At 47.4% G+C, this 1,153,433-nt stretch overlaps 1 protein-coding gene and 2 pseudogenes across 2 annotated transcripts; 1 reads left to right on the forward strand and 2 right to left on the reverse strand.

The window, feature by feature from the left end:
• The first annotated feature begins 432 nt into the window (after positions 1-432).
• LOC147117640 (uncharacterized) lies at positions 433-39,137 on the forward strand (annotated as a pseudogene).
• Positions 39,138-65,596: 26,459 nt separating this feature from the next.
• On the reverse strand, positions 65,597-764,174 carry LOC147117641 (phosphatase and actin regulator 1-like). 2 transcript variants are annotated; one of them, XM_085988803.1, is made up of 14 exons: positions 763,531-764,174; positions 700,350-700,514; positions 466,885-466,965; positions 446,071-446,220; positions 364,757-364,960; positions 360,550-360,672; positions 270,372-270,702; positions 209,701-209,927; positions 208,748-208,904; positions 186,758-186,813; positions 173,745-173,806; positions 101,873-102,013; positions 67,822-67,898; positions 65,597-67,730 (listed from the first exon to the last, which is right to left on the reverse strand). In XM_085988803.1, exons 1-14 carry the CDS (start codon positions 763,760-763,762, stop codon positions 67,715-67,717), a joined length of 2,022 nt encoding a protein of 673 aa, XP_085844929.1. In that variant the 5' UTR covers positions 763,763-764,174; the 3' UTR covers positions 65,597-67,714. The 2 variants fall into 2 exon arrangements, with proteins under 2 accessions (XP_085844929.1, XP_085844930.1); XM_085988804.1 differs by lacking the exon at positions 446,071-446,220.
• Positions 302,803-339,176, reverse strand: LOC147117642 (uncharacterized; annotated as a pseudogene).
• Positions 764,175-1,153,433: the final 389,259 nt, after the last annotated feature.

Here is a 1,153,433-nt window from a genome sequence, read left to right on the forward strand (position 1 = left end):
AATTTTGCATGCTGCCTGCTCATTTACATGATTGTAAAGCATGTAAATGAGCAGGCACTACTGATTGGCTTAGCGCACAATGGGGGCGGGGGGGGTCAATATCAGGTGCAGTCTACTGGCCAATAAAGTTTGGCCTAGGCTCTCTCCACTACTTAAAGGGGAGGTGCTTTGTCACAGAACATAATAATTAAGAGCAGGAGCGGGAGCGTCCGCGTCCGCGTCCCTGTCCCTCATTGTCAGATGAAAGCACAACTCCTGAGAAAAAGGGCAAAACAATTTCCTGATGCAGCACTGGAGGTCTTGGTCCTGGGGATCCAACAATGATGGGACATCCTCTACCCGCATGGGGGCAAGAGGCCTTCAAGGCTGAACAGCAGAAGGATCTGGGAGGAGAGAGCTCAAACCATCACTGCGATGAGTGTTGTCCCCAGGATGTGGATCCTGTGCTGCAAAAATGGCCTCACACGACTGGTCAAGGTGAGTGAAGGCTTCAGCAAATGCCACATCCCACCATCTGCACCACAAGCCTCACACACTGCTCAATGCATCACACCCCCAACACTCATCTACCAACAATCTCTAGCTATCACCACTCATACCCCACAATCATAATTTCACTTCATCCTCATTGACTTACCACTGCTCCAAGAGTCACACCCTCATCTCACACCATACACACACTACCAGTTATTGAACTATGGCAGGCACATCACACAAACACATTGCACTACACTCACTGACACACTCCCTTTTTCTTGCAGGCAAAGGTGGCTCATAACCGCAGAGATCAACTGCAGATTGGAGGTGGCCAAGCAAGGGTTGACAACCTAACTGACCTGGAGGAAGCAGTGTTCCACATAATTGGAGGAGCTGTGTCAGAGTCCGTGGTGAGCGGAGAAGTGGAAAGCATAATGGCGGTATGCTCATACCTAATCCTTCTCACATCCCACTTCCCCCTCATCCCATAATCTCTTCTGACTTACAAGTTGCTGATGGTGTATGCATGGATATCTTGCTTTCCCTCTGTCCCCTCACCACAACCTGACCCTTATGCCTTTCTGCTTTCAGATATACAACAATAGCAGCCTGGCCAGCCTGTCCCAGAACTTGAGGAAGAGACTGATGGAGGAGAGGAAGAAGACATATCAGCATTGCATCTGACACTTGCAGACACCAGCTCAGAAAATGGCACTGCGCGTTCTTTAGAGGGTAGTATAGAGGCGGCTCCGCACGTGGTGAGTTCCGGGCACGAGTAGGCTGTAGCCAGACCGGTGGATAGGGTAGCTCGTGTGCTAGATTCCGAGGGTGAGTTCAATGGGGCGGCCTTCAGAAGAAGGGTGATGGGCATGCACACGGAAATGCTAGGTGCAATGGCAAGCCTGCCAGAGAGCCTCTTGTCAGTGTCAGGGAGCATAGAGGAGTCCGGCTCCAACATTGGGCGGAGCTTTGCACAGAGCTTGGAGCCCATGATTTCAAGGATGGAAATGATTGGTAACTTCATGAGAGACCCTGTGGACCCAAAGATGATGTTGGATGTAATGGGCGATCTCACAGCTTCCATTGCAGCACAGGCGGAAGTGACCCAACGTCTCAGTACTGCATTGGAAGTGCAGACTGCCCTCATGCAGTCTCAGTCTGCTGCCATGCAAGCCTTCATCATTGGGTTGACGAGGATCGAAAGGGGCTTGCAGGGTGTCGCAGCACTCCAGCAACCTGTGCTTCAACAGATTGCTAGGAATGCTGAGGCACCCCCGCCTAGGGGGAATGGCAGTGGCTCCGTGGAGCTAGAACCAGCTGTCCTCTCTCAGGAGGACAGCATTCCTAATCCCACCACTGCCACTCCACCAGTGGTCTAGGGATCTAGGCGTACAAACACACAAATCACTAAAAGTTGCGACAGAGGTTAGCAAGGCCATAAAAAAGCAAACCAAGCACCAGGGTTTATTTCTAGAGGGATAGAATTAAAAAGTAGGGAAGTCATGCTAAACTTGTATCGAACCTTGGTTAGACCACACTTAGAGTACTGTGTGCAGTTCTGGTCACCATATTATAAAAAAGGATATAGAGCACTAGAGAGGGTGCAGAGAAGATTTAGAAAAACATAGAAAAAACATAGAAAAATAGGAGCCTGCTCCGCCATTCAATATGATCATGGCTGATCCTCTATCTCAATCCCATATTCCTGCTCTCTCCCCATACCCCTTGATGCCTTTTGTGTCTAGAAAATTTACAAGGATGACACCAGAAATGCGAGGGTATACATATCAGAAAAGGATGAACAGGCTGGGTCTCTTTTCTCTTGAAAAAAGAAGGCTGAGGGGTGACTTAATAGAGGTCTTTAAAATTATGAAAAATTTTGATAGAGTGGATACAGAGAGAAGGTTTCCACTTGTGGGGAAGAGCATCCATTGCCACGCCCTGGGGCAGCATCTCAGCAATCCTAGTAATCTGCAGGAGTACAGACTGCTGGTCTGCTGTGACACCCTGCAAGCCCCTTCCCCTTGCTGTGTCAGCCATGGCTCAGTGGGTAGCACTCTCTAGGTGGGAGGGGCTAGGCGTGAGTCAGGTGTTAGTGGTTGCCTGATTGCAGCTGGGAGTTGGAGGGAGTTTTGTAAAAAGTTGGTGGTGGGTTTTGGGGTTTTGTTTTCAGGTTTTAGGGCCTTTTTGGCCCACAAAAACAGCCAGATGGCTGCTGAGGGGTCCGGAATGCCGGGCCCCTCAGAGGACAATGTTCCCAAGAGGAATTTAATTAGGGAAGAAACTGTGGTGGGAAAGGGAAAAAAAAGGCCCAAAGATTTGGGCCGGGACCTCAGGAGGTTTGGTAAAGAAAACACGGTGGTGGTGCAGTGTGAGGATAAGAAGATTTGAGCTTGGGATATTATCCAGGTGGTTCATGAGGACTGTGGCGAGGGAAGCTACTTTGCCTGCCGACCAAAGCCAAATGTGGGATTCGAGGTGACGGTCAGTGGTCGTGAGGAGGTGGAAAGACTGTTACTCAGTCTGAAAGTTGGTGAGAAATTCTTGGAGGTGACTCTGCTATATTCAGAGGTGGTGGTGGTTTCATTTTTAACTAGCCAGTTTACATTGAGGACAAAGTGCTAAGCAAGAAGTTGGAGTCGTGGGACATAAAAATTTGTTCTGCAATAAAGAGGAGCCTAACCTCGGTGGAAAAGGTTCCAGGACAGGAGGCGGCAGTGAAAATACAACACCAGAAAACAGGTAGGTGACTGGTTGGTGAGTACTTTCACAAACTTATTCTAAGTAGAATTCAATAATTAAGCTAAATCGTAGTAAATAAAAGGGTATTGTAAGGGTTAAGTCATGGAAGGGCAGCTCAGACCCGTGTCATGCTCCTCCTGTGCCATGTGGGAAATCAGGGACACTGTCTCTGACAACTATGTGTGCAGGAAGTGTGTCCAGCTGCAGCTCCTAGCGGACCGCATGGCGGCGCTGGAGCTGCGAATGGACTCACTCTGGAGCATACGCAATGCTGAGGATGTTGTGGATAGCACATTCAGTGAGTTGGTCACACCGCAGGTAAAGGCTAGCTCAGACAGTAAATGGGTGACCAAAAGGCAGGGTAAAGGCAGGAAGGTAGTGCAGGAGTCACCTGTGGTCATCTCCCTCCAAAACAGGTTTACCGTTTTGGGTACTGTTGGGGGAGATGACTTACCAGGGGAAGGCACCAGCAGCCAGGTTCAGGGCACCATGATTGGCTCTGCTGCACAGAAGGGAGGGAAAAAGAGGGATAGGGCTATAGTGATAGGGGATTCAATTGTAAGGGGGATAGATAGGAGTTTCTGTGGCCGAGACCGAGACTCCAAGATGGTATGTTGCCTCCCTGGTGCAAGGGTCAAGGATGTCTCGGAGCGGGTGCAGAGCATTCTGAAGGGGGAGGGGGATCAGCCAGTTGTCGTGGTACATGTAGGTACCAACGATGTAGGTAAAAAGAGGGAGGAGGTCCTACAAGCTGAATTTAGGGAGTTAGGAGCTAAATTGAAAAGTAGGACTTCAAAGGTAGTAATCTCTGGATTGCTACCAGTGCCACGAGCTAATAAGATTAGAGAGAGTAAGATAGATAAGCTAAATACGTGGCTTGAGCAGTGGTGCAAGGGAGAGGGATTTAAATTCTTGAGGCATTGGAACCAGTTCTTGGGGAGGAGTGACCTGTACCAAGGGGACGGTCTACACCTGAACTGTGAGGGAGCCGATGTCCTCGGGGTAATATTTTCTAGGACGGTTCGGGAGGATTTAAACTAATTTGGCAGGGGGATGGGAACCTAGGTAGTGGAAAAGAGGGAAGTCATATGAAGTCAGAAATAGATGGTAGAAAGGTGAGAAGCAATAAGCAAAGGAGAGAAACACAAAGGGCCAAACTAATTCATAATGAGAGTGTGAAAAAAGCAAGCCTGAAGGCTTTGTATCTTAATGCTAGAAGCATTAGGAACAAGGTGGATGAATTAGTTGTGGAAATAGAGGTAAACAAGTATGATTTGATTGGGATTACAGAAACGTGGCTGCAGGGTGGGCAAGGCTGGGAACTTAACATCCAGGGATATACAATATTTAGGAAGGATCGGCAAAAAGGTAGGGGAGGTGGGGTAGCATTGCTGGTAAAGGAGGGGATTAATGCAATGGAAAGGAAGGATATTAACTCGGATGAAACGGAATCTGTATGGGTAGAAATGAGAAATAGCAAGGGGAGAAAAACGTTAGTGGGTGTGATATATAGGCCTCCAAATAGTAATATGGAGGTGAGGGAAGGCATAAAAAGGGAAATTAGAGAAGCGTGCGATAAGAGCACAGCTGTCATCATGGGTGACTTTAATTTACATATTGATTGGACTACCCAAATTAGTAAAAATTCTGAGGAGGAGGAATTCCTGGAATGTTTTCGGGACGGTTATCTGGACCAATATGTCGAGGAGCCGACTCGAGATCAGGCCATTTTAGACTGGGTATTGTGCAATGAGAAGGGACTTATCACCAATCTTCTTGTACGAGGCCCCTTGGGTCAGAGCGATCATAATATGATCGAGCTCTCAGTCGAGATGGAGAGTGAGGAAATTGAATCAGAGACTAAGGTCCAGAACTTAAATAAAGGGAATTACGAGGGTATGAGACGGGAATTGGGTAAGATTGATTGGGTGGTGTTTCTGGGGGGATTGACAGTGGATAGACAATGGCAAGCATTCAAAGATAGAATGGAAGAATTCCAGAACATGTTTATACCGGTTTGGCATAAAAATAAACCTAAAAAGGTGACTCAACCGTGGATAACGAGGGAAATTAGGGACAGCATAAAATCAAAAAAAAGGGCATATCAACTGGCAAAAAAAAGCACCAGACCGGAAGATTGGGGGCAGTACAGGATACAGCAGAAGAGGACAAAGGGATTAATCAGGAAGGGGAAAATAGAATACGAAAGTAAACTTGCAGCAAAAATAAAGACAGACTGCAAAAGCTTTTATCGGTATATCAGGAGGAAAAGACTGGTAAAATCCCAAGTCGGTCCCCTGCAGTCCGATTCGGGAGAATATATAATGGAGAATAAGGAAATGGCAGACCAATTAAACTCATACTTTGGTTCTGTATTCACAAAGGAGGACACAAATAACCTCCCAGGAATATCGGCAAACATAGGGACTAATGAGAGGGAGGAGCTGACAGAAATTAGTATCTCTAGGGATATGGTGTTGGGTAAGTTGAGGGGACTGAAGGCCGACAAATCCCCGGGGCCTGATAAACTACATCCTAGGGTACTTAAGGAGGTGGCCCTGGAGATAGCAGATGCTCTAAGGATCATCTTCCGGAACTCCATTGACTCGGGAACAGTACCCGTGGATTGGAGGGTAGCTAATGTTACCCCAATATTTAAAAAGGGGGGTAGAGAGAAAGCAGGGAATTATAGACCAGTAAGCCTTACATCGGTTGTGGGCAAAATGCTAGAGTCCATTATTAAGGATAAAATAGCGGAGCACTTGACAAATGGGGAAAGGATCGGACAGAGTCAACATGGATTTACAAAGGGTAAATCGTGTTTGACTAATCTGCTGGAATTTTTTGAGGAAGTAACTGGTAAAATAGATGGGGGAGAGCCAGTGGATGTGGTGTACCTTGACTTCCAGAAAGCCTTCGATAAGGTTCCACACAAAAGATTGTCATGCAAAATTAAGGCTCATGGGATTGGGGGCAAAGTATTAACGTGGATAGAGAACTGGCTGGCGGATAGAAAACAGAGAGTTGGAATAAACGGCTCGTTTTCAGAGTGGCAGGCAGTGACCAGCGGGGTGCCGCAAGGATCTGTCCTGGGACCCCAGCTGTTCACAATATATATAAATGATCTGGATCAGGGAATTGGATGCAATATTTCCAAATTCGCTGACGACACTAAACTAGGAGGAGGGGTGGGCTCTGATGAGGATGTCAGGAGGCTACAGTGCGATTTGGACAGGTTGGGGGAATGGGCGGATACGTGGCAGATGCACTATAATGTGGATAAATGCGAGGTTATCCACTTTGGGGGTAAAAACAGGAGGGTAGATTATTATCTAAATGGCAATAGATTGGGAGATGGGGAAGTGCAGAGGGACCTGGGTGTTCTTGTGCACCAGTCACTGAAGGAGAGCATGCAGGTGCAACAGGCGATTAAGAAGGCAAATGGTATGTTGGCCTTCATATCAAGGGGGTTCGAGTATAGGAATAGGGATACCTTACTACAGCTGTACAAGGTGCTGGTGAGACCGCATCTGGAGTATTGTGTACAGTTTTGGTCGCCCCATCTGCGGAAGGATGTTCTTGCCATGGAAAGAGTGCAACGGCGATTCACCAGGCTGATACCTGGAATGGCGGGAATGACCTACGAAGAGAGATTAAATAGTTTGGGCTTGTACTCACTGGAGTTTAGAAGATTGAGAGGGGATCTCATCGAAACATATAAAATTATGGCAGGCCTGGACAGGCTGAATTCAGAGAGAATGTTTCCAATGGCCAGGGAGCACAGAACCAGGGGCCACAGTCTAAAAATAGCGGGCAAATCATTTAAAACAGAGATGAGGAAGAATTTCTTCACTCAAAGAGTGGTGAGCCTGTGGAATTCCCTGCCACAGAGGGCTGTGAAGGCTAATTCAATAAATATTTTCAAGAGAGAATTGGATATATTTCTGAAGGCTAAGGGGATTAAGGGTTACGGAGAAAAGGCGGGGACGGGGTACTGAACTGGTAAGATCAGCTATGATCTCAGACGAGGATCAGCCATGATCTCATTGAATGGCGGAGCAGGCTCGAAGGGCCGAATGGCCTACTCCTGTTCCTATCTCTCTATGTCTATGTATTATCCGGGAACACAGGTAGCAGATGGAACCTGGTATGTAAAGGTGCGGTTCCCAGAGGGGGTGAGGTCATTGCCGTACAGTATGAAGTTCGAGACACTGGAAGGAGTGCAGTACTTTCGTGTGCTGCATGATAACCAAGTAAAGGTGTGCTATTATTGTCTTGGACATGACCATCTCGTAAGAAACTGTCCAGACCTGTATTGTTACAATTGCGGTGAGTCGGGACACATTGCTCAGAGCTGCAAGGCGGAGAGCTGTGGGGTGTGTCATAAAGGCCCCACCCGCTGTGAGTGTGTGGCAGAAGGGAGCGATATGAGTGATGAGGAGATGGGAGAAGGAGCAGGAGATGAGTGTGGAACGGCCGGAGGAGCGGTGCAGTTGGAGGACTCAGCCGGTAAAATGAAGGAGAAAGGAGCACAGGATGGAGATGGCGGAAAACACGCCGAGTGCTGTGGAGGGGAACAAAGACAGCAGCGGGCAGCGAGGGTCGAGTGCAGACTCGAGCCTTAGTGCAGTTTGGCTCCTCCTGGGGAGTCTGGTGTCTGCGGGGGGAGAGGAGGCGGGAGCGGGGTGTGTGGTGGATGTGGGTGCTCCGGGGAGAGGCGGGGAGTCGGATATCTTGGTGAGCAGGAGGGGGCAGGACAGGGAGAGGGTGCAAGAGGCAGGAGCCTTAAAGGGATAGCAGGATGGGATCGGCGAGATAGAGACGTCAGAAGGGAACAATTTAGGTGTGCCATTGTCCCATGGAGTGAGGAAACAAGGTGCAAAGGTCAGAGGTGGAGATGTGGTCGAAGGAAGCGGCACAGTGGGAGAAACTGCAATAGCAGGAAGACTCTCTATGGGAGATGAAGTATCTGATGGGGAGCAGGATTATGTATCTGATGGGGAGCAGGCACAGGGGGTTGCAGAAGAGCTTGAGTGTGAGGAATTAGAGGGGGACAGAGACATGGAAGTCGGGGGTGGGGTGGCATCATGTGGAAAGGGAAAGGTTAGTGAGGAGCAGAAGGAGGGAGAAAGGGCAGCTCCTGGGCCCAAACTTAATGCAAGGAAGAGGTTGAAACAGCAGGGAGGGGTCAAACAGGAGGTGAAAAAGAGCCGGAGGCTGCAGGAAAAAGCAACAGCTGCCCGAAAAGTTGAGAAGGAGCATGAGAGGAGGGAAGAGCCAGAGATTAAATGATGGGGAGATTATCGGGCATACTTCCCTTCTTTGGAGCCATGATTACATTGGTCGCGATTAATGTGAACGGACTGAGGGGTGAGAAGAAATTGCAGCAGTTGTTGCAGGGTTTTAAAGGTTCGGACTTGTTGTGTCTGCAAGAAACTTTTTGGGATGAGGATATTCTAGAAAGAGTTCGGAAGGTTTGGAAGGGAGAGGTGTTTGCAAGTTGTGCAAACAATAACTGTAGAGGGGTGGCTGTTTTGGTGAGTCCGTCCATAAAAGAGAATGTTGCCTTGGTGGACAAGGACACTGAGGGGAGATTTTTACGGCTAAGGGTAAAAATGGAGGGATTTAATTGCGATCTCTTTAATATCTATGCACCGAACGACCATTGCAAGCGTCGCAAGTTTTTTCGGGGGTTATTCACTGAAGCGGCAGAGGTGGAAAATCCTTGTATAGTGGGGGATTTAATGTATTTTTATCTCGGATGGACAGTTCAGCCCAGATGACCTTTAAGGATGATAACTCCAGAGGGTTGATTGTAAAAATGATGGCAAATTTAAATTTGAGAGACTTATGGAGGGACTAGAACCCCATAAAAAGGGAGTTCTCCAGAGCAGGTTGGGTGGGTGATGTTTTAAAACAGAGCCGAATAGATTTTGTGTTAATGCGGGAAGGGTTAAGTTCGGAGGTGATGGAGATTTATTATAAAAAAGTATTTTTTAGTGATCACTCGGCTTTGGTTCTTAGAATTAGGAGCAGCAGAATTAAGATTGGTTCAGGGGTATGGATTTTAAACAATCAATACCTGAAAGAAATTGCTTATAAAGAAGGGATTATAAATATAATAAAGAATGCTCGGAAGGAACCTTTGTTCTTGAAAGAAAGAAGAGTTTGGTGGGACAATTTCAAATATGAGGTAAAAGTTTTTTCGGTACGTTATGGGAAAAAGAGGGCGGCAGCTAACCGGCATCGAGAAGAGAATATAAACAAAAGGTTTACGGATGTCTGTAAAGCAGTTGACGGAGGGGATAAGGGAGCCGAGACTAAGTTCCGGGTGCTAAAGGAAGAGTGGGAATTATTGCAAGCTGAAAAATGCAAGGGTGCCATTCTCCGTGCAAAGGCTAGAGATGCATTGGAGGGCGAAACATGCACTAGATATTTTCTAGAGCAAGAGAAGCTGCGACAGAGATTATCGTTAATTGAAAAGTTGAAGGTTGGGGAGAAGATCATTCATGAAAGTGGGGAGATTTTAGAGGCGGCTAGCAGCTTTTATCAAGAGTTATATACAAAAGAAGACATTTCCAATTTGGCGATGGAGAAGGTTATTGCTTTTATTGAAGAGGGTTTAAAGGAGGATGAGAGAAGCATGTGTGACAAAGAAGTAGGATTAGCGGAAATAAAAGTAGCAATAAGTGGAATGAAGGGGGGGGGGGAAGCCCAGGGTCCGATGGACTAAGTGCAGAATTTTATAAAGAATTTTTCGAGATTTTAATTCCATTACTCTTAGAAGTTTTTAAGGAAATTAAAATTGAGGGAAGCTTGGCCCCATCTATGAGGAGAGGTATCATAAGCTTAGCTTATATAAAAATAAAGGGGATAGACAGGATCTGAAGAATTGGAGGCCCATCACATTATTAAATGTGGATTATAAGATCTTGGCGAGGGTTATGGCAAATCGTTTGAAGGAGGTGTTACCGGAGATAATTTGGCCCTCTCAGTCCTATGGAGTCATAGGTCGGGACATCGCAGACTCTGGTCTCAATCCGAGATGCGATAGAGCTCATGGAAGAGAGTGAGAGGGAGGCTTATGTATTAAAGATAGATCAAGAGAAAGCCATTGATAGGGTCTCTCATGAGTTTTTATTGAAGGTTTTGGAAGCATTTGGTTTCAAGGAAAATTTCATTCAGTGGATAAGGATTTTTTATTCAAACATATTTAGCTGTGTTAAATGTAATGGTTTTTTATCCAAGTATTTTCCGATACAGAGATCAGTGAGACAGGGTTGCCCCCTGTCCCCATTGTTGTACACATTGGTAGCAGAAACATTTAGGTTACATGATGCGAAAGAAACAAGGTGTAGTTGGGATTGTGGTCCCCAGTTCTGGGCTGGTGTCGGTGATACACCAATATGCAGAAGACACAACATTAACATTGAGAAGTGGGGAGTCAGTGAGGAAAGCTATGGATGTAGTGGAGGAATATTGTAGAGCTTCTGGAGCCAGAGTGAATTATAGTAAGTCCCAATGCCTGGTTGCAGGGAGGGGTAGGGGGGAATGGTTGGGGGAATGCCCCTTTAAGGTGGTGGAGGTTTTGGAAGTTCTGGGGGTGCATATGAGGTGCAAGAAAGACAGGGATGAAGTGGATCGATTAAATTGGGAACCGAAGTGTAATAATCAATAACATGTCATTCTAGAATAGTACACTAGGTGGAGCTATAGAGCTGTAGAGCTGTATACTGCTGTGTGTTTAGTTGAATGTGTTTAAGACTACAGAACCCACGATGCACTAGGCTACCCAGAAAGCAGTAGTCAAGATGGCTGCCTGCACACAGAAGCACACATGCCGAATCTCTACAGATGCTGTACCTAGAGAACGTGTACTGAATAAATGACTAGCTAGATGCTAGCTGTGTTCATAATAAGAATGTCTAGTTATTAATGAGCATAACATGGTACCAGGATTGGTGAAGATCTGCTCAAAATTGTGAAACGCGACATTGAGAATTTGAAGCCACCAGAGTTTTTGAATCTCACGGGAAATGTTGACTACAATTGGCAGACTTTCAAACAACAATTCGAACTCTACATTGCTGCCATCGGGTTCGGTACAAAGCCAGACGCAAGGAAAATAGCGTTGCTGCTCACGGTTGCAGGCCCACAGGCGATAGAGGTATTTAATACATTTGTATTTAATCCAGAGGAGAACAGAGAAAAATTAGACGATGTGCTAAAGAAATTTGATACACATTGTTCTCCCAAAACGAACGAAACCTATGAGAGTTATGTTTTCTGTTCTCGGACACAGCAGCAAAATGAGGCTTTTGATAGCTTTTTGACTGATCTGAAACTGAAAGCACAGACATGTAATTTCTCTGAGCTGAAATCATCCATGATTCGTGACCAGATTGTGTTTGGTATTCAGGATAAAAAGGTCAGGGAACGTCTGTTGAGAGAAACCGAACTGACATTGGAAAATGCTCTGAAAATATGCCAAGCCAGTGAGCTAGCTCGACAGCACGCGAAGACTTTCAGTGAAATCAATAATGATGCGATTGTAGTAAGTGCTGCTGTCGGCACTGTGTCCTATAAGGGGGAGAAACATGGGCAGAATAGAAATGAAAAGCAATCGGAGGAAGGAAATTTTAATTGTAAACGCTGTGGTTACAAACACCAGTTAAGACAATGCCCAGCATTTGGAAAAATGTGCACAAAATGTCATGGAAAGAATCACTTTGCCAAACAATGCTTTTCAAAAGTAACAACAAAGAAAGGGCAACAAGTCAATATGATTGAGGACACTGATTTAAGTGAGACATTTTTTGTATGAATGGTGTCATGTGACAATGTCAAAAATGATACAGAAAATGTGCAGCCCTCAGATATGGACAATGCTGAACATAATGTTAATGCAGTAAAAGAGGACAAATGGGTGATCCCACTGCAGGTAAATGGAGCATTAGTTACATTGAAACTAGACACTGGGGCAAAAGCAAACTTAATCAGTATGAGTGACATTAAAAACATGAAAGAAAAGCCCAAAATACAGAAAAAGTCAGTACTAATGAAGAACTATAATGGACAGAAAATAGATAGCTTAGGTGTATGCAGACTTAAAGTGACAGTCAAAGACAAAGTGCATCATCTCATGTTTTCTGTTGTGGCTGAAGGACTTGATTCACTACTGGGTGACAAAGCTTGTGAAGACTTAGAACTGGTCAAGAGAGTCTACCACATAAACTGTGCCATAAACAGACCAGATGACTCAGTGGATTCTGCAGTAAATAATTTCCAGGATGTGTTCAAAGGATTTGGAGTTCTACCATTCACATACAAGATCCAGCTAAAGGAGGATGCTCAGCCAGTGGTACATGCTCCACGAAGAGTTCCAGCACCCCTGCGTTACCGGCTCAAGAATGAACTGGACAGAATGACCACACTAGGAGTCATCAGGAAAGTCGAAGAGCCAACAGACTGGGTTAACTCCATGGTATGTGTAAAGAAAAAGAGCAATGATCTAAGAATATGCATGGATCCAAAGGACTTAAATGCAAATTGTAAGGGGGATAGATAGGAGTTTCTGTGGCCGAGACCGAGACTCCAAGATGGTATGTTGCCTCCCTGGTGCAAGGGTCAAGGATGTCTCGGAGCGGGTGCAGAGCATTCTGAAGGGGGAGGGGGATCAGCCAGTTGTCGTGGTACATGTAGGTACCAACGATGTAGGTAAAAAGAGGGAGGAGGTCCTACAAGCTGAATTTAGGGAGTTAGGAGCTAAATTGAAAAGTAGGACCTCAAAGGTAGTAATCTCTGGATTGCTACCAGTGCCACGAGCTAATAAGTTTAGAGAGAGTAAGATAGATAAGCTAAATACGTGGCTTGAGCAGTGGTGCAAGGGAGAGGGATTTAAATTCTTGAGGCATTGGAACCAGTTCTTGGGGAGGAGTGACCTGTACCAAGGGGATGGTCTACACCTGAACTGTGAGGGAGCCGATGTCCTCGGGGTAATATTTTCTAGGACGGTTCGGGAGGATTTAAACTAATTTGGCAGGGGGATGGGAACCTAGGTAGTGGAAAAGAGGGAAGTCATATGAAGTCAGAAATAGATGGTAGAAAGGTGAGAAGCAATAAGCAAAGGAGAGAAACACAAAGGGCCAAACTAATTCATAATGAGAGTGTGAAAAAAGCAAGCCTGAAGGCTTTGTATCTTAATGCTAGAAGCATTAGGAACAAGGTGGATGAATTAGTTGTGGAAATAGAGGTAAACAAGTATGATTTGATTGGGATTACAGAAACGTGGCTGCAGGGTGGGCAAGGCTGGGAACTTAACATCCAGGGATATACAATATTTAGGAAGGATCGGCAAAAAGGTAGGGGAGGTGGGGTAGCATTGCTGGTAAAGGAGGGGATTAATGCAATGGAAAGGAAGGATATTAACTCGGATGAAACGGAATCTGTATGGGTAGAAATGAGAAATAGCAAGGGGAGGAAAACGTTAGTGGGTGTGATATATAGGCCTCCAAATAGTAATATGGAGGTGAGGGAAGGCATAAAAAGGGAAATTAGAGAAGCGTGCGATAAGAGCACAGCTGTCATCATGGGTGACTTTAATTTACATATTGATTGGACTACCCAAATTAGTAAAAATTCTGAGGAGGAGGAATTCCTGGAATGTTTTCGGGACGGTTATCTGGACCAATATGTCGAGGAGCCGACTCGAGATCAGGCCGTTTTAGACTGGGTATTGTGCAATGAGAAGGGACTTATCAGCAATCTTCTTGTACGAGGCCCCTTGGGTCAGAGCGATCATAATATGATCGAGCTCTCAGTCGAGATGGAGAGTGAGGAAATTGAATCAGAGACTAAGGTCCAGAACTTAAATAAAGGGAATTACGAGGGTATGAGACGGGAATTGGGTAAGATTGATTGGGTGGTGTTTCTGGGGGGATTGACAGTGGATAGACAATGGCAAGCATTCAAAGATAGAATGGAAGAATTCCAGAACATGTTTATACCGGTTTGGCATAAAAATAAACCTAAAAAGGTGACTCAACCGTGGATAACGAGGGAAATTAGGGACAGCATAAAATAAAAAAAAAGGGCATATCAACTGGCAAAAAAAAGCACCAGACCGGAAGATTGGGGGCAGTACAGGATACAGCAAAAGAGGACAAAGGGATTAATCAGGAAGGGGAAAATAGAATATGAAAGTAAACTTGCAGCAAACATAAAGACAGACTGCAAAAGCTTTTATCGGTATATCAGGAGGAAAAGACTGGTAAAATCCCAAGTCGGTCCCTTGCAGTCCGATTCGGGAGAATATATAATGGAGAATAAGGAAATGGCAGACCAATTAAACTCATACTTTGGTTCTGTATTCACAAAGGAGGACACAAATAACCTCCCAGGAATATCGGCAAACATAGGGACTAATGAGAGGGAGGAGCTGACAGAAATTAGTATCTCTAGGGATATGGTGTTGGGTAAGTTGAGGGGACTGAAGGCCGACAAATCCCCGGGGCCTGATAAACTACATCCTAGGGTACTTAAGGAGGTGGCCCTGGAGATAGCAGATGCTCTAAGGATCATCTTCCGGAACTCCATTGACTCGGGAACAGTACCCGTGGATTGGAGGGTAGCTAATGTTACCCCAATATTTAAAAAGGGGGGTAGAGAGAAAGCAGGGAATTATAGACCAGTAAGCCTTACATCGGTTGTGGGCAAAATGCTAGAGTCCATTATTAAGGATAAAATAGCGGAGCACTTGACAAATGGGGAAAGGATCGGACAGAGTCAACATGGATTTACAAAGGGTAAATCGTGTTTGACTAATCTGCTGGAATTTTTTGAGGAAGTAACTGGTAAAATAGATGGGGGAGAGCCAGTGGATGTGGTGTACCTTGACTTCCAGAAAGCCTTCGATAAGGTTCCACACAAAAGATTATCATGCAAAATTAAGGCTCATGGAATTGGGGGCAAAGTATTAACGTGGATAGAGAACTGGCTGGCGGATAGAAAACAGAGAGTTGGAATAAACGGCTCGTTTTCGGAGTGGCAGGCAGTGACCAGCGGGGTGCCGCAAGGATCTGTCCTGGGACCCCAGCTGTTCACAATATATATAAATGATCTGGATCAGGGAATTGGATGCAATATTTCCAAATTCGCTGACGACACTAAACTAGGAGGAGGGGTGGGCTCTGATGAGGATGTCAGGAGGCTACAGTGCGATTTGGACAGGTTGGGGGAATGGGCGGATACGTGGCAGATGCACTATAATGTGGATAAATGCGAGGTTATCCACTTTGGGGGTAAAAACAGGAGGGTAGATTATTATCTAAATGGCAATAGATTGGGAGATGGGGAAGTGCAGAGGGACCTGGGTGTTCTTGTGCACCAGTCACTGAAGGAGAGCATGCAGGTGCAACAGGCGATTAAGAAGGCAAATGGTATGTTGGCCTTCATATCAAGGGGGTTCGAGTATAGGAATAGGGATACCTTACTACAGCTGTACAAGGTGCTGGTGAGACCGCATCTGGAGTATTGTGTACAGTTTTGGTCGCCCCATCTGCAGAAGGATGTTCTTGCCATGGAAAGAGTGCAACGGCGATTCACCAGGCTGATACCTGGAATGGCGGGAATGACCTACGAAGAGAGATTAAATAGTTTGGGCTTGTACTCACTGGAGTTTAGAAGATTGAGAGGGGATCTCATCGAAACATATAAAATTATGGCAGGCCTGGACAGGCTGAATTCAGAGAGAATGTTTCCAATGGCCGGGGAGCACAGAACCAGGGGCCACAGTCTAAAAATAGCGGGCAAATCATTTAAAACAGAGATGAGGAAGAATTTCTTCACTCAAAGAGTGGTGAGCCTGTGGAATTCCCTGCCACAGAGGGCTGTGAAGGCTAATTCAATAAATATTTTCAAGAGAGAATTGGATATATTTCTGAAGGCTAAGGGGATTAAGGGTTACGGAGAAAAGGCGGGGACGGGGTACTGAACTGGTAAGATCAGCTATGATCTCAGACGAAGATCAGCCATGATCTCATTGAATGGCGGAGCAGGCTCGAAGGGCCGAATGGCCTACTCCTGTTCCTATCTCTATGTTTTTCTATGTTTTAAAACGTGAACACTACCAGATTCCCAAGCGAGAAGACATCACCAGTGAAATGTCAGGTGCCAGATACTTTACAAAGCTCGATGCCTCACAAGGATTTTGGCAACTAAAACTGGATGAAGAGAGCACCAAATACTGTACCTTCAACACACCATTTGGCAGGTATTGTTTCCTCAGAATGCCTTTCGGGATAATATCTGCATCTGAAATCTTTCATAGAGCGATGGAACACATAATTGAACGTCTGGAAGGAGTTCGGGTCTATGTTGATGACATCATCATCTGGGGCTCCACACTGAAGAAACACAATGAGAGACTGACTAAAGTGCTACAGAGCATATGCCGGAATGGACTGCTGCTCAACAAAGCCAAGTGTCAGTTTGGCATCCAGGAAGTCACTTTCCTAGGAGATAATCTATCTGGTAAAGGAATAGAGCCAGATATGGAAAAAGTAAACGCCATACTCAACATGCCCTGACCCACTGACAAAAAAGGAGTGCTACGCATCATGGGGATGATAAACTTCATTGGAAAGTTCATTCCTAACTTGTCAGCCAAGACAGCCTGTCTGCGAGACCTGCTACATAAAACAAATGAGTTCGCATGGACAGAAAAACATGAACAAGAGTGGATGAACCTCAAAACAGTGCTGACAACCACACCTGTACTCACTTTCTTTGACCCGACAAAGAGAATCAAAGTGTCAACGGATGCATCAAAGGATGGTCTAGGCGCGGTCTTGCTACAAGCAGAGGGTGAAGATTGGAAGCCTGTTGCCTATGCCTCCAGGCCTATGACTGATACTGAGTGTCGATATGCCCAGATTGAAAAGGAATGTCTAGGCTTGGTAATTGGATTAGAAAAGTTCCATGGCTACATATATGGACCTCCCAGCTTCACAGTTGAGACAGACCACAGCCCATTGGTTGCCATCATAAAAAAAAACCTGAATGAGATGTCTCCAAGGATTCAACGACTCATGATGAAGCTGCAAAGATATGACTTTGAACTGATCTACACACCAGGCAAATACATAGTGTTAGCAGATGCACTATCCCGAGCACCCACAATGAGTCGTGAGCTCTACTGAAGAAGACGTGGATGTTCATGTGAGTATGGTCAGTGCTGCGCTGCCCGTGTCAGACACAAAATCAAAGCAAATAGCAGAAGAAACAGTAAAAGATACAGTATTACAAACAGTAATAGAGAACATTCATCATGGTTGGCCAAAAGGTTCCTGTCCAAAATATTTTCACATAAGGTCAGAATTGAGTGTCGCAAGTGGACTATTACTAAAACAGAACAGAATAGTCATTCCACAGGCTGTACGTCAAGACATGCTCAAAAGGATTCATGAAGGACACCTCGGAATTGAAAAATGCAAAAGGAGAGCAAGAGACACTGTTTATTGTCCTGGCATAAAGAAGGACATTGAGAACATGATAGGGAAATGTGAGACATGTCAGAAACACCAAAACAAACAAACAAAGGAACCAATGATAGTAGCTGACTTACCAACAGCACCATGGCAAAAGGTTGGTATGGACCGTTTTCATTTAAATGGTAAAGAATATCTAATAGTGATTGACTACTATTCTAACTATCCTGAGATGGCACTGCTCTCAAGCACCACAGCAAGCAGTGTCATAATGCATGTGAAATCCATCTTCGCCAGACATGGAATTCCCAGGATTGCCATTAGCGACAATGGTCCGTGCTTCAACTGTAAGGAGTGGCAACAGTTTGCAGCACAGTATGACTTTCAGCACATCACATCCAGTCCTCTGTATGCTCAGTCGAATGGTAAGGCAGAGAAAGGTGCTCAAGTTCTCAAGCAGCTACTGAAAAAAGCGACCGAAAGCAAGTCTGATCCTTATCTCGCCCTGCTGAGTTACCGAGCCTCACCTTTAGACTCTGGTTCTTCACCTGCTGAACTACTAATGGGTCATAAGTTGCGCACCACGCTACCCTGCTGTGCAAAAGAAAAGCAAAGTAAGGAACTGAGACAGGGACTTCAACTGTTAAAGCTGAAACAGAAATCATACTATGACAAGTCATTCAAAACTTTAAAACCATTGACAAGGGATGATGTTGTCAGGATTGAGGATCCAGATGCATGGAACAGGAAAGCTACAGTTCTTGAGGAAGTACGACCAAAGTCATACACTGTTAGAACTGAGGAAGGACAGATTCTCAGGAGGAACAGCCGTTCCCTCTTGAAAACACAAGAAACTATCCAACAGCAGATTGATGACAATGCCGCAACTGAATCTTGTCATTCACCACCAGAACACATCAGGCTTACCCACGTTGAGAAGCTCCACACGTGAAGTAAAGAAGCCTGATAGACTTAATCTTTGAGTACAAAGAAAACTAGTTTGAAAATGTATTGACTGTTGTGAAAATGTTTATGTTTATAGAGCACTAACAAAAGTGTTACTGATATCATCTTTATCGTTTTTCTTGAAAGTTAATTGACGTTGATTGATATGATTTTGTTTAACCTCAAAGAAAGGGGGATGTAATGATCAATAACATGTCATTCTAGAATAGTACACTAGGTGGAGCTATAGAGCTGTAGAGCTGTATACTGCTGTGTGTTTAGTTGAATGTGTTTAAGACCATGATGCACTAGGCTACCCAAAAGGCAGTAGTCAAGATGGCTGCCTGCACACAGAAGCACACATGCTGAATCTCTACAGATGCTGTACCTAGAGAACGTGTACTGAATAAATGACTAGCTAGAAGCTAGCTGTGTTCATAATAAGAATGTCTAGTTATTAATGAGCATAACACGAAGGTTATGAAAATGTTAAAGATTTTGGGAAGATGGGAAAGAAGGTGGTTGAAAGTGCAAGGAAGAGCGACAGTGGTGTCTGCTCTCATGCTATCTAAGCTATGGTATTTATTGACGGTGGAGGATATTCCTGAGTGGGCGGAAAAGTCCATCCGAGAGGCTTGTGTGAGGTTTTTATGGGAAGGGAAACCAGCCTTGGTGGCATACAATACCATCATTGGACGGAGAAATCAGGGAGGACTCAATTTTCCAGATATTGATTTGAAGAAGAAATCCTTTAGAATCAAATGGGTGAAGAGATTTCTTCAGAAGTCAAATACAAGTTTTTGGAAGAGTTGTTTTGAGCATTTTTTTAAATGTAGTGGGATAGGAGGGCAGGGGATATTGTATATGGAATACAATAATATGTTTTTGAAATTGATTAATCTTCTCCCTAGGTTTTATAAGGGGGTTGTAGAGACTTGGGCCCAATTTTTAAAGAGTGTGCAGTTTATGTCCAAGGGGGCTGAGGAATTTTTAGAACAGCCCTTATTTTTGAACAGGTGGGTCAACATTGAAGGAGAGGTTTTATTTAATCAAGCTTTTATAAAAGCTGGGATTATATGTGTGAAAGATGTATTATACGAGGTAATTCCAGGTTGGTTGCCGGAAGCGATAGTGAGGGACATGGTGTAGGAGGAGGATCAGGAGGTAGAAGGAAAAGCAATAGGAATCATGTATGAGAAGATCGTGAGGGCAATGCCACAGGATTGGATGGAAGAAATAAATGCGGAAATCTCCAAAGGAAGTAAAATGCGTCCTGCTTTTCCAAGCTTTGTACTGGAGAAAGGGGGAGAGTTGGTCCAATTTGACAACTGTAATACTCGAGATTCCTATGAGGTATTCAGAGAATGGAGATTCAAGACATCTGCTGGTCAGGAGTTTTGGCAGAGTATATACCCACAGCTGGATTTCAACAGGATTTGGAAGGGAGTGTGGGTGAATTTTAAATGCCCAGAATGGATTGAACTGGATTTCAAATTGGCTCATAACCAGATTTTTACCATGACAGTCTTGTGCAAGATTGGATGAGTGGAGGCGGCAACTTGCCCAATGTGTGGGACACGGGATGAGACTCTGTCCCATTTACTGGTGTTATGTCCGCAGTTAAATGACTTTAAGTACTATGTTCGACAGTTGTGTGAAGCTTTTTTGCTGGGTGGGGACCGAAGAGCGAGAGTGGGAATCCCGTGGGACTCAATTTTGAGATGGGGATTGCAGGAGAGTCTGCCAGAGTCTAGCGGAGCGGCAATTAATTTAATGTTCAGTTTGGCTAGATTCGTGATTGTGCAAAGAAGGAATGCTCTGTTTTTTAAGGGGAGGAGAATCAATCTAAAAGAGTATTTTAAATATAAGCTAAAAAATCATTATAAGGCTCTGTGGATGTTTTATTCAGAAAGGAATTTAAGGACAGTATTTTACAACCAATTTTTAAAGTACAATCGATTAATATATGTTACAGGTGACAAATTAAACTTCAGGTTTTGATGTTAAAATGTGGTGGCGGAATGGCTGTGCAGAGCGGTGGAATTGATTTGTATCATACAATGTAATGATCACGATGTTGTAAATGTTCTTAATGTTCAATAAAGTATAATAAAAAAAAGTGGGTAGCAAACTTGCCTCTGAGTCAGAAGGTTGTGGGTTCTAGTCCCACTCCAGGGACTTGAGCACATTAAGTTAGGCTGACACTCCAGTGCAGTACTGAGGGAGTGCTGCACTGTCAGAGGTGCCGTCTTTCAGATGAGACGTTAAACTGAGGCCTCGTCTGCTCTCTCAGGTGGATGTGAAAAATCCCATGGCACTATTTCGAAGAAGAGCAGGGGAGTTATCCCCGGTGTCCTGGCCGATATTTATCCCTCAACCAACATAACAAAAACAGATTGGCCCAGAAATTCGGGTCTCCATGGGTGAATACGCACGGGGTACTCACCCATAGGCCCGATGGAAGTGCCGGTTTCCTGCATGCACTGCACATGCACGGGAAACCGGCACTTCCGTTCCTCTGAACGAAGAGGTTCAGAGGTCGAACGCGTGCGCAGGAGAGGCTGCGCGTGCGCATGGAACTTCGTTTTTTTTTACAGGTTTCTCCGGGAGAGTAAGCCTGCAGAATTTAGAAATATAAAAAGCAGGTGTAAGGCCTGCTTTTTACAAGGTAAGTGGTGAATTAATTAAAATTAAAACATTTTTTCCACAGGTTTATTATTTTTAAATACTTTAAAGCAAGGTAAGTTTATTTTTAGCCCCATTAGAAAATAAAATAATTTTTTTCAAAAATTTAAGTTATTGTTTAAAATAGTTATTTCATGTAATTTATAGTTTATTTAAAAAATGTGATTTAAAAAAAAATTTATTTGAAAATTTAGTGCTATTTTGGGGCCGTAGTATTTTTAAGTCTTGACAACACTTCCTGTCAGACTTATGAATGGAGCATTCCCTGCTCCGATTGGCTGCCCATGGCCCACGTGATCCCAGGGGATGCATCGAACTAACTGCGCCCCTGGGATACGCAAGCACTGCGTGCCGGCAGCTGGACCAGGCCCCGGATCGGAATTCCACAGCCTACAGCTCAACGGCCGGCGCGCAAGGTAAGTGCAGATCGGGGGCTTACACCCGTAGGAAGCCTCCGACCCGAATTTCTGGGCCAATTTATCTGGTAATTATCACATTGCTGTTTGTGGGCATTGCTGGCTGTGTGGAAATTGGCTGCCGTGTTTCCCACATTACAACAGTGACTACACAAAAGTACTTTAGCAAAATACTGCAGATGTTGGAAATCCGAAATAACAACAGAAAATGCTGGAAAAACTCATCAGGTCAGGCAACATCCGTGGAGAGAAATTTGAGTTGACGTTTCGGGTTTGACCCTTCTTCAAAACTGGAGAGAAAAGGAACTGGATCGAAGGCAGGGCTGCGATCGGACAAAAGAATAAAAGAACCAAAAGAAGTAAAAGAGATTAGAAGCTAGACGAGATGGTAATAGGCTGGGATTAGGTGTAAAGTGTACTGGCAGGGCAAAAGATAGCTGCCAGGTGTGAGAGAGAAACAAAAGGAAAGGGGGGGGGGAGGAAAGGAGTGGAAAAATATAAGTAAAAATGAAATAGGGGCCGAGGTTATGATCTGAAATTGTTGAACTCGATATTGAGACCGGAAGGCTGCAGAGTGCCTAATCGGAAGATGAGGTGCTGTTCCTCGAGTTTACGTTGAGCTTCCGTGGAACAGTACAAGAGGCCAAGGACGGTGAGGTCTGAGTGGGAATGGAGCGGTGAATTGAAATGACAGGCGACCGGAAGCTCGGGGTCACCCTTACGGACTGAACGGAGGTGTTCCGCAAAGCGGTCACCCAATCTGCGTTTGGTCTCCCCAATGTAGAGGAGACCGCATCGTGAGCAGCGAATACAGTATACTAGATTGCGAGAAGTACAAGTAAATCGCTGTTTCACCTGGAAGGGGTGTTTGGGGCCCTGGACAGTGGGGAGGGGGGAGGTATAGGGGCAGGTGTTACATCTCCTCCGCTTGCACGGGAAGGTGCCAGGCGAAGGGGAAGGGCTGTTTGGGGTGATAGAGGAGTGGACTAGGGTGTCTCGGAGAGAGCGGTCCCTGCGGAATGCTGAAAGGGGAGGGGAGGGGAAGATACGTTTGGTGGTGGGATCACTTTGGAGGTAGCGGAAATGCCGGAGGATGATCCGTTGAATGTGGAGGCTGGTGGGGTGAAAGGTGAGGACAAGGGGAACCCTATCGTGGTTCCGGGAGGGAGGGGCAGGGGTGAGGGCAGAGGTGCGGGAGATAGAACTGACACGGTCGAGGGCAGTGTCAACCACGGTAGAGGGGAATCCTCGGTTGCGGAAAAAGGAAGACATGTCTGAAGCACTGGTGTGGAAGGTGGCATCGTCGGAGCAGATACGGCGGAGGCGGAGAAACTGGGAGAATGGAATAGAGTCCTTACAGGAAGCGGGGTGGGAGGAAGTGTAGTCCAGGTAGCTGTGGGAGTCAGTGGGCTTGTAGTAAATATTGGTCGATAACCTATCCCCAGAGATGGAGACGGAGAAGTCGAGGAAGGGAAGGGAAGAGTCAGAGATGGACCATGTGAAGGTGAGGGAAGGGTGGAAATTGGAGGCAAATTGGAGGCAAATTGGGTCCCCTCCCTCACCTCTTTTTCCGATACATTGATGACTGTATCGGTGCCGTTTCCTGCTCTCGCCCTGAACTTGACAATTTCATTCACTTTGCCTCCAATTTCCACCCTTCCCTCACCTTCACATGGTCCATCTCTGACTCTTCCCTTCCCTTCCTCGACTTCTCCGTCTCCATCTCTGGGGATAGGTTATCGACCAATATTTACTACAAGCCCACTGACTCCCACAGCTACCTGGACTACACTTCCTCCCACCCCGCTTCCTGTAAGGACTCTATTCCATTCTCCCAGTTTCTCCGCCTCCGCCGTATCTGCTCCGACGATGCCACCTTCCACACCAGTGCTTCAGACATGTCTTCCTTTTTCCGCAACCGAGGATTCCCCTCTACCGTGGTTGACACTGCCCTCGACCGTGTCAGTTCTATCTCCCGCACCTCTGCCCTCACCCCTGCCCCTCCCTCCCGGAACCACGATAGGGTTCCCCTTGTCCTCACCTTTCACCCCACCAGCCTCCACATTCAACGGATCATCCTCCGGCATTTCCGCTACCTCCAAAGTGATCCCACCACCAAACGTATCTTCCCCTCCCCTCCCCTTTCAGCATTCCGCAGGGACCGCTCTCTCCGAGACACCCTAGTCCACTCCTCTATCACCCCAAACAGCCCTTCCCCTTCGCCTGGCACCTTCCCGTGCAAGCGAAGGAGATGTAACACCTGCCCCTATACCTCCCCCCTCCCCACTGTCCAGGGCCCCAAACACCCCTTCCAGGTGAAACAGCGATTTACTTGTACTTCTCGCAATCTAGTATACTGTATTCGCTGCTCACGATGCGGTCTCCTCTACATTGGGGAGACCAAACGCAGATTGGGTGACCGCTTTGCGGAACACCTCCGTTCAGTCCGTAAGGGTGACCCCGAGCTTCCGGTCGCCTGTCATTTCAATTCACCGCTCCATTCCCACTCAGACCTCACCGTCCTTGGCCTCTTGTACTGTTCCACGGAAGCTCAACGTAAACTCGAGGAACAGCACCTCATCTTCCGATTAGGCACTCTGCAGCCTTCCGGTCTCAATATCGAGTTCAACAATTTCAGATCATAACCTCGGCCCCTATTTCATTTTTACTTATATTTTTCCACTCCTTTCCTCCCCCCCCCCCCTTTCCTTTTGTTTCTCTCTCACACCTGGCAGCTATCTTTTGCCCTGCCAGTACACTTTACACCTAATCCCAGCCTATTACCATCTCGTCTAGCTTCTAATCTCTTTTACTTCTTTTGGTTCTTTTATTCTTTTGTCCGATCGCAGCCCTGCCTTCGATCCAGTTCCTTTTCTCTCCAGTTTTGAAGAAGGGTCAAACCCGAAACGTCAACTCAAATTTCTCTCCACGGATGTTGCCTGACCTGCTGAGTTTTTCCAGCATTTTCTGTTGTTATTACACAAAAGTACTTCCTTGACTGTAAAGTGCTTTCAGACGTCCGGTGGTCATGAAAGCCACTATATAAATGCAAGTCTTTCTTTCACACTGGTAAACCCTGTCACGATGGCAGCAATCTGAGCCTGCATGACTTCAGTCTGAGCTTCCACTGCAGCAGTCAGATGTTGGATGGCTTCTGCTTGTGCTGCAATGGAAGCTGAGACATTGGCCATCAGACGCTGCATCATGGTTGGGTCCACATGTGCGCTAATGGAGTTGCCCACCACTTCCATGCCGGACTCAAAGCCCTGTGCACGGTTGGTGCCGAACTCCTCCATGCGCCTTGACACTGCACTCAGGCTTTCAGGCAGCCCTGCCAATGCACCAAGCATTTTGTTGTGCGTATGCATCAGCGTTCTTCTCTAGGTAGCTCATCAAAGTCCTCATCTGAGTCCGCTGCAGCAGAACTTGTGTGCGGCCTCACCCTCCAGGGAGCTGCCACCTGCACTACCCTATCCCCCTGCTCTGGCTGTAGCCCACTCATGCCTGGTGACTCACCATGTGCAGATCCCGGCTCTAAGCTACACTCCAAAGGCCGCACAGTGCCAGTATCTGAGCTGGCAGATGCGAGTGTCAGATCAAATTACAGTGTTTCTTCTTCTTCATCACTCTCCCTCTTTTTCTTGCATCACTGGCTGGGCAGGTTGGATTTCTTGGATCTCTAAAATGAGAAAGGTACAAGGGTAGGGTTGTGGTGAGGCGAGGGGTGGGGAAGCAAGAAGTGCACACTTACACCATCTGCAGCTTGTAAATCAGAAGAGATTGTGAGATGTGGGGGAAATGGGATGTGAGAAGGAGGATAGCGTGTGAAGATACCGGCATCTTGTACTCTTTCAGCCTCGCTGCTGGCCATCAACTCAGCCATTCCCCTCCTAAGAATAGCAAGCACAGTTTCCTCCAAGGAGGTGAGGTGATGCAGGTGAGCCTGTCCCCCACCAGTTAGGATCTGTTAGCACTGGTTATGCACCACCTTTTCCTGCAAGAGAAGGGGAAGTCATAGAGTCATAACGGCACAGAAGGAGGCCATTCGGCCCATCAAGTCCGTGCCGGCTCTCTGTAGAGCAATCCAGTCAGTCCTATTCCCCGCTCTATCCCCGTAGCCCTGCAAGTTTATTTCCCTCAAATGCCTATCAGGGCTCCCCTTGAAAACATTGCGTGTCTCCACTTCCACCACTTCCGTCGGCAGCGAATTCCAGGTCATTAGCACTCGCTGCGTAGAAAAGTTTTTCCTCACATCCCCACTGTATCTCTTGCCCAAAACCTTAAATCTATGTCCCCTAGTCCTTGTACCATCAACTAGTGGGAACAGCCTTCCCCCGTCTAGCCTATCCAAACCCATCATTATCTTGTACATAAGAACATTAGAACATAAGAAACAAGAGCTGGAGTAGGCCAATCGGCCCCTCGAGCCTGCTCCGCCATTCAATAAGCTCATGGCTGATCCAATCTTGGCCTCAACACCACTTTCCCGCTCTCTCCCCATATCCCTTGACTCTCTTGTAGTTCAAATGTCTGTTAATCTCCATCTTGAATATATTCAATGACTCCACCTCCACAGCTCTCTGGGGGAGAGAATTCCAAAGATTCACGACCCTCTGAGAGAAGAAATTCCTCCTCGTCTCCATGATGGGTGACTCCTTATTCTGAAACTATGCCCCCTAGTTCTAGATACCCCCACTAGGGGAAACATCCTCTCAGCATCCACCCTGTCAATCCCCCTCAGAATCTTATATGTTTCAATGAGATCATTCTTCTAAACTCCAGAGTGTATAGGCCCAACCTGCTCAACCTTTCGTCATACGTCAACCCCTTCATCCCAGGAATCAACTTAGTGAACCTTCTCTGCACTGCCTCTATCAAATCATCCCTCAACCTCCTTTGATCTAATGAAAACAAATCCAGCTTCTCCAACCTGTCCTTGTAGCTAAGATCCCCCATCCCCGGAACCAAGTGTGTCAGTGAGTGTGGTGCAATGTGTTTGGATGATGTGCTAGTCATGTTTGAATAGCTGGCAGTAGAATCTATGGGGGCAATTTTGCCAGCCCTGGGGAGGCGGGTATGGAAGCGGGACTGCTGGGAAAATGGCAGAATATGGGGGCGGGTACCCATCCCGCCCCGAACCCACCTCCGTGCCATCTTCCCAGGAGGCGGGTAGTCGACCCACGCCGTGTCCCATCTCCTGGAGGCGGGAAGGGGATTACAGCCACTTAACTGCCTGTTAACAGGCACGGAGGCCCCCACATGGCACAGGATGTGCATAGAAACATAGAAGATAGGAGCAGGAGTAGGCCATTCGGCCCTTCGAGCCTGCTCCGCCATTCAACGAGATCATGGCTGATCATCCAAACCCTAACACCCGGTCCCTACACCGACAGCCATCCCACCCAAGCCCTACCCCGTAACCCCACGTATTTAATCCCCCCTAACACTAAGGGCCAATTTTTTTTATCATGGCCAATCAACCTAACCCGCACATCTTTGGACTGTGGGAGGAAACCGGAGCACCCGGAGGAAACCCACGCAAACACGGGGAGAATGTGCAAACTCCACACAGACAGTCACCCGAGGCCGGATTTGAACCCGGGTCCCTGGCGCTGTGAGGCAACAGTGCTAACCACTATGCCACCGTGCTGCACTCCACGGACTGAGCTGCCCTGCCATGCCTTTCCTTAATAGACTATTAACTAGAAACACTTACCAGCTACTCACCAATCAGCTCCTTCCCTGGTTGTGATGTCACTTTAGCTGTTTTGCAGTTGTTGCTGTTGTTGTTGTTGTTGTTTTCGCTGGAGGTACTCTGCCTCCTCGCTGCTGCTGCTGTTCCAGTCTGCACTCTCTCTCTGGGCCTCCTGCTCAATTTACACTCTACCTCCTTCAAACAATTATTTTTACCAACCAATCACCTACCTGCTCTCCTGTGACGTCACTCCTTGTTTTTTGTGTGTGCAAGCTGTGAGATGTAGGTGTGAGGTTTGCAGCAGTGGTAAGTCTGAAAGGTGAGGTGAAGCTATGAATGTGAGCTATGAGCCGGGGTGTTTGGTAGAGATTGTTGGTAGGTGAGTGAGGTGGGTGTAGTGCATTGAACAGTATGTGAGGCTACTGGTGCAGATGATAGGATATGGCATTTAAAGATGAATTCACTAACCTCGTGCAAGGTCATTAAACTTCTTTCTGCACTGTGTCCTCGGGGCTATACTGCTGGCATTCAACACATTGGCTAGCTGCTCCCATTGCACTTTTGTCTGTTGCTTGGAGGGCCTCCTGGCCCCCTGTGGAAAGAGGACCTCTCTCCTTGAATTGACCTCCTGCACCAAGGCCTCCAGTGCTGCACCGGAGAAGCTTGGTGTACACTCTCTCCCCTGTTGTGCCATCATGAATTGATTTTTGCACTGTTTTCCTCAGCCAGTTGAATGATAATCTGCAGCCAGAATGCACCTCCACTTTAAGAGGTGCAGACTGCCTTCAAGTAGTGCAGGCCAGCTTTAATTGGTGGCTGCAGTACCTTGAAATAAAAACAATTAAAGCTGGTCCATAGAAAATGTTTGAAAGGAGGATAAAGGGTGGCTAGATTGGAAGAAAACTGATTTCCGGGAAGGAAGATTTGCTTGAGGGGCCGGGGGAAACATTCCTGCTCTTCCTGGCCCACAAGCAGTGCTGGAAAAGCACTTACCTGCTGGATCTGGCAACTTCCACCTCCCTTCAGCTGCTGGATTTCCCGAGCCCTGGTAATCCCGGCTCGCAGCTGTTATATTCAAATAGCTCCCAAAATCTGAGGGACGAAGCCTCATTTAAATATTATAATCACTGACATGCCTCTCCAGAGCGGTTCACTCAGACACCCCCAAACCCACCGCAGTTCAACCGGAAGTAGGTGCGTAGGGGTTGGGTATCACATTTTAAACAATTGGACCACCCCCCTCCCGACCTTCTCCCACCTGGATTAAAAGTCCGCCCGTTGTATCCAATTCTGGGCACCAAACTTTCGGAAAGATGTCAAGGCCTTGGTGAGGGTGCAGTGGAGATTTACCAGAATGGTACCAGGGATGTGGGACTTCAGTGATGTGGAGAGACTAGTGTAGGGGTTCACAAAAACCCCCTCAGCCCCGAAGATCGGGAAACATTAATACGAAGAATTGTGTGATTTAAATTGTCTCTGGGTTGGACAATGCTTTAAAACATACCCAGAACTGCAAAAAGGCTGCATTGAAAAGCTCGTAGGCAGAGCGGCACTTGGACACTGGAATCAAAGAACTGTGTGAAAATCGCACACTTTGAGAGGAAAATCATTTTATTAAAAGATGGAGTTTTGGACTGTTTTAATATTCCAGGGCTTAAAATGGCTGTCGGACCGCATGGCTGGAGACAATAGCAGCTTGTAAGTGTGTCTGTGAGAAAGACCTGCCAATGAAAGAGGGGTTTCTGTTAGCATTTGAATGGAGCCGGGCTGTCAGTCACCCTGTAGCATGGGCGGGTCCGGTCAGGGGGGGAGTTCCCCCACCCTGCCAATACAATCGATGTGTTTACAGAAACTGATCAAACCACTTAAAGCTGTCCACAGGAAATGGCTTTGTTTACTATAGCCTCCCAAGCTGTTTACACAGTAATCCAACTCCATTCAAAGCCCAGCAAACAATGAAAAAGACACTCAAACTGAGGAAGGTGACAGTTTAAACTGAATGGGTTTGAATCACCCATTCCAGACAATGGGGGCAGTTTGGCCACTGGGAAATAGCCTGTTTGAATCAGCCAATCATCGGACAGCAAGCACAATTGGGTTGGTTACACACATCCATTCACTGAAATTGACTCTACTACGTGATGTCTCATGTATGAATGGAGGAAGTTCATGGCCTTTCTCTTGTGTATTCGAACTTTTCGGCGCGAATTTGCACACAGTCCTTTTCAGTGCCAAAACAGCAGGAGCTCCCAGGATATAAAGATAGTTTCTCAGAAGCATATCTCGCTCTTATTTTCCTTGGACTGCAGGTGAGCTCTTCTCTCTCTTTGGACCACAGGTGAGCAGGTTTCTGACTCCTCAGCAAGGCAATCTAGTAAGGAGTTAGAGGGGTGGTAATTTAAGGGAAATTGCTAAGATTGTAAGACTTACATTGTAGCCATTTATCCTTCGTTTTTGCCGTCTGCTTTCCCCTGGTAAGCAATTTTACATTGATTGTGTGGTGTAGTTTCTTTATTACTTTGATCGTGTGGTGTAGTTTTCTTCAGTTAATAAAGTTGATTTTCTCGCATCCAGACCATTTTGTCCATTTTAATATATCATTAATTATAAGTTCCTCCAGTCAGAACTGGAAGGGTGGGTTTAGCGATTCGAAACCGCTGTTTGGTATTGGTCTCAGTGCAGTGGAAAAAAGGGCTGCTTGACCAGGTAAATTACCGTAAACCAGGTAAAGGAAGGTAAATTACCATAAACCAGGTAAAAGATGCCCCCCTACACGAGAGGCTAGAGAACTAGAGATTGTTCTCCTTAGAGCAGAGAAGGTTAAGGGGAGATTTAATAGAGGTGTTCTAAATTATATGTGGTTTTGATAGAGTAGATAGGGAGAAACTGTTTCCACTGGCACGTGGGTTGAGGACAAAGATTTAAGATCATTGGCAAAAAATCCAAGGGGAAATGAGGAGAATTTTATATGCAGCACGTTATTATGATCGGGGATGCAGTACCTGAAAGGGTGATGGAAGCAGATTTCAAAAGGGAATCATAGAATGATACAGCACACAAGGAGGTCATAGTGCCTGTACCAGTTCTTTGAAAAGCTATGCATTAGTCCCACTCCCCTGCCCTTTCCCCATAGCCCTGTAAATGTTTCCCTTTCAAGTATTTACCAATTCTCTTTTGAAAGTTACTATTGAATCTGCCTCTACCACCTTTTCAGGCAATGCATTCCAGATCACAGCAACTCGCTGTGCAAAACAATTCACCTCCTCTTGCTTCTGGTACCTTAAAGAGACATTGATAGATTAAGTGAGTGGCCAAAACTGTGGCAGATGGATTTTAATGCAGGTAAGTGTGAGGTTATCCATTTTGGACCAAAAAAGGATAGATCAGTGTATTTTTTAAATGGTGAAGAGCTAGGAACAGTGGCGGTCCGAAGAGCTTTAGGGGTTCATGTACATTGATCAATAAATTGTAGTAGTCAGGTACAAAAAATAATCATAAAGGCTAATGGAATGTTAGCCTTTATAACTAGAGAGCTTGAATATAAAGGGAAAGGGGTTTTGCTACAGCTGTACAAAGCCCTGGTTAGACCACATCTGGAGTACTGTGTACAGTACTGGGCACCACACCTTAGAAAGGATATATTGGCCTTGGACTGAGTGCAGCACAGATTCACTTGGGCTCCAAGGGTTAGATTATGAGGAGAGATTACATAAACTAGGCTTGTATTCCTCATAAAAAGCAGTAGATGTTAGCTCAATTAATAAATTTGAATCTGAGATTGATAGATTTTTGCTAGCCAAGGGTAATGCTCTCTCCCCTGTTGTGCCATCATGAATTGATTTTTTGCACTGTCTTCCTCAGCCAGTTGAATGATGATCTGCAGCCAGAATTCACCTCCACTTTAAGAGGTGCAGACTGCCTTCAAGTAGTGCAGGCTAGCTTTAATTGGTGCTAGCCTCACACAAACCTGGACCCCCTGCTGAGTGTTCAGCCACTCAGCAGCGCGTTCAGTATTGGGCTTAATGCCAGAATCATGCAAATAAGCAGGCAGCATGAAGTATGCGTGCTGCCCGCAGTCCTCTGAATGGGTGCGGGTTGCTAGCGCATCGTAATACTCACGCTCGTTTTCGGGGGCAAACCAATTTCTAGGCTCAAATATTTATTAAAAAATAAATGCCCAATGCTGAGATCTCCAACAAATTAAAAGCCTAAATTTCAGTTGTCAAATTGCCTGCTTAAGAGAGCAGAAAAAATGAATGAAATCCCTGTGTTATCCAGAATATAACCAGAGTCTGCAGTACCTTGAAATAAGAACAATTAAAGCAGAAAGATGAGGAGGGACATCAGGGCTCTCTCCAGGAGTCTTTCTCCTCTGAAGGTATTCCAAGAGCACTTCTCCTACCTTCAATTAAGTGAGGAGCAGTGTATTAGACGTCACTGCCTCACCAAGAAGGTGGTCACAGAACTTTGCCACCTCCTCCAAACAGACGTCTAGCCTCACACCAGGATGATTTAAAGCCCAGATCTATTTGCTCACCACATCCCCATCATTTCATCCCTCTTGCAAGCTGTATCGCAGCGCAAAGCTGAAATGACAGACACCACAAAAGAATGGTAAGTAAATTAATAAATTTATCAAAAATCAGTGAATACATATTTACACCAAAAATATTAATTATTCAAAAGCAACACACTGCGGATGCTGGAAATCTGAAATAAAAACAGATAATGCTGGAAATACTCAGCAGGTTAGGCAGCATCTGTGGAGAGTTTCACAACTTTCACAACTTTCAAGAAAAATATATTCCACTGAGGAAAAAGGGGCATAAAAGAAAAGACAGCCATCCGTGGCTAAGTAAAGCAATAAAGGATAGTATCCGACTGAAAACAAGGGCATGTAAAGTAGCCAAATCTAGTGGGAGGATAGAAGATTGGGAAGCATTTAAAAGCCAGCAAAGAATAACTAAAAGATTAATTAAGAAAGGGAAGATAGATTATGAAAGTAAACTAGCAAAAAATATAAAAACAGATAGCAAGAGTTTCTACAGTTATATAAAAAGATAAAGGGTGGCTAAAGTGAATGTTGGTCCCTTAGAGGACGAGACTGGGAAATTAGTAGTGGGGAACATGGAGATGGCAAATACGCTGAACAAATATTTTGTATCAGTCTTTACAGTAGAGGACACTAAAAATATCCCAACACTGGACAAACAGGGGGCTATAGGGGGGGAGGAGCTACACACAATTAAAATCACTAAGGAGATAGTACTCGGTAAGATAATGGGACTTAAGGCGGATAAATCCCCTGGACCTGATGGCTTACATCCTAGGGTCTTGAGAGAAGTAGCGGTAGGGATTGCGGATGCATTGGTGGTAATTTTCCAAAACTCCCTGGATTCAGGAAAGGTCCCAGCAGATTGGAAAACTGCTAATGTAATGCCCTTATTTAAAAAGGGAGGTAGACAAAAGGCTGGAAACTATAGACCAGTTAGCCTAACATCTGTGGTTGGTAAAATGTTGGAGTCCATTATTAAGGAAGCAGTAACAGGACATTTGGATAAGCATAATTTAATCGGACAGAGTCAGCATGGTTTTATGAAGGGGAAATCATGCTTGACAAACTTGCTCGAATTTTTGGAGGACGTAACAAACAGGGTGGATAAAGGGGAACCAGTAGATGTGGTGTATTTGGACTTCCAAAAGGCATTTGACAAGGTGCCACACAAAAGATTACCGCACAAGATAAAAAATCACGGGATTGGGGGTAATATATTGGCATGGGTGGAAGATTGGCTATCTAACAGAAAACAGAGAGTTGAGATAAATGGTTCATTCTCGGGTTGGCAATCAGTAACTAGTGGTTTTCCGCAGGGGTCAGTGCTGGGAGCCTAACTCTTTACAATCTATATTAACAATTTGGAGGAGGGGACCAAGTGCAACGTAGCCAAGTTTGCCGACGATGCAAAGATGGGAGGGAAAGCAGTGAGTGAGGAGGACATAAAAAACCTGCAAAAGGACATAGACAGGCTAAGTGAGTGGTCAGAAATTTGGCAGATGGAATATAATGTTGGAAAGTGTGAGGTTATGCACTTTGGCAGAAAAAATCAAAGAGCAAGTTATTATCTAAATGGAAAGAAACTGCAAAGTGCTACAGTACAAAGGGATCTGGGGGTCCTGGTGCATGAAACACAGAAGGTTAGTATGCAGGTACAGCAGGTGATCAGGAAGGCCAATGGAATCTTGGCTTTTATTGTAAGGGGGATGGAGTATAAAAGTAGGGAAGTCTTGCTTCAGTTATACAGGGTACTGCTGAGGCCACACCTGGAATACTGCGTTCAGTTTTGGTTTCCATATTTAAGAAAAGATATACTTGCTCTCGAGGCAGTTTAGAGAAGGTTCACTCGGTTGATTCCGGAGAGGAGGGGTTTGACTTATGAGGAAAGGTTGAGTAGGTTGGGCCTCTACTCATTGGAATTCAGAAGAATGAGAGGCGATCTTATAGAAACATATAAGATTGTGAGGGGGCTTGATCGGGTGGATGCGGGGAGGATGTTTCCACTGATGGGTGAGACTAGAACTAGGGGGCATAATCTTAGAATAAGGGGCTGCCATTTCAAAACTGAGATGAGGAGAACTTCTTCACTCAGAGGGTAGTAAATCTATGGAATTTGCTACCTCAGAGGGCTGTGGAAGCTGCGACATTAAATAAATTTAAAACAGAGATAGACAGTTTCCTAGCTGATAAGGGAATTAAGGGTTATGGGGAGTGAGCAGGGAAGTGAACGTGAGTCTAGGTTCGGATCAGCCATGATGCTATTGAATGGCGGAGCAGGCCCGAGGGGCCGTATGGCCTACTCCTGCTCCTACTTCTTATGTTATGTTCTTATGAGAGAGAAACAGAGTTAACGTTTCAGGTCGATGACCCTTCATCAGATCTGGAAAAAGTTGGAAATGTAACAGGTTTTTAAGCAGGTGTAGGGGCAGGGAAAGGGGGGAGGGGAGGAAAAAACAAAAGGGCAGGTCTCTGATAGGATGGAAGGCAGGAGAGATTAAGTGACAAAAGGGATAATGGTGCAAGGCAAAAGGAGATGGTAATGAGACAAGTTAAGAAACAAAAGGTGGCTCTAGATGAAGTGTAAATGGCGATGGCAGAATGATCGACAGCTGCCATGTGAGGGAGAGAAAAAAAAATGGAAACAAAAAATAGGGGCAGAGGTTATGGTCTGAAATTGTTGAACTTGATGTTGAGTCCAGAAGGCTGTAAAGTGCCTAATCGAAAGATGAGGTGCTGTTTCTCGAGCTTACGTTGAGCTTCATTGGAACAGTGTAAGAGGCCGAGGATGGTGAGGTCTGAGTGGGAGTGGAGCGCAGAATTAAAGTGACAGGCGACCGGAAGCTCGGGGTCACGCTTACAGACTGAATGGAGGTGTTCCGCAAAGCGGTCACCCAATCTGCGTTTGGTCTCCCCAAATGTAGAGGGGACCGCATCGTGAGCAGCAAATACAGTATACTAAATTGCAAGAAGTACAAGTAAATCGCTGTTTCACCTGGAAGGAGTGTTTGGGGCCCTGGACAGTGGGAAGGGAGGAGGTAAAAGGGCATGTGTTGCATCTCCTGCGATTGCACGGGAAGGTGCCAAGAGAAGGGGAAGGGGTGTTGAGGGTGATAGAGGAGTGGACCAGGGTGTCGCGGAGGAAGCGGTCCCTTCGGAATGCTGAAAGGGGAGGTGAGGGGAAGTTGTGTTTGGTGGTGGGATCATGCTGGAGGTGGCGGAAATGGTGGAGGATGATCCGTTGAATGCAGAGGCTGTTGGTGTGAAAGGTGAGGACAAGGGGAACCCTATCTTGGTTCCGGGAGGGAGGGGAAGGGGTGAGAGCAGAAGTGCTGGAAATAGAACGGATACGGTCAAGGGCTGTGTCCTCGGTTGAGGAAAAAGGAAGACATGTCGGAAGCACTGGTATGGAAGGTGGCAACGTCAGAGCAGATGCGGCGGAGACGGAGAAACTGGGAGAATGGAATAGAGTCCTTACAGGAAGCGGGGTGGGAGGAAGTGTAGTCCAGGTATTTACTATTCACGCTTGTGCAATCCCTTAGTGCCTCGCCTTACTGTGCCTTTGCCTACTCTGGTGCGCCTAGTGTTGGCCCAGTGGCTGCAGCACAGCTGGTGGAAGGTTGCTGAGTGCCTGTGTGGGAGACTTGATGGCCTTGCAGGATGCTCTCAACCAGCTCTAGACCTGCAAGGCCCAGCTGTAGACTGCACCACCTCAGCATGGGCGGCAGCAGTCTGGGCTGGCTGGATGACAGGCAGCGACAAGGGCAATGGTGGAGTGGCAGTGGTGGGAGCAGGAATGCTGTCGTCCTGAGAGAGGACAGCAGGTTCCAGCTCCACTGACCCACAGCCACTCCCCCGGGGCAGCACCTCAGCATCCCTAGCAATCTGTTGGAGCACAGATTGCTGGCCTGACACCATGAAAGCCTTGGTCGACGGTGGTAGACCCAGCCACGATGGCAGCAGTCAGAGCTTGCGTCACTTCCACCTGTGTAATGCAGAGGTTGGGGATGGCATTAAAAGGGAAATTAGAGAAGCGTGCAATAAGGGCACAGCAGTCATCATGGGTGACTTTAATCTACATATAGATTGGGCTAACCAAATTAGTAACAATACTGTGGAGGAGGAATTCCTGGAGTGTATACGGGATGGTTTCCTGAACCAATATGTCGAGGAACCAACTAGGGATCAGGCCATCTTAGACTGGGTATTATGCAATGAGAAAGGATTAATTAGCAATCTTGTTGTGCGAGGCCCCTTGGGTCGGAGCGATCATAATATGATAGAATTCTTCATTAAGATGGAGAGTGAAGTAGTTGACTCAGAGACTAAGGTCCTGAATTTAAATAAAGGGAACTATGATGGTATGAGACGCGAGCTGGATAGGATTGATTGGGTAATGTCACTGAAAGGGTTGATGGTGGATATGCAATGGCAAACATTCAAAGATTGCATGGATGAACTACAGAATTTGTTTATCCCAGTTTGGCATAAAAATAAATCAAAAAAGGTGACTCAACCGTGGCTAACAAGGGAAATTAGGGATAACATAAGATCCAAAGAGAGGACATATAAATTGGCCAAGAAAAGCAGCAAACCTGAGGCTTGGGAGCAGTTTAGGATTCAGCAAAGGAGGACAAAGGGATTAATTAAGAGGGGGAAAATAGATTATGAAAGTAAGCTTGCAGGGAACATAAAAACTGACTGTAAAAGCTTTTATAGATATGTGAAGAGAAAAAGATTGGTGAAGTCAAGCGTAGGTCCCTTACAGTCAGAATCAGGGGAATTTATAATGGGGAACAAAGAAATGGCAGACCAATTAAATACATATTTTGGTTCTGTCTTCACAAAGGAGGACACAAATAACCTCCCAGAGATGTCGGGGAACGTAGGGACTAATGAGAGGGAGGAACTGAAAGAAATCAGTATTTGTAGGGAAATGGTGTTGGGGAAGTTGACGGGATTGAAGGCCGATAAATCCCCAGGGCCTGATAATCTACATCCTAGGGTACTTAAGGAAGTGGCCCTGGAGATAGTAGATGCATTGCTGGTCATCTTCCAGAACTTGATAGACTCTGGAACAGTACCCATGGATTGGAGGGTAGCTAATGTTACCCCACTATTGAAAAAAGGTGGTAGAGAAAAAGCGGGGAATTATAGACCGGTAAGCCTGACATCGGTAGTGGGGAAAATGCTAGAGTCCATTATAAAAGATGTAATAACAACAGAAAATGCTGGAAATACTCAGCAGGCCAGGCAGCATCCATGGAGAGAGAAACAGAGTTAACGTTTCAGGTCTGGGACCCTTCATCAGAACTGGAAAAAGCTGGAGATGTAACAGATATTAAGCAGGTGCAGAGACAGGGAGGGGGGGCGGTTTAGGAGGGGAGGAAGAAATAGAAAGAACATCCTGTACTTTTGTAAGAGGCAGGAAAGATAAAATGTTGCAAATGGGAATGGCAAAAATCATACTGCATGAAAAATGGGGGTAGGGATAATTATCTGAAATTGTTGAACTCAATGTTGAGTCCGGCAGACTGCAAAGTGCCCAATCGAAAGATGAGGTGCTGTTATCTTCCTTGCCTCTTACAAAAGTGAGCGCACGAAACAACATCCTGAATAAGCTCACTAACACAAGATGGGGAGCAAGCCTGAAAACATTGCGAACCAGTGCACTTGCTCTTTGCTATTCCACTGCCGAATACGTCTGCCTTGCATGGGAAAGGTCTACTCATGCCAAGAAGGTGGATGCCGTTCTGAATGCAAGCTGCCGATTTATCACAGGTTGCTTAAAACCAACAAACACCAACAGCCTATATATCCTGGCGGGTATCGCTCCCCCTGATATAAGAAGAACGGTAGCCAGCAAGAAAGAGCGACTCCGTCAAACATCAGATGAGAGGCACCCTCTGCATTATCATACACCTACACCCAGCCGCCTAAAGTCAAGGAAGAGCTTCATGAACAGTGTTGTTCCATTACAATCAACCTCATCTGAAGCCCGCATCGCCTTGTGGAAAGACCGGCTCGCCAGTCTTGAACAACCCCCAGCGATGGAAATTTTACCTGATGAAAGCCTTCCCCCAGGAGCTAATTGCAACTGGGCAATCTGGAAGTGCCTTAACAGACTTAGGACCGGTGTAGGTTGCTCAAAGGTGTCACTAAGCAAATGGGGATATTCAACCAGCCCGACAACTTGTGAATGTGGAACTGAGGCACAGACTATGCAACATCTCCTGCAATGCCCATCGTTAGAGGAACCCTGCACTGTTGCAGATCTTGCCGAATCCAACAACAAGGCGCAAAAATGTGTCCAGTTCTGGCTGGGCTATGTATAGACTGTCCGTGGACACGATAAGAAGAAGTCTGATGTACTGAATGTTGGCAAAAGAGGAAAGTGTTTGATTTTCCACTACTAGCATCCCTTACCTAGAAGAACAGAAAAATGCACTACAAATTTAGATAATAAAAAAACAGGTTAACAGTTTCTTTAAACATGTGGACTGAGTGAATGTCCACACTGGCCACATGTGGATTTCCTTCAGAATTTTATACATTTTTCCAGTTTGGAACTGTAGGTAACTGGGACAAATTACTCGAATGTTGGGTGACAGACATATTGGATGGATGTGGGCGACAGATTTCGACTTCCTGTAGGCTCTTCAAGTATTTTTAATGGAGAAAGGCCAATTACATGTATTTTCTAAATGGTGCTATTAATTAGATGATCCGATCAGTTTCATTAATTTAACAATTGTCTAAAATGTAAACCTCAGTTTTGAGCGCTTACTTGCATTGTGATTTTATAATTAAGGACCTGAACTTTCGGTGGTCTGCGAGGGAGTATAGGGGAGACATAGGATGCAGTTAACGATTTGCAGAAGGATTTAGATCAATTTTAAAATTGAGTTGACAAAATTCCTGGTATGTGCTCATGTCGTGTGAATTTTTGTACCAGATGCTAATTTGTAAAATGTAAAGTCTACCAAGGTTTTGCTGAAGCTTTAAATACATACCATACTTGGAATACTGTGTTCAGTTTTGCTCCTTTTTCTTCAAAGGATATAGATTTGTTGGGCGAGGGCACAGAGAAGAGCAACACAAAGAAGGTTAAAGAAGGTATGTACAGTATTAACTGGTAAAGATAGGCGAACTCAGAACATTATTAATGGGGTAATGGGAACAAAGGACTTCAATTCAAATTAATGAAAAGTAAACTACCATGTTGTGAACTACCATCATAACTAGTGAGGGAAATAGGAAGTTTCTACTTATTCTACTTGAGTTTGTGTTTAATAGTTTGTGTCTAATGGTTTGTATCTAATAGTTTGTGTTTAATAGCTTATGTTTAATTGTTAGCCTGGTACTGATACCTAAATATATCCCAGGGTAGAATTTCCACCAGAGTTCCCTGATCTCCTGCTGTAACTTCAGTGGGAGGTCACGGAAACTCTAGAGCAAGAGCATAAACAGCCATTTACACCTTTTCACCGGGGTCTGGCGAATAATCAGGAGAAACCCCAGGAAATGACTGGCATGTATGTTTTTATACTACTAACTCTAGAATGAATGGGTAATAAATTGGATAAGATGCTAAAACGGGTGCAGGGATCACGATGCGCAATTAACCCGCGCTCGTTGACTCCAATGCAGGCAGCACATCAAATTTGTGCTGCCTGCTGCTTTAAATGATTGCTGCATGCAGCCAGCACTACCCGCACTGTTCATTGGCTCCACGCATCAGCAGGGGCTCTAGTGCCTAGCATAACTTAAAGCTAGCCTGCACCTCTTATAGGGGAGGTGCATTGAGGCTGCTGGAGGTGGTGAGAGTATTTTCAAAAGTGTGCTGTGGAAGCTTCAACAATGGCTGACCATGGTAGAGTGCACCGAGGTTTTCAGATACTGCACTGGAGGTCTTGGTGGAATGGAGGAGAGTTGTCCTGTATCCTCAGGGTGGCAGGAGGCTCTCCAGACACATGCTCAGGAGGCACTGGGAAGAGATAGTGGCAGAGGTCAATGCCAGGAGTATAGCTGCAAGAACCTGGGTGCAGTGCAGGAAGAAGTTTAATGATCTCACACAAGTTGTCAAGGTCAGTAAGTTTATCTTCAAATGCCATATCCTACCAACTGCACCACTAACCTCAGCCACTGCTCAAATCACTACACCCCCATCACACATCTACCAACAATCTCTATAAATGAGGACTCAACCCTACTATTTATATGCTTTGCCTGACCATCACATACTTAGCGCTGTTGCAAGCCGCACCCACCCCATCTCACAGCTCACACACACTGGCAACTATTTAACCATGACAGCCACATAACCCAAACATATTGCAGGACACTCACTGACACACTTCCCTCTTTCTTGCAGGAGAAGGTGGCGCATAACAGGAGGCAGCAGGAATTAATTGGAGGGGGATAAGTGTGCCTGCATGCTTTAGCCCTCATGGAGGAGCCAGTGCTGGCCAACATGGGAGGGGGCATCACTGAGGCTGTGGTCACCGGCAGGGCTGAAGTGATTGATGATGAGGGTATCCGCATACCTAATCCTCCTTCTCTCATCCGACTTCTCCCTCATCCCTCAATCTCTTCTGACTGAGATGCCTCCAAGGGTGTAAACATGCACTTCTTACATCGCCCCCCTCACCGCAACCAACCCTTGTCCTTTTTACATTTCGGATCCTCAAGAACTGGAACCTGCCCAGGCAGTGGAGGAAGAGGAAGAAGAAAGTGAAGATGAAAATATACTGTCACTCGATCTCATAGTGGCAGCCACCAGCTCAGATACTGACACTGCACGTATTTTAGAGGATAGCATAGCGGGGGGGGGAGGGGGAGGTCTGCGCGTGATGAGACACTGGGCACAAGTGCGCAGGAGGCAGGGCGGGGGGGAAACGATAGTGCAAGTGCCAGCTCGATGGAGGGCGAGGTCGCACACAAGTTCTGCTGCAGTGGGCTCAGATGAGGACTTCGATGGGCCAGGCCACAGAAGAAGGCTGATGGGTGTACACACCCAAGTGTTTGGTGCACTGGGAAACCTTCCAGAAAGCCTGCACTCAATGTCAAGGAGCATGGAGGAGTCCAGCACCAACTTGGCACAGGGCTTTGAGCAGAGCTTGGAGCCCATCCTTTCCAATGTGGAACTGGTGGTCACCTCCATCAGCTCACCTGTGAAACCCAGCATGATGCAGCTTCTGATGGCTGATGTCACAGCTCGCATTGCAGCACAAGCAGCTTCCACCAAAAGTCTGAGTGTGGCAGTGGAAGCTGAGACTGCTTTCTTGTAATCTCAGCTTGCTGCCATGCAAGCACAGACTGCTGCCATCATGGCTCTGAATACTAGTGTTCAAAGGGGCTTCCAGGGCACCACAGCACTTCAGCAATCTGTTCTCCAACAGATTACTACGATTGCGGAGGCGCTGCCCCAGGGGAGTGGCAGTGGCTCCATGGAGCACGAACCTGCTGTCCTCTCTCAGGATAACAGCATTCGTGCTCCCACCACTGCCACTCCGCCAGTGCCCTTGCTGTTGCCTGTCAACCAGACAGCCCAGACCGCTGCAGCCAGGCTGAGATGGGGGAGTCTGAAGCCGGACCTTCTAGACCCAGAGCTGCTCAAGATCGCCGCCCCCCCCCCCACCACCCCAGGCCATCTGCAGTCTCCTCAATTGGAGGTCAGCAGACTTCCACCACACATGCTGCAGCCACTGGGGTAGCACCTCATAGGAGCACCAGGACACGGAAGAGGCACTAAGGGAATGCACAAGGGTGATTAGTTTTTTTCTGTATGTATTATGTCATGATTTAATTTATAAATTTGGATTGGAATATGTATTTTGTGTTGGCTTTTATTTTGCATAGTGGGAAATGTGATGGTCAATGACAGAGGAAAGTTAAGGAGTGTGGAACTGTTCGTGAATGGTTAAGGTTACTTGTATTGCTCACTAATTATTTGATCACTTAGAGCCTGGACAGGAGATGATTGGCCTCCAATCATCGCAACCATCTTTTTCTATGCTAGGTATGACTCCAGCCAGTGGAGCGTTTTCCCCCGATACCCATTGACTTCAGTTTTACTAGAGCTCCTTGATGCAACACTCGGTCAAATGTTGCCTTGTTGTCAAAGGCAGTCACTCTCACCTCACCTCTAGAATTCAGCACTTTTGTTCATGTTTGGACCAAGGCTGTAATGAGGTCTGGAGCCGAGTGGTCCTGACGGAACCCAAACTAAGCATTAATGAGCAGGTTATTGGTGAGTAAGTGACTGAGCATCCACAGCCCTCTAGGGTAGAGAATTCCAAATATTCACAACCCTTTGAGAGGAGAAATTTCTTCTCATCTCAGTCCTAAATGAGACTGTGACTCCCAGTTCTAGACTTCCCAGCCAGGGGAAACATCCTCCCAGAATCTACGCTGTCAAGCCCCTTAAGAATTTAATACGTTTTAATTAGATCACGTCTCATCCTTCTAAACTCTAGAGAATATAGGCCTAGTCTACTCAATCTCTCCTCATAGGACAATCCCCCCATCCCAGGCATCAGTCCAGTGAACCTTCATTGCACTCCCTCTATGGCAAGTATATCCTTCCTTAGGAAAGGAGACCAAAACTGTACACAGTGTAGTCTCACCAAGGCCCTTTATAATTGCAGTAAGACTTCTTGGCTTAGAAATTGGATTAGGCCCATAAACAGGTAGTGTCACGGAACAGCGCTATTTGCCTGCACCCGTTGAAATTGGTCAAGGCAGCACGCAAAATTTGCTGTCTGCTCATTACAATGATTGGAGCGCTGATAGTGCAAAGCGCACTGCTGATTGGCTTAGCGCTCAACCCGGGAGGTGCGGGGGGGCATTATCGGGTGCAGTCTAATGGCCAGTAATGTTTGGCCTAGGCTCACTGCACTACTTAAAGGTGAGGAACTTTGTTGTAGCAACACCACATTGTCAGTCTGGATGAAGACATGGCTCAGCAACCAAGGGAGCAAACATGAAGGGGGAGAACTTCATTATAGCCCAGGAATGGGCGCTTACTTTGGAAAAGTTTGAGATTTAGCGCCAGGTGATAATGAATCTCGCTGCACGCAAAATTCATTGTCATCGCTCAAAGAAAGGATGGGAGCGCTAAATCAAGCACTAACGCCTAGCTCAGTGGCGTTACACTCAAAGTGCTAACCAATATCAGGTGCAGTCTAATCGCAAGTCATCATTGTCACAGGCTCTTTCCAGCTCTTAAAGGGGAGATTCATTCATGCTGCAGAACCTCATTCTTAGCATTGCTGGCTGTGAACCTGTGTCAGCAAGCAGGAGCAGGCCAAGTCTAAGGAGCCGGACGAATCAACCAGCTGTACTCATGGAAGATCCACGCCCCAGGGAGAGAAACCACAGATTTTTGGACTAAGCATTGGAGGAGTTGGTGTCCGCTGTGGAGAGACGGAGGGCTGTGCTCTACCCGGCAAGTGGCAGGAGGCCCTCGCCACAAGTCTTCCGGCCTTCAGAAGAAGGGTGTTAGGCATTTTTTTTGATTCGTTCATGGGATGTGGGAGTCACTGGCAAGGCCAGCATTTATTGCCCATCCCTAGTTGCCCTTGAGAAGGTGGTGGTGAGCCGCCTTCTAGAACCGCTGCAGTCCGTGTGGTGAAGGTACTCCCACAGTGCTGTTAGGGAGGCAGTTCTAGGATTTTCACCCAGCAACGATGAAGGATCAGCGATACATTTCCAAGTCAGGATGGTGTGTGACTTGGAGGGGAACTTGGAGATGGTGGTGTTCCCATGCACCTGCTGCCCTTGTTGTTCTAGGTGGTACAGATCGCGGGTTTGGGAGGTGCTGCCAAAGGAGCCTTGGTGAGTTGCTTCACTGCATCTTGTAGATGGTAAACACTGCAGCCACGGTGCGCCAGTGGTGGAGGGAGTGAATGTTTAAGGTGGTGGATGGGGTGCAAATCAAGTGGGCTGGTCTTGGATGGTGTCGAGCTTCTTGAGTTGTTGGAGCTGCACTCATCCAGGCAAGTAGAGAGTATTCCATCACACTCCTGACTTGTGCCTTGTAGATGGTGGAAAGGCTTTGGGGAGTCAGGAGACGAGACATTTGCCACAGAATACCCAGCCTCTGACCTGCTCTTGTTGCCACAATATTTCTGTGGCTGGTCCAGTTAAGTTTCTGGTCAATGGTGAGCCCCAGGATGTTGATGGTGGGGGACTTTTTGATGGTAATGCCGTTGAATGACAAGGGGCGGTGGTTAAATGCTCGGTTGTTGGAGATAGTCATTGCCTGGCACTTGTGTGGTGCGAATGTTACCTGTTATTAATCAGGCCAAGCCTGAATGTTGTCCAGGTCTTGCTGCATGCGGGCATGGACTGCTTCATTACCTGAGGAGTTGCGAATGGCACTGAACACTGTGCAGTCATCAGCGAACATCCCTGTTGTGTATGTAATATGTGTGCTACTTTGAACCTATGGACAGGACTGCACTACTTGTTGGGCGTAGTGATACGCAGTACCACTCCTGGCCATAGGGGTATAAATAGTACTGTGGGTACTGATCTCCCCTCAGTTCCCGCCTGTGGGCATGAAGTAAAGACCTATGTATAGTCCCTACCTCCAACCAGTAAAGACCTGTTTTATTGTTACTGATTAAGTCTGAGTATTAATTACTTGAACAACTCACAGACTTAACACTGGCGACGAGTCTGATTTGGACCCTGCGGCAGTCACTCCACGGCAGCTTCGTCCACAGCCAGGACGTTGCAGAGAGGTTTCCACCCTCTCCACCCCACTGGAAGACATCCTGACCTCGGAGCCTCCATCGGCGACCATCAGCTTCTTCTCCAGCTTGGTGGTGGGTAAGCCGTTGTCTGAGCCGGGCAGCGATGCGACAGGCAGTCGACCGCGTTGGCCGCACAAACGGGGCTGGGGGAGCTGGAGGAATAGGGCACGAGAGCCGCTTCGAGCGGGAGGCGTTTCAACAGAGCGATCGCATCTCCTGATAAGAGCCGAGAGCCGCTTCGCGATCCAGCGATCGCATCCGCTGATAAGGGCCGCACTCGGGCGATCGCGACGAAGATAAGGGCCGCACTCGGGGGCTGAAGGGAGACGGCGTTGGGGGACGGGTGAAGACCGCCAAGCGCGGGAAAACCGCCATTTTGTGGGCGGAGGACGACGGCAAGAGCGGGAAGCCGCCATCTTGGATAGCAGTAAAAAAAAAAAAATCTGACAAATTGCAAATCTACAATGCCTAAACACGGGAATATTAGCACCTTTGATAGTGACCTCGAAGATTGGGCCATATATGTTGAAAGAGTAAAAAATTATTGTAAGGCCAATAAAATTCGTGACCAAGATAAAGCTCTAACATTATTAAATTTAATGGGTGCGAAGACATACGGGCAATTGAAACACCTGTTATCACCAGATGAACCGGCGGATAAGACGTTCGATGAGATTGTTACTGTCCTGAAAGATCATCTAAACCCCACGCCGCTGATGCTAGCGGAACGATTTAAATTTTACGACAGAAGGCAGCTACAGCATGAAAGCAATGCTGATTATTTGCTGGAATTGCGTAAATTAGCGAAATATTGCCAGTTTGGAACGGGACTGACAGAGGCACTTCGAGACAAATTTGTGTGTGGTTTATTTAAACAGGATACACAAAAGCGACTGCTCGAGGAGAATGAGCTGACGCTTGAGAAGGCGGTCACTATGGCAGCAGCACACGAAGCCGCAGCGAGAGGCACGGCAGTAATGCAGCTACGGTCACCGGAGCTCAGTGCACACAAATTGGGTGTGAGTTCTGGCAAATGTTATCGTTGTGGAAAGACAACGCATGATCAGAACCAGTGTTGGTTTAAAAACCAAGAATGTAGAACTTGTGGTAGGCTTGGACATATAGCTAGAGTATGCAGGTCAGGGAAGAAGACCAGCAACAAGAAGTCACCGCAAGGAAAATACGCAAAGGTACACAAGGTGACCGAACAGGAGTCCGATTCAGACGCTAGCAGTAATGAACTGGCTAGCTTAAGCTGTAATGAACTGGCTAGCTTAAGAGTACTCAACGCTGGTAAGGGTGCAGACCTCCAGACAATTTGGGTCACTCTTCAGATAGAAGGAGTCCAAGTAAAACTGGAATTGGACACTGGATCGGCATTGACGGTCATAAATAAGAAAGATTACGGAAAGTTATTCCAACATATTCCCCTACAGGATACGGGGATTATATTGAAAACATACACGGGGCAAAGAGTGTACCCCATCGGGAAAATAGAGGTTGCAGTGGTCCACAAGGGCGAAGACAGTCAAATAATGGACTTATATGTGATATCTGAAGGAGGTTCTCCACTACTAGGACGGGAGTGGATTAGGAAAATGAATATGGACTGGCATTTCCTACAAACAATAACGAGTGAGAACTCGGTGAAGATAGTCGGCCCAGACTCTGGAACGGATGATGGTAAGCCCAACTCAGGTGCAAAAGACAAAGTTTCAGCACAGAATTCCACTGAGCAACAACAACATAGTTTAACTGTGGATTCTGAGTCTGGCAAGTCTACTGATGTGCCCATTTCTGAGGGACACCGGGCTCGAACTCAACTCCATTTCAAACTACAACAGCAATTAGAACAAATGCTTCGCCGTTGTGAGCAAGAGTTGAATGCAACGAAAGAGTTCTTTGATATAGAGTTGGAGAATCTGGAAAGACAACAGAAGCAGCTGATGGAGAAAATGGAGCAGGAGCACACAAAACGTCTGATGTCAGAGGAGTTAACGGTCAGCCAACTCCTGCATATGCTGAAGGACAGGACTCTGAAATGGGAAAAACTTGAACACGAACTTCAATATTCAAACGAAAGGGGTTCGGAGCTCTCAAAGGTTATTGGAAGAGCTGAGGTGGCAACACAGACTGAGATGACTGCAACAGAGCAGCCCTTGGATGCCAAAAGTACGCTGACTCACGTCAACGTAGAACAACAGACCGCTGAAACAGCTGCTCCGGTAGAGGGATTGAATAGTCCGATCAATCAATCTCCAAAAGAAGTTGAAGTAGTAAAATCTCAAATGAGGTCATTAGTAAACGACTTGCTGAAAGCCCAGAAAAAGCTGGATGAAGAGGTACGCATGAAGAAGTCTCTTCAGGAAAGATGTCTGGACTTGGAACAAAAGCTGGCTAACGCCCAGCTGGGTATGGAGGAAATAGAAGACCCTCTCGCTGGCCTAGATCAGGACGACACCGAATATTACTATGTCCTGTCCTGCCCAACTTGTAACTTCGACTCCCACCATACAGAAATCATGGAGGAGCACCGAAAGTCTACGGAACATCGGGAGAAGGTGGCTCTACTACGGAAAAAGGAGGGAGAGAAGGAGGAACTGCGCATGCAGCTGGCAGCTGACAGTGGAGCCCAGAGAGTCTCCAAGAAGCAGAAAAGGAAAAGTCGAAACAGAAGATGACCCATCTGAACCATTATTACCTCTACAAGATCACACACGTGGTCCCTCCGAATGGAGCCAATTAAGTTCGGAAGTTCAAACTGTTAAATCCATGGAAGGACTATTGAATGAGTCACTCCAGCAACGTGAACCGACTCCACCACAGAGATTGAATCTGTGAACTGTTTTCCGCAGAGACTGAATCTGTGATCTGTTTTGACATGAAGTTATCTATGTATCTATGTTATTCTGTTATGTAAACCTGAAGTTATATATGTATATATGTTATTACGTTATGTTAAATGGGGAGATGACTGTAAAGCTAGGAAGGGAGGAATGTTGTGTATGTAATATGTGTGCTACTTTGAACCTATGGACAGGACTGCACTACTTGTTGGGCATAGTGATACGCAGTACCACTCCTGGCCATAGGGGTATAAATAGTACTGTGGGTACTGATCTCCCCTCAGTTCCCGCCTGTGGGCATGAAGTAAAGACCTATGTATAGTCCCTACCTCCAACCAGTAAAGACCTGTTTTATTGTTACTGATTAAGTCTGAGTATGAATTACTTGAACAACTCACAGACTTAACAATCCCCACTTCTGACTTTATGATGGAGGGAAGGTCATTGATGAAGCTGCTGAAGATGGTTGGGTCTAGGACACTGCCCTGAGGAACTTCTGCAGTGATGTCCTGGGGCTGAGATGATTGATCTCCAACCACCACAACCATCTTTCTTTGTGCTAGGTATGACTCCAGCCAGTGGAGAGTTTCCCCCCGATTCCCATAGACTTCAGTTTTACTAGGGCTCGAAGATGCCACACTCGGTCAAATGCTGCGTTGATGTCAAGGGCAGTCACTCTCACCTCACCTCCATAATTTAGCTCTTTTGTTCATGTTTGAACCAAGGCTGTAATGAAGTCTGGAGCTGAGTGGTCCTGGCGGAACCCAAACTGGGCATCAGTGAGCAGGTTATTGGTGAATAAGTGCCGCTTGATCGCACTGTCGACGACACCTTCCATCACTTTGCTGATGATTGAGTAGGCTGATGGGGCGGTAATTGGCTGGATTGGATTTGTCCTGCTTTTTGTGGACAGGACATACCTGGGCAGTTTTCCACATTGTCAGATAGATGCCAGTGTTACAGCTGTACTGGAACAGCTTGGCTAGAGGCACGGCTAGTTCTGGAGCACAAGTCTTCAGCACGATAGCCGGGATATGTCGGGGCCCATAGCATTTGCTGTATCCAGTGCGCTCAGCCGTTTCTTGATATCACGTGGAGTGAATTGAATTCGCTGAAGACTGACTTCTGTGATGGTGGGGATTCAGGAGGAGGCTGATATGGATTATCCACTTGGTACTTCTGGCTGAAGAGGGTTGCAAACGCTTCAGCCTTGTCTTTTGCACTCACATGCTGGGCTCCATCATCATTGAGGATGATGATATTCATGGAGCCTCCTCCTCCCGTTAGTTGTTTAATGGTCTAAGGTTCATCATAACTTACTTGCTTTTATACTCTATGCCTCTATTTATGAAGCCCAGGATCCCATATGCTTTTTTAACCACTTTCTCAACCTGCCCTGCCACCTTCAATGATTTGTGCACATATACCCCCAGGGCTCTGTCCCTGCACTCCCTTTAAAATTGTACCATTTAGTTTATATTGCCTCTCCTCATTCTTTGTACCAAAATGTATCACTTCGCACTTTTCTGAGTTAAATTTCATCTGCCACTGTCTGCCCATTCCACCAGCCTGTCTATGTCCTTTTGAAGTCTATCACTATCCTCCTCACTGTTCACTATACTTCCAAGTTTTGTGTCATCTGCAAATTACAAAATTGCACCCTGTACACCCAAGTCCAAATCATTAATATATACAGGTACACTATCCCTTATCCAAAAGCCTTGGGACCAGCTGAGTTTCGGTTTTTGGAATTTTTGGGATTTCAGAAGGGGAATTTGTATTTAATATAAATTGTAAAAGTTCAGGCTACCTCTTGCAACTGTTCCATGTCTCATTCCCCTTCCTGCTTCTCTGGAAAGCCAGATATCGGCTGACTCCTACTAAGCTGGCCTGCAAATCAGGTCAGGGGGTCGGGGGGGGGGAGAAAAGTATATCGGACGGGCCGCAGTTCGGGTCGGGTCAGGTGGGTCGGGTCGGGGGTGGGGGGAGAAAAGAATATCGGACGGGCCACTGCAGCTATCGGACGGGCCGCTGTATTGTTGGGTTCACTCTCCCGGTACCTCCTTCACACTGCCCAGCTCGACCTGCAATCTCCTACCCAGGAGGGAACTCTGTGACCCTCTACCCTGCTCTGCGTAAGTCGTGCGCCACTCTGGTCATATCGTGCGCACGACTTACGCTGAACAAAATTTTTTTTGGTTTTTAGAGGTTTTCGGTTTTCGGGAGTTCGGATAAAGGATAGTCTACCTGTATCAAGAAAAGCATTAGTCCTGGTACCAACCCCTGGTGAACAGCGCTGTGTAGACGCATATGTGAAAGAAAAGGGAATAAAAAGGCATGCTGAAAGGCTGAAATGAGGTAGATAGAATGGGAGGAGACTCATGTGGAGCATAAACACCAGCACAGACTAGTTCGGCCAAATGGCCTGTTTCGCTGCCCTATAGTCTGTGTAATTCTATGTAAGTATACCCATGTGCATACCCTCAGTGAACTACAAAGCTTTTACTTTTCTTTCCCTGCAACTCCTGTGGCTTCAGTAGAAATAGTTCCTTGGTCTGACTTGAGGTGCGCATGGCTGACAGCCTCTGGATGTTGGAGGCTGTGAGGGCCCTGACAAAAACCGCTCCACCAGCTCCTGTGCAACGGGAGAGGAGGTAGCATGTCGGGTACTGGTAGAGGGTAAGAAGTGGAAATTCTTTCAGAGGAGTTTACACTTTCACCTCCCCTGTCCCACTATATGTGACTCCAGACCCACAGCAGGTTGACACTTAACTGCCCTCTGAAATGGCCTAGCAAGCCACTCAGTTGTAAAAAACCACTACGGAAATCTATAAAACAAATAGAATCAGATGGACCATCTGGCATCGAACTAGGCACCGGATTCGAACAAGACAAAGGAACACCCACCACAACCTGCAAAGTCCTCCTCACGAACATCTGGGGACTTGTTCCAAAATTGGGAGAGCTGTTCCAGTCTGTTCAAGCAACAGCTTGACATAATCATATTCATAGAATCATACCTTTTAGCCAACGTCCCAGACTCCACCATCACCATGCCTGGGTACGTACTGACCCACCATCTTCCTTTGTGCCAGGTATGACTCTAGCCAGTGGAGAGTTTTCCCCCCCGATTCACATTGACTTCAGTTTTACTAGGGCTCCTTGATGCCACACTCGGTCAAAGGCTGTCTTGATGTCAAGGGCAGTCACTCTCAGCTCACCTCTGGAATTCAGCTCTTTTGTCCATATTTGGACCAAGGCTGTAATGAGCTCTGGAGCCGAGTGGTCCTGGCGGAACCCAAACCGAGCATCAGTGAGCAGGTTATTGGTGAGTAAGTGCTGCTTGATAGCACTGTTGATGACACCTTCCATCACTTTGCTGAGGATTGAGAGTAGACTGATGGGGTGGTAATTGGCTGGATTGGATTTGTCCTGCTTTTTATGGACAGGACATACCTGGGCAGTGTTATAAATCTCATCATCATCAAGAAACTACTCATGAAATAATGCTGGACGGCCAGCTGGTGGCGCCGTCCAAGGAGTATAAATACTCGGGTGTCGGCCCCAGCTTGCCAGGGACATTTTGTAAGACAAGGAACTAGTGAAGTACAACTAGACCTCCATGTTCTGAAACAAGTTGATTAAAGCCTTGCTTTATGCTCAAACCAAGTGTGTAGTGAGTTTTATTACGTCAATTTAATCAACTTGATATCGACTCCACGCTTTGGGTGATTTCAGGAACAGCCAGCTACGACTCGCACCATAGAAGGGAACTCAGACAAATAATCAATCCATCATGGAGAAACTACTCAGTCCCGCCCGTCTCGACCTGGACGCGAATTCACTTACAGCTGCTAAGGTATGGAAACACTGGTATCGTACTTTCAACAACTTCCTCAGGGTGTGTGGTGAAAATGTTCCTGATAAATTAGAGATACTTGCTAATTATGTATCCCCTCATGTGTTTGATTATATCGAAGACTGTGTAGGCTATGATGCCACTATCCAAATACTACAGCAGCTATATGTCAAGTCCCCAAATGAAATTTTTGCTCGGCATCTACTGGCCACAACTCGACAACAACCCGGGGAATCACTTGACGAATTCCTTCAGAAACTTTGCAGGCTCAGCAAGGATTGTAATCTTAAAGCTGTTACAGCTGAGCAGTACCAGGAGGAGTTAATTCGTGATTCCTTTATTAATGGGATTGCGTCTCCCTTCATACATCAGCATCTGTTGGAGAATAAAACCCTCAAGTTACAGGTTGCCTATGACCAGGCATGTTCTATGGACTTAGCAAAGAGGAATGCAGATACCTGTCTTTCACCACGTGCACGGGCTGCTGCTATCACTTTCAGTGACTCCTTCGTTAGGCCTCAGGCGGAAGCCCTCACGGATAATGACTCCAACCTGGCTGATGACAACCCTACCCTAGAAACCTACACTGATGACGACCCCGCCCTAGCAGCATCTTGGCAATCTGGAAGGAAGTGTTTCTTCTGTGGAGGTTCGTTCCATTATCAGAAATTTTGTCCGGCTTGTAACGCAACCTGCAATCATTGAAGCAAGAAAGGTCACTTTTCTAAGGTATGCCAGTCAAGAGCCGTTGTTAGTAAGAAAGGCCACTTTTCTAAGGTATACCGGTCGAGAGCTCCTGTTAGTTTTGCAGCTACTATCTATAAAACTGCTCCTTCCCCAAGAACCACTACTAAGGTTACAGCTGTCAAGGGTAAAACTGCCCCTCCTCCCATCACAGCTGTTTTTCCCCAAAGTCTGTCCCATGCAGCCATGAAGGTTTTGGTAAATGGACACATTTTGAGTGCACTAATCGACTCATGCAGCTCTGACAGCTTCATTAGTGAGCGGGCTGTCAGTAAGTTAAAACTGCGTATTTACCCCTCGGACAGGGAAATTGCAATGTCTCTGATGACACTGACCACCAATTCTTCTGGCTTTTGTCTTGTCCACCTTATTCTCAATGGCCGCACTTATTTCTCCACCCGGCTCGGGGTGCTCAAGAACCTATGCAGTGATGTGCTCCTGGGTCAGGATTTCCCGAAACAACACAAAAGACTCACTTTCGAGTTTGGAGGGTCAAAGCCGGAGCTTACTATTTCCAAAGTACCATTTTTTGCGCTTTCGGCGGCTTCGCTCGACGAGCCCTCCTTGTTTGCCAATCTTTCCCCCCGATGTAAGCCCATAGTCACTAAATCACGACATTTCAGCCAAGATGATTGATCCTTTATCGAGGCAGAAATCTCTCGCCTTCTAGCTGACGGTATCATTGAGCCATGTTCATCTTCCTGGCGGGCTCAAGTCATCGTTGTCAAAAATCCTCTGAAGCAACACAAGAAACGTCTTTGCATCGATTACTCGTAAACTATACAACCAGTATCCCGACCTAGATGCCTACCCACTACCACGCGTCGATGACATGGTCAATAACCTTGCTAACTACAAGGTATTTTCAACCTTTGATTTAAAGAGCACATATCATCAAGTACCGTTAAAGGACTCTGACAAAAAGTATACGACCTTTGAGGCCAATGGTCGGCTTTACCAGTTTTGTCGCCTTCCATTTGGGGTCACCAGTGGGGTGGCTGTCTTTCAACGGGCAATGGATAGCCTAGTCAAACAGCAGAACTTAACGGACACTTTTCCACATCTGGATAATATCACCATTGCTGGTCATGACCAGAAGGAGTATGATGCCAACCTCCAGAAATTTTTTGACGTTCTCCGTCGTCGCAACTTAACCTTAAATGAGTCCAAATCTGTGAAATCAGTACCATCAGTCAACATCCTTGGCTATTGGCTGGGCAACGGTGTCATCAAATCGGATCCGGAGCGACTTTGTCCGCTTCAGGAGCTCCCTCCCCCTACAAATCTCGGCTCTCTTCGTTGGGCACTCGGCATGTTCGCCTATTATGCGAAGTGGATACCCCACTTCTCCGACAAGATCCAGCCCCTGCTTCACGCAAAGTCATTTCCATTGGAGGCAACGGCTATTTCAGCTTTCAACCTCCTCAAGCGACAACTGGAAAAAGCCACGCTTCGTTCCATTGATGAAAATCTTCCTTTCGTGGTCGAGTGCGATGCATCAGACGTGGCAATCTCTGCTACCTTGGATCAATGTGGTCGATCCGTTGCATTTATGTCCAGAACTTTGCAGGGTAGCGAGCTCCATTATCCTCCTGTCGAGAAGGAGGCTATGGCCATCATCGAAGCTGTACGTAAATGGAGTCATTTTCTCGCTCGTCGCCATTTCACACTTATAACCGATCAGCGCTCCGTGGCCTTTATGCTGGATAATCGGAAACGCACTAAGATCAAGAATAACAAAATACAACTCTGGAGGATGGAATTGGCCTCCTTTGGATACACCATGCATTATCGACCCGGCAAAGAGAATGTGGCCCCGGATACCCTCACGCGGGCATTCTGCTCTTCTATGTCAACTTCAACTCTGGCGGATCTTCATACTGACTTATGACATCCTGGCATTACCCGTATGTTGCACTTTGTGCGATCTAAAAATCTCCCATTTTCTACGGAAGATGTGCAAAGAACGTGCTCCTCCTGTAGAATTTGTGCAGAATTAAACCGCAATTCTTCCATCCATCAGATGGCTCGCTCATACACGCTATGCAGCCTATGCAGCAACTCAGCATTGACTTTAAAGGGCCATTGCCTTCCTTAATGCGAAACACCTACTTACTGACTATGGTGGACGAATATTCACGCTTTCCCTTTGCTTTCCCCTGTCCCAATATGCTTACTTCCACAGTGATCAAATGCATTGATCAAGTCTTTTCCCTTTGCGGTATGGCCAGTTTCATCCACTCTGATCGGAGTCCCTCCTTCATGTCAAGCGAACTCAAAAGTTATCTCTCCCAACGGGGAATCACCACAAGTAAAACGACACCATACCATCCCATCGGTAACGGACAGGTTGAGAGATACAATGCTATCATTTGGAACGCTGGCCAAGGACGCCGGTCAATCCCCGGCTATCAAACAGAATGACGGACAGTCTTGCGCTGAGGTCATGCAACCTACCAGACTAGCAGTGGGAAACTATGCTCCCTGACGTGTTGCATTCCATCAGGTCTCTCCTTTCTACGTCTACCAATGTCACACCTCACAAGCGATTCTTCAGCTTCCAGCGTCGCTCCACCCATGGGACGTCTCTACCATCATGGTTGGCAGCTCCCGGCCCCGTGCTGCTCCGAAGATTCGTCCGATCATCTAAAAACGATCCTCTCGTCGACGAGGTAGAACTCACGGATGTCAACCCCACGTACGCGCACGTGCGGTACCCTGATGGCCGGGAGTCCACCGTTTCACTCCGGGACCTGGCTCCCTGTCCAGCCAGTTCCACGGACCCAACTGATAGAGGGACCCACGGGGATGATGCCGACACTCTGCACTCCCTTGAAGATGACCTGGGACATCGAGAGATCTGCCAGCTGCCCCACCGGATCCACTCGGGGAGCCGAGTGCTCCCCGTGGGATGGCCACCCGAGGCCAGGACGCCGGTCAATCCCTGGCTATCAAACAGAATGAAGCCAGTTCTGCGCCTATGGGGACCCACACCCGGAGTCACGATCTCCCCAGCCTCCCTCGGGTTGATCATAGCAACACGGGCCCTGTCGATCCACCGGTACAGATCAAGCGGCCCAGGGACCAAGACACGGTCCGGGGAGACATGCCTTCTAGCCATAAACAAAAATCTAAAAGACTGCGGCTATTCGTGCTCCACCTAATCCGTTAAGAGGAAGTCGTCGGACTTCCAAATCTTTTAGGCAGGAAGAATGTTATAAATCTCATCATTCATCAAGAAACTACTCATGAAATAATGCTGGATGGCCAGCTGGTGGCGCCGTCCAAGGATTATAAATACTCGGGCGTGGGCCCAGCTTGCCCAGGGACATTTTGTAAGACAAGGAACTAGTGAAGTACAACTAGACCTCCATGTTCAGAAACAAGTTGATTAAAGCCTTGCTTTATGCTCAAACCAAGTGCGTAGTGAGTTTTATTACATCAGGCAGTTTTCCACATTGTCAAATAGATGCCAGTGTTGTAGCTATACTGGAACAGCTTGGCTAGAGGTGCGGCTAGTTCTGAAGCACAAGTCTTCAGCACGACAGCCAGGATGTTGTCGGGGCTGTATCCAGTGCACTCAGCCGTTTCTTGATATCACGTGGAGTGAATCGAATTGGCTGAAGACTGGCTTCTGTGGTGGTGGGTACCTCAAGAGGAGTCCGATATGGATCATCCACTCGGCACTTCTGGCTGAAGACGGTTGCAAACGCTTCAGCTTTGTCTTTTGCACTCATGTGCTGGGCTCCACCATCATTGTGGATGGGGATATTCATGGGGTCTCCTCCTCCTGTTAGTTGTTTAATGGTCCTCCACCATTCACGACTGGATGTGGCAGGACTGCAGAGCTTTGATCTGATCCGTTGATTGTGGGATCGCTTAGCCCTGTCTATAGCATGCTGCTTCCGCTTTTTAGCATGCATGTAGTCCTGTGTTGCAGCTTCCCCAGGTTGGCACCTCATTTTTAGGTATGCTTGGAGCTGCTCCTAGCCTGCTCTTCTACACTCCTTATTGGTCCCCTGGCTTGATGGTAATGGTAGAGTGAGGGATATGCTGGGCCATGAGGTTACAAATTGTGGTGGAATACAATTCTGCTGCTGCTGATGGCCCACAGCGTCTCATGGATGCCTAGTTTTGAGCTGCTAGATCTGTTCACTTCATCTCGACAATGACTGTGCGGTGGTCACTGCTACCAATGCTGTCATGGACAGATGCATCTGCGACAGGTAGATTGGTGAGGACGGGGTCAAGTAGGTTTTTCCCTCATGTTAATTTTCTCACCACCTGTCACAGGCTCAGACTAGCAGCTATGTACTTCAGGACTCAGCCAGTAGTGGTGCTACCGAGCCACTTTTAGTGATGGACATTGAAGTACCCCATCCAGAGTACATTCTGTGCCCTTGATACTCTCAGTGCTTCTTCCAAGTGGTGTTCAACGTGGAGGAGTACTGATTCATCAGCTAAGGGAGGGTGATAGGTGGTAATCAGCAGGAGGTTTCCTTGCTCATGCTTGACCTGAAGCCATGACACTTCATGGGGTCAGGAGTCAATGTTGAGGACTCCCAAGGTCCACTCCTTCCCAACTGTATACCACTGTGCCGCCACCCCTGGTGGGTCTGTCCTGACGGTGCTACAGGAGATACCTCGGGATTGTGATGGAGGAGTTTGGGACATTGGCTGAAAGGTATGATTCTGTGAGTATGACTATGTCCGACTGTGTCGCTTGACTAGTCTCTGTGACAGCTCTCCCAATTTTGGCACAGGTCCCCAGATGTTGGTGAGGAGGACTTTGCAGGGTCGACTGTTTTAGGTGTGCCGTTGCCGTGTCCGTAGCCAGTGCTGAGTTCGTCCATTGGGTTTTATTCTAACTGTTTTTCGTAGTGTTTTTTTACAACTGTGTGGCTTGCTCAGCTATTTCAGAGGGCAGTTAAGAGTCAACTACATTGCTATGGGTCTGGAGTTACATATAGGCCACAGATTACTAGGAATGATGAGGCGCCGCCCTGGGGGAGTGGCAGTGGTTCTGTGGAGCGAGAACCTGCTGTCCTCTCTCAGGATGACAGCATTCCTACTCCTGCCACTGCGCCATTGCCCTTGCCACTGCCTATCAGCCAGCCAGCCCAGACTACTACTGCCCATAAGAACATAAGAAATAGGAGCAGGAATAGGCCACTTGGCCCCTCGAGCCTGCTCCGCCATTCAATAAGATCATGGCTGATCTAGGTCTCAAAGCCACCTCCCCGCCCGCTCCCCATAACCTTTCACTCCCTTATCTTGCAAAAATTTGTCTATCTCCACTTTAAATGTATTTAATGACCCAGCCTCCACGGCTCTCTGGGACAGAGAATTCCACAAATTTACGACCCTCTGAGAGAAGAAGTTCCTCCTCATCTCAGTTCTAAAAGGGCGACCTTTTATTCTGAGACTATGCCCCCGAGTTCTAGATTTCCCCATGAGGGGAAGCATCCTCTCTGCATCTACCCTGTCGAGCCCCCTCAGTATCTTATATGTTTCAATAAGATCACCTCTCATTCTTCTAACTCGGCTCAACCTTTCCTCATAAGTCAAACCCCTCATCTCTGGAATTAACCTAGTGAATCATCTCTGAATTGCCTCCAATGCAAGTATATCGTTCCTTAAATAAGGAGACCAAAACTGTATGCAGTACTCAAGGTGTGGTCTCACCAATACCCTGTACAGTTGTAGCAGGACTTCCCTGTTTTTATACTCCAACCCCTTGAAATAAAGGCCAACATTCCATTTGCCTTTTTGATTACTTGCTGTACCTGCATGCTGACTTTTTGTGTTTCATGCACAAGGACCCCCAGGTCCCTCTGACTTGTAGCATTTTGTAATCTCTCTCCATTTAAATAATAGTTTGCTTTTTTATTTTTCCTGCCAAAGTGGATAACCTCGCACTTTCCCACATTATACTCCATCTGCCAAATGTTTGCCCACTCACCTAGCCTGTCTATATCCCTTTGCAGGTTCTTTGACTCCTCTGCACAACTTGCTTTCTCACCCATATTTGTATCATCCGCAAACTTGGCTACATTACACTCGATCCCTTCATCCAAGTCATTAATGTAGATTGTAAATAGTTGGGGCCCCAACACCGATCCTTGTGGCACCCCACTAGTTACTGTTTGCCAACCAGAAAATGACACATTTATCCCGACTCTCTGCTTTCTGTTAGTTAGCCAATTCTCTATCCATGCTAATATATTACCCCAACTCCATGAACTCTTATCTTATGCAGTAACCTTTTATGTGGCACCTTATCAAAAGCCTTCTGGAAATCCAAATACACCATATCCACTGGCTCACCCTTGTCTACCCTGCTTGTTACATCCTCAAAGAACTCCAGCAAATTTGATAAACATGATTTCCCTTTCCAAAAGCCACGCTGACTCTGTTTGACTACAGTATGTTTTTCTAAATGCCCTGCTACTGCTTCCTTAATGAAGGTCTCCAGCATTTTCCCAACGATAGATGTTAGGCTAACTGGTCTATAGTTTCCTGCTTTCTGTCTCCCTCCTTTCTTAAATAGGGGTGTTACATTAGCGGTTTTCCAATCCGCTGGGACCTCTCCAGAGTCCAGGGAACTTTGGTATATTGCAACCAATGCATCCACTATCTCTGCAGCCACTTCTTTTAAGACCCTGGGATGCAGGCCATCTGGTCCAGGGGACTTGTCATCTTTTAGACCCATTATTTTACCGAGTACTATTTCTTTAGTGATAGTGATTGTCTTTAGTTTCCCACTCCCTGTGGCCCCTTGATTATCCATTATTGGAATGTTGTTAATGTCTTCTACAGTGAAGACAGATGCAAAATATTTCTTCAGAGTCTCTGCCATTTCCCCGTTCCCCATTATTAATTTCCCAGTCTCATCCTCTAAGGGACCAACGTTTACTTTAGCCACCCTCTTCCTTTTTATATACCTGTAGAAGCTCTTACTATCTGTTTTAATGTTTCTTGGCAGCTTACTCTCATAATTCATCTTCTCTCTCTTTATTATTTTTTTAGTCATTTTTGCTGGTTTTTAAAAATTTCCCAATCTTCTGGTCTCCCACCAATCTTGGCAACATTGTATGCCTTCGTTTTCAATTTGATACCATCCTTTACTTCCTTAGTTAGCCATGGATGGTGCTCCCTTCTCTTAAAATCTTTCTTTCTCACTGGAATATATTTTTGTTGAGAGTTAATGAAATATCTCCTTAAATGTCCACCACTGCATTTCAACTTTCTTACCCTTTAATTTGTTTTTCCAGTCCACTTTATACAGTTCTGCCCCCATGCCATTATAATTGCCTTTGTTTAAGATCAGGACACTGGTTTGGGATACAACTTTCTCACCCTCCAGCTGAATTTGAAATTCAACGATGCTATGATCACTCTTTCCTAGAGGATCCTTTACTATGAGATCATTTATTAATTCTGTCTCATTACATAGTACCAGATCCAAGAAAGCCTGCTCCTTGGTTGGTTCTATTACATACTGTTCTAGGAAAACATCCCGGATGCATTCTATGAACTCCTCCTCCAGGCTACCATGGCCAATTTGATTTGTCCAATCAATATGGAGATTAAAATCACCCATGATTATTACTGTACATTTTTTACAGCCCTCCGTTATTTGTTGATTTATACTCTGTCCAACAGCATTGCTACTGTTCGGGGGCCTGTAGACTACGCCCACCAGAGACTTTTTCCCCTTATTATTTTTTATCTTCACCCAAACCGATTCTACATCTTGATCTTCTGAGCCAACATCACTTCTCACCACTGCACTGATCCCATCTTATACCAACAAAGCCACCCCACCTCTCTTCCCTTTCTTTCTATCCTTGCTGAGGTGGTGCAGTTTACAGCTTGGCCTTCTTGGTCCACAGCTGGTCGAGGTCATCCTGCAAGGCCATCTGTAGTCTCCCCCATGGAAATTCAGCAACCTTCCACCAGCCATGCTGGAGCTACTGGGCGAGCACTGCGTAGGAGCACTAGAATAGGCAAAGGAACACGAACGACAGACACTAAGAGAATGAACAAGGGTAATCAGTTGATGTTGTAACGTTGATTGGATACAGATAAATTTATGATTTTTGTTTGGAATGTGTGTTTTGTGGTGGCTCTCATTTCAGCTTTGTGCCCAGGGGGACAGTGTGATGTTCCATGACAGAGAGATGATAATGATGGGGAAGTGGCGAGCATCGGGGATCTGTGGTTTCATTCAGTGGAATCAGAGTCTGATGAAGCGTTCACAGACAGCCCACCCAGAATGGGGATTTGCTGCCTGCCTCCTCCCTCCCTCCTCTTCCTTGTCCTCTTCCTCCTCCTCCACCTCTTACTCCTGCTCCTCCTGGGGTGGTGCCGCAATCCCTGGTGGCAAGCGCTGTGCCCTCATGATGGCCATGTTGTGAAGCATGCAGCAGACCACCATGAAATGGGACATCCACTCCGGCGAGCACTGGAGGGCTCCACCTGAGTGGTCAAGGCAGTGGAACCATTGCTTTAGCAGCCCAATGGTCTGTTCAATGATTTTCCTTGTGGCAGCATGGCTATCATTATATGAGTGCTGGCCACGTGTCATGGGGTAGCGAAGGCGAGTCATCAGCCAGGTGCAGAGCAGATAGCCCTTTTCTCCGAGCAGCCACCCTTGGGTTTGACATGGTGGCTGGAAGAGTGCTGGCACACACCAGACTGCTACAGGATGAAGGCACCATGACTGCTGCCAGGATAGCGGGCATTCACCATGATGATGCGCAGGGCATAGTTGCACAACAACTGCACATTAAGTGAGTGGTAGCCTTTGCGGTTACGGAACGTCTCAGCATTGGTATACGGTCCCTGCACAGCCTTGTGTGTGCAGTCGGAGGCGCCCTGCACCATGGGGAAGCCTCCTATCCTGACAAAGCCACATGTGTGCTCATCCTGCTTCTCTCTATACAGAGAGTAAACAATGTAGTCCCTTCTCCTGGTGTAGAGAGCCTTTGTGACTTCCTGGATGCAACGATGGTCAGCGAACTGGGAGATGTTAGCTATGTCTCCTGCTGCAAACTGAAAGGATCTGCTAGTGAAGAAATTCGGGGCCACGGTCACCTTGAGGGCCACTGGGAGAGCTGTCATCGCCCTTCTCTTAGGCTGCAAGTCTGGCTGCAGGAGGTGGCAGAGTTCTGTGACCACCTCCTTGATGAAGCAAAGCCTCCTAATACACTGCTTCTTGTTTAAGTGCAGGTAAGAGAAGCATTCTCAGATGACCCTAGGTGGGTAAGGCCTCCTGTTGAGAACATTCCTGGCCCTCCTCCTCCTCCCTCTTTGCGCATCTTCTCCTCTTCTTCGCTGCCTCTGTGCTCTCTCCCGAAGATACACCAACATGAAGGGGACTGCCAGTAGAGCCCCCATGACTGTGAGCAAGTGGTGTGAGCAGAAGCCTTTAAATTTGAATGAAGGCGTTCTCCACTTGCACCAAAATTCCGTCACCTCAGGAACTTTAAACAAGTTTAGAAAGCTGCAAGAGTTGCAGAAAGTTACACAGAGCCAGTCAAACTGAGAAACCATGTCAGCTGCAAGTTGCTAATGATGACCCCTTTAAATATCGCTGCTGGAGGCTCCTTCCTGTTGCTGAACGCTTGATCAGCTGATCGTGATTAAGCAAGGGTGGTAAGTTAAGCGGTGATGGCAAAAATGGCAGATCATGCGTCAATGAGCATTGCACGCCAATTGGCATCACAATCTGCCTTATTTCCATTGCGACTGCGAGTGCAGGTAACGGCAGCACTGCCGAAAATGGTGGCTGCCGCGGGACCTACCAGAAACGGGCAGAAGCAAGTCGGCTGCCATTTTTTCTTCAAAATGGGCCTTAATGGCCGGCACTAAACCCTCGAATTTCTAGGTCCTTTACTCTTGTACTCCAATCCTCTTGTAATAAAGGCCAACATACCATTTGCTTTCCTAATTGCTTGCTGTACCTGCGTGTTAACTTTCTGTGATTCGTGTACAAGGACACCCAGGTCCCTCTGAATACAAACATTTCAGAATGTCTCACCATTTAAAAGATATTCTGCTTTTCTATTTTCCTACCCAAGTGGATAATTTCACATTTCTTCACATTATATTCCACCTGCCATGTTCTTACCCACTCACTTAACCTGTTTATATCCTTTTGTGTCCTCCTCATATGTTACTTTGCACCTAGTTTTGTATTGTCAGCAAACTTGGATACATCACACTTAGTCTCCTCATCTAAGTCATTAATATAGATTGTAAATAGCTGAGGCTCAAGCACTGATCCTTGTGGTACCCCACTAGTTACAGCCTGCCAACCTGAAAATGACCTGTTTATTCCTACTCTCTGTTTTCTGTCCATTAACCAATCCCCAATCCATGCTAATATATTACCCCCAATCCCACTTGGCCTTATTTTGTGTAATAACCTCTTTGGTGGCACTTTATTGAATGCTTTTTAAAAAATCCAAATACACTACATCCACTCATTCTCCCTTATCTACCCTGCTAGTTACAACCTCAAAAAACTCTATTAGATTTATCAAACACGATTTCCCTTTCATAAATCTATGTTGACTCTGCCCAATCCTATTATGATTTTCTAAGTGCCCTGTTATCACATTCCTAATAATAGATTCTAGCATTTTTCCTACTACTGCTGTCAGATTAACTGGTCTATAGAAACATAGAAGATAGGAGCAGGAGTAGGCCATTCGGCCCCTCGAGCCTGCTCCGCCATTCAATGAGATCATGGCTGATCATCCAAACTCAGTACCCTGTCCCTGCCTTCTCCCCATATCCCTTGATCCCTTTAGCCTTAAGAAATATATCTAACTCCTTCTTGAATATATTTAATGAATTGGCCTCAACTGCCTTCTGTGGTAAAGAATTCCACAGGTTCACCACTCTCTGGGTGAAGAAATTCCTCCTCATCTCTGTCCTAAATGGCTTACCCCTTATCTTTAGACTGTGACCCCTGGTTCTGGACTCCCCCGCCATCGGGAACATCCTTCCTGCATCTAGTCTGTCTAGTCCTGTTAGAATTTTATAAGTTTCAATGAGATCCCCTCTCATTCTTCTAAACTCCAGCGCGTATAAGCCCAATCGACCCAATCTCTCCTCATAAGTCATTATAGAAACATAGAAGAAACATAGGCCTAGAAATTCAGTAAGGCGCTGCCAGCTTTGCGGCCAGTTACCGCCCAAAGAGGGCTTCTGCGCCAATAGAGGAGTTTGCGCTGATATTCAGCGTAGCGGTAATGGCGGCGGTAGCCGTTAGCGCTGCGCCGGCACCGATGACGTCATCGGTGTGCGCAGTGCCCCGGTTCCGCCCCGATACCGGCCCGACCCCCATATTTAGTTGCGGCCGCCTCTTCCGCAGCGGCTGCAAACAGCGATCAGAAAACGGGGCCGTACTGTAGCCTTAGTGGGGCGCTTTAAGGTGGAGGTGCGGCCGGCCGCTTTTTCAGCGGCCGCCTGCCCACATCTCCTTCCCCGGCCTCCTCCACCCCCCCCCCCCGCGGCATTGCCGGCTGCTTTCCGCGAACCCGGCACTTCTCCGTGGTGCCGGGCTCATTTGCCGGCACTATCCAGCGGCGATCTCCCCGTTGCAGGCACCTCCCCCTTAAGAGAAGGAGGACGCCTGCAGTACCGCAGCCTGCCGCTCCGCAGCGGGTGGCGCAGCGGCGCCTAGAGCGCTGAAATTCAGTTTCAGCGCCCCAAGCGGGGGCGGGCACACCCTGGAATAGCGCCCGGTTCCGACTTGGGGCACAAAAACTGAATATCTGACGCGCGCAACTGGCTCCGCGCTCAGCGCTAACTTTTGGGCGCACACCAGCTGGCGGGCCCTAAGTGAATTTCTAGGCCATAGTTCCCTGTTTTCTCTCTCCCTCCTTTCTTGAATATCAGGGTGACATTTACTACTTTCCAATTCACGGGGTCCATTCTAGAATCTATGGAATTCTAGAAAATCAAATCCATTATCTCTGTAGCCACCTCTTTTAAAACCCTTCAAAGCCATCCTATTTATATTGGAAAGTCTATTGCTCCATGATACAAAGAAGTTTAACTGTTAATCCTTTAACTCGCCACGATGCCCAACATCTCTCTTTGTATAGACAGCCTTGGTGACCTTTCTTAATGCAGCAGTGTACTGCAAACTGTGAGATGTCGCTTGTATCTCCAGAAGCAGCCTGGAAGGAGCCAGACGCATAGAAGTTCAGAGCCACAGTCACCTTGACAGCTACAGGCAATGCGGTCCTTGCCCTGCTCTGAGGCTGCACTAACGGCTACAGCAATTGGCAGATTTCAGTCACGACTTCTTTGGTGAAGTGAAGACATCTCGAGCATTGGTGGTCACAGAAGTTCAGGTAAGAGAATTGCTCCGTAAACACCCTCTGAGATATGGCCTCTTGCTGACAGCCCTTCTCCCCCTCCTTCCTCTTTTAGAAGCTTGTCCAGCTCTTCGTGGCCTCTTTTCATTCTCCCAGTCATGCTCAATTCTAAGAGGAAGGCCTACTAAGCCATCCATGTCTGTAAGCAACTGCTTTCAGCACAAGCCTTTGCGTCACCAAAAAATTACATGAGCACCAGCTGGACCACTGCCTGTGGACTACTGAAACTTTAGACAAGTATGGAATAGCTCCCAAAATACGTAGAATTGCACCAACAGGCATAAGAAATAATCCAGCAACTAACCTATAATTAGTTCATGATCGCGTTAAATAGTGCTGGTGGGGGGTCCTTCAGCTGTGCAAAGTTAAGAAGCTGCAGCGTGGAACTCGAAAGTGGCAGCGCTGGCATCAAATCAGTGCTGCACACCAATTGACGTCATGCTCTGCCTGCTCGGCATGGTTTCAGTCATGATTAGGTGTGTGCTCTTGCAAATGCCTTTACAAATATGGTGTCCAATGCACTTCCCTTTGGAAGTGTGCAAGCGCGCATCGCGGACGTCATTTTCGACCTTTAGGAGGCTTGATAGCGCCCAAAATACGGGTGCTACAGAGCTCAATTTAGCTCCCTATCTCTTTATTGCTTGCATCTACAATGTGTACTCATTCCAAACTCAACAAGCTTGGAAAAGTTTGCATCAAATGACTGTGAAAATGAAATGACACCAGTTTGCCTTTGTTTTAACTTTTAATGGGACCAAAGCTTGAGTTATTTAGCAAAATTAGATTTAACCAAACTCTTTAAATTGAAACCCCTTTTGTGTAAAAACAGTTGTTGAATGCCAACCATTAAAAAAAGACTTTTTTTTAAATAAGATTTAGTTTTAAGAAACTGTATACATCATTTGAAACAAACTTGTAGACAGTAATTTAAGTTATACAATAACATGCAATTTCAGTATGTACAGATGGCAAAGCCTGGAGCAAACCAAATTAGAGACTCAAATATTTTTTATGGTTATTTACAGTTTTCATACATCAAATTTTTTTAAAATTATACAATACTGGAAGAGCACAGGGGGAACTGCCACAACATTCACTCCTTTACAAAGACAACTATGTACAGGCACTCAACACTCACATTAATTCATACAGTTTGTTCAGAACCGTGTGTGCATGAAAACATACTGAGCAATTGGAGTTTAAACTGGACAGCAAAGACTCTGAGCAGTTTAGCTAATGCACACAGAAAAGAATGGTTTAAACTCCAATCTGAAGGAGCTGAACATCAACAGCATCAGTTTCTAAGTGAGTTGAATTACAGGTTTGGCTAAAATGCCGGGGGGGGGAAACAACAACAAAATCTACTGTATGGTAGTTGGTTAGTGGGCAATGGCAGTTTAAAGACAAGCTTAAAGTTAATGGCAACTTTTCCATTCTTTGTAATTCTACTAAGGTCATTGCTAGAACTTCCTTTTCATTCAATGTAAGAAATTATAGAAAAATTAGAATAAATCATTCAAGTTTGTCTTAATATTCATACCCAAATCCTGATTTTGTAGTAGTTAGGTGCAGATTAAGAGCAAAGGCCTCTAGTTGATACAGCCACTGCATCTGAGGTCAAATACAGGACTGACACATGTTGGATGAGGTTATTAGAATAACTGAGCATGTATATTCTGGCTGCTGAACTTCAGCATGTTGATCATATTAGAAAATATTCCATCTAGAGCAGTGCTGCCTGGTAGTTGCACCCCATTCACAACTGTTGTCTGGGCTGGTATACAGTCACACTCATACTTCACTATACACAACTGAACGGCTCATTTGATTTACACCACCATTCACTTTTTTCCCTGTTCAAAATGACGCACTCAATATGGGTATATGTAAAGCGTCTTCCTTGAAAAGTGCAGCCACATGGGTAATATATAATACATTTCGACATTATCAGATAACTGTGGACTCAGGCCCTTTCTTTCAATACCCTACATTAATTACTTTCTCAAGCTAAAGAGACACTTATTTAATCCTCCCATGTCCAGCCTATTATACTGTATAAAACTCAACTGTCTTGGGTAAAATCATTCTTGCAAGTTTCTAAAATAGGTTCTGATTAATTGAATATTAGACTCTGCAGCCTCTGTAGCTCTGTAACCTTAACACGGTGCTATAAATCAACAATTCTGTTTTTTTTAAGTTAGTAACTTGTAAGTGTAATACATTTATTCTGCTAGACCAACAAATTGTATATGTGAAGAAGTTTCTTACATACACAAAGCTTAAGATGTACAATCTGTGTACTGAAGAATCCCCTTCATTTACAGGGTACCAGCACAGGAGCATCTTTAAACAAACTGCAAACAGTCTGTTATTTGTGCTCTGTCTGGTCAGAACATGGTTAGACGCATTACAGCTTGTTACTGTTACATTTGTGACAATTGTTGCTTATTGTTATCCAAAGTGTTATGTCTCATTTTTAATCTTTATGCAGCAGATATATTTATTATAAAATATATAGTGTATCCCCTTCCAGCAAACCTGCTGAATGGGGAATATCTATCGGAGATATATTCTCTATCCAGATGTGTAACTGCAGCCAATGCCTGATAAACTGGGTGTAATTTAGCCAGCTACACGGTGCAGGCTGAGTTAAGGTCACAAAGCGATAGTGTGCTAAAAGTTCAGTAACATTAACTGAAAAGAAATTATGGCGTTCTTTTGGAGAAACAACTGCAGTGTGCTGTCTCAGCTCCATCACACACATTAAATGACATTGAAGTGAACTATTGATTGAGATTTCATCCTTATGCACCATCCAGAGCAATAAATAATGAGAGAGACCAAGACAACGCTGAATGACAGTACTAGAAGTCTAAATATAGCCATCAGCTTATGGATGTGGCACATCTGATCCAATCCCTGGAAGGACATGGTGACTCCTGAAGGTCAGTAGATTGGTAGACAATTGGAAAGTGTCCATTACAGTAAATATCTGACACACAAAGGCAATTAAGAAGAGTTCAGTCCTGGTTGGGTTTAATGGGCACCTGTACAGTCCTAGCACTTCGGTTTTTTGTAAGACTCCCTGTGGTTGTAATCAGTAAACAGCTAGGGCCTGTGAAACCTGAGAAGAATACAGTAAATATTTAATAGATGGCATTTATCTAAAATATGAAGACATTCTATTCAATATGATGTAAAACAGGCACACCCACCTTGTTAGGTGCCTACTTAATTCATGCACTTCCATTTCAGTGCTCTTGAATTCATTCAGTTCCTTACGAATAGCAGCCTGAAATTGAAAAAGTATTAAAGTTTTTAAAGAGACCGTGGGGTTTAACTTCCTCCCTGCGCTTTTTTACGTATTCTATCTAAAATTCCTATCAAATTCCTCTCTGTGTATTTCTTGGGTGATGTCAGAAAGCACTTCTTCACACAAAGGTTAGTGGAAATCTGGAACTCTCTTCCCTCAAAAAGCTGTTGAGGCTAGGTCAATTGAAAATTTATAAACTGAGGTTGATAGATTTTTGTTAAGCAAGGTTATTAAGGGATCCTGAACCAAGGTGGGTAGATGGAGTTAAGGTACAGATCGAATGCTGGAACTGGCTCAAGGGGCTGAATGGCCGAGTGCTGTTCCTATGTTCCTATTTAACTCATTTAAAATAAATTTCTAGCAACCCCAAAAGAACAAACCCATGTATACTTAGTGCATAGGCTAGAAGAGTGCAGCACAGAGGAGTGCCCTCTATATAAATTATATCTTCCTTATGCCCCCAACCCCTGCACCTCCCTCTCCAACATTTTGTAATCCATCAGACAATTGTGCCTGCTTTCAGGCTACAAACTCAACTTCGCAAAAATGGAAGACTTGTCCGGGGACCCCAAAACAGATATACAAAGCCAACCTCTTTGCATGGATGAAGGTGGGCATCAATTTTTATCTTATTTTGTTCCTGTGAAGTGGCTTGGAACGTTTTACTATGTTAATGGCACTATATAAATGCAAGTTATTGTTGTTGCTGTTATACACTATGAGCAGTGTTACCCAAATATTCAGCTATTACAAGAAAAACTTGTACATCTTCTAGCCAGCATTTGTGGAAGTAGCTTATCTGTGTCTACCCTATCAAATCCTTTTATCATGTTAAATACCTCAATTAGATCACTCCTTAATCTTCTATGCTCAAGGGAATACAACCTAAGTTTATATAACCTGTCTTCATAATTTAACCTTTTAAGCCCTGGTATAATTTTGGTGAATCTGCCCTGCAACCCCTCCAAGGCCAACATATCCATCCAGAGGTGTGGTACCCAGAACTGAACGCAATATTCCATTCTGGAGTGTCCTTCTCTAAATTGGTTTTTTAAAGGCTGAAGTATCCAAGTTTATTCCAATGCTTCCTTATAACTCAGATCTCTGAAACCAGGGATCAGCCTTGTTTGCACTGCCTCCCGAGACTGAATATTTCCCTGTATCTCATTAAACAGAATTGGATACAAGGAGTGGTTTGATTGCAATATACAAGTAGAGCATTGCTTCTCTGACTTGTAGTTTATTGTTTGACTATATAGTGCACCATTCTAATAGCTTTGTTGATTGTTGCTTTGTAGTGACTGAACAAGTTGAGAGTCAAGTTTACTAAAACTCCTGGATCTCTTTCAACTTCACTCTTACTTATTTCATGGCGTGCGTGTGTGCAGTACTTTACACTGGTCTGTATGAAATTTAATTTGCTATTATTCTGTCCACTTACATATTTTGTATAATTCAGTCTGTAGTTCCTGAGCTGCCTCCTCAGATTCAGCTGCACCTCCTAGTTTTGTATTGTATTGAATTGACTTAGTTTGCATTACATTTATGTATCCATATATTGTTAATGTAAATTAGAAATAGCAGGGGTTTAAATGCCAATCCTTAAGGCATCCAACTCAACACCTACTTCCACCAACATAGCTTCTCACCCAGTCAATTTCTTAGCCATCACCAGGTTTTACCATGAATCAGCACTTTAAGCTTAAGAAGTAGCCTTTTGGGAGAAGTTTTGTTGAATACCTTTTTAGAAGTCATGTCATGGGGCTTTCCACAGTCCACTTATGATGTCACTGCCTCAAAAGTGTTAAGGAGTTTGGTCAGGCAGAATATTCCCCTTCTGAATCCATGTTGCTTACTGTTTACTAGGTCATTGTACAGATAATCCTCAAGTTTACTCCCGCTAATCAGTTCCATTATTTTACCCGGCATTGAGGTAAGGATAATGGGTCTCTAGTTACCTGGATCGGTTGCATCATTTGGGAAAATGGCACTACATTTTCCTGTTTCTCATTTATTGGAATCTCCTAGAATTAGAATCATAGGGGGCAAAATTAGGTCGTGCCCCCTTTGAGGCACTAACTTCGCCGGGGCGCTAAAAAGTTAGTGTCCCCATGCCCGAAATTCACCGGTAGCGCTCCAAGAGGGAGGCGGGGTGCTACTGGAAGCACCCTGCCTCCCTCTTGGAGCACTGTGAGTGAATATCGCGGCGCTATGTGCCGCGGTACTGCAGGCCTTCCTCCCCTTATTAAAGGGGAGGGGCCTTGTGCAGCACGACCCGGGGCCCAGCTGGGCCACCAGAGATCGGAGTGCTGGCAAAAGTGCCCGGCACTCAAGAGGAGTGCCAGGCTCACGGAGCACAGCCAGCACCCCGCGGGGGGGCTTCACAGGAGGCCGGGGACGGCAACGGGGGCAGGTGCTGGCAGGCGGCTAACAACAAAAATGGCCACCAGCATCTCCCCTTTAATTGGCGCCGCCCCGGCCACAGGTAGGGCCCCTGATCCTGTCGGACATAGCGTCTGGCGGTAAGCCAGGGGGCGCTACCGAAGATCGCGGCCGGGGCGCAAGCGGGGCGCTGCGCATGGCGATAATGTCATCACCGGAGGTTGAGTGCCGTGGGGCGTTAATGGTTACTGCCACCGCTAACCTCCCACTGAATTTCGCAGGAAGCATTAGCAGCGCAAATCAACCGGATTTTTCCCCTATAGAATCAGTGGCCAGAATTTTCTGTACCTGGGCAGATTGGGTGCTGGCGGTTGCTGTGGCATATCGTGACCCCGTTCTTCATACCATGCCGCTCCTCAGAACGACTTTCCATTAATGGGACCTAAGGCCGCCTTGCGCGTTTCCCGGCCCTATTAAATGGTGCGAGTCTGATGACGTCAGCGATGACGAGTTTTCAGCCGGGATATTTAAAGGAGCCATGGCCACATTGCATTTGAAGGTTCATCTAGGAGTGTGCAGGCAGCACACTGCAGAATTGGACTGCTACAAAGAGTGCCAAACATGACTGCACAGAGAGAAAGGGTTGCACCCAGGTTCTCCGATGACTCCCTCCATATGCTTGTGGAGGGAGTGAGAGCACACAGGGAGGTGCTCTTCCCTTCTAATGGACGGAAGAGCCCTCCCCAACAGACCAAAGGAGCCTGGCTCCACATAGCAGAGGAGGTCAACAGCAGGTATGTGGTCAGGAGGACCTGGGTGCAGTGCCGCAAACATTTCAATGATCTCAGTAGATCAGGAAAGGTGAGTGCAAAGTCACACTCAACCTCATCCCGCTGTGTCTCTCATCACATCCCCATCACTCTGCCTTCCCAAATCTACTCCTGCACATCCTTACTCATACCAATATACCTTGCAACTCCACCCATCCCTCTCTTTCTATCTACATTATAACATTCCCATCTGACTAACCACCCCTCACACTTACCCTCATCCTAATGCAATCATACCAACTAACAACACACAAAGAGCCAACTTGGCATTGCCACCCCACTCCATCATAGTCTCCCTCTAAAGATGTAACCCATTCATTCCTTACACTCATTCCATCACACTCACTCAACCTTCTCTTCTTCTCCCTCCTTGCAGGAAAAGAGAGCCCACAATAAGAGGGAGAGGGGGAGAACCGAAGGTGGCCCTCCATCATTGGCCACCCTAACATCAGCAGAGGAGGTTGCTTTGGAAGTCTCTGGCATCGCCAAGCAGCTGAAGGTGGGAGACAGAGAGGGGGACATCTCAGCAATCTGGTGACAGAATACATATCATACAGCTACATGGCATACAGCAGTCACTCATATGGGGACTGATGACAGCAGCCAGTGAATGTTCTTTTTGTGCATAATGGTATCTGTACCCATTCTTGATATGACATATCTAACTCATCTCTTTACTCTCCCACAGGTCCATCAAGAGCGCCCCCCCCCCCCACCACTGTCCAGAGGAAGAGGAAGACGACTCCTCAGAGCAACCTCCAGCCTCTGAGGGCGCACCAGTCAGAAACGCACCCAGCACCAGAGCAGATATGCACACCTCTGTGGGTGCCATGTAAGATAGAGTAGTGTTGTCACCTGGTGTCTCACAAGTCACAAGTGAGCAAGAGGAGATGGTGGAGAAAGGGACAGCAGTGGAGACTCCTCGCCAGAGGGTGCAGGACGCGCCAAGCTCTGCTCAGCTGCATGCAGACACTCAGCCTCGGGGCCCATCGAGAAAGAGGGCGATCCTGGAGGTGCAGCAAGTGCAGAGGGCTCTGATAGGTTTTGTGACCGCGATGTCTGCAAATGTCAGAGAATGGAGGAGTCCATCTCCAACATGAGCAGCACCGTGTTGCAACAATAGCGACTGTAAGCTCTTCCTTGGATAGGATGGCCAACTGCATGGAGCCGCTAATGCGCTATTCACAGGAGCACATGGTCTCTATGGAGAATAGATGGCTATCTCTGGAGAATAGATGGCAGAGGCTCATAGACGTACTCTCTAGGAGGGATGTCAACGTAGAAGTGGGTCCTCATGGCCCCACTACTGTGCAGCAAGGTGCTCTTCAGCTCCTTGCTTTTGATCCCTTTTGGCATGTCTAGGGCTTCCATCTCATTCATGTTACTGTTTGCTTGGAATATCCCTATTTAAGAAGAGGATGCTGCTCATGCTTGCTCTCGCAAATAGTTGGAGGAAATAATCATTTAATATATTAACAATCTGTTGGCATCTTTTAGAGTGTTCACCTCTTTGTTTCCTACATTACAACACTGACTACACATCAAAAGTACGTCATTGGCTGTAAAGCGCTTTGGGATGGCCTGAGGTCGCGAAAGGTGCTGTATAAATGCAAGACTTTCTTTTATGAATGCCCTCTTACTATTTTAGTACTGAAAGAAGTTCTTACTGTTATGTTCCACATGGAATGCCCACGTTGATGAAGAGGCCAGGAAGTCCGACACAACTTGCATGTTCTGGGGTGGGTGCCAGATTCACCCTCCCCCCAGAAAGAAGTTAAAAGTGCTATGATGGCTGGAGATGCGATGGCCTAGAAATTGGGTTGGGGCACCAAAGTGGCGCAAAAGTCGGCTAAGCGCAGGATTTAGCGCAGCGATCGGTGTGATACCGATCGCCAGAAATTCAGTTTCAGTGCCGCTCGAGGGACACGGGGCGAGGCTCGAGGCGCTCCGCGTCCCTCTTAGGGCGCTGAAACTGATTATCGCAGTGCAACGTGCCACAGCGCCACATGCTGCGGCACGGCACGCTGCGGTACTGCAGGCCTTCCTCCCACTGTTAAGGGGGAGGTGCCTGCAACAGCGCGATCCCCGATCGCGAGTGCCGGCAAATGAGCCCAGCACCAAGGAGAAGTGCCGGGCTCTCGGGAAACAGCTGGCAATGCCGCGGGGGGGGGTGGTTAGGAGGCCGGGGACGGAGGTGCTGGCAGGCGGCCACCGAAAAAGCGGCTGCCCCGCACCTCCACCTTAACTTGCGCAGCTGCCGGCACAGTAAGGCCCCGTGAACCGGGCGCGGGTAGCGAGCGGCGCAACTGCGGCGTTCGCTACCAAATATCGCGAACGGGGCACGAATGGGGCGCTGCGCACACCGATGACGTCATCGGTGGCGGCACAGCGCAAATGCCTAACGCCACCATTAGCGCCCCTACTGAATATCGCCGGAGACGCAGCCAGTGGCGCTACAGCCAATGACTGCCTCTTTAGGCGCTAACAGGTGGCGCTACTCACCCAATTTCTCCCCCGATAACTCCTGACATAAGGGCCTAGAAATTGGGTATAGCCTCGCTTGAGGCGTTAGAACTGGTGGGGCGCTAAGTTTATAGCCAGACGAAACTTATCGCTGCCTGGCGAGATATTGGGTTGCATCGCCCCCAAAGTGGATTGAGGCGCTAATTCAGCCGTTGCACGGTGCTCTTAAGGCGCAAAAGTTCAGGCGCTACTCAATATCGACGCGGACGGGCGCAGCGCAGGTGATCTCAATTACGGGAAACCACGAGACCTCCAGGCGCCGGCCGGCTCTTAAAGGGGTGGGTCAGTCAGCTTGAGCTTCAACACCCAACGCCCTGTAGGCCTCAGACTCGGCGCTCGCCCTTGTCTGGCGCTACAAAGTTGTTCAGCATGGAGAAGGTTAGACAGAGAGCAGAGCGCTTCAGCACTGAGGCTCTGGACCACTTGGTGGCTGCAGTTGAACGCCATCGAGAGGTCCTATATCCGGATAATGGCAAGAGGCCGAATCAGAAGGCTTACCGACGATCTTGGAGGGAGGTTGCTGTGAGGGTCAACTCCAGCAGCATGGCGACCAGGACCCCTGTTCAGTGCAGGAAGAAATTCAACGACCTCACACGGATCGTTAGGGTGAGTGATGGTTTAGCAATCTTCTGATTCCCTTCATCTGCAGCTGACTTCGGGCACCCTGCTGCAATGATGCCCCAATGGCCATCTGTCAGGATGCACCCATGGCCCTTTCTGGGCACACACATGGGCAGATATCTCAAGGCCTCATGTAAGGGCTCTTGCACCATGGGGGGCATGCGATGAAATCTCAAGGCCTCATGTAAGGGCTCTTGCACCATGGGGAGCATGCGATGATCTCTCAAGGCCTCATGTAAGGGCTCTTGCACCATGGGGGGCATGCGATGATCTCTCAAGGCCTCATGTAAGGGCTCTTGCACCATGGGGGGCATGCGATGATCTCTCAAGGCATCATGTTACAGAACTTCCCCTTCTTTCCCCTGCAGTCCAAGCTGGGATGATCCGGAAGGAGCAGCGTCGAACCGGTGGCGGACCTCCACAAGTGGTCACTCTGACGGATCTGGAGGAGAGAGTGCACCAGATACTTGGAGGACGTCTGTCTGGTCCTGTGACCACTGCATCTGCAGACCCCATTACCAACAGCGAGGGTAAGACTCTCACCTTTTTCACCTGTTGCCTTCCACTTGGTCCCCCCGCCAGCATGCATCCTCAGTGTGCAGCCATGTCAGAGCCTTGCCGCAATCTGGCATGCCTTTCAGCAAAGCTGTCCTTTTGCTAAAGCCACTCTTCCACCTCCCACTTTCAGATGAAGCAGCACCAACTCGGGCTCAACGCGCTGAAGCTGCCAGTGCCAGTGCCACCGGAGGCGAGGACCAGGAGGAATCCGGACCAGCCGTTGCAGAATCCAGGGAGCTGACACATCTACAGACTGGGGATAGTAGTCCCCTGGAGGGGAGGGGGGGGGGGCTCTGAGGATGAACCAGTTGCCGGACCAAGTGGCATGCAGCAACACACGGGGGATAGGCAAGTTCGGCCACCGTCTCCCCGAAGGGCAAGGCAGGTCGTTATGACTGCTGCACAGAGTGCAGATGAGGTGTGTCGCCTGGCTGAGATGAGCAAACAGGCCCGGGTCAGACACACAGAGCTGATGGCTGCAGTCGAGAAAATGCCTGAGTCAATAGATTCATTGGCTAAGAGTATGTTAGACTTCGGGGCAACAATGGAGAGGACTCTCCAGGGCTTTGGGGCAACAATGGACAGGACTCTGCAGGTGTTCGGGGCAACAATGGACAGGTCTATCCAGGGCTTCGGGGCAACAATGGACAGGCCTATCCAGGGCTTCGGCCCAACAATGGAGAGGACTGTCCACGGCTTTGAGTCGGCTATGGAAAGGACTGTTCAGGACTTCGGACAATCCCTGGAAAGGTCTGTGCAGGGCTTGTCCGAGGCAGTGGAGCGGTCGGCAGCTGGCTTGTCCGAAGCAATGGGAAGAACTGTCCAGGCCTTCTCCGAAGCACTGGCACCTAGGTCCTCACTGTTGCCACGCAGTCACTTGCTGGGCTCCTCCACAGCCAGATTGACGCAACGCGATCTCTCACTGTAGCCACCCTCTCTGCATCAGTTAGGATCACCCCGGGCCCTTCCAGTCCCATACAAGGCCAGCAATCAGTGGAGCATGCGATTGTGGCGGATGAGCCGAGCCGCTCCCCTCAGATAGCCAGTGTGTCGTCTGACCATGGTGCAGGTGTCCTCTCTCGGCAGGAGACCACTGCACATGCCAGCGCTGGGACGCCTGCATTGCAGCTGCCACCACCTGCAGGCCACACTGCTTCCAGCCATGGTCACATCAAGCATCCTGCATCCGCACCCTCCAAGCCCAGAGGTCGGCCAGGCCGTCCCTCAGGGGCTTCTGCACTTCCAGACAGTCAGCAGGCGGCCCCCAGCCTTGAGGCCGCCACTGGGGTCCAATTACTTAGAAGCAGCAGGGAGGGAAGGGGCCGGGTGCGAAAGAGAAGTCGTTCTCCCTCAAGGGGCCAGTTGTAGAGGGAGGTGCTGAGATGTTTGTTTGTCCAAATTCAAGGACACCCTCACCTGTTGTTATATTTGCAGAAGGTTTGTTGAGTTTTGCGGCTTTGCCGAACAGTTCACAGTTATTTTGAAAGTTATGGTTTCTGTTGACATTACGTTGTTTAGCTGTAATGAAAGACTTTTGTGCCAATAAACAGAAGTTTCAATGTGGCATGGTGCATGTGACTAGTTTCAGTGATGCTGGCATTCAGAGGCCCTCAAACATCCAAAGTGCGCATGAGTTAAGACTCTCATCATTCCGCCACAGGGGTCTCGACACGAGTCCAGATGAGCCTCTGACGTATGGCCCTTCCACTTTCAGCAGCCCTTCCATCTTCCTCCTCCTCCTCCTCCGCCTGCTCTTCCTCCTCCTCCTCCGCCTGCTCTTCCTTCTCCTCCTCCTCCTCCTCTGCCTGCTCTTCCTCCTCCTCCTCCTCCTCCTCCGCCTGCACTTCCTCCTCCTCCGCCTGCTCTTCCTCCTCCTCCTCATCCGCCTGCTCTTCCTCCTCCTCCTCCTCCTCCGCCTGCTCTTCCTCCTCCTCCTCCTCCTCCGCCTGCTCTTCCTCCTCCTCCTCCTCCTCCTCCTCATACTCCTCCTCCTCCGCCTGCTCTGCTGGTCGTTGAGGGACAGCTGGAATTGGCTGGGTGCGTCGATTCGCCAAGTTGTGGAGCATGCAGCAGACGACGACGATGTGTGCCACTTGCTGCGGCGAGTACTGCAGGGATCCCCCCGAATGTTCCAGACATTGGAAACGTTTTTTGACAACACCAATAGTGTGCTGTTTACTGTGCCTGGTCGCCTGATGGCCGCTGCTGATCAGCTCTTCTGCTGGGGTGTCGGCCACACGGAGTGTTGTCATCAGCCATGGCCAGAGAGGATAGCCCTTGTCCCCAGTAAGCCAGCCTCGTCTTCGAGGCAGCCCCTCAAAAAGGTGACAAACTGAGGTCAACCGTAGGATAAAGGCATCGTGGCTGCACCCTGGGAAATGCGCGGTGACTGCCATGATGATTTGGCGGTGGTCACAGACCAGCTGCATGTTGAGGGAGTGCAACCCCTTGCGGTTGCGGAAGTCCTAAGGATGATGGCATGGTGCCCTCAAAGCCACGTGTGTGCTGTCAGTCGACCCCTGCACCATGGGGAAGTCCGCAATAGAGTGACACCCTGCGCGCCCTCCGCCTGCTTGTGCAGGGTCCGAAGGAAGGTCATGATTTGACGCCTTCGCCTATAAAGGGCTTCTGTAACTTGCCGGATGCAACAGTGGACTGCAACCTGAGCGACAGTCGCAATGTCCCCAATGGCTGACTGAAAGGATCCGTTGGCATAAAGATGGAGGCCATCAGTCAGTTTAGCCATCACGGACAGAGAGGTTCTGCAGCGTTCACGCGGCTGCAGATCCTGACCAAACAGGTGGCACAGATCAGTAACAATGGCCCTGCAGAACCGGAGCCTTCCCAAATCACAGCAGGTCCGGCTGCATCTGTGCAGAGAGATTTCCAGCAAAGAAAATGTTTTTTGTCTGTTTTTTGTTTTTCATACAGACCCCAGCATCTGCAACATTTTACCCCTTGTGACCCCACCTCATTGTTCTTTGATGTAATGTTTTCCTGACTGACCTGTTTGGACACCATTCACACCTTTGATTACTGTGATTATCTCTCTGCCGAGGTGTGATAAATGGCAGTTAGAAAGATTACCTGTAATTATCTGGCATTATTCTCTGACTATATAATCTGTGTCTCTAGGCATCTCTCCACTTCACCTGACAAAGGAGCAGCGCTCTGAAAGCTTGTGATTTCAAATAAAACTGTTGGACTATAACCTGGTGTTGTGTGACTTCTTACATTTGTCCACCCCAGTCCAACACCGGCATCTCCACACCATTCAAAATAATTGTGCTTAAGATGGTCCACTGTGATTAAGCACCACATAAAAACAAATACTGAGCACTCTTAAGTCTCTCACTGTATCCAACTGCAAGCACAAGTAATATAACCTGTAAAATGCCATAGCCCCAAAAAACATGTAACCTTTACTCAAATCAATAAAAAGCTTTTAAAAAATAAACATGTGGATCCACCTGTGAGGGATGAAGTTTATTTGGATCCATGAGGAGCAAATAACCCAGACAGCAGAGTGACTGATTTTTGTGGGTAGTAGGACATTGCAGGGGTTCAGTAGGATATAGAACCCACACAGGAACTTAGGAATGTAGGGCTGGATTTTAATGTGCAACGGCACGTGGATTTAGGAGTGGGTGGGGGGTTAAAACCAACGAAATTGATAGTGCATCGGGAAGCCAGCTCCAACCTGCTGACTTTTGGGTTTCACTGCGGCGCGTTAGGCTGTGTGTGCACAACCCCCTTGGTAGAGGCGGGTTGCCAATTAACATATGTTAATTGCTCAACTAGAGCGATACTGACATGAGTTTTTAACTTTAACTTTGGGTCCACAGGTTTCCCAGGCTTACTGGAAGTTGCTAGTGAACAAAACGGCAATTGAGGGGGCTGAAGCCATGTCAGGGATATATGCCAATAAGTACTCAGTACTGATGGTTGCTTTCTTACCTGCTCACGGAAAAGGGTTTGTTCACAGTACTTGTGCTGAGAGGTTACTTTACACACTTTGGAGGTGTCATCTGCACTTTGGAGGTCTGATCTGCACTTTGGAGCTCCGATCTATCAGATCAGGATGGGTGCCGCTTACGCGGACATAGATTTGATGTCAGATGAGGACCAAGATGACCAACACCAGCAACAGTCTGCTGGTCACAGACCTGTAGGTCCACAGGAGAGACGGGAGCAGCAAAGAGGTGCAGCTTGCATGAGACCAAACCCGGCATACAGGGTCTACAGGCAGAGAAGAAGCTTCCTCGGCATGTCTGAACAGGAGGCTTAGGGTGTCTCGTGAGATGACGGCAGACATTTGCAGCCTGCTGGAACAAGATTTGCTGCTAGTAGGACCTGGTGGCCATGCTTAACCAGTGGCTGTCAAAGTCACCACCGCCCTCAACTTCTTTGCCTCTGGATCCTTCCAGGTCTCTGCTGGAGACACTTGCAGGATCTTGGGGTTGGCGGCCCCACAAATGCATAAGACAGGTGACTGATGACTTGTTTGGCCTGCAATGTCGCCAGTCAGAATGAGTGGGCGCTCGGGTTTGTGGCTCTGGCTGGCTTCCCACAGGTGGACAAAGTGGGGACTCCGCTCAAAGCGCTTACACTTCTCACCTGTCCCCCACCTCCACCTCAATCAGTACCTACACTTCCACTCCATCAAGGTGCAGCTGGTGTGCAACCACAAAAAGATCTTTATGCAAGTGTGCATAAGATTCCTGGGCAGCTGCCATGATGCCTTCATCCTGTGGCATTCCATCTTCCCACTCATCTTTGCACCTGGAAGTAGAGTTAGCGACTGGCTGCTCGGAGACAAGGGATACCCATTTAAAACACGGCTGATAACACGTCTCAGAAACCTGAGGAATGAGACACAATATTTCTACAAAGAATGCCATATGACCACCATATGGGTCATCGAACAAGCCATCAGCATGTTGAAGATGCGCTTCAGGTGCCTGGGCAGATCTGGATGCGACCTTCAGTATGCACTAGCCAGGGTCTCCAGAATGGTCGTGGTTTGCTGCGCTCTGCACAACACTGCCCAGCAACGAGGTTTGGACCTGCAGGAGGTCCTAGGTACAGAAGACAGAGGATTCCTCAGAGGAGAAGGAGGAGCACGAGGAGGAGTAGGAAGATGAGGAGATGGAAGGTGAAGATGGCAATGCACCACCAGTGGTGTACATTGGTGCCCGGGATGCCCTGATTATTACGAGGTCTGCTTAGGTTCCACCAGTGCACCCATTTCACAACCTCATACAAAAAACACTTTTGCACCCCCCACCCCCCAAATGCCACTAACACAAAGCAGTCCTCCAACGAACCGAGCATCCCTTTCACATCCCGAGTAGCAGAGAGTGCCATTGAGAGTTTGGGTGAGTGAGAGAGTTAGGGTGAGTGGGGTGTTAGGTGTTGTTTCTGTTTTGTTTCTGCCTTGTTCTTCCTGCCAGCCTCAGGATTAGCTGACAACACAGAGGCGGAGCAGTGAGGTGAGGCCCAGTCGAGGCAGCCGGGAGCAGCAGTGGGTGTCGAGCCGAGCTGCAGCAGCGAGGCGAGGCAGCCTAAACAGGCTCCACAGGCAACATTCCAAGGGGAGGTCAGAATTCAAAAGTGACATCACAGCCAAGCTGGTAGGTGATTGGCTGGTTGGTGAGTACTTTTCCTTCCCTTTTAAGCCTTTATAAGTTGGTAAGTTCAATTAAATAGAGGTGTGATATTCATCATCTAGAATCGGGGCAGAGGGTATTTAAAAGTAATAATAATAAATTTAATTAATTACATAGAATGGGAGAGCAGATGATGTGTTACTGCTGCAATATGTGGGAGCTGGTGGACACCATTGATGTTCACAGTGATCACATGTGCAGTAAGTGCTGGATGCTCGAGGAACTCCGGCTCCATGTTGATGAGCTGGAATTCAAGCTTCAGACACTGCGACACATCAGGGAGGGGGAGAGTTACCTGGACTCTGTGTTCCAGGAAGTAGTCACACCAATTAGATTAACTAATTCAGATGCAGTCCGTGGTCAGGGACAGGAGGGTGTGACTATGAGTGAGGCAGGTACGGGGATCCAGGAGGTAGTGTTGGAGGAGCCGCAGCCCTTGCTCTTGTCCAACAGGTTCGAGGCTCTTACTCCCTGTGAAGACGGGAACGGGGACTGCAGGGAGGATGAGCAACCTGGCCACAGCACCGTGGAACAAGGGGCCATTCAAGTGGGAGGAGTAAAAAGAAATGTTGTAGTGGTAGGGGATAGTATCATTAGGGGGATAGATAGGGTTTTTTGCAGCCGAGAGCGAGAGTCCCGAAGGTTGTGTTGCCTGCCAGGGTTAAGGACATCTCCTCTGGGCTGGAGAGAAACTTGGAGTGGGAGGGGGAGGATCCAGTTGTCATGGTCCATGTTGGTACCAATGACATAGATAGGACAAAAAGAGGTTCTGCTGAGGGAGTATGAGCAGCTAGGGACCAAATTAAAAAGCAGAACCACAAGGGTAATAATCTCTGGATTACTTCCTGAGCCACGAGCAAACTTGGCTAGGGTAAATAAAATCAGAGATTTAAATGCGTGGCTCAAAGACTGGTGTGGGAGAAATGGGTTTTGCTTCTTGGGACATTGGCACCAGTACTGGGACAGGAGAGAGCTGTTCCGTTGGGACGGACTTCACTTGGCCAGTGCTGGGACTAGAATCCTGGCGAATCGAATAACTGGGGCTGTAGAGAGGGCTTTAAACTAATTAGTGGGGGGGAGGTTTCAAGAGAGCGAAAAATAAAAGTCAGCAGAGAAGGCAATAGAGCAAGGTAGCAGTAGGGGAATTAAAAACCAGAGCGTGTCAGGAAGGGACAGAATATGTAAAGATAAAGGTAAAGTAGTAAAGGGGGTAAAAGCAGGAATAAATTGTCACAAAACATATTTAAAAGTTCTTTATCTGAATGCATGCAGCATTCGTAACAAAATAGATGAGTTGACGGTACAAATAACTACACATGGGTATGATCCAGTGGCCATTACGGAGACATGGCTGCAGGGTGACCATGACTGGGAACTAAACATCCAGGGGTATTTGACTATTAGGAAGGACAGACAGGAAGGTAAGGGAGGTGGGGTGGCTGTGTTAATAAAGGATGGAATCACTGCAATAGTGAGAAATGATATTGGGTCAAAGGATCAGGATAGTGAAACGGTTTGGGTGGAGATAAGGAATAATAAGGGGAAAAAGTCACTAGTGGGCGTAGTCTGTAGGCCTCCTAACAGTTGCAACTCTGTTGGTCGGAGTATAAATCAGGAAATAGTTGGGGCTTGTAATAAGGGAACAGCTATAATCATGGGAGATTTTAACTTTCATATTGACTGGACAAATCAAATTGGGCAGGGCAGCCTTGAGGAAGAGTTCATAGAGTGCATTAGGGACGGGTTCCTTGAGCAGTATGTTACTGAACCAACCAGGGGGCAGGCAATCTTAGATCTGGCCCTGTGTAATGAGACAGGATTAATAAAAAATGTCCTAGTAAAGGATCCCCTTGGAATGAGTGACCATAACGTGTTTGAATTCCAAATTCAGTTGGAGGGTGAGAGAGTTGGATCTCAAACCAGAGTACTCAGCTTAAATAAAGGAGACTATGAAGGTATGAGAGCAGAGTTGACTAAAGTGGACTGGCAAAATAGATTAAGGTAAGGTACATGAGCAGTGGTGTACATTCAAGGAGATATTTCACAACTTTCAAGAAAAATATATTCCACTGAGGAAAAAGGGACGTAAAAGAAAGGACAGCCATCCGTGGCTAAGTAAAGTAATAAAGGATAGTATCCGACTGAAAACAAGGGCATATAAAGTAGCCAAATCTAGTGGGAGGATAGAAGATTGGGAAGCATTTAAAAGCCAGCAAAGAATAACTAAAAGATTAATTAAGAAAGGGAAGATAGATTATGAAAGTAAACTTGCAAAAAATATTAAAACAGATAGCAAAAGTTTCTACAGTTATAGAAAAAGAAAAAGGGTGGCTAAAGTGAATGTTGGTCCCTTAGAGGACGAGACCAGGAAATTAGTGGTGGGGAACATGGAGTTGGCAGAAACGCTGAACAAATATTTTGTATCAGTCTTTACAGTAGAGGACACTAAAAATATCCCAACACTGAACAAACAGGGGGCTATAGGGGGGGAGGAGCTAAACACGATTAAAATCATTAAGGAGATGGTACTCGGTAAGATAATGGGACTTAAGGCGGATAAATCCCCTGGACCTGATGTCTTACATCCTAGGGTCTTGAGAGAAGTAGCGGTAGGGATTGCGGATGCATTGGTGTTAATTTTCCAAAACTCCCTGGATTCAGGAAAGGTCCCAGCAGATTGGAAAACTACTAATGTAACGCCCTTATTTAAAAAGGGAGGTAGACAAAAGGCTGGAAACTATAGACCAGTTAGCCTAACATCTGTGGTTGGTAAAATGTTAGAGTCCATTATTAAGGAAGCAGTAACAGGACATTTGGATAAGCATCATTTAATCAGATAGAGTCAGCATGGTTTTATGAAGGGGAAGTCATGTTTGACAAATTTGCTCGAATTCTTTGAGGATGTAACAAACAGGGTGGATAAAGGGGAACCAGTGGATATGGTGTATTTGGACTTCCAAAAGGCATTTGACAAGGTGCCACACAAAAGATTACGCACAAGATAAAAAATCACGGGATTGGGGGTAATATACTGGCATGGGTGGAAGATTGGCTATCTAACAGAAAACAGAGTTGGGATAAATGCTTCATTCTCGGGTTGGCAATCAGTGAGTAGTGGTGTTCCGCAGGGGTCAGTGCTGGGATCCCAACTCTTTACAATCTATATTAACGATTTGGAGGAGGGGACCAACTGCAACGTATCCAAGTTTGCCGACGATACAAAGATGGGAGGGAAAGCAGTGAGGAGGACATAAAAAACCTGCAAAAGGACATAGACAGGCTAGGTGAATGGGCAGAAGTTTGGCAGATGGAATATAATGTTGGAAAGTGTGAGGTTATGCACTTTGGCAGAAAAAATCAAGGAGCAAGTTATTATCTAAATGGAGAGAAACTGCAAAGTGCTACAGTACAAAGGGATCTGGGGGTCCTGGTGCATGAAACGCAGGTTAGTATGCAGGTACAGCAGGTGATCAGGAAGGCCAATGGAATCTTGGCTTTTATTGCAAAGGGGATGGAGTATAAAAGCAGGGAAGTCTTACTTCAGTTATACAGGGTACTGGTGAGGCCACACCTGGAATATTGCGTACAGTTTTGGTTTCCATATTTAAGAAAAGATATACTTGCTCACGAGGCAGTTCAGAGAAGGTTCACTTGGTTGATTCCGGAGATGAGGGGTTTGACTTATGAGGAAAGGTTGAGTAGGTTGGGCCTCTACTCATTGGAATTCAGAAGAATGAGAGGCGATCTTATCGAAACAAGATTGTGAGGGGGCTTGATCGGGTGGATGCGGGGAGGATGTTTCCACTGATGGGTGAGACTAGAACTAGGGGGCATAATCTTAGAATAAGGGGCTGCCGTTTCAAAACTGAGATGAGGAGAAACTTCTTCACTCAGAGGGTAGTAAATCTATGGAATTTGCTACCTCAGAGAGCTGTGGAAGCTGCGACATTAAATAAATTTAAAACGGAGATAGACAGTTTCCTAGCTGATAAGGGAATTAGGGGTTACGGGGAGCGGGCAGGGAAGTGGACGTGAGTCTAGGTTCGGATCAGCCATGATCCTATTGAATGGCGGAGCAGGCCCGAGGGGCCGTATGGCCTACTCCTGCTCCTACTCCTTATGTTCTTATGTTTATCCCTCCATTGGTCGCCATCAATTTAGGTCTTCCATTCATCATTAAACAATTGGAAAGGCCACTTGCCAACCAGCAACCAAGAATGGACAATACGGGAAAGTGGTGCAAAATAATATTCATGTGCATCAAATGAAGAAATGAGACTTAACAGTACAAAATGTGTAACACAGCCATGGCCATACACTTGTGCAACTGTAAATCTTTACTGTTCCATTTCCTATTGCTTCTATGTGGTGCAACCGCTGCGGCTTCAGCAGAAGTTGAAGCAGGCTGCTCACATCCCTGCTCTGACTGTTGAGTTGCTCTTGGCCGACGTCCTCTGGGTTTTGGAGCCTGTAAGGGCCACGCCAAAGACGGCTCCACCAACATCTGTGTAGGGGCAGACTCGGCCATTGTGACATGAGGCAGAATGTCAGGTACTGATTGAGGTGGAGGTGGGGGACAGGTGAGAAGTAGAAGCGCTTTGAGCGGAGTCCCCACTTCTTTGTCCCCTTTCATCGTTATCCCTCTCATGGCCCAGCAGAACTTCCCTGTTACCACTTTGGTGCAGATCAGTGCAGCGCTGTAAAGCCAAGGCTAGGGTATCGTTCATCCTATTTAAGGTGGCATCCAGAGTGTGCAAGCCCTTGTTGAAGGCCTGCATGCACTCATTTCATTGCCGTGTTTGATGCTCCATGCAGTTGGCCACTCTGTCCATGGAAAAATACACCATTGCAATGGCCTGTGACAGCATCCCACTCATGCTTAAAGTGGACTCCTCCAATCTCTCTGTAATCATGCACAGTGTACTTGGAAGGCCTGTCAGTACATTGCATAATCTCTGCTGCTGCTCAATGATTACCCTCTTCATCGACAGCCCCCGGGATACAGCATCTGCGTCCAGCTGAACAGAACTTGGAAAGGAATGCATCCTCCAACTTGGACTCTCCACTGCTGTCCCTGACTCCGCCATCTGCTCTTGCTCACTTGTGAAGTGCGAGTGAACATGTGAAAACCCAGCTATCTAACTAGTCCCACCGAAGTGCAAGTATCTGAGCTGCTGCATGGTCTGCATAAGTCCTGTGATGGTGCACCCTCAGAGGGATTGAGCTCCTCTGAGGAGTTGGTGGCGGAGGTGGCAGCAACCTTGACCACATCCTGCTGGACGTGTAAAGGCCCTGTGGGAGATAAAAGACATAGGGCTAGAAATTCCGTAGCGCCCCGTTTGGGGCAATAACTTTTGAAATCTCGGAAAAGTATCGCCGGGAAATTGAACTTTAGCGCTCCAGGAGGGAAGTGGAGTGCTAAATCAAGTGCTAACCACTTCTCTTAGGGCGCTAAAGTGCGAGGGCGGGGCAGTAGCGGCAGAGCGCTGAACAATGTGGAGTGCAAAGATACCATTGGAGCCTGCTTCCCTCGCTTAAAGGGAAGAGCCAATCATAGTACACAACATACTTCTGCTTAGTTCTGTGTTGCCAGGCAACCTGCGCGACTGCCATTACAGCCCCGAATACTCTCAGAGTGGAGGGCTTGGACATCTCGCAGCAATAAAGCATCGAAAACTTTCAGCAGGCACCAGACTGGTACAAGGAATAAAGTTTGGCCTACCTGAAAACCACTGCCTTTAATTAGCGCTCTCCAAGCGGCCAGCCGAGGTGACAACGCCTCCTCTTCTTGCCATTGCTAACGCCCGGCGATACAGCAGGGGGCGGGAGGCTATTTCACATCTGAGGCGGTAACGGGGCGCTACGCACTTTATGATGTCACGATCTGTGAGGCACTAGAGGGCAAGGCGGTAAGTGTTAGCGCCAGCGCTAAACCGGCAGGGAAGTTCGCGGGCATTGCTGAATTCACCGCCCGGTTGCTAACCCCTTAGCGCCCCATTACCGCCCCCCTCAGGCGCTAACGGGAGGCACTAAGCAGCCGAATTTCTCCCCCATAGAATCATAGAATGGTTACAGCACAAAAGGAGGCCATTCGGTATTCGAACCCATGCCGGCTCTCTGCAAGAGCACTTCAGCTAGTCCCACTCCCTCGCCCTTTCCCTGTAGCCCTGCAAAAAAAAATTTCTTCAGGTACTTATCCAACTCCCTTTTGAAAGCCATGATTGAATCTGCCTCCACCACCCTTTCAGGCAGTGCATTCCAGATCCTAACCACTTGCTGTGTAAAAAAGATTTTCCTCATGTCGCCATTGGTTCTTTTGCCAATCACCTTAAATCTGTGCCCTCTGGTTCTCGACCCTTCCGCCAATGGGAACAGTTTCTCTCTATCTACTCTGTCCAGACTCCTCATGATTTTGAATACCTCTATCAAATCTCCTCTCAACCTTCTCTGATCCATGGAGATCAACCCCAGCTTCTCCAGGCTATCCACGTAACTGAAGTCCCTCATCCCTGGAACCATTCTTGTAAATCTTTTCTGCACCCTCTCTAAGGCCTTCACACCCTTCCTAAAGTGCGGTGCCCAGAATTGGATACAATGCTCCAGTTGGGGCCGAATCAGTGTTTTATACAGGTTCATCATAGCTTCCTTGTTTTTGTACTCGAGGGCCCCGATTTTCTGCCAGCCGTCGGGCGGCTTTCCAGGTGGCCGGGGGCCAAAAATCGCCGAAAAAGTGGGTCGCGACCCCCCCCCCCCGCCTGATTCCCCGCCCCGTCCGACTTTCGGACCGCTGTTTCTCCGCGACCCGATTAAGTCCCGCCCGCCGCTGGCGGGACTGGCCGTCGGAACAGTAATGAGCAATTATCACCATGTTTAAGCCAATTTTAGGGTGCCCTTGCGATTTTCATGGGTTCCCCACGCTAAACATGCCTGCGGGGAACCCCGCTGATGAAACCTGGCGTGAAGCTTGCCGGCTTGCTTGCTGTCAGCTGCAGCTCATTCAGGAAAGCTGCGATTTAAAGGGACAGCATTTGTATGTTGAAGGACCTTGTTGTTGCAGGTTTGGGGCTACTTCTTCAAGGCTTAGGCACAGCTGTGGAAGGTTGGAGCCTCACACACTTCTCCAATGTGATCTCCTGGGAAGCCCCTCTCGCCACCCTCACTCAGCGCTTCCTCAGCGGAGGCATCTACCAGAAGCATGGGATGCCTTTTCTTCCTTCCCTTCTTGCCATTAGAGGATCTCCAGCAGCAGAGGCGGCAGCAGCAGAACCAGGAACAGCAGGATGAGCACCAGGAGCACCAGGCTGCTACTCACTCACCTGAAGCTGCACAGGCCAGAAGGGGCCAGCGCTTGGAAGTGGCTTGAGAGCACCTTGTTGCACTTTAGGGGGCCATGGGGACCCGTATCTGCACTGGCAGTCCTACTCAGAAGGACTTCCATGAAGATCTGGTTTCTCTGTTCAATAGATGGCCAACGCTCCTCAAGAGATGTCATTCTCTTATGAGCACTCACCATGTTTTCCGTACCCTGGCGAGTTATCTCCTCCATGGAGGTTGCCAGCCTTTCCATGGTGATGCGTTCCTGCGCCAATGATTCCACAGAGGCTCTGCTCATGGTCGCTATGGACTCCTCCATTCGCTCCGCACTCGCAGCGACCCTGGAGACAAAACCTTCCAGAGACTCCTGCATCTGTGCATGGAGATCCATCACCTCTTCTCTTGCGGATGGACCCAGAGGCAGAGGGTCGACATGCAGCGCAGCTGAGCTGAGCTGGCAGAGTCCTGCGCCCTCCGACGAGGACTCTCCACTGCTGTCCCTGTCTCCAGAATCTGCTGAGGCTCACTTGTGAGCTGTGATACACCAGGTGACAACACTACTCTATGTCCCGAAGGTCCCCCCGAAGTGTGAGTGTCTGCACTGGTGCTGGGTGCGCTTCCTCTGAGGAGTCTGGCTGCACAGCCTCTTCCTCCTCCACAGTGGGGACAGGGGCTCTGGATGGTCCTGTGAGGGAGTAGAGGAAGGAGTTAGAGATGTGATGCCAAGGTGACATGCACATTCGAGTTGACATCTGCTGACACCTGCATCCATGCAGCCTTGGTCTCAGTGGGAGGCCTCTTCCTGCCTGACCTAGGGAAGAGGACCTCCCTGTGGGCCTTAACCCCATCCAGTAATGCCTGCAGTGAAGCTTCGTCGAATTTGGAGGCAGCTCGGGGTCTGGCACTGGCCACAGCTGCTGCAGGCTCCTCTGCCATCCTGTATGGTTCGTTTGGAAGCCAACAGAGGAAGCAATGCTTGCTGTGGGCCTTGAAAGCACCACGAATGATGACATCACACTGTGGGGCTTCCTGACTGGAAATGGACAATTAGCAAGGCTGCCCACACACTGGAAATTAATTGGCCACTTGAGGGGAAATTGCGAGGAGCTGGCTGACACATTTGTGTGTGTGTCAGAACCCCACATTCGGGGGAATCCGACCATTTCCCACACAATCCACAAAATTGGGCCCTAGGCCTCTAGTTATGAAGCCCAGGATCCTGAATGCTTTTTTAACTGCTTTCTCAACCTGCCCTGCCACCTTCAACAATTTGTGCACATATACCCCCAGGTATCTCTGTTCATGCACCTCCTTTAGGATTGTACCCTTTAGTTTATATTGCTTCTTCTTGTTCTTCATACCAAAATGTATCACTTCGCACTTTTCTGCATTAAGTATCATCTACCACGTGTCTGCCCTTTTCAACAGCCTGTCTATGTCTTCTTGAAGTCTATCACTATCCTCCTCACTGTTCACTATACTTCCAAGTTTTGTGTCATCTGCAAATTTTGAAATTGTGCTCTGTACACCCAAATCCAAGTCATTAATATATATCAAGAAAAGCAGTGGTCCTAGTACCGACCCCTGGGGAACACCACTATATACCTTCCTCCAGTCCGAAAACAACTGTTCACAACTACTCTGTTTCCTGTCACTTAGCCAATTTAGTATCCATGCTGCCACTGTCCCTTTTATTCCATGGGCTTCAACTTGCTGGCAAGCCTATTACAGGAAACTCTTTGGTATCCGGCACCGACGGGACCAGCGTGTTGCCAGTTGATCAAAAATTCCGGATGACGGAGAGGGTTATCTACCGAGGCTATTTTTAACAAAGAAAAATAAAAAAATCAAGAAATGTGCAGTATATAGTAATTGGGTACTCACCTACAGAATGTTGTGTTAAATGGATGGTGGAAGATGCTTGGTTAAGTACAGTACTGCCAGTTGAGGGTAATGCAATGCAATGACTACCAGCAGCGCGGGAGACACACAGTACCCCTGTAAAATGGCGGATCAGGCGAGACTACCGGCAGCGTGGGAGAGGCAGACTCCTGTTATTGAGGTGTTCCGACTTCCGACAGCGCCAAGAAGCCGAGTAGTGGCAGTTTGGAGAACTACTCCCACTGACTAACTCGGCCACGGCAGGAGACTCGGACTCAGCCTTGGCAACATTGCCGGTTATTGAGGTGTTGTTTTCAGAGTGAGAATTTTGCCGGTTAATAGAGATTTCTGGATATTTAGGTGCCGTTTAAACGAGAGTTTCCTGTATGTGGCACTTTATCAAATGCCTTTTGGAAGTCCATGTACACCACATCAACCATATTGCCCTGATCAACCCTCTCTGTTACCTCATCAAAAAACTCTATCAAGTTAGTTAAACACGATTTGCCTTTAACAAATCTGTGCTGGCTTTCCTTAATTAATCTACACTTGTCCAAATGATTGTTACTTTTGTCCCTGATTATCATTTCTAAAAGCTTCCCCACTACCGAGGTTAAACTGATTGGCCTGTGGTTGCTGGGTTTATCTTTACACCCTTTTTTGAACAAGGGTGTAACATCTGCAATTCTACAGTCCTCTGGCACCATTCCTGTACCTAAGGAGGATTGGAAGATTATGGCCAGTACCTCCGCAATTTCCACCTTAACTTTTCTCAGCATGCTAGGATGTATACCATCTGGTCCTGGTGACTTATCTACTTTAAATACAACCAGCCTTTCTAGTACCTCCTCTTTATCAATTTCTATCCTATCCAGTATCTCCACTACCTTCTCTTTCACTATGACATGAATGAGTACTGTCAAGGTAAGAATGTTTGAAGTTATCATTATGCACATGATCATATTTCACACGCTATTGACATCAAGTCAACATGACTGAGTGTTGTATGCCATGTCTGACATTTAATTCTGTCACCAGGTAGCTGGGAGGCCCCCATCTCCCCATCTGATGGCTAGGCACGGCGAGACTCCACTGAACTCCAGCGCCTCTTGCTCTGCAGGTGTCAGTTGCGAGATGGCTGTAGGGCCACCTTGGTTCTCTGCCTCTCCCCGGTGTTCTGTGCTCTCTTCTGCAAGGAGGGAAAGAAGAGACCTATGACTGAGAATAAAGGCATGTATTCACCCGATGGATGGGGAGCATTTGTTGAGGGTGACTATAATGGAGAGGCATGATATTGCACAAGGATGAGGGTGAGAGTCATTGGTGGATGGATAGATGGGAATGTGAGGGAGCATAGACAGAGAAGGATGGTTGCACCTGCAAGGTAAGTTGGTGTGAGGGGTAATGTGTTGGAGTAGGCTTGAGAAGGCAGAGTGAGGAGTTTGGGGCGATACACACATCAGGGTGTAAATGAATGTGCCATTGCTCTCACCTTTTCTGCCCTGCTTAGGTCATTGAACCTCTTCCTGCATTGGATCCAGGAGCGTGGCACTACGCTCCTGCTGCTGACCTCTTATGCCACACCCAACCACGATTCCTTGGTTCCCCCAGCTGGCTTCTTCCTCACATTGCTAGGCAACAGTCTCTCCCTCCGAGTCCTCACAGCCCCCAGCTGCACATCCAGGGTGATGTCAGTGAAGCGAAGTACAGCCTTTGACCTTTCAATAGTAATACTTCTTTCTCTCTCCTTCCTAACTCCAACTGCTTCAACTTGCATGTTTGGTGTGTCCCTTTAAATATTGGAGTTGAGATCACTTCATGTGGGTCGTCATCACACCGTCTGACACTAATTGGACGGGAAACCCAGAAATCAGATGTTAATGAAGTGGCCGCGTTAAGAAACCACTGACAGATGCGCTTCACATATTTCCCGGTTCCTCACGCACTATCAGGCCTCCCCACTCCCAGTGCGTCTGTGCATTAAAATCCAGTGCATAGCAGTATGCCATTACAGCCCGAGTGTGTTCCGCCATTTAATGAGATTTTGGCTTATCTGTATCCTAACTCTTCAAATTTAACCTTTGAAGTCTGGTAACATTCTGGTGAATTTGCGCTGCACTCCTTCTGAGGCTAACACATCCTTTCTAAGGTGTGGTGCCCAGAACTGTACATGGTACTCCAGATGTGGTGTAACCACACTTTACCATATTACAACAGTGACGACACTCCAAAAGTACTTCATTGGCTGTAAAGTGCTTTGAGACGTCCGGTGGTTGTGAAAGGCGCTATATAAATGCAAGTCTTTCTTTCTTTTAACCAGGGCTTTGTATAGCTGTAGCAAAACTTCCTTCTCTTTATATTCTAGCCTTCTAGATATTAAGGCTAACATTCCATTAGCCCTTTTGATTATTTTTTGTATCTGACTATGATATTTTAGTGATCTGTGTACATGGACCCCTAAATCTCTTCGGACCTCCACTGTTCCTAGCTCTTCACCATTTAAAAACACTCAGATCTATCCTTTTTTGGTCCAAAAAGGTTGACCTCACACCTACCTGTTGAAATCCATCTGCCACAGTTTTGTCCATTCACTTAATCTATCAATGTCTCTTTGTAATTTTATGCTCCCACCTAAATTACTTACCATACCACCAATCTTCGTGTAATTGCCAGACTTGGATATATGGCTCTCTATTGTGTTATCTAAGTCATTAATAAATATAGTGAATAGTTGAGGCCCCAACACAGATCCTTGTGGGACACCACTAGTCACTTCCTTCCAATTCGAGTATATACCCACTATCCCTACTCTCTCCTAACCAAGTCAATAATTTGCCTTCAATTTAATTTTAGCTAACAGTCTTATATATGGAACCTTTTTTTCAAATCGAATGTCTTCTGGAAGTCCATATAAACTACATCCATAGACATTGGCTGGAATTTTCCCTACTTGGACAGGTCCGGTGCGGGCGGTGGCCATGGTGGGTCGTGACCCTGTTGCTGGCTCCATCCCGCCCCACAGAACGACTTTACGTTAATAGGGCCTATTAAGCCTGCCCTGCGCGTTACCCGGCCCAATTAAATGGTGCAGGTCTGGTGACATCATTCATGACGCGTTTTCAGCCGGGATCTTTAAAGGAGCCATGGCCACATTACATTTGAAGGTTAATATAACATCAATGCTGTCAGTGCACTACAGCATTGGAGTGCTGCAAACTCTTTGACAATGGCTGCACAGAGGCAGAGGGCTGCACCCAGGTTCTCCGATGACTCCCTCCATATGCCATACTCAACTTCATCCTGCTGTGCCTCTCATCACATCCCCATCGCTCTGCCTTCCCAACCCTACTCCTGCACGTCCTTACTCACACCAACATACCTTGCACCTCCACCCATCTCTCTCTATCTACATTATCACATCCCCATCTCACTAGCCACCCCTCACACTCACCCTCATCCTAGTGCAATCATACCAACAAACAACACACAAGGAGGCCACATGGCATTGCCACCCCACTCCATCATAGTCTCCCTCTAAAGATCTAACCCATCCATTCCTTGCACTCATTCCATCACTCTCACTCAACCTTCTCTTCTTTCCCTCCTTGCAGGAAAAGAGCCCAAAATAAGGAGAGGGGGAGAACCGGCGGTGGCCCTCCATCATTTGCAAACCTTACAACAGCAGAGGAGGCTGCTTTAGAAATATCTGGAGTCGCCGAGCAGCTGGAGGTAGGAGATGGAGAGAAGGGGACATCTCAGCAACCTGGAGACAAAATGACATATGATACAGCTACATGGCATACAGCAGTCACTCATATGGGGACTGATGTCAGCAGCCAGTGAATGGTCATCATGTGCATAATGGTGTCTGTACCCATTTTTCATATGACATATCGAACTCATCTCTTTACTCTCCCACAGGTCCATCAAGAGCACCCCCCCACCCACCCCCACTGTCAAGGAGGAAGAAGGAGATGACTCCTCAGAGAAGCCTCTAGCAAGATAGGGTAGTGTTGTCACCTGGTATCTCAACTCACAAGTGAGCAAGAGCAGATGGTGGAGACAGGGACAGCAGTGGAGAGTCCTCGCCAGAGGGCACCGGATGCTCCTATCCCTGCTCAGCTGCATGCAGACCAGAAAGAGGGCGATCCTGGAGGTGCAGCAACAAGTGCAGAGGGCTCTGATAGGTTTTGCAAGCGCGATGTCTGCAAATGTTCAGAGAATGGAGGAGTCCATCTCTAATATGAGCAGCACCGTGTCGCAGGCAATGGCGACTCTAGGCTCTTCCATGGATAGGATGGCCTCCTACATGGAGCAGCTAATGCGCCACTCACAGGAGCACATGGTCTCTATAAAGAATATATGGCTATCTATGGAGGATAGGTGGCTATGTTTGGAGAATAGATGGCAGAGGCTCATACACCTCCTCCTGGAGGGATGTCAGCATAGACCTGGGTCCTCATGGCCCCACTGATGTGTAGCAAGGTGCTCTCCAGCTCCTTGGCAGAGGGAAGTGAGCAGGCTGTCTCTACCTCTGCTGAAGCCACTGGGTTAGCATCTTGTAGAAGCATGCGGAAGAAAACGACGACACACAAGTAGATTCACAAGGGTAGCCACTTGGGTGTTTTATCCAATGTTTACGTAAAGTTTCCGTTAATGTGCTGTCAAACATAAAGGCCTAGAAATTCATTGGCGCCACTTTTGGGGTGCTAAAGTTGGGCGTCCGCTAAAGTTTGTGGCCGCCGCCAAATCTAGGTCACTTCTCCGATATTCATTAGCTTCGCCCTACTAGTTCGGGCGAGCGCTAAAACTGCTGCTGGACGCCTCTCTTTGGGCGCTAAGCCGGAGGTGGTGATCGATAGCGCCGAGGCCGGGCGCAGCGCAGGTGCGGCCATCTCGTGATTGACAGCCGACACCCTGGCGCCGGCCAGCTCTTAAGGGGGAAGGGTCGACTGTGTCTGCTGCCACGCCCTGGATAGTGGAGCCCTCCAGCTAGGCCTGAACACTGCTGCTGGACCCAAATAGCGCCTGAAGACATGGAGAAGGCCCATGAACGTGCGCAGCGCTTCTCACAGCGTGATCTGAGTGTGCTGCTTGCTGCTGTGGAGAAGAGGCGCCATGTTTTGTACCCGGACAATGGCAAGAAGGCAACGGTCCGCGTCTACAGGAGAGCCTGGAGGCATGTCGCCAGCAAGCTGTCAGCCAACAGCGACGTCCCCAGGACCGGTGCCCAATGCCGCAAAAAGTTAAATGACCTCACACGCATTGTCAGGGTGAGTACCCTTTCCAATGACCTCCTCATCCTTGCATGTGCACCTCACATTATGGGCAAAGGGACCTGAAAGCTCTAATGGCCAGCCTTCATCCAGCAGCTATGGCACAGGCATGAGCATCAATTGCACATTCTGCACTGAACACACTGGCCAAGCTATTCCACCATGGGAGGCAGTGCACACCAGATCATGGCGACACACTGGCCAGGCTATTCCACCATGGGAGGCAGTGCACACCAGATCATGGCGACACACTGGCCAGGCTATTCCACCATGGGAGGCAGTGCACACCAGATCATGGCGACACACTGGCCAGGCTATTCCACCATGGGAGGCAGTGCACACCAGATCATGGCGACACACTGGCCAGGCTATTCCACCATGGGAGGCAGTGCACACAAGATCACGGCGACACACTGTACTTAGAGGCCGTCCTTTCTCTTGCAGGCCAAGCTGGCGAATAATCGCAAGAGCCGGACTGCGACCGGGGGAGGACGACCCCATATCCAGCCACTCACCGACCTGCAACATCGCATGGAGCGCCTCATGGGTGGCCGGGTGATTGGGCCCGTTGCATGTGGAGATGCCGACCCTGTTCTGGGCAGCAATGGTAAGGACATCACCTTTTGCACCTCTCTCGTCCCACTTGCGCATCAGATCTACATCCTTTGCCACTGTCCGACCAATGCGCTGAATGCCACCACTCATGCATCCCGCACTGACGCCCTCTCCTCACTCTAAAGCTACTCTTGTGCCTTCCTGCTTTCAGATGGTCAAGAGGAGGTCCCTCAACTTGCCAGTGACAGACCCTCCGAGGAGGAGCAGGAGGAGGAGCAAGAGGAAGGCGGCCCATCAGGGGAACCCTCAGCCGCGGCCACCCAGGCCAATGTAGGGGACACGTCTTCCCTGGAGGGCAGCGTGGCGGAAGTGTCGAAGGGGAGGGGAGCTGCGTGCTGCAGAAAGGCGGGAGGGGGGTGGAAGCTCGGCGGCCTTCTCCCCAGAGGGGGGATGCGTCGGAGGGGAGTCCAATTGCTGGGCCCAGCGGCCTCCAGCAACGCAGGAAGGGTCGGCCAGCTCGGCGGCCCTCTCCCCAGAGGGAGAGTCCGGCCTCCAGTCAGGAGATGCTCTTCGCCGAGGAGATGGAACGCCTCGAAGACTTGTCCGCGAACTCGGAGCGCCGGCACACGGAGCTCATGGCGGCAGTGGCACGGTTGCCTGAGTCCATCGATTCCCTCTCTCGGAGTGTGGCCGAGTTCGGGCCCTTAGAGGCCACCAGTCGGGCGGAATACCGGGCATGTCAGCGACTGGCCAGGTGATTAGTGGTGCCGTCCAGTCACTGGCTGCTCTGCTGCGGTCAGTGAACAGGTCAACACGGGCACTCACTGCTGCCACACTCGCTGTGTCAGCCAGGCATCGCCAGGCCACCCGGCGCGCTGCAGCAGCACATCGGTCTGTCCCTCGGCAGATTGGTGCGCATGCTGCAGTGCTGGCCCGGGCGAGTGCCAGTGCCTCAGGCGACCAGCGAGCGCCTGCCATCCGCCAGCTTGCCGCCATTCCTCCAGCCGCCACTGCCACTCCCCCAGTGGAGCTGCCAGGAGCTGCTGCAGCGACTGATGCTGGCCAGCCACAGCTGCAGCAATCAACAGCCGGCCGCTCGACGGCCAGACCTCGACTAGGCCGACCCCCAAGGGCATCTGCCGTCACGACATGTGCCCCTCAGGAGCCTGCCCCCAGCCTTGCAGCAGCCAATGGCCTTACTTTGAGGCGGAGCAGCAGGGCGGGCAGGGGCCACCCAAAGATGGCCAAGGCATCGCCCTAGCGGGCCAAATAGTCGAATGTGTGGCCATTTGTGTTTGTTTCTTGAGGCCGAGAATTGGATGTTTGTTTTTTGAAGGCCGATGATGTGATGTTTGTTTTGGACGAAGGCCGAGAATGACGGCCATTTTAGTTGCCCTATTTTGTTAATCCTCCCCAGGTTGTGGGAGCGAGTAATGTGTTTGAGTGTTTTTTGGGGGTTTCATCTGTTTTTGGTTTTCATGTGGGAAGGGCCCAGAGTTTGTACAATAAAGCATTTTATTTATTCACATTGTCCATGTTTGATCTTTGAAGTGTTTGTCGCCTTAACCGGCTGAGGGCTTGCGGAGCGGCTGCAATCATGTTCTATCATTGGCACAAGCCATTCCCTGACAGGGGGCCTAGAAGTGACGTTCAATAAGCCGACGACGGGCGGCCCTTGGACCTTGTGCGTCCCTCCTGGGCTGGTACTCCTCGCCCTCGTCGTCCTCATGCTCCTCCTGCTCCTCCTCCTGAGGTGGTGGTCCAACGTGAGGTGGCAGTGCCTGATCCTGCGGATAGCCAGGTTGTGCAGCATGCAGCAAACGATGACGAATTGGGAGACTCGATCCTGCGAATACTGGAGGGCTCCCCCGGAGCGGTCGAGACAGCGGAACCGTTGCTTGAGCACGCCGATTGTTTGTTCTATGAGGTTCCTCGTCGCTTGATGGCTCTCGTTGTATGCCTCTTCAGCAGGGGTCGTGGGCGCGCGGAGCGGGGTCATGAGCCAGGTACACAAAGGATAGCCTTTGTCCCCGATAAGCCATCCTCTTGGGGGAGGCTGTGCCTGGAACATGTCAGCCACAGTTGTCTGTCGCAGGATAAAGGCATCGTGGCTGCTGCCTGGAAAGCGGGCATTGACAGCTAGGATGCGCTGCCTGTGGTCACACACCAGCTGTACATTGAGGGAATGGTAGCCCTTCCGGTTGCGGTACTCCTCGGCATGCTCAAGAGGTGCCCGCAAAGCCACATGCGTGCAGTCAATGGCGCCCTGCACCATGGGGAAGCCCGCTATTCTTGCAAACCCCACTGCACGCTGCTGCTGCTTGTCCAGGGTCATGGGGAAGGAGATGAATTGATGTCTCCTTCTGAAAAGGGCTTCGGTCACCTGGCGGATGCAGCAATGCACGGCGAACTGGGAGATGTTAGCGATGTCCCCAGTAGCGGATTGGAAGGAGCCGGAGGCATAGAAGTTGAGAGCCACCGTCACCTTCACTGCCACCGACAGAGACGTCCTGCGCATCAGCTGTGGCTGCAGATCTCTCTGAAGCAGCCGGCAGATGTCTGCAACCACCTCCCTTCGGAATCGCAGCCTCCTAACACACATCGCGGCAGACATGGTCAGATAGGAGGTCTGCTGGCGGTATACCCTGCGTGGGTAAGGCCTCAGTTGGCGACGCCTGTTGCCCCCTCTGCGTCTAGCCAGGGCTGCCACTCTCTCACGGCGTCTGTAAGCCCTTCTGGCATAAGGCTGAAATTCAGCGTTGCCACCCAATGCAGCCCCCATTATATGCTGGCAAACACTGAGCTCTGAATGAAGGCAAAGATAATTGGTAAGCTCTGGCCTGAGCCAAAAATACCTGTCCAAGTGTTGGTCCAAACCAGTAAACTCTCCTCCTTGGTCTCTGTCCAAAAAACCGTTGCACAAGAGTGAATGCTGCAAAATGGCTGGCCTTTATACTGCTGGGTAAGTGCCCTTTAATTAGCGCTCCCCCCGGCCCGGCTGGCCTGTGTACCGTTCCACTTCACAGTCGCTCGGGATGCCCGGCGCACAATGGGCCGGTGCGAGTGAAGTTCCGGTTTGGGGCGCACAAAGGGCGTTGCACTATTAAATGACGTCATGATCTGCGCGCGCAGCAGGGCGCGCGCTAAGACTTTGCGTCGGCGCTAAATGTGTCCTGAAGTTGGGGAGAGGCGCAGATCGCGCTGCGCCCGGGCGATAAGCGCCTAGCGCTCGAGATCTACTCCCCCTAAGGCGCTAACGGCTGGCGCGCCCAACTGAATTTCTAGGCCAAAATCTTTATTTTCAGCACTTTCCAGTCTTGGACAGATTTGTGTGCACCTTTGGAAGTGGCTTAGTGAGTTGCAGTGAATGGTGAGACATAATGGTACCCCCCGCAATGGTGATGAGTGTGAAAGGAATGGCTTGGTCATTGGAGGGACGCTTTATGGTGTTGGTGTGCGGTGGTGCCAACCTGACCATCATGTGGCAGCCATATGGGTATACAGCGTTATATAAGTTAAGTAAATCTGGCCATGGTGAGGCCATCCCTGGCTTCCCGGTCAGCAATGTGCTCGGGTGCTGATGCCCTCTGCTCTGTGCAGCATCAGGTGATTGCGGAGTAGGTTGGTGGTGTTGTTGTTGGTGCTGCTGGTGTGCCTGGTGCTGATGGTGTTGGGGCTCATCGTGGTCAGATTCTGAGGACCGAGGTGAGACAGTATAAATTGCACCCATGTTGATGGAACAGATGGCAGGCGAAGTAGAGATGACAGAAGCAATCTGTCAATGGTGAGAGAGGTTCTTCCAATGAGGTGACACTGGATGGAGACTTTGTTGGAAAGACTTGCAGCCTGCAGAATCTGTGCTGGGAATGCAGTGATCAATAGCCTCTGCCTGAGGAAAGTGATCAGCTGTCAGGTGGGAGCTTTTATTGTACATTTCATGCTGTCAACTAATCAGCTGGAGCAATGGCCACTGAACTCCCGCCTCAGGTTGACAGACGTGGTTCCCGAGCAGCATGGTTCTCATGGCTATCCAGGTAAATTTAAAAGGTAAGGTTAAAAAGACTCTTAAGGGTCTGAGAACAAGCTAATAATACTTTAAATTGGGTCACCCGCCTCTGCCGGTCGGATCACTGCCGCGCTGACAGACGCGCCTGAGGGAAAGGTGTGTGGGGGTGGGATGACGGCGGGTTCCCGACCCGCTACAAAAAATATCAACTTTCCCACCAGACCCGCTTATAATCGCGTCCACAACCACCCCAGAAAATTCTGGCCATTCACTCTGTCCTTAATTATAGATTCCAATATTTTTCCCACAAGTTACAACAGATGTTAGACTAACAGGTCTATAATTTCCTGGTTTCTCGCTTGCACCTTTCTTAAATAATGTAGTTACAAGCAAGCTACTGCAGTGAAGAAAGTTTATAGAGCTTAGGGCATGACACCTTTTTTGGATAAGTTTCAGTAAGTCTCATTCATGTTATGCTAACGTGACTATTGTGGATACAAAGGAAACAGACTCATATCTAAATAAAAATAAGTGGATTGGAGGCATTAAACTATACATATAGGGGTGCAATGGATTAGCTTTGGCCCCTGGGTTTGAATCCAGCCAGATGGATGGGATGAAAGTCTATGCTTACTGCTGACTGTGGTGATCTTGTGTGAAATTAATAGTGACTTTCTCAATCCAGTTCTCATTGGATACATATCCACAATACTGCCTCATTTGATATAAACTGGTATTCCCATTAAGAGAGTTCACAACTAGTTTAGGAAAAGGGGAAATTTACTCTGTGGAAGATGTTTTTCTGAGGTTGGAGCTAGGGGCATATCATTGGAGCTGTGTTATACCTCACCTCAGCTGGATCCTGACAATAGGTACAAAAATGACAACTGTTCCAGGTTGCAGCAGTACAGATGGCCTTGAGAGGATTTCTCTAAATGCTTACCTGCAATTTGGCCAATGCATGAGTAAGGTTTCAATATAGTATGTTACTGTAGGGTTACTCTTTTCATGTATAGGAACCAACTTCGTTCTCTAACTCGGTTTAGTTTTATTGTACAACAACTTTCTCAAAGCTCAATACTCAAACTGTTTTGGGCATTTGTGAAAGAATGGTGACATTCCTTTTCGCAGTTGATATTCTGATATTGTTGGACTGACCTGGGGACCTAGGGCACTCGAGCCACCATCTTGAACAATAAGCTAACCACTGGGATATGGAGGTGGGTGCTGCCAGGTGCAGTATAAGAACATAAGAAATAGGAACATAAGCAATAGGAGCAGGAGTAGGCCATACGGCCCTTTGAGCCTGCTCCGCTATTCAATATGATCACGGCTGATATTCAACCTCATGTATCATGGCTTTGCACAGCTCAAAAGGGAGTACTCAAGGTATAGATTGGAAGATACAAGGGGTGTCTGTCCCAACCTCTGATTCATGTTTATATCTGGGGGCTTTGGGGCTAAATTTAGTTTGGACATACTTCTTTCGAGATGCACTGAGAAGGGGCAAAGTCTTTTTTGTCTTTTTTCAATGACAGCAAAGTCCCAATGTAGGTTAAGGTTGTGATGTATATGACATGTGTTCTTCATGGTTTATAACTTCTAGGCAAACTAGAACTTCCTTTAGTTCCTATGCAAGATTCAGCTGTGAGGTGGATTTGTGTAAAAAGGAAAACAGTTTCAGGGACAGAGAGCTCCTGTCTACACTGACCTGTGGCTCAGCAACCCAGTGGGGAAGCCAACCTCATGGCAGGTGTGCCCCTTTTCCAAAAGTCCCTGTATTAAGCTCTGAGTGAAGCTCTGGCATGCAGCATTGGAATTGGGCATCGAGAACATCAAGGCTTTGCATTAGTCCACACTGAAAGTAGATGTTTGTCATACAGCTAATGAGAAACTCGAGACTTGGGAATACAACTGCTAGAAGGTGTTATCTGAAGGCCTCGTATGAGGACAGCTGCTCACACATCCAGAGTTTAGTGCCGACCATAATTGCAGAGAGATAAGCTGATAAAGGTCTGAATCTCAAATCAATGGAAATACAATTCAATGAGTATAGTGTATGTTCATGCAATGATCAGGAGGATGTGATGCATTCACCTCTAAGCCTTAGTTCTGCCAACCTGCACAAAGCTCTCTACACTTAGGTAAGTGGTGTTTCTCATTAAGGGGAGTGAGTATGTACTGCACTTCGGGTAAAATGAAATTTTCCTGTGTGAATTTCTCAATAGTTTGCTTTGGTGATGGGTTTCTGCGCATGCAAGACATCCAGCTGGTCAAAAAAATAACTCAATACTTGTACCGTTCCAATATTGCTGAATGTTTGTCCATGACATCTTACTTTGTCAGCAGCTGTTAGTCTTGTCCATGGCTTGTCTGCTCGTCTGTCATAATCCTGGGCCTCAGCCACCTCCACGTAGTCACTGAAACGGATAAGGATTTTTCTCTCCCTCAACTCCTCCACAGTAGGCCTTTGGCTAAGCTAGAAAAACAAAATTGATATTGTAAATTTACAAGACAATGTTAGTAACCGGTTTGGAATCTTTTCCATTACTAGTAAAGGTGGCTCACTCAAGACTCATCGGCTTCTTCTAGTGTTTGTTATGTTCATAAATAAATCGACATTTTCATTATGAACAGCTAGCTTGAGCTAGTCATTTATTCAGCCATGTGGACTAGTGTACAGGCATCCATCTTGACTACTGCCTTGTGGGTAGCCCCCTACTAAACATACAGCTCCACCTAGTGTACTATTCTAGAATGACATGTTACTGATCATTACATCCCCCTTCCTTAGATGTTAAACAAAATCAATATAAATCAATCATAACAACATAAACATCTTCACAACAGTCAACACATTTTCAAAGATTTATTTTATGAACTCTAAGCTTTTCATTCTTTAATTATAGTTTTCTTTGTACTCAAAGATTAAGTCTATTAGGCTTTTTCACTTCACGTGTGGATCTTCTCAGCACAGGTAAGTCTGATGTGTTTTCATGAGAGCCTGTATGTGTGTTTGTGTTCGATTGTTCTGGTGATGAGTGACAAGATTCAGTTGCGGCATTGTCATCGATTTGCTCTTGGATAGTTTCTTGTGTTTTCAGGAGGGAACGCCGGTTCCTCCTGAGAATCTGTCCTTCCTCAGTTCTAACAGTGTATGACCTTGGTCCTACTTCCTCAAGAACTGTAGCTTTCCTGTTCCATGCATCTGGATCCTCAATCCTGACAACATCATCCCTTGTCAATGGTTTCAGTTTTGGATGACTTGTCATAGTGTGATTTCTGTTTCAGCTTTAACAGTTGAAGTCTCTGTCTCAGTTCCTTACTCTGCTTTTCTTTTGCACAGCAGGGTAGAGTTGTGTGCAACTTGCGACCCATTAGGAGTTCAGCAGGTGAAGAACCAGAGTCTAAAGGGGAGGCACGGTAACTCAGCAGGGCGAGATAAGGATCAGACTTGCTTTCTGTTGCTTTCTTCAGTAGCTGTTTGAGAACTTGAACACCTTTCTCTGCCTTACCATTCGACTGAGCCTACAGAGGACTGGATGTGATGTGTTGAAAGTCATAATGTGCTGCAAACTGTTGCCACTCCTTACAGTTGAAGCACGGACCATTGTCGCTAACGGCAATCTTGGGAATTCCATGTCTGGCGAAGATGGATTTAACATGCATTATGACACTGCTTGCTGATGTGCTTGAGAGCAGCGCCATCTCAGGATAGTTAGAATAGTAGTCAATCACTATTAGATAGTCTTTACCATTCAAATGAAAGAGGTCCATACCAACCTTTTGCCATGGTGCTGTTGGTAAGTCAGCTACTATCATTGGTTCCTTTGCTTGTTTGTTTTGGTGTTCCTGACATGTCTCATATTTGCCTATCATGTTCTCAATGTCCTTACTTATGCCAGGCCAATAAACAGTGTCTCTTGCTCTCCTTTTACATTTTTCAATTCCGAGGTGTCCCTCATGAATCCTTTTGAGCATGTCTCGACGTAGAGCCTGTGGAATTACTATTCTGTTCTGTTTTAGTAATAGTCCACTTGCGACACTCAACTCTGACCTGATGTGAAAGTACTTTGGACAGGAACCTTTTGGCCAACCATGATGAATGTTCTCTATTACTGTTTGTAACACTGTGGCCTAGAAATTGAGTGCCCTTAGCGCCGATTTTGCGGCGCTAGAGGGCCTAGCGCTGCATTTGGCGCCGGCGCCGAAATTGCCTGGGGCCCTTACGCCACGGTAGACCGGTAGCGCTGCGCCGGCACTGATGACGTCATCGGTGTGCGCAGCGTCCCGGTTGCCATGCCGACGGGCCCCAGCGCCGAAATTCAGTTGCGGCCGCCTCGCCCGTGACAGCCGCAACTAAGACTCTGGCAACAGAGTCTTACGAGTCTTTGCGCCGGCGCATTAAAGGCCCCGCGGCGGCCGGCCGCTTTCCCGCCGGCCGCCTGGCCGCAGCTCCCTCCCCAGACTTCCCCCCCCCCCCCCCCGGAACAGAAGCAAGCCCGGCACTTGTCCGAGGTGCCGGGCTCATTTTTTAAAAGATTTTCGCGGGCCGCGATCGGGTGCAGGCAGCTCCTCCTTAAGGGGAGGAGGCCTGCACTTCCCGAGCCTGCCGCACCGCATGCCGCAGCGCCGGAATTGCGGCGCAAAATGGCAGTTAGCGCCGATTTACCGCCGCAAAGACCCTTCAGTAGCGCCGGCAACCGTTTGGGCGCGGCCCTGCTGAATTTTTGGCGCGCGCAGGGGGACTTAGCGCCGGCACTAACTTCCGGCGCTAAAGCCCTGGCTAAGCCAAAACTCAATTTCTAGGCCTGTATCTTTTACTGTTTCTTCTGCTATTTGCTTTGATTTTGTGTCTGACATGGGCAGCGCAGCAGTGACCATACTCACATGAACATCCACGTCTTCCTCAGTAGAGCTCACATGACTCATTGTTGGTGCTCGGGATAGTGCATCTGCTAACACTATGTGTTTGCCTGGTGTGTAGATCAGTTCAAAGTCATATCTTTGCAGCTTCATCATGAGTCGTTGAATCCTTGGAGACATTTCATTCAGGTTTTTTTTAATGATGGCAACCAGTGGACAGTGGTCTGTCTCAACTGTGAAGGTGGGAAGTCCATATATGTAGCCATGGAACTTTTCTAGTCCAACTACCAAGCCTAGACATTCCTTTTCAATCTGGGCGTATCGACACTCAGAATCAGTCATAGACCTGGAGGCATAGGCAACAGGCTTCCAATCTTCACCCTCTGCTTGTAGCAAGACCTCACCTAGGCCATCTTTTGATGCATCCGTTGACACTTTGATTCTCTTTGTTGGGTCAAAGAAGGTGAGTACAGGTGTGGTTGTCAGCACTGTTTTGAGGTTCATCCACTCTTGTTCATGTCTTTCTGTCCGTGTGAACTCATTTGTTTTATGTAGCAGGTCTCGCAGACAGGCTGTCTTGGCTGACAAGTTAGGAATGAACTTTCCAATGAAGTATATCATCCCCATGATGCGTAGCACTCCTTTTTTGTCAGTGGGTCAGGGCATGTTGAGTATGGTGTTTACTTTTTCCATATCTGGCTCTATTCCTTTACCAGATAGATTATCTCCTAGGAAAGTGACTTCCTGGATGCCAAACTGACACTTGGCTTTGTTGAGCTTCAGTCCATTCCGGCGTATGCTCTGTAGCACTTTAGTCAGTCTCTCATTGTGTTCTTTCAGTGTGGAGCCCCAGATGATGATGTCATCAACATAGACCCGAACTCCTTCCAGACCTTCAATTATGTGTTCCATCGCTCTATGAAAGATTTCAGATGCAGATATTATCCCGAAAGGCATTCTGAGGAAACAATACCTGCCAAATGGTGTGTTGAAGGTACAGTATTTGGTGCTCTCTTCATCCAGTTTTAGTTGCCAAAATCCTTGTGAGGCATCGAGCTTTGTGAAGTATCTGGCACCTGACATTTCACTGGTGATATCTTCTCGCTTGGGAATCTGGTAGTGTTCACATTTTATGTTTGCATTTAAGTCCTTTGGATCCATGCATACTCTTAGATCATTGTTCTTTTTCTTTACACATACCATGGAGTTAACCCAGTCTGTTGGCTCTTCGACTTTCCTGATGACTCCTAGTGTGGTCATTCTGTCCAGTTCTTTCTTGAGCCGGTCACGCAGGGGTGCTGGAACTCTCCGTGGAGCATGTACCACTGGCTGAGCATCCTACTTTAGCTGGATATTGTAAGTGAATGGTAGAATTCCAAATCCTTTGAACACATCCTGGAAATTACTCACTACAGAATCCACTGAGTCACCTGGTCTGCTTATGGCACAGTTTATACGGTAGACTCTCTTGACCAGTTCTAAGTCCTCACAAGCTTTGTCAACTAATAGTGAATCAAGTCCTTCAGCCACAACAGAAAACATGAGATGATGCACTTTGTCTTTGACTGTCACTTTAAGTCTGCATACACCTAAGCTATCAATTTTCTGTCCATTATATTTCGTCAGTAGTACTGACTTTTTCTGTATTTTGGGCTTTTCTTTCATATTTTTAATGTCACGCATACTGATTAAGTTTGCTTTTGCCCCAGTGTCTAGTTTCAATGTAACTAATGCTCCATTTACCTGCAGTGGCATCATCCATTTGTCCTCTTTTACTGCATTAACTTTATGTTCAGCATTGTCCATTCCCGAGGGCTGCACATTTTCTGTATCCTTTTCGATATTGTCACATGACACCATTCCTACAAAAAATGTCTCACTTAAATCAGTGTCCTCAATCACATTGACTTGTTGCCCTTTCTTTGTTTTTACTTTTGAAAAGCATTGTTTGGCAAAGTGATTCTTTCCATTACATTTTGTGCACATTTTCCCAAACGCTGGGCATTGTCTTGACTGGTGCTGGTAACCACAGCGTTTACAATTAAAAATTCCATCCTCCGATTGCTTTGCATTTCTGTTCTGCCCACGTTTCTTCCCTTTGTAGGACACAGCACCGACAGCAGCACAGTCACTCATTACAGTCGCATCATTATTAATTTCACTGAAAGTCTTTGCGTGCTGTTGAGCTAGCTCACTGGCATGGCATATTTTCACAGCATTCTCCAATGTTAGTTCGGTTTCTCTCAACAAACGTTCCCTGACCTTTTTATCATGAATACCAAACACAATCTGGTCACGAATCATGGATGATTTCAGTTCAGAGAAATTACATGTCTGTGCTTTCACTTTCAGATCGGTCACAAAGCTATCAAAAGTCTCATTTTGCTGCTGCGTCCGTGAACGGAACACGTACGTCTCATAGGTCTCGTTCTTTTTTGGAGAACAATGTGTATCAAACTTCTTTAGCACATCGTCCATTTTTTCTCTGTCCTCCTCTTGATCAAAGACAAACGTATTAAATACCTCTATCGCCTGCGGGCCTGCAACCGTGAGCAGTAACGCTATTTTCCTTGCGTCTGGCTTCATACTGAACCCGATGGCAGCAATGTAGAGTTCGAATTGTTGTTTGAAAGTCCGCCAATTGCAGTCGACATCCCCCGTGAGTTTCAAAACCTCCGGTGGCTTCAAATTCTCCATGTCGCATTTCACAATATTCAGCAGATATTACCACTTCTGGTACCATGTTATGTTCATAAATAAATAGACGTTTTCAATATGAACAGCTAGCTTGAGCTAGTCATTTATTCAGCCATGTGGACTAGTGTACAGGCATCCATCTTGACTACTGCCTTGTGGGTAGCCCCCTACTAAACATACAGCTCCACCTAGTGTACCATTCTAGAATGACATGTTACTGATCATTACAGTGTTCTTCTCGTGCTTCTTCTGTTAGTCACTTCCAACAGTATAGGGTTACTTCGCAGGTAACTAATCTTACCAATGCATGGATAATCTGGTCACATTTCAGGGTAGGCATTTCCATCGATTTAATGTGAAATGTGAACTGATGGAAATTTCACCTGCTATCAGTACACGTCAGAAATTCAAGTACACTGCCTACAATGACTGCGAAGAAACATAGAAACATAGAAGATAGGAGCAGGAGTAGGCCATTCGGCCCTTCGAGCCTGCTCCGCCATTCAATGAGATCATGGCTGATCATCCAAATTCAGTACTCTGTCCCTGCCTTCTCCCCATATCCCTTGATCCCTTTAGCCTTAAGAAATATATCCAACTCCTTCTTGAATATATTTAATGAACTTACCTCCACCGCTCTCTGTGGCAGAGAATTCCACAGGTTCACCACTCTCTGGGTGAAGAAATTCCTTCTCATTTCAGTCCTAAATGGCTTACCCCTTATCCTTAGACTATGAGCCCTGGTTCTGGTCTCCCCAGCCATCGGAAACATCCTTCCTGCATCTAGTCTGTCCAGGCCTGACAGAATTTTATAGGTTTCGATGAGATCCCCTCTCAAGCTTCTAAACTCCAGTGAGTATAAGCCCAATCGACACAATCTCTCCTCATACGTCATTCCTGCCATCCCAGGTATCAGCCTGGTGAATCTTCGCTGCACTCCTTCCATGGCAAGAACATCCTTCCTCAGATAAGGCGACCAAAACTGCACACAATACTCAAGGTGCGGTCTCACCAAGGCCCTGTACAACTGCAGCAAGACATCCTTGTTCCTGTACTCGAACCCTCTTGCTACGAAGGCCAACATACCATTTGCCTTCTTAACTGTCTGCTGCACCTGCATGCTTACCTTCAGCGACTGGTGCACAAGAACACCCACGTGGGCAGTGCACGTTTGAATTTTCTGCTTTACACTGCTGTGAGAAAGGATCCCTGCTGACTGCACAGATCCATAATATTACCACCATAGTGATTCTCATTAAATGTGAATTAGTGCACTGCTTCACGTGCACTGATTACATGGAGGTGGCTGAGGCCCAGGATTATTACAGACGAGCAGACAAGCCATGGACAAGGCTAACAGCTGCTGACAAAGTAAGATGTCAGGGACAAACATTCAGAAATATTGGAATGGTACAAGTATTGACTTTATTCAGAATCCACCTTCTCCTATGGATACTGTAACTTTCCAATATTGCTGAATGTTTGTCCCTGACATCATGCTCAGCTGTTAGCCATTTCCTTGTTTTGCTCTGTTGCTGACCTTGAAGGCTGGAGGCTGGTGTAATACCTGGTTACTTAGTGCTTCATCTCTGATGGGCCAATTTTATGAACATGCTCCTGACATGGAGCCATGCCCACCACAAGCGCAAACTGGGAAATCACAGGCCTGTTCCCCATGATTTTCTATAGGTCTGCTCAGGCAAAACAATGCAAAGCCACACTCAGGCTGTTAACTAATACTATACATATTAGTACAGTGTAGTGTCTTCATTCTTCTGTATATTATTCTATTTGTAAATAAATGTATTAGCTCTAGCCTATAGATGTTGGTATTTACAAATACAACAACTTGCATTTATATAGTGCCTTTAACGTAGTAAAATGTCCCCAGGTGCTTCACACGAACGTTATCAAACAATATATGACACCGAGCCACATAAGGCGATATTAGGAAAGGTGACCAAAAGCTTGATCAAAGAGGTAAGGTTTTAAGGAGTGTCTTAAAGAAGGAGAGAAAGGTAGAGAGAGGGAGAGGTTTAGGGAGGGAATTCCAGAACTTAGGGCCTAAGCAGTTGAAGGCACGGTCACCAATGGTGAAGTGATAAAAACCAGTGATGCGCAAGAGGCCAGAATTGGAGAAGCGCAAATATCTCGGAGGGTTGTGGGGCTGGGAGAGGTTACGGAGATAGGGAGGGGCAAGGCCACGAAGGGATTTGGAAACGAGGATGAGAATTTTAAAATCGAGGCTTGCCGGACAGGAAGCCAATGTAGGTCAGCAAGCACAGGGGTGATGGGTGAACGGGACTTTGTTAGATACAGGCAGCAGAGTTTTAGATGAACTCAAGTTTATGGAGTACACAACCTATCAGAGAAGAAAGGAGAACTTGGTGGGCAACCATGATCTCTGGAAAGAAAATCAGGTGGGTTTAGTTACCAGTGTGCAGTCCTCCCAGTCAGATTTTCCTTTCTGCGTTCCACCAAGGCAATGCTTAACACCCAGCTAGCAGCAATAAAAATCTACCCACTAGCTCTGAATCAGATCTCATTAAGTTACTGAGACTTTGATGGCACCACTGCCTTGGTTTATCTGCTGTTGAAATCCTCACCCATGCCTTTGTTACCTTTAGACTCAGCTATTCCAATGCTCTGCTGCTTGGCCTCTCACCTTGCACCATTCGTAAACTTGAGCTCATCCAGAAACTCTGCTGCCTGTGTCCCGTTCACCCATCACCCCTGTGCTCACTGACCTACATTGGATCCCGGTCCAGCAACACCTCGATTTTAAAATTCTCATTTTCAAATCATAGAATCATAGAAAGTTACAGCACGGAAGGAAGCCATTTTGGCCCATCGTGTCCGCACCGGCCAACAAAGAGCTATCCAGCCTAATCCCACTTCCCAGCTCTTGGTCCGTAGCCCTGCAGGTTAGAGCATCCCAAGTGCACATCCAAGTACTTTTTAAATGTGGTTAGGGTTCCTGCCTCTACCACCCTTTCAGACAGTGAGTTCCAGACCCCCACAACCCTCTGGGTGAAGAAATTTCCTCATCAAATCCCCTCTAAACCTTCCACCAATTACTTTAAATCTGTGCCTCTTGGTTTTTGACCCCTCTGCTAAGAGAAATGACCCCTCTGCTAAGAGAAATAGGTCCTTTCTATCCACTTTATCTATGCCCCTCATAATTTTATACACCTCAATAAGATCTCCCCTCAGCCTCCACTGTTCCAAGGAAAACAGACCCAGCCTATCCAGTCTTTCCTCATAGCTAAGATTCTCTACTCCCGGCAACATCCTTGTAAATCTCCTCTGTACCCTCTCTAGTGCAATCATACCTTTCCTGTAATGTGGTGACCAGAACTGCACGCAGTACTCTAGCTGAGGCCTAACTAGTGTTTTATACAGTTGAAGCATAACCCACCCTGCTCTTGTATTCTATGCCACAGCTAATAAAGGCAAGCATTCCGTATGCCTTCTTAACCACCTTATCTACTTGGCCTGCTACCTTCAGGGATCTGTGGACATGCACTCCAATGTCCCTTTGTCCCTCTACACTACTCAGTGTCCTACCATTTAATGTGTATTCCCTTTCTTTGTTAGCCCTCCCCAAATGCATTACCTCATACTTCTCCGGATTGAGTTCCATTTGCCACTGTTCTGCTGACCTGACCAATTTATTGATATCTTCCTGCAGTCTACAGCGTCCTTCTTCAGTATCAACCATACAGCCGGTTTTAGTATCATCTGCAAACTTCTTAATCATAACCCCTATATTCAAGTCTAGATCATTGATATATGCTACAAAAAGCAAGGGACCTAGTACTGAGCCCTGCGGAACCCCACTGGAAACAGCCTTCCAGTCACAAAAACATCCATCAACCATTACACTCTGCTTCCTGTCTCCGAGCCAGTTTTGAATCCAACTTGACACTTTGCCCTGGATCCCATGGGCTTTTAACTTCGTGACCAGTCTGCCATGTGGAACCTTATCAAAAGCCGTTCTAAAGTCCATATACACTACATCAAATGCACTACCCTCATCTACCCTCCTTGTTACCTCCTCAAAAAATTCAATCAAGTTTGTCAGACACGACCTTCCCTTAACAAATCCATGCTGACTATCCTTGATTAATCCGTGTCTTTCTAAATGAAGATTTATCCTGTCCTTCAGAATTCTTTCCAATAATTTTCCCACCACCGACGTTAGGCTGACTGGCCTTTTTAAACAAGGGTACCACATTAGCAGTCCTCCAGTCCTTTGGCACCACACCTGAAGCCAGAGAGGATTGAAAAATGATGGTCAGGGCCTCTACTATTTCCTCTTTTGCTTCGCTTAACAGCCTGGGATACATTTCATGTGGGCCTGGAGATTTATCCACTTTTAAAGCTGCTAAACTCCTTAATACCTCCTCTCTCACTATGTTTATTTCATCTAATATTTCACACTCCTCCTCCCTGACATCAATGTCTGCTTTGCCCCTCTCCTTTGTGAAAACAGACGTAAAGTATTCATTAAGAACCCTACCGACGTCTCCCGTCTCCACACACAGATTACCCTCTTGATCTCCAATAGGCCCTACCCTTTCTTTAGTTATCCTCTTACTCTTACTATATTTATAAAACATCTTTGGGTTTTCCTTGATTTTACTTGCCAAGAATTTTTCATGCTCTCTCTTTGCTTATATCCTTTTTAATTGCACCCCTGCACTTTCTGTACTCCTCTAAAGATTCTGGAGTATTTAACCCTCGGTATCTGTCATACGCCTCCGTTTTTACTTTATCCTACCCTGTATGTCCCTAGACATCCAGGGGACTCTAGATTTGTTAGTCCCACCTTTTTTCTTTAAGGGCACATATTTGGTCTGAACCCTCCAGATCTCCTCGAATGCCTCACACTGCTCGGACACTGATTTACCTTCAAGTAGCTGTTTCCAGTCCACTATGGCTAAATCCCCTCTGAGCTTAGCAAAATTTGCTTTTCCCCAATTTAGAATTTTTATTCCTGGTCTATCCTTGTCCTTTTTCCATAACTACCTTAAATCTAACAGAATTATGGTCACTAGCACCAAAATGCTCCCCCACTCATACGCCTTCTACCTGCCCAGCTTCATTCCCTAAAACTAAGTCCAGAACCGCCCCCTCCCTTGTTGGCCTTGCTACATACTGGCTAAAAAAGTTCTCCTGGATGCATTTTAGAAATTCTGCACCCTCTATACCCTTCACACTAATTTTATCTCAGTTAATATTGGGGTAGTTGAAATCCCCTACTATTACTGCCCTATAGTTTTTGCACTTCTCAGAAATTTGTCTACATATTTGTTCTTCTATCTCCCTCTCACTGTTTGGGGGTCTGTAGTACACTCCCAGCAGTGTGATCGCCCCTTTTTTGTTTTTCAATTCGACCCATATGGCCTCGTTTGATGATCCCTCCAACATATCATCCCTCCTCACAGCTGTAATAGCTTCTTTAATCAATACTGCGACCCCCCTCTCCCTTTTTACCTCCCTCTCTATCCCATCTAAAAATCCTGTAACCAGGAATTTTGAGCTGCCATACCTGCCCCTCTTTCAGCCACGTCTCTGTAATTGCTATAATATCATAGACTGAAGTATCTACCTGTGCCCTCAGCTCATCTGCCTTGTTCGCTATACTCCTTGCATTGAAGTATATACCATTTAGTTCAGGAAAACCTCCTTTTTGACTACTATCTAGCCCTTGATTCCTCTGTCCTTCTAATTTACTTTCTACATTTTTGCTTTCCAATTGCAGTTTTTCTTCCCTCCCTATTGACTCTATACTTAAGTTCCCATCCTCCTGCCAAGCTAGTTTAAACCCTCCCCAACAGCACTAGCAAACCCTCCCGCGAGGATATTGGTCCTGTTCCCGTTGAGGTGCAACCTGTCTGACTTGTACAGGTCCCACCTCCCCCAGAAACAGTTCCAATTCCTCAGGAATCTAAAGCCCTCCCTCCTACACCATCTCTCCGGTCACGCATTCATCCGCTCTATCTTCCTATTTCTGTACTCACTCGCACATGGTTATCTGGAGATTGCTCCCTTTGAGGTCCTGCTTCAGAATGCCCTGCAGCTGTTCAGTGACATTCTTGATCCTGGAACCAGGGAGGCAACATACCATCCTGGAGTCACGTCTGCGGCCGCAGAAACGCCTGTCTGCTCCCCTAACTATTGAATCCCCTATCACTATTGCTCTCCCTCTCCTCTTCCCCGCCCCCACCCCCCCCTGCCTGTGCAGCTGAGCATTCCATGGTGCTGTGGACTTGCCTCTGGCTGCACTCCCCAGGGGAACCATCACCCTCATCAATACTCAGCACCGAATACTGGTTGGTGAGCAAGATGGGCTTAGGGGACTCCTGCACTACCTGTCTGGCCCTCCTCTTCTGTCTGACGGTCACCCATTCCCTCTCTGCCTGCACACTCTTAAGCTGCGGGGTGACCACCTCCTGAAACATGCTATCCATGTAGCTCTCAGCCTCACGGATGCACAGCAGTGACTGCAGCCGCCGCTCAAGCTCCGTAACCCGGTGCTTGAGCTGCTGTAGCTGGTGACACTTCCCGCACATGGGGTCGTCCAGACCACGGGAGGTGTCCAGGACTTCTCACATGGCACAGGAAGTGCATTCCACGGGTGTGAGCTGCCCTGCCATACCTTTAATTAACAGACTATTTACTGTTTGGTAGCATCTCCTTATACTGACAGTATCAGTACAAAGAAGGCCCTGATGTTATTGATCCACAAAGGCATCACTTACGTAGCCCTGTGTCACACTGTAGTGTATGTACCTTTAAGAGCCCCTGTGTACTGTAATACCGGTAGTGACCACTCGGGTATATAAGCCTGTATAGCGTCTTGTATCTTTTAGTTCAGCCCTGACCTTCGACTAGTAAAGACCTGTTAAAGTTATTCTTGTGGTCTGTGTGCAGTGATTCATATTAACCATAACTGGAACACACAGACTTAACAGTGGCGACGAGTACGATCTTACCCTGCGGCAGAGACATATCCAAGGCAGTTTAACGGGCGTCGAGAAGAGGCATCCGCCCTCATCATCCTGCTGAGAAAAGACTCGGGACTGAAGAGCAAGGAAGAATCCTGACACGAAGCCTTCCATCAGCAACAGGCAGTGATCATCCCTTCTATCACGGTGGTGGGTAAGCCGATCAGCGACGAGCAGCAAGTCGGCCACGTTGGCTGTGAAGTAGGGGAGGGAAAAACGGAGGATATAAGGGCGGAGAACTCGACCACGACCGGGGAAAAGAGCCGGACAGAAGTCGGGGCCAGAGGTGCTGAGACTGGGGCAGCGTAAGGCATGGGAGCCGCGGTGAATGCAAACGCAGCCGGTGTAAAAGACCGGGCTGCAAGCGGGCTGGGAGACGCAACAGCGTCGAGAGAGAGCTCGACCGCGACCGGTGAAAAAGGCCGGGCAGCTACCGAGGCCGCGAGGTGCAGCGACCGGGACAGCGTAAGGCGCGGGAGAAAATTTAAAAAAAAACGCGGAGAACTCAGCCGCAGCCGGGGGAAAGGACCGGACTGCAAGAGGGGCTGGGAGGCACGATTTGAGAACCGCTGGGGAGGACGAACGCAGCAATACGGCAATCGCCATTACAGCCAGCGAGGGAGAAAGGCAAACGCGGGAAGCCGCCATTTTCGTAGGCGGGAGAAGAAGACAAGCGCGGGAAACTGCCATTTAAAAAAAAAAAAATTAAAGAAAAATTTCTTTTTGTTTCTCAAGAAGATTGCGAGGATGCCTAGGCGTGGTAACATCAATTATTTCGATCCCGATGTTGAAGATTGGGCCACATATGTAGAACGCATAGAGATTTATTGTAAGGCAAATAAAATATCCGATGAAGATAAAGCACTAACCTTACTAAACTCAATGGGTGCGAAGACATACGGGCTATTGAAGCATCTTCTATCACCAGCTAAACCGGCGGATCAGGCTTTCGCTAATATTGTTGCTGTCCTGAGAAATCATTTGAACCCCATACCGCTGATGTTAGCGGAACGATTTAAATTTTATGCGAGAACGCAACTGAAAGAGGAAAGCAACGCGGAGTATTTAATTGAACTGCGTAAGCTAGCGAAATACTGTCAGTTTGGGGAAAGACTGACAGAGGCACTGAGAGACAAATTCGTGTGTGGATTGTCGAAAGAAGGAACACAAAAGCGGCTGCTTGAAGAGAATGATCTTACACTTGATAAGGCTGTCACTATTGCAGCATCGCACGAAGCCGCAGCGAGAGGCACTGCGGAAATGCAGCTGAAGGCAGCGGTACTCAGCGTAGATCAAATGGCTTTGGGTACAGCGAAATGTTATCGTTGTGGAAAGACAACACACGATCAGAACCAATGCTGGTTTAAAAACCAGGAATGTAGAAAATGTGGCAAGCTTGGTCACATAGCTAAAGTATGCCGGTCAGGAAAGAAGACCAGCAACAAAAAGTCACCGCAGGAAAAGTGCAGAAAGGTACATAAGGTGGCTGAGAAGAGTTCGGATGAACAGAATTCGGATTCAGACTCCAACAGCAAGGAACTGGGTAGTCTGAGAATTCACAATGTGAGTAAGGAAGCTGACCTACAAACTATCTGGGTCACACTGCAGATAGCAGGAGTCCAAGTGAAGATGGAATTGGACACCGGATCGGCGTTGACGGTCATGAATAAGCAAGATTACAAAAGGTTATTCACACATATTCCCCTACGGGATACGGAGATAGTATTGCAGACATACACGGGGCAAAGAGTATACCCCATCGGAAAGATAAAAGTCAAGGTGATACACAAGGGCAAAGAACACCAAGGAATGGACTTATATGTACTACCTGAGGGAGGTCCACCACTTCTGGGACGGGAGTGGATCAGGAAAATAAATATGGACTGGCACTCCCTAAAAGCAATAACGGTAGATTCCGGAAAAAAAGATGTCAAACCTGAACGATTGTCCAGAATATTGGATGAGGCTAAAGAGGTGTTCCAACAGGGACTGGGAACACTGAGAGGAATTAAGGCAAAAATCAAGATGGCAGAACATGCAAACCCAAAATTTTTCAAAGCCAGACCGGTACCTTATGCGATACGACCTGCTGTGGAAGCTGAGCTGGAAGGGCTAGAATGTTCAGGAGTACTGTCTAAGGTGGACTGGAGTGAGTGGGCCACGCCCATTGTTCCCGTCATGAAGCGTTCATCGAGTAACAAGCCAGGGGAACCGGGGAAGGTCCGCATCTGTGGAGACTTCAAGATCACAGTTAATCCGGTGCTTCACACGGTGCAATATCCGCTTCCGCAGATTGAGGATATCTTTGCTTCATTGTCTGGCGGGAAACACTTCACCAAGATAGACCTGGCGCAAGCGTACTTACAGATGGAAGTTGAGGAAGAGTCGCGCCAGTATCTCACAATCAACACGCACAGAGGCTTGTATCGATATAATAGACTGGTTTTTGGAGTGGCTTCGGCTCCAGCAATTTGGCAGAGGGCCATGGAGCAGGTATTACAGGGAATTCCAAGCACTCAATGTTACTTGGATGATATCCTGATTACAGGAGATGACGATGAGGAACACCTTGCAAATTTGAAACTGGTGCTCACCAGATTGAAGGAATATGGACTTCGAGTTAATCGCCAGAAATGTGAGTTCTTTCAGAAACGGATCTCGTACTGTGGTCATGTCATTGACCAGGAGGGGCTGCACAAGTCACCTGACAAGATCGAAGCTGTTGTGAAGGCTCCCGCTCCGGAAAATGTATCCCAGTTGAGGTCGTTCCTAGGGTTGATTAACTATTACCATAAGTTTCTGCCAAATCTATCCACGGTGCTGCACCCGCTGAATGCTCTTTTGCAGAAAGAAGTACCATGGAAGTGGAGCGAGGACTGTAAGAAGGCCTTTCGCAAAAGCAAGGCATTGATCACCTCAGAGGAAGTATTGGCTCACTTCAACCCAACGCTACCTATTCGTTTAGCTTGTGATGCTTCTCCTTATGGTATTGGAGCAGTACTCTCACACAAGTTGCCAAATGGCTTGGAAAGGCCAGTCGCATTTGCATCCAGATCATTGACCTCCGCTGAGCGCAACTATGCTCAGATAGATAGGGAGGCACTCAGCCTTGTGTGGGGAGTAAAGACGTTTAATCATTACCTGCAGGGCCAGAAGTTTACACTGCTGACAGACCACCAGCCGTTGGTATCCATATTCAACCCTAAAAAGGGCGTTCCCATTATGACAGCGCAAAAGCTACAGAGGTGGTCCCTTTTCCTAGGGGCACACCAATATGACATAGAATACAAAGGATCAAAACAGCATGGGAATGCTGACGGTTTATCGCGCCTACCGTTGCCAACGGTAGAAGAGGCGCCGACAGTGGACCCAGTGGAGATGTTCCACTCAACCATAGTGGAATGTCTACCAGTAACAAATTCTACCATTGAAAAGGAAACGAGAAATGACCCGACTCTCTCACGAGTCTACGATTTAACGGTGAAGGGATGGCCAGCACATGGCGAACCACTGTTGCCAGCATTCTCGCAAAGAAGAGAACAGCTGTCAGTGTGCCGAGGAACCTTGATGTGTGGATCCAGAGTGGTGATTCCACCCAAACTCCAGTATAAAGTGCTAAAGGAGCTTCACGAGGGGCATCTGGGTGGAGTGAAAATGAAGAACCTAGCCACAGCGTTTGTGTGGTGGCCAGGTATCGATGGAGACATCGAAGAAATGACCAAGAGCTGTCTAGGATGCCAGAAGGTCCAAAACGCCCCACCACAAGCCCCTCTACATCCATGGGAGTGGCCCTCATCTCCATGGCAAAGGGTACATATCGACTTTGCTGGTCCATTTATGGATTCAATGTTCTTAATCGCGGTGGATGCACACTCCAAGTGGCCGGAGGTAATAAAGATGTCCTCCACCACCACGGAAAAAACCATCACAGTATTAAGGACCATATTTGCCAGGAATGGGCTGCCGGAACAGATCTGTTCTGATAATGGACCGCAATTTGTGTCTGAAGAATTCAGGAAGTTCTTAAAAAACAATGGGGTTAAGCACTACACGTCCGCCCCATACCATCCCGCCACCAATGGATTAGCTGAAAGGTTTGTCCAGACCTTCAAGAAGGCCATAAAGGCCATGGGTAATGAAGACATAAATCTACAACATAAGGTAGATAACTTCTTGTTTGCGTACAGGAATGCAACACATGTGGTTACAAACCAAACTCCCGCCATGATGTTTTTCAATAGAAGACTAAGATGCCGGCTGGATTTGATCAAGCCAAACATCAGAAGGGACGTAGAGAACCAGCAATTTCAAGGCATGAATGAAAGGCCAACTAGAACCTTCCAGATAGGTCAACAAGTTTTGGCCCGGGACTACCGTACCGAGAAATGGCAGCCTGGAACTATTTGCACACGACTAGGACCGCGGATGTATACCGTGGACATTGGTGAAAGCATAATAAGGCGCCATGCTGACCAGATCATAGAGTCATCCAAAAAGGGACAACCTACACCACAACTCTATATGCCTAATGATGAAGCAGAGATCCCCATAGTATCTACCTCCGATCCGGTGATACTGGAACCAGATGAACCCGACACTGGCATTCAAGCCGAATCGACCTTGCCAAAAGAACCGACTACACCACCGAGGCGTTATCCGGACCGAGTCAGAAAGCCTCCAGAGAGACTGACTTATAATTGATTAACTGCAGCAAATGTGTAGATTATTGTTCTTGTAAACATGTTAATTAATGATTACTTAAAATGTTATGTACTAATTATCTAAAAGGGGAGGAATTGTAGTGTATGTACCTTTAAGAGCCCCTGTGTACTGTAATACCGGTAGTGACCACTCAGGTATATAAGCCTGTATAGCGTCTTGTATCTTTTAGTTCAGCCCTGACCTTCGACTAGTAAAGACCTGTTAAAGTTATTCTTGTGGTCTGTGTGCAGTGATTCATATTAACCATAACTGGAACACACAGACTTAACACACACCAACACATAAGGCATAAGTTTTATGATTTACTCCTGGTGCAAAGCTTTGCATTCGTAATAAGGTGGATGAATTAGCTGCGCAAATAGATGTAAATGGATACGATATGATTGGGATTACGGAAACATGGCTCCAGGGTGACCAAGGCTGGGAACTCAACATCCAGGGGTATTCAATATTCAGGAAAGACAGGCAAAAAGGAAAAGGAGGTGGGGTAGCATTGCTGGTTAAAGAGGAGATTAACACAATAGTAAGGAAGGATATTAGCTCTGATGATGTGGAAATTGTATGGGTAGAGCTGAGAAATACCATGGGGCAGAAAACGTTAGTGGGAGTTGTATACAGACCCCCAAACAGTAATGCTGAGGTTAGGGATGGCATTAAATGGGAAATCAGAGACGTGTGTAATAAAGGCACAGCAGTTGTCATGGGTGACTTTAATCTACATATAGATTGGGCTTACCAAATTAGTAACAATACTGTGGAGGAGGAATTCCTAGAGTGTATACGGGATGGTTTCCTGGACCAATATGTCGAGGAACCAACTAGAGATCAGGCCATCTTAGACTGGGTATTATGTAATGAGAAAGGATTAATTAGCAAACTTGTCATGCGAGGCCCCTTGGGGCGGAGCGATCATAATATGATAGAATTCTTCATTAAGATGGAGAGTGAAGTAGTTGACTCAGAGACTAGGGTCCTGAATTTAAATAAAGGAAACTACGATGGTATGAGGCACGAGTTGGGTAGGATGGATTGGGGAATGTTACTTAAAGGGTTGACGGTGGATAGGCAATGGCAAACATTTAAAGATCACATGGATGAACTACAGAATTTGTTCATCCCTATTTGGCATAAAAATAAAACAAAAAAGGTGACTCAACTGTGGCTAACAAGGGAAATTAGGGATAGCATAAGATCCAAGGAGAGGACATATAAATTGGCCAGAAAAAGCAGCAAACCTGAGGACTGGGAGCAGTTTAGGATTCAGCAAAGGAGGACAAAGGGATTAATTAAGAGGGGGAAAATAGAGTATGAGAGTAAGCTTTCAGGGAACATAAAAACTGACTGTAAAAGCTTCTATAGATATGTGAAGAGAAAAAGATTGGTGAAGTCAAGCGTAGGTCCCTTACAGTCAGAATCAGGGGAATTTATAATGGGGAACAAAGAAATGGCCGACCAATTAAATACATACTTTGGTTCTGTCTTCACAAAGGAGGACACAAATAACCTCCCAGAGATGTCAGGGAACATAGGGTCAAATGAGAGGGAGGAACTGAATGAAATCAGTATTTGTAGGGAAATGGTGTTAAGGAAATTGACGGGATTGAAGGCCGATAAATCTCCAGGGCCTGATAATCTACATCCTAGGGTACTTAAGGAAGTGGCCCTAGAAATAGTTGATGCATTGCTCGTCATCTTCCAAAATTCTATAGATTCTGGAACAGTTCCCATGGATTGGAGGTCAGCTAATGTTACCCCACTATTCAAAAAAGGTGGTAGAGAGAAAACGGGGAATTATAGACCATGGCGCTGTAGAATAGCGATGTGTCTCTGTGAGCTCCCACAGCCCATTGTGGAAGTGATCGGGGAGTAAAAACATTCCATTGTAGTAATACATATGGCAAATAAAATTGATTTGATTTGATTTGATTTTGGTAAGTCTGACATCGGTAGTGGGGAAAATGCTAGAGTCCATTATAAAAGATGTAATAGCAGAACACTTGGAAAACAGTGACAGGATTGGACAAAGTCAACATGGATTTACAAAAGGTAAATCGTGCTTGACTAATCTACTGGAATTTTTTGAGGATGTAACTGGTAGAATAGATAAGGGAGAACCAGTGGATGTGGTGTATTTGGACTTTCAGAAGGCTTTCGATAAGGTCCCGCATAAGAGATTAGCGTTTAAAGTTAAAGCACATGGGATTGGGGGCAAGGTACTGACTTGGATAGAGAACTGGTTGGCAGACAGGAAGCAAAGAGTTGGAATAAGCGGGTCTTTTTCCGAGTGGCAGGCAGTGACTAGTGGGGTACCGCAGGGATCGGTGCTAGGACCCCAGCTATTCACAATATATATTAATGATGATCTAGATGAGGGAACTAGATGTAATATCTCCAAGTTTGCAGACGACACAAAACTGGGTGGGCGTGTGTGCTGTGAGGAGGAGTCCGAGAAACTCCAGTATGATTTGGACAGGTTGGGTGATTGGGCAGATGTATGGCAGATGCAGCATAATGTGGATAAATGCGAGGTTATCCACTTTGGTGGCAAAAACAGGAAGGCAGATTATTATCTGAACGCCAATAGATTGGGAGAAGGGGAAGTGCAACGAGACCTGGGTGTCCTTGTGCACCAGTCGCTGAAGGTAAGCATGCAGGTGCAGCAGGCGGTAAAGAAGGCAAATGGTATGTTGGCCTTCGTAGCGAGAGGATTCGAGTACAGGAACAAGGATGCCTTGCTGCAGTTGTACAGGGCCTTGGTGAGACCACACCTTGAGTATTGTGTGCAGTTTTGGTCGCCTCATCTGAGGAAGGATGTTCTTGCCATGGAAGGAGTGCAGCGAAGATTGACCAGACTGATACCTGGGATGGCAGGAATGATGTATGAGGAGAGATTGGGTCGATTGGGTTATACTTGCTGGAGTTTAAAAGAATGAGAGGTGATCTCATTGAAACTTATAAAATTCTAACAGGACTAGACAGACTAGATGCAGGAAGGATGTTCCCGATGGCGGGGGAGTCCAGAACCAGGGGTCACAGTCTAAAGATAAGGGGTAAGCCATTTAGGACAGAGATGAGGAGGAATTTCTTCACCCAGAGAGTGGTGAACCTGTGGAATTCTCTACCACAGAAGGCATTTAAGGCCAATTCATTAAATATATTCAAGAAGGAGTTAGATATATTTCTTAAGGCTAAAGGGATCAAGGGGTATGGGGATAAAGCAGGGACAGGGTACTGAGTTTGGATGATCAGCCATGATCTCATTGAATGGCGGAGCAGGCTCGAGGGGCTGAATGGCCTACTCCTGCTCCTATCTTCTATGTTTCTATGGGAGCTTAAGTTGGGCGGAGGTCAGTGCAATTGATTCTCAGCCTGCACAATTTTACCATCTGTTAAAATTAAGAACAATGCCACATTCCTCAATATGATTAGGTCATTACATTGACTGCATATAACTCTATAAATTAATTTATTTTTGTCCCAATTTGAATAAGTGTTCGGACAAGAATCAGACACTCGCTTTGCACTAGTGTATGCAGCAGTTGATTTTCCTAGTGACATAATATGACAGCACCGCATGGAGTTTTCTGTTTAACCTGCTTTTGGCAGTTCTTGGACCCGAGACTCCCTGACACCCCCCAGTGTGGTGCCCTCAACCATTCCATTTTTTATACAATAAATAAACAGTTTATTTGCTGAACACTTCACTCATTTTCACATTTAAAAATGCTGAATGTCGCCATTTTACTGGAGCAAACCATTAAATATTTTAGATGATAATAACAGAATCAAATTTCAGAGACCAATTATTAATAGTGCATTAAAATAAGACAGATTACAATTTCTGATTCCCCGTGCACTTGTTTATTCCCGTGATTATAATTGAGTAGTAATTACACTCATATATAAAATAGTACACTGGCGAGAGAGCACTGCAAAGCAGCAACAGATTGAGGCTTCTGGTGGTGTAATAAAGCCACAAAAGTGAAAATGTGAAGCTTTACCAATTTATTTAATCTCATCTGAACATAAAGATTTGTTATATGAATTTGGGGATGTATGGGACTGGAAGAGACTTTTGCAATCCGGTCCAACTGTATGAAAACGCTATAGTATACGCTAACGGATGAATTTTCCAAGTACGTACTGCCACCAAGAAACCTTGTCCAGCAGTTGCACATATCGGGAAATCGTGAGTGAGCAGCCTGCAATTTTCTATCCATTAAAATCCAATTATCTTTTAAGCCACAGATTCATCTACTGCTTTGCTTGTCAAAGAACCATCCAACTCCCTCTTCAATTTACTGACAGTATCTACTGCCCGGAGTACTCTGTTCCACAAATTCATGTGCTCTGTGTGAAGTACTTAAATTTAAACTGTCTGTTAATATTCTCTTTACTCAGCTGGAGTCTGTGCCCCTTGTCAAATTAGTGATCATGTAAAATCAGCCATCCATTCACTGCAGTCTCAGGTGCAGATGTCTGTGTCGCTGGGTAGCAATGGGTTTTCTAACAATTAAGCTGCTTCTATCTGATCTGATGACTTTCCTCCTGTGCTGGTTATTTTTATGCGCTTGATATTCCCCAGCAGCAGCTTTGATCAACTGCTGGAGGAGCCAACATCTTAAGAGTCTCTGTAACAGTCAGCAAACCTGCCCACAGCACTGGCCCACAGTTTGATTTTAATAACCTTTTCTAATAAGATAATTTTTTTAATATGGTATTGATTTCATGTAATCACACGGAGCTAAGAATAAAAACAGAAAATGCTGGAAATACTCAGCAGGTCAGGCAGCATCTGTGGAGAGAGAAACAAAGTTAACGTTTCAGGTCGATGACCTTTCATCAGAACTGAAAAAAGTTAGAGATGTAACAGATTTTAAGCAAGTGCAGAGGCAGGGAAAGACGGGAGGGGAGCAAAGAACAAAAGGGAAGGTCTGTGATGGGGTGGAAGGCAGGAGAGATTAAATGACAAAAGAACATAAGAAATAGGAGCAGGAGTAGGCCATTCAGCCCGTCGAGCCTGCTCCGCCATTCAATAAGATCATGGCTGATCTTCTACCTCATCTCCACTTTCCTGAACTATACCCATATCCCTTGAATCCCTTCATATTCAAAAATCTATCTATAGTAATCTCGGATGTAATGCTTAAGTTATCCACCAGAGGGAGACAAATATTAAGGGTTCATTTACCAGTGTTTTAAGGTAATGTTGCATTGTGGGTATGACTCATAGGATCCTCCATCTTGAATGCATCGGGCAGTAAGAATTAGAAGTGCATGCCTGTAGCTGCAAGAGCTATGTTCTCTCATAAACTGTGTAATTAAAAAGTTAAGTTTTGGGTTCCTGAAGTCTCACTTATATCAGTTATTGGACCTTACCACTCGGATATTACATTTGGCGATGAGGATTAACAGATCTAATCTTGAAGAAGGGAAAATAAAAGAAGATCACTGAATCAAGAAATCATGGCTGCTATGGTAGGACAGCTCTCTGCTTTTGATGTTCAGACACAACTCTGGAGCAAATACTGTGAGTTACTGGAGCATTTCATTGTGGCAAATGATATTGTTGATGTCGGGAAAAGGAGAGCTATTTTGCTCACTTCCGTGGGGAGTCAGACGTATAGTTTACTGAGAAACTTATGCAGTCCTGAGAAGGCTGGAGATATTACATTTGCTAACTTAGTGGCCTTGCTAAAGGACCATTTCAATCCCAGAACATAAGAACATAAGAAATAGGAGCAGGAGTAGGCCAATCGGCCCCTCGAGCCTGCTCCGCCATTCAATAAGATCATGGCTGATCTGATCCTAACCGCCAATCTACTATCTCAGAACCATCTCCTGAATCTAACAGAATTAGACACACGAAATAGGAGCAGGATCAGGCTACACGGCCCCTGGGCCCGCTCCGCTACCCACAGGGCCCTGACCGATCCGAACCTAGACTCGTCCAAATTCCTGCCCGCTCCCCGTAACCCTTAATTCCCTTTACTTCTAGGAAACTGTCTATTTCTGTTTTAAATTTATGTAATGATGTAGCTTCTACAGCTTTTTGGGGCAGCATATTCCATGGACCTACCACCCTCTGAGTGAAGTAGTTCTTCCTCCATCTCAGATTTGAAAGAGCAGCCCCTTATTCTAAGACTATGCCCCCTAGTTCTAGTTTCACCCATCATCGGGAACATCCTCCCCGCATCCACCCGATCCAACCCCTTCACAATCTTGTATGTTTCAATAAGATCGCCTCTCATTCTTCTGAACACCAATGAGTAGAGTCCCAATCTACTCAACCTCTCCTCATATGTCCATCCCCTCATCCCCGGGATTAACCGAGTGAACCTTCTTTGTACTGACTCGAGAGCAAGTATGTCCTTTCTTAAGTATGGACACCAAAACTGTATGCAGCATTCCAGGTGCGGTCTCACTAATACCTTGTACAACTGAAGCAATACCTCCCTATTTTTATATTCTATTCCCCTAGCAATGAAAGCCAACATTCCATTGGCCTTCTTAATCACTTGCTGCACCTGCATACTAACCTTTTGAGTTTCGTGCACCAGGACCCCCAGATCCCTTTGTACTTCAGTACTTTCCAGTTTCTTGCCATTAAGATAATAACTTGCTCTACGATTTTTCCTGCCAAAGTGCATAACCTCACACTTTCCAGTATTGTATTCCATCTGCCAAATCTCTGCCCACTTACTTAGCCTGTCTATGTCCCCTTGCAGGTTTTTTATGTCCTCCTCACTCACTACTTTCCATCCCATCTTAGTATCATCTGCAAACTTTGATATGTTACACTCGGTCCCCTCCTCCAAATCGTTAATATAGATTGTAAAGAGTTGGGGACCCAGCACTGACCCCTGCGGAACACCACTAGTTACGGATTGCCAGTCTGAGAATGAACCATTTATCCCAACTCTCTGCCTTCTGTTAGATAGCCAATCCTCTATCCATGCCAGAATATTACCCCCAATCCCGTGATTTTTTATCGTAAGCAATAATCTTTTGTGTGGCACCTTGTCAAATGCCTTTTGGAAGTCTAAATACACTACGTCCACTGGTTCCCCTTTATCCCCCCTATATGTTACTTCCTCAAAGAACTCCAGCAAATTTGTCAAACATGACTTCCCCTTCATAAAACCATGCTGACTTTGTCCTATTAAATTATGTTTATCCAAATGTCCTGTTACTGTCTGCTTAATAATGGACTCCAAAATTTTACCTACCACAGATGTTAGACTAACCGGTCTATCGTTTCCAGCCTTCTGTCTACTGCCCTTTTTAAATAAGGGTGTTACATTAGCAGTTTTCCAGTCTGCCAGGACCTTTGCTGAGTCCAGGGAGTTTTGGAAAATTATTACCAATGCATCCACAATCCCTACCGCCACTTCCCTCAAGGCCCTAGGATGTAAGCCATCAGGTCCAGGTGATGTATCTGCCTTGAGTCCCATTATTTTACCGAGTACCACTTCTTTAGTGATTTTGATCATGTTTAGCTCCTCCCCCCCCATAGCCCCCTGTTTGTCCAGTGTTGGGATATTCTTAGTGTCCTCTACTGTAAAGACTGATACAAAATATTCATTCAGTGTTTTTGCCATCTCCATATTTCCCACCATTAATTTCCTGGTCTCATCCTCTAAGGAACCAACATTTACTTTAGCCACCCTTTTTCTTTTTATATAACTATAAAAACTCTTACTATCTGTTTTTATATTTTTTGCTAATTTACTTTCATAATCTATCTTCCCTTTCTTAATCAATCTTTTTGTTATTTTTTGCTGTCTTTTAAAGTTTTCCCAATCCTCTATCCTCCCACTAGATTTGGCTACCTTACATGCCCTTGTTTTTAGTCGAATACTATCCTTAATTTCTTTACTTAGCCATGGATGGCTGTCTTTTCTTTTACACCCTTTTCTTCTCAGTGGAATATATTTTTTTTTGGAAGTTGTAAAATAACTCCTTAAATGTACACCACTGATCATGAGACCGAGTGAGATTGTACAGCATTTCAAATTTAATTCGCGGAACAGGAACCCAGGAGAGTCTGTATTGGATTATGTTGCGGTGTTGAGAAAACTGGCACATGATTGCAATTACGGGAACAGTTTGAAAGACGTGCTGAGAGATAGGCTGGTTTGCGGAATAATGGATGCTCGAATGCAGAGGAGGTTATTGTCCGAGACTGGGCTTATGTATGAAAAAGCGTTGGAACTTGCTCAATTAATAGAGACAGCTAACCGTGATGTACAAGAAATACAAGGTTCAGACTGGTCTACTACAAAGCAAGTTGGAAGTCAGTTTATTGTGCACAAGTTAAATATGGGTCCGAAATCACAATGTGAGCATATAAAAGCATGTTATAGATGCAATGGAGATCACCTAGCAAGGGAATGCAGGTTTCTGGAGAAAAAGTGCCACAAGTGTGGGAAAAAAGGACATATAAAACGTGCATGCAGGGCAAAAGCCCCTGAAAAGGAATACAAACCTAAAGGGGGAGAAAAGCAAAACCTGGTAAGAGAAGTGAAAAAACAGGGAGCACATCACATCAGTGGAGAAGCTGAGAAAGAAGACGACGTGTTCATAATGCACAGTATGGTAGAGGGCATTCCTAAAGTGGATCCTATCACTTTGCAACTGATAGTAAATGACACTAAGGTCAACTTTGAGGTGGATACTGGATGTGGCGTAACCATAATGAACAGGGAGGAATATTCAAAATTGTGGAACCGTGCAAAAGTTCCAGAGTTAAAGTCTTGCTCTATGAAGCTTAAAACCTATACCGGTGAACGAGTGGCAACATTGGGTACAGCTATTGTAACTGTGAAACACAGGGACACCGTGGAACAGCTACCTGTAGTTGTAGTATCGGGTTCTGGGCCAAACTTGTTAGGTCGGGGCTGGATACGAGAACTTAAATTGGATTGGGGAGCAATAAGTCAACTAGAGGGAGGCAAACAATTGTCTTTGCAAGACGTGTTGATTGAACATGAGCATGTGTTCAAGGAAGAACTTGGAACATTTAATGGCCCCCCAGCTAAGATTTATGTCGACAAGGGGGCCCCAGATCCTACAAATGTGACTGAGTTAAAAGCTTACCTGGGACTGCTAAACTATTATAACAGGTTTTTGCCAAACTTGTCAACAGTGTTAGCATCTCTTCACAAACTACTGCGCAAGGAGACACAGTGGCAGTGGGAAGAGGAACAGAGGGTTTCATTTGAACAGTCCAAGAAACTGATGCTGTCCTCGGATGTGTTGGTTCACTACAATGCAGAGAAAGACATCATTCTCTCTTGTGATGCTTCACCTTACGGGGTGGGAGCAGTTCTTTCACACTGTATGGAGGATGGAACAGAAAGACCGATAGGGTTTATGTCTCGAACTCTGACCCCAGTGGAAAAACTATTCCCAGTTGGATAAAGAGGGATTAGCAGTAATGTTTGGGTTACAGAGGTTTCACAAATTCACCATATGCACCAATCATAAACCTCTTCTATCTCTTTTTAACGAGATGAAAGCAGTGCCACAGATGGTGTCACCCCGAATCCAGAGATGGGCAGTGACGTTGAGGGCATATGAGTATGTCATCGTTTACAAAGCGGGCAAGTACCATGGGAACGCAGATGCCTTGAGCTGTCTTCCACTACCAGGTACACCTATCCGTGCAGCTCCAGAGGACAGAGTTTTGATGTTGGAGGACACGGACACGGCAATTGTGACCGCAGAACAAGTAAGGACTTGGACTGGTAAAGATCCAGTGCTGTCTAGAGTCCGAGAATATGTAATGAGGGGTTGACCACAACATCCGGAAGGGACTGATTTCACACCTTACAGTGTCAGGAAGAAAGAGTTGAGTGTGCAGGATGGTTGTGTGTTGTGGGGAGCTCGAGTGATTATTCCACAGCCAGCACGACAGTCTATCCTAGTGCAACTACATCAGTGTCATCCTGGAGTTTCGCGCATGAAAGCATTGGCAAGGAGTTACTTGTGGTGGCCAAAGCTAGATGAGGAGATAGAAAATCTTGTCAAGACATGCAGCACTTGTCAAGAACACAGGAAGGCACCGGCAGCAGCTCCACTCCACCCCTGGGAGTGGCCGGATAAACCATGGAGGAGATTACATGTAGATTATGCGGGTCCATTCATGGGAAAGATGTTCCTCATAATCATTGATGCACATTCCAAATGGATGGATGTGTATCCTGTAAATTCTGCTTCATCTACTGTTACTATAGACTGCCTGCATAGGAGTTTTAGTAATCAAGGGATACCGGAGATTGTAGTAAGTGACACTGCCACGTGTTTTGTGAGTACAGAAACAAAAGAGTTCATGAGAAACAATGGCATAGTGCACGTAACTTCAGTTCCATATCATCCATCTTCAAATGGACTTGCGGAGAGAGCCGTACAAACATTTAAGGAGATGATGAAAAAAAGTGCGGAAGGGAGTTTGACAGCAAAGGTTTCACGAGTTCTGTTCAGCTACAGAATAACACCTCAATCTACCACAGGACTCTCTCCTGCTGAGTTATTGTTAGGACGGCAACTACACTCCACTCTTGACCTGGTTCACCCAGATCTAAAAAGGAAGGTGGAAAACCGACAAATCAAACAAAAGGAGAACCATGACAGAAGGACAAAGAGCCGCAGTTTTGGAGAAGGAGATGCGATCCTTACCAGAAATTTCAGTTATGGTCCAAAATGGATTCCTGGCATCATAGACTCAATGACCGGTCCAGTTTCATATACGATCATGTTGGGAACTGGTCAGGTAGTACGCAGACATGTGGATCAGATACAGACCAGACAAAGGGAAATCGAACTGGAGGTTCCAGAGGAAATGTTGGCGGACAAGTTGGTCCCCAGTTATCCAAATGCACTGGTGGTACCAGCACCACGAACAGAGACAGTTATACCTGGACCCCTTCATCAAGAGGAAACCATCGTAGCAGAGTCTGATACTCTGAGTACTGCTCAGGAGCAGCAGGTGGCTCTACCACAACCAAGCAGGGACTTGACTGTAAGACGTTCACCAAGGCCTCACAAGCCGCCAGAGAGATTGATCACGACCTGCTAGATTCGTTCAGTATGGACTATTATTAAAGGAGTTTCCTTATGGACTTTTAAGAATGTTGTTAAGAATTATTGTAACTTAAGAGGGGGGGATATAGTAATCTCGGATGTAATGCTTAAGTTATCCACCAGAGGGAGACAAATATTAAGGGTTCATTTACCAGTGTTTTAAGGTAATGTTGCATTGTGGGTATGACTCATAGGATCCTCCATCTTGAATGCATCGGGCAGTAAGAATTAGAAGTGCATGCCTGTAGCTGCAAGAGCTATGTTCTCTCATAAACTGTGTAATTAAAAAGTTAAGTTTTGGGTTCCTGAAGTCTCACTTATATCAGTTATTGGACCTTACCACTCGGATATTATACTATCGATCTCTGTCTTGAATATACAGGAAACTTTGGTTTATCCGGAGGTTAACTGTCCGGAATGCTCGAGCCACCGGCAAAAATCAGGAGCCGTTTCGTTAGGTTTTTTTTCTTTTCGTTGCTTTTTTTTCACCAGTCAGGCTCTGCAAGGTCTTGCTGAAGCTGTTGCTAAGCTACAGAGACACTTGCAAGGTACGGCCGACTGTTTAGAAGCTGTTAGCAACAGGGTTTGTTGCCAGATACGGAGCTCAAAATCTCCGTATGTTTCAACATTAGCGCTGGTTTGTCTGTCAGTTTTGATGGGACGGCAACAGCTCGGTCCCGTCGGTGCCGGATAGCACAAAGTTTCCTGTACTCAACAACTGAGCCTCCACAGCCCTCTGGGGTAGAGAATTCCAAAGATTCACCACCCTCTGAGTGAAGAAATTTCTCCTCATCTCAGTCCTAAATGGCTGACCCCTTATTCTGAGACTGTGACTCCTGGTTCAAGACTCCCCAGCCGTGGGAACCATCCTCCCTGCATCTACCCTGTCAAGCCCTGTAAGAATTTTGTATGTTTCAATGAGATCACGTCTCATTCTTCTAAACTCTAGAGAATATAGGTCTAGACTACTCAATCACTCCTCATAGGGCAATCCCCCATCCCAGGAACCAGTCTGGTCAACCTTCGTTGCACTCCCTCTATGGCAAGTATATCCTTCCTTAGGCTAGGAGACCAAAACTGTACACAATACTCCAGGTGTGGTCTCACCAGGGCCCTATATAATTGCAGTAAGACGTCTTTACTCTTATACTCAAATCCTCTTGGTAATAATGGCCAACATACCATTTGCTTTCCTAATTGCTTCCTGTACCTGCATGTTAACTTTCAGTGATTTGTGTACAAGGACACCCAGGTCCCTCTGAACACCAACATTTCCCAATCTCTCACCATTTAAAAAATACTCTGCTTTTCTATTTTTCCTACCAAAGTGGATAACTTCATATTTCTCCACATTCTATTCCATTTGCCATGTTCTTGCCCACTCACTTAGCTTGTGTATATCCCCTTGAAGCCTCCTTGCATCCTCCTCACAACTTACATTCCCACCCAGCTTTGTATCGTCAGCAAACTTGGATCTATTACATTTGTTCCCCTCATCCAAATCATTGATGTAGATTGTGAATAGCTGAGGTCCAAGCACTGATCCTTGCGGTTCCCCACTCGTTAAAGCCTGCCAACCCGAAAATGACCCGTTTATTCCTACTCTCTGTTTTCTGTCCGTTAACCAATCCTCAATCCATGCTAGTATATTACCCCCAATCCCATGAGCCCTAATTTTGTTTAATAACCTCTTGTGTGGCACCTTAACGAATGCCTTCTGAAAATCCAAAGACACCACATCCATTGGTTCCCTCTTTATCTATTCTGCTAGTTACAAATTCAAAAAACTCTAACAGATTTGTCAAACACAATTTCCCTTTCATAAATCCGTGTTGACTCTGCCCAATCCTATTATTATTTTCTGCCCTGTTACCATGTCCTTAATAATAGATTCTAGCATTTGCCTTACTACTGATGTCAGGCTAATTGGTCTTTAGTTTCCTGTTTTCTCTCTCCCGCCTTTCTTAAATAGTGGGGTTACATTTGCTACCTTCTAATCCATGGGAACCATTCTAGAATCTATGGAATTTTGGAAAATGACAAACCAATGCATCCAATATCTCCATAACCAACTCTTTCAAAACCCTAGGATGTAGGCCATCAGGTCCAGGGATTTATCGGCTTTCACTCCCATTAGATTCTCCAGTACTACTTTTTTACCAATACTAATTTCTTTCAGTTCCTCATTCTCGTTAGACTCTTGGTTGTCCACTATTTCCGGGAAGTTTTTTGGGTCTTCTTCCGTGCAGACAGAAACAAAGGGTTGGATTTTGTCAGCTCCGAGGAGGCGGATATGGAGGCGGGACTGCCGGTAAAGTTGCAGAATTTGGGGGCGGGTTGCAAACCCGCCCCCAACCCGCCTCCATGTAATCTTGCCAGGAGGCGGGAAGCCGTCCTGCCCGGGTCCCGTCTCCTCAAGGCGGGAAAGGGATTAAAGCCTATTAACTGCCTGTTAACAGGCAGAAAATAGTATTATCACCATTTTTCACTCTGAAGTGCAGGCTTCCCGACCTCGGGGAACCCTGCCAGAGTGTAGGAGACGAGTAGGAGGTCTGTGGTGGTCGGAGGGGTCTGAAAGTGCAATGTAGAGGTGAGTGATAGGTGCAAGTGTGGAGTGGTAAGTATGTAAGGTGAATGTAAAGTGTTAGAAAATGTTCACTTACCTTTGTTTCTGCCTACAGCCTTCAGCCTCTGTGGAGCCGGAGCCCTGACATCTCCATTGTAGCTATCACAGACTGGCTGTTGGATCCTCCGAACCAACAGCCAGGTGATTTCTGCAAAGTTGAAAGGTTTGATGAGTCCTGAACACAAGGGGGCAAAAATTCAGTATCGCCCCGTTTGGGGCGCCATTATTGGCCATGTGCAAAGTTTAGCGCCTGGCGCTAATTATCGCCTCCGACAGCAAACTTGGCTTTTATCACCCCTGGAGGTGATTGGAGCGCTAAATCAGGCACTTCATACCTGTCTTAAGGCGCAAAGGCCAAGGAGCAAGGTGCTACCTCAGAGCGCTGGCGAAGCAAGGAAGGGCCAATCAAAATAAACCTGCAAAGTGCTGCTCAGTACTCAAACCTCCTTCACACAGCGTTGAATCTCTCCAGAAGTCTCCCTCTCTCTCTCTCTCAGAATGCGTGGTGCAAAAATGTCACCGACAAAAAAAGGCAGGAAGCGGTCGCCTTTAAATAGCGCTCCCCTAGTCCCTTTCTGACAGCATAACGCTCCCCTCAACCTGTCGTTGCTAGCGGCAGGCGGTAAGGCAGGGGGCGCCACTCAATTTCCGGTCCGGGGCGTTGCGCACTCAACTGACGTCACAATCTGCTGGCGCAGGAGACCGTGGCGGTAGTGTTTAGCGCCGCCGCAAAATGTCTAGTTAATTTCGCGAGCAGCACAAACATCGCTGTGCCCGGGCGCTAGTTGCTTTGCGCCCCATTAGCGCCCTCTTAAGGCGCTAACAGGAGGTGCAAACAACTGAATTTTTCCCCCAAGGACTCATCAAACAACACAGAATGTCAGTGTTTGACAGCTTCACAGAGCTGTCAAACGCTGACATTTCTTCTTTCAAAAGGTTCTTGACAGATGGCATGTCATACATTGACGTGCTCTGTCACTGACTTCCCACTAATTGGCCTGCTGAGTCCACTGGGCGGGCTTAACAAGGTCAATCAGGGGAAAATCCCGCTGGTTGGCCAGAAGCTGATGGAGGCGGGATTGAAAGCCGGCAAGCAGCAGCCCCGCCTCCAAAAGCTTCCCATTGAGAAAATCCAGCCCAAAGTATTTATTTAATTTCACTGCCATTTCCTTATTCCCCATTATAATTTCTCCTGTCTCAGCCTTTAATTTATTTTCACTAATCTTTTCCTTTTTACATACCTATAGAAGCTTTTACAGTCTGTTTTTATGTCTCTCACTAGTTTACTCTCATATTCTATTTTCCCTTTCTTTATCAATTTCTTGGTCCTCCTTTGCTGAATTCTAAAATCCTCCCAATCCTCAGACTTACTACTCTTTTTGGCAGCATTATAAGCCTCTTCCTTTGGTCTAATACTATCTTTAACTTCTCTTGTTAGCCACGGTTGGACCACTTTTCCTGTGGGGTTTTTGTGCCTTAAAGTAATGTATATTTGTTATAAATTATGTATTAATTCTTTAAATGCTAGCCATTGTTCGTCCACTTTTAATGTAGTTTCCCAACCTACCTAAGCCAACTCGCCCCTCATACCTACGTAGTTTGCTTTGTTTAGATTTAAGACCCTAGTTTTGGATTTAATTAAGTCACTTTCAAACTAAATATAAAATTCTATCATATTATGGTCACTCTTCCCTATAGGCCCCTTTACTACAAGGTTATTAATTAACCCTTTCTCATTGCACAATACTAGATCTAAAATAGCCTGTTCCCTAGTTGGTTCCTCAACATACTGATCTAGGAAACTATCTTGCATACATTCCATGAATTTGTCCTCCACACGATTACTGCAAATTTAGTTTGCCCAGTCTATATGTAGATTAAAGTCCCACATGATTACTGTATTACCCTTGTTACACGCGCCTCTAATTTCCTGATTTATACTCTGCCCTACATTAAACTACTGTTTGGGGGCCTATAAACAACTCCCACGAATGTTTTCTGCCCCTTGCTGTTTCTTAGCTCCACCCAAACTGATTCGACGTCTTGATTTTCAGAGCTAAGATCCTTTCTCTCTACTGTCTTTATCGCATCCTTTATTATCAGGGCTACCCCTCCTCCTTTTCCATTTTGCCTATCCCTTCTAAAAGTTATGTATCCTGGAATATTTAGTTCCCAATCGTGGCCACTTTGCAACCATGTCTCCATTATGGCTATTAGATCAAACCTGTTAATTTCTATCTGCACTATTCATTCATCTATTTTATTGCGAATGCTTCGCGCATTCAGATATAGTGGCTTTAGCTTTGACTTATTTCTCTTTTTCCCTGATGTCACTTCAGTCACTGATGCCTTATTACCTTTGTTACTCTCTCTGTCCCTTCCTGACCCACTCTGCTTATTTTTACCCAAAGCACTACTCTGCTCTAGAGCCTTGACATTTCTCTCGCTGCTTTTAAATTTACTCTTTCCTGAATCCTCCCACCCCCCCTTCATTAGTTTAAAGCCCTGTCTACTGCCCTAGTTATTTGGTTCACCAGGATACTGGTCCCAGCCCGGTTTGAGTGGAGCCCATCCCAATGGAACAACTCCCTCTTTCCCCAGTACTGGTGCCAGTGCCCCATGAACCGAAACCCCTTCCTCCCACACCATGCTTTAAGCCACACATTTAAACCTTTAATCTGTTTGTCCCTATGCCAATTTGCACGTGGCTCAGGTAACAATCCAGAGTTTATTACCTGTGAGGTTCTGCTTTTTAAATTGGATCCTAGCTCCTCAAACTCCCTCAGCAGAACCTCATTCCTAGTTCTACCTATGTCGTTGGTTCCTACGTGGACCACGACAACTGGATCCTCCCCCTCTCACTCCAAGTTCTTCTCCAGCCGTGAGGAGATGTCTTTAATCCTGGCAGGCAACACAACCTTCGGAACTCTCGGTTGTGGCTGCAGAGAACAGTATCAATCCCCCTGACTATACTGTCCCCTACCACAACCATATTCCCTTTCACTCCCCCAACTTGAATGGCCTCCTGCACCATGGTGCCATGGTCAGCCTGCTAATCCAAAATACAGGCTTTTCCCTCATCCACACAGGCAGCAAGAACCTCATACATGTTGGACAAGGGCAAAGGCTTACTGTACAAGGGCAAAGGTATGATTGTACAAGGCAAAAGGAGATGGTAATGGGAAAAGTAAAGAAACAATAGCTTGGTCTAGAAGAGGTGTAAATGGGAATAGCAGAATTATCAACAGCTGCCATCCCAAAAAATTGGGGCAGAGGTTATGATCTGAAATTGTTGAATTCGATGTTGAGTCCAGAAGGCTGTAAAGTGCCTAATCGAAAGACGAGGTGCTGTTTTTCGAGCTTATATTGAGCTTCGTTTGAATCATAGAAATTTACAGCACAGAAGGAGGCCATTCGGCCCATCTTGTCCGTGCCGGCCGACAAAGAACTGTCCACCCTAATCCCACTTTCCAACACTTGGTCCGTAGGTTATGGCACTTTAAGTGCATATTCAGTGTAGGAGGCCAAGGATGGAGAGGTCAGATTGGGAGTGGAGCGAAGAATTAAAGTGACAGTTGACCAGAAGCTCGGGATTACGCTTGTGGACTGAACGGAGTCACCCAATCTGTGTTTGGCCTCCCCAATGCAAAGTGCGCAGTGAATACAGTATACTAAGTTGGAGCTAAGAATAATACACTTCATGCCATTCATTATATATTATTACATATACCATAATTCTACGTTATATAGAACCATAGAATCTTACAGCACAGAAGGAGGCCATTTGGCCCATCGTAACTGTACCAGCTCTTTGAAAGAGCTGTCCAACTAGTGCCACTCCCCTGCTGTTTCCCCATAATCCTGCAAATGTTTCTGTTTTCCCTTTTGAAAGTTAGTATTGAATAGGAAAACATTCTCCTCATCTCCCCCGCCAGCTTTTTTTGGCAGTTATCTTAAATCTATACCCTCTGGTTACCGACTCTCCTACCAGTGGAAACAGTTACATCCGATCTACTCTCTCAAAACCCCTCATAATTTTGAACACCTCTATTAAATCTCCTCTTATCCTTCTCTGCATTAAGGAGAGCAACCCCAGCTTCTCTAGTCTCCCCAGATAACTGAGGTTCCTCATCCCTGGTACCATACAGCTCTTCTGCACCCTCACCTAGGCCTTGATGTCCTTTCTAAAGTGTGGTGTCCAGTATAGCGGAGTTCTAACCTGTAATTTATATAGGTTGAGCAAAATTTCTTACTTTTGTACTCTATGCCTCAATTTATAAAGCCAAGGTTCCTGTATGCTTTTCAACAGCCTTATCAACTTGTCCTGCCACCATCAAAGATTTGTGTACGTACATTCCCAGGTCTCTCTGTTCCTTCACCCCTGTTAACACTGTACCATTTAATTTATATTGCCTCTCCTCATTTTTCCTTCTAAAATGCAAGACTTTACACTTCTCTGCATTAAATTTAATCGTGTTGGTTGGAATAAATTTGTATCGAGCTCCATTGGAGAAAGAGCTGGGGAGTGGGACTAACTGGATTGCTGTTCGAAAGAACTGGCGCAGACTCGACGGGCCGAATGGCTTCGTTCTGTGTTGTACTACTCTATGTTTCTATTAATTAGAATTTCCTGCTAAATGTAGTATCAATGAAGAACGTAAGAAATCGTAAGTAGGAGCAGGAGTAGTCCATTTGGCCACTCGAGCCTGCTCTGCCATTCAATAAGATCATGGCTGATCGTGTACCTCAACTACACTTTCCTGCACTATCCCCATATCCCATGATTCCCTTAATATCCAAAAATCTATCGATCTCTGTCTTGAATACACTCAACGACTGAGTCTCCACAGCCCTCTGGGGTACAGAATTCCAAAGATTCACCACCCTCTGAGTGAAGAGATTTCTCCTCCTCTCAGTCCTAAATGGCCGACCCCTTATTCTGAGACTGTGATCCCTGGTTTTAGACTCCCCAGCCAGGGGAAATATCCTCCCTGCATCTACCCTGTCAAGCCCTGTAAGAATTTTGTATGTTTCAATGAGATCACGTCTCATTCTTCTAAACTCTAGAGAATATAGGCCTAGTCTACTCAATCTCTCCTTACAGGACAATCCCCCCATCCCAGGAATCAGTCTGGTAAAACTTCGTTGCACTATCTCTATGGCAATTAGGTAAGGAGCCCAAAACTGTACACAATACCCCAGGTGTGGTCTCACCAGGGCCCTATATAATTGCAGTAAATTGAAGGTGGAAAGAATGAAATAGAGGAATAAAACAAATATAGATCAATGCCATATATTCCCACTACACTTTGGGCAATTTATAACTAAATAACAGACAGTGCTTTATAACTGTCAGGAAATTACAAATGTGATATTGTGTGTAAGATCGTTACTGACATGTTTTACAGCAGCATATAGAATCAGACAGTCACAGAAATTACAGCACAGAAAGAGGCCATTCAATCCAATGTGCCTGTGCTAGTGTGAGATCTTCAGCAGCAGCCATTTACTTTAATCTCATTTCCCTGCCCCTTCACTGTATGATTTTACATTTGTTCTTTTCAAATACTTATATCAATCTTGTAGTTCACTTGCATTGCAAAAATAGATAAACTCAGGTTTAACAAACTGGGCTGGGCCAATGCTCCCTTTAGATTTGCCCAATGTGTAAATGCACAGTCTAATTTCACGAATCCAACAATACATACGATCAGTCACAGGAGCTATTCAACAGCTTTGGAACATCACTTTATAGAGAAATTCCACGTCACTTAAACAGATTCTCTGCAGGATTTTACTTTTATATGTTTATATTCTGCATCCAGTCTTTACATCGTGGATTACCACCAGCAGCAGCAATATGATACACTCTGAGCTCCCAGTGAATAGCTGAACACAACACATTATCCCCTCATCCCCAAGATAGGCAGCAGGGATGTCAATTCTTGCTCACACTGTGCCACAGTGGGACTCTCTTTCTCAATCTATTATGTTTGCATAGGTTTAAGAGCAATTGAACACCTCGGTACTTATTTTGTTACATTATTAATGCTTTTCATAGCACAGTAACAGTAATGGCCCAAAGATTGACTTCAAAATAATGGTGAGGCTAATAGCGCTTGTCGTTTGTTATGTGCAAATGCCACAGCAACTACAGACGAGGGCAGGTGTATGATTAAACACGGAAAGTTGCTGTTGGAGATGCGCCGCTCCGCCATTAGCTTCATGAAAACACCATCCTACACTGCTCTAATTCAGCTCAACATAAGCTCGAGGAACAGCACCTCCTCTTTTGATAAGGCATTTTACAACCTTCCAGACTTAACATTGAGTTCAACAATTTCAGATTATAACCAGAGTGAGAGAGTGAGTCGCAGAGTCTGTGTGTGAGAGATTCAGTCTCAGCAGGCTTAGCAGGCCAATTAAGGGCAAGCTGGTGACAGAGAATGTCAGCGTATGACGTTTCATCTGTCAAAAATTTTTGACAGGTGAATTGTCATCGTTTGACAGCTCTGTGAAGCTGTCAAACACTGACATTCTCTGTTGTTTGATGAGTCCTTGTATTTGTAAGATTCGCAAAATTCCCACATTCCCCCAAAGTTATTAATAAAAGGGACCCTGCATGGACAATTTAAAAAGGGTACCCAAAAAGATGGCGTCCGCACCACGTGACCAAAAGCCCGTAAGATTTTTAAAAGCTTGGACTCTGCAGCACAGAGTTTTGGGAAATCGAAACTTAAAATGCATTTCTGTGAAAAGGACTTTGTGTTTGAAAAGCCAGACAGCTAGGCAAACACTGAATATGCATTGCGTCAGATTGGAACAGATCAACCCAGTTAGGCCTAAGCATGAGGCCATTAGTTTGTCAGCGTAAATAATCGGAAACAGCTTAAGGAAGCCACCAAGGCTGGACAGGCCGATTAGAGTGCATTAATGACAATACAACTCAGACATCAGGCCATCAGGTGCGATAAACGGCCATCTAAAGCCAGTTAGTTTAGATTGGTATAATCATTTAAAACAGCCCGCCAAAAGTTAAACAATGGACTGACCTGATTTGGCGTGCAGATTAGGGCCTTCGGAAGGAGTATAATTGTAGGTCCTCAGTAGCAATCGACCCTTGACTCTCTTGCTCTGCTCTCTCGACTCTGACCTCTTGGGCTGCTGCCACCCATACTCGTGCCCTGGCCTCGTGGCGGGTTCTCTTCTTGCTCCCCGCATTGGGTTAATACAGCCAAGGACATCCATACCAATCGCGGAGAGGGGAACGAGACTCAAGTCCAAAGTCACCCAGGACACACGGGCCACGAAACAAAACGAGATGAAGAACAAGGTAGAGACCCGACAAGAGCAGAGAAGGGCAGCAAAAGACGCATTGATAAAAGCCAAACGCCTAGTTATAAGCTGGCGTTTGGGGAAGAATTTAGACGAATATACCGGCATTCCAAGAATGGGTAGAAAAATCTAAGCAGTGAAGACTGCCAACCGTCCCACAAACGCAACGTCACCGCTGACGACCGCCCGAGGGAGAAGAAGAGGAGAACCCAACGCGATGAGATGACGACGGTAGCTGAGGAGAGGAAAGGTGTGTCGCAGCAACAGCTCCAGCACCGCGCCCTGAGACCACGTGGCGACGGAGTACCCCAAAGGACAGGAGACCGAACCTCAAAACTCGCAACGGTTAAAGCAACAAGCCTTGGATTGGTGAGCATGAATTCCTGGCCCCTCATAGCTTAATCTAGTTAGGTATAGGGGTGGGATAAGGATAAGGGGTTTGTTAATGTAGTTGTTTTTCCCTCGATGTGCCGTGTGTTCCCCATTCCCTGTATAAGTATAGTTATTAGTTTATGCTGTAATTGTTTACCAGTAATTTCTCATAAGACTTTTTTATTCCTGTTTTAATAAAATCTTGGTTTTCTTACACCAAACCACTTGTCTACTCAATTTTTCTGTATCGCCGCCTGCACCTAAGTCCAGTGTCTAGAACCCAGGGGCGTGGGAGCGATTCGAACTGCTCACAAGCAGTCATGGGCCACCGCCACCCCCTACAGAAAATGGCGACCGCGGCAGGACACCGGCAGCAGGGTTGTGATACAGTAGACAATGGTTCGGATGAGCAAACCATGATGGAGGAAAGGATTTCTGATTATGTGTTTAGCAAGGTGAGTATCACAAAGAAGTGGATCACCACTCTGTTAAGGGCTGGGCATCCGGTAGATGCAGCAGCTAAGTGGACAGTGGGAAAGGAACACAAGAAGTCCTTAGAGAAGGCAGTCTGGCTGATGTGTTTCAAAAGGCAGGTCCAGCTTTTGGACAGGCTCATGGCAGCACAGGCAGCCGAGTTAAAGGAGTCAGCCCTGGAGATCCAGAATAAGGCTCTAGCAGGGGAGAATCTATTGGTAGCATTGCAGGCCCTGAATCAGGAGAGAGTGTATTTAATGGGAGAACACAAGGCCCAGTTGGAATACCTACAGTGTCAAGTCACTGAAGCCAAGGGAAATGAGTTCAGGATGCGGGAAAAGAATGCCCGCTTGGCAAGGCAAGTTAGGGAACAGGAGGAGAAAGTACAGGAGGTAAAGGCAGCTTACAAGCTAGCGAGCGAACGGGGGTTTGAGGAGGCAGACCACGGCCCCTGTAAAGAGCGGATAGAAAATCTGAGCCTGGCCCTCAGGAAGGCAAAAGGCATGGTGTGCCTCATAAGCCCAAAGGCAGGTCAGGCGGATTTTATGGAGAATGAGGGGAGGACAGTTCCAACGTGCCCAGGGACGACCCGGTTGAGGGACAGGAGGTCTCACGACCACCACTCGTAGCGCCAAGCTTCAGCGAGGTCTGGCAGCAAGGGGGGTGGAGCCAGAGGTGGGAGCGGAGGTGGAGCAAACCCCGCCAGAGAGGTCGGAGCTGGAACTGGTGTGCCCAGTACGGCATTGGAGGCTCCGCCCACCCGTCAATGGCGACGATGAGGGACCCCTCCAAAACCAGTTCATATTACCCTATAGCACCCAGCAGCTTAGGGCTATGATGAACCATATCCCAAAGCTCTCCGAAAAGGGAGACCCCTCGATCCACTTCAGGGACATAGAGCAGGCAGCCAGCATCAACGATTGCGATGGCGCTGAGCAGGCCAAGATGCTGCTATTCTCCCTGGAGAGTAGTCTCCTCCAATCCCTCTCTGACGAGTGTAAGAGCGGGCAGAGCGGGTATGAGGTGCTCAGAGATGAAGTTCTGGAGGCCATGGGGATGAATGAGGGAAGTCCTTTCTCCCGTGTGGAGAGGACGATCCAGCTCGCAGGGGAAACCCCGCAGGCTTTCGCGACCGGTTATGGCTGGTGTACCGGGGGGCCTGCCCGGGGGCGCCGAACCGGGTGTTCCTGAACGGGGATCCCCTGGCCCATTGGCTCCGTTGCCTGGTGGCGAACAGCATGCCACAGGTCAGGGCCAAGGCAGAAGTCTGGTTTGACCCCAAGAACCCCCAGACCACCGAACTTACGGTGATCAGACAGTTGACTCTAGCCTATAAAAACGGTAGGGGAACCGATGCACACCCACCTAAGGGGAAGGTGCATGAGGTAAAACCCGGACCGGGTAGGAAAGAGTGGCACCAGGAAGGGAATAACCCCCCCAACACAAAGACGAATTGTTATGGGTGTGGGAAGGATGGTCATTGGAGGAAGGAGTGTAAAACCCCTTGGAAAGACAGCAAGGGAAAGAACTCCGCAGTCCCAGCCCAAAAGGTAGAGGCAGGGATCCCTCCCGCCGTGGTCGAGTCATTTTTGGACACCATGAGGTCCTTATTGACTGGCCAGGGGAGAGTAGCAGCCGCTACCGGTGCTCTGACCCCATCAGCCCCATCCAACCCACAGCCCTGACTAGAGCCAGCGCAGCCTGTCGACCTGTGTCCCCTTGAAAATGATGAGGGGAGCAGGCCCTGTGTTAAGATGCGGGTGGAGACGGTGCAGGGGAGATATTCGGTGGACACTGGAGCTTCCAGCACGGTGGTCCATTCGGAAGACCCGACCAATCCACCCAGGTCTAACAAGGTCCCATTTAGCCTAATGGGAGTCACAGGGAACGAGCAGGCTGGGGAAATGGCCAAACCTTTGGCCATAGTTTTAGGATCCCTCCCTACCACGTGGGAGGGTAACCAAAGGACCAACGAGGTGGCCGAGCAGAGGGCCAGGGAAGGAGAGTTATGGGATCCCTATAGAGCAGGCCCGGTAGCCGCAGTCCGGGACAAGGGAGGTACATGGGGTAGCTTTGGCCCCGGACCTAAAGCAGGTCCAAGCCCAGGACCCCGTCTGTAAGGCCATCCCGGTAAGGGAAGAGAACGGGGAGTCCCTAGAAGGCCCGTTCGGGGCAGCGGATGAACAGTTAGGACAGACTCTGAAACAGGTTGCTGGTTATATTAACCAGTGCAAACTGTTTAAACCTGAAAGGAGAAAACAGCCAGTTGGGATAGGGTCTGAGGATAGAGATCCTCAGCCTGCAGCAGGAGCGAGTTCACAGACTGCACAGGCAGGCGCTGTGGCTTGCTTAAAGGGAGGGGCCATCCCGCCCACCGATTGGGACACTCCCCCACTCTTCTGGGCTCCAGAGGAGGAGGGACCTGAGGTCAAAAACCCCGCCCGGACCCAGCCATCGAACCTGGGGATGGAGACTCTCAGCTTGCAGCAACAGGCTGCGAAGAGTTACCTGCCCCTAGCCCAGGTTCGGGAGAGGTCAAGCCTGAGGGAGCGGCGGTTCGGGTTAAAGGCCCATCAGCCAAAAAAGCCCCACCCGCCAAGGTCCCTAGAAGGTCCCCACGGACGCCCCAGCCAAGAAAGCCATGGTCACTGTTGTGTATGTACCTTTAAGGGAATAACTGGTCTTAGACTGCAGTACCGGCAGTGACCACCCCTGTATAAAAGGCCCAAGCAGGCTTCTGTAGTTTCAGTTTCAAGCTGCCTCTTCAGTAAAGTACCTGTTAAACTGTTCTCCCGAAGTCCGTGTATTATTGAGGCGCGGACTTTACAGTGGCGACGAGTAATTTCGAACTCACCTGCAGTGTGGCATCATCTCACGGGGATCTCGCCTGAAAGGTCGTAGTCTGAGCAACGGGCGTAGACCGAGGGCAACCGCCCGAAGAATCCATCGGTGTTTGGAGAATTGCGGGAGAGACTGTGGTTCCAGCGAATCGTGCTGGTAGCAGGTAGCGCGCTGACCCTTCCGGACTGCGGCGGGCTCAAGCTCGATCGAGCGGCACTACAAATCGGGCCGCACAGCGTCGCCGGGAAAAGAAAACAAGAGAGGGTGGAGCGCACAGGGCGCGGTTGGTGCTCGAGAACAGGACAGCGGAGAGAAACTAAACGGGGGGGAAGGAAAGCGAGACGCGCCGAAGCTGCGGGTCACCGCCATTACCCCGTAGAACGCTAGGAGCAGCGTGGCAGTAAGGGGAAGAAGCAAAAGCGCGGGAGGCGCCATTTTATCCCGTTGGGGAAGAAGCAAAAGCGCGAGAGGCGCCATTTTATTCCATTGGGGAAGAAGCGAAAGCGCGGGAGGCGCCATTTTAAATCACCCAAGATGCCGAAAAGTGGCAGTATCACTGCTTTCGACAACGAGGTAGAAGACTGGACCACGTATGTGGAAAGAATTGAAGTGTACTGCAAAGCAAATGAGGTGGCTGATGGAAAGAGGGCGTCGGTATTATTAAATCTGATGGGTGCGAGTACGTACGGCCTATTGCGGAATTTAATTACCCCAGCTAAACCAATGGAGAAAAGTTTTGAGGACATTGTTCATATCTTACAGGAACATCTAAGCCCTACACCACTGCTGATAGCAGACAGATTCAAGTTCCATAAAAGAAACCAGCACAAAGATGAGAGCAATGCTGACTATCTTACGGAACGACGCAAGTTATCGAAGCACTGCCAGTTCGGAGCAGGACTGGCAGACACCTTACGGGATAAGTTTGTCTGCGGGCTCCAGAGTGAAGGAACCCAGAAACAACTACTTTCAAAAAAGGACCTGACGCTAGAACAGGCTTTCAGCGTGGCAATATCCTACGAAGCAGCAGCACGGGGAGCTGCGGAAATACAACAGAAACCACAAGAATACAGTGCTAACAAAATGGCGTATGGAGCCGAAAAGTGCTATCGCTGCAGCAGAACAGTGCAGGACGGTGCGGCCACGCCGGAGGAAGCGGTGTGCCGCAGTCCAACTAGGAATTAGCCTGGCCGCCCGGAGACGGGCGGCGGATGTATATAGTTTAGGTAATGTAAGTTTATATTTTAAGTTTAGGTATTTAGCTTAAGTTTGGGTGTTTTTTTTTGCTTAAGTTAAGTAAGGTGATGGGTAGTTTTAATTAAGTAGTAATCTGCTAAGAGTGTGTGTATTTGAGTCGAGGCCGCAAGGCTCGACTATGCTTCACCCAAGCCAGAGAATCTCTTGGGGACCTGGCTGCATGTTTTTGTATCTGTTGCAGAAAGACTTTCAGGATGAAGGATCGTAATCCTACTCGCCCTGATGGGACTGAGCCTGGGAAAGAGGGGCGACGTAGAGGACTCTCACATCTATGGGTGCTCCGGAGATAGAGCGCCGATAGCAACCGACGGAAGCGGCGAACGGGATGCAGAGGAGACCGCCGTCTACGTCCACGAGGGAAGGTGGCCAGGGTAGCTGGGGTCCAATTCGTCTCAGTACTCCAGCCAGACCGGGTTCACGTACAGGGAGGCCTCCCTCCTGTGCCCCAGGGTACGGGTCGTTACCACAAGGGTCAGCGTCACCGTAGGGAAGCGTGTATGTTTAACATGCAAGGGTCACATTCCTCTGGATAGGTGGTGGTGGCTCAGAAAGCTGAGCAAAGATATGAGGAACCCCGCAGTCGAATGGGAACGGTTGGGGAACAATACCCACCGGACGATTACAGGGACTCACGGGGGATTAAGTGTGTGTTGGGACAAGTGGTGGGAACCGGATCAAGGGATTTACATCTGTATGTGGGGGTCAGAGAGGGTCTGCCCCTCAGGCATATCCATTGTTTTCCACCGACAGTGGCGAGACACCGGGGAGGGGATGAAGTGGGATACCAGCTGGAAGGTGTGCGCGGTTCCATACTCCCCGATCCCAGTCAATGCCACTGAGCTTATTACCCGCCCCCGAAAGCCCCTGCCCACGACGCAGGCGGCGAGGTTACCCAGGGAAGGGTAACCCACCACCACCAAGGGACCAGGGAATGGACTGGTACTAGTGCCTACTGACCAGATGCTGTACCAGGGGGTATACTATGCGGTAGCCTCCGTGATTTTAAATCTCACCGAGGTACATTTACTGGAGTGGTGCCCCAAAGAAACAGAGCAGCTATACCAGGCCCTATTAAAGGAGATGTTCAGGAAGTTTTATGAGTTCGATTTCGCCAATGTTGACAAAACCGAACTGTACACCGCACACCGCGAGTTTTTGGGTAATGCAGGGAGACAAAGAAGGGGAGTATGGAATTATGTTTTTACTGCGTTTAACACTGGGTCTTCTGTCATCAACAGTTTGGATGACATAGAGCTGCAGACCCAGATAAACGGTTTAAAAACGCAGTTAAGGAAGATATTAATGGATGAGAACAAGGTAGTGGGCTCGGAGTTGCATGAGGACCAGGCCATGACGGTCCATTTAAAGGAGATTATAGCGGAGTTGGAGAAGCACGCAAGGATGGTAAATGCCCTCATAAGGGAGGACAGAAACGCTTCTGACCAGGCTGCGCAGAACGAGGTGTGCGTGCTGTATGGGGCGTGGTTGCTGGGCGAGGGCCATAGTAATCTGGAGGATTTAAAACAGGGTTTAGTCCCCTCCTGGATCAGCAACAAGCACCTCGCAGCCCTCCATCCATTTGAGAATGCATTAAGCCCGTGCCAACTCCGGCTAGCTTCCGAGGCCTACCCAGTCCCAGTGGATTGTGGGCGGTCCAACCACACCATCATGGGAATAGTAGTTAGGATGCTGGTCATGGGTAGGACAGCCCGACCCACACCGGTATATAGGGTTGAGAACATTGGAGTCATTCAAGGGGGTGTACACATTTGTTTCACAGCGGTCCCACCTTACGTCATAAAGTGGGAGCACGCTATGACAGGTACTGACCTCTCGGGGTGCCGGAGCTGGGGAGCACACGTAATCCTGTGTCCCCAGCACTTGAATGCCTATTCAAAACCGCAGTGCGGGTTCAGAGCTGCTGGCGCGAAACCTATAAATTGTACCATGGAGGCAATGGCACAAGGCCATGTTCCCCCGCAGGTAGCATATATAGGAGGTGGGACATATTGTGTCACCACAGGTGCGTCCCACTACCAGCATGGACAGCATAGCTGGTGTCCGGTAAGTGACAGCAGTTTCTGTTTTAAACCCGAGGCAGAAGTTCAAGCGGCCCAGGAGCAAATTGTCCCCATTCTTGAACCCTCCACTGTTCACCTCACTGTGAAGGAGAATTTTACCAATTTACAGAAGTATGTAGCGCATTTCGGCTACGAAATCCCCCCTCTCCCAGAACACCTTACCAAAATACTCAAAGCCGTTATAGTTTCACAGAAACATTTTTACACTCCAGAGCAGAAAACAGTAGAGATAGGGGCTAAGATATTGGATATTGTGATTCCACCCTGGTGGGACATTTTCAATAACATAGATGTCCCTTCGTGGATCAGACTGGCTTCCCACATTCTCGTGGTTTGCCAGTTAGGGATAGTGTTGTATCTAGTCTGCATTCAGTGCAAGGGAAAAGGTCAGATGCTAGAATTCCGAAACCAGAGGATCTGGAAGGAACATTATATTGAGTATTTTTTTTTTTTTGATTAAAGATTGTTGTTTTTTTGTGTTTGTTGTTTTTAATAAAGATTTTGCGATGCGTTGTTAATAAAGATGTATGTGTACCAAGTAGTGCAGAGGTGTTGGACCTCTCCATGCTTGGATGTGTGTAAACGACAGTAGTTATTCTATGTATGCTTAGGTACACTACATTATCGCGGAATGGGAAGTGCATGTGTCGTGGGTATATTAGATAGGTAATTGCAGGGGAAGGTTGACTATGGAGGGCCAGAAATTTTGCTCACCTTGTAAGGATGATACTTCAAGCAAGTTTTAGTATCACAGGGGGGAGTGTAAGATTCGCAAAAGTCCCACATTCCCCCAAGATTATTAATAAAAGGGACCCTGCATGGACAATTTAAAAAGGGTACACAAAAAGATGGCGTCCGCACCTCGTGACCAAAAGCCTGTAAGATTTTTAAAAGCTTGGACTCTGCAGCACAGAGCAGGCAGTTTTGGGAAATCGAAACTTAAAATGCATTTCTCTGAAAAGGACTTTGTGTTTGAAAAGCCAGACAGCTAGGCAAACACTGAATATGCATTGCGTCAGATTGGAACAGATCAACCCAGTTAGGCCTAAGCATGAGGCCATTAGTTTGTCAGCGTAAATAATCGGAAACAGCTTAAGGAAGCCACCAAGGCTGGACAGGCCAATTAGAGTGCATTAATGACAATACAACTCGGACATCAAGCCATCAGGTGCGATAAACGGCCATCTAAAGCCAGTTAGTTTAGATTGGTATAATCATTTAAAACAGCCCGCCAAAAGTTAAACAATGGACTGACCTGATTTGGCGCGCAGATTAGGGCCTTCGGAAGGAGTATAATTGTAGGTCCTCAGTAGCAATCGACCCTTGATTCTCTTGCTCTGCTCTCTCGACTCTGACCTCTTGGGCTGCTGCCGCCCGTACTCGTGCCCTGACCTCGTGGCGCGTTCTCTTCTCGCTCCCCGCATTGGGTTAATACAGCCAAGGACATCCATGCCAATCACGGAAAGGGGAACGAGACCCGAGTCCAAAATAACCCAGGACACATGGGCCATGAAACAAAACGAGATGAAGAACAAGGTAGAGACCCGACAAGAGCAGAGAAGGGCAGCAAAAGACGCATTGATAAAAGCCAAACGCCTAGTTATAAGCTGGCATTTGGGGAAGAATGTTGAAGCCTGCAGGAAGAAACAATGGTAAGTAAACATTTTCTATCACTTTACACTCACCTCACATACTTACCTCTCCACACTTGCACCCATCACTCACCTCTACAGTGCACTTTTGGACCCTTCCGACCCCCGCAGACCCACTGCTCGCCTCACTGACCCTGGCGGGGTTTCCCGACGTCAGGAAGCCCGCACTTGCAGGGATAAAATGGGGATAATCCTCTTAACTGCCTGTTAACTACGTGTTACAGGCAGTAAAGCGGCTGAAATTCCCTTCCCGCCTCGGGGAGGCGGCTCCCAGCGCGGGTTGGGTACCCACCTCCTGGGAAGATGCCACAGAGGCGGGTTGGGAGCGGGATTGGCACCCGCCCCCAGATTTTGCCATTTTCCCGGCAGTCCCGCCTCCAAATCCGCTTCCCCAGGGCTAGCAAAATTCCCCCGAGTCTCAGCGTCTGTGTGTGGGAGAGTGAGTCTCAGCGTCTGTGTGTGAGTGAGTCTCTTATTTTTTCCAGACAGCAGGAGCTGGTAATGATGCTGCTATTGCCATTTTCACCACTTCTAGTTCCACCTTTTGTTTCTTTACTTGTCCCATTAACATCCCTTTTTGCCTTGCACCATCATCCCTTTTGTCATTTAATCTCTCCTGCCTCCCACCCTATCACAGACCTTCCCTTTTGTTCTTTCCTCCCCTCCTCCCCGCCTCTGTACTTGCTTAAAACTTGTTACATCTCCAACTTTTTCCAGTTCTAACGAAAGGTCAATGACCTGAAATGTTAACTCTTGTTTCTCTCTCCACAGATGCTGCCTGACCTATTGAGTATTTTCAGCATCAGCAGTATATTGCTTTTGTTTCTTTATTTCCCTCTCTTTATTTATCGCTCTATACCTGATTTGATATTGAATTCACCCACTCTAAATTACACATCCGTCTCAGTCCTTGTGCTGTTAATTTCAGAATCCTTCAATCTGATCAGTTAAGGAAACACAGTTGCTTGCCCTGTTCACTCAGACCCCAAATGTCCTATCGAGGACGCTGCGCCTTTTCAAACTCCCACTTCCAGTAAGTGGCAGGGAAAAATATCATCAACATTAAAGGAGCAAGGGAAGGCTAACTAACAGCGGGCATCATTCATTGGCCTGCCACAGCTATTTTTGGGCTATTCTATTTATTTTTGAATAAGTTAGCTTGCTGTGTTTTGTCATTTAATTTAAATTTAAGGAAGTGTCTGGACTGAAGCACTGAAGAAAGGTATTCAGAAACTGCTTAAGTATGATACTGTGAAATTTTCCACAAAGCTTATGGGGTTCGTTGTACAGGTCCACACTGCTGGTGGGTTATGGGGTTGTTGTACAGGTCCACACTACTGGTGGGTTATGGGGTCATTGCAAAGGTCCACAATGCCGGTGGGTTATGGGATTGTTGTACAGGCCCACACTGCTGGTGGGTTATGGGGTCATTGCAAAGGTCCACAATGCCGGTGGGTTATGAGATTGTTGTACAGGTCCACACTGCCGGTGGGTTATGGGGTTGGTGTACAGGTCCACACTGCTGGTGGGTTATGGGGTCATTGTAAAGGTCCATACTATGGTGGGTTATGGGGTTGTTGTACAGGTCCACACTGCCGGTGGGTTATGGGGTTGTTGTACAGGTCCACACAGCCGGTGGGTTATGGGGTTGTTGTACAGGTCCACACTGCCGGTGGGTTATGGGGTCATTGTACAGGTCCACTCTGTTGGTGGGTTATGGGGTTGTTGTACAGGTCTACTTTGTTGGTGGGTTATGGGGTTGTTGTACAGGTCCACACTGCCGGTGGGTTATGGGATTGTTGTACAGGTCCACACTGCCGGTGGGTTATGGGGTTGTTGAACAGGTCCACACTGCTAGTGGGTTATGTGATTGTTGTACAGGTCCACACTGCCGGTGGGTTATGGGGTTGTTATACAGATCCACACGGCTGGTGGGTTATGGGGTTGTTGTACAGGTCCACACTGTCGGTGGGTTATGGGATTGTTGTACAGATCCACACGGCTGGTGGGTTATGGGGTTGTTGTACAGGTCCACACTGTCGGTGGGTTATGGGATTGTTGTACAGATCCACACGGCCGGTGGGTTATGGGGTTGTTGTACAGGTCCACACTATGGTGGGTTATGGGATTATTGTACAGGTCCACACTGTTGGTGGGTTATGAGGTTGTTGTATAGGTCCACACTGCCGGTGGGTTATAGGGTTGTTGTACAGGTCCACACTGCCGGTGGGTTATGGTGTTGTTGTACAGGTCCACACTATGGTGGGTTATGGGGTTGTTGTACAGGTCCACACTATGGTGGGTTATGGGGTTGTTGTACAGGTCCACACTGTTGGTGGGTTATGGGGTTGTTGTATAGGTCCACACTGCCGGTGGGTTATAGGGTTGTTGTACAGGTCCACACTGCTGGTGGGTTATGGTGTTGTTGTACAGGTCCACACTATGGTGGGTTATGGGGTTGTTGTACAGTCCACACTATGGTGGGTTATGGGGTGGTTGTACAGGTCCACACTGCCGGTGGGTTATAGGGTTGTTGTACAGGTCCACACTGCTGGTGGGTTATAGGGTTGTTGTACAGGTCCACACTGCCGGTGGGTTATGGTGTTGTTGTACAGGTCCACACTATGGTGGGTTATGGGGTCGTTGTAAGGTCCACACTATGGTGGGTTATGGGGTTGTTGTACAGGTCCACACTGCCGGTGGGTTATGGGGTCATTGCAAAGGTCCACAATGCCAGTGGGTTATGGGATTGTTGTACAGGTCCACACTGCTGGTGGGTTATGGGGTCATTGCAAAGGTCCACAATGCCGGTGGGTTATGGGATTGTTGTACAGGTCCACACTGCCGGTGGGTTATGGGGTTGTTGTACAGGTCCACACTGCTGGTAGGTTATGGGGTCATTGTAAAGGTCCACACTATGGTGGGTTATGGGGTTGTTGTACAGGTCCACACTGCCGGTGGGTTATGGGGTTGTTGTACAGGTCCACACTGCCGGTGGGTTATGGGGTTGTTGTACAGGTCCACACTGCCGGTGGGTTATGTGATTGTTGTACAGGTCCACACTGCCGGTGGGTTATGGGATTGTTGTACAGATCCACACGGCCGGTGGGTTATGGGGTTGTTGTACAGGTCTACACTATGGTGGGTTATGGGATTGTTGTACAGGTCCACACTATGGTGGGTTATGGGGTTGTTGTACAGGTCCACACTGCCGGTGGGTTATGGGATTGTTGTACAGATCCACACGGCCGGTGGGTTATGGGGTTGTTGTACAGGTCCACACTATGGTGGGTTATGGGATTGTTGTACAGGTCCACACTGTTGGTGGGTTGTGGGGTTGTTGTATAGGTCCAAACTGCCGGTGGGTTATAGGGTTGTTGTACAGGTCCACACTGCCGGTGGGTTATGGCGTTGTTGTACAAATCCACACTGTTGGTGGGTTATGGGGTTGTTGTATAGGTCTACACTGCCGGTGGGTTATAGGGTTGTTGTACAGGTCCACACTGCCGGTGGGTTATGGTGTTGTTGTACAGGTCCACACTATGGTGGGTTATGGGGTTGTTGTACAGGTCCACACTATGGTGGGTTATGGGGTTGTTGTACAGGTCCACACTGCCGGTGGTTTATAGGGTTGTTGTACAGGTCCACACTGCCGGTGGGTTATAGGGCTGTTGTACAGGTCCACACTGCCGGTGGGTTATGGCGTTGTTGTACAGGTCCACACTATGGTGGGTTATGAGGTTGTTGTACAGTTCCACACTATGGTGGGTTATGGGGTTGTTGTACAGGTCCACACTGCCGGTGGGTTATAGGGTTGTTGTACAGGTCCACACTGCCGGTGGGTTATGGTGTTGTTGTACAGGTCCACACTATGGTGGGTTATGGTGTTGTTGTACAGGTCCACACTGCCGGTGGGTTATGGTGTTGTTGTACAGGTCCACACTATGGTGGGTTATGGGGTTGTTGCACAGGTTCACACTGCCGGTGGGGTATAGGGTTGTTGTAGAGGTCCACACTGCCGGTGGGTTATGGGGTTGTTGTACAGGTCCACACTATGGTGGGTTATGGGGTTGTTGTAAAGGTCCACGCTATGGTGGGTTATGGGGTTGTTGTACAGGTCCACACTGCCGGTGGGTTATGGTGTTGTTGTACAGGTCCACACTATGGTGGGTTATGGGGTTGTTGTACAGGTCCACACTGCCGGTGGGTTATAGGGTTGTTGTGCAGGTCCACACTGCCGGTGGGTTATAGGGCTGTTGTACAGGTCCACACTGCCGGTGGGTTATGGCGTTGTTGTACAGGTCCACACTATGGTGGGTTATGAGGTTGTTGTACAGTTCCACACTATGGTGGGTTATGGGGTTGTTGTACAGGTCCACACTGCCGGTGGGTTATAGGGTTGTTGTACAGGTCCACACTGCCGGTGGGTTATGGTGTTGTTGTACAGGTCCACACTATGGTGGGTTATGGTGTTGTTGTACAGGTCCACACTGCCGGTGGGTTATGGTGTTGTTGTACAGGTCCACACTATGGTGGGTTATGGGGTTGTTGCACAGGTCCACACTGCCGGTGGGGTATAGGGTTGTTGTAGCGGTCCACACTGCCGGTGGGTTATGGGGTTGTTGTACAGGTCCACACTATGGTGGGTTATGGGGTTGTTGTAAAGGTCCACGCTATGGTGGGTTATGGGGTTGTTGTACAGGTCCACACTATGGTGGATTATGGGGTTATTGTAGAGGTCCACACTGCCATTGGGTTATGGAGTTGTTGTACAAGTCCACACTGTTGGTGGGTTATGGGGTTGTTGTACAGGTCCACACTGCCGGTGGATTATGGGGTTATCGTACAGGTCCACACTGCCGGTGGGTTATGGGATTGTTGTACAGATCCACACGGCCGGTGGGTTATGGGGTTGTTGTACAGGTCTAGACTACGGTGGGTTATGGGATTGTTGTACAGGTCCACACTGTTGGCGGGTTGTGGGGTTGTTGTATAGGTCCAAACTGCCGGTGGGTTATAGGGTTGTTGTACAGGTCCACACCACCGGTGGGTTATGGCGTTGTTGTACAGGTCCACACTATGGTGGGTTATGGGGTTGTTGTACAGGTCCACACTATGGTGCGTTATGGGGTTGTTGTACAGGTCCACACTATGGTGGGTTATGGGGTTGTTGTATAGGTCTACACTGCCGGTGGGTTATAGGGTTGTTGTACAGGTCCACACTACCGGTGGGTTATAGGGCTGTTGTACAGGTCCACACTGCCGGTGGGTTATGGTGTTGTTGTACAGGTCCACACTATGGTGGGTTATGGGGTTGTTGCACAGGTCCACACTGCCGGTGGGGTATAGGGTTGTTGTAGAGGTCCACACTGCCGGTGGGTTATGGGGTTGTTGTACAGGTCCACACTATGGTGGGTTATGGGGTTGTTGCACAGGTCCACACTGCCGGTGGGGTATAGGGTTGTTGTACAGGTCCACACTGCCGGTGGGTTATGGGGTTGTTGTACAGGTCCACACTATGGTGGGTTATGGGGTTGTTGTAAAGGTCCACGCTATGGTGGGTTATGGGGTTGTTGTACAGGTCCACACTATGGTGGGTTATGGGGTTGTTGTACAGGTCCACACTGCCGGTGGATTATGGGGTTATTGTACAGGTCCACACTGCCATTGGGTTATGGGGTTGTTGTACAAGTCCACGCTGTTGGTGGGTTATGGGGTCGTTGTACATGTGCACACGGCCGCTGGGTTATGGGGTTGTTGTACAGGTTCACACTGTTGGTGGGTTATGGGGTTGTTGTACAGGTCCACACGGCCGGTGGGTTATGGGGTTGTTGTACAAGTCCACACTGCCGGTGGATTATGGGGTTGTTGTACAAGTCCACACTGTTGGTGGGTTATGGGGTTGTTGTACAGGTCCACACTGCCGGTGGATTATGGGGTTGTTGTACAAGTCCACACTGTTGGTGGGTTATGGGGTCGTTGTACATGTGCACACGGCCGCTGGGTTATAGGGTCGTTGTACAGGTCCACACTGCCGGTGGGTTATGGCGTTGTTGTACAGGTCCACACTGCCGGTGGGTTATGGTGTTGTTGTACAGGTCCACACTATGGTGGGTTATGGGGTTGTTGTACAGGTCCACACTGCCGGTGGGTTATAGGGCTGTTGTACAGGTCCACACTGCCGGTGGGTTATGGCGTTGTTGTACAGGTCCACACTTTGGTGGGTTATGAGGTTGTTGTACAGTTCCACACTATGGTGGGTTATGGGGTTGTTGTACAGGTCCACACTGCCGGTGGGTTATAGGGTTGTTGTACAGGTCCACACTGCCGGTGGGTTATGGTGTTGTTGTACAGGTCCACACTATGGTGGGTTATGGTGTTGTTGTACAGGTCCACACTGCCGGTGGGTTATGGTGTTGTTGTACAGGTCCACACTATGGTGGGTTATGGGGTTGTTGCACAGGTTCACACTGCCGGTGGGGTATAGGGTTGTTGTAGAGGTCCACACTGCCGGTGGGTTATGGGGTTGTTGTACAGGTCCACACTATGGTGGGTTATGGGGTTGTTGTAAAGGTCCACGCTATGGTGGGTTATGGGGTTGTTGTACAGGTCCACACTATGGTGGGTTATGGGGTTGTTGTACAGGTCCACACTGCCGGTGGGTTATAGGGTTGTTGTGGAGGTCCACACTGCCGGTGGGTTATAGGGCTGTTGTACAGGTCCACACTGCCGGTGGGTTATGGCGTTGTTGTACAGGTCCACACTATGGTGGGTTATGAGGTTGTTGTACAGTTCCACACTATGGTGGGTTATGGGGTTGTTGTACAGGTCCACACTGCCGGTGGATTATGGGGTTATTGTACAGGTCCACACTGCCGGTGGGTTATGGGGTTGTTGTACAGGTCCACACTATGGTGGGTTATGGGGTTGTTGTACAGGTCCACACTGCCGGTGGATTATGGGGTTGTTGTACAGGTCCACACTGCCGGTGGATTATGGGGTTATTGTACAGGTCTACACTATGGTGGGTTATGGGGTCGTTGTAAGGTCCACACTATGGTGGGTTATGGGGTTGTTGTACAGGTCCACACTGCCGGTGGGGTATAGGGTTGTTGTACAAGTCCACACTGCCGGTGGGTTATGGGGTTGTTGTACAGGTCCACACTGCCGGTGGATTATGGGGTTATTGTACAGGTCCACACAGCCGGTGGGTTATGTGATTGTTGTACAGGTCCACACTGCCGGTGGGTTATGGGATTGTTGTACAGATCCACACGGCCGGTGGGTTATGGGGTTGTTGTACAGGTCTAGACTACGGTGGGTTATGGGATTGTTGTACAGGTCCACACTGTTGGCGGGTTGTGGGGTTGTTGTATAGGTCCAAACTGCCGGTGGGTTATAGGGTTGTTGTACAGGTCCACACCGCCGGTGGGTTATGGCGTTGTTGTACAGGTCCACACTGCCGGTGGGTTATGGTGTTGCTGTACAAGTCCACACTATGGTGGGTTATGGGGTTGTTGTACAGGTCCACACTGCCGGTGGGTTATGGTGTTGCTGTACAAGTCCACACTATGGTGGGTTATGGGGTTGTTGTACAGGTCCACACTATGGTGGGTTATGGGGTTGTTGTACAGGTCCACACTGCCGGTGGGTTATAGGCTTGTTGTACAGGTCCACACTACCGGTGGGTTATAGGGCTGTTGTACAGGTCCACACTGCCGGTGGGTTATGGCTTTGTTGTACAGGTCCACACTATGGTGGGTTATGAGGTTGTTGTACAGTTCCACACTATGGTGGGTTATGGGGTTGTTGTACAGGTCCACACTGCCGGTGGGTTATAGGGTTGTTGTACAGGTCCACACTGCCGGTGGGTTATGGTGTTGTTGTACAGGTCCATACTGCCGGTGGGTTATGATGTTGTTGTACAGGTCCACACTATGGTGGGTTATGGGGTTGTTGCACAGGTCCACACTGCCGGTGGGGTATAGGGTTGTTGTAGAGGTCCACACTGCAGGTGGGTTATGGGGTTGTTGTACAGGTCCACACTATGGTGGGTTATGGGGTTGTTCTAAAGGTCCACGCTATGGTGGGTTATGGGGTTGTTGTACAGGTCCACACTATGGTGGGTTATGGGGTTGTTGTACAGGTCCACACTGCCGGTGGATTATGGGGTTATTGTACAGGTCCACACTGCCATTGGGTTATGGAGTTGTTGTACAAGTCCACACTGTTGGTGGGTTATGGGGTTGTTGTACAGGTCCACACTGCCGGTGGATTATGGGGTTATTGTACAGGTCCACACTGCCGGTGGGTTATGGGGTTGTTGTACAGGTCCACACTATGGTGGGTTATGGGGTTGTTCTACAGGTCCACACTGCCAGTGGATTATGGGGTTGTTGTACAGGTCCACACTGCCAGTGGATTATGGGGTTATTGTACAGGTCCACACTATGGTGGGTTATGGGGTCGTTGTAAGGTCCACACTATGGTGGGTTATGGGGTTGTTGTACAGGTCCACACTGCCGGTGGGGTATAGGGTTGTTGTACAAGTCCACACTGCCGGTGGGTTATGGTGTTGTTGTACAGGTCCACACTATGGTGGGTTATGGGGTCGTTGTAAGGTCCACACTATGGTGGGTTATGGGGTTGTTGTACAGGTCCACACTGCCGGTGGGTTATGGGGTTGTTGTACAGGTCCACACTATGGTGGGTTATGGGGTTGTTGTACAGGTCCACACTATGGTGGGTTATGGGGTTGTTGTATAGGTCCACACTGCTGGTGGAGTATGGGGTTATTGTACAGGTCCACACTGCCATTGGGTTATGGGGTTGTTGTACAAGTCCACACTATGGTGGGTTATGGGGTTGTTGTACAGGTCCACACTGCCGGTGGATTATGGGGTTATTGTACAGGTCCACCCTGCCGGTGGGTTATGGGGTTGTTGTACAGGTCCACGCTATGGTGGGTTATGGGGTTGTTGTACAGGTCCACACCACCGGTGGGTTATGGCGTTGTTGTACAGGTCCACACTATGGTGGGTTATGGGGTTGTTGTACAGGTCCACACTATGGTGGGTTATGGGGTTGTTGTACAGGTCCACACTATGGTGGGTTATGGGGTTGTTGTATAGGTCTACACTGCCGGTGGGTTATAGGGTTGTTGTACAGGTCCACACTACCGGTGGGTTATAGGGCTGTTGTACAGGTCCACACTGCCGGTGGGTTATGGTGTTGTTGTACAGGTCCACACTATGGTGGGTTATGGGGTTGTTGCACAGGTCCACACTGCCGGTGGGGTATAGGGTTGTTGTAGAGGTCCACACTGCCGGTGGGTTATGGGGTTGTTGTACAGGTCCACACTATGGTGGGTTATGGGGTTGTTGCACAGGTCCACACTGCCGGTGGGGTATAGGGTTGTTGTACAGGTCCACACTGCCGGTGGGTTATGGGGTTGTTGTACAGGTCCACACTATGGTGGGTTATGGGGTTGTTGTAAAGGTCCACGCTATGGTGGGTTATGGGGTTGTTGTACAGGTCCACACTATGGTGGGTTATGGGGTTGTTGTACAGGTCCACACTGCCGGTGGATTATGGGGTTATTGTACAGGTCCACACTGCCATTGGGTTATGGGGTTGTTGTACAAGTCCACGCTGTTGGTGGGTTATGGGGTCGTTGTACATGTGCACACGGCCGCTGGGTTATGGGGTTGTTGTACAGGTTCACACTGTTGGTGGGTTATGGGGTTGTTGTACAGGTCCACACGGCCGGTGGGTTATGGGGTTGTTGTACAAGTCCACACTGCCGGTGGATTATGGGGTTGTTGTACAAGTCCACACTGTTGGTGGGTTATGGGGTTGTTGTACAGGTCCACACTGCCGGTGGATTATGGGGTTGTTGTACAAGTCCACACTGTTGGTGGGTTATGGGGTCGTTGTACATGTGCACACGGCCGCTGGGTTATAGGGTTGTTGTACAGGTCCACACTGCCGGTGGGTTATGGCGTTGTTGTACAGGTCCACACTGCCGGTGGGTTATGGTGTTGTTGTACAGGTCCACACTATGGTGGGTTATGGGGTTGTTGTACAGGTCCACACTGCCGGTGGGTTATAGGGCTGTTGTACAGGTCCACACTGCCGGTGGGTTATGGCGTTGTTGTACAGGTCCACACTTTGGTGGGTTATGAGGTTGTTGTACAGTTCCACACTATGGTGGGTTATGGGGTTGTTGTACAGGTCCACACTGCCGGTGGGTTATAGGGTTGTTGTACAGGTCCACACTGCCGGTGGGTTATGGTGTTGTTGTACAGGTCCATACTGCCGGTGGGTTATGATGTTGTTGTACAGGTCCACACTATGGTGGGTTATGGGGTTGTTGCACAGGTCCACACTGCCGGTGGGGTATAGGGTTGTTGTAGAGGTCCACACTGCAGGTGGGTTATGGGGTTGTTGTACAGGTCCACACTATGGTGGGTTATGAGGTTGTTGTACAGTTCCACACTATGGTGGGTTATGGGGTTGTTGTACAGGTCCACACTGCCGGTGGGTTATGGTGTTGTTGTACAGGTCCACACTGCCGGTGGGTTATGGTGTTGTTGTACAGGTCCACACTATGGTGGGTTATGGGGTTGTTGCACAGGTTCACACTGCCGGTGGGGTATAGGGTTGTTGTAGAGGTCCACACTGCCGGTGGGTTATGGGGTTGTTGTACAGGTCCACACTATGGTGGGTTATGGGGTTGTTGTAAAGGTCCACGCTATGGTGGGTTATGGGGTTGTTGTACAGGTCCACACTATGGTGGGTTATGGGGTTGTTGTACAGGTCCACACTGCCGGTGGGTTATAGGGTTGTTGTGGAGGTCCACACTGCCGGTGGGTTATAGGGCTGTTGTACAGGTCCACACTGCCGGTGGGTTATGGCGTTGTTGTACAGGTCCACACTATGGTGGGTTATGAGGTTGTTGTACAGTTCCACACTATGGTGGGTTATGGGGTTGTTGTACAGGTCCACACTGCCGGTGGATTATGGGGTTATTGTACAGGTCCACACTGCCGGTGGGTTATGGGGTTGTTGTACAGGTCCACACTATGGTGGGTTATGGGGTTGTTGTACAGGTCCACACTGCCGGTGGATTATGGGGTTGTTGTACAGGTCCACACTGCCGGTGGATTATGGGGTTATTGTACAGGTCTACACTATGGTGGGTTATGGGGTCGTTGTAAGGTCCACACTATGGTGGGTTATGGGGTTGTTGTACAGGTCCACACTGCCGGTGGGGTATAGGGTTGTTGTACAAGTCCACACTGCCGGTGGGTTATGGGGTTGTTGTACAGGTCCACACTGCCGGTGGATTATGGGGTTATTGTACAGGTCCACACAGCCGGTGGGTTATGTGATTGTTGTACAGGTCCACACTGCCGGTGGGTTATGGGATTGTTGTACAGATCCACACGGCCGGTGGGTTATGGGGTTGTTGTACAGGTCTAGACTACGGTGGGTTATGGGATTGTTGTACAGGTCCACACTGTTGGCGGGTTGTGGGGTTGTTGTATAGGTCCAAACTGCCGGTGGGTTATAGGGTTGTTGTACAGGTCCACACCGCCGGTGGGTTATGGCGTTGTTGTACAGGTCCACACTATGGTGGGTTATGGGGTTGTTGTACAGGTCCACACTATGGTGGGTTATGGGGTTGTTGTACAAGTCCACACTGTTGGTGGGTTATGGGGTTGTTGTATAGGTCTACACTGCCGGTGGGTTATAGGGTTGTTGTACAGGTCCACACTGCCGGTGGGTTATGGTGTTGTTGTACAGGTCCACACTATGGTGGGTTATGGGGTTGTTGTACAGGTCCACACTATGGTGGGTTATGGGGTTGTTGTACAGGTCCACACTGCCGGTGGGTTATAGGCTTGTTGTACAGGTCCACACTACCGGTGGGTTATAGGGCTGTTGTACAGGTCCACACTGCCGGTGGATTATGGCTTTGTTGTACAGGTCCACACTATGGTGGGTTATGAGGTTGTTGTACAGTTCCACACTATGGTGGGTTATGGGGTTGTTGTACAGGTCCACACTGCCGGTGGGTTATAGGGTTGTTGTACAGGTCCACACTGCCGGTGGGTTATGGTGTTGTTGTACAGGTCCACACTGCCGGTGGGTTATGATGTTGTTGTACAGGTCCACACTATGGTGGGTTATGGGGTTGTTGCACAGGTCCACACTGCCGGTGGGGTATAGGGTTGTTGTAGAGGTCCACACTGCCGGTGGGTTATGGGGTTGTTGTACAGGTCCACACTATGGTGGGTTATGGGGTTGTTCTAAAGGTCCACGCTATGGTGGGTTATGGGGTTGTTGTACAGGTCCACACTATGGTGGGTTATGGGGTTGTTGTACAGGTCCACACTGCCGGTGGATTATGGGGTTATTGTACAGGTCCACACTGCCATTGGGTTATGGAGTTGTTGTACAAGTCCACACTGTTGGTGGGTTATGGGGTTGTTGTACAGGTCCACACTGCCGGTGGATTATGGGGTTATTGTACAGGTCCACACTGCCGGTGGGTTATGGGGTTGTTGTACAGGTCCACACTATGGTGGGTTATGGGGTTGTTCTACAGGTCCACACTGCCAGTGGATTATGGGGTTGTTGTACAGGTCCACACTGCCAGTGGATTATGGGGTTATTGTACAGGTCCACACTATGGTGGGTTATGGGGTCGTTGTAAGGTCCACACTATGGTGGGTTATGGGGTTGTTGTACAGGTCCACACTGCCGGTGGGGTATAGGGTTGTTGTACAAGTCCACACTGCCGGTGGGTTATGGTGTTGTTGTACAGGTCCACACTATGGTGGGTTATGGGGTCGTTGTAAGGTCCACACTATGGTGGGTTATGGGGTTGTTGTACAGGTCCACACTGCCGGTGGGTTATGGGGTTGTTGTACAGGTCCACACTATGGTGGGTTATGGGGTTGTTGTACAGGTCCACACTATGGTGGGTTATGGGGTTGTTGTATAGGTCCACACTGCTGGTGGATTATGGGGTTATTGTACAGGTCCACACTGCCATTGGGTTATGGGGTTGTTGTACAAGTCCACACTATGGTGGGTTATGGGGTTGTTGTACAGGTCCACACTGCCGGTGGATTATGGGGTTATTGTACAGGTCCACCCTGCCGGTGGGTTATGGGGTTGTTGTACAGGTCCACGCTATGGTGGGTTATGGGGTTGTTGTACAAGTCCACACCACCGGTGGGTTATGGCGTTGTTGTACAGGTCCACACTATGGTGGGTTATGGGGTTGTTGTACAGGTCCACACTATGGTGGGTTATGGGGTTGTTGTACAGGTCCACACTATGGTGGGTTATGGGGTTGTTGTATAGGTCTACACTGCCGGTGGGTTATAGGGTTGTTGTACAAGTCCACACTGCCGGTGGGTTATGGGGTTGTTGTACAGGTCCACACTGCCGGTGGATTATGGGGTTATTGTACAGGTCCACACAGCCGGTGGGTTATGTGATTGTTGTACAGGTCCACACTGCCGGTGGGTTATGGGATTGTTGTACAGATCCACACGGCCGGTGGGTTATGGGGTTGTTGTACAGGTCTAGACTACGGTGGGTTATGGGATTGTTGTACAGGTCCACACTGTTGGCGGGTTGTGGGGTTGTTGTATAGGTCCAAACTGCCGGTGGGTTATAGGGTTGTTGTACAGGTCCACACCGCCGGTGGGTTATGGCGTTGTTGTACAGGTCCACACTGTGGTGGGTTATGGGGTTGTTGTACAGGTCCACACTATGGTGGGTTATGGGGTTGTTGTACAAGTCCACACTGTTGGTGGGTTATGGGGTTGTTGTATAGGTCTACACTGCCGGTGGGTTATAGGGTTGTTGTACAGGTCCACACTGCCGGTGGGTTATGGTGTTGTTGTACAGGTCCACACTATGGTGGGTTATGGGGTTGTTGTACAGGTCCACACTATGGTGGGTTATGGGGTTGTTGTACAGGTCCACACTGCCGGTGGGTTATAGGCTTGTTGTACAGGTCCACACTACCGGTGGGTTATAGGGCTGTTGTACAGGTCCACACTGCCGGTGGGTTATGGCTTTGTTGTACAGGTCCACACTATGGTGGGTTATGAGGTTGTTGTACAGTTCCACACTATGGTGGGTTATGGGGTTGTTGTACAGGTCCACACTGCCGGTGGGTTATAGGGTTGTTGTACAGGTCCACACTGCCGGTGGGTTATGGTGTTGTTGTACAGGTCCATACTGCCGGTGGGTTATGATGTTGTTGTACAGGTCCACACTATGGTGGGTTATGGGGTTGTTGCACAGGTCCACACTGCCGGTGGGGTATAGGGTTGTTGTAGAGGTCCACACTGCAGGTGGGTTATGGGGTTGTTGTACAGGTCCACACTATGGTGGGTTATGGGGTTGTTCTAAAGGTCCACGCTATGGTGGGTTATGGGGTTGTTGTACAGGTCCACACTATGGTGGGTTATGGGGTTGTTGTACAGGTCCACACTGCCGGTGGATTATGGGGTTATTGTACAGGTCCACACTGCCATTGGGTTATGGAGTTGTTGTACAAGTCCACACTGTTGGTGGGTTATGGGGTTGTTGTAGAGGTCCACACTGCCGGTGGATTATGGGGTTATTGTACAGGTCCACACTGCCGGTGGGTTATGGGGTTGTTGTACAGGTCCACACTATGGTGGGTTATGGGGTTGTTCTACAGGTCCACACTGCCAGTGGATTATGGGGTTGTTGTACAGGTCCACACTGCCAGTGGATTATGGGGTTATTGTACAGGTCCACACTATGGTGGGTTATGGGGTCGTTGTAAGGTCCACACTATGGTGGGTTATGGGGTTGTTGTACAGGTCCACACTGCCGGTGGGGTATAGGGTTGTTGTACAAGTCCACACTGCCGGTGGGTTATGGTGTTGTTGTACAGGTCCACACTATGGTGGGTTATGGGGTCGTTGTAAGGTCCACACTATGGTGGGTTATGGGGTTGTTGTACAGGTCCACACTGCCGGTGGGTTATGGGGTTGTTGTACAGGTCCACACTATGGTGGGCTATGGGGTTGTTGTACAGGTCCACACTATGGTGGGTTATGGGGTTGTTGTATAGGTCCACACTGCTGGTGGAGTATGGGGTTATTGTACAGGTCCACACTGCCATTGGGTTATGGGGTTGTTGTACAAGTCCACACTATGGTGGGTTATGGGGTTGTTGTACAGGTCCACACTGCCGGTGGATTATGGGGTTATTGTACAGGTCCACCCTGCCGGTGGGTTATGGGGTTGTTGTACAGGTCCACGCTATGGTGGGTTATGGGGTTGTTGTACAGGTCCACACCACCGGTGGGTTATGGCGTTGTTGTACAGGTCCACACTATGGTGGGTTATGGGGTTGTTGTACAGGTCCACACTATGGTGGGTTATGGGGTTGTTGTACAGGTCCACACTATGGTGGGTTATGGGGTTGTTGTATAGGTCCACACTGCCGGTGGGTTATAGGGTTGTTGTACAGGTCCACACTACCGGTGGGTTATAGGGCTGTTGTACAGGTCCACACTGCCGGTGGGTTATGGTGTTGTTGTACAGGTCCACACTGCCGGTGGGTTATGGGGTTGTTGTACAGGTCCACACTATGGTGGGGTATAGGGTTGTTGTAAAGGTCCACGCTATGGTGGGTTATGGGGTTGTTGTACAGGTCCACACTATGGTGGGTTATGGGGTTGTTGTACAGGTCCACACTGCCGGTGGATTATGGGGTTATTGTACAGGTCCACACTGCCATTGGGTTATGGGGTTGTTGTACAAGTCCACGCTGTTGGTGGGTTATGGGGTCGTTGTACATGTGCACACGGCCGCTGGGTTATGGGGTTGTTGTACAGGTTCACACTGTTGGTGGGTTATGGGGTTGTTGTACAGGTCCACACGGCCGGTGGGTTATGGGGTTGTTGTACAAGTCCACACTGCCGGTGGATTATGGGGTTGTTGTACAAGTCCACACTGTTGGTGGGTTATGGGGTTGTTGTACAGGTCCACACTGCCGGTGGATTATAGGGTTGTTGTACAGGTCCACACTGCCGGTGGGTTATGGCGTTGTTGTACAGGTCCACACTGCCGGTGGGTTATGGTGTTGTTGTACAGGTCCACACTATGGTGGGTTATGGGGTTGTTGTACAGGTCCACACTGCCGGTGGGTTATAGGGCTGTTGTACAGGTCCACACTGCCGGTGGGTTATGGCGTTGTTGTACAGGTCCACACTTTGGTGGGTTATGAGGTTGTTGTACAGTTCCACACTATGGTGGGTTATGGGGTTGTTGTACAGGTCCACACTGCCGGTGGGTTATAGGGTTGTTGTACAGGTCCACACTGCCGGTGGGTTATGGTGTTGTTGTACAGGTCCACACTATGGTGGGTTATGGTGTTGTTGTACAGGTCCACACTGCCGGTGGGTTATGGTGTTGTTGTACAGGTCCACACTATGGTGGGTTATGGGGTTGTTGCACAGGTTCACACTGCCGGTGGGGTATAGGGTTGTTGTAGAGGTCCACACTGCCGGTGGGTTATGGGGTTGTTGTACAGGTCCACACTATGGTGGGTTATGGGGTTGTTGTAAAGGTCCACGCTATGGTGGGTTATGGGGTTGTTGTACAGGTCCACACTATGGTGGGTTATGGGGTTGTTGTACAGGTCCACACTGCCGGTGGGTTATAGGGTTGTTGTGGAGGTCCACACTGCCGGTGGGTTATAGGGCTGTTGTACAGGTCCACACTGCCGGTGGGTTATGGCGTTGTTGTACAGGTCCACACTATGGTGGGTTATGAGGTTGTTGTACAGTTCCACACTATGGTGGGTTATGGGGTTGTTGTACAGGTCCACACTGCCGGTGGATTATGGGGTTATTGTACAGGTCCACACTGCCGGTGGGTTATGGGGTTGTTGTACAGGTCCACACTATGGTGGGTTATGGGGTTGTTGTACAGGTCCACACTGCCGGTGGATTATGGGGTTGTTGTACAGGTCCACACTGCCGGTGGATTATGGGGTTATTGTACAGGTCTACACTATGGTGGGTTATGGGGTCGTTGTAAGGTCCACACTATGGTGGGTTATGGGGTTGTCGTACAGGTCCACACTGCCGGTGGGGTATAGGGTTGTTGTACAAGTCCACACTGCCGGTGGGTTATGGGGTTGTTGTACAGGTCCACACTGCCGGTGGATTATGGGGTTATTGTACAGGTCCACACAGCCGGTGGGTTATGTGATTGTTGTACAGGTCCACACTGCCGGTGGGTTATGGGATTGTTGTACAGATCCACACGGCCGGTGGGTTATGGGGTTGTTGTACAGGTCTAGACTACGGTGGGTTATGGGATTGTTGTACAGGTCCACACTGTTGGCGGGTTGTGGGGTTGTTGTATAGGTCCAAACTGCCGGTGGGTTATAGGGTTGTTGTACAGGTCCACACCGCCGGTGGGTTATGGCGTTGTTGTACAGGTCCACACTATGGTGGGTTATGGGGTTGTTGTACAGGTCCACACTATGGTGGGTTATGGGGTTGTTGTACAAGTCCACACTGTTGGTGGGTTATGGGGTTGTTGTATAGGTCTACACTGCCGGTGGGTTATAGGGTTGTTGTACAGGTCCACACTGCCGGTGGGTTATGGTGTTGTTGTACAGGTCCACACTATGGTGGGTTATGGGGTTGTTGTACAGGTCCACACTATGGTGGGTTATGGGGTTGTTGTACAGGTCCACACTGCCGGTGGGTTATAGGCTTGTTGTACAGGTCCACACTACCGGTGGGTTATAGGGCTGTTGTACAGGTCCACACTGCCGGTGGATTATGGCTTTGTTGTACAGGTCCACACTATGGTGGGTTATGAGGTTGTTGTACAGTTCCACACTATGGTGGGTTATGGGGTTGTTGTACAGGTCCACACTGCCGGTGGGTTATAGGGTTGTTGTACAGGTCCACACTGCCGGTGGGTTATGGTGTTGTTGTACAGGTCCACACTGCCGGTGGGTTATGATGTTGTTGTACAGGTCCACACTATGGTGGGTTATGGGGTTGTTGCACAGGTCCACACTGCCGGTGGGGTATAGGGTTGTTGTAGAGGTCCACACTGCCGGTGGGTTATGGGGTTGTTGTACAGGTCCACACTATGGTGGGTTATGGGGTTGTTCTAAAGGTCCACGCTATGGTGGGTTATGGGGTTGTTGTACAGGTCCACACTATGGTGGGTTATGGGGTTGTTGTACAGGTCCACACTGCCGGTGGATTATGGGGTTATTGTACAGGTCCACACTGCCATTGGGTTATGGAGTTGTTGTACAAGTCCACACTGTTGGTGGGTTATGGGGTTGTTGTACAGGTCCACACTGCCGGTGGATTATGGGGTTATTGTACAGGTCCACACTGCCGGTGGGTTATGGGGTTGTTGTACAGGTCCACACTATGGTGGGTTATGGGGTTGTTCTACAGGTCCACACTGCCAGTGGATTATGGGGTTGTTGTACAGGTCCACACTGCCGGTGGGGTATAGGGTTGTTGTACAAGTCCACACTGCCGGTGGGTTATGGTGTTGTTGTACAGGTCCACACTATGGTGGGTTATGGGGTCGTTGTAAGGTCCACACTATGGTGGGTTATGGGGTTGTTGTACAGGTCCACACTGCCGGTGGGGTATAGGGTTGTTGTACAAGTCCACACTGCCGGTGGGTTATGGTGTTGTTGTACAGGTCCACACTATGGTGGGTTATGGGGTCGTTGTAAGGTCCACACTATGGTGGGTTATGGGGTTGTTGTACAGGTCCACACTGCCGGTGGGTTATGGGGTTGTTGTACAGGTCCACACTATGGTGGGTTATGGGGTTGTTGTACAGGTCCACACTATGGTGGGTTATGGGGTTGTTGTATAGGTCCACACTGCTGGTGGATTATGGGGTTATTGTACAGGTCCACACTGCCATTGGGTTATGGGGTTGTTGTACAAGTCCACACTATGGTGGGTTATGGGGTTGTTGTACAGGTCCACACTGCCGGTGGATTATGGGGTTATTGTACAGGTCCACCCTGCCGGTGGGTTATGGGGTTGTTGTACAGGTCCACGCTATGGTGGGTTATGGGGTTGTTGTACAGGTCCACACCACCGGTGGGTTATGGCGTTGTTGTACAGGTCCACACTATGGTGGGTTATGGGGTTGTTGTACAGGTCCACACTATGGTGGGTTATGGGGTTGTTGTACAGGTCCACACTATGGTGGGTTATGGGGTTGTTGTATAGGTCTACACTGCCGGTGGGTTATAGGGTTGTTGTACAGGTCCACACTACCGGTGGGTTATAGGGCTGTTGTACAGGTCCACACTGCCGGTGGGTTATGGTGTTGTTGTACAGGTCCACACTATGGTGGGTTATGGGGTTGTTGCACAGGTCCACACTGCCGGTGGGGTATAGGGTTGTTGTAGAGGTCCACACTGCCGGTGGGTTATGGGGTTGTTGTACAGGTCCACACTATGGTGGGTTATGGGGTTGTTGCACAGGTCCACACTGCCGGTGGGGTATAGGGTTGTTGTACAGGTCCACACTGCCGGTGGGTTATGGGGTTGTTGTACAGGTCCACACTATGGTGGGTTATGGGGTTGTTGTAAAGGTCCACGCTATGGTGGGTTATGGGGTTGTTGTACAGGTCCACACTATGGTGGGTTATGGGGTTGTTGTACAGGTCCACACTGCCGGTGGATTATGGGGTTATTGTACAGGTCCACACTGCCATTGGGTTATGGGGTTGTTGTACAAGTCCACGCTGTTGGTGGGTTATGGGGTCGTTGTACATGTGCACACGGCCGCTGGGTTATGGGGTTGTTGTACAGGTTCACACTGTTGGTGGGTTATGGGGTTGTTGTACAGGTCCACACGGCCGGTGGGTTATGGGGTTGCTGTACAAGTCCACACTGCCGGTGGATTATGGGGTTGTTGTACAAGTCCACACTGTTGGTGGGTTATGGGGTTGTTGTACAGGTCCACACTGCCGGTGGATTATGGGGTTGTTGTACAAGTCCACACTGTTGGTGGGTTATGGGGTCGTTGTACATGTGCACACGGCCGCTGGGTTATAGGGTTGTTGTACAGGTCCACACTGCCGGTGGGTTATGGCGTTGTTGTACAGGTCCACACTGCCGGTGGGTTATGGTGTTGTTGTACAGGTCCACACTATGGTGGGTTATGGGGTTGTTGTACAGGTCCACACTGCCGGTGGGTTACAGGGCTGTTGTACAGGTCCACACTGCCGGTGGGTTATGGCGTTGTTGTACAGGTCCACACTTTGGTGGGTTATGAGGTTGTTGTACAGTTCCACACTATGGTGGGTTATGGGGTTGTTGTACAGGTCCACACTGCCGGTGGGTTATAGGGTTGTTGTACAGGTCCACACTGCCGGTGGGTTATGGTGTTGTTGTACAGGTCCACACTATGGTGGGTTATGGGGTTGTTGCACAGGTTCACACTGCCGGTGGGGTATAGGGTTGTTGTAGAGGTCCACACTGCCGGTGGGTTATGGGGTTGTTGTACAGGTCCACACTATGGTGGGTTATGGGGTTGTTGTAAAGGTCCACGCTATGGTGGGTTATGGGGTTGTTGTACAGGTCCACACTATGGTGGGTTATGGGGTTGTTGTACAGGTCCACACTGCCGGTGGGTTATAGGGTTGTTGTGGAGGTCCACACTGCCGGTGGGTTATAGGGCTGTTGTACAGGTCCACACTGCCGGTGGGTTATGGCGTTGTTGTACAGGTCCACACTATGGTGGGTTATGAGGTTGTTGTACAGTTCCACACTATGGTGGGTTATGGGGTTGTTGTACAGGTCCACACTGCCGGTGGATTATGGGGTTATTGTACAGGTCCACACTGCCGGTGGGTTATGGGGTTGTTGTACAGGTCCACACTATGGTGGGTTATGGGGTTGTTGTACAGGTCCACACTGCCGGTGGATTATGGGGTTGTTGTACAGGTCCACACTGCCGGTGGATTATGGGGTTATTGTACAGGTCTACACTATGGTGGGTTATGGGGTCGTTGTAAGGTCCACACTATGGTGGGTTATGGGGTTGTTGTACAGGTCCACACTGCCGGTGGGGTATAGGGTTGTTGTACAAGTCCACACTGCCGGTGGGTTATGGGGTTGTTGTACAGGTCCACACTGCCGGTGGATTATGGGGTTATTGTACAGGTCCACACAGCCGGTGGGTTATGTGATTGTTGTACAGGTCCACACTGCCGGTGGGTTATGGGATTGTTGTACAGATCCACACGGCCGGTGGGTTATGGGGTTGTTGTACAGGTCTAGACTACGGTGGGTTATGGGATTGTTGTACAGGTCCACACTGTTGGCGGGTTGTGGGGTTGTTGTATAGGTCCAAACTGCCGGTGGGTTATAGGGTTGTTGTACAGGTCCACACCGCCGGTGGGTTATGGCGTTGTTGTACAGGTCCACACTATGGTGGGTTATGGGGTTGTTGTACAGGTCCACACTATGGTGGGTTATGGGGTTGTTGTACAAGTCCACACTGTTGGTGGGTTATGGGGTTGTTGTATAGGTCTACACTGCCGGTGGGTTATAGGGTTGTTGTACAGGTCCACACTGCCGGTGGGTTATGGTGTTGTTGTACAGGTCCACACTATGGTGGGTTATGGGGTTGTTGTACAGATCCACACTATGGTGGGTTATGGGGTTGTTGTACAGGTCCACACTGCCGGTGGGTTATAGGCTTGTTGTACAGGTCCACACTACCGGTGGGTTATAGGGCTGTTGTACAGGTCCACACTGCCGGTGGATTATGGCTTTGTTGTACAGGTCCACACTATGGTGGGTTATGAGGTTGTTGTACAGTTCCACACTATGGTGGGTTATGGGGTTGTTGTACAGGTCCACACTGCCGGTGGGTTATAGGGTTGTTGTACAGGTCCACACTGCCGGTGGGTTATGGTGTTGTTGTACAGGTCCACACTGCCGGTGGGTTATGATGTTGTTGTACAGGTCCACACTATGGTGGGTTATGGGGTTGTTGCACAGGTCCACACTGCCGGTGGGGTATAGGGTTGTTGTAGAGGTCCACACTGCCGGTGGGTTATGGGGTTGTTGTACAGGTCCACACTATGGTGGGTTATGGGGTTGTTCTAAAGGTCCACGCTATGGTGGGTTATGGGGTTGTTGTACAGGTCCACACTATGGTGGGTTATGGGGTTGTTGTACAGGTCCACACTGCCGGTGGATTATGGGGTTATTGTACAGGTCCACACTGCCATTGGGTTATGGAGTTGTTGTACAAGTCCACACTGTTGGTGGGTTATGGGGTTGTTGTACAGGTCCACACTGCCGGTGGATTATGGGGTTATTGTACAGGTCCACACTGCCGGTGGGTTATGGGGTTGTTGTACAGGTCCACACTATGGTGGGTTATGGGGTTGTTCTACAGGTCCACACTGCCAGTGGATTATGGGGTTGTTGTACAGGTCCACACTGCCAGTGGATTATGGGGTTATTGTACAGGTCCACACTATGGTGGGTTATGGGGTCGTTGTAAGGTCCACACTATGGTGGGTTATGGGGTTGTTGTACAGGTCCACACTGCCGGTGGGGTATAGGGTTGTTGTACAAGTCCACACTGCCGGTGGGTTATGGTGTTGTTGTACAGGTCCACACTATGGTGGGTTATGGGGTCGTTGTAAGGTCCACACTATGGTGGGTTATGGGGTTGTTGTACAGGTCCACACTGCCGGTGGGTTATGGGGTTGTTGTACAGGTCCACACTATGGTGGGTTATGGGGTTGTTGTACAGGTCCACACTATGGTGGGTTATGGGGTTGTTGTATAGGTCCACACTGCTGGTGGATTATGGGGTTATTGTACAGGTCCACACTGCCATTGGGTTATGGGGTTGTTGTACAAGTCCACACTATGGTGGGTTATGGGGTTGTTGTACAGGTCCACACTGCCGGTGGATTATGGGGTTATTGTACAGGTCCACCCTGCCGGTGGGTTATGGGGTTGTTGTACAGGTCCACGCTATGGTGGGTTATGGGGTTGTTGTACAGGTCCACACTATGGTGGGTTATGGGGTTGTTGTACAGGTCCACACTGCCGGTGGATTATGGGGTTATTGTACAGGTCCACACTGCCATTGGGTTATGGGGTTGTTGTACAAGTCCACACTGTTGGTGGGTTATGGGGTCGTTGTACATGTGCACACGGCCGCTGGGTTATGGGGTTGTTGTACAGGTTCACACTGTTGGTGGGTTATGGGGTTGTTGTACAGGTCCACACGGCCGGTGGGTTATGGGGTTGTTGTACAAGTCCACACTGCCGGTGGATTATGGGGTTGTTGTACAAGTCCACACTGTTGGTGGGTTATGGAGTTGTTGTAGAGGTCCACACTGCCGGTGGATTATGGGGTTGTTGTACAAGTCCACACTGTTGGTGGGTTATGGGGTTGTTGTACAGGTCCACACTGCCGGTGGATTATGGGGTTGTTGTACAAGTCCACACTGTTGGTGGGTTATGGGGTTGTTGTACAAGTCCACACGGCCGGTGGATTATGGGGTTGTTGTACAAGTCCACACTGCCGGTGGGTTATGGGGTTGTTGTACAAGTCCACACTGTTGGTGGGTTATGGGGTTGTTGTACAGGTCCACACTGCCGGTGGGGTATAGGGTTGTTGTACAAGTCCACACTGCCGGTGGGTTATGGTGTTGTTGTACAGGTCCACACTATGGTGGGTTATGGGGTCGTTGTAAGGTCCACACTATGGTGGGTTATGGGGTTGTTGTACAGGTCCACACTGCCGGTGGGTTATGGGGTTGTTGTACAGGTCCACACTATGGTGGGTTATGGGGTTGTTGTACAGGTCCACACTATGGTGGGTTATGGGGTTGTTGTATAGGTCCACACTGCTGGTGGATTATGGGGTTATTGTACAGGTCCACACTGCCATTGGGTTATGGGGTTGTTGTACAAGTCCACACTATGGTGGGTTATGGGGTTGTTGTACAGGTCCACACTGCCGGTGGATTATGGGGTTATTGTACAGGTCCACCCTGCCGGTGGGTTATGGGGTTGTTGTACAGGTCCACGCTATGGTGGGTTATGGGGTTGTTGTACAGGTCCACACTATGGTGGGTTATGGGGTTGTTGTACAGGTCCACACTGCCGGTGGATTATGGGGTTATTGTACAGGTCCACCCTGCCGGTGGGTTATGGGGTTGTTGTACAGGTCCACGCTATGGTGGGTTATGGGGTTGTTGTACAAGTCCACACTGTTGGTGGGTTATGGGGTTGTTGTACAAGTCCACACGGCCGGTGGGTTATGGGGTTGTTGTACAAGTCCACACTGCCGGTGGGTTATGGGGTTGTTGTACAAGTCCACACGGCCGGTGGATTATGGGGTTGTTGTACAAGTCCACACTGTTGGTGGGTTATGGGGTTGTTGTACAGGTCCACACGGCCGGTGGGTTATCGGGTTGTTGTACAGGTCCACACTGCCGGTGGATTATGGGGTTGTTGTACAAGTCCACACTGTTGGTGGGTTATGGGGTTGTTGTACAGGTCCACACGGCCGGTGGGTTATCGGGTTGTTGTACGGGTCCACACTGCCGCTGGGTTATGGGGTTGTTGTACAGGTCCACACTGTTGGTGGGTTATGGGGTCGTTGTACATGTGCACACGGCCGCTGGGTTATGGGGTTGTTGTACAGGTCCACACTGCCGGTGGATTATGGGGTTGTTGTACAGGTCCACACTGTTGGTGGGTTATGGGGTCGTTGTACATGTGCACACGGCCGCTGGGTTATGGGGTTGTTGTACAGGTTCGCACTGTTGGTGGGAGCCTTGCCTGAGTATTGAATGTTTGAGTGCACAATTTTCTGACTTGAGCCTGTGACCTTGTAACATCTTTAATTTAAATAAGACTGATACTGGAATTACTGAAGAGCAGTTGTTCAACTCTTTCCTTCAATCTGGGTGTTTAAAGGAAAGAGGAAAAGAATGTAAAAATTAAAGACAGGTTTCAGTTCGTATTACCCAGTGGAACATTACCCTTCATGCTGTTGCGAACACTGTCTGTGTCACGTTCATTCCTTCTGCACCATCTGATCCAAATCAAATTGCTGACACCTACCTTTCGTGTCAGTCGTCTTTTAATTTCTCGTTTTTCCTCTTCTTCTTCTTGCTCATTTCTTGCTAAAGAGAGAAATGAATAAAATCTTCAGCATGTGCAAAACGCATTGGCTGAATTACTGCAGATCTGATGTATAAGTTAAACAGAAATCAAATAATATTAATCTTGCCTTTTCAAAAGATGCCATCTACCAATGTATTTAAACCCTCGAGATTTCCTGCTGTTTAATGGGCAAGTGATATAAAATGATAGATGTCAGTTTGCGCTCAGACAAGCCTGCCATTGCCGTACCCTTGAACAGACTAACATGCCCATTTCAACCTCAACACCATGTGGTGGAGTCTGAAGATTGAGGCATGGGCAGTCTATGCAAAGTTCAAAAATTTCATATAATTTAATCCAGCTTGACAGTTGTGGAGCAGTGTAAAGACTATATCCAAAACACTACACCCAGTGTTGCATCAACTATCTTTCATAACATACACATATAAAAGCTAGAATGTTGAGCTGTTAGGTATAAAATGGTAGTGTAGAAGTTGTATATGAAACTGACTGTCTTAGGAAACAAGCACAGTTTCTGCTAAACATTTCACTAAATTTACCTACAAATATTACGATTGAACCAGAATGGGAACGAAATGGAAAACTACACTGGGACTTTATGCTTAATCAGAAATATATAGTATTTATTTTGGTCAAGGATGTCCTAATTGTGGTCCATAGGTCACTGTAGACTCTGAGCCCTGGCAGTCTGGCGCTCAAAGCCCAGACTTTTAGTGAAAGTTCGGCAATCACACAGAGATCCTTTTTTGCTGCTGATGATAAGAGAGGCAAGGTCTGCAGATGTGATTCAGAGCAAGTCTCTTATATACGAGAGGTAGTGAAAACCAGCTTTACCTGACAGCAGCTGAGGATTCATAGGAACACTGGAACAGATGAACAGGAGTAGGCCATTTAGCCCCTCTCATTTAATGAGATCATGGCTGACATGTGACCTAACTCCCTATACCCGCCTTTGCCCCATATCCCTTAATATCTTTGGTTGACGAAAATCTATCAAGCTCAGGTCTAAAATTAACAATTGACCCAGCAACAACTGCTGTTTGCAGAAGAGAGTTCCAAACTTCTACCACCCTTTGCCTGTAGAAATATTTCCTAACTTCACTCCTGAAAGGTCTGGCTCTTATTTTTAGGCTATGTCCCCCAGTCCTAGATTCGCCAACCAGCGGAAATAGTTTCGCTTTATCTATCTTATCAGTTCCCCTTGATATCTTGATAATTTTGACCAAATCACCCCTTAATCTTCAAAATTCCAGGCAATATAACCCTAGTTTGCGTAATCTCTCCTCGTAATTTAACCCTGCACTCCCTCCAAGACCAATATATCCTTCCTAAGGTGTGGTACCCAGAACTGAATGCAGTACTCCAGTGTGGTCTAACCAGAGCTTTGTATAACTTTAACTATCACTCCAAGTTTTTCTAAATATTAATCCTTGAGATTTGGGCTTCACTGGCAAGGCCAGACTTTATTGCCCATCCATAATTGCCCTTGAGAAGGTGGTGGTGAGCCTTCTTGAACCACTGCAGTCCATGTGGTGAAGGTACTCCCACAACGCTGTTAGGTAGGGAGTTCCAGGATTTTGACTCAGCGACGATGAAGGAACGGCGATCTTTGCCCAAATAGTTGCCTACCGACATGGTTGGTGGGCAGGAGCAGGAATCAATCATAATCAGGAGGACAGAGATGAAAATGGTATCAAGGTCTAACTGATATTACTTGAGTCCTATTTGCACATATCTAAGGCACCTCAGTCCCGTGGAATTCACATTTTGTGCCATGTGGGAACTCCAGGACGCTTCCCGTGTCCTGGACAACCACATGTGCAGGAAGTGTCGTCAGCTGGAGGAGCTTGAGCTCTGGGTTTCAGAGCTTGAGCAGCAGCTGGCATCACTACGGTGCACCCGTGAGGCTGAGAGCTATGTAGGTAGCATGTTTCAAGAGGTGGTCACCCTGCAGTGTAAGAGTGTACAGGCAGAGAGGGAATGGGTGACCACCAGACAGACAAGGAAGACCAGGCAGGTAGTGCTAGAGTCCGCTGGTTACATCTCACTCTCTAACTGGCATTCAGTACTGAATACTGGTGAGGGCGATGGTTCCTCTGGGGAGTACAGCCAGAGTCAAGGCCACGATACCACGAGTGGCTCAGCTGTATAAGGGGGGGGGGAGGAGGAAGATAGGGAAAGCAATAGTGATAGGGGGTTCAATAGTTAGGGGAACAGACAGGCGTTTCTGCGGCCGCAGACGTGACTCCAGGATGGATGGTATGTTGCCTCTCTGGTGCCAGGGTCAAGGATGTCACTGACCGGCTGCAGAACATTTTGACAGGTAGAAGTGAACAGCCAGAGGTCGTGGTCCATAAACGACATAGGTAGAAAGAGGGATGAGGTCCTGCAGGCAGATTTTAGGGAGCTAGGAAAGAGATTAAAAAGCAGGACCTCAAAGGTAGTAATATCTGGATTACTCCCGGTGCCACAAGCGAGTGAGTATAGAAATAGGAGGATAGAGCAGATGAATGCGTGGCATGAGAGATGGTGCAGGGGGAGGGCTTTAGATTCCTGGGACATTGGGACCGGTTATGCGGGAGGTGGGACCTGTACAGACCGGACGGGTTGCACCTCAACAGAGTAAAAAATAGTACGATATTAGGTGGGGTGAGACTAAGAGAGAATACAAGAAGGTCTAAGATAGGTTTACAGTGCATATGTGTAAACGCATGAAGCGTGGTAAATAAGGTTGGTGAACTGCAGGTGCAAATAGCCACTTGGGAATATGATGTTGTGGCGATAACGGAGACCTGGCTCAAAAAAGGGCAGGATTGGGTACTAAATGTTCCTGGATATGAAGGGGGAGAAATTCGGTAGTGCCCCAAACTTTTGAAATCTTGAAAAATTAGCGCCAGTGGCTAATGATTGTGGGCTTCCAGTAAATTGGCAGTTAGTGCTCCAGGAAGGAAGTGGAGCTAAATCAAGCGCTACTACTTCCCTTAGAGCGCTAAAGCCGGCAAGAGGGCTGGTAGCGGTGCAGTGCTGCCCAATCTCGAGGTCAGCCAGCAAAGTTGAAGTCCATGGAATAAAAGGGACAATGGCAGCATGGATACGAAATTGGCTAAGTGACTGTTAGGAAACAGAGAGTAGTGGTGAATGGTTGTTTTTCGGACTGGAGGAAGGTACACAACGGTGTTCCCCAGGGGTCGGTACTAGGTCCACTGCTTTTCTTGATATATATTAATAACTTGCACTTGGGTGTACAGGGCACTATTTCAAAATTTGCAGATGACACAAAACTTGGAAGTATTGTAAACAGTGAGGAGGATAGTGATAGACTTCAAGAGGACATAGACAGGCTGGTGGAATGGGCGGACACGTGGCAGATGAAATTTAACGCAGAAAAGTGCAAAGTGATACATTTTGGTAGGAAGAATGAGAAGAGGCAATATTAACTAAAGAGTACAATTCTAAAGGAGGTGCAGGAACAGAGAGACCTGGGGGGTATATGTGCACAAATCGTTGAAGGTGGCAGGGAAGATTGAGAAAGCGTTAAAAAAGCATACAATATCCTGGGTTTCATAAATAGAGGTATAGGGGGAGAAATTCAGTATTGCCCCGTTTGGGGCACTAACTTTTGAAAGCTGGGAAACTTAGCGCCAGGCGCTAATGATTCCCAGCCTTTGCAAAATTTGGTGTTTGCGCTCCAGGAAGGAAGTGGAGCGCTAAATCAAGCACTCCACTTCCTTCCTGGAGCGCTATAAGGATGCAGGCGGGGTGGTAGTGGTGCAGCGCTGCAGAGATCCGAGGCTCCTTCCCTCCCTTAAAGGGAAGAGCCATCGCTGCAGACTCTGCTTTGGGACCAGTTAGCTGGTCCTCGACGGCAGCCGCGATCCGGCCCGATCAGCCCCATGCGCTCCAGCAGAGTGCTGGACTGATTGATCGCGGCCCAGGAGGAATCGAAAAAATCAGTTGCAATGCTGTTAAAATGTTTCTCCTACCCACACCAACATCCCCTTTTATTTGCACCTCCGAAGCTCCCGGCTGCTCGAACAATGTCTCCTGCAGCTGTCGGTGTTGTCACCTGGCGATGCTGCAGAGGGTGGAACCGAAGTTCGGGTCCCTACCGGGGCGATGCGCACGGCAATGGCGTCACGATCTTTGAGCGCACAAAGCTGCACGTCAATTTCGCGGGTGTCTTTACTATCGCCGCGCCAGGTCGCAAAGCCGTAGCATCCCATTAAGCGCCCCCAGAGGTGCTAATGGGAGACGTTAAGGTACCGAATTTCTCCCCCATAGAGTACAAAAGCAAGGAAATGATGATAAAACGCTGATTTGGCCCCAACTGGAGTACAGTACTGTGTCCAATTCTGGGCACCGCACTTTAGAAAGGATGTGAAGGGCTTAGAGAGGGTGCAGAAAAGATTTTAAACAATGGTTCCAGGGATGAGGGACTTCAGTTACATAGATAGGCTGGAGAAACTGGAGTTGTTCTCCTTAGAGCAGAGAAGGTTGAGAGGAGATTTGATAGAGATGTTCAAAATCCTGAGGGGTCTGGACAGAGTAGATAGAGAGAAACTGTTCCCACTGGCGGAAGGGTTGAGAACCAGAGGACACAGATTTAAGGTGATTGGCAGAAGAACCAAAAGCGACATGAGGAAAAACTTTTTACGCAGCGAGTGGTTAGGATCTGGAATGCACTGCCTGAAAGGGTGGTGGAGGCAGATTAAATCGTGGCTTTCAAAAGGGAATTGGATAAGTACCTGAAGGAAAAGAATTTGCAGGGCAATGGGGAAAGGGCGGGGGAGTGGGACTAGCTGAAGTACTCTTGCAGAGAGCCAGCACGGGCTTGACAGGCTAAATGGCCTCCTTTTGTGCTGTAACCATTCTATGATTCTATGATCTATGAGGCTCCCACCTTTTTCCACGTAGGTGCTTCGGCCACATGAAACTTAGGACAGACGTCAACGCAGTAGTAATTCAACGTGACTAGCCACCTCTTAGTTTGCTTACACTACTGCCCATATTTTAGCACAAATAGGGTGGTAGCGAGATGGATATGACCCTGTAAGTGTTATATTTTAGTCCCCATTTTCTAATTTTGCACGTGGTTCTGTGCGACATAATAGTGTTGATTTTTTTGATCAATTCTGCCCGATAAATGGGAATATGGTGGGTGTATGTAATTGAAAATATAGGTGGAGATTAGTAATGCCTGATCTAAATTTAGTGCCCCATTTAATTTTAGGGTTGGGTTTTCAAGGTGTACTGGAAGTGCCCACAGTTTTTCAGTTGCATTATTAAAATATCATTTAGATCTCCATATGATTCCTGGAGCTTGCAGTGAAATAGCACTGAGACATAAACCTGGCTAAACAAAATGGGAACCCCTTGTTTGTAGGATCCAATTTCACAAAGGGGGCTTCAAATAGGCAACGGCCCTAACTCCTGTTAAACTCCGATGGAGGAGCCTTTACTAATATGGCGGACGGAGCACCACCGACGTAGAATGAATGCCGCACGCTAGTAAAACGGGCGCAGTGTGATTTCTAGTCACATATATTTGAAAAGGAGAAAGATAAAAGGGCTACCAGCTTGGTCAGGCTAGACCAGAAACACACTACGCCCACTTAGCGATGCCCTCACACCCACTTTACAGGCAGAGGGACAACTACCTAGATTTGCCAAAGATGCTTTGCCTGCAGATACGCCAAATCACTTGGGAGGCAGTGATAGAGATGTGCTTTCTGTTGCATGAGCAGCTGCAACAAACATGCAGGCTGGCACTGCCAGTGGCACGAACAGTCAGCTTTGTCTTCAAATTCTTTGCTTCTCCTCCTTGCAGACATGCTGCAATGCTGTTCTATGGGGGAGTACCCTGGAGTGACAAACAGGGCACCTTCCTCACTACCATCTCATTCTACACCTCTTCCACTTCAGCAGCCATCTAATATAGGTTGGAGTGTTGTGCCACACCATCACTTGGCCACAGACTCAGCTTCTTGTTCTGTACTTATTGTGCAGCCACTGGGTTTTGCTATGCCTTTTTGTCACCCAAAAAACTTTTAGAAAGCTGAAATATATAGATTAAAAGTATAAAAAGTAATTGTAAATGTGACCAACAATTTTGACCCTACATGCAACTGCTTGTCTTTAAGTGGATGTATCTGTTTAAATTTACTCATCATCCCTTCTACCAAGACCTTTAAGAGCTGAATACCTGATTTGCTGCCTGCACCCGTCTCTGGCGAGCTTTTAACATCGGTCTAATATGAGCCAAGGACCTTTTTTTCCCATTGTGTAAATGAAGCTAACCCTGCAAAGTCAAGGGTGGCGGGGGCGGGGGGGGGGGGGGGCGGCGTGGGGGGGGGGGGTGGTGGTGGGGGGTGGTGGGGGGCAGTGGGGGGCAGAGTCAGCATATTAACAGCCGGGCCAATGTCAATAACCCACCGTTTAACTAACCCCACCTAACATCACCGAATTACACCAAAAAATAAGAACACAGGCACTTATGCCGATGTGGCAATTTTTTATCTAGGATTGTGTTTCACACTGAAATTTAAAACTTGTAAATGGCCTGATGAATATACTTGCATTAAACTTCCAACCAAGTCCTTGTTTTATACATATTTCTAGGAATCACAGCATAACAAGAGTTATCAAAAATTAATATAAAATAGAACCACAACAATTCACTTTATCGTCAACTGGAATTTACTACGTAGATCTCTCTATATATCATCTATTGGAATAGCATCTACAACTATAATAATACAAAAGCAAAATACTGCAGATGCTGGAAATCTGAAATAAAAACAGAAAATACATTCTGATGAAAGGGCATCGACCTGAAATGTTAACTCTGTTTCTCTCTCTACAGATGCTGCCTGCCCTGCTGAGTGTTTCCAGCATTTTCTGTTTTTATTATAGCTATATTAACATGGTTTGTGAACATTCCACCAAATCAACAGAATCTCCTTTGAAAAAAATATTTAATTACCTCTTAGGATTTTATTAAACAAGGAGCTTGTGTCTGTTCCTCCCCTCCCCCCCCCCCCACACTACTTAGATTGCAGGTTTGAACCTTAATCTGTGCTGTGTTAACCAATCTCAGCCATGGTGATATTGGGATAGGGTGCTACAATTGGCTTAGCCCAGGGAGGGGGACATAAAAATGGCTCAGGCTCTTCATCTAAATTATTAGCCAGTGACCCCTGCTGAAAATGTGTGTGTATATATGGAGTTGATGTCAACTGCAATAGCACCCATTGTAAACTAGCCTGCAGATCCTGGAATGGGTTTGCCATACTTGATGAACTATATCATGGACTTGCAGAGTCATGTGTAAGTCAAACAGTTTGTGTATGTAACACAAAGCTACTTCTCCGTGTCGACCCACATGTGCATTTTGACTGCCACCACAGACCTGAGCTCCTATCCTATCCTGTCAACTGAATCTAGTCCTCCCTTTTCCTCTTGACTCTCTTTTCTTGGTCCCTGTTATCAATCCCTCCCACTTATCCATCTCACCACCTCACACCCCAACCCACTCATTGCTATTCTTCCACTGACCACCTTTCCTGCAGCTGTCCTAGAATTAAGGCCCTTCTGAATGGGACCACAGATTCCTTCTGCTCTATTCCAGACATCCTCCACTGCAACCCCCGTGTCTGCTCCCTCACATCAGACTTTCCTTTTTCCCAGCATAAACTGGCTGTTGTGTTTGCCTTCACAACAACAACAGCAACTTTTATTTATAAAGCGCCTTTAACATAGTAAAACATCCCAAGGTGCTTCACAGCGTATTAAAAGGCAAAAAAAAGATTGACAACAGTGACAGCACATTTTACTACATTAAAGGCGTGATATCAATGCAAGTTGCTGTTGTCATTCATACAAAAGCAAAATACTGCAGATGTTGGAAATTTGAAATAAAAACAGAAAATGCTGGAAATACTCAGCATGCTGCCTGACCTGCTGAGTATTTCCAGCATTTTCTGTTTTTACTGCTGTTGTCATTGTTATTCTCGAATAGCCTGTTGAATCCCAGCCCTAAAAACATGCTGTAACTCGGCAGGCTTTGAACAGATGCCTAGAGCCAAATGGAGCATCAGGTCATGGGTGATAAAGAAGGCAGGTCTCAAGTTGTCTCCAGGATGCAGCATAAGTGCCACTGACCTTTGCAGCTGACACAGAGAACTTCATTCAGCAAACTTTGCTGGGTTTGAACCTAAGTCCCATGGACAAGTGAAGAGTGTGTTGATCCACTGCACCAGCAAATCTCTTTCCACATGCTAATCTTAAAACTCCTCAGTGCACATTTACCTGAAAACTCATCAATGATTGTTGGCCTTATTGCTTTATTATATATATATAAAGCTTTTGGCTCCACAGTCCATGTTGACTTGTTGCCCATTTTCTCCCTTCCTCTCTCCGATGATATGGTGCAGTTGTCCAGATGGCGACAACACACCATGGAGGTCACAACTGAGCCTGTACCTTTCCTCATTTGACTTGCACATGTGTGTACTTTCCAAAATGAGTCACTAGGTGGTGATTTCCCTGATCCCTAGCCCAGGGACACTAAGACTAATTACAGCATCTGAAAAAGGCATAGCTAAAATCAGTAAACTCAAATTAGAGGAGGGATTTAACCGGGGGCCTTCCAGCTCTCTGTGGTTCAGTAGCACTCTATGTGGTGAGATCACCCACTATTGTCTGAGTGCTCAGGACGTGACATTTAAAGGTGAAGTGAATGCTTTCTCAATTAGCTGTGCTTTTCAGGAAGCATTTCAGGAGAGAAAGTGTGCATTTGGTTCCTCCTATCATTCTTTCTTGAAACTTATAGACCAACTATTTAAGCAGGTAGCTGAATTCTCATTGGATAAATACACAATGCATTTTCAGGGTTTAATCTAGGTCCCCAACAAATATCTGTGATTTACAACAGTGACAAAACATGTAACATTTGCAGACCGAAGCACATGTGGTTAGCTTTTACTAAAGCCATACAGGTACATAGATACATAGATACATAGAAGATAGGAGCAGGAGTAGGCCATTCGGCCCTTCGTGCCTGCTCCGCCATTCGATGAGATCATGGCTGATCCTTTAATTCAGTATCCCGTCCCCGCCTTCTCTCCGTAACCCTTAACCTCTTTTGCCCGTAGAAATATATCTAATTCCCTCTTAAATATATTTAATGAGCTGGCGTACACTGCCCTCTGTGGCAATGAGTTCCACAGGTTCACCACTCTCTGAGTGAAGAAATTCCCCCTCATCTCTGTCCTAAATGGTTTAGCCCTTATCCTTAAATTATGTCCTCTAGTTCTGTTCTCACCCGCCAAGGGAAACATTCCTTCTGCATCCAGTCTGTCTAGACCTGTCAGAATTTTATACACTTCTATGAGGTCCCCTCTCAATCTTCTAAACTCCAGTGTGTACATCCCTAAACTACATAGTCTCTCCTCATAGGTCATTCCCGCCATTCCTGGTATCAGCCTGGTGAATCGCCGCTGCACCCCCTCCATGGCAAGAACATCCTTCCTCAGATGAGGCGACCAAAACTGTACACAGTACTCGAGGTGTGGTCTCACCAGTGCCCTGTACAGCTGCAGCAAGGTATCCCTGTTCCTGTATTCTAACCCTTTTGCTATGAAGGCCAGCATACCGTTTGCCTTCTTGACCGCCTGTTGCACCTGCATGCTCGCCTTCAGTGACTGGTGTACAAGAACACCCAGGTCTCTCTGTACTTCCCCCTCTCCCAATCTATTGCCATTTAAATAATAATTTGCCCTCCCGTTCCTGCACCCAAGGTGGATAACTTCGCACTTGTCCACATTATAGTGCATCTGCCATTTATCCGCCCAATCGCCCAGTCTGTCCAAATCGCTCTGGAGCTTCCTGGTCTCTTCCTCTGAGCCCACCCCCCCTCCTAGTTTAGTGTCGTCTGCAAATTTGGAAATGCTGCATCCGACTCCCTGATCCAGGTCATTAATGTAAATTGTGAACAGCTGGGGGCCCAGGACAGATCCCTGTGGTACCCCACTTGTTACTGCCTGCCATTCAGAAAATGAGCCGTTTATTCCAACTCTCTGTTTTCTATCTGACAGCCAGTTCCCTATCCACGCCAAAACTTTCCCCTTTATCCCATGAGCCTCAATTTTCCATGCTAATCTTTTATGTGGGACCTTATCGAAGGCCTTTTGGAAGTCCAGGTACACCACATCTACTGGCTCTCCCCCATCTATTCTACCAGTTACTCCCTCAAAAAATTCCAATAGATTAGTCAAGCACGATTTACCCTTTGTAAATCCATGTTGACTCTGTCCTATCCTGTCCCCATTTGCTAAGTGCTCCGCTATTTCATCCTTAATGATGGACTCCAGCATTTTGCCCACAACTGATGTAAGGCTTACAGGTCTGTAATTACCTGCTTTTTCCCTACCCCCCTTTTTGAATAGTGGGGTAACGTTAGCTACCCTCCAATCCATCGGCACTGTTCCCGAGTCTAATGAATTCTGAAAAATCATCCTTAGTGCATCCGCTATCTCTAGGGCCACCTCCTTCAGTACCCTAGGATGCATGTTATCAGGCCCTGGGGATTTGTCCACCTTCAATCCCTTTAGCTTCCTTAACACCATATCCTTAGAGATATTGATTTGCGTCAGTTCCTCCTTTGCCAATGTCCCTATTTTTCCCGATATCCCAGGGAGGTTTTTTGTGTCTTCCTTCGTAAAGACTGACCCAAAGTATGCATTTAGTTGATCTGCCATTTCCTTATTTCCCATTATATATTCCCCCGTATCTGACTGCAATGGACCAACTTTGGTTTTCACCAGTCTTTTCCTTTTGATATATTTATAAAAGCTTTTGGAGTTAGTTTTTATATTTTCCGCCAGCTTGTTTTCGTAAGCTATTTTGCCCCTCTTGATCATGCCCTTTGCCCTCCTTTGCTCTATCTTAAACTGTTCCCAATCTTCCGCTCTGGCGCTTTTTTTGGCTATTTTATACGCCCTATCTTTGGATTTTATGCTGTCTCTAATTTCCCCTGTTATCCACGGTTGAGTCACCTTTTTAGATTTCCTTTTATGCCAGATTGGTATAAACAATTTTTGCAATTTTGTCATTCTATCTTTAAATGTTTGCCATTGTTTATCTACCTCCAGTCCTCCCAGGAACGTTGTCCAATCAGACCTACTCAGTTCCCGTCTCATGGCATCATAATTCCCCTTGTTTAAATTCAGGACCTTAGTCTCTGAGTCAATTTCTTCGCTCTCCATTTCGAGTGAGAAATCGATCATGTTATGATCGCTCTGACCCAAGGGTCCCCGTACAACAAGATTACTGATTAGTCCCTTCTCATTGCACAGTACCCAGTCCAATATAGCCTGTTCCCGAGTTGGTTCCTCGACATATTGATCCAGATAACCATCCCTTAAACACTCAAGGAATTCCTCCTCCTCATTATTTTTACTGATTAGGCTAGTCCAATCTATATGTAAGTTAAAGTCACCTATGATGACAGCTGTGCTCTTATTGCACGCTTCTCTAATTTCCCTCGTGATGCCCTCCCTAACCTCTATTTTACTATTTGGAGGCCTATATACCACTCCTATTAATGTTTTTCGCCCCTCGCTATTTCTTAGCTCCACCCATATAGATTCTGTATTAACTGAGTTAATATCCTTCTTTTCAATTGCATTTATCCCCTCTTTTACTAGCAATGCTACCCCTCCTCCCTTTCTTTTTTGTCGATCCTTCCTAAATACTGAATACCCCTGTATGTTAAGCTCCCAGCCCTGCTCACCCTGCAACCATGTTTCCGTAATCCCAATTAGATCATAATTATTAACCTCTATTTCCACAGCTAATTCATCTACCTTGTTCCTGATGCTTCTCGCATTAAGGTATAAAACCCTCAGGCTTTTTTTATGCTCACATTTTTTATGAATTAGTTTGGCCCTTTGTTTTTTGTTCCTCACCCTTTTACCATTTATTTCTGTCTGCCTTTCACTTTCCTCTATTTCACTACATAGGTTTCTAGCCCCCTGCCATACTAGTTTAAATGCTCCCGAACTGCTTTATCAAAAATTACCCCGAGAACATCAGTTCCATCTCTGCACAGGTGTAGACCGTCCCTTTTGTATAGGTCACACCTACCACAAAACTGGTTCCAATGCCTCAAAAATTTAAAACCCTCCCTCTTACACCACTGCTCAAGCCACGTATTTAGCCTAACTATCCTGTTCTCTGTACTCTTACTAGCACGTGGCACTGGTAGTAATCCAGAGATTACTACCTTCGAGGTCCTACTTTTTAGCTTGGCTCCTAACTCCCTAAATTCTACTTGTAGGACCTCTTCCCTTTTTTTAGCTACGTACCTATGACCTGTTCCTTTAACAAAACACTTCAAAGATTAATGACATTAGAAATAAACATCAAAGAGGTGAATTTCAGAATGCAAACTGCTGCAGGGGTGCCTTACCCACTGACCACACATATTGGGAAACCATGAATTTCTGTCCATTTCATTTTAAATTGTGGGTAGTGTGCTCACGATATTCTGATATGTGCAACTGACAGGAGAATCTCCTCACCAACTCAGTACATCCGCTCTCAAATATAAGCCAGATTTTGCTTCACCAACTCTTCAGAGGTTTGATGGAAGTTTGTAGAATGCCAGATTTTCTCAAGGTGCTACAGTATTCATTACTTCCACAGCACTGTGAAAGTCATTTACTTTTTCATATTACAGAACGAAACAGATTAGAGTGCGGGGTGGATATTAGGAGACAAAATACAAATTTGTCCAGCAATTGAAATTCAAACCTCAAAGAGATCCACATTTTCCCTTAGTCAGCCATTAGATAAGCAGTGAGGAGCAGGGCTTGACACTTCATGTCTACCACGTTAAAGACTCAACTTTGTTCTGACACAGATTATGATAAAGTAGCAGCATTACTTACGTTTCAGGATGTTTCTTTGTTCAAGTTCCTCTGCAGTTGGCCTCTGGCTTAATCGTCTACGAAAAAAGATCAGGATCAGTCTCTGCACCATGTCACTTCACAGCAGTGTCTGCTATAACACTGTCATTATCCTCTGCTGGAACTTGTATGGATGGAAATGGCTGCTAAAGACGCACATTGAACTCTACCACTCCAGCCCAGAAGATACGACACAGCACCTGGAGTGAAATGTTACACATTCTTGTCACAAAGTCTGCTACTGTCTTTTCGTCTGAAGAAAGTCAAGTATAGTCCCACACTATCCTCTATCTTTGCATTATCCTCACAAAGTGGAGTCTAGCAAACTTTTCATTTTGCATCATTTCCTTCCTCCCACGCCTGCTTCCTGACTTTTTCGATCCTGATAACTTGTACACAGGGCACTGTAGTGTATGAAACTGCCTGACTTTGTATACTCCCCAAACACTATTCATAATGCTGATGGCATGTCTATATGGAAGTCCCCATATTCACCAACCCAAAGAAGCACACGTTCTTTTCATATTGTTTTTATTTATCTGATTCTGCTGCACCGAGTTGAAATTCCCATTTGAGCCATTTGCTCTAAAGAGAATTTGAAACTTATAAAATAGTTATGACTCTTGATTAAATGTGTCCAAATACTGAAAAAATGCACCAGGCTGCTAGTATATGAGGAATTTTCAATTTTCTTTGGTGCCATATAGATGGAGTACGATCCATCTATCAATTCATAACTAGCATACTTCAGATCCTGTTGACAAGAGGGAGATAGAGAGCAAAATAGAGACAAAGAAAGAAAAAAGGAGACAGTGTAAGAGGCAGAGTTAGCAAAATAGAGACAGAAAGAGAGACAGATAGAGAGGTTGGAAACAAAGCACTTGAGGAAAAGGACAATGGGAAAATGAGAACCGAGTGCAGACAGAGAGAAAGAATCAGCTGAGCTTCCTGGGTAAGGTTCTGAGTACAGACAGAGAGAAAGAATCAGCTGAGCTTCCTGGGTAAGGTTCTGAGTACAGACAGAGAGAAAGAATCAGCTGTGCTTCCTGGGTAAGGTTCTGAGTACTGACAGAGAGAAAGAATCAGCTGAGCTTCCTGGGTAAGGTTCTGAGTACTGACAGAGAGAAAGAATCAGCTGAGCTTCCTGGGTAAGGTTCTGAGTGCAGACAGAGAGAAAGAATCAGCTGTGCTTCCTGGGTAAGGTTCTGAGTACTGACAGAGAGAAAGAATCAGCTGTGCTTCCTGGGTAAGGTTCTGAGTGCAGACAGAGAGAAAGAATCAGCTGAGCTTCCTGGGTAAGGTTCTGAGTACTGACAGAGAGAAAGAATCAGCTGAGCTTCCTGGGTAAGGTTCTGAGTACAGACAGAGAGAAAGAATCAGCTGAGCTTCCTGGGTAAGGTTCTGAGTACTGACAGAGAGAAAGAATCAGCTGAGCTTCCTGGGTAAGGTTCTGAGTACTGACAGAGAGAAAGAATCAGCTGAGCTTCCTGGGTAAGGTTCTGAGTACTGACAGAGAGAAAGAATCAGCTGAGCTTCCTGGGTAAGGTTCTGAGTGCAGACAGAGAGAAAGAATCAGCTGTGCTTCCTGGGTAAGGTTCTGAGTACTGACAGAGAGAAAGAATCAGCTGTGCTTCCTGGGTAAGGTTCTGAGTGCAGACAGAGAGAAAGAATCAGCTGAGCTTCCTGGGTAAGGTTCTGAGTACTGACAGAGAGAAAGAATCAGCTGAGCTTCCTGGGTAAGGTTCTGAGTACAGACAGAGAGAAAGAATCAGCTGAGCTTCCTGGGTAAGGTTCTGAGTACTGACAGAGAGAAAGAATCAGCTGAGCTTCCTGGGTAAGGTTCTGAGTACTGACAGAGAGAAAGAATCAGCTGAGCTTCCTGGGTAAGGTTCTGAGTACTGAAAAGTGCTATTATGAATAAGAAAGGGGCCTAAACAGTTTGAATTTTTGGCCTATAAAATGTGCCTTTATCCTCTCTGGATGATGATAATTATTACCATGAACCATTAATTAATGAAATTGAGTACCAAAGCCAGTACTCAGCACTGACATTGGGCTGGAGTTTGCTCTCAGCGGCAAATGTACACTTGCCCATAGACTTTCTATGGCGTTTTGCACTGGAACTTACTGTAAATTAGAGAGGCAAAAAGTGCAGCACCCTTTACAGGGCATCTGGGATCTGTATATCTCCTTAACTGATCAGATTGAAGAATCATTAATGAGCAGTGCAGAGTTTGAACCAGGAAGTGTCAGTTAGAATAGTGAATTCAATGTCAAATCAGGTACAGAAAGTGAAATAAAGAGAGGGAAAGAAAGATTGGATTAAAAGGGAGAGATAAAAGAGAAAGAAAAAGTAAATTACATTTTTTATTTTTTTAAATCTCCAACAATAATTAAAATTTGACAGAATGAGACTCCACGCTTATAAAAGATAATTTTCAGTGTCAGAGAGGTTGTTTGGCAGTAATTAAGACTTGCCACACCGGTAAATGGGTACTTACATGGGAATGGACAAGACCTAACTTTTTCTAGCAAGTTTAATTCGCATGTATGAGGTAAGTACAGCAATTTCACGCCGTTCAATATATTTGAATGGAGTGCCAGATGGCAAAATGTTGTTTTCTGTAAGCTTTTGGAGGAACAGGGCACCATGGACAGCAACTGCTGGATTTCCATGTTTAACTGCACATGTGCGATCGCCAGAAGTTGCTGTCCAATTTCCACGTAAATAACAGAGAGCACTGTCAGCCTCAGCATTATTTCTACAGCAAAATCCAACCCCTTAAAATTCAATCTTACTATTCTAAGCATTATCGAATTGGAATCCTAAGCTCATCTTTCCTATGAGGGTATACTAATAGATCTCTTGTGGAGTTGCTTGCAATGAATAAGAGATTACATTGGCTCGGATTTTACGGTCAGTGCTGAACGAACGGCACTTGCCGTTCATTATGCTTACAGCTAACCACAGACACTTGGCGGATTTTTGAACAGCAACTCAAGGTCATCAGGCATCTGATGCAGCGCACGCTCTTTATAGGAGTTCTGGGACCTGTGTGAACAGGACAAGCAACAACGTGTCTCCTCAACCAATCAGATAGCAGATTCCTCACTGAGACACACAGGGCGCAGAATTCGGATCCATAGCACGCATTTATTGGATTCAGTGTCCCTGATTCTTAGTCCCCCCCCCCCCTCTGATGCTCCGGCACCAATCCTTTCCCCACCCGATGCTGCCCCGATGATCCAGCCCCAATTCAAATTTTCGCGCATGTGATATTTCTTCCATATAAAAGCCGGCGAGCGGCCTGTGTGGGACCTCCAGAAACGTTGCTCCTGTCTCCCCAAAGCCTTTCTACAATCTACAAGACACAAGTAAGGAGTGTGATGGAATACTCCCCACTTGCCTGGATGAATGCACTCAAGGAGCTCAACACCATCCAGGACAAAGCAGCCCGCTTGATTGGCACCCCATCCATCATCTGAAACATTCACTCCCTCCACCACCGGCGTACCGTGGCTGCAGTGTGTACCATCTACAAGACGCACTGCAGCAACTCGCCAAGGTATCTTCGACAGCACCTCTCAAACCCGTGACCTTTACCACCTAGAAGGACAAGGGCAGCAGGCGCATGGGAGCACCATCACCTCCAAGTTCCCTGCCAAGTCACACACCATCCTGAATTGGAAGTATGTCGCCATTCCTTCATAGTCGCTGGGTCAAAATCCTGGAACTCCCTACCTAACAGCAGTGTGGGAATACCTTCCTCACAGACTGAAGTGGTTCAAGAAGGTGGCTCACCACCACCTTCTCAAGGGCAATTAGGGATGAGCAATAAATGCTGGCTTTGCCAGCAACCCCCACATACCATGAATGAATAAAAAAAAGGTCTAAAGAGACTTGGGGGGTCCAGGTACATAGATCATTAAAATGTCATGGACAGGTATAGAAAATAATCAAAAAAGCTAATGGAATTCTGGCCTTTATAGCTAGAGGACTAGAATACAAGGGGGTAGAAGTTATGCTGCAGCTATACAATGCCCTGGTTAGACCTCACCTGGAGTACTGTGAGCAGTTCTGGGCACCACACCTTAGGAAGGATATATTGGCCTTGGAAGGACTGCCGCGTAGATTTACCAGAATTATACCCGGACTCCAAAGGTAAAAACCAACTAGAGATTACATAAACTAGGTTTGTATTCCCTGGAATCTAGAAGATTACATTTTTCAAGAGATGTTAAGGGGAATGATAGAGAGAAACTACTTCCACTGGTGGAGATGTGGGGACATAGCCTAAAAATTAGAGCCAGGCCTTTCAGAAGTGATGATTGGAAACATTTCAACATGCAAACGGTGCTAGAAGCTTGGACCTTTTTTCCGCAAACAGCAGTTGATGCTAGGTCAATTGCTTATTTTAAATCTGAGACTGAGAGATTTCTGTTAACCAAAGGTATTAAGGAATATGGGGCAAAGATGGGTATATGGAGTTAGGTCACTGAATAGCCATGATCTGATTGAAAGGTGCGGCAGGCTCGAGGGGCTGAATGGCCTACTCCTGTTCCTATGTTATGAATCAGGCACCTGTGGCTACAGGTCCAATTTTCTGATATCTGGTCGCTGACTGCATGGCTTCACAGTGCTGGTAGATATGTATTAATGCCTATTAGGACTAACTGCACTTTGAAAAACTTTGGCCCCAATATTTACAAGGAGGTGGGGAAGGTGCGGGGAAGCCGAAAAAGGCCTGGCCAGATTGCAGAGCTCCTGCCGAACTTAACGATAGGACCTCATTATCGTATCTTTGATCCGTTTCCTGCCCGGCAACTGGCCAAATTGGCAGCCTGGCTGGTAGCTGTGAGGGAAATGGCAGGAGGCCACAACCGGGGACCTTGGGAACAGTCCCGGAAATTGGGAGAGGGGACAGAGGTCGGCAATCGGGAGGGATGTCAGAGGCCGCGATGTGGAGAGGGGAGGGAGGTCGCGATGGAAAGGGCTATAGAGGTCGTGATGGGAAGGGGGATAGATGTCACGATGGGGAGGGGGTGATAGAGGTCCCAATGTGGAGAGGGAGAGATTGCGATGGGGAGGGGAAGAGGTCACGATGTGGAGGGGGAGGGGTCTGATGGAGAGGGCTATAGAGGTCGTGACGGGGAAGGGGAGAGAAGTCATGATGGGGAGGGGGAGAGGTCGCGATGTGGAGGGGAGGGGCCACGATGGAAAGTGGTTGCGATGGGGAGGGGGGAGGGAAGTCGCAAGGATCGGGACTGTAGCATCGAGTGAGCATTGGGGAGGGGGAAGAATCAGGGCCGGAGCATCGGGGGGGGCAGGGGGGAAGGATCGGGGCGGCGAAGGATCGGGGCCGGAGCATCGGGGGGGCGGGGGGGAAGTATCGGGGCTGGAGCATCGGAGGGGCGGGGGGGAAGTATCGGGGCCGGAGCATCGGTGGGGGTGCAGGGGGGAAGTATCGGGGCCGGAGCAGCGGCGGGGGGGAAGTATCAGAGCCGGAGCATCGGGGGGGAAGTATCAGGGCCGGAGCATCGGGGGGGCGGGGGGGAAGTATCGGGGCCGGAGCATCGGAGGGGGCGGGGGGGAAGTATCGGGGCCGGAGCATCGGGGGGGGGGGCGGGGGGAAAGTATCGGGGCCAGAGCATCGGGGGGGCAGGGGGAAGTATCGTGGCCGGAGCATCAGGGGGGCGGGGGGGAAGGATCGGGGCTGGAGCTTCGGGGGCGGGGGGGGGGGGAAGGATCGGAGCCGGAGCATGGGGGGGGGGGGGGTGGGGGCGGGAGCATCAGGGGGAAGGATCGGGGCCGGCGTATCGGGGGGATGGGGAAGGATCGGGGCCGGAGCATCGGGGGCAGGGGGGAAGGATCGGGGCCGGAGCATCGGGGGGGGCAGGAGCATCGGGGGCAGGGGTAGTCCGGGAAGATGATCCGAGGCCTCGTTGGGGGGGGGTCTCCAATCACAGTGGTGGGTGAGGCAGAGACGCTGGATCCAGCAGGTCAGTGCAAAGTCATTTACCTCGTGGAGCCAGCAGGCCTCGCCTTACTTTAGCTGGTGGGCTCCCCGAGGCCTGCGAAACCCGACCAGCTAGAGTTGAATTTGTAATGGTGGTTAAATCTGAGGTTGGCCAGCCTCATTATAATATTTAAATGAATGACCCGCCTCCTGGGAGCGGGTTGGCTGCCCGACGCCCGTCCTGCCTCTGTTAAAACCAGAAGCGGGTGGGTTGGAGTCGGGATTCTGTTTTTTACCACTTTAACTGCCCACCCGCCACCAACTCACCCGTTTTTTGGGATTAAAATTTCCCCCTAATGTCTAGGCTGTGGTCCAATAAAGCTTGACCTAAGACTCTTGGTGACTGGTTGCTCCTGTAGACATCTCTTCTACACTGGTGGCAATGCTCTTTTGCAGGACTAAGATGTAAAAGTCACAGAGAATCTTAGCTATGCCTGTGCTTTAATATCCTGATAGTGCGAAAGAGTCTATGACAGATGCCGAGGGCTAAATACTCCAGAATCTTTAGAGGAGTACAGAAAGTGCAGGGGTGCAATTAAAAATGATATTAGGAAAGCAAAGAGAGAGCATGAAAAATTCTTGGCAAGTAAAATCAAGGAAAACCCAAAGATGTTTTATAAATATATTAAGAGGAAGAGGATCACTAAAGAAAGGGTGGGGCCTATTAGAGATCATGAGGGTAATCTGTGTGTGGAGGCAGGAGACGTCGGTAGGGTTCTGAATGAATACTTTGCGTCTGTTTCCACAAAGGAGAGGGGCAAAGCAGACATTGCTGTCGGGGGGGAGGAGTGTGAAATATTAGATGAAATAAACAAAGTGAGAGAGGAAGTATTGAGGGGTTTAGCAGCTTTAAAAGTGGATAAATCCCCAGGCCCGGATGAAATGTATCCCAGGCTGTTAAGCGAAGCAAAAGCGGAAATGGCAGAGGCCCTGACCATCATTTTTCAATCCTCTCTGGCTTCAGGTGTGGTGCCGGAGGACTGGAGGACTGCTAATGTGGTACCCTTATTAAAAAGGGAGAAAAGGATAGACCGAGTAATTACAGGCCAGTCAGCCTAACCTCGGTGGTGGGAAAATTATTGGAAAGAATTCTGAAGCACAGGATAAATCTTCATTTAGAAAGACACGGATTAATCAAGGATAGTCAGCACAGATTTGTTAAGGGAAGGTCGTGTCTGACAAGCTTGATTGAATTTTTTGAGGAAGTAACAAGGAGGGTAGATGAGGGTAGTGCATTTGATGTAGTGTATATGGACTTTAGCAAAGTTTTTGATAAGGTTCCACATGGCAGGCTGGTCATGAAGTTAAAAGCCCATGGGATCCAAGGGCAAAATGTCAAGTTGGATTCAAAACTGGCTCGGAGACAGGAAGCAGAGGGTAATGGTTGATGGGTGTTTTTGTGACTGGAAGGCTGTTTCCAGTGGGGTCCCGCAGGGCTCAGTACTAGGTCCCTTGCTTTTTGTGGTATATATCAACGATCTTGACTTGAATATAGGGGGTATGATTAAGAAGTTTGCAGATGATACTAAAATCGGCTGTGTGGTTGATACTGAAGAAGGAATCTGTAGACTGCAGGAAGATATCAATAAATTGGTCAGGTGGGCAGAACAGTGGCAAATGGAATTCAATCCGGATAAGTGTGAGGTAATGCATTTGGGGAGGGCTAAAAAGGAAAGGGAATACACATTAAATGGTAGGACACTGAATAGTGTAGAGGAACAAAGGGACCTTGGAGTGCATGTCCACAGATCCATGAAGGTAGCAGCACAAGTAGGTGGTTAAGAAGGCATACGGAATGCTTGCCTTTATTAGCCGTGGCATAGAATACAAGCGCAGGGGGGGGTTATGCTTCAACTGTATAAAATACTAGTTAGGCCTCAGCTAGAGTACTGTGTGCAGTTCTGGTCACCACATTACAGGAAAGATGTGATTGCACTCGAGAGGATACAGAGGAGATTTACAAGGATGTTGCCGGGAGTAGAGAATCTTAGCTATGAGGAAAGACTGGATAGGCTGGGTCTGTTTTCCTTGGAACAGAGGAGGCTGAGGGGAGACCTTATCGAGGTGTATAAAATTATGAGGGGTATAGATAAAGTGGATAGAAAGGACCTATTTCCCTTAGCAGAGGGGTCAAAACCAAGGGGGCACAGATTTAAAGTAATTGGTGGAAGGTTTAGAGGGGATTTGAGGGGAAATTTCTTCACCCAGAGGGTTGTGGAGGTCTGGAACTCATTGCCTGAAAGGGTGGTAGAGGCAGGAATCCTAACCACATTTAAAAAGTACTTGGATGTGCACTTGGGATGCTCTAACCTGCAGGGCTAAGGACTAGTAGCTGGGAAGTGGGATTAGGATGGATAGCTCTTTGTTGGCCGGCGCGGACACGGTGGGCTGAAATGGCCTCCTTCCGTGCTGTAACTTTCTATGATTCTATAGCAGACACCTTGACAAACCTGCTATCTAAGGGGTTACAAGGTCTGACTGAAGGAAACTGCATAGTTCTTTCCTGGCTTGTTACATGAACAAGCCAGGACAGAACTATGCAGGCGGGAGGGGTAGTCACTTCTTATGCCTACCCCACTAAGTTGCAGAAAAACTTAAGGGGTGTGTCTGAAGGTTACCCAGGCTCTGTATCCAGATTTGCATGTACGTGTCCAGGTACGATTGCCTTGCCCTGTCTATATTTCTTGAGTCCTAAGATATAAACACACCTGCATGATGTGCATTCACTGATTCTCATCTTCCTCTGCCAGAATATGCACATCGAGAGGGATACCCAGTGGGATATCATAGGTTCTATTTAAGCTCCAAACAATTATAATTCCATTAGAAAACACTGCATAGGAGATGGCATGCAGCTGTAAGAAGGTATCAATACTGAATGCAAAAAAAAAGCAAAGAAATAGTCAAATCCCAAAATCAAAATATTGCTACTTGCTGCAACTGCCAAGTTGTCTCCCCTTCAGAAAGAGGACTCAAGATAACTGAAGTGGGCCATCAGCCAGCGCACACCTTTTATGGTACTTATTTCTGACAACAGACTTGTCTTTTGAATTTTGCCTGCATCAAGCTGATGGTATTATACTGGGGAATGGAACGAATCCCATTTTTGCAACCAGTGTCAGATCAGGTACAGCACATCCATATTTAGAATAAAGCTCCTGCTACTCACCCTGTGCCTCAGCCCCCAAGTCAGAACAGCACCCCCTACTGCACCCAGTGTGACATTTTTTCCATGTTCCACAGCAGCCATCTTGTTTGAAGGACCACAATTTTTAAAATGTATATGAATTAACTTTCATCGGTAGCACTCTTGCCTCCGAGTCAGAAATTTGATGCTTTAAGCCCCACTCCAGAGACTTGAGCATACGAATCTCGGCTGACACTTTAGTGCAGTACTGAGAGGGTGCTGCACTGTCGGAGGTGCCGTCCTTCGGATGAGACTTAAACTGAGGCCCCATCTGCCCTCTTAAGTCCCATAGCACTATTTGACACAGAACAAAGGAGTTCTCCCAGTGTCTCGGACAACATTTATCCCTGAATTAACAGCACTGCTTTTGTGGGACCTTGCTGTCCACAAATTGACTGCCAGTTATCCTTACATTATAGCAGTGACTAAGCTTTAAAAGTAATTCATTGGCTGTGAAGCACTTTCGGACTTCCTCAGGACATGAAAGGTAATCTATAAATGCAAGCTCTTTCTTTCTTTTCATTCATCCAGCGGGGCTATTTTTATCTGAATATGCAACAAACAGCTTTGCTTCTTTTACCGATCTAACCTGCCATACTGACTTAAATTGAGCTACACAATTTCATGTACGTTAAAGTGCACAATTTCACATGAATGGATATGCATTTCAACATATGAACAGTGTAGCACAATTTCAATTAATACAAAGCAGACAATTTCAAGTCAATTTCACATAAACCAAGAGCACAATTTAACTTGAATAAAGTTACACAATTTCATGGAGGTGCAGAATTTCACATGAATGGAGGTGCACACTTTAACCTGAACAATAATGAATAGGTGTAAGGGGATACTAAACTAAAAAAATATATATATAACATAAGTAGATAGACATTTAAGCAAAATGATTGGACAGCTGAGTCCCGTTGCCTGCAATTCTTATGCCATGTGGGAACTAAAGGACACTTCAAATGTCCTGGATCACCACGTGTGCAGGAAGTGCCTCCAGCTGCTCGAACTCAAGCTCAGGGTTTCTAGCTTGAGGAGCGGCTGAAGTCACTGCAGGGAATACGGGAAGCTGAGAATTTCCTAGAACGCATGTTTCAGGAGGTGGTCACCCTGCAGCTAGAGAGTTCAAGTGGGTGGCCATCTGGTAGGGTAGGAAGAGGCAGGCAGTGCAGAAATCTTCCGGAAGTGTGGCACTCTCAAACTGGTTTTCAATGCTAAATACCGGTGAGGGTGTCGACACCTCGGGGAGTGCAGTCCAGGGCACATCCACAACACTGTCAGGCAAATGGCTGCACAGGGGGGCACAGTGCAGTGGTCACAGGGGATATGATAGTCAGGTGGAGAGACAGGTGTTTCAGCAACCGCCGACGTGAGTCCTCCATGGTTTGTTGCCTCCATGGTGCCAGGGTAAAGGACGTTACTCCGAGGGTGCAGAGCATTTTGGGGGTGGGGGGGGGGGGGGGGGTGGGAAGGGGAAAAGCCAGAAGTCGTGGTCCATGTGAGAACAAATGACATAGGAAGGAAAAGGGTTGAGGTCCTGCAGGCAGAGTTTCAGGAGCTCAGGAGGAAATTAAAGAGCAGGAACTCAAAGTTAGTAATCTCTGGATTACTCCCAGTTCCACAAGCCAGTGAGCATATCAACAGTATGATAAGACAGGTTAACGCATGGCTGGAAAGATGGTGCAGGAGGGAGGACTTCAGGTTCCTGGGGCATTGGAATCAATTCTGAGGCAGGAGGGACCTGTTCAAGGTAGACGGGATGCACCTCAACTGAGCTGGTACTAATGTCCTTACGGGAAGGTTAACTAGTGTTGTGGGGTAGGAATTAAACTAATTTGGCTGGGGGATGAACATCAGCTCACAAAGTTAAAAGCCCATGGAATCCAGTTGGATTCAAAACTGGCTCGGAGACAGGAAGCAGAGGGTAATGGTTGATGGGTGTTTTTGTGACTGGGAGGCTGTTTCTAGTGGGGTTCCGCAGGGCTCAGTACTAGGTCCCTTGCTTTTTGTGGTATATATCAATGATCTAGACTTGAATATAGGGGGTATGATTAAGAAGTTTGCTGATGGAATTCAATCCGGAGAAGTGTGAGGTAATGCATTTGGGGAGGGCTAACAAGGAAAGAGAATACACATTAAATGGTAGGACACTGAGTAGTGTAGAGGAACAAAGGGACCTTGGAGTATATGTCCACAGATCCCTGAAGGTAGCAGGCCAGATAGATAAGGTGGTTAAGAAGACATACGGAATGCTTGCCTTTATTAGCTGTGGCATAGAATACAAGAGCAGGGGGGTTATGCTTCAACTGTGTAAAACACTAGTTAGGCCTCAGTTAGAGTACTGTGTGCATTTCTGGTCACCACATTACCGAAAAGATGTGACTGCATAGAGAGGGTACAGAGGAGATTTACAAGGATGTTGCCGGGAGTAGAGAATCTTAGCTATGAGGAAAGACTGGATAGGCTGGGTCTGTTTTCCTTGGAACAGAGGAGGCTGAAAGGAGACCTTATTGAGGTGCATAAAATTATGAGGGGCATAGATAAAGTGGATAGAAAGGACCTATTTCCCTTAGCAGAGGGGTCAAAACCAAGGGGGCACAGATTTAAAGTAATTGGTGGAAGGTTTAGAGGGAATTTGAGGGGAAATTTCTTCACCCAGAGGGTTGTGGGGGACTGGAACTCACTGCCTGAAAGGGTGGTAGAGGCACGAACCTTAACCACATTTAAAAAGTACTTGGATGTGCACTTGGGATGTTCTAACCTGCAGGGCTATGGACCAAGAGTTGGGAAGTGGGATTAGGTTGGATAGCTCTTTGATGGCCGGCGCAGACACGATGGGCCGAAATGGCCTCCTTCCGTGCTGTAACTTTCTATGATTCTATCAGGATGAAACATTGGAAAGGAGAAACAACCTTCACAGATGACTGGGAGAGACAAATAGCACTAGGGAAAAGAAGAGTTCATAAATAGGAGGGATCAGACAGGGGGAAAATGTGAGGCAGTCTAAGATGAGTTTGAAGTGCATGTACATAAATGCACGTAGCATGGAAAATAGGTTGGTGAGCTTCAGGCACAAGTTGCCACGTGGGACTATGATAAAGTGGCAATAACAGAGACCTGGCTCAAAGAAGGGGAGGATTGGGAACTTAATATTCCTGGCTACAAGGTAATCAGGAAAGATAGGGATGGAAATAAAGGAGGGGGTGAGGTGGCAGTATTGATCAAAGAAACTATTATAGCACTGGAGAAGGATGATGTAGTTGAGGGGTCAAAGACAGAGTCTATTTGGTTAGAATTAAGGAATAATAGAGGAGTTATTACGCTACTGGGTTTATACTATAGGCCACCAAAAAATGGGAGAGAAATAAAGGAGAAAATTTGCAGACAAACTACAGAAAGATGCAAGAACTACAGAGTAATGCTAATGGGGGACTTCAATTTATCCTAATATAGACTGAGATAGTTACAGTACAAAGGACAAAGGGGGAGGAATTCCTGAAATGTGTACAAGAGAACTTTCTTGATCAGTATGTTTCCAGCCCAACAAGGAAGGAAGCAGTGCTGGATCTAGTTTTGGGGAATGAAGTGGGGCAAGTGGAGCAAGTTTCAGTGGGAGAGCATTTGGGGAACAATGATCACAATATCATCAGGTTTAGAAAGGTTATGGAAAAGGATAAGGAATAATCAAATGTAAAAATACTTAACTGGAGGATGGCTAATTTCAGTGAGTTAAAAAGGGAAAACGGCCCAGGTGGATTGGAATCAAAAATTGGTAGGCAAAACAGTAACTGAACAATGGGAGGTCTTCAAAGTTCCTATGAGGGGGAAAGGAAGTTCATCCAAAGCTAGAGCTCCCTGGATGACTAAAGATATAGAGGTTAAAATGAGACAGAAAAAGAAGGCTTATGACAAGTGCAAGGTTAATAATACATTAGAGAACCAAGCTGAATATAGGAAGTACAGAGGAGATCAGAGAAAGAGAATAAGAGGGACAAAGAGAGAGTATGAGAATAGATTAGCGGCTAACATAAAAGGGGACCCAAAAGTCTTTGTTAAACTCGTAAATAGTAAAAGAGTAGTCAAAGGAAGGGTGGGGCCGATTAAGAACCAAAATGGAGATAAACACCGGTTAGGCCTCAGCTGGAGTGTTGTGTTCAATTTTGGGCAACACACTTTAAGAAGGATGTTAAGGCAGAAGGGTGCAGAAGAGATTTGCTAGAATGGGGGATGAAGAACTTCAGTTATATGAAGAGACTGGAGAAGCTGGGGTTGTTCTCCTTGGAACTGAGAAGGTTAAGAGGAGATTTGATAGAGGAGTTCAAAATCATGAACAGTTTTGGGAAAGTACTTATGGAGAAACTGTTACCACTGGCAGGATGGTTGGTAACCAGAAGACACAAATTTAAGGCAATTGGCAAAAGAACCAGAGGTGAGATGAGGAGAAATAATTGTTTGCAGCACGTTTTTATGGTCTGGAATACACTGTCTGCAAGGATGGTGGAAGCAGATCCAATAGCAAAGAGAATTGGATTAAAAGGGGAAAAAAATACACTGCTATGGGGAAAAAGCGGGGGAGTGGGACTAATTGGATAGCTCTACCAAAGAACCGGCACAGGCACGATGGGCTGAATGGCCTTCTTCTGTTTGTATCATTCTATGATTCTATAAAGATGTTAAACAATGGATTTTACTATCACTAAAAATTCAGAAATATATGTATAGAAAACTTTCCCCATATTTGTGCAAATACGAGTTGATTCAAATCAACTGTTAATTTTAGTTAAACCGTGTAAGCAATGGAAGGCAAGATTCAATCAAAGCTCCACAGCAGCAGGTCTTTTATCTTAGGTTGATGTAAATAGGTACCCATGGAAATCTATCCCACAGCTCACTGCATTAGTTCATGTGGTGGATATGGTACTGGGATTCTTTCCATTACACAATCATTGCCACATTATCTGCAGCTGATTTTGAACAAAAGTCCTCAATTCACTCCCTGCCATCTGCATGCAAGGGAAATTGAATTGAATCAAGATTATTTCAATCACTAAAAATAGGTTGAACTCCACTTTCATTGTTATCATCAGCTGGAAGTCTAGTCTTACAATATCCAGCAGACTTCTGAGCTCCTGTTCAAATAGAGCAGGTGCATGTCATGAATTTGTATACAGTATAAGCATTCGAAAAGAATATAAAAGTACGTGGGGAAAGAGCAGGTAAATAGGGCTAGAGTAGCTAACAACAACAACAACAGCTTGTATTTATGTAGCACCTTTAACATAGTACAGTAAAATGTCCCAAGGCGCTTCACAGGAGCGTTACCAAACAAAATTTGACACCGAGCCACATACTAGGGCAGATATTAGGGCAGGTGACCAAAAGCTTGGTCAAAGAGGTAGGTTTTATGGACCATCTTAAAGGAGGAAAGAGAGGTAGTGAGGCGGAGACGTTTATGGAGGGAATTCCAGAGTTTAGAGCCTCGGCAGCTGAAGTCACTGGCACCAATGGTGGAATGATTAAAATCGGGGATGTGCAAGAGGCTAGAATTGGAGGACCACAGAGATCTCAGAGGGTTGTAGGGCTGGAAGAGGTTACAGAGATAGGGAGAAGCGAAGCCATGGAGGGATTTGAAAACAAGGATGAGAATTTTAAAATCAAGGCATTGCCAGACTGGGAGCTGATGTAGGTCAGTGCGCACAGGGGTGATGGGTGAATGGGACTTGGTGCGAGTTAGGATACGGGCAGCAGAGTTTTGGATGAGCTTAAGTTTATGGAGGGTGGAAGATGGGAGGCCGGACAGGAGTGTGTTGCAATAGTCAAGTCTAGAGGTAACAAAGGCATGGATGAGGGTTTCAGAAGCAGATGAGCTGAGATAGGGACGGAGTCGGCCAATGTTACGGAGGTGAAAGTAGGCAGTCTAAGTGATGCCGTGGATATGTGGTCAGAAGCTCACCTCGGGGTCAAATACGTGACCAAGGTGGCAAACAGTCTGGTTCAGCCTCAGACAGTTGTAAGGGAGAGGGCTGGAGTCGATGGCTAGGGAACAGAGTTTGTGCTGGGGACCGAAGACAATGGCTTCAGTCTTCCCAATGTTGAGTTGGAAGAAATTCCTGCTCATCCAGTACTGGATGTCGGACAAGCAATTTGACAATTTAGAGATAGTGGAGTGGTTGAGAGAGTTGGTGGTGAGGTAGCGCTCGGTGTCGTTAGCGTTCATGTGGAACCTGATGTGTTTTCAGATGATGTCACTGAGGGGCAGCATGTAGATGAGAAATAGGAGGGTGCCAAGGATAACTCCAGTTAAAGAGCTTGTTTGCTGAATGGGCTTCTTTTGTACTGAAGTTCTATGATTATCTTGTCTAGTAAAAAGTGTTCACATGTTTAAATGCAAGATTAAAATCATCTGTTTTACTGACTGATAGTCTTAACCTTTAACTACAAAACAGGTCTGTTCATTATTAATTAGTTCATTAACAATATGCTTAACACAAATTGAGGATTGTTTATCTTTTGAAGAGATTGTAATAGGGCAAATTTTCAATGTCTGTGTGCCTTACTATCTATAAAATTCTAATTGCCCAGGGGGCTTCATTAACCTTGTCACAGGAAATCTTTACTAATAAGACTTGCTGCAAAACATAAAATATGTTGCTGTTACTGCAGAATGAATCATTTTAAAAATTGTGCACTGATTTCATAATAGATACTCTAAACAATAAATCAAAACACCAACTGGATGTAATTGATATAAAGGAGCTTTTCTTCTATGGAGCCACACAATGTCCCAGTGGTGCTGGACACTGGAAAAGGCTTTACTGTATTTGTGATTGAATGTTTGTGTTTTCTTGATCAGCTCATTTTCACGCTTTCTAGGTGCGATTCCTCCCATTTACCCTCTGTGAGGCAAAGAACCTTAAAATGACACTTAAAGCTATAAAACCAATCTCCTATCTCAGATTGCCCAGTCACTTTCTTGAGCTGTCATCAACTCAAAACATTGGGGTAAATTTTTGGATTGTGAATGCCTGGGATTGAGGGTCTCGCCTGCTGGGAGCTGGGAAACCATGCACAGAGCTTACTATTTTCCATCTGTTATTGAAGTTCGCCCTATTGCTGTCAGGGTTAAACAGTATAAAATGCTGGGGAATTTTTTTTTGCCATGTGCACCTTACAGTTATTATTTGTAAATTCTTAGGCCTAGAAATTGGGTATAGCCGCACTTGAGGCGTTAGAACTGGCGATGCGCTAAGTTTATAGCCAGACGAAACTTATCGCCGCCTGGCGCGATATTGGGTTGCATCGCCCCCAAAGGGGGTTGAGGCGCTAAATCAGCCGTTGCACGGTGCTCTTAAGGCGCAAAAGGTCAGGCGCTACTCAATATCGATGCGGACGGGCGCAGCGCAGGTGAACTCAATTACGGGAAAGCACGAGACCTACAGGCGCCGGCCAGCTCTTAAAGGGGCGGGTCAGTCAGACTGAGCTTAAACACCCAACGCCCTGAAGGCCTCAGATTCGGCGCTCGCCCTTGTCTGGCGTTAGAAACTTGTGCATTATGGAGAAGGGTAGGCAGAAAGCAGAGCGCTTCAGCACTGAGGCTCTGGACCACTTGGTGGCTGCAGTTGAACACCGTCGAGAAGTCCTGTATCCAGATAATGGCAAGAGGCCAAATCAGAAGGCTTATCGACGATCTTGGAGGGAGATTGCTGTGAGGGTGAATTCCAGCAGCATGGCGACCAGGACCCCTGTTCAGTGCAGGAAGAAATTCAATGACCTCACACAGATCGTTAGGGTGAGTGATGGTTTACCAAACTTGTGCTTCCCTCCATCTGCAGCTGACTTCGGGCACCCTGCTGCAATGATGCGCCAATGGCCATCTGTCAGTATGCACCCATGGCCCTTTCTGGCCACACACATGGACAGATATCTCAAGGCCTCATGTAAGGGCTCTTGCACCATGGGGGGCATGCGATGAGGTCTCAAGGCCTCATGTAACAGACCTCCCCTTCTTTCCCCTGCAGTCCAAGATGGCACAGATTAGAAAGGAGCAGCGTCGAACCGGTGGCGGACCTGCACATGTGGTCACTCTCACGGATCTGGAGGAGAGAGTGCGCCAGATACTTGGAGGACGTCTGTCTGGTCCTGTGACCACTGCATCTGCCGACCCCATTACCGACAGCGAGGGTAAGACTCTCACATTTTCCACCTGTTGCCTTCCACTTGGTCCCCCCGCCAGCATGCATCCTCAGTGTGCAGCCATGTCAGAGCCTTGCCGCAATCTGGCATGCCTTTCAGCAAACCTGTCCTTTTGCTAAAGCCACTCTTCCACCTCCCATTTTCAGATGAAGCAGCACCAACTCGGGCTCAACACGCTGAAGCTGCCAGTGTCAGTGCCACCGGAGGCGAGGACCAGGAGGAATCCGGACCAGCCGTTGCAGAATCCGGGGAGCGGAGACATCTGCAGACTGGGGATAGTAGTCCCCTCGAGGGGAGGGGGGGTGGCTCTGAGGATGAACCAGTTGCCGGACCAAGCGGCATGGAGCAACGCAGGGGGGATAGACAAGTTCGGCCACTGTCTCCCCGCAGGGCAAGGCAGGTCATCATGACTGCTGCACAGAGTGCAGATGAGGTCCGTCGCCCTCCAAACAAGCTCCCATTCCGATGCCAGTTGGTCAAAAGGCTTTTAGGTGTAGTGGCGCAAGTGCTTTGGACAGGGTTGAAGGTACCAAGTACTGTAAAGCTCAAATCCCAGAACTCCGCTCCATATTAGCTTGCCAACTCTCTCTAGCAGCGAGCGCAATGAGCAGGCCAAGTGGCAGAAGATTCTGCAGTAGAGCTGTCCCCTTTAAATAGCGCCCCCCTACTCCGAGAAGGGCCTGTTAGCCCTCCCTCGAACTGTCACTAATAGCGCTGGGCGCTAAGGCTCCGGGCGCCACCCAATATGCGCTCAGGCGCTCCTAAAAGGCGTTGCACACCGAAATGACGTCATGAGCTGCTTGCGCTCGCGGGCGCGCGCAAACACTTAGCGCAGGCGCTAAATGTATAGTCAATATCTGAGTTGGCGCTATCTTCATAGCGTCCGCCCCAACATAGCGCTTCGCCCCAATTCTAGGTCTCTTTAGGCGCTCAGCGCCAGCACTACCAACCCAATTTCAAGGCCTTAGCTTCTTTTCTCACAGTGGAATTTGGGTTTTTATTTTCCAGAGAGGTGAAACACAGGAAATGCAACATTCCTCCCTCAAGCAACACCACCAAAAAAACAGATTGGCTGGTCATTCATTCATTTGTTGTATATGGGACCTTGCTTTGTGCAAATTTGATGCTGTGTTTGCCTATATAACAGTAACTGCACTTCAAAAGCAATTAATTGGCTGTGAAGTGTTTTGGAATGACCTTGAGGATGTCAAATTGGCCTATAATTATACATAGGCTATTCTAGCCCACACTGGTAATTTACTGTGAACCTCACTAACACCAGAATCCTGTGGTCAACTATGAACCTTGCCCCTATAAGAACTAAAATGTACAAGTTGTTGTTTGACTGACATTTTGTAATGTCCTGCTGTGATGCCATTCTCTGTTCTACTGTCAGTAACTATAAAAATAATGAGTTCCTGAAAACTTTAATGAGAGGGCGTATATTAAACTAATCACAGCACCTCAATATGAACTGAGAGGCCAGTCTGACTGAAATCCCTATCAGACCTGCAGAAACTGGGCAGGTAGGCAGTTAAACTCGCCTAAGTTACTTACCAGGCCTTGAGCCGCCAGCAGCTGCGAGGTTCAGATTTTCACCTGCTTTCCTGAGTACATGGCAAGGACACCCACCCAATGCATCAGGTCAACTGCCAATTTTTACTAGGCAGCCTGAGTGGGAAACGACAATGAGTTTGCCACCAGGCCATGCAAGTGGCATAGAGGACTGGGACAAGGCAAGTTTTAAATCTTGTTTTATTTTCCTTGTGGGGCAAGGAGGAGCAGAAGTGCTCTTCCGGGTCCTACAAGGAAAACTTAGGCCTTTAATCCTGTGAACTTGCCCCTCCTCCTGATCATGGGATGACCTAGCAGTTGATCCCATCAGTTACCTGCTGTTGGTGGTGGCCTTTGGGCTGTACAATTTTCCGCCGCTTCCCACCAACTTCCCACCTGCAACAGGTGGGAAGTTGGCCAGCAGGATTTAAATGAGGTCCAGGAGATAAATTTCTGGAGCAGTGGGTGAGTTTCTAACTCACAACATCACTCACTGACTGAAAACTAGCCCGGAATTAAAAATCGGGGCCAGAATGTTTCAGTACAGAAACAAGCCACTTGACTCATCATATCTGTGCTGGTGGTTTTTTTCATGAGCAACCCTGCATCTTACTTGCTCTTCATGTCCTTTAAAATTCCTCTTCTTCAAGCAACTTTTAAAATAATTTTTGGACTCTGCTTTAACAATGATTTGTGAAAGAGAATTCCACATTCTAACCACCTTCTAAACAAATAAATGTTTCTAACCTCTAGTTCTTTTTGAGATTATCTTAAATTTGTGCCCTCATCATCTTGCTGACCAGTGGAAAAAACTGGATCAGTATTTCCCTTATGAAAACACTTGCCACTGTTTGATGAAGGGAATGCAATGGATGCTGTCTACATGGATTTTAGGAAGGCATTTGACAAAGTACCACATAGAAGGCTGGTTAACAAAATTGAGGCTCATGGAATAGGTGGGTCAGTGGCAGCTTGGATAAGGAATTGGCTTAAGGACAGAAAACAGCGAGCTGTGGTAAATGGCTGTTTTTCAGACTGGAGGATGGTAGACAGTGGTGTTCCCCAAGGGTCAGTGCTGGGGCCACTGCTTTTTTGATATATAAATAAATGACCTGGATATTGGAATACAGAGTAGAATTTCTAAATTTGCCGATAACACCAAACTTGGGGGTATGGCAAACAGTGAGGATGATACCAATCAACTGCAACACGACATAGAAAGGCTAGCAGAATTGACAGACAAGTGGCAGATGGAAGTTAATACAGAGAAGTGTGACGTGATGCATTTTGGCAGAAGGAACAGGGAGAAGCAATATACACTTAATGGCACAGTTTTAAAGAGTGTGCAGGGACAGAGGGACCTGGGAGTTAATGTGCATAGGTCCCTGAAGGTGGCAGGACATATTGAGAGAGTGGTTAGCAAAGCATATGGGATCTTGGGCTTCATAAATAGAGGTACTGAGTACAAAAGTAGAGAAGTTATGCTGAATCTTTATAAAGCACTGGTTAGGCCACAACTGGAGTACTGCGTCCAGTTCTGGCCACCACACTTTAGGAAGGATGTGAAGGCCCTTGAGAGGGTGCAGAGGAGATTTACCAGAATGGTTCTGGGGATGGGGGATCTTAGCTACAAGGACAGGTTGGAGAAGCAGGATTTGTTTTCATTAGAGCAAAGGAGGTTGAGGGGTGATTTGATAGAGGTGTACAAGATTATGATGGGTTTGGATAGGCTAGATGGGGAAATGCTGTTCCCATTAGTTGACTGTACAAGGACTAGGGGACACAGATTTAAGGTTTTGGGCAAGAGATACAGGGGGGACATGAGGAAAAGCTTTTTTTTCAGCGAGTGGTGAGGACCTGGAACTCACTGCCAACAGAAGTGGTGGAAGCGGAGACTCTCAATGTTTTCAAGGGGAGACTGGATAGGCACTTGAGGGAAATAAACTTGCAGGGCTAGGGGGATAGAGCAGGGGAATGGGACTGACTGGATTGCTCTACAGAGAGCCGGCAGGGACTCGATGGGCTGAATGGCCTCCTTCTGTGCCGTTATAACTCTATGACTATGATTCTATGGGCTGGATTTTGTCAATGGGGCGCACTGGGGGCGGGACTGCTGGTTGTTGGGTTTCAGTCCCGCCCCCAACGGCGTCCGGCCAACCCACGTATTTTGGATAGATAGGAGCAGTTTGGTGACAGGGCTAAAACATTAAAGGGCCAATTTTAACTGCTGGTGGGAGTCTTGTGGGCGGGAGCTGAGGTGGGCAGAAAACTGTCCGGTCCTCTGCATCATGAAGCCTGGGATATTTTAACTCCTGGCGGGCGGGAGGAGGATTTCGGGCGCTGTCACCGGGCACCTGAAGGAATGGTGCTCAGCACTCAGGTCAGTGATTGAGAGGGAGGTCAGGAGAACATTGCAGTTAGGGGAGGTGGATGGGGAGGAGTAATGAAACCCCCTGTAGGGAAGGTGCAAGGTTTTCTGACCTACAAGGAAAGTGGGGAAGCTACGACGGTTTCCCCGTGCAAGCCTTGGGTTAAAATTGCAGTCGAGTCCTAATGACATCATCGGAGGTTTCCATAGTTACTGCTTTCAGGCAGTATCCCACTTGCCTGCTCAAAATACCAGGTTAAGTTTGCAACCGTAGATAGATAGAAAGCAGTGGGATCGTTGGCGGTAAGTCACGGTTGCCATTTTAATTGCCCGCCCGCCCACTTTCTACCGGGCAGGCAGAGTTAAAATCGGCCTTTAAAGCTCCGATGCTCTGATGCTCATTACGGTCAAATCTCTGTGCTGGGAGTACTAAAGTTACCCAATACTCTACACTCTTATCGTTATCTGAGTAGTGAGTTGCACTGGTATCAAAGTTGTGGAAAAGTTTGAGTAACATTAGCTAACCCATGCCAGCAGAACGGCTTGAAAACACAAATTACACAAAACCAGGGGAGGCAACGTTTATCTACTTATTAAAATAAATGCATTCCATATACAAGTTACAGACTGTTATTATAACTAACCTTGTCAACTTTGTTCCAATTTTCTGCCTCATTTCAAGTCTCTCCTCATCTGTCTGCATTGGAATAATGTTCTTCTCCTCCAGCTCACGCTTTGATGGCCTGTTGCTCAGTTTTATTGCCAAAGAGTCTTTCCTACAAACTTTTAATGCTAACGAGCCTATAAAGAAATTGAAGAAAATGAGGGGGATCTGGCAAGTTTTGCAAATATAACACAGCTGAGGCACAGTAAGAACTGACGTTTTAAAATTATGTTTAGAAAACCAACAACTTCCAGATTTGGTCATTTCTTCACCCTCATCTGTTTCCACCTGTTTCCTCCCCTCGTGAAGCCATTGACTTCTTGCTGGGGTATGGTTCCATGGGCACCTGATGCTCCCCAGCACCTTATCTAAGAAGCTGTTCTGCATGGGTGAGCCCAGACAGTCAGCAGTTTGCAGGGGCTTCATGGCAAGCCTGATACTATCCTCACGTGATGGCCACACATGCGCCACCTGCTAGATGGTCATCAGATGCAGAAACATTGGCCAACTGTTGTTTCCCTGACCCAGAGTGCTGAGTGCTGAGGTCAATTGCAATGGTTGCTTCAGCTGAGCTCAAGTAACTCAGCACGAACCATGGATCGAATCTGGGACCTTCCTGGCCTATATGGCTGAAGTACTCAATGATTTATTTTCAGTTTTAAAGCTACATTTTATGCAAGTCTATTTGAAAAATCACATATAAGAGCTAGAAATAGGTAAAGTATCCCATTTTATTTAAAAGACAATATTTATTTCTGAATGAATAAAATAGCTGAATGGTCAATAACGAGTCACACAGCCCACAAGTCTGAAAGACATATAGGTTGAGGCCTGAGTTGGCAATGTTTGCTTATGATTAGTTTGTCAGCAATTCTGATTTTATCTGGTGTTTGCAGATGAAGGCATTGACATCTAAACATTACTTGCTCATACTTGTGAAAAAATTATCTTCATCATCATCGTCATCATCATCATCGTTATCACCATCATCCTCCTCATCCTCCTCTCCATGCATACTGAAAGTGTCTTCATAGTCTGATTCATTAGGCACATTTTCTTTGTCATCATCGTACTCAACCACTACCGTTGGCACTTGTCGAATGTCAGTTGTATTGCTTTTTCCTGTTTTCGTTCCACTTTCTCCAGTATGCAGCCCTGAACTACCAAAAAAAAATCAAACAGCAAAAAGTGGTGTTATACAAGGCTGATAACCACCCTCAATTCTCTTAGGGGCACTTATCTCAGTACCTATTTTAAACTGGATGGTAAAGTAACAGTTTCTCTATGTCACTATTTGTACACATTGATCTGAGGAATAGAATTCAAAAGCAGAGAAGTTATGTTAAACTTATATAGACCACACTTTGAAGTACTGTCTACAATTCTGGTCCCCATATTACAAAAAGGATATAGAAGCACTAAAGTGCAAAAATTATTTACAAACCAGAACTGAGATGGAACAACTATCAGGGAAGACTGAACAGGCTGGGGCTTTTTTCTCTCAAAAAGAGAAGACTGAGAGATGACCTGATGGAGGTCTTTAAAATTATGAAGGGGGTTTGACAGGGTAGACACAGAGAAGATTGTGAAGGAATCCAAAACTAGGGGCTATAAAAAAAGAAAGTCACTATAAATCCAATAAGGAATTCAGGAGGAACGTCTTTACTCAGAGTGGTGAGAACGTAGAACTTGCTACCACATGGAGTGGTTAGAGGTGAATAGCATAGATGCATTTAAGGGGAAGGTAACTAAGTACAGGAGGAAGAAAGGAACAGAAGGATTTGTTGATAGGGCGAGCTGAAGGTGGGAGGAAGCTCGTGTGGAGCGTAAACACCAGGATATACCTTTTGGGCCGAATGGCCTGTTTCTGTGCTGTAAAGTGCTATGCCATTCTATATACTGTACTATAGATGACTGTTAAATCAAATTTTCAACCGAGTTACCTGAACTGCATAGGATCATAAGAACATAAGAAATAGGAGCAGGAATAGGCCACCTGGCCCCTCGAGCCTGCTCCGCCATTCAATAAGATCATGGCTGATCTTGGGCTCAAAGTCACTTCCCCGCCCGCTCTCCATAACCCTTCACTCCCTTATCTTGCAAAAATCTGTCTATCTCCGCCTTAACTGTATTTAATGACCCAGCCTCCACAGCTCTCTGGGGCAGAGAATTCCACAGATTTATGACCCTCAGAGAAGAAATTCCTCCTCATCTCAGTTCTAAAAGGGCGACCCTTTATTCTGAAACTATGCCCCCAATTTATAGATTTCCCCATGAGATAAACATCCTCTCTGCATCTACCCTGTCGAGCCCCCTCAGTATGTTTCAATAAGACCACCTCTCATTCTTCTAAATTCCAATGTGTATAGGCCCAGCCTGCTCAATCTTTCCTCATAAGTCAACCCCCTCATCTCTGGAATTAACCTAGTGAATCAACTCTGAACTGCCTCCAATGCAAGTATATCCTTCCTTAAATAAGGAGACCAATACTGTACGCAGTGCTCAAGATGTGGTCTCACCAATACCCTGTACAGTTGTAGCAGGACTTCCCTGTTTTTATACTCCAACCCCCTTGAAATAAAGGCCAACATTCCATTTGCCTTTTTGATTACTTGCTGTACCTGCATGCTAACTTTTTGTGTTTCATGCACAAGGACCCCCAGGTCCCTCTGAACTGTAGCATTTTGTAATCTTTCTCCATTTAAATAATAATTTGCTTTTTTATTTTTCCTGCCAAAGTGTATAACCTCGCACTTTCCCATATTATACTCCATCTGCCAAATGTTTGCCCACTCACTTAGCCTGTCTATATCCCTTTGCAGGTTCTTTGGCCTAGAAATTCAGTATAGCCACTTTTGGGGCGGTAAAGTCGGGCGGCCGCTAAAGTTTGCGCCCGCCGGAAAGTGGAGGCCACTTCGCCGATATTCAGTAACTTTGGCCAAGGAGTTTGCTCGAGCGCTAAAACTGGCGTTGCACGGCTATCTTTAGGCGCTAAGCCGGCGGTGCAGACTGATACCGCCGAGGCCGGGCGCAGCGCAGGTGCGGTCATGTCTTGATTGACAGCAGACACCCTGGCGCTGGCCAGCTCTTAAAGGGGGAAGGGTCGACTTGGTCTGCTGCCACGCCCTGGATACTGCAGCCCTCCAGCTAGGCCTGAACACTGCTGCTGGAGAGAAATAGCGCCAGGAAGGATGCAGAGGGCCCGTGAGCGAGCGCAGCACTTCCCTGCCCATGATTTAAAGGTGCTGGTTAGGGCTTTGGAGAAGAGAAGCCATATCTTGTTCCCGGACAGTGGCAAGAAGCCTCCCAAGAGGGTGTACAGGAGAGCCTGGAGGGAAATCGCCCAGAGGGTCACAGCCAACAGCGATGTCCCCAGGACTGGTGTCCAATGCCGGAAAAAGTTTAACGACCTCACTCGGATTGTCAGGGTGAGTACCCTTTCCAGTGTCCTCCTCATCCTTGCATGTGCACCTCACATTATGGGCAAAGGGACCTCAAAGGCCTAATGGCCAGCCCTCATCCAGCAGCTATGGCACTGGCATGAACATCAATTGCACTTTCCGCACTTTACACACTGGCCAAGCTATTCGACCATGGGAGGCAGTGCACACAACAACAGGGCACCACACTGGCCAAGCTATTCGACCATGGGAGGCAGTGCACACAACAACAGGGCACCACACTGTACTTAGAGGCCGTCCTTTCTCTTGCAGGCCAAGCTGGCCCAGAATCTGAAGAGCCGGACTGTCACCGGGGGAGGCCGTGCCCAGTTCCAGCAGCTCAGTGACCTTGAGGAGCGCGTGGGTCGAGTCATGGGTGCCCGGGTGATTGGCCCCGTTGCAATTGGAGATGCCGACCCTGTGCTGGGCCCCAATGGTAAGGACGTGACCGTTTGGACCTCTCTCGTTCCCCTTGCGCTTCAGATCTACATCCTTTGCCACTGTCCGACCAATGCGCAGAATGCCACCACTCATGCCTCCCTCGCTGACGCCCTGTCCTCACTCTAAAGCTACTCTTGTGCCTTCCTGCTTTCAGCTGGTGAGGAGGAGGTCCCTGAAGCTGCGAGTGTCAGTCCCTCGGAAGAGGAGGACGAGGAGGAGCAAGAGGAAGGCGGCACATCGGGGGAACCCTCATCCGCGCCAGGGGATGGCAATGGAGGGGACACGTGTTCCCTGGAGGAGAGCCAGGGGGAAGTGTTGCAGGGGAGTGTAGCTCCTGTGCCCAGTGGCGTCCAACCACGCGGGAAGGGTCGGGCAGCTCGGCTGCCTTCTCCCCAGAGGGGGGAAGTGTTGCAGGGGAGTGTAGCTCCTGTACCCAGTGGCGTCCAGCCACGCGGGAAGGGTCGGGCAGCTCGGCGGCCTTCTCCCCAGAGGGGGGAAGTGTTGCAGGGGAGTGTAGTTGCTGGGCCCAGTGGCGTGCAGCCACGCGGGAAGGGTCGGCCAGCTCGGCGGCCTTCTCCCCAGAGGGAGAGTCCGGCCTCCAGTCCGGAGGCGGTCCTCGCCCAGGAGGTGCGCCTCCTTGATCAAATGTCCGCGGACTCGGATCGTCGGCACACCGAGTTCATGGGGGTTGTGGCACGGTTGCCTGAGGCCATTGAGTCCCTGGCTCATAGTGTGTCCGATTTCGGGGCCTCACAGGCCAGGGGTTTCGAACAACTCGCGGCAGCACAGGCCAGGGGTCTCGAACAATTCGGGGCATCACAGGACGCGAGTCGGGCACAATTCAGGGCATCACAGGATGCGAGTCGGGCCGAATTCAGGGCATCACAGGACGCGAGTCGGGCCGAATTCAGGGCAGCACAGGACGCGAGTCGGGACGACTTCAGGGCAGCACAGGCAGCGAGTGGACAGTTGATCAGTGGTGCCGTGCAGTCACTGGCTGGTCTGATGCGGGCACAGACCAGGGCAGTACGGGCACTCACTGCTGCCACACTCGCTGTGTCACGCATGCATCGCCAGGGCACCCGCCACGCTGCTGCAGCACAGCGGTCTGGCCTTCACCAGATTGCTGCGCTTGCTGCAGTGCCAGCCCGGCCGAGTGCCAGTGTCTCTGGCGACCAGCGAGCGCCTGGCATCAGCCAGCTTGCCCCCATTGCTGCAGCCGCCACTGCCACTCCCCCAGCAAAGCTGCGACGAGCTGCTGGAGAGACTGATGCTGCCCAGCCACAGCTGCAGCAGTCAGCAGCCGGCCCCTCGAGGGCCAGAGCTCGTCTAGGCCGACCCCCAAGGGCATCTGCCGTCACGCAATGTGCCCCTCAGGAGCCTTCCCCCAGCCTTGCAACACCCACAGGGCCCAGGTTGAGGTGGAGCAGCAGGTCGGCCAGGGGCCGGGAAAGGCTGGACAAGGACTCGCCCTCTCGGCACACAAAGTAGAGTGTGTTGGCAAATGTTTTTTTATATGGGGGTGGTTGTGCTGTCTATGGGGGGGGTTCTTTTGGTAAGGCCGAGGATGAAGGCAAATGTTTTTTTATATGGGGGTGCTTGTGCTGTCTATGGGGGGGGTTCTTTTGGTAAGGCCGAGGATGAAGGCCATTTGGATGGACAAGTTTTGTTATTCCTCCCCAGGTTGTGGGAGTGAGATATGTTTTTGACTGTTTATTGGGGGTGTTGTGTGTTTTTGGGTTTCATGTGGGAAGGGCCCTTAGTTTGTTCAATAAATCTTTTTCTTTATTCAGCTTGTCCATGTGTGATGTTTCAAGTGGTTGTTGCGTTAACCGGCTGAGGGCTTGCGGAGCGGCTGCATTCATGTGCCTTCATTGCCAGAAGCCATTCCCTGACAGGGGGCCTAGAAGTGCCGTTCAATAAGCCGCCGACGGACGGCCCTTGGACCTTGTGGCTCCCTCCTGGGCTGGTACTCCTCCTCCTCCTCCTCCTCCTCATGGTCCTCCTGCTCGTCCTCCTGAGGTGGTGGTCCAACGTGAGGTGGCAGTGCCTGAGTCCTGCGGATAGCCAGGTTGTGCAGCATGCAGCAAACGACGACGAACTGGGAGACTCTATCCGGCGAATACTGCAGAGATCCGCCGGAGCGATCCAGGCAGCGGAACCGTTGCTTGAGGACGCCAATCGTTTGCTCTATGATGTTCCTTGTGGCTTGATGGCTTTCGTTGTATGCCTCCTCAGCAGGGGTCCTGGGCGCGCGGAGCGGGGTCATGAGCCATGTACACAAAGGATAGCCTTTGTCCCCGATAAGCCATCCTCTTGGGGGAGGCTGTGCCTGGAACATGTCAGCCACAGTAGTCTGGCGCAGGATAAATGCATCGTGGCTGCTGCCTGGAAAGCGGGCATTGACAGCTAGGATGCGCTGCCTGTGGTCACACACCAGCTGTACATTGAGGGAATGGTAGCCCTTCCGGTTGCGGTAATCCTCGGCATTGTCGATAGGTGCCCGCAAAGCCACATGCGTGCAGTCAATGGCGCCCTGCACCATGGGGAAGTCGGCGATCCTCGCAAATCCGACTGCACGCTGCTCCTGCCTCTCTAGGGTCATGGGGAAGGAGATGAATTGGTGTCTCCTTGTGAAAAGGGCATCGGTCACCTGCCGGATGCAGCGATGCACGGCGAACTGGGAGATGTTAGCTATGTCCCCAGCAGCGGCTTGGAAGGAGCCGCTTGCATAAAAGTTCAGAGCCACCGTGACCTTCACTTCCACCGACAGAGACGTCCTGGACATCAGCTGTGGACGCAGATCTCTGTGAAGCAGCTGGCAGATCTCTGCAACCACCTCCCTTCTGAAGCGCAGCCTCTTAACACACTGCGCGGCAGTCATGGTGAGATAGGACACCTGCTGGCGGTATTCCCTGAGTGGGTAAGGCCTACGTTGCCGACGCCTGATGGCCCCTCTGCGTCTAGGCATGGCTGCCCCTCTCACACAGCGTCTGCGAGCCCTTCGCACATAATGCTGGAACTGAGGGTTGGAACCCCATGCAGCCCCCATAATATACTTGCAAACAGTGAAATCACAATGAGTCAAATTTCCAAGCTCTGGCCAGAAGCCAAAAATACCTCTCCTATGTTGGCCCAAATCAGTAAGGTCTCTTCCTTGGTCTCTGTCCAGAAATCCGTTGCACTAAAGTCATTGCAGCAAAATGGCTGGCCTTTATAGTTCAGTCTAAGTGCCCTTTAATTAGCGCTCCCCGAGGCCCGCAGGGCCTCTGCTGCGTTCCACTTCACAGTTCTTAACAGCGCCACGCCCACATTGGGTGGGCGCCACTGAAGTTCCGGTTTGGGGCGCACAAACGGCGTTGCACGATGAAATGACGTCATAAGTTGCGTGCGCAGCTGAGCGCGCGCAAACACTTTGCGCCGGTGCTAAATGTCTACTGAAGTTGGGCGTAGGTGCAGATCGTTCTGCGCCCGGCTGCTAAGTGCCTAGCGCTCGAGATCTACTCCTCTTATGGCGCTAACGGCTGGCGAACGCAACTGAATTTCTAGGCCTTTGAGTCCTCTGCACAACTTGCTTTCCCACCCATCTTTGTATCATCCGCAAACTTGGCTACATTACACTCGGTCCCTTCATCCAAGTTATTAATGTAGATTGTAAATAGTTGAGGCCCCAGCACCAATCCCTGTGGCACCCCACTAGTTAGCATTTGCCAACTGGAAAATGACCCATTTATCCCGACTCTCTGCTTTCTGTTAGTTAGCCAATTCTCTATCTATGCTAGTATATTGCCCCCAATTACGTGAGCTCTTATCTTATGCAGTAACCTTTTATGTGACACCTTATTGAATGTTTTCTGGAAATCCAAATACACCACATCTACTGGTTCACCTTTGTCCACCCTGCTCGTTACATCCTCAAAGCACTCCAGTAAATTTGTTAAACATGATTTCTCTTTCATAAAACCATGCCGGCTCTGCTTGACTGCATTATGATTTTCCAAATGCCCTGTGTGGTAAACCACTTTTATCGTTCACTATCGTTACACTATAGTTATCACTGTTATATCGTTACTCTATGGTTATCACTGTTCACACTGTTGTATCACTATACGAGGTCGCCTCTTGTCACGCTGCTATACCTGGGCTGACCACTGCTGACTCCGCCCATGACTCCACCTACCTGCCCAGGTATAAAGGTAGTCGACTGGCTGGCATTCCTCCTTGTTGTATCCGATCACCCACGAGGGTGGGCTCTGTTATTTAGCCAATAAAAACCTATAGTTACTTTCTTAACTCGTCGCTATTCATTGGATGAATTGATAGGTATATCACCCTGCTACTGCTTCCTTAATGAAGGACTCCAGCATTTTCCCAATGACAGCTGTTAAGCTAACTGGTCTATAGTTTCCTGCTTTCTGTCTCCCTCCTTTCTTAAATAGGGGTGTTACATTTGCGGTTTTCCAATCCGCTGGGACCTCTCCAGAGTCCAGGGAATTTTGGTATATTGCAACCAATGCATCCACTATCTCTGCAGCCACTTCTTTTAAGACCCTGGGATGCAGGCCATCTGGTCCAGGGGACTTGTCGTCTTTTAGTCCCATTATTTTACCGAGTACTATTTCCTTAGTGATAGTGATTGTCTTTAGTTCCCCATTCCCTGTGGCCCCTTGATTATCCATTATTGGGATGTTGTTAGTGTCTTCTACAGTGAAGACTGATACAAAATATTTGTTCAGAGACTCTGCCATTTCCCCGTTCTCCATTATTAATTCCCCAGTCTCATCCTCTAAGGGACCAATGTTTACTTTAACTACCCCCTTCCTTTTTATATACCTGTAGAAGCTCTTACTATCTGTTTGAATGTTTCTTGCCAGTTTTCTCTCATAATTCACGGTTAAATTTGACAACAAAAATTTGGACAGTTTAGTTCTGTCTGACTCCAACCAAAATGTACGCAGAACATCAGGTCTCTGCCTTTATGTGTAGTCATTACTCAACATTTCTGCATGTTTTTCTACCATTGTGGCAGTGACAGGAGGGTCACAGCAACAAAGCTGGTGCAAGCTCGACCTTTCCACACCACTCTTGACCCCTCCACACTGTCAGATTGCTCATTTGATATTCAAAAAGAAAAAGAAATTTCATTTATATAGTGCCTTTCACATTCTTAGGAAGTTCCAAAGTGCTGCACAGCCAAAGAAGTACTTTTTGAAGTGGCGTCTTTATTGAACGCAGCAACCCCTGAGTACTGTGTTGAAGTGTCAGCCAAGATTATATACTCAAGGCTCTGGAGTGTGCGCTTGAATCAATGACCTTCTGATGCTATCACTAAGCAGAGGCTGACACATTGGCCCTGATATTTATGGGGAGGCAGGGAAGAAACATGTATGCGGCCAGAAAACCCAGATATGTTGGGAAGGCGGAGGACCTGCCGAATTTAATGGCAGGACCTCATTATAATGTTTTTACTCTGTTTCCCGCCCGGCAGCCGGACAGATTGAAGGTTGGCTGGCTGGCTGCCAGGCGGGAAAGCCTGTGATAGAAGGCCGCAGCCGGAAGGATGGTCCCCGGCAATCGGAGAAGATCGGGCCAGAAGGTTAGCTTGAGGGGCCAGCGGGAAGCATTCCTGCTCCTCCTGGCCCACAAGCAGTGCTGGAAATGCACTTACCTTTTGGTCTGCCATATCCTGACCCCCTTCAGCGCCTGGGTTTCCTGAGCCCTGGGAAATCCTCCACCCCCCGCAGGCGTTAAATTCAAATTGCTCTCAAAATCTGAGGAGTGGAGGCTCATTTAAATATTATAATCACTGACTTGCATCTCTAGAGCGGGTTACGCGGACGCCACGAAACACACTGCAGTTAAACTGGAAGTAGGCACGTTTGCGGTGGGTTTCACATTTTTAGAATTTACCACCCCCCCCCCCCCACCAATGATCCTGTCCTGCCTGACATGGGGGTGGGGGGTTAAAATCCCCCCCCATTCAGTCCTGGAGAGTCAGTGGGGGAGAAATTGGGATCGTTAGCTACAACTGTCCTTAGCGTTCGAAGCGCAGCGGATGCCATCTTGACAAAAGGGTTAGCGTGCAAGCAGCTAACGTCCGCCGGAAGTATGCAGGACATCAATCAGCATGCAACGCTGATTTGAGGCCAGCGCATTCACTCTGGAGCTCCACGCTCCAGCCGATGCCTTCTCTTAACCTCGCACAGCTGAACATGACGTTAACACGACCAGTGCTTCTGCGCAGCTGGCTCACTGAATTTTAAAAACGGAAAACCTCGCATGCTAAAAAAATTAAAGGGAACATTGACCCCCACCAGTGCTATTTAAAGGGATCATCAACTACTTACAGGTTAGTTGCTGGTTGATTTCTTCTGGCTGTTGCTACAATTCTACACATTTTTGGTGCTTTTCATAGTTGTTTCAAATTTCAAAAGTGTACAGGGAGAGGTGTGGCAGGTGCTGAAATACGTTTTGCAGACGTTAAGGTTTCTGCATAAATAGTTGCTCCCAGACATGGGTGCACGAGAAGGCCTTCCTCTTGGAATCGAACAGAACTGGGAGAATGAGCAGAGGCCACGACAAGCTGCTGGAAGAGGGAGGAGAAGGAGGGGGAGAAGGGCTCTCAGCAGGAGGCCATATCCGCCCAGGGTGTTCAGGGAGCAATTCTCCGACCTAAACCTCAGTGACGACCAATGTTTGAGACGTCTGCGCTTCACTAAGATGGTCCTCACTGAAATCTGTCAACTGCTGCAGCCACAACTCAAACCTCAGAGCAGGACAAGGACTGTATTGCCAGTGGCTGTGAAGGTGACCGTGGCTATGAACTTCTATGCATCTGGCTCCTTCTAGGCTGGTGCTGTAGATATTAGCAACATCTCGCAGTCTGCAGCCCACTGTTGCGATAGGGAGGTCACTGAGGCTCTATATTCAAAGAGAGATAACTTCATTTCATTCCCTCTTGCCAGAAAGAAGCAGGCGGAGTGAGCACGAGGGTTTGCAAAGTTTGCAGGATCCCCCATGGTGCAAGGTGCCATTGACTGCACACACATTGCTTTGCAGGCACCACATTTCAACTCTGCTATGTTCTGGAACTGAAAAGGATTCCAGTCCCTCAATGCGCAGATGGTGTGAGGAGGAAGAGGAACGGAGGAGGCAACCCAGACAGCCCCTTTCTGGCCGGGCTGTCCGTGACCAACTCATCCGGCTGCGATACCAGTAAACGCAACCCCAATTCCACAAGCACCTTACCTTCCCTCTGTCACTGACCATAATATCATCCTTTTGCCCACAATGGAAAAATAAAAGCCAACACGAAATACACATTCCAACCCAAATTTTTAAATTAAACCATGCCATTTGCATAGAAAATGAAACTAATCACCCTTGTGCATTCCCTTAGTGCTTGTCTTCCGTATGGCTTTGCCTGTCTTAGTGCTCCTATGCAATGCTACCCCTGTAGCTGCAGCATGGCTGATGGAAGACTGCTGACTTTCAGTGGGGGAGACTGCAGATGGCCTTGGAGGATGACCTTGAGCAGCTCTGGGCCTAGGAGACCCGGCTTCAGACTGCACCATCTCTGCATTGGCAGCAGTCTTGGCTGGCTGGCTGACTGGCAACAGCAAGGAGACTGGCGGGGTGGGATCACGAATGCTGTCATCCTGAGAGGGGACAGCAGGTTTGTGCTCCATGGAGCCACTGCCACTCCCCCGGGGCTGCACCTCAGCAATCCTAGTAATCTGTTGGAGGACAGATTGCTGGACTGCTGTGAGACCCTGCAAAACCCTTTGAATGTTGGTATCCGCAGCCATGATGGCAGCAGTCTGAACTTGCATGGCAGCAAGTTAAGCTTGCATGAGAGTTGTCTGAGCAAGTATGCAGCAAGTTGACCTTGCATGTCATTAGTCTGAGCTTTCACTGCAACACTCAGACTTTTGCTGGAAGCTGCTTGTGCTGCAATGCAAGCTGAGATATCGGCCATCAGACGCTGCATCATGGTTGGGCTCGCAAGTATGTTGATGGAGTTGGCCACCAGTTCGATGCTGGAAAGGATGGGCTCCAAGCTCTGCGCAAAGCCCTGTGCCAAGTTTGTGCTAGATTCCTCCATGCTCCTTGACATTGAACGCAGGTTTTCTGTCAGGCTTCCCAATGCACCAAGCATTTTGGTGTGTAGCCCCATCAGCCTTCTTCTGTAGCCTGGCCCAGCGAAGTCCTGATCTGAGTCCTCTGCAGCAGAACTCATGTATGACCCCACCCTTTGAGGATCTGGCAACTGCACTATATGCCCCCTGCCCTGGCTGCAGTGCACTTGTGCTCAGTGTCTCACCACGTGCAGATCCTGCCTCTATGCTATCCTCTAAGATATGCGCAGTGTCAGTATCTGAGCTGGTGGCTGTGAGCGTGAAATCAAGTGATGGTGTAACTTCACCATCACTGTCTTCCTGCTCATCCACCACTGCCTGGGCAGGTGGCAGTTCTTGGGTACTTGAAAGGAAAAAGGGACAACGGTAAGGTTGTGGTGCGGGGAGAGGGGACAGTAAGAGGTGCATGCTTACACCATCAGCAGCTTGCAATCAGAAGAGAGTGTGGTATGAGGGGGAAGTGGGATGTGAGAAGGAGGATTAGGTATGAGGATACCGTCATCTTCAATGAATTCAGCCCCGCCGCTGGCCACGGCCTCAGCAATGGCCCTTCCGACAACAGCCAGCACCGTCTCCTCCATGGGAGTTAGAACAAGAAGGCGCACCTCTCCCCCTCCGGTTAGTTCCTGCTGCCTCCGGTTGTGCACCACCTCCTCCTTCAAGAGAGAGGAAAGTGTATCAGTGAGTGTTGTGCAATATATTTGGGTGATGTGGCTGTCATGGTTGAGTAGCTGGCAGTGTGTGCATGCTGTGAGATGTGGATGTGAGGCTTGCAACAGTGCTAAGTGTGTGAGGGTGAGGTAGCTATGAATGTTTGGTATGAGTCCTGATTGATAGAGATTGTTGGTAGGTGAGTGATGAGGGTGTGGTGAATTGAGCAGTGGCTTTGGCTAGGGCTGCAGTTGTAGGATTCACAAAATTGAACTTTATATTATAAAGGGTCAAATGGCAGAAGAGGCCATGATTTTTAAAGACTGTTTTAAAAGAAGCCCAGAAAAAGGGGCATACAAAATGTCCACCATACCACGTGACCGGCTTATTGGGACATTTTAAAATGGTTCCTGCGAATCCTCAGACAGCTTTGTGGATTCAACCCACAGTAAGTTCTGGAAGCCGTTTCTGAGAGAACGAAACCAGACCCCCACATATACATATGGATTAGATGCAGATCCAGTGAAGATCGGCCTGGAGACAGAGGCCATCTAAATGTTGACCCAGACAAAAGGGGACAATTTCATATTCATGAGAACAGCACCAAGGACTAGATAACGAGATCAGCAGGACATTAAAAACAATGAAGGTCATTCCAGACCAGAGATGGGCCTTTACCGGCCATCTAAAATATTTTAAAATATAATAACTACCCCGCTGTGCTCCCAGCCCGCCAAAAGTTAAACAAAGACTAACCTGATTTTGGGCGGGAAATGGAAGCTTCTGAAGGAAAAGTATAATTGGAAGACACTCGGGGAGGAATTCAGTCAGTTGGTTGGCTTTCCAGCTTTCCAGCTTGCAGGCCTGCCCAGCTTTTGAGCTGGGTGAAGAGGAGTCGCTTCGGGAGAAGATCAGCGGGACTCCTCTCCATCGACGGAGAGGAAGGAGAAGAAGACGAAACCGCCATCAAGAAGACCGTTCGAGCCGGCGTCCCGCCCCGGGGTCAAACATCGGGAGATCATCGACCAACCCCGGGCCGTTGACGAAAACGAGAGGCCCTCTCCCGACTCGGGAGAAGAGACAAAAATAAACTGAAGAAACCTATACGAAGGCCAGCCCAAGGCTCCTCTGACCGGAGTCGAGCCGACGATCCCCGACCCTGCCGACATCCAGGCCAGCCGGTGTCCAGCCGCCCCCGACCCCCACCTCAGGAGAGAGGTGTGGCGCAGCTTGCTGGGGCTCCACGATCCACGTGGAGACGGAACGCCTGAAAGGATCAAATGCAGACTGGTTCAAAACCTTGCACTCCTAGTTGGATTGGTGAGCATGTTTCTGGCCCTTCACAATCAGATCTAGATAGGTTTAAGGGGGTGGATTTAAGGGTACAATTAACATGAGTTGTTGTCCCTCGATGTTCCGTGTGTTTCCTTATTTCATGATGATCTTTGTAGAGTATAAGATGCCTGTATTTGCCTTAGTTAGTATTGTGTCGTTATGATTTGTTTGTGTTTTTCCCTCCCATGTACTCTCTTATCTGCTTGCATTTGATTTGTTTTTTCATTTGCAATAAAATTTCATTTCGTTTCATCAAACTTGGTCTACAAGAGTTTTCTCTACATTGTAGTTCCTGCCCCAAAGTCCAGAGTACAGAATCTAAGGGGCGAGTGGGTCGAACCACTCAAGGTTTTACTGTGTAAGAGAGAGAGGCCTCTAGAGAGAGAAACCTCTGCGATCTAAAACCCCTTACACAGTTGGTAGGATATGGCATTTGAAGATGCATTCAGTGACCTTGACCACTTATGTGAGGTCATTAAACTTCTTGTGGCACTGCATCCAGGTCCTCGGGGTTAAACCCCTGGCTTTTATCTCCACGGCTATCTGTTCCCACTGCCTTCTCATTGTGTGTCTGGAGGGACTCCTGGCCCCACTGTGGATACAGGACATCCTTTCCACCTTCTCCACCATTACCTCAAGTCCAGCATCGTAAAACCTTGGTGCACGCACCCTCCCATGGTCAGCCATTGATCTTTGTTGCACAGCACTATTCTGAATGATGTCAGCACCTTCCTTTAAGAGGTGCAGGTTAGCTTTAAGCAGTGCAGGCTAGCTTTAAGTAGTGCTAGCAAATAACGATATTGGGCCCCCTGCTGATGTGTGCAGCCAATGAACAGCACGGTTAGCGCTGGCTGCACGCAGCAATCATAATGAGCAGGCATCACCAAGATGGCGTGCAGCCTGCAATACATTGAATGAGCGCGAGGTAATCACGCATAGTGATCCACGCGCCCATTTTCGAGGGCTATCCAATTTAGCTCCCATAATTTCCTCCAGATAAAAGCTGGGAAGAGTAAAGCTATTGTCTTCAGCCCTTGATATAAACACTGTAGCTCACCATTGATTCTATGCCCCTCCTTGTTGTTTCCAGATCTGATGAAGGGTCTTCAACCAAAAGATTAATATCCCGTTTATCTTTTTGGAAGCTGATGCACCTGCTGTGTATTTCCAACATTTTCTGTTTATATTTCTAACTTCTAATAGAAACCCTTATCAGATCTGACTTGCCCTTTTAGAGGTAAGTCTTTTGATGCCCCATCCTCTGATCTTTTCAACTTCCAGTGGCACTATCATTGCTGTTGTAGGCAGGCTGCAACAGATTATTTATCACTGCAGTCGATGAGAAATAACTTATATTTGAAAAGTGGAAGGCGATGACAATACTACTACAGTAAAGCACTGGAACAAAAAGGCCATTATTCACAGTTGTAGGAAGTAAAAGGTGGCCAGAGATCAAAGCTGTTAAACTGAAAGACATGGCAATTAAGAAGCAATGCTAAATCGAAATTGTTCGCCTCCAGTCAATTACAATCATCACAAGTAAGTCTGAACTGAAAAAGTCATTTAATCTATTAAACCCAGTCATAAAAACCCAACTGGTTCACTAATGTTCTTCAGGAAAGGAAACCTGCTATCCTCATCCAGTCTGGCTTATACATTACACCAGTCTCACATGGATGTGGTTGACTCTTAACTGCCCTCTGAAGTGGCTGAGCAACTCACTCAGTTATATCAAACTGCTACAAAAAGTAAGAAGAATAAAACCGGACCAACCACTTGCCTGTGACCTAGGCATTGAATTAGCACACCCAGCCGAGTCAACCCTGCAAAGTCCTCCTCACTAATATCTAGGGACTGGTGTCAAAGTTGGAGAACTGTCCCACAGACTGATCAAGCAACAGCCTGACATAGTCAAATTCACAGAATCATACCAGTGTCCTAGACTCCTCCATCACCAGCGCTGAGTATGTCCTCTCCCATCGACAGAATGGACAAATTAGAGGTGGTGACACCGTGGTATACAGTTGACTGGGAGTGGTCCTGTGAGTTCTCAACATGACTCTGGATCCCATGAGGTCTCATGGCCTCAGGTCAAACATGGGCAAGGAAACCTCCTGCTGATTAGTAACTACCACTTCCCCACGGTAGATGAATGAGTAATCCTCCATGCTGAACACCACTTGAAGGAAGCACTGAGGGCAGCAAGGGAACAGAATGTACTCTGGGTGAGGACAATGTCTTCACTAAGAGTAGCTCAGTAGTACCACCACTGACTGAGCTGGCCGAGTCTTGAAAGACATCGCTGCCAGACTGGGCTTGTGGCACATGGTGAGAACCAACACGAGAAAATAACCGACTTGAACTCATCCACACCAATCTACCTGTTGCAGATGTGTCTATCCATGCTGGTATTGGAAGGCTTGAACACCGCACAGTCCTTGTGGAGAAAAAATCACCACCATTTAGAATAGATGGAGCAGCTCAAACCTTGGCATCTATAAGGCACTGTGGGCCATCAGCAGCAGTAGAATTGTGCTCCACCACAATCTGTAACCTCATAGCCTGGCATATCCCTCATTCCTCCATCAGCATTAAGCCAGATGACCAACATTGGTTCAGTGATGAGCGTAGCAGAGCAAGCTGGAAGCAGCACCAGGCATACTTGAAAATGAGGTGTCAAACTGATGAAACTACAACACAGAATGACATGCATGCTAAACAGCGGAAGCAGCATGCTATGGACAGAGCAATCCCACAACCAATGGATCAGGTCAAAGCTCTGCAGTCCTGCCACATACAGTCGAGAATGGTGGTGGTGTTGAGATACCGCGGCAAACGTGGGAGTCGAGACAGAGCTATTGAAAACACAGCTTCTTTATTCTGACCACATGGCAAACAGGAACTAGAAAAGCCCGCGCATCCACTTAAATACTTCCCAGACAGGAAGTGCTCCCAGCAGCCTGTCCCTGCGGGAAACAAGTTGCTGGAGGAAAGGGCCCCCGGCTGGGGGCTTCTGCTTAGACTGTCTGTGCCGCCGTGAGCGGATTATGTCCAGTGGTGGCGTGTCGCCACAGAGCTCCCCCCAGAATCCGCTTAGGAGTGGACGAGTCGTGACGGTGGTCTAATGGTTCTGCCGCAGCGGCTCTGAGTGGTCGCCGGTCTGGTTGGTTGGGTCGGGCGGTTCGCCGCCGGCTCTGCTGGCTTGCCGGGGGGACGGCCTCTGGCTGGAGGCTGGGCCACGGGGACCTGTTCCCCTGGTTCTGTGTGTGCTGGTTTGAGCCGGTCGATGGAGACTGTCTCAACCCTGTCGCCGAGTCGCAGCTTGAATACCTTGTCCCCGGTTTGTAGTACCTCGTACGGACCGTCGTACGGGGGTCGCAGGGGCCCGCGGTGCGCGTCGTGTCGCACGAAGACGAAGCGCGCCTGCTGTAAATTTGGCGGGACGTGAGGTGCGAGTTCGCCGTGTCGGTTGACCGGAAGTGGGGCGAACTGCTGAGCGGAAGAGAAAGAGTCGAGCTGCTGCTGTTCGGCCGACCAAGGCTTGGTAGGCTCCGGAAGGAATTCGCCTGGGACGCGCAGCGGTTGTCCGTAGACTAACTCCACTGCCGAGGACTGGAGGTCCTCCTTGACCGCGGTGCGTAGGCCGAGTAGCACCCACGGTAGGCGGTCAGTCCAGGTACTGTCCTGCAGGCCGGCGCGGAGTGAGGCCTTGAGTGACCTGTGGAAGCATTCACAAAGTCCGTTGGCCTGCGGGTGGTACGCCGTGGTGCGGTGGAGCGTCACCCCGAGGTTGCGTGCTGTGGCCGTCCAGAGTTCGGAGGTGAACTGGGCGCCTCTGTCGGAGGTTATGTCGGCCGGTACGCCGAACCTCGCAACCCAGGTGTTAACGAACGCCCTGGCGATGTCGGCTGTGGTGGTGGAGGTCAGCGGCACTGCCTCAGGCCAGCGTGTGTAGCGGTCGACCATCGTGAGGAGATAAGTTTGGCCTTGCGATGGCGGCAGGGGACCGACAATGTCGACGTGTACATGGTCGAAGCGGCGGCTGGGTACCTTGAAGTCTCCCAGGGGTGCTTTGGTGTGCAGCTGTACCTTAGCCCGTTGGCAGGCGAGGCAGGAGGTGGCCCAAGTCCAAACATCTCTGCTAAGGCCGCGCCAGACGAAGCGCTTGGAGAGGAGTTTGACGGATGCGCGGGAACCCGGGTGAGAGAGCCCGTGGAGCGCGTCGAAGACGCGGCGGCGCCAGGTCTCAGGGACGACTGGCCTGGGTTGGCCGAGTGAGACGTCGCACGTGACTGCCGTGGCTTCGGGCCCGTGCGCGACCTTGGCTAGGCGTAGCCCTGGCAGGCTGGTAGCCGCCGAGAGGAGGTCTGGGTCCGTGAGCTGGGCCGCTGCTAGTTGTGCGTAGTCGACCGCGAGGTGATTCGCACAGACGGCGGGACGGGAAAGGCAGTCGGCGACCACGTTGTCTCTACCGGAGACGTGCTGAATGTCCGTAGTAAACTCGGAGACGGCCGCGAGCTGGCGTTGCTGCCTAGCGGACCAGGGTTCGGTGTGCTTGGCCATCGCGTATGTGAGTGGCTTGTGGTCCACATACGCGGTGAAGGGGCGGCCTTCCAGGAGGAACCTGAAATGGCGGACCGACAGGTGGAGTGTGAGAAGCTCGCGGTCGAAAGTGGAGTATTTGACCTCCGGGGGGCGCAGTTGGCGGCTATAGAAGGCAAGTGGCTGCCACGCGCCATTGACCCACTGCTCGAACACGGCCCCGACCGCGTGGTCGGAGGCGTCGGTGGTGAGCGCGACCCGGGCATCGGCCCTCGGGTGCGCGAGCAGAGTGGCGTCGGCGAGCGCGTTTTTGGTGGCGTCAAAGGCGGTTGCCGTGTCAGTGGTCCAGGCTACGTCCATCTTGCCGGATTTTCCTCGGAGGGAGTCGTATAGGGGCTTCATAAGGGCTGCTGGAGCGGCGGATGATGCCGAGTTGTTCCATGTTGGTAAACTCGGCCCGCGCGATTTCCAGCTTGGCCGGGTTGAGTCTGCGGGCGTGGGCAGAAACTGGGGGGCCGGTGGTGGGGATATAGTGTTCCACACCGTGCTTGGCGGCTTGGGCCGAAAAGGTCGGGTTAGTGAGGGCGGGAAACTCAGCTAGGAGTGCCGAGTAGTCGTCCGTGGCTCTGGCGAGGCAGTAGGTCGTCGGGCCGGCCGAACGGGCCGGGGTAAAGGCGCCGGGGATGGGGGCCATAGTGTTGATGTCGACGAGGCGGTGCCTCGGAATGTCGACAAGGAGGCCGTGGGCACGTAGGAAGTCGGCGCCGATGAGTGGGCAGAGGACCTTGGCTGTCAGGAACTCCCAGCGGTAGCGGCGGCCCGCGAGGTCGAGCGTGACCATGCGGGTGCCATATGTGCGGATTTCAGAGCCGTTGGCTGCAGCCAGTGTGATACCCCGTGTGCCGCGTTGGATCTCAAGGGCGGAGGCGGGGGTGATGCTGTGCTGGGCCCCTGTGTCGCACAGAAATCGGCGGTTGGTTCTGTCGTCAGTGGCGTACAGTAGGGGCTCCTTCTGCCCCGCGGCCATCGCGGGGGCCGGTGCGGGGGGGGGTTTGAAGGAACACGGTGGCGTGCAGCGTTGAGCCCTAGCGCCAAAACGGGTGTGGTAGTAGCAGTGACCCGGAGTGGTAGGGCGGTCGGGCCTAGCGGCCCGGGAAGACCGCGTGGTCGTTGCCGTGAGGTCGGGCGCGACGTCGCGAGCGGCCTGTGCAGAGAGCAGCCGGTCGGCCTTTTCGGCTATTTCATTCAGGTCCGTGGAGTCAGACTCCACAAGGAGTGGGCGGATGCTGGTCGGGAGCTGCCGAATGAAAAGCGTGCGAAAAAGGGCGCCGGGATTTTTGTCGTCTGAGAGGGACAGCATGTGGGAAAGCAGGTCTGATGGTGAAGCGTCACCAAGGCCGGGGAGGTCCAGGAGTTGGCAGTGGCGCTGGTAAGAGGACGTTTGAAATGTTTTAAGTAGCGCAGCCTTCAGATGTTCGTACTTGCCCTCTGTTGGTGGATCCTGCAGCGCTGCCCAAACCTTGGGGACTGTAGCGTAGGTGAGCGAGGCGACGAGGTAGTCGTACTTCGTGGCGTCGACTGTAATGCCTTTCAGCCGGAATCTGGACTCAGCTTGAACGAACCAGGCTTCGGCGAGGTTCTCCCAAAAGTCAGGTAATTTAACCGTGACTATGTTTGTATCCGCCATGCTAGCTTAGGATTCGTCCTGAGCGTCGGGGTCACCAGTGTTGAGATACCGCGGCAAACGTGGGAGTCGAGACAGAGCTATTGAAAACACAGCTTCTTTATTCTGACCACATGGCAAACAGGAACTAGAAAAGCCCGCGCATCCACTTAAATACTTCCCAGACAGGAAGTGCTCCCGGCAGCCTGTCCCTGCGGGAAACAAGTTGCTGGAGGAAAGGGCCCCCGGCTGGGGGCTTCTGCTTAGACTGTCTGTGCCGCCGTGAGCGGATTATGTCCAGTGGTGGCGTGTCGCCACAGTGGAATATTAAGCAGTTAACAAGAGGAGGAGGCTCCATGAACATCCCAATCCTCAATGATGGTGGACCCTACCAGTGAGTGCAAAATACAAGGCTGAAGCTTTCGCAACAATCTTCAGCCAGAAGTGCTGAGTGGATGATCCGTCTCGGCCTCCTCCTGAGATTCCCACCATCGCAGATGCCAGTTTTCAGCCAATTCCATTCACTCCACGTGATATCACGAACATAAGAAATAGAAGCAGGAGTAGGCCATTCGGCCCCTCGAGCCTGCTCCGCCATTCAATAAGATCATGGCTGATCTTTGACCTCAACTCCACTTTGCCGCCCGATCTCCATATCCCTTCATTCACTTAATATCCAAAAATGAATCAATCTTTGTCCTAAATATACTCAATGATTGAGCATCCACACCCCTCTGCAGTAGAGATTTCCAAAGATTCACAACCCTCTGAGTGAAGAAATTTCTCCTCATCTCAGTTCGAAATGGCCTACCCCTTATTCTGAGACTGTGACCCCCTAGATTTCCCAGCCAGGGGAAACATCTTCCCATCATCCTACCTGTCAAGCCCCTTAAGAATTTTATGGCCTAGAAATTCGGTGGGCTGCGCCACCAGTTAGCGCCTAAAGAGGGCACTCAGTGGCTTTAGCGCCACTGGCCGCGCCTCCCGCGATATTTAGCGGGGCGCTAATGGCGGCGTTAGCCTGTAGCGCTGTGCCGCCACCGATGACGTCATCGGTGTGCGCAGCGCCCCGCTACCGTCCCGAACGCGATATTTGGTCGCACGCCCCACTGTAGCGCTGGTCGCAATTCGCGACCAGTTCAGGGGGCCTACCTGTGGCGGTAGTGGCGCAAATTAAAGGGGAGGTGCGGGGCGGCCATTTTTTTCGCTGGCCGCCTGCCAGCACCTCCTCGCGCCGCCCTCCCTGGCCTCCTGATCCCCCCCCCCCGGGCAGTGCCGGCTGTGTCCCAAGAGCCCGGCACTTCTCCTCGGTGCCGGGCTCTTTTCCCGGCACTCGCGATCAGAGATCGCGCTGGTGCAGGCCCCTCCCCTTTAAGAAGGGGAGGAAGGCCTGCAGTACCGCAGCGCGCCATGCCGCAGCGGCACGTTGCGCTGCGATATTCAGTTTCAGCGCCCCAAGAGGGACGCGGGGCGCCTCGAGCAGCGCCCCGCTTCCGTTTGGGGCACTCAAACGGGGCGCCACCGAATTTTTAGGCCTATATGTTTCAATGAGATCACCTCTCATTCTTCTAAACACTACGGAATATAGGCCTAGTCTACTTAATCTCTCCTCAAAGGACAATCCCCTCATCCCAGGAATCAGTCTAGTGAACCTTTGTTGCACTCCCTCTATGGCAAGTATATCCTTCCTTAGGTAAGGAGACCAAAACTGTACACAAAACTCCAGGTGTGGTCGCAGCAAGGCCCTGTATAATTGCAGTAAGACTTCTTTACTCTTATACTCCAATCCCTTTATAATAAAGGCTAACATACCATTTGTTTTACTAACTGTTTGCTGTACCTACATGTTAGCTTTCTGTGATTCATGTATAAGGAAACCCAGGTCCTTCTGAATACCAACATTTCCTAGTCTCTCACCATTTAAAAAATATTCTGCTTTTCCATTTTTCCTTCCAAAGTGGATAATTTCATATTTCTCCACATTATATTGTATCTGTCACGTTCTTGTCCACTCACTTAACCTGTCTATATCCCTTTGCAGCTGAGTTCACTGGTCACAGCAAAGGCTGTGGGCCCCAACAACATCCCGGCTGTAGTGCTGAAGACCTGTGCTCCAGAACTAGCAGTACCTCTAGCCAAGCTGATCCAGTAATGCTACAACATTCTTATCCGACAAAGTGAAATGTTGCCCAGGTATCTCCTGTCTACAAAAAGCATGGCAAATCCAAGCCGGCCAATTAACATCCTATCAGTTTACTCTCAATCATCAGCAAAGTGATGGAAGGTGTTGTCAACAGTGCTATCAAGCGGCACTCCCTCACCAATTACCTGCTCACCGATGCTCAGTTTGGGTTCCACCAGGACCACTCAGCTCCAGACCTCATTGGTCCAAACATGGACACATGAATTCCAGAGGTGAAATGAGAGTGACTGCCCTTGACGTCAAGGCAGCATTTGACCAAGTGTGGCACCAAAGACCCTTAGTAAAACTGAAGTCAACGGGGATCGGGGGAAAACTCTACACTAGCTGAGGCCATATTTGGCACAAAGGAAGATGGTTATGGTTTTTGGAGGCCAATCATCTGAGCCGCAGGACGTTGTCACAGGAGTTCCTCAGGGTAGTGTCCTATGCCCAACCATCTGCAGCTGCTTCTTCAGTGACCTTCCATCCATCATAAGGTAAGAAATGGGGATTTTCACTGATTATTGAAAAGTGTTCAGTGCCATTCGCGGTTCCTCAGATAATGAAGCAGTCCATGCCCATATGCAACAAGACCTAGACAAAATTCAGGCTTGGGCTGATAAGTCGCAAGTAATATTGATGCCACACAAGTACCAGGCAATGACCAGCTCCAAAAATAGAGTCTAACCACCTCCCCTTGACATTCAACAGGATTACCATCGCCGAATCCCCCACCATCAACATCACTGGGGGGTCACCATTTACCAGAAACTTAACTGGACCAGCCACATAAATACTGTGGCAACACAGGTCAGAGACTGGGTATTCTGCGGTGAGTGACTCAACTCCTGACTCCCCAAAGCCTTTCCACCATCTAGAAAGCACAAGTCAGGAGTGTGATGGATGAGTACCTGGATGAGTGCAGCTCCAACAACACTCAAGAAGCTAGACACCATCCAGGACAAAGCAGCCCGTTTGATTGGCACCCCACCTCCATCTTAAATATTCACTCCCTCCACCACCGGTGCACAGTAGCTGCAGTGTGTACCATCTACAAGATGCACTGCAGCAACTCGCCAAGGCTTCTTCAGCAGCACCTCCCAAATCGTGACCTCTACCACCTAGAAGGACAAGGGCAGCAGTGCACACTACCTGCAAGCTCCCCTCCAAGTCGCACACCATCCTGACTTGGAAATAAATAAGAACATAAGAATTAGCAGCAGGCGTAGGCCATACGGCCCTTTGAGCCTGCTCCGCCATTCCATAAGATCATGGCTGATCTTCGAATTCAACTGTACTTTCCCGCACGATCCCCATATCTCCTGATTTCCCTAGAGTCCAAAATTCTAACTATCTCAGCCTTGAATATACTCAACGACTCAGCATCCACAGCCCTTTGGGTGAGAGAATTCCACAAATTCACAAATCTTATATGTTTCAATGAGATCACCTCTCATTCTTCTAAACTCCAGAGAGTACAGGCTCCTTCTACTCAATCTCTCCTCATAGGACAACCCTCTCAACCCACGAATCAATCTAGTGAACCTTCACTACAACACCTCAGATAAGGAGACCAAAACTGTGCACAGTACTCCAGGTGTGGTCTCACCAAAGCCCTGTACAATTGTAGCAAGACTTCCTTCATCATTGCTGGGTCAAAATCCTGGAACTCCCTCCCTAACAGCACGTTGGGAGTACCTTCACCGCACGGACTGCAGCGTTCAAGAAGGCAGCTCACTACCACCTTCTCAAGGGCAATTAGGGATGGGCAATAAATGCTGGCCTTGCCAGTGATGCCCACATCCCATGTTTATCCTAGTTTATCTCTTTTACCCTTCTTAAACAGTGGGGTGAGATTGGCAATTTTCCAATCCAAAGGAACAATTCCTGAATCGAGAGATTCCTCACAATTTCCTCACCTACTTCTTTTAATACCCTGGAATGGAGCCATCAGGTCCTGGAGATTTAATCTAGTTAGATCTTCCCCTTGACTTATTTTTAGTTTCCCTTGTATCGGTGGTATTTTATTCTCATTCTCTACTATGAAGACTGCTACAAAGTAGCGATTTAGTAAGTCTGCCATTTCCTGATTTCCAAATACAATATCGCCTGCATTTTCATTAAGGGGCCCATATTATTCACTGCCACCCTCCTTCTCTTAATATATTTGTAAAAACCTTTAGGCAGTTATTTTGGTGAAAGATGAAAACAGCCGCTAATTGGGTGCTGTGCTAATAAGACATGCCTGTTTGAAAGTCTGGTTTTAGCCCACAATTTTGGGTCCAATTGATCATTACCATGATTTAAACTTTGTCTGGAGGCGCTAAAACAGACACCTGCAGGTTTAGCACTCAAGCGCTGATTCGAACCAATTTTCGTGGAGCGGTTATATGTAGCCTCCACGCACCCACTTCCACTGAAGATGTGGAGTGTACTGGTTGACACACAATGGAACATTCTAGGGTGACTCAGGGACTGAGGGAGAGGGCGCACAGGTTCTCAGAGGCGGCACTGGAGGTCCTGCTGGAGGAGGTCCAGAGGAGAAGTGTTCTGTACCAGCGGTGGGGTGGGGAGGGGGGAGGCGAGGAGGGGTGAAGGAGCTCACCTCCCCCTCCTGTCCCTCTCTCCTGCAGCAGCTGGTGCTGCTCTGCCTGGCCTCAAGTCCTCCTCCCATTCCTCCTGCAGACCAAGGGAGACCCCTAGCAAGATGCCCATGGCCAGGCACTCCCTTTCTCCCGATGAACAATAAGGTGGAGTAGCTCAGCACTCACTCTCTTCAGAGAATTTCCAGAATAAATGTTGATGAAGTCTTGACAAAGTGTCCCAGAAAGTCTTCGATGTGTCTCAAAAGTCCTCTTTAAACCTCCAGCAGCAAGTGAACAGTGAAAGCTGAGCTTAACACGCAAAATCCTCAGCAATGACTTGTTTAATCCTGTTCAGCTGGTCACTGTTAGGAGAGGTCGTTAATTGAAGTGCTAGCCACCAAATGCCGTTCAGCCTCTTTAATGAGTGTTAGCAGGCAATTTAATTGTCAATCAGACCCTTAACAATCCTCTGGGCGGCCGTTCCTAGCACGCGCTTCAACTCCTTTACCAAGATGACGTCTTGTACTAAAGGCAGGCTAAACCGCTGTTGCAACTCAAGACCCATCTTGGCCCCCTCGGAGGGGCTTTAGCATCTAAAATCGCCCCCTTAGTGTTGTCCTTGATATCCCTCGCAAGCTTTTTCCTCGTATACCCTTTTTGCGACTCTTACCACTTTTTTTCTATCTCTCCCAGTCTGTGGGATCTCTACTGTTGTTTGCCTTTTTATAAGCCTTTTCTTTAGTTTTATACTATCTCTGACTTCCTTTGTTAACCCAGGTTGTTTAATTACACAAGTAGAGCTCTTCCCCTTTAGCGGTGTGTGCAGCTCTTGTATTGTACCAAATACTTTTCTGAACACTGCCCACTGTTCATCCGTAGTTTTATCAGTCAATCATTCTGCCCAGTCTATTGTGGTCAATTTCTGCCTCATTCCTCCAAGTTTATGGTACAGGAGGCCATTTGGCTGATCGTAATGTGCTAACTCTTTGCCAAAGCAATCATATTGTTTATCAACATATAAATAACAGGTGATCCATAATATCACCCCATGGCACTGCACTGAATAGGTGCACCCATTTATCATCACCTTCTTCTTTCTACTGCCAAAAGCTGTTTTAATCCAGCAGGTTATCTGCCAATGATTCCATGAGCCTAATCTGTGTTCAAACATTTATATATGAAATTTCATGAAACGCCTTCTGCATCCAAATAAGTTTATTCACTGTATACAAATCAAATCAAATCAAATCAAATCAACTTTTATTGTCATTGTTAGTGCACAAGTGCAGTACAACGAAATGTAGGCTTGCGGCTCCCGAGAGTGTACATTTAGATTAAGACATTTAAACATTCAACATACATTTGGCTTGTAATACATTAACATAAACATAACCATAATAAAGTGCATTGGCAGATGTGCAGGCTTTAGAGTTTATTTGTGGAGTTCAGTAGGATGACAGCCCTGGGAAAGAAGCTGTTCCTAAATCTGGTCGTTCGGGTGCGAATGCATCTGTAGCGTCTCCCAGATGGCAGGAGGGTGAACAGACTGTGGCTGGGGTGGGTAGGGTCTTTGATGATGGACCGTGACCTCCGTAAACAGCGTTTCTGGTATATGTGCTCTATGGTCGGTAGCCGGGTGCCGGTAATGCATTGGGCAGTTTTGACTACCCGCTGCAGGGCTTTCCGGTCATAGTAGCTACAGCTGCCATACCATACTGTGATACAGTTTGTCAGGATGCTCTCTATTGTGCAGCGGTAAAAGTTAGAGAGGATCAGGGGTGACAGGTTACATCCCTTCAGCCTCCTTAGGAAATATAGGCGCTGCTGGGCCTTCTTCACCAGAGAGGAGGTATTGAGGGACCAGGAGAGGTCTTCTGTGATGTGGACTCCGAGGAACTTAAAGCTGTCCACCCTTTCCACCACAGCCCCATTGATGTGGATGGGGGTGTGCCTTCCGCCTTTAGACTTCCTGAAGTCCACAATGCTTTCTTTGGTTTTCTTGATGTTAAGGGCCAGGTTGTTATCGGCGCACCACTTCACGAGATGCTGGACCTCCTCCCTGTAGGCTGACTCATCGTTGTTGGTGATCTGGCCTACTACCGTGGTGTCATCCGCAAACTTGATGATGGTGTTGGAACCATGAACAGCCACACAGTCGTGGGTGAAGAGGGAGTAGAGGAGGGGGCTCAGCACACATCCTTGTGGGGCCCCCGTGTTCAGGGTCAGGGGCGGGGGAGGTGTGGTTACCTAATTTGACAGACTGGGGTCTGTTTGTTAGGAAGTCCAGGGTCCAGTTGCAGAGGGAAGTGTTCAGGCCAAGAGTTTGGAGTTTGGTGGCCAGCTTGTTGGGGACGATAATGTTGAATGCTGAGCTGTAGTCTATGAACAGCATTCTGATGTAGGTCTCCTTACCATCTAAGTGTTTCAGTGCCGAGTGTAGAGCAGTTGTGATTGCATCCTCCGTTGATCTGTTTGCACGATAGGCAAACTGGTGTTGGTCAAGAGAGGTGGGAACACTGGCTTTGATGTGAGCCAGGACCAGTCTCTCGAAACACTTCATTATGATGGGTGTGAGTGCGACAGGTCGATAGTCGTTCAGGTACGTCACAGCCGTTTGTTTTGGCACAGGAATAATGGTAGCGGTCTTGAAGCATGTAGGGACTACTGCCTGGGCCAATGACAGATTGAAGATGGCAGTGAAGACATCAGCCAGCTGATCAGCACATTCCTTGAGTACCCGTCCAGGGATGCTATCCGGTCCAGCAGCCTTTCGTGTGTTCACTCCGCGTAGAACACTCCTTACGTCGGAGGTCGACAGAGTGAGCACCTGGTCTTCCGGGGGTGGCAAGGCTTTGGTAGCCGGCTCCTTGTTAAGCTCCTCCGGAAGGGAGGCATCGCTAACCGGGGGGCTGGTGTTTTTGCCCTTGTAGTCAGTGATGGACTGGATGCCTTGCCACATGCGCCGGGGGTCCGAGTTGTTGTGGAAATTATCCTCTATCCACAGTGTCTGTTTCCTTTTGGCAGTCCTGATACCCTTTTTTAGGTTGGTCCTAGCTGCACTGTAAGCCACCGCGTCGCCAGATTTAAATGCTGCGTCGCGTGCTTTCAACAGTGAGCGGACCTCTCTGTTCATCCAGGGTTTCTGGTTGGGGTATGTCCTGATATTTTTATGGGTCGTGACGACCTCGACGCAGCTGTTAATGTAGAATAGCACTGTGGATGCGTATTCCTCAATGTCATTATGGGCAAACATGCCCCAATCAGTGCGTTCGAAGCAATCCTGAAGCTCCGATACTGCCCCCTCTGGCCATACTTTCACTGCTCTCACTGATGTTCTCCCTCTTTTGATGAGCGGTTTGTATGCCGGGGCTAGAAACAGGGAGAGGTGGTCAGACTTCCCAAGGTGGGGCAGGGAATGGCCTTATAAGCGTCTACAATGCTCGTGTAGACTTGATCCAGTGTGTTCTCCCCTCTTGTGGGGCAGGAAACATTCTGGTGGAATTTCGGTAGTACAGTTTTTAGGTTTATGTGATTGAAGTCCCCCGCGACGATAAAAGCTCCGTCTGGGTGCGCAGTTTGTTGTTCGCTGATGGCCCTGTAGAGGTCCTTCAGTGCTAGTTTGGCATTAGCGTGTGGTGGGATGTAAACCGCAGTGATGATAACAGCCGTGAATTCCCGAGGTAGGTAGAAGGGTCTGCACCTTACCCTGAGGAATTCCAAATCAGCCGAGCAGGATCTATCGATTATGTCCGTGTTAGTGCACCAGGCATTGTTAGTGTAAATGCGCAAACCGCCTCCCTTGCTCTTACCGGAGTCTGCAGTTCTGTCGGCGCGGAAGACCGTGCATCCTTCTAGTTGGATGGTGGTGTCAGGGATGCCGTTGTTCAACCAGGTCTCTGTGAAGATCATGGCGCAGCATTCCTTTGTCCTTTTCTGTGTGGAGAGATCCAGTTTGATCTCATCCATTTTGTTTTCCAGTGACCTGACGTTGGCCAGGAAAATACTTGGGAGGGAGGGTTTGTGTGGGGCCCTCTTCAGCCTGTTTTGGATACCGGCCCTCTTACCCCGCTTCTGCTTGCGTTCCTTGCGCGGTCTGCGCCGACTTCCGGCTGGGGAAGGACGCCACGCTGGTCCCGGGGGTCGGGCGGTGTCGGGAGGCAGATCGATGTCGCCGAGTGTGAGCCGCACGCAGTCGGCCCCGATGTCTAGGAGCGTCTGCCGGCTGGACAGTAGGTCTGCCCTCAATTCCCATATCAGCAGAGTCCAGAAGAGACTCAGAAGGAGGGTGAAAACGCTCAGTCTCGGGAGAGACAAAGCCGCTGCGTCCGTGTGCGCCGCCACAACAACAGCATGCATTTATATAGCACAACTTAATGTAGTAAAACACTGGGAAAAATTGGGTTGATTTGTGCCTTTCGTTAGGGCTTTCAGGGGGTGCTAACGGGGCGCAAATCCCCTAGCGCCCGGGTGCGGCACCGCTAATGTCTCCCGCGAAATTCAGTGGGAGGTTAGCGGCGGTGGTAGCCGGTAGCACCCATCGCCGTGCGCCGCGCCCCGCTCGCAAGCTTCGCTTGTACCCCCTGACCTATCGCTGGACGATATGTCCGACAGGGTCAGGGGGCGTTTTTGCAGCGGTGGCGGCGCTAGTAAAAGGGGCAGGTGTCAGGCGGCCATTTTTCTTGGCTAATTTCCAGCACCTGCCCTCTTCCCTTTTTTTTCTCGGAGTGCTGGCCGCAATTGCTCAGCCCGGCACTTCTCTTGAGTGCCGGGCTGTTTTCACGGCACCCCGCTCCCCGATGGTCTAGCAGGGCTCTGGTGTACGCGGTGCTAGGCCCCTCCTCTTTAATCAGGGGAGGAGGCCTGCAATGACACGGCGCTACGTGCGGACGCGGGTGGTGCTGTTGCACGTAGCGCCGTGATCTTCAGTTGTAGCGCCCCAAGACGGAGGTGGAGTGCTTCCAGTAGTGCTCCACCTCCTGCTGGGGCACTACAACTGAATTTCCGGTGGAGGGGCGCTAATTTTTTCTGGGCACTAAAATTAGCGCCCCGGTGACGTTAGCGCCCCAAAAGGGGTGAAACCAAATTTTTCCCCCTCAAAGTGTTTTACAGTTGGGGGTTCTGGTAAACACTATTGAGACATTGGCCCGTATTTTCCGATTGCAGGGCTCCTGCGGGCGGAGGCCTGCGATCTGGAAAAATCTGCGCCCTTACCTGAGGGCTCCCGGGACGCACACGCTTCTGCTCCTGGGCCTGACCAAACTGCAAGTGCGCAGGGCCCACATATCCCAGAGGCGCATGTAGTTCGCAGCGTCCCTGGGATCACGTGGGCCATGGGGAGCCAATCAAAGAAGGGAATCTCCCTTCATACATTTGACAGGAAGATCTGTCAAATACATGAATAGAAATCAATGAAAAAACATAGTAAAACTTTAAATAAATAATAAAAATCACATTTTTAAAATGACTTGAAATTACAATAAATGAAGGCCTAGAAATTCGGTGGAGGCCCAAACGGGGCGCCAAGCTCGCCTGGGCGCTGGAATTACTGCTGCGAACGGAGCAGTTACGCCCGCCGGAAATTCAGCTTGAGCGCCTTTTGGGGCGCTGAAACTGAATATCGCAGCGCAACGTGCCGCAGTGTGTCTGCAGGCCTTCCTCCCCTTCGTAAGGGGGAGGGGCCTGCACCAGCGCAATGACCGATCGCGAGTGCCGGCAAAAGAGCCCGGCACCGAGGAGAAGTGCCGGGCTCTCGGGACACAGCCGGCATTGCCCGGGGGGGGGGATCAGGAGGCCGGGGACGGAGGTGCTGGCAGGCGCCACTACCGCCACAGGTAGGCCCCGTGAACCGGGCGCGATTTGCGAATGGCGTTACAGAGGTGGGCGCTACCAAATATCGCGATCGGGGCAGTAGCGGGGCGCTGCGCACACCGATGACGTCATCGGTGGCGGCGCAGCGCTACAGGCTAACGCCGCCATTAGTGCCCCGTTAAATATCGCGGGAGGCGTGGCCAGTGGTGCTAAAGCCACTGAGTGCCCTCTTTAGGCGCTAACTGGTGGCGCAGCCCACCGAATTTCTAGGCCTAAGTATTTTAAACAAAAATTTAATTTTTTGAAAAAAGTAATTAAAGTTTTTTACGGGGTTAAAAATAAACTTACCTTTTTTAAAGCAATTTTAAATGATAAATCAGTGAAAAAAAATGTTTTTTTTACTTTTTTTCAATTCTTATGGCGTAAGAATTGTAAGGGTTTTCTGTGGGCGGAGGGTCTCCAAAAAGCGGAACTATCTGCCCGCAGAGGCTCTTCTCCAGGGCAGCCGGTGGATCTGTCAGGAGCGCTGTACATGCCTGAAACCGGCATTTCCGATGTCCCTACCGGTGGGTACACAGCGCGTACACACCCATAGGGATTGGAATATATGGGCCAATATTATGATCCCATCACGCAGTCTCATTCAGGGGAGCGCATATCAGGAAATCGTAGACACGCCCTCTGCGATTTCCCAATGTGTGATGTGTGTCGGAACTCTTAATGCTGAAAGTTCTAAACCCACTAAATTTATCCTTAAGTCTAATACTGCATTCACTGGTGTTCTGCTTCACATGAGTGAAGAAGCACTCAACAATCAAATTGCTCCTGCTTTCACCCTTCCATCATGCTGTCTGCAATATTGATATCCCTCTTAATTATCACCTTACCTGTACAGCTTTTCTCACTTGCTTAGAATACATGCAGTCTGCTTGTCCACCTTGAGGTGGTGGTGAACAGCAGTTATAACTGCGCTCCCCTTATCAGTACACATTTCTACCCAAATACCTCTGCATTCTCCCCATTCCACTTTATTATCCATCATTTTACCAAACTCATCCCTAAAAAAAAATGATATTTCTCCACGTAGCTTTATGGGTCTATCTTTGTAAAGCCTTCCATTTTTTCTTAGCCCCATTTTGTGCTATTCCTGTGATGTCAATATTTTAACGAACTACATACGTTTCTAATTTTGGTTGTCCCTAATGCTGCATTAATATTAAAGACATTTCAGTCTCTGCTTCAGCATTTTTTTTTTATCAGTGTTTGCATATTTTATTATATTTCACTCCTCTGTATATTGGAGGTGAATCCACGATCCAGCTCTCCCTTCAGGGAGTGTAGTTTCAGGGGACTGGGAGAGATATAAAAAACAGCAAAGGAAGACAAAAAAGTTAGTAAGAGCTGCAAAAAGGGAATATGAAAAGAAATTTGTGAGGAATATCAAGATTAACACAAAAAGTTTTTACAATTATATTAGAAAAAGATAGTCAACAGTAATGTGGGCGCTTTAAAAACAGATGCAGGTAATAATGCAAATGAAAATAAGGAAAAGGCAGACTTGTTGAATAATCACTTTGTGTCAGTCATCACAGTAGAGGAAGCGGATAATATACCTGACATTCCAGGGAAACTAGAAATCAAGGACTGGAACTCACTAAAATTGCCATAAGCAAGAAAACAGTATTAAAAAATTAATGGCACTAAAGACTGACAAATCTCTAGGTCCTGATGGTTTCCACTCCAGGGTTTGAAAGGAAGTCGGTGAGAAAATTGCAGATGCTTTAGCCATAATTTTCCAAAGCTCTCTCAATTCAGGAATAGTTCCCTTTAGATTGGAAAATTGCAAAAGTAACTTCATTATTTAAGAAAGGTGAAAGAGCAAAACCAGGAAAGTGTAGACCTATTATTGTTGTGGGGAAGTTATTGGAATCTATAATTAAGGACAAAGTGATTGAGCATCTTGAGAAATTTGAACTGATTAGAGAGAACCAACATGGTTTTGTAGAGGGTAAACCTGAGTGAATTTTTTGAGGAATAACTAAAGTAGTAGACAGGGGAATGTCTACGGATGTAGTTTATGTGGACTTCCCGAAGGCATTTGATAAGGCTCCATATAAGAGACTGTTTGCTAAAATTAAAGCTCATGGAATAAAAAAGCCAATTTTTGACCTGGTTAGGAGATTGGTTAGACGGTAGAAGACAGTGTAGAGATAAATGAATATATACTCAATTTGGAAGGGAATGACTAGTAATGTCCCACAAGGATCTGTGTTGGGTGTTGTGTATGTACCTTTAAGAGAAGAACTGATTCTATACTGCAGTACCGGCAGTGACCACCCCTGTATATAAAGGCTTCTGTACTTCAGTCTTAAGTTACCCTCTGTTCAGTAAATACCTGTTATTATTGTTCTCCTGCAGTCCGTGTATTATTGATACTCGGACACTACACTGGCGACGAACAGGTTCGAACTCACCTGCAGTACTGCATCACCTCACGGGGATCTTTCCCTGAGAAGAAGCTTCTTGGAGGTCGAAGTCAGAGCAACGGGCGTCGACCACGGGCAACCGCCCAAGGATCCATCGGAGTTCGGAGAGTTGCAGGAGAGGCTGTGGAGAGCTGGGCTTGGCTCCCCAGTCAAGGTGTTCCAGCAAATCGTGCTGGTAGCAGGTAGTGCGCTGACCCTTCCGGACTGCGGCGGGCTCGAGCTCGATCGAGCGGCTCTGCAAAGGGGCCGTGCAGCGTCGTCGGGAGGAAAAGAGAGAGAGGGTGGAGCGCACAGGGCGCGGTCGGTGCTCAAGAACCGGGCAGCGTAGCAAAAACAAACGAGGGGAAGGAAAAGTGAGACGCGCTGAAGCCGCGGGTCGCCGCCATTACCCTGTAGGATGCTAGGAGCAGCGTGGCAGCAAGGAGAAGAAGGAAAAGCGCGGGAGGCGCCATTTTATTCCACTGGGGAAGAAGGAAAAGTGCGGGAGGCGCCATTTTAATCCATTGGGGAAGAAGAAAAAGCGCGGGAGGTGCCATTTTAAATCACCCAAGATGCCGAAAAGTGGCAGTATCACTGCTTTCGACAACGAGGTAGAACATTGGACCACATATGTGGAAAGAATTGAAGTGTACTGCAAGGCAAATGAGGTGGCCGATGGAAAGAAGGCGTCGGTATTATAAAATTTGATGGGCGCGCGAACGTGCAGCCAATTGCAGAATTTAATTACCCCAGCTAAACCAATGGAGAAAAGTTTTGAAGAGATTGTCAATATCTTACAGGAACATCTAAACCCTACACTGCTGCTGATAGCAGAAAGATTCAAGTTCCATAAAAGAAACCAGCACAAAGATGAGAGCAATGCTGACTATCTTACGGAACTACGCATGTTATCAAAGCACTGCCAGTTCGGAGCAGGACTGGCAGACACCTTACGGGATAAGTTTGTCTGCGGGCTCCAGAGTGAAGGAACCCAGAAACGACGACTTTCGGAAAAGGACCTGATGCTAGAACAGGCTTTCAGCATGGCAGTATCCTATGAAGCAGCAGCACGAGGAGCTGCGGAAATACAACAGAAACCAAAATAATACAGCGCTAACGAAATGGCGTATGGAGCAGAAAAGTGCTATCGCTGCGGCAGAACAACCTATGATCAGAAGGACTGCTGGTTTAAGGACAAAGTATGCAGGCAATGTGGGAAAATGGGACACATAGCAAGAGTCTGCAGGTCGGGAAAGAAAACCAACACTACAAGAACTACTAAGGAAAAGTACAAGAAAGTAAAGAAATTGACAGACAGTAGTTCGGAAGATCAGGAGAGTGATAATGGCTCTGGGAGCAGGAGACTAAGTTGTCTAAAGTTACACAACGTGATCGCAAAGGAGGATCACCGAACCATTTGGGTCACCCTCATGATAGCAGGGTCCCCAGTAAAGATGGAATTGGACACAGGATCAGCCCTAACTGTCATGAATCGACGAGACTATGAGCGTCTATTCTCACACATACCCTTGAAGGACACGTCCATTGTATTGAAGACATACACGGGGCAAAAAGTCTACCCCAGAGGAAAAATAAGGGTGCCAGTTAAATACAACGGCAAGGAAACACAGAAACTGTATCTATATATACTACAAGATGGAGGACCACCATTATTGGGACGTGAATGGATCTGAAAAATACAATTGGATTGGCATTCCATTCAGGCGCTAACTGTGACTGACAAAAAGGATGATGACGTCACACCTGGATGACTGTCAAAAATTCTAGCTGACGCGAAAGAGATGTTCCAACAAGGACTTGGGACGCTAAAAGGAGTAACGGGAACGATAAAAATCGAAGATAACGCAAACCCAATTTTTTTAAGGCCAGACCGGTACCTTACGCGATCCGCCCAGCCGTTGAAGCAGAGCTGGAGCGTCTGGAGCGTTCGGGTGTGCTGTCCAAGGTGGACTGGAGTGAGTGGGCCACACCCATCGTTCCTGTAATGAAGAAATCATTGAGCAGCACGCCTGGGGAGCCGAAGAAGGTTCGCATCTGTGGGGACTTCAAGGTAACAGTCCTGCACACAGTACAATATCCACTTCCACGGATAGAAGATATTTTCGCCTCACTATCTGGAGGGAAACGCTTTACAAAGATTGATCTGGCCCAAGCGTATCTACAAATGGAGGTGGAAGAAGCATCTAGGAAATACCTCACGATAAACACTCACAAAGGCCTTTACCAGTACAATCGACTGGTATTCGGGGTAGCATCAGCCCCGGCTATTTGGCAGAGGGCGATGGAACAAGTCCTGCAGGGGATCCTGGGGACCCAGTGTTATTTGGACGACATCCTGGTTACGGGCGAAAATGACAGTGAACACCTTGCCAACCTGGAGCAGGTGCTCACGAGATTACAGGAATATGGGCTACGAGCCAACCGCCCCAAATGCAAGTTCTTCAGGAGACAAATCTCGTATTGTGGCCACATGATTGATGAGGAAGGGTTGCATAAGTCGCCGGACAAGATTGAGGCTGTAGTCAAGGCTCCAGCACCGGAAAATGTGTCGCAACTGAGGTCGTTCCTCGGCTTGGTGAACTACTACCATAAGTTCTTGCCGAATTTATCTACAATTCTGCACCCACTGAACGCCCTGCTGCAAACTGGAGTAACATGGAAATGGAGTGATGAATGTAAGCGTGCCTTTCAGAAATGTAAATGCCTAATCACTTCAAAAGAAGTATTGGCCCACTACAATCCAACACTACCGATTCGGTTAGCATGTGATGCGTCTCCCTACGGCATCGGAGCGGTGCTGTCACACAAATTCCTTGACGGTTCAGAGAGGCCAATAGCCTTTGCGTTGCGCTCGTTAACCTCAGCCGAGCGTAACTACGCCCAGATTGACAGGGAGGCCCTCAGCCTGGTGTGGGGGGTGAAGAAGTTCAATCACTATCTGCACGGGCAGAAATTCACCCTACTGACTGATCATCAACCCCTGGTCTCCATTTTTAACCCAAAGAAGGGCGTTCCGGTGATGACGGCGCAACGGCTGCAAAGATGGTCACTTTTTCTAGGGGCACATCAGTACGACATAGAGTACAAGGGTACGAAACAGCATGGAAAGGCTGGTGGGCTGTCGCGCCTACCGTTGCCTACGGTAGAGGAAGCACCTGCAGTGGACCCTGTTGAGATATTCCATGCGACCATAGTCGAATGTCTACCTGTTACAAACTCAAGTATAGAGAAGGAAACCCGAAATGACCCAACACTCTCTCAAGTCTATGATTTGACGGTGAAGGGATGGCCAGCACATGGTGACTCACTGTTGCCAGCATTCTCGCCAAGGAGAGAACAGTTGTCAGTGTGCCGGGGGACCTTGATGTGTGGATCCCGAGTGGTAATTCCACCCAAGTTGAGAGATAGAGTGCTCAATGAGCTTCATGAGGGTCATCTGGGAGGGGTAAAAATGAAGAGCCTAGCCAGGGCGTTTGTGTGGTGGCCGGGAATCGATAAAGAAATCGAGGATATGACCAAGAGATGCACAGGATGCCAGAAGGTCCAAAACGCTCCACCACAGGCCCCGCTACATCCATGGGAGTGGCCCTCATCTCCATGGCAACGGATACACATTGATTTTGCTGGTCCATTTATGGACTCAATGTTCCTAATTGCCGTGGACGCCCATTCGAAATGGCCAGAGGTCATCAAAATGTCCTCCACCACCATGGAGAAAACTATTGCAGTCCTACGGACCATCTTCGCCAGTAATGGCTTGCCAGAACAGATTTGCTCCGACAATGGGCCACAGTTTGTGTCCGAGGATTTCCGGAGGTTTCTGAGAAATAATGGGGTGAAACATTACACATCTGCCCCATATCATCCAGCCACAAATGGATTGGCTGAGAGGTTTGTTCAGACCTTTAAAAAGGCAATAAAGGCGATGTATAATGACGACATACCACTACAACACAAGGTGGATAATTTCTTGTTTGCTTACCGGAATGCGACACATGTAGTCACCAACCAAGCTCCAGCCATAATGTTCTTCAACCGAAGGCTAAGATGTCGCCTGGATTTGCTCAAACCAAACATAAGACGAGATGTTGCGGATAAGCAGTTCCAGCACATAAATGAGAAGCCAACCAGGCGCTTCAAGATAGGGCAACCAGTCTTGGCCCACGACTACCGAACAGAAAAATGGCAGCCAGGAACGATATGCACACAGCAGGGACCACTAATGTACACAGTGGACGTTGGAGAGAGCATCGTGAGACGCCATGCTGACCAGATTCTAGAGTCACAGGAACAAGCCAAACCCATACCACGAGCAGGTGCACCTGATAATAAAACCGAAGGACAGATTGCATCTGCCTCAGAAGCAGTCGTATTGGAAGCTGACGAACCAACCAATGACAATGAGCCAGAATCAACTCCGCCGCAAGAACAGGATACTCGAGAAAGGCGCTATCCAGTCAGGATCAGGAAGCCTCCTCAAAGACTGAACTTATAAATGATTATTTCAGTTGATGTATATAGTACAGAGAAAATTGTAATTGTAATTAGTTATTATTTAGTTGTTAAATGAATGTTATGTACTATTTATCTAAAAGGGGAGGAATTGTTGTGTATGTACCTTTAAGAGAAGAACTGATTCTATACTGCAGTACCGGCAGTGACCACCCCTGTATATAAAGCCATAGCAGGCTTCTGTAGTTCAGTCTAGTACCTCATTCACAGCATTGCTGGCTGTGCAGCTGCAAGCAGAAGGAGCAGTCAGACTAGGAGAGTGGACTAAAGTGGTGGTCCCCTGACCAGGAAGAGGAGGAGAACGCTGGACCACCACCAGCTCCACCATCATAACATCAACTGAGGTGCCTGGAGAGAGAGGACAGAGGAGGAGGAGAAGGAGAGAGGAGGCCAGCAACAACACCAACCAGGGGAGAGGCCTTTCCCATTACTGCCTCCCCAAATTGGCCTCCATTCCAGGAGGGGAGAGAAACAACCAACAACCACCAGCTGTTCGGAAGGAGGGAAGAACAACATCATCTTTCAGGTGGGTGTTATTTGGTGCACTCTCCCAAAGACTATGGGCTAGATTTTCAGTATAGACAGTTTTGGGGCGCTAACCTTAGCGCCCGCCCGAAGTTAGCGCCCGCCCCAAAGTAGCGCCCCGTTGCCGGAAATTCAGTGGCTTCGCCCTAAGAGAGTGGTGGAGCGCTAAAAGAGGCGTTCCACTCCTACCTTTAGGCGCTAAGCCGGCGGTCCAGAGGGATAGCGCCCAGGCGGGGCGCAGCACGGGTGCGGTCATTTTTGCACTGACAGCAGACCCCGTGGTGCCGACCAGCTCTTAAAGGGGGAAGGGACGAATTGGTCTGCTGCCACGCCCTGCACACTGCAGCCTTGCAAAGAGGCCTCAACACTGCTGCTCAGCCCCAGGGAGTCATGGCAACGCCAGAGAAGGCCCGTCAGCGTGCCCTGCGCTTCTCAGAGGGTGATCTGGACATAATGGTCACAGCTCTGGAGGTGAGGCGCAAGATCTTGTTTCCAGAGAGTGGGAGGAATCCAACCCACCATGACTACACCAAAGCCTGGAAGCAGATCGCCCAGAGGGTGACGTTCACCGGCGAGGCCCCCAGGACCCACAAACAATGCCGTAAGAAATACAACGATCTGACCAGGATTGTGAAGGTGAGTAGCCTTTCCAGTCTGCTCCTCATTCTTGCATGTACACCTGACATGATGGGCAAAGGGACCTGAAAGTCCTATTGGCCAGCCCTCAGCCAGCAGCATTGGGACAGTCATGAGCATCAAATGGCCATTCGGCACTCTACACTTTGGCCAAGCTATTCCACCATGGGAGGCAGTGCACAGTACATCAGGGCTTCACTCTGTCCAAGCTGTTCCACCATGGGAGGCAGTGCACACTACATCAGGGCTTCACTCTGTCCAAGCTATTCCACCATGGGAGGCAGTGCACACTACATCAGGGCTTCACTCTGTCCAAGCTATTCCACCATGGGAGGCAGTGCACACTACATCAGGGCTTCACTCTGTCCAAGCTATTCCACCATGGGAGGCAGTGCACACTACATCAGGGCTTCACTGCGCACTTACAGCCCGTCCTTTCTCTTGCAGGCTAAAGTAGCGTTTAATCGCCAGGCCCGTGCCAGGGGTGGCCGCGCCAAGCTGCAGAAGCTCACTCGGCTGCAGGAGCGCGTGTGTGTGCTCATGGGAGCCCGTGTGATTGTCCCCACAGCGTGCGGTGTATCCGACCCTCCACTGCCCGGCAATGGTAAGGACCTCGCCTTTTGGCCCTCTCGCGTCGCACTGGCCCATCCGAGCTACCTCCTTTGCCACTGTCCCACCAATGCGCTGAATCCCACCAGTCCTAACTCCCTCGCTGACGCCGTCTCCTCACTCTGAAGCTACTCTTGTGCATTCCTGCTTTCAGCTGGTGACGACCAGGACCCTGAAGCTGCCAGTGACAGCACCTCCGACCAGGAGGAGGAGGAGGAGCAAGCCGGACCTTCGGGGGAACAGTCACGTCCCGCAGGAGAGGAGGAAATGCTTGACACCTCCTCACTGGACGAGTGCCTGGAGGAACTGTCGCAGGGCAATGCAGCTTCTGGGACCAGTGGCGTCCAGCCACCCAGCAGCCGTGCGCGTGGCCCGCGGCCTTCCCCCCAAAGGGGGGAAGGATCAGAGGGGAGTGCTGCTGCTCGGCACACTCGCCGTCACCAACGCGGCAAGGGTCCCCTAGTTCGGCCCCCTCCTCCCCAGCGGGAGAGTCGCGACTCCAGTCCGGACACCTTCACTTCGGAGGAGGTGCGGAAGCTGGATAAGATGGCCGATGACTCGGAGCGGCGCCACACGGAGCTCATGAGCGTGGTGGGGCGCATGCCTGAGGCCATCGAGTCGCTGGCGACCAGTGTGCGCGAGTTCGGGGCAGCAACTGCCGCGAGTGGCCGCATGCTGACTGATGCCGTCAAGACCCTGGCGGATGTGATGCGCGCGCACACCAGGACCACAGGGCCACTCACTGCTGCCACACGCGCTGTCTCAGGCAGGCATCGCCAGGGCAGGCGCCGCGCTGGACCATCCCAGCAAGCCGCCCGTCGGCTGATTGCTGCGGATCCTGCAGTGCGGGCCCGGCCGAGTGCCACCGCGCCACAGCACCAGCCAGCGCATCCCAGACGCCAGCTGGCCCACATTGCGCCATCCGTCGCCGCCATTCCCCCTCTGGGGCGTCAACGGCAAGCGGCTGCAGCTCATGGTGGCCAGGCTCAGGTGCGCCACTCAGCAGACGGCCCCTCGAGGCCCAAACGCCGTGTAGGCCGCCCCCCAGCGGCATCTGGCGGAAGGGCATCTGAGCCTCAGGCGCCTTCCCCCAGCCTCGCAGCAGCCACTGGGCAGAGCTTGCGAAGGAGCAGCAGGCCGGGCCGGGGAGGCAAAATGCTGGCCAAGGTCTCGCCCTCACGGGCCACTCAGTAGAGGGTGTGGGCAGCTTTCCTTTAATATGGCGGTGGCCATCTTTATTTTGCCCATGGTTGTGCTTTTGGAGGGCTTATTTTTTGCGTTAGGCCGACGTTGAGGCCCGGTTTGAATAAAGGTGGAGTGGCTCCTCCCCAGTTTGTGGGAGTGAGTCGTTTGTTGGGCTTTTTGTGGGGCCCGTTTATTGTTTTTGGGGATTCATGTGGGATGGGCTTTTCATTTTTGTGCAATAAAAAATTATCTTTATTCATGCAGTCTCCATGGTTGTTCTTCTTAGTGTTTGTTGGCTTCGCCGGCTGAGGGCTTGCGGAGCGGCTGCATTCATCTTCCCTCATGGCCCCTGGCCATTCCCTGACAGGGGGCTTAGAAGTACCGTGTAATAAGGTGGCGTCGTGCGGCCCTTGGCCCTGGTCGCTCCCTCCTGGGAACGTACTCCTGCTCCTCCTCCTCCTCCTCCTCCTCATGCTCCTCCTGCTCCTCCTCCTGAGGTGCTGGTCCAACGTCAGGTGGCAGTGCCTGAGTCCTGCGGATAGCCAGGTTGTGTAGCATGCAGCAAACCACCACAAATTGGGAGACCCGGTCCGGCGAATACTGGAGAGCTCCTCCGGAGCGATCAAGGCAGCGGAACCGCTGCTTGAGGACCCCAATAGTTAGCTCGATGATGTTGCGGGTGGTTTGATGGCTCTCGTTGTAGGCCTCTTCAGCAGCGGTCCTGGGCGCGCGGAGCGGGGTCATGAGCCAGGTGCACAAAGGATAGCCTTTGTCCCCGATGAGCCATCCTCTTGGGGGAGGCTGTGCCTGGAACATGTCATGCACAGTACTCTGCCGCAGGATAAAGGCATCGTGGCTGCTGCCTGGGAAGCTGGCATTGACTGCCATGATGCGCTGCTTGTGGTCACATACCAGCTGCACATTCAGAGAATGGTAGCCCTTCCTGTTGCGATACTGCTCGCCATGCTCCAGAGGGGCCCGCAAAGCCACATGCGTACAGTCAATGGCGCCCTGCACCAAGGGGAATTCCCCGAGTCTGGCAAATCCCAATGCGCGCTGATGCTGGCTCTCGAGGGCCATGGGGAAGGAGATGAATTGGCTTCTCCTTCTGAACAGTGCTTCGGTCACGTGGCGGATGCAGCGATGCGCGCCATACTGGGAGATGTTTGCTATGTCCCCAGCAGCGTATTGGAAGGAGCCGGTGGCATAGAAGTTCAATGCCACCGTCACCTTCACTTCCACCGACAGAGACGTCCTGCACCTGAGCTTTGGCCGCAGATCTCGGCGAAGCAGGTGGCAGATCTCTGCAATCACCTCCTTTCGGAATCGGAGCCTTCTAACACATCGCGCGGCACTCATGTTTAGGTAGGAGCGCTGCTGGCGGTATAGCCTGACTGGGTAAGGCCTACGTGGCCGACGCCTGTAGCCCCCTCTGCCTCTAGCCAGGGCTGCCCCTCTCACAATGCGTCTGCGAGCCCTACGGACATGGCGCTGCAGCTGCGCGTTGGCACCCCATGCAGCCCCCATCAAATCCTGGCAAACAGTCTAATTTCCAAATGGCCACTTGCAGCGCTATTGCCTGAGTCCAAAAATACCTGGCTCTTGCTGCTTGAAACCAGTTAGCTATCCTCCTTGTTGTGTCTCCAGAAATGCGTTGCACAAGACTGTTTTCTGAAAAAAGGATGGCCTTTATACTGGAGAGGACGTTCCCTTTAATTAGCGCCCCCCGGGGCCCGCGCTGGTTGTGTTGCGTTCCTTTTTCCAAACGCTCCGGCCGCCCGCCGCACAATGGGGCGGTCCGACTGAAGTTTGCAATCGGGGCGGCCAAAGGGCGTTGCACGAGGATGTGACGTCATTTTCTGCGCGCGCATCCGGGCGGGCGCTAAACTTTGCGCCGGCGCTAACGGGCAACTTAATTTGGGGCGGGGCGCAAACTGCGCTGCGCCCGGGCGCTACACGCATAGCGCCCGGAAATCACTTCTCTTAAGGCGCTAACTGCTGGCGCAAGCGACTGAAAATCTAGCCCTTTGTATTTTAGGTGGGGGGAGAAAAGAAGAAAAAAGGGCCGGATCATCAAGGGGTGTGTGTGTGTCTCTCTTGTAAAACACTAGGCCACACACACCACTAATTAAGCACCCCTGCCTATTGCCTGACCTGGGATAGCTGGAGCTGCCTAGGTGATCAGCCCAATTGTACATCGTTAAGACCTGGTGTGGGACTGAGCCTGGGGCATCTCCAGCTTTCCCAGGTGAAGACATCTTCTCCCCCTGCTAGAAGACCACCTTCAAAGACTTTAATTTTTCATCGGAGAGTGCACCCCTGCCGACACCCACCCACCCACCATCCTGAGTGGCGACCCTGCCTTTGCGGCCTCCCTCCTTCCCACCCCCCTCTCTCTCTCTCTCTCTTTGTCTTTCTCTGCCTTTCTCTCTGAGGCACCTCATTTCATCTTTATTTATTAATTGCCTATTGAGCAGAGGGGAGAAGGCCCCTCTCCCAATTTCAATCAATAAGGGGGAGAGGTGTGCCTTCAATTTAAACAGCTCCCTCTGCTCAATTGAGGACCAAAATATACCTGAGGCCACAATTAACACCTTCAGGCCTGTGACTTGGGGTGAGTGTAGCCCTTTTTAGAAAACACCCCAGAATGGCGACTGCATCTTCGCCGGTGGCGGGGCCAGCCAGGACTTATGTGGGAGTGGCAGCCACAGCCACAGCTGCTCCCACTGCTTCTGCTGCCCCATCACCATTTAGATTGGTAACAAAAAAGCTTGGTGTGAAGAGCTACACTCACCCCACTATGACCATTGAGGCCTGCGTTAAAGCCATGGCTGGGGTTGTCGGCCCCTCAGCCATCGTCGCGGCCTCAAAAATGTATGGGAAGGCTGTGTTCTTCCTGGGGTCGGAGCGGGCCGTGTCCCTGGCCGTCGCCAAGGGGCTCACTGTGGGCGGGACCTTCCTGCCGGTGGATCCTCTCGAGGCCACCGTGCAGAGGATCGTCATTTCCAACGTCCCGCCCTATGTTCCTGGTGAGCTCCTCCTTCCCCATTTACGTCAACTTGGGGAGGTGAGGTCGGGGATCACACCCATCCTGCTCGGCTTCCGGGAGGCCAGCCTTCGCCACGTCTTCTCCTTCTGGCGCCAGCTGTTTATCCAGCTGGCGAGGGAGGAGGACACCGACGGGGCGTTCGTCGTCCTCCACAGGAGGACCGCCTATCGCGTCTTTTGGACGTCGGACGGTGTGCGGTGCCATGCCTGCAAGGAGGTGGGGCACATCAGGAAAAACTGCCCCGCCTCCAAGGCCGCCGGATCATCTCGTGTGGCCGAGGCTGGCGTCGCCGCCGCTCCTCCCCCCGGATCTGCCCGCGCGTCGAGAACATCTGATGCGCGGTTGACGTCGGGGGCCGATGCCACCAAGGCCTCCGGCGGGGGGGAGGGAGCGCGTCCGGCTGGAAAGAAGGTGTGGATAAAATCAAAACACCTTAGGGCGGGTCCCCCCGTGGAGGGCCAGCGCTTGCCCCTTGAGCCCCTTACACCCGCGCTCCTCGCGGAGTTAATCGGGGCAGACGTGAGTGGGAGGGGCCTCGTGCCCGAGCCTGTGGTCGCAACCGCTGTTGCGGAAACGCCGATACCTGCGGCCGGGCTCGGGCCCGAGGAACCCGACAAACCTGCTCCACCGGAGGGAGCTGAGGAGGAGGCCTCTGCAGACATGGAGGTCTCCCTCGCTCCCTCCATGCTAAAAAGAAGGCGTGACCCCCTGGAAGAGGAGGAGGACCGGGAGGAGGAAGGTCCCTCCGGGCAGGGGGAGTCGTCACCCGCCGCGGGTACTGCTGCCACCCCCCCCCGCTGTCGTCATCACCAGCGATCGGCAGGGGTCGCCTGTCCCTCGGGAGGCTGAGGCAGATGTGTCTGTCCGGCGCGTGCCTCCCGGGGATGGGGACGAGACCCTGCCCGTGGGGGGGGGTCGCGGAACAACCCGCGGCAGAAATTGACATTCTATCGGTGCCGTTACCCCTCGCCAGGTCGGGCGGCCTGGGGTCTGGGTCGGGCGAGCTCGAGGATAATGAGCTCGCCCAATGCGACCCAGACATCTCCCAGGGGCTGCTCGACCTGGTAGAGGTTTTAATTCAAAACACCCCATCCGCTGGGTCGGAGGTTGGTGGCGGGGAGGAGGATGGCCCCCTGGCTGCGTCTCTGGTGCCAGACGTACTGGAGGAGCTGGGAATTGTTCTCTCCCCGGTTTCTCCGGTCGTTCCGGCGTCTGGGGCGGAGGGGAGCTCTGAACCGCCGCCATCTTCTGGCCCAGCACCCCTAGAGGAGCCCAGGGAGGAATCCTCTGCCGCCGATCCTGGGGGTGGGATCCGGGCGGAGGCGGAGCTGGCTGGTGCAGCCGAGCCGTTCGCTGCGCACTGCGCGGCGGACGGGTCGGCCGCTGGTGACGACCCCCTGGAGGAGGATGGGGACTCGGTGATGGGCACGGAGGACGATTCGAACTCCAGCGCCGACGAGGCGATGGATGACCTCGTGCCCCTTGCCGAGTCTCCCCTCATTCCCGTAAGGGAACTCCGGGATTTTATGGCCACATGCCTGGGTCGGCGCAATAAGGTCCGGCTGGCCCTCGACAGGTGGTCGGAGTTGGCGCTGCTCATCGTGTCCGTCCGCGCCATTAAGATCATGGGCGCGGACGAGGGTGTGAACCCGCTCGAGCTGCGTCGGCTCAGAACGTTTCTCACTGGGCTGCTGAGGAAGTGGCGGTTGACCAGCGGCTGCGCTTCCTCCCCCCGTTAGGTGTAGGTAGAGGTTGCACTATGCTTCTGACATGAAGATAACCATAGCCAGCCTCAACATCAACGGCAGCAGGGAGGCGCGCCGCAGATTCAATAACTTCTCGGTCCTTCGGGACGGGAAGTATGCAGTGTGCTTCCTGCAAGAAACCCACACCGTTCCGGGAGACGAAGCCACCTGGCTCCTGGAGTGGCAAGGAGGGGTCAGCATGAGTCACCTCTCCAACAATTCCAGCGGGGTGGCTAGCTTGCTGGCCCCGCATTTTCAGCCGGAGATCTTGGGGGTCAAGGAGCACGTGCCAGGCCGCTTGCTCCAGGTCACTGTTCACCTGGGGGGCGTGCCGCTCCATCTAGTGAACGTGTACGCCTCTCAGACCGGTGCACAGCAAGTGCACTTCTTCGAAGAAGTGTCCGCTCTTTTGGGCTCCGTCGACGTGGGCGAGTGCGTCATCCTCGGAGGGGATTTTAACTGCACCCTCGAGGCGAGGGACCGTTCGGGTCCCCTGTGAAGCCCGGCGGCGATGGAGAAGTTGAGGGACCTGGTTGGGTCCTTCGACTTGGTGGACGTCTGGCAAAATCTCCACCCCGACTCCAGCGCCTTCACTAGCGTGAGGTCTGGGGGAGGAAGGTCCAGAATCGACCACCTCTACATTTCCCGGGCGTACGTCTCCTGCGTTCCGGCGGCTTCCATGCGGCCGGTGCCGTGCACGGACCACGACCTGGTGTGCGCGGAGCTCGCTCCGCTGCGCGCGCGGGGGGGGTCCGCGTACTGGCATTTTAACAACCTGCTGCTGGAGGATGCGCGGTTCCGGGATTCGTTTCGTCGGTTCTGGGCTGACTGGAGAAGGAAGCAGGGGGGCTTCCCCTCCTCGAGGCTATGGTGGGATGTGGGCAAGGCTCACATCCGTCTCTTCTGTCAGGAGTACGCGAAGGGGTCGACCAAGAGGCGGGAGGCCCGGGTCGGGCGGTTGGAGAAGGAGGTGCTCGACCTGGAGTCCCGTCTCGGTCAGGTCGTCGAGGACCCGGCCCTGCGGAAGGTGTACGAAGAGAAGAAGGGCGCGCTGAAGGACCTGCAGCTCGTCGGGTCCCGAGGCGCGTACGTGAGGTCGCGGATCCAGCTCCTGCGGGACCTGGACTGCAGCTCCCCCTTCTTCTACTCGCTGGAAAAAAGACTGGGGGTCCGTAAGCAGCTCTTGGGGCTGCTGTCCGACGACGGATCTCTGGTCTTGGATCCGGAGGGAATCAGCGCGGAGACCCGCACCTACTACGGGGCTCTGTTCTCTCCGGGGAAAGTTTGGCGACCGGCGAGATGCCCCTCTCTTGGCACAGGGCGGTCATTGTCCTGCTGCCTAAGAAGGGCGATCTCCGCCTACTTAAGAACTGGCGCCCGGTCTCCCTCCTCAGCACGGACTATAAAATCTTTGCCAGGGCCATGTCTGCTCGCCTTGGCACCGTGCTGGCCCACATGATCCACCCCGACCAGTCCTACACGGTCCCGGGCCGGACCATCCACGATAACATCCATCTGGTCCGGGACCTGGTCCACCACTCCCAGAGGGCTGGTCTGTCGGTCGCCTTCCTTTCCCTGGATCAGGAGAAGGCGTTCGACAGGGTGGATCACGAGTATCTCTTCGGGACTCTGCGCGCATTCGGGTTCGGGACGCATTTCGTCGCCCGGATCCGACTGCTGTACGCCGCCGCGGAGTGTCTGATTAAAGTTAGCGGGTCTTTGACGGCGCCCCTTCGCTTCGGGAGGTGGGTGCGTCAGGGATGCCCCATGTCCGGTCAGTTATACGCCATTTGCGTGGAGCCATTCCTACGCCTCTTGCGGAAGAGGTTGACGGGACTGGCTCTGCAAGGGCCGGGCGTGGAGGTGGTCCTCTCGGCTTATGCCGATGACGTGCTCCTCACGGTCACGGATCCCGCTGACTTGCGGAGGATGCGGGAATGCCAGCAGATTTACTCGGACGCATCCTCCGCCAAGATCAACTGGGAGAAATGTTCCGGACTCCTGGTGGGTCAGTGGCGGGTGGACTCCCTGCCGGAGGAGTTCAGGCCTTTTGCCTGGAGCACCACGCACCTCCTCTATTTGGGAGTCTACCTTAGCCCTGCCGAGGACGCCTGGCCGGCGAACTGGCAAGAGCTAGAGGCCAAAGTCACCGCTCGCCTAGGACGCTGGACAGGACTGCTCCGAGTGTTGTCCTACAGGGGTCGAGCGCTGGTCATAAACCAGCTGGTGGCCGCCATGTTGTGGTACCGGTTGGTCACTTTGATCCCTCCCCCTGCGTTTGTCGCCAAGATGCAGAAGAAGCTCATCGACTTCTTCTGGGACAAAAGGAAGCACTGGGTCTCTGCCGCGGTTCTGTGTCTCCCGCTTAGGGGGGGCGGTCAGGCGCTGGTGTGCCTTCGCACCCAGGCTGCGACTTTCCGTCTTCAGACGCTGCAGAGATACCTGTACGTCGAGAATCCTCCGAGATGGTGTGCGCTGGTGACGTTTTTCTTCCGCCAGCTGCACGGCCTCAATTACGACAAGCAGCTCCTGTTTGCGAAAGTGGGCGGCAGGCGTGCCAGCCTGCAGGAGCTGCCTGTCTTCTACCAGGAACTACTATGGGTTTGGAACTACGTCGCTTCCAGGCGGAGCTCTCCCCCGTCAGAGCGGCGGCTCTCCTTCAGGAGCCGCTGCTCAAGAATCCGCACCTCCACGAACGCGGGTTCGGGCGGCTGGCGGAGGGCAGGGCTGTGCCTGGCAAGGTGACCAGAGTCGGGGACCTGCTCGATGGCGGAGGAGCGGGCTGGATGGCGCCGGAGGAGCTGGCGCGGTGCCTGTCCTGGACCAACGTCCGGCTCGCAGTCGAAGCCATCGAATCGGTGAAAGAGGCACTGGGCCCCAACTCCACGAGGTGTATTGAGGCGGCTCAAGCATGTGGGGCGATCCCGTCCGAGCTTACCCCCATTCGGACGGAATTCCTCATCGGCGCCCGGCCCCGAAACTCCCCTCGGGAACCGGCGCCTCACAACTTGAGCCGTCTCGAGGAAATACCCTCCGTGCCTTTTCATTCCGTGCGGAGGGGTTTCCTGTACGGGCTGCTCCTGCACACTCTCCACTTTGCCATCTTCGTCTGCCGTCCGGACACGCCTTGGCGTGGCGTCTTGCCAACTGGCGGTGGCGGAGGTCCCCAATGGAGGGCTCTCTACGTGGGAATCCTCCCTTGTTCCATCGGGGACTTGGCCTGGAGGGTGTTGCACGGAGCGGTCCCGTGCAATAAGGTTTTAAGTAGGTTCACGGACTCCCAGGCCGCCTGCATTTTTTGCGGCCTGGAGGAGTCCGTGTTTCACGTTTATATGGAGTGTGAGAGGTTGCAGCCCCTCTTTCACTACTTGAAGGGGCTGTTCCTCGATTTTTGGTTGCACTTCAGTCTTACGCTCTTGATCTACGGTCACCCGGTGCGGAGGGGAGCAGACAGGTTGGAGGACCTCCTTGTGGGCCTGCTCCTGGGCCTGGCTAAAAGAGCCATCAATTGGTCCAGGCAGCGGGCGGTCAAGGGGGTCGTCCAGCCGGATTGCCTGCCTCTCTTCCGCGGACATGTTCGCGCCCGGGTGGCCCTGGAGTTGGAGCACGCGGTGTCCGCCGGCGCGCTTGAGTGTTTCTGCGACCGGTGGGCCGCGGGGACTGGAGTGCATTATCAACCCAGAAAACCAAATTTTAATTTGATTTGTTAAGTTTTAGTTGAATTTTTGTTTATTTACAGTCCAATTGGGTTTTTTGGGTCCAATCAAAAAGAGTACCCTCTGTTCAGTAAATACCTGCTATTATTGTTCTCCTGCAGTCCGTGTATTACTGATACTCGGACACTACATTGGGCTTCAACTATTCATTATCTTTATTAATGACTTAGATAATACAATAGAGAGCCATATATCCAAGTTTGCAAATGACACAAAAATTGGTGGCATCGTAAGTAGTGTAAACTGTTGTCTCTGTGTGTTGATAGAGACACTGAAGACAGGAGTTGGTTTCATAGGTGTTTACTAAACAAAGTCTGGAGGGGAACTAACTGATATAACACAATATACAGGCTTATATAGCCCGAGTGGCCATTACCGGCATTACAGTACACATGGGGCTCTTAAAGGCACATACACTACATAAACGGGTGCATAGAATTACAAGAGACATTGATAGATTGAGTGAGTGCGCAAAACTGTGGCAGATGGATTGCAACACATGTAAGTGTGAGGTCATCCATTTTGGACCCAAAAAGGATAGATTCAAGTACTTTTTCACTGGTGAAAAGCTAGTAACAGTGGAAGTCCAGAGATTTAGGGATCCATATACACAGATCACTAATGTAGTGATCAGATACAAAAATAATCAAAAAGACTAATGGAATGCTGCTTGTATATCTGGTGGGCTAGAATAGAAAGCTGGGGAAGTTTTGGTATAGCTATACAAAGCCTTGGTTAGACCACATCTGGAGTACTGTGTATAGTTCTGGGCACCACACTTTAGAAAGGATGTGTTGGCCTTGGAAGGAGTGCAGCGCAGATTCACCAGAATGTTACCAGGGCTCCAAGGGTTAAACTATGAGGAGAGATTACATAAACTAGGCTTGTATTCCCTGGAATATAGAAGGTTATGTGGTGATTTGATTGAGGTTTTAAGGATTCTGAAAGGAATTGATAAGGTAAATAATTGATAAAACTTTTTCCCTGGTGGGAGAGTCTAGGACAAGAACATAATCTTAAAATCAGAGCCACGCTATTCAGGTGAGAAGTTAGGAAACACTTCTTCACGCGAAAGGTGATAGAAATGTGGAACTCTCTTTCACAAAGAAACAGTAGATGTTAATCAATTAATAGTTAAAAATCTGAGATCAATAGATTTTTGCTAGTCAAGCGTATCAAGAAATATGGAACCAAGGCAGATAAATAGAGTTAGGATACAGATCAGCCATGATCTTATTGAATGGCGGAACAGACTCGAGGGGCTACATTCCTATTTTGGGAAATCACTGGAGTCTTGGCAAATTTAAAATTCTCATCAATACAAAAGCAAAATACTGCGGATGCTGGAAATCTATTGCATTCTCCCAGTTTCTCTGTCTCCGTCGCATCTGCTCTGACGATGCCACCTTCCATACTAGTGCTTTCGATATGTCTTCCTTTTTACTCAACCGAGGATTCCGCTCTACCGTGGTTGACATGGCCCTTGACCGTGTCTGTTCTATTTCCCGCACTTCTGCTCTCACCCCTTCCCCTCCCTCCCAGAACCACAATAGGGTTCCCCTTGTCCTCACCTTTCAACCCACCAGCCTCCACATTCAACGCATCATCCTTTACCATTTCTACCACCTCCAGCGTGATCCCACCACCAAACACATCTTCCCCTCACCTCCCCTTTCAGCATTCCAAAGGGACCGCTCCCTCCACGACACCCTGGTCCACTCGTTTATCACCCCAAACACCCCTTGCCCCTTCCCACGGCACCTTCCCGTGCAAGTGCAGGAGATGCAACACCTGCCCTTTTACCTCCTCCCTTTCCACTGTCCAGGGCCCTAAACACTCCTTCCAGGTGAAACAGCGATTTACTTGTACTTCTTGCAATTTAGTATACTGTATTCGCTGCTCACGATGCGGTCTCCTCTATATTGGGGAGACCAAACGCAGATTGGGTGACTGCTTTACAGAACACCTCTGTTCAGTCCATACGGGGACCCCGAGTTTTCGGTCGCCTGTCACTTTAATTCTCTGCTCCACTCCCACTCTGACCTCTCTGTCCTCGGCCTGTTACACTGTTCCAATGAAGCTCAATGAAAGTTCGAGGAACAGCACCTCATCTTTCGATTAGGCACTTTACAGCCTTCTGGACTCAACATAGAGTTCAACAATTTCGGATCATAACCTCTGCCCCTATTTTTTTTCTCTCTCTCACATGCCAGCTGTCGATCATTCTGCCATGGCCATTTATACTTCGTCTAGAGTCATCTTTTGTTTCTTAACTTGTCCCATTACCATCTCCTTTTGCCTTGCACCATCATCCCTTTTGTCTCTTAATCTCTCCTGCCTTCCATCCTATCACAGACCTTCCCTTTTGTTCTTTCTTCCCCTCCCCCCTTTCCCTGCCCCTACACTTGCTTAAAAACCTGTTCCAACCCCAACTTTTTCCAGTTCTGACGAAGGGTCATCGCCCTGAAACGTTAACTCTGTTTCTCTCTCTACAGATGCTGCCTGACCTGCTGAGTATTTCCAGCATTTTCTGTTTTTGTTTCAAAATTCTCATTGTTGTACCCAGAAGATCATATGCTTTTAGCGATGTCACGACTAGGAGTGCACTATTGGAAATTTTCCCTTATAATCACTCTTTCGTTTCTCAGACTTTGGGGGTAATTTTAACCTAAAATAATGGGTGGGTTGGGGTCATATGGGAAGTGAAAGTGTTCTAAATCTGAATCCCGACTTGAACCCGTCTCCAGCCCACCCACTTCCAGTTTTAACGGAAGCAGGATGGGGGGAGCGGGCAGCCAACCTGCTCCCAGGTGGTGGGACCTCTATTTAAATATTATAATGAGGCCGGAAGCCTCTGCTTTAAACTCTACTTTGAATTTAACTTTAGCTGGTCGGGTTTTGTAGGCCTCGTGAAAGCTAAAGCAAGGTGATGATGGCTGATCCAGGAGGCAAGTGCCTTTACACTTACCTCCTGAATCCAGTGTCCCTGCCGAACACACCACTCGCGATTGGAGACCCCCCCCCGAATGAGGCCGCCGATCTCCCCACCATGCCTCCAATTCTCCCCCCACCCCGAGCCTCCAATCCTGCCCCCACCCCGAGCCTCCAATCCTGCCCCCAGGCCTTCGATCCCCCCACGAGGTCTCCCCCGCCATGCTCCTCCGGCCACCGATCTGCTTCGCCGATTGTTCCATAACCCCCCCCCACTCTTCTGGCCCCTGATCATCATTGGACATCCCTGCTCCTTGGGCCCCCGATCCTCACACGACACCCCCTGCTTCTCCGGCACACCCCATGCTCCTCCAGCTGTCCCACCGGCCCCTACGTGACCCCTCCCTCTCTCTGCAGCCTAGTGCCACAGGCCTACCCACCTGCAGCCACAGTTATCTAATTAATCCCACTCCCCTGCTCTTTCCCCATAGCCCTGTAATTTTTCCATTCAAGTATTTATCCAATTCTCTTTTGAATGTTACTATTGAATCTGCTTCCACCACCCTTTAAGGCAGAGCATTCCAGATCACAATAACTCGCTGTGTGAAAAAATGTTTCCTCATGTTGTCTCTGATTCTTTTGCCAATCACCTTGAATCTGTCTCCTCTGGTTACTGACCCTTCTGCTATCAGAAACAACTTCTCTTTATTTACTCTATCAAAACCATTCATGATTTTGAACACCTCTATCAAATCTCCTCTTAACCTTCTCTGCTCTAAGGAGATCAATTCCAGTTTGCCCACATAACTGAATTTCTTCATCCCTGGTACCATTCAAGTACATCTCTTCTGCACCCTCTCCAAAAGCGTCCTTCCTAAAGTGTGGTGCCCAGAATTGAACACAATACTCCAGCTGAGGCCTAACCAGTGTTTTCTAAAGGTTTAGCATAACTTCCTTGCATTTGTACTCTATTCCTCTATTAATAAAGCCAAGGATCCCATATGCTTTTTTAACAGCCTTCTCAACTTATCCTGATACCTTTAAAGATTTGTGTACATACACCCCCAGGTCTCTCTGTTCCTGCACCACCATTAAAATTGGACCATTTAGTTCATATTGCCTCTCCATTCTTCCTACCAAAATGTATCAGTTCACAATTCTCTATGTTAAATTTCATCTGCCCATTTTACCAGTCTGTCTATGTCTTCCTGAAATCTATTGCTATCCTCCTCGGTGTTTACTACATTTCCACGTTTTGCGTCATCTGCAAACTTTGAAATTATGCCCTGTTTACCCAAGTCCGGGTCATTAATATATATCAAAATGAGCAGTGGTCCTTGTTGGACATCCTGGAGAGATGTATGTTGGACATCTTGGGGAGTTAAGAGTAAACAGTTGAACTTCTTTGTGTCTTGAAGCAACAGGCTTTCCAAGCTTTCCAATATAAACAGGATGGGGGAGATATTTGTGTGGTTTGCACAATACGGGCGCTAAAATGCCATTGAGAGCTTTAACGCCACCTGATGGCAGTTCCAGCACCACATGTTATATTGGTGTTGCCGGTAGTGCTGCCGTTGAATGCGATCGCCAGGGACCTCGCTATCACGGAGATCGTGACGTCAGTGAGTGTGCATCGCTCATTTTACGCCCAATCTCCAAACTTCGTTACAGCCAATGAACTTACCGGCTGGAGAAAACAACAACAGCTTCAGGTGGTGTGCAGCAGCAGGAAACCGGCTCCAGTGACGCTATTTAAAGGGATCATCACCAATCACTCGGACCTGACAGGTTTTTGAAGTTTGAGTGGCTGTGTGCTACTGCCTGATACTGGAAGAGTTTCATTTATTCATTTCAAGGTTCTTTGGTATCAGGGAATGTTGTACTAAATTCCATAATTATTTCTAAAAATCTTCAACCTACAACATTTGCTAAAAGTCATGGGGGCTGTACCGGCAGTGGACTTTGCCCTTCAGGATCTACGGCGGAGGGAGGACGGAAGCAGCAAGACAATCGGCCTTCGGGATGGGCTGTCCGTGACCAGCTCATCAGACTCCAATTCACATGAATGAAACCCCAGATCCCTGTTGCTCACCACATCCCCATCATACAATCCCAGTCTCACGCCATATCACAACATCCTCCTGGGCACAGAGGTGAAATGAGACCACAAAATAGTCCAAACACAATTAATAAATTTATCTATAAATATATCACATGAATTCTAATAACTAATGAACATTGTGCCTGCTATAGTGGAATAGCTGTCATTGTGTGCAAGGTGTGAGATGTGGGTGTGAGTGTTGCTAGGTAGAGATTGTTGTTGGATGAGTGCTGGGGGTGTGATGCATTGAGCAGTGTGTGAAGCTTGTGGTACAGATGGTGGTATGTAGCATTTGCTGAAGCCTTCATTCACCCTGACCACCCGTGTAAGCTCATTTAACTTCTTCCTGCACTGTGTGTGGGTTCTGGAGACCACAGTGCTACCTGTGACATGCTGTGCCACCTCCTTCCACATAATCCGGCAGACTTGTGGTGAGGGCTTCCTGCCAGTTGACGGGCACAAGTCTGCCCGCCTTCTCTCCACCGCAAAAACCAATGTCTCCAAAGCTTCATCAGAAAACCTCTGGGCTCTCATCCTGGGGTGGCGATCTGTCATTAGGATTTGTAAATAAGTGCTCCTTCTCCTTGTCCTTCTTCTTATGGTTGTTGAGGCAGCTGCACACCTAACAATGCTGAGAATGAGGTGCTGCAGCATCAATGAACCTCCCCTTTAAGTAGTGAAAAAGGCCTGTGACTGATATTGGTCCATCTTTTCAGTGTAACAGCAATGAGCTTGAGTGTTTAGACTAGAATCATGACTGCAATCATTTTAATGAAGTTTGAGGATGAATTTTGTGTGCAGCCTAAACACGAGTAACGAATTTCTAGCCCGATGACTTTGCAGTGTTGTGAGGAGAAAGCATAGCTTGCCTTCTGATATGTAAAGTGCTCGTGTAAGGAAATAAATGTTAGTAATAAAATGTAAGTTTAGTTATAGGGTAATAAAACATGGGTATCAATCCATTAGCTACAGATAGCAGTTGGTAGCAGCTTTTTCTTAAAAGGGTTTAGGAAAGTTTCATCAAGAAATCTTGTTTAAGAGAAATAGTTTTGAAGTAAACAAACAACAACTGTTTACATGAATAGTCTGTTTTCAAAGGGTTTGGGAATAGATATGTCATACGGTCTTATCTATGACTATGACATTTTCCTTTAATGTAGTCAAAATATGGGCCTAGAAATTCAGTTGTTAGCGCCAGCCGCTAGCGCCTTAGGAGGAGGAGAAGTGGGGTGCTAAGTGGCTAGCGCCCGGGCGCAGCGCGATCTGCGTCTCTCGAGAACTTCACTCAAGATTTAGCGGCGGCGCAAAACCACACCGCCCGCTCAGCTGCGCGCGCAGATCGTGACGTCATTTCATGGTGCAACACCCTTGGTGCGCCCCGAACCAGAACTTCAGTGGCGCTGCCCTTCTTTGCTCCTGGCGCCCCCAGCGACCGGTAGAGGGGAACGGTTCCCAGTCGCTGCGGGGCACGGGGGGCGCTATTTAAAGGGGACTCCTCCTGCATTGTAAGTGGCAGCCATTTTGTGCCAATCCTTCTGTGTGAGAGACAGATATTTGGAGAGAGACAAAGGCAGAGAGCTTTCTGTTTTGACTCAGTGCTCGCACAGGTACTTCTGGATTCAGGCCAGAGCTTTGCACTTGAATTTCACTTTCAGTGCCATAGCCTTGAGTTGCCACATATAATGTGGGCTGCAATGGGTGGAAACGTTGGCTTTCTGCATAGCATTCAAAGGGATCAGAGACGCCGTGAGAGAGTGCCAGTCATGGCCAGACGAAGAAGGACCAACAGGCGTCGGCACAGGAGGCCTTACCCACCCAGGGTGTACCGCCAGCAGTTCTCATATCTGAACATGTCTGAGGAGCAGTGTGTTCAGAGGCTGCGATTCAGAAGGGAGGTGGTCACTGAGATCTGCCACCTGCTTCACAGAGATCTGCAGCCACAGCTGAGGAGCAGGACGTCTCTGTCGGTGGCAGTGAAGGTGACGGTGGCTCTCAACTTCTATGCCACCGGCTCCTTCCAATCCGCTACTGGGGACATTGCCGACATCTCCCAGTTCGCGGTACATTGCTGCATCCGCCAGGTGAACAATGCCCTTTTCAGAAGGAGACGTCAGTACATCTCCTTCCCCATGACAAGCAGCAAGAGCGTGCAATGGGATTTGGAAGAATAGCGGGCTTCCCCATGGTCCAGGGCGTAGAACTGATGAACCAGCAATGGTCAGGCCTTGCTTCAGGGCTGCAGTGTGCAGGGCATGGCAGCCAAACAAGTCGACCCTTCCCCTTTAAGAGCTGACCGGCGCCAGCGTGTCTGCCTTCATTCAGAAACTCGCCGCACCTGCGCTGCGCTGCGCCCGCCCTCGGTGTTAGCGCCTCGGCACGCCGGCTTAGCGCCTTATGATAGTCGTGCATCACCTGCTTTAGCGCAGCAGCAACCTCTTGGGGCGATGCAACTGAATATCGGCGAAGGTGGAGCTAAGTTGCGCCGGGCGCTGAATTTAGCAAACGCCCGGCTGTAGCGCCCCAAACGTGGCTATACTGAATTTCTAGGCCATGGTGTATAAAGGATCATGGTTTTCAACAGTATATCAGAGGCTCAAAAGATAGAACTTGTAACTGAAAAGCCACTCTCTGTATACAGTTAAGTCCAATCACCTTTACTGTGTATCAATAAAGTCTGCTCCGTACACTCCTTTACACAGTCTCGTGCTTAGTTGAAACGTGTTGTTGTAAACCAGAGGAGAAAGGAGGTTGACTGCTAACAGTCCTAACACTGACCCATGGGGAATTACACTCTATACTTCCTGCCAATCTGAAAACCAATTGTTCACCACTACCCTCTGCTTTCTGTCCCTTAGCCAATTTTTTTTATCCATGCTGCCACTATGTTCTTTGCACTTTACATTTTCACTATTCCAGTCTATATAAGGATAATTGAAGTTCCCCATTATCACTACTCTGTAGCATTTTCAACTTTCTGTAATTTGCTTGCAAATTTGCTCATCTACCTTCTTCCCACTCTTTGGTGGTCTATAGTATACATCCAGTAGCCTAATAGCTCTTCTATTGTTCCTTAATTCTAACCAATAGACTCTGTGTTTGGCCCCTCAATTACATCATCCCTCTCCGGTGCTATAACAGTTTATTTGATCAATACTGCAAACCCCTCCTTTTTTCCTGCCCTATCTTTCCCAAATATCTCGTAGCCAGGAATATTAAGTTCCCAATCCTCCTCTTCTCTTAGCCGGTTAGAGCCTGTAAATATTGACACACCCGCAGGTATGCCCTGCAAATATTTATACACTTGCAGGAATATCTTGCAAATACTTACACACACTCAGGTACACCCTGAAAAACTGACACACTCCCAGGAATATCCTGCAAATATTCACACACCCCATGTACATCCTGAAAATATTTACATACACCCAGGAACACCTTGCAAATATTGACACAATCCCATAGGCATCCTGAAAACATTGCCACACTCAAGGAACACCCTGCAAATATTGACACACACCCATGAATATCTTGCAAATATTCACACACTCCCAGGTACACCCGAAAACTATTCACATACTTCCAGGAACACCCTGCAAATACTGGCACATTCCCAGGTACACCCTGCAAATATTGACACATTCCCAGAACACCCTGCCAATATTCACAAACTCCCAGGTACACCCTGTAAATATTCACACATTCCCAGGAACACCCTGCAAATATTCACCCTCCCAGGTACACCCTGCAAATATTGACACACACCCTGGAACACCCTGACAATATTCACACAAACCCAGGTACAACCTGCTAATATTCACACACTCCCAGGTACACCCTGCCAATATTGACACACTCCCAGGAACACCCTGCCAATATTGACACACTCTCAGGTACACCCTGACAATATTCACACACTCCCAGGTACACCCTGCCAATATTCACACACACCCAGGAACACCCTGCCAATATTCTCACACTCCCAGGAACACCCTGCCAATATTCACACACTCCCAGGTACACCCTGCCAATATTCACACACTCCCAGGTACATCCTGCCAATATTCACACACTCCCAGGTACACCCTGCCAATATTCACACACTCCCAGGAACACCCTGCCAATATTCACACACTCCCAGGTACATCCTGCCAATATTCGCACACTCTCAGGTACATCCTGCAAATATTCACACTCCCAGGTACACCCTGCCAATACTGACACACTCCCAGGTACACCCTGCCAATATTCACACACTCCCAGGTACACCCTGCAAATATTCACACACTCCCTGGAACACCCTGCCAATATTCACACACTCCCAGGTACACCCTGCCAATATTCACACACTCCCAGGAACACCCTGCAAATATTCACACACTCCCAGTTACACTCTGCCAATATTCACACACTCTCAGGTACACCCTGCAAATATTCACACACTCCCAGGTACACTCTGCCAATATTCACACACTCTCAGGTACACCCTGCAAATATTCACACACTCCCAGGAACACCCTGCCAATATTGACACACACTCAGGTACACCCTGCCAATATTCACACACTCCCAGGTACACCCTGCCAATATTCACACACTCCCAGGTCCACCCTGCCAATATTCACACACTCCCAGGTACACCCTGCAAATATTCACACACTCCCAGGAACACCCTGCAAATATTCACATATCCCAGGTACACCCTGCCAATATGACACACTCCCAGGTACACTCTGCCAATATTCACACATCCCAGGTACACCCTGCCAATATTGACACACTCCCAGGTACACTCTGCCAATATTCACACATCCCAGGTACACCCTGCCAATATTGACACACTCCCAGGTACACCCTGCCAATAGTCACACACTCTCAGGTACACTCTGCCAATATTCACACACTCCCAGGTACACCCTGCAAATATTCACACATCCCAGGTACACCCTGCCAATATTGACACACTCCCAGGTACACTCTGCCAATATTCACACATCCCAGGTACACCCTGCCAATATTGACACACTCCCAGGTACACTCTGCCAATATTCACACATCCCAGGTACACCCTGCCAATATTGACACACTCCCAGGTACACTCTGCCAATATTGACACACTCCCAGGTACACTCTGCCAATATTCACACATCCCAGGTACACCCTGCCAATATTGACACACTCCCAGGTACACTCTGCCAATATTCACACATCCCAGGTACACCCTGCCAATATTGACACACTCCCAGGTACACCCTGCCAATATTCACACACTCTCAGGTACACTCTGCCAATATTCACACACTCCCAGGTACACCCTGCCAATATTCACACACTCCCAGGTACACCCTGCCAATATTCACACACTCCCAGGTACGCTCTGCCAATATTCACACACTCCCAGGTACACCCTGCCAATATTGACACACATCCCAGGTACACCCTGCCAATATTGACACACTCCCAGGTACAACCTGCCAATATTCACACACTCCCAGGTACGCTCTGCCAATATTCACACACTCCCAGGTACACCCTGCAAATATTCACACACTCCCAGGAACACCCTGCAAATATTCACACACTCCCAGGTACACCCTGCCAATATTCACACACTCCCAGGTACACCCTGCAAATATTCTCACACTCCCAGGTACACCCTGCAAATATTCACACACTCCCAGGTACACCCTGCCAATATTCACACACTCCCAGGAACACCCTGCAAATATTCACACACTCCCAGGTACACCCTGCCAATATTCACACACTCCCAGGTACACCCTGCAAATATTCACACACTCCCAGGTACACCCTGCCAATATTCACACACTCCCAGGTACACCCTGCCAATATTCACACACTCCCAGGTACACCCTGCCAATATTCACACACTCCCAGGTACACCCTGCCAATATTCACACACTCCCAGGTACACCCTGCCAATATTCACACACTCCCAGGTACACCCTGCCAATATTCACACACTCCCAGGTACACCCTGCCAATATTCACACACTCCCAGGTACACCCTGCCAATATTCACACACTCCCAGGTACACCCTGCCAATATTCACACACTCCCAGGTACACCCTGCCAATATTCACACACTCCCAGGTACACCCTGCCAATATTCACACACTCCCAGGTACACCCTGCCAATATTCACACACTCCCAGGTACACCCTGCCAATATTCACACACTCCCAGGTACACCCTGCAAATATTCACCCACTCCCAGATACACTGTGCCAATATTGACACACTCCCAGGTACACCCTGCCAATATTCACACACTCCCAGGAACACCTTGTAAATATTCACACACTCTCAGGTACACCCTGCCAATATTCACCCACTCCCAGATACACTGTGCCAATATTGACACACTCCCAGGTACACCCTGCCAATATTCACACACTCCCAGGAACACCCTGCCAATATTCACACACTCCCAGGTACACCCTGCCAATATTCACCCACTCCCAGATACACTGTGCCAATATTGACACACTCCCAGGAACACCTTGTAAATATTCTCACACTCCCAGGTACACCCTGCAAATATTCACCCACTCCCAGGTACACCCTGCCAATATTCACCCACTCCCAGATACACTGTGCCAATATTGACACACTCCCAGGAACACCCTGCCAATATTCACACACTCCCAGGAACACCTTGTAAATATTCACACGCTCCCAGAAGAATGAGAGGAGAGCTCATTGAAATGTATAAAATTCTGACAGGGCTAGACAGACTGGATGCAGAGGGGATGTTTCCCCTGGCTGGGGTGTCTAGAACGAGGGGTCACAGTCTCAGGATACGGGGTAGGACATTTAGGACTGAGATGAGGAGAAATTTCTTCACTCAGAGGGTGGTGAACCTGTGGAATTCTCTACCACAGAAGGCTGTGGAGGCCAAGTCACTGAATATATTTAAGAAGGAGATAGGTTTCTAGACACAAAAGGCATCAAGGGGTATGGGGAGAGAGCGAGAATATGGTATTGAGATAGAGGATCAGCCATGATCATATTGAATGGCGGACCAGGCTTGAAGGGTTGAATGACCTGCTCCTGCTCCTATTTTTCTATGTTCTATGTTTGTCAGAAGTCAGTTTGGGTCTGAAAGGCTGTTTTTCACATAGATCTTTTGATTCCAGCTTGTTATGCTGCCACTGACATCTTAAGCCCTTCCAAGTTTTACATAATTCTGAATATGTTATATCACACCCAGCCCTCCTATTCTCTGGGTCTGTCTTTTTGATGATGCTGTGTGAGCTCAAAGTTTTACAAGTCAAGGAAAAAGCATGATGGTTGACATATTACCTTTCAAGCCTTTGCATTGTCAAGGCCAATGTCTTGTTGAGTTCTTCTATCACTTTACTAGTAGGTACTTGTGGGTGGATAGGTAGCCCGCTGGACAAAGATGAAGAATGGGAACCTCCGTACTGTAGCTGGTGCTGATGAGCGGCAAGCTGGGAAGGCAGCAGCTGGTGCTGTACCGAAGGCTGCTGGGAGATTTTCTGCATTACAGAATAGGAAGTCGGCGGCGAATCTGCAGCCTGTGGTGGAATGCAAACCATCACTTTCTTTGGAGGTAGAGGGGGTGACAACCTCACAGGTGGCATACAAGGCAGCTTCACAGGCTGGCCAGCGTCTGATAAAAAAACACATATTAAAGTACAAATCAGAGAACAGCTCAACAGTTTGCCATTTACAAATTCTTCCACACTTTCCCCTGCTATTTCCCCACTCACATAGTTCGATTTGAAAAAAAAAGCCATAGGGGTTAATTCTGTGCTTGCAGTGGGTGACTGTGCATGCTAGAAGTGCAGGGCAGAGATAGGGCTACAACATCCTTAACCACATTCACTGAGAGTGTAGACCCTCTATTGGGAGCGTGGGGTTAGGGAGTTACTCCTATAATGTATGCAAAGCGGCTACAGGGAAAATTGTGTGAGACCCTGCTTTCAGAGCAGAGTGAGAGGTCAGCACATGTGATTTGTAGCATTCCTCATTTTCTGGCCATTCAACTGTAATGACTGGAAAATTGGACACACTCAGAATCAGGAACATTAATCTCCAATTCTTTGATTTGTGCTGGTAATGGAGACCTGTACAATTTACTATCATATCAGTGAGTTTAAATTGAGGCCTTGCAGATAGATTGAAAGTCTTTGCTGGCTAATTAAACTCACAGTCTAAGCGTATTTGAGAAGCTTCAATCCAGTTCTCAGCAAAGGTTAATGCTTGGTCTTCAGTATTGTTAATTGGCAATGACCATAAAAATAACTAGCAGATACTGTGACTGATACAATGAGATCAAAAGATGCCATTATGCTAGGTTGTTGTTATGTTCATTAATAAATAGACATTCTTATTATGAACACGGCTAGCTTTTGCTAGTTACTTTATTGAACACATGTGGACTTGTACAGCATCTTGTAGAGGCTTCCATCTTGACCGCTGCCTTGTGGGTAGCCTAGCCTCATGGGTAATGTAGTCTTAATATAATATATAGCTGGGTAATGTAGTCTTATACATACAGCTATATACAGCTCTACGGCTCCACCTAGTGTCCACTATAGAATGACATGCTATTGGTCACTACATCCCCCTTTCTTTCATGTTTAACAAAATCAATATCAATCAACTTTCAAGAAAACAATAAAGATAATATCAGTAACACTTTTGTTAGTGCTCTATAAACATACACATTTTCAAAACAGTCAACACATTTTCAAAGCTTTACATTGTACTCAAAGATTAAGTCTATCAGGCTCTTTTACTTCACGTGTGGATCTTCTCAACACGGGTAAGTCTGATGTGTCTTCATGAGATTGTTCTGGCGGTGAATGACAAGGTGCAGTTGCGGCATTGTCATCAATCTGGTCTTGAATAGTCTCTTGTGTTTTTGGGAGGGAACGGCGGTTCCTCCTGAGAATCTGTCCTTCCTCAGTTCTAACAGTGTATGACCTTGGTCCTACTTCCTCAAGAACTGTAGCTTTCCTGTTCCATGCATCTGGATCCTCAATCCTGACAACATCATCCTTTGTCAATGGTTTTAGAGTTTTGGATGACTTGTCATAGTATGATTTCTGTTTCAGCTTTAATAGTTGAAGTCTCTGTCTCAGTTCCTCACTTTGCTGTTCTTTTGCACAGCAGGGTAGCGTGGTGCGCAACTTGCAACCCATTAGTAGTTCAGCAGGTGAAGAACCACAGTCTAAAGGTGAGGCTCGGTAGCTCAGCAGGGCGAGATAAGGATCAGACTTGCTTTCTGTCGCTTTCTTCAGTAGCTGCTTGAGAACTTGAACACCTTTCTCTGCCTTACCATTTGACTGAGCATACAAAGGACTGGATGTGATGTGCTGAAAGTCATAATGTGCTGCAAACTGTTGCCACTCCTTACAGTTGAAGCACGGACCATTGTCGCTAACGGCAATCCTGGGAATTCCATGTCTGGCGAAGATGGATTTCACATGCATTATGACACTGCTTGCTGTGGTGCTTGAGAGCAGCGCCATCTCAGGATAGTTAGAATAGTAGTCAATCACTATAAGATAGTCTTTACCATTTAAATGAAAACGGTCCATACCAACCTTTTGCCATGCTGCTGTTGGTATGTCAGCTACTATCATTGGTTCCTTTGCTTGTTTGTTTTGGTGTTTCTGACATGTCTCACATTTGCCTATCATGTTCTCAATGTCCTTATTTATGCCAGGCCAATAAACAGTGTCTCTTGCTCTCCTTTTGCATTTTTCAATTCCGAGGTGTCCCTCATGAATCCTTTTGAGCATGTCTTGACTTAGAGCCTGTGGAATGACTATTCTGTCCTGTTTTAGTAATAGTCCACTTGCGACACTCAATTCTGACCTTATGTGAAAATATTTTGGACAGGAACCTTTTGGCCAACCATGATGAATGTTCTCTATTACTGTTTGTAATACTGTATCTTTTACTGTTTCTTCTGCTATTTGCTTTGATTTTGTGTCTGACACGGGCAGCGCAGCAGTGACCATACTCACATGAACATCCATGTCTTCTTCAGTAGAGCTCACATGACTCATTGTGGGTGCTCGGGATAGTGCATCTGCTAACACTATGTATTTGCCTGGTGTGTAGATCAGTTCAAAGTCATATCTTTGCAGCTTCATCATGAGTCGTTGAATCCTTGGAGACATCTCATTCAGGTTCTTTTTTATGATGGCAACCAGTGGGCTGTGGTCTGTCTCAACTGTGAAGGTGGGAAGTCCATATATGTAGCCATGAAACTTTTCTAGTCCAACTACCAAGCCTAGACATTCCTTTTCAATCTGGGCGTATCGACACTCAGAATCAGTCATAGACCTGGAGGCATAGGCAACAGGCTTCCAATCTTCACCCTCTGCTTGTAGCAAGACCTCACCTAGGCCATCTTTTGATGCATCCGTTGACACTTTGATTCTTTTTGTTGGGTCAAAGAAGGTGAGTACAGGTGTGGTTGTCAGCACTGTTTTGAGGTTTATCCACCCTTGTTCATGTCTTTCTGTCCATGCGAACTCATTTGTTTTATGTAGCAGGTCTCGCAGACAGGCTGTCTTGGCTGACAAGTTAGGAATGAACTTTCCAATGAAGTTTATCATCCCCATGATGCGTAGCACTCCTTTTTTGCCAGTGGGTCGGGGCATGTTGAGTATGGCATTTACTTTTTCCATATCTGGCTCTATTCCTTTACCAGATAGATTATCTCCTAGGAAAGTGACTTCCTGGACGCCAAACTGACACTTGGCTTTGTTGAGCTTCAGTCCATTCCGGCGTATGCTCTGTAGCACTTTAGTCAGTCTCTCATTGTGTTCTTTCAGTGTGGAGCCGCAGATGATGATGTCATCAACATAGACCCAAACTCGTTCCAGACCTTCAATTATGTGTTCCATTGCTCTATGAAAGATTTCAGATGCAGATATTATCCCAAAAGGCATTCTGAGGAAACAATACCTGCCAAATGGTGTGTTGAAGGTACAGTATTTGGTGCTCTCTTCATCCAGTTTTAGTTGCCAAAATCCTTGTGAGGCATCGAGCTTTGTAAAGTATCTGGCACCTGACATTTCACTGGTAATTTCTTCTCGCTTGGGAATCTGGTAGTGTTCACGTTTTATGTTTGCATTTAAGTCCTTTGGATCCATGCATATTCTTAGATCATTGTTCTTTTTCTTTACACATACCATGGAGTTAACCCAGTCTGTTGGCTCTTCGACTTTCCTGATGACTCCTAGTGTGGTCATTCTGTCCAGTTCATTCTTGAGCCGGTCACGCAGGGGTGATGGAACTCTTCGTGGAGCATGTACCACTGGCTGAGCATCCTGCTTTAGCTGGATCTTGTAAGTGAATGGTAGAACTCCAAATCCTTTGAACACATCCTAGAAATTATTCACTACAGAATCCACCGAGTCATCTGGTCTGCTTATGGCACAGTTTATACGGTAGACTCTTTTGACCAGTTGTAAGTCCTCACAAGCTTTGTCACCCAGTAGTGAATCAAGCCTTTCAGCCACAACAGAAAACATGAGATGATGCACTTTGTCTTTGACTGTCACTTTAAGTCTGCATATACCTAAGCTATCTAATTTCTGTCCATTATAGTCCTTCAGTAGTACTGACTTTTTCTGTATTTTGGGCTTTTCTTTCATATTGTTAATGTCACTCATACTGATTAAGTTTGCTTTTGCCCCAGTGTCTAGTTTCAAGGTAACTAATGCTCCATTTACCTGCAGTGGGATCATCCATTTGTCCTCTTTTACTGCATTAACTTTATGTTCAGCATTGTCCATTTCTGAGGGCTGCACATTTTCTGTATCCTTTTTGATATTGTCACATGACACCATTCCTACAAAATATGTCTCACTTAAATCAGTGTCCTCAATTACATTAACTCGTTGCCCTTTCTTAGTTTGTACTTTTGAAAAGCATTGTTTGGCAAAGTGATTCTTTCCATTACACTTTGTGCACATTTTTCGAAACGCTGGGCATTGTCTTAACTGGTGTTTGTAACCACAGCGCTTACAATTAAAAATTTCATCCTCCGATTGCTTTTCATTTCTGTTCTGCCCATGTTTCTTCCCCTTATAGGACACAGCACCGACAGCAGCATTATCACTCATTACAATCGCATCATTATTGATTTCACTGAAAGTCTGCGCGTGCTTTCGAGCTAGCTCGCTGGCTTGGCATATTTTCACCGCATTTTCCAAATTTAGTTCGGTTTCTCTCAACAGACGTTCCCTGACTTTTTTATCATGAATACCAAACACAATCTGGTCACGAATCATGGGTGCTTTGAGCTCAGAGAAATTACATGTCTGTGCTTTCAGTTTCAGATCAGTTATAAAGCTATCAAAAGTCTCATTTTGTTGCTGTGTCCGAGAACGGAAGATGTATCTTTCATACGTCTCATTCTTTTTGGGAGAACAATGTGCATCAAATTTCTATAGCACATCGTCTAATTTGTCTCTGTTCTCCGCTGGATTAAATACAAATGTATTAAATACCTCTATCGCCTGTGGGCCTGCAACCGTAAGCAGCAACGCTATCTTCCTTGCATCTGGCTTCGTACCGAATCCGATGGCTGCAATGTAGAGTTCGAATTGCTGTTTAAAAGTCTGCCAATTGTAGTCGATTTTTTCTGTGAGTTTCAAACGCTCTGGTGTCTTCAAATTCTCCATGTCGCTTTTCACAATTTTTAGCAGATCTTCACCACCCTGGTACCATGTTATGTTCATTAACAAATAGACATTCTTATTATGAACACAGCTAGCTTTTGCTAGTTACTTTATTGAACACATGTGGACTTGTACAGCATCTTGTAGAGGCTTCCATCTTGACTGCTGCCTTGTGGGTAGCCTAGCCTCATGGGTAATGTAGTCTTAATATAATATATAGCTGGGTAGTGTAGTCTTATACATACAGCTATATACAGCTCTACGGCTCCACCTAGTGTCCACTATAGAATGACATGCTATTGATCACTACGGTTGTGATCTGACTTTATTGCATGGTGAAATAATGGTGGCTGAACCTGCTCTAAACAATGTCCTGATTCTGCCTCAGCTAGGTGCCTTACAGCAATAGAATGAATAGGTAATACAGCACAGAAACAGGCTATTCGGCCCAACCAGTCCATACCGCCGAACTACACTTGTGAGCAACTGTGTTTTACTAAAGCATAGCAAAGCTTCTTTCCATACAGTTTCTAATGGGGAATTGGGCAAAATATTATTTGCAAAGCTTGCAAGAGGTGAACTTCTTTAGCATTAAAAATGAAGTATGAAACAGACTATTACACTTTTTTATCCAGTCTTAATATCAAGCACTCTTGTTGAGGTATTGAAGAAAGGGCAAAGTGGGGCTATAAAATACTGAGGCCTAGAAATCCGATAACGAGGGAAAACGGATGGGCCACCGCGGGGCGAGGTTAACTCCCGCCATAAAAAGAGTGCAGGCAGCACTGTTATTTTGGTGCTGCCTGCTGATTTAAATGATCAGAGCACAGAACCTAGCGTGCAACAAGCTGTTTCAGGCGGTGCACTCAGCAGGAGGCCCAATGTAGTGTGGCCGTAGCGTCCCCGGAGAGAGGCAGCATTGTCTTAAAGCTAGGCTGTCATTTTAGAAAGCAGCCTCTAGCCCTTAAAGGGGAACTGTCTTCTAAAATGAAAAAAATAAAAATCATTTAAAAATAGGCAGTCTTTAGCCCTTAGAACTCAACTGCCTTCTGAAAAAAATAAACATTAAAAATAATTCCAAAATGGCTGTCTTCAGCTCTTAAAGCTGAACTGCCTTCTGCACATAAAAAAATGGTAAAAGTGTTTCAGCACCAACTCAAATGGCTCAACAAGCCAGGGAAAGGGCACCTAGGGTCTCACACACAGCATTCCAGCTATGTGTAGGGGTCAACACTGGAAAATAGATCTCCTACCCACAGGGGGGCCAGGAGGCCCTCCAGAAAGAAGGATGAGGGACAGATCACCAAGGCCAGCAGTGTTGCCCCCACCACCTGGCTCCAGTGCCCCCACCACCTGGCTCCAGTGCCCAAAGGAGGTTAATGACCTCAGACCATTGGTCAAGGTCAGTGAATGCATCTTAAGAGCCATCTCCTACCAACTGCACCACTAGCCTCACACATTGCTCAATGCACGACCCAGCACCCCCCATCACTCACCTACCAACAATCTCTACCAAACACAAGACACACCTCACATTCCTAGCTTCACCTCACCCACTTGGAGGAGATGGTGCTGGCCATTCTTGGCAGGGATATGGCTGAACCCTTGACAGAAGAATGCCAGGGGCAGAAGAACGGATGGTGTGTACTGTCGCAGAGGGCTGGAAGTGGAGCGATAATGAAAGGTCATGGAAGGATTGGTAAACAGGGATGAGGATTCTGAATTCAGTTAATTGGGGTATGGAAACTCAATGGAGATTGGCAAAGAGAGGTGTGTTCGGGGGTGAGACTTCGGCTATAATTTTAATATCAAAGTGTGTGTGGGTTTGGGAAGGGGTGGGAGGTTAAAAGTGCTGAAATTGACAGCGTATCAGGAAGCCAGCTTCAACCTGCTGGCTTCCGCATTTAACTGGAGCGCATTCGGCTGCGAGCGAGAAGCCCCCTTGGGAGAGGCGGAGTTTACTATTTAAAGCAATTAAGAGGCTATTAAGCGCCTTTTTACCTGGGGTTTCAACTTTTACTGTGTGTCCACTGTGTTCAGGAGTTTGCAGGTGATTTCTACAACTTTGGCGGTCACTCTCAGTACACTGGCGGTCACACACAACATTGGAGGATTGTGCGTTTGATCAGCACTTTACATCTGTTATATATCGGATCAGCATGGGTGCCGCTTATGTTGTTTCACCTTGGACCTCAGATTCGGACCAAGATGAGCACCAGCAGGAGCAGCAGCAGCCTTCTCCTCACCGACCTGTTGCTCCACAGGAGAGAGGGGATGAGCACAGGGTGCACCTTGCAGGAGGCGATACCCCCAACACAGAATATATGGGCAGAGGATCAGCTTCTGGACGGGACTGAACACAGTGCCTCAGGAGGCTCAGGCTATTGTGTCAGGTTGTGGCAGACATTTGTAGCCTGCTGGAATTAAACCTGCAGCCAGGTCGGACTGGAGGACATGTGTTACCAGTGGCTGTCAAAGTCACCACCGCCCTCAACTTCTTTGCCTCAGGCTCCTTCCAGGGATCTGCAGGAGATATTTGCAGGATTTTATAGTTGGCTGCCCACAAAGGCATCACCCAGGCGACCGATGCTGTGTTTGTCAGGGCAGGCAGTTATGTACACTTTGCCACCGATGAAGCCAGTCATAATGAGCAGCCGCTTGGCTTTGTGGCTCTGGCTGGCTTCCCACAGGTGCAGGGATTATCACCAACTGCACACATGTGGCCATCAAGGCACCCTCAGATCAGGAGTGTTTGTGAACCATAAAGGCTTCCAACCTATCAATGTGCAGCTCGTCTGCAACCACAAAAAGATTATCATGCATGTGTGTGCCATATTCCAGGGAGCTGTCATGATTTATTCATCTTGTGCCAGTCCACTCTCCCTCAGCTCCTCGCACCTCCGACCAGACTTACAGGCTGGCTGCTTGGAGAGTATCCACTGATGACACCCTAGAGGAGGCCAAGCAATGAGGCTGAAGAGCGCTACAATCAAAGCCAAATGATGACGAGATGTGTACTAGAGCAAGCAATTGGGATGCTCAAGATGCGCTTCAGATGCCTGGATAGATCTGGAGGAGCCCTTCAATAAGCAGCAGCCAGGATTTCCAGAATGATCGTGGTATTCTGCGCTCTGCAGAACAGAGCGCAGCAGCGGGGATTGAAGCTGCTGGAGGAGCAAGGCACAGAGCGCAGAGCCTCTTTGGAGGAGGAGGAACAGGAGGAGGAGGAACTTTATGTGGACATGGCACCAGCAGCAGCGCAAATTACTGCGCGAGATGCCCAAGGTGGCTTCATAATAGCACGATTTAGTTAGGTTGCACCAGTGCACCCATCTGGCACCCAGATGCTGAACCAACTTTCCCGCCCTGCACCCAACCAAAAAGCAGTCCTAAAAAGACCAAACCTTTCCTGTCACAGACAGCCATTGCTCACAGTTAAGTCATGTTTCACCATTCATTACAAGTGACAAGGCCACTTGCCAGGCAGCAGGCAAAAATGGGCAAGACGGGAATGTGGTGCAAATAAATAATTGTATGTGCCTCTAAATATCAACATAACCTTAACAGTGCAACATTGCCTAACACACCCATGTGCATATCCTTGTGCAACTAGAATTCTTTCATAAGAACATAAGAAATAGGAGCAGGAGTAGCCCATTTGGCCCCTCGAGTCTGCTCCGCCATTCAATAAGATCATGGTTGAACTGGTCTTGGCCTCAACTCCACTGACCTGCCCGCTCCCCATAACCCTTGACTCCCTTATCGTTCAAAAATCTGTTTATCTCCACCTTAAATATATTCAATGACCCAGCCTCCACAGCACTCTGGGGTAGAGAATTCCAAAGATTCACGACCCTCTGAGAGAAGAAATTCCTCCTCGTCTCCGTTTTAAATGGGCGACCCCTTATTCTGAAACTATGCCCCCTAGTTCTAGATTCTCCCATGAGGGGAAACATCTTCTCTGCATCTACCCTGTCAAGCCCCCTCAGAATCTTATATGTTTCAATAAGATCACTGACGTAATAAAACTCACTACACACTTGGTTTGAGCATAAAGCAAGGCTTTAATCAACTTGTTTCAGAACATGGAGGTCTAGTTGTACTTCACTAGTTACTTGTTTTACAAAATGTCCCTGTAAAGCTGGGGCCGACGCCCGAGTATTTATACTCCTTGGACAGCGCCACCAGCTGGCCGTCCAGCGTTATTTCACGAGTAGTTTCTTGATGAATGATGAGATTTATAACATTCTTCCTGCCTAAAAGATTTGGAAGTCCGACGACTTCCTCTTAGCGGATCAGGCGGACCACGAATAGCCGCAGTCTTTTAGATTTTTGTTTATGTCTAGAAGGCACGTCGCCCCGGACCGTGTCTTGGTCCCTGGGCCGCTTGATCCGTACCGGTGGATCGACAGGGCCCGTGTTGCTCTGATCGACCTGAGGGGGGCTGGGGAGATCGTGACTCCGGGTGCAGGTCCCCACAGGCGCAGAACTGGCTTCATCCTATTTGATAGCCGGGGTTTGACGGGCGTCCTGGCCTCGGGTGGCCATACCACGGGGAGCGCTCGGCTCCCTGAGTGGATCCGGTGGGGCAGCTGGCAGATCTCTCGATGCCCCAGGTAGGGCGTCATCTTCGGGGGAGCGCAGAGTGTCAGCATCATCCCCGTGGGTCCCTCTATCGATTGGGTCCGTGGAGCCGGCCGGACAGGGAGCCAGGTCCTGGAGTGAAACGGTGGACTCCCGGCCATCAGGGTACTGCACGTGCGCATACGTGAGGTTGACGTCCGTGAGTTCTACCTCGTCGCCGAGAGGATCGGTTTTAGATGATCGGACGAATCTTCAGAGCAGCACGGGGCCGGGAGCTGCCAACCATGACGGTAGAGACGTCCCATGGGTGGAGCGACGCTGGAAGCTGAAGAATCGCTCTTGAGGTGTGACATTGGTAGACGTAGAAAGGAGAGGCCTGATGGAATGCAACACGCCAGGGAGCATAGTTTCCCACTGCTGGTCTGGTAGGTTGCGTGACCTCACCGCAAGACGAAAAGCGTTCCAAATGATAGCGTTGTATCCCTCAACCTGTCCGTTACCGATGGAATGGTACGGTGTCGTTTTACTTGTGGCGATTCCCCGTTGGGAGAGATAACTTTTGAGTTCACTTGACATGAAGGAGGGACCCCGATCAGAGTGGATAAAATTGGCCGTACCGCAAAGGGAAAAGACTTGATCAAGGCATTTGATCGCTGGAAGTAAGCATATTGGGACAGGGGAAAGCAAAGGAAAAGCGTGAATATTCGTCCACCATAGTCAGTAAGTAGGTGTTTCGTGTTGAGGAAGGCAATGGCCCTTTGAAGTCAATGCTGAGTCGCTGCGCAGCATAGCGTGTATGAGCGAGCCATCCGATGGATGGAGGAATTGTGGTTTTAATTCCGCACAAATTCTACAGGAGGAGCACGTTCTTTTCACATCTTCCGTAGAAAATGGGAGATTTTTAGATTGCACAAAGTGCAACATACGGGTAACGCCAGGATGGCATAAGTCAGTATGAAGATCCACCAGAGTCGAAGTTGACATAGAAGAGCAAAATGCCCGCCTGAGGGTATCCTTCTCTTTGCCGGGTCGATAATGTACGGTGTATCCAAAGGCGGCCAATTCCATCTTCCAGAGTTGTATTTTGTTATTCTTCATTTTAGTGCGTTTCCGGTTATCCAGCATAAAGGACATGGAGCGCTGATCGGTTATAAGTGTGAAATGGTGACGAGCGAGAAAATGACTCCATTTACGTACCGCTTCGATGATGGCTGTAGCTTCCTTCTCGACAGGAGGATAATGGAGCTCACTACCCTGCAAAGTTCTGGAGAGAAATGCAACGGGTCAACCACCTTGATTCAAGGTAGCCGAGATCGCTACATCCGATGCATCGCACTCGACCACGAAAGGGAGATTTTCATCAATGGAGCGAAGCGTGGCTTTTTCCAGTTGTCGCTTGAGGAGGTTGAAAGCTGAAATAGCCGTTGCCTCTAATGGAAATGACTTTGCGTGAAGCAGGGGCTGGATCTTGTCGGAGAAGTGGGGTATCCACTTCGCAAAATAGGCGAACATGCCGAGTGCCCGACGAAGAGAGCCGAGATTCGTAGGGGGAGGGAGCTCCTGAAGCGGACGAAGTTGTTCTGGATCCAGTTTGATGACACCATTGCCCACCCAGTAGCCAAGGATGTTGACTGATGGTACTGATTTCACAGATTTGGACTCATTTAAGGTTAAGTTGTGACGACGGAGAACGTAAAAAAATTTCTGGAGGTTGGCATCATGCTCCTTCTGGTCATGACCAGCAATGGTGATATTATCCAGATATGGAAAATTGTCCGTTAAGTTCTCCTGTTTGACTAGGCTATCCATTGCCCGTTGAACGACGGCCACCCCATTGGTGACCCCAAATGGAAGGAGACAAAACTGGTAAAGCCGACCATTGGCCTCATTTGGGGACTTGACATATAGCTGCTGTAGTATTTGGAAAGCGGCGTCATAGTCTACACAGTCTTCGATATAATCAAACACACGAGGGGATACATAATTAGCAAGCATTCGTAACTTGTTAGGAACATTCTCACCACACTCCTCAAGGAAGTTGCTAAAGGTACGATACCAGTGTTTCCATACCTTAGCGGCTGTGAGTGAATTCGGGTCCAGGTTGAGACGGGCGGGTCTGAGTAGTTTCTCCATGATGGATCGATTACTTGTCTGAGTTCCCTTCGACGGTTCGAGTCGTAGCTGGCTGTTCCCGAATCACCCAATGCGTGGAGTCAATATCAAGTTGATTAAATTGACGTAATAAAACTCACTACACACTTGGTTTGAGCATAAAGCAAGGCTTTAATCAACTTGTTTCTGAACATGGAGGTCTAGTTGTACTTCACTAGTTCCTTATCTTACAAAATGTCCCTGGAAAGCTGGGGCCGACGCCCGAGTATTTATACTCCTTGGACGGCGCCACCAGCTGGCCGTCCAGCGTTATTTCACGAGTAGTTTCTTGATGAATAATGAGATTTATAACAATCACCTATCATTCTTCTAAACTCCACAATGAGTATAGGCCCAACCTGCTCAACCTTTCTTCATAAGACAACCCTTTCAACTCAGGAATTAACCTAGTGAACCTTTTCTGAACTGCCTCCAATGCAAATATATCCCTCCTTAAATAAGGAGAGCAAAACTGTACGCAGCACTCCAGGAGTGGTCTCACCAATGCCCTGTACAGTTGTAGCAAGACTTCCCTACTTTTATACTCCATCCCCCTTGCAATAAAGGCTAACATTCCATTTGCCTTCCTAATTACTTGCTGTACCTGCATGCTAACTTTTTGTGTTTCATGTTCAAGGACCCCCCAGATCCCTCTGTACCACAGCATTTTGTAGTCTCCCTCCATTTAAATAATAATTTGCCTTTTTATTTTTGCTACCAAAGTGGATAACCTCACATTTTCCCAAATTATACTCCATCTGCCAAATTTTTGCCCACTTACTTAACCTATCTATATCCCATTGCAGATTCTTTGGCCTAGAAATTGGGTATAGCCTCGCTTGAGGCGTTAGAACTGGCGAAGCGCTAAGTTCATAGCCAGACGAAAGTTATCGCTGCCTGGCGAGATATTGGGTTGCATCGCCCCCAAAGGGGATTGAGGCGCTAATTCAGCCGTTGCACGGTGCTCTTAAGGCGCAAAAGTTCAGGCGCTACTCAATATCGACGCGGACGGGCGCAGCGCAGGTGATCTCAATTATGGGAAACCACGAGACCTCCAGGCGCCGGCCGGCTATTAAAGGGGTGGGTCAGTCAGCTTGAGCTTCAACACCCAACGCCCTGTAGGCCTCAGATTCGGCGCTCGCCCTTGTCTGGCGGTACAAACTTGTTCAGCATGGAGAAGGTTAGACAGAGAGCAGAGCGCTTCAGCACTGAGGCTCTGGACCACTTGGTGGCTGCAGTTAAACGTCGTCGAGAGGTCCTGTATCCGGATAATGGCAAGAGGCCGAATCAGAAGGCTTACCGACAATCTTGGAGGGAGGTTGCTGTGAGGGTCAACTCCAGCAGCATGGCGACCAGGACCCCTGTTCAGTGCAGGAAGAAATTCAACGACCTCACACGGATCGTTAGGGTGAGTGATGGTTTAGCAATCTTCTGATTCCCTCCATCTGCAGCTGACTTCGGGCACCCTGCTGCAATGATGCCCCAATGGCCATCTGTCAGCATGCACCCATGGCCCTTTCTGGGCACACACATGGACAGATGTCTCAAGGCCTCATGTAAGGGCTCTTGCACCATGGGGGGCATGCGATGATCTCTCAAGGCCTCATGTAAGGGCTCTTGCACCATGGGGGGCATGCGATGATCTCTCAAGGCCTCATGTAAGGGCTCTTGCACCATGGGGGGCATGCGATGATCTCTCAAGGCATCATGTTACAGAACTTCCCCTTCTTTCCCCTGCAGTCCAAGCTGGCGATGATCCGAAAGGAGCAGCGTCGAACCGGTGGCGGACCTCCACAAGTGGTCACTCCGACGGATCTGAAGGAGAGAGTGCACCAGATATTTGGAGGACGTCTGTCTGGTCCTGTGACCACTGCATCTGCCGACCCCATTACCGACAGCGAGGGTAAGAATCTCACCTTTTTCACCTGTTGCCTTCCACTTGGTCCCCCCGCCAGCATGCATCCTCAGTGTGCAGCCATGTCAGAGCCTTGCCGCAATCTGGCATGCCTTTCAGCAAAGCTGTCCTTTTGCTAAAGCCACTCTTCCACCTCCCACTTTCAGATGAAGCAGCACCAGCTCGGGCTCAACGCGCTGAAGCTGCCAATGCCAGTGCCACCGGAGGCGAGGACCAGGAGGAATCCGGACCAGCCGTTGCAGAATCCGGGGAGCTGACACATCTACAGACTGGGGATAGTAGTCCCCTGGAGGGGAGGGGGGGGGCTCTGAGGATGAACCAGTTGCCGGACCAAGCGGCATGCAGCAACGCACGGGGGATACGCAAGTTCGGCCACCGTCTCCCCGGAGGGCAAGGCAGGTCATGATGACTGCTGCACAGAGTGCAGATGAGGTGCGTCGCCTGGCTGAGATGAGCAAACAGGCCCGGGTCAGACACACGGAGCTGATGGCTGCAGTCGAGAAGATGCCTGAGTCAATAGATTCATTGGCTAAGAGTATGTTGGACTTCAGGGCAACAATGGAGAGGACTCTCCAGGGCTTTGTGGCAACAATGGACAGGACTTTGCAGGTGTTCGGGGCAACAATGGACAGGTCTATCCAAGGCTTCGGGGCAACAATGGACAGGACTATCCAGGGCTTCGGCCCAACAATGGAGAGGACTGTCCACGGCTTTGAGTCGGCAATGGAAAGGACTGTTCAGGGCTTCGGACAATCCCTGGAAAGGTCTGTGCAGGGCTTGTCCGAGGCAGTGGAGCGGTCAGCACCTGGCTTGTCCGAAGCAATGGGAAGAACTGTCCAGGCCTTCTCCGAAGCACTGGCACCTGGCACACAGGTCCTCACTGTTGCCACGCAGTCACTTGCTGGGCTCCTCCACAGCCAGATTGACGCAACGCGATCTCTCACTGTAGCCACCCTCTCTGCATCAATTAGGATCGCCCTGGGCCCTTCCAGTCCCATACAAGGCCAGCAATCAGTGGAGCATGCGATTGTGGCGGATGAGCCGGCCCGCTCCCCTCAGATAGCCAGTGTGTCGTCCGACCATGGTGCAGGTGTCCTCTCTCGGCAGGAGACCACTGCACATGCCAGCGCTGGGACGCCTGCATTGCAGCTGCCACCACCTGCAGGCCACACTGCTTCCAGCCATGGTCACATCAAGCATCCTGCGTCCGCACCCTCCAAGCCCAGAGGTCGGCCAGGCCGTCCCTCAGGGGCTTTTGCGCTTCCAGACAGTCAGCAGGCGTCCCCCAGCCTTGAGGCTGCCACTGGGGTCCAATTACGTAGGAGCAGCAGGGAGGGAAGGGGCCGGGCGCGAAAGAGAAGTCGTTCTCCCTCAAGGGGCCAGTTGTAGAGGGAGGTACTGAGACGTTTGTTTGTCCAAATGCAAGGACACCCTTACCTGTTGTTATATTTGCAGAAGGTTTGTTGAGTTTTGCGGCTTTGCTGAACAGTTCACAGTTATTTTGAAAGTTATGGTTTCTGTTGACATTACGTTGTTTAGCTGTAATGAAAGACTTTTGTGCCAATAAACAGAAGTTTCAATGTGGCATGGTGCATGTGACTAGTTTCAGTGATGCTGGCATTCAGAGGCCCTCAAACATCCAAAGTGCGCATGAGTTAAGACTCTCATCATTCCGCCACAGGGGTCTCGACACGAGTCCAGATGAGCCTCTGACGTATGGCTCTTCCACTTTCAGCAGCCCTTCCATCTTCCTCTTCCTCCTCCTCCTCCTCCTCATCCTCCTCCTCCTCCGCCTGCTCTTCCTCCTCCTCCTCCTCCTCCTCCGCCTGCTCTTCCTCCTCCTCCTCCTCCTCATCCTCCTCATCCTCCTCCTCTTGCTCTTCCTCCTCCTCCTCCTCCTCCTCCGCCTGCTCTTCCTCCTTCTCCTCCTCCTCATACTCCTCCTCCTCCGCCTGCTCTGCTGGTCGTTGAGGGACAGCTGGAATTGGCTGTGTGCGTCGATTCGCCAAGTTGTGGAGCATGCAGCAGACGACGACGATGTGTCCCACTTGCTGCGGCGAGTACTGCAGGGATCCCCCCGAATCTTCCAGACATTGGAAACGCTTTTTGACAACACCAATAGTGTGCTGTTTACTGTGCCTGGTCGCCTGATGGCCGCTGCTGATCAGCTCTTCTGCTGGGGTGTCGGCCACACGGAGTGTTGTCATCAGCCATGGCCAGAGAGGATAGCCCTTGTCCACAGTAAGCCAGCCTCGTCTTCGAGGCAGCCCCTCAAAAAGGTTACAAACTGAGGTCAACCGCAGGATAAAGGCATCGTGGCTGCACCCTGGGAAATGTGCGGTGACTGGCATGATGATTTGGCGGTGGTCACAGACCAGCTGCATGTTGAGGGAGTGCAACCCCTTGCGGTTGCGGCAGTCCTAAGGATGATGGCATGGCGCCCTCAAAGCCACGTGTGTGCTGTCACTCGCCCCCTGCACCATGGGGAAGTCCGCAATAGAAGCGACACCCTGCGCGCCCTCCGCCTGCTTGTGCAGGGTCCGAGGGAAGGTAATGAATTGACGCCTTCGCCTATAAAGGGCTTCTGTAACTTGCCGGATGCAACAGTGGACTGCAACCTGAGCGACAGTCGCAATGTCCCCAATGGTTGACTGAAAGGATCCGTTGGCATAAAAATGGAGGCCATCAGTCAGTTTAGCCATCACGGACAGAGAGGTTCTGCAGCGTTCACGCGGCTGCAGATCCTGACCAAGCAGGTGGCACAGATCAGTAACAATGTCCCTCCAGAATCGGAGCCTTCCCAAACACTGCTCCTCCGACATGTCAAGGCTTGTCACCTGCTGCCTAAAGACCCTCGCAGCTTCCCGTCGGATTGGCCGACCTCCATTGCCCCTCCTCCTTCTGGCCAATCCCGGCCCTCTCTCCCGCCGTCTCTCTGCCCTTTCACAGTGTTGGGCGATGAGGCCGTCGCCCTCCAAACAAGCTCTCATTCCGATGCCAGTTGGTCAAAAGGCTTTTAGGTGTAGTGCTGCAAGTGCTTCGGACAGGTTTGAAGGACCCAAGTACTGTAAAGCTAAATTCCCAGAACTCCGCTCCACATTAGCTCGCCAACTCTCTCTAGCAACGATCGCAATGAGCAGGCCAAGTGGCAGAAGATTCTGCACTAAAGCTGTCCCCTTTAAATAGCGCCCCCCTACTCCGAGAAGGGCCTGTTAGCCCTCCTTCGAACTGTCACTAATAGCGCTGGGCGCTAAGGCTCCGGGCGCCACCCAATATGCGCTCAGGCACTCCTAGAAGGCGTTGCACACTGAAATGACGTCATGAACTGCTTGCGCTCGCGGGCGCGCGCAAACACTTAGCGCAGGCGCTAAATGTATAGTCAATATCTGAGTTGTCGCTATCTTCATAGCGTCCGCCCCAACATGGGGCATCGCCCCAATTCTAGGTCTCTTTAGGTGCTCAGCGCCGGCGCTACCAACCCAATTTCTAGGCCTTTGTGTCCTCTTCACAACTTGCTTTCCCACCTATCTTTGTATCATCAGCAAATTTGGCTACATTAAACTCGGTCCCTTCATCCAAGTCATTAATGTAGATAGTAAACAGCTGAGGCCCCAGGACTGATCCCTGTTGCACCCCATTAGTTACAGTTTGCCAACCTGAAAATGACCCATTTATCCTGACTCTCTGTTTCCTGTTGGTTAGCCAATCCTCTATCTATGCTAATATAATAATAGGGCGGCGGGGAAACAAGGGAGAAGTGGGAGCGCTTTGAGCAGAGTCCCCACTTCTATGTCCCCTTCCAGCATCATCCCTCTCATGGCCCACCCGCATTTCCCTGCTAGCAAGGAGCGGGAGAGCACTTTGCTGCACATCAGTGAGGCGATGAACAGCCAAGTCTAGGTTTCTGTCCATCCTTGTTAAGGTGGCATTCAGAGTGTGCAAGCTGTTGGTGAGAGCAAGCATGCACTCATTTGAATGCTGTGTTTGATGCTCCATACAGATGGCCACCATGTATGAACACATCATAGCCATGGGCTGCGACATCATGCCAGTCATGCTTGAGATGTACTCCTCCATTCTACTTGCAAGCGTGCACATCGCAGCTGGAAATCCTGTCAGAGTCCCATGTATTTTTTGTTGCTCCTCCAGAATCATCCTCTTTGTCGACGACCCTGGAGGTTCGCCACCTTCATCCAGCTGAGCAGAGCTTTGAGCGCCCTGCACCCTCCAATGAGGACCCTTCACTGCTCTGCCTGTCTGCACCATCTGCTCTAGTTCACATGTGATGTGTGAGGCATCAGGTGACAACACTACTTTCTGACTTCATGGTCCCACCTCGTGTGTGTATCTGCGCTGGTGCTTGGTGTGCATGTGTCCTGTGACGGTGCAACCTCGGAGACAGTGACCTCCTCTGAGGAGTCTTCTTCCTCCTCTGGCTGGACTGGCTGTGGGACACTTGATGGGCCTGTGGGAGAGTAAAGACATAATTTGAACTGTCATGATAAGAATGTTTTAAGTGGAAATTATGCACATGATCATATTTCACTGGCTGCTGACATCAAGTTAACATGAATGACTGTTGTATGCCATGTGGCTGTATGATATTTAATTCTGTCACCAGATAGCTGGGAGCTCCCCATCTCTCCATCTCCCACCGTCATCAATGTGGATACTCCACTGAGCTCCAGTGCCTCCTCCTCTGCTGCAGTCAGCCTGGCTATGACTGGAGGGCCACCTCTGGTTCTCTGCCTCTCCCAGGTGTTCTGTGATCTCTTCTCCTGCAAGGAGGGAAGCAAGAGACCTTTGAGTGAGAGTCATGGAATGAGTGGAACCAATGGATGGGCAACATCTGTAGAGGGTGCTTATGAGGGAGAGGTATGACATTGCATTAAGATGAAGGTGAGTGTCAGTGGTGGATGGTCAGATGGGGATGTGAGTGTCAGTGGTGGATGGTCAGATGGGGATGTGAGTAAGTGCATAGACAGAGAGAGATAGGTGCACCTGCAAGGTAGGTTGGTGTGAGGAGTGATGTGCAGGAGTAGGCTTGGGAAGGCAGAGGGGCAACATCACATCAGGATGTAGTTGAATGTGGCATTGTACTCACCTTTCCTGACCTCATGACACCATTAAATCCTTTCCTACATTGTATCCAGGACCTCTCCACCACACTCCTGCTGCTCACTCCTGGCACTATCTCCGGCCATGCCTTCTTGGTGTCTGCGGCTGGCCTCTTCCTCCCGTCAGCAGGGAGTAGGACCTCCTTGCGGGCCCTGACTCCTTGCAGCAGGAGTTCCAGGGAGGCATCACTAAATCGAGGGGCAGCTTTCGGACGCTGAGACTGCATTTTTTGTTCTGCAACAAAAACAATCTCTCTACAAGCAAACAAATCTCTCTACAAACAAACCACTCTCTCCAACCAATGTCTCTCCAACTTCCACCAACCTTCAATTGTCATCTTTGCATTGCTACTTTAAATACCTGAGCTGAGTTGGACCCATGCGTGATGTCATCATGCCCGCTCCCGTTATTTGGTCAGGAAACCCGGAAGTCAGATGCAAATACAGTGGCCTTGTTAAAAAGCCACTGCAAAATGCGCTGCTTAAACTTTCGGGTTCCCTACACGAGCCAGGGCCCCCCCACAACCAGCGTATCAGAAAGGTAAAAATTCTGGCCTTAGTGTGAGATATGATGCAAATGGCAAGTTGGTGCTTATGTAAGGTGGAACTTGGGAGGCTAGCAAATGCTAGAGAGGTCGAGCCTGGAAGTGACAAAGGCATGTAATAGAGGGTTTCAATGGCAGTGAGGGTAATTTAATAGAAGAAGCAGGATATATTGCAGATGTTGAAATAGGTGATCTTGGTGATGGATACGCTTTGAAGCTCAGCTCAGGGTCAAATAAGACACCAAGATTGAGCACCATCAGACAAGGGGAAGAATTGGGGTCTAGCGCTGGAGAGTTTTTGGTTGAAGCCGAACAGGATGGCTTTGGTCTGGCTGATATTAAGTTAGAGAATATTGTAGGTCATCCTGGACTTAAATATCAGACAAGTAATCAGGCAGCAGAGTGATGGACATGATGTTGGTGAAGACAGAGAGCTGAATGTCATCAGCACACATAACGGAAGTTGATCCATGCCTAAGAATTATGTCACTGAGGAGCACATGTAGACAAAGAATAGGACAGGGGCCAAGGATGCAGAGATGTTTGCATAGGGAATGGGGAAAAAAGCAATTGCGAGAGGTGTGCTAGCTATATTGGGCCAAGTATTAATGGAACTAAGTGAGGATGGTGCAACAGAGGTGGACCATGGGAAGATATGGTGGAAAAGAATGGGTTGGTCAACTATTATGAAATCCATGAAGAGATTGAGAATAACAAGGAGGGATCACATTGCATGATTACAGCAAAGGAAATCACCGATGACTTGACCAAGGTGCTCTTGTTGCTGTCGGGAGGGTGGAAACTAGTCTGAAGGGATTGAAACAGGCATTGATCGAAGAAGTGAGTGCAGTAGTAAGTGGTAATTACACATTCGGTGACGTTAGAGAAGAAAAGGAGGTTGGAGATGATGCAATAATTGAACAGAATGAAGGGGCTGAGGACGGACATTTTGAGGAAGCGGTATGATGGTTGTTTTGAAAAATGGATGAACTGTGCTTATGAAATAGAGCTGTTGATATTACCAGTAGTATTGGGTCAGGGAAAGATGAGGTCAGCATTTAGGTTGAGAGAAGGGTGCAGGAGGTGGGTCTCATGAAGGGGATGAGTCTGATGAGAACATAAGAACATAAGAAATAGGAGCAGGAGTAGGCCATACGGCCCCTCGGGCCTGCTCTGCCATTCAATAGGATCATGGCTGATCTGAATCTAGACTCACATCCACTTCCCTGCCCTCTCCCCGTAACCCCTAATTCCCTTATCTGCTAGGAAACTGTCTATCTCCATTTTAAATTTATTTAATGTTGCAGCTTCCACAGCTCTCTGGGGTAGCAAATTCCATAGATTTACTACCCTCTGAGTGAAGAAGTTTCTCCTCATCTCAGTTTTGAAAGCGCAGCCCCTTATTCTTATGAGGACTGAGGAGCAGATGGGGGGAGAAGCTACAAAATGATATGAGTTTGAGACTGGGCTAAGTGGAGGGTTTTGGGGGTCATGGGGCAAGGGAGGAGGTGGAGGCTGAGGTGCCTGAACAGATAATCTCAAATTACAAGACAAAAAAAATCTATGAGGCCCTCACATTTGAGCCCTGATTCTACTCTAACTCGCCTTGCAAAACTGGGTTTGGGTTGGAAACCCATTTTACACCCTGCCTGATTTTTTGCTTTATTAACTTCAAAGGCGTGTAAAGTCGGGTGGGGTGTAAAACGGGTGTTCAACCTGAGCCTGCCGAGTGGGTTAGGTTAAAATGGAGACTTTGGTATTGGAGGTGAGGATGAATGGAGCGAAGAATAGAGTTCACAGGAAATGCCTTGCTGTCAAAAAGAGGAGTTTGGGATTGTCTTTACCTCCAAGGATAATCCTGGAATAGGAGGAACACTTGACTGCAGAGAGGGAGACGTAATATTTCTTAAGGAGGTAGAGCCAGATCTGGTGATGGGCGACAAAGCCAAATGTATGCCAACTGTGTTCAAGTCTGCAGTTGCCACATTTTTGGGTATGGAGGTGGTTATTGTACTGGCAGGGAGTGGGGGGTTTGCGGGGGGCAGAAACAAGGGACTTGGTGCAGATGTGGGTTTTGAAGATGGAAACAAAGGAGGTCAACTGCATCAGCAAGTAATTAGAAGGCAAAGAGAGATAGTGCTGGTGAGGGAGCTGGAGGATGTTCTTGGTCAAGGGAAATGGGTGACAATAGCATGTTTGGAGGTGGGCAGAAAGATATCGATGTTGAAGGAGATGAGGAAATGATCAGAAAAGCTTTGTCTGAGCAAAATGTCTGAGGTGATGAGGTCGAGGGAAAGAGTGGTAAAGGGTAGAATGCGCAAATGAGCAAAAGTTCTGGAGGAGTAAGAAGGCAGGACCTGCAGATGAGAACCATGCCACTGCCACGATAGTTTTGGCACAGTGACTGTGCAGGTGGGACTTAGATACCTCAGATGCGACAAATTCACAAGAAATATTTTCCCCAAACAATGGTAGATACTTTAGGGTGGTAAAATCCTGCCTGACCTCCCTGACTTTTTTGAGGAAGAGACATCCCAAGTGGACTACTCAAAGCCTTTTCTAAAATTCATTCTCGGGTGGTGGGCCTTCTTCTTGAACCGCTGCAGTCCGAGTAGTGAGGGTGCTCCCACAATGCTGTTAGGTAGGGAGTTCCAGGATTTTGACCCAGCAACAGTGAAGACGCGACGATATATGTCCAAGTTGGGATGGTGTGTGTCTTAGCACATGGTGTGCCTCGACTTCAAGAAAGTCTGTATCAAAATTCCGCACAATTGGCTGCTATATAAGTTAAAGTAGCAGAGTTCAAAGGAAAACCTTTAAGTAGATAAAAGATTGACTTCAGCATGGATGAAGCAGGTATTTGTTAGGGGAATGTTGTCAGGTGGGGATGCTGAATGAGTGCCCTAGGGATTGACAGTGGAACCCCTTACTGTTTTTAGTTTATTTAAGACAGCAGTTATATTACTGAGACACAAAGGAAATATTCAAGCCCAACAGGTGGTGCCAGTCAAAAAACTGATCTGTTGCATCAAAAGACTGAGTTATGAGGAAAGGGTGCAAAAATATGGGCCTAGAAATTTGGGTGGTTTGCGCCACTCATTAGCACAGTATAATGTCAAGAAAGTGGCAGCCGCCGCTCTTCCGCCAGCTGGTGGTGGGTCTGGTGGCTGCGTTTAGCGCTGGGTCCTAAGTACGCCAGATAAACCCAGTGTGCAAGCACCTCTTAAAGGGACACAGACATCTTTCAGGTAAGTTTGCATTTAAGCTTTTGGATTGGGTTTTTTGATTTTATTGAAGTAGTGGCTAGCTGCAATAGATGATAAAAGTTTTTTAAATGTGTAGGGAGCGCTGCTGGATGTTTGCAAGGCCTTGGATGGTAAAGGAAGGCCTCTGAGAAGACAGAAAAAGCTGCAAATACTCAGCAGGTCAGGCAACATCCGTGGAGAGAGAAACACAGTTGACGTCTCAGGTTGAGGTGCTGCCTCACCTGCTGAGTATTTCCAGCATTTATGCTGTCATTTAAGATTTATAGCAGTCGCTTGCAGAGGGAAGAGGAAGATGCAGAAGAGGAAGAAGCCGAAGAGGAGGAAGCAATAGAGGAGGAAGCAGAAGGAAGAATACAACCCAGACAGCCCCTTTGAGGCCGGGATACCCGGGATGGAATCATCTACCTGCGGTCCTAGTGACCACAACCCCAATTCCCCTTTCAACATTAGCCCCACACCTTACCTTCCCTCTGCTAGTGACCATCACAGTGTCCTCTTGGCCACGATGCTGAAATAAATACCACCACAAAGCAAACTTTCCAATCCAACTTTATACATCTATTCATCCAATATAACATCAAGAAATCAACTCATCACCCTTACACATTCTCTTAGTGACTGTCTTGTGTGTGCCTTTGCCTATCCCACTGATGCCACGCAGTGCTACCCCAGTGGCTACAGCATGGCTGGTGGAAGGCTGCTGCCTTTCAGTGAGGAACACTGCAAATGGCCTTGCTGGTCGACCTTGAGGAAACTGGTGGCTGGGAGTGTCAAACGAGTGACGGTGTTTCTTCGTCATTATCTTCTCCCTCTTCTCGGCCAACCACTGGCTGGGCAGGCTGCAATTCTTGGGTGTGTGAAATGAGGAAGGCACAAAAGTGGAGTTGTGATGAGGGGAGGGCGGGAAAGCAAGAGGTGCATGCCAGAAGCAGGATAACGTGTGAGGATACCAGCATCTTGTATCCTTTCTGCCCCACCGCTGGCCAAGGGCGCAGCCATGCCCCTGCCAAGAATGGCCAGCACCGTCTCCTTCAAGGGGGTGAGGTGATGCTGGGAATGGGAGGTGTGCCTAGTGATTGGTGCAGATTGCTGGTAAGTGAGTGATTGGTGGGGGGAGGGCGGGGGGAGTCTTGCATTGAGCAGTGTTTGAGGCTAATGATTCAGTTGGTAGGAGACGGCTTTTGAAGATGCATTCACTGACCATGACCAGTGATCTGAGGTCATGAAGTTACTTTGGGCACTGGAGCCAAATGGTGGGGGTGACACTGCTGGTGTGATAGCCTCGGTGATCTGGTCCTGCATTGTTCTTTCTGGAGAGCCTCCTGGCTCCAGTAGAGGGCTGCTCTTGCAGTGTTGACCCCTTGCACAAAGTTGGAGTGCTGCATGTGAGACTCTGGGTGCCCCTTCACTGGCTTTCTGAGCCATTTGTGTTAGTGCTGAAGCAATTTTCCCATTTTCTGAGGTTCGGAAGGAAATTCAGCTTTATGTGCTGGAGTCTCCTTTTTAATGTTATTTTTTTTTTACAAAGGTAGTAAGGGCTGAAACCTGCATTTTTCCACTGCATTTAAATTTGTATTAGTTCTGAGTGCATTACCCCTTTAATTCATAGCCCTTTTCATTGCCCACAATTCCTTGCGTACTCCACAGCCTCGCTCCCTGAGGCTGTTAGAAGCTGGAACGCCACTTCAGGAATGGGAACTTCAACTTTCAGGGCTGCACTAATGGCACCAGGAGGGCATTACACAGTAAGTTAGCGCTGGGCTAAAAGTCTTTAGTCCCCAACTTGAATGTTTCTCTGCTATCGCTGCGTCCATTTTCAGTGGCCGTTAACCTGAGGCTGCGGTGACAATGGGAACTCTGGTGGCGGCCACGAATTTCTAGGCCTTGGGCTCTGCAGTCTTGACAGGATGTGACTGAGAAGGAATCACATGAAGGTATACAACAGTACATAAAAATGGCATATCTGAAACTTCAAATTAAACTAGAATAGCAGGACAGGAGATATCAAGCTCAGATTGAAAAAGGTAAAGTATTGGCCGAGTTTAGGATGTTGTTTGTCACACAAAGGGTGATCAAGACATGGAAGGGGTAGGATAGCAGAGGCAACAACTTTGGTATCAGTTAATACAGGAAACTCTCGATTTACCGACACCTAAATAACCGGAAATCTCTGTTAACCGGCAAAATTCAGGAGAAGGTTCAGGTAAGTTTTACTTCATATTAGTGGCCGTTCCTGGATCTGTGGCCGTGTAACCGGGGTTCCTGCACCTGTTGCTATGCAACAGGGATGCCTGGATCTGTGGCCGGGGTTCCTGCACCTGTTGCTATGCAACAGGGATGCCTGGATCTGTGGCCGTGTACGGGGCTCTCGTACCTTTTACTATACCTCTCTGTAATCCGGACTTTTTGATAAACCGGCACCACGCCGGTCCGGTCGGAGCCGGATAAAAAAGAGTTTCCTGTAGTTGGATGCTGTAATGGGTGTACTGTGGATTTTTCTGGATGAATGAACTACGAAAGGCTGAATAGGCTTCCTCATTAGTATTTATCTTGTGTTTTTTTAATTTTTGAAATGTGGTTTACTCTGGCAAAGGGCGCATTTATTGACCATTCCTCATTGCACTGAAAAAATGGTGGTGTGGCTTCTTATTTTGGAGTAATTGTTTTTACAACTGAGTAGCCACTTCAGTGGTTATTCAACGTCAGGTGAAGTTTTTTTTAAATTCGTTTATGGGATGTGGGCATCACTGGCAAGGCCAGCATTTATTGCCCATCCCTAATTGCCCTTGAGAAAGTGGTGGTGAGCCACCTGCTTGAACCGCTGCAGTCCGTGTGGTGAAGGTACTCCCACAGTGCTGTTAGGGAGGGAGTTCCAGGATTTTGACTCAGCGACGATGAAGGAACGGCGATATACTTCCAAGTCAGGATGGTGTGTGAATTGGAGGGGAACTTAGAGGTGGTGGTGTTCCCATGCGCCTGCTGCCCTTGTCCTTCTAGGTGGAAGAGGTCACAGGTTTGAGAGGTGCTGCCGAAGAAGCCTTGGCGAGTTGCTGCAGTGCATCTTGTAGATGGTACACACTGCAGCCACAGTACGCCAGTGGTGGAGGGAGTGAATGTTTAAAGTGGTGGATGGGGTGCCAATCAAGCGGGCTGCTTTGTCCTGGATGGTGTCGAGCTTCTTGAGTGTTTTTGGAGCTGCACTCATCCAGGCAAGTGGAGAGTATTCCATCACACTCCTTACTTGTGCCTTGTAGATGGTGGAAAGGATTTGGGGAGTCAGGAGGTGAGACACTCGCCACAGAATACCTAGCCTCTGACCTGCTCTTGTTGCCACAGTATTTATGTGGCTGGTCCAGTTAAGTTTCTGGTCAATGGTGACCCCCCCAGGATGTTGATGGTGGGGGATTCGACGATGGTAATGCCGTTGAATGTCAAAGGGCGGTAGTTAGACTCTCGCTTGTTGGAGATAGTCATTGCCTGGCACTTGTGTGGCGCGAATGTTACCTGTAGCTTATCAGCCCAAGCCTGAACGTCGTCCAGGTTGTGTTGCATGTGGGCATGGACTGCTTCATTATCTGAGGAGTTGTGAATGGTACTGAACACTGTGCAGTCATCAGCGAACATCCCCATTTCTGACCTTATGTTGGAGGGAAGGTCATTGATGAAGTAGCTGAAGATGGTTGGGCTTAGTACACTGCCCTGAGGAACTCCTGCAGCGATGTCCTGGGGCTGTGATGATTAACCTTCAACCACCACAACCATCTTCCTTTGTGCTAGGTATGACTCCAACCAGTGGAGAATTTCCCCCTGATTCCCATTGACTTCAGTTTTACTAGGGCTCCTTGATGCCACACTTGGTCAAATGCTGCCTTGATGTCAAGGGCAGTCACTCTCACCTCACCTCTGGAATTCAGCTCCGTTATCCATGTTGGGACCAAGGCTGTAATGAGGTCGGGAGCCGAGTGGTCTTGGCAGAACCCAAACTGGACATCAGTGAGCAGGTTATTGGTGAATAAGTGTCGCTTGATAGCACTGTTGATGACACCTTCCATTACTTTGCTGATGATTGAGAGTAGACTGATGGGGCGGTAATTAGCTGGATTTGATTTGTCCTGGTTTTTCTGGACAGGACATACCTGGGCAGTTTTCCACATTGTCGGATAGATGCCAGTGTTGTACCTGTACTGGAACAGCTTGGCTAGAGGCACGGCTAGTTCTGGGACACAAGTCTTCAGCACGACAGCCGGGATGTTGTCAGGGCCCGTAGCCTTTGCTGTATCCAGTGCACTCAGCCGTTCCTTGCTATCACGTGTGGAGTGAATCAAATTGCCTGAAGACTGGCTTCTGTGATGGTGGGGACCTCAGGAGGAGGCCGATATGGATCATCCACTCGGCACTTCTGGCTGAAGATGCAAACGCTTCAGCCTTGTCTTTTGCACTGACGTGCTGGGCTCCACCACCATTGAGGATGGGGATATTCATGCAGCTTCCTCCTCCTGTTAGTTGTTTAATGGTCTACCACCATTCACGACTGGATGTGGCAGGACTGCAGAGCTTTGATCTGATTCTTTGATTGTGGGATCACTTAGCCCTGTCTATAGCATGCTGCTTCTGCTTTTTAGCATGCATGTAGTCCTGTGTTGCAGCTTCCCCAGGTTGGCACCTAATTTTTAGGTATGCCTGGTGCTGCTCCTGGCATGTTTTTCTACACTCCTTGTTGAACCAGGGTTGGTCCCCTGGCTTGATGGTAATGGTAGAGTGAGAGATATTCCAGGCAGTGAGGTTACAGATTGTGGTGGAATACAATTCTGCTGCTGCTGATGGCCCACAGTGCCTCATGGATGCCCAGTTTTGAGCTGATAGATCTGTTCTGAATCTATCCCATTTAGCACGATGGTAGTGCCACACAACATGATGGAGGGTGTCCGCAGTGTGAAGACGGGACTTTGTCTCCACAATGACTGCGGTGGTCACTGCTACCAATACTGTCATGGACAGATGCATCTGTGACAGGTAGATTGGCGAGGACGAGGTCAAGTAGGTTTTTCCCTCGTGTTGGTTCTCTCACCGCCTGTCGCAGACTGGCAGGTATGTCCTTCAGGACTCGGCCAGCTCGGTCAGTAGTGGTGCTACCGTGCCACTCTTGGTGACGGACATTGAAGTCCCCCGCCCAGAGTACATTCTGTGCCCTTGCTACCCTCGCTACTTCTTCCATAGGAGTAGCATAGGACTGGAGTCATGTGTAGGTCAGACTGGTAGGGTAGGATGCAGTCAATAGAATGATAATTAAAAGGAGCTGTACAAATACCAGGATGAGACCTTATTTGTCGGTTAGAAGGACAAGTGCAGACGTGGCTAATTAAATATTCCACAGAACACAATTGTTTTTATGCTGCTACAACCATGAAAATAATGAATATCTGTGGCATGCAACTGGTCAGGGTTGGATAATATTAGCTGTAATGGCAGATTGATACTCTGGAATTTTTACTCATTTACAGAATGTTAATAGAGCTTTATACTCTTACAGGCTTTACACGCTACTTGCTAGACAGGAGCTTGCGTTGCACGATTGGTTCTATTTCCCATCTAGTGAGGCTCCAAGGTGGGAACATCACTTCACAAAATTTACCATTTATAGCCAGCAGACAGAGGAGATTTTCAACCCATCAATCTGGGTAGGATTTGAAGCAAGGTCCCAGATTTGGTAAGATCTACTATCACCCCTTCTTTCAATTCACTTTGCTGATGTACCGCAGGGATCGGTGCTATGACCCCAGCTATTCACAATATATATTAATGATCTAGACGAGGGAACTAGATGTAATATCTCCAAGTTTGCAGACGACACAAAGCTGGGTGGGCGTATGTGCTGTGAGGAGGATGCCGAGAAACTCCAGTATGATTTGGACAGGTTGGTGATTGGGCAGATGCATGGCAGATGCAGTATAATGTGGATAAATGCGAAGTTATCCACTTTGGTGGCAAAAACAGGAAGACAGATTATTATCTGAACGGCAATAGATTTGGAGAAGGGGAAGTGCAACGAGACCTGGGTGTCCTTGTGCACCAGTCGCTGAAGGTAAGCATGCAGGTGCAGCAGGTGGTTAAGAAGGCAAATGGTATGTTGGCCTTCGTAGTGAGAGGGTTCGAGTACAAGAACAAGGATGTCTTGCTGAAGTTGTACAGGGCCTTGGTGAGACCACACCTTGAGTATTGTGTGCAGTTTTAGTTGCCTTATCTGAGGAAGGATGTTCTTGCCATGGAGGGAGTGCAGCGAAGATTCACCAGACTGATACCTGGGATGGCAGGAATGATGTATGAGGAGAGATTGGGTCGATTGGGCTTATACTCGCTGGAGTTTAGAAGAATGAGAGGGGATCTCATTGAAACTTATAAAATTCAGTCAGGCCTGGACAGACTGGATGCAGGAAGGATGTTCCCGATGGCTGGGGAGTCCAGAACCAGGGGTCACAGTCTAAGGATAAGGGGTAAGCCATTTAGGACAGAGATGAGGAGGAATTTCTTCACCCAGAGATTGGGGAACCTGTGGAATTCTCTACCACAGAAGGCAGTGGAGGTCAATTCATTAAATATATTCAAGAAGGAGTTGGATATATTTCTTAAGGCTAAAGGGATCAAGGGATATGGGGAGAAGGCAGGGACAGGGCACTGAATTTAGATGATCAGCCATGATCTCAGTAAATGGCGGAGCAGGCTCGAGGGGCCGAATGGCCTACTCCTGCTCCTATCTTCTATGTTTTCTGTGTTAATTTTTCTTCTTTGTATGGGACTAGGTTTTACGATTTAGTCTCTTGATACAGAACTTCAATGTTAGGGGCACAAATTCATAAATTTGACACTTAAACATTCACATTAGCTTGTATTTTGCAATCAGCTGCACAGGTGCAAATGGTTGCAGGGGGATAGCCAAATAGGTGAACAAACCTTAGGCAAGTTTCGTGCACAATTCCTTCTGCCCATAATTTTCCAGCAGGTTGCATATTATGTGCTGTAGAGTTTGTGTACATTTTGTGCCGTAGGCTCATTAAAGCCCAAGAATGCATTCAAAAATAGTGCAATTTCTAGCCTGTCTGCACCTTTTGCCTTGAAAGTCCTCTTTTTATGGACTCACAGAAAGCTCCAGGGTACAATTTATTAATTTGAACTCCCAATGAGGAGATTTGCCTGCCATGAGTGCAGGCCCTGCGCACTTTTCATCTTTAAACATTTCCCAGTGTAAAATCGTGCACAGCTCACCGACCTCTGTCCCAATATGCATTTCTAGCAGGTAAAGCTCCATGTGCAATCAAGCTCTTTTTTTATGGCAAGCTGGCTTTGTATAATTCTTTGTGACTGCAATATTTACAGTACCCTTTTAGTACTGTATTGTACCTATTAAGATCTTTTTATCGTCATAAAATTTAAATATGTATGTGTTTTTGGAATCGCTTTTGGAGGTCAATTTTTATTTACTTATTGCAGGAAGTTTGTTTTTCAATCTCCCAAAAAAGTCCACTATTGCTTGCTAAGTCACTGGAAAGCAAACTATGGGCAGGATTTTCATTGGGCCGTGGAGGCGGGAATGGAGGCGTGTGGGGGGTTAAAATCTTGAAATCGGGGGGCACGAACCCATCCCGCCCCCAACCCGCCTCCATGCCAGTTTCAAAGGAGGCGGGTACCTGCCCCGCACTGGGACCCACCTCCCCGAGGCGGGAAGGGGATTAGTGCCAATTAACTGCCTGTTAACAGGTAGTTAACAGGCAGTTTTTAGCCTAATCCCTATTTTCATTCTTGAAGTGTGGGATTCCCGACGGCTCCAAACCACGCCAAGTTAGCGAGGTGGGCCATCGGGCTGAAGGGCTTGGAGGGGTCGAGATGTCCGGTGTTCAGGTGAGTGATGGGTGCATGAGTGCAGAGGTAAGTGTGTTTGGTGTGTTTAAAGAAGTTTTACTTACCTTTACAGCCTTCCTTCCTTCAGGTCTCAGGAGTCCCTCATCTCACCAGCACAGAAAGCAGAATGGCCGCGATCTGTCAAAAATTGCAGCATTCAGCTTTCTGTTCCGGGGAGATCTCTAAATCATCCTGAGAGGAAGGAATTAACTTAGAGTACAGATTGTCAGTGTTTGACAGCTTCAAACAGCTGTCGAACGCTGACATTTCATCTGTCAAAAGGTCTTGACAGATGAAATGTCAATCTGTGACGTCACCTGTTGCCGGGTGGCCCTTAATTGGCCTGCTGAGCCCGCTGGGCGGGCTCAACAAGGTCAATCAAGTCAAAATCACGTGGGTTGACTACAACTCGATGGAGGCGGGACTACAACCCCAAAAGTTGTAGTCCCACATCCTACCCGCCTCCTCAATGAAAATCTAGCCCTATGAGTGAAGCATTTACAGGACTTCAGTAGAACAAGAACAGATGAAAAAGGAAGGCAAATTAAAATAAATTCTTCCAATATCAACTTTCATGGGGGATCAGGGTGCCCTGAGGCATTTAGAGTATCATAGTGAAGGTAACATATAATATATGGGTTGGTTTGGATGCGCCCCCGGTACAGAATTTCATAGCTGATGTGATGCAAGATGAAAGAAGGCACAGCAATGAGATCACACCTGTTATGATGCCACCAACCATATACCAACTTAGCCAGTGACCAAGGATAACTGCTTCAACAGGTTTCAAGTTAGCTGGGAGCCGATTGCTGGGCGTTGGCATATTCAGTCAGCCTGTAACATAGGCACAGCACTAGCTCATTCCAGGATAGAAATTTGGTATCAGCTAATGTGCTTGCCACAAAGGTATTAAATAGTGAGTGATGCATCAGTCACGATGGCCAATACCTTCATCGTCTTTCCTACTGAAGAGAAACAGGAGTATGACACAGATGCCAAATTTCACTGCACTGCTGAACTTCAGGAAGTACTATGGTAGCTAAGTGGCCATCCAGCCGACAGGTTCTTGCTCCTCCTCTATGACCATTTTCTCTGTACACTGCACCTCCCCCATGCTACCTCCTCAACCTTACTAGCAGGATCCTCTAGGGCATGTCTAGTTGTGCTAGTGCTAAATTTAGATGAGAGGGACCCAGGGTGATACCTTGTTCTGGGTCAGTGTTATCTGGCCTCTCTTCCAGCTCTACAATGACAGAAATGACATAAATGCTGGTTCCAAGAGACACCTTCAAACAGAGTTTGCCTTGCAATATACAACGTGTGATATTTGTGTGGTGGTGTGTATGTTTGTGTGGCATTGAGTGTGAAGGGGGCCAAGGCATGATAGATAAATGATGCCAACCCTGAGCATGGGAAGGCTTGTAGTTTCACTTCCCCTACTCCCTCCATGCTCTTTAATAAAAAATGTCAAGGTGGCTTCCTCCAAGGAAGCCAAGGGGGGTAATTATGACGTTGGACAATAGTATGAAACAGGTGATATTGGATCAGCCGCCGTTATACATTTCTCCTGAATTTTATTGACCGAGGTTTGTTATTTCTGAGGCCTTTGCCAGTTCAGATCTGTTCCTTGTATTATGTCCAGTTTGCTGTGCAAACAGAGAAGTATTCTTTGTTTCTTGACATGCTGTAAGTTGAGGAGCACAAATACAGAAACATTCTTCAGCCTATTCTGGGTGTCAAGTCAGTGACCATCCATCACATAGTTACAATGTGGAGGTCCTTGGAAGACGTGTATATGGCAAGACCTTCCATTGTAAGTTGCAGCTTGAACATATACCCTGCTGGATTATGGGTATGCATGAGATACTATGAAAGACCATGTACTGTGAGAAGATTATCCTGGAGTGTCAAACAAGGCAGCCCTCCTTGCCCCCACCTTGTGCACAACACATCCATCAAACAGGGTGTTTGATGCTTTACTGCTTCACTTGTCCACAAACTATGTTTGATGTCTCTACATTAAATTTACTTCCCCTTGCTCTGCCAGGATTTCTTTTCCCTAAACAAACCTTTGGAAAAGCTGGTATATATTGAAAATCTATCTTCAGCCTTCACCATTTTTATCCCCTATGCGACCACCTACTTCTAAGTGGGTTATCCCTTTAAATTTTACTAGCAGCCTTTTAAGAGTTGCGGGCTCACCAGATATCCCACCCACACATTACTTGGGCTTCCTGCACCTGGGCCAATGTATGCAGGGAGCATGTTCAAATTTTAGGAATGTCAAAGCTGACTTCAAAAATCACTCATGGTCAGTTTGGCCAAAATGCACCCGTGCGCATTCTGTGATTTGGTCTTGGTACCTATTGGTCAATGACTTGCTTATGAAATGAGTGATGTTCAAATAATAATTGGCTGCCAATTATCACTGGAGGGAAGTAATGTGTATATCAAAAATAATGACAAAAAGCCTCTGCATTCATAAAAATTAAGTCGAAACCCCCCCCCAAATTGATTCCATTTTAATCAAATGTTTTTCCACTCATATGGAGAATTTAAATTCAGTTAATTAAATAAATCTGGAATTAAAAGCTAGTATCATTAATGGTGACCATGTAACTACTGGATTGTCCTAAAAACCCATCTTTGCTGCACCTGGGAACTGAATGTTCCCCAGACACAACAAAGAGGAAAATCCACCATACATATATCAGATGGTTTCTGAGGCTATATTTTGGTACAGTATTCTCTGTGAATCATCAGTGCTCCTGGTGCAGAGCTTCGTGTGCCAGGAACGCTACCGGGAATTCAAGCACGTGGATGGAAAAATATGGACCATGCCTGCACCTGAATTGCAGCTATGCATTACCAGCATGCGGAATGCTAAACATGAATATTTACCCTTGGATAACTGTACAATTACAAAGGTAATAGAAAGTTACTGCAGTGTAAGAACTGCTAATCTAACTCATTCTGGCTTAAAGTGTTCAAGTAGTATTAATTTAAGATATTAGTATTTGAGCAGAAGAACTAAATAAAACAAAGAAAGCTGCTGATAAACTGCTGCAGCCCACTTCATAATGCAAGAGTCTTTCATCCAATGAAACACATTTTATAATTCTAGTTCTCTGAAATGTCACACCCATTCCATTATTCAGCAAGATCCAGGACCAAATGATAAAATGGATTTGAGATAAAAGAGGGCAACAGTTTCAAGAAGAGGGGTCTCTGGTCTCTACTGACTTGTCAATCAAGACTTTGTAGGGGGAGACAATCTTTCATGGATAAGTAATTTTGGCAAAAATCCCTTACACGAGGGCCTGGATTGAGGATGAGTAAGGCTGATATGCTGCCTTGTGTCGGTCCTTCCTTTTTCTTCTTAGGCAGTCCCTCGGAGCCAAGAATGAGTTGCTTCCACATTAAAAATTAGTTCTCAGGTGACTGATGAGTCCAATGCAGGACCTACAGTCTCTGTCACAGGTGTGGCAGATGGTGGTTGAAGGGGCGGGTGGGTGGGGTGCTTGGGTTGACGTGCGCTCCTTGCACTGCTTGCGCTTGGCTTCCGCTTGCTCCCAGCGAAGAGACTCGAGGGCCCCGATTTTCGGCTTGTGTGGGAAATGGTCGGATTTCCCCGAATGTGGGGTTTCTGACACACATAAAAAAGTGTCAGCCAGCCCCACGCAATTTTCCCTCAATTGGCCAATTAATTCCCAGCATGTGGGAAGCCTTGCTAATTGTCTAAATCGAGTCAGAAATCCCCACAGTATGATGTCATCATTCGTGGTGCTTTCAAGGTCCATGGCAAGCACTGCATCCTCTGAAGGCTTCCAAATGAACCATACAGGATGGCATAAGGAGCCTGCAGCAGCTGTGGCCAGTGCCAGACCCCGAGCTGCCTTCAAATTCGACGAGGCTTCACTGCAGGCATTATTGGATGGGGTTAGGGGCCACAGGGAGGTCCTCTTCCCTAGGTCAGGGAGGAAGAGGCCTCCCACTGAGACCAATGCTGCATGGATGCAGGTGTCAGCAGATGCCAACTCGCTGGGAGTCACCAGAGGAACCTTGGCATTACATCTCTAACCCCTTCCTTTACTCCCCCACAGTACCATCCAGAGCCCCCGTCCTCACTGTGGAGGAGGAAGAGGCCGTGCAGCCAGACTCCTCAGAGGAAGCTCCAACCTCTGAGGGTGCAGCATCAGCAGAAGTAAGCGCACCCAGCACCAGCGCAGACACTCACACCTCGGGGGGGACCTTTGGGACATAGAGTAGTGTTGTCACCTGGTGTTTCACAGCTGACAAGTGAGCCTCAGCAGATTCTGGAGACAGGGACAGCAGTGTAGAGTCCTCGTCGGAGGGTGCAGGGCTCTGCCAGCTCAGCTCAGCTGCGCTGCATCTCGACCCTCTGCCTCTGGGTCCATCTGCAAGAGAAGAGGTGATGGATCTCCATGCACAGATGCAGGAGTCTCTGGCAGGTTTTGTCTCCAGGGTCGCTGCGAGTGTGGAGCGAATGGAGGAGTCCATAGCGACCATGAGCAGAGTCTTTGTGGAGTCATTGGTGCATGAACGCAGCACCATGGAAAGGTTGGCAACCTCCATGGAGGAGATAACTCGCCAGCATACGGAAAACATGGTGAGTGCTCATAAGAGAATGACATCCCTTGAGGAGCGTTGGCCATCTGTTGAACAGAGAAACCAGATCTTCATGGAAGTCCTTCTGAGTAGGACTGCCAGTGCAGAAACGGGTCCCACTGGCCCCCTAAAGCGCAGCAAGGTGCTCTCAAGCCACTTCCAAGCACTGGCCCCTTCTGGCTTGTGAAACTTCAGGTGAGTGAGCAGCAGCCTGGTGCTCCTGGTAATCATCCTGCTGTTCCTGGTTCTGCTGCTGCCACCTCTGCTGTTGGAGATCCTCTAATGCCAGGAAGGGAAGGTGCCAAAGGCCTCCCATGCTTCTAGCAGATGCCTGGTTGAGGAGGTCCTGAGTTAGGGTGCTGAGAGGGGCTTCCCAGGAGCTCACACTGAAGAAGTGTGTGAGGCTCCAACTTTCTGTAGCTGCTCCTAAGGCTTCAAATAGTTCCCCCAAGCCTTGATCAACAAGGTCCTGCAGCCTGCAAATGCTGCCTCTTTAAATATCTTCAGCCCTCAGCGACCTGCTGCTGCAAGCAAGCAAGCCAGCTGTTTTCACGCCAGCTCTCATCGGCGGGGTTCCCCGCAGGCGGGTTTCAGGTGGGGAAAGCCCCAAAGTCGCAACGGCCCCGGAAAATCCACTTCAACAAGCAGATAATTGCTTGTTAGTGCTCCGACGACCAGTCCCGCCAGCGGCGGGCGGGACTGAAGCGGGGCGCATGAAAACGGCAGTCCGAAAGTCGGACGGGGCGGGGAATCAGGTGGGGGGGGGGGGTCCCGACCCGCTTTTTCCGCGATTTTCGGACCACGGCCGCATGAAAAGCCGCCCGACAGCTGCCCGAAAATCGGGGCCGAGGTGTTCGGCGCCTTCCCGGATGCTTCTCCACTTTGAGCGGTCTTGGGCGAGGGATTCCCAGGTGTCGATGGGGATGTTACACTTTTTCAAGGAGGCTTTGAGGGTGTCCTTGAAGCGTTTCCTCTGCCCACCTGGGGCTCTCTTGCTGTGTCGGAGCTCCGAGTAGAGCGCTTGTTTTGGGAGTCTCGTATCGGGCATGCGGACGATGTGACCCATCCATCGGAGCTGATCGAGTGTGGTCAAAGCTTCGATGCTGGGGATGTTGGCCTGAGCGAGAACACTTGGTCGGACATTTTAACAATGTCGGTCCTTCCAGCAGACTGGAGAGAGATGTTTGTCAATAGCTGATGAGGAAAAACTGAGATTTGGCTTGAAAGGTACTGGGGCAATTCCTGGTGGTTGGGTATGTGAACTTGCACTTTTATATCTAGAATTCACTGTCTAACTGAATTTGTTTTCAGACAGATAGTTCCACATTTGCAGCTATTGGAATCACCATTCAGCAGGGTGTGCTGTGTTTGGGAGGAAGGTTGCAACACGTTCACACTTTTAATAGTGAGTTAAGCAGCTCACTATTCCTGCTGTCTGCCTAGACAGGCTCCAACCTGTATTTGTCAGATGTCTAATAATCAACTCCTTGTTAACAATCTATGAAGTCCACAAAACATCTCCTAGCCTTATGAAAAATAAATCAGAATTTCACTCATATAAAGTTACAACAAAACAGTGAAAAATGCAAGTAAATTTGAGACAATGTTCAGAAAGGTACTGCATTAAATTCACCAATTCAAGTGGTACATTTAAGTTGCGAGAAACAATTTATAATCTTTCTGAAACCTTTTAAAATGACAAGTACTGTACTTCCTCAAATCATTCCATTTTCAGGAATAAATTCTACATTTTTGCATTTAACAACACAGACACTTTAACAGCTCTCAAGAGCCCCTCTCCTTCCTTACATAATCATCAGCTGGTTACCACTTGTCACAGTGGTTCTGATGCATTAAATACAGTCCCTCCCATAATGATGAGCCCCCAAAAGCCATCAGAATGGGTGGAATTTTAATCTGGAGGAGGACGTGGGTTTGGCTGAGGGTGGGGTTTTAAATCTGGCAAAAATGTGAGCGCATCGGGAAGCCAGCTCCAAGCCGCCGACTTCAGCGGTTAACTCGAGCGCGTTAGGCTGGTTGCGTGCAACCCACTCAGGAGAGGTGGGTTGCCAATTAAAATATGGTAATCGCTCAATTGGAGCAATATTTTAAAACAAGTTTTAAGTTTAATGTCACATCCACGTGTTTCCCAGGCTTCCTGAAACTTGCTATTGAAAGCAAGGCAAGAACACAACGGCAATAGAAGGGGCTAATTAAAATTCATGGAAATACTGCAAGGAATACTCAGTACTCACAACTGCTTTTTATCTACTAGTGGAAAAGGGTTTGTTCACAGTACATTTGCTGAGTTTATTTTCTACACTTTGGAGATTTTCTGAATCACATCAGGATCAGTGTTGCCTTGGCTGCCTTAGATTGGACCTTGGATGAGGAGCAATATGACCAGCACCAGCAGCCTGCTGTTGAGAGACCTGCAGCTGGACAGCAGAGAGGGAAGCAGCAGAGACACATCCAGGAGACATATCCAGGATCTCCCAGTCGGTGGCCCACAAGTGCATAAGACAGGTGACTGATTGCTTGTTTGCCAGGGCCAGAACATCTCATGTGATGACACCAGTCAACAGACTGAGCGGGTGCTCGGGTTTGCGTCTCTGCCTGGCTTCCCACAGGTGCAGAGCGTCCTCTACTGCACACACATGGTAATCTGCGCAACCCCAGATCAACCAGGAGTATTTGTGAACCGCAAGGGCTTCCACTCCATCAATGTGCAGCTGGTGTGCAATCACAGAAAGGTATTTCTGTAGGTGTGCACAAGATTCCCAGGGAGCTGCCATGATTAGCATGGTGGCATAGTGGTTAGCACTGTTGCCTCACAGCGCCAGGGACCCGGGTTCAAATCCGGCCTCGGGTGACTGTCTGTGTGGAGTTTGCACATTCTCCCCGTGTTTGCGTGGGTTTCCTCTGGGTGCTCCGGTTTCCTCCCACAGTCCAAAGATGTGCGGGTTAGGTTGATTGGCCATGATAAAAAAAAATTGGCCCTTAGTGTTAGGGGGGATTAAATACATGGGGTTACGGGGTTATGGGGATAGGGCTTGGGTGGGATGGCTGTCGGTGTAGGGACCGGGTGCTAGGGTTTGGATGATCAGCCATGATCTCGTTGAATGGCGGAGCAGGCTCGAAGGGCCGAATGGCCTACTCCTGCTCCTATCTTCTATGTTTCTATGATGCTTTTGTCCTGCAGCAGTCCAAGCTCCCCAACCTCTTTGGACCTGGAAGCAGACTTAAGGTGTCTCGGAGACAAGGGAAACCAGTCAGATTTCTTCCTTCCATTGCTGGGGAAGTATCTCTCTCTGGCTCCTCACAGCTACAGCAGCACATCAAGGGAGGTGTCAGCGAACCGGGGTGCAGCCTTTGAATGTCTCAAATTCATTCTGGAACTTCCTCTTCTCTTCTTCCCAACTTCAACTCCTCCAAATTGCATCTTTGGATTGGCCCTTTAAATACTGGAGTTGAGATTGCATCATGTGGGTCCTGATCATGCTTACTTACCTTGCAGGTGCAACCTTCCTTCGCTGTCTATGCACATCCTCACATCCCCAGTGGTGGATATCCACCACTCCCACTCACCCTCCTCCTGATGCAATTTCATGCCTCTCCCTCATAGTCACCCTCACCAAATCTACTCCATTCATCGGCTGAACACATTCCATTACTCTCACTCATAGGTCTGCTCTTTCAGTCCTTGCAAGAAAAGAGAGCACAGAGCACGAGGGAGTGGGAGACAACTGGAGGTGGTCCTCCAAATATCTCGCAAATGACAAGTGCAAAGGAAATCAGCGGAATTTCAGCATCCCTGACCATTGGAGATGGGGAGACTGGGAGTTCCCAGCTACCTGGTGACATAATTACATATCAGCAACCCACATGTTATACGGCAATCAGTCATGTTGACTTGATTTCAACAGCGAGTGAAATATGATCGTCTTCATAATGATAAGTTGCAACATATACCTTGTCAGCACTAATTCATGTCTTTTATCTCCGACGGGGCCTTCACACATGCAGCAGATGTCGGTGGAGGTCGCCGCCGCCGATTCCTCAGAGGAGCTGATTCATTCTGAGGGTGCACCGTAACAGGACTCATGCTTACCATGCACCAGCTCAGAGACTCACACTTTGGTGGGACCAGTTAGACAGATAGTTGGGTTGTTAGCTGGTGACCCACACTTCACAAGAGCAGAAGGTGGTGGCAGTGACAGCAGTGGAGAGTCTGCATTGGAGAGCACAGCGCTGTCCAAGCTGTGCTCAGCTGGGCACAGATGCTGTAACCCGTGGGCCGTTGATGAAAAAGTGAATCATTGAGCAGCAGTAGAAAATCTGCGATGCACTGACAGGCCTCCCAAGCACACTTGCCACGACTGTAGAGAGAATGGAGGAGTCCGCCTCAAGCATGAGTGGGCTGATGTTGCAGGGCACTGCGATGATGCACTCATGAATGGATAGAGTGGACAAATCCATGTAACATCAAACGTGGCAATCAAATGAGTCCATGCATGTCTTGACCACGGCTGTGCAGATTCTGGATGCCAACATGTCTGCCACCTTAAATAGGATGATACCTTAGCCTTGGCCTTATAATGCCTCCCTGATCTATACCAAAGTGCTCACCACCACAGTGGTAGCAGTGAAAAGCAGCTGGGCTATGAGAGGGATTATTACGAAAGGGGACATGGAAGTGGGGACTCCACTCAAAGTGCTTTCACTTCTCACCCATTGCCCGCCCCCCCTCCTCAGTCAGTAGTTCAAATGCTGCCTCGTCTCCTGATAGCTGAGTCTGCTCATGTACAGGTGCAGGTGGAGCAGTCTTTGGCGGGGCACTCACGGGCTCAAAAACCCAGAGGTCATCGGTGAAGAACATCTCAGCAGTCAGAACAGGGATCTGAGCAGTCTGCCTCTACTTCTGCTCAAGCCACATGGGTTGCACCATGTAGGAGTAGTAGGAAAATAAAGATTAAGGCTTTGCAGTTGCACAAGGATATGCACATGGGCTGAGAAAATGTTGTGTTGTTAAGTTTCTGTTCTTTAGTTAGGTCATATAATATTATTATTTTGCCCCACTTTTCAATCTGGTCCATTCTTGGGTGCTGGGTAGCAAGTCGCTTTTTAACTTGTTTGATGATGAATGGGAAAACATGAATTGACAGGGACCAATGGGGAGATGTTTAAGTGGTGGTTGGTTGTTTGCAGGATTGTTTTGTGTCAGTGGCATTGGGGTGGGGGGCGGTGCGGGTGGGCGGGAAGAGAGACCGTTGCATGTGCTTGTGACATGGGTCCACTGGGGCAAACTAAGTGAACCTTGCATTAATAAGGGCATCCCTGGCATCCCAGGAGTTAGGTATATTTCTTAAGGCTAAAGGGATCAAGGGATATGGAGAGAAGACAGGAACAGGGTACTGAATTTGGATGATCAGCCATGATCTCATTGAATGGCGGAGCAGGCTCGAGGGGCCGAATGGCCTACTCCTGCTCCTATCTTCTACGCTTCTATGTGAGCAGCTGGGGATGCATTGCCCTCATCACTTTCCTCCTCCCATCCTCCTCCTCCTCCTCCTCCCCTTCCAAGGACGATCTGAGCTCTTTGCATTGTTGCTTCTGCAGCTCCCCTCTTTGCTGCTCCCCTCTCTACAGCTCCCCTCTCTGCTATCCAGATGCAGGCCTCCGAACTGCAGGCTGATGCTGGTCATATTGGTCTTCGTCCAAGGTTCAATGTAAAGCAGTCATAATGCCACCCATCATGATTCTTGAGAAAACTTTAGTGCAGAAACTAAACTCTCAGCAAAAGTATTATGAACAAACCCTCTCCTATGAGTAGGTAAGAAAGTGTACTGAGTATTTATTGCAGTATTAATGTCAAGTTTTTGTCTTAATACTCCTGTGAAGCATCTTGGGATGTTTAACTATGTTAAAGGTGCTATATAAATACAAGCTATTCACAGAAATCACAGAAACCCCACAGTGCAGATAGAGGCCATTTCGGCCCATCGAGCCTGCACCGACACATATCCCACCCGATCCCCGTAACCCCTACACCAACACATATCCCACCCTATCCCCGTAACCCCACGTATTTAGTGCCCCTAACACTAAGGGTCAATTTATCATAGCCAATCAACCTAACCCGCACATCTTTGGACTGTGGGAGGAAACCGGAGCACCCGGAGGAAACCCACGCAAACACGGGGAGAATGTGCAAACTCCACACAGACAGTCGCCCGAGGCCGGATTCGAACCCGGGTCCCTGGCGCAGGGACCCGACTCCTAGTGGCGGGAAAAGGATTACAGCCACTTAACGGCTTGTTAACAGGTAGGTAACAGGCAGTTAAGAGGCTTTTTCCAATTTTGACACTTCTACTGCGGGCTTCCCGATGTTGGGAAACCCTGCCAGGGTACGTGTCATGTGCTATGGGTCTATTGTAATGTTTGTGTATAGATGACAGCTGCAGAAGTGCTGTGAAGGATTCAATGGGACACTGGTGAGTTGCAGAGGTAAGAAAATGTTGGGAAAGTCACTTTTAATGTGTTTAGAATTTTCTGTACGTGACAAGCTTTGAAGTGTTTGTGTAGTCCCACCTCATTGGGAGAACCTCTCTTACCAGTGACAGATCGCTTATGTAACCTCACCTGCAGCTGCCATCTGTTTTAGCCTAAGGAGAGAGTCACTGGAGAGCCTGGGTGCAGGGGCTCACCTTTGTACAGTGATTGTCAGTGTTTGCAGCACCTCAATGCTGTCAAACACTAAAAAAATCGTGTCAAAAAGAAATGGTGGTGGCCCCTTTAAGAAAACCGGCAGATGACGCATCATCAACTACCCATCATCTGACACAGGCTTTCTCTTAATTGGCCGGCAAGCCCGCAGGGCGGGCTTAACAAGGCCAATTGACGCAAAATAGCGTCTGTGCATCGGATGTCGCTGGGGACGGGACTAGAACCCGAAAGGCAGCAGTCCTGCCCCCAACGCGCCTCTTCAGGTAAGATCCCAGCCTTTGTGTCTGTCTTCACGGAAGCAGACGCAAAAAACTTCCCAGAAATAGTGGAGAACCAAGGGTCTAGCGAGAATGAGGAACTGAAAGAAATTAGTATTAGTAAAAAAACAGTACTGGAGAAATTAATGGGACTGAAAGCTGATAAATCCCCTGGACCTGATGGCCTACATCCTAGGGTTATGAAAGAGGTGGCTATAGAGATAGTGGATGCATTGTTTGTCATTTTCCAACATTCCATAGATTCTAGAACGGTTCCCGTGGATTGGAAGGTAGCAAATGTAACCCCACTATTTAAGAAAGGAGGGAGAGAGAAAACAGGGAACAGTTAGCCTAACATCAGTAGTAGGGAAAATGCTAGAACCTATTATTAAGGATGTGGTAACAGGGCACTTAGAAAAGAATAATAGGATTGGGCAGAGTCAACACATATTTATGAAAGGGAAATCGTGTTTGCCAAATCTGTTAGAGTTTTTTGAGGTTGTAACTAGCAGAATAGATAAGGGGGAACTAGTGGATGTGGTGTATTTGGATTTTCAGAAGGCATTCGATAAGGTGCCACACAAGAGGTTATTAAGCAAAATTAGGGCTCATGGAATTGGGGGTAATATATTAGCATGGTTAACGGACAGAAAACAGAGTTTCAGAATAAACGGGTCATTTTCGAGTTGGCAGGCTGTAGCTAGTGGGGTACCGCAAGGATCAGTGCTTGGGCCTCAGCTAGTCACAAACTATATCAATGATTTGGATGAGGGGACCAAATGTAATATATCCAAGTTTGCTGATAATACAAAGCTGGGTGGGAATGTAAGTTGTGAGGAGGATGCAAAGAGGCTTTAAGGGGATATAGACAGGCTAAGTGATTGGGCAAAAACATGGTAAATGGAATATAATGTGGAGAAATGTAAAGTTTGGTAGGAAAAATAGAATAGCAGAGTATTTTTTAAATGGTGAGAGATTGGGAAATGTTGGTGTTCAGAGGGACCTGGGTGTCCTTGTACACGAATCACTGAAAGTTAACATGCAGGTACAACAAGCAATTAGGAAAGCAAATGGTATGTTGGCCTTTATTACAAGAGGATTTGAGTATAACAGTAAAGACATCTCACTGCAATTAAATAGGGCCCTGGTGAGACCCCACCTGGAGTATTGTGTACAGTTTTGGTCTCCATACCTAAGGAAGGATATACTTGCCATAGAGGGAGTGCAACGAAGGTTCACCAGAGTGGCACGGTGGCATAGTGGTTAGCACTGTTGCCTCACAGCGCCAGGGACCCGGGCTCGAATCCGGCCTCGGGTGACTGTCTGTGTGGAGTTTGCACATTCTCCCCGTGTTTGCGTGGGTTTCCTCCGGATGCTCCGGTTTCCTCCCACAGTCCAAAGATGTGCGGGTTAGGTTGATTGGCTATGATAAATTGACCCTTAGTGTTAGGGGGATTAAATACGTGCGGTTACAGGGATCGGGTGGGATATGTGTCGGTGCAGGCTCGATGGGCCGAAATGGCCTCTATCTGCACTGTGGGGTTTCTGTGTGATTCTGTGATTCTGTGACTGGTTCCTGGGATGGGGGGATTGTCCTATGAAAAGAGGTTGAGTAGAGTAGGCCTATATTCTCTAGAGTTTAGAACAATGAGAGGTGATCTCATTGAAACATACAAAATTCTTCCACGGCTTGACAGGGTAAATGCAGGGAGAATGTTTCCCCTGGCTGGGGAGTCTAGAACCAGGGGTCACAGTCTCAGAAAAAGGGGTTGGCTATTTAGGACTGAAATGAGGAGAAATTTCTTCACTCAGAGGGTGGTGAATCTTTGGAATTCTCTACCTCAGAGGGCTGTGGAGGCTCAGTCGTTGAGTAGATTCAAGACAGAGATCGATAGATTTTTGAATATTAAGGGAGCAAGGGATATGGGGATAGTGCAGGAAAGTGGAGATGATGTAGAAGATCAGCCATGATCTTATTGAATGGCGGAGGAGGCTCGAAGGGCCAAATAGCCTACTCCTGCTCCTATTTCTTAAGTTCTTATGTAAACCAGGGGAAGTGTAAGTTAGAATAGTCAGTGCCACATCGTGTGCAGAGAGCAAAATAAAGAGTAGAAGAAAGATAAGATTAAGAGAAAGAGAGAGAAACATAAAAGAGTCAGAAAGAAAAAGTAAAAATATTTTTTTAAATCACCAACAATAACTAAAATCCGAAGGAATAACACTCCATACAGTACTTTTAAAAGTAAATTTTCAGTACCACAGAGGTTGTTTGGCAGTAATTAAAATTTGTTACGCTGTTAAAAATACACTTTTACTGGAATGGACAACCCCAAATTTCTCTGGAATGTTCAGAAACATAGAAGATAGGAGCAGGAGTAGGCCATTCGGCCCTTCGAGCCTGCTCCACCATTCAATGAGATCATGGCGGATCATCCAAATTCAGTACCCTGTCCCTGCCTTCTCCCCATATCCCTTGATCCCTTTAGCCTTAAGAAATATATCCAACTCTTTCTTGAATATATTTAATGAACTGGCCTTCACCGCCCTCTGTGGCAGAGAATTCCACTGGTTCACCACTCTCTGGGTGAAGAAATTCCTCCTCATTTCAGTCCTAAATGGCTTACCCCTTATCCTTAGACTATGACCCCTGGTTCTGGACTCCCCAGCCATCAGAAACATCCTTCCTGCATCTAGTCTGTCCAGGCCTGACAGAATTTTATAGGTTTCAATGAGATCCCCTCTCAATCTTCTAAACCCCAGTGAGTATAAGCCCAATCGACACAATCTCTCCTCATACATCATTCCTGCCATCCCAGGTATCAGCCTGGTGAATCTTCGCTGCACTCCTTCCATGGCAAGAACATCCTTCCTCAGGTAAGGCGACCAAAACTGCACACAATGCTCAAGGTACGGTCTCACCTGTACAACTGTAGCAAGACATCCTTGTTCCTGTACTCGAACCCTCTTGCTACGAAGGCCAACATACCATTTGCCTTCTTAACCGCCTGTTGCACCTGCATGCTTACCTTCAGCGACTGGTGCACAAGAACACCCAGGTCTCTTTGCACTTCCCCTTCTCCCAATCTATTGCCATTCAAATAATAATCTGCCTTCCTGTTTTTGCCACCAAAGTGGATAACCTCACATTTATCCACATTATAGTGCATTTGCCATGTTTCTGCCCAATCACCCAACCTGTCCAAATCGTACTGGAGTTTCACGATATCCTCCTCACAGCTTACCCTCCCACCCAGCTTTGTGTCATCTGCAAATTCGGAGATATTACATCCAATTCCCTCGTCCAGATCATTAATATATATTGTGAACAGCTGGGGTCCTAGGACCGATCCTTGCGGTACCCCACTAGTCATTGCCTGCCACTCGGAAAACGACCCGTTTATTCCAACTCTTTGCTTTCTGTCCGCCAACCAGTTCTATATCCAAGTCAATACCTTGCCCCCAATCCCATGTGCCTTAATTTTGCACGCTAATCTCTTATGTGGGACCTTATCGAAAGCCTTCTGAAAGTCCAAATACACCACATCCACTGGTTCTCCCTTATCTATTTCACCAGTTACATCCTCAAAAAATTCCAGTAGATTAGTCAAGCATGATTTACCTTTTGTAAATCCATGTTGACTTTGTCCGATCCTGTCACTGTTTTCCAAGTGCTCTGCTATTACATCTTTTATAATAGACTCTAGCATTTTCCCCACTACCGATGTCAGGCTTACCGGTCTATAATTCCCTGCTTTTTCTCTACCACCTTTTTAAAATAGTGGGGTAACATTAGCTACCCTCCAATCCATGGGTACTGTTCCAGAGTCTATCGAGTTCTGGAAGATGACCAGCAATGCATCTACTATTTCCAGGGCCACTTCCTTAAGTACCCTGGGATGTAGATTATCAGGCCCTGGGGATTTATTGGCCTTCAGTCCCATCAATTTTCCTAACACCATTTCCCTACAAATACTGATTTCTTTCAGTTCCACCCTTTCATCAGACCCTATGTTCCCCGGCATCTCTGGGAGGTTATTTGTGTCCTTTGTGAAGACAGAACCAAAGTATGAATTTAGTTGGTCTGCCATTTCTTTGTTTCCCATTATAAATTCCCCTGATTCTGACTGCAAGGGACCTACGCTTGACTTCACCAATCTTTTTCTCTTCACATATCTATAAAAGCTTTTACAGTCAGTTTTTATGTTCCCTGATAGCTTACTCTCATATTCTATTTTCCCTTTCTTAATTAATCCCTTTGTCCTCCTTTGTTGAATCCTAAACTGCTCCCAATCCTCAGGATTATTGCTTTTTCTGGCCAATTTATATGTCCTCTCCTTGGATCTTATGCTAACCCTAATTTCCCTTGTTAGCCACGGTTGAGTCACCTTTTTTGTTTTATTTTTATGCCAAACTGGGATGAACAAATTCTGTAGCTCAGCCATTCGGTCTTTGAATGTTTGCCATTGCCTATCCACCGTCAACCCTTTGAGTGCCATTCCCCAATCAATCCTACCCAACTCGCTCCTCAGACCATCGTAGTTTCTTTTATTTAAATTGAGGACCCTAGTCTCTGAGTCAACTACTTCATTCTCCATCTTAATGAAGAATTCGATCATATTATGATCGCTCCGACCCAAGGGGCCTCGTACAACAAGATTGCTAATTAATCCTTTCTCGTTACATAATACCCAGTCTAAGATGGCCTGATCTCTGGTTGGTTCCTCGACATATTGGTCCAGGAAACCGTCCCGTAAACACTCCAGGAAATCCTCCTCCACGGTATTGTTACTAATTTGGTTGGCCCAATCTATATGTAGATTAAAGTCACCCATGATGACTCCTGTGCCCTTATTGCACGCTTCTTTAAGTTCCCTTTTAATGCCACCCCCACCCAACCTCCGCCTTACTGTTGGGAAGTCTATATACCACTCCCACTAATGTTTTTTTCCCCTTAGTATTTCTCAATTCTACCCATACAGATTCCACATCATCAGAGCTAATATCCTTCATTACAATTGTATTAATCCCTTCTTTAACCATTAATGCTACCCCACCTCCCTTTCCTTTTTGCCTATCTTTCCTGAATATCGAATACCCCTGGATATTGAGTTCCCAGTCTTGGCCATCCTTGAGCCACGTTTCCGTAATCCCAACCAAATCATATTCGTTTACCTCTATTTGCGCAGCCAATTCGTCCACCTTATTACAAATGGTCCTCGCATTAAGACACAAAGCCTTCAGGCTTGTTTTTTTAACGCTCTTAGACCTATTAGAATTATTATTTACTGTGGCCACGTTTGATTTAAACCGCTGATTTCTCTGACTGCCACTTTTGTTTTTCTCCTTCCTATCTTTTGCTTTTATCCCTGTTTCCCTTTCCTCTGTCTCCCTGCTCAGGTTCCCAACCCCCTGCCATTTTAGTTTAAACCCCCCCGAACAGTGCTAGCAAACCTCCCCGCAAGGATATTTGTCCCATTCTGGTTCAGGTGCAACCCGTCCGACTTGTACAAGTCCCACCTTCCCCAGAAGCAGGCCCAGTGATCCAGGAAACTAAAGCCCTCCCTCCTGCACCAACTCTTTAGCCACACATTCATCTGCTCTATCCTCCTATTCCTATACTCACTAGCACGTGGCACCTGGAGTAATCCAGAGATTACAACCTTTGAGGTCCTGCTCTTTAATCTGCTACCTAGCTCCCTAAATTCTTATCTAGTGGGTAAATACGGGAATGCCCTGCATGTGTTCTAATGCCGAGTCTCTTGGTGAAATACCAGTGCAGCGAAGCTTCTGGAGGAGCAGGGCAACTTGAACAGCAACTTCCAAATTTCACGATCGGGGCGGTGCGGGGCGCTGCGCACACCGATGACGTCATCGGTGGCGGCGCAGCGCTAACGGCTAGTGCCGCCATTAGCGCCCCGCTAAATTTCGCGGGAGGCGTGGCCAGTGGCGCTAAACCCACTAAGTGCCCTCTTTGGGCGCTAACTGGTGGCACAGCCCACCGAATTTCTAGGCCATACAAACTGCAGAATACAAAGGGTCGTATTTTCCGATCGGAGGCTTCCAGTGTGCGGAGGCCTCCGATCTGGAAAAAATCTACGGACTTACCCGAGGTCCAGACACTTCCGCTCCTGGGCCTCTCCAACTCAAAATGTGCACGGTCCACTTATCCCAGAGGCGCATGCGGTTCGCAAGCGTCCCTGGGATCACGTGGGCCATGGGGAGCCAATAGGAGAAGGGAATCTCCCATCATACACTTGACAGTTAGACCTGTCAAATATATGAATGCAGATTACCCCAAAAACACTGTAAAACATTAAATAATTTTTTTTTAATCACATTTTTAAAATGAGTTGAAATTACAATAAATTAAATATTTTAAACAAAAATTTAATTTTTTGAAAAAAATAATTAAAGTTTTTTACGGGGCTAAAAATAAACTTACCTTTTTAAAAGTATTTTTAAATGATAAATGAGTGAATTTTTTTTGTTGTTTTTTGTACTTTTTTGAAATCTTATGCTGGTAAAAGCAGGCCTTGACAGGTCGGAAATGCCGGTTTTCAGCGCATGTGTTTGGCATGCCTGAAACCGGCATTTCCGATGTCCCTACGGGTGTGTACACAGCGCATACACACCCGTAGGGATCGGAATATACGACCCATTATTTGATAAATAATTGTTTATGCAATTTTGAATCAATTAATAATAATTCCTTACAATCTTAAGCAGTTGAGTCCAGATTTGCTAGGGGGTGATGTTCTGGTGATACTATCATAAAGATAAAAGAGATCATATCAGAGTTCATCTTCAAATGTTGCAATGGAGTTTCCTCATGCATTTACTGACCCACAAACACTGCAGGCCTCCCGGAAAGCCGCCAATAAATGCAACCCCCCGCCTCCCACCCCCACTGATGGGCAAAAAATGAAAGTATAAAAAAAGAAACTTGGCAAAGGAGGCATCTATCTGAGCGGTTTTCCACGTGTCAGCCTCCATCCTCGTATACAATCTGCCAAGTCCTACCAGACTCCTCATGGCCGCTAACGCTGCTGAAACACTTTTAGCGGCTGCATGCATTGACGTGCTTTAGAGTGGACGGCAACAGGAGTGGCAAAATTCAAAATTGGTGAACGGGCATCAACTCGGCGTTGCACGCCATTTACCAACACGCTCCAACTCATTAAAATCATAGAAAGCATAGATATTTACAGTCCATCATGTCTATGTGAGCCGAAAAAGAGCTATCCAGCCTAATCCCACTTTTCAGTTCTTGGTCTGTAGCCTTGTAGGTTACAGCACTACAAGTGCATATCTGAAGTGTATGTACCTTTAAGGGGAGAACTACTTTTTACAGCTCCTGTATACTGTAGTACCGGCAGTGACCACACCTGTATATAAACCCTGAGTAGGGATCTGTACATTTAGTTTTAGAGTAACTCTCATCCAGTAAACACCTGTTGATTGTTCCCTGCAGTCTAGTGTCTAGTTACTGAAGGACACACAACATCAAAATACACGGATCTAACATTGGCGACGGGAAGATTCAAACCTACCTGCAACTCTGCATCACCTCCCAGGGATTCGCTCCTGGAGAACAGTGAAAGAAGAAGGCCGAGTCCAGAAGCACAGGCGTCGACCATCCAGCGGAGACTTGAGCATCGCAGGGGAGGCTGTTGAGAGCTGGGCTTGGTTCTCCAGACACGGTGGTCCAGCGAAACGGGCTGGCAACAGGTACGGCGCAGACCCTTCCCGGACAGCGGCAGCTAGAGCTGACCAACGGCACAGAAAAGGCCGAGCAGCGTCGATGGGGTAAGAGAGAGGGTAAAGCGCACAGGGCGCAGCCGGTGTTCAGGACCGAACGGCGTCGATGGAAGAGAGAGAGAGGCGCGAAGGAAAACGCGCAGAGTGCAGCCGGTGTTCAAGGGCTGAGCAGCCGCAGCGGAGAAGAAGGGAGAGTGCGTGAAACGCCATTTTGAGCCACAGCGGAGAAGAAGGGAGAGCGTGGGTAAACGCCATTTTGAGCCGCAGCGGAGAAGAAGGGAGAGCGCGGGAAAACGCCATTTTGAGCCAGTCTAACCACACCCAAAAATGCCGAAGAGTGGCAGTATCACAGCGTTTGACAATGAAGTCGAAGATTGGACGACAAATGTCGAACGCATAGAAGTGTACTGCAAGGCGAATGAAGTGCCAGATGAGAGGAAAGCACTGGTATTGTTGAATTCAATGGGTGCAAAAACGTATGGCTTACTGCGAAACCTAGTAACCCCAGAGAAGCCAGTGGAAAAGGATTTTGGAAACATAGTGTCAATCCTACAGGACCACTTAAACCCCACACCACTGCTGATAGCAGATTTAAGTTTCACAAAAGGAACCAGCATAAAGATGAAAGTAATGCTGAGTATTTAACGGAACTGCGCAAGCTATCGAAACACTGCCAGTTTGGAACGGGACTAGCAGATACATTAAGGGACAAGTTTGTGTGTGGGCTTCAAAGTGAAGGAACCCAGAAACGGCTTCTATCAGAAAAGGATCTTACGCTGGACAAGGCTTTCAGCATGGCAGTATCACATGAAGCAGCCGCACGGGGCGCTGCAGAGATATAACGGAGACCGCAAGAATATGGCACAAATGAAATGTCATACGGAACAGTGAAGTGCTATCGCTGTGGCAGAACAACACACGACCATAATGATTGCTGGTTCAAGGACAAAGTGTGCAGACAGTGTGGAAAAGTAGGACACATAGCAAGAGTCTGCAGGTCGGGAAAGAAAACCAGCAGCAAGAAATCTCCACAGGAGAAGTACAAGAAGGTACATAAGGTGACGGAGAGTAGTTCAGACGAACAGAAAAGTGATACAGACTCCGGAAGCAAGGAGCTGGGTTGTCTGAAACTACATAAGGTGATCAAAACGGAGGATCACCAAACTATCTGGGTCACGCTCAAGATAGCTGGAGTCCAAGTGAAAATGGAATTGGACACAGGATCAGCCCTAACAGTCATAAACCGAAGGGACTACAAGTGGCTATTCTCACATATACCCTTGAGAGATACAGAGATTGTCTTGAAGACGAACACGGGGCAAAAAGTCTACCCCAAAGGAAAAATAAGGGTGAACGTTATATATAACGGCAAGGAAACACCAAAAATGGACCTATATGTATTGCCAGATGGAGGACCACCACTACTAGGACGTGAATCAATCCGGAAGATACAGCTAGATTGGCATTCCATACAAGCACTGACTGTAGATGCCAAAAAGGATGATGACGCCACACCTGGTCGACTGTCAAAAATGCTAACTGACGCACAAGAAGTGTTCCAGCAGGGACTTGGAACACTAAAAGGCATAACAGCAATGATCAAAATAGAGGAAAATGCAAGACCAATCTTTTTTAAGGCCAGACCGGTGCCTTATGCGATCCGCCCAGCTGTCGAAGCAGAGCTGGAAGGTTTGGAACGTTCAGGAGTACTGTCCAAAGTGGACTGGAGCGAGTGGGCTACACCCATCGTTCCTGTAATGAAGAGGTCGTTGAGTAATACGCCTGGGGAACCAAAGAAGGTTCGCATCTGTGGGGACTTTAAGGTGACAGTGAACCCAGTCCTTCACACGGTACAATATCCGCTTCCGCGGATTGAAGATATTTTCGCCTCGCTATCTGGAGGGAAACGCTTCACTAAGATTGATCTGGCCCAGGCGTACCTGCAAATGGAGGTAGAAGAAGCCTCGAAACATTACCTCACGATCAACCCTCATAAAGGTCTCTACCAATACAACCGGCTGGTGTTCAGGGTAGCATCAGCTCCGGCTGTTTGGCAAAGGGCAATGGATCAAGTCCTGCAAGGGATTCCAGGGACCCAGTGTTATTTGGACGACATCCTGGTCACGGGCGAAAATGACAGTGATCACCTTGCCAACCTGGAGCAGGTGCTCACTAGATTGAAGGAATATGGGCTCCGAGCAAATCGCCACAAATGCGAGTTTTTCCAGAAGCAGATCTCGTATTGTGGCCACGCTATTGATGAAGAGGGGTTACATAAGTCCCCTGAAAAGATTGAGGCAGTAGTCAAGGCTCCAGCACCGGAAAATGTGTCACAACTGAGGTCGTTCCTCGGGCTGGTGAACTACTACCATAAGTTCTTGCCGAATTTGTCTACAGTACTACACCCACTGAACACCCTACTGCAAACGGGGGTACCATGGAAGTGGAATGACGAATGTAAACGAGCTTTCCAGAAGTGCAAAGAATTGATCACATCAAAAGAGGTGTTGGCTCATTTCAACCCAGCACTACCAATTCGGTTGGCGTGTGATGCATCGCCCTATGGCATTGGAGCGGTGCTGTCGCAGAAGTTCCCGGACGGCTCGGAGAGGCCGGTAGCCTTTGCGTCTCGGTCACTAACCTCAGCCGAGCGTAAATACGCCCAGATTGACAGGGAGGCCCTCAGCCTAGTGCGGAGAGTGAAAAAGTTCAACCACTATCTGCACGGGCAGAAGTTCATCTTGCTGACTGACCACCAACCACTTGTCTCCATCTTTAATCCAAAGAAGGGCGTTCCGGTGATGACTGCGCAACGGCTACAAAGATGGTCCCTTTTTCTAGGGGCGAACCAATATGAAATTGAGTATAAGGGCACGAAACAGCATGGAAACGCTGATGGGCTATCACGCCTGCCACTGCCTACTGCAGAGGAAGCACCAGCAGTGGACCCTGTCGAAATATTTTATTCGACTATAATTGAACGCTTGCCAGTAACTAACGCTGATATAGAGGAGACCCGAAATGACCCGACACTGTCTCGGGTATATGACTTGACGGTGAAGGGATGGCCAACACATGGCGACTCACTGTTGCCAGCATTCTCATCCAGAAGAGAACAGCTGTCAGTATGCCAGGGGACCTTGATGTGTGGATCCCGAGTGGTAATTCCACCCAAGTTAAGGGAGAGAGTGCTAAATGAGCTTCACGAAGGCCATCTGGGAGGGGTGAAAATGAAAAGCCTTGTTAGGGCTTATGTGTGGTGGCCGGGGATCGATCAGCAAATTGAGGACCTGACAAAGAGCTGCTCAGGATGCCAGAAGGTCCAAAATGTACCACCACATGCCCCTCTACACCCATGGGAGTGGCCCTCATCTCCATGGCAACGGGTGCATATTGATTTTGCTGGTCCATTCATGGACTCAATGTTTCTAATAGCCGTGGATGCGTACTCGAAATGGCCTGAGGTGATCAAAATGTCCTCCACCACCACGGAGAAAACTATTGCAGTCCTACGGACCATATTTGCCAGGAACGGCTTGCCAGAGCAGATTTGCTCTGATAACGGACCACAGTTTGTGTCCGAAGAGTTTCGAAGATTCATGAAAAGGAATGGGGTAAGGCATTACACATCTGACCCGTATCATCCAGCCACAAATGGATTGGCTGAGAGCTTCATACAAACCTTTAAGAAAGCAGTAAGGGCCATGTGCGATGACAACATTCCACTGCAGCATAAGGTGGACAATTTCCTGTTAGCCTACAGAAATGCGACACATGCAGTCACCAACCAGACCCCGGCCATGATGATCTTTAGCCGAAGGTTGAGATCTCGTCTGGATTTGCTCAGACCAAATGTACGAAGAGATGTTGAGAATAAGCAATTCCAGCACATCAATGAGAAGCCGAGAAGGAGCTTCAACGTAGGGCAACCAGTCTTGGCCCGCGACTACCGAACAGAGAAATGGCAACCAGGAACGATATGCACATGGCAGGGGGCACTAATGTACACAGTGGATGTTGGGGAGAACATTGTGAGACGCCATGTCGACCAGATCCTAGAGTCACAGAAACGAGTCAACCCCATGTCTCGCGCACCTGGTGATGAACCCGACATACAGGTAGCATCTACCCCAGAAACAGTAGCATCGGAAGCTGATGAACCAACTGACGACAGGGGGCCTCCGCACCAAGAGCAAGACACTCAGGAAAGGCGCTATCCAGAAAGGATCAGGAAGCCGCCCCAAAGACTGAATTTATAAATGGACTATTTTCAGTTAATGTGCATGTTAAAAGTGTTAATTGTTAAATGAATGTTATGGTACTGTTAATCTAAAAGGGGAGGAATTGTAGTGTATGTACGTTTAAGGGGAGAACTACTTTTTACAGCTCCTGTATACTGTAGTACCGGCAGTGACCACACCTGTATATAAACCCTGAGTAGGGATCTGTACCTTTAGTTTTAGAGTAACTCTCATCCAGTAAACACCTGTTGATTGTTCCCTGCAGTCTCGTGTCTAGTTATTGAAGGACACACAACATCAAAATACACGGATCTAACAATATCCAAGTACTTTTTAAATGTGATGAGGGTTTCTGCCTCTACCACCCTTTCAGGCAGTGAGTTCCAGACCCCCACCACCGCTCTAATCCTTCTACCAATTACCTTAAATCTAGGCCCCCTGGTTATTGACCTCTCTGCTAAGGGAAATAGGTCCTTCCTATCCACTCCTTCTAGGCCCCTCATAATTTATTTACACCTCAATGAACTCTCCTCTCAGCCTCCTCTGTTCCAAATAAAGCAACCCCAGACTATCCAATCTTTCCTCATAGCTAAAATTCTCCAGTCCTGGCAACATCCTCGTAAATCTCCTCTGTATCCTCTCTAGTGCAATCACACCTTTCCTGTAATGTGGTGACCAGAACTGTATGCAGTACTCTAGCTGTGGCCTAACTTGTGTTTTATATAGTTCAAGTATAACCTCCCTACTCTTATATTCTGTGTCAGCTAATAAAGTAAAGTAGTCTTCTAAACCACCTTATCTACCTGTCCTGCTACCTTCAGGGATCTGTGGACATGCACTCCATGGTCACTCTGTTCTGCTACACTTCTCAGTATCCCACCATTTATTGTGTATTCCCTTGCCTTGTTAGCCCTCCCCAAATGCATTACCTCACACTTCTCCAGATTGAATTCCATTTGCCACTTTTCTGCCTACCTGACCAGTCCATTGATACCTTCCTCACTATCAACCACATGGCCAATTTTTGTATTGTCTGCAAACTTCTTAATCTACATTGAAGTCTAAATCATTGATATATACCACAAAAAGCAAGGGACCTAGTACTGAGCCCTGCGGAACTCCACTGGAAACAACTTTCCAGTCGCAAAAACACCCATCAACCATTACCCTCTGCTTCCTGCCACTGAGACAATTTTGGATCCAGACAACGGTAGCACTCCCCCCTCCCCCCTTTCCCAGCTCCTACACTTGCTTAAAAATCTGTTCCATTTCCTGCTTTTTTCCAGTTCTGATGAAAGGTCATCGACCTGAAACGTTAACTCTGTTTCTCTCTTCAGATGCTACCTGACCTGCTGAGTATCTCCAGCATTTTCTGTTTTTACCATGGTAGCACTATTGAGCTGCCGAAAATTGGGGCCGCCGCAGGACCACCGCCAGTTGCCAATAATGCAGCGGCTGCCATTTTTTCACCAGATTCTGGCGGTAACGGGTGGCGCTAAACCCCCAAATTTCTAGGCCTATGAATACACACTTTCTATTAGCTAATTTGCTGCTGGAGCTGAAATGTCAACTCCCAGAACCAATTTTACACGCTTCATCTAATAAATGAAACTGATATAATTTCACAGTTTTTAAGCCATTTCTTGCGTGACACAATTCTACACAGGTTTATCAATTGTTACTGTACTCTGCTGATGCTGCTGTGCTGATTCTGAGATTTGTTACCCTGGGCCCACGCTGATTGCTTTCACCTTACTGATTCTCATTACCAATGACCACTAGCAAAAGCTGCAAGACCAGTGATTTTAGCACAGGAATAGAACCGAGAAAACAGAAGGCAAAGTGTGACTAAGGAACAGAAGAGTATTATGATTTTTAATTCTATTTTAAAAGGTGTTTTTACATATTCTGTTTCATTTGTGTTTGAGAGAGCTGTAGATTCTGGTTTATTCATACTACCTGCAGACTCTGGTTGGGGTCATTTCAGTGACAGCAAGGTGCATGTTGCCAGCTAACGTGTGACATCAATCTCATGACCGCTCGAAAAAGGTCCTTCAAGATTGCAGTGAGATAATGTGTAATTCCAGTCTCCACTGCAAATATTACTGACATATTCTGCCTCTTTTAAAACAGATACACATCTATTGCATAAAAGAGTGTGTTGGATAGTACTAGAGAAGAAAGTAGTACTAGAGGTGGAAGTAGTACCATATTAGATAGGAGCAGACTAAGACTACGAAAAATTCAAAAATGGGTTTAGTAAACGCACAAAGTGTGGTGAATAAGGTTGGTGAGCTACAAGCACAATTAGCCATGTGGCAATACGATGTGGCAATAACGGAAACGTGGCTTAAAAACGGTGAGGATTGGGCACTTAATATTCAAGGGTACAAGGGGGGAAATATTCAGTACCACCCCGTTTGGGGCACCATTATCGGCCGTGCACAAAGTTTAGCGCCTGGCGCTGATTATCGCCTCCAACAGCAAACTTGGCTTTTATCGCCCCTGGAGGTGATTGCAGCGCTAAATCAGGTGCTTCACACCTGTCTTAAGACGCAAAGGCCGAGGAGCGAGGCGCTACCTCAGAGCGCTGGGGAAGCAAGGAAGGGCAAATCAAAATAAACCTGCAAAGTGCTGCTCAGTACTCAAAACTCCTTCGCACAGCGTTGAATCTCTCCAGAAGTCTCTCTCTCTCTCTCTCTCTCTCTCTCTCAGAATGCGTGGTGCAAAAATGTCACCGACAAAAAAAGGCAGGAAGCGATCGCCGTTAAATAGTGCTCCACTAGTCCGGTAAGGCAGGGGGCGCCACTCAATATCCGGTCCGGGGCGCTAACGGGGCATTGCGCACTCGACTGATGTCACAATCTGCTGGCGCAGGAGATCATGGCGGTAGTGTTTAGCGCTGCCGCAAAATGTCTAGTTAATTTCGCGAGCAACACAAACATTGCCGCGCCCGGGCGCTAGTTGCTTTGCGCCCCATTAGCGCCCTCTTAAGGCGCTAACGGGAGGCGCAAACAACTGAATTTTTCCCCCAAGGTGTTCAGAAAAGATAGGGAAGGAAAAAAGGGAGGTGGGGTGGCAGTGCTGATTAAGGAAGACATTGTAGTGTTGGAAAGGGAGGATGTTCTTGAGGGGTCAAGGACATAATCCATTTGGTTAGAGTTGAGGAGCAAAAAGGGTATGATCAAGCTATTGGGGGTATTCAATAGGCCCCCAAATAGTGAGCGGGAGGTAGAGGAGCAAATCTGTGGTGAAATCACTCAGATATCCAAGAGCTATAGAGTGGTAATATTGGGGGACTTTAATTACCCAAATATCAATTGGCATAATGCTAGGGTAAAGGGAAAGGAGGGGGAGAAATTTCTGAAATGTGTTCAGGAGAATTTCCTTAACCAATATGTTCTTGGCCCAACTAGGAAGGAGGCATTGCTGGATTTGGTGCTGGGGAATGAGGTGGGCCAGGTCGACCAAGTGTCTGTGGGAGAACACTTGTGTATGAGTGATCATCGTATCATAAGATTTAGATTAGCAATGGAGAGGAGCAAGGAACAATCTAGAGTGGAACTTCTAAACTGGAATAGGGCTAACTTCAATGGGATGCGAAGGGATCTAGCCAGGGTATGGAACCAAAGACTGTCAAGAAAAACTGTAACGGAACAATGGGTGATCTTTAAGGAGCAGATGTTCCAAGTACAGGCTAGGTACATTCCAACAAGAGGGAAGGGTAAGGGAACCAAAGCAAGGGCTCCTTGGATGACAAGGGAGATAGAGTAGATGATGAAACAAAAAAATAGGGTGTATGATGAATGTCAGGTGAATTCTTCAAGGGAGAACCAGACCAAATACAATAAGTTGAGCGGGGAAGTGAAGATGAAAGTAAGATTGGCAAAGAGAGAATATGAGAGTAGAATGGCGGTTAACATAAAAGGGATTCAAAAACCTTCTACCGGCATGTAAACAGTAAGCGGGTCGTAAGAGGCGGGGTGGGGCCTATTAGCAACAAAGAAGGTGTTATATGCTTAGAGGTGCAGGGCAAGGCTAGAATACTCAATAAGTACTTTGTATTGGTGTTTACTAAGGAGGTGGATGCTGACAAAATATTGGTAGAAGTGGAAATGGTAGAAGCAATGGAAGGAGTGAAAATTGATAGACAGGATGTACTAGAAAGGCTGGGTATGCTTAGAGTGGATAAGTCACCTGGTCCAGATGGCTTGCATCCCAGATTGCTGAGGGAATTGGTGGAGGAGATAGCGGATGGGCTTGCCATAAATTTCCAATCTTCTCTAGACGGGGGAGGTGCCTGAGGATTGGAAAGTGGCAAATGTGACACCATTGTTCAAGAAAGGATGCAAGGACAATCCTAGTAACTACAGGCCAGTTAGTTTAACATCAGTGATGGGCAAAGTTTTAGAAACAATAAGCAAGGAAAAAAATTAACGAGCACTTGGAGAGGTTTAAGTTAATTAAGGAGATTATGTAAAAGGCAGATCATGTTTGACTAATCTAATTGAAATTTTTGATGAAGTAACGGAGGATCGCTGAAAGGAATGCAATGGATGTTGCATACATGGATTTTAGGAAGGCGTTTGACAAAGTACCACATAGAAGGCTGGTTAACAAAATTGAGGCTCATGGAATAGGTGGGTCAGTGGCAGCTTGGATAAGGAATTGCCTTAAAGATAGAAAACAGCGAGTTATGGTAAATGGCTGTTTTTCAGACTGGAGGATGGTATACATTGGTGTTTCCCAAGGGTCAGTGCTGGGGCCACTGCTTTTTTTGATATATATAATTGACGTGGATAGTGGAATACAGAGTAGAATTTCTAAATTTGCCAATGACACCAAACTTGGGGGTGTGGCAAACAGTGGGGATGATACCAATCGACTGCAACAGGACATAGAAAGGCTAGCAGAATGGGCAGATAAGTGGCAGATGGAATTTAATGCAGAGAAGTGTGCGGTGATGCATTTTGGCAGAAGGAACAGGGAGAGGCAATATACACTTAATGCCACAGTTTTAAAGAGTGTGCAGGGACAGAGGGACCTGGGAGTTAATGTGCATAGGTCCCTGAAGGTGGCAGGACATATTGAGAGAGTGGTTAGCAAAGCATATGGGATCTTGGGCTTCATAAATAGAGGTATTGAGTACAAAAGTAGGAAGAATGTGAAGGCCCTTGAGAGGGTGCAGAGGAGATTTACAAGAATGGTTCTGGGGATGGAGGTTGGGGAAACTGGATTTGTTTTCCTTAGAGCAAAGGAGGTTGAGGGGTGATTTGATAGAGGTGTACAAGATTATGATAGGTTTGGATAGGCTAGACGGGGAAAGGCTGTTCCCACTAGTTGATGGTACAAGAACAAGGGGACACAGATTTAAGGTTTTGGGCAAGAGATACATGGGGGACGTGAGGAATAACTTTTTTATGCAGCGAGTGGCGAGGACCTGGAACTTGCTGCTGACGGAAGTGGTGGAAGAGGAGACACTCAATGTTTTCAAGGGGAGACTGGACAGGCACTTGAGGGAAATAAGCTTGCAGGACTACGGGGATAGAGCGGGGGAATGGGACTGACTGGATTGTTCTACAGAGAGCCGGCATGGACTCGATGGGTTGAATGGCCTCCTTCTGTGCCGTTATGACTCTATGACTCACCCAGGTAGGATAACAACTATCTTCTGACATGTGGGTAACATTTATGAGTAAATGCTGCCAAGACAAAGCCTCGCCGACTGGGAATATATATTTGGAAACCACAAGGGTAATCCCCCTCCATTATCTTCTGTCCATTAGACTCTAAGGCTGCGAAATCTGGGGGTTTAACGCTGGCCGTTAAGGCCGGTTTTGCTGAAAAAATGGCAGCCGCCTCGCTTCTGGCGGGTCCCACGGCTGCCGTTGCCAGTGCTCACTCCACATATTTAGATGAGGCAAATCGTGACATCAGTGAGTGTGCAATGCTGATTTGAAGCATGATCTGCCATTTTGGAAGTCACCGCTCCATTTAACGCCCTCTCCTCATCACGACCAGCTGACCAAACGTTCAGCAGCAGGAAGGACCCCCCAGCAGCGCTATTTAAAGGGATCATCAACAACTTGCAGCTGACTTGTTTTTTCAGTTTTATTGGCTCTGTCTAAGTTTGTGCAACTGTTTGGATCTTTCTAGAACTGTTTAAAGTTGCTGAAGTGACAGGGAGTGTTGCTGCGAGTGGAGAACACCTTGATTCTCATTTAAAGAGTTCTGTTCACACCACTTGCTCACAGTCATGGGGGCTCTGCTTGCAGCCCCCCTCACACTTGAGTATGATAGGGAGATGGAGCGGAAGCAGCGAAGAAGAGGACAAGATGCTCGCAGAGGGATGGGGAGGAAGGGCAGAAGGGCTCTCAACAGGAGGCCTTACCCAGCTAGGGTCTTCCGATAGCACTCCTCCTACCTGCACTTAAGCTAGGAGCAGTGTATTAGGAGGCACCACTTCACCAAGGAGGTGGTCACAGAACTCTGCCACTTCCTGCAACCAGACCTACAGCCTCAGAGCAGGACGACGATGGCTCTCAAGGTCACCGTGGCCCTCAATTTTTTCGCCAAAAGATCCTTCCAGTCTGAAGCAGGAGACATAGCTAACATTTCCCAGTTTGCCATCTATCGCTGCATCTGGGAGGTCACAGATACTCTCTACTCCAGGAGAAGGGGCTTCATTGTCTTCTCTCTGAAGAGAGAAGCAGGCCGAGCGTGCATGTGGCTTTGCCAGGATAGCGGGCTTCCCCATGGTGCAGGGCACCACTGACTGCACACACATGGTTTTGTGGGCGCCGTATATCAATCCTCAGATATTCTGTAATTGCAAAGGCTACCACTAACTTAATGTGCAGTTGTTGTTCGACCACGCCCAGTGCATCATGATGGTGAATGCCTGCTATCCTGGCAGCAGTCATGATGCCTTCATCCTGCGCCCGTCCACTGTGCCAGCAATCTTCCAGCCACTACGTCAAACCTGAGGGTGGCTGCTCAGAGACAAGGGCCATTCGCTCTGCACCTGGCTGATGACTCCCCTCTGCAACACCAGCACTCACGGCCAGCATGCATATTGTAATGTATGTACCTTTAAGGGGGGAATTACTTTCTACAGCTCATGTATACTGTAGTGCCGGCAGTGACCACACCTGTATATAACGCTGAGTAGTAATCTGTTGTTTCAGTTGCAGTTTGAACCACGTTGAGTAAACACCTGTTGTACCGTTCTCTGCAGCCCTTTTTTTATTATTACACGGACGGAACAGTGGCGACGAGCAAGTTCGAACCTACCTGCAACTCTGCATCACCTCCCAGGGTTTCGCTCCTGGAGAACAGTGGAAGAAGGTCGAGTCCAGAAGCACGGGCGTCTACCACGGGCAACCGCCCAGTCATCCAGTGGAGATTTGAGCATCGCAGGGGAGGCTGTCGAGAGCCAGGCATGGCTTTCCAGTCACGGTGGTCCAGCGAAACGGGCTGGCAACAGGTACTGCGCAGACCCTTCCCGGACAGCGATGGGCTAGAGCCCGACCGAGCGGCACAGAAAAAGGCCGAGCAGCGTCGACGGGGGAGAGAGAGAGGGCAGAGCGCAGAGGGCGCAGCCGGTGTTCAGGACCTATCGGCGTCAACGGGGGAGAGAGGCGAGAGAGAGCAGAGCGCAGCCGGTGGTCAAGGGCCGAGCAGCGTCAACGGGGGAGAGAGGCGCGCAGGAAAACGCGAGGCACTGCCATTGCCACGAGGATCGCAGAGAGCGGCGTTGGCAGCAGTGCAGGAGCAGCGCACGAAACCCACGGGGCGTCGCCATTTGCCACGAGGACCGCCGAGAGCGGCGTTGGCAGCAGCGCGGGAGACGCCATTCAAAGCCGCAGCGGGGAAGAAAGGAAAGCGCAGGAGACGCCATTTTAAGCCAGTCGAACCACACCCAAAAATGCCGAAGAGTGGCAGTATCACAGCGTTCGACAATGAAGTCGAAGATTGGACGACATATGTCAAACGCATAGAAGTATACTGCAAGGCGAATGAAGTGCCAGATGACAAGAAAGCGCTGGTATTGTCGAATTCAATGGGTGCAAAAACGTATGGCTTACTACGAAACCTAGTAACCCCAGAGAAGCCAGTAGAAAAGGATTTTGAAAACATAGTGTCAATCCTACAGGACCACTTAAACCCCACACCGCTGCTGATAGCAGAAAGATTTAAGTTTCACAAAAGGAACCAGCATAAAGATGAAAGTAATGCTGAGTATTTAACGGAACTGCGCAAGCTATCGAAACACTGCCAGTTTGGAACGGGACTAGCAGATACTTTAAGGGACAAGTTTGTGTGTGGGCTTCAAAGTGAAGGAACCCAGAAACGGCTTCTATCAGAAAAGGATCTTACACTGGACAAGGCTTTCAGCATTGCAGTATCACACGAAGCAGTAGCACGGGGCGCTGCAGAGATACAACGGAGACCGCAAGAATATGGCACAAATGAAATGTCATACGGAAAAGTGAACTGCTATCGCTGCGGCAGAACAACACACGACCATAATGATTGCTGGTTCAAGGACAAAGTGTGCAGACAGTGTGGAAAAGTAGGACACATAGCAAGAGTCTGCAGGTCGGGAAAGAAAACCAGCAGCAAGAAATCTCCACAGGAGAAGTACAAGAAGGTACATAAGGTGACGGAGAGTAGTTCAGACGAACAGAAAAGTGATACAGACTCCGGAAGCAAGGAGCTGGGTTGTCTGAAACTACATAAGGTGATCAAAACGGAGGATCACCAAACTATCTGGGTCACGCTCAAGGTAGCAGGAGTCCAAGTGAAAATGCAATTGGACACAGGATCAGCCCTAACAGTCATAAACCGAAGGGACTACAAGCGGCTATTCTCACATATACCCTTGAGAGATACAAAGATTGTCTTGAAGACGTACACGGGGCAAAAAGTCTACCCCAAAGGAAAAATAAGGGTGAATGTTATATATAACGGCAAGGAAACACCAAAAATGGACCTATATGTATTGCCAGATGGAGGACCACCACTACTAGGACGTGAATGGATCCGGAAGATACAGCTAGATTGGCATTCCATGCAAGCACTGACTGCAGATGCCAAAAAGGATGACGACGTCACACCTGGACGACTGTCAAAAATGCTAACTGACGCACAAGAAGTGTTCCAGCAGGGACTCGGAACACTAAAAGGCATAACAGCGACGATCAAAATAGAGGAAAATGCAAGCCCAAAGTTTTTTAAGGCCAGACCGGTACCTTATGCGATCCGCCCAGCCGTCGAAGCAGAGCTGGAAGGTTTGGAACGTTCAGGAGTACTGTCCAAAGTGGACTGGAGTGAGTGGGCTACACCCATCGTTCCTGTAATGAAGAGGTCGCTGAGTAATACGCCTGGGGAACCAAAGAAGGTTCGCATCTGTGGGGACTTTAAGGTGACAGTGAACCCAGTCCTTCATACTGTACAATATCCGCTTCCGCGGATTGAAGATATTTTCGCCTCGCTATCTGGAGGGAAACGCTTCACTAAGATTGATCTGGCCCAGGTGTACCTGCAAATGGAGGTAGAAGAAGCCTCGAAACAGTACCTCACGATCAACACTCATAAATGTCTCTACCAATACAACCGGCTGGTGTTCGGGGTAGCATCAGCTCCGGCTATTTGGCAAAGGGCAATGGAACAAGCCCTGCAAGGGATTCCAGGGACCCAGTGTTATTTGGACGACATCCTGGTCACGGGCGAAAATGACAGTGATCACCTCGCCAACCTGGAGCAGGTGCTCACTAGATTGAAGGAATATGGGCTCCGAGCTAATCGCCACAAATGCGAGTTTTTCCAGAAGCAGATCTCGTATTGTGGCCACGTTATTGATAAAGAGGGGTTACATAAGTCCCCTGAAAAGATTGAGGCAGTAGTCAAGGCTCCAGCACCGGAAAATGTGTCACAACTGAGGTCGTTCCTCGGGCTGGTGAACTACTACCATAAGTTCTTGCCGAATTTGTCTACCGTACTACACCCACTGAACACCCTACTGCAAACGGGGGTACCATGGAAGTGGAGTGACGAATGTAAACGAGCTTTCCAGAAGAGCAAAGCATTGATCACATCAAAAGAGGTGTTGGCTCATTTCAACCCAGCACTACGAATTCGGTTGGCGTGTGATGCATCACCCTATGGCATTGGAGCGGTGCTGTCGCACAAATTCCCGAACGGCTCGGAGAGGCCAGTAGCCTTTGCGTCTCGGTCACTAACCTCAGCCGAGCGTAACTACACCCAGATTGACAGGGAGGCCCTCAGCCTAGTGTGGGGAGTGAAAAAGCTCAACCACTATCTGCACTGGCTTAAGTTCACCTTGCTGACTGACAACCAACCACTTGTCTCCATCTTTAATCCAAAGAAGGGCGTTCCGGTGATGACTGCGCAACGGCTACAAAGATGGTTCCTTTTTCTAGGGGCGCACCAATATGAAATCGAGTATAAGGGCACGAAACAGCATGGAAACGCTGATGGGTTATCACGCCTGCCACTGCCTACTGCGGAGGAAGCACCAGCAGTGGATCCTGTCGAAATATTTCATTCAACTATAATTGAATGCTTGCCAGTAACTAACGCTGGTATAGAGAAGGAGACCCGAAATGACCCGACACTGTCTCGGGTATATGATTTGACGGTGAAGGGATGGCCAGCACATGGCGACTCACTGTTGCCAGCATTCTCATCCAGAAGAGAACAGCTAGGGGACCTTGATGTGTGGATCCCGAGTGGTAATTCCACCCAAGTTAAGGGAGAGAGTGCTCAATCAGCTTCACGAAGGTCATCTGGGAGGGGTGAAAATGAAAAGCCTTGCTAGGGCTTATGTGTGGTGGCCGGGGATCGACCAGCAAATCGAGGACCTGACAAAGAGCTGCTCAGGATGCCAGAAGGTCCAAAATGCACCACCACATGCCCCTCTACACCCATGGGAGTGGCCCTCATCTCCATGGCAACGGGTGCATATTGATTTTGCTGGTCCATTCATGGACTCAATGTTTTTAATAGCCGTGGATGCGCACTCGAAATGGCCTGAGGTGATCAAAATGTCCTCCACCACCACGGAGAAAACTATTGCAGTCCTACGGACCATTTTTGCCAGGAACGGCTTGCCAGAGCAGATTTGCTCTGATAACGGACCACAGTTTGTGTCCGAAGAGTTTCGAAGATTTATGAAAAGGAATGGGGTGAGGCATTACACATCCGCCCCGTATCATCCAGCCACAAATGGATTGGCTGAGAGGTTCGTACAAACCTTTAAAAAAGCAGTAAAGGCCATGTGCGATGACGACATTCCACTGCAGCATAAGGTGGACAATTTCCTGTTAGCCTACAGAAATGCGACACATGCAGTCACCAACCAGGCCCCGGCCATGATGTTCTTTAACCGAAGGTTGAGATCTTGTCTGGATTTGCTCAGACCAAATGTATGAAGAGATGTCGAGAGTAAGCAATTCCAGCACATCAATGAGAAGCCGACAAGGAGCTTCAATGTAGGGCAACCAGTCTTGGCCCGCGACTACCGAACAGAGAAATGGCAACCAGGAACGATATGCACACGGCAGGGGCCACTAATGTACACAGTGGATGTTGGGGAGAGCATCGTGAGACGCCATGCTGACCAGATCCTAGAGTCACAGGAACGAGTCAACCCCATGCCTCGCCCATACGTACCTGGTGATGAACCCGACGTATAGGTAGCATCTACCCCAGAAACAGTAGCATCGGAAGCTGATGAACCAACCGACGACAGGGGGCCAGAATCACCTCCGCACCAAGAGCAAGACACTTGGGAAAGGCGCTATCCAGAAAGGATCAGGAAGCCTCCCCAAAGACTGAATTTATAAATAGACTATTTTCAGCTAATGTTGCATGTTAAAAGTGTTAATTGTAATTAGTTTGATATTTAATTGTTAAATGAGTGTTATGGTACTGTTAATCTAAAAGGGGAGGAATTGTAATGTATGTACCTTTAAGGGGGGAACTACTTTCTGCAGCTCATGTATACTGTAGTACCGGCAGTGACCACACCTGTATATAACGCTGAGTAGTAATCTGTTGTTTCAGTTGCAGTTTGAACCACGTTGAGTAAACACCTGTTGTACCGTTCTCTGCAGCCCTTTTCTTATTATTACACGGACGTAACACATATAACGACATCCATGCAGTCACGAGCAATCATTCCGCTGCCTTGACTGCTCGGGAGGAGCCCTCCAGTATACGCCGGAGAGGATGTCCCATTTTGTGGTTGTCTAAAGCATGCTTCACAACTTGGCCATCATGAAGGCGCAGCGCTTGCTACCACGGGTTCTGGGACCACCTCAGGAGGAGGAGGAGGAAAAGGAAGAGTAAGAGGAGGAGGAAGGGAGGAGGCAGGCAGCAGATCCCCATTCCAAAGGGCTGTCTGTGAGCGCTTCATCAGACTCTGGTTCCAGTGAATAAAACCCCAGATACCTGTTGCTCACCACTTCCCCATCTTACCATTCCTCTGTCACATAACATCACAGTGTCCTCCTGGGCACAAAGCTGAAATGAGAGCCACCACAAAACCCACATTCGAAACATAATTTATAAATTTATCAAATTCAAATCAAAAGAACAAAGTTAACTAATCACCGTTTGCTTTCCCTTAGTGTCTGTCTTTGATATGCCTTTTCCTACTCTAGTGCTCCTATGAAGTGTTCCCCCAGTGGCTGCAGAATGGCTGGTGGAAGGCTACTGACTTTCAGTGTGGGAGACTACAGATGGCCTTGCAAGGTGACCTCAAGCAACTCTGTACCTAGAAGGCCCGACTGCACCACCTCAGCATGGGTGGCAGTAGTCTGGGCTGGCTGGATGACAGGCAGCAGCAAGGGCACTGGCAGAGTGACAGTGGTGGGGGTAGGAATGCTGTCATCCTGAGAGAGGACAACAGGTTCTTGCTCCACGGAGTCACTGACACTCTCCCAGGCCAGGGCCTCAGCATTCCTAGCCATCTTTTGGAGCACAGATTGCTGGACTGCTGTGACACCCTGGAAGCCCCTTTTGATACTCGGAAACCCAGCCACAATGGCAGCAGGCTGAACTTGTATAGCAGCAAGCTGAGACTGCAGGAAAGAAGTGTGCACTTCCACTGCAGCACTGAGATGTTGGGTCGCTTCCACCTGTGCTGCAATGGAAGCGGCGAGATTGCCATCACACCCAGCATCATCTTTGGGTCCACAAGGAATCTCATGGAGTTGCCCAACTTTTCCATCCTGGAAATTATGGGCTCCCAGCTCTGCGCAAACCCCCCTGCAATGTTGGAGCCGGACACTGACAAGAGGCTCTCTGGCAGGCTTGCTATTGCACCTATCATTTCTGTGTGCATGCCCATCACCCTTCTTTTGAAGTCTGCCCCATCAAGGTCATCATCTGAGTCCTGTGCAGCAAAACTCGTGCGCGAACTCGCCCTCCGGGGAGCTGGCACCTGAGCTACCCTTTCCCCCTGGCCTGGCTGCAGCCCACTCATGCCCAGTGGCTCACCATGTGCAGATCCCACCTCTATACTACCCTCTAAATTCCGTGCAGTGGCATTTTCTAAGCTGGTGTCTGCGAGTGTCAGATGCAGTGCCAATGTGTCTTCTTCTCCTCCATCACTCTGCTCCACAACTTCAGGGACAGGCTGGCCAGGTTGCAGTTCTTGGGTATCTGAAAGCAGAAAGGCACAAGAGTCAGGTTGTGGTGAGGGGAGGGGTGGGGGAATGAAAGATATCCATGCATACACCGTTAGCAGCTTGTAAGTGAGAGGAGATTGTGGGATGAGGGGGAAGTGGAATGTGAGAAGAAGAATTAGGTATGAGCAGACCGTCATCATCAGCAATGTTTTCAACTTCTCTGCTCGCCACGGACTCTGTCACAGCCGCTCCAATGATATCCAGCACTGCTTCCTCCAGGTCTGTCAGGTTGTCAAGTCTTGCTTGGCTGCCTCTCGTCTGCTGCTGCTCTCTCCAGTTTTTTGCCACCTTGGACTGCAAGAGAAAGGGAAGTGTGTTAGTGGGTGTAGTGCAATGTGTTTGGGTGATGTGCCTGCCATGGATCAATAGCTGGCAGTGTGTGCAAACTGTGAGATGTGGGTGTGAATGGTGCAGCAGTGATAAGTGTGTGAGGGTGAAATGAAGCTATGATTATGAGGTATGAGTGGTGATAGCTAGAGATTGTTGGTAAATGAGTCCTGGGGGTGTGGTGCATTGAGCAGTGTATGAGGCTAGTGGTGCAGATGGTGGGATATGGCATTTGTTGATGCATTCACTCACCTTGACCACTCGTGTGAGGTCATTAAACTTATTGTGGCACTGGATCCAGGTCCTGGGGACAACACTCTTCGCAGTGATGGATTGAACGATCTCCACCCAGATGCTTCTTATGGTCAACCTTGAAGGCCTCTTGCCTGCATGCAGGTATAGGACATCCCGGCATCCTTGGACCCCCAGGACCAAGGCCTCCAGTGCCACATCAGAAAATCGTTTCGCCCTTTCTCTCGGCTATTGGGCCATGGCTTCCTTTCACCTGATAATGAGGTGCTTCTGCAACAAAGCACCTCCCCTTTAAGTATGCGAGAGATACTAGGCCAAACTTTATTGGTCAGTAGATTGCACCCGATGTTGCCCCCCGCCCCCAAATTGTGAGCTTAGCCAATCAGCAGTGTGTTTAGCGCTGAGATCAGTGCTGCAATCATTAGAATAAGCAGGCCGCATGAATTTTGCCTGCTTCCCGTACCACTTAGAACGGGTGCAGGCTAATAGCCAAGGGTGGCGCCCCTGCTCGTTTTTGCTCCTTATCCAATTTCTAGGCCTATAATTTTCCTAATTTTTACATGAAGCAAAGGCTGCTGCAAACTGAAATACCCAGTTATATCACTACATTGAGGTTCCAGCAGAATTTCAGATACTCACTCCTTCCTGGGCTGACTAATTAGTTACATTGATTTCAAAAAGGCTTCACCTCAGCAGGTTTTTCTCTTTTTCTTTGCACTGTTTCCACTATATCAGCAGTAACCTTGGCTAGGCGTCAGGTTGGCTCAGTTGGCTTCACTTGCGCTTCTATGTCAGAAGGTTGAGGATTAATACCCCACTCTCGGACTTGAGTATATAATCTAGGCTGACACTGTTATCATAGAATCATGCAGCACAGAAGGAGGCCATTCGACCCATCCTGTCTGTGTCGGCTTCTTGAAAGAGCGCTCCAATTAGTCGCACTCTGCTCTTTCTCTCTGCTCTGCAAAAAGCTGAGCCTGCAAAAGAAAGAAAGTCTTGCATTTATATAACACCTTTCACGAGCACTGGATGTCCCAAAGCGCTTTACAGTCAATGAAGCACTTTTGAAAACACAGCTGCCAATTTGTGCACAGCTAGCTCCCACAAACAGCAATGTGATAATGATCAGATAATCTGTTTTAGTGATATTGATTGAGGGATAAATATTGGCCAGCACACCGGGAAGAAATCCCCTGCTCTTCTTCGAAATAGTGTCATGGGATTTTTTACATCCACCTGAGAGAGCAGACGGGGCCTCGGTTTAACATCTCATCCAAAAGACAGTACCTCCGACAGTGCAGCACTCCCTCAGTACTGCACTGGAGTGTCAGCCTAGATTTTTGTGCTCAAGCCTCTGGAGTAGGACCTGAAACCACAACCTTCTGACTCAGAGGCGAGGGTGCTACCAACTGAGCCACAGCTAACATAATTGTAGAGCTGAACTTCCCTGGTATCTTTTTGAATATGCTGGTGGTTTCCAACCTGTGCTGAATGTATATTGCAAATGTTTTGAATTGCTAATTACTGTGAATGTGGAACTACATGGTATTAACACTCTGGATAAAATCAGAAATTTGTTTCCATTTATTTTTGTAACTGAAGTAGTGCCATGGTCCTCAGCTGGTCTCTGGTGTTAAATGCACTCATTACTATTTTTATTAGAAGCAATTTGCATGTTTGTTGGTTCATATGCACTCATTTTATCAGTCTCACATTTTATTGTGGGGTGTTAAATAAAAACAGCTTATAATAAATACAGTAATTAAAAACACAATCTCTGTAAACTTGTAAGTTTGCAATTTAATGACATATTAAATTAGCACTTTCAAAGCTATTAAACTAATGAATTCTAGTATTAGGGCCATGGCTATCCTTACTTCACATTATCAAAGCCCCAGACTATTAAACACTTATAACTGCACTCCATGGAATCACTGGTAGTCACTGTCTGGCTTCGCTATTTAAATGAATATCAAATACCACAATCATGTCCCCAACAGCAGATTATCCTCAGTCCTACAGACATTTTCACCAAAAGCATAAATCTTTCCCCACTTGGTATGAGCCAAACAACCGACACATTGACCCACAGGCTCATCGGGTTTATTCAAGCAGTATCACAGAGCAGGAAGATCCCACATTTGATCCCCAGTATCTGATAAGTTAACTAATCTCAGCTGGGGTGGCAGTATGGTTACTATAATTGGCTTCAGAATACTTGGGTTAGGGAAGTGAAAATGGCCCAGGATTCCAATTCGTGATTACTATGGACTAGCCCCTGGTGGAAATCTGCATATGTGGGCATTATGAGGGTTTGATTATGGTGCTCCCTGCAGTCAAATATCCTGCTGTTACTTACTATTGAAGCTCACACTTTAATAACGGACAAATCAGTATGGTTCCATACAGCAACCACATGAGGAACTATAATCCAGCAAGGAGTCAACAGCCTCAAGAGAGATGGGGAAGTGAAAGAATCAGTGAGAAAAGAATAAACAAGCCATTGAATAATATTAGAAAAGTGTACTTTCAACAGCCACATATGATGTGGAGTTTCCACTAGGGGCGCTGTTGGAAAAACGCTCCCTGAATGCGCTGGACGCTGTGCCAGTTTTGTTGAGGTGAAGTTACGCTGAAGTTCCCATGCAAACTCATTAGCATAAACCTGAATGTAAAATCTCCCATCAATCAGCATCATCAAGCAGCGTAATTGACGCTGTGCACATAAATGGGCGGGGATCTGGTATAACAGTTTCCAGATCCATTTTCTGCTTTATCCGCTGCAGTCCTTTGACAAAGTGGCAGAAAGGCAGGGGAAGATATTTCTGAGTAAACGATTTTTTTCTTTGGTTTTGCTCACAGTATCAACTTTTGAAATCATGTCTGGTAATCGTAGAGTTGAGTCCAGTTAGAATAATTTTCCAGTTTACACATTGGGGCAGACTTTATGAATTAGCGCTCCAGGCAGAGAGCTCTGCACAATGGGAGCGTGTATCGGGAATTCAGGTGTGGAGGTCTGTGTACCCCGCATGATTCATTCATTCTAATGGATGGAAAACCATTACCAGCTTTTGTCAATTTTGTGATAAGAGCTTCCGCCAGCCAAGCTGAAGATGGAAATCTACCCCTGTAGCGGTACCACCGAGTGTCCCGTACTTACCGTACATAATTCCCTTTAACGTAACGATGTAGCCGGTGCGGGGCTTTCCTCCTTTGGGAGCGCGGGCGAACGCGATGACGTGGGTTAACGCGATGATGTCACGTCGTACATCACGTGACCGTCCCAAGCGCGGGCAAACGCAATGACGTCATCACGCAAGTCACGTGACTACCCAAGCGCAGGAAGAACGCGATGACATCATCACGCAATCCACGGGACTGCCTACTCAGTCCTCGTGGCGTCCCCGCTGGGGAAAGACCTGTTCCACGGCTCTCCTGCATCGATCTCTGTTGTTTGCTGTATTTCATCTAATCCAACATTAAAGTCCTGTTTGTTGTTCTTCTGAGTCAAGCTCCGTTATTTGTTAGGAATACGACAATTCCTGCATTGGTGACCCATCGACGTGAGGACGGGGAAACATCAATACCTACAGGGATACGACAAATTCTACAGTTGGTGACCCCGTCTCCATGAGCGTTTTTCACGGAAGAAGCGCACAGCCTGAGCCCCGTCTCCGTGAACGTTTTTCACGGAAGAAGCGCACAGCCTGAGCCCCGTCTCTGTGAATGTTTCCACAGAAGAACGGCACGACGAACAACAACCGACGAATAACAACCGCCAAACAACAACCGACGAACACCAATTCTTACAATTGGTGACCAACGACGTGAGGACGGGAGCTCATCAATACCTACATTGGTGACCCCGTTTTTCGTGAACGTTTTTCACGAAAGCAGTGCAGCTGGACCCCGATTTTTCGTGAACGTTTTTCACGAAAGAAGCACGCATGGAAGCTACAGACGTTTTGCTCAGCTACTGCAACACTGGGAGCAACAATCGCCCTCGTGCTTGATAAAGGTAGACGCCCCGTTCGCCCTGTGCAACATCGATACGGTGCAGACCACGTACCTGGATACGGTCTCCGTTTTCGACAGCTCTACCGACTTTCGGAGCATCAGCCTCTTCAACAACCCCACAGCGGAACAGCAAGTATAACACCCTCACAGCGTGGGTACAGCACGTTTACGGGCTCACAGCATCGGCGCGCGCCCCAGCGGAGAGGCCACGAGGACTCTGTCCTCGCAAACTCACCCCTCACAACCCACGAGGACTCGCCCCTCGCAATCCACGAGGATTCGCTCCTCGCAACCCACGAGGACTCACCCCTCGCAACCCACAAGGACCCATCCCTCGCAAACCACGAGGACCCATCCCTTGCAAACCACGAGAACCCATCCCCCGCCGACGCCGCACCAGCCCGTCAGCCTGCTGGTTTGTCTTTTCTACCACGCTTTTCGGCGCGAAGGAGAAACGTTGCTGCCCTCCCGGCAATTTTTCCCCTAAATCAACAACAACTAGAAGCGTTGCCGCCCTCCCGGCAGTTTTCCCCCTACCGAAATCAACAACAACTAGAAGCGTTGCCGCCCTCTCTACAGTGTTCCCCTCAACGAAAGCAAACATCTACTGATGCTGCGACCATCGAGGACGGGTCCAACGGGCATCCCGCGGCCGCGATCGGCCACGCAAAAATTGCTGTCATCACCGATCACTGATCAACGCAGCAACGGTTCACTCTCTTCTGTGTTACCGTAGTAGCACTACGGCACGCACGGTTCCGTGCGTTCCCGACTGCCGAAGAGTTCGCTCGCCTGTCGGCGAGTTCATCAACTGCCAAGACCCACGTTTATTTCCTCCTGGATCGCCTGTTCGGCGTTCCTGCAGATTTCATCAGACTGGGGACCTTTTCCCAACAATGACAGAGCCATGGTCCGCGTCTGCCCAACCTGCCAGTCACTATGACGCGGCCAGCTGTTTCGCCCCGGCGCCCGCTTCGAACCACGGGCTACAGAGGTCACACGCTTCCACGGTCCTTCGCATGGCTGAATGCGTTTTATTCGCCATGACGCCACGGTCCTTCACAAGGCTGGATACGTTTTATCCGCCACGACGCAAGCAAGGATCCGCTCACGACCAGCACATATTTGGACCTCGCCCGCCAAGTCGAGACAGCACGACCGCCAAGACCACCCATCGTCGTTACGCCAACCCAAGTACGACCGCCCGCCAGACCGTCAGCCACCCAGCAGTCTCCGTCTCGTGACTACAGGAGTCGTTCGGACAGGCTCGTCAGACCACCTCACTGTTCGACGTCCATTAAAGCGAATTCTGGGGGGGCGTATGTAGCAGTACCACCGAGTGTCCCGTACTTACCGTACATAATTCCCTTTAACGTAACGATGTAGCCGGTGCGGGGCTTTCCTCCTTTGGGAGCGCGGGTGAACGCGATGACGTGGGTTAACACGATGACGTCACGTCGCACATCACGTGACCGTCCTAAGCGCGGGCAAACGCGATGACGTCATCACGCAAGTCACGTGACTACCCAAGTGCAGGAAGAACGCGATGACATCATCACGCAATCCACGGGACTGCCTACTCAGTCCTCGTGGCGTCCCCGCTGGGGAAAGACCTGTTCCACGGCTCTCCTGCATCAATCTCTGTTGTTTGCTGTATTTCATCTAATCCAACATTAAAGTCCTGTTTGTTGTTCTTCCGAGTCAAGCTCCGTTATTTGTTAGGAATACGACAATTCCTACACCCCACTATTAATTTGTTTTAACCCAAAGGTCATGCCACCAAACATAAATTTTTGAATGTTGTCTGTATTTGGGACACTGGGCACAGAAATATGCGAGAATCTGGTATAACAATTCCTGACACCTGAAGAGATGTTGGCTGACTTAGCCTTAGAAACAGTAAAGTGGGTGTGCTTATGTGATTCAAACTCATTGCACAGTAGTGCAATATTGGGCACTTTGCTCACTATAGGGCTGCAATTATTCTTATTACACTGGAAGTGTATTAAAGAGGAGGTACAATTTATGTCAATTTTTGTTACAAACTTGCCAGAACACACTACTTTGTGCGTATCCTGGGAACTCAATGCATTAGGTTGCATCAAAAATAACACACAACTGAATGGCCACATGGAAAACACTTGGAAGGCAGCTGTTGAACTGACTAAACAGTCGTTTAACTTACAGAAATAGCACCCTGTAGGTCAAGGCAGCTCTGGAGTGTACAATTTCGTGGAGAAATGGAGGGAGAGTGCAGGAGCCATGAACCAAGATTTACAGATCAGGATCTGAACATCACAATGGATAGTATGAGGGTACAGCTAAGTGACCTCCGCTGTTCAGGGTACCACTGCTGAAAGGGTGAATCAGCTGTAGGGACAATCACACAGGCAGTGAATCCATTAGACTTGAAAAAATCAGCAAAGTGAGTAAGAATGAGGGTGAGTAAATATAGCCTGCCATATATGATAGCTGCAAATACATAAGTAGCTGCTTGGTGGCAAATAAAAATAAGATACAGGTATCACAGGAATAGGAGTAGGCCATTCAGCTCCTTGAGCCTTTTTCTCCATTCATGGCTGAGCTGTAACTCAACTCCATTTATTCCATATCTCCTGATACCCTTGCCTAACAAAAACTATCGATCTCAGTCTTGAAAATTTTAATTAACCCAGCATCCACAGACTTTTGGGGAGAGAGTTCCAGATTTCCACTACCCATTGTGTGAAAAAGGGCTTCCTGATTTAATTCTTAAATGGCGCGGTTCTAATCTTAAGATTATGTCCCCTTGTTGTGGTTTTCTCCCACCACATGATCATTTAAAAGCCTCAATTAGCTCACCCCTCAATTTTCTAAACTCAAGGGAATACAAACCAAGTTTATGCAAATTGTCCTCATAATATAACCCTCTTTTAGCCCTTGGTATTCTGATGAATCAGTGCTGTACCTCCTCCAAGACCGATATATCTTTCCTGAGGTTTGATGCCCAAAACTGAAAACTGTATTCCAGACGGAGTCTAACCACGGCTCTGTATAACTGAAACATCACTTCCTCACTATTGTATTCTGCATGGACACCTAAATCCCTTTGCTCCTCCATAGCTCCTAGTCTATTACCATAAAAAAAATTCCAATTAGTCTTTCTCAGATCCTCACACTTTCCCACATTGAACTCTATCTGGCATAGTTCTGACTACTCACTTAATCTGTCTATGTCCCTTTGTGACTCCCTGGTCCCATCTACACAACTTACTGTGCCTCTTAATTTAGCATCATCTGTAAACGTGGACATACAATTCTCTATTTCTTCATCCAAGTCATTAATATATATGGTGAAAAGCTGAGTCTCCAGTACAGATTCCTGGGGAATATCACTTGTCATATCTTGCAGTACATTCTTTTTAATCCTACTCTCTGTCTCTTCCTCCCAACCAATTATCGAACCATGCCACATGGTTACCTCCAAAGTTGTGCACTTTCATTTTTGTTAATAATCTCTTGTGCAAAATGTCTTCTGGAAGTTCATACAGGCAATGTCCATAGACATTCCCTGGTCCACCATGCTAGTGACCTCAAAAATTTCAACTAGATTAGTCAGACATGACCTGCTCTTCACAAACCCAGTGTTCAGTCACTCTGGCTGTGATTTTGCTGATCTACCGAGGGTCCATGGCAGGACCCGACCCGCTGCTGACTCCATCCCGCTGTCTTAAATTACTTTCCGTTCATTGGGATGGTTAAGCCCGCCCAGCGCATTTTCCGGCCAATTAGAGGAAGCGGGTCTGGTGACGCCATTTGATGACGTATCATCAGCTGGTTTCCTTAAAGGGACCATGTCCAAATTTAGTTTGACATTTGTGCTGTCAGTGTTCTACAGCATTGAGGTTTTCTACAACAGTGTCCGACAACAAAATGCTTATGGAGGGAGTCACAGCATGCAGGGAGGTCCTCTGTGTCAGTTGTGGCTCAGTGGTTAGCACTCTCGCTTCTGAGTCGGAAGACTGTGGGTTCAAGTTCCACTTGAGTACTCCAGTGCAGTGCTGAGGGAGTGCTGCACTGTCGGAGGTGCCGTCTTTCAGATGAGACGTTAAACCGAGGCCCGTCTGCTCTCTCGGGTGGACGTAAAAGATCCCATGGCACTATTTCGAAGACGAGCAGTGGAGTTATCCCCGGTGTCCTGGCCAATGTTTGTCACTCAACCAACATAACAAAAACAGATGATCTGGTCATTATCACATTGCTGTTTGTGGGACCTTGCTGAGCGCAAATTGGCTGCCGCGTTTCCCACATTACAACAGTGACTCCACTTCAAAAGTACCTCATTGGCTGTAAAGCGCTTTGAGACGTCCGGTGGTCATGAAAGGTGCTATATAAATGCAAGTCTTTCTTTCTTCCCTTCCCATGGGCGGAAGAGACCTCCCCAGGAGATCAGCCCAGCCTGGTTGCACATTGTAGAGGAGGGCACAAGCAGGGATGTAGTCAGGAGGACCTGGGTACAGTGCCTCAAACGTTTCAGTGATCTCAGTAGATCACAAAACGTTAGTACAAAGCCACACTCAACCTCATCATGCTTTGCCTCTCATCACATACCCATCACTCTGCCTTCCCTACCCTACTCCTGCACATCCTTACTCACACCAACTTACCTTGCACCTCCACCCATCCCTCTCTATCTATATTATCACATCCCCATCTCACTAGTCACCCCTCACACCCATCCCGAGAGCAATCATAACAACTAACAACACAAAAGGGTAGCCACTTGGGTGTTTTATGCAATGCTCATGTAAAGTTTCTGTTAATGTGGTGTCAAACACTGAAACCTTCATTTTCAACATTTTGCGTTCCTGGACAGATTTGTGTGCACCTTTGGAAGTGGCTTAGTGAGTTGCAGTGAATGGTGAGACATTACGTTACCCCCTGCAATGGTGATGAGTGTGAAAGGAATGGCTTGGCATTGTAGGGATGCTTTATGGTGTTGGTGTGGGGTGGTGCCAACCTGGTGCGTCATGTGGTAGCCAGGGTGTACAGCGTCAAGTGAAGTAAATCTGGCTATGGTGAGGCCATCCCTGGCAGCAATGTGGTCGGGTGCTGATGCCCTGTGCAGCATCAGTTGATTGCGGAGAAGGTTGGTGTTGTTGTTGGTGCTGCTGGTGTGCCTGTTGCTGCTGGTGTTGGGGCTCATCGTGGTCAGATTCTGAGGACCAGAGAGTGTAAATGGTACCCATGCTGATGGAGTAGATAGCAGTTGAAGTTGAGATGACAGAAGCAATCTGTCAATGGTGAGATTGGTTGTTCCAATGAGGTGACACTTGATGGAGACTTTGCTCCAAACTCTTCCAGCCTGCATAAAGCTCAATCTGTGTTCCAAAGGGAGAAAGCAACAGCCTCTGCACTTGGAAAGTGAACAGGTGTGAAGTGAGAGCTTTTATACTACATTTCAAGCTGTCACTCATCAGTTGACTCAATGGCCAGTCAACTTCCACCTCAGATTCACAGACAGGGCCCAGGAGCAGATTGGAAGCTGTGGACGAGCTGTTAAAGTCAAAAGCTAAGGTTAAATTCACTCTTACGGGCTTGTCAACAAGCCAATAAGTGTTTGAATTAGGTCCCCCGCCGCTGCTGGTCGGGTCTGCTCAGTGCTGGCACCTGACATTGGGAAATGCAAGTGTGCGTGATTTGACAGCGGGTTCCCGACCCATCAAATTTCACTGCCGACCTGCCACCGATCCTGTCTGCTGAGCACTGGCAAATAGAACCATAGAAAGTTACAGCAGGAAAGGAGGCCATTTTGGCCCATCGTGTCCGTGCCGGCCAACAAAGAGCTATCCAGCCTAATCCCACTTCCCAGCTCTTGGTCCGTAGCCCTGCCGGTTAGAGCATCCCAAGTGCACATCCAAGTACTTTTTAGGGTTCCTGTCTCTACCACCCTTTCAGGCAGCGAGTTCCAGGCCCCCACAACCCTCTGGGTGAAGACATTTCCCTTCAAATCTCCTCTAAACCTTCCCCCAATTACTTTAAATCTGTGCCCCCTGGTTTTTGACCCCTCTGCTAAGGGAACTAGGTCCTCTGTATCCACTTTATCTATGCCCCTCATAATTTTATACACGTCAATAAGGTCTCCCCTTAGCCTCCTCTGTTCCAAGGAAAACAGACCCAGCCTATCCAGTCTTTCCTTGTGCACCAGTCGCTGAAAGTAAGCATGCAGGTGCAGCAGTTAAGAAGGCAAATGGTATGTTGGCCTTCGTAGCAAGAGGGTTTGAGTACAGGAACAAGGATGTCTTGCTGCAGTTGTACAGGGCCTTGATGAGACCACATCTTGAGTATTGTGTGCAGTTTTGGTCGCCTTATCTGAGGAAGGATGTTCTTGCCATGGAAAGAGTGCAGTGAAGATTCACCAGGCTGATACCTGGGATGGCAGGAATGACGTATGAGGAGAGATTGGGTCGATTGGGCTTGTACTCGCTGGAGTTTAGAAGAATGAGAGGGGATCTCATCGAAACTTATAAAATTCTAACAGGACTAGACAGACCAGATGCTGGAAGGATGTTCCCGATGGTCGGGGAGTCCAGAACCAGGGTTCACAGTCTAAGGATAAGGGGTAAGCCATTTAGGACAGAGATGAGGAGGAATTTCTTCACCCAGAGAGTGGTGAACCTGTGGAATTCTCTGCCAAAGAAGGCAGTAGAGGCCAATTCATTAAATATATTCAAGAAGGAGTTGGATATATTTCTTAAGGCTAAAGGGATCAAGGGATATGGAGACAAGGCAGGAACAGGGTACTGAATTTGGATGATCAGCCATGATCTTATTGAATGGCGGAGCAGGCTCGACGGGCCGAATGGCCTACTCCTGCTCCTATCTTCTATGTTTCTAAGATTCGCTACTCCCGGTAACATCCTTCTAAATCTCCTCTGTATCCTCTCTAGTGCAATCACACCTTTCCTGTAATGTGGTGACCAGAACTGCACGCAGTACTCTAGCTGAGGCCTAACTAGTGTTTTATACAGTTGAAGCTTAACCCCCTGCTCTTGTATTCTATGCCATGGCTAATAAAGGCAAGTTTTCCATATGCCTTCTTAACCACCTTATCTACTTGTGCTGCTACCTTCAGGGATCTGTGGACATGCACTCCAAGGTCCCTTTGTTCCTCTACACTATTCAGTGTCCTACCATTTAATGTGTATTCCCTGTCCTTGTTAGCCCGCCCCAAATGCATTATCTCACACTTCTCCTGATTGAATTCCATTTGCCACTGTTCTGCCTATCTGACCAATTTATTGATATCTTCCTGCAGTCTACAGCTTCCTTCTTCAGTATCAACCACACAGCCGATTTTAGTATCATCTGCAAACTTCTTCAAGTCAAGATCGTTGATATATACCACAAAAAGCAAGGGACCTAGTACTGAGCCCTGCGGAACCCCACTGGAAACAGCCTTCCAGTCACAAAAACACCTATCAACCATTACCCTCTGCTTCCTGTCTCCGAGCCAGTTTTAAATCCAACTTGACACTTTGCCCTGGATCCCATGGGCTTTTAACTTCGTGACCAGTCTGCCATGTGGAACCTTATCAAACGCCTTGCTAAAGTCCATATACACTACATCAAACGCACTACCCTCATCTACCCTCCTTGTTACCTCCTCAAAAAATTCAATCAAGTTTGTCAGACACGACCTTCCCTTAACAAATCCGTGCTGACTATCCTTGATTAATCCGTGTCTTTCTAAATGAAGATTTATCCTGTCCTTCAGAATTCTTTCCAATAATTTTCCCACCACCAAGACTAGGTTGACTGGCCTGTAATTACTCGGTCTATCCTTTTCTCCCTTTTGAATAAGGGTACCACATTAACAGTCCTCCAGTCCTCCGGCACCACACCTGAAGCCAGAGAGGATTGAAAAATGATGGTCAGGGCCTCTGTTATTTCCTCATTTGCCTTGCTTAACAGCCTGGGATACATTTCATCCGGGCCTGGGGATTTATCCACTTTTAAAGCTGCTAAACCCCTCAATACTTCCTCTCTCACTTTGTTTATTTCATCTAATATTTCACACTCCTCCCCCCCGACAGCAATGTCTGCTTTGCCCCTCTCCTTTGTGAAAACAGACACAAAATATTCATTAAGAACCCTACTGACGTCTCCTGCCTCCACACACAGATTACCCTCATGATCTCTAATAGGCCCCACCCTTTCTTTAGTGATCCTCTTCCTCTTAATATATTTATAATACATCTTTGGGTTTTCCTTGATTTTACTTGCCAAGAATTTTTCATGCTCTCTCTTTGCTTTCCTAATATCATTTTTAATTGCACCCCTGCACTTTCTGTACTCCTCTAAAGATTCTGGTGTAGCAATTCGTGTGCATCGCCAATAAATAATCGAGTTTGACTTCGACGAACTATAAATAAGTTGTTTATTTACAGGAACAGGTTAAATACAACAGGTAAGGTAGCAGGTAAGATGGCTGACTGTAGGAGCACCGTGGTGTAGGTCTTTCCCCAGTGGCGACGCCACGAGGACTGAGTTCGCAGTCCTGTGGAGAGCGTGATGACGTCATCGCGTTTATGTTGTGACGTCATCACGTTGTTCGCGTTTCCCGCGCTTAGGGCGTCACGTGATGCGCGTCGTTGTGTCGCTGGCCGTTGAGGCCGAAGTCGCGAGCGCGGGAGCGGGAGGCCAGGCTGAGCCGGTGCTTGCCGCGGGAGTGGAAGATCGCGTCGCTCCCGTCGGCTGGCCGATGCGGCCGAAGTCGCGAGGCCGGGCTCTGCCGGCGGCCGTCCTGGAAGGCCGAGTTGGGCCGGCAGCCGCCGCACGTACGTCACGTGGTACGTGACGTGACGTCAGCGCGCTAGGGCGCGTCTTAAAGGGGCAACGGCCCAAACAGGTAGATTAAAGGGGCAATGGCCCAAACAGGTAAGTTATACATACAGTAAGGTAAGTTAAAGGGAATTATGTATATCTCAATGTAAGGGACAACCGGTGGTACCACCACATAGGCCCCCCCAGAATTTGCTTTAACGAAAGTCCAAGGATGAGATGGTCTGACGAGCTGGTGGTCACGGCGGTCGTGCTGTCTCGACTTGGTAGGCGAGGTCTGAAGATGCTGCTCGTGAGCGGATCCTTACGCGCGTCGTGGCGAATAAAGTGTATCCGTCAGGCGAAGGACCGTGGAGACGTGCGAAACAGCAGGCCTTGTCAGAGTGACGGGCAAGTCGGGCGGACGCGGGCGATGACTCTGTTGATGTTGGAACAAGTCCTTGTTCTGACGAAATCTGCAGGAACGCCGACGGGCGATCCAGAAGGACTTGACTGGCGAGGTCGGTGAACTCGCCGACAGGTGAGCGAAACCTTCAGGAGGCTGGAACACGCGGAACGGTGTGTGCCATAGTGCTACGACGTTAAAACAGAGGGTGAAGAGTTGCTGCGTTGATCAGTGATCGGGGAGGCCAGCAACTTTCACGTGGCTGATCGCGGCCGCAGGATGCCCGTTGGACCCGTCCTCGATGTGTGCAGCGTCAATAGAGGTTTGCATTTGTTAAAGGGAAAACTGGAAAAAGGGCGGCAATGGTCCGGGTTGTTGTTGCTTTCAGGAGGGGTCAACTCTGCCTGGAGGGCGGCAACACTTGTAACTGTTGTAGATTTAGTAGAACACAGCCAGGAGGGCGGCACGCTTTTTGTTCATGCTGAATCGTGTAGTAGGTAACACAACCAGCAGGCTGAAGGGCTGGTGCATCATCGGCGGAGAAGGAGTCGTTGTTTTTCACGAGGGATAGGTCCTCGTGGTTCGTGAGGGATGGGTCCTCATGCGCGAGGAGAGTGTCCTCGTGTTTCATGGGGGTGAGTCCTCGTGGTATCCCCGCAGGGCGCGCTCCGATTTTGTGGGCCCGAACATGCTGTACCCCGCGCTTGGAGAGATGTATACTTGCTGTTGCTTTGGACGTAGAGGCGGACGATCCGTGTGGCCATAGGAAAGACGAGTACGGGGACCCTAAGCAAGTGCGTGGTCGACGCCGCATCGATGTTCTCGTCGAACGGGGCTTCTACCTTTATAAAGCACGAGGGAGACTGTGGCTCCCTGGATTGCGGTAGCGACAGCAAAACGGCTGGTGCTTCCATGGCGTGCTTCTTTTGTGAAAATTGCTCACAAAAAAACGGGGTCCGGTTGAGTTTTGTCCGTGTCAAACGGGATCTGCTCCAGACTGCGCTTAACTTGCGAATACGTTCGCAAAGACGGGGTCGCCTTTGGAGGAATCAGTGTTAGGCGGTTGCTGTTCCGTGGTTGTTCGTCGGTTGTGCGTCGGTCATCTTGTGGGAAGACAAGGTTCAGGTGCGCGTTGCTACCGTGAAAATCGTTCACGGATACGGGTTCACCAATTGTAGTGTTGGAATTGATGCGCTCCCGTACTCACGTCGTTGGGTCACCAATGTAGCGATTCATGTGCATCGCCAATAAATAATCGAGTTCGACTTCGACGAACTATAAATAAGTTGTTTATTTACAGGAACAGGTTAAATACAACAGGTAAGGTAGCAGGTAAGATGGCTGATTGTAGGAGCTCCGTGGTGTAGGTCTTTCCCCAGAGGGGACGCCACGAGGACTGAGTTCGCAGTCCTGTGGAGAGCGTGATGACATCATCACGTTTATGTTGTGACGTCATCACGTTGTTCGCGTTTCCCGCGCTTAGGGCGTCACGTGATGCGCGTCGTTGCGTTGCTGGCCGTTGAGGCCGAAGTAGCGAGTGCGGGAGCTGGAGCGGGAGGCCAGGCTGAGCCGGTGCTTGCCGCGGGAGCGGAAGATCGCGTCACTCCCATCGGCTGGCCGATGCGGACGAAGTCGCGAGGCCGGGCTGTGCCGGTGGCCGTCCTGGAAGGCCGAGTCGGGCCGGCGGCCGCCGCACGTACGTCACGTGCGTGACGTGACGTCAGCGCGCTAGGGCGCGTCTTAAAGGGGCAACGGCCCAAACAGGTAGGTTAAAGGGGCAACGGTCCAAACAGGTAAGTTATACATACAGTAAGGTAAGTTCAAGGGAATTATGTATCTCAATGTAAGGGACAACCGGTGGTACCGCCACGCTGGAGTATTTAGCCCTCGGTATCTGTCATACGCATCCCTTTTGTCAGAGCCTCTGACTCTGATGATAGATTTCCGTAACTACCCTGTTAAATTAGAACATAAGAACGTAAGAAATAAGAGCAGGAGTAGGCCATTTGGCCCTTCGAGCCTGCTCCGCCATTCAATAAGATCATGGCTGATTTTCTACCTCAATTCCACTTTCCTGCATTATCCCCATATCCCTTGATTCCCTTAATATCCAAAAATCTATCGATTACTGTCTTGAATATACACAACGACTGAGCCTCCACAACCCTCTGGGGTAGAGAATTCCAAAGATACACCACCCTCTGAGTGAAGAAATTTCTCCTCATCTCAGTCCTAAATGGCCAACCCCTTATTCTGAGACTGTGACCCCTGGTTCTAGACTCCCCAGCCAGGGGAAACATCCTCCCTGCATCTACCCTGTCAAGCCCTGTAAGAATTTTGTATGTTTCAATGAGATCACCTCTCATTCTTCTAAACTCTAGCGAATATAGGACCACTCAATCTCTCCTCATAGGACAATCCCCCCATCCCAGGAACCAGTCTGGTGAACTTTCATTGCACTCTCGCTATGGCAAGTATATCCTTCCTTAGGTAAGGAGGCCAAAACTGTACACAATACTCCAGGTGGGGTCTCACCAGGGCCCTAAATAATTGCAGTAAGACGTCTTTACACTTATACTCAAATCCTCTTGTAATAAAGGCCAACATACCATTTGCTTTCCTAATTGCTTGCTGTACCTGCATGTTAACTTTCAGTGATTCGTGTACAAGGACACCCAGGTCCCTCTGAACACCAACATTTCTCAATCTCTCACCATTTAAAAAATACTCTGCTTTTCTATTTTTCCTACCAAAGTGGATAACTTCACATTTCTCCACACTGTATTCCATTTGGCACATTGTTGCCCACTCACTTAGGCTGTCTATATCCCCTTGAAGCCTCTTTACATCTTCCTCACAACTTACATTCCTACCCAGCTTTGTATCATCAGCAAACTTGGATATATTACATTTGGTCCCCTCATTCAAATCATTGATGTTGATTGTGAATAGCTGAGGCCTAAGCACTGGTCCTTGCGGTACCCCACTAATTGAGTGCTGTGAGGAGGATGCCGAGAAATTCCAGGATGATTTGGACAGGTTGGGTGATTGGGCAAAAGCATGGCAGATGCAATATAATGTGGATAAATGCGAGGTTATCCACTTGGTGTCAAAAACAGGAAGGCAGATTATTATCTGAATAGCAATAGATTGGGAGAAGGGGAAGTGCAACGAGACCTGGGTGTCCTTGTGCACCAGTCGCTGAAGGTAAGCATGCAGGTGCAGCAGGCGGTTAAGAAGGCAAATGGTATGTTGGCCTTCGTAGCGAAAGGGTTTGAGTACAGGAACAAGGATGTCTTGCTGCAGTTGTACAGGGCCTTGGTGAGACCACATCTTGAGTATTGTGTGCAGTTTTGGTCGCCTTATCTGAGGAAGGATGTTCTTGCCATAGAGGGAGTTCAGCGAAGATTCACCAGGCTGATACCTGGGATGGCAGGAATGACGTATGAGTAGAGATTAGGTCGATTGGGCTTATACTCGCTGGAGTTTAGAAGAATGAGAGGGGATCTCATTGAAACTTATAAAATTCTGACAGGACTGGACAGACTAGATGCAGGAAGGATGTTCCCGATGGCCGGGGAGTCCAGAACCAGGGGTCACAGTCTAAGGATAAGGGGTAAGCCATTTAGGACAGAAATGAGGAGGAATTTCTTCACCCACAGAGTAGTGAACCTGTGGAATTCTCTACCACAGAAGGCAGTAGAGGCTAATTCATTAAATATATTCAAGAAGGAGTTGGATATATTTCTTAAGGCTAAAGGGATCAAAGGATATGGGGAGAAAGCAGAGACAGGGTACTGAATTTGGATGATCAGCCATGATCGCATTGAATGGCGGAGCAGGCTCGAGGGGCCAAATGGCCTACTCCTGCTCCTATCTTCTATGTTTCTAAGTTACAGCCTGCCAATCCGAAAATAACCCGTGTATTCCTACTCTCTGTTTTCTGTCCGTTAACCAATCCTCAATCCATGCTAGTATATTACCCCCAATCCCATGAGCCCTAATTTTGTTTAATAAGCTTTTGTGGGTGGCACCTTATCGAATGCCTTCTGAGAATCCAAATACACCACATCCACTGGTTCCCCCTTATCTATCCTGCTAGTTAGAACCTCAAAAAACTCTAACAGATTCATCAAACACGATTTCCCTTTCATAAATCCGTGTTGAATCTTCCCAATCCTATTATTATTATCTAAGTGCCCTGTTACCACGTCCTTAATAAGAGATTCTAGCATTTTCCCTACTACTGATGTCAGGCTAACTGATCTGTACATTTTTTGAGTTCCTTAGCGTACTTGATCCTGTACCCAGATATAAAGGAACTAGCACAGCAGGATCAAAACAGGAGAACAACTGAGAAATATTGAAGACTAACTATAGTTATTCACACAAACAACAGACAATTACAATGCATCCCATCAGCTCTCGAATACTCCCTCAAATTTTCTGCAGGCAAGGCACTTTACAATTAACTGCATCAGGCTGTAAATCTGTGCTGCTAGCTAAAATACAGGCACAAAATATTCACTCATTTAATGCATATTTACTGAAAACGGCTGCTTTCTACAGAAGGTACAGAGCGAGAAGTATGGTGGGAGCCAACAGGCCAGCCTTGAATCACACTATCATGGAGGGGATTGTCTAGGAAGCTGTATGTAGCATGGTTTCATTATTCTTCAAGAGAACCACAGTGAGGGATTCGAGACCTCACAGCAGTGTTATGCCCTGTGCTGAAACTGAGCAGTAAGATTATTGCAGCCAGCACCACAGGAACAGGCAGGTGGCTCACACGTCACCACCAGTTCTTTGCCTGCAGTTGCATCTGGACAACTGACAGGAGAAGCCCTGAAAACAAGCACGCCCCTACATCCAGAATTAGATAGGCTGTCTGGATTGGCCACATACTGAGATAAGCAGCTACCTGAATCACAAGGACATGTACCTCAAAACGCTAAGGAAGCCTCAGCAGCATCAAGTCAAAACACTGTAGGTGCTTGAAAAACAAGAATGTCCAATTAATTAAAGGCAGGCCTCCAGAAACAGTTGCTCAATCAGTGCCTGGGTTGCATCATCTTCTGTATCCTCCTCCATGCTATGGCTTCTTGTTGGTCATCTTCCACCAGCAAACATGTATCTCTTTCCACAATGCTGTTACTCAGCAGGCAGCATGTTATTATCGTTCTATCAACTTTCTCCCAGTCAAGCCAAACACTGGAACCACTATGTGAGCACTCCAATGCCCTGCAATGCCCAATGGCCTGTCTCTCAAATGTGTTTAATTGCATGCTCTATGTGAGGAATAGAGGGAGAGGTGATATGGGGATTGCATAGCAATGTCCTCAGCCATAATTTGAACAGATAGCCCATGTCTCAGAGCAGCTAACTGTTAAAATTCATCGTGAAATAAGTGGTGAATCCATTATTCCCATAAAATATGAGCCTCACGAGCACTCCTAACTGATTTGACTGTGGTCACAAGCTATTTTGAGATTTATCAAGCCCCAGTCTTTTCTGTTGATGAATGGCATGTGGGGATGCAGAGGTGTTTGAATGACCACATGGGGCCATGTGTTGGTGCCTTGTTCTCTGGGAACAGCTGAACAGCTTTCTACATATTCACCAGCATGTCAAAACAAGGTTATGATATCAGTTAACCACAGTTGACCCAAAAACAATTACAATATTAGATTTTTAAATAAAACTTCAAGATATAAACAAAATTTACTTCTATCGACACAGGTTACAAATGAAACTTGATTTCTGACTCTGCTGATTCTCATGGAAACATTTTACAATTGCTAATTCGTGAGATCATCTTAGTAAAAAACCTCTTATTGTCCTCGCCTGTACTTCAGCAGATGCAGTGTCATTTGGAGGATTCTGTGTTAAGATATTTCTAAGAATATTTCCTCCTGGTAAGAACATTTTTACTTGGAATGTTGCAGAGAAGGAGTAGTGAGCCTTGAAACTCAGCTGTTTCTTAGGTCTAAGCAACAACATAAGTGACTATTGTCACTGAGCAAAATTATAAACTTCAAACATTGCAAGCTGCCATTTTTATCTGACCACTGTTACATATATTAGAACATAAGAATATAAGAAGTAGGAGCAGGAGTAGGCCATACGGCCCCTCGGGCCTGCTCCGCCATTCAATAGGATCATGACTGATCCGAATCTAGACTCACGTCCACTTCCCTGCCCTCTCCCCGTAACCCCTAATTCCCTTATCTGCTAGGAAACTGTCTATCTCCATTTTAAATTTATTTAATGTTGCAGCTTCCACAGCTCTCTGGGGTAGCAAATTCCATAGATTTACTACCCTCTGAGTGAAGAAGTTTCTCCTCATCTCAGTTTTGAAAGGGCAGCCCCTTATTCTAAGATTATGCCCCCTAGTTCTAGTCTCACCCATCAGTGGAAACATCCTCACCGCATCCACCTGATCAAGCCCCCTCACAATCTTATATGTTTTGATAAGATCGCCTCTCATTCTTCTGAACTCCAATGAGTAGAGTCCCAACCTATTCAACCTTTCCTCATACGTCAACCCCCTCATCTCCGGAATCAACCGAGTGAACCTTCTCTGAACCGCCTCGAGAGCAAGTATATCTTTTCTTAAGTATGGAAACCAAAACTGCACGCAGTATTCCAGGTGTGGCCTCACCAATACCCTGTATAACTGCAGCAAGACTTCCCTGTTTTTATACTCCATCCCCTGTAACGATCAAAAACATGTCATTCTATAGTGAACACTAGGTGGAGCCGTAGAGCTGTGTAGAGCTGTATATAGCTGTATGTATTAAGACTACACTACCCAGCTGTATGTATATTAAGACTACATTACCCATGAGGCTAGGCTACCCACAAGGCAGCAGTCAAGATGGAAGCCTCTACAAGATGCTGTACAAGTCCACATGTGCTCAATAAAGCACCTGTTTTTATACTCCATCCCCCTTGCAATAAAAGCCAAGATTCCATTGGCCTTCCTGATCACCTGCTGCACCTGCATACTAACATTTTGTGTTTCATGCACCAGGACCCCCAGATCCCTTTGTACTGTAGCACTTTGCAGTTTCTCTCCATTTAGATAATAACTTGCTCTTTGATTTTTTCTGCCAAAGTGCATAACCTTACACTTTCCAACATTATATTGCATCTGCCAAATCTCTGCCCACTCACTTAGCCTGTCTATGTCCTTTTGCAGGTTTTTTATGTCCTCCTCACTCACTGCTTTCCCTCCCATCTTTGTATCGTCGGCAAACTTGGATATGTTGCACTCGGTCCCTTCCTCCAAATCGTTAATATAGATTGTAAAGAGTTGGGGTCCCAGCACTGACCCCTGCGGAACACCACTGGTTACTGATTGCCAGCCCGAGAACGAACCATTTATCCCAACTCTTTGTTTTCTGTTAGATAGCCAATCTTCCACCCATGCCAGTATATTACCCCCAATCCCGTGATTTTTTATCTTGATCAGTAATCTTTTGTGTGGAACCTTGTCAAATGCCTTTTGGAAGTCCAAATACACTACGTCCACTGGTTCCCCTTTATCCACCCTGTATGTTACGTCCTCAAAGAATTCGAGCAAATTTGTCAAACATGACTTCCCCTTCATAAAACCATGCTGACTCTGTCCTATTAAATTATGTTTATCCAAATGCTCTGTTACTGTTTCCTAGCATATATTTTCTGTTTATAGAATGTATTTAAAATAATATTTTTAAGTAATAGGCTAGGGTGCAGTGACCTCATTACTACATTGTCAGGTAATTTAAAATTGTTAAACAACATATTAAGGATTAAAATCCTGCTGTCAAAAGTCATATCTGACAGGAGTTCCAAGACCTGTGATGCATTCTAACCTACCGAATTAAAACTCTGCGTTATGCAATTAACTTTGTAAAAAAAAAACCACAGAAAGTGTAACAAATAACCAGTTTAAAATAACAGTTATGTACACAGTACAGAGGCAAAGCGATATCATATGTGTCTAGTATAAATCCGAAAAATGCACAAACATTTAATAATGGGATCCCTGAGGGGCTAAACAATGCAGTCAAAATATTTTTTAAATTGCAGCAATCTGCCATGGATGTCTGATTTCCCGAATGATAAATTCCTGACCTTGGCTACACCTTAACAGCCACGTACTGAGCACAGGCTAGGCTCCTTTACACAGAAAGAGAGAGAAAATCAGAGGCAACTCACCCCGGATCACTCTCAGGTGCCCCACTGGTCTCTTACAAGTGCCAATAGTAGAGTCCTGGGAATAGGCTGCCTGCCTGTCTGTCTGCCTTCTCAGCCGAGGTATGGTGTAGGCTGCGGGAAAACCTAAAAGATGGTAAGAAAATGTTTTAAATGGGAAATCTTTTTTAAACGCTGAAATTTTATTCAAAAACTGCAGTGGGCTTGCATTTGATATTTTTGTGAGAGCCACCGACAATGGTGGCACTGCAAGAGAGTGTGTGAATGATCACTGTGGAGATCTGCATTCTGATGGTTGAGGATCAGATAGACAGCACATCCTTCAGGGAAGCACAAACTCTACAGGGCTTCTTCTTCAGTCCCCAGCTCTACAGTACAGCTGAGCTCAGACTGATTCTGGAGTTGAGCTCCATAATTCCAAACCAAAGTAAGTGATCCCTTAAGAATCAACACAGTTGCTTTGATGTACACGTGTACCATATGTTCTAGTATCTCCTGGGTGCTCAAAATGCCCCAATTCATACTAGAGGTGTTTTCAAGAGCTGGAAAGCACTGTTGATAATGTCTCCAACCAGTTTTGACCCCACCTGTAGCCCATGGACCATTCCAAACTGTGATGTTCTTTCTACATTCACCAGCCACTGGACACAGACTGGTTCAAAAAGTCAAAAAGAAAAACAGTAAAAAGAAATTGGAAAGACTGCAAATGCCTTTGTTGGAGGAAATTTTAAAATGGCACCGTAGTGCCTGCTGAAATACTTGACATTTTGCAGACACTGGCATAACAGACAGCTGACTTGATCTGCTTACACCAAACGTGTGATGTCACTTGAACAGAACAGTAATATAATTAAGTTGTTTGCTAACGGTATAATAATATAATCAACTTGTTTTTGACAGAATGTGATTAAGGGTTGCTAAGGTATCGGATTGGCCAAAGTTAAAGGATGCTAAAGTACCAGATTGGCCAAGGAATTAATGTAATATGGTATCTTTCCTGTTTTTAAATTGTATAAAAGGAGCGCGGCTGCTATAGTAAAGCTGAGAAGCTGGCGATTGCACCAAGGGGGTGTATAGCACTTCTCCCAGAGCGCTCTGTAAATAAAAGTGTACTCGCACATTCCAGCAAGGTCCGCAGTAGTCTGAGTTTATTGCTCTGTAAGTCGAAGTTGGGTATACGTTGACCCTGTATATCACTGGGTCCGTTCAGGCTCCAATTCGGTGGTAACACCTTAGAATGTTGCATCGGGCATTTGGCCCTGAGGTTATGGGGCAGATTTTCAATAAAAAACACCTCCAACAGTTGCTTATTTTTTTAAAGGGATATGGATATACTAAACATAAGAATATAAGAAATAGCAGCAGGAGTAGGCCATTTGGCTGCTCGAGCCTGCGCCGCCATTCAATAAGATCATAGCTGATCTTCTACCTCAACGCCACTTTCCTGCACTATCCCCATATCCCTTGATTCCCTTAATATCCAAAAATCTATTGATCACTGTCCTGAATATACTCAACGACTGAGCCTCCACAGTCCTCTGGGGTAGAGAATTCCAAACATTCACCACCCTCTGAGTGAAGAAATTTCTCCTCATCTCAGTCCTAAATGGCTGACCCCTTATTCTGAGACTGTGACCCCTGGTTCTAGACTCCCCAGCCAGGGGAAACATCCTCCCTGCATCTCCCCTGTCAATCCCTGTAAGAATTTTGTATGTTTCAATGAGATCTCCTCTTTTTCTTCTAAACTCTAGAGAAATTAGGCCTAGTCTCCTCAATCTCTCCTCATAGGAAAATCCCCCCATTCCAGGATTCAGTTTGGTGAATCTTCATTGCACTCCCTCTATGGCAAGTATATCCTTTGTTAGGTAAGGAGACCAAAACTGTACACAATACTCCAGGTGGGGTCTCACCAGGGCCCTATATAATTGCAGTAAGACGTCTTTACTCTTATACTCAAATCCTCTTGTAATAAAGGCCAACATACCATTTGCTTTCCTAATTGCTTGCTGTACCTGTACAAGAACACCCAGGTCCCTCTGAACACCAACATTTCCCAATCTCTCACCATTTAAAAAATACTCTGCTTTTCTATTTTTCCTACCAAAGTGGATAACTTCACATTTCTCCACATTATATTCCATTTGCCATGTTCTTGCCCACTCACTTAGCTTGTGTATATCCCCTTGAAGCCTCTTTGTATCCTCCTCACAAGTTACATTCCCACCCAGCTTTGCATCATCAGCAAACTTGGATATATTACATTTGGTCCTCTTATCCCAATCATTGATATAGTTTGGGAATAGCTGAGGCCCAAGCACTGATCCTTGTGGTACCCCACTAGTTACAGCCTGCCAACCCAAAAATGACCCGTTTATTCCTACTCTCTGTTTTCTGTCCATTAACCAATCCTCAATCCATGAGCTCTAATTTTGTTTAAGAACCTCTTGTGTGGCACCTTATCGAATGCCTTTCAGAGGCTCCCAGCACGGAGTTTCAGAGCTGATTCACAGATCTCCTGGGTTTCCAATTACTGAAATTAATGACCATAACATTTTGAATGACACAAATTGGGCTTGTTGACCCCTGCACGTGATTCCCTGATCCATATTACTGGTGAGCGAGGGATCCCTGGAGCCTGGTCTCGCCAGATTACCCTTTAATATCAGCCTCAAGGGTACATCATGCAAAGTTGGAGGCACGGTGCTGGTTGCTCTCTCACTCCTGATGCCATCAGTGGCAGAAGTTTCATATCTTTCAGAATTACTTAATGCAGTGGGGACATTTTCTCATGGTAGTACATAACAAAGACTTGCAGTGAGGATGGGGCAGGACCGTGGGTTAGGACTCTTTGCCCCTGAAGAAACCCACGTTTGAATCCAGTCAAGACCAATGAGAAGAAAGTCTTTTTGATCTGCTGACAGTAAGGGTTCTAACTTGAAACCAGTTTGTGAAGTTTCATCTTAAGTCGAAGTAGGACAATGCATACAACGCCAAACTATCCAAATGTAGTATTAATTGGCACCATGCTGGCAATCTCATACACTGAGATCACATGGATGGATGATGTGGGAGATAGAAAAATACACACTGGTGAAAGACGGAGTGCTCTCCTGATGTTGGGGTTAAGATATTACAGGGAAGATTCAATGGTCCTGTACTTTCATAGAGGGAACAACACTTGAAGGGAGTGTGGCTGGGGAGAGGGCTGCAGGACTGTAGCTCTGATTCTCCAACCTGTGTTCCCTTCGAGCATAGCTCCCCATTTGGTGTACGGAATCAGTGAATTACCTTTATGTCAGTCCCATGTTACATTGTGCAGTTTGTCTCCAGTTGGCTTGAAAACCAATACTGTACTTTATATTGGCCCTTGGAAATAATGACCACAGATCATTTGGAATGGAATCATGGTTGTTGCCAACGTAACCTGGGTTTGTATGTGTCTGTGAATACTCCAGAAAAGGATGGTACCAGTGATTGTTGCCTCTCTTTCCAGTGTTATTTGGACTAACTGTGTGGATATGTAGCAACGTATGAATTGTTGGTTTAATTTACTTCAAATTAGCTTGCCTCCTTGGTATAATTAAGAGCATTGTTCTTTTCATGTGAAAGAATTTGTTTGTTCCATTGTACAATTTAGTATGATTGATGCCGACATGTGAAGTGGTCATATCTATTTGGGATATGTTGTATTCTATCTGCGATATTTGTTCAGCATTATAAATTGTGCATATGTGTGAAGTTTTGTTGATGTCATCTGAGAACCACTACATCAAGAGAATTGAGTGTCAGAACCAACACTTCAACTAAGTGTTAAAAGCAGGAAATTATTATTTGCCTTAGTGTGTGAACATTTGGCTGATGTGGTAATATCCACCATTTTGAAGGGATCTAGTTTTGTGTTTAGCTTAGTTTAGCTAAGTCATTTAGATATGCATTTTTGTGAGCACAGGGTGTAGAAAAGGAACAGCTTCTGGATCACGGATATAAGATCTGCTTACAGGAAGTGCTGTTGAGACAGAAAACAGTTCTACAAAAATTCTAAATTGCAACAGAATATGTTAACTGTTTTCATGTTAGACCATTTCAGTGTGTGGATTTATCCATTCTTGGAAGAAACACTAAATAATGCAACCTTTTTAAAACCATTTCATTTAAATTCTAGATATAGAGACAGGCTTAAATAGATAAAAGCCAGCTGAAGGGAACTTACCAGCTATGTGGTTGGCGATCCTCGTTAGTGGTTTGGGAGGTAGGGCAGGGGGTTGTTTAGGATGGGATTGCTGTTTTGCGGGAGTTTCCTCAATGTCACAGTGGAAAGCTACAGATTTTTTAGGCGGCAGCAGCAAGGCTGGTTTAGCTGATGGATCCTGCTCAGGTACTACTGTCCTATTATCTGTGGGACTATCTTCTGCAGCTAGAGGACACAAAGAGAATTAGAGATATTTAAAATAGACAAGGAAAGAATGACAGAATTTGAGGATCACATTAAGAAGCTCCATAAGCTTAACAAGTGACAAAGCAGTAAGTAAAAGAACAAATGGTTAAACATAACACCCAAGCTTTGCAACTTCTTCCTTGCCTACTTAAAATTACACTGTCAAATCTACGTAACATCTCTGTTTGGAGTACTAATGCTCAAATCATTGGGGAAGATTTACTGTATTATTTTTAGCAGACCAGTTGCTCTTGATCAAATAGTCAATTCTTCTAACATCAAGTATGTCTCATTGAAAGGTTTGCTCCTAACAGGAATTGCTTTACACTCTTGTTGTTTGTAGTAATTATCTGAATAGGGAGCCTCATCTGGTAAGAGCTCATATTGGAAATTTGGGCGTTGCCCATGATTTTAAAATGGTTGGGTAATCATGAGCAGTTCATACTCACATTTCTGATATATGCTCTCAGGGGGCGAGATTCCTCCTGGAAGCACAGTCAGAAAATAACCATTTTACTCCCAGTGCAGAGCTTCTCATCGCAAGATGTAGATTGGGTACTCGGGGATGCAAAATCTTGAGCTGGAGTCCGAGCTTCAAATACTGCGACACATCAGGGAGGGGGAGAGTTACCTGGACACTGTGTTCCAGGAGGCAGTCACACTCCTTAGATTAATTAATTCAAATTTGGTCCGTGGTCAGGGACAGGTGGGTGTGACTATGAGCGAGGCAGGTAGGGGAACCCAGGAGGTAGTGTTGGAGGAGCCTCAGCCCTTGCTCTTGTCCAACAGTTATGAGGTTCTTACTCTCTGTATGGGCGAGAGCAGGGACTGCAGTGAGGATGAGCAATCCGACCATAGCACTGTGGTACAGGGAGCCATTCAAGTGGGGGGAGCAAAAGGAAATGTGGTAGTGGTAGGGGACAGTATAGTTAGGGGAGAGACACTGTTCTCTGCAGCCAAGAGCGTGAGTCCTGAAGGCTGTGTTGTCTGCCTGGTGCCAGGGTAAAGGACATCTCCTCTGGGCTGGAGAGGAACTTAGAGTGGGAGTGGAAAGATCCAGTTGTCGTGGTCCATGTAGGTACTAACGACAAAGAAAGAGGTTCTGCTGAGGGAGTATGAGCAGCTAGGGGCTAAATTAAAAAGCAGAACCACAAAGGTAATAATCTCTGGATTATTACCTGAGCCACGTGCAAATTGGCATAGGGTAAATAAGATCAGAGAGATGAACGAGTGGCTCAAAAATGGGTGTGGGAGAAATGGGTTTCGATTCTTGGGGCACTGGCACCAGTACTGGGGTAAGAGGGAGCTGTTCCGTCGGGACGGGCTTCATTTGAACCAGGTTGGGACCAGTGTCCTGGCGAATCAAATAACTAAGGCTGTAGATAGGGCTTTAAACTAAATAGTGGGGGGGAGGGATCCACTGAGCGGAAATTTAAAAAGTCAAAGAAAAATGAGAAGGCAAAAGTGCAGGGTAGCGATAGGGGTAATGATAACCAGAGTGTGACAGAAAGGGACAGAGCGTATACACATAAGAGTGCATCAGGAAGAGGAGTCAGAGTAGGGAAAAATGGTAAAAAAGACAAGACTAAAAGCTCTATATCTGAATGCATGCAGCATTCATAACAAGATAGATGAGTTGACAGCACAAATAGAAATAAATGGGTATGATCGCCATTACAGAGACGTGGTTGCAAGGTGACCAAGGCTGGGAACTGAATATTCAGGGGTATTTGCCATTTTGTAAGGATAGGCAGAAAGGAAAAGTAGGTGGTGTAACTCTGTTAATAAGGGATGAGATCAGTGCAGTAGTGAGAAATGATATTGGCTTAGAAGATCAAGACGTAGAATCAGTTTGGGTGGAGATAAGAAATAATAAGGGTAAGAAGTTACTAGTGGGAGTAGTCTACAGGCCCCCAAACAGTAGCCACGCTGTAGGACAGAGTATAAATCAAGAAATAATAGAGGCTTGTAAGAAAGGTACGGTATTATCATGGGAGATTTTAATCTTCATACTGATTGGACAAAGCAAATTGGTAAAGGTAGACTTGAGGAAGAATTCTTAGAGTGTATGCGGGATGGTTTCTTGTAACAATACGTTGTGGAACCAACCAGGGAGCAGACTATTTTAGATCTGGTAAGGTGTAACAAGGCTGGATTAATTAATGATCTTGAAGTGAATGATCCTCTTGGGAAGAGTGATCATAGCATGGTAGAATTTCAAATTCAGTTTGAGGGTGAGAAAGCTAGGTCTCAAACTAGTGTCCTGTACTTAAATAAAGGTAATTACAAAGGTATGAAGGCAGACTTGGTTAAAGTGGACTGGGAAAATATATTACAGGATAAGACTGTAGAAAAGCAGTGGCAAACATTTAAGGAGATATTTTGTAACTCTCAGCAAAGATATATTCTAGTGAGAAAGAAGGATGAACCATCCGTGGCTAACTAAGGAAGTAAAGGATGGTATCAAATTGAAAACAAAGGCATACAATGTTGCAAAGAATAGTGGAAGGCCAGAGGACTGGGAATTTTTTAAAAACCAGCAAAGGATGACTAAAAAAATGATAAAGAGAGAGAAGATAGCTTATGAGAGTAAGATAGCAAAACATATAAAAACAGAGAGTAGGAGCTTCTACAGGTATATAAAAAGGAAGAAAGTAGCTAAAGTAAATGTTGGTCCCCTAGAGGATGAGTCTGGGGAATTAATAATGGGATACAGGGAAACGGCAGAGACTTTGAACAAATATTTTGTATCGGTCTTCACGGTAGAAAACACTAAAAGCATCCCAATAATGGATAATCAAGGGGCTATTGGGGTGGGGGGTGGAACTTAAAACAATCACTATCAGTAGAGAAAAAGTACAAGGCAAACTAATGGGACTAAAGGTGGACAAGTCCCCTGGACCTGATGGCCTGCATCCTAGAGTATTAAAAGAGGTGGCTGAAGAGATAGTGGATGCATTGGTTGTAATCTGCCAAAATTCGCTGGATTCTGGAGAGGTCCCAGCGGACTAGAAAACTGCAAATGTAACGCCCCTATTTAAGAGAGGGAGACAGAAAGCAGGCAACTATAGACCAGTTAGCCTAACATCTGTCATTGGGAAAATGCTGGAGTCCATCATTAAGGAAGTGATAGCAGGACATTTAGAAAATCATAATATAGTTAAGCAGAGTCAGCATGGTTTTATGAAAGGGAAATCATGTTTGACAAATTTGCTGGAATTCTTTGAGGATGTAATGAGCAGGGTGGATAGAGGGGAACCAGTAGATGTCGTGTATTTAGATTTCCAGAAGGCATTCTATAAGAGCTCACGGGGTTGGGGGTACAGGTAGACTACCCTTTATCCGAACTTCCGAAAACCGAAACCCTCTAAAAACCGAAGGTTTTTTCGTTCAGCGTAAGTCGTGCGCACGACCCCCCGCGGGCCCCGACCCCCGCCGACCCGCCCGCGGACCCCCGCCGGCCCCGACCCCCCCGCGGACCCCCGCTGACCCCCGCCGGCCCCGACCCCCGCCGACCCCGACCCCTGCCGACTTACGCTGAGCGTCAGCGTAAGTCATGCGCACGACCCCCCGCCGACCCCCCCGCCGGCCCCGACCCCCGCCGACCCCCCCGCGGACCCCCGCCGACCCCGACCCCCGCCGAGCGTCAGCGTAAGTCGTGCGCACGACCCCCCGCGGCCCCCGCCGGCCCCGACCCCCGCCGACCCCCGCGGGGGTCGGGGTCGGCGGGGGTCCGCGGGGGGGGTCCGCGGGGGTCGGGGCTGGCGGGGGTCCGCGGGGGGGTTGGCGGGGGTTGGGGCCGGCGGGGGGGTCGGCGGGGGGTTGTGCGCACGACTTACGCTGCGCGTCAGCGTAAGTCGTGCGCACGACCCCCCGCCGACCCCCCCACGGACACCCGCCGACCCACCTTCCGAAATCCGAAATTCTCCGAAAACCGAAACACGGCTGGTCCCGAGGTTTTCGGATAAAGGATAGTCTACCTGTAATATATTAGCATGGATAGAGGATTGGCTAACTAACAGAAAACAGAGAGTCAGGATAAATGGGTCATTTTCAGGTTGGCAAACTGTAACTAGTGGGGTGCCGCAGGGATCAGTGCTGGAACCTCAACTAATTACAATGTATATTAATGACTTGGATGAAGGGACCGAGTGAAATGTAGACAAATTTGCTGATGATACAAGGATAGGTGGGAAAGCAAATTGTATGGAGGACGCAAAGAATCTCCAAAGGGATATAGATAGGCTAAGTGAGTGGGCAAAAATCTGGCAGATGGAGTATAATGTGGGAAAATGTGAGGTTATCCACTTTGGTAGGAAAAATAAAAAAGCAAATTATTATTTAAATGGAGAGAGATTACAAAATGCTGAGGTACAGAGGGATCTGGGGGTCATTGTACATGAATCACAAAAAGTTAGCATGCAGGTACAGCAAGTAATTAGGGAGGCAAATGGAATGTTGGCCTTTATTGCAAAGGGAATGGAGTATAAAAGTAGGGAAGTCCTGTTACAACTGTACAGGGCATTGGTGAGACCACACCTGGAGTACTGCATACAGTTTTGGTCTCTTTATTTAAGGAAGGATATGCTTGCATTGGAGGCAGTTCAGAGAAGGTTCACGAGGTTGATTCCGGAGATGAAGGGGTTGTCTTATTAAGAAAGGTTGAGCAGGTTGGGCCTATACTCATTGGAGTTTAGAAGAATGAGAGGGGATCTTAAACATATAAGATTCTGAAGGGGCTTAAGAGGGTCATGAATCTTTGGAATTCTCTTCCCCAGAGAGCTGTGGAGGCTGGGTCATTGAATATATTTAAGGTGGAGATAGACAGATTTTTGAATGGTAAGGGAATCAAGGGTTATGGGGAGCGGGCAGGGAAGTGGAGTTGAGTCCAAGATCAGATCAGCCATGATCTTGTTGAATGGTGGAGCAGGCTCGAGGGGCCAAATTACCTACTCCTGCTCCTACGTCTTATGTACTAAAAATTGTGCAGGGCCTGCTGACTTCCACACCTGACTTCTCGACAGGTAGTCCCAGTGCATGAGACATAGGGCTAGAAATTCAGTAGGCTTTGCGCCCAGTTTTCGCCCAAAGAGGGCTTTTGCGCCACTTGCTGAGCTTTCGCCGATATTCAGCGCTGCGGTAATGGCGGCGTTAGCCAGTAGCGCTGCGCCGCCACCGATGACGTCATCGGTGTGCGCAGTGCCCCGCTACCGCCCCGCTACCGGCCTGACCGCCATATTTAGTTGCGGCCGCCTCTTCCGCAGCGGCCGCAAACAGCGACCAGAAAACGGGGCTGTCCTGTAGCGTTAGTGGGGCGAGTTAAGGCGGAGGTGCGGTCGGCCGCTTTTTCGGCGGCCGCCTGCCCGCACCTCCTTCCCCGGCCTCCTCCACCACCCCCCCCCCCCCCGCAGCATTGCCGGCTGTTTTCCGGGAGCCCGGCACTTCTCCATGGTGCCGGGCTCATTTGCTGGCACTAGCGAGCGGCGATCTCGCTGTTGCAGGCACCTCCCCCTTAAGAGAGGGAGGAAGGCCTGCAGTACCGCAGCGGATGGCGCTGCGGCACCTAGCGCGCCGATATTCAGTTTCAGCGCCCCAAGCGGGGGCGCCGAAACCCTTGAATAGCGGCCGCCTTCGAGTTGGGGCGCTGAAATTGAATTTCCGGCGGGCGCAAGTGGCTCTGCGCGCAGCGGTACTTTCTGGGCGCGAGCGAGCTGGCCGCCCCAAACTGAATTTCTAGGCCATAGTGTCAGGAATGTTTATTCACAAAGATTACCTGATCTAGAGAGTGCAATTGTTTTTAAACCATTTTCTTTTAAGAAATAAATCAGGAGAACACAGCACAGTGCAGTACATTTAAAAAAAATCAAAGTAATCTCACTTATATGGGGAAAAGGTAGCCAGATTCATTCTTCGTAATATAGTAATGCGATGTGTGCATTTCAGTCCAGCGTACAAAGGAAGAATCTTGTTCCCTTTTCTCCCACGTGTAATACTAATGTTATACTTCAACAATGCAGATAATATATACAGTAATAAATAGACTATACCACTTAAAACACCGTTCAAAATTTGTTACAAGGCAAGAATACATAATGGGCTTGAATTTCCTCCGTATTTGCACCCAAGCAAGTATAACTGTTGTGCAAATCAATTACGTGGAATAAAATATCGAGGAGTTTTGGGCATCAGTTCCGCATGGATGTCGCTAGCAATGTAAGCATTTATTGCCCATCACCTAGTTGCCCTGAAAAGATGGCGGTGGGCCTGCTTCTTGAACCGCTGCAGTCCAGGTGTGAAGGTACTCCCACAGTGCTGTTAGCTGGGAAGTTCCAGGATTTTGATCCAGTAACGAAGAAGGAATGGTAATAAGTACAATATGCCCAATTCTCCTCGATCTTTTATAGTCCTCTATTGATCCTGCCATCCGAACACACCTCTTCCTATAATCATGGCCCGCCTGCAAGTTACAGAGCCAAATATACAATTTTTCCTGTAATTGCGCTTGCTCAGAGGCTTTCTTAAAATTATGACCAGATTTTCAGGCGAATAAACATTTAAAAAAAATTATTCTCACTGAGAACTGCACTGTATTTTCTGTTTCTTTTAATGCATTTTTATAGCACAAGCATAAGTTACATTAAAAACTAATAAGCTTCCCTGATTGCACGTTCATGCTGTACCTAATGTGCATGAATGATAGTTGAATGAGTTGAAACTTTAATTTTCATGTTTAAAGAAGCAAAGAGATCATTTTAGAACTTTATAAATCACTGGTTAAGCCTCAGCTGGAGTATTGTGGGCAATTCTGGGCACCACAGTTCAGGAAATATGTAAAGGCCTTAGAAAGGGTACAGAGGAGGGTTACCAGGATGTTACCAGGGATGAGGGACTTCAGTTATGAGGAGTGGTTGGAAAAGTTAGGACTGTTCTTCTTAGAACAGGGACGATTAAGAGGGGACCTAATCGAGGTTTTCAGGATGACGAGAGGTTTTGATAGAGTAGATAGAGAAAAACTATTCCCTCTGGTGAGTGGGTCAATAACCAGAGGTCATAGATTCAAAATCATTGGCAAAAGATCTAGAGGGGAGTTGCGGAGAATTTTTTTCACTCAGAGTGTTGTCAGGATCTGGAACGCTCTACCTGAAAAGGTGGTGGAAGCTGATTGCATAAATATTTTTAAAACGGAGTTAAATAGGTTCTTGAGGATGAGGAACTTACAGGGTTATGAACAAAAAGCGGTGTTGTGGGACTATGCATGGCTGCTCTTTCAAAGAGCCAGCACAGGCACAATGGGACAAATGGCTTTCTTATGTGTTGGAAGTTTCTATGGTTTTATGATATGATGTGAATTCGGCACCATCCTTGAGGCATGATTGGTTCTGCTGATTTACGCCCATTTTATGTTTGTGTGTATTTTAATGAGATTAATAGAATCACACAGCACAGAAGGAGGCCATTCGGTCCATCGTGTCTGTGCCAGCCCTTTGAAGAGCTATCCAATTAGTCCCACATTCCTGCTCTTTCCCCAATAGTACTGCAAATTTCTCCTTTTCAAGTATATATCCAATTCTCTTTTGAAAGTTACTATTGAATCTGCTTCCACTACCATTTCAGGCAGTGCATTCCAGATCACAACAACTTGCTGTGTAAAAAAATTCTCCTCATCTCCCCCTTGACTTTTTTGCCAATTACCTTAAATCTGTGTCATCTGGTTACCGACCCACCTGCCAATGGAAACAATTTCTTCCTATCTACCCTATCAAAACCCCTCATAATTTTGAACATCACTATTAAATTTCCCCTTAACCTTTTCTGCTCTAAGGAGAACTATCCCAGCTTCACTAGTCTCTCCACGTAACAGCCTTTTCAATTTGTCCTGCCACCTTCAAAGATTTGTGTATTTGAATCCCCAGGTGTCTCTGACCCTGCAACCCCTTTAAAATTGTACCATTTAATTTATATTACCTCTCCACATTTACCTTCCAAAATGCATCACTTCAAACTTCTCTGCAGTAAATTTCAACTGCCATTTCACCAGTCTGTCTGTGCCCTCCTGAAATCTGCTACTATCCTCCTCGTTGTTTACTACATTTCCAAGCTTTGTGTCATCTGCAAACTTTGAAATTATGTCCCTTATATCAGGTCATTAATATATCAAAAATATATCCTAATACCGACCCCGGCTAATATAGAAGAAAAACATAGCTTCTGCGTATCATATAATGATTACACCGAAGAGGCAATGTTACAAGTTCATTTGGTCTGACTTCCTAACATGATAAAAATTGATAGACAGGATGTACTAGAAAGGCTGGGTATGCTTAGAACGCATAAGTCGCCTGGTCCAGATGGCTTGCATCCCAGGTTGCTAAGGGAATTGGGGGAGGAGATAGCGGAAGGGCTTGCCATAATTTTCCAATCTTCCCCAGGGAGGTGCCTGAGGATTGGAAAGTGGCAAATGTGACACCATTGTTCAAGAAAGGGTGTAAGGATAATCCTAGTAACTACAGGCCGGTCAGTTTAACATCAGTGGTGGGTAAAGTTTTAGAAACAATAATCAAGAAAAAAATTAATAGGCATTTGGAGAGGTTTAAGTTAATTAAGGAGAGCCAACATGGATTTGTAAAAGACAGATCATGTTTGACTAATCTAATTGAATTTTTTGATGAAGTAATGGGGAGGATTGATAAAAGGAATGCAATGGGTGTTTTTACATAGTTATGTTGGGACTACATTGTACCAGTGTACTAGCACTCAAATCAAGTGTAGCAGCACTACGATGCTGGGAAAGTAGTGCGCAGGCGCCGCACAGGACTTAGAAATATCACCCCCGCACCATGAGGCAGGCAGCCATTACAACACAAATAAAACAGTAGTTATAATTACAAACTACCGAGTCCAGAGTCGTCTTTACAAAGCGCTACGAGCGCTAGAAGACATAACATGGTGGCAGCGGTATAAGTGAGTAAAACTTACACAAATAAAAACGATATCAGATTGAAGAAAGAAATTTAAAAGTAAACTCTGCAGCGTTGTAACCGCGAATCGTACAGGCAGCTAAAATGGCAGCATCCAATGCACTGACCGCGAATATGCTCCCCATCATGAACTGGGAAGCCGACGATATCGTGGAAGCTTTCCGGAAATTTAAGCAAAAATGCGAGCTTACATTTAAAAGATTCCTGAAAGGCTCCTCCGACGAGGAAAAAGTCAGCTACATTCTACTGTGGGCGGGAGAAAAAGGCTTAGATCTCTATAACAGCTGGAGTTTATCCAAAGAGGATAAAACGAACCCTACGGAGATTTATGAAAAGTTCAGTAACCATCTCGAGCCTAAATCAAACCACCGCATACATAGGTATAAATTCCAAAGCTTAAGACAGGAACCTGGTGAAACGGCTGACAATTTCCTGACAAGATTAAAAAACGAAGCCAGCAAATGCAAGTTTACGGAACTAGAAGAAAGGCTGGTAGACCAATTAATATGGGGATCAGCACCTACAGAAGTGCAAAAAGAACTAATAGGAAAAGAAAAGCTCGGAATATCAGAAGTCATAGATACAGCGAGGGCTCACGAAGCCACAAAACAGATGAAAACGCTGAATACTCATACGGCTGACGTGCGGAAAACTCCTGAACCGGATCACAGAGTAGATGCAGTGCGTGAAAAGCACAGCACACAAAAACAAGTATATGACAGCGGGAAGAATACGTGTAGAAACTGCGGAAGACAACACGACTACACAGACAGAAGAAAATGCCCAGCGTATGGAACAAGCTGCAATACGTGTGGTAAAGCAAACCACTGGCAAAAGATGTGCAGAGCTAAAAGAGAGGGGCTACACACCAAAAGCAGAGGTGGGCAGCAGAACCAACAAAAGAAAAACAAAATCCATACCATGGGTGAGCAAGATGACGAAGGCTGCGGGAACGACAAAGCTCTGAACATTGAAACCATAAAGGTTCTCTTACACGAAACGTTCAGAGCGGAAAGCACCCCAAAGAAAGAATGGCACACTATCATCCAGATTAAAAAGAGGATCGAAAGACAGCCCACAACCGTCAATCTAAAAATAAAGTTGGACACAGGAGCTCAGAGCAACATCCTTCCACTGAGGCTATACCAGAGGATCTTCCCCGAAAACTTGGGCGAAGATAGATACCCGAAAAGAGGATGTTTAAAAGCAAACAACATCACGCTGACAGCGTATGGGGGGAGCGAGATCAGACAACTCGGAACAACCTATATAAAAGGAACACACAAAAGCAGAAACATCAACTGCATGTTCTATGTGACTGACTCCGAGGGACCGGCGATCCCGGGATTAAACAGCTGCGAGAAGCTGGGGTTAATCTCGGTAAACCACGAACTAACAAAAACATCACTGAAAGTCAACAGCAACACCCCACTGGAAAATCGTCCACAAATCATGGACACGAAACATTTGATGGACATGTATCCAGAGTGTTTTGATGACACTGTAGGATGCTTCGGGGAGTTCAAGTACCATATAACAATAGATCCAGAGGTAAAACCCGTCATCCACGCTCCGAGAAAAATACCCATCGAGCTAAAAGAAAAATTATACACCGAACTAAAAGAAATGGAAGAGAAAGAAATAATCGCAAAGGTCACTGAACCCACAGACTGGGTAAACTCGATTGTGGTACGGGAAAAGCCGAACGGGTGGCTCAGAATCTGTCTGGACCCCAAAGACTTAAACCAGGCAATAAAGCGGGACCACTATTCCACACCAACATTAGAAGAAATCACACCAGCACTGGCAGGAGCCAAAGTCTTTTCCAAACTGGATGCCAGAAACGGCTACTGGAACGTAAAACTGGACGAAGAATCAACTAACCTGACGACTTTTAATACACCATTGGGGCGTTATAAATTCCTGCGGCTGCCATTCGGGTTGAAAGTCAGCCAAGACATCTTCCAACAAAAGATCGATGAAACATACAAAGGCTGTGAAGGAGCCATTGGAATCGCTGATGACATCCAAGTTTACGGATCAAATGAAAGAGACCACGACGTGCACTTGCACGAGGCCATGGAGCGCACCAGAACGGCTGGCATCAAGCTGAGCGCCGAGAAGTGCATCGTTAAAAGTATGAAATGCAAATTTTTTGGCATGATCTACACACCGGAGGGTGTCAAGCCTAATCCCGAAAAGGTCGAGGTGATAGCAGAGATGAAACCTCCAAACGACAAGAAGGAGCTGAGAAGCTACCTCGGCTTGGTCCAGTATATGAGCTCTTTCATCCCGATCATGTCAGACTACACAGCGAACCTAAGAGAATTACTAAAAGACACCGAATACCAATGGTCAGAATCCCATGAGAGGAACTTCAAACAGCTAAAGGAATTATTATGTAAAGAAACCAGCCTGTCTTATTACGATAGAAAAAAACCTGTCACTCTACAGGTAGATGCCTCTACCAAGGGGCTAGGGGCAGCCCTCGTGCAGGAAGGAAAACCAATAGCTTTCACATCGAAGGCATTGACATCAGCAGAGACAAGATACGCAAACATCGAAAGAGAGCTATTGGCAGTAGTATACGGATGCAAAAAGTTCCACACCTACTTATACGGAAGAAAATTCGAGGTAGAGAGTGACCATCGTCCACTCGAACAAATTTACAAGAAAAACCTAAGCAAGGCCCCAGCAAGACTGCAAAGGTTACTGTTAAGACTCCAAAGTTACGACTTCGAATTAAAATACCGGCCAGGGAAAGAAATGGCACTGGCAGATGCATTGTCTCGATTGTCACCACACGAAAAACACAAGATGAAGGGCCTGACAGTAAAAATACACCACCTCGTAAATGTTACTCCCACAAAGCTTAGCCAAATTCAAGAGGAGACTGGTAAAGAAGAGGAGTTGCTACGACTCATGCAACAGGTAATACAGGGGTGGCCGGAGAAGATCCAGCAGGTCCAAAACCAAATCCGACAGTACTGGACAATCAGAGACGACATCTCGGTGGAGGACGGTGTTCTCCTTGCTGGCTCAAGAATCATAATACCAAAGATGATGCAAACGGAACTTCTCTGCTTAATACACCAAGGCCATATGGGGATGGAGAAATGTAAACTAAGAGCCAGATCAGCTGTGTACTGGATAGGCATGTACAAAAGCATAGAACAAATGGTCTCCACATGCTGCATATGCCAGAAATACCGAAACACATAGCAGAAGGAGGAGATGATTCAAATGGAAGTACCCCCGAGACCATGGCACACGGTCGGAACAGATCTGTTCCTGTGCAACCAGGAGTGGTACATCATAGTAGCAGACTACTACTCAAAATTTCCTTTTGTCAGAAGGATAAACGACATGAGAGCCACAACAATCACAAAAATTGCGAAAAACTTATTCGCAGAACAGGGCATCCCAGAGAAGGTCATCTGCGGCAATGGGACACAGTTCACCTCCAGCGAATTCAGAGCACTGGCTGGAAAATACGGATTTAAAATAATTACCTCATCCCCACATTACCCAAGGGGACACGGATTTATCGAAAGACAGATCCAAACAGTCAAAAGAGCTCTCATTAAAAGCAAGGAGATGGGAGAAGACCAAGACCTCGCCCTTTTGGCAATCAGATCGGCACCTTTGAGAGCAGACTCAAAATCACCAGCAGAACTACTAAACGGTAGAAAATACAAAACAACTCTACCAGCAAAGGTATATCCTCCCCAGGACCAAGAGGACGTTCGGCAGAAGCTGATGGAAACACAAGCTACGAGGAGCACACACTATAACAAGCATGCAAAACCACTACTGGAGCTGCTAAATGGGCAATCAGTGCATATACAAGATCCGTTGTTGAGAACATGGAGTCCAGCCAAGGTTATTAGAAAAGCTGATACTCCAAGATCTTACTTGGTAGAGACAGAACCTGGAAACCAATACAGGCGAAACAGGATCCATATCAGACCCTCACCTGAAGCTGTCAAACAGCGGACAACATTAACAGCAGTTAGGGTACCAGACACGGAAAACAATATAACGCCAGAAACAAACACCTCAAATACAACAACTGCAAACATACACTCTCCAGAGCCAAACACGACAGCACCGGCAACAAGAAAAGAACACACCAAAACACCGCAGAAAGGAATAGTTACAGCCAAGTCCACAAGATGGAGGAGTAACATACAACCACCTGAGCGGTATCGTGAATAATTATAAAGACAATAAAGACAATTATAATTCGCACAGAACAGTAAAACAACATGGACAAATATCTGTATATAAATTGAGCAAAGAAAGCTCACGTTCTGTATTGTGTTAACGTTATTCAACTGGAAACATTGTAAAATAGAAAATTGATGTAATTAGTTTTGTTGGGAAAGAGGGATGTTACATAGTTATGTTGGGACTACATTGTACCAGTGTACTAACACTCAAATCAAGTGTAGCAGCACTACGATGCTGGGAAAGTAGTGCGCAGGCGCCGCACAGGACTTAGAAATATCACCCCGCACCATGCGGCAGGCAGCCATTACAACACAAATAAAACAGTAGTTATAATTACAAACTACCAAGTCCAGAGTCGTCTTTACAAAGCACTACGAGCGCTAGAAGACATAACAGGTGTTGTCTACATGGATTTTAGGAAGGTGTTTGACAAAGTACCACATAGAAGGCTGGTAAGCAATCTTGAGGCTCATGGTCAGTGGTAGCTTGGATAAGAAATTGGCTTAAGGACAGAAAACAGCGAGTTCTGGTAAATGGCTGTTTTTCAGACTGGAGGATGGTAGACAGTGGTGTTCCACAAGGGTCAGTGCTGGGGCCAATGCTTTTTTTGAGATATATAAATGACCTGGATATTGGAATACAGAGTAGAATTGCTAAATTTGCCAATGACACCAAACTTGGGGCTGTGGCAAACAGCGAGGATGATACCAATCGACTGCAACAGGACATAGAAAGGCTAGCAGAATGGGCAGACAAGTGGCAGATGGAATTTAATACAGAGAAGTGTGAGGTGATGAATTTTGGCAGAAGGAACAGGGAGAGGCAATATTCACTTAATGGCACAGTTTTAAAGAGTGTGCAGGGATAGAGGGACCTGGGAGTTAATGTGCATAGGTCCCTAAAGGTGGCGGGACATATTGACAGAGTGGTTAGCAAAGCATATGGGATCTTGGGCTTCATAAGTAGAGGTATTGAGTACAAATGTAGAGAAGTTACGCTGAACCTTTATAAAGTGCTGGTTAGGCCACAACTGGAGTATTGAGGAAGCTTTTAGAAACAGTAATTAGGGACAAAATTAACAGTCACTTGGACAAGTGTGGATTAATTAAGGAAAGACAGCATGGATATGTTAAAGGCAAATCATGTTTAACTAACTTGATTGAGATCTTTGATGAGGTAACAGAGAGGGTTGATGAGGTTAATGCAGTTGACGTGGTGTACATGGATTTCCAAAAGGCGTTCGACAAAGTGCCGCATAATAGGCTTGCCAGCAAAGTTGAACCCATGGAATAAAAGGACAGTGGCAGCATGGATACGAAATTGGCTAAGTGATAGGAAACAGAGAGTAATGGTGAACGTATGTTTTTCAGACTGGAGGAAGGTATACAGTGGTGTTCCACAGGGGTCGCTACTAGGACCACTGCTTTTCTTGATATATATTAATGACTTGGACGTGGGTGTACAGGGCACAATTTCAAAATTTGCCGATGACACAAAACTTGGAAGTGAGGAGGAGATTGATAGACTTCAGGGAGACATAGACAGGCTGGTGAAATGGGCGAACACGTGGTAGATGAAATTTAACGCAGAAACGTGTGAAGTGATACATTTTGGTAGAAAGAATGAGGAGGGGACATATAAACTAAATGGTACAATCCTGAAGGGGGTGCATGAACAGAGAGACCTGGGGGTATGTGTGCTCAAATCGTTAAAGGAGGCAGGGCAGGTTGAGAAAGCAGTTAAAAAGGCTTACAGGCAGTTAAAAGGATTAAATGCCTTTCCCGCCTCCAGGAGACGGGACCCGAGGCTGCACATCTTCCCGTCTCCTGGCAAAAGGGCACGGAGACAGGATGGGGGCGGTTTTCCAACCGCCCCCACTTTCTCCGAGTTTACCGGCTGTCCCGCCTCCATACCCACCTCCTCGGGGCTTGGAAAATCCAGCCCATAGAGTACAAAAGTGTGGAAATTATGATGAACCTTTGTGACATCCTTTGTGACTATGACAAAGGTAAACTATCCCTCCTCATCCTTCTTGACATGTCTGCAGCCTTTGACACGGTTGGCCACTCCATCCTTCTCCAACGCCTCTCCACCGTCGTCCAGCTGGGTGGGACTGCACTCGCCTGGTTCCATTCTTATCTATCTAATCGTAACCAGAGAATCACCTGCAATGGCTTCTCTTCCCGCTCCCGCATGATTACCTCTGGTGCCCTCCAAGGATCTCTCCTTGGCCCTCTCCTATTTCTCATCTACATGTTGCCCCTTGGTGACATTATCCGAAAACACAGCGTCAGTTTCCACATGTATGCTGACAACACCCAGCTCTACCTCACTACGTCTTCTCGCGACCCCTCCACGGTGTGTAAATTGCCAGACTGCTTGTCCGACATACAGTTCTGGATAAGCAAAAATTTTCTCCAATTAAATATTGGGAAGACCAAAGCCATTGTTTTTGGTTCCCGCCACAAACTCCGTTCCCTAACCACTGACTCCATCCCTCTCCCTAACATCTGTCTGAGGCTGAACCACACTGCTCGCAACCTTGGTGTCGTATTTGACCCTTAAATGAGCTTCCGACCACATATCCGCAGCATAACAAAGACCGCCTACTTCCACCTCCGTAACATTGCCCGTCTCTGCCCTTGCCTCACCTCATCCGCTGCTGTAACCCTCATCCATGCCTTTGTTAGCTCTCGACCTGACTATTCCAACGCACTCCTGGCTGGCCTCCCACAAAATCCACCCTACGTAAACTTGAGGTCATCCAAAACTCGGCTGCCCGTGTCCTAACTCACACCAAGTTTCATTCGCCCATCTCCCCTGTGCTCGCTGACCTATATTGGCTCCCGGTTAAGCAACACCTCAGTTTCAAAATTCTCATCCCTGTTTTCAAATCCCTCCATGGCCTCGCTCCTTCCTATCTCTGTAGTCTCCTTCAGCCCCACAACCCTCTGAGATATCTGCGCTCCTCTAATTCTGTCCTCTTGAGCATCCCTGATTATAATCGCTCAATCTTTTGTGGCTGTGCCTTCTGTTGCCTAGGCCCTGAATGGATTCGCAAATTTCATGTCTCCCCCCCTGAAGATTTACTTTTGGTTTATTAAAGAAACCCTGGTTGGACCGAGTTTAAAATCCAGGGCACAACAAGATGGCTGCAGTCAGCCTCATGGCCAAAGCCTGTAAGTTTCAGTTTGGACTGACAGCTTGTATTCTGATGACTGTGAGAAAGAACTTTCCAGAACTTGAATGCAGACAGACCTTCTGCATTTATGCATTAGAAGCAAACCCAGTGGCCTTTGAGCCTCTGATTAAAGCCATCAAGGTTGTTTGCACAAACAATCAACAGCAGTCAGAGCCTATTGATATGTAGTGGGACAAGCTCAGCTGCATTCTGACCTTCGTTTAGAGAACATCATTACTGTTTACCTAAAAACTTCAAAACGATCAACGGGGCATTCAGACTGGAATGGCCCCATCACGAAACCAGTTGGACAAAGGGGAACACTGATGAGATCAGTAAAACCGATTACCTGCCATCCAGGTCGATGGGCCCAGATCGGTACCTTTTGTATGAGTTTCAATACGTCCAGATTAGACAAAAGAAATGAGCTGATCTGGCGGGAGATAAGGGCTACCGGGAAGGGTATAACTAGTCCCTCGGGAAGCCATCTCTCTCTCTCTCTCTCTCCCGCCTCGGCTCCGGTGCCCTGCCTTACTATCAACCCAGCAAGAGGACCGTCGACGAAGAGCCCGTCCAGGGAAGTAGAATACCCGCAGTTACGTTTAAATTACTGGGGTATCTCTGCTTTGGGCGGTGAAAACCTAAGACGTCAGCAGGCAACAGGGCACGGAGCAGGCGTTTCAACATCCTAGACTGGTGAGCATCAATTTTCTGGCCCATCACAAGATAACCTAGATAGATGTAAAGGGTGGGAGTTAAGGGGAATTACTAAAGTGTCATTTTAGTCATTTTCCCTCGATGTGTCCATTTCTCCTCCCCGTTAAGTGTAATTGTGCTGCATCGATAGTGATTTTCTCTGTATAGTAATTGTTCTCTATTTTAATAAACATTGGTTTTCTTTCCACCGAACCACTGGTCTCGTTTGACCATATCGCTACTTGTAAATAAGTCCGGTGGTCAGAACCAAAGGGGAAGCGATTCGAACCGCACGGGGCTGGAGCAGCTCAGACACACGACTGACTGACCAGACACAAACCCCAAACCAAAACCCGCTACAGCCCTAAGCTCTGGAATTCCCTGCCTAAACCTGTCCACCTCACCACCTCTCTTTTCTCCTTTAAGACGCTCCTTAAAACCTACCTCTTTGACTAAGCTTTTGGTCATCTGCCCTAATTTATCCTTATGTGGATCAGTGTCAAATATTTTGTCTTAAAGTACCCCTGTGCAGCACCTTGGGACGTTTTACTATGTTAAAGGTGCTATATAAATACAAGTTGTTGTTGAACCTGTATAAAACACTGGTTCGGCCCCAACTGGAGTACTGTGCCCAATTCTGGGCACCACACTTTAGGAGGGATGTGAAGGTTTAGAGAGGATGCAGAAAAGATTGACGAGAATGATTCCAGGAATGTGGGACTTCAGTTACGTTGATAGACTGGAGAAGCTGGGGTTGTTCTCCTTGGAGCAGAGAAGACTGAGAGGAGATTTGATAGAGGTGTTCAAAATCATGAGGGGTCTAGACAGAGTAGATAGAGAGAAACTGTTCCCGTTGGCAGAAGGGTCAAGAACCAGAGGACACAGATTTAAGGTGATTGGCAAAAGAACCAAAGGCGACGTAAGAAAAAACTTTTTTACGCAGCAAGTATTTAAGATCTGGAATGCACTGGCTGAAAGGGTGGTGGAGATTCAATCACGGCTTTCAAAAGGGAGTTGGATAAGTATCTGAAGGAAAGAAATTTGCAGGGCTATGGGGAAAGGGTGGGCGAGTGGGACTAGCTGAAGTGCTCTTGCAGAGAGCCGGCACGGGCTTGACGGGCCAAAAGGCCTTATTTCGAGCTGTAACCATTCTATGATTCTATGGGTGAAGCTCTGATTGGGAAAAATATTCCATAGATTGTCAAATGTATCACATGGTGAGATCAGTTATTGTGTATACTTCCCTCCAGTGTGAAACATCCTATTCAAGAAATTTGCAGGATATTTAAGCGTAACTTGACATTAGCAGAATGGGCGCGGGGATGGCCACACTTCTGGGTTGCGCCCACGGAAGAAATTCCAGGTCTATGAACCAGAAGAGCGAGTCTTGAACATGTCAAATTTGTCCCATTCCTTTCCTGGAGCACACTCAGTGCTGTCTGGTATTGTTCATAACATACAGAAATATAGCATGTTCTTACCAATTTTGCCTTACTTTTTAGGGGTTGGTGGCAACATAATGGCCCTGAAATTAGGATCGGGAGCTTGCCGCGCGTGCAAGCCCCCGATGTTCACTTACCCAGCGCGCAGACATTTTAATTCTGGCCCGCATTGCATTTCCTCTGACTGGCCCGCTTGAGGTCCTGCCGCGCTGTGCGTGCGTGACCCAGCGGCGTACTTAGTGCGATGAGCCGGCTGGGATCACGTGAGCACAGGGCAACCAATGGGAGGTTGCAAAAGTTCATTCATGAGTTTGACAGGTAAGAGCTGTCAAACTCATGAAAACTCCTGGCCCCAAAACACTACTTAAACTTGAAAGAAAATTTTAAAAAAACATTGCACTACTTAAATGAACCATAAAGAACTCTGAAAAAGTATTTTAAACAATAATTTTAAAATGTGAAAAAAAAAATTATATAAAAAAATCGGGGCTAAAACTAAACTTACCTTACTGTAAATTCTTTGAAAATAACAAACCTGTGGAAAAAAAAATTCTCAATTGTATTAATAGACCACTTACCTGAAAAACTAAGTACTTACGTGTGGTTTTTCAATGCGTAAAGACCGGAGGCCTTTACACACGCGCAACTCTGAAAAAAAAAAGGAATTTCACTGCGCACGCGCTGCCTGTGCAGTCGCGCGTGTTCTGCCTCTTAACCCCTTGGGTCAGAGGACAGGAAATGCCGGTTTTCAGTGCATGCGCTGTGCATGCTGAAAACCGGCAATTCCTCCGGGCACACGCGTGAGTACCCCATCCGTACTCACGCGTTGTGCCCGGAATTACTGGGCCAATATTGCAGAAAACAGCAGACGATCGTGTCCCAGTTGTTTACCATGCAATTAGGCAGAAGTGATAAATGGAGTTCATTTTACTGGCTAATACAGAAGAAAAACAGAGGCTGGGATTTTACTTACCTGGGCGGGTCCAGTGCAGGCGATATCGGTGGTGAGTCGTGGCCCCGCTGCTGGCTCCATCCCGCTTTCCAAAATGAACGTACATTAATAGGGCTTGTTAAGCCCGCCCAGCGCGTTTCCCGGTCCATTTAGAGGAAGCAGGTTTACTTAAAGGGACCATGGGCACATTTCATTTGACGTTTGTGCTGTCAGTGTTCTACAGCATTGAAGTGCTGCAAACACTGACAATGACTGTACAGAGGCAGAGGGCTGCATCCAGGTTGTCCGATGACTCCCTCCATATGCTTATGGAGGAAGTCAGAGCACAAAGCAAGGTCCTCTTCCCTTCTGATGGGCGAAAGAGACCTCCCCAGGAGGCCAAAACAGCCTAATTGGGGATTGCAGAGGAGGGCAGAAGCAGATATTTGGTCAGGAGGACCTGGGTGTAGTAGCGCAAACGTTTCAATGATCTCAGTAGATCATGAAACGTTACTACAAAGCCACACTCAACCTCATCCTGCTGTGCCTCTCATCACATCCCCATCACTCTGCCTTCCCTACCCTACTCCTGCACATCCTTACTCACACCAACTTACCTTGCACCTCCAGCCAGCTCTCTCTATCTACAATATCACATTGTACCCTGGACGGGTACTCAAAGAATGTGCTGATCAGCTGGCTGATGTCTTCACCGCCATCTTCAATCTGTCACTGGCCCAGGCAGTAGTCCCTACATGCTTTAAGACCGCCACCATTATCCCTGTGCCAAAGCAAACGACTGTGACGTGTCTGAACGACTATCGACCTGTCGCACTCACACCCATCATAATGAAGTGTTTCGAGAGACTGGTCCTGGCTCACATCAAAGCCAGTGTTCCCGCCTCTCTTGACCAACACCAGTTTGCCTATCGCGCAAACAGATCAACGGAGGATGCAATCACAACTGCTCTTCATTCTGCACTGAAACACTTAGATGGTAAAGAGACCTACATCAGAATGCTGTTCATAGACTACAGCTCAGCATTCAACACCATCGACCCCAACAAGCTGGCCACCAAACTCCACACTCTTGGCCTGAACACTTCCCTTTGCAACTGGACCCTGGACTTCCTAACTAACAGACCCCAGTCTGTCAAATTAGGTAACCACACCTCCCCCCCTGACCCTGAACACGGGGGCCCCACAAGATTGTGTGCTGAGCCCCCTCCTCTACTCCCTCTTCACCCACGACTGTGTGGCTGTTCATGGTTCCAACACCATCATCAAGTTTGCGGATGACACCACGGTGGTAGGCCAGATCACCAACAACGATGAGTCAGCCTACAGGGAGGAGGTCCAGTACCTCGTGAAGTGGTGAGCCGACAACAACCTGGCCCTTAACATCAAGAAAACCAAGGAAATCATTGTGGACTTCAGGAAGTCCAAAGGCGGAAGACACACCCCCATCCACATCCAAGGTGCTGAGGTGGAAAGGGTGGGCAGCTTTAAGTTCCTCGTAGTCCACATCAAGGAAGACCTCTCCTGGTCCCTCAACACCTCCTCTTTGGTGAAGAAGGCCCAGCAGCGCCTATATTTCCTAAGGAGGCTGAAGGGATGCAACCTGTCACCCCGGATCCTCTCTAACTTTTACCGCTGCACAATAGAGAGCATCCTGACGAACAGTATCACAGTGTGGTATAGCAGCTGTACCTCCTATGACCGGAAAGCCCTGCAGCGGGTAGTCAAAACTGTCCAACGCATTACCGGCACCCGACTACCGACCACTGAGAACATCTACCAGAAACGCTGTCTACAGAGGTCACTGACCATCATCAAAGACCCTACCCACCCCAGCCACAGTTTGTTCGACCCCCTGCCATCTGGGAGACGCTACAGATGCATTCGCACCCGCACGACCAGATTTAGGAACAGCTTCTTTCCCAGGGCTGTCATCCTACTGAACTCTGCCAATAAACTCTAAAGCCTGCACATCTGTCAATGCACTTTATTATGTTTATGTTTATGTTACAAGCCAAATGTATGTTAAATGTCTTAATCAAAATGTACACTCTCGGGAGCCGCAAGCTTACATTTCGTTGTACTGCACTTGTGCACTAACAATGACAATAAAGTTGATTATTATTATTATTCCAATCTCACTAGCCATTCCTCACACTCACCCTCATCCTCATCCTAGTGCAATCATACCAAGTAACAACACACAAGGGTTGGCACTTGGGTGTTTTATCCAATGTTTATGTTATGTTTGTATTAATGTGCTGTCAAACACTGAAATCTTTATTTTCAACAGTTTGCGTTCTTGGACAGATTTGTGTGCACCTTCGGAAGTGGCTTAGTGAGGTGCAGTGAATGGTGAGACATAACTGTACCCCCCGCAATGGTCATGAGTGTGAAAGGAATGGCTTGGGCATTGTAGGGATGCTTTATTGTGTTGGTATGGAGTGGTGCCAACCTGGCACATCAAGTGGCAGCCAGGGTGTACAGTGTAAGTTAAGTAAATCTGGCCATGATGACACCATCTCATGCCTCCAGGGCAGCAATGTGGTCGGGTGCCGATGCCCTGTGCAGCATCAGGTAATTGCGGAGAAGATTGGTGTTGTTGCTGCTGGTGTGCCTGGTGCTACTGGTGTTGGGGCTCATTGTGGTTCGATTCTGAGGACCAAGGTGAGACTATATAAATGGCACCCATGTTGATGGAATAGATGGCAGGTGAAGTACAGATGATAGATCTGTCAATGGTGAGAGAGGTAATGAGGTGAAATTAGATGGAGACTTTGATGGAAACACTTGCAGCCTGCTGATTCTTTTCTGGAAATGCAGTGAGGAGCAGCTTGGGGCTGAGGAAAGGGGTCATTTGTCAGGTGGGAGCTTTTACTGTGCATTTGAAGCTGACAAGGAATCAGCTGGAGCAATGGCCACTGAACTCCCACCTCAGGTTGACAGACGTGGTCCCCGAACAGCGTGATTCCCATGGCCATAAAGTTAAAAAGTAAAAAAAGCCCGTTAAGGGTCTGTTAAGTAGATTATAATGAGTTTAATTGGGTCACCCGCCACTGCCGGGCGGGTCTGCTCAACAGTGACAGACGCGCCATTGGGAAAGGCGCGTTGCGGTGGGACAACAGCAGGTTCACAACCCACTGTCAATAAAAAATACTTTCCCACTCCATCTGCCACTGATCCTGCCCGCTGACACCCCGAAAAATTCCGGCCATAGCTTCTGCATATTATATAATGATTACATATAAGAGGCAATGTTACAAGTTCATTTTGGTCTGAATTCTCAACATGTGCTGCCCATGGGCGAAGCTCTGATTGGGAAAAATATTCCATAGACTGTCAAATGTATGATATAGTGAGATCAGTTATTGTGATATTATGATGCTTGGAGGAAAGAATTACATTGTATTGTGGATTAGGAGATAGGAATGGATGAAAGAATTTTCAGCATAAACTCGCTGCAACTCCAATTAAAAATATTGCATCGCCTAAGGGAGTGTAGCATTCATGTCCTAGATAGGAAAACACCTACACAAAAATACTTACTGCACTTCAAAGTAATTCATTGTATGAGACATGCTCTGAGATATTTAAGAGAGATGTGATAAAGCGCGACATAAATGGAGGCCATCTTTAGGAACTGATGGTTTATCCACAGTGCCAATTACAAGAAGCAGAGTTAGTGGGCTAGATTTTCCCCCATGGGGTGGAGTTCTAGCGGGACGAGACTTCTCTCAGACTCTGTCCCAACCTCAATCCATTCCGGGGTTGGGATTCTCACCGCCAAAAGATGGAGAACAACACTGCCTGGCCACAAAATCCCCGCAGTGGTGCAGTAGAATCACCACTGCTTCAACAACAACAACAATAACATGCATTTATATAGTGCCTTTAATATAGTAAAACGTCCCAAGGCGCTTCACAGGAGCGTTATCGAACAAAATTTAACACCGTGCCACATAAGGAGATATTTGGACAGGTGAAAGAGGTAGGCTTTAAGGAACACCTTAAAGCCAGAGAGAGATAGAGCGGCAGAGAAGTTTAGGGAGGGAATTCCAGAGCTTAAGGCCTACGCAGCTGAAGGCACGGCTGCCAATGGTGGAGTGATGAAAACTGGCAAGAGGCCAGAATTGGTGGAATGCAGAGATAGAAGGGTATGGTAGCATAGTGGTTATGTTTCTGGACTCGTAATCCAGAGGCCTAGACTAATGATTCGGAGATTATTCAAATCCCATCATGGCAGTTGGGGAATTTAAATAGAGTTAATTAAATAAATCTGGAGTTAAAAAGCTAGTATCAGTAATGGTGACGATGAAACTATAGGATTGTCGTAAAAACCCATCTGGTTCACTAATGTCCTTTAGGGAAGGAAATCTGCCGTCCTTACCTGGTCTGGCCCATATGTGACTCCAGACCCACAGCAATGTGGCTGACTCTTAACTACCCTCTGAAATGACCTAGCAAGCCACTCCGTTGCATCAAACTGCTACAAAAAAGTATATAGAATCATAGAAATTTACAGCACAGAAGGAGGCCATTTGGCCCATCATGTCATCTCTGGTCAAAAAAGAGCTAGTGAGTTCTTAAGAGTAAAACAGGACAGAAAATAGATAAATCAGTAATCTACCAGATGAAATATATCCCAGGCTGTTAAGAGAAGCAAGGGGGGAAATAGCAGAGGCTCTGACCATCATTTTCCAATCCTCTCTGGCTACAGGTGTGGTGTCGGAGGACTGAAGGACTGCTAATGTTGCACCGTTGTTTAAAAAGCGAGAAAGGGATAGACCAAGTAATTACAGGCCAGTCAGCCTAACCTCGATGGTGGGAAAATTATTGGAAAAAATTCTGTTTATTCTGAAAAGTAATAATCATCATTTAGAAAGGCACGGATTAATCAAGGACAGTCAACATGGACTTGTTCAGTGGAGGTCATGTCTGACTAAATTGATTGAATTTTTTGAAGAGGCAAAATGGAGGGTCAATGAGGGTAGTGCATTTTATGTAGTCTATATGAATTATAGCAAGGCTTTTAACAAGACTGTTCAGAAAAGTAAAATCCCATGGGATCCAAAGAAAAGTGGCAAGTTGGATCCAAAATTGGTTCAGTGGCAGGATGCAAAGGGTAATGGTCGACGGGAGTTTTTGTGACCGAAAGGCTGTTTCCAGTGGGGTTCTGCAGGGCTCAGTACTGGGTCCTTTGCTTTTTGTGGTATATAACAATGATTTAGACTACAATGTAGGGGGCACGATTAAGAAGTTTGCAGATGATACAAAAATTGCCCATGTGGATGATAATGAGGAAGAAAGCTGTAGACTGCAGGAAGATATCAATGGACAGTCAGATGGACAGAAAAGTGGCGAATGCAAATCAATCTGGAGAAGTGTGAGCTATTGCATTTGGGGATGGCTAACGAGGCAAGGGAATACACAATGGTACAATACTGAGAAATGTAGAGGAACAGAAGTACCTTGGAGTGCGTGTCCACAGATCCCTGAAGGTAGCGGGACAGGTAGATAAGGGGTTAAGAAGGCATACGGGATACTTTCCTTTATTAGCCGAGGCATAGAATATAAGAGCAGGGAGGTTATGCTAGAACTGAATAAAACACTAATTAGGCCACAGCTAGAGTACTGTGTACAGTTCTGGTCACCACATTACAGGAAAGATATGATTGCATTAGAGAGGGTATAGAGGCGATTTATGAGGATATTGCCAGGACTGGAGAATTTTAGCTGTGAGGAAAGATTGGATAGGCTGGGGTTGTTTTCCTTGGAACAGAGTAGGCTGAGCGGAGACTTAATCGAGGTGTATAAAATTATGAGGGGCCGAGATAGAGTGCACAGGAAGGACCTATTTCCCGTAGCCGAGAAATCAATAACCAGGGTGCATAGATTTAAAGTAATTGGTAGAAGGATTAGAGGGGAGTTGAGGAGAAATTTCTGCACCCAGAGGGTGGTGGGGGTCTGGAACTCACTACCTGAAAGGGTGGTAGAGGCAGAAACCTTCATCGCATTTAAAAAGTACTTGGATATGCACTTGAAGTGCTGTAACCTACAGGGCTACGGCCCAAGAGCTGGAAAGTAGGATAGGGCTGGATAGCTCTTTTCGGCCAGCACAGGCACGATGTGCTGAATGGCCTCCTTCTATGCCATAAACTTCTATGATTCTATGACTTCTATGACCACTCGGCATTGACCTAGGCATTGGATTTGGACACGACCAAGGCATAACCAGCCCAGTCGACCCTGCAAAGTCCTCCTCACTAACAGCTGGGGACTTGCACCAAATTTGGGAGAACTGTCCCACAAACTAGTCAAGCAACAGCCTGAGAGAGTCATACTCACAGAATCATACCTTTCAGCCAATGTCCCAAACTCCTCCATCACCATCCCTGGGTATGTCCTGTCCCATCGGCAGGACAGACCCACCAGAGGTGGCGGCACATTGGTATACATTCAGGAGGGAGTGGCCCTGGAAGGCATCAACATTGACTCTGGACTCCATCAAATGTCATGACAAGGAAACCTCTGCTGATTGCCACCTACTGCTCTCCCTCAGCTGCTGAATCAGTACTCCTCCATGTTGAACACTACTTGGAGGAAGCACTGAAGGCACAGAATGTACTCTGGGTTGGGGGACTTCAATATCCATCACCAAGAGTGGCTCGGTAGCACCACTACTGACCGAGCTAGTCGTGTTCTGAAGGACATAGCTTCCAGACTGGGCTTGCGGCAGGTGGTGAGGGAAAAGCCTACTTGACCGCATCCTTACCAATCTACCTGTCGCAGATGCATCTGTCTATGACAGTACTGATAGGAGTGACCATCGCACAATCCTTGTGGAGAAGAAGTCCCATCTTCACACTGAGGACACCTTCCATCATGTTGTGTGGCACCACCACCGTGCTGTATGGGATAGATTCAGAACAGATTACCTACTCCCGAGGACCCCACCATCACAGAAGCCAGTCTTCAGCCAATTCGATTCACTCCATGTGATATCAAGAAACGGCTGAGCGCATTGGACACTGCAAAGGCTATGGGCCCCGACAACATCCCAGCTATCGTGCTGAAGACTTGGGCTCCAGAACTAGCCACGCCTCTAGCCAAGCTGTTCCAGTGCAGCTACAGAAGTGGCATCTATCCGACAATGTGGAAAACTGCCCAGATATGTCCTGTCCACAAAAAGCAGGACAAATCCAACCCAGCCAATTACCGCCCCATCAGTCTATTCTCAATCATCAGCAAAGTGATGGAAGGTGTCATCGACAGTGCTATCAAGCGGCACTTACTCACCAATAACCTGCTCACTGATGCCCAGTTTGGGTTCTGCCGAGACCACTCGGCTCCCGACGTCATTCCAGCCTTGGTCCAAACATGGACAAAGGAGCTGAATTCTAGAGGTGAGGTGAGAGTGACTGCCCTTGACATCAAGGCATCAAGGAGCCCTAGTAAAACTGAAGTCAATGGGAATCAGGGGGAAAACGCTCCACTGGCTGGAGTCATACCTAGCACAAAGATGGTTGTGGTGGTTGAAGGTCAATCATCACAGCCCCAGGACATTGCTGCAGGAGTTCCTCAGGGCAGTTTCCTAGGTCCAACCATCTTCAGCTGCTTCATCAATGACCTTCTCTCCAACATAAGGTCAGAAATGGGGATGTTCGCTGATGACTGCACAGTGTTCAGCGCCATTCATAACTCCACAGATAATGAAGCAGTCCATGCCCGCATGCAACAAGACTTGGACGACGTTCGGGCTTGGGCTGATAAGTGGCAGGTAACATTCGCGCCACAGAAGTGCCAGGCAATGACTATCTTCAACAGGCGAGAGTCTAACCTCCTCCCCTTACCATCGCTGAATCCCCCACTATCAACACCCTGGGGGTCACCATTAACCAGATACCTAACTGGACCAGCCACATAAATGCTGTGGCAACAAGAGCAGGTTAGAGACTAGGTATTCTGCAGCGAGTGTCTCACCTCCTGATTCCCCAAAGCCTTTCCACCATCTACAAGGCAGAAATAAGGAGTGATGTAAAAAGACTACTGAGCACCTGGTTTGAGTATAAAACAAGGCTTTAATCAACTGTTTCAAAACCATGAGATTTCTAGTTACATCACTAGTTCCTGGTTACAGAAACATCCTGAGCAAGCTGGGCCCATGCCCGAGCATTATTACTTCTTGGATGGCGCCACCAGCTGGCCGCCCAGTGTTACTTCATGAGTCATGATAAGATTCATGATATTCTTCCCGCCTGAATGTTTTGGAAGTGGATTAGGCGGACCACGAATAGGCACAGTCTTTTAGATCTTCGCTTGTGGCTGGAAGGCATGTCTCCCCGGACCGTGTCTTGGTCCCTGAGTCGCTTGGTCCGTACTGGTAGATCGATGGGGCCCGTGTCGCCTTGATCGACCTGCGGAAGACTGGGGAGATCGTGACTCTGGGTGTGGGTCCCCACAGGCGCAGAGCTGGCGTCATCTTGGTTGATAGCCGGGGATTGACCGGCGTCCTGGCTTCGGGTGGCCATCCCACGGGAAGCGCTCGGCTCCCCGAGTTAATCCGGTGGAGTAGCCGGCAGATCCCTTGATGTCCCAGGTAGGGCGTCATCCTCAAAGGAGCGCAGAGTGTCGGCATCATTACCATGGGTTCCTCTACCAGTTGTATCCGTGCGACTGGTTGGACAGGGAGCCATATCTTGGAGTGAAACGGTGGACTCCAGGCCATCAGGGTAGAGTACGTGCGCGTAAGTGGGATTATCGTCCGTTAGTTCCACCTCGTCGATGTGGGGATCGTGTTTGGAAGATCGGACGAATCTTCGGAGCAGCACGGGGCCGGGAACTGCCAACCATGATGGTAGGGACGTCCCATGAGTGGAGCGACACTGGAACCTGAAGAATCGCTCGTGAGGTGTGACATTGGTGGACGTAGAAAGAAGAGACCTGATGGAATGCAACACGTCAGGGAGCATAGTTTCCCACTGCTGGTCTGGTAGGTTGCGTGACCTCAGTGCAAGACGAAGAGCATTCCAGATGATAGCGTTGTATCTCTCAACCTGTCCATTACCGATGGGATGATACGGTGTTGTTTTACTTGTGGCGATTCCCCGTTGGGGAAGATAACTTTTGAGTTTGCTTGACATGAAGGAGGGACCCCGATCAGAGTGGATGAAATTGGCCGTACTGCAAAGGGAAAAGACTTGATCAACGCATTTGATCACTGTGGAAGTAAGCATATTGGGACAGGGGAAAGCAAAGGGAAAGCGTGAATATTCGTCCACCATAGTAAGCAAGTAGGTGTTTCACGTTGAGGAAGGCAATGGCCCTTTAAAGTCAATGCTGAGACGCTGCATAGGCTGCATAGCATGTATGAGCGAGCCATCTGACGCACAAATTCTACAGGTGGAGCATGTTCTATTCACATCTTCCGTAGAAAATGGGAGATTTTTAGATCACACAAAGTGCAACATACGGGTAACGCCAGGATGGCATAAGTCAGTATGAAGATCCGCCAGAGTCGAAGTTGACATAGAAGAGCAGAATGCATGCGTGAGGGTATCCGGGACTACATTGTCCTTTCCAGGTCGATAATGTATGGTATAGCCAAAGGCGGCCAATTCCATCCTCCAGAGCTGTATTTTGTTATTCTTGATCTTAGTGCGTTTCCGGTTATCCAGCATAATGGCCACGGAGCGCTGATCGATTATAAGTGTAAAATGGCGACGAGCGAGAAAATGACTCCATTTATGTACTGCTCCGATGATAGCCGTAGCCTCCTTCTCGACAGGAGGATAATGGAGCTCGCTACCCTGCAAAGTTCTGGATAGAAATGCCATGGGTCGATCGCCTTGATTCAAGGTAGCCGAGATCGCCACCTCCGATGCATCGCACACGACCACAAAAGGAAGATATTCATCGATGGAACGAAGCGTGGCTTTTTCCAGTTGTCACTTGAAGAGTTTGAAAGCTGAACCAGCCATTGCCTGCAACGGAAATGACTTCGCGTGAAGCAGGGGCTGGATCTTGTCGGAAAAGTGGGGCATCCACTTCGCATAATAGGCGAACATGCCGAGTGCCCGACGAAGAGAGCCGAGATTCGTAGGGGGAGGGAGCTCCTGAAGCAGACGAAGTCGCTCCGGATCCGGTTTGATGACACCGTTGCCCACCCAATAGCCAAGGATGTTGACTGATGGAACTGATTTCACAGATTTGGACTCATTTAAGGTTAACTTGCGACGACGGAGAACGTCAAAAAATTTCTGGAGGTTGGTATCATGCTCCTTCTGGTCATGACCAGCAATGGTGATATTATCCAGATATGGAAAAGTGTCTGTTAAGTTCTCCTGTTTGACTAGGCTATCCATTGCCCATTGAAAGACGGCCACCCCATTGGCGAGCTCAAATGGAAGGCGGCAAAACTGATAAAGGCGACCATTCGCCTCAAAGGCCGTATACTTTTTGTCAGAGTCCTTTAACGGTACTTGATGGTATGCGCTATTTAAATCAAAAGTTGAAAATACCTTGTAGTTGGCAAGGTTATTGACCATGTCATCGATGCGCGGTAGTGGGTAGGCATCCAGGTCGGTATATTGGTTAATAGCTTGCGAGTAATCGATGCAAAGACATTTCTTGTGTTGCTTCAGAGGATTTTTAACAACGACGACTTGAGCCCGCCAGGAAGATGAACATGGCTCAATGATACCGTCAGCTACAAGGCGAGAGATATCTGCCTCAATAAAGCATCAATCATCTTGGCTGAAACGTCGTGATTTAGTGACTATGGGCTTACATCAGGGGGAAAGATTGGAAAACAAGGAGGGCTCGTCGAGCAAAGCCGCCGAAAGCGCACAAAACGGTACTTTGGAAATAGTAAGCTCCGGCTTTGACCCTCCAAACTCGAAAGTGAGTCTTTTGTATTGTTTCTGGAAATCCTGACCCAGGAGCACATCACTGCATAGGTTTTGAGCACCCCGAGCCGGGTGGAGAAATAAGTGCGGCCATTGAGAATAAGGTCGACAAGACAAAAGCCGGAAGAGTTGGTGGTCAGTGTCGTCAGAGCCATTGCAATTTCCCTGTCTGAGGGGTAAATACGCAGTTTTAACTTACTGACAGCCCGCTCACTAATGAAGCTGTCAGAGCTACATGAGTCGTTTAGTGCACTCAAAATGTTTCCATTTACCGAAACCTTCGTGGCTGCATGGGACAGACTTTGGGGAAAACAACTGTGATGGGGAGAGGGGCAGTTTTACCCTTGACAGCTGTAACCTTTATCGTGGTTCTTGGGGGAGGAGCAGTTTTATAGATTGCAGCTGTAACCTTACTAGTGGCTCTTGGGGGAGGAGCAGTTTTATAGATAGTAGCTGCAAAACTAACAGGGGCTCTCGACCGGTATACCTTAGAAAAGTGGCCTTTCTTACCAACAGAGGCTCTTGACTGGCATACCTTAGAAAAGTGACCTTTCTTACTGCAATGGTTGCAGGTTGCGTTACAAGCAGGACAAAATTTCCTATAGTGGAATGCACCTCCACAGAAGAAACACTTCCTTCCAGATTGCCAAGATGCCGCTAGGGCGGGGTCGTCATCAGTGAAGGCTTCTAGGGTAGGGTTGTCATCTGCTAGGTTAAAGTCATCATATAGACATAGACATAGCATAGAAGATAGGAACAGGAGTAGGCCATTTGGCCCCTCGAGCCTGCTCTGCCATTCAATGAGATCATGGCTGATCATCCAAATTCAGTACCCTGTCCCTGCCTTTTCCCCATATCCCTTGATCCCTTTAGCCTTAAGAAATATATCCAACTCCTTCTTGAATCAGTGAGGGCTTCCGCCCGAGACTTATTGAAGGAGTCATTAAAAGTGATAGCAGCAGCCCGTGCACGTGGTACAAGATAGATATCTGCATTCCTCTTTGCTAAGTCCAGGGAACATGCCTGGTCATAGGCAGCCTGTAACTCGAGGGTATTATTCTCCAACAGACGCTGGCGTATGAAGGGAGACGTAATTCCATTAGTAAAAGAATCACGAATTAGCTCCTTCTGGTACTGCTCAGCTGTGACAGCTTTAAGATTACAATCCTTGCTGAGCCTGCGAAGCTTTTGAAAGAATTCGTCAAGTGATTCCCCAGGTTGTTGTCGAGTAGTGGCCAGTAGATGCCGAGCAAAAATTTTGTTTGGGGCCTTAACATATAGTCGCTGTAATATTAGGATAGCGGAGTCATAGTCTACACAGCCTTCGATATTGTCAAACACATGAGGAGATACATAATTGGCAAGTATCTCTAATTTATCAGGAACATCCTCACCATACACTCTGAGGAAGTTGCTGAAGGTACGATACCAGTGTTTCCATACCTTAGCAGTTGTTGGTGAATTCGGGTCCAGGTCAAGACGGGTTGGATTGAGTAGTTTGTCCATGATGGATTGATTACTACGTTGGAGTTCCCTTCTACAGTTGAATTCATAGCTGGCTGTTCCCAAAATTACTCAGAGCGTGGAGCCGATACACAGTTGATTAAATTGATGTAAAAAGACTACTGAGCACTTGGTTTGAGTATAAAACAAGGCTTTAATCAACTGTTTCAAAACCATGAGATTTCTAGTTACATCACTAGTTCCTGGTTACAGAAACATCCTGAGCAAGCTGGGCCCACGCCCGAGTATTTATACTCCTTGGCCGGCGCCACCAGCTGGCTGTCCAGTGTTACTTCATGAGTCTTGATAAGATACATGACTAGGAGTGTGATGGAATACTCTCCACTTGCCTGAATGAGTACAGCTCCAACAACACTCAAGAAGCTCGACACCATCCAGGACAAAGCAGCCCGCTTGATTGGCACCCCATCCACCACCTTAAACATTCACTCCCTCCACCACCGGCGTACCGTGGCTGCAGTGTGTACCATCTACAAGATGCACTGTAGCAACTCACCAAGGCTTCTTCAGCAGCACCTCCCAAACCCACGACCTCTTCCACCTAGAAGGACAAGGGCAGCAGGCACATGGGAACACCACCACCTCCAAGTTCCCCATCAAGTCACACACCATCCTGACTTAGAAGTATATTGCCGATCCTTCATTGTCGCTGGGTCAAAAACCTGGAACTCCCTACCTAACAGCACTGTGGGAATACCATCACCACACGGACTGCAGCAGTTCAAGAAGGCGGCTCACCACCACCTTCTCAAGGGCAACTAGGGATGGGCAATAAATGCTGGCCATGCCAGCGACGCCCAGATCCCATAAACGAATTTTAAAAAATTGTATTCCACCACAATCTGTAACCTCATGGCCCGGCATTCTACCATTACCATCAAACCAGGCGATCAACCCCAGTTAAATGAAGGGTGTACAAGAGTACGCCAGGAGCAGCACCAGGCATACCTAAAAATAAGGTGCCAACTTGGTGAAACTACAACATGCTAAGCAGCGGAAGCAGCATGCTAAATACAGAGCTAAGTGATCTCACAATCAATGGATCAAATTGAAGCTCTGCAGTCCTGCCACATCCAGTTGTGAATGGTGGTGGACAATTAAACAACTAATGGAAGAAGGAGGCTCCATGAATGGAGGAGCCCAGCATGTGAGTGAAAAAGGCAAGACTGAAGCGTTCGCAACCCTCTTCAGCCAGAAGTGCCAAGTGGATGATTCATCTTGGCCTCTTCCTGAGGTCCCATCATCACAGATGCCAGTCTTCAGCCAATTTAATTCACTCCACATGATACCAAGAAATGGCTGAGCGCACTCGATGTGGCAAAGGCTATGGGCCCCAACAACATCCCGACTGTAGTGCTGAAAACTTGTGCTCCAAAACTAGCTGAACCTCTAGCTAAGCTGTTCCAGTACAGCTACACCCCTGGCATCTACCTGACAAAGTGGAAAATTGTCCAGGTATGTCCTGTCCACAAAAAGCAGGACAAATCCAATCCTGCCTATTGCCGTCTAATTAGCTTACAGATCATCAGCAAAGGGATGGAAGGTGTCGTCGACAGTGCTATCAAGCGGCACTTACTTACCAATAATCTGCTAATCGATGCCAAGTTTGGGTTCTTCCAGGATCACATGGCTCCAGACCTCATTACAGCCTTGGTCCAAATATGGACAAAAGAGCTGAATTGCAGAGGTGAGGTGAGAGTGACTGTCCTTGACATTAAGCCAGTATTTAACTGAGAGTAATTTAACCAAGGAGCCTGAGTAAAATTGAAGCTAATGGGGATCAGGGGGAAAACCCTCCACTGGCTAGAGTCATATCTAGCACAAAGGAAGATGGTGGTGGTTGTTGGAGGCCAATCATCTCAGCCCAGGGTATTGCTGCAGAAGTTCCTCAGGGTAGTGTCCTAGGACCAATCGTCTTCAGCTGCTTCATCAATGACCTTCCCTCCATCATAAGCTCAGAAGTGAGGATGTTCCCCGATGATTGTACAGTGTTTAGTTCCGTTCGACATTCCTCAGATAATGAAGCAGTCCATGCCCGCATGCAGCAAGACCTGGACAACATTAAGGCTTGGGCTGATAAGTGGCATGTAACATTTGCGCCACAGAAGTGCCAGGCAATGACCACTTCCAACAAGGGAGAGTCTAACTACCTCCCCCTTGGCATTCAAATGGCATTATCATAATTGAATCACCCACCATAAACATCCTGGGGGGGGGGGGGGCACCATTGACCAGAAACTTAACTGGACCAGCCACATAAATACTGTGGCTACAAGAGCAGGTCAGAGGTTAGGTATTCTGCACTGAGCAACTCACTTCCTGACTCCCCAAAGACATTCCACCACCTACAAGGCACAAGTCAGGAGTGTGATGGAATAATCTCCACTTGTCTTGATGAGCGCAGCTCCAACAACACTCAACAACACCATCCAGGACAAAGCAGCCAGCCTGGTTGGCACCCCATCCACCACCTTAAACATACACTCCCTCCACTACAGGCACACCATGGCTGCAGTGTGTACCAACTAAAAGATTAATTAAGAAAGGGAAGATAGATTATGAAAGTAAACTAGCAAAAAATATAAAAACAGATAGCAAGAGTTTCTACAGCTATATAAAAAGAAACAGGGTGGCTAAAGTGAACGTTGGTCCCTTAGAGGATGGGACCGGGAAACTAATGGTGGGGAACATGGAGATGGCAAAGACACTGAACAAATATTTTGTATCAGTCTTTACAGTAGAGGACACTAAAAATATCCCAACACTGGACAAAGAGGGGGCAATTGAGGGGGAGGAGCTAAACACGATTAAAATCACTAAAGAGATGGTACTCAGTAAAATAATGGGACTTAAGGCGGATAAATCCCCCGGACCTGATGGCCTACATCCTAGGGTCTTGAGAGAAGTGGCGGTAGGGATTGTGGATGCATTGGTGATCATTTTCCAGAACTCCCTGGACTCAGGAAAGGTCCCGGCAGATTGGAAAACTGCTAATGTAACACCCTTATTTAAGAAGGGAAGTAGACAAAAAGCTGGAAACTATAGACCAGTTAGCCTAACATCTGTGGTTGGCAAAATGTTGGAGTCCATTATTAAGGAAACAGTATCAGAGCATTTGGATAAACATAATTTAATAGGACAGAGTCAGCATGGTTTTACGAAGGGGAAGTCATGTTTGACAAATTTGCTCGAATTCTTTGAGGATGTAACATACAGGGTGGATAAAGGGGAACCAGTGGATGTATAGAAAAACATAGAAACATAGAAGATAGGAGCAGGAGTAGGCCATTCGGCCCTTCGAGCCTGCTCCGCCATTCAACGAGATCATGGCTGATCATCCAAACCCTAGCACCCGGTCCCTACACCGACAGCCATCCCACCCAAGCCCTATCCCCGTAACCCCACGTATTTAATCCCCCCTAACACTAAGGGCCAATTTTTTTTATCATGGCCAATCAACCTAACCCGCACATCTTTGGACTGTGGGAGGAAACCAGAGCACCCGGAGAAAACCCACGCAAACACGGGGAGAATGTGCAAACTCCACACAGACAGTCACCCGAGGCCGGATTTGAACCCGGGTCCCTGGCGCTGTGAGGCAACAGTGCTAACCACTATGCCACCGTGCTGCATATGTAGTGTATTTGGACTTCCAAAAGGCATTTGACAAGGTTCCACACAAAAGATGGGAGCTAGGTGGAAGATTAAAGAGCAGGACCTCAAAGGTTGTAATCTCTGGATTACTCCCGGTGCCACGTGCTAGTGAGTATAGGAATAGGAAGATAGAACAGATGAATGCGTGGCTAAAGGGATGGTGCAGGAGGGAGGGCTTTAGTTTCCTGGATCACTGGGTCTGCTTCTGGGAAAGGTGGGACTTGTACAAGTCGGACGGTTTACACCTGAACCAGAGGGGGACCAATATCCTTGCGGGGAGGTTTGCTAGCACTGTTGGGGGGGGTTTAAACTAACTTGGCAGGGGGATGGGATACAGAGTGGAGCTATAGTAGGGGGTAATTTACAGCCAAATACGGAGGAAAAAACAAGTCAGCTGGGAAGGCAGAGCAAATATGTGAAGGCAAAAGGGAATATGGCAAGGCTGGAAGGCATTTATTTTAATGCAAGGGGTCTTGCAAACAAGGTGGATGAACTGAAGTTGTTGTTGAACACATGGGAGTACGATATTGTTGCGATCACGGAGACATGGTTGAGGGAGGGTCAGGACTGGCAGCTCAATATTCCGGGGTATAGAATCTTCAGGCGAGACAGAGGGGGGTGTAAAAGGGGAGGGGGTGTTGCAATATTAATTAAGGAGTCAATTACTGCTGTAAGGAGGGATGATATATTAGCGGGTTCCTCTAATGAGGCCATATGGGTAGAACTTAAAAACAAAAAGGGGGCAAGCACTTTGCTGGGAGTGTACTATAGGCCCCCAAACAGTCAGGGGGCGATAGAGGAACAGATATGTAGGCAAATCTCAGAGAAGTGCGAAAATAATAGGGTAATAATAGTGGGGGATTTCAACTTCCCCAATATTAATTGGGATAGTCAGAGTGTGAAAGGCTCAGAGGGTGCAGAATTCTGAAAGTGCATCCAGGAGAGCTTTTTGAGCCAACATGTAGAAAGTCCTACAAGAGAGGGGGCGGTACTGGACCTAATTCTAGGGAATGTAGCCGGGCAAGTGGTGGAAGTGTCAGTAGGAGAGCATTTTGGCGACAGTGACCATAATTCGGTGAGATTTAAGGTGGTCATGGAAAAAGACAAAGACGGCCCAGAAATAAGGGTTCTAAATTGGGGGAAGGCCGATTTTAATATGATAAGGCAGGATCTGGCCAAAGTGGACTGGGAGCAGCTACTTATAGGAAAATCCACATCAAAACAGTGGGAGACTTTCAGAAGGGAAATAGAGAGAGTACAACGCCAACATGTTCCTGTAAAGGTCAAGGGTGGGACCAACAAGCAAAGGGAACCTTGGATGACAAGGGATATACAAAAATGCATTAGGAAAAAAAGGGGGGCTTTTGGCAGTTACAAAAGACTAAAGACGGAGGAAGCCCTAGAGGTGTATAAAAAGTGCAGGGGCATACTTAAAAAAGAAATTAGGAGGGCAAGGAGGGGCCATGAAATAACACTGGCGAGCAAAATAAAGGAAAATCCTAAGATGTTTTATAAGTATACTAAGGGCAAGAGGATAACCAGGGAAAGGGTAGGGCCCATTAGGGACCAAAGTGGCAATCTGTGTGTAGAGCCAGATGATGTAGGCGGGGTTTTAAATGAATTTTTTGCATCTGTGTTCACTATGGAGAAAGACGATGCAGACATAGAAATCGGGCAAGGGGACTGTGACATACTTGAACATATTAGCATCGAGAGGGAGGAGGTACTAGCGGTTTTAGCAGGCCAAAAAGTGGATAAATCCCCAGGCCCGGACGAGATGTATCCCAGGCTGTTGTATGAGGCAAAGGAGGAGATTGCAGGGGCTCTGACACAAATTTTCAGAACCGCTCTGGCCACAGGGGATGTGCCAGAGGACTGGAGAACAGCTAATGTAGTACCATTATACAAGAAGGGTAGCAGGGATAAACCAGGGAATTACAGGCCAGTGAGCCTAACATCTGTGGTAGGGGAATTATTGGAAAAAATTCTGAGGGGCAAAATTAGTCTCCACTTGGAGAGGCAAGGATTAATTGGGGATAGTCAGCATGGCTTTGTCAAGGGTAAATCATGTCTGACAAATCTGATTGAATTTTTCGAGGGGGTGACTAGGTGTGTGGATGAGGGAAGTGCTGTGGATGTGGTTTACATGGACTTCAGCAAAGCTTTTGACAAAGTCCCGCATAGGAGACTGGTCAAGAAGGTAAGAGCCCATGGGATCCAGGGTGCCTTGGCGCGTTGGATCCTAAACTGGCTGAGTGGCAGGAGGCAGAGGGTGATGGTCGAAGGTTGCTTTTGTGACTGGAAGCCTGTGTCCAGTGGGATACCTCAGGGATCGGTGCTGGGTCCCTTGCTGTTTGTGATCTGCATAAATGATTTGGATGAGAATGTAAAAGGTATGATCAGTAAGTTCGCGGATGACACGAAAATTGGTAGGGTGGTAAATTGCGAGGAGGAAAGCCTCAGGCTACAGGACGATATAAACGGGTTGGTCAGATGGGCGGAAAAGTGGCAAATGGAATTTAACCCTGAAAAGTGCGAGGTGATGCATTTTGGACGGACAAATAAGGCAAGCGAATACACAATGAGTGGTAGGACCCTAGGAAGTACAGAGGGTCAGAGGGACCTTGGTGTACATGTACATAGATCCCTGAAGGCAGCAGAACAGGTAGATAAGGTGGTTAAAAAGGCATATGGGATACTTGCCTTCATTAGCCGAGGCATAGAATATAAGAGCAGGGAGGTTATGATGGAGCTGTACAAAACGCTGGTGAGGCCACAGCTGGAGTACTGTGTGCAGTTCTGGTCGCCTCACTATAGGAAGGATGTGATTGCTTTGGAGAGGGTGCAGAGAAGATTCACCAGGATGTTACCTGGGATGGAGCGCCTCAGCTATGAAGAAAGACTAAACAGGCTGGGGTTGTTTTCCTTGGAGCAAAGAAGGCTGAGGGGGGACCTGATTGAGGTGTACAAAATGATGAGGGGCATAGATAGGGTAGATAAAGAGGAACTTTTCCCCTTAGTAGGGGGGTCAATAACAAGGGGGCATAGATTCAGGGTAAGGGGCAGGAGATTTAGAGGGGATTTGAGGAGGAACTTTTTCACCCAGAGGGTGGTTGGAATCTGGAACTCACTGCCTGAAAGGGTGGTAGAGGCAGGGACCCTCACAACATTCAAGAAGCATTTGGATGAGCACTTGAAATGCCACTGCATACAAGGCTATGGGCCAAATGCTGGAAAATGGGATTAGACTGGACAGGGATTGATGGACGGCGCAGACACGATGGGCCGAAGGGCCTCTTTCTGTGCTGTATAAAAAAAATAAAAAATAAAAATTACTGATCAAGATAAAAAATCACGGGATTGGGGGTAATATACTGGCATGGGTGGAAGATTGGCTATCTAACAGAAAACAAAGAGTTGGGATAATTGGTTCGTTCTCGGGCTGGCAATCAGTAACTAGTGGTGTCCCACAGGGATCAGTGCTGGGACCCCAACTCATTACAATCTATATTAACGATTTGGAGGAAGGGACCGAGTGCAACATATCCAAGTTTGCCGACGATACAAAGATGGGAGGGAAAGCAGTGAGTGAGGAGGACATAAAAATCCTGCAAAAGGACATAGACAGGCTAAGTGAGTGGGCAGAGATTTGGCAGATGCAATATAATGTTGGAAAGTGTGAGGTTATGCACTTTGGCAGAAAAAATCAAAGAGCAAGTTATTATCTAAATGGAGAGAAACTGCAAAGTGCTACAGTACAAAGGGATCTGGGGGTCCTGGTACATGAAACACAAAAAGTTAGTATGCAGGTGCAGCAGGTGATCAGGAAGGCCAATGGAATCTTGGCTTTTATTCCAAGGGGGATGGAGTATAAAAAAAGGGAAGGCTTGCTGCAGTTAAACAGGGTATTGGTGAGGCCACACCTGGAATACTGCGTGCAGTTTTGGTTTCCATATTTAAGAAAAGATATACTTGCTCTCGAGGCGGTTCAGAGAAGGTTCACTCGGTTGATTCCAGAGATGAGGGGGTTGACGTATGAGGAAAGGTTGAATAGGTTGGGACTCTACTCATTGGAGTTCAGAAGAATGAGAGGCGATCTTATCGAAACATATAAGATTGTGAGGGCGCTTGATCAGGTGGATGCGGTGAGGATGTTTCCACTGATGGGTGAGACTAGAACTAGGGGGCATAATCTTAGAATAAGGGGCTGCCCTTTCAAAACTGAGATGAGGAGAAACTTCTTCACTCAGAGGGTAGTAAATCTATGGAATTTGCTACCCAGAGAGCTGTGGAAGCTGCAACATCAAACAAATTTAAAATGGAGATAGACATTGTCCTAGCAGATAAGGGAATTAGGGGTTACGGGGAGAGGGCAGGGAAGTGGACGTGAGTCTAGATTCAGATCAGCCATGATCCTATTGAATGGCGGAGCAGGCCCGAGGGGCCGTATGGCCTACTCCTGCTCCTATTTCTTATGTTCTTATGTTCTTATCTACAAGATGCACTGCAGCAACAAACAAAGACTTCTTCGACAGCACCTCCCAAACCCATGACCTCTATCTAGAAGGACAAGGGCAGTAAGCGAATGGGAAATCACCACCTCCAAGTTCTCCTCCAAGTCAGACATCATCCATGTCTTGGAAATATATCACTGTTCATCGTCGCTGGGTCAAAATCCTGCAACTCCCTCTCTAACAGCACTGTGCGAGTAGCGTCACCTCACAGTCTGCAGCGGTTCAAGAAGGCGGCTCACCACCACCTCCTCAATGGCAGTTAGGGACGGGTAATAAATGTTCGCTCTGCCAGAGACACCCATGTCATGTGAATGAATAAGAAAATTTGGTTATAAAACTTCAGAAGGTTGTAGGGCTGAAGGAGATTACAGAGGTATGGAGGAGGAGGAGCGAAGCCATGGAGCAATTTGACGACAAGATGAGAATTTTAAAATTGAGTCATTGCAGGTCCAGGAGCCAATGTAGGTCAGCGAGCACAGGGGTGATGAGTGAACGGGACTTGGTACGAGTTAGGAGATGAGCAGCAGAGTTTTGGATGAGCTCAAGTTTACGGAGTGTGCAAGATGGGAGACTGGCCAGGAGAGCACTGGAATAGTCAGGACTTCAGGTAACAAAGGCATGGATGAGGGGTTAAGCAGCTGATGGACTGAGGCAGGGTCAGAGATGGGCTCAGGGTCAAATAGGGCTCTAAGGGGGAAAAACTAGATTGCTTTTCGCCTCCCGTTAGCACCCCCGGGGGGACACTAACGGGGCACAAAGCCCCTCACGCCCAGGCGCTAAGACCAGGATTCTAGGATATGAGTTTAAAAGCGATAAATTCAATGAGATGAGGGGAAAAAAACCAAATAATTCGACAACACTTCAGTGGAGGGAAAGTGATACCTTTAACGGTATAATACTGAGTATGCTGGATAATTACCTACTCGACATCAACAAACTCAGACTAAAAGAAAAGTGACCCAAAATGCATTAGCAAACAAAATAAAAATGATACAACAGCAACTTGTATTTCTATAGCGCCTTTAATGTAGCAAAACATCCCAAAGTGCTTCACAGGCGTGTTATAAGACAAAAAATTGACACGAGCCACATAAGAAATTAGGGCAGATGACCAAAAGCTTGGTCAAAGAGGTAGGATTTAAGGAGCATCTTAAAGGAGGAAAGAGAGGTAGAAAGGCAGAGAGGTTTAGGCAGGGAATTCCAGAGCTTAGGACCAAGGCAGCTGAAGGCACGGCCACCAATGGTTGAGCGATTAGAATCAGTGTGTTCACTATGGAGGAACATAAACATAGAAACATAGAAGATAGGAGCAGGAGTAGGCCATTCGGCCCTTCGAGCCTGCTCCGCCATTCAACGAGATCATGGCTGATCATCCAAACCCTAGCACCCGGTCCCTACACCGACAGCCATCCCACCCAAGCCCTATCCCCGTAACCCCACATATTTAATCCCCCCTAACACTAAGGGCCAATTTTTATCATGGCCAATCAACCTAACCCACACATCTTTGGACTGTGGGAGGAAACCGGAGCACCCGGAGAAAACCCACGCAAACACGGGGAGAATGTGCAAACTCCACACAGACAGTCACCCGAGGCCGGATTTGAACCCGGGTCCCTGGCGCTGTGAGGCAACAGTGCTAACCACTATGCCACCGTGCCACAAGGACAATGTAGGCATAGAAATCAGGCAGGGGGATTGTGATATACTTGAACAAATTAGTATTGCGAGGGAGGAGGTACTAGCGGTTTTAGCGGGCTAAAAAGTGGATTAATCCCCAGGCCCAGACAAAATGTATCCCAGGCTGCTGTGTGAGGCAAGGGAGGAGATTGCAGGGGCTCTGACACAAATTTTCAGATCCTCTCTGGTCACAGGGGAAGTGCCAGAGGACTGGAGGACAGCTAATGTAGTACCAATATTCAAGAAGGGTTGTAGGGATAAACCAGGGAATTACAGGCCAGTGAGCCTAACATCAGTGGTAGGGAAATTATTGGAAAAAATTCTGAGGGTCAGAATTAGTCTCCACTTGGAGAGGCAAGGATTAATCAAGGATAGTCAGCATGGCTTTGTCAGGGGGAGATCATGTCTAACCAATTTGATTGAATTTTTCGACGGGGTGACTAGGTGCGTGGATGAGGGTAGTGCAGTTGATGTAGTCTACATGGACTTCAGTAAGGCTTTTGACAAAGTCCCGCATGGGAGACTGGTCAAGAAGGTAAGAGCCCATGGGATCCAGGGCAATTTGGCACATTAGATCCAAAATTGGCTTCGTGGCAGGAGGCAGAGGGTGATAGCTGAAGGTTGTTTTTGTGACTGGAAGCCTGTGTTCACTGGTGTACCGCAGGGATCGGTGCTGGGTCCTTTGCTGTTTGTAGTGTACATTAATGATTTAGCTATGAATGTAGGAGGTATGATCAGTAAGTTCGCAGATGACACGAAAATTGGTGGAGTGGTGAATAGCGAGGAGGGAAGCCTCAGGCTATAGGATGATATAGACGCGTTGGTCAGATGGGCAGAACAGTGGCAAATGGAATTTAACCCTGAAAAGTGTGAGGTGATGCATTTTGGGAGGACTAACAAGGCAAGGGAATACACAATGAATGGTAGGACCCCAGGAAGGACAGAGGATTAGAGGGACCTTGGTGTGCATGTACACAGATCCCTGAAGGCGTAGATACGGTGGTTAAAAAGGCATATGGGATACTTGCCTTCATTAGCCGAGGCATAGAATATAAGAGCAGGGAGGTTATGATGGAGCTGTACAAAACGCTAGTTAGGCCACAGCTGGAATATACTATAGGAATACACTATAGGAAGGATATGATTGCATGTGATTGCATTGGAAAGGGTGCAGAAGAGATTCACCAGGCTGTTACCTGGGCTGAAGCGCTTCAGCTATGAAGAGAGACTGGACAGGCTGGGGTTGTTTTCCTTAGAGCAGAGAAGGCTGAGGGGGGACCTGATTGAGGTGTACAAAATTATGAGGGGCATAGATAGGGTAGATAGAAAGGAGCTTTTCCCCTTAGTAGAGGGGTCAATAACCAGGGGGCACAGTTTCAAGGTAAGGGGCAGGAGGTTTAGAGGGGATTTGAGGAAAAACGTTTTCACCCAGAGGGTGGTTGGAATCTGGAGCTCACTGCCTGAAAGGGTCGTAGAGGCAGGAACCCTCACAACATTCAAGAAGCATTTAGATGAGCACTTGAAATGCCATAGCATACAAGGCTACGGACCAAGTGCTGGAAAATGGGATTTGAATAGATAGGGCTTGATGGCTGGCGCGGACATGATGGGCCGAAGGGCCTCTTTCTGTGCTGTATAAGTCTATGACTCTGTGGCCTAGAAATTCGGTGGGCTGCGCCACCAGTTAGTGCCTAAAGAGGGCACTCAGTGGCTTTAGCGCCACTGGCCGCGCCTCCCGCGATATTTAGCTGGGGCGCTAATGGCGGCGTTAACCTGTTGCGCTGCGTCGCCTCCGATGACGTCATCGGTGTGCGCAGTGCCCTGCTACCGCCCCGATCTCGATATTTGGCAGCGACCGCCTCTGTAGCGACGTTCGCAAATGGCGCCCGGTTCACGGGGCCTTCCTGTGGCGGCAGTGGCGCAAATTAAGGTGGAGGTGCGGGGCGGCCGTTTTTTCCGGCGGCCGCCTGCCAGCACCTCCGTCCCCGGCCTCCTGACCGCCCCCCGCTGCATTGCCGGCTGTTTTCCGAGAGCCCGGCACTTCTCCTCGGTGCCGGGCTCTTTTGCCGGCACTCGCGATCTCCGATCGCGCTGGTGCAGGCCCCTCCCCCTTAAGAATGGGAGAAAGGCCTGCAGTACCGCAGCGCACCATGCCGCAGAGTGTGGCGCTGCGGCACATTGCGCTGCGATATTCAGTTTCAGCGCCCTAAGGGGGACGCGGAGCGCCTCGAACCTCGCCTCGTGTCCCTCTTGGGGCGCTCAAGCTGAATTTCTGGCGGTCGCTACTGCTCCAAACACTGCGCTAAATCCGGCGCGCAGGCGAGCTTGGCGCCCCGTTTGCGGCTCCACCCAATTTCTCCCCCTATTACTCTAATCAGGGATGCTCAACAGGGCAGAATTTGAGGAGCACAGATATCTCGGGGGGTTGTGGGGCTGAAGGAGATTACAGAGATAGGAAGGGGCGAGGCCATGGAGGGAATTGAAAACAAGGATGAGAATTTTGAAATCGAGGCATTGCTTAACCGGGCGCCAATGTAGGTCAGCGATCACAGGGGTGGTGGGTGAACAGGACTTGGTGTAAGTTAGGACACAATCCTAAAGCATGTGCATGAACAGAGAGACCTGGGGTATATGTGGACAAATCATTGAAGGTGGCAGGGTAGGTTGAGAAAGCAGTTAAAAAAGCATACGGGAGCTTGGGTTCCATAGATAGAGACATGGGGGTCGATTTTAACTCAGCCGTGAGGCGGGCTTTCAGGCATGTGGGGGGTTAAAATCGCAAAAACCAGGGGTCGGGACCCCCCCCCCGGCCTGGTTCCCGACCCCGAGCCATTTTAACCCAGGCGTGTCTGATGGTCCCGAATCAGTCCCACCTCCAACAGGCGGGACTGGTCTTTAAGGCCCTTAATCAGCAATAATTGGCCTTTATAATCCCATTTTAACAGGCCCTTGCATTTTTAACCCTTTTCCCACGTAAAACACGCCTGGTGGGGATCACGCCTGTGAAACCTGGCATGAGCACTATTGGCTTGCTGACTATCAGCTGCAGGTCAACCATTAAAGAGGAGACTTGATCAGTCATCATTTGCAGGTGGCAGGACCTTGTTGTTTCAGGCCTGGGGCAACTTTTACCAGGCTTAATCACACCTGTGGAAGGTTGGAGCCTCACACACATCTCCAGTGTGAACTCCTGGGAAACCCCGCTCGCCACCTTTACTCAGCGCTTCCTCAACGGAGGCATATACCAGAAGCATGGGAGCCATTTATTTCCTTCCCTTCTGGGCATTAGATGAGCTCGAACAGCAGCCGCGGCACCAGCAGAACCAGGAACAGCAGCAGCAGCAACAGGAGCGCCAGGCTGCTGCTCACCCACTTGAAGCTGCACAGGCCAGAAGGGGCCAGCGCTTGGCAGTGGCTTGAGAGCACCTTGCTGCACATCAGGGGGCCATGGGGACCCGTATCTGCACTGGCAGTTCTACTCAGAAGGACTTCCATGAAGGTCTGGTTTCTCTGCTCAATAGATGCCCATCGCTCCTCAAGAGATGTCATTCTATTATGAACACTCACCATGTTTTCCATACCCTGGCGACTTATCTCCTCCATGGAGGTTGCCATCCTTTCGATGGTGATGCGTTCAAGCGCCAATGACTCCACAAAGGCTCTGCTCATGTTCGCTATGGACTCCTCCATTCGCTCCACACTCACATCGACCCTGGAGACAAAACCTGCCAGAGACTCCTGCATCTGTTCCTGGAGTTCCAGCCCCGCTGATCTTATGGATGGACCCAGAGGCAGAGGGTCGACATGCAGCTGAGCCGAGCTGGCAGAGTCCTGTGCCCTCCGACTAGCACTCTCCACTGCTGTCCCTGTCTCCACAAACTGCTGATGCTCACTTATGAGCTGTGATACACCAGGTGACAACACTACTCTATGTCCCGAAGGACCCACCAAGGTGTGAGTGTCTGCGCTGGTGCTGGATGCGCTGAATTCTGCTAACGCTGCGCCCTCAGAGGTTGCAGATTCCTCTGAGGAGTCTGGAAGCTCAGGCTCTTCCTCCTGGACAGTGGGGAGGGGGGCTGTCGATAGTTCTGTGGGGGAGTGAAAGAAAGAGTTAGAGATGTGAGGTCAAGGTTACATGCACATTGCATATTGCAGATGATCATAGGTCCATCTGTTATAGCTTCAGAATCATTATCAGCGACTCATGCAATGTCAATGACAGAGATGGAAAACTATCCTGTAACCTGCTTGCTGTGATGCACCCATCTGTCCGTCCCTCACTTGCACCTCATCCTCCAGTCCTACGATCTCCAGGACCGCCTCCTCCCAGGGGGTGAGGTGGGCTACTGATGGTGGCCCTCCTCCTGTCCTCGCTCGTTCTCTTTTATTGTGAGCTCTCTTTTCCAGCAATGAGGGAGACAAGTGGAGTTTGAGTGAGAATGAAGGAGTGAGTGTAGAGAATCCATAGCATAGATGCTTAGAAGGAGACAAAGATGGAGTGAGGTGGCAAGACCAAGGGCCTTCCCTGTGTCATGTCAGTTGTTTTCATAGCATCAGAGTGATAGGGAGTGTGAGGGCTGCATAGTCGAATAGTTACGGGAATGTGAGCATAGAGAGAGAGGGAATGGGTAAGGGTGCATGGATGTCAGTGTCAAGTGGGATGTGGAGAAAGAGATTGCTAAAGCTGAGTGCTGGTGAGGAGAGGCAATGGAGATCAGATTGAGAGTGATGGGAACTTCATACTCACTTTTCCAGTGTGCTGAAGGTCATAAAATCTCTTTCTGCATTGTATCCAGGTTCTATGGGTAGCCGATAAGGAGTTGACCTCCTCTGCCACTTGCAGCCACGCAGCCTTTGTCTGCTGGGGAGGCATCTTCCTCCCTGATGAAGGGAAGAGCACCTCCTTGTGAGCTCTTCTCCCTTCACTAAAGCCTGCAGGGCAACGTTGTCAAAACGGGGTGCAGACCTCGGTCTTTCTCTTGCCATTCTGCTTCCAGCTCAGTGTATCAGCAAATGCCAAAAGGTTGGCAACCTGCAGAAGAAGCAAGGCTTGTTGCAGACCCTAAATGCAGCAGCAATAATGACGTCATATTATGCGACTTTCTGACTGGAAATACTCATTTGCCAAGTGTTCCCACATGTTGGAAATCAATTGGCCAATTGAGTTAAAACTACATCAATCTCACACACCCATTTAGATTCATGTGGGAAACACCAAATTCGGGGAACCCGACAATTCCCCGCACCTGAGTTAAAATCGACCCCATAGAGTACAAAAGCAAGAAAGTTATGATGAATCTTTCTAAAACACTGGTTCAGCCTCAACTGGAGTATTGTGTCCAATTCTGGGCACCGCAATTTAGGAAGGATGTGAAGGCCTTGGAGAGGGTGCAGAAAAGATTTACGAGAATGATTCCAGGGATGAGGGACTTCAGTTATGTTGATAGACTAGAGAAGCTGGGATTGCTCTCCTTAGAGCAGAGAAGGTTGAGAGATTTGATAGAGGTGTTCGAAATCATGCGGGGTCTAGATAGAGAGAAACTGTTCCCACTGGCGGAAGGGTCGAGAACCAGAGGACACAGATTTAAGGTGATTGGCAGAAGAACCAAAGGCGACATGAGGAAAAATGAGTGGTTAGGATCTGGAATGCAATGCCTGAAAGAGTGGTGGAGACAGACTCAATCATGGCTTTCAAAAGGGAATTGGATAAGTACCTGAAGGAAAAAAAATTGCAGGGCTATGAGGAAAGGGCGATGGAGTGGGACTAGCTGAAGTGCTCTTGCAGCGAGCTGGCACGGGCTTGACAGGCCAAATGGGCTCCTTCTGTGCTGTAACCATTCTATGATTCAATGGGGGAAAAATTTGGCTGGTTTGCGCCTCTCATTGACGCCCCCAGGGGGGCGCTAACGGGGTGCAAATCCCCTAGTGCCCGGGTGCAGCGCTGCTGATGCCTCCCGCAAAATTCAGCGGGAGGTTAGCGGCGGCGGTAGCCGGTAGCGCTCCGCGCCGCTGGCAAAGACGTCATTGCTGTGCGTAGCGCCCCGGCCGCAAACTTCCCTTGTGCCCCCTGACCTATTGCCGGACGATACATCCGACAGGATCAGGGGGCATTTTTGCAGCGGTGCTACTTAAAGGGCAGGTGTCGGGCGGCCATTTTTATTTTGGCTGAGTGCCAGCACCTGCCCCCTTTCCCTTTTTTATGCGGGGTGCCGGCTGCGATTGCTCAGCCCGGCACTCCTCGAGGGGAGGAGGCCTGCAATGATGCGGAGCTATGTGCCGTCGTGCCACGTAGTGCTGTGAAATACAGTAGTAGCATCCCAGGAAGGAGGTGGAGCACTTTCCTGTAGCGTCCCACCTCCTGCTTGGGGCGCTACTACTGAATTTCACGGTGGAGGGGCGCTAACTTTTTCGCAGTGCTAAAATTAGTGCCCTGGTGATGTTAGCACCCTAAAATGGGCACCTTCCAATTTTCCCCCCTATGATTCTGTGAAAGAAAAAGAAAGAATGACCTCTACAAATCATAAAGGGAAAAATGGAAGGGGTTCACTTCAATGAACAAAGAAACATAAAACATAAACTTTTGGTGGAAATAAGGTCGAAGGAGCAGGAGGTGGATGTCATGGACAAGATGAGCTCAGATAGGGCATGAGGGGAGTTAGGAAACTAGAGAAGAAGTGAGTTCAGGGCTAGGCCAGGGATGAAGCTTAGGGGAAGTTTGGCTGGGTGGGGTAGGGGAGAGAGGGAAACACGAGATAGCTGTATGGATGGTCTCAATCTTAGTGACGAAGAAATCCAGGGGCTCCTCGCACTTGTTGTTGGAGCTGAGGATGGAGGGGGCAGGCGAGAGGCACTTAAGAAAAGAAAGACATTTATATAGTTCCTTTCATGACCACCAGACGTCCCAAAGCACTTTACAGCCAATTAAGTACTTTTTGAAGTGTAGTCACTGTTGTAATGTATGAAATGAGCAGCCAAAATAGCTCACAGCAAGCTCCCACAAACAGCAATGTGATATTGACCAGATTTGTTTTAGTGATGTTGATTGAGGGATAAATATTGGCCAGGACACCGGGGAGAAATCCCCTGCTCTTCTTCGAAATAGTGTCATTGGATTTTTTACGTTCGCCTGAGAGAGCAGACGGGGCCCCATTTTAACGTCTCATCCAAAAAATGGCACCTCCAACAGTGCAGCACTCCCTCAGTACTGCACTGGAGTGTCAGCTTAGATTTTTGTGCTCAAGTCTCTGGACTTGAACCCACAACCTTCTGGCTCAGCCACAGCTGACACTAAAGAAGACGGTTTGTAGTTGAGGAGAAAAGCTGAGGTTACTTTGCATTCCATAATGATCCTGGAATAGTAAGCAGTTTTGTCAGAGGAGATCAGGATCTGATAAACTTCAGAACCAGAAGAGGTGGCTAGGCAGTTAAAGGGGCAGAAGAGCCTCAAAATAAGGAAGTCCACATCCAGTAGGGCTCTGCAGGAAGGTAGGTGGCTGCCAGACTGGAGGAAGAGAAAGCCGCTACATGGCCCTCACCCTCTGTTGGGTGACCTCAGATTCATTAATGCCACTTCCAAAAACTACTGCCACCGTCTACATAATAGTTTCAGGAAGCAGTGGTAACTGGGGCAGTTGCCAAGAAAGCTGCCAGGGGTCTAGGCCCTACTCCCCTCATGCAGTGGGCAGGAAATGCGTGGTCAGCAACGGCAGCTTTACCTCTGGATTTTGCCTCATTCTGCACTGCTATCCCGCTCCATTTTGGGTGGGATCCCAGAGGAGAATCCAGCTCAGTTCCTCCCCACATTCACCTCACAACTGTTAGGCTGACCTTATGGCTTGTAAGATTACTTGCTCAAATCTGTTGTACACGGGGTTAAAGTTTCTGTTTTTGAGAGAACCCAGTGTGATTTTGATAACAGTAGTACCAAGAAGTGTTATGGTTTCTGATGTATATGGTATAATTTCCCAAGTATGTTTGTTGAAATGAGTGGACGAAAAATCATGGGAATGAGCCCTAAACTTTTTGGTGTGTGTTGACAGCAAGTGAGGTTCCCGTTGCCAGTGCATATTTTAAGGCAATATTTTAAGTATATTCACAAAGAAAATACTTTTTGCATCTTTACATCTGTGCTGGATGTGGTAAACCACTTTTATCATTACACTATAGTTATCACTGTTGTATTGTTATCACCGTTATCACTGTTGTATCACGATACGAGGTCGCCTCTTGTCGCGCTGTTATACCTGGGCTGACCACCTCCGACTCCGCCCATGGCTCCACCTACCTGCCCAGGTATAAAGGTAGTCGACTGGCTGGTATTCCTCCTTGTTGGACCCGATCACCCACGAGGGTGGGCTCTGTTATTTAGTCAATAAAAACCTTTAGTTACGTTCCTAACTCGTCGCTTTTTATTGGACGAATTGATAGGTATATCAATTTTATTGACTAAATTTTAAAGATGTCTACTACTGGCCAGCCAGAAGCCCTCCCAGAAGCACAGCCACACCAGCCGGCTTGGCTGCAAGCCCTCAAACCACCGTACCTGGATCTAAACCCACAGGCAGCAAACGCAGCCCTCAACTTCAAACACTGGCTGGACTGCTTCGAATCCTACCTGGAAGAATCCGGCGCCCCGCAGAGATCCAAACTAAGACTTCTGAACGCCCAAGCGAGCCCGAGAGTATACGCACTCATCCAGGACACGACTACGTACGAGGCCGCTATCAACCTACTGAAACAGCAGTACCGCAGCCCGGTAAATTACATGTACACCAGGCACCTCCTAAGATCCCGCCCGCAACAGCCAGGAGAGTCTGTAGCTGAATTTTTACGGGCGCTAAGAGCACTCGGCAGGAACTGTGACTTTAAAGCGGTGACGGCTGTTGAAAATACGGAAGATAATATCCGCGATGCCTTTGTGAAAGGCCTACGGTCCGACTACTCACGGCAAAGACTGCTTGAAGCTAAAGACCTCGACCTGGACAAAGCTGAAGCCCTCGCTCTCTCCCTGGAGGTGGCCCATCAGGACCAGGAGGCGTTTTCCAGGTACTGCTCGCGACCCTGGGACTCGGGCCCGACCCCTACCGCAATACCCTTCGCAGCGCCGCCCCCGGGACCTACCTCAGCGTCGGCGTCCCGGACCCGACCGGGCCCGCCACCCCCGGTACCGGCTCTGACATCGGGCACCCGCGATCGGGCCGCCGGCTGCTTCTTTTGCGGCCAGGAGAAGCACCCGAGGTCGCGCTGCCCAGCCAGGAACTCTACCTGCACAACCTGCAGGAAGAAAGGCCACTTCTCTAAGGCCTGCAGGAGCGGATCTTCAGAGGCCAGCAGTGCCTCATGCGAACTGTGGGGGCGGCCATCTTCTTTCACGGCAACTGAGGCCAGTATCCCCACACGTGAGTCAATGGGGCGGCCATCTTTGATCAAGGCAACCGACCCCAATAGTGCCTCATGTGAGTTATGGGGGCAGCCATCTTCTCCGCCATTTTGTCCTACCTCGTGGGAGACGCCATTTTACCCACCACGCCCGACTGCCACCGGGCCCCCGGACCCGACGACCGCCTCGCCCGCAGACGACAACGACTCGCTTACCTACACGCTAGCCTCCGTCACTCTGGATCAAGCCCGCCCACACCACCTGTCCAAGTCGATGATGGACATCAAAGTAAACGGCCACGCCACGACCTGCCTGTTCGACAGCGGAAGCACGGAGAGCTTCATCCACCCAGACACGGTGAGCCACTACTCCCTCCCTGTCCTGCCAACGCGCAACCGAATCTCGATGGCATCGAGGTCCCACGCCACGGACATTAGCGGCTACTGTGCTGTGACCTTGTCGGTTAAGGGTACAGAGTATAAAAACTTTAAACTCCTCGTCCTCCCCCAGCTCTGCGCTGCCGTCCTACTAGGGCTGGACTTCCAATCCCACCTCCAAAGTGTAACCCTAGCATACGGTGGACCCCTCCCCCCACTCACAGTCGACAACCAGCGAAGGTTAAACCGCCCACCGCGTAACACCTGCAGCCTATCCACCCTCAAGGTGCCGCCACCTTCCCTGTTCGCTAACCTCACCCCCGACTGCAAACCCGTCGCTACCAAGAGCAGGCGGTACAGCGCTGGGGACAGAGCTTTCATTAGCTCTGAGGTGCAGCGTCTCCTGAAGGAGGGCATCATCGAGGGGAGCAACAGCCCCTGGCGTGCCCAGGTCGTGGTCGTTAAGACCGGCGATAAAAATCGCCTGGTCATCGACTACAGCCAGACCATAAACAGATACACCCAGCTGGACGCATACCCCCTTCCCCGCATATCTGACATGGTCAATCAGATTGCACAATACCGCGTATTCTCGACCATCGACCTTAAGTCGGCCTACCACCAACTCCCTATCCACCCCGAGGACCGCCAGTACACCGCCTTCGAGGCGAATGGGCGCCTATACCACTTCCTTAGGGTCCCCTTCGGTGTCACCAATGGGGTCTCGGTCTTCCAAAGGGAGATGGACCGGATGGTTGACCAGAACGGACTGCAGGCCACATTCCCCTACCTAGATAACGTCACCATCTGCGGCCGCGACCGGCAGGACCACGACGTGAATCTGGAGAAATTCCTCCGTACAGCCCAACGGCTGAACCTCACCTACAATAAGGAGAAATGTGTGTTTAACACCTCGCGCCTTGCCATCCTTGGCTGTGTAGTAGAGAACGGACTCATCGGCCCCGACCCCGAAAGAATGCGCCCCCTCATGGAGCTACCCCTCCCCCACTGCCCTAAGGCACTTAAGAGAACCCTGGGGCTCTTCGCCTACTATGCCCAATGGGTGCCCAATTATGCGGACAAAGCCAGACCCCTCATGAAGTCCACATCCTTCCCCCTTACGGAGGAAGCGTGCGCAGCCTTCTCCCTCATTAAGGGAGACATTGCCAAGGCCACTATGCACGCAGTGGATGAGTCCATCCCCTTCCAAGTCGAGAGCGATGCATCCGACTTCGCCCTAGCCGCCACCCTTAACCAGGAGGGGAGACCGGTGGCCTTCTTCTCAAGGACCCTACAGGGCCCTGAGATCCGACACTCGTCGGTCGAGAAGGAGGCCCAGGCGATTGTGGAGGCGGTACGACGCTGGAGGCACTACCTGGCAGGCAAACGATTTACCCTCCTTACCGACCAACGTTCGGTCGCTTTTATGTTTAATAACAAGCTGAGGGGCAAAATCAAGAATGACAAGATCTTGAGGTGGAGAATCGAGCTCTCCACCTACGATTATGATATCTTGTACCGGCCAGGTAAGCTGAACGAACCCCCCGATGCTCTGTCACGAATTACATGCGCCAGCGCGCAAAGTGATAGACTTCAGACCCTCCACAACGACCTCTGCCACCCCGGGGTCACCAGACTTTACCACTTCATTAAGGCCCGCAACCTGCCCTACTCCATCGAGGAGGTCAGGACCATAACCAGGAACTGCCAGACCTGCGCCGAGTGCAAACCGCACTTCTTTAGGCCGGACAGAGCAAGCCTGATCAAGGCCACCCGCCCCTTCGAGCGCCTGAGCATCGACTTTAAGGGGCCCCTCCCGTCCTCTGACCGTAATGTGTACTTCCTCAACATTGTTGATGAGTACTCCCGTTTCCCCTTTGCCTTCCCCTGCCCAGACATGACCAGTACCACGGTCATTAAATGCCTGAACGACCTCTTCGCCTTGTTCGGGTTCCCAAACTATATACATAGTGACCGGGGCTCCTCTTTCATGAGCGAGGAACTCCGTCAGTTCCTACTAGCGAGAGGTATTGCAGCAAGTAGGACCACCAGCTACAACCCCCGAGGGAACGGCCAGGTGGAAAGAGAGAACGCGACGGTATGGAAGGCCGTCCTCTTAGCCTTAAAGTCTAAGGGCCTCCCAACCTCCCGCTGGCAGGAAGTCCTCCCGACAGCGCTGCACTCCATCCGGTCACTACTTTGCACTGCCATTAACGCCACCCCCCATGAACGAATGTTTGTTTTCCCCAGGAAGTCGACTACGGGAACCACTCTACCAACCTGGCTGACCTCTCCGGGGCCCGTCTTGCTGCGAAAGCACGTGAGGGCCCATAAAACAGACCCCCTGGTCGAGAGGGTGAACCTCCTGCACGCCAACCCCCAGTACGCCTACGTGGCTTACCCAGACGGGCGGGAGGACACTGTCTCCTTACGAGACCTCGCACCCTCGGGCACTCCGGAGACACCACCTTTACCCCCCCCCACCACCCCCCCAATTCCAGCCCAGGTAGACGGCATGCCGGAACCCCACGAGCCTTCGCCGACCACGCAGACACCAGCACTAACACCGGATAATGCAGCACCGCCGCTGCGACGATCGGAGAGGCTTACGAGGCCTCCGGACAGACTGACATACCAGAACTGGTAGTACACTTCACCCCGCCGGACTCAAATCTAAACAAGGGGTGAATGTGGTAAACCACTTTTATCATTACACTATAGTTATCACTGTTGTATTGTTATCACCGTTATCACTGTTGTATCACGATACGAGGTCGCCTCTTGTCGCGCTGTTATACCTGGGCTGACCACCTCCGACTCCGCCCATGGCTCCACCTACCTGCCCAGGTATAAAGGTAGTCGACTGGCTGGTATTCCTCCTTGTTGGACCCGATCACCCACGAGGGTGGGCTCTGTTATTTAGTCAATAAAAACCTTTAGTTACGTTCCTAACTCGTCGCTTTTTATTGGACGAATTGATAGGTATATCACTGGACTAATAATAATTATCTGTATTTAAATAAGTACTAGCAGTCTCTGCGGACTGACTGTTCAAGGTAGTAATTAAGGGATGTGGAGATGTTTCTCTATTTATCGTTCAATATTGTGCACTATACAATCAATCCTTGGTTTTACTCATATACCTCAGGGCACAGAATGGGCAACAGCCAGAAAATTAACAGTGCTTTCTGCTGCACGATAATAGTATTGCACTTGGATAACTTAATTCAATTTTGAAGTTAAAATAATCAAACCTCTTTGTTTAGAAATGTGTTGACCAAAAAGGTAATGTGTGCAGCAGGGAATGAACCTGCAACCGGGACTGAGTAAGCACATAACACTGCTCTCTTAAACCTTGAAATTAATCTATCAGATCTTAATTTACAAATGCTTTATGATTCATCTGGAATTCTTTCCATCGCTAATTTAACAAATGTGTTAACAGAACAGATTAACGAGTGGAAAAAGGAATTTCATATGATTGGGCTAGTGCCTTAATATAATTTCAAGGCCTCAGCTCTTATCCCACCAGCTTTTCAATCAAGTAAATCAGGGCTGATTTTCAGAGCTTGTGGTTTTCTTGAGGTGCCACACCTACTGCTGTGCATATTAGGAACTCAGGGGTGGGCTGTTCCCGATTTTCCATCAGTTTAAATGAATGAAGGAGAAGTGCGGGCAGCATGCATGAGATGTTTGAGGTTCCTGTGTGTTTGGGGAAGAGAAGGTCAGGATCTCTGCACAATCCATTGATGATCTGGCCGAACATATCTATATATATAAATCGGTACTTCTGTCATTCTGTCTATCTGTCTGTCATCGCGTGTGCGTTGCGGGTATGCACTCGAAAGTTACAGGGCGTACCTACGCGCGCGTTACCTCCAAAGAAAGCTTACGCTTCCGAGACGGTTTTAAGCGTATTTACGTTTCGGCCGGGCTAAAATTGCGCCCGCGGTATCCCAAAAACCTTCAACATTCCGCTCATTAGCATCTCATTATCCGCTCATTAGCGACAGAGTGACCTTGAGCTCGACCAATCGTACGCCGGGTTGCTGGCGTGTGCCGCCAGGCCAATCGGTGCGCGTGTGGCCGGGCTTTATCGTTCTGAACCGAGGTGAGTCGCCGCCATCTTGATTCCAAACTTTTCCTTTCTTTTTCCCGCTTTCTGCGTCTTAAAAAAAAACGTTGCTTTTAAAACACATATTGTTTTTTTAAAAAATGATTTAGAAAGTAATTAACTTATCTAATCTCATTAATTTTCCTACCTTTCCCCGTTTTTCCAGGTAGGCCTAGAAGCCTCGGCGTCTCCTCCGCACCCACGCCCGAGCTAGGCACCTCCCGGCCCCAATCGAAGGCTGGAGGGCCGAGCCTCAGCCCAGCGCCACTAGGGTGCGCGCGCAGCAGGAGCTGAGACGTCTCTCTCTGCCGGGGCTTGCTGAGCGTCCAGCGTTACCCTGGCAACGGGCGCAATCGGCGGTCTTCACCTTGGGGGGAGGGGGGGGCGGCCGCGACCCTCGGGGGGGGGGCCACGACCCTCAGGGGGGGGCCGCGACCCTCGGGGGGGGGGCCGCGACCCTCGGGGGGGGGGGCCGCGCGCGCAGCAGGAGCAGCTGAGACGCGGCGTCTCTCTCTCTGGCTTGGTCAGCGTCACGGTTGCCCTGGCAACCGGGCCCGCCGGCCGAGAGAGACGCCGCGTCTCAGCTCCTGCTGCGCGCGCAATCGGCGGTCTTCACCTCCGGGGGGGGGGGGGGCGCGACCCTCGGGGGGTCGCGACCCTCAGGGCCCGCCGCCCTCCCTCCCCTCCGCCCTCCATCCTCCCCTCCCCCACCCTTCCCCCCCGCCCTCCCTTTCCCCCTCCCTCCCTTCCTTCCCCCCGCCCTCCCTCCCCCTCCTCCCCCCCGCCCTCCCTCCCCCCCGCCCTCCCTCCCCCCCGCCCTCCCTTCCCCACCCTCCCTCCCCCGCCCTCCCTTCCCCTCCCTTCCCCCCCCGCCCTCCCTTCCCCTCCCCTGCCCTCCCTTCCCCCCTCCCTCCCCTCCCCCCGCCCTCCCCCTCCCTCCCTTCCCCACCCTCCCCCTCCCCCTCCCCCTTCCCCTCCCTCCCCCCTCTCTCTTCCCCCCACCCCTCCCCTCCCTCTCTTCCCCCCAGTCGCTCTCTCTCTTCCCCCCAGTCGCTCTCTCTCTTCCCCCCAGTCGCTCTCTCTCTTCCCCCCAGTCGCTCTCTCTCTTCCCCCCAGTCGCTCTCTCTCTCTCTTCCAACAACAACATGCCCTCGAAAAAGCCTCGGCACCGCTGGGCACTTCAGCTAGTTACAGTATAAGGCAGTGTATGTGCAGCTGGTTGGTGAGTGTCCCTGCCTGCAGCACAAACCTAGAAAAGTACTCCAAACAACAAGACATATTTAAATTGTGATATTACTGAACTAATTCAATGCATTAGTGATATTTAAATCTGAGGCAGCGAATGGACTATTTTGAACTATTTCACTAACACTTTGATAAAAGTAAATATTGGATGACTTGTATGAATCTGATGTGTGCCAGAATACGCCCAAAGATTTATAAATACCAGCAGGATTTTTCTCAAACACTTTGACAGACATCAATAGCACCACAATAAGGTTTGAATGCAATCAATTTGTCACCCCTCGTGAAGCACATTCCAGAGAATCATTGAAAATCACTCGCGGCAAGGTATATTGTGCAGAAGAGAGCAGAAAATTGCAAAAGGACTCAGATTTAGTGAGGGGTAGAAACAAAGGCAGATGGTGCTTAATGTATTAAAGTTTGTGATAGTATACTTTATACAGATGAGAATAGAGTTTAAATACACTTGGGAGAGGGTGTGTAGATAACAAAGGGATTTGAGGTACAAGGCATTAAAGGTTAACTCACATGTACAAAAAGCAACCAAAAGGGTAATGGGTTTCATCATCATAGGTATAAATTATAAAAGGAAGGAAGCATGGCTGGAACTATACAAAGAGCTAGTCAGATCTGATTTGAAATACTACAGCTGATATTCCATGGGAGTTCCAGTGGTCTCCTGTTGTAACTCTGGCAGGAGATCAGCACAACCCCTAGGGAAATGTATTCTGGCTTTATAGGGAGTCCAATGATGACTCACCAGGATGATTGTTGGGAAGAAGCTTTGATAAGAGATTGAGTAAACGAGTTATGTTACCTGGAGTTTTAGCCTTGGCTCAGTGGTAGCACTCGGAGTCAGAAATTCATAAGTTCAAGGGTCACACCAGAGACTTGAGCGCATATTCCAGGCTGACACTTCAGTGCAGTACTCAGGGAGTTCTGCATTATCAGATGTGCTGTCTTTCAGATGAGAGGTGAAACAGAGGTCCCGTCTGCCCTCTCAGGTGGATGTTTGCAGTGCAAAATTCAGATCTGTAGCACCCGTTTATTGGAGTCTACAAGTGCCTTTAGAACTCTAAAATGGCGTTCGTAATGTGAGCACACACCTATAGGGCGAATTGCGCTGGACACCATATTGGTGTTAGCGTGCGCACAGTGAACGCCCGCCGGAAGTATGTAGAGCAGGCAGATCATGACGTCAATCAGTGTGCAACGCTGATTTGATGCCAGAGCTGCCATTTTGGAGCTCAACGCTCCAGCTAATGCTCTCACTTAACCTTGCACAGCTGAACACGTGTTCTGCAGCAGGACAGACTCACACCAGCGCTATTTAAAGGGATGATCAACTACTTTCAGGTTAGCTGCTGGTTGATTTCTTCTGGCTGTTGGTATGCATCTACAAGTGTTTGGCGCTTTCTATAGTTGTTTAAAGTTGCCAAAGTCTACAGGTGTGGCAGGTGCTGATGGACTTTTTCCTGACTTCAAGGTTTCTGCACAAACCACGTGGACTGCACCATCTCGGCATGGTTGGCAGCAGTCTGGGCTGGCTGGCTGACAGGCAACAGCAAGGGCACTGGCAGAGTGGCAGTGGTGGGAGGACGAACGCTATCATCCTGAGAGAGGACAGCAGGTTTGTGCTCCATGGAGCCATTGTGACTCTCCCGGGGCGGTGCTTCAGCAATCCGAGTAATCTGTTGGAGGACAAATTGCTGGACTGCTGTGACACCCTGCAAGTCTCTTTGAACACTGGAATCCAGAGCTATGATGGCAGCAGTTTGAGCTTCCACTGCAGCATAGTTGGTCCAGGACTCCTCTGTGCTCTTTGACATTGCATGCAGGCTTTGTGACAGGTTTCCCAATGCATTTCATTGTGTACACCCATCAGCCTTCTTCTGTAGCCTGCCCATCGAAGTGCTCATCTGAGTCCTTTGCAGCAGAACCCGTGTGCGATCTCGGCCTCTAGGGAGCTGGCACCTGTCCTATCCCTGCCCCTGCCCTGGCTGCAGGCCCCCTCGTGCCCGGTGTCTCACCACATGCAGATCCCGCCTCTAATCTATCCTCTAAATTACACGCAGTGTCAGTTTCTGAGCTGGTGGTTGCATGTGTTAAATCTTCACTATCTTCCTGCTCTTCCACCACTACCTGGCCATGTTACAGTTCTTGGGTATCTGAAAGGGGAAAGGCAGAAGGGTAATGTTGTGGTGAGGGGTGGGGAGGAGGGAGGAAGCAAGAGGTGCACACTTACAGCTTCTGCAGCTTGTATTGTGGGATGAGGGGGAAGTGGGATATGAGGAGGAGGATTAGGCATGAGGATACTGTCATCTTCTACTGTTTCAGCCCCGCTGCTGGCCATGGCCTCGGAAATGGCTGTTTCAATAATGGCCAGCGCCGCCTCCTCCATGGGCGTTAGGACAGGCAGGCGTGCCTGTCCCCCGCTGGTTAGCTCCTGCTGGCTCCGGTTGTGAGCCACCTTGTCCTGTAAGAGAGAGGGAAGTATGTCAGTGAGTGTCGTGCAATCTGTTTGGGTGATGTGGCTGTCATGTTTGAATAGCTGGCAGTGTGTGCAAGAAAAAGAAAGCATCTTTCATGACCATTGAATGTCCCAAAGTGCTTTACAGCCACTAAAGTACTTTTTGAAGTGTAGTCACTGTTGTAATGTAGCTGTGAGATGTGGGTGTGAGGATTGCAGCAGTGCTAATTATGTGAGAGTGAGGTGAAGCTGTGAATGTGAGGTATGCGTCCTGATTGATAGAGATTGTTGATAAGGTGACTGATGGAGGTGTGGTGCATTGAGCAGTGGCTGAGGCAGTTCGTAGAATATGGCTTTTGAAGATGCACTCACTGACGACCACTCGTGTGAGGTAATTGAACTTTCTGCGGCACTGCATCCAGGTCCTCGGAGCTTGACTCCTGGCATTGACCGCCTTAAGCTATCTGCTCCCACTGCCTTCTGGACATGTGTCTGGAGGGCCTCCTGGCCCCCTTTGGATACAGCACATCTCTCCTCCTTCCACCTCCTTCACCAAGGCCTCCAGTGCAGCGTCGGAAAACCTTGGAGCACGCTCTCTCCCATGTTGTGCCATTATTGGGTGTTCCACAGGTCAGAATCAGATGTAGGATGACTTCCAGCAGCAGCTCCAGCCACAACGCACCTCCCCTTTAAGAGGTGCAGGCTTTAATTAGTGCAGGGTAGCTTTAACTGGTGCTAGCCTGTCAAGATTTAGGGTCCCCTGCTGCTGCATGCAGCCAATCATCAGCGTGGCTAATGCTGGCTGCACGCACAAATCATGTAAATGAGCAGGCAGCATGTGATGAAATATGCCATTCATCAGGCACTCTGTATTCTCTGTGTTTGATTGTGCCTGTGACTGTGACAAGCAGGGGAGTTTAGTTTCAGTTTCATTTCCTTACCTGTATTGTATTATGTGTAGGGCTCCGCCCATACCTGGCCCCTACTTAAGCAGGCCCCAGCGTGTCTCACAAGCAGTACAGCAGATCTCTGGATGAGAGACACTCCTCCACTGTGTATTACTTTCTCAGTTAATAAAAGCCTTGCTTTGCTCCGTTAACGTTGAGTCTCGGATTCATTGAGGCACATCAATTTTATTAACTCAATTTTCAACGCAATGGATCAACTCTTGAAACCCAAACGTTTGGATTTGGACCCGCATGCTTCGGACACATCGGCACGATTCGGACACTGGTTTAAGTGTATGGAATTCTTCCTGGACAATTCCGCAGCCATCACAGACGCTACGGACGCTGAAAGTATGAAACTCGGAATCCTGCGGAATTGGGTAAGCCACCGGGTTTACCCCCTCATCCAAGACGCCGACACGTACCCGGCCGCCTGCGACATCCTAAAGGCGCATTACCAGCAGCCTACGAACGAGGTGTACGCTAGGCATCTGCTCGCTACTCGCACACAGCGACCTGGGGAATCGCTGGATGAGTTCCTAGTCACCCTGAAAACGCTTGGCAAAGACTGCAAGTGCCAAGATGTAAAAGCCGCAGTGTACACTGACGAGCTTGTTCGTGATGCCTTTATCACAGGCCTCAGCTCCACTTACATCCAGCAGAGACTACTGGAAAAAACGGGATTGGACCTGAAACAGGGTGTGGACACAGCGCGATCCCTGGATGTGGCCCAGAGAAACTCGGACGCCTACTCTTCAGCCCGCGCCGCCCACGCCGCCACGTGTGCACCAAGGGCACCGCCATCTTGGAAGGCATCTTCCCCGCCCGGCAGCCCGACACCGTCGGGGCCCCGCTCTCCCCCCAGAAGCCCTACGAGAGCCGCGACGCGTCGGGGCCCCAACTGCTACTTCTGCGGGCAGCCGAAGCACACCAGAAACCTGTGCCCGGCGAAAGGCACCACCTGCTTTAAGTGCGGTAAGAAGGGGCACTTCGGGAAGGTGTGCAGAGGGAAACCCGCTGGAAAACCCGCCACCGCTGCGTGAGCGCCGTGGGAGCGGCCATCTTGGACGCCATCTTGCCCGACCTCGTGGGGTCCGCCATCTTGTGAGCAGACAGCGTGGACGCCATCTTGTCTCGATCAGGGCCCTACAGTGGCATCGGTCACAGTGGACCAGACCAGACCGCATCCGCTATCCAAATCAATGGTGGACATCGAGGTAAACGGGTGCGGGGTTAAATGTTTAATTGACAGTGGAAGCACGGAGAGTTTTATCCACCCTGAACTAGCACAACAACTCTCTCTAACGGTGGTCCCTGCTCGGGGCACCATCTCTATGGCTGATAAAACCCAGACATCGACCATTATGGGTTACTGTGCGGTACAATTGTCCGTTAACGGAACTGTATACGATCATTTTAAATTACTAATCATGAAGAGTCTATGGGCGAGCGTGATCTTGGGCCTGGATTTCCAGTGCCACCACCAAAGCATCACGCTCAATTACGGTGGGTCCCAGCCGCCCCTCACAGTGTGCGGTCTGGCTACCCTGAAGGTAAAGCCGCCTTCGCTATTCGTGAACCTTACTCCCAACTGCCGGCCAATAGCGACCAAAAGCAGGAGGTATAGCTGGGAGGACAGGCGGTTTATCGCGACCGAGGTGGACAGGCTGCTGAGGGAGCGCGTTATTGAACGCAGCAACAGCCCGTGGCGCTCCCAAGTGGTGGTGGTGAGGGGTAGCGAGAAGAAACGGATGGTGATCGACTATAGCCAAACGATCAACATGTACACCCAACTAGACGCCTACCCGCTACCCCGCATATCAGAAATGGTGAACCAAATTGCCCAATACCGGGTGTTCTCCACCATCGACCTCAAGTCAGCGTACCACCAGCTCCCTATCAGACCAGAGGATCGCCCGTACACCGCCTTCGAGGCGAACGGACGCCTCTACCAATTCCTCAGAGTCCCCTTTGGGGTGACGAATGGGGTCTCGGTCTTCCAGAGGGAGATGGACCGCATGGTCGATGACCACCACTTGCAGGCAACCTTCCCCTACCTCGACAACGTCACCATCTGCGGTCACAACCAGCAGGATCACGGCTCGAACCTCGAGAGGTTCCTGAAAACCACACAAAAACTCAACCTCTTACAACGAGGACAAGTGCGTTTTCAACACCACGCGCCTCTGCATACTAGGCAGCGTGGTGGAGAATGGGGAAATTGGACCAGACCCCGACCGATTGCGCCCCCTACGGGAGCTGCCCCTGCCCAACACTCCCAAAGCCCTGAAAAGGTGCCTGGGGTTATTTTCTTATTATGCCCAATGGGTCCCCAACTACTCCGACAAAGCCCGCCCCCTCTTGAAAGCATCCTCTTTTCCGCTCTCTGCTGAGGCCCACGCCGCCTTCAAAAGCATTAAGCGGGATATTGATCGGGCCACGCTACAGGCAGTGGACGAGAACACTCCCTTTCAAGTGGAAAGTGATGCGTCTGACTTTGCCTTGGCGGCCACCCTCAACCAGGCGGGGCGGCCCGTAGCTTTCTTCTCGAGGACCCTCCAAGGGCCCGAGATCAGACACTCCTCCGTGGAAAAGGAGGCCCAAGCCATCGTGGAGGCAGTGCGCCACTGGTGCCACTACCTAGCCGGCAAACGCTTCACCCTACTTACCGACCAGCGGTCGGTAGCGTTTATGTTTAATAATAAACAGAAGGGGAAGATTAAAAATGATAAGATTCTCAGGTGGCGGATCGAGCTCTCCACCTTCGAGTATGACATCATTTACCGGCCAGGGGCCCTTAACGAATCCCCCGACGCCCTCTCACGAGGGATGTGTGCCAGCGCCACCGGGGATCGGCTACAGACCCTCCACAATGACCTCTGCCACCCAGGGGTCACACGGCTGTTCCACTTCATAAAGTCCCGCAACTTACCCTACTCGATTGAGGAAGTTCGGTCTCTGACCAGGAACTGCCGCACTTGCGCTGAGTGCAAGCCTCGGTTCTACCGCCCAGATAGAGCCCACTTAATCAAAGCTACACGGCCCTTTGAGCGGCTCAGCTTAGATTTCAAGGGCCCCCTCCCGTCAATCGACCGCAATGTTTACTTCCTGAACATTGTGGACGAATACTCCCGTTTCCCATTCGCCTTCCCCTGCCCAGACATGACCAGCGCCACGGTCATTAAATGCCTCAACAGCCTGTTCTGCCTGTTCGGTATGCCGAGCTACATCCATACGGATAGGGGGGCGTCCTTCATGAGTGAAGAGCTACGCCAGTACATGCTGTGCAGGGGGATCGCCACGAGCCGTACCACCAGCTACAACCCCCAGGGTAACGGCCAGGTGGAGCGAGAGAACGGGACAGTATGGAAAGCAGTCACTCTAGCTCTAAGGACCAAGGGCCTCCCTATCTCCCGCTGGCAGGAAGTCCTCCCAGATGTGCTCCATTCGATACGGTCGCTATTGTGTACTGCTACTAATGCCACGCCTCATGAACGAATGTTTGTCTTTCCCCGGAAATCCACCTCAGGCGTATCCATGCCGTCATGGCTCTCCACCCCAGGTCCGGTATTTGTACGAAGGCATGTGAGAGGCCACAAGACGGACCCTCTCGTGGAGTCAGTGCACCTACTCCACGCCAACCCCCAATACGCGTATGTCCGGCACGCCGACGGAAGGGAGGACACCGTGTCCATAAAAGACGTCGCCCCAGCCGGTAACGACAACAACCACGACAACAACAGCAACAACGATCACAGCAACTCTTACCCACCCACTATCCTTTCATCACCCCCGGAAGAACATCGACCAACGCTGCCCCCACCAACTACCCCTTCAACAACCCTGGCGGCGCCCCCGGCAGAGACCCAGGAGGCCACCGGGGACACCCAGCCGACACCCGCGGCACCACAACAGCTACGTCGGTCACAGAGGACTATCAAACCCCCGAACAGACTAAATCTGTAGAAGGGGTGAATGTGATGAAATATGCCATTCATCAGGCACTCTGTATTCTCTGTGTTTGATTGTGCCTGTGACTGTGACAAGCAGGGGAGTTTAGTTTCAGTTTAATTTCCTTACCTGTATTGTACTGTGTGTAGGGCTCCGCCCATACCTGGCCCCTACTTAAGCAGGCCCCAGCGTGTCTCACAGGCAGTACAGCAGATCTCTGGATGAGAGACACTTTTCCACTGTGTATTATTTTCTGAGTTAATAAAAGCCTTGCTTTGCTCCGTTAACGTTGAGTCTCGGATTCATTGAGGCACATCACAGCACAAAGTTGGCATGCTGCCTGCATTACACTGAACGGGCGCGGGTTAATTACGCATCGCGATCCCACGCCTGTTTTTAGGGGCTACTGGATTTAGCCCCCAAAATATATATGGCACTATTGGAAGAACAGGGGAGTTCTCCTGATTTACTGGCCAACATTTATCCCTCAATCAACATCACTAAAGCAGCTTATCTGGTCATTTATCTTATTGCTATTTGTGGGAACTTGCTGTGTACAAGCTGACTGCCATGTTTCTCCAGATTACAACAGTGACCACACTTCAAAAGTTCTTCATTGGCTGTGAAGTGCATTGCGATGTCCTGAGGTCATGAAAGGCACTACATAAAAACAAATTATTTCTTTCTTCTTAGAGATGCGGAGACTAAGGGTGATCTGATTTAGGTGATAAACCAATGAAAATAATTGGCAGGGTACATAATGTCCCTCTAATCATGCATGCTTGATTATTAAAAATTCATCTAAAAGCAATCCAGAAAAAATCTTCTCACAAAAGGTTGTCTCAGAAAGGACACAAATGTAAAACAAATTAAGATGTTTAACAAAGAAACATAGAAACATAGAAGATAGGAGCAGGAGTAGGCCATTCAGCCCCTCGAGCCTGCTCCACCATTCAATGAGATCATGGCTGATCATCCAAATTCAGTACCCTGTCCCTGCTTTCTCCCCATATCCCTTGATCCCTTTAGCCTTAAGAAATATATCCAACTCCTTCTTGAATATATTTAATGTATTGGCCTCTACTGCCTTCTGTGGTAGAGAATTCCACAGGTTCAACACTCTCTGGGTGAAGAAATTCCTCCTCATCTCGGTTCTAAATGGCTTTCCCCTTATCTTTAGACTGTGACCCCTGGTTCTGGACTCCCCCGCCATCGGGAACATCCTTCCTGCATCTAGTCTGTCTAGTCCTGTTAGAATTTTATAAGTTTCAATGAGATCCCCTCTCATTCTTCTAAACTCTCTCCTTATACGTCATTCCTGCCATCCCAGGTATCAGTCTGGTGAATCTTCGCAGCACTCCCTCCATGGCAAGAACATCCTTCCTCAGATAAGGCGACCAAAACTGCACACAATACTCAAGGTGTGGTCTCACCAAGGCCCTGTACAACTGCAGCAAGACATCCTTGTTCCTGTACTCGAATCCTCTCGCTACGAAGGCCAACATACCATTTGCCTTCTTAACCGCCTGCTGCACCTGCATGCTTACCTTCAGCGACTGGTGCACAAGGACACCCAGGTCTTGTGGCACTTCCCCTTCTCCCAATCTAATGCCGTTCAGATAATAATCTGCTGTGGTGTATGTAACCTGTTCCACCTTAAGAGAACTACCTTAAGAGATGTACTACTTTCTCTTGGCTGCTGTATACTGTAATACCGGTGGTGACCACACCGGTATATAAACGTTGTGTAGGGATTTGCTGGGCAGTTCAGCCCTGACCTCCGAATAGTAAAGACCTGTTAAAGTTATTCTTGTGGTCTGTGTCCAGTGATTTATAATAAGCATAACTGGGACACACAGACTTAACAGTGGCGACGAGTCCGATCTTACCCTGCGGCAGTTTTACATCCAAGGCAGCTTCGTCCTCAGAACGGGCGTCGAGAAGAGGCATCCGCCCTCATCATCCTGCTGAGCACCATCGCACGGGAGGCATCGAGAACCCGGGTTAAAAAGAAAAATTCTGACCACGAAGCCCTCCATCAGCGACAGGCAGTGATCATCCCTTCTACCACGGTGGTGGGTAAGCCGATCAGCGACACGAGCAGAAAGTCGGCCGCGTTGACTGTGGAGTGGGGGAGGGAAAACGGAGGAAAAAGGGCGGAGAACTCGACCACGGCCGGTGAAAAGGGCCGGGCTGCAATCGAGGCCGAGAGGCGCAGCGACTGGGGCAGCTTAAGACACGAGAGCCGCGGAGAACACAAACGCAGCCAGTGTAAAGGACCGGGCTGCATGCGGGGCTGAGAGGCGCAACAGCAGGGGAAGCGTGAATGCCCACGGGAACCGCGGGGGAGTAAAAGCAGCGTCGGGGAATTGAGAACCGCTGGGGAGGCGAGAACGGCAGCAGCACGGCAATCGCCATTGCAGCCAGCGGGGGAAGAAGGCAAACGCGGGAATCCGCCATTGTAGTCGGCGGGGGAAGAAGATGAGCGCGGGAAAGACCGCCAAGCGCGGGAAGCCGCCATTTTAGTAGGCGGGGGAAGAAGACAAGCGCGGGAAGCCGCCATTTTGAGAAAAAGAAAAATTTTAAAAACTTGCAAGGATGCCTAAACATGGGAACATTAATACCTTTGATAGCGATATCGAAGATTGGACCACGTATGTAGAACGCATGGAAGTTTATTGTAAAGCAAATAAGGTACCAGATGATGAGAAAGCACTAACCTTATTAAGCTCAATGGGTGCGAAGACATACGGGCTATTGAAGCACCTTCTATCACCAGATAAACCGGCGGATCAGACTTTCGCGAATATTGTTACTGTCCTGAAAAATCATTTAAACCCCATGCCGCTGATGATAGCGGAACGATTTAAATTTTACAGAAGAACGCAGCTGAAAGACGAAAGCAACGCTGAATATTTAATTGAACTGCGTAAGCTATCAAAGTACTGTCAGTTTGGAACAGGACTAGCAGATGCGCTGAGAGATAAATTTGTGTGTGGACTGTTAAAAGAAGGAACACAAAAGCGACTGCTTGAGGAGAATGATCTTACGCTTGATAAAGCTGTCACTATTGCAGCATCGCACGAAGCCGCAGCGAGAGGCACTGCGGAAATGCAGCTACGGTCACCGTGACTCAGCACCAATCAAATGGTCTTGGGTACAGTAAAATGTTATCGTTGTGGAAAGACAACGCACGATCAGAACCAGTGCTGGTTCAAAAATCAGGAATGCAGAAAATGTGTCAGGCTTGGTCACATAGCTAAAGTATGCCGGTCAGGAAAGAAGACCAGCAACAAAAAGTCACTGCAGGAAAAGTACAGAAAGGTACACAAGGTGACAGAGAACAGTTCGAACGAACAGAAGTCAAATTCAGACTCCAGCAGTAATGAACTGGGTAGTCTAAGAGTACACAATGTTGGTAATGAAGCAGACCTCCAAACAATCTGGGTCACACTTCAGATAGCAGGAGTCCAAGTGAAGATGGAATTGGACACTGGATCGGCATTGACGGTCACGAATAAGCAAGATTACAAAAGGTTATTCCCACATATTCCCCTACGGGATACGGAGATTGTATTGAAAACATACACGGGGCAAAGAGTATACCCCATCGGGAAGATAGAGGTAAAGGTGGTCCACAAGGGCAAAGAAAGCCGAGGAATGGACTTATATGTGCTACCTGAGGGAGGTCCACCACTACTGGGACGGGAGTGGATTAGGAAAATAAATATGGACTGGCATTCCTTAAAAGCACTAACGGTAGATTCCGGTAAAAAAGATGTCAAACCGAAACGATTGTCCAGAATATTGGACGATGCTAAAGTTGTGTTCCAACAGGGACTGGGAACACTGAGAGGAATTACGGCAAACATCAAGGTTGAAGAACATGCAAACCCGAAATTTTTCAAAGCCAGACCGGTACCTTCTGCGATACGACCTGCTGTGGAAGCTGAGCTGGAAGGGCTAGAACGTTCAGGAGTACTGTCTAAGGTAGACTGGAGTGAGTGGGCCACGCCCATTGTTCCCGTCATGAAGCGTTCATCGAGCAACAAGCCGGGGGAACCGGGGAAGGTTCGCATCTGTGGAGATTTCAAGATCACTGTTAATCCGGTGCTTCACACGGTGCAGTATCCGCTTCCGCGGATTGAGGATATCTTCGCTTCGTTGTCTGGCGGGAAACACTTCACCAAGATAGACCTGGCGCAGGCGTACTTACAGATGGAAGTTGAGGAAGAGTCACGCCAGTATCTCACGATCAACACGCATAGAGGCTTGTACCGGTATAATAGACTGGTTTTTGGAGTGGCATCGGCTCCAGCAATTTGGCAGAGGGCCATGGAACAGGTATTACAGGGAATTCCAGGCACACAATGTTACCTGGACGATATTCTGATTACAGGAGATGATGACGAGGAACACCTTGCAAATTTGGAACTGGTGCTCACCAGATTGAAAGAATATGGACTTCGAGTTAATCGCCAGAAATGTGAGTTCTTTCAGAAGCGGATCTCGTACTGTGGTCATGTCATTGACCAGGAGGGGCTTCATAAGTCTCCTGACAAGATATCGAAGCTGTTGTGAAGGCTCCCGCTCCGGATAATGTATCCCAGTTGAGGTCGTTCCTAGGGTTGATGAACTATTACCATAAGTTTCTGCCAAATTTATCCATGGTGCTGCACCTGCTGAACGCTCTTTTGCAGAAGGGAGTACCATGGAAGTGGAGCGAGGACTGTAAGAGGGCCTTTCGCAAAAGCAAGGCATTGATCACCTCAGAGGAAGTGTTGGCTCACTTCAACCCAACGCTGCCTATTCGTTTGGCTTGTGATGCTTCTCCATATGGTATTGGGGCAGTACTCTCACACAAGTTGCCAAATGGCCTGGAGAGGCCAGTTGCGTTCGCATCCAGATCATTGACCTCCGCGGAGCGCAACTATGCTCAGATAGATAGGGAGGCTCTCAGCCTTGTGTGGGGAGTAAAGAAGTTTAATCATTACCTGCAGGGCCAAAAGTTTACGCTTCTGACAGACCACCAGCCGTTGGTATCCATTTTTAACCCTAAGAAGGGTGTTTCGGTGATGACAGCACAGAGACTCCAGAGATGGTCCCTTTTCCTAGGGGCACATCAATATCAGATCGAATTCAAAGGTACAAAGCAGCATGGTAATGCTGATGGGCTGTCACGCCTGCCACTACCTACAGAGGAGGAGGCACCGACGGTTGACCCTGTTGAGTTATTTCACTCGACCATCATCGAATGTTTACCAGTCACCAATGCAAGTATTGAAAGAGAAACCAGGAACGACCCGACACTGTCCCGGGTCTACGAAGTGACAGTGAAGGGATGGCCAGCACATGGTGATCCACTGTTACCGGCATTGTCAGCAAGATGAGAACAGCTGTCCGTCTGTCAAGGAACATTGATGTATGGAACAAGGGTGATTATTCCTCCTAAGTTAAGAGAGAGAGTTCTAAAGGAACTGCATGAAGGTCATCTGGGGGGAGTCAAGATGAAAAGCCTTGCTAGGGCATATGTGTGGTGGCCGGGTATCGACCAACAGATAGAGGATCTGACGAAAAGCTGCTCAGGGTGCCAAAAAGTGCAAAATGCACCTCCGATTGCACCGCTGCATCCATGGGAATGGCCTTCAACCCCATGGCAACGTGTACATATTGACTTTGCTGGTCCATTCATGGACTCCATGTTTTTAATTGCGGTGGGCGCACATTCTAAATGGCCAGAAGTGATTAAGATGACTACCACTACCTCGGAAAAGACGATTGCGGTGCTAAGAACGATATTTGCAAGAAATGGATTGCCAGAACAAATATGTTCAGACAACGGACCGCAGTTCGTGTCAGAAGAATTCCAGAAATTCATGAAGAAGAATGGGGTGAAACATTATACCTCTGCCCCATATCATCCGGCTACAAACGGGTTGGCCGAGAGATTTGTACAAACGTTCGAAGGTCAGGTTCCACTACAACACAAGGTGGACAAATTCCTACTGGCATATCGAAACGCCACTCATGCAGTGACAAACCAAAGTCCTGCCATGATGTTCTATAACAGGAGGTTGCGGTCCAGGTTGGACTTGTTAAAACCAAATGTGCGGAGGGAAGTTGAAAACAAACAGTTCCAGCATATAAATAACAAGACCACTCGGCGTTTCGAAATAGGACAACCAGTGTTAGCCCGGGACTATAAAAACGAGAAATGGCAATCTGGAACAATTCGGGCCAGACAAGGACCCCTGATGTACACGGTAGATATTGGTGAAAATGTAACACGGCGTCATGCTGACCAACTGGTAGAATCGAGTACAAGGGTCGAACCCAGGGTTACGGCAGAGACAACCGTGGAAGAAGTTAGTGAACCTGAAGCATCTACCTCAGAAGTGAATGTACCTGAGGATGATGTCCAATCCATAAGAGATCAACTAGATGAGTCACCCCAGCAACGAGAATCAGAGACCCCTGAAAGGCGTTATCCAACTCGAATCAGGAGGCCTCCTCAGAGACTGAATCTTTGAACTGTTTTGCATGAAGTTGTATATATATATATCTACTAGCTGGGGAGCCCCGCGTTGCGAGGGCAATTTTGGGGCGCTTGGTCTCCCTGCCCCTGTGTGTCCCCCCCTCTCCCTGTCATGTCCTCTCCCTGTCCTATCCCTCCCCTCCCCTCCCCTCCTCTCCCTCCCTCCCCTCCTCTCCCTCCCTCCCCTCCCCGTCTCCCTCCCCTCCCCTGTCTCCCTCCCTCCCTCCCTCCCCAACCCCCACCACTCCCCTCTGTCCCTCTCTCCGGCCCCTCCCCCTGCCTAGCACCTGAGGTCCGGAGCTGAGGTCCCCCGCGTATCGCGTGGCTGATGGACGGCCGCTGCGGGCGGGCGGGCGGGCGGCGCATGCGCGGTCAGCGCATGCGCGGTCAGCGCGAGGCGGCCCGCGGGGAGCAGGCAAGACCGCCGGCGTGCCCCGTTGCCGGGGTAACGGGGGCCGTGCGAATGTGTGCCGTCGTCAAGGCGGCCGCGCAACTGGCGGCCTCTTCTTTTTTTTTAACTCATCAGCTCTCCCCCCCCCCCCCGCGATTTCCCGAGGCTCTCCCCCCCCGCGATTTCCCGAGGCTCTCCCCCCCCGCGATTTCCTGTGGCTCTCCCCCCCCCGCGATTTCCCGAGGCTCTCCCCCCTGGCGATTTCCCGAGGCTCTCCCCCCCCCTATTAAATTGTTATTTAATTCCCTAACACATCATTAAAATATTTACCTTACTTCCCTAACACACTGAAAGTGTGGGGAAAAAATAGTGAAAAATCAAGATGGCGGCCACTCACCTCAGTTCAGAAGGATAAGGCCCGCCCACACACGCACCGATTGGTCGACCGGTCAGGTCACCGAAGCGTAGGATTGGTCAACTGTAGGAAGGAACCCGCCGTCCGATTGGGCGACCTCGACGTCACACGGTCGCTAATGAGATGCTAATGAGCGGAAGGCTGAAAGTTTTTCGGATACCGCGGGCGCGGTTTTTGTCCGGCCGAAATGTAAATACGCCTATGACCGGTCCGGAATCGCAAGCTTTCTTTTGAGGCGACGCGCGCGTCGGTACGCTCTGTAACTTTCAAACGTATAGAGAACGGACAGACAGACAGACAGACATCGGGACAGACAGAAGAGCCGCTTTATATATATAGATATGTTATTATGTTATGTTAAATGGGGATATAACTGTTAAGCTAAAAAGGGAGGATTGTGGTGTATGTAACCTGTTCCACCTTAAGAGAACTACCTTAAGAGATGTACTACTTTCTCTTGGCTGCTGTATACTGTAATACCGGTGGTGACCACACCGGTATATAAACGTTGTGTAGGGATTTGCTGGGCAGTTCAGCCCTGACCTCCGAATAGTAAAGACCTGTTAAAGTTATTCTTGTGGTCTGTGTCCAGTGATTTATAATAAGCATAACTGGGACACACAGACTTAACATCTGCCTTCCTGTTTTTGCCACTAAAGTGGATAACCTCGCATTTATCCACATTATACTGCATCTGCCATACATCTGCCCAATCACCCAACCTGTCCAAAGCATTCTGGAGTTTCTCGGCATCCTCCTCACAGCACACACGTCCACCCAGCTTTCTGTCATCTGCAAACTTGGAGATATTACATCTAGTTCCCTCGTCTAGATCATTAATATATATTGTGAATAGCTGGGGTCCTAACACCGATCCCTGCGGTACCCCACTAGTCACTGCCTGCCACTCGGAAAAAGAGCCGTTTATTCCAACTCTTTGCTTCCTGTCTGCCAGCCAGTTCTCTATCCAAGTCAGTACCTTGCCCCCAATCCCTTGTGCTTTAACTTTACATGCTAATCTCTTATGCGGGACCTTGTCGAAAGCCTTCTGAAAGTCCAAATACACCACATCCACTGGTTCTCCGTTATCTATTCTACCAGTTACATCCTCAAAAAATTGCAGTAGATTAGTCAAGCACGATTTACCTTTTGTAAATCCATGTTGACTTTGTCCAATCCTGTCACTGTTTTCCAAGTGCTCTGCTATTACATCTTTTATAATGGACTCTAGCATTTCCCCCACTACCGATGTCAGGCTTACTGGTTTATAATTCCCCGTTTTCTCTCTACCACCTTTTTTGAATAGTGGGGTAACATTAGCTACCCTCCAATCCATGGGAACTGTTCCAGAATCTATAGAATTTTGGGAGATGACCAGCAGTGCATCTACTATTTCTAGGGCCACTTCCTTAAGTACCCTAGGATGTGGATTATCAGGCCCTGGGGATTTATCGGCCTTCAATCCCATCAATTTCCTTAACACCATTTTCCTACAAATATTGATTTCATTCAGTTCCTCCCTCTCATTCGACCCTATGTTCCCCGACATCTCTGGGAGGTTATTTGTGTCCTCCTTTGTGAAGACAGAGCCAAAGATTTAATTGGCCTGCCTTAAAAGGGAGATAGATACTTATTTAGTAACTAAGGGCATTAAATAATATTGAGAAATGGCAGGAAATTAAGATTAGAAGTTAAAGAGCTGGCACAGCTGACAAAATGGCAGAGCAGGCTTAATGGGCAGGAGAAAGCTGTTTTACACAGAGGGTGTGAGGCTGTGGAATTTATTACCAAGGTTATTGATTGAAGCAGCGTCTATGTCAACATTTAATAGATTAAACAGGTGGCTGAAGGTGAGAAAACGGCAGGCACAGAGGATTAGGACTACTACTCATCTGAAGGGTGAACATTAAAATGTTAGGTTAGGCTGAATGACCCATTCCCGTGTTGTAATTTTACGTAAAATGCATGGGATAGTGATGATAGCCAGCAAAGATTTGTTAAAGGCAAGTTTTGTATGTCGAGTTTTTGAACAAGTGACTGATTTTATAGATGAAGGGAGTGCAATAGATAAAGGCTAAAATGCTCCGAGACCTTGCACCATGTGGACCGCTTATCAAAACTCGCAGGTACACTGCCTGTGATGTTCTGTCTATTGACAGAATGGGCAGACAGGTGGCAGATGTAATTTAATGTAACTTTGGGATAAAAAAGAAAGAACTGAGAGTATATATGGAAGGGGTGTTTGGGGCTTCCAGGTGAAACAGCGATTTACTTGTACTTCTTGCAATCTAGTATACTGTATTCGCTGCTCACGATGCGGTCTCCTCTACATTGGGGAGACCAAACGCAGATTGGGTGACCGCTTTGCGGAACACCTCCATTCAGTCCGTAAGGGTGACCCCGAGCTTCCGGTCGCCTGTCATTTTAATTCACCGCCCCATTCCCACTCGGACCTCACCGTCCTTGGCCTCTTGTATTGTTCCACGGAAGCTCACCGTAAACTCGAGGAACAGCACCTCATCTTCCGATTAGGCACTTTACAGCCTTCCGGACTCAATATCGAGTTCAACAATTTCAGACCATAACCTCGGCCCCTATTACATTTTTACTTATATTATTTATCCACACCTTTGTTTTGGCCTTTCCGCACCCCCCCCCATTTCTTTCTTTTTTTTCTCTCTCCCACATGGCAGCTGTCTCCCATTCTGCCAACACATTTCACACCTAATCTAGAGCCGTCTTTTGTCTCCACTAGTCCTATCACCATCTCGTCTCGTTTTGAATACCTCTTAATGGGGGGGAAATTGAGTAAAGCCCCGTTTGGGGCGGCAGCCTCGCCAGGGCGCTAAAAGTAGCGCCCCGGAAGCATTCACGCCCGCCCACCGGAAATTGAGTGGTTGCGCCCCAAAGGGAAGTGTGGCGCTACTGGAGGCGCCCCGCATCCCTCTTGGGGCGCTGTGAGTGAATATCATGTCGCTACATCGCGCTGCGGTATTGCAGGCCTTCCTCCCCTTCTTAAAGAGGAGGAGCCTTGTGCAGCGCGATCTGGGGTCCAACTGGGCCCCCGAGGATCGGGAGTGCAGGCAAAAGAGCCCGGCACCGAAGAGAAGTGCCGGGCTCTTGGAACGCAGCCGGCACTCCGTGGGTGGGGGGGGGGGGGGTTCAAGAGGCTGGGGATGGGAGCGCAGGCAGGTGCTGGCAGGCAGCCAACAACAAAAATTGCCGCCCCACAACTCGCCTTTAATTTGCGCCTCCCCGTCCGGCGGTAAATCAGGGGGCGCTGCCGAATATCGCTGCCGGGGCGTTAGCGGGGCGCTGCGCACACCGATGACGTCATCGGCAGCGGCGCAGCGCTAACGGTTAGCGCCACCACTAACGTCCCGCGGAATTTAGCGGGAGACGTGGGCAGTGCAGCGCCCAGGCGCCAGTTGGCTTAGCGCCCTCTTAAGGTGCTAACGGGTGGCGCAAGCTACTGAATTTCTCCCCCAATGTCTCCTCTTCTCTTTTGTTCTCTCCCAGCCTGGCCTCTTAATCTATTTCATTTCCTGTGCTTCTTTAGTCTTGACAAAGGGTTTTCACCCGAAACGTTGACTCTATTTTCTCTCCACGGATGTTGCCTGGCCTGCTGAGTTTTTCCAGCATTTTCTGTTGTTATTATAAGGAAAAGAGAGTGTGTAGATGGGCAGAAAGCTCCATTAAAAAAATGTTCTTGAACCATACTTTTTAATTCTGGTTTTGCATCTACAACATGCCCTACAAATTGGTTCGCACACTTGCCGGCACGAACTGGGAACAGGGATCAATTCCCACACCTAAGGCCCACCCAATATTGGGCTCCAGGCCTCATTTACAGTAAATTGGCGAGTTGCAGATGCTAATAGGGCATCCCTAGGCAGTTCGCCAGGTAAGACCACTTGAATTTCAGATCACTGCGTCACTGGCAATGGCCCTCAGGTAATTCTTGGGAGAGTGGGGCAACTGGGAGGCAGGTCGAGGCGGCGATCGGGAAGGGGGCGGGAGGCTAGTGATGGCCGGCTGCGGCTTGTGGTTTTAATGTGGAGCCGGGAGGAGCACTCCTGCACCTTTAAAAAAAATGTGTTCCTGGGATGTGGGCATCGCTGGCAATGCCAGCATTTATTGCCCATCCCTAGTTGCCCTTGAGAAGGTGGTGGTGAGCCGCCTTCTTGAACCGCTGCAGTCCATGTGGTGAAGGTACTCCCACAGTGCTGTTAGGTAGAGAGTTCCAGGATTTTGACCCAGCGGCGATGAAGGATCAGCGATATACTTCTAAGTCAGGATGGTGTGTGACTTGGAGGGGAACTTGGAGGTGGCTGTGTTCCCATGCGCCTGCTGCCCTTGTCCTTCTAGGTGGAAGAGGTCGCGGGTTTGGGAGGTGCTGCCGAAGAAGCCTTGGCGAGTTGCTGCAGTGCATCTTGTAGATGGTACACACTGCAGCCACGGTACGCCAGTGGTGAAGGGAGTGAATGTTTAACGTAGTGGAGGGGTTGCCAACCAAGCGGGCTGTTTTGTCCTGGATGGTGTCGAGCTTCATGTGTGTTGTTGGAGCTGCACTCATCCAGGCAAGTGGAGACTATTCCATCACACTCCTGACTTGTGCCTCACGGCTCCATAATCACGTAGTATTTTTTAAAAGCTTTTGGTGGCAGCCTGCAGTGGTCCCTTTAAGGACCGCTGGTTAGACCGCATGTAGACCTGGTTTTTGGCTGCATTTAGAACAAACCAGTCTGCTGAAGGAGGCATCAAACAGGCATTAGGCCCCCTATTTGCATATGCAATCTGTTTCAGGTGTGGGCCCTAGCTGCCTCTTTTGATGCCTATACTAATGGGCTGAATTTTTACCTTGGACTCACGATCGGTGCGGGCGGAGGGAGGAGGGGGCTGTAGATCACGTCGGAAGTTGGAGGGGCACATTTTGCAGTGGCTTTTTAACAAAGCCACTGCAATTGAATCAGACTTCTGGGTTTCCTGACCAATTAACTGGAGCGGGTCCAATGACGCGACTTCAGCTGAGCTATTTAAAGGAGCAATGCACAGATGTCACCTGAAGGTTGGAGGAGGTGGAAGCCATATTGTGACAGGGGCAAAATTGTTTGCGCTATAAAACTTTGACAATACAAAATCCTTAATTATGCAGAGTCAAAGGCAGAAAGCAGCCCTCAGGTTTGGTGATGCCTCCTTGGACATCCTGTACCCTGCTGATGGGAGGAAGAGGCAAGCAGCACTGACCAAAACTGCATGGCTGGAGATACCAGAAGAAGTAAGCAGCAGGACTGTTGGATCCACTGTAGGAAATGTTTTAACGACCTCATGAGGTCAGGAAAGGTGAGTACAATGCCACATTGCCCTACATCCTGATGCGCGTGTCACTCCAACCCCCTCACTCTGTCTTCCTAATCCTACTCCTGGACATCACTCCTCACACCAACCTACCTTGCAGGTCCACCCATCCCTCACTGTCTATGCACTTACTCACATCCCCATCTGACCATCCACCACTGACACTCACCCTCATCTTAATGCCTCTCCATTATAGTCACTCTCAACAGATGTTGCCCATCCATTGTTTACACTCATTCCATGACTCTCACTCAAAGGTCTCTTGTTTCTCTCCTTGCAGGAGACGAGTGCTCAGAACACCTGGGAGAGGCAGCGAACCGGTGGTGGCCCACCAGTAACCATACCGCTGACTTCAGCAGAGGAGGCCCTGGAATTGAGCCGCATTGCGGAGCTGCTGGCGGTGGGAGATGGAGAGATGGGGAGCTCCCAGCTACCTGGTGACAGAAATAAATAGTATACAGCCACATGGCATACAACAGTCACTCATGTTGACTTGATGTCAGCAGCCAGTGAAATATGATCATGTACATAATGGTAACTTAAAACATTCTTATCATAACAGTTCTAATTCATGTCTTTACTCTGCCGGTTCAGCATCTGGCTGCCATATGGGTGCACTGGTGCAACTTAACTAAATAGTGCCGTTATGAGGCTATCCCCGGCCTCCCGGGCAGCAATGTACACTGCTGCTGGTTCCATGTCCACTTCAGGTTCCTTCTCCTTCTCCTCCTCGTGTTCCTCCTCCTCATCCTGCTCCTCCGAAGAGGTGCTGCACCTTGCTCTTTCTGCAGCACCAATCCCCGCTGCTGAGCTTTGTTGTGCAGCGCGCAGCACATGACGATCATTCTGGAGACCCTGGCTGGTGCATATCGAAGGGCTCCTCCAGATCAGTCCAGGCATCTGAATCGCATCTTCAGCATCCCGATTGCTTGCTCTATTAAACATCGTCATCATTTGGCTTTGATTGTCGCACTCTTCGGCCTCATTGCTTGGCCTCCTCAAGAGTGTCATTGGCCATGTCTTCAGTGGATACCCCTTCACAGAAATCACACAGTGCAGATAGAGGCCATTTCGGCCCATCGAGCCTGCACCGACACATATCCCACCCGATCCCCGTAACCCCTACATCAACACATATCCCACCCTATCCCCGTAACCTTGTCTCCAAGCAGCCAGCCAGTAAGTCTGGTCGGAGGTGTGAAGAGCTGAGGGAGGGTGGACTGGTGCAGGATGAATGAATCATCACAGCTCCCTGGGTATCTGGCACACACATGCATGATGATCTTTTAGTGGTTGCAGACAAGCTGCACATTGAGGGAGTGCAAGCCCTTATGGTTCACGAACACTCCTGACTGATCGGGGGTGCCTTGATGGGCACATGTGTGCAGCTGATGATGCCCTGCACCTGTGGGAAGCCAGTCAGAGCTGCAAAGTCGAATGCCCACTCAATCTGAATGGCTTCATCAGTGGCAAAGTGTACACAAGTACCCTTGACTTGTCAAACATGGCGTCGGACACCTGATGAATTTGTGCGCCGCCGACTGCGAGATCCCGCAAATGTCTCCTGCAGATCCCTGGAACGCAACAAAGTTGTGGGCGGTGGTTACTTTGACAGCCACTGGTAAAGCGTGTCCACCAGGTCCACTTGGCAGCAGGTCTTCTTCCAGCAGGTTACAAATGTCTGCCACGACCTGATGCGATCGCCTGAGCCTCCTGAGGCACTGGTGTTCAGTCATGTTCAGGAAGCTGATCCTCTGCCTATATACCGTGTTGGGGGTATCGCCTCCTGCGAGGTGCCCCCCTGTGCTCATCCCCTCTCTCCTGTTGAGTGGCAGGTCTGTGAGGAGAAGACTGCTGCTACTCCTGCTGGTGTTGTTGCTGCTTGGGCTCATCTTGTTCTGAATCTGAGGTCCAAGATGAAACAGCATAAGCAGCACCTATGCTGATCTGATAGATGCCAGGTAAAGTGGAGATCAAAGGCATAACCCTCCAATGTAGTGAGAGTGACTTCCGAAGTTGTTCACCTGCAAACTCCTGAAAGCAAACTCTCAACACAAATGATATCAACAAGAGTCTTTCCTTCAGGCAAGGCAGCAGGTGTAAGGTGTGAGTATTTATGTGATTTTTTTTTTTAACTGTCAATTGTTCAACTCCCACAATGGCCGCTCTGCTCTCGCCTTGCTTTCACTGGCGATGTTCAGCAAGCCCGGGAATCTGGTAGACAGCCAGTAAAAACTGCAACATCAGGTTAAAAAGGCTGTTAATAGCCTCTTAACGAGCTCTAAATGGCTTTAATTAGGTCCCCTGCCTCTCCCGAGTGGGTCTCGGGCGTGCTGACTAACACGCCCTAGTTAAAGGCAGAAACTGGCGGGTTGAAGTCGGCCTCCCGACGCACTGTCAATTTCAGCGCTTTTTACTGCCCACCCGCTCGCAACCCACACATTCTTCAAAGTATAAATTCAGCCTAATATGTCAGGATGGACACTTCCGGCTGAGAATGTGCATGCCCAGCATATTGGATGCGTTGGTGCCCATTTTATGCTTGTAAAACGAGTGCACCATTATCGAATTTCGAGGTCTATGTGTTTTAAACCTTCTGTACTATGGGAGGATCCACTCAGGCTGGAAGGTGACTCCTCTCTTTAAGTCACAGTGCTGAGACTCGTTGGCAGGTCCTGCAATACCTGGTATAACGGCTTGTGTGAGGCCAGCAGTTTTACTTTCATGACTGGGCTCCTAAAGTTCTCATCTGTGCCTTCCTCAACAGAGCTGTCCAAAACTAGGGGCGATAAATATAAAATAGTCACTAATAAATCCAATGAAAAATTCAGGTGAAACTTCTTTACTCAGAGAGTGGTGAGAATGTGGATCTCGCTAGCACATGGCGTGGTTCAGGCGAATAGCATAGATGCAATTAAGGGGAAGCTAGATAAGTACATGAGGGAGAAAGGAATAGAAGGATATACTGATAGGGTGAGATGAAGTAACGTGGGAGGAGGCTTCAGTGGACCATACACACCGGCATAGACTTGTTAGGCCGAATGGCCTGTTTCTGCGCTGTAAAATTCTATGTAATTCTATGTAGCTGGAAGAGCATTTTGCCCTTTGATGAACAGTCTCCTATTACAGGAAACTTTGGTTTATCCGGAGGTTGTATGTCCGGAAACCTCGATCTAACGGCAGAAATCAGCAGCCATTTTGTTAGGTTTTTTTTCTTTTTTTTTCTTCTCCTAGCATTTTTTTAAACAGTCAGTCTCTGGAAAGCCTCTCTGAAGCTGTTGCTAAGCTACAGAGATGCTTCCAAGGTACGAGCCGACTGTTTACAAGCTGTTGCTAAGCAACAGTGTTTGTTGTCAAATACGGAGATCAAAACCTCCGTATCCTTCAACATTAGCGCTGGTCTGTCCGGAAGTTTTCATAGATCGGCATCACGCCGGTCCCGTCGGTGCCGGATATCGCGAAGTTTCCTGTACTAGTAGCTACTGTTGCTCTGTGGTGCCGGGTGTTTCACCAAGTGCAGACTCCACTGGCTCACTATCTAATCCACTTTAGGGAACCTGGCAGCCATTAGGAAGGTTCAGGCAGCCACTCTCTGTATAGCTTTAAAGCTATCAAATAAGCTGGTCAGTCAGAACAATACTGAATTGGGAGCTAATCAGAACTAAAAAGCTTCATATAACTGCTGTCAAATTCTTTGACTCCGCCCTTGGTTTTCAGCATAAATCCTCACTTTGCTCCTGCTGATATGAAACTGGCAGTGAATGAATATACTTCAAACTGAGTTTGTGTTGGAGAAATGGGCCAAATCACTGCTGGTTCCCTGCACCCTGCAAAACAACATAATTAAACACTGTTCTGCTGCGGGAGCAGTGTGTGAGAGACACAGCTGAATCAGTCTGCATCAATAATAAAAGGAGAATTTATTTAAATTTTATCAATACTTCTGAGCTGAGTTCAGAATAAACAGGGTACACCTTTGTGGTAGCTTCCTCTGTTTATAAAGCTAGCACAATTTGCAATGCTAAGAATAGAGTGTACGGAATCTTCCTGGAAGCTTTAGGATTAAGAAAGATGCACTAAGAGCTTCCTGCAAATGACAATCTGGTGTGATATTACAGGAAAGGTTTGATTCTCTTGCGAGACAAATCCCACCTGGCTTGTCCGTTGACTCTGTACATGGGACTGCATCGTCTGCTACGGCTGCACCTGACACTGGTTCAGGCTCCACTTCCTCCGGCTGTGACGTCTGGACTTGACCGTTCTCTATTACCTCTTCTTCATTATGTACTGGCACATCTCCATCTGAAACCAGAAGGATCAGGTCAGTGGACTGAGCAGAGACAGCCATGGTGAAATGATCCAACAGCAGGCACGCTAACTGCATTAAAAGGAAACTAATTGTACAAATAGATAATGATATCATTGGTAAAAGGTTGGGGGTTAAATTCGGGAGTGCTCACTTTTGGGTACCCCCGCCAAGCACTAGTGCCCCGCACACAAATGGTGAGGTCCAAGAAGCCTCAGATTTTGGGCCTCAAAACACATCATAATGATGATGGCACTGCGGTATAAAGCTGCACAGGTAAGTGCTCGGGTCGGATTGTGGGGGGCAGGGGGGTTTGGTGGGCCGTGGAAGCTACAATCAGGAGTCAGGGAGACATTGGGAGCTGTGGGGAAGGATCAGGGAGGATTCAAGTGTCGGGGCCCTGGAGTTCGGGGCCAGGTGGAGGGAGGGAGATCTCGGGACCAGGAGTGACAGCTATTTTGATAAGTACCTAGAATCATAGAATGGTTACAGCACAGAAGGAGGCCATTCAGTGCGTCGAGCCCAAGCTGGCTCTCTGCAAGAGCACTTCAGCTAGTCTCGCTCCCCTGCCCTTTCCACGTTGCCCTGCAAATCTTTTTCCTTCAGGTACTTATCCAATTCCCTTTTGAAAGCCATGACTGAATCGCCTCCACCACCCTTTCAGGCAGTGCATTCTAGATCCTAATCACTCGCTGCGTGAAAAAGTTTTTCCTCATGTCGCCTTTGGTTCTTTTGCCAATCACCTTAAATCTGTGTCCTCTGGTTCTTGACCCTTCTGCCAATGGGAACAGTTTCTCTCTATCTACTCTGTCTAGACCCCCCATGATTTTGAACACCTCTATCAAATCTCCTCTCAATCTTCTCTGCTCCAAGGAGAACAACCCCAGCTTCTCTAGTCTATCCACGTAACTGAAGTCCCTCATCCCTGGAATCATTCTCGTAAGTCTTTTCTGCATCCTCTCTAAGGCCTTCACATCCTTCCTAAAGTGCAGTGCCCAGAATTGGACACAATACTCCAGTTGAGGCTGTACCAGTGTTTTACAAAGGTTCATCATAACTTCCTTGCTTTTGTACTCTATACCTCTATTTATGAAGACCAGGATCCTGTATGCTTTTTTAACTGCTTTCTCAACCTGCCCTGCCACCTTCAATGATTTGTGCACATATACCCCCAGGTCTCTCTGTTCATGCACCCCCTTAGGATTGTACCCTTTAGTTTATATTGCCTCTCCTCGTTCTTCCTACCAAAATGTATCACTTTGCGCTTTTCTGCATTAATTTTCATCTGCCACGTGTCCGCCCATTCCACCAGCCTGTCTATGTCTTCTTGAAATCTATCACTATCCTCCTCATTGTTCACTATACTTCCAAGTTTTGTGTCATTTTTTTTACTTATGTGATGTTTAGGCTTGGTTTTCTCCCAGGCAGCCAGGCAAACCAATGTTGCTCTCCTGTCGAATGGGAGTGCTAACTTGCAAAATTTATTGCATAACAGCATGAGCAAATGTTACCACCTAAAAAGAGGTCCTCTCCTCCATGTTGGTTATGATGAATGTGACCATTTTTCTGCTTCAACTTTAACTGGTGGGGTATTGCACCATTCACAGCTGATCCCATTTAAGAACAATCCTGTTAACTTCCACCAGTGCTGCATACACTGCCTGCAAGCCTGTTTATCAGACCCAAACATTCACCCACTCAAATGTTTCACTTTCTGTGATTTGAAATTCCCATTCTTATTTTGAATAATTTGTCCTCCTCAGTTTTGATTCTCACACAAGCTTGTTTTATATTATCCACATTTTAGTACAGAAGAACTAGATTGGTATCTTTCAGGGGCAATCCACCAGTTTCAGCTGTGCAATCTGTAGCCACAGCAACAACCAGCAAGTAGTCAGTGATGCAGAGTGGTAAAGAATATGAACAGTTCTGCCAGTCGATGTGGGATAACAGTGCCATAAACAAATTGTTCACTCACACTTCTCAAGGTTTTCTAATAATTTCAATTGTCCCGTTAGGAGCAGGCCAAGTAAAAATTAATTTCGTCTTTTTAAGGTAGGAATTTCCTAGTTCTTAGAGTCAAATGTATGGTCACACATTGGGCACTATTGTAACACCTTTGCTGCTAAGTTAGAAGGTTAAGAGTTCCAGTCCCACTCCAGGACTTGGGCACATTAATTATGCTGACAACCAGTGCCGTCTTTCAGGTCAGATGTGGTGTTAAACAGGTCTTGTCTTCCTGTTTATGTGGATGTAAAGGATCCTATTATACTAGCCAAAGAAGAGCAGGAAGTCCGACCAACACTTCTCATCAACCAACACCATCAAAAACGCATTGATTGACGATTCATCTCCCTTGTTGTTTGTAGGACCTTGCTGTACACAAATTGGCTGTTTGCCTATAAAACAACAGTGACTGTAATTCAATGTATGTCAAGTATACTTTGGGATGTCCCTAGTTCTTTCTTTAATACTACAAGGTGTACACTTAATACTGTCTCTAGCTACTCTTTGTTGCAATGTTTCATGTGTTAAGGAAGCTGGTAAGATAGATATTTTGTAAAGAACTCCCCTCTTGCAAAGTATGATCAAAATTAGAAGAGAGAAACAAATATTAATGCTTTAATTAAAGTTTATCTATCTTTCTAAGACTATCTGACACTTTGGCCAGACAGTAACAATTTTGAAGCCTTACGATGAATTCAGGTTTGTGCAGCACCACCCACCCACCCCCCCCATCTCTGTCAGTGACGCTCATAGCTGTGTTGGTGACTAATACACTACATCACATCTGCTACCTGGTCCTTCACATGTTACTGCAGTCAGCCTATGGAGAGAGAAACAAAGTTAATGTATCAGTTTGATGACCTTTCATCAATTCTGATGTTTCTTTGTTTCTCTCTCCACAGATGTTGCCTGACCTGCTGAGTACTTCCAGCATTTTCTGTTTTTATTTCAGTAATCCAGTACCTGAACCAGCAAAGTCCGAGTACTCCAAGGTGCTGTGGACAATTTGCCAAAGTGTATACCAAATCAGGTACAGAAAGAGAAATAAAGAGAGGGAAAGAAAGATTGGATTTAGGGAGAGAGAAAAAAAGAGACAGAAAGGAAAAGAACATTTTTTTTAACATTTTAAAATCTCCCAACAATTAAAACCTACAGGAATGAGACTCCACACTTGTAATAGTTAATTTTCAGTGTCAGAGGTTGACACTGGCAGTAATTACCACTTCTCACGTTGTTAAAAGGGTGCTTAGACTGAAATGGACAAGACTTAACTTTCTGTGGCAAGTTTAGTTCATATCTACTGCGCAAATACAGCAACCTAATGGCATTTAGTACATTTCAATGGTGAGGCTGACAGCGAGATGCAGTTTTCGCAAAGCTAATGGCAAAGTGGTCCATCTCGGACAACAACTTTTGGATTTCTGCATTTAACCGTGCATCTGCCCTCGCCTGAAGTTGCTGTAGCATTTGTGCATAAGTAACAGCGAGCACCATTAAGCTCACTGTTATTTTAACATGAAATTATGGGCATTAACAACTGTGTTAACGTAATGCAAACAGGAATTTGATAAAACACAGACTGTACTCCAAATACAAATTAAACTCCATTATCACAGGACTGGCCCTCTCACCTTGGCTTTCTCTTTCAGTCTGTGTAAATTTAACAGGATTCTGCAAAGTGAACACACTGCCCTCCAGGAAATCCAAAAATAGCCTTCTAATTTTTTTGAACCAATGGAGCAGAATTTTGAGTGGGAGGTGATCATACTCACGCAATTAAATTAGGGCAAATTCTTTTTCAATCTTAAATAAAAACAGAAAAAGCACGCATTAAGAGAATAGAAGTCGAGGTGTTGGATATAAACTCCTCATCAGAACTGGAAGATATTACAGAGGAACAGTATTTAAAAACAGACAAGGGAAAGGGGGAATGGATCCCCATCTCCCCCCACCCTTGTCACACACACACAATCAAAACACACACAGGAAAAGAAATAGAATGACCAGCTTAAGTGGAGAACAGGTAAATGGCAGAAGTAATACTCGTCAGACAAAAGGAGGAATAATGAGAGAAATCAAAGCAAGAAAAGACATATATGAGACACAGAGAATGTATGACTAGGTAAAGGGGGATAGGTAGGTAGAAAGAGAAGCAAGAAATACTCACGTAGGCTCGAGTGGCCCAGGAGTACGGTGGAACAAAAATGTAGGTAGACACCAAGGGCTGGATTTTCATTCAGGTGCGGGTTGGTGTCGTGTTATCCGCATTTCGTGTTATCCACACGAATCTAAATGGATGTGGGAGATTGATGCAATTTTAACTTAATTGTCCAATTGATTTCCAACGTGCGGGAACCCTTGGCAAATGAGTTTCTCCTGACTGAAAGTTGCCTCCGATGACGTCATCATTGCTGCTGCATTTAAGGTCTACAGCAAGCCTTGCTTCTTCTGCAGACTGCCAAGCTTTTTGATTGTGGAGTGAGAGGGACCTGGAGGCACCATGAGCAGTGGGAGACCCAGATCAGCTCCTCGTTTTGACGAGGTGGCCTTGCAGGCTTTAGTAGATGGGGCTGCAGCCAACAGGGATGTGCTCTTCCCTTCTACAGGGAGGAAGAGGCCTCCCAAGCAGACCAAAGCAGTGTGGATGCAGGTGGCTGAGGAGGTCAACTCCTTGGGAGTCACCCGCAGCACTTGGATTCAGTGCCGCAAGAGATTTCGCGACCTTCTCCGCACTTGAAAAGTGAGTATGATTTTCCCATCACCCTCAATCTGATCCCCATTGCCTTTCCTTACCAGCACTCAGCTTCAGCAATCTCTTCCTCCACATCCCACTTGACACTGGCATCCATGCACCCTTACCCATTCCCTTTCTTTCTATGGTCACATTCACATAACTATTCGACTATGCAGCCCTCACACTCCCTATCACTCTGATGCTTTGCAAACAACTGACAACACACAGGAGGGCCCTTGGTCTTGCCACCTCACTCCATCTTTGTCTCCTTCTAAGTATCGATGCTATGGAATCTCTACACTCACTCCTTCCTTCTCACTTTGTTGCAGCATTGCGTAGATGTCACTCACTACCTCTTGCGAAAGTCGGAGCTGCCTTTGGCATTGCTGCTCAGACGTTGAGGTAGCTGACCCTGTGTCTGTAGACCCTGTTTGGGGGGTATCTCCTGCGCCGACTGGCTTCCAAGCGCTGGCCCCTTCTGGCCTGTGCAGCTTCAGGTGGGTGAGCAGCAGCCTGGCGCTCCTGTTGCTGCTGCTGCTGTTGGTGCTGCTGTTGTTCCTGGTTCTGCTGGTGCCGCGGCTGGTGCTCGAGCTCATCTAATGCCCAGAAGGGAAGGAAATAAATGGCTCCCATGCTTCTGGTATATGCCTCAGTTGAGGAAGCGCTCAGTGAGGGTGGCAAGGGGGGTTTCCCAGGAGGTCACACTGGAGATGGGTGTCAGGCTCCAAACTTCTACAGCTATGGTTATGCCTTCTAAAAGATCCCCCAGATCTGAGACAACAAAGTCCTGCCACCTGCAAATAATGGCTGATCAAATCTCCTCTTTAATGGTTGACCTGCAGCTGATAGTCAGCAATCCAATAGTGCTTCCGCCAGGTTTCACTATCATGTTTCCCACCAGGTGTGTTTCACGTGGGAAAAGGGTTAAATTCGCAAGGGCCTTTCAACATAGGATTATAGAGGCTATTTAGTGCTTGTTAAGGGCCTTAACGACCTATCCCGCCTGTTGGAGGCGGGACAGAGTTGGGACCATTAGACACGACTGAGTTAAAGTTGCTCGGAGTCGGGAACCAGGCGTGGGGGGGTCCCGACTGCCAGTTTTCGCAATTTTAACGCCCCGCACGCCTCCAAACATGCCTCCACGGCCCAATAAAAATCCTGGCCCAAGGGTGCAGACCACCCACCATCAGTGTTCCGACAGGTGGTCCCCAGCCACCAACCCACTTCTTGCCCCATCCCCAGAAATGCCAGCACACTCATCTTACATTGCCAGCACCAGCTGCTGGAGGGAAAATGGGAGCAATAATTAAGGACTGAAGTTGTTAAAGTCAATATTAAGGGAAGAGGGCTGCAAAGTGCCCAGTAGAAAGATGAGGCGCTGTTCTTCGAGCTCCCAATGACATAATCGTACCCGATCTGCAGACTTAAAGAGGGACCCCACTGTCATGCTGCAGGTGTTCCGCTCACCTGCTCAAAAGAGCAGGATAAGATTGGGGCATGGCGGGAAGGTAACGGGACCAGAGGGAGTAAGTGACTGGCCTCATTTTAACTGCCTACCCACCCAGTTTCCACCAGGCTGGGGGAGTTAAAATTGGGGCCAAAGAGTTTTTGTTAGGTAAGGACATCGAGGGATATGGTGCAAAGGCAGGCAAATGGGGTTGAGGTACAGATCAGCCATGATCTAGCTGAATTGCAGAACAGGCTCAAGGCTGAATGGCCTAATCTATGTTCTTAAGAAGAGGAAGGGCCTCAGACCATCCTGATGGGAGAACATAGAGGGACCGGGCGTACCTCCGTAATCAAAAGGAGATGGCCAGGGCCAGAAACCTGGAATTTGTTAATGTGGCAGTGGCAATTAGATGCTGGTAGATGGGGAGAGACTGGATAAGGGGGAAAAATAGAGTTGAGATGAGAAGAAATGAGTTTAGTGGGATAGCAGCAGGCAGAAAGAATGGTTTGACCAGGAAGTCCCATTTGTGGATTTTGCTGAGGAGGTAGATGCAGGTTGCACACAGTTGTGCAACTAAGAGGTTGGAAGCCATGGGAGAAAGATGTCTAGTGGAGATGAGGTCAGTGACATTCTGGGAAATTATAATTTTGTTTTCAGTAGTGTGGCGGTGGTCCGGGGGAGGTAGGAGGAGTTATCAGAGAGTTGGAATTCAGCCTCCGCAAGAACATAAGAAATAGAATCTGGAGTAGGCCATTTGGCCCTTCGAGCCTGCTCCGCCATTCACCAAGATCATGACTGATCTTCTACCACAACTCCACCTTCCCGCACTATCCCCATATCCCTCGATTCCCTTAGTTCCCAAAAATTTATCGAGCTCTGTCCTGAATATACTCAATCACTGAGCATCCACAGCTCTCTGGGGTAGAGAATTCCAAAGATTCACAACCCTTTGAGTGAAGAAATTTCTCCTCATCTCAGTCCTAAATGGCCGAGCCCTTATTCTGAGACTGTGACCCCGTCTTCTAGATTCCCCAGCCAGGGTAAACATTTTCTCAGCATTAACCCTATCAAGCCCTGTAAGAATTTTATATGTTTCAATTAGATCACCTCTCATTCTTCTAAACTCTAGGGAATATAGGCCTAGTCTACTCAATCTCTCCTCATAAGGAAATCCCCTCATCCCAGGAACCAGTCTAGTGAACCTTCATTGCACTCCCACTAAGGCAAGTATGTCTTTCCTTAGGTAAGGAGACCAGAACTGTACACAGTACTCCAGGTGTGGCCTCACCAATGCCCTGTATAATTGTAGTAAGATTTCTTTACTCTTATACTCTAATCCCTTAGTAATAAAAGTTAACATACCATTTGCTTTCCTAATTGCTTGCTGTACCTGCCTGTTAACTTTCTGTGATTCATGTACAAGGACACACAGATCCCTCTGAATGCAAACATTTCCCAGTCTCTCACCATTCAAAAAATATTCTGCTTTTTTGTATTTTCCTACCAAAGTGGATAACTTCATACTTCGCCACATTGTATTCCATTTGCCATATTCTCGCCCACTCAGTCAATCTGTCTATATCTCTCTGCAGCCTCTTTGTATCCTCCTCACAGCTTACTTTCCCACCTAACTTTGTATCATCAGCAAACTTGAAAAGTTACGCTCAGTCCCTTCATCTAAGTCATTAATATAGATTGTTATTAGCTGAGGCCCAAGCACTGATCCTTGCTCTACCCCGCTAGTTACAGCCTGCCAACCCGAAAAAAGTCTCACTTATTCCTACTCTCTGTTTTCTGTCCATTAACAATGCTCAAGCCATGCTAATATATTACCCCCAATCCCGTGAGTCCTAATTTTGTGTAATAACCTCTTGTGTGGCACCTTATCGAATGCTTTTTGAAAATCCAAATACGCTACATCCACTGGTTCCCCCTCATCCATCTTACTAGTTACATCTTCGAAAACCTCTAACAAATTTGTCAAACACGGTTTCCCTTTCATAAAGGGAATAAAGGCAAGGTAGACATATAACAGTGCCACCTTTGTCAGCATGTTTGATAATGATGTGAGGACTGGATTTATTTATCTAAATCTTTTCTGGCAAAGGCAGAAATAGAACTCATCACCAAATCTGCAGCTTTTAAGATTTACAGAAACATGCACGCACTCACATATCCAAGCATGCACACATTTTGCATTTATATGGGAAGGATAATCCTCCTAGGTCATTTTCAAAACATAGGAGCCCAAAATGCCACTTGCCTGTGAGACCACTGCTGCAGTGTAAGTTGAGTGGAAGGGGTGGAAATTTGATTCTTCAGAGAGGGTAGGGGGTTTCTGCAATAGTCCTTCACCCCTGATCCTCCCCGTAAACCGCCCACCCACTTTGCCCCGGACTGTGCTGACCTCAGAGAATAGGCAGGACTGAAGTAATGATGTCACCAGCGAGAAATTACATCAATTCTGCCTCTTTTGCTGCCTGTGCAAAGTATGATGCATGATGTGAAAATGGAGCCCACAATTGTGTGTTTTTCAATGGCGGCCATCTGGGGGTGGGTAAGAGCAGCAAGTTGCTGCTCCAAAATCCATGGCCTACCATGGGGTGAATGCCCAGAAAACACCAGAATTGGCACAGACACTTGTCTCCTTCATCCAAATCAGCCCAAGCCCAGGATATGGGATAGCGTCATGGCCGGGACAGGTTGGTAGCAGAAGTTCTGCCTTGTTGCACTTCTGATGGGGCACCAGGAATTTAGGGCTCTGGGACTCCAGAGCTTTTAAATACATTTTTAAAAATCGAGATATAGGCATCGCTAGCAAGACTGGTACTTATTGCCCATACTTAATTGCCCTTAAGAAGATGGTGGTGAACTGCCTTCTTGAACCGCTGCAGTCCATGTGGTGAAGGTACTCCCACAGTGCTGTTAGATACCGTATTCCAGGATTTTAACCCAGCTACTTTGAAGGAACCATGATAATTGTCCAAGTTGGGATGATGTGTGAGTTGCAGGAGAACCCGGAGGTGGTGGTGTTCCTATGCACCTGCTGCCCTTGTCCTTCGAGGTGGTGGAGTTCCCTTCATCTAAGTCATTTATAAATATAGTGAAAAGCTGAGGCCGCAGCATAGATCCCTGGGAGACATCCTGCCAATTGGAGTGCATACTCATTATCCCTGCTCTCTGTCTCCTACCTCCTAACCAATTTCCAACCCATGTCAAAAGTTTGCCTCCAATTCCACGTACTGTACTTTCATTTTTGATAACAGTCTCTTGTGTGGAACCTTATCGAAGGCTTTCTGGAAGTCCATATAAATAACATTCATAGATACTCCCTTATCTACCATGTTAGTGACCTCAAAAAATTCAACTAGGTTAGTTAAACATGACTTACCCTTTACAAATCCATGCTGCCTCTCTCTGATCTGTTCATATTTGTCCAAGTGCTCAGTCACTCTGTTCCTATTAGCAGATTTTAGTAACATCCCCACAACAGGTATTAAACTAATAGGCCAATAATTTTCTATTTTATATCTTTTACCCTTCTTTTACAATCCAAGGGACAATTCTTGAATCAAGAGAGTTTTGGAAGATCATGAGTAAAGCATCTACAATTTCCTCAGCTAGTTCTTTTAATATGCTGGGGTGGAAACCATCAGGTCCTGGAGATTTGTCTACCTTCAGTATCATTATTTTCTCCATTACCATTTTTTTGTACTTATATTGGGCCAGAATTTGCGGTGGGTATGACGGTGTACTCTGAGAGTACGCCGTCGTACTGCCTTTAAAATGGACAGCAAGTTCTGGCTAAATCCCGAATTTGCGATTTGTCAAGTTCCAACTTGACAGATGATTCGCACCAGCGGGGAAATCCTAATTGCTGGCGCAGAGTTGGGCTAATTATCCACCAACTGCCCAGCACTTACACCTGAAAGTTTTACAGCTGATACAAACAGGCACACGGCCTGTTTGTGCAGCATAAGGGGATACCTCCTGACAAATCCAAGTAATTTTAAAAACTATATGAGGCTGGAAATGGAAGCATTTTAGGATTTTGTCCATGAAAAGTATTTATTGTCCATGAATAGTTCGGAGGAAATGGTTGCTACATTGAGGGTTTTATTTTTTTTTGCATCTATGTGGAGCATAAGCTTAAAAAAATCCATTCAGAAAGTGGAGTAAAGGAAATAAAACAAACCCTCATTACTAGAGCCTTTTGGGATTTAAGGTACATAAACATTTATGTTATAAATAATGAGAGATCTCTTCTGTTTGCTGACTGGAGCACCGGCCCACGTGATCCCAGGTACGCTCCCGCACACGGTGCGCCCCTGGGATCCGTAAGCCACTACACTGCCCTCTACTATGCAGCGTCTGCCGGCAGGTTCTCGAAGTTCACGTTCCGTTCGGATGCCGGCGGCGTTATCCGTAGTTATGCCGCCGACCACAAAATCCAGGCCATTACTGGTCAGTCCCTCCATTTGATTTATTTTAAGTTGCCCTCATATCTCTGATAATTTATCCTCTTCCTCTACTGCGAAGACTGATACAAAGTAATTATTTAACATTTTTGCCATTTCTTAATTTCAATTAGAATAGCCCCAAGCGTCAAGGGGCCTACCAAACCCTTAGCGCCCTCTTTCTTAATGTACTTGTAAAAACATTACAGAGACATAACACAAAGTAGGCTAATAAATTAGTGGCACTTTATTTTGCAGTTTCTTTTTGATGTTGCAGAAGAAGAAAGCAGCAAAGGATGCAGTAATAAAATTGATGAATAGACTTTATGATGAAACCATATTGGCAATTCACTCTGATTTGTGCTATCCATCAACAGCACGGCTCTTTACGAGACACCCAATATGGTCAACCTCTCCTGATTCTGTTGATTTTTCTTTACCAACTTGCTGGCGTGAAGAGTGGACAGCAGATGCTCCTATAAATCACCGTATCATCTCCGGCCCTACCGAACATCAACCAGGATTCAACTGCCCACAACACAGTTGGGCGCTTCTCAACCACTTACGAACTGGACAGGGATAGTGCACCTCAAATCTGCACCTTTGGGACCTTTGTGACAATGACAAATGTCCTTGAGGACAAAAAGGAACCATGTCTCACATCATTAAATATTGCCCACTAACTAAATTATTTGGTGGCCTACATGCTGGGGATGACAATTTTCTAAGATGGCTGGAATTATAGGCTGCATCTGCATACGCTAAAGAATAATAAATAACAGCGAAGGGTGACTGTGGCTCACTTAATTGTGCACGTGGACAGCAGCTGGATTTCTCTATATGCATCTGGTGCAATAGTCTTCTGGGCTCCACTGATGTTTCTATAGCAAAATCTTGTTGGTCCTATGATTGCAGAGTTGCTTCCTCCTCTTCCTTCATAGTTAAGCTTATTTGCATTGCAGGGCTGTAATGTAAGGCACCCTCCTTCTGTTGATGGATCTGAAGCACTGCTTCAAGATATCAATGGTATGTTCTATAATGATTCTGATGGTTGTACAAGTTGTATCTGTATTCTACTTTTGTCATAGCTGGTGCAAATTTGTTCAGCTATTGCAGTCTTGGTCTCAATGGAACCATCCATCCATGTGGCTTGTCCTTCAAATAAGACTGGCACAACTGATTGTCTTAAAATGAAAGCATTGTGATCACTGACTGGGAAGCAGGCATTGGTCAGCATGATAGGGTGTTCTTAGCCATTAATGCAGTAAAACCTATCTCTGTTCATTTAAGCATAATTGTATTCTGCTGAAGGGCCGGAACAGCCATAAGATCGTCGTCAATGACTCGCTGCTCTTTGGGAAACCCAGCAGTGCAGTGAAACTGGGTACCAATGATATACTGCTCTTGTTGTGCAGTAGGAAAAGAGATGAAATGATCGACCAAGCTGAACATTGCATCCGGTCAACTGTTTGATATACTGAAGTTGCAGGTCACCCTTGTGCTAGCTGCGAGGATTTGGAGGCATAAAAGATTGCAGTCACTTGACCACCACTGACAGTGCCAATCCAATGGTGAAAGTTCGCTGCTGGTCTCTTTGCAGATGATGATAAAATATGAAACTGTCTTCCTTCTGACCAGGAGCCTGCAGAGGCAGTTCCTGTTGCTCATTGCCAGGTAGGAGTGTACGGGCCTATAGGTATGGTTGTCCACCACCATTCACGACTGGATGTGGCAGGACTGCAGAGCTTTGATCTCATCCGTTGGTTGTGGGATCGCTTAGCTATGTCTACAGCATGCTGCTTCTGCTGTTTAGCATGCATGTAGTCCTGTGTTATAGTTTCATCAGATTGGCACCTATTTTTAGATACGCCTGGTGCTGTTCCTGGCATGCTCTTCCACACTCTTCATTCAACCAGTGTTGGTCCTCTGGCTTGATGGTAATGGTAGAGTGCCGGGCCATGAGGTTACAGATAGTGGTGATATACAATTCTGTTGCTGCTAATGGCCCACTGCATCTCATGGATGGCCAGTTTTGAGCTGCTAGATCTGTTCTGAATCTATCCCATTTAGCACGGTGGTAGTGCCGCACAACACGATGGAGGGTGTCCTCAGTGTGAAGAAGGGACTTCGTCTCCACAATGACTGTGCGTTGGTCACTGCTACCAATACTGTCATGGACAAATGCATCTGCTTCAGGTAGATTGGTGTGGATGAGGTTAAGTAGGGTTTTCCCTTGTGTTGGTTCTCTCACCCCATGCCGCAGGCCCAGCTTGGCAGCTATATCCTTCAGGACTTGGCCGCTCGGTCAGTAGTGGTGCTACAGAGCCACTCTTGGTGATGGACATTCAAGTCCCCCACCCAGAGTATATTCTGTGCCCTTGCTACTCTCAGTGCTTTTTCCAAGTGGTGTTCAACATGGAGGAGTACTGAATCATCAGCTGAGGGAGGGCGGTAGGCGGTAATCAGCAGGAGGTTTCCTTGCCCATGCTGATGCCATGACAATTCATGGGGTCTGGAGTCAATGTTGAGGACTCCCAGGGCCACTCCCTCCTGGCTGTATACCACTGTGCTGCCACCTCTGGTGGGTCTGTCCTGCCGGTGGGACAGGACATACCCTGGGATAGTGATGGAGGAGTCTGGAATGTTGGCTGAAAGGTATGGTTCTGTGAGTATGACTATGTCAGGCTGTTGCTTGACTAGTCTGTGGGACAACTCTCCCAAATTTGGCACAAGTCCCCAGATGTTAGTGAGGAGGACTTTGCAGGGTTGACTGGGCTGGTGGGCCTTTGTGGTGTCTGAATCAGGTGCCTATGTTGATGCCAGGTGGGCCATCCGGTTTTAAATTTTACTGTTTTTCCTAGTGGTTCTGATATAACTGAGTGACTTGCTAGGCCATTTCAGAGGGCAGTTAAGAGTCAACCATATTGCTGTGGGTCTGGAGTTACATATAGACCAGACCAGGTAAGGACGGCAGATTTCCTTCCCTAAAGGACATTAGTGAACCAGCTGGGTTTTTATGACAATCCGATAGTTTCATGGTCACTACTACTAGCTTTTTATTCCAGACTTATTTAATTAACTGAATTTAAATTCCACAGCTGCTGTGGGGGATTTGAACTTATGTCTCCGGATCATCAGTCCAGGCCACTACTAGTCCAGTAACATAACTACTATGTTACCATTCCCAATAATGGTTTACCATAACTTCCTTTCTGTTGTACTTTGCGCCTCTATTTATAAAGCCGTATAATCCGGTATGCTTTTTTAATCTGTCCTGTCACCTTCAAAGATTTGTGTATGTGAACTCCCAAGACTCTCTGTTGCAGCATCCCCTTTAAAATTGTACCATTTAGTTTATATTGACTCCTCATTTTTCCTTCCAAAATGTATCATTCACACTTTCCCGCATTAAATTTAATCTACATGCCCGTTTCACCAGTCTATCTCTGTCCTCCTAAAGTGTGCTGCTATCCTCCTCACTGTTTACTACATTTCCAAGCTTTGTGTCATCTGCAAACTTTGAAATTATGCCCCCTATACTCAGGTCATTTATATCAAAAAGAGCAGTGGTCCTAATACTGACTCCTGGGAAACACCAATGTGTACTTTCCTCCAGTCTGCTAAAAATTCGTACACCACTACTCTCTCTGCTTTCTGTCATTTAGCCAATTTCATATCCATGCTGCCACTGAACTTCAATTTTGCTAACAGATCTATTAGGTGGCACTTTCTCAAACGCCTTCTAAAAGACAACATCAACTGCACTACCTTCAGCAACCTTCTCCGTTATTTTATTGATGAACTCAATTAAGTTTGCTAGACACAATTTGCCTTTAAGAAATCCATGTTGACTTTCATTTACTAACCCATGTTCTTCCAAGTGATAATTAATTTTGTCCAAGGTTATAGTCTCTAGAAGTTTCCACATCACCCACGTTGGGCTAACTGGCCTGTAGTAACCTAGTTTCTCTCTCTCCCCTTTTTTGAACAGTGGTGTAACATTTGCAATTCTCCAGTCCTCTGGTACTTGTCCCATATCCAAGGACCATTGAAAAATTGTGGCCAAAGCCTTTGCTATTTCCACCCTTACTTTCCTCTGGACCCGGTGACTTTTCTACTTTGATAACTACCAACCTTTAAAGTACCTCCCCACTGTCTATTTTATCTTATCCAATTTCTCTACTCCCCACTCCTTTACTGTGACACAGGCAGCATCCACTTTAGTGAAGACAGATGCAACACATCCCCACCAGAAGATTTCCTTTTTGGTCCCTAATCGGCCGCACACTTCCTATGACCGTCCTTTTACTCTTTATATGTTTACTAGCTGAAGTGCCCGGCGGTGCCGAGGCTTTTTCGAGGGCATGTTGTTGTTGGAAGAGAGAGAGAGAGCGACTGGGGGGAAGAGAGAGAGCGACTGGGGGGAAGAGAGAGAGCGACTGGGGGGAAGAGAGAGAGCGACTGGGGGGAAGAGAGAGAGCGACTGGGGGGAAGAGAGGGAGGGGAGGGGAGGGGGAGGGGGGGAGGGGAGGGGGAGGGGGGGAGGGGAGGGGAGGGGGGAGGGGGAGGGGAGGGCGGGGGGGGAAGGGAGGGGGAAGGGAGGGCGGGGGGGAAGGGAGGGGGGGAAGGGAGGGCGGGGGGGAAGGGAGGGGGGAAGGGAGGGCGGGGGGAAGGGAGGGGGGGAAGGGAGGGCGGGGGGAAGGGAGGGGGGGAAGGGAGGGCGGGGGGGAAGGGAGGGGGAAGGGAGGGCGGGGGGGAAGGGAGGGGGGGAAGGGAGGGCGGGGGGGAAGGGAGGGGGAGAAGGGAGGGCGGGGGGAAGGGAGGGGGGAAGGGGGGGAGGGCGGGGGGAGGAAAAAGGGGGGGAAGGGAGGGCAGGGGGGAGGGGGGGGGAAGGGAGGGCGGGGGGGCCCCCCCGAGGGTCGCGCCCCCCCCCCGAGGTGAAGACCGCCGATTGCGCGCGCAGCAGGAGCTGAGACGCGGCGTCTCTCTCTGGCTCGGCCGGCGGGCCCGGTTGCCAGGGTAACCGTGACGCTGACCAAGCCCCGCCCCCCGGCCGAGCCAGAGAGAGAGACGCCGCGTCTCAGCTGCTCCTGCTGCGCGCGCGGCCCCCCCCCCCGAGGGTCGCGGCCCCCCCGAGGGTCGCGGCCCCCCCCCCCGAGGGTCGCGGCCCCCCCCGAGGTGAAGACCGCCGATTGCAGCTGTGCGAGACGGCCGGCGGACCCGGTTGCCAGGGTAACGCTGGATGCTCAGCAAGCCCCGCCCCCCGGCCGAGCCAGAGAGAGACGCCGCGTCTCAGCTCCTGCTGCGCGCGCACCCTAGCAGCGCTGGGCTGAGGCTCGGCCCTCCAGCCTTCGAGTGGGGCCGGGAGGTGCCTAGCTCGGGCGTGGGTGCGGAGGAGACGCCGAGGCTTCTAGGCCTACCTGGAAAAACAGGGAAAGGTAGGAAAATTAATGAGATTAGATAAGTTAATTACTTTCTAAATCATTTTTTTTAAGAACAATATGTGTTTTAAATGCAACGTTTTTTTTTAAGACGCAGAAAGCGGGAAAAAGAAAGGAAAAGTTTGGAATCAAGATGGCGGCGACTCACCTCGGTTCAGAACGATAAGGCCCGGCCACACACGCACCGATTGGCCCGGCGGCACACGCCAGCAACCCGGCGTACGATTGGTCGAGCTCGAGGTCACTCTGTCGCTAATGAGCGGATAATGAGATGCTAATGAGCGGAACGTTGAAGGTTTTTGGGATACCGCGGGCGCGATTTTAGCCCGGCCGAAACGTAAATACGCTTAAAACCGTCTCGGAAGCGTAAGCTTTCTTTGGAGGTAACGCGCGCGTAGACACACCCTGTAACTTTCGAGCACATAGCCCGACAGACGCACACGCGATGACAGACAGAATGACAGACAGAATGACAGACAGAATGACAGACAGAAGTACCGATTTATATATATAGATAAAACATTTTAGTGTTCCCTTTTATGTTACCTGGTAATCTTTTCTCATACACTCTCTTTGTCCCTCTTATTTCCTTTTTCAGTTCCCCTCTGCACTTTCTGCATTTTGCTTTGTCCTTATATGAACCTGATATTCATCATAAGTCTCTTTTTCTGTTTCATTTTAATCCCTATTGCTTTAGACACCCAGAGAGCTCTACCTTTCCTTCCCCTTTCATAGGAATGTGTCTGGTCTGTACACAAACTATCTCCTTGTTGAAGAGCTCCCATTGCTCATTTACTGTTATACCTGAAGATCTTTGTTTCCATTTCATCTGGGCCAGATCCCTTTTCAGCTCAATGAAATTAGCCCTCTTCCAGTTTAGGATCTTCACCTTTGATTGTTTCTTGTTTTCCATAACTACTCTAAACCTAATGATATTGTGATCACTGTTTGCCAAATGCTCTCCCACTGAAACATGCTCCACTTGCCCCACTTCATTCCCCAGAACTAGATCCAGCACTGCTTCCTTCCTCGTTGGGCTGGAAACACACTGATCAAGAAATTCAAGGAGGATTGAAAAATTGTGACAAAGTCTCCCCTATTTCCACCCTTATTTCCCTTAGTAACCTAGGATGCATGCCATTCGGACCGGGTGACTTTTCTACTTTGAGCGCTGCCAACCACTGAAGTGCCTCTTCTTTTATCTATTTCGATCCTATCCATTTCTCTACCCCCATCCTCCTTTACTGTGACATTGGCAGCATCCTCTTCTTTAGTAAAGACTTATACTGCTGTGAAAAACTAAAGTACAGAAAAGCAGTTTGCAACACTGATGGGTTTAGTTATTACTGAAGGGGATGTGAGTGCTGCAGGCAGTAGGTTTTTTTTCTAGAGGTCTGGAGCATGTTCCTCTGGAAAATATTTATTTTGAACAGTTTATTTGGTGCATTTTTTGATTGCCGCCACAGGGAGAGAGCCCGGGGGTTTTCCGAGGAAGCTTTGGGGGCATTGGTTTTAGCAGTGGAGAGTAGGCGAGCGTTCCGTAACCACCAACTGGCCTATGTGGAGGGAGGTGGCACACCATATCACAGGCAGCACTGTGGTCCCCAGGACCCACACCCAGTGCAGGAAGAAGTTTAACGAGCTCACACGGATGGTCAGGGTGAGGGAAGGCTTCAACAAATGCTACATACCACCATCTGTACCTCAAGCTTCACACACTGCTCAAAGCACCACACCCCCAGCGCTCACCCACCAACAAACTCTACCTAGCAACACTCACACCCACATCTCACACCTTGCACACAATGACAGCTATTCAACTATGGCAGGCACAAGGGTCATTAGTTATTAGAATTCATGTCATATGTGTGATATCTTTATAGATACATTTACTAATGGTGTTTGGAATATTTTGTGGTCTCTCTCATTTTACCTTTGCGCCCAGGAGGATGCTGTGATACGCCATGAGATAGGGATTGTATGATGGGGATGTGTTGAGCTACAGGGATCTGTGGTTTCATTCATGTGAATTGGAGTCTGCCGAGCCAGTCACGGAAAGCCTGTCCAGAAGGCCGATTGTCTTGCTGCCTCCGTCCTCCCTCCTGTTCCTCCTCCTCCTCGTCCTCACCTGCCTCATCCTCCTCCTCGTCCTCTTCCTCCTTGCCCTCTTCTGCCTCGTCGTCCTCCTGAGGTAATCCCACAATCCCGCAGCCCCCATGACTGTGAGGAAGTGTTGTGAGCAGAAGCCTTTAACAAATAATGAGTGACTTTTGCACTTGAATGAACACTCCCTGTCACCAAAAGATCTTGAAATAGCTAAAGAAAGCTGTTTCAGTTGCAGGAAGTAGCATACAGGCACTGAACTGCAGAACCCTGTCAGGTACAGCTGATTGGGGATGGTGCCTTTAAATATCGTTGCTGCAGCCTGCTTCCTGCTAGTAAACGCCAGCTCTCCCTGTCGTTGTTCTGCACTGCCATTAAGGTAAGTGGTTAAATCCAATGTTGGAGATCAGGCACACTCACTGATGTCACGATCTCTATGATGGCGAGCTCCCTGGCGCTAGGGTTTACTGGCAGTGCTACCAGCATCACCGACATGGCATGTGGTGCTGGAACCGGCATCAGCTGTCGTTACAGCTGTCAGTGCCATCTCCTAGGGTTTTCATGACAAGCTTAGGACCCAGCGCTGAACTCAGCACAAAGGTCTAAGTTCACCGAGGTGATGTTAAGTCGGCGTGCACACCTCCCTAATTTATATTTCCAGGGTCATTGTTCTTACCGGCAGTGCTGCCCTACCTTGGAAAATGGCGGATGCCGCGGGACCCACTACCAGTTGCTGAAAGAGCGGCGGCCGCCGTCATTTTGTTATATTTTGACGGTAATGGGTGGCAAAAAGCACCTGAAATTTTAGCCCTTAATCTTTTAAAGTAAGTAAAACTCATCCCAACCTCCTTCCCTTTTTTTTATAAACCCTGGAAATTCTGCAAATGCAGGGATAACAATGCTCAATTAAAGGCAGTTAATGCATTCACAGTGGGGAACATCCTCATTATCTCAAAAAAGCAGCTGCAACTAGTCCTGAAGAAAACAAATTTTCATATCATACAACAGCTGGAAAATAAAAAGTTTTTCAAAGCTGGATTATAACAACTCATTTTTTATGTATAACTTCTTTGGGAAAAACAATAAACACACTGTGACCCACTCAGAAGCCATCAGCTCACCATAAAACTTTGCTGCCTCAAGTTCAAGTGGGAGAAAGAAACTTGATTGATTGGTTCTGATATCTTCCAGTCCTGCCATTCCAATCAATCTGATTGGTTCTCATTGCTTCCAGTCCTGCCAGTGAAAAAAGCTGCTTTTTCTTGTGACGTGCTAAAAATTAATATATGGGTTGAAATGTTGTCATCTTAAAATGATCGGTGGAATGAACACTAATGTATTGAAATAATAACTGGGTTAACGTAAAATAATGTGAGGGCTCCCAAAGGTGATCCCACTAGGCAGACCCTGCTGTATGAATCCTGCAGACCTCAGTGCCTGAATTTCTGATATGTGCTCCAGATGGTCAAAGATCCATGCTGGGAATACTAATATCTAGAATTGACCCTTATTAGCTTTCATCTTCGGTATTTCTGGTGCAGCACTTTGTGCACTGGTAGCAGATATGAGAAGTTGAGTGCAGCTGATTAGTGGCTGATTAGTAGATTCCCGAATTGAAATTCATGGGTGCTGCAAATTGGGCATGTGCCTGAATTCCTAACAGGACTGCTCCTACAATCTCAGTGGGGAGAGGAGGCTGTTGCAGGAAATATTCGGTGCCTCATTAAAATCAATAGATGGGAAATCACAGAATGCACTCTAAAATTTCCCATAATGTGCCCCAGAAGAGCATGGAATCGACCCATATATGTTAAAACGTACCCTGGTAATTCAAAATACTTTTATTATTATGCTGGAAATGGGATCCAACTGTGTTTGGTCATATCTGTGCTGAATTACAGTCAGTGTGACCCAAGTTGATTTCATTCATATAATGAAAATAACGATGAAAATTAAATGACAATAAAAGCATATACCAACTCTAATTCTCCTGTATGAGGTGTGGCTCAGTGGATTCTGATCAAGATTTCACTATAAAACCAATAGGCATCCCTTGCAGCGACTATTTTACACTATTGTATAACTGCAGCACTGACCTCCATAATGTCAAGATGAATATAAATCAATATTAAGAATTGTTCCTTAGTACAGGCAGATTTGTGGCTGTGATCCCTTATATACTGCGTGCACATCCTCAGTAATGTTACTAAGGGAGAGAAAATCATTCGAAGGATCAATGGCAGGATGCAGGTGGAAGAGGTCATCCACCCACTTTCCTGGCTGCAGTTGGTTGAGTGATGCTGGAAGAGTGAGGAAGGGGGAATATTACTTGCAAAAAAGGTGTCACACACATTTAAAAAATACTCTGATAAGCATTTGCTCTCAAAAATTTTACAATATAACTTAAATTATGGTTAAATCCAGGAACAAGATACATCACTCACCCTTTTCTGTATCAGAAGACTTACCTTTTTCAAAAATCTCTTTCAGTACTCCTCGTTTTATCAGCTCCTCTCTGCTTTGCCGTGTGGAAATCTTTCTTTCCAGAGCTGAAAGTAATAGAGATTATGTTTAGATACAGTGTCCTAGAAATTAATTTGCCTCCGAAAACGGGCGCAGGTATCGCACTGCACTAGCAACCCGCACCCGTTCGGAGGACTGCGGGCAGCACCCGATCATCATGCTGCCCGCTCATTTCCATGATTGTGGCATTCAGCTGAATGCGCTGCTGAGTGACTGAATGCTCAGTAGGGGTAACAAGTTCATGTGAGGCTAGCACCAATTAAAGCTAGCTTGCACTACATAAAGGCAATCTGCACCTCTTAAAAGGGAGGTGTATTCTGCCTGCAGCAGATCATTGAACTGGCTGAGGAAGACAGTGGAAAGGAACTATTCATGATGGCACAACAGGGGCGAGAGCATGTACCAAAGTTCTCCGATGCAGCACTGGAGGCCTTGGTGCAGGAGGTCAATAGGAGGAGAGAGGTCCTCTTTCCAAAGGGGGCTAAGAGGCTCTCCAGGCAACAGATCAAAGTGCAGTGGAAGCAAATAGTAACTGTGGTGAATACCAGCTGTGTAGCCCTGAGGATGTGGACACAGTGCAGGAAGAAGTTTAATGACCTCACACGAGTAGTTAAGGTCAGTGAATTCATCTTCCCCGGTGACCTGGCCAATATTTATCCCTCAATCAACATCACTAAAAAACAGATTATCTGGTCATTATCACATTGCTGTTTGTGGGAGCTTGTTATGCACAAATTGGCTGCCGCGTTTCCTACATTACAACAGTGACTACACTTCAAAAAAGTACTTCATTGGCTGTAAAGCGCTTTGGGATGTCTGGTGGTCGTGAAAAGCGCTATATAAATGCAAGTCTTTCTTTCTTTCTTTCAAATGCCATATCCCAAAAAACTGCACCACTAGCCTCAGGCACTGCTCAATTCACCACACCCCCATCACTCACCTACCAACAATCTCTATCAATCACGACTCATACCTCGCATCCACATGCTCCATCTCAGCCTACACACTTACCACTGCTGCAAGCCACACACCAACATCTCACAGCTTGCACACACTGTAAGCTATTCAACCATGACAGGCATATCACCCAAACACATTGCACCACACTCACTGACACATTTCCCTTTCTCTTAAGGGAAAAGGTGGCGCATAACTGGCGTCAACAGAACCTAACCGGTGGGGGACAGGCTCAACTGCACCACCTCACCCCCATAGAGGCGATGGTGCTGGCTATTCTTGGGAGGAGCATGGCTGAGCCCGTGGCCAGCAGCGAGGCTGAAAGAGTACAAGATGGCAGTTTCTTCATACGCTATCCTCCATCTCACATCCCACTTCCCCCACATCTCACAATCTCTTCTGATTTACAAGCTGCAGATGGTGTAAGCGTGCACCTCTTGCTTCCCCACCCCTCCCCTCACCACAACCCTACCCTTGTGCCTTTCTCATTTCAGATACCCAGGAAATCCAACCTGTCCAGCCAGTGGTTCAAGAAGAGAGAGGAGAGTGATGAAGGAGAAGAAACACTGTCACTCGATCTGACACTCGCAGCTATCAGCTCAGATACTGGCACTGCGTGGACTTTAGAGAGTAGCTTAGAGCCGGGTTCTGCACATGGTGAGTCACCAGGCACGAGTGGGCTGCAGCCAGGGAAGGGGGAAAGGTTAGTTAGTGCAGGTGGCAGCTCCCTGGAGGGTGAGGTCGAACACAAGTTCTGCTGCAGAGGACTCAGAGGAAGACTACAGAGACCTACAGAAGAACGCTGATAGGTATGCACAACACAATGCTTGGTGCATTGGCAGGCCTGCCAGAAAGCCTGAATGAAATGCCAAGGAGCATGGAAGAGTCCGGCATCGACCTTGCACATGGCTTTGCACAGAGCTTGGAGCTTTTCAGCATGGAAGGGGTGGGCAGATCCATTAGCGCACTTGTGAATCCAACCATCATGCAGCATCTGATGGCTGATGTCTCAGCTTCCATTGTAACACAAGCACAAGCCACCCTGAGTGCTGCCACGCAAGCTTAGGCTGCTGCCATTGTGGCTGGGTTTACCAGTGTGGAAAGGGGCTTGCAGGGTGTCACAGCAGTCCAGCAATCTGTCCTCCAACAGGTGGCTAGGAATGCTGAGGTGCCACTGGCAGTGGCTCAGTGGAGCAAGAACCTGCTGTCCTCTCTCAGGATGATTACTTTCGTCCTCCCAAGGCTGCCGCTCCGCCAGAGCCCTTGCTGTTGCCTGTCAGCCTGCTAACCCAGACTGCTACCGCCCATGGCGAGGTAATGCTTGAGGTCATCCTGCAAGGACATCTGGCATCTTCCCCACTGAAAGTCAGCAGCCTTCCACTACCTATGCTGCAGCCACTGGGGTAGCACTTCGTAGGAGCACTAGGACAGTCAAAGGCACACTGAAGACAGGCACTAAGGGAATGCACCAGGGTGCTTAGTTGACTTTGTTATGTTATATTGGATGGATTGATGGATAAAGTTGGATTGGAATGTTTCTTTTGTGGTGGTTTTTATTTCAGCATAGTGGCCAAGAGGATGCTCTGATGGTCAGTAACAGAGGGAAGGTAAGGTGTGGGACTATTGCTGAATGGGGAATTGGGGTTGTGTTAACTCATACCGCAGTTGGATGAGTCGATCACGGACAGCCCAGGCAGAAAGGGGCTGTGTTGGTTGCCTCCTCCCTTCTGCTTCCTCCTCTTCTGCTTCCTCCTCCTCCTCCTCTTCCTCCTCAGCTGGTTGCCATATGCCTGGTGGCAAGGGCTGGGCCCTCTTGATGATGAGGTTGTGGAGCGTGCAGCAGACCACAATGAATTTTGAGACGCTTGAGAATCTGGCGAGTAATGCAGGGCTCCTCCAGAGCGGTCCAGGCAGCGGAATTGTTGTTTACGGATGCCAATGTTCTGCTCTATCAGATTCCGTGTGGCAGCATGGCTCTCATTGTATGCATGCTGCCCATGAGTTGTCACGATGCGGTGCAGTGTCATGAGCCAAGTGGTCAGTCGATAGCCCTTGTTGCACAGTAGATACCCTCTGGTTTGTCTTGGTGGCTCAAAGACTGAGGGAACAGCAGACTGGTGCAGAATAAAAGCATCATGACTGCTGCCAGGATACCGGGCATTCATCATGATGATTTGCTGAGCATGGTCTCACACCAACTGCACATTCAGCGAGTGATAACCTTTGCATCTCAGAATTTAGATGCGACTCCCGCAAAGCCACGTGCGTGCAGTCGATGATGCCCTGTGGCTGGATCAGGTGCTGGGAGCTGTCTGCAACAGAATCTGGCCTGGAAGAGACTGAAGAATGGCTAACCATGGGAGAGAACGAGCGGGCACCCAGGTTTTCAGATGCTGCACTTGGTGTTGGTCTTGGTGGAGGAGGTGGAAAGGAGTAGAGATGTCCTGTATCTTCAGGGGGGCAGGAGGCCCTCCAGACACACAGTGAGAAGGCAATGGTAACAGATAGCCGCAGAGGTCAATGGCAGGAGTTTAGCCCCAAAGGACCTGGATGCAATGCTGCAAGAACTTTAATGACCTCACATGCAAAAGTCGGATAGCCAGTTGGTGAAGGATAGAAGACTAGAGCCTAGTCTTTAGTTGCTTACAAGTCTTTATTCACAGAGACACACATTGCATACTGTGCATAGCCAAGATAAGCTTACAACCCTTCCCTAGCCTACTCCCATATATATATATGGGAGCAAGAGAGTCCCCAATTAATTCCCACCATCTGGAAACAATTAGCACCCAATTGCTATACAGCATTTTAATACCATAAACAGATTTCCTTCTCCCTCTTTAAATAAAAAAAAATCTAAACTTTATGGCCCAGAAATTCGTGGCCCCCAGAAAAGCTGCCGGTGCCACTGCGGCCAGGGGTTAATGGCCGCCAAAAATGGTGGCACTAGCAGGACTGAAAAACTGGTGCTGGAGACTAATTATCATTAGCCCAGCGCTAAACTCAGTGTAACGCCGTCCTGGTGGCGTTGGTCCTGGCAGCAGGCTCCAATGTGGCGTGCCCAAGCAGCATTGCTGCTTCAACAGCCTCTGAAAGCGAGGCTGTGATTTCACAAAACATTGTGGGATTCTTAAAAGGGCAATGCATTGTTGTTTTCTCAAAAGGGCAATGCCTTCTGAAATGGAAAAAATAAAAATTATGTAAAAATATGCAGCTCAACTGCATTCTGAAAAAAAATTAACATTAAAATTTTTTTCCAAATGGGAGTCTTCAGCTCTTACAGCTGAATTCCCTTCCGTACTTAAAAAAGTGGGAAACGTGCTTCAGCGCTAACACAAATGGCTCAGCAAGCCAGGGAAGGGGCGCTCAGGGTCTCGCACACAGCACTCCAGCTTTGTGCAGGGGTCAACACTGCAGGAGAGATGCTCTACCCACAGGGTCCAAGAGACCCTCCAGAAAGAACGTGGTGGGACCAGATCACCGAGGCCATCACTGCCAGCTTGTGTCACCCCCACCACCTGGCTCCAGTGCCCAAAGAAACTTCATGACCTCAGACCAGTGGTCAAGGTCAGCGAATGCATCTTCAAAACCCGACTCCTACCAACTGCACTACTGCCTCACACACTTTTCAATGCATAACTCCCATCCCCCACCACTCACCTACCAACAATCTTTATCAAACATGAGGCACACCTCCCATTCCTAGTTTCACCTCACTCCCTTGAAGGAGACGGTGCTGGCCATTCTTGGCAGCTACACGGCTGAGCCCTTGGCCAGCTGCAGGGCTGAAAGGTTACAAGATGCTGGTATCCTCATACGTTATCCTCCTTCTTGCATGCACCTCTTGCTTTTCCGCCCTCCCTCACCACAACTCCACCCTCATTTCATTCACCCAAGAAATGCAGCCTGCCCAGCCAGTGACTGACCAAGAAGAGGGAGAGGAGAGTGAAGAAGAAACAGAAACACCGTCAATCGATTTCACACTCCCAGCCTCCAGCTCCTCAAGGTCAACCAACAAGGCCATTTGCAGTGTCCCCACTGAAAGTTTGCAGCCTTTCACCTGCCATGTTGCAGCCACTGAGGTAGCAATGCGTGACATCAGTAGGATTAGGCAAAGGCACACGTAAGACAATCACTAAGGGAATGCATAAGGGTGATGAGTTGATTTGTTGATGTTGTATTGGATGGATAGATGTATAAAATTGGATTGGAAAGTTTGCTTTGTAGAAAGGTGGCTTTTATTTCAGTATTGTTGGGCAGCACGGTGGCATAGTGGTTAGCACTGTTGTCTCACAGCGCCAGGGACCCGGGTTCGAATCCGGCCTCGGGTGACTGTCTGTGTGGAGTTTGCACATTCTCCCCGTGTTTGCGTGGGTTTTCTCCGGGTGCTCCGGTTTCCTCCCACAGTCCAAAGATGTGCGGGTTAGGTTGATTGGCTATGATAAAATTGACCCTTAGTATTAGGGGGATTAAATACGTGGGGTTACGGGGATAGGGTGGGATATGTGTTGGTGTAGGGGTTACAGGGATCGGGTGGGATATGTGTCGGTGCAGGCTCGATGGGCCGAAATGGCCTCTATCTGCACTGTGGGGTTTCTGTGATTCTGTGATTGTTGTCAAGAGGGCGCTGTGATGGTCAGTAACAGAGGGAAGGTAAGGTGTAGGACAAATGTTGAAAGGGGAATTAGGATTGTGGTCACTGGTACCACAGGCGGATGATTCCATCCCGGATAACCTGGCCAGAAAGGAGCTGTCTGGGTTGCATCCTTCCTTCTGCTTCTTCCTCATCTACGTTTTTGTCTTCCCTCTGCGAGCAGATGCTGTAAATCTGAAATAAAAGCATAAAATGCTGGAAATACTCAGCAGGTCAGGCATTATCTCGACCTGAGACGTGAACTCTGTTTCTCTCTCCACGGATGTTGCCTGACCTGCTGAATATTTCCAGCATTTTCTGTCTTCTCAGAGGCCTTTACCATCCGAGGCTTTGCAAGCATCCAGCAGCACTCCCTGCACACTTAAAAAAATTTTAACATATATTTCACCAAGCCACTACTTAAATTAAAATTTTAAAAAATCCAGTCCAGAAGCTAAAATGCAAACTTACCTGAAAGATGTGTGTGTCCCTTTAAGAGGTGGTGACAGCACCACTGTGAGTCTGCTGAATGCTGGGTTTTCATGGTGAGCTTAGGACCAGCGCTGAACTCAGCGTAAAGGTCTAATTTTCCTGAGGTGACATTAAGGGCCAGCGCTGCTAACGGCACCACTAAGGCCCTTATCAAAATGGCGGCTGCCGAGTCCCATGCTACAGAAGGGCGCTAGAGTGGCAGCCGCCATTTTTAGACCAGATTGCGGCAAAAACCCGTGACGGTAAGTGGGCCAATTTCTAGGCCATTAAATATATATTATATTGTGAGACGACCCTTCTCCAGGACCCCTAATAGTTTCTTTGTACATACACATCTTTTAGTAAAACAACCTGACAGTTGATGGCTTGAATCCACCCACTTAATTTTAGAGATTTCCTTTCTCTTCAGCATTTGTTTCAAACTAGCAAGGTCAATCCTTAATCTTTTTTCACTCACATTTTCCATAGATTGTACATTATCCCACAATGAACGATTGTCTACATAACATTCAAGGGGTACTATCTTCAGTAGTCCCATTGTACAGGATGTCACTCAAGATATTTGCCAAATAGAATCCCATATCCACTGCCTCCACCAGAGCCTGTGTTTCAGCAGCCAGAGTACATTTAAGAACCCTTTTTATTTTCTAAGCTTCCCAAGCTAAAGGACAACATTTCCCATCCTCACCCATAAGAAATACTATGAAACCAGCTGCACTAGAATACCCATCGGGAAGATTGGCATGTGAAGCATTGCTAAAGATAACTAGCTGCATGTTCTTTGGGTCACCTAAGGATGGGAACTTAAGTACACATTTCTCCAGATTTAATTTTCTTAATGTTTTATTTGCTCTGAAAACATTCCCTACTATGAGGTGTTTCATGAAGTACTTAACTCTAACACATCAAAACTAGCATCCGGTTTAGTCTGAGTGCACAACCAGTTCAACTGACCAATCAAGCTTTGCAATTGCTCTGTCTCTTCTTCAGATATAACACCTTTTAGTGATGACCTAGTATGATTAATCGGGATGGGAGTAACACTCTCTAAATAGGACTGTTGATTTAAAGTTATACCAAATCCACTTTGCTTAATATCTAAAGCAATATATTTAAAAGCCCCACTTGCCTGACTCCCAATTTTAAACTCTAATCTTATTAATAACGATTTTCTCAAATTCCACAGTACCACCCCATAAAAATCATCAACATACATCATGAAGATGTCTGAAAGTTTTCCTTTATGGTACCAATAAAACATTGCGGGATCTGATTGTAGTTGAACACAACCTACTTTTAGCAAAACAGATCTCACCGAAAAATACCATACCCTGGAAGCATCATTCAGGCCATATGTGCATTTGTTTAGTTTCCAATGTTTTCCTTCCGCATCTGCCACCTCTTTAGGCGGTTTCAGAAACACTTCTCTGAAAAGTATCGCCCTGCAGAAATGCGACTTTTATGTCAATTGACCTACTCTCCCATGAATATGTGGCCAAAAGAGCAAAATACAGTCGATTTTAAAGATGACTTTTCCAGCAGTGGGAGAGTCCACTCTAACATCTGTATCAGCCAGTTTCTCTTCAAAACCCCGAGCTACCAATCTTGCTTTAGCCTTACAAGTCCCATAGCAAGAACTTTTGCAGTACAAACCCACCTACACGACAAAGCTGGTTGACCCTTATCAGGTACCTCGGAATAAACTTCAAATTCTTTCCAACTATCGAACTCCTTTTGTTTTGCCTCTCTTACTCATTTATCCTAAAGTTTATTGGCAGCCACCAAAACTTCATGATCAGGACTTCTACTTCTAGTTCTGTTATGTGTCTGTTCTGTGGTCTTTGTTTCTTTGTCTGATTTATTCAAGCTGTGGCCTCTACTTTCACTTCTATGTCTGTAGGGACATTTACTGAGAGATCTCCCTCTTGCACTATCAGAGGCTCTTTCTCTAGATTGTGATCGCTTTCTGACATGAGAGTCACTTCCGGACTCTCTATCACTACTTGTACTGCACTTTCTTACTTTCCACTTTTTCACCCCATTCTGCCAGTCCATGGACTTCGCTTCTTGGCCATCATCCTGAACATTCAACCAAAATTTAAACCTACCTATGGCTTTTCCTGCTTGTCCCAAAGTTGTCGCATCTCTCCATTCATTAGTCCCTTCTGGACTTATGTCATCCGTGTACCCACTTTGGGTAACTGTTCTGTGGATGTGATAGCTGTCATGTGTGTCCTGATCAGTCACATTGGTCGGAATTTTTCCATTGGACAGCGTGCAGGTTTGGGGGCGGGTCAGCAGTTAAAAGTGCAGAAATTGACAGCGCTTTGGAAACCCGCCGTCATCCCGCTGACCTCCGCCTGTAACTCGGACGCATTTCAAGGCGCGCCACTGACCTCCTTGGGAGAGGTAGGCGACCTCTTTCAGGTACTTAACTTCTCGTTTATAGACACTTAACTGCCTTTTTAACGTCAGGTTTGGGCTTTAACAGGTTGCGCACAGGATTCACGCATCTCGGGTACCTTGCCTGTGAAGGGGAGGCGGAAGCTAAGTGGCCATTGTGCGAGTCCATTAAGTGACAGCTGGAAAAAACACATAAATACTCACACATTACACTTGCTTCTTTGCCTAAGGGAACAGCTCTGGCTGACACCATTTTGTGCAGGGATTTAGTTTTCAGGAGTTTGCAGGTCATTTCTGCAACCTGGGAAGCCACTCTCACCACATTGCTAGTCACTCTCAGTATATTGGAAGATTGTGCATCTGATCTCGACTTTACCTGGCATCTATTAGATCAGCATGGGTACCGCTTATGCTGTCTCACCTTGGACCTCAGAATCAGACCAAGATGAGCCTCAGCATCATCAACACCAGCAGCAGCAGCAACCACACCAGCAGCAGCAGCAGCAACCACACCAGTAGCCTTCTCCTCACTGACCTGATACTCCATGGGAGAGAGGGAGTTAGCACAGGGGTGCACGGCGCCGGAGGTGATACCCCCAACACAGGGTATACAGGCAGAGGATGAGCTTCCTGGACATGACTGAACACCAGTGCTTCAGGAGTCTCAGGCTATTGTGCCAGGTCAACGCAGACATTTGTAGCTTGCTGGAAGAAGGCCTGCTGTCCAGAGAACTTGGTGGACATGCCTTACCAGCAGCTGTCAAAGTCACCACCGCCCTCAACTTCTTTGCCTCAGGCTCCTTCCAGGGATCTGCAGCAGCCATTTGCAGGATCTCACAGTTGGAAGCCCACAGATGCATCACCCAGGTGACCGATGCCATGTTTCACAAATCAGATAATTATGTAAACTTTGCCACTGATGAAGCCAGTGTTATTGAGCGGGCGCTCGTCTTTGCTGCTCTGGCTGGCTTCCCATAGGTGCAGGGCATCATCGACTGCACACATGTGGCCATCAAGGCATCCCACATCATCCCAGGAGTGCTTGTGAACCACAAGGGCTTTCACTCCCTCAATATGCATGTGTGTGCCAGATTCCCTGGCAGCTGTCATGACTCTTTCGTGCTGCGCCAGTCCACCCTCCCTCAGCTCTTCGCACCTCCAAATTTACCGGCTGGCTGCTTGGAGACAAGGGCTATCCACTTAAGACATGGTTGATGACACCATTGAGAAGGCCAAGCAATGAGGCCGATGAGCGCTATAATGTGAGCCACATGTCCACCAGATGTGTCATAGAGCAAGCAATTGGCATGATAAAAATGCGCTTCAGATGCCTTGACAGATCTGGAGGAGCCCTTCAGTATGCACCAGCCAGGGCCTCCAGAATCATCATTGTATGCTGCGTGCTGCACAACATAGCGCAACAGCAAGGATTGGAGCTGCAGGGGGAGCAAGGCGCAGGTGCATAGCACCTTCGGAGGAGGAGGAACAGGTAGAACATGGGGAGGAAGAGGAGGAGCAGGAACAGGTGGAACACGAGGAGGAGGAACCTGAGGAGGAACCAGCGGCACACACCGCTGCCTGGGAGGCCCGGGATGGCCTCATAATTGCCCGATTTACTTAACTTGCACCAGTGCACCTATATGGCTCCCAGATGCTGTACCAACTTCTCCCATCCCCCAACAACACCACAAAGCAGTCCTACAATGACCAAACCCCCATTGCTCGAGGTTAAGTAATGTTAAGTAACAAATCCACTCCAAGTGACAAAGCCACTTCCCAAGTAGCAGGCAAAAATGGACCAGACGGGAAAGTATTGCAAAGAAATAGATTTATGTGTGTCAGAAATATAACTGAAACTTAATATTAACATTTTGTCATGCACACATGTGCAGACTCTTGTGCATCTACGATTGTGTCTTTTTTTGTTTCTGCACGCTTCTACGAGGTGCACGCTTCAGCAGAGGTAGCGGTAGGCTGCTCACTTCCCTGCTGAAACTGCTTAGACACTTTTGTCGGACGTCCTCTGGGTTTTGGAGCCTGTGAGGGCCTCGCCAATGACTGCTCCTCCTGCAACTGCACAGGGGCAGACTTGGCCATTGGGATCCAAAGCAGCATGTGGGGCTCTGACTGAGGGGGAGGCAATGGGGGAGAAGTGGGAGCACTTTGAGAAGAGGGGAATTTATAATGGGGAACAAAGAAATGGCAGACCAATTAAATAGATATTTTGGTTCTGTCTTCACAAAGGAGGACACAAATAACCTCCCGGAAATATCGGGGAACATAGGGCCTGATGAAAGGGAGGAACTGAACGAAATCAGTATTTGTAGGGAAATGGTGTTAGGGAAATTGATGGGATTGAAGGCTGATAAATCCCCAGGGCCTGATAATCTACAGCCTAGGGTACTTAAGGAAGTGGCCCTAGAAATAGTAGATGCATTGCTGATCATCTTCCAACATTTGATGGAATCTGGAACAGTACCCATGGATTGGAGGGTAGCTAATGTTACCCTACTGTAATGATCAGTAACCTGTCATTCTGGAATGGTACACTAGGTGGTGCTGTATGTATATAAGAGTGGTCTACCCACGATGCACTAGGCTACCCACAAGGCAGCAGTCAAGATGGAGGCCTCTACAGATACTGTATCTAGTGCACATGTGCTCAATAAAGTGTCTAGCAAAAGCTAGCTGTTCTTAATAAAAACGACTAGTTATTAATGAACATAACATGGTACCAGGATTGGTAAGATCTGCTGAATATTGTGCAATGCGACATGGAGAATTTGAAGCCACCAGAGCGTTTGAAACTCACAGGAAATGTCGACTACAATTGGCAGACTTTCAAACAACAATTCGAACTCTACATTGCTGCCATCGGGTACGGTACGAAGCCAGACGCAAGGAAAATAGCGTTGCTGCTCACGGTTGCAGGCCCACTGGTGATAGAGGTATTTAATACATTTGTATTTAATCCAGAGGAGAACAGAGAAAAATTAGACGATGTGCTAAAGAAGTTTGATACACATTGTTCTCCCAAAAAGAATGAAACCTATGAGAGGTACATCTTCCGTTCTCGGACACAGCAGCAAAATGAGACTTTTGATAGCTTTTTGACTGATCTGAAACTGAAAGCACAGACATGTAATTTCTCTGAGCTGAAAGCATCCATGATTCGTGACCAGATTGTGTTTGGTATTCATGATAAAAAAGTCAGGGAACGTCTGTTGAGAGAAACCGAACTAACATTGGAAATTGCTGTGAAAATATGCCAAGCTAGCGAGCTAGCTCAAAAGCATGCCAAGACTTTCAGTGAAGTCAATGATGATGCAATTGCAGTAAGTGCTGCTGTTGGTGCTGTGTCCTACAAGGGGAAGAAACATGGGCAGAACAGAAGTGAAAAGCAATCGGAGGAAGGAATTCTTAATTGTCAACGCTGTGGTTACAAACACCAGTTAAAATAATGTCCAGCGTTTGGAAAAATGTGCACAAAATGTCATGGAAAGAATCACTTTGCCAAACAATGCTTTTCAAAAGTAAAAACTAAGAAAGGGCAAAGAGTTAATGTAATTGAGGACACTGATTTAAGTGAGACATGTTTTGTAGGAATGGTGTCATGTGACAATATCAAAAAGGATACAGAAAATGTGCAGCCCTCAGGAATTAACAATGCTGAACATAAAGTTAATGCAGTAAAAGAGGACAAATGGATGATCCCACTGCAGGTAAATGGAGCATTAGTTACATTGAAACTAGACACTGGGGCAAAAGCAAACTTAATCAGTATGAGTGACATTAACAATATGAAAGAAAAGCCCAAAATACAGAAAAAGTCAGTACTACTGAAGGACTATAATGGACAGAAAATAGATAGCTTAGGTGTATGCAGACTTAAAGTGACAGTCAATGATAAAGTGCATCATCTCATGTTTTCTGTTGTGGCTGAAGGACTTGATTCACTACTGGGTGACAAAGCTTGTGAGGACTTAGAACTGGTCAAGAGAGTCTACCGTATAAACTGTGCCATAAGCAGACCAGATGACTCGGTGGATTCTGTAGTGAATAATTTCCAGGATGTGTTCAAAGGATTTGGAGTTCTACCATTCACTTACAAGATCCAGCTAAAGGAGGATGCTCAGCCAGTGGTACATGCTCCACAAAGAGTTCCAGCACCCCTGCGTGACCGGCTCAAGAATGAACTGGACAGAATGACCACACTAGGAGTCATCAGGAAAGTCGAAAAGCCAACAGACTGGGTTAACTCCATGGTATGTGTAAAGAAAAAGAAAAATTATCTAAGAATATGCATGGATCCAAAGGGCTTAAATGCAAACATAAAAGGTGGCCACTACCAGATTCCCAAGCGAGAAGAAATCACCAGTGAAATGTCAGGTGCCAGATACTTTACAAAGCTCGATGCCTCACGAGGATTTTGGCAACTAAAACTGGATGAAGAGAGCACCAAATACCGTACCTTCAACACACCATTTGGCAGGTATTGTTTCCTCAGAATGCCTTTCAGGATAATATCTGCATCTGAAATCTTTCATAGAGCGATGGAACACATAATTGAAGGTCTGGAAGGAGTTCGGGTCTATGTTGATGGCATCATCATCTGGGGCTCCACATTGAAAGAACACAATGAGAGACTGACTAAAGTGCTACAGAGCATACGCCGGAATGGACTGAAGCTCAACAAAGCCAAGTGTTAGTTTGGCGTCCAGGAAGTCACTTTCCTAGGAGATAATCTATCTGGTAAAGGAATAGAGTCAGATATGGAAAAAGTAAACGCCATACTCAAAATGCCCCGACCCACTGACAAAAAAGGAGTGCTACGCATCATGGGGATGATAAACTTCATTGGAAAGTTCATTCCTAACTTGTCAGCCAAGACAGCCTGTCTGCGAGACCTGCTACGTAAAACAAATGAGTTCGCATGGCCAGAAAGACATGAACAAGAGTGGATAAACCTCAAAACAGTGCTGACAACCACACCGGTACTCACCTTCTTTGACCCAACAAAAAGAATCAAAAGTGTCAACGGATGCATCAAAAGATGGCCTAGGTGCGGTCTTGCTACAAGCAGAGGGTGAAGATTGGAAGCCTGTTGCCTATGCCTCCAGGTCTATGACTGATACTGAGTGTCGATATGCCCAGATTGAAAAGGAATGTCCAGGCTTGGTAGTTGGACTAGAAAAGTTCCATGGCTACATATATGGACTTCCCACCTTCACAGTTGAGACAGACCACAGCCCACTGGTTGCCATCATAAAAAAGAACCTGAATGAGATGTCTCCAAGGATTCAACGACTCATGATGAAGCTGCAAAGATATGACTTTGAACTGATCTACACACCAGGCAAATACATAGTGTTAGCAGATGCACTATCCCGAGCACCCACAATGAGTCATGTGAGCTCTACTGAAGAAGACGTGGATGTTCATGTGAGTATGGTCACTGCTGCGCTGCCCGTGTCAGACACAAAATCAAAGCAAATAGCAGAAGAAACAGTAAAAGATACAGTATTACAAACAGTAATAGAGAACATTCATCATGGTTGGCCAAAAGGTTCCTGTCCAAAATATTTTCACATAAGGTCAGAATTGAGTGTCGCAAGTGGACTATTACTAAAACAGAACAGAATAGTCATTCCACAGGCTCTACGTCAAGACATGCTCAAAAGGATTCATGAGGGACACCTCGGAATTGAAAAATGCAAAAGGAGAGCAAGAGACACTGTTTATTGGCCTGGCATAAATAAGGACATTGAGAACATGATAGGCAAATGTGAGACATGTCAGAAACACCAAAACAAACAAGCAAAGGAACTAATGATAGTAGCTGACATACCAACAGCACCATGGTGAAAGGTTGGTATGGACCTTTTTCATTTAAATGGTAAAGACTATCTAATAGTGATTGACTACTATTCTAACTATCCTGAGATGGCGCTGCTCTCAAGCACCACAGCAAGCAGTGTCATAATGCATGTGAAATCCATCTTCGCCAGACATGGAATTCCCAGGATTGCCGTTAGCGACAATGGTCCGTGCTTCAACTGTAAGGAGTGGCAACAGTTTGCAGCACATTATGGCCTAGAAATTGGCCTAGAAATTCACTGGCCTTAGCGCCGCTTTTGAGGCGCTAGAGGGCCTAGCGCCGAAGTTATGGCCAGTTTAGAAATTGACAGGGGCCCTAAATCGGCGTTAGACCGGTAGCGCTGCGCCGGCACCGATGACGTCATCGGTGTGCGCAGCGTCCCGGTTGCCATGGTAACCCGCCCGAACTCGGAAATTGAGTTGCGGCCGCCTCGCCCGTGGCAGCCGCAAGCAACGTTCTGGCAGAGGTGCCTTACAGAACTTTGTGCCGGCGCATTAAAGGCCCCGCGGCGGCCGGCCGCTTTCCCGCCGGCCGCCTGCCAGCAGCTCCCTCCCCGGACTTCCCCCCTCCCCCCCCCCGGAACAGAAGCAAGCCCGGCACTTGTCCGAGGTGCCGGGCTCATTTTTAAAAAGATTATCGCGGGCCGCGGCCGGGTGCAGGCAGCTTCTCCTTAACGGAAGGAGGAGGCCTGCACTTCCCGAGCCTGCCGCACCGCAGCGGGCACCGCAGTGCCGGAATAGCGCCGCAATGCGGCGCGTGGCGCCAGTTTTGAGGCGCTGAGACCCCTCAGTAGTGCCGGCAGCCGTTTGGGCGCGGCGCTACTGAATTTTTGGCGCACGCAGGGGGACTTAGCGCCGGCACTAACTTCCGGCGCTAAAGCCCTCGCTGCGCCAAAACCGAATTTCTAGGCCATTGAGTGGGCTTAGCGCCCATTTTGCGGCGCTAGAGGGCATTGCGCTGGACTTACAGCCGGTTTTGAAATTGACTAGGGCCCAACATCGGCGTTACACCGGTAGCGCTGCGCCGGCACTGATGACGTCATCGGTGTGCGCAGCGTCCCGGTTGCCGTGGTGACGGGCCCCAGCGCCGAAATTCAGTTGCGGCCGCCTCGCCCGTGGCAGCCGCAACTAAGACTCTGGCAACAGAGTCTTACACGACTTTGCGCCGGCGCATAAAGGTGAAGCGGCGGCCGGCCGCTTTCCCGCCGGCCGCCTGCCCGCACCTCCCTCCCCGGACTCCCCCACCCCCCCCCGCGGAACAGATGTTTCTCGGCTGCGAGCCCGGCACTTCCCCGAGGTGCCTGGCTCATTTGTGTGGCGATTTAACCGGCCAGCGGGCGGGTGCAGGCAGCTCCTCCTTAACTGAAGGAGGAGGCCTGCACTTCCCGAGCCTGCCGCACCGCATCGGGCGCCGCAGCGCCGGAATAGCGCCGCAATGCGGCGCGTAGCGCCAGTTTTCAGGCGCAAACAGCCTTCAGTAGCGCCGGCAGCCGTTTGGGCGCGGCACTACTGAATTTTTGGCGCGCGCAGCGCGACTTAGCACCGGCGCTAAATTTCCGGCGTTAAGCCCCAGCGCAGCGCAAACTCAATTTCTAGGCCTATGACTTTAAAACATCACATCCAGTCCTTTGTATGCTCAGTCGAATGGTAAGGCAGAGAAAGGTGTTCAAGTTCTCAAGCAGCTACTGAAGAAAGCGACAGAAAGCAAGTCTGATCCTTATCTCGCCCTGCTGAGCTACCGAGCCTCACCTTTAGACTCTGGTTCTTCACCTGCTGAACTCCTAATGGGTCGCAAGTTGCGTACCACGCTACCCTGCTGTGCAAAAGAAAAGCAGAGTAAGGAACTGAGACAGAGACTTCAACTGTTAAAGCTGAAACAGGAATCATACTATGACAAGTCATCCAAAACTCTGAAACCATTGACAAGGGATGATGTTGTCAGGATTGAGGATCCAGATGCATGGAACAGGAAAGCTACAGTTCTTGAGGAAGTAGGACCAAGGTCATACACTGTTAGAACTGAGGAAGGACAGATTCTCAGGAGGAACCGCCGTTCCCTCCTAAAAACACAAGAGACTATCGAAGAGCAAATCGATGACAATGCCGCAACTGAATCTTGTCACTCACCACCAGAACAATCTAACACAAATACACATACAGGCTCTCATGAAAACACGTCAGACTTACCTGTGGTGAGAAGATCCACACGTGAAGTAAAAAAGCCTGATAGACTTAATCTTTGAGTACAAAGAAAACTACATTGAAAATGTATTGACTGTTGAAGATGTTTATGTTGTTATTGATTGATATTGATACTGATTTTGTTTAACCTCAAAGAAAGGGGGATGTAATGATCAGTAACCTGTCATTCTGGAATGGTACACTAGGTGGTGGTGTATGTATATAAGAGTGGGCTACCCATGATGCACTAGGCTACCCACAAGGCAGCAGTCAAGATGGAGGCCTCTACAGATACTGTACCTAGTCCACATGTGCTCAATAAAGTGTCTAGCAAAAGCTAGCTGTTCTTAATAAAAACGATTAGTTATTAATGAACATAACACCCACTATTCAAAAAAGGTGGTAGAGAGAAAACGGGGAATTACAGACCGGTAAGCCTGACATCGGTAGTGGGGAAAATGCTAGAGTCCATTATAAAAGATGTAATAGCAGAGCACTTGGAAAACAGTGACAGGATTGGACAAAGTCAACATAGATTTACAAAAGGTAAATCATGCTTGACTAACCTACTGGAATTTTTTGAGGATGTAACTAGTAAAATAGATAAGGAAGAACCAGTGGATGTGGTGCATTTGGACTTTCAGAAGGCTTTCGATGAGGTCCCACATAAGAGATTAGCGTGGGATTGGAGGCAAGGTATTGACTTGGATAGAGAACTAGTTGGCAGATAGAAAGCAAAGAGTTGGAATAAACGGGTCTTTTTCCGAGTGGCAGGCAGTGACTAGTGGGGTACCACAGGGATCGGTCCTTGGACCCCAGTTATTCACAATATATATTAATGATCTAGACAAGGGAACTAGATGTAATAATCTCCAAATTTGCAGATGACACAAAGCTGGGTGGGCGTGTGTGCTGTGAGGAGGATGCCGAGAAACTACAGGATGATTTGGATGGGTTGGGTGATTGGGCAGAAGCATGGCAGATGCAATATAACGTGGATAAACGTGAGGTTATCCACTTTGGTGTCAAAAACAGGAAGGCAGATTATTATCTGAATGGCAATAGATTGGGAGAAGGGGAAGTGCAACGAGACCTGGGTGTCCTTGTGCACCAGTCGCTGAAGGTATGCATGCAGGTGCAGCAGGCGGTTAAGAAGGCAAATGGTATGTTGGCCTTCATAGCGAGAGGGTTTGAGTACAAGAACAAGGATGTCTTGCTGCAGTTGTACAGGGCCTTGGTGAGACCACATCTTGAGTATTGTGTGCAGTTTTGGTCGCCTTATCTGAGGAAGGATATTCTTGCCATGGAAGGAGTTCAGCGAAGATTCACCAGGCTGATACCTGGGATGGCAGGAATGACGTATGAGGAGAGATTGGGTCGATTGGGCTTGTACTCGCTGGAGTTTAGAAGAATGAGAGGGGATCTCATTGAAACTTATAAAATTCTGGCAGGACTGGACAGACTAGATGCAGGGAGGATGTTCCCGATGGTCGGGGAATCAAGAACCAGGGGTCACAGTCTAAGGATAAGGGGTAGGCCTTTTAGGACAGAAATGAGGAGGAATTTCTTCACCCAGAGAGTGGTGAACCTATGGAATTCTCTACCACAGAAGGCAGTAGAGGCCAATTCATTAAATATATTCAAGAAAGAGTTGGATATATTTCTTAAGGCTAAAGGCATCAAGGGGTATGGGGAGAAAGCAGGGACCGGGTACTGAACTTGGATGATCAGCCATGATCGCATTGAATGGCGGAGCTGGCTAGAGGGACAGAATGGCCTACTCCTGCTCCTATCTTCTTAGAGCCCCTACTTCCATGTCTCCTCTCACCATCAGCCCTGTCATGGGCCACCCGCACTTACATGCTAGCAAGGAGCTGGAGAGCACCTTGCTGCACATCAGTAGGGTGTTGAATGCCCAAGTCTACGTTAGTATCCCTCTTCAAGATGAGGTCAATGAGAGTCTGCAATCTGTAGTTCACATGTTCTCATTTGACTGGCGCATTAGCGGCTCCGTGCAGGTGGCAATCCCTTTCCATGGAACAGCACATCGTCGCCATTGCCTGTGAGATGGTGAGGCTCATGTTGGCGATGGACTCCTCCATTCTCGGTACAGTCACACACATCACGGCTGCAAAAGCTGCCAGAGCCTCGCGCATTTTTTCTGCTCCTCCAAGATCACCCTCTTTCTCGATGGCCCCCGAGTTTCAGCATCTGCCTGCAGCTCAGCAGAGCTGGTAGTGACCTGCGACCTCCGCCGAGGACTCTCCACTGCCACCCGTCTCCACCATCTGCTCTTACTCACTTATGATCAGTGAGACATCAGGTGACAACACTACTCTATGCCTCGCATCGGACCCACCGATGTGCACGTATCTGTGCTGGTGCTGGGTGCGTATGGGTCTGTTGACGGTGCACCCTCAGAGAGTGGAGCTTCCTCTGAGGAATCTTCTTCCTCCTTGAATGCCACATTCAACTACATCCCGATGCTCCTGTCACCCCAACCCCATCACTCTGCCTTCCCAAGCCTACTCCTGCACATCACTCCTCACACCAACCTACCTTGCAGGTGCACCCAACCCTCACTCTCTATGCACCTACTCACATCCCCATCTGACTTGCCACCACTGACACTCACCCTCATCCTAATGCAATCATAGGAAGTAACACCACAGAAGGAGGCCATTTGGCAATGTCACTTCACTCCCTCATAGTCACCCTCTACAGATGTAGCCCATTCATTCCTTACACTCATTCCATCACTCTCGCTCAAAGTTCTCTTCTTCCCCTCCTTGCAGGAGAAGAGAACCAGCGAGTGGCAACGAACTGGAGGCGGCCCTTCAATATTCACCATCTTGACTCCAGCATTAGGATCGAAGTTCGGCGTTACACCGATAATGGAGGTGAATCCACTAGCAAAGAGTTCAGAGATATGTGTGAGACTATGAATATCATTGTCATGAATACAGCAGCTGAGAGCTCTTTTAGCAATGAGCTTTGTGAAAGGAATCATGCTGTGATTAATGACATGGTGCATAACATTTTTGGCTGATCGACCAGAGTGTAAATTGTCAACTGCCCTGGCCTGGACAGTTCACGCAAACAATTCTCTTCAGATGGTTGGAGAATATTGTCCTTACTAACTCGTCTATGGACGCAATCCCAAATTACCTTCTTTTACAGTCATAGGGGGAGAAATTTGGTATCGCCCATTTTGAGGCGCGAATATCGGCCGGGCGCAAAGTTTAGCGCCCGGTGCAAATTATCGCCGCCGGCTGCAAAATTCGCCTCTATCGCCCCTGGAGGTGATTGGAGTGCTAAATCAGGCACTACACAACTCTCTTAAGGTGCTAAGCCCGAGGAGCGAGGCGCTACCTCAGAGGGTGGGCGCAGCGCAGGTGCTGTCAGTTAACGATTGAACAGAGACACACTGGCGCCGGTCAGTTCTTAAAGGGGAGGGTCGATCTTGCTCTGCAGCCACACCCTGCTCACTGGAGCCTTGAATCTCGGCCTGGACAGACCTGTGGCGAAATCTTCCAGCCAGGGACTATGGAGAGGGCCAGGGAGCGAGCACAGCACTTCAGCGAGCGTGCCTTGGAGGCTCTGGTTGGCGCGGTGGAGTGCAGAAGATCTCTACTGTACCCAGAGAGTGGCAGGAGGTCTTTGCCAAGCGAATACAGAAAAGCGTGGAGGGAGGTGGCTCACAGAGTGACCTCAAGCAGCATGGTGCCTAGGACCCCTGTGCAATGCAGGAAAAAGTTCAACGACCTCACTCGGGTCGTCAGGGTGAGTGCCTTTTTTCAAAACCTCCTCATCCCTCCATCTCCACCTCACTTTATGGCCAGAGGGTCTTGAAAGCCCCAATGCCCAGCACTCATCCAACACCTATGGCCCTTTCATGAAACACACACGCACATTCCACGCTTTGCATACAGTAAGGGCTATTCAACCATGGGAGGCATTTCAGGCAAGATCATGACTGCATATTTGCTCAGACGCCATCTTTTGTCTTGCATGCCAAGCTGGCTCATAATAGGAGACAGCAGCAACGGAACGGTGGAGGGCGGCATCACCTTCAAGCCCTCAGCGATCTTGAGCAGTGCGTCCACAGGATTGTGGGAAGCTGGAGACGCCGACCCCGTTCTGTCCAGCAATGGTAAGGTCATCACCTTCTTGTCCTCTCTCCTTCCACTTGTTCCTCACAACAGCAGCCTTTGACACTTTCAATTCAAATCAGTACATCGCTGCACACATGTCTCCCTTGCTGCCACCCTGTCCTCACGCTAAAGCCACTCTTGTACCTCCCTGCTTTCAGATGGTGATTCACCAGGTGAGGAGACGGGCCCTCAAGCTGCCATTGGGAGTGAAGCTGAAGGCGAGGAGGAAGAGGAAGCCGGACCATCAGCGCAACCCTCTGCCGAGGCAGCCCATGTCCATACTGGGGACACGCCTTCCCTGGAGGGGAGCGGGGGGGAATGGTCTGATGAGGGTGAAGCTCCAGGACCCAGCGGGCTGCAGCAACGCAAGGGGGTTAGGGAAGCTCGGGGGCCTTCTCCCCGAATGGAGAGTATGGCCTCGAGTCCTGCTGCACTGAACGCAGATGAGGAGCGGGTCCTTGCTGAAATGAGCGCCCAGGCGGAGCAAAGGCACACTGAGCTCATTGCTGCAGTGGCAAGGATGATCGAATCCATTGAATCACTGGCAAGGAGTGTGGAGCACTTCGCTGTAGCACAGGCGGCTGCCACGCAAATGCTAAGTGCTGCAATGCAGTCAGTGGCTGGTCTCATGCAGACGCAGATTGAGGCCACGCGAGCACTAACTGCTGCCACCCTCGCTGGATCGGGCAGATTTCCCTGGGGCTCTCACCGCGCCGCAGCAGGCCAGCAATCTGTGCTCCAGCAGATTGCTCTGCATGCTGAAGTGCTGCCCCGTGGGAGTGCCAGTGTGTCGGTTGAAAGATCCGCAAAATTGAACATTGTATTATAAGGGTCTATTGGCAGAAGAGGCCTTGTTTTAAAGACTGTTTTAAAATAAGCCCAGGAAAAAGGGGCATGTAAAATGGCCGCCAGACCCCGTGACTAGCTTTTGGACACTTTAAAATGGTTCCTGCAGTCCCCAGACAGCCTTTGTGGATTCAACCCACAGTAAGTTCTGGAAGCCGTTTCTGAGAAAACGAAACCAGACACAAACACATACATATGGATTGGATGCAGATCCAGTCAGATCGGCCTGTAGATAAAGGCCATCTAAATGTTTACCCAGACAAAGGGAAACAGTTTTATATTCATATATAAGGGGAGCATCAAAGACCCATTAAAGACATCAAGAAGACATTCAAAACAATGCAGGGTCATTCCAGACCAGAGATGGCCATCACCGGCCATCCCGAAAGCAGTTAATATAATAACTACCCCGTTGTGATACAAGCCCGCCAGAAGTTAAAACAAAGACTAACCTTGATTTGGTGGGAGATAAAGGCTTCTCTTGAGAAGTATATTTGGAGTCCCGGGGTAGCCATCGGTAGCTATCAAGAGGCTCATCATCCTCCTACACCGATCACCAGCTCGGAAGGATTGACGAAGAAGAAGAACGAGGCAGCAATCAAGAAGGTGATTCGAGTCTGCGTCCCGCCCCGGGGTAACCATCGGGAGATCGTCGGCAAACCCCGGGCCACTGACGAGACAAAAGGGCAGCAGCCCTACAGAAGAAACCCATATGAAAATGGTAACCAGCTAGAGACCTCTCCAACCGTGGTCAAACAGATGGTCTCCATCCCCGCCGACGTCCAGGCCTGCCAGTGTCCAGCCTGCCCGTGACCTTCACCTCGAGAGAGAGAGAGAGAGAGAGAGAGAGAGAGAGAGAGAGAGAGAGAAGTGTGGCGCAGCTCGCTGTGGCTCCACTGACCACGCGGAAACAGGACGCCTGAGGGGATCAAAACGCAGACTTGTTTCAAAACTCTATATTTTTCCAACTGGATTGGTGAGCATGTTTCTGGCCCTTCATAATCGGATCTAGATAGGTTTAAGGGGGTGGGCATTTTGGGGTATAATTGACATGAGTTGTTGTCCCTCGATGTTCCGTGTGTTTCCCCATTTCATGATGACGTTTGTAAAGTATAATGGCCTAGAAATTCACTATGGCCCCGCCAGCTGGCTAACGGCCAAAAGTTAGCGCTGGGCGCGGTGCCATGTGCGACCGTCCGATATTCACTTTTTGCGCCCCAAGTCGGAACCGGCCGCTATTCCAGGGTGTGCCCGCCCCCGCTTGGGGCACTGAAACTGAATTTCAGCGCTCTAAGTGCCGCTGCGCCACCCGATGCGGTGCGGCAGGCTGCGGTACTGCAGGCCTCCTCCTTCTCTTAAGGTGGAGGTGCCTGCAACGGGGAGATCGCCGCTGGATTGTGCCGGCAAATGAGCCCGGCACCACGGAGAAGTGCCGGGCTCGCGGAAAGCAGCCGGCAATGCCGCGGGGGGGGGGGTGGAGGAGGCCGGGGAAGGAGGTGCGGGCAGGCGGCCGCCGAAAAAGCGGCCGGCCGCACCTCCACCTTAAAGCGCCCCAGTAGCGCAGCAGTACGGCCCCGTTTTTCAATCGCTGTTTGCGGCCGCTGCAGAAGAGGCGGCCGCAACTAAATATGGGGTTTGGGCCGGAAGCGGGGCGGAACCGGGGCACTGCGCACACCGATGATGTCATCGGTGTCGGCGCAGCGCTACCGGCTACCGCCGCCATTACCACAGCGCTGAATATCAGCGCACCCTCTTACACTGGCGCAGAAACCCTATTTGGGCGGTAACTGGGCGCAAAGCCCACTGAATTTCTAGCCCAATATGCCTGTACCTATTTTAGTTAGTACTGTATTTTGATTTGTTTTTCCCTCCCATGTACCCTCTGATTTGCTTGCATTTGATTTGTTTTTCCTTATGCAATAAAATTTCATTTTGTTTCATTAAACTCGGTCTATAAGAGTATTCTCTGCATTGTAGTTCCTGCATCTAAGTCCAGTGTCTAGAACCTAAGGGGTGAGTGGGTCGAACCACTCAAGGTTTTACTGTGCAAGAGAGAGAGGCCTCTAGAGAGAGAAACCTCTGCGATCTAAAACCCCTTACACGGTCGAGCAGGGAGTTCTGTCCTCTCTCAAGATGACAGCATTCCTGCTGCCAACACTGTCACTTCTCCACTGCAGCCGGCACCACCTGTAGGACAGACTGCTGCCGCCCATGCAGAGTTGGAGCAGTCAACAGCCGGGCCCTCCAGGCCCAGAGCTGGTCCAGGCCATCCCTCAAGGGCATCTGCAGTCTCAGTTTCTGACACTCAGCAGCCTTCCCCCAGCCTTGCTGCAGCCACTGGGGGGGGGGGTCCCATTACGGAGGAGCTGCAGGGTGGGAAGGGGGCAATTTCGCAAGGGAGGCAGATCACCCTCGAAGGGCAAAAAGTAGGAGGTGTGGCAAAATGTATTTCATTGTTTTATTGAAGGCCGAGGGTCATGGTCAAATTTTTGTTACTGTTTTGGACATTGTCTCCAGGTTGTGAGAGCCAGTTATGTGAATGACTGTTTTTTTTAATGTTTCTTTCTATTACTTTGTCATGCGGAAATGAGACACAGTTTGGGAAATAAAGAAGTGTCTGGATTCAAAATGTGCATGTTTGGTCTTTGCACTCATTGTTGCCTTGACCGGCTTAGGGGTTACGGGATGGTTTCATTCAGGTTGTTTGATTGACAGAAGCCATTCCCTCAGAGGGGGCCTAGAAGCGGCTTGCTATGAGCCTTTGACGGATGTCCCTTCCACTTTGTGCCTCCCTCCCGCCTTGGTGCTGCTGATGATCACCCTCCTCATCCTCCTCCTCCTCCTCCTCCTCTGCTGGTGCTCCAATGTCTGGTGGCATTGGCTGGGTCCTGAGGATTGCCAGGTTATGCAGCATGCAGTACACAACAACGAAGTGGGAGACTTGCTCAGGCGAGTACTGCAGGGCTCCTCCAGAATGGTCCAGACAGCGGAACCGTTGCTTGAGCACGCCGATTGTGTGCTCAACGATGTTCCTGGTAGCTTGATGGCTCTCGTTGTATCCTAGCTCAGCAGGGGTGCTGGGCGAACGGAGCAGGGTCATCAGCCAGGTGCACACAGGATAGCCCTTGTCCCCGAGAAGCCAACCTCCTGGGTGAAGCGGTACCTCGAAAAGGTCTGCCACAGAAGTCTGGCACAGGATGAAGGCATCGTGGCTACTGCCTGGAAAGTGGGCATTGACAGCGAGTATCAGCTGTCTGTGGTCACAGACCAACTGGACGTTTAAGGAATGGAAGCCCTTTCGGTTGCGGAAATCCTCGGCATTCTCTTGTGGCACCCGCAAAGCCATGGGGAAGCCCGCTATCATCGCAAAGCCCATTGCGCGTTCTTGCTGCTTGTCCAGGGTCATAGGGAAAGAGATGTACTCGCGTCTCCTTTTAAAGAGGGCATTTGTGACCTGACGGCTGCAGCAATGCACCGCGAACTGGGAGATATTGGCGATGTCCCCAGTTGCGGATTGAAAGGAGCCGGTGGCATAAAAGTTGAGAGCCACTCTTATCTTCACTGCCACCGACAGAGACGTCCTGCTCTTCAGTTGAGGCTGCAGATCTGGCTGAAGCAGGTGGCGGAGCTCAGTGCCCACCTCCTTGCTGAATCGCAGCCTTCGCAAACACTGCTCCTCAGACATGTTAATGTATGAGAACTGTTGGCGAAAAACCCTGGGCGGGTAAGTTCTCCTGTACCGACGACGCCTGTTGGCCCTCCTCTGTCTGGCCATGATTGCCACTCTCTCTCTGCATCCCTGTGCCCTCTGAATGTGATGGAGAAGGACGACGTTCCCATCCATTGCAGCCCCCATAATATCTGGGCAATCAAAGTTATGACGGTCAAAAAGCAAAGTACCTGCAAAGTTATGGTCAGAAGCCAAAACTACCTCAGACAGCATTGGCTCAATGCAGAAGTCTCTCTTTCTCTCTTTGTCTCTCTCCAAATCTCTCTCTCTCTCTCAGAACGAGTGGTGCAAAAATGGCTACCACACAAAAGCCAGGAAGAGGCCCCCATTAAATAGCGCCCCCCCAGCCCCACAGCGACTGGGAAGCATTCCAGTTAACCTGTCGTTGGTCGCGCCAAGCAGAAAGGAGGGGGGGCGCCACTGAATTTCCGGTCTGGGGTGCCCCAAGGGCGTTACACTCTCGAATGATGTCAAGATCTGCGTGCGCAGGCGATCGGGCGGTATTGTTTAGCACCGCCGCAAAATGTCCGGTCAATTTCGCGAGAGGCGCAGATATCGCCGCGCCTGGGCACTAGTTGATTTGCGCCCCACTTAGCGCCCTCTTAAGGCGCTAACGGGTGGTGCTACCAACTGAATTTTTCCCTCAAAGTCATAGGCCTAGAAATTCAGTGGGCTGCGCCACCAGTTAGCGCCTAAAGAGGGCACTCAGTGGCTTTAGCGCCACTGGCCACGCCTCCCGCGATATTTAGCTGGGGCGCTAATGGCGGCGTTAGCCTGTTGCGCTGCGCCGCCACCGATGACATCATCGGTGTGCACAGCGCCCCGCTACCGCCCCGATCTCGATATTCGGTAGCGCCCGCCTCTGTAGCGCCGTTCGCAAATCGCGCCCGGTTCACGGGGCGTACCTGTGGCGGCAGTGGCGCAAATTAAGGTGGAGGTGCGGGGCGGCCGTTTTTTCGGTGGCCGCCTGCCAGCACCTCTGTCCCCAGCCTCCTGATCTCCCCCCGTGGCAGTGCCGGCTGTTTTCCGAGAGCCCGGCACTTCTCCTCGGTGCCGGGCTCTTTTGCCGGCACTCGCGGTCTCCGATCGCGCTGGTGCAGGCCCCTCCCCCTTAAGAATGGGAGGAAGGCCTGCAGTACCGCAGCGCACCGTGCCGCAGCGTACGTTGCGCTGCAATATTCAGTTTCAGCGCCCTAAGAGGGACACAGAGCGCCTCGAGCTTCGCCCCGTGTCCCTCTTGGGGCGTTCAAGCTGAATTTCCGGCGGTCGCAACTGCTCCGATCGCTGCGCTAATTCCGGCGCCCAGGCGAGCTTGGTGTCCAGTTTGCGGCTCCACCGAATTTCTCCCCCATAGAGTTTTACAGCACAGAAAGAAGCCCTTCGGCCCATCGTGTCCGCGCCGGCCATCAAGCCCTGTCTATTCTAATCCCATTTTCCAGCACTTGGTCCGTAGCCTTGTATGCTATGGCGTTTCAAGTGCTCATCTAAATGCTTCTTGAATGTTGTGAGAGTTCCTGCCTCTACCACCCTTTCAGGCAGTGAGTTCCAGATTCCAACCATCCTCTGGGTGAAAAAGTTTTACCTCAAATCCCCTCTAAACCTCCTGCCCCTTACCTTGAAACTATGCCCCCTGGTTATTGACTAAGGGGAAACATTCCTTTCTGTCTACCCTGTCTATGCCCCTCATAATTTTGTACACCTCAATCAGGTCCCCCCTCAGCCTTCTCTGCTCTAAGGAAAACAACCCCAGTCCAGTCTCTCTTCATAGCTGAAGCGCTCCAGCCCAAGTAACATCCTGGTGAATCTCCTCTGCACCCTCTCCAATGCAATCACATCCTTCCTATAGTGTGGCAACCAGAACTGCACACAGTATTCCAGCTGTGGCCTAACTAACGTTTTGTACAGCTCCATCATAACCTCCCTGCTCTTATATTCTATGTCTCGGTTAATGAAGGCAAGTATCCCATATGCCTTTTTAACGACCTTATCTTCCTGTCCTGCTGCCTTCAGGGATCTATGTACATGCACACCAAGGTCTCTCTGATCCTCTGTCCTTCCTAGGGACCTACCATTCATTGTGTATTCCCTTGCCTTGTTAGTCCTCCCAAAATGCATCACCATCACCTCACACTTTTCAGGGTTAAATTCCATTTGCCACTATTCTGCCCATCTGACCAACCCGTCTATATCGTCCTGTAGCTTGAGGCTTCCCTCCTCGCTATTTACCACTCTACCAATTTTCGTGTCATCTGCGAACTTACTGATCATACCTCCTACATTCATATCTGAATCATTAATGTACACTACAAACAGCAAAGGACCCAGCACCGATCCCTGAGGTACACCACTGGACACAGGCTTCCAGTCTTTGTGATAATCCTCCTGCTCTAGAAGATACTACAATTAGTACTATTTTTTCTGAGCATTTAATGCTTTGCATGCAGGGAGACAGGCTTTTACCAAGGCTCCCTGATGTGGGAGATTCCCTGATGCCTCCCTGGAAGTGCTGGTCCAGGGAGTCAGAGCACGCAGGGCGGTCCGCTTACCTGTGGATGGCCGCAAAAGACCAGCCAGAGAATCAAGAGGGCATGGCTGGAGATTGCGGTGGAGGTCAGCAGCAGGGATGTCATAGGGTGGTCCTGGATCCAGGGCTGGAAAAGACTTAATGATCTCATGAGGTCAGGAAAGGTGAGTCTCTTAGGCAGTCCCTCGGAACCGAGGATGAGCTGCTTCCACACTAAAAATGAGTTCTCAGGTGACTGATGAGTCCAATGTGGGACCTACAGTGTCTGTCACAGGTGGGGCAGATGGTGGTTGAAGGAACGGGTGGGTGGGGTGCTTGAGTTGACGTGCGCTCCTTCCACTGTTTGCGCTTGGCTTCCACTTGCTCCCGGCGCCTTCCCGGATGCTTCTCCTCCACTTTGTGCGGTCTTGGGTCAGGGATTTCTAGGTGTCGATGGGGATGTTGCACTTTTTCAAGGAGGCTTTAAGGTGTCCTTGAAGCGTTTCCTCTGCCCACCTGGGGCTCCCTTGTCGTGTCGGAGCTCTGAGTAGAGCGCTTGCTTTGGGAGTCTCGTATCGGGCATGCGGACAATGTGGCCCGTACATCGGAGCTGATCGAGCGTGGTCAAAACTTCGATGCTGGGGATGTTGGCCTGAACGAGGACACTGACGTGGTGCACCTATCCTGCTAATGGTATTTGCAGGATCTTGCGGAGGCAGCGTTGGTGGTACCTCTCCAGTGCTTTGAGGTGCCTGCTGTGCAAGGCTTTTGATAAGATTCCACATGGCAGACTGGTCACAAAGTTAAAAGCCCATAGGATCCAAGGCAAAGTGTCAAGTTGGATTCAAAACTGGCTCGGAGACAGGAAGCAGAGGGTAATGGTTGGTGGGTGTTTTTGTGACTGGAAGGCTGTTTCCAGTGGGGTTCCGCAGAGCTCCGTACTAGGTCCCTTGCTTTTTGTGGTATATATCAATGATCTTGACTTGAATATAGGGGATATGAATAAGAAGTTTGCAGATGATACTAAAATTGGCTGTGTGGTTAATACTGAAGAAGGAAGCTATAAACTGCAGGAAGATATCAATAAATTGGTCAGGTGGGCAGAACAGTGGCAAATGAAATTTAATCTGGAGAAGTGTGAGATAATGCATTTGGGGAGGGCTAACAAGGAAAGGGAATACACATTAAATGGTAGGACACTGAGTAGTGTAGAGGAACAAAGGGACCTTGGAGTGCATGTCCACAGACCCCTGAAGGTAGCAGGCCAAGTAAATAAGGTGGATAAGAAGGCATACGGAATGATTTCCTTTATTAGCCATGGCATAGAATACAAGAGCAGGGGGGGTTATGCTTCAACTGTATAAAACACTAGTAAGGCCTCAGCTGGAGTACTGCGTGCAGTTCTGGTCACCACATTACAGGAAAGATGTGATTGCACTAGAGAGGGTACAGAGGAGATTTACAAGGATGTTGCTGGGAGTTGAGAATCTTAGCTATGAGGAAAGATTGGATAGGCTGGGTCTGTTTTCCTTGGAACAGAGGAGGCTGAGGGAGGACCTTATTGAGGTGTAAAAAATTATGAGGGGCATAGATCAAATGGATACAAAGAGCCTATTTCCCTTAGCAGAGGGGTCAAAAACCAGGGGGCACAGATTTAAAGTAATTGGTAGAAGGTTTAGAGGGGATTTGAGGGAAATTTCTTCACCCAGAGGGTTGTGGGGGTCTGGAACCTTCTGCCTGAAAGGGTGGTAGAGGCAGGAACCCTAACCACATTTAAAAAGTACTTGGATATGCACTTGGGATGCTCTAACCTGCAGGGCTATGAACCAAGAGCTGGGAAGTGGGATTAGGCTGGATAGCTCTTTGTTGGCCAGCACGGACACGATGGGCCGAAATGGCCTCCTTCCGTGCTGTAACTTTCTATGATTCTATGATTCTATGGGCTCGATTTTGCCAGCCCTGGGGAAGCGGGTTTGGAGGTGGGACTGCCAGGAAAATGGCAGAATTTGGGGGCGGGTGCCCAACCCACCACCATGCCATCTTGCCAGGAGGCGGGTAGCCGACCCGCGCCGGGTCCTGCCTCCTTGAGGCTGGAAGGGGATTAATGCCAATTAACTGCCTGTTAACAGGTAGTTTTTTGGCTAATCCCTATTTTGAGCCCTGAAGTGTGGGCTTCCCGATGGCTCCGAACCTCGCCAGGGTCAGCGAGGCGGGCCGTCGGTCTGCGGGGGTCGGAGGGGCCGAGATGTCCGGTGTGCAGGTGAGTAATGGGTGCATGTGTGCAGAGGTAAGTGTGTGAGGTGTGTGTAAAGTGTTTTAATAAGTTTTACTTACCTTTACTTCTTCCTGCGGCCTTCCTCCCTTCAGGTCTCGGGAGTCCCTCAGCTCACTGGCACAGAAAGCAGAATGGCCGCTGAACTGTCAAAAGCTGCAGCCTTCTGCTTTCTGGTCAGGAAGGCTTTCTAATTGAGTCTTGAGCAAAGACACAACTTAGAAGACAGATTGTCAGTGTTTGACAGCTTCACAGAGCTGTCAAACGATGACATTTCATCTGTGAAAAGCTCTTGACAGATGAAACGGCACTTGTTGATGTCACCTGTAACTGGCTTTCCCTTAATTGGCCTGCTAAGCCCGCTGGGCGGGCTTAACAAGGTCAATCAAGGGAAAATAGCGTGGGTTGGCCACAAGTCGATGGAGGCGGGACTAAAACCCAACAAGTTGGAGTCTCGCCTTCAAAAGCTCCCCATTGACAAAATCCAGCCCAATGTCTCTGAAGCATACAGGAGGGCGGGTATCACTACTGCTCTGTAGACCATGAGCTTGGTGCTGGGTTAGAGGTCCTGGTCTTCAAACACTCTCTTCCTCGAGCGACCGAAGGCTGTACTGGCATACTGAAGGCGGCGTTGGACTTCATCATCGATGTCTGCCCTTGTTGACAGTAGGCTCCTGAGGTATGGAAAGTGGTCCACGTTGTCCAAAGCCTTGTCATGTATTTTGATAATCGGGGAGCAGTACTGTGTGGCGGGGGCAGGTTGCTAGGGTCCTAAGCACGCCAGGTTAACCTGGTGTGCGAGCAGGCTGACAATGGCGATGTCAGCACCTCTTAAAAGGACACACAAATCCTTCAGGTAAGTTTGCAATTAAGCTTTGGACTGTTTTTTTCCCAAATTTTATTGAAGCAGTGGCTTACTGCAATAGATGTTAAAAGTGTTTTAAGTGTGTAGAGAGTGCTGCTGGATGCTTGCAAGGCATTGGATGGTAAACGAAGGCCTCTGAGAAGACAGAAAATGCAGCAAATACTCAGCAGGTCAGGCAACATCCGCGGAGAGAGAAGCAGAATTCACGTCTCCGGTCGAGATGCTGACTGACCAGCTGAGTATTTCCAGCATTTTATGCTGGAATTTCAGATTTAAAGCATCCGCTCGCAGAGGGAAGAGGAAGACACAGAAGAGTAAGAAACCAAAGAGGAGAAAGCAGAAGGAAGGATGCAACCCAGACAGCCCCTTTCTGGCTGGGATATCCAGGATAGAATCAGCCGCCTGTGGTACCAGTGACCACATCCCCAACTCCCCTTTCAACATTTGTCCTACACCTTACCTTCCCTCTGTTACTGACCATCACAGCATCCTCTTGGCCACAATGCTGAAATAAAAGCCACCTTTTCGCAAAGCAAATTTTCCAATCCAACTTTATACATCTATCCATCCAATATGACATCAAGAAATCAACTCATCGCCCTTATGCATTCTCTTAGTGATTGTCTTGTGTGTGCCTTTGCCTAGCCTACTGATGTCACGCAGTGCTACCCCAGTGGCTGCAGCACAGCTGGTGGAAGGCTGCTGACTTTCAGTGGGGGACACTGCAAATGGTCTTGCTGGTGGACCTTGAGAAGCTGCTGGCTGGGAGTGTCAAATCAATCTTCTTCTTCTTCACTCTCCTCTTCATCTTCTTGGTCAACCACTGGCTGGGTAGGCTGCATTTCTTTGATGTGTGAAATGAGGAAGACACAATGGTGAAGTTGGGGTGAGGGGAGAGCGGGAAAGCAAGAGGTGCATGCCAGAAGGAGAATAACGTACGAGGATAGCAGCATCTTTAATCCTTCAACCCCACCACTGGCCAAGGGCTCATCCATGCCCTTGCCAAGAATGGCCTGCACCGTCTCTTCCAAGGGGGTGAGGTGAGGCTAGAAATGGGAGATGTGCCTTGTGATTGGTGCAGATTGTTGGTAGATGAGTGATTGCGGGTGTGGGTCATGGATTGAGCAGTGCATGAGGCTAGTGGTGCAGTTGGTAGGAGTTGGCTTTTGAAGATGCATTCACTAACCTTGACCACTGGTCTGAGGTCATGAAGTTTCTTTGGGCACTGGAGCCAGGTGGTGGGGGCAACACTGCTGGCAGTGATGGCCTTCGTGATGTACTCCCACAATGTTCTTTCTTGAGCACCTCCTGGCCCCTGTAGGTAGGGGGCCGCTCTTGCAGTGTTGTCCCCCTGCACAAAACTGGAGTGCTGCGTGTGAGACCCTCGGTGCCCTTCCCTGGCTTGCTGAGCCATTTGTGTTAGTGCTGAGGCAGTTTTTCTATTTGTTGAGGTTAGGAAGGTAATTCAGCTTTAACAGTTGAATATTCACATTTGGAACTTCTTTTAAATATTGAATATTTCTTAAAAGGCAGAAAGGGCTGAAAAATGTATTGATTCATTGCATTTTATTTTGTATTGCTTCAGTGTGCATGGCCCCTTTAATTCTCAGATTTCTTCATTGCCCACAATTCCCTGCGAGTTCCACAGCTTCGCTCACAGAGGCTGTGGGAAGCTGTAACGCCAGACCTGGACAGAAACTTCATCTCGGAACCCTTCAGCAACGCCACCAGGATGGCACTGCATGGAAGGTGAGCACTGCGTCACCTACCTCCATGCCTCCCAGACCAATTTCACTCGGTTAGCATTGCAGTTATTTCCAGCAGGTGCTAACTGCAGTTGCCGGTAAGACCGGCAACTTTGCTGGCGAACACAAATTTTTCCCCCAAGATCTTGTAGCCAGGTCAATAAAATGTAAAATGATAACATTTCTGTCTTTGTCCCATACGTTTAGATCCATAGCAACTACCTCACTAAAGTCACGTGCTAATGGAAAACTTACAACAGGACGTGGGGGCATCCTTCTATACTTCTTACAAATTTCACATTTCTCACTAATCTCTTCTATTATCCTCATATACACCTCATCAACTACACCTGCATCTTTCAGCAGGAGTTTTAAACGTTGACAAGTAGGCTGGACAAATTGTCTATGTAACTTTAAGGCAATTTGTTTTTTTTCTCTCTTATCCTTATCGCCTAATGCCATTAATACTTGACTAACACTCTTATGAGAAACATCAGGTTTTGTTAAGAGGAATACAATAATGTCCAGACTGGGTAAGCTGCAGATCAATCGATTTCCCAAAAATAATTGCCTTCTCGTGTTCCATGTCAAGTTTCATTTGTGCCTTTTTCATGAAGATTTACTTAAAAGCACAGGTATTTACATGGAATTACCAGTCCTTTAAGTGACCTCAAGGTGTTGTCGTTTCCAAACCTAAAGCATGCAGCTCTTTTAAATTCCTTAACCTTGCATCGATCATCACTACTTAGTGAATCAAGATAAAATTTTAACCAATCTAACCCGCATAGTTGAAGTACATGCAGAAATACCACACAATTAAAGGAGCCCGCGAGTTATATATTCATCACAGGATTAAAACTCCTTGTGACCAGTATAATCATTATTATTTTCATCCTCTTCCTCAGAACTACTTTCTTCATGTATCATTTCTTGCATTGGAGGCAGTTCAGAGACGATTCACTAGGTTAATTCCAGAGATGAGGGGGTTGACTTATGAGGAAAGGTTGAGCAGGCTGGGCCTATACGCATTGGAATTTAGAAGAATGAGAGGTGATCTTATTGAAACATATAAGATATGAGGGGGCTCGACAAGGTAGATGCAGAGAGGATATTTCCCCTCATGTGGAAATCTAGAACTTGGGGGCATAGTTTCAGAATAATAGGTTGCCCTTTTAGAACTGAGATGAGGAGGAATTTCTTCTCTCAGAGGGTCATAAATCTGTGGAATTCTCTGCCCCAGAGAGCTGTGGAGGCTGGGTCATTAAATACATTTAAGGTGGAGATAGACAGATTTTTGCAAGATAAGGGAGTGAAGGGTTATGGGGAGTAGGCAGGGAAGTGGCTTTGAGCCCAAGATCAGCCATGATCTTATTGAATGGCGAAGCAGGCTCGAGGGGCCAAGTGGCCTATTCCTGCTCCTATTTCTTATGTTCTTATGTTCAAAGACCCTGCATCTTCACTCTGGGCAATTTGCCGCATAATGATACTTAGAGTCACATCTAAAGCATCTATCGACTTTTCCTTGGGCATTTCTGGCATTCATTCGCCCATTATTACTGTCCCAATTTTGTCATCTGTTGATATAACCAGATTTTCTGTACATGCTTTCCTCACCATTCTGTCTGTCTTTAATCCTTCCGTTACATTGGCGCCTGCGTCCGGTATCTGTATTATTTTGAAACCTGGTAACTATCGATTCTTCTATTCTTTGTGTCAATGCAGAATAACTCATTTGTTCCATGAACGTTGAAGGGAATGACTGTTTCCCCAGTAATTTTTTAAGGCAGCAGCTATCTGCTCCAACAGAGTCTCTTTTTCTGAGAACTGGACACCAGTTAGAACCAGTTGCTCATCCATATGAGACACGTTAGCACAATCTAGTAATTTAAGCGCTAGTGCTGATCCAGGGATTAATTAAACTTTGTAAAGCTTTTGTACAATCAACCTCATTCTTCCACTGATCATATGGTTCAAACACCGAGGATCCAACCTCCACCTTTAGGCAACCATTCTCTGCTACCATTTAAAGTCGGATAGCCAGTTAGTGAAGATAGAAGACTAGAGTCTAGTCTTTAGTTGTTAACAAGCCTTTATTCACAGAGACACACATTACATACTATGCTCTGCACCGCCCCCTGCCTGCCGCCCGCCTGCTCCACCCCCCAACCCCCCGTCCGCTGGAGGGCGAGGTCACACACGAGGTCTGCTGCAGAGGACTCAGGTGAAGATTTCGATGGGCCAGGCTATAGAAAAAGGCTGATGAGTGTACACACCAAAATGCTTGTTGCATTGGGAAGCCTGCGCTCAATGTGATGGAGCATGGAGGAGTCTGGCACCAACTTGGCACATGGCTTTGCACAGAGCTTGGAGCCCATCCTTTCCAGCATGGAACAGGTGGCCAACTCCATCAACATACTTGTAGAACCAACCATGATGCAGCGTCTGATGGCTGATGTCTCAGCTTTAGTTACAGCACAAGCAGCAGCCACCCAAAATCTCAGTGCTGCAGTGCAAGCTCAGACTGGTGTCATGCAGGCTCAACTTAATGCCATACAAGCTCAGACTGCTGCCATCTGGCTCTGATACCAGTATTCAAAGGGGCTTGCAGGGTATCACAGCAGTCCAGCAATCTGTCCTCCAACAGATTACTAGGATTGCTGAGCCCCACCCAGCCCCCACTGGGAGAGTGGCAGTGGCTCCATGAAGCACAAACCTACTGTCCTCTCTTAGGATGACAGCATTTGTGCTTGCATCATGCCACACTACCAGTGTCCTTGCTGTTACCTGTCAGCCAGCCAGCCCAGAGTCCTGCCGCCCATGCCGAGATGGTACAGTCTGAGCCGGGCCTTCTAGGCCCAGAGCTGCTCGAGGTCTTCCTCCAAAGTCATCTGCAGTCTCCCCCACTGAAAGTCATCAGCCTTCCACAAGCCATCCTGCAGTCACTGGGGTAGCACCTTGTAGGAGCACTAGGACAGGCAAAGACAAGTAGAAGACAGGCACTAAGGGAATGCACAAAGGTGATTCATTTATTTTTGTATTCAACATGGCATGAGTTAATTGATAAATTTGAAATAGAATACGTATTTTGTGTTGCCTTTTAATCTTGCATCGTGACCAAGAGGACGAGGTGATGGTTCGTGACAGAGAAAAAGTAAAGAATGTGGGACTGTTGGTAAATGGGGGAATTGTGGTTGTGTTTACTGGTATCGCACTTGAATTAGTTCTTCATGTACCGCCGAGGCAAAAAGGGCTGTCTAGATTGTAGCCTCCCTTCCTCTTCCGCCTCCTCCTCTTACGCAACCTCATCTTCCACCTCCTCCTCATCCACCTCCTATTCCTCGTGCTCCTGCTCCTCAGCTTCTTGCCTGATAGTGGTGGCAAGGGCTGTTCCCTCATGACGGCAAGGTTGTGCAGCATGTAGCATACCACAATAAAACTTGAGACCTGCTCAGCCAAGTACTGCAGGGCTCTTCCAGAGTGGTGCAGGCAGCAGAATTGTTGCTTCAGGGTGCCTACGGTCTACTCTAGCAGATTTCTTGTGGCAGCATGGGTCTCACTGTATGCCTGCTGTGCACCTGTGCGTGGGTTGCGATCTGGAGTCATGAGCCAAGCAGTCAGCAGGTCGCCCCTGTCACCCAGTAGCCACCCTTTGGTTTGCCATGGCAGCTGACTGCCGCAGAATGAAGGCATCCTGGCTGCTGCCAGGATACCGGGCATTGACCTACATGATGTGTTGCCTATGGTCACACACCAGCTGCATGTTGAGGGAGTGGAATCCCATTCAGTTCATGTACATGGCAGAGTTGACATGAGGTGCATGCAAAGCAATGTGCGTGTAGTCAATGGCAACCTGCACCATAGGGAAGACTGCAATCATTGCAGACCCTTGTGCTCACGCCGCCTGCTTCTCTCTGGCAAGAGGGAATTAAACAAACTTTTGTCTCTTTGCATAGAGAGCCTCAGTGACTTCGCCTGTGCAGCAGTGCAATGCAAACTGCGTGACGTTGCTAATATCTCCAACACCAGCCTGGAAGGAGAAAAACGCATAAACGTTCATAGCCACGGTCACCTTCACAGCCACTCGCAATGCAGTCCTTGCCCTGCTCTGAGGTTGCAGTTGTGGCTGCAGAAGTTGGCAGATTTCAGTGAGGACCTCCTTAGTGAAGTGCAGACATCTCAAACATAGGTTGTCGCTGAGGTTCAGGTAGGAAAATTGATCCCTTAATACCCTGGGCAGATATGGCCTCCTGCTGAGAGCTCATCTCCCCCTCCTCTTCTTCCCTCTTCTAGCATTTTGGCCTGCTCTGCGTGACTTCTGATCATTCTCCCAGTCATGCTCAATTCCAAGAGGATGGCCTACTAGTGCACCCATGTCTGCGAGCAACTGGTTTGAGCAGAAATCTTGAAGTCAGCAAAACGTACCACACCACTCCCTGTAGACGTTTGAAACTTGATCCAACTATGGAAAGCACCAAAAACGTGTAGACTTGTAACAACAGCCAGAGGAAATAAATCGGCAACTAACCTGTAAGTAGTTGATGATCCCTTTAAATACCGCTGGTAGGGGTTCCTTCATGCTGCTTAACGTCATGTTCAGTTGTGCGAGTTTAAGAAATGGTGTCGACTGGAGCGTGGAGCTCCAAAATTACAGCGTGGCGTCAAATCAGTGTTGCACACTGATTGACGTCATGATCGGTCTGCTCTAGGCTTCTGGCGGATGTTAGTTGCCGCAAGCTAACCCCTTTACCAATATGGTGTATGGCGTGCTTCGCATCAGAAGTGTATGCGTGTACCGCGGATGCTATTTTGGAACCTTAAGGGCCTCATAGCACCTAAAAAACGGGCGCTACCAAGCTCAATTTCGCTCCCATTGTGTTTAGATACAGACTGTAAATAACATGATTGGCCAAAATCTTTCAATCCTCATTGGATACAGTACAGGTAGTAGTGCCCGAGGACTGGGAGGTTGCTCATGTTATACCACTATTCAAAAAAGGGGAGAGGGGTAAACCAGTCAACAACAGGCCAGTTAATCACAGAGATTGGGGAGAAATTGGTTAACCCCAAAAACGGGTGTGGGGATCGCGGCACATGATTAACGCGCGCCTGTTCCTTGTGTTGCAGGCAGCACGTTAAATTGGTGCTGCCAGCTCTTATAAATGATTGCTGCATGCAGCCAGCACTTCCCGTGCTGTTAATTGGCTGCATGCATCAGCAGAGGGCCCAATATTGCGAGTGGCTAGTCCTACTTAAAGGCACCATGCATCTCTTAAAGGGGAGGTGCATGGCGGCTGGAGAAGTGGTGGGAGTTTTTTCAAAAGGCAATCTGGGCTGTGATACTTTGAGTAATAGTTGAACATGCAAGAGAGCGAACACCAAGGTTTTCAGACACTGCACCGGAGGTGTTGGTGGAAGAGGTGGAAAAAAGGAGATACGTCCTGTATCCACAGGGGGGCAGAAGATCTCCAGACATACGTTCTGGAAGCAGTGGGAACAAGTAGCAGCGGAGGTCAATGCTAGGAGTGTTGCTCCAAGAACATGAATGCAGTGCAGGAAGAAGTTTAACGATCGCACACGAGTTGTCAAGGTGAGTGAGTTCATCTTTAAATGCCATATCCTACCAACTGTACCACTAGCTTCATCCACTGCACAATTCTCTACACCCCCATCACAAACCTACCAACAATATCTATCAATTAGGACTCATATCTAACATTCATACGCTTTATCTCACCCTCACACACTCAGCACTGTTTCAAGCCTCGCACCCACAACTCACAGCTCGCATATACTGGCACTATTCAACCATGACAGCCACATCACCCAAACATATTGCAGGATGCTCACTGACACACTTCCCTCTTTCTTGCAGGAGATGGTGGCACATAACAGTAGGCAGCAGTAAAGAACTGGAGGAGGACAAGCGTGCCTGCATGTTTTAACCTCTATGGAGGAGACAGTGTTGGCCATCATGGAAAGGAGTATCAATGAGATTGTGGCCACTGACAGGATTGGAGGGATCGATGAGGAGGGTATCTGCATACCTAAACCTCCTTCTCTCATCCCACTTCCCCCCCGCCATCCCACAATTTCTTCTTACTCACAAGATACAGATGGTGTAAGCATGCAGTTCTTACTTTCTCCTCTCCCCTCACCACAACCCAACCCTTGTCACTTTTTCATTTCAGATATCCAAGAACTAGAACCTTTCCAGTCTGTGGAGGAAGAGGAAGAGGACAGTGAAGATGAAGATACACTGTCACTCGATTTTACACTCGCAGGCGCCAGCACAGAGACTGACACTACATGTATTTTAGAGGCTAGGATATAGGAGGGATCTGCACATGGTGACACACCAGACACAAGTGCGCAGGAGCCAGTGCAGGGGGAAAGGATAGCGGAGGTGCCAGTTCGCCAGAGGGCGAGGTCACATACTACTTCTGCTGTAGAGGAGTCAGATGAGGACTTTGATGAGCTGTGAGGGAATACACCATGTTTCAGAAAGATACACCATAATATGAACAGAATACTGATATTATTAATACATGAGATACTGGGTTTAAAAATCTAAAGCCTCGGAGTCACAAGCTGCAAACAGAAATACAGGCTTCTGAGATAACGATCAGTTGTTTAACAAAGTTGTAAAAACCAAACAAGCTTTGAAATGGGAATTAGTTAAATATACTAAAACAATGACTCTATTGAAATGGCAGTTTGGCGCTTCCAGAAGGTCTAGAGTTTGGAGGAAACACAATGAGAAGACTCAGTTTAAGGTGTTATAAGCTAACACATTGAACAGAAACACAAACATTAAAATAGGCATGTGCCTTTGAAAAGATGACATCAAGTAAAAGAAAAGCCTGCTGGTCAAATAGTTTTTATGTTAAACTTGGAAGACAGGAAACACGATTAAATATGCAACCAACTGAGATAGCTAGAAATGCATGAACCACCCTAGTTGAAGTGTCTTTAATATACACTTAGTAAATATGATACAGAAAACTTTGGTTTATCCGGAGGTTAACTCTCCGGAATGCTCGAGCCACCGGCAAAAATCAGGAGCCGTTTCGTTAGGTTTTTTTTCTTTTCGTTGCTTTTTTTTCACCAGTCAGGCTCTGCATGGTCTCGCTGAAGCTTTTGCTAAGCTAGAGACGCTTGCAAGGTACGGCCGACTGTTTAGAAGCAACAGGGTTTGTTGCTAGATACGGAGCTCAAAATCTCCGTATGTTTCAACATTAGCGCTGGTTTGTCCGGCAGTTTTGATGGGACGGCAACAGCTCGGTCCCGTCGGTGCCGGATAGCACAAAGTTTCCTGTACCAACAAGAACACTTTGAAGATATGACTTCAATAGATGCAGCAAGCAATTACATTGTGTTTGTATTGAACTTGGAGCAGTAAGGAGACTCAACGTCTGCTAAAAACCAGTAAAGAATATTAAGAATTGAATGAAAGTATTTTGTAAGAATGGCATCAAACAGAAACCATAGCTGTCATATTGTTTTTATGATGGTTTTTGGAACACCTAAAGGCAGAGACATAATTATGCATGCAGCAGCTGAATTGACAGAATAGAAAGCATTCAAAAGAGAGAATCACTAAAGACAATTAGCTGACATCAGCAGAGAACTTCAAAGAATAAATCACTGCAAAAAGGGTATAAAAATAAGAGCTTTTCAAACAGAAAGTCAGAACTCGCTGAACGGGCCAAGCGTTTCTCAACTTACAGGCACGCTCTGTAAGTTTTTAACTTTGAGTCTCGGGTAATCAAAGTAATTGATTTTGGTGGGTGTTCTGGGTTTAGAGATAAGTAAGAAATAAGAAATGTAACGAAGTAAAGATTTGAGAATAAGGATCTCTGAGAAATAAGAAATGTAAGCTATCTGTATTTTGAATTGTTAATGTTGCGACTGATTCAACAGCTGTTAACTGAATGTCGGCTCTTAAATAAAACTATATATTTTTAGAATTGTCTCAAAGAGTATTTCTGTATAAACTCGCGAACCCAATTTCTGTACACTCTGTTGTAAGGAGTTGCAGAATTCTGGGGGGTATTCCGGACCCTCATAATATCCGGAAGGTTACAGTCTGGTTAAACTTATTAAAAGTGCTATTTGGAGGACGGTAACATCTTCAGTCGTTCCTTTCCTTTAGGGAGAGATAGCCTGAAACTTTAGACCCATTTAAGCATCTTATGGAATTCGGCTATCTCTAACTTAAGTTGCAGGTGAACGTCTGGGGAATACGCCTGATCTGGGGTAGCCCAAAAGGGCTAGGGCTTGTAATTATCTCTTCAGTGCCAGGTTACAGTAGAAGGTTGATGGGTGTACACAAGCAAATGCTTGGTGCACTGGAAAGCCTGCACACAATGTCAAGGAGCATGGAGGAGTCCGGCACCAACTTGGCACAGGGCTTTGTGCAGAACTTGGAGCCCATCCTTACCAACATGGAAGAGGTGGTCACCTCCATCAGCACACCTGTGCAATCTGCCATAATACATCTGATAGCTGATGTCACAGCTTCCAATACAGCACAAGCAGCTTCAATCAAAGGTCTGAGTGCTCCAGTGGAAGCTCAGACTACTGCCACCATACCTCTGGATACCAGTGTTCAAAGGGGCTTCCAGGGTGTCACAACACTTCATCAATCTGTTCTCCAACAGATGACTCGGATTGCTGAGGTGTTGCACCAGGAGAGTGGCAGTGGTTCCATGGAGTATGAACCTGCTGTCCACTCTCAGGATGACAGCATTACTGCTCCCAGCCCTGCCACTCCGCTAGTGCCCTTGCTGTTGCCTGCCAGCTAACCAGCCCAGACTGCTGCAGTCTAGGTCAAGATGGTGCAGACTGAAGCTAGGCTTCCCCATGGTGCAGGGTGCCATTGACTGCACGCACATTACCTTGCATGCACCTCCCATGAACTCTGCCATTTTCATGAACCGAAAGGGATTCCACTCAATGTGCAGAGAATTGCATCTAAAGACCTTCGGCGGATACGGCCTCCTGCTGAAAGCCCTTCTCCCCCTCCTCCTCTTCCCTCTTCTAGCAGCTTGTCCTGCTCTGAGGGCCTCTCTTCATTCTCCCAGTCATGCTCAATTTCCAGAGAAAGCTCTACCAGGCCACCATGTCTGGAAGCAACTTGCTTCTACACAAGTTTTTAAATCAACAAGAAAGTACTTCAGCACCACTCCCTGTAGATTATTCAAACTTTAGGCAAGTATAGCAAAGCTCCAAAATCACATACAATTGCACCAGCAGCCAAAAGAAATAATCCAGTATCTAACCTGTAAGTAGTTCATGATCCCTTGAAATAGTGCCGGTGGGGGGTCCTTCATACTGTTTAAAGCGTGTTTATCTGTGCGAGGTTAAGACAGGGCATAGGCTGGAGCATGAAGCTCCAAAATGTCAGCCCTGGCATCAAATTAGTGTTGTACACTGATTGATGTCATAATCTGCCTGCTCTGCATGTTGCCAGCAGTCGTTAGGTGTGTGCGTACAAACCCATTTACGAAGATGGCGTCCGGCACATTTCTTGTCAGAAGTGTGCATGTGCATCCCAGAACCCATTTTCGACCATTAGGAGGCTGCGTAGTGCCTAAAATACGGGCAGTACACAGCCCAATTTCTCCCCCATTGTGTTTAGATACAGGAGACTGTCGACAGAAATTATGTTTAGATAAATAGACTGCAAATAACAGATCGTGTTTAGAAAATCAGAGACTGTTAATAAAATTGACTGTTTAGATACAGAAACTGTCAATAACAACAAATGTGTTTAGATACAGACAGTAAAAACAGAGGTTTTGTTTAGATACAGAGGCTGAAATCAATTGAGACCGATTTTAACTTCCTCTGCATGGTCTAAATGGCGCAGTGGCAGCCTGAATACATCTTTGGGTTCTGGTATTCTTAGAATGATGGTCAGAGATTCAGATTCACCTGATTCAGGCTGGTGGCCACTTTTAATATGCGAATCGGGGTCCTATGACTTACAAAGGTAGCTGTTTGTAATTTTAAGGCACAAATGGGCAGAACGCAATGCTGTCCATTTGGTGTTGAGTGACCTAGGCAGCAGTCCTTAAAGCGGCCGCCAGAGGCTGCTCAAAAAATGGCCCAGAGAAATTGCTAACTTTTATTTTTGTTGGTCTCACAACTGACAACAAAATGTGAAAATATTCTTCAGTTCTCAGTGGAGCAATTGCTCCTGCACATTACAGGTAATCAATTCTAGTCTAGTAAAGGTTTTTATCCTTTCCTTGGGCCACAACTAGGCCAGATGACAGCTAGTATGAGGTCTATGAATGGGCAAAATTCCCCCCAAAATTTCCTCAAACACATAGCTTTGAGAAGGGGAGGGGGACGATATGGATATAAGAACTGCCCATGATGCTCCCCCCCCATTAGAATTTCAAGGGTCAGTAGAAGCTGAGCCTGTACTCATGGAGGACACCAAAGCTCTGCACCTCTGGCCAAAACCTGAGTTGGCATCGTGGGAGGGAGTTGGAGTTAAGTATAAGGCACATAGGCCTAGAAATTCAGTTGGTTGCGCCAGCCGTTAGCGCCTTAGGAGGAGTAGATGTCGGGTGCTAGGCGGCTAGCGCCCGGGCGCAGCGCGATCTGCGCCTCGCCCCAACTTCACTAGAGATTTAGCGGCGGCGCAAAGTCTTTGCGCGCGCTCAGCTGCGCGCGATCATGACATCATTTCCTCGTGCAACGCCCTTTGTGCGCCCCGAACCGGAACTTCAGTGGCAACGCCCCATTGTGCGCCTGGCGCCCCTAGCGACTGTTAGAGTGGAACGGTGCTCAGCCGATGCGGGGCGCGGGGGGCGCAAATTAAAGGGCACTCCTCCTGCACTATAAAAGGCTGCCATTTCGCAGCACTCCTTCTTGAGAAACGGATCTTTGGAGAGAGACCAAGGTAGATAGCTTTCTGCTTTGGCCCAACACTCGGACAGGTACTTCTGGCTTCAGGCCACAGCTTTCCACTAGTCTTTGCCTTCATTGACATCTCATTGTTTGCCAGCATATTATGGGGGCTGCAATGGGTGTCAACGCTGGCTTTCTCAATTACATCCAAAGGGCTCACAGACGCCGTGAGAGAGTGGCAGCCCTGGCTAGACGGAGAGGGGGCAACAGGCGTCGGCAAAGGAGGCCTTACCCACCCAGGGTATACCGCCAGCAGTTCTCCTATCTCAACATGTCTGAGGAGCAGTGTGTTCGGAGGCTGCGATTCAGAAGGGACGTGGTCACAGAGATCTGCCAGCTGCTTGGCGGTGATCTGCAGCCACAGCTGAGGTGCAGGACGTCTCTGTCGGTGGCAGTGAAGGTGACGGTGGCTCTCAAATTCTATGCCACCGGCTCCTTCCAATCTGCTACTGGGGACATTGCCAACATCTCCCAGTTCGCCGTGCATTGCTGCATCCGCCAGGTGACCAATGCCCTTTTCAAAAGGAGACGTCAGCTCATCTCCTTCTCCATGGCCCTTGCCAAGCAGCAACAGCGTGCAATGGGCTTTGCAGCATTCGCGGGCTTCCCCATGGTGCAGGGCGCCATTGACTGCACGCATGTGGCTTTGCGGGCACCCCTGGAGAATGCCGAGGATTACCGCAACCGGAAGGGCTACCATTTGCTGAACGTCCAGCTGGTGTGTGACCACAGGCAGCTCATCCTAGCTGTCAATGCCCGCTTTCCAGGCAGCAGCCACGATGCCTTCATCCTGCGACAGACTTCTGTGGCAGACATGTTCCAGGCACAGCCTCACCCACGAGGATGGCTTATCGGGGACAAAGGCTATCCTTTGTGTACCTGGCTGATGACCCCGCTCCGTGCGCCCAGCACCCCTGCTGAAGAGGGATACAACGAGAGCCATCAAGCGACCAGGAACATCATCGAACAAACAATTGGCGTCCTGAAGCAACGGTTCCGCTGTCTGGATTGTTCCGGTGGAGCCCTACAATATTCGCCGGAGCAAGTCTCCCATTTCGTGGTCGTTTGCTGCATGCTGCACAACCTGGCTATCCGCAGGACTCAGCCACTGCCACCAGAGATTGGAGGACCACCTCAGGAGGAGGAGGAGGAGGAGGAGGAGGAGGAGGACCAGCACAGGAGGGAGGCAGAAAGTGCAAGGGCCGCCCGTCGCCGGCTTATTGAACGTCGGTTCTAGGCCCCCTCTCAGGGAATGGCTTGTGCCAATGTCAGCAGATGAATGTAGCCGCTCCACAAGCCCTCAGCCGAGCAGGGCAACCAGGACTTAACCAAAAAACCATGCACAGTGCAATTTAACAACAATAATTTATTGAAAACCTCTGCCCTTCCCACATTACATCCTCATGTGGAGAAGCCCCCTCCAAAAACACAAAACTACCAGTCTCAGCCTTACAAAAAGAAAGAAAAACACCAGTCTTGGCCTTACAAAAACACAACAGGCATTTGAGCATACCTTCTACTTTTTGCCCTGCAAGGGCGATGCCTTTCGCAACCTTGCCTGGCCCCTGCCCGCCCTGCAGCTCCTCCTCAATGGGAGCCCAGTGGCTGCAGCAAGGCTGGGGGAAGGCTGCTGAGGGGCAGATGGCGTGACGGCAGATGCCCTTGGGGGTCGGCCTGCACCAGCTCTGGCCTTGGAGTGGCCGGCTGCTGACTGCTCCAACTCTGGCTGGGCGGCAGCAGTCTGTCCAGCGGCTCGTGGCAGCTGCAATGGCGGAGTGGCAGTGTCGGCTGCAGGAATGGTGCCAACCTGGCAGATCGCAGGTGCTCGCTGGTCGCCTGATACAGTGGCACTCGCACGGGCCAGCACTGCAGCATGCGCAGCAAACAGCTGAAGGACAGTCTGCTGGGCTGCTGCTGCGCGGCGGGTGCCCTGGTGATGCCTGGCTGATCCAGCGAGGGTGGCAGCAGTTAGTGCCCGTGTGGCCCTGGTCTGTGTCCACATGACACCAGCCAGTGAATGGACGGCACGACTGAGCACTTGGCTAGAAGCCGACTGTGCTGCCGCGAAGTCCTGCAGACTCCTGGCCTGTGCTGCACTGAATTGTTCCAGACTCCTGGCCTGTGCTGCACTGAATTGTTGCAGACTCCTGGCCTGTGCTGCTCCGAATTGCTGCACACTCCTTGACAGAGACTCTATGGAGTCAGGCATCCTTGCCACTGCAGCTATGAGCTCAGTGTGCCTGCGCTCAGCCTGGACGGCCATTTCCTCTAGGAGGCGCACCTCCTCTGCGCTCACCGTCGCAGGACTGGAGGCCGCACTCACCCTCTGGGGAGAAGTCCGCCGAGCTTCCCCACCCCTCCCGCGTTGCTGCAGGCCGCTGGGCCCCGGAGCTTCACTCTCCTCCGACCCTTCCCCCCGGCTCCCCTCCAGGGAAGACGTGCCCCCTACATCGCCATGGGCTGGCGCGGCTGAGGGTGGCACTGATGGGCCGGCTTCCTCTTCCTCCTCCTCGTCTTCCGAAGGGCTGACAGTGGCAGCTTGAGGGCCTGCCTCCTCACCTGGCGATTCACCATCTGAAAGCAGGAAGGCACAAGAGTAGCTTTAGAGTGAGGACAGGGCGGCAGCGAGGGAGGCATGAGTGCTGCCATTCATCGCATTGGTCGGACAGTGGCAAAGGATGGTGATCTCATGCGCAAGTGGAACGAGAGAGGTCCAAAAGGTGATGCCCTTACCATTGGTGCCCAGAACAGGGTCGGCATCTCCACTGGCGACGGGGCCAATCAGCCGGCCTGCCATAATGCGCTCCACACGCTGGTCGAGGTCGGAGAGCTCTTTGAGGTCAGGACGGCCTCCCCCGGTCTCAGTTCGGTTGCGCCGGTTGTGCGCCACCTTGGCCTGCAAGAGAAAGGACGGCCTCTAAGTACAGTGTGTAGCCCTGATCTTGTCTGCACTGCCTCCCATGGTCGAATAGCTTGTACAGTGTGTAGCCCTGATCTTGTCTGCACTGCCTCCCATGGTCGAATAGCTTGTACAGTGTGTAAAGTGCTGAATGTGCAAGTGATTTTCATGCCAGTCCCATAGCTGCTGGGTGAGGGCTGGCCATTAGGGCTTTCAGGTCCCTTTGCCCATAAAGTGAGGTGCACATGCAAGGATGAGGAGGACACTGGAAAGGGTACTCACCCTGACAACCCGAGTGAGGTCGTTGAACTTCTTCCGGCATTGCACAGGAGTCCTGGCAACCACGCTGTTGGAAGACACCCTGTTGGAGACCTCCCTCCAGGCTTTCCGGTAGGCGCTGGGCAGCGGCCTCTTGCCACCTTCTGGAAACAGAACATGGCGCCTGCGCTCCACTCCGCCAACCAGCAGCCTCAGGTCACCGTCGCTGAAGCGCTGCGCTCTCTCCCTGGCCTTCTCCATAGCCCTGGGCGTTGTGCAGGTGAAGCTGAAGTGGTCAGGCCTAGGTTGAGGGCTGCAGTGTGCAGGGCGTGGCAGGCAAACAAATCGACCCTCCCCCTTTAAGAGCTGACCGGCGCCAGAGTGTCTGCCGTCAATCAAGAACTCGCCGCACCGGCGCTGCGCCCGGCCTCGGGGCTATCGCTCAGCACCGCCGGCTTAGCGCCTAAAGATAGTCGTGCATCGCCTGTTTTAGCGCAGCAGCAACCTCTTGGGGCGATGCAACTGAATATCGGCGAAGGGGGCGCGACTTGGCGCCGGGTGCAAACTTTAGCGGCCACCCGACTTTAGCGCCCCAAAAGTGGCTGTACTGAATTTCTAGGCCATAGATGCTTATTGGAGCTGAGGATAGCTTTGGTTTTGCTGACATAACGCTGGAGGATATTATCCAGGCCTTTATGTCAGATAAGCAGTTACAGAGAGAGGAAATAATTGCGTGATCAATTGAGGAGGTGAGGGGTAGAGCTGAGTTTTTGAGAGTACATGTGTAAGGTGCTAGCCATGGCTCAGTTGGCAGCACTCTGGCCTCTGAGCCAGAAAGCTGTGGGTTCAATCCCACCCCAGAGACTTTAGCACATAATCCAGGCTGACACTCCAGTGCAGTACTGAGGGAGTGCTGCACTGTTGGAAGTACTGTCTTTTGGATGAGATGTTAAACCAAAGCCCCATCTGCCCTCTCAGGTGGACATAAAAGATTCTATCACATTATTTCGAAGAAGAGCAAGGAAATTCTCCCTGGTATCCTGGCCAATATTTACCCCGCAACCAAAACCACAGGTTATCTGGGCAGTATCATTTTGCTGTGTGTGCGACTTTGCTGTGTTCAATTTGACTGCTGTGTTTCCTACATTACAACTAGACAGCGGCCACTTCAAAAGTGCTTTGGGATGTCCTGAGGTTGTGAAAGGCGCTATATAAATGCACGTCTTTCTTTTTCTTTATCTCAAGTGCTGATACAAAAAGATCTTGGTTTTCTGATTCAGGATTTATCCATCAATGAGGCAACAGCACTAAGAACAGTCTTGTCAAACCCCCATAAAATTCTAACAGGAGAAACCAGTGATTAAGATATATAAACACAAATAGGACCAAGCTGTCTGGGCCAGATTGCAAGGTCTTGGGAGGCCACACCTGGCCCACAGATTGAAACTGCTGTCTCCCCTCACCATTAATAGTAGCTGATGTACTTGCAAGCAGTGCATTTCCTGTACTAATCTATTTATAATCAGCTTCAATTCGGGATGTGACAGCAACCATGCCCATTAGGCCTCAAACACAAGGAATTAAGAAACTTGTCAAAAATAAATCACATCATTCTGATTTATTTCTTCAGTGTGTGACTGTGCAAAGTTATTGAAATAAAACATTAAAAAGAACACACCACCTGTGCTTGCTTTCATTTCTCAGTTGATACCTCTTTGGTGTAAAAGATTCATTGTGGAGTTTGCACATTCTCCCCGTGTTTGCGTGGGTTTCCTCCGGGTACTCCGGTTTCCTCCCACAGTCCAAAGATGTGCGGGTTAGGTTGATTGGCTATGATAAATTGACCCTTAGTGTTCGGGGGATTAAATACGTGGGGCTACGGGGATAGGGTGGGATTTGTGTTGGTGTAGGGGTTACGGGGATCGGGTGGGATATGTGTCGGTGCAGGCTCGATGGGCCGAAATGGCCTCTATCTGCACTGTGGGGTTTCTGTGATTCTGTGATTCTGTGAAATAGGGCTAGAAATTCATTATAGACAAGAAATGGGCAGTGTTTAGGCTAAAAATGGTTAAGTAGCGCCACCTGAAAAATTGTCTAGAATGCACGCAAAATTCATGCTCGCTCCTCCTTAAAATGATTGCAATCTTGATTCTAGTCTAAAAACCCAAGCTCATTGGCGTTACACTGAATAGCTGGACCAATATCAGGGGCAGTCTAATTGCAAGCCATGATTGCCGCAGGCTTTGTTCACTACTTAAAGGGGAGGTTCAATGATGCTGCAGCACCTCATTCTCATCATTGTTGGGTGTGCAGCTGCCCCAACAATCCTAACAAGAAGAAGAAGCAGAAGGAGAAGGATCAGTTACTAACAAATTGTGATGGCAGATCATCGTCCCAGGGAGACAACCCGGAGGTTCTCCGATGAGGCTTTGGTTTGTGAGAGAAGGTGGGCGGTCCATAACCGCCAACTGGCAGGAGGCCCTCGCCACAAGTGTCCCGCACTATGTGGAGGGAGGTGGCACATGTGACGGGCAGCACTGTGGTCCCCAGGACCCATACACAGTGCAGAAAGAAGTAATGACCTCACACAGGTGGTCAGGGTGAGTGAAGGCTTCAACAAATGCTACATACCACCATCTGTACCACAAGCTTCACACACTGCTCAATGCACCAAACCCCCAGCACTCACCCACCAACAAACTCTACCTAGCAACATTAACACCCACATCTCACACCTTGCACACAATGACAGCTATTCAACTATGGCAAGCACATCACCCAAATACATTGTACCACACTCACTCACACACTTTCCTTTCTCTCGCAGGCCAAGATGGCTCACAACCAGAGGGAGCAGGAGCAGACAGGCAGGGGTCAAGTTCACACTGAACAGCTAAGCCAGCTGGAGAGTAGAGTGCTGGAGAGTAGAGTGCTGGAGATCACTGGGTGCCAGGTCATGGGCACCATGGCCACCGGCGGCGTTGACCGCCTTGGGGACAACAACCGTATGTTCGTTCCTACTCCTTCTCACATCCCACTTCCCCCTCAGCACACATTCTTTTCTCACTTTCAAGCTACTCATGCTGTATGCATGCATTTCTGCCTTCCTTCCCCCCTTCCCTCACCATAACCCGACTCTTCTCCCTTTCTGCTTTCAGATAATCAGCAAGCACCTGAGCAGCCTGTTCCTGAGGGCACCGCAGAGAGTGAGGCCGGAGAAGAGGAGGAAGAACATACCGTGTCACTGCATCTGTCACTCACAAACACCAACTCAGATACTGGCACTATGTGTTCTTTAGAGGCTAGTGTAGTAGTGGGATCTGCACAGGGTGAAGCACCGGGGACGAGCGGGCTGCAGCAAGACCAGGGGGAAAGGGTAGCTCGGGGGCCAGCTCCCTGGAGGGCGAGTTTGCGCACGAGTTTTGCTCCACAGGACTCAGATGAGGACCTCGATGGGGAGGCCTTTAGAAGAAGGGTGATGGGCATGCACAAGGAAATGATAGGTGCAATGGCAAAGGCTGCCAGAGAGCCTCTCGGCAGTGGCAAGGAGTGTGGAGTCTGCCTCCAACATTGCACAAGGCTCTGCGCAGAGCATGGAGCCCATAATTTCCAGTCTGCAAATGATGGTACATTCCAAGAGAGACTGTGGCGACCCAGACATGATGGCGCGCATGATAAGCGATGTTGCAGCTGCCATTGCAGCACAGGCGGAAGCGACCCAACGTCTTAGTGCTGCAGCGGAAGCTCAGACTTCTCTCATGCAGTCTCTGCTTGGTGCCATCCAAACTCTGGTTGTTCTCATGCAGTCTCAGCATGATACCACCCAAGCTCTGACTGATGCCATCGTGGCTGGGTCTACCACCGTCGACCGGGGCTTTCAAGGTGCCACAGCAGGCCAGCAATCTGTGCTCCAAAAGATTGCTAGGGATGCTGAGGTGCTGCCCTGGGGGAGTGGCACTGGGTCAGTGGAGCACAAACCTGCTGTTCTCTCTCAGGATGAGAGCGTTCCTGCTCCCACCACTGCCATTCCACCATTGTCGCTGCCTGTCATCCAGCCAGCCCAGACTGCTGCCACCCATGACAAGGTGGTGCAATCTACAGCCGGAACTTCTAGGTCCAGAGCTGGTCGAGGTCATCCTGAAAGGCCATCTGAAGTCTCCCACATGGAAACTCAGCAGGCGTCTACCAGCCGTGCTGCAGGCACTGCGTAGGAGCACTAGAGTAGGAAAAGGCACACTAGCGACAGGCACTAAGGGATTGCACAAGGGTGATTAGTTAATAGTGTTGATGTAGTATGTGTGATATGTATATAGATAAATTTATTAATTGTGTTTACAATCTTTTGTGGTGCCTCTCATTTCAGATTTGCGCCCAGGAGGACGCTGTGATATGGCCTGCGACAGGGATGGTATGATGGGGATGTGGTGAGCAACGGGGATCTGGAGTTTCATTCGTTCGAATCGGAGTCTGTTGAGCCAGTCACGGACCGCCCGTCTGGAAGGCCGATTGTCTGGCTGTCTCCTCCCTCCTGTGCCTGTCCTTCCTCCTTCTCATCCTCCTCTTCCTCAGCTTCCTCTCCCTCTTCCTCCTCCTCCTCTTGAGGTGGTCCCGTAATTCCTGATGGCAAGGGCTGTGCCCACATGATGGCCAAGTTGCGCAGCATGCAGCAGACTAACACGAAATGGGACAGCCGCTCTGGCAAGTACTGGAGGGCTCCTCCCGAGTGGTCAACACAGCAGAACCGTTGCTTCAGTAGGCCGATGGTCTGCTCGATGATGTTCCTGGTGGCAGAATGATTCTCATTATGTGAGTGCTGGGCACGAGTGTTGGGGTTGCGGAGGGGAGTCATGAGCCAGGTGCAGAGCAGATAGCCCTTGTCTCCGAGCAGCCACCCCTGAGCTTAATGTGGTGGCTGGAAGAGAGCTAGCACACCAGTCTGGCGCAGGATGAAGGCATCATGGCTGCTGCCAGGATAGCGGGCATTAACATTGAGGATTTGTTGTGCGTGGTCGCACGCCAACTGCACATTAAGTGAGTGGTAGCCTTTGTGGTTATGGAAGATCTCAGGACTGTTATTCGGTGCCCGCTAAGCCACGTGGGTGTAGTCGATGGCACCCTGCACCATGGGGAATCCCGCTATCCTGGCAACGCCACATGCATGCTCGTCCTGCTTCTCTCTGGTGATCGTGAAGCCAATGTAGTCCCTTCTCCTGGTGTAGAGAGCCTCAGTGACCTCCCAGATGCAGCAATGGATGGTGAACTGTGAGATGTTAGCTATTGCTGCAGACTGGAAGGATCTGCTGGCGAAGAAATTGGGGGTCACGGTGACCTTGACTGACACTGAGAGCACCGTGGTCGCCCTGATCTGAGGCTGGAGGTCTGGTTGCAGGAGGTGGCAGAGCTCTGTGACCACCTCCTTGCTGAAGTGAAACCTCCTAATACACTGCTCCTCGCTTAATTGAAGGTAGGAGAAGTGCTGTTGGAAGACCCTTGGAGGGTAAGGCCTCCTGTTGAGAGCCCTGATGGCCCTCCTCCTCCCTCTGGCCACATGTTCCAATCTTTCTCGCTGCCTCCACTCCCTCTGCCATAGATCCTAGAGGGAGAGGTTGACTGCCAGTACAGCCCTCATGACTTTAAGCAAGTGTTGCAGTTTGAAGCATTTTAAAAATAATGAGGGAGTTTTGCACTTGCCAGCAAACTCCGTGATATCACATAACCTTGAAATGACTAAAGAAAACTCTTGCAGTAGCAGGAATAGCACACAGCCACTCAAACTTCAAAACCCTGTCAGGTGCAAGTGATTGGTGAGGATCCCTATAAATAGCGTCACTGGAGCCAGCTTCCTCCTGCTGCTGCACGCCACCTCAACCTGCCATTGCTTTCTCCAGCCGGTAAGTTCAATGGCCAAAACAAAGTTGGGAGATTGGGTGTCAAGTGAGCATTGCACACTCACTAACGTCATGATCTCTGTGATTGTGATGCCCCTGGCGATCGAGTTTACCGGCAAGACGGATATGGTGTGCAGCGCTGGAACCGCCATCAGCTGGTGGTAGAGCTCTGAATGTCATTTTAGCGCCATCTTGTGGCACTAACGTGTGGTTAAAACACATGAATTTCTCCCCCATAGAGAACCAAAAAAACCAGAAAAATGTATAGTCTGCCCCAAGTGAAGAAAATGGGACAGAACAGTTTATGTTGTCAGGATCAATGTAGATAAGATCCAGCTGAGTCCTAGTTTAGGGCATGTTACATCTTCACTTGTCAGAACACATCATGATCGTCTCTTTGAAAAAATGTTATCTGCCAGAAGATCTTTATCTATAAAGTATTTAAGTCACTCCAAAGTATATTAGAATATGCCCATCAACCTGAGTACAAAGCTAGCTGTGATGTTCCTGCTAGTAGTAACTGGAAGAGGGTAATGTAAGTATACAGTTATGAGGATCAGGAAAGATTTTCCCTTTCTGTACATGCTGCTGATACGGAGCAAACACTGGTCCTGTGAACCGGGCTGGCAGGATCAGTGCTGTGTCTAACCACCATCTAAATTTCACATTATCACGATGGGTGGTGAGGGCAATAGTAGTATAGGTTGGAGCTACTTTTGATATAGTTATTCCTAAGGCACTTCTCATCATCAATTCATTGAGGAGCTCTGAGCTTAGTAGATTGGGAATCCAGTTCAGCAGTTCTTTTATTGTACAGTAGAAATTAAATAATGGGGTAAGTTTACGAGTTCACTCTACTAGCAGGAAGCTCCGTTTGCCAGCATCAAATTTTCGAAAATCAGACACACAATGCCCATGATTTCCCAACTGCAAATTGTGGGCAGTGCACCCCACCCCATCCTGAATTTCAATATGTGCTTCCGTTAGGTGAGGTTTCCCACCAGGAGCAGAGTCTCAACAAATTACCTCCTAAATGCAAGAAAATCATATCAATGGGAACTGAGTACAGTAAGCTTTATCCTTTGCTGTGCAGGCAGTGAAATCGTCACTTGAGCAGAGAGCACAAAGCTTGGTGAGGACAAGAGTTAGGTGCAGCTGCTAAATGGTGTGAATTGCAAACAGAGTGAAGACTTTAAAAACAGGAATTTGGTGAGAGCAGGAATTAGGTGCAGAGGGGGAAGGAGATACTAAGTAATTTAAATAAAGGAGAAACAGTAAATATATAATAAATAATCAGAGTAATTAACTAAATCTCAGGGATAAAATTAACAAAGTAATAGTGTAAAGGGAAAAGGGAAGGAATTCCTGCATATTTCTTGATCAGTATGTTTCCAGCCCCATGAGGAAGGAAGCAGTCTTGGATCTAGTTTTGGAGAATGAAGTGGGGCAAGTGGAGCACATTTCAGTGGGAGAGCATTTGGGGAACAGTGATCATAATATCATATGGTTTAGAATAGTCATAGAAAAGGACAAGGAATAGTCAAGTGTAAAAATACTTAACTGAAGGAGGGCTAACTTCAATGAATTAAAAAGGAATCTGGCCCAGGTATGGTAGGCATAACAGTAACTGAACAATGGAAGGCATTCAAAGAGGAGATGGTTCGAGCTTGGATAGCTCAGTTGTTAGAGCATCAGACCTTTAATCTGAAGGTCCAAGGTTCAAGTCCCTATTCAAGATCTGTTGTAATGTCAGCTGTGGCTCAGTTTGTAACACCCTCACCTCTGAGTCAGAAGCTTGTGGCTTCAGGTCTCACTCTAGATGCTTAAGCACAAAAATCTAGACTGACACTCCAGTGCAGTACTGAGGGAATGCTGCACTGTCGGAGGTGGGTCAGCTGTGAAACTGGAAATGATTGACAGCGGGTCGGGAACCCGCTGTCAACCCGCCTCCACGCTAGTCTCCCAGGTGTCTGGTCTGTCAGCGCTGAACAGACCTGAAACCAAGCGGCGGGGGAGGCAATTTAGATCATTGGCTGGATTGTTAAGGGGCAATTAAGTATTATTTTAAGCTTACCATTAGATTTTTAGAGCTCGCCAACAGCTTCCCCACTGCTCGGGGATCACGTCAGGTAAGGAGGTTGGGTGTTGTGTCAGCATGTGATGATTTACTAACTTGACAGCTGCAAATGGTCTATAAAAGCTCCCATCTCATAGGTCTTCAATTTCCAAGGTTAGAAGCTGTTGCATACTGCATTTGGAAGACAGATTGAGCTTAATGCAGCTTGCAAGTGTTTGGAGCAATCTCTCTATCCAGTGTCACCTCATTGGAACAACCTCTCTCATCACTGGCAGATCTCTTCTATCATCTCAACCTCACCTACCATCTATTCCATCAGCATCGGTGCTCTTGAAAAAAATCTCACCTTGGTCCTCAGAATTCCACCACGATCAGCCCCAACACCAGCAGCATCGGATACACCAGCAGCACCAACATTCTCCGCAATCAACTGGTGCTGCACAGGGCACAGAGCATCAGCACCCGAGCACATTACTGTCCGGGAGGTCAGACTCACCATGGCCAAATTTACTTCACTTGATGCTGCACACACGATGCACCAGTTTGGCACCACCCCACACCAACACCATAAAGCATCCCTACAATGCCCAAGCCATTTCTTTCACACTCATCACCATTGGGAGGGGGGGGGGGCTACCGTTATGTCTCACCATTCACTGCAACTCACTAAGCCACTTCCAAAGGTGCACACAGGCTGATTCCTGGAATGGCAGGACTATCGTATGAGGAGAGATTGGGGCCTAGAAATTGAGTGGGCTTTGCGCCCATTTTGCGGCGCTAGAGGTCATTGCGCTGGACTTACAGTCGGTTCAGAAATTCCCTGGGGCCCTACCATCGGCGGTAGACCGGTTGCGCTGCGCCGGCACCGATGACGTCATCGGTGTGCGCAGCGTCCCGGTTGCCGTGGCGACGGGCCCCAGCGCCGAAATTGAGTTGCGGCCGCCTCACCCGTGGCAGCCGCAACTAAGACTCTGGCAACCGAGTCTTACAGGAGTTTGCGCCGGCGCATTAAGGTCGCGCGGCGGCCGGCCGCTTTCCCGCCGGCCGCCTGCCCGCACCTCCCTCCCCGGACTCCTCCACCCCCCCCCCCGCGGAACAGATGCTTCTGGGCTGCGAGCCCGGCACTTCCCCGAGGTGCCGGGCTCATTTTTGTGAAGATTTTACCGGCCAGCGGGTGGGTGCAGGCAGCTCCTCCTTAACTGAAGGAGGAGGCCTGCACTTCCCGAGCCTGCCGCACCGCATCGGGCGCCGCAGCGCCGGAATAGCGCCGCAATGCGGCAGGTAGCGCCCATTTTCAGGCGCAAACACCCTTCAGTAGCGCCGGCAGCCGTTTGGGCGCGGCGCTACTGAATTTTTGGCGCGCGCAGGGGGACTTAGCGCCGGCGCTAACTTTCCGGCGCTAAAGCCCTGGCGCGGCGCCACCTGAATTTCTAGGCCTGGGTCGACTAGGCTAGAGTTTAGAAGAATGAGTGATGATCTAATTGAAACGTGTAAAATTCTGACAGGGCTAGACAGACTGGATGCAGGGAGGATGTTTCCCCTGACTGGGGGTTGTAGAACGAGGGATTACAGTCTCAGGATACGGGGTAGGACATGTAGGACTGAGATGAGGAGAAATGTCTTCACTCTTCACTCAGAGGGTGGTGAACCTGTGGAATTCTCTACCACAGAAGGCTGTGGAGGCAAGTCACTGAATATATTTAAGAAGGAGATCGATAGATTTCTGGACACAAAAGGCATCAATGGGTATGGGGAGAGAGCAGGAATATGGTATTGCAATAGAGGATCAGCCATGATCATATTGAATGGCGGGGCAGGCACGAAGGGCCGAATGGCCTACTCCTGCTCCTATGTTTCTATGTTTCTATAGTCATAGACATCAAGATGACCCAGACAGGCTGGTGGAATGGGCGGACACGTGGCAGATGAAATTTAAAGCAGAAAAGTGCGAAGTGATACATTTTGGTAGGAAGAACGAGGAGCGGCAATATAAACTAAAGGGTACAATTCTAAAGGGGCTGCATGAACAGAGAGACCTGGGGGTATATGTGCACAAATCGTTGAAGGTGGCGGGGCGGGTTGAGAAAGCAGTTAAAAAAGCATACGGGATCATGGGCTTCATAAATAGAGGCATAGAGTACAAAAGGGACAAGGAAGTTATGATAAACCTGTATAAAACACTGGTTCGGGCTCAACTGGAGTATTGTGTTCAATTCTGGGCACTGCACTTTAGGAAGAATGTGAAGGCCTTAGCGAGGGTGCAGAAAAGATTTACAAGAATGGTTCCAGGGATGAGGGACTTCAGTTACATGGATAGACTGGAGAAGCTGGGGTTGTTCTCCTTAGAGAAGAGGTTGAGAGGAGATTTGATAGAGGTGTTCAAAATCATGAGGGGTCTAGACAGAGTAGAGAGAAACTGTTCCTATTGGCGGAAGAGTCGAGAACCAGAGGACACAGATTTAAGGTGATTGGCAGAAGAACAAAAGCGACATAAGGATAAACTTTACACAGCGAGTGGTTAGGATCTAGAATGCAACAACAACTTGCATTTATATAGCACCTTTCACGTAGTAAAAAGTCCCAAGGCGCTTCACAGGAGTATTATAAGACAAAAAAATTGACACCGAGCCACATGATGAGAAATTAGGGTAGGTGACAAAAAACTCGGTCAAAGAGGTAGGTTTTAAGAGGCGTCTTAAAGGACTAAAGAGAGGTAGAGAGGTGGAGAGGTTTAGGCAGGGAATTCCAGAGCTTAGGGCCTAGGCAACAGAAGGCACGGTTGAGCAAATATCTGCTCAAGAGGGCAGAATTAGAGGAGCACAGATATCTTGGGGGGTTGTGGGGCTGAAGGAAATTACAGATATAGGGAGGGGCGAGGTCATGGAGGGATTTGAAAACAAGGACGAGAATTTTGAAGTCGAGATGTTGCTTAATTGGGAGCCAAAGTTGGTCAGCGAGCACAGGGGTGATGGGTGAACGGGACTAGGTGCGAGTTCAGACACGGGCAGCTGAGTTTTGGATGACCTCAAGTTTTGTACGGTAGAATATGGGAGGCTAGCCAGGAGTGCATTGGAATAGTCAAGTCTACAGGTAACAAAGGCATTGATGAGGGTTTCAGCAGCAGATGAGCTGAGGCAGGGGCAGAGACGGGCGATGTTATGGAGGTTGAAATAGACGGTCTTAGTTATGCTGCAGACATGTGATCGGAAGCTCATTTCAGGGTCAAATATGACACCAAGGTTGCGAACAGTGTGGTTCAGCCTCAGACAGATGTAGGGAGAGGGATGGAGTCAGTGGCTAGGGAACGAAATTTGTGGAGGGGACTGAAAACAATGGTTTCAGTCTTCCCAATATTTAACTGGAGAAAATTTCTGCTCATCCTGAACTGGATGTCGGACAAGCAGTCTGACAATTTAGAGACCGTCGAGAGGTCGAGAGAATTAATCATAATCATAATCAACTTTATTGTCATTGTTAGTGCACAAGTGCAGTACAACGAAATGTAGGCTTGCGGCTCCCGAGAGTGTACATTTAGATTAAGACATTTAAACATTCAACATTCATTTGGCTTGTAATACATTAACATAAACATAACCATAATAAAGTGCATTGGCAGATGTGCAGGCTTTAGAGTTTATTTGTGGAGTTCAGTAGGATGACAGCCCTGGGAAAGAAGCTGTTCCTAAATCTGGTCGTTCGGGTGCGAATGCATCTGTAGCGTCTCCCAGATGGCAGGAGGGCGAATAGACTGTGGCTGGGGTGGGTAGGGTCTTTGATGATGGTCCGTGACCTCCGTAAACAGCGTTTCTGGTATATGTGCTCTATGGTCGGTAGCCGGGTGCCGGTAATGCGTTGGGCAGTTTTGATTACCCGCTGCAGGGCTTTCCGGTCATAGTAGCTACAGCTGCCATACCATACTGTGATACAGTTCGTCAGGATGCTCTCTATTGTGCAGCGGTAAAAGTTAGAGAGGATCAGGGGTGACAGATTACATCCCTTCAGCCTCCTTAGGAAATATAGGCGCTGCTGGGCCTTCTTCACCAGAGAGGAGGTATTGAGGGACCAGGAGAGGTCTTCCGTGATGTGGACTCCGAGGAACTTAAAGCTGTCCACCCTTTGGTAGTGAGGTAGAGCTGGGTGTTGTCAGCGTACATGTGGAAACTGACACGTGTTTTTGGATGATGTCGCCAAGGGGAAACATGTAGATGAGAAATAGGAGGGGCCAAGGATAGATCCTTGGGGGACACCAGAGGTGACGATGCGGGAGCAGGAAGAGATGCCGTTGCAGGTGATGCTCTGGCTACAATTAGATAGATAAGAACGGAACCAGGCGAGTGCAGTCCCACTCAGCTGGATGACGGTGGAGAGGCGTTGGAGAAGGATGGAATGGTCAACCATGTCAAAGGCTGCAGACAAGTCAAGAAGGACTGCCTGAAAGGGTGGTGGAGGCGGATTCAATCGTGGCTTTCAAAAGGGAATTGGATAAGTAACTGAAGGAAAAAAATTTGCAGGGCTAAGGGGAAAGGGCGGGAGAGTGGGACTAGCTGAAGTACTTTTGCAGAGAGCTAGTACGGGCTCAATGGGCCGAATGGCCTCCTTCTGTGCGGTAACCATTTTATGATTAGCAGTTAACATAAAAGGGAACCTGATGTAATAAAACTCACTACACACTTGGTTTGAGCATAAAGCAAGGCTTTAATCAACTTGTTTCAGAACATGGAGGTCTAGTTGTACTTCACTAGTTCCTTGTCTTACAAAATGTCCCTGGATAGCTGGGCCCACGCCCGAGTATTTATACTCCTTGGACGGCGCCACCAGCTGGCTGTCCAGCGTTATTTCATGAGTAGTTTCTTGATGATGATGAGATTTATAACAGAACCCAAAAGTCTTTGTTAAACAGGGTAGTCAAGGTAAAGGGTGGGGCTGATTCGGGATCAAAGGAGACATTCTTGTTGACAGAGGGCATGGCTGAGGAACTAAATAAGTACTTTGCATCTGTCTTCACTAAAAAAGAGGATGCTGCCAATATCACAGTAAAGAAGAAGGTAGTAGAGAAATTGGATTGGATAAAAATAGATAGAATGGGTACTTAAAAGGTTGGCATCACTCATAGTAGAAAAGTCACCCGGCCCGGATGGGATGCATCTTAGGTATCTGAGGGAATTAAAGGTGAAAATTGCGAGGCTCTGGCCACAATCTTCCAATCCTCCTTAGATATGGGAGTGGTGCCGGAGAACTGGAGTATTGAAATAAGAACATAAGAAATAGGAGCAGGAGTAGGCCATTCGGCCCTTCAAGCCTACTCCGCCATTTAATGAGATCATGGCTGATCTTCTACCTCAACTCCATTCACCGGCCCTATCGCCATATCCCTTGATGCCCTTACTAGTCAGGAATCTATCGACTTCTGTTTTGAATATACCCAATGACTAAGCCTCCACAGCCCTCTGGGGTAGAGAATTCCAAAGATTCACCACCCTCTGCGTGAAGAAATTTCTTCTCATCTCAGTCCTGAATGGCCTACCCTTTATCTTGAGGCTGTGGCACCTGGTTCTAGACTCCCCAGCCAAGGGAAACATTCTCCCAGCTTCCATCCTATCAAGCCCTGTAATAATTTTGAATACTGCAATGAGATCCCCTCTCATTCTTCTGAATTCAAGAGAATACAGGCCTAGTTTACTGAATCTCTTCTCATACGACAGTCCCTCCATCCCAGGAATCAATCTCGTGAACCTTCGTTGCACTCCCTCTATGGCAAGTATATCCTTCCTTAGGTAAGGAGACCAAAATTGTACACATTACTCCAGGTGCGGTCTCACCAAGGCCCTATATAATTGGAGTAAGACTTCTTTACTCCTGTACTCAAATCCTCTTGTAATGAAGGCCAGCATACCATTTGCCTTCCTAATGGCTTGCTGCACATTCACTTTCAGTGACTCATGTACAAGGACATCCAGATCCCTTTGAGTATCTGCATTCCCCAATCTTTCACCATTTAGGAAATACTCTGCCTTTCTGTTTTTTCTACCAACGTGGATAACTTCACATTAATCCACATTATATTCCATCTGCCATGTTTTCGCCCACTCACTGAGCCTGTTGAGATCCCCTTGAAGCCTCTTCACATCCTCTTCGCAACTTACACTGCCACCTAGCTTTGTGTCATCAGCAAATTTGGAAATGTTACATTTAGTCCCATCATCCAAATCATTGATTGTGAATAGCTGGGGCCCAAGCACCGATCCTTGCGGTGCCCCACTCGTCACAGCCTGCCATCCTGAAAAAGACCCATTTATCCCTACTCTTTGTTTTCTGTCTGAGAGACATTCATAGACTTGTTAGCAAAATTGAAGCCAATGAGAATAAAGGGGCAATGGTTGTGTGAATAAGAAATTGGCTAAGGGATAGTAAACAGAGAGTAGCAGTTACTTTTCATACTGGTGGGAAGTGTGCAGTGGTGTCCCCCCAAATGTTATACTCCTGTTCAAAAAAGGGAGAGGGATAACCTCGGCAACGGCAGGCCAATCAGCCTAATGTCAGTGGTGGGGAACCTTTTGGAGACATTAATCCGGGACAAAATTAATTGGCACTTGGAAAAATATAGGTTAATAAATGTAAGTCAGCACGGATTTGTTAAAGGCAAATTGTGTTTGACTAACTTGATTGTGTTTTTTGATGAAACAACGCAGAGGGCCGATAACGATAGTGCGATGGATGTTATGCATATGGACTTTCAAAAGGCTTCTGATATAGTACCACATAATAGACTTGTTAGCAAAATTGAAGCCAATGAGAATAAAGGGGCAGTGGTTGTGTGAATAAGAAATTGGCTAAGGGATAGTAAACAGAGAGTCGTAGTTATTTTTCATACTGGTGGGAAGTGTGCAGTGGTGTCCCCCCCAATGCTTGATGTTGGGACTTCTCTTGTTGATGTATACAAATGAAGAATGAGGAGAGGCAATAAATTTAAAGTGGGTGCAGGAACAGCGCGACGTGGGCATGTATGTAAACAAATCTTTGAAGGTGGCAGGACAAGCTGAGAAGGCTGTTTGGCATACAGGATCTTTGGCTTTATTAATAGAGGCATAAAGTGCAAAAGCAAGGAATCTATGCTAAAGCTTTATAAAACACTAGTTAGGCCTCAGCTGGAGTCTTGTGTTCAATTCTGGGCGCCACTCTTTAGAAAGGATGTCAAGGCCTCAGAGAGGGTGCAGAGGAGATTTACTAGAATGGTACGTGGAGAGACAAGAGAAGCTGAGATTGTTCCCCTTAGAACAGAGAAGGTTAAGGGGAGATTTAATGGAGGTGCTCAAAATTATCAGGGGTATTGTTTACAGTGGCAGAAGGGTTGGAAACCAGAGAACATAGATTTAAGGTAATTGGCAAAAGAGCCAGAGGTGACATAAGGACATTTTTTTAAACACGGTGAATTGTTATGATCTGGAACGCGCTGCCTGAAAGGGAGGTGATAGCATATTCAATAATAAGTTTCAAAAGGGAATTGTAAAAATACTTGAAGGGGAAACATTTGCAGGGCTATGGGGAAAGAGCAGAGGAGTGGGACATAAGAACATAAGAAATAAGAGCAGGAGTAGGCTATACAGTCCCTCGAGCCTGCTCTGCCATTCAATAAGATCATGGCTGATCATCGAACTCACCTCCACTTTCCCGCCCGATCTCCATATCCCTTGATTCCCCTAGAGTCCAAAAATCTATCTATCTCAGCCTTGAATGTACTCAAAGACTCAGCATTCACAGCCCTCTGGGGCAGAGAATTCCAAAGATTCATGACCCACTGAGCGAAGAAATTCCTCCTCATCGCAGTCTTAAATGGCCTACCCCTTATCCTGAGACTATGCCCCCTAGTTCTAGACACTCCAGCCAGGGGAAACAACCTCTCAGCATCTACCTTGTCAACCCCCTTCAGAGCCTTGTATGTTTCAATGAGATCACCTCTCATTCTTCTAAACTCCAGATAGTATAAGCCCATTCTACACAATCTCTTATCATAGGACAGCCCCCTCATCCCAGGAATCAATCTAGTGAGCCTTCGTTGCACCGCCTCCAAGGTAAGTATATCCTTCCTTAGATAAGGAGACCAAAACTGTGCACAGTACTCCAGGTGTGGTCTCATCAAGGCACTGTACAACTGTAGCAAGACTTCCTTACTCTTATACTCCAACCCACTTGCAATAAAGGCCAACATACCATTTGCCTTCCTTATTGCTTGCTGTACCTGCATGCTAGCTTTCTGTGTTTCTTGCACGAGGCCACCCAAATCTCTCTGAACACCAACATTTGAAAGTTTCTCACCATTTAAAAAATATTCTGTTTTTCTATTCTTCCTACCAAAGTGAATAACCCCACATTTCCCTACATTATACCCCATCTGCCACCTTACTGCCCACTCACTTAGTCTATCTATATCCCTTTGCAGACTCTTTGGCCGCGATTTTACCCTCGGCAGTGGGTTTGAGTTGGGTTGGCTGTTCGGCGGGTTCTGATCCCGCTGCCGGTTGCCGTCGCCCTGCAGATGAGATTTTACGTTGATTGGCCTCGTTACGGCCGATGTGCGGGTCCCTCCAGGCACTTGATTGCAGAGTGTCAGATGCTTGCGTCTCATGACGCGTTGTTTCAGTAAAGATTTAAAGGGGCCATGTCCCCTTTGCAGAAGCATTAGCTTTTTTCTGTCAAAAGTGCTGGCTGCTGCAGGAATGGCAGCGCCAAAAACTAAGGCTGCATCCAGGTTCAATGAGGGCTCCCTCCATGCTATTGTGGAGGGAGTTAGAGGATGTCAGGAGGTCCTCTTCCCTGGATACGGAAGGAGGAAGCCTCCTCAGTAAAGCAAGGCAGCTTGGCTGCAAATTGCTGAGGAGGTGAGTTTGAGGTCTGTGTGTAGACGCACATGGGTTCAGTGTCGAAAAAGGTTTAATGCTCTGTTGAGATCAGCTAAAGTGAGTATAACATCACGCTTACCTTCAATCTGCCTTCCATCTCTTATCATCCCCATCAATCTGCATTGGGAACCTTCCCCTGCACATCCGAACTCACTGTAACATCCCTTGCAGCCTCACCCATCTCTCTCTTTCTCTGTACAGAATCACGTCCCCACCTTGATATGCAACACTCACACCCTTATGCAATGCCTACAACTTAAAATGCACAGGGAGGGAAGATGGTTAGTGCACCTCACTCCTTCACAGTCTGCCTCTAAACATCTTTGTCATTCATTCTTAACACTCACTCCATCAGTCTCTCTCAAACTCCACTTGTGTCCCTCACTACAGGAGAAGAGAGCCCACAATATAAGGGAGAGGGGGAGGACAGGAGGAGGACCACCATCCCTGGCTCACCTTACGACTGCTGAGGAGGCAGCCCTGGTGATCGCTGGAGATGCAGAGGAGTTGGCAGTGGTGGATGGGAAGTTGGGCAAAGAACAGCAAGCTGGTGATAGAATTGATTTCCAACCCTCTGATTTAGCAATCATGAGTGACTAAAATGGGATATGATGTTCATAGAGAATGAGTACTGAGCAACTGCACAATGGCATGTATGTGCAACCTACATTTCACTTGTCTAACTGATGCATTTACTCCCCAACAGGACCATTGAGAGCCCCGCTCCCCACTGTACAGGAGCACTCCTCAGAGGAGCCACCAGCCTCTGAGGAAGTAGCGTCACCAGCACTCAGTGCACCTAGCACCAGCGCAGAGACGCATACCTCGATGAGTTTTGTGCGAGATAGAGTAGTATTGTCACCTGGTGTATCACAGCTCACAGGTGAGTAGCAGATGATGTTGGAAGCAAGGACAGCAGTGAAGAGTCCTCGTCGGAGGACGCTGGGCTCTCCAAGCTCTGCTCAGTTGCATGTAGACATTGAGCCTTTGAGACCATCCAGAAGGAGAGCTGTGCTGGAGCTTCAGGAACAAGTGCAGGAAGCTCTGAGTGGGTTTTTTCCACGGTAACTGCAAGTGTGCAGAGAATGGAGGAGTCCAAGCTAAGCATGAGCAATGCCATGGTGAATGCTATGGGCAATATATGTGCCGCAATGGAAAGGATGGCAACCCTCCATGGAGCACATAAATCGACAGACTCAGGAGAACATGGTAATACTTCTAAATAGATGGTTTTCCACGGAGGATAGATGGGCATCTATTGAGGAGAGAAACCAGAGGTTCATGGACGTCCTTGTCATGAGGAATGTCAGTACAGTGACGGGTCCACATGGCCCCACCAATGTGCAGCGAGGTGCTCTCCAGCAACTTAACAGCAGTGAAGTGCGGGTGACACATGAGAGAGATGGTGATGCACGAGCACAAGGAACTGGGGGCTCCGCTCCAAGCGCTCACACTCCCTTGCCACTGTCGAGCCCTCGGTCAGAGCTCCATCTGCCTGAGGCAACAGGAATGGCTGAGTCTGCCCCTGCACAGCCGCAGGAGGAGCAGACTTTGGCAGGGCCCTCAAAGACTCCCAAAACCAGAGGACGGCCGCCAAAGGCGTCTAAGCAGGAGCAGCAGGGAAGTGTGCAGGCTGCCGCCACATCTGCTAAAGCCACAGGGGTCTCACAATGTAGAAGCATGTGTAAGACAAAGATGTCACGTTGGTTATCACAAGGGTTCTCACTGATAAATTATTTGAAAAGTTTTTGTTCATAGCGATGTTTGTAATAAATTTATGTTGTACCAAGGTTTGGCATCGTTGTGGTGACAACTTGAGGTGGCACAGTTCAGGGTAAGTGCGCTTTTAAAATCCAGCGATGCTGCTTACAGTGCATCTATAGTGCCCAACACAGACTTGCAGAATAAAACCAGAATCTGCCCCTCAAATGACTCAATCACCAAGCTTAGAGATTTCTAAATGACTAGATTTAAGACTGCAGCTTTTATACTGCACTTGCAGCTCTGAAGTCTGCAGCTGGCTGGTGTTCACACCACACTTACCTGGCATGTTGTCTGGACATCGTAAAACCCGACCCAGAAGCTGGAAAATCAAAAAAGGCCCTGAAAATTGCTCACAAGTGCCTGTTAATAGGCAGTTAATTGACTTTAATCCGTTTCCCGCCGTTAGGTGTCGAGTCCATTCGCAAATCGGGGGCCCGACACTTGGGAAGGTTGTGTGGAGGTGGGATGATGGCAGGTTCGGAACCCGCCGTCAATCAAAACAACTTTAACTTCTGACCCGCCTCCAAACCCGCCCTCTGAGCGCCGACAAAATCGCGGCCTTTGTGTTCTCCTCACAGCTTACTGTCCCACCTAGCTTTGTATCATCAGCAAACTTGGATACATTTCACTCGGTCCCATCATCTAGGTCATTAATGTAGATTGTAAATAACTGAGGCCCCAACACTGATCCTTGCGGCACCCCACTTGTTACAGCCTGCCAACCTGAAAATGACCCGTTTATGCCTACTCTGTTTTCTGTCCATTAACCAATCCTCTATCCATGCTAGTATATTACCCCCAACCCCATGAGCCCTAATCTTGTGTAATAACCTTTTATGTGGCACCTTATCGAATGCCTTTTGGAAATCCAAATATACTACATCCACTGGTTCCCCTTTATCTACCCTGCTAGTTACATCCTCAAAAAAATCTAATAAATTTGTCAGACACGATTTCCCTTTCATAAAACCATGTTGACTCTGCCTAATCATGTTATGATTTTCTAAGTGCCCTGATACCACTTCCTTAACAATGGATTCCAGCATTTTCCCGATGACTGATATCAGGCTAACTGGCCTGTAGTTCCCTGTTTTTTCTCTCCCTCCTTTCTTGAATAGCAATGTTACATTTGCTACCTTCCAGTCCACTGGGACCATTCCAGAATCTAGGGAATTTTGGAGGATCAAAACCAATGCATCCACTATCTCTTCAGCCACCTCTTTTAGAACCCTAGGATGTAGGCCATCAGGGATTTGTCGGCTTTTAGTCCCATTATTTTCTCTAGTACTTTTTCTCTACTTATATTAATTACGTTAAGTTCCTCACCCTCATTAGACCCTTGGTTCCCCAACATATGTTTGTACTACTCATCTGAGAACTAAACAACCAATCAAGTCCTGACTTTGATTTACAGGTAGACTATCCTTTATCCGAAAACCTCGGGACCAGCCGAGTTTCGGATAAAGGAGAATTTCGGATTTCGGAAGGTGGGTCGGCGGGGGTCCGCGGGGGGGTCGGCGGGGGTCCGCGAGGGGGTCGGCGGGGGGTCGTGCGCACGACTTACGCTGACGCTCAGCGTAAGTCAGTCGGGGTCGGCGGGGGTCGGGGCCGGCGGGGTCCGCGGGGGGGGGGTCCGCGGTTGTCGGGGCTGGCGGGGCCGGCGGGGTCCGCGGGGGGGTCGGCGGGGGGTCGTGCGCACGACTTACCCTTTATCCGAACTTCTGAAACCGGAACCCTCTAAAAACCGAAGGTTTTTTCGTTCGTACGCACGACTTACGCTGAACGAAAAAACCTTCGGTTTTTAGAGGGTTTCGGTTTTCGGAAGTCCGGATAAAGGGTAGTCTACCTGTATTTCCTCTTGGGTTATGACTGAGTCTTGTTTCTCCACTTCAACCAGCAGGTGGAGCAGCTTGTTATTGCTATTTAGAAAGTCTGATTGTTTATCACATAGGGAGGAGAGCAAGTTCTGACATCATCAGTTCAAATTACATAGCATGGTGAGATTCCTGAAAGGGTGGAGACAATTCTTCTCCAGTAGCACAGACGATGAGCTGCTTGTAGCACAACCACAAGTCACCAGTGTGAAAGTTGTTTGTCATAAACATGGTCTCCCCACAAGGGCAGAGAAGGTTGACACCAAGCAACCTCTAGAGCAAAATGTAGACCCAAGTTTTGCAGGTACCAGGGTGGCAAACAACGTGTCCGGTAATGCAATCCAGTGCCTCGTGCATGTAATGATGTTCCATCTATCTAGACTTCTATGCCTAATCTATTGATGCTGCCTACACAAATGGGAGCTCAATCTCCAGAACAGGATTTTTTGCAGTAGTAAGTTCATGAAGGCACAACAACAACAGCTTGCATTTATATAGCACCTTTAATGTTAACATTTCCCAAGGCGCTTTACAGAAGCGTTATCAGACAAAATTTGATACTGAGACACATAAGGAGATATCAGGACAGGTGACCAAGGGCTTGGTCAAAGAGATAGTTTTTAAGCAACATCTTAAAGGAGGAGAGAGAGGTAGAGAGGAGGAAAGGTTCAGGGAAGGAATTCCACAGCTTAGGGCCTTGTTGGCTGACGGCACGGCCACCAAGGGATGAAGGAAATCGGGGATGCACTGGAGACCAGAATTGGTAGAACGCAGGGTTCTTGGGAGGGCTGTAGGAGGTTAAAGAGATTGGGAGGGGCAAGGCCATGGAGGGATTTAAAGAGAAGGATGAGAATTTTAAATGAGGCTGTGTTGGACTGGGAGCCAATGTAGGTCAGTGAGCATAATGGTGATGGGTGAACGGGACTTGGTGTGAGTCAGGATATGGGCAGCAGAGCTTTGGATGAGCTGAAGTTTATGAAGCATGGAAGATGGGTAGCCGGCCAGGAGAGCATTGGAATAGTCAAGTCTGGAGGTAACAAAAGCATGGATGAGGTTTTCAGCAGCAGATGGGCTGAAGCAGGGATGGAAATGGGTGATATTATGCAGGTGGAACATATCAGTACTATCAAAAATAGCAGTACAGGTACCAGACAAGTTGTGTTCCACACAACTTTGCCCCCATTTTTAGGACGGCAGCTATTGCTGATTATTCAGATATTCCCATTTACAACTCCTCTAGACCAATCTTTTGTTTCTTAACTTGACTCACCATCGCCTTTTGCCTCGCACCATCATCCCTTTTGTCAATTAATCTCTCCTGCCTTCCACCCTATCACAGACCTTCCCTTTGTTCTTTCTGCCCTTCCCCCTCCTTTCCCTGCCTCTGTACTTGCTTAAAACCTGTTACATCTCTACCTTTTTCAAGTTCCATGAAAGGTCATCAACCTGAAAAGTTAACTTTGTTTCTCTCTCCATAGATGCTGCCTGAGCTGCTGAGTATTTCCAGCATTTTCAGTTTTTATTTCAGATATATAGCATCTGCAGTATTTTGCTTTTGCAAGTTGTATTCCACCCTAGTACCAGCAAAGCTTGGGCCTGCATAATGCTCTGGAGCTTGCTTGGAGTCAACAATGACAGAACAGGTTGACAGTGCTATTAAGCGGCACTTACTCACCAATAACCTGCTCACCGATGCTCAGTTTGGGTTCTGCCAAGCCCACTGGGCTCTAGACCTCATTACAGCCTTGGTCCAAGAGCTGAATTCCAGAGGTGAGGTGAGAGTGACTGCCCTTGACATCAAGGCAGCATTTGACTGAGTGTGGTATCAAGGAGCTCTAGTAAAACTGAGGTCAATGGGAATTAGGGGGGAAACTCTCCACTGGCTGGAGTCATACTTAGCACAAAGGAGATTATTGTGTTTTTTCAAGTCCAATCATCTCAGCCAAAGGACATTGCTGCAGGAGTTCCTCAGGGCAGGATCATAGGCCCACCCATCTTCAGCTGCTTCATCAATGACCTTCCATCCATCATAAGGTCAGAAGTGGGATGTTCGCTGATGATTGCACAGTGTTCAGTTCCATTCGCAAATCATCAGATAATGAAGCATTCTGTAGCCACATGCAAGAAGACCTGGACAACATTCAGGCTTGGGCTGATAAGTGACGAGTAACAGTCGGGCCACACACGTGCCAGGCAATGACTATCTCCAACAAGAGTCTAACCACCTCCCCTTGATATTCAATGGCATTACCATCACCAAAACCTCCACCATCAACATCCTGGGGGGGTCACCATTGACCAGAAATTTAACTGGACCAGCCACATAAATACTGTGGCCTCAAGAGCAGGTTAGAAGCTGGGTATTCTGTGGTGTGTGATTCACCTCCTGACTCCCTAAATCCTTGCCACCATTTACAAGGCACAAGTTAAGAGTATGATGGAATACTCTCTACTTGCCTGGATGAGTGCAGCTCCAACAACACTCAAGAAGCTTGACACCATCCAGGATAAAGCAGCTTGTTTGATTGGCAACCCATCCACCACCTTAAACATTCACTCCTTCCACCACCGGCGCATCATCGCTGGAGTGTGTACCACCTACAAGATGCACTGCAGCACCTCGCCAATGCTTCTTCGACAACACCTCCCAAACCCACAACTTCTACCACCTAGAAGGACAAGGGCAGCAGACACATGGGAACACCACTGCCTCCAGGTTCCCCTCCAAATCACACACTATCCTGAGTTGGAAATATATAGGCGTTCCTTCATCGTCACTGGGTCAAAATCCTGCAACTCCCTACCTAACAGCACTGTGGGAGTACCTTCACCATACGGACTGCAGCGGTTCAAGAAGGTGGCTCACCACCACCTTAAGGGCAATTAGGGAGGGGTAATAAATACTGCCTTTGCCAGTGACGCCTACATCCTGTGAATGAATATTAAAAAAAAATTCTCTGACCTAGATTCACTTACCACTGAAGAGGAAATAAATCAAAGTCAGAACTTAATTGGTTGTTTAGCTCCTTCAGGACTTGGTCAGCTCGGTCAGTAGTAGTGCTATCAAGCCACTCTTGGTGATGAACATTGAAGTCCCGCACCCAGAGTACCTTCTGTGTCCTTGCTACCCTCAGTGCTTCTTCCAAGTAGTGTTCAACATAGAAGAGTACTGATTCATCAGCTGAGGGAGGGCAGTAGGTGGTAAGCAGCAGGAGGTTTCCTTGCCAATGTTTGACCTGATGCAATGAGACTTCATGGGGTCCGGAGTCAATGTTGAGGACTCCCAGGGCCACGCCCTCCTGACTGTATACCACTGTGCCGCCTCTGGTGGAACAGAACATACCCAGGGATGGTGAACGAGGAGTCTGGGACGTTGGTTGAAAGTTATGACTCTGTGAGTATGATAATGACTATATCTCAGAGCAACTGGAGAAGAACTTGGAAAGGAAGGGGAAGATCCATTTGTCATGGTCCATGTCAGGCCAATGACATAGGGAAGAAAAGGGAGGAGGTCCTGGTAAGCGACTATCAGAAGTAAGGATCAAAATTTCAGTCTCGGGATTACTACCCAAAACACATAGGCCTAAAATTTCGGTTGCTTTGCGCCTCCCGGGATAAGGGAAGGCCTGCAGTACCGCGGCACGACGTGCCACAGAGCATGGCGCTGCAGCACATAGCACCGCGATATTCACTCACAGCGCCCCAAGAGGGAGGTGGAGCGCTTCCAGTAGCACCCCGCCTCCCTCTTGGGGCGCTACCGGTGAATTTCGGCCTCGGTGGGGGTGGGCTAGTTTTTCGGGGCGCTAAAAGGCAAAGTTAGTGCCCCAAATTTTCCCCCCATAGTAATTAGAGAGATCAGGCATGTTTGAAAGAATGGTGTGGTAAGGAGGGGTTCCATTTTATGTGACACCGACACCCATACTGGGACAGGTAGGAGCTGTACTGCTGCAACCGGCTCCACCTGAACTGGACTGGGACCAGTGTCCTAGCAGAAAGAATCAATAGGGTTGTGGATAGTTCATTAAACTAGTAAAACGGGAGGGAGGGATCTTTTTTTATTATTCATTCATTCACAGGATGTGGGCATTACTGACAAGGCCAGCATTTATTGACCATCCCTAATTGCCCTCGAGAAGGTGGTCGTGATCTGCTGAAAATAACATCTGATAGCCTGCAGATAAAAGAAATAGGAGATGAGAGTAAAGGTCAGAACAAGGTAAAGATTAAGGGTAACATAAACGGTCAGGGAACAGATACAGTTATAGAACATAAGTATAAATGACTGTTAAAAATAAAGTGAGTGGAACAATTAATAAAAACAAATTAAATTGCTTGTACAGCAATGTGCAGAGCATCTGAAACAAAATGGTGGAACCGGAGGCAATAATTTGTAGTGAGGAGACAGATGTAGTAGGAGTAACTGAAACATGGCTTAATAAAGTGCAGAGCTGGCATTTAAATATTGTAGGACATAACGGCCCAGAAATTCGGGTCCCAACGCGTGAGTACGAACGGAGTACTCATGCGTGGACCCGATGGAAGTGCCGGAATCTTGCATGCACTACGCATGCGCGGGAAACCGGCACTTCCGATCCTCTGAACCAAGGGGTTCAGAGGTCGAACGCGTGCGCGTGGGAGTCTGCGCGTGCGCGTTGAACTTCCTTTTTTTTTCCGGTTTTAACGTGCGGGTAAGTCTGTACATTTTAGAAATGTAAAAAGCAGCCGTAAGGACTTCATTTTCGAAGGTAAGTGGTCAATTATTTAAAATTAAAACATTTTTTCCACAGGTTTTTTACTTTTAAATACTTTAAAGGTAAGTTTATTTTTAGCCCTGTTTTTTTATAAAATTATTTTTTTCAAAAATTTAAATTTTTGTTTAAAATAGTTATTTAATGCCATTTATAGTTTATTTACAAAGTGTGATTTAAAAAAAAAATTATTTGAAGGTAAAGTACAGTTTTACAGCCTCAGCATTTATACGTTTTGACAGGTCTATCTGTCAAGACTTATGAATGGAGCATTCCCTGTTGCTCACGTGATCCCAGGGGACGCTTTGCACTAACTACGCCCCTGGGACACGCCAGCATAGCGCGCCGGCCTCTGGGACAGGCCTCGGAGAGGAATTCCACGCAGGCCAAGAGGTCAACTGCCGGCGCGCTAGGTAAGTGTAGTTCGGGGGCTTGCACCCGCAGGAAGCCCCCGACCCGAATTTCTGGGCCAACATACATAGAAAGGATAGGGAAGGGAATGGGGTAGCTGTAATAATGAGATAACATACTGGCAGTAGAAAAAAGGGACATAACTAACATTAAGATAGAAGCAGGATCCCTATGGATTGAGACAAAGGATGAGAAAGGATTGATCACATTAATAGAAGTATTCTACAGACCACCTAATAGTGGAAGGGAAGCGGAGGAAGAAATATGTAGGCAAATCATGAAATGAGTAAAAGACATAAAATAATAATCATGGGAGATTTGAACTACCTCCAAATGAACTGGCAAGAAGAGGTAGGAAAAGGATAAGAGGGAACAGTGTTTTTACAGTGTGCAGATGAGAGAAGTAAGCATAGTGGACATCTAGGCAGAATAAGGTTTACAATAATGATTAAGACATAAGAAAGACAAAGATGAAAGTAATATATTGGAAAATAGCTAATTTTGAAGGATGAGAATTTTTTTATTCATTCACGGGATGTGTGCCTCACTGGCAAGCCAGTATTTATTGCCCATCCCTAATTTCCCTTGAGAAGGTGTTGAAGAGCCGCCTTCTTCAACCGCTGCAGTCCATGTGGTGAAAGTACTCCCATGGTGCTGTTAGGTAGGGAATTCCAGGATTTTTACCCAGTGGCGATGAAGGAACTGTGATACATTTCCAAGTCAGGATGGTGTGTGACTTGGAGGGAAACTTGCAGGTGGTGGTGTTCCCATGCGTCTGCTGCCTTTGCCTTCTAGGTGGTAGAGGTGCTGGGTATGGGAGGTTGAAGAAGCCTTGGTGAGTTGCTGCAGTGCATCTTGTAGATGGTACACACTGCAGCCACGTTGCACCAGTGGTGGAGGGAGTGAATGTTTAAGGTGGTGGTTGGGTTGTCGATCAAGTGGGTTGCTTTGTCCTCAATGGTATCAAGCCTCTTGAGTGTCATTGGATTTGCAGTCTTACAGGCAAGTGGAGAGTATTCCATCTCACTCCTAACTTGTGCCAAGGCTTTGGGGAGTCAGGAGGTGAGACACTGGCTGCAGAATACACAGCCTCTGACCTGCTCTTGTAGCCACAGAAACTTAACTTATGTGACTGGTCCAGTTAAGTTTCTGGTCAATGATGATCCCCAGGATGTTGACAGTGGGACATTCGATGATGATAGTGCCATTGAATGTCAAGAAGAGGTGGTTAGACTCTCACTTGTTGGAGATCGCCATTGCCTGGCACTTACGCTGCGCAAATGCTACTTGCCACTTATCAGCCAAAGCATGCCCAGGTCTTGTTGCATGCAGGCAGACTGCTTCATTATCTGAGGAATTGCGAATGGAACTGAACAGTGTGCAATCATCAGTAAAGATCCCTAGTTCTGACATTACAATGGAGGGAAGGTCATTGATGAAGCAGCTGAAGGAGGTTGGGCCTAGGACACTGCCCTGAGGAACTTCTGCAGCGATGTCCTGGGGCTGAGATGATTGGCCTCCAACAACCATCTTCCTTTGTGCTAGATATGATTGCAGCCAGTGGAGAGTTTTCCCCCTGATTCCCATTGACTTTAATTTTACTAGGGCTCCTTGGTGCCACATTCGATCAATTGCTGCCTTGATGTCAAGGGCAGTCACTCGCACCTCTCCTCTGGAATTCAGCTCTTTTATCCATGCTTGGACCAAGGTTGTAATGAGATCTGGAGCTGAGTTGTCCTGGCGGAGCCCAAACTTAGTATCGATGAGCAGGTTATTGGTAAGTGCGCTTGATAGCATTGTCAACGACACCTTCCCTCACCTTGCTGATGATTGAGAGTAGGCTGATGGGAGAATAATCGGCTTGATTGGATTTGATCTGCTTTTTGTGGCCAGGACACACCTGGGCAATTTTCCACTTTGTCAGGTAGATGCCAATGTTGTAGCTATACTTGAACAGCTTGGCTAAAGTCTTCAAAACTGTAGCCTCGATTTTGTCAGGCCCATAGCCTTTGCTGTATCCAGTGCACTCAGCTGTTTCTTGATTTCATGTGGAGTGAATTGAATTGGCTGAAGACTGGCATCTGTGATGGTGGGGACCTCAGGAGGAGGCCAATATGGATCATCCACTTGGCACTTCTGGCTGAAGATGGATGTGAACGCTTCAGCCTTGTCTTTTGCACTTACATGCTGGGCTTCACCATCATTGAGGATGGGGATGTTCATGGAGCCTCTTCCTCCAGTTAGTTGTTTAATTGTCCATCTGTGACAGGTAGTTTGGTGAGGACAAGGTCAAGTAGGTTTTTCCATCGTGTTGGTTCTCTCACCACCCTGTCGCAGACCCAGACTGGCAGCTATGTCCTTCAGGACACGGCAAGTTTGGTCAGTAGTGGTGCTACCGAGCCACTCTTGGAGGCGGACATGTAAGTTCTCCATCCAGAGTACATTCTGTGCCTTTGCTACTCTCAGCGCTTCTTCCATGTGGTGATCAACATGGAGGAGTACTGATTGATCAGCTGAGGGAGAGCACTAGATGATGAGTAGCAGGAGGTTTGCTTGTCTATGTTTGGCCTGATGCCACGAGATTTCATGGAGTCAATGTTGAGGACTCCCAGGGTCATTCCCTCCTGACTGTCTACCACTGTGATGCTTTCTCTTGTAGGTCTGTCCTGCCGGTGGGAAAGGACATACCCAGTGATGATGATGATGGAGTCTGGGTAGTTGGCTGATAGGTATGATTCTGTGAGAATGGCTATGTCAGGTTGTTGCTTGATTAGAATGGAACTAGGGAAGGTAAACTGGAAACATTTTTGACAGACAACAAGACAGAACAGCACCAGCAAATGTTTAAAATGGTGATCAGTAGAGTTCAGGAGAAATATGTTCCGCTAAAAAGCAAGAGCAAAATAACCAATAATGAAACACTATGGATGAATAAAGACATAATGGTAAAATTGAAACTAAAGTAAAAGGCATAGAAAAGTACATAGAAAAATAGGAGAGGATGACAAAAGGGCATATAAAGAGGTTAGGAAAGAAGTCAAAAATTAGGAAAGCAAAGAGGAACTACAAAATTAAATTATCAAGGAGTAAGCTGGGTGTCTTTGTACATGAATCACAGAAAGTTAACATGCAGGTACAGCAAGCAATTAGGAAATAAAATGGTATGTTAACCTTTTGTAATAAAATCTGTTTGTCTTGATCCTGTATTCGTTTTGCACTCATGTATATTACCCTCCCCCACTGTGTATAGTTTCACTTCCTCTTTCCCGACTAACCTGGGAGGTTCCAGGTCTTGGCTCTGCCCCTGACTTCTCTTACATAAAGATCCCAGGATCTGTATGACTCATTCCTGTGAACCAGTCGGCGTGTTGAGATGTTAGCTCTGATCTTAGTGATTAAAAGCCAGCTTGTTTAAGTCTATAACTTCTAGTTTTGTGGTTATTGAAGGCCCATCAATTTTAATCACTAAAGAATACTAGGATGGATCGACTCCTAAAACCAGAGCGTCTGGACTTGGATCCACATTCCGCTGAAGCATCAAATCAATTTGGACACTGGCTCAAATGCTTCGAACTCTGGCTCAAATGCTTCGAACTCTTCGCGGGGGCCTCATCCGCTAGCGAGGTAGATAAACTGAGTCTACTAACTACTTGCATAAGTCATCGGATTTATTCGTTCATCCGGGACGCCACCTCTTACACGGAGGCCATCACTATCCTGAAGGCCCAATACCAGAGGCCGGTAAACGAAGTGTACGCCAGACATCTGCTGGCTACACGCAGGCAGCGACCAGAGGAATCAATGGACGATTTCTTACAGGGCCTAAAGGACCTGGTCCGGGACTGTAACTGCAAGGCCGTGACGGCCAACGCGTACTCTGACGAATTGGTCCGCGATTCCTTCATCACGGGCCTCAAATCGAATTATATCCGGCAGAGACTGCTGGAGAAGGAGGTCCTGGACTTAAAAAAGGCAGTGGCCACTGCACGATCGCTGGACGTGGCCCAGAGAAACTCTGACTCTTATTCTTCCGGCCATGCGGCCCTCACCGCCTCGTGCGCGCCGAGGGGGCTGCCATCTTGGAATCAGCCATCTTCCCCATCCAGGTCTCAGACCAGCTCTACGCCGCCGGAGTCCCCACACAGAAGTTCACCCAGGAGTCCTACTACAGTGGCAATGTCTCGAGGCTCAAAATGCTACTTCTGCGGCCAGGCCAAGCACCCCAGACAACGATGCCCAGCGAAGGACGCTACATGCTTCAAATGTAAGAAAAAGGGGCATTTTAGCAAAGTCTGCAGGGGGAATCCGATTTCCAACTCCGTCACCGCCTCGTGCGTGCTGTGCGGGTCGCCATCTTGGGATCTGCCATCTTTTCCCGACTCAACGGCCGTCCAGGGCCCAACAGTGGCTTCGATCATGGTGGATCAATCCAGGCCACACCCGTTGACAAAATCCATGATGGACATACAGGTAAACGGGAATTTAACGAAATGTTTAATTGACTGTGGGAGTACCGAGAGTTTTATCCACCCTAGCCTGGTATGGCGGCACTCATTAACGGTAACCCCTACACGGAGCAGAATTGCTATGGCTGCTAAGCCCCACACTTCGGACATTTTGGGCTACTGTGTGGTAACACTGACTGTAAAAGGCACGGACTACAAGGATTTTAAACTCCTCGTGATGCCAGAACTCTGTGTTAATGTAATCTTGGGCCTGGACTTCCAGTGTCACCACGAAAGTGTCACGCTAGCATATGGCGGGTCCCAGCCGCCACTCACAGTCTGTGGCCTATCAACCTTAAAAATCAGCCCGCCCTCTTTATTCGCTAATCTCGCTCCGAACTGTAGGCCCATAGCGACCAAAAGTAGACGGTACAGTCTGGAAGACAGACACTTTATCAAGGCGGAAGTGGACAGACTCCTGCGGGAAGGCATTATTGAATGCAGTACCAGCCCGTGGCGTGCCCAAGTAGTCATAGTTAAAAATAGCGAAAAGAAACGGATGGTAATTGACTACAGCCAGACTGTTAATATTTATACCCAGCTGGACGCCTACCCTTTACCCCGCATATCAGAAATGGTCAACCAGATTGCGCAATACCAAGTCTTCTCGACTATCGACCTCAAATCCGCGTGTCACCAGCTCCCCATTAGAACGGAGGACCGCCCATACACTGCCTTCGAGGCGAACGGGCGCCTCTACCATTTTCTCAGAGTGCCCTTCGGGGTAACAAATGGGGTCTCGGTCTTCCAACGTGAGATGGACCGCATGGTTGACGAGAATAAACTACAAGCTACCTACCCCTATCTGGACAATGTCACTATCTGCGGGCACAACCAGCAAGACCACGATCTAAATCTTGTGAGATTTTTAAAAACTGCCCTAAAGCTGAATCTAACCTACAACGAAGACAAATGTGTCTTCAACACAACCCGTCTCTGTATCCTCGGCTGTGTGGTGGAAGATGGGGTAATTGGACCGGACCCTGACCGATTACGCCCCCTAAAGGAACTGCCCCTGCCACACAATCCCAAAGCTTTAAAAAGGTGCCTGGGATTTTTTTCGTATTATGCCCAATGGGTGCCCAATTACTCTGATAAGGCCCGACCCCTCAGTAAATCGACGTCCTTCCCACTATCAGCTGAAGTTCGGGAGGTTTTCACCAGTATTAAACAGGACATTGAAAGGGCTGCAGTGTGTGCAGTGGACGAATGCATTCCCTTTCAAGTCAAAAGCGATGCGTCAGACTTTGCCTTAGCTGCGACCCTCAATCAGGCTGGGAGACCTGTGGCCTTCTTCTCCCGAACCCTTCAGGGACCTGAAATCAGGCACTCTTCTGTCGAGAAGGAGGCACAGGCTATAGTGGAGGCAGTGCGGCACTGGAGACACTACCTAGCCGGCAAACGTTTCACCCTGCTCACCGACCAGCGGTCGGTGGCTTTCATGTTTAATAACAAAGGGGGAAAATCAAGAATGACAAAATACTCAGGTGGAGGATCGAACTATCCACGTTCGACTATGATATTATGTACAGGCCGGGAGCCCTTAATGAACCCCCAGACGCCCTATGTATGCCAGCATTCATACGGACAAATTACAGGGTCTCCACAACGACCTCTGTCACCCAGGGGTCACCCGACTATACCATTTTATAAAGTCCCGCAATCTGCCCCACTCCATCGAGGAGGTCAGGGCAATGACCAGAGCCTGCCGCATCTGTGCGGAATGCAAGCCTCGTTTCTACAGGCCTGACCGTGCACACCTTATCAAAGCCACACGGCCATTCGAGCGCCTAAGTCTGGACTTCAAGGGACCCCTTCCCTCTGCCGACCGTAACGTATACTTCCTCAATATCATTGATGAATATTCCCGCTTCCCCTTCGCCATTCCCTGCCCAGACATGACCAGTGCCACGGTCATCAAGTGTCTCTGTAATCTATTCTGCATGTTTGGCATGCCGAACTACATACACAGCGATAGGGGGACGTCATTCATGAGTGACGAGCTGCGCCAGTTCTTGCTCTCGAAGGGGATAGCCACTAGCAGAACCACTAGCTACAACCCCCGGGGTAATGGGCAAGTGGAAAGGGAGAATGCTACTGTTTGGAAGGCTGTCACGTTAGCCTTAAAGTCAAAAGGCCTTCCGACCTCCCGCTGGCAGGAAGTCCTCCCAGACGTGCTCCACTCCATAAGGTCTCTATTATGTACTGCCACTAACGCTACCCCTCACGAAAAGATGTTCGTTTTCCCCCGGAAATCCACCTCGGGCATATCTCTACCCGCGTGGCTGACGTCTCCGGGGACAGTACTATTGCGGAAGCACGTGAGAGGCCATAAAACGGACCCCCTTGTGGAAAAGGTACAGCTCCTCCATGCAAACCCTCAGTACGCCTATATCGAATACTCTGACGGGCGAGAGGACACTGTTTCCATAAAAGACCTCGCTCCCTCGGGGAGCGGAGAGAACGATGGGAGACTACCCGATGAAGACCTACACTACAAAGAGGCAGGACGCCCAGAGGTATCAATACCCAACTTTAACCTGGAGGACACTGCAGATAACCTGGAAGACACTGCGGAGGCCCGGACAGTGGAGGAACCAGAATCCACTCCCCTAGAGGCACCCCAACCGGCTTTGCGCTGATCACTGAGAACTGCAAAACCTCCTGACAGACTCACTTATACCAACTTTTAAGAAACATCACCCCGATGGACTAAATCTATAGAAGGGGTGAATGTAATGAAATCTGTTTGTCTTGATTCTGTATTTGTTTTGCACTCATGTATATTACCCTCCCCCACTGTGTATAGTTTCACTTCCTCTTTCCCGACTAACCTGGGAGGTTCCAGGTCTTGGCTCTTGGCTCCGCCCCTGACTTCTCTTACATAAAGATCCCAGGATCTGTATGACTCATTCCTGTGAACCAGTCGGCGTGTTGAGATGTTAGCTCTGATCTTAGTGATTAAAAGCCAACTTGTTTAAGTCTATAACTTCTAGTTTTGTGGTTATTGAAGGCCCATCACCTTTATTACAAAAGGATTGGAGTATAACAGTAAAGAGGTTTTACTACAATTAAATAGAGCCTTGGTGAGACCACATCTGGAGTACTGTGTGCAGTTTTGGTCTCCCTACCTAAGTAAGGATATACTTGCCTTCGAGGGAGTGTAACGAAGGTTCACTAGACTGATTCATGGGATGTGGGGATTGTCCTATCAGGAGAGATTGAGTAGACTAGGCCTATATTCCCTAGAGTTCAGAAGAATGAGAGGTGATCTCATGGAAACGTATAAAATCCTTAAGGGGCTTGACAGGGTAGATGCTGGGAGGATGTTTCCCCTGGCTGGGGAGGCTAGAACCAAGGGTCACAGACGAAGAAGAACCTCTTCACTCAAAGAGTTGTGAATCTTTGGAATTCTCCATCTCAGAGAACTGTGGATGCTCAGTCATTCAGTATATATGGACAAAGGAGCTGAATTCCAGAGGTGAAGTGAGAGTGACTGCCCTTGACATCAAGGCAGCATTTGACCGAGTGTGGCATGAAGGAGCCCTAGTAAAACTGAAGTCAATGGGAATCGGGGGGAAAACTCTCCACTGGCTGGAGTCATGCCTAGCACAAAGGAAGATGGTTGTGGTGACAGAAGGTCAATCATCACAGCCCCAGGACATCACTGCAGGAGTTCCTCAGGGCAGTGTCCTAGGCCCAACCATCTTCAGCTGCTTCATCAATGAACTTCCCTCCAACATAAGGTCAGAAATGGGGATGTTCGCTGATGACTGCACAGTGCTCAGTGCCATTCACAACTTCAGATAATGAAGCAGTCCATGCCCACATGCAACAAGACCTGGACGACATTCAGGCTTGGGCTGATAAGTGGCAGGTAACATTCACGCCACAGAAGTGCCAGGCAATGACTATCTCTAACAAGCGAGAGTCTAAACACCACCTCTTGACATTCAATGGCATTATCATCGCCAAATCCCCCACCATCAACATCCTGGGACTCACCATTGACCAGAAACTTAACTGGACCAGCCACATGAATACTGGTCAGAGGCTAGGTATTCTGCGGTGAGTGTCTCACCTCCTGACTCCCCAAAGCCTTTCTACCATCTACAAGGCACAAGTAAGGAGTGTGATAGAATACTCTCCACTTGCCTGGATGAGTGCAGCTCCAACACTCAAGAAGCTTGACACCATCCAGGACAAAGCAGCCCGCTTGATTGGCACTCCATCCACCACCTTAAACATTCACTCACTCCTCCACCAGCATACCGTGGCTGCAGTACCATCTATAAGATGCACTGCAGCAACTCGCCAAGGCTTCTTCGGAAGCACCTCCCAAACCCGTGACTTCTTCCACCTAGAAGGACAAGGGAAGCAGACGCATGGGAACACCACCACCTCCAAGTTACACACCACTCTGACTTAGAAGTATATTGCCGATCTTTCATCGTCGCAGGGTCAAAATCCTGGAACTCCCTCCCTAACAGCCCTGTGGGAGTACCTTCACCACGCGGACTGCAGCGGTTCAAGAAGGCGGCTCACCACCACCTTCTCAAGGGCAATTAGGGATGGGCAATAAATGCTGGCCTTGCCAGCGATGCCCATATCCCATAAAAACGAATAAAAACCAAAAAATCCCTTTCCCGCCACTTGGTGTCGGGCCCGTTTGCAAATCGGAGACCCTGACACTCGGGAAAGACGTGTGGAGGCGGGATCACGGCGGGTTCGGAACCCGCCATCAATCATAGTGAATTTAACCTCTGACCCACCTCCAATCCCACCTTCTGAGCATCGGCAAAATTCCGGCCCACGTCTCCGTAATAGCTATTAAATCAAACTTATAATTTGTATTCCGCTATTAATTCATCTATTTTGTTGTGAATGCTTCGCGTATTCAGATATAGTGACTTTTTTCTATTTTTCTCTGATGTCACTTTAGTCACTGATGCCCTATTACCTTTGTTACTCTCTCTGTCCCTTTCTGACCCACTCTGCTTATTTTTACCCAAAACTCTGCTCTAGAGCCTTGACATTTCTCTTGCTGCTTTTAAATTTACTCTTTCCTGAATCCTCCCCCCCGCCCCCCCCCCCCTTTCATTAGTTTAAAGCCCTGTCTACTATTCGATTCGCCAGGACATTGGTTCCAGCCTGGTTTAAGTGGAGCTCGTCCCAACAAAACAGCTCCCACTTTCCCCAGTACTAGTGCTAGTGCCCCATGAAGCAAAACCTCTGCCTCCCACACCACTCTTTGAGCCACGCATTTAACCTTCTAATCTGTTTATCCCTATGCCAATTAACGCGTGGCTCAGGTAACAATCCAAAGATTGTTACCTTTGAGGTTCTGCTTTTTAATTTGGACTCCAACTCCTCAAACTCTCTCAGCAGAACCTCCTTCCTAGTTCTACCTATGTCATTGGTTCCTGCGTTGACCATGACAACTGGATCCTTCCCTTCCCACTCCAAGTTCTTCTTCAGCCGCGAGGAGATGTCTTTAACCCTGACACCGGGCAGGCTACAGAGAACAGCATCTATCCCTCTGACTATACTGTCCCCTACCACAACTACATTCCCTTTCACTACCCTCCACTTGAATGGCCTCCTGCACCATGGTGCCATGGTCAGCTTGTTCATCCATCCTGCAGGCTTTTCCCTCATCCACACAGGCAGCAAGAACCTCATACCTGTTGGATAAGGACAAATGCTGAGGCTCCTCTAGTACTTCACCTGGGGTCCCTGACATGAATCTTGTCATTCATGTGGAAGTGACTTATGAAATGATACTGGGCGGCCTGCTGGTGGTGCTGTCCAGGGAGAGTATAAATACTCAGGCATGGGCTCAGCTTGCTCAGGACATTCCTTAACAGGAACTAGTGAAGGACACAACTAGATCTCCATTTTGTAAAACAGTTGATTAAAGCTTTGTTTAACACTTAGGCCAAGTGCCTAGTAGTTTTCTTACGTCAGTCCCCTTACCTGCCTGAGTTGCAGTCACACCCGCCTGTCCCTGACCACTAACCAGACCTGTACCACTATCTAACCTAAGTGGTGTGACTGTTTCCTGAATCAAAGTGTCTAGGTAACTCTCCCCCTCCCTGATGCCCCGCAATATCTGCACCTCAGACTCCAGCACAACTCTGAGCTGAAGTTCCTCAAGATGCAGGCACCTACTGCAAACATGGTTGTCTGGGATCACAATGTTCTCCACAAACTCCCACTGCTGCAGTTGTGGCATGCTACCTGCACTACCATCGCTAGATGACCCTGTTCTATTTAATTACATTTAATTAAATTTGTATTTAAGTAACTTAGTTTGCAGTTTAGTTTCTTGACTACTTAATTGATCCAGATTAAGTTATGGGTAATGAAATTAAATATCTACCTGTAACACAAAGCACTACAAGTAGTGTAGGCAAAAAGAAGCAACTCCTTCCCTCTCTTCTCCAAATTCCCACTCTTTCCAAATTCCTAAATGAAACACTCTGTTTAAGTGCACTCCTTTTAATTCCACTCTGTGTGCCCCATCTTAAAGGGACACACACATCTTTCAGGTAAGTTTGCATTTAAGCTTTTGGACTGGATTATTTATATTTTATTGAAGTAGTGGCTTGGTCTAATACATGTTAATAGTTTTCTAAGTGTGCAAGGAGTGCAGCTGGAGATGCTTGCAACGCCTCAGATGGGAAAGGAAGATCTCTGAGAATACAGAAAATACTGGAAATACTCAACTGGCCAGGCAGCATCCGTGTAGAGAGAAACAGAGTTCACATTTCAGGTCGAGATGCTGCCTCACCTGCTGAGTATTTCCAGTATTTTATGCTTTTATTTCAGATTTACAGACTTCGCTCGCAGAGGGATGAGGAAGTTGCAGAAGAGGAAGATGTGGTTGTCCTTTCCAGTTACCCCATTGCCCCATGCCCTTCCCTAAACCGCTATCTGCACTATTTGTTACACTGCCCCTCATCTAGGATCGACTTTGCACCCTCCCATCCATTCCCTCCAACACACCCAGCCCACTAATCTGAACAATCCCTGTATGAGGTGCCTATGCTCCCTGTGTAGCCCTATGCCCCCTATTCCATTCCCTCTGACTGCTATATCTCCTCCCCCACCCACCATGCCCCCACTCTTTTCTTAAAATTAAGCTGGGAACTAAATAGGTGCTTTAAAAATAAATTATCGTTCCCGAACCAGCAAAGAGAGAATAGAATCATTGGTATCAGTGGGAGTAGTAAGGAGTGGGACCAGGGCAGACTGAGGACAATGCCTAAGTGAAGGACAGCGATGGGGCAGGCTGAGACCGGGAGTAGTGGTAACTAAAGGCAGACCAGAACAGGGCGGAGAGTGGGCATGACACCAGGACTGCAAGAGACGAAGAGTGAGTTTGGGAGTGGGTGACAGAAGTGCAGATGCGGCCAGACAGAGGTCGTAGCCCAAGGGGAGAGCTGGAGAGAGGAATTGACAACTGGTACGCAATCCCCCCCAAAAAACCTTTAAAAAAAGACAAAATTAATTGTAACCTTCAAGGTGGGAAAATGTTGAAATGGTGGCAATTATACCTTGGAACTGGGTGATGGAGTTTAGAAGCACAACAGCACCATCTAGTGTTCGGAAGCCTGTAAGGTAAGTAACAGTAACTGTATCAGTCTAAAAGCATTTCCAGGAAATTAAAAAATAAGGCATCACCTAAGAAATTACCCAGGTGTGGGAAAATTATGATACCAGATATGACAGAATCATGACACAGGAAGTGTGGCAAATAGGAAGTGCATGTTTATGTATACATAAGGAAGAATTTCCACGCTCTTCTTCAAACAGTGCTATGGGATCTTTTACATCCAGCTAAAAGGGCAGACTGGGCCTCAGTTTAACATCTCATCCGAAAGATGGCACCTCTGATAGTGCAACACTCCCTCAGTACTGCACTGAAATGTCAACCTAGATTACGCCCTCAAGTCACTGGAGTGGGACTTGAACCCAGAACCTTCTGACCTGGAGGTGCGAATGATATCACTAATGTTTCTTTTAATTATTTTTTTGGATGTGTGGCCTCTTTAAGGGGTTGCGTGGCCCATTCAAAATACTGCGCATGTGCGTTTTTCCCCATTTAAAAGCCGGTGAACCGGCTGCGCAGTCAGGCAGCTTTAAGGGAACACTGGATACCACTGAGCGATGGCTGACACCACATGACATTTATAGGCAGTGCGGGTTATGCGCAAGATCTATTATACAGCAGATCCGCCATGGTGGTATTTACGGTGAGTTTTAGAACATCTCAGTTAGCTAATTACATAAAAAATATCAGAAATAAGCTGAGTGGGCTGAGTCACATGCATTCTTGGACTCCATGAATAAAATATACTGGAGAGAAAGTGGTAAATAGATAATGTCATAGCCAATGAATTAAATTAATAATATCAGTGCTGACTTCGGAGGAAAGAATTTAAAATGCAGATGGGGAATGCAGGGGGTAATTTTGCCAGCCCCGGCGAGGCGGGACTGCCGGGAAAATGGCAGAAACTGGGAGCGGGTACCGAATCCGCTCCCAACCCCCTGCCATCTTCTCGGGACGCAGGTCCCCGACTTGCGCAAGGACCCGTCTCCTCAAGGTGGGAAGGAGATTACAGCCAATTACAGCCAAAGAGGCTTATCCCCATTTTACCCACACAAGGGCGGGCTTCCCGATGGCTGCGAACCTCGCCAGGGCCAGCGAGGCGAGCAGTGGGTCTGCGGGGGTAAGAGGGATCGAAAAGTTCGCTGTGGAGGTGAGTGACGGGTGCAAGTGTGGACAGGTAAGTATGTGAGGTGAGTGAAAAGTGTTAGAAAAAGTTTACTTACCTTTGCTTCTTCCTGCAGGCTTCAACCCTTGGGGATCCGGAGGTGCCTCATCTCAACCACAGACATGACAGAATGGCTGCTGCATTCTCCGATGCAGCAGCCATCTGATTTCTGCTGAGGAAAGAGGTTTGATGAGTCTTCAGTACAAGGACTCACCTCAGAACAGAGATTATCAGTGTTTGACAGCTTTTCAAAGCTGTCAAACGCCAAACATCATAAGCTGACGTCCTCCGTCACCGGCTTTCCCTTAATTGGCCGGCTAAGCCCGCAGGGCAGGCTTAACAAGGTCAATCAAGGGAAAATAGCGTGGGTTGGCCGGACTTCGTTGGGGGCAGGACTAAAACCCGACAACCAGCAGTCCCGCCCCCAACGTGTCCCTATTGACAAAATCCAGCCCGTAGTTTGGATGTGCAACAGCAGCATCTAGCATTAGGAGGCCTGCAAGGTAAGCATATGAGTTTAAAACCATTCTAGACATTTTAAGTGCTTACAGGTGTTACATATGTGTGACAAAGGCATGGCAAATAGTGACACTAGGATTAAGTGTGAAAACAGGAACTTTTCATGAAATACGTAAGTACGTGTCTTCAGAGTATAAAAAGGGCAGGAAAAAGCAATCATTTCATGCTGGTTTGTTCTGACTTAGAGCCAGAATTCACAACACCTTCCAGTCTGCAAACTTCACTCACCAACAGCAATTAACCATGAACTGATTTTGGGATGTGCTTACTTACAGACATTAGATTTTATGGGCTTAAAGGAACAGCCTGTAAACATAGCTGCACTTTAGCAGTAAAAAAATTGCATTTATGAATTGCATGGTATGATATTCCTGTCATTATAAAACAACATCTCATTCAATATACTGTGAGCAATGGCATGGGAGATCCGCTAGCTTGAGAATATTCCCAACATGGCAAACAAATTTTAAAACAGCACATAAATCAAAGACTGGAAATGTAAGACAGAATGCTGCAGTCATCTTACAAGGAATTCCAATAAATCTGTAGCAATAATAAACATATTCACTTCACCACATTTTCATCAAAGTGTTGACATGCACTTTGCCTTCATATTAGTTTGTCTAATTAACAATCTTCAAAGCAATAAAACATCTCATCCCAAGGTGTTTTGCAAAAGATACAGCAGCAGTAGCAGAATTAGGAGAGCTGACTGAATGCACAACACAGTCCAAAAGATAAGCTTTCAAGGGAAGAGAAGGAAATACTGTAGAAAGGTGAAGATATTTGGGGCTAAGGAGGCTGACAGCTCTGTAATGGCTGTTGCCTGTTCAATGTTCTAGGTATATAATTAAAAAGAGAAGACATTTTAAATGTATAATTGACCGTACTATGGAAGATAATTTAGAGAGATGTAATTTTTATAAGAATGTATTTAGTTAGTTGATTTCTTGTGGTGTTGCTCATGGTGAAAAATACAAAAATTTGTCTCCCTCTTCCTATAACCGTGGCCTCGATTTTAACTCGTGCACCTGGCAAAAACCAGCTGGGGAGAAGGGGGACAGGTAAAATGGAGCGGGGAACCTACCCACTGCTTTTCCACTTCAATCTTGCTGACTGCAAAATTAAATTGAGGGTGACAAGGGCACACACAAGCTGACAGAGCGGGATGTCCAACTCTCCAGGATTATCCTGGAGTCTCCAGGAATTAAAGGTTAATCTCCAGTACACTGGGCAACCCAGGAGAGAAATCATAGGGACATTAAAAAAATGGTGATTTTTTTTCCCCAGGGGACACATAGAAACATAGAAGATAGGAGCAGGAGTAGGCCATTCAGCCCCTCGAGCCTGCTCCGCCATTTAATGAGATCATGGCTGATCATCCAAACTCAGTACCCTGTCCCTGCCTTCTCCCCATATCCCTTGATCCCTTTAGCCTCAAGAAATATATCTAACTCCTTCTTGAATATATTTAATGAATTGGCCTCAACTGCCTTCTGTGGTAGAGAATTCCACAGGTTCACCACTCTCTGGGTGAAGAAATTCCTCATCTCTGTCCTAGATGGCTTACCCCTTATCTTTAGACTGTGACCCTTGGTTCTGCACTCCCCCGCCATCGGGAACATCCTTCCTGCATCTAGTCTGTCTAGTCCTGTTAGAATTTTATAAGTTTCAATGAGATCCCCTCTCATTCTTCTAAACTCCAGCGAGTATAAGCCCAATCGACCCAATCTCTCCTCATACATCATTCCTGCCATCCCAGGTATCAGCCTGGTGAATCTTCACTGCACTCCCTCCATGGCAAGAACATCCTTCCTCAGATAAGGCGACCAAAACTGCACACAATACTCAAGATGTGGTCTCACCAAGGCCCTGTACAGCTGCAGCAAGACATCCCTGTTCCTGTACTCGAACCCTCTCGCTACGAAGGCCAACATACCATTTGCCTTCTTAACCACCTGCTGCACCTGCATGCTTACCTTCAGTGACTGGTGCACAAGGACACCCAGGTCTTATTGCACTTCCCCTTCTCCCAATCTATTGCCGTTCAGATAATAATCTGCCTTCCTGTTTTTGCCACCAAAGTGGATAACCTCGCATTTATCCACATTATACTGCATCTGTCATGCATCTGCCCAATCACCCAACCTGTCCAAATCATACTGGAGTTTCTCTGCATCCTCCTCACAGCACACACGCCCACCCAGCTTTGTGTCGTCTGCAAACTTGGAGATATTACATCTAGTTCCCTCGTCTAGATCATTAATATATATTGTGAATAGCTGGGGTCCTAGCACCGATCCCTGCCGTACCCCACTAGTCACTGCCTGCCACTCAGAAAAAGAGTCATTTATTCCAACTCTTTGCTTCCTGTCTGCCAGCCAGTTCTCTATCCAAGTCAGTACCTTACCCCCAATCCCATGTGCTTTAACTTTACACACTAATCTCTTATGCGGGACCTTATCGAAAGCCTTCTGAAAGTCCAAATACACCACATCCACTGGTTCTCCCTTATCTATTCTACCAGTTACATCCTCAGAAAATTCCAGTAGATTAGTTGAGCACGATTTACCTTTTGTAAATCCATGTTGATTTTGTCCGATCCTGTCACTGTTTTCCAAGTGCTCTGCTATTACATCTTTTATAATGGACTCTAGCATTTTCCCCACTACCGATGTCAGGCTTACCGGTCTGTAATTCCCCGTTTTCTCTCTGCCACCTTTTTTGAATAGTGGGGTAGCATTAGCTACCCTCCAATCCATGGGAACTGTTCCAGAGTCTATAGAATTTTGGAAGATGACCAGCAATGCATCTACTATTTCTAGGGCCATTTCCTTAAGTACCCTAGGATGTAGATTATCAGGGGATTTATCGGCCTTCAATCCCATCAATTTCCCTAACACCATTTCCCTACAAATATTATTTCATTCAGTTCCTCCCTCTCATTAGACCCTATGTTCCCCGATATCTCTGGGAGGTTATTTGTGTCCTCCTTTGTGAAGACAGAACCAAAGTATGTATTTAATTGGTCTGCCATTTCTTTGTTCCCCATTATAAATTCCCCTGATTCTGACTGCAAGGGACCTACGCTTGACTTCACCAATCTTTTTCTCTTCACATGTCTATAGAAGCTTTTACAGTCAGTTTTTATGTTCCCTGCAAACTTACTCTCATACTCTATTTTCCCCCTCTTAATTAATCCCTTTCTCCTCTCCTTTGCTCAATCCTAAACTGTTCCCAATCCTCAGGTTTGCTGCTTTTTCTGGCAAATATATATGTCCTCTCCTTGGATCTTATGTTATCCCTAATTTCCCTTGTTAGCCACGGTTGAGTCACTTTTTTTGTTTTATTTTTATGCCAAACAGGGATGAACAAATTCTGTAGTTCATCCATGCGATCTTTAAATGTTTGCCATTGCCTATCCACCGTCAACCCTTTAAGTAACGTTCCACAATCCATCCTACCCAACTCGCATCTCATACCATCGTAGTTTCCTTTATTTAAATTCAGGACCCTAGTCTCTGAATCAAATACTTCGCTCTCCATCTTAATGAAGAATTCTATCATATTATGATCGCTCCACCCCAAGGGGCCTCGCACAACAAGATTGCTAATTAATCCTTTCTCATTACATAATACCTAGTCTAAGATGGCCTGATCTCTAGTTGGTTCCTCGACATATTGGTCCAGGAAACCATCCCATATACACGCCAGGAATTCCTCCTCCACAGTATTGTTACTAATTTGGTTAGCCCAATCTATATGTAGATTAAAGTCACCCATGATAAGTGCTGTGCCCTTATTGCACGCGTAACTAATTTCCCATTTAATGCCATCCCCAACCTCAGCATTACTGTTTGGGGGTCTGTATACAACTCCCAGTAACGTTTTCTGCCCCTTGGTATTTCTCAGCTCTACCCATACAGATTCCACATCATCAGAGCTAATATCCTTCCTTACTATTGTGTTAATATCCTCTTTAACCAGCAATGTTACCCCACCTCCTTTTCCTTTTTGCTTGTCTTTCCTGAATATTTAATACCCCTGGATGTTGAGTTCCCAGCCTTGGTCACCCTGAAGCCATGTTTCCGTAATCCCAATCATATCATATCCGTTTACATCTATTTGCGCAGTTAATTCATCCACCTTATTACGAATGCTCCTTGCATTAAGACACAAAGCCTTCAGGCTTGGTTTTTTTAACATTCTTAGACCTTTTAGAATTATTATTTACTGTTGCCATGTTTGATTTAAACCCTTGATTTCTCTGACTGTCACTTATGCTTTTCTCCTTCCAGTCTTTTGCTTCTATCCTTGTTCCCCTTTCCTCTGTCTCCCTGCACAGGTTCCCAACCCCCTGCCATTTTAGTTTAAACCCTCCCCAACAGCACTAGCAAACACTCCCCCAGGACATCGGTCCCAGTCCTGCCCAGGTGCAAACCGTCCAGTTTGTACTGGTCCCACCTCCCCCAGAACTGGTTCCAATGTCCCAGGAATTTGAATCCTGGAGTCTTGTTTGCGGCCGCAGAAACGCCTATCTATTCCTCTTACAATAGAATCCCCTATCACGATAGCTCTCCCGCTCTTTTTCCTCCCGTTCTGTGCAGCAGAACCACCCACTGTGCCAGGAAGTTGGCTGCTGCTGTCTTCCCCCAATAAGCCATCTCCCTCAACAATATCCAAAGCGGTATATCTGTTTGAAAGGAGGATGGCCACAGGGGACCCCTGCAATACCTGCCTGCGCCTACTACTCTGCCCGGCACAGATTTAAGGTGATTGTCAGAAGAACCAAAGGTGACGTGAGGGAAAACTTTTTTACGCAGCGAGAAAGGACGGGGGAGTGGGACTAGCTGAAGTGCCCTTGCAGAGAGCTGGCATGGGCTCAACGGGCCAAATGATCTTGTTCTGTGCTGTAACCATTCTATGATTCCATAAGGAAACAAAAATGACCTAATAAAATGCTCAGAATTTCATCACTTATGCAGTTCCCAAGTTTTTATATTAAAAATTTCCTCAACCTCAAATATGGTTCAGAAGAGAGATCTGTTAACTGAATACATACAACCTAAAGAGGGGACTTATTAATAAAAAATATATTCACTGCAAATAACGTCTTTGTTTTCTTTCTAATCATCAACAAAAGAGATCACAATAACAGCTGTTGCTGTTCAAATATGCTGCTTCTCATGTGTGTTGTTTGTTGGGGAGGAGTTCATAACAGAAAGGCACAATTACAGTTTATTTATAGCAATTCATTATTTGTCTGAAATAAAAGTTTTGAGAATTCAATCTCCAGTTTCTTTGGAAGCCTTTTTGTAAAAGAAGAGAAACTCTCAAACATCACAGGATGAGGGAACACACTTGATCCTTTAACTCCTGCGGCCGTGCCTTCATAAACGAGCTTCAATAAACGAACACCTCATGACTCTTCGGCTCACCCTAGCCCGGAACCAGTGCGCTACGGTCATCAGTGCGTACGCCCCAACACTGGAAGCCACAGACGAGACAATCCCTGTCTCGTGTCCCAATGGGCGACAAGCTGATCCTCCTTGGTGACTTTAACGCCAGAGTTGGAAAGGACACAGACCTCTGGGGAGGTGTGATTGGCAGAGAGGGGGGTAGGGAAAACCAACTCCAACGATACCCTCCTCCTGACGAAATGCTTACAACATGGATGGTCTTGTTCTGTCAGAGAGACAAGTACAAGGCTTCATGGCAACACCCTCGCTCCAAGCACTGGCATCTGCTGGACTACATCATCAGCCAAGTGAGGGACTGCAAGGACGTCCACATCACCCGCGCCATGACAGGAGCTGACGACTGCTGGACAGACCACTGCCTAATTCATGCTGTCATCTCCATCAATGTAGCCCCAAAACAGCGGCAGTAACAGAAACAATGCCACAGGAAAATCAACGCTGGAGCACTCAAAGACCCTGTGCCTCACAACCAGACTGATGACTCCCAGTGATTCAGAGACACAGAGGGCTGGATTTTCTGAATGGGAAGCCTTTGGAGGCGGGACTGCTGCTTACTGGGTTTCAGTCCTGCCTCCATCAGCTTCTGGCCAACCAGCGGGAATTTCCCGATTGACCTTGTTAAGCCCGCCCGGCGGGCTCAGCAGGCCAATTAGGGGGAAGTCAGTGACAGAGCATATCAACGCATGATGTGTTATCTGTCAAGAACTTTTGAAAGAAGAAATGTCATCGATTGACAGCTCTGTGAAGCTGTCAAACACGGACATTCTGTGTAGTTTGATGAGCTCTTGTGTTCAGAACTCATCAAACCTTTCTACTTTGCAGAAATCAGCTGGCTGTTGGATCGGAGGATGCAACAGCCAGTCTGTGATCTCTACAATGGAGATGTCGGGGACTCCGGCTCCACAGCGGCTGAAAGCTGTAAGTAGAAACAAAGGTAAGTTAACATTTTCTAACACTTTACACTCACCTCACATACTTACCACTCCACACTTGCACCCATCACTCGCCTCTACATCGTACTTTCAGACCCCTCCAAACCCTGCAGACCTCCTATTCGCCTCCTACACCCTGGCAGCACAAAAAATGGGGATAATCCTATTTTCTGCCTGTTAACAGGCAGTTAATAGGCTATAATCCCTTTCCTGCCTTGAGGAGACGGGACCCGGGGCAGGACGGCTTCCCACCTCCTGGCAAGGGGGCACGGAGGCGGGTTGGGGGCGGGTTTGCTACCCGCCCCCAAATTCTGCAACTTTCCCGGCAGTCCCGCCTCCACACCCGCCTCCCCGGAGCTGAGAAATTCCAGCCCAGAGTGTCCACAGCGCCTGGTCTGCATTCAAGGCCTCCATAATCAGCACCTGTGAAGAGACGCTCGGTCACTCGACCAGGAAACACCAAGACTGGTTCGATGAGAACGACCAGGAGATCCAGGAGCTAATAAGCCGCAAGCTCAATGCATTCCTGATCTGGAAACAGCAACACAACTCGAGAGCAAGAAAGCAGCTCTACAGACGCCTGAAGGCCGAGGTCCAGCAACAAACTCGCGACCTAAAGAACAGATGGTGGGTGGAGAAAGCGCAGGAGATCCAGCAGCTAGCCGACAACCACGACATGCGTGGATTCTTCAGCGCAGTTAAGACCACCTACAGCCCAAGCACCCAAGGTCCTACCCCACTGCGGGCCAAGAATGGAGAGGTCCTCATCAAGGACAGAGAGGCAGTCAGTGCCCGCTGGAAGGAGCACTTCGAAGATCTCCTTAACAGAGACTCTGTCTTCGACGCAAGTGTCCTCAATTCCATCCCGCAGCATGCTACTCGCCACCACCTCCGCACAACCTCAGCCCGTCATGAGGTTGAAAAGGCTATCCGACAAATGAAGAACAACAAGGCCTCAGGAGCAGACAGAATCCCTGTTAAGGCACTAAAGCATGGTGGAGAAGCACTATTGGCACAAATACATGAATTCATTTCTCTTATTTTGAAGGAGGAGAGCATGCCAGGAGATCTCAGAGACGCCGTAACCGTGACCATCTTCAAGAAAGGTGACAAGTCCAATTGTGGCTATTACAGAGGGGTTTCCCTGCTGTCTGCCACAGGGAAAGTCATCACTAGAAGAGCTCCTCCCAAAGTCGCAATGCAGATTCAACCACTAAGGGGCACAATGGACATGATCTTCACCGCACATCACCTACAACAGAAATGCAGGGAACAGCACCAACCACTGTACATGACCTTTGACCTCACAAAGGCCTTCAACACTGTCAACCATGAGGGATTATGGAGTGTCCTCCTCAAATTCGGCTGCCCTCAAAAGTTTGTCACCATCCTCTGCCTGCTTCACGATGACATGCAAGCTGTGATCCTGACCAACGGATCCACCACAGACCCAATTCATGTACGGACCGGGGTCAGTCAAGGCTGTGTCATCGCACGAACGCTCTTCTCGATCATCCTTGTTGCAATGCTCCATCTCACTCTCAGTAAGCTCCCCGCTGGAGTGGAGCTAATCTACAGAACAAACGGGAAATTGTTCAACCTCCATCGCCTCCAGTCCAGATCCAAGGTCGTCTCATCCTCTGTCATCGAATTACAGTATGCAGACGACGCTTGCGTCTGCGCACACTTGGAGGTCGAACTCCAAACCATCTTCAGCACCTTCACCGAAGCGTACGAGAGCATGGGCCTTACACTAAACATCCATAAGACAAAGGTCCGCTACCAACCTGCCCCTGCCACAAAGTACTGCTCCCCGATTATCAAAATCCATGACGATGCCTTGGACAACGTGGGCCACGTTCCATACCTCGGGAGCCTACTGTCAACAAGGGCAGACTGCAATGACGAAGTCCAACACCACCTTCAGTGTGCCAGTGCAGCCTTCGGTCGCCTGAGGAAGAGAGTGTTTGAAGACCAGGACCTCAAACCCGGCACTAAGTTCATGGTATACAGAGCAGTAGTGATACCCGCCCTCCTGTATGCTTCAGAGGCATGGACCATGTACAGCAGGCACCTCAAAGCACTGGAGAGGTACCACCAATGCTGCCTCCGCAAGATCCTGCAAATCCATTGGCAGGATAGGCGCACCAACATCAGTGTTCTCGCTCAGGCCAACATCCCCAGCATCGAAGCTCTGACCACGCTCGATCAGCTCCGATGGAGGGGCCACATCGTCCGCATGCCCAATACGAGACTCCCAAAACAAGCGCTCTACTCGGAGCTCCGACACGGCAAGAGAGCCCAAGGTGGGCAGAGGAAATGCTTCAAGGACATCCTCAAAGCCTCCTAGAAAAAGTGCAACATCTCCACCGACACCTGGGAATCCCTGGCCCAAGACCGCACAAAGTGGAGGAGAAGCATCCGGGAAGGCACTGAACACCTTGAGTCCCTTCGCCGGGAGCAAGCAGAAGCCAAGCGCAAAGAGCGGAAGGAGCGCATGTCAACCCAAGCACCCCACCCACCCGCCCCTTCAATCACTGTCTGCCCCACCTGTGACAGAGACAGTAGGTCCCGCATTGGACTCATCAGTCACCTGAGAACTCATTTTTAGTGTGGAAGCAAGTCATCTTCGGTTCCGAGGGACTGCCTAAGAAGAAGATAACATTGGGCCAGAAATTCGGGTCGGGGGTTTCCCGCGGGTGCAAGCCCCCGACCTGCACTTACCTAGCGCGCCGGCCGTTGTGCTGTGGGCCCGCATGGGATTCCGATCCTGGGCCTCTTCCAACTGCCGGCGCGCCGTGCTTGCGTATCCCAGGGGCGCAGTTAGTTCGAAGCGTCCCCAGGGATCACGTGGGCCATGGAGAGCCAATGGTAGCAGGGAATGCCCATTCATAAATTTGACAGGAAGAGCTGACAAAACTATAAATACAAATCAGCCCCAAAACATAACTAAAACTTCAAATACATTTTTTTTAAATCACATTTTTAAAATAACTATAAATTACATAAAATAACTATTTTAAACAATAATTTAAATTTTTGAAAAAATTAATTACAGTTTCTAACGGGGTTAAAAATAAACTGACCTTTCTTTAAAGTATTTAAAAATAATAAACCTGTGGAAAAAATGTTTTAATTTTACTTAATTCACCACTTACCTTGTTAAAAGCAGGCTTGTGACTGCTTTTTAAAAGTGTAACTCCTGGAGACTTACCCTCCTGGAGAAACCTGCAAAAAAAACGTAAGTTCCAGGCACACGCCCTGCCTCTCCGGCGCACGCGTTCGACCTGTGATCCCCTTCCTTCAAGGGAACGGAAGTTCCGGTTTCCCACGCACGCGCAGTGCATGCACGAAACCGGCACTTTCGTTGGGCCTACACGTGAGTACCCTGAATTTCTGGGCCATTGAATGGGAAATGTTAGCATACCAATTTACAATGTGAAAAGTTGAAATAAAAGTGTGACCAAAAGTCATGACTATAGGGAGTAAGTTTATGGACAGAAAGTATTCATCCTATGCAAGATTTTTAACAGTTTGATTATTTATTCTGACATAACATTTTCTGGTCTAATACCAAGACATCTGACCCTTTCTTTGTATAATTAATTGATACGTCAGAATGTAAGATAATGGCCTGGAAATTTCGAGTAACTACCATCGTTCCACTGCTGTAACTTCACTGTGCGCAGAAACCCTGCTTATGTGTGAGGTTTCCACCACACATTCAGTGAAGTTACGGTGGCGAGAGCAGCTGCAAAGGAATTACGGGCCAGTAACTCCATTTATTCCTATCTCCTCCTATCCACGGCATAATTCTGCTAATTTCTTGTGACTGTCTTTTAACAAGAGCAAATTTCTCCTAATTTTTGTAAATGCATTTTAGCATAGGAAGAACACAGTAAAAGGAAGAAAAGTCCATTATCATTTCTGTCAGCTTTTCTCCCCTCTACTCGCATCTACTTTTTTCTTACACTTTATACACAGAGGAAAATATAGCCCTTCACGTGACAACAGTATTTGTCAACTGCTGAAATTATTTAACAGCTGGCTTAATGAAAATGGTAAAATTAAAAGGTGATATTGTTGTACTTGAGCAGTGATGGAGTTAATCATGTTCCATGCAGTGACATGACTCAGGACAATAACCACTGAAACAAAGCAAAGCGTCTATACACAACTGATTATCTGGTCTCAATTGAGCTTTTGTATTATAATAAGAGAATATAGTTAGCGATTGGGTAAGTGCCATTCAGTGCAAGCAAGAGCTGGCTCCGCAGCACACTGACTTACACTGGACCCTCAAAGAGTCATACAGAAGAGCATCTTCATCAATACTTATTTGGGGATACTCAGAGAATAGGATTCCTTATTCCAACAAGTTAGACCCCAACAAAGAGCCAAATATTGCAGCTGTGAGCTTGATCTGTGAGCTCTATAAGAAGCTAAATTAAAATCCAACTATGTTGTAAAATTCTACAATTTTATTTGGATAAAATCTACGCAGCGAGTGGTGATGACCTGGAATTTGCTGCCGACGGAAGTAGTGGAAGCAGAGACACTCAGGCCTAGAAATTCGGTGGGCTGCGCCACCAGTTAGCGCCTAAAGAGGGCACTCAGTGGCTTTAGCGCCACTGGCCACGCCTCCCGCGATATTTAGCTGGGGTGCTAATGGCGGCGTTAACCTGTTGCGCTGCGCCGCCTCCGATGACGTCATCGGTGTGCACAGCGCCCCGCTACCGCCCCGATCTCGATATTTGGCAGCGACCGCCTCTGTAGCACCGTTCGCAAATGGCGCCCGGTTCACGGGGCCTTCCTGTGGCGGTAGTGGCGCAAATTAAGGTGGAGGTGCGGGGCAGCCGTTTTTTTCCGGCGGCCGCCTGCCAGCACCTCCGTCCCCGGCCTCCTGATCGCCCCCCGCGGCATTGCCAGCTGTTTTCTGAGAGCCCGGCACTTCTCCTCGGTGCCGGGCTCTTTTGCCGGCACTCGCGAACTCTGATCGCGCTGGTGCAGGCCCCTCCCCCTTAAGAATGGAAGGCCTGCAGTACCGCAGCGCACCGTGCCACAGAGTGTGGCGCTGCAGCACGTTGCGCTGCGATATTCAGTTTCAGCGCCCTAAGAGGGACGCGGAGCGCCTTGAGCCTCGCCCCGTGTCCCTCTTGGGGCGCTCAAGCTGAATTTCCGGCGGTCGCTACTGCTCCAAACGCTGTGCTAAATCCAGCGCCCAGGCGAGCTTGGCGCCCCGTTTGCGGCTCCACCCAATTTCTCCCCCTCAGGGGAAAAATTCGGTTGACTAGCACCTCCCATTAGCAGCCTAAGAGGGCGCTAATGGGGCGCAAAGCAACTAGTGCCCGGGTGTGGCGATGTTTGCGTCGCTCACGAAATTGACCATTTTGCAGTGGCGCTAAACACTACCGCCACGATCTCTTGTGCCCGCAGATCATGACGTCAGTCGAGCATGCAACGCCCTGGGAGCGTCCCGAACCGGATATTGAGTGACGCCCCCTGCCTTTCCCCCTGCTGCTAGCAATGACAGGTAGAGGGGAACGTTTTGCAGTCGGGAAGGGACTGGGGGGGTTGGTATTTAAAGGTGGCCGCTTCTTGCCTTTTTTTGTCGGTGACATTTTTGCACCACGCATTCTGAGAGAGAGAGAGAGAGAGAGAGACTTCTGGAGAGATTCAACGTTGTGTGAAAGAGTTTTGGGTACTGAGCAGTACTATGCAGGTTCATTTTGGTTTGACCTTCCTTGCATCGATTTAGAAGAGACTGTGGGGGCTGCACTCTGAGCTCGTTCCCTAGGTCTCTCCATTGTTCTTTCCAGCAGAATTGATGTACCGGCCTCTTCAGGCTGAGATTCAAGGCTGCAATGAGCAGGGTGTGGATGGAGAGCAAGATCGACCCTCCCCTTTAAGAACTGGCCAGCGCCAGTGTGTCTGTGTTCCATTGCTAACCGACATCACATGAGCGTCGCCAGCGCTCGGAGGTTACGCCTCGCTCCTCGGCGTTAGTGCCTTAAGAACGGTGTGTAGCGCCTGATTTAGCGCTCCAATCACCTTCAGGGGCGATAGAAGCCAAGTTTGCAGTCAGAGGCGATAATTGGCGCCAGGCACTAAACTTTGCGCCTGGTTGATAACTGCGCCCCAAACGGGGCGATACTGAATTTCTCCCCCTATGACTCTAAATGTGCATGAAGAGAAAGCTCCACTCACCAATCACTGAGACTTATGAAATAATGGTCCACCCAAAATAAACAAGCATCATTTGCAAGTCTGATGAAAAGGTTAATGAAGTTTAAAATGAGAGTCATGTTTCAGGATTTTTTTGATAATTTTTCCACAGAAAAGATTTGGAAAAGGAGTTACTTTTAATGTTGTGCTTTAAAAGCATAGTGTATTACTGCAAGTAAAATAAGAGTTCTGAGATGGAAGGCAGTTAAGATGCTGTTTTCTCATCAACTGTAAACAATAAGCAATTCAGTAGCTTCTCTCTGTAAGCACCTCACACCCGCTGTGTTGGAAGGTTTTTGTTTTCTTTCTGACTGTGAAACAAAGCAGCATGTGAGACACCTAAAGAGCAGTCTGGTTTTTGGAAAAGCTGCAAGTTGAGGCAGAAAGACAATCTTAAAAAAGTAAGGATGCAAAGGAGTTATTCTGCTTAAGTTAAGGAAAGCAATCCATTGAAGTTTTGTATTGTTGTTGGTGATGTTGGTGTTGGGGCTGATCGTGGAGGGATTCAGAGGACCAAGGTGAGAATTTTTCAAGGGTACCGATGTTGCTGGAATAGATGGCAGCTGAAGTTAAGGTGACAGAAGCGATCTGTGAATGGTGAGAGAGCTTGCTCCAAGGAGGTGACAGTGGATAGAGAGTTTACTCCAAACACTTCCAAACTGCATACAGCTCAAAAGTGTCTTCCAAGTCCTAAAGGCTCAAGCTTCCGACACTGGAAAGTGCACAGTTGTGAAATGGTAGCTTTCATACCACTTTTGCAGCTGTCACCTATTCACAGCAATGGGAAGACATAGAGAACCCGACCTACTTACCTGACGTGATCTCCGAATGACATGAACCCTGTTAAAAAAGTGGGAAAATAGAAATAGGCTGACAAAATAGTAGTAAACAAGCATTTACCAAGCATTTAACTATCTTAAATGCCTCCCCCGCCGCTTGGTGTCGGGTCTGTTCTGAATTCGCAGACCCGGCACTTTGAAAACTTACATGGACAGGGGTTCGGAGCGGGTTCCCCACTCACTGTCAATCATTTTGATTTTGACAGCGGACCCGCCTCCGAACCTGCACTCTGAGCACCAGCAAAATCGCGGCCGCTGTCTTTTGGACGAGATGTTAAACCTAAGTCCTGTCTGCCATCACAGGTGGATATAAACTATCCCTTGGCACTATTTGAAGAAGAGCAGGGGAGTTCTCCAGGTGTTCTGGCCAATATATACCCCTCAACCAACAACAGTAAAACAGATTATCTGGTCATTTATCTCATTGCTGTTTGTGGGAGCTTGCTGTGTGCAAATTGGCCGCTGCATTTCCCAAGATTACATCAGTGACTGCATGTCAAAAGTAATTCATTGACTATGCAGCACTTCGGGACATCCTTAAGTCGTGAAAAGCGCTATATAAATGCAAGTTCTTTCAACTTCTTTCTTATATAAATGCAAGTTCTTGTTGTTGTAGTGTTAACCTGGTTCACATTTGGAGAGATTGAAGAAATACGCTCCTGGGTCCCACTACCTTACAAGTAGAATTTTGAATGAATGGATTATCATAAGGCCCTGTAATAAAAATCAGAGCGATTACCTGCAGAAACCTCCAACTCCATTCAATATCCACTGACGCATAGACACCAAGACCTCTAGAAGCATCAGAGTCAATTTAATAAGCCTGAGCACCTCACTCCACATTAAGCTCCCCTGAAATACTTCATTTTCTATCCTTGGAAAATGAACCCACTTCCTCAAAACTGCGCTCTGCTGCTCTGCATGTTAAACCTCAACCGAGAGCCCCCAGTGGTATCCTTCATCCTAAAACCGGATCTGCCTCCCCCACAGCTGGCTGTGCTTGATGCATAGCCCAAACTGCCAAGTTTCCATTCCTGGTAATTCATCTCGTTGCTGTTTGCAACATCTTGATTTAGTGCAAATTGGCTACAAGTGTTTATCTGTATAATTTGTTGTGAAGCACTTTGAGATCTTTCTGAGAGACACTACATAAATGCAAGTGTTCCATTCTTTCTTCTCCCCTCGGAGATGCAGTACTAAACTACAGCAAAATGTATCATCCAGCAGTGAAGCTGTGTGGCAGCAGGTGTAGTTAAATCTGAATGTCAGTTAAAGCTCAAGGACTCTGTCACAGCGCCCAAAACAGACTGCACACACTGTACTAAGAAGTTATGTTTTCAGGTAGTTTCCTCTCAGCTCTGTAGCCATGTTTGCATATTCTTGCATGCCACATGAGGCAGGTATATCCACTTGTGTAAGTTAAAAACTGGTCCAAAAAATAGCATTCAGGCAGTGATTATGTACAGTACTATCTTTCTAACGAGTAATGGCTTAATATGAAAGTGAGTGTAGTCATGAGTACCACCTGCAAAGTAATCTAGGAGTAGAATACACTGATAACAGATGGGCCAGCATTAGATACACCACCTATAAAATACAGCAATTTAAATGTTACAACCACAGCTCAAACCACATTCACCAAACACCTATAAAAGCAGCATGTCAAGACATCTCAAATATTGCACTTGTTTATGAACTTTAACTGTTTGCAAGTCACATTTACTTCATAACGATTTAGCGATTTCCATCCATTCTCAAGCAACTGCAATAAAAATGGTGTGTAAATATAGTGTAGACATATCCTGATTTATAAATTGAGTATGACAGAGTAGTGATTCTGGTACTGCACGAGCAGCCTAGAGGTTACGGCCTAGAAATTGGTTTGTGCCTGAGTGAACTTAGCACAGGGCATAGTTCCGGCACCACAATGGGTAAGCCAATATATATACCAATAATAATATAATAATATATCCAATATTGGGCCTCATTTACACGAGGCTGACGACCTGTTGGGCATCCCCAGGCAGCATATTGGCGACGTAGATTTCAATTTCCGGCTGCTGCGTCGCCGGCAGGTCCTGGAAGAGGGCAGGAAATAATCAGGAGTGAGAGTGTCGAGTCGGAGACGGCGGGGAAGTGATCAGGAGGGAGGAGGCAAGCAGGAGAGGGTGCGAAGCATTTGGGAAGGAGGGGATCGATCAGGAGGGAGCTGATTGGGGGCTAGGGTTCCCAACCCTCCCGCTTTGGGCGGGAGTCTACCAGAATGGGTGCTTGGTCTCGCGAGCGCTGCTGCTGGTGGCTCAGGAGAAACGGTCCTTGTATGCATGGTTTGTGTGTGCGTAATGCACCAGCTGTCATGGCTCGCACCCAAACCCGGTTGTCTGGGCCCTGCTGGTCTCCTCGCTATTGGTTGTGAGGATGACAGTATCGGGACCAAAGAAAATCGCCTTGAAACTTCCCGAGTCCTGAGAGAGCAATTGGGGGAGGGAGAGGTAGAAAAACACAAACTGGGAAAGGGAGAGAGAGAGCAACACAAACTGGGGGAGGGAGGAAGAAATACAAACTGGGGAGGGAGAGAGAGAAACACAAACTGGGGGAGGGAAGAGAGCAAGCAACACAAACTGGAGGGAGGGAGAGAGAAACACAAACTGAGGGGAGAAAGAGAGCAACACAAACTGGAGGGAGGGAGAGAGCAACACAAACTGAGGGGAGAAAGAGAGAGCAACACAAACTGGAGGAGAGAGAGAGAGCAACACAAACTGTCAGAGGGAGATAAATACAAGCTGGGGAGGGAGAGAGCAACACAAACTGGGGAGAGAGTTCAATCGGCCTGTGATGTGCGCTGTTGTGTAATGTGTTTGTTCTGGGAGTCAGGCAGCCTTGGTGCTTCACTCTAAGGACTGAGCCTCACCTCCCTGAAGCTGGGCTTAGGAATCAGTGAATTCAATTAGGTTTGGTTTTGATTTTGATTTTATTTATTATTTTTATAACTTGCTGTAAAACGTCATAAAATTGTACAAAAACTTTAGTTATAATTATTTATATATCAATAAAGTTTTTGTTGAATCAGTGGAATTCCGTTGGTGTTTCTCATTGTGGTCGTTACCATAGAAAGAGAAATAGAAGTAGTTTTTATTTAAACATTACTTAGCCTTAAATCTTTCTATTCTTTTGTGTTCATTCTTTGATTTATAAATTATGTTATTCAACTCATTATAGAACAAAAAGTCAAATATTTTATTTGGAGCTTGGTGATATTGAGAAAGTCAACGGAGGTAAACGCAGTAACATTTACAAACAATGGGCAAATATCACATGATCAAATGTCATGTGATTAAGCATCACAAGAGTGGTGTAACGTGATCATGTCATGTGATCAAATGTCAGCTGAACAAATCTCTAGAAATACATCAAACCAGAGTTGGCAACCCAACTGCAGTCTTTGACGCTGCAGTGGAGTTGGGGGGAGCACTCCTGCACCTCCCGGCTCCACATTCAGGTAAGTATTTTTTTTTAAACGTACCTCTTTGGCGGCGGCCTCCAGTGGTCCCTTTAAGGACCGTTGGTTAGGCCGCATGTAGACCATGTTTTCATGAATGCAGCCAGCCTGGTAATTTGTAAAATCCCAACTGATTCACTGGCCTGAACTCTCCCCGTTGGCAGGTTTGCAGCGGGTGATCTTAATACTCCCCAAAGTGTTACCACTGCTAACCTGCCGCAATTTCCTCTCAGAGATCTTATTAGCCACGGAGCGCTGTTTGCAGGCCTGAAAACCACCCTTCGTCAACTTACTGTCCCTGGGAGGGAGGATAATACAGCCTTTAAAAGGCTGCCGCTAATAAAGGGCAGCAACACTTCTCAGCAAAATGGCAGAAGGAGAAGGAGCAGCAACCTCAGGGTGTCAGCAGCTTCAGGGTGTCAGCAGCTTCAGGGTGTCAGTAGCTTCAGGGTGTCAGCAGCTTCAGGGTGTCAGTAGCTTCAGGGTGTCAGCAGCTTCAGGGTGTCAGTAGCTTCAGGGTGTCAGCAGCTTCAGGGTGTCAGCAGCTTCAGGGTGTCAGTAGCTTCAGGGTGTCAGTAGCTTCAGGGTGTCAGTAGCTTCAGGGTGTCAGCAGCTTCAGGGTGTCAGCAGCTTCAGGGTGTCAGCAGCTTCAGGGTGTCAGTAGCTTCAGGGTGTCAGCAGCTTCAGGGTGTCAGTAGCTTCAGGGTGTCAGCAGCTTCAGGGTGTCAGTAGCTTCAGGGTGTCAGTAGCTTCAGGGTGTCAGCAGCTTCAGGGTGTCAGTAGCTTCAGGGTGTCAGCAGCTTCAGGGTGTCAGTTGCTTCAGGGTGTCAGTAGCTTCAGGGTGTCAGCAGCTTCAGGGTGTCAGCAACTTCAGGGTGTCAGTAGCTTCAGGGTGTCAGCAGCTTCAGGGTGTCAGCAACTTCAGGGTGTCAGTAGCTTCAGGGTGTCAGTAGCTTCAGGGTGTCAGCAGCTTCAGGGTGTCAGTAGCTTCAGGGTGTCAGTAGCGCAGCCAATCAGTCAGTGGAGATGCTTTTGGTTGAAGTGGTCAAGAGGGATCTCTCCTCTTCATCAAAAGGTGTCCAGATAATAATCCTGCCCCATTACATGTAAAAAATCAAAAATCCTTCTATCCTTCTGGTATTCCCAGGAGGCTTTAATTGTGCCTTCTCCTTTAATGGTGATGGTGATGCTGAAGAAGCATCTTTTTTTAAATTTGTTTTTATGGAATGTGGGCGTCACTGGCAAGGCCAGCATTTATTGCCCATCCCTAATTGCCCCTTTGAGAAGGTGGTGGTGAGCCGTCTTCTTGAACCGCTGCAGTCCGTGTGGTGAAGGGACTCCCACAGTGCTGTTAGATAGGGAGTTCCAGGATTTTGACCCAGCGATGATGAAGGATCAGCGATATATTTCCAAGTCAGGATGGTGAGTGACTTGGAGGGGAACTTGGAGGTGGTGGTGTTCCCATGCGTCCGCTGCCCTTGTCCTTCTAGGTGGAAGAGGTTGCGGGTTTGGGAGGTGCTGCCGAAGAAGCCTTGGTAAGTTGCTGCAGTGCATCTTGTAGATGGTACACACTGCAGCCACGGTACGCCGGTGGTGGAGGGAGTGGATGTTTAAGGTGGTAGACGGGGTGCCAATCAAGTGGGCTGCTTTGTCTTGGATGGTGTCGAGCCTCTTGAGTGTTGCTGGAGCTGCACTCATCCAGGCAAGTGGAGAGTATTCCATCACACTCCTTACTTGTGCCTTGTGGATGATGGAAAGGCTTTGAGGAGTCAGTAGGTGAGACACTCACCGCAGAATACCTAGCCTCTGACCCTCTTGTTGCCACAGTATTTAGGTGGCTGGTCCAGTTAAGTTTCTGGTCAATGGTGATGTCCAGGATGTTGATGGTGGGGGATTTGGTGATGGTAATGCCATTGAATGTCAACGGGCGGTGTTTAGATTCTCGCTTGTTGGAGATAGTCATTGCCTGGCACATCTGTGGCGCGAATGTTACCTGCCACTTATCAGCCCAAGCCTGAACGTCAACCAGGTCTTCTTGCATGCGGGCATGGACTGCTTCATTATCTGAGAAGTTGTGAATGGCATTGAACACTGTGCAGTCATCAGCGAACATCCCCATTTCTGACCGTATGTTGGAGGAAAGGACATTGATGAAGCAGCTGAAGATGGTTGGGCCTAGGACACTGCCCTGAGGAACTCCTGCAGTGATGTCCTGGGGCTGTGATGATTGACCTTAAATCACCAGAATCTTTGTGCTAGGTATGACTCCAGCCAGTGGAGAGTTTTGCCACCAATTCCCATTGACTTCAGTTTTACTAGTGCTCCTTCATGCCACACTCGGTCAAATGCTGCCTTGATGTCAAGGGCAGTCACTCTCACCTCACCTCTGGAATTCAGCTCCTTTGTCCATGTTTGGACCAAGGCTGTGATGAGGTCGGCAGCCGAGTGGTCTTGGCGGAACCCAAACTGGGCATCAGTGAGAAGGTTATTGGTGAGTAAGTGCCGCTTGATAGCACTGTCGATGACACCTTCCATCACTTTGCTGATGATTGAGAGTAGACTGATGGGGCGGTAATTGGCCAGATTGGATTTGTCCTGCTTTTTGTGGACAGGACACCTGGGCAGTTTTCCACATTGTCGGACAGATGCCAGTGTTGTAGCTGTACTGAAACAGCTTGGCTAGAGGCGTGGCTAGTTCTGGAGCACAAGTCTTCAGCACGATAGCCGGGATGTTGTCAGGGCCCATAGCCTTTGCTGTATCCAGTGTGCTCAGACGTTTCTTGATATCACGTGGAATGAATCGAATTGGCTGAAGACTGACTTCTGTGGTGGTGGGGACCGCAGGAGGAGGCCGATATGGATCATCCACTCTGCACTTCTGGTTGAAGATGGTTGCAAATGCTTCAGCCTTGTCTATTGCACTCACGTGCTGGGCTCCACCATCATTGAGGATGGGGATATTCATGGAGCCTCTTCTTCCCGTTAGTTGTTAAATGGTCCACCACCATTCATGACTGAATGTGGCAGGACTGCAGAGCTTTGATCTGATCCATTGATTGTGGGATCACTTAGCCCTGTCTATAGCATGCTGCTTCCAATTTTTAGCATGCATTTAGTCCTGTGTTGCAGCTTCCCCAGGTTGGCACCTCATTTTTAGGTACGCCTGGTGCTGCTCCTTATTGAACCAGGGTTGGTCCCCTGGCTTGATGGTAATGGTAGAGTGAGGGATATGCCGGGTCATGAGGTTACAGATTGTGGTGGAATACAATGCTGCTGCTGCTGATGGCCCACAGCACCTCATGAATGCCCAGTTTTGAGCTGCTAGATCTGTCTATCCCATTTAGCACGGTGGTAGTGCCACACAACACGATGGAGGGTGCCCTCAGTGTGAAGTAGGGACTTCGCCTCCACAATGACTGTCCGGTGATCACTGCTACCAATACTGTCATGGACAGATGTATCTGCGACATGTAGATTGGATAGGACAAAGTCAAGTAGGTTTTTCCCTCGCGTTGGTTCTCTCACCACCTGTCGCAAGCTCAGACTGGCAGCTATGTCCTTCGGGACTCAGCCAGCTCAGTCAGTAGTGGTGCTACCGAGCCACTCTTGATGATGGACATTGAAGTCCCCCAGCCAGAGTAAATTCTGTGCCCTTGCTACTCTCAGTGCTTCTTCCAAGTGGTGTTCAACATGGCGGAGTACTGATTCATCAGCTGGGGGAGGCGGTAGGTGGTAATTAGCAGGAGGTTTCCCTGCCCATGCTTGACCTGAAGCCATGAGACTTCATGTGGTATGGAGCCAATGTTGAGGGCCACTCCTTCCCGACTGTATTCCACTGTGCCGCCACCCCTGCTGGGTCTGTCCTGCCGGTGGGACAGGACATACCCAGGGATGGTGATGGAGGAGTTTGGGACATTGGCTGAAAAGTATGATTCTGTGAGTATGACTACATCAGGCTGTTGCTTGACTCGTCTGTGGGGCAGCTCTCCCAATTTTGGCACAAGTCCAAAAAACTTCCTCCTCTCTTCATGACTACAGAAAGGAAGACTGGCCGTCATGTCCTTTGCTGAACAAGATGAAGCAAGTTAGGAGAGTGACTTGGACCTACAAATGTCTGTTGGTGTTATTCAGGGGAGGGGGTGTAAACTGTGGGTGACAAAAAGTTTCTGAGCGATATTAGTGACTTCAGTACAATGCCCACACAGTGAACTGACTTATGGAGTAGCAGAAGTCATATCAAGGCTACGCATCTGTTAAATGTAAAGGAGGAATTTAAACCCTTGCATTTGTGCAGGGGACAGCTGGCCAGAGGTTTACTCAGCAATATTGCTGCACAATACAGGTGAACAGGAAATAAGCAAATGCATTTTGACAACCAGACACTGGAAATACTGATCAAGGAACTAAGGGATAGCATATTAGTTCCCCTCCCTCCTGCCCACAGCAGGCTTTGGAACTAATAGCAGGCAGGGTAAATGTAGTTTCCAGAACACAGTCGACCACCTGGACAGATATGAGGAAGATGGTAGACCTCAACAAGCACCTAAGAGAAGGCTGAGGTATAGTTTGGAATGCTAAGTATCCCTATGTAGGCATGGTATAAAGCATACTCTCATAACCTGTAAATAATTTTATATTGAACTATCTTAACTATGAATAGAACCTCATTCTGTGACGTCCCATCATGGGAGAAAAAAAGGGCCTGAATGCTTATCATGCATGGTCATACTGCAGCATGGGAGAAATACAATGAGCAACCGTATAAATCAAACTGCTGGCACTGAAAAATCTTAAAGGGCCTTCACATATGAAATCTGTGTATGCCAACCTAACTAAATGATGCATGTCTATTTAGTGTCAAATAGGATGGGATGAAGGATGGACAGCTAAATGCCACTGTCTGTAGTACCTAAATTTGCCAAATCTCAAGGTTATTAATCTACTTGCAGCACAAGAGGCTACTCTGGACAACACAGGATGCAAGTGCAGCCAGGGAATAGGGGTGGGTAAAGCTGAAGGCCTCCCACAAACTCAGGGCAAGGACCATCATATTCTTGTTATGCATTGTCTCCCTATTCAGTCACTGGCATAAAATCAGCTTCAAAAACATCTCTCACAATATACTGCAAAGCAAGGACTGTTTGCATATGCTTCTTTGAGACAGCTCCTATATTCCTCTTCTGTTTTGTAGGGCTGGTAGAAGAGAGTTACACCACAGCCAGTGCCCCCAAGTAAGCCTGGACCTCACACCACGCTGCATCACTCTAACCACCTTTGCAAAGCACCAGCAGTGCTACAACTACACAGTAGGATGCAAACAGTGACCTTGAAGAGGTAGCACTGGTGAGTCACAGTGTACTGGTAAAAAGGAGCTTAGTGCTGGTGACAGCTCAAGAGAAAGCATCTGTTGTTGGGAGGTCTAGCATAATTCTTGCTTCTGCTACAGGGGATGGTGTCATTTAGAAAACTGGACTGTGCAGTCCGAGGCTGTTGACCATTATTAGGCGATCAATTCTCTTTGAGGGTCCTCTGATTGGAATTTAGGCTACTGCTAATACATTGCATTGTGGTACTGTTGTTTAAAAAGGGAGAAAGGGATGGACCAAGTAATTACAGGCCAGTCAGCTTAACCTCAGTGGTGGACAAATTATTGGAAATAATTCTGAGGGACAGTATTAATCATCATTTAGAAAGGCACGGATTAATCAAGGACAGTCAGCTTGGATTTGTTAAGGGAAGGTTATGTCTGACTAACTTGATTGAATTTCTTGAGGAGGTGACAAGGAGGGTCGATGAGGGTAGCGGGTTTGATGTAGTCGACATGGAATTTAGTAAGGCTTTTGACAAGGTCCCACATGGCAGATTGGTCAGAAAAGTAAAAGCCCATGGGATCCAAGGCGGCAAGTTGGATCCAAAATTGGCTCAGTGGCAGAGAGCAAAGGGTAATGGTCGACAGATGTTTTTGTGACTGGAAGGCTGTTTCCAGTGGAGTTCTGCAGGGCTCAGTACTTGGTCCCTTGCTTTTTGTGGTGTATATCAATGGTTTAGACTTCAATGTAGGTGGCATGATTAAGAAGTTTGCAGATGATACAAAAATTGGCAGTGTGGTTAAGGAAGAAATCTGTAGACTGCAGGAAGATATCAATGGGCTGGTCAGGTGGGCAGAAAAGTGGCAAATGGAATTCAATCCAGAGAACTCTGAGGTAATGCATTTGGGGAGGGCTAACAAGGCAAGGGAAAACACAATAAATGGTAGGACACTGAGTAGTGTAGAGGAATAGAGGGACCTTGGAGTGCAGAAAACAGAGAGTAGGAATAAACAGGTCATTTTCGGGTTGGCAGGCTGTAACTAGTGGGGTACTGCAAGGATCAGTGCTTGGGCCTCACCTATTCATAATCTATATCAATGTACCAAATGTAATATATCGTTCCGAAACCGCTCCCAACCCGCCTCCAAACAATCTTCCTAGGAGTCGAGTCCCCGATTTGCGCGGGGACCCGGCTCCTAGCGGTGGGAAGAGGATTATAGCCACTTAACTGCCTGTTAACAGGTAGTTAACAGGCAGTTAAGAGGCTTTTTCCCATTTTGAGACTTTTGCTGCGGGCTTCCCGACGTCGGGGAACCCCGCCAGGGTAAGTGAGGTGCGCTGTAGGTCTGTTTGTGTACAGATGACAGCTGCAGAAGTGGTGTGAAGGATCCAATGGGACACTAGTGAGTATCAGAGGTAATGAAATGTTGGGAAAGTCATTTTTAATGTGTTTACATTTTTCTGTAGGTAACAAACTTTAAAGTGTTTGTGTGGCCTCACCTCATTGGGAGAAGTGACAGATCGCTTCTGTACCCTCACCTGCAGCTGCCATCTGTTTTATCCTAAGGAGAGAGTCATTGGAGAGCCTGGATGCAAGGGCTCACCTTTGAACAGTGATTGTCAGTGTTTGACAGCGTCTCAACACTGATAAATCATCTGTCAAAAATAAATGGTACATGTCCCTTTAAGAAAACTGGCAGATGAAGCGTCATCAACTGACGTCATCTGACACCGGCTTTCCCTTAATTGGCTGGCAAGCCCGCAGGGCGGGCTTAACAAGGCCAATCAGGGGAAAATAGTGTCTGTGTGTTGGACGTCGCTGGGGGTGGGACTAGAACCCGAAAGGCAACAGTTCCGCTCCCATCACGTCTCGGCAGGGAAGATCGCGCCCATGGGCCCCGATTTTCTGGCCGCCGTCGGGCGGCTTTTCATGCGGCCGGGGGCCGAAAATCGGCGAAAAAGCGGGTCGGGACCCCCCCCCGCCTGATTCCCCGCCCCGTCCAACTTTTGGACCGCCGTTTCCCCGCACCCTGCTTCAGTCCCGGCCGCCGCTGGCGGGACTGGTCGTCGGCACACTAATTACCAATAATTACCTCGTTGAGGTAGATTTTCCGGGGCCGTTGCAACTTTGGGGTTTTTCCCACATGAAACCCGCCTGCGGGGAACCCCACTGCTGAGAGCTGGCGTGAAGCTTGCCGGCTTGCTAGCTGTCAGCTGCAGGTCAATGGAGAAGCTGCGATTTAAAGGGACAGCACTTGTATGTTGAAGGACCTTGTTGCTGAAGGCTTGGGGCTACTTCTTCAAGGCTTAGGCACAGCTGTGGAAGGTTGGAGCCTCACACACTTCTCCAATGTGATCTCCTGGGAAGCCCCTCTCGCCACCCTCACTCAGCGCTTCCTCAGCGGAGGCATCTACGAGAAGCATGGGACGCCTTTTTTTCTTCCCTTCTTGCCATTAGAGGATCTCCAGCAGCAGAGGTGGCAGCAGCAGAACCAGGAACAGCAGGATGAGCACCAGGAGCACCAGGCTGCTGCTCACTCACCTGAAGCTGCACAGGCCAGAAGGGGCCAGTGCTTGGAAGTGGCTTGAGAGCACCTTGCTGCGCTTTAGGGGGCCATGGGGACCCGTTTCTGCACTGGCAGTCCTGCTCAGAAGGACTTCCATGAAGGTCTGGATTCTCTGTTCAACTGATGCCCAATGCTCCTCAAGAGATGTCATTCTCTTATGAGTACTCACCATGTTTTCCGTACCCTGGCGAGTTATCTCCTCCATGGAGGTTGCCAACCTTTCCATGGTGATGCGTTCATGCGCCAATGACTCCACAAAGGCTCTGCTCATGGTCGCTATGGACTCCTCCATTCGCTCCACACTCGCAGCGACCCTGGAGACAAAACCTGCAGAGACTCCTGCATCTGTGCATGGAGATCCGTCACCCCTTCTCTTGCAGATGGACCCAGAGGCAGAGGGTCGACATGCAGCGCAGCTGAGCTGAGCTGGCAGAGTCCTGCGCCCTCCGACGAGGACTCTCCACTGCTGTCCCTGTCTCCAGAATCTGCTGAGGCGCACTTGTGAGCTGTGAAACACCAGGTGACAACACTACTCTATGTCCCGAAGGTCCCCCCAAGGTGTGAGTGTCTGCGCTGGTGCTGGGTGCGCTTACTTCTGCTGACGCTGCACCCTCAGAGGTTGGAGCTTCCTCTGAGGAGTCTGGCTGCACAGCCTCTTCCTCCTCCACAGTGAGGATGGGGGCTCTGGATGGTACTGTAGGGGAGTTAAGGAAGGAGTTAGAGATGTAATGCCAAGGTTCTTCTGGTGACTCCCAGCGAGTTGGCATCTGCTGACAACTGCATCCATGCAGCATTGGTCTCAGTGGGAGGCCTCTTCCTCCCTGACCTAGGGAAAAGGACCTCCCTGTGGGCCCTAACCCCATCCAATAATGCCTGCAGTGAAGCCTCGTCGAATTTGGAGGTAGCTCGGGGTCTGGCACTGCCCACAGCTGCTGCAGGCTCCTCTGCCATCCTGTATGGTTCGTTTGGAAGCCTTCAGAGGATGCAGTGCTTGCTATGGACCTTGAAAGCACCACGAATGGTGACATCATACTGTGGGGATTTCTGACTCGAATTGGACAATTAGCAAGGCTTCCCACATGCTGGGAATTAATTGGCCATTTGAGGGAAAATTGCGTGGAGCTGGCTGACACTTTTTTATGTGTGTCAGAAACCCCATATTCGGGGAGATCCGACCATTCCCCACACAAGCCGAAAATTGGGGCCATAGAGTCAGAACGGCACAGAAGGAAGCCATTCAGCCCATCGGGTCCGTGCCGGCTCTCTGTACAGCAATCCAGTCGGTCCCATTCCCATTCCCCATTCACTGAAAGTTAAACTGCAGGTACACCAAGCAATTAAGAAAGCAAATGGTATGTTGGCCTTTATTACAAGAGGACTTCAGTATAAGAGTAAAGATGTCTTACTGAAATTATATAGGGCCCTGGTGAGACCACACCTGGGGTATTGTGTACAGTTTTGGTCTCCTTGCCTAAGGAAGGATATGCTTGCCATAGAGTGCAACAAAGGTTCACCAGACTGATTCCTGGGATGGGGGATTGTCCTATGAGGAGAGATTGAGTGGTCCTATATTCGCTAGAGTTTAGAAGAATGAGAGGTGATCTCATTGAAACATACAAAATTCTTACAGGGCTTGACAGGGTAGATGCTGGGAGGATGTTTCCCCTGGCTGGGGAGTCTAGAACCAGGGGTCACAGTCTCAGAATAAGGGGTCGGCCATTTAGGACTGAAATGAGGAGAAATTTCTTCACTCAGAGGGCGGTGAATCTTTGGAATTCTCTACCCCAGGGGGCTGTGGAGGCTCAGTCATTGAGTATACTCAAGACAGAGATCAATAGATTTTAGGATATTAAGGGAATCAAGGGATATGGGGATAGTGCAGGAAAGTGAAGTTGAGGTAGAAGATCAGCCATGATCTCATTAAATGGCGGAGCAGGCTCGAGGGGCCGAATGGCCTACTCCTGCTCCTATTTCTTATGTTCTTATGTCCACAGATCCCTAAAGGTAGCAGGACAGGTAGATAAGGTGGTTAAGAAGGCATATGGGATACTTTCCTTTATTAGCCTAGACATAGAATATAAGAACAGGGAGGTTATGCTTGAACTGTATAAAACACTAGTTAGGCCACAGCTAGAGTACTGCGTACATTTCTCGTCACCACATTACAGGAAGAATGTGATTGCACTAGAGAGGGTATAGAGGAGATTTACGAGGATGTTGCAGGACTGGAGAATTTTAGCTATGAGGAAAGGTTGGATAGGCTGGGGTTGTGTTCTTTGGAACAGAAGAGTCTGAAGGGAGACTTAATTGAAGTGTATAAAATTATGAGGGGCCTAGATAGCGTGGCTAGGAAGGACCTATTTCCCTTAGCAGAGAAGTCAATAACAAGGGGAGGATAGATTTAAAGTAATTGGTAGACGGATTAGAGGGGAGTTGAGGCGAATTTGTTTCACCCAGAGGGTGGTGGGGGTCTGGAGTTCCAGAGCCTCATTAGAGGCAGAAGCCCTGATCACATTTAAAAAGTACTTGGATATGCACTTGAAATGCTGCAACCTACAGGGCTACGGATGAAGAGCTGGAAAGTGGGATTAGGCTGGATAGCTCTTTTTTGGCCGGCACGGACACGATGGGCCAAATGGCCTCATTCTGTGCCATAAATTTCTATGATTCTATGGCAGATATTCGGCAGATCTGAGTTTTGCCCCAAATTCCTGGTGCCTAGTGCGCAATTCGCCTGCTGTGCATTCCCCCACCATCCATGATTTTCAGCCCCATAAAAACTACAGCATGTGAAGGAGACCATTTGGTGCATTGAGCCTGTGCCAGTGTGAGCTCTTCAACTCAGGCTATCTAATCCCATTTTCTTGCTCTTGCCTTTATATGCCTCTTTTTAAAATACTTATCTCAGTCGCTTTAAATTATGTTCTGGTCTTTGCCTCAGTTGCCACTTGTAATAAAGCAGACAGTTAATCAGAGGAATGTAGAATTCTCTAAATATTAAGTATACTAATGTCCTTTAGGGAAGGAAATCTGCCGTCCTTACCTGGTCTGGCTTATATGTAACTCCAGACCCACAGCAATGTGGTTGACTCTTAACTGCCCTCTGAAACGGCCTAGCGAGCCACTCGGTTGTAACAAACCGCTACGAAAAACAGTAACAAGAATAAAACCAGACGGACCACCCGGCATCTACCAAGGCACTGACTTCAGACACAACAATGGCACACCAAGCCCAGTAGACCCTGCAAAGAACTCCTCACTAACATCTGGGACCTGTGCCAAAATTGGGAGAGCCGTCGCACAGACTAATCAAGCAACAGCCTCACATAGTGATACTCACAGAAAAAAACCTTTCAGCCAATGTCCCAGACTCCTCCTTCGCCATCCCTGGCTATGTCTTGTCCATCCGGCAGGACAGACCCATCAGAGATGGCTGCACATGGTATACAGTCAGGAGAGAGTGGCCCTGGGAGTCCTCAACATTTACTCTGGACCCCATGAAGTGTCATGGCTTCAGGTCAAGCATGGGCAAGGAAATCTGCTGATTACCACCTTCTACCCTCCCTCAGCTGATGATTCAGTACCTTCCATGTTGAACACCACTTGGAAGAAGCACTGAGAGTAGCAAGGGCACAGAATGCACTCTGGGTGGGGGACTTCAATGTCCATCACCAAGAGTGGCTCGGTAGCACTATTACTGACCGAGCTGGCTAAGTCCTGAATGACATAGCTGCCAGTCTGGGCTTGCGACAGGTGGTGAGAGAACTAACACGAACGAAAAATCTATTTGACCTCGTCCTGACCAATGTCGCACACTCATCTGTCCATGACAGCATTGATAGTAGTGCCCACTGCACAGTCCTTGTGGAGGCGAAGTCTGATTTTCACACTGAGGACACCCTCCATCGTGTTGTGTGGCACTACCACCGTGCTAAATGAGATAGATTCAGAACGCATCTAGCAGCTCAAAACTGGGCATCCATGAGGCACTGTGGGCCATCAGCAGCAGCAGAATTGTATTCCACCACAATCTGTAACCTCATGGCACAGCATATCTCTCACTTTACCATTACAGGAAACTTTGTGATATCCGGCACCGACGGGACCGAGCTGTTGCTGTTCCATCAAAACTGCCAGACAAACCAGCGCTAATGTTAAAACATACGGAGCCCAGCAACAAACCCTGTTACTTAGCAACAGCTTCTAAACAGTCGGCCGTAGCTTGCAAGCGTCTCTGTAGCTAAGCAACAGCTTTAGCTAGACCTTGCAGAGCCTGACTGGTGAAAAAAAAGCAACGAAAAGAAAAAAAACTTACTGAACCGACTCCTGAATTTTGCCGGTGGATCGAACATTCCGGACAGTTAACCTCCGGATAAACCAAAGTTTCCTGTATCATCAAGCCAGGGGACCAACCCTGGTTCAATGAGGAGTGTAGAAGAGCATGCCAGGAGCAGCACCAGGTGTACCTAAAAATGAGGTGCCAACCTGAGGCACTGAAACACAGGACTATATGCATGCTAAACAGTGAAAGCAGCATGCTATAGACAGGGCTAAGTGATTCCACAATCAACAGATCAGATCAAAGCTCTGCAGTCCTGCCACATCAAGTCGTAAATTGTGGTGGACAATTAAACAACTAACGGGAGGAGGAGGCTCCATGAACATCCACATCCTCAATGATGGAGGAGCCCAGCACGCGAGTGCAAAAGACAAGGCTGAAGCATTTGCAGCCATCTTCAGCCAGATGTGCCGAGTAGATAATCCAGCTCGGTCTCCTCCTGAGATCCCCAGCATCACAGTAGCCAGTCTTCAGCCAATTCGATTCACTCCACATGATAGCAAGAAATGGCTGAGTACACTGGATACAGCAAAGACTATGGGCTCTGACAACATCCCGGCTGTCATGCTGAAGACCTGTGCTCCATAATTACCCGCGCCTCTAGCTAAGCTGTTCCAGTACAGCTACAACACTGGCATCTACCCGACAATGTGGAAAACTGCCCAGGTATGTCCTGTCCACAAAAAGCAGGACAAATCTAATCCAGCCAATTACCACTCCCATCAGTCTACTCTCAACCATCAGCAAAGTAAAGGATGCTGCCGTCGACAGTGCTATCAAGTGGCACTTACTCACCAATAACCTGCTCACCGATGCTCAGTTTGGGTTCCACCATGACCACTCGGCTCCAGACCTCATTACAGCCTTGGTCCAAACATGGACAAAAGAGCTGAATTCCAGAGGTGAGGTGAGAGTGACTGACCTTGACATCAAGGCAGCATTTGACCGAATTTGGCATCAAGGAGCCCTAGTAAAACTGAAGTCAATGGGAATCAGGGGGAAATCTCTCCACTGGCTGGAGTCATACCTAGCACAAAGGAAGATGGTTGTGGTGGTTGAAGGTCATTGATCACAGCCCCAGGACTTTGCTGCATGAGTTCCTCAGGGCAGTGTCCTAGGCCCAACCATCTTCAGCTGCTTCATCAATGACCTTCCCTTCAACATAAGGTCAGAAATGGGGATGTTCGTTGATGATTGCACAGTGTTCAATTCCATTAGCAACTCCTCAGATAATGAAGTAGTCCATGTCCGCATGCAGCAAGACCTGGACGACATTCAAGCTTGGGCTGATAAGTGGCAAGTAACATTCGTGCCACACAAGTGCCAGGCAATGACTATCTCCAACAAGCGAGAGTCTAACCCCTTGACATTCAATGACACTATCATCGCCCAGTCCCCCACCATCAACATTCTGGGGGTCGCCATTGGCCAGAAACTTAACTGGACCAACCACTTAAATAATGTGGCAACAAGAGCAAGTCAGAGGCTGGGTATTCTGTGGCGAGTGACTTCCCAAAGCCTCTCCACTATCTATAAGGCACAAGTCAGGAATGTGATGGAATGCTCTCCACTTGCCTGGATGAGTGCAGCTCCAACAATACTCAAGAAGCTCGACACCATCCAGGACAAAGCAGCCCACTTGATTGGCACCCCATCCACCACCTTAAACATTCACTCCCTCCACCACCGGCGTACCGTGGCTGCAGTGTGTACCATCTACAAGATGCATTGCAGCAACTCGCCAAGGCTTCTTCGGCAGCACCTCCCAAACCCGTGACCTCTTCCACCTAGAAGGTCCAGGGCAGCAGGCGCATGGGAACACCACCACCTCCAAGTTCCCCACCATTCTGACTTGGAAGTATATCGCCATTCCTTCACCATCACTGGGCCAAAATCCTGGAATTCCCTATCTAACATCACTGTCGGAGTACCCTCGCCACATGGACTACAGCAGTTCAAGAAGGTGGCTCACTACTACCTTCTCAGGGGCAATTTGGGAGAGGCAATAAATGCTGGCCATGCCAGCGACGCCCACATCCCAGGAACTAATTAAAAATATATATATTTCCATACCTATTCTGAGTGAAACAAGGAAGTTCTTTAAATAAGCCCAGTGTTCTTCAGTTTTAAAACCTTTTAAAAGTTCAGCCTTCAATGACTGAACAGCAGGTGCCCTAAATACAGCAACAAGGCACAGTGCAAATTAACCATGTTAATGAGCCACTTTTGCTTTACAAATTAGTCTGGTGGTGTTATTGTGGGAAATGCAGGCTGTCAGGAAAGTTATGTTAGTAATAAAATAATCGAGCATACTCTTTCATTACGCTGAAGTAGGTGTTGTTGCTAAAGAAATTTTAGGATGGAACTGAACTATATTTATTGTTAAAAACAATCCACTAACTTTAGAGGGTTAAGACTGTCAAAGTTGACAAAAGGCCTGATAAACATCATACAACATAAGGATCTTGGGGTGGGGTGGAATTGCATTTTGTTAGGTGCAGCTAAATAGTAAATGGGCTTATAAACAATGGCCTAAAAATTCATTAGCCACCGAAAACTGGCACGGCGATCGCGATGTGCAATCACCCCGCGCCCGTTCAAAGTAAAGCAGGCAGCAGGTGAACTTTGTGCTGCCCGCTGATTAGCATGATTGCTGCATTCATTCCAGCACTGAATATGCTGCGGAGTGGCTGAACGCTCAGCAGGGGGCCCAAGGTTGTGCGAGGCGAGCACCAATTAAAGCTTAAATGCAGCCTGCTCCTCTAAAAGGGGAGGTGCATTCTGCCTTGCAGCAGCTCATTTAACTGGCTGGGGAAGAGAGTGAGAGGAGGAAAAAAAACAATGATATGATAACAGGGGAGAGAGCGTGTGCCAAGGTTCTCCAATGCAACACTGGAGGCCTTGCTGCAGGAGGTCAACTCGACGAGAGAGGTGCTGTTTCCACTGCGGGCCAGGAGGCTCTCCCAGCAAATGTGTAAAGTCCAATGGGAGCAGATAGCCGCTATGGGAGAAGTGTGTCAGTGAGTGTAGTACAATGTGTTTGGGTGAAGTGTGTCAGTGAGTGTGGTGCAATGTGTTTGGGTGAAGTGTGTCAGTGAGTGTGGTGCTATGTGGAAGTGTGTCAGTGAGTGTGGTGCATTGTGGAAGTGTGTCAGTGGCTACAGTTTAGACCCGAGGACCTGGATGCAGTGCAGCAACAAGTTTAATTACCTCATATTAGAGGTCAAGGTAAGTGACTTCATCTTCAAATGCCATATGCCACCATTTGCACCATTCGCCTCACACTGCTCAGTGCACCACACCCCCATCACTCACCTCTACTCACACAACAATCTCTACCAAACAAGACTCCACCCAACATTCATAGCTTCATCTCACCCTCACACACTTACCACTGCTGCAAGCCTCACACCCACATCTCACAGCTTGTACACACTGTCAGCTATTCAACAATCACAGGCACATCACCCAAACACGTTGCACCACACTCACTGACACTTCACCTAAACACATGGCACCACTCACTGACACACTTCACCCAAACACATTGCACCACACTCACTGACACACTTCACCCAAACACATTGCACCACACTCACTCACACACTTCACCTAAACACATGGCACCACACTCACTGACACACTTCACCCAAACACATTGCACCACACTCACTGACACACATCACCCAAACACATTGCACCGCACTCACTCACACACTTCACCTAAACACATGGCACCACACTCACTGACACACGTCACCCAAACACATGGCACCACACTCAGACACTCTTCACCCAAACACATTGCACCGCACTCACTGACACATATCACCCAAACACATTGCACCACACTCACTGACACACATCACCCAAACACATTGCACCACACTCACTGACACACTTCTCCCAAACACATTGCACCACACTCACTGACACACTTCACCCAAACACATTGCACCACACTCACTGACACACTTCCACAATGCACCACACTCACTGACACACTTCCACATGGCACCACACTCACTGACACACTTCCACAATGCATCACTCACTGACACACTTCCACATTGCACCACACTCACTCACACACTTCACCTAAACACATGGCACCACACTCACTGACACACTTCACCCAAACACATTGCACCACACTCACTCACACACTTCATCTAAACACATGGCACCACACTCACTGACACACTTCACCCAAACACATTGCACCACACTCACTGACACACGTCACCCAAACACATTGCACCGCACTCACTGACACATATCACCCAAACACATTGCACCACACTCACTGACACACATCACCCAAACACATTGCACCACACTCACTGACACACTTCTCCCAAACACATTGCACCACACTCACTGACACACTTCACCCAAACACATTGCACCACACTCACTGACACACTTCCACAATGCACCACACTCACTGACACACTTCCACATGGCACCACACTCACTGACACACTTCCACAATGCATCACTCACTGACACACTTCCACATTGCACCACACTCACTGACACACTTCACCCAAACACATTGCACCACACTCACTGACACACTTCTCCCAAACACATTGCACCACACTCACTGACACACTTCACTCAAACACATTGCACCACACTCACTGACACACTTCTCCCAAACACATTGCACCACACTCACTGACACACTTCACCCAAACACATTGCACCACACTCACTGACACACTTCACCCAAACACATTGCACCACACTCACTGACACACTTTCCTTTCTCTTGCAGGAAGAGGTGGCTCACAGTCGGCTCCAACAGGACCTAACCGGCGGGGGACAGGCACGCCTGCATAACCTGAACCCCATGGAGGAGTAGGTGTTGGCCATTATTGGGAGGGGCATCGCTGAGCTCGTGGCCAGTGGCGGGGCTGAAAGAATACAAGTTGCTGGTATTCGCATACATAATATTCCTTCTCACATCCCACTTCCCCTTCATTCCACAATTGCTTCCGATTTACAAGCAAGCATATGGTGGAATCATGCACCTCTTGCTTTCCCCCATGCTTCCCTCACCACAACCCTACCCTTGTGCCTTTCTCATTTCAGAAACCCAAGAAATCCAACCTGTCCAGCCAGTGGTTCAGGAGAGAGGAGAGTGATGAAGAAGAAGAAATACCGTCACTCGATCTGACACTCGTAGCCACCACCTCTGATACTGGCACTGCGCGGACTTTAGAGGGTAGCTTAGCGGAGGGTCTGCACCTGGTAAATCACCGGGCATGAGTGCGCTGCAGCCAGGGCAGGGGGAAAGGGTGGTGCAGGTGCCAGCTCTCTGGTGGGCGCACTTGTGGACCCAACCATGATGCAGAGTCTGATGGATAATGTCTCAGCTTCTAGTGCAGAAGCCACCCAACATTGAGTGCTGCAGTGGAAGCTCAAACTTCTGTCCTGCAAGCTCAGACTGCTCTCATGCAGGCTCAGCTTGCTGCCACACAAGCTCAGACTGCTGCCATCATGGTTGTGTTTACCAGTGAGGAAAGGGGCTTTCAGGGTGTCACAGCAGTCCAGCAATCTCTCCTCCCGGAGAAGTGGCAGTGGCTCTGTGGAGGACGAACCTGTTGTCCTCTCTCAGGATGACAGCATTCTTCCTCCCATCGCTGCTATTCCCCTAGTGCCCTTGTTGTTGCCTGTCAGCTAGCCAGCCCAGACTGCTGCCACCCATGCTGAGGTGTTGCAATCTGCAGCCAGGCCTTCATGGCCCAGAGCTGGTCGAGGTCATTGTGCAAGGCCATCTGCAGTGTCCCCCATTGAAAGTCAGCAGCCATCCACCAGCCCTGCTGCAGCCACTGGGGTAACACTTCGTAGGAGCACTACAACAGGCCAAGGCACATTGAAGACAGGCACTAAGGGAATGCACAAGGGTGATTAGTTGAGTTTGTGATTTAATATTGAACGGATTGTTATATAAAGTTGGATTGGAATGTTTCTTTTGTGGTGACTTTTAATTCAGCTTTTAATGTGGCCAAAAGGGAAAGCTGTGCTGGTCAGTTAGGTGTGGGACTATTGCTGAATGGGGAATTAGCGTTGCATTCGGTCATGGACAGCCCAGGAAGAAATGGGCTGTCTGGGTTGCCTCATCCCTTCTGCTTCCACTTCCTTCTCTTCCTCCTACTCCTCCTCAGCTGATAGGAAGGACCTATTTCCCTGAACAATTAGGTCAATAACCAAGGGCATAGATAAGTAATTGGTAGAAGGATTAGAGGGGAGTAGAGGAGAACTTTTTTCACCCAGAGGGTGGTGGGGATCTGGAGCTCGCTGTCTGAAAGGGTGGTAGAGGCAGAAACTCTCATCACATTTAAAAAGTACTTGGAAATGCACTTGAAGTGCTGTAACCTACAGGACTACAGACGAAGAGCTGGAAAGTGGGATTAGGCTGGATAACTCTTTTTCGGCCTTAACAGACACGATGGGCCGAATGACCTTTTTCTGTGCCGTAAATTTCTATGATTCTGTGATTCTTCTCCTCCTCCTCCCTCTGCAAGTAGCTTGCCCTTTTCTTTGCTGCCTCTGCTCCATCTCCCTGTCATGCTGCAGGCCAAGAGGGATGACAATTAGAGCACCCATGACTGGGAGCAAGTGGTCTGACCAGAACCCTTGAATTCAGAACCAAGGCCTTCTCCACTTGCAGCACCACTCCCTGTCCCCTCAAAAACTTTAAACAACTCTGGAAAGCTCTAAGCCCTTTGACAAACTTACAGAGCCAGTAGAAATTAATCAACATCTAACCTTAGAGTGGTTGCTTATACCTTTAAATCATAGAATAGTACAGCACAGAAGAGCACTCCAGTTAGTCCCACTCCCCCATTCTTTCCCCATATCCCTGCAATTTTTTCTCCTTCAACTATTTATCCAGTTCCCGTTTGAAGGCTACTGTTGAATCTGTATCCACCACCCCATCAGGCAGAGCTTTCCAACTCCGAACCACTCCTTCTGTAAAAAGGTTTTCCTCAGGTCGTCTCTGGTTCTGTTGGCATTCACCTTAAATCTATGTCTTTTCATTATTGGAAACCATTGGAAACAGTTTCTCTTTATTTACTCTAACTAAATTCTTCATGATTTTAAACACCTCTATCAAATCTGCTCTTAGCCTTCTCTGCTCCAAGGAGAACAACCCCAGCTTCTCTAGTCTACTGATGTAACTGTATTCCCTCATCCCTAGAACCATTCTAGTTAATCTCTTATGTATTCTCTCCTAAGGTTTCACATCCTTCCTAGTGTGGTACCCAGAATTGGACACAATACTCCGTAAGAACATAATAAGGAGCAGGAGTAGGCCATACAGCCCTTCGAGCCTGCTCCGCCATTCAATAAGATCATGGCTGATCTTCAACCTCAACTCCACTTTCTTGCCCGATCCCCATATCCCTTGATTCCCAGAGTCCAAAAATCTATCTATCTCAGCCTTGAATTACTCAACAACTCAGCATTCACAGCCCTTTGGGGTAGAGAATTCCAAAGATTCACAACCCTGAGTGAAGAAATTCCTCCTCATCTCAGTCTTAAATGGCCGACCCCTTATCCGAGATTATGCCCTCTAGTTCTAGACTCTCCAGCCAGGTGAAACAACCTCTCAGCATCTACCCTGTCAATCCCCTTCAGAATCTTGTATGTTTCAGTGAGATCACCTCTCATTCTTCTAAACTCCAGAGAGTATAGGCCCATTCTACACAATCTCTCATCATAGGACAGCCTCCTCATCCCAGGAATCAATCTAGCATGTATGTCCTTTCTCATATAAGGAGACCAAAACTGTTCACAGTACTCCAGCTGTGGTCTCACCAAATGCCTGTACAACTGTAGTAAGACTTTCTTACTCTTATACTCCAACCCCCTTGCAATAAAGGCCAACATGCCATTTGCCTTCCTAATTGCTTGCTGTACCTGCATGTTAACTTTCTGTGTTTCCTGTATGAGGGTACCTAAATCTCTTTGAACACCAACATTTAATAGTTTCTTACCATTTAAAAATGATTCTGTTTTTCTATTCTTCCTACCAAAATGAATAACCTCCAGCTGGGGCCGAACTAGTGTTTTATATAGGTTTAGCATAACTTCCTGGCTTTGGTACTCAATGCCTCTATTTATAAAGCCCAGGATCCTATATACTTTATTAACTGCTTTGTTAACCTCCCCTGCCGCCTTCAAAGATTTGTGCACAAGCACCCCCAAGTCTTTCTATTCTTGCATCCCCTTTAGTGTGTATGGTCGCTCCTCTTTCTTCCTACCAAAATGTATCACATCACACTTCTCTATGTTGAATTTCGTCTGCCCATTTTACCAGCCTGTCTATGTCCTCTTGAAGTGTATTACTACCTTCCTCATTGTTTACTATACTTCCAAGTGTCGTGTCATCTGCAAATTTTGAAGTTGTGCCCCGAAGTCCAAGTCACTAGTATATCAAAATCAGCAGTGGTCCTAGTACAGAACTAGGACAGAACCTTGGGGAACGGCACTTTATACCTCCTTCCAGTCTGAAAAAACAACCATTCATGACAACTCTCTGTTTTCTATCCCTTAGCCAAGTTTGGATTCATCTGCTATTGTATCCTATGGACTTCAATTTTGCTAACAAGCCTGGTATGTGGTACTTTATCAAACGCCTTTTGAAAGTCCATATACACAACATCAACTGCGCTGTCCTCATCCACCCACTCTGTTACCTCATCAAAAAACTCAATCGAGTTAGTCAAACGCAATTTGCCCTTAACAAATCCATGCTGGCTCTCCTTTATTACACCATGCTTCTCCAAGTGGCTATTAATTTTCTGAGGGATTATTGTTTCTAAAAGCTTCCCCACCACCAACTTTAAACTGACTGGCCTGTAATTGCCAGGTTATCCTTCTCCCCTTTTTTGAACAAGTGTGTAACATTTGCAATCCTCCAGTCCTTTGGCACCACCCCTGGTTGTGGCCAGCACCTCCGCAATTTCTACTCTGACTTCCCTCAGCAACCTAGGATGCATCCCATCCGGACTGGGTGACTTATCCACTTTAATTACTGCCAGCCTTTCTAGTATCTCCTCTTTATAGATTTTTATCTCATCCAGTATCCCAGCAAACCTCTTTGTTTACCTTTGGCAAAGTCCTCTTCCTTGGAAAGCACTGTTCAAGGAACTCATGAGGTACTCATTTAGTTCTCAGCCATGCCGTCTGCCTCCACCAATAGATCTCCATTTTGGTCCCTAATTGGCCCCACCGCTCCTCTGACAACCCTTTTACTCTGAATATGCCATAGAAGACCTTTGGATTCCCCTTTAAGTTAGCCGCCAATCTATTCTCGTACTACCTCTTTGCCCCTCTTATTTCCTTTTTCACTTCTCTGTACTTTTTATATTCAGCTTGATTTTCGCTTCTATTATCAAACTGAAATCTGTTAATTGCCTCCATTTTCTGCTTCATCCTACTCTCCAACTCCTTCATCATCCAGGGAGCTCTGACTTTGGTTGTCCTCCCTTTCCACCTTGTGGGAATGTACCTAGACTATACCCGAACCATCTCCTCTTTAAAGGCTGCCCATTGCTCCATTACATAATTGCCTGCCAGTCTTGGACTCCAATTTACCTGGGCCAGATCCCTCCTCATATCGCTGAAATGAACCCTCCTCCAGTTAAGTACTTTTACTCCAGATTGCTCCTTGTCCTTCTCCATAACTAATCTAAACCTTACGATAGGGCAGCACGGTGGCATAGTGGTTAGCACTGTTGCCTCACAGCGCCAGGGACCCGGGTTCGAATCCGGCCTCGGGTGACTGTCTGTGTGGAGTTTGCACATTCTCCCCGTGTTTGCGTGGGTTTCCTCCGGGTGCTCCGGTTTCCTCCCACAGTCCAAAGATGTGCGGGTTAGGTTGATTGGCCATGATAAATTGACCCTTAGTGTTAGGGGGATTAAATACTTGGGTTTACGGGGATAGGGTGGGATATGTGTTGGTGTAGGGGTTATGGGGATTGGGTGGGATATGTGTCGGTGCAGGCTCGATGGGCCGAAATGGCCTCTATCTGCACTGTGGGGTTTCTGTGATTCTGTGATTCTGTGATACTATGATCACTATTCCTGAAATGCTCTCCAACTTTGACATTCTCCACTTGACCCATTTCATTCCCCAGGACTAGATCCAGCAATGCCTCTTTTTTCGTTGGGCATGAAACATATTAATCAAGAAAGTTCTGCTGAACGTACTCCAGAAATTCTTCCCCTTCTCTGCCCTTAACACAATTACTGCCCTATTCAATATTGGGTTAGTTAAAGTCTCCCATTATCACTAATCTATAGTTCTTGCACCTCTCAGTAATTTTTTTGCAAATCTGCTCCTCGCCCTCGTTCCCACTATTTGGTGGCCTATCAAATACATCAATTAGCATAACAGCTCCTTTAGAATCATAAAATGGTTACAGCACATGAGGCCATTCGGCCCGTTGAGCCCATGCCGGCTCTCTGCAAGAGCACTTCAGCTAGTCCCACTCCCCTGCTCTATCCCCGTAGCCCTGCAAAAATGTTTTCCTTCAGGTACTTATCCAATTCCCTTTTGATAGCCACAATTGAATCTGCCTCCACCACACTTTCTTGATTTCCACAATTCCCAATATGTATTCCCGTTGGTGAAGCTGCAAAATTTACCCTCTAACCTGTATGCAATCAGATGGGCAGCTAAGCTGCACCTCAAAACACAATTTGGATCCATTTTAAAATAGATCTGGAGTCAAGTTTAATACTTTAGCACACACAGAGGAGTAAATGATTACTTCTGAGCAGGTAGTAGAAGGAAACAATGGGACTTCTGATGACATAGCTTCAGGGACCTGGTGTCGATTCCTGTAATAATTTCCAGCAAACAAGCAAGTCACATTTTAGCTTCAAAATATTAATAAGACATTCTAGGAAAGACTGGGTCTCCTTGCTTCAAAAACCAAAATGGAGCTAGAAGCATACCCACCCCTCCTTCATCACTCCAACCCAGGCAAGCCTCCGACACCCTGGCCCTTTTAAGTGACCTAATGAAACATTTTCAAGATTATGAAGGGAATTGAGAAAATTGATCCAGGCAAATTGTTCACTATGATGAAGGGTTCAAATGTCAGGAGATCCAAGCTAACCATGAAGAAGTTACGAGTAAGAAGGAAAGCAGGTCAAACTTTATCACCCGAAAGGTAAAAAACGTTTGGAATAAATTACTAAGGAAAGCCATTGAAGCTGGCAGTACAAACAAGTTGAAGAGACCATTGGATTTTTTTCTGTAGAGATTACACTAATGTCCAGCTTCACAATCCTTTTTTCATGTCATAGTGTGAAGGGATAATTACTAGTCCTAGCCCTTTTCAGGCTACCCCAGATCAGGCGTATTCCCCAGACGTTCATCTTCAACTAAAGTTAGAGATAGCCGAATTCTATAAGACGCTTCATTGGGTCTAAAGGTTCAGACTATCTCTCCCTAAAGGAAAGGAACAACGTGAAGATGTTACCATCCTCCGGATAGCACTTTTAATAAGTTTAACTAGACAGTAACCTTCCAGATATTAGGAGGGTCCAGAATAACCCCCAGAATTCTGCAACTCCTTACAAAAGAGTGTACAGAAATTGAGTTCGCGAGATTGATACAGAAATACTACTTGAGACAATTCTAAAAAATATATAGATTTATTTAAGGAACGACATACAGTTAACAGCTTTTGAGTCAATCGCAACATTAACAGTTCAAAAACAAATAGCTTACATTTCTTATCCTCAGAGATTCTTATTCTCAAATCTTAACTTAGTACATTTTTTATTCTTAATTCTAATCCAACATATCCACCAAAATCAAGTACCTTGATTACCCGAGACTCAGAGTTGTAGGCTTACAGAGTGGTTCTGAAGCCGAGAATCGCTTGTCCCTTCCCAGCGACTTCTGACTGTCTATCTGAAAAAGCTCTATTTTATACCTTTTTTTAGTGGTTTATCCTTTGAAGTTTTCTGCTGATGTAAGCTAATTATCTCAAGTCATTTTCCTGTTGACTTTTTTCTATTCTTACTGTCAATTTAGCTGCTGCATGCATAATTATGTCTCTACCTTTAGGTGTTCCAAAAACTTATCAAAAATGGCTACAACAGAATTATCTCTGATGTCATTCTTATCGAAGGACTTCCATTCAATTCTTAATATTGGCTTAACTGGTTATTAGCAGATGTTGTGTCTCTGTGGTGTTCCAAGTTCAATACAAAAACCATGTGATTGCTTAGTTTCATCTATTGAAGTCATATCTTCAAAGTGTTCTGTTGGTATCATATTTACAACATGTAAATTAAAGACACTTCAACTAGGGTGTTTACTTGTTTTCTAGCTTTCTCAATGGTTGTATTAAAAATTATGTCTCCTGTCTTCCAAGTTTAACATAAAAACTATTCGACCAGCAGGTGTTTCTTTTACTTGATGTCATCTTTTCAAAGGCACATGCCTCTTTTAATGTTTCCGTGTTCCTGTTCAATGTGTTAGTTTTTTAACACTTTACTTGGGTCATTCCATTGTGTTTCTCCCAAACTCCAGACCTTCTAGAAGCGCCAAACTGCTATTTCAATAGGGCCATTGTTTTAGCATTAACAATCAATTCCCATTTCAAAAGCCTGTGTGGTTTTTACAGCTTGTGTTATCAAACCATGCCATATCAGAAGCATGTATTGACACAGCTCGTGTCGCTGAGGCTTTCCAGACTTTTAAACCCAGTATATCATATATTAATAAAATCAGAATTCTGTTCATATAATGGTGTATTTTTCTGAAATATGGCTTATTCCTTCACAAGTTCTCAATAATCTTTTGGAAGAAAGCATTTTTGCTCTGCATATAATTTTACTCACAGATACTCTGGTAATATCTGGAGACAGGTGTGCTGCACAGGCAGTGACTGGGACACTGGCATCTTTGCCAATCAAATGTGTGGACATATGGATTAGGTCCAGCTGCAACATGGGAGATCATCATTGGCCACAGCATCTGTTCAGCCAGATGTTGTATCCACAGAGGGGGCAGGACCGTTCACTTAAGTGCAGGGTAGAGGAGAAAGAAAAAAAGAAAAGAAAGAAGAGACTGACATTGCCTTATTACTGCCTTATTGATAAAAAAATCTTGTGATTCTGAGAAGCTGCAGTCTGCTGGCTACCACGGCCCCGAAAATAATGTAGAGGCAGGATCTGAGTGGGGGCGATAACAGTTGCAAAACGCGGAAGATCGTGGGACGCGTGGGAATGTCCAATTTCAACAGTCAAAGCTCATTATCATTTTACTTCCAGGTTCTGCGTCTCCAATGCATTTGAGCGGGTGTGATGCACAGCCCCATGACGGAATTTCACCTGGACTATTTAATGGGTCAATACAATCATGGAATTTGGAGGAGTTGGGAGATTTTAAGGGAGAGTAAAATATTCACAGATGAAGTCAGGACGTTCAAAGACTGCGCCCCAGACACTTGATGTACTGCTTGGTGCAGTAAGGACTCTTCCCAAGCAATGACATTCAAGAAGCATTTAGATGAGCACTTGAAATGCCATAGCATACAAGGCTACGGACCAAATGCTGGAAAATGGGATTAGATTGACAGGGCCTGATGGCCGGCGCAGACGCGATTGGACGAAGGGCCTCTTTCTGTGCTGTATAACTCTATGACTCTATGGAGTCCTCCATCCTTTATGCTATTTTGGACACTGTGCCTGGCATGACTGCCAATACCTCGCACATTTGCTGCTGACTCCATATCATTCTCCTTTTCATTGATGGCCCCTAGGAAAGCTTGGAGAGGACTGCGCTCTCTGACACGGACTCTCCATAGCTGTCCTTACCATCACTCTCTGCTTGTGCACACTTGTGAACTGTGTTTCCATGATTACCTTAAATCTCACCGAATTATGGTCACTGTCACCAAAGTGCTCACCTACTAACACTTCTACCACTTGCCCGGCCACATTCCCTAGAATTAGGTCCAGTACCGCCCCCTCTCTTGTAGGACTTTCTACATGCTGGCTCAAAAAGCTCTCCTGGATGCACTTTAAGAATTCTGCACCCTCTAAGCCTTTCACACTCTGACTATCCCAGTTAATATTGGGGAAGTTGAAATCCCCCACTATTATTACCCTATTATTTGCACATTTCTCTGAGATTTGCCTACATATCTGTTCCTCTATCTCCCCCTGACTGTTTGGGGGCCTAGAGTACACTCCCAGCAAAGTGCTTGCCCCCTCTTTGTTTTTATGTTCTACCCATATGGCCTCATTAGAGGAACCTGTTAATATATCATCCCTCCTTACAGCAGTAATTGACTCCTTAATTAATATTGCGACACCCCCTCCTCTTTTACCCCCCCCTCTGTATCGCCTGAAGATTCTACACCCCGGAATATTGAGCTGCCAGTCTTGCCCCTCCCTCAACCATGTCTCCGTGATAGCAACAATATCATACTCCCATGTGTTCATCAACACCTTCAGTTCATCCACCTTATTTGCAAGACTCCTTGCATTAAAATAAATGCCATCCAGCCTTGCCCTACTCCCTTGTGCCGTTACATATTTGCTCTGCCTTCCAAGCTGACTTGTTTTTTCCTCTATATTTGGCTGTACATCACCCCCTATTATAGCTCCACTCTGTAGCCCATCCCCCTGCCAAGTTAGTTTAAACCCCCACCCCCCCAACAGTGCTAGCAAACCTCCCCGCAAGGATATTTGTCCCGTTCTGGTTCAGGTGCAACCCGTCCGACTTGTACAAGTCCCACCTTCCCCAGAAGCAGACCCAGTGATCCAGGAAACTAAAGCCCTCACTCCTGCACCAACTCTTTAGCCACGCATTCATCTGCTCTATCCTCCTATTCCTATACTCACTAGCACGTGGCACCGGGAGTAATCCAGAGATTACAACCTTTGAGGTCCTGCTCTTTAATCTGCTACCTAGCTCCCTAATTTCTTGCTGCAGGACCTCATCCCTCTTCCTACCCATGTCGTTGGTCCCAATGTGAACCACGACCTCTGACTGTTAATAATAATAATAATAATTAATAATTCAACTTTATTGTCATTGTACAAGTACATGAACAACGAAATGTGATCTTGCAAGCTCCCATGAGTCCAGTACAAATAACATTAACATTAAACGTAAATAGCACCGTCCTGGGAGAAGCAAAGCCGCTGCGTCTGTGCGCGCCGCCATTCCATTTCCACCATTCCTCCTGTCCGACAATCTTCAGCCCAACGCCTGGGCCTGCTCACCAGCCGCCCCTCCCTGGGCTCCTTCCGTGACCTTCTGCACCTGGTCTTCCCTGATGGTCACCCCTCCAGGTACTAACCAGGCCTGGCTCTGCTTAGCTTCCAAGCCTTGCCAGTGACCCTGTCCCTAGTCCCTCCCGCTTCAGAATGCCCTGCAGCCGTTCAGTGACATCCTTGACCCTGGCACCAGGGAGGCAACAAACCATCCTGGAGTCACGTCTACGGCCACAGAAACGCCTATCTGTTCCCCTTACGATAGAATCCCCCACCACTATTGCTCTCCCACTCTTTTTCCTCCCTTCCTGAGCAGCAGAAGCACCCCTTGTAATGTATGTACCTTTAAGGGGAGAACTACTTTTTACAGCTCCTGTATACTGTAGTGCCGGCAGTGACCACACCTGTATATAAACCCTGAGTAGTGATCTGTACAGTTAGTTCTAGAGTAACCCTCATTCAGTAAACACCTGTTGAATCGTTCCCTGCAGTCTGTTGTCTGATTATTGAAGGACACAACATTAAGATACACGGACCTAACACCCCTGGGGCCAGGAAATTGGCTGCTGCTGCCTTCCCCTGGTAAGTCATCCCCCTCAACAGTATCCAAATCGGTATACCTGTTTGAGAGGGGGATGGCCACAGGGGTCCCCTGCACTATCTGCCTGCTTCTACTGCTCCACCTGATGGTCACCCATTTCCCTTCTGCCTGTGCAGCCCTTACCTGCGGTGTGACCAACTCACTAAACATGCTATCCACGACCTTCTCAGCATCACGAATGCTCCAAAACTCATCCATCCGCATTTCCAGTGCCTCAATGCGGTCTGCTAGTAGCTGCAGCTGGATACATTTCTGGCACACATGGTCGTCAGGGACACCGGCAGCGTCCCTGAATTCCCACATAGCGCAGGTGGAGCATAACACGGGGCTGGGCTGTCCTGACATGACTTACCCTTTAATTAATTTAAATTAATTCAATACCACCAATTAAAGATATACTCTAGGGCGCTTGTATGGCAGAAGTCCCCGCTACACCAGAGAGACCCTAGAAAATATAAACCGCAGAATTGAAGTTACCTTACAGCTAAATGATATATTTAAGGGCTCCGGTTTACAAACAAACTATAAACCACCGAGTTTAATTTTAAAAAGAGAGAAATACTTGCCACCCAATCACTTACCTGCTTTCTGGTGATGTCACACTGCAAGAAAGCCCGCGAAAGTGAGGTTTTATACTCACCCGGGCCTCGGCTCACTGGTCCCTGCGCTCCCGACTCCAAGCACTGTAAGAAAGCCCGCGAAAGTGAGGTTTTGTACTCACCCGGGCCTCGGCTCACTGGTCCCTCCGCTCCCGACTCCAAGCACTGTAAGAAAGCCCGCGAAAGTGAGGTTTTATACTCACCTGGGCCTCGGCTCACTGGTCCCTCCGCTCCCGACTCCAAGCACCAGTGGATTGATGTCACAGGCCATTGCAAGGATGTCTTTCATGGATAGAGTGACCTCCTCTGTGGAACTTCAAGTGCAGCACTCTAATCAGTCCCTGCAGGCCATGACCACGGCGGTGCAAACTATAGATGGCAACACTTCTGCCACCTTAAACAGGATGACAGATACCTTAGCCATAGCCTTATAATGCTCCAAGCTGCTCTCTCACAGAGAGGTAGGAGTGATGTTTGATGGCTTCGGAGAAGATGGTGGTGAAAGGGGACATGGAAGTGGGAACTCCACGGGGTGGGTGATGTGATAGTTATTTTGGTCCCGTATGCGTGACTAACTGAACCTTTGAGCTATTAGGGCATCCTGGCATCCTGAGCAGCAATGTGAGCAGCTGATCTGGCGTTGAGGGCCCCATCTTCATCTTCTTTCTCTTCTCCATTGGAATCCTCATCAAATGAAGAGTGCTGAGTGGCTTGTTCCTTCTCCTCCTCCAGTCATCGCTGCTGCGCTATACTGTGCCGAACACAGCACACCATGATTATTCTACAGACCCTCGCTGGCGAGTACTGAGGGAGCCTCCAGACCTGTCCAGGCACCTGAAGTGCATCTTGAGCATGCCAATGGCTTGCTCGATGACAAATCTGACTGACATATGGCTCGTGTTGTTGCGCTCTTGGGATTCATTTGTGGGGTTCGTTAGAGGTGTCGTCAGCCTGATTTTAATGGCCAGGCAGCCGCTCCTCGCTGACTTCCAGGACACTTTGGTTGGGACTCGGTCAGTGGCATGTTAATGAGGTCTGGCCATTAAAATCCTCTGGGCCTCTCCGCTGCCACACCTAGATGAGCGGGCCACTTGCTGGGCTGTGTTCTCCCCCTGGAGTTAAAATTAACCCCTTTGTTTCTTCCTGTGTTGATGGACAGTGCTTGGTACCTGTTCATTATTGTAATCTTATGGGTATTATCAAAGGCTTTCTTGCCTGTCTTATTAATTTTAGCAACCTTAATCCATCCACTATCTCTATTTCCTTGGCTTCCCTCAATACTTGTCTCTATTTGATATAATCTCTGTCCCTGATTTTACTGGTTTTGAGCTATGATCCTAAATGATCGCTCTCAAGTGTGATAATATATACTGCTGGTCCTTGGGGGCAAAGGTTTGCTGAAAGTGTGCCAATATTTGCATTGTCCCTGGGAGTGTTTCAGTTTGTAGTGGGGGTCGCCTACACAGACCAATTGAGAACCTTGGAGTTAAATGGAACTAGAGGTTAAGGCTACAGCAATTGTCTACCCTTATAAGTTCCTGTACTTTCTCTCAAAAGCCATAACCCTTTCTTTTAGTTTACTGATCAATAAAGAATTTTTGCACCTCTTGAGCATTCTATTAAACCTGGCGCTCTCGTTTATGAACATCCTACAGCAGACAAACTTCATGACCTCGAGCTCACTTTTATTTGTTCCTCTGTAAAACTTCTCTCATTTGTCTCCTTTTGCTTTATTCTCACAGGTACCCTTTATTTATTGGGCCGGATATTCCGGTCCCTACGGGTGTGTACGTGCTGTGTACTCACCTGTAGGGACATCTGAAATGCCGGTTTCAGGCATGCACTGCGCATGCGCTGGAAACCGGCATTTCCGATCTGTCAAGAAAGCTCTTGACAGATCCTCCGGCTGCCCTGGAGCATGGCCTCTGCGGGTGGAGAGTTCCATTTTTTGGAGACCCTCCGCCTGCAGAAAACACTTACAATTCTTGCGCCTGCTTTTACCAGGATAAGAGTTGAAAAAAGTTCCACTGATCTATCATTTAAAAATACTTTAAAGGTAAGTTTATTTTTAGCCCCGTTAAAAACATTAATTATTTTTTTCAAAAATTAAAATTTTTGCTTAAAATAGTTAATTTATGTAATTTATAGTCATTTTAAAAATGTGATTTAAAAAAACATTTATTTGAAGTTTTACTATGTTTTGGGGGTGATCTGTATTCATATATTTGACAGGTCTTCCTGTCAAATCTATGAATGGAGATTCCCTTCTCTGATTGGCTCCCCATGGCCCACGTGATCGCATGGGCGCTGTGAACCGCCTGCGCCTCTGGGATACGTGTGCCCCTGCACACCAGCAGTTTGGAGAGGCCCAGCAATGGAACTCTGCGCCACCCGGGAGCCCTCGTCCAAGCGCAGATTTTTCCAGATCGTAGCCCTCCGCCCGCGGGAGGCCTGCAAACGGAATTTCTGGGCCAAGCTTATGTTTCTACAATTTGTTCCCTTTTAGTTTAACTTCACTCAAGTTGAGAACTGCCTTGCTCCTTTGTTATCTTTGAACTCATGGTCTCCCTTTAATACCCTAGACTTTTCTAAGTTTGCTTCTGCCTGTGCCATACTTTATAAACATCTGGGATTATGATCTCTGGTAATTCTTGCTTTGTAATTCTGCCGTAGCCCTGAACTTGCATCTTTCTCTAGTTTTTCTTCTTATGCTCTAGGTTCACCTTGTCCAGGTGACCAACCTCCTGCCCCCTCGACTCTATTCCCACCAAACTGCTGACCACCCAACTTCCCTTCCTGGCCCCATGTTAGCTGATTTCTTAACAGTTTCCTCTCCTGAGGTACTATCACCCCTCCTTCAAATCTGCCATCATCACCCATCTCCTCAAAAAACCTACCCTTGACCTTGCAAACTATCGCCCCATCTCTAACCTCCCTTTCCTCCCCAAAATCTTTGAATGTGTTGTTGCCTCCCATTTTTCCTGCAACAGCATGTTTGAATCCCTCCAATCAGGTTTCAGCCCTACCACAGTACTGAAACGGCCCTTATCAAAGTCACAAATGATTTTCTATGTGACTGTGACCATGGTAAACCATCCCTCCGCATTCTTCTCGACCTGTCTGCAGCCTTTGACACAGGTAACCACACCATCCTCCTCCAAAGCCGCTCCTCTATTGTCCAGCTGGGTGGGTCTCTCTCGTCTGATTCCACTCTTATCTATCTATTTTTAGCCAGAGAATCATCTGCTTCTCTTCCTGCTCCCGCACGGTTACCTCCAGAATCCCTCAAGGATCTAACCTTGGCCCCCTCCTATTTCTCATCTACTTGCTGCCCCTTGGCAACATCATCCGAAATCCAGTACTGGATTAGCAGAAATTTTATCCAACTGAATATTGGGAAGAACGAAACCATAGTCTTCGGTCCCCACCATAAACTCCGGTCCCTAGCCAGCAACTCCATCCCTCTCCCTGGCAACTATCTGAGGCTGAACCTTGGTGTCGTATTTGACCCTGAGATGAGTTTCCAACCACGTATCCGCGCCATCACCAAGACCGCTTACTTCCACCTCCCTAATTTTGCCCGACTCCATCCTTGCCACAGCTCATCTGTTGCTGAAACCCTCATCCATGCCTTTGTTACCTCTACACTTGACTATTCCAATGGTCTCCTGGCCAGCCTCTCATCATCCACCGGAATAAACTTGAGCTCATCAAAAAGTCTGCTGCTCCAATCCTAACTCACACCAAGTCCTGTTCACCCATCACCCCTATGCTCGCTGACCTACATTGGCTCCCGGTCTGGCAACACCTCAATTTTAAATGCTCCACCATTAGCAGCCGTGCCTTCAGCTGCCTAGGCCCCAAGGTGCGGAATTCCCTCCCTAAACCTCTCCACCTCTCCACCTCTCTCAAGTCCCATTCCAGAGACTTGAGCACAAAAAAATCCAGGCTGAAACTCCAGTGCAGTACTGAGGGAGTGCTGAAATGTCAGAGGAGCCATGTTTCAGATGAAACGTTAAACTGAGGCTCCGTCTGCTCTCTCAGGTGAACGTAAATGATCCCATGGCACTATTTTGAAGAAAAGCAGATGAGTTATCCCCACTGGCCAATATATATCCCTCAATCAACATCACTAAACAGATTATCTGGTCATTAGCACAATGAACGAATTTTGGCTGCTGCATTTCCTACATTACAACAGTGACTATACTTCAAAAGTATTTCATTGGTTGTGAAGCACTTTGGGACGTCCTCAGATCGTGAAAGCTGCTATATAAATGCAAGTCTTTCTTTCTTTCTACACCTCTCTCCTCCTTTAAGACGTTCCTTAAAACCTACCTCTTTGACAAGCTTTTGGACATCTGTCCTAATATCTCCCTCTGTGGCTCGGTGTCAAGTTTTGTTTCATAACATTCCTGTGAAGCGTCTTAGGATATTTTACTACATTAAAGGTGCTATATAAATCCAAGTTGTTGTGGTTGTTATCTGGTCACACTGAAACTTTGGGGAGAATTTTTACTTCACGACATGCTGGGCGAAGAGGTCCGGCAGCATGCGGGAAACCCGGAAGTCTAGGTTTATCTGCACCCTGTGGCGATTTAACTCCACAACATGCGACTCTTGGCCCTGACAGATTCACCGCCCGGAAATCAGCCTGACTGACAGACTTGTCTTGCAGTCATGCAGAGAGCACTCTGGAGGAGGCCACAGGACCAGGTAGGCCCGATCTCCGACCTCAGGGTCCAATCCCAAGGGGGGGGGGTGGGGTTGATCCCCGACCCGGGGGTCCGATCCTGGGGTGTGGGGGTCTGATGGTGGGTGAACTTGGGGGGTCAGGAGGAAGCACACAGTTGCCAGGTTTCACGAGGCCCGGTCACAATAAAACCTGCAGAGCAGGTTAAATCCGAGGCTTGTCCTGCCTCAGTAAAACCCGGAAGTCAGCAGATTGGAGCCGGCTTCCTGACCCGCTTGAAACCTTTGCTCTTTTAACCCCCCACCCGCGCCCACTCTCACCCATGTAAATAGTCCCCTCTTTGTGCCTATCCTTTGAAGAATGGAGCGTTCCCTGGGTCAAATATTAACCCTTTACAGATTTAAGATTGAATTTAGATAGTCCCGAAGCAGTCCATCAACTTTAGCACCTGGTCGTCTCAATGTTGGTGTATTGTTTAATTCTGTTGTGTTATCGCAGGGCCGGGATCGATGTCCTAGGGGGAGTGTTTGCTAATGCTCTGGGGGAGGGTTTAAACTAAAATGGCAGGGGGTTGGGAACCTGAGCGGGGAGACAGAGGAAAGGGAAACAAGGATAAAAGCAAAAGACAGGAAGGAGAAAAACAAAAGTGGCAGGCAGAGAAATCAAGGGTTTAAATCAAACATGGCCACAGTAAATAATAATTCTAAAAGATATAAGAGCGTTAAAAAAAACAAGCCTGAAGCTTTGTGTCTTAATGCGAGGAGCATTCGTAATAAGGTGGATGAATTAGCTGCGCAAATAGAGGTAAACAAATATGATATGATTGGGATTATGGAAACATGGCTCCAGGGTGGCCAAGGCTGGGAACTCAACATCCAGGGGTATTCAATATTCAGGAAAGGTAGGCAAAAAGGAAAAGGAGGTGTGGTAGCATTGCTGGTTAAAGAGGGGATTAACACAATTGAAAGGAAGGATAATAGCTCTGATGATATGGAATCTGTATGGGTAGAACTGAGAAATACCAAGGGGCAGAAAACGTTAGTGGGAGTGGTATATAGACCTCCAAACAGTAATGCGGAGGTTGGAGATGGCATTAAACGGGAAATTAGAGAAGCGTGCAATAAGAGCACAGCAGTTATCATGGGTGACTTTAATCTACATATAGATTGGGCTAACCAAATTAGTAACAATACTGTGGAGGAGGAATTCCTGGAGTGTATACGGGATGGTTTCCTGGACCAATATGTCGAGGAACCAACGAGAGATCAGGCCATCTTAGAGTACGTATTATGTAATGAGAAAGGATTAATTAGCAATCTTGTTGTGCGAGGCCCCTTGGGTCAGAGCGATCATTAAATGATAGAATTCTTCATTAAGATGGAGAGTGAAATAGTTGACTCAGAGACTAGGGTCCTGAATTTAAATAAAGGAGACTATGATGGTATGAGGTGCGAGTTGGATAGGAATGCTTGGGGAATGTCACTCAAAGGGTTGACGGTGGATGGGCAATGGCAAACATTCAAAGATCGCATAGATGAACTACAGAATTTGTTCATCCCTGTTTGGCATGAAAATAAAACGAAAATGGTGACTCAACCGTGGCTGACAAGGGAAATGAGGGATAGCATAAGATCCAAGGAGAGGACATATAAATTGGCCAGAAAAAGCAGTAAACCTGAGGATTAGGAGCAGTTTAGGATTCAACAAACGAGGACAAAGGGATTAATTAAGAGGGGGAAAATAGAGTATGAGAGTAAGCTTGCCGGGAACATAAAAACTGACTGTAAAAGCTTTTATAGATATGTGAAGAGAAAAAGATTGGTGAAGTCAAGCGTAGGTCCCTTGCAGTGAGAATCAGGGGAATTTATAATGGGGACAAAGAATGGCAGACCAATTACTGTAAATACATACTTTGGTTCTGTCTTCACAAAGGAGGACACAAATAACCTCCCAAAGATGTCGGGGAACATAGGGTCTAATGAAAGGGAGGAACTGATAGAAATCAGTATTTGTAGGGAAATGGTGTTCGGGAAATTGATGGGATTGAGGGCCGATAAATCCCCAGGGCCTGATAATCTACATCCTAGGGTACTTAAGGAAGTGGGCCTAGAAATAGTAGCTGCATTGCTGGTCATCTTCCAAAATTCGATAGACTCTGGAACAGTACCCATGGATTGGCGGGTAGCTAATGTTACCCCACTGTTCAAAAAGGGTGGTAGAGAGAAAACGGGGAATTACAGGTAAGCCTGACATCAGTAGTTGGGAAAATGCAAGAGTCCATTATAAAGGATGTAATAGCAGAGCACTTGGAAAAAAGTGACCGGATTGGACAAAGTCAACATGGATTTACAAAAGGTAAATCGTGCTTGACTAATCTACTGGAATTTTTTGAGGATGTAACTGGTAAAATAGATAAGGGAGAACCAGTGGATGTGGTGTATTTGGATTTTCAAAAGGTTTTCGATAAGGTCCCACATAAGAGATTAGCGTGTAAAATTAAGGCACATGGGATTGGGGGCAAGGTATTGACTTGGATAGAGAACTGGTTGGCAGACAGAAAGCAAAGAGTTGGAATAAACAGGTCTTTTTCCGAGTGGCAGGCAGTGACTAGTGAGGTACCGCAGGGATCGGTCCTTGGACCCCAGCTATTCACAATATATATTAATGATCTGGACGAGGGAACTAGATGTAATATCTCCAAGTTTGCAGACGACACAAAGCTGGGTGGGCGTGTGTGCTGTGAGGAGGATGCCGAGAAACTCCAGTATGATTTGGACAGGTTGGGTGATTGGGCAGAAGCATGGCAGATGCAATATAACGTGGATAAATGCGAGGTTATCCACTTTGGTGTCAAAAACAGGAAGGCAGATTATTATCTGAATGGCAATAGATTGGGAGAAGGGGAAGTGCAACGAGACCTGGGCGTCCTTGTGCACCAGTCGCTGAAAGTAAGCATGCAGGTGCAGCAGGCGGTTAAGAAGGCAAATTGTATGTTGGCCTTCGTAGCGAGAGGGTTTGAGTACAGGAACAGGGATGTCTTGCTGCAGTTGTACAGGGCCTTGGTGAGACCATATCTTGAGTATTGTGTGCAGTTTTGGTCAACTTACCTGAGGAAGGATGTTCTTGCCATGGAAGGAGTGCAGCGAAGATTCACCAGGCTGATACCTGGGATGGCAGGAATGACGTATGAGGAGAGATTGGGTCGATTGGGCTTGTACTCGCTGGAGTTTAGAGGAAGGGGAGGGGATCTCATTGAAACTTATAAAATTCTAACAGGACTAGACAGACTAGATGCTGGAAGGATGTTCCCGATGGTCGGGGAGTCCAGAACCAGGGGTCACAGTCTAAGGATAAGGGGTAAGCCATTTAGGACAGAGATGAGGAGGAATTTCTTCACCCAGAGAGTGGTGAACCTGTGGAATTCTCTACCAAAGAAGGCAGTATAAGCCAATTCATTAAATATATTCAAGAAGGAGTTGGATATATTTCTTAAGGCTAAAGGGATCAAGGGATATGGGGAGAAGGCAGGAACAGGGTACTGAATTTGGATGATCAGCCATGATCTCATTGAATGGCGGAGCAGGCTCGAGGGGCTGAATGGCCTACTCCTGCTCCTATCTTCTATGTTTCTATGTTTTCCTGGAGTGGTGTTGTCCCACAGCAACCTATTTTATTTTATTCATAAGAACATAAGAACATAAGAAATAGGAGCAGAGGAAGGCCAATCGGCCCCTCGAGCCTGCTCCGCCATTCAATGAAGATCATGGCTGATCTGATCCTAACCGCCAATCCACTATCACAGAACAATCTCCTGAATCTAACAGAATTAGACACACGAAATAGGAGCAGGATCAGGCTACACGGCCCCTGGGCCCGCTCCGCTCCGCTACCCACAGGGCCATGACCGATCCGAACCTAGACTCATGTCCAAATTCCTGCCCGCTCCCCGTAACCCTTAATTCCCTTTACTTCTAGGAAACTGTCTATTTCTGTTTTAAATTTATGTAATGATGTAGCTTCTACAGCTTTTTGGGGCAGCATATTCCATGGACCTACCACCCTCTGAGTGAAGTAGTTCCTCCTCATCTCAGTTTTGAAAGAGCAGCCCCTTATTCTAAGATTATGCCCCCTAGTTCTAGTTTCACCCATCATCGGGAACATCCACCCCGCATCTACCCGATCCAACCCCTTCACAATCTTATATGTTTCAATAAGATCGCCTCTCATTCTTCTGAACTCCAATGAGTAGAGTCCCAATCTACTCAACCTCTCCTCATATGTCCATCCCCTCATCCCCGGGATTAACTGAGTGAACCTTCATTGTACTGACTCGAGAGCAAGTATGTCCTTTCTTAAGTATGGACACCAAAACTGTACGCAATATTCCAGGTGCGGTCTCACCAATACCTTGTACAACTGAAGCAATACCTCCCTATTTTTATATTCTATCCCCCTAGCAATGAAAGCCAACATTCCATTGGCCTTCTTAATCACTTGCTGCACCTGCATACTAACCTTTTGAGTTTCGTGCACCAGGACCCCCAGATCCCTTTGTACTTCAGTACTTTCCAGTTTCTTGCCATTAAGATAATAACTTGCTCTACGATTTTTCCTGCCAAAGTGCATAACCTCACACTTTCCAGTATTGTATTCCATCTGCCAAATCTCTGCCCACTTACTTAGCCTGTCTATGTCCCCTTGCAGGTTTTTTATGTTCTCCTCACTCACTACTTTCCCTCCCATCTTAGTATCATCTGCAAACTTTGATATGTTATACTCGGTCCCCTCCTCCAAATCGTTAATATAGATTGTAAAGAGTTGGGGACCCAGCACTGACCCCTGCGGTACACCACTAGTTACTGATTGCCAGTCTGAGAATGAACCATTTATCCCAACTCTCTGCCTTCTGTTAGATAGCCAATCCTCTATCCATGCCAGAATATTACCCCCAATCCCGTGATTTTTTATCTGAAGCAATAATCTTTTGTGTGGCACCTTGTCAAATGCCTTTTGGAAGTCTAAATACACTACATCCACTGGTTCCCCTTTATCCACCCTATATGTTACTTCCTCAAAGAACTCCAGCAAATTTGTCAAACATGACTTCCCCTTCATAAAACCATGCTGACTTACAATATTCTCAGCTCCTGATGTAGGTTCTGATCCTTTTGTTCTTCTTCTACCTGTTTTGAGTTCTCCAGCGCCTATGTGCCTGATGTGTGTCATTATTGTTGGAGCCGCCCTCTGCAAAAGCTGCCACAGTGGCCAATCAAAAGCCTACTCTACTCAACTGCATCAAACTGACTGTGGTCCCAGCAGATTGGAAGGTAGCAAATGTAACCCCGCTATTCAACAATGGAGGGAGCGAGAAAACAGGGAACTCAGTTAGCCTGACATCAGTAGTAGGGGAAATGCTAGACTCTATTATTAGGGACGTGGCAACAGGGCACTTAGAAAATCATAATGTGAGTTTTTTGAGGTTGTAACTAGCAGGGTAGATAAGGGAGAACCAGTGGATGTAGTATATTTGGATCTTCAGAAAGCATTCGATGTTACACAAAATTAGGGCTCATGGGAGTGGGGGTAATATATTAGTATGGATTGAGGATTGGTTAATGGACAGAAAACAAAGAGTAGGAATAAACGTGTCATTTTCGGGTTGGCAGGTTGTAACTAGTGAGGTACTGCAAAGATCAGTGCTTGGGCCTCAGCTATTTACAATCTATATTAATGTCTTAGGTGAGCGGACCAAGTATAATGAATCCAAGCTTGCTGACGATACAAGGCTAGGTGGGAAAGTAAGTTATGAGGAGGATGCAAAGAGGCTGAAAAAGGATATAAACAGGTTAAGTGAGTGGGCAAGAACATGGCATATTGAATATAATGTGGAAAAATGTGACGTTATCAATTGTGGTAGGAAAAATAAAAAAGCAGAATATTTTTTAAATGGTGAGAGATTGGGAAATGTTGGTATTCAGAGGGACCTGGGTTTCCTTGTACACAAATCACTGAAAGTTAATGTGCAGGTACAGCAAGCAATTAGGTAATCAAATGATATATTATCTTTTATTACAAAAGGATTTGAGTATAAGAGTAAAGAAGTCTTACTGCAATTATATAGGGCCATGGTGAGACCACACCTGGAGTATTGTGTACAGTTTTGGTCTCCTTACCTAAGGAAGGATATACTTGCCTTAAAGGAAGTGCAACAAAGGTTCACCAGCCTCTTTCCTGGGATGGGGGGATTGACCTATGAGGAGAGATTGAGTAGACTAGGCCTATATTCTCTGGAATTTAGAAGAATAAGATGTGATCTCATTGAAATATACAAAGTTCTTACAGGGCTTGACAGGGTAGATGCTGGGAGGATGTTTTCCCTGGCTGGGGAGTCTAAAACCAGGGATCACGTAAGGGATCGGCCATTTAGGACTGAGATGAGGAGAAATTTCTTCTCTCAAAGGGTTGTGAATCTTTGGAATTCTTTACCCCCAGAAGGCTCTGGATGCTCGGTCGTTGAGTATATTCAAGACAGAGATAGATAGGTTTTTGGATATTAAGGAAATCAAGGGATATGGGGATAGTGCAGGAAAGTGGAGTTGAGATAGAAAATCAGCCATGATCTTATCGAAGGGCCGAATGGCCTACTCCTGCCTCTTATGTTCTTAATTTATTAGCTGTTAGTATTTCATGGTGTATTTACACCACAGCTATTGCGTTGTTGCGAAGCTGTTTCACTTTACACCAATGCTACGATGTGGTGCAAAGCCAGTATTACAGTTGTGGTGTGAATTTTAATAGTCGTTTGTCACATCCCCATCAGCAATATTTGTCTGAATTGATTTTTTAATGGGAAAAATGTGTCTGGAAGGAGCTTGTGGAATAGCAGTCAACATCCACAGCAACAGCCAGGGGTCACGTTGGGGTAATTAAAGTGTGTGTCTGTGGATTCGAACTGACTTTGGACACAATCTTCACAGAAGAGACAAATAACTAAAAGGTCAAGGTTCTATTGATTGTGTGAAAGGAAAAGGAAATAATTTGCATTGATACAGTGCCTTTCACGACCTCTGGACGCCCCAAAGCGCTTTGGAGCTGATGACGTACTTTTTGAGATGTAGTCGCTGTTGTAATATGGGGAAACCGGACAGTTAATTTGCACACAGCATTGTCCCACACACGGCAATGAGATACATGGCCAGATAATCTGTTTTAGTGATGTTGGTTGAGGAATAAATGTTAGCCAGGACACCGGGGTGAACTCCCCTGCTCTTCTTCAAATAATTCGATGAGATCTTTTACATCCACCTCAGAGGTAAGCTGGGGATTCGAACAGTGCAGTACGCTCCTCAGTTTTTCATTGAAGCGTCAGCCTGGATTATGTGCTCAAGTCTCTGGAGTGGAACTAAAAGGGTTAAGTTATGAGTCCAGGTTGCATTGACTAGGCCTATATTCTCTTGAGTATAGAAAATTAAAGAGTGATCTCATTGAGGTAATGCAGGTGATTAAAGGAGTTGATAGGGTAGTTGAGAGAAACTATTTCCTCTGATGGGGAATCCAGTACAAGGGGGCATAGCCTTAAAATTAGAACTAGGCCACTTAGGGGGGATGTCAGGAAGCACTGCTTCACACAAAGGTTAGTGGTAATCTGAAGGCTTTCCCCCCAAAAAGCTGTTGAAGCCAGGTCAACTGAAAATTTCAAAACTGAGATTAATAGATTTTTGCTAGGCAAGGGTATTAAGAGATATGGAACTAACATGGGTGCATGGAGTTAAGATACAGATACAGGCAGGTCGTGAGAGAGAGCCAACATGAGGGAAAAATCTACTTGACCTTGTGCTCACCAATTTACCTGTCGCAGATGCATCTATTCATGACAGCATTGGTAGGAGTGACCTCCGCACAGTCCTTGTGGAGATTTGATAGAGGTGTTCAAAATCATGAAGGGTCTAGACAGAGTAGATAGAGAGAAACTGTTCCCACTGGCGGAAGGGTCGAGAACCAGAGGACACAGATTTAAGGTGATTGGCAGAAGGTCCAAAGGCGACATGAGGAAAAACTTTTTTATGCAACGGGTGGTTATGATCTGGAATGCAATGCCTGAAAGGGTAATGGAGGCAGACTGAATTGTGGCTTTCAAAAGGGAATTAGATAAGCAGCTGAAGGAAAAAAAATTGCAAGGCTACGGAGAAAGGGCAGGAGATTGGGACTAGCTGAAGTGCTCTTTCAGAGAGCCGGCACGGGCTCAACAGGCAGAATGGCCTCCTACTGTGCTGTAACAATTCTATGATTCTAACCCTGGTTCAATGAGGAGTGTAGAAGAGCATACCAGGAGCAGCACCAGGCGCACCTAAAAATGAGGTGCCAACCTGGTGAAGCTACAACACAGGTCTACATGCATGCTAAACAATGGAAGCAGCATGCTATAGACAGAACTAAGCAATCCCAAAACCAATAGATGGGATCAAAGCTCTGCAGTCCTGCCACATCCAGTCATTAATCCAGACAATTAAACAACTAATAGGAGGAGGAAGCTCAATGAATATCCCCATCCTCAATGATGGTGAAGCCCAGCACGTGAGTGCAAAAGACAAGGCTGAAGCATTTGCAACCATCTTTAACCAGAAGTGCCGAGTGGATGATCCATATTGGCCTCCTCCTGAGGTCCCCACCATCACAGAAGCCAGTATTCAGCCAATTTGATTCACTCCACGTAATATCAAGAAACAGCTGAGGGCACTGGATACAGCGAAGGCTAAGGGTCCCGATAACATCCCGGCAGTAGTGCTTAAGATTTGTGCTCCAGAACTAGCCGCGCCTCTAGCCAAGCTGTTCCAGTACAGCTACAACACTGGCATCTATCCGACAATGTGAAAAATTGACCAGGTATGTCCTGTCCAGAAAAAGCAGGACAAATCCAATCCGGCCAATTACCGCCCCATCAGTCTACTTTCAATCATCAGCAAAATGATGGAAGGTGTCGTCGACAGTGCTATCAAGCGGCATTTACTTACTAATAATCTGCTCACGGATGCTCAGTTTGGGTTCCGCCAGGAGCACTCAGCTCCAGACCTCATTACAGCCTTGGTCCAAACATGGACAAAAGAGCTGAATTCCAAAGTTGAGGTGAGAGCGACTTCCCTTGACATCAAGGCAGCATTTGACTGAGTGTGGCATCAAGGAGACCTAGAATAATTGAAGTCAATGGAAATCAGGGGGAAAACTCTCCACTGGCCCCAGGACATCACTGCAGGAGTTCCTCAGGGCAGTGTCCTAGGCCCAACCATCTTCAGCTGCTTCATCAATCACCTTCCCTCCATCATAAGGTCAGAAGTTGGGGATGTTTGTTGATGATTGCACAGTGTTCAGTTCCATTGGCAACTCCTCAGAAAATGAAGCAGTTTGTGCAGCAAGACCTGCACAACATTCTGGCTTGGGCTGATAAGTGGCAAGTAACATTCATGCCACACAAGTGCCAGGCAATGACCATCTCCAACAAGAGAAAGTCTAACCACCTCCATATTCAATGGCAATACCATCGTTGAATCCCCCACCATCAACATCCTGGGAGTCACCATTGATCAGAAATTAACTGGACCAGCCACATAAATACTGTGGCTGCAAAAGCAGGTCAGAGGCTTGGTATTCTGTGGCGAGTGACTCATCTCCTAACTCCCTAAAGCCTTTCCATCATCTACAAGGCACAAGTCAGGAGTGTGATGGAATACTCTCCACTTGCCTGGATGAGTGCAGTTACAACAATACTCAAGAGGCTCGACACCATCCAGGACAAATCTGCCCACTTGATTGGCACCCCATCCACCACCTTAAACATTCACTCCCTCCACCATCGTTGCACCATGGCTGCAGTACGTACCATCTACAAGATACATTGCAGCAACTCACCAAGGTTTCTTCAACAGCACCTCCCAAACCTATGACCTCTACCACCTAGAAGGACAAGGGCAGCAGGCACATGGGCACACCACCACCTCCAAGTTCCCCATCAAATTACATCCAATCCTGACTTGGATATATATCCCCATTCCTTCATCGTCACTGGGCCAAAATACTGGAATTCCCTACCTAACTGCACTAATAAGAACATAAGAACATAAGAAACAGGAGCAGGAGTAGGCCAATTGGCCCCTCGAGCCTGCTCCGCCATTCAATAAGATCATGGCTGATCTGATCCTAACCGCCAATCCACTATCAGAGATCCATCTCCTGAATCTAACAGAATTAGACACACGAAATAGGAGCAGGATCAGGCTACACGGCCCCTGGGCCCGCTCCGCGACCCACAGGCCCATGACCGATCCGAACCTAGACTCATGTCCAAATTCCTGCCCGCTCCCCGTAACCTTTAATTCCCTTTACTTCTAGGAAACTGTCTATTTCTGTTTTAAATTTATGTAATGATGTAGCTTCTACAGCTTTTTGGGGCAGCATATTCCATGGACCTACCACCCTCTGAGTGAAGTAGTTCCTCCTCATCTCAGTTTTGAAAGAGCAGCCCCTTATTCTAAGACTATGCCCCCTAGTTCTAGTTTCACCCATCATCGGGAACATCTTCCCCGCTTCCACCCGATCCAACCTGTAAAGTCTGTGGGTTGTTTAGTTAATTAATACACAGACTCCAAGAGTAACTTAAAACAGGACTTTACTATTCGAAGGTCAGGGCGAATCTACCCAATAACTCCTGGCACAACACTTATATACTGGTGTGGTCACCGTCGGTATTACCGTATACAGAAGCCAAACAAAGTAGTGCCACACCTAAAATAGTTCTCTTAAAGGTGAACGGTTACATACAATAGTTCTCTTAAAGGTAGACGGGTACATACACTACAATCCTCCCTTTTTAGCTTACAACATACTTATTCCCCATTAAACACAACATATAATCAACTTCATGTAAAACAATTCACAGATATAGTCTCTGCGGGAAACAGTTCACAGATTCAGTCTCTGCGGGAACAGTTCACAGATTCAGGGCTAGATTTTCAGTTGCTTGCGCCAGCAGTTAGCGCCTTAAGAGAAGTGATTTTCGGGCGCTATTCGTGTAGCGCCCGGGCGCAGCGCAGTTTGCGCCCCGCCCCAAATTAAGTTGCCCGTTAGCGCCGGCGCAAAGTTTAGCGGCCGCCCGGATGCGCGCGCAGAAAATGACGTCACATCCTCGTGCAACGCCCTTTGGCCGCCCCTAATCCAAACTTCAGTCGGACCGCCCCATTGTGCGGCTGGCGTCCAGAGCGTTTGTAAAATGGAACGCAACACACCCTGGGGAGCGCAAATTAAAGGGCACTCCTCCTGCACTATAAACGGCAGTCTGCATGTGTTGTGTGGAAGGATCCAGTGTGTTGTTGTGAACGGTGTAGTTATGTTTCCCACCACCACCACCACCACCACCTCCTCCTCCTCCTCCTCCTCCTCCTCCTCCTAAAAAAACACATGCACCCTTCCCCTTTAAGAGCTCACTGGCACCAGAGTGTCTGCCGTGCGCTGCGCCCGAGCTCGGGCGCTGCGCTCTGCACCGCCGGCTTAGCGCCTAAAGATAGTAGTGGAACGCCTCTTTTAGCGCTCCACCAAACTCTTAGGGCGAAGCCACTGAATTTCCGGCAACGGGGTGCTACTTTGGGGCGGGCGCTAACTTCGGGCGGGCGCTAAGGTTAGCGCCCCAAAACTGTCTATACTGAAAATCTAGCCCTCAGTCTCTGGTCTTGACTCGGTCCGAACAACATCTCTGTGGTGTAGCCGGTTCGCATTTCTAGCGTGGCTCATCCAATAATCTTTCCCTTGGCTTAACAGCTTGAACTTCCGTCCTGCTGAACCAGCAGTGCTGACTTTTACAAACAGCTGGACTGCCTTGGTAATTTTTCCTACTTTCCAACTGATTTGGCCCCCTTCGTGGGGCCCACGTGCATGATCAGATAGAAGTGATAATGATTTAGATGGTTATCGTCTTCTGCTTCGTCTTTTTCTTTTCTGCTTCTTGGAGACTCTCGGGGCTCCCTTATCCGCTGCCAGCTGTAGCGCCACCATCTCCCTATGTTCCTTAGACTTTAAGTGCTTCATCCTGATTTCTGCACTTTGGGAGTTTTCATCACAAGCTGGGCAGACCAAGTCATCGTAATATTCCGTGTCACTCAACAGGTCATGGTAATATTCGGTGTCGTCCTGAGCTAGTCTAGCGAGAGGGCCTGCTACTTCTTCCGTACCCAACTGGACGTTAGCCGACTGTTGTTCCCTCCCTAGACATCTTTCCTGAAGAGACTTCTTCATGCGTTCATATTCATCCCGCTCTTCCTGGGTTTCCTGCAAATCCTTCACTAATGACCTCGTTTGTGATTTCAATACTTCCCCTTCCCTCGGGGATTGATTGATCAGGCTATTCAATCCTTCTACTGGAGCAGCTGTTTCAACATTCTGCTGTTCACATTGATGTGATTCAGCGTACTTTTGGCATCCCTGTAAAATCTGTGTTGCAACCTCAGCTATTTCCATAACTTTTGAGAGCTCCGAACTCCTTCCCTTTGAAGATTGAAGCTCGTGTTCAGATTGTTCCCATTGTAGAGTCTTGTCCTTCAGCATATGAAGGAGTTGGCTGACCGTTAACTCTTCCACGGGAACACTGTGGGTCAGAGTCTTCTCCATTTCATCCACCTTTTCCTCCAATGCTTTCACCTTCTTTTCCTCTTGTACTTTGGCTTCCAGCGCTCGGAGAAGTTGCGCCTTGATGCTCTCTAGCTCATGTTCAGAGGCCATTCTTACAGTCTCTGTGTTTCTTACAGTTCCCTTTTCTTCCACTGAACGGATTCCCAGTTGAATCTGTTCTTCAAGTTGTTGAATCTCGGTCATTGCCGCCCCATATTTGTCTTGGGTTTCCTTTAATATTTTTATGAGTTCTTGTACATCTTGTCTTTCATGTACTGCCATGTCTTTCACCTCTAATTTCTCATCTATGGATGGAACTTCTACCGATGAGTCTGTCTTGGCCTTGAGCTCATCAAGAATTTCCTGCAGCCTTTGGACTTCCTGCTCATGTTCAACCTTCAGTTGCTCATATGCTTCCACTGAAACTAGCTTTTCGGAGGTTGCCGAGTTAACCCCTTCCAGAATTGTAGCCTGGGCCTGTTCATACTGTTCTTTCAACTTCTCACACTCTGCTTGTAAGGAGTCGTAGAGAAGAACTGGAATAAAATCCTGGCTTCCTGAAGATTCCTCTTCATTTGCTTCTTCCTGCAAATATTCTAACTCCTGAACAGCATAAGGGAGCTGTGATCGGTAATTGGTCACGATGGCTCTATGGTCGCTCTCTGCTTGAGCTAGCTGCTTCTGTTGTCTTTCCAGATTCTCCCATTCGGTGTCATAGAACTTTTTCATTGTTTTCATCTCTTGTACGAGACGGTAACTCAATTGTTCTAATTGTTGTCGTAATTTGAAATAAGTTTGAGTCCGAGCTCGGTGTTCTTCCGTCATGGATATGTCCGTAACTTGAACAGGCTCAGAATTTTCTGTCAAACTAGGTTGTCGTTGTTCGGTGGAGTTCTGTTCTGAAACTTTGTTCTTCTCTGGAGCATAAGCCTTTATGCATGCCTTCGTTTTTCCAACCTTCGTCGGCAAGTCCATTTCAGCCTTGTCTTTCATATTTGGGTTGGTCTTATCGTCATCCGTTTCAGAATCTGAGCTGATTGTCTGCACCGAGTCCTCACTCGTTATGGCTTTTAGATAGTGCCATTCCATGTCTATTTTCTTGATCCACTCCCGTCCTAGAAGTGGTGGTCCTCCCTCATGTAGTACGTATAAGTTCATTCTTGGGTGTTCTTTACCCCTATCTCTCACTTTGACTCTTATCTTTCCCATGGGGTATACTTTATGCCCCGTGTATGTCTGCAATACGAACTTGGTATCTGTTAAGGGTATATGTGAGAATAGCCGGTGGTAATCCCTTCGATTTATGACTGATAGAGCTGATCCAGTGTCCAACTCCATTTTCACTTGGATTCCAGCTATTTTTAGCATGACCCAGATAGTTTGTAGGTCAGCTTCCTTACTCACATTGTGAATTCTCAGACTACCCAGCTCCTGGCCGTTTGGGTCTGAGTCTGAATTCTGTTCGTCTGAACTCTTCTCAGCCACCTTGTGTACCTTGTTGTACTTTTCCTGTGATGGCTTCCTTTGGTTGTTGGTCCTTTGGTTGTTGGTCTTCTTCCCTGACCGGCATACCTTAGCTATGTGACCCAGTTTGCCACATTTCCTACATTCCTGGTTCTTAAACCAGCATTGGTTCTGGTCGTGTGTTGTCTTCCCACAACGATAGCATTTTGTTGTTGTCGAGGTAATTTGATCCACACTTAGTGCTGCTGTCTTAGCTGCATTTCCGCAGTTCCCTTCGCTGCGGCTTCGTGCGATGCTGCAATAAGGACAGCCCTGTCAAGTGTAAGGTCGTTCTCTTCGAGTAGTCGCTTTTGCGTTCCTTCCTTTGCCAACCCGCACACGAACTTGTCTCGCAATGCCTCTGTCAGATTCCCTCCAAACTGGCAGTATTTCGCTAGTCTACGCAGTTCGACCAAGTATTCTGCGTTGCTTTCGTCTTTCCGTTGCGTTCTCGCATAGAATTTGAATCGTTCCGCCAACATCAACGGTGTGGGGTTCAAGTGATCCTTCAGAACAGCCACAATATCATCGAAAGTCTGATCCGCCGGTTTAGCTGGTGATAGTAGATGCTTCAAGAGCCCGTATGTCTTCGCGCCCATCGAGTTTAGCAAGGTTATAGCTTTGTCATCTTCTTCTATTTTATTGGCCTCACAATAGATCTCGATGCGTTCCACGTACGTGGCCCAGTCTTCTACCTCGGCATTAAAATCGTTGATGTTACCACGCTTAGGCATCTTCCTCTCTTTCTGATAACACCCCGAATTATTTCGTTAACTTATTTTTTTTTCCAAGATGGCGGTTTTCCCGCGAAAGTGGCGGTTTCCCGCGCTTATCTTCTCTCCCCGCCCACTTCAATGGCGGTTTCCCGCTTCTGTCTTCTTCCCCGCCTAATGGCGGCTTCCCGCGTTTCTTCCCTAGCGGGAGGGGTACACTTTCCCCCACAGGCGACGGCCGCTGGCTTTCAGATTCACAGCCTGCGCGTCGGCTTCAGTGCTTTCCCTTTTCTCGGCATGGCAACCGGCGCTGGGTACACCCCGTTGATGGCGAACAGGTTCAGCCGCTGGGCTGGCTCTCGCTCAGTTCCCCTTGCTCGGGCTCGGTCTCTCTCCCGCTCTCTCGGCTCTACCGGCGCTTCCCTCCCCGGCTGCGGCTGAGTTTTTATATCTTCCCGCGCCTACGCTCCCGGTCGCAGCGCTTCGTGGCTTCGGTCGCTGCCCGGCCTTTTTCGCCGGTCGCGGTCTAGCTGTCTCACGACGCCGTTGCGTCCCCAGCCTGTCTGTACCGCGGCTTCCTTGCTCCACGCTGCCGCAGTCTCAGCGCCTCTGGGCCCGACTTCTGTCCGGCTCCTTTCCCCCTCGACCGTGGTCGAGTGCACCGCCCTTATCCTCCGGTTATTCTTTTTACTTTTCCCTTACTCACAGTCACCGTGGCCGCCTTGCTTCTCGTGCTGATCGGCTCACTCCTCACCGTGGCAGAAGGGACAGTCAGTGCCTGTTGCTGATGGAAGTCTTTGCCTCTAAATTCTTCCTCCTTTCTAGTTCTGCCGCCTCGAGTTTTTTTTTTCAGCAGAACGACGAGGGCGGTTGCCTCTTCTCGACGCTCGTTAACTGCTTCGGAAGTATTTGCCGCAGGGTACGATCGGACTCGTCGCCACTGTAAAGTCTGTGGGTTGTTTAGTTAATTAATACACAGACTCCAAGAGTAACTTAAAACAGGACTTTACTATTCGAAGGTCAGGGCGAATCTGCCCAATAACTCCTGGCACAACACTTATATACTGGTGTGGTCACCGTCGGTATTACCGTATACAGAAGCCAAACAAAGTAGTGCCACACCTAAAATAGTTCTCTTAAAGGTGAACGGTTACATACAATAGTTCTCTTAAAGGTAGACGGGTACATACACTACACAACCCCTTCACAATCTTATATGTTTCAATAAGATCACCTCTCATTCTTCTGAACTCCAATGAGTAGAGTCCCAATCTACTCAACCTCTCCTCATATGTCCATCCCCGGGATTAACCGAGTGAACCTTCTTTGTACTGACTCGAGAGCAAGTATGTCCTTTCTTAAGTATGGACACCAAAACTGTACGCAGTATTCCAGGTGCGGTCTCACCAATACCTTGTACAACTGAAGCAATACCTCCCTATTTTTATATTCTATCCCCCTAGCAATGAAAGCCAACATTCCATTGGCCTTCTTAATCACTTGCTGCACCTGCATACTAACCTTTTGAGTTTCGTGCACCAGGACCCCCAGATCCCTTTGTACTTCAGTACTTTCCAGTTTCTTGCCATTAAGATAATAACTTGCTCTACGATTTTTCCTGCCAAAGTGCATAACCTCACACTTTCCAGTATTGTATTCCATCTGCCAAATCTCTGCCCACTTACTTAGCCTGTCTATGTCCCCTTGCAGGTTTTTTATGTCCTCCTCACTCACTACTTTCCCTCCCATCTTAGTATCATCTGCAAACTTTGATATGTTACACTCGGTCCCCTCCTCCAAATCATTAATATAGATTGTAAAGAGTTGGGGACCCAGCACTGACCCCTGCGGAACACCACTAGTTACTGATTGCCAGTCTGAGAATGAACCATTTATCCCAACTCTCTGCTTTCTGTTAGATAGCCAATCCTCTATCCATGCCAGAATATTACCCCAATCCCGTGATTTTTTATCTTAAGCAATAATCTTTTGTGTGGCACCTTGTCAAATGCCTTTTGGAAGCCTAAATACACTACGTCCACTGGTTGCCCTTTATCTACCCTATACGTTACTTCCTCAAAGAACTCCAGCAAATTTGTCAAACATGACTTCCCCTTCATAAAACCATGCTGACTTTGTCCTATTAAATTATGATTATCCAAATGTCCTGTTACTGTCTCCTTAATAATGGACTCCAAAATTTTACCTACCACAGATGTTAGGCTAACCGGTCTATAGTTTCCAGCCTTCTGTCTACTGCCCTTTTTAAATAAGGGTGTTACATTTGCAGTTTTCCAGTCTGCCGGGACCTTTGCCGAGTCCAGGGAGTTTTGGAAAATTATTACCAATGCATCCACAATCCCTACCGCCACTTCCCTCAAGACCCTAGGATGTAAGCCATCAGGTCCAGGTGATTTATCCGCCTTGAGTCCCATTATTTTACCGAGTACCACTTCCTTAATGATTTTGATCGTGTTTAGCTCCTCCCCCCCTTTAGCCCCCTGTTTGTCCAGTGTTGGGATATTCTTAGTGTCTTCTACTGTAAAGACTGATGTAAAATATTCATTCAGTGTTTTTGCCATCTCCATATTTCCCACCATTAATTTCCCGGTCTCATCCTCTAAGGGACCAACATTTACTTTAGCCACCCTTTTTCTTTTTATATAACTATAAAAACTCTTACTATCTGTTTTTATATTTTTTGCTCATTTACTTTCATAATCTATCTTCCCTTTCTTAATCAATCTTTTTGTTATTTTTTGCTGTCTTTTAAAGTTTTCCCAATCCTCTATCCTCCCACTAGATTTGGCTACCTTATATGCCCTTGTTTTTAGTCGAATACTATCCTTAATTTCTTTACTTAGCCACGGATGGCTGTCTTTTCTTTTACACCCTTTTCCTCTCAGTGGAATATATATTTTTTGGAAGTTGTAAAATAACTCCTTAAATGTACACCGCTGATCATGTATCGTCTTACCCTTTAATCTATTTTCCCAATCCACTCTACTCAATTCCGCTCTCATACCTTCATAGTCTCCTTTATTCAAGCTTAGCACGCTTGTTTGAGATCCAACCTTCTCACCCTCTAATTGAATATGGAATTCAACCATGTTATGGTCACTCATTCCAAGGGGATCCTTTACTAGGACATTTTTAATTAATCCCGTCTCGTTACACAGGACCAGATCTAAGGTTGCTTGCCCCCTGGTCGGTTCAGTTACATACTGCTCAAGAAACCCATCCCTAATACACTCAATGAACTCATCCTCAAGGCAGCCCTGCCCAATTTGATTTGTCCAATTAATATGATAGTTAAAATCCCCCATAATTATAGATGTTCCCTTATTACAAGCCTCAACTATTTCCTGATTGATACTCCGTCCAACAGAGTTGCCACTGTTCGGAGGCCTATAGACTACGCCCACTAGTGTTTTTTTCCCCTTATTATTCCTTACCTCCACCCAAACTGTTTCATTATCCAGATCTTTTGACCCAATATCATTTCTCTGTATTACAGTGATTCCTTCCTTTATTAACATAGCCACCCCACCTCCCCTTCCTTCCTGCCTGTCCTTCCTGATCATTAAATAACCTGGTATGTTTAATTCCCAGGCATTGTCACCCTGCAGCCATGTTTCTGTAATGGCCACAAGATCATACCCATATGTAGTTATTTGTGCCATTAACTCGTCTATTTTGTTACGAATGCTACGTGCATTCAGATAGAGAACTTTCAAAGATGTTTTGTGACATTTAGTTCCTGCTTTTGCCCTTTTTATTACTTTACCTTTTACTCCATACCTTCTGCCCCTTCCTGACACACTCTGGTTTTTAATTTCCCCACTGCTACCTAAGTCTATGACCTTCTCTGTTGTCATTTTTATTATTTGCTCTCTAGGAACCTCCCCCCCACTAGTTAGTTTAAAGCCCTCTCTACAGCCCTAGTTATATGATCCGCCAGGACTCTAGTCCCAGCACTGGCCAAGTGAAGCCTGTCCCGACGGAACAGCTCCCTCCTGCCCCAGTACTGGTGCCAGTATCCCAGGAAGCAAAACTCATTTCTCCCACACCAGTCTTTGAGCCACGCATTTAACTCTCTAATTTTATTTGTCCTAGCCAAATTCGCTCGTGGCTCAGTTAATAATCCAGAGATTGTGGGAGTACCTTCACCACACAGACTGCAATGGTTCAAGAAGGCGGCTCACCACCACCTTCTCAAAAGTGCAATTAGGGATGGGCAATAAATTCTGGCCTTGCCAGTGTCACCCACATCCCGTGAGTGAATAAAAAATAGCCATGATCTCATTGAATGGCAGAACAGGCTCGAGGGCTGAATGCCCTAATCCTCTTCATAGGTTCCTATAACCTTCTGACTCAGAGGTGAATTTGCTGACATCTTACAATAATGCAGTCTCGAAGTCAGTAAAATTAGACTCCTTTTCATTATATGTATGCAGGACCATCATAACTCGCAAATATTTTTTAAACTGTATAGCATCAATTTTTTTATTTTCAGGCTATGGACACGCTGGCATCCCTAGTTGCCCTGAGCAGGTGGTAGCGGGCCTTCTTTGGAACCGCTCGTAAGGATTTGATACAATGAGATAGTTGCTAGATGCCTTCAGAAGGCAGTTAAAAGTCAACCACATTGGTCTGGGACTGGAGTTACATATAGGCTAGAGCGAGTAAGGACAGCAGCTTTCCTTCCCTAACGGGCATTCGTGAACCAGTTGGGTTTATGTGACAAACCAACAGCTTCATGGTCACCTTTTCTGATACCAGATGAATGCTGTAAGATTACAGGATGCCCTAATCTCAGTGTTGGTGACTATAACTAAAGGTTATAATTACAGCACATTTAAGAAATGTAATAACTATTCAAATGTTACTTTTCATACAAATGAACATTACTACAAAGGGGTAATGTCAATATAAAATGCTGCCCAATTTGGCTTTCTAATACCTGCCACTCAGCTGTTTTCATCTGCTCTTCAACCAATGTCTGCCCACTGGAGGTTTCTCATTTCAGGTCTTTCCTTTCTGCAGCACCATCGCTGGTGACAGGGCCGTCAGTGAGTAGCCCCCTATGGAACCCTAATATATTGGGGGGAATTTTAACCCCCAAAAACAAGTGAGTTGGGGTCAGGTGGGAGGTTAAAGCGTTAAAGAACTGAATCCCAACCACAATCCCCCCTCCAACCCACCCACTTCTGCTTTTTTCTACTTCCATTATAAATTTGTACGTCTATATTTATAATATAAACTGCCTATGCAAACTTATTGCATCCTCTCTCAGTGGAGGTGCTGCTGTGCCAACAATAACAAGAGTGTGTAATACAGTGCGAGTAGTTTGCATAGGCAGATTCCATTATCAATGACATTTTGACAAGAAGAGTGCGCAGACATAATTTTTTTTAATAGATGAATGCAAGGGAGGGGTTTGGGAGAGAAGAGAGGGGAGAGGTGGAGGAGAGGGAGCTGGGGAGAGGAGCGGGATAAAGGGGGGAATGGAGGGTGACGATTTGGGAAGGGGTAGAGATGAGGAGAGGGAGGATAGGGAAGGGTGAGGAGAGGAGAGAGGAAGGGAGGGAGGACAGGAGCAGTTGAGGGACATGGGGGAGGAGTGAAGAGGAGGAACAATGAAGGGAGCTGGAAGAAAAAATAATTGAGGTATAGAGAAGGAAGAGAAAAGCAGGGGAAGAGAGGGGGAGAGAATGATGGTGGGGAGGAGTAAGGAGAGGAGGTAAGAGGGGAGGGAGGGCGAAGGGGTGAGTGCTAGCCCATGGATCCTCAATTACATTATTTAATTTGGTCCATAGTGATATTATTGAACTCTGACATTACTGAAACCAGGTTAAGGGGCGCGATCTTAACAGCCCTGCGGAGACGGGTATGGAGGCGGGACTGCTGGGAAAATGGCAGAATTTGGGGACAGGTGCCCATCTTGCCAGGAGGCGGGTAGCCAACACGCGTCGGGTCCCGTCTCCTTGGAGGCGGGAAGGGATTACAGCCACTTAACTGCCTGTTAACAGGTAGTTAACAGGCAGATAAGAGGATTATCCCTATTTTGCCCACACAAATGCGGGCTTCCCGAAGGCTCCGAACCCCGCCAGGGTCACCGAGGCAAGTACTGGGTCTGCGGGGGTCGGAGGGGTGCAAAAGTGCGCTGTGAAGGTAAGTGATGGGTGCAAGTGTGGAGAGGTGAGTATCTGAGGTAAGTAAAAAGTGTTAGTAAAAGTTTACTTACCTTTGTTTCTTCCTGCAGGCTTCAAGGGTTGGGGATGCGGAGAGTCTCGCACCTCTGCGGCAGAGATGACAGAGGGCCGTTGCATTCTCCAATGCAAGATGACAGATGGCCGTTGCATTCTCCAATGCAACAACCATCTAATTTATGCAAAAGAAATAGTTTGATGAGTCTTGAATTCAAGAACTCATCAAAATACAGAGAATGTCACTGTTTGACAGCTTCACAGAGCTGTCAAACGATGACAATTCATCTGTCAAAAATTTTTGACAGATGAATCGTCATACGCTGACGTTCTCTGCAACCGGCTTTCCCTTAATTGGCCTGCTAAACCCGCTGGGCGGGCTTAACAAGGTCAATCAAGGGACAATAGCGTGGGTTGGCCAGAAGTTGATGGAGGCGGGTCTGAACCCTGACAAGTGGGAGTCCCGACTCCAAAAGCTCCCCATTGGCAAAATCCAGCCCAAGGTGTTTAAACAGCAGTGGGAGGATATATGCCAAGACTTGTATTATAGACATGTGCATGAAAACTTTTGAATTACATTTATTTAGTAGGACAACTAATGTTTAGGACCTTCACTCCTGTGTTCGTGATGTTTAGTTCAGCAAGTCGGCAAAAGAGAATTCAGTTCTTGTTTAGAATTCGGAAGTGAATTCTCCTCCTCCTACTCTGGTTAAAATACAACAGATATACATCTAGCTACACTTTTTTGGTAAGATAATTAGAGGCTGTTCTAACTGTTAATATAACATGGATGATAATCAGGTGAGATAGTTGGAGCTGTTCAAATTGTCAACACAACAGTTGATCATCTGTGATAATTAGAGGTGGTTTGCTTCAAAATTCAACTTCCTTTTTGATAAATGACCTCAATTACAATGAGAAAAGTCATTCTGGGCCTGACATTCCAGTGGTGCCCCAGCATTATCAGAACAGAGGCAAAGCAGGACTTCTGCGTTCCTGGAGCTCATGGTGCCGACCCTTCACAAGTTGTGGGCTCAATAGAATTTAAATATGCAGAGGTGTGCAAGCTGTCTAGGCACAGCCTGCAATGTCTCTGATGTGCCAAAGCAGGGAAGAAAAATTCAATTCAATTCAAATTTTTATTTGTCATATATGCAGCAGACGTGTGTACTGCACAATGAAATGTTGATTTTTACGAGTCCTCCCAACATTGGAATAAATATGGCATAACAATGATAAAATACTAACAGGGAAGAGTGAGAGTTATGCCCCAAATAAGCCATGAAAGCGGGGGGGGGGGGGGGGGGGGGAAACGGAGGGTACTGAAATGTTAGCTGTGGCTTAGTTGGTAGCACTCTCGCCTGTGAGTCAGAAGGTTGTGGGTTCATGTTGCACTCCAGATACTTAGGGCTCGATTTTCATTGTGCCGTGGAGTCGGGATTGGAGGCGTGCGGGGGGTTAAAATCCCGAAATCGGGGGTCCCGACCCCATCCCGCCTCCATGCCAGTTTCAAAGGAGGTGGGTACCCGCCCCACACTGGGACCCGCCTACCCGAGGCAGGAAGGGATTAGTGCCAATTAACTGCCTGTTAACAGGTAGTTAACAGGCAGTTTATAGCCTAATCCCTATTTTTAAGGTTGAACTGTGGGATTCCTGACGGCTCCAAACCATGCCAAGTTAGAGGAGTCGGGCCGTTGGGTTGAAGGGCTTGGAGGGGTCGAGATGTCGGTGTTCAGGTGAGTGATGTGTGCATGAGTGCAAAGGTAAGTGTGTTCGGTGTGTCTAAAGTGATTAAAGAAGTGTAAATGACCTTTTCTTACCTTTTAAGCCTTCCTTCCTTTAGGTTCCAGGAGTCCCTCATCTCACTGGCAAAGAAAGCAGAATGGCCGTGAACTGTCAAAAGTGACAGCTTGCAGCTTTCTGTGCAGGAGAGATTTCTAACTGAGTCTGTGGAGAAGGACTCAGGTTAGAAGTAAGACTGTCAGTGTTTGACAGCTTCAAACAGCTATGAAACACTGATATTTCATCTGCCAAAATCTCCTGACAGATGAAATTTCAGTCTGTGACGTCACCTGTTGCTGGGTGGCCCTTAATTGGCCTGATGAGCCCGCTGGGTGGGCTCAACAAGGTCAATCAAGTTAAAAGCACGTGGATTGGCCGCATCTCAATGGAGGCGGGACTACAACCCCGAAAGTTGTAGTCCCGCCTCCAACCCGACTCCTGAATGAAAATCCTGCCCTTATTCTCACTCCAGGGACTTGAGCACAAAATTCTAGGCTGACACTCCAGTGCAGTACTGAAGGAGTGCTGCACTGTCAGAGGTGCCACCTTTTGAATGAGATGTTAAACCGAGGCCCCGTCTGCTCTCGCAGGTGGACGTAAAAGATCCCATAGCATTATTTCGAAGAAGAGCAGGTGAGTTATCCCTGGTATCCTGGCCAATATTTACCTCTCAATCAACATCACCAAAACAGATTCTCCGGTCATTATCACATTGCTTTGGCGATGGCGACCGGCGCCCCGATGAAAAAAGTGGAAGGGGGCAGGTGTCAGCAGACGGCCCAAAAAAAATGGCCACCCGACACCTGCCTTTTAAGTAGCACCACCGCGGCTGCAAAAACGCCCCCCTGACCTTGTCGTACATATCATCCGGTGATAGGTCACGGAGTGCAACCCAAGTTTGAAGCCAGGGCGCTGTGCACGGCGATGATGTCATTGCCGGTGGCGCAGTACCGCGAGGCACTACCGGCTACCGCCGGCACTAACCTCCCACTGAATTTCGCAGGAGGCGTCAGCGGCGCCGCATCCAGGCGCATCGTTCATGACATTTAATGATCTATATACCTGGACCCCCCAGTCTCTTTGAACCTCCACTGTTTTTAGCTTTTCACCATTTAGAAAGTACCCTGTTCTATCCTTTTTAGGTCCAAATTGGATGACCTCACATTTGCCTACATTGCAATCCATTTATCACAGTTTTGCCCGTTCACTTAATCTATCGAAATCCCTTTGTAATTTTATGTTTTCATCTACACTGCCTAAATTGCCGCCTATCTTTGTGTCGTCGACAAATTTGGATACATGACTTTCTATGCCATCATCTAAGTCGTTAATAAATATTGTGAATAGTTGAGGCCCCAACACAGATCCCTGCGGAACACCACTAGCCACATCCTGCCAATTTGAGTACCCACCCATTATCCCTACTGCCTGTCTCCTGCCACTCAGCCAATTTCCTAAACAGGTCAATAATGTACCTACCAACTGAGCTGTGGCTCAGTTGGTAGCACTGAGTTCTGAGTCAAAAGGTTGTGGGTTCAAGTTCCACTCCAGGGACTTGAGCACATAAAGCTAGTCTGACACTCCAGTGCAGTGTGGAGGGAGAGCTGCACTGTCAGAGGTGCCGTCTTTCGGATGAGACATTAAACCGAGGCCCCGTCTGCTCTGTCAGATGGACATAAAAGATCCCATGGCACTATTTTGAAGAGGAGTAGGGGAGTTATACCCAGTATCCTGGCCAATATTTATCTCTCAACTAACGTAACAAAAACAGATTATCTGGTCATTATCACATTGCTGTTTGTGGGACCTTGCTGTGCGCAAATTGGCTGCCACATTTCCCACATTACAACAGCGACTCCACTTAAAAAAAGTACTTCATTGACTGTAAAGCGCTTTGAGACGTCCGGTGGTCGTGAAAGGTGCTATATAAATGCAAGTCTTTCTTTCTTTCAATTCCATGGGCTTCTACCTTAGTTAACAATCTCTTATGTACTGTAGTGTATGTAACTGTTCTACCTTTAAGAGAACTATTGTATGTAACCGTTCACCTTTAAGAGAACTATTTTAGGTGTGGCACTACTTTATCTTGGCTGCTGTATACTGTAATACCGACGGTGACCACACCGGTATATAAGTGCTGTGTCAGGATTTATTGGGCAGATTCGCCCTGACCTTCGAATAGTAAAGTCCTGTTAAAGTTACTCTTGTAGTCTGTGTATTAATTTGCCATAATACCTACAGACTTTACATGTACGACTTTATCAAATGCCTTCTGGAAGTCCATATATCAATTTCAATTTTATTTGTCACGTAACCAAATACAACAAGTGAAATCCAGTCAGTGAAATGCTTTTTACTTAACGAGCCGAGCGCACCAAGCAGCAAAGGACACTTAGCTGCTGGTACGCATGGAGTCCGCAAGGACGGCAACCATCTTCATCGGCGCCATCACAATAGGGTCCGCTCTCGCCTCGCTCTGCCTTTCCTGCACTTCTGCCCGACAGTCTTCAGCCGCCGTGGTATGGACGCCATCTACTGGGCCAACAGCGACTCTTTAATGTCCTCTCCATGGCGCTGGTGACTCTAATAGCCTGCGTGTCTCCTCCACACACCTGGCCTGCACATTACCCCTGGCTGTCCCACTTGGCGTCCTGGTAACCGGGTTCCTCTCCAGCTCTCGCTCCTTCAAACTGTCCGCTCCAGCTCTTGCTCCTTCAAACTGTCCGCTCCAGCTCCCGCTCTTTCAAACTGTCCGCTCCAGCTCTCGCTCCTTCAAACTGTCCTCTCTCCAGCTCGCGCTCCTTCAAACTGTCCGCTCCAGCTCTCGCTCCTTCAAACTGCTCTCTCCAGCTCCCGCTCCTTCAAACTGTCCGCTCCAGCTCTCGCTCCTTCAAACTGTCCTCTCTCCAGCTCTCGCTCCTTCAAACTGTCCTCTCTCCAGCTCTCGCTCCTTCAAACTGTCCTCTCTCCAGCTCTCGCTCCTTCAAACTGTCCGCTCCAGCTCAAATAACATCCATAGACATTCCCCTGTCCATGACTTTAGTCACCTCTTCAAACAATTCAATCAAGTTTGTCAGGCATGACCTACCTTTCACAAATACATGCTGGCTCTCTCTGATCATCTGAAAATTTTCAGGGTGCTCAGTTACCCTATCCTTAATTATAGACTCTAGCAATTTCCCAACAACAGATGTTAGGCTAACTGGTCTATAATTCCCTGGTTTCCCTCTCTCGCCATTCTTAAATAGCGGAGAGACATGCGCAATTTAACAATCTAAAGAAACGGTTCCTGAATCTAGAGAACTTTGGAAGATTATAGTTAGGGCATCTGCAATGTGCTCACCTACTTCCTATAAAACCCTGGGATGGAAACCATCTGGTCCTGGGGATTTGTCACTCTTTAGTGCCATTATTTTCTTCATTACTGTTATTTTACTTATGTTAATTTTATTGAGACCCTGTTCCTGATTTAATATTAGTTTCCTTGGGATTTCTGACATGCTATCTTCTTCCTCTACTGTAAATACTGACGCAAAGTAATTATTTAACATGTCCGCCATTTCCTTATTATCAGTGACAATATCACTGCTTTCAGTTTGTTATCTGCCAGTAAATTTGATGGAAGGTGCAGCTGAATTCTTCAGTAGACCCAGAAGAATTCAACTGGGCATTAGCAGATGTTGGTTTCACTGTGCCAATCAGGAATGCATATGGCGTGATTCCGAAGGTTGTCTAGGAAAACCCCCATACATGCACCAAAACTACTGCCCCAATGTTACTGGAGTGGGCAACAGAGGCACCAATCCCCAGCGCACAACTTCTTGTAGATTTCTGAATGGGGTGAAAACCTGGTGGATCCGGGTTCCTTCCTGTTTTCTGACCCCCGGCGCTGGAATCACCCCAGAATTGCATTGGGGACATTACACAATATCTGGTCCCTCAGAGAGTTATGTCAGCCCCTTCTTTTGTCATCAGCAGTTCCAGCTCTTTAATAGCCACAGCTGTGCCAGATTTCTTACCGCCCCATAGAATGAGCTTCTGACAGAAAACAAAACCCAGGTTAACAGCTCACCTTGTGAAGTAAGATATTAAAAATTGGACATAAAAAGGGCAAGACAGACGGGATTCACCTACAGAAAAGCAGGTTTATAACGGGCAAATCCACAGAATGTTCGAGGATGAAATACTAACTACACATATGCTTGACTTCCAGAAATGAAACCTGCCAGTTCAGAGGAAAATGAAACTTACAGAGGCAAGACTGGCATGACTCATTTTCAAGGAAATGAAACTTAGAGGCAAGAGAGGCATGACTCATTTCCAGGAAAATGAGCCTTACAGGGGCAGGCCAGAAACTTGAACTATGTGTTACCTCTGTATGAGCAGCCACTCTCAGATAGTGATTAATGTGTAAACGTTTAAATTGATTGGATCTCCGAGGAGGTATGGCTGGCAAAATGTGTATGACTATGTGGATCTTTGAAAGGCTCGTTGGAGTTGGACTCGCGTAGGGACGTGAGAAGTTCTCCCCAGGCCTGAATAAACCATTGTGACTTCAACTATTTGGTCTGTCTTTCTTACAACAAGCCGGTGACGTCGACCTTGTATATCACTTTGAGGGCTTACATCACCTTGTAAATACAATTAGGTCTTACTCTGGAAGATACGGCAGGGTTGCCCATTCCTGTTCGTGTGAATTCAAAATTGCAGTGCTCAGGTCCCGTCGCACAAGTGGCGGAAATGGAAAATCTACCCTGGTGAGTTTATCCACTAAGTAGCTGAGCCATAAAGATCAGGGAGGTCCTGGTTTTAGTCACTCTTCTGTGCTCAGTCATCTGATTTCAGCCACAGTAAGCATTGGGAATGTTACAATTACCCTGAATTCACTGGGTCCCAAACTCGTGCCCAAGCTTTATAATGGCCTAGTGGGGGTAGAACCTCCACCTATCCCTTACAAGATCATTGATGTAACGGAGGAGAGTGCTGGGGCCACAGACTCTGAAAGTTGGGGGATCCAGAGTATGGTTGGTACTGGTCTCACCAGCCTGCCAACTGGCAGTAGTGAGCCGCACCTGGGGGTCCAGGTCAAGATGGCTGCCTGGACCCCCTGAAGATTAACAAACTTTTTTAAGGTGTGCTGGAGCAATTAAGTTCCTCTTCTGTGGAGAACCCAACATCTCCCTAAGATTCTTCACAGGACATTTTAGCTACTTTAGCACTGGGGGCACCCCAAATGTGCCCCCAGCCCATTGAAGCATTACAAATTGTGTGACCTTACCCAGATCCTACAAACTTTGGTGGTGTCAGTGAGAGGTGTCGTGGGTAGGCATTTCTCATTATATATGCCAAGATGCACCACTCCATGGTATTTCAGAGCCTTGTAGTTTACCAACAACTGAAGTAAGATTAATTGGCCTATAATTTCTTGGCTTATTGCTCTCTCCATTTTAAAAGGGAAATTACAATTACCATTCTCCAGTCCACTGCCACAATTTACCTTTCCAAAGAAGTTTGTCAAATTGGTTCGAACCTCTACTATTTTTTAGTCTAGATTTTGTCCCGATCCCTTGATGTAAACCATCAGGTTGCAGAGTTTTGTGTACCTTCAGCTTGAGTAACTTCTTTAGTATCATCTCTCTTTAAATAGTAACCTCCAGTCACTGTTCTACACCTTTTATGTTTATTCTTTCATGGGATGTGACCTCGCTGGCAAGGCCAGCATTTATTGTCCATCCCTTATTGCCCTCGAGAAGGTGGTGGTAAGCTGCCTTCTTGAACCGCTGCAGTCCATGTAGTGAAGGTATTCCCACAGTGCTGTTAGGGAGGGAGTTCCAGGATTTTGGCCCAGTGACGATGAAGGAACAGCGATATATTACCAAGTCAAGATGGTGTGTGACTTAGAGGAGAACTTGGAGGTAATGCAGTTTCCATGCACCTGCTGCCCTTGTCCTTCTAGGTGGTAGAGGTCACAAGTTTGGGAGATGCTGTCGAAGAAGCCTTGGTGAGTTGCTGCAGTGCATCTTGTAGATGGTACACACTGCAGCCACAGTGCGCTGGTGGTGGAGGGAGTGAATGTTTAAGGTAGTGGATAGGGTGCGAATCAACCTAGACAACTGAAACAAAGTATTTAGCATCTCAGGCTCACATGGAAAATGTAGTACAAATAATAGTTCAAAAAGAAACAAAAGGGAAGAGAGTAGAGTAACGGTCAGAAATTGTGCTTTAGATACTACTGGTAAAGGGAAAACTAAAATATGTAATGTGATTAAACCAAGAGAGAGAAATAAGAAATATGTGAGTAAACCATTACAGCTGAAGAACAGGTTATGGTATGTGGCCCAAATAAGGGTTCTTTATACAAACGCACAGAGTATAAGGAATAAATTGAATGAACTGCAGGCGCAAATTCAACTTAGAGGGTATGACATGGTGGCCATTACTGAGACATGGCTGCAAGACAGTCAGGACTGGAAACTAAATGTAACAGGTTATAAGGTCTACAGGAAAGATAGGGAAAACGGTAGAGGGGGAGGAGTAGCCTTAGTGATTAAGGATGAAATCACTTCAATGATAAGAGAGGATATAACAAAACGAAAGCAGACACTGGAGACTTTATGGGTAGAATTAAGAAATAGCAAAGGATTTAAGACTGTAGTGGGAGATGTGTATAGACCTCCTGGTAGCAGCTGTGAAGTGCTAGATTGTATAAATGCAGAAATTAGACAAGCATGTAGTAAAGGCAGAGTGGTTTTAATGGGGGAATTTAACTTTCATATAGATTGGGATAAGCAGGCAAGCACATGTCAGAAAGGCAGTGAATTCTTGAATGTATCCGAATGTGATAGTTTTCTACAATAATATGTTCTAGGAGCAACAAGGGGGCATGCCATATTAGATTTAGGAATGAGTAATGAGGCAGATTTAGTTAACAGCCTAACGGTGCTTGAACATTTATCTAATAACAATCATAACATGATCGAGTTCACCATAGTGTTTGAAAGGGAGAAATGCGAAACAGCTAGTAAGTTTCTCGATTTGGGTAGGGCTGACTTCAATGGGACGAGACAGAGACTGTCCACAGTAAACTAGGCAAATCTGTTAATTGGCAAAATGACAGAAGATCAGTGGGAGGTGTTCATAAAGAACTTAATGTGATACAGAAGCAGTTTATACCCCTAAGGGCAAGAGCTCTACTTGCCAATAAAAACAGCCATGGATGACTAAAGAGGTAAGAGACAACATCAAACTAAAAGACAAATTATGCAAAAATGCAAAATGGAAAGTATATAAACAACAGCAAAGGGTGGCAAAACAGATAGTAAGGCCGTGATTTCCCCTATCTCGGCGGGTCTGTGGCGGGCGACGTCGGTGGCGGGACCCGGCCTCGCTGCTGGTTCCAGCCCTCTGTCCAAAATGATTTAACATTGATTGGGCTTGTTAAACCCATGCAGCGCGTTTGCCAGCCAATTGAAGGAAGCGAGTCTGATGATGTCATTTGATGACGTGTCAGCAGCCAGTTTCCTTAAAGAGACCATGTGCAAATTAATTTTGACATTTGTGTTGTCAGTGTTCTACAGCATTGAGGTGCTGCAAACACTGACAAGCACTGCACAGAGGTGCACGGTTACACCCAGGCTCTCCCATGACTCCCTCCATATGCTTATGGAGGGAGTCACAGCACGCAGGGAGGTCCTCTTCCCTTCCAATGGGCGGAAGAGACCTCCCCAGGAGATCAACGCAGCCTGGTTGCACATTGCACAGGAGGACACAAGCAGGAATGTCATCAGGAGGACGAGGCTGCAGTGGCGCAAACCTTTCAATGATCTCAGTAGATCATGAAATGTTACTGCAAAGCCACACTCAACCTCATCCTGCTGTGCCACTCATCACATCCCCATCACACTGCCTTCCCTACCCTACTCCTGCACATCCTTACTCACACCAACTTACCTTGTACCTCCACTCTATCCTCTCTATCTACATTATCACTTCCCCATCTCACCAGCCACCCCTCACACTCACCCTCATTCTAGTGTAATCATACCAACTAACAACACACAAAGGTAGGCTCTTGGGTGTTTTATGCAATGTTCATGTAACGTTTCAGTTAATGTGTTGTCAAACATTGAAACCTTTATTTTTGAACACTTTGCGTCCTTGGACAGATTTGTGTGCACCTTTGGAAGTGGCTTAGTGAGTTGCAGTGAATGGTGAGACATAACGATATCCCCCGCAATGCTGATGAGTGTGAAAGGAATGGTTTGGACGTTGTAGGGGTGCTTTCTGGTGTTGGTGTGGAGTGGTGCCAACCTGGCGCATCAAGTGAAGTAAATCTGGCCATGACGAGGCCATCCATGGCATCCTGGGCAGCAATGTGGTTGGGTGCTGATGACTTGTGTCCTGTGCAGCATCAATTGATTGCGGAGAAGGTTGGTGTTGTTGTTGGTGCTGCTGGTGTGCCTAGTGCTGCTGGTGTTGGGGCTGATCGTGGTGGGATTCTGAGGATCAAGGTGAGAGAGTATAAAGGGCACCCATGCTGATGGAATAGATGGCAGGTGAAGTAGAGATGACATAAGCGATCTGTCAATGGTGAGAGAGGTTGTTCCAATGAGGAGACACTGGATAGAGAGTTTACTCCAAATAGTTGCAAGCTGCATAAAGTTCAGTCTGTCTTCCAAATGCAGTAAGCAACAGCTTCTGTGCTTGGAAAGTGAACAGCTGTGAGATGGGAACTTTTATAGTACATTTGCAGCTGTCAAGTAATGAGATGATTCCATGGTCATACAACTCCCGTCCTGCTTACCTGACATGATCCCTGAGCAGCCTAGACCCCGTAGGCAACCTCGTGAAATGTAAAGGTGAACTCAAAATACTTTTTAATGGGCTGTTAGCAAGGTCATAATGACCTGAAATGCCTCCCCCGCTGCTGCGTGTCGGGTCTCCTTAGCGATGAAAGACCGACATCTGGGAAAGGCGTGTCGTGGCGGGTTGACAGCGGGGTCCTGAACCGCTGTCAAATTTTTTTTCCCCACCTGACCTGCCACCGAAAGAGCTCGCTAGCCCCCAGGAAAATTACACCCGCAGAGCTACAAAAAGGGAGTATGAAAAGAGACTTGCAAGGGATATCAAAATTAACACAAGGCATTTTTACAATTATATTAGGAAAAAATGGGTGGTCAAGAGCAATGTTGGCCCCTTGAAAACTGATATCGGTGATATTGTCAATGATAATAAGGAAATGGCGGACATGTTAAACAATTACTTTGCGTCAGTATTTACAGTTGAGGAAGAGGATAGCATGTCGGAAACCCCAAGGAAACTAATATTGAATCAGGGGCAGGAACTCAACAAAATTAAAGTAAGCAAAAAAACAGTAATGAAGAAAATAATGGCACTAAAGAGTGACAAATCAACAGGACCAGATGGTTTCCAACCCAGGGTTTTAAAGGAAGTAGGTGAGCACACTGCAGATGCCCTAACTATAATCTTCCAAAGTTCTCTGGATTCGGGAACCATTCTATTAGATTGGAAAATTGTGCCTGCTTCTCCGCTATTTAAGAATGGTGAAAGAGGGAAAACAGGGAATTGTAGACCAATTAGCTTAACATCTGTTGTCAGGAAATTACTTGAGTTTATAATTAAGGATAGGGTGACTGAACACCTTGGGGGTAATTTTCCAGGGGGGTCAGCGGGCGTGATCGGTGGCGGGTCGGGTGGGAAAGTGTTTTTTTTTTGATAACGGGTTGGGACCTTGTTATCAACCCGCCGCCACGCGCCATTACCAAATGTCGGGTCTGTCAACGCTGAGCAGACCCGACACGCAGCAGAGAGGGAGGCAATTCAGGTCATTATAACCTTGTTAACAGAGGACTAACAACAATTTTGAGCTCACCTTTAGAATTTACCAGCTCGCCAACAGGGTCCATGCTGCTCGGGGATCACGTCTGTTAAGCTGGGTGGGAGTTGAATGGCCATGGAATCATCTCATTGCTTGACAGCTGCAAATGTGCTATAAAAACTCCCATCTCACAGCTGTTCACTTTTCAAGTTCAGAAGCTGTTACTTACTGCATTTGGAAGACAAATTGAGCTTTATGCAGGTTGCAAGTGTCTGGAGCAAACTCTCTATCCAGTGTCACCTCATTGGAACAAACTCTCTCACCATTGACAGATTGCTTCTGTCATCTCAACTTCACCTGTCATCTATTCCATCAGCTTGGGACGGTTTATACTCTCTCACCTTGGTCCTCAGAATCCCACCATGATCAGCCTCAACACCAGCATCACCAACAACCACACCAACCTTCTCCGCAATCACCTGATGCTGCACAGGACAGAGGGCATCAGCACCCGACCACACTGCTGCCCGGGATGGCAGGGATGGTCTCACCATGGCCACATTTGTTTCACTTAACGCTCCACACCCAGGCTGCCACATGATGCTCCAGGTGGGCACCACCCCACACCAACAATATAAAGCATCTCTACAATGCCCAAGCCATTCCTTTCACACTCATCTGCATTGTGGGGGATACCATTATGTCTCACCATTCACTGTAACTCACTAAGCCACTTCCAAAGGTGCACACAAATCTGTCCAAGAATGCGAAGTGTTGAAAATAAAAGTTTCAATGTTTGACACCGCATTAACATAAACTTTACATGAACATTGCATAAAACACCCACGAGCCTACCTTTGTGTGTTGTTAGTTGGTATGATTGGACTAGGATGAGGGTGAGTGTGAGGGCTGGCTAGTGAGCTGGGGATGTGATAATGTAGAGAGGGATGGGTGGAGGTGCAAGGTAAGTTGTTGTAAGGATGTGCAGGTGTAGGGCAGGGAAGGCAGAGTGATGGGGATGTGATGAGAGGCACAGCAGGATGAGGTTGAGTGTGGCTTTGTACTAACGTTTCATGATCTAATGAGATCATTGAAATGTTTGCGCCACTGCAGCCTGTTCCTCCTGACCACATCCCTGCTTGTGCCCTCCTCTGCAATGTACAACCAGGCTGTGTTAATCTCCTGGGGAGGTATCTTCTGCCCATGGGAAGGGAAGAGGACCTCCCTGTGTGCTGTGACTCCCTCCATAAGCATATGGAGGGAGTCATGGGAAAGCCTGGATGCAGCCCTGTGCCTCTGTGCAGTGATTGTCAGTGTTTGCAGCACCTCAATGCTATAGAATACTGACAGCACAAATGTCAAAATAAAGTTGGCAATGGTCCTTTTAAGGAAACCGGCTGATAACTCTTCATCAAATGACGTCACCAGACCTGCTTCCTCTAATTGGCTAGCAAACACGCTGGGCGGGTTTAACAAGCCCAATCTAGGGAAATTCATTTCAGAGGCCAGGTTGGAGACAGCAGCAGGTTTGGGACCTGCCACTGACATCGCCCACCACGGACCCGCCAAGGTCAGCAAAATCCCTGCCAAACTATTTCTGCTGGTTGGGGAGTCTAGGACTAGGGAGACATAGTCTAAAAATTAGAGCCAGACCTTTCAGGAATGAAATTAGGAAACACTTCTACACACAAAGAGTGGTAATAGTTTGGAACGCTCTTCTGCAAATGGCAATTGATGCTCGATCAATTGTTAATTTTAAAGCTGAGATTTATAGATTTTAGTTAACCAAAGGTAGTAAGGGATATGGGGCAAGGCGGATATATGGAGTTAGGTCGCAGATCAGCCATGATCTCATTGAATGGCGGAATGGGTTCGAGGGGCTAAATGGTCTACTCCTGTTTCTACGTTCCTGCTGCTGTGGTGGAAAGGGTGGACAGCTTTAAGTTCCTCGGAGTCCACATCACGGAAGACCTCTCCTGGTCCCTCAATACCTCCTCTTTGGTGAAGAAGGCCCAGCAGCGCCTATATTTCCTAAGGAGGCTGAAGGGATGTTACCTGTCACCCCTGATCCTCTCTAACTTTTACCGCTGCACAATAGAGAGCATCCTGACGAACTGTATCACAGTATGGTATGGCAGCTGTAGCTCCTATGACCGGAAAGCCCTGCAGCGGGTAGTCAAAACTGCCCAACGCATTACCGGCACCCGGCTACTGACCATAGAGAACATCTGCCAGAAACGCTGTTTACGGAGGTCACTGACCATCATCTAAGACCCTACCCACCCCAGCCACAGTCTGTTCGCCCCCCTGCCATATGGGAGACGCTACAAATGTATTCACACCTGAACGACCAGATTTAGGAACAGCTTCTTTCCCAGGGCTGTCATCCTACTGAACTCCACAAATAAACTCTAAAGCCTGCACATCTGCCAATGCACTTTATTATGTTTATGTTAATGTATTACAAGCCAAATGAATGTTGAATGTTTAAATGTCTTAATCTAAATGTACACTCTCGGGAGCCGCAAGCCTACATTTCGTTGTACTGCACTTGTGCACTAACAATGACAATAAAGTTGATTATGATTATGATTATGATTCACACTCTACTACAAGCTTGCCTCCTTCATCTCTTAATGATCCTACCTGCCTAATCACCTTCTCTCACACCACTGTCCAGGGTCCCAAACATACTTTCAGGTGAGACAGAAGTTTACGTACACTTCCTCCAACCTAGTATATTGTATTCGCTGCTCATGGAGCAGTCTCGTCGACATTGGGCAGACCAAATGCAGATTAGGTGATCATTTTGCTGAACAGTTCCATTGTGTCCGCAAGTACAATCCCAAGCTCCCTGTTGTCTGCCATTTCAATTCTTCCCACTCCCACGCTGACCTCTGTCTTTAACCTTCTCCATTATTCCAATGAAGCTCAACACAAGCTCGATGAACAGCACTTCATCTTTCTACTAGACACTTTGCAACCATCTGCGCTTAATAATGACTTTAGCAACTTCAAACCTTAACTATAGCCCCCATTTTCACTCTAGCAGGAAGTGCTGAAAATGTGGAATGGGGGTGCCAGCATTTCCGGGGATAGCAAAAGTAGCAAGTTGGTGGTTGCGCTGGGGATCATTCTTATTGGAACTCTGTGCTAGCAAAGGGGTCTGCACCTTTTGTGTTGAGCTGCTTGTTTCTTCTACTATGCTTGTGGGCCTTTGTAGACTTCTCTTATCTACTCGATTTTTATGCGGAGAGTGGTGGCCGTCAGCAGCCTGCAGTTTGAGTATGGGTTTGGGAGGAGCACTTAAAAACTTACCTTTTTGGTGGCGGCAAGGATCGCCTGTTCGACCACATGTGGACCTGGTTTTCCTGAATGCAGTCAGCGCTGGCTGCCTCAGGGCAAGCCAATAATGCAGAGAGGGACTCAATCAGGTGTTAGGCCCTTTATTTGCATATGGAAAAGGTGTTACACTTGGTTGAGGTGTGGGCCCTGGATGCCTATACCAGTATGGCACTTACGGCTTGTAATCAACGTGCACTACTACCTACCATATTGGAGGCTTAAGCAACCGTTTAGTGCCCGTAAAACAGACACGGTGCCATTGTATTTCGAACGCACTGTGCTTCGTAAATGTTATTTATTTCTTTTGATTGCTCTTATTATGCATCCTATTGTCTCATGCTAATATCATTTAATCATCCTTACTTTCCACTGAAGCACTTTATAGGTCATTCTATTTCCTTTTGTGTGTGTGTTTTCCCCTCTCCTTCCCTTTGTCTTGTTCCTTTTTAAATGCTGTAATCTCATCTGTAATATCTTCCAGTTTTGGCAAGTGTTTGCACACTTGAAAAGTTGATTCTGTTTCTCTCTCCACAGATGCTGCCTTGCCTGTGGAGTGTTTGCAGCATTTTCGGTTTTTCTTTCACAATCCCTTTAATAACGTCTGGAAGAATATTTACAAAAGCAATCTGTATAGTGACCCAAAAGAGCATTAAACCGATAATTACAGAGAAGTTTCCCTGCTGTCTGCTACATGGAAAGTCATCGCAAGAATCCTTCTCAATCGCCTTCTCCCAGTGGCCGAAGAGCTCCTCCCAGAGTTGCAATGCAGATTCCGCCCACTAAGACGCACAATGGACATGATCTTCACCGCACGTCAATTACAAGAGAAATGCAGGGAACAGTACCAACTGCTGTACATGGCCTTCTTTGATCTCACAAAGGCCTTCGACACTGTCAACCGTGAGGGATTATGGAGTGCCCTCCTCAAATTCGGCTGCCCTCAAGTTTGTCACCATCCTCCGCCTGCTTCACGACGACATGCAAGCCATGATCCTAACGAACGGTTCCACCAAATACCCAATTCACGTACGAACTGGGTCAAGCAAGGCTGTGTCATTGCACCAACGCTCTTCTCGATCTTCCTTGCTGCAATGCTCCATCTCACCCTCAGTAAGCTCCCCGCTGGAGTAGAGCTAATTTACAGAACAAACGGGAAACTGTTCAACCTCCGTCGCCTCCAGTCCAGATCCAAGGTCGTCCCATCCTCTGTCATCGAATTACAGTATGCAGACGGCGCTTGCGTCTGCGCTCACTCAGAGGTCGAACTCCAAACCATCGTCAACACCTGCACCGAAGCGTACGACAGCATGGGCCTTACACTAAACACCCGTAAGACAAAGGTCCTCTACCAACCTGCCCCCGCCACACAATACTGCCCCCCGATTATCAAAATCCACGACAAGGCCTTGGACAACGTGGACCACTTTCCATACCTTGGGAGCCTACTGTCAACAAGGGCAGACATCAATGACAAAGTCCAACACCGCCTTCAGTGTGCCAGTGTAGCCTTCGGTCGCCTGCGGAAGAGAGTGTTTAAAGACCAGGACCTCAAACCCGGCACTAAGCTCATGGTCTACAGAGCAGCAGTGATACCCACCCTGCTGTATGCCTCAGAGACATGGACCATGTACAGCAGGCACATCAAAGCACTGGAGAGGTAACACCAACACTGCCTCCGCAAGATCCTGCAAATCCATTGGCAGGATAGGCGCATCAACGTCAGTGTTCTTGCTCAGGCCAACATCCCCAGCATCGAAGCTCTGACCACGCTCGATCAGCTCCGATGAACGGGTCACATTGTCCGCATGCCCGATATGAGACTCCCAAAACAAGCGCTCTACTCGGAGCTCCGGCACGGCAAGAGAGCCCAGGTGGGCAGAGGAAACGCTTCAAGGACACCCTCAAAGCCTCCTTGAAAAAGTGTAACATCCCCACCGACACCTGGGAATCCCTGGCCCAAGACCGTACAAAGTGGAGGAGAAGCATCCGGGAAGGCGCCGAACACCTCGAGTCTCTTCGCCGGGAGCAAGCGGAAGCCAAGCGCAGACAGCGCAAGGAGTGCACGTCAACCCAAGCACTCCACCCACCCACCCCTTCAACCACCGTCTGCCCCACCTTTGACAGAGACTGTAGGTCTCACATTGGACTCATCAGTCACCTGCAAACTCATTTTTAATGTGGAAGCAAGTCATCCTCGGTTCCGAGGGACTGCCTAAAGGAGATAAACCATGTGCTTGGTGGCTATAACCCTGGGCTGTTCCATGGTAACACGCTAGTTTCAGTCTATCGGGTCATGCAACAACATTTCTTTGTCCAAGGGTAACTCCTCTCGACTAGCTTCTTGCATCCTGACTGATAACTTGGTTCTTCATTCTCTGTAAACCCATACATTAATTACTCAGATCTGTCTGCAGTCACCACCTGCCAACATTATTTGATTCACACACTGTGGTAACTGCTGCCTCTTGTGCTGTTAAAGGTAGGAACTCATTTGATCCAAAAGCAATTCAGGTTTGTTTAATAAATCTACTGTGGCTTTGAATAAACATTGAGGTGCTTTGTATATCATAATTTTACTTTACATTCAGTAGCTAGTTTTCTATTGAAATGTGTATCTGGTGCGTGTGTTTCATTCTGAGTCATTTTCAGCTGAAACAAATTGACATTTTATACACCCTGTGCAAACGGATAGGGCATCTGTCTAAAACTGGGGCTTTCAAAGAATTTGGGCAGGTACAGTTCCTGCATGGGTAAGAAGGGCCTGAACCATCACCACAAGCACTACAGCAGTTCCGGAAGGCAGCCCACCAGCAGGGTAACCGGGTGTGGGCAAACACAGCCTTGCCAACATCATCCGCATCCCAAGAAGCAAAATTCACAGTTCAACTCAAATAAGTTTTTATATTTAGCTCGGTTTTTTTTAGAATTAAAACTGATTTAACATATCTGGAGTTTAAGATAGAATCACTGCGTCATAATTTGTGTCACTGCAAGGCCCTCTGTGTGCAAGCATGATAAGGTTTCTTGCAAGGCACTTTTGCACAGCTACAGATATAGATGTACGTACGCTGGAGGGGGTGCAGGGAAAAGCAACAAGACTGATCCGAGTAATAGGATCTGTAAATGGAATTAAATATGAGGAAAAAATTGAGAATTTCAAGCTCTGAGTGTAATTAAAACGTGACCTCATTAAGGTAGATAAAATATTAAATGATATAGATCAATCTAGAATACTGCTTTAACGCAGGACCAGAGAATGTAAATTTAAATGAAGGAAAAGACAAATTAAAAAGATACTAATAGATCTCCCGAGGGGTTACTCATGGGCAATCCACGACTCAGAATGTGGTTTATCGCATTCCCTCCATAGCAGTTCACCTATCGTTGTTACACATCAAATTTGTTGAAACAATATATCACATGACAGTTACAAAGTATAAACGTTACACATATAATTGATACTGAAAGATGAAGGCATCATGATATAATATTCATAATACTGTACTATTCATCTACCACTTTACAAAAGTTGCTTAAGATGCAAGTAACTGTTCTTCCCTCCCCGTTGTGGCTGATTAGGTAAATTCATCAACACTGAGAAAGATGGCAGGTTAAAACCATGGCCTCAGCCAGGGTGGCAGTTGGGTTGTGTTAAGTCTGTGGGTTGTATTATAAATAATCACAGACTCCACTGTTAACAGAATAAAACACGTCTTTACTATTCAGCGGCTCGGGCGATTCTGCCCTAGTTAACGTATCACAACCCTTATATACTGGTGTGGTCACTATCGGTATTACAGTATACATGAGCCAATAGATAGTGCCACCCTAAAGTAGTGCTCTTAAAGGCGAACGGTTACATTCTATAGTTCCCTTAAAGGTAAACGGTTACATACACAACACTCCTCCCTTCCTAGCTTATTACTTACAGAATCCCGTTAAACATACAATCTTCAACTTTATATAAACAGTTTGCAGATATACTCTCGATGGAGTCAACGTCATATAACAGTTTACAAACATACTCTCAGTGGAATCAGTTTACAGGTTCAGTCTCTGTGGGAACAGTTCATAAATTCAGTCTCTGGTATTAATTCGTTCCAGACAGCATCCTCCATAGCCTTTTTTTTTTTTTTTTTTTTTAACAGCTTGTACTTTCGTCCTGTTGAACCAGCAGTGCGGACTTATACAACCCACTGGCTGTCTTGATAATGTCCCTGGATTTTTTTTACAAATTTAGCACCTTTCGTAGTGTTCGGACTGAGGTAGTAGAAGTAATTATATTTTAAACAGTTATTATTTTCTGCTTCTTCTTTTTCTTTTCTGCCTTTTTGAAACTCTCCGAGCTCTTTTCCCGGCTGCCATCTGTAGCGCCACCAACTCTCTATGTTCCTTAGACCTTAAGTGCTTCCTCAGGATTTCAGCACTTTGGGAGTTCCCATCACAATTTGGGCAGACCACATCCTCATAACATTCGGTGTCACTCAACAGGTCAAAACCCTTCTTCAAGCAATCATATTCATCCTGCTCTTCCTCGGATGTCTGCCCTTCCTTCCCTCCTGGCCTCATTTGTGCGTTCAATCCTTTCCCTTCCTTCAGGGATTTCGTTATCAGGCTATTTAATCCTTCTACTGAAGTAGCTGTTTCCCCATTCTCCTGTTCCCCTGGACATAATTCAGCGTACTCCTCCATTTCATCCATCATTTTCTCCAATGCTTTCATCTTCTCTTCCTCTTGTACTTTGGCTTCCAGTGCTTGGAGAAGTTGCGCCTCGATGCTCTCTAGCTCATGTTCAGGGCCCATTCCCAGTTGAAACTGTTCTTCAAGTCGGTCAACCTCGGTAATTGCCGCCTCATATTTGTCTTGGGCTTCCTTCCATATTTTTATGAGTTCTGCCATGTCTTTCACCTCTACATCCTCATCTATGTATGGAACTTCTACCGATGAGTCTGTCTTGGCCCTGAGCTCCTCAAGAATTTCCTGCAGCCTTTGGACTTCTTGCTCATGTTCAACCTTTAGTTGCTCATTTACTTCCAACGAAACTAGCTTTTCGGAGGTTGCTGAGTTAACCCCCTCCAGAATTGTAGTCTGGGCCTGTTCATACTGTTTTTTCAACTTCTCGCACTCTGCTTGTAAGGAGTCGTAGAGAAGAACTGGAATAAAATCCTGGCTTCCTGAAGATTCCTCTTCATTTGTTTCTTTCGCAATTTCCTGTTGGAGTTCAGCCAAGGCTGCTATGCTATCTGCCTCTCGAAGTCTCACTGCCATCAACTCTTCTTTATTCTTGCAGTCCATCTCAGCCATTTCCCGTTTACTTTCATTTAACTGAGTGAGTAGTCCCTTATTTTGGGCTGAGAGATATTGCACCTTCTCATGTAGACCCTTGCACTCCTTCTCTGCTTGACATAGCTGATTACCGCTGATTTGGTTCTGCGTTTCAAGTTCCAACATCCTTTGCTTAGCTTCTTTCAGTTTCGCCCCTATAAGCTCCTCTTGCAACATGGCCACATTATTCTCATCAGGTAAAGAAGCGTTTCTCTTTTCCATGTCCAAGATTTGTTTCTGCATCTCCTTAAGAGCACCCTGTGATTCAACTTCTCTTAACTTTGCCTGCACTAGCTCCGTCTCTAATTGCAGAACAAAATCCTCAGTGCAGCGTGATTTGCCCTTCTGCTGTATCTCTAGATCATGCAAATATTCTAACCCCTGAACATCATCAGGGAGATGTGATCGGTAATTGGTCACGATGGCTCTATGGTCGCTCTCTGCTTGAGCCAGTAGGTTCTGTTGTCTTTCCAGACTCTCCCATTCGGTGTCATAGAACTTTTTCATTGTTTTCATCTCTTGTACGAGGCGGTAACTTAATTGTTCTAATTGTTGTTGTACTTTGAAATAGCGTTGAGTTCGAGCCCGGTGTTCCTCCGTAATGCATATGTCTGTAGCTTGAACAGACTCAGAATTCTCTGTCTTTATGCACGCCATCGATTTTCCAACCTTAGTCCGTGAGTTAATGTTAACCTTGTTTTTCATACATAAGCTGGACTTATCGTCTTCCGGCTCAGAGTCTGAGCTGCTTGTCTGCACCGAGTCCTCACTCGTCATTGCTTGTCGGTAGTGCCATTCCATGTCTATTTTCTTGATCCACTCCCGTCCTAGAAGTGGTGGTCCTCCCTCAGGTAGTACGTACAAATTCATTCTTGGGTGTACTTTACCCCTATCTCTCACCTTGACTCTTATCTTCCCCATGGGGTATACGCGATGCCCCGTGTATGTCTGTAATACGAACTTGGTATTTCTTAAGGGTATGTGAGAGAATAGTCGGTGGTAGTCCTTTTGGTTGATGACTGATACAGCTGATCCCGTGTCCAGCTCCATTCGTACTTGGACTCCAGCTATTTTTAGTGTGACCCAGATCGTCTGTAGATCAGTTACTTTACCCACATTGTGGATTCTCAGACTATCCAACTCCTGGCTGTTTGGGTCTGAGTCTGAATTTTGTTCGTCTGAACTCTTTTCAGCCACCTGATGCACCTTGTTGTACTTTTCTTGTGGTGGTGGCTTCCTTTGTTTGTTGGTCTTCTTTCTGGACCTGCATACCTTCGCGATGTGACCCAGTTTGCCACATTTCCTGCACTCTTGATTCTTAAACCAGCACTGATTCTGGTCGTGCGTTGTCTTTCCACAACGGTAGCATTTGGAAATGCTTGCAGTCATTTGGTCCACCCCGAGTGCCGCCGCCTTTAGCTGCATTTCCGCCGTCCCTTTCGCTGCGGCTTCGTGCGATGAAGCTATGAGGACAGCCCTGTCCAGTGTGAGGTCGTTTTCTTCCAGAAGTCGCTTCTGCGTTCCTTCTTTGGCCAAGCCGCATACGAACTTGTCCCGCAGCGCCTCTGTCAAATTCCCTCCAAACTGGCAGTATTTCGCTAGCTTACGCAGTTCGACTAAGTATTCCGCATTGCTTTCATCTTGCCTCTGGGTTCTGGCGTAAAATTTAAATCGTTCAGCCAGTATCAACGGTGTGGGGTTCAAGTGATCCTTCAGCACTGCTACGCTCTCTTCGAAGGTCTGGTCAACTAGTTTAACTGGTGCTATTAGATGTTTCAAGAGCCCGTATGTTTTTGCTCCCATCGAATTTAACAAAGTTATTGCCTTGGCGTATATGGCTACGCAATATATTCCTATGCGTTCCCCATACGTGGCCCTGTCTTCTATTTCAGCATTAAAATCATTAATATTTCCTCGCTTAGGCATCTTCTTCTCTTTCCGAGAACAGCACAAGTATTTCTTTACTTATTATTAATTTTCTTCTCTTCTTGAGAACACCACCAGTATTGCTTTACTTATTTCTTGTTTCTGAAAATTCTAATTAATTTTCTTCTCTCTTCTTGAGAACACCACAAGTATTGCTTTACTTATTTCTTGTTTCTGAAAATTCTAATTAATTTTCTTCTCTCTTCTTGAGAACACCACAAGTATTGCTGTACTTATACTTATTTTCCCTCTCTTCTTGAGAACACACCAGCCTTTCTGAAAAATCTTATTACTTTCCTGAAATTCTTAATAATTTCCAAGATGGCGGTTTCCCGCTTCTTCCTTCTTCTTCAGCGGTTTCCCCGTGAAAAATGGCGGCTTTCCCGCGCTTCTCGCTCTCCCCGCCCACTTCGATGGCGGTTTTCCCGCGCTTCTCGGCGCTCTCCGCCCACTTCAATGGCGGTTATCACCCGTTCCCCGACGCTGACTTTCAGGCCGAGTGCGGGCCTTATCAGCGGATGCGATCGATGGCCCGGCTGCGCCTCGCACTTGAAAGCGGCCCCCGGCCTCTGGCTCACCCGCTCGCGCGGCTCTTGCTCGCTCCCTCCCGGGCTCTGGCTTACCCGCTCGCGCGTTTCACCGCGGCTCTTATCAGGGATTGCGATCGCCCTGTCTTTGCAGCCAACGCTGCGGCTTACCCACGAGGTTATGGAGGCTTCAGGGTCCTAATGCCTGTCGCTTCCAGCCTGTCGGTTCCAGACTGGTGAGGATTGAAACCTCTCTTCAACGTCCTGTCTTCGGACGAAGCCGCCGTGGAACAACTGCCGCAGGGTTCGAATCCTGACTCGTCGCCAATGTTAAGTCTGTGGGTTGTATTATAAATAATCACAGACTCCACTGTTAACAGAATAAAACACGTCTTTACTATTCAGCGGCTCGGGCGATTCTGCCCTAGTTAACGTATCACAACCCTTATATACTGGTGTGGTCACTATCGGTATTACAGTATACATGAGCCAATAGATAGTGCCACCCTAAAGTAGTGCTCTTAAAGGCGAACGGTTACATTCTATAGTTCCCTTAAAGGTAAACGGTTACATACACAACAGGTTGTATAGCTGGCTCAGCATCCCCAGACTGGGGCGGGGAAGACAGCTATAGTCCTCATTCCAGTTCACTATCCATTACTCCAGCTGAAAATGTAGGAGTATGAATATTGGCTGCTGTGTCGCTGGAAGTGCAGAAAGATGGGACTCTAGCTCGCCAACTAGGCCTGACACTGACCCTGAAAATGGCCGAGTTCACATGAGGCGAATGTAATGTGCATGCAGTCAATGGCACCCTGCACCATGGGGAAGCCTGCAATCCGAGCAAACCCTCCTGCTTGCTTTGCCTGCTTGTCTCTAGCAAGAAGGAATGAGATGAAGCTGTCTCTCATTGTATAGAGAGCCTTAGTGACCTCCCTTGCACAGCAGTTTACTGCGAACTGCGAGATGTTGCTTACATCTCCAGCAGCAGCCTGGAAGGAGCCAGATGTATTAAAATTAAGAGCCACAGTCACCTTGACAGCCACAGGCAATGCTGCCCTTGCCCTGCTTTGAGGTTGCAATTGTGGCTGCAGCAGTTGGCAGATTTCAGTCACGACCTCTTTAGTGATGCGAAGAGGTCTCAAGCATTGGTCATCGCTGAAGTTGAGGTCAGCGAATTACTCCCTAAAGACCATTGGCGATATGGCCTCCTGCTGAGAGCCCTTCTCCCCCTCCTCCCTCTTCCAGCAGCTTGTGTGGTCTCTCTTCATTCTCCCAGTCATGCTCAATTCCAAGAGGAAGACCTACCAGACCATCCATGTTTGGAAGCAACTTCTTTCAGCAAAAGCCTTTAAATCACCAAAAAAGTACTTCAGCACCAGCCAGACCACTCCCTGTAGACTATTCATACTTTAGACAAGTATAGGAAAACTTCAAAAACACGTACAATTGCACCAACAGCCAGAAGGAATAATCTAGCAACTAACCTGCAAGTAATTCATGATCGCTTTAAATAGCGCTGATAGGGGTCCTTCGTGCCGCTTAACATCGTGTTCAGATGTGCGAGGCTAAGTGAGGGTGTAGGCTGCAGCATAGAGCTCAAAAATGGCAGCGCTGATGTCAAATCAGCATTGCACAATGATTGACGTCATAATCTGCCTGCTCTGCATGCTGCTGGCGGTCGTTAGGTATACGCGTGCAAGCCCCTTTACCAAGATGGCGTCCGATACATTTCCCTTCGGAAGTGTGGGCGTGCATCTCAGATGCCATTTTCGAGCATTAAGAGGCCGGTTAGCGCCTAAAATACGGGTGCTACAGAGCCCAATTTTTCCTCCTTTATCATTCTTCAATGGCTTTCTGCTGCTAGAGATGTCTGGATAGAACATAATCTTCCAGAGATTACTTTCACCATATTTAACATTTATCTCCCCACAAAGGAATCCTCCAGTGCACAGCACTTGATTTATGTATTGTAGTAAGCAATCTGTGTATGTCTTATGCAGTTTTTCACAGTAAGCATTCTTTTTACAACTAGTTATTCAGAAGATTTGTACAATATGCCTAAAGTACCTAACTCCACTATTCATTATTGTTCATTTCAATAGCAGATGATGCCATCTGTTCCCTGCTTAGGATATAAATACTGACAAGTTCCGGGTGCCTACTTAGAGATAAATGAGTATCTGTAACCTATGAGAATGCTGCAATTTATCAACACATTGAGAATTGGAGTGAAATATTTTTTAATTATTATGGGCCAATCATTATGGTGAGAATTAGATTCCCACTGCCCAGATAAGGGAACCTGGTTTATTACAAATCTCACGAAAAATTACTTCTTGTTTCAGGGAGAAGGGCATAAAAAAGGAGCCTTTTAAAATTGTCCCAACAAATCCTGTATTTCTTTAACAGGAGACTGATCACATTTAGCTGAGAAATAAACTAAGGAAAAAAGGGCAAGGGGAACTGGGTAACAGAGTGGATTAACGCATCACCCTTTAATCTCTTGGGTTTGAAGTCAAATCCAGCACTGGCTAATGAGTTGAAAGTCTCCTCTATCTGCTGATTATAGGGTTTTTTAAATGCCTGTTATGACAGGATTTTTGTGCTGACTTAGTGAGTGAATTCAACATGAAAATCCCTAGAACAGAACAATCAAATTGCATTCTGAATCAGCTAATCTGTATCCAACAAGATTGTCATTGTTTATGTTTCAGCATAACAGCACATTATCTCAAAACCCAATGAAAATCATGATGCACAACGTCATAACACAAGCCCAGATTTTTCAATCATAAATATTGACATGTCCCACAGAATCCTTGCAAATATTGGCATGCTACTGCGGACTCCCTATAAATACTGACAAGTTTAGGGTGCCTACTAAAAGATAAACATACTCCCAGAGACCCCGCCTTAACTTCTGAAAGCCAGTGTCAGCGACCCAACTGAAAACAGTGCTACTATTGCAGTAAATAACCTCAAAATTCCTTAACATTTTTAACACAATTTTCACACATTCTAGGGGGAAAAATTGGGTTGCTTTGCGCCTCCCGTTAGTGTCCCCGGGGGGTGCTAACGGGGCGCAAAGCCCCTAGCGCCTGGGCGCGGCACCGCTAACGCCTCCTGCGAAATTCAGCGTGAGCTTAGCGGCGGTGGTAGCCGGTAGCGCCCCGCGGTGCTGCGCCTCCAGCGATGACGTCATCGCCGTGTGCAGCGCCCCAGCCGCAAACTTCGATATTGAATGGTAGCGCCCCAGGAAGGAAGGGGAGCATTTCCAGTAGCAACCCGCCACCTGCTTGGGGCACTACCACTCAATTTACGGTGAACGGATGCTCTTTCCTGGGGCGTTAAAAGTAGCGCCCCGGTGAAGTTAGCGCCCCAAAGGGGGCACGACCGAATTTTCCCCCCAGGTGTCTGGAGTGGGACTTGGATCCACCGAGTCTCCGTGCCTTTTTATGAAGACCAAAAACTCCGCAGAATGTAGCGACTGGCTACACCCACCCTTTTCCATGGTGATGACACTGGAAATGGTGGCACTGTTGAGAAGACATCAGGCATCGTAAATCCTGCCGGTCCTATCTCAGTTGCCCCGACGTATTGATTGCATGTGTATGTATGTGCTGAGACTAAATCCTAGTTCAGGCCGAGCAGTTCTTTAAAAGCTGGTTTCTCCGGGAAAATAGCAAATTTAAATTCTCAGCCGTTCAGCTCTTTTCTTTCAAGTTTGTCTGGCTTGACCGGTTCAAAGAATCTACGGCGAAGGTGCCACAGCGAAACTCATTCACTGCCCCGCCACCCCTCCCATCTACCCCCACCCCCTCCTGCACACCCCCCACCCCCTCCTGCACAGCCCCCACCCCCTCCCACACACCCCCACCGGCACACCCCCCACCCCCTCCCGCACACCCCCCACTCCCTCCCGCACACACCCCACCCGCCTCCCGCACACACGCCCACTCCCGCACGCACCCCACCCGCCTCCCGCCCACCCCCTCCCGCCCACCCCCAGCCCCTTCCACGCACCCCCTCCTGCCCACCCCATCCCCTCCCGCCCACTCCACCCGTCCACCCCTCCCCCCCATCCGCCCACCCCTCCCATCTCCCGCACACCCCTCAGCCCCTCCCGTACACCCCCCACCCCCTCCCACACACCCCCTCCCGCACACCCCCACCCCCTTCTGCCCATCCCCAGCCCCGCCCACCCACCCCCCCAGCCTCTCCCACCCACCCCCTCCCACACACCCCCACCCCCTCCCACCCAGCCCCCAACCCCCACCCCTGGGACAGCTGCCCAAGTTGCAGCAAATCAACACAGGGTCAGTGTCAGTGTCAGGCCTAGTCGGCAGGCTGGAGTCCCATCCTGCTGCACTCCCAGTGACACAGCGGCCTGCCAAGCATTTTGGGGATGTTCTTTTTAATTTGTAAACAAGCCAGAAATAATTTGCTAACAAGTCAATAAATACAAGAAAAGGCAGAATACAGAATTCTCAAATTCACACTGCTTGCAATACACAGCTCCAGATGGACAAAAATCTGATAATGTTGCAGGTCCCTGGTGTCTGTGGATCCCAGTTTGTAAACCTGTGCTGTGCACTATTGATTGCAAATGCACTATTTACACTAATAGTTGAGGTGTCAACCAAGCTTTGAACTGAATGGAAATGGCTGAGAAACAGGTTGAATGTTACGTGCTCCTTCAGGGATGTACATTTGCCCTGCACACAGCCCAGAATCAATGAAACCTAATGTTGTGTATGTAATATGTGTGCTACTTTAAACCTATGGACAGGACTGCACTACCTGTAGGGCGTAGTGATACGCAGTACCACTCCTGGCCATAGGGGTATAAATAGTACTGTGGGTACTGATCTCCCCTCAGTTCCCGCCTGTGGGCATGAAGTAAAGACCTACGTGTAGTCCCTACCCCCAACCAGTAAAGACCTGTTTGAGTTATACGTTTAAGTCTTTGTGTTAATTGTTCAATACAATACACATACTTAACACTGGCGACGAGTCAGGTTCTTACCCTGCGGCAGTTATTCCACGGCGGCTTCGTCCACAGACAGGACGTTGAAGAGAGGTTTCAAACTGCACCACCCCACTGGAAGCGACAGGCATTAGGACCCTGAAGCCTCCATCAGCGACTGAAAACTGGAGGACAGAAGACATCCTGCAGCTTCTTTTTCAACCTCGGTGGTGGGTAAGCCGAGCAGCGTTGGCTGCAAAGACAGGGCTGGGGGAAGTCGGAGGTACAAGGGCGATCGCGATCGGGAGATAAGGGCCATCGATCGCAATCCCTGATAAGGGCCGCACTCGGGGCTGAAGGGAGACGGCGTCGGGGGGCGGGTGAAGACCGCCAAGCGCGGGAAAACCGCCATTTTGTGGGCGGAGGACGACGGCAAGAGCGGGAAGCCGCCATCTTGGATAACAAGTAAAGAAAATAAAATCTGAGAAATTGCAAATCTACAATGCCTAAACACGGGAATATTAGCACCTTTGATAGTGACCTCGAAGATTGGGCCACATATGTTGAAAGAGTAAAAAATTATTGTAAGGCCAATAAAATTCGTGACCAAGATAAAGCTCTAACATTATTAAATTTAATGGGTGCGAAGACATACGGGCAATTGAAACACCTGTTATCACCAGATGAACCGGCGGATAAGACGTTCGATGAGATTGTTACTGTCCTGAAAGATCATCTAAACCCCACGCCGCTGATGCTAGCGGAACGATTTAAATTTTACGACAGAAGGCAGCTACAGCATGAAAGCAATGCTGAATATTTGCTGGAATTGCGTAAATTAGCGAAATATTGCCAGTTTGGAACGGGACTGACAGATGCACTACGAGACAAATTTGTGTGTGGTTTATTTAAACAGGATACACAAAAGTGACTGCTCGAGGAGAATGAGCTGATGCTTGAGAAGGCGGTCACTATGGCAGCAGCACACGAAGCCGCAGCGAGAGGCACGGCAGTAATGCAGCTACGGTCACCGGAGCTCAGTGCACACAAATTGGGTGTGAGTTCTGGCAAATGTTATCGTTGTGGAAAGACAACGCATGATCAGAACCAGTGTTGGTTTAAAAACCAAGAATGTAGAGCTTGTGGTAGGCTTGGACACATAGCTAGAGTATGCAGGTCAGGGAAGAAGACCAACAACAAGAAGTCACCGCAAGGAAAATACGCAAAAGTACACAAGGTGGCCGAACAGGAGTCCGATTCAGACGCTAGCAGTAATGAACTGGCTGGCTTAAGCAGTATTGAACTGGCTAGCTTAAGGGTACTCAACGTGGGTAAGGGTGCAGACCTCCAGACAATTTGGGTCACTCTTCAGATAGAAGGAGTCCAAGTAAAACTGGAATTGGACACTGGATCGGCATTGACGGTCATAAATAAGAAAGATTATGGAAGGTTATTCCAACATATTCCCCTACAGGATACGGAGCTCATATTGAAAACATACACGGGGCAAAGAGTGTACCCCATCGGGAAAATTGAGGTCACAGTGGTCCACAAGGGCGAAGAAAGTCAAATAATGGACTTATATGTGCTATCTGAAGGAGGTCCTCCACTACTAGGACGGGAGTGGATTAGGAAAATGAATATCGACTGGCATTTCCTACAAACAATAACGAGTGAGAACTCGGTGAACATAATCAACCCAGACTCTGGAACTGATGATGGTAAGGCCAACCCGTGTGCAAAAGACAAAGTTTCAGCACAGAATTCCACTGAGATAGAGAATTCTGAGTCTGTCCAGTCTACTGACATGCACATTTCTGAGGGACACCGGGCTCGAACTCAACTCCATTTCAAACTGCAACAGCAATTAGAACAAATGATTCGCCGTTTTGAGCAAGAGATGAATGCGACGAAAGAGTTCTTTGATATAGAGTGGGAACATCTGGAAAGACAACAGAAGCAGCTGCTGGAGCAAATGGAGCAGGAGCACACAAAACGTCTGATGTCAGAGGAGTTAACGGTCAGCCAACTCCTGCATATGCTGAAGGACAGGACTCTGAAATGGGAAAAACTTGAACACGAACTTCAATATTCAAACGAAAGGGGTTCGGAGCTCTCAAAGGTTATTGGAAGAGCTGAGGTGGCAACACAGACTGAGATGACTGCAACAGAGCAGCCCTTGGATGCCAAAAGTACGCTGACTCACGTCAACGTAGAACAACAGACCGCTGAAACAGCTGCTCCGGTAGAGGGATTGAATAGTCCGATCAATCAATCTCCAAAAGAAGTTGAAGTAGTAAAATCTCAAATGAGGTCATTAGTAAACGACTTGCTGAAAGCCCAGAAAAAGCTGGATGAAGAGGTACGCATGAAGAAGTCTCTTCAGGAAAGATGTCTGGAATTGGAACAAAAGCTGGCTAACGCCCAGCTGGGTATGGAGGAAATAGAAGACCCTCTCGCTGGCCTAGATCAGGACGACACCGAATATTACCATGACCTATTGAGTGACACTGAATATTATAGTGACCTGGTCTGCCCAGCTTGTGATGAAAACTCCCAAAGTGCAGAAATCAGGATGAATCACTTAAAGTCTAAGGAACATAGGGAGATGGTGGCGCTACAGCTGGCAGCTGACAGGGGAGCCCAGAGAGTCTCTAAGAAGCAGAAAAGGAAAAGACGAAGCAGAAGATGATAACCATCTGAACCATTATCACCCCTACCAGATCACACACGTGGTCCCTCCGAATGGAGCCAAATCAGTTCGGAAGTTCAAGCTGTTAAATCCATGGAAGGACTATTGAATGAGTCACTCCAGCAACGTGAACCGACTACACCACAGAGACTGAATCCGTGAACTATTTTCCGCAGAGATTGAATCTGTGAACTGTTTTCCGCAGAGACTGAATCTGTGATCTGTTTTGACATGAAGTTATCTATGTATCTATGTTATTCTGTTATGTAAACCTGAAGTTATATATGTATATATGTTATTACGTTATGTTAAATGGGGAGATGACTGTAAAGCTAAGAAGGGAGGAATGTTGTGTATGTAATATGTGTGCTACTTTAAACCTATGGACAGGACTGCACTACTTGTAGGGCGTAGTGATACGCAGTACCACTCCTGGCCATAGGGGTATAAATAGTACTGTGGGTACTGATCTCCCCTCAGTTCCCGCCTGTGGGCATGAAGTAAAGACCTACGTGTAGTCCCTACCTCCAACCAGTAAAGACCTGTTTGAGTTATACGTTTAAGTCTTTGTGTTAATTGTTCAATACAATACACATACTTAACACCTAAACTAAGAGCTGGGGACTTCAAGTGAAACAAACCAGGACTGGAGAAAGAATAGTTAAAAATTAATGCAATTTTTAAAAAATACAATAAAACTGTTTAAATAAGGATGACACATGTTGGGAGTGGGTGGTATAAATAAAATTATACTATGCTTGCTCCCACAGCTTTTCTAAAAATAAAATTTCTACTGGAGGCATCAACCGCAGAGCAAAGCCACAGATGAACACCAAATATTTGAGAAAAGGGAGCAAAGCCTACAGATACGTAGAATCATAGAATGGTTACAGCACAGAGGCCATTCAGCCCATCGAGCCCGTGCCAGCTCTCTGCAAGAGCACTTCAGCTAGTCACACTCCCCTGCCCTTTCCCAGTAGCCCTGCACATTTCTTTCCTCAGTTACTTATCCAATTCCCTTTTGAAAGCCACGATTGAGTCTGTCTCCACCACCCTTTCAGGCATTGCATTCCTGATCCTAAACACTCGCTGCATAAAAACGTTTTTCCTCATGTCGCCTTTGGTTCTTTTGCCAATCACCTTAAATCTGTGTCCTCTGGTTCTCGACCCTTCCGCCAATGGGAACAGTCTCTCTCTATCTACTCTGTCTAGACGCCTCATGATTTTGAACACCTCTATCAAATCTCCTCTCAACCTTCTCTGCTCTAAGGAGAACAACCCCAGCTTCTCTAGTCTATCCACGCAACTGAAGTAAGTTACATAGGGGAAGAAATTGACTAACCCCTGAAAATGAGCATGGCGATCGCGGTACGAGGTTAACCCGCGCCTGTTCATTGCATTGCAGGCAGCACGTTAAATTTGTGCTGCCTGTTGCTTTACATAATTGCTGCATGCAGCCAGCACTACCCACGCTGTTCACTGGCTGCATGCATCAGCAGGAGGTTCCCATATCGTGACTGGCTAGCGCTACTTAAAGGCAGACTGCACCTCTTAAAGAAGAGGTGCATTGTGGCTGCAAGAAGTGGTGGGAGTCATTTGAACACTGAATCTGTGCTCTGATACTTTGAGCAATGGTTGAACATGCGAGGCAGCGTTCACCAAGGTTTTCAGTCAATGTACTGGAAGTCTTGGTGGAAGAGGTGGAAAGAAGGAGAGATGTCCTGCACCCACAGGGGGCCAGGAGGCAGTGGGAACAAGTAGCGGCAGAGTTCAATGCCAGGAGTGTTGCTCCAAGAACATGGATGTTGTGCAGGAAGAAGTTTAATGATTAACACGAGTTATCAAGGCGAGTGAGTTCATCTTCAAATGGCATATCCTACCAACTGCACCACTAGTCTCAGCCACTGCTCAATTTACTACATCTCCATCACCCATCGACCAACAATCTTTATCAATAAGTACTCAACCCTAAAATTCATATGCTGTACCTCACCCTTACTTAGCACTGTTGCAAACCTCGCACCCACAACTCACAGGTTGGAAACATTGGCAGCTATTCAACCATGACAGCCACATCACCCACACATATTGCAGGACACTCACTGACAAATTTTCTTCTGGAGAAGGTGGCATATAACAGCAGGCAGCAGCAGCAAAGAACTGGAGAAGAACAAGAGCGCCTGCATGTTTAAAACCCCATGGAGGAGACAGTGCTGGCCATCATGGGAAGGGGCATCGCTGAGGTCATGGCCACTGACGAGGCTGAAGCAATCAATGATGAGGGTATCTGCATACCTAATCCCCCTTCTCTCATCCCACATTTCCCTCATCCCGCAATCTCTTTGACTTAGAAGCTGCTGATGATGTAAGCATGCACCTCTTACTTTCTCCTCTGCTCTCAGCACAATACAACCCTTGTCCCTTTTTCATTTCAGATACCCAAGAACTGGAACCTTCCCAGTCAGTGGCGAACAAGGAAGAAGACAATGAAGATGAAGAGACACCATCACTCGATCTTACAGTTGCAGCCACCAGCTCAGATACTGACGCTGCGCGTGTTGAGCCGAGGGTTGAGAAGGAATCTGCATGTAGTGAGACATTGGGTACAGGGTGGTGGGAAAGGATAGGTGCCAGCTCACTGGAGGGTGAGGTCACACACTACTTCTGCTGCAGAGGACTCAGATGAGGACTTTGATGGGCTGGGCTACAGAAGTAGGCTGATGGATGTACATAACCAAATGCTTGGTGCACTAGAAAGCCTGCCAGAAAGCCTGCTCTCAATGTCAAGACACCTGGAGGAGACCAGTATCAACTTGGCACAGGGCTTTGCGCAGACCTTGGAGCCCATCCTTTCCAACATGGAATGGGTGTGAACCTCCATCAGCACACCTGTGGAATCCACCATGATGCAGCGTCTAACGGCCAATTTCACAGTTTGCATTGCAGCACAAACAGCTTCCATCAAAGGTCTGAACACTGCAGTGGAAGCTCAGACTGCCATAATGGCTCTAGATACCACTGTTCAAAGGGGCTGCCAGCATGCCACAGCAGTCCATCAACCTGTTCTCCAACAGATCAGTAGGATTGCTGAGGCGTCGCCCTGGGAGAGTGTCAGTGGCTCCATGGAGCACAAACCCGCTTTGTTCTCTCAGGATGACAGCATCCCTGCTCCCACCCCTGCCACTCCGCCAGTGCCCTTTCTCTTGCCTGTCAGCCAGCCAGCCCAGACTGTTGCAGCCCAGGTTGAAATGGTGCAGTCTGAAGTCAGGCCTTCTAGGCCCAGAGCTGCTTAAGGTCATCCTGCAAGGCTATCTGCAGTCTCCTCAATTGAAGGTCAGCAGCCTTCCACCACCCATGCTGCAGCTACTGAGGAAGCACCTCGTCGAACACTAGGAGAGGCAATGGAACACAGAAGACAGGCACTAAAGGAATGCACAAGGGTGATTCGTTTATTTTTGTTTGCATTATGTCATGATTGATTTAATAAATTTGGATTGGAATGTGCATTTTCTGGTGAATTTTATTTTTGTGTTGTCGGAAAGAGGATGATGTGATTGTCAGTGATAGAGGAAAGGTAAGGAGCGTGGGACTGTTGGTGAGTGGGGAGGTGTGGTTGAGGTTACTGGTATCGCTCATTAATTATTTCATCACGTAGAGCCCAGGCAGAAAGAGGTTGTCTACATTGTAGCCTCCCTTCCTCTTTCTGTTCCTCCACTTCCTGTTGCACTTTCTCCTCCTCCACTTTCTCCTCCTCCTCCTCGTGCTCCTCAGCTTCTCCCCTGACAGGTGGTGTCAAAGGCTGTTCCCTCACAATGGCCAGCTTGTGCAGCAAGCAGCATACTACCACAAATCTTGATACTCGCTCAGCTGAGTACTGCAGGGCTCCTCCAGAGCAGTCCAGGCAGTGGAAGCGTTGCTTGAGGACACCGATGGTGTGCTCTATAATGTTCCTTGTGGCAGTAGGTCGACTGTGCACATGTGCATGGGTTCTGTAATTGAGTCATGAGCCATGTCATGAGTGGATAACCCTTGTTGTCCAGTAGCCAGCCTTTAACTTACTGTGGTGAGGACTGCCGCAGATTGAAGGAATCGTGACTACTGCCAGGATAACGGGCATTCACCTGCATGATGTACTGCCTGTGGTCACACACCAGCTACAAATTCAGTGAGTGGAATCCACTGCAGCCCCTAAGTAGGACCAGGAAGGATTAAAGCACACAAAGACTTTTTCTAAAAATTGAAGACAAATGTCTGAGTGGGCCATGATTTCCTCAAGACCAGGTATGGGAGTGGAAAAGAGGGAGAGATGCCCACTTTTAGGCCCTCTCCCTCCAACAAGGCCATTAGAGGACTTATCACCACTACCCCATCATATACTACAACCTCTCTCCTGCTGGTAGCTGGGGTTGGTGGTACTTCAGGTGGAAGGCAGGGAAAGCAGCTGGGTTCTCTGCCCCCTCCCTCCCGCTGTCATTTAGATGCAGTGGACCAGTCAAGGTTAAGGCAGCCCAGTTCTCTGCTGGGAGGAGGTGATGAGTGTGGAGGAAGATTTCCAGCAGCACTTGCGGGGGCCTCATCTCACTTCCATTTTCAATTTTCTGTTGCTATCCAGCCCATTGTAGCTCCTATTCATTGCTTCAGGACTATGTTGCATTAAGTGTCGTGTAATAAAAATTACCTTTTTATTAAATGAGTAGGTCTGCAGTCAATGCTCCCATTCTCATCACTGTCAATGCTACTGAGCTCAATCAACTTATCTCAGACTTGGGAGTGAACGTGGGACCTTCCTGGTCCACCTGACTTAGAGATCGAGATTCTGAGTTATCAGACTTCCCAACCTTCCTGGTCCACATGACTTAGAGATCGAGATTCTGAGCTACTGGACTTCCCAATCTTCCTGGTCCACCTTACTTAGAGATCGAGATTCTGAGCTATCGGACTTCCTAACCTTCTTGGTCCACATGACTTAGAGATCGAGATTCTGAGCTGTCGGACTTCCCAACCTTCCTGGTCCACATGACTTAGGAGATCGAGATTCTGAGCTATCGGACTTCCCAACATGCAGCTTAGTGCAGAGCAAAATTAAAGCATTGTCCCACATAACAGTGGCAGAGTGATTGTGCAAATCACACGTCAGCTGATTAACAAGTGAAGAAAGATCAGTCTGCACTCAGCTTAAATGTATTTTTTAATTTCTTCGGGGCTATGTTGCAGTAAGCGTAGACCAATGAAGGTCACATTTTATTTTAAGTGTATAACTTTGTAGTTAGTGCTTCCATTTTCACTGCTGTAAATGCCACTAATAGGATAATAGATGTCTGACCATGAGTTCCAGTCAGTCCATGGGGTTCCGCTGATGAAGCCCACGTCATGAATGTCAGCAAAATCAGGAGATTAAATTAAGGAGCTGTAACTCACTTATTTCACCACTCCGTTTACAGACAATTTGATTACCTTAAACAAGTCTACTTGTGAGTTTCCTTCCCATTGTGAAAACAGTGCAACAAGCTACCCTGTTCCTGGGACTAGGGACAGGGTCACTAGCAAGGCTTGGAAACTAAGCAGAGCCAGGCCTGGTTAGTACCTGGAGGAGTGACCATCAGGGAAGACCAGGTGCAGAAGGTCATGGAAGGAGCCCCGGGAGGGGCAGTTGGTAAGCAGGCCCGGGCGTTGGGCTGAAGATTGTCGGACAGGAGGAATGGTGGAAATGGAATGGTGGTGCGCACAGACGCAGCGGCTTTGCTTCTCCCAGGACAGTGCTATTTACGTTTAATGTTAATGTTATTTGTACTGGACTCATGGGAGCTTGCAAGATCACATTTCGTTGTTCATGTAATTGTACAATGACAATAAAGTTTTATTATTATTATCAGAGACAGCATGACATAGGTGAAAGAGTTAGAAAAATGATAGTAATGTAGGACTTGAAGGCACATTTCAGTCAAACCTGTTGGGATCGATGTTGACTTTTGGACAATCGACTGGCACACTGGTCGGCCGCCTCTTCCGGCACTGAAGAGGTCCCCACCTTATTTAAATTTGGCAGGCTAGCTGCAGAGCGATCATGGAGGTTGGGGGCCCTGAGATGGCAGTGGCCCAGGTTAGTTTTGTGAGCTCTGGAGGAACAGTCCTACACTTCTGGTTGTCCACAAAAATAATTCGACACACCTTTGCCGAATCTCTTCAGTTCCATTGCCCATAGCACAGGTTCTGACGAGTTCCAAACAAAAATGGCAACTGAGGTTATATTTACATCATAGGACCTGAATTTCCATATTAAATGGAGCATATTACCTGAAAATGGCAGGCAGCATCGCTGGTGTTAACGGAGTGGTGAGGCTAACAACCCCATTTTAAGGCAATTACCAGCTCATTAACGCCAGGCGATGGCAATGAAAATCGACCCCGTTTATTTTCAGCAGCAGTAAACTGAACATTTTTTAAATTTGTTTTAGCAAATTGTGATTGTTAGGCCACTTCAGAGAGCATTATTAAACAGCAATCCAACATGGTCATTTTTTTGCTGGTAGTCCAGAATATGCCATTATTATTGGGGTCTATTTTCACCCCACCATTGACGGTCATGCTTGCATCAATCCAGGCCCTCGTCCAATGGTGGCTCCATGTGTCGGCCCCGTTGGAGCAGAACGTTTTGAAGCATACAACAAACCATGATCTTTGTGCGCTGTTGCAGGAAGTCCATGCAGCAGAATTGTTGCTAGAGGACTTCAATGCTTGGTGTGAGGTCTCTAATCTCATGGATCTGATTATCGTGCAGTTCGGCTGGCGAGTGTGGGTTACTGATCACTGTACTCCATGTAGTCTAACCAAGGTTCTATACAAGTTTAATGTAACTTCTCTGCTTTTCAATTCTATCCCTCTAGAAATGAGCCCCAGTGCTTTGTTTGCTATTTTATGGCCTTGTTAACCTGCGTTGCTACTTTTAATGATTTATGGAGGTGGGGGGAGGGGGGTGGGGAGTGGCGGTTGCTGTTTTGAGGTCGAGACACTTGGAAGAATGGGTTTCTCAAATGTCCTGCAGTTTTTAACCGCAGGGCTCCTTTAACTTTTTTTCTGATTGACAGGCTGAAGGCCTATCGGGCAAGAAGCCTGCAGCACAAGGCCGCAGCCGAGGAGATCAGGTAGTTCTAGTGGGGGGCGAGCGGGGAGTGTTAGAAATCGTGGTTGGGGGGGGGGGGATTCCCTGATCGCAGTGGGAGGCGTTGGTCCGATGGTGGTCGGGGGGTCCAATGGTGGTCAGGGGGAGCAGATTGTGGTCGGGGGGGATCTCACACTTATATATATTGAAATTAATTTCCCAATTACATGCCCATTTTGCAAGTTTATTAATGTCTTCTTGTATTTTGTCGCAGTCTTCTTCAGTATTAACGATATCCCACCCCACTTCCCCAATTTTGTCTCATCTGTAAATTTTTAAATTATGCTTACGATTCCCGAGTTCAAATTGTTCATGTAAATGGTGAACAACAGTGGTCTCAGCACTGATCTTTGTGGAACACCACTTCCCACCTTTTGCCAGACTGGCCAGATGAGTAACTACCCTTAACCTCTACTCACTGTTTTCTGTTATGTAGCCAGTTTGCTATCCATTCTGCTACTTGGCCCCTGACTCCACATGCTCTGTCCTAAGACCCATTCCCTAACACAATGATGAACTGCAGGCTATCTGATGTTGCTGATATACCTTATGGCACACTGGAAGGAGCTGGACGTAAAGAATTTGAGGGGCTGCAGTGACCTTAACTGCAAGAGTCAAAGCTGTGCTAGCTCTCACAGTGAGCTTTGTTGCAGGAGGTGACATAATTCTGCAATAGCCTCCCTGTAGAAGCGCAGCCCCTTTATGCACTGCTCCTTCCAGAGCAAAAGGTATGTTGTCCTTCTTATGTTCATTAATAAATAGACATTCTTATTATGAACACAGCTAGCTTTTGCTAGTTACTTTATTGAGCACATGTGGACTAGGTACAGTATCTGTAGAGGCTTCCATCTTGACTGCTGCCTTGTGGGTAGCCTAGTGCCTCATGGGTAATGTAGTCTTAATATACATACAGCTGGGTAGTGTAGTCTTATACATACAGCTATATACAGCTCTACACAGCTCTACGGCTCCACCTAGTGTCCACTATAGAATGACATGTTATTGATCATTACATCCCCCTTTCTTAGAGGTTTAATAAAATCAATATCAATCAACTTTCAAGAAAACAATAAAGATAATATCAGTAACACTTTTGTTAGTGCTCTATAAACATAAACATTTTCAAAACAGTCAACACATTTTCAAAGCTTTACATTGTACTCAAAGATTAAATCTATCAGGCTTTTTTACTTCACGTGTGGATCTTCTCAACATGATGTGTCTTCATGAGATTGTTCTGGCGGTGAATGACAAGATGCAGTTGCGGCATTGTCATCAATCTGGTCTTGAATAGTCTCTTGTGTTTTTAGGAGGGAACGGCGGTTCCTCCTGAGAATCTGTCCTTCCTCAGTTCTAACAGTGTATGACCTTGGTCCTACTTCCTCAAGAACTGTGGCTTTCCTGTTCCATGCATCTGGATCCTCAATCCTGACAACATCATCCCTTGTCAATGGTTTTAAAGTTTTGGATGACTTGTCATAGTATGATTTCTGTTTCAGCTTTAACAGTTGAAGTCTCTGTCTCAGTTCCTCACTTTGCTGTTCTTTTGCACAGCAGGGTAGCGTGGTGCGCAACTTGCGACCCATTAGTAGTTCAGCAGGTGAAGAACCACAGTCTAAAGGTGAGGCTCGGTAGCTCAGCAGGGCGAGATAAGGACCAGACTTGCTTTCTGTCGCTTTCTTCAGTAGCTGCTTGAGAACTTGAACACCTTTCTCTGCCTTACCATTTCACTGAGCATACAAAAGACTGGATGTGATGTGCTGAAAGTCATAATGTGCTGCAAACTGTTGCCACTCCTTACAGTTGAAGCATGGACCATTGTCGCTAACGACGATCCTGGGAATTCCATGTCTGGCGAAGATGGATTTCACATGCATTATGACACTGCTTGCTGTGGTGCTTGAGAGCAGCGCCATCTCAGGATAGTTAGAATAGTAGTCAATCACTATTAGATCGTCTTTACCATTTAAATGAAAAAGGTCCATACCAACCTTTTGCCATGGTGCTGTTGGTATGTCAGCTTCTATCATTGGTTCCTTTGCTTGTTTGTTTTGGTGTTTCTGACATGTCTCACATTTGCCTATCATGTTCTCAATGTCCTTATTTATGCCAGGCCAATAAACAGTGTCTCTTGCTCTCCTTTTGCATTTTTCAATTCTGAGGTGTCCCTCATGAATCCTTTTGAGCATGTCTTGACGTAGAGCCTGTGGAATGACTATTCTGTTCTGTTTTAGTAATAGTCCACTTGCGACACTCAATTCTGACCTTATGTGAAAATATTTTGGACAGGAACCTTTTGGCCAACCATGATGAATGTTCTCTATTACTGTTTGTAATACTGTATCTTTTACTGTTTCTTCTGCTATTTGCTTTGATTTTGTGTCTGACACGAGCAGCGCAGCAGTGACCATACTCACATGAACATCCACGTCTTCTTCAGTAGAGCTCACATAACTCATTGTGGGTGCTCGGGATAGTGCATCTGCTAACACTATGTATTTGCCTGGTGTGTAGATCAGTTCAAAGTCATATCTTTGCAGCTTCATCATGAGTCGTTGAATCCTTGGAGATATCTCATTCAGGTTCTTTTTTATGATGGCAACCAGTGGGCTGTGGTCTGTCTCAACTGTGAAGGTGGGAAGTCCATATATGTAGCCATGAAACTTTTCTAGTCCAACTACCAAGCCTAGGCATTCCTTTTCAATCTGGGCGTATCAACCTGGAGGCATAGGCAACAGGCTTCCAATCTTCACCCTCTGCTTGTAGCAAGACCGCACCTAGGCCATCTTTTGATGCATCCGTTGACACTGTGATTCTTTTTGTTGGGTCAAAGAAGGTGAGTACAGGTGTGGTTGTCAGCACTGTTTTGAGGTTTATCCACTCTTGTTCATGTCTTTCTGTCCATGCGAACTCATTTGTTTTATGTAGCAGGTCTCGCAGACAGGCTGTCTTGGCTGACAAGTTAGGAATGAACTTTCCAATGAAGCTTTTCCATCCCCATGATGCGTAGCACTCCTTTTTTGTCAGTGGGTCGGGGCATTTTGAGTATGGCGTTTACTTTTTCCATATCTGGCTCTATTCCTTTACCAGATAGATTATCTCCTAGGAGAGTGACTTCCTGGACGCCAAACTGACACTTGGCTTTGTTGAGCTTCAGTCCATTCCGGCGTATGCTCTGTAGCACTTTAGTCAGTCTCTCATTGTGTTCTTTCAATGTGGAGCCCCAGATGATGATGTCATCAACATAGACCCGAACTCCTTCCAGACCTTCAATTATGTGGTCCATCGCTCTATGAAAGATTTCAGATGCAGATATTATCCTGAAAGGCATTCTGAGGAAACAATACCTGCCAAATGGTGTGTTGAAGGTACAGTATTTGGTGCTCTCTTCATCCAGTTTTAGTTGCCAAAATCCTTGTGAGGCATCGAGCTTTGTAAAGTATCTGGCACCTGACATTTCACTGGTGATTTCTTCTCGCTTGGGAATCTGGTAGTGTTCACGTTTTATGTTTGCATTTAAGTCCTTTGGATCCATGCATATTCTTAGATCATTGTTCTTTTTCTTTACACATACCATGGAGTTAACCCAGTCTGTTGGCTCTTCGACTTTCCTGATGACTCCTAGTGTGGTCATTCTGTCCAGTTCATTCTTGAGCCGGTCACGCAGGGGTGCTGGAACTCTTCGTGGAGCATGTACCACTGGCTGAGCATCCTCCTTTAGCTGGATCTTGTAAGTGAATGGTAGAACTCCAAATCCTTTGAACACATGCTGGAAATTACTCACTACAGACTCCATTGAGTCATCTGGTCTGCTTATGGCACAGTTTATACGGTAGACTCTCTTGACCAGTTCTAAGTCTTCACAAGCTTTGTCACCTAATAGTGAATCAAGTCCTTCAGCCACAGCAGAAAACATGAGATGATGCACTTTGACTTTGACTGTCACTTTAAGTCTGCATACACCTAAGCTATCTATTTTCTGTCCATTATAGTTCTTCAGTAGTACTGACTTTTTCATTATTTTGGGCTTTTCTTTCATGTTTTTAATGTCACTCATACTGATTAAGTTTGCTTTTGCCCCAATGTCCAGTTTCAATGTAACTAATGCTCCATTTATCTGCAGTGGGATCATCCATTTGTCCTCTTTTACTGCATTGACTTTATGTTCAGCATTGTTTATTCCTGAAGGCTGCATATTTTCTGTATCCTTTTTGATATTGTCACATGACACCATTCCTACAAAAAATGTCTCACTTAAATCAGTGTCCTCAATTACATTAACTCGTTGCCCTTTCTTAGTTTTTACTTTTGAAAAGCATTGTTTGGCAAAGTGATTCTTTCCATTACACTTTGTGCACATTTTTCCAAACGCTGGACATTGTCTTAACTGGTGTTTGTAACCACAGCATTTACAATTAAAAATTTCATCCTCCGATTGCTTTTCATTTCTGTTCTGCCCATGTTTCTTCCCCTTGTAGGACACAGCACTGACAGCAGCATTATCACTCATTACAATCGCATCATTATTGATTTCACTGAAAGTCTTCGCGTGCTTTCGAGCTAGCTCGCTGGCTTGGCATATTTTCACTGCATTTTCCAAATTTAGTTCGGTTTCTCTCAACAGACGTTCCCTGACTTTTTTATCATGAATACCAAACACAATCTGGTCACGAATCATGGATGATTTCATCTCAGAGAAATTACATGTCTGTGCTTTCAGTTTCAGATCAGTTACAAAGCTATCAAAAGTCTCATTTTGCTGCTGTGTCCTTGAACAGAACATGTATCTTTCATAGGTCTCATTCTTTTTGGGAGAGCAATGTGCATCAAATTTTTTTTAGCACATCTTCTAATTTTTCTCTGTTCTCCTCTGGATTAAATACAAATGTATTAAATACCTCTATCGCCTGTGGGCCTGCAACAGTAAGCAGCAACGCTATCTTCCTTGCGTCTATCTTCGTACCGAATCCGATGGCTGCAATGTAGAGTTCGAATTGTTGTTTAAGAGTCTGCCAATTGTAGTCGATGTTTCCTGTGAGTTTCAAACGCTCTGGTGGCTTCAAATTCTCCATGTCGCTTTTCACAATTTTCAGCAGATCTTCACCATCCTGGTACCATCTTATGTTCATTAATAAATAGACATTCTTATTATGAACACAGCTAGCTTTTGCTAGTTACTTTATTGAGCACATGTGGACTAGGTACAGTATCTGTAGAGGCTTCCATCTTGACTGCTGCCTTGTGGGTAGCCTAGTACCTCATGGGTAATGTAGTCTTAATATACATACAGCTGGGTAGTGTAGTCTTATACATACAGCTATATACAGCTCTACACAGCTCTACGGCTCCACCTAGTGTCCACTATAGAATGACATGTTATTGATCATTACAGTCCTGAGCCAATAAACTCTGGGAGGACAAGGATTCCTGTGCGCACTACTCCTTGAAATTGCTGTCACTGCAGCTACAGCTCTGTGTGGTCCTTCCTGCTGATCCTCTTCCTGCTTTTCCAGCCAGAGTGGAATTGCTAGACGAACCCCCATGATGAAAATGCTGTGTTGCCTGAAGCCCCTTAAGAGATGAGAACATTCTACAGCCACTACCAGCACATTAAAATAGTCTAAGTAGTCAAAAATTGCAATGTAATAGCAGACAAATGTTTCACTAAACATTCCAGAGTAGCTGAGAATCTTTTTAAATAGTGCTGAAAATGGTAGCCCCTCCCCCCCAACAGGCCACCAATGGTTTGTGGGCGGGTTGAGGAACTGATGATAGCAAAAAAACCGTGCCCAGGTACTGAAGCCGGTGTAGGGCCCTCATTGACATTTATGCATTTCACAATTTTCAATGGTCGGATTTAAATTCATAACTTCTGCGTTACTAGTCCAGTATCATAATCACTAGACTACACTAGTGATAGCCTGCATAATATATGTAGGTCCACTAGAGTGTCATCTATATAACTACAATGTAATAAGCTCTATAAACAGTTTTATTATTGTAATATAGGACAGTATTCTAAAGAAATACTGTTTTTGTGGCTCAAAACACTTTACATGCACTTGTCATAACAGAACAGTCTTGTTAAGTGCAACAGATTGCATAAAATGAGTTAAGACACTTACCACAGTGCTTTTAGTTTAGCAAACTTGTTGACAGGCATGTTGGAACACTTGTGACTTACAAAGGGGAAGGAAGGAAAGATATTACTGGGAGAGGGACTCCAGCACAGTTTACAGATACAATTTCTCAATTGACACCATAAGGTGTTTTATGGCCTTCCATGTCAAAACACAATTTGATGTGCCAGCCTGGCAGTGTTGTAGTAAAAACATTTGCTTTCCAAATCAGAGGACACAGTTCTCAAACCTTAGAGCCACCTGACACTAATATCTGCCAGCCTCTGTTTCAACAAGATGCAACAGTAATTAGCCGCAGCCTCCACGCAAAGCACCTTACAGGACTGCATTGCTTCCTGATTCAGGGGGGCAAATGAAAGTGTCCAGATTGTAGAGCAGTATTGGTGGAGCCTCTAGAGTGGGGACCTTCTTGGATGCTTTCTCTGACCCTCAAACGTATTTTTTTTTAAAGAGTTGAGTGAACTTTTGGGGAAAAATAGGGAAGATTCAGTTCGATTCAAGCCCCATTCATTTAATTCTTAGTCTCACAGCTTATTTTAACCAACTAAAAGAAATAATTCACTTTGTCAAAAGACATTGTACAAGTAGGACAAGAAAAAAAAATAGATACTCATTATTTGATTGACTGGAATTGGTCCTGCACATGGATTCATTTTGGCAATACAGTGGGGCTTGTTTTCTGAGTGCACACTGCTGGTGGAGAGTGTAGCCCCCTAGCCGCATACATGGGAAAGTAGTGGGCTATACTCCCCCTTCCGGCAGTGTGTACTTCGAACATCAAATTCAACAGCTAATAGCACAAACTTTACCATGTGTAGACAGGAAGTAAGAGGAGTAAGTACAGCAAAAAAGTTAATGCTTCAACAAAAGAATCAGGAAATGGCCGTAGAATTGTGGGTTTGCGGGCACAGAAGCGGAAAAACCTGACTAATAAATCTGACTACCTCCTAATGAAACAAAAGCAATTATTTAGAGCATTCATTAGGTCAGCTGGAGGCCCTTATCTCTGATGGCCAAGGGTATATTTGCAAACCTCTGCTCTCACCGGCCACAGAATTGGCTCCACAGTGTTTACATACAACCCATGCTCTCAGCCAGTAAAGCACCATGCTAGGAGCAACACCTCACACGGTTACACTTACAGTAAATTCTTGAAATCTTCTTCCTCGTGCAAACCTCCTTGGCTGGTGAACTGCACTTCTACTGTATGGGATAGGGTTTTGACATTGCCCACTTGGTACAAGAACCTCCAACTATCAGAATCTCTACACTATCAACAGAAACTTAATGAAGTTTATTGGGGGTGGGATACTGTTTTGATGGTGTTACTGTTATTTGAGCAGTGGAGGTATGAATTTCAAATGCTTTTACTTCCCTCTTCTAGCTCCATAGTGGAGGTGCCACCCACAACAAAAATGTTGAACTCAATGTCTAAAAACTGATACCAAAAGACAGCTCCACAGGCATTTGTAGCCCAAAAATGTAAAAATTGATATGGTTGTGTCATAAGTGCAACCATTCATAAGTATCAAGGCAGGAAGTCCTATCTCTTGATAGTTATCTTGCTGGCGGAAACTTGATCACACCATGATGAGATACTCATCAGTGGTGTTCTATAGGCCACCGAACAGTGGCAACTCTGTTGGACGGAGTATCAATCAGGAAATAGTTGAGGCTTGTAATAAGGGAACATCTATAATTATGGGGGATTTTAACTATCATATTAATTGGACAAATCAAATTGGGCAGGGCTGCCCTGAGGATGAGTTCATTGAGTGTATTAGGGATGGGTTTCTTGAGCAGTATGTAACTGAACCGACCAGGGGGCAAGCAACCTTAGATCTGGTCCTGTGTAACGAGACGGGATTAATTAAAAATGTCCTAGTAAAGGATCCCCTTGGAATGAGTGACCATAACATGGTTGAATTCCATATTCAATTAGAGGGTGAGAAGGTTGAATCTCAAACAAGCGTGCTAAGCTTGAATAAAGGAGACTATGAAGGTATGAGAGCGGAATTGAGTAGAGTGGATTGGGAAAATAGATTAAAGGGTAAGACGATACATGATCAGTGGTGTACATTTAAGGAGTTATTTTACAACTTCCAAAAAAAATATATTCCACTGAGAAGAAAAGGGTGTAAAAGAAAAGACAGCCATCCATGGCTAAGTAAAGAAATTAAGGATCATATTCGACTAAAAACAAGGGCATATAAGGTAGCCAAATCTAGTGGGAGGATAGAGGATTGGGAAAACTTTAAAAGACAGCAAAAAATAACAAAAAGATTGATTGAGAAAGGGAAGATAGATTATGAAAGTAAATTAGCAAAAAATATAAAAACAGATAGTAAGAGTTTTTATAGTTATATAAAAAGAAAAAGGGTAGCTAAAGTAAATGTTGGTCCCTTAGAGGATGAGACCGGGAAATTAATGGTGGGAAATATGGAGATGGCAAAAACACTGAATGAATATTTTACATCAGTCTTTACAGTAGAAGACACTAAGAATATCCCAACACTGGACAAACAGGGGGCTAAGGGGGGGGAGGAGCTAAACACGATCAAAATCACTAAGGAAGTGGTACTCGGTAAAATAATGGGACTCAAGGCGGATAAATCACCTGGACCTGATGGCTTACATCCTAGGGTCTTGAGGGAAGTGGCGGTAGGGATTGTGGATGCATTGGTAATAATTTTCCAAAACTCCCTGGACTCGGCAAAGGTCCCGGCAGACTGGAAAACTGCAAATGTAACGCCCTTATTTAAAAAGGGCAGTAGACAGAAGGCTGGAAACTATAGACCGGTTAGCCTAACATCTGTGGTAGGTAAAATTTTGGAGTCCATTATTAAGGAGACAGTAACAGGACATTTGGATAATCATAATTTAATAGGACAAAGTCAGCATGGTTTTATGAAGGGGAAGTCATGTTTGACAAATTTGCTGGAGTTCTTTGAGGAAGTAACAAGTAACATATAGGGTGGATAAAGGGGAACCAGTGGACGTAGTGTATCTAGACTTCCAAAAGGCATTTGACAAGGTGCCACACAAAAGATTATTGCTTAAGATAAAAAATCACGGGATTGGGGGTAATATTCTGGCATGGATAGAGGATTGGCTATCTAACAGAAGGCAGAGAGTTGGGATAAATGGTTCATTCTCAGACTGGCAATCAGTAACTAGTGGTGTTCCGCAGGGGTCAGTGCTGGGTCCCCAACTCTTTACAATCTATATTAACGATTTGGGGTAGGGGATCGAGTGTAACATATCAAAGTTTGCAGATGATACTAAGATGGGAGGGAAAGTAGTGAGTGAGGAGGACATAAAAAACCTGCAAGGGGACATAGACAGGCTAAGTAAGTGGGCAGAGATTTGGCAGATGGAATACAATACTGGAAAGTGTGAGGTTATGCACTTTGGCAGGAAAAATAGTAGAGCAAGTTATTATCTTAATGGCAAGAAACTGGAAAGTACTGAAGTACAAAGGGATCTGGGGGTCCTGGTGCACGAAACTCAAAAGGTTAGTATGCAGGTGCAGCAAGTGATTAAGAAGGCCAATGGAATGTTGGCTTTCATTGCTAGGGGGATAGAATATAAAAATAGGGAGGTATTGCTTCAGTTGTACAAGGTATTGGTGAGACCGCACCTGGAATACTGCGTACAGTTTTGGTGTCCATACTTAAGAAAGGACATACAGGTAGACTATCCTTTATCCGAAAACCTCGGGACCAGCCGTGTTTCGGTTTTAGGAAAATTTCGGATTTCGGAAGGTGCGCGAAAACACTTCGGTTTTCAGAGGTAATTCGGTTTTCGGGAGTGCGGATAAAGGATACACTATCCCTTATCCGAAAGGGTGGGATAAATAACGACTATAAATACTGTAGTTACAGGGATAAATACTGTAGTACAGTTTATTTGTAAGGAAAACATTCAGTAAAACTTCAAACATGTACAGGTACAAACTAAGCTAAATACCTGTACATAAACGTGCAATAAAGGTACATTACATCTGGCTTGAGGATCTTGGAGAAGATGGTACATCAGTGTTGTCATCATTGTCATCAGGTTGGAGTTGGACATCTGAAGATGGGCCAGGAACAGGATTCTCAAGTGATGAAGCATGACTACGACAGACGGCCTTTTTAAAGACTTCTTCCAGTGTCATCTGTCTCATTAACATTGGTTTCTGTCTAAGCAGTCTCTCTTTAATTGAGTAAACTTGCATAATCTCTTGCTCACTGATAAATGCACGTTTTTCAAGGCCAGCAATTAACTGATCACACATTGTCACCATATCGTCTATGGGGATTTTTTCACCTGTGTTCACAATGTCATCATCATCATCACTACTGTCCTCATGCTTGTCTTTATTTAACACCATTTCAGCAATTTCCCCATCACTCAATGAATTCACAACAGGTGCATCATTGTCAATGTTCAGCACTTCTTCGATGTCAGCTTCCTCTAACGTATTTACACTTTCGGATGATAAACCTTTGGCGTAAGTGAGGAGGTTTGATATCATCATCTTCTCCTGACTGACAGGAAATCCTTCAAACTCGTCATCTGCAGGTCCATCTTCATGAAACATCGTTGAAGGCCAAAGTCTGTGCCAAGCATTTGTTAATGTTGGTTTGTCAACATCGTTCCAAGCATTAGCAACTGCATAAATGGCATCCTTAACATTGAATTCTTTCAGGAAGCTTTGGATTCCTTCGCCTCTGTTGATTGCATCAAGCATAGAGTTCAAAAAAATGTCTTTATACTTGCTCTTCATGGAGCGTAAAATTCCTTGGTCACAAGGCTGTATCAAAGATGTCACATTAGGGGGAAAGTTAATGCCGAAAACATAACTTTTCACAAGAAGTTCAGGAGGGGGATGTGCGGAGCAGTTGTCCAGGAACAATAAAATGTTGCAGTTTTCTTCCAGTCCAACTTGCCTGCAATGAGCTCGTGTCGCTGGTACGAAGTGGTTATTGAACCAGTGAGAAAATATTCCTCTGGTTACCCATGCTTTCCTGCTCGCATAATAATGCACAGGTAAATTGCATACACCTTTCAAACATCTCGGATGTTGGCTTTTTCCAATCACTACCAACTTTAACTTGTGTGTGCCTGCAGCATTGGCACACCCAAGAACAGTCAACCTGTCCTTAGCATCCTTAAAACCTGCTGGTGCACTCTCATCAGCCGTTGCTAATGTTTTTCTAGGAACGTAGCGCCAGAACAGAGCTGTTTCATCAGCATTGTAAATTTGTTCAGGGCCGAGGTTTTCATCCGATATTATTTTTGCAAACTCATCTATGTAATTTTCAGCTGCTTCATGATCAGCAGAAGCTTTTTCACCACAGATTTTCAGATATTTTATACCATGACGCTTCTTAAATTTATGCAGCCAACCTTCTGAATATTCACACTCAACTTCAATGTTCAGTTCTTCATGGTATATTCTAGCTTGCTTCATGACCATCAAACCAGTCAGTGGCACACGTTCACCTCTGCGTTGTCGAATCCACTCAATCAGCACACAGTCAAGATCTTCATTTTTTGCCCTATGCAATGTTTTCCTAATTTTCATTAGTTTATGGTCATCACTGTCAGTGTAAAATTTCAACAACTTGTCTTTCTGTTTCTTTAAGTCATATACGGTGGTACTTCCCACACCATATTCTTCAGTAAGATGTCGCACAGACACACCACGATCAAGCTTCTGCAATAACTCCACTTTCTGCGATATCGATAATGAGCGATGCTTCCTTCTCTGCTTCTCACTGTTACCCATTGGGGTATCTGCAGCTCTTTTTAGCATTTTCACAAATTGTTAAAAGCCAGCAAATATCTAAGAGAGCAGCAAATATCTAAGAGAGCTGCAAATATCTAAGAGAGCTGCAAATATCTAAGAGAGCAGCAAATATCTAAGAGAGCAGCAAATAGCAGCAAATATCTAAGAGAGCAGCAAATATCACACAGAGCAGCATAACACCTGCGTGGGTCAAGCATCGGCAGCGTCGGGTCATGCTTTGCGCCACTTTCGGCTTTCAGAGGTTTTCTGGTTTCGGATGTGCGGATAAAGACTGGTACACTATCTCTTATCCGAAATGGGGTGGGGGTCGGCGGGGGTGGGGTACGGCGGGGGTCGGGTTCGGCCGGGGGGTCGGGGTGGGGGTCGGCGGGGGTCGTGGTCGTGCGCATTTCAGTTTTCAGAAGTCATGCTTTGCTCCACTTTCGGCTTTCAGATGTTTTCTGGTTTCGGATGTGCGGATAAAGGCTGGTACACTTACGCTGAGCGATTTCGGTTTTCAGAAGTGCGGAAAAATGCTACACTATCCCTTATCCGGCTAGGCCTGTAAGTCGTGCGCCACTCTGGTCATGTCGTGCGCACGACTTACGCTGACCGAAAAAACCTTCGGTTTTTAGAGGGTTTCGGTTTTCGGAAGTCCGGATAAAGGGTAGTCCTACCTGTACTTGCTCTCGAGTCAGTACAAAGAAGGTTCACTCGGTTAATCCCGGGGATGAGGGGATGGACATATGAGGAGAGGTTGAGTAGATTGGGACTCTACTCATTGGAGTTCAGAAGAATGAGAGGCGATCCAATTAAAAGATTGTGAAGGGGTTGGATCGGGTGGATGCGGGGAAGATGTTCCCGATGATGGGTGAAACTAGAACTAGGGGGCATAGTCTTAGAATAAGGGGCTGCTCTTTCAAAACTGAGATGAGGAGGAACTACTTCACTCAGAGGGTGGTAGGTCCATGGAATATGCTGCCCCAAAAAGCTGTAGAAGCTACATCATTACATAAATTTAAAACAGAAATAGACAGTTTCCTAGAAGTAAAGGGAATTAAAGGTTACGGGGAGCGGGCAGGAAATTGGACATGAGTCTAGGTTCGGATCGGTCATGGCCCTGTGGGTAGCGGAGCGGGCCCAGGGGCCGTGTAGCCTGATCCTGCTCCTATTTCGTGTGTCTGTTTCTGTTAGATTCAGGAGATGGTTCTGGGATAGTGGATTGGCGGTTAGGATCAGATCAGCCATGATCTTATTGAATGGCGGAGCAGGCTCGAGGGGCCGATTGGCCTACTCCTGCTCCTATTTCTTATGTTCTTATGTTCTTATGTTCTATCAGTTAAATAAATACAATGACTGAATTCTGACAAAGTTTCTTCTGTAATTTTTAATTGTGGGTTTGGGTGTTGGGAGAGTCACAATTTAGTGGATACAAACGACCTATGACTGTGACTCTCCCAAACTTTGTTTGCAGTGTTCCAATGGCCTTTATTAGGCTTTCCGAGGTTCAATGTGGATGGAACAATCTGTGTTTTATGCTGCCTCCATGGCAATTCTTAGAAAAAAATTAAGACTTGCATTTATATAACACCTTTCACAACCTCAGGACATCCCAAAGCACATTACAACCAATGAAATAATTTTGAATTGTAAGGGGGAATTTTTCGGGGGGGGGTCAGTGAGTCAGTTTGGTGGTGGGTCAGGTGGGAATTTTTTTTTGAAAGCGGGTAGGGAACCCGCTGTCACCTTAATCCTCAAAATCCCACCATGATCAGCCCCAACACCAGCAGCACCAACAACAACACCAACCTTCTCCGCAATCAACTCCACATCAGCACCCGACCACATTGCTGCCCGGGACACCAGGATGGCCTCACCATAGCCAGATTTATTTCACTTGACATAGAAACATAGAAACATAGGAGCAGGTCACAGAATCACAGAAACCCCACAGTGCAGATAGAGGCCATTTCGGCCCATCGAGCCTGCACCGACACATATCCCACCCGATCCCCGTAACCCCTACACCAACACATATCCCACCCTATCCCCGTAACCCCACGTATTTAATCCCCCTAACACTAAGGGTCAATTTATCATAGTCAATCAACCTAACCCGCACATCTTTGGACTGTGGGAGGAAACCGGAGCACCCGGAGGAAACCCACGCAAACACGGGGAGAATGTGCAAACTCCACACAGTCACCCGAGGCCGGATTCGAACCCGGGTCCCTGGCGCTGTGAGGCAACAGTGCTAACCACTATGCCATTCGGCCTTCGAGCCTGCTCTGCCATTCAATATGATCATGGCTGATCCTCTATCTCAAGACCATATTCCCGCGCTCTCCCCATACCCCTTGATGCCTTTTGTGTTTAGAAATCTATCTATCTCCTTTTTAAAATACATTCAGTGACCTGGCCTCCACAGCCTTCTGTGGTAGAGAATTCCACAGGTTCACCACCCTCTGAGTGAAGAAATTTCTACTCATCTCGGTCCAAAATGTCCTACCCCGTATCCTGAGACTGTGACCCTTCATTCTAGAACCCCCGGCCAGGGGGAACATCCTCCCTGCATCCAGTCTGCCTAGCCCTGTCAGACTTTTATACATTTCAATGAGATCCCCTCTCATTCTTCTAAACTCTAGTGAATACAGGCCTAGTCGACCCAATCTCTCCTCATACGACAGTCTTGCCATCCCAGGAATCAGTCTGGTGAACCTTCACTGCACTCCCTCTATGGCAAGTATATCCTTTCTTAGGTAAGGAGGCCAAAACTGCATACAGTACTCCAGGTGTGGTCTCACCAAGGTCCTGTATAACTGAAGTAAGACATCCTTGCTCCTGTACTCAAATCCTCTTGCAATGAAGGCCAACATACAATTTGCCTTCCTAACTGCTCCACGCTAGTTTCCCAGATGTCGGGTCTGCCATCGCAGAACAGACTCGGCACCAAATGGCGGGGGAAGCAATTTAGATGATTGTTAACAGGCACTTACACACTATTTTAAGCTATTTTAAGAGTTTGCCCACAGCTTCCCCGCTGCTCGGTGATCACGTCAGGTAAGGAGGTTGGGAGTTGTGTCAGCATGGGATGATTTCTTAACTTGACAGCTGCAAATGTTGTATAAAAGCTCCCATTTCATAGCTGTTCACTTGCCAAGGTTAGAAACTGTTGCTTACTGCATTTGGAAGACAGATTGAGCTTTATGCAGTTTGCAAGTGTTTGGAGCAAACTCTGTATGTGTCACCTCATTGGAACAACCTCTCTCAACACTGACAGATCGCTTCTGTCATCTCAACTTGAGCTGCCATCTATTCCATCAGCATCGGTGCCCTTGAAACTATCTCACCTTAATCCTCAAAATCCCACCATGATCAGCCCCAACACCAGCAGCACCAACAACACCAACCTTCTCCGCAATCAACTCCACATCAGCACCCGACCACATTGCTGCCCGGGACACCAGGATGGCCTCACCATAGCCAGATTTATTTCACTTGACATAGAAACATAGGAGCAGGTGTAGGCCATTCGGCCCTTCGAGCCTGCTCTGCCATTCAATATGATCATGGCTGATCCTCTATCTCAATACCATATTCCCGCTCTCTCCCCATACCCCTTGATGCCTTTTGTGTTTAGAAATCTATCTATCTCCTTTTTAAATATATTCAGTGACTTGGCCTCCACAGCCTTCTGTGGTAGAGAATTCCACAGGTTCACCACCCTCTGAGTGAAGAAATTTCTACTCATCTCAGTCCAAAATGTCCTACCCCGTATCCTGAGACCCTTCATTCTAGAACCCCCGGCCAGGGGAAACATCCTCCCTGCATCCAGTCTGCCTAGCCCTGTCAGACTTTTATACATTTCAATGAGATCCCCTCTCATTCTTCTAAACTCTAGTGAATACAGGCCTAGTCGACCCAATCTCTCCTCATACGACAGTCCTGCCATCCCAGGAATCAGTCTGGTGAACCTTCGCTGCACTCCCTCTATGGCAAGTATATCCTTTCTTAGGTAAGGAGACCAAAACTGCACACAGTACTCCAGGTGTGGTCTCACCAAGGCCCTGTATAACTGAAGTAAGACATCCTTGCTCCTGTACTCAAATCGTCTTGCAATGAAGGCCAACATACAATTTGCCTTCCTAACTGCTTACTGCACCTGCATGTTTGCTTTCAGTGACTGGTGTACAAGGACACCCAGGTCCCTTTGTATATCAACATTTCCCAATCTATCACCATTTAAATAATACTCTGCCTTTCTGTTTTTCCTACCGAAGTGGATAACTTCACATTTATCCATGTTATACTGCATCTGCCAGGTATTTGCCCACTCATTCACCTTGTCTAAATTGCCTTGAAGCCTCTTTGCATCCTCCTCACAACTCACAATCCCACCTAGTTTTGTGTCATCAGCAAACTTGAAAATATTACAGTTGGTCCCCTCATTCAAATTGTGAATATATTGTGAATAGCTGGGGCCCAAGCACTGATCCCTGCGGTACCCCTCTAGTCACCGCCTGCAACCACGATCCCTGCGGTACCCCTCTAGTCACCGCCTGCAACCACGAAAAGGACCCATTTATTCCTACTCTCTGTTTCCTGTCACTGTACACCCTGACTGCCACATAATGCGCCACGTTGGCACCACCCCACACCAACACCATAAAGCATCCCTACAATGCCCAAGCCATTCTTTTCACACTCATCGCCATTACGGGGGATACCGTTATGTCTCACCATTCACTGCAACTCACTAAGCCACTTCCAAAGGTGCACACAAATCTGTCCAAGAAGGCAAAGTGTTGAAAATAAAGATGTCAATGCTTGACAACACGTTAACAGAAACTTCACATGAACATTGGCTAAAACACCCAAGAGCCTACCCTTGTGTGTTGTTACTTGGTATGATTGCACTAGGATGAGGGTGAGTGTGAGGGGTGACTAGTGAGATGGGGAAGTGATAATGCAGATAGAGAGGGAAGTGTAGATGTACAAGGTAAGTTGATGTGAGTAAGGATGTACAGGAGTAGGGTAGGGAAGGCAGAGTGATGGGAATATGATGAATGGCACAGCAGGATGAGGTTGAGTGTGGCTTTGCAGTAACGTTTCATGATCTACTGAGATCATTAAAAGGTTTGCACCACTGCAGCCTGGTCCTCCTGACGACATCCCTGCTTGTGCCCTCCTGTGCAATGTGCAACCAGGCTGCGTTGATCTCCTGGGAAGGTATCTTCCACCCCTTGGAAGGGAAGAGGACCTTCCTGTGTGCTGTGACTCCCTCCATAAGCATAAGGAGGGAGCCATGGGAGAGCCTGGGTGCAGCCATGCAACTCTGTGCAGTGCTCGTCAGTGTTTGCAGCACCTCAATGCTGTCGAACACTGACAGCACAACTGTCAAAATAAATTTGCGCATTGTCTCTTTAAGGAAACCGGCTGATGACGCGTCATCAGACCCGCTTCCTTCAATTGGCGGGGAATTGACTGGGCTGGCTTAACAAGCCCAATCAGCGTAAGATTACTTTGGACAGTGGGCTGGAGCCAGCAGTGGGGTTGCACCCCGTCACCGACCCCGACCGCACTGGACCCGCTAAGGGAGGGGAAATCGCAGCCGTTGTCACTGTTGTAATGTAGGAAATGCGGCAACCAATTTGCGGACAGCAAGCTTCCACAAACAGCAATGTGATAATGACCAGATAATCTGTTTTAGTGATGCTGATTGAGGGATAAATATTGGCCAGGACACCTCTGCTTCTCTGCTCTTCGTCGAAAAAGTGCCATGAGATGCTTTAAATCCACCTGAGTGAGCAGACGGGGCCTCATCCGAAAAACAGTATCTCCGTATTGCACTGAAGTGTCAGCCTAGATTTCTGTGCTCAAACCTCTGGAGTGGGGCTTGAACCCACAACCTTCTGACTCAGAGCCTTAGGACCTTAGGGCAATGAACATTTGGGTCTGGATACCATCGTAGATGTGGATCGGGTTTCCTTTATAGTATTGGATCCCAGCAGTGGTTGGGAGTACCACACAACGCTGCTAACAGCAAAAAACATTGTGAAACCATTGTTACTGTCACCACATACTGATATTATCATACAAACATAAAACCATTAATATAAATGTACTGTGTGAGTTTACAAATGTATCAGAATGTTAATGAGACACTTATGAGGGATCGGTCCCTCACTGTCTACTGATTCCGGGGCACTGGAGTGATGTTATGGAGCAGATATGCACTATTTCAATATTACTAAAATGTGTAATGCAAAAAAAATCCAACTACCCTTCTGTAACATCTTAAGATGCATTTGCTTTAGTTCTTACAGCAGTGATCTGGCGCAACTGATTGCAATCCCTATGTAAACCTGTTGGATTTGCTAAGGCTAGCATGTAGAAAGAGCTGTTTTTTCTCACCCGTGTCAGCGAGGTGTTTGTGCCTCCGGTTCCCTGTTCGTCCAGCCAGCAGTGTAGATGCCCCACTGACCCCAATATTAAAGCCACTTACAATAAACTAGAATCGTCTTTTCAGTAGGGTGACCATATTTCCAAAACCAAATTCGGGGACACACAGGCAATGTTCCCACGGAAATTTTTGGGTGCGCGGTCCTTTAAACGAGCTGCGCGGCCCATTCAAAGTTTCACGCATGCACAAAATTTCACATTGGAAAAGCCGATCCCACGCCTGTGCAGCTTAGAATCTCGAATCTTGCATGTGTTCTGGCAATAGTGCTATACCACCTACTTGGCCCAAATACCCTAAAGTTTAATTTCTTAATTTTAAATCTGCTCCCAACAGACTGAGGTTTTCCATGAAACACCCTCTGTTTCAGAAGGTTTCAGATTCACAAACCTCTTCCGGGTGGGAGAATTTAGACAATAGCAAAATACTGTGGATGCTGGAAATCTGAAATAAAAACAGAAAATGCTGGGAATACTCAGCAGGTCAGGCAGCATCTGTGGAGAAGGAAATAAAGTTAATGACCCAGAAATTCGGGTCTCCACGGGTGAGTACGCATGGGGTACTCACCCGTAGGCCCAATGGAAGTGCAGGTTTCCTGCATGCACTGCGCATGCGCGGGAAACCGGCACTTCCGTTCCCCTGAAAGCAGGGGTTCAGAGGTCGAACGCGTACGCGGGAGAGGCAGCGCGTGCGCATCGAACTTCGTTTTTTTTTTACAGGTTTTCCTGGGAAGGTAAGCCTGCAGAATTTAGAAATGTAAAAAGCAGGCGCAAGGCCTGCTTTTTACAAGGTAAGTGGTGAATTAATTAAAATTAAAACATTTTTTCCACAGGTTTATTATTTTTAAATACTTTAAAGCAGGGTAAGTTTATTTTTAGCCCCATTAGAAAATAAAATTACTTTTTTCAAAAATTTAAATTATTGTTTAAAATAGTTATTTCATTTAATTTATAGTTTATTTAAAAAATGTGATTTAAAAAAAATGTATTTGAAGATTTAATGATGTTTTGTAAGAAGAAGGGGCCCATAGTATTTCTAAGTTTGACAGCACTTCCTGTCAGACTTATGAATGGAGCATTCCCTGCTCCGATTGGCTCCCCATGGCCCACGTGATCCCAGGGGACGCTTCGAACTAACTGCGCCCCTGGGATACGCAAGCACTGTGCGCCGGCAGCTGGACCAGGCCCCGGATCGGAATTCCACGGGGGCCCACAGCACAACAGCCGGCGGGCAAGGTAAGTGCAGGTCGGGGGCTTGCACGCGCGGGAAGCACCCGACCTGAATTTCTGGGCCATTGTTTCAGGTCGATGACCTTTCGTCAGAACTGGAAAAAGTCAGATATGTAACAGGTTTTAAGCAAGTGCAGGGGCTGGGAAAGGGGGAGGGGAGGAAAGAACAAAAGGGAAGGTCTGTGATAGAGTGGAAGGCAGGAGAGATTAAATGACGAAAGGTATGATTGTACAAAGCAAAAGGAGATGGTAATGGGACAAGAAAAGAAACAAAAGATGAGTCTAGAAGAGGTGTAAATGGGAATGGCAGAATCATCAACAGCTGCCATGTGAAAAAATAGCAGAGGTTATGGTCTGAAATTGCTGAACTCGATGTTGAATCCAGGGTGTGGCTGGAGAGCAAGATCGACCCTCCCCTTTAAGAACTGTCCGGCGCCAGTGTGTCTGTATTCCATCGCTAACTGACAGCACCTGCGCTGCGCCCGCGCTCTGAGTTAACGCCTCGCTCCTCGGCCTTTGCGCCTTAAGACAAGTGTGTAGCGCCTGATTTAGCGCTCCAATCAACTCCACGGGTTCCTAGAGCTTACGTTGCGCTTCGTCACACTCAGAGTCACCCCCCACTGTTTGCTAACCTCACCCCCGACTGTAAGCCCATCGCCACAAAGAGCAGGCGATACAGTGCCGAAGTGGAGCGGCTCCTGAAGGAGGGGATTATTGAGGGCAGCACCAGCCCCTGGCGAGCCCAGGTTGTGGTCGTTAAGACCGGCGAGAAGCAGCGCCTGGTCATCGACTACAGCCAGACAATAAATCGCTACACCCTGCTGGACGCTTACCCACTCCCCCGCATAGCTGATATGGTCAACCAGATCGCGCAGTACCGCGTCTTCTCGACCATTGACCTGAAATCAGCGTACCACCAGCTCCCTATCCACCCTGAGGACCGGCAGTATACTGCCTTTGAGGCAAACGGCCGCCTCTATCACTTCCTTAGGGTTCCCTTTGGCGTCACCAACGGGGTCTCCGTCTTCCAAAGGGAGATGGACCGGATGGTCGATCAAAATGCGTTGCAGGCCACTTTCCCATATCTGGACAATGTGACCATCTGCGGCCATGACTTGCAGGACCATGACGCAAACCTCGAAAAATTCCTCTGCACCGCCCAACTCCTGAACCTGACGTATAACAAGGAGAAGTGCATATTCCGCACAACCCGCCTCGCCATCCTTGGCTGTGTTGTGGAACACGGAGTCATCGGTCCCGACCCCGACCGGATGCGTCCCCTTATGGAACTCCCACTGCCCCACTGCCTCAAGGCCCTGAAGAGGTGCCTAGGGTTTTTCTCCTATTACGCCCAGTGGGTCCCCTACTATGCGGACAAGGCCCGTCCGCTGATCAAGTCCACCTCTTTTCCTTTGACGGCAGAGGCCCGCTTAGCCTTCCACCGTATCAAGGAAGACATTGCCAAAGCCACCATGCAAGCAGTGGACGAATCCATTCCCTTCCAGGTGGAAAGCGACGCGTCCGACTTTGCCCTGGCCGCTACCCTTAATCAGGCGGGGAGACCCGTGGCCTTCTTTTCACGAACCCTCCAGGGCCCGGAGACCAGACACTCCGCTGTTGAGAAGGAGGCCCAGGCTATTGTGGAGGCTGTGCATCATTGGAGGCACTACCTGGCTGAAAAACGATTTACCCTGCTCACTGACCAGCGTTCAGTTGCTTTTATGTTTAACAACAAGCAGAGGGGCAAAATCAAAAACGACAAGATCTTGAGGTGGAGAATCGAACTTTCCACCTACAATTACGAGATCTTGTACCGGCCCGGGAAGCTCAATGAACCCCCGGATGCTCTATCGCGTGGCACCTGCGCCAGCGCGCAGATCGATAGACTGCGGGCCCTCCACAATGACCTCTGCCACCCGGGGGTCACCAGGTTCTTCCACTTCATCAAGGCCCGCAACCTGCCTTACTCCATTGAGGAGGTCAGGACCATGACCAGGAACTGCCAAGTCTGCGCTGAGTGCAAACCGCACTTTTACAGACCAGACAGGGCTCACCTGATAAAAGCCACTCGCCCCTTCGAGCGCCTGAGCGTTGATTTTAAAGGGCCTCTCCCCTCCTCCGACCGCAATGTGTACTTCCTCAACATTATTGATGAGTACTCCCGTTTCCCGTTCGCCATCCCCTGCCCGGACATGACCAGTGCCACGGTCATTAAATGTCTGAACGACCTCTTCACCCTGTTCGGTTTCCCCAGCTATATCCATAGCGACCGGGGCTCATCGTTTATGAGCGACGAACTCCGCCAGTACCTGCTCGCTAGGGGTATTGCCACAAGCAGGACCACCAGTTACAACCCCCGGGGGAACGGACAGGTGGAAAGAGAGAATGCGACAGTTTGGAAGGCCGCCCTGCTAGCCTTAAAGTCTAGGGGCCTTCCGACCTCCCGCTGGCAGGATGTGCTCCCCGATGCGCTCCACTCTATTCGGTCACTGCTCTGCACTGCCACTAACGCCACCCCTCATGAGAAAATGTTTGTCTTCCCAAGGAAGTCCACATCGGGGACATCGCTACCGCCATGGCTGACGTCCCCAGGGCCGGTCCTACTGAGAAGACACGTGAGGACCCATAAAACGGACCCCCTGGTTGAGAGGGTCGACCTCCTCCACGCCAACCCCCAGTATGCTTACATTGCGTACCCGGACGGGCGGGAGGACACAGTCTCCATACGAGACCTTGCACCCACGGGGGCCCCAATAACCCACTACCCACTACCACCCCCCCCACGATCCAATATCCAACCCCAGCAGACGGCACGCCTGGGCCCCGCGACCCGCTCGACACCCACGAGGACTACACACCAGTGCCCCAGCCTACGCGGGACTAGACACCGGAAGCTTCACTACCCCTGCCGTCGCCACGTCGATCACAGCGGCAGACAAGGCCTCCGGAGAGACTCCAATACGCAAACTTTTAATACACTTCACCCCGCCGGACTCATTTTTAAACAAGGGGTGAATGTGGTAAACCACTGTTATACCTGCCTGTGTGGATGTTTGTATTCCACTGTGTACATGTCTGTACATGCCTCGGCTGACTCCTCCCACGAGTCCAGGTATAAAGGTGACTGCTCCACAGTCCCTCTGTATTCTGGACTGGCCGACCACTCGAGGCACACCTTCATTCTCTTGTTAATAAAAGCCTGTTAGTTACTCGCTTAACCTCAGTCTTTTGAGTAATTAATAGCGCATCAGTGCTGAGCTGGAAGTGATTACAAGCCAGTGACCCAGTCAATGAATTCAGTCGGCACCAAAAACCACATCAGCTAAGCTTGATTGGTTTCTTCAAAAACGACCCCAAGATTAAATTATTGTCTGTATTCCGTTGTAAACTGCACTCTCACATGACACACGCTCACTCGCACATAAGAACATAAGAAATAGGAGCAGGAGTAGGCCATTTGGCCCTTCGAGCCTGCTCCGCCATTCAACAAGATCATGGCTGATCTTCTACCTCATCTCCACTTTCCTGCACTGTCCCCATATCTATTGATTCCCTTAATATCCAAAAATCTATTGATCTCTGTCTTGAATATACTCAACGACTGAGCCACCACAGCCCTCTGGGGTAGAGAACTTAAAAGATTCACCACCCTCTGAGTGAAGAAATTTCTCCTCACCTCAGTCCAAAATGGCCGATCCCTTATTCTGAGACTGTGACCCCTGGCTCTCGACTCCCCAGCCAGGGGAAACATCCTCCCTGCATCTAACCTGTCAAACCCTGTAAGAATTTTGTATGTTTCAATGAGCTCACATCTCATTCTTCTAAACTCTAGAGAATATGGGGGAAAAATTCAGTATCGCCCCATTTGGGGCGCCATTATCGGCCGTACGCAATGTTTAGTGCCCGGCGCTAATTATCGTCTGCGACTGCAAACTTGGCTTTCATCGCCGTGGAGTTGATTGGAGCGCTAAATCAGGCGCTACACACCTGTCTTAAGGCGCAAAGGCCGAGGAGCGAGGTGCTAACTCAGAGCGCGGGCGCAGCGCTGGTGCTGTCAGTTAGCGCTGGAACACAGACACACTGGCGCCGGACAGTTCTTAAAGGGGAGGGTCCATCTTGCTCTCCAGCCACACCCTGCTCATTGGAGTCCTGAATCTCGGCCTGGAGAGACCTGTGCCTAAATCCTGCAGCCAAGGACTATGGAGAGGGTGAGAGAACGAGCACAGTGCTTCAGCGAGCGGGCCTTGGAGGCTCTGGTTGGCGCGCAGAAGATCAATACTGTACCCAGAGAGTGGCAGGAGGCCTTTGCCGCGCGAGTACAGAAGACTGTGGAGGGAGGTGGCTCAGAGCTTCTCCTCCAGGAGCATAGTGCCCAGGACCCATACTCAATGTAGAAAAAAGTTCAACGACCTCACTCGGGTTGTCAAGGTGAGTGGCTTTTTTTAATACATCTCCATCCCTCCATCTCAACCTCACTCTATGGCCAGAGGGTCTTAAAACCCCAATGGCCAACACTCATCCAACACCTATGGCCCTCTCATGAAACACACACGCACATTCCACACTTTGCATACAGTAAGGGCTATTCACCTATGGGAGGCACATCAGGCAAGACCATGGCTGCATAGAGTGAGGACTATTCACCTATGGGAGGCACGTTAGGCAAGACCATGGCTGCATACAGTAAGGGCTATTCACATATGGGAGGCACATCTGGCAAGACCATGCCTGTATATTTACTCAGACGCTGTCCTTTTTTTTGCAGGCCAAGCTATCTCATAATAGGAGACAGCAGCAACGGGCGAGTGGAGGGCGGCCTCAGCAGCAACCCCTCAGCGATCTTGAGGAGCGCGTCCACAGGATTGTAGCAAGCCGGGTGATCGGTCCCGTCGCCCCTGGAGAGGCCGACCCCATTCTAGACAGCAATGGTTTTTGTCCTCTCTCCTTCCACTTGTCCCTCACAACACCAGCCTTTGACACTTTCAATCCAACTTACTAAATCACTGCACTCATTCCTCCCTTACTGCCCCCCTGTCCTCACGCTAAAGCTACTCTTGTACCTCCCTGCTTTCAGATGGTGATTCACCAGCTGAGGAGGCGGGCCCTCAAGCTGCCAGTGGGAGTGAAGCTACAGGCGAGGAGGAAGATGAAGCCGGAGCATCAGCGCCACCCTCTCCCGAGGAAGAACATGCCCACACTGGGAACACGCCTTCCCTGGAGGGGAGCAGGGGGGAAGGGTCTGATGAGGGTGAAGCTCCAGGACCCAGCGGGCTGCAGCAATGTGATGGGGGTAGGAAAGCGTGGGGGCCTTCTCCCCGGAGGGAGAGTACGCCAGTGAGTCCTGCTGCACTGGACGCAGAGGAGGAGCGGCTCATTGCTGAAATGAACACCCAGGCGGTGGACATGCACACTCAGCTCATGGATGCAGTGGGAAGGGTGCCTGAATGCATTGAATCACTGGCAAGGAGTGTGGAGCACTTTGCTGTAGCACAGGCAGATGCCACGCTAATGCTCAGTGCTGCAATTCAGTCACTGGCTGCCATGACCCCATCTCAGACTGCTCTCATGCAGACTCAGATTGAGGCCACGCAAGCACTGACTGCTGCCATCCTCGCTGATTCAGACACATTTCCCCAGGGCTCTCACCATGCCACAGCATGCCAGGAATCTGTGCTCCAGCAGATTGCTCTGGATGCTGAAGTGCTGCCCCGTGGGCGTGCCAGTGTGTCAGTCGAGCAGGGAGTTGCTGTTCTCTCTCAAGATGACAGCATTCCTGCTGCCACCACTGTCACTTCTCCATTGCACTTCCCACCGCCTGTAGCCCAGACTGCTGCCGCCCATGCAGAGTTGGTGCAGTCTGCAGCCAGGCCCTCCAGGCCCAGAGCTGGTCAAGGCCGTCCTTCAAGAGCATCTGCATAGAAACATAGAAGCATAGAAGATAGGAGCAGGAGTAGGCCATTCGGCCCTTCGAGCCTGCTCCGCCATTCAACGAGATCATGGCTGATCATCCAAACCCTAGCACCCGGTCCCTACACCGACAGCCATCTCACCCAAGCCCTATCCCCGTAACCCCATGTATTTAATCCCCCCTAACACTAAGGGCCAATTTTTTTATCATGGCCAATCAACCTAACCCGCACATCTTTGGACTGTGGGAGGAAACCGGAGCACCCGGAGGAAACCCAGGCAAACACGGGGAGAATGTGCAAACTCCACACAGACAGTCACCCGAGGCCGGATTTGAACCCGGGTCCCTGGCGCTGTGAGGCAACAGTGCTAACCACTATGCCACCGTGCAGTCTCAGGTTCTGACAATCAGCAGCCTTGCTGCAGGCACTGGGGTCCCATTACGGAGGAGCAGTAGGGTGGGAAGGGGGGAAGTGCGCAAGGGAAGGAGATCACCTTCGAAGGGCAAAAAGTAGGAGGCGTGACAAAATGTTGGTCATTTTTTTATTAAAGGCCGAGGTTCGTGGTCAAACTTCAGTTTAGTGTTTTGGACATTATCTCCAGGTTGTGAGAACCAGTTATGTTAATGACTGTTTTTTTGAGTTTCTTTCTATTAGTTTGTCATGAGGAAATGACACACACAGAGTTTGTAAAATAAATAAGTTCTTGTATTCAAAATGTACATGTTTGGTCTTTGGCATCATTGCTGCCTTGGCCAGCTTAGGGGTTGCGGGTTGGTTTCGGGATATGGGGAGAAAGCTGGGACAGGGTACTGAATTTGGATGATCAGCCATGATCGCATTGAATGGCGGAGCAGGCTCGAGGGGCCGAATGGCCTACTCCTGCTCCTATCTTCTATGTTTCTGTTTCATTCATGTTGTTTTCAATGGCAGAAGCCATTTTCTCAGCAGGGGCCTAGAAGCGGCTTGTTATCAGACATTGACGGACAGCCCTTCCAGTTTCAACATTGTGGGCCTCCCTCCCGCCTTGGTGCTGCTGCTGATCATCTTCCTCCTCGTCCTCCTCCTCCTCTGGTGGTGCACCAGGCCTTGGCTAGGTCCTGAGGATTGCCAGGTTATGCAGCAGGCAGCACGCAACTATGAAGAGGGAGACTCGCTCAGGCGAGTACTGCAGGGCTCCTCCTGAGTGGTCCAGACGCCGGAACCATTGCTTGAGCACGCCGATTGTGTGCTCAACGATGTTCCTGGTAGCGAGATGGCGCTCGTTGTACCGCAGCTCAGCAGGGGTGTTGGGGGTGCGGATGGTGTCATTAGCCAGGTGCACAGTGGATATCCCTTGTCCCCGAGAAGCCAACCACTTGGGTGATGTGGTGCCTGGAAAAGTTCTGCCACAGTAGTCTGGCGCAGGATGAATGCATCGTGGCTGCTGCCAGGATAACGGGCATTGACAGCGAGTATCAGCTGTCTATGGTCACAGTCCAACTGGACGTTTAAGGAGTGGAACCCCTTTTGGTTGCGGAAATCCTCTGCATTCTCATGCGGTGAACGCAATGCCACATACGTGCAGTCAATGGCGCCCTGCACCATGGGGAAGCCCGCTATCCTCACAAAGCCCAATGCACGTTCATGCTGTTTGGCCCGGGTCATGGGGAAAGAGATGTACTGGCGTCTCCTTTTATAGAGGGCATTTGTGACCTGACGGATGCAGCAATGGAGTGCGAACTGGGAGATATTGGCGATGTCCCCAGTAGCTGCTTGAAAGGAGCCGATGGCATAAAAGTTCAGAGCCACTGTGATCTTCACTGCCACCGACAGAGACGTCCTGGTCCTCAGTAAAGGCTGCAGATCTGGCTGCAGCAGGTGGCAGAGCTCAGTGACCACCTCCTTGCTGAAGCGCAGCCTGCGTAAATACTGCTTGTTAAGTCTGTGTGTTATAGTGATAATTACTACACAGACTACAAGAGTAAATTCAACAGGTCTTTACTGGTTGGAGGTCGGGACTATACTGAATACAAGATTACTACACAGTGCTTATATACCGGTGTGGTCACCACCGGTATTACGTATACAGCAGCCAGAGAAAGTAGTACATCTCTTAAGGTGGAACAGGTTACATACACCACAATCCTCCCTTTTTAGCTTAACAGTCATATCCCCATTTAACATAACATAATAACATATATACATATATAACTTCAGGTATAACAGTTCAAAGGTTCAGTCTCTCAGGAGGCTTTCTGATGCGGCTTGGATAACGCCTCTCAGTAGTCTCTGATTCTTGTTGTTGAGGTGCCTCCTCTATTTGGTTTCCAATGTATTGGGTGTCATCATCATCAAGTACATTCCCTGCCGAGGTAGATGCTTCAGGTTCATTAACGTCTTCCACAGTTGTCTCTGTCACAAACATGGGTTCGACCCTTGCTCTCGACTCTACCAGTTGATCCGCATGACGCCTTATCACATTATGACCAATATCTACTGTGTACATCAGAGGTCCTTGTCTGGCCCGAATTGTTCCGGACTGCCATTTTTCGTTTCCATAGCCTCTTGCCAACACTGGTTGTCCTACGTCGAAAGTTCGAGTGGTCTTGTTGTTAATATGCCGAAACTGTTTGTTTTCCACTTCCCTCCGCACATTTGGTTTTAACAAGTCCAACTTGGACCGCAACCTCCTGTTATAAAACATCATGGCAGGACTTTGGTTAGTCACTGCATGATCGGCATTTTGATAGGACATCAGGAACTTGTCGACCTTGTGTTGCAGCGGAATCTGATCATCGTTCATGGCCTTAATTGCCTTTTTGAATGTCTGGACAAATCTTTCAGCCAACCCGTTTGTCGCCGGATGATATGGGGCAGAGGTATAATGTTTTACTCCATTCTTCTTTAAGAATTGTCGGAATTCTTCCGATACAAACTGTGGTCCGTTGTCCGAACAGATCTGTTCTGGCAATCCGTTCCTTGCGAATATTGTTCTTAACACCGCAATTGTCTTTTCTGAAGTAGTGGTATTCATCTTGATGACTTCTGGCCATTTGGAATGTGTGTCCACCACGATTAGGAACATAGAGTCCATGAATGGACCAGCAAAGTCAATGTGTACGCGTTGCCATGGGGCTGAAGGCCATTCCCACGGGTGTAGCGGTGCTATCGGAGGTGCATTTTGCACTTTTTGGCACCCAGCGCAGCTTTCCGTTAACTCCTCAATCTGTTGGTCAATACCCGGCCACCATACATAAGCCCTAGCAAGACTTTTTATTTTAACTCCCCCCAGATGACCTTCATGCAGTTCGTTTAAAACTCTTTCCCTTAACTTGGGAGGAATAATCACTCTTGTCCCGTACATCAAGGTACCATGGCAGACGGACAGCTGGTCTCGCCTTGCCGAAAATGCCGGTAACAGAGGATCACCCCGTGTTGGCCAGCCTTTCACTGTCACCTCGTAGACTCTGGACAGTGTCGGGTCGTTCCTGGTTTCTCTTTCAATACTTGCATTGGTGACTGGTAAACACTCGATGATGGTCGAATGAAATAACTCAACAGGGTCAACTTTCGTCGTGTCTTCTTCTTCAGGTAGTGGCAGGCGCGACAGCCCATCAGCATTGCCATGCTGTTTCGTACCTTTGAATTCTATTTGATATTGATGTGCCCCTAGGAAAAGAGACCATCTCTGGAGACGCTGCGCTGTCATCACCGAAACACCCTTCTTAGGGTAAAAAATGGATACCAACGGTTGATGGTCTGTCAGAAGTGTGAATTTTTGGCCCTGCAGGTAATGATTAAACTTCTTCACTCCCCATACAAGGCTAAGAGCCTCCCTATCGATCTGCGCATAGTTGCGCTCAGCGGAGGTCAATGATCTGGATGCAAACGCGACTGGCCCTTCCGTGCCATTTGGCAACTTGTGTGAGAGTACTGCCCCAATACCATATGGAGAAGCATCACAAGCCAACCGAATAGGCAGTGTCGGGTTGAAGTGAGCCAACACTTCCTCTGAGGTGATCAATTCTTTGCTTTTGCGAAATGCCTTCTTACAGTTTTCGCCCCATTCCCATGGTACCCCTTTCTGTAAAAGAGCGTTTAATGGGTGCAGTACCGTGGATAGATTTGGCAGAAATTTATGGTAATAGTTAATTAATCCTAGAAACGACCTCAACTGAGAGACATTCTCCGGAGCGGGAGCCTTTACAACTGCCTCAATCTTGTCAGGAGACTTATGAAGCCCCTCCCGGTCAATGACATGGCCACAGTACGAGATCCGCTTCTGGAAGAACTCACATTTCTGCCGATTTACTCTAAGTCCATACTCTTTCAGTCTGTTGAGCACCAGTTCCAAGTTTGCGAGATGTTGTTCATCACCATCACCTGTGATCAGAATATCGTCCAGGTAACATTGTGTGCCTGGAATTCCCTGTAATACCTGCTCCATGGCCCTCTGCCAAATTGCTGGAGCCGATGCCACTCCAAAAACCAGCCTATTGTACCGGTACAACCCTCGATGCGTGTTGATCGTGAGGTATTGGCGTGACTCTTCCTCAACCTCCATCTGCAAGTACGCCTGCGCCAGGTCTATCTTGGTGAAGTGTTTCCCGCCAGACAATGAAGCGAAAATATCCTCAATCCGTGGAAGCGGATACTGCACCGTGTGAAGCACCGGATTAACGATGATTTTGAAATCTCCACAGATGCGAACCTTCCCTGGATCTCCTGGCTTGTTGCTCGCAGGACGTTTCATAACGGGAACAATGGGCGTAGCCCACTCACTCCAATCTACCTTAGACAGTACACCTGAACGTTCTAGTGCTTCCAGTTCCGCTTCAACAGTAGGTCGTATTGCATAGGGTACCGGTCTGGCTTTAAAAAATTTTGGTTGTGCATGTTCATCAATCTTGATGTTTGCCGTAATTCCTCTCAGTGTTCCCAGTCCCTGCTGGAACACCTCTTTAGCATCATCCAATATTCTGGACAATCGTTTAGGTTTGACATCTGTTTCCCCGGAATCTACCGTTAGTGCCTTCAAGGAGTGCCAGTTCATATTCATTTTCCTAATCCACTCCCGTCCTAGTAGTGGTGGACCTCCTTCAGGTAGCACATATAAGTCCATTACTTGGCTTTCTTCGCCCTTGTGGACCACTTCTACCTCTATTTTTCCGATGGGGTACACTCTTTGCCCCGTGTATGTTTTCAATATAATCTCCGTATCCTGTAGGGGAATATGTTGGAATAACCTTCTGTAATCTTTCTTATTCATGACCGTCAATGCCGATCCAGTGTCCAATTCCATTTTTACTTGGACTCCTGCTATCTGAAGAGTGACCCAAATTGTCTGGAGATCTGCATCCTTACCAACGTTGTGTACTCTTAAGCTATCCAGTTCATTACTGCTAGCGTCTGAATCTGACTTCTGTTCGGTCAAACTGTTCTTTGTCACCTTGTGTACTTTTGCGTATTTTCCTTGCGGTGACTTTTTGTTGCTGGTCTTCTTTCCTGACCGGCATACTTTAGCTATGTGGCCAAGCCTGCCACACGTTCTGCATTCTTGGTTTTTAAACCAACACTGGTTCTGATCATGCGTTGTCTTTCCACAACGATAACATTTGACAGAACTCAAACCCAATTTGTTTGTACCAAGTTCCGGTGACCGTAGCTGCATTACTGCCATGCCTCTCGCTGCGGCTTCGTGTGCTGCTGCCATAGTGACCGCCTTCTCAAGCGTCAGCTCATTCTCCTCGAGCAGTCGCTTTTGTGTATCCTGTTTAAATAAACCACACACAAATTTATCTCGTAGTGCCTCTGTCAGTCCCGTTCCAAACTGACAATATTTTGCTAGCTTACGTAATTCCATCAAATATTCAGCATTGCTTTCATTCTGCAGCTGCCTTCTGTCGTAAAATTTAAATCGTTCCGCTAGCATCAGCGGCGTGGGGTTTAGATGATTTTTCAGGACAGTAACAATCTCATCGAACGTCTTATCCGCCGGTTCATCTGGTGATAACAGGTGTTTCAATTGCCCATATGTCTTCGCACCCATTAAATTTAATAATGTTAGTGCTTTATCTGCATCAGGAATTTTATTTGCCTTACAATAATTTTGTATGCGTTCTACATACATGGCCCAATCTTCGATGTCACTATCAAAGGTATTAATGTTCCCATGTTTAGGCATCGTTGCAATTTATTGTATTTTTATGTTATCCAAGATGGCGGCTTCCCGCTCTTGTCGTCGTCCTCCGCCCACAAAATGGCGTTTTCCCGCGCTTGGCGGTCTTCAACCATCCCCCGACGCTGTCTCCGCTTCACCGCGGCTCTCGCGCCTTCAGTTTCCCCAGACGCTGCGCCTTTTAGCCCGAATGCGGCCCTTATCTCCAGTCGCGATCGATGTCCCCGCGCTGCGCCTCTCGCTCGAAAGCGGCCCGGCCCTTATCTCCGGTCGCGATCGATCTCACCGCCCTTATTCCTCCGTCTTCCCAGCCCCGTCTGTACAGCCAATGCGGTTGACTTTCTGTCGCGTCGCTGCCCGGCTTACCCACCACCGAGGTAGAAAGAAGAAAGCTGACAGTCGCTGATGGAGGCTTCGAGGTCAGGATGTCTTCTGCACTCCGGTTTCTCGATGCCTGCCGCTCGATGTGTCTTCCAGCAGGGTGATGAGGGTGGAAACCTCTCTTCGACATCCTGTCTGTGGACGTAGCCGCCGTGGAAATAACTGCCGCAGGGTAAGAATCGGACTCGTCGCCACTGTTAAGTTTGTGTGTTATAGTGATAATTACTACACAGACTACAAGAGTAAATTCAACAGGTCTTTACTGGTTGGAAGTCGGGACTATACTGAATACAAGATTACTACACAGTTCTTATATACTGGTGTGGTCACCACCGGTATTACGTATACAGCAGCCAGAGAAAGTAGTACATCTCTTAAGGTGGAACAGGCTTAAGTTCTCTTAAGGTGGAACAGGTTACATACACCACACTGCTCCTCAGACAAATTAATGTAGGAGAATTGTTGGCAAAATAACCTGGGAGGGTAAGGTGTCCTGTACAGAGGCCTGTTGGCCCTCCTCCGTCTGGCCATGATTGCCACTCTCTCTCTGCGTCTCTGTGGCCTCCGATTCTGCAGGCGCAGGACGACGTCCCCAATCAGTTCAGCCCCCATAGTCTCTTGGTAATCAAAGTAATGACGGTTAAAAACCAAAATACCTGCAAAGTGATGCTCAGTAGCCAAAACTATTTCACACAGCGTTGACTCTATGCAGAAATCTCTCCTTCTCTCTCTCAGAATCTCTCTCTGTCAGAACGAGTGGTGCAAAAATGTCTACCACAGAAAAAGCCAGGAAGAGGCCCCCTTTAAATAGTGTCCCCCCCCCAGCCCCACAGCGACTGGGAAGCGTTCCAGTCTACCTGTTGTTGCTAGTGCCAGGCGGAAAGGAGGGGGGCGCCGCTCAATATCCGTTCCGGGGCGTGACAAGGGTGTTGCACGCTCAAATGACGTCAAGATCTGCGTGCGCAGGAGATCGGGCTTTATTGTTTAGTGCCGCCGCAAAATGTCTGGTCAATTTCGCAAGAGGCGCAGATATCGCCGCGCCCGGGCGCTAGTTGCTTTGCGCTCCATTAGCGCCCTCTTACGGCGCTAACGGGAGGCGCAAACCAACTGAATTTTCCCCCCTATAGGCCTAGTCTACTCAATCTCTCCTCACAGGACAATCGCCCCATCCCAGGAACCAGTCTGGTGAACCTTCGTTGCACTCCCTCTATGGCAAGTATATCCTTCCTTAGGTAAGGAGACCAAAACTGTACACAATACTCCAGGTGTGGTCTCACCAGGGCCCTATATAATTGCAGTAAGACGTCTTTACTCTTATACTCAAATTCTCTTGTAATAAAGGCCAACATACCATTTGCTTTCCTAATTGCTTGGTGTACCTGCATGTTAACATGATATATACCTGCTCCCACATATGATACGTACCCACCCCCAGCTCCCTGTGGCCAGTTCAGGGATGGAATTTCAGAAGCCCCAGCACATTCCCCCGTTGCTTGTTTAATTGGCATGTAGTACAACCGTAGAAAGACAGCTGCTGATGAAAAGTCTGGTTATAACAGAGATAAGCGGAATACATTTAAAGGGGAGAAAAATCCTTTAAGTGAAAAAAAAGTCAGTGCTCACAGAACTTACATAATAAACCACTGCTTCACTGCATAAACCCTTTTTGAGCAACTCTCTAGCTCCATACTGAATTTCATTTTTCACAAACACAATACTGTAAATTTGCACCTCACTGCAAGTAGCTGTCATGGACAAGAGACGATACTGGGTGCAAAAACTAGCTGAGTTCCTAAAACTCATGTACTGTAGTTGACTCCTGATAAGCATGCTGCCAAGAAATGTAATACTTCAGTTATCATTACTCCTGCCTCAAGAAGTCTATAAGCTACGGATAAAAGTGTCTTAAATAACAACAGAAAATGCTGGAAATACTCAGCAGGCCAGGCAGCATCCGTGGAGAGAGAAACAGAGTTAACGTTTCAGGTCTGGGACCCTTCATCAGAACTGAAAAAAGCTGGAGATGTAACAGGTATTAAGCAGGTGCAGAGACAGAGGGGGGGGGGGTGGTTAGGAGGGGAGGAAGAAATAGGAAGAACATCCTGTACTTTTGTAAGAGGCAGGAAAGATAAAATGTTGCAAATGGGAATGGCAAAAATCATACTGCATGAAAAATGGGGGCAGGGATCATTATCTGAAATTGTTGAACTCAATGTTGAGTCCGGCAGGCTGCAAAGTGCCCAATCGAAAGATGAGGTGCTGTTCCTCGAGCTTACGTTGAGCTTCATAAAATGTCTTGTTTGTTAGTCTTTGTGTCAAACTCGTTAAACCTCCATTCAACAATGAAGAACGCTCAGTAAATATTTTACACAAAAACAACTTGATCTCTGGGTGTGAGAGAAGGAGCATATGGGGGAAACCACTGCAGTACGGCCAGTTTCCTACAATACTGAGCTCCTGGAGGGGTGTCAAGCAGTTCCCCAGAGGGTGTAATGAAGAATCAAAGCCAGAATTGTTTGCAGGTCACTGTCCTTTGACTGGCTCTGAGGCCTGAGCGCATGGCACCAGTCCACCCATTCAGCCATAGCTAGTGTCTAGTTCACAGAGACCACAGCAAACAGATGGATTCTTTTTAAATGATGAGATTTCTAACATGTGGTTATAGTACTCTGGAAAAAATTGCCAATTCAATTAGTATGTGCAGCAATTGAAAAAACTCACAACTATAACCAGGGAACAGATAAGGCCATGTCTGATCACTTCCTTGTATCGCTCTCCACCCACATCCCCCAACCCTACTTCCTTCTGTGTCCGCTTCTAGAAAAAACTCTCTCCCAATGCACTTACAATGCGCTTTCAAAATCCCAATTGTATAGCCTGTGGCCTTTCGTTCATCACAACATTTCCGCAGCTACCGATTTGCTCAATCACACCTTCCACCTCCATCTTTGATGCCCTAGTCCCCGTTAAAAGCAGTACTCTCTGTCATCCTGGCTATTTCCCCTAGTACAGCCCTCATCTCCGCTCCCTGAGTCCAAGAGACACAGGCTCGAGCAGATATGGTGGAAAACTGGTTTAACCATTCACCGCCAGATCAGACTGGACCACATAAAGCACTATTGCGTCCTGCTCTCATCTACCAAAACTGCTCACTATTCCAGGATCATTCTGGAATGAAAACATAACCCCGGCTTCTTTTCTTTACTGCAAACCGTCTTCTTAAACCCCTCTCCCCTGTCTCCTCCACCCTCACCAACAACAAGTGCAAGGAGCTCATGGACTTCAATGTCACTAAGATTGAATCGATCAGCTGCCTCTGCCGCTTCCCTCCCTTCCCCTAGCGCACCGGGCCAAACTTCCTCTAAGGTTCACCACCCTGCCCTAGCCCTGAACTCACATCTTTCTCTAGTTTCTCTCCTATTTCCCCTCATGCCCTCTCCAAGCTCATCTTGTCCCGGAGACCCACCTGCTGCTCCCTCGAACCTATTCCAACTAAACTGCTGGCCATCCAACTTCCTTTCCTGGCTCCCACATTAGCGGATATTGTTAACGATTCTCTCTCCTCAGGTACTGTCTCCCTCTTCTTCAAATCTGTCGTCATCACCCCCCTCCTCAAAAAACAGGCCTTGACCCCCTCCATCCTTGCAAACTACAGCCCCATCTCCAACTTCCCTTTCCACTCCAACGTCCTTGAACATGCTGTCGCCTCCCAAATCCGTGCCCATCTTTCCAGGAACTCCATGTTTGAATCCTTCCAATCAGGTTTCCGGCCCTACACAATACCGAAATGGCTCCCATCAAAGTCACAAATCACATCCGATGATTGTGACAAAGGTAAACTATCCCTCTTCTTCGTTCGTGACACGATTGACCATACCATCCGCCTCCACCGCCATTCCACCGTCATCCACTCGCCTGGTTCTATTCTTATCTATCCAGTCGTAGCCAGAGAATCACCTGCAATGGCATCTCTTCCCGCTCCTGCACCATTACCTCTGGTGTCCCCCACGGATCTATCCTTGGCCGCTGCCTATTTCTCATCTATGTGCTGCCCTTCGGTGGCATCTACTGAAAACACAGCGTCAGTTTCAACATGTACGCTAACGACACCCAGCTCTACCTCACCACTACCTCTCTTGACCCCTTCACTGGCCGCGATTTTGCCAGCGCTCAGAAGGCGGGTTCAGAGGCGGGTCAGCTGTTAAATTCGAGATGATTGACAGCGGGTTGGGAACCCGCCATGAACCCGCCTCCATGTAAGTTTCCAAAGTGTCGGGTCTACGATTTCAGAACAGACCCGACACCAAGTAGCGGGTGAGGCATTTAAGATAGTTAACTGCTGTTAACTACTATTTTGCCAGCATTTTTCTTTTTTCCCACATTTTAACGGGGTTCACGTCATTCAGAGACCACGTCAGGTAAGTAGGTCGGGGTCTCTGTCTCCCCATTGCTGTGAATAGTTGACAGCTGCAAAAGTGGTATGAAAGCTACCATTTCACAGCTGGTCACTTTCCATTCTCAGAAGCTTGAGTCTCAGGACTTGGAAGACACTTTTGAGCTTTATGCAGTTTGGAAGTGCCACTGTCACCTCCTTGGAGCAAGCTCTTTCACCACTGACAGATCGCTTTTGTTATCTCAACTTCAGCTGCCATCTATTCCAGCAACATCGGTGCTCTTGAAAAAATCTCACCTTGGTCCTCAGAATCCCTCCACGATCAACCCCAACACCAGCATCAGCAGGCATACCGCACGACCAGATTTAGGAACAGCTTCTTTCCCAGGGCTGTCATCCTACTGAACTCTGCTAATAAACTCTAAAGCCTGCACATCTGTCAATGCACTTTATTATCTTTATGTCTATGTTACAAGCCAAATGTATGTTAAATGTCTTAATCAAAATGTACACTCTCGGGAGTCGCAAGCTTACATTTCATTGTACTGCACTTGTGCATTAACAATGACAATAAAGTTGATTATTATTATTATTATTATCACCAACAGCAACACCAAACTTCTCTGCAATCACCTGATGCTGCACAGGGCATCAACACATCAAACACATTGCTGCTCGAGAGGCCAGCGATGGCATCGCCATGTCCAGATATCTGCGCTCAATGTCCCCCCTAATTTTTTTTGGGTGTTTGACTCCTTTAAGGAGCTCTGCGGTCTATTCACAGTTTGCGCGAAACTTAACATTGAAAAAGTCGGTCCCGGGCTGCGCAGGACCGGTCGAGAGCTGCGCAGCCATGCTTCGAACGTTTCCTGCCCTCCTCAAATTCTGGCCTCTTCAGCACCCCGATTTTAATTGCTCCACCATTGGTGGCCGTGCCTTCAGCTGCCAAGGCCCTAATCTGGAATTCCCTCCCTAAACCTCTCTGCTGCTCCACCTCTCTTTCCTCCATTGAGGTAGTCCTTAAAACCTGCCTCTTCATTTGCCCTAATGTTTGGTAATGCTCCTGTGAAGTGCCTTGGGACATTTTACTATGTTAAAGACGCTATATAAATGCCAGTTGTTGTTGTTGATTGTGCCACAAATTAGCATTGAGCATAACGTTGATGTAAAATAAACCTTAATAAAAATCAGCTCCCCCAATGGCAATGGCTCAATTGATTGATGCAGTTGGTATCTGAGCCGCACACACAAAGTACACCACAGCTATTCCAGGTTTGTGCTGAGTTAGCTGATCTCAACTGGGCTCACAGTAGGGGTGCTGCAATTGGCTGTAACCAATTGGTTAGGGAAGAGAAAATCAGCTGGAATTTCTGTGGAGGGATTAGCTTAGCTGCCTTGGCTTCTATAGCTGAATAGTTCTGCCAACAGTTACTTCCAATACCCATTGTCACGGTTTACACATGAAGAGGGCAAGGTACCCGGCAACTATGAAATTATACCGATGCATGGAGTCCATAACCGGGCCAGGGGGAGGGGCAGAGATTGATGGAAAAATGAAGCAGAACAAACTACAGTTCACATTTTGATAAAGATCTAAAAATTCCAGCAGACCAAAATAAGCTTAGTAGCAGAGAAGATTGTTTACCCGTGAAGGACCCCTCCCTATCCCAGAGAGGTGGATGTTGCTATTTTCAGTCCGAACATTGTACTCATTTTTGCGTGGCTCCCCACATTCAGAACAGAACTGATGAGAGCAACTTGTAAAAAATGCCTACCTGCAGATGTCTGTTTAAACTTTTCGCTTTTCTTCTTCCTCCATTTCCACGGTTTAAACAGCCTCCCTAATGTTGCAAACTTGCTTCTTCTCCTGATGGGCGGTGTGTGAGTCCCTGGGACCAGTGACTCTGAACGCATTGCAGCCAGCCTTTCTACTTCTTCAGCTGGATTGAGAAAAAAAGAACAGAAAGCTGAGCAACGTGATGCTAGCACGTGCAGTAAGCTTACTTTCTGTCACTGCCACGTCATTAATGTTTCAACTGTAAATTATTATTTAGAAAGTGTCCAGTAAAGCTAACAGCCAACAACACGAAACAAACTCTGTCATGATTAGCATCAGTCCATAGTGAGCCTCATCTCTGTAGGGCTTGTTTACAGGGTGTCTCTTTCTATAAAGGGTCTCATGTACAATCTGTCTGCCTCTCTCCCTGTCCATCTTCTTGTCTCTCTCTAAGTGTGCGTCTCTCTCTTTCTGCCTTAGTCTGTCTCTCAAGCACATACAGAGGCTGTGTGTCACTCTTTAAAATGTCAGTGCATTTGCATGCTATTACTTCTTTCCATCTGTAACTTCAATGGTGTCTCTTTGCCACTGATTGCCAAGAACCGTACATCTTAACAGTTTTACAGTAGAAATTAGGTGACAGTTACTGAGAGAGCTTGTGTCCTGAGTTAGCAGTGACTACATAATCAGGCAGCAGCACAAGATCATTCATTGTAAAGGATGATTATTTTAAAAATGGCAAGCTGATAAGGAGAGAGCATTCTGACACCAGGCTGTTCCATCTGTGGTGTCTCTGGGTCAGGTATTGTGCAAAACACAGATGCCAAGCTATCACACTTGACCCTGTAGGATGGGCTGCTTCAAAAAATTAAGTTGTAGGCAATGTTCCCGTTAATTTTTTTTGGGTGCGTAGCCTCTTTAAGGGGCTGTGCGGCCCTTCAAAATACCTTGCATGCGCAGTTTTTCGCATTGAAAAGCTAGCGAGCTGGCTGCGCGGGAGGTTCAGAGAGCTGCGCGGAAAGGGAACATTGGTTGTAGGTGAATGGGAATGTGTAAATATACAAGAAGTGGTGGCCTTGAGGAGTACCAAAGATAGCGTTGGTACTTTTTGTAAAATGCCATTAAAAACAGCTGGTTTTAATTAAATTACCCTTTAAATTAGCACATTCTTAACTATTAAGATGCATTGGACCACAATTAATTAGTAAAGTGGGCAAATTTTCCTCTTTGTTGTGTCTTGGGATTGTATAGTTTCCCCAGGTGCAATGAAGAAGGAATGGGGCAGAAACACATTGGTCATGTCTCTGGCCCACGCTGCACACTGGGATTTCTGGGACTTCTCCAAATTCACATAACTGGGCCCGAGTTGTGTAAACAGTGCTGGGCAAGGGGTAGAAAGTGCTGATGCTGTTTGCCTATGTTAGTGCTCCTATCCAAAAATGGATTCACAAAACTTATGATGAGATTGCGGTGCCAAGCCGGAGGGCAGAACGCTGCATCTCCTTTAACGGCCATACCCTGTTCTTGTTGGGTGCGGGGGTGGGGGTTTAAAATCGGCCCTGAATATTTCAAACGTACCAATGCATTATCAGAATTAATGGCATCAGTCAGGGTTAACAGTTATTTTTACCACCTGTTCATATTGCTATAAAAACAAGGAATATACAGCAAGTACACCAACATCTGGAAAGGGAAAAGGCAGGTTAATGATTTCATGTTGAGGCTGTTTGCTCAAATTGATTAAGACCCTTCTGAGATTGTCAACTCATACTGAAGAAGGCCTTCAACCAACATCATCAAAACAGATTAACTGGTCATTTATCGCATCACTGTTAGTGGGACTTGGCTGTGTGAAAATTGGCAGCTGTATTCGCCTATAGAACAGCGACTACACTTGAAAAGTAATTAATCGGTTGTGAATTGCTTTCAGATCCAAAGTACACGAAAAGCACTATATAAATGCCATATACTGTAAATTCTTTTTGTTCGGGCAATCTGTTCTAATCCCATTTTCCTGCCCTTTCTTATATCCTTCTATATAGATTAAGGGCACCCTCAAAAGCATCTCAGCCCATTTCTGGCAGCCTCCAGCTGAAATCATTAACCTCTCTTTTTTTTCAGATGCTATATATTTCATGAAATCATACAGCACATTCAGCCCATTGTGTCTGTTGCGGGTCTTTGAAAGAGCTTTTCAATTAGTCCCAATCCCCAGCTCTTTCCCCATAGCCCTGCAAATTTCTCCTTTTCAAGTACGTTTTCAATTTCCTTTTGAAAGTTACTATGGACTCTGCTTCCACCACCCTTTCCCGCTCCACAGACTTGAACACAAAAATCTAGGCTGTCCTCCAGTGCAGTACTGAGGGAGTGCTGCACTGTCGGAGGTGCTGTCTTTCAGATGCGACATTAAACCGAGGCCCCATCTGTCCTCTCAGGTGTACGTAAAAGATTAGGGCCTAGAAATTCAGTATAGCCACGTTTGGGGCGCTACAGCATGGCGTTCGCTAACTTTTGTGCCCGGCGCAACTTAGCGCCACCTTCGCCGATATTCAGTTGCATCGCCCCAAGAGGTTGCTGCTGCGCTAAAGCAGGCGATGCACGACTATCATTAGGCGCTAAGCCGGCGATCCGGGGCGCAAACACCGAAAGCGGGCGCAGCGCAGGTGCGGCAAGGTGCTCATTGAGGGCAGACAGTCAGGCGCCGGTCAGCACTTAAAGGGAGAGGGTGGAATTGCTTGGCTGCCACGCCCTGCACACTGCAGCCCTAAGGCAAGGCCTGAACACTGCTTCTGGAACAGCTCCACGCCCAGGAGAATGGAGAAGGCCAGGGAGAGAGCGCAGCGCTTCGGCGAGGGTGACCTGAGGCTGCTGGTTGGCGCAGTGGACCGCAGGCGCCATATCCTCTTCCCTGAGGGTGGCAGGAGGCCGCTGCCCGCCGAATATCGGAAAGCATGGAGGGATGTGGCAAACAGGATCACGTCCAACAGCGTGGTTGACAGGACACCAACCCAGTACCGGAAAAAATTCAACGACCTCACTCGGGTTGTTAGGGTGAGTACCCTTTCCAGTATCCTCCTCATCCCTGCATGTGCACCTCACTTTATGGCCAAACAGGTCTGAAAGCCCTAATGGCCAGCCCTCATCCAGCAGCTATGGGACTGTCATGAAAATCACTTGCGCAATCAGGACTTTAGACACTGTCAGGGCTATTCGACCATGGGAGGCAGTGCGGGCAAGATCAGGGCTGGACACTGTCAGGGCTAATCGAACATGGGAGGCAGTGTGGGCAAGATCAGGGCTTGACACTGCACTTAGAGGCGGTCCTTTCTCTTGCAGGCCAAGCTGGCGCATAACAGAAGACAGCAACGACAGACCGGGGGAGGCTGTCCTGACCTGAAACAGCTGAGCGACCTTGAGCAGCGAGTGGAGCGGATCATGGCAGGCCGGCTGAGTGGCCCCGTCGCCACTGGAGATGCTGACCCTGTTCTGGGCACCAATGGTAAGGTCATCACCTTTTTGACCTCTCCCTTTCCACTTGCGCCTCACACCAGCATCCTTTGCCACTATCGAACCAATGCAGTGCACAGCAGCACTCATGCCTCCCTCGCTGCCGCCCTGTCCTCACTCTAAAGCAACTCTTGTGCCTCCCTGCTTTCAGATGGTGACTCGCCAGGTGAGGAGGCGGCCCCTCAAGATGGCACTGTGTCCGAGTCAGACATAGAGGAGGAGGAAGAGGAAGCCAGCCCATCAGGGACACCCTCAGCCGAGGCAGCCCATGGCCATGATGGTGACACGTCTTCCCTGGAGGGGAGCAGGGGGGAAGGGTCGGAGGATAGTGAAGCTCCGGGGACCAGCGGGCTGCAGCAACGCGAGAGGGGTGGGGAAGCTCGGCGGCCTTCTCCCCGGAGGGTGAGTGCGGCCTCCAGTTCTGCTACGGTGAGCGCAGAGGAGGTGCGGCTCCTAGCGGAAATGGGCGCCCAGGCTGAGCGCAGGCACACTGAGCTCATGGCTGCAGTGGCAAGGATGCCTGACTCCATAGAGTCACAGGCCAGGAGTCTGCAACAATTCAGTGCAGCACAGGCCAGGAGTCTGCAACAATTCAGTGCAGCACAGGCCAGGAGTCTGCAGGACATCGCGGCAGTACAGGCTAGGAGTCAGCAGGACTTCGCTGCTTCACAGGCGGCTTCTAGCCAAGTGCTCAGTCGTGCCGTGCATTCACTGGCTGCTGTCATGCAGACACAGACCAGGGCCACACGGGCACTAACTGCTGCCACACTCGCTGGATCGGCCAGGCATCGCCGGGGCACTCGCTGTGCCGCAGCAGCCCAGCAGTCTGTGCCTCAGCAGATTGCTGCACATGCTGCAGTGCTGGCCCGTGCGCGTGCCAATGTATCAGCCGACCAGGGAGTGCCTGTGATCTGTCAGGTTGGCAGCATTCCTGCAGCCAACACTGTCACTCCTCCATTGCAGCTGCCACCAGCTGTTGGACAGACTGCTGCCGCCCAAGCAGAGTTGGAGCAGTCAGCAGCCGGCCCCTCCAGTCCCAGAGCTGGTCCAGGCTGACCCCCAAGGGCATCTGTCGTCTCATCATCTGACCCTCAGCAGCCTTCCCCCAGCCTTGCTGCAGCCACTGGGGTCCCATTGAGGAGGAGCTGCAGGGCGGGTAGGGGCCAGTCACGGAAGCGAAACGGATCACCCTCGCAGGGGAAAAAGTAGAAGGTGTGGCCAAATGTTTTGTTTTACTTATAAAAGCCGAGACTGGTGTATTTGTTTCATATATAAAGGCTGAGACTGGTGTATTTGTTTCATATTTAAAGGCCGAGACCGGTATATTTGTTTTACTTGTAAAGGTCGAGACTGGTATATTTGTTTTACTTGTAAAGGCCGAGACTGGTATATTTGTTTTACGTGTAAAGGCCGAGACTGGTGTATGTGTGTTTTTTGGGGGGGTTTCTCTCCATTAGTTTGTCATGTGGGAAGGGCACAGAGGTATCACAGTAAAAAAAATTCTTAAATCGCACTGTCCATGCTTTCTTTTGGAAGTCCTGGTTGCCCTGCTCGGCTGAGGGCTTGTGGAGCAGCTACATTCATCTTCTGCCATTGGCACAAGCCATTCCCCGAGAGGGGGCCTAGAACCGACTTGCAATAAGCCACCGACGGGCGGCCCTTGCACTTTCTGCCTCCCTCCTGTGCTGGTCCTCCTCCTCCTCCTCCTCTGGTGGTCCTCCAATGTCTGCTGGCAGTGGCTGAGTCCTGCGGATAGCCAGGTTGTGCAGCATGCAGCACACGACAATGAAATGGGAGACTCGCTCAGGCGAGTACTGTAGGGCTCCCCCGGAACGATCCAGACAGTGGAACCGTTGCTTCAGCATGCCGATTGTTTGCTCAATGATGTTCCTGGTTGCTTGATGGCTGTCATTGTATCCCTCTTCAGCAGGGGTGATGGGCGCACGGAGCGGGGTCATCAGCCAGGTGCACAAAGGATAGCCTTTGTCCCCGAGAAGCCATCCTCGTGGGTGAGGCTGGGCCTCGAACATGTCTGCCACAGAAGTCTGGCGCAGGATGAAGGCATCGTGGCTGCTGCCTGGAAAGCGGGCATTGACAGCTAGGATGAGCTGCCTGTGGTCACACACCAACTGCACGTTGAGCGAATGGTAGCCCTTCCGGTTGCGGTAATCCTCGGCATTCTCTAGAGGTGCCCGCAAAGCGACATGCGTGCAGTCAATGGCGCCCTGCACCATGGGGAAGCCCGCTAATGCTGCAAAGCCCATTGCACGCTCTTGCTGCTTGTCAGCGGTCATGGGGAAGGAGATGAACTGATGTCTCCTTCTGAAAAGGGCATTGGTCACCTGGCGGATGCAGCAATGTACCGCAAACTGGGAGCTGTTGGAAATGTCCCCAGTAGCGGATTGGAAGGAGCCGGTGGCATAGAAGTTGAGAGCCACCGTCACCTTCACTGCCACCGACAGAGACGTCCTGCTCCTCAGCTGTGGCTGCAGATCTCCGCGAAGCAGGTGGCAGATCTCAGTGACCACCGCCCTTCTGAATCGCAGCCTCCGAACACACTGCTCCTCAGACATGTTCAGATATGAGAACTGCTGGCGGTATACCCTGGGTGGGTAAGGCCTCCTTTGCCGATGCCTGTTGCCCCTTCTCCGTCTGGCCATGACTGGCACTCTCTGACGGCGTCTCTGAGCCCTTTGAATGCAATGGAGAAGCCCAACGTTTCCACCCATTGCAGCCCCCATTATATGTTTCCAATCAATGCTATGACACTGAAGTTAAAGACAAGTGCAAAGCTGTGGCCTGAAGCCACAAGTACCTGTGCGAGTGTTGAGCCAAACCAGAAAGCTCTCTACCTTTGTCTCTCTCCAAGGATCCGTCTCTCACTAAGAAGGAGTGGTGCAAAATGGCTGCCATTTATACTGCAGGAGGAGTCCCCTTTAATTAGCGCCCCCCGCGCCCCGCAGCGACTGGGAACCGTTCCCCTCTACCAGTCGCTAGGGGTGCCAGGCGCACAATAGGCCGGCGCCACTGAATTTCCGGTTCGGGGCGCACAAAGGGCGTTGCACCATGAAATAACGTCAGGATCTGCGCGCGCAGCTGAGCGCGCGCAAAGGTTTTGTGCCGCCGCTAAATCTTAACTGAAGTTCACGAGAGGCGCAGATCGCGCTGCGCCCGGGCGCTAGCCGCTTAGCACCCCACTTCTCCTCCTCCTAAGGCGCTAGCGGCTGGCGCAAACAACTGAATTTCTAGGCCAAGAACTTCTAAAAGTACTTCATTGGTTGTAAAGCACTTTGGAATGTTTTGAGGACGTGAAAGGCACTATATAAATGCAAGTCTCTCTTTTTCAGTTACTGCACTCCAGATTGTAACAACTCGCTCGGTAAGAAAAAATGTCCTCATTTCCCCCTTGGATCTTTTGCTAATTTTCTTAAATCTGTGACCTCTGGTTACCAACCCTCCTACCAGTGGAAATAATTCCTCCTCTACCAAAACCACTCATAGTTTTCAACACTTCTAATAAATCTCCCCTTTACCTTCTCTGCTCTAAAGTAAACAATCCCAGCTTCTCCAGCCTCTCCACATAAGTGAAGTCCCTCATCCCTGCTACCATTCTAGTAAATCTCCTCTACACCCTCTCCAAAACCATGACATCCTTCCTAAAGTGTGGTGCCCAGAATTGGACACAAGACTCCAGCAGGGGTCTAACCAGTGATTTATAAAGGTTTACCATAACTTCCAGCATTTTCTGTGTTTGCTTTGTTCCTGGCTTCCAGCGTTCACAGTCGTTCCTTCTATATCTGCATTTAGACTGAGACCTGTCTCAAACCATTTCCATACTTGCAGCCTTTGTATGTCAGGGTCAAATATAAAAATATGTTTCTTACGTGGTTGTAGAATAACTTGTAGAACTGGGTGGCTGTCTTTGTGTGCTTATAATTCCGTGTGAGCAGCCTCATTTACTGACACTTCAACCTATTGCATAATTAAAGCCGCAGCAAGCTTTTGTTTCTTTTCAAGATTTTGGGGTTATTTTGGTCGTCGTCGTACGTGTCTTCACACTGTTCCCTTTGGGGAACTGTATGAAGTGGTGGAAGGATTTCTGGCCGCGATTAACGCTCCTTCCGTGACCGTAACCATCTTCGTACCAGCCATTAGGGTGGTTAGTCCTATGGCGGGAGGGTTTTACGGGCTCCCACAACCCATACGAGGGGCGCAAGTATCCCGCTGGATGTCAACCCAGAATTTAGACCCGACATTGGGAAAGGCGTATGGCGACGCGTTCACAGCGGGGTCCCGATCTGCTGTGGAAAAAAAAACACTTTCACACCCGACCCGCCAACGATCCCGCCCGCTGACACCCACGCCACCGCCCCCCCCCCCCGCAAGAAAATCCTGGCCAAAGTGTCTGTTTTAGCACATCCAGGCATGTTCAAATTATGGTAATCAGCAGTTAGGACCAAAATTGTGTGCTAAAACCAGATTTTCAAGCAGGCGTGTCTTATTACGTCTTCTGGCCCAGTGGCGGGGATGCTACCGCTACGCCAAAGGCCCACTCCCGGTTATTTTGGTGAAAGGGTGAAATCAGGCCCTAAATGGGCGCTGTGCTAATAAGACACGCCTGCTTGAAAATCTGGTTTTAGCACACAATTTTGGTCCTAACTGCTGATTACCATAATTTGAACATGCCTGGATGTGCTAAAACAGACACTTTGGCCAGGATTTTCTTGCGGGGGGGGGGGGGGCGGTGGCGTGGGTGTCAGCGGGCGGGATCGTTGGCGGGTCGGGTGGGAAAGTGTTTTTTTTTTTCCACAGCAGATCGGGACCCCGCTGTGAATGCGTCGCCATACGCCTTTCCCAATGTCGGGTCTATCAACGCTGAGCAGACCCAACAGGAAGCGGCGGGGGACCTAATTCGAATGATTAGCATCTAGTTTGCCAGATGCTTAACACCCTTTTCTCATTTACCTTTTGTCTTCAACTTCATGACCATGGGAACTCCGCTGTGCGCAGACCACGGCTGAGGCATGAGTTAAGTGGCCATTGTTCCAGCTGATTACTTGACAGCTTCAAACATACAGAAAAGCTCCCACCTGACTGATATTCACTTTCCTCAGGCAGAAGTTTTTTTCTCACTCCATTTCCAGCAAACTTTCTGCAGGCTTTCCACTTTCTACTCTCTAACCACTCCCACCTCATTGGAAGAACTCTCTCACCATTGACAGAATGCTTCTGTCATCTCTATTTCACCATCTATTCCATCAACATGGGTGCCCTTTATACTCTCTCACCTTGGTGTTGAGAATCCCACCACGATCAGCCCCAACACCAGCAGCACCAGACACACCAGCAGCACCAACAACAACACCAACCTTCTCCGCAATCACCTGATGCTGAATAGCATCCATTATAAAAGATGTAATAGCAGAACACTTGGAAAACAGTGACAGGATCGGACAAAGTCAACATGGATTTACAAAAGGTAAATCGTGCTTGACTAATCTATTGGAATTTTTTGAGGATGTAACTGGTAAAATAGATAAGGGAGAACCAATGGATGTGGTGTATTTGGACTTTCAGAAGGCTTTTGATAAGGTCCCGCATAAGAGATTAGCGTGTAAAGTTAAGGCACATGGGATTGGGGGCAAGGTATTGACTTGGATAGAGAACTGGTTGGCAGACAGAAAGCAAAGAGTTGGAATAAACGGGTCTTTTTCCAAGTGGCAGGCAGTGACTAGTGGGGTACCGCAGGGATATATTAATGATCTAGACAAGGGAACTAGATGTAATATCTCCAAATTTGCAGACAACACAAAGCTGGGTGGGCGTGTGTGCTGTGAGGAGGATGCCGAGAAACTCCAGTATGATTTGGACAGGTTGGGTGATTGGGCAAAAGCATGGCAGATGCAATATAACGTGGATAAATGTGAGGTTATCCACTTTGGTGGCAAAAACAGGAAGGCAGATTATTATCTGAATGGCAATAGATTGGGAGAAGAAGAAGTGCAACGAGACCTGGGTATCCTTGTGCACCAGTCGCTGAAGGTAAGCATGCAGGTGCAGCAGGCGGTTAAGAAGGCAAATGGTATGTTGGCCTTCGTAGCGAGAGGGTTTGAGTACAGGAACAAGGATGTCTTGCTGCAGTTGTACAGGGCCTTGGTGAGACCACACCTTGAGCATTGTGTGCAGTTTTGGTCGCCTTATCTGAGGAAGGATGTTCTTGCCATGGAAGGAGTTCAGCGAAGATTCACCAGGCTGATACCTGGGATGGCAGGAATGACGTATGAGGAGAGATTGGGACGATTGGGCTTGTACTCACTGGAGTTTAGAAGAATGAGAGGGGATCTCATTGAAACTTATAAAATTCTGACAGGACTGGACAGACTAGATGCAGGAAAGATGTTCCCGATGGTCGGGGAGTCCAGAACCAGGGGTCACAGTCTAAGGATAAGGGATAGGCCATTTAGGACAGAAATGAGGAGGAATTTCTTCACCCAGAGAGTGGTGAACCTGTGGAATTCTCTACCACAGAAGGCAGTATAAGCCAATTCATTAAATATATTAAAGAAGGAATTGGATATATTTCTTAAGGCTAAAGGGATCCAGGGGTATGGGGAGAAAGCAGGGACAGGGTACTGAAATTGGATGATCAGCCATGATCGCACTGAATGGTGGAGCAGGCTCGAGGTGCCGAAATGCCTACTCCTGCTCCTATCTTCTATGTTTCTATGTTTTAAACAGGACAGAGGGCATCAGCACCCGAGCACATTGCTGCCCGGGAGGCCAGGGATGGCATCACCATGGCCAGATTTACTTCACTTGACGCTGTACACCCTGGATGCCACAGGAGGTGCTAGGTTGGCACCACCCCACACGAACACCATATAACATACCTACAATGCCCAAGCCATTCCTTTCCTACTCTTCACCATTGCAGGGGGTACCATTATGTCTCACCAATCACTGCAACTCACTAAGCCACTTCCAAAGGTGCACACAAGTCTATCCAAGAATGCAAAGTGTTCAAAATAAAGGTTTCAATGTTTGACACCACATTAACAGAAACTTTACATGAACATTGCATAAAACACCCAAGTGCCTACTCTTGTGTGTTGTTAGTTGGTATGATTGAACTAGGACGATGGTGAGTGTGAGCAGTGGCTAGTGAGATGGGGATGTGATAATATCGATAGAGAGGGATGGGTGGAGGTCCAAGGTAAGTTGGTGTGAGTAAGGATGTGCAGGGATAGAGTAGGGAAGGTAGAGTGATGGGGATGTGATGAGTGGCACAGCAGGATGAGGTTGAGTGTGGCTTTGTACTAACGTTTCGTGATCTACTGAGATCATTGAAACCTTTGTGGCACTGCACCCAGGTCCTCCTAACCACATCCCTGCTTGTGCCCTGCTCTGCAATGTGCAACCAGGCTGTGTTGATCTCCTGGAAAAGTCTCTTCCGCCCATGGGAAGGGAAGGGGACCTCCTTGCATGCTGTGACTCCCTCCATAAGCATATGGAGGGAGTCATGGGAGAGCCTAGGAGCAGCCCTGTGCCTTTGTGCAGTCATTGTATGCAGCACCTCAAAGCTGCAGAACACTGACAGCATATATGTCAAGACAAATGTGGCCATGGTCCATTTAAGGAAACTGGCTGATGTCGCGTCATGAAATGATGTCACCAGAGCCGCTTCTTCTAATTGGGCCGGGAAACATGCTGGGCGGGTTAACAAGCCCAATCAACGGAAAGTCATTTTACACAGCGGGATGGAGCCAGCAGCGGCGCTACGACCCCCCACCAACATCGACCGCCACAGACCCACCGAGGTAAGTAAAATTGCAGCCTTTAGGTTTAGCACTTAAGCGTTGATTGGAAGCAATTTTCGTGGGCTCCTTACACCCACTTGTACTGAAGATGTGGAGTGCGCTGGCTGACACACAGCGGCAAGTTTCAGGATGGCACAGGGAACGACCGAGAGGATGCCCAAGATCTCAGACGCAGCTCTGGGGACGCTGGTGGAGGAAGTCCAAGGGAGGAGGAGGGATGTCCTGTAAACGCAGGGGGGAAGGAGTCCACCTTGCCCTCCTGTCCCTCTCTCCTGCAGAACATAAGAAATAAGAGCAGGAGTAGGTCATTCGGCCCTTCGAGCCTGCTCCGCCATTCAATAAGATCATGGCTGATCTTCGATCTCAATTCCAATTTCCCGCACTATCCCCATATCCCTTGAATCCCTTTGTGCCCAAAAAATCTATTGATCTCTGTCTTGAATATACTCAACGACTGAGCATCTACAGCCCTCTGGGATAGAGAATTCCAAAAATTCACAACCCTTTGAGAGAAGAAATTTCTCCTCATCTCAGTCTTCAATGGCCAACTCCTTATTCTGAGACTGTGACCACTAGTTCTAGACACCCCAGCCAGGGGAAACATCTTCCCAGCATCTACCCTGTCAAGCTTTGTAAGAACTTTATATGTTTCAATGAGATCACCATCATTCTTATAAATTCTAGGGAATATTGGCCTAGTCTCCTCAAACTTTCCTCATAGGACAATCCCCCCATCCCAGGAATCAGTCTGGTGAACCTTCGTTGCCCTCCCTCTAAGGCAAGTATATCCTTCCGCAGGTAAGGAGACCAAAACTCTACACGGTACTCCAGGTGTGGTCTCACCATGATCCTATATAACTATGGTGCTGCTCTGCCTAGCCTCATCTCCTCCTCCCATTAATTGTTTAATTGTCCACCAGCATTCATGACTGGATGTGGCACGACTGCAGAGCTTTGATCTGATCTGTTGATTGTGGGATCGCTTAGCTGTCTTTAGCATGCGGGTTCCCTTGTTTAGCATGTATGAACCAGGGTGTGGTCCCCTGGCTTGATGGTAATGGTATAGTGAGGGATATGCTGGGCCATGAGGTTACAGATTGTGGTGGAATACAATTCTGCTGCTGCTGATGGTCCACAGCGCCTCGTGGATGCCCAGTTTTGAGCTGCTAGATCTGTTCTGAATCTATCCCATTTAGCACAGTGGTAGTGCCACACAACACGATGGAAAGTGTCCTCAGTGTGAAGACAGAACTTCATCTCCACAACGATTATGCGGTGGTCACTCCTGTAGTGTATGTGCCTTTAAGGGCCCCGTGTACTGTAATGCCGGTAAAGGCTACTCGGGCTATATAAGCCTGTATATTGTGTTGTATCAGTTAGTTCCCCTCCAGACTTTGTTCAGTAAACACCTGTGAAACCAACTCCTGTCTTCAGTGTCTCTATTAACACACGGATACAACAGTGGCGACGAATTGGAAACGGACTTACCTGCAATTCGGCAGCACCTCAAGGACATCGAATCCTCTGGCATCCAAAGTCGAAGAAAATCAAGAAAAATAAAAAGCTGTGGTTTCACCAGCAAGCCAAGCTGGTGCCAGGTACTGCAATAATCCTTCCTGGGCATCGGGCTGGGGCTCCAGCGGCTGGCTCTGCAGCTAGGCCAAGCAGCAACGGCGGAGGCAAGCAGTAACAGACGGGGAGGGAGCACTCGGGAGACGGCCGGCGCTGCAAGCAGGTCGGCGTTCAGACCTAGCAGAGAGAGTCCGGTGGGAACGAGTCTCCACCTGTAAATAAATAAATAAAAAGGGAAACCCGCGGGAAACAGCGTTGTCATCGGCAGCAGCAGCGGGGAAGCGCAGGAAGCGCGGAAGCGCCATATCTTTTCTGCAGAAAAGAAAGAAAAGCGCGGGAAGCGCCATTTTTTTTTCTAGGATGCCTAAGTCTGGCAATATTGATGCTTTTGATAACGAGATAGAGGATTGGACCACATATGTGGAAAGAGTGGAGGTATATTGCACCACAAATGGAATAGAAAATGAAAAAAAAGCGTCAGTACTTCTAAATCTAATGGGCGCAAAGACATACGGGCTGTTACAAAACTTAATCACTCCAGCCAAACCAAAGGACAAGAATTTTAAAGAAATTGTTGATACCCGACAGGAGCACTTAAGCCCAACACCACTGCTGATAACGGAATCATTCAAATTCTTCAAGAGGAATCAACACAAGAATGAAAGTAACGCTGATTACCTCACCGAATTAAGAAAGCTATCAAAGCACTGCCAATTCGGGGCAGGACTAGCAGATTATCTTCGAGACAAATTCGTCTGCGGTCTCTTAAGTGAAGGAACACAGAAAAGGCTGCTTTCTGAAAAAGATTTAACACTGGACAAGGCTTTCAGTATGGCTGTATCATACGAAGCAGCCGCAAGGGGAGCTGCAGAGATACAACAAAAGACACAGGACTTCGGCACCCATGAAATGACACAGGGTTTCGAGAGATGTTATCGCTGCGGCAGATCCACCCATGACCCGAGGGACTGCTGGTTCAAGGACAAAGCATGCAGGCAATGCGGAAAGATTGGACACATTGCACGGGTATGCCGATCTGGACAAAAAAAATCCACGGACAGGAAAAAAAAAATCAATAAAGAAAAGTACAGTAAGGGACAAATGATGACGGACAGAAGCTCCGAAGACCAGAAGAGCGATAGCGACTCTGAAAACAGGAGACTAAGCTGTCTCAAATTACATAATGTAATTGCCAAAGAAGATTACCAGACCATTTGGGTTACCCTCACGATAGCAGGGTCCCCAGTTAAAATGGAGCTAGATACAGGATCAGCTCTGACCGTCATAAATCGACGGGATTACGAGCGGCTATTTCCGCATATACCTTTAAAAGACACATCCATTATCTTGAAAACATATACGGGGCAGAAAGTATACCCCAAAGGAAAAATAAGGGTGCCTGTTGTATACAACGGCAAGGAAATACAAAAGTTGTATTTATACGTTCTACAAGATGGTGGTCCACCGCTGTTGGGATGTGAATGGATCAGGAAAATACGTTTAGACTGGCACTCCATTCAGGCACTGACGGTGACCAGTAAGGAAAAAAACGATGATGACGTCATACCTGAACGATTAAAAGACATCTTGGCCAACGCCAAAGAAGTGTTTCAAGAGAAACTAGGAACCTTGAAAGGCATCACCGCCTCAATAAAAGTGGAAGATGCGGCAATTCCCAAGTTTTTTAAGGCAAGACCGGTGCCATACGCAATTCGTCCAGCAGTCGAGGCAGAGCTGGAGAATTTGGAAAAGGCAGGCGTATTATCCAAAATAGATTGGAGCGAGTGGGCAACACCCATCGTCCCAGTCATGAAGAAAGCATTGAATAATGATAAATCTGAAGAACAGAGAAAAATTCGCATCTGTGGAGACTTCAAGTTGACTGTAAACCCGGCCCTTCACACGGAACAGTATCCTCTTCCGAGGAGAGAAGATATTTTCGCCTCACTATCCGGAGGGAAACGTTTCACCAAAATTGACTTGGCACAGGCATATCTACAGATGGAGGTTGAAGAGGCCTCTAAAAAGTATCTCACGATAAATACACACAAAGGTCTGTACCAGTACAATCGACTGGTTTTCGGAGTAGCATCCACTCCAGCTATCTGGCAAAGAGCTATGGGGCAAGTTCTCCAAGGGATTCCGGGGACTCAATGCTACCTAGACGACATCCTTGTAACAGGAGAAAACGACAACAAGCACCTTGCCAATTTGGAGCAGGTGCTCACTAGGCTGAGAGAACGGGGCCTACGAGCAAATCGCCCCAAGTGCGAATTTTTCCAGAATCAAATATCATATTGTGGCCACATAATTAATAAGGGTTGCATAAGTCACCTGAAAAAATTGAAGCGGTCATAAAAGCCCCAGCATCTGAAAATGTTTCACAATTAAGGTTGTTCCTGGGATTAATAAATTACTATCATAAATTTTTACCGAACTTATCAACTCTTCTGCACCCTCTTAATGAACTGCTACAAACAGAAGTAATTTGGAAATGGAGCGAAGACTGTAAATGTGCCTTCCATAAATGCAAAGACTTAATCACGTCCAAAGAAGTTTTGGCTCATTACAACCCATCACTGCCAATCAGACTGGCATGCGATGCATCCCCTTACGGCGTAGGAGCAGTATTATCGCATAAATTCCCTGATGGCTCAGAACGGCCGATAGCTTTTGCGTCACGCTCATTGAACTCAGCTGTGTGTAACTATGCCCAAATCGACAGGGAAGCACTCAGCCTGGTATGGGGAGTGAAGAAATTCAACCATTGCCTACACGGACAAAAATTTACCTTGTTGACTGACCATCAACCCCTCGTCTCCATATTCAACCCTAAAAAGGGTGTTCCCATTATGACAGCGCAAAGGCTACAGAGGTGGTCCCTTTTTCTAGGGGCACACCAATATAACATAGAATACAAAGGATCAAAACAGCATGGGAATGCTGACGGTTTATCGCGCCTACCGTTGCCAACGGTAGAAGAAGCACCTACCATAGACCCAGTGAAGATTTTCCACTCTACCATAGTCGAATGTCTACCAGTAACAAATTCTGCCATTGAAAGGGAAACTAGAAATGACCCGACTCTCTCACAAGTCTACGATTTAACAGTGAAGGGATGGCCAGCACATGGCGAACCACTGTTGCCAGCATTCTCGCAAAGAAGAGAACAGCTGTCAGTGTGCCGAGGAACCTTGATGTGTGGATCCAGAGTGGTGATTCCACCCAAACTCCAGGATAAAGTTCTAAAGGAGCTTCACGAGGGGCATCTGGGTGGAGTGAAAATGAAGAACCTAGCCCGGGCGTTTGTATGGTGGCCAGGTATCGATGGAGACATCGAAGAAATGACCAAGAGCTGCCTAGGATGCCAGAAGGTCCAAAACGCTCCACCACAAGCCCCTCTACATCCATGGGAGTGGCCCTCATCTCCCTGGCAAAGGGTACATATCGACTTTGCTGGTCCATTTATGGACCCAATCGCGGTTGATGCACACTCCAAGTGGCCGGAGGTAATAAAGATGTCCTCCACCACCACGGAAAAAACCATCACAGTATTAAGGACCATATTTGCCAGGAATGGGCTGCCTGAACAGATCTGTTCTGATAATGGACCGCAATTTGTGTCCGAAGAATTCAGGAAGTTCTTAAAAAACAATGGGGTAAAGCACTACACGTCCGCCCCATACCATCCCGCCACCAATGGATTGGCTGAAAGGTTTGTCCAGACCTTCAAGAAGGCCATAAAGGCCATGGGTAATGAAGACATAAAACTTCAGCACAAGGTGGATAACTTCTTGTTTGCATACAGGAATGCAACACATATGGTTACAAACCAAACTCCCGCCATGATGTTCTTCAATAGAAGCCTAAGATGCCGGCTGGATTTGATCAAGCCAAACATCAGAAGGGACGTGGAGAACCGGCAATTTCAAGGCATGAACGAAAGGCCAACTAGAACCTTCCAGATAGGTCAACAAGTTTTGGCCCGGGACTACCGTACCGAGAAATGGCAGCCTGGAACTATCTGCACACGACTAGGACCACTGATGTATACCGTGGACATCGGAGAAAGCATAATAAGGCGCCATGCTGACCAAATCATAGAGTCATCCGAAAAGGGACAACCTACACCACAACTCTATACGCCTAATGATGAAGTAGAGATACCCATATCTACCTCCGATCCGGTGATACTGGAACCCGATGAGCCCGACACTGGCATTCAAGCCGAATCAGCCTTGCCAAAAGAACCTACTACACCACCAGAAACTACTACACCACCGAGGCGTTATCTGGACCGAGTCAGGAAGCCTCCAGAGAGACTGACTTATAATTAATTAACTGCAGCAATGTGTAGATTATTTTTCTTGTAACATGTAATTAATGATTACTTAAAATATTATGTACTGGTTGGCTAAAAGGGGAGGAATTGTAGTGTATGTGCCTTTAAGAGCCCCCTGTGTACTGTAATGCCGGTAAAGGCCACTCGGGCTATATAAGCCTGTATATTGTGTTGTATCAGTTAGTTCCCCTCCAGACTTTGTTCAGTAAACACCTGTGAAACCAACTCCTGTCTTCAGTGTCTCTATTAACACACGGATACAACAACTCCTACCAATACTGTCATGGACAGATTTATCTGCGACAGGTAGTTTTGTGAGAACGAGGTCAGACAAGCATTTTCCTCGTTTTGGTTCGCTCACTACCTGCTGCAGGCCCAGTCTGGCGGCTATTTCCTTCAGGACTCAGCCAGCTCAGTCAGTAGTGGTGCTACTGAGCCACTCTTAGTGATGGACATTCAAGTCCCCCACCCAGAGTACATTCTGTGCCCTTGCTACCCTTAGTGCTTCTTCCAAGTGGTATTCAGCATGGAGTACTAATCAAATCAGCTGAATGAGGGCGGTAATCAGCAGGAGGTTTCCTTGCTCATGCTTGACTTCATGGGGTCCGGAGTAAATGTTGAGGACTCTCAGGGCCACTCCTTCCCGACTGTATGCCACTGTGCCGCCACCCCTGGTGGGTCCATCCTGCTGGTTGGACAGGACATACCCAGGGATGGTGATGGAGGAGTTTGGGACATTGGCTGAAAGGTATGATTTTGTGAGTATGACTATGTCAGGCTGTTGCTTGACTAGTCTTGGGACAGCTCTCCCAATTTTGGCACAAGTCCCCAGATGTTAGTGAGGAGGACTTTGCAGGGTCGACTGGGCTGGGTGAGCCTTTGCTGTGTCCAAATCCAGTGCTTAGGTCGATGCCGGGTGGTCCGTCTGGTTTTCTTTATGGTGTACTTCTTTGTAGCAGTTTGGTACAACTGATGGCTTGCTAGGCCATTTCAGAGGGCAGTTAAGAGTCAACCACATTGCTGTGGGTCTACAGTCACATATAGGCCAGACCAGGTAAATGCTGATAGATTATTGAAGTCTTGACAAACTGTCCCAGAAAGTCTCCAGATGTGTTTCAAAAGTCCTCTTCAAACCTCCAGCAGCAGGTAAACAGTAAAAGGTGATATTGTGGCGGAGCCACCAAAGGACTCAGAGCGGTTGTACATAATTCCTTTAACAGCAATGTAGTTACTGTCTGTGTCTGTACCTTTAATTACACTGTTTGACTGTACAATGCCTAGTTACCTTTACAGCACGTGATGACGTCATGCCGTTAGTCACGTGATGCCCCAATGGCGGGGAGAACGTGATGACGTCACTCTTCTGATCAGGGGATCAGTCCTCGTGGAGCCCTCAAGGTAAGTAGACCTGTTATTGATGTGTTCTAGCAGTTTCCAGCTTAAACTCGTTTGTTTTCATTAAAGTTCATTAATTTAATTACCTGAGTCGAACTCAGTCTTTTTGATAGGAACCTCCGTTCCTACAATATACCTTTAAGTAGCGCTCAAAATCCTCAGCAATTACTTGTTTACTCCCAATCAGCTGGTTGCTGTTATGAGAGGGCGTTACATCAAGCACTCGCCACCAAAATGCTGTGCAGCCTTGCTAATGAACGCTAGCAGACAATTTAAGTGGCTATCAGCCCTTTAACGATCCTCCGGGTGGCCATTCCTAGCGCTGGCTTCAACTCCTTTACCAAGATGGTGTCTTGCGCTAAACACGGGTTAAACTGGCGCTTCAGCTCAAGACCCGATTCTTGGCTCTTTAGCGCATGAAGGAACCATCGAAAATCGCCCCCTTACTTTTTCTCAGGTCTCTGTAAAGTTTCCTTGTGAACAATAAATAGGTAAGCGTAAATTAATTTAGAAATTAATTCACTTCTGTGCTACCACTGAATCTGATGCAGTTATGAAAAGAGTTATGAGAGGTTAAAGCATTTTTCATTAGAGCTGAGAAGGTTAAGTGGTGACCTGATAGCAATCTTCAAGATTATGATAACATAACTAGGGATGGATTGTTTCTAACGGGTGGAGATACGATAATAAGAGGACACATGGGGGAACTTTACAAAAGGTTACATGCCAGCAGCAGTGATGCAATTAATTAGACACAGATACATGGACATACATAGAAGTTACAACAAAGAAGCAGGCTGTCATAAATCTCATCATCGAGAAACTACCTATGAAATAACACTGGACGGCCAACTCGTGGCGCCGTCCAAGGAGTATAAATACTCGGGCGTTGGCCCCAGCTCTCCAGGGACATTTTGTAAGACAAGGAGCTAGTGAAGTACAACTAGACCTCCATGTTCTGAAACAAGTTGATTAAAGCTTTGCTTTATGCTCAAACCAAGTGTGTAGTGAGTTTTATTACGTCACAGGCCATTTGGCCCAACCAGTCTGTGGCGGCATTTACCCTCCACGTAAGCAAACAGTTCATTTAACACATTTACCCACCCTGTCCCCATATGCCTTCATCTACCTGTCCAATTTAAGAAGAAAGCAAGACTTGCATTTATTGGGGTAGAAATTCAACTCAGTATCAGAATGAATTGATCGAATGTGATACGGTTGCCCATTGAGTACAATGGAACTGAATATCAGGCAGCAACAGGCGGCCGACGCAATACTGCCCATTTTGTGCTACTGGTCAAAACAAATTTCTAGCCCAGAGGAGGCGAACCTGTGTGGGAGCGGCAGCGGGACCTGAGAGAAGGCAGAGCGGCCATAAAGGAGCGCTGCAGAGGAGGCCCGACACCGGAGTGCTGCGAGTTGGGAAAGAGTCCAAGAGCGGGAGCAGTCAAACAACAACAACTGCGAAACCGCTAAAGTGACTTCAAAACCAGGGAAGGAGCTGATTAGAAATACTCACCAGGTCCTACTTACCACAGTCCAGTTGTTGAAGTAAAAGTAAGATCTCTAGTTTAGAGTAAGTAGTGCTTAAAGTGAAGTAAAGTCCCTGGTGTATTTAATATTCTTTAATTTAAAGGAAGTAAAGGGAGTAAGTTAAGGTTAAGACATGGCAGGGCAGCTTGGCAGCGTGGAATGCTCCTCCTGTGCTATGTGAGAAGTCAGGGACACTTTCAGTGTCCAGGGCGAACACATGTGCAGGAAGTGTCTCCAGCTGCAGCTACTCGAAATCCACGTTTCGGAGCTGGAGCTGCGGCTGGAGTCAGTGTGGAGCATCCGTGAAGCTGAGATCTTCGTGGGTAGCACGTTTAACGAGGTGGTCACACTGCAGGTAAAGAGTGCACAGGCAGAAAGGGAATGGGTGACCACCAAACAGTGCAAAAGAACTAGGAAGGTAGTGCAGCAGTCCCCTGGATCCATCTCCCCCTCCAACAGATTTTCCGTTTTGGATACTGCTGGGGGGAAATGGTTTCTCAGGGGAATGCAGCAAGAGCCAAGTCCATGGCACTATGAGTGGCTGAGCTGCACAGGAGGGGAGGAAAAAGAGTGGGAGAGCAATAGTGATAGGGGATTCTATCGTAAGGGCAACAGATAGACGTTTCTGTGGCCGCAGACGTGACTCCAGGATGGTATGTTGCCTCCCTGGTGACAGGGTCAAGGATGTCACTGAACGGCTGCAGGGCATTCTGAAGGGGGAGGGCGAACAGTCAGAGGTTGTGCGTCACATTGGTACCAACGACATGGGTAGAAAGAGGGGTGAGGTCCTGCAACAAAAATTTAGGGAGCTAGGTAGCAGATTAAAAAGCAGGACCTCAAAGGTTATAATCTCTGGATTACTCCCGGTGCCACGTGCTAGTGAGTATAGGAATAGGAGGATACAGCAGATGAATGCGTGGCTAAAGAGTTGGTGCAGGAGGGAGGGCTTTAGTTTCCTGGATCACTGGGTCTGTTTCTGGGGAAGGTGGGACCTGTCCAAGTCGGACAGGTTGCACCTGGACCGGAACGGGAGCAACATCCTTGCGGGGAGGTTTGCTAGTACTGTTGGGGGGTGGGGGGTTTAAACTAACTTGGCAGGGGGATGGAATACGGACTGGAGCTACAGTAGGGGGTGATGGACAGCCAAATATAGAGGAAAAGGCAGAGTAAATATGTAACAGCACAAGGGAGTATAGCAAGGCTGGATGGCATTTATTTTAATGCAAGGAGTCTTGCAAGTAAGGCAGATGAATTGAAAGTGTTGTTGAACACATGGGAGTATGATTTTGTTGCTATCACAGAGACATGGTTGAGGGAGGGGCAGGACTGGCAGCTCAATATTCCGGGATATAGAATCTTCAGGCGAGACAGAAGGGGGTGTAAAAGTGGAGGGGGTGTCGCAATATTAATCAAGGAGTCAATTACTGCTGTAAGGAGGGATGATATCTTAGCAGGTTCCTCTAATGAGGCCATATGGGTAGAACTTAAAAACAAAAAGGGGGCAAGCACTTTGCTGGGAGTGTACTATAGGCCCCCAAACAGTCAGGAGGAGATAGAGGAACAGATATGTAGGCAAACCTCAGAGAAGTGTAGAAATAATAGGGTAATAATAGTAGGGGATTTCAACTTCCCCAATATTAACTGGGATAGTCAGAGTGTGAAAGGCTTAGAGGATACGGAATCCTTAAAGTGCATCCAGGAGAGCTTTTTGAGCCAACATGTAGAAAGTCCTACAAGAGAGGGGGCGGTACTGGACCTAATTCTAGGGAATATAGCCAGGCAAGTGGTAGAAGTGTCAGTAGGAGAGCATTTTGGTGACAGTGACCATAATTCGGTGAGATTTAAGGTAGTCATGGAAAAGGACAAAGATGGACCAGAAATAAAGGTTCTAAATTGGGGGAAGGCCGATTTTAATATGATAAGGCAGGTTCTGGCCAAAGTGGATTGGGATAAGCTACTTGTAGAAAAATCCACATCAGAGCCGTGGGAGTCTTTCAGAAAGGAAAGAGAGAGAGTACAACGCCAACATGTTCCCGTAAAGGTCAAGGGTGGGACCAACAAGCCCAGGGAACCCTGGATGTCAAGGGATATGCAAGAATGGATTAGGAAAAAAAGGGAAGCTTTTGGCAGATACAAAGGACTAAAAACAGTGGAAGCCCTAGAGGAGTATAGAAAGTACAGGGGGGTACTTAAAAAAGAAATTAGGAGAGCGAAGAGGGGGCATGAAAAAACACTGGCGGGCAAAATAAAGGAAAATCCTAAGGTGTTTTATAAGTATATTAAGGGCAAGAGGATAACCAGGGAAAGAGTAGGGCCCATTAGGGACCAAAGTGGCAATCTGTGTGTAGAGCCAGAAGATGTGGGTGAGGTTTTAAATGAATATTTTGCAACTGTGTTCACTATGGAGAAGGAAGATGTAGGAATAGAAATCAGGTAGGGGGATTGTGATATACTTGAACAAATTAGTATTGAGAGGGAGGAGGTACTAGCAGTTTTCGCGGGCTTAAAAGTGGATAAATCCCCAGGCCCAGACGAGATGTATCCCAGGCTGCTGTGTTAGGCAAGGGAGGAGATTGCAGGGGCTCTGACACAAATTTTCAGAACCACTCTGGTCATAGGGGAGGTGCCAGAAGACTGGAGGACAGCAAACATAGTACCATTATTCAAGAAGGATAGTAGGGATAAACCAGGGAATTATAGGCCAGTGAGCCAAACATCAGTGGTAGGGAAATTATTAGAAAAAATTCTGAGGGACAGAATTAGTCTCCACTTGGAGAGGCAAGGATTAATCAAGGATAGTCAGCATGGTTTTGTCAGGGGGAGATCATGTCCAACCAATTTGATTGAATTTTTCGAGGAGGTGACTAGGTGTATGGATGAGGGTACTGCAGTTGGTGTAGTCTACATGGACTTCAGTAAGACTTTTGACAAAGTCCCGCATGGGAGACTGGTCAAGAAGGTAAGAGCCCATGGGATCCAGGGCAATTTGGCACATTGGATCCAAAATTGGCTCAGTGGCAGGAGGCAGAGGGAGATGGTCGAAGGTTGTTTTTGTGACTGGAAGCCTGTGTCCAGTGGTGTACCGCAGGGATCGGTGCTGGGTCCTTTGCTGTTTGTAGTGTACATTAGTCATTTACATATGAATGTAGGAGGTATGATCAGTAAGTTTGCAGATGACACGAAAATTGGTGGAGTGCTAAATAGCGAGGAGGGAAGCCTCAGGCTACAGGACGATATAGATGGGTTGGTCAGATGGGCAGAACAGTGGCAATTGGAATTTAACCCTGAAAAGTATGAGGTGATGCATTCTGGGAGGACTAAGAAGGCAAGGGAATATACAATGAATGGTAGGATCCTAGGAAGGACAGAGGATCAGAAGGACCTTAGTGTGCATGTACATAGATCCCTGAAGGCGGCAGGACAGGTAAATAAGGTGGTTAAAAAGGCATATGGGATACTTACCTTCATTAGCTGAGGCATAGAATATAAGAGCAGGGAGGTTATGATGGAGTTGTACAAAGCGCTAGTTAGGCTACAGCTGGAATAATGTGTGCAATTCTGGTCGCCACATTATAGGAAGGATGTGATTGCATTGGAGAGGGTGCAGAGGAGATTCACCAGGATGTTACCTGGGCTGGAGTGCTTCAGCTATGAAGAGAGACTGGACAGGCTGGGGTTGTTTTCCTTAGAGCAGAGAAGGCTGAGGGGGGACCTGATTGAGGTGCACAAAATTATGAGGGGCATAGATGGGGTAAATAGAAAGGAACTTTTCTCCTTAGTAGAGGTGTCAATAACCAGGGGGCATAGTTTCAAGATAAGGGGCAGGAGGTTTAGAGGGGATTTGAGGAAAAACATTTTCACCCAGAGGATGTTTGGAATCTGGAACTCACTGCCTGAAAGGGTGGTAGAGGCAGGAACCCTCACAACATTCAAGAAGCATTTAGATGAGCACTTGAAACGCCATAGCATACAAGGCCACAGACCAAGTGCTGGAAAATGGGATTAGAATAGATAGGGCTTGATGGCCGGCGCGGACACGATGTGCCGAAGGGCCTCTTTCTGTGCTGTATAACTCTATCCCATTGAATTTAATCTTGAATGTTGACATGGGCTGAAAATTTCCTCAGAGCTGCTCCACTCCGCTGCTGTAACTTTGCCAGAAGTGTGACGGAAACCGTGGCCAAGTCATAGCAGCAGAGCTGGTGCAGCTCTGAGTAAATTCACAGCCATCGTTTCTGCCTCGACCACTAATCTTAGAAGTGAATTCCACATCCTCACAACTATCTGCATAAAGAATTTTTCATGCTAAGATAACACCAGCTTCTTTTCTCTACTGCAAACCCCATCTTCTTAAACCCAACTCCCTTCCCTCCTCCAACAACAAGTGCGAGGAGCTCATGAACTTCTTTATCACTAAGATCGAGACCATCAGTTCAGTTGCCTCAGCCACTTCCCTCCCTTCCCCTAGCCCACCGGACCAAACTTCCTCTAAGGCTCCCCCTGCCCTAATCCTGAACTCACATCTTTCTCTAGTTTTTCTCATATCTACCCTCGTGCACTCGCTGAGCTCATCTGGTTCACGAGATTCATCTCCTGCTCCCTCCACCCTATTCCAACAAACTGCTGACCACCCAACTTCATTGCTGACAATCTTTTCAGCTGATATTGTTAACGGTTCTCTCTTTCAGGTACTGTCCCCTCCCCTTCAAATCTGCCGTTGTTACCCCTCTCCTCAAAAAAACAACCTTTGACACCTCTGTCCATGCTAACAACCGCCTCATCTCCAACTTCCCTTTCCTCTCCAAAGTCTCTGAATATGCTGTTGCCTCCCAAATTCGTGCCCATCTTTCCTGGAAGTCCATGTTTGAATCCCTCCAATCAGGTTTCCATCCCTGCCACAGCACTGAAACAGCGCTTATCAACGTCACAAATGTCATCCTATGTGACTGTGACAAAGATAGATATCCCTGTTCATCCTTCTCGACCTGTTTGCAGTCTTTGACAAGGTTGATCACTCCATCTTCCTCCAATGCCTCTCCTCCGTCGTCCAGCTGGGTGGGACTGCACTCGCCTGGTTCCATTCTTACCTATCCAGTCGCAGCCAGAGAATCACCTGCAATGGCTTCTCTTCCCGCTCCCGCAGCATTGCCCCTGGTGTCCAGCAGGGATCTATCCTTGGCCCCCTCCTTTTTCTCATCAACATGCTGCCTCTCAGCGACATCATCTGAAAACAAGTCAGGTTCCACATGTACGCTGACGACACACAGCTCTACCTCACCACCACCTCTCACACCCCCTCCACTGTTTCTAAATTGTCAGACTGCTTATCCAACATCCAGTGCTGGATGAGCAGAAATTTCCTCCAACATTGGCCGCAAAATTGGGAGCTGTAGCGCCGGCCATTTTGAAAAAATGGTGGCCGCCTCGCTTCTGATGCGGAAAGCGGCGGCCGCCATTTTGGGCAGGTCGGCAGCACTTCTGTTGCCTACACTCACTACCCACATTTAAATGATGCAGATCGTGATGTCAATCGCCCTGCAACGCCTGAATTGACGCACAATCTGTAATACCGCCCTCTCCAAAACACGCGCAGAAGAACTTGTGTGCAGCAGTACAACAGAGATGCTGCCAGGGCTTCTTAAAGGGACACACACATCTTTCAAGTAAGTTTAAATTTTTGCTTTTGGATTGTATTTTTTACATTTTATTGGAGCAGTGGCTTGGTGCAATACATTAAAAAAGTTGTTAAAGTGTGCAGGGAGTGCTGCAAGATGTTTACAAGGCTTTGCCTGTTAAAGGAAGGCATATGAGTACACCAGTTGCTCCCAGTCCTGGGGACTTTAGTTGCAATCCCCCTAGGGCTGCAGCATCACATGGAGATGGAGCAGAGGCAGCAAAGGGGACAAGCTGCTCGCAGGAGGTGGTGGAAGCAGGAGGAAAATGCAGAAGAGTAAAAAGCAGAAGAGGGGGAAGCAGAGGAAGGAGGCAAATCAGACAACCCCTTTCTGGCCAGGACATCGGGTATGGAATTATCCGCCTGCAGTACCAGTGAGCACACCCCAATTCCCCTTTCAACATTTGTCCCACACCTTACCTTCCCTGTTACTGACCATCACATCTTGGCCACAATGCTGAAATAAAGGCCACCATAAAGCAAACTTTCCAATCCAACTATCGATATATGTGTCCAATATTGCATGAAAAAAATCAACTAATTGCCCTTGTGCATTCCCTCAGTGGCTGTCTTGCATGTGCCTTTGCCTTTGCCTATTCTAGTGATGTCACGCAGCTACCCCAGTGGTTGCAGCATGGCTGGTGGAAGGCTGCTGACTTTCAGTGGGACATCTGCAAATGGCCTTGCTGGTTGATCTTGAGGAGCTACTGGCTGGGAGTGTGAAATCGAGTGATGGTGTTTCTTCGTCTTCTCCACTCTACTCTCTCTAATCTTGGTCAACCACTGCCCGGGCAGGCTGGATTTCTTGGGTGTCTGAAATGAGGAAGGCACAAGGGTAGGGTTGTGGTGAGGGGAGGGGGGTAAAGCAGAGGTGCATGCTTACACCATGTGCAGCTTGTAAATCAGAAGAGATTGTGGGATGAGGGGGAAGTAGGATGTGTGTAGGAGGGTAACGTATAAGGATACCAGCATCTTGTATTCTTTGAGCCCCGCCGCTGGCCAAGGGCTCAGCCAAACCCCTGCTAAGAATGGTCAGCACCATCTCCTCCAAGGGGGTGAGATGAAGCTAGGAATGTGAGGTGTGCCTTGTGTGTGGTAGAGATTGTTGATAGGTGAGTAATGGGGGTGGGTGTCATACATTGAACAGTATGTGAGGCTAGTGGTGCAGTTGGTAGGAAATGGCTTTTGAAGATGCATTCACTGACCTAGACCACTTGTCTGAGTTCATGAAACTTCTGATGGACACTGGAGCCAGGTCATGGGGGCGACACTGCTGGCAGTGACCGCCTTGGCGATCTGGTCCCACATCCTTCTTTCTGGAGGGCCTCTTGGCCCCCTGTGGGTAAAGGACCTCTCTTCTACTGTTGACTCACTGTACAAAGCTGGAGTGCTGCGTCCGAGATCCTGGGTGCCCTTTCCCTGGCCCGCTGAGCCATTTGTGTTAGCACTGAAGCACTTTTAGCATTTTTTATATGCAGAAGGCAGTTCAGCTTTAAGAGCTGCAGGCTGCCTGGTGCTAAAAGATTTTTTTTTGCAGAAGGCAGTTCAGCTTTAAGAGCTAGAGACTACCTTGAAGAGGAGCAGGCTAGCTTTAAGTAGAGCCAGCCTCGCTCCAGTGACGTGAACTTGGGCCCCCACAGCCCGTCAGCAGCGCGTTAGTCACTAGACGGTCATGTTAATTAGCAAGCAGCAGCAAGTTGACGTGCTGCCTGTGCCTTCTGAACCGGCGTGGGCATATCTTGCATTGTGGCCATTGTTTTCGGTCCTGCCACAAACTTTGTTCCCTAGCCACCGGCTTCATCCCTCTCCCTGGCAACTGTCTGAGGTTGAACCAGACTGTTCGCAACCTTGGTGTCGTATTTGACCGCAGGATGAGTATCCGACTACATATCTGCGCCATCATGATGACCGTCTATTTCCATCTCCAGAACATCGCCTGACTCCACCTCTGCCTCAGATCATCCGCTGCTGAAACCCTCATCCATGCCTTTGTTACCTCTAGACTTGACTATTCCAAAGCACTCCTGGCCAGCCTCCCATCTTCCATCCTCTGTAAACTTAAGCTCATCCAAAACTCTGCTTCCTGTATCCTAACTCGCACCAAGTCCCGTTCACCCATCTACCCTGCACTTGCTGACATACATTGGCTCCCGGTTAAACAACGCATCGATTTTAAAATTCTCATCCTTGTTTTCAAATCCCTCCATGGCCTCGTTCCTCCCTATCTTTTTAACTTCCTCCAGCCCTACAACCCTTCGAGATATCTGCGCTCCTCCAATTTTGGTCTTTTGCGCATCCCCGATTTTAATCATTTCACCATTAGCGGCCATGCCTTCAGCTGCTGAGGCCCTATGCTCCAGTATTTCCTCCCTAAACCTCTCCACCTCTCTGCTTTAAGACACTCCTTAAAACGTACCTCTTTGACCAATCATTTGGCCAGCTGCCCTAATATCTCCTTATGTGACTCGGTGTCAAATTTTGTTTGATAACACTCCTGTGAAGTGCTTTGGGACATTTTACTACATTAAAGGCACTATATAAATGTAAATTCTTGTTGTTGTTGTTGTTGTTCAATGGAGATTAATATCACACATAATTATTTGTTGTGATGGTTATCGATCCTGGATAAGCATTTATTAATACTCTGGAATAACTGACAGTAGACTCTCTCCTGCAAACTATGGGAACTAGGGCTAACTTACTGCAACTTGGGATTTCTGGAAAAGGACCAGAATCAGGCTCCAATCCACCTTTAGCATAACAAGGTGTTAGTGCCCTCAAATTCTTGCCTTGCTGTACCGAGGCCACGGCTGCCAGCTCAGGTGAACATAAAAATCCCATGGCACTATTCGAAGAAGAGCAGGGGAGCTCCTGTCAATATTTATCCCACAACCATCATCACTAAAACAGATTATCTGGTGATTATCACATTGCTGTTTGTGGGAGCTTGATGAGCACAAATTGGCTTCCGCGTTTACTACATTACAACAGTGACTACACTTCAAAAGTACTTAATTGGCTAAAAATTGCTTTTGAGTAGAACGGGCCTATACTCTCTGGAGTTTAGAAGAATGAGAGGTGATCTCATTGAAACATAAGACACCACAGTCACACATTCTAGAGCATATTCCAAGGCAGTAACATAGGTCAAGTCTCAATATGTTAATACGCTGTAACACATCACAGACTAGAAAGAAAGGAAGCACATTTCACATCCTCAGGCTGTCCAAAAGTGCTTTATAACTGTTATAGTGTATTCACTGCTGTTATGTAGGCAAATGCAGTGGCCTATCTGTGCACAGTAAGTTCCATAAACAGCAAATGAATGAATAGTCAGTTAATCTGTTTTTGATGGTGTAAATTGAGAGAATTCTGTTGGCCAGGATACCGGCCAAATTCCCTAGTGGTGATTTTAACCCAGCCCATCAGGGGGATATCAGGTACGTGGGCAGTTAACATCACCCAGGAGAGTTGTCCGCTGACATCCAGCTCCCTTCCCCCAGTCTTCCATTGTATCCTGCTCTTCTGAAATCGGAAACCACCATGTTTAATAGTCTTTAAATATGCAGATCAGGCTCTGATGACATCATTTAACCATTAGCCTGAGCAGGGAATTTGACTTTCCCACCAGGTTGATGTAACGGGAAGAAAATTCGGGGCCAAAAAGACAGAGAGGAAGGTTTTAAAATAAAACCAAATTGCTGGAAATACTCAGCAGGTCAGGCATGCATCTGTGGCGAGAGAAACAGAGTTAACATTTCAGGTCGATGACCTTTCGTCAAAACGGTAGGTTTTTAAGCTTTTTTTTTTTTAACCTTCCTTGTGGGGTCTTGAAGAGCAAGAATGCTGCTCCGGCCTGCACAAGGAAGCTTAGGCCTCCTCTGCACCGGGTCTAACCTCCTTTCTGATCGAGAGGCTCTTAAAACCCCTCCCTGCGTTCTGGGGAATGTTCCGTCGGTCCCCAGCCGCAGCCTCCTGCCGCCCGATATTACATAGCTAGCTGCCTCTTCATAGGAACATAAGAGAACTGGTTTCAGACAGGCAACTGACCAAAGGTACGCAAGTGGGGTCCGGGCATTACAATCGCACGGGCCTCATGCTGCTGAGGTCAGGACAGTTTGCCGCCCACCCACCCGAATCCTGCCTCGAGTTAAAAATCGGGGCTCCTGTTTTTCTAGTAGTGTCAGGAGACCTTTCACATCCCCTTGAGCAGGGAGGGGTAACAATGAGCAGCCTGGAGCCTCAAAAGCTAAGAGTAGAATTGTCACAGATTCTGACCTTGGCACAGAAATGGTAAGCAGGTTAACAATTCAGGGAAAAATGGCAAGTCAAAAACTAAATCCTTTGTTATTCGGTTCAGTATACTGTAATTTTCTCCCTTGCTTTACAGCATGAAAATATATTACAATTAATAGATGCTATGTACATCCAACAGTAATAATATTTCAAAGTGATATTAATTAGTCAGCAATAAAAAATATTTTTCCTTCATATGACCAATTATCTGTCAGTCAGTTAGTCTTTCAGGTATAGTAATAAGGGGGATTTTCATGTAAATGTATGGGTTTGCAGTCTGTAAACACACACAGTGCCGGCTGAATCATTATATTAATGGTCCACTGTCTCATTGTTACAAAAGTTGATCTGTTAATTGTTCATCTAAATAGGTCAAGTCGAACACCTCATTACTTACTCTGCCAGTGGAAATTCTTCATTCAATAGGCACAATAAATGTTCTCATTATCTTGTGTTACTGTAAATGTAGTGCTTAAAATGTTATTTTCTAGCTGAGTCTAGCATACGTTGTAGGACTAGTTTTACAAGGCTCCACTCTTGGTGTGCAGTTTTGCTATACGGGAGCCATCAGAGGTAGGGATAGAACTCTGAGGCCAAATCTGTGACTCACATTTCCACTTTTGGGAGTACAGCTTAAAAATGACCCATTATTTGCTTTCTTAAGTGCTTCAGGGTTGAGGACTATTTTTCAGCAATGGGTTTAGATAAAGTTAATTTGAATGGAATATTTACTGCAGGTATACACTGACGTACGAAAACTACTAGGCACTTGGTCTGAGTATTAAACAAGGCTTTAATCAACTGTTTCACAACATGGAGGTCTAGTTGTCCTTCACTAGTTCCTGTTTACAAAATGTCCTGAGCAAGCTGGGCCCGTGCCTGAGTATTTATACTCTGCCTGGACAGCGCCACCAGCAGGCCACTCAGTATTATTCCATATAAGTCATTTCTACATGAATGGCAAGATTCATCTCATTCTTCCCACCGGAGGGATTGAAAGTCCGGCGACTTCCTTCTAGCGAATTAGTCGGACTACGAATAGCCGCAGTCGTTTGGATCTCTGCTTGTGACAGGAAGGCACGTCTCCTCGGACCGTGTCTTGGTCCCTGGGTCGCTTGGTTCGTACCGGTGGGCTGGCAGGGCCCGTGTCGCCTTGATCGACCTGAGGGAGACTGGGGAGATTGTGACTCCGGGTGCGGGTCCCCACAGGCGCAGAGCTGGCTTCATTCTGCTCAGTAGCTGGTGATTGACCAGCGTCCTGGCGTCGGGTGGCCATCCTGCTGGGAGCGCTCTGTTCCCTAGGTTGATCCGGTGGAGTGGCTGGCAGATCCCTTGATGTCCCGGGTAGGGCATCATCCTCGGAGGAGCGCAGAGTATCGATGTCGTTCATACGGATCCCTCTATCGATTGGGTCCGCGGGACGGGTTGGACAGGGAGCCAGATCCCGAAGTGAAACTGTGGACTCCCGGCCATCAGGGTACTGCACGTACGCGTATGTAGGATTGATGTCCGTTAGTTCCACCTTGTCGATGAGGGGATCACTCTTGGAGCATCGGACGAATCTTCGGAGCAGCACGGGTCCGGGAGCTGCCAACCATGATGTAGGGACGTCCCGTGAGTGGAGCGACGCTGGAACCCGAAGAATCGTTCGTGAGGAGTAATATTGGTGGATGTAGAATAAAGAGACCTGATGGCATGCAACGCGTCAGGAAGCATAGTTTCCCACTGCTGGTCTGGTAGATTGTGTGGCCTCAGTGAAAGGCGAACAGCGTTCCAAATGATAGCGTTGTATCTCTCAACCTGTCCGTTTACAATAGGATGATACGGTGTCGTTTTACTTGTGGCGATTCCCCATTGGGAAAGATAACTTTTGAGTTTGCTTGGCATGAAGGAGGGACCCCGATCAGAGTGGATGAAATTCGCCATACCGCAAAGGGAAAAGACCTGATTGAGGCATTTGATCACTGTGGAAGAAAACATATTGGGACAGGGGAAAGCAAAGGGAAAGCGTGAATATTCATCCACCATAGTAAGCAAGTAGGTGTTTCGCGTTGAGGAAGGCAGTGGCCCTTTAAAGTCAATGCTGAGTCATTGCATAGGCTGCGTAGCATGTATGAGCGAGCCATCCAACGGACGGAAGAATTGCGGTTTTAATTCCGCGCAAATTCTACAAGTGGAGCATGTTCTTTTCACATCTTCCGTAGAAAATGGGAGATTTTTAGATCGCACAAAGTGCAACATACGGGTAACGCCAGGATGGCATAAGTCAGTATAAAGATCCGCAAGAGTCGAAATTGACATGGAAGAGCAGAATGCACGTGTGAGGGCATCCAGGGCCACATTCTCTTTGCCGGGTCGATAATGTATGGTATAGCCAAAGGCAGCCAATTCCATCCTCCAGAGCTGTATTTTGTTATTCTTGATCTTAGTGCGTTTCCGGTTATCCAGCATAAAGGCCACGGAGCGCTGATCGGTTATAAGCGTGAAATGGCGACGAGTGAGAAAATGATTCCATTTACGTACTGCGTCGATGATAGCCGTAACCTCCTTCTCGACAGGAGGATAATGGAGCTCGCTACCCTGCAAAGTTCTGGACAGAAATGCAACGGGTCGATCGCCTTGATTCAAGGTAGCCGAGATCGCCACCTCTGATGCATCGCACTCGACCACGAAAGGAAGATTTTCATCGATGGAAAGAAGCGTGGCTTTTTCTAGTTGTTGTTTGAGGAGGTCGTAAGCTGAAATAGCCGTTGCCTCCAACGGAAATTACTTCGCGTGAAGCAGGGGTTGGATCTTGTCGGAAAAGTGGGGTATCCACTTCACATAATAGGCGAACATGCCGAGGGCCCGACGAAGAGAGCCGAGATTCATAGGGGGAGGGAGCTCCTGAAGCGAACAAAGTCGCTCCAGATCCGGTTTGATGACACCATTGCCCACCCAGTAGCCAAGGATGTTGGCTGATGGTACTGATTTCACAGATTTGGACTCATTTAAGGTTAAGTTGTGACGACGGAGAACGTCAAGATATTTCTGGAGGTTGGCATCATGCTCCTTCTGGTCATAACCAGTAATGGTGATATTATCCAGATATGGAAAAGTGTCCGTTAAGTTCTCCTGTTTGACTAGGCTATCCATTGCCCGTTGAAAGATGGCCACCCCATTGGTGACCCCAAATGGAGGGCGACAAAACTGGTAAAGTCGACCATTGGCCTCAAAGGCCATATACTTTTTGTCAGAGTCCTTTAATGGTACTTGGTGGTATGCGCTCTTTAATTCAAAAGTTGAAAATACCTTGTAGTTGGCAAGGTTATTGACTATGTCATCGATGCATGGTAGTAGGTAGGCATCCAGGTCGGTATACTGGTTAATAGTTTGCGAGTAATCGATGCAAAGACGTTTCTTGTGTTGCTTCAGAGGATTTTTAACAACGATGACTTGAGCCCACCAGGAAGATGAACATGGCTCAATGATACCGTCAGCTAGAAGGCGAGAGATCTCTGCCTCGATAAAGGATAGATCATCTTGGCTGAAACGTCGTGATTTAGTGACTATGGGCTTACATTGGGGGAAACATTGGCAAACAAGGAGGGCTTGTCAAGCGAAGCTGCCGAAAGCGCACAAAACGGTACTTTGGAAATAGTAAGCTCTGGCTTTGACCGTCCAAACTCGAAAGTGAGTCTTTTGTGTTGTTTCTGGAAATCCTGTCCCAGGAGTACATCACTGCATAGGTTTTTGAGCATCCTGAGCCGGGTGGAGAAATAAGTGCAGCCATTGAGAATAAGGTCGACAAGACAAAAGCCGGAAGAGTTGGTGGTCAGTGTCGTCAGAGCCACTGCAATTTCCCTGTCCGAGGGGTAAATACACAGTTTTAACTTACTGACAGCCTGTTCACTGATGAAGCTGTCAGAGCTGCATGAGTTGATTAGTGCACTCAAAATGTGTCCATTTACCAAAACCTTCATGGCTGCATGGGACAGGCTTTGGGGGGAAATGGCTGTGATGGGAGGAGGAGCAGTTTTACCCTTGACAGCTGTAACCTTAGTAGTGGTTCTTGGGGGAGGAGCAGTTTTATAGATAGCAGCGGTAACATTAGTAGTGGCTCTTGGGGGAGGAGCAGTTTTATAGATAGCAGCTGCAAAACTAACAGGGGCTCTTGACCGGTATACCTTAGAAAAGTGACCTTTCTTACTAACAGAGGCTCTTGACTGGCATACCTTAGAAAAGTGACCTTTCTTACTGCAATGATTGCAGATTGCATTACGAGCAGGACAACATTTCCTATAGTGGAATACACCTCTACAGAAGAAACACTTCCTTCTAGATTGCCAAGATGCCGCTAGGGCAGGGTTGTCATCAGTGTAGGTTTCTAGGGTAGGGTTGTCATCAGCCAGGTTGGAGTCGTCATCAGTGAGGGCTTCCGCCCGAGGCCCATCGGAGGAGTCACCAAAAGTGATAGCAGCAGTCCGTGCACGTGATAAATGATAGGCATCTGCATTTTTTTTTGCTAAGTCCAGAGAACATGCCTGGTCATAGGCAGCTTATAACTCGAGGGTTTTATTCTCCAACAGACGCTGGCGTATGAAGGGAGACGCAATTCCGTTAATAAAGGAATCACGAATTAACTCCTTCTGGTACTGCTCAACCGAGACAGTTGTGAGATTACAATCCTTGCCGAGCCTGCGAAGCTTTTGAAGGAATTCATCCAGTGATACCCCGGGTTGTTGTCGAGTTGTGGCCAGTAGATGCCGAGCAAAAATTTCGTTTGTGGCCTTAACATATAGTTGCTGTAGTATTTGGATAGCGGAGTCATAGTCTACACAGTCTTCGATATAGTCAAACACATGAGGGGATACATAATTGGCAAGTGTCGCTACCTTATCAGGAACATTCTCACCACACACCCTGAGGAAGTTGCTGAAGGTACGATACCAGTGTTTCCATACCTTAGCAGCTGTAAGTGAATTCGGGTCCAGGTCAAGACGGGCGGGTCGGGGTAGTTTCTCCATGATGGATTGATTACTACCTCTGGTTCCCTTCTACCATTTGAGTCATAGCCGTCTGTTCCCAAAACCACTCAGAGCGTGGAGCAGGTTCAGTTGATTAAATTGACGTAAGAAAACTACTAGGCACTTGGTCTGAGTATTAAACAAGGCTTTAATCAACTGTTTCACAACATGCAGGTCTAGTTGTCCTTCACTAGTTCCTGTTTCCAAAATGTCCTGAGCAAGCTGGGCCCGTGCCCGAGTATTTATACTCTCCCTGGACAACACCACCAGCAGGCCGCTCAGTATTATTCCATAAGTCATTTCTACATGAATGGCAAGATTCATGTCATACACTATAATTTTGTACTTCTTTAGTATAATTTAATCTAAACATGTATTTTGGTCCTTCTAATTCTGAAAACTTACCTCAATAGAATTCCATCTATATTAGCAGGTTTCCCCATGGCATTGCTCACATAGAGTTTGAGGTTACAATGTTGCACAGGGAAAGGTACCAGAGTTTGGAAGTGAGGGAAAGAAGTTCCTAAGACTTCTGCTCAGAGGCAGTGAGGCAAATGTTCTTTCATGGTCTGCTGGAAAATGAATAGTTTTTTTTTACCCACTGTACTAGATAAATGCATAGAACAACAGCATTAATAAATATTTACGTCAACAATGATCATTTTCAAATTCTCAGTATAAACCATGAAATGCAGGTACTCTAATTACACCCTTTGTCTTATTCTCACTGTCTACCTCTCATTCTGTCCCGTGTCTCTTCCAGTCAACCAAGTAAAAAAAATAAGTACTTAAAACACTTTTCCTGTCTTCTTTTATCTCAAAAACAGTTCTAAAGCTCACACTCCAGCTTATTTTGATATTATTTGGAAAAAACTAACTCATAATTGCTGTTTCGGCCTCAGTATTATAGCACTATCGCTTTGAGTTATTGTACAGATTGCTGAGATAACTATACTGGTGCATGTTGGGAATTGCTAAGTACATCCAACAGTAACAAGATTTCAAGTGCAGATGATACTATTTTGGGAATTCCAGGCAGAGGTATAGTTGTTACCTCTATTATTACTACTGCAGATCTGGCTGAACCACATCAAGTGCTATTGGACCTCACTCTTGTAATGTATGTACCTTTAAGGGGGGGAACTACTTTTTACAGCTCATGCATACTGTAGTACCGGCAGTGACCACACCTGTATATAACGTCGAGTAGTAATCTGTACAGTTCAGTTGCAGTCTGAGCCACGTTGAGTAAACACCGTTTGTACCGTTCTCCGCAGTCTGTGTCTGATTATACACGGACGTAACATTGGTGACGAGGAAGGTTCGAACCTACCTGCAACTCTGCATCACCTCCCGGGGATTCGCTCCTGGAGGACAGTGGAAGAATGTCGAGTCCAGAAGCACGGGCGTCGACCACGGGCAACCGCCCAGTCATCCAGCGGAGATTTGAGCATCGCAGAGGAGGCTGTCGAGAGCCAGGCTTGGCTTTCCAGTCATGGTGGTCCAGCGAAACGGGCTGGCAACAGGTACTGCGCAGGCCCTTCCCGGACAGCGGCGGGCTAGAGCCCAACCGAGCGGCACAGAAAAAGGCCGAGCAGCGTCGACGGGGGAGAGAGAGAGGGCAGAGCGCGCAGGGCGCAGCTGGTGTTCAGGACCGAGCGGCGTCAACGGGGGAGAGAGACGAGGGAGAGCAGAGCGCAGCCGGTGTTCAAGGGCCAAGCAGCGTCAACGGGGGAGAGAGGCGCGCAGGAAAACGTGAGGCGCTGCCATTGCCACGAGGACCGCAGAGAGCGGCGTTGGCAGCAGCGCAGGAGCAGCGCGCGAAACCCACAGGGCGTCGCCATTTGCCACGAGGACCGCCGAGAGCGGCATTGGCAGCAGCGCGGGAGACGCCATTTTAAGCCGCAGCGGGGAAGAAAGGAAAGCGCGGGAGACGCCATTTTAAGCCAGTCTAACCACACCCAAAATTGCCGAAGAGTGGCAGTATCACAGCGTTCGACAATGAAGTCGAAGATTGGACGACATATGTCAAACGCATAGAAGTATACTACAAGGCGAATGAAGTGCCAGATGATAAGAAAGTGCTGGTATTGTTGAATTCAATGGGTGCAAAAACGTATGGCTTACTACGAAACCTAGTAACCCCAGAGAAGCCAGTAGAAAAGGATTTTGAAAACATAGTGTCAATCCTACAGGACCACTTAAACCCCACACCGCTGCTGATAGCAGAAAGATTCAAGTTTCACAAAAGGAACCAGCATAAAGATGAAAGTAATGCTGAGTATTTAACGGAACTGCGCAAGCTATCGAAACACTGCCAGTTTGGAACGGGACTAGCAGATACCTTAAGGGACAAGTTTGTGTGTGGGCTTCAAAGTGAAGGAACCCAGAAACGGCTTTTATCTGAAAAGGACCTTATGCTGGAAAAGGCTTTCAGCATTGCGGTATCATATGAAGCAGCAGCACGGGGCGCTGCAGAGATACAACAGAGACCGCAAGAATATGGCACAAACGAAATGTCATATGGAACAGAGAAGTGCGATCGCTGCAGCAGAACAACACACGACCATAATGATTGCTGGTTCAAAGACAAAGTGTGCAGACAGTGTGGAAAAGTAGGACACATAGCACGAGTCTGCAGGTCGGGAAACAAAACCAGCAATAAGAAACCGACCAAAGGAAAGTACAAGAAGGTACATAAGATAACGGAGAATAGTTCAGACAAACAAAAGAGTGATAACGACTCCGAAAGCAGGGAACTGAGTTGTCTGAAACGACATAATGTGATCACAACAGAGGGTCACCGAACCATTTGCGTCACTGGAGAGTCTGGAACGTTCAGGTGTACTGTCCAAGGTAGACTGGAGCAAGTGGGTTACACCCATCATCCCTGTGATGAAAAAGTCGTTGAGCAGCACGCCTGGGGAACCAAGGAAGGTTTGCATCTGTGGGGACTTTAAGGTAACAGTGAACCCGGTCCTTCACACCGTACAATATCCACTTCCGCGGATTGAAGATATTTTCGCCTCGCTATCTGGAGGGAAACGCTTCACTAAGATTGATCTGGCCCAGGCGTATCTGCAAATGGAGGTAGAAGAAGCATCAAAAAAATACCTCACAATCAACACCCATAAAGGTCTCTATCAATACAACCGGCTGGTATTCGGGGTATCATCAGCTCCGGCTATTTGGCAGAGGGCAATGGAACAAGTCCTGCAAGGGATCCCAGGGACCCAGTGTTACTTGGACGACATCCTGGTCACGGGCGAAAATGACAGTGATCACCTTGCCAACCTGGAGCAGGTGCTCACTAGATTGCAGGAATATGGGCTCCGAGCTAACCACCCCAAATGCGAGTTTTTTAGAAAACAGATCTCGTATTGTGGCCACGTTATCAATAAAGAGGGGTTACATAAGTCCCCAGAGAAGACTGAGGCAGTAGTCAAGGCTCCAGCACCGGAAAATGTGTCACAACTGAGGTCGTTCCTCGGGCTGGTAAACTACTACCATAAGTTCTTGCAAAATTTGTCTGCAATACTACACCCACTGAACACCCTACTGCAAACTGGGGTGCCATGGAAGTGGAGTGACGAATGTAGACGAACTTTCCAGAAGAGCAAAACACTAATCACATCGAAAGAGGTATTGGCCCATTACAACCCAGCATTACCAATTCGGTTGGCATGTGATGCGTCACCCTACGGCATTGGAGCGGTGCTGTCGCACAAATTCTCGGATGGTTCAGAGAGGCCAATAGTCTTTGCGTCACGATCACTAACCTCAGCCGAGCGTAACTACGCCCAGATTGACAGGGAGGCCCTCAGCCTAGTGTGGGGAGTGAAAAGGTTCAATCACTATCTGCACGGGCAGAAATTCACCTTGCTGACTGATCACCAGCCTCTTGTCTCCATTTTTAATCCAAAGAAGGGCGTTCCAGTGATGACTGCGCAACGACTACAAAGATGGTCACTTTTTCTAGGGGTGCACCACTATGAGATTGAATATAAGGGCACGAAACAGCATGGAAATGCTGATGGGTTATCACGCCTGCCACTGCCTACTGCGGAGGAGGCACCAGCAGTGGATCCTGTCGAAATATTCCATTCGACTATAGTTGAATACCTACCGGTAACTAACGCTTGTATCGAAAAGGAAACCCGAAATGACCCGACACTGTCTCGGGTATATGATTTGACAGTGAAGGGATGGCCAGCACATGGCGACTCACTGTTGCCAGCATTCTCGACAAGGAGAGAACAGCTGTCAGTGTGCTGGGGGACCTTGATGTGTGGATCCCGAGTGGTAATTCCACCCAAGTTAAGGGATAGAGTGCTCAATGAGCTTCATGAGGGTCATCTGGGAGGGGTAAAAATGAAAAGCCTAGCCAGGGTTTATGTGTGGTGGCCGGGAATCGATAAACAAATCGAGGACCTGACCAAGAGCTGCTCAGGATGCCAGAAAGTCCAAAATGCACCACCACAGGCCCCTCTACACCCATGGGAGTGGCCCTCATCTCCATGGCAATGGGTGCATATTGATTTTGCTGGTCCATTCATGGGCTCAATGTTTTTAATAGCCGCGTATGCGCACTCGAAATGGCCTGAGGTCATCAAAATGTCCTCCACCAACACGGAGAAAACTATTGCAGTCCTACAGACCATTTTTGCCAGGAATGGCTTGCCAGAACAGATTTGCTCCAACAACGGACCACAGTTTGTGTCCAAAGAGTTCCGGAGGTTCTTGAAAAAGAATGGGGTAAGGCATTACACATCCGCCCCGTATCATCCAGCCACAAATGGATTGACTGAGAGGTTCGTACAAACCTTTAAGAAGGCAATAAAGGCTATGTACAATAACAACATTCCGCTGCAGCACAAGGTGGACAATTTCCTGTTCGCCTACCGGAATGCGACACATGCAGTCACCAACCAGCCCCCAGCCATGATGTTCTTTAACCGAAGGTTAAGGTCTCGCCTGGATTTGCTCAGACCAAACGTACGAAGAGATGTTGAGAGTAAGCAATTCCAGCACATCCATAAGAAGCCAACAAGGAGCTTCAACGTAGGGCAACCAGTCTTGGCCCGCGACTACCGAACAGAAAAATGGCAGCCAGGAACGATATGCACACGGCAGGGCCCACTAATGTACACAGTGGACGTTGGGGAGAGCATCGTGAGACGCTATGCTGACCAGATCCTAGAGTCACAGGAACAAGTCAACCCCATGCCTCGCCCATACGTACCTGGTGAGGAACCCGACGTACAGGTAGCATCTACCCCAGAAACAGTAGCATCGGAAGCGGATGAACCAACCGACGACAGGGGGCCAGAATCGCCTCCACACCAAGAGCAAGACACTCGGGAAAGGCGCTATCCAGAAAGGATCAGGAAGCCTCCCCAAAGACTGAATTTATAAATAGACTATTTTCAGCTAATGTTGCATGTTAAAAGTGTTAATTGTAATTAGTTTGATATTTAATTGTTAAATGAGTGTTATGGTACTGTTAATCTAAAAGGGGAGGAATTGTAATGTATGTACCTTTAAGGGGGGAACTACTTTTTACAGCTCATGTATACTGTAGTACCGGCAGTGACCACACCTGTGTATAATGTTGAGTAGTAATCTGTACAGTTCAGTTGCAGCCGGAGCCACGTTGAGTAAACACCGTTTGTACCATTCTCCGCTGTCTGTGTCTGATTATACACGGACGTAACAACTCTCCTCTAACAAAACTGCTCTAATCCAGGGTCTTCCTGGAGAACAAAGATAAGCTTCATTTCTGCACTGCGAATCATCTTGTTAAACCCTTCTCTCTACTACTCTCACCTCCAACAACAAGTGTGAAGAGCTCATGGACATTTTTGTGACTAAGATTGAGAACATCCGTTCAGCTACCTCTGCTTCTTCCCGTCTTCAGCATGTCCACCAAGACAACCTCCCCTAGGCTTCTCCCTGGCCTAGCCTTGAACTAACGTCTTTCTCTAGCACCCTGCTATGCTGAGGAGGTGGGGCATTGTTGGAGGCTCCACCTTTTAGATGAGATATTAAACAAAGGCTCTATCTCTCCACTCAGGTAACCATGAAAGACACTATTCAAATGAAAGCAAGCAGCTTTTCTGATGGCCTGGTCAACATGGCTGTCTCAACCAACATCGCCAAAAATAGATTATATGGTCATTTATTCATTTACTTTATGTGCGCAGATTGTCTGCTGGATTTGCTTACATAACAGTGACTACACCTCAAGAGTAATCCACAGGTTGTGAAGCATTTTGGGACATCCTGAAAGGCTAGGGTTGCCAGCTCTGGTGGGATATATTCCTGAAAGGCTAGGGTTGCCAGCTCTGGTGGGATATATTCCTGAAAGGCTAGGGTTGCCAGCTCTGGTGGGATATATTCCTGAAAGGCTAGGGTTGCCAGCTCTGGTGGGATATATTCCTGAAAGGCTAGGGTTGTCAGCTCTGGTGGGATATATTCCTGAAAGGTTAGGGTTGCCAGCTCTGGTGGGATATATTCCTGAAAGGCTAGGGTTGCCAGCTCTGGTGGGATATATTCCTGAAAGGCTAGGGTTGCCAGCTCTGGTGGGATATATTCCTGAAAGGCTAGGGTTGCCAGCTCTGGTGGGATATATTCCTGAAAGGCTAGGGTTGCCAGCTCTGGTGGGATATATTCCTGAAAGGCTAGGGTTGCCAGCTCTCGTGGGATATATTCCTGAAAGGCTAGGGTTGCCAGCTCTGGTGGGATATATTCCTGGAGGTTTCATCACATGACTCCCACCTGCATAGTCAATTAGCCTTTTTTCCAATATTTCTGTAACTAACAAAGTGATCAAAGGAAATGAAAAAAAACACGTATTTTTTTGATGCCCCAATGATTTTCTTCCTGGGTGGCTCGCAGCAGTGTCCAGGAGTTTAATCTTCAATTCGTGGAGACTCTAGGGCAATCCTGGAAGGTTAGCAACCATATGAAAGGCGCAATATAAAAGCAAGTTCTTTCTTTTTTTCTCTCTCTGTCCACCTGCTTTTCTGACTCCGTTCTCTTTGGCATCTATTTCTTTCTGTGCTCTTCTGCGTCTTTCTCTATTTCTCTGCCCTCTTTAGGTTGTGTTACATGGAAGAGATCTGGCTTAGGCCACAGGCCCATAATCACAAAGACCAGGAACATTTGTCATAGAGTAATAACGGCACAGAAGGAAGCCATTCGGCCTATCGAGTCCGTACCGGCTCTCTGTAGAACAATCCAGTCAGTCCCATTCCCCCGCTCTATCCCCGTAGCCCAGCAAGTTTATTTCCCTCAAGTGCCTATACAGTGTTCCCTGGAAAACATTGAGTGTCTCCACTTCCACCACTTCCGTCGGCAGCGAATTCCAGGTCATCGCCACTCGCTGCGTAAAAAAGTTTTTCCTCACATCCCCCCTGTATCTCTTGCCCAAAACCTTAAATCTGTGTCCCCGAGTCCTTGTATCATCAACTAGTGGGAACAACCTTTCCCCGTCTGGCCTATCCAAACCCGTCATAATCTTGTACACTTCTAATGAGAGGGAGGAATTGAATGAAATCAGTATTTGTAGGGAAATGGTGTTCGGGAAATTGACGGGATTGAAGGCCGATAAATCCCCAGGGCCTGATAATCCACATCCTAGGGTACTTAAGGAAGTGGCCCTAGAAATAGTAGATGCATTGCTGGTCATCTTCCAAAATTCTATAGACTCTGGAACAGTTCCCATGGATTGGAGGATAGCTAATGTAACCCCACTATTTAAGATGGGTGGTAGAGAGAAAACGGGGAATTATAAGCCTGACATCGGTAGTGGGGAAAATGTTAGAGTCCATTATTAAAGATGTAATAGCAGCGCACTTGGAAAACAGTGACAGGATCGAACAAAGTCAACATGGATTACAAAAGGTAAATCATGCTTGACTAATGTACTGGAATTTTTTGAGAATGTAACTGGTAGAATAGATAAGGGAGAACCAGTGGATGTGGTGTATTTGGACTTTCAGAAGGCTTTCGATAAGGTCCAGCATAAGAGATTAGCGTGTAAAGTTAAAGCACATGGGATTGGGGGCAAGGTACTGTCTTGGATAGAGAACTGGTTGGTAGACAGGAAGCAAAGAGTTGGAATAAACGGGTCTTTTTCCGAGTGGCAGGCAGTGACTAGTGGGGTACCGCAGGGATCGGTGCTAGGACCCCAGCTATTCACAGTATATATATATATATATAAATGATCTAGACGAGGGAACTAGATGTAATATCTCCAAGTTTGCAGACGACACAAAGCTGGGTGGGTGTGTGTGCTGTGAGGAGGGTGCACAGAAACTCCAGTGCGATTTGGACAGGTTGGGTGATTATACTGCATTTGCCATGCATCTGCCCACTGTGGATAAATGCGAGGTTATCCACTTCGGTGGCAAAAACAGGAAGGCAGATTATTATCTGAACGGCAATAGATTGGGAAAAGGAAAAGTGCAACGAGACCTGGGTGTCCTTGTGCACCAGTCGCTGAAGGTAAGCATGCAGGTGCAGCAGGCGGTTAAGAAGGCAAATGGTATGTTGGCCTTCATAGTGAGAGGATTTGAGTACAGGAGCAAGGATGTCTTGCTGCAGTTGTACAGGGCCTTGGTGAGACCACACCTCGAGTATTGTGTGCAGTTTTGGTCGCCTTATCTGAGGAAGAATGTTCTTGCCATGGAGAGTGTGCAGCGAAAATTCACCAGACTGATAGCTGGGATGGCAGGAATGACGTATGAGGAGAGATTGGGTCGATTAGGCTTATATTCGCTAGAGTTTAGAAGAATGAGAGGGGATCTCATTGAAACTTATAAAATTCTAACAGGGCTAGACAGACTAGATGCAGGAAGGATGTACCCGATGGCGGGGAAGTCCAGAACTAGGGATCACAGTCAAAGGATAAGGGGTAAGCCATTTAGGGCTGAGATGAGGAGGAATTTCTTCACCCAGAGAGTGGTGAACCTGTGGAATTCTCTACCACACAGGGCAGTTGAGGCCAATTCATTAAATATATTCAAGAAGGAGTTGGATATATTTCTTCAGGCTAAAGGGATCAAGGGATATGGGGAGAAAGCAGGGACAGGGTACTAAATTTGGATGATCAGCCATGATCTCATTAAATGGCGGAGCAGGCTCAAGGGGCTCTGCTCAGATCTTCTATGTTTCTATCAAATCACCCCTCAACCTCCTTTGCTCTAATGAAAACAAATCCAGCTTCTCCAACCTGTCCTTGTAGCTAAGATCCCCCATCCCCAGAATCATTCTGGTAAATCTCCTCTTCACCCTTTCAAGGGCCTTCACATCCTTCCTAAAGTGTGGTGACCAGAACTGGACGCAATACTCCAGTTGTGGCCTAACCAGCACTTTATAAAGGTTCAGCATAACTTCTCTACTTTTGTACTCAATACCTCTATTTATGAAGCCCAAGATCCCATATGCTTTATTAACCACTCTCTCAATATGTCCTGCCACCTTCAGGGATCTATGCACATTAACACCCAGGTCCCTCTGTCCCTGCACACTATTTAAAACATTGCCATTAAGTGTGTATTGCCTCACCCTGTTCCGTCTGCCAAAATGCATCACCTCACACTTCTCTGTATTAAATTCAATCTGCCACTTGTCTGCCCATTCTGCTGGCCTTTCTATGTCCTGTTGCAGTTGATTGGTATCGGCAAATTTAGAAATGCTACTCTGTTTTTCAATATCCAGGTCATTTATATATATCAAAAAAAGCAGTGGCCCCTGCGCTGACCCTTGGGGAACACCACTGTCTACCATCCTCCAGTCTGAAAAACAGCCATTTATCACAACTCACTGTTTTCTGTCCTTAAGCCAATTCCTTACCAAGCTGCCCACCTATTCCATGAGCCTCAATTTTGTTAACCAGCCTTCTTGTGGTACTTTGTCAAACGCCTTCCAAAAATCCATGTAGACAACATCCTTTGCATTCCCTTCATCAATCCTCTCTGTTACTTCAATCCTACCTGTTTGTAATGAAGGGATCCGGTTACAACCACAGGCCAGCAGCACTAGAACCATGTGACCAGTTATTTGTGAAGTTGGCACTGTGATAATTGTAAAATGATATCAGCAAGCACACATATACCACTTTTTCTATATTACTAGTGACTCTCCTGTGGTGCTGATCATGGCAAGTCAGAGATTATTCTGTTTTATGAGGATAAAGGCTTACATTTATATAGTGCCTTTCACGACCACCGGACATCCCAAAGCACTTTACAGCCAATGAAGTACTTTTTTGGAGTGTAGTCACTGTTGTAATGTGGGAAACGCGGCAGCCAATTTGCACACAGCAAGGTCCCACAAACAGCAATGTGATAATGACCAGATCATCTGTTTTTGTTATGTTGATTGAGGGATAAATATTGGCCAGGACACCAGGGATATCTCCCCTGCTCTTCTTTGATTAGTGCCATGGGATCTTTCACATCCACCTGAGAGAGCAGATTTAATGTTTAACGTCTCCTCCGAAAGACGAGGAACATTATGCCATGTAAATACAATGTACTATTCTGCTGCTACGGTGTAGCTACACAATCTATATAATTTTAAACACAGATCAATAAAAGAGGCTGGAGATATTGTGGCTGCTGTATATTTTGCTGCTCAAGGGCCTGTCTGTACATTCCATAGGATTTTCTTTGTTCCTTTATATTTTATACTTTTCTCCAAGTGTGGCACAGAAAGTTGCATTAGACAATGTGCAACAGGTGAAGAATGACAAGACAGGAAGTGCATGCATGTGTAAAGTTTTAATAAAATTATTAACAAATCTTTCATAGGAACAGGAGTAGGCCATTCAGCCCCTCAAGTGTATTCTACCATTCAGTTAGATCATGGCTGATCTGTGTCTTAACTTAATTTACCTGCCTTGGTTCCATGTCCCTTAATACCCTTAACTAACAATTTACATTTTCAAATGAGCTAGCCTCAACTGCTTTTTGAGGGAGAGAGTTCCTGATTTCACGACCAATTGTGTGAAGAAGTGCTTCCTGACATCTCCCCTGAATGACAACAGAAAAAGCTGGAAAAACTCAGCAGGCTAGGGCAGCATCCGTGGAGAGAGAAACAGAGTTAACATTTCAGGTCGAGAACCTTTCGTCAGAACTGGAAAAAAACAGGAAAGGGGATAGATTTTAAAGCAAGTAGGGGCTGGGAAAAGGGGGAGGGGATGAAAGAACAAAAGGGAAGGTCAGTGATAGGATAGAAAGCAGGAGCGATTAAGAGACATTGAGAGACATTAAGAGATATTCAAGGCAAGAGGAGGTGGTAATGGGACAGGTTAAGGAACAAAGGATGGCTCTAGATGAAGTGTGATTTGCGCTGGCAGAATGAAGGACAGCTGCCATGTGGGAGGGAAGAAAAAAAGGCACAGACAAAAGTTTGGATTAAAAAAATATATATATATATATATATGTGATAGGGGCCGAGGTTATGATCAGAAATTGTTGAACTCTATGTTGAGTCCAGAGGGCTGTAGAGTGCCTAATTGAAAGATGAGGTGCTGTTCCTCGAGCTTACGCTGAGCTTCCATGGAACAATGCAAGAGGCCGAGGACAGTGAGGTCTGAGTGGGAATGGAGCGGTGAATTAAAGTGACAGGCCAAGCGGGAGCTTGGGGTCCCCCTTACGGACTGAATGGAGGTGTTCCACAAAGCGGTCACCCAATCCAATGTAGAGGAGACCACATCGTGAGCAGCGAATACAGTATACTAAATTGCAGGAAGTACAAGTAAATCGCTGTTTCACCTGGAAGGGGTGTTTGGAGCCCTGGACTGTGGGGAAGGGGGGAGGTAGAAAGGCATGTGTTGCATCTCCTGCGCTTGCACAGGAAGGTGCCGGGCGAAGGGGAAGGGGTGCTGGGGGTGGTAGAGGAGTGGACCAGAGGGAGCGGTCCCTATGGAATGCTGAAAGGGGAGGTGAGGAGAAGATGCATTTGGTGGTGGGATCATGCTGGAGGTGGCGGAAATGGCGGAGGATGATCCGTTGAATGTGGAGGCTGCTGGGGTGAAAGGTGAGAGCAGGAGACGGCACCATTACAGTCATCAATGTACCAGAAAAAGAGGTGAGGGAGGGGACCCGAGTAGGACTGGAACGAAGAGTGTTCCACGTCTCCCACGAAAAGGCAGGCATAGCTAGGACCCATGCGGGTACCCATAACAACACCTTTGATTTGGAGGAAATGAGTGGAGTCAAAGGAGAAGTTGTTCAATGTGAGAACAAATTCAGCCAGGCGGAGGAGGGTGGTGGTGGATGGGGACTGGTTGGGCCTCTGTTCAAGGAAGAAGCGGAGCGCCCCCAGGCCATCCTGGTGGGGGATGGAGGTGTAGAAGGATTGTACGTCCATGGTGAAAAGGAGGCGGTTGGGGCCGGGAAACTGGAAACTGTTAAAGTGGCGGAGGATGTCGGAAGAGTTGCGGATGTCGGTGGGAAGAGACTGGACAAGGGGAGAAAGAAGAGTTGAGATAGGAAGAGATAAGTTCTGTGGGGCAAGAACAGGCTGAAACGATGGGTCTACCAGGGCAGTCCTGTTTGTGGATCTCGGGAAGGAGGTAGAAGCGGGCTGTGCGGGGTTGGGGAATTATGAAGTTGGCGGCCGTGGGGGGAAGATCTCCAGAGGAGATGAGGTCAGTGACAGTCTTGTAAACGGTGGTTTGATGTTCAGTAGTGGGGGTCATGGTCCAGGTGGAGGTAGGAGGAGATGTCGGAGAGTTGGCGTGCAGCTTCCGCTAGGTAGAGGTCCCTTGAATGGCCTGGCTCTAATTTTAAGGTTATGCCCTCTTGTTCTGGACTCCCCCACCAGAGGAAATAGTTTCTCTCTATCTACCCTATCAAATCCTTTTGCTATCTTAAACACCTCAAATAAATCACCCATTAATCTTCAACACTCAAGGGAATACAAGCATAGTCTATGTGATCTGTCCTTATAATTTAACCCTTTTAGGCCCAGTATCATTCTGGTGAATCTGCACTGCACGCCATCCAAAGCCAATACATCCTTCCTGAGGTGCGGTGTCCAGGACTGGGCGCAGTACTCCAGTTGCAGTTTAATCAGAGCTTCATACAACTGCAACATAACCGCCACCCCTTTCATGGTGCTGCTCACAATAAGTAAGAGGATGTACTGTTTATAACGGCAGCAACATCACACCATGTGGGTGTCATGTCTCTTTAAGGTTGGAAGGTGCAATTGCTCTGTATGCTTGAAATGAATGTTAAGTTCACTTATAGACAGGTTGTAAATCAGAACCTTGTGTTTGTGTTATTGACAAGTCAATTAAGAAAATGTAGACATGCTCTTGGATAAAGGCAACTGAAACTTGCAGCATTCTATAATTGATTTGCATGTGGAAGAAAGGGAGTCAAGTGCAAAAGGTAGATCATGTAAATTATCAACATTTATGAAGAAATGCTTAAAATGTTTGAACATTTCTACACATTTACACATAGCTTGGAGCTGTTTAGTTTGTTTTAATTCACTGCTCTGTGATCTGTGCAGCTCTTGAGAAAATGGGAGTAAGAGCAGGGGGATAGGGTTGGAGGTCAACCATGTGGGGTGAATCTTTGAAAGTGGATAAATCCCCAGGCCCAGATGAAATGTATCCCAGACTGTTAAGAGAAGTAAGAGGGGAAATAGCAGAGGCTCTGACCATCATTTTCCAATCCTCTCTGGCCACAGGTGTGGTGCCAGAGGATTGGAAGACTTCTGACGTGGTACCGTTGTTTAAAAAGTAGGAAAGAGATACAAGAGTAAATATTGAAAAAAATTCTGAGGGACAGGGTAAATCTTCATTTAGAAATACATGGATTAATCAGGGACAGTCTGTATGGATTTGTTAAGGGAAGGTCGTGTCTTTTTTAAATTTGTTTATGGGATGTGGGCGTTGCTGGCAAGGCCAGCATTTATTTCCCATCCCTCATTGTCCTCGAGAAGGTGGTAGTGAGCCGCCTTCATGAACCGCTGCAGTCCGTATGGTGAAGGTACTCCCACAGTGCTGTTAGGTAGGGTGTTCCAGGATTTTGACCCAGCAACGGTGAAGGATCAGCGATAAACAACTAAGTCAGAATGGGGTGTGGCTTGGAGGGGAACTTGGAGGTGGTAGTGTTCCCATACACCTGCTGCCCTTGTCCTTCTAGGTGGAAGAGGTCGCGAATTTGGGAGGTGCTGCCGAAGAAGCCGTGGCAAGTTGCTGCAGTGCATCTTGTAGATGGTACACACTGCAGCCACGGTATGCCAGGGGTGGAGGGAGTGAATGTTTAAGGTGGTGGATGGAGTGCCAATCAAGCGGGTTGCTTTGTCCTGGATGGTGTCGAGATTCTTGAGTGTTGTTGGAGCTGCACTCATCCCGGCAAGTGGAGAGTATTCCAGCACACTCCTTACTTGTGCCTTGCAGATGGTGGAAAGGCTTTGGGGAGTCAGGAGGTGAGACACTCGCCGCAGAATACCTAGCCTCTGACCTGCTCTTGTTGCCACAGTATTTATATGGCTGGTCCAGTTAGGTTTCTGGTCAATGGTGACCCCCAGGATGTTGATGGTGGGGGATTCAGTGATAGTAATGCAGTTGAATGTCAAGGGGCGGTGGTTAGACTCACGCTTGTTGGAGATAGTCATTGCCTGGCATTTCTGAGGCGCGAATGTTACCTGCCACTTATCAGCCCAAGCCTGAACGTTGTTCAGATCTTGTTACAAGCAGGCATGGACTGCTTCATTATCTGAGGAGTTATAAATGGCACTGAACACTGTGCAGTCATCAGCGAACATCCCCATTTCTGAACTTATGTTGGAGGGAAGGTCATTGATGAAGCAGCTGAAGATAGTTGTGCCTGGGACACTGCCCTGAGGAACTCCTGCAGCGATGTCCTGGGGCTGTGATGATTGACCTTCAACCACCACAACCATCTTCCTTTGTGCTAGGTATGACTCCAGCCAGTGGAGAGTTTTCCCCCAGATTCCCATTGACTTCAGTTTTACTAGGGCTCCTTGATGCCAACTTGGTCAAATGCTGCCTTGATGTCAAGGGCAGTCACTCCCACCTCACCTCTGGAATTCAGCTCTTTTGTCCGTGTTTGGACTAAGGCTGTATTGAGGTCGGGAACCGGGTGGTCTTGGCGGAACCCAAACTGGACATCAGTGAGCAGGTTATTGCTGAGTAAGTGCCACTTGATAGCACTGTCAATGACACCTTCCATCACTTTGCTGATGATTGGAGAGTAGACTGATGGGGCGGTAATTGGCAAGATTGGATTTTTCCTGCTTTTTGTGGACATGACATACCTGGGCAGTTTTCCACATTGTTGGATAGATGCCAGTGTTGTAGCTGTACTGGAACAGCTTGGCTAGAGGCGCGGCTAGTTCTGGAGCACAAATCTTCAGCACGATAGCTGGGATGTTGTCAGGGCCCATAGCCTTTGCTGTATCCAGTGCGCTCAGCCGTTTCTTGATGTCAAGTGGACTGAATCGAATTGGCTGAAGACTGGCTTCTGTGATGGTGAGGACCTCAGGAGTAGGCCGATATGGATCATCCAGTCGGCACATCTGGCTGAAGGTGGTTGCAAATGCTTCAGTCTTGTCTTTTGCACCCACGTGCTGAGTTCCACCATCATTGAGGATGGATATTTTCATGGAGCCTATTCCTCCCGTAGTTGTTTAATGGTCCACCACCATTCACGACTGGATGTGGCAGGACTGCATCTTATCTGTTGATTGTGGGATCGTTTAGCTCTGTCTATAGCATGCTCCTTCTGCTTTTTAGCATGCATGTAGTCCTGTGTTGCAGCTTCCCCAGGTTGGCACCTCATTTTTAGGTACGCCTGGTGCTGCTCCTGGCATGCTCTTCCACACTCCTTTTTGAACCAGGGTTGGTCCCCTGGTTTGATGGTAATGGTAGAGTGAGGGATATGCCGGGCCATGAGGTTACAGATTGTGGTGGAATACAATTCTGCTGCTGCTGAGGTCCCACAGCGCCTCATGGATGCCCAGTTTTGAGCTGCTAGATCTGTTCTGAATCTATCCCATTTAGCACGGTGGTAGTGCAACACAACACGATGGAGGGTGTCCTCAGTGTGAAGAAGGGACTTCGTCTCCACAATGACTGTGCGTTGGTCACTGCTACCAATACTGTTATGGACAGATGCATCTGCGACAGGTAGATTGGTGAGGACGAGGTCAAGAAGGTTTTTATTTTTATTTTTTTTTTAAATTTATTTTTTTTAAAGAGTTGGTTCTCTCACCTGTCGCAGGCCCAGACTGGCAGCTATATCCTTCAAGACCCGGCCAGCTCGGTCAGTAATGGTGCTACCGAGCCACTCTTGGTGATGGACATTGAATTCCCCACCCAGAGTACAGTCTGTGCCCTTGCTACTCTCAGTGCTTCTTCCAAGTGGTGTTCAACATAGAGGAATACTGATTCATCAGCTGAGGGAGGGTGGTAGGTGGTAATCACCAGGTTTCCTTGCCCATGCTTGACCTGAAGCCATGAGACTTGGGGTCCGGAGTCAATGTTGAGGACTTCCAGGGCCACTCCTTCCCGACTGTATCGGTGGGGCAGGACATAACCAGCGATGGTGATGGAGGAGTCTGGGACATAGGCTGAAAGGTATGATTAGAGAGTCATAGGCCCCGATTTTCGGCTTGAGTGGGAAATGGTCGGGTTTCCCCGACTGTGGGGTTTCTGACACACATAAAAAAGTGTCAGCCAGCTCCATGCAATTTTCCCTCAATTGGCCAATTAATTCCCAGCATGTGGGAAGCCTTGCCACTTATCCAATTCGAGTCAGAAATCCCCACAGTATGATGTCATCATTCGTGGTGCTTTCAAGGTCCATAGCAAGCACTGCATCCTCTGAAGGCTTCCAAACGAACCATACAGGATGGCAGAGGAGCCTGCAGCAGCTGTGGCCAGTGCCAGACCCCGAGCTGCCTTCAAATTCGACGAGGCTTCACTGCAGGCATTATTGGATGGGGTTAGGGCCCACAGGGAGGTCCTCTTCCCTAGGTCAGAGAGGAAGAGGCCTCCCACTGAGACCAATGCTGCATGGATGCAGTTGTCAGCAGATGCCAACTTGCTGGGAGTCACCAGAAGAACCTTGGCATTACATCTCTAACTCCTTCCTTTACTCCCACACAGTACCATCCAGAGCCCCCGTCCTCACTGTGGAGGAGGAAGAGGCTGTGCAGCCAGACTCCTCAGAGGAAGCTCCAACCTCTGAGGGCACAGCGTCAGCAGAAGTAAGCACACCCAGCACCAGCGCAGACACTCACACCTCGGGGGGACCTTCGGGACATAGAGTAGTGTTGTCACCTGGTGTTTCACAGCTCACAAGTGAGCCTCAGCAGATTCTGGAGACAGGGACAGCAGTGGAGAGTCCTCGTCGGAGGGCGCAGGACTCTGCCAGCTCAGCTCAGCTGCGCTGCATGTCGACCCTCTGCCTCTGGGTCCATCTGCAAGAGAAGAGGTGACGGGTCTCCATGCACAGATGCAGGAGTCTCTGGCAGGTTTTGTCTCCAGGGTCGCTGCGAGTGTGGAGCGAATGGAGGAGTCCATAGCGACCATGAGCAGAGCCTTTGTGGAGTCATTGGCGCATGAACGCATCACCATGGAAAGGTTGGCAACCTCCATGGAGGAGATCACTCGCCAGGGTACGGAAAACATGGTGAGTGCTCATAAGAGAATGACATCTCTTGAGCAGCGTTGGCCATCTGTTGAACAGGGAAACCAGATCTTCATGGAAGTCCTTCTGAGTAGGACTGCCAGTGCAGAAAAGGGGTCCCCATGGCCCCCTAAAGCGCAGCAAGGTGCTCTCAAGCCACTTCCAAGTGCTGGCCCCTTCTGGCCTGTGCAGCTTCAGGTGAGCGAGCAGCAGCCTGGTGCTCCTGGTGCTCATCCTGCTGTTCCTGGTTCTGCTGCTGCCACCTCTGCTGCTGGAGATCCTCTAATGGCAAGAAGGGAAGGAAGAAAAGGCATCCCATGCTTCTCGCAGATGCCTCCGCTGAGGAAGCGCTGAGTGAGGGTGGCGAGAGGGGCTTCCCAGGAGATCGTATTGGAGAAGTGTGTGAGGCTCCAACCTTCCACAGCTGTGCCTAAGCCTTGAAGAAGTAGCCCCAAACCTGCAACAACAAGGTCCTTCAACATACAAGTGCTGGCCCTTTAAATCGCAGCTTTCCCTGACCTGCAGCTGACAGCAAGCAAGCCGGCAAGCTTCACGCCGGGTCTCATCAGCGGGGTTCCCCGCAGGCGTATTTGATGTGGGGAAAGCCACAAAGTCGCAACGGCCCCGGAAAATCTTCTTCAACAAGGTAATTATTGGTCATTAGTGTGCCGACGACCAGTCCCGCCAGCGGCGGCCAGGACTGAAGTGGGTCGCGGAGAAACGGCGGTCCGAAAGTCGGATGGGGCGGGAAAATCAGGCGGGGTGGGGGTCCCGACCCGCTTTTTTGGCGATTTTCGGCCCCCGGACGCATGAAAAGCTGCCCGACAGCGGCCAAAAAATTGACCCCATAGAGTCATAACGGCACAGAAGGAGGCCATTCAGCCCATCGAGTCCATGCCGGCTCTCTGTAGAGCAATCCAGTCAGTCCCATTCCCTCGCTCTATCCCTGTAGCCCTGTAAGTTTATTTCCCTCAAGTGCCTATCCAATCTCCCCTTGAAAACATTGCGTGTCTCCGCTTCCACCACTTCCGTCGGCAACGAATTCCAGGTCATCACCACTCCCTGCGTAAAAAAGTTTTTCCTCACATCCCCCCTGTATCTCTTGCCCAAAACCTTAAATCTGTGTCCCCGAGTCCTTGTACCATCAACTAGTGGGAACAGCCTTCCCCCATCTAGCCTATCCAAACCCGTCATAATCTGGTACACCTCTATCAAATCACCCCTCAACCTCCTTTGCTCTAATGAAAACAAATCCAGCTTCTCCAACCTGTCCTTGTAGCTAAGATCCCCCATCCACGGAAACATTCTGGTAAATCTCCTCTGCACCCTCTCAAGTGCCTTCACATCCTTCCTAAAGTGTGGTGACCAGAACTGGATGCGATACTCCAGTTGTGGCCTAACCAGCGCTTTATAAAAGTTCAGCACAACTTCTCTACTTTTGTACTCAATACCTCTATTTATGAAGCCCAAGATCCCATATTTGTTAACCACTCTTTCAATATGTCCTGCCACCTTCAGGGACCTATGAACATTAACTGCCAGGTCCCTCTGTCCCTGCACACTCTTTAAAACTGTGCCATTAAGTGTATATTGCCTCTCCCTGTTCCTTCTGCCAAAATGCATCACCTCACACTTCTCGGTATTAAATTCAATCTGCCACTTGTCTGCCCATTCTGCTAGCCTTTCTATGTCCTGTTGCAGTCGATTAGTATCATCATCACTGTTTGCCACACCCCCAAGTTTGGTGTCATTGGCAAATTTAGAAATGCTACTCTGTATTACAATATCCAGCACTAACCCTTGGGGAACACCACTGTTTACCATCCTCCAGTCTGAAAACCAGCCATTTACCACAACTCACTGTTTTCTGTCCTTAAGCCAATTCCTTATCCAAGCTGCCACTGACCCACCTATTCCATGAGCCTCAATTTTGTTAGCCAGCCTTCTATGTGGTACTTTGTCAAACGCCTTCCAAAAATCCATGTAGACAACATCCATTGCATGCCCTTCATCAATCCTCTCTGTTACTTCATCAGGAAATTCAATTAGATTAGTCAAACATGATCTGCCTTTTACAAATCTGTGTTGGCTCTCCTTAATTAGCTTAAACCTCTCCAAGTGCCCATTAATTTTTTTCTTGGTTATTGTTTCTAAACCTTTACCCACCACTGATGTTAAACTGACCGGCCTGTAGTTACTAGGATTGTCTTTACACCCTTTCTTGAACAATGGTGTCACATTTGCCACTTTCCAATCCTCAGGCACCTGCCCATGCATCCAGGGAAGATTGGAAAATTGGAAAATTATGGCAAGCACCTCTGCTATCTCCTCCCCCAATTCCCTTAGCAACCTGGGATGGAAGCCATCTGGACCAGGCGACTTATCCACTCTAAGCATACCCAGCCTTTCTAGTACATGCTACCTATCAATTTTCACCCCTTCCATTGCTTCTACCTTTTTCACTTCTATTTTTGTCAGCATCTACCTCCTTAGTAAACAGTGATACAAAGTACTCATTGAGTATTCTGGCCTTGCCCTGCACCTCTAAGCATATATCACCTTCTTTGTCTCTAATAGGCCCCACCCCGCCTCTTGCTACCCACTTACTGTGTACATGCCGATTTTTGGGTTCCCTTTTATGTTAACTGCCATTCTACTCTTATATTCTCTCTTTGCCAATCTTATTTTCATCTTCACTTCCCCTCTCAACTTATTGTATTTGGTCTGGTTCTCCCTTGAAGAATTTACCTGACATGCATCATACACCCTCTTTTATTGTTTCATCGTCTTCTCTGTCTCCCTCATCATCCAAAAAGCCCTTGCTTTGGTTCCCTTACCCTTCCCTCTTTGTCAGCCGGCACAGACAAGATGGGCCGAATGGCCTCCTTCTGTGCTGTAAATTTCTATGATTCTATGATGAATGGCCCAATCAGGGGTGTTAGAATAAATTTATAAATTTGACGAGTAAATTTACCTATCATTGAGGCTAATTTAGAAACATAACAAGAAGGGTTACACAAAAGGACGTGTGTGACAGTATACATTATATGACAGACTTCTAATATTATATATATGTAATATTGATAGCAAATGTAACCCCACTATTTAAAAATGGAAGGAGAGAAAACGGGGAACTATATACCAGTTAGCCTGACATCAGTAGTCGGGAAAATGCTAGAATCTATTATTAAGGACATGGTAACAGGGCACTTCAAAAATAATAATAGGACTGTGCAGAGTTAACACGGATTTATGAAAGGGAAATGGTGTTTAACGAAACTGTTAGAGTTTTTTGAGGTTGTAACTAGCAGGATAGATAAGGGGGAACAAGTGGATGTGGTGTATTTGGCTTTTCAGAAGGCATTCGATAAGGTGCCACACAAGAGGTCATTAAACAAAATTAGGGCTCATGGGATTGGGGGTAATATACGAGCATGGATTGAGGATTGGTTAACGGACAGAAAACAGAGAGTAGGAATAAACGGGTTATTTTCAGGTTGGTAGGCTGTAACTAGTGGGGTACCGCAAGGATCAGTGCTTGGGCCTTAACCAATCACAATCTATATCAATGATTTGGATGAGTGGACCAAATGTAATACAGGTTGAGCGTCCTGAATCCGACAACCTCGGGACCGAGGCCGAGCCGGTTTTCATGTTTTTCTGGACTTCGGAACGTGTTTCTGATGTCCGAAGTCTGGAAATATCGCAACCCTGGGCTCGGGCATTTCCAGACTTTGGACATCAGAAACACATTCTGAGTCCGGAAATGCCTGGGCCCAGGTTGCGATATTTCCGGTTTTTGGACGTCACCTTGTAGTTCTTCTCCTCGCAGGCCTTGTAGTCCTCACTTCTTCGCACCGCATGGTTAAGTCTCCCTCTCTTGTTTTTGCAATGCAGTACTCTGTAACTGTACTTAATGTGAGCTTCCTGGCCTGTATCTTTTGCTACCATCTTCAAATTTGAAAAGGAATGTACTGTACAGTACTCAAAGCATGAAATATAATAAAGGTTTTATTTGTAAAACAGTTAAGTTATGAAATATAAAACAGTAAATGAAGGCTTTTATTTGTTAAACAGAGTAAAAATAAACAGGTACAGTTACAATTGGCTGGAGGCTGTGCTTGAGGTAGAGGGCTCAGCTATGATGTCTGTGGCTGATGATGGGCCAGCAATAGGATAATCAAATGTGGAAATTACTGGTGTAGTTGCACGCTGTAGGTCTTGGGCCCTCTGTTGCAACATCTTTTAAAAGATATTTAATATTGTTGTTTGTTTAAATAATTTGAGCTTTTCTTTCACTAATCTTTCCTGAATTCTGTCGGCCTGCAGTATTTCTTCTTCACTTATGAAGCTTCGTTGCTCTAAGGCGTGAATTAATTCTTGACAAAGATTGATTGCTTTGTCAATCGGCACTTTTTCGACTTGATCACAGGCATCATCATCCTCACTGCTTTCATCCTTTTCTTCTGGATGCAAAACCCTCTGCATGATTTCTTCATCTGTCACTGCATGCACAATGGGAGCATCGTTGTCTATGTCCATGACTTCTGCGACATCGTCCTCATACAATTCCTGCGCAGCTTTGCAAGTCAGCCCTCTAGCATAATCTAAAAGTTGAACAATCATTGCTTTCCCCCTGGACACACAAAAGCCTTGAAAGTCCTGAGGAGCATCATCGTCAGCAAACATAGTTGATGGCCAGATGTTATGCCACGCATTGACCAAGGTGTCTGCAGTTACCAAGTTCCATGCATCCGCAGCTGTCCATATGGTGTCCTTGATAGAGAAAGCTTTTGAGAATGCTTTTATTCCCATATCTGTGTTCACAGCATTAAGTAAACACCTCATAAATTCATTTTTGTACAGACACTTCATCGATCTCAAAATTCCTTGGTCCATTGGCTGTTTCAGTGATGTAACATTTGGAGGGAAGTAGATTCCATGGACATTATCCTTTACCAGAAGCTCAGCATCGGGATGTACTGAGCAATTGTCTAGCAGCAAGTATATTTTGCAGTTTGCTCAAGGCCAGCTTCCATGCGATGAGCACGCGCCTGAGGGACAAAATTCTTCTCAAACCAGTTCAGAAAGATTACCCAGGTTACCCATGCTTTCCTATTGGCATAATAATGCACTGGCAATACTCTCAAACCCTAGAAACATCTTGGACGCTGGCTTCTCCCAATGACCATAAGCTTACACTTATGTGTCCCAGCCGCATCTGCAGCAGCAAGCACAGTCAACCTATCCTTGGCGTCTTTAATACCCGCTGGCTGCGTTTCTTCTGCTGCTGCTAATGTCTTTCGCGGTATGTAGCGCCAAAACAGTGCTGTCTCGTCAGCATTGTACATTTGCTCAGGTGAAAGGTTTTCATCAGCAATTAGTTTGATGAACTCATCAATGTAATTTTCAGCTGCCTCATGATCTGCTGAGGCTTTCTCACTACATACTTTCACTTGCCTGATGCCATGATGCCTTTTAAATTTGGCTAGCCATCCAGAAGAGTACTCGCATGAAGAATCAATCTCCAGTTGTGCATGGAATATTTTAGCTTGTTGCACCACCATTGGGCCAGACAAAGGAACCTTTTCACTTCGCCTCTGTCGCCACCATTCCATCACTGCTCAATCCAAATCATCACATTTCGGCTTATGCATACCTTTTCTCTTACTCATTTCCTTATGAACATCACTTTCCGCATAAAACTTCATGAGCTGTTGTTTCTGTTTTCTAATATCATAGATGGTGGAGAGTCCAACACCATACTCCTCATTCAATCTTCTCACTGAAGCACCTCTATCTAATCTCTGATGTAACTCAACCTTCTTGGCAATTGAAAGTGAATTATGCTTCCTCTTTCCTTTATGTGAACCCATTGGGGTATCTGTTGGCCTTTTTGACATGTGTGCAATGACCACACAAATTCACAATCTTCAGATCTTTAAATCGGGAAAAACACCACAGCAATGGAGTCAGGTTATGTGGGGTCTGATCATGGGATGTAGGTGGGTCACCTGGGGTTGAGTCTGGCCAAAGGGACTTGTGTGCTGTGCAGAGTTGATTCTGGCCGAAGCGACTTGTGTGCTGTGCAGAGTTGCTGCAGACCCAGGAGCAGCAGTGCGGTGACTGTGAAGACCTGGCCTGGCAGAGGTAGGATTGGCGTTTTTATTCTTGAAATTTTTGTCACTGTACAGTAGTTGGATTTCATTTTTTGACTTTTCACTGGGCCCGGCTGGCGGCGGAAATGGTTTGACAGGGTGTCCGGATTCCGGACGACCCTGCCACCAATTGTCCCGGAGTCCGGATTCCGGATCTCCGAATTTTGGACGCTCAACCTGTATATCCAAGTTTGCTTATGATACAAAGCTGGGTGGGAATGTAAGTTTTGAGGAGGATGCAAAGAGGCTTCAAGGGGATAAATACAAGCTAAGTGAGTGGGCAAGAACATGGCAAATGGAATATAATGTGGAGAAATGTGAAGTTATCCACTTTATAGGAAAAATAGAAAAGCAGAGTATTTTTTAAATGGTGAGAGATTGGGAAATGTTGGCGTTCAGAGGGACCTGGGTGTCCTTGTACACGAATCACTGAAAGTTAACATGCAGGTACAGCAAGCAATTAGGAAAGCAAATGGTATGTTAGCCTTTATTACAAGAGGATTTGAGTATAAGAGTAAAGACATCTTACTGCAATTATATAGGGCCCTGGTGAGACCACACCTGGAGTATTGTGTACAGTTTTGGTCTCCTTACCTAAGGAAGGATATACTTGCCATAGAGGGAGTGCAACGAAGGTCCACCAGACTGAATCCTGGGATGGGAGATTGTCCTATGAGGAGAGATTGAATAGGCTAGGCCTAAATTCTCTAGAGTTTAGAAGAATGAGAGATGATCTCATTGAAACATACAAAATTCTTACAGGGCTTGACAGGGTAGATGCAGGAAGGATGTTTCCCCTGGCTGGGGAGTCTAGAATTAGAGGTCACAGTCTCAGAATAAGGGGTCGGCCATTTAGGACTGAGATGAGGAGAAAATGAGGTGGTGAAACTTTGGCATTCCCTAACCCGGAGGGCTGTGGCGGCTCAGTCGTTGAGTATATTCAAGACAGAGATCAATAGATTTTTGGAAATTAAGGGAATCAAGGGATATGGGGATAGTGCAGGAAAGTGGAGCTGAGGTCGATGATCAGCTATGATCTTATTGAATGGCTCGAGGGGCCGAATGGCCTACTCCTGCTCCTATTTCTTATGTTCTTATAACGTAGAGAAAATGTTTCCACTTGCAGGTGAGACTAGTGAGAACTAGGGGTCATAAATATAAGATAGTCACTGATAAATCCAATAGGGAATTCAGGAGAAAATTCTATACCCAGAGCGTGGTTAGAATGTGGAACTCGCTACCACAAGGAGTAGTTGAGGCGAATAGCATCGATGCATTTAAGGGGAAGCTATATAAGCATTTGAGGGAGAAAGCAGTAGAAGGATATGTTAATGGGTTTAGATGAAGAAGGGTAGGAGGAGGCTCGTGTGGAGCATTAGCACTGGCATGGATCTATTGGGCCGAATGGCCTGTTTCTGTGCTGCAAACACATTGTAAAAGTCTTGAGTCTAGTGGGAAGAAGAGAAAGGAAGCCAGTCATTTGCCACTTTAAGATAGCTTCATCTTTTCTCAAAGAACCAAGTAGCTGCCAGTCGAGAGCAACCTCCAACAGCAAAGCAACATCAATTAGCCTCGAAGTGACCTGTGCCTGTTTAGACTACTTACCCACAAGGAATGCCAGTGCAATTAACCCAAAGGTAAAAGTGCCCTAGAGCACAAAATGTAAGCAATGCTACAGGATATTAGCTTGCATTGTCCAAGTCTAAGTAACTCCAAGAGTGACACATTCACAGAATCACAGAAACCCCACAGTGCAGATAGAGGCCATTTCGGCCCATCGAGCCTGCACCGACACATATCCCACCCGATCCCCGTAACCCCTACACCAACACATATCCCACCCTATCCCCATAACCCCACGTATTTAATCCCCCTAACACTAAGGGTCAATTTATCATAGCCAATCATCCTAACCCGCACATCTTTGGACTGTGGGAGGAAACCGGAGCACCCGGAGGAAACCCACGCAAACACGGGGAGAATGTGCAAACTCCACACAGTCACCCGAGGCCGGATTGGAACCCGGGTCCCTGGCGCTGTGAGGCAACAGTGCTAACCACTATGTCACTTATGAAATTACACACTGCTCTCTGTGTTAATCCATGGACCCACCTATCCTAGCTACAGTAATTCTCTTTCTTTGGTTATATAGCAAGAGCATAGTTCTCCGTGTATAGTATCCATATTACTGTATAATGGTTTGTAATGCAAATGTCATTATTAACTGACAAAAATCCACATATGCTACCCAGGTTTGAGCTAAGTGCACTAGGGGACAACACGAACCAGTGGTTGGGGGAATTAATTTATATTAGGGCAAAGTATCTCTCGTATTGACAGCACTAGTAGATGTTCTGCCAGCCAAACAGGTGGATTTCAAGTTTACCACAATATTCGTTTACCGGAATCATATTACGCAATTGCAGCCTTTGAATTATGGAACTTACAATCCCTGTCATCATTAAGGGCCAGCATGCACACAAGTACAGTTCTGCTTGTGGTGAGGACACCATCCTTCTGACAATGCTACTAATGCCAACTACACTGCTTATGGCAAGCTGATGACCATTTTACAAGACTAATTTTCTGAATATGCGTTGTCAGCAGGAAACCTTGTCTGGTAACTGAGTGCAATCGGGAAACACAGGCAATGCACCCATAGTTTCCAGATATTGGCGCCAGCGGATGGAGCTCTCCATCAACAGCATGTGGTCAGAAAATCAGCCCCTATGTGCCCTCCTAAAACAACTACGAGGACAAGACAGTCTCTTTCAGCAGGTCGATTTGTCCCCAAATACTTTTTTGAGACAGAGGATCGTGGTACAGAATTTTACAGAAATATTATATTAGTTTGTTAAAAAATGAATAATGTTGCAGCTTTTCTGAAATACACTCATATTTAAGTTTTTTTTGCAGATGAGAGGACTCTATTTTTAGATGGAGACAGGTCATGAATAAGCTATTAACTTGATGACCCTCATATTAAGAGCCAGCCAGTGTCAGCCTCTCTCAATACCTTGATGAACACCCCCTGTAGCATTCCCCTAAATATTTCAAGCCATTGTGAACAGGGTCTACACAGTATAATTGGTGTCTTTAAATTCACATTAAAAATGAGATGAAACAGTGTATTAGCCTAAGACCTATTACAGAGAACATATTCATCAAATGGCTTTTTGACATGGTTGAGGTCACTGACACAATGTGACTTCTGTTATTTACAAAAAAACTAAGTAAAAATAAAAGTAAAAATGTGGCTGTGATGCTTCTGGATGTCAGCAGGATTTGAAAGATCAGCCAGTTACATCGACATAACAAAATAGGGTAATCTCACAACTGCCTCTGTTCCAATCACATAATTCACACTAGTGTCCATAGAGTTCTCATTGTGAATGAATGAATAAATAAATACACCAGGTGCTACCACAGAAACAAAGCTCTTACAGTGAGAGATCACTGAGATTATTACAGACTGCAGTCAGAGAGCTGACGGAAGACTGCAAGATTCAGCATTCCTACTCCACTGCAGTGATCCGCCTAAAGTATAGTAATATCTACCTCTGGCATATACTTCACATCACAACACACAATACTTTCTGTGTCCACTGATTATTAATAAAGAATTATTTATTAAAATTCTCTCTCAGAAATTAAGTATTTATAAATTCTGATAGGCAAATTGAGAGTACTATGGTACCACCCCTCTTACAGTATTACAGTTAGTTGTGTAATCTGCTTACTCTTTAACAACTTGCCCATTTATTCCCCTCCATTTACAGCTATAATTAGAGGACACAAAATGCCAGATTCCCTTTACAAATACTCCCTGGATGACAATACACTGATACCATTCAGCAATCAATAGTGTAAATACAATGCCACATGTTCAAATAAAACAGTGATCGATAATACTATGACCTCAAGTATTGATACCAACTGAAAGATACAAGAAACTAGCAAGGTCCCAGGCAGATTTTTTCACTTTAGTATGAAAAGATTTAAAATGACTGGTGTGACTAGCACAGTTAAAGACTGGAACGATGACTTCTCGGCTCTGGCTGGTCCGCACGGTAGCTGTTTTGCAATCACAGCTTAATAAATTATTCAGACAATCATTCCTGCAACAGAGTACATTAAATGTAAAGCAATAGCTCTTGGCAACACCACAAGCTACAAAAAGCAAAAACAACCTTACCGTCTTTAGCTATTTCTCCACGACTGCAATTGCTGCAAATGTGCTTTATCTCCTTGCCTATATGGCACTGAATCACGAAGGAAACATTGTGGTTAGCAGGCTCCTTCAATGGCTTCATCCTCATGAGGTAAAAGGTTTTCTTTTTGGGCTTTTCCCCACTCATGCCTTGTGCTGATCTTCCTCTACAGCCAGCAGAAAACGTGTGCTGTTCTGTATAAGCAGAACATGCCATCAATAGGCTAAAGGATTAACACCAAGCTGCATCACAAGGCGATCAGGAGACAAGACCCCAGTCGACTTCTGGTGACCCTTCTGACCGTGCTGTTTGAGGCAATCCAAATTTAGATACACTGAGTGCACACACAGCGTGCCATCCCATCTACACCTTGATTTCTCTGCCACACATAAAATATAATCAGCTTGATCAGCAGTTCAGGCTCTAATCAGTTCCCGGCTACAGTATGTATCCCTTGGGGTTACTGTCCTCTAGGTGCAATAAATAGCACTCCTGTACTGAAATTAGTAAGGCATTTCTTAATAATAGGCTGGGAACTGAATCTTGCAGCATATATCAGAATGCTTAGGAATAGTTAACCCTAGACAGAGGCAAATTGCTGGAACTGTCAAGTCAGCTGTAGGCAACTGTTCATAGATTACACCTCAGTCCTCTGCCGATAATTTAAAAATGTTTTGTGTAGAATTACGTTTATTCACCAGCTCACAGTGAAGAAGTTGTTTGGTACTTTAATAAAAAGCAATGCAAAAGTATTAATCCCTTATAAACAAACAAAAGCCTCTCACTGTAACAGGACCCACACTCAAATTTATTGTACTATATCCTGCCTACTACACATTTAAATTTGCTGAGGCAGTAAGACTGCATATTGCAGTCAAACACTCCCTAAAAAAAGACCCAAAATACTGTACAAATTAAATAGACATATCCCATTATTGTGCAGCCCACTGAACAAGAGTATGATCCTAGGTTTGGACTAAATGAAACACAATGATAATGAAATGCAGATTCTCTAGGGAGTTAAAGACTATCTGCAGCAAACTGTGACTGTACAATTCGACAAGATAACACATGCACCTCCCCCTTCTTTCAGCCACTTTAGAAAGCATATGTAGCGAGGAAAAGCTTTCACAAGAGAATGCATGATGACGAGTTCGATGGAAGAGTTGCTGTTCATCTTGCTAACATTCAGTGGCTTCTCATAGTCTGGCAGCAACACAGCACTACAGCTTCCTGGTATTTCAGAATATAACATTTTTAAATGTATTAATTTCTACCGTAATTCTGATACGCTATTTTAAATCTAATTTTATGCCTTCACCCAAGTACATTCATTAGGCTCACTTCAACATACTTGGGTGGAATTTTACGAGGTCCTATAAGAGGCTCATGACAAAAGTCAAGTATGGAGTCGGGGGCATTCAGTAGAATGGATTGAAAGATGTCTACAAAACAGAGGGTAGGAGATAAGGGAAATCTCCAAAATCTGTGGACTTTCAATACCTAAGAAGGGGGGGGGGGAGAAATTGGGTGGAGCCGCAAACGGGGTGCCAAGCTCGCCTGGGCGCCAGATTTTGCTCTGCGATCGCCGCAGCAGCGATCGCCAGAAATTCAGCTTGAGCGACCCAAGAGGGACACGGGGCGAGGCTCGAGGCGCTCCGCGTCCCTCTTAGGGCGCTGAAACTGAATATCGCAGCGCAACGTGCCACAGCACCATGCGCTGCGGTACTGCAGGCCTTCCTCCCATTCTTAAGGGGGAGGGGCCTGCACCACCGCGATGAGCGATCGCGAGTGCCGGCAAAAGAGCCCGGCACCGAGGAGAAGTGCCGGGCTCTCGGAAAACAGCCGGCAATGTCGCAGGGAGAGAACAGGAGGCCGGGAACGGAGGTGCTGGCAGGCGGCCGCCGAAAAAATGGCCGCCCCGCACCTCCACCTTAATTTGTGCCACTGCCGCCACAGGTAGGCCCCGTGAACCGGGCGCGATTAGCGAGCGGCGCTAGAGGCGGTCGCTGCCAAATATCGCGATCGGGGCGGTAGCGGGGCGCTGCGCACACCGATGACGTCATCGGTGGCGGCGCAGCGCAACAGGCTAACGCCGCCATTAGCACCCCAGCTAAATATCGCGGGAGGCGTGGCCAGTGGCGCTAAAGCCACTGAGTGTCCTCTTTAGGCACTAACTGGTGGTGCAGCCCACCAAATTTCTCCCCCGGGGGGTTTAAACTAACTTGGCAGGGGGATGGGATACAGAGTGGAGCTATAGTAGGGGGTGATGCACAGCCAAATATAGAGGAAAAAAACAAGTCAGCGTGGAAGGCAGAGCTAATATGTAAAAACACAAGGGAGTATGGCAAGGCTGAATGGCATTTATTTTAATGCAAGGAGTCTTGCGAGTAAGGCAGATGAATTGACGGTGTTGATGAACACATGGGAGTATGATATTGTTGCTATCACAGAGACATGGTTGAGGGAGGGGCAGGACTGGCAGCTCAATGTTCCAGGGTATAGAATCTTCAGGCGAGACAGAGTGGGGTGTAAAAGAGGGGGTGTCACAATATTAATCAAGGAGTCAATTACTGCTGTAAGGAGGGATGATATCTTAGCAGGTTCCTCTAATGAGGCCATATGGGTAGAACTTAAAAGCAAAAAGGGGGCAAGCACTTTGCTGGGAGTGAACTATAGGCCCCCAAACAGTCAGGGGGAGATAGAGGAACAGATATGTAGGCAAATCTCAGAGAAATGTGTAAATAATAGGGTAATAATAGTAGGGGATTTCAACTTCCCCAATATTAACTGGGATAGTCAAAGTGTGAAAGGCTTAGAGGGTGCAGAATTCTTAAAGTGCATCCAGGAGAGCTTTTTGAGCCAACATGTAGAAAGTCCTACAAGAGAGGGGGCGGTACTGGACCTAATTCTAGGGAATGTGGCCGGGCAAGTGGTAGAAGTGTCAGCAGGAGAGCATTTTGGTGACAGTGACCATAATTCGGTGAGATTTAAGGTAGTCATGGAAAAGGACAAAGATGGACCAGAAATAAAGGTTCTAAATTGGGGGAAGGCCGATTTTAATATGATAAGGCAGGATCTGGCCAAAGTGGACTGAGATCAGCTACTTGTAGGACAATCCACATCAGAGCAGTGGGAGTCTTTCAGAAAGGAAATAGAGAGAGTACAATGCCAACATGTTCCCGTAAAGGTCAAGGGTGGGACCAACAAGCCCAGGGAACCCTGGATGTCAAGGGATATGCAAGAATGGATTAGGAAAAAAAGATGGCTTTTAGCAGATACAAAGGACTAAAAACAGTGGAAGCCATAGAGAAGTATAGAAAGTGCAGGGGGCTACTTAAAAAAGAAATTAGGAGAGCGAAGAGGGGGCATGAAAAAACACTGGCGGGCAAAATAAAGGAAAATCCCAAGGTGTTTTATAAGTATATTAAGGGCAAGAGGATAACCAGGGAAATAGTAGGGCCCATTAGGGACCAAAGTGGCAATCTGTGTGTAGAGCTGGAAGATGTAGGTGAGGTTTTAAATGAATATTTTGCATCTGTGTTCACTATGGAGGAGGACGATGTAGGCATAGAAATCAGGCAGGGGGACTGTGATATACTTGAACAAATTAGTATTGAGAGGGAGGAGGTTTTAGCGGGCTTAAAAGTGAATAAATCCTCAGGCCCTAACGAGATGTATCCCAGGCTGCTGTGTGAGGCAAGGGAGGAGATTGCAGGGGCTCTGACACAAATTTTCAGAACCACTCTGACCACAGGGGAGGTGCCAGAGGACTGGAGGACAGCTAACGTAGTACCATTATTCAAGAAGGATAGTAGGGATAAACCAGGGAATTACAGGCCAGTGAGCCTAACATCAGTGGTAGGGAAGTTATTGGAAAAAATTCTGAGGGACAGAATTAGTCTCCACTTGGAGGCGCAAGGATTAATCAAGGATAGTCAGCATGGTTTGTCAGGGAGAGATCATGTCTAACCAATTTGATTGAATTTTTCAAGGTGGTGACTAGGTGTGTGGATGAGGGTAGTACAGTTGATGTAGTCTACATGGAGTTCAGTAAGGCTTTTGACAAAGTCTTGCATGGGAGACTGATCAAGAAAGTAAGAGCCCATGGGATCCAGGGCAATTTGGCACATTGGATCCAAAATTGGCTTAATGGCAAGAGGCAGAGGGTGATGGTCGAAGGTTGTTTTTGTGACTGGAAGCCTTTGTCCAGTGGTGTACTGCTGGGTCCTTTGCTGTTTGTAGTGTACATTAATGATTTAGATATGAATGTAGGAGATATGATCAGTAAGTTCGCAGATGACACGAAAATTGGTGGAGTGGTAAATAGCGAAGAGGGAAGCCTCAGGCTACAGGACGATATAGATGAGTTGGTTAGATGGGTGGAACAGTGGCAAATGGAATTTAACCCTGAAAAGTGTGAGGTGATGCATTTTGGGAGGACTAACAAGGCAAGGGAATTCACAATGAATGGTAGGACCCTAGGAAGGACAGAGGGACCTTGGTGTGCATGTACATAGATCCCTGAAGGCAGCAGGACAGGTAGATAAGGTGGTTAAAAAGGCATATGGGATACTTGCCTTCATTAGCCGAGGCATTGAATATAAGAGCAGGGAGGTTATGATGGAGCTGTAGAAAACGCTGGTAAGGCCACAGCGGGAGTACTGTGTGCAGTTCTGGTCGTCACACTATAGGAAGGATGTGATTGCATTGGAGAGGGTGCAGAGGAGATTCACCAGGATGTTACCTGGGTTGGAGCGCTTCAGCTATGAAGAGTGACTGGACAGGCTGGGGTTGTTTTCCTTAGAGCAGAGAAGGCTGAGGGGGGACCTGATTGAGGTGTACAAAATTATGAGGGGCATAGATAGGGTATAGAAAGGAACTTTTCCCCTTAGTAGAGGGGTCAATAACCAGGGGGCATAGTTTCAAGATAAGCGGCAGGAGATTTAGAGGGGATTTGAGGAAAAATGTTTTCACCCAGAGAGTGGTTGGAATCTGGAACTCACTGCCTGAAAGGGTGGTAGAGGCAGGAACCCTCACAACATTCAAGAAGCATTTAGATGAGCACGTGAAACGCCATAGCATACAAGGCTACGGACCAAATGCTGGAAAATGGGATTAGAATAGACAGGACTTGATGGCCGGGCCTCTTTCTGTGCTGTATAACTCTATGACACTGTGGTAAACCACTGTTATACCTGTCTGTAAGTGTATGTGTATTCCACTAGGTACAGGTCTGGACATGCCTCGGCTGACTCCTCCCACTATTCCAGGTATATAAGTGACTACCTCCCAGTCCCTTAGTATTCTGGACGGGTCGACCACTCGAGACAAGACCTTCATTCTTTAGTTAATAAAAGCCTGGTTGTTACTCGCTTAACCTCAGTCTTTTGAGTAATTGATGGCGCATCAATTTTATTAACTAAATTTTTTATAATGGAGAAGATCCTCACACCAGCATGCCTGGACCTGGACAGTCGGGAAGCGGACGCTTCCACCAAGTTTGCTCACTGGCTCATGTGCTTCGAGACATTCCTGACTGCCTCCACTGCGGTCGTAACGGATGCGAACAAACTGTCTGTCCTGATCTCCAAGGTGAACCACCAAGTGTACTCAGTCATCCGGGACGCGACCTCGTACACAGCCGCCCTCCAGCTCCTCAAGACCAAGTACACGCGCCCTGTGAATGAAGTATACGCCAGGCACCTACTGGGGAGTCGCAAGCAACAACCTGGGGAATCGACTGAGGGATACCTCCAAGCTCTGTCCGTGCTTGGCTGGGCCTGTGGGTGTAAGGCGGTAACGCCCACTACGTACACGGAGGAACTGATCCGGGATGCCTTCGTAGCGGGCCACAGGTCCAACTACACCCAACAGCGACTGCTGGAGCAGAGTGACCTCACCCTCGACAAAGCCTCCGAAATTGCACTAACGCTGGACGCAGCCTACCGGGGCATGGATGCCTACTCCTCTGCACCGTGGACGCTGCGTGGAACGACAACCTGGGACACGGTAGGACAGCCCCATAGCACCGTGCCACCCCAGCCACAGCCCAACGACGGCCCAACTACCGCAGCAGTGTCCCAAAGCCAGACAGCAGTATCCCAAGGCCAGAAATGCTACTTCTGTGGCCAGGCCAAACACCCCAGAGCGCGCTGCCCGGCGAAGAATGCGACCTGCTCGGGCTGCGGGAAAAAGGGACACTACGCCAGCGTCTGCAAGGCCAAAGCCACCCCGAACGCCAGCAGCGCCGCGTGTGGGCCATGCGAGCCGCCATCTTGGGCCCCCAACAGCGCCGCGTGTGGGCCGTGCGGGCCGCCATCTTGGGCCTCCCCAGCCATGTGCGAACCACCGCAGCAGCAGCCATCTTGGACGACTCCAGCCATATGGGAATCATGGACGCCGCCATCTTGGACACCAGCCGGGACGCAGCAGGCCGCCAACCCCCCCCCCATCTGATACCCGCAGCGACACACCGACCCCTACTCTGGCCTCTGTTACGCTGGACCAAACGAGACCGCACCAACTAGCTCGGTCCAAAATGGACGTTAATGTAAACGGCCATGCAATAAACTGCCTTTTTGACTCCGGGAGCACAGAGAGCTTCATCCACCCCGACACGGTGCGGCGTTGCTCTCTCCCAGTCCTGCCTGCGCACCAGCGGATTTCTATGGCCTCCGAGTCCCAGTCAGCGGACATTGGCGGCTACTGCGTGGTGACACTAGTAGTAGACGGGACTGTGTTCAATCATTTTAAACTCCTGGTCCTGCCCGACCTCTGCGCTGCCGTTCTACTGGGGTTAGATTTCCAGTGCCACCTCAAAAGCGTTACGATGGCGTACGGTGGCCCCCTCCCCCCACTCACAGTCCGCAGCCAGCAGCCTCCAAATTGCCCGCCGTGCACCAGATGCAACCTCTCCACACTCAGAGTCCCACCCCCCCCACTGTTTGCTAACCTCACCCCCGACTGTAAGCCCAGCGCGACAAAGAGCAGGCGATACAGTGCCAGGGACAGGGTTTTCATCAAAACCGAAGTGGAGCGGCTCCTGAAGGAGGGGATTATTGAGGGCAGCTCCAGCCCCTGGCGAGCCCAGGTTGTGGTCGTTAAGACCGGCGAAAAACAACGCCTAGTCATCGACTACAGCCAAACAATAAACCGCTACACCCTGCTGGACGCCTACCCACTCCCCCGCATAGCTGACATGGTCAACCTGATCGCGCAGTACCGCGTCTTTTCGACCATTGACCTGAAATCAGCGTACCACCAGCTCCCCATCCGCCCTGAAGACCGCCAGTATACTGCTTTTGAGGCAAACGGCCGCCTCTATCACTTCCTTAGGGTTCCCTTTGGCGTTACCAACGGGGTCTCCGTCTTCCAAAGGGAGATGGACCGGATGGTCGATCAAAACGCACTGCAGGCCACTTTCCCTTACCTAGACAATGTGACCATCTGCGGCCATGACCTGCAGGACCATGACGCAAACCTCGAGAAATTCCTCCACACCGCCCAACTCCTGAACCTGACATATAACAAGGAGAAGTGCATATTCCGCACAGACCGCCTCGCCATCCTTGGCTGTGTTGTGGAACACGGGGTCATCGGTCCCGACCCGGACCGGATGCGTCCCCTTATGGAACTCCCACTGCCCCACTGCCTAAAAGCTCTGAAGAGGTGCCTAGGGTTTTTTTCCTACTACGCTCAGTGGGTCCCCTACTACGCAGACAAAGCCCGTCCGCTGATCAAGTCCACCTCTTTTCCCCTGACGGCAGAGGCCCGCTTGGCCTTCCACCGTATCAAGGAGGACATTGCCAAAGCCACCATGCACGCAGTGGACGAATCCATCCCCTTCCAGGTGGAAAGCGACGCGTCCGACTTTGCCCTGGCCGCCACCCTTAATTAGGCGGGGAGACCTGTGGCCTTCTTCTCACGAACCCTCCAGGGCCCGGAGACCAGACACTCCGCGGTCGAGAAGGAGGCCCAGGCCATTGTGGAGGCTGTGCGCCATTGGAGGCACTACCTGGCCGGAAAACGATTTACCCTGCTCACTGACCAGCGTTCAGTTGTTTTTATGTTCAACAACAAGCAGAGGGGCAAAATCAAAAATGACAAGATCTTAAGGTGGAGAATCAAACTTTCCACCTACAATTACGAGATCTTGTACCGGCCTGGGAATCTCAATGAACCCCCAGATGCCCTATCGCGTGGCACCTGCGCCAGCGCGCAGATCGATAGGCTGAGGGCCCTCCACAATGACCTCTGCCACCCGGGGGTCACCAGGTTCTTCCACTTCATCAAGGCCCGCAACCTGCCTTACTCCATCGAGGAGGTCAGGACCATGACCAAGAACTGCCAAGTCTGCGCTGAGTGCAAACCACACTTTTATAGACCAGACAGAGCCCACCTGATAAAAGCCACTTGCCCTTTCGAACGCCTGAGCGTCGATTTTAAAGGGCCTCTCCCCTCCTCCGACCGCAATGTGTACTTCCTCAACATCATTGACGAGTACTCCCGTTTCCCGTTCGCTATCCCCTGCCCGGACATGACCAGTGCCACGGTCATTAAATGTCTGAACAGCCTCTTCACCCTGTTCGGTTTCCCCAGCTATATCCATAGCGACCGGGGCTCATCGTTTATGAGCGACGAACTACGCCAGTACCTGCTCGCTAGGGGTATAGCCACAAGCAGGACCACCAGTTACAACCCCCGGGGGAATGGACAGGTGGAAAGAGAGAATGCAACAGTTTGGAAGGCCGCCCTACTAGCCTTAAAGTCTAGGGGCCTTCCGACCTCCTGCTGGCAGGAGGTGCTCCCCGATGCGCTCCACTCGATTCGGTCACTGCTCTGCACTGCCACCCCTCACGAGAAAATGTTTGTCTTCCCAAGGAAGTCCACATCGGGGACATCGTTACCGTCATGGCTGACGTCCCCAGGGCCGGTACTACTGAGAAGACATGTGAGGACCAATAAAATGGACCCCCTGGTCGAGAGGGTCGACCTCCTCCACGCCAACCCCCAGTACGCTTACATTGCGTACCCGGACGGTCGGGAGGACACAGTCTCCATACGAGACCTCGCACCCTCGGGGACCGCTGTAACCCACTACCCATTACCACCCCCCCCCACGACCCGATATCCAACCCCAGCAGCCGGCACGCCTGTGCCCGTCACCCACGAGGACTACACTCCAGTGCACCAGCCTACACGGGACGCGACGCCGGAAGCTCCACCACCCCTGCCGTCGCCACGTCGATCACAGCGGCAGATAAGACCTCCGGAGAGACTCCAATACACAAACTTTTAAATACACTTCACCCCGCCGGACTCATTTTTAAACAAGAGGTGAATGTGGTAAACCACTGTTATACCTGTCTGTAAGTGTATGTGTATTCCACTAGGTACAGGTCTGGACATGCCTCGGCTGACTCCTCCCACTATTCCAGGTATATAAGTGACTACCTCCCAGTCCCTTAGTATTCTGGACGGGTCGACCACTCGAGACAAGACCTTCATTCTTTAGTTAATAAAAGCCTGGTTGTTACTCGCTTAACCTCAGTCTTTTGAGTAATTGATGGCGCATCAGACACTAAGATAGATCAGATTATTATCAAAATGATGAGAAACTAGGAACAGTGGAGGAGCAGAGACATTTAGGGGTCCAAGTACAGAAATCACTAAAAACCAGTGGACAGGTGCAAAATATAATTAAAAATGTGAATGGAATGTTGGCCTTCATCTCAAGAGGGCTGGAATACAAAGGGGTGGAAGTTATGTTAAAGTTGTGCAAAGCTCAGGTTAAGACCCATTCTGGGGCACTGCATTCAGTTCTGGGCACCACACCTCGGGAAGGATACATTGACTTTGGAGGGGGTGCAGTGCAGATTTCATTTTATTCGTTCTGGGATGTGATTCACCAGAATGATACCAAATTTAAAGGATTAAAATACGAGGACAGGTTGTATAGACTGAGCTTGCGTTCCTTAGCGTATAGAAGATTAAGGGGTGATCTAATTGAGGTGTCTAAGATGATTAAAGGATTTGATAGGGTAGATAGAAATGGTGGGGGAGTCCAGAACAAGAGGGCATAACCTTAAAATTAGAACTAGGCTGTTCAGGGGTAATGTCAGGAAGTACCTCTTCAAACAAAGGGTCCTGCAAATTTGGAACTTTCTCTCTCAAAAGCAGTCAATTGAAAATTTCAAAACTGAGATTGATAGATTTTTGTTATGTAAAGTTGTCAATGGATATGGATCCGAGTTGGGTAAATGGAGTTACGACACAGATCAGCCATGATCTAACTGAGTGGCAGAACTGGCTCAAGAGGCTGATGGCCAACTCCTATTCCTATGTTCCTATGTAATGTTAAATTTATAAAGAACCTTGGTTAGACCACACTTGGAGCACTGTGGTCTCCATATTAGAAAAATGATATTGAAGGACTGGAGAATGTGCAGAAAAGATTTACAAGGATGTTAACCTTTCCTCTGGAAAAGAGGAGACCTGGTAGTGGTATTTAAATGATAAAGGGGGAGAAATTCAGTTGTTAGCGCCACCGATTAACGCCTAAAGAGGCCGAGGAGTGGGGCGCTAGCCAATTTCCGGGCGGGCGCAAGGTGCCTAGCACCTCGCCCCATATTGAGCATGCATTAAGCGCCAGCGCTAAATCTTAGCACCCGCTCATGGGCGCAGGCTGATTATGACGTCATTTGAGCGTGCAACGCCTTTTGGGCGCCTCGGACCGGAAATTCAGTGGCGCCCCCCTCCGTAGCGCCTGGCGCTAATAGTGACAGCTTACCTGGACCTTAACAAGTCGCTCTCGGGCTGGAGGAGCGTTATTTAAAGGGGACTGGTGTGGTTTAAAAGCGGCAGCCATTTTTGGAGCACAACTTCCTCGAGAGCTACAAAGAGTTGCTGAGCTGCACACTGAGAGCCATTTGACCACTGAGCCAGCGCAGGCAGATGATCTTCAGCCTTCTGACCATCACCTTGCTGTTGGTGAGCCTTGACAACGGGGAACCTTCCTGTGGGCACTTATTATGGGGGCTGCATTGGAGGGGAACGTCCTGCTGCTGAATCATCTGGAAAGGGCACTGTGACGCTGGGAGAGGGGGGCGGGCATGGCCAGACGGAGGAGGGCCAACAGACGTCGCCACAGCAGACCTTACGCTGGCAGGGTTTTCTGACAGCAGTTTTCCTACATGAACATGCCGGAGGAGCAGTGCGTCAGAAGGCTGCGATTTAGAAAGGAGGTGGAGACTAAGCTGTGCCAGCTGCTTCAGCCAGATCTGCAGCCTCAGATAAGGTGCAGGACATCTCTGTCGGTGGCTGAGAAGATGCCTGCTGGCCTGAACTTCTACACGAGCGGCTCTTCTCAGGCTGCGCGTCAGAGGCTGATCAGAAGTAGCTTCTAGGCCCCTCTCACGGAAGGCTTGCTGCCATTCCAAGAACAGGAATGGAACCGGTCTGATACCCCCAAGCCTGTGAAGGGCAAGATGCATGTAAATAGCAGGCATGGCCATTGTAAATGAAGAAAGTGTTTCATTGCACAAAATGTGGTTCCTTCAAACATGAGAAAGCTATGGCAACAGAAAGCAAAGCTAATACACTGACACATAACTGGCTCTCACACCCGGGAGACTGTCCAAAACATAAATCACATTCCGACCATCTTCCTTGGCCTTGATTCCACTGCGCCAACCAAAGCATCCAATGCCCCATCGGTGAGGTGTTCCGCCCTCTGCCTCACCCTTTCCATGTCTTGCTAGGCTGGTGCGCCATAGGTAGGCTCCCATCGCTTTGAAGGCCTACAAGGCAGTGAGTGTGTCTGGTGATGCCAATTGACCTGCCCCTTTAAGAGCTGGCCGGCGTCAGTGTGTCTCAGGGAAAGTGATTATTGACAGCACCTTCACTGCGCCCCGCCGCCGCGAAATTGGGTTGTGCCGCCAGGTTAGCGCCTTAAGAGTAGCGTGCAGCGCCTGATTTAGCGCCGCAATCACCTTTAGGGGCGCTGCAGCCCAATATCGCGTTAGGTGGCGCTAAATTGCGCCTGGCGCTAAACTTTGCGCATCGCCAGGACTAGCGCCCCAAACGCGGCTGTTGTGTCTGTGTACAATAAGACACAGACTGCAGGAGAACGGTACAACAGGTGTTTACTCAACGTGGCTCACACTGGAACTGATCTGTACAGATTACTACTCAGTGCTATATACAGGTGTGGTCACTGCCGGTACTGCAGTATACATGAGCTGTAAAAGATAGTTCCCCCCTTAAAGGTATATACATTACAGCGGCTATACCGAATTTCTAGGCCAAAGGGTTTTAATGGCTGATGCAAGTGTTGGTGAGTCCAAAACAAGGAGGCATAAACATAAAATTGCTATTAACATATCAAATAAAGAATTTATGAGGAATTTCTTTACACAGAGAGTTGAGACTGTAGAACTCGCTGTCACCAGCAAGGGCCTCGCACACAACACAACAGGCAGCTTATCAGAAAACTGATAGTCAATGCAGCAGCATTTTTCCCATAAACTGCCTGCTGCAAGTGAGGCTCCATTGGTGGCACAGGCCATCGGAACATTCCACGCATAGCCTCCACGTACCAGTGGCAACTGATACGTTCCTCATTAAAAAGCAAAACCTAATTGATTGGTGGGGGTGAAATCACCTAATGCACAGACGTTAAAATTTATATGTTCTTTCTGAAACACTCGTAACTTTACTCTGTCTTTTCTTTATCCTTAGCCACGGTGGCATATACCTGCCTAGACAACAAATGGGAAGTGACCTGCAAAAGTGTGCTCAACCAGCCAGACACCCACTTAACCTTTAAAACCTAGCCTATCAGCGGGGTGCATAAATTCCATAGCAAGTGGAAGCAAGATGTAAAATGAGATTTACTGATCAAAAACTCCAGATCAAATAGGTGGCACGAGGGCACAGCAATGGGGAAGTGAAAAAGTGGCTAAAGGATAAAGCAGACATCGGGAGGAGGGGGGAATCACACAGGGCTTCAATGCAGATATATCAAGAAAGTCTAGCAGAATATCCAAGAGAATAAGAACATAAGAAATAGGAGCAGGAGTAGGCCATTCAGCCCATCGAGTCTGCTCCACCATTCAATAAGCTCATAGCTAACTTCTACATTAATTCCACTTTCCCGCCATGTGCCAAGTGAGTAATGAGGATGTGTGAACAAATATAGCTTTCCATATAGAGAGGTACCATATATGGAGGCAGGTTATAGGTTGGTATTCACTAACGCCCCTTAATACACTAATTTCAAGTTAATCTCATAACTCGCTGTAAATGATCAGTATTGAAGATGGTTGGGAACTAGCACAACTGCATCAAAAAAGGAGAACCTAGAATGATACAGCTGAGAAATATTGAAGACTGACTCTAGTTATTCACACAAACAGCAGACAATTATAATCTCTCAAATACTCCCTCAAACTTTCTGTTGGTAAGGCACTTTACAATTAACTGCATCAGGCCATAAAACAGTACTACTCTCTAAATGGGGCAAATGTAACCCATCCGGCCTGGCGGGAATGGGGCGGGTGCACAGTTAAAATAGCTGTGCAAATACCTACTGCTCCATTCCGACTTGATTCCCGCCTGCTGCCATCTTAAATAGTCCTTTTGCTAATGGGGTCCGTAGGACCCCTGTGGCATTTTAACGGCGTACTGAGTAGGCCGCCCTCCATGTGCGTCCCACTTAGTAAAACCTTGCTGGGAAGAAGAGGAGGCCATCTAAGTGAAGTCAAACCTTTCCTTATTGGGCCCAAGAGAACCAGGAGTGCTCCTCCAGACCCCAGCAGGAATGTCTGGGCCTCTGCTACCTCAGATTCCCACTCTTCTCACCTGTGAAACAGTCCCGATCCCTCCCCTTCACAACTTCTCTTGGTGCTGGCGGGTGACTGCTTAGCCCTGCGATTTTGACCTGCCCGAAGCCAGCCAGCTGCTTCTTTCCACCCGTTTTGGGTGGGCAGCTGGCCAGGGGGATGTAGATGAGGACCGTCAGTTAATATTGGCCGAGACATCCCACGCAGACTTCCATGCAGGAAGGCTGCGAGTTCCCACTGTCTTCCCACCTGGGAATTAAAATCCACCCCAAAGTGTTTCCTTGTTCAATACACCTTCTTACAGAACTGCAGATAGGCAAACAGCACAACCCTTTGAAGAGTTACTCATGGAGATCATGGAATGGGAATGTGTACAAGGGTTGGGCTACAAGAAGCCTGGAGGAGAGGAATATGCTGCAGGTTTGTACCATCAGAATCAAATGCCTTTCCTGCACAAATGTAGGTATATATATGTGACTGTGTTGCAACTGAATGTATGCATGTGTCTATATTTGTGTCTGCGTATATGTATGTTTTTCTGTATATGTGGTTGTGTAAGAGAGACAGAGGTAAAAAGATGAGGGAGGGATGGAAGGGGAAAAAGAGAGGTCGGGGAGATAGAGGGGAGAGAGGGTTAACGAGGGAGTGGGGGAGAGAGAGGAGAGGGGAAGAGAGATGGGGATGGTGCGAGAGGGAGAGAGAGAGAGAGAGAGAGAGAGAGAGGTAGAGGAAGTCAGAAGAGAAAGAGAGAGAGAGAGAAAGAATGAAACAACAAATTAAAAAGAAAAGAAGCCTGAAATTCAGGGGGCTGTAATTTGGGGTGGAACCTGTATCTCCAGATTTCTACCTTGTTCCAAAAGCAGCCCAATTTAAAAAAAATTATTATTTATTTCCTCTTCAGCCAATTTAAGGGCTACGCCTCCCCCTCCCCATCAGAGCAGCTCAATGTCATCAGTTAAACACAGGCAGCCAACCTTGAGTATGGAAATGACCCCATCCCCATGATTTGGGATGAGGCCTACAGTATTGGAGTGGGACTCCTCGAATTTCAGGGCGTGTGTCTCCCTATACTGCTTATTTCTGTTCTCAGTCCTAGGAAAGCCCTTGGGGTGGTGCACTATTATAAAAGCATTTTTAAGGGACTGAGAGTGGCAGCTGCTGTAAATGAGACAATCAGAACAGATTTTTTAAAAATTCCCACTGCCCTCAACACACACTCTACAATGTCAGCATATATTTAGCATCAAACTGTGAACACACAACACACTACCACAATCTGTACATTGCAGTTTTGCTGTGCTACAAATAAGGTAGATGCTCTCTCAGTGTTTGTTTCTGGACCGCCCGACAAAAATAATTAGAAGAGATTATGCAAAGCTTGTCAGTACCAGGCACCATCTGATCCTTGCAATCACATCATGAAACAAAACAGAATGTATTTATAATTTAACAGATGATACTAAAGGGAAAAGGTACCACTTATCTGAGTAAACCAAAGACCCTAAAAGGACTGATCTAACTGGCCTATTGAACAGTGTATATACAGTACATAAAGAGGTATCCCCTTAATTAAAAGTGCAGATCACCAAAGCAGGAATAAGGAAACTAAAGCATAGCCAGTAAAAACCTTGCTCCCTACCTCCACCAAGAAATGCTTCCTAGCTTCTCTCTGAGGTCTCTGTAGGTTCATTGGTTTTGTGTGACAGTGAGTGAAGCCAACTGCTGAGAAGCAGGAGGCTGGGAGCATTTTAAAACACTCAATAATGTAATTGCACTCCTCCAGCCACTAGGTTGCATCAACAAAAGGATAGAGAGCACGAACCTCCTCAATGATCAGATGATCCACATTAACAGCTGGACTGTAGCTTTAAACACTGCAGTTTCCTAACATATGGTGCAACAAAGCGTGCAGCATGGTTCTTTGTGCAGGGAAGCACTCATGCTGCCACAATCACATGACATCGGCAGCACTCACAGCAGACCAGCACAATTACAGAATTGTAACAGAGCTGCAAGCCTGGTTCCCTGTGTGTTGTCTGCGATGAAATCCACCTGCAAATAACACCCACCGATTCTGCAACTACATTTAAGGGAAGACGTTAGGGAATTATAGAAGGATTTTAATAAACTAGCATTTCTGAAATAAAAATGAAGTTAATGTATGTGGAGGCAGTGCTCTGATATAGCAGCACAGATTACACCTTCTGAAAAAAGTCAACCATGCAGAGCTTTTTTTTAGCAAAGTGGGACTGGTGATTGGTGCTGACATCAGCAGTCTAAATGAGTCTAATTTTAATGCATCACAAACTCATCTACGTTGAAGCTACTTCCTACTCATTTCCCTCATTATTAACCATGTAGGAGTATACTTCCACTATGGATAAAGCAATAGGTAAACAGGTGAGCAAAGACCATAGGAATATAGTACTGTAACAGTGTTTTCTTCAGCTTTTACTTCTGCTCAGAGTCCCACTCCCATGCTTACCTGTGTTTGTGAAAGTCTCTCCCCAAAAGAAAACTGGCTTAAGGTTCATCAAAACAAATTCAATGCAGCTTTGACCAGGGCAGCTAATAACAAAGAATGAGTTCATTAATCAGTCTTATCTGTAAGTTAGTTTTATGAAGGAAGAGCAAGATGTCAAAGTTTAAACAGAGCACTGAGGCAGTAGCAGATTTAGGGGGATGTGGTGATGCACCATATGGCTCTCCCAACTTAACCGAACCCTTACTGACAGCTCTGGCTGACTAGACTCCTGCTGGCAGCCCCAACCTGAATAGGCTCTTCTGCAGCTCCGACCCAATCAATCTCCTGCTGTCACCCTTGTAATGATATCAGCAAATAGTGATGGTATTTGCCTGTTTGATTATGATGCCTTACCAGCATATTTGCCTGTTTGATTATTTATGCCTTACCAGCAGAGGGCATGTGAGAGAGAGAGTTTAGTTTTAGTTTCGTTTTAGATGGATCTCTAAGATGGTGTCTCCTGTAATGCTGTTAACAGAGTTGAACATACTTTAGATTAAAAGACATTCTCTTTCATGAATGTGTCGTCATTGAACCCACATACAAATCAATACATGGTGTCAGAAGTAATTGAAAGAGATGAAGAGGAAAAATCTGAAGTTAAATCAGCTCTCCACATATTAGCAAGCCAAAAGAGAACATCGTTACTTACCATTGGAGAATAGCTAACGAAGTGAAAAAATGGTAGGATTACACCCACCGGCGAAGCTTCAGTTGACAGGTAATGTGGCTGAAAATTGGAGGAGATTCAAACAACGTTTGGAGTTGTATATAGCGGCAATCGGAGCTGACTAGAAAAGTGATAAAATGAAAGCGTCAGTGTTCTTACATGTCGTGGGTGATGAAGCGCTGGAGGTGTATAATAACTTCACATTCGCTGCTGATGGAGACAAAATGAAGCTGGATAAAATAATGGAACAGTTTGAGGCCTACTGCATACCTAAACGTAACGTGACGTTTGAGAGGCACAGATTTTTCACATGTGTACAGAAAACGGGAGAGACTATTGATCAGTATGTGACTGAACTGAGAAACAGAAGCAAAACGTGTGAATTTGGGGGACTGACAGACTCGCTGATAAAAGACAGACTGGTGTGTGGTATTCCAGATAATGGTCTAAGGGAAAGACTGCTAAGAGAGCAAAATCTAGACCTGGGAAAAGCCATAGCACTGTGTAGGGCTACAGAGACTGTGAAGTCGCAGGCAAAAGAGCTGTTCAGTGACAGTAGCTGCAACGTAGATGCAGTGAGAAAGAACGGATACAAACCGTTTAACAAAAAGAGCGCCAATGTGAAAAAAGAGGCGTGGCCAGCGAACAAAAATGAAAGGAGCAATCAAAAGTCATGCAGTCGATGCGGTACACAGCATCCACCAAAAAAGTGTCCAGCATATGGTAAAACATGCAATAGTTGCAACAAAAACAACCATTATGCCCGTTGCTGTAAGAACCAAGCACAACAAAGCAAGGCCCATGCAGTAGATGAAAGCGAGATAGAGGAGTTCCATGTGGATGTCGTGTCTGAAAACAAAAAAGAAAAAAGAAACTGGATGTTGACACTAAAAGTGAATGACATACACATTCCATTTAAATTGGATACTGGAGCACAAGTTAATGTGATATCAGAGACTGATTTTAAGAAAATTAGACCCAGACCAAAGATACATGGAATAAAAGTGAAAGTGACAGGATACTCAGGTACTAATATACCAGTGAAAGGAAGATGCATTGTCAAAGTGACACACAAGGACAGAGAGCACACGCTAGCATTAATCGTGGTGCCAAAGGATGTGCAAGCCATACTAGGTTTAAAAGCCTGTGAGACACTGAACCTGGTAAAGAGAGTCCTCGTTGTGGAAAGCGAAGGAGAGACAGTCTATGATGAACTCATGAAAGAGTACAACAACCTATTTAAGGGTCTAGGCTGCCTTCCAGGAGAACACACGATCAGAGTAGATAAAAGTATGCCAACAGTCATACATCCATGCAGAAAAGTTCTGTTTGCTCTTCAGACTGAGGAAAAGCATCTTGGATGGATGGCCCAACATGAAGCAAGACTGCTCACCTGACATGGCAGAGTACTGGAACTGCAGGGTGGAACTATCAGTGGTCGAAGACATCATCTACAAAGGAAGTAAAATAGTTATCCCAAAGAGTCTGAGAAAAGAGATGCTAAAAAGGATCCATGGAGGACATCTGGGAATCGAAAAGTGTAAGAAAAGAGCACGAGAGGTGATGTACTGGCCACGCATCAACCAAGATGTGACAAATGAGGTGTCAAACTGCACAATATGCCTGAAATATCGAGCAAGCAAGCCGGTAGAACCACTAAAACCACACCCAGCGCCAGACAGACCTTACCAGAAGGTAGGCGCTGACCTATTCGTATGTCAAGGGAAGGACTATCTTGTAGTCACAGACTATTACTCCCTGTATCCAGAGGTTTGTAGACTGTACACCACCACTGCAGATGCTGTGATAACATGTATGAAAGCCATATTCTCCAGACATGGCGTGGCAAGCGAGGTCTTCACAGACAACGGACCCCAGTTTTACAATGCAAGTTTCTGACACTTTGCCAAAGAGTGGGACTTTGTCCACACAACGTCAAGTCCTCACTTTCCACAACTCCTTATGGGACGTCTGCTAAGGTCAAACCTACCCATCCCGGAGAACCTCCTGAAAACAAAAGAGGGGGAGAAAGTGAGGAAGTTCAAAGAACAACAGAAAGAAAAGCAAAAGTACTACTATGACAGAGGAACACAAAACCTACCTGAACTCCACACTGGTGACCAAGTAAGGTTCAAAGGCAAAACAAACATATGGACTCAGAAGGGAACTGTCCTGAGTGAAGTCCAACCAAGATCATACACCATTCAGACAGATGAGGGTGCTGTTCTGCGAAGAAATCGTCGAGATCTTCTCATGGGACCAGCCACAGCAAGTCAAAAGACTGATACTGTTGAACAACCTGATCACACAGCAGGTCAAAAGACTGATACTGTTGAACAACCTGATCACACAGCTGAGAAATCATCATCTGAGGCAACAACTCAGATTCAAGGACAATCAATCAGAAAATCCTCAAGACGTGTGAAGCCTTCTGAGAGCCTCATTGAGCAAATTTAAGGACTCTTGATATAGAAGGAAGTAATGTTATCTTATTCTCTCTTCAAGTTCTAGTGTATTTACATATTTCATGTGAACACACAAAACAAGGTTAAAAAACCTTGATAATGATAATGTAAGTTCATTAAGTGTTACAGTTAAAATGCAGAGTAATACAAAGAAAACATGTTGTTAGATAAAAGTAAAATACTTTTGTTTTAAGAAAGGGAGATGTAATGATATCAGCAAATAGTGATGGTACTTGCCTGTTTGATTATGATGCCTTACCAGCATATTTGCCTGTTTGATTATTTATGCTTTACCAGCAGAGGGCATGTGAGAGAGAGAGTTTAGTTTTAGTTTCATTTTAGATGGATCTCTAAGATGGTGTCTCCTGTAATGCTGTTAACAGAGTTGAACATACTTTAGATTAAAAGACATTCTCTTTCATGAATGTGTCATCATTGAACCCACATACAAATCAATACAACCCTCACCTCATCAGATTCCTGCTGGTAACCTCCACCTAACCAGACTTCTTTAGCAGACCCAGCCTCATCTGTCTCCTCGCAACAACCCCGCTCTGGCCAAACATCCACAGATTTCCCTGGATTCACAGTGCTTTAAACATGGAGTTTGATTTAGAAATCCAACAGTTTACCATCTCTTTAATATTTTCTCTTACTAGATGATATTTAAAGCACATATACTATAATAGGCCGGTGAACGATTAGTAAGCCTCAAAAAGTATATTGTACTATAGCACTGTCGAAGGAATATGACAGTTACCTTCTCTTCAACACAAGTTGCTGAGTGCAGCAACTTCATCCAGTGAAATGATCTCAGTGTCAATCAATAGAGGAATTAGCTCAGATGCTAATCTCCATGTAAATGATGAAGTATCAATTCCACATTGTAATATCCATGTAAGTGAAGGGGGATTCAACCTTGCATTGTCACCTCCATGTGCATAGATGTGGGAGGGAGGAAAATCAATCCCAAAGTGCAGTGCCCACTTAAATGAATGGTGGAATCTGCAAACCCACTGTCACTCCCACACATGAGATCATGATCTCATATCTTCACTGTGCCAGTAAATCTTAAGAGAATGGGAGAAAGGAAAAGAATGCTTTGGAGACAGGCTTTTCCCAACATTTCCATAATAGTAAAACCCTAAATGTCGTACATATTGTTTGAACAGTCTTACATATGAATGTTGGGAACCTCACCCCCATAGCATTCTTTTGTTTCCTCTCATTCACCACCAAAATAAAATAAAACCACAATAGTGACACATACTTGTATGGAGCCTCTCGAGTTGGGTATCCCTCCCTACTAGGCTGCTCCGGTGACATCAGTGACTGGGGGCATCCACATGCATCCTGAAGGGGGCTCATAAGGAACAGTGGAAGTCGTAACTTTGGACTAGTCTGAGGTGCTCTGAATTCATGGGACCCCTGAGAAACCACACTATCAGCTGAAGTCACTGCCAGAGCATCACTGATGGCATCAGCAGAGTGTCCTCAAGAGTCTCCTTGCAAGGGAGAGAGACCTTCAAGCTGGGTCTCCATGTGGAAGAAGGGGAAGAGAACCAACTCAAGGGTCTCGATGTGGGGAGAATAACTTGACTTAAGGATCTCTAAGTGAGGGAGAGAGATTTGACTTGAGCAACTGCATGTGGGGGAGACAAAATTGACTCAAAGTTCTACATGTAGGTAAGAAAATTTAAATATTTTCAAAAACATCAAAGAAAAATCTTCAGAGTCTACTATTTTATAAATGCGGAGGCGGTTTGAATAAAAAGTCCTCCTTTCCAGTATGTTTGTAGCAATTACCTATGGCAAAATCGATCAGTCGGGATTGTAGTATGTGGGAGTTTGTGGACAATGTGACTGCCTCAGACTACCACATCTGCAAGAGATGTCTCTGCTTCGAGACAATCCAGTTCAGAGTCATTGAACTGGATTCCGAGCTAGAGACACTCCGACACATAAGGGAGGAGGAGAAGGAATTACTGGATAATTTACTCCTGTTTCTGTGCTATATATTCTATGCAATTCTATGCCACTAAAAAGACTTGCATTTATATAGTGCCGTTTATGACTTCAGGATGTCCCAAAGCGCTTTATAGCCAATCAAGTACTTTTAAAGTGTAGTCACTGTTGTAATGAGCATCAAAATCATATGAACCGAGAGAAGAGGTATCATGTGACAGGGATAAAAGACCTGAGCCCATTACTTCTATTTCCACTTTTTTCTCCCCCCCTTTTTTGCTTCTTTTCTATTGACCCCTCCTAAACCCCTCTCTCCTGTCATCATGCCTCCTTTCATTTCTCCCCTCTTGGATACTCTGCCCTCTCAAATCCCTACCCCAATCCTTCAGTACTCCTCAATATTCCTACTCTCCTGCCACCATCCCAGGCTTGACTCCCTTTTAGATAAGTCTACAGCTTCCCTCTGTGCCTCTCTTGGCATCCTCCAAAGGGCCCATCGAGTCACTGGTCGCTGTCTCCTTCGAGCAGCAATGCCAACTGCCTCACTCTACTCTCTCACTGAGTTTCCCACCCAGCGTGCCCTCTGGAGACTGATCTTTCCTACCTCCTTCCCGTCCCACTCACCCCTCCCAATGCTGACCCTGTGGACTCTGCCAGTGGCTCAGCTATCACCACCCCTCTGCACCTCCCTCCAGAATGTCCGTTTACTTGTGAACAAGGTCCTTGCCATCCATGAGCTTATTCTGAATGATTGCATCATGGCCTTGCCGGAAACCTGGCTGATGGTGATGACACCTTCCCCTTAAATTAAGCCTCCTCGCCTGGCTATACCTTCCACCACTTGCCCCGCCCAAATCACACCTTGGTCTGTCCCCCTACTCCTCTGGCACTTTCTCGCCCTTTGAGCATCTCACCTTGTTCCACCTCTCTTGCCTCTCATTTAAAATCCTCATTCTCTAATGCCCACCTAAGTACCATGCCAATTTTCTCACTAAGATTTCTTCACTGTTTTCCTCCCTCAGCCTCTGCACTGAGCAACTTCTCATCCTCGGTGATTTCAACCTCCATCTCAACCCATCATGCTCCCTCTCCTCTGAGTTCACTGCCTTCCTGTCCTCTCGTAATCTCTCCCTCCATATAAACTCCCCTACCCATTATCACGGCCACCCCCTTGTCCTTGCCATCTCACGTGGCCTTGCTATTCCTACTGTGTCAATCACAGATAAGGCCATTTCTGATCACTTCCTTGTATTCCTCTCCACCCACATCCCCTTCCCCACCCAACCCTGCTTCCTCTATATCTGCTCCTGGAAAAATACTCTCCCCTAATTCACTTACAACTGTGCTTTCAAAATCAAAACTGTCTAGCCTTTGGTCATCCATTCACCACAACGTTTCCGCAGCTACCGATCTGCTCAACCACACCCTCACCACCACCTCACCTCCACCTTTGATACCCTAGTCCCCATTAAAACCATTACCCTCTCTCACCCTGACCATTCCCCCGGTACAGCCCTCATCTCCACTCCCTTAAGTCCAAGAGACACAGACTTGAACGTATATGGCGGACAACTGGTTTAGCCATTCATCGCCAGATTTGGCTGGACCACATTAAGCACTACCGGTCTTGTTTTCCTCTGCCAAAACTGCTCACTATTCCAGGATAGAAAACCCCCCAGATTCTTTTCTCTACTATAACCCGTCTTCTTAAACCCCTCTCGCCTGCCTCCTCCACCCTCACCTCCAACAACAAGTGTGAGGAGCTCAAGGACGTCTTTGTCACCAAGATTGAGAACATCCGATCAGCTGCCTCTGCTGCTTCCCTCCCTTCCCCATGTCCATCAGGCCAAACTTTCTCCAAGGATTCCCCCTGCCCTAGCCCTGAACGAGCATCTTTCTCTTGTTTCTCTCCGATCTCCCCTCATACCCTCTCTGAGCTCATCTTGTCCATGAGACACACCTCCTGCTCCCTCGACCCTATTCCCCCTAAACTGCTGACCACCCAACTTCCCTCCCTGACCCCATTATAGCTGATATTGTAAACGGTTCGCTCTCCTTGGGTATTGACCCGCTCCCGTTCAAATCTGCCATCATCACCCCTTTCCTCAAAAAACCACCCCTGATCTGTGGTGTATGTGCCTTTAAGAGCCCCGTGTACTGTAATGCCGGTAACGGCCACTCGGGCTATACAAGCCTGTATATTGTCTTGTATCTGTTAGTTCACCTCCAGACTTTGTCCAGTAAACACCTGTAAACCAACTCCTGCATTCCGTGTCTTCATTAACACACGGATACAACAGTGGCGACGAATTGGAAACGGACTTACCTGCAATTCGGCAGTACCTCAAGGAGATCGATTCCTCAGACGAAGGAAGAAGAAAAAAAACTGTGGTTTCACCAGCTAGCCAGGCTGGTGGCAGGTACTGCAATAATCCTTCCTGGGCGGCGGGCTGGGGCTCGATCGGCTGGCTCTACAGCGGGGCCAAGCAGTGAAGGCGCAGGCAAACAAATACGAAGGGTGGAGCACTCGGGAGACGGCCAGCTCTGCAAAGCAGGTCGGCGTTCGGACCACGCAGAGGGCGGGGAAAGTCCCAGAGAGTCCGGCGGGAACAAGTCTCCGACTATTAAAAATATTTGTATAAATAAAAACCGCGGAGAACAGCGTTGTCAGCAGCAACAGCGGCGGGAAAGCGCGGGAGGCGCCATTTTTTTTTCAGCAAGGAAGAAAGGAAAGCACAGGAGGCGCCATTTTTTTTTAGGATGCCTAAGACTGGCAACATTACTACTTTCGATAGTGATGTAGAGGATTGGGCCACATATGTGGAAAGAGTGGAAGTATATTGCACAGCGAATGAAATAAAGGATGATAAAAAGACATCGGTACTTCTAAATCTAATGGGCGCAAGGACACACAGGCTGTTAAGAAACTTAATCATTCCAGCCAAACCGATGGACAAGAATTTTAAGGAGATTGTTGATACCCTACACTGCCAATTCGGGGCAGGACTGGCAAATTCTCTATGAGACAAATTCGTCTGCGGTCTCCTAAGTGAAGGAACACAAAAAAGGCTACTTTCTGAGAAAGATTTGACACTGGACAAGGCTTTCAGTGTAGCTGTATCATACGAAGCAGCAGCAAGAGGAGCTGCAGAGATACAGCAAAAGCCACAGGACTTCGGCACCCATGAAATGACACGGGGTTTCGAGAGATGTTATCGCTGCGGCAGATCCACCCATGACCAGAGGGACTGCTGGTTCAAGGACAAAACATGCAGGCAATGTGGAAAGATGGGACACATTACACGTGTATGCCGATCTGGAAACAAAAAATCCACTGACAGAAAAAAAATCAATAAGGAAAAGTACAGAAAGGTACAAATGATGATGGACAGTAGCTCCGAAGACCAGAAGAGCGATAGCGACTCCGGAAACAAGAGACTAAGCTCTCTCAAATTACATAATGTAATTGCCAAAGAAGATTACCAGACCATTTGGGTTACCCTCACGATAGCGGGGTCCCCAGCTAAAATGGAGCTAGATACAGGATCAGCTCTGACCGTCATAAGTAGACGGGATTACGAGCGGCTATTTCTGCATATACCTTTGAAAGACACATCCATTACTTTGAAAACATATACGGGGCAGAAAGTATACCCCAAAGGGAAAATAAAGGTGCCTGTTGTATACAACAGCAAGGAAATACAGAAGTTGTATTTATACGTTCTGCAAGATGGTGGTCCACCGCTGTTGGGACGTGAATGGATCAGGAAGATACGTTTGGACTGGCACTCCATTCAGGCACTGACGGTGATCAGTAAGAAAAAAAATGATGATGACATCATACCTGAAGGATTAAAAGACATCTTGGCCAACGCCAAAGAAGTGTTCCAACAGGAACTAGGAACCTTGAAAGGCGTCACCGCCTCAATAAAGGTGGAAGATGCGGCAATTCCCAAGTTTTTTAAGGCAAGGCCGGTGCCATACGCAATTCGTCCAGCAGTCGAGGCAGAGCTGGAGAATTTGGAAAAGGCAGGCGTGTTATCCAAGATAGATTGGAGCGAGTGGGCAACACCCATCGTCCCGGTCATGAAGAAAACGTTAAATAATTATAAATCTGAAGAACAGAGAAAAATTCGCATCTGTAGGGACTTCAAGGTGACTGTAAACCCAGTCCTTCACATGGTACAGTATCCTCTTCCGAGGATAGAAGATATTTTCACCTCACTATCCGGAGGGAAATGTTTCACAAAAATTGACTTGGCACAGGCATATCTACAGATGGAGGTTGAGGAGGCCTCTAAAAAGTATCTCACAATAAACACACACAAAGGCCTGTACCAGTACAATCGACTGGTTTTCGGAATAGCATCAGCTCCAGCTATCTGGCAAAGAGCTATGGAACAAGTCCTGCAAGGGATTCCTGGGACTCAATGCTACCTAGACGACATCCTTGTAACAGGAGAAAACGACAACGAACACCTTGCCAATTTGGAGAAGGTGCTCACTAGGCTGAGAGAATGGGGCCTACGAGCAAACCGCCCCAAGTGCGAATTTTTCCAGAAACAAATATCATATTGTGGCCACATAATTAATGAAGAAGGGTTGCATAAGTCCCCTGAGAAAATTGAAGCGGTCATAAAAGCACCAGCACCTGAAAATGTCTCACAATTAAGGTCGTTCCTGGGATTGATAAATTACTACCATAAATTTTTACCGAACTTGTCAACTGTTCTGCACCCTCTTAATGAACTGCTACAAACGGGAGTAATTTGGGAATGGAGCGAGGACTGTAAACGTGCCTTCCATAAATGTAAAGGCTTGATCACGTCCAAGGATGTTTTGGCTCATTACAACCCATCACTGCCAATCAGACTGGCGTGCGATGCATTCCCTTACGACGTAGGAGCGGTATTATCACATAGATTCCCTGATGGCTCAGAACGGCCGATAGCTTTTGCGTCACGCTCATTGAACTCAGCTGAGCGTAACTATGCCCAGATCGACAGGGAAGCACTCAGCCTGGTATGGGGAGTGAAGAAATTCAACCATTACCTACACTGACAAAAATTTACCTTGTTGACTGACCATCAACTCCTCGGCCTAGAAATTCACTAGCCTTAGCGCCGCTTTTGAGGCGCTAGAGGGACTAGCGCCAGAGTTATGGCCAGTTGAAAAATTCCCTGGGGCCCTAAAGCGGCGTTGCACCGGTAGCGCTGCGCCGGCACCGATGACGTCATCGGTGTGCGCAGCGTCCCGGTTGCCATGCCGACGGGCCCCAGCGCCGAAATTCAGTTGCGGCCGCCTCGCCCGTGGCAGCCGCAACTAAGACTCTGGCAACAGAGTCCAACATGTGTTTGCGCCGGCGCATTAAAGGCCCCGCGGCGGCCGGCCGCTTTCCCGCCGGCTGCCTGCCCGCAGCTCCCTCCCCGGACTTCCCCCCCCCCCCCCGGGAACAGATGCAAGCCCGGCACTTGTCCGAGGTGCCGGGCTCATTTTTAAACAGATTTGCACGGGCCGCGGCCGGGTGCAGGCAGCTCCTCCTTAACGGAAGGAGGAGGCCTGCACTTCCCCAGCCTGCCGCACCGCATCGGGTGCCGCAGCGCCGGAATTGCGGCGCTAAACGGCAGTTAGCGTCCTTTTCCAGGCGCTAAGACCCTTCAGTAGCGCCGGCAGCCGTTTGGGCGCGGCGCTACTGAATTTTTGGTGCGCGCAGGGGGACTTAGCGCCGGCACTAACTTCCGGCGCTAAAGCCCTGGCTAAGCCAAAACCCAATTTCTAGGCCCTCGTCTCCATATTCAACCCTAAAAAGGGTGTTCCCATTATGACAGCGCAAAGGCTACAGAGGTGGTCCCTTTTCCTAGGGGCACACCAATATGACATAGAATACAAAGGATCAAAACAGCATGGGAATGCTGACGGTTTATCGCGCCTACCGTTGCCAATGGTAGAAGAGGCACCTACAGTAGACCCAGTGGAGATGTTCCACTCAACCATAGTGGAATGTCTACCAGTAACAAATTCTGCCATTGAAAAGGAAACGAGAAATGGCCCGACTCTCTCACGAGTCTACGATTTAACGGTGAAGGGATAGCCAGCACATGGCGAACCACTGTTGCCAGCATTCTTGCAAAGAAGAGAACAGCTGTCAGTGTGCCGAGGAACCTTGATGTGTGGATCCAGAGTGGTGATTCCACCCAAACTCCAGGATAAAGTGCTAAAGGAGCTTCACGAGGGGCATCTGGGTGGAGTGAAAATGAAGAACCTAGCCAGAGCGTTTGTGTGGTGGCCAGGTATCGATGGAGACATCGAAGAAATTACCAAGAGCTGCCTAGGATGCCAGAAGGTCCAAAACGCCCCACCACAAGCCCCTCTACATCCATGGGAGTGGCCCTCATCTCCATGGCAAAGGGTACACATCGACTTTGCTGGTCCATTTATGGACTCAATGTTCTTAATCGCGGTTGATGCACACTCCAAGTGGCTGGAGGTAATAAAGATGTCCTCCACCACCACGGAAAAAACCATCACAGTATTAAGGACCATATTTGCCAGGAATGGGCTGCCTGAACAGACCTGTTCTGATAATGGACCGCAATTTGTGTCCGAAGAATTCAGGAAGTTCTTAAAAAACAATGGGGTTAAGCACTACACGTCCGCCCCATACCATCCCGCCACCAATGGATTGGCTGAAAGGTTTGTCCAGACCTTCAAGAAGGCCATAAAGGCCATGGGTAATGAAGACATAAAACTTCAGCATAAGGTAGATAACTTCTTGTTTGCATACAGGAATGCAACACATGTGGTTACAAACCAAACTCCCGCCATGATGTTCTTCAATAGAAGCCTAAGATGCCGGCTGGATTTGATCAAGCCAAACATCAGAAGGGACGTGGAGAACCGGCAATTTCAAGGCATGAATGAAAGGCCAACTAGAACCTTCCAGATAGGTCAACAAGTTTTGGCCCGGGACTACCGTACCGAGAAATGGCAGCCTGGAACTATTTGCACACGACTAGGACCGCTGATGTATACCGTGGACATTGGAGAAAGCATAATAAGGTGCCATGCTGACCAGATCATAGAGTCATCCGAAAAGGGACAACCTACACCACAACTCTATACGCCTAACGGTGATACTGGAACCAGATGAACCCGACACTGGCATTCAAGCCGAATCAGCCTTGCCAAAAGAACCTACTACACCACCAGAAACTACTACACCACCGAGGCGTTATCCGGACCGAGTCAGGAAGCCTCCAGAGAGACTGACTTATAATTGATTAACTGCAGCAATGTGTAGATTATTGTTCTTGTAACATGTTGATTAATGATTACTTAAAATATTATGTACTGTTTGTCTAAAAGGGGAGGAATTGTGGTGTATGTGCCTTTAAGAGCCCCCTGTGTACTGTAATGCCGGTAATGGCCACTCGGGCTATATAAGCCTGTATATTGTCTTGTATCTGTTAGTTCACCTCCAGACTTTGTCCAGTAAACACCTGTAAACCAACTCCTGCATTCCGCGTCTTCATTAACACACGGATACAAAATGATCCCTCTGTCCTTGCAAACTACCGCCCCATCTCCAACCTCCCTTTCCTCTCCACAGTCCTTCAACGTAATGTCGTCTCCCAAATCCATGCCCATCATGCCCGAACTCCATGTTTGAATCCTCCATTCAGGTTTCCTCCCTGTCACAGTAACGAAACGGCTCTTATCAAAGTCAGAAATGACATCTTATTAGATTGTGACCATGAGAAACTATTCCTCTTCATCCTTCTCGACCTGTCTGCACCTTTGACATGGTTGACCACACCATCCTCCTCCAACACCTCTCCTCCGTCATCCAGCTGGGTAGGACTGCACTCGCCTGGTTCTATTCTTATCTATCCAGTCATAGCCAGAGAATCACCTGCAACGGCTTCTCTTCCCGCTCCTGCACCATTACCTCTGGAGTCCCCCAAGGATCTATCCCTGATCCCTCCTATTTCTCATCTACATGATGCGCCTCAGTGACATCATCCAAAAACATAACATTAGGTATGCTGATGATACCCAGCTCTACCTCACTACCACCTCTCTCGACCCCTCCAATGTCTCTAAATTGTCAGAGTGCTTATCTGACATCCAGTACCGGATGAGCAGAAATTTCCTCCAACTAAATATTGGGAAGACCGAAGCCATTATCTTTGGTCCCCACCACAAGCTCTGTTCCATAGAGACCAACTCTATCCCTCTCCCTGGCAACTGGCTAAGGCTAAACTAGAGTGTTCGCAACTTTGGTGTTGTATTTGACCCTCAGTTGAGCTTCTGACCACATATCTGCATGATCACTAAGACCGCCTACTTCCACCTCCAGAACATCGCCTGACTCCATCCCTGCCTCAGCTCACCTGCTGCTGAAACCCTCATCCATGTCTCTGTTACCTCTAGACTTGACTATTCCAATGCACTCCTGGCGGGCCTCCCATCTTCAGCCCTCTGTAAACTTAAGCTCATCCAAAACTCTGCTTCTCGTATCCTAATTCGTACCAAGTGCTGTTCACTCATTACCCCTTTGCTCGCTGACCTACCCATCACCCCTGTGCACCTGGTTGAGCAACGCCTCCATTTTAAAATTATCATCCTTGTTTTCAAATCGCTCCATTGCCTTGCCCCTCCCTATCTCGGTAACATCGTCCAGCCCTACAACCCTCCAAGTTATCTGTGCTCTTCCAATTCTAGCTTCTTGCGCATCCCTAATTTTAATCACTTCACCATTGGCAGCTGTGCCTTCAGCTGCCTGGGCCCTAAGCTTTGGAATTCCCTCTCGAAACCTCTCAGCCTCTCTACCTCTCTCTTCTCCTTTAAGAAGCAAGTTGTTGTTTTTGTTGGTAGACCATAGGACTTGCGAACAATTCATAATGAGTTTGAGGCAGGCAAAGGTGGGGGTGAGGAGAAATACCGTGCCCTATCAGGACAAGGGCAGCCAACACTTTCCTCACGTGCAACTCAAAAAAGGAGGCCATACACAAAGAAATGAGATTGAGGATGAGAATACATCATTACCTATGATCGAGTCTCTTTTGATAAGCATTACATCCATGCAGAACAGGATGGCATCATGGAAACATAGGCCGCGATTTTGCCAGCGCTCAGAGAGGTGGGTCAGAGGTTAAAGTGCTATTGATTGATGGCGGGTCCCGAACCCGCCGTCAACCTGCCTCCAAAAAGCTTTCCCAAGTGTCGGGTCCCCGATTTGCGAATGGACCCGACACCTAGCGGCGGGAAACGGATTAAAGGCAATTACCTGCCTATTAACAGGTACTTGTCAGTAGTTCTCAACCTGTTTTTGGATTTTCCTGCTTATGGGTCGGATTTCCCAGGTAAGTGTGGCATGTTGAGAGACTGGTGTAATGTTTGTGAAAAGATGAGAGCTGCAGAAGTGGCGTGAAGGATCCAATGTTGCACATGGTGAGTTTCAGAGCAAAGAAAATGATGGTTATTGTATTTTTTAAACATTTACAGATTTCTTTAGCTTACAAGTTTTTAAAACCATGTCCAGTGCCACCTCTCTCACCAGTGACAGATCGCTTCTGTCACCTCACCTGCAGCTGCCATCTATTCCAGCATATGGAGGGAGTCATTGGAGAGCCTGGGTACAAGAGGTTACCTTTGTGCAGTGATTGTCAGTGTTTTCAGCACCTCAATGCTGTCAAACACTGAGAAATCAACTGTCAAAATAAAATTGTGCATGGTCCCTTTAAGGAAACCGGCAGATGACGCGTCATCAAATGACGCCATCAGACCCGCTTCCTGTTAATTGGCCGGCAAGGTCAATCAACGGAAAATCACGTCTGTGGAGTGGAGGCAGCTGGAGGTGGGACTGGAAGCCGGAAACCAGCTGTCCCGCACCCACCCCGACACCGCTGACAAAATCGCGACCATAGAACACGAGTTGGAAATTCAGCCCCTCTGGTCTGTTCCGCTGAACAATTAGATCATGGCTGATCTGTATCTTAACTTCATTTACCTGCCTTGGTTCAGTAACCCTTAAACCCTTGCCTAAAAAAAATACAAAAAAATCTCAGTTTTTAAATTTTTAATTGACCTAGCCTTTTTGGGTTTTGTGGGGAGAGAGTTCCAGATTTCCACCTTTGTGTAAGATGTGCTTCCTGACATCACCCCTGAATGGCTGATTTCTAATTTTAAGCTTATGCTTCTTGTTCTGGACTCTCTGACCAGAGGAAATAGTTTCGATCAAATCCTTTAATCATCTTAAACACCTCAATTAGATCACCCCTTAATCTTCTATACTCAAGGGAATACAAGACGAGTCTAGGCAACATGTCCTATTAATTTACCCTTTTAGCCCTGGTATCATTCTGATGAATCTGCACTGCACCCCTCCGAGGCCAGCTTTAACATTACTTCTACCCCTTAGTATTCTGGCCCTGTTCAGATAAAAGCCAACATTCCATTAGCCTTTTTACAGTAATTATTTTTTGTACTCAACACAGGAAAGCATGAGGCCTCCATTTTGGACCAAAAAAGGATCGATCCAAGTATTTTTTAAATGGTGAAAAGCTAGGAACAGTGGAGGTCCAAAGAGATTTAGGGGTCCATGTACACAGATCACTAAAATGTAGTAGACAGATACAAAAAATAATCAAAAAGGCTAATGGAACGTTAGTCTATATATCTAGAGAGCTTGAATATAAAGGGGAGGAAGTTTTGCTACAGCTGTGCAAAGCCCTAGTTAGACCACATCTGGGCCTAGGAATTTGATTAGACCGGTAACACCGCAGACCATGGCTAACGACCGCCCACAAAAAGAGTGCAGGCAGCACCGGTATTTTGGTGCTGCCTGGTGATTAACATGAGCGGAGCGGAGAATCTCTTGTGCAATGCGCTCTTTCCGGCGCTAAACTCAGCGGGAGGTCGAGGGTCACGTCTGAAGGCTTGGTGTGGCGTTGTCAGGCCATGTGTTGTGTTGGATCATTTAGTGACGGCTCTTGGGTTTTGCTATCGAGTCAGCTGATGGCCCTTGTAGGGTTGGAGCATTGTGCGTTGTGGCACATTATGAAACTTTTTTTTGTCCACGGCTCCCCTCTTACTTTCGCGGACATTTGTCTGGGTCTTGTGTGGGGTCTACAAATGGGTGCCAGACTGCCTTGTACTCCCACCTTCGTTGGCTGCCATAAGACCACAGATCTTTCCCCAGATGGTTGCTGTGTGGAGGTTTGTGCTCCACCATGGTGCTGAAGGGGGAGGGGGATGCACCGTCTTGCAGCTAGCAGTGACACCCAAAATTCATAAAAATATGCCCTGAATTCAAAAATTTGAATGACGACCAAAAACTCCCATACCTATTAGGGGAACAGAGAAATTGCGTAACTTTAGCAGCAAACTATGTTACAGCTTGCCATAAGCAGAGGGACAACCATTAAACCTAAGAAAAGATTATATGCATATTATGAGTGTGTATAAATACACACAGGTGTAGTGTCCGTGTGTAGATAAAGACACTGAAGACAGGAGTTGGTTCATAGGTATTTACTAAGCAAGTCTGGGGGGGGTTCTAAAGGATATACACAATACACAGGCTTATATAGCCCAAGTGGCAATTACCGGCATTACGCACACCTGGGGCTCTTAAAGGCACATACACCACAATTCCTCCCCTTCTAGCTAACTAGTACGTCATATTTTAAGTAATTATTAATTACATGTTATATGCAAAATAATATACATTGCTGTATTAATTAATTATAAGTTAGTCTCTCAGGAGGCTTCCTGACTCAGTCCGGATAACGACTCGGGGGTGTAGTAGTTTCTGGTGGTGTAGTAGGTTCTTCTGGCAAGGCTGATTCGGCTTGAAGGCCAGTGTCGGGTTCCAGTATCACCGGATCGGAGGTAGATATGGGTACCTCTACTTCATCGTTAGATGTATAGCGTGGTGGTGTAGGTTGTCCCTTTTCGGATGACTTGATGATTTGGTCAGCATGGCGCCTTATTATGCTTTCTCCGATGTCCACGGTATACATCAGTGGTCCTAGTCGTGTGCAGATAGTTCCAGGCTGCCATTTCTCGGTACGGTAGTCCTGGGCCAAAACCGGTTGGCCTACCTGGAAGGCCCTAGTTGGCCTTTCATTCATGCCCTGAAACTGCCGGTTCTCCACGTCCCTTCGGATGTTGGGCTTGACCAAATCCAGCCGGTATCTTAGGTTTCTATTGTAGAACATCATGGCGGGAGTTTGGTTTGTAACCATATGTGTTGCATTCCTATATGCAAATAAGAAGTTATCCACCTTGTGCTGAAGTTTTATGTCTTCATTACCCATGGCCTTTATGGCCTTCTTAAAGGTCTGGACAAACCTTTCAGCCAATCCATTGGTGGCGGGATGGTATGGGGCGGACGTGTAGTGCTTTACCCCATTGTTCTTTAAGAACTTTCTGAATTCTTCGGACACAAATTGCGGTCCATTATCAGAACATATCTGTTCCGACAGCCCATTCCTGGCAAATATGGTCCTTAATACTGTGATGGTTTTTTCCGTGGTGGTGGAGGACATCTTTATTACCTCCGGCCACTTGGAGTGTGCATCAACTGCGATTAAGAACATTGAGTCCATAAATGGACCAGCAAAGTCGATGTGCACCCTTTGCCAGGGAGATGAGGGCCACTCCCATGGATGTAGAGGGGCCTGTGGCGGAGCATTTTGGACCTTCTGGCATCCTAGGCAGCTCTTGGTCATGTCTTCGATGTCTCCATCGATACCTGGCCACCATACAAACGCCCTAGCTAGGTTCTTCATTTTCACTCCACCCAGATGCCCCTCGTGAAGCTCCTTTAGCACTTTATCCTGGAGTTTGGGTAGAATCACCACTCTGGATCCACACATCAAGGTTCCTCGGCACACTGACAGCTGTTCTCTTCTTTGCGAGAATGCTGGCAACAGTGGTTCGCCATGTGCTGGCCATCCCTTCATTGTTAAATCGTAGACCCGAGAGAGAGTAGGGTCATTTCTGGTCTCCCTTTCAATGGCAGAATTTGTCACCGGTAGACATTCCACTATGGTAGAGTGGAATATCTCTACTGGGTCTACTGTAGGTGCCTCTTCTATCGTTGGCAACGGCAGGCGCGATAAACCGTCAGCATTCCCATGCTGTTTTGACCCTTTGTATTCAATGTTGTATTGGTGTGCCCCTAGAAAAAGGGACCACCTCTGTAGTCTTTGTGCCGTCATAATGGGGACACCTTTCTTAGGGTTGAATATGGAGATGAGGGGTTGATGGTCAGTCAGCAAGGTAAATTTTTGTCCGTGTAGGTAATGGTTGAATTTCTTCACTCCCCATACCAGGCTGAGTGCTTCCCTGTCTATCTGGGAATAGTTACGCTCAGCTGAGTTCAATGAGCGTGACGCAAAAGCTATCAGCCGTTCCGAGCCATCAGGGAATCTATGGGACAATACCGCTCCTATGCCGTAAGGGGATGCATCGCACGCCAGTCTGATTGGTAGTGATGGGTTGTAATGAGCCAAAACTTTCTCGGATGTGATTAAGTCTTTACATTTATGGAAGGCACGTTTACAGTCTTCGTTCCATTTCCAAATCACTCCTGTGTGTAGAAGATTATTAAGAGGGGGTAGAATAGTTGATAAGTTCGGTAAAAATTTATGATAGTAATTTATTAATCCCAGGAATGACCTCAATTGTGAAACATTTTCAGGTGCTGGGGCTTTTATAGCTGCTTCAATTTTTTCAGGTGACTTATGCAACCCTTCCTTATTAATTATGTGGCCACAATATGATATCTGATTTTGGAAAAATTCGCACTTGGGGCGATTTGCTCGTAGGCCCCGTTCTTTCAGCCTAGTGAGCACCTGCTCCAAATTGGCAAGGTGCTCGTTGTCGTTTTCTCCTGTTATAAGGATGTCGTCTAGGTAACACTGAGTCCCCGGAATCCCTTGCAGGACTTGCTCCATAGCTCTTTGCCAGACAGCTGGAGCTGATGCTACTCCAAAAACCAGTCGATTGTACTGGTACAGGCCTTTGTGTGTGTTTATTGTGAGATACTTTTTAGAGGTCTCCTCAACCTCCATCTGTAGATATGCCTGTGCCAAGTCAATTTTTGTGAAACGTTTTCCTCCGGATAGTGAGGCGAAAATATCTTCTATCCTCGGAAGAGGATACTGTACCGTGTGAAGGACCGGGTTTACAGTCACCTTAAAGTCCCCACAGATGCGAATTTTTCTCTGTTCCTCAGAGTTATTTTTCAATGCTTTTTTCATGACTGGAACGATGGGTGTTGCCCATTCGCTCCAATCTATTTTGGATAATACGCCTGCCTTTTCCAAATTCTCCAGCTCTGCCTCGACTGCCGGACGTATTGCGTATGGCACCGGTCTTGCCTTAAAAAATTTTGGAATTGCTGCATCTTCCACTTTTATTGAGGCGGTGATGCCTTTCAAGGTTCCTAGTTTCTCTTGAAACACTTCTTTGGCGTTGGCCAAGATGTCTTTTAATCGTTCAGGTATGATGTCATCATTGTTTTTTTCCTTACTGGTCACCGTCAGTGCCTGAATGGAGTGCCAGTCTAAACGTATCTTCCTTATCCATTCACGTCCCAACAACGGTGGACCACCATCTTGTAGAATGTATAAATACAACTTTTGTATTTCTTTGCCGTTGTATACCACAGGCACCTTTATTTTTCCTTTGGGGTATACTTTCTGCCCCGTATATGTTTTTAAGATAATGGATGTGTCTTTGAGGTATATGCGAAAATAGCCTCTCGTAATCTCGTCGATTTATTACGGTTAGAGCTGATCCTGTATCTAGCTCCATTTTAACTGGGGACCCTGCTATTATGAGGGTAACCCAAATGGTCTGGTAATCTTCATTGGCAATTACATTATGTAATTTGAGAGAGGTTAGTCTCTTGTTCCCGGAGTCGCTATCGCTCTTCTGGTCTTTGGAGCTACTGTCCGTCATCATTTGTACCTTTCTGTGCTTTTCCTTATTGATTCTTTTCCCGTTAGTGGATTTTTTATTTTCAGATCGGCATACATGTGGAATGTGTCCCATCTTTCCGCATCGCCTGCATGCTTTTTCTTTGAACCAGCAATCCCTCTGGTCATGGTTGGATCTGCCGCAGCGATAACATCTCTTGAAACCCCGTGTCATTTCATGGGTGCCGAAGTCCTGTGGCCTTTGCTGTATCTTTGCCGCTCCTATTGCACTGAAAGCCTTGTCCAGTGTTAAATCTTTTCCAGAAGATACCTTTTTTTGTGTTTCTACACTTAGGGGATCGCAGATGAATTTGTCTTGCAGAGAATCTGCCAGTCCTGCCTCGAATTGGCAGTGTAGGGTATCAACAATCTCCTCAAAATTCTTGTCCATCGGTTCGGCTGGAGTGATTAAGTTGCGTAACAGCTTGTATGTTTCTGCGCCCATTAGATCCAGAAGCACTGAAGCTTTTTTTTCATCTTCTATTCCATTTGCGGTGCAAAACACCTCCACTCTTTCTACATATGTGGTCCAATCCTCTATCTTGTTATCAAAAACATCAATATTGCCAAAGTTAGGCTCTGTTTCGTTATCAAAAGCATCAATATTGCCAGACTTAGGCATTTCAAAAAAGATATGGCGCTTCCCGCGCTTTTTTTTTCTCTCTGTAGCAACGATATGGCGCTTCCTGCGCTTTCCCGCCGCTGCTACCGATAACAACGCTGTTTTACTGTGGTTTCCGTTTATTCACTGTTGGAGATTCGTTCCCAACGGAGGTCTAAACGCTGACCTGCTTGCCGCGCCGGCCGTCTCCCGAGTGCACCCTCCCAGTCCGTTATTGCTTGCCTCCGATTTCGCTGCCTGTCTCAGCTGTAGAGCCCGCCGCTGGAGCCCCAGCCTGACGCCCAGGAAGGATTAGCGCAGTACCTGCCACCAGCTTGGCCAGCTGGTGAAACCACAGTTTCTATTACTTCCTTGAGTCTTCTGGACGCTGGAGGAATCGATGTCCTTGAGGTGCTGCCGAATTGCAGGTAAGTCCGTTTCCACTTCGTCGCCACTGTAGTGTCCGTGTGTAGATAAAGACACTGAAGACAGGAGTTGGTTCATAGGTATTTACTAAGCAAGTCTGGGGGGGGGTTCTAAAGGATATACACAATACACAGGCTTATATAGCCCAAGTGGCAATTACCGGCATTACGCACACCTGGGGCTCGTAAAGGCACATACACCACAATTGCTCTTAAAGGCACATACACCACAACAGGGATATATCTGTTTATACACTGTATGGATAGATCTGCGTTTATGTGTTCAACCATAAATGTTTTTCGGTGCTTTGGCAACATAAGATGTACCTTGTCATGCCAATAAAGCAATTTGAATTTGAATTTGACAGTGCACTAGCCTGCATATCTATAGGGGATTCACTCCCTGGTGAGTGGCTCTTAAAGCACAGGCTCAGATCAGGAGGGACTGTGACTGGAAACATCACAGACTGTGGCACAGATGTCCTTAAACGAGACATCAATGGGAAGACATTTTTTAAAAGGGGAACATGAACCTCTGGGTCAGGTGCTTACTGGTGTAAATGGCGCAGAAGAGATTTCGATTCAATTTTTAAGAACATTAGACTTTTGAAGAACTCTAGGTGAGAATATGATGTTAAGCCTTTTAAAAACAGACGTCTAAACGTTGCACCTTATTTTATCAGTTCCTAAACTAGAAAATTCAATGTATAAAATTTAAGGAAATGCAGCTTTAGGGTGTTGTAGCTTTGGATGCCGTTCCATTCCCCTTCATGGGAATGGGTCTAGTCTGTACTTGAACTATCTTCTCTTTGAAGGCCTCCCGTTGCCCATTTACTGCTTTACCTGCCAATCTTTGATTCCAATCCACCTGGGCCAGATCTCTTCTCAACTCACTGAAATTAGCTTTCCTCTAGTTGAACATTTTTATGTTTGATTGTTCCTCATCCTTTTCCATAACTACTCTAAACCAAATGATATTGTGATCATTGCTTCCCAGATGCTCCCCCACTGATACATGCTCCACTTGCCCCACTTCATTCCCCAGAACTAGGTCCAGCACTGCTTCCTTCCTCGTTGGGCTGGAAACATACTGATCACATCTTGTACACATTTTAGGAATTCCTCCCCTTCTTTACCCTTAACATTGTTATTTTCCCAGTCTATATTAGGATAATTGAAGTCCCCCATTATTGCTACTCTATAGTTCTTGCATCTTTCTGTAATTTGCCTGCAAATCTATTCCTCCATCTCCTTCCCACTCTTTGGTGGCCTACACTATACACCCAGCAGCGTAATAGCTCCTCTACTGTTCCTTAATTCTAATCAAATAGAGTCTGTCTTTGAACACTGAAGCACATCACCCCTTTCCGGTGCTGTGCCAGTATCAATACTGCCAGCCCCCACCCCCTGCTTTTTTCCCTTCCCTATCTTTCCTGAATACATTGTAGCCAGCAATATTAAGTGCCCATTCCTCCCTTTGTTTGAGCCAGGTCTCCGTTATTGCCATTAGATTATAATCCCATGTGCCTGCAGTTCACCAACCTTATTTAACACACTCTGAGCATTTGTGTACATGCACTTCAAACTCATCCTTGTTTGCCTTGCATTTCCCCTGTCCCTCCTATTTCTGAACTACTCTTTATTCTAATGCTGTTTGTCTCTCCCAGTCCTCCTCTCTAATGCCTCATACTGGTGCCCCTCCCCCTGCCAAATTAATTTAAACCTCCCCTATGGCACTAGTTAACCTCCCCGCATGGACATTGGTCCCAGCCCTGTTGAGGTACAACTCATCCATCTTGTACAGGTCCCTCCTACCTGAGAACTGGTCCCAATGCCCCAGGAATCTGAAGCCCTGCCTCCTGCAATATTTCTCCAGCCACACATTAACCTGCCTTATCTTATTGCTCCTATGCTCACTAGCGTGTGGCACTGGGAGTAATCCAGAGATTTCCACCTTCTACTGCTCTTCAACTTCCTCGCTAGTTCCTGAAACTCTAACTGCAGGACCTCAAACCTTTACCTTCCTATGTCGTTGGTTCCAACATGGACCAAGACTTCTGGCTATTCCCCTTCCCCCACAGTTCTGCACCCGCTCCGTGATATCCTTTACCCTGGCACCAGGGAGGCAATATACCATCATATCCCATATATGAGTCAACACCTTCGGGAGAGAAGGGAAACAAATGAAATTGAATCAGTGGGATCAGTTCCTCATCAGAGTCTCTATTTATCCATTCATATTCCAGAAGCCTTTCCCATTGTGCTGAATTTGTCCTGTTGGTTCTGTGGACAGATCTGGTAACAGTAAAACCACTGTCCATTTGGAGCGCTCATATCCCTTGGTATGCAAACCACACTGTTGGCCTTTAGGGGTTAGATGAGGACTTAACTCAGCGGAGAACTGACCCGACACCAAGCGGCAGGGGATACAATTCATCTAGTTAAATGGCTTGTTAAGAGCCAATTTAAGACTATTTTGATGCTTACTTCTAATTTTACGTTCTCCCCCATGGGTTACCCGCTGTTCGGGGAACACAGCAGTTCAACTTGGCGTGTTTTGAGTCTGCTCTGATCTTAGTGAAAAGCTGACAGCTGCAGAAGTGGTGTAAAGGATGCCATGTTGCAGATGGTGAGTTTCAGAGCACAGAAAATGTTGGTTACTGCATTTTTAATACATAGAGATTTCTTTAGCTTACAAGTTTTTAGATCCAACTGTATGTCCAGTGCCACCTCATTGGGAGAACTTCACTCAACATTGACAGATCGCTTTTGTCATTTCACCTGCAGCTGCCATTTATTACAGCAACATCGGAGCCATTGAAAAAATCAGACCTTTGTCCTCCGAATCCTTCCACGATCAGCCCCAACACCAACATCACATAGAAACACAGAAGATAGGGGCAGGAGTAGGCCATTCGGCCCCTCGAGCCTGCTCCGCGTTTCAATGCGATCATGGCTGATCATCCAAATTCAGTACCCTGTCCCTGCTTTCTCCCCATATCCCTTGATCCCCTTAGCCTTAAGAAATATATCTAACTCCATCTTGAATATATTTAATGAATTGGCCTCAGCTGTCGGCTGTGGTAGAGAATTCCACAGGTTCACCACTCTCTGGGTGAAGAAATTCCTCCTCATCTCAGTCCTAAATGGCTTACCCCTTAACCTTAGACTGTGACCCCTGGTTCTGGACTCCCCCGGCACACCAACATCACCAACCTTCTCCGCCATCACCGGATGCTGCACTGGACACAGTGCATCAGCCCCTGACAACACTGCTGCCCGGGAGGACAGCGATAGCATCGCCATGTCCAGATTTTCTTCACTTGACGCTGTAAACTCTGGCTGCCACATGACGTGCCAGGTTGACACCATCCCACACCAGAACCATGAAGCATCCCTTTAATGTCCAAGGCATTCCATGCACACTCATCACTAAAGTAGGGGGGGGGTAGAGAGAGGGGGGAGGGAGTTATGACTGAACAATCGCTGGAGCTCAGTAAGACACTTTTCAAGATGTGCTCAGATCTGTCCAATAAAGGGCACTTTTGGAAAAAGATATTTCACTGTATGACAACACATTACCAGAATCTTCACATGGACATTGGCTAAACCTCTCAAGTGCCTACCCATGTGTGTTGTTAGTTGGTATGCTTGCAGTAGAATGGGGATAAGTGTGAGGGGTGGCTAGTGAGATGGGGAAGTGATAAAGTAGATAGAGAGGGTTGGGTGGAGGTCCATGGTAAGTTGGTGTCCTGGGGAGGTCTCTTCCGCCCTTGGATGGGAAGAGAACCTTCCTGCATGCTGTAAGTATATGGAGGGAGTCACTGGAGAGCCTGGGTTCAAGCATTCACCTTTGTGCAGTGATTGTCAGTATTTGCAGCAACTCAATGCTGCCAATCACTGAGAGAACAACTGTCAAACTCCACGTGGACGTGGTCCCTTTAAGGAAACCGGCTGATGACCCGCTTCCTGTTAATTGGCCGGGAAGCCCGCAGGGCAGGCTTAACAAGGCCAATGAAAGGAAAATCACGTCTACAGAGCAGATGCAGCTGGGAGCGGGACCAGAACCCTGAAACCAGCTCTCCCGCCCCCATCCTAGGCCCAACCATCTTCAGCTGCTTCATCAATGACCTTCCCTCCAACATAAGGTCAGAAATGGAAATTGTTCGCTGATGACTGCACAGTGTTCAGCGCCGTTCACAACTCCTCAGATAATGAAGCAGTCCATTCCCGCATGCAACAAGACCTGGACGATGTTCAGGCTTGGGCTGATAAGTGGCAGGTAACATTCGCGCCACACAAGTGCCAGGCAATGACTATCTCCAACAAGCGAAAGTCTAACCACCTCCCCATGACATTCAACAGCATTACCATTGCCCAGTCCCCCACCATCAACATCCTGGGGGTCACCATTGACCCCATCCACCACTGGCGTACTGTGGCTGCAGTGTGTACCATCTACAAGATGCACTGCAGCAACTTGCCAAGGCTTCTTCAGCAGCACCTCCCAAACCCGCGACCTCTTCCACCTAGAAGGACAAGGGCAGCAGGCGCACGGGACCACCACCACCTCCAAGTTCCCCTCCAAGTCACACACCATCCTGACTTAGAAGTATATCGCCGATCCTTCATCGTCGCTGGGTCAAAATCCTGGAATTCCCTCCCTAACAGCACTGTGGGATTACTTTCACCACACGGACTGCAGCAGTTCAAGAAGGGGGCGCACCGCCACCTTCTCAAGGGCAACTAGGGATGGGCAATAAATGCTGGCCTTGCCAGCTACGCCCAGATCCCATAAGCGAATAAAAAAAAAATCCCGCCTCCTCCATTAAATTCGCGGCCAAAGTATTCAAGCAATGAAGCCTTTTTTATCGTCAGCTGACTTGATTATATTTTACTCTGAAATATGATGTATTCTGCATTCCTGTCTAGGAAATAAGTTGAATGTCTTGTAATGGTTAGATGAAGACACCAATCATACAAATGAGCAGGTAGAACATAATTTGAAGGTCAAAACTTTGTGGATATAAATCTAGAGTATCTTTAATTAACCAAGTTATATTAATCTAGAAAATAATTGGAGGAAAATTAGGACTTTAGGCACTTACACGATTAATGTTAGGTAACTGCAGGGGGGGAACATGCAATGTAATACTTTACTCAGGTCGGTTAGATGATATAATAGCTGAAAAATTCAGGTATGTAGGCATCATTTACACCATTTAAACCTGTTTATAATTATTTAACGTGATACAGAACCAGTTTATACCCCTAAAGAGCAAGTGCTCCACTTGCCAAAAGAACAGCGACGGATGACAAGAGGGGTAAGGGACAATATAAAACTAAAAGAAAAAGCATACAAGAATGCAAAAAAAGCACAGATTCTGGCAAATGGCAGAGATACAAAGAACAGAAAAAGGTGACAAAACAGATAGTAAGAGCTACAAAAAGGGAGTATGAAAAGAAACTTGGAAGCAGTATCAAAATCAACACAAAATACTTTTACAATTATATTAGCAAAAAGAGGTTGGTTAAGAGCAAGGTGGACCCCTTAAAAGCTGATAATGGTGATATTATAAATGAATATAAGGAACTGGTGGACATGTTAAATAATTACTTTACGTCAGTATATAAAATACAGGAAGAGAATAGCATGCCAGACATCCCAAGGAAACTAATACTGCATCAGGGATGGGGACTCACCATAATTAACGTAAGCAAATTAACAATAATGAAGAAAATAATGCCACTGAAGAGTGACAAATCCTCAGGATCAGATAGTTTTCAGCCCAGGATTTTAAAGGAAGTAGGTGAGTACACTGCAGATGCCCTAAGTATGATCTTCCAAAGTTCTTTCGATTCAGGAACCATTCCTTTAGATTGGAAAATTGCACATGTCACTCTGCTATTTAAGAATTGTGAGAGGGAAACCAGTTAGCCTAACATCTGTTGTCAGGAAATTACAAGAGTCTATAATTAACAATAGAGTGACTAAACACCTTGGAAATTTTCAGATGATCAGAGAGCCAGCATGGATTTGTGAAGGGTAGGTCATACCTGACGAGCCTGATTGAATTTTTTGAGGAAGTGACTAAAGTAGTAGACAGGAGAATGTCTATGGATGTTATTTATACGAAGTGATTATTTGCAAAGCATTTTTGGCTCGGCCAGTACAGTTCTAATGAAAGGTCATTGACTTGAAACGTTAACTCTGTTTCTCTCTCCACAGATGCTGCCTGACCTGCTGAGTATTTCCAGCACTTTCTGTTTTTATTTCAGATTTCCAGCATCCGCAGTATTTTGCTTTTCTATTAGGGGGAACGTTGTCCACCAACACCATGGGGGGAAAATTTGGTTGGTTAGCGTCTCCTATTAGCCCCTCCGGGGGGAGCTAACGGGGCGCTAGGAACTTAGCGCCCGAGTGCGGCTATTTCAGCGCCGCTTGCGAAATTGACCAGTCATTTTGCGGCGGCGCTAAACACTACCGCCATGATCTCCTGCGTCCACAGATGGTGACGTCAGTCGAGCGTGCAACACCCCGGCCCTGATATTAAGTTGTGCCCCCGCCTTAGCGCCTGCCGCTAGGAACGACAGGTAGAGGGGAACGTTTTCAGGTCAGAAGGGGCTGGGGGAGCGCTATTTAAAGGTAGGCACTTCCTGCCTTTTCTTGTCGGCAACATTTTTGGTACACGCAGGTTGAGAGGGAGAGAGATGTCTAGAGAGATTTAATACTGTCCTCAGCAGTTTTGGCCCTCAGCACCACTTTCGAGGTTCCTAAGCGCCGAGCTCTTTCCCTGGGCCTATCCATTAGTGCTTCCAACACAATTGCTTTAGAGGTCACTCCAGACTGAGATTCAAGGCTGCAATGAGTAGGGAGTGGCTGGCCAGCAAGATGGCCCCTCCCCTTTAAGAACTGGATGGCGCCAGTCTGCCTGTCTTCTATGGTAACTGACATCACCTGAGCTTTGGTAACGTTGAGGTAGCGCCTCAGTCCCTGATGTTAGTGCCTTAAGAGAGGTGTGTAGCGCCTGATTTAGCGCTCAAATCACCTCCAATGGCGATAGAGGCAAATTTTGCTGTCAGAGGCGATAATTAGCGCCAGGCGCAAAACTTTGCGCCCCAAAATGGGCGATACCCAATTTTTCCCCCCTTGATTTTAAAATTCTCATCCTCATGTTAAAATCCCTCCATAGCCTCACTCCTTCCTATCTGAACTTGCCAGTGTAGTGTATATACCTTTAAGGGGCGGAACTATGTTTTACAGCTCATGTATACTGCAGTACCGGCAGTGACCACACCTGTATATAACACTGAGTAGTAATCTGTACAGATCAGTTGCAGTGTGAGCCACGTTAAGTAAACACCTGTTGTACCGTTCTCCGCAGTCTGTGTCTTATTATACACGGACGCAACAGCCAGTCTGAGTGCTCCTAACTGCACTGTTGAGGTCTGGAGCTGGCTGTCACAATGAATGGATCATACTATACATTGCAAAGTAGTTGATTACTCAGGCAGGCAGGATCTAATTACATATTCCAGACAAACTGCTGGGTGTGTCTTGTCCTCCAAGGAGATCCATCAGAACTTTGGTGTTACAAATAGTTACAGCCTTATTTATATGGAATTCCAAAAGGCATTCAATAAAGTCGCTCATAAGAGACAGTTAGCTAAAGTTGAAGCTCATGGAATTGAGGCCAAATTATTGACCTGGTTAGGAAATTGGCCGAGTGGCAAGAGACAGAGAGTAGGAATAATGGACAGGAACTCGAATTGGCTGGATGTGACTAGTGGCATCCCACAGGGATCTGTGTTGGGGCTTCCACTATTCACTGTTTTTATTAACGACTTAAATGATGGGAGAGTGAGCCACATATCCAAGTTTGCTGATGACACAAAGATAGGTGGCATTGTAGGTGGAATCATAAAATTACAAAGAGATATTAATAGATTAAGTGAATGAGCAAAACTGTGGCAAATTGATTTCAATATAGGCAAATGTGAGGTCTAATTTTATCAAAAATGTATCCGATTTTCTCTTAACAGATGCACTGGTCTCTTCCTCAACCACCCCCTGTGGCAAAACATTCCATGTTCCAACAATCCTCTGCATAAATAAATTAAGAAGTAGCATGCAGTTTTGAAAATTACCCATGAACAAGTAGCAAGGAGTTATGAAAACTACTAATCAACATTCAGCAAGCAGCTACCAATAAAACAATTAGCATGGAGAAGAGGAACCAATAAAATTACTCAAGACTTATGTATCTAAAATTCTTGTGTTGAGTGCATGTTGTGTCCATCGTACTTCAGTGTCACATTTGAACATTTCTGTGTCACACTTCCACCCATTTTCATCAATGAGCAATAAAACACAACCAAATAGGTAGGGAATGAATCAATCAAAAGACGACAAAGCAGTTGCACAAACCCCCAGAGAAAAGCTTCTAAGGATATTTGATGAGCAATGTCTTTTTGATCATCATCTATGTTATGCACCAAGCTGAAAACTTCCGTCCTGGAAATTCTGGCCTGGAGTTTCTGCTAGGTTGCGCTGGTTTTTTTCTGCGTGATTCGCCTGAAATCAGCCAAACTAACACAAAAGATCGAGGAATTTCAAGCGCAAATTATGACAAGCACAAATAGAGTTTCTGCAATTTTTTGAGCTAGTTTATAAAACATCGTGCTACAAGCTGGCCCTGCCCACAAATTGGCCACGTCCCCAGATTGAATTAATCACCACTGCGAGTTTCTGTTAACTGTGACCATTTGTACATGGCGTAATTTTGAACGCAATTTGCGTCTGGATTGCCGACTGCACCCAAAGCAGAACCTCTTGGCCAAGGTTCCTAATATAAGAATAACATCAGTAGTTAAGATAATAGCCATGGTAGGTATAGGGCTGCTAAAAATGACAGAGGCAAGCTTGTAGTGGAGAGTAAAAGAATGGCAGAGATACTAAATAAATACTTTACCTCAGTTTTGATAGATAGTGGTGTTGTAGAACCAGAGGTGGACAGAACAGTCAGTGGAAGTTATTATTCAAAGGAAAAAGGTCTTAAAGAAGTTACCCAGAATTAAGGTCAAACAAATCAGTAGGATCTGATGATTTACATCCGAGATCTTGAGGAAAGTTTGGGATGAAACAACGGAGGCTCTGGCTAATTTTCCAAAAGTCAGTGGAATTGGTGGGTGGTAAATAAACAACTCCTCTTCAAAAAAGGAGAGATAAGCCAGGAACTTATAGGTCAATTAATCTTACTTCAGTTGTTGGCCAACTACTAAGCATATGATACAGGATGAAATGACTAAGCATGGCTTTCTAAAAGGCAAGTCATGCTTCACCAATCTGAAAGAATTTTGTGAAGAAAATATAAAGGAATATATTGGATGTGGTTTATATGGATTTTGAAAAAGCATGAGAAAGTACCACAAGAGACTTATGGTAAAGGCTTGTAGTACATGGAATTAAAAGGAATATGGCCACATAGGTAGAGAGATGGTTGAATTGATAAAATTAATGCACACTGGATAGGACAGGATCAATTTTAGACTGGATGGGTTCAATTTTAAACCCCTCGCCCAGCGAGAATGGTGCGTGGGAGGGGTTAAGACAAAGCCGAATCCACTTACCGGCCTGAGGCCGCAGCGTTCTCGCCCAGCGACATTGTATCTGCACTGACTTTGAAGTCGGACGACTTTCCCACTGCAGGCAAGCAAGGACCTAATAAAAGTCGCAGCCTGATAATGTCATTGGTGCCACAACGTGCTTTTTACGAAGACTCGGGCAAAGGCTCGCCCGGTGTCAAAGCTGCTGGAAAAAACTGGCAGGATGCAGCAGAGTGGCCAGAGGAAGCCAAGATAAGTAAAATTTTTGAATCTTCAAAGGAGCAGCAAGAAATCCTCAGGCTTCTCTGGCCCCGGCCCTTACCTTACACTGTGGTCCGTTCCCTTAGGTCCACAGTGAAGGCTGGCTCCCGCCTCAATTCCTGCTCCCGCCTGTTGGTGTTGACATCATTCCTGCTGGCTTTAAGCGAGACACCGTTGTCAATTATTCAAATGTGTCTCTTAAGTTAAAATCCACCGGGCCTCGCTTCTTTCATAACTGCCGTGTGCGCCATCCGCCTCGGGCCTCCCACACACCGTTCCCACCCCCCCCTTTAAAATTGGGGCCCAGGAAACTAAACAGACAAGCTCCCAGGGGACCGGTTTGGAACCATTAGTTGTAAAATTCAACAGCAACGGGAGCACAAAAGGGGTGGTAGCATATCAGCCACCCATCACACACTATGCCCACTTTTCCTTTCTATTGACTTCATGGAAAGGAAAATCAGACAGGGTGTACGATGGGTGGCCAATCCCCTTTGCACTCCGGCCAAGGTTAAATTTTACCCTATCGCTCTATATAGATCATATATATATTCTAAATATATATATAAGATCAATTATTATATATATACACATATTACACATATATATTATATATATAGATCTCTCGAGTATATAATGAGGACACTATCAAAATTTGCAGGTGACACAAAAAATAGAGAGCCTAGTTAACTGTGAAGATAACTGTAAGTAATTTCAGGAAGACAGACAGGTTTGCAGATTGGGAAGATGTTAGGTGAAACTGAATTCAAAGAAAATGAAGTGAAATGGTTTAGAAGTAAGAGGAAATAAACACTAAATGGCAAAACTATAAAAGGAGTAGAGGAACAGACACTAACGGGTTCAGATACATAAATGTTTAAAAGTGGGAGGTCAAATTGACAAATGCTGTAAAAAAAAAGACATCCTAGGCTTTATAAATAAGGGTAAAAGAACAAAATCAAAGAGGTAATGCTAAACCATGATTAGGCCACAGTTAGAATATAGTATCCATTTTTGGGCACCTTACTTATAGCAATTGAGAGAATGTAGAGGGATTTAGTTAGGAGCAGATACCAGAGAAACTGAGGCTCTTTCCACTAGAACAGAGAGAACTGATGGAGATGTTCAAAATTATGAGGCATATGATAAATAATGAAAAACTGTTTCTACTGGTCTTTCAGTCAGTAACCACAAGGCATAAATAAAAGAAAAAACTTGCATTTATATAGCGCCTTTCAAGACCCCAGGGCATCCCAAAGCAATTTTCAGCCAATGAAGTACAGTACAACTAAAGTAGAGTCACTGGCCTAGCATTTGGTCCGCACAGCTTTCGGGAGCTACTCGGATTACTAATGCCCCAACATGGCAGGCAGGAAATGTGTGCACATTTCCATCCGGAAGTACATTGCCCACCATATTAGGTAAGGACAACGCTGGCTACACTCAAGGGAACCAGGCCTAGGAATCGCCGTCAACAAAGAAGGTAAGTACTTACCTGCATTTGGGGTCAAGAAGAACAGGAGCAAGAGCAGAAATCTTCCTCTCAAACTCACATTAAGGAACTGATCACCGCTCCGGACCACCCCCATTGCCGTCGCTCTGAACCGATCCCTAGCGCCGATCTCCTCTCTGCTCCTGAGCTGACCTCCACGATCCCCGACACTGACACCTGCGATACCCGACAGTGAACCCGCAATCCCTGACTGAGACCCCCATGATCCCTAGCGTAGGCCCCAATCCCCAACCTAGGTCTTGATTCCCGAGAACACTTATCTGAGGGCTGCTGCAACTCTAGCATCGGCTCAAACTTGGAGTCCTCTTCATCGGCGGGTTCTTGACACTTCACCAACAACACTGAAATAAGGCCCGGGACCCAATATCTGGAGAGCCTCAGGCTTCACCATTCAGGTGTAGGGGACACAAAATACGCACCCCCTATGATTCGCATGAACTTCTCAAAGGGCTAATGAACAGAAGGCCAAAATTGCATTCCCACTCCAACCACTATAATCACTGGCCATGTCTCATTTTTCACCCTGTGTAAACAAGGACACTTTATCTTACAACCTGTTGATTATCAAGCCTGCCATACAGAAAATAGAACTTCAATTGAATGAGGCCTGTGAAACTTCAACAGTATTTAAATAAACCGAAAATCTTTGTGCATCAAATACAGCCATTCATTTATGTTGATCACAGCTTTGAAAGCTTAGAATGAAAAGTTCCTCAATGTGTGGTAAACGATTTCAATTCAGACCTAATATACCAAGCTGTGCTTTAATACCAGAATGGTATCTGCATTAAACTATTTCAATCCCAACATCATCAATCTTCTCCAAAGAAACACTATACAGAAATACAGACGTGTCCAACACATCAGCCTATGAAAGTGCACTTAGAAGTACTGATATCAAATAAGATTTATGTCAGCTTTATCTGTTTCCATACAAGTAGTCCCCACAGATTTCTGGTCTGTAGCAATGATGGCTTCATCTTTATTACAGAATAATCCTGTTTGATTGCAAACTTGCATTACGCTTTTAACTGATTATCTCCCAGTGTTCATATAGAACTTAGTCCAATTACTTTACTAACCACTAGGTTTAGAGACCAATTGTAATGGGTCTTCCATGTGTCATGCATCATGAAAACAAACACTAAAGCAATTGTCCAAATTGGGGTTTCAAAGCAGTGGAAAGGAGATGTGTAGCGGGGAGTGTTTTGCTAGCTCCACTGCATCTACCACCATTTCCAGGGTTTTCTAACAGAAATGACAGCGGAGGTTGAATGTGCCTGCCTAAATATCAATAGATTTATTCAAAGAAAAGGTTAACAATGAAGATACAGGAAACTTTGTGCTATCTGGCACTGATGGGACCGAGCTGTTGCCGTCCCATCAAAACTGCCGGACAAACCAGCGTTAATGTTAAAACATACAGAGCTTTTGAGCTCCGTATCTAGCAACAAACCCTGTTGCTTAGCAACAGCTTCTAAACAGTCAGCCATAGCTTGCAAGCGTCTCTGTAGCTAAGCAACAGCTTTAGCTAGACCTTGCAGAGCCTGACTGGTGAAAAAAAAGCAACGAAAAGAAAAAAAACTTACTGAACCGACTCCTGAATTTTGCCGGTGGATCGAGCATTCTGGACAGTTAACCTCCGGATAAACCAAAGTTTCCTGTATATGTATTTCACCATAAATTAACTCATTAGCAACATTGGGCATCAGAAATGCTATTGTGTTCCCAGCACTCAGCGTTACTATGGCAGTAGAGAAAGGGATTTAGCCACAGTAACTCCCTTCCTGCTAAGCTATTCCAATGGGACTACCTATGGAGGCTTCCCTGTACATTCCAGAGTGGTTCCACGGGATTTTGCAGGGCCTACAACTTGAACTTAGCTTCCGAATAGTAAGCCCTTGGGAAACTGTAATAGCAGCTAGGAAATCAGCATTCCCAACCTGGCAGTGATCCTGTGGCTCTTGGGCGCTTTACTGTTCCCATGTGCTTCAAAGGTGATAGCTCAAGAATGGAATATTCAGATTATCTGTCCCCCTCCCCATTCTGTTGGCAAATGATATATGGTTGTGAGGAACTTAAAGAAGTAGGGAATATAGGGATCTTTATAATAAATTGCAAAAATTCAGCTTCCCTTTTCCAACCTAAGTGACAGGAAACAGAGAGTAGTGGTGAACGGTTGTTTTTCGGACTGGAGGAAGTTATACAGTGGTGTTCCCCAGGTGTCGGTACTAGGACCACTGCTTTTCTTGATATATATTAATGACTTGGGCTTGGGTGTACAGGGCACAATTTCAAAATTTGCAGATGACACAAAATATGGAAGTATAGTGAACAGTGAGGAGGATAGTGATAGACTTCAAGAAGACAGACATGTGGAATCAGCGGACACGTGGCAGATGAAATTTAAAGCAGAAAAGTACGAAGTGATACATTTTGGTAGGAAGAACGAGGAGAGGCATTATAAACTAAAGGATACAATTCTAAAGGGGGTGCATGAACAGAGAGACCTGGGGGTATATGTGCACAAATCATTGAAGGTGGCGGGGCAGGTTGAAAAAGCAGTTAAAAAAGCATATGGGGTCCTGGGTTTCATAAATAGAGGCATTGAGCACAAAAGCAAGGAAGTTATGATGAACCTTTATAAAACACTGGTTCGGCCTCAACTGGAGTATTGTGTCCAATTCTGGGCACTGCACTTTAGGAAGGATGTGAAGGCCTTAGAGAGGGTGCAGAAAAGATTTATGAGAATGATTCCAGGGATGAGGGACTTCAGGATAGACTAGAGAAGCTGAGGTTGTACTTCTTAGAGCAGAGAAGGTTGAGAGGAGATTTGATAGAGGTATTGAAAATCATGAGGGGTCTAGAGAGAGTAGATAGAGAGAAACTGTTCTCATTGGCGAAGGGTCGAGAACCAGAGGACACAGATTTAAGGTGATTGGCAAAAGAACCAAAGGCGACATGAGGAAAAAACTTTTTACTCAGCAAGTGGTTAGGATCTGGAATGCACTGCCTGAGAGGGTGGTGGAGGCAAACTCAATCGTGGCTTTCAAAAGGAATTTGGATAAGTACTTGAAGGAAAAAAATTTGCAGGGCTGCGGGGAAAGGGCAGGGGAGTGGAACTAGCTGAAGTGCTCTTGCAGAGAGCCGGCACGGGCTCGACGGGCTGAATGGCCTCCTTCTGTGCTGTAACCATTCTATGATTCTGTGATTCTAACCCTTTAAGCTTAATGTAATAACAGGATAATGCAACGCTGAAATGTCACAAGCATTCCTGTTGAAGAGCTGTGGGGTTTGTGCAGGAGTTATGGCTGCTCCTGGAAAAGATGTGCTTCTCAGACTGAAGGTCACTGGAGCTGTGATATCAGGGCCCTGATAATTCAGTCGAGCTTGGAAGTCCACTATTAACTTTAGTAGTTGGAACTGGTCAAAAAAAAGACAAAAGCAGCTTTTGGAAAGTTGATTGACTGGTTACCCTAACACTGATGGCATATAAAATGCTCACATTTCATCGACACACAATGTTCAGCTTAGATATTGAAGACATATCTTACAAATCTACTGAAATTACTTGATGCAGAAAATAAATGTGTTTAAATATGGCTGTTTTGCCATTCACCTTCCTCAGGAAATAAAGTAACAAGAGGTGATGATGGTTCAAATTGCACATGGTTTCTTGAAATAGGCTCGGGAGTTTTCTCACTTTAGGCTTGCTTCAGTTCCTAAAGGCAGCCTTCAGTTTCATTTTCAGACCCACTTGCCCTCTACTGACAGCAATGTTCAATAAAGCTTCATCCATTGATCCACCCAAAGGGGGAATTTTAACCTCCAAAAACGAGTGGGTTGGGGTCAGGTGGGAGGTTAAAGTGTTAAAAAAAACGGAATCCCGACCAGAACCCACTCACTTCCAGTTTTAACAGGGGGCGGGTAGACAACCAGCTCCCAGGAGGTGGGTTGCTATTTAAATGTTATAATGATGCTGATGTACCTCAGATTTAACCAGCATTTCAAATTTAACTGTGGCTGGTCGGGTTTGAGAGGCCTCGGGGAACCCGTCAGCTAATGGAAGGCGAGGACTGCTGGATCCAGGAGGTAAGTGCCTTTACACTGACCTCCTGGATTCAGCGTCCCTGCCTAACCCAGCCCCCATGATCGGAGACCCTCCCCGAGGGCAGTCATTCCCCCCGCCCTGAGGCCTCCGATCCCCCGCACGAGGTTTCCAATCAACTTCCCGTACTTCCCCCACCGGTGATCCTCAGGCTGGCCCCGATGTTCTCTCCCTACCGCTCCCTCCCCCCCCACCCCGATGCTCAGATGTTCTCTCCCTCCCCACCCACCCCGATGCTCCAATGTTCTCTCCCTCCCCCCCGACCTGGTTTCCCTCCCCACCCACCCCGATGCTCCGATGTTCTCTCCCTCCCCCCCCCACCCCGATGCTCTGATGTTCTCTCCCTCCCCCCTGATGCTCCAATGTTCTTTCCCTTACCCCCCCCCCCCACCCCGATCATCCTTCGGCCTCCTACCACCCCCAGGCCCCCCACCCGATCCCCCTCACTCCTCTCTGTGGCCTAGTGCCGTATGTTTACCACCCGCAGCCAGCCAGCCTCTTCATCTAGTTGGCTGCGGGTGGGAAACAGGGGTTCGGAATTGCAAATCAGGCCCTGCCATTAAATTCAACAGGGCCTGCAGGAAACCCATTTTCTCAGGTTTACCAACCGCATCCTAGCCCCTCCCCACATGCCTCCCAATTAAATTTCCGGCCAAAGTTTTGAAGTCTACAGACCTATGGCCCCGATTCCCTCACAGTGTTAAATGCAGTGAGAAAAGAATAGCCATTCACAGAATAGGGAAATGTGTAGAAAGCTACTGATGCAGATTTGTTTTTAGCCCTATGCTGCTGTTTGCTCAGATTTAACCGATCTTTAGAAGCAGTGAAAATTTTCTTTAAAAAACGTTGTTAAATCATGTAAGTGCTCATTAAGGGTCTATTAAGTCAAAACATTGGGCTTTTCTCAGAAATGTGATCAGTAGTTGCAGCATTTTTAACTCTAACTGAGACCAGGCAGTACGAGCGATATCTAAGCATGAATGTTCCTGCTGTCAACAATGCAGTTTCATAGGTATATACTGCAAAACAGTTCATAGCTTCAGAGCAATGATTATTCTCTTTAGCAGGACCTTCTGGGGAATGAAGGAGGGTCAGGGGGTTTGAATGAACACCAAACTTGCTAAGGATTAAGCGATTTCAGGAGGAGGAAATTATGAGAAGCTTTAGTTATGAGGAGAGACTTGAGAAACGGAAGTTCTCTTCATTAAAACAAAGAAGTTTACAGGAGATCTGATAGAGGAGTTCAAATTATGACAGCTTTTGTGAAGGTAAATTGGGAAAAACTATTTCCACTGGTCGGTGACTCCGTCAATAGAGGGCATCAATTTATGATCATTACCAAAAGTATGAAGTAAGAGGTTAGGAAGATTTTTCTCACACAGAGGGTTGTTATGACATTTAATCCTTACCAGAAACAGTGGTAGTAGCAGAATCCATAAAAACTTTTAAAAGTGGGTAAATATTTGAAAAATAATTTTATTTATAGTAAGTTCAGGAAAAAGCAGTATAGTGGGAGAATGTGGATAAATTCTACGTGGAGTTGCCCCAACAATCATTGATCTACACATCAATAACAAGTTCAGAGTTGCAGAGATGGTGGGGATTGCTCGTCCTCCCTCTCAACAAAGAGCTGAGCTTGGGCATCAAGTGCCCCTGGCAACACAGGACAGTTCCAAAGCACAACCTACAGCCTGGGCTCGGTAACTGGGATCCCGGCTCTGCTAACAGGTAAATGGTACGGCCCGGCTCTATTAACAAGTGAATGGTACGGCCCGGCTCTGCTAACACGATGAATGGTACGGCCCGGCTCTGCTAACACGGTGAATGGTACGGCCCGGCTCTGCTAACATGGTGAATGGTACGGCCCGGCTCTACTAACAGCTGAATGGTACGGCCCGGCTCTACTAACAGGTGAATGGTACGGCCCGGCTCTACAACAGGTGAATGGTACGGCCTGGCTCTGCTAACAGGTGAATGGTATGGCCTGGCTCTACTAACACGGTGAATGGTACGGCCTGGCTCTACTAACACGGTGAATGGTACGGCCCAGCTCTTGTGATGAAATAACTCTGTGTTCTGGCATTTGTATTGTCTGTTGTTGTTGTACTTGCTAATGTCTGGAATGTTCTACAGATGTAACCACTAATGCTCCTCCCTAGCCCCGCCCCTCTGGATCCTCCGGATTGGTGTGTGTCTTACTCATAAGGGCTGGGTCGGTGATGAATGATGGTTGCCCTGTGTTAACTCGATGCCATGTTCTTACTTAATAAAATTGATGTGCCAAATAACTGCCTGAATCCAAGAGGTTAGAGCTTAAAACTAAAGGCTTTTATTAAGTAAGAACATGGCATCGAGTTAACACATCAATTTTATTAAGTAACAATTTTTGGAAGATGGATCGATTTTTGAAACCAGAGCGTCTGGATATCGATCCCCATTCGGCAGATGCGTCAAAGAAATTTACGCATTGGCTTCGATGTTTTGAACACTTCATTGCATCGATCGATCCGACGGTTAACAAGTTGGGTCTTCTAACCAACTTGGTAAGTCATCAAACTTACTCTATAATTGAAGATATTACTACATATGAAGAGGCCCTCACAGCTCTTAAGGCCCAGTACCTTAAGTCGGTTAATGAAGTATACGCCAGGTATCTTTTGTCTACTCGCAGGCAATTACCCGAGGAATCCCTGGACGATTTCCTGCAGGACCTTAAGGCTTTGGCTAAGGATTGCAACTACAAGGCTGTCTCTGCCATAGTGTATCAGGAAGAAGCCATCCGCGATTCTTTCATATCTGGCCTCCAATCTAATTATATTAGACAGAGACTCCTCGAGAACGACTCGTTAGTTTTAAAACGGTCGTCGCTACTGCTCGATCGTTAGATGTAGCCCAGAAGAATTTAGAAGTGTATGCATCAGCCCATGCATCTCTCTCAGCCTCGTGTGTTCCGAGTATGGAGGCATCCATAACACCAATGGAGCCTCCACTTAATCCTATTGTTGCAGCTGTACCCCATGGGTCTAAGTGTTGTTTTTGTGGCCAATCTAAACACCCCAGGCAAAGATGCCCAGCCAGAGAGGCTACCTGTTTTAAATGTAAGAAACGGGGACATGTGTGTAAGGGTAATCCTGCACCCGATGTCTTCTCTGCTGCCGCCTATCGTTTTACTCTAGCCTCGGCTACGGTTGACCAGACCATACCGTGTTCCTTGTCAAAATCTATGATGGATATCAAGATTAATGGTCGTGCTACTGGGTGTTTGATAGACTGTGGCAGTACTGAAAGTTTTATACACCCCAACCTTGTTAACTCCTGTTCATTGAAGGTGTATCCTACTCGAAGTGAAATTGTGATGGCGTCCAAGTCCCTTACTTCGGAGGTAACTGGATATTGTAAAGTCACATTGACCGTTAAGGATACGGAGTATAAGGACTTTAAACTCCTCATATTACCTCAGTTGTGTGTGAACTTAATTTTAGGCTTGGACTTCCAGTGTCAGCATGAGAGCGTTACCCTTAAGCATGGTGGATCTCAGCCTCCACTCCCAGTCTGCGGCCTTTCTACTTTAAAAGTAAGTCCGCCTTCTTTGTTCGTGAACCTTGCTCCTAATTGTAGACCTATAGCGACTAAGAGTCGACGGTATAGTTCAGAAGATAAAACATTTATAAAAGAGGAAGTGGAAAGGCTTCAACGGGAGGGAATCATCGAACACAGTAATAGCCCGTGGCGTGCCCAGGTGGTGGTGGTTAAAACTAATGAAAAGAAAAGACTTGTGGTCGAGTATAGCCAGACTATAAACTTGTATACCCAATTAGATGCCTATCCTTTGCCTCGTATTTCTGAGATGGTGAACCAGATAGCTCAGTACCGCGTGTTCTCCACCATTGATTTAAAGTCTGCCTACCATCAACTCCCCATCAAAATAGAAGACCGACCTTATACGGCCTTCGAAGCTAATGGGCGCCTGTACCAATTCCTTAGGGTGCCCTTTGGAGTGACGAATGGGGTATCCGTCTTCCAACGGGAGACGGATCGTATGGTGGATGAATACGCATTGGAAGCAACATTCCCGTACCTGGACAATGTTACTATCTGTGGGCACGACCAACGGGAGCATGATCAAAATCTCGCGAAATTCCTAGAGACTGCAAAGAGGTTAAACCTGACCTACAACGAAAACAAGTGTACCTTCAATACTACACGTTTGTGTATTCTTGGTTGCGTTGTGGAGAATGGGGTAATCGGGCCAGATCCTGAAAGATTACGCCCACTTAAGGAATTACCTTTACCTCACACTGTAAAAGCTTTAAGAAGGTGTCTGGGATTCTTCTCGTACTATGCCCAGTGGGTGGCTAGCTACTCAGATAAAGTCCGACCTCTTATTAAGTCGACGTCTTTTCCGCTATCGGCGGAAGCTCAGGAAGCTTTCTTTAATATCAAACGGGACATTGAGAAGGCAATGGTATGTGCCGTGGATGAGAAGATCCCTTTTCAAGTGGAAAGTGATGCATCTGATTTCGCGTTGGCAGCAACTCTTAACCAAGCTGGTAGACCAGTAGCTTTCTTCTCTCGTACATTGCAAGGACCAGAAGTTCGACATTCTTCAGTGGAAAAGGAGGCACAGGCGATTATCGAAGCAGTCAGGTATTGGAGACATTATCTCGCTGGCCAACGTTTTACGCTTATTACAGACCAGCGATCTGTGGCCTTTATGTTCAATACTAAGCAGAGAGGCAAGATCAAAAATGGTAAGATTTTAAGATGGCGAATAGAACTGTCAACATATGACTATGATATTCAGTACAGGCCTGGAGTATTCAATGAGCCATCGGATGCTTTGTCACGAGGAGTATGTGCTAGTCTAGGTATAGATAAGCTTCAAAGTCTCCACGACGCACTCTGCCACCCTGGGGTTACCAGAATGAACCACTTCATTAAGTCCCACAATCTACCCTACTCTATTGAGGAGGTCCGGACAATGACCAGAACCTGTCGTGTTTGTGCTGAATGCAAACCCTGCTTCTATAAGCCATCCAAGCCAGCTCATCTTATTAAAGCAACTCGACCATTTGAGCCTCGATTTTAAAGGTCCCCTTCCATCAAGCGACCGTAATGTCTATTTTCTTAATATTATAGACGAGTACTCTCGGTTCCCTTTTGTTATCCCGTCCGGATGTGACCAGTGCTGTTGTAATTAAATGCCTCTGCCAACTGTTTTGCTTGTTTGGCATGCCTAACTATATACATAGTGATGGTGTGGAGATGCCGGAGTTGGACTGGGGTGGACAAATGTAAGAAATCACACAACACCAGGTTATAGTCCAACAGCTTTATTTGAAATCACAAGCTTTCGGAGCGCTGCTCCTTCTTCAGGTGAAGTGGAGAAATGCATAAAGACACAGCTTATATAGTCAGAGAATCATGTCAGATGTTTACAGGTAACCTTTCCAACTGCCATTTATCACACCTCGGCAGAGAGATAATCACAGCAGTCAAAGGCGTGAATGGTGTCCAAACAGGTCAGTCAGGGAAACATTACATCAAAGAACAATGAGGTGGGGTCACAGACTGCTGTGATTGTCTCTCTGCCGAGGTGTGATAAATGGCAGTTGGAAAGGTTACCTGTAAACATCTGACATGATTCTCTGACTATATAAGCTGTGTCTTTATGCATTTCTCCACTTCACCTGAAGAAGGAGCAGCGCTCCGAAAGCTTGTGATTTCAAATAAAGCTGTTGGACTATAACCTGGTGTTGTGTGATTTCTTACATATATACATAGTGATAGAGGTTCTTCCTTTATGAGCGAAGAATTGCGACAGTTTTTGCTATCAAAAGGGATTGCAACGAGTAGAACTACCAGCTATAACCCTCGTGGTAAAGGGCAGGTTGAGAAAGAAAATGCGACAGTGTGGAAGGCTATCGTACTGTCTCTGAAGTCGCGAGTCCTGCCAACCTCTCGCTGGCAGGATGTCCTGCCAGACGTGCTTCATTCCATAAGGTCTCTTTTGTGTACAGCGACGAATGCCACCCCTCATGAAAGGATGTTTAGCTTTCCAAGAAAAGCTACTAATGGAGTATTGTTACCCACATGGTTGACGACCACGGGCCCTGTGCTGTTGCGCAGACATGTGAGAGGCCACAAGACTGATCCACTGGTGGAGGAAGTATAACTCCTCCATGCTAATCCCCAGTATGCGTACATTCAATGTCCGGATGGGCGAGAGGATACGGTCTCTATTAAAATCTTGCACCTGCTGGAGCTCGAAAAGAGTTCGACTCTGAGAGTAGAGTTTTCAATCGTGGTATTGGACCTTCAGAGACGCAAATTCTCAGTGTGGAAAACACTGATGATTCTGGGAATTCGAATGAACCGGAGTTAGTACTCCGGGAGGAGCCTCAGCAAGAGTTATGTCGTTCCCAGAGGATTATCAGACCTCCTGACAGACTGAATCTATAACAGGGGGTGAATGTGATGAAATAACTCTGTGTTCTGGCATTTGTACTGTCTGTTGTTGTTGTACTTGCTAATGTCTGGAATGTTCTACAGATGTAACCACTAATGCTCCTCCCTAGCCCCGCCCCTCTGGATCCTCCGGATTGGTGTGGAGTCTTACTCATAAGGGCTGGGTCGGTGATGAATGATGGTTGCCCTGTGTTAACTCGATGCCATGTTCTTACTTAATAAAAGCCTTTAGTTTTAATCTCTAACCTCTTGGATTCAGGCAGTTATTTAGCACATCAGCTCTACTAACACGGTGAATGGTACGGCCCGGCTCCACTAACACGGTGAACGTTACGGCCCGGCTCTGCTAACAGGGTGAATGGTACGGCCCGGCTCTACTAACACGGTGAATGATACGGCCCGGCTCTACTAACACGGTGAATGGTATGGCCCGGCTCTACTAACACAGTGAATGGTACGGCCCGGCACTACTAACAGGGTGAATGGTACAGCCCGGCTCTACTAACACGGTGAATGGTACGGCCCGGCTCTACAACAGGTGAATGGTACGGCCCGGCTCTACTAACACGGTGAATGGTACGGCCCGGCTCTACAACAGGTGAATGGTACGGCCCGGCTCTACAACAGGTGAATGGTACGGCCCGGCTCTACAACAGGTGAATGGTACGGCCCGGCTCTACTAACACAGTGAATGGTACGGCCCGGCTCTACTAACACGGTGAATGGTACGGCCCGGCTCTACTAACACGGTGAATGGTACGGCCCGGCTCTACTAACACGGTGAATGGTACAGCCCGGCTCTACTAACACGGTGAATGGTACGGTCCGGCCCAGCTCTATTAACACGGTGAATGGTACGGCCTGGCTCTACAACAGGTGAATGGTACGGTCCGGCTCTACTAACACGGTGAATGGTACGGCCCGGCTCTATTAACAGGGTGAATGGTACGGCCCGGCTCTACTAACACGGTGAATGGTACGGCCCGGCTCTACTAACACGGTGAATGGTACAGCCCGGCTGTACTAACAGGTGAATGGTACGGCCCGGCTCTACTAACACGGTGAATGGTACGGCCCGGCTTTACTAACGGGTGAATGGTACGGCCCGGCTCTACTAACACGGTGAATGGTATGGCCCAGCTCTGCTAACACGGTGAATGGTACGGCCCGGCTCTACTAACATGGTGAATGGTACGGCCCGGCTCTACTAACACGGTTAATGGTACAGCCCGGCTGTACTAACAGGTGAATGGTACAGCCCGGCTCTACTAACACGGTGAATGGTACGGCCCGGCTTTACTAACGGGTGAATGGTACGGCCCGGCTCTACAACAGGTGAATGGTACGGCCCAGCTCTACTAACACGGTGAATGGTACGGCCCGGCTCTACTAACACGGTGAATGGTATGGCCCGGCTCTACTAACACGGTTAATGGTACAGCCCGGCTATACTAACAGGTGAATGGTACGGCCCAACTCTACTAACAGGGTGAATGGTACAGCCCGGCTCTACAACAGGTGAATGGTACAGCCCGGCTCTACAACAGGTGAATGGTACAGCCCGGCTCTACAACAGGTGAATGGTACGGCCCGGCTCTACTAACACGGTGAATATTACGGCCCGGCTCTACTAACATGGTGAATGGTACGACCCGGCACTACTAACGGGTGAATGGTACGGCCTGATTCTACTAACAGGTGAATGGTACGGCCCGGCTCTACTAACACGGTGAATGGTACGGCCCGGCTCTACTAACACGGTGAATGGTACGGCCCGGCTCTACTAACACGGTGAATGATACGGCCCGGCTCTACTCACACGGTGAATGGTACGGCCCGGCTCTACTAACACGGTGAATGGTACGGCCTGGCTCTACTAACACGGTGAATGATACGGCCTGGCTCTACTAACACGGTGAATGGTACGGCCCGGCTCTACTAACACGGTGAATGGTACGGCCTGGCTCTACTAACACGGTGAATGATACGGCCCGGCTCTACTCACACGGTGAATGGTACGGCCTGGCTCTACTAACACGGTGAATGGTACGGCCCGGCTCTACTAACACGGTGAATGGTACGGCCCGGCTCTACTCACACGGTGCATGGTACGGCCCGGCTCTACTAACACGGTGAATGGTACGGCCCGGCTCTACTAACACGGTGAATGGTACGGTACGGTACGGCCCGGCTCTACTAACACGGTGAATGGTACGGCCCGGCTCTACTAACACGGTGAATGGTACGGCCCGGCTCTACTCACACGGTGCATGGTACGGCCCGGCTCTACTAACACGGTGAATGATACGGCCCGGCTCTGCAACAGGTGAATGGTACGGCCTGGCTCTACTAACACGGTGAATGGTACGGCCCGGCTCTACTAACACGGTGAATGGTACGGTCACCACAGAGCAATTACTTTATTAAATTTCACTTTCTTTTTATTTTCACCTTACAGTTTTTATTTTGTTATTTCCTCATCACTTACTTTGCCGTATTTTGCTTTTCTTCTTTAATGTTACCCCATTTTTCTCTCCATCTTATTTTTTGTATCCACCATGACTACAAGGTGCTTTTCGTTGTTTGATACTCGTGCCAATTGCATTCCAGGTACCCAATAACCTGGAAGCAATGCCACAGGTAATCAGAGGCCTGCACTGTGGTTTATGATGTTTACAGGGGTGCTAAATGTGAATAGATTCTGACTGACTGTGGGAATGAGACCACTGGGATGTTTTTGGTCGCACAGAGTGACAAATTCTCAGGAGCAGATATAGGATATCTAATAGACATATCTTTGTTTGCCTTTCTAATGGAGCAGGAGGAGGAGCAGATGTGGATGGAGGAAAGGGAGCTGAGGCGCAAGCACCCTTCAAGATATCCCCCCCCGCCACCTAAATATACAGGCCACACAGGTCCTATGAGGATCTTAGTCTGTGTTAGAAGAGTGTGCTTCACCAATAGAGGATTTATGCGAGCTACTAATGAAAACCTGGGATCCCGCACCGCTCTGTCTGTGGCTACGAAGGTCACGACCGCACTTAACTATTGTGCCACAGGCTCATTTCAAGCAGGTGGGATTTGGGTAATATCACCCAGGGTGCCAACCAGGCATATATTGATCAGGTAACTGACACCATTTTCTGGAGAGTTGGCCAGTTCACCAGCTTGATATCACAGCAAAATAGCAGCGAGATAAGGCAAACCCTTTTACAAGGATGCTGTTTTTCCCCAAAGTGTAGGATGCAATAGATGTAGGCAGCCATGTTGCTCTGCAAGCTCCCATATTTAAAACCTCAAATTCTGGAACAGAAAGAGTCCGAAGTGTGTGAGACAGTTTGAATTCGTTCAGAATTTGTCCCTCTTTGAGCTCTTCAAGGAAGAAAATCATATGAAAGGATAGCTTATACGTGACAGGACATGCTCCTTACTGCCATGGTAACAACCCCTCCAAGAATTGCAAGAACAGCAGCAGAGAAACACTACAACAAGGCACATTCCTGTATCAGAATAGTCATTGAGAGGACCGTTAGAGTCTTAAAGGGGCGCTTTTGCTATCTTAATAGGTCTGCAGGGGCTCTGCAATTTGGTCCAGCTCATGTGTCCAGCAGAGTTGTAGCCTTCAGTATCCTGCACAACTTCACGATCCAAAAATGCCTGGACTTTGACATTCCTGGGGAAAATGGCCCTAGCTGCATTGGAGGCAGAACTACATAGAGGAGACTACCAGGATGACTGTTATTCCAAAGACTCCTCCGAGACTGCACTCCTGTGCAGAGGAGGCACTGATTGGTCCCTGAAATTGGTCTTCTGAGTTGGGAGGGAGTTGCCACACACTCCACTGATTCCTGCAACAAATAAAAAAACTTCCCTGATGTTGCTACAAATGATGGCTGTCAACTCCAGAGTGACAACAGTCAGCTACCGTACATCCTTGGATACTATCTTCAGAGCCTCTATGTAAGTTTGATGTTCCTCAAACATCCTTCTTTTTAGGCAAGTATCCATGAGTTCTGAATCCCATGACCTTTATAAAGCACTGGTTGGGCCACAACTGAAGCGTTGCATCCAGTTCTGGTCACCGCGCTTTGGGAGGGATGTGAAGGCCCTTGGGGGTGGGGGGGGGGTGCGGAGAGGATTTGCCAGAATGGTTCCGGTGATGGGGGGATCTTAGCTACAAGGACAGGTTGGAGAAGCTGGATTTGTTTTCATTAGAGCAAAGGAGGTTGAGGGGGGATTCGATAGAGGTGTACAAGATTATGACGGGTTTGGATAGGCTAGAGGGGGAAAAGACTGTTCACTCTAGTTGATGGTACAAGGACTAGGGGACACAGATTTAAGGATTTGTGCAAGAGATACAGGGGGGACGTGAGGAAAAACTTTTTTACGCAGCGAGTGGTGAGGACTTGGAACTCGCTGCCGATGGAAGTGGTGGAAGCGGAGACACTCGGGGGAAAAATTGAGTTGCGCCCCCTTTGGGACGCTAACTTGGCTGAGACACTACTTTTAGCGCCCCGGAAAAATTAGCGCCCCCCCCCGTGGTTGAAATTGAGTGGTAGCGCCCCAAGAGGGAAGTGAGGCGCTACTGGAAGCGCCCCGCCTCCCTCTTGGGGCGCTACGAGGGAATATCGCGCCGCGGTATTGCAGGCCTTCCTCCCCTTCATAAAGGGGAGGGGCCTTGCACAGCGCAACTCGGGGCCCAGCTGGGCAAAAGAGCCCGGCACTCAAGAGAAGTGTCGGGCTCATGGAGCGCAGCCGGCACTCCACGGGGGTGCAGGTTAGGAGGCCGGGGACGGCAGCGGAGGCAGGCGGCCAGCAACAAAAATGGCTGCCCGGCACCTCGCCTTTAAATAGCGTCGCCCCGGCCGCAGGTAGGCCCCCCTGACCCTGTCGGACATAGCATCCAGCAGTAAGTCGGGGCGCTACCGAAGATTGCGGCCGGGGCGCTGCGCACAATGATGATGTCATCGCCGGCAGTGCAGCGCCGCGGGGCGCTAATGGTTATGGCCGCCGCTAACCTCCCGCCGAATTTCGCGGGAGGCGTTGGCTGCGCCATGCCCGGGCGCTAGTTGCTTTGCGCAAAGCAACTGAATTTCTTCCCCTCAATGTTTTCATCGGGAGACTGGATAGGCACATGAGGGAGATAAACTTACAGGGCCACGGAGATAGAACGGGGAATGGGACTGACTGGATTGCTCTACAGAGAGCCGGCATGGACTCGATGGGCCGAATGGCCTCCTTTTGTGCCGTTATGACTCTATGACCCCAAAGTCCTGGGATGCCTCCTCCTCAGCCTCTGCTAAGGTGAAACATCCTCACACACTCCCCAAATATTTGGCTCTCTTGTACTCTGAATCACCTAGTGGTACATCCTCACTGACACTATCTAATTCTTGCTGGCTGAAAGTACCTGAAATGGTGTGTGGGAGTGAAAAAGTGGGAGTGAAAAAGTAAGTGATGCAGAGGCCAAGATTGTGGCAGAGGAATGTAGAGCAGAATCTTGGTCCAGGAACTCCTTGGTGAGCATGACCTCAATAACATCTCCCTCGTTATCATCATCTTCCTCATCATCATTATCATCATAATCAACAAGGATGACTTTCCTTCTTCCCTGCTCCTCAACTTCATAGGAACAGAAGTAGGCCATTCAGCCCCTCGAGCCAACTCTGTCATTCAATTAGATCATGGCTGACTCCATGCACCCGCCTAGGTTCTGTAACACTTAATATCCTTACCTAACAAAATCAATCAGCACAGTTGTGAACTTTTCAATTGACATAGCCTCAGCAGCTTTTTGGGGAGAGTGTTCTAGATTTCCACTATGCTTTGTGCAAAGAAGTGCTTCCTGACATCGCCCCTGAACAACCCAGCTCTAATTTTAAGGTTATGCCATCTTGTTCTAGACTCCCCCACCAAAGGAAATAGTTTCTCTATCTACCCTAACAAATCCTTCAATTATCGTAAACACCTCAATTAGATCACCCCTTAATCTTCTATACTCAAGAGAATGCAAGCTTAGTCTATGCAACCTGGCCTCCTAATTTAACTCTCCAAGCCCCGGTATCATTCTGGTGAATCTTCATCATTATCTTCCTCCTTTAACTCATTGTCTACCCTCTGCTGCTGTGATGGATTTGCAGGAAAGGAAAGCATGAGCTGAGAATCTGTGAGCATAGCCTTCATCAGATTAAGGGGACAACATTGTGCAAGCCTGTGACTGTGTGCGTGTGCAATGGTGACTGTGTAGGTATGCACCCACATAACCTAGCACCTCCGCTATCACACTGATCTTGCCATCTCCCATGGCTAGAGCAAAGTGCCTCCCATGCAATTCCATGGCCTGCTCCTCATAAGGGATGCGCTCCTTAGTATGAGGGATGCCACCTCTGGCGCCCAGCCTTTCATGGGCATTGTATGCAAGTTTCTCCTGCAACATGGCTGAGTGAATTAGGTAACGGTTAGCAATTAAGAGCTACCTTCTAAATAGCATCAGACAGCTGATGTAACAGAGCTACTGGTATCACCATACTAAAGTGGAGGAAGGGATTTTAAGGTTCTGCATGCAAATAATTACAGTTAGGGGAGGTGCTGCCATATTACTGTAAGATCCCAGGTTACTGACCCCTTTAACCAGACTGGAGAGTGAATGGTGCAGTTATTAATTTTAGAGGGTGAAGGGTGTTGGTGCACAAGGAAAACAGGGGAAGTGGACCTTGCCTGTCCTCATACAGCACAAGATATATTTTTGCAGCTGCCTACCATGGAAATGCTGCAGTCTCGCTCGTCTTTGCTCAGTCTCATGCAGGAGGGTTTGAAAGTGCCGCTCATTGAAATTGTGCACTCTTCTTTTCTGCCTCCATGCAATGTCCTTGTTCCTTCTTCAGCTGACTCTGCCATTTCCTCCAGTGGAAGACATTCTTTAAAAGTGGCACAAAATTATTCATGGGTCATCCAGTACAGCGACCTGACAATCGATTCACTGAGCAAAGCACTTTCCTACTTACCAGTTGCTCCCCAGTCTGCCATTGTATTCTTCAACCAGACTTGATTTTTAATTTCCAAGAACCTATAGCACATTAATCCTGTCTAACACAGGGTTTACGTGACAGAACCACCATTGTATATTTAAATGAGCTGATCTTGCAAATTATCGGCAGACACAAGTCCCAGCTCAAGGCGAAAACTGGCATAATTGGCTCTGTGGATTTTTGGGTTCTTGGTCATACTATTTAACTACTTCTGCATCAAATTTGTTTACGGTGCAAGAAAATTTGTTCTTCCCTCTTCAAAACATTTCTTTTTCTCAGGCCGAGATTTTCCAGGGGAAAGCATGCACGGGTCGGATGGGAAAGTGGTTTTTTTCACCAGCGGGTTGGGACTCCGCTGTGAAGCCGCTGTCACGCGCCTTACCAAATATCGGGTCTGTGAGCGCTGAGCAGACCCGACACGCAGTGGCGGGGGTTGCAATTAAAATGATTAGTGGCTTGTTTACAGCCACTTAGCAATGGTTTTAAACTGACTTTTTGAATTTGACAGCTCGCCCATGGGTTTCCTGCTGTTACTAGACCACGTCTGTGATGCTGAGGCGGGAGGTCAGTGGCCATTGAATCAGCTGTTGCATTGAAAGTTTTAAATGTACAGTAAAAGCTCCCACCTTAGATAGATATCTTCCCTCAGCCACAAGCTCTTCCTCACTGCGTTTCCACAACAGATTCACCATGCTGCAAGTCTTTACACAAGTCTCCATCCAGTCTGACCTCATTAGCTCTATCACCATGGGCAGATCGCTTCTGTCATCTTTACTTCACTTGCCATCTATTCCATCAGCATGGGTGCCCTTTATACTCTCTCATCTTGGTCTTCAGAATCCCACCACAGTCAGCCACAACACCAGCAGCACCAGGCACACCAGCAGCACCAACAACCCCAACCTCTCCGCAATCAACTGATGCTGCACAGGACAGAGGGCATCAGCACCCAACCACATTGCTGCCCGGGAGGCCAGGGATGGCCTCACCATGGCCACATTTACTTCACTTGATGCTGTACACCCTGGCTGCCACATGATGCGCCAGGTTGGCAAATCCCCACACCAACACCATAAAGCATCCCTACAATGCCCAAACCATTCCTTTCACACTCGTCACCATTGCGGAGGGGAGGGGGGGGTGCGGGCTACTGTTATGTCTCACCATTCACTGCAACTCACTAAGCCACTTCCAAAGGTGCACACAAATCTGTCCAAGTGTTCAAAATAAAGGTTTCAATGTTTCACACCACATTAACAGAAACTTTACATGGACATTGCAAGTGCCTACCCTTGTGTGTTGTCAGTTGGTATGATTGCACTAGGTTGAGGGCAAGTATGAGGGGTGGCTAGTGAGAAGGGGCTGTGATAATATAGATAGAGAGAGAGGGATGGGTGGAGGTGCAAGGTAAGTTGGTGTCAGGAAGGAGGTGCAGGGATAGGGCAGGGAAGACAGAGTGATGGGGATGTGATGAGTGGTACAGCAGGATGAGGTTGAGTGTGGCTTTGCAGTAATGTTTCGTGATCTACTGAGATCATTGAAAGGTTGGCGCCACTGCATCCAGGTCCTCCTGATGTCATCCCTGCTTGTGTCCTCCTGTGCAACCAGGCTGTGTTGATCTCCTGGGGAGGTCTCTTCCGCCCAGTGGAAGGGAAGAGGACCTCCATGTGTGCTGTGACTCCCTCCATAAGCATATAGAGGGAGTCATGGGAGAAGCTGGTGCAGCCCTGCACCTCTGTGCAGTGCTCATCAGTGTTTGCAGCACCTCAATGCTGCCAACTTCGACCCCTGCCCACCCGACCTTCGCATTAAAATTGGGGCTCTAATTCTTATGCTATTTGGAGTCAGGTGGCAGGTAACATTCGCGCCACAGAAGTGCCAAGCAATGACTTATCTCCAACAAGCGAGAGTCTAACCACTGCCCCTTGACATTCAACGGCATTAACATTGCTGAATTCCCCCATCATCAACATCCTGGGGGTCACCATTGACCAGAAACTTAACTGAACCAGCCAGATAAATACTGTGGCAACAAGAGCAGGTCAGAGGCTAGGTATTCTGTGGCGAGTGTCTCTCCTCCTGACTCCTCAAAGCCTTGCTACCATCTACAAGGCACAAGTAAGGAGTGTGATGGAATACTCTCCACTTGCCTGGATGAGTGCAGCTCCAACAACAGTCAAGGAGCTCGACACCATCCAGGACAAAGCAGCCCACTTGATTGGCAGCCCATCCACCTCCCTCATTCACTCCCTCCACCACCGGCGTACCGTGGCTGCGGTGTGTACCATCTACAAGATGCACTGCAGCAACTCGCCAAAGCTTCTCCTGCAGCACCTCCCAAACCTGCAACCTCTTCCACCTAGAAGGACAAGGGCAGCAGGCGCATGAGAACACCACCACCTCCAAGTCACACACCATCCTGACTTGGAAATATATTGCCGATCTTTCATCGTCGCTGGGTCAAAATCCTAGAACTCCCTCCCTAACAGCACTGTGGAAGTACCTTCACCACGCGGACTGCAGCGGTTCAAGGCGGCGGCTCACCACCACCTTCTCAAGGGCAATTAGGGATGGGCAATAAATGCTGGCCTTGCCAGCGATGCCCACTGTAGTGTATGTAACCTGTACCACCTTAAGAGGATACCTTAAGGTGATAGACTACTTTTTGATGGCTCCTGTACATTGTAGTACCGGTGGTGACCACACCGGTATATAAACCCTGTGGAGCAAAGTGTATTCCAGTTCAGCCCTGACCCTCAGTTACTAAAGACCTGTTTAAGTATTTCTGTAGTCTGTGTCCAGTTATTCAGCATAACTACATTTGAAAGCACAGACTCAACAGTGGCGACGAGTCTGATCTTACCTAGCGGCAGTTGCATCAAAGGAAGCTTCGCCTCTGCAATGGGCGTCGAACAAGGACATCCACCCTCAACATCCTGCTGGGCACTGCATAGCACGGGAGGCAATCGGGAACCCGGGTTGGGTTCTGGCCACGAAGTCTAACATCAGTGAACATCCCTTCGACGACAGCGGCGGGTAAGCCCGATCGAGCGGCACGGGGGGGAAGTCGGCCGAGTTGTCAGTAAGAGAAGGGGAGGGAAATGACGAAAAGGGCGGAGAACACGACCGCAGCCGGTGTCAGGGGCCGGACTGCAATCGGGGCAGAGACGCGCAGCAGCCAGAAAAGCGTTTATGTCCACAAGGACCGCGGGAGCGGCGGGGAACAAGAGCAACAGCGTCGGGGAAAATAAAGAACCGCTGGGAGGCGAGAACGGCAACAGCGCAGTAATCGCCATTTTTAGTCGGCGGGGGAAGAAGACAAGCGCGGGAAAAGCCGCCAAGCACGGGAAGCCGCCATTTTGAAAAATAAAATAAAATAATCATCATAATCCAAAGGAAAGGAAACTCAACAAGGATGCCAAAAACGGGTAACATCACTGCTTTTGATAGCGATGTGGAAGATTGGGCCACTTATGTGGAACGCGTTGAAGTTTACTGTACAGCGAATGAGGTACCGGTGGATAAGAAAGCACTAACCCCTATTAAACTCGATGGGTGCGAAGACGTATGGGTTATTAAGGAACCTTGTAACACCAGATAAACCGGTAGGAAAGAGTTTCGCGGATATTGTTACTATCCTGCAAGAGCATTTAAACCCCACGCCGCTGCTGATAGCGGAACGATTTAAATTCTACAAAAGAATTCAACTTAAAGAGGAAAGCAACGCTGAATTCTTAATCGAACTGCGCAAGTTATCAAAGTACTGTCAGTTCGGTACAGGACTAGCAGACGCACGGAGAGATAAGTTTGTGTGTGGGCTCCTAAGGGAAGGAACCCAGAAGCGACTGCTAGAGGAAAAGGATCTTACGCTGGACAAAGCTTTCAGCATTGCAGCATCGCACAAGGCAGCAGCACGAGGCACTGCAGAAATGCAGCAAAGGCCATTGGAATTCAGCACCAATGAAATGGCATTGGGCGCAGTAAAGTGCTATCGTTGCGGAAGGACAACGCATGACCAGAACCAGTGCTGGTTCAAAGATAAAGAATGCAGGCAATGTGGCAAACTTGGTCACATAGCGAGAGTATGCCGGTCAGGAAAGAAGACCAGCAGCAAAAAGTCGCCGCTGGAGAAGTACAAAAAAGTACACAAGGTGACAGAGAACAGTTTGGATGAACAGAAGACGGATTCAGACTCCAGCAGTAAGGAACTGGGTTGTCTAAAAATACATAATGTGGGTAACACAGCAGACCACCAAACTATCTGGGTCATGCTTCGGATAGCAGGAGTCCAAGTGAAGATGGAATTGGACACTGGATCGGCATTGACGGTCATGAATAAGCAAGATTACAAAAGGTTATTCTCACACATTCCCCTGAGGGATACGGAGATTGTATTGAAAACATACACGGGGCAAAGAGTATACCCCATCGGAAAGATAAAGGTAAATGTGGTCTACAATAGTAAAGAAAGTCAGGAAATGGACTTGTATGTGTTACCTGATGGAGGTCCGCCACTACTGGGACAGGAATGGATCCGGAGAATAAATGTGGACTGGCATTCCATACAAGCACTAACTGTAGATTCCTGTAAAGAGGACGACGTCAAACCTAAACGACTGTCCAAAATATTGGACGATGCCAAGGAGGTGTTCCAACAGGGACTGGGAACACTGAAAGGAATTACGGCAAACATCAAGGTTGAAGAACATGCAAACCCAAAATTTTTCAAAGCCAGACTTATGCGATACGACCTGCTGTGGAAGCAGAGCTGGAAGGGCTAGAACGTTCAGGAGTACTGTCAAAGGTGGACTGGAGCGAATGGGCCACACCCATTGTTCCCGTCATGAAGCGGTCGTTGAGCAACAAGCCGGGGGAACCTGGGAAGGTTCGCATCTGTGGCGATTTCAAGATCACTGTTAATCCGGTTCTTCACACGGTGCAATATCCGCTTCCGTGGATTGAAGATATCTTCGCTTCGCTGTCTGGCGGGAAGCACTTCACCAAGATAGACCTGGTGCAGGCGTACCTACAGATGGAAGTTGATGATGCGTCACGCCAGTATCTCACGATCAACACACATAAGGGCTTATATCGGTATAATAGACTGGTTTTTGGAGTGGCATCGGCTCCAGCGATTTGGCAAAGGGCCATGGAGCAGGTATTGCAGGGAATTCCAGGCACACAATGCTACCTGGACGACATTCTGATTACAGGAGATGATGATAAGGAGCACCTCGCGAATTTGGAGCAGGTGCTCACCAGATTGAAAGAATATGGACTCAGAGTTAATCGCCAGAAATGTGAGTTCTTTCAAAAGCGAATCTCATACTGCGGCCACGTCATTGACCAGGAGGGGCTCCATAAGTCACCTGACAAGATCGAAGCTGTTGTGAAAGCTCCCGCTCCGGAAAATGTATCCCAGTTGAGGTCATTCCTTGGGTTGGTTAACTATTACCACAAGTTTCTTCCTAATTTATCCACGGTGTTACACCCGCTGAACACACTTTTGCAAATGGGAGTACCATGGAAGTGGAGCGAGGATTGTAAGCGGGCTTTTCAAAAAAGCAAGGCACTGATCACCTCTAAGGAAGTGTTGGCTCACTTTAACCCAACGCTGCCTATTCGTTTAGCTTGTGATGCTTCTCCATATGGTATCGGGGCAGTGCTCTCACATAAGTTGCCAAATGGCTTGGAAAGGCCAGTCGCGTTCGCATCCAGATCATTGACCTCTGCAGAGCGCAACTATGCTCAGATAGATAGGGAGGCTCTCAGCCTCGTGTGGGGAGTTAAGAAATTTAACCATTACCTGCAAGGCCAAAAGTTTACGCTGCTGACAGATCACCAGCCGTTGGTTTCCATTTTTAACCCTAAGAAGGGTGTTCCGGTTATGACGGCGCAGAGGCTTCAGAGATGGTCCCTTTTCCTAGGGGCACATCAATATGATATTGAATTCAAAGGTACAAAGCAACATGGTAATGCTGATGGGCTGTCGCACCTGCCACTACCTACAGCGGAAGAGGCACCAGCAGTTGACCCTGTCGAGATATTTCACTCGACCATCATCGAATGCTTACCAGTCACCAATGCGAGTATTGAGAGAGAGACCCAAAACGACCCGACACTGTCTCGGGTCTACGATTTGACAGTGAAGGGATGGCCAGCACATGGCGACCCACTGTTACCAGCATTCTCAGCCAGACGAGAACAGCTGTCCGTCTGTCAAGGAACATTGCTGTATGGAACAAGGGTGATTATTCCTCCTAAATTAAGGGAGAGAGTTCTGAAGGAACTGCATGACGGTCATCTGGGGGGAGTCAAGATGAAAAGCCTTGCTAGGGCTTATGTGTGGTGGCCAGGTATCGACAAACAAATAGAGGATCTGACTAAAAGCTGCTCAGGGTGCCAAAAAGTTCAAAACGCACCTCCAATTGCACGGTTGCATCTGTGGGAATGGCCTTCAACCCCATGGCAACGTGTGCATATCGACTTTGCGGGTCCATTCATGGATTCCATGTTTTTGATAGCGGTAGACGCACATTCTAAATGGCCAGAAGTGATTAAGATGTCGACCACTACCTCTGAAAAGACGATCGCAGTTCTAAGAACCATATTTGCAAGGAATAGGTTGCCGGAACAAATATGTTCAGACAACGGACCACAGTTCGTGTCAGAAGAATTCCAGAAATTCATGAAAAAGAATGGGGTGAAACACTATACATCTGCCCCATATCATCCGGCTACCAATGGGTTGGCTGAGAGATTTGTACAAACGTTCAAAAAGGCAATAAAGGCCATGAGCGAAGACCATATTCCACTACAACACAAGGTGGACAATTTCCTGAGGCATATCGAAACGCCACACATGCAGTGACAAATCAAAGCCCTGCCATAATGTTCTATAACAGGAGGTTGCGGTCCCGGTTGGATTTGTTAAAACCCAATGTGCGTAGGGAAGTCGAAAACAAGCAATTCCAGCACGTAAATAACAAGGCCACTCGGAGTTTCGAAATAGGACAACCAGTGTTGGCCAGGGACTATAGGAATGATAAATGGCAATCCGGAACAATTCGTGCCCGACAAGGACCCTTGATGTACACGGTAGACATTGGAGAGAACGTAATACGACGTCATGCTGACCAACTTGTGGAATCGAGAACAAGGGTCGACCCCATGTCTACGGCAGAGACACCAGTTGAAGAAGTTATTGAGCCTGTAGCATCTACCTCAGACTCGAACGTACATGATGATGTTCAATCCATAGGAGATCAAATGGATGAGTCACCCCAGCAACGAGAACCAGAGACCCCTGAAAGGCGTTATCCGGCCCGGATCAGGAGGCCTCCTCAGAGACTGAATCTTTGAACAGTTTTGTGTGAAAGTTGTATATATGTTATCCATGTAATGTTTAAATTGGGGTGTACACTGTTAAGCTAAAAGGGGAGGAATTGTAGTGTATGTAACCTGTACCACCTTAAGAGGATACCTTAAGGTGATGGACTACTTTTTGATGGCTCCTGTACATTGTAGTACGGAGCAAAGTGTATTCCAGTTCAGCCCTGACCCTCAGTTACTAAAGACCTGTTTAAGTATTTCTGTAGTCTGTGTCCAGTTATTCAGCATAACTATATTTGAAAGCACAGACTCAACACCCACATCCCATGAACGAATAAAAAAGTCAAGCTTTTAAAGAGATCCTCAATTTTCATGTGTCTCATCTTGATACAGTTTGATATTTTTCTTTGGTAAATTTTTGTTCACTTTGTAAACTATTTGTTTACTTTTAATACGCTCATAAAAGCTACAGTTATTTCCTTTTATAAGAACTGCTAGCCTTTTTCCATCTGTCCCTGGAATATAGCAAGTTAAGCTGTGATTTGATTGATGTTTTTAGGATTTTGTAACGAATTGATGGGGTAGAGAGAAACATTTTCTGCTGGTGGAGTAGTCTAGGTCAAGGGGACATAAACTTAAAATCAGAGGCAGGCCATTCAGGAGAGAAGCTTCTTCATTCAAAGGGTGGAACTCTCTCCCACAAAAAGCAGTTGATGCTAGCTCAATTAATAATTTTAAATCCGAGATCAATGGAGTTTGGCTAGCCAAGGGTATAAAGATCAGCCATGATCTCATTGAATGGCGGAACCGGCTCCAGGGACGGAATGGTCTCCTCCTCTTCCTATGTTCCCGCATCTGTCCTGATAAAATGTCAGCTGCTTTTGCTACAAAGCCTTGAAATTTCTGTTGCTGATATTAGTAGACAATAGCTTTAATGGGTTTAAATTTTTAAAAATTCTGCTATTTTAACTCAGGTGTTAAGCACTTACTTTAAGTGGCTTGAAGTTACAACATGGAATTCTAGGCTGCGATTTCAGCGACCGAGGCGGGTCCAGGGCGGCCGGGGTCGGTGTCGCGGTCCCAGCCCGCACTCTCCAAGGGATTTTACGTTAATAGGGCTTGTTAAGCTCGCCCTGCGAGGTTCCCGGCCAATTAAAAGGAAGCGGGTCTAATTATGTCATTTGATGACTCGTCACCAGCCGCTTTCCTTAAAGAGGCCAAGTCCAAATTGATCTTGACAGTTCTGCTGTCAGTATTCTACAGCATTGAGGTGCTGCAAACACTGACACAGCTGCACCCAGGCTCTCCCATGATTCCCTCCATATGCTTTTGGAGGGAGTCACAGCACGCAGGGAGGTCCTCTTCCCTTCCCATGGGCGGAAGACACCGCCCCAAGAGATCAACGCAGCCTGGTTGCACATTGCACAGGAGGACACAAATAGGGATGTCGTCAGGAGGACCAGGCTGCAGTGGTGCAAGCCTTTCAATGATCACAGGTCACGAAACATTACTGCCAAGCCACACTCAACTTCATCCTGCTGTGCTACTCAGCACATCCACATTACTCCACCTTCCCTACCCTACTCCTGTACATCCTTACTCACACCAACTTACCTTGTACCTCCACCCATCCCTCTCTATCTACATTATCACATTCCCATCTCACTAGCCACTCCTCACTCACCCTCATCCTACTGCAAGCGTACCAACTAACGACACACAAGGGTGGGCACTTGGGTGGTTTAGCCAATGTTCATGTGAAGTTTCTGGTAATGTGCTGTCAAACATTGAAACCTTTATTTTCAGCACTTTGTGTTCTTGGACAGATCTGTGTGCACCTTTGGAAGTGGCTTAGTAAGTTGCAGTGAATGGTGAGTCATAAGGGTCCCCCCCGCCCCCGCAATGGTGATGAATGTGAAAGGAATGGCTTGGGCACTGTAGGGATGCTTTATGGTGTTGGTGTGCAGTGGTGCCAACCTGGCGCATCATGTGACAGCCATGGTATACAACGACAAGTGAAGTAAATCTGGCCATGGTGAGGCCATCCCTGGCGTCCCGGGCAGCAATGTGTTCGGGTGCTGATGCCATGTGTCCTGTGCAGCATCAGGTGATTGCGGAGAAGGTTGGTGTTGTTGTTGGTGCTGCTGGTGTGCCCAGTGATGCTGGTGTTGGGGCTGATCGCGGTGGGATTCTGAGAACCAAGGTGAGATATTTTCAAGGGCACCGATGGTGATGTAATAGATGGCAGGTGAGGTTGAGATGACAGAAGCGATCTGTCAATGGTGTGAGAGGTTGTTCCAATGAGCTGACACTGGATAGAGAGTTGGCTCCAAACACTTGCAAGCTGCAGAAAGCTCAATATATCTTCCAAATGCTGTAACCAACAGTTTCTGAGCTTTGAAAGTGAACAGCTGTAACATGGGATCTTTTCTACAACTTTGGCAGCTGTCAGGTCATGAGATAATTCAATGCTGAATCCACTCACGACATGCTGAGCTGACGTGTTCCCCAAGCAGCGGGTAATCCGTGGGGGAGCAACTGAAATTGAAATGTAGGCTTAAAATAACAGTTAATTGTATGTTAACAATCCATTTAATGATGTGAATTGCCTCCCCGCCGTTTTGTGTCGGGTCTGTTCAATGCTGACAGACCCGACACCTGGGAGACTCGCGTGGAGGCCGGTTGACAGCGGGTTCCCTACCCGCTGTCAGTCTTTGCTATTTTGACAGCTGACCCACCTCCGAACCCGCCATCTGAGCACCAGCAAAATTCAGCCCCTAATGTGCAAACTTGATTTACTTACATAAAATTCCTTCCCCTGCTATTTTAACCAAGATGTTAAGTTATTTTTAAATAGCCTCTATTAAAGTGACCGAGGAAGAGATATCATCTGAACTCATTATGCATTCGTACACAAAGTTTAAACTCAAGACCAACATGCTTACAGCCTGTACTTTGGCAGTCGTATATATATTGTAGTATATAGCTCTAGTCTATCACACAGGATATCGGACCCATCTTACATACCAGTATTATTTTCTCAGATGCAAAACACGCATAACTTGTTGAGGGTTTAGAAAGTATATCCAAAGTCTTTCCCACAAGTAAAGAAGTTCAGCAACAAAGCTGTTCATTAAATATATTCAAGAAGGAGTTGGATATATTTCTTAAGGTTAAAGGGATCAAGGGATATGGGGAGAAGGCAGGGACAGGGTACTGAGTATGGATGATCCGCCATGATCTCATTGAATGGTGGAGCATGCTCGAGGGGCCGAATGGCTTACTCCTGCTCCTATCTGCTATGTTTCTATGTAAGCAATTAGTGCTGTACCAGTTTACTAGTAAATCATCAGGTTATGGTGGGACTCTGTTTAGTTTAACACACTTCCTTCAGAGATTCATCACTACAAACAATGAAGCTTAGAGTGGGTTATAGAGAACAATAGAAATTGCAGCAGAGACAGAGGCCATTCGGCCCATCTTCTGTGCCCGTGCTAACTCAACTGAAGCTGTGCACTCTTAATAAGGTGGATGAATTGGCTGCGCAAATAGAGGTAAACGAATATGAATTGGATGGGATTACGGAAACGTGGCTCAAGGATGGCCAAGGCTGGGAACTCAACATCCAGGGGTATTCGATATTCAGGAAAGATAAGCAAAAAGGAAAGGGAGGTGGGGTAGCATTACTGGTTAAAGATGGGATTAACACAATTGTAATGAAGGATATCAGCTCTGATGATGTGGAATCTGTATGGGTAGAATTGAGAAATACTAAGGGGAAGAAAACATTAGTGGGAGTGGTATATAGACCTCCAAACAGTAAGACGGAGGTTGGGGATGGCATTAAAAGGGAAATTAAAGAAGCGTGCAATAAGGGCACAGCAGTCATCATGGGTGACTTTAATCTACATATAGATTGGGCTAACCAAATTAGTAACAATACTGTGGAGGAGGAATTCCTGGAGAGTTTACGGGATGGTTTCCTGGACCAATATGTCGAGGAACCAACCAGAGATCAGGCCATCTTAGATTGGGTATTATGTAACGAGAAAGGATTAATTAGCAATCTTGTTGTACGAGGCCCCTTGGGTCAGAGCGATCATAATATGATCAAATTCTTCATTAAGATGGAGAATGAAGTAGTTGACTCAGAGACTAGGGTCCTCAATTTAAATAAAGGAAACTACGATGGTCTGAGGAGCGAGTTGGGTAGGAGTGATTGGGGAATGTCACTCAAAGGGTTGACGGTGGATAGGCAATGGCAAACATTCAAAGACCGAATGGATGAACTACAGAATTTGTTCAACCCAGTTGGCATAAAAATAAAACAAAAAAGGTGACTCAACCGTGGCTAACAAGGGAAATTAGCGATAGCATAAGATCCAAGGAGAGGACATATAAATTGGCCAGAAAAAGCAATAATCCTGAGGATTGGGAGCAGTTTAGGATTCAACAAAGGAGGACAAAGGGATTAATTAAGAAAGGGAAAATAGATTATGAGAGTAAGCTTGCAGGGAACATAAAAACTGACTGTAAAAGCTTTTATAGATATGTGAAGAGAAAAAGATTGGTGAAGTCACACGTAGGTCCCTTGCAGTCAGAATCAGGGGAATTTATAATGGGGAACAAAGAAATGGTAGACCAATTAAATACATATTTTGGTTCTGTCTTCACAAAGGAGGACACAAATAACCTCCCAGAGATGCTGGGGAACATAGGGTCTGATGAAAGGGTGGAACTGAAAGAAATCAGTATTTGTAGGTAAATCGTGTTAGGAAAATTGATGGGACTGAAGGCCGATAAATCCCCAGGGCCTGATAATCTACATCCTAGGGTACTTAAGGAAGTGGCCCTAGAAATAGTAGATGCATTGCTGGTCATCTTCCAGAACTCGATAGACTCTGGAACAGTACCCATGGATTGCAGGGTAGCTAATGTTACCCCACTATTCAAAAAAGGTGGTAGAGAAAAAGCGGAGAATTATAGACCGGTAAGCCTGACATCGGTAGTGGGGAAAATGCTAGAGTCCATTATAAAAGATGTAATAGCAGAGCACTTGGAAAGCAGTGACAGGATCGGACAAAGTCAACATGGATTTACAAAAGGTAAATCATGCTTGACTAATCTACTGGAATTTTTTGAGGATGCAACTGGTAAAATAGATAAGGGAGAACCAGTGGATGTGGTGTATTTGGACTTTCAGAAGGCTTTTGAGAAGGTCTCGCATAAGAGATGAGCGTGCAAAATTAAGGCACATGTGATTGGAGGCAAGGTATTGACTTGGATAGAGAACTGGTTGGTGGGCAGAAAGCAAAGAGTTGGAATAAACGGGTCGTTTTCCGAGTGGCAGGCAGTGACTAATGGGGAACCGCAAGGATCGGTCCTAGGACCCCAGCTGTTCACTATATATATTAATGATCTGGACGAGGGAATTGGATGTAATATCTCCAAATTTGCAGACGACACAAAGCTTGGTGGGAGGGTATGCTGTGAGGAGGATGTCGTGAAACTCCAGTACGATTTGGACAGGTTGGGTGATTGGGCAGAAACATAGCAAATGCACTAAAATGTGGATAAATGTGAGGTTATCCACTTTGGTGGCAAAAACAGGAAGGCAGATTATTAACTGAATGGCAATAGATTGGGAGAAGGGGAAGTGCAAAGAGACCTGGGTGTTATTGTGCACCAGTTGCTGAAGGTAAGCATGCAGGTGCAGCAGGCGGTTAAGAAGGCAAATGGTATGTTGGCCTTCGTAGCAAGAGGGTTCGAGTACAGGAACAAGGATGTCTTGCTGCAGTTGTACAGGGCCTTGGTGAGACCGCACCTTGAGTATTGTGTGCAGTTTTGGTCGCCTTATCTGAGGAAGGACATTCTTGCCATGTAGGGAGTGCAGCGAAGATTCACCAGGCTGATACCTGGGATGGCAGGAATGACGTATGAGGAGAGATTGTGTCGATTGGGCTTATACTCACTGGAGTTTAGAAGATTGAGAGGGGATCTCATCGAAACCTATAAAATTCTGTCAGGCCTGGACAGACTAGATGCAGGAAGGATGTTTCTGATGGCCGGGGAGTCCAGAACCAGGGGTCATAGTCTAAGGATAAGGGGTAAGCCATTTAGGACTGAAATGCGGAGGAATTTCTTCACCCAGAGAGTGGTGAACCTGTGGAATTCTCTGCCACAGAGGGCGGTGGAGGCCAGTTCATTAAATATATTCAAGAAGGAGTTCGATATATTTCTTAAGGCTAAAGGGATCAAGGGATATGGGGAGAAAGCAGGGACAGAGTACTGAATTTGGATGATCAGCCATGATCTCATTGAATGGCAGAGCAGGCTTGAAGGGCCGAATGGCCTATTCCTGCTCCTATCTTCTATGTTTCTATGTTAACGCCATTTCCCTACCCTTCCCACTAACCCTCTATATTATTCCTTTTCAAATACGTATCCAGTCGGTTCCCACAGCAAACATCAGAAATCTGGGCAATTCAGCATACACCGAGTGAAGGAACCCACCTGATTAATTCATTAATTATTCTCTAGCTCAATAACCACTTGTGATAATGCATCCTGTCTTCTAATAATACTGTCCGAAACAAATTCTAATTGAACATAGGAGCAGGAATAGGCCACTTGGCCCCTCGAGCCTGCTCCGCCATTCAATAAGATCATGGCTGATCTTGGGCTCAAAGCCACTTCCCCGCCCACTCCCCATAACCCTTTACTCCCTTATCTTGCAAAAATCTGTTTATCTCCACCTTAAATGTATTTAATGACCCAGCCTCCACAGCTCACTGCGGCAGAGAATTCCACAGATTTATGACCCTCTGAGAGAAGAAATTACTCCTCACCTCAGTTCTAAAAGGGCGACCCTTTATTCTGAGACTGTGCCCCCGAGTTCTAGATTTCACGACGTGCATCTACTTTGTCGAGCCCCTCAGTATCTTATATGTTTCAATAAGATCACCTCTCATTCTTCTAAATTCCAATGAGTATAGGCCCAACATGCTCAACCTTTCTTCATAAGTCAACCCCCTCATCGCATGAATCAACCGTGTGAATCATCTCTGAACTGCCTCCAATGCAAGTATATCCTTCCTTAAATAAGGAGACCAAAACTGTACGCAGTACTCAAGGTGTGGTCTCACCAATACCCTGGACAGTTGTAGCAGGACATCCCTGCTTTTGTACTCCAACCTCCTTGCAATAAAAGCCAACATTCCATTTGCCTTTTTGATTACTTGCTGTACCTGCATGCTAACTTTTTGTGTTTCATGCACAAGGACCCCCAGGTCCCTCTGAACTGTAGCATTTTGTAATCTCTCTCCATTTAAATAATAATTTGCTTTTTTATTTTTCCTGCCAAAGGGTATAACCTCGCACTTTCCCACATTATACTCCATCTGCGAAATGTTTGCCCACTCACTTAGCCTGTCTATATCCCTTTGCAGATTATTTGAGTCCTCTGAACAACTTGCTTTCCCACCCATCTTTGTATCATCCATAAACTTGGCTACATTACACTTGGTCCCTTCATCCAAGTCATTAATGTAGATTGTAAATAGTTGAGGCCCCAGCACCGATCCCTGTGACACCCCACTAGTTACTGTTTGCCAACCGGAAAATGACACATTTATCCCGTCATTCTGCTTTCTGTTAGTTAGCCAATTCACTATGCATGCTAATATATTACCCCCAACTCTGTGAGCTCTTATCTTATGCAGTAACCTTTTATGTGGCACCTTATCGAATGTCTTCTGGAAATCCAAATACACCACATCCACTGGTCACTCTTATCCACCCTGCTCGTTACATCCTCAAAGAACACAAAGCAAATTTGTTAAACATGATTTCCCTTTCATAAAACCATGCTGACTCTGCTTGTAAAATAACAACAGAAAATGCTGGATAAACTCAGCAGGCCAGGCAACATCCGTGGAGAGAAATTGACTCCAGCATTTTCCCAACGACAGATGTTAAGCTAACTGGTCTATAGTTTCCTGCTTTCTGTCTCCCTCCTTTCTTAAATAGGGGTGTGACATTTACGGTTTTCCAATCCGCTGGGACCTCTCCAGAGTCCAGGGAATTTTGGTATATTGCAACCAATGCATCCACTATCTCTGCAGCCACTTCTTTTAAGACCCTGGGATTCAGGCCATCTGGTCCAGGGGACTTGTCATCTTTTAGTCCTATTATTTTACCAAGTACTTTTTCCTTAGTGATAGTGATTGTCTTTATTTTCCCCCTCCCTGTGGCCCCTTGATTATCCATTATTGGGATGTCGTTAGTGTCTTCTACCGTGAAGACAGATACAAAATATTTGTTCACAGTCTCTGCCATTTCCGTTCCCCATTCTCATCCTCTAAGGGACCAATGTTTATTTTAGCTACTCTCTTCCTTTTTATATACCTGTAGAAGCTCTTACTTTCTGTTTTAATATTTCTTGCCAGTTTACTCTCATAATTCATCTTCTCTCTATTAATTTTTTAGTCATCCTTTGCTGGTTTTTAAAAATTTCCCATTCCTCTGGCCTCCCAACAAACTTGGCAACACTGTATGCCTTCATTTTCAATTTGATACCATTCTTTACTTCCTTAGTTAGCCACAGATAGTGCTCCCTTCTCTTAAAATCTTTCTTTCTCACTGGAATATATTTTTGTTGAGAGTTATGAAATATCTCCTTAAGTGTCCACCACTGCATTTCAACTATCTTACCTTTGAATTTATTTTTCCAGTCCACTTTAGCCAGTTCTGCCCTCATGCCATTGTAATTGTTTAAGATCAGGACACTGGTTTGAGATACAACTTTCTCACCCTCCAACTGAATTTGAAATTCAACCATGTTATGATCACTCTTTCCAAGAGGATCCATTACTATGAGATCATTTATTAATTCTGTCTCATTACACAGTACCAGTTCCAAGATAGCCTGCTCTCTGGTTGGTTCCATTACATACTGTTCTAGGAAACCATCCCGAATACACTCTATGAACTCTTCCGCAAGGCTACCATGGCCAATTTGATTTGTCTAATCAATATGGAGATTAAAATTACCCATGATTATTCCCATACCTTTTTTACAGGCCTCCATTATTTGTTGATTTATACTCCGTCCAACAGTATTGCTACTGTTCGGGGGCCTGTAGACTATGCCCACCAGAGACTTTTTCCCGTTATTATTTTTTATCTCCACCCAAACCAATTCTACATCTTGATCTTCTGAGCCAATATCACTTCTCTCCACTGCACTGATCCCATCCTTTACCAACAAAGCCACCCCACCTCCCTTTCCTTTCTGTCTATCCTACCGAATTGTCAAATATCTTGGAATTTTCAGTTCCCAGCCCTGGTCACCTTGCAACCACGTCTCTGTAATGGCGATCAGATCATATCTATTTGTGCAGTCAACTCATCTATCTTGTCACGAATGCTGCATGCATTCAGATATAGAGATTTTGGGCAGGATTTTCATAAGGCCGTGGAGGCGGGATTGGAGGCGTGTGGGGGGTTAAAATCTCAAAATCGGGGGGCATGAACCCATCCCGCCCCCAACCCGCCTCCATGCCAGTTTCAAAGGAGGCGGATACCCGACCTGTGCTGGGACCTGCCTCCCCGAGGTGGGAAGGGGATTAGTGCCAATTAACTGCCTGTTAACAGACAGTTTTTAGCCTAATCCCTATTTTTATTGCTGAAGTGTGGGATTCCCGATGGCTCCAAACCACGCCAAGTTAGCGAGGCGGACCGTCGGGCTGAAGGGCTTGGAGGGTTCGAGATGTCTGGTGTTCAGGTGAGGAATGGGTGCATGAGTGCAAAGGTAAGTGTGTTTGGTGTGTGTAAAGTGTTTAAAGAAGTTTAACTTACCTTTACTTACCCTTACAGCCTTCCTTCCTTCAGGTCTCGGGAGTCCCTCATCTCACTGGCACAGAAAGCAGAATGGCCACGAGCTGTCAAAAGTTGCAGCATTTTTTGAGGATGTAACTGGTAGAATAGATAAGAGAGAACCAGTGGATGTGGTGTATTTGGACTTTCAGAAGGCTTTCGATAAGGTCCCACATAAGAGACTAGCGTGCAAAGTTAAAGCACATGGGATTGGGGTAAGGTACTGACTTGGATAGAAAACTGGTTGGCAGACAGGAAGCAAAGAGTTGGAATAAACGGGTCTTTTTCCGAGTGGAAGGCAGGGATCGGTTCTAGGACCCCAGCTATTCACAATATATATTAATGATCTAGACAAGGGAACTAGATGTAACATCTCCAAGTTTGCAGATGACACAAAGCTCGGTGGGCGTGTGTGCTGTGAGGAGGATGCAGAGAAACTCCAGTACAATTGGGACAGGTTGGGCAATTGGGCAGATGCATGGCAGATGCAGTATAATGTGGATAAATGTGAGGTTATCCACTTTGGTGGCAAAAACAGGAAGGCAGATTATTATCTGAACGGCAATAGATTGGGAAAAGGGGAAGTGCAACGAGACCTGGGTGTCCTTGTGCACCAGTTGCTGAAGGTAAGCATGCAGGTGCAGCAGGCGGTTAAGAAGGCAAATGGTATGCTGGCCTTCATAGCGAGAGGATTCGAGTACAGGAGCAAGGATGTCTTGCTGTAGTTGTACAGGGCCTTGGTGAGACCACACCTTGAGTATTGTGTGCAGTTTTGGTTGCCTTATTTGAGGAAGGATGTTCTTGCCATGGAGGGAGTGCAGCGAAGATTCACCAGACTGATAACTGGGATGGCAGGAATGACGTATGAAGAGAGATTGGGTCGATCAGGCTTATATTCGCTAGAGTTTAGAAGAATGAGAGGGGATCTCATTGAAACTTATAAAATTCTAACAGGACTAGACAGACTAGATGCAGGAAGTCTGTTCCGATGGCGGGGGAATCCAGAACCAGGGGTTACAATCTAAGGATAAAGGGTAAGCCATTTAAGACTGAGATGAGGAGGAATTTCTTCACCCAGAGAGTGGTGAACCTGTGGAATTCTCTACCACAGAAGACAGTTGAGGCCAATTAATTAAATATATTCAAGAAGGAGTTAAGATATATTTCTTAAGGCTAAGGGGATCAAGGGATATTGGGAGAAAGCAGGGACAGGGTACTGAATTTGGATGATCAGCCATGATCGCATTGAATGACGGAGCAGGCTCGAGGGGCCGAATGGCCTACTCCTGCTCCTAGCTTCTATGTTTCTATGTAGCTTTCTGTTCTGGAGAGATCTCTAAATCAGCCTGAGAGGCAGGAATTAACTTAGTCTACAGATTGTCAGTGTTTGACAGCTTCAAAGAGCTGTCAAACACTGATATTTCATCTGTCAAAAGTTCTTGACAGATGAAATGTCAATTTGTGACATCACCTGTTGCCGGGTGGCCCTTAATTGGCCTGCTGAGCCCGCTGGGCAGGCTCAACAAGGTCAATCAAGTCAAAATCGCGTAGGTTGGCCACAACTCGATGGAGGCGGGACTACAACCCCGAATGTTGTAGTCCCGCCTCCATCACGCCTCCAGTATCAAAATCCAGCCCTGTAACTTGGTCTTTTTATCATTTCTCCTTGGTTTGGCCCCATTTTCTGTTGCACTCTTATTTTTAAACAATCTGGCCTAGAAATTCGGTGGGCTGCGCCACCAGTTAGCGCCTAGAGAGGGCATTCAGTGGCTTTAGCGCCACTGGCCACGCCTCCCGTGAAATTTAGCAGGACACTAATGGCGGCGTTAACCTGTAGTGCTGCGCCTCCACCAATGACGTCATTGGTGTGCGCAGCGCCCCGAACGTGATATTGGGTCGTGCTTCCCCCTGTAGCACCGGTCCAGGGGGGGCCTACCTGTGGCGCAAATTAAGGTGGAGGTGTGAGGCGGCCATTTTTTTCGGTGGCCGCCTGCCAGCACCTCCTCGCACCACCCTCCCCAGCCTCCTGATCCCTCCCCCGGGCAGTGCCGGCTGTGTCCCGAGAGCCCGGCACTTCTCCTCTGTGCCGGGCTCTTTTGCTGGCACTCGCGATCGGTGATCGCGCTGGTGCAGGCCCCTCCCCCTTAAGGGGAGGAAAGCCTGCAGTACCGCAGCGCGCCGTGCCGCAGCGTGTGGCGCTGCGGCACATTGCGCTGCCATATTCAGTTTCAGCGCCCCAAGAGGGACGCGGGGCGCCTCAAGCAGCGCCCCGCGTCCCTCTTGGGGCGCTCAAACTGAATATCACGCTGGCACTCCCGGCTCCATCCGGGGCGGGACTTCCGGCGCCCAGGCGAGCTTGGCACCCCAAACACGGCGCTACAGAATTTTCAGCCCTCTGTCCCTTCCTGTCACACTGGTTATTATTTCCCCCATCTCTATCCTGCTCTATTGTTTTCTAATTTCTCACTGACTTTTTAAATTCCCGCTCACCTGGACCCTCCTCCCCCCACTATTTAGTTTAAAGCCCTCTCTACAGCCCTAGTTATTTGATTCGCCAGGACTCTGTAATGATCAATAACATGTCATTCTATAGTGGACACTAGGTGGAGCCGTAGAGCTGTATATAGCTGTATGTATTAAGACTACACTACCCAGCTGTATGTGTTTAAGACTACATTACCCATGAGGCACTAGGCTACCCACAAGGCAACAGTCAAGATGGCAGCCTGCACACAGGAGCACACATGCTGCATCTCTACAGATACTGTACCTGGAGAACGTGTACTGAATAAATGACTAGCTAGAAGCTAGCTGTGTTCATAATAAGAATGTCTAGTTATTAATGAACATAACAGACTCTAGCCCCAGCATGGTTCAAGTGAAGCCCATCCAAACGGAACAGCTCCCTCTTATCCCAGTACTGGTGCCAGTGCCCCACAAATCAAAACCCATTTCTCCCACACCAGTCTTTGAGCCACTCGTTCATTTCTCCGATCTTATTTACCCTATGCAAATTCGCTCATGGCTCAGGTAGTAATCCAGAGATTACCACCTTTGTGGTTCTACTTTTTAATTTAGCCCCTAGCTGCTCATACTCCCTCAACAGAACCTCTTTCTTTGTCCTACCTATGTCATTGGTATCTACGTGGGCCATGACAACTGGATCTTCCCCCTCCCGTCCCACTCCAAGTTCCTCTCCAGCCCCCAGGAGATGTCCTTAACCCTGGCACCAGGCAGGCAACACAGCCTTCGGGACTCACGCTCTCGGCTGCAGAGAACAGTATCTATCCCCCTAACTATACTGTCCCCTATCACTACAACATTTCTTCTCACTTCATTCATCTAGTGATTATCCTCATTCTATGGCTCACCATTCCCAATTCACCATAGAATCATAGAATGATACAGCACTGAAGGAGGCCGTTCAGCCCATCGTGCCGGTGCCGGCTCTTTGGTAGAGCTATTCAATAATCCCACTTCCTTGCTCTTTCCCCATAGCCCTGTAATATTTTTCCCTTCAAGTATTTATCCAATTCTCTTTTGAATGTTACTATTGAATCTGCTTTCACTGGCCTTTCAGGCAGCGCATTCCAGATCGTAACAACTCGCTGTGTAAAAACATGTTGTCTCATGTCGCCTATGGTTCTTTTGCCAATCACCTTAAATCTGTGTCCTCCCACTACCGACCCTTCAGCCACTGAAAAGTTTTTCCTTATTTATTCTATCAAAACCATTCATGATTTTGAACACCTCTATCAAATCTCCTCTTAATCTTCTCTGTTCTAAGGAAAACAATCCCAGCTTTTCCAGTCTCTCCACATCACTGAAGTCCCTCATCCCTGGTACCATTTGAGTAAATCTCTTCTGCACCCTCTCCAAGATCTTGACATCCTTCCTAAAGTGTGGCGCTCAGAATTGAACGTAGTACTCCAGCTGAGGCCTAACGCGTGTTTTATACAGGTTTAGCATAACTTTCTTGCATTTGTACTCTATTCCTCTATTAATAAAGCCAAGGATCCCATATGCTTTTTTTTTTAAGCAGCCTTCTCAACTTGTCCTGCCAGCTTCAAAGATTTGTGTAGACACACCCCCAGGTCTCTCTGTTCCCGCATCACTTTAAAATTGTACCATTTCGTTTATATTGTCTGTCCTCATTCTTCCTACCAAAATGCATCACTTCATTCCTCTGCATTAAATTTCACCTGCCATGTGTCTGCCCATTTTACCAGTCTATGTCCTCCTGAAGTCTATTACCATCCTTCACATTGTTTACTACATTTCCAAGTATCGTATCACCTGCAAACTTTGAAATTATGCCGTGTACACCCAATCCAGGTCATTAATATCTATCTAATCAATGTTCCCTGTAAGCTGTGCAGGTGCGAAGCGGCGCAGCAATCTGTGAAGGTGCCGTGCAGGCTGCTCACAAGCAGTCCTGTTGAAGATACTGCAAGTTCAGGTACCGTGCATTTAAATAAACAGGCCACGCACTCCTGGTAATATTTAGAGGGAGCATTGATCCTAATACTGAACCCTGGGGAACACCACTATATACTTCCCTCCAGTCTATCGTGCTGAAGACTTGTGCTCCAGAACTAGCCGCGCCTCTAGCCAAGCTGTTCCAGTACAGCTACAACACTGGCATCTATCCGACAACGTGGAAAACTGCCCAGGTATGTCCTGTCCACAAAAAGCAGGACAAATCCAATCCGACCAATTACCGCCCCATCAGTCTACACTCAATCATCAGCAAAGTGATGGAAGGTGTCATCGACAGTGCTATCAAACGGCACTTACTCACCAATAACCTGCTCACTGATGCTCAGTTTGGGTTCCGCCAAGACCAGTCGACTGCCAACCTAATTACAGCCTTAGTCCAAACATGGATAAAGGAGCTGAATTCCAGAGGTGAGGTGAGAGTGACTGCCCTTGACATCAAGACAGCATTTGACCGAGTGTGGCATGAAGGAGCCCTAGTAAAACTGAAGTCAATGGGAATCGGGGGGAAAATTCTCCACTGACTCACATGGTTGTAGTGATTGAAGGTCAACCATCACAGCCCCAGGACATTGCTGCAGGAGTTCCTCAGGGCAGTGTCCTAGGCCCAACCATCTTCAGCTGCTTCATCAATGACCTTCCCTCCAAAATAAGGTCAGAAATGGGGATGTTCACTGACGACTGCACAGTGTTCAGTGCCATTCACAACTCCTCAGATAATGAAGCAGTCCATGCCCGCATGCAACGAGACCTGGACGACGTTCAGGCTTGGGCTTATAAGTGACAGGTAACATTTGCGCCACAGAAGTACCAGGGAATGACTATCTCCAACAAGCGAGAGTCCCTTGACATTCAATGGCATTACCATCACCGAATCCCCCACCATCAATATCCTGGGGGTCACCATTGACCAGAAACTTAACTGGATCAGCCATATAAATACTGTGGCAAAAAGAGCAGGTCAGAGGCTAGGTATTCTGCAGCGAGTGTCTCACCTCTTGACTCCCCAAAGCCTTGCTACCATCTACAAGGCACAAGCAAGGAGTGTGATGGAATACTCTCCACTTGCCTGGATGAGTGCAGCTCCAACAATGTTCAAGAAGCTCAACACCATCCAGGACAAAGCAGCCCGCTTGATTGGCATCCCCTCCACCACCTTAAACATCCACTCCCTCCACCACCGGCGTACCGTGGCTGCAGTGTGTACCATTTACAAGATGCACTGCAGCAACTTGCCAAGGCTTCTTCGGCAGCACCTCCCAAACCTGCGACCTCTTCCACCTAGGACAAGGACAGCAGAAGCATGGGAACACCACTACCTCCAAGTTCCCCTCCAAGTCACATATCATCCTGACTTAGAAGTATATGGCCAATCCTTCATTGTCGCTGGGTCAAAATCCTGGAACTCCCTACCTAACAGCACTGTGGGAGTATCTTCACCACATGAACTGCAGCGGTTCAAGAAGCCGGCTCACCACCACCTTCTTAAGGGCAATTAGGGATGGGCAATAAATGCTGGCCTTGCCAGCGATGCCCACATCCCATAAAAACGATTACAAATTCTGAAGAACAACCGTTCACCACTTCTCTCTGCTTTCTGTCCCTTAGCCAATTTTGTATCCATGCTGCCACTATCCCTTTAATCCCATGGGATTTAATTTTTCTAACAAGTCTATTATGTGGTACTTTGCCAAATGCCTTTTCAAAGTCCATATTCACATCAATCGCACTACCCTCATCAACCCTCTCCATTACTTCATCAATAAACTCGATCAAGTTAGTCAAACACGATTTGCCTTTAACAAGTCTGTGTTGACTTTCATTTATTAGCCCATACTATTCCAAATGCCAATTAATTTTGTCCCAGATTATTGTCTCTAAAAGTTTCCCCACCGCTGCCATTAGGCTGACTGGCCTGCAGTTGCCAAGTTTATCCCTTTCCCCTTTTTTAAACAGGGTGTTCCATTTGCAATCCTCCAGTCATCTGGCATCACCCACATATCCAAACAGGATTGGAAGATTGTGGCTAGAGCCGCCACAATTTCCACCCTTACTTCCCTCAGTAACCCTAGGATGCATCTCATCCGGACTGGGTGAATTTTCTACTTTGAAGACTGCCAACCTTTTAAGTACCTCCTCTTTATCTATTTTTATCCTATCCAATATTGCTACTGTCTCCTTCTTTACTGCTACATTGACAGAATCCGATTTAGTGAAGACAAATGCAAAATACTCATTTAGTATCTCAGCCATGCTCTCTGCCTCCACAAGATCTTCTTTATGTTCCCTAATTGGCCCCGCCATTCCTTTGGCTACCGTTTTACTATTTATGTGTTTGTACAAGGCCTTTGGTTTCTGTTTTATGTTAGCTGCTAATCTATTCTTATACTTTCTCTTTGTCCCTCTTATTTTCTTTTTTAGATCTCCTCTGTACTTTCTAAATTCAGCTTGGTTGCCTACTGTATTATGAACCTTACAATTGTCATAAGCCTCCTTTCAACTGTCTCATTTTAATCTCACTGGCCAGATATTTTCTCAAGGGAAGAGGGTTAGGGGCCTCCAAAGCAGGTGGGAAACCCAGGAGGCCGGGATTCCCGCAGGCCCCGCTGACTTTAACGGGAGGTCCTAATTTGAATGTGAGGCCTCGGATTCCCGCCCGCAGCCAGCCAGATTGAGCGGCTGGCTGGCTGCGGGCAGGTAGGCCTCAGATGTGAGGGGTCGGTCCAGTGGAGAGATCACGGGGTCGGCATGGTGGGGGACCGTAGAAGGGGGAGGGGTCGGGAATTAGTGGGGGGGAGGGATCATGGGTTCGACATGGTCGGAGATCGGGGGGTCAGCAATCAGGGGGGGGTCGGCATGGTCAGGGATTGGGGGTTGGCATGGTCGGGGGGGGGTGTCTATCCCCCAATCGAATCCCCTATGACCACTGCCTTTCTACACTTTGCTGTGCACCCTTTTGCAGTCATTTTCCCCACAGTGCCGTGGATGTGCTCTGGACTGCACTCCCCAAGATGTCGTCACCCTCACTGGTATCCAGCGCTGAAAACCGGTTTGAGAGTGCTACACTCCCTGAGGATTCCTGAACTATCTGCTCCTTCCTACTATGCCAGATGACCACCCACTTTCTTTTCTCCTGAACTCTCTGTAGTTTCAGGGTGACCATCAGTTGGAACATGCGCTCCAGGAAATTCTTAGCCTCCCGTGTGCCCTGCAGTGATTCCAGCCGCTCCTCATGCTCAGCAATCCTGAGATTGAGTTTGAGCAACTGGAGGCACTTCCTGCACGTGGTTATCTGGGACACATTAAGCATCCTGGAGTTCCCACATGGCACAGGATTTGCAGGTAACGGGTCTCAGCTGTCCCATCATTTTGCTTAAAAAGAATCCCTTTTTATATTTACTGTTGTCCATTGGCTTAAATTACACAGCACATCCTTCCCCCTCTGCACCAAATTCCCACTCTCACCAAATTCCTCTGCCACTCTGATCAACAGATTCTCCCAGCTCTGTGCACACAGTACCAAACAGTGGAAACAATGGCCCGGAATTTGCAGTCAGCAGTGAAGCGAAGGCGTTCGCTGCTGGCCCTGAAGTACGCTTTGCACAAGGATCTCACAATCCTTGTGTGGAGAACTTTGGGTTTTCTGACCTTCAATTGAAATCAACAAACTGTAGTGGGGATTCCCTTGTTTGAACTGCTGTGTCGTCAGCAGGCTGTCTAAGCAGCCAATCAAAAGGCAGAATTCTCACAGATAGCGAACAAGGAAGTGAGTAAGCTCTTAAAATTTGAACTTTTTAAAATAGTTAGAGATAGCAAAAGAAAGATTGAGGGAAAAGACAATCTGCAATAAAGATAGACAAACTTAAAACATTTTTTTTTTAATTTTGGAAAAGTTTCTTAAAGATTTTAATTTTTATTAAAATGGGCAAATTTCACACTGCACAAAGTTAAAATTAGTTTTCCAGACCCTTAACATTTGTTTAGCAATAATAATAGTGTCAAAACCCCAGTTATACCTAATCCCTTTGGGTCTAACCTTTAGTGGGGAATTTAACAGCGTACTTACTGCGGAAGAGCCGAAGTTTTTGACAGTTTCAATGATTTGGCTGATTACACAGATTGCTGGGTCTGTGGTGGGGAGCGGCACAGCGCAGCCAGTTTCTGAGCTTTCAATGACTGACCGCAACTTCGGGATTTCTGCATGCGCCTGCGCCAAACCCCGAAGGTGCGGTCAGTTTCAAAGGCGGAATGATGGTTCGCCATCATCCCGACCGCAAATTCCGGGTCATGATTTTAACTATTTATCCTTTCAATATGACTCATATTTACCACTTTTAACTAAAATGAGCTCAAAATATTAATAGGACCATGTCAGCCATGAATTATAAAGAACTGCATCTGAAAAATGCCACATCACTGAAGTTCATTGTTCAAACAAAAAATAACGGTGTCAACTGAAGTGTCATTGTGTGTTGACTGCAGTACACTTTGCTCAAATCCAAGTATAGATTTGCAGCAGTGAAATGGATTCATAATTTGCTTTTCATAACACCAGTGCTTTGCATCCTACAACCATTACTTTCAACAAACTAACGCTTGTCTAGGATGATTTCAATTGAATCTGTTGCTTGATATTTGAGAGAAGTCCTATTCTTATGTGAACATTATAAATTGTTTTAGATAGCCAGCATCCACAGTATATTGCTTTTATTTATAATTTGAACTTTATGTGTACATTATAAATTGAGCATATCTGCCTTCTGCTGGTGGAAGTCAAGGCTGCATTGTTCGAGGGACTGAACAGGAACTGCAGTCAAACTGAGCCAGTAATTCAAGCTCCCGGTAGATCAACCTATTACAGGTCCAATGCAAAACATCCTTTTATCCAGATATACATGGTGATTGCATACACTATAAAGTTGATGAGAGTATAATAAAAGCCCCTCAGTGTTCACCCAGAAAGTGATGGGGGTCTGAAACTACTGCCTGAAAGAGTGGTAGAAGCAGAAATGCTTATTAGTTAAAAGGTACTTGGATATGCACTTGAAGTGCCGTAACCTTCAAGGATACGGATCAAGAGCTGGAAAGTGGGATTAGGCTGGAAAGCTCTTTTTTGGCAGACACGGTGGGCCGAATGGCCTCCTTTCGTGCTGTAAATTTCTATGATTCTATTCTATGAGTTGCTGGCGATCACCGGCAAGTGATTGCAGAAAATGAGATTTCACAATAAGAAATTATTCTTATCTGTAGTGTAATGATATGTTGATGGGATTAGATTAAATAAGGTGGGAGGAGGCTCATGTGGAGCATAAACACCAGCATAGATCTGTTGGGCTGAATGGTCTGTTTCTGTGCTGTAAAATTCTGAGTAATTTTATGTAGACATCTTTGAAAAAATCTGAAAATCAAATGGCTGATGCAAACAATGTGGAACATTATAGTGTTGGTGGCAGATGGTCACCCACCTTGTACTCCATATGGAAACTTAAAAATACATTGTCACTTTCTTTATCTCCTTTTTAGCACTTGTCACTCCCTGGCTGCAAAAACAGCCAGACAGCCTGATCTCAAGTATGTTCCAATGCTGTTCTGCATCCGGCTGTCTATGCCTAGCACTGCCCAATTGATGGTCCAGCTCAGGCTGATATGTATAGGTACTTGAGTTGTTCAGAACTTGTCATGTACTGTGTAAATTAGTGCCTGAAGTATGAATCTGTTCAAAAGGATGTAGGTAGTTTTATTTTCTATAAATAGTATTTACGATCGGCACGGATGTGATATTTTTCCCCAACCGGTGATGCAGTTGTTATCCAGACCAAAGGTCTCTGAAGTCAGAGCTGTCAATCACCCATGATAAAAAATACAACAATAGAAATTATTAAATAAAATGCTGATGAGCGGGTGTTCACATGTCATGCATTCCACGACAGGCAGGAGAGGTTCGGGTGGGTGTTAGAGTGAAATACAGGGATCGTAACCCCAACCCACTGCACACGCGCAATATCAGGGCGTCCGAGTGTCCCGCTGTGCAGAGGGACTCTTCATTAACATATTTAAATTGGGCTCCCACATTGCAATAGGGAGCCTGATTTGAAATTCACTGTTGCTGCATGGGTTTCCCGGGGTCGGGAAAGTCGCCAGTGAAAGGGTGACGGAAGCTGTCGGCACCACAGGTAAGTGTCTCTTTCAGCACTCCTTGTGGGCCAGGAGAAACAGGAGTGCTCCTCCCATCCCTCATGGAAGCCTTTGGACCCCCAGCCCCGATCGCCAGCCTCCATCCAGCCCTCCCGATCATGGGGCTCCCCTTCCTCCCGATTGTGGGCCTCTCCGACCTCCTGATTGCCATGGACTGTCCCCAAGGGTCCCCAGCTACAGCCTCTTCCCGCTGTGTTCCCTCCCACCCGCCAGCCAGGCTGTCTATTTGGCCGCTGTCGGGGGAGAATCGGAGCTAAAAAATGTTAATGAGGTCCTGCAGTTAAGTTCAGCAGGACCTCTGCGCCCCCGGCTTTGCCGGGTTCTTTGGCTGTTTTTAATCTCACCCGCACCCTCCTTGCCTCCCCAAAGCCTCTGTATCCTGACTAATCTCCAGATCAATCAACTTGGCCTGGTCTCACAGATTACTTGTCTCCTTACCTTCATTTTGTAATTTGGTAAGGAAACATGGGCTTTCATTTTAACTCTAGCTATTTTAAAGCTGTATCAAATAATACAAAAATCTCCCTACCTCATCACAAAAGGGATTGATATTAAGCATAGTTATACAATAAAAATGCTTGGAAATATTAGTGCTTTCATCCTGTTCAGATCAATGATTCTTTAAGTTGATTATTATTGTGAATACTTATTTCCACAGTAAGTTGTGTACACAGAAAAGGAATAAGCTTTGTAAGTTGTAGAATTGGTTGGGCTGAATTGTTGAACTACTGTTTTCAACAGTGAACTTATGGGGGGGGGGGGATTTTGCAGGGGGTCAGCAGGCACAATCGGTGGCGGGTCAGGTAGGAAAATGGTTTTTTTTTGACAATGGGTCGGGACCCCTCTGTCAACCCGCCGCCACTCACCTTTCCCAAATGTCGGGTCTGTCAGCGCTAAGCAGACCCAGCATGCAGCGACGGGGGAGGCAATTCAGGTCATTATGATCTTGTTAACAGAGGATTAAGAACTATTTTCAGCTCCCCTTCAGAGTTTACCAGCTCGCCCACAGGGTCCATGCTGCTCAGGGATCACGTCAGGTAAGTAGGACGGGAGTTGTATGACCATGGAATCATCTCATTACTTGATAGCTGCAAATGTGCTATAAAAGCTCCCATCTCACAGCTGTTCACTTTCCAAGCTCAGAAGCTGTTACTTACTGCATTTGGAAGACAGATTGAGCTTTATGCAGCTTGCAAGTGTTTGGAGCAAGCTCTCTATCCAGTGTCACCTCATTGGAACAACCTCTCTCACCACTGACAGATTGCTTCCGTCATTTCAAGCTCACCTGCCACCTTGGACCTCAGAATCCCACCACAATCAGCCCCAACACCAGCAGCACCAACAATAAATAATACCAACCTTCTCTGCAATCAACTTATGCTGCACAGGACAGAGGGCATCAGCACCTGAGCAAATTACTGCCCAGGACGCCAAGGATGGCCTCACCATGGCCAGATTTACTTCACTTGACGCTGTACAGCCTGGCCGCCACATGATGTGCCAGGTTGGCACCACCCCACACCAACACCATAAAGCATCCATACAATGCCCAAGCCATTCCTTTTACACTCATCAGCATTGCAGGGGATACCGTCTTGGTCCTCCTGACGACATCCCTGCTTGTGTCCTTCTGTGCAATGTGCAACCAGGCTGCCTTGATCTCCTCGGGAGGTCTCTTCCGCCCAGTGGAAGGGAAGAGAACTTCCCTCGATAAGCATATGGAGGGAGTCATGGCAGAGCCGGAGTGCAGCCCTGCACCTTTGTGCAGTGCTCATCAACGTTTGCAGCACCTCAATACTGTAGAACACTGACAGCACAAATGTCAACATTAATTTGCGCATGGTCCCTTTAAGGAAACCGGCTGATGACGCATCATCGAATGATGTCATCAGACCCGCTTGTTTCAATTGGCCGGCAACCGCGCCGGGCGGGCTTGACAAGCCCAATCAGGGGAAAATCATTTTGGATAGCGGGCTGGAGCCAGCAGCGAGGCCAGGACTCACCACTGACGTCGCCCGCCACAGACCCGCTGAGGTTGGTAAAATCCAGCCCTATATAGTTTTTGCTAGATTTCAGTTTACAAATTGTTAGCATTGTAATGTTTTGTAAGAAGACATTGACCCATCTAAGCTACACTTCCAAACCACCCAACTAATTGAACTAATCTACAATATCCTTTCCTAACAGGAATCCAATCAATCCTTTTTTTCAAATCTGCTACAATTTTTATTCCCCATCCACTGGCAATTAGTTCCACAATTTTACCACTGTTACTAAAAAATGTTCCCTAAACTTCTTTTTTACACACTTTACTTTAAACTAATCCTTGAATTCACACTCAACAGATGGACATTCCTAGATCTAACTTTGCTGTACCCCAGAAAATTAGAAGACCTGAAGTTGCGCCCCCCCATCCAGCTCTTCTTCAGAATGTAAAGTCCCAGGGTAGACAATCTTTCCTTATAACCCAGCCCTCCAATTTCATAATCAGCCATGTCGCCCTCCTCTGGACTCCAACTATATTCTTCCTGTAATACGGAACACAAACTGAACATTCTTGCCAAAGTTTAATATCACTTCCTTAATATCCCTAGTTATTCGTTCCAACATTCTATTTGCTTTCTTGACTGCTTGCGAACACAGAATCATTATTTTAAATGAATTCTTCACTAAAACCCCCAGATTTCTTTCCAGCTCTGCTGCTTCAGGCATGTTACCATTTAATATGTACTCTAAATTTTCATTTCTTTTAACAGATGTCATGACTCTCTGCCAGTGGCCTAACCTGTCCACACCCCTTTTGATTATCCCACATTGGTTAGTCAAAATGTGGTGAGATTATGGAACTTGCTACCAGATCGAGTGGTTGAGGTGATATTACATTAAAATTCAAAACAGGATACAAAACATCATGCCAAGCACATTATCAGTGGCCAGATTAATGACTATACCCTAATGACTATAATAATCTCTTCTTCTTCTTAGGCAGTCCCTCGGAACCGAGGATGACTTGCTTCCACATTAAGAATGAGTTCTCAGGAGACTGACGAGTCCAATGCGGGACCTACAGTCTCTGTCACAGGTGGGGCAGACAGTGGTTGAAGGGGCGGGTGGGTGGGGTGCTTGGGTTGACGTGTGCTCCTTGCGCTGCCTGTGCTTGGCTTCCGCTTGCTCCCGGGGAAGAGACACAAGGTGTTTGGCGTCCCCCGGATGCTTCTCCTCCACATTGTGCGGTCTTGGGCCAGGGATTCCCAGGTGTCGGTGGGGATATTACACTTTTTCAAGGAGGCTTTGAGGGTGTCCTTGAAGCCTTTCCTCTGCCTACCTGGGGCTCTCTTGCCGTGCCGGAGCTCCGAGTAGAGCACTTGTTTTGGGAATCTCATATCGGGCATGCGGACAATGTGACCCATCCATCGGAGCTGATTGAGCGTGGTCAAAGCTTCGATGCTGGGGATGTTGGCCTGAGCAAGAACACTGACGTTGGTGCGCCTATCCTGCCAATGGATTTGCAGGATCTTGTGGAGGCAGCGTTGGTGGTACCTTTCCAGTGCTTTGAGGTGCCTGCTGTACATGGTCCATGTCTCTGAGGCATACAGCAGGGCAGGTATCACTGCTGTTCTGTAGACCTTGAGCTTAGTGCTGGGTTTGAGGTCCTGATCTTCAAACATTCTCTTCCTCGGGCGACCGAAGGCTGCACTGGCACACTGAAGGCGGTGTTGGACATTGTCGTCGACATCTGCCCTTGTTGACAGTAGGCTTCCAAGGTATGGAAAGTGGTCCACGTTGTCCAAGGCCTTGTCATGGATTTTGATAATCGGGGGGCAGTACTGTGTGGCGGGGGCAGGTTGGTAGTGGACCTTTGTCTTACGGATGTTTAGTGTAAGGCCTATGCTCTCGTATGCTTCGGTGAAGGTGTTGACAATGGTTTGGAGTTCGACCTCCGAGTGAGCGCAGATGCAAGCGTCGTCTGCATACTGTAATTCAACGACAGAGGATGGGACAACCTTGGATCTGGACTGGTGACGACGGAGGTTGAAGAGTTTCCCATTTGTTCTGTAAATTAGCTCCACTCCAGCGGGGAGCTTACTGAGGGTGAGATGGAGCATTGCAGCAAGGAAGATCGAGAAGAGCGTTGGTGCGATGACACAGCCTTGCTTGACCCCGGTTCGTACGTGAATTGGGTCTGTGGTGGAACCTTTGGTCAGGATCGCGGCTTGCATGTCGTCGTGAAGCAGGCGGAGGATGGTGACAAATTTTAAGGGCAGCCGAATTTGAGGAGGACACTCCATAATCCCTCACGGTTGATAGTGTCGAAGGCCTTTGTGAGATCAAAGAAGGCCATGTACAGCGGTTGGTGCTGTTCCCTGCATTTCTCTTGTAATTGATGTGCGGTGAAGATCGTGTCAATTGTGCCCCTTAGTGGGCGGAATCCGCATAATAATAATAATAATATCTGCATTGGGAATGACTCTTACTTTTTGCCCCGTTTTCATGTTTGTTCTGCTGTGTGCTCTCCCCATATCTCAGCTGTTCAGTTCTTAGGCTCCACTAATAATAGTCTGTACTGATCACAATAGCCGTACAAGTGCTGTGCAGGGTGACTATCCCTCTAGCAGTGCCTGTTAGCAGGTACCAAAAGTAGAAATCAAGGAAGAGCAAATCATTGCCCAATTCCACTGCACTATATGTTACTCTACAAATGTGCTGCATCAGCAAGCTGCCTTGCTAAGAAAATATTTGCATATTCAATTTAAGTTTTAAATCCAGAGGGGATTTTCCACCAAGACTGAATGCAAAATCCATCGCTGTCCATCCTCAAGGATAATCTAGTGTCTCATGAGGAAGTTACTGATGAAAAAAGCTGTTAAAAATCAAATGGAGAGAAAACTGCGCTAAGGGCAGTATGAAGTGTATTTGTGCTCAAAATCCCACGCAATATAACTCCTTGAACTTCATCTGCCAGCACGTTTTCATAGACATCTCTTTTGTTGATTTTCTTTCCTCCTTGTTGAATTAGTCACTCTTTGGTACCTCGCCCAAGTGGCTATTATTTATCTGTGAGATAGCGAGCAGGCTAGTCAACTGAGCTGGCAACACAGCCATGCCCAATCCTGTTCCCAGCTGACATCTCCACATGCACACTTCTAGGTTGGGTCATTGGAGGACAGTCAGGCATGGGAACTATGACCGATTTTCTCCTTTCTAACACAGGCGTGCTGAGGCCAATTATAACCCCCCCAGTTGAGATGACCAAACAGAAACTGGGATCACCCACTCACTAGGCAAACTCGTCAACACCTTCACCAAAGCGTACGAGAGCATGGGCCTTACACTAAACATCCGTAAGACAACGGTCCTCTACCAACCTGTCCCCACCACGTAGTACTGCTCCCCGATTATCAAAATCCATGACGAGGCCTTGGACAACGTGGACCACTTTCCATACGTCAGGAGCCTACTGTCAACAAGGGCAGACGTCGATGATGAAGTCCAACACTGCCTTCAGTGTGCCAGTGCAGCCTTCGGTCGCCCGAGACAGAGAGTGTTTGAAGACCAGGACCTCAAACCCAGCACCAAGCTCATAGTCTACAGAGCAGTAGTGATTGATACCCGCCCTCCCGTATGCTTCAGAGACACGGACTATGTACAGCAGGCACCTCAAAGTACTGGAGAGGTACCACCCATACTGCCTCCACAAGATCCTGCAAATCCATTGGCAGGATAGGCGCACAAATGTCAGTGTTCTCGCTCAGGCCAACATCCCCAGCATCGAATTTTGACCACGCTCGATCAGCTCCAATGGACAGGCCACATCGTTCGCATGCCCGATACGAGACTCCCAAAACAAGTGCTCTACTCGGAGCTCCGACACGGCAAGAGAGCCCCAGGTGGGCAGAGGAAACATTTCAAAGGCACCCTCAAAGCCTCCTTGAAAAAGTGCAACATCCGCACCGACACCTGTGAATCCCTGGCCTAAGACCGCACAAAGTGGAGGAGAAGCATCCGGGAAGGCACCGAACACCTCGAGTCTCTTCGCTGGGAGCAAGCGGAAGCCAAGCGCAAACAATGGAAGGAGCGCATGTCAACCCAAGCACCCATCCCGCCCCTTCAACCACCGTCTGCCCCACCTGTGACAGAGACTGTAGGTCCCGCATTGGACTCATCAGTCACCTGAGAACTCATTCTTAATGTAGAAGCAAGTCATCCTCAGTTCCGAGGGACTGCCGAAGAAGAGAAGAAACTCGTTGAGCAATCAGATGAGCTATCATCAGATTTATCTAAAATAGTAACTAGTAAAACATGAAAAGTGACAAGCCCCAATTTTAACTCGGGACGGGAATTGGGTGGGCGAGTCTGAAGCCATACGGTCATCAAATCTGCTTTTATATATCTTGGAGGTCTGATCACGTGATGTTTGATCGCATGCCATCCGATCGCATGACATCTGATCACATAACATCTACCAGCAGTTTGCATCATTGTCCCATGATTTTTAATGCAACTTGCACAGATAATGTATACAATTTGTAAAACTTGGATTGTAGTTTAATCTTTGTTTCTGATTTCAAAACTCATTGTTTACACATGAGAGTAAATACTAGCACCCGAGATAATAAAATTGTCTTTCAAAATCAGACAGTGTTGTCAGTGTTGTCAGTTAGTCAGGCTGTGTAATTTCAATGCTTCCAGTCGCCTGTCATTTTAATTCACCGCTCCATTCCCACTCGGACCTCACCGTCCTTGGCCTCTTGTATTGTTCCACGGAAGCTCAACATAAACTCGAGGAACAGCACCTCATCTTCCGATTAGGCACTCTGCAGCCTTCCGGACTCAATATCGAGTTCAACAATTTCAGATCATAACCTCGGCCCCTATTACACATTTTTTCTTGTAATTTTTCCACTCCTTTCACCCCCCCTTTCCTTTTGTTTCTCTCTCATACTTGGCAGCTATCTCTTGCCCTGCCAGTACACTTTACACCTAATCTCAGCCTATTACCATCTCGTCTAGCTCTTTTGTTTCTTTCACTTCTTTTGTCCGATCACAGCCCTGCCTTCGATCTATTTTCTTTTCTTTCCAGTTTTGAAGAAGGGTTCGACCCGAAACGTCAACTCAAATTTCTCTCCATGGATGTTGCCTGACCTGCTGAGTTTTTCCAGCATTTTCTGTTGTTATTTTGTGTAATTTCAATGCTATGTTTAATGTATTTCCTGATATTCAGAGCAGGATTAACATCCTCAGGCAATACTTTAAGAGTCAAGTAGCCAGAAAACAACTTGACAAGTGCAAAATGAGTGTTATTGCAGGTGAGTGCTGATTGACCAGATTTCTGCTGATAAGAAACTCACCCAGCAGAAACTGAAGTTAGCATTTGGATAAGTTATTATTAAAAGTGGCAAGGGTAACAAGGAGAAAGGTCCCAGACCTGAAACGTTAACTCTGTTTCTCTCTCCACGGATGCTGCCTGGCCTGCTGAGTATTTCCAGTATTTTCTGTTGTTATTTTTGAAATTCGGTATCGCCCTTTTTGGGGCGCAATTATCAGCCAGATGCAAAGTTTAGTGCCTGGCGCTAATTATTGCCTCCGACTACAAACTTGGCTTCTATCGCCCCTGGAGGTGATTGGAGCGCTAAATCAGGCGCTACACACCTCTCTTAAGGCGTTAACGACAAGGAGCGAGGCGCTACCTCAGAGCGCTGGCGAAGCTCATGTGATGTCAGTCAACAATGGAACACAGACACACTGGCGCCAGCCAGTTCTTAAAGGGGAGGGTCGATCTTGCTCTCCGTCCACACCCTGCTCATTGCAGCCTTGGATCTCGGCCTGGAGAGACCTGTACATCAAATCTGTTGGAAAGAACAATGGAGAGGCCCAGGAAAAGAGCTCAGAGTGCAGCCCTCATAGTCTCTTCTAAATCGATGCAAGGAAGGTCAAATCAAAATGAACCTGCAAAGTGCTGCTCAGTACCCAAAACTCCTTCACACAGCGTTGAATCTCTCCAGAAGTCTCTCTCTCTCTCAGAATGCGTGGTGCAAAAATATTGCCGACAAAAAAAGGCAGGAAGCGGTCGCCTTTAAATAACACTCCCCCAGTCCCTTCCCGACTGCAAAACGTTCCCCTCAACCTATCGTTGCTAGCGGCAGGCGGTAAGGCAGAGGGCGCCACTCAATATCAGGTCCGAGGCGCTACCGGGGCGTTGCACGCTCGACTGACATCACGATCTGCGGGCGCAGGAGATCGTGGCGATAGTGTTTAGCGCCGCCGCAAAATGTCTGGTCAATTTCGCGAGCGGCGCAAACATCGCCGCGCCCGGGCGCTAGTTGCTTTGCGCCCCATTGGTGCCCTCTTAGGGCGCTAACGGGAGGCGCAAAGCAACCAAATGTTTCCCCCATTGATTTCTAAAAGTTGAAATTGCCAATCAAATTTCGACAGAATGGCACTTTCAAGATTTTTTTTTGCGGGGGGGGGGGGGGGGGGGAGGGTTCTCTCCCACACCGACCTCTCACAAAGTCAATCACAAGTGGCTTCAGAAAAAATGTCAGCTTTTTCATTCAGATATCACAGCACTTGGGACAACAATCTGACCTTTCCTAAATGCCTGCTAATTTGCCCACTGAATGCATTGGCAGTCTTTTGAAGAAAACCTGCACCTCCGTTTCCCCCCTCCAAGAGTAAATTTAAATGCTCCTCTACAATTTTAAAATTCTCTTTCTTGAAATGCAACCATTTCCCTTAACATTATAACTATATTCAGTGTATTCAATTTTTTTTTTATATACAAGGTTTCAATTGATTACTTATTCTGTGGCAACGTAGTGGCTGTTGAATGAGGAAAAACAATTACTAATTTCTACATACATACTTGTCTGTGATAATTATTAAATATAAAGACTAAATATGCTTTATCCACCATAATTATAACAAATTGCAAGCATAATGTTACATTTAAGTCAATACTGGTTGTTGCATAATTTGTGGAGTTGTCAATATTATCATTAAATTAATACATACTGTGCACTGGTGAAATGTTACTTCGACAAAGGGCCCCTTCTGCGCGTGCCGCTTTCCACTAAAATGGATAGGGCATATTTTAGTGTGCAGTGCACTCTGGGTAGCGTAATCGGCCATTAGGGCCCAGAATTCTATTCAGATCCGGCCGAGGAGAATCACGTTTGGAGCAGGGAATCCAAAAATGTAATTAATTATTAAAGTGCGTCCCCTGGCTGCAGTTCGAGTCCGTCTCTGACCCACGAGAAGTTAAAGTGCATAGCCGCAAACCACGAATACGTAGTACTTATCTCCTGGGTTGCCAGCAGCATGTTCCATTCTGTGAGACTCCCGACCAATCCGGGAGGGTTGGCAACCCTACCCCCATGATGCCTGCAGTATGAGGCTCCAGCGATTGTAACTCCGGGCCTCATTTTAATATGATTGGCGGGCTGCCCACATGTTCACGTCGGGAAACGGGAGCCCACCCATTTCCTTTGAGCGTGTCTCCTGAGGGCAACTTAAAGGGGGAATGTACCTCTTAAAGTGAGGCTGCCTCCTTTTCTGCCTGATTTGCTTGTTGTATTGTTGGGAGAAGGATCAAGTGAATTAGTCACTAGGCTGCCTTTAGGATTTCTGATGCCTCCCTCAAGGTCCTGGTGGAGGAGGTCAGGGCAAGGAGGGAGATAGTCATAGAGTCATAACGGTACAGAAGGAGGCCATTCGGCTCATCGAGTCCATGCCAGCTCGCTGCAGAGCAATCCAGTCAGTCCCATTCCCCCATTCTATCCCCATAGCCCTACAAGTTTATTTCCCTCTAGTGTCTATCCATTGAGTGTGTCCGCTTCCACCACTTCTGTTGGCAGCGAGTTCCAGGTCCTCACCACTAAAAAAAGATTTCCCTCACATCCCTCCTGTATCTCTTGCCCAAAACCTTAAATCTGTGTCTCCCAGTCCTTGTACCATCAACTAGTGGGTAGATACTGTTCCCCAACATCTGCAGAAGCATAACCAGGGCCATTATCCAGCAGGTCTTGACAGAGGTCAGTGTCAGTGCCGGCAGCATCACCACAAGGAAATGGCTTCAGTCCAGGAGTGGTTTAATGACTTCTAAAAGCAGCAGAGTACAACTCTTCATCGCTCCCTCTCAACAAAACACTGCCAACACTCCTTTCACACCTGCAGCTCCACTCCACAATGTTCTCCTTCCATTACATTCTTCAGTATACAATCACAAGGGCACACTGCAACACCTCTTTTTCTCACGTTCACCTCTTCCTTTCCTCTCTTCAAACTATGCTCTAGCACCATTCTCTTTTCGCATCCCAGCAATTGCACAACTAGCAACTCCCGACAGCACTCCTTTCTCACCACAATTCACACAATTGGTTTTACTTTCATCACCTCTCCATCTTGCTTCTTCTCCACCTCTCAGCACATGCATTATATACACAAGCCCTAAACATCTTCACTTACCTTCTCAACAGCCACTCAGTAGCTCTCACCTTCTCTTTCTGCAGGACAAGACTGCACATAATGCACGGGAGGGGGGGCCAAGACCGGGGAAGGAGTATTCAACATCGTAGCCCTCACCCAAGCAGACCAAAATTCTGGGGATTCGTGCCCTAGGAAAAGCAAGAAAACTGTTTGCCTCTCATGAGCAGTTATACCAGGAATTGATATAGAAGTTTCAGCACCATGGTTGAAAGTATAGAGGAGTCCACTTCCAGCCTGTGCATTGTCATCTCACAGGGCATCAGCAAACTGCTCTACCATGGAGTATGTGGCCAACTCCAGGGACGCTGCAGCCGGGCCCTCGCAGTGTTATCAGTTTTTGCAGGAATCTCAAACGTTGCCATGCAGGCCCTGGTCTCCACATTGGAAAGAAAGGAACCAGTCTTGCACAGATTGGTGGACCGATCAAGCATGGGCTTTCAAGGAGTCGCTCATCTTCTGCATTGTGCTTGCCTGTGGATTAGTGGAAATGATGAGCCCAGCCACAAGTGGTCTGATGGGAGCAGTAAATGTTGCCTTCTCAGGATGTCAGCACATCTGCTCCCTCGACACCCCCTCAACCAATACCAACATGGTGCCAGCAAGTCAACTGGACCAGACTGCCCCAGTAGCAACTGAGGTGCAGCAGTCTGCACCAGGCCCACACAGGTTTGAACTCCCAGAAGTCAACAGCTATGAGCATCTCAAAAGTCCCAACATGAGCAACAGAATCCTTCACCAGCTTTACTGAAGACACTAGGGAAGCACTTTGTAGGAGCACCTGGTTTGACTTCAGCTGGAATATTGGGGGGAAATCTTAACCCCCAAAAACGGGCGGGTTTGGGTCGGGTGGGAAGTTAAAATGTTAAAAATCAGAATCCCAACCCCAACTGCCTCCCACCCATCCACTCCCAGTTTTAATGGAGGCAGGAGGGGGGGGGGGGGGGGGGGGAGGGCTGCGTGCCTCATACTTACCCACCATTTTAAATTTAACCCTGGCTAGCCGAGTTTTCCAGGCCTCTGGAAACCCGACGGCTAAAGGGAGGCGAGGACTGCTGGATCCAGGAGGGAAGTGCTTTTCCACTTACCTGCTGGATCCAGTTTACCTGCTTCACCACACCCCCACAACGATTTTACACCCCCCCGACCCTTCCGATCTCACCCTACTAACCCTTCTGATCTCTCCCCACCGACCCTTGCGAACTCCTCCATGAGGCCTTTGATCTCCTCCATGACTCTTCCAATCACCCCCCGATTCTTCCCATCTCTCCCCCCCCCAAGGTTGCCAATCCCGCCATCCCTCCTCTCCTTGACTGCGGCCTGGTGCCTCTCAATCTGGCTGGCTGAGGCTGCGAAATGGACCCAATAAATGCTAATCAGGCCCTGCCGTTAAATTCAGCAGGACCTGAGGGAAATCTGTTCTTCCAGGTTTCCCGACCTCAAAGCAGCCCCACCCCTCCCCACCTCTGAGTTAATATCCAGCCCATTGTGTACAATTCTGGGCACCACATTTTAGGAAGGATGTTAAGGCCTTGGAGAGGGTGCAGAGGAACTTTACAAGAATAATACCAGTGATGAGTGACTTCAGTGATGTGGAGAGACTAGAGAAGCTGGGATTGTTCTCCTTAGAGCAGAGAAGGTTAAGGGGAGATTTAATAGAGGTGTTCAAAATTATGAATGGTTTTTGTTGTGTATGTAATAGGTATGTTACTTTAAACCTATGGCCAGGGCAGCACTACTTTGTAGGGCGTAGTGATACCGTAGTACCACTCCTGGCCATAGGGGTATAAATAGTACTGTGGGTACTGATCTCCCCTCAGTTCCCGCCTGTTGGTATTAAGTAAAGACCTACATTGAATCTTCCAAGCTGTCTCTTCATTATTGGATTAAGTATAGGCACATACTTTACACTGGTGACGAGTAAGGTTCGAACTCACCAGTACATGGTGCAAAGGAACGGCAGCAGTACAGAGAGAAAAGGAGAGAGGCTTCTTACCAGCCAGCCTGCAGAGTCCAGCGTCGGCCGAAGGAGGCCGCCCAGCACTCCGGGTTCGGGAGGAGCGGCAGCAACGGAGCGAGAGAGAGAGGGTTCCAGCGGAGGCTGCAGCAGCTGAGAGAAGAGGCTGAACGGGCGCTCCAGCCATGGGGCAAAAGTCCACCCAGGGCCAGGTAAACTGAAATCCTTCTCGGGGAACGGGAGCTGCAAGGGCCAGAACGGGCAGGCGATCTGGGGAACAAACAGAGCCACGAGGACTAGCAAGCCACGAGAGGGGAAGGTCGTTGTTAATAGCGGCGGTGGCAATAACGGGAGCTGCAAGGGCCAAAAATAACGATGCTGGAGAGAGGTCGTTAGCAGCAGCAGGAGAAAAGGCGGGAAAAACGCCATCTAGTGGACAAAGGGGAAAAGTTTTTTCTCTTCAGCAGTTTAAAATAAAAAAAAAAATTTAAAACGCCATCTAGTGGACAAAGGCAGGAAAAGCTCTTCAGCAGTTTAAAATGTCTAAAGAAGGTTGGTTGTCAAAATTTGTTGAGGACACAGAAGAGTGGGATGCCTATGTCGAAAGGCATGAACTTTATTGCATAGTACACAAGGTGAAAGATGACGAAAAGGCAGCAACCTTATTAAATTTTATGGGGGCAAAAACATACGGTCTGCTGAGGAATCTTCTTACTCCAGAAAAGCCAGCAGACAAAACGTATGCCCAAATTGTTGATATGTTAAGGGAACATTTAAACCCTAAGCCACCATTTATAGCGGAAAGGTACCGCTTCTACAGACGCGACCAAAGGAATGATGAGTCGCAGGCAGCCTATTTGGCTGAGCTCAGAAGGTTGTCCAAACATTGCCAGTTTGGAGCCTTTTTGGCGGACGCGATCAGAGACAGATTTGTCTGTGGCATGTTAAATGAGAGTACACGAAAACGGTTGCTAGCCAAGAAACAGCTCAGCCTAGATCAGGCGATTGATATAGCATTGGTCCATGAAGCAGCAGCACAGGGTGCTGCTCAAATGCGACAAAACACAACCTGCTATGACACCCATGAGGTGACATTTCACAAAGGTAAATGCTACCGTTGTGGCAAAACCACCCACGACCAAAGTAATTGTTGGTTTCGTGATAAAATATGCCGGCAGTGTGGAAAAAAAGGGGCATATAGCGAAAGTTTGTCGGTCGGGTACGAAACCCAATAGTGGGGGCAGTCCGAGCAGTACCAAGGCAAGGACAAAAATACATAAGATGTCTGACAGTAGCTCAGACGAGTCACAGGAAGGCACAAAAGCAGAGCCTAAAGGTCTGGGATGTCTCAAGTTATATGGCGTAGACAAAACGGAGGACCACAGCACAATGTGGGTTAAAATGAAGGTAGCAGGCGTCGAAGTTAATATGGAGCTGGACACGGGTTCGGCCCTATCAGTAATTAATGAACAAGATTATAACAGGCTGTTCAAACGCATTCCCTTAAAGGATACGGAAATTAAATTAAAAACATATGCGGGACAAAAAGTTTACCCGAAGGGAAAAATGCAAGTAACAGTTAAATAAAACGGCAGGAAAGTGCCAGGACTTTATTTATACGTCCTACCAAACGGTGGACCACCACTTTTGGGTAGGGAATGGATAAGAAAAATCCATTTCAACTGGAAGTCGATACACGAGTTAAAAGTAGAGACCATTACAAGCAGGCTGTCGAAAATATTGGCAAAAACGCCAGGTGTTCCAACAAGGGCTGGGGACCTTAAAGGACATTAGAGCAAAAATAACTATTGCTCAAGACGCAAACCCCAAGTTTTGTAAGGCCAGACCGGTGCCTTACGCCATTCGGCCAGCTGTGGAAGCAGAACTGGATGCCTTAGAGAGTGCAGGTGTCCTTACAAAGATTGAGTGGAGTGAGTGGGCCACGCCCATCGTCCCAGTTATAAAGAAATCTGCAAATAACACACCGGGGGAACCAAAGAAGGTTCGCATTTGCGGGGATTTTAAGATAACTATTAACCCAGTCCTGCACACGGTACAGTATCCGCTGCCGCGGATAGAGGACATATTCGCATCGTTAGCTGGGGGTAGACACTTTACAAAGATTGACCTTTGTCAAGCTTATTTACAGATGGAGGTGGAACAGGACTCGAAAAAGCTCCTAACGATTAACACACACAAGGGATTGTACCAGTACAATCGCCTGGTATTTGGTGTGGCGTCCGCCCCGGCAATATGGCAGAGGACCATGGAACAGGTCCTACAGGGCATTCCAGGAACGCAGTGCTACCTGGATGACATCCTGGTGACAGGACAAACGGATAACGACCACCTCGCTAACCTGGAGCGAGTACTTCTGCGGTTGCAACAATACGGACTCAGGGCGAACAAGCAGAAATGTGAGTTTTTCCAGGAACGTATCTCATACTGTGGTCACATTATAGATAAGGAAGGCCTGCATAAGTCCCCGGAAAAGGTCGAGGCAGTAGTGAAGGCCCCACCGCCTGAGAATGTATCTCAGTTACGATCATTCTTAGGCCTTATAAACTATTACCATAAGTTCCTCCCGAACTTATCGTCCATTTTACATCCACTAAATTCCTTGCTGCAAAAGGGAGTCTCCTGGAATTGGGACGAAGCGTGTGAGGCTGCTTTTAAAAAGGGTAAACAACTCATTACATCAAAGGAAGTGCTCGCACACTTTGACCCAAAAATGCCAATGAGGTTGGCATGTGACGCCTCCCCGTACGGTATAGGGGCAGTGTTGTCACACAAATTTCCCAACGGGACGGAGAGGCCAATAGCATTTGCCTCAAGGTCGTTAACTACAGCCGAAAGAAACTATGCGCAAATCGACAGGGAGGCCCTCAGTCTGGTGTGGGGTGTAAAAAAATTCCACCACTACCTGCATGGGCAACGTTTCACACTACTGACGGATCATCAACCGTTGGTATCGATATTTAATCCAACAAAAGGGGTGCCCCTGATGACGGCCCAAAGGCTACAGAGCTGGTCACTGTTCTTAGGAGCACACCAGTACCTTATCGAATATAAGGGTACCAAACAGCATGGCAATGCGGATGGCCTGTCGCGGTTACCCTTGCCTGCCGAGATCGAAGAGATAGTACAGGACCCCGTGGAAATATATCATACGGCTGTTATGGAACACTTGCCCATCACCAGCCAATGTATCAAGCGGGAAACACGGAACATAGAAACATAGAAACATAGAGATAGGAACAGGAGTAGGCCATTCGGCCCTTCGAGCCTGCTCCGCCATTCAATGAGATCATGGCTGATCTTCGTCTGAGATCTTAGCTGATCTTACCAGTTCAGTACCCCGTCCCCGCCTTTTCTCCGTAACCCTTAATCCCCTTAGCCTTCAGAAATATGTCCAATTCTCTCTTGAAAATATTTATTGAATTAGCCTTCACAGCCCTCTGTGGCAGGGAATTCCACAGGCTCACCACTCTTTGAGTGAAGAAATTCTTCCTCATCTCTGTTTTAAATGATTTGCCTGCTATTTTTAGACTGTGGCCCCTGGTTCTGTGCTCCCCTGCCATTGGAAACATTCTCTCTGAATTCAGCCTGTCCAGGCCTGCCATAATTTTATATGTTTCGATGAGATCCCCTCTCAATCTTCTAAACTCCAGTGAGTACAAGCCCAAACTATTCAATCTCTCCTCGTAGGTCATTCCCGCCATTCCAGGTATCAGCCTGGTGAATCGCCGCTGCACTCTTTCCATGGCAAGAACATCCTTCCGCAGATGGGGCGACCAAAACTGTACACAATACTCCAGATGCGGTCTCACCAGCACCTTGTACAGCTGTAGTAAGGTATCCCTATTCCTATACTCGAACCCCCTTGATATGAAGGCCAACATACCATTTGCCTTCTTAATCGCCTGTTGCACCTGCATGCTCTCCTTCAGTGACTGGTGCACAAGAACACCCAGGTCCCTCTGCACTTCCCCATCTCCCAATCTATTGCCATTTAGATAATAATCTACCCTCCTGTTTTTACCCCCAAAGTGGATAACCTCGCATTTATCCACATTATAGTGCATCTGCCACGTATCCGCCCATTCCCCCAACCTGTCCAAATCGCACTGTAGCCTCCTGACATCCTCATCAGAGCCCACCCCTCCTCCTAGTTTAGTGTCGTCAGCGAATTTGGAAATATTGCATCCAATTCCCTGATCCAGATCATTTATATATATTGTGAACAGCTGGGGTCCCAGGACAGATCCTTGCGGCACCCCGCTGGTCACTGCCTGCCACTCCGAAAACGAGCCGTTTATTCCAACTCTCTGTTTTCTATCCGCCAGCCAGTTCTCTATCCACGTTAATACTTTGCCCCCAATCCCATGAGCCTTAATTTTGCATGATAATCTTTTGTGTGGAACCTTATCGAAGGCTTTCTGGAAGTCAAGGTACACCACATCCACTGGCTCTCCCCCATCTATTTTACCAGTTACTTCCTCAAAAAATTCCAGCAGATTAGTCAAACACGATTTACCCTTTGTAAATCCATGTTGACTCTGTCCGATCCTTTCCCCATTTGTCAAGTGCTCCGCTATTTTATCCTTAATAATGGACTCTAGCATTTTGCCCACAACCGATGTAAGGCTTACTGGTCTATAATTCCCTGCTTTCTCTCTACCCCCCTTTTTAAATATTGGGGTAACATTAGCTACCCTCCAATCCACGGGTACTGTTCCCGAGTCAATGGAGTTCCGGAAGATGATCCTTAGAGCATCTGCTATCTCCAGGGCCACCTCCTTAAGTACCCTAGGATGTAGTTTATCAGGCCCCGGGGATTTGTCGGCCTTCAGTCCCCTCAACTTATCCAACACCATATCCCTAGAGATACTAATTTCTGTCAGCTCCTCCCTCTCATTAGTCCCTATGTTTGCCGATATTCCTGGGAGGTTATTTGTGTCCTCCTTTGTGAATACAGAACCAAAGTATGAGTTTAATTGGTCTGCCATTTCCTTATTCTCCATTATATATTCTCCCGAATCGGACTGCAAGGGACCGACTTGGGATTTTACCAGTCTTTTCCTCCTGATATACCGATAAAAGCTTTTGCAGTCTGTCTTTATGTTTGCTGCAAGTTTACTTTCGTATTCTATTTTCCCCTTCCTGATTAATCCCTTTGTCCTCTTTTGCTGTATCCTGTACTGCCCCCAATCTTCCGGTCTGGTGCTTTTTTTTGCCAGTTGATATGCCCTTTTTTTTGATTTTATGCTGTCCCTAATTTCCCTCGTTATCCACGGTTGAGCCACCTTTTTAGGTTTATTTTTATGCTAAACCGGTATAAACATGTTCTGGAATTCTTCCATTCTATCTTTGAATGCTTGCCATTGTCTATCCACTGTCAATCCCCCCAGAAACACCACCCAATCACGACCCGACATTGGCAAGGGTTTACGAGTTAACCGTGAAAGGCTGGCCGGCACAGGGTGACGCATCATTGCCGGCGTTTTCGGCAAGGAAGGACCAGTTGTCCGTCTGCCGGGGCACATTGATGTGCGGAGCCAGGGTGGTGGTCCCTCAAAAATTACAACATAAAGTGTTGCAGGACTTACACGAAGGTCATCTGGGGGGTGTCAAAATGAAAAGCCTCGCCAGAGCCTACGTCTGGTGGCCCGGCATTGACAGGGACATTGAGGAAGTAGCAAAAGTGTGCCAAGGGTGCCAGATGGTACAGAACGTACCACCACAAACCCCACTACATCCGTGGGAGTGGCCCTCAACGCCGTGGCAAAGGATCCACGTGGACGTCGCTGGCCCCTTCCTGGATGCAATGTTCCTTATTGTAGTGGATGCCCATTCAAAATGGCCGGAGGTCATAAAGATGTCATCAATGACAGCCGAAAAGACGGTCGCAGTCTTAAGGACCATTTTTGCCCGAAACGGGGTGCCCGAGCAAGTCTGTTCGGACAATGGGCCACAATTTGTGGCAGAAGAATTTCAAGCATTCCTAAAAAGGAATGGAGTGCGACATTATACGTCCGCACCATATCATCCGGCTACAAATGGGCTGGCAGAGCGCTTTGTACAGACTTTTAAAAAGGCCATCAAGACGATGGGGGAGGAAAGGTTGCCACTACAACACAAGGTGGACAACTTCCTATTCGCATACCGTAATGCTGCACATACGGTGACCAACCAGGCCCCCGCCGTCATGTTCTTTAATAGAAAGTTAAGGTCTCGCCTTGAATTGCTCAGACCAAACATTCGGATGTGGAAAACCGAGTATTTCATAGGGCTCCTGACAGACAGACACGGAGCTTCGAGGTGGGGCAGCAAGTGTTGGCCCGTGATTATCGGAATGAAAAGTGGCGGTCTGGTACGATAAAGGCCCGCCAGGGACCCTTGATGTACACAGTTGAGACAGGGGAAGGCATAATCAGACGACATGCTGATCAACTTGTGGAGTCCAGAAACCCAACTGATTCACTACCTCAAACGTCTCAGCACATTGTTACAGCGGAATCACGGCCCAGCTCGTCGTTACAGAGGTCTCAGGATTGCGAGGAGTTCAGCACTCCAGTGATCTCCACGGCACAGGATGTGCCATCAGACACCGACGAGTCCAGCGATGAAGGGGTGACGGAAATACCGCCGCCTACACCGAGACCGACTAGAGAAAGACGTTATCCTAGTCAAGATAGGAGGCCTCCTCAGAGACTGAATCTATAACATGTTTCTGTTTACTTATATATATATATATATATATATAGACAACTCTTGATGTAAATATGTTATGTATATTGTGTTACCAAATGTTATTAGCCCTAGTTATGGGGCATCTATTGACTTAATTGCACGGGTACGTTTTAATTAAAAGGGGAGGAATGTTGTGTATGTAATAGGTATGTTACTTTAAACCTATGGCCAGGGCAGCACTACTTTGTAGGGCGTAGTGATACCGTAGTACCACTCCTGGCCATAGGGGTATAAATAGTACTGTGGGTACTGATCTCCCCTCAGTTCCCGCCTGTTGGTATTAAGTAAAGACCTACGTTGAATCTTCCAAGCTGTCTCTTCATTATTGGATTAAGTATAGACACATACTTGACAGTTTTGATAGAGTAAATAAGGAGAAATTGCTTCCACTGGCAGAAGGGTCAGTAACCAGAGGACACAGATTTAAGACAATTGGCGAAAGAACCAGAGGGGAAATGAGGAGAAATTTCTTTACGCAGCGAGTTGTTACAATCTGGAATGTGCTGCCTGAAAGGTGGTGGAAGCAGATTCAATAGTAACTTTCAAAAGGGAATTAGATATATACTTCAAAAGGAAATATTTGCAGAGTAGGGGAGTGGGACTAATTGGGTAGCTCTTTCAAAGAGTCAGCACAGGCACGATGGGCTGAATGACCTCCTTCTGTGCTGTGATTCTAAGAGTAGTAGTTAAGAAACCTTGTTATAAGAAAGGTACCATGGTTTGATACTTGGGTGATAAATGAATTTAAGGTAATTATTGTGTTAGGAATTAATCACCTTCATCACATTTGACACCTATGAATGGCAATGTGGTTTTAGAGCAGCTGCTGAGCCTGCATGTCAGTCTGTCTTCAATCAGAAGTTGGCTGAATGGTTTCAGTGTTCTTTAATGCAGGATTAAGGGAGTAGTGAAAGATGTAACCAGGACTGTTAACCAGAGGAATTCCCTGTAAGATAACAGGGCATGGGAATGAGCGGATCACCGGAATCACTGAGCAGTTAATTCTTGCATGTCTTGCTACAAGGTGTTATGGTTCCCCTCCTACTTCTGCTGCTTCCTTGCTTTCCCTCGAATCTTCCTTGTCTGATTAGGACTGATGCTGTTGCTCTGCCTCCTCCAAATGCAGGCCTCTCTGTATAGCGAGATTGTGCAGGATGCAGCACATGACTAAGATGCAGGAGACTCTTTGTGGGGCATATTGTAGGGACCCCTCAGACCTGTCCAGACACCTGAACCTTGGCTTCAGCAGCCCTATGGTGTACTCAATAATCATTGTGGTAGACCCATGGAATAGATAATACCTCAGAAAGAGAGACTTGCATTTATATAGCACCTTTCACAACCACTGGATGTCCCAAAGTGCTTTACAGCCAATGAAGTACCTTTTTGTAGTGACTGTTTTAATGTAGGCTTGGGGAGGTTGCTAAGGGGTGTCACGAGTCATGTGTGTCCTTTGTCCCCCTGTAGCTATCCTGTCATGTTGGTGGAAGGGTCGAATATTGTGGGGGTGATTGAGTTTTGCAAGATAAATGCATTGTGACAGCTGCCTGGGTACCTTGCACAAATGTCATGATCTTGTTTCTGTGATCGGAGACTAGCTGAACATTGTGTGGTTGGCCTTCCTATTCACAAATATTACTGGCTGGTGTTCTGGTGCCTTGATGGCAACATATGTGCAATCAATGATGCTCTGGATGTGAAGGAAGCCAGCCAGCACTGCAAATATGCAAGCTCTCTCGTGTTGACTTAAGATCAATGGAGAAAGTGATGTTATGGTTAGCCCTGGCAAACAGGGCATAGGTGTTCTGTTTAATACAGCTGAGTACTTCAGACTGGGAAATGCGTGTGATATCTCTTGTAGCAGACTGGAAGTAGCCAGTGGCAAAGAAGTTAAGAGTTGTGGTGATTTTGACAATCACCAGCAAAGCATGACTCTCTGGTCCAGCAGGCAGCAGGTCTTGTTGCAGGAGGCTGTAGAGCGTTTGAGATTTTTTAAATTTTGACATCTCACTGCAGCACTCAGATGTTGGTTGGCTGCTGCTTGTGCTGCAATGGAAGCCGAGACATCAGTCATTAGACACCGCAACATGGTTGTGTCCATAAGTGCGCTAATGGAGTTGGCCATCACTTCCATGCTGGAAAGGATGGGCTCCAAGCTCTGCGCAAAGCCCTGTGCCGAGTTGGTGCCAGAGTCCTCCATGCTCCTTAACATTGCACGCAGGCATTCTGCCAGGCTTTCCAATGCGCCAAGCATTTCATTGTGTATACCCATCAGCCTTCTTCTGTAGCCTGCCCCATCAAAGTCCTCATCGGAGTCCTCTGCAGCAGAACTCGTGTGCAACTTTGCCCTCCGGCAAGCTGGCACCTGCGCTATCCTTTCCCCCTGCTCTGGCCGCAGGCCGCTTGTGCGCGGTGTCCCACCATGTGCAGATTTCACCTCTATGCTATCCTCTAAATTATGTGGCATGTCAGTGTCTGAGCTGGTGGCTGTGAGTGTGGAATTGAGTGATGGTGTGTCTTCATCATCAATTTCCTGTTGCTGGTCCTCCACTGCCTGGCCGGGTTGCACTTTGAGTATCCGAAAGGAGAAAGGCACAAGGGTAAGGTTGTGCTGAGGGGAGTGGGGGAAAGTAAGAGATGCATGCTTACACCATCTACAGCTTATAAATCAGAAGTGATTGTGGGATGAGTGGGAAGTGGGATGTGAGAACGAGGATTAGTTATAAGGATACCGTCAACTTCGATGGTTTCAGACCCGCCTCAGACCACAGCCTCAGCAATGGCCGTTCCAATAATGGCCAGCACCTTATCTTCCATGGGGGTTAGGACATGCAGGCACACCTGTCCCCTTCCGGTTAGCTCTTGCTGCCTCCAATTGTACACCACTTTGTCCTGCAAGAGAGCGAAGTGTGTCAGTGAGTGTTGTGCAATCTGTTTGGGTGATGTAGCTGTCATGGTTGAATAGCTGACAGTGTGTGCAAGCTGTGAGATGTGGGCGTGAGGCTTGCAGCAGTGCTAAGTGTGCGAGGGTGAGGTGAAGCTATGAAAGTTAGATGAGTCCTGATTGATAGAGATTGTTGGTAGGTGAGTGATGGGGGGTGTGGTGAATTCAGCAGTGGCCAAGGCTAGTGGTGCAGTCGTTAGGATATGGTATTTGAAGATGCATTCACTGACCTTGACCACTCGTGTGAGGTCATTGAACTTCTTGCAGCACTGTATCCAGGTCCTCGGAGCTCGACTCCTGCCACTGACCACCATGGCTATCTGCTCCCTTTTGAGCTCGTGTCTGGAGGGCTTCCTGGCCCCCTGCGGATAAAGGACATCTCTCTGGCTAATGGAGCGGCTCGCACTAGTGGGCAGATCTTCAGCACTACAGTCAGGATATTATCAGGGTCCAGAAACCTTTGCTGTGTCTCCTGCACTGAACCACTTCTTAATGTCATGTGGAGTGATCTGAATTGGCTGGACCCTATGAAATGTAGTATAATATTCTGTGCTGCTGATGGCCCCCATGCCTCACAGATGCCCAGGTTTCACAAAGTGTTCATCAATACTGGCTCCCTTCCTTTGTATGCACTGACTGCATATTTATCCTCATCTAAATGACTGGTTAGCTTGAGCTCCCTTTGAAGATTAAGCAAGGACCTGAGTGGCCTCAGTAAAGCAAAGTTTCTGACTAACGACAAAAATCCTGCTACAGCCTTCACATTTCAGAAAAATAGCATCTCCCTTACTGGATCAGTTCAGAACTATAGCAGAAAATGTCTACTGACAGTAAAATTAACTATTTCAGCAATATCATATTCAGAGGCTTAAAAAGACTGATTTTGGCAGTCATCATGATGGTTTCACATGTAAAGGTCATTAGCAGGCAATTACAAAGAGAAAGATCAGCTATAACTAATTGGGTGATTTGTCCTGATGGTTTTAAGAGGTATATTTTAAGCAGTTAACCACCAACTCTTAATTTGGTGATTCCTGCACAAATGCAGATGACCATCTCTAATGGTCCTGGCAATAAGGAGCACTGACACAGCTGCAAGGCTTTAAGAAGGAAACCACATCTGTAGCACAATATATCAGCAAACATGGCAAAACGATTTCTCTTCCTCTCCCTGCTGAGATGCACTCCATTTATAGGATCCGTGTTGCCAATTCCAGAGTAACTCCAGTACACAGCATAAATGCAGCGGTATGAGAGTATGGTGCAGCGGTATGAGAGTATGGTGCAGCGGTATGAGAGTATGGTGCAGCGGTATGAGAGTATGGTGCAGCAGTGGAGAGTATGGTGCAGCGGTATGAGAGTATGGTGCAGCGGTATGAGAGTATGGTGCAGCGGTATGAGAGTATGGTGCAGCGGTATGAGAGTATGGTGCAGCGGTATGAGAGTATGGTGCAGCGGTATGAGAGTATGGTGCAGCGGTATGAGAGTATGGTGCAGCGGTATGAGAGTATGGTGCAGCGGTATGAGAGTATGGTGCAGCGGTATGAGAGTATGGTGCAGCGGTATGAGAGTATGGTGCAGCAGTGGAGAGTATGGTGCAGCAGTGGAGAGTATGGTGCAGCAGTGGAGAGTATGGTGCAGCAGTGGAGAGTATGGTCCATCCCCTTATTGGGTAGAGAAGACGCTCCACAAAGACCATAGAACTAGTTTTGGACAGATAGGGATATTGAAACATGAACAAGAGTCTAGCAAGAACTGTAGCCTTTGGCTATCTGCTGTTTTCCTGACACATACCATTTCATTGCTCTCAGAAGCTACACGCAGATAAACAATATTAATCATGAAAACCCCACATTAGCCACTGAAAACATGATTCTTATACCTAGTATTGAGTGTTGATTAACCTCTGGAACTTCATTCCTAGTGCGAGCAAGCACTGAGTGCAAGTCATCAAAGAGTGCTGTGAGTTTGGGTAAGTGTGAGAGTTCTTTAATTGTTATTTCTCTTTAAATCATTCTTGATAAGATTACTTAAGCAGTTTAAGTAAAGGGGAAAAGTTAAATATTTGGGATTCTGTTGGTTTAAGAAGAGTAAAACAAGGTTACACTGCAGTAGGAGTAAATTGGCACAGCAGGCAGTGGAAACCAGTTTTCTAACCAATCAGCAGGGGTGACTCATTTGGCTGTAAACAAACAAACAGTATAAAAAGACCAGGCTAGTGTGAGCAAGCACTGAGTGCGAGTCAGCAGAGAGTGCTGTGAGTTTGGGTAAGTGGGGTGTTAGGTGCTCTTTTCAAACTTTAACTCTGTGGGCCTTTCTGGTGCAGAGTGACTGTTGGTAAACCATTTAACTGGTGTAACTAGAGGGATTTATTTAATTTAAATCCAATTAATTAAAGGGGATACTAGCCTCTAAAATCGGGTAGAGGGTGTCCATAACTAACAATAAAAATATTAATTAATTATATAGAATGGAGCAGGTGATGTGTTACTGTTGCGAGATGTGGGAGCCGGTGAACCCCATTGAGGCTCACGGTGATTACGTCTGTGACAAGTGTCTGCTGCTACAGGAACTCCAGCTCCGTGTTGATGAGCTGGAGTCTGAGCTTCACACACTGCGACACATCAGGGAGGGGGAGAAGTACCTGGACTCTGTGTATCAGGAGGTGGTCACAGCTATGAAGTTAATTAATTCAGATGTAGCCCATGGTCAGGGACAGGACGTTGTGACTATGAGTGAGGCAGGTACGGGGATCCAGGAGGTAGAGCTGGAGGAGCCGCAGCCCTTGCTCTTGTCCAACAGGTTCGAGATTCTTACTCCCTGTGGGGACAGGAGCAGGGACTGCAGGGAGGATGAGCAACCTGGCCACAGCACCGTGGAACAGGGGACCATTCAAGAGGGGGGAGTAAATAGAAATGTTGTAGTGGTAGGGGATAGTATTATTAGGGGGATATAGAGTTCTCTACAGCCGAGAGCGAGAGTCCCGAAGGCTGTGTTGCCTACCCGGTGCCAGGGTTAAGGACATCTCCTCTGGGCTGGAAAGAAACTTGCAGTGGGAGGGGGTGGATCCAGTTGTCGTGGTCCATGTTGGTACAAACGACGTAGATAGGACTAGGAAGCCGGTTCTGTTAAAGGAGAATGAGCAGCTAGGGGTCAAATTAAAAAACAGAACCACGAGCCACGAGCGAATTTGGCTAGGACAAATAAAATTAGAGAGTTAAATGCGTGGCTCAAAGACTGGTGTGGGAGAAATGGGTTTTGCTTCCTGGGACACTGGCACCAGTACTGGGGCAGGAGGGAGCTGTTCCGTTGGGACGGGCTTCACTTGGCCAGTGCTGGGACGAGAGTCCTGGCGGATCATATAACTAGGGCTGTAGAGAGGGCTTTAAACTAACTAGTGGGGGGGAGGTTCCTAGAGAGCAAATAATAAAAATGACAACAGAGAAGGTCATAGACTTAGGTAGCAGTGGGGAAATTAAAAAGCAGAGCGTGTCAGGAAGGAGCAGAAGGTATGGAGTAAAAGGTAAAGTAATAAAAAGGGCAAAAGCAGGAACTAAGTGTCACAAAACATCTTTGAAAGTTCTCTATCTGAATGCACGTAGCATTCGTAACAAAATAGACAAGTTAATGGCACAAATAACTACATATGGGTATGATCTTGTGGCCATTACAGAAACATGGCTGCAGGGTGACAATGCCTGGGAATTAAACATACCAGGTTATTTAACGATCAGGAAGGACAGGCAGGAAGGAAGGGGAGGTGGGGTGGCTATGTTAATAAAGGAAGGAATCACTGTAATACAGAGAAATGATATTGGGTCAAAAGATCAGGATAACGAAACAGTTTGGGTGGAGGTAAGGAATAATAAGGGAAAAAAAACACTAGTGGGCGTAGTCTATAGGCCTCCGAACAGTGGCAACTCTGTTGGACGGAGTATCAATCAGGAAATAGTTGAGGCTTGTAATAAGGGAACATCTATAATTATGGGGGATTTTAACTAGCATATTAATTGGACAAATCAAATTGGGCAGGGCTGCCTTGAGGATGAGTTCATTGAGTATATTAGGGATGGGTTTCTTGAGCAGTATGTAACTGAACCGACCAGGGGGCAAGCAACCTTAGATCTGGTCCTGTGTAACGAGACAGGATTAATTAAAAATGTCCTAGTAAAGGATCCCCTTGGAATGAGTGACCATAACATGGTTGAATTCCATATTCAATTAGAGGGTGAGAAGGTTGGATCTCAAACAAGCGTGCTAAGCTTGAATAAAGGAGACTATGAAGGTATGAGAGTGGAATGGAGTCGGGTGGATTGGGAAAATAGGTTAAAGGGTAAGACGATACATGATCAGTGGTGTACATTTAAGGAGTTATTTTACAACTTCCAAAAAATATATATTCCACTGAGAAGAAAAGGGTGTAAAAGAAAAGACAGCCATCCGTAGCTAAGTAAAGAAATTAAGGATAGTATTCGACTAAAAACAAGGGCATATAAGGTAGCCAAATCTAGTGGGAGGATAGAGGATTGGGAAAACTTTAAAAGACAGCAAAAAATAACAAAAAGATTGATTAAGAAAGGGAAGATAGATTATGAAAGTAAATGAGCAAAAAATATAAAAACAGATAGTAAGAGTTTTTATAGTTATATAAAAAGAAAAAGGGTGGCTAAAGTAAATGTTGGTCCCTTAGAGGATGAGACCGGGAAATTAATGGTGGGAAATATGGAGATGGCAAAAACACTGAATGAATATTTTGTGTCAGTCTTTACAGTGGAAGACACTAAGAATATCCCAACACTGGACAAACAGGGGGCTAAAGGGGGGGGAGGAGCTAAACACGATCAAAATCACTAAGGAAGTGGTACTCGGTAAAATAATGGGACTCAAGGCGGATAAATCACCTGGACCTGATGGCTTACATCCTAGGGTCTTGAGGGAAGTGGCGGTAGGGATTGTGGATGCATTGGTAATAATTTTCCAAAACTCCCTGGACTCGGCAAAGGTCCCGGCAGACTGGAAAACTGCTAATGTAACACCCTTATTTAAAAAGGGCAGTAGACAGAAGGCTGGAAACTATAGACCGGTTAGCCTAACATCTGTGGTAGGTAAAATTTTGGAGTCCATTATTAAGGAGACAGTAACAGGACATTTGGATAATCATAATTTAATAGGACAAAGTCAGCATGGTTTTATGAAGGGGAAGTCATGTTTGACAAATTTGCTGGAGTTCTTTGAGGAAGTAACATATAGGGTGGATAAAGGGGAACCAGTGGACGTAGTGTATCTAGACTTCCAAAAGGCATTTGACAAGGTGCCACACAAAAGATTATTGCTTAAGATAAAAAATCACGGGATTGGGGGTAATATTCTGGCATGGATAGAGGATTGGCTATCTAACAGAAGGCAGAGAGTTGGGATAAATGGTTCATTCTCAGACTGGCAATCAGTAACTAGTGGTGTTCCGCAGGGGTTAGTGCTGGGTCCCCAACTCTTTACAATCTATATTAACGATTTGGAGGAGGGGACCGAGTGTAACATATCAAAGTTTGCAGATGATACTAAGATGGGAGGGAAAGTAGTGAGCGAGGAGGACATAAAAAACCTGCAAGGGGACATAGACAGGCTAAGTAAGTGGGCAGGGATTTGGCAGATGGAATACAATACTGGAAAGTGTGAGGTTATGCACTTTGGCAGGAAAAATCATAGAGCAAGTTATTATCTTAATGGCAAGAAACTGGAAAGTACTGAAGTACAAAGGGATCTGGGGGTCCTGGTGCACGAAATTCAAAAGGTTAGTATGCAGGTGCAGCAAGTGATTAAGGCGGCCAATGGAATGTTGACTTTCATTGCTAGGGGGATAGAATATAAAAATAGGGAGGTATTGCTTCAGTTGTACAAGGTATTGGTGAGACCGCACCTGGAATACTGCATACAGTTTTGGTGTCCATACTTAAGAAGACATACTTGCTCTCGAGTCAGTACAAAGAAGGTTCACTCGGTTAATCCCGGGGATGAGGGGATGGACATATGAGGAGAGGTTGAGTAGATTGGGACTCTACTCATTGGAGTTCAGAAGAATGAGAGGCGATCTTATTGAAACATATAAGATTGTGAAGGGGTTGAATCGGGTGGATGCGGGGAGGATGTTCCCGATGATGGGTGAAACTAGAACTAGGGGGCATAGTCTTAGAATAAGGGGCTGCTCTTTCAAAACTGAGATGAGGAGGAACTACTTCACTCAGAGGGTGGTAGGTCCATGGAATATGCTGCCCCAAAAAGCTGTAGAAGCTACATCATTACATAAATTTAAAACAGAAATAGACAGTTTCCTAGAAGTAAAGGGAATTAAGGGTTACGGGGAGCAGGCAGGAATTTGGACATGAGTCTAGGTTCGGATCGGACATGGCCCTGTGGGTAGCGGAGCAGGCCCAGGGGCCGTGTAGCCTGATCCTGCTCCTATTTCGTGTGTCTAATTCTGTTAGATTCAGGAGATGGTTCTGTGATAGTAGATTGGCGGCTAGGATCAGATCAGCCATGATCTTATTGAATGGCGGAGCAGGCTCGAGGGGCCGATTGGCCGACTCCTGCTCCTATTTCTTATGTTCTTATGTTCATTCCATGAATTGTCTATTAGTCGAGTATTTCTTTTCACCCTCTTTATCACACAGCCTTAGGTATCATATCAGGTTTCTGGTATTAAAAGCTTAGTTCCTGTTTCTGTGCACAGAGTGGATGAGCTCTTATACTATACAGTTCTTAAACAGGCAAATCTGTCGTGTCAGTCACAAATAACAACCAATATATATGAATGTTTAAAATATGCCTGCAAGCAGATCTGAATATGCTGGCAATCACACTTAAACCTCTTTGCTTGCAGTAGTGAGGTTGTAAAACAAGTCGAAATACCTGACCAGCAAATAAAATACCTTTCACCACAGTTAACAGCAAGAAGCATCCACTTCTGTTTTCGAGAAATGGCAGACTGCAGTTCTGTTATATTGCAATAGTTATAGTAATATTCTAATCATCACAAACACTTATTACAGTGGCCTGAAAAGCAATATCTCATTTGAATCAAATAACCAGGACCATGATGTTCCCAGCCAATGCGGTGCAAGTTTTTATTGGCATGGTACATAAAATGCAGTCAGATAAGTTCATGCGGCAGTTCTTAGGCTTCCTGTACCATGACTGAAAACAGGTCACTCCTAAATTACCAATTGACTGAGGACATCCTGCATTTGAGATAGGGTGGGTGTCATTTACAGAGACAGCTGGTAATTTAAAACTGTAGAACCAAGAACAGTTTCCTGGCCTATGCAGAAACAAATTACTGGATAACGTCAACAATTTGATGTAAAGATGAACACAATAAAAATTGGCACATTTCAAGGATGCTACGCAGATTAAACAAAGTTAAGGGCATAGAGAAGAGCTCCAAGACTGATCCCACGTGTAAAGATGGAAAATCAGAGAGGTATGAGCTTTGCAGTCCTGCAAAGAAGGCGATTAAGAGCAACCTTGTCAAAGTATACAAAATATTAAACGGCATCAACTAGCCATCTTGTCACTGCCCCTGAGAATCTCCCTCTACCTTACCTCTTCCCTCCCTACTTTCAAAGGTCTTCTAAAGATATTTCAACTGCTTTTTCAGCTCCATGTCTTAAATCCATTCCACCTTCTCTTCTTCCCAATCAGTATCCATTTTAATTTATCTGATCAATAAAGCATCTGTGACGTCTTTCCAACACTAGGGGCTGGATTTTGCCGGTGCTCAGAGGGCAGGTTCGGAGGCGAGTCCGCTGTCAAAATCCAAATGATTGACAGCGGGGCAGTATCCCGTTCTAAACCCGCCTCCCTGCGAGTTTCCCTAGTGCCGGTTCTGCCTGTGCTTTGCAGACACGACACTAAGTGGCGGGTCATTCAATTGTGCTAGTTGAGAGGGTGTTTAAACCAATTTACTCACCATTTTAGCAGGCACAAACTTTTCCACGAGGTTCCCGTCGCTCGGGGATCACGCCAGGTAAGTATGTCGGGTTCTGAACAACTCTCCATTTCTTTAAATAGGTGACAGCTGCAAAAGTGGTTTAAAACCTGCCATTTTACAGCTGGTCACTTTCCACTCTCAGAAGCTTCAGGCTTGAGTATTTGGAACAGATTTTTAAACTTTATGCATTTGGGAAATGTTTGCAGTAAACTCTCTATTCACTGTCACCTCCTTGCAACATCATATCTAACCCTTGATAGATTGGTTCTGTCATCTGAACTTCACCTGCCATTTGAATCATCAGAATGGGCACGATTTATGCTCTTATCACCTTGATCCTCCGAATCTGATGATGATCAGCCGCAGCAGCAGCAGAACCAGCCACAGCAGCAGCAGCCACAGCAGCAGCAGCAACAAGAGCGCCAACCTTCTCCTCAACCACCTAGTACTGCACAGGGCATCAGCGCAGGGCAGCACCACGCCGGAGGCGATATCCCCAACACAAGGTATACAGGCACAGGATGAGCTTCCTCAACATGATGGAGCAGCAGTGCCAAAGGAGGCTCAGGCTATCGCGCCAGGTCAGAACAGACATCTGCGCTTTACTGGAGCAAGACCTGCAGCCCAAAGGAAGGGGTGGACACTCCTTACCAGTGGCTGTCAAACTCACCCTTGCCCTCAACTTCTTCGCCTCAGGCTCCTTCCAGGCATCTGCAGCAGACCTTTGCGGCATCTCAGTCGGCCGCACACAGATGCATCGCTCAAGTAACCGATGCCCTCTTTGACAAGTCCGCAAATTATATTCATTTTGCCACTGATGAAGCCACCGTCAATGAACTTTGCCACTCTAGCTGGCTTCCCACAGGTGCAGGGAGTCATCGACTGCACACATGTGGCCATCAGGGCACCCCATCACAACCCAGTAGCATTTGTTAACCACAAGGGCTTCCATTCCCTCAACATTCAGCTGGTCTGCAACCATAGGAAGATTATTATCCATGTGTGCGCCAAGTTCCCTGGCAGCTGCCATGACTCGTACAACCTGCGCCATTCCACCATCCCTCAGCTCTTCACACCGTCAAGCAGTTTTGGCGGCTGGCTGCTTGGAGACAAGGGCTATCCCCTGAAGACGTGGCTCATGACACCTTTGATTTCTGAGTCTGAGGGACGTTATAATCAAAGCCACATCTCCACGAGAAGTGTCATCGAGCAGACAAGGAGGATGAGGACGAGGAGACTCGCCATGAGGTTGGTTACGAGGATGCGGAACACCTGGGCGAGCCGGCGGTCCCACTGCGACCAGTACGCGAGCACGTTGCTGCCCGTCATGCCAGGGATACCCTTATCAATGGAAGATTTCAATAACTTCATGCAGCTCATACATGTGGCTGCCACCCTTGTACGCAGGTTTGCATCACCCAACACCAACACCATGCAGCAGTCAAACAATGATTCGTTCCTTGTTTTGACTCTCACCACCATTGGGGAGCCCTGACCCTTCACTCTGCCACTTCTATTTCATCACACAAATTTGCCAATGACCTCCAAGTGTGACAATTAGATGATTTATGAATAGCACTTCACAGAATACTAACATGACATTGATAAAGAAAGACACACCCGAGTGACTACTCTTGTGACTATTTGTGTGGGATCTTTCTTTTCCGGGTGCTTCTACGTCGTGCTACCCCTGCGGCTTCAGCAGAGGTAGAGGCAGCCTCCTCATCTCCGTGCTGCACCTGCTTAGATGCCTTTGGCGGTTGTCCTCTGGGTTTTGGAGCCACTGATGGCTCCGCCAAAGTCTGCTCCTCCTGCAACTGTGCATGCGCAGACTCAGCCATCACTGTCTGGAGAGACATCTGGGGCTCTGACCGAGGGGTTGGCAAGGGGGTGGAAGTCAGAGCGCTTGGAACGGAGCCCCCACTTCCATGACCCCTCCCACCATCTTCCCTCTCATGGGCCACCCGCACTTCCCTGCTAGCAAGTAGCTGGAGAGCACCTTGCTGCACTTCAATGGGGCCATGAGGGCCCACCTCTTTACCGACATCCCTCCTACAAAGGACATCTATGAGCCTCTGGTTTCTCTCCTCCATAGATGCCCATCTCTCCTCCATTTTTCCCCATCTCTCCTCCATAGATGAGGATCTATTTTGAAGAAAAAACATGTTCTCATGCGATTGTCACCGTGTCTCCTCCATGCAGGTGGCCATCCTATCCATGGAGGAAGCTATAGTTGTCAGTGAGTGCGCCACGGTGTTGCTCATGCTAGAGATGGACTCCTCCATTCTCTGCACACTCGCAGTCACCGCGGTCGCAAAACCAGTCAGAGCCTCCTGCACTTGTTCCTGCAGCTTCAGGGTCACCCTCTTCCTGGATGGCCCCTGAAGCTCAGCATCTACATGCAGCTGAGGAGAGCTGGGAGACTCCTGCACCCTCCAAGGAGGAGTCTCCACTGCTGTCAATGTCTCCACCATCTGCTGCTGCTCAATTGTGATCTGTGAAACACCAGGTGACAACACTACTCTATCTCACGACATACCAACCGAGGTGTGCGACTCTGCGCTGGTGCTGGGTTGCGTTGTCTGAGGTGACGCTGCGCCTTCAGAGGCAGGAAGCTCCTCTGAGGAGTCGTCTTGCTGTTGTTCCAGGACATTGGGGGGGGGGGGGGGGCTCTTGATGGACCTGTGGGAGAGTGAAGACATCAATTAGATATACAGGATGTCTATTGCAGACACATACCATCATCCACATGATGAACATTCATCTTGTCTTGTCTATGAGGCAATGATGAAAGGCATGTAATTGTATGGTAATTAATTCTGTCACCAGCTTCTTCTACTGAGCCCCTCTCTCTGCCCCCACTTCCAGAATGTCCACCACTCCAGCAATCGCCAGTGCCTCCTCTGCATTCGTCAGATATGACATGGTTTGTGGAGACTCTGCTCCCGATCTCTCCCTCTCCCACTTATTGTGGGCTATATTTTCCTGCAAGGGGGGAAAGAACAGAAGGTTCAGTTAGAGCAATGGTATGAGTGTAAGGAATGAAATGGCATAGATCTGCACACTGACAATTTAATGGAGTGGGTTGGCAATACCAAGTTGCCTCCTTTTGTGTTGTTAGTTGCTGCCATTGCATAACGATGAGGCTCAGTGTGAGGATTGCATAGTAAGATGGTGACCTGATAATGTAGATAGAGTTAGAGGGATGGATGAAGGTACAAGGGATGTTGGGCTGTGTAGTGTTGTGCAGGAGTAGGGGTGGCAATGTAGAGTGGGGCAAATGTGATGAGACGCACAGCAGCATCAAGGTAATTGTGGCTTAATACTCACTTTTCTTGATCATTGAACCGCACACAGCACTGCACCCAGGTGCGAACCATCGCTGACAGCCCCATAACCTTCTGCGATATCTGCAGCCACGCTGCCTTTGTCTGCTGGGGAGGCCTTTTCCTGCCGTCCGCAGGGAATAGAACCTCCCTACGTGCTCTCACTCCCTCCACAAGATGAGCGAGGGACTCATCTGTGAAGCGAGGTGCTGCTCATTGGTGCTGCAAGCTCCTAGTGCAGAGACTCAAACACTAACAGCACTGAATGCTATCAATTTGCAACTGACAGTAACTGGGGCCATGGCCCCTTTAAATAAACCGTCAATAATCACATCGTCCGGTGACATCACCAGATCCACACCCTTTAATAGGGCCGGGAAACGCGCAGGGTGGGCCTAACAAGGCCCATTAGGGTAAGATTCGATTTATCAACGGGATCCACGCAGCAGCAGGGTTGCCCCCCCGCCGCCGACCTCTCCCACCTTGAAGCCGCCCAGGTAGGCGAAATCGCAGCCTAGGATTGCTCTACACAGATGAGGTGTTGAATTCATGGACTGTACCTCCGGCTGAGTTAGACCTGTTGCACTTACCCTTTCATTACTGAATGGGCTTTACCAATTTGGAAACGCTCTCTGCATTGTACAAAAAAAATGAATGTTTGATACTAAAGAATTTATGAGTATAGTTTGCTCAGAAAGAGTCACTCTACTTTTACCTGCCACTCAAAATGACATGTGTCCACTTTTACTTCTTTAATTTTTGTCTAACACAAAAAGAGAATGTACACAAAAAAAGCAAAATATAACACAATGAAAGGCTTCTGATAAATATCACAACATAGATAAGTAGGCATGAGTGAATTAATAATTAATTTTCCACTGCCCGCTCTTGTATGAATTTATTTATTCATTCATTGCCCACCACTGAATGAATAAGTTCATATAGGAGCGGGCAGCAAGAAATTAATAAATTAACAGACGGCAGACCAAGGAATCAATAAATTAATACAGAAGCAGGACCATACGTGTTAGAAATCAATCGGTGTTATTGTTATTCTACAGATTTGTACCAATCCTGACTTGGAGTCAGGAGGAGGGAAAGTGAGGAAGGCATGAGGAGGTGCAAATGATGTGAGGGTAGTTCGAGGTAGAGGTGTGAAGACAGCTCTTTTTTGGAAGGGAGCAGGGCAAGATGGCTAAGGTCATTTATCTCATTGCAGTTTGTGTGCAAATTGGCTGCTGCTTTTTCCTATATTAAATCAATGACCACACTTCAAAATTGGCTGTGAGGCACTTTGAGACATCCTGAGGTTTTTTAACATTAATTCTCAGACTGTGGGCAAGGCTGGCATTAATTGCCTATCCCTTGACGTCGACAAGGTGGTGGTGGGCCGCCTTCCTGAACTGCTGCAGTTCTTGTAGCGATTTGATATAAATTACTGGCTTATGAGGCCATTTCAGAGGGCAGTTAAGAGTCAACCATGTTGGTATGGGATTGGAGTCACATATAAGCCAGACTGGGTAAGGATATCTGAGGAAGGATGTTCTTGCCATGGAGCGAGTGCAGCGAAGATTCACCAGACTGATACCTGGGATGACAGGAATGACATATGAGGAGAGATTGTGACGATTAGGCTTATATTTGCTGGAGTTTCGAAGAATGAGAGGGGATCTCATTGAAACTTATAAAATTCTAACAGGACTAGACAGACTAGATGCAGGAAGGATGTTCCCGATGGTGGGGGAGTCCAGAACCAGGGGTCACAGTCTAAGGATAAGGGGTAAGCCATTTAGGACAGAGATGAGGAGGAATTTCTTCACCCAGAGAGTGGTGAGCCTGTGGAATTCTCTACCACACAAGGCAGTTGAGGCCAATTCATTAAATATATTCAAGAAGGAGTTAGATATATTTCTTGAGGCTAAAGGGATCAAGGGATATGGGGAGAAAGCAGGGACAGGGTACTGTATTTGGATGATCAGCCATGATCTCATTGAATGGCGGAACAGCTCGAGGGGCTGAATGGCCTACTCCTGCTCCTATTTTCTATGTTTCTTTCCCTAAAGTACATTAGTAAATCAGTTTGGTTTTTACAACAATGAGGGGTTTTACAACAATCCAATGGGTTCACGGTCTCTTTACTAGTACTGATACCAGCTATTTATTTTCAGATTTCTTTTTAAAACTGAGTTCATTTTCTCAAACTGCCATGGTGGAATTTGAATTCACGTTCTCTGGATTATTAGTTCAGGCTTCTGCAGTACTAGTCCAATAACATAACCACAATGCTACTGTACCAATTTTGGAAAGACAATATATAAATGCAAGTCCTTTTCTTTCTTTTCTTATTGGGCCAGATTTTGCTGGAGTAAGGCATCTTGCAACGTGCCACATTAGTTAGACTTAAAATTGCATGTTTTAGGGTTTTAAATTTTTAGCCCACAAAGTTGCTGGAAGTGCAAGCAGCGAGGGCAACAGGGCATCTGGGACCTTGGTGAACAATGAGACAAACAGTGTATCTCCTAAACAATGAGCCTGAATTTGCAATTGGAGGCTTCAGATGCCTCCGATCATCAGAAAATCTATGCATTTATCTGGTGGTCCAGGAGATACAGAGGCTTGCGGTCCTGGGCCTCTCCAGTTAGAAATGCGTAGCGGCCCACGTATCACAGGGGTGCATGCGATTCGCAAGTGCCCCATGGATCATGTGCGCCAGCCCAACCAATAAAAGAAGGGAATCCCCATTCATACTTATGGAACTGTCATAAGTATGAATGGGGATAACTGAAAAAATACACGAACACATGAAATACATTTTTTAAAACTTACATATATAAAATTAATTAAAATGATATTTAATTAAATATTTCAAACAAAATTTTTGAAAAGAAAAGTATATGTTTTAACGGGGCTAAATATAAACTTACCTTATTGGACAGGGTTTTTAATGTATAAGTGAGGGATTAAATGTTATTTTTCTATTTTTTTAAACTCTTATACTGGTAAAGGCAGGCCTTACACCTGCTTTTACCAAGCATAAGAATTCCACGGCCTTTCAGCGGGCAAATAGCACAACTCTCCACCCGCAGAGGCCCTTTTCCTGGGGATGCGGAGGATCTGTCAAGAAGATTCGTGACAGATCGCAAGTGCCGGGTTTCAGCGCATGTGCTTCGCATGCCTAAACCCGGAACTTGTGCGGCCGTTACGGGCTCGTGCGCACCTCGTACAGACCCGTAGGGGTCACAAAATACGGCCCATTGAGATTAAAGGATTGAGACAAAAACAGAAGAAGGACTGAGAAGGAGGGTGAATTAGAGTGGGTGAATTCAATGTCAAATCAGGTACAGAAAGAGACATAAAGAGAGGGGAAGAAAGATTGGATTAAGAGAGAATGAAGGGACAGAACCGAAAAGTAAGAAAAAATATTGCCGCTTTTAAAATCTCATAACAATTCACAACCTGAAGAAATGAGACACCACACTTATAATTGTTCAACAACGTCTCTTGCTTCTCCCTCGCTTTCTCTTCCTCATGTCTGTCTGTAACAATGTCCTACCCCATCTCACTGTCCTAAGTTTCCTTCCATTCACATTTACTTTTCCTCCATCTCTGTGTCCACGTCTCCCTCTGCCCCAATCTCAGTCTGCAGTAGGATTGCCAACCATTTCAGATTTCCCGAGATTCTCCCGAAATGGGTGATCGATCTCCAAGGCCCTGCAGCTGGTGACCCGGGAGAAAGACTTCCACGTTACAGTTTGCTCCATCGCATCTCCTGCGCATGTAACGTAATGGGGCAGTAATTCCTCCCCAAACGCGTGAGTACGGAAGGGGTACTCACGCGTCTGGCCGGAGGAAATGCCGGTTTTCAGCATGCACAGCGCATGCGCTGAAAACCGGCATTTCCTCTCCTCTAACCCAAGAGGTGAAGAGGCTAGCGCGTGCGCTGTAGGGGGCAGCGCGTGCGTCTTGGATTTCCTCTGTTTTGGGGGATTTGCGCATGTGTAAAGGCCTCCGGTCTTTATGCTTGTAAAAAGCACACGTAAGTATTTATTTTTACAGGTAAGTGGTGTTTTAGTGCAATTTAAAAAAAAAAATTTCACAGGTTTATTATTTTAAAGAATCTACAATAAGGTAAGTTTAGTGTTAGACCCTTTTTATTAAAAATTTATTTTTTTCAAAAAAAAAAATTGTTTAAATTATTTTTTTTAAACTTATTTATACTTAATTTAATGATTGGGATGTTTTTTTAAATTTTATTTAAAGTTTAAGTAGTGTTTTGGGGTGCAGTACTTCTCATGAGTTTGACAGTTCTTACTCTCAAACTTATGAATGAAGTTTCCCCTCCCCTGATTGGCTGAACAGTGCTCACCTGATCCCAGCCGGCACATCCAAAGATGTGCGGGTTAGGTTGATTGGCTATGATAAATTGACCCTTAGTGTTAGGGGGATTAAATACGTGGGGTTACAGGGATAGGGTGGGATATGTGTTGGTGTTGGTGTAGGGGTTACGGGGATCGGGTGGGATATGTGTCGGTGCAGGCTCGATGGGCCGAAACGGCCTCTATCTGCACTGTGGGGTTTCTGTGATTCTGTGATCGCACTAACTACGCTGCTGGGTCAGGTTAGCACAGCGCGCCGACATCAGAACCTGGCCACTGAAAGGAAATCCACTGCGGGCCAGGTTTCAGATGTCGGCGCGCAGGGTGAGTGCACATCGGGGGCTTGCACGCGCGGCAAGCCCCCGACACCAAGTTCTGGGCCAATGAGAGTTTTTTTTTTGTATTATACTGTATTGGAGAGTTTCAAGTGTCCTCTCAGGTAAGACCATGGAAACTTTTATTAGATTAAAGCGACAAATGTATATGTCTCCCTAAACATTCTATTGTTACAGCTGCCAAATACTGTTGCTAGAGAATTTAGTGTCCATTGTAAAAGAAAAAGTGTTAAAACGTGAAATAACTGTTAGTTGTTATTTTGCTTCACATATTATCTAGTGTCTGCAGTTCCTAAAATTGTTTTCAGATGCAGAAAAAGTAACTCCTGCAAGATTGCAGAGTGCTTTCACACCTCACAAATCCAAAGATGTGACTGAGATGCTCAATGAAAATAAGCCAAACCGAGTTAACAGGGCACATATGAATTTATGCTAAATTGTGCATGTGTTGGTCTATGCCAGTGCCAGGCAAAATACAGCCCACGGACTGTATCCGGCCCGCCAATGGATTAAATCTAGCCAACCGAACATCCGGCACACCTGACTCCTAGCCTGATCCCTCCCCACGTATTGTCAAGAGGCGGGTCACTGGCTCGGAGGCAGCAGGGGAGTCTGGCAATGGGCCTTAGAGACGGGAGAAGATACGGAGACTAGCAGCTTAGGTAGACAGAAGGTGGCTGGGAGTCGCAGATTGGGCCACGTCCCCCAGCTGAGGACCTTTTACCAACAGCAATGCGGCCCTTAAACCGGTGAATGCAGCAGCAGGGAGAGCGCAGGCCCATTCCCCCCCAGCCTAGGCCCAACCCCCAGTAATGGGGTGTGTACTGGCCGCGCTAGACGTGCTCCTATCTAGTTATCCAGCAAGTTAAACACTTATTCAAAAATAATTCTTCTGAAGCCGGTTGCTGTTTTGAAGCTTTACTTGAACAAATTTGTGAAACTGTAAACAAAGACAAAGTATGTTTTGTACATAACTGAGTACTATACATTCGATATTACATAAGATATAAACATATTTACAACAGTAGAATAGACTAATTGTATAACTAACTAACATTTGGACTAACTTCTATAACTATCAAATATTAACCTTTTATAAACATAGTATTATCAAAATATTACTCTGACAACGTTGCTATTATGCTAAGGAACAAAGATACTCACAGATATTGCGCTTGGCCTAACATATGAAATCAGATTACATTGGATTGTAAAACCCTTATGGAATCCTCCATTACTGCCAGGTTCTTCCTGGAATTCTACTTCCTGTGTTACACAGGAAGAAAGGAACAAAGGTCAAATGACCTCACACAGGAACAAAGATCAGATGACCTTTCCAGCATACAAACTGTTAACACAATAACCACCACCAGAGGGTGCTATCTGCACACATAAAATGTTCACTGCATGTAAAAAGTCCATTGGTCCGGAACAGGGTGACTGGTAGATGATACCTGTTAACCAGTTAGTAACTACCATCTAACTAATTAATGAAAAACTTATTTGTGTTTATTAATTAGCATTTTCATTATCTCAAATTTATTATTTAACAGTGATTATTTATACTAACTGATAATTAGTAAGTTTGTTAATAGATTTATTCACTAACTTAACACTCTCTGTTCGTTAGGCAAATGGTGAACAATATAATTGTGCTCATTACTGTAGTGTATGTACCTTTAAGAGAGAACTACTTTTACAACTCCTGTATACTGTAGTACCGGCAATGACCACACCTTTTTATAAGCCTTGAGCATGCCTCTGTACCCCCAGTCTTGAGACTACCCTACTCCAGTAAACACCTGTTGATTGTTAAGTTACAGCATCCGTGTAGTTATTTGGAAACAGCATACTCTCAGAATCACGGATCTAACAGTGGCGACGAGTGTCGATTCGAATCTACCTGCAACTCTGCATTTCCCTTCAAGGATTCGCTCCGGGAGGGCGGTGGAAGAAAGTTGAGGCCAGAAGCACAGGCGTCGACCACGAGCAACCGCCCAGTCGTCCGGCAGAGAGTGAACATCGCAGGGGAGGCTGTGGAGAGCCAGGCTTGGTTCCCCAGCCACAACGATCCAGCAACAGACTGACAACAGGAACAGCGCAGACCCTTCCCGGACAGCGGCGGCTGGAGCCGACCGACGGCAGAGAAAAAGCCGAGCAGCGTCAACGAGTAAGAGAGAGGGTGAAGCGCACAGGGCACAGCCGGGGGTTGAAAACCAAGCGGCGTCGAGGAAAAACAAAACAGAGAGAGGGTAAAGCAGCAGCCGGGTTCAGGACCGAGCGGCGGAAACGGGAAAGGCGCACAGGAAAAAAAAAATGCGCAGAGCACAGCCAGGGCTCAAGGGCTGAACAGTGTCCACGGGGAGAAGAAGGGAGAGCGCGGGAGACGCCATTGAGCCGCGAAGAAGGAAGAGCGCAGGAGACGCCATTTTTAGAAGCCGCAGCGGAGAAGAAGGGCGAGCGCGGGAAGAAAGGAAAGCGCGGGAGACGTCATTTTGTGCCAGCGGAGAAGAAGGGAGAGCGCGGGAGACGCCATTTGTGACAGTTAAATCACACCCAGGGATGCCGAAGAGTGGCAGTATCTCTACGTTCGACAATGAAGTCGAAGATTGGGCGACATATGTGGAACATATTGAGGTGTACTGCAGGGCGAATGAAGTGCCAGATGCTAGGAAAGCACTGGTTTTGTTAAATTCCATGGGTGCAAAAACTTATGGCTTACTGCGAAATCAAATAACCCCAGAGAAGCCTGGGATAAGAATTTCGAAAGCATAGTAGAAATCCTACAGGACCACTTAAACCCCACACCGCTGCTAATAGCAGAAAGATTTAAGTTCCACAAAAGGAACCAGCATAAAGACGAAAGTAATGCTGAGTACTTAACGGAACTGCACAAGCTATCGAAACACTGCCAGTTTGGAGTGGGACTAGCAGAAACGTTAAGGGACAAGTTTATGTGTGGGCTTCAAAGTGAGGGAACCCAGAAACGGCTTCTATCAGAAAAGGATCTTACGCTGGACAAGGCTTTCAGCATGGCAGTATCACACGAAACAGCCGCAAGGGGCGCTGCAGAGATACAACGGAGACCACAAGAATATGGCACCAATGAAATGTCATATGGAACAGGGAAGTGTTATCGCTGCGGCAGAACAACACACGACCAGAAGGATTGTTGGTTCAAGGACCAAGTGTGCAGACAGTGTGGAAAAGCAGGACACATAGCAAGAGTCTGCAGGTCAGGGAAGAAAACCAACAGCAAGAAATCTCCACAGGAGAAGTACAAAAAGGTACATAAGGTACATAAGGTGATGGATAGTAGTTCAGATGAACAGAAAAGTGATACAGACTCCGGAAGCAAGGAGCTGGGTTGCCTGAAACTACATAAAGTAACCAAAATGGAGGATCACCAGACTATCTGGGTCACACTCAAGATAGACGGAGTCCAAGTGAAAATGGAATTGGACACAGGATCAGCCCTAACAGTCATAAACCAAAGGGACTACAAGCGGCTATTTTCACACATACCCTTGAAAGCTACAGAAATTGTCTTGAAGACGTAACCGGGGCAAAAAGTCTACCCCAAAGGAAAAATAAGGGTGAAAGTGATATACAAAGGCCAGGAAATACCTAAAATGGACCGATATGTATTGCCAGATGGAGGACCACCACTACTAGGACGTGAATGGATCCGGAAGATACAATTAGATTGGCATTCCATACAGGCACTGAAGGTTGAGGTCAAAAAGGATGACGACGTCACACCTGGACGACTGTCAAAAATGCTAACTGACGCAAAAGAAGTGTTCCAGGAGGGACTCGGAACACTAAAAGGCATAACAGCAACGATTAAAATAGAGGAAAATGCAAGCCCAAAGTTTCTTAAGGCCAGACCAGTGCTTTATGCGATCAGACCAGCCGTCGAAGCAGAGCTGGAAGGGTTGGAACGTTCAGGAGTACTGTCCAAAGTAGACTGGAGCAAGTGGGCTACACCCATCGTTCCTGTAATGAAGAGGTCGTTGAGTAATACGCCTAGGGAACCAAAGAAGGTCCGCATCTGTGGGGATTTTAAGGTGACAGTGAACCCAGTCCTTCACACGGTACAATATCCGCTTCCACGAATTGAGGATATTTTGGCCTCGCTATCTGGAGGTAAACGCTTCACCAAAATTGATCTAGCCCAGTCGTACTTGCAAATGGAGGTAGAAGAAGCCTCGAAACAATACCTCACGATCAACACTCATAAAGGTCTCTACCAATACAACTGGCTGGTGTTCGGGGTAGCATCGGCACCGGCTATTTGGCAAAGGGCGATGGATCAAGTCCTGCAAGGGATTCCAGGGACCCAGTGTTATTTGGACGACATCCTGATCACGGGCGAAAATGACAGTGATCACCTCGCCAACCTGGAGAAGGTGCTCACTAGATTAAAGGAATATGGGCTACGAGCTAATCGCCACAAGTGCGAGTATTTCCAGAAGCAGATCTCGTATTGTGGCCACATTATCGATGAAGAGGGGTTACATAAGTCCCCTGAAAAGATTGAGGCAGTAGTCAAGGCTCCAGCACCGGAAAATGTGTCACAACTGAGGTCGTTCCTCGGGCTGGTAAACTACTACCATAAGTTCTTACCAAATTTGTCTACGGTATTACACCCACTGAACACCCTACTGCAAACATGGGTACCATGGAAGTGGAATGACGAACGTAAACGAGCTTTCCAGAAGTGCAAAGAATTGATCACATCAAAAGAGGTGTTGGCCCATTTCAACCCAGCACTACCAATTCATTTGGCATGTGATGCATCACCCTATGGTATTGGAGCGGTGCTGTCGCACAAATTCCCAGACGGGTTGGAGAGGCCAGTAGCCTTTGCGTCTTGGTCACTAACCTCAGCCGAGCGCAACTATGCCCAGGTTGACAGGGAGGCCCTCAGCCTAGTATGGGGAGTAAAAAAATTCAACCACTATCTGCATGGGCAGAAGTTCACCTTGCTGACTGACCACCAACCACTTGTCTCCATCTTTAATCCTGCACAACGGTTACAAAGATGGTCCCTTTTTCTAGGGGCGAACCAATATGAAATAGAATATAAAGGCACGAAACAGCATGGAAACGCTGATGGGCTATCACGCCTTCCACTGCCTACTGTGGAGGAAGCACCAGCAGTGGACCCTATCGAGATATTTTATTCGTCAATAATTGAACGATTGCCAGTAACTAACGTGGATATAGAGAAGGAGACCCGCAATGATCCGACATTGTCTCGGGTACATGATTTGATGGTGAGGGGATGGCCAACACATGGCGACTCACTGTTGCCTGCATTCTCATCCAGAAGAGAACAGCTGTCAGTATGCCAGGGGACAGTGATGTGTGGATCCCGAGTGGTGATTCCACCCAAGTTAAGGGAGCGAGTGCTAAATGAGCTTCATGAAGGTCATCTGGGAGGGGTGAAAATGAAAAGCCTTGCTAGGGCTTGTGTGGTGGCCGGGGATCGATCAACAAATCGAGGACCTAACCAAGAGCTGCTCAGGATGCCAGAAGGTCCAAAATGCACCACCACATGCCCCTCTACACCCATGGGAGTGGCCCTCCTCTCCATGGCAACAGGTGCATATTGATTTCGCTGGTCCATTCATGGACTCAATGTTCTTAATAGCAGTGGATGTTCATTCGAAATGGCCTGAGGTGATAAAAATGTCCTCAACCACTACAGAGAAAACGATTGCAGTCCTATGGACCATATTTGCCAGGAACGGCTTGCCAGAGCAGATTTGCTCTGATAATGGACCACAGTTTGTGTCCGAAGAGTTTCGGAAATTTATGAGAAGGAATGGGGTAAGGCATTACACATCCGCCCCGTATCATCCAGCCACAAATGGATTGGCTGAGAGGTTCGTACAAACCTTTAAAAAGGCGATAAAGGCCATGTGCGACGATGAAATTCCACTACAGCATAAGGTGGACAATTTCCTATTAGCCTACAGAAATGCGACACATGCAGTTACCAACCAGACCCCGGCCATGATGTTCTTTAACCGAAGGTTGAGATCTCGTCTGGATTTGCTCAGACCAAATGTACGAAGAAATGTTGAGGATAAACAATTCCAGCACATCAATGAGAAGCCGACAAGGAGCTTCAATGTAGGACAACCAGTCTTGGCCCGTGACTACCGAACAGAGAAATGGCAACCCGGAACGATATGCACAAGGCAGGGGCCATTAATGTACACAGTGGATGTCGGGGAGAACATTGTGAGACGCCACGTCGATCAGATCTTAGCGTCACAGAAACGAGTCAACCCCCTGTCTCGAGAAACTGGGGATGAACCCGACATACCGGTAGCATCTACCTCAGAACCAGTAGCAGTGGAAACTGATGAACTAACTGACGAAAAGGGGCCAGAATCGCCTCCGCACCAAGAACAAGAACCTCAGGAAAGGCGCTATCCAGAAAGGATCAGGAAGCCGCCCCAAAGACTGAATCTATAAATGGACTATTTTTGTTTAATGTGCATGTTAAAGTGTTAATTGTTATTTTGAATATTATGGGTACTGCTAATCTAAAAGGGGAATTGTAGTGTATGTACCTTTAAGAGAGAACTACTTTTACAGCTCCTGTATACTGTAGTACCGGCAGTGACCACACCTGTATATAAGCCTTCAGCATGCCTCTGTACCCCCAGTCTTGAGACTATCCTACTCCAGTAAACACCTGTTGATTGTTAAGTTACAGCATCCGTGTAGTTATTTGGAAACATCATACTCTCAGAATCACGGATCTAACAATTACTGTACTAATTACACAGCTATTTTAAAAGCTGCTGAGCGGCCTGCACTGTAACCCCCAGACTGCTGTGAGCGCGCGCGGCCTAATGGGAACACTGGTGTGCAGCCGTCAACTGCTCACCAAAATTTGTTAAGTGGCCCTCCAGCCCAAATAATTGGCCACCCATGCCCCACATCCCAAGTAAGGTTTGCCAAGATCATCAGACTTCATAACATCTAGACAATTGTTTCTATATTTTGTAACACTAATGAAAACACCACTCAACTTGTGATGTGGTTTGGAAGATCTGCACAGTAGGGTACATTTTAATGGTTTATTTTCTCACTTTCTGTCAGTAGTGGAGACAAGCAATCAGAATCAATATAAATCAAATGATTATACCTGGACGTTCATAGTAACTTCCAATAACATATTACGTATGTGACATTTTTTATTCCCTTAAAGGCACAGATCACAAAATAAAGTCTAAAATGAAAATATAATAAACTGCTTAATTACAACAGCCTACACGTATCATTTTAAAATTTAATTTTTAGTTAACCTTGTGAAAGGTGAGAGCTGTTAGTACTAAGGAGAGGTGTACTTTCTCTCTTACGCACCCAGTGCCAGCATCAACCACTCTCAGGTCAGTCATAACAGTTATACCATTATACTAATGAACCTGCACCCAAATGAGAAAAGAAATGTAATGGACATTTAAAGGTAGGCCATGCGTTCCTGCTGTACAATGTGAAATGAATTAAAATGTCATGCCATCATACCTGCAGAAATAGGGCCAACCAGAGTTGGCAACCCTAGTCTGCAGCAATGTTCTCAACCACCTCGCTCTCTCTCAGAGCCTGAAAAAAATTGAGGGCAGGATCAGTGACTAATTCTGGTCATGAAGGTGGCCCAACAGGCTGACAAAAGGGGCCAGGAACAGGAATCTGGTCCCAGAAAATAGCAGAAGAACTGTGAGAAAACACAATTTCAGTCACAGAGGCAGGCACAAAAGCTGATGCCAGGCAGGGCCATGGGAAAAGCAGCTTCCCAAGGCAGGTGAGAAAAATGACAGAATTGTTGGGAGCCATAAAGAGTGGGGCCAATGGAAGAGCAGCAACTGTTTTTCGGGAGATGACAGGGTCGGAAGGGACTTGACGCATCCAGAATAGCTGATGTTATAGACAGCAGTGGTTGTGAACTTACCCGCAGCCTATCGGAGAGAAGGCGAGCCACAATACGGCCTAAAGTGAGCTGGGTGGTTTTGGAGCATATCTTAATATGGGATTGGGGATGTTTGAGCTCAGCCCGGTGACCTCTCTTAATGGAGGGGAGCTAGCCAAACAATGTGGCGCCCCACTGCCATTAGAGTTTACTCTACATATTGATTTAAACAGATCTAGGGGAAACTATACTACAGTGAAAAATTCAAGTTGTTGTTGACAATGGAGATTTCAATGCATGAACCACTTACAGATTATAATATACAATAGATATATAGGTATGAATAAAATAAAGTACTCAAGTTAAAAAGAAAAACTCAGGCTGACTTATCAGCTGTAAATTGATTTATTTAGCTTTGAAGTAGGCCTTTTGATGATCACTACATAACCACAATAGCAGAGCACACAGCTTAGCCAGACTAACAGAAACCCCTTGTGTAATCTCCTTGCCACGACAGAGTATATCCAGACATATCTGCAACTATACACAAACACATTTTTTTTGCATGAGTTGAAGAGGTTAAAGCAATAAAGGAACTGGGCAATTTTTAACCCTAGTGTCAATAAGATTTACAACCTATGAACAGCTTGCACTTGACAATTAGTTGACCATTAGTGGTGAACGGTTGTTTTTCGGATTGGAGGAAGGTATACAGTGGTGTTCCCCAAGGGTCGGTACTAGGACCACTGCTTTTCTTGATATATATCAATGACTTGGACTTGGGAGTACAAGGCACAATTTCAACATTTGCAGCTGACACAACACTTGGAACAGTGAGGAGGATAGTGATAGACTTCAAGAGGACATAGACAGGCTGGTGAAATGGGCGGACACGTGGCAGATGAAATTTAACGCAGAAAAGTGCGAAGTGATACGTTTTGGTAGGAAGAACGAGGAGAGGCAATATAAACTAAAAGGGTACAATTTTAAAGTGGGTGTATGAAGAGAGAGACCTGGGGGTATATGTGCACAAATTATTGAAGGTGGCAGGGCAGGTTTAGAAATTGGGTAAAAAAGCATACGGGATCCTGGGATTCATAAGTAGAGGCATAGAATACAAAAGCAAGGAAGTTATGATGAACCTTTCTAAAACACTGGTTCGGCCTCAACTGGAATATTGTGTCCAATCCTGGGCACCACACTTTAGGAAGGATGTGAAGGCCTTAGAAAAGGTGCAGAAAAGATTTACGAGAATGGTTCCAGGGATGAGGGACTTCAGTTATATGGATAGATTAGAGAAGCTGGGGCTGTTTTCCTTGGAGCAGAGAAGGTTGAGAGGAGATTTGATAGAGGTGTTCAAAATCAAGATGGGTCTGGACAGAGTAGAGAGAAACTGTTTCCATTGGCGGAAGGGTCGAGAACCAGAGGACACAGATTTAAGGTAATTGGCAGAAGAACCAAAGGTGACATGAGGAAAAACTTTTGTATGCAGCGAGTGGTTAGGATCTGGAATGCACTGCCTGAATGGGTCTGCCTCCATCACCCTATCGTGGCTTTCAAAAGGGAATTGGATAAGTACCTGAAGGAAAAAAACTTTCAGGGCTACGGGGAAAGGGTGGGGGAGTGAGACTAGCTGAAGTGCTCTTGCAGAGAGCCGGCACGGGCTCGATGGGCCGGCGTCCTTCTGTGCTGTAACCATTCTATGATTCAAACAGTAGTTTTGTTATTTCAAGTGAACCTTTAATGGTGCAACCGAATGCAACCTGATGAAGTGTTCTCCGGGTATGAGCAAGCCTGGGTAAGAGTTGAATACCTACAGTACAGGAATTACTGACTGGGAGATGGTAGGGAGTCTGAGGAAGACCAGAGTACTGCAATTTTGTTTTGTTTTTTAAATGCCCCCCTCCATGAATTGAGACATGAACAGCATATTTTGCCTTTGATCTAAATATGGTGTAAACCTCTTCAAAATACCTCAATAATGTGCAAAGTTCTGTGTCAGCACAGAACACCCAACAACAGAGGAGTCATTAAAATATCTAGAGCCACTAACTAAACAGCAGGATCAAGTTGAATCATCTCCATGATGCACTGAACACCAATAATATTGAAACTTATCCATTTCAAAATAGTTGCTATTCCTATCGTCAGTTTCAGAGCCAAATGTTGGAATCGGGGAGCTGCAGTACAAAAGGCTCCAAGAGACCAGGTAGGCCTCACAGCGTACCAATCTCCAATCTCAGAGGGAAAGAAGTAAAAAGTAATCGAAGTATGAAGTCACCAGAAAGCAGGTAAGTGATTGGTTGGTGAATAGTTTTCTCTTTATAAACTTTAACTCTGTGGTTTATAGTTTCTAAAGTCTCTGTGGTGTAGCGGGCACTGTTTATAAACCAGGGCCCTTAAATATACTATTTAACGGTAGTGTAATTGGTGGGATTGATTTGATTTAATTTAATTGCAATTAATTAAAGGGTAAGTCATGGCAGGAGCGCCCGGCCCCGTTGTATGCTCCTCCTGCGCTATGTGGGAACTCAGGGGCATTTCCTGTGTCCCTGACAACTATGTGTGCAGGAAGTGTGTCCAGCTGCAGCTACTGGCAGACCGCATTGCGGCGCTGGAGCTGCGATTGGATTCATACTGGACCATTTGTGAAGCTGAGGAGGTCGTGAATAGCACGTTTGATCAGTTGGTCACACCGCAGGCAAAGGTTGGACAGGCAGAAAGGGAATGGGTGACCAACAGACAGAGTACTAGGCACAGGCAGGTAGTGCAAGGGTCCCCTGTGGACATCTCCCTCTCAAACAGATACACCACTTTGAGTACTGTTGGGGGGGGGGGGGGTGGCTTACCAGCGGAAGGCAGCAGCAGCCAACTTCCTGGCACCAGGGGTGGCTCTGCTGCACAGGACGGGAGGAAAAAGAGGGGGAGAGTTATAGTAATAAGGGATTCTATTGTAAGGGGGATAGGCGTTTCTGCGGCCGCAAACGAGACTCCAGGATGGTGTGTTGCCTCCCTAGTGCAAGGGTCAAGGATGTCTCAGAGCGGATGCAGAACATCTTGGAAGGGGAGGGTGAACAGCCAGTTGTCGTGATACATATAGGTACCAACGATATAGGTAAAAAGCGGGATGAGGTCCTAAAAGCGGAATATAGGGAGTTAGGAGGTAAATTAAAAAATAGGACCTCAAAGGTAGTAATCTCAGGATTGCTATCAGCGCCACGTGCTAGCCAGAGTAGAAATAGAAGGATATTTCAGATGAATACGTGGCTAGAGGAATGGTGCAAGGGGGAGGGATTCAAATTCCTGGGACATTGGAACCGGTTCTGGCGGAGGTGGGACCAGTTCAAACCAGACGGTTTGCACCTGGGCAGGGCCGGGACCGATGTCCTGTTGGTGGGGGGGGGGGGGGGCGGGGGGGAAGTGTTTGCTAGTGCTCTGGTGGGGGAGGGTTTAAACTAAAATAGCAGGGGGTTGGGAACCTGAGCAAGGGGACAGAGGAAGGGAAAACAAGGATAAAAGCAAAAGATAGGAAGGAGAAAAACAAAAGTGGCAGTCAGAGAAATCAACGGTTTAAATCAAACATGGCCACAGTAAATAATAATTCTAATAGGTGTAAGAGTGTTAAAAAAACAAGCCTGAAGGCTTTGTGTCTTAATGCGAGGAGCATTCATAATAAGGTGGATGAATTAGCTGCGCAAATAGAGGTAAACGAATATGAATTGATTGGGATTATGGAAACATGGCTCCAGGGTGGCCAAGGCTGGGAACTCAACATCATGGGGTATTCAATATTCAGGAAAGATAGGCAAAAAGGAAAGGGAGGTGGGGTAGCATTGCTGGTTAAAGAAGGGATTAACACAATTGTAAGGAAGGATATTAGTTCTGATGATGTGGAATCTGTATGGGTAGAACTGAAAAATACCAAGGGGCAGAAAACGTTAGGGGAAGTGGTATATAGACCTCCAAGCAATAATGCGGAGGTTGGGGACGGCATTAAAAGGGAAATTAGAGAAGCGTGCAATAAGCACACAGCAGTCATCATGGGTGACTTTAATTTACATATGGATTGGGCTAACCAAATTAGTAACAATACTGTGGAGGAGGAATTCCTGGAGTGTTTAAGGGATGGTTTCCTGGACCAATATGTCGAGGAACCAACCAGAGATCAGGCCATCTTAGACTGGGTATTATCTAACGAGAAAGGATTAATTAGCAATCTTGTTGTACAAGGCCCCTTGGGTCGGAGCGATCATAATATATTCAAATTCTTCATTAAGATGGAGAATGAAGTAGTCGACTCAGAGACTAGGGTCCTAAATTTAAATAAAGGAAGCTACGATGGTCTGAGGCGCGAGTTGGGTAGGATTAATTGGGGAATGTCACTCAAAGGGTTGACGGTGGATAGGCAATGGCAAACATTCAAAGACCGCATGGATGAACTACAGAAATTGTTCATCCCAGTTTGGCATAAAAATAAAACAAAAAAGGTGACTCAACCATGGCTAACAAGGGAAATTCGGGATAGCATAAGATCCAAGGAGAGGACATATAAATTGGCCAGAAAAAGCAGTAAACCTGAGGATTGAGAGCAGTGTAGGATTCAACAAAGGAGGACAAAGGGATTAATTAAGAAAGGGAAAAGAGAATATGAGAGTAAGCTTGCAGGGAACATAAAAACTGACTGTAAAAGCTTTTATAGATATGTGAAGAGAAAAAGATTGGTGAAGTCAAGCGTAGGTCACTTGCGGTCAGAATCAGGGGAATTTATAATGGGGAACAAAGAAATGGCAGACCAATTAAATACATATTTTGGTTCTGTCTTCACAAAGGAGGACACAAATAACCTCCCAGAAATGTCAGGGAACATAGGGTCTGATGAAAGGGAGGAACTGAATGAAATCAGTATTTGTAGGGAAATGGTGTTAGGGAAATTGATGGGATTGAAGGCCGATAAATCCCCAGAGCCTGATAATCTACATCCTAGGGTACTTAAGGAAGTGGCCATAGAAATAGTTGATGCTTTGCTGATCATCTTCCAGCATTCGATGGAATCTGGAACAGTACCCATGGATTGGAGGGTAGCTAATGTTACCCCACTATTCAAAAAAGGTGGTAGAGAGAAAACGGGGAATTACAGACCGGTAAGCCTGACATCGGTAGTGGGGAAAATGCTAGAGTCCATTATAAAAGATGTAATAGCAGAGCACTTGGAAAACAGTGACAGGATTGGACAAAGTCAACATGGATTTACAAAAGGTAAATCGTGCTTGACTAATCTACTGGAATTTTTTGAGGATGTAACTGGTAAAATAGATAAGGGAGAACCAGTGGATGTGGTGTATTTGGACTTTCAGAACGTTTTTGATAAGGTCCCGCATAAGAGATTAGCATGTAAAGTTCAGGCACATGGGATTGGGGGCAAGGTATTGACTTGGATAGAGAACTGGTTGGCAGACAGAAAGCAAAGAGTTGGAATAAACAGGTCTTTTTCCGAGTGGCAAGCAGTGACTAGTGGGGTACCACAGGGATCGGTGCTTGGGCCCCAGCTATTCACAATATATATTAATGATCTAGACAAGGGAACTAGATGTAATATTTCCAAATTTGCAGACGACACAAAGCTGGGTGGGCGTGTGTGCTGTGAGGAGCATGCCGAGAAACTCCAGGATGATTTGGACAGGTTGGGTCATTGGGCAAAAGCATGGCAGATGCAATATGACGTGGATAAATGCGAGGTTATCCACTTTGGTGGCAAAAACAGGAAGGCAGATTATTATCTGAATGGCAATAGATTGGGAGAAGGGGAAGTGCAACGACACCTGGGTGTCCTTGTGCACCAGTCGCTGAAGGTAAGCATGCAGGTGCAGCAGGCGGTTAAGAAGGCAAATGGCATGTTAGCCTTCATAGTGAGAGGGTTTGAGTACAGGAACAAGGATGTCTTGCTGCAGTTGTACAGGGCCTTGGTGAGACCACATCTTGAGTATTGTGTGTAGTTTTGGTCGCCTTATCTGAGGAAGGATGTTCTTGCCATGGAAGGAGTTCAGCGAAGATTCACCAGGCTGATACCTGGGATGGCAGGAATGACGTATGAGGAGAGATTGGGTCGATTGGGCTTATACTCGCTGGAGTTTAGAAGAATGAGAGGGGATCTTGTTGTGTTTGTACCGCTATCCATAACTACATAAATAATAAAGCAGCAGAGACTGAGAGTAACTTCAAGTGATCTTTACTGGGTAACTGGAACTTCAGCACTGACTGTACAAATTGATGCGCATCTGTTATATACGCTCGCAACTAAGGATATACATCTGCAATACAAAGTAGTCCCTTCAATGTTGTATACATTACAGATCTCATTGAAACTTATAAAATTCTGACAGGACTGGACAGACTAGATGCAGGAAGGATGTTCCCGATGGTCGCGGAGTCCAGAACCAGGGGTCACAGTCTAAGGATAAGGGGTAGGCCATTTACATAAGAACATAAGAAATAGGAGCAGGAGTAGGCCAATCGGCCCCTCGAGCCTGCTCCGCCATTCAATAATATCATGGCTGATCTGATCCTAACCACCAATCTACTATCACAGAACCATCTCCTGAATCTAACAGAATTAGACACACGAAATAGGAGCAGGATCAGGCTACACGGCCCCTGGGCCTGCTCCGCTACCCACAGGGCCATGTCCGATCCGAACCTAGACTCATGTCCAAATTCCTGCCCGCTCCCCGTAACCCTTAATTCCCTTTACTTCTAGGAAACTATCTATTTCTGTTTTAAATTTATGTAATGATGTAGCTTCTACAGCTTTTTGGGGCAGCATATTCCATGGACCTACCACCCTCTGAGTGAAGTAGTTCCTCCTCATCTCAGTTTTGAAAGAGCAGCCCCTTATTCTAAGACTATGCCCACACCGGGTGTTTGAGGCCCAGGAGTGAGGACGGGGCCCAGGAGCGAGGCCGGGAGGTCGGGACCCAGGACGAGGCCCAGGAGCGAGGTTGGGACCCAGGAGCGAGGACAAGGCCCAGCAGCAAGGTCGAGGCCCAGGAGTGGCGCAGCATGGACCAGCATCGGGGTCGGGAGGCCCACACTGCAGCCTATGAAACCCAGGCAGAGAGGAGGACAGTAGGAGTATGTTTGTGTGTGTGCTAGGCCGATGTCCAATCTCCAATCGTCTTGGATCCCCTTGCCATTGGACCAAGACCTTGCTCTGTCAAGCCCGTGTGGTAGCTGGTGTGCAACGGCCACCCCACAATAAAAGAATTCACGTACAGGCATCTTCCATCCTTTCAAGTCATCCTCGGTTCCGAGGGACTGCCTAAGAAGGTGGTTAAATGATGCAAGGGATTTTGTCTCATAACTCTCAGCTTTGACAAGAAGGATCCAATTCCTGACATTTCTCTGTACTGCCCCCACTGTATCAATGTTAGGGTGACCATATTTTCTAAACTGAATCCGGAGACACACAGGGTGGGAGCACAGCAAAGTAGCCAGGATGCGTTTCAAGAAAACCGGCATGATGACTTTGTTGCTTCTGCCAGTAGAATATGCATAGAGACAACGGCATTTTCACTTTACACCGAATCTCAAATCTTGCGCGTGTTCTGGCAATAGTGCTGTACCATCTATACTCGTCCCAGAATACCCAAACTTTTAATTTCTCAATTTTAAATCTGTTCCAAACAGATAGAGATTTTCCATATAAGGTGTGAAATACACTCTGTCTTAGAAGGTTTCAGAAACCTCTTCCCAGTGGGAGTATTTAGAGCTTGCTTCCTTATTAAAAAAACATGATTCACCATACTGATCTCTGAGGTAAAGAAAATCCACTCACCCACCAGCTCTCACTGAAAAACTTCCATTTATGGCTTTGCCAAGCCATGGCAAAACACACTCTCATTAATAGTAAGGCGCCCTTTTGAGCGGCTCAGCTAGGTACTTAGGCAACATGATCCCAACCAATGTTCCCGTTAAGCTGCGTGGCTGCGGTCTGGAGGTCTCACACAGGCCAGTCACTGGCTTTTGAATGGAAAAAACGCACGTACGCAGAAATCTGAAGGGGCCGTGCACCCAAAAAATTAGAGGGAACATTGGTCCCAACCATCAGACTCTAGTAACTGGTGACCACTCATCTCCAAACCTGGATGGCAGATGAGGGCTCAATAAACTGAGTTAGGGGCACCTGCACTTAATTTTCAAACTACACATTTGTATTGATTAGGAAGAGAGAGTGTTGACTTTAAAACAATACTTGCATTTATATAGCGCCTTTCATGACCTCAGGACGTCCTAAAGTGCTTTACAGCCAATGAAGCACTTTTTGAAGTGTAGTCACTGTTGTAATGTAGGAAATTAAGCTGAAATTCCAATGAACATACTGTACAAAGTAACAAATGTATTTGCATTAGAATTTTGTAAATCTGGCAGAATTTATCGGCAACATTTTAATCTCAGACCCTTGTGTGATCATACCAGCGATTTGCTTCCAACAGTTCCAGTAATTATGTACCGTTCAGGGTCTCCGTTCTAACTAATTCTATTGGTCTTCCACATCAAGCTTTGCTTCCACTTGGCTCCAAAATAGAAGCTTATTTTCTGCAAAGCCAATCCTTCAGGATTTAATTTTGATTCAAAAGGAATTAAAAGTTTAATCATCAAGAATCACGACTGCAATGCATAAATTGAGTAAGGGCTGATAAGCTTTTCTTCAAATGAACAGTAACTTCGATATGTAGATTATGGGTATAAATATGTATTCTCCAGGGCTTTTCCTCGACCTATTTGCCTAAGCTAACAACATATGTTCTATATTAACGGACTATTACTTGGAAATTCTAAATACAGGCCCCCAGTGGCTCAGCTGCTAAAGGGAGTGTATAGCTGAGCCATTAGACTAGTCGCCCGATCTGCAAAACTGATTTTTGCCACCTACCTTAGCGCTTCGACCAAACAGCGACAGGGAGAGGAGCCGTCGAGCAGGCGGAAGCCAGCTCCAGGGACTTTATTTAAAGGGATCATGAGTCGCAGCTGTCAGGTTAGTGGAGTTTCAGTGCTTTCCTGTCAGTTTGACATTGTGCAACAGTTTAATTCAGTAATTTAAAGGTTCTTTTGTATCAGGAGTGTTGTGGTAACTAAAAAGTAGTTACATTTATTCTTAAAAGATATCAAAGTAATACACTTGGTTTACATTAATGGGGGCCATACTGGCAGTCTACCTGGCCCTCCAAGATGTACGGCGGAGGCAGCGAGAAAGACTGGAACATGTAGCCAGAGGGAGGAGGAGGGCCATCAGGGTTCTCAACAGGAGGCCTTACCCTCCGAGGGTATTCCAACAGCACTTCTCCTACCTCCAATTAAGCGAGGAGCAGTGTATTAGATGGTTCCGCATCACCAAGGTGGTGGTCAGAGAACTCTGCCACCTCCTCCAAACAGACCTCCAGCCTCACACCAGGATGACTTAAACCCCAGATCCCTTTTGCTCACCACATGCCCATCATACCATTCCTGTGTTGTGCCATATCACAGCGTCCTCTTGGGCACAAAGGTGAAATGAGAGAAACCATAAAATATTGCAAACTCCATTAATAAATTTATGCATAAACATATCACACATATCATATTCATTCTAATGACCCTTGTGCCTGCCATAGTTGAATAGCTGTCATCGTGTGCAAGGCGTGAGATGTGGGTGTGAGTGTTGGTAGGTGGAGATTGTTGGTGGGTGAGCGCTGGGGGCGTGGTGCTTCGGGCAGTGTGTGAGCTTATGGTACAGATGGTGGCATGTAGCATTTGTTGAAGCATTCAATCACCCTGACCACCTGACTGAGGTTGATCTTCCATGAGCACACCTACTTCAGTCCTCTGGCTCCTTCTCCTTGTTGTGCTTCTTGCTGAGGCAGCTGCACAGCCAGCAATGCCGAGAATGAGGTGCTGCAGTATCAATGAACCTCCCCATTAAGTACTGGGAAAAGCCTGTGGCAATGATGAGTTGAGATTAGACTGCACCCGATATCGGTCCACCCTTTGAGTGTAATGTCACTGAGCTAGGCCTTTAAGACTTGATTTAGCACTCCAATCATTTCTTTGAGCAGTGAGAAGGAATTTTGCGTGCAGTCTAAAGCATTAGCACCTGGCACTAATTCTCCAGCTTTTCTCATTTTACCATCCATTCCTGGGCTATAATGCCCCCTTACTCTTATACTCCAACCCTCTTGCAATAAAGTCTACATACCATTTGCCTTCCAAATTGCTTGCTGTACCTGCTTGTTAACTTTCTGTGATTTATGTACAAGGGCCCCCAAATCCCTCTGCATTTACTAGTCTCTCATCATTTAAAAAATATTCTGCTTTTCCATTCTTCCTACCAAAGTGGATAATTTCACAGTTCCCCACATTATACTCCATCTGCCACCTTCTTGCCCAATCACTTAACTAGTCTAAATCCCTTTGCAGTCTCTCTGCATCCTCCTCACAGCTTACTTTTCCTCCTAGCTTTGTCTCATCAGCAAACTTGGATACATTACACTCGGTTCCCTCATCTAAGTCATCTTGATATACATTGTATTTCTCTAGTCTCTCCATTGGTCTGATCAAAAATAGACCAGTGTAGAGGCTCTACAGTTGATTTCAGTGTCTTTGAGTTAGGCAGTGAAAAAACTAGATAAGATCCCTGCTGCTGGTCAGTATCCAGCCAACCATAGTGAAAGTGTATTTGTGTGGAAAAAATCAACAGTTATGCCTCTTAAGTCAAACAGCCTGCCAACGCTCTAGCCTAGATTTTCTGTTTGGGCAAAATCTTTTAAAGGTATGGCAGAATGCAATCCATGCCCACCTGATAAAAACTGAGGTGAACCTAGCGTAAGTACCAGGTTAGTTTACTTGTAATATTGAAGGTGAGCAGCGGCATTTTTAGAGACACGGATTTGCAGCTCACCATTTAGGAGGGCGGAAATTAATGTGCTGCTGCAGGGCTTAAAGGAGATATCACACCTAAAAATGTTTTGATAGCAGAACCAAAAGTTTTTAAATTAAAGAATATCTGTCAGGTCTGCCAGAGAGCAGAGAACTCCAAGATTCACCAAAGAAGCTGTGGAAGTGCTTCTGCATGAAGTTAGGCAAAGGAGAGTATGTTTGGTATGGAGTAATACGACCTAAAGGAGAGCATCACAGAATCAGTGTTAGGAGATTGCTAGTGCACTGAGTGCCAATACAACCACGCAAGGCAACTCAGTACCAGAAAAAGGTTACTGACTTTAGCAGGGCAGGCAAGACAAAAGGAGTCAGCTACAGCTTCCAAGAATGCACTGTGCTAAGTGTGCCAGCCATTTAAGTGACTCCACTCCAGTTCTTGAACTGCTTACCATCAATGCCCAGGAGGTTGTGCAGTGCCCTTTACACCCTAAACTCTCTTTCTGTTTTCCTCCTCTTAAGATGCTCAACCCCCTCTAGCTGATACACAGAGCATGAGTAAGCAGGAGCAGCTGTGAGTGGAAGATGATGAGGAAGAAGTTGCTGATCAGATGGTTGTGAGGTTAACCCTTGGTTGAAGAGCCTGAGGATCTAGCTCTTACAGATCTTGCTTTGAAAAGGATATTTGCAAAGCATTAAACAAATGTTCAAGCACTGGAGGTCGTATTAAACACTGCTGCAAATGGTACATTGAGTGAAGGGGTCCATTACTTGCATGTGTGATACGACAAGAATGGCTTTACAGCACTGTAGTGCACTCTGGAGCATCTGCCAGCTTAACAGCTAATTAAAGCAAATGTCCATTTATTTATTGTCCAATATAGCCTCGCCTGCATCTGTCTTTAATGGGCCTACATTCCACTTTACCACTCTCTTTTTAATATATCATTTGCAAATATCTTCATACTTTTTTTTTACACATCTTATTACTTTCTTTGTATCCCTTTGTTGCTTTTTATAGCTCTCCCAGTCCACTGGCTATCCACTTTTCCTTACATGTGTGTATCCTTTTGCTTTTAGCTCGATACTGCCTCGAAATCACGTTTGTTGACCAAGGTTGCTTAACCACACAAGTCTTTACCTTTTATATACATATACAATTACACAAGGAACAGAAAAGTTAATGGAATGAACGAACAGAAAAGTTAATGGAATGAACAAACTGAAAAGGTTTAACTGAATAGTAGCCCAGGATGAACATCCCAAGTGCATGCTGTGGAAAGAAAAGCGAACTGCTGCTGCTTACAAGTATTAATTGGAGCGAGCTGCATGCTACTTCATCAAGAGCTTTACTCTGCTAAACAGAAATTAAATCATCCATAATAGCAAATATTCAGCTATCTATCCACAATTCTAATTCCGGTCAAGCCACCCAATTCTAACCAGCATTTTAAACCTAACCTACTAAAATACAAAACAAATCATCTCTCACTTTTTGGTTACCTCAATTTGCTGGAGGTATATAATGAATTGCCATTTTAATCTGCAGCTTTTACACACAAAACACACAGGCCTAGAAATTCGGTTGGTAGCGCTAGCGATTAGCGCCAAATGAGTCCGAAATGTGGGGCGTTACCCAATGTTCGGGCGGGCGCAATGAAGATAGCGACACCTCCCATATTGACTATACATTTAGCGCCTGCGTTAACTGTTAGCGCGCGCCCTTGTGCGCAGGCAGATCATGACGTCATTTCAGTGTGCAACGCCTTTTTGGCGCCCCTGACCGGATATTCGGTGGCACCCGGAACCTTTCCGCCTAGCGCTATTAGTGACAGTTCGATGGAACGTTCCCAGGCCTTTCTCGGAGTCGGGGGGCGCTATTTAAAGGGGACAGCTCTAGTATAAAAGCTGCAGCCACTTGGCCTGTTCATTGTGATCGTTGCTGCAGAGAGCTGGTGAACTACTGTTGAGCAGTTTTTTTTGGATTTAGCCTTCGAATACTTGGTACCTTCAGACCTGTCCGGAGCAGTTGGAGCGCTACACATTACAGCGTGTTGCCCGACTGGCATCGGAATGGGAGCTGCTTTGGAGGGGAACGTCCTCATGGTCGGACACTTTGAAGGGGCACAGAGACGGCGGGAGAGGGGGCCGGGATTGGCCAGAAGGAGGAGGGGCAATGGAGGTCGGCCAATCCGAAGATACGCTGCGAGGGTATTCAGGCAGCAGGTGTCATACCTTGCCATGTCGGAGGAGCAGTGTGTGCGAAGACTCCGATTCGGTAAGGAGGTTGTGACTGAGCTGTGCCACCTGCTTGCTGAGGATCTGCAGCCGCATCTACGGTGCAGGACCTCTCTGTCGGTGGATGTCAAAGTGACTGTTGCCCTCAATTTTTACGCCAGCAGATCCTTTCAGTCAGCCACTGGGGACATTGCGAATATATCTCATGCATTGTTGCATCCGGCAAGTGACAGCTGCCCTTTATAGAAGACGGCGTCAATTCATCACCTTCCCTCTGACCCTGGAGAAGCAGGCGGAGCGCGCAGGGCTTCTCTGCCATTGCGGACTTCCCCATGGTGCAGGGGGCGATTGATTGCACACACGTGGCTTTGCGGGCGCCATTACTGAATCCCGAGGACTTTCGCAACCGCAAGGGGTTCCACTCCCTCAATGTCCAGCTGGTCTGTGACCACCGCCAAATGATCATGGCAGTCAACGCGCAATTCCCTGGGAGCAGCCACGATGCATTCATCCTGTGGCAGACCTCAGTTTCTGACCTTTTTGAGGGGCCGGCTCACCCACGAGGCTGGCTTCTTGGTGACAAGGGCTATCCTCTCTGCCCATGGCTCATGACCCACTCCGTTTGCCCGCCACACCGGCAGAAGAGCTGTACAACAGCAGCCATCAGGCGACCAGGAACATTGTGGAGCACACTATTGGTGTGCTCAAACAGCGTTTCCGCTGTCTAGACCATTCGGGGGGAGCCCTGCAGTACTCGTCGTCTGCTGCATGCTCCACAACTTGGCCATTCGACGAACCCAGCCAATGCCAGCTGTCCCTCAAGGTCCAGCAGAGCAGGCGGACGAGGAGGAGGAGCATGCGGACGAGGAGGAGGAGGAGGAGGAGGAGGAGGAAGATGGGAGGGCTCCTGAAACTGGAAGGGCCATCCGTCAGAGGCTCATCAGGACTCGGTTCGAGGCCCCTCTGACGGAATGATGGGTGTCAATTGTCCTGCGCACTTCGGATCGTACAAAGCTTCTGAAGGCCAACATGGCTGTAAATAGTTACGAGTACCATTGTAAATTAAAACTTTTCTTTATTGTCAAAAAAGTCCTTCCTTCCAGCATAACAACGTCATGTCAACAGAAACCATAACTAACAAAATAACAGTTAACTCTTTGGCAAAGCCGCAAAATTAAACAAACCATTTCCAACAATAACAACAGGTGAGGGAGTCCTTGAATTTGGCCAAATAAACGTCTCAGCACCTCCCTCTACTGCTGGCCCCTTGATGGAGACCGACTTCTCTTTCGCGGTCGGCCCCTTCCCTCCCTGCTGCTCCTATGTAATTGAACCCCAGTGGTGGCGTCAAGGCTGGGGGACGCCTGCTGACTGTCTGGAAGCGCAGAAGCCCCTGAGGGACAGCCTGGACGAGCTCTGGGCTTGGAGGGTGCGGAGGCTGGCTGCTTGATCTGGGCATGGCTGGAAGCAGTCTGCACTGCAGGTGGTGGCAGCTGCACTGCAGATGTACCAGCGGTGGCATGAGCAATGGTCACCTGCCGAGAGAGGACACCTGCACCATGGTCGGGCGACACACGGGCTCTCTGAGGGGACCGGCTCGGCTCATCCATCACAATCGACTGCTTCACTGATTCCTGGCCTCGTGTGGTACTGGAAGGGCCTGGGGTGATCCTAGCTGATGCAGATAGGGTGGCAGCAGTGAGAGTTCACGTTGCCTCAATCTGGGTGTTGACGAGGCCAGCAAGTGACTGCGTGGCAGCAGTAAGGACCTGTGTGGCAGGTGCCAGTGCTTCGGAGAAGCCCTGGACAGTTCTTTCCATTGCTTCGGACAAGGCCGGAGCAGTCTGTTCCACTGCCTCGGACAAGCCCTGGACAGACCTTGCCAGGGATTGACCGAAGCTCTGAACAGTCCTTTCCATAGCGGCCTCGAAGCCCTGGACAGTCCTCTCCATTGCTGCCCCGAATCCCTGGACAGTCCTCTCCATTGCTGCCCCAAAGTCCAGCACACACTTTGCCAGTGTTTCTATCGACTGAGGCATCCTCCCCACTGCAGCCATAAGCTCAGTGTGCCTGAGCCGGGCCTGGGTGCTCATTTCAGCCAGACTACGCACCTCTTCTGCAATCTGTGCAGCAGTCATCGCTCCCTGCCTTGCCCTCCGGGGAGCCGGCACCCGAACTTGCCTACCCCCCTCGCGTAGCTGCAGGCCGCTTGTTCCGGCAACTGGCTCCTCATCAGAGCCGCCCCCTCCCCTCCAGGGAGCTACTATCCCCAGTCTGCAGATGTGTAGGCTCCCCTGAGGCTGGAACGGATGGTCCGGCTTCCTCCTGATCCTCGCCTCCGGAGGCACTGGCACTGGCAGCTTCAGGGCGCGGATCCCGAGTTGGTGATGCAGCATCTGAAAGCAGGGAGGTCGAAGAGTGGCTTTAGCAAAAGGACAGGTTGGCGGCAAGGCATGCCAGATTGCGGCAAGGCTATGACATGGCTCCACAATGAGAAAGCATGCTGGCGGGGGGACCAAGTGGAAGGAGACAGCTGTAAAAGGTGAGAACCTTACCATCGCTGTCGACAATGGGGTCGGCAGCTGCAGTGGTAACAGGACCACTCGGACGTCCTCCAAGAATCTGGTGCACTCTCTCCTCGAAATCCGTGAGAGTGACCACTTGTGGAGGTCCGCCACCGGTTCGACGCTGGTCCTTGCGGATCGTCGCCAGCTTGGACTGCAGGGGAAAGTAGGGGAAGTTCTGTTACATGATGCCCTGAGTGATCATCTCATGCCCCCATGGTGCAAGAGCCCTTACATGATGCCCTGAGTGATCATCTCATGCCCCCCATGGTGCAAGAGCCCTTACATGATGCCCTGAGTGATCATCTCATGGCCCCCATGGTGCAAGAGCCCTTACATGATGCCTTGAGTCAAATGTGCATGTGTGTGCCCAGAAAGGGCCATGGGTGCTTGCTGACAGATGGCCATTGGGGCATCATGGCTACAGGGTGCGCGAAGTCAGGTGCAGATGGAGGGAATCAGAAGTTTGCATAAACAACACTCACCCTAACGACCCAAGTGAGGTCGTTGAATTTCTTCCTGCACTGAACAGGGCTCCTGGTCGCCATGCTGCTGGAGTTGACCCTCTGACAAACATCCCTCCAAGCTCGGTGGTACTCCTTTTGATTCGGCCTCCTGCCATTGTCAGGATAGAGAACATCTCGACGGCGCTCCACTGCGGACACCAACTGCTCCAGAGCCTCAGTGCTGAAGCGCTCTGCTCTCTGTCTCACCTTCTCCATCTTGACCAAGTTTTTTGCGCCAGAGAAGGGCGCGCGCCGATTCTGAGGCCTACAGGGCGATGAGTGTGGAAGCTGAGGCTGACTGATCCACCCCTTTAAGAGCCGGCCGGCACCTGGAAGTCTCGTGGTTATCGGTAATTGAGATCACCTGCACTGCGCCCGTCCGCGCCAATATTGGGTAGCGCCGGAGGTTTTGCGCTTTAGGAAGCCCGTGCAACGTCTGAATTCGCGCCTCAATCCCCTTTGGGGGCGATGCAACCCAATATCGCGCCAGGCAGTGATAAGTTTCGTCTGGCTATAAACTTTGCGCAGCGCCAGTTCTAACGCCTCAAGCAGGGCTATACCCAATTTCTAGGCCACAGTGCTGTAACATACACAAACTCTTACTTCCACATATCTTTCGGGAGCATTTTTAAGTAAGGCAATTACGAATGAATCTTTGACCTCTACGTCCAGGTCACTACATATTCAAGTCCAAGGACTACTATTTTAGAATGCAAACCCTCACGAAAAACAATCTATTTGCAAATGCAAAGAACAATGAACAGAAGGTGGAAAAAGGTTTCAGTAGGATAACAATGATTACAAGTCAGTAACGTCAAGCGCTGCAAGTGATATGATAAAATCACAAGACCAACTGGAAGGGTTTAGGACAGTTACTACAACCCTGAAATTATACTGCAGCGCATTCCCATCATTATTTACAATATGCACTGTCTGTAGGGTTTTTGCATTTTGTATTTTTCTTTATTTTTTGACGGGGAAAGAAAACTTTGCCAGGAGGTTTTCACATCATGCACCAGCAGCCATTACCACTCAAGTAGCTGACATCCACATTGAAGGATTAAGGTTAGTAAGCCATAGTTGATTACAGGGAAGCAATATTATTGCTATAAATTAAAAATGCTCCTAATACAATGTAGATGCAACCTGCTGAAAGAACATATTTTCACATTGGATGCTGGTACAGTTGACAAAGGCACTAATGGTCAGTCAGGAACCTGTTTGGACACCATTTACACCTTTGATTGCTGTGATTATCTCTCTGCCGAGGTGTGATAAATGGCAGTTAGAAAGATTACCTGTAAACATCTGACATTATTCTCTGACTATATAAGCTGTGTTTTTATGCATCTCTCCACTTCACCTGACGAAGGAGCAGCGCTCCGAAAGCTTGTGATTTCAAATCAAGCTGTTGGACTTTAACCTGGTGTTGTGTGATTTCTTACATTTGTCCACCCCAGTCCAACACTGGCATCTACACACCAAAAATTAAGATAACAGGCCTGATTACTGACTTATTTTTGTAAAGTGTATTAGGGCTGAGCTGGAGACTAGTGTAGCAAAAACAGAGACTTCACAAGTTTGACCCTGATGGTTGACTATAAGTCAAAGCTTTGCAGAATTTGCACGGATGTTAATTGGCAGTAGGTTTTCCACAGTTCAATGCACCAGCCCTCAGATCTGCATCTATATTTCTGACTTCAAGCGATACAGCCCCAAATACCATCACCATCTGTCTGGCAGGGAATTCCACAGGAAGGAGAAGGCAAAGCTCTATAACTGACAATCTGTGCATATATATCTGCGTTAATACTGAACTGTAAGTATAGTTCTTGCATCATTGACAGAAACAAGTTATCCTGTGCTGGTTCTTCAGTCATACTTTTTTTATTATTCGCTTATGGGATCTGGGCGTCGCTGGCAAGGCCAGCATTTATTGCCCATCCCTAGTTGCCCTTGAGAAGGTGGTGGTGAGAAGCCTTCTTGAATCGCTGCAGTCCATGTGGAGAAGGTAATCCCACAGTACTGTTCGGTAGGGAGTTCCAGGATTTTGACCCAGTGACGTTGAAGGCTCGGCGATATGCTTCTAAGTCAGGATGGTGTGTAACTTGGAGGTGGTGGTGTTCCCATGCGCCTGCTGCCCTTGTTCTTCTAGGTCGAAGAGCGGGTTCGGGAGTTGCTGCAGTGCATCTTGTAGATGGTACACACTGCAGCTACGGGATGCTGGTGGAGGAGGGAGTGAATGTTTAAGGTGGTGGATGGGGTGCCAATCAAACGGGCTGGCAACTTGCTGGCCACATCTTCTGGGTGTTGGAAAAGGCAGTCTCAAGTACAGTGAAAGAATGGCAGGAAGGAAAGAACATGTATTTATTTATCACAATCCACATCCACAGTACATCCCATGGCATTTCTCAGCAAATTAATTACCTTTTTGAAGTGTAGTTACTGTCATTATGTACACAAATGCATCAGTTAATGCGCACACAGCAAGTTTCAATTAAGGTAAATGATCAGTTAGTCTGTTTTGGATTAAGAGCGAAATATTAGCCATACACTAAAAAGAACTCCCCCACTCTTCTTCAAAGAGTGCCAAGAGACATTTTCCATTTGACCTCGTCCTCGCTAATCTACCTGTTGCAGATACGTGGTAGCAGTGACCACCGCACGCTATACACCCTGGCTGCCACATGATGTGCCAGGTTGGCACCACCCCACACCAACACCATAAAGCATCCCTACAATGCGCAAGTCACTCCTTTCACAATTATCACCATTGCGAGGGTACCGTTATGTCTCACCATTAACTGCAACTCACTAAGCATCTGCCAAAGGCGCACACAAATCTGTCCAAGAAGGCATAGTGTTGAAAATAAAGGTTTCAATGTTTGACAACACATTAACAGAAACTTTACACGAACATTGCATAAAACACCCAAGTGCCTGCCCTTGTGTGTTGTTAGTTGGTATGATTGCACTAGGATGAGGGTGAGAGTGAGGGGTGGCTAGTGAGATGGGGAAGTGATAATGTAGATAGAGAGGGATGGGTGGAGGTGCAAGGTAGGTTGGTGTGAGTAAGGGTGTGCAGGAGTAGGGTAGGGAAGGCAGAGTGATGAGGATGTGATGAGTGGCACAGCAGGATGAGGTTGAGTGTGGCTTTGTACTAACGTTTCGTGATCTACTGAGATCATTGAAATGTTTGCGGCATTGCACCCAGGCCCTCCTGACCACATCCCTGCTTGTGTCCTCCTCTGCAATATGCAACCAGGCTGTGTTGATCTCCTGGGGAGGTCTCTTCCACCCATGAGAAGGGAAGAGGACCTCCCTGCGTGTTGTGACTCCCTCCATAAGCATATGGAGGGAGTCATGGGAGAGACTGGGTGCAGCCCTGCACCTCTGTGCAGTGATTGTCAGTGTTTGCAGCACCTCAATGCTGTAGAACACTGACAGCACAACTGTCAAAAGAAAGTTGGCCATAGTCCTTTTAAGGAAACCGGCTGATGACGCATCATCAAATGACGTCACCAGACCCGGTTCCTCTAACTGGTCGGCATATGCGCTGGGCGGGCTTAATAAGCCCAATCTAGGGACATTCATTTCAGAGGGCGGGATGGAGACCGCAGCAGGGTCAGGACCCGCCTCCGACATCGCCCGCCATGGACCCACTGAGGTCAGCAAAATTGCGGCAGGAAGAATCCTGTATTGGTCCAGGGAATTTGGCACTAATCTACAGTGATATTGGGGTCAATTTTTACTTCTATTGCCTTGCATTAACGAGGCGGTAATGGCCTCAAAATGGAGTCAGTAGCGTTACGTCCCCAATAACACTGAGGAGGAGGCTGGCGACAATTTGAAAGGGGCCTACTGCTAGGTGTCTGAAGTGCACACCTGTCTCAGGCAGTAGACCCCTATTAATATGTAAATCAGGGTCTCATGACCCCAATTTCAATTGTGGTCGAAACTAGTCAGAGTGTGCGCCATGCACACACTGAGCAGTTACACGGGCAATGGAGTCGAAGGGCATTTGTGTGACTTAGGGTAACTGTATAGCCTAGCACAGGAGGAAAGGTCAGGATAGGCTAGCGCAGTGATGGGCCTTTCAGCTCTAAAGCTGTTGGGCCGCGGGCATCAGACATCCATCAGCATAGGAAGAGTAGGCCATTCCGGCACTCGAGGCTGTTCTGCCATGGCTGATATGTATCTTAACTCAATTTACCTGCCTTGGTTCTGTAACCCTTAATACCCTTGCCTAACAAAAATCTATCAATCTAAGTTATTTAAATTTTCAATTGACCTAGCCTCAACTGCTATTTGGGGAAGAGAGTTCCAGAATTCGATTACCCTTTATGTGAAAAGGGTAGCCAGAAGGCCCCAATTCTATCTGAAGATCCTGGGAAGTGTAGCAATCGGACATCATGGGTCAGACAGCAGGACACAGCACAATGTTTTTCATGATGTACAGGGAAATGAGGCAGGAAGCCAGCAACGGCCCTTCCTGTCTCATTAGCATTCATTCCAACTGTCCTGCACCAATTTAAGGCATAGGCCAAGCTCTGACCCTTACCAGGAAACCTCTGGAAAACCAGAACAACACAAAAAAGGTGGATGTCCCATTTTTGACCTAGATACATCTTGATGTTTTCTTTTAAGAATATAAATGAATGTACTCTAAATGCTTCAACACAATCAGAAAGCAGACTTTGCAGGGGTGAGACTGGAATGCAACACAACTGTACTTTCACTAGAACCAGCAAAGTGATTAGATCAACAGACACCTTCTCCAAAACTTAACCAATCACCATACAAATCTCTATGGTGGCATCGCTGCTTTTGGAATCTCTTCACACCAGGAAAATAATTATGAGCCAATAAATTATTTTCCTGGACGTGCAGCTCTTCCAGCTTGTGGCCTAGTGCAAAGTTGAACTTGCTGCATTTCACACTCGTCCTCGGAAACTGCAATTATAATCCCAACCAAAGGTACATGCCAGGGGAGGTTGTGTGCGATCTTTAAGTCTATGCCGAGATCTAAATTCTCCACACTGTGGATGCCCGTTGAAACAGAAATCATTCAAACAATTGGGTGAACGGCTTTTCAAGGCAGACAACCACAAAAACAATAGGATGGAAGGCTGCTCATGAGAGAATGACAAAAGAATGGAAGGCCTGTCGGGACAGGCAAATAGGATGGTAATTTAGACGGCAGACATTTAGCTATAACCAAATTTTCTATCTAGCTTCCAATTTACTTCCTAATAGAAAACAGATAAAGATGTTAATGACACCTGGAAGCTTTACAGAATCCGTTGCTGCCAATAGGACTCAGCTAGCAGTGGTTTATACTCTATATGATAGGTAAATAATAATGAACTACTGAAAAACTTTAACCAATCTTCTCAGATTTTTTGTTGGTGCAGAAAATGTGAAAAAAATTCACCGGCTCTGCTTTTTTCCATTAAGGATCTCAAATGAGGATTAATGCAGCTCTTAAATATCATCCTCACTTAGCAGGCAATTAGCAGAAACATGCTCACAAATCCATCAACTACATCACCATTTTGTTCTTTGCATTGCTAAACATAAGCAAAAGGCTTCCAATTAGTTTCAGAAAATGTTTCATTCATCTCTGGACTTGTTTTAATTGTTTAATAAAATTAGATCCTTAACTGGCTCACTCTAAATGAGGTCAACTTCTTTTACATCTCAGTATTGGATGCAGTCACTGCCAAAGCTTATGAGTCACATTATTTAAGACAGCACAAACCTGATTTAATGTTGTTTTGTGGTGCATTTGTCATTTTAAAAGTCAGCACTCATAAATATGCAATTTTTAAAGGGTATTTAACCTTCCCAGCATTGGAGCTGTGTGTTCTTCTTTGCTGTCAAATTCCATTGATCTGACAGTACTGGATAAAAACACAGATGAAACAGGCATACTTCAGTCACTCTACTCGACCCTGTCCAATCACGACTAATGGCCTGGGAAAATGTAGGATTTGACTCCCATTTCAGGATCTCAATTTAATAATTTACAATTTAATTATGAAAAAAATTGCATGCAATAATGACGATATATCAATCTGATAGTTAAAGAAGTATTTTTTTCATGAAAGTATGTAAATTTTAGGAACAAGAAAATGTAATTACTCTCAGTGGGGAACTAAATTTGTTAGCTCCCGAGAATGAGCACGGCGATCACGACACGCGATTAACCCGCGCCCATTGCTGCCAATGCAGGCAGCACGCAAACTTCGTGCTGCTTGCTAATTTAAATGATTGCAGCATGCAGCCAACGCTAAGCATGCTGTTGAGTAGCTGCACGGCTTACCAGGGGGCCCAAGTTTGTGTGAGGCTAAAGCCAGCCTGCAACTCTTAAAGAGGAGGTGCATTCTGGCTGGAGCAAATGCTGGAAGCTCCTGTGAAAGAGAGTCTGAGCTGGAAGAAGACTGAATTATGGCACAACATGGGAAAGAACGTGCTCCAAAGTTCTCAGACGTTGCACTGGAGGCCTTGGTGGAGGAGGTGGACAGGAGGAGAGAGTTCCTCTATCCACAGGGAGCCAGGAGGCTCTCCAGGCAAACTCTGCAAAGGCAGTGGGAGCAGATAGCTATGGCGGTCAATGTCAGGAGTCAAGCCCCGAGGACCTGGATGCAGTGCCACAGAAAGTTCAATGACCTCACAGGAGTGGTCAAGGTCATTGAATTTATCTTCAAATTCCATATCCCACCAACTGCTCAATGCACCACACCCCCAATAGTCAGTTACCAACAATCTCTATCAAACGGGACGCAAACCTCACATTCATAGCTTCACCTCACCCTCACACACTTAGCACTGCTGCAAGCCTCACACCCACATCTCACAACTTGCACACACTGTCAGCTATTCAACCATGACAACCACGTTACAGTGCACCACACTCACTGACACACTTCCCACTCTCTTGCAGGACCAGTTGGCACATAACTGGAGGCTGCAGGAGCTAACCGGAGGGGCCAGGCACAGCTGCATCACCTTACCCCGATAGAGGAGATGGTGGTCACCATCATTGGAGCGGCCATCGCTGAGCCTATGGCCAGCAGCAGGGCTGAAACCATCAAAGATGGCGGTATCATCATGCCTAATCCTCCTTCCCACTTCTGCTTCATCCCACAATGGCTTTTTATTTAAAAGCTGCAGATGGTGTAAGCATGTACCTCTTACTTTCCCCCATTCCTCACCACAACCCTACCCTTGTGCCTTTCTCCTTTCAGATAGCCAAGCTCTGCAACCAGGCCAGGCAGTAGTGGAGGAGCAACAGGTGGAAGAGAAAGAAGGCAGTGATGATAAAGACACATCACCATCACTCGAATTCACACTCGTAGCCACCAGCTCAGATACTGACGCTCTGCGTAATTTAGAGGATAGCTTAGTCATGGGATCTGCACGTGGTGAGAGACTGGGCATGAATGGCTGCAGCAACAATGCACAAAGCAGGAAATGACGAATCAACAGCCGGTTTAACATGGCCTAAAGTGGAACAGAAAATCGGGCCAAGTATAAAACAGGCCAATCCGCTATCGCCCAATTTGCGCTACTGCCCGTCACATTTCACAGTGAATAAATTCTGCTCAACTTTATGCACTTTCATATTTCACAATTGACAGAACTTTTCACATTTCATATATTTTAAATTTAAAACAAATTGGCATTTGCATTTTGAACAGGCCAACTAGACCATCACTTCCCCAATAGTTATCTTAACAATCACTCTCCCATTTCCAGCTTCCCACCCCCCCAATTCTAGTTCACAGAGACACATTAACCCGCCCCCTCCTCCAGGCCCAGAGAAAATGCACCCATGCATTCCTCACCCTTTCACAGACACTCTCACCTTCTCCAATTTATATTGTTGTGGTTAAAACACTCACATCGCACTCTGGCTTCCAGAGACATCAGTTCTAAAGTACTTTGCTCAGAAATCACTTTTTTGCAGGACAAGACTTAACTGCACCTACCTCACTCTCCACCACCTGCCCACCCACTTCCCAACCTTAATTCAACCTGGCATTCTTCGCCCCTCCAACCCAGTTCAATCTGGTGCTCTTTTTCCACTAAGTTCATGCGAGGACTCTCATTCCTTCCCCAGCTTAAAGCACTCCAGCTTTTCTTCCCTCCTCCACAAAGCATTGCTCCCAGCTCTGCCCTTTCCCTCTTCCCTTCATTTCCTCCTTTCATCTCATCTTTATTGACGTTTATTTCCTCCTTCCCTCTGCCCTTCATTGCCATCTATTTCCTCCTCTCTTCAATTTATTGCCACCCATTTTCCCTTTATCTCCTCCACTGTCACGCATTTCCCCTTCCCTTTCCCCTCCATTCTCGCTCCTCTCTTCCCTTAATTGCCATCCATTTCCTTTCATCTCTTTCCCCTTCATTCCCATCTATTTTCCCCCATCCCCCCCAGTGTAAGTATCACTTCTTAACCAAGTCCTGCTCCAAATGGATGTGATTCTGGCTGCTGCAAACTATACACGGGAATTCTTATTCTTGCAAGAAGTCATCTCTACAATATACAGCAGCTGGATTCACTTCCATTAGTGGCAGGACTCTTGTATGGGTAGCACTGAGAGAGAGGTGCCCAGTCCATGCTGATTTTTATGAAAATGCTAACTGTTGGTGTGAAATGCTAATAATAGACATGAATGCACACAGCTCTGCACATGGGTCCTGACCAACACTTTATATGGCAACAACACAAATCTCTTGTGTTGTCAATCAAAGATCGAAGATAAGGCCATCTCTGACCATTTCCTTGTATTGCTTTCCACCCACATATCCCTCTTCCCCCACCAAACCCTACTTCCTTCTGTGTCTGCCCTTGGAAAATACTCTCTCACAACTCCCTTACAACCGCACTTATGAAATCCCAACTGTCCAGCCTTTGGCCCTCCTTTCCCCACGATATTTCTGCAGCTACCGATCTACTCAACCACATGCTCACCACCACCTTTGATGCCCTAGTCCCTGTTAAAACCATTACTCTCTCCCCACCTGGCCGTTCCCTCTGGTACGGCCCACATCTTCGCTCCCTCCACTCTAAGGGACACAGACTTGAATGGATATGGCGGACAACTGGTTTAGCCATTCACCGCCAGATCTGGCTGGACCACATAAAGCCTTATTGGGTCCTACTATTGTCTGCCAAAACTGCTCAATATTCCAGGATCATTCTGGAATGCAAAGTATAAGCCCAGCTACTATTTTCTACTGCTAACCGTATTCTTAAACCTCTCTCCCCGTCTCCTACACACTCACCTCCCAACAAGTGCGAGGAACGCATGGACTTCTTTGTCTCTAAGATTGAGACCATCCGATCAGCTGCCTCTGCCACTTCCCTTCCTTCCCCTAACCCACTGGGCCAAACTTCTTCTAAGGTGCACCCTTGCCCTAGTCCTGAACTCACATCTTTCTCCAGTTTCTCTCTGATCTCCCCTCTTGACCTCTCCACACTCATCCTGTCTATGAGACCCACTTCCTGCTCCCTTGACCCTATTCCCACTAAACTGCTGACCACCCAACTTCCTTTATTGGCTCCCATGTTAGCTGACATTGTTAACAGTTCGCTCCCCTCAGGTACTGTCCCCCTCTCCTCAAAAAAACAACCCTTGACCCCTCCACCCTTGCAAACTACAGCCCCATCTCCAACTTTCCTTTCCAAAGTCCTTGAACGTGTTGTCTTCTCCAAAATCTGTGCCCATCTTTCCCGCAACTCCATGTTTGAATCCCTCCAATTCGATTTCCGCCCCTGCCACAGTACAGAAACAGCTCTCATCAAAGTCACAAATGACATCCTTTGTGACTGTAACAAAAGTAAACTATCCCTCCGCCTCCTTCTTGTAGGGGTTCACAAAATTCCCCTATTTTCCCTGAAGATCAGGAAATATTGGTCCACATTGTGGATGAAGAATTATGTGTTTTGAATTGCCTCTGGGTAGGACAGTGTTTTTAAAACATACCCAGAATCATGAAAGGCTGCGTTGGGCAGAGCAGCACTTGGGCAACATCAGGATCTAAGACAGTACATTTTATTAAAACTGGTACCTCTGAGTTTCGAACTGTGTATATTTCAAAGAGGTTTGAAAATGGCTGTCAGAAAGCATGGCCAAAAGACAAAAGGAAAGCAGCTCGCAGCTCGTGGAGTATGTCTGTGAAAAAGTGGGAGGATCAAATACAGTGGCAGTCAGACCTGCCAATCAAAGGGAGTTCCCTTCTCAGAAGCAATTGATGTTTGTTTATTGACTTAAGGGATTAACCCACTTGAACAGAAACCGCAGAACAATCGGCTTCTGTTTACACAGAAATCCAGCCCCATTCAAACCTCTTATACACACAATTGATACATCTAAACTCCGGAAAAGGACTTTTGAAAGAGAACAGTTTGGATTGAATGGGTTTTTGAATAACCCATTTACTGAACAATAGGGCAGTTGGATTCCCTTTTGTTTTAGCCCAGGTGAACTCCGGACACTTCGGCCCCAGAAGGTAGACACATTCCAAACCACTCCAACCACTTTGAATCAGCCAATCAGGGTCTTTCTCTTGTGTATTTGGACTTTTGGGCGCGAATTTTGCACACAGACTTTTTTCAGTGCCAAACAGGAGTTGGCAGGATATAAAAGATAGCTCCTGAGAAGCTATCTCTCTCTTACTTCACTGGACCACAGGTGAGCAGGTTTTCTGACTCCTCAGCAACCTAGTAAGGAGTTAGGGGGTGGTAATTAAGGGGAAATTGCTAAGATTGTTAAATCAACATTTTAGCCATTAATCCCTCGTTTTTGCCGTCTGCCTTCCCCCATTTAAGACTGTAATTACTGTGTTCGTGTGGTATAGTTTAAAATTTGATTATAGTTTCTTTAGTTTAAATAAAGTTGACTTTCTCACACCCAGACCAGTTGTCCGTTTTAATATATCATTAATTATAAGTCCTCCAGTCAGAACTGGAAGGTGGTGTAGTGATTCGAAACCGCTGTTTGGAAATTGGTTTACAGTGTAGCAGCAAAAAGCTGCCTGACCAGGTGAATTACCGTAAACCAGGTAAAAGGTTGGAATTGGTCAGAGTGCAGGCAAAGGCTGCTGACCAGGTAAATTACCGTAAACCATGGAAAAGATGCCCCCTGCATTCTCGACCTGTCTGCAGCCTTTGACATAGTTGGCCACTCCATCCTCCTCCAATGGCTCTCCACCATCGTCCAGGCACTCGCCTGGTTCCATTCTTATCTATCTAATCATAGCCAGAAAATCACCTGCAATGGTTTCTCTTCCCACTCCCGCATCGTTACCTCTGGGGCCCCCTCCTATTTCTCATCTATATGCTGCCCCTTAGTGACATCATCCGAAAACACGGCCTCAGTTTCCACGTGTATGCTGACAACACCCAGCTCTACCTCAGCACCACTTCTCTCGACCCCTCCATGGTTTCTAAATTGACACACTGCTTATCTGACATCCAGTACTGAATGAACAGAAATTTTCTCCAATTAAATATTGGGAAGATCGAAGCCATTGTGTTCGGCCCCGCCACAAACTCCGTTCCCTAGCCACTGACTCCATCCCTCTCCCTAGCATCTGTCCGAGGCTGAACCAGACTATTCGCAACCTTGGTGTCATATTTGACACCATATATCCGACCACATATCCGTGGCATAACTAAAACCGCCTATTTCCACCTCCGTAACATTGCCCGTCTCCGCCCCTGCCTCAGCTCATCTGCTGCAGAAACCCTCATCCATGCCTTTACCTCAAGACTTGATTATTCCAATGCACGCCTGGCTGGCCTCCCACATTCTACCCTACGTAAACTTGAGATCATCCAAACCTCGGCTGCCCGTGTTCTAACTCGCACCAAGTCCCGTTCGCCCATCACCCCCGTGCTCGCTGACATACATTAGCTCCCGGTTAAGGAACGCCTTCATTTCAAAATTCTCATCGTTTTCAAATCCCTACATGGCCTCGCCCCTCCCTATCTCTATAATCTCCTTCAGCCCCACAATCCCCCCACCCCCCCCGAGATACCTCTTGTGCATCCCTGATTGTAATCGCTCAACCATCGGTGGACGTGCCTTCAGCTGCCTAGGCCCGAAGCTCTGGAACTCCCTCCCTAAACCTCTCTGTCTCTCTACCTCGCTTTCCTCCTTTAAGATGCTCCTTAAAACTTACCTCTTTGACCAAACTTTTGGTCATCTGCCCTAATTTCTTATGTGGCTTGGTGTCAATTTTTTGTCCTATAACACTCCTGAGAAGCGCCTTGGGATGTCTTACTACATTAAACGCGCTATATAAATACAAGTTGTTGTTGTTGATTTGTAATGTATCTCTCTGCTAATCCAACTCGGTACCTTATTTGTCTCTTTCACGGCTATGAAGCACTGGGTGTGACAATGTCAAATTTATCAACAATAACTCCTAGATCTCCTTCTAGATCAGTGCAATATATGATTCTTGCATTTTGCATATACTGGCTCTCTTGGCCCCTTGCTCCCATGCTCATAATTTTACACTTCTATGCATATTGAACGGCATCTGCCACCAATTGCTCTAGTTACCATAAAGTTCTAAATCCTTCTAAATCTGGCTGCCGCTACCTCATTATGTTTGAGGGAGGATAGCTGTGCTTCATTTTCATTGGGGTGAAACTTTACATCTTTGCACTGTGCTTTTGGATGGCAATCAAGGGAAGAGAGGTGGGGAATGTTGGTAACAGAGTAGAGATAGAAGGGGGAAATGGATGACGGTGAAAGAGAAATGGAGGGGAAAAGGGGGAATGTGTAGCAATGCATTGGAGCAAGAGGAGGAAATAAATGGCAATGAAGGACAGTTTGAAGTAAACCAACACATCTCTCAAATCCAGAAATGTTACTTCCTAAATATTCCATAAACATTGCTGACTCCCTTACCCCTTAAATTGAGAAAATATCCAAAGCAAAATGAATGTGGATGCTAAAAGCACTTAAAAAATAAATTGGAACAGGTCCTCTACCAACCTGCCCCTGCCACACAGTACTGCTCCCTGATTATCAAAATCCATGACGAGGTCTTCGCCAACATGGACCACTTTCTATGCCTCGGGAGCCTACTGTCAACAAGGGCATACGTCGATGATGAAGTCCAACACCGCCTTCAGTGTGCCAGTGCAGCCTTCGGTCGCCTGAGGAAGAGTGTGTGTGAAGACCAGGACCTCAAACCCAGCACCAATCTCATGGTCTACAGGGCAATAGTGATACCCACCCTCCTGTATGCTTCAGAGACATGCACCATGTACAGCAGGCACCTCAAAGCACTGGAGAGGTACCAACAATGCTACCTCCGCAAGATCCTGCAAATCCATTGGAAGGATAGGCGCACCAACGTTAGTGTTCTCGCTCAGGCCAACATCCCCAGCATCGAAGCTTTGACCACGCTCGATCAGCTCTGATGGACAGGCCACATCGTCCGTATGCCCGATACAAGACTCCCAAAACAAGCGCTCTACTCGGAGCTCCGACATGGCAAGAGAGCCCCAGGTGGGCAGAGGAAACGCTTCAAGGGCACCCTCAAAGCCTCCTTGAAAAAGTGCAACATCCCCACCGACACCTGGAAATCCCTGGCCCAAGACCGCACAAAGTGGAGGAGAAGGCGCTGAACACTTCGAGTCTCTTCTCCGGGAGCAAGCGGAAGCCAAACGCAAACAGCAGAAGGAGCGCACATCAACCCAAGCACCCAACCCACCCGCCCCTTCAACCACCGTCTGCCCCATCTGTGACAGAGACTGTAGGTCCCGCATTGGACTCATCAGTCACCTGAGAACTCATTTTTTGTGTGGAAGCAAGTCATCCTTGGTTCCGAGGGACTGCCTAAGAAGAGAAGAAGTAGGAACAGAAAGAATTATCAGGAAAGGCTACAAACAATGTCCAAGGCGGAGGCAAACCTGTGCAGAACACCACAGACAGAAATGTTTTTTCGTTGGGATTGAAATGGTGCAACTGATAAATGAATCAAGTTTTTACTCTAGTAATGAACTGCTTAATCTTTCTGATACTGATTTTCTAAAGGTGGAGATTGTGGCCTAGAAATTGGATATGGCCCAAAAATGAGCGGTGTCACAGGCCAACAGTATTTGCCTGCGCCCGTTCAAAGTGTTAAAATTCGTGTTGCCTGCTCATCATAATGATTGGAGTGCTGATCTCAGCACTAAACGCACTGCTGATTGGCTTAGCGCTCAATGGAGGGGCCAATAGCGAGTGCCATCTAACAGCCAGTAATGTTTGGCCTCGGCTCTCTGCACTATTTAAAGGGGAGGTGCTTTGTTGCAGAAGCTCCTCATTGTCAGTGTGGATGAAGACATTGCTCAGCAACCAAGGGAGTGAGTCCGAAGGTTCTTGGATGTTACACTGGAGGCCTTGGTCATGGCCGTGCAATGAAGGCAGGCTGTCCTGTACCTGCTGGGTGGCGGGAGGCCATCCAAAACCAATTGCAGAAGGTTGTGGGAAGAGATAACTGACTCTGTCACAGCCACTAGTGTTGTCCCAAGGACCTGGATCCAGTGCTGAAAAAAGTTTAGTGACCTCACACAGCAGGTCAAGGTGAGTGAAGGCTTCAGCAAATGCCATATCCCACCATCTGCACCACAAGCCTCGCATACTGCTCAATGCACCACACCCCCATCACTCACCTACCAACAATCTCTACTATCACCACTCATACCTCACAATCATGGCTTTATTTCACCCTCACTGCTGCAACACTCACACCCATATCTCACACCTTGCATACAATGGCAGGCACATCACCCAAACACATTGCACTACACTCACTGCCCTTTCTCTTGCAGGTAAAGGTGGTACATAACAGGAGGGAGGCAACAGCAGATGGGAGGCGACCAAGCTGTAATACAGAACCTCACTGACCTGGAGGAATTGGTGCCTGACATTATTGGAGGGGCAGTGACGACGTCCGTGGTCACCGGAAAAGTTGAAGCCGTTGCTGATAATGATGGTGTGGTCATACCTAATCCTTCTTCTCACATCCACTTGCCCCTCACACCACAATCTTTTCTCACTTACAAGCTGCTGATGGCGTATGCATGGATATCTTGCTCCCCACCCCTCCCCTCACCACAACCTGATCCTTCTGCCTTTCTGCTTTCAGATATCCAAGAACTGCCAGCAGGCCAGCCTATCCCTGAAATTGTGGAGCAGAGTGATGGAGGAGGGGAAGACACATTGGCACTGCATCTGACACTTGCAGACACCAGCTCAGAAAATGGCACTGCGTGGAATTTAGAGGGTAGTATAGAGGCGGGATCTGCACGTGGTGAGGCACCAGGCACAAGTGGGCTGCAGCCAGGCCAGGGGGAAAGGGTAGCTTGGGTGCCAGCTCGCTGGCGGGCGAGTTCTGCTGCACAAGACTCAGATGATGACTTCGATGGGGCGCCTTCAGAAGAATGGTAATGGGCATGCACAAGGAATGACGAGCCTGCCAGAGAGCCTCTTGTCAGTATCAAGAAGCATGGAGGAGTCCAGCTCCAACATTGGACAGGGCTTTGCGCAGAACTTGGGGCCCATGATTTCCACAATGGAAATGATGGGCAACTCCAGGAGAAAGCTTGTGGACCCAGCCATGATGACGTGTGATGGGCGATGTCACGGCTTCCATTGCAGCACAGGCAGAAGCGACCCAACGTCTCACTGCTGCAGTGGAAGCTCAGACTGCTGCCATTGTGACTGGGTTTGCAAGTCTTGAAAGGGGCTTGCAGGGTGTCACAGCAGGCAAGTCTTGAAAGGGGCTTGCAGGGTGTCACAGCAGGCCAGTAATCTGTCCTCCAACAGATTGCTAGGAATGTTGAGGCGCCGCCCCGGGGGAATGGCAATGGGTCTGTGGAACAAGAACCTGCCGTCCTTTCTCAGGATGACGGCATTCCTACTCCCACCACTGCCACTCCGCCATTGCCTTTACCACTGCCTATCAGCCAGTCAGCCCAGACTGCTGCTACCTGTGCCAAGTGGTGTAGTCTACAGCCAGGCCTTCTAGGTCCACAGCTGGTCGAGGTTGTAATGCAAGGCCATCCGTAGTCTCCCCCACTCAGCCTTCCACCAGCCATGCTGCAGCCACTGGGGAGCACTGCGTAGAAGCACTAGAATAGGTAAAGGCATACGAACGACAGACACTAAGGTAATGCAAAAGGGTGACTAGTTGAGATTGTCATTTTGCTTAGATTTGGATAAATTTATGAATTTTATTTGGAATATCTGTTTTATGGTGGCTCTCATTTCAGGTTGTGCCCAGGAGGATGCTGTGATGTTCCGTGACAGAGGGGTGGTAAGATGGGGAAGTATTGAGCAACGGGGATCTGGGGTGTCAGTCGAATCGGCGTCTGATGAGGAGCTCACGGACAGCCTGTCTGGACCAGGGATTTGCTGGCTGCCTCCTTCATCCCTCTTCCTATTCCTCCTCTCCCTCCTCCTGAGGTGGTCCCACAATCCCTGCTGGAAAGGGCTGCGCGGTGGCATAGTGGTTAGCACTGTTGCCTCACAGCGCCAGAGACCCGGGTTCGAATCCGGCCTCGGGCGACTGTGTGGAGTTTGCACATTCTCCCCGTGTTTGCGTGGGTTTTCTCCGGGTGCTCCGGTTTCCTCCCACAGTCCAAAGATGTGCGGGTTAGGTTGATTGGCTATGATAAATTGACCCTTAGTGTTAGGGGGATTAAATACGTGGGGTTACAAGGATAGGGTGGGATATGTGTTGGGGTTATGGGGATCGGGGGGGTTATGGGGATCGGGTGGGATATGTGTCGGTGCAGGCTCGATGGGCCGAAATGGCCTCTATCTGCACTGTGGGGTTTCTGTGTGATTCTGTGATAATGGCCAAGTTGTGGAGCATACAGCAGACCACCATGAAATGGAACACCCGCTCCGGTGAGTACTGGAGGGCTCCTCCTGAACGGTCAAGGCAGCGGAACCGTTGCTTCAGCACCCCGATGGTCTGCTCGATAATGTTCCTGGTGGCATCTTGGCACTCATTATATAACTGCTGGACACGAGTGGTGGGGTTGTGGATGGGAGTCATCAGCCAGGCGCAGAGCAGATCGCCATTGTCTCCGAGCAGCCACCCTAAAGTTTGACATGGAGACTGGAAGATTGCTGGTACACCAGACTGGTGCAGGATGAAGGCATCATGACTGCTGCCAGGATAACGGGCATTCACCATTATGATGCTCTGGGCGTGGTTGCACAACTGCTGCACATTAAGTGAATGGTAGCCTTTGCAGTTACAGAACTTCTCAGCATTGTTACAAGGTGCCCGCAAAGCCACATGTGTGCAGTCAATGGCGTCCTGCACCATGGAGGAGCCCACTATCTTGGCAAAGCCACATGCCTGTTCAGAGAGAAGACAATGAAGTCCCTTCTCCTGGAGTAGCGAGCTTCTGTGACCTTCCGGATGCAGCGAACTGGGAAATGTTAGCTATGTCTCCAAAGAAATTGAGGGCCACGGTGACCTTGAGAGCCCCTGGGAGAGCTGCCATCGGCCTGCTCTGAGGCTGCAGGTCTGGTTGCAGGAGCAGGCAGAGATCTGTGGCCACCAACTTGCTGAAGTGAAGCCTCCTAATACACTGCTGCTCGCTTAAGTGGAAGGAAGAGAAGTGCTCTCAGAAGACTCGAGGTGGGTAAGGCCTCCTGGCCTTCCTTCTCCTCCATCTGTAAGCATCTTCTCCTATGCTGCACTTCTTCCACTCTAGCTCCCAAAGATACAGAAGCATGAGGCGGACTGCTCGTAGAGCCCCCATGACTATGAGCAAGTGATGTGAGCAGAAGCCTTTAAAGAGTCAAAGAAGGGTAAATTCGGCACCTTGGCGCCTCCAGTTAGCGCCTGGTGGAGGCGCTATCGGGGTGCTGAGGCAGTAGCGCCACGGCAAGGCGAATCCAGCGTTGCACACCAAATTCGGCCTCCCCATAGCGCCGCCGCTATGAGTTAGCAACGGGGACTGCAGCACCAGGCAGATCGTGACGTCAGTGAGCGTGCAACGCTCACTGCGCGCCCGATATGCCAAATTGAGTATCATCCCCTGCATTAGCATCTCGCCCCGACAGTGACAGGAAGAGGAGGCGTGAAGCAGTTGTAGCCAGCTCCAGGGGCGCTACTTAAAGGGATCATGAGTCATGAGTCGCAGGTTAGTGCTGATTCACTGCTTGCTTGTCTGTTTGATATTGTGCAACTTTTTAAATCAGTCATTTAAAGCTTGTTCAGTCTCCGGAGTGTTGTGCCTACTAAAAATTAGTTACATTTATTCTCACAAAATATCAAAATGTTGCACTTCCTTACATTAATGGGGGCTGTACTTGCAGTTGACCTCTCCCTCCAGGATCTACTGCTGAGGAAGCGCTGGCAGCGAGAAAGATTGGAACATGTGGCCAGAGGGAGGAGGAGGGCCATCAGGGCTCTCAACAGGAGGCCTTACCCTCCAAGGGTCTTCTGACAGCAGTCTTCCTACCTCCAATTAAGCCAGGAGCAGTGTCTTAGAAGGCCCCGCTTCTGCAAGCAGATGGTCACAGAACTCTGCCACCTCCTGCAACCAGACCTCCAGCCTCAGATCAGGACAAAGACGGCTCTCTCAGTGGCAGTCAATGTCACCGTCGCCCTCAATTTCTTCGCCAGCGGTTCCTTCCCGGCTGCAACAGGAGACATATCTAACATATTGCAGTTCACCATCCATCGCTGCATCTGGGAGGTCAGAGGCTCTCTACAGTAGAAGAAGAAGGGATTACATTTCCTTCCCCATCACCAGAGAGAAGATGGACAAGTGTGCATGTGGCTTTGCTAGGATAGCGGGATTCCCAATGGTGCAGGGCGCCATTCACCGCAGCCACGTGGCTTTGCGGCACCACATAACAATCCTGAGATCTTCCGTAACGGCAAAGGCTACCACTCACTTCATATCCAGTTGGTGTGTGACCACAGACAGTGAATCCTTAATGTGAATGCCCTCTATCCTAGCAGCAGCCACGATGCCTTCATCCTGCGCCAGACCTGTTCTTGCACTCTTCCAGCCACCACATCAAGCTCGCGACTGCCTGGTCGGAGACAAGGGGTATCCACTCTCCACCTGGCTCATGACTCCCCTCCGCAACCCCAAGACTCATATAATGAGAGCCATGCTGCGACCAGGAACATCATCGAGCAGGCCATCGGGGTGCTCAAGCAATGGTTCCACTGCTTTGACCATTCGGGAGGAGCCCTCCAGTACTCACTAGAGCAGCTGTCCCATTTCTTCATGGTGTGCTGCATGCTCCACAATCTGGCCATCATGAGGGCCCAGCCCTTGCCAGCAGGGATTGCGGGACCACCTCAAGAGTAGGAAGAGGGAGAGGAGGAGGATGATGAGCAAGACGAGGAGGAGGAACAGGAGCGAGGGAGGAGGCAGCCACTCAGTCAGCCTTCTGGAAGGGCAGACTGTGACCGCCTCATCAGACTGTGGTTCCAGTAAATTCAACCCCAGATCCCCATTGCTCACCACATCCCCATCATTCCACCATCCCTGTCACAGACCATATCACAGCGCACAGCTGAAATGAGAGACAGTACAACTTTATCCAAAGTGAATTAATAAATTTATCAATAATCAGAGAACACATCTTAACAACAACAATATTTACTATTCACCCTTGTGCAATCCCTTAGTGCCTCTCATTACTGTGCCTTTGCCTACTTTAGTGCTCCTATGAAGTTTTGGCCCACTAGTGGCTGCAGCACGGCTGGTGGAAGGCTGCTGAGTGTCCATGTGGGAGACTTCAGATGGCCTTGCAGGATGCCCTCAACCAGCTCTGGAACTGCAAGGTCTGGCTGTAGATTGCACCACATCAGCATGGGCGGCAGCTGTCTGGGCTGGCTGGATGACAGGCAGCGACAAGGGCAATAGCGGAGTGCCAATCGTGGGAGCAGGAATGCTGTCATCCTGCGGGAGGACAGCAGGTTCGTGCTCCACTGACTCACTGCCACTCCCCAGGGCAGCACCTCAGCATCCCTAGCAATCTGTTGCAGCATAGATTGCTGGCCTGCTGCGACACCGTGAAAGCCCTGGTTGACGGTGGTAGACCCAGCCATGGTGGCAGCAGTCAGAGCTTGCGTGGCATCAAGCTGAGGCTGCATGAGAGCAGTCTGAGATTGAATGGCACCAACCACAGACTGCATTACAACTCTAAGACGCTTAGCTGGAAAGTGCTGTGATGAAATATTTCCATTCATCACTGCCTGTGACTGAGATCAGTTTCAGTGTCATTTCCCTTCCCCCAGACCTCATTGTATTGTGTACTGGAATGTGCTGTATTGTATACTGGAATGTGCTGTGTGTAGGGCTCCGCCCATACCTGGCCCCGTTTGTAAGCTAGTTCAGTCTGGCCTCAGTCTCCAGAAGGACGACATCTCTCTCGCTTACGTGTTACGTTCTAAGTTAATAAAAGCCTTGTTTTTGTTCTGCTAACTTCGAGTCTCGGAATTATTGAGGCACATCAATTTTATTAACTTATTTTTCAACACTATGGATCAACTCCTGAAACCCGAACGTTTGGATTTGGATCAACATGCTCCGGACGCATCAGCACGCTTCGGACACTGGTTTGAGTGTATGGAATTCTTCCTGGACAATTCCGCAGCCGTCAAAGACGCTACGGACGCTGCGAGGATGAGACTCGGAATTCTGCGGAATTGGGTAAGCCACCGGGTTTACCCCCTCATCCAAGACGCCGAGACGTACCTGGCCGCCTGCGACATCTTAAAGGCGCATTACCAGCAGCCTACGAATGAGGTGTATGCTAGGCACCTGCTCGCCACCCGCGCACAGCGACCTGGGGAATCGGTGGAGGAGTTCCTAAGCACCCTGAAAATGCTTGGCAAAGACTGCAAGTGCCGAGATGTAAAAGCCGCAGTGTACACTGACGAGCTTGTTCGCGATGCCTTCATCACAGGCCTCAGCTCCACTTACATCCGGCAAGGACTGCTGGAAAAAACGGGGTTGGACCTGAAACAGGCTGCGGACACCGCGCGATCCCTGGATGTGGCCCAGAGAAACTCGGACGCCTACTCTTCAGCCCGCGCCGTCCACGCCGCCACGTGTGCACCGAGGGTGCCGCCATCTTGGAAGGCATCTTCCCCGCCCGACAGCCCGACACCGGCTGGGCCCCGCTCTCCCCCCAGAAGTCCTACGACAGCCGCGACGCGTCAGGGACCCAACTGCTACTTCTGCGGGCAGCCAAAGCACACCAGAAACCTGTGCCCGGCGAAAGGCACCACCTGCTTTAAGTGCGGTAAGAAGGGGCACTTCGGGAAGGTGTGCAGAGGGAACCCCGCCGGAAAATCAACCGCCAGAAAACCCGCCACCGTCGCATGTGCGCCGTGGGAGCGGCCATCTTGGACGCCATCTTGCCCGACCTCGTGGGGTCCGCCATCTTGTTAGCAGACAGCGTGGACGCCATCTTGTATCGATCAGGGCCCTACAGTGGCATCGGTCACAGTGGACCAGACCAGGCCGCACCCGCTATCCAGATCAATGGTGGACATCGAGGTAAACGGGTGCCGGGTTAAATGCTTAATTGACAGTGGAAGCACGGAGAGCTTTACCCACCCAGAACTGGCACAACAACTCTCCCTAAAGGTGGTCCCTACTCAGGGTACCATCTCTATGGCTGACAAAACCCAGACATCGACCATTCTGGGTTACTGCACGGTACAATTGTGCGTTAACGGAACTGTATATGATAATTTTAAAGTATTAATCATGAAGAACCTATGTGCGAGCGTGATCTTGGGCCTGGATTTCCAGTGCAACCACCAAAGCATCACGCTCAAGTACGGTGGGTCCCAGCCGCCCCTCACAGTGTGCGGTCTGGCTACCCTGAAGGTAAAGCCGCCTTCGCTATTCGCGAACCTTACCCCTAACTGCCGGCCAATAGCGACCAAAAGCAGGAGGTACAGCTGGGAGGACAGGCGGTTTATCGCGACCGAGGTAGACAGGCTCCTGAAAGAGCGCATTATTGAACGCAGCAACAGCCCGTGGCACGCCCAAGTGGTAGTGGTAAGGGGTAGCGAGAAGAAACGGATGGTGATCGACTATAGTCAAACGATCAACAGGTACACCCTACTAGACGCCTACCCGCTACCCCGCATATCAGAAATGGTGAGCCAAATCGCCCAATACCGGGTGTTCTCCACCATCGACCTCAAGTCAGCGTACCACCAGCTCCCTATCAGACCAGAGGACCGCCCGTACACCGCCTTCGAGGCGAACGGACGCCTCTACCAATTCCTCAGAGTCCCCTTTGGGGTGACGAATGGGGTCTCGGTCTTCCAGAGGGAGATGGACCGCATGGTCGATGACCACCACTTGCAGGCAACCTTCCCCTACCTCGACAACGTCACCATCTGCGGTCACAACCAGCAGGATCACGATTCGAACCTCGAGAGGTTCCTGAAAACCGCACAAAAACTCAACCTCACCTACAACGAGGACAAGTGCGTTTACAACACCACGCGCCTCTGCATACTAGGCAGCGTGGTGGAGAATGGGGAAATCGGACCAGACCACGACCGATTGCGCCCCCTACGGGAGCTGCCTCTGCCCAACACTCCCAAAGCCCTGAAAAGGTGCCTGGGGTTATTTTCTTATTATTCCCAATGGGTCCCCAACTACTCCGACAAAGCCCGCCCCCTCTTGAAAGCATCCTCTTTCCCGCTCTCTGCTGAGGCCCACGCCGCCTTCAAAAGCATTAAGCAGGATATTGAGCGAGCCACGCTACAGGCAGTGGACGAGAACACTCCATTTCAAGTGGAAAGTGATGCGTCTGACTTCGCCTTGGCGGCCACCCTCAACCAGGCGGGGCGGCCCGTAGCTTTCTTCTCGAGGACCCTCCAAGGGCCCGAGATCAGACACTCCTCCGTGGAAAAGGAGGCCCAAGCCATCGTGGAGGCAGTGCGCCACTGGCGCCACTACCTAGCCGGCAAACACTTCACCCTACTTACCGACCAGCGGTCGGTAGCGTTTATGTTCAATAATAAACAGAGGGGGAAGATTAAAAATGATAAGATTCTTAGGTGGCGGATCGAGCTCTCCACCTTCGAGTACGACATCATTTACTGGCCAGGGGCCCTTAACGAATCCCCTGACGCCCTCTCACAAGGGATGTGTGCCAGCGCCACCGGGGATCGGCTACAGACCCTCCACAACGACCTCTGCCACCCAGGGGTCACGCGGCTGTTCCACTTCATAAAGTCCCGTAACTTACCCTACTCGATTGAGGAAGTTCGGTCCCTGACCAGGAACTGCCGCACTTGCGCTGAGTGCAAGCCTCGGTTCTACCGCCCAGATAGAGCCCACTTAATCAAAGCTACACGGCCCTTTGAGCGGCTCAGCTTAGATTTCAAGGGCCCCCTCCCGTCCGTCGACCGCAATGTTTACTTCCTGAACATTGTGGACGAATACTCCCGGTTCCCATTCGCCTTCCCCTGCCCAGACATGACCAGCGCCACGGTCATTAAATGCCTCAACAGCCTGTTCTGCCTGTTCGGTATGCCGAGCTAAATCCATACGGATAGGGGGGCGTCCTTCATGAGTGAAGAGCTACGCCAGTACATGCTGTCCAGGGGGATCGCCACGAGCCGTACCACCAGCTACAACCCCCGGGGTAACAGCCAAGTGGAGCGAGAGAACGGGACAGTATGGAAAGCAGTCACTCTAGCTCTAAGGACCAAGGGCCTCCCTATCTCCCGCTGGCAGGAAGTCCTCTCGGATGTGCTCCATTCGATACGGTCGCTATTGTGTACGGCCACTAATACCACGCCTCATGAACGAATGTTTGTCTTTCCCCGGAAATCCACCTCAGGCGTATCCATGCCGTCATGGCTCTCCACCCCAGGTCCGGTACTCGTGCGAAGGCATGTGAGGGGCCACAAGACGGACCCTCTCGTGGAGCCAGTACACCTACTCCACGCCAACCCCCAATACACATATGTCCGGCACGCCGACGGAAGGGAGGACACCGTGTCCATAAAAGACGTCGCCCCAGCCGGCATTGACAACAACCACGGCAATAGCGGCAACGACGATCACAGCAACTCTTACCCACCCACTACTCTGTCATCACCCCCGGAAGAACACCGACCAACGGCACCCCCACCAACTACCCCTTCAACAACCCTGGCGGCACCCCCGGCAGAGACCCAGGAGGCTACCGGGGACACCCAGCCGACACCCGCGGCACCGCAACAGCCACGTCGGTCGCAGAGTACTATCAAACCCCCGAACAGACTAAATCTATAGAAGGGGTGAATGTGATGAAATATTTCCATTCATCACTGCCTGTGACTGAGATCGGTTTCAGTGTCATTTCCCTTCCCCCAGACCTCATTGTATTGTGTACTGGAATGTGCTGTATTGTATACTGGAATGTGCTGTGTGTAGGGCTCCGCCCATACCTGGCCCCGTTTGTAAGCTAGTTCAGTCTGGCCTCAGTCTCCAGAAGGACGACATCTCTCTCGCTTACGTGTTACGTTCTAAGTTAATAAAAGCCTTGTTTTTGTTCTGCTAACTTCGAGTCTCGGAATTATTGAGGCACATCAAGTGCAAAAGGCTTGTGGGGTGAGGGGGAATGGAGATGTGAGAAGGAGGAGCAGGGATGAACATGCCGTTGTTGTTGGACTTGCAAATAGTGGGAAGTGATGTCCTACAGGGATTTCTACTGGGATCACTGTTGTTCACCATATACATAAATGCTTTGGACTAAGAAATTGGAGATACGGTGACAAACTTTGCAGATGATACCAAATTGGGGATATAGGTAATATTGTGGAGGACTGCACTAAAATACAGGAAGACATAAACAGGCTTCCAGAGAGGGTAGATGAAAGGCAATTTTAATTCAATATGGTGAAGTATGAGGTGGTTTAATTTGGTAGGAACAACAAGGACGCCACTTATATTTTGGAAGGTAAGAAACTAAATGGGGCAAAGGAGCAGAGAGATCTGGGATAAAGATACATAAATCACTAAAAGTAGAAACACAAGTTGATAACGCCATAAAGAGCGCAAAAAAGTTACTGGGGTTCATTTCTAGATGCATAGAATGCAAAATCAGAGGTATTGTTAAATTTACATAGAACCTTGTGGTTAGACCACACCTGGAGTGCTGTGTGCAGTTCTAGTCTTCATACTATAAAAAGGAGATTGAAGCACTAGAGAAAGAGTAGAAAAGATTTACGAGCATCACCAAGACCACCTCAGTAACATCGCCAATCTCTGCCCTTGCCTCAGCTCATTTGCTGCTGAAACCCACTGTGGTAAACCACTTTTATCGTTCACTATCGTTACACTATAGTTATCACTGTTATATCGTTACTCTATGGTTATCACTGTTCACACTGTTGTATCACTATACGAGGTCGCCTCTTGTCATGCTGATATACCTGGGCTGACCACTGCTGACTCCGCCCATGACTCCACCTACCTGCCCAGGTATAAAGGTAGTCGACTGGCTGGCATTCCTCCTTGTTGTATCCGATCACCCACGAGGGTGGGCTCTGTTATTTAGCCAATAAAAACCTATAGTTACTTTCCTAACTCGTCGCTTTTCATTGGATGAATTGATAGGTATATCAATTTTATTGGCTAAATTTTAAAATGTCGTTCCCTGAGCAGCAAAGCGAGCAGCAAAACGACCAGCCAGACGCCGAGCTACAACAGCCACAGCAGCCAGCTTGGCTGCGAGCCCTCAGACCACCGTACCTGGATCTAAACCCACAGGCAGCAAACTCAGCCCTCGACTTCGAACACTGGCTGAGCTGTTTCGAGTCCTACCTGGGAGAATCCGGCGTGCCTCAGAGATCCAAGCTAAGAGTTCTGACCGCCCAACTGAGCCCTAAAGTATTCGCACTCATCCGGGACTTTAAAACATACGAGGACGCCATCAACCGGCTGAAAAGACAATACCTGAGCCCGGTAAATTCCATGTATGCCAGACACCTCCTAAGATCCCGCCCGCAACAGCCAGGAGAGACCGTGGATGAATTTTTACAGGTGCTGCAAGCACTCGGCAGAGAATGTAACTTTAAAGCGGTAACGGTGGCAGAAAATACTGAAGACAATGTCCGCGATGCCTTCGTGAAAGGCCTGCGGTCCGACTACTCATGGCAAAGACTACTGGAAGCAAAGGACCTCGACCTGGACAAAGCTGCAGCCCTCGCTCGCTCCCTAGAAGTGGCCCATCGGGACCTCGAGGCATACTCCAGGTACTGTAACCTGCGACCCTGGGACCGACCCCAATACCCCCCGCAGCACCCCCCCCCGGGACCTACCTCAGCGTCGGCGTCCCGGAGCCGATCGGGACCGCCACCCCCGGTACCGGCTGCGACCTCTGACCCCCGCGATCGGGCCGCTGGCTGCTTCTTCTGCGGCCAGGCGAAACACCCGAGGGCGCGCTGCCCAGCCAGGAACTCTACCTGCTCAAACTGCATGAAGAAAGGCCACTTCGCCAAGGCCTGCAGAGGTGGATCATCAGAGGCCAGCAGTGCCTCATGCGAGCTGTGGGGGCGGCCATCTTCCATCAAGGCCACAGAGGCCAGCATCCCCACACGTGAGTCATGGGGCGGCCATCTTTGATCCAGGCAACCGACACCAGCAGTGCCTCATGTGAGTTATGGGGGCAGCCATCTTCTCCGCCATTTTGTCCAACCTCGTGGGAGACGCCATTTTACCCACCACGCCCGACCGCCACCGTGCCTCTAGACCCGACTACCGCCTCAACCGCAGACTACAACAACTCGCTCAGCTATACACTAGCCTCCGTCACACTGGACCAGGCCCGCCCGCATCACCTGTCCAAGTCGATGATGGACATCAAAGTAAACGGCCACGCCACGACCTGCCTGTTCGACAGCGGAAGCACGGAGAGCTTCATCCACCCAGACACGGTGAGCCACTACTCCCTCCCTGTCCTGCCAACGCGCAACCGGATCTCGATGGCATCGAGGTCACACGCCACAGACATCAGCGGCTACTGTGTTGTGACCCTGTCGGTTAAGGGTACGGAGTATAAAAATTTTAAACTCCTCGTCCTGCCCCAGCTATGCGCTGCCGTCCTACTAGGCCTAGACTTCCAATCCCACCTCCAAAGCGTCACACTAGCATACGGCGGACCCCTCCCCCCACTCACAGTCGACAACCAGCAGATTTTAAACCGCCCACCGCGTAACACCTGCGGCCTATCCACCCTCAAGGTCCCGCCGCCTTCCCTGTTCGCTAACCTCACCCCCAACTGCAAACCCGTCGCTACCAAGAGCAGGCGGTACAGCGCCGGGGACAGAGCTTTCATTAGCTCTGAGGAGCAGCGTCTCCTGAAGGAGGGCATCATCGAGGGGAGCACCAGCCCCTGGCGTGCCCAGGTCGTGGTAGTTAAGACCGGCAATAAAAACCGCCTGGTCATCGACTACAGCCAGACCATAAACAGGTACACCCAGCTGGACGCATACCCCCTTCCCCGCATATCTGATATGGTCAATCAGATTGAGCAGTACCGGGTATTCTCCACCATCGACCTTAAGTCGGCCTATCACCAACTCCCTATCCGCCCTGAGGACCGCCAGTATACAGCCTTCGAGGCGAACGGCCGCCTCTACCACTTCCTTAGGGTTCCCTTCGGCGTCACCAACGGGGTTTCGGTCTTCCAAAGGGAGATGGACCGGATGGTTGACCAGAACGGGCTGCACGCCACGTTCCCCTATCTAGATAACGTCACCATCTGCGGCCGCGACCGGCAGGACCACGATGTTAATCTGGAGAGATTCCTCCGTACGGCCCAATGGCTGAACCTCACCTACAATAAGGATAAATGTGTGTTTAACACCTCGCGCCTTGCCATCCTCGGCTGTGTAGTAGAGAACGGAGTCATCGGCCCCGACCCCGAAAGAATGCGACCCCTCATGGAGCTACCCCTCCCCCACTGTCCAAAGGCACTGAAGAGAACCCTGGGGCTCTTCGCCTACTATGCCCAATGGGTGCCCAATTATGCGGACAAAGCCAGACCCTTCATGAAGTCCACATCCTTCCCCCTTACGGAGGAAGCGTGCGCAGCCTTCTCCCTCATTAAGGGAGACATTGCCAAGGCCACAATGCACGCAGTGGATGAGTCCATCCCCTTCCAAGTCGAGAGCGATGCATCCGACTTCACCCTAGCCGCCACCCTTAACCAGGAGGGGAGACCGGTGGCCTTCTTCTCAAGGACCCTACAGGGCCCTGAGATCCGACACTCGTCGGTCGAGAAGGAGGCCCAGGCGATTGTGGAGGCGGTACGACGCTGGAGGCACTACCTGGCAGGCAAACTATTTACCCTCCTCACCGACCAACGTTCGGTCGCTTTTATGTTTAATAACAAGCTGAGGGGCAAAATCAAGAATGACAAGATCTTGAGGTGGAGAATCGAGCTCTCCACCTATGATTATGATATCTTGTACCGGCCAGGTAAGCTGAACGAACCCTCCGATGCTCTGTCACGAATTACATGCGCCAGCGCGCAAAGTGATAGTGATAGACTTCAGACCCTCCACAACGACCTCTGCCACCCCGGGGTCACCAGACTTTACCACTTCATTAAGGCCCGCAACCTGCCCTACTCCATCGAGGAGGTCAGGACCACGACCAGGAACTGCCAGACCTGTGCCGAGTGCAAACCGCACTTCTTTAGGCCGGACAGAGCAAGCCTGATCAAGGCCACCCGCCCCTTCGAGCGCCTGAGCATCGACTTTAAGGGGCCCCTCCCGTCCTCTGACCGTAATGTGTACGTCCTCAACATTGTTGATGAGTACTCCCGTTTCCCCTTTGCCTTCCCCTGCCCAGACATGACCAGTACCACGGTCATTAAATGCCTGAACGACCTCTTCGCCTTGTTCGGGTTCCCAAACTATATACATAGTGACCGGGGCTCCTCCTTCATGAGCGAGGAACTCCGTCAGTTCCTACTAGCGAGAGGTATTGCTGCAAGCAGGACCACCAGCTACAACCCCCGAGGGAACGGCCAGGTGGAAAGAGAGAACGCGACGGTATGGAAGGCCGTCCTCTTAGCCTTAAAGTCTAAGGGCCTCCCAACCTCCCGCTGGCAGGAAGTCCTCCCGGCAGCGCTGCATTCCACCCGGTCACTACTTTGCACTGCCATCAACGCCACCCCCCATGAACGAATGTTTGTTTTCCCCAGGAAGTCAACTACGGGAACCACGCTACCAACCTGGCTGACCTCTCCGGGGCCCGTCTTGCTGCGAAAGCACGTGAGGGCCCATAAAACGGACCCCCTGGTCGAGAGGGTGGACCTCCTGCACGCCAACCCCCAGTACGCCTATGTGGCATACCCAGACGGGCGGGAGGACACAGTCTCCTTACGAGACCTCGCACCCTCGGGCACTCCGGAGACACCACCTTCACCCCCCCCCACCACCCCCCCAATTCCAGCCAAGGTAGACGGCATGCCGGAACCCCATGAGCCTTCGCCGACCACGCAGACACCAGCATTAACACCGGATAATGCAACACCGCCGCTGCGACGATCAGGAAGGCTTACGAGGCCTCCGGACAGACTGACATACCAGAACTGGTAGTACACTTCACCCCGCCGGACTCAAATCTAAACAAGGGGTGAATGTGGTAAACCACTTTTATCGTTCACTATCGTTACACTATAGTTATCACTGTTATATCGTTACTCTATGGTTATCACTGTTCACACTGTTGTATCACTATACGAGGTCGCCTCTTGTCACGCTGATATACCTGGGCTGACCACTGCTGACTCCGCCCATGACTCCACCTACCTGCCCAGGTATAAAGGTAGTCGACTGGCTGGCATTCCTCCTTGTTGTATCCGATCACCCACGAGGGTAGGCTCTGTTATTTAGCCAATAAAAACCTATAGTTACTTTCCTAACTCGTCGCTTTTCATTGGATGAATTGATAGGTATATCACCCACATTCATGCATTTGTTACGTCTAGACTCGACTATGCCAATGCTCTCCTGGCCAGCCTCCCATCTTGTATCCCTTGTAAACTTGAGCTCATCCAAAACTCTGCTGCTCATATCCTAACTCACATTAAGTCCCATTCGCCCATCACCACTGTGCTCGCTGACCAACATTGTCTGCCAACGGCTCGATTTTAAAATTCTCATCCTTATTTTCAAATCCCACCATGGCCTCATCTCATCCTATTTCTGTACCTCGTCCAGCCCTACAACTCTCCGAGATCTTTGCGCTCCTCCAATTCTGGCCTGTTGCGCATCCCCGATTATCATCACTCCACCACTGGTGGCCATGCATTCAGTTTCCTAGGCCATGAGCTCTGGAATTCCCTCCCTAAACTTCTCCGCCTAGCCTCCTCTCTACCCCTCTCTCATCCGTTAAGACGCTCCTTAAAGCCTACCGCTTTGACCAAGCTTTTGGTCACCTTTCCTAATATCTCATGTGGCTCGGTGTCAAATTCGGTTTGAGAACGCTCCTGTGAAGCGCCCTGGGCGTTTTACTATGTTAAAGATGCTATATAAATGTAACCATGTTACCATAATTGAGAGGATCCAAGTATCAGCAAAGATTGAGCAGGCTGGGGCTCTTTTCTCTGGAAAAAAAGACTAAGAGAAGACCTGATAGAGGTCTTTAAAGTTATAAAGGAGTTCGATAGGATGGATGTGTTGAAACTGTTTCCACTTGTGGGTGAGTCCAAAACAAAGGGCCATAAATATAAGATAAGCACTAACAGACCAAATAAAGGGGAATTTCTTTACACAGAGTGTGGTGAGAATGCGGAACACGCTGCCACAAGGAGAAGTTGAGCAGATACCACTGATGTATTTAAGGGGCGGCTTAATGCATACATGAAGAAGAAGGGAACAGATGAATACAGGGGCAGTTTGGAAAGAAATACTTGGAGTGGGAGAAGACTCATGTGGAGTATAAACACCAGCATAGATCAATTAGGCAGAATGGCCTGTATCCGTGCTGTAGATTGTATGTAATTCTATGTTATTGTGAGATCATGTAAACAATGGCCACTTGAGCAAGATATTGGAGGGTAATGTGCTTGTTAGACAGCTCCACAGCAGGAACAGAAGGCATACGGGGAAAATTCACAACAAAAAATTTGGAAGAAATTATGATCATGAATCAGAAAGGTAATATACAATGCAAACAAGGGATAGATTTCATAACCAACAAATTCTATCTTCAATAGACTCAACATAGTGATTTTTCCAATCGACATTTCCCACAGAGAGTTATCATAGACTGTAATCAGCAGCTCAGGTGAAACATCAACACTTAAATTTCTAGCTAATCAGATATTGTGCAGACAGGCTTGCTGTGTAACTCCAGTATTTCTGTATTTTATTTCTGCCATCAGTTTTCCCCATTAAATTGTTCTGCCTAATGTAGTGTGACGGTTCCTTTAAATGGTATTTAGATTCTCCATTCAATATCTCATCAGTACCACATACAAATAAAGGCTGCAAAATTCAGCTCCTTAGTGCCAGTTGCTTCGGTGCAGCAAGTGCCGCTTTGACTCCAAAATGGCATCCTCAGCATGCGCGCACACTTCTAGTGGGCGTTGTGCTGGACACCATCTTGGTGAGGCAGTGCACAGTGAGCGTTGTCTAAGGCCTCCAATGGTCTGCTCAATCAAGTTCCATGTGGCACCATGGCTTTTGTTACGTGCATGCTGCGCACGTGTGCTTGAGTCATGAGCCAATTGGTCAGCGGATGGACCTTGTCGCCAAGTAGCCACCCTCTGGTTTGTCGTGGTGGCTGAAAAGTGGACAGTACAGCGGACTGCCGCAGAATGAAGGCATCCCGGCTCCTGCATTGATGCATTGAGTATGGTTGCACACCAGCTGAACATTGAGGGAGTGGAATCCCTTCCGGTTGCAGTACATCTCCGGGCTGACATACGGCGCCCACATAGCAACGTGTGTGCAGCCAATGGCACACTGCACCATGATAAAGCCTGCTACCCTGGCGAAGCCACGTGCTCGCTCCACCTGCTTCTGTCTGTGCAAGAGAGAATGAAATGTATTCACCGGTCTTTGCATTCAGAGCCTCAGTGACCTCTCTAATGCAATGGTGAACGGCGAACTGTGAGATGTTGCAAACGCACCAGCCTGGAAGTAGCCTGATGCATAAAAATTCATGGGCACGGTCACCTTCACAGCTACTGGCAATGCTGTCCTTACCCTGCTCTAAGGCTGCAGGTCTGTCTGCAACAGGTGGCAGTATTCAGTTAGCATCTCCTTAGTGAAGCGGCGATGTAGCATGCACTGTTTATCGCTGAGCTTGAGGTAGAAGTGCTCCCTGAAGACGCTGGGTGGTTACGGCCTCCTGCTCTATGTTATCTTTGCTCATTCTCCCTGTCATGCTGCAGGCCAAGGGGGATACAAACTACAGCGCCCCCACCTGGCAGCAACTGGTCTGAGCAGTAGCCTTGAAGTACACTGCCACACCACTCCCTGGAGACTTCAGCAACTTCAAATAAGACACCAAACCAAGAAACACCTCTACATACTCACCAAGAGCCAGTTGAAATCAGTCAGCAACTACCCTGAAAGCAGTTGATGATACCAATAAATTGCACTGGTGGGGGATCCTTCCTGCAGCTGTGGCTGGTTAAGAGAGGGCGTTAGCGCCAGCGTTGAAGCCTAAAATGGCAGCGCTGGTGACAAATCATGTCATGATCTGCATTCTCTGCATAATTCCAGCACAAGCTCACTCCGCCGATGCAAATGACCTCACCAAAATGGCGACTGGCGCAGCCCACAACAGAAGTGTGCAACCACTCCTTGGATGCCTTTTGGACCTAAACGGCTGAATTTCTATGCCAGTGTGTCAGACGTCTGCACTTCAGTAAAGGCGTCATCACTGAAATCTGCCACCTGCTGCAGCCACAACTGCAACCTCATACCAGCTGGAGCAGGGGATATTTGCAACAGTTTGTCGCCACCTGTTGCATAAGGGAGGTCACTGAGGCTCTGTATTCCAAGAGAGCTAAATACATTTAATTCTCTCTTGCCAGAGAGTAGCAGGGGGAGCGAGCACATGGCTTCGCGAGGATTGCAGGCTTCCCCATGGTGCAGGGTGCCATTGACTGCGCACACCGCGCACGTCACTTTGCGGGTGCCGTATGTAAACTCTGAGATATACCACAACCAAAAGGGATTCCACTACCTCAACGTCCAGCTGGTGCGCGACAATACGCACAGCATCGTGCAGGTCAATGCCCGGTATCTTGGCAGCAGTCACAATGCCTTCATTCTGCAGCACTCTGCTGTGCCATCTGCATTTGAGCCAACATGACAAACCAAAGGGTGGCTACTGGGCAACAAGGGCTATCTGTTGACGACGTGGCTCATGACTCTGGTGCGCAACTCACTCTGGTGGGCAACAAGCATAAAATAAAGGCCCTGTTGCCACACAGAATGTCATAGAGCTGAAACAACAAATCTGCTGCCTGGACTGCTCTGGAGGAAACCTGCAGTACTCGGCAGAGCAGGGGTCAAGAATCGTGGTGGTCTGCTACATGCTGCACAACCTCACCACCATGACAGCACCGCCCTTGCCACCAGCTATACAGCAAGCAGCTGAGGAGCAGGTGGAGGAGAAAGAGGAATGGAGGAGGAAACCTAGATAGCCCCTTAGCCCCTTTCTGCCCAGCCTGTCGGTGAACGCCTCATGCAACTGCAGTATCAGTGAATGCAACCCCAATTCTCCATTCACCCACAGTCCCACACCTTACCCTAGCTCTGTTACTGACCATCACAGCGTCCACTTGGCCACAATGCAAACATAACAGCCAACACAAAATAAACATTCCCAACCATATTTATAAATCAAACCATGCCATATTGCATACAAACATAAAATAATCACTCCTGTGCATTCCGTTAGTGCCTGTCTTCCACCTGCCCTAGTACTCCTATGCAGTGCTACCCTGGTGACTGCAGCATGGCTGGTGGAACGCTGCTGATTCACTCTTCCTATTCTTATCCCTGCGCAGCAGCTTATGCTGTTGTTTCAAGGATTTACTTTTTCTCCTACTTTCATGTCAACCCCTTCATTCTCTTATTACACACACACACGCAACCACAAACTCCAGAATGTTAGTATTAACTCACTGTTCTGTAAATATTTCACCATAGCCTCGATTTCATACTTTGTGGTCTCCAATTCTGGGTTGTGGAAAGGCACCCTAAGTGCACCACGCACCCACGTTTATGCTTAAAAATGTGTAGCCTGCCCAGCAATTCTATGCTCAGTGATCATGTACTTGTATTTATTCCAAAACTTATTGAGTTTCATCCAGCAGCCATGATGACATCAGGACACAGAAGCACACGCTGAATCCACCTCAGTGTTTTATTGGACATCCTATTGAACTCCAAGTACTGGCAGCATCATAAAATCCCTGTAAACATGACTTTCTGGCCACCGACCTTAGCGAATCTGGTGCTGTTGGCTACACAAATCCTACTAGCAGGAGCTGACGGCACTAGGATGATATAAAGAAAGTTTTCCCTTAGTGAGAGTCATTAGTGAGCAGAGATACAAACATAATTTCAAAATATCAGATAAAGGGATTGACAATGGATTTTCAGTACATTTAGAATTGTATTTCCAGAGCTTTTTTCTACATCAGTCAGTTATCTTACAAACACAAAACCACTGAGGGTAAAATTGTGAGACTAGCCATATCAGTTTTATGAATAATCTACCAGCATATTTTGCCTCAGACATTCAAGGGAAGCAGTTAAGTTGGGAAGTACAATGATCGAGAAGTTAACCTGACATCAATAGTAGGGAAAATGCTAGAAATTCTTATTAGGGACGTAGCAACACGGTACTTAGAAAATCATAATATGATTAGGCAGAGTCAACACAAATTTATGAAAGGGAAATTGTGTTTGACAAATCTGTTAGAGTTTTTTGAGGGTGTAACTAGCAGGGTAGATGAGGGGGAACTAGTGGATGTAGTATATTAGGTGCCACACAAGAGGTTATTACACAAAATTAGGGCTCCTGAGATTGGGGTAATATATTAGTATGGATTGAGGATCGGTTAACGGACAGAAAACAGAAAGTATGAATAAATAGGTCATTTTTGGGTTGGTATTGCAAGGATCAGTGCTTGGGCCGCAGCTATTTACAATCGATATCAATGGCTTAGATGAGGGGACCGAGTGTAATATATCCAAATTTGCTGACAATACAAAGCTAGGTGGGAAAGTAAGTTGTGAGGAGGACCCAAAAAGGCTGCAAAGGGATATCGATAGGTTAAGTGAGCGGGCAAAAACATGGCAGATGGAATATAATGTGGAGAAATGTGAAGTTATCCACTTTGACAGGAAAAATAGAAAAGCAGAATATTTTTTAATTGATGAGAGATTGGGAAATGTTGGTATTCAGAGGGACCTGGGTGTCCTTGTACACGAATCACAGAAAATTAACATGCAGGTACAGCAAGCAATTAGGAAAGCAAATGGTATATTAGCCTTTATTATAAAAGGATTGGAGTATGAGAGTAAAGAAGTCTTACTGCAATCATATAAGGCCTTGGTGACAGCACACCTGGAGTACTGTGTACAGTTTTGGTCTCCTTTCTGGAGGGGGTGGGTGAACAGCCAGTTGTCATTGTGCATATAGGTACCAACGATATAGGTAAAAACCAGGATGAGGTCCTAAAAGCTGAATATAGGGAGTTCGGAGGTAAATTAAAAAATAAGACCTCAAAAGGTAGTAATCTCAGGATTGCTACCAGTGCCACATGCTAGTCAGAGTAGAAATAGAAGGATATTTCAGATGAATATGTGGCTAGAGGAATGGTGCAAGGGGGAGGGATTCAAATTCCTGGGACATTGGAACCAGTTCTGGGGGAGGTGGGATCAGTACAAACTGGACGGTTTGCACCTGGGCAGGACCGGGACCGATGTCCTAGGGGGAGTGTTTGCTAGTGCTGTTGGGGAAGGATTAAACTGAAATGGCAGGGGGTTGGGAATCTGTGCAGGGAGACAGAGGAAAGGGAAGAAAGGATAGAAGCAAAAGACAGGAAGGAGAAAAGCAAAAGTGGCAGTCAGAGAAATCAAGGGTTTAAATCAAACATGGCCACAGTAAATAATAATTCTAAAATGTCTAAGTGTGTTTAAAAAACAAGGCCTGAAGGCTTTGTGTCTTAATGCGAGGAGTATTCATAATAAGGTGGATGAATTAGCTGCGCAAATAGATGTAAATGGATATGATATAATTGGGATTACGGAGACATGGCTCCAGGGTGACCAAGGCTGGGAATTCAACATCCAGGTATTCAATATTCAGGAAAGACAGGCAAAAAGGAAGAGGTGGGGTAGCGTTGCTGGTTAAAGAGGAGATTAACACAATAGTAAGGAAGGATATTAGCTCTGATGATGTGGAATCTGTATGGGTAGAGCTGAGAAATACCAAGGCGCAGAAAACATTGGTGGGAGTGGTATACAGACCCCCAAACAGTAATGCTGAGATTGGAGATGGCATTAAACGGGAAATTAGAGACGCGTGCAATAAGGGCACAGCAGTCATCATGGGTGACTTTAATCTACATATAGATTGGGCTAACCAAATTAGTAACAATACTGTGGAGGAGGAATTCCTGGAGTGTATACGGGATGGTTTCCTGGACCAATATGTCGAGGAAACAACTAGAGATCAGGCCATCTTAGACTGGGTATTATGTAATGAGAAAGGATTAATTAGCAATCTTGTTGTGCGAGGCCCCTTGGGGCGGAGCGATCATAATATGATAGAATTCTTCATTAAGATGGAGTGTGAAGTATTTGACTCAGAGACTAGGGTCCTGAATTTAAATAAAGGAAACTACGATGGTATAAGGTGTGAGTTGGCTAGGATGGATTGGGGAACGTTACTTAAAGGGTTGATGTTGGATAAGCAATGGCAAACATTTAAAGATCGCATGGATGAACTACAGAATTTGTTTAACCCCGTTTGGCATAAAAATTAAACAAAAAAGGTGACTCAACCATGGCTAACAAGGGAAATTAGGGATAGCATAAGATCCAAGGAGAGGCCATATAAATTGGCCAGAAAAAGCAGCAAACCTGAGTATTGGGAGTTGTTTAGGATTCAGCAAAGGAGGACAAAGGGATTAATTAAGAGGGAGAAAATAGAGTGAGAGTAAGCTTGCAGGGAACATAAAAACTGACTGCAAAAGCTTCTATAGATATGTGAAGAGAAAAAGATTGGTGAAGTCAAGCGTAGGTCCCTCGCAGTCAGAATCAGGGCAATTTATAATGGGGAACAAAGGAATGGTAGACCAATTAAATACATACTTTGGTTCTGTCTTCACAAAGGAGGACACAAATAACCCCCCAGAGATGTCAGGAACATAGGGTCTAATGAGAGGGAGGAACTGAATGAAATCTGTATTTGTAGGGAAATGGTGTTAGGGAAATTGACGGGATTGAAGGCCGATAAATCCCCAGGGGCTGATAATCTACATCCTAGGGTACTTAAGGAAGTGGCCCTAGAAATAGCAGATGCATTGCTGGTCATCTTCCAAAATTCTACAGACTCTGGAACAGTTCGCATGGATTGGAGGGTAACAAATGTAACCCCACTATTCAAAAAAGGTGGTAGAGAGAAAACGGGGAATTATAGACCGGTAAGCCTGACATCGGTAGTGGGGAAAATGCTAGAGTCCATTATAAAAGATGTAATAGCAGAGCACTTGGAAAACAGTGACAGGATCGGACAAAGTCAAAATGGATTTACAAAAGGTAAATCGTGCTCAACTAATCTACTGGAATTTTTTGAGGATGTAACTGGTAGAATAGATAAGGGAGAAACAGTGGATGTGGTGTATTTGGACTTTCAGAAGGCTTTCGATAAGGTCCCGCATAAGAGATTAGCGTGTAAAGTTAAAGCACATGGGATTGGGGGTAAGGTATTGACTTGGATAGATAACTGGTTGGCAGACAGAAAGCAAAGAGTTGGAATAAACAGGTCTTTTTCCGAGTGGCAGGCAGTGACTAGTGGGGTACCGCAGAGATCGGTCCTCGGACCCCAGCTATTCACATTGGCCCAGAAATTCGGGTCTCCATGGGTGAGTACGCACGGGGTACTCACCCGTAGGCCCAATGGAAGTGCCGGTTTCCTGCATGCACTGCGCATGCACGGGAAACCGGCACTTCCGTTCCTCTGAAAGAAGAGGTTCAGAGGTCGAACGCGTGCACGGGGGAGGCTGTGTGTGCGCATCGAACTTCGTTTTTTTTTTTTTTTTTAAAAACAGGTTTTCCCGGGAAGGTAAGCCTGCAGAAGTTAGAAATTTAAAAAGTAAGGCCTGCTTTTTACAAGGTAAGTGGCGAATTAATTAAAATTAAAACATTTTTTCCACAGGTTTGTTATTTTTAAATACTTTAAAGCAAGGTAAGTTTATTTTTAGCCCCGTTAGAAAATAAAAATATTTTTTTCAAAAATTTAAATTATTGTTTAAAATAGTTTTTTCATGTAATTTATAGTTTATTTAAAAATGTGATTTTTTTTGGGATTTATTTGAAGATTCAGTGTTGTTTTGGGGCCGTAGTATTGGTAAGTCTTGACAGCACATCCTGTCAGACTTATGAATGGAGCATTCCCTGCTCCAATTGGCTCCCCATGGCCCACGTGATCCCAGGGGACGCATCGAACTAACTGCGCCCCTGGGATACACAGACACTGCGCGCCGGCAGCTGGACCAGGCCCCGGATCGGAATTCCACGGGGGCCCACAGCTCAACGGCCAGCGCGCAAGGTAAGTGCAGATCGGGGGCTTACACCCGCGGGAAGTCCCCAACCCGAATTTCTGGGCAATATATATTAATGATTTAGACAAGGGAACTAGATGTAATATCTCCAAATTTCCAGACGACACAAAGCTGGGTGGGCGTGTGTGCTGTGAGAAGGATGCCGAGAAACTCCAGGATGATTTGGACAGGTTGGGTGATTGGGCAAAAGCATGGCAGGTGCAATATAACGTGGATAAATCTGAGATTATCCACTTTGGTGGCAAAAACAGGAAGGCAGATTATTAACTGAATGGCAATAGATTGGGAGAAGGAGAAGTGCAACGAGACCTGGGTGTCTTTGTGCACCAGTTGCTGAAGGTAAGCATGCAGGTGCAGCAGGCGGTTAAGAAGGCAAATGGTATGTTGGCCTTCGTAGCGAGAGGGTTTGCGTACAGGAACAAGGATGTCTTGCTGCAGTTATACAGGGCCTTGGTGAGACCACATCTTGAGTATTGTGTGCAGTTTTGGTTGCCTTATCTGAGGAAGGATGTTCTTGCCATGGAAGGAGTTCAGCAAAGATTCACCAGGCTGATACCTGGGATGGCAGGAATGACGTATGAGGAGAGATTGGGACGATTGGGCTTGTACTCGCTGGAGTTTAGAAGAATGAGAGGGGATCTCATTGAAACTTAAAAAATTCTGACAGGACTGGACAGACTAGATGCAGGAAGGATGTTCCCGATGGTCAGGGAGTCCAGAACCAGGGGTCACAGTCTAAGGATAAGGGGTAGGCCATTTAGGACAGAAATGAGGAGGAATTTCTTCACCCAGAAAGTGGTGAACCTGTGGAATTCCCTACCACAGAAGGCAGTAGAAGCCAATTCATTAAATATATTCAAGAAGGAGCTGGATATATTTCTTAAGGCTAAAGGGATCCAGGGGTATGGGGAGAAACCAGGGACCGGGTACTGAAATTGGATGATCAGCCATGATCGCATTGAATGGCGGAGCAGGCTCGAAGGGCCGAATGGCCTACTCCTGCTCCTATCTTCTATGTTTCTATGTTTCCCCAAAGCCTTTCCACCATCTACAAGGCGCAAGTAAGGAGTGTGATGGCATACTTTCCACTTGCCTGAATGAGTGCAGTTCCAACAGCGTTCAAGAAGCTCAACACCTTCCCGGACAAAGCAGCCCACTTGATTGCCACCCCTGCCACCTTAAACATTCACTCCCTCCACCACCGGCACACCATGGCTGCAGTGTGTGCCATCTACAACAGTGATGGGAAAAATCCCTCCAGTTCATTATATCCTGCCCACTGAAGCTCGAGCTGCACAATCGTCTGAGTCTTCCGAGGGGGGGGGCCTGAGGAGAGCTTACTCAGTGTTACTGCAGCGTGGGAGTAGGCTGCGACCCTGAACTGGGACAATTAAAAAATAGAGGAGCCGGGACTGCTGCTATATGTCTGCTGCAGATCTGCTTCCCTTTTGTGTCTTGGAGCCGGCCTAACGGCTGTCTGTGGCTCTCTCCCACCCTGACTCCGTAAACCACTTTTCAAAAAACCGCCAAATCATCGCTGGCTGGTGGGGGCGCTGCTGCGCATGCACATTGGATGTTCCTCCTACGTCGAGTCATGGCTACTCATCTCGACGACTCTTAGTTTTACCAAAACCGATACGGATTTACTATATGTTTATACAATCCTCTTGACAAATCAATCTAATGAAATAGTAAACAGCAAAAATTCTATATGTTACATAAGTTGCACAAAAAACCTTGCATCATATCTGCACTAATCACCCAGTCTTTAAACGCTGCAAATAAAAAACAATAATTGGCAAATGTGATTAATCAGTTCTTTTTCAAATATGAATAAAATTACATTTATGGTCAGTTTAAGTGTTAAATATTATAATGTAAACCGACAAATGAGACACACTCAGAAGCATTAGAACATTCATCCTGCCACTCTGATTACTATCACATATAATGCTAGTTCTATTACTGTAGGAAACGTTAAAATATATCATTGTAGGAATGCATTTTCAAACAATATTATGTTCCAATATTACTAATTACAAATACAATGGCATATAGATAGCAAAAAGAATGGTTTGCTCCACTCCCGGTACCCAAAGTACAACAGCAGGGGAGTTCTCATCGCTGTCTTAGACACGGGAGTGTATCCTGGAACACAAGAACCAGATTTTCAAATCTGAGGCTTCCTGCATGCGGATGTCTCCGATCGGGAAAAGTCTACGCACATACCTGCTGGCTCTGTAGGTCCCGAGACTTCCGATCCTGGACCTCTCCTAGTCCGTGCACGCAGAGGCCCAGGTATCCCGGGGCGCAGGCGGTTCACAAGCGTCCCTGGGATCACGTGGACCATGGGGAACCAATCAAAGAAGGAATCTCCCTTCACACTTTTGACAGTTCTCTACACATAGATCTGTCAAAAGTATGAATGCAGATCACATTTTAAAACAGTTAAATATTAAATAATTTTTTTTAAATCACTATTTAAAATGAGTTAAAATTACATTTAAACAAAAATTTAATGTTTTGAAAAAAAGTTAAAGTTTTTTTTTTACAGGGCTAAAAATAAACTTACCTTTTTTAAAAAGTATTTTTAAATTATAAATGAGTGAAAAAAAATTTTTTTTTTAAAAACTCTTATGCTGGTAAAAGCAGGCCTTACTTCTGCTTTTACCAGGCGTAAGATTTTTTAAAGGTTTTCAGCGGGCGGAGGTTGTGAGAAAGCAGAACTCTCTGCCTGCGGAGGCCCTTCTCCAGGGCAGGCGGAGGATCTGTCAAGAGGATTCTTGACAGATCGGAAGTGCCGGTTTTCAGCGCATGCACTTCGCATGCCTGAAACTGGCACTTGCGCGGCCCCAACGGGTGCGTACACACCTCGTACACACCTGTGGGGGTCGGAAAATCCGGCCCAAGGACTCCAGGTAATGGCACGTGATTGCAGTTCAGGCCCTGCGTAGCCTCGGGCTGCCTTATTCAACACACCCTTGGGGGAAGGCCGATTTTAATATGATAAGGCAGGATCTGGCCAAAGTGGACTGGGATCAGCTACTGGTAGGAAAATCCACATCGGAGCAATGGGAGTCTTTCAGAAAGGAAATTGAGAGTGTACAATGGCAACATGCTCCCGTAAAGGTCAAGGGTGGGACCAACAAGCCCAGGGAACCTTGGATGTCAAGGGATATACGAGAACGGATTAGGAAAAAAAGGGGGGCTTTTGGCAGATACAAAGGACTAAAGACAGAGGAAGCCCTAGAGGAGTATAAAAAGTGCAGTGGGATACTTAAAAAAGAAATTAGGAGAGTGAGGAGGGGCCATGAAATAACACTGGCGAGCAAAATAAAGGAAAATCCTAAGGTGTTTTATAAGTATATACTAGCCTGGAGTACCCGGCTATTGACATTAATGAGAGAGAGAGAGAGAGAGGGGGGGGGGAGAAGGAGAGAGAGAAGGGGGGGAAGGAGAGAGAGAGAGAGAGAGAGAGGGAAGGAGAGAGAGAGAGAGAGGGGGAAGGAGAGAGAGAGAGAGAGAGGGGGAAGGAGAGAGAGAGAGGGGGAAGGAGAGAGAGAGAGAGAGGGAAGGAGAGAGAGAGAGAGAGAGAGGGGGAAGGAGAGAGAGAGAGAGGGGGAAGGAGAGAGAGAGAGAGAGGGGGAAGGAGAGAGAGAGAGAGAGAGGGGGAAGGAGAGAGAGAGAGAGGGGGAAGGAGAGAGAGAGAGAGGGGGAAGGAGAGAGAGAGAGAGAGAGAGGGGGAAGGAGAGAGAGAGAGAGAGAGGGAAGGAGAGAGAGAGAGAGGGGGAAGGAGAGAGAGAGGAGGAAGGAGCGAGAGAGGGGGAAGGAGCGAGAGAGGGGGAAGGAGCGAGAGAGGGGGAAGGAGCGAGAGAGGGGGAAGGAGCGAGAGAGGGGGAAGGAGCGAGAGAGGGGGAAGGAGCGAGAGAGGGGGAAGGAGCGAGAGAGGGGGAAGGAGCGAGAGAGAGAGAGAGAGAGGGGGAATGCCTGGAGTACCTGGCGTTGCCGAGGGAACTGAAGAACCCTCTGCCATGTTTATAAAACTGTTGGGATTGAAGAACTCTTGCTAAGCACCCAAGAGGTGGTTCTTTAACTTCGTTTTTTGTTAATGGGGATCGCCAGTAGCCATATACTCCAGGTTTTACAGTTTTCCTTCTATGTGAATTTGGAGGTAGCAAGCAAAATTATAATTTTGCAATGTTTTCATTGACATTAATGAGAGAGAGAGAGAGAGAGGGGGGGAAGGAGAGAGAGAGAGAGAGAGGGGGGGAAGGAGAGAGAGAGAGAGGGGGAAGGAGAGAGAGAGAGAGAGAGAGAGGGAAGGAGAGAGAGAGAGGGGGGAAGGAGAGAGAGAGAGGGGGGAAGGAGAGAGAGAGAGAGAGGGGGGAAGGAAAGAGAGAGAGAGAGGGGGGAAGGAAAGAGAGGGGGGAAGGAAAGAGAGGGGGGAAGGAGAGAAAGAGTGGGGGAAGGAGAGAGAGAGAGGGGGGAAGGAGAGAGAGGGGGGGAAGGAGAGAGAGAGGGGGAAGGAGAGAGAGAGGGGGGAAGGAGAGAGAGGGGGGAGGAGAGAGAGGGGGAAGGAGAGAGAGGGGGAAGGAGAGAGAGGGGGAAGGAGAGAGAGGGGGAGGGGGGGAAGGGGCGAGAGAGAGAGAGAGGGGGGGAAGGAGAGAGAGGGGGAAGGAGAGAGAGAGAGAGAGGGAAGGAGAGAGAGGGAAGGAGAGAGAGAGAGAGAGAGAGAGAGAGAGAGAGAGAGAGAGAGGGAAGGAGAGAGAGAGGGGGGAAGGAGAGAGAGAGGGGGGAAGGAGAGAGAGAGGGGGGAAGGAGAGAGAGAGGGGGGAAGGAGAGAGAGAGGGGGGGAAGGAGAGAGAGAGAGAGAGAGCGGGGGAAGCAGAGAGAGAGAGGGAGAAGCAGAGAGAGAGAGAGGGAGAAGCAGAGAGAGAGAGAGGGTAGGAGAGAGAGAGAGAGAGAGAGAGAGAGAGAGAGAGAGAGAGAGATAGGGAAGGAGAGAGAGAGGGAGGGAGGGAAGGAGAGAGAGAGAGATAGAGATAGGGAAGGAGAGAGAGAGAGAGAGAGAGAGAGAGAGAGAAGGAGAGAGTGAGGGTAGGAGAGAGGGAAGGAGAGAGTGAGGGTAGGAGATAGAGAAGAGAGGAAGACACCCCGAGGAAGGGTAGGGGTTGGACTCAGAGCCCGGCCGAGGTGACCCGGAGCCCCCGTGCGCGGCCTAGCACATCAGGCCCGGCCCAACTCATCTCAGCTGCCGCTCCGGCCCGCCGCCGCCGCTCCCCCGCTCGCTGTCTCTCGGGTTGCGCGGGGGAAGGAGAGAGAGAGAGGGAAGGAGAGAGTGATGGAAGGAGATAGAGAAGAGAGGAAGACACCCCGAGGAAGGGAAGGGGTTGGGCTCAGAGCCCGGCCGCGGTGACCCGGAGCCCCCGTGCGCGGCCTAGCACCTCAGGGCCGGCCCGACTCACCTCAGCTCAGCGGCCCCGCCCACACACGCCATAAAACGCCCCCCATGATGCATCATACCGCGGTTCCCCCGTAGGATTGGTCAACCATCACGTCACTCAACGCTAATGAGCTGAAATGAGCGGATTTTGTCCGTTTTTTGTAAACTGTCCGAACAATTTTTGTCTGACCAAAAAATAAACATACCTATGACACTCCCCTAATCATAAGCTTTCTTTTGATATAACATATTTGTAGGTACGCTCTGTAACTTTTGAGTTTACCGCACGCATACACACAGACAGACAATCTCTCTATATATAAATGAGTCTAAGGGCAAAAGAGTAGGGCCCATTAGGGACCAAAGTGGCAATCTGTGTGTGGAGCCAGAAGATGTAGGTGGGGTTTTAAATGAATTTTTTGCATCTGTGTTCACTATGGAGAAGGACGATGTAGACATAGAAATCGGGCAGGGGGACTGTGATATACTTGAACATATTAGCATCGAGAGGGAGGAGGTACTAGTGGTTTTAGCAGGCTTAAAAGTAGATAAATCCCCAGGCCCGGACGAGATGTATCCCAGGCTGCTGTGTGAGGCAAAGGAGGAGATTGCAGGGGCTCTGACACAAATTTTCAGAACCTCTCTGGCCACAGGGGATGTGCCAGAGGACTGGAGAACAGCTAACGTAGTACCATTATTCAAGAAGGGTAGCAGGGATAAACCAGGGAATTACAGGCCAGTGAGCCTAACATCAGTGGTAGGGAATTATTGGAAAAAATTCTGAGGGACAGAATTAGTTTCCACTTGGAGAGGCAAGGATTAATCAGGGATAGTCAGCATGGCTTTGTCAAGGGAAGATCATGTCTGGCTAATTTGATTGAATTTTTCGAGGGGGTGACTAGGTGTGTGGATGAGGGTAGTGCAGTGGATGTGGTATACATGGATTTCAGTAACGCTTTCGATAAAGTCCCGCATAGGAGACTGGTCAAGAAGGTAAGAGCCCATGGGATCCAGGGTGCCTTGGCACATTGGATCCAAAACTGGCTTAGTGGCAGGAGGCAGAGGGTGATGGTCGAAGGTTGTTTTTGTGATTGGAAGCCTGTGTCCAGTGGGGTACTGCAGGGATTGGTGCTGGGTCCCTTGCTGTTTGTGGTCTACATTAATGATTTGGATGTGAATGTAAAAGGTATGATCAGTAAGTTCGCAGATGACACGAAAATTGGTGGGGTGGTAAATAACGAGGAGGGTAGCCTCAGTCTGCAGGACGATATAGATGGGTTGGTCAGATGGGCGGAACAGTGGCAAATGGAATTTAACCCTGAAAAGTGTGAGGTGATGCATTTTGGAGGGACTAAGAAGGCAAGGGAATACACAATGAATGGTAAGACCCTAGGAAAGACAGAGGATCAGAGGGACCTTGGTGTGCATGTACATCGATCCCTGAAGGCAGCAGAACAGGTGGATAAGGTGGTTAAAAAGGCATATGGGATACTTGCCTTCATTAGCCGAGGCATAGAATATAAGAGCAGGGAGGTTATGATGGAGCTGTACAAAATGCTGGTTAGGCTACAGCTGGAATACTGTGTGCAGTTCTGGTCGCCACACTATAGGAAGGATGTGATTGCTTTGGAGAGGGTGCAGAGGAGATTCACCAGAATGTTACCTGGGCTGGAGCACTTCAGCTATGAAGAAAGACTGGACAAGCTGGGGTTGTTTTCCTTGGAGCAGAGAAGGCTGAGGGGGGACCTGATTGAGGTGTACAAAATTATGAGGGGCATAGCTAGGGTAGATAGGAAGGAACTTTTTCCCCTAGTAGAGGGGTCAATAACAAGGGGGCATAGATTCAAGATAAGGGGCAGTAGGTTTAGAGGGGATTTGAGGAAGAACTTTTTCACCCAGAGGGTGGTTGGAATCTGGAACTCACTGCCTGAAAGGATGGTAGAGGCAGGAACCCTCACAACATTCAAGAAGCATTTGGATGAGCACTTGAAATGCCATAGCATACAAGGCTACGGACCAAGTGCTGGAAAATGGGATTAGATTAGACAGGGCTTGATGGCCGGCACGGACGCGATGGGCTGAAGGCCCTCTTTCTGTGCTGTATCACTCTATGACTCTATAAAAAGAGAACATCTCTCATGTCGGAGGCCCTGAAGACTTGAACCACGTAGACTTTCCTTACAACATGTAATCGATCGATCAATCATTTCATTCATTTAATAACAGAAGATGTTACTATTTTACACTACATTTTGTGTATTTAATTTAGTATCTGACTACTATCTGAATTTATGTTTACACTTCAAGGTGTACAAACATCACACCTTAGTATCTCTTTCTTCTGCTCTTAATGTTCCAGCTATTTACAGTAAAACAAGCGGATTAATTTGCTAGACATTAGACAGCCTTATAGTCAACTTGGATAGAGGCAATGGTCCACAGTGTCATACAACAACAACTACTTGTATTTATATAGCGCCTTTAACGTAGCAAATGTCCCAAGGTGCTGCACAAGAATATTTTAAAACAAAACATTTGACACCAATCCACATAAGGATAAATTAGGGCAGGTGATCAAAAGCTTGGTCAAAGAGGTAGGTTTTAAGGAGCGTCTTAAAGGAGGAAAGAGAAGTAGTGAGGCGGAGGTTTAGGCAGGGAATTCCAGAGCTTAGGGCCTAGGCAACAGAAGATACGGCCACTAAAGGTTGAGCGATTATAATCAGGGAACCTTAAGAGCGCAGATATAATCAGATATCAGAGCGCAGATATCATCACCAATATATGTACCATTTGTACCATTCAGGAAGGGTAAATGATCTTTGGCACCAGTCAGCAAATTGCATATCAATTAGGTCACTGTTCCTATTCTCCACCCCACCCCCGGCCAGCAACAGATCATTAAACAATCAACCATCAAACTATTAACAATGATGGAGGAGCTAAAACAGAACAGACTATGCTCTTCTGAAATGCTTAAATATATTTAACTTTGATGCAAGAATTATGGAATCCCGATCCTTTGCTGTGTTTATTCACCCTCTAAAGATAAATGATCCCTGCAGTAAGTATGTTTACCATGAAGGATTAGTTGGCAGTCCTTTTCTGTCCAGTACTCTGTGCAACCACTGAGAATACTTAGGCATCCAGATTCACCACACAAGTGTCCCCACAAACAAGTATGGAATGGCCCACGGTTCTGCAGGTTCAGTTACCTGAAGATCGAAAGGCTTTGAGAGATCCTTGACTGCTCACTTAACAAGTGAGTGAAACCTCCAGCAAACACAGCACCAATAATATATAATGTTTCAGATTGAAAAACTTTCATCAGAACTTGAAGATGTTAGAAATTAAAAGCTTTGAAGCAAGTACAGAGGCAGGGAAGAGAGGGCAGGAAGAGAGCAAAAGGGAAAGGTCTGTGATAGGTCAGGAGTGATTAAATGACAAAATGAAAAAAGTGATGATGGTGGAAGGCAAAAGGATGTGATAATGCGATGAGTATAGAAACAAAAGATGGGTCCAGAGGAAGTGTAATTGGCTACAGCAGAATAGTTACCGTATTGTATTTGGTATAATACAAGACCAGTAAATACACCCAAAAGGCAAAAGCTCCACTTCTACAGTAAGCAAGAATGATCAACAAATGAGGGAAGATCCAGTAGAATCGTAGAATGGTTACAGCACGGAAGGAGGCCTTTCGGCCCGTCGAGCTCGTGCCGGCTTTCTGCAAGAGTACTTCAGCTAGTCCCACTCCCCGCCCTTTCCCTGTAGCCCTGCAAATCTTTTTCTTCAAGTACTTATCCAATTTCCTTTTGAAAGCCACGATTGAGTCTGCCCCCATCACCCTCTCATGCAGAGCATTCCAGATCTTAACCACTCGCTGCGTAAAAATGTTTTTCCTCATGTCACCTTTGGTTCTTTTGCCAATCACCTTAAATCTGTGTCCTCTGGTTCTCGACCCTTCCGCCAATGGGAAAAGTTTCTCTCTATCTACTCTGTCTAGACCCCTCATAAATTTGAACACCTTTATCAAATCTCCTCTCAACCTTCTCTGCTCCAAGGAGAACAAGCCCAGCTTCTCCAGTCTATCCATGTTAATGAAGTCCCTCATCCCTGGAACCATTCTTGTAAATCTTTTCTGCACCCTTTCTAAGGCCTTCACATTCTTCCTAAAGTGCGGTGCCCATAATTGCACACAATACACCAGTTGAGGCCGAACCAGTGTTTTATAAAGGTTCATCATAACTTCCTTGCTTTTGTACTCTATGCCACTATTTCTGAAGCCCAGGATCCCGTATGCTTTTTTAACCGCCTTCTCAACTTGCCCTGCAACCTTCAATGATTTGTGCACATATACCCCCAGGTGTCTCTGTTTATGCACCCCCTTTAGAATTGTACCCTTTAGTTTATATTGCCTCTCCTCGTTCTTCCTACCAAAATGTATCACTTCGCACTTTTCCGTGTTAAATTTCATCTGCCATGTGTCCGCCCATTCCACCAGCCTGTCTATGTCTTCTTGAAGTCAATCAATATCCTCCTCACTGTTCACTATACTTCCAAGTTTTGTGTCATCAGCAAATTTTGAAACTGTGCCCCATACACCCAAGTACAAGTCATTAATATATATCAAGAAAAGCAGTGGTCCTAGTACCGACCCCTGGGGAACACCACAGTATACCTTCCTCCAGTCCGAAAAACAACCGTTCAGCATTACTCTCTGTTTCCTGTCAATTAGCCAATTTCGTATCCATGCTGTCACTGTCCCTTTTATTCCATGGACTTCAACTTTGCTGGCAAGCCTATTATGTGGCACTTTATCAAACACCTTTTGGAAGTCCATGTACACCACATCAACCGCAGTAAAAAGCTAAGAGGCTTACACAAATGTAAAGAAAAGTGGATACGAAGGGTTACAATGAAAATATTAAAAGCTGCAAAGAGGGAATATGAAAATAACTATCAAGGCTAAGTAAAAGTTTTTATAAATATATTGAGAAACAGAGTGGCTAAGGGAAAAGTGACATTAAAATCAGACAGTGGTGATGCTGTAATCAACAATAAGATAATGGCAGATTTGTTAAATGAGTACTTTGCATCAGTCTTCACAGTAGAGGACAAAATACCAGCAGTATGACGGAAACCAAAAATAAATCAAGGAGAAACTCATTGGATTTAATATAAGTTAAAAAATGGCAATGGAGAAAATAATGTGACTTAAGATAGACAAATCTCCAGGAGCTGACAGTTTCCACCCCAGGGTATTAAAAGAAGTAGGTGAGGATATTGCAGAAGCATTAGTCATAAGTTTCTAAAGCTCTCTTGATTTGGGATTTCTGTTTTTGAATTGCAAAATTGCAAATGTCACTCCATTATTTCAGAAAAATAGGAGGAAGAAATCAGATAATTACAGGCCCGTCATACTAACGTCAGTTGTGGGAAAGGTACAAGAATCTGTCACTTGGGACAGAATGACTGAGCACTTGGATAAATATGAGTTCATAAAATCATACAGAATAGGAGGCCATTCAGCCCATTGTGCCTGTGCCGGCTCTTTGAAAGTGCTATCCAATTAGTACCACTTTCCGGAGAACTGGAGGACTGTTAACGTTGTTTAAAAAGGGAGTAAGATAGGTAATAGCATGCCAGACATCTGTGGTGGGCAAATTATTGGAAAAAATTCTGAGGAACAGTATTAATCATCATTTAGAAAGGCACAGATTAATCAAGGACAATCACCATGGATTTGTTAAGGGAAGATCACTAACTTTACTGAATTTTTTGAGGAGGTAACAAGCAGGATCGATGAGAGTATCATGTTTGATGTAGTCTACATGAATTTTAGCAAGGCTTTTGACAAGGTCCCACGTGGCAGACTGGTCAGAAAAGTAAAAGCCCATGGAATCCAAGGGAAAGTGGTAAGTTGGATCCAGATTTAGCTCACTGGCAATAAGCAAAAGGTAATGGTTGATGGGTGTTTTTGTGACTAGAAGGTTGCTTCCAGTGGGGTTCTGCAGGGTTGAGTATTAGGACCCTTGCTTTTTGTGGTATATATCAATGATTTAGACTTCAATGTAAGGGACATGATTAAGAAATTTGCAGATGATACATAAACTGGTCGTGTGGTTGATAGCAAGGAAGAAACTGTAGACTGCAGGAAGATATCAATGGACTGGTCAGGTGGGCAGAAAAGTGGCAAATGGAATTCAATCTGGAGAAGTGTGAGGTAATGCATTTGGGGAGGTTAAACAAGGCAAGGGAATACACAATAAATAGTAGGATACTGAAAGTGTAGAAGTACAGAGGGACCTCAGAGTGCAGGTCCACAGATCCTTGAAGGTAGATAAGGTGGTTAAGAAGGTATATGGGATACTTTCCTTTATTAGTCAAGGCACAGACTATAAGAGCAGGGAGATTATTCTAGAACTGTATAAAACACTAGTTAGGCCACAGCTAGAGTACTGCGTACAGTTCTGGTCACCACATTACAGGAAGGATGTGATCGCATTAGAAAGGGTACAGAGGAGATTTATAAGGATGTTGCCAGGACTGGAGAATTTTAGTTATGAGGAAAGATTGGATAGGCTGGGGTTGTTTTCTTTGGAACAGAGGAGGCTGAGGGGGACTTAATTGAAGTGTATAAAATTATGAGGGGCTTAGATAGAGTAGATAGGAAGAACTTACTTCCCTTAGCAGAGAGGTCAATAACCAGGGGGCATAGATTTAAAGTAATTAGTAGAAGGTTTAAATGGGAGTGGAGGAGAATGTTTTTCACTGAGCCTGAAAGGGTGGTAGAGCCAGAAACCCACAGTGCAATTACAAAGTACAGTACTTGGATATGCACTTGAAGTACAAGGTTACGGACCAAGAGCTGGAAAGTGGGATTAGGCTGGATAGCTCTTTTTTGGCCGGCCCAACACAGACGTGATGGCCCGAATGGCCTCCTGCTGTGCTGTAAATTTCTATGATTCTATACACTCTCCTGCTCTTTCCCCGTAGCCCTGCAAATTTTTCCTTTACAAATATATAACCAGTTCCCTTTTGAAAGTTACTACTGAATCTGCTTCCATCACCCCTTCAGGCAGTGAATTTCAGATCATAACAACATGCTGCATAAAAAATTGTCCTCATCTCCTCTCTGGTTCTTTTGCCAATTACCGTAAATCTGTGTCCCCTGGTTTATGACCCTCCTGCCAGCGGAAACAGTTTCTCCTAATTTACTCTATCAAAACCATTCATAATTTTGTACATCTCTATTAAATCTCCCCCAAGCCTTCTCTGTTCCAAGGAGAATAATCCCAGCTTCTCCAGTCTCTCCACGTAACTGAAGTCCCTCATCCCTGGTATCAGTTGATGAGCATGTAATTGTGAAGGGTAATTCATGTCTGACTAATCTAGTTCAATTTTTGAGGGGATCACTAACATGGTGGATAAGCAAATGGCTATGGATGTTATCTATATGGACTTCCAGAAGGCATTTTATAAGGTTCTGCACCAGAGATTATTAGCAATAATGAAAGCACACGCAATTAGAGGCAACCTTGCAAATGGGTTGTATGCACTTTGATTGGCAGGATGTGACAAAAGGTTTTGACCAGGGATCTGTACTGGGGCCTCAGCTTTTCACCATATTTATCAATTACTTGGATAAAAAAATTAGAGAGCCGTATATTCAAGTTTGCAGATGACACCAAATTAGGAGGCGCACTAAGCAGTGCAGATGGGAGCAGGAAGTTAGAAAGGGACATAGGCATAAGAACATAAGAAATATGAGGAGTAGGCCATTCTGCCCTTTGAGCCTGCTCCACCATTCAATAAGATCATGGCTGATCTTCTACCTCAACTCCACCTTTCCGCACTATCCCCATACCCTTGGTTCCCATAGTATCCAAAAATCTAGCGATCTCTGTCTTGAATATACTCAACGACTGAGCATCCACAGCCCTCTGGGGTAGAGAATTCCAAAGAGTCACAACCATTTTGGTGAAGAAATTTCTCCTCATCTCAGTCCTAAATGGTCGACCTCTTATTCTGAGACAGTGACCACTAGTTCTAGACTCCCCAGCCAGGGGAAACATTCTCCCAGCATCTACCCTGTCAAGCCCCTTAAAAATTTTGTATGTTTCAATGAGATAGTCTTTCATTCTTCTAAACTCTAGGTAATATAGGCCTAGTCTACTCAATCTCTCCTCATAGGTCATTTGTTACTTCCCAATCCGTGGGGATCATTCTAGAATCTAGGGGATTCTGGAAGATCAAAACCAATGCATCCACTATCTCTGTAACCACCTCTTTTAAAACCCTAGCATGTAGGCCATCAAGTGCCGGGGATTTATCGGCTTTTAGTCCCATTAATTTCTCCAGTACTATTTCTTTACTAGTACTAATTTCTTTAAATTCCTCAGACTAGACCCTTGGTTTCCCACTATTTCCAGAATGTTTTTTGTGTCTTCTTCTGTGAAGACAGATACAAAGGGCAGGATTTTCATTGGGCCGTGGAGGCGGGATTGGAGGCGTGTGGAGGGTTAAAATCCTGAAATCGGGGGGCACGAACCCATCCCGCCCCCAACCCGCCTCCATGCCAGTTTCAAAGGAGGCGGGTACCCGACCTGTGTTGGGACCCGCCTCCCCGAGGCGGGAAGGGGATTACTGCCAATTAAATGCCTGTTAACAGGTAGTTAACAGGCAGTTTTTAGCCTAATCCCTATTTTCATTCTTGAAGTGCAGGATTCTCGACAGCTCCAAACCACGCCAAGTTAGCGAGGCGGGCCGTCAGGCTGAAGGGCATGGAGGGGTCAAGATGTCCGGTGTTCAGGTGAGTAATGGGTGCATGAGTGCACAAGTAAGTGTGTTTGGTGTCTTTAAAGTGTTTAAAGAAGTTTTACTTACCTTTACAGCCTTCCTTCCTTTAGGTCTCGGGAGTCCCTCATCTCACCGGCACAGAAAGCAGAATGGCCGCGATTTGTCAAAAGTTGCAGCATTCAACTTTCTGTTCCAGAGAGATCTCTAAATCATCCCGAGAAGAAGGAATTAACTTAGAGCACAGATTGTCAGTGTTTGACAGCTTCAAACAGCTGTCAAACGCTGATATTTCATCTGTCAAAAGGTCCTGACAGATGAAATATCAATCTGTGACATCACCTGTTGCTGGGTGGCCCTTAATTGGCCTGCTGAGCCCGCTGGGCGGGCTCAACAAGGTCAATCAAGTCAAAATCGCGTGGGTTGGCTACAACTCGATGGAGGCGGGACTACAACCCCGAAAGTTGTAGTCCCGCCTCCTACCTGCCTCCTCAATGAAAATCCAGCCCAAAGTATCTCTCATTTCCTTATTTCTCATTATAATTTCTCCTGTCTCTGCCTGCAAGGGACCTACATTTACTTTTGCTAATCTCTTCCATTTTTTATCTGTTTTTATGTCTGTTGTATCCGTGTATAATAAGACACAGACTGCAGGAGAACGGTACAACAGGTGTTTACTCAACGTGGCTCACATGGGAACTGATCTGTACAGATTACTACTCAGTGCTATATACAGGTGTGGTCACTGCCGGTACTGCAGTATACATGAGCTGTAAAAGATAGTTCCCCCCTTAAAGGTATATACATTACAATGTCTCTTGCTAGTTTACTCAAATATTTTATTTTCTCTCTCCATCAATTTCTTGGTCATCCTTTGCTGAATTCTAAAATCCTCTCAATCCTCAGGCTTACTATTTTTGGCAACATTATAAGCCGCTTCCTTTAATCTAATACTATCTTTAACTTCTCTTGTCGGCCACGGTTGGACCAATTGTCTCGTGGGGTTTTTATTCCTTAAGTGAATGTATATTCGTTGTGAATTATGAATTGATTCTTTAAATGTTTCCCATTGTTTATCTACCATTATATCATTTAATCTAGTTTCCCAATCTACCTTAGCCAACTCGCTCCTCATACCTACGAAGTTTGCTTTGTTCAGGTTTAAGACCCTAATTTCGGGCTTAACTAAATCACTCTCACACTCAATATAAAATTCTATCACGTTATGGTCATTCTTCCCCAGAGGCTCCTTCACTGCAAGGTTATTAATTAACCCTGTCTCATTGCACAATACTAGATCTAAAATAGCCTGTTCCCTAATTGGCTCCTCGACTTACTGATCAAGTGAGTGGGAAAAACTGTGGCAAACGAAGTTCAATGCGAGTAAATCTGAGGGCATCCACTTCAGATCCAAGAAAGACAAATTGGAGTATTTTATAAATAGTGAGAAACTAGGAACTGTGGAGGAGCAAACAGTTCTGAGTGTCCATGTACACAAATAACTAAGGGCTAGTGCACAGGTAGAAAAAGCAATCTCAAGTGGGCTGGAATACAAAGGGAGGAAGTTATGTTTTAGTTGTATAGAGCCTTGGTCAGACCCCATCTGGAGCACTGCATTCAGTTCTGGGCACCACACCTCAGGAAAGATATACTGTATTGGCCTTGGAGGGGGGTATAGCACAGATCACCAAAATTATACTAGAGCTTAAAGGATTAAAAGTATGAGGATAGGTTGCATAAACGTGGCTTGTATTCCCTTGAATATAGAAGAATAAGGTGTGATCAAATTGTGCTTTTAAAATAATAAAAAGATTCAATATTCTTCTGGGGTGAGGGTGAATTAAAACCAGGCTGTTTAGGAGTAAAATCAGGAAGAACTTGTTCACATAAAGGCTAGTGGAAATCTGGAACCCTCTTCCCAAAAGGCTATGGTTGCTGGGTCCATTGAAACATTCAAGATTGAGATCAGTAGATTTTTGTTAGGAAAGGGAACAAAGGCGGGTAAATGGAGTTGAACAAAGGCGGGTAAATGGAGTTGAACAAAGGCGGGTAAATGGAGTTGAACAAAGGCGGGTAAATGGAGTTGAACAAAGGCGGGTAAATGGAGTTGAACAAAGGCGGGTAAATGGAGTTGAACAAAGGCGGGTAAATGGAGTTGAACAAAGGCGGGTAAATGGAGTTGAACAAAGGCGGGTAAATGGAGTTGAGGTACAGATCAGCCATGATGGAACTGAATGGTGAAACAGGCTGGAGGGGCTGAATAACCTATTCCTGTTCCTATGTTCCAATGCTCTAAAGTTTACCTGACGTTATACTGTAGTACTGGTGGTGACCAGGCCACGCTGTGTCACCCGATAATTGTAGGCCTTTATGCTAGGGTTGGGAGGCAGATGAGCAGACTGACCTTTATGCACACTTGTTGTGCAGGGTGAGTATGAGTGAGGAAAGAAGAGCATGGCCACATGTTAGTTCCACGGAGTGCTTCTGCTAGGCTCCTGGGAATAGTAATTCTGGGGTTACCAATAGGCAAATTTAATAAAAGTTTTGCTGGATTGTTTGCCTGTGGGAAGGTGTGCCTAGAGGCCAGGATGTTTAGAAACCCAGCAGGATGGATCATGCTGCTTGTTGGGCAGGGGAGATGGGGAGGCAGGGAGAGATTTGTTAGAGTCAGGTTTATGGATAATATTTTAAGAATATTTGTTTGATATGTACTAAATCTTATTTTTAAGGGTTTATAAAGAGGCGAGTGAGCATCAGTCCCTAATTTGTGTTTTGGCCACAGCCTGATCTGTACCCCCCTCCATCCCTATCATGACCGCTGTATCGTACATTTTTAGGGGGTGTGGTGGGCACGGGGAGAGAGTTGAATGTGATTGGGGAGATAATTTAAATTGTGTAGAAAAGTTTTGTGTAATAGGTTTGATGTAATTTGCCTGGTGAATAAGAAAAGTGGAAAATAACCAATTAAAGAAAGTTTATTATAAAGATTGACAGCCGATTTCTCTTCCCCAGCTGCTTTGTGTACATGTACATGTGTAGGGGGCTAATAAAAGGCTATTTCTGCCAGTCTAGTGTGGAATATGTTTTCAACTCCCATTGTGTAGGAGCAGAAAATTTAAAAAAAACCTTCACAGTGTAATGATGGTCTGCACCTACATTCTTTGGTGGTTCACCATTGATGACAGGGAGAAGGGTGGAAATTGTGCACTCATATCTAGTGAGCTTATTGGGTAATCCTGTTTTTTGTTACTTTGCAAACATTTACATTTTACAGCTAAGGTGTCCAAACCCTACTGATCCCTAAGATTAACAAACTATCTTTAATCTGCTTTATGTGCTGTTCTAACCAACAGCTACAATGTAATGAAGGCTGTTGCTATTGGTTTAGCAACTTATCCATAATTAATACTACAAGCACACACAGGGGTCATTCTTACAGTACAGCTTGATATGTAATTGTGTTTGCTTGCACATTGACACAGCCACCTTTCATACCGTTAAGGTATTTAGAATTTTAAAACAGCAATGCAAAATTACAAAGTACAGTGCTGATAATTTGCATATAAGCAGAACTAAATTTCACAGCACTTTCTAAATACATTTACATGCACAGCAATATATAGATAGAGATACACACTTTGTTATACTAAATAGTAGGGAGAGAAAAAAGTCATTCTGACCTGAAGCCAAAATCGTAAAAACACTTTTCAATTGGCACAGTTCCCTTACCAAACAATTAATCTCTTGAATGACCTGAAGCTGCATTTACTTAACAATGAGATTTTGTGAACTTAAAAGGACACAAATCAAATTTAGCAGCAGAATAATACATTGTGCATTACATGATGTACCATTCATGTCCTTATAAAATATCCTATCGTCTGACTTACCACGAACAATACCACAGGAGATCCACTAGTCATATTAAAGAAATACATTGTAAAGGCCAAACTGAATGGGAAAGATTGAGAATTTATTGAAAATATATAATAAATTTAAATAGTGTATTAAAAATTCAAAACCACAATAAATCAAATACTTCATAGTAAGATCAACTTTAAAACCTTTAAGTGCCAACAAAGTTAATTTGCTTAGCATAATGATTCAAGTCTTCAGTTATACTGTAAGTATGTTCTTTTAATTGCCAGACTGTTTAAACAGTAGAGCGATAAAGGAACAAATTAATTAGATTTCTCCCCCAAAGCAGTCGTGTAGCATTACTAGACATTATGCATACTCAATGTAAGAGAAGTTTATACCATAATACAAAATAAAGTTAATGAAACCAGCAGGATTCACCAGCCAATCTGAGCTGTTTCCTCCTACACACCTGAGTACTGTTTAGTATAGCTATCACACAAATACTATTACAAGACTTCCACTCTTTAGATTCTGATAAACAAATGAACATCTTCAAAGGTCATACAATTAAAAAATTAACATATTTACCCCTCAATATTTTTTGAACTGCTCTAGAAACATGCAGCATTAAGTAGCTATAACATGCAGTATAATGCAGCTATCTTTAGCTTCACCGAGTCATAGTTTATTTTTAGAAAATGGTGATTTAGTCTATGTCATTACATTCTGCAAGGAGGGGCAAACTGTGTTTTAAGAGAACAGTTTTAAAACAGAAGGTTCCATAATGACAGAAGTTTGCAATTTTTCCCTAGACTGGAGGACAGCAGAGATAAGTGCTAAACACAGCTTCAAAACAAAAGTGTCTGACTAGTGAAAAATAACTTGCAACTACAAACTCATTACACAAACAGCCTGAAAAGGAAAGAAATTGATTATGGTAATCCAGGTGCAGTCATCTTCAATTAGAGTAGCAATCTAAACAGCATACTCAAACGACTGAGTCAGTTTAACCACTAACCAGTTTTCATTTCAATCTAATGCCACAAATTGCACCTTGTAGCCGGTTATAGATGATACACTGTCATAATGGACGCCTCCTCACACAGGACTGCAGACTGAATTTTCCAGATGCAAATTATTTCCTATACTTGAGATCACCAACTGCACCAGAGAAGGAAATTCTTCTTCAAATTCTAGCAACATCAAGTAGCCGTTAAGGTGGCTACACCCTATTGTACACGGTACAGCTAATGGCTTTTGGATCACAATTTAGTTCAAATAAAGATGCACTTTCAAACCTAACTTATTAAAATTAATTATGGGCATAATTTTTGTAGTGCTGCTAACACCTTATATAACAAAGTTCATGAAATGTCAGCCAGGATTGCGCAGGCTACCACCATGTCCACAACCAGTTTGTCTCCAGTAACCTGATAGTAAAATCATACGGACAGGCACAGAGATATTTAGCTCAGTTGCACCAACTTGAAGTTTTGTTAGAATACAATTTTGTCCTCTAAATCTCTTCTCCTAAGGTTTCAAACTTATCCTCTAAACCTCTTCTCCCAATGCAACACAAAGAACCTCTCCACATCCTCATGTACGATAGTGTAGTGGTAATGTTACTAGATTAGTAATCCAGAGGTCTAGACTAATAATCCCGAGAATGAGAGTTCAAATCCCACCACCTTGTGAACTTTCAAGCACTACAGCTTTTGATGACTTCATTGCTGACCACTGGTTTTCTTCATGAACTCAACTGCATCAACCACTACTTTGTTACATCTTTAGGAAAACTACAGATTTCTTCCACAGTTTTTAAGACAAATTTCAAAGCTCTGCCATTATCTCACCTCTTTTGTTACTAATCAAAATTCACTAAACTCAGACATAAGATTTGTCATTTAATATTAGAAATTCCCGCAAGTTCAAGGGCCTGGGATTGAGTTGAAAATATCGTTTGAGCCTTGGAAATTCCATCAACTGTGGACAGATTCTGTTTCTGAGAAAGAGATGCATCACAGGAGTTGCATTTTTTCCCCTACTTGTCTGGAACTACAATACCAGTGTTAAACTTAATGGAATATTTACAAACAATTATGAACCATAAATGACAGGAAAAAAAATCAAAAGTAAACACATTTTATTCAACATTTTGCAAAGTTTAAATCATCAAAAGAAATTAAGTTAACAGTGCTAGTGGAATGGGGATTTTTTTTGTATGTTGACCTTGTGTTTCTAGGGTGGTAGAGGTTGTGGGTTTGGGAGGTGCTGTTGAAGAAGCCTTGGTGAGTTGCTGCAGTGCATCTTGTGGTACACACTGCAGCCACGGTACGCCGGTGGTGGAGGGAGTGAATGTTTAAGGTGGTGGATGGGTTGCTGATCAAATGGAATGCTTTGTCCTGGATGATGTTGAGCTTCTAGAATGTTGTTGGAGCTGCACCCATCCAGGCAAGTGGAGTGTGTTCCATCATATTCCTGACTTGTGCCTTGTAGGTGGTGGAGAGGCTTTGGGGAGTCAGGAGGTAAGCCAATCGCCGCAGAATCACAGAATCACAGAAACCCCACAGGGCAGATAGAGGCCATTTCAGCCCATCGAGCCTGCACCGACACATATCCCACCCGATCCCCGTAACCCCTGCACGAACACATATCCAACCCTATCCCCGTAACCCCACGTATTTAATCCCCCTAACACTAAGGGTCAATTTATCATAGCCAATCAACCTAACCTGCACATCTTTGGACTGTGGGAGGAAACCGGAGCACCCGGAGGAAACCCACGCAAACACGGGGAGAATGTGCAAACTCCACACAGACAGTCACCCGAGGCCGGATTCGAACCCGGGTCCCTGGCGCTGTGAGGCAACCTCTGACCTGTTCAAGTAGCCACGGCATTTATTTGGCTGGTCTAGTTACGTTTCTGGTCAATGGTGACCCCCAGGATGTTGATGGTGGGTGATTTGGCAATAGTAATGCCATTTAGTGTCAAGGGGAGGTGTTGGGCCTATTTCTTGTTGGTGATGAATGTCACTTGCCACTTATCAACCCAAGCCTGAATGTTGTTCAGGTCTTGCTGCCTGTGGGCTTGGAGCAAGACATGGACAAAGAAATGTCTTGGCTGCATATTTTGAATCTAGCCAGAGCCAAATTAAGACCAATAAACATGTGTTCAGGTGCTGGACCTCAGAGGCTCGGCAGTGGGAAAAATCTCCTTGGCAGTATTACAGTATTAACAAGTTCAACAAGAACTACTGACCCAAAGTGAGGGGGGAAATATCTTTCATCATGTGAATAACTGAGGAAGAAAAAGGAGGGACATTTTGCAGAAGTAGGAGGGACGAACAGAGTACTAATATCTCACTGCAAATCTACCATCGGAGGCAATTTGGCTCATCATGCCTGCAGCAGCTTGTTGTAAGAGCAATCCAAAACTAATTCCACTGCTCTGCTCTCTCACCATAGCACTGTAACTTCCTTTGCTTCACATCTTTAACTTTTCCTTAAAAGATACAATGGTCTCAGCCTCAACCACTCACTATGGCAAAGCACTGCATGCTCCAACAACCCTCTAAAGAAAATTCTCCTACCAGCTCTCCTCGCTGAAATAAAAGCATAATGCAGCAGGTGCTGGATATCTGAAATAAAAACAGAAAATGCTAGAAATACTCAGAAGTTCTTACATTGAACAACTTCTCCTCTGACTGCACTCACTTCTTCCAAATAAAAGGTGTTGCTATGGGAACCTGTATGGGTCCTAGCTATGTGGAGCAATTTTTGTTCCAGTCCTACTCAGGTCCCCTCCCTCACCTCTTTTTCCAGTACATTAAAGAAGAAAGACTTGCATTAATATCGTGCCTTTCACAACATCAGGATGTCTCAAAGTGCTGTACAGCCAATGATGTACCTTTTGAAGTGTCGTCACTCTTGAAATGTAGGACAGCAAGCTCCCTCAAACAGCAATGTGATAATGATGAGATAATCTATTTTTTTAGTGATGTTCATTGAGGGATAAATATTGGTCAGGAGACCGGAGATAAATCTCTTGCTCTTCTTCGAAATAGTGCCATGGGATCGTTTACGTCCACCTGAGAGAGCAGAAAGGGGCCTCGATTTTAACATCTCATCCGAAAGGCGGCACCTCCGACAGTGCAGTACTCCCTCACTACTGTACTGAAGTGTCAGCCTAGATTTTTGTGCTCAAGGCTCTGGAGTGGGTCAGAGGCGAGAATGCAACCAACTGAGCCACAGCGGACACTGACATTGTTCACAAAAGAATTCCCCTTGCCCTCACATTCCACCACCTCCAGCGCATTGCCACCACCAAACACATCTTCCCCTCCCCTTTCAGCATCTCGAAGGGACCATTCTTCCCCCCGTCCAGGGCCCCAAACACTCCTTCCAGGTGAAACAGCGATTTACTTGTATTTCTTTCAATTTAGTGTACTGTATTTGCTGCTCATGATGCGGTCTTCTCTACACTGATGATTGCTTTGCGGAACACCTCCGTTCAGCCTGTAAGTGTGACACTGAGCTTTCGGTCACTTGACAGTTTCATTCTCCGTCCCTCTCCCACTCTGACCTTTCTGTCCTTGGCCTCCTGCACTGTCCCAATACAACGGAAGCTTGAGGAACAGCACCTCATCTTTCGATTAGGCACTTTACAACTTTCAAGTTCAACAATTTCAACAACAGCAAGTTCAACAAATTCGGATCAGAACCACTGCTCCATTTTTTCGGGCAGCAGGCGCTGGTAATAGTTCTGCTGTTGCCATTTACAGCTCCTTTAGATCCATATTTTGTTTCTTTACTTGTCCCAATCCCTTTTGCCTTGCCTTGTGCCATCATCTCATTTGTTACTTAATCACTGCTGCCTTCCACCCTATCACAGACCTTCCCTTTCCTTCTTTTCCCCCCTCTCCGGTTTCCCTGCCTCTGTACTTGCTTAAAAACTGTTACATCTCTAACTTCTTCCAGCTCTGACAAAAGGTCATCAACCTGAACCATGAACTCTGTTTCTCTCTCCACAGATGTTGCCTGACCTGCTGAGTATTTCCAGCATTGTTTATTTATATTTGTTCTCCTAACTCTCTTAGTAATAATTTTAAATTGATGACTCTTCATCAATGACTTCGCAACTAGAAGAAACAAGGGGCTAAATTCGATAAGGCTCAAAAACGAGCGTGAGGATCGCAATCTGCCCGCACTCGTTGAAAGTAATGCAGGCAGCAAGCGAATTTCATGCTGCCCGGTAATTAACATGATTGAAGCGCTGAGCCCAATGCTGAACGTGCTGCTGGTTGGCTCAGCGTCAGCAGGGGGCCCAAAATTGTGGGCAGTCTGATCTGTATTTAAAGGTTGCCTGCAGAGTGAAACGCTGCCTGCACTTGTTAAAGGGGAGGTGCTTTGTGAAAGAAGCACCTCATTCTGACTGGAGCTAAGCAAAGGGGAAGTTACCAATGTTGCAACAGGGCAGAGAAAGGACAGCTCAGTTCTTGGACGCAAGACTGGAAGCCTTGGTGCAGGTCCTCTACACGCAAGGGGCCAGGAGGTCTTCCAGACTGTACGAAGGCAGTGGGAGTAGATTGCTGAAGCAATTTGTGTCACCAGTCTTTTCCCGAAGACCTGGATTCAGTACCGGAAGAAGTTTAATAGTTTAATGACCTCACATGAGTGGTCAAGGTCAGTGAATGCATCCCCACGTGCAATATCCCACCAACTGCACCACTCACCTACCAATAATCTCTATCAATCATGACTCATACCTCACAATCATAGCTTCAACTCACCCTCACACACTTATCACTGTTGCAAGCCTCACACACACATCTCACACCTTGCACACAATGCCAGCTATTCAACTATGGTAGGCACATCACCCAAACACATTGCACCATACTCACTGACACACTTCCCTTTCTCTTGCAGGCCAAGGTGACACATAACTGGCAGCAGCAGGAGCTAACAGGCGGGTGGAGGGGGGGGGGTGCAGGCACAGCTGCAGAACCTGACCCAGCTGGAGGACAGGTTCTGGATATAACTGGAGGGGGAATCACTGAGGCTGCGGTGATCGGCGAGGCTGAAAGCATTGATGATGGCGGTATGCTCATACCTAATCCTCCTTCTCACATCCTACTTCCCCCTCATTCCACAAACTCTTTTCACTTACAAGCTGCTGATGGTGTAAGCATGCACATTTTGCTTTCACCCCCTCCCCTTACCACAACCTGACCCTGTGCCTTTCTCATTTCAAATACCAAAGAACTGCAACCAGCCCAGTCTGTGCATGAAGAATTCGAGAAGAGTGATAGAGAAAACAAGACACCGTCACTCGATCTGACACCCCCAGGCACCAGCTCAGAAAATGGCACTGCATGAACTTGAGGGTAGTACAGAGGCGGGATCTGCACGGGGTGAGTCACGGGGCACAAGTGGACTGCAACCATGGCAAGTGGAAAGGGTAGCACAGGTGCCAGCTCCTTGGAGGGCGAGGTCGCACACGAGTTCTGCTGCACAAAACTCAGATGAGGACTTCAATGGGGTGGCCTTCAGAAAAAGGGTGATGGTCATGCACACAGAAATGCTTGGTGCAATGGCAGGCCTGCCAGAGAGCCTCTTGTAACTGTCAAGAAACATGGAAGAGTCCAGCTCCAACACTGCACGGAGCTTTGTGCGGAGCTTGGAGCCCATGATTTCCAGGATGGAAGTGATGGGCAACTCTAGTAGAGCACTTGTAGACCCAATCATGATGCTGGGAGTGATGGGCGATGTCGCAGCTTCCATTGCAGCACAAGCGGAAGCGACCCAATGTCTGAGTGCTGCAGTGGAAGCTCAAACTTCTGTCATGCAGGCTCAGCTTGCTGCCACACAAGCTCAGACTGCTGCTATCATGGCTGACTTTATGGGGTCGATTTTCCCGAAGCTGTCGGGAAGAAGGCGGGACTACAACTTTCGGGTTTTAGACCCGCCTACTTCGACATCCAGCCAATCCGCGCGATTTTCCCTTGATTGACCTTGTTTAGCCCGCCCAGCGGGCTCAGCAGGCCAATTAAGGGCCACCCGGCAACAGGTGACGTCACAGACTGCAATTTCATCTGTCAAGAGTTCTTGACAGATGAAATATCAGTGTTTCACAGCTGTTTGATGCTGTGAAACACTGACAGTCTGAGTTCTGACATGAATCCTTCTGCATAGACTCAGTTAGAACTCACATCGGCACTCAAAGCTGAAGGCTGTCACTTTTCACAGATCGCAGCCATTCAGCTTTAATTTCCGGTTGAGTGATGGGCTCCCGACGGCTACAGGAAGAAAGGCTGTGAAGGTAAGTACAGGTAAGTAAAAGTTCTTTATACACTTTACACACACCAAACACACTTACCTTTGCACTCATGCACCCATCACTCACCTGAGCACCGACATCGCGACCCCTCCAACTCCTTCAACCCGACGGCCCGCCTGCTCTAACCTGGCGTGGTTTGGAGCCGTCGGGAAACCTACACGAAACCCCTCAAAATAGGGATTAGGCTAAAAACTGCCTGTTAACAGGCAGTTAATTGGCACTAATCCCTTCCCGCCTGGTTTCGGCGGGGCAGGTACCCGTCGCCCCTGAAAGTTGCGTGGAGCGGGGTTTTGGGCGGGATGGTGTCGGGACCCCCAAATTCAGGATTTCCCCCCCGCCCCACATGCCTGAAACCCCGCCTGACGGCTCCACGAAAATCGACCCCTATGAGTGTGGAAAGGGGCTTGCAGGGTCTCACAGCAGTCCATCAATCTGTCCTCCTAGATGGCTAGGAATGCTGAGGAGCTCCGTGGAGCTTAAATCTGCTGTCCCCTCAGGATGCAGACAGGGCAGGCAGAAAGGATAGCACAGGTGCCAGCTCCTCCTCATCATCATTCTCAACTTGTCTGCAGCCTTTGACACGGTTGACCACATCATCCTCCTCCAATGCCTCTCCCCCGTCGTCAGTTAGGTGGGACTGCACTCACCTGGTTCCAATCTTATCTATCTAATCGTAGCCAGAGAATCACCTGCATTGGGTTCTCTTTCTGCTCCTGCACCATTACCTCTGGTGTTCCCCCAAGGATCTATCCTTGGCACCCTCTTATTTCTCAACTACATGCTGCCCCTCAGCGACATCATCCGAAAACACAGCGTCAGTTTCCACATGTACGCTTACGACACCCAACTCTACCTCATCCCCACTTCTCTCGACCCCTCCACTGTCTCTAAATTGTCAGACTGCTTGTCTGACTTCCAGTACTGGATGAGCACAAGTTTCCTCCAACTAAATATTGGGAAGACCGAAGCCATTAGGCTGGATTTTCATTGAGGCGGCGGGTAGGAGGCGGGACTACAACTTTCGGGGTTGTAGTCCCGCCTCCATCGAGTTGTAGCCAACCCACGTGATTTTGACTTCATTGACCTTGTTGAGCCCGCCCAGCGGGCTCAGTAGGCCAATTAAGGGCCACCCGGCAACAGGTGACGTCACAGATTGATAGTTCATCTGTCAAGATCTTTTGACAGATGAAATATCAGCGTTTGACAGCTATTTGAAGCTGTCAAACACTGACAATCTGTACTCTAAGTTAATTCCTTCCTCTCAGGATGATTTAGAGATCTCTCCGGAACAGAAAGCTGAATGCTGCAATTTTTGACAGATCGCGGCCATTCTGCTTTCTGTGCCGGTGAGATGAGGGACTCCCGAGACCTGAAGGAAGGAAGGCTGTAAAGGTAAGTAAAACTACTTTAAACACACCAAACACACTTACTTGTGCACTCATGCACCCATTACTCACCTGAACACCGGACATCTTGACCCCTCCAAGCCCTTCAGCCCGACGGCCCGCCTCGCTAAATTGGCGTGGTTTGGAGCTGTTGGGAATCCCACACTTCAAGAATGAAAATAGGGATTAGGCTAAAAACTGCCTGTTAACTACCTGTTAACAGGCAGTTAATTGGCACTAATCCCCTTCCCGCCTCGGGGAGGTGGGCCCCAGTGCGGGTCGGGTACCTGCCTCCTTTGAAACTGGCATGGAGGCGGGTTGGGGGTAGGATGGGTTCGTGCCCCCCCGATTTCAAGATTTTAACCCCCCACACGCCTCCAATCCCGCCTCCACGGCTCAATGAAAATCCTGCCCATTGTCTTTGGTCCCCGCCACAAACTCCATTCCCTAGCTCTCTCCCTGGCATCTGTGAGGCTGAACCAGACTCTTTGCAACCTTGATGTTATATTTGGCCCCGAGATGAGCTTCCGACCATCATGAAGACCATCTTTTTTCACCTCCGGAATATCATCCAACTCCACCACTGCCTCAGCTCATCCTCTGCTGAAACACTCATCCATGCCTTTGTTATCTTAGACTTGACAATTCCAACGCACTCCTGGTCAGCCACCCACGTTCTGCCCTCCGTAAACTTGAGGTCATCAAAAACTTTGCTGTCCGTGTCCTAACTCGCACCAAGTCCCGTTCACCCATCACCCCTGTGCTCACTAACCTACATTGGCTCTTGGTTAAGCAATGCCTGATTTTAAAATGATTATCCTTGTTTTCAAATCCCTCCATGGCCACGCCCATCCCTATCTCTGTAATCTCCTCCAACCCCACAACCCTCCGAGATATCTGAGCTCCTCTAATTCTGGCCTCTTGAGCATCCATTATTTTAATCACTCAACGTTTGGTGGCTGTGCCTTCAGCTGCCAAGGCCCTAAGCTCTGGAATTCTCTCCTTAAACCTCTCTGTCTCTGTACCTCTCATTCTTCCTTTAAGGCGCTCCTTAAAACCTACCTCTTTGACCAAGCTTTGGTCATCTGCTTTAATATCTCCTTACATGGCTCAAGTGTCAAATTTAGTTTGATATCGCTCCTGCGAAGCACAATGCAACGTTTTACTACATTAAAGACGCTATATAAACACAAGTTGTTGTTCTTGTTGATGACAGCCTTTGTACTTCCACCACTATCACTCCGCCAGTTACATTGCAGTTGGCTGTCAGCCAACCAGCCCATGCTGCTGCAGCCTATGCTGAGGTGGTGCACATTACAGCCGGGCTTTCTAGGCCCAGAGCTGCTCAAGGTCGTCCTGCAAGACTATCTGCAGTGTCTCCCACAGAAAGTCAGCAGCCTTCCACCAGTCCTGCTGCAGCCACTGGGGTAGCACTTTGTAGGGGCACACGAAAGACACACACTAAGGGAATGCACAAGGGTGATTAGTTGACTTTGTAATGTAATATGGAATTAATTATTTATAAATTATGTTTGAAATGTTTGTTTTGTGGTGGCTTTCATTTCAGCATTGTGCCCAAGAGGACGCTGTAATGTTCTGTGACAGAGGGATGGTAAGGTGGGGAAGTGTTGAGCAATGGGGATCTGGGGTTTCATTCAGGGGAACCGGAATCTGATGATGCGCTCACGGACAGCCTGTATGGAACAGGGATTTGCAGGCTGCCTCCTCTCTTCCTCCTCCTGAGGTGCTCGTGGAACCCATGGTGGCAAGGGCTGCGCCCTCTTGATGGCCAAGTTGTGGAGGATGCAGCAGACCATCACGAATTGGGACACCCGCTCTGGTGAGTACTGGAGAGCTCCTCCCGAGCGGTCAAGGCATCGTAACCATTGCTTGTGCACCCCAATAGTCAGCTCGATGATGTTCCTAGTGGCAGCATGGCTGTCATTATATGATTGCTGGCCATGAGTGATAGGGTTGCAGAGGGGAGTCATCAGCCAGATGTAGAGTGGATAGTGCTTGTCGCATTGCAGCCACCCTCAGGTTCAACATGGTAGCTGGAAGATTGCTGGCACAGTGGACTGGCACTGGATGAAGGCATCATGACTGCCATCACAACTGCTGCCAGGATACCAGGCATTCACCATCACGATGCGCTGGGCGTGGTCACACACCAATTGCACATTAAGTGAATGGTAGCCTTTGCGGTTACATCTCACCATTGTTATGCGGCACCCGCAAAGCCACGTGTGTGCGGTCAATGGTGCCCGACATCATGGTAAAGCCACATGCCTGCTCGTCATGTTTCTCTCTGCTAAAGAGAGAAGAAAATGAAGTCCCTTCTCCTAGAGTACAGAGCCTCTGTGACCTCCGGATACAGCGATGGACGGTGAACTGCAAAATGTTTGCTAAGCCGCCTGTTCCAGCCTGGAAGGATCTGCTGGCGAAAAAATTCAGAGCCACGGTCACCTTGAGGGGCAGTGGCAGAGCCATCATCCCTCTGCTTTGAGGCTGCAGGTCTGGTTCCAAGTAGGTGCAGGTAGGAGAAGTGCTCCCTGAAGACCCTAGGGCCTCCTGCTGACAGCCCTCCTCCCCCTCCTCCTCCTTGCTCTGTGAGCAGCTTGTCTTTGCTGCCTCTGCTCCATCTCCCTGTCATGCTGCAGGGCGAGGGAGACTGCAAGTAGAGCCCCCATGACTGGGAGCAAGTGGTATTGTCAGAGGCCGTCCTGTAGCAGCCAATGTCTTCCCAATGTACCAGCAACACTCCCTGCACACTTTAACAATGTTATAAATGTCTTCCAGCAAGCCAGTATTCATATAAACTCTGCAAGAAATAATCAACTTACCTGCAAGTTTGATGTATCCCTTTAAATAGCGCTCGTGGAGGAATCCCTCGTGCAGCTGAATGTGTTTAAGAGAGGAAACTGATTGGAACGGTGACATCCAAAATGGCAGGTCGTGCGTCAAATCAGCTTCACATGCTGACTGATGTCACGATCTGCCTACTCTGAATACTGCTGAAGCACGCACGTCCCGCCCACACTATTGCCCTCACCGCGGGCTACGCTGGAGGTGGGCAGAAACAAGGCGGCCGCCAATTTTTTCTCGAAACTGGCCTTTATTGCCGCCGCTAAGGTGCCAAATTTCACAGCCATAGTCTTTCCCTAGTCAATCTACCAAATTGCTTCTTAATTTAAAAAACCTCTAATGAAAATAGTCTCACTATCTCGTCTCTCCTCATAAGTAGTTTCCCATCCCTGGCAGCATCCTAGTGAATTTACGCTGTATGGTCTCTATGATTTTACTGTTTTTTCTATAATTGGGTTCCCAAAACTGCACACCATACTCCAACTGTGGCCTAACCAATGCTTTGTATAAATTTATCATTACTTTTTCACTTTCATTCTCTATGCTCCTAATTATCAAACCCAAAGTGCCGTTGGCCCTTTTCTGGCTTTTATGGCTAAGGGGTCAGCCATTTACGACTGAGATGAGGAGAAATTTTCTCACTCAGACGGCTGTGAATCTTTGGAACTCTCTACCCCAGAGGGCTGTAGCTGGTCAGTCGATGAGTATATTCAAGGCTGAGATCGATAGATTTTTGGGCACTAAGGGAATCAAGGGATATGGGGATAGGGCGGGAAAGTGGGTTTGATGCAGAGGTTCAGCCATGATCTTATTGACTGGCGGAGCAGGCTCGATGGGTCATATGGCCTACTGTTCCTATTTCGAATGTTATGTTCTTATCTATTTGCACCCCACACTTTTAGTGAGGTAGTAAAACAGCAATTTTTTTTTAATGCTAATAACTAGGTTATTTGGTTAGAAAATAACCTAATCATGCATCTTAAATCAGCTTTTTATAGCGGAAGGTAAATACTTTAACAAATATTATAACTGTAAAGCCCTGTACTTCTCTGTGACTGTATGGTGTGTAATATTTCACCTGGTGTCAGTCATACGATAGATTGCTTCAGCTATCAGGCTGCAATCAGAAACTTCACTCTAGGACTACAAGGCTAATTTTAATTTCTGAAGGAAAGCTGGTGGGAAAGGACAGCAATTCTGCAGGGTAGTGTGCATCGTAGGCGCGGCAGGTTTTAGCTGCTGGGGCTCAATTAAAACAGGCAAGTCAGCTGTCTCCTGCAAGCTGCCAGGGAACACCCATTAGGTGTCCGCAGCTCACCGGTTCAATGATAATCAGTACTGAGGCCCAATATTAGTTGCGTCTATCCATTCAGGTGAAAGAATCACATCCTGCGCCTCCTGAAATCCCACTTTTGGGTGCAAACATATTTGCTACTCCCCCCCGCCCCGCCCCAAGTGTTAGCTTGGCTCAGTGGTAGCACTATTATCTCTGAATCAGAAGGTTGTGGTTCAAGCCCTACTCCAGGACTTGAGCATATCATAGAATCATAGAATGAGACAGCAAACAAAGAGGCTATTCAGCCCATCGTGCCTGTGCCAGCTCTTTGGTAAAGCTATCCAATTAGTCCCACTCTCCCGCTCTTTCCCCATAGCCCTGTAAATTTTTTCCCTTCAAGTATTTACTCAATTCTCTTTTGAATGTTGCTATTAAATCTGTTTCCACCTCCCTTTCAGGCAGTGCATTCCAGATCACAACAACTCACTGTGTAAAAAAACTGTTTCCTTATGTCGCCTCTGGTTCTTTGCCAATCACCTTAAATCTGTGTTCTCTGGTTACCAAATCCTCTGCCACTGTTTCTCCTCTTTTACTCTATCAGAATTGTTCATCCTTTTGAGCACCTGTATCAACATCTATATCAAGTCTCCTCTTATCCGTCTCTGATCGAAGGAGAACAACCCCAGCGTCTCCAATCTCTCCACATAACTAAAGTCCTTCATTCCTGGTACCAATCTCTTCTGCACCATCTGCAAAGTCTTGTCATCCTTCCTAAAGTGAGGTGCCAAGAATTGAACACAATATTCCAGCTGGGACACAACCAGTGTTTTCTAAAGGCTTAGCATAACGTCCTTGCTTTGGTACTCTATTCCTCTATTGTAACTGGTGCACAAGGACACCCAGGTCTCGTTGCACTTCCCCTTTTCCCAATCTATTGCCGTTCAGATAATAATCTGCCTTCCTGTTTTTGCCACCAAAGTGGATAACCTCACATTTATCCACGTTATATTGCATCTGCCATGCTTCTGCCCAATCACCCAACCTGTCCAAATCATACTGGAGATTCTCTGCATCTTCCTCAGAGCACACATGCCCACCCAGCTTTGTGTTGTCTGCAAACTTGGAGATATTACATCTAGTTTCCTCGTCTAGATCATTAATATATATTGTGAATAGCTGGGGTCCTAGCACCGATCCCTGTGGTACCCCAACTAGTCACTGCCTGCCACTCGGAAAAGGACCCATTTATTCCAACTCTGCTTCCTGTCTGTCAACCAGTTTTCTATCCAAGACAGTACCTTACCCCCAATCCCGTGTGCCTTAACTTTGCACGCTAACCTCTTATGCGGAACCTTATCAAAAGCCTTCTGAAAGTCCAAATACACCACATCCACTGGTTCTCCCTTATCTATTCTACCAGTTACATCCTCAAAAAATTACAATGGATTAGTCAAGCATGATTTACCTTTTGTAAATCCATGTTGACTTTGTCTGATTCTGTCACTGTTTTCCAAGTGCTCTGCTATTACATCTTTTATAATGGGCTCTAGAATTTTCCCCACTACCAATGTTAGATTACCAGTCTATAATTCCCTGTTTTCTCTCTACCACCTTTTTAAAATAGTGGGGTTACATTAGCTATCCTCCAATCCATGGGAACTGTTCCAGAGTCTATAGAATTTTGGAAGATAACGAGCAATGCATCTACTATTTCTCGGGCCACTTCCTTAATACCCTAGGGTGTAGATTATCAGGCCCTGGGGATTTATCGCCTTCAATCCCGTCAATTTCCCTAACACCATTTCCCGACAAATACTGATTTAATTCAATTCCTCCCTCTCATTAGGCCCTATGTTCCCCGACATCTCTGGGAGGTTATTTGTGTCCTGCTTTATGAAGACAGAACCAAAGTATGTAGTTAATTGGTCTGACATTTCTTTGTTCCCCATTATAAATTCCCCTGATTCTGACTGCAAGGGACCTACGCTTGACTTCACCAATCTTTTTCTCTTCACATATCTATAGAAGCTATAGAAACATAGAAGCTAGGAGCAGGAGTAGGCCATTCAGCCCCTCTGGCCTGCTCCACCATTCAATATGACCATGGCTGATCATCCAAGTTCAGTGCCCGGTCCCTGCTTTCTCCTCATACCCCTTGATACCTTTAGCCTTCAGAAATATATCCAACTCCTTCTTGAATATATTTAATGAATTGGCCTCTACTGCCTTCTGTGGTAGAGAATTCCACAGGTTCACCACTCTCTGGGTGAAAGAAATTCCTCCTCATTTCTGTCCTAAAAGGCCTACCCCTTATCCTTAGACTGTGACCCCTAGTTCTGGATTCCCCAACCATTGGGAACACCCACCCTGCATCTAATCTGTCCAGTCCTGCCAGAATTTTATAAGTTTCAATGAGATTCCCCTCTCATTCTTCTAAACTCCAGCGAGTACAAGCCCAATTGTCCCAATCTCTCCTCATACGTCATTCCTGCCATCCCAGGTATCAGCCTGGTGAATCTTCGCTGAACTCCTTCCATGGCAAGAATATCCTTCCTCAGATAAGGCGACCAAAACTGCACACAATACTCAAGATGTGGTCTCACCAAGGCCCTGTACAACTGCAGCAAGACATCCTTGTTCCTGTACTCAAACCCTCTCGCTACGAAGGCCAACATACCATTTGCCTTCTTAACCGCCTGCTGCACCTGCATGCTTACCTTTAGCGACTTGTGCACAAGGACACCCAGATCTCGTTGCACTTCCCCTTCTCCCAATCTATTGCCATTCAGATAATAATCTGCCTTCCTGTTTTTGACACCAAAGTGGATAACCTCGCATTTATCCACATTATGCTGCATCTGCCATGCTTCTGCCCAATCACCCAACCTGTCCAAATCATCCTGTAGTTTCTCGGCATCCTCCTCACAGCACACACGCCCACCCAGCTATGTGTCGTCTGCAAATTTGGAGATATTACATCTAGTTCCCTTGTCTAGATCATTAATATATATTGTGAATAGCTGGGGTCCAAGGACCGATCCCTGCGGTACCCCACTAGTCACTGCCTGCCACTCGGAAAAAGACCCGTTTATTCCAACTCTTTGCTTTCTATCTGCCAACCAGTTCTCTATCCAAGTCAATACCTTGCCCCCAATCCCATGTGCCTTAACTTTACATGCTAATCTCTTATGTGGGACCTTATCGAAAGCCTTCTGAAAGTCCAAATACACCACATCCACTGGTTCTCCCTTATCTATTTTACAAGTTACATCCTCAAAAAATTCCAGTAGATTAGTCAAGCACAATTTACCTTTTGTAAATCCATGTTGACTTTGTTTGTCCGATCCTGTCACTGTTTTCCAAGTGCTCTGCTATTACATCTTTTATAATGGACTCTAGCATTTTCCCCACTACCGATGTCAGGCTTACCGGTCTATAATTCCCTGTTTTCTCTCTACCACCTTTTTTGAATAGTGGGGTAACATTAGCTACCCTCCAATCCATGGGTACTGTTCCAGATTCCATCGAATGTTGGAAGATGATCAGCAATGCATCTACTATTTCTAGGGCCACTTCCTTAAGTACCCTAGGATGTAGATTATCAGGCCCTGGGGATTTATCAGCCTTCAATACCATCAATTTCCCTAACACCATTTCCCTACAAATACTGATTTCTTTCAGTTCCTCCCTTTCATCAGACCCTATGTTCCCCGACATTTCCGGAAGGTTATTTGTGTCCTCCTTTGTGAAGACAGAACCAAAATATGTATTTCATTAGTCAGCCATTTCTTTGTTCCCCATTATAAATTCCCCCGATTCTGACTGCAAGGGACCTACGCTTGATTTCACCAATCTTTTTCTCTTCACATATCTATAAAAGTTTTTACAGTCAGTTTTTATGTTCCCTGCAAGCTTACTCTCATATTCTCTTTTCCCTTTCTTAATTAATCCCTTTGTCCTCCTTTGTTGAATCCTAAACTGCTCCCAATCCTCTGGATTACTGCTCTTTTTGGCCAATTTATATGTCCTCTCCTTGGATCTTATGCTATCCCTAATTTCCCTCATTAGCCACGGTTGAGTCAACTTTTTTGTTTTATTTTTATGCCAAACTGGGATGAACAAATTCTGTAGTTCATACATGCGGTCTTTGAATGTTTGCCATTGCCTATCCACCGCTAACCCTTTGAGTGACATTCCCCAATCAATCCTACCCAATTCGCGCCTCAGATTTATTTAAATTCAGGAACCTATACACCAGTACGGTACAGCTACAACATTGGCATCTATCCGACAACGTGGAAAACTGCCCAGGTATGTCCTGTCCACAGAAAGCAGGACAAATGCAACCCAGCCAATTAGCGCCCTATCAGTCTACTCTCAATCATCAGCAAAGTGATGGAAGGTGTCATCGACAGTGCTATCAAGGGGCACTTACTCACAAATAACCTGCTCACTGATGCCCAATTTGGGTTCTGCCAAGACCACTCATCTCCCAACTTTATTGCAGCTTTGGTCCAAACATTGACAAAGGAGCTGAATTCCAGTGGTGAGGCGCGAGTGACTGCCCTTGACATCAAGGCAGCAGTTGACCGAGTGTGGCATCAAGGAGCCCTAGTAAAACTGAAGTCAATGGGAATCGGGGGGAAAACTCTCCACTGGCTGGAGTCATACCTAGCACAAAGGAAGATGGTTGTGTTGGTTGAAGGTCAATCATCACAGCCCCAGGACATCACTGCAGGAGTTCCTCAGGGCAGTGTCCTAGGCCCAATCATCTTCAGCTGCTTCATCAATGACCTTCCCTCCAACATAAGGTCAGAAATAGGGATGTTCGCTGATGGCTGCACAGTGTTCAGCACCATTCACAACTCCTCAGATAATGAATTCCATGCCCACATGCAGCAAGACCTGGACGACGTTCAGGCTTGGGCTGATAAGTGGCAGGTAACATTCGCGCCACAGAAGTGCCAGGCAATGACTATCTCCAACAAGCGAGAGTCTAACCACCTCCCCTTGACATTCAACGGTATTACCATCGCCGAATCCTCCACCATCTACATCCTGGGGGTCACCAATGACCATAAACTTAACTGGACCCGCCACATAAATACTGTGGCAACAAGAGCAGGTCAGAGGCTAGGTATTCTGCGACGAGTGTCTCACCTCCTGACTCCCCAAAGCCTTTACACCATCTACAAGGCACAAGTAAGGAGTGTGCTGGAATATTCCCCACTTGCCTGGATCAGTGCAGCTCCAACAACACTCGAAAAGCTCAACACCATCCAGGACAAAGCAGCCCGCTTGATTGGCACCCCATCCACCACCTTAAACATTCACTCTCTCCACCACCGGCGCACCGTGGCTGCAGTGTGTACCATCTACAAGATGCACTGCAGCAACTCGCCAAGGCTTATTCGGCAGCACCTCCGAAACCCGCGACCTCTTCCACCTAGAAGGACAAGGGCAGTAGGCGCATGGGAACACCACCACCTCCAAGTTCCCCTCCAAATCACACACCATCCTGACTTAGAAATATATCACCGATCCTTCATCGTTGCTGGGTCAAAATCCTGGACCTCCCTCCCTAACAACACTGTGGGGGTACCTTCACCACACGGACTGCAGTGGTTCAAGAAGGCGGCTCACCACCACCTTCTCGAGGGCAATTAGGGATGGGCAATAAATGCTGGCCTTGCCAGCGACGCCCACATCCCATAAACGAATTTTAAAAATGCACCCCAGGTCTCTCTGTTCCTGTACCCACTTTAAAATTGTACCATTTAGTTGATATTGCCTCTCCTCATTCTTCCTACCAAAATGTTTTACGTTATACTTCTTTGCATTAAATTTCATCTGCCATGTGTCTTCCCATTTCACCAATCTGTTTACATCCTACTGAAGTCTGTTACTAACCTCCTCATTGTTTATTACATTTCAGAGTTTCTTGTCATCTACAAACTTTGAAATTATGCCCTGTATACCCAAGTCCAGGTCATTAATATATATCAAAAAGATCAGTGGTCCTAATACCCACCCCTTGGGGAACACCACTGTATGCTTCATCCAGTCTGAATGAGTTCACCACTTCTCTCTGCTTCCTGTCCCTTAGCCAATTTTGTATCCTTGCTGCCACTGTCCTTTTAATCCCATGGGCTTTAACTTTGCTGATGAGTATATTATGTGGTACTTTGTCAAACGCCTTTTCAATGTCCATATACACAACATCAGCTGCACTACCCTGATCAACCATTAGTTCATCAAAGACCGCGATCAAGTTAGTCAAACATGATTTGTCTTTATCAAATCTGTGCTGGCTTTCATTTGTTAGCCCATACTTTTCCAAATACCGATTAATGTTTTCCCAGATTATTGGGGAAAATTGGGATCAGCGTTCAGTGGGGGGGGTCAGGTGGATAAAAAAAAATTTTGACAGCAGGTTGGGACCCCACTGTCAACCCTTTCCCAGATGTCAGGTCTGTCAGGGCGGAACAGACCCAACACGCAGCGGTGGGGAAGGCAATTCAGGTCATTATGACCTTGTTAACAGCCCATTAAGAAGTATTTTGAGCTCACCTTTACATTTTACGAGGTCGCCCACGGGGTCCACGCTGCTCGGGGATCACGTCAGGTAAGCAGGGCAAGAGATAAATGGCCATGGAAATCATCTCATTACTTGACAGCTGCAAATGTGCTATAAAAGCTCCCATCTCACAGCTGTGGCTTACTGCATTTGGAAGACAGATTGAGCTTTATGCAGCTTGCAGGTGTTTGGAATAAACTCTCTATTCAGTGTCACCTCATTGGAACAACCTCTCTCACCATTGACAGATTGCTTCTGTCATCTCAAGTTCACCTGCCATCTATTACATCAGCATCGGTGCCCTTGAAACTATCTCACCTTGGTCCTCAGAATCCCGACATGATCAGACCCAACACCAGCAGCACCAGTAGCACCAACATCAATCTTCTCCGCAATCAACTGATGCGGCACAGGACAGAGGGAATCAGCACCCACCACATTGCCAGGAATGGCCTGCCCATGGCCAGATTTGCTTAATTTGCCGCTGTACAGCCTGGCTGAGATCTTCGTGGATAGCACGGTTAACGAGGTGGTCACACCGCAGTTAAAGAGTGCACAGGCAAAAAGAGAATGGGTGACCGCCAGACAGAATAAAAGAACTAGGAAGGTAGTGCAGAAGTCCCCTGGGTCCATCTCCCTCTCCAACAGATTTTCCATTTTGGATACTGCTGGGGGAGATGGTTTCTCAGGGGAATGCAGCATGTAGGATTCGCAAAATTGGACTTTGTATTAGTAAGGGTCAAATGGCAGAAGAGGTCATGATTTTAAAGACTGTTTTAAAAGAAGCCCAGAAAAAAAGGGGCATACAAAATGGCCGCCATACCATGTGACCGGCTTATTGGGACACTTTAAAATGGTTCCTGCGAATCCTCAGACAGCTTTGTGGATTCAACCCACAGTAAGTTCTGGAAGCCGTTTCTGAGAGAACAAAACCAGACCCACACATATACATATGGATTAGATGCAGATCTAGTCAAGATTGGCCTGGAGACAGAGGCCATCTAAATGTTGGCCCAGACAAAACGGGACAATTTCATATTCATGAGAACAGCACCAAGGACTAGATAACGAGATCAGCAGGTCATTAAAAAGAATGAAGGTCATTCCAGACCAGAGATGGGCCTTTACCGGCCATCGAAAACATTTTAAAATATAATAACTACCCCGTTGTGCTCCCAGCCCGCCAAAAGTTAAACAAAGGCTAACCTGATTTTGGGCGGGAAGTGGAAGCTTCTGGGGGAAAAGTATAACTGGAGGAGTTGGAGTTGCACAGACACACACCAGAGTTGCAGTGGAACAAGTGTTGAGCACTCGAGTTACAGTTGGAGACACAGTCACACTCAGAGACACACGACTGAGTGGCAGTGGGTGAAGAGGTGTCGCTTCGGGAGAAGATCAGCAAACTCCTCTCCACCACCGGAGGAGGAAGAAGAATTAAGCCAACATCAGGAAGGCCGTTCGAAGCCGGCGTCCCGCCCCGGGGAAAAACATCGGGAGATCATCGACCATCCCTGGGCCATTGCCGGAACGAGAGGCCATCAACCCAACTTGGGAGAAGAAACAAAAAAATAAAACCCCAAGAGAAGAAACCTTCCAGCCATCCCGGCTCGGGAAGAGACAAAAACGAACTGAAGAAACGATGGGAGCCAGCCCAAGGCTCCTCTGACCAGGGTCGAGCCGACGATCCTCAACCCCGCCGAAATCCAGGCCCGCCGGTGTCCAGCCGCCCCGACCCCCACCTTAGGAGAGAGGTGTGGCGCAGTTCGCAGGGGCTCCACGATCCACGAGGAGACGGAGCGCCTGAAGGGATCAAAACACAGACTTGATTTCAAAACCTTGCACTTCCTAGTGGGATTAGTGAGCATGTTTCTGGCCCTTCACAATCAGATCTAGATAGATTTATTAAAGGGGTGGACTTAAGGGTACAATTAACATGAGTTGTTGTCCCTCGATGTTCCGTGTGTTTCCTTATTTCATGATGATCTTTGTAGAGTATAAGATGCCTGTATTTGCCTTAGTTAGTATGGTGTCGTTATGATTTGTTTGTGTTTTTCCCTCCCATGTACTCTCTTATCTGCTTGCATTTGATTTGGTATTTTTCCTTATGCAATAAAATTTCATTTTGTTTCATCAAACTTGGTCTACAAGAGTTTTCTCTACATTGTAGTTCCTGCCCCAAAGTCCAGAGTATAGAATCTAAGGGGCGAGTGGGTCGAACCACTCAAGGTTTTACTGTGCAAGAGAGAGAGGCCTCTAGAGAGAGAAACCTCAGAGACATCTCTCAAGGAAAACCCCTTACAAGCAAGAGCCAAGTCCGTGGCACTATGAGTGGCTCAGCTGCACAGGAGGGAAGGAAAAAGAGTGGGAGAGCAATAGTGATAGGGGATTCTATCATAAGTGGAACAGATAGACGTTTCTGTGGCCGCAGACGTGATTCCAGGATGGTATGTTGCCTCCCTGGTGCCAGGTTCAAGGATGTCACGGAGTGGCTGCAGGACATTCTGAAGGGGGAGGGTGAACAGCCAGAGCTCGTGGTCCACATCGGTACCAACGACATAGGTAGAAAAAGGGATGAGATCCTGCAAGCAGAATATAAGGAGCTAGGAAATAAATTAAACAGCAAGACCTCAAAGGTAGTAATCTCAGGATTACTCCCAGTGCCACGTGCTAGTGAGAGCAGAAATAGGAGAATAGACAAAATGAATGCATGGCTGGAGAGATGGTGTAGGAGGGAGGGATTTAAGTTCCTGAGGCATTGGGACCAATTCTGGGGAAGGTGGGACCTGTACAAGCTGGATGGGTTACACCTCGGCAGAACTGGGATCAATATCCTCGCAGGGGGGGTTTCCTAGTGCTGTTGGGAAGGATTTAAACTAGTTTGTCAGGGGGCTGGGAACCTAAGTGTGGGCCCAGAACAGAGAGAAACAAAGCTGGAAGTGCAAGTTAGAAAAGTAGTCAGCAAAACTAGTAGGGAGCAGAAACAAAGGCCAACAGTAAAGAGGGTCAAAGTGCAGAAAAATATTAAACAGGCAAAGTTGAAGGCACTTTATCTAAATGCACGTAGCATTCGCAACAAGGTGGATGAATTAATGCCACTAATTGAAGTAAATGGGTATGATGTAATTGCCATTACAGAGACATGGTTGCAGGGTAACCAAAGCTGGGAACTGAATGTTCCAGGGTACTCAACATGTAGGAAGGACAGACAAAAAGGAAAAGGAGGTGGCGTAGCGCCGTTAATAAAGGATGAGATTGGTACGGTAGAGATAAAAGATCTTGGCTTCGCAGATCGTGATGTAGAACTGAAATCAGTTTGGGTGGAGCTAAGAAACAGCAAAGTGCGGAAAATATTGGTGGGAGTTGTGTATAGGCCACCAAACAGTAGTGGTAACGTAGGGCACAGTATCAATCAAGAGATTAGAAGTGCATGTAACAAGGGCAATACAGTAATCATGGGGGACTTTAATCTACATATTGACTGGGCAAATCAAATTACCACCAATGGTGGGGAGGACGAAGTCTTGGAATGCATGCGAGATGGTTTCCTGGATCAGTATGTGGAGGAACCAACCAGGGAACAGGCTATTCTGGATCTGGTACCGTATAATGAGAAAGGGCTAATCGATAATCTTGTGGTAAAGGGGCCTTTAGGGACAAGTGACCATAATATGATTAAATTTTATATTAAGTTTCAGAGTGATGTAGTCCAATCTGAAACTAAGGTCTTCAATCTAAACAGAGGAAACTACAAGGGTATGAGGGACAAGTTGGCCATGGTAGATTGGGAGACTACACTAAAAGGTATGACAGTGGACATACAATGGCTAACATTCAAGGAAATAATGTATAATTTTCAACAAACATATATTCCTCTGGGGCATAAAAACCCAAAAGGAAAAGTGATCCAACCATGGCTAACAAAAGAAATTAAAGCTAGTATTAAGTCACAGGAGGAAACTTTTAAAGTTGCCACAAAAAGCGGTCAGCCTGAGGATTGGGATCTTTTTAGAAATCAGCAAAGGGGGACCAAGAAATTGATAAAGAAAGGAAAAATGGAATATGAGCACAAACTAGCGAAAACTATAAAAACGGATTGTAAAAGCTTCTATAGTTTTGTGAAAAGGAAAAGACTGGCGAAGCTAAATGTAGGTCCTTTACAGTCAGAAGCGGGAGAATTTATAAGGGGGAATGAGGAAATAGCAGAGAAATTAAATAAATACTTTGTTTCTGTCTTCACAGAGGAAGACACAAAAAACCTCCCAGAAATACGAGAAAACCAAGGGTGTGGCAAGAATGAGGAACTTAAAGAAATTATTATTAGTAAAAAAACAGTACTAGCAAAATTAATGGGACTAAAAGTCAGTAAATCTCAAGGACCGGATGACCTACATCCTAGGGTTTTGAAAGAGGTGGCCATGGGTTAGTGGACGCAGTGGTTGTCATCTTCCAAAATTCTATAGATTCTGGAACGGTTCCTGCAGATTGGCGGATAGCAAATGTAACCTCGCTATTTAAAAAAGGAGGGAAGAGAGAAAACGGGGAACTACAGACCTGTTAGCCTCACATCAGTAGTTGGGAAAATGCTGGAATCTATTATAAAGGATGCAATAACTGGCCACTTAGAAACTAATAGTAAGATTGGGCAGAATCAACATGGATTTATGAAAGGGAAATCCTGTTTAACAAACCTATTGGAGTTCTTTGTCTACTCCACTAGTTACATCCTCAAAGGGGAACCGGTAGATGTGGTGTATTTGGATTTTCAGAAGGCCTTTAATAAGGTCCCACACAAGAGGTTGGTGAACAAAATTAGGGCATGGATTGAGAATTGGTTAACAGACAGAAAACAAAGAGTAGGGATAAACGGGTCTTTTTCAGGATGGCAGGCTGTGGCTAGTGGGGTACTGCAAGGATCGGTGCTTGGGCCACAGCTATTCACAATCTCTATCAATGATTTGGATGAGGGGACTAAATGTAACATTTCCAAATTTGCTGATGATACAAAGCTAGGTGGCAGTGTCAGTTGTGAAGAGGATGTAAGGAGATCTCGACAGGCTGAGTGAGTGGGCGAGAACATGGCAGATGGCAGATGGTATATAATGTGGATAAATGTGAAGTTATCCACTTTCATAGAAAAAACAGAAAGGCAGAGTATTTCCTAAATGGTGAAAGATTCAGCGCCATTCGAGACTCGTCAGATACTGACGCAGTCCGTGTCCATATGCAGCAAGACCTGGACAACATTCAGAGTTGGGCTGACAAGTGGCAAGTAACATTCGCACCACACAAGTGCCAGGCAATGACCATCTCCAACAAGCGAGACTCTAACCATCTCCCCTTGACATTCAATGGCATTACCATCGCTGAATCCCCCCACTATCAACATCCTGGGGGTTACCATTGATCAGAAACTGAACTGGACCAGCCATATAAATACTGTGGCAACAAGAGCAGGCCAGAGGCTGGGAATTCTGCGGCGAGTGTCTCACCTCCTGACTCCCCAAAGCCTTTCCACCATCTACAAGGCACAAGTCAGGAATGTGATGGAATACTCTCCACTTGCCTGGATGAGTGCAGCTCCAACAACACTCAAGAAGCTCGACACCATTCAGGATAAAGCAGCCCGCTTGATTGGCACTCCATCCACCACCTTCAACATTCACTCTCTCCACCACCGGCGCACTGTGGCTGCAGTGTGTACCATCTACAAGATGCACTGCAGCAACTCGCCAAAGCTCCTTCAACAGCACCTTCCAAACCCGCGACCTCTACCACTTAGAAGGAGAAGGGCAGCAGACGCATGGGAACATCACCACCTACAAGTTCCCCTCCAAGCCACACACCATCCTGACTTGGACCTGTATCGCCGTTCCTTCACTGTCGCTGGGCCAAAATCCTGGAACTCCCTTCCTAACAGCATTGTGGGTGTACCTACACCATATGGACTGCAGTGGTTCAAGAAGGCGGCTCACCACCATCTTCTCAAGGGCAATTAGGGATGGGCACTAAATGCAGGCCTAGCCAGCGACGCCCACATCCCATCAATGAATTAAAAAAAAAAGATGCTCAAAGGGACTTGGGTGTCATTGTACATGAGTCACTGAAAGTGAATGTGCAGGTGCAGGAAGGCAAATGGTATGCTGGCCTTCATTACAAGAGGATTTGAGTACAGGAGTAAAGAAGTCTTACTCCAATTATATAGGGCCTTGGTGAGACCACACCTGGAGTACTGTGCACAATTTTGGTCTCCTTACCAAAGGAAGGATATACTTGTCATAGAGGGAGTGCAACGAAGGTTCACAAGATTGACTCCTGGGACGGTGCGACTGTCGTATGAGAAGAGATTGAGTAAACTCGGCCTGTATTCTCTTGAATTCAGAAGAATGAGAGGGATCTCATTGATGCATGCAAAATTATTACAGGGCTTGATAGGGTGGATGCTGGGAGAATGTTTCCCTTGGCTGGGGAGTCTAGAACCAGGGGCCACAGTCTCAGGATAAAGGGTAGGCCATTCAGGACTGAGATGAGAAGAAATTTCTTCACACAGAGCGTGGTGAATCTTTGGAATTCTCTATCCCAGAGGGCTGTGGAGGCTCAGTCATTGGGTATATTCAAAACAGAAGTCGATAAATTTCTGACTAGTTAGGGCATCAAGGGATATGGCGATAAGGCCGGTGAATGGAATTGAGGCAGAAGATCAGCCATTATCTCATTGAATGACGGAGCAGGCTCGAAGGGCCGAATGGCCTACTCCTGCTCCTGCTTATGTTTTTATGTTCTTATGATGCACCAGGTTGGCACCTCCCCACAACAACAGCATAATGCATCCCTACAACGCCCAAGTCATTCCTTTCACACTCATCACCATTGCGGGGGCTACCGTTATGTCTCACCATTCACTGCAACTCACCAAGCCACTTCCAAAAGAGCACAGAGATCTGTCCAAGAACGCAAAGTGTTGAAAATAAAGGTTTCAATGTTTGACACCACATTAACAGAAACTTTACATGAACATTGCATAAAACACCCAAGTGCCTACCCTTGTGTCTTGTTAGTTGGTATGATTGGACTAGGATGAGGGTGAGGGGTAGCTAGTGAGATGGGGAAGGTATAATGTAGATAGACAGGGATGGGTGGAAGTGTAAGCTAAGTTGGTGTGAGTAAGGGTGTGCAGGAATAGGGTAGGGAAGGCCAAGTGATGGGGATGTGATGAGTGGCACAGCAGGATGAGGTTGAGTGTGGCTTTGCTGTAGCGTTTCCTGATCTACTGAGATCATTGAAAGGTTTGTGCCACTGCAGCCAGGTCCTCCTGACGACATCCCTGCTTGTGCCCTCCTGTGCAACGTGCAACCAGGCTGCGTTGGTCTCCTGAGAAGGTCTCTTCCGTCCACTGGAAGGGAAGAGAACCTCCCTGCGTGCTGTGACTCCCTCCATAAGCACATGGAGGGAGTCATGGGAGAGCCTGGGTGCAGCCTCTGTGCAGTGCTTGTCGGTGTTTGCAGCACTGCAATGCTCTAGAACAACTGTCAAAATAAATTTGTGCATGGTCCCTTTAAGTAAACTGGCTGATAACACGTCATCAAATGATGTCAACAGACTCGCTTCCTTCAATTGGCCGTGAAACGCGCTGGGCGGGCTTAATAAGCCCAATCAACGTAAAATCATTTTGAATACCGGGCTGGAGCCAGCAGCGAGGCTGGGACCCACCACTGACCCGCCGAGGTAGGGAAATCGCGGCCATTGTCTCTAAAAGTTTACCCACCACCGACGTTAGGCTGACTGGCCTGTAGTTACCGGGTATATCCCTCTTCCCTTTTTTAAACAGGAGTGTTAAATGCGCAATCCCAGCTGGCACTTCAGGGTAACATTGGGGAGTGCTGCATCAACAGTGGTGCCATCTTTTAGAGAAGACACTAAACCAAGGCCTGTTTCTCTGTTCAGGTGCACATAATAGATCCCATGATAGTTATCCAAGAAGGACACAGGACATCTCCTGGTATTCTGGTCAACATTTATCCCTCAATCAACACCACCAAAAACAGAACAACTGGTCATTCGTCTCATTGTTGTTTTGGCTGCTGCATTTACCGACATAATAGTGATGGCACTTCAAAATTGTTTCATTGGGTGTGAAGTGCTTTGAGGTTTAGGCACAAATAGGCCTGGTGTTTCTGCCCAGTTAACAGCTTCATCTGAGGGAATCAAACCAAATTGCGCAAACGTTTGCGGAATTTTAAGAGTGAGTTTTTTAAAATTTGTTTATGGGATGTGGGCGTCGCTGACAAGGCCAGCATTTATTGCCCATCCCTAATTGCCCTCGAGAAGGTGATGGTGCGCCGCCTTTTTGAGCCAGTGCAGTCCATGTGGTGAAGGTACTCCCACAGTGCTGTTAGGCAGGGATTGCCAGGATTTTGACCCAGCAACGATGAAGGAACGGCAATATACTTCTAAATCAGGATGGTGTGTGACTTGGAGGGGAACTTGGAGGTGGTGGTGTTCGCATGTGCCTGCTGCCCTTGTCCTTCTAGGTGGAAGAGGTTGCGGGTTTGGGAGGTGCTGCTAAAGAAGTCTTGGCGAGTTGCTGCGCTGCATCTTGTAGATGGTACACACTGCAGCCACGGTATGCCGATGATGGAGGAAGTGAATGTTTAAGGTGGTGGATGGGGTGCCAATCAAGCGGGCTGCTTTATCCTGGATGGAGTCGCGCTTCTTGAGCGTTGTTGGAGCTGCACTCATCCAGGCAAGTGGAGAGTATTCCATCACACTCCTTACTTGTGCCTTGTAGGTGGTGGAAAGGCTTTGGGGAGTCAGGAGGAGAGGGTCAATCGCTGCAGTATACCTAGCCTCTGACCTGCTCTTGTTGCCACAGTATTTATGTGGCTGGTCCAGTTAAGTTTCTGGTCAATGGTGACCCCCCAGGATGTTGATGGTGGGGGATTCGGCGATGGTAATGCCATTGAATGTCAACGGGCGGTGGTTAGACTCTCGCTTGTTGGGGATAGTCATTGCCTGGCACTTCTGTGGCGTGAATGTTACCTGCCACTTATCAGCCCAAGACTGAACGTCGTCCAGGTCTTATTGCGCCTGTAACTACATTATGCCCAAGTATCTGCTAACTTTTAAACTCGTTCAACAGTATCTTCACCTGAACCAGTTCCCACCCACAAAACTGGCCATGCCCCCAGGTCAGAAAAGCAAGTTTCCGCCAGTTGCGCTCAGGAGGTAAGGGTTCATCACATTGCACCCAGAAATTAAGATTAAGGAAGGGAGGTGGGAGCAGGCCTTGATGCCTGATTATGCTTTTTGTTTTGTTATGCACTGCTATCCTGCCCGACATGTGCAGAAAAATCCATTCCTGTGTATCAAAATGCTCAATGAATTTCTTGCCCTCTTTTAAAAGGTCCCCATTTAATACTTGTGCACTAAAAAATATCCACAATTACCCCCTGTATTCTGAGAGGATCCGTATTCAATCAAAGAATCAGTCTTTCCTGCAGGTCTGTTACAATTCTCAATTCCTTCAACACTGGTGTAAAACCCAGAAACTGGGGGCAAAATTCGGTTACTTTGCACCTCTGGGGGTGCAAATCAACTAGCGCCCCGGTGCGGCGCCGCTAATGCCTCCCGCGAAATTCAGCCGGAGGTTAGCGGCAGCGGTAGCCGATAGTGTCCCGCGGCACTGTGCCTCCAGCGATGACGGCATCGCCTTGCGCAGAGCCCCGCTCGCGCCCTGGCCGCAAACTTCGGCTGAGCGGGGATAAAGAGTGCAGCAAGAACAGGCCCAAGACCAGAAGGAGCGGACCTGAGCGGGAGCGGATCAAGAGCTGAGCGGGGATAAAGGGCGCAACAACTCAACACAGGCAGAATTTGAAAGAGTGACATCAGATTAAAAACCCAAAGTGATGTCAGCTTAAGGGAAGGAGCTGATTGGTGAGTAGCTGGCGAGTGGTTTTTTTTAAGCTTTAAGTTTATTTCTGCTAAGTTCTGCTAAAGAGCGCAGTTTTCAAGTTAGGGGACGGGGTTAAACAGCTGGTTAGGGATAAAGCAGGAGCTTAGAGATTAGTAACAGTTAATACTACATTAAATTAGTAACTGTTAATACTATAGTAAATTAGTAACTGTTAATAATATGTTATATTAATAACTTGAATTAGGTACATCTTAGTCTTACGTTTCTGTAAAGTTAGTTAATAGTCGAATAATAAAGGCACGGCAGGGCAGGCAGCTCAGTCTAGTGGAATACACATCCTGTGCCATGTGGGAACTCCAGGACGCTTCCCATATCCTGGACAACCAACTGGAGGAGCTCGAGCTCCGGGTTTCGGAGCTTGAGCAGCAGCTGGCATCACTGCGGTGCATCCGTGAGGCTGGGAGCTATGTGGATAGCACGTTTTAGGAGGTGGTCACCCCGCAGCTAAGGAGTGTGCAGGCAGAGAGGGAATGGGTGATCGTCAAACAGAAGAGGAGGACCAAGCAGGTAGTGCAGGAGTCCCCTGAGTGCATCTCACTCTCCAACCAGTATTCTGTTCCGAGTACTGGTGAGGGCGATGGTTCCTCTGGGGAGTACAGCCAGAGCCAAGACCACGGTATCACAGGTGGCTCAGTTGTACGGGGGTTGCGGCGAGGAGGAAGACAGGAAAAGCAATAGTGATAGGGGATTCGATAGTTAGGGGAGCAGACAGGCATTTCTGCGGCTGCAGACGTGACTCCAGGATGGTATGTTGCCTCCCTGGTGCCAGGGTCAAGGATGTCACTGAGCGGCTGCAGAACATTCTGAGGGGGGAGGGTGAACAGCCAGAGGTCATTGTCCATATCGGTACCAACAACATAGGTAGAAAGAGGGATGAGGTCCTGCAGGCAGATTTTAGGGAGCTAGGAAAGGGTTTAAAAAGCAGGACCACAAAGATAGTAATCTCAGGATTACTCCCAGTGCCACGCACGAATGAGTACAGAAGTAGGAGGATAGCGCAGATTAATGCATGGCTGGAGAGATGGTGCATGAAGGAGGGCTTCAGATTCCTGGGGCATTGGGGCCGGTTCTGGGGGAGGGGGGCCCTGTACATGCCGGACGGGTTGCACCAATATCCTCGCAGGGAGATTTGCTAGTGCTGTTGGGGAGGGTTTAAACGAAATTGGCAGGGGGGTGGGCACCAGGATGTAGCATTAGAAAGGAGAAACAAAGGGCACAAAGGATTGGGAGAGATGGATAGCACTAAAGTAAGAAATAGTAAGGTATTAGATGGGGTCAGACTAAGAGAGAATACAGGATGGTCTAAGATGGGTTTACAGTGTATGTATGTGAACACACAAAGCATAGTAAACAAGGTTGTTGAACTGCAGGCACAAATAGCCACATGGGAATATGATGTCATGGCGATAACGGAGACCTGGCTCAAAAAAGGGCAGGATTGGGTATTAAATAATTCTGGATATAAGGTGTTCAGGAAAGATAGGGAAGGAAAGATAGGAGGTGGTGCGGTTAAGGAGAATGTTACAGTACTGGAGAGAGTGGATGTCCTGGAGGGATCAAGCACACAATCTATACGGCTAGAGTTTAAAAATAATAGAGGTGCCATTACACTATTAGGTCTACTATATAGGCCACCTACTAGTGGGAAAAATATGGAGGAGCAAATTTGCAGAGAAATTACAGTGGGATGCAAAAACTACAGAGTAGTGATAATGGGCGACTTCAACTATCCTAATATAGACTGGGATAGTAATAGTGTAAAGGGCAGAAAGGGGGAAGAATTTCTGAAGTGTGTTCAGGAGCACTTTCTTGATCAGTATGTTTCTGGCCCAATGAGAAAGGAGGCATTGCTGGATCTAGTTCTGGGGAATGAGGTAGGTCAAGTGGAGCAAGTGTCAGTAGGTGAACATTTAGGGAACAATGATCATAGTATCATAAGATTTAGATTAGCTATGGAAAAGGACAGGGAGCAATCTAGAGTAAAAATACTGAATTGGAGGAAGGCCAATTTTAGTGGGATGAGAATGGATCTGGCCTGGGTAAATTAGAATCAAAGATTGGCAGGCAAAACTGTAATGGAACAATGGGCTGCCTTTAAAGGGGAAATAGTTCGGGTACAGTCGAGGTACATTCCCACTCGGGGGAAAGGTAGAGCAACTAAAGTCAGAGCTCCCTGGATGATGAAAGAGATAAGAGAGTAAAATGAAGCAAAAAAAGAGCACGTACGACAGATGTCAAGAATACATCTGAGGGGAGGTTGGGGTTGCTGCTCGTAAGGAGACAGCGATGGAGTGCCTCAATAGGCCCTTTGGAAGATGACAAAAGAGGCACAGGGGGAAGCTGTAGGCTTATCTTAGAGGGAGTCAAGCCTGGGACGATGGCAGGAGAGTAGGAAGGTCGAGGAGTGCTGAAGAGTTGGGGTAGGGATTTGTGGAGGTAGAGTACCCAAGAGGGGAGAAAGGAAAGAAGTCATGATGACAGGAGAGAGAGAGAGAGAGGCCTAGGAGGGGTAAAGAGAAAGGAAGAAAAAAAACGGGAAATAAAAGGGAAATAGAAGTGATGGGCTCGGGTGAATACACTTCAAAAGTAATTTATTGGATGTAAATAACACTGGTGAGGGGGCCTTCATGCCAGCTAGCGTCATGTTGTGCTGTGCGAGGTCAGCATGTGTCAAGTGAAGTGCTGGGGCGATCGAAAATGGACATTAATTTACATACCATATTGGGCCTTAGTAGGGCACTGCACGGGCACATTTCTATTGCCTTGTCACATCCACCAGACATCCCATAGAGCTTCACATCCAATGAATTGCTTTTGAGGAGTATTCACTGTTATGTAGGTGTATATGGCAGCCAGCATGTGCAAAGCAGGATCCCACAAAAAAGCAAATCAAACGAATTGTCAGTTAATCTGTTCTGGCAGTGTTGGTTGACGGAAAAGCCAACCAGGACACCAGGAGAATTCCCTAATCATCATCAAATAGTCCATGGTTCTTTTACCTCTATCTGGCCTTGGTTTAACATTTCAACAAAAAGACAGCACCTTTGATAATGCAGCACCCCCTCAGTACTGCACTGGCGTCAGCCTAAATTATGTGCTTAGGCTTGGAATGGGGCTTGAGCCCATGACATTCTGACTCAGAGGCAACGGTGCTATCATTGAGCAAAGCTGAACAATGGTTGTGCGTTTCCTCTCACATTGTCATAAACAATTTAAATTTTATTTAAAACACTCCTACCTTACTCTCGAGAGACTTAGCACCAAACTTCTGCAGCCATACAGCAGAACACCATGCCATAGTAATGAATCACCTCAATTTTCATTCACGCCCACATATATTTAATGACAATACAAAAAATTGCTTATTACATCAATTAATTTGCAACTAGCCTATCCTCCTTGCTTTGCATTTCTGCATCACACAGTATTTTTACCCAGACTAAGTATTGTATAATAAAATGACTCAATCCCATGGAATGCACCTGGGATAGGAAGCTTCCCGTGTTGTCAGCTGGAGGAGCTTGAGTTCCAGGTTTTGGAGATTGAGCAGCAGCTGGCGTCACTGCTGTGCATCTGTGAGGCGGAGAGCTACGTGGATAGCTTGTTTCAGGAGGTGGTCACCTCACAGCATAAGAGTCTGCAGGCAGAGAGGGAATGGGTGACCACCAGACAGAAAAGGAGGACCAGGAAGGTAGTGCAGGAGTCCCCTGAGTGCATCTCGCTCTCTAACCAAATACTGGTGAGGGCAATAGTTCCTCTGGGGAGTACAGCCAGAGCCAAGTCCACGGCGCCACAGATGCCTCAGCTGTACAGGGGCGGAGGAGGAAGATTGGGAAAGCAATAGTGATAGGGGATTCAATGGTTAGGGGAACAGACAGGCGTTTCTGCGGCCACAGACGTGATTCCAGGATGGTATGTTACCTCCCTGGTGCCAGGGTCAAGGATGCCATGGAGTGGCTGCAGAACATTCTGAGGGGGAGGCTGAACAACAAGAGGTTGTGGTCCATATCGGTATCAACGACGTAGGTAGAAAGAGGAATGAGGTCCTGCAGGCAGATTTTAGGAATAGGAAAGAGATTAAAAAGCAGAACCTGAAAGGTAGTAATCTCCGGATTACTCCTGGTGCCACGAGCGAGTGAGTATAGAAATAAGACGATAGGGCAGATGAATGCGTGGCGGAAGAGATGGTGCAGGGGGCGGGCTTTAGATTCCTGGGACATTGGGGCCCATTCTGGGGGAGGTGGGACATGTACAGGCCAGACGGGTTGCACCTCAACAGAGCCAGGACCAATGTCCTTGTGGGGGGGGGGTTTGCTAGTGCTGTTGGGGAGGGTTTAAACTAATTTGGTAGGGGGATGGGCACAAGGGTATAGCATTAGAAAGGAGAAAGAAGGTGTACAAAAGAGTGGGAGATATAGGTAGCACTGGAGTAAGAGACAGTACGGTATTAGGTGGGGTCAGACTAAGAGAGAATACAAGGAGGTCTAATACAGGTTTACAGTGCATGTGTGTAAACGCACGAAGCGTGGTAAATAAGGTTGGTGAGCTGCATGCGCTTAATAGCCATGTTGGAATATGATGTTGTGACGGTACCGGAGACCTGGCTCAAAAAAGGGCAGGATAAGGTACTAAATATTCCTGGATATAGGATGTTCAAGAAAGGTAGGGAAGGAAAAAAAAGGTGAGGTGGCAGTATTGATTAAGGAGAATATTACAGTGCTGGAGAGAAAGGATATCCTGGAGGGGTCAAGGACAGAATCTATTTGGTTAGAGTTAAGCAATAATAGAGGTGCCATTACTCTACTAGGTGTATTCTATAGGACACCTACTTGTGGATATAGAGGAGCAAATTTGCAGGGAAATTACAGAGAGATGCAAGAACTATAGAGCAGTGATAATGGGGGACTTCAATTATCCTAATATAGACTGGGATAGTAATAGCGTAAAGGGGAGAGAGGGGGAAGAATTTCTGAAGCGTGTTCAAGAGAACTTTCTTGATCAGTACGTTTCCAGCCCAACGAGGAAGGAGGCATTGCTGGATCTGGTTCTGGGGAATGAGGTGGGTCAGATGGATCAAGTGTCAGTAGGGGAACATTTAGAGTACTGTGCTCATAGTATCATAAGGTTTAGTTTAGCTACGGAAAAGGACAAGGAGCAATCTAGAGTTAAAATACTTAATTAGAGTAAGGTCAATTTCAGTGGGTTGAGAATGGACCTGGCCCGGGTAAACTGGAATCAAAAATTGGCAGCCAAAAATGTAATTGAACAATGGGTGCCTTAAAAGAGATAGTTCGGGTACAGTCAAAGAACATTCCCATGAGGGGGAAAGGCAGGCCAACCAAAGTCAGACCTCCCTAGATGACGAAAGAAATAGAGAGTAAGATGAAGCAGAAAAAAGTGGCGTATGACAGATGTCAGGTTGAGAATACAAGTGAGAACCAGGCTGAATATAGAAAGTTCAGAGGGGAAGTGAAAAAGGAAATAAGAGGGGCAAAGAGAGATTATGAGAATAGACTGGCACCTAGCATAAAAGGGAATCCAAAAGTCATCTATAGGCATATAAATAGTAAACGGGTAGTAAGAGGAGCGTTGGGGCTGATTAGAGACCAAAAAGGAGACCTATGCATAGAGGCAGAGGGCATGGCTGAGGTACTAAATGAGTACTTTGCATCTGTCTTTACCAAGGAAGAAGATTCTGCCAAAGTCATAGTGAAAGAAGAGGTAGTTGAGATACTGGATGGGCTAAAATTTGATAGAGGATGTACTAGAAAGGCTGGCTATAATTGAAGTAGATTAATTGGTAAAGGTCGAAATTGCGGGGGTACTGGCCATAATCTTCCAATCCTCCTTGGATATGAGCGTGCTGCCAGAGGACTAGAGAATTGCAAATGTTACACACTTGTTCTAAAAAGGGTGTAAGGATAAGCCCAGCAAGTACAGACCAGTCAGCTTAACCTCGGTGGTGGGGAAGCTTTTAGAAATGATAATCTGGGACAAAATTAACAGTCACTTGGAGAAGTGTGGATTAATTAAGGGAGCTAGCACAGATTTGTTAAAGGCAAATTGTGTTTAACTAACTTGATTGAATTTTTTGATGAGGTAACTGAGAGGGATGATGAAAGCAATGTGGTTGATGTGATGTACATCGATATCCAAAAGGTATAGTGCCACATAATAGGCTTTCCAGTAAAGTTGAAGTCCATGGAATAAAAGGGACAGTAGCAGCATGGATACGAAATTGGCTAAGTGACAGGAAACAGAGAGTAGTGGTGAACATTTGTTTTTTGGACTGGAGGAAGGTACACAGTAGAGCTCCACAGGGGTTGGTACTAGGACCACCGCTATTCTTGATATATATTAATGACTTGGGCTTGGGTGTACAGGGCACTATTTTAAAATTTTCAGATGCCACAAAATTTGGAAGTATCGTGAACAGTGAGTAGGATAGGGATAGACTTCAAGAGGACATAGACAGGCTGGTAGAATGGGCGGACACGTGGCATATGAAATTTAACGCAGAAAAATGCAAAGTGATACATTTTGGTAGGAAGAACGAGGAGAGGAAATATAAACTAAAGGGTACAATTCTAAAGGGGATGCATGAACAGAGAGAGCTGGGGGTGTATGTCGGGAACCCGCTGTCAAATCGCACACACTTGCCTTTCCCAATGTCAGGTGCCAGTGCTGAGCAGACCCAACTGGCAGCAGTAGGGAATGTAATTTAAACAATTATTGGCGTGTTGACAAGCCCTTAAGAGTGAATTTAACCTTACCTTTTGAATTTAACAGCTCGCCCACGGCTTCCACGCTACTCCTGGACCCTGGCTGTTAATCTGAAGCGGACGTTGAGTGGCCATTGAATCAGCTGATGAGTGACTGCTTGAAATGTAGTATAAAAGCTCCCACTTCACACCTGCTCTCTTCCCAGGTGCAGAGGCTGTAGTTTTCTCCATTTGGAACACAGATTGTGCTTTATGCAGGCTGCAAGTGTTTGGAGCAAACACTCCAGCCAATGTCACCTCATTGCAGCAACCTCTCTCACCATTGACAGATCGCTTCAGTCATTTCTACTTCACCTGCCATCTATTCCATCAGGTTGGGTGCTCTTTATACTCTCTCACCTTGGTCCTCAGAATCCCACCACGATCAGCCCCAACACCAGCAGCACCAACAACACCACCAACCACTCCACAATTAACTGATGCTGCACAGGACACAGGGCATCAGCACCCAACCACATTGCTGCCCGGGAGGCCAGGGATGGCCTCACCATGGCCAGATTTACTTCACTTGATGCTGTACACCCTGGCTGCCACATGATGCACCAGGTTGACAAAACCCCACAACAACAGCATAAAGCATACCTACAATGCCTAAGCCATTCCTTTCACACTCATCACCATTGCGAGGGGTACCAATATGTCTCATCATTCACTGCAACTCATTAAGCCACTTCCAAAGGTGCACACAAATCTGTCCAAGAACGTAAAGTGTTGAAAATAAAGGTTTCAATGTTTGACACCACATTAACAGAAACTTTACATGAACATTGCATAAAACACCCAAGTGCCTACCCTTGTGTGCTGTTAGTTGGTATGACTGCACTAGGATGAAGGTGAGTGTGAGGGGTGGCTAGTGAGATGGTGATGTGATAATATAGATAGTGAGGGATGGTTGGAGGTCCAAGGTAATTTGGGGTGAGTAAGGATGTGCAGGGGTGGAGTAGGGAAGGCAGAGTGATGGGGATGTGATGAGTGGCACAGCAGGATGAGGTTGAGTGTGGCTTTATACTAACATTTCGTGATCTACTGAGATCACTGAAATGTTTGCGGCACTGCACCCAGGTCCTCCTGACCACACCCCTGCTTGTGCCCTCCTCTGCAATGTGCAACCAGGCTGTGTTGATCTCCTGGGGAGGTGTCTTCCGCCCATGGGAAGGGAAGCGGACCTCCCTGCATGCTGTTAAGCATACGGGGGGAGTCATGGGAGAGCCTGGGTGCAGCCATGCACCTCTGTGCAGTGCTCGTCAGTGTTTGCAGAACACTAACAGCACAAATGTCAAAGTAAATTTGGACATGGTCCCTTTAAGGAAATCGGCTGATGATGCATCATCAAATGACATCACCAGACCCGCTTCCTCTAATTGGCCAGGAAATGCGCTGGGCTGGCTTAACAAGCCCCATCAAGGGAAATTCTTTCCACAGAGCGGGATGGAGCCAGCAGCAGAGTCGGGACCTGTCACCCGCCACGGATCCACCGAGGTTAGTAAAATCCCAGCCCTTGAATGGCATCAAAATTGGTCTGTTTTGTTAAGAGGGTAATCCATGTGATGGTGTTCGAGAATTGAATTTCTCAAACTGGCAATGAAAATCAAAACAATGGCAAGAAGAACAATAACATCCAGTTTACTGTAAGGCCACTAAAATAATAGTTAGATTACAAGTTTCAGGTCCACCTTAGATATTCCCTCATGTATAGTCGTCCTAGTCCCGTAAGTGATGAGAATCTTACATTTAGCAATGTGCCGTACAGGCCAATATCTAACTATATAGTAGTTTAACTCAGTAACAAAAGGACCTACTTGTAATCTAAACTGGATATTGTTTTTCACCCGTCCACCCCCCCCCCCACCCCCACACCCACCACTCAAATGCCACCCTTTTCACATGCCCTTCTCCAGTCTTTCCAATGCTGGAATGAAATACTGAGTAAGACAAGGTGAAATCTGAATCTTTAAAATGCTTTGTTTTACCGATAGCAATCGAAAATAAAGAATGTAATATAATTCACCATAATTCAACCAACTACAGAACCCTCAAGACCAATAATAATAATAAAAATACACCACACTATACCAATTTGTGTACTTTTCTTGGTCAGCTTTCTGATCTTGACTGGCTTTGGGCCTGAGAGGCGGGACTGCTGCTCGTCATGTCAATGTCCCGCCTCCAACCTCGCCTGACCAACCAGAGGAATTTTCCCGATTGAGCTCGTTAAGCCCGCCCTGCGGGCTCAGCAGGCCAATTAGGAAGGAAGTCACTGACAGAGCACGTCAACGTCAGACGTGCTATATATCAAGACTTCTTGAAAAAAGAAATGTCAGCATTTGACAGCTCACTGAAGCTGTCAAACACTGACATTCTCTTTAGTTTGATGAGTTCTTGTGTTCAGGACTCATCAAACCTTTCAAATTTGTAAATTTCACATGGCTGTTAGATCGGAGGTTCCAACAGCCACTCTGTGAAACTGACAAGGAGGATGTCGGCCCACCCGATCCACCGCAGCTGAAGGCTGTAGGAAGAAAACAAGGTAAGTGAACACTTTTTAAAACTAATCACTCACCTTGCATAATTACCACTCCACACTTGCACCCATCACTCACCTCTACATCTTACTTCCAGGTGCCTCCGTCCACCGCAGACCTCCTCCTCGTCTCCTCCAACTCGACGGGGTTCTCCGAGGTTGGGAAGCCTTCACCTGTGAAGGTAAAATGGCACTAATCCTTTTTTCTGCCTGTTAACTACCTGTTAACAGGCAGTTAAAAGGATTAAATGCCTTTCCTGCCTCCAGGAAAAGCTGCACATCTTCCCGCCTCCTGGCAAAAGGCTTGGGCGTGATGGGGGCGGGATTGCCATCCACCCCCACTTTCTCCGAATTTACCAGCTGTCACGCCTCCATGCCCGCCTCCTCGGGGCTTGGAAAATCCAGCCCATTGTATCTCCTTGCTAGGCCAGGCTAGACCTAGCTGGATGACTACACATGTGTCTTTTTGTCCTTTTCTTTCTGTGTATTTACAGGAGCTGGAAGAGCCGTGTCTCTGACTTATGCCTGATCAGTGATTCACCAATAGGCCTGTCAATAAAACTGGCTACCTAGCTCCCTCATCCTTGTGGGTGTGGGTTTAAAGGAAATAGTCCCTAGTATTCTTAAAATGAACAAGGGACACTTTGGCCTAATGGGCTTGGGTTGACAATTGTTCCTCATTGCATTAGCTTGAAATAGTCTATGAGCTGCAACATTCCACAAACCAGCTCATCTGGCTTTAACACACAATGTCACTGTCTGTATTCTGTGAGATATTTAAAACCTCTGTGAATTCAGTTTGTTTCAACACATTACACTGAAAGATAGCTCATTCCTAATCCTTTCCATGAAGAAAAAAATGATTAAAAACCCAAAACATGATATCAAGTTAAAAAAAACTGTCCATACAACAGGTGGAAACTACACAGAGACTATGGACAACAGGTGATAAGAAAGAAAGAAAACTAAACAAAGAGAAATAAACTTTTTTTTAAAAAGAAAAAGTTTAATGAACTCTGCCTTATAAACCGATGCAGTGAACTGCCTTCATAACACCAACCTGTACAAAAACATTGCTTTTATTTCTGAACATGAACAGATTTCAGACCATGAGATAAATTCATCACCATTAAATATGTTTCATAATTCATGAAGATAACATCACAACTGATAACTGACAGTAATATGAAAAACAGTTTCAAGGTTTAACAGCCTGCAATCCATAATTCAATACAGCCTAAGTTTAAAATATATTTACGTTTCCATTTAGTTGTTTGCCCAACACAAGGTATGAGCACAATACTGGATACAACACTAAGCAAATTGAATTATGCCCCACCTAGTGCTATTCATAATAGTGACGTGCAAGTTACCAACTCAACCTGTTAATCCAAGAGAAAACTGTATCCCACAACTTATCACCACACACTTTCTATTGATTCAATTAGTAATCAAAATGTAGAAACCAATTTTAAAATTTGCAAAATATAAAATATCAGTACATTGACTTACTTTGATAACTAGAAAACGATACAAGTTGAGTTACTCAGTTTCAACATTTCATTGTGACATTATGGTTATTTAATGGATAGTATTTTCTGTAAGAATATGTGATTATATAAAATACATCTAAACTATATAAAAGAAAACCAAAATCACATTTTACTTCAATACCCTAATGGCTCAGTGGGTACATGGTGTAGCGTGGGAGAGATTGTTCAGATCAGTGAGGTCCCAGAATTATCTGTACTAAGTTAGTTATTCTCAACTGCATTAGAAGTGGGGCATAAGAACTGACTTCAACATCACTGGGCAAGTGCCAGGGTCCAGAGAGAAGGAGGGAAGGAAGAATGTCAGTAAGGGGTGAGTGGGCAGAATTGGCTCATCTGTGATGCCTTTGTACTTGAATAGCCGATGAGACTCACTCATAGGCTCACAATTAAGAATGACCATTTGAAAAAGATATTGGAGGGCTGCCAACATATGTGGAACCCGGCATAAGTCACTTCCTGGAAGAGATGGGAAAAGATTGGGGAGCAGGGATGGGGGAGTGGAAACCTTGAAGATAAAATATGCGGCGAGTGCTGAAATCCAGTATTGAATTGCCTATTACCTAATGCAATTTAAGGTAATACATCGCTGAGCTCTGTCATTGTTCCTGATAATTACAGAACATCAAGCTGTTATCTCTGCTTGCAGTGACTAGCACAGAAATCGTTCCACCAGAAAAAGGGTTTAGTGCTGTAACTTTAAACAACCTTTAACCGTGTAGTTACAGCACCTAAAATAAGCAATATGAACTTCTAGAATACTCTGGTCTGTGGCTCAATCCTTCTCTTTACATACTTATATATATAAACAAGATTTTCTTTTAAATGGTTTGCCGGTGGGGGAAAGTGGTAAACTGACTTTTTAAGCAAATGTAGCAGAATTAAACACAAACTGTAAACCTAAAACAAATAAGTTGACCCTGCCCTTATATTTTAATGAATTTGTTTTTAATAATTATTCAAAGCTAACAAACACCTGTTTAAACTGCTGCTACCATGTAATTTTAAGCATGCAAAGTACACCCAAAATAGAAACGTGAAACACGACAATCATCAATCATCACAAATTTGTAATGGGCAGTTAGGCAACCACATTTTAACTCTTACCAAATTAAACTTACCTTTTCAAAAGTGATTTACAATCCAAACAAAACCTTGCAACCAGAAAGGTTCACCAGAGGAGTGTGATGGTGTATGCTGTTTCAAGTTATAAACAGCAGGAAGATCAATAGCACTGCAGGTAAAAGAACCAACATCGTCATTCTTTGCTCCTCTACAAATTAATTGCTTTGCACATCCCGCTTTCATTACTATATAGAATAGCAAAATTCAGAGAGAGAAGCTATGTTAAAACTGCTGTATCATGGTATGTGACTGAAAAAACAGATGTATTTATTAACATCTCTGCAGCATCCAAGACACCCTTTCTTGCAATAAAATGTAACTTGCCAAACAATTTCTTGAGATAGCTTTTGATTTGAGTCCAATTTTAAGTACTTGTTACATTTAAATTATACAAAACAAGATAGACTTCATAGAAAAAGCTTTGTTACATCCCTTTGTTACAATATTCTCTGATAACATGTAATGTTTATGGCTCCCATGCCAGCACAGAATGCATAAAGAGTACTCTAACACATTACTATAATAACATGGCATTTATATACCTTTCAAACATAGGGCTATTGGGACTCTTCAGTAATAAAGGACTTAAATTGAGATTTTACCAATGTTGTCCGCTATTTAAAAAGGACACCAAAATGACCAAGGCAACTCCAGAACCCAACCTCAATAACAGATAAAATAATGGAATTAATAATTGTCAATCTTAATCAGCAACAGACAGTATGGATTTAGAAGGACAAGTACCTCCTGGCCAACACCCTGGAGTGTTCTTGAGGATATTACAGCATATTTAGCTAGTGGCATTCACTGATTGGTTTCAGAAAACTTTTGGTAAAGTTCTGCATTGAAGGCTTTTACTCAAACTGAAAGTCAAAAAACTCCAGAGTAGAACATATGACTGAATAAGAAAGTGGCTAAAAAATAACTACCAGAGTATTTGTGGAATGTGTAATGGCGGGTGGGGAGAGAGTGGTAAGTACATTCCCACAAGAGTCAGTGTTTAAACCCACATGGATTCTAATCTATGTAACTGACCTGCAAGCAAAACTAGCTGTAAGCTTGCCAAATCTACCAATGACACAAATGTAGGGAGAGCAGTAGAAACAAAGGATGCAGCAAAAATGATTTTCAGATATTTAGTTCAGGTATGCATTTAGGCAGACACGTGGCAGATGACATTTAACACTGATATAAATGTAAAGTGTTACAAAAAATGTACAATGAGTGGATTTATAAATAAAAATTGTTATTGGGATGTGGGTGCTATTGGCAAGGCAGCATTTAATGCCTATCCCTAGTTGCCTTGAAACCATTAAGAGTCAACCACATAGTATGAGCTGGAGTCACATATAGGCCAAACTTGGTAGAGATGGCAGGTTCCCTTCCCCAAAGGACATTAGAGAACCGGTTGTGTCTTTGTAACAATCCAGCAGCTTTCGTGGTCTGGCGCTAACCCATAAATTACTGGAATGATTAAATATCATTTCGCAAATAGCCAAGCTGGGATTTGAACTCACTACCTCTGGGTTGCTAGTCCAGTGCCATAAAGACTAAGTGACTTTACCCCTGATGGAATTAAAGGAATTAAATCAACACAGAAAGACATATAGAAGTAACAGTTGACACGATATTTTCAATGTTTGGAACAATGTGGCAAAGCAGTAAAAAGACAATGGAATGCTGAGCTACTGAGCCACAGCTAAAGCTATAACATATATATCTCCAGAAATTAGCATATGGCTTTATAATGCCCAGACCATATTTGGAGTGCTGTGTTAAATTTGATCATTTGCATTGACAAGGATACAGTAAAAAGCAACAAGTCTAATCTGAAGTGTATAGGGGATGAGCCAAGGGGGAAGGACAGAGAAGATCATACTTTACAGTTTAGAATAAAGACTGTTGAGGTGGGGCATTATTGAAGTACATAGAACATTAAAGCCAGTAATTTCCTCGGGGCTTCTCCTGCTCTACTGCTGCAACTTTAAGAACATAAGAAATAGGAGCAGGAGTAGGCCAATCGGCCCCTCGAGCCTGCTCCGCCATTCAATAAGATCATGGCTGATCTGATCCTAACCGCCAATCTACTATCACAGAACCATCTCCTGAATCTAACAGAATTAGACACACGAAATAGGAGCAGGATCAGGCTACACGGCCCCTGGGCCCGCTCCGCTACCCACAGGGCCATGACCGATCCGAACCTAGACTCATGTCCAAATTCCTGCCCGCTTCCCGTAACCCTTAATTCCCTTTACTTCTAGGAAACTGTCTATTTCTGTTTTAAATTTATGTAATGATGTAGCTTCTACAGCTTTTTGGGGCAGCATATTCCATGGACCTACCACCCTCTGAGTGAAGTAGTTCCTCCTCATCTCAGTTTTGAAAGAGCAGCCCCTTATTCTAAGACTATGCCCCCTAGTTCTAGTTTCACCCATCATTGGGAACATCCTCCCCGCATCCACCCGATCCAACCCCTTCACAATCTTATATGTTTCAATAAGATCGCCTCTCATTCTTCTGAACTCCAATGAGTAGAGTCCCAATCTACTCAACCTCTCCTCATATGTCCATCCCCTCATCCCCGGGATTAACCGAGTGAACCTTATTTGTACTGACTCGAGAGCAAGTATGTCCTTTCTTAAGTATGGACACCAAAACTGTACGTAGTATTCCAGGTGCGGTCTCACCAATACCTTGTACAACTGAAGCAATACCTCCCTATTTTTATATTCTATCCCCCTAGCAATGAAAGCCAACATTCCATTGGCCTTCTTAATCACTTGCTGCACCTGCATACTAACCTTTTGAGTTTCGTGCACCAGGACCCCCAGATCCCTTTGTACTTCAGTACTTTCCAGTTTCTTGCCATTAAGATAATAACTTGCTCTATGATTTTTCCTGCCAAAGTGCATAACCTCACACTTTCCAGTATTGTATTCCATCTGCCAAATCTCTGCCCACTTACTTAGCCTGTCTATGTCCCCTTGCAGGTTTTTTATGTCCTCCTCACTCACTACTTTCCTTCCCATCTTAGTATCATCTGCAAACTTTGATATGTTACACTCGGTCCCCTCCTCCAAATCGTTAATATAGATTGTAAAGAGTTGGGGACCCAGCACTGACCCCTGCGGAACACCACTAGTTACTGATTGCCAGTCTGAGAATGAACCATTTATCCCAACTCTCTGCCTTCTGTTAGATAGCCAATCCTCTATCCATGCCAGAATATTACCCCCAATCCCGTGATTTTTTATCTTAAGCAATAATCTTTTGTGTGGCACCTTGTCAAATGCCTTTTGGAAGTCTAAATACACTACATCCACTGGTTCCCCTTTATCCACCCTATATGTTACTTCCTCAAAGAACTCCAGCAAATGTCAAATATGACTTCCCCTTCATAAAACCATGCTGACTTTGTCCTATTAAATTATGATTATCCAAATGTCCTGTTACTGTCTCCTTAATAATGGACTCCAAAATTTTACCTACCACAGATGTTAGGCTAACCGGTCTATAGTTTCCAGCCTTCTGTCTACTGCCCTTTTTAAATAAGGGTGTTACATTAGCAGTTTTCCAGTCTGCCGGGACCTTTGCCGAGTCCAGGGAGTTTTGGAAAATTACCAATGCATCCACAATCCCTACCGCCACTTCCCTCAAGACCCTAGGATGTAAGCCATCAGGTCCAGGTGATTTATCCGCCTTGAGTCCCATTATTTTACCGAGTACCACTTCCTTAGTGATTTTGATCGTGTTTAGCTCCTCCCCCCCTTTAGCCCCCTGTTTGTCCAGTGTTGGGATATTCTTAGTGTCTTCTACTGTAAAGACTGATACAAAATATTCATTCAGTGTTTTTGCCATCTCCATATTTCCCACCATTAATTTCCCGGTCTCATCCTCTAAGGGACCAACATTTACTTTAGCCACCCTTTTTCTTTTTATATAACTATAAAAACTCTTACTATCTGTTTTTATATTTTTTGCTAATTTACTTTCATAATCTATCTTCCCTTTCTTAATCAATCTTTTTGTTATTTTTTGCTGTCTTTTAAAGTTTTCCCAATCCTCTATCCTCCCACTAGATTTGGCTACCTTATATGCCCTTGTTTTTAGTCGAATACTATCCTTAATTTCTTTACTTAGCCACGGATGGCTGTCTTTTCTCTTACACCCTTTTCTTCTCAGTGGAATATATTTTTTTTGGAAGTTGTAAAATAACTCCTTAAATGTACACCACTGATCATGTATCGTCTTACCCTTTAATCTATTTTCCCAATCCACTCTACTCAATTCCACTCTCATACCTTCATAGTCTCCTTTATTCAAGCTTAGCATGCTTGTTTGAGATCCAACCTTCTCACCCTCTAATTGAATATGGAATTCATTATGGTCACTCATTCCAAGGGGATCCTTTACTAGGACATTTTTAATTAATCCTGTCTCGTTACACAGGACCAGATCTAAGGTTGCTTGCCCCCTGGTCGGTTCAGTTACATACTGCTCAAGAAACCCATCCCTAATACACTCAATGAACTCATCCTCAAGGCAGCCCTGCCCAATTTGATTTGTCCAATTAATATGATAGTTAAAATCCCCCATAATTATAGATGTTCCCTTATTACAAGCCTCAACTATTTCCTGATTGATACTCCGTCCAACAGAGTTGCCACTGTTCGGAGGCCTATAGACTACACCCACTAGTGTTTTTTTCCCCTTATTATTCCTTACCTTCACCCAAACTGTTTCATTATCCTGATCTTTTGACCCAATATCATTTCTCTGTATTACAGTGATTCCTTCCTTTATTAACATAGCCACCCCACCTCCCCTTCCTTCCTGCCTGTCCTTCCTGATCGTTAAATAACCTGGTATGTTTAATTCCCAGGCATTGTCACCCTGCAGCCATGTTTCTGTAATGGCCACAAGATCATACCCATATGTAGTTATTTGTGCCATTAACTCGTCTATTTTGTTACGAATGCTACGTGCATTCAGATAGAGAACTTTCAAAGATGTTTTGTGACACTTAGTTCCTGCTTTTGCCCTTTTTATTACTTTACCTTTTACTCCATACCTTCTGCCCCTTCCTGACACGCTCTGGTTTTTAATTTCCCCACTGCTACCTAAGTCTATGACCTTCTCTGTTGTCATTTTTATTATTTGCTCTCTAGGAACCTCCCCCCCCCACTAGTTAGTTTAAAGCCCTCTCTACAGCCCTAGTTATATGATCCACCAGGACTCTAGTCCCAGCACTGGCCAAGTGAAGCCCGTCCCAACAGAACAGCTCCCTCCTGCCCCAGTACTGGTGCCAGTGTCCCAGGAAGCAAAACCCATTTCTCCCACACCAGTCTTTGAGCCACGCATTTAACTCTCTAATTTTATTTGTCCTAGCCAAATTCGCTCGTGGCTCAGGTACTAATCCAGAGATTATTACCCTTGTGGTTCTGCTTTTTAATTTGGCCCCTAGCTGCTCAAACTCCCTCAGCAGAACCTCCTTCCTTGTCTTATCTATGTCGTTGGTACCAACATGGACCACGACAACTGGATCCTCCCCCTCCCACTCCAAGTTTCTCTCCAGTCCAGAGGAGATGTCCTTAACCCTGGCACCGGGTAGGCAACACAGCCTTCGGGACTCTCGCTCTCGGCTGCAAAGAACTCTATCTATCCCCTACCACTACAACATTTCTTTTAACTCCCCCCACTTGAATGGCCCCCCACTCCACGGTGCTGTGGCCAGGTTGCTCATCCTCCCCGCAGTCCCTGTTCCCATCCTCACAGGGAGTAAGAGCCTCGAACCTGTTGGACAAGTGCAAGGGCTGCGGCTCCTCCAACACTACCTCCTGGATCCCCGTACCTGCCTCACTTCTAGTCACACCATCCTGACCCTGGCCACGGACTACATCTGAATTAATTAATCTAATTGGTGTGAATACCTCGTGATACACAGAGTCCAGGTAACTCTCCCCCTCCCTGATGTGTCTCAGTGTTTGAAGCTCGGACTCCAGCTCTTCAACACGGAGCCGGAATTCCTCGAGCAGCCAACACTTACTGCAAATGTGATCACCGTGAGCATCAATGGTGTCCACCAGCTTCCACATATTGCAGCAGCAACACATCACCTGATCTCCCATTCTATGCAATTAATTAAATTTATTAATATTATTCTTAAATACCCTCTGCCCCGATTCTAGATGGTGAATATCACACCTTAGAAACTATAAACCAAAGAGATTTAAGCTTAAAAAGGGAGAAATAGTTACCAACCAATCACTTACCCGCTTTCTGGTGACGTCACACTTGGATTACTTTTTACCTCTCTCCTTCCAAGATTGGAGATTGGTACACCTTACCTGGGCTCTGGAGCCTTTATGCAGCCGCTCAGCCCGCGATTCCCGCCGATTCTCGCACTGAGGCCTTCCCTGGGCTCTGGAGCCTTTATACAGCCGCTCAGCCTGGGATTCCCGGCGATTCTCGCACCGAGGCCTTACCTGGGCTCTGGAGCCTTTATACAGCCGCTCAGCCCGCAATTCCCGCCGATTCTCGCACTGAGGCCTTACCTGGGCTCTGGAGCCTTTATACAGCCGCTCAGCCCGCAATTTCCGCTGATTCTCGCACTGAGGCCTTACCTGGGCTCTGGAGCCTTTATACAGCCGCTCAGCCCGCGATTCCTGCTGATTCTCGCAGAGGTTCAGTGGAAACTCTGTTCACGCACATAAACGGGGTTTCCAAAGATATGGAGGATGAGCAGAAGTCCCAAGGAACTTTCCAGGATAAATGGTGCTGATAAGGAAACCCAGATTATACTTCAAAGTACACCATGAAAGTAGGAGCAGAAGACAAAGGGAAATTATTATAAATTTAGAACAGATAGCAGGAAAAACTTTATGCAAAGAAAGTGTTTGGAATAATGTACCAAGCAAGGTAAAAGAGGCAAAACTATTGGGATTGTTTAAAACACAATTAGATGTCATGATGTACAAGAGATAAGGATTTTGATGACCTTTCCTTATCCTGACAAGGGGGCGATGGAGTGTTGTTGGCTGAAACTGGTACAGAACGACTGTGGGAGATGCAATTTTCATTGACTTAATGTAACTGAATTTTGTTTGATGATTATTTGTAAGCATCAAAAGCACATAGAAAGAATATTGGATCAGAATTTATACTTTAGGATGTTGGATCAGTTGAGGATTATGGGCTAGAAATTCATCTTGGGCGGTGGCACAAAACGGGCGATATCGGATCGGCTACTCGTTTTACGCAGTGTCTGATACTCAGTCCCATTGCAGCCATTTCCCTAACACTCCTTTCTTGTCTCCAACACTGCTTTCTCCCCCCACCCTCTTTTTCCCCCCTCGTGAAGCTGTCCCCTCGTGATGGTGATGCTGTGCAGCATACCACTACGAATCTTGAGACCCGCTCACCCGAGTACTGCAGTGCTCCGCCAGAACTGTCCAGGCAGCGGATTTGTTGGTTCAGCGCACCAATGGTCTGCTCTATCACATTTCTTGTGGCAGCATGGCTCTTATTGTCTGCATGATGCGCACGTATTCATGGGTTGCGAACTGGAGTCATGAGCATATCATCAGAAGATGGCCCTTATCGACCAATAGCCACCCTCTGGTTTGCCGCGGTGGCTGAAATGCAGCTGGCACAGCGGACTGCCGCAGAATGAAGGCATCATGACTGTTGCCAGGATACCGGGCATTGACCTGCATGATGCGCTGCCTAAGGTCATACACCAGCTGGCTGCTGAGGAAGTGCAATCCTTTTTGGTTTCGGTACATGGCAGAATTGATATGCAGCACCAGCAAAGTGATGTGCATGCAGTCAATGGCATCCTGCACTATGGGGAAGCCTGCAACCCTTGCAAACCCTCGTACTCGCTCCGTTTTCTCCTCTCTGGCAAGAGAGAATGAAATCTAGTTATCGCTCTTTGAATAGAAACTCAGTGACCTCTCTTATGCAACCGTGGATAGCAAACTGCAAGATGTTGCTAATATCTCCGGCTCTAGCCTGAAAGGAGCCAGACACACAAAAGTTCATCGCCACAGTCACATTCACGAGCAATGTGGTCCTGGCCCTGCTCTGAGGTTGCAGTTGTGGTTGCGGCAGTTGGCAGATTGCAGTGAGGACATCCTTACTGAAGCATAGACGTCTCACACATTGTTCCTCGCTGAGGTTTAGGAAGGAGAATTGAACACCCTGGGCGGATATGGCCTCCTGCTGAGAACCAACTCATCCTCCTCCTGACCCTTCTAGCCGCTTTTCCTGCTCTGCATAGCCTCTGCTCATTCTCCCAGTCACGTTCGATTTCAACATACTTTGGTTCTGTCTTCACAAAGGAGGACACATATAACCTCCCAGAGATGTCTGATGAAAGGGAGGAATTGAATGAAATCAGTATTTGTAGGGAAATGGCGTTAGGGAAATTGATGGGATTGAAGGCTGATAAATCCCCAGGGCCTGATAATCTACATCCTAGGGTACTTAAGGAAGTGGCCCTAGAAATAGTAGATGCATTGCTGATCATCTTCCAACATTCGATGGAATCTGGAACAGTACCCCACTATTCAAAAAAGGTGGTAGAGAGAAAACGGGGAATTATAGATCGGTAAGTCTGACATCAGTAGTGGGGAAAATGCTAGAGTACATTATAAAAGATGTAATAGCAGAGCAGTGACAGGATTGAACAAAGTCAACATGGATTTACAAACGGTAAATCGTGCTTGACTAATCTACTGGAATTTTTTGAGGATGTAACTGGTAGAATAGATAAGGGAGAACCAGTGGATGTGGTGTATTTGGACTTTCAGAAGGCTTTTGATAAGGTCCCGCATAAGAGATTAGCGTGCAAAGTTAAAGCACATGGGATTGGGGGTAAGGTACTGTCTTGGATAGAGAACTGGTTGGCAGACAGGAAGCAAAGAGTTGGAATAAACAGGTCTTTTTACGAGTGGCAGGCAGTGCACGGATCGGTGCTAGGACCCCAGCTATTCACAATGGCCCAGAAATTCGGGTCTCCACGGGTGAGTACGCATGGGGTACTCACGCGTGGGCCCGATGGGAGTGCCGGTTTCTTGCATGCACTGCGCATGCGCGGGAAACCGGCACTTCCGTTCCTCTGAACGAAGGGGTTCAGAGGTCGAACGCGTGCGCGCGGGAGTCTGCACGTGCACTTTGAAGTTACTTTTTTTTTTATACAGGTTTTTCCATGAGGGTAAGTCTTTAGATTTTAGGAATGTAAAAACCAGGCGTAAGGCCTGCATTTTAAAAGGTAAGTGGTCAATTAATTAAAATTAAAACATTTTTTCCACAGGTTTATTATTTTTAAATACTTTAAAGCAAGGTAAGTTTATTTTTAGCCCCGTTAGAATATTAAAAAAAAAATTTTCAAAAATTTAAATTATTGTTTAGAATAGTTATTTAATGTAATTTATAGTTTATTTAAAAAGTGTGATGAATTTTTAAAATTTATTTGAAGGTTTACTACTATTTTGGGGCCGTAGTATTTATACGTTTTGACAGGTCTTCCTGTCACTACTTATGAATGGGCTTTTCCCTGCGCTGATTGGCTGCCCATGGCCCACGTGATCCCGGGGGATGCATCGCACTAACTACACCCCTGGGACACGCAAGCACAGCGCGCCGGCAGCTGGGCCAGGCCCCGGAGCGGAATTCCACGGGGCCCTACAGCTCAACTGCCGGCGCGCAAGGTAAGTGCAGGTCGGGGGCTTGCACCCGCGGGAAGCCCCTGACCCATATTTCTGGGCCAATATATATATAAAAATGATCTACACGAGGGAACTAGATGTAATATCTCCAAGTTTGCAGGTGACACAAAGCGTGTGTGCTGTGAGGATGCAGAGAAACTCCAGTGTGATTTGGACAGGTTGGGTGATTGGCAAATGCAGTATAATGTGGATAAATGCGAGGTTATCCACTTCGGTGGCAAAAACAGGAAGACAGATTATCTGAACGGCAATAGATTGGGAAAAGGGGAAGTGCAACGAGACCTGGGTGTCCTTGTGCACCAGTCGCTGAAGGTAAGCATGCAGATGCAGCAGGCGGTTAAGAAGGCAAATGGTATGTTGGCCTTCATAGCGACAGGATTCGAGTACAGGAGCAAGGATGTCTTGCTGCAATTGTACAGGGCCTTGGTGAGACCACATCTGGAGTATTGTGTGCAGTTTTGGTCACCTTATCTGAGGAAGGATGTTCTGGCCATGGAGAGAGTGCAGCGAAGATTCACCAGACTGATACCTGGGATGGCAGGAATGACGTATGAGGAGAGAGTGGGTCAATTAGGCTTATATTCGCTAGAATTTAGAAGAATGAGAGGGATCTCATTGAAACTTATAAAGATGCAGGAAGGATGTTCCCGATGGCGGGGGAGTCCAGAACCAGGGGGTCACAGTCTAAGGATAAGGGGTAAGCCATTTAGGACTGAGATGAGGAGGAATTTCTTCACCTAGAGAGTGGTGAACCTGTGGAATTCTCTACCGCACAAGGCAGTTCAGGCCAATTCATTAAATATATTCAAGAAGGAGTTAGATATATTTCTTAAGGCTAAAGGGATCAAGGGATATGGGGAGAAAGCAGGGACAGGGTACTGAATTTGGATGGTCAGCTATGATCTCATTAAATGGCGGTACAGGCTCGAGGGGCCGAATGACCTACTCCTGCTCCTATCTTCTATGTTTCTATGTTAACAGGAAGGCCTACTAGTCCATCCATGTCTGGGAGCAACTGGTTTGTGCTGAAGCCTTGAGATCAGCAAAAAGTCCTTCAGCACCTGATACACCACTCCCTGTAGACTTTTGCAACTTGAAACAACTATGGAAAGCACCAAACACTTGTAGAATTGTAGCAACAGCCAGAAGAAGTCAACCAGCAACTAATCTGTAAAATAGTTGATGATCCCTTTAAATAACGCTGGCGGCATGTCTTTCCTGCCGCTTAATGTGTGTTCAGCTGTGCAAGGTTAAGAGAGGGCGTAGGCTGGAGCGTGAAGCTCCAAAATGACAGCGCTGGCGTCAAACCAGCATTGTACACTGATTGACATCATGGTCTGCCTGCTCGGCATACCTCTGATGGATGATAGCTGCACGCGCGCTGACGCCTTCACCAAGATGGCATCTGGTGTGATTCATGGCAGAACTGTGCGTACGTGCACAGCGGCTACCGTTTTGGTCCCGAACAGCACCCATAGCCCCCAAACAATGGGTGCTACCGAGCCCAATTTCACACCCGGGGAGATGTATATCCAAGTTTGCAAATGACACTAAGTTAGGAAGCACAGCAAATTGTATAGATGAGGGCAGGGAGTTACAAAAAGATACAGACAGATTTAATGAGTGAGCAAAACTATGCCAGATGGAGCTCAATGTGGGGAGATATGAGATCATCCACTTTGGATCAGAGAAAGACAAATCAGAACTTTTTTTTTAATGGCGAGAGACTATGGCCTAGAAATTTGCCCACTTACCGCCATGAGCTTTAGCCGCGATCCAGTCTAAAAATGGCGGCCGCCACTATAGCGCTTTTCTCTGGCGCGGGACTCGGCGGCTGCCATTTTGGTGAGGGCCTGTAGCGCTGGCTCTGAGAATATAAATTAAGAGAGGCTGACATCAGTCAGCATGCAATGCCGACTTAACGCCACCTCAGCGAACTTGGACTTAGCGCTGAGTTCAGCACTGGGTCCTAAGCTCGCCATGAAAACCCAGCATTCAGCAGACTCAAAGTCAGCACCTCTTAAAAGGACACACACATCTTTCAGATAATTTGGAGTTAAGCTTTTGGACTGGATTTTTTTTTATTTATTGAAGTAGTGGGATGGTGCAATATATGTTAAAATATTTTTAAGTGTGCAGGGAGTGCTGCAGGATGCTTGCAAGGCCTTGGATGGTAAAGGAAGACCTCGGAGAAGACAGAAAATGCTGGAAATACTCAGATCAGGCAACATCCGCGGAGAAACAGAGTTCACGTCGCAGTTTGAGATGCTGCCTGACCTGCTGAGTATTTCCAAAATGTTATGCTTTTATTTCAGATTTACAGCATCAGTTCGCAAAGGGAAGAGGAAGATGGAGAACAAGAAGACGCTGAAGAGGAAGAAGCAGAAGAGGAGCAAACAGAAAGAAGGATGCAACCCAGACAGCCACTTTCTGGCTGGGATACTCAGGATGGAATCATCCGCCTGCGGTACCAGTGACCACAACCCCAATTCCACTTCCAACATTTGTCCCACACCTTACCTTCTCTCTGTTATTGACTATCACAATGTCCTCTTGGCCACAATGCTGAAATAAAAGCCATCATAAAACAAACTTTCCAATCCAACTTTGTACATTTATCTATCCAATATGACATAAAAAATCAACTCAGCAACCTTATGTGTTCCCTTAGTGATTGTCTTGTGTGTGCCTTTGCCTATCCTACTGATGTCACACTGTGGCTGGTGGAAGACTGCTGACTTTCAGTGGGGGACACTGCAAATGGCCTTGCTGGTTGACCTTGAAGAGCTGGTGGCTGGTAGTGTCAAATGGAGTGACGGTGTTTCTTCTTCTTCACTTACCACTCCCTCTTCTTGGTCAACAGCTGGCTAGGCAGCTGCATTTCTTGGGTGTGTGAAATGAGGAAGGCACAAGGTTGGAGTTGTGGTGAGGGGTGGACAGGAAAGCAAAAGGTGCATGCGAGAAGGAGGATAACGTACGAGGATACCAGCATCTTGTATCCTTTCAGCCCCGCTGCTGGCCAAGGGCTCAGCCATGCCTCTGCCAAGAATGATGTGGAGATGCCGGTGTTGGACTGGGGTGGACAAATGTAAGAAGTCACACAACACCAGGTTATAGTCCAACAGCTTTATTTGAAATCACAAGCTTTCGGAGCGCTGCTCCTTCGTCAGGTGAAGTGAAGAGTTGCATATAAGCACAGCATATATAGTCAGAGAGTACTGCCAGATGATTACAGGTAATCTTTCTAACTTCCCTTTCTCACACCTCAGCAGAGAGATAATCACAGCAATCACAGGTGTGAATGGTGTCCAAACAGGTCAGTCAGGAGAACATTACATCAAAGAACAATGAGGTGGGGTCACAAGGGGTCAAATGTTGCAGGTGCTGGGGTCTGTATGAAAAACAAAAAACAAACAAAAAACGATTTTTTTGCTGGAAATCACAGCAGGTCCGGCCGCATCTGCATAGAGAGAACAAGCCAACGACGACTCGAGTCTGGATGACTATGTCAGGTGGGGTTACATGTAGCGTGACATGACCCAAGATCCCGGTTGAGGCCGTCCTCATGAGTGCGGAACTTGGCTATCAGTTTCTGCTCTACGATTTTGTATTGTCGTGTCTCGAAGGCCGCCTTGGTGAATGCTTACCCGAAGATTGGAGGCTGAATGTCCTTGACTGCTGAAGTGTTCCGCGACTGGGAGGGAACACTCCTGCCTGGCGATTGTTGTGCGGTGTCCGTTCAACCGTCCGGATAACCTCACGATGCTCCACTTCTCCAGCTTCCACCCTAACCACGTTAAAGAAGCCATCCTCTATGGACAAGCCCTGCGAATACACAGGATCTGCTCAGACGAGGAGGAACGCGATGGACACCTACAGATGCTGAAAGACGCCCTCGTAAGAACGGGATATGACGCTCGACTCGTCGATCGACAGTTCCGACGGGCCACAGCGAAAAATCGCATAGCGCTCCTCAGAAGACAAACACGGGACACAACCAACAGAGTACCCTTTGTCGTCCAGTACTTCCCCGGAGCGGAGAAACTATGCCATGTTCTTCGCAGCCTTCAACAGGTCATCGATGACGACAAACACCTCGCTAAGGCCATCTCCACGCCTCCACTATTCGCCTTCAAACAGCCGCCTAACCTCAAACAGACCATCGTTCGCAGCAAATTACCCAGCTTTCAGGAGAACAGTGACCACGACACCACACAACCCTGCCACGGCAACCTCTGCAAGACATGCCAGATCATCAACACAGATACCATCATCACACGTGAGGACACCACCCACCAGGTACATGGTACATACTCATGTGACTCGGCCAACGTTGTCTACCTCATACGTTGCAGGAAAGGATGCCCCGGAGCATGGTACATCGGCGAAACCATGCAGACACTGCGACAACGGATGAACGGACACCGCGCAACAATTGCCAGGCAGGAGTGTTCCCTCCCAGTCGGGGAGCACTTCAGCAGTGAAGGACATTCAGCCTCCGATCTTCGGGTAAGCATTCACCAAGGCGGCCTTCGAGACACACGACAACGCAAAATCGTCGAGCAGAAACTGATAGCCAAGTTCCACACACATGAGGACGGCCTCAACCGGGATCTTGGGTTCATGTCACGCTACATGTAACCCCACCTGACGTAGAGTCATCCAGACTCGAGTCGTCATTGGCTTGTTCTCTCTACACGGATGCGTGTTTTTTGTTTTTCATACAGACCCCAGCATCTGCAACATTTAACCCCTTGTGACCCCACCTCATTGTTCTTTGATGTAATGTTCTCCTGACTGACCTGTTTGGACACCATTCACACCTGTGATTATCTCTCTGCCGAGGTGTGATAAAGGGCAGTTAGAAAGATTACCTGTAATCATCTGGCAGTACTCTCTGACTATATATGCTGTGCTTATATGCAACTCTTCACTTCACCTGACGAAGGAGCAGCGCTCTGAAAGCTTGTGATTTCAAATAAAGCTGTTGGACTATAACCTGGTGTTGTGTGACTTCTGACATCTGCCAAGAATGGCCAGCATCGTCTGCTCCAAGGGGGTGAGGTGAAGCTAGGAATGGGAGGAATGCCTCGTGTTTTGTACAGATTGTTAGTAGGTGAGTGATTGTGGGGTGGGGGAGTTATGCATTGAGCAGTGTGTGAGGCTAGTGGTGCAGTTGGTAGGAGACGGCTTTTGAAGATGCATTCACTGACCTTGACCACTGCTCTGAGGTCATGAAGCTTCTTTGGGCACTGGAGCCAGTGTTGACCCCCTGCACAAAGCTGGAGTGCTGCATGCGAGATCTTCGGTGCCCTTTCCCTGGCTTGCTGAGCCATTTGTGTTAGTGCTGAAGCATTTTTTCCATTTTTTTTAGGTGCGGAAGGGAACTCAGCTTTAAGAACTGAAGACTCCCATTTGGGAATTCTTTTTAATGTTAATTATTTTTCAGAAGGCAGTTCAGCTGTAAGGGCTAAAAAGTGCATATTTTTACATCATTTTTATTTTTTCCGTTTCAGAAGGCATTGCCCTTTTAAGAAAATGACAGTGTACTGCCCGTTTAAGAATCCCACAATGCTTTGTGAAATCACAGCCTCACTTTCAGAGGCTGTTGAAGAACAATGTCGCTTGGGCATGCCACATTGGAGCCTGCTGCCAGGACCAACGCCACCAGGATGGCATTACACTGTTAGTCCCCAGTGCCAAATTTTCGGTACTACCAGTGCCACCATTTTCGGCGGCCATTAGCCCTCAGCCCCGGTAGTACCGGCAGCTTTGGTGGCGGACTTTAATTTCTTGGCCTAGGAGTTGTGGAGGAACAAAGCAATTTAAGTGTCCATAAACACGAATCAGTAAAAGCTAGTACAAAAAGTAATCAAAAAGGCCAAATGAAGAGGAGATTTCAAAGAGTTGTTCAAAATCATGAACGGTTTTGATGGAGTAAATAAGGAGAAACTGTTTCCAGTGGCAGAAGGGAAACCAAAGGACGCAGATTTAAGGTGATTGGCAAAAGAACCAGAGGCGACATAAGGAAACAATTTTTACACAGCAAGTTTTTCTGATCTGGAATGCACTGCCTGAAAGGGTGGTGGAAGCAGATTCAATAGTAACATTCAAGAATTAGATAAATACTTGAAAGGAAAAAAATTACAGGGTTGCAGGGAAAGAGCCGGGGAGTGGGATTAATTAATCTTCCAAAGTTCTCTCGATTCAGGAACTGTTCCTTTTGATTGGAAAATTGCGTATGCCACTCCGCTATTTAAGAATGGTGAGAGAGGGAAACCAGGGAATTATAGACCAGTTAGCCTAACATCTGTTGTTAGGAAATTACTAGAATCTATAATTAAAGATAGGGTGACTGAACACCTTGAAAATTTTCAGCTGGTCAGAGAAAGCCAGCATGGATTTGTGAAAGGTAGGTCATGCCTGACAAACCTGATTGAATTGTTTGAAGAGGTGACTAAAGTAGTGGACAGGGGAATATCTATGGATGTTACTTATATGGACTTCCAGAAGGCATTTGATAAAGTCCTGCATAAGAGATTGTTAACTAAGGTTGAAGCCCATGGAATTGAAAGCAAATTATTGACCTAGTTCGGAAATGGGCTGAGCGGCAGGAGACAGAGAGTAGGGATAATGGGCAGGTACTCTAATTGGTAGGATGTGACTAGTGGTGTCCTGCAGGGATCTGTGTTGGGCCTCAACTATTCACAGTATTTATTAACGACTTAGATGATGATGGCATATAAAGCCACATATCCAAATTTGCCGATGACGCAAAGATTGTAGCCAGACACTTAAATCCCTTTGTTCCTCCACAACTGATGAAAGGATAAAATTACAAAGGGATATCAATAGATTAAGTGAATGGGCAAAACTGTGGCAAATGGACTTCAAAGTAGGCAAAGGTGAGGTCATCCATTTTGGACCTAAAAAGGATAGAACAGGGTACTTTCTAAATGGTGAAAAGCTAAAAACAGTGGCGGTCCAAAGAGACTTGGGGGTCCAGGTACATAGATCGTTAAAATGTCATGAACAGGTACAGAAAATAATCAAAAAGGCTAATGGAAGGCTAGCCTTTATATTTAGAGGACTAGAATACAAGGGGGTAGAAGTTATGCTGCAGCTGTACAAAGCCCTGGTTAGACCACACCTGGAGCACTGTGAGCAATTCTGGACACCACACCGCAGGAAGGATATATTGGCCTTGGAGGGAGTGCAGCGTAGGTTTACCAGAATGATACCCGGACTTCAAGGGTTAAATTATGAGGAGAGATTACACAAATTAGGGTTGTATTCCCTGGAATTTAGAAGGTGATTTGATCGAAGTTTTCAGGATATTAAAGGGAACAGATAGGGTAGATAGTTGGTTGGGGAGTCTAGGACAAGGGGGCACAGTCTAAACATTAGAGCCAGATCTTTCAGGACTGAAATTAGGAAACACTTCTACACACAAAGGGTGGTAGAAGTTTGGAACTCTTCCGCAAATGGTAATCGATGCTAGATCAATTGTTAATTCAAATCCGAGATTGATGGATTTTTGTTAACCAAAGGTATTAAGGCATATGGGGCAAAGGCGGGAATATGGAGTTGGGTCGCAGATCAGCCATGATCTCACTGAATGGCGGAACAGGCTCGAGGGGCTAAATAGCCTACTGTTATTCCTATGTTGCTAATTGGATAGCGCTACCAAAGAGCCAGCACAGGCATGATGGGCTGAATGGCCTCCTTCTGTGCTGTATCATTCTATGATTCTAAAGAAAGGCACAAAGACAACTCCTTTCTCGTGAAACTTTTGTTTTAATGAAGAAGTAACTCAAATTCAAAAATACATTTCTCAATAACATTGCCTGCCAGAGTTAGCTTTCAAAAAGCCTGGCTTTAAAAAAAAAATCTTTGATCTGTGAAGGATTCCAGGAATTATGGAATTGCAAAGAAGTGCAGCAAGGGTGGAACTGCAAAGGAGTGCAGGAAGTGTATTACTGTGATGCAGCGCAGGGTGTGTGGAACAGCAAAGGAGTGCAGGAAATGTAGAACTGCGAAGAGGTGCAGGAACTGTATCACTGAAAACAAATGAAGGAAATATATTAGAGAAAGAGTAAAGAAAGAATTACATTTTATACAGCATCTTTCACATCCTCAGGACTTTACAGCCAATAAAGTACTTCTGAAGTGGAATCTCTGTTGTAATATAGTGAACTGCAGCAGCTAATTTGCACACAGAAATGTCCACAAACAGTAATGAGGTAAATGGCCAGATAATCTGTTTTTTGGTGGTGTTGGTTGGTTGAATAGGACACCAAGAGACCTCCCTACTCTCCTCTGAATAATACCATGGGATCTTTCCTGTCCACCTGAGAAGACTGTACCTCTGAGAGTGCATCCTGGATTATGTGCTGGAGTCTCTGGAATGGGGCTTGAACCCATGATCCTCTGACTCAGAGAACCGAATGCTTCCTCTGAGCTATGGCTGACATTTATTGATTGATTTATTGCAAGCATGCTGGTGCAAGATAGAACACATTAAAAAGTATTTTGCGTGAAGAAAGGCAGCTGTTCAGACCCAGAAAAACCTTAACTCCCAAATTGTTCAATCTTCTGAGATAGGAACAGCCAGCATAGAAACATAGAAGATAGGAGCAGGAGTAGGCCATTCTTCCCCTCAAGCCTGCTCCACCATTCAATGTGATCATGGCTGATCATCCAAGTTCAGTACCCGGTCCCTGCTTTCCCGCCATACCCCTTGATCCCTTTAGCCTTAAGAAATATATCCAACTCCTTCTTGAATATATTTAATGTATTGGCATCTACTGCCTTCTGTGGTAGAGAATTCCACAGGTTCACCACTCTCTGGGTGAAGTAATTCCTCCTCATTTCAGTTCTAAAAGGCTTACCCCTTATCCTTAGACTGTGACCCCTGATTCTGGATTCCCTGACCATCGGGAACATCCTTCCTGCATCTAGTCTGTCCAGTCCTGTCAGAATTTTATAAGTTTCAATGAGATCCCCTCTCATTCTTCTAAACTCCAGCGAGTACAAGCCCAATTGTCCCAATCTCTCCTCATACATCATTCCTGCCATCCCAGGTATCAGCCTTGTGAATCTTCGCTGCACTCCCTCCATGGCATGAACATCCTTCCTCAGATAAGGTGACCAAAACTGCACACAATACTCAAGATGTGGTCTCACCAAGGCCCTGTACAACTGCAGCAAGACATCCTTGTTCCTGTACTCAAACCCTCTCGCTACGAAGGCCAACATACCATTTGCCTTCTTAACTGCCTGCTGCACCTGCATGCTTACCTTCAGCGACTGGTGCACAAGAACACCCAGGTCTCGTTGCACTTCCCCTTCTCCCAATCTATTGCCATTCAGATAATAATCTGCCTTCCTGTTTTTGCCACCAAAGTGGATAACCTCACATTTATCCACGTTATATTGCATCTGCCATGCTTCTGCCCAATCACCCAACCTGTCCAAATCATCCTATAGTTTCTCAGCATCCTCCTCACAGCACACACGCCCACCCAGCTTTGTGTCATCTGCAAATTTGGAGATATTACATCTAGTTCCCTTGTCTAGATCATTAATATATATTGTGAATAGCTGGGGTCCAAGGACCGATCCCTGCGGTACCCCACTAGTCACTGCCTGCCACTCGGAAAAAGACCCATTTATTCCAACTCTTTGCTTTCTATCTGCCAACCAGTTCTCTATCCAAGTCAATACCTTGCCCCCAATCCCATGTGCCTTAACTTTACACGCTAATCTCTTATGCAGGACCTTATCGAAAGCCTTCTGAAAGTCCAAATACACCACATCCACTGGTTTTCCCTTATCTATTTTACTAGTTACATCCTCAAAAAATTCCAGTGGATTAGTCAAGCACAATTTACCTTTTGTAAATCCATGTTGACTTTGTCCTATCCTGTCACTGTTATCCAAGTGCTCTGCTATTATGGGCCAGAAATTCAGATCGGTGGCTTGCCGCGCGTGCAAGGCCCTGATATGCACTTACCCGATGCGCTGGCCGTTGACCTCCAGGGACGCCTGGAATTCGGTTTTGAAAAAGAAGAATCCCGGGCAGCGTATGACGTCACGCCGCCCAGCAGTGCAGCCAGCGCGAAGCCTGTAGCGCGCTGTGCAACTGAGACACGCCCCTTGAGGTCTCAGTTTAACAGGACACGCCCCCAATGTTTCTGCCAAGCTGCTAAGCATTTTTACATGCAAAGCAGCAGTTTAAATAGGTTTTTGGAAGTTTTTTGAAGATTTTGGTAACTTTTATAAACTTTTAAAAACGTTTACATTATTTTGAAGAATCTGAAGTAGTTTTAAACAGAATTAAAGCAATTTAAAGACTTTTAAAAGCCCTAAAAGAATTTTTTTAATTCCATTTATTTATTTAGCAATGTCGTCGTCATACGTGTCTTCACACTGTTCCCTTTGGGGAACTGTATGAAGTGGTGGAAGGATTTATGGCCATGATTAACGCTCATTCCGTGGCCGTAACCATCTTTGAACCAGCCGTTAGGGCGGTTAGTCCTATGGCGGGAGGGTTTTACGGGCTCCCACAAGCTATACAAGGAGGGGGGGGCCACCCACACCCACGGACGCAAATATCCCACTGGATGTCAACCCAGAATTTAGAGCCGGAGCTCCGACTCCACTTGCCGGGACTGTCTGGAGCGGGGTTCGAAACCCTACCCTGATCTGGCCCAGCGGCGGGGATCCTACCGCTATGCCAAAGGCCCAATCTGATTAGCAAAGTGAAATGGCTGGAATGAGCACAATTCACGGCATTAAAAGAACTCACAATTGAACTGATGATGACCTCAGCAATCTCCTCAAGGAGGTGGAGGCGCAGCGCCTGCTCATCATTGGTAATGAGAAGTCAAAGGCGCCGCAAAAAGGGCAGATGATAGCTTGGTCTTTCAAGTGGCAGCATAGGGCTCCAGTCACGGGGAGGGAAAAGGCGCAGGAAACGTATGGGTGTCACCTTTTGTGCAGAGTGGGCCTTTTGCGTAGCAGTAAGCATCCCCGCCGCTGGGCCAGAAGGAGTAGGGTTTCGAACCCCACTCCAGACAGTCCCGGCAAGTGGAGTCGGAGCTCCAACTATAAATTCTGGGTGGACATCCAGCGGGATACTTGCGTCCGTGGGTGTGGGTGGCGCCCCCCCCCCTCAGATGGGTTGTGGGAGCCCGTAAAACCCTCACGCCATAGGACTAACCACCCTAATGGCTGGTTCAAAGATGGTTACGGTCACGGAATGAGCGTTAATCACGGCCATAAATCCTTCCACCACTTCATACAGTTCCCGAAAGGGAACAGTGTGAGGATACGTACGACGATGACCTCTTGCGCAATGCACCTCCTTGGACCCTCAGTCGCAGATGCGAGGGGGCAAATCGTGCAATTGTTAAATTTTTCATTTTAGACATGTAAAATGTTGGCCCAGTAATTCCCTTCCAAATGCGCGAGTACGGTCGGGGTACTTACGCGTCTGGCCGGAGGAAATGCCGGTTTTCAGCATGCACAGTGCATGTGGGGAAAACCGGCATTTCCTGTCCTCTGAACGAAGGGGTTCAGAGGCAGAACGCGTGCGACTGCACAGGCAGCGCGTGCGCAGTAAAATTCGCCGCTTTCATTCATGCTTTCAGTGAGGTCAAGTCCTTACAACTTACACATGAAAAAAGCATGGGTACAGTTGCTCCAGAGGCTGCGGAGGAAGATATTTCTTATCGTGGAGCTTCTGAAAGTATGTATGTCTGTATATATTCCTTTGCGTGTTATGTATATATTCCTTTACTTATGTGAATGAATGTATTATTTAATTATGACTTTCAGAGAAAGTAACTTATTGGAAAATCACAATTAAAAACATACGTTCATACACATAAGTAAAGGAATATAAAACATACATACATATACGTAAAGGAATATATGCGGACATACATACATAATTACTTATTACTGATGAAAAGTTTCTTTCTTAAAAGTGCTGGAAATGTTACATTACTCATTTTAGAACACTCATTTTCACATTCCATTCACACAGCCACAATTGCTCCTTCTACCTACCGTTCTGAAAACCCGTTTAAAAAAAAAAATTTAAACTTTAAAACTTACTTAAAATTTCTTAAAATAACTTCCCTCCCTTTCCCAAACAAAAATATTGCCTTTCAGAAGCTCCACGATAAAATATATCTTCCTCCGCAGCCTTGGAACAACTTTACACATGCTTTTTTCAAGTGTAACTTGTAAGGACTTACCCTCACTGAACCCATGAATGAAATCGACGAAGTTCACTGCGCAAGCACTGCCTGTGCAGTCGCACGCGCTGTGCCTCTGAACCCCTTCGTTCAGAGGACTGGAAATGCCGGCATTCCCCGCATGCGCTGTGCATGCTGAACGCCGGCATTTCCACCGGCCAGATGCGTGAGTACCCAGACCGTACTCACGCATTTGGACCCGAATTTCTGGCCCTATATCTTTTATAATGGACTCTAGCATTTTCCCCACTACCGATGTCAGAATTACCGGTCTGTAATTCCCCGTTTTCTCTCTACCACCTTTTTTGAATAGTGGGGTAACATTAGCTACCCTCCAATGCATGGGTACTGTTCCAGATTCCATTGAATGTTGGAAGATGATCAGCAATGCATCTAGGGCCACTTCCTTAAGTACCCTAGGATGTAGATTATCTGGCCCTGGGGATTTATCGGCCTTCAATCCCATCAATTTCCCTAACACCATTTCCCTACAAATACTGATTTCTTTCAGTTCCTCCCTTTCATCAGACCCTATGTTCTCCGACATCTCTGGGAGGTTATTTGTGTCCTTCTTTGTGAAGACAGAACCAAACTATGTATGTAATTGGTGAGCCATTTCTTTGTTCCCCATTATAAATTCCCCTGATTCTGACTGCAAGGGACCTACGCTTGACTTCACCAATCTTTTTCTCTTCACATATCTATAAAAGCTTTTACAGTCAGTTTTTATGTTCCCTGCAAGCTTACTCTCATATTCTATTTTCCCTTTCTTAATTAATCCCTTTGTCCTCCTTTGTTGAATCGTAAACTGTTCCCAATCCTCAGGTTTACTGCTTTTTCTGGCCAATTTATATGCCCTCTCCTTGGATCTTATGCTATCCCTAATTTCCCTCATGCCCTCAGACACTTTGATTCACTAAGCAACTATTTTCATTTTGCAATGTTCATAAAGTATCGATAATATTCAGTAAAGACTTAAAAATCCTCAAGTACAATTTTGGTGCCACTATATATGTCAATGCTTGAAATAAGTAAATGTGCTTTTTAGTCTTGTGGAGCAGTCTTACAGTAAAATCTGCAGTTTATGCATAGTTCAATTTATGATACTATTGATGTCTCTCCACAGATCTGCTGCCTTCAGTTCCTTGGAGGAATTTCTATAGAGCCCTTTTACAATTTCAATGCTTGGCTAAGATGCTGAAGGCAATGAGAAGATGGAGCAGAACAAAGGTTCTGAAAACAAAGGCCCCGATATTAACTCGGAGACGCGTTAGAAGCAGGGGGTCCGAAATCACGCGGAAAACCTGTGAGTCTGTCAGTGGTTTTTTAACTCAACCAGTTCATTAGCATTATTACTTCCGAGTTTTGCGTCCAATCCACGGCAGCGGGCTTGATGAGGACTCGCATGATGCAATGTCAACTCCAGTATTTAAAGGGCCAATCCGAAGATTCAATTTGCAGGAGTTGGTGTTTGCAACAAAGGAGGTTCAACGATGACTTTGAGATGGGCAAAGGCTGCGCCGAGTTTCAATGTTGCCTCCCTTACTGTGCTGCTGGGGGCTGTGAGGAGCCAGAGAGAAATATTCTTCTCCAGCAATGGGTGGAAGAAACCTGCTGGTGAAATCAAGACGACGTGGCTGGGGGTGGCGCAGGAGTTCAGCACCAAGAACGTAGTGCCACACTCCTGGATTCAGCGCAGGAAGCGCTTTAATGACCTAACCAGATCAGGAAAGGTGAGTATAGTTGCACATTCACCTACATCCTGCTGTGCGCATCACCCCAACCCCTCACTCTGCCTTGTCAAGTCTACTCCGTCACATCACTCCTCACACCCACCCATCCTTCACTTTCTATGCACTTCCTCACATCCCCATTTATCCATCGACCACTGCCACTCACCAACATCCTGATGCAATTTCATGCCTCTCCCTCATAGTCATCCTCACCAATGCACTGCATCTATCGGGTGAACAGATGCCATTACACTCACTCATAGTCTGTTCTTTTCCTCGTTGCAGGAGAAGAGAGCACAGAACATGAGGGAGAAGGAGAGAAACGGATTTGGGCCTCCACAGATTTGTCAGCTCTCAAGTGCAGAGGAAAAGGCGCTGGTGATAAGTGGAGTTTCGGTGGGGATCTCCCAGCTACCTGATGACACAATTAAATATTAGTGTCCCACATGCCATACAGCACTCAAGTCATGTTGACTTGATTTCAACAGTGAATGAATATGATCATCTTCTTAATTTCAGGCATGCACCAGAAGTCGATAGAAGTGGCCAACGACAATTCCTCAAAGGAGCTGAGTTCTTCCGAGGATGCACCGTCACAGGATTCATGCATACCATGCTCCAGCTCAGATACCCGCACTTCGATGGGACTACTTAGACAGATAGTTGTGTTTTCACCTGGCGACGTAGAGGAGAGACCATATCGGAGGGCACAGCCCTCTCCAAGCTCTGCTCAGCTGGGCACAGATGAAAAGAAGAATCATTGAGCAAAGGAAGCAAGTAGGATGCTCACATGCGACCTGGACATACTGGAATGCTACTTCTGGACCTGGCCCCTCTGCCCCAATCCAGAGAACACAGTTGTGTCGGTGTTCCATCTGAACAACAACGTCGCTGGGAAAGAACTCAACGTTTCCTTCTGCGCAAGACAACTTACCCATGAACCCCACCCAAAATACCTGGGTGTCACCCTGGACAGGACTCTTAACTATCAGCCTCATCTCACCAACAGCAGCCAAAAAGTAAAAACCAAGGTGATCCTGGTCAAGAAACGTGCTTGGACGTCATGGACGTGGGGGGGAACAGGGCTACAGCCAGAACATTTTGCACCATAACAGTGGCCCTAGTCTACTCTACTACGGAATACTGCTCTACTTCATGGTCCTGTAACCACCACATAAAGATCGTGGACGTGCAGCTAAACGCTACCATGAGGATGGTGTCAGGGACGCTTAAGTCCACTCCAACTGAGTGGCTCCCGGTGCTGTCCCACATTGCCCATGCCTGCCATTCACAGCGACACCATTATGCTCTGTGAGAGGAAACAATCATGAGCAACATCGACATTCCCATTCACAAAGACTTGAAAAGCCCACAATGAAAGTGCTTAATATCGCACTAGCCATTCTGGGAAACAACAGCCAATATTCATGCAGCTGGTATCAACCCACTATCCAAATGGACGAATCGTGGGCATGCAACATAAACAACCAACACATCATCACTGATGCAACATCAGAGGACCCTGGCTTCAACCTCCCTTGAAGGCAGTGGACAGCGCTCAATCAAATCTGCACAGGACATGCACGATGTGGCCACCTGCTCCACAAGTGGAAGATGAGACCCGACCCGAGGTGCAACTGTGGCCATGAGTCCTAAACCATGGAACACATCACATCAACCCGCTCACTAAGACCTGTTGCGGGAGGCACCTCATTTCTCCAGTCAGCATCTCAGGAGGCCATCGACTGGATAGCCAAACTAAACATCCCATTATAATCTTTTCCCATCATACGAAAGTAATAGTAGTATTGAGCAGCAGCAGAGAATGTGCAATGGACTAACAGGCCTTCCAAGCACACTAACCACGATTGCAGAGAATGGAGGAATCCACCTCAAGCACGAGTGGGTTGATGTTGTAGGGCAATGTGATATTGGTCCAGAAATTCGGGTCGGAGGCTTCCCGCGGGTGCAAGCCTCCGACCTGCACTTACCTAGCACGCCGGCCGTTGAGCTGTGGGCCTGCGTGGGATTCCGATCCTGGGCCTGCTCCAACTGCCGGCGCGCAGTGCTTGCGTATCCCAGGGGCGCAGTTAGTTCGGCCATGTGAATGGGCCATGGAGAGCCAATGGTAGCAGGGAATGCCCATTCATAAAATTGACAGGAAGAGCTATCAAAACCATAAATACTATAAGCCCCAAAACATCAGAAAACTTCAAATAATTTTTTTTTTTTTTTTTTAAATCACATTTTTAAAATAACTATAAATTATATAAAATAACTATTTTAAACAAATATTTAAATTTTTGAAAAAATTAATTACATTTTCTAACGGGGCTAAAAATAAACTTACCTTTCTTTAAAGTATTTAAAAATAATAAACCTGTGGAAAAATTGTTTTAATTTTAATTAATTCACCACTTACCTTGTTAAAAGCAGGCCTTGCGCCTGCTTTTTATATGTGTAACTCCTGGAGACTTACCCTCCCGGAAAAAACCTGGAAAAAAAACGTAAGTTCAATGCGCGCACACTGCCTCTCCGGCGCACGCATTCCACCTCTGAACCCCTTCTTTCAAGGGAACGGAAGTTCCGGTTTCCCACGCATGCACGAAACCGGCACTTCCATTGGGCCTACGGGTGAGTACCCCGTGCGTACTCACCCGTGTAGACCCGAATTTCTGGGCCGATGTGTTCTTCCATGGATAGGCGTTCAGCTCCGTGCAACATCAAACGCTGCAATCAAATGAGTCCATGCACGCCTTGTGACATGAATCTTGTCATTCATGTGGAAATGACTTATGAAATAATACTGGGCGGCCTGCTGGTGGTGCTGTCCAGGGAGAGTATAAATACTCGGGCATGGGCCCAGCTTGCTCAGGACATTCTTTAACAGGAACTAGTGAAGGACACAACTAGATCTCCATGTTGAAAAATAGTTGATTAAAGCCTTGTTTAATACTCAGATTAAGTGCCTAGTAGTTTTCTTATGTCACCTTGAAACATAGAAAAATAGGAGCAGGAGCAGGCCATTCAGCCCTTCGAGCCTGCTCCGCCATGCTAAATGGGATAGATTAAGAGCAGATCTAGCAGCTCAAAACTGGGCATAGAAACATAGAAAAATAGGAGCAGGAGTAGGCCATTCGGCTCTTCGAGCTTGCTCCGCCATTCAATATGATCATGGCTGATCCTCTATCTCAATACCATATTCCCACTCTCTCCCCATACCCCTTGATGCCTTTTGTGTCTCGAAATCTATCTATCTCCTTCTTAAATATATTCAGTGACTTAGCCTCCACAGCCTTCTGTGGTAGAGAATTCCACAGGTTCACCGCCCTGAGTGAAGAAATTTCTCCTCATCTCAGTCCTAAACGTCCTACCCCATATCCTGAGACTGTGACCCCTCGTTCTAAACCCCCCCCCAGCCAGGGGAAACATCCTCCCTGCATCCAGTCTGTCTAGCCCTGTCAGAATTTTATATGTTTCAATGACATCCCCTCTCATTCTTCTAAACTCTAGTGAATACAGGCCTAGTCGACCCAATCTCTCCTCATATGACAGTCCTGCCATCCCAGGAATCAGTCTGGTAAACCTTCACTGCACTCCCTCTATGGCAAGTATATCCTTTCTTAGGTAAGGAGACCAAAACTGCACACAGTACTCCAGGTGTGGTCTCACCAAGACCCTGTACAACTGTAGTAAGACATCCTTGCTCCTGTACTCAAATCCTCTTGCAATGAAGGCCAACATACCATTTGCCTTCCTAACTGCTTGCTGCACCTGCATGTTTGCTTTCAGTGACTGGTGTTCAAGGACACCCAGGTCCCTTTGTACATCAACATTTCCCAATCTATCACCATTTAAATAATACTCTGCCATTGGTTTTCCTACCGAAATGGATAACTTCACATTTATCCACGTTATACTGCATCACAGCCGCGCAGACTCTGGGTGACAACATGTCTACCACCTTAAATAGAATGACAGATACCTTAGCCTTGGCCTTACCGTGCCACACAGATCTGCACAAAAGTGCTCTCCAGCACAGTGATAGTAGTGGGCCACGAGAGGGATGATGGTGAAAGGCGACATGGAAGTGGGGACTCCACTCAAAGTCCATCCACTTCTCACCTGTTGTTCCCCCTTCAAACAGTACCTGAAATGCTGCCTCATCTCCCGATAGTTGAGTCTGCCCCTGCACAGGTGCAAGTGGAGCTGCCTTTGGGTGTATGATGATGTAATGTTGTTAAGTTTCTGTTCTTTAATTAAAGCACATAAATTTTATTCTTTTGCACCACTTTCCCATCTTGCCCATTCTTGGTTGTTTAATGATGAATGGGAAGAATTGAATTGACAGGGACTAATGGGGAGATGTGCAAGGGATGGTTGTTTGTTTTCAGGATTGCTCTGTCAGAAACATTGGAGTGGCGGGGGGTTGGGGGGTTGGCGGTGGTAGAGTGACCGTTGCATATGCTTGTGACATCAGTCCACTGGTGCACCCTAAGTGAACCTTGCATTAATAAGCGCATCCCTGGTATCCCAGGCAGCAATGTCAGTAGCTGGTGGTCCACTGCCCTCATCACCTTCCTCCTCCTCATCATCCCCCTCCTCCTCATCATCTGAAGAGGATCTGAGCTCTGCGTCTTGTTTCTCCTGCAGGCTCAAACCTGCACAATGTTGTGCACAGTGCAGCACACCACCACCATTCTGGACAACCTGGCTGCTGCACACTGAAGGGCGCCTCCAGATCTGTCTGGGCACCTGAAGTGCATCTTAAGCATGTTGATGGCTTGTTCGATTACACATCTGGTGGTCATATAGAATCATAAGAATTTAAGGCACAGAAGGAGGCCATTTGGCCCATTGTATCTGTGCCGGCCAAAAAACAGCATTCATTGTAGCACTGTTGAGCTTCATTGATCAGGTTTCTAACGGGTGTCATCAGCCAAGCTTGTCTTCTAGCAGCCACCCCTTCAGTCTGCTTGCGGGTGCAAAGACGTCAGAAAGCTTGGACTGCCGCAGGACAAAAGCATCATGGCAGCTCCCCGGTAATCTTGCGCACACTTGCTGAAATATCGTATCGTGGTTGCACACCAGCTGCACATTGATGGAGTGGAAGCCCTTACAGATGACGAATAATCCTAGTTGATCTGGGAGTGGCTGGACTACCATATGTGTGCAGTCGATGATGCCCTGCACCTGTGGGAAGCCAGCCAGAGCCGCAAACCCGGGCGCCCGCTCACTCTGACTGGAGTTATCACAAGCGAAGTTGACATAATTGGTCCTGTCAAACAAGCCATCAGTCACTTGTCTTATGCATTTGTGGGCCGCCGACTGGGAGATTCTGCAAATGTCTCTGGAAGACAGAGCCCTGGAAGGATCTGGAGGCTAAAACATTGCGGGCAGTGGTCACTTGACAGCCACTGGTAGCGTGTAGCCACCAGGTCCAGCAAGGAGCAGGTCTTCTTATCAGACACTGCCGATGTCTATCACCACCTGACACAACAACCGGAGCCTCCTGAAACACTGCTGTTTGGACATGTCAAGGAAACTCAGCCTCTGCCTATACACCTGTGTAGCAGGTACTACCTCCTGCACCCCTCTGCTGCTGTCCACTCTGCTGCCCAGCTGCAGGTCTCTGAAAGCAGGCTGCTGCTGGTGCTGGTGTTGCTGCTGGTGCTCGTCCAAAGTTCAATCTAAGGCAGCAAAAGTGATACCCATCCTGATGTGATTGAGAAAACCTCCAAAGTGTAGAAAGTAACCTCTCAGCAAAAGTACTGTGAACAGAATGCTTTCCCACTAGCAGGTAAGAAAGCAGCTGCGAGTACCAGTATTTATTGCAGTATTTCCATGAGTTTGATTCAGCCCCCTCAATTGCCAGTGTGTTCTCACCTTGCTTTCACTGGTGAGTTTCAGGAAGCCTGGGAAACTTGTGGATGTTAAATTTAAAAGTGAGTTGAAATAGCGCTCTAATTGAGCGATTAGCATATGTTAATAGGTAACCCACCTCTCCCACGAGGTTGCATGCGAGCAGCCTAACACGCTCCAGTTAAACCCAGGCATTAGTGGGTTGGAGCCAGCTTCGTGACATTTCTGCCAGTTTTAACCCCCGCCCCCGCATCCAAACTCAGGCGCTCCTCCAAGTTAAAATTCATTTCAAAGGATCGATTGTCTATACCTTACTGTGGAGCCATAAGTAAACATCACATCAGTGATGGGATCCTTCTCAGGGCTCTTTCGAAGAACAATGTAAGTAATGAGCCAGCTGAAAAGGCACAAACACATATCACCTGCCCAGCTATAAGTGGACACTGATTAACATTTGCAGAGTTTGGCTGTGCACAGTTACGGAGCTGTTTTATTGTTACTTTGCTCATCATAGTGGTTAGAAACTAGCTTCCCATCTCACAACTCCAGGACGTTGCTAGCAACAGCTCTCTTATGACTTATGAAGAATAGGCTACAAACCAGTGTCAGCTGTGGCTCAGTTGGTAGCACCCTCGCCTCTGAGTCAGAAGGTCCAAGTCCTAGTCCAGAGACTTGAACGCAAAAATCTAGGCTGACACTACATTGCAGTACTGAGGGAGTGCTGCGCTGTCGGAGGTGCTGTCTTTCAGATGGGACATTAAACCGAGGCCCCGTCTGCTCTCTCAGATGGACATAAAAATCCCAGGACACTATTTCAAAGAAGAGCAGGGGAGTTATCCCTGGTGTCCTGGCAAATATCTATCCCTCAATCAACATCACTAAAACAGTCATTATCACATTGCTGTATGTGGGAGCTTGCTGTGCACATATTGGCTGCCACATTTCCCACATTACAACAGTGACTACACTTCAAAAAGTACTTCACTGGCTGTAAAGCGCTTTGGGGTGTCCGGTGGTCATGAAAGACGCTATATAAATGTAAGTCTTTCTTTATTTCTTTATGTGACACCAGCTTCTAGTTCATGACAGTTAATGTGCCACTTAATCCAGACAGCAACCCTGTGGAGGATTTTTCAAGTAAAAGTTTGTTCCAAAGTTGTGTGTGAATTAGGGTTAACATCCTCTCTTGTGTTAAAGAGGAAAGCACTTTACCTGTGGACTGTGCCAGATCAGGCTTATCCAGGGCAGTCCTGTGAAAGATATCCCTATATGAAACACAACTGTCCAATTCTACACTCAAGTGTTTTGTCTCTGATATGGATTTTTTCCCCAATGCCTCTGTCTCTATGCTTCTCCAGGTTCCTCATTGGATTGAGATCTCCTTTGAGATCACAAGGGCTTGTTGCTGTATCAGCTCTGAGAACAGAAGTGTGGGCAATTCATCTATAGAGAAATGAGAACAAGAAACGTAAGAACAGGAGTGGGCCATTTAGCCCCTCGAGCCTGTTCCGTCATTCAATGAGATCAAGGCTAATCTGTGAACTAACTCCACCTTCTCCCTATATCCCTTAATAGCTTTGGTTAACAGAAATCTATCAATCTCAGATTTAAAATTAACAATTGATTTTATTTGATTCATAATGGGAATGTTTAAGGAACAAATGAGGGAAGAAAAGCTTAGACATTTGAATGATCAAAGATGACTGTGCAAGGCAGGGGAAAAGGGGAAGGAAGGAGAGAACAAAAGGGAAGGTCTGTGATAGGGCGGAAGGCAGGAGAGATTAAATGACAAAAGGGATGATTGTGCAAGATGAAAGGAGATGTTAATGAGACAGGTATACAAACAAAAGATGGGTCTAGAGGAGGTGTAACTGGGAATATCTGAATCATCAGTTCTGACGAAAGGTCATTGACCTGTAAATATTAACACTATTTCTCTCTCCAGAGATGCTGCCTGATCGGCTGAGTATTTCCACTATTTTCTGTTTTTATTTCAGATTTTGAGTACCACGGTATTTTGCTTTTGTGAGTATTCTATGTGGAGTGATTATCTGTAACATTCTGCACGGCCTTCTGCGCATGCGTACAGTATCCCAGAGCTGCGCATAGCCACCCAATCCCCTTCTGCACATGCATGCTGTTACCGAGGCCGTGCATGCGCAGTACCCCACAGTTGGGGCCTGCAGTAGGCCATGCTTTCTTCAGCTCCGTGGGAGAAGCGCACTGGATCCGGGCTGGCCAGGGGAAGAAGAGAGGGTTGAAAGGGAAGAGAGAGGGATCGGAGGGGAGAGAGAGGGAGAATCGGAGGGGGCAAGAGAGGGAATTGGAGGGGGGGTGGAGAGAGAGAGAGGATGACAGGGGGGAGAGAGAGAGAGAGAGAGAGAGAGAGAGAGAGAGAGAGGCTGAGAGGAGGGAATCGGAGGGGGGAGGTCAGGGACTTGGACGGGGCAGAAGGTCAGGATCCTGCTCAGGTCAGAAACCCGGAGGTGTGAGGAAGGTTAGGCACTTGTTGGGCGGGGGCAGGAACTTGTTTGTGGGTGGGAAAAGGTCTTAATCTGCGAGGGTGTTCTATGTGAGCTCTGTTCTGTCTGGAGCAAGGCAGTCAGAATGAATGGCTCGAATTACACTTTGCAAACAAATTGATTATTCAGGCAGGTAGGATCTAATTACACATTCCAGAGAAACTGCTTGGTGTGTTTTGTCCTCCAAATGGACCAATCAGAAATCAGGTGTTGCCTTCAAGGTGACCAATCAGAGATCTGGTGTTGGAAATAAACACGACCTATTCTATGCAACCTGACATGATCTTTCTACATATCTGTAACAGAAGATTGCCAGTATCTGGAAGGGAAAGGGGAGCATTTCAACATGGCCATACAATGTGGTTGATTCTTAATGCTCTCAGAGCAACTAGGGATGGGCAATAATGCCTCATCAATGTAACCTACATCCCAAGAACAAACAAAAATACAGCAGTTTGGTGTGCTTTTGACGGGTGTAACACATCAAAAAAAACATTTGCCTCGCAAAGATAAATCGAGCCCATAAACTGACCAGATACCAAGGAAGTCAGCTACATTACTGACTCCATAGGTTGATCCCATCAGCTTAACAACAATAACTTACAATTATGTAGTGCTTTAACAGAGAGAAACATCCCAAGGTGCTTCACTGGAGTATTCATAGAATCATAGAATGGTTCAAGCACAGAAGGTGGCCAGTTGCCCCGTCGAGCCCGTGCCAGCTCTCTGCAAGAGCACCTCAGCTAGTCCCACTGCCCCGCCCTTTCCATGTAGCCCTGCAATTTTTTTTCTTTCAGGTACTTATCCAATTCCATTTTGAAAGCCACGACTGAATCTGCCTCCACCACCCTTTCAGGCAGTGCATTCCAGATCCGAACCACTCGCTGCGTAAAAAAGTTTTTTCTTATGTCCTTTGGTTCTTTTGCCAATCCCTTTAAATCGGTGTCCTCTGGTTCTCGACCCTTCCGCCAATGGGAAGAGTTTCTCTCTATCTACTCTGTCTAGACACCTCATGGTTTTGAACACCTCCATTAAATCTCCTCTCAATCTTCTCTGCTCCAAGGAGAACAACCCCAGCTTCTCCAGTCTATCCATGTAACTGAAGTCCCTCATCCCTGGAGTCATGCTCGTTAATCTTTTCTGCACCCTCTCTAAGGCCTTCACATCCTTCCTAAAGTGTGGTATCCAGAATTGGACACTATACTCCAGTTGAAGCTGAACCAGTGTTTTACAAAGGTTCATCATAACTTCCTTGCTTTTATACTCTTTGGGCTGGATTTTGTCATTGGGGCGGGCTGGGGTCGTGTCATCCGCTTTTCGTGTTATCCACCCGATTCCAAATCGATGTGGGAGATTGATGCGATTTTCACATAATTGGGCAATTGAGTTCCAGTGTGTGGAAACCCATGGCCCAATTAGTTTTTTCAGTCTGAAACTCGCCTCCGATGATGTCATCATTGCTGCTGCATTTAAGGTCTGCAAGAAGCCTTGCTTCTTCTGCAGACTGCCAACCTTTTGGCCTTTGCAGTGAGAGGGACCTGGAGGCAGAATGAGCAGCGGGAGACCCAAGTCTGCTCCCAGATTTGATGACGTCGCCCTGCAAGCTTTGGTGGAGGGAGCAAGAGCTAGTAAGGAGGTGCTCTTCCCTTCTTCAGAGAGGAAGAAGCCTCCCCAGCAGACGAAGGCTGTGTGGATCCAAGTGGCCCAGGAGGTCAACTCGTTATTGATGATCCGCAGAACCTGGCTTCAGTGCAGGAAGAGGTTTCATGACCTTCTGCGCACTGGAAAAGTGAGTATGACTTTCCCATCACCCTCAATCTGATCCCCATTGCCTTTCCTCACCAGCACTCAGCTTTAGCAACCTCTTCCTCCGCATCCCATTTGACACTCCCATCCCTGCACCCTTAACCATTCCCTCCCTCTCTATGGTCACATTCACCTAACTATTTGACTATGCAGCCCTCACACTCCCCATCATTGTGATGCTATGAAAACAACTTACAAAAGACAGGGAGGATCCTTGGTCTTGCCAACTCACTCCATCTTTGTCTCCTTCTAACCATCAATGATATGGATTCTCTACACTCACTCCTTCATTCTCACTCAAACTCCACTTGTCTCCCTCATTGCAGGAAAAGAGAGCTCACAATAAGAGGGAAAGAGCGAGGACAGGAGGAGGGCCACCCTCAGTAACCCACTTCACCCCTTGGGAGGAGGCGGTCCTGGAGATCTTGGGACTCGAGGACGATGCACAAGTGGGGGATGGACAGACGGATGCATCAGAGAAAGCTGGTGACAGAATAGTTTTTCATCTCTCTCATTGACATTGCATGACTCGCTGATAATGATTCTGAAGCTCTAACACATGGACGTATGATCATCTGCAACATGCAATGTGCATGTAACCTTGGCCTCACATCTGATTCTTTCCTTTACTCCCCCACAGGACCATCGCAAGCATCCGTCCCCACTATTCAGGAGGAACAGCCTGAGCCTCCAGACTCCTCAGAGGAAGCTGCAACCTCTGAGGGTGCAGCGTCAGCAGAATTCAGCCAACCCAGCACCAGTGCAGACACTCACACCTCGGGGGGACCATCGTGAGATAGAGTAGTGTTGTCACCTGGTGCATCACAGCTCACAAGTGAGCATCAGCAGATTGTGGAGACAGGGACAGCAGTGGAGAGTCCTAGTCGGAGGGTGCAGGACTCTCCCAGCTCGGCTCAGTTGCATGTCGACCCTCTGCCTCTGGGTCCATCCAGAAGAACAGCGGTGCTGGAACTCCAGGTACAGGTGTCTCTGGCAGGTTTTGTCTCCAGGGTCGCTGCGAGTGTGGAGCGAATGGAGGAGTCCATCACGAACATGAGCAGAGCCTTTGTGCAGTCATTGGCGCATGAACGCAGCACCACGGAAAGGATGGCTACAGTAGACGGAAGGATGGCTACGGCCATGAAGGAGCTAAATCACCAGAGTGTAGAAAACATGGTGAGTGTTCAGAATAGACTGACACCTCTGGAGGAGCGATGTTCAGCTACTGAACAGAGAAACCAGACCTTCATGGAAGTCCTTCTGAGTAGGACTGCCAGTGCAGATACAGGTCCCCATGGCCCCCCTGATGTGCAGCAAGGTGCTCTCAAGCCACTTGCAAGCGCTGAGGTGGAACAGACCCATGAGAGAACATAAGAACATAAGAAATAGGAGCAGGAGTAGGCCAATCGGCCCCTCGAGCCTGCTCCACCATTCAATAAGATCATGGCTGATCTGATCCTAACCTCAAATCTTCTATCACTCTCCATCCTACCCGAACCCATGTGATCTCCCTGGAGAGGCGAAAAACCAGATAAAAAACCCAATGGCCAATTTGGGAGAAAAAATCTGGGAAATTCCTCTCCGACCCATCTTGGCGATCGAAACTCGTCCAGGAGATCACTTAGTCCCGATATTTTCTACAGTACTCACCTTCTGTAAAGGCGATCTCCACCCCAGCCAGGAACAGGAATAAAACCATCTCCTGAAATCTAACAGAATTAGAACACAAGAAGTAGGAGCAGAACCAGGCTACATGGCCCCTGGGCCCACTCCACTACCCACAGGGCCATGACCATTCCGAACCTAGACTCGTGTCCAATTTCCTACCCGCTCCCCGCAACCCTTAAATCCCTTTACTTCTAGGAAACTATCTATTTCTGTTTTAAATTTATTTAATGATGTAGCTTCCACAGCTTTCTGGGGCAGCAAATTCCACAAACCTACCACCCTCTGAGTAAAGAAGTTTCTCCTCATCTCAGGTTTGAAGGAGCAGCCCCTTATTCTAAGATTATGCCCCCTAGTTCTAGTTTCACCCATCATTGGGAACATCCTCACCGCATCCACCCGATCAAGCCCCTTCACAATCTTATATGTTTCAATAAGATCGCCTCTCATTCTTCTGAACTCCAATGAGTAGAGTCCCAATCTACTCAACCTCTCCTCGTATGACCACCCCCTCATCCCCGGGATTAACCGAGTGAACCTTCTTTGTACTGACTCGAGAGCAAGTATGTCCTTTCTTAAGTATGGACACCAAAACTGTATGCAGTATTCCAGGTGCGGTCTCACCAATACCTTGTACAACTGAAGCAATACCTCCCTGTTTTTATATTCTATCCCCCTAGCAATAAAAGCCAACATTCCATTGGTCTTCTTGATCACTTGCTGCACCTGCATACTAACTTTGAGTTTCGTGCACCAGGACCCCCAGATCCCTTTGTACTACAGTACTTTCCAGTTTCTTGCCATTAAGATAATAACTTGCTCTATGATTTTTCCTGCCAAAGTGCATAACCTCACACTTTCCAGTATTGTATTCCATCTGCCAAATCTCTGCCCACTTACTTAGCCTGTCTATGTCCCTTTGCAGGTTTTTTATGTCCTCCTCACTCACTACTTTCCCTCCCATCTTTGTATCATCTGCAAACTTTGATATGTTACACTCGGTGCCCTCCTCCAAATCGTTAATATAGATTGTAAAGAGTTGGGGACCCAGCACTGACCCCTGCGGAACACCACTAGTTACTGATTGCCAGTCTGAGAATGAACCATTTATCCCAAAACTCTGCTTTCTGTTAGAGAGCCAATCCTCCACCCACACCAGAATATTACCCCCAATCCCGTGATTTTTTATCTTGAGCAATAATCTTGTGTGGCACCTTGTTAGTTCCTGTTTTTTCCCCTTTTACTACTTTACCTTTTACCCCATACCTTCTGTCCCTTCCTGACACGTTCTGTTTTTTAATTCCCCCACTGCTACCTAAGTCTATGACCTTCTCCGTTGTCATTTCTATTATTTGCTCTCTAGAAACCTCCCCCCGACTAATTAGTTTAAAGCCCTCTCTACAGCCCTAGTTATATGATTCGCCAGGACTCAAGTCCCAGCACTGGCCAAGTGGAGTCCATCCCAACGGAACAGCTCCCTCCTGTCCCAGTACTGGTGCCAGTGTCCCAAGAAGCAAAACCCATTTCTCCCACACCAGTCTTTGAGCCACGCATTTAACTCTTTAATTTTATTTATCCTAGCCAAATTCGCTCGTGGCTCAGGTAATAACCCAGAGATTATTACCCTTGAGGTTCTATTTTTTAATTTGACCCCTAGCTGCTCATGCTCCTTTAACAGAACAGATGTTGGTGGCAGAGAACAAGGAAGTGGGGGCTCCTCTCCAAGTGCTCACACTTCCATGCCACTGCCAAGTCCTCAGTCAGAGCCCCACCAGAGTCCCCACCCAACTGAGATCAGCATCTCAACCCCTGCAGCGCCGCAGGAGCAGCAGACTGTTGCCGCGCCCTCACAGGTTCGCAACCCCAGAGGACGCCCGCCAAAGGTGTTGAGACAGGAGCAGCAAGAAAGTGAGCAAGGGGCCTCCACATCTGCTGAAGCCACAGGGGAAGCACCATGTAGGAGCACGCGTAAGAGAAAGATACTGCACAAATAGTCACAAGTGTAGTCACTTGGGTGAAATGTGTTTATTTTTAAAATGCCATCAGTTGGTTATTGTAAATAAAAATTCTGATGGTAACTGTTGCAGTTGTGGCGTGTGTCATTTCGCAAATGGGACTTCCACTTTGAGGGCTTAGGATTACTTGCAATTGTCAGTATGGTGGTTCTTGGCCATTGTCGATGCTCTGGTAAGAAGCTGCAAGGCAAAAGTGCTTGATTGGCTAGGCTAAGCAAATCTGGCCAAGATGAGTGCGTTCCTTGCATCCCGGGCAGCAATGTTCTCGCGTACTGCTGCCGGTGGTTGATGGGCCTCTGCAAGATGTTAATTTTCGCTCTCCTCCTCCTCCTCATCTGAGGAGGATATGTGAGGAGCCACTTGGTCCTCAGGAATCTGCAAGCCACGACGCTGTGCCATGTTGTGAAATGCACAGCAAACCACGACGATTCTGGAGACCCTGGCTGCTGAGTACTGCAGGGCTCCACCTGATCTATCCAGGCATCTGAAGCGCATCTTCAGCATGTCGATAGTTTGCTCGATTATAGATCTGGTGGAAATGTGGCTGTAGTTGTAGCTCTCCTCAGCTTCGTTGGATGGGCTCCTCAACGGCGTCATTAGCCACGTCTTCAGGGGATAGCCCTTGTCTCCAAGTAGCCATCAGTTAAGTTGGTCTGGTGGACTGAAGAGCGGAGGCACACTAGACTGGCACAGTATGAAGGAGTCATGGCAACTGCCAGGGTACTTGGCACAAACATGCAAAATTTCCTTCTTGTGGTCACATACCAGCTGCATGTGGAGTGAGTGGAAGCCCTTGCGGTTGACAAAAATACCTGGATTGCGATGGGGTGCCTTAAGGGCCACATGTGTGCAGTCAACAACGCCCTGCACCCTTGGAAAGCCTGCCAGATTAGCTAATCCAACCGCATGCGCCGTGACACTCGCTTGATCCTTGGAGAAATGGATGTGATTGTGCGCGATGGCAAAGAGGACATCGGTTACCTGCGTGATGCAAGTGTGTGCGGCCGCCTGGGAGATGCCACTGATGTCTGCTGCTGATCCCTGGAATGAGCCTGAAGCAAAAAAGTTGAGTGCGGTGGTGACTTTGACGGCCACTGGTAAGGGCTCCAGGTCTTGCTGCACCATTGCGCAGACGTCACCCACTACCTCTCGCGAAAGTTGGAGCCGCCTTTGGCACTGCTGCTCACTCATGTTGAGGTAGCTGATCCTCTGTCTGTAGACCCTGTTTGGGGGGTATCTCCTGCGCCGACGGGCTTCCATGGGCTGGCGCCTTCTGGCCTGAGCAGCTTCAAGTGGGTGAGCAGCAGCTTGGCGCTCCTGTAGTTGCCGCTGCTGTTGGTGCTGCTGTTGTTCATGGTTCTGCTGCTGCCGTGGCTGGTCTTCATCTGAATCTGATGTCCAGGAGGAAAGGAAATAAATGGTTCCCATGCTTCTGGTAGATGTCTCAGTTGAGGAAGCGCTCAGTCAAGGTGGAGAGAGGGGTTTCCCAGGAGGTCACACTGGAGATGGGTGTCAGGCTCCAAATTTCCACAGCTATGGTTATGCCTGCTAAAAGTCCTGCCGCCTGCAAATGATGACTGATCAAATCTCCTATTTAATGGTGGAGCTACAGCTGATAGTCAGCAATCCAACTGTGCTCCCGCCAGGTTTCACCATCGTGTTTCAAAGGAGATGTGAATCACGTGGGAAACGTGTTAAAATTGGAAAGGCCTCTCAAAATGGGATTATAGAGGCAGTTTAGTGGTTGTTAAGGGCCTTAAGGGCCTATCCCGCCTCTTGGAGGTGGGACGGAGACGGGATCAGAAACCACACATTTGGGAAAATTGCTTGGAGGCGGGATGGAGGCGAGGTTGGGCCCGCCTGCCACTTTTTGCAATTTTAACACCCTACACGCCTCCATTCCTGCCTCCTTGGGCCTGGCAAAATCCAGCCCTTTGCCTCTAGTCATGAAGCCCAGGATCCCGTATGCTTTTTTAACCGTTTTCTCAACCTTCCCTGCCACCTTCAACGATTTGTGCACATATACACCTAGGTCTCTCTATTCATGCACCCCCTTTAGGATTGCACACTTTAGTTTATATTTCTTCTCTACCAAAGTGTATCATTCGCACTTTTCTGTGTTAAATTTCATTTGCCATGGGTCCACCAGCCTGTCTATGTCCTCTTGAAGTCTATCACTATCCTCCTCACTGTTCACTATACTTCCAAGTTTTGTGTCATCTGCAAATTTTTAAATTGTGCCCTGTATACCCACATTCAAGTCATTAATATATTAAAAGAAAAGCAGTGGTCCTAGAACCAACCCCTGGGGAACACCACTGTATACCTTCCTCCAGCCCGAAAAACAACTGTTCACCACTACTCTCTGTTTCCTGTCACTTAGCCAATTTCATATCCATGCTGCCACTGTCCCTTTTATTCCACGGGCTTCAACTTTGCTGGCAAGCCTATTATGTGGCACTTTGTCAAACGTCTTTTGGAAATCTATGTACACCACGTCAACTGCATTACCCTCAGCAACCCTCTCTATTACCTCATCAAAAAACTCGATCAAGTTGGTTAAACAAGATTTCCCTTTAACAAATACGTGCTGGCTTTCCTTAATTAATCCACACCTATCCAAGCGACTGTTAATTTTATCCCTGATTACTGTTTCTAACAACTTACTCACTACCGAGGTTAAACTGACTGGCCTGTAGTTGCTGGGTTTATCTATACACATGTTTTGAACAATTGTGCAACATTTGCAATTCTCCAGTCCTCTGGAGGGAAACAGAACCTCCTTGCGCCATCTTACTCCCTCCACAAGAGCATGGTGGGAGTCATCATCAAAGCGGGGAGAAGCCTTGGTTCTTGCAGCAGTCATCTCGCAAACAATACCACTGAGGAGCACCAGAAAGTGAATAAAACCCAAAGGCTGCAAGGGCCCCTTAAATGCAGCTGAATCAAAGACATCAGCAGAGGCGAGCAGATGACCCGAACCCACTGATTGGGTCGGGTAGCGCACACGGTGAGTTTAGTTAACTCAAAATCGTTATCTCAGTGTGGCTGAAACTGGCAGCGGGACCAGAACCCACCGAACCCGACACGAACCCGCCTCCGCTGGCAAAATCCAGCCCAAAGTATTTGTTGAATTTCTCTGCCATTTCCTTATTCCCCATTATAATTTCTCCTGTCTCAGCCTGTAAGGGACCCAAGTTTACTTTTGCGAATCTTTTCCTTTTTAACATACCTACAGAAGCTTTTACAGTCTGTTTTTATGTCTCTGGCTAGTTTACTCTCATATTCTATTTTCCGCTTCTTTATCAATTTCATGGTCCTCCTTTGCTAAATTCTAAAATCCTCAGGCTTGCTACTCTTTTTGGCAACATTACATCATCCTTTAATCTAATACTACCTTTAATTTCTCTCGTTAGCCATGTTAGGTTTTATCTGGGAACTTATATCTATTTTAACAACTAGTCTTTCATACTTCATCCCTTTGGATGATTGGAAAAACCCATGTTCATAGAAATGAACAGAGAAAAAAGCTCATTAAAGTACAATGATTAGCTTGTATAACTAAACTGTAACATCAAATACTTGTTTAGTAAAAACGTTATGGAACGTCGTGGCAGTATAGCATTGCATTTCATAGCTTTTACAATGAACCCCTCCAATAGTATACACCCGTGAAAACCACCAATGTAATTACACTTTTCAGAATGCTCATTGGCTATCTATTTGAAACTGACAGAGGAAATGTTAGCAAGACTAAGGACCCATTTCTGCTACAAATATAAATATTTACATGTACATTCCTGCCCATCTTCCCTCTCCTTTCCTCAAACCCTGTTTTAATCCAGATCTTCTTTGGGTTGGGACTTCTTGGATTGTAATGAGAAATTACTCATATTTTTGTGCAGGTAATGCTGATGTTGGGGATGTTATTTATTTCACAACCAATATGACAACATAGAACACAAGTTAACACACAATCATAATACTTTTCTTCAGTAAACAAATCACACTATTATATGGAAAAGTTTTGCAAAGGAACTATATGGGCTGAATGCAAGGATACATTTGAATGTATGTCCAAATCTGGGTACATTTAGGCAACCTGACAAAAACAATTCTGCACTGTGCAAGCCCCAATAAATAGATGACAATGTGGCAGATTTAGCTGAAGAAGCTTTTTATTATCAAATGGAGACCAACGAACTGAGGAGCAATAACCAAAGATCAGGTATTAGTTCTTCAAATCCATTCATTGGTGGCAGCACAGGATTTCCACTGCATCTGGGATTAGATTGGCAAAACTCTTGCCTCCGAGTCAAATGCTCATGGGTTCAAGCCCCACTCCAGGACTTGAACAGTCTCAGCTGATACAGGAATGCAGCACTGAGGAAGTGTTGCATTGTCAGAGGCACTGTCAGGTTAGACATTAAACAGAAGTCCTTTCTGCCTGTTCAGGTGGATGTTAAAAGTCCATGGCAAAATTGGGTCAATATTCCTCCCTCAACCTCCTTCTTCTTCTTAGGCAGTCCCTCGGAACCGAGGATGACTTGCTTCCACATTAAAAATGAGTTTGCAGGTGACTGACGAGTCCAATACAGGACCTACAGTCTCTGTCACAGGTGGGGCAGACGGTGGTTGAAGGGGCGGGTGGGTGGAGTGCTTAGCTTGACGTGCGCTCCTTGCGCTGCCTGCGCTTGGCTTCCGCTTGCTCCCGGCGAAGAGACTCGAGGCGTTCGGCGCCTTCCCAGATGCTTCTCCTCCACTTTGTGCAGTCTTGGGCCAGGGATTCCCAGGTGTCGATGGGGATGTTACACTTTCAAGGAGGCTTTGAGGGTGTCCTTGAAGCGTTTCCTCTGCCCACCTGGGGCTCTCTTGCCGTGCCGGAGCTCCGAGTAGAGCACTTGTTTTTGGAGTCTCGTATCGGGCATGCGGACAATGTGACCCGTCCATCGGAACTGATTGAGTGTGGTCAAAGCTTCGATGCTGGGGATGTTGGCCTGAACAAGAACACTGACGTTGGTGCGCCTATCCTGCCAATGGATTTGCAGGATCTTGCGGAGGCAGCGTTGGTGGTACCTCTCCAGTACTTTGAGGTGCCTGCTGTACATGGTCCATGTCTCTGAGGCATACAGCAGGGCAGGTATCACTGCTGCTCTGTAGACCATGAGCTTAGTGCTGGGTTTGAGGTCCTGGTCTTCAAACACTACGCTGCCACAAGCAAGCAGGTTAACTGATCATTCATCTCATTTGCTGTTTGGCTGCCGCCTTTTCCTACATAACAATGACTACACTTCAAAATTAATCCATAGGATGGAGATTGTCCTGGGATGTCCCAGGAATGTGATAAAGTGTTATATAAATGCAAGTCTTTCTTCTTTATTGGGAGAAATATCCGTTGAAAAGTATAATTGCACAAGTCAAATGCCATGTTGACAGTTTTATTATTTTTCTCCAATATTGCTCTGAGCTCCATCTTTGTTACTTGATACCACTCAGGAAAAAGGAATGTCTAACTGCTTTCAATGCTACCAGAAAAAAAATTATAAAGTAATTTGAGCAGTTGCATGTAGGGGGCAGCATGCCACTGATTTTCAAACTGCTTTTCTCTCTTCACCAATTGCCTACACAAGAGCTTCCATCCTAGAAAAAGACAGTGCAGTCAATCAGTCTATCAATTCCACCTGCCACCCATTGTGCAAGTTATGTGAAGAGGAAAACGTGCTAGTTTCTCACACAGGAGTTCAGTATGTCTATCGTTCATTCAAAAAGTGAGAAAAAAACCACAGATTCCAAACACATTACCCAAATAGGAACCAAACAAAGCATGATGCCACTGTATCCTACATTCCATTTATTCAACTGGTTTATTGAATAGAAATGCAGAGGAACAGTAACAATGATTCTCTCTGCAAGTATTTCTAAATTATTCAATATATAGAGTAACTCAAAAGCAGCACTGCAGCTTCCTTCAATGAATAAAATAAACGTAATTGCTTTCCTGCAACAATTTCTAAACTCACTTCAATCCTGATCTCTCTCACAGATTTTAATAGTGCAACAATTCTATGTGCTTGGTATAAAACATTTAAAGCAATATATGATGAATTTATATCCTTAATGTAATTAACCACCAACTCCCTTGAGCTGTTGAATACATTAGCAAATGAATATCCATCATTCACAGTGAAGAATAAAATTACATACAACTGTTAATAAATTATTTTTAGGTTATACTTCTCAGGTTCGCCATCTGGCATTTTTCTAGTTGGATTTTCTTTTCCTTTTGTTACTAGGAGAGATTTCAGTACATCTCAGAAGCTTTATCTCCAACCCACTGCACCATGTTCACTTCTGAGTACTAATCCATACTACTCTACAGTTACAGTCAGTTCTCACCAGTCTCTTTCTCTGCCAGCTAATTGATAGAATTGCCAAACTGTCAAATCAATCTGCAGCAATTCTCAATGTGTGAAAAAACAAACTATAAAAGGTGTAATTTGTGAGGCTTTGCTCTTGGCCATGAAGCCTCAGTAGATACAGGTTGCAAAATCCCCCCTATAGTATTATAAGGCTACTATCGATCCATGCTCATGTCATGGTAGGCTCCATTACCAGAGCAACAGCCACATAAAATTACCCATTATAACAACACTTCATAGAATCATAGAATGGTTACAGCACAGAAAGAGGCCATTCGGCCCATCGAGCCTGTGCCGGCTCTCTTCACGAGCACTTCAGCTAGTCCCATTCCACTGACCTGAAAGATGAGTGTGTCCCTTTAAGAAGTGCTGACAGCTCTCTGTCAGTCTGCTGCACGCTCGCTTTTCAGAGCGAGCTTAGGACCCAGCTCTAAACTCAGCGCAAAGGTCCAAGTTCGCAGTGATGTTAAGTCGGCATGCACGTCACACTCTCCAGATTTGTATCTCCAGGGCCAGCCCTGCTATCGGCAACGCTAAGGCCCTCAGCAAAATGACGGCCACCAAGTCCCGCGCCAGAGAAGGGCGTTAGACTGGCCACCGCCATTTTATTCCAGGATTGCGGCGGTAACTCATGGCGGTAACTAGCCCAATCTCTGGGCCATTGTTTCTAAAAGCTTTCCCACCACCAATGTTAAAGTGACTGGCCTGTAATAGCCAGGTTTATCCTTCTTGCTTTTTTTGAACAAGTTTTATAACTGACATAAGCATGACATTTGATGTTCAATAATTGTGAATGAATGGAGCATTGCAGAGTGACAAAGGTTGGGAATTAAATATTCCAGGGTACTTGACTTTTAGAAGATATTGGCAAAATGGAAAAGGAGGTGGCGGTGGGTGGGGTGCAGGGGTAGTCCTGATAATAAAGGATAGGATAAAGACAGTAGAGAGAAAGGGGGAGAAATTGGGTGTGAAGCGCCACCTGTTAGCGCCTAAAGAGGGCAGTCAGTGGCTGTAGCGCCACTGGCCGCGCCTCCCACAATATTCAGCGGGGGCGCTAATGGTGGCATTAGCCTGTTGCGCTGCGCCGCCACCGATGACGTCATCGGTGTGCGCAGCGCCCCATTAGCGCCCCGATCGCGATACTTTGTAGCGAACGCCGCTGTAGCGCCGTTCGCTACCCGCACCCGGTTCACGGGGCCTTGCTGTGCCGGCAGTGGCTCAAGTTAAGGTGGAGGTGCAGGGCGGCCACTTTTTTCGGCGGCCTCCTGATCCCCCCCCCGCGGCATTGCTGGCTGTTTCCCGAGAGCCCGGCACTTCTCCTCGGTGCTGGGCTCTTTTGCCGGCACTCGTGATCGGGGCTTGCGCTGTTGCAGGCCCCTCCCCCTTAACAATGGGAGGAAGGCCTGCAGTACCGCAGCGCGCCATGCCGCAGCGTGTGGTGCTGCGGCACGTTGCGCTGCGATATTCAGTTTCAACGCCCTAAGAGGGATGCGCCTCGAGCCTCACCCCGTCTCCCTCTAGGGGCGCTGAAACTGAATTTCTGGCGATCGGTATTACTCCGAACGCTGCGCAAAAATCAGCGCCCAGGCGAACTTGGCGCCACTACCGAATTTCTAGGCCAAAGGATCTTAGCTCGGAAAATCAAGATGTAGAATCACTTTGTATGGAGCTAAGAAACAGCAAGGGGAAGAAAACACTGGTGGGAGTAGTTTATAAGCCCAACAGTAGTTGTAGTGTCGGGCACAGTTTAAATCAGGAAATTAGAGGTGCCTTGAGCAAGATTATCAATGGACACATGCACTTTACTCCCTTTACAATGATGTCACAACTGCAACTCCTGCTCCCATCAGAATTTTTTTTAAACAGGACATTTAAGAACATAAAAATGTAAGAAATAGGAGCAGGAGTAGGCCATTCGGCCCTTCAAGCCTGCTCCACCATTCAATAAGATCATGGCTAATCTTCTACCTCATCTCCACCTACCCACACTATCCCCACATTCCTTGAGTCCCTTAATATCCAAAAATCTATCTATCTCAGTCTTGAATATACTCAACAACGGAACATCCACAGCCTTCTGGGGTAGAGAATTCCAACGGTTCACAACCCTCTGAGCGAAGAAATTTTTCCTCATCTCAGTCCTAAATGGCTCACCCCTTATTCTGAGACTGTGACCTCTAGTTCTAGACTCCTTAGCCAGGGGAAACATCCTCCCAGCATCGATCCTGTCAAGCCCCTGAAGAACTTTATAGGTTTCATTTTAATTTGTATGGTTGTCAGTAGGATCTCTACACTGAGATTCCAGTGTTAACCTACTATATAAACACACAGGAAAAACAAACTAAAAAGCACAGTGACACTCCTATTACCTCATCCCCCTTACCATCTTCAGCGCGTAGCCAAGTGAGAAGTACAATATGCTTGCTGTTTCCAATGGTTACAGGCTCTGCGCTGCAGTAATTTCCAACAAATTTGGAGAACGTCCTTTTTCTGTGCTGTATATTCTATGCAACATCTTACTGTATCTCGCTATTGTAATCTCTTTGTTAATCTGATCCACATCTGTCTCTTGATGGATGTCCACGTTCCTCTCCACTCTATGATCCATCTCACTCTTTCTCATTGCTATCTGTGTGTGTTTGCCACAACTGCTATGTTGCATTTCAATTCTCTGTCTCTCCAGCTCTCTTTCTCAGATAGTTTGTGTCCACCTGTCTCTTCCCTGATCTCTAACTTTAATCTTTGGTCCTCTGCTATTGTCAGCTACATTGCTAATATTGGTGTCTGCGTGTAATGCATATCTTTATTTGTTGCCATTTCCTTGCCCATGGATGTCCACTCCCTCTACGCCTCCATCACCCACCAGGACGGCCTGCAGGACCTCCACTTCTTCCTTGAACGGAGACCCAACCAGTCCCCATCTACCAGCACCCTCCTTCGCCTGACAACTTGTTTTTACATTGAGCAACTTCTCCTTTGACTCCTCTCACTTCCTCCAAATAAAAGGTCTCGCTATGGGAACCCGTATAGGTCCTGGCTATGCCTGCCTTTTCACGGGGTATGTGGAACATTCTTTCTTTCTTCTAGTCCTACTCAGGTCCCCACCCTCACCTTTTTTCCAGTACATTGATGTCTGTATCGATGCTGCTTCCTGCTCTTGCCCCGAACTGAAACATTTCATCAAGTTTTCTTCAAATTTCCACCCCTCCCTCTCCTTCATATGGTCCATCTCGGACTCTTCTCTTCCCTGACTCCTCCATCACTGGGGATAGGCTGTCAACCAATATCTACTTTCAGCCCACTGTCTCCCACAGATACCTCGATTACACTTCCTCTATCCCACTTCCTGTACGGACTCTACTCCATTCTCCCAGGTTCTCCATTGCATCTGTTCTGACGATGACACCTTCCACACCAGTGCTTCCTTTATGTCTTCCTTTTTCCTCAACCAAGGATTCCTCTCCACCATGGTTGACAGGGCCATTGATCTTGCCCATCCCATTTCCCGCACTGCTGCTCTTACTACTTCTCTTCCCTCCCAGAATGATAGGGTTCCCCTTGTCCTCACCTTCCAACCCACCAGCCTTCACATTCAACAGAATATCCTCTGCCATTTCCACCACCCTCAGCGCAATGCCACCACGAAACACATCTTCCCCTCCCCTTTCCTTTCAACATTCTGAGGAGATCATTCCCTCTGTGACATCCTGGTCCACTCTTCCAACACCCGCTCCCTTCCCACAGCACGTTCCCAAGCAAGCGCAGGAGATGCCACACAGACCCTTTCACTTCCTCGTTCCCACCGTCCAGGGCCCCAGACAGTCCTTCCAGCTGAACAGCGATTTATTTGTGCTACTTTCAATTTAATTTTTTTAAATTTATTCATTCACAGGATGTGACGCCACTGACATTTATTGCCCATTCCTAATTGCCCTTGAGAAAGTGGTGAGCCGCCTTCTTGAACTGCTGCAGTCTGTGTGGTGAAGGTACTCCCACAGCGCTGCTAGTTAGGGAGTTCCAGGATTTTGACCCAGCGACGATGAAGGAATGGTAATATATGTCCAAGTCAGGATGGTGTGTGATTTGGAGGGTAAATTGGAGGTGGTGGTATTCCCAAGTGTCTGCTGCCCTTGTCCTTCTAGGTGGCAGAGGTTGCGGGTTTGGGAGATGTTGGCAAACTTTGGCAAGCTGCTGTAGTGCATCTTGTTGATGGTACACACTGCAGCCACGGTGCACTGGTGGTGGAGGGAGTGAATGTTTAAGGTGGTGGATAGGTTGCCGATCAAGTGGGCTGCTTTGTCCTGGATGGTGTCGAGCTTCTTGAGTGTTGTTGGAGCTGCACTCACCCAGGATGTTGATGATGGGGGATTTGGCGATGCTAATGCCTTTGAATGTCAAGAGGTGGTGGTTAGGCTCTCATTGTCATTGCCTGGCACTGCTGTGGCACGAATGTTACCTGCCACTTATCAGCCCAAGTCTGAATGTCATCCAGGTCTTGTTGCGTGCGGACATGGGCTGCTTCATTATCTGAGGAGTTGTGAATGGCGCTGAACACTGTGCAGTCATCAGCGAACATCCCCATTTCTGAACTTATTTTGGAGGGAAGGTCATTGATGAAGCAACTGAAGACGATTGGGCCTAGGACACTGCCCTGAGGAACTCCTGCAGCGATGTCCTGGGGCTGTGGTGATTGACCTTCAACCACCACAACCATCTTCCTTTGTGCTAGGTATGACTCCAGCTAGTGGAGAGTTTTCCCCCCCGATTCCCATTGACTTCAGTTTTACTAGGGCTCCTTCATGCCACACTCGGTCAAATGTTGCCTTGATGTCAAGAGCAGCCACTCTCACCTCACCTCTGGAATTCAGCTCCTTTGTCCATGTTTGGACCAAGGCTGTAATGAGGTCGGGAGCCAAGTTGTCTTGGCGGAACCCAAACTGGGCATCAGTGAGCAGGTGATTGGTGTGTAAGTGCCGTTTGATAGCACTGTCGATGACACGTTCCATCACTTTGCTGATGATTGAGAGTAGACTGATGGGGCGGTAATTGGCTGGATTGGATTTGTCCTACTTTTTGTGGACCGGACATACCTGGGCAGTTTTCCACATTGTCAGATAGATGCCAGTGTTGTAGCTGTACTGGAGCAGCTTGGCTAGAGGCGCGGCTAGTTCTGGAGCACAAGTCTTCAGCACAATAGCCGGGATGTTGTCGGGGCCCACAGCCTTTGCTGTATCCAGTGCGCTCAGCCATTTCTTGATATCACGTGGAGTGAATCGAATTGGCTGAAGACTGGCTTCTGTGATGGTGGGGACCTCAGGAGGAGGTCGATATGGATCATCCACTCGGCCCTTCTGTCTGAAGATGTTACCACAAACTCACTACTGGTGGGATTCCACTGGCATTAATGAATCAATGGTGCTAAAGATAGTGAGACTGCATTTCCCACAACAGAGTAGTGCACATTGATCAAAATACAATTGAGCTAATTGTTAGACGACATACTTGAATAAATAAAATAAGACAGTCAACCGCTTACAGTGTTCTAGCGAGTTCAACAAATTGTGGAATAAATGATTGCTGGTAGCCCACCAACCCTGGAAAAGATTGCAAAGTCGTCGTAGAAGCAGGCAAGGGCAGTCTCTGGGTCACATCTACTTTATGTTGGTCAGGGCTACATCCATCATCCAAGATGTTAATGCCTAGGAAACTAACTTCATGTTGCAGGATATTTGCCTTTCGAGTGTTCCTCTCCCTCAGCTGCCCACAGTCGTGCTTGTGCGTGCCAAACGCTACGCTGCACTGTGTTAATAGTGCCTGTATATCTGGGTCTGGGTGTGAAGCTAAGGGATATAGCTCGGGTTTCTTAATCGCAAACACTGCGTGCGCGCCTGACACAACGCGGTCAGAGGAGACCCCTTGGTGAAACCATAATACTTTGTTCGTATAATTGACCACCATACTACAACTCTCAAGAATTCATCACTCATCACTACAGGATGTTCAAAAATGACCTTTCTCTGGCTGAAGTCAAAGTGTGCCTCCTAAATTTCATGCGCCGGGTCCATGGATCCCTCAAAAGCAGCTAAAGAAATAAGTTTCTCTGTTGTCGCAGGGTGACATTCAGAATATGGGGTATGAATTATTGTACAGCCGATCCCCTGTCTATTAACATATTCTGTCATCGGCCTGCATTCAAAGTTCCTCATAAAGTGGTCGCGCACCAAAAAGAAATTAAGAGGCTATGTGGCCCATTCACAGGTGCGTGCCTGCACGAAATTTAACATTGGAAAAGCCGGTCCCGGGTTGCGCACAGCTTAGAGGGAATGGTGCCTCCCTTAATAATGACAGAAACAACAGGGCAGTTACTACGATCACGCCAGAACCCCACCACTGGCTTTGGTAGGGGTCCCAGGGCGGCAGCAGCCCAGCTTATTCTTGTGGGCCCTGGAGGTGCGCTCCTGCTCCTCCAGGGCCCACAAAAATAATTCAACACTTACCTTTGGCGGGCCTCCTCCTCCATCACCTGTGGAAATTGTCAAATCTTGCATGTACAGGCTCTGACCAGTTCATACCTAAAAATGGCAATCCGGGTCCTATTTACATCTAAGGACCGCAATTTCCACGTTAAAAAGGGGTCTATCACCTGAATCAGGTGGGTACTTTGGACACCCAGATGTAGGCCCCTTCGAAAATGGAGCCGTCTACATCATCGGTGTTAACGGGGTGGTATGGCTCCTGACCGCATTTTGAGGCTGTTATCGCCCCATTAACACTGGGTGAAGAGAGTCAAAATCAATCCCAAAGAGTTAGGGTAAATGGGTGATGCTCAGACTTGGGAAGTGGATCAGAAATATATGTATTATATACAATACATATATAATATAATTGATATATATAAAATATATATATAGTAGGGGATTTGTCAAACAAAAGTGAAAAGGACTGTAAAAGACTTGGGAAAGATATTCACAGGTTAGCAGAATGGGCAGGCAAATGGCAGATGCAATTTAATGTGGATATGTGTGAGGTGATACATTTGGGAGTAAAAACAAGAAATGTAAGTATACACTTAATGAAAGAATTAAAGCATGTGACTGAACAGAGGGACCTAGGGGTTTAAAAACATAATTCCCCAAAAGTGCAAGTGCAGGGAGGTAAATGCCATATAAAACCAATAGATTTTGGGGTATTATAAATAGGTGCATATTGTACAAGAGAGTACAAGAAGTAATGATGAATTTATATAAAACACTGGTTAGGCTGCAGTTAGAAAACCGTGTGCAGTTTTTGGTGTTCCATTATAGATAGTACTTTAAAGCCAGAGAGAGTCCACAGCATAGATTTAGGAAGATAGGGCTAGAGTTTCCATTTTGTGTGCAATCGGAAAATTGTGCCAGTTAGGTTACACTTCAGGGCCGTGATTTTATCATTGGTGGCGGGGTGGGTGCGGGTCAGGTGGTCGGCGGGTCATGGTCCCGCCTCAATTTCATCCGGTAAAAAAATTGCGATTTTGCCCGAATTGGGCAATTGAGTCCGTGTGTGTGTACGCTCCCCTGGCCAATTACTGTTTTGGGTCTAAAACTCGCCTCTGCTGATGTCTGTGAGCCAGCTACATTTAAGGGGCCCATGCAGCCTTGGTTCATTCTCTCATTTTTTGCTTCTGGATTGTCTACTCTGCTGACTAATGCTGACATGGTAACCTCAAGGGCGAAGGCCTCACAACAATGCTCATGACTCCCACCATGCTCTTGAGGAGGGAGTCAGAGGTCAAAAGGAGGTACTTCTACCCATCCTCTGGGAGGAAGAAGCCACTACAGCAGACCAAAGTTGTGTGGCTGCAAATTGCACAGGAAGTCAGCTCGAGATCGATGTGCATTCGAACCTGGGTGCAGTGCCGAAAAAGGTTCAATGACCTGGTCGGCTCAGGGAAAGTGAGTATAACATCATCATTACCCTGAATCTGCTCCCCATCTCCTCTCATCACCAGCACTCTGCATTGTGAACCTACTCCTCCACATCCCACCTTACCCTTACATCCCTTGCACCCTTAACCATCCCTCTATGTACACAATCACTTCACTATTCGACTATGCTGCCCTCACACTCCCTATCACTGTTATGCAATGCCAACAACTAACAACACAAAGGGTATTGGGGCCTCACTCCATCTTTGTCTCCTTCTAAGCATCTATGCTACGGCTTCTCTACACTCACTTCATTCTCACTCAAACTCCACTTGTCTCCCTCATTGCAGGAAAAGAGAGCCCACAATAAGAGAGAGAGGGCTAGGACAGGAGGAGGGCCACCTTCAATTGCTCATTTGACCAACACTGAGGAGGCTGCCCTTGAAATAATCGGAGGTGATGAGGATCTGGAAGTTAGGGATGGTCAGACGGGCACAGCAGAGCATGCTGGTGACAGAATAGATTTGCATCTCTCTCATTTACATTGCATGAGTGATTGATATGGCATCTGATGCTCATACAGATTGACTTATGATGATCTGCACTATTCCATGTGCATGCTACATTAATATCACGTGTAACGCATGCCTTTACTCCCCCACAGGACCATCGACAGCCCCCCTCCCCACTGTCCAGGAGGAAGAGCCGGAGCCAGAAGACTCCTCAGAGGGACCTGCAACCTCTGAGGGCGCAGCATCAGCAGAATTAAGCGCACCCAGCACCAGCGCAGATACGCACACCTCGGTGGGACCTTCGGGAGATAGAGTAGTGTTGTCACCTGGTGTATCACAGCTCACAAGTGAGCATCAGCAGATGGTGGAGACAGGGACAGCAGTGGAGAGTCCTTGTCGGAGGCCGCAGGGCGCTCCCAGCTCTGCTCAGTTGCATGTGGAACCTGTACCTCTGGGGCCATCGAGAAAGAGTCTCTGGCAGGTTTTGTCTCCAGGGTTACTGCGAGTGTGGAGAGGATGGAGGAGTGCATATCTAACATGAGCAGTGCCTTTGTGGAGGCAATGGCACATGAACGCACCAACATGGATAGGATGGCAACCTCCGTGGAAAGTGTTAAGGAGAATTTCAGTATTAAGGACTTTGCAAAGACTGTCGGGATACTTGACATTAAAACTGGCTAACAAGGGGCCCCCCGAGCTCGCACGTAGGCAGGGGTGAGGTAATTGTCAGCTGCAGTCTTATTATTGAACATTTGTGGTCACCTTGCAACGATGAACAGTCTGGAACCATTGTTTACTTCTGCTTATCTCATCTGCGGCCAGAGGTCCCAAAGGGGTTTTAACCTATGGCCATCGCTTGCTTAAGAATATATAACCGTTTGCTTAAGAATAGATAACCGTTTTAGATGTCACGGGGGATCGCTGAGATTATGTAATCAACCGTCTAAGTTGTTTTGACTCCTGTATAAAGGTAGGAGCCTTGTGTGTGCAAAACGAGGAACTTTGGTGATCACACACGGGTGTGTAGCGGTTTCTCCCAGAGCTCTGCAATAAAGCATTCTTTTACTTTGCCATTCAACTCATAGTCGGAGTTTTATTAACTCAGAAAGCTTCTGTTGGGTATCGCCCAAATTAGCTACAACAAAAGGATGGCTATGGTCATGGAGGAAATAAGTCGCCAGAGTCAGGAAAACATGGTGATTGTTCAGAATAGACTGACATCTCTGGAGGAGCGATGGGCAGCTATTGAGCAGAGAAACCAGAGCTTCATGGGAGTCCTTTTCAGTAGGACTGCCAGTGCAGATACAAGTCCTTATGGCCCCCCTGAAGTGCAGCAAGGTGCTGTCAAACCACTTGCTAGCACTGAAGTGGGACTGACCCATGAGAAGGACATTGGTGGCAGGCAACAAGGAAGCTCCTCTCCAAGTGCTCACACTCCCATACCACTGAGTAGCCCTTAGTCAGAGCCCCACCAGAGTCCTCACTCAACTGAGATGGGCGTCTCAGCCCCTGCACAGACGCAGGAGGAGCAGACTGTTGCCGAGCCCTCACAGGCTCGCAAACCCAGAGGACGCCTGCCAAAGGTGTCGAAGCAGGAGCAGCATGAAAGTGAGCAAGGGGCCTCCACATCTGCTGGAGCCACAGGGGAGGCACCACGTAGAAGCACACATAAGAGGAAGATAAAGCACAATTAGTCACAAGGGTAGTCACTTGGGTGTTGTGTTCTGTTGTCTTTTGTTTTATTTAATATTTGACATTGTCATCCTTTTGTGAATGGATTAAACAGAAGTGATGGCAAACAGTTGAAGTTCTGGCCTGTGTGATCTCAGAAATGGAAGTTCCACATTGAGGGCTCAGGGCAACTTGCATTTGTAATCATGGTAGTGAGAGTGATTGGAACCCACAGGTTCTTGTACATTGTGTATGGTGTGTTAAGAAGGTGCCAGCCACATTTGTATGATTTGTCTACTTAAGCGAATCTGGCAAAGATTAGTGCATCCCTTGCATCACGGGCAGCAATGTGCTCGCGTGCTGCTGGAACTGGCACATCCACCAGGTATTCCTCCTCCTCATCATCATCTGAGGAGGCTATGCGCGCTGAGCCACTTGTTCCTCAGGCAGTTGCAAACCAAGATGCTGTGCGATGTTGTGCAATGCACAGCAGACCATGACGATTCTGGAGACCCTGGCTGCTGAATACTGTAGGGCTCCACCTGATCTATCAAGGCATCTGAAGCACATCTTCAGCAAGCCAATGGTTTGCTCGATAATGGGTCTGGTCGAAATCTGGCTGGCATTGTAACGCTCCTCAGCTTCGTTCGATGGCCTCCTCGACGGCATCATCAGCCACATCTTCAGGGGATAGCCCTTGTCTCCAAGTAGCCATCCGCAAAGTTGGTTTGGCGGATTGAAGAGCGGAGGCACACTAGACTGCCCCAGGATGAACGAGTCATGACAGCTGCCAGGGTACTTCGTGCAAATATGCAAAATGTCCTTCCTGTGGTTGCACACCAGCTGCACGTTGAGGGAGTGGAAGCCCTTGCGGTTGACAAAAACAGCTGGGTTGTAACGGGGTGCAGTCTACGACGCTCTGCACCCTTGGCAAGCCTGCCATATTTGCAAAGCCAATTGCACGTGCCGTTACACTTGCTTGATCCATGGAGAAGTGTAATTATGCACCTTGACAAAGGGCATCGGTAACCTGCGTGATGCAAGTGTGTGCGGCCGGCTGGGAGATGCCGCTGATGTCTGATGAGCCCTGGAAGGACACTGAAGCAAAAAAATTGAGGGCAGTGGTGACTTTGACAGCCACTGGTAAGGGGTGTCCACCCACTCCTCCGGGCTCCAGGTGTTGGTGCAGCATTGCGCAGATGTCACCGACTACCTCTCGCGAAAGTCGCAACCTCCTTTGGCACTGCTGCTCAGTCATGTTGAGGAAGGTCATCCTCGGCGTGTAAACCCTGTGTTGTGAGTATCTCCTGCGGCGACGTGCAGGACTGCGCTGACGCCCTCTGCACCATCAGGTGGGTGAGCAGGAGGTTGGCGCTCCTGCTGTTGGTGCTGCTGCTGTGCCTGGTTCTGCTGTTGCCGCGGCTGCTCGTCCTCCGAATCTGAGGACCAGGATGAAAGGAAATAAATGGTTCCCATGCTGCTGGTAGATATCTCCGTTGAAGAAGCGTTCAGTCAATGTGGGGAGAAGGTTTTCCCAGGAGGTCACAGGGGAGATGGATCTCAGCTTCATCACTTCCAAGATCAGTAGACCTGCAAAAAGTTTTCCAAGACCGGAAAAAACAAAGTTCTGCCACCTACAACTGATCCTTGTTGAGACTCCGTTTTTGTGCTGGAGCTGCATCTGTCAAGAAGGCAGCTACTTGTGAACCCGGCACAATTAGCTGGCGTGGTTTGTGAATGGCATGGAACACGCAGAAAAAGTGGCAAAATATAAAACGACTGTCAAAATGGCTTTATCCAGGCAGTAAACAAGCAGTTAACTGCCTTAAGTGCCTATCCCGCCACTTGGTGGCGGGACCGAATGGGAGTCTGGGAGCACGTCTTTGGCAACGTTGCACGGAGGCGGGTTGACGGCGGGATCGGAACCCACCGTCATTTTTTTCAATTTTATCACCTGACCCACCTCCGAACCCGCCCCCTGAGCGCTGGCAAAATCGTGGCCCAAGTGTCTGTTAAAATGAATTTGCATAATCACAAATATAAAATCTTCCATGAACCAGCACAATCGAACAGCATAATCACTTAGAGTCATAGAGTCAGAACGGCACAGGAGGCCATTCAGCCCATCGAGTCTGTGCCAGCTCTCTGTAGAGCAATCCAGTCAGTCCCATTCCCCCACTCTAGCCCCGTAGCCCTGCAAGTTTATTTCCCTCAAGTGCCAGCCAGTCTCCCCTTGATAACATTGAGTGTCTCCGCTTCCATCGGCAGCGAATTCCAGGTCCTCACCACTCGCTGCGTAAAAAAGTCTTTCCTCACATCCCCCCTGTATCTCTTGCCCAAAACCTTAAATCTGTGTCCCCTAGTCCTTGTACCATCAACTAGTGGGAACAGCCTTTCCCCGTCTAGCCTATCCAAACCCGTCATAATCTTGTACACCTCTATTAAATCACCCCTCAACCTCCTTTGCTCTAATGAAAACAAATCCAGCTTCTCCAACCTGTCCTTGTAGCTAAGATCCCCCATCGCCAGAACCATTCTGGTAAATCTCCTCTGCACCCTTTCAAGGGCCTTCACATCCTTCCTGAAGTTCTTTTTTTTCTTTCCATTAAAAAGTATTTCTTGATGTATTTAAGAATGGTAACCTGGTGCAGTTTTATTAATACAGCTGAAAATGGGGTTACCACCAAAAATAAGCATTTTTAATAAGGGTGTCCAATCCTTCACCTGTCAGTAATGTGATTTTTAATCACTGAAAAGCACTTAAAAAAACTATACTGAAGCATTTGGTAGTCAGGTTCTTAGCAATTTTTGATATGAACAAAACTTTTAAAACGTACCTACTAGTGCCTGTGTGCCTAAGAAAATGAGTGCAAATTGAAAAGTCTTCCAAACTAATGCAATCATGCAATTTCGAGCAGGGGCATGGCCAGTTGTGGGCGGGGCCTGATTCAGGTGAATTGAATCTTGAACCAGCGTAAAAGATCGTGGAAAACACGAGCGCAAGTGGTTTTTGGCATAACTCACTTAGTTTAAAATTCCCCCATCTTTTGCGTCGGTTTGGCCGATTCTGCCCAGATTGCTCTGATATAACGAGCGGAAACAAGCGGAAACTTGACCCAATGATGTCAGGGATGGGAAAATATAGTTATGATGAAGAGAGACTTGAGCTACTGGGACTATTTCCTGTGGAACAGAGAAGGCTAAAAGGAGACTGACTATAGCTTCCTTCTGGCCCAGAATTTGCGGTCAGCAGTGAAGCAAAGTCATTCGCCGCTGGCTCCGACGAAAGCTGCCCACAAAGCTCTCACAATCTCTGTGGCAATAAGTTTGCCTTTTTCGACGTGCAATTGAGATTAATGCAGTGTAGCCGTGATGTCAACAAGCTGTCTAAGCAGCCAATCACAATGCAGAATTCTCACAGATAGGGAACCAGGAAGTGAAGAAGTTGCTTTTATCCCTACTTTTTAAAAGTATTACAGACAGCAAAACAAAGATTGGGACTCTCACATGGGAAAATATAAACCTGAAATAAACATGAACAAACTTTAAAAAAATATTAAGGTTTTTTTAAACTTTCTTAAAAATTGTAATCTTTACCATTATGAAGAAATGTGACACTCCACAAAATTAAAATTTGTTTTTCAGGGCCATAAGGTTTGTTTAGCAGTCAATACGCTGTTAAAACCCCAGTTGTACCTATTCCAACAAGGCCTAACCTCTAATGGGGTATTTAACAGTAGGGGGGGCGGGGCGGCAGGGCACAGCGTAGCCAGTGTTGGAGTAGTGAATGACTGACCGCAATTTCAGGATTTGCACTACATGCTGAAGGTTCAAAGGGGTAATAACAGTGAATGCCTGCAGAAGAGTTTTGATAGAGTGAATAATTAAAGAATATTTCTACTGTTGAAGAATGACAAGGGGACATGAATGAAAAACGAGAGAAGGGTTAGGAGAAATTTCTTTAAAATGGGTTGTTGGCAGACTTTGCCACAGAGAGTGGTTGAGGCAAAGGCCACTGCATCTTGAGAAAACAGAATAAACATTTAAGCCAGCAGAAAATACAAGGTGCATAGAGAAAGTAGTTGAGTGGGATTAGTGCTGGAATGAACAACAACCTACATCTATAGAGTGCAATCACAACAATGCTCAGAGCCAGTGAATAAAGCAAATCAGATGTTAGGATATATTAAAAGGTCAATATTGACCCGAAATAGTATGGTAATTCTGCCATTTTATAAATCTTTAATGCGACCGCATTTAGAATACTGTGTACAGTTCTAGTCACCACTGTATAAAAAGGATATTGCAGCTATTGAAAGGATGCAGAAGAGTGCAACCAGAATGACTGAGGGGATGTAGGTATTAGATTATGAGCAGTGATTATGTGAATTGGGCATGGTCGCACTGGAAAAGAGAAGGTTGAGAGGTGATATGATTTTAGGATTCTAAAGGGACGAGATAATGTAGACCATGACAAGCTATTTACTTTATCCAGAACATAAGAACCAGAGGACACAGCCTGCGCAACATGGCCTGCGTTTGAAGGGAGGTAAATTCAAACAAATCTGCAGAAACAATTGGGGAAATTTTAACCTCCAAAAACGCATGGGATGTTAAAATGTTAAAAATCTGAAACAAGCACCCAACCCGCCTTGAAACTTCCCACTTCTGGTTTGAATGGAGGCGGGGCGAGGGGCGGATGACCAATCTGCTCTCAGGAAGTGAGTCGGTCGTTGAAACCTTTTAAGGAGGCTGTGTGTCTTCATTTTAACAGTGGCCCAGATATTAACAGGGATGTGTTACGTAGGCGGTGAAGGAGTTTTGGATGGGATACTGGTTAGAATCATAAAATGGTTAGAGTACGGAAGGCGGCCATTCGGCCCATCGAGCCCATGCCAACTCTCAGCTAGTTCCTCTACCCTGCCCTTTCCCCGTAACCCTACAATTTTTTTCTTTCTGATACTTATCTACTTCCCTTTTGAAAGATAAGATTGAGTCTGCCTCCACCACCCTTTCAGGCAGTGCATTCCAAATCTTAATTACTCGCTGCGTAAAAAAGTATTTTCTTATAAAAACAGAAAATGCTGGAAATACTCAGCAGGTCAGGCAGCATCTGTGGAGCGAGAAACAGAGTTAATGTTTCAGGTCGATGACCCTTTGTTTTTTCTTATGTGGCCTTTGGTTCTTTTCCCAATCACCTTAAATCTGTGACTTAAAGGGTTCTTGACCCTTCTGCCAATGGGAACAGTTTCTCTCGATCTACTTTGTCCAGACCCCTCATGATTTTGAACACCTCTAACAAATCTCCTCTCAATATTCTCTGCTCCAAGGAGAACAACCTGAGCTTCTCCAGACTATCAATGCAACGGAAGTCCCTCATTCCTGGAATCATTCTCGTAAATCTTGTCTGCACCTTCTCTAAGGCCTTCACATCCTTCCTAAATTGCGGTGCCCAGAATTGGACACAGTACTCCAGTTGGGGCCGAACCAGTGTTTTATACAGGTTCATCATAGTTTCCACACTTTTGTACTCTATACCTCTATTTATGAAGCCCAGGATCCCGTAAGCCTTTTTAACTGCTTTCTCAACCTGCCCTGCCCTGAGTTTTAACTCCACAGCATGCGTTGTGTGTCGTGTGTCATTGACAGGTTCCTCGCCGGAAGTCAGCCTTGGCTTGGCTTCCAGTCGGACAGGAGGACTCCAGGGCTGGCCGCAGGAGCAGGTAAGTCCAATCCACAACCCGGGGGAGCGAGGGGGTGGCCAATCCCGGGGGTCTTTATATGGGGGGGGGGGGGGGGGAAGGTTTGATGAGGGGTGGGGGGGGGGGGGGCGGGGAGGGGATCACTCTGCTTCAGTTGACCCACAAGCAGTGCTGTAAAGGCACTTAGCTTGTCCCAGAAGCTGTCCTCGCCTCCCTTCAGCTGCCGGGTTTCCTGAGGCCTGGGAAACCTGGCCAGCCACTGTAAAACCTGCTAAGCAGGTTAAATCAGAGGCTGCTAGCCTCATTAAAATATTTAAATTGTCAACCTGCTTCCTGAGAACGGGTTGGCTGGCCGCACCTTGTCCCACCATTAAATCCAGAAGTGGGTGGGTTGGTCGGGATTCACATTTTGTAAATTTTTGTCCCGACCCCAACCCACCCTTTTTTTTGACTGTTTTAACTCAGTTCTCAGGTAAAAGGAGGCCAAAAGGGCTGGATCCATCAGGTAAGAGTCTTTACAGCACTACTTGTGGGCCAGAAGGAGCACGAGTGTTTCCTCCAAGCCCAACAGGCTTATCTGTAAACACCACCCCCCCAGATCACTGACCCCGAATCACCCCCCGATCCCCGCATCTCTCCTTTGATCTCCAACCCCCCTCCGCCCCCCCATCTCTCCCCCCGATCTCCGACCCCACCCATCTCTCTCTAACTTCCCCATCTCCGGCCCCCTCCAATCTGTTAATAAACCTATAATGACCCTTTTACATGAAGCTGCTTCTGTATAAAATGTTGCTTTTGAGCAACTTTAATATAGCACATAATTTTCCACCAGGTTGCAGCAATCCACATCCATTAACAAAAGTTATGATGCTAATTAAACTCTTTGATTTACACCATTCCATCCAATCAATTGGATGGATCAACATACCACTGACTGGAAATTATCACCTGAAAATGCAGAAAGTAGCATCTTTATAGTTCTGCTATAGCACACAGCACAGAGAATTACTCAATAATAAATTACTCACTGGGTACAAGCAAAGAAAATACTCAGGAATGATTAAATAACAATTCCCTAAAAAACATTAGAAAACCACTTCCCCTAATCAGAAGAATTAATTTACATTGCCCAATTACAGGATATTTACAGCTAGAATCAGTTTTAACACTACTGGTTTTGGACAGATCATCAATAACTGCAGCAATCCATACATCTTCACATTTACCAACTTGCACATTGCTCATATTTCAAATCTTGAGCTTCATTACCCTTCATGGCTTTATACAAAAAGGTCGGCAGTCAACATCATGACTATTTGAAAATGGCAAATGTGGTGTGGAATCTACTTTTAAAAGGGTTTTATATGAAAGAAAGAAGGAAAGAAGGAAAGACTTGCATTTCTATAGCACCTTTCACGACCAGTGGACATCCCAAAGCACTTTACAGCCAATGAAGTACTTTTTGAAGTGTAGTCGCTGTTGTAATGTAGGAAACGCGGCAGCCAATTTGCGCACAGCAAGCTCCCACAAACAGCAACGTGATAATGACCAGATAATCTCCCTGCTCGTCTTCAAAAGTGTGTAATGGTATCTTTTATGTCCACCTGAGAGAGCAGACAGGCCCTTGGTTTAACGTCTCATCCAAAAGACGCACCTCCGACAGTACAGCACTCCCTCAGTACTGCACTGGAGTGTCAGCCTAGATTTTTGTGCTCAAGTCTCTGGAGTAGGACTTGAACCCACAACCTTTTGACTCAGAGGCGAGGGTGCTGCCAACTGAGCCACAGCTGACACATTGTCAAACATTGGTTTACAGCTGAAGAAATAGAACAGAACAATCTGCAAGGGAGGAAGAACAGAGCAAGAGGCCCATCTTGTTTTCCACTGGTTTAATGTCAGAAATGGAAAGGTCAACACAAACTGGCAATTTACTTCAAATCCATCTCCTGTCAGGCACAGTAGACTATCTGTCCTCAGAGGGATACAGTGCAGCCATGTGCTCGAATAGGATTTGAAGGGGGGGGAACAGGAGAGGAAAGCTGATCAAAGACAGATTTTCTCTTTGCAATTAAGCCCCCTTGCTGCAATTGTATTCAGTTTATAAAAATTATTGGCTACAAGTCCTAAAATTCCTCCGTGATCACCTCATTCATTTTAACAATAGTTCTATAAAATCCACCACTTTAAATGTAGCAGAACATAGATGGCAGATTTGTATTTAAATTGTTAAGTCACACAGGGAGTATAGTATATTCTGCATTATGGCAAATTAAAGTACACTTTATAGCACATGTTTAATGCTGAAAACTGATGCTGAATAATTACCAAGATTATTCTGTCTCTTAATTATTGGAGTGCTTCGTGATTAGTAATTAATGCACAGGAAAGGCCACTACAATTTTTTTCATTTTTTAGAAACCAAGTTGAAAGACAAGGACCTGTGGTGTAAGACACCACTGAGATTAAAGAATAAAAAAGAAAACAAAGTAGTGCAGGAAGTAGAGATTAGATGGCACCAAGATGGGGTTTTAAAAGGTTGAAGATTGTAGGCAGTAGGAGAGATTGAGGGCAGTAAGAAGTTATACAGTTTTAGAAAGGTCCTGAGAATGAGTTGGGGTGGGTATAGAGAAAAGAAATAATACAGGACATATTTGCAGCTTAGAAAGAACAAGGGGAGAGGAATGTTCTGAGGAGCAGGGACCACGGTAGCCTCTATAAAATAAGAGAAGAAAGATTGGGATGCAGAGACAAATTGCAGGGTGATTGCCTGTGTGATGATGAGCTTTCTCTTGTAATTTGTGTAGGATTACAAGAAAGGTGCTTGAAGAGTTTCCACAGATAGTTGAGCAGTATTCAACCTTGGACTCCATAGTTTGGAGCTGTTGAAAGGGAAAGAAATGTTTGGCACAAAAGAGAAAACTGAGCTTGTTTCAGCAATGGTCAGGTGCAGGAGCTCCACTAAACATGTTAAGTGATAGTGATCCAAAGATTGGCAATAGCTAAAAGACTAATAATGCAGCCAGTGTTTAGAGTGCTTGCTGTTGGTTTGATTTGAGAGATGTGAAAAGGTATATTTGAAAAAGAAATAAGATTTTCATTGCTTAAAGGGCGCCAATTTCAGTGAGGAGCCGCACCTCTTCTGCGCTCACTGTAGCAGGGCTGGATGCCAGACTCTCCCTCCGGGGATAAGGCCGCCGAGCTTCCCTACCCGCCCCCCCCCGCGTTGCTGCAGCCCGCTGGGCCCCGGAGCTTCACCCTCCTCAGACCCTTCCCCCCTGCTCCCCTCCAGGGAAGACGTGTTCCCATTATGGCCATGGGCTGCCTCGGCTGAGGGTGGCACTGATGGTCCGGCTTCCTCTTCCTCCTCGCCTTCAGAATCACTCACAGTGGCAGTTTGAGGGCCCGCCTCCTCACCTGGCGAATCAGCATCTGAAAGCAGGGAGGTACAAGAGTTGCTTTAGCATGAGGACAGGGCAGCAGCGAGGGAGGCATGAGTGCTGCAATGCACTGTATTGGTTCGATAGTGGCAAAGGATGCTGGTGTGAGGCACAAGTGGAAGGAGAGAGGTCAAAAAGGTGATGACCTTACCATTGCTGCCCAGAACAGGGTCGGCGTCTCCAGTGGCGACGGGGCCAAGCATCCGGCCTGCCATAATCCGCTGGACTCGCTGCTCCAGATCGCATGTGAGTTTCATGAAAGGCCCATAGGTGTTGGATGAGGGCTGGGCATTGGGGCTTTCAGGACCCGTTGGCCATAAAGTGAGGTGGACATGCAGGGATGAAGAGGATACTGAAAAGGGTACTCACCCTGATTACCCGAGTGAGGTCGTTGAACTTCTTCCTGCATTGCACAGGGGTCCTAGGCACCATGCTGCTGGAGGTCACTCTGTGAGCCACCTCCCTCCAAGCTTTGCGATAGTCGTTGGGCAGCGGCCTCCTGCCACTGTCCGGAAACAGGATAGATCGCCTGCGCACCACTGCGCCAACCAGAACCTGCAGGGCCCCCTCACTGAACTGCTGCGCTCGCTCCCTGGCCCTCTCCATGGTCCCAGGCATTAGAATGTGGCAGCAGGTCTGTCCAGGCAGAGAATCAGGGCTCCGATGCGCAGGGTGTGGCTGCAATCCAAGATCAAACCTCCCCTTTAAGAGCTGACCGGCGCCAGTGTGTCTGCGTGCAATCGCTAACTGGCCGCACCTGGGCTGCGCCCGCCCTCAGTGGTAGCGCCTCGCTTTTCTGGCTTAGCGCCTTAAGATAGTCATGCAGCGCCTGTTTTAGCACTCCAAGCACCTCCTGGGGCGAAGCAGGTCAATTTACCAGTAGGTGGCGATAATTTGCGCCGGGGGCTAAATTTCGCGCCCGCTTGAGTATAACGCCCCAAACGTGGCGATACTGAATTTCTCCCCCAAAGTGAAAAATCTGCGTCACTATCGCTCTAATTGAGCGATTAACATATGTTAATTGCCAACCCACCTCTCCTGAGGGGGTTGCTTGCATACAGCCTAACGCGCTGGAGTGAAACCTGAAAGTCAGCAGGTTGCAGCCGGCTTCCCGACGCGGTCAATTTTGCTGGTTTTAACCCCCACTGGCTTCCAAACCCACATGCTCCTACACATTAAAAACCAGGCCTATGGATTAGTCAGGAGTTCCAAAGTTAACAACAGCTTCCAAAAGCTTTAGAAAATACTGATGCAAGAGGAATCATTTTTCAGTGATTAAGTTGAGATTATCGGAGTCAAAAAGGTTCAACTTTTTTTTTAGACAAGTTAGCAGCTTGTACCATCAGGATAAAAGAGAAGTGGGAAGGAAATTCACAGAATTTACACGACACAGTTTTGGCGAGGGGCCCAAGCTGGCAGCTGTTGGAAAGTAAAGAAGGCTACAGTTGACACTTTTCCCCCCAAATCAAGTTGCATTTAGTAGCGCTAGGATGTAACAAGCATTGGTATAGTTGGCTCTGGATGCCTCTGATCGAAAAACATCCTTGGTTAATAGGCAGAAGTTTTTATGATTGACAGCACAACAGGCATGAATGAACCAAGATGCATTATGTAAACTGATGGGTGTTGGAAAAGAGTGCAGTATGAAACTTTCCATGCCAACTAGAATAAAGTCAATGGCCCAGAAATTAGGATCGGGGGCTTGCCGCGCGTGCAAGCCCCCGATGTGCACTTACCCGGTGCGCCGACAGCTGAAGCCTGGGCCTGCTTGGAATTCCTGTCACTGGCCCGGTTCAGCTGTCAGCGCGCTGTGCTTGCCTGATCCAGCGGCATAGTTAGTTCAATGTGCCGGCTGGGATCAGGTGAGCACTGGGCAGCCAATCAGGGAAGGGAAAACTTCATTCATGAGTTTGATAGTAAGAACTGTCAAACTCATGAAAACTACGGGTGCCCAAAACACTACTTAAACTTTAAATAAAATTTAAAAAAACATCCCACTAATTAAATGAACTATAAATAACTTAAAAAAAACTATTTTAAACAATTAATCACATTTTTGAAAAAAATAACTTTTTAAGAAATCGGGTCAAAAAATAAACTTACCTTATTGTAAAGTCCTTAAAAACAATAAAGCTGTGGAAAAAATGTTATAATTTTAAATAATAGACCACTTACCTTAAAGAATCAAGCCCTTACGTCTCCTTTTTACATTTCTAAAAAGTTCAGGCCCTTACACACGGGCAAACCTGTCAAAAGGGAAGTTCAACGCGTGCACGTAGGACCTCTGAACCCCTTGGAGGAAATGTCGGTTTCCCGCTCATGCGCTGTGCATGCTGAAATCCGGCACTTCCAACGGGCCCACGCGTGAGTACCCCGTCCATACTCACGCGTTAGGACCGGAATTACTGGCCCAATACTTCACACTATCATACAGAAAAGAGACAAGAGAAAAAGCAGCAATTAGAGTCAAGAGGTGAAGAATCCTCACAGTTCAGTTGATTGAATTATTTTGCAAATTAGGATAAAATACACATTCAAAACAAATTGTGCACTGTATATAAAAATGGTGGACATGTTGGGATATTTACTTTGCGTCAGTATTTACAGCAGAGGAAGTCCCAAGGAAACTAATATTGAATCAGGGACAGGAACTCAATAAAATTAACATAAGTAAAGTAACAGTAATGAAGAAAATAATGGTTCTAAAGAGTGACAAATCCACAGGACCAGGGTTTAAACAAAGTAGGTGAGCACATTGCAGATGCCCGAATTATAATCTTCCAAAGTTCTCGCAATTCAGGAACCGTTCCTTTAGATTGGAAATTTGCACGTCATTCCGCTATTTAAGAATGGGGAGAGAGAGGGAAACCAGGGATTTATAGACCAGTTAGCCTAACCTCTGTTGTTGGGAAATTGCTAGAGTCTATAATTCATCTCAAAAATTTTCAGTTGATGAGAGAGAGCCAGCATGGTTTTGTGAAAGGTAGGTCAGGTCTGACAAACCTGATTGAATGTTTTGAGGAGGTGACTAAATAATGGACAAGGGAATGTCTATGGATGTTATTTATTTGGACTTCCAGAAGGCATTTGATAAAGTTGCACATAAGAGACTGTTAAGTTGAAGCCCATGGAATTGAAGGCAAGTTGTTGACCTGGTTAGAAAATTGGTTGAGTGGCAGGAGAGAGAATGGGCAGGTACTCTAATTGGCAGGATGTGACTAGTGGTGTCCCACAGGGATCAGTGTTGGGGCCTCAACTATTCACAGTATTTATTAATGACTTAGATGATGGCATAGAAAGCAACACATCCAAATTTGCCAATGACACAAAGATAGGCGGCATTGTAGGCAGTGTAGATGAAAGCATATTATTGCAAAGGGATATTCATTAAATATATTCAAGGAGTTAGATATATTTCTTAAGGCTAAAGGGATCAAGGGATATGGGGAGAAAGCAGGGACAGGGTACTGAATTTGGATGATCAGCCATGATTGCATTAAATGGCAGAACAGGCTCGAGGGGCCGAATGGCCTACTCCTGCTCCTATCTTCTATGTTTCTATGTTGATAAATTAAGTGAATGGGCAAAACTGTGGCAAATGGATTTCAATGTAGGCAAAAAAAAATGTATTCGTCCCTGGGATGTAGGCGTCGCTGGCAAGGCCAGCGTTTATTGCCCATCCCTAATTGCCCTTGAGATGGTGATGGTGAGCCACTTTCTGGAACCGCTGCAGTCCGAGTGTTGAAGGTACTCCCATAGTGCTGTTAGGGAGGGAGTTCCAGGATTTTGACCCAACGACGATGAAGGAACAGCAATATATTTCAAAGTCAGGATGGTGTGTAACTTGGAGGGGAACTTGCAGGTGGTGGTGTTCCCATGCACCTCCTGGCCTTGTACTTCGAGGTGGTAGATTTCACGAGTTTGGGAGGTGCTGCTGAAGAAGCCTTGGCAAGTTGCTGCAGTGCATCTTGTAGATGGTACGCACTGCAGACACGATGGAGGGAGTGAATGTTTAAGGTGGTGGGTGGGGTGCCAATCAAGCGGGCTGCTTTGTCCTGGATGGTGTCAGGCTTCTTGAGTGTTGTTGGAGCTGCACTCATCCAGGTAAGTGGAGAGTATACCATTACACTCTTGACTTGTGCCTTGCAGATGGTGGAAAGGCTTTGGGGAGTCAGGAGGTGAGACACTCGCCGCAGAATACCCAGCCTCTGACCTGCTCTTGTTGCCACAGTATTTATGCGGCTGGTCCAGTTAAGTTGTTGGACAATGGTGACCACCAGGATGTTGATGGTGGGGGAATTCAGTGATGGTAATGCTGTTGAATGTCAGGGGGCGGTGGTTAGACTCTCTCTTGTTGGAGATAGTCATTGCCTGGCAATTGTGTGGCGCGAATGTTAATTGCCAGTTATCAGCACAAGCCTGAAAGTTATCCAGGTCTTGCTGCATGTGGGCATGGACAGCGTCATTATCTGAGGAGTTGCGAATGGAACTGAACATTGTGCAATCATCAGCGAACATCCCCACTTCTGAACTTATGATGGAGGGAAGGTCATTGATGAAGAAGCTGAAGATGGTTGGGCCTAGGACACTGCCCTGAGGAACTCCTGCAGTGTCCTGGCGCATTGACCTCAAACAACCACAACCAAAAAGTGAGGTCATCCACTTTGGACCTAACTGGTGAAAAGCTAAAAACAGTGGAGGTCCAAAGAGACTTGGCGGTCCAGGTACATAGATCATTAAAATGTCAGGGAGAGGTACAGAAAATAATCAAAAAGGCCAATGGAAGGCTGGCCTTTATATCTAGAGGACTAGAATACAAGGGGGTAGAAGTTACGCTGCAGCAATACAAAGCCCTGGTTAGACCACACCTGGAGTACTGAGAGCAGTTCTGGGCACCACACCGCAGGAAGGATATATTGACCTTGGAGGGAGTGCAGCGTAGATTTACCTGAATGATACCCGGACTCCAAGGGTTAAATTACAAGGAGAGATTACAAAAATTAGGGTTGTATTCCCTGGAATTTAGACGGTTGTGGGGTGATCCGATTGAAATTTTCAAGATATTAAGGGGAACTGGTAGGGTAGATAGAGAGAAACTATTTCCACTGATTGGGAGTTTGACTCAGGGGCATAGTCTAAAAATTAGATCCAGACCTTTCAGGAATGAAATTAGGAAATACTTCTACACTCAGGTGGTAGAAGTTTGGAAAACTCTTCCTCCAACGGCAATTGATGTGAATTTGGAATCTGAGATTGATAGATTTTTGTTAACCAAAGGTATTAAGGGACATGGGCCAAAGACGGGTATATGGAGTTAGGTTGCAGATCAGCAATGATCTACTTGAATGGCGGAACAGGCGCAAGCTTCTAAATGGCCTACTCCTGTTGCTATGGCCGTAATTTTCCAGGGTGTCAGCGGGCGGGATCAGTGGCGGGTCGGGTGGGAAAGTGTCTTTTTTTTGACAGCGGGTCGGGAACCCGCTGTCAACCCGCCACAACGCACCTTTCCCAATGTCGGGTCTGTCAGCGCTGAGCGGACCCGACAGACAGCGGTGGGGGACCCAATTAAACTAATTATAATGTACCTGCCAGACCCTTAACAGACTTTTTTTAACTTACTTTTTAACTTTAACTTCAGGCCACAGGAACTACGCTGTTTGGTGACCACGTCTGTCAACCTGCGGCAGGAGTTCAGTGGCCATTGCTCCAGCTGATTAACTGACAGCTTCAAATGTACAGTAAAAGTTCCCACCTGACAAAGATCACTTTGCTCAGCCACAAGCTGTTCATCACTGCATTTCTACAGCAGATTCAGCATGCTGTAAGTCTTTCCACAAGTCTCCATCCAGTCTCACCATTGACAGATTCGCTTCTGTCATCTGTACTTCATCTGCCATCTGCTCTATTAGCATGGGTGCCGTTTATACTGTCTCACTGTCCTTGGAATCAGACCACAATGAGCCCCAACACCAGCAGCACCAGGCGGCACCAACAACAACACCAACCTTCTCCGCCATCACCTGATGCTGCACAGGACATCAGCACCCGAGCACTTGCTGCCTGGGAGGCCAGGGATGGCCTCACCATGGCCAGATATTCTTCACATTACTCTGTACACACTGGCTGCCACATGATGCGCCAGGTTGGCACCACCCATACCAACACCATAAAGCATCCCTGCAATGATCAAGCCATTCCTTTCACACTCATCACCATTGCGGGGGGTACGGTTATGTCTCACCATTCACTGCAACTCACTAAGCCACATCCAAAGGTGCACACGAATCTGTCCAAGAACGGAAAGTGTTGAAAATAAAGGTTTCAATGTTTGACACAACATTAACAGAAACTTTACATGGACATTGCATAAAACACCCAAGTCGCTACCCTTGTGTGTTGTTAGTTGGTATGATTGCACTAGGATGAGGGTGAGTGTGAGGGGTGGCTAGTGAGATGGGTGGATAGTGAAGGCTTTGTGTCTTAATGCGAGGAGCATTCGTAATAAGGTGGATGAATTAGCTGCGCAAATAGAGGTAAACGATTATGATTTGATTGGGATTACGGAAATATGGCTCCAGGGTGACCAAGGCTGGGAACTCAACATCCACGGGTATTCAATATTCAGGAAAGATAGGCAAAAAGGAAAGGGAGGTGGCGTAGCATTGCTGGTTAAAGAAGGGATTAACACAATTGTAAGGAAGGATATTAGCTCTGATGATGTGGAATCTGTATGGGTAGAACTGAGAAATACCAAGGGGCAGAAAACGTTAGTGGGAGTGGTATATAGGCCTCCAAACAGTAATGCAGAGGTTGGGGATGGCATTAAAAGGGAAATTAGAGAAGCGTGCAATAAGGGCACAGCAGTCATCCTGGGTGACTTTAATCTACATATAAATTGGGCTAACCAAATTAGTAACAATATTGTGGAGAAGGAATTCCTGGAGTGTTTACGGGATGGTTTCCTGGAATATGTCGAGGAACCAACCAGAGATCAGGCCATCTTAGACTGGGTATTATGTAACGAGAAAGGATTAATTAACAATCTTGTTGTACGAGGCCCCTTGGGTCGGAGCGATCATAATATGATGGAATTCTTCATTAAGATGGAGAATGAAGTTGTTGACACAGAGACTAGGTTCCTGAATTTAAATAAAGGAAACTATGATGGTCTGAGGCACGCGTTGGGTAGGATTGATTGGGGAATGTCACTCAAAGGGTTGACGGTGGATAGGCAATGGAAAACATTCAAAGACCGCATGGATGAACTACAGAATTTGTTCATCCCAGTTTGGCATAAAAATAAAACAAAAAAGGTGACTCAACCGTGCCTAACAAGGGAAATTAGGGATAGCATAAGATCAAAGGAGGAGACATATAAAATGGCCAGAAAAAGCAGTAAACCTAAGGATTGGGAGCAGTTTAGGATTCAACAAAGGAGGACAAAGGGATTAATTAAGAAGGGGAAAATAGAATATGGGAGTAAGCTTGCAGGGAACATAAAAGCTGACTGTAAAAGCTTTTATAGATATGTGAAGAGAAAAAGATTGGTGAAGTCAAGCGTAGGTCCCTTGCAGTCAGAATCAGGGGAATTTATAATGGGGAACAAAGAAATGGCAGACCAATTAAATATATATTTTGGTTCTGTCTTCACAAAGGAGGACACAAATAACCTCCCAGAGATGTCGGGGAACATAGGGTCTGATGAAAGGGAGGAACTGAAAGAAATCAGTATTTGTAGGGAAATGGTGTTAAGGAAATTGATGGGATTGAAGGCCGATAAATCCCCAGGGCCTGATAATCTACATCCTAGGGTACTTAAGGAAGTGGCCCTAGAAATAGTAGATGCATTGCTGATCATCTTCCAACATTCGATGGAATCTGGAACAGTACCCATGCATTGGAGGGTAGCTAATGTTACCCCACTATTCAAAAAAGGTGGTAGAGAGAAAATGGGGAATTACAGAATTAATAAGCCTGACATCGGTAGTGGGGAAAATGCTAGAGTCCATTATAAAAGATGTAATAGCAGAGCACTTGGAAAACAGTGACAGGATAGGACAAAGTCAACATGGATTTACAAAGGGTAAATCGTGCTTGACTAATCTACTGGAATTTTTTGAGGATGTAACTGGTAAAATAGATAAGGGAGAACCAGTGGATGTGGTGTATTTGGACTTTCAGAAGGCTTTCGATAAGGTCCCGCATAAGAGATTAGCGTGTAAAGTTAAGGCACATGGGATTGGGGGCAAGGTACTGACTTGGATAGAGGACTGGTTGGCAGACAGAAAGCAAAGAGTTGGAATAAACGGCTCTTTTTCCGAGTGGCAGGCATTGACTAGTGGGGTACCGCAGGGATCGGTCCTTGGACCCCAGCTATTCACAATATATATTAATGATCTAGACAAGGGAACTAGATGTAATATCTCCAAATTTGCAGACGACACAAAGCTGGGTGGGCGTGTGTGCTGTGAGGAGGATGCCGAGAAACTCCAGGATGATTTGGACAGGTTGGGTGATTGGGCAGAAGCATGGCAGATGCAATATAATGTGGATAAATGTGAGGTTATCCACTTTGGTAGCAAAAACAGGAAGGCAGATTATTATCTGAATGGCAATAGATTGGGAGAAGGGGAAGTGCAACGAGACCTGGGTGTCCTTGTGCACCAGTCGCTGAAGGCAAGCATGCAGGTGCAGCAGGCGGTTAAGAAGGCAAATGGTATGTTGGCCTTCGCAGCGAGAGGGTTTGAGTACAGGAACAAGGACGTCTTGCTGCAGTTGTACAGCACCTGACCACATCCTTGCTTGTGCCCTCCTGTGCAATGTGCAACCAGGCTGTTTTGCTCTCCTGGGGAGGTGTCCAGCCCATGGGAAGGGACGAGGACCTCCCTGTGTGCTCTGACTCCTTCCATAAGCATATGGAGGGAGTCATCAGAGAACTTGGGTGCAGCCCTCTGCCTCTGTGCAGCAATTGTCAGTGTTCGTAACCTTGGTGTCATATTTGACCCGGAAATGAGCTTCTGACCACATATCCGCAGCATAACTAAGACCGCCTATTCCCACCTCTGTAAAATCGCCCGTCTCCACCCTTGCCTCAGCTCATCCGCTGCAGAAACCCTCATCCATGCCTTTGTTACCTCTAGACTTGACTATTCCAATGCACTCCTGGCTGGCCGCCCACATTCTACCCTACGTAAACTTGAGGTCACCCAAAACTCAGCTGCCCGTGTCCTAACTCGCACCAAGTCCCATTCACCCATCACCCTTGTGCTCGCTGACCTACATTTTCTCCCTGTTAAGCAACACCCGATTTCAAAATTCCCATCCTCGTTTTCAAATCCCTCCATGGCCTTGCACCTCCCTATCATTGTAATCTCCTTCAGCCCCACAAACCTCCCCCCCCCACCCCACCCCCGAGATATCTGTGCTCCTCTAATTCTGCCCTCTTGAGCATCCCTGATTATAATCGCTCAACCATTGGTGGCCGTGCCTTCTGTTGCCTAGGCCCCAAGCTCTGGAATTCCCTGCCTAAACCTCTCCGCCTCTCTACCTCTCTTTCCTCCTTTAAGACACTCCTTCAAATCTACCTGTTTGACCAAGGTCAAGTGCCCAAATTTCTCCTTAGCTCGGTGTCAAATATTGTGTCTTTTAATACTCCCGTGAAGCGCCTTGGGACGTTTTACTACGTTAAAGGCGCTATATAAATACAAGTTGTTGTCGTAACTTCTTGTTGTTTGCAGCACTTCAATGCTGTAGAACACAGACAGCACAAATGTCAAAAGTCATGGCAGTTGGAGGCCGGACATGAACGTGAGAGGCAGGCCCCGGGCCATTACAAATTTGAACCGGCGACAGTGCGGGAAGCTCGCAGTTCGAGGGGAAGGAGGGAGAGCCGGGCATGGAGACCTGAGGCCAGACGGTGAGCGTGAGAAGAAGGGCAGCACGGTGGCATAGTGGTTAGCACTGTTGCCTCACAGCGCCAGGGACCCGGGTTCGAATCCGGCCTTGGGCGACTGTCTGTGTGGAGTTTGCACATTCTCCCCGTGTTTGCGTGGGTTTACTCCGGGTGCTCCGGTTTCCTCCCACAGTCCAAAGATGTGCAGGTTAGGTTGATTGGCTATGATAAATTGACCCTTAGTGTTAGGGGGATTAAATACGTGGGGTTACGGGGATAGGGTGGGATATGTGTTGGTGTAGGGGTTACGGGGATCGGGTGGGATATGTGTCGGAGCAGGCTCGATGGGCCGAAATGGCCTCTATCTGCACTGTGGGGTTTCTGTGATTTCTGTGATCTGTGACACCATATTGTGGAGCCGGCAACAGGGAGGAGGAGTCCGCGGAGATGGAGCGGCTGATGAACATCGCATTCCCACTGCCATTGGACACAATTGAATTGACTTTTACTGAACATGGCGCTGTAGAATAGCGACATGTCTTTGTGAGCTCCCACAGCCTATTGTGGAAGTGATCGGGGAGTAAAAACATTCCATTGTAGTAATACATATGGCAAATAAAATTTGATTTGATTTGAAATAAGGCAGCCAGGGTCACTTTAAGGAAACCGGCTGATGACATCTCAGGAATGACATCAACAGACCCACATCCTCCAATTGGCCTGGAAACAGGCTGGGCGGGCTTAAAAAGCCCCATCAACGTAAATTAATTTTAGTCAGCGGGATGGAGCCAGCAGTGGGGCCCACATCGTCCACCCCGGACCCGCTGAGGTAAGTAAAATCTCGGCCTATGTTCCCAAGATTACAAATGTGCAATGGATTAGGAAATATTTATTTCAAGGTGCACCACCATACTTTTTTCTAGTCCATTACATTCCTATATGTCTATGCATGTTCTCTGGATATTGTGGACTTCTGGTCAACCTTACTACTTCTTTGAGAAAATGCACCAATAAATAGAAGTGGATTTCTTCCTTCTCTCCTCCCTATGAAATTTCTATCATTGTTCATTATTTTACAAACATACAAAGAATGACGATCAGGAACAGTCACTCTGGCCCTTCCAGCCTGTTCTGCACAATTACAATACCTTGTGTATCACAATATATACACTCCCTAAACAGGTCATGTAATCTCCTGGAAGAGCTGAAAAAACAAATAAAAACACAGGTTAATTTGGAGGGGGAAATCTGGCAAATCCTCTCTGACCCCCATGGCATCATTAGGGGGGAATTTTAACACCCCAAAACAGTTGGCCATAATTTTATCATCGGTGTCCAGATGGTGGCTGGAGAGCTTGTTTCCAGGTTCCAGTCACGATCCTGGCTGCAGCTGCTCTGTCAAAGGGATTTTCCCTTTATTGGTCTTTGTTACGCCCACCCTGCGGGCTTCCCGGCCAATTAATGGGAAGCGGGTCTGATGACATCATTTGATGACGTGTCATCGGCTGGTTTCCTTAAAGGGACCATGGCCACATGGAGTTTGACAGTTGTTCTGTCAGTGTTTGACAGCATTGAGGTTCTGCAAACACTGACAAGCACTGCACAAAGGTGGACTCTTGCACCCAGGCTCTCAAATGACTCCCTCCATAAGCGGAAGATTCTCTTCCCTTCCAAGAGTGGAAGAGACCTCCCCAAGGACACCAACACAGCCTGGTTGCACATTGCACAGGAGGGCAAAAGCAGGGATGTCGTCAGGAGTCCCTGGCTGCAGTGGCGCCAACCTTTCAATGATCTCAATGGATCACTGCAAAGCCACACTCACTCACCCTGCTGTGCCACTCAACACATCCCCATCAATCTGCCTTCCATACCCTTCGCCTGCATATCCTTACTCACCAACTTACCTTGCACCTCCACCCAACCCTCTCTATCTACTTTATCACTTCCCTATCTCACTAGCCCCCCACCCCCCACACTCATCCTACTGCAAGCATACCAACTAACAACACACAAAGGTAGGCACTTGAGAGGTTTAGCCAATGTTCATGTGAAGTTTGTGGTAATGTGTTGTTATAGAGTGAAATCTATTTTTCCAACACTGCCTGGTGTAAAAAGACTACGGAGCGCTTGGTTTGAGTATAAAACAAGGCTTTAATCATCAGTTTCAAAACCATGAGATTTCTAGTTACATCACTAGTTCCTTGTTACAGAAACATCCTGAGCAAGCTGGGCCCACTCCCGAGTATTTATACTCCTTGGACGGCGCCACCAGCTGGTCGCCCAGTGTTACTTCATGAGTCATGATAAGATTCATGATACTGCCCCTTATTGGACAGATCTGAGTCCACCTTGAGAAGTGTCTTACTGAGTTCCAGTGAATGTTGAGACATAACTCCTTCCCCCCTCCCCAACCCTGCTATATTGATGATTGTGCATGGAATGCCTTGGACATTAAAGGAATGCTTCACGCTGCTGGTGTGGGATGGCGTCAACCTGGCACATCATGTGGGAGCCAAGGTTAACAGCATCAAGTGAGGTAAATCTGGCCATGGTGATGCTATCGCTAGTCTCCCGGGCAGCAATGTTCTCTGGGGCTGATGCCCTCTGTCCTGTGCAGCATCAGGTGATGGCGGAGAAGGTTGATGATGTTGTTGGTGATGATGGTGTACCTTGTGATGTTGGTATTGGGGCTGATCGTGGAAGGATTCAGAGGACCAAGGTCTGATTTTTTCAAGGGCACCGATGTTGCTGCAATAGATGGCAGCTGCAGGTGAGATGACAGAAGCGATCTATCAATGGTAAGAGGTTGTTCCAATAAGGTGGCACTGGACATACAGTTGCCTCTAAACACTTGCAAGCTGAAGAAATCTCTATATGTATTACAAATGAAGCAACCAACAGTTTCTGCGCTCTGAAACTGACCATCTGCAACATGGCATCGTTTACACCACTTCTGCAGCTGTCAGCTTATCAAACATCAGAGCAGACTCAAATCACACCAGGTTGAGCTGGCGTGTTCCCCGAGCAGTAGGTAACCCGTGGGGAGAACATAAAATTGGAAGGAAGCCTCAAAATAGTATTAAATTGGCTCTTAACAAGCCATTTAACTAGCTCAATTGTATCCCCCGCCGCTTGGTGTCGGGTCAGTTCTCCGCTGACCGACCCGACACCTGGGAGACTTGCGTGGAGGCGGGTTGACAGCGGCTTTCCTACCCGCTGTCAATCTTTGCTATATTGACAGCAGACCCACCTCCAAACCTGCCCTCTGAGCGCCGGCAAAATTCTGGCAGTTGAGTTTGGATCAGGTGGGACGTAAAAATGTTAAAAATCTGAAACCCGACCCCAACCCGGCTACTTCTGGAGCAGGGGAGTTGGTCATTTAAATATTATAATGAGGATATGTGCCTCAGAATTAACCACCATTTTAAATTTAACCCTGGCTGGCCGGGTTTCCCAGGACTCGGGGAAACCTGGCAGCTAAAGGAAGGCGAGGACTGCTGCATGCAGGAGGTAAATGCCTTTCCACTTATCTGATGGATCCAGTTTAACCGTCTCATCACCAACCACCCCCCCATGATCGAACACCCCAAGCCCTTCAGATCTTTTCCCCCAACCCTTCCGATCTTGCGCCCGCCCCGCGATCGAAGAATCCCCAATGCTTCCGATCTCCCCCCTCCGCCCATTCCGATCCCGCCGAGCTCACCTCTGCTCTGGACCCAGATCTTGCCCGACGTCGGCTTCCAATCTCCACTCTGGCCTCCAATCTTCCCTCCCCCCTCTCACTCCTGGCCTTTCCGATTCCTCCCTCCCACCCTCCTCTCCGCTCTCCGGCTGCAGCCTGGTGCCGAAGGCCTACCCACCCAAGAGTCAGCCAGCCTCTCAATCTGGCTGGCTGCGGCTGGGAAAAAAAGAGGCATAAATTGGTAATCGGGGAACTCGTTCATCACCAAAAAATTGCTCCCCGCCTCCAAGATTGGGGCCATAGAAACATAGAAGATAGGAGCAGGAGTAGGCCATTCGGCCCCTCGAGCCTACTCCGCCATTCAATGCGATCATGGCTGATCATCCAAATTCAGTACCCGGTCCCTGCTTTCTCCCCATACCCCTTGATCCTTTTAGCCTTGAGAAATATATCCAACTCCTTCTTGAATATATTTAATGAATTGGCCTCTGCTGCCTTCTGTGGTAAAGAATTCCACAGGTTCACCACTCTCTGGGTGAAGAAATTCCTCCTCATTTCTGTCCTAAATGGTCTACCCCTTATCCTTAGACTGTGACCCCTGGTTCTGGACTCCCCGACCATCGGGAACATCCTTCCAGCATCTAGTCCTGTTAGAATTTTATAAGTTTCGATGAGATCCCCTCTCATTCTTCTAAACTCCAGCGAGTACAAGCCCAATCGATCCAATCTCTCCTCATATGTCATTCCTGCCATCCAAGGTATCAGCCTGGTGAATCTTCGCTGAACTCCTTCCATGGCAAGAACATCCTTCCTCAGATAAGGCGACCAAAACTGCACACAATACTCAAGATACACTCGTCAGTCACTGGCCGGAACTATTTTCTTCACAGATTCCACATTTTCTACCTCAAAAATAATTGCAGACCTTATGAATGTCAGAGAAAATCTGTTCGAAAGCTTTTTCAAAAGTGACTTCAACAAAATATACTTGCACTGCAATCCAATCACCTCTGAAACATTATTCTGTCACATTGTTTATTCTGTCACATCATTTATTCTACTAATGGAAACAATTTGATTAGTTGCAACCATTTGAAAGTTATGCCAAAAGGCCCTTGAGGAACTATTTTTCTAGGGATTAACTTTATAGGAACAGCAGTAGGTCATTGAGCCCCGCAATTGAGGTGTACAAAATTATGAGGGGCATAGATAGGGTAGATAGAAAGGAACTTTTCCCCTTAGTAGAGGGGTTAAAAACCAGGGGACATAGTTTCAAGCTAAGGGGCAGGAGGTTTAGAGGGGATTTGAGGAAAAACTTTTTCACCCAGAGGGTGGTTGGAATCTGGAACTCACTGCCTGAAAGGGTGGTAGAGGCAGGAACCCTCACAACATTTAAGAAGCATTTAGATGAGCACTTGAAACGCCATAGCATACAAGGCTACGGGCCGAGTGCTGGAAAATGGGATTAGAATAGGCAGGGCTTGATCACGATGGGCCGAAGGGCCTCTTTCTGTGCTGTATAACTCTATGACTCCAAGCCTGTTCCACCATTCAATGAGATCGTAGCTGATCTGCGACCTGCCTTTGCCCCATATCCCCTAATATCTTTGGTTAACAAAAATCTATCAATCTCAGATTCCAAATTAATAATTGATCTAGCATCAACTGCCATTTGAGGAAGAGAGTTCCAAACTTCTACCACCCTTTGTGTGTAGAAGTGTTTCCTAATTTCACTCCTGAAAGGTCTGGCAATAATTTTTAGACTATGTCCCCTAGTCTTAGACTCCCCAACCAACGGAAATAGTTTCTCTCTATCTAACCTATCTGTTCCCCTTAATATCTTGAAAACTTCAATCAGATCACCCCATAATCTTCTGAATTCTAGGGAATCCAGCCCTATTTTGTGTAATCTCTCCTCGTAATTTAACCCTTGGAGTCCAGGTATCATTCTGGTAAATCTATGCTGCACTCCCTCCAAGGCCAATATATCCTTCCTAAGGTATGGTGCCCAGAATTGCTTACAGTACTCCAGGTGTGGTCTAACCAGGGCTTTGTGTAGCTGCAGCATAACTTCTACTCCCTTGTATTCTAGTCATCTAGATATAAAGGCCAGCCTTCCATTAGCCTTTTTGATTATTTTCTGTACCTGTTCATGACATTTTAATGATCTATATACCTGGACCCCCAAGTCTCTCTGGACATCCACTGCTTTTAGCTTTTCACCATTTAGAAAGTACCCTGTTCTATCCTTTTTAGGACCCAAGTGGATGACCTCACTTTGCCTACTTTGAAATCCACTTGCCACAGTTTTGCCTGTTCACTTAATCTATCGATACCCCTTTGTAATTCTATGCTTTCATCTACACAGCCTACAATGCCGCCTATCTTTGTGTCATCGGCAAATTTGTATATATGGCTTTCTATGCCAACATCTAAGTCGTTAATAAATAGTGAATAGTTGAGGCCCCATCACAGATCCCTGTGGGACACCACTAGTCACATCCTGCCAATTAGAGTACCTACCCATTCTCCCTCCTCTCTCTCTCCTGCCGCTCAGCCAATTTCCCAACCAGGTCAATAATTTGCCTTCAATTCCATGGGCCTCTACCTTAGCCAACAGTCTGTTATGTGGGACTTTATCAAATGCCTTCTGAAAGTCCATACAAATAACATCCATAGCCATTGCCCTGTCCACTACTTTAGTCACCTCCTCAAAAAATTCAATCAGGTTTGTCAAGCCTGACCTACCTTTCACAAAACCATGCTGGCTCTCTCTGATTAACTGAAATTTTGAGAGATGTTCAGTCACCCTGTCCTTAATTATAGACTCTAGCAATTTCCCAACAGCTAACTGGTCTATAATTCCCTGGTTTCCCTCGCTCACCATTCTTAAACAGCGGAGTGACATGCACAATTTTCCAATTTAAAGGAATGGTTCCTGAATCAAGAGAACCTTGGAAAATTATAGTTAGGGCATCTGCAATGCGCTCACCTACTTTCTTTAAAACCCTAGGATGGAAACCATCTGGTCCTGAGGATTTATCACTCTTTAGTACCATTATTTTTTCATTACTGTTATTTTACTTACGTTGATTTTATTGAATCCCTGTCCCTAATTCAATATTAATTTCCACGGGATTTCCTCTACTGTAAATATTGACACAAAGTAATTATTCAATATATCCACCATTTCCTTATCATCATTGACAATATCACCAATATCTGTTTTTAAGGGGCCAACATTGCTCCTGACTACCCTCTTTTTCCTAATGTAATTGTAAAAATTCTGCGCTGATTTTTTTATATCCCTTGCAAGTTTCTTTTTATACTCCCTTTTTGTAGCTCTTACTATTTGTTTTGTGACCCTTTACTGTTCTTTGTATCTTTACTGTAGTGGGGTGGAGTTTGTATCTTTACTGTAGTGGGGTGGGGTTTGTATCTTTACTGTAGTGGGGTGGGGTTTGCGATGAACTGTTTGGTTGGCTCAGTTGGTAGCACTCTCACCTCTAAACCAGAAGGTTTTGGTTCCAGTCCCACTCCAGAACTTCATCACGTAATCTGGGTTAATGCTGCATTGCAGTATTGAAGGAGTGTAGCATTGCTTGAAGTGCCACCTTTCCAGGTGAACTGTTAAACCAAGAGTCATTTACTTGTTTATTTGGGCGTTAAAGATTCCTGAGACTTTTGATCAGCAGAGAGTTCGTCCAGTTTCCTGGCATAGGTCACTAGAATTCAGAATAACTGGTCATTCATTTTATTTCTCTCTGCATGATTTTGTGTGTAAATTGGCTTAATGGTGTGGGCGGCACATTAAAATGGCAGGCGGGGTTTTGCATTGGGTTTACAATATGTTCCAATGCAATGCCACTTTAACTCATCAAAACACAGGCATGGAAGGACCGCCCGACCCAAGCTGACGGGGTCTTACTTTACATTCAAAAAGTAATCGACATTGCAACACAATTTTGACTCCGAAAACCCAACAGCCAGACTAGGCGGGAGTCAGCAGAGTGGCCAGAAGAAGCCAAGTTCAGTATTTTTATTGACCCTTTGAGGTATCCTTGTGGGCCAGCAGGAGCAGTAGTGCTCTACGGGTCACCGCAAGGAGTCATTGCCTGTCCTGCCCTACACAGTCATATCAGCTCAAACATCCCCCTGCACCAACGTTATGCAAGGGCACATTCCCTTTGATTCCCAGCAGCAGCAGGCACCCACCCAAATTCACGCTGCCACCCACCGGCCCTGCTGCCACTCCCACCAGTTTAGGGTGGGAAACAGTGCTGCACAATTCAAATGAGACCTGGGAATTAAAATGGCAAAGGACTCCTGTTCAACTCTCCGCGGGGGCTTCCCACACATCCTACACCCTGCCCACGGCTCAAGTCACAATCAGGGCTTACACTTCAAAAAGTAAAGCACTTTGACAAGTCTCTGAATGGAAATCTTTTTTTCCTGCATTACTTGCAAAGCACTCATATATATGTGTCTATTCCAAATACCCAATAACATTTTCATATCAAGAACTCAGATAATGCATGAATGTTGTCTCCACCCCTTCTTAGTAGCAGTCAGTACATCTTATGTGCAACCACTAGAGAGAGAGAGAGAGAGAGAGAGCACGAGAGGGAGCGAGAGAGAGAGGGAGCGAGAGAGAGAGGGGGAGCGAGAGAGAGGGAGAGAGGGAGCGAGAGAGAGTGCGAGACTGAGATTAGGATGATTGTTTGACTGCACACACAGAAAGAGTTGTCCAAAAGCAATCACGGCAGAACCAAAAAGAGAATAGAATTATATCCACAAATTCCATTCTGCTGAAGTTCACTGACCATCACCTCTAATTAGCAACACATATTGTACAACCTTAAGTGGTGTGGAGATGCAAAACAATTTTTTTTTTCAAATTCTTTTACCTATTATAGTGGGTTGAACAGCTTTAGTGCAGCCCAGTTATGTTTACTGCAGCATTCTGATAGATACTTTGTGCTTGATTCTCTAAACTTGGAGGTCACTCAACTGCGACACACCTTTGTCACTCTGTCCAGCTTGGTCGCCAATTACTGTCTCATACACTACAGCACAGCACATACTGTCATAATATCATACAATGATACAGCACAGAAGGAGGCCAATTGGCCCATCGTGCCTATGCCGGCTCTTTGGTAGAGCTCTTCAATTAATCCCACTCACCTGCTCTTTCCCCTTGAGCCCTGTAATTTTTTTCCTTTCAAGTATTTATCCAGTTCTCTTTTGAATGTTACTATTAAATCTGCATCCACCACCCTTTCAGGCAGTGCATTCCAGATCACAACAACTCGCTGTGTAAAAAAATGTTTCCTCATGTCGCCTCTGATTCTTTTGCCAATCACCTTAAATCTGCGTCCTCTGGTTATCAACACGTCTGCACTCATGGTCGGCCTCGCACGTTCTACCCTTCATAAACTTGAGGTCATCCAAAACTACTGCCCGTGTCCTAACTAACACCACGTCCCGTTCACCCATCACCCCTGTGCTCGCTGACCTACATTGGCTCCTGGTTAAGCAACGCCTCGCTTTTAAAATTCTTCCATGGCCTCACCCCTCCCCATCTCTGTAATCTCCTCCAGACCCACAACCGCCCCCCCTCCACACCCCCTGAGATATCTGCACTCCTCTGATTCTGCCCTCTTCAGCATCCCCGATTTTAATCGCTCCATTGGTGGCTGTGCCCTAATATCTCCTTATGTGGCTCAGTGTCAAATTTTGTTTTATAACGCTCCTGTGAAGCGCCTTCGGACGTTTTACTACATTAAAGGTGCTATATAAATACAAGTTGCTGTTGATGTTATTACCAACACTTCTGCCACTGGAAACAGTTTCTCCTTTTTTACTGTATCAAAACCATTCAGGATTTTGAACACCTCTATCAAATCTCCTCTTAACCTTCTCTGCTCTAAGGAGAACAACCCCAGCTTCTCCAGTTTGCCCACATAACTGAATTCCTTCATCCCTGGTACCATTCAAGTAAATCTCTTCTGCACCCTCTCTAAGGTATTGACATCCTTCCTAAAGTGTGGTGCTCAGACTTGAACACAATACTCTAGCTGAGGCCTAACCAGTTTTATAAAGGTTTAACATAACCTCCTTGCTTTTGTACTCTGTTCCTTTATTATCACAGCCAAGGATCCTATATGCTTTTTTAAACAAACTTCTCAACTTGTCCTGCCATCTTCAAAGATTTGTGTACATATACCCCAGGTCTCTCTGTTCCTGCACCCACTTTAAAATTTTACCATTTAGCTCATATTGCCTCTCTCCATTCTTCCTACCAAAATGTTCACACTTCTGCCGTGTGTCTGTCCATTACACCAGTCTGTCTATGTCTTCCTGAAGTCTGTTACTATCCTACATTTCCGAGTTATGTATCATCTGCAAACTTTGAAATTATGCCCTGTATACCCAAGTCCAGGTCATTAATATATATCAAAAAGAGCAGTGGTCCTAATACCGACCCCTGGGGAACACCACTGTATAATTCCCTGCAGTCTAAAAAAAAGACATTCACCACTACTCTTCTTTCTGTCCCTCAGCCAATTTTGTACCCATGTTGCCACTGTCCATTAATCCCGTGGGCTATAATTTTGCTAACAAGTCTATTACATGGTACTTTATTAAGTGCCTTTTGAAAGTCCATATACACATCAACAGCACTACCCTCATCAACCCTCTCCGTTACTTCATCAAAGAACTCATTCAAGTTACTCGAGCATGGTTTGCCTTTAAAAAATCCATGCTGACTTTCATTTATTAGCCCGTACCTTTCCAAATGCCAATTAACTCTGTCCAGGATTATTGGGCTAGAAATTTGTGGCCACTCCTTAGCAAAATTAAATGACGCTAAAACGCCGGCCGCTGCTCTTTCGCCAGCTGGTGGCAGGTCCAGTGGCAGCTGCCATTTTGATCCCTACCTTTGCACTGCCGGTAACTGGCAGTGCCATCCCGAACAAAATGGCGGCATTGTGATGTCAATCGGCATGCAACGCTGACTTAACGTCACAAACGCGAACTTCGACCCTAGCGCTGAATTCAGGTTAACCTGGCGTGCAAGCAGGCCGACAGTGGCGATGTCACCACCTCTTAAAGGGACACACACATCATTTAGGTAAGTTTGTATTTAACCGTTTGGACTGATTTTTTTGATTTTATTGAAGTAGAGACTTGCTACAATAGATATTAAAAGTTTTTTTTTTTTTTTTTTAGTGTGTAGGGAGTGCTGCTGGATGCTTGCAAGGGCTCAGATGGTAAATGAAGGCCTTTGAGAATACTGAAAATGCTACAAATACTCAGCAGGTCAGGCAACATCTGTGGAGAGAAAAACAGAGTACATGTCTCAGGTCGAGATGCTACCTGAACAGCTGAGCATTTCCAGCATTTTATGCTGTCATTTCACATTTACAGCATCCGCTCGCAGAGGGAAAAGGAAATCACAGAAGAGGAGGAAGCCGAAGAGGAGGCAGCAGATGGAAGGACGCAACCCAGACAGCCTCTTCCGCTTTGAGGCCAGGATATCCGGGGATGGAATCATCCGCATGAGGTCCCAGTGAACACAACCCCAATTCCCCTTTCAACATTAGTCCCACACCTTACCTTCCATTTGTTACTGACCATCACAACGTCCTCTTGGCCATGATGCTGAAATAAAAGCCACCACAAAGCAAACTTTCCAATCCAACTATATACATCTGACCATCCAATGTGATATCAAAAATTAACTCATCACCCATATGCATTCTCTTAGTCACTGTCTTGTGTATGCTTTTGCCTATCCTACTGATGTCACACAGTGCTACCACAGTCACGCAGTGCTACCCAGTGGCTGCAGCATGGCTGGTGGAAGGCTGCTGATTTTCAGTGGAGGACACTGCAAATGGCCTTGCTGGTTGACCTTGAGGAGCTGGTGGCTGGGAGCGTCAAATCAATCTTCTTCTTGTTCTTCTTCACTCTCCTCTCCCTCTTCTTGGTCAACCATTGGCTAGGCAGGCTTCATTTCTTGGGTGTGTGAAATGAGGAAGACACAAGGGTGGAGTTGTGGTGACAGGATTGCGGGAAAGCGAGAGATGCATGCCAGAAGGAGGATAACGTGAGGATACCAGCATCTTGTATCCTTTCAGCCCCGCCGCTGGCCAAGGGCTCAGCCATGCCCCTGCCAAGAATGGCCTGCATTGTTTCCTTCCTCCAAGAGGGTGAAGTGAGGCTAGGAATGTGAGGTGTGCCTCGTGATTGGTGCAGATTGTTGATAGGTGAATGATTGGGGGGGGGGGGGGGGGGGTCGTGCATTGAGCAGTGTGTGAGGCTTGTGGTGCAGTTGGTAGGAGATGGCTTTTGAAGATGCATTCACTGACCTTGACCAGTGGTCTGAGGTCATGAAGCTTCTTTGTGCACTGGAGCCAGATGGTGGGGGTGAAACTACTGGCAGTGATGGCCTCGGTGATGTACTCTCACATCGTTCTTTCTGGAGGGCCTCCTGGCCCCTGTGGGTAGAGGGCCTGTCTTGCAGTGTTGACCTCCTGCACAAAGCTGGAGAGCTGCGTGTGAGACCCTCGGTGCCCCTTCCCTGGCTTGCTAAGCCATTTGTGTTAGTGCTGAAGCAGTTTTCCCATTTGAGGTAAGGAAGGGAATATCCACATTTGGGTCTACTTTTTAATGTTTTTTTAAAGGAAGAAAGAGCTTAAGACTGCATTGTTCCACTGGATTTCAATTTATATTACTTCAGAGTGCATGACCCCTTTAATTCACAGGCCTTTTCATTGCCCACAATTCCTTGCACGCTCCACAGCCTCGCTTCCAGAGACTATGCAAAGCTCGAACGTCGCACCTGGACAGGAACTTCGGATCGGATACCTCCACCAACACCACCAGGACGGCATTGCATGGAAGGTAAGCGCTGCACCAACAATCTCCAGCCACCCAGACGAATTTTGCCCGTTAGTCTTGAGGCTACCGGTGACACCAGCAACTTTACTGGCAAACACGAATTTCTCCCCCATTGTCTCTAAGTTTCCCCACCACTGCCATTAGGCTGACTGGCTTGTAGTTGCCAGGTTTATCTTTCTCCCCTTTTTTTAAACAGGAGTGTAACATTTGCAATCTTCCAGTCCTCTAGCACCACCCCCATATCCAAGGTGGATTGTAAGATTGTGGCCTGAGCCTCAGTAATTTCTACCCTTACTTCCCTCATAACCTAGGATGCGCTTCCATCCAGACCAGGTGACCTTTCTACTTTGAGGACTGCCAACCTTTAAAGTACATGCTCTTTAGCTATTTTCATCCTATCCAATATCACTACTGCCTCCTCCTTTACTGCTACATTGGCAGCATCCTCTTTAGTGAAGACAAATGCAAACTCTCATTCAGTACCTCAGCCATACTTTCTGCCTCCACAAGATGATTTTCTTTTTGGTCCCGAATCGGTCCCCACCCTTCCTTTGACTACTCTTTTACTATTTATGTGTTTATCAAAGACTTTTGGGTTCCTTTTACATGTTAGCCGCTAATCTATTCTCATATTCTCTCTTTGTCCCTCTTATACCCTTTTTTAGATCTCTGTACTTTCTATATTCAGCTTGGTTCTCTACTGTATTATTAAACTTACAATTGTCATAAGCCTCCTTTTTCTGTCTCATTTTAACCTCTATATCTTTAGTCATCCAAGGAGCTCTAGCTTTGGATACCCCACCTTTCCCCTTCATGGAATTGTGTCTACTCTGTACCTGAACTATCTCCTCTTTGAAGGCCTCCCACTGTTCAATTATTGTTTTGCCTACCAATTGTTGATTCCAATCCACCTGGGCCAGATCCCTTTTCAACTCGCTGAAGTTAGCTCTCCTCTAGTTATGTATTTTTACACTTGATTGTTCCTTGACCTTTTCCATAACTATTCTAATCCTGATGATATTATGATCACTGTTCCCCAAATGCTCTCCCACTGAAACATGCTCCACTTGCCCCACTTCATTCGCCAGAACTAGATCCAGCACTACTTCCTTCTTCATTGGGCTGGAAACACACCGATCAAGAAAGTTCTCTTGTACACATTTCAGGAATTCCTCCCCCTTTTTTCCTTTACAATGCTACTATTCCAGTCTATATTAGGATAATTGCCGTCCCCCATTATCATTACTCTGTAGTTCTTGCATCTTTCTGTAAATCGCCTGCAAATTTGCTCCTCTATCGCCTTTGGTGGCCTATAGTATACCACCAGTAGCATAATAGCTCCTCTATTCCTTAATTCTAACTAAATAAATTCTGTCTTAGGTCTCTCAACTATATCATCCTCTCCAGTGCTATAATAGTTTCTTTGATCAATACTGCCACCCACCTCCTATTTTTCCCTTCCCTATCTTTTCTAAATACCCAATCTTCCCCTCCTTTGAGCCAGGTCTTTGTTGTTGCCATTATATCATAGTCCCATGTGGCGACTTGTGCCTGCAGCTCACCAACCTTACCACGCTCCATGCATTTACGACCTTGAACAGGTCCCTCCTGCCCCAGAACTGGTCCCAGTGCCCCCAGGAATCTGAAGCCCTCCCTCATGGGCTAACTGCTTAATTTTACTTTTTAGGAGGGTGATTTTGCAATCACACAAAAATCAATTCAAAAATGAGCTTGTTATTTTATATAACCATACATTTTCCCCTGTCTTTGTACTAGGAGTGTTTATTTAGCTGCTATGTTAGTAGTCCATTTTTTTGTTTTAAAAAAACTGTTTAAATATATTTTTTTACACATTTAAAAATATTTATTTCTTCAAAGAAATCTTGCTGGTGCATAGAAGCCAACCCTTTTTGATTGGGTTAATGAACTATGTTTAATATTTAAATTATGACTGGAACAGTACTTTGGTTCAATCATTTGTAGATCTTAATAGATGTAGGGGACAGAGGCCAAGAGTGAAATGGGAAAGACTTGGGACAGGGCTACAGAAAACAAACAACACTTTTCACAACATGAACTGGAATGGCCAGCTGCACTTTACATGCACAACCTCGGTGCCCAGCAGAGGACTAAAATGTTTCTGTCTTCTGTACATCAGCTCATATCTTTTTCCCCCAATACAAACATGGGAATCAACTAATTGTGGCCAGAATAACTGCTCTATTCAGCCACACAGATAATTTCAAGGCCAGACAGCACACCAAATGTACAGACATTCAGAAACAGGTATGTTCTCAAGAAACCAAAAGTAACAGATATATACACACACAATATAAAAATATACATTTATCTTATCAATGGTTTATAGTGGGTGTGTTGGTGTTAACGCAATTTACTCATTATAAGTGTTGGAGAGTAAAACCAATCTTCACCTGCGGTGAACTCGGAGGACTCTTCTGGTCACTGAAACATGGATTGGTGCAGGATGCAACTACCCACTCAGTTCCTGTACTGGCCGAGAGAAGCACCAACAGAAAATGCGAGCCTGCCAGCAGAGAGAAAATCATGGAAGAAACACGTGGCAACACCATCGCTTCCTAGAGCCCTGGTTGGGGATAAAAACTGAATATCACACATCCTTAAATATTATACAGGTGTGAAGAAATGCCAGAAATAGCCAACACTCCTACTATGTTATATAAGTGATGCCTTTGTAATTGACTCTTATGGTAATGGTAATGGTTAGCACTATTTGCCCGATACAGGTGGCTGCCTGTGATAAGCATGGACGGTATAAATGTATATTAACCCACATAAACCATGCTACCACTCATGGTTTTAACTAATATTTCATTTCAATTTCAAACATAGCGTTAAACATTAAGGGCTAGAAATTCTTTATAGCCAAGGAATGGGCAGCGTCAGTAGAAAAGTTGGAGAATTACCGCCAGGTGCTAATGCTTCAGGCTGCATGCAAAATTCATGCTCACTGTTCAAAAAAATAATTGAGTCCTAATAAAAGTCTTAAAGCTCAAGCTCATTGGCGTTACACTCAAAGGGTACTTGAAGGGGCTGCTCCTTGATTTTTTGCTGCACTTCAATCCCACGCTCTTGATCTACGGTCACCCGGTGTGGAGGGGAGCGGGCAGGTTGGAGGACCTCCTCGTGGGACTGCTCCTGGGCCTGGCTAAAAAAGCCATCAATTGGTCCAGGCAGCGGGCGGTCGAGGGGGTCGTTCAGCCAGATTACCTGCCTCTCTTCCGCAGCCATGTTCGCGCCCGGGTGGCCCTGGAGATGGAGCACGCGGTGTCCACCGGCACGCTTGAGTACTTCCACGAACGGTGGGCGCCGCGGGGACTGGAGTGCATTATCAACCCGAACAACACAATTTTAATTTAAGTTGTTAAGGTTTATTTAAAGTTTTGTTAATTTAAAGTCAATTCGGTTTTTTTGGTCCAAACTAAGAGTACACTCAAAGGGTGGACCAATATCAGGCGCAGTCTAATTGCAAGTCATGATTGCCACAGGCTTTTTTCAGTTCTTAAAGGGGAGGTTCATTGATGCTGCAGAACCTCACTCTCAGCATTGCTGGCTGCGCAACTGCCTCAGCAAGCAAAAGCAGGACAAGGAGAAGGAGCCGGAGGATTAAACCAGGTGCGCTCATGGCAGATCCACGCCCCAGGGAGAGAGCCCGCAGATTCTGCGATGAAGCATTGGAGGCATTGGTTTTCGCTGTGGAGAGACGGAGGGCAGTGCTCTACCCAGCAAATGGCAGGAGGCCCTCGCCACAAGTCTTCCGCACCATGTGGAGGGAGATAGCGCAGCACATCTTAGGCAGCACTGTGGTCCCCAGGAATCACAGAGTGCAGGAAGAAATTTAACAACCTCACTAGGGTGGTCAGGGTGAGTCAATGCTTTAACAAATGCTACATACCACCATCTGAACTGCAATCTTCACACACTGCCCAAAGCACCATACCCCCAGCACTCACCCACCAACAATCTCTACTTATCAACACTCACACCCACATCTCGCACCTTGCACACTGCCAGCTATTCAACTATGGCAGGCACATCACCAAAACACATTGCTCCACACTCACTCACGCACTCTCACTCACGCACTTTCCTTTCTCTTGCAGGCCAAAGTGGCTCACAACAGGAGGCAGCAGGAGCGCACAGGCAGGGGGCGAGCAGACACCCAACCACTGACTGTGTTGGAGAATCGAGTGCTGCAGATTATTGGGCGCCAGGTGATGGGTGCCGTGGTCACCGGCGATATTGACCCCCTTGGGTACAACAACGGTATGTTCATCCCTACTCCTTCTCACATCCCACTTCCCCCTCACCCCATAAGCGTTTTTCACTTTCCAGCTAATCATGCTGTATGCATGCATTTCTCCCTTCCTGCCCCCATCCCCTCACCTTAACCCAACTCTTGTGCTTTTATGTTTTCAGATAATCAGCAAGCACCTGAACAGCCAGTCCCTGAGGGCATGGTAGAGAGTGATGCGGGAGAAGAGGAGGAGAAAGAACACTGCATCTCTCGCCCGCAGACACCAGCTCAGATACTGGCACTACGTGTTCTTTAGAGGCTAGTATAGTTGTGGGATCTGCACAGGATGATGCATGGGAACAAGTGGGCTGCAGCAAGACCATGGGAAAAGGATAGCTCGGGGGGCCAGCTCCCCAGAGGGCAAGTTCACGAGCGAGTTCTGCTGCACAGGACTCAGGTGAGGTCCTCGATGGGGAAGCCTTTAGAAGGGTGATGGGCATGCACACAGAGATGATAGGTGCAATGGCAAAGGTGCCCGAGAGCTTCTCGGCACTGGTAAGGAGCGTGGAGGAGTCCGCCTCACATTGCACAAGGTGCTGCACACACCATGGAGCCCATCATTTCCAGTCTGCAAAGGATGATAGACTCCCAGAGAGATCATGGCTACTCAGACCTGATGCCGCATGTGATGGGTGATCTGGCAGCTTCCATTGCAGCACAGGCAGAAGCGATGCAACGTCTTAGTGCTCTAATGCAGTCTATGCTTGGTGGCATCCAGTCTCCGCTTGATGCCATACAAGCTCTGACTGCTGCCGTCATGGCTGGGTCCATCATCGTCGACCAGGGCTTTCACGGTGTCGCAGCAGGCCAGAAATCTGTGCTCCAAAAGATTGCAGGGGATGCCGAGAACCTGCTGTTCTCTCTCAAGATGACAGCATTCCTGCTCCCACCACTGCCACTCCACCATTGCCCTTGTCGCTGCCGGTCATCCAGCCAGCCCAGACTGCTGCCGCCCATGCTGAGGTGGTGCAGTCTACAACTGGGCCTTTCGGGTCCAGAGCTTGTCGAGGGTATCCTGCAAGGCCAACTGAAATCTCCTGCACTGCCAATTAGCGGCCTTCCACCAGCCCTGCTGCAGCCACTGGGACAACACTTCGTAGGAGCACTAGAGTAGGCAAAGGCACAGGAGCGACAGGCACGAAGGGATTGCACAAGGGTGAATAGTTAATAATTTTGGTGTAAATGTGTTTTCACTGATATTTGGTAATTTTTTAAAATTCAGTTTGGATTCTTTTGTGGTGTGTCTGATTTCAGCTTTGCGCTGTGATATGGCCTGCGACAGGGATGGAATGATGGAACTGTGGTGAACAACGGAGATCTGGGGTTTAATTTATTCAAACCGCGGTCTGATGAGGCGGGTACGGACCTCCCTTCCAGAAGGCCGCTCCCTCGCTCCTGTTCCTCATCCTCCTCCTCCTGAAGTGGTCCCGCAATCCCTGGTGGCAAGGGTTGTGCCCTCATGATGACCAAATTGTGGAGCACGCAGCAGACCACCACGAAATGGGACACCCATTCAGCCAAGTACTGGAGGGCTCCTCCTGAGCACTCTAGGCAGCAGAACCATTGCTTCAGCAGGCTAATGGTCTACTCGATGATGTTCCTAGTGGCAGCATGGCTCTCATTATATGAGTGCTGGGCAGGAGTGTTGCGGTTGCGGAGGGGAGTCATAAGCCAGCTGGAGAGCGGATTGCCCTCGTCTCCGAGCAGCCATCTGCGAGCTTGATGCGGTGGCTGAAAGAGTGCTGGCACACCGGTCTGGCGCAGGATGAAGGCATCATGGCTGCTGCCAGGATAGCGGGCTATGAACATTAAGTGAGTGGTAGCCTTTGCGGTTACGGAAGCTCTCAGGATTGTTATGAGGTGCCCGCAAGGCCACGTGGGTGCAGTCAATGGTGCCCTGCACCATGGGGAATCCCTCTATGCTGGCAGAGTCACATGCACACTCATCCTGCTTCTCTCTGGTAATTAGGAAGCCTATGTAGTCCCTTCTCCTGCTGTAAAGAGCCTCAGTGACCTTTCAGATGCAGCGATGGATGGTGAACTGTGAGATGTTAGCTATGTCTCCTGTTGCAGACTGGAAGGATCCGCTGGTAAAGAAATTGAGGGCGAAGGTGACCTTGACTGCCACTGGGAGAGCTGTGGTCACCCTGGTCTGAGGCTGGAGGTCTGTTTGGAGGAGGTGGCAGAGTTCTGTGACCACCTCCTTGGTGAAGTGAAGCTTTCTAATACACTGCTCCTCGCTTAATTGAAGGTAGGAGGAGGAGTGCTCTCAGAATACCCTCAGAGGGTAAGGCCTCCTAGTGAGAGCCCTGATGTCCCTCCTCCTCCCTCTGCGCACATGTTCCCATCATTCTCGCTGCCTACGCTCCCCCCGCCGTAGATCCTGGAGGGCGAGGTGGCATGCCAGTACAGCCCCCATTAATGTTACCAAGTGTAGCAGTTTCATTCTTTGAAGAATAAAAGTAGCTATTTTTCAGTTGCCACAACACTCCTGATACAAAAGGACTTTGAAATTACTGAATGAAACTGTTGGAGTATGTTAAACTGACAAGAAACCGCTGAAACTGCACTAACCTGCCAGCTGCGAGTCTGCACTGATGACCCCTTTAAATAACGTCCCTGGAGTCGGCTTCCTGGTGCTTCATGCCAGCTCTCCCTGTCGGTATTTACTCCAGGCACTAAGATAGGTGGTGACAATCAATTTAACAGATCGGGTGGTCATTGAGCATTGCACACTCACTGATGTCACAATCCACCTGGTGTTGACGTTCCCGGCGATAACTCGCTACAGGGGGGCAGGATTCACCTCGCCCCGGCGATATTGCTCTAGTGCCCCATTAGCGCCATCTGTTGGCGCTAAGGGGACACATTTTTCCCCCAATATTTTGCCTTACAATTTCTTCTATGTTTCATCAGGGTTCGAGGTGTAAAATACAAATTAAAGTCCCTTCCAAAAGTTTAAGGGGGAAGAGCAAGCGTCATAATACAGATCAATCACAGGAGCTCTATTACAAATTTTGGATTTGCATTAAATATGCTCTTGGTTGCAGTGGTGCTGGTCACTCCCATAAGCAGTCCAAGCATCTAACATTCACGAATGGGCCTGTACAACATTACCCGCCCTGTACTCTAATCATACAATAGCATAACCAGGAGAGTATAATAATAGTGCCCCTTGTGATCTGAACGGGATATTGTGGCAGAACCACTGAATGACTCTGGCTAACTGTATATAATTTCCTTTAACGATGTTCTAACACCAGCCTAAACCTGTACCATTGTGTTAGGCATTACTGTGTTTTGTATATAGAGTTTGCATGTACGGGGCGTGGCCCCTTTAAGAGCGCGGGAAAACGCGGGCAAACGCAGTCCTCATGGCATCTCCGTTGAGTAAAGACCTGTTTAATTGTTCTCTCGTGTTGATCTCCGTTATTCGTCAGAATTCGTTAATTCCTACATTGGTGACCCCGTTTTTGTGAACGTTTTCACAAAAGAAGAGCACAGCATGGAAGCAAACGCCATTTCGTTAAAGCTACCGCAGTTCTGGGAGCAGCAAGCGCACTCGGTTTATTCAGGTCGAGGCCCAGTTCGCCCTGAGGAACATCGATGCAGATCAGACCAAGTACCTTTATGTGGTCTCCGCACTCGACAGCTCTACCGCCTCTCGGATCGTCAGCCTCCTCGAAAACCCCCCAACGGAGCGCAAGTATGAAACCCTCAAAGCGCGGTTACTGCAGGTTTTCGGGCGCACAAAATTGGAGCGCGCCCGTCGATTACTCACTATGCCCGGGCTCGGGGACTCCAAGCCTTCAGAGTTGATGAGCCAAATGCTCACACTCCTGGGCTCAGAACGGGAATGTTTCCTATTCCGCGAGATTTTCCTCAGCCAACTGCCTGAACAGGTACAAGCTGCCCTGGCCAGATCTGAAATTGAAGACCGCAGTCATCACCCCATTCGGCCTCTGAGTTTTTACGAATGCCGTTTGGTTTAAAGAATGCCGCCCAGGCTTTCCAACGCCTGATGGACTCCGTGCTGCGGGACCTCAAGTTCCTCTTCGTCTACCTGGATGATATTCTAATTGCCAGTCCTACTAAGGAAGAACATACCTGTCACCTACGCACCCTTTATCGACGCCTCAGCCAACACGGCCTGATTATCAACCCGGCCAAGTGTCAGTTTGGCCTGCACCAAATTGACTTCCTGGGGCATCGCATCACCTCAGGGAGCAGTTCCTTTACCTTCGAAAGTGGAGGCGGTGACATCCTTTCCACGCCCGCAGAACGTAAAGGCCCTGCAGGAATTCCTCGGCACGGTAAACTTTTACCACCATTTCGTGCCTAAGGCGGCACTACTCATGCAGCCCCGTACAAGGCCCTCAAGGGCAAGACTGGCAAGAACCTGGTAGACTGGACGGATGACATGGCCCGAGCGTTCGCCGACACCAAAAGCGCCTTAGCCAACGCGACTATGCTGGCGCACCCGCTGCCAGGAGCCACCATCGCCCTCACCACCGACGCATCGGACTACGCAGTCGGTGCCATGCAACAGCGGTGGGTGAACGGGACGTGGCAGCCGTTGGCATTCTTCAGCCGGCATTCTTCAGCCGTCAACTACGGCAGAACGAGAGAGCATACAGCACGTTCGACCGGGAGTTGCTCACCCTTTTTCTGGCCATCCGCCATTTGCGGTTCCTACTGGAAGGACGTCCTTTCACCGCCTTAGTGGACCATAAGCCGCTAACCTTTGCGATGGCCAAGACCGCCGAACCGTGGTCAGCCCGACAGCAGCGTCAACTGACCTACATATCCGAATTCACCACGGATATACAGCACGTGGCCGGTAAGGACAACCTGGTGGCAGACTGCCTCTCCCGCGCGATCGTCAATACGGTTCATTTGGGCATCGACTACGCCCTCATGGCAGCAGACAAAGCCTCAGACCCAGAAGTCCAAGCTTACAGAATGGCCATCACTGGCCTCCCGTTGGCCGACGCTAAGTTCCATTCGGCAGGTACCACGCTGTTGTGTGACATCTCCGTACAGGATCCTCGCCCTGTCGTGCCGGTCGTCTGGCGCCGCAAAGTGTTCGACGCCATACATGGGTTGTCACACCCAGGAATGAAGGCCTCTCAGAAACTGATGTCAGCGAAGTTTGTATGGCATGGCATGCATAAAGATGTCCGCGACTGGGCCAACACCTGTGTGGTCTGCCAAAAGGCCAAGGTACAGCGCCGCATCAAAGCTCCGTTGGCCACCTTCACAGTTCCGGAGCGACGTTTTGACCATTTCAACGTGGACCTGGTAGGACCACTCCCACCCGCCCATGGTTTTTCACACATCCTGACCATGGTTGACCGCACCACCAGATGGCCGGAGGCGGTCCCCCTGTCATCCACTACTTCGGCGGACGTGGCCAGGGCGTTCATTTCCTCCTCCTGGATCGCCCGTTTCGGAGTGCCCGCAGATATTTCGTCAGACAGGGGACCGCAGTTTTCCTCCGAACTCTGGAATGCAGTGGCCCAAGGAGTCGGTGTCAAATTACACCGCACCACAGCCTACCACCCACAGGCGAATGGCCTCGACGAGCGCTTCCACCGGTCGATGAAAGCCGCCCTGAGGGCCAGCCTCCAGGATGCTGGATGGGCAGACAAGCTACCGTGGGTCTTGTTGGGCCTTTTCACGGCCCCCAAAGAAGATCTTCACTCTTCATCAGCGGAACTCGTGTATGGTCAGCCGCTGCGAGTCCCAGGGGACTTCCTACCAACATCGATGGAGCCATGGTCCGCGTCTGCCCAGCTTGCTAGTCACCAAGAAGCGGCCAGATGTTTCGCACCGGTGCCCACTTCGCACCACGGGCTGCAGAGGTGACACGTTCCCACGGAGCTTCACAGTGCTGAATACGTTTTTATTCGCCATGACGCACATAGGGATCCGCTCAAGGCCCCATATACCGGTCCCTTCCGCATGTTGGAAGCAGGGGACAAAACCTTCACGGTAGATGTCGGTGGGAAACCAGACCACATTTCGGTCGACCGCTTAAAGCCAGCACATTTAGACCTCGACCGCCCCCGTCGAGACAGCACAACCGCCGAGACGGGGTCGGCCACCCATCGTCGTTACGGCAGACCAAGTGCGACCGCCAGCCGACCAGCAGCCTCCACCTCGAGAGTATAGGAGTCGTTCTGACAGGCTCATCAGAACCCCTCCCCGTTTGACTTTGTCCGTTAAAGCGAATTCTGGGGGGGGGGGGGCGCATGTGGCAGAACCACTGAACGACCCTGGCTAACTGTATATAATTCTCTTTAACGATGTTCTAACACCAGCCTAAACCTGTACCAGTGTTAGGCATTACTGTGTTTTGTATATAGAGTTTGCATGTACGGGGCGTGGCCCCTTTAAGAGCGCGGGAAAACGCGGGCAAATGCGATGACGTCACGTCACAAACCACGGGGCTGCCCAGGCAGTCCTCGTGGCATCTCCGTTGAGTAAAGACCTGTTTAATTGTTCTCTCGTGTCGATCTCCGTTATTCGTCGGAATTAGTTAATTCCTACAATATCATGTTTTTTACACATATTAACATGTGTGCTTCTCCAGTCTTTCAGTAGGTGAAAACATTTTAGTGAGACGAGGCCAACTACAAATCCTTAAGCACTTTATTTTACAGACACCAAATAACAGTGAACAACAGTTGTAATGAAATGTTACCTTAATTCAACTAACTTCATATCACTCGGACAACAATAAAAAATGCCACATTATCGCCATTACCGAACTCACATGACTTTCATTAACTTTCCTGGTCAGCCTTCTGGTCCCAACTGGCTGTGGGCTTGAGATGAGCAAGCTTCCCCTCATGAGGGCAGGCTCTCCCACAGACCTATCTGACTAACCAATTGTACAGGAGTCTCTTCTTTCTATTTCTCCCCCTGAATTTACAGGAAATGGAAGGACACTGTCAAACTCTTCAGGAATTCACCAGCAGGCCTGTCAAACAAACTACCACTTCTCTCAAGAGTCTATTCTCAGCCGACATTGCATGCTGGGCTCACAATGAGTAGAATCATCCTCACTTTAATTGCTGTGGATGTTTTTAAGGTCATGTGAGACAAGATAATAAATTGCTTAATGACCCTAGTTGTTGCAGAAAATTCTTCAAACCATATCTCATTAACACCTGAAACCTCCCTTCTGTCTCAGTGACTACAGCCTGTTACTCTTTAAACCTGTGTGAATTCACTACATTTTAAAATACAACATTATACATAACTAATCCCCAATGATTAAAAATCTTGAAACATGACAAGCTCCTTACCGAGAATATGAAATTGGCAGACCAAGATTTCCCAACTATATCTGCAATGGCATTTAGTGTAAAAGTTCTGCTTAAATGAACTTCAATTCAGGACATGTCAGAACCTCCCGTCAAACTGGAACAACAGTACAGTCCTACCAGAACGTATGGATTTTTATTTTCCGCTGGTTGTTTTTTTTTTTTTTTTTGAGTCCACTTTCAAATAGAAATATATAAAAGAGGTGCAGCTGCTGTAACTATTTATAATAGACTAGCTGGAGTGCCCGGCGGTGCCGAGGCTTTTTCGAGGGCATGTTGTTGTTGGAAGAGAGAGAGCGACTGGCGGGGCGGGGGGGGGGGGGGGGAGGGAAAAGAGTGCGAGAGCCACGGGGGGGGGGTGGGGGAGAAGAGAGCGACTGGGGGGGGGGGGGGGAAAGAGAGAGAGCGACTGGGGGGGGGGAAAGAGAGAGAGCGACTGGGGGGGGGGGGGGAAGAGAGAGAGCGACTGGGGGGGGGAAAGAGACAGAGCGACTGGGGGGGGGGGGGAAGAGAGAGAGCGACTGGGGGGGGGGGGAAGAGAGAGAGCGACTGGGGGGGGGGGGAAGAGAGAGAGCGACTGGGGGGGAAAGAGACAGAGCGACTGGGGGGGGGGGAAAGAGAGAGAGCGACGGGGGGGGGGGGGAAGAGAGAGAGCGACGGGGGGGAAAAGAGAGAGAGCGACTGGGGGGGGGGGAAGAGAGAGAGCGACTGGGGGGGGAAAGAGAGAGAGCGACTGGGGGGGGGGAAAGAGAGAGAGCGGCTGGGGGGGGGGAAGAGAGAGCGCGACTGGGGGAAGGGGGAGGGGGAAGGGGAGAGAGGGGGGGCAGGGGGAGAGGGGGGGGCAGGGAGAGGGGGGGCAGGGAGAGGGGGGGCAGGGAGAGCGGGGGCAGGGAGAGGGGGGCAGGAGAGGGGGGGCAGGGAGAGGGGGGGCAGGGAGAGGGGGGGCAGGGAGAGGGGGGGCAGGGAGAGGGGGGGCAGGGAGAGGGGGGGCAGGGAGAGGGGGGGCAGGGAGAGGGGGGGGCAGGGAGAGGGGGGGCAGGGAGAGGGGGGGCAGGGAGAGGGGGGGCAGGGAGAGGGGGGGCAGGGAGAGGGGGGGCAGGGAGAGGGGGGGCAGGGAGAGGGGGGGCAGGGAGAGGGGGGGCAGGGAGAGGGGGGGCAGGGAGAGGGGGGGCAGGGAGAGGGGGGGCAGGGAGAGGGGGGGCAGGGAGAGGGGGGGCAGGGAGAGGGGGGGAGGGGAGAGATGGGGGGGGACAGAGAGGGAGGGAGGAGGAAGGAGAGAGGGAAGGAGGAAGAAACCGGGCAGCCCAGACTAAAGATGGCGCTGTTCGGGCCCACATTGAAGTTCCGCCATGATCAAAGATGGCGTCATGAGGAAATTGCTGTGCCGCCAGGATCAAATATGGTGCTGTGGTGTTGCTGCATTGAACTGCTGCCAGGATGAAAGATGGCCGGGCCCTGTTGCCGGGGTAACCCTCCTCCCCTCCCAATCTCCAGAGCCGGTTACCGGGTTAACCCTTGAGAGGGCGGGGGACCGAGGAGAGGGGATAGGGGCAGAAAGAAAAAAAAGCTGTCTGCCAGCCTTCAGGGCAGGTGCAGCCAGCCTTGAAGGTGCGTGAAGAAGCCGGCGGCCATTTCCTCATGTCGGTTGGAAGCACGGAAAACATTTTTTTCTTAATTAAAAACTGCAAAATTTCTTTACTTTTAAAAAAAAGTAGCTGCAAGGTACGAAATCGGAAATCTTCTAACTTTATATCTTCTTTCCTTAAAAAACTTTCGCCTTTTGAAAACTGAAAGTTTTTTAAGGATAGAAGATATAAAGTTAGAAGATATACAAAAGCTGAAAGTTTTTAAGGAAAGAAGATATAAAGTTAGAAGATATAAAAACTGAATTATTTATTCTCTATCTCTTCACTTACGTTGCAATAGTTGTTGCAGTCACTCCAGTGCTCGCGAAGACGAAAGTAACTTTTATTTATTCTGTCTTATTAAGCATCAGGCCCCGCCCACACACGCCATAGGATTGGTCAACCATCACGTGATGGGGGAGACCGAAGGGGCGGGGGGTGAGGGGTGGGAGGAGCTTGCCACAAAACAATTGCCTAGGGTCCAGCATGGCTGGCAACAGACACCCAGGCTTAGAGGCCTACCTGCAAAAACGGGGAAAGGTAGGAAAGTTAATGAGATTAGATAAAAGATTTAGAAAGTAATTAACTTTTTTTAAAACAATTTCTGAAAGTAATTAACTTTTTTTTTAAAAGAATTTCTGTTTTAAAAGGAACTTTTTTTTTTAAAGACGCAGAAAGCGGGAAAAAGAAATGAAAAGTTTGGAATCAAGATGGCGGCGACTCACCTCGGTTCAGAACGATAAGGCCCGCCCACACAGGCACCGATTGGTGGACCGTCAGGTCACCGAAGCGTAGGATTGGTCAATCGTCCCGTCACTCGACCGTAGGAGGGCCTGGCCGCACGCGTCAGGTTCCCGCCGTACGATTGGTCGACCCCGACGTCACTCGATACTAATGAGCGGATAATGAGCGGAATGTTGAACATTTTTTGGATACCGTGGGCGCAATTATTGTCCGGCTGAAACGTAAATACGCTTAGGACGGTTCTGGAATCGTCAGCTTTCTTTCGACGTAACGCACGTGTAGGTACGCTCTATAACTTTCGAGTTAATTCAAGACAGACAGACGGAATGACAGACAGAAGTATCCTTTATATATATACACATTATATATATATATATATATATATATATATATAGAGACTAGCTGAAGTGCCCGGCGGTGCCGAGGCTTTTTCGAGGGCTTGTTGTTGTTGGAAGAGAGAGAGAGAGAGCGACTGGGGGGAAGAGAGAGAGCGACTGGGGGGGAAGAGAGGGAGGGGAGGGGGAGGGGGAGGGGAGGGGGAGGGGAGGGGGGAGGGGAGGGGGGGAGGGGAGGGGGGAGGGGAGGGGGAGGGGAGGGCGGGGGGGGTAAGGGAGGGCGGGGGGGGTAAGGGAGGGCGGGGGGGGTAAGGGAGGGCGGGGGGGGTAAGGGAGGGCGGGGGGGGGTAAGGGAGGGCGGGGGGGGAAGGGAGGGCGGGGGGGGAAGGGAGGGCGGGGGGAAGGGAGGGCGGGGGGGAAGGGAGGGCGGGGGGGGAAGGGAGGGAAGGGAGGGCGGGGGGGGAGGGAGGGGAGGGAGGGTCGCGCCCCCCCCCCCCGAGGGTCGTGCCCCCCCCCCACGAGGGTCGCGCCCCGAGGTGAAGACCGCCGATTGCGCGCGCAGCAGGAGCTGAGATGCGGCGTCTCTCTCTGGCTCGGCCGGCGGGCCCGGTTGCCAGGGTAACCGTGACGCTGACCAAGCCCCGCCCCCCGGCCGAGCCAGAGAGACGCCGCGTCTCAGCTGCTCCTGCTGCGCGCACGGCACCCCCCCCGCCGAGGGTCGCGGCACCCCCCCCCCCCCCCGAGGGTCGCGGCCCCCCCCCCGAAGTGAAGACCGCCGATTGCGGCTGTGCGAGTCGGCCGGCGGGGCCGGTTGCCAGGGTAACCGTCGACGCTCAGCAAGCCCCGCCCCCCGGCCGAGCCAGAGAGAGATGCCGCGTCTCAGCTCCTGCTGCGCGCGCACCCTCGCGGCGCTGGGCTGAGGCTCGGCCCTCCAGCCTTCGAGTGGGGCCGGGAGGTGCCTAGCTCGGGCGTGGGTGCAGAGGAGACGCCGAGGCTTCTAGGCCTACCTGGAAAAACGGGAAAAGGTAGGAAAATTAATGAGATTAGGTGAGTTAATTACTTTCTAAATCATTTTTTAAAAAAACAATGTGTGTTTTAAAAGCAACGTTTTTTTTTTTAAGACGCAGAAAGCGGGAAAAAGAAAGGAAAAGTTTAGAATCAAGATGGCGGCGACTCACCTCGGTTCAGAAGGATAAGGCCCGGCCACACACGCACCGATTGGCCCGGCGGCACACGCCAGCAACCTGGCGTACGATTGGTCGAGCTCGATGTCACTCTGTCGCTAATGAGCGGATAATGAGATGCTAATGAGCGGAATGTTAAGGTTTTTGGGATACGGCGGGCGCGATTTTAGCCAGGCCGAAACGTAAATACGCTTAAAACCATCTCGGAAGCGTAAGCTTTCTTTTGAGGTAATGCGCGCGTAGGTACGCCCTGTAACTTTCGAGCGCATACCCGACAGACGCACACGCGATGACAGACAGACAGAAGTACCGATTTATTGATAGATAGATAGACTTGCTGGAGTGCCCGGCGGTGCCGAGGCTTTTTCGAGGGCATGTTGTTGTTGGAAGAGAGAGAGAGAGAGAGAGAGGGCGACTGGGGGGGGGGGGCGGTGGGGAAGAAGAGAGAGAGCGCGACTGGGGGGGGGGGGAAAGAGAGAGAGCGACTGGGGGGTAGAGAGAGCGAGACTGGAGGGAAAAGAGAGAGCGACTGGGGGGGGGAAGAGAGAGAGCGGGTGGGGGGAAGAGAGAGAGCGGGGGGGAAGGGAGGGCGGGGGGGGAAGGGAGGGGGGGAAAGGGGAAGGGAAGGGGGGAAGGGAGGGGGGGGGAAGGAGGGGGGGGAAGGGAGGCGGGGGGAAGGGGAGGGGGGGGAAGGGAGGGGGGGAAGGGAGGGGGGGAAGGGAGGGGGGGAAGGGAGGGGGGGGAAGGGAGGGGGGGGGAAGGGAGGGGGGGAAGGGAGGGGGGGCAAGGGGGGGGAAGGGGCAGGGGGGCGGGGGGGAAAGGAAGGGGAAGGGGGGGCGGCGGGGGGGAAGGGGGGGGCGGAAGGGGGGGCGGGAAGGGGCGAGGGGGGGGCCCAGGCCGAGAGCCCCGCCCCCCCCCGGCCGAGAGCCCCGCCCCCCCCCCCCGGCCGAGCCCGATTGCGGCTCTGAGAGACGGCCGGCGGCCGAGCCCCGCGCCCCCCCCCCCCGGCCGAGCCCGATTGCGGCTCTGAGAGACGGCCGGCGGCCGAGCCCCGCCCCCCCTCCCGGCCGAGCCCAATTGCGGCTCTGAGAGACGGCCGGCGGCCGAGCCCCGCCCCCCCCCCGATTGCGGCTCTGAGAGACGGCCGGCGGCCGAGCCACACCCCCCCCCGGCCGAGGTCGATTGCGGCTCTGAGACGGCCGGCGGCCGAGCCCCACCGAGCGCGGAACAGAGACACCGTGTCTCACCTGCTCCTGCTGCGCGTGCACCCTGACCCTCGTGGCTGACGCCGTTGCCCTGGGTAACGTGACACGACGGCGGGGGGGGGGGGGGGGTGGGGAGTGAGGAGCTTAGCAGCAGCCCAGTTACCTAGCTCGGGCCTGGCTGGGCAAGAAAGGCCCAGGCTTTCAGGCCTAAGAAAAAAACGGGCAAAGGTAGGAAAAAGAATGTTCAGGTTAGATAAAATATTTACAAATGAGTGATTTATTTTAAAAGAATTTAATAAATTGAATTTTATTTTGCTGGATATGTATATTTGAAAAGAAAGACGCAGAAAGCAGGAAAAAGAATGGAAGCAAGATGGCGGCTAGCCACCTCGGTTCAGAACGATAAGGCCCACCCACACACGCACCGATTGGTCGACCGTCAGGTCACCAAAGTGTAGGATTGGTCAATCGTCCCGTCACGCGACCGTAGGAGGGCCTGGCCGCACGCGGCAGCAAGCCGCCGTACGATTGGTCGACCTCGAGGTCACTCTGTCGCTAATGAGCGGATAATGAGATGCTAATGAGCGGAATGTTGAAGGTTTTTGGGATACCGCGGGCGCGATTTTAGCCCGGCCGAAACGTAAATACGCTTAAAACCGTCTCGGAAGCGTAAGCTTTCTTTGGAGGTAACGCGCGCGTAGGTACGCCCTGTAACTTTCGAGCGCATAGCCAGACGCACACGCGATAACAGACAGACAGAAGGACGGAAGGACAGAAGGACAGATGTACCGATTTATATATATATATAGATAGATAGATTACAAAATATATAAACATTAAAAAATGGCAACATTTCCTTTTTCACACATGCATTGACCCCAAGAATCTCAGGAGGAAGGCAAGCTGAACAAAGCAAACTGCAGAAAAGACGTAAAACTCCTGAGAGATTTGTATTATGGGCAAATTTTTATTAAACTGATTTCCAAGAGGACACGGTTAATTTTACAGATGCTCATGATATTGTTGTTGTACGACAATAACTGCTACAACAACTTGCATTTATATAGCACCTTAACACAAAAAAGTGTCAACATGTTTCACAGAGGCATAAGGAAAAATGGATGGTAAGCCAAGGAAGGAAAAATTATGAGGGGTGACCAAAAGCTTAGTCAAGAGGTGGGTTTTAAAGGTAGCTTTAAAGGAGAGGGATATGGAGACACAAAGGGGTTTAGAGAGGGAATTCAAGAGCATAAGCCTTTGCCACTGATTCCATCCCCCACCCCAGCCAACACACTCAGCTGGAACAGCCAATGCTAAACCTGGGCATCCTGCTCAACCCTCAGCTAAGCTTTAAATCCTACATTCTATCCATTACCAAGAATGCTTATTTCCACCTCACCCCAATCTCAGCCCCTTCATCACAAAAAAAAACCATGGCATGCTCTCATCGCCTCTAGACTTGTTTCTCTAATGTCCTCCAGTTAGAGTTGGCTGAATCATCATTTATATATGGTCAAGAGGATGTTACAATGATAAAGACTGATACCATTATTACATATGGCAAGGCACTTCCAAAACCCAAAGGGCAATACAAAGTTTCACATGAAAGGCTAGTTATTAAACTGTGGGGGATTCAAAGTAAACCTTGGGAATAGATAAGAAACTGGTTGAAGGGTAGGAAACAATGAGTACTCGTTAGAGATGTGTTATCGGGGGGGGGGGGGGGGGGAGAAGTACTGTATGAGGTGTCTCAGGGCTTAGTGTTGGGACCACAACTGTTTCTAACTTATATAACTCACCTGAAACTCAATGTAAAGTGGTCAAATTTGAAGATTATACCAAACTAGAAGGGACAGTGGAATCGAGAGAAGCAACTCAGAAATTACAGAATGAGTTAGACAAGATACGCAAATAAGAAACACAATGAAATTCAATGCAGACAAAATATAAAGTGTTAGAGATGGGAAGAAAAAAATAGGTACCATGCATATTCCATGAATGGTGCTGAAATATACATCGATGAAGTTGTAAGATAACAAGAAGTCTTAATACACTTGATGATAAACATGTCATGGAAACATAGAAGATAGGAGCAGGAGTAGGCCATTCGGCCCCTCGAGCCAGCTCCGCCATTTAATGAGATCATGGCTGATCATCCAAATTCAGTACCCTGTCCCTGCTTTCTCCCCATATCCCTTGATCCCTTTAGCCTTAGCAAATATATCTAACTCCTTCTTGAATATATTTAATGAATTGGCCTCAACTGCCTTCTGTGGTAGAGAATTCCACAGGTTCACCACTCTCGGTGAAGAAATTCCTCGTCATCTCAGTCCTAACTGGCTTACCCCTTATCCTTAGACTGTGACCCCTGGTTCTGGACTCTCCCACCATCTGGAACATCCTTCCTGCATCTAGTCTGTCTAGTCCTGTTAGAATTTTATAAGTTTCAATGAGATCCCCTCTCATTCTTCTAAACTCTAGCGAATATAAGCCTAATCGACCCAATCTCTCCTCATACGTCATTCCTGCCATCCCAGGTATCAGTCTGGTGAATCTTCGCTGCACTCCCTCCATGGCAAGAGCATCCTTCCTCAGATAAGGCGAACAAAACTGCACACAATACTCAAGGTGTGGTCTCACCAAGGCCCTGTACAACTGCAGCAAGACATCCTTGCTCCTATACTCGATTTCTCTCGCTATGAAGGCCAACATACCATTTGCCGCCTTAACCTCCTGCTGCACCTTCATGCTTATCTTCAGCGACTGGTGCCTAAGGACACCCAGGTCTCGTTGCACTTCCCTTTCTCCCAATCTATTGCTGTTCAGATAATAATCTGCCTTCCTGTTTTTGCCACCAAAGTGGATAACCTCGCATTTATCCACATTATACTGCATCTGCCATATCACCCAACTTGTCCAAATCATACTGGAGTTTCTCTGCATTCTCCTCACAGCACACACGCCCACCCAGCTTTGTGTCTTCTGCAAACTTGGAAATATTACATCTAGTTCCCTCATCTAGATCATTAATATAAATTGTGAATAGCTGAGGTCCGAGTACCGATCCCTGCGGCACCCCACTAGTCACTGCCTGCCACTTGGAAAAAGACCCGTTTATTCCAACTCTTTGCTTCCTGTCTGCCAACCAGTTCCTAATCCAAGTCAGTACCTTACCCCAATCACATGTGCTTTAACTTTGCACGCTAATCTCTTATGTGGGACCTTATCGAAAGCCTTCTGAAAGTCCAAATACACCACATCCACTGGTTCTCCCTCATCTATTGTACCAGTCACATCCTCAAAAAATTCCAGTAGATTAGTCAAGCATGATTTACCTTTTGTAAATCCATGTTGACTTTGTCCGATCCTGTCTCTGTTTTCCAAGTGCTCTGCTATTGCATCTTTTATAATGGACTCTAGCATTTTCCCCACTACCGATGTCAGGCTTACCAGTCTACAATTCCCCGTTTTCTCTCTACCACCTTTTTTAAATAGTGGGGTTACATTATTAGCTATCCTCCAATCCATGGAAACTGTTCCAGAGTCTACAGAATTTTGGAAGATGACCAGCAATGCATCTACTATTTCTAGGGCCACTTCCTTAAGTACCCTAGGATGTAGATTATCAGGCCCTGGGGATTTATCGGCCTTCAATCCCATCAATTTCCCTACAAATACTGATTTCATTCAGTCCCTCCCTCTCATTAGACCCTATGTTCCCCGACATCTCTGGGAGGTCATTTGTGTCCTCCTTTGTGAAGACAGAACCAAAGTATATATTTAATTGGTCAGCCATTTCTTTGTTTCCCATTATAAATTCACCTGATTCTGACTGCAAGGGACCTACGCTTGATTTCACCAATCCTTTTCTCTTCACATATCTATAGAAGCTTTTACAGTCAGTTTTTATGTTCCCTGCAAGCTTACTCTCATAATCTATTTTCCCCCTCTTAATTAATCCCTTTGTCCTCCTTTGCTCAATCCTAAACTGCTTTTTCTGGCCAATTTATATGTCCTCTCCTTGAATCTTATGCTATCCCTAATTTTCCTTGTTAGCCACGGTTGAGTCACCTTTTTTGTTTTATTTTTAACCAATGTACAGTAGCAATCAACAAAGACAATAGGATGCTGAACTACACAGAGCCAGAACAGTAGAATAGAAGTCAGAAGAGGCAATGATAAAACTTCTGCTCTGATGAAAGGTCATCGACCTGAAATGTTAACTCTGTTTCGCGCTCCACAGATGCTGCCTGACTTGCTGAGTATTTTCAGCATTTTCTGTTTTTATTTCAGATTTCCAGCATCTAAATGATAAAACTTTAAAGTGCTTCTCAGACCTTGAATACACTATCCAGTTTTGGTAACCAAGGAACAGGACAGACAATCAAGCACTGGAGGGAGTGCAAAGAAGAGCCACAAGGCTGATCCCTAGGGGGGGATTTTAACCTGAAGGAGCCCGTGTGTTTGGTTGCGGATGGGGGGTTAAAACCAACAAAAATGCGATCGAGTTGGGAAGCTGGCTCCAACACACCGAATTCCGCATTTCACTGATGCTCGTTAGGCTGCTTGCACACAAATCCCTCCGGAGAGGCGGGTTGCCTATTATCATATGCTAATCACTCAATTGGAGTGATATTTCAACTGACTTTTAAATTTAACAACGCATCCACGGGTTTCCCGGGCTCCCTGAAACTCACCAGAGAAAGCAAAGCAAGAACACAATGGCAATTGAGGGGGCTGAATCAAACTCAATAAATACGCAGTATGTAAGAACATGAGAAATAGGAGCAGGAGTAAGTCATAAAGCCCCTCGAGCCTGCTCTGCCATTCAATATCATGGCTGATCATCTACCTCAACTCAACTTTCCCAGCCTATCCCCATATCCCTTGATTCCCTTAGTGTCTAAAAATCTATTGATCTCAGTCTTGAATATACTCCATGACTGAGCATCCACAGACCTCTGGGGTAGAGAATTTCAAAGATTCACAACCCTCTGAGTGAAGAAATTTCTCCTCATCTCACTCCTAAATGGCCGATCTCTTATCCTGAAGCTATGACCCCCTAATTTTAGACTCTCCAATCAGGGGAAAAAGTCTCCCAACATCTAGCCAGGCAACTCCTCTAAGGATTTTATACGTTTCATTGAGATCACCTTTCATTCTTCTAAACTCCAGAAAATATAGGCCCATTCTACTCAATCTCTCTTCATACGACAACCCTCTTATCCCAGGAATCAATCTGGTGAACCTTCGTTGCACCCCCTCTAAGGCAAGTACATCCTTCCTTAAATAAGGAGACCTTACATAGTACTCCAAGTGTGGTCTCACCAAAGTCCTGTATTACTGCAGCAAAACTTCCTTACTCTTATTCGCCAACCCCCTTGCAATAAAGGCTAACATACCATTTGCCTTCCGATTTGTTTGCTTTACCTGCATGTTAACTTTGTGATTTGTGTACAAGGACACCCAATTCCTTCTGAATACCAACATTTACTTGTCTCTCACCTTTTAAAAAACATTCTGCTTTTTTATCCTTCCTATTAAAGTGGATAATTTCACATTTCGCACATTATACTCTAGCTGCCACCTTCTTGCCCACTCACTTAACCTGTCTATGTCATGATCTTGTTGAAGGGCTCAAAGGGCTATATGGCCTACTTCTGCTCCTATTTCTTCTTATCCCTTTGCATCCTCCTACAGCTTACTTTCCCCACCTAGCTTTGACAGCAAACTTGGATACATTATACTCAGTCCCCTCATCTAAGTCCTTGATATAGATTGTAAATATCTGATGCTTAAGCACTGATCCTTGTGGCACCAGACTAGTTACAACCTGCCAACCCAAAAATGATTTACTTATTTCTACTCTGTTTTCTGTCCGTTAACCATCCTCAATCCAATCTAATATATTACCCCAACCCCCATGAGCCCTAATCTTGTGTAACAAACTCGTGTGGCATCTTATCGAATGACTTTTGAAAATCCAAATACACTACATGCACTGGCCAGCTAGTTACACCCTCCAAAAACTCTAATAAATTTGTCAAACACAATTTTCCTTTAATAAAACCATGTTAACTTTGCCTAATCATATTATAATTCTAGCATTTTCCCTACAACTGATGTCAGGCTAACTGCCTATAGTTCCCTGTTTACTCTCCCCTTTCTTGAATAGCGGAGTTGCTTTGCTGCCTACCAATCCATGGGGACTGTTCTAGAATCTAGGGAATTCTGGAAGATCAAAACCAATGCATCCACTAGCTTTGTAGCCACCTCTTTAAAAAACATTAGGGTGTAGACCATCAGGTCCAGGAGATTTGTTGGCTTTTAGTCCCATTAATTTCTCCAGTACATTTTCTTTACCAATATTAATTACTTTAAGTTCCTCACTCTCATTAGACAATTGGTTTCCCACTGTTTCCAGTCTGTTTTTTGTGTCTTCAACTGTGAAGACGGATACAAAATATTTGTTTAACGTCTCTGCCATTTCCTTATTCCCCATTATAATTTTTCATGTCCCAGCTTCTTTTGCTAATCTCTTCCTTTTTACATACTTGTAGAAGCTCTTACAATTTTTTTAAATATTTCTTGCTTGTTTATTCTCATATCCATTATCTCTCTCTTTATCAATTTCCTATCCACCCTTTGCTAATTTCTAAAACCCTCCCAATCCTCAGGCTTACTACTTTTTTTGGTAACATTATAAGCCTCTTTTAATCTAATACTATCCTTAACTTCTCCAGTTAGCCACAGTTGGACCACATTTCCCATGGAGTTTTTATTCCTCAAGGGAATGTATGTTCATTGAAAATTATAAATTGTTTCTTTAAATGTTCGCCATTACTTATCATGTCTTTCAATCTAATTTCCCAATCTACCTCAGCCAACTCACCCCTCATACCTATATAATTAGCTTTGTTTGAATTTAAGTCACTAGTTTTCGACTTAACCACATCACTCTCAAACTCAATATGATATTCTATCATATTATGATCACTCTTCACCAGAGGATCCTTCACTATATGATTACTAATTAACCATCTCATTACAAAATACTAGGTCTAAAATAGCCTGTTCCCGAGTTAATTCCTCAGCATCGTCGACTGCACACACATGGTAATCCAGGCAAGTCCAGATCAAACATGGGTATTCATCAACATTCCACTCCATCAATGTGTAGCTGGTGTGTAACCACAAAAAGATGTTTATGTAGGTGTGCGCAAGATTACCGGGGAGCTGCCATGTTGCATTCATCCTGCGGCAGTCCAAGCTTCCTGATGTCTTTGTACCTGCAAGCAGACTGAAGGGGTGGCTGCTAGGAGACAAGGGATACCCACTTCAAACTTGGATGATGACACCGTCAGAAACCTGACCAATGAAGCGCTACAGTGAATGCCATATGACCAGATGTGTGATCGAATAAGCCATCGGCATACTGAAGATGCGCTTCAGGTGCCCAGACAGATCTGGGGGCATCCTTCAGTATGCAGCAGCCAGAATGGTTGTGGTGTGCTGTGCTCTGCACAACACTGCACAGCAGCGAGGCTTGAACCTGCAGGAGGAACAAGGCTCAGAGCTCAGTTCCTCTTCAAATGATTCTGAGGATGAGGAAGGTGATGAGAGCAAGACACCACCAGCTGCTCACATTGCTGCCCGGGATGCCAGAGATGCCCTTAGGCTCACTTAGGTTGCACCAGTGGTTCAATGTCAGAAGCATATGCAACAACCACTCATCCTGCTCCCCCAATACCACTGATACAAAGCAGTCCTGCAAACAACCAACCACCACCCCTTGCATATCCCCCCATTGGTCCCCTGCAATTCATGTCTTACAATTCATCATCAAACAAGTTAAAAGGCAACTTGCCACCCAGCAATCAAGAATGGGCAAGACGTGAAAGTGGTGCAAAAGGATAACATTTCTGTGCTTTAACTAAACAACAGAAACTTAACAACATTACATTTCATCATACACCCATGTGCAAACCCTTGTGCAACTACAAAGCTTTCCTCTTCCTTTTTCTACTACTCCTACGTGGTGCAACCCCTGTGGCTTCAGCAGAGATAGAGGCAGGCTGCTCAGATCCCTGCTCTGACTGCTGAGATGCTCTTGGCCGATGTCCTCTGGGTTTTGGAGCCCGTGAGGGCCCTGCCAAAGACTGCTCCACCTACACCTGTGCAGGGGCAGATTCGGCCATCGGGAAACGAGGCAGCATGTTGGGTACTGACTGAGAGGGGGCAACTGGTAAGAAATGAAAGTGCTTCTTCGAGTGCAGTCTTCACTTCCATGTCCCCTTTCGCCATCATCCCTCTCATGGCTCAGCCACATTTCATTGCTACCACTGTGCTGGAGAACACTTTGGTGCCGATCAGTATGGCACTGTAAGACCAAGGCTAAGGTATCTGTTATCCTATTCAAGCTGGCAGACATGTTGTCATCCAGAGTCTGCATGGCCATGGTCTCATTTGATTGCAGTGTTTGATGTTCCACGGAACTGAACTTCTATCCATGGAAGAACACATCATTGTAACATCAACCCACTCATGTTTGAGGCTGACTCCTCCATTCTCTCTGCAATCGTGGTCAGTGTGATTGGAAGGCCGGATAGTGCATCTGACATTCTCTGATGCTGCTCCATGATTTGATAGCCCCCGGGGTACAGCTGTGTCCTCCAACGCGGACTCTCCACTGCTGTTCCTGCCACCAACATCTACTCTTGCTCACTTGTGCGCTGGCAAATCTGTGGAGGCGCACTTCCGGCTCTCTCCCTCTCATTCTGTGCTCTCTTCTTTTGCAACGAGGGAAAGAACAGGCCAATGTGTGAGTGTTCACTCAATGGATGCAGTGCACTTGGTGAGGATGACTATGAGGGAGAGGCATGACATTGCATCACGATAAGGGTGAGTGGCAGTGGTGGATGGATAGATGAGGATGTGAGAAAGTGCATAGAAAGAGAAGGATGGGTGGGCGATCAAGATAAGTGGGTGTGAGGAGTGATGTGATGTGATCTGATGTGATGGAATAGGCTTGACAATGCAAAGTGAGAGGTCGGGGTGATGCACACAGCAGGATGTAAGTAAATGTGCAACTGTACTCGCCTTTCCTGACCTGGTTAGGACATGAAAGGTTTCCTGCACTCAATCCATGAGCGAGACACCATGCTCCTGCTGCTGACCTCCTCAGTCACTTCCACCTTCTTGGTGTCAGCAGCAAGTTCTCTTCCAGCCATTGCTGGGGAACATTATCTCTCTCTGGCTCCTCACTGACCCCAGCAGCACATCAAGGGAGGCGTCAATGAACTGCGGCGCAGCCTTTGCCTGTCTGTAATCCACTGTCATACCTTGTCTTGTCTTGTTTCCAACTCCAACTCCTTCAAATTCCATCTTTGGATTGGCCCTTTATATACTGGAGTTTAGATCGTGACATGCCGGTCCTTATCACACCCACTGCTGCGCATTGGATGGCACACCCCGAAATAAAATGCTGATGAGCTGGCTGAGTTAAAAAGCCACTGACAGATGCGTTGAACTTTCTTCTGGGTTTCCCACGCGAGATCAGACACCCCTTGCTCCTAACGCGCCTCTGAGTTACTCGGGGCTCGATTATCAAGGGTTTGAGTTACAAAGAAAGACTGAAGAAATTTGGGCTTTTCAACTGGGAAAGGTGAGGATAGAGAGGTGATCTAAGCAATATTGATAATTTTATGGTAAAATTAACCCCGAATATTGCTTTAAATTAAATTGTGTGAATACAACAAGGGGATGCATGTTTAAACTAGATAAGGGTAATTTTGGAACTGATCTCAGGAAATTCTTCACACAAAAAGTGATCAACCTGTGGAATAAACTTCTAGAAAGAGTAATGGAAGCAAAAACCTTGGAATCATTTAAGAAACAATTGGATGCCACAATGGGGGTGACATTAAGATACATGAATGGATGAATGGATGAATCAAGATTAACCAAATAGCCTTCCTCATCCGTAATTATCTTGTGATCTTACAACCCGAAACCAGAGTCGGCAGGGGCGGGCAGAAAACTATCCAGAAATTGGCAACGCGAGGTCACGGCAATTTTAAAATAAGTCTGGTTAAAATAGCTGTCCGGCCTTGATGACATCACCAGAGCCCATTCAGCTTATTTAAAGCAGGACACCACCAGTTACAGAAGAGCAGGTTAAAATCAAAACCTGCGGAAAGACAACAGGACCTCGGCAAGTAAGTCCCATGGGCAATTTTAACCACCTGGCTTCCGCCAGGCAGGATTAAAATCATCCCTGTATTCTTTACAGTATTTGAGTTACATTACATATTGGTATCAAAGAAATTTACTCAATCAAATTAACAATTGAACAGCATGTATTCTGTTGTGCACTTTTGTGCTTATAGTGCCTTAGACATCCTTTTCACTCCCTCCCACCAAAATTCTTGCTTCTACTTATAGGAACATAGGAACTGGAGAAGGCCATTCAGCCCCTTGAGCTTGTTCCGCATTCAATTAGATCTTGGCTGATCTGTATCTTAACCCCAGCTACCCTCCTTGGTTCCGTAACTCTTAATACCCTTGCCTAACAAAAATCTATCAACCTTAGTTTTGAAATTTTAAATTGACCTAGCCTCAACAGATTTTTTTTTGGGGGGGGGGGGGCGGGGGAAGAGTTCCAGATTCCCACTAACACTACTTATGTCTGACATCACCCCTGAATAGCCTAGCTCCACTTTTACGGTTATGGCACCTTGTTCTAGACTGCCCCACCAGAGGGTATAGTTTCTCGCTATCTACCCCATCAACTCCTTTGATCATCCTAAGCACCTCAATTACATCACCCCTTAACCTTCTATACTCAAGGAAATACAAGCCTAGCCTATGCAACCTGCCTTCATAATTTAACCCTTTTAACCCTGGTATAATTCTGGTGAATCTGCGCTGCACTCCCTCCAAGGCCAATGTATCCTTCCTGAGGTACGGTGCCCAGCACTGAATGCAATACTCCAGATGGGGTCTAACCAGAGCTCTGTACAGCTGGAACATAACTTTCACTCCTCTGTATTCCAGCCCTCTTGAGATAAAGGCCAACATTCCATTAGTCCGTTTAATTATTTTTTGTACCTGTCCATTAGTTTTTAATTATTTCTGTCCTTGGACCCCAAATCTCTCTGCTCCTCCACAACTCCTCACTTCTCATCAGTTAGAAAATACTCTGATCTTTAAGTCGAAAATGGGTGACTTCATACTTTCCTACATTGAACTCAATTTGCCACAGTTTTGCCAACTTGCTTAATGTATCAGTGTCCCTTTGCATTTTTCTGCTCCCAGCTACACTATTTACTGTACCACCTACTTAGAGCAGCACAGAGAAAACAAAGAAAACGAGCTGGCTCAGGTTGACCCTTATCCTAACTGTACAGCAGTATTGAATTTCAAAACAAGAAATTATATATTTAATTACAGTGAAAAGAAACATTCAAGGACATCTGCATCACGGTCATAACTGTATAGAGAGCTTTGCATAAATTACAATTGGCCGCTGAATGGGGTTTGAAATGTATTTGAGATGTCAGTCAATTTTTATAAAAGGACATTTCTCATCTATTTGTCCATCTCAGTCACATTGCTCAAAATTTGAGAAAGGAAATATATCACTCTCTGCACTGCTTTCAAAATGGGTCTGAAATTTATAAATCTGCTTTGTTAATTGCACTATGACTAGGCAAATTATATTTCACATCTGATTCCCTCCCCCACTGTTTACCCAATGACAGTTGGGGACAAAAAGCACTACAGACATTGTCCTTCTGTCTTTGAAAAGCATAATACAAAATGCATTAAAACGATGTATGCCTCTAATACCAGGCTTGTCCTCATCTCTCTTCCCCTCCGCCCACTATTTGTGGCTCCTCTTTCAACGACTACACCCTCTCTGCCCAGATGCCCTCTCTTTGATTGTGCCTTTGATCCCTAATCCTCTCCACTTTCCTTGTGCCCCTCCTGTTCCCAAATGTGAACCACGGAGATGTAAGCACTATCAAAGTAACGGGAACGGTAACATAGTGGTAATGTCACTGGACTAGACACAGGAAACTAGTAAATAGCCTGGACTAATGATCCAGAAACGTGAGTTCAAATCCCACCACAATAGCTGGGCAATTCAGTGAATTCAATAACTCTGGAATAAAAAGCAAGTAACCATGAAACTATCCGATTGTTGTAAAAACCCATCAGGTTCCTTTAGGGAAGGAAATCTGCCATTCTTACCTGGCCTGGATGTGACTCCAGACCCACAGCAATGTGGTTGAATCTGAAATGGCCTAGCAAGCCACTCAGTTGTAACAAACCGCTATGAAAAACAATAAGAATGAAACCGGACGGATCACCTGGCATCAACCTCGGCACCGGCTACGGACACAGCAACGGCACAGCCAGCCCAGTCGACCCTGCAAAGTCCTCCTCACCAACATTTGGGGACTTGTGCCAAAATTGGGAGAGCTGTCCCACAGACTAGTCAAGCAACAGCCTGACAGAGTCATACTCACAGAATCCGACCTTTCAGCCAATGTCCCATCACCATCCCTGGGTTTGTCCTATCCCACCGGCAGGACAGACCCACCAGGGGTGGCGGCACAGTGATATACAGTCGGAAAGGGCCCTGGGAGTCCTCAACATTGACTCCGGACCCCATGAGGTCTCTTGGCTTCAGGTCAAGCATGGGCAAGGAAACCTCCTGCTGATTACCACCTACCGCCCTCCCTCAGCTGATGAATCAGTACTCCTCCATGTTGGAAAAAGCACTGAGAGTAGCAAGGGCACAGAATGCACTCTAGGTGGAGGACTTCATTGTCCATCACCAAGAGTGGCTTGGTAGCACCACTACTGACCGAACTGGCCGAGTCCTGAAGAACATAATTGCCAGTCTGGGCCTGCGGCAAGTGGTGAGAGAACCAACACGAGGGAAAAACCTACTTGACCTCGTCCTCACAACATGACAGTATTAGTAGCAGTGACCACCGCACAGTCATTGTGGCGACGAAGTCCCGTCTTCACACTGAGGACACCTTCCATCGTGTTGTGTACCACTACCACCGTGCTAAATGGGATAGATTCAGAACAGACCTAGCAGCTCAAAACTGGGCATCCATGAGGAGCTGTGGGTCATCAGCAGCAGCAGATTTGTATTCCACCACAATTTGTAACCTCATGGCCCGGCATATCCCTCACTCTACCATTACAATCAAGCAAGATGACCACCCCTGGTTCAATAAGGAGTGTAGCAGAGCATGCCAGGAGCAACACCAGGCATACCTAAAAATGAGGTGCCAACCTGGGAAAACTGCAACACAGGACTACATACATGCTACAAAGCGGAAGCAGCATGCTATAGACAGGGCTAAGCGATCCCACAATAAAGCTCTGCAGTCCTGCCACATCCAGTCGTGAATGGTGGTGGACCATTAAACAACTAACGGGAGGAGACTCCATGAATATCCCCATCCTCAATGATGGTGGAGCCCAGCACGAGTGCAAAAGACAAGGCTGAAGCGTTTGCAACCATCTTCAGCCAGAATTGCCGAGTGGATGATCCATATCGGCCTACTCCTGAGGACCCCACCATCACAGAAGCCAGTCGTCAGCCAATTCGATTGACTCCATGTGAGCGCACTGGATACAGCAAAGGCTATGGGCCCCGACAACATATCGGCTATCGTGCTGAAGACTTGTGCTCCAGAACTAGCCGCACCTCTAGCCAAGCTAGAGCACTGGCATCTATCCGACAATGTGGAAAACTGCCCAGGTATGTCCTGTCCACAAAAAGCAGGACAAATCCAACCCAGCCAATTACTGCCTATTCAGTCTACTCTCAATCATCAGCTAAGTGATGCAAGGTGTCATCGATAGTGCTATCAAGCAACACGTACTCACCAATAACCTGATCACTGATGCTCAGTTTGGGTTCCGCCAAGACCACTCGACTCCCGACCTCATTACAGCCTTGGTCCAAACATGGACAAAAGGAGTTGAATTCACAGCCAAAGGACATCACTGCAGGAGTTCCTCAGGGCAGTGTCCTAGGCCCAACCATCTTCAGCTGCTTCATCGATGACCTTCCCTCCGACATAAGGTCAGAAACGGGGATGTTCACTGCTGACTGCAGTGTTCAGTGCCATTCACAACTCCTCAGATAATGAAGCAGTCCATGCCGGTATGCAACAAGACCTGGACGATGTTCAGACTTGGGCTGACAAGTGGCAGGTAACATTCGCGCCACAGAAGTGCCAGGCGATGACTATATCCAACAAGTGAGAGTCTAACCACCACCCGATGACATTCAATGGCATTACCATCGCCGAATTCCCCACCATCAACATCCTGGGGGCACCATTGACCAGAAACTTAACTGGACCAGCCACATAAATATTGCGGCTACAAGAGGAGGTCAGAGGCTGGGTATTCTGTGGCGAATGTCTCACCTCCCGACTCCCCAAAGCCTTTCCACCATCTGCAAGGCCCAAGTAAGGAGGGTGATGGAATATTCTCCACTTACATGGATGAGTGCAGCTCCAACAACACTCAAGAAGCTCGACACCATCCAGGATAAAGCAGCCCACTTGATTGGCACCCCATCCACCACCTTAAACATTCACTCCCTCCACCACCGGCGCACCGTGGCTGCAGTGTGCACCATCTACAAGATGCACTGCAGCAACTCGTCAACGCTTCTTCAGCAGCACCTCCCAAACCCGTGACCCCTTCCACCTAGGAGGACAAGGACAGCAGACACATGGGAACACCACCACCGCCAAGTACCCCTCCAAGTCACACACCATCCTGACTTAGAAGTATATCGCCGATCCTTCATCGTCGCTGGGTCAAAATCCTGGAACTCCCAACCTAACAGCACTGTGGGAGTACCTTCACCACACGGACTGCAGCGGTTCAAGAAGGCGGCTCACCACCACCTTCTCAAGGGCAGTTAGGGATGGGTAATAAATGATGGCCATGCCAGCGACACCCACATCCCATAAACGAATAAAATAAAATGCAAGTTGTTTGAGAAAAAAATGCATAAACAATGAAAATAATTTTAAAGCAGTTTTTGAACAGCACATATCGTGCCTTGGACATTTGTGCTTATAGTGCCTTATGAATCCATTTCTCTCTCCCTCCAAAATTCTTTGCTTTATCTGTGCTCTAAGTAGAAGCAAGAAAGCCAGTTTAAAATAAAAGCAGCCAGGTATACGACTCCTCCGATTTGTCTGCCTCACATCACATTGCCAGCCCTACACAGACTAATTCAATCATTTTCCTGTGTGCAATCTACCTGCACTGATTTCATTTCAACGACTCCTATCTGTTCAGGAAATGCTAAAGCATTTGTTTTTTTAATGATTTATAATATATCATAACTTGCTTCTCCAATGTAGTGTACATGTAATTTCTTGTTCAGCATCAATCCACTCATTCTATTGAACCAAGTAAACAAAAATAAAAAATGTCTGTAGGTATAAGCAAAGTGAATATAGGGTTAGCTTGGCTCAGTTGATAACATTCTAGCTCACAAGTCAAAGCCCACTCTGGTACTGGAGCACGTTGTTTAGGCTGACACTCCAGTGCAGTACTGAGGGGGACTTTCAGGTGAGCCATTACACCAAGGCTCCCTCCACCTGTTCAGGTAAACACAAAAAAATCCCACAGTACTTTTTCAAATAAGTGTAGGGAGTTTTCCTGGTGTACAGGTCAACATTCCACCCTCAACACAACTAAAATGAATTAATTGGTTATTCATCTAGTTTGCGAGACTCTGCTGTGCATAATCTGCCTGCTGCATTTGACTACATTTCAGAAAAAGTAATTGATTTAATGTTAAGCACTTTGAGATGACCTGAGAATAAGGTGCAGGCTGTTTGTTTTACCAACACTTTCCTCAATGGTTACAAATGCAGACATTGGTGGAAAAAACAGGACGAAACTTGTTTTATTGAAAAATAAACCACCAACAGCAGGTGGCTAACCCACTCATTTGGGTAAAAATTCCTCTGTGTTAGACTTATCCCACAGGCAAAGCTATAATGGATCAAAGCAACACACGGGAGAATTTTTTTCTTCCCGCTTGTTGGCTCATTTATTTCAGAAACCACTGAACCTCATGATGGATCTTGTTTGTACCACGTTAATTAAATCAGTAAAAATGATTAGGGTTTCAAGTTCAAAAAAACATTTGGAACATGTAAAAACTTTACAGGATGAAGTTGTTAATTACTAATAGCTGTGGCACACTCCATGATACAGTGGCTTGGAGTCCTCCTTCGTTCGTATGGTAGTAGCAAAGCAAATCAAATGTCAATATCTAAGTCAGATATCCAGGCCAAAGCTTCTGGTGTAACAGCGAGAATATCTTGTAGGCTGCCTGCAAATTTCCTCCGAGGGCAGTGCTCAATGATGTGCTCCAGGGTCTGATCAGGAGCTCTACAGTCGCATGATGGGGATGCTTTAATCTTCCATCTATGGAGAAGGTGTCAGCATCTACCATGATCATTTGTGAGGCGGTTGATAGTTGTCCTCTGTTTGCAAGGAAGGTTTGATCCTGCAGGTTGTACTGTGGGGTCCTCTATAAGGAATCCATTCCGTTTGTCACAGTTCTTCCAAGCATTTCGCTATCGGTCATCAAGGCTGAGGGGAGATCGCTGAAGGGCTTCGGCGACGGTCCAAAATGGCCTTCTAGATTTGAGACAGGTTGGTGGTAGGTTGTTCAAGTCGGCCTGGATCGGCATGTCTTTGCTGGTGTAGCGGTTGTATTCTCTGGAGACTGCATATTCGCGGTGTAGGTGTGGTGGTGCGATGTTTGCAAGCACGGGCAGCCAAGGTATTGGTGTTGATAATAGTGTACTGGTGATAATTCTCATAGTAGAATTCAGCTGGACATCAATGGATTTGACATGCGGACTTGATAGCCATGCCGGAGAGCAGTACACCGCTGTAGAGTACACCAGGACGAGTGCAGCCGTACGGAGGGTTTGAGCGTCTGCTCCCCAGGTGAATCTGACGAGTTGTTGGTCAAGTTGACCCTACTCTTGAATTTCTTCTCAAGGTTCTGGAGTGGCTTGCAGTGACTGTACAAGTGCAATGTGGAAATCAGCTGACTGATGCGCAGATCCTGGAGTTATGAAAAACAATGGTACAGTAGTACTAGAGTGAATGGTATAATGGTTTACACATTACCTTTTCACCTCTGGGACCCCGGTTCAAATCAGAATGATAGGATGAAAGTGTTCTCTGTCTGCTAGCTAAAAGTTATGTGAAATTAATTTGGATAGTCCCAGTTAGTACTGGGCATGGTAACAAAGCGTAAAGCTGCAACTAAACTGGGAATTTTATTCAGAGAAGTCGCAAAGATGACTGGTGTGGGGAGTAGAAATGTTATACCAGTGTTCTTCTGAGATGTGGGTTAAGACATATTTTTGGGAATATGTAGAGTATTGCAGCTGCTTTTGATATACCAAACCTAGTAGAGCTTGATGTTAATACTATTGACCCAAAATTGAAAGAAGCATTCCATTTTCCACTAGTGAGGTCTCTCAACCTTAAGCACAAATTCACAAGAAACTCGATTTAATAATTGTTTCTAAAATTACAATATCAGTAATCCAATGAACACTGTAGCAAGTTTGGCAACTGCCAGGGAACGTTATAAAAGGCAGCTGATATTAGTTTAGTGCATCATGTGATGCTTTGTGTTGGGAGTCAAAAACAAATAATCCATCAACAATATATCACTGATATTCACCTATATTGCCAAAAACCTGAATATTATGGTACTTGGAGAAAATAAAATATTGTTTTTAATATTTTGTGTCCTGACAGTCACTTAGATCTAGAATCACCAGAAGGGGGTACAACCAGAGGTTGGCCTTTTCAGTTCAGGAAATTCTTGCCCTACTACCTCACATTACAGTACCCGAAACTGCTGCACACTGCAAGTATGTGACAGTCAACAGTGCCATGTAGTATAAGGTTTTACTTGTACTGTGCATGCAGCACATTACGGCTTCTAGATTAAACTGATTCCTGCAAGCCCAGAGAACACGACTCTTTTACTCTTTCTCGTCAACCCACCCTGCTATGGTAAAAAAAATGAAATGGTATGCCAAATATTTCACAAAAGCTCCTCAATGAAACAAGATGGATTCCTGAACCAAAAACTAAAAAGGACTACAGAATGGTTATCACAGTTTGCAAACTGCAATGAAATAAATCTTATTCTGTAGGTTTTTACCCTACTCCCAGCAAAAATATCAGCAGAACTAATCTAATTGTTTCGCCATTCCTGCAGTAGCCCCTACCACATCTGCAAACACATACAAAAACAAAAATGCAGATACTAGTTCAATAAGCCTTCTACTAACCTACCATACATAAAACCAAGCCAAATTTACTCATTAAAGACAACCATTCATTGACTTGTTTCTAAGACAGCTCAGAAAAATAGGGTAAGGTGGTATTTTCTCTAAAACTTGCGTTTCAAATGTAGGCTTGGAATTTTACTTCAAATTAAATATACATAGCTTCAGCACTGACTGAACAAATACCACCAGTCAGCACCAATACCTGCCCCCAGTCAGCACCAATACCCGCCCCCAGTCAGCACCAATACCCGCCCCCAGTCAGCACCAATACCCGCCCCCAGTCAGCACCAATACCCGCCCCCAGTCAGCACCAATACCCCCCCGTCAGCACCAATACCCGCCCCCAGTCAGCACCAATACCCGCCCCCAGTCAGCACCAATACCCGCCCCCAGTCAGCACCAATACCCGCCCCCAGTCAGCACCAATACCCCCCCAGTCAGCACCAATACCCGCACAAATACCCACCCCCAGTCAGCACCAATACCCGCCCCCAGTCAGCACCAATACCCGCACAAATACCCACCCCGTCAGCACCAATACCCCCCAGTCAGCACCAATACCCGCCCCCAGTCAGCACCAATACCCGCACAAATACCCACCCCCAGTCAGCACCAATACCCGCCCCCAGTCAGCACCAATACCCGCACAAATACCCACCCCCAGTCAGCACCAATACCCGCCCCCAGTCAGCACCAATACCCGCCCCCAGTCAGCACCAATACCCCCCCCAGTCAGCACCAATACCCGCCCCCAGTCAGCACCAATACCCCCCCAAGTCAGCAACAATACCCCCCAGTCAGCACCAATACCCGCCCCCAGTCAGCACCAATACCCCCCCAAGTCAGCAACAATACCCCCCAGTCAGCACCAATACCCCCCCCAGTCAGCACCAATACCCACCCCCAGTCAGCACCAATAGCACCCCCAGTCAGCACCAATACCCACCCCCAGTCAGCACCAATAGCCCCCCCAGTCAGCACCAATACCCCCCCCAGTCAGCACCAATACCCGCCCCCAGTCAGCACCAATACCCCCCCCAGTCAGCACCAATACCCCCCCTCAAGTCAGCACCAATACCTACCCCCAGTCAGCACCAATACCCACCCCCAGTCAGCACCAATACCCACCCCCAGTCAGCACCAATACCCACCCCCAGTCAGCACCAATACCCACCCCCAGTCAGCACCAATACCCCCCCCAGTCAGCACCAATACCCCCCCCAGTCAGCACCAGCTGAAGTTCAGCCATGTGCTAATCAAATGATGATACAACCATCCATGGAGTTGCAGTAACTGTGGCATCGAGAGATAATTTTGTTGCTAACATCACTGATTAAACATCTAGTTTTACTTGAATTCCTTCAGAAATTTAGGCAAATCCAGGATTTCGGGTGGAAATCAGGGAGCATAGAAGAATGGCGTTCAGTCTCTTAGTTTGAGGTTTCTGGATGAGGTTATTACATACGTCATGTAAGGCAGGTGAAAAGGTCTCCTGACTCTAATCCACATATAAAAGGTTTGAATAAATGTTTTTCAATAGATTTTTTGGTTAATCATGTGCGCCAATCAAGGTGAAGAATTAAAGGCTTTGCCACATTTGCTATCCAGTGTCGGCATCAAGCACTGGTGTCACAGTCAGGTGTAACAGAATGTATGTGCTCCCTTCACTATGTCTCCTTCAATTATGTTTCAATCCCAATCCTCTACTTCCCACAAATGCTGTCCATATGTCGCCCAAGAGAGATTTTCAAATTTTCAAAGGTAGAATTTCTAAATTTGCCGATGACATCAAACTTGGGGGTGTGGCAAACAGTGATGATGATACCAGTGGACTGCAACAGGACATAGAAAGGCTAACAGAATGGGCAGACAAGTGACAGGTGGAATTTAATACAGAGAAGTGTGAGGTGATGCACAGGGAGAGGCAATATACACTTAATGGCACAGTTTTGAAGAGTGTGCAGGGACAGAGGGACCTGGGAGTTAATGTGCATAGGTCCCTGAAGGTGGCAGGACATATTGAGAGAGTGGTTAGCAAAGCATATGGGATCTTGGGCTTCATAAATAGAGGTATTGAGTACAAAAGTAGAGAAGTTATGCTGAACCTTTATAAAGTGCTGGTTAGGCCACAACTGGAGTATTGTGTCCAGTTCTGGTCCCCACACTTTAGGAAGGATGTGAAGGCACTTGAGAGGATGCAGAGATTTACCAGAATGGTTCCAGGGATGGGGGATCTTAGCTACAAGGACAGGTTGGAGAAGTTGGATTTGTTTACATTAGAGCAAAGGAGGTTGAGGGGTGATTTGATAGAGGTGTACAAGATTATGAAGGGTTTGGATAGGCTAGACGGGGAAAGGCTGTTCCCACTAGTTGATACCAGGACTAGGGGACACAGATTTAAGGTTTTGGGCAAGAGATACAGGGGGGGATGTGAGGAAAAACTTTTTTATGCAGCAAGTCATAAGAGTCACAGGGGGAGAAATTGGGTTGAGCCGCAAACGGGGCGCCAAGCTCGCCTGGGCGCCAGATTTTGCACTGCGATCGGAGCAGCAGCGATCGCCGGAAATTCAGCTTGAGCGCCCCAAGAGGGACACGGGGCGAGGCTCGAGGCGCTCCGCGTCCCTCTTAGGGCGCTGAAACTGAATATCGCAGCGCAACGTGCCACAGCGCCACACGCTGCTGCACGGCGCGCTGCGGTACTGCAGGCCTTCCTCCCATTCTTAAGGGGGAGGGGCCTGCACCAGCGCGATGAGCGATCGCGAGCAAAAGAGCCCAGCACCGAGGAGAAGTGCCGGGCTCTCGGAAAACAGCCGGCAATGCCGCGGGGGGAGAACAGGAGGCCGGGGACGGAGGTGCTGGCAGGCGGCCGCCGCCGGAAAAAACGGCCACCCCGCACCTCCACCTTAATTTGCACCACTGCCGCCACAGGTAGGCCCCGTGAACCGGGCGCGATTAGCGAGCGGCGCTACAGAGGCGGTCGCTGCCAAATATCGCGATCAGGGCGGTAGCGGGGCGCTGCGCACACCGATGACTTCATCGGTGGCGGCGCAGCGCAACAGGCTAACGCCGCCATTAGCACCCCAGCTAAATATCGCGGGAGGCGTGACCAGTGGCGCTAAAGCCACTGAGTGCCCTCTTTAGGCGCTAACTGGTGGCGCAGCCCACCGAATTTCTCCCCCATAGAGTTATACAGCACAGAAAGAGGCCCTTCGGCCCATCGTGTCCGCGCCGGCCATCAAGCCCTGTCTATTCTAATCCCATTTTCCAGCACTTGGTCCGTAGCCTTGTATGCTATGGCGTTTCAAGTGATGATCTAATTGCTTCTTGAATGTTGTGAGGGTTCCTGCCTCTACCACCCTTTCAGGCAGTGAGTTCCAGATTCCAAACACCCTCTGGGTGAAAAAGTTTTTCCTCAAATCCCCTCTAAACCTCCCGCCCCCTTACCCTGAAACTATGCCCCCTGGTTATCGACCCCCCCTACCAAGGGGAAAAGTTCCTTTCTATCTACCCTATCTATGCTCCTCATAATTTTGTACACCTCAATCAGGTCCCCCCTCAGCCTTCTCTGTTCCAAGGAAAACAAACCCAGCCTTTCCAGTCTCTCTTCATAGCTGAAGTGCTCCAGCCCAGGTAACATCCTGGTGAATCTCCTCTGCACCTCCTCCAATGCGATCACATCTTTCCTATAGTGTGGCGACCAGAACTGCACACAGTATTCCAGCTGTGGCCTAACTAGCGCTTTGTACAGCTCCATCATAACCTCCCTGCTCTTATATTCTATGCCTCGGCTAATGAGGTGAGGACCTGGAACTCGCTGCCGACGGAAGTGGTGGAGGCGGAGACACTCAATGTTTTCAAGGGGAGACTGGGTAGGCATTTGAGGGAAATAAACTTGCAGGGCTATGGGGATAGAGCGGGGGAATGGGACTGACTGGATTGCTCTCAGAGAGCCGGCACGGACTCAATGGGCCTAATGTCCTCCTTCTGTGCCATTATGAGGTGGAGATAGACATATTTTTGCAAGATAAGGGAAATGAAGGGTTATGGGGAGTGGGCAGGGAAGTGGCTTTGAGCCCAAAATCAGCCATGATCTTATTGAATGGCAGAGCAGGCTCGAGGGGCCAAGTGGCCTATTCCTGCTCCTATTTCTTATGTCTCTATGAGTGTGTTGCAATAGTCAAGTCTAGAGGTAACAAAGGCATGGATGAGGGTTTCAGAAGCAGATGAGCTGAGGCAGGGACGGAGTCAGGCGATGTTCCGGAGGTGGAAACAGGCGGTCTTAGTGATGGCACGGATATGTGGTCAGAAGCTCATCTCGGGATCAAATAATAACACCAAGGTTGCGAAAAATTTGGTTCAGCCTCAGACAGATGTTAGGGAGAGGGATGGAGTCAGTGGCTAGGGAACGGAGTTTTTCACGGGAACCAAAGGCAATGGCTTCAGTCTTCCCAGTACTGTATTTAGTTAGCGGAAATTTCTGCTCATCCAGTACTGGATGTCAGACAAGCAATCTGATCATTTAAAGACAGTGGAGAAGTCGATAGAGCTGGTGGCGAGATAGAGATGGTTGTCATCAGCGTACATGTGGAACCTGTTTTCAGAGGCTATCGCCAAGGGGCAGGATGTAGATGAGAAATAGGAGGGGGCCAAGGATAGATCCTTGGGGGATACCAGAGGTAATGGTGTGGGAGCAGGAAGAGAAGCCATTGCAGGTGATTCTCTGGCTATGATTATACAGAAGTAGGCGAGTGCAGTCCCACTCAGCTGGACAATGTTGGAGGAGGGTGGTGTGATCAACCGTGTCAAAGGCTACAGGCAGGTCGAGAAGGACGAGGTGGAATCGTTTACCTTGGTCACAATCACAAAGGATGTTATTTGTGACTTTGACAAGAGCTGGTTCGGTACTGCGGAAGGGACGGAAACCTGATTGGAAGGATTCAAACATGGAGTTCCGGGAAAGGTGGGCACGGATTTGGGAAGCAACAACACGTTCAAGGACTCTGAAGAGGAAAGGGAGATTGGAGATGGGGTGTAGTTTGGATAGACGGGAGCATCAAGGATTGATTTTTGAGGAGAGGTAGTAAGACAGTGGGAGGGATCTGGTGAAAATAACAAGTCAGAACACAACAGAAATAGTGAGATGAGAGTAAAGGTCACACAAAGGTAAGGAACATAACCAGTCAGGGAACAAATACAGTTATAAAACAGAAGTATAAAGGGACTGTTAAAAGTAAAGAAAAAGGAACAACTATTAAAGACAAATTAACCTGGCTATACAGCAATGTACACAGCATCCAAAATATAACAGGGGAACTAGCGGTAATAATCCTTAGTGAGGAACCAGATGTAGTAAGAACAACTGAAACATGGCTACATAAAGAACAGGACTGGCAACTAAATATTGCAGGTTATAACAATCAGAAAGGATAGGGAAGGAAAAAGGGGATGGGGTAGACGTATTGATTAGAGATAACACAATTGTAGTAGAAAAAAGGGACATAACTAACAGAAGGATAGAAACAGAATCCATATGGATTGAAATAAAAGATAAGGGATCGATCACACTAATAGGGGTATACTACAGGCAACCTAATAGATTTTCCTCCACCTCCTTTCCACTATGCAAGCAAATATGTGAAACGAGTAAAGGACATAGAATAATAATCATGGGAGATTTTAACTACCCCCAAATAAACTGGCAAGAAGAGGTTGCAAAAGCGGGTACAGGGAATGAAGTTTTTACAATGTGAGCAAGACTCCTTTCTTACGCAGTACAGGTAGACTATCCTTTATCCGAACTTCCGAAAACCGAAAACCTCTAAAAACCGAAAGTTTTTTTGTTCAGCGTAAGTCGTGCGCACGACATGACTAGAGTGGCGCACGACTTACGCTCAGCAGGGCAGAGGGTCACAGAGTTCCCTCCTGGGTAGGAAATTGCAGGCCGAGCTGGGCAGTGTGAAGGAGGTACCGGGAGAGTGAACCCAACAATATAGCGGCCCGTCCGATAGCTGCAGCGGCCCGTCCGATATTCTTTTCTCCCCCCGACCTGACCCGAACCGAACCACGGCCCGTCCGATATTCTTTTCTCCCGACCCGAACAGCGGCCCGTCCTATATTCTTTTCTCCCGCCCCCCCCCCCCCCCCGCCGACCACCCCCCCGCCGACCCCGACCCCCCCCGAACTTCGACCCCGACCCCCCCCCCGCCGACCCCGACCCCCCCCCCGACCCCCCCCCCCCGGACCCCCCCAACCCCAACCCCGACCCCCGGACCCCCCCCGACCGACCCCCCCCAACCTGAACCGCGGCCCGTCCGATATTCTTTTCTCCGCCCCCACCCGACCCCGACCTGATTTGTGGGCCAGCTTAGTAGGAGTCAGCCGATACCTGGCTTTCCAGAGAAGCAGGAAGGGGATTGAGACACGGAACAGTCACAAGAGGTAGCCTTGTAGGATTCGCAAAATCCAGAAAATACAGTCTAGATTGGTAAAACCCCTGAAATGGCCACATTGTGAGAACACAAGATGGAGTTGGCAGTTCTCATGGCTCAGTTCAAAAGGACACACCAGCAGTATCTTACAGCAGCCCGAGTCATCACCGATTAGAAGATTCCAGAACTTACTGCTATTGATATGATAATATGGTTACAGCAGTAACGAACTCGTAAACAAAAGTATTTGCACCTGGAGGTGCGCTAATTGCTAGCAAAACACAAACCCATCTCTGAAATCGCTGAGCACAGAAAAAAAACCATTATCTGTACCAAACTCAGAGGGACACAGGACAGATCCCATCAGTTTCATTTACAAGACATTAAAATAAAGTACTTGCTTTTGTCAAAGCAGCCTGGCCATTACCTTGACAAAAGAAAACCCCTGATTTGGCGCCGAGATAAGGGCTAGAAAACAGTATAACTGTTGAGGGAAAATCAACAGCAGGAGAGATTCAGCCAGACTCAGACAGATCCACAAGATTCACCAGAAGCAGTGAAGTCCAAGTCCAGAGACCATCAGGAGTTCAAAGGCCGAGTGGAGAGGAGACGGTTCGAGGAGTTCAGAGGACTTTCAAGATTGTGCAGGAGAGCGGGTTCAGGAGCCGGTCCCATGAGGAAGATCGGAGATCCCGGACGTCACAGGAGTACCAAGATTAAGGACGGTTTTAAAACTCTGGTGAGCATAAAGGCCCAACTCTACCTTACTGACATAGTTGAGGTATATTTTAGCAATGGGAGGGTTTGTAACATTAAGGGTTTGTAATTCAGGAGTGTGATTTATCCCTCGATGTGTCCGTGCGCTTTTCCCACCCCCGTTTTAGTATACCGCTGATTAAGAATTGTTGTATGATTTAAGATAGTCAAAGTTATTCCTTGTGTGTTAAATTTTAGTTCCCATTGGGAGACGTGCTAATGATTTTTGTCTAAATTGATTCTTGCATTCTCTGTGTTTATTCTCCTTGAAAATAAAGATATTTCTGATTTAAAACTCACCTTGTCTCACCTGATCCATTTGTCTTCCGAGTCACAAGTTGGGCCACACATCAAGGTTGTCTGGCAATAAGCCCAGTGTCTAGAACCGGTGAGGGGGGAGCGCTTCGGAACCGCTCACGAGCAGTGCGAAATCAAAACCGATCTAGCACACCATAAGCTCGTTAAAACAACCCCTTACAGCCTGAACTTTTACAATTTATATTAAATACAAATTTCCCAGTACCTTCTGAAATCCGAAAAATTCCGAAAACCGAAACTCAGCTGGTCCCAAGGCTTTCGGATAAGGGATAGTGTACCTGTATTTAAAAAGCCCGACAAGAGAGTGATCACTTCTGGGCTAGTAATGGAAAATGAACCAGAACAGATAAGAGAAGTAAGCGTAGGGAAACATCTAGACAATAGCGATCACAACATAATAAGGATTAAGATAAAGATTGAGAAGAACATAAGTAAGACAAAGACCACAGTAATACAGTAAACTGGAAAAAAGCTCATTTAAGGGGATGAGAATGGAACTAGGGAAAATAAACAGGGAAAAATTTACTGACAAACAAAGAAGTAGAACAGCAGTGGGCAACATTTTTGGTGATCATTAGAGTCCGGGAGAAATATATCCCACTAAAAACCAAGGACAGACACATCATTGATAAATAGAGCAAAAGGGGCAAAATTGAAACTAAAGAAAAGGACATACACTAAGTATATAGACAACAAAGGATAACAAAAGGGAATATGAAAAGGTTATGCAGTTTCCAACTTTTGTATACAAAATACTACCTTTAAACTACAAATATGCTGTCTAGGAAGGAGGATGGCAAAAGGGAATATGAAAAGGTTAGGAAAGAAGTAAAAAAAAATTAGGAAGGCAAAGAGAAACTACGAAATTAAATTATCAAGGAATATAAAAAGATACAGTAATATATACTACTGACACATGAATAACAAAAGAAAAATCAAGTTCAGGATAGGGCCACTAAGGGAAACACATGATAAACTCACAGCGAAATGTCAGAAGTGTGAAATAATTACTTTGCCTCGGTATTTACTAGGGAGATGACCCTGGTGGACATGACATTAGAAGAAATCAAAAAATATAAAAATATTAAGATAGAAAGGGGGGAGATAACTGATAAACTGAACCAACTTAGAGAGGATAAAACCCCTGCTCTGGATCGATTGCATCTGCGCATATTAAAAGAAGTTAGGGAAGAGATAACAGAGGTATATTTATAATAAATCATTAGAAAAGGGAGTAGTCCCAGAGGACTGGCTAATGTGATTCCTATATTTTAAAAAAGGGAGATAGAACAAGTCCAGGGAACTATGGACCAATTAGCTTAACATTAGTGGTAGGAAAGATAATGGAATCTTTATTCAAAGATGTAACAGAAAAATAGGAGTGGTAGGCACAGTTTTCAAAGAGAAGATCATGCTTAGCCAACTGTATTGAATTCTTTGACGAAGTAACAGAAAGGGTAGACAAGGATAATGCAGTAGACGCAATACATTTGGATTTTCAAAACGCCTTCGATAAGGTACCACATAGTAGACTCATGACTAAGGTCAGAACATGTGGAGATAGGGGAAAAGTAGCAAAATGAATACAAAACAGAAAACAGAGTAGGGGTAAAAGGTCGTTACTCAGACTGGCAAAAGTAGGAAGCGGTGTTCCACAAGGATCGGTGCAGGGACCACTGTTGTTCACCATTTGCATAATCAATTTGGACTCGGGAATCAGAAGTACAATTTCAAAAATTGGGAGGTGCAGTTAATACAGAGGACGACTGTGCCAAAATGCAGGAAGATATAGAATCGTAGGATAGTAAAGCACAGGAGGAGGCCATTCAGCCCGTCGAGTCTGCACCGGCTCTTTTGAAGAACCCGCTCTTTCCCCATATCATTGCAATTTTTTCTCCTTCAAGTATTTATCCAATTTCCTTTTGAAGGCTAACCACTGCATTAAAATGTTTTCCCTCATCTCGCTTCTGGTTCTTGCTTGTATTTCCTTGCATCGCCGCTGCTTCTTTTGCCAATCACCTTAAATCTGCGCCCTCTAGTTATCGATCCTTCAGTCATTTGAAACAGTTTCTCTTTATTTACTCTACCTAAACCCTTCATTATTTTAAACATCTCTATCAAATCTCCACTTAGCCTTCTCTGCTCTAAAGTGAACAACCCCAGCTTCTGTCTATCCAGGTAACTGTTCACTCGGAGGGCTGTGAATCTTTGGAATTCTCTACCCTGAAAGGGCTGTGGGTGTGAAATAGTTGAGTATATTAAAGGCTGAATAGATTGATTTTTGGGCTCTAGGGAAATCAAGGGATATGGAGATCTGGCAGGAAAGTGGAGTTTAGGTCGAAGATCAGCCATGATCTTATTGAATGGCGGAGTAGGCTCGAGGGGCCATATGGCCTACTCCTGCTCCTAATTCTTATGTTCGGAAGACATGAGGAAAAACTTTTTTATGCAATGAGTGGTTCGGATTTGGAATGCACTGCCGGATAGGGTGGTGGATACAGATTCAATAGCAGCCATCAAAAGGGAATTAGATAAATAATTGGAGAGAAAGTTGCAGGGATATGGGGAAAGAGCAGGGGAGTGGGACTAACTGGATTGCTCTTCAAAAGAGCCGGTGCAGACTCGATGGGCCGAATGGTCTCCTTCTGTGCTGTACGATTTCATAATTCTATAACATTCGCACCACACAAGTGTCAGGCAATGACCATCTCCAACAAGAGAGTCTAGTCACCTCCCCATGATATTCAACAGGATTACCATTGCTGAATCCCCCACCATCAACATTCTGGGCATCACCATTGACCAGAAACTTAACTGGACCAGCTACATAAATAATGTGGCTACAAGAGCATGTCAGGGGCTGGGTATTCTGCGGTGAGTGACTCACCTCCTGAGTCCCCAATGCCTTTCCATCATCTACAAGGCACAAGTCAGGAGTGTGATGGAATACTCTCCACTTGCCTGAATGAGTGCAGCTCCAACAACACTCAAGAAACTCGACACCATCCAGGACAAAGTAGCCTGCTTGATTGGTAGCCCACCCATCACCTTAAACATTCACTCCCTCCACCACCAGCGCACCGTGGTTGCAGTGTGTACCATCTACAAAATGCACTGCAGCAACTCACCAAGGCTTCTTCGACAGCACCTCCCAAACCCGCGACCTCTATCATCTAGAAGGACAAGGGAAGCAGGCGCATGGGAACACCACCACCTGCAAGTTCCCCTCCAAGTCACACACCATTCTGATTTGGAAATATATCGCCATTCCTTCATCGTCGCTGGGTCAAAATCCTGGAACTCCCTCCCCAACAGCACTGTGGGAGTACCTTTACCTTATGGACTGTAGTGGTTCAAGAAGGCGCTTCTCAAGGGCAATTAGGGACGGGCAATAATTGCTGGCTTTGCCAGCAACATTCACATCCCATGAATGAATGAAAAAAATCCTGCTTTTAAAGTTCCTTGTACCTGTACTCCTAGATTCATCACTTACTCCATCCCATTGGAAGTTTTACCATTTAAGATATATTTCTATTCTCTGCTCTTTTCCCAAAAACTATTTTTTCCCCATTTATCTATGTTGAAGGACATTTCATACATATCAAATGTCCTCTGACTTGTCAATGTCCTCTATAGTTATCTAACTTATTCCTTTCCATCGTTTTTAACATTTGTACATTTAGCCCATTTGTACAATTCCTGTTTTCAAATACTTTGGAAAATATATTTTTCCCTGGGCTATTTCATCATTACTCTGAAGTGCTCCGAAAGCTTGTGATTTCAAATAAAGCTGTTGGACTATAACCTGGTGTTGTGTGACTTCTTACATTTGTCCACCCCAGTCCAACTCCGGCATCTCCACACCATGGCTACTAACGACACCACAAACTGCCAGCTCAAAGTGGAGAGGATCTCCAAGAAGATCGCGCATATCGACACAGACATCAAGTTTCTACAGAGATGCAAAAAAGCAGACAAGATCCCGAAAGGACTACAGATCACAAACCCACTCAAGTCGACCTACAACACAGACTACGCTGAGAGACTCTGCCGTCGTACCTCTCGCACACTCCTCAACCATCTCGTACACCAGCTCTACAGCAGACGCCGCAACCTCGAAACCGAGATGGAGTCCATGTTCTCAGCCTGTGCTCAGGACACAGCAAACCAGCTACAAGACACCGCCAAACAGACGAGGCAACGGAACTATGCTGCCTACATGCACACCAAGAACAGGAAGCTTGAGAAACTCGGCATCACCAGCAGCAGCAACCAAGCCTCCCCCGATACCACGGTTGAAACCACAGGGAAGTCCATCGTCAACCTGTCTGACCACACCCTTCAACCAGACGAAATTGAAGTTCTCAGCCGAGGGCTCAATTTCTGCCCCACCACCAAAATGGACCCCATCGGTCTCGCGGCAGACACAGAGGAATTCATCAGGAGAATGAGGCTCCAGGAATTCTTCCACAAATCCCAAGATGTCAGCAGCGAACCCAATGAGACAATCAATGATCCGGAACAGCAGGCAGAGGGACCCGCAGTGCAGCAACCAAAGAAGAAAGAGTCAAATTGGACCCCTCCGGAGGGTCGCTGCCCTAAGCTTGACATGTATGCTGAAGCTGTCAGGAAATGTATCAACGCCAGATGCATCAGCCGCACTCACAAGACAGTCCAGAATGTCAACCGAGCACAACGCAACGCCTACCACGTTCTCAAGACCAACCACAACATTGTCATCAAACCAGCAGACAAAGGAGGAGCCAGTCATACAGAACAGAAAAGGGCTATTGCAAAGAAGCATACCGACAACTGGACAACCAGGAACACTACAGACAGTTACCCGCAGATCCGACCAATGAACACACCCGCCAACTCAACAGACTGATCAAGACCTTCGATCCAGACCTTCAAAGCATCCTACGTGCTCTCATCCCACGTACTCCCCGCGTGGGAGACTTCTATTGCCTCCCAAAGATACACAAAGCCAACACACCCGGACGTCCTATTGTATCAGGCAACGGAACCCTGTGTGAGAACCTCTCTGGATACGTCGAGGGCATCCTGAAACCCATCGTACAGGGAACCCCCAGCTTCTGTCGCGACACTACAGACTTCTTACAGAAACTCAGCACCCACGGACCAGTCGAACCAGGAACACTCCTCGCCACGATGAACGTCTCGGCACTCTACACCAGTATCCCCCACGATGACGGCATCGCTGCGACAGCCTCAATACTCAACACCAACAACAGCCAATCTCCAGACGCCATCCTACAACTCATCCGCTTCATCCTTGACCACAACGTCTTCACCTTCGACAACCAGTTCTTTACCCAAACACACGGAACAGCCATGGGGACCAAATTCGCACCCCAATACGTCAACATCTTCATGCACAAGTTCGAGCAAGACTTCTTCGCTGCACAGGAACTCCAACCAATGCTATACACCAGATACATCGATGACATTTTCTTCCTATGGACCCATGGTGAAGAATCACTGAAAAGACTACACAATAACATCAACAAGTTCCATCCCACCATCAAACTCACCATGGACTGCTCCTCAGAATCGGTTTCATTCTTGGACACACGAATCTCCATCAAAGACGGACACCTCAGCACTTCACTCTACCGCAAGCCCACGGACAACCCCACGATGCTCCACTTCTCCAGCTTCCACCCTAACCACGTTAAAGAAGCCATCCCTTATGGACAAGCCCTGCGAATACACAGGATCTGCTCAGACGAGGAGGAACGCGATGGACACCTACAGATGCTGAAAGACGCCCTCGTAAGAACGGGATATGACGCTCGACAGTTCCGACGGGCCACAGTGAAAAATCGCATAGAGCTCCTCAGAAGACAAACACGGGACACAACCAACAGTGTACCCTTCGTTGTCCAGTACTTCCCCGAAGCGGAGAAACTACGCCATGTTCTTCGCAGCCTCCAACATGTCATCGATGATGACGAACACCTCGCGAAGGCCATACCCACGCCTCCACTACTCGCCTTCAAACAGCCGCCTAACCTCAAACAGACCATCGTTCGCAGCAAATTATCCAGCTTTCAGGAGAACAGCGACCACGACACCACACAACCCTGCCACAGCAACCTCTGCAAGACATGCCAGATCATCAACATGGATACCATCATCATACGTGAGGACACCACCCACCAGGTACATGGTACATACTCATGTGACTCGGCCAACGTTGTCTACCTCATACGTTGCAGGAAAGGATGCCCCGGAGCATGGTACATCGGCGAGACCATGCAGACACCAACAACGGATGAACGGACACCGCGCAACAATCGCCAGGCAGGAGTGTTCCCTCCCAGTCGGGGAACACTTCAGCAGTCAAGGACATTCAGCCTCCGATCTTTGGGTAAGCATTCTCCAAGGCGGCCTTCGAGACACAGGACAACGCAAAATCATCGAGCAGAAACAGATAGCCAAGTTCCGCGCCC

Source organism: Somniosus microcephalus, chromosome 5 (genome assembly GCF_052327205.1).
Source record: "Somniosus microcephalus isolate GS21.2 chromosome 5, FLI_Smic_1.0, whole genome shotgun sequence".
Taxonomy (NCBI): Eukaryota; Metazoa; Chordata; class Chondrichthyes; order Squaliformes; family Somniosidae; genus Somniosus; species Somniosus microcephalus.

Coding starts and splice junctions, on each gene's coding strand:
- LOC147117641 (XM_085988803.1), bottom strand. CDS start 763,762: ATGGCATGTTCTGCTTATACAGAACAGCACACGTTTTCTGCTGGCTGT. Junction 700,515..763,530: donor TGGAGAAATAGCTAAAGACG/GTAAGGTTGTTT, acceptor TTCTCAATCCAG/CTGAAGAAGTAGAAAGGCTG. Junction 466,966..700,349: donor GTTTAAACAGACATCTGCAG/GTAGGCATTTTT, acceptor TATTACTTTCAG/CTCTGGAAAGAAAGATTTCC.